Source organism: Acinonyx jubatus, chromosome A1, assembly GCF_027475565.1.
Source record: "Acinonyx jubatus isolate Ajub_Pintada_27869175 chromosome A1, VMU_Ajub_asm_v1.0, whole genome shotgun sequence".
In the NCBI taxonomy this organism is placed as follows: Eukaryota; Metazoa; Chordata; class Mammalia; order Carnivora; family Felidae; genus Acinonyx; species Acinonyx jubatus.
In genome coordinates, this window is record NC_069380.1 from 106876495 (window position 1) to 107897665 (window position 1021171).

The 1021171-nt window shown below is 39.7% G+C and overlaps 12 protein-coding genes, 2 long non-coding RNA genes and 3 pseudogenes across 54 annotated transcripts; 8 read left to right on the forward strand and 9 right to left on the reverse strand.

Moving 5' to 3' along the window:
* Nucleotides 1-14294: 14294 nt before the first annotated feature.
* Nucleotides 14295-18743, reverse strand: HINT1 (histidine triad nucleotide binding protein 1). The gene is made up of 3 exons (XM_015067417.3): nucleotides 18522-18743; nucleotides 16162-16266; nucleotides 14295-15019 (listed from the first exon to the last, which is right to left on the reverse strand). Exons 1-3 carry the CDS (start codon nucleotides 18630-18632, stop codon nucleotides 14855-14857), a joined length of 381 nt encoding a protein of 126 aa, XP_014922903.1. The 5' UTR covers nucleotides 18633-18743; the 3' UTR covers nucleotides 14295-14854.
* A 4015-nt stretch (nucleotides 18744-22758) lies between these two features.
* LYRM7 (LYR motif containing 7) lies at nucleotides 22759-82750 on the forward strand. 5 transcript variants are annotated; one of them, XM_053220604.1, is made up of 5 exons: nucleotides 22759-23019; nucleotides 35606-35678; nucleotides 37163-37233; nucleotides 41663-41744; nucleotides 82427-82750. In XM_053220604.1, exons 1-5 carry the CDS (start codon nucleotides 23002-23004, stop codon nucleotides 82666-82668), a joined length of 486 nt encoding a protein of 161 aa, XP_053076579.1. In that variant the 5' UTR covers nucleotides 22759-23001; the 3' UTR covers nucleotides 82669-82750. The 5 variants fall into 5 exon arrangements, with proteins under 5 accessions (XP_053076579.1, XP_053076582.1, XP_053076592.1 ...); XM_053220607.1 differs by lacking the exon at nucleotides 82427-82750 and adding an exon at nucleotides 58088-62425 and having other exon boundaries at nucleotides 22772-23019; XM_053220617.1 differs by lacking the exon at nucleotides 82427-82750 and adding an exon at nucleotides 49477-51079 and having other exon boundaries at nucleotides 22786-23019.
* Nucleotides 82751-102938: 20188 nt separating this feature from the next.
* Nucleotides 102939-192217, forward strand: LOC113604554 (translation initiation factor IF-2-like). Its single transcript, XM_027077004.2, has 5 exons — nucleotides 102939-103092; nucleotides 103273-103480; nucleotides 104781-104832; nucleotides 108208-108775; nucleotides 192078-192217. Exons 1-5 carry the CDS (start codon nucleotides 102939-102941, stop codon nucleotides 192194-192196), a joined length of 1101 nt encoding a protein of 366 aa, XP_026932805.1. The 3' UTR covers nucleotides 192197-192217.
* Nucleotides 111815-111895, forward strand: LOC113604586 (uncharacterized; annotated as a pseudogene).
* Nucleotides 149736-152540, reverse strand: LOC106970691 (plakophilin-4-like; annotated as a pseudogene).
* CDC42SE2 (CDC42 small effector 2) lies at nucleotides 192205-228094 on the forward strand. Of its 2 annotated transcripts, none has more exons than XM_027076770.2 (4): nucleotides 192205-192420; nucleotides 221209-221310; nucleotides 225209-225325; nucleotides 225808-228094. In XM_027076770.2, exons 1-3 carry the CDS (start codon nucleotides 192367-192369, stop codon nucleotides 225305-225307), a joined length of 255 nt encoding a protein of 84 aa, XP_026932571.1. In that variant the 5' UTR covers nucleotides 192205-192366; the 3' UTR covers nucleotides 225308-225325; nucleotides 225808-228094. The 2 variants fall into 2 exon arrangements, with proteins under 2 accessions (XP_026932571.1, XP_026932570.1); XM_027076769.2 differs by having other exon boundaries at nucleotides 192210-192420; nucleotides 225730-228094.
* LOC113604496 (uncharacterized) lies at nucleotides 226011-244884 on the reverse strand. The gene is made up of 2 exons (XR_003426444.2): nucleotides 237759-244884; nucleotides 226011-228507 (listed from the first exon to the last, which is right to left on the reverse strand). It is a non-coding gene; the product is annotated as an uncharacterized LOC113604496 (long non-coding RNA).
* Nucleotides 244885-248395: 3511 nt separating this feature from the next.
* On the reverse strand, nucleotides 248396-436404 carry RAPGEF6 (Rap guanine nucleotide exchange factor 6). 10 transcript variants are annotated; one of them, XM_015067412.3, is made up of 29 exons: nucleotides 436051-436400; nucleotides 417688-417758; nucleotides 415626-415682; nucleotides 411234-411317; nucleotides 390269-390338; nucleotides 370046-370189; nucleotides 345796-345927; nucleotides 333727-333904; nucleotides 331510-331646; nucleotides 329248-329406; nucleotides 328489-328641; nucleotides 323815-323979; nucleotides 320504-320611; nucleotides 317969-318172; nucleotides 315170-315278; nucleotides 305743-305983; nucleotides 299026-299183; nucleotides 290638-290878; nucleotides 288129-288512; nucleotides 278065-278276; nucleotides 273412-273535; nucleotides 271133-271156; nucleotides 267397-267617; nucleotides 265003-265194; nucleotides 262413-262547; nucleotides 257106-257334; nucleotides 255302-255804; nucleotides 252710-253024; nucleotides 248396-252002 (listed from the first exon to the last, which is right to left on the reverse strand). In XM_015067412.3, the coding sequence occupies exons 1-29, from the start codon at nucleotides 436117-436119 to the stop codon at nucleotides 251977-251979; spliced, it is 4845 nt and encodes a 1614-aa protein (XP_014922898.2). In that variant the 5' UTR covers nucleotides 436120-436400; the 3' UTR covers nucleotides 248396-251976. The 10 variants fall into 10 exon arrangements, with proteins under 10 accessions (XP_014922898.2, XP_053076551.1, XP_053076538.1 ...); XM_053220576.1 differs by lacking the exons at nucleotides 417688-417758; nucleotides 436051-436400 and adding exons at nucleotides 412249-412341; nucleotides 412703-412827; XM_053220563.1 differs by lacking the exon at nucleotides 411234-411317.
* A 5685-nt stretch (nucleotides 436405-442089) lies between these two features.
* Nucleotides 442090-588869, reverse strand: FNIP1 (folliculin interacting protein 1). Of its 2 annotated transcripts, XM_027076759.2 has the most exons (18): nucleotides 588675-588869; nucleotides 528867-528993; nucleotides 508229-508363; nucleotides 503487-503587; nucleotides 503158-503232; nucleotides 496946-497037; nucleotides 491543-491626; nucleotides 490315-490386; nucleotides 484832-484967; nucleotides 482786-482987; nucleotides 478996-479081; nucleotides 471020-471166; nucleotides 469737-469906; nucleotides 465195-466623; nucleotides 464238-464406; nucleotides 451769-451966; nucleotides 447259-447374; nucleotides 442090-444894 (listed from the first exon to the last, which is right to left on the reverse strand). In XM_027076759.2, exons 1-18 carry the CDS (start codon nucleotides 588764-588766, stop codon nucleotides 444816-444818), a joined length of 3510 nt encoding a protein of 1169 aa, XP_026932560.1. In that variant the 5' UTR covers nucleotides 588767-588869; the 3' UTR covers nucleotides 442090-444815. The 2 variants fall into 2 exon arrangements, with proteins under 2 accessions (XP_026932560.1, XP_026932561.1); XM_027076760.2 differs by lacking the exon at nucleotides 491543-491626.
* Nucleotides 588870-599678: 10809 nt separating this feature from the next.
* Nucleotides 599679-680185, reverse strand: MEIKIN (meiotic kinetochore factor). 5 transcript variants are annotated; one of them, XM_053220669.1, is made up of 15 exons: nucleotides 680044-680185; nucleotides 679919-679955; nucleotides 679490-679592; nucleotides 677819-677906; nucleotides 676129-676189; nucleotides 672240-672377; nucleotides 665768-665887; nucleotides 655950-655989; nucleotides 654166-654230; nucleotides 648800-648870; nucleotides 629493-629657; nucleotides 627348-627428; nucleotides 619342-619461; nucleotides 609690-609813; nucleotides 599679-600404 (listed from the first exon to the last, which is right to left on the reverse strand). In XM_053220669.1, exons 3-15 carry the CDS (start codon nucleotides 679528-679530, stop codon nucleotides 600373-600375), a joined length of 1146 nt encoding a protein of 381 aa, XP_053076644.1. In that variant the 5' UTR covers nucleotides 679531-679592; nucleotides 679919-679955; nucleotides 680044-680185; the 3' UTR covers nucleotides 599679-600372. The 5 variants fall into 5 exon arrangements, with proteins under 5 accessions (XP_053076644.1, XP_053076641.1, XP_053076639.1 ...); XM_053220666.1 differs by having other exon boundaries at nucleotides 679919-680056; XM_027076748.2 differs by lacking the exons at nucleotides 679490-679592; nucleotides 679919-679955; nucleotides 680044-680185 and adding exons at nucleotides 678278-678365; nucleotides 678510-679459 and having other exon boundaries at nucleotides 599680-600404.
* Nucleotides 680080-746993, reverse strand: ACSL6 (acyl-CoA synthetase long chain family member 6). 8 transcript variants are annotated; one of them, XM_027076747.2, is made up of 22 exons: nucleotides 746670-746990; nucleotides 744540-744621; nucleotides 729409-729629; nucleotides 727175-727289; nucleotides 726191-726255; nucleotides 725825-725926; nucleotides 725215-725314; nucleotides 724468-724646; nucleotides 723430-723462; nucleotides 721836-721887; nucleotides 713180-713253; nucleotides 711516-711593; nucleotides 709955-710089; nucleotides 709428-709562; nucleotides 708282-708377; nucleotides 706883-706955; nucleotides 703787-703875; nucleotides 702944-703060; nucleotides 699824-699967; nucleotides 697955-698056; nucleotides 696960-697031; nucleotides 682493-686202 (listed from the first exon to the last, which is right to left on the reverse strand). In XM_027076747.2, exons 2-22 carry the CDS (start codon nucleotides 744556-744558, stop codon nucleotides 686065-686067), a joined length of 2139 nt encoding a protein of 712 aa, XP_026932548.1. In that variant the 5' UTR covers nucleotides 744559-744621; nucleotides 746670-746990; the 3' UTR covers nucleotides 682493-686064. The 8 variants fall into 8 exon arrangements, with proteins under 8 accessions (XP_053076633.1, XP_026932548.1, XP_026932547.1 ...); XM_053220658.1 differs by lacking the exons at nucleotides 682493-686202; nucleotides 744540-744621 and adding an exon at nucleotides 680080-680201 and having other exon boundaries at nucleotides 746670-746993; XM_027076746.2 differs by lacking the exons at nucleotides 711516-711593; nucleotides 744540-744621 and adding an exon at nucleotides 711381-711458 and having other exon boundaries at nucleotides 746670-746992.
* A 38434-nt stretch (nucleotides 746994-785427) lies between these two features.
* Nucleotides 785428-787451, forward strand: IL3 (interleukin 3). The gene is made up of 5 exons (XM_027077013.2): nucleotides 785428-785647; nucleotides 785745-785780; nucleotides 786792-786884; nucleotides 787014-787049; nucleotides 787159-787451. Exons 1-5 carry the CDS (start codon nucleotides 785489-785491, stop codon nucleotides 787264-787266), a joined length of 432 nt encoding a protein of 143 aa, XP_026932814.1. The 5' UTR covers nucleotides 785428-785488; the 3' UTR covers nucleotides 787267-787451.
* An 11440-nt stretch (nucleotides 787452-798891) lies between these two features.
* On the forward strand, nucleotides 798892-801469 carry CSF2 (colony stimulating factor 2). The gene is made up of 4 exons (XM_015067371.3): nucleotides 798892-799533; nucleotides 799630-799671; nucleotides 800330-800455; nucleotides 801174-801469. Exons 1-4 carry the CDS (start codon nucleotides 799375-799377, stop codon nucleotides 801273-801275), a joined length of 429 nt encoding a protein of 142 aa, XP_014922857.2. The 5' UTR covers nucleotides 798892-799374; the 3' UTR covers nucleotides 801276-801469.
* Nucleotides 801470-893588: 92119 nt separating this feature from the next.
* On the forward strand, nucleotides 893589-895135 carry LOC106970689 (magnesium transporter NIPA2-like; annotated as a pseudogene).
* Nucleotides 895136-910112: 14977 nt separating this feature from the next.
* On the reverse strand, nucleotides 910113-927130 carry LOC113604566 (uncharacterized). Of its 2 annotated transcripts, none has more exons than XR_003426545.2 (3): nucleotides 926656-927130; nucleotides 917846-917973; nucleotides 910113-911667 (listed from the first exon to the last, which is right to left on the reverse strand). It is a non-coding gene; the product is annotated as an uncharacterized LOC113604566 (long non-coding RNA). The 2 variants fall into 2 exon arrangements; XR_008297656.1 differs by lacking the exon at nucleotides 926656-927130 and adding an exon at nucleotides 922809-923330.
* An 8178-nt stretch (nucleotides 927131-935308) lies between these two features.
* Nucleotides 935309-970100, reverse strand: P4HA2 (prolyl 4-hydroxylase subunit alpha 2). Of its 13 annotated transcripts, none has more exons than XM_053220762.1 (16): nucleotides 969961-970100; nucleotides 968503-968636; nucleotides 960440-960561; nucleotides 959712-959808; nucleotides 959186-959337; nucleotides 955276-955413; nucleotides 951436-951675; nucleotides 949763-949956; nucleotides 948555-948731; nucleotides 945386-945456; nucleotides 945055-945154; nucleotides 940455-940508; nucleotides 939826-939891; nucleotides 937986-938054; nucleotides 937493-937589; nucleotides 935309-935786 (listed from the first exon to the last, which is right to left on the reverse strand). In XM_053220762.1, the coding sequence occupies exons 3-16, from the start codon at nucleotides 960519-960521 to the stop codon at nucleotides 935716-935718; spliced, it is 1608 nt and encodes a 535-aa protein (XP_053076737.1). In that variant the 5' UTR covers nucleotides 960522-960561; nucleotides 968503-968636; nucleotides 969961-970100; the 3' UTR covers nucleotides 935309-935715. The 13 variants fall into 13 exon arrangements, with proteins under 13 accessions (XP_053076737.1, XP_053076755.1, XP_026932540.1 ...); XM_053220780.1 differs by lacking the exon at nucleotides 939826-939891 and adding an exon at nucleotides 939941-940000 and having other exon boundaries at nucleotides 969961-970098; XM_027076739.2 differs by lacking the exon at nucleotides 969961-970100 and adding an exon at nucleotides 969208-969343 and having other exon boundaries at nucleotides 960440-960539.
* A 23060-nt stretch (nucleotides 970101-993160) lies between these two features.
* On the forward strand, nucleotides 993161-1008538 carry PDLIM4 (PDZ and LIM domain 4). Of its 2 annotated transcripts, XM_015067402.3 has the most exons (7): nucleotides 993161-993343; nucleotides 998696-998847; nucleotides 1002583-1002661; nucleotides 1007078-1007259; nucleotides 1007464-1007627; nucleotides 1007964-1008081; nucleotides 1008223-1008538. In XM_015067402.3, the coding sequence occupies exons 1-7, from the start codon at nucleotides 993251-993253 to the stop codon at nucleotides 1008425-1008427; spliced, it is 993 nt and encodes a 330-aa protein (XP_014922888.1). In that variant the 5' UTR covers nucleotides 993161-993250; the 3' UTR covers nucleotides 1008428-1008538. The 2 variants fall into 2 exon arrangements, with proteins under 2 accessions (XP_014922888.1, XP_014922889.1); XM_015067403.3 differs by lacking the exon at nucleotides 1007964-1008081 and having other exon boundaries at nucleotides 1008223-1008293.
* Nucleotides 1008539-1021171: the final 12633 nt, after the last annotated feature.

Consider the following 1021171-nt stretch of genomic DNA (forward strand, 5'->3'; position numbering starts at 1 on the left):
GAGACAAATGAAAATAAAAACATAGCGGTCTAAAATCTTTGGGACACAGCAAAAGTAGTTCTAAGAGAGCAGTATATAACAATACAGGCCTACCTCAAGAAATAAGAGAAAGACCAAATAAATAATCTAACCTTACACCTAAAGGAACTAGAAAAAGAACAAACAAAACCCACGGTAAGTCAGAGAAAGGAAGTGATAAAGTTCAGAGCAGAAATAAATGACATAAGAGACTAAGAAAAATAAATAAATAGATGAAACCAAGAGCTGGTTCTTTGAGAAGATAAACAAAATTGACAAACCCTTAGCCACACTCACAAAGAAAAAAAAGAGAGAGAGAGAAAGGACCCAAATAAATCAGAAACGAGAGAGAAGTAACAGCTGACACCAGAGAAATACAAAGGATTATAAGAGAATATTATGAAAAATTATATGCAACAAACTGGACAACCTAGAAGAAATGGATAAATTCCTAGAGACATAATCTTCCAAAACTGAACCAGGAAGAAATAGAAAATCTAAGCAGACCAATCACAAATAATGAAAATGAATCAGTAATCAAAAAGCCACCAAAAAATAAATCAAGGACTAGATCGATTCACAAATTAATTCTACCAGGCATTTTTTATTGTTGTTGTTGTTTGTTTGTTTATTTAAGTAGGCTTCAGGCCCAGTGCAGAGCTCAATGCAGGGCTTAAACTCACAACCCTGAGATCAAGACCTAAGCTCAAATCAAGAGTTAGATGATTAAGCAACTGAGCCACCCAGGTGCCCCTCTACTAGGCATTTAAAGAAGAATTACTATCTATTCTCAAACTATCCCAAAAAATAGAAGAGGAAAGAAAGTTTCCAAATATATTCCACAAAGCCAAAACTAGGCAATGACACTATGAAAGAAAAAGAAAGAAAGAAGAAAGAAAGAAAGAAAGAAAGAAAGAAAGAAAGAAAGAAAGAAAGAAAGAAAAGAAAGAATAAAGAAAGAAAACAAAGAAAGAAAAAGAATGAAAAAGAAAGAAAGAGGAAGAAGGAGGGAGGGAGGGAGGAAAACAATAGGCCAGTATCTCTGATGATCATAGATGCAAAAATCCTTGACAAAATTTTAGCAAACCACTACAATACATTAAAAAGATAATTCACCACGATCACGTGGGATTTGTTCCCCAAGTATAAGGATGGTTCAATGTTTGAATCAACGTCATACACCACATCAACAAAATGAAGGTTAAAAATCATATGATCATCTCAAAGTATTTGACAAGATTCAACATAGATTTATGATGAAAATTCTCAACAAATGGGGTTAGAAGAAACATACCTCAAGATAATAAAGGTCATATATGAAAAACCCATAGCTAACCTCATACTAAATGGTGAAAAACTGAGAGATTTCCCCCTAAGGTCAGGAACAAGACAAGGATATCCACTCTCACCACTGTTATTCAACATAGTATTGGAAGTCCTAGCCACAGCAACCAAGCCAGAAAAAGAAATAAGAGGCATCCATATTGGTAAAGAAGAAGTTAAACTGTTACTGTTTCCAGACAGTATAATATATACATAGAAAATCCTAAAAACTCTGTCAGGAAATTGAATTCAGTAAAGTGGCAGGATACCAAATTAATACCCAGAAATCAGTACCATTTCTGTATATTAACAAAAAGTCACAGAAAGAGAAATTTAAAAAAGTAACACCATTTCCAATTGCACCAAAAAGAAATACCTAAGAATAAACATAACCAAAGAGTTGAAAGACCTATACTCCAAAAGCTGTAAAACACTGATGAAATTGAAAACAGCACAAATGGAAAGATATTTCATGCTCACAGATTGAAAGAATTAATATTATTAAAATGTCCATATTACCCACAGATCCAGCACAATCCCTATCATATTAACAATAGCAGTTTTCATGAAACTAGAATAATTAATCCTGAAGCTTGTATGGAACTACAAAAGCCAAAACAGAAATAGCCAAACAAAACCCAAATAGCCAAAACAATCCTGAGAAAGAAAAATCACAATACCAGACTTCAGAATTTTTCAGAAGCTGCAGCAATCAAAACAGTATGGTACTGGCACAAAAACAGACACATAGATCAATAGAACAGAATAGACAGCCTGGAAATAAGTCCACAATTATAGGTCAATTAATCTATGACAAAGGAAGCAAGAATATACAATGGGGAAAAGACAATCTTTTTAATAAATGGTGCTGGGGAAACTGGACAGCTACATGTAAAAGAATGAAATTGGACTGCTTTCTAACACCATACACAAAAATAAACTCAAAATGGATTAAAGACTTGAACATGAGACTTGAAACCATAAAACTCCTCGAAGAGTACGCAAGCAGTAATTACTCTTACATCAGCCATAGCAACAATTTTTTTTAAGTGTATCTCCTAAGGAAAGGGAAATAAAAGTAAAATAAACTATTGGGACTATACCAAAATAAAAAACTTCTGCAGCAAAAGAAACAACCAACAAAAGTAAAACACAACCTACTGGCTGGGAGAAGATATTTGCAAATGACATATCCAATAAACGGTTTGTATCCAAAATATTTAGAGAACTTATACAACTAAATACCACAAAACAAACAATCTAATTTAAAAGTGGGAAGAGGACATGAATAGACATTTTCATGAAGACAACATACAAATGGCCAATAGATGCTCGACAACACTGATCATCAGCAAAATGCAAATTAAAACCACAGTGAGTTACCTCACAACTATCAGAATGGCTAAAATCAAAAAGACAAGAAACAACAAGTGCTGATGAGGATGTGGAGAAAATGGAATGCTTGTGTATTTGGGGACATAAACTGGTACAGCCACTGTGGAAAACAGTTCCTCAAAAAATTAAAAATAGAAATAACATGATCTAGGACTCCTGAGTGGCTTAGTCAACTGAGTGTCTGACTCTTGATTTCAGCTCAGGTCATGATACCAGGGTAGTGGGATCCAGCCCCACATCAGGCTCCCCACTGAATGTGAAGCCTGCTTGAGATTATCTCTCTCTCTCCTTCTGGCTCCTCGCCTGCTACATGTGCTCTCTCTCTCTCTCTAGCACTCTCTAAAAGAAAAAAAAAAAAAAGAAATATGATCCAATAATTCTACTATTGGGTATTTACCCAGAGAAAATAAAAATGCTAACAAAAAATGCACCCCTATGTTTATTGTAGCATTATTTACAATAGCCAAGACATGGAAGCATCTTAAGTGTTCATCAATAGATGAAGGAATAAGGAAACCATATATGCGCACGTGCACACACACACACACACACACACACACACACACACACTGGAGTATTATATAGCCATAAATAAGATGAAGTTGTCCCATTTGAAACAACATAGATGGGTATTATGCCAAGTGAAATAAAACTGAAAAATGTCAAATACCCTGTGATTCCACTCATAAATGGAATCTAAAAAAGTGAATGAATAAAGAAAAAATAGAATCAGATCTATAAATACAGAGAACAAACTGATGGTTGCCAGAGGGGATGGGAGTAAGGGGTTGGGCAAAATGGACAAAGAAGAGAGGGAGATACAAGGTTTCTAGTTATGGAAGAGTAAGTCACGAGAATAAAAAAGACAGCATAAGGACTACAGTCAGTGATATTGTAATAACAATGTAATGGGACAGATGGTAGCTATGCTTGTGGTGAATACAGCATAATGTATAAACTTGTCAAATCACCAAGTTGTACACCTGAAACTAATGTAACAGTGTGTGTCAACTATACTCAAATTAAAAAAAAAAATTAGGAGCTGGCTGGATCAGTTGATAGAGCTTGTGACTCTTAATCTCAAGGTCATGAGTTCAATCCCACATTGGGTTTAAAGTTTACGAGAAAAAAATTTTTTTCAGAATAAAAAAAAATTGTGTATTTCAAAGGACACCATGAAGAAAGAGGAAAGGTGATGCAAAGAATGAGAAAATTTTCACAATTCCTATATCTAATAAGGGTCTAATAAAAAAGGCAAGACAATTTTTAAAATAGGCAAATGAAGGGCACCTGGGTGGCTCAGTTGGTTAAATGTCCGACTTTGGCTTAAGTCATGATCTCACATCCTGCGAGTTCGAGCCCCACATCAGGCTCTGTGATGACAGCTCGGAGCCTGAAGCCTACTTCAGTTTCTTTGTCTCCCTCTCTCTGCTCATCCCCCACTCATATTCTGCCTATCCCTCAAAAATAAATAAACATTAAAATATATTTTTTAAAAATAAGATATAAAAATAAAATAGGCAAATGATCTGAATAGACATTTCTTCAAAGATAGATAAATGAGCAATAAGCACATGAAAAGATAACCAATAGATAAGATAATCATCTGCCATTAGGGAGATACAAATCAAAACCACAAGATACCACTTCACACCCACTAGGATGACTATAATAAAAACGGCAGTGTTGGCCAAGATGTAGAGAAATTGGAGCTGTCATACATGGCTGGTGGACTAGGAAAATGGGTTAGCCCCCATTTTGGCAAATTTTCAAAAAGAATGTAGACATATATGTCTGTATGTTTTATATGTCATAAAAGACTATAGACACAGACTAACCATATGACCAAATGAGTAACCATATAAGCAATTCCTATTCCAATTAAGTTGGTAGATTCCTAAGAGAAATAAAACCTATATCCACACAAAAATCTGCCCACAGATGTTTATAGCAACATTATTCATAAGAGCCAAATGTGGAAACTATCCAAATGTCCATCAGCCAATGAATGGAAAACCAAAAGGTGTCATATAAGAAGGACTTAAGTATTGATACATGCTACAAAATGGGTACTAAATTAAAGAATTCAGTCACAAAAGACCACATATTGTATGATTCTGAAATGTCCAGAATAAGCAACTCCATAAAGTGGAAAATAGTGGTTGTTCAGGACTGGAGTCAGTAGGTTTAGAAGGAAATAGAGAATGACTGTTAATGAATAAGTTGCAATGATCATTACACTTCCCTTCATCCCTTAATACTTCAGCATTCATCATCTAAGAACAAGGATATTCTCCTGTAAAACTACAACAGAGTAACCCACCTAGGGAAGTTAACCATTCAATAGTGTCATTTAATATACAGTTTATATTCAAATTTCCCAGTTGTTACAGGAAAGTTTTCATAGCTGTTTTGGGATTTTTTTTTTATATTTTATTTTTTCTTTATTTATTTTTGAAAGTGAGAAAGCATGAGCAGGGCAGGGGCAGAGGGAGAGAGAGAGAGAGAAAGAGAGAATCTCAAGCAGGCTTCATACCCAGCACAGAGCCTGAGGTGGGGCATGATCTCATGAGCCATGAGATCATGACTTGAGCCCAAATCAAAAGTTAGATGCCTAACTGACTAGCCACCCAGGCACCCCTACAGCTGTTTTTTAATCCAAGATCCAATCTTTATAAATACATTGTCTTATGTTATGTCTCTGTAGCCTCTTTTAATATAAGAATATAATTACCTTTTGGTGGTTATTGTTTACGATATTGATAGTTGCAGTATTGATGTTTTTCATGACAATGACTTTTTTAAAAGAGTTTAACCCAATTATCTTATAAAATGTCCCATATTCTGAATTTAAACATTTATTGGATTGTTTCTTCATCATTAGATTCACATTAAACACATCTAGCAAGATAATACCCTATGATAGTGTCATGTATTCCTTATTTCACCATTATTGGTGATGCTTTTTTTGTGTGTACATATTTAATGTGCTAATAACAAGCGGATCTTTTCACTGGAATACATACTTTCTCCTTTTGTAACTAATAAGTGATTTGGAAGTGTACTGGAGGAGGTCACTGAGAGGATGTGACCAGTGTGGTTGACTTGTGAGCTAGACCCAGGCTATTGGAGCCTCCTTACTCTCTCCCCTATCCTAGGAATCTACATTCCACCTATTATTGCTATACTAGCAGCCACTTCAAGGATGCAGCCTAGAGAGAGTAACACGTTGTTGAGACTATCCGGATGGCATATGTGCCTGAGCTCTGTTAAGACCTCTAAATAAATATTGAAGATTCTCGTGGGCAGATCCAGAGATCTACTCATCTCAAGGCTGCCCAAGACAAGCCTCATATGTAAGTTCCTCTGCTTATTAAAACTTCTACCCACCAGGGGTGCCTGGGTGTCTCAGTCTGTTAAGCGTCAACTTCAGCTTAGGTCATGATCTCATGGTTTGTGAGTTTGAGCCCCGCATCGGGCTCTGTGCTGACAGCTCGGTGCCTGAAGCCTGGAGCCTACCTCAGATTCTGTGTCTCCTTCTCTCTGCCCCTCCCCTACTTGTGCTCTGTCTCTCTCTATCAAAAAAAAAAAAAAAAAAAATCTAAAAAAATTTTTTTCAAAAAAACCCAAAACTGCTACCCACCAGTCTAGAGGGATCTGCTTATTTCTTCAGTTTTTCCTTGCACTGCACATTTGGGGCCCGGTTTTGAATTTCACCTAAGAAACTCTGAGATTGCAAACCAGTAAAGTGATGCTTTGAGACCATATCCCCCTCTGGTGTTAGCATTCATTGATGATCCTTGACTGATTCAGTTGTTACATTGTGTTATATTGTTATATATATGTTATGTAGTGGGTGGAAAAATTGTGATTTTTTTCTTCCGTTTGATCATTTCTTCTACAATTACAAGTTGGCGCTTATGCTAAAAAAAAAAAGCACACACTCTCTCTCTGTCATCTCAATATAAAGTCACAGATTTTTTAAAAAATGTTTATTTATTTTGAGAGAGTGCGTGCAAGTGGGGAGGGGCAGAGAGAGGGAGAGACAGAATCCCAAGCAGGCTCTGCACTGTCAGCACAGAGCCCTACACAGGGTTTGATCCCACAAACCGTAACATTATGATTTGAGCTGAAATCAAGAGTTAGACCAACTGAGCCACCCAGGTACCTCTCAATATAGATTTACATATTTATTTCTCCATGTATCGTGCCCATTATTAATTATTCTTATGCTCTAACTATCCCATATTTGGCCACCTGGAGCTCATTCAGTCAAATTCCTGTGTCCTTTTGACATGACCTCCTCAGTCTTTGAACATTCCCTCTGCCCAGCATACCCAAACAAGATATCCAATGCTCACCTTGTACTTTCCCTTCCCCACACCTGGAATCAGCCATTTCTTCAAGGAACCTTTTAATCAGGAACAGTAGTTAAAGACCAAAAGCTAGGTGTTTATGTAATGTTACTGTCACTAAGCCTAGTGGATAAGACTATGCCTTTTTTTTAAAACTATCAATGTATACTGGTACTTCTCAACTTCATGAGCTTCTTTCTCGCCTTTTCCTGTTCCGTATCTTTATCTCCCTTCTGGCACAATGAAAACTCTCTCATTCACACCATTAACTTTGTTCTATCCTATGATACACACAGAAAGAGTTACAAACAATACTGCAAACAGCAAGCCCATGAGATAATATTCAAGATTTCTTTGCATTTGTCCTTGTCCTCAAAATTTATCTGGTTTAGGATCTAGAGTCCATGTGTTGTGTTCAAAAGTAACTTGAGGGGTGCCTGGGTGGCTCATTCAGTTAAGCAGACTTGATTTCAGCTCAGATCATGATGCCAAGGTTCATGAATTTGAGCCCTACATTGGGCTCTGGGCTGACAGTGTGGAGCCTGCTTGGGATTCTCTCTCTCCCTCTCTCTTTGCCCCTCCCGTGCTCTTTCTCTCTTGTTCTCTCTCAAAATAAGTAAAATAAACTTTACAAAAAGTAACTTGAGTTATATTTTGTGTGTGTTTGTTTTTAAGACTTATATATAGTTGATTTAATTTGGTTCTCTTTGTATTTGATTTTAGGCTATCTTTTGTTTTTTAATGTTTTTTGTTTATTTTTGGGGGGGGGGGGAGGAGCAGAGGGAGTGGGAAAGAGAATCCCAATCCCATGAACTGTGAGATCATGATCTGAGCCGAAATCAAAAGCCAGATGCTCAACTGACTGAGCCACCAGGCACCTCTCTACTTTTTATCTTTTTAACTTACTTTTAGCTTATTAACTCTTGGGTGTTTTCAGCCTTTCTCCATTCCTGTCAGTAGTAGAAAGTGTTCTTTTCACCTAGCGACTTCTCTTTCTGCAGTTCTGAGAATGGTCCCAGATGTACCATTTAGGGTCTCTTGGGATCTTCTGATAAAACTGCAGAGAAAGAAATGTAAGAGATGCATGGAAGATTAGGCCTGAGGAGTTTACTTTTCTTTTTCAAGAATGAGGTACAGGAATAGCTGCAGTATATAAGAGAAATAATTGGGAAGGTTCTTTAAGCAACCGATACCTTTTACACAAGAGAAGAGGCTGCTTCAGCTGACAAGAAAGGCTCAGGAGGTTAGGAATGTGGGATGCTCTGAGTCAGCAAAATTGTCCAGGATAGCTCATTCCAAGTATTCAGATACCATTCTTTGCTTATCGATACTCTAACTTCCTCATAAGAGTCTAGACAAAGCTATGAATTGAAACATGGCAACCTTGAGGATCAAAATGTTGTTTGGCTTACAACTGTTTCAGTTCTCTAGCTACAAGAGCTTATTTCCTGGAACAATCTCTCAGATTTTTATAGCATTGTCATAGAAAGCCTTTGGGTTTCAACTGCTAATTTGAACTACTAACTTAGAAATCTTAGTTTGTCAAAGGAAGGAAGGAAGGAAGGAAGGAAGGAAGGAAGGAAGGGAAGAAAAAGTAAAGAAAACTTGTAATTCATTTTTTAAAGCTGTTCAGCAAGCAATCAGAAGCAATCACAATACCTCCACCATCCTTGAATTCTGGTTGCCCTTCATACGGTACTATGGCCGTAGCACTTGGCAGACCCAAAGCCTTGCCTTCAGTTGGCAGTATTGGTACAAGTGATCCACAGAATGACTTGATTAGCTACTTACTACTATTTACCATGGGCTATAAAAATACAGTTCCTTAATGTTAGCTGGATTCTCCTTGTCTTTATCCAAACCAGGCCAAATAACTAATCGTGGCTCTCCACCCCCTAACCTCACCTTTCCCTGAGAATCTATTGTCTAAACCATTCCGACTAAAAATTTCTCCAAACATTAATTTCTTGAAACCATATTTAATGGCTAGTCACAGATTAACTGGGAAAACAGGCAAAAAGAAAGAGAAGCTATGCAAGTAATACCACACCCAAAAACAGAACCAGAGCGCTAGTCTGGTGGGGCTCTGCTCCCACTGTCACTGAACCAGGAACCACAGCTAGCACTGTTATCATCCCTGGTATTCAATACTGGATCCAGCGATTGGCAACACAGACACTGCTGTGCCTGCCAACTGGGTGCTGTTGCCACTGACACCAGAAAGAAGTCTCCACTGTCCTTGTTTCTTTGTGTCATTAGTTTCAAATTCAAAATCCCAGATGAGTGTATCTGATTGGCAGAGCCTAACTCAAGGGCCCCAATCCCAGCTGGCAGAGGAGCTAGAATACTAGATATCTGTTCATTTCAGCTTCTCTTTTGGGAGGCAAGGAATCCCTCAGATGTGAACAGGGTTCAAATGCTGGACACCAATAATTACAAGCGTCCATTACACATATAATACTCTGAGCAAATGCCGCAGGATATAATAGACATATACAGAGTTACTTATTTATTTATTTTTTAGCAATACTGTATTTAATAGAGCACAGCACCTATCCAATAGCAGGCACTGAATAAATAGCAATGGCTATTAATACTATCATAAAACTGTCATAATTACTATCATAATCTTGGTCATCATTATTACAAAGTGTCAACCTACAGGGATCAGTAAATAAGGATTAAGTGAGATAATGAAAGTCTCCAGCAGTCTATAGAGACCGATGACACCTAGGCCTAGATGGCACCTGATACCATGACATTATACAAGACCCTCCATAAATTAGGTACACACCTGGGGATGGGTGGGGGAAACTCTAAACTGACTAAAATGAAGAATTTCCTACCATGCTGGATCAGAGAATCAAAACAGAAAAGTTGTTATAGAAAACAAAAAAGAGATATACTTCTTGCATACTTCATTCTGTCTTCAAACCCTTGAATCTAGGCTGGCCTTCTAACTTGCTGTGACCAATAAGGTGTGGTACAAGTGGTGTTACTTGAGTTCTGAAGCCTATGCCTCAGGTGTCTTGCGGCATTGGTTTTGCCCTCTTGAATGCTGCCCTGAGAACATTAAGCTGTGTAGAATATTGTGGGTGAAAGACATGGAAAGAGGCCAAGCCATCCCAATTCTCAGAATCCATTCTATCCAACCTACATGAGTGAGCCCAGGTGAGATAAGCAGAACCACCCAACCAACACACAAAACGATGAGAAATAATAATTATTTTACACTGGGTTTGGGGTGTTTATCACCATGTGACCATCATGTAAGCTAGTCTAAGCTACAAGAGAATAAGGGGCCATACAAAGGAGAATCAAAGGACCACAGTTAGTTTCCATTACCAACACGAGACATCTGAGTGGGGTCATCTTGGACCTTCCAACCTTCAAGAGAACACAGCGACACAACTAACTCTGTCCAAAGCAGCAGAAAAACCACCCAGTCAGTCCACAGACTCTTGAGAAATAATAAATCCTTCATCCTTTCTCTTACCCCCATATTTACCCATTAGCAAATCCTTCCAGATTTAACTTCAAAAACATGCTGAAAATCTGATCACTCCTTGTCAGTTCCATCACTATCAGGTCATTTTCAAACAAAGTACAGTGAATCCATGTTAAACCAATGGCATTTCTTTTTTTTTATTAAAAAAAATTTTTAACGTTTATTTTTGACAGAGAGAGAGAGAGAGAGAGAGAGAGAGACAGAGCATGAGCAGGGGAGGGGCAGAGAGCGAGGGAGACACAGAATCTGAAGCAGGCTCCAGGCTCTGAGCTGTCAGCACAGAGCCCGACGCGGGGCTCGATCTCACGAACCTCAAGATCATGACCTGAGCCGAAGTCAGATGCTTAACCGACTGAGCCACCCAAGCACCCCTAAACCAAGGGCATTTCTAAGAAAAAGTGCCTAATCTTCAGTATGAAACAAAGAAACCAGCTATAGAAACATCAGAAGTTACTCTAGGGTCACCTGGGTGGCTCAGTCAGTTGAGCATCCAACTTTGACTCAGGTCATGATCTCATGGTTTGTGAGTTTAAGCCCCACATTGGGCTCTGTGCTGACAGCTTGGCACCTGGGGCCTGCTTTGGATTCTGTGTCTCCCTCTCTCTCTCTCTGACCCTCTCTAGCTTGTGCTTTCTCTCTCTCAAAAATAAACATTTTTAAAAATCTAAAAAAAAAAAAAGTTACTCTAAATAAACAAATGCATGTAACTATTCCTGAGAAGTTTATGGAACTGGATAGAATGGTAATAAATATACTTAGGAAGAAAACTTAATGAGCTATTAGGGGCATACCTTATTTTATTACACTTCACAGATACTGCGTTATGCAGATACTGCATTTTTTACAAATTGAAGCTTTGTGACAATCCTATGTTAAGCAAATCTATTAGTGCCATTTTTCCATTTGCATTTTCTCACTTCATATCTTTGGCACATTTTGGTAATTCTTGGAATATTTTAAACTTTTTCATTACAATTATATTTGTTATGGTGATCTGTGATCGTAATTATTTTGATGTGCTACAAACCATAGCCATGTAGGACAGCGAATTTAATCGATAAATGTTGTGTGTTCTCACTGCTCCATCAACTAGCCCTTCCCCATCTCTCCCTGTCTTTGGGCCTCCCTATTCCCTAAGACACAATGCTGAAATTATGCCACTTAGTAACCCTACAGTGGCCTCCAAGTGTTCAATTGAAAAGAGTTACATGTCTCTGGCTTTAAATTAGAAGACAGAAATGATTAAGCTTAGCGAGGAAGGCATGTCAAAAGACAGAACAAGTTGGCAGGTAGGCCTCTTGTACCAGTTAGCCAAGTTGCAAATGCAAAGGAAAAGTTCTTGAAGGAAATTAAAAGTGCTACTCTAGTGACTACATGAATAAGAAAGCAAATAGCCTTATCACTGATATGGAGAAAAGTTTTAATAGTCTGGACAGATCAAACCAGCCACAACATTGCCTTAAACCAAAGCCTAATCCAGAGAAAAGCCCTAATTCTCTTCAGTTCTTCGAAGGCTGAGAGAGGAAAGAAGGATCCAGAAATTTAAAGCTAGCAAAGGTTTGTTCATGAGAATTACAGAAAGAAGCCATCTCCATAAAATAAAATTGCAAGAGGAAGAAGCAGCAAGTGCTGAACAAATTTTTCAGGTCTAGTGAAGAGAATTAATTAAGGTGACCATACCAAACAACAGATTTTCAATGTAGACCAAAAAGCCTTCTCTTGGAAAAAGATGCTAATACTTTCATAGCTAGAGAGGTCAGTGCCTACCTTCAAAGCCTTAAAGGACAGGCTGACTCTCTTGTTAGGGGCTCATGCAGCTGGAAACATGAATTTGAAGTCATTGCTCATTAACCATTTTGAAACTGCTAGGCCCCTTAAAAATTATCCTAAATCTACTCTGCCTTTGCTTTATAAATTGGACAAAGTCTGGATGACAGCACATCTGTTTACAACATGTTTGCAGTATTTACTGAATATTTTAAGCCCTCCATTGAGACCTAGTGCTAAGGAAAAAAACAACAAAAGGCCTTTAAAAATATTACTGCTCGTTGACAATGTAGCTGGTCACCCTGGTCATCAGCCCTGATGGAGAGGTAGAATGAGATTAATGTTGTTTTCATGCCTAAGACAACATCCATTCTGCAGTCCATGGATTAAGGAGTAATTTTGACTTTCAAGACTTACCCTTTAAAAACTACATTTCCTAAGGCTGTAGCTGCCATAGAATAGATTCCTCTGATGGATCTCGGCAAAGTAAATTGGAAACCTCCTAAAAAGGATTAATCATCCCAGATACCATTAAGAACCTTTGCTATTCATGGAAGAGGTCAAAATAGCAATATGAACATAAGTTTGGAAGTTGATTCTAGCCCTCATTGATGACTATGAGAGGTTCAAGACTTTAGTGGAATAAGTAACTGCAGATGTTATGGGAAGAACAAGACAGCTAGAATTAGAAGTGGAGCCTGAGATGTGACTAAATTGCTATAAGGAGTTGCTTCTTAAGGGTGAGCAATGTGCTTTCTTGTGAATAGAATCTGTGCCTAATGAAGATGCTGTGAAGATTGTTGAAGTGACAACAAAGGATTTAGAATCTTACTTAGTTGATCAAACAGTGGCAGGGTTTGAGAAAAATCCAATTTTGAAAGATGTTCGACTGTGGGTCAAGTGCTATCAAACAGTATTGTATGCTACAGAGAAATCATTCATGAAAGGAAGAGTCCATCAGTGCATCAAATTTCACTGCCTTTTTAAAGAAATTGCCACAGCAACCCCAACCTTACTAGTCAGCAACCATCAATATCAAGGCAAGACCCTCTATCAATAAAGATTGTCTCACTGGAAACTCAGATGATGGTAAGCATTTATAGGAATTAAGTATTTTTTAAAGTATATACACTTATACACTGTTTTTTTTTTTTTTTTTTACATGATGCTATCACATATTTGGACTACAGTATAGTATAAATGTAATTTTTATGTGCACTGGGAAACCAAAAAATTCATTGAATTTTAGTAACTTGTGATATTTGCTTTATTGCAGTGGTCTGGAACAGAACCTGCAATATCTCCAAGTTATGACAGTAGAGGCAAAAATCTCTTTATTAAATGATCCTGTATATCACACAAAGCATTTCAAGAAGCAGTTTGAGAGCACCAGCTGATGCTCTCAAACAGTTTGCTTTCCAGACTTATGAAAGGACTGATATGCAGAGTTTAAATCAACTCTTGGCACACTTGTAGTACATGTTTGAAAAAGACTTAACTACTTTCTTTTCTTTTTAATTAAAACCCATGCCATAAGAAAAGGGCTTTTTAAAATTTAATTACTTAATTTTGTAAGTCAAAATGTGAACAGAAAAAAATTATAATCAGTACAATAAAGTACCATATATGAATGAAGCAAGAAAGGAGATTTAACTTGGAAAAAAAGTTACACCCACTATTATTTACAGAAATTGGTTGCTAGACAACTACTAGTCTGTGGAAGGCAGAAAGGCAAGACTAAAAAAGTATGTTCTGATAAGGAGAACTCAGACCTTGAGATTCCTTCCTTAATTCCACACAGCCAGATTCTTGCACAACTTAAAATATTTTTATAAGTTTTCAATGTGGAAAGTTAATTCTAAGTAATATAATTATAGTAAATATTCAGAGAGTTTAGATAATGAAATAACAACGTATGGATGGCTTCATATGGTCATCAAAGATTCTGTGACAAATCTACTTTTATTCCTTCCAAATTACCCCAACAGTCCAGGGGGAACATGGGCTTGACAAAAACCACTGCTCTTAGACCCAAATCATTCACTTTCTGGATCAATCACATCAGATACTCTTTTGTTCTTAAGTATTGAGAGAATTAGATTAGAAAATCTCCACCTGGACTAATATTTTACCCTAAAAGTGTATTGCAAAGCTAAAACTCAATTTGTGAAATCTTGTATTTGTCTTCAGAAACCAGTCATACCATTTTAACAATGTACATATGTTTAGTATACATTAGGGAGAAAAAAGAATACCCAAATTATGAATTCTACCTTCATACATTCCAACATTTTTTTTTTAATAAAGCAAACACAGGTTTCAGAGAGATTGTAAACCATGCAACATTATCTTTTATTATTTATGGGCTTTTAAAATTATTCCCTCAATCTCTCCATACACAGGCAAAAATACGTATACTATTTAACATATTGGAACTTGCAAATATTGATCATTGCCTAGAGAAGGGAAAATTATCCCTAAAACATGTTTAACCAGGAGGCCAATTCATCTGCCGACCTCCAAGAACATGGAGATGAACGTGATAGACAGACTGTCCCCCATCTGAACCTTCATTCACCACCATTCGATAACCCTTCTTCAGGCCCAGATCAGCAGCACATTTCTTGCCAACAATCATTAAATGTCCAAGAAGCTGGAAAAGAAAAAAAAAAGTTTCTTAAGTATAGGCAATTTACAAGTTTTTGCCATTAAATAACATACTACCAAGTTTAAATATTAAAAGACCACCAAGTTGAAACATACCTGTCTGGACAAATTATTTGGTAACTCTTAGTACTAATACAACCTAATTTACAATTAAAAACCCATTAAGATTAGGTATTTATGCATTACTAATTCCAATAAACAAATCAGAGGTAAATCTCAATTAAAACAATGGTAAAATCATATTCCAAGAGGTATTTAAATGTTCTTAATAAAGCAAGATATATCCTGCTTTCTTGTAATAGGAGAGTATATCAATCGGGATAAGTATGATTAAGCTATGGTAACAACCACCCCAAATACTGGTTTATAACAAAGATCCCATTTCCTGTGCTCACTACATGTTCATCACAAGTAGACTAGGCTCTAAATAATACATCTTTTTTCACATTGAAACCCAGGCTGAAGGAGTAGTTTCTGTGTGATCATAGGGGGAAAGGGAAGAGAGAACATGACAAACCAGGTACTAGCTCTTACAGTTTCTATGCAAGACATACCACTTCTGCTTGCATTTGCTGGCCAAATCAAGTCATATGACCAGGCCTGATATCAATGAGGCAGGAAGTTTTAAAGCACCCGTGAAGGAGAACAGCCAGTACTTACAAACAATTATACAATCAATCACAAGGAGCATTAGGAGAATATTTAACTGAGGCCTGTATGTCTGGCAAAATGAAATAATGATTTTTCTTTCCTATATGACGTACTGTTTCTTTATTAAGGAAAAATAAGTCTCACCAACTATTCCTCGTTAGGAACCATTTTGTTTAAGAATATTGTGGTGATAGATATTAACTTGAGTTCCTGTGGTCATTTCATAATATACATATATATAAACATTATGTTGTACACCTAAAATTAACAAAACATTATGTGTCAACTATATCTCTATTTAAAAAAAAAAACCCTCAAATTATTTATACATTGCACTTCCCTAGTGATTATCTGGTTTGTTCCCTCAGTACTGTCCTTAGGAAAACGAAAATGTGACATCACTTTCAGGTCAAAATTTAGTCTCCCAAATTTTAAAAAAAAGGCAAGAGAATAAACTGTGTTGGTAAATTTACTTACACTTTCATCATCATCTTCTGCTACAGAAATCTGGGATATATGTTTCTTGGGTATCACCAGAAAATGTGTTGGTGCTTGAGGAGAAATGTCATGGAAAGCAAGACACTAGAGATAAGGGGGAAAAAATCAGTTTTAGTATACCATCTTATAGGCTACATTTATTCTTTCACACTAATCCCATGGGAGGCACCGTATTAGATGCTCAGAAATCAGAAGTGTACACAATACATGTGATCCCATGGTCCCTTTTCATGGAACTTACAGCCTAATGGGAAGGCTGGCCTTAAAAATGGGTATAATTAATTAAGTTAGAAATCTACCTATTTGTTACAAAGGAAAAGGGTGAAATACATGATTAACATAGAAGAACCTGATTTTGACTGGGTGATTACAGACAACCATGCTGAGGTGGGGAAATGTATGTATGTATGTATGTATGTATGTGTATTTATTTTTGAGAGCAAGAGAGAGACAGACAGACCGAGAGAGCCTGAGTGGGGGAAGGACAGAGACAGAGGAAGACACAGAATCCCAAGGAGGCTCCAGGCTCTGTGCTGACAGCTCAGCAGGACTGGAACCCAGGAGCCGTGAGATCATGACCTGAGCTGAAGTCACTCAACCAACTGAGCTACCCCAGGCTCTATGAGTTAGGGAAATTCCAAAAGTTAAGTAGAAATTAGGCATGCTAATCCTTGTCTACCTTTCCAGTAGAAACTGCAAACTCTTCCTGCTGAAATCATATTGTCTTCCATCTCTCTCTACCCTCCCAGGCTTTTTCAAAGACCATTCCCTACTGCAATGGTCCTCTCTCCCCTCTCCAACCCCAACTTCTAACTTAATCTGCTATTCATTTCTCAGCTCCCAGCATATATAAAATTTCTGAAAGAAATCTGATTCCCCTCCCCAACGTCCCTAGGTTAGAAGCCCTGATTGTGCAATTTCCTGGTTTTTTTTTTCCTTTACTGCAGTGATCAGCTTTGTAATCATGTATTTGTTTGATATTTGACTAAGACCTATTTCTTCCCCCCTTACTCAACTATTTAAGTAATATTCTATTCTTCCATTGACACAAGGAGAATAGTTAGCATTTAGACAAATTACATACCACATGAATATTTTTGTATCTCTTGTTCTCTAATGAAGGCGGAAGCTACTTAATAGAACCTAACCCTACTCAAGTGTCTCAGGAGTATTTCTGTTTAGTACTCCACACAAAATGCTGTATCATTTAGACTGCTTCATGCAGTTATACTTCTTGGGGCGTAGGTGGTTCAAAAGTCAATATTTCAATAATTTATAAAAAGCAAGTGAAAATATTTAAAAAGACGCACTTTTTAGAACAAAATAACTTTCTTCCTAGTGACAAATAAAGGTATCCAAATAAAATCACCTAAAGGAATCTAATTAAATCTTGGATAACATTTTGAATCTAAGAATGCCATAGGAGCATCAGAAGAATGTTTCCCTTATATTCTATATTTCTTAAAGTTAATTTAACAGAAAGTTACAAAAGTATTTGTCTAAATCATCCAATCTCCTGCCCAGCTTTGTCTCAGATCCAAACTCATAAATACAACTGCTTACTAAATATTTTATACAAGATGTCACATCAACTCGGACTTTATCAAACAGAATTTCACCTACGGTGAAATCAACAAAACCTACATGCTCAGTCCCTTGGCAGAAAAACTGCTTCCTGTCAAACAAGAAAGGAACCATTGCTACCGCGCGGGGTCAAAGGAAAGCAAATCCCAGAACCCACTCATCTCAGGGGTGGGGGTGGGGTTGACTGGCTGGCCCTCGCGGAAGCTGACCTTCGACCCCCGCACGCCCCCCGCCACCCCGGTGCACCCGGCCCCAGGCTGTCTGAGCAACGCGGCGCTGAGAGGCAGCCGGGAAGCCCAGGCGGACCCGCTGTGCGCGGGAGATCGCGGAGATTGGGCCCGAGTCAGGGCGCGATCGGATTTCTCCCTGTCAGGCAGAGCGCTGGCGAGATTGTAAGATTCCTGACACCGGCGAGGTCCGAGGCAGCCGCGGAGCCGGCGGGAGCCCACGCCGAGGAGCCAGCGCGTCCCCAACACGCGCCCAGACCTCACGGTGCGGGCCCCGCGGGCGCCGGGCAGCCTGACCCGCGCCCCGGGCTGATAACGTGTAACCGGAGCGCCGGCACGCGCCGGCAGGCCGCCCCGGAGTGGCCGCGGCCCTGCCCGCTGGCTGGGGGCCCGCGGCAGAGGCCGCGCGGGGCGACCGGGTCCCTTCCCTTCGCGGCGCCGCCCGACCCTTCCCTCGACAGGAAACCCGCGTGTCCACGGGCGACTGGCCTGCCTCTGCCCGCCAGCGAGGTGACGCCCGGTCTCTACCTGGTCATCCTCAAAAATGATTTTGGCTGGGATTTCCTTGCGAATGATCTTTCCGAAGATCGTGTCGCCACCAGGCCGGGCGGCCTGAGCCTTGGCGATCTCATCAGCCATCTCGGCCTCCCTCCCGCGCGGCCGCCCCAGGGAGAAGCTCCGGAGGAGGGAGGAGCCGGGGCAGCGGGCAGAGGGCGGGAGTGCGCGGCCAAGCCTGCGCGGGGACCGCTGCTCGGGCTCTCGAGCAGGTCCGGCGCGTGCGCACTGGCGACCTGAGCTGTGGGGTGCAGCGAGGGCGCGGGAGCCTGCAAGAACCGCCCGACTAGACCCGGCGGAAGGGAGGTTCCTGTTCGGAGACTCTAGGGAGCCACATCAAGGTCATTTTTCTTTCTTCCTTTAGTGTGTCTTGGGGAGTGGAGTTACTGTATACGCCCTTCTTCCCTTGCTTTATGGGCACTTGTAGGAAAAATTAGGTACTGTAACTGAAAAGATTTGATAATCCAAGCATGTTTGCTGTATGAGACACTGTACCACGTAATTTCTCAGCCACAGAAAGTCTTGGCTCCAGTAAGTAAGCCCTCCTTGCGTCAGTTTTTTTCTCCCTCTAGCAGTGGTTCGCACAACATGTTAAAAATCACTTGAGGAACTTTTGAAAAATCCTCTTGAATCTGGCCTCACTCCAGATCAATTAAATCAGACTCCCAGGTTGGGACCCAGGCATCAGTAGTTTGTAATCCTCCCAGGACTCTTCTACAAAGACTTTTTCCCAGAAGTAATCAACATAATGTAAGATGCCCCACCTTAAAGGAACAATACCTTTCTTAATTTGACATACCCCTTCAAATCTTTGTTGCCTTTTAAAAGTTTTATTTACTCTGTGTCCACCCTCTCATATTTTTTTTAACCCATTTCCCTCTTGCAATGTCACTAAGGAAGTCCCACTTATAAAATGCTGTTGGCATTTACAATTCTCATCATACTAGACCTCTTGGTATCATTTGCTACTGTTGACCATTTCCTCTTTTCAGGTATAGATTTCACTCTCCTAGTTTTCTCTTACCTCTCTGGATGCTATTTCTCTTTCACAGTAAGCCTCCAGTTCCAGACTTCTCAATGGGTTCCGTTCTTAGCCTTCTTCTCTAGCTAATATTTAATTTCTACATATCGTTATTAAGAAAAATTAACTATAGCTCCAGGACTACTTATGTGATTATACTTTACCAGTTTGTATTGCTTTGTCCACTACCAATAAAAATTACTCATAGTAGATCCTTCGAATCTCAAGTGTCCCATTTGCTACTTTTGCTATCAACAACATTACTGGGGCAATTGGCAAAATCTAAGTAATGCCTATAAATTGGATAGTAATTTTGAAAGTTATGTTAATTTCCTCACATAACCACAGCAAAATTATCAAAATTAGTTGATATGGGATGGGGTCTTATAATTCAGGTTTCTAAGTGATGTATTTGCTGCTGGCCCTGGAATTATACTTTGAGACCCACTGACTGATGTAAGAGACTGACCTTTTTGTAGAAATAAAAAAACACTGAAGTATTTAGGCGTATAGGGCTATCATGTCCGCAGCTTGGTTTCAAACAGTAAAGAAATGAAGAAAAATGTTCATATATAGAGACCTAGAAAAGGATAACACCATTTGTAGTAAAATGTGAACATTTGGGGAATCCAAGTGAGACATGCAAATCCTGTTATTCTTGAAACTTTCTTGTAAGACTGAAATTGTCAAAGTAGAAAGTTAAAAAGAGATATATACTGGTTTGGATAATAAATATGGTCATCTTTCACTCAGATTTTACCATATACAGAATAATGATTCTCCAGTATGTATTTCCTGACCTACCTTACCTCTTAATTCCAGATTGGTCTATAGTATATATTACTGCCTACTCACTATCTTAATATGGATGTCTGTCAGGCACTTCAAATTTATATTTTTACTCTTTGCACAGTAAACAAACACACAAAACTCCTCTTGGCAGCATTCTACATCTACTATAATACCATTCATCAAATTGCTCAAATCAAAAGCCTTGAAATCATCCTTAACTCTTCTTTCTCATATTTGCAGTATATATCATACATCTAATCACTCCTCACCTCTTCTACTACATCACCCTAATCCAAGCCATTATCATATCTTGCCTGGAGTACATTGAGAGTCTCCTAGCTAGCCTCTCTGCTTCCTCTGTAGTCAGTTTGCCATTCAGCACACAAATAAATTTTTATAAAATACCAATCATGATGTCATTCTCCTGCTGGCAAGGCATTTCATCACAGAATTAAATCTGAAATATTGGCCTTGACACATTAGGTTCTTATGCAATCAGGCCCATGGCTACTTCTTCATTTCCTTCCATTTCAACCTTATTAACTAGCTTTACCCCAACTGGGTGTGGTAGGCAGAAGATGTCCTTGCCCTAATCTCTGGAGCCTATGAATATGTTACTTTATGTGGTAAAAGGGATTTCCAAATGTCATTAAATTAAGGATCTTGCAGTAGAAGAGATTGCCTGGATTGTCCAGGTGGGCCCAATATAATCACAGGGACCTTTGTAAGTGAAAAAGAGACACAGGAAAGAGAGGAGATATGATGATGGAAATAGAGGTGACAGTCAAAGATTGAAGATGCTCTCCTGTTGGCTTTGAAGATGGAAGGGACCACAAACAGGTAGCATTCCAGAAGTCACAAATCTGAGTTTCACTGGGCTAAAATCATGGTGTTATCAGGGCTGTATTCATTCTAGAGTCTCTAGAGAAGAACAGTTCCCCTTCCTTACCTTCTAGAGGGTACCGGCATTTCTTGGCTTGAGGCCTTTTCCTCTATCTTCAGAGCCAACAGCAGAGTATCTTCAAACCTCTCCCTGTCTCTCCTTCCTTTTTCCACTTCTAAGGATCCTTGTGATTACATTGGGCCCACCAGACAATCCAGGATAATTTTCCCATTTCAAAAGCCTTAATTTAATCACATCTGTAAAGTGCCTTTTGTCATATAAGGTAACATCTTCAGAAGTTCCTAGGATTTAAACAGTACACCTTTTGGAGTCCTTCATTCTGCCTACTGTATAACTGCATGAACTTATGTGAGGAACAAGTTGGAATTTCTTGTTCAGTTCTGGGTCCCATACTTTGAGATGTTACCAAACTCATACTCCTAGAATAACCAATATAGTCACCTCATTTATGGAACAGCTGAACAAACCATACAGATTTATCTGAGAGAAGCTTTAGTACTGAACCGATTAGGGCACTATGGGAACTGTATTTTCAAGTATTGGCAGGTGAGGGGGTTTGCTTAACTGAATACAGGACCCTAGTTAGCCAGAAATTATAACAATAAATTACGAATTTTCAAGAAACTGCTATGATTCTAAACTGGAAATAAAGAAAAGCATGTTTCAATCATTCTTTACAAATCAGAAGGTAGAATCATGTAGTGTCACTAGATCATCTATTGTTTCCTGGATATTTTTCCTGTTTCCAGTATATTTGGTTTAATTGCTTGGTTATGTTAAACACTCATCTGCAGATCTAAGGAATTATAATGAAAAAAAATCAACTATTATCTTGCTAGTCTCATGATGATTTGCAATATTCTTTAAAATGACGTAAATCACAGAGAAGGAAAAAGGTCTTTAAGATCCACTGCTTCAAATCTTTCATTCCTAATAAAAAGTCGGTTTTAACTAAACGTTAACCTGAAAGGCTGTGAGGTAGGGAAGGCAAACAGCGATTATGCAATGGGGGAAAGGTTTAGATTTTTCTTGAAGCTTGCAAGGTCCTAAGTTAAAATGTACTTAAATAACATTTCCGACCTCTTGACCAGCAAAACCAAGGAGTAGAGTAAGCCAAGCAGAATGTGTCGAGGGTAAGACTGGATTTTCAGGTGCAACATAGGGTTTGGTATCCCAGACCTCTATTTACTAGCCGTATGGTCTTGATTAAGTAACTATCTCACCTTTTCGGGGAATTAATACAGACAAGCGCTTTGGGGCATCAGCATTCCAATCAACAGCCGCTGTAGTAGTTAAGGTTTGGCCCTTATTTACGCACACTTTCGCAACTAGGAAACGTTAACATAAGTGTTCTTTAATAGATAACTCCAACCCCCAAACAACAGGTATAACGTATCGATCCAGAAACCATCCACTAAACGTAACGGACTCTCTCCGAGACCGGAAGTGACTCTGCCCCTAACTAACATGGCGTCCAGGTAATTTCCGTTCTCCTCTCCCCAGTAATTGAGCTCGGCACTTTCTCGCGGTTTTACCAGACTGCGGGAGTTTAGCAAACTGTCTTCCAGGGTCCTCTGTGGGGGCGGGTTACGAAGGGGATTCTGCGAAGTGATTGGTTGCGGCACGATAGGAACGGGACTTCAGGTAGTTGGATAGTCCACGCCAGGCAGTGATTGGTTGTTGAAAGGCGGGGCGACTCGACCACTGAAGAAGTAGCCGCCGCGGCGCGGAGAGCCATGGGTCAGGCGGCCAAGGTGACAGGGTCCGGGAAGGGCATGGGTACGATAGCGACGGGGAGGGAAAGCGGCGGCGTTGCGAAGCTTGTCTGTAAGTTCAGTAGATATGGGTTTAGGATCCTTCACGGAGGATGTGAACGTTGCCGCTGTGGAGCCCGGTGACCAACTCCGAAGGGCCGTCGAGGTTTTGTGCTGGTGCGGAGGGAGGGCAACACCAGTGCTTCCTCCCTCTTTTTCTGGGGTGCCAAAGTATGTGTTTCTAAGCCATGCAAGGCTGCGCTTGAGTTCTGCCCCTGTTCCATCCCCACACTGAACGTTTGAGGGACCACTTTTACATCCTTGAAAGGTGGACGAAACGCCAAATGCACTCCTGCGCCACAACCATCCGATGAGATGAGATGAAAAGTTCAGTCAGATAACCGGAAAGTACACTGAAGTCTGGGAACCAAGGAAACCGAGGACCCTCAGAATCACTTGTCAAAAATTAACACCTGAGGAGACAGCAGAATCATGTGAGACCTGAGTGCTCTGAATGAGCTTGGGAAGTGATGGGCCCACCAGGCACTTCGCTGAAGACCTGGTCTCAGATTCATTTCTCGTTAAAATGATAAAGGTTCCTGGCTGGGGCACACTTCTCAAGACTAGCCATTCCTAACCTTAAATAAGAGCGTGACCTGTTGGGGCCTGTCACTGTTGCTGCAGTATAAGCCTGTAAAGGTGTAGTGAGGAAAAGCACTGCTTATGGTTGGTCAACAATAAGGAACAAACAAGCGGTGCTTCGTGTTTTAGTGAATTTAGTGTTCCTACTACATTTTAGTATATGTCACAGCACCAATAGAAACAATTTTAAAGAATTATTCAAATGATTTATTGCATATCCATTATAGCTATCAGTAATGCCTTCAAGCCATCATTTAGCCTTGTACAGTGTCTAGGCATAGTGGATGTAAGATAAACAGACTATCTTTGCTTCGTAAAGAAATCTAGCAGATAGGAAGATTTCAAATGGAAAATACAGTGTATTTTGTGAGATTACTGGCATTTAACCTCTAGAGGGACGAAAAAAAATACATCTCATAGAAGTATAAGTTGGGTCCTGAAGTTTGATTAGAAATTTGCTAGGAGAGAAAAAAAAAATTGATAGGTTAAGAGAGAAAAGAATATTCCAGAAAGAGGAAGTACTACATGGAAAGTTATTGAAGTGGGAAGTTGCTTGAAAAACTTTAATACAAAATAAATTAAATAGGATTCATTCCAAAAACACTTTTGGGAAGATCTACCACGTATAGAAGGTACTTATGGTAAGTGTGAAGAATACAAAAGTAACCAAGAAGTCTTTGAGGAAGTATGGGACCACAGCAAGTAAGCATTTGATTAATATACAGTGTCGGAGGTACCCAGTGCTGTGGTTGTCCCTCAGGAACATATAACCCAGACGTATAAAGGACAGGTAAGTAATGACTATCTAAAGAGCAACCCAGGGGTGCCTGGGTGGCTCATTCGGTTAGGCATTTGACTTTGGCTCAGGTCATTATTTCTTCGTTGGGGAGTTCAAGCCCTGCATGGGGCTCTCTGCTGTCAGCACCGAGCCCACTCTGGATCCTCTCTCTCTCTGTCTCTCAAAAACAAACATTAAAAAAATTTTAAGGGAACCTAGTTCTGAAAATTTCCCATATACTCTTAATATTAATCCATTATAAGAAAATTGAGACAAAGGCTGACTAACTTGTCCAAGCTTAAAATAAATGTCAGTGTCCTATTGCAACTGATCTGCCTGTAAAAAAAATCCACTTTCCATATATGCTACCTAAATTATCTAATATAAGCAAATGAGGAAGAGAACATAATCTGTAACTTAGTTTTCTTCCTTTTAATAAAAAAAAATTTTAATATGAAATTTATTGTCAAATTGGATTCCATACAACACCCAGTGTTCATCCCAACGGGTGCCCTCCTCAATGCCTATCACCCACTTTTCCTTCCCTCCCACCCCCCATCAACCCTCTGTTTATTCTCAGTTTTTAGGATTCACATAAGAGTGAAAATATATGGTATCTGTCTTTCTCTGTATGACTGATTTCACTTAGCATCACACTCTCCAGTTCCATCCATGTTGCTACAAAGGGCCATATTTCATTCTTTGTTATTGCCAGGTAGTATTCCATTGTGTTTATAAACCACAATTTCTTTATCCATTCGTCAGTTGATGGACATTTAGGCTCTTTCTATAATTTGGCTGTTGTTGAAAGTGCTGCTATAAACATTGGGGTACAAGTGCCTCTGTGCATCAGTACTCCTGTATCCCTTGGGTAAATTCCTAGCAGTGCTATTGCTGGGTCATAAGGTAGATCTATTCTTAATTTTTTGAAGAACCTCCACACTGTTTTCCAGAGTCTTGCACCAGTTTGCATTCCCACCAACAGTGCAAGAGGGTTCCCGTTTCTCCACATCCTCTTCAGCATCTATAGTCTCCTGATTTGTTCATTTTAGCCACTATGACTGGCATGAGGTAATATCTCAGTGTGGTTTTGATTTGTATTTCCCTGATGAGTGACGTTGAGCATCTTTTCATGTGCCTGTTGGCCATCTGGATGTCTTCCTTAGAGAAGTGTCTATTCATGTCTTCTACCCATTTCTTCACTGGATTATTTGTTTTTCAGGTGTGGAGTTTGGTGAGTTCTTAATAGATTTTGGAAACTAGCCCTTTGTCCGATATGTCATTTGCAAATATCTTTTCCCATTCTGTTGGTTGCCTTTTAGTTTTGTTGATGGTTTCCTCTGCAGTGCAGAAGCTTTTTATCTTCATGAGATCCCAATAGTTCATTTTTGCTTTTAATTCCCTTGCCTTTGGAGATGTGTCGAGTAAGAAATTGCTGTGGCTGAGGTCAAAGAGGTTTTCTCCTGCTTTCTCCTCTAGAGTTTTGATGGTTTCCTGTCTCACATTCAGGTCCTTCATCCATTTTGAGTTTATTTTTGTGAATGGTGTAAGAAAGTGGTCTAGTTTCATTCTTCTGCATGTTGCTGTCCAGTTCTCCCAGCACCATTTGTTAAAGAGACTGTCTTTTTTCCATTGGGTATTCTTTCCTGCTTTGTCAAAGATTAGTTAGCCATATGTTTGTGGGTCCAATTCTGTAGTCTATTTATTCCATTGGTCTGTATGTCTGTTTTTGTGCCAGGACCATGCTGTCTTGATGATTACAGCTTTGTAGTAGAGGCTAAAGTGTGGGATTGTGATGCCTCCCTCTTTGGTCTTCTTCTTCAATATTTACTTTGGCTATTCGAGGCCTTTTGTGGTTCCATACAAATTTTAGGATTGCTTGTTCTAGCTTCGAGAAGAATGCTGGTGCAACTTTGATTGGGATTGCATTGAATGTGTAGATTGCTTTGGGTGGTATTGACATTTTAACAATATTTATTCTTCCAATCCATGAACACGGTATGTTTTTCCATTTCTTTATATCTTCTTCAATTTCCTTCATCACCTTTCTATAGTTTTCAGCATACAGGTCTTTTACATCTTTGGTTAGATTTATCCCTAGGTATTTTATGCTTCTTGGTGCAGTTGTGAATGGGATCAGTTTCTTTATTTGTCTTTCTGTTGCTTCATTATTAGTGTATAAAAATGCAACTGATTTCTGTACATTAATTTTGTATCCTATGATGTTGCTGAATTCATTATCAGTTCTAGCAGACTTTTGGTGGATTCTTTTGGGTTTTCTATGTATATTATCATGTCATCTGCAAAAAGTGAAAGCTTGACTTCATCTTTGCCAATTTTGATGCCTTTGATTTCCTTTTGTTGTCTGATTGCTGATGCTAGCACTTCAACACTATGTTAAACAACAGCAGTGAGAGTGGACATCCCTGTCCTCTTCCTGATCTCAGGGGGAAAGCTCTCAGTTTTTCCCCACTGAGGATGATACTAGCTGTAGGATTTTCATAAATGGCTTTTATGATGTTTAAATATGTTCCTTATATTCTGACTTTCTCGAGCGTTTTTATTAAGAAAGGATGCTGAATTTTGTCAAATGCTTTTTCTCCATCAATTGACAGGATCATATGGTTCTTTTCTTTTATTAATGTGATGTATCACATTGAGTGATTTGCAAATATTGAACCAGCCCTGCAGCCCAGGAATGAATCCCACTGGATCATGGTGAATAATTCTTTTTTTATGCTGTTGAATTCTATTTGCTAGTATCTTATTGAGAATTTTTGCATCCACATTCATCAGGGATATTGGCCTGTAGCTTTCTTTTTTTGCTGGGTCTCTGTCTGCTTTGGAATCAAAGTAATGGTGGCTTCATAGAATGAGTCTGGAAGTTTTCCTTCCCTTTCTATTTTTTGGAACAGCTTGGGAAGGATAGGTATTATTTCTGCTCTAAATGTCTGGTAGAATTCCCCAGGGAAGCCATCTGGTCCTGGACTATTTGTTGGGAGGTTTTTGATAAGTGGTTCAATTTCTTCACTGGTTATGGTTATGGGTCTGTTCAAATTTTCTATTTCTTCCTGTTTGAGTTTTGGAAGTGGGTGGGTGCTTAGGATTTTTTCCCATTTCTTCCAGGTTGTCCAGTTTGTTGGCATATAATTTTTCATAGTATTCCTTGATAATTGCTTGTATTTCTGAGGGACTGGTTGTAATAATTCCATCTTCATTCATGATTTTATCTATTTGGGTCATCTCCTTTTTTCTTTTTGAGAAGCCTGGCTAGAGGTTTATCAATTTTGTTTATTTTTTCAAAAAACCAACTCTTGGTTTCATTGATCTGCTCTACAGTTTTTTTAGATTCCATATTGTTTATTTCTGCTCTGATCTTTATTATTTCTCTTCTTCTGCTGGGTTTGGGGTGTCTTTGCTGTTCTGCTTCTATTTCCTTTAGGTGCGCTGTTAGATTTTGCATTTGGTATTTTTCTTGTTTCTTGAGATAGGCCTGAATTGCAATGTATTTTCCTCTCAGGATTGCCTTAGCTGCATCCCAAAGCATTTGGATTGTTGTTTTTTCATTTTCGTTTGTTTCCATATATTTTTGATTTCTTCTCTAATTGCCTGGTTGACCCACTCATTCTTTAGTAGGGTGTTCTTTAACCTCCATGCTTTTGGAGGTTTTCCAGTTTTTTTCCTGTGGTTGATTTCAAGCTTCATGGCACTGTGTTCTGAAAGTGTGCATGGTATGATCTCAATTCTTGTATACTTATGAAGGGCTGTTTTGTGACCCAGTATGTGATCTATCTTGGAGAATGTTCCATGTGCACTCGAGAAGAAAGTATATTCTGTTGCTTTGGGATGCAGAGTTCTAAATGTATCTGTCAAGTCTATCTGATCCAATGTATCATTCAGGGCCCTTGTTTCTTTATTGATCTTGTGTCTAGATGTTGTATCCATTGTTGTAAGTGGGGTATTAAAGTCCCCTGCAGTGACCACATTCTTATCAATAAGGTTGCTTATGTTTGTGATTAATCGTTTTATATATTTGGGGGCTCCCGTATTCAGCACATAGACATTTATAATTGTTAGCTCTTCCTGATGGATAGACCCTGTGATTGTTATATAATGCCCTTCTACATCTCTTGTTTCAGCCTTTAACTTAAAGTCGAGTTTGTCTGATACAAGTATGGCTACTCTAGCTTTCTTTTGACTTCCAGTAGCATGATAGATAGTTCTCCATCCCCACACTCTCAATCTGAAGGTGTCCTCAGGTCTAAAATGAGTCTCTTGTAGACAGCAAATAGATGGGTCTTGGTTTTTTGTTTTTTGTTTTGTTTTGTTTTGTTTTGTTTTGTTTTGTTTTGTTTTTACCCATTCTGATACCCTATGTCTTTTGGTTGGAGCATTTAGTCCATTTACATTCAGTGTTATTATTGAAAGGTACGGGGTTTAGAATCATTGTGATGTCTGTAGGTTTCATGCTTGTAGTGATGTCTCTGGTACTTTGTGGTCCTTGCAACATTTCACTCTCAGAATCCCCCTTAGGATCTCTTGTAGGGCTGGTTTAGTGATGATGAATTCCTTCAGTTTTTATTGTTTGGGAAAATCTTTATCTCTCCTTTTATTCTGAATGACAGACTTGCTGGATAAAGGAATGTTGACTGCATATTTTTTCTGTTCATCACATTGAAGATTTCCTGCCATTCCTTTCTGACCTGCCAAGTTTCACTACATAGGTCTGCTACTATTCTTATGTGTCTATCTGTGTAAGTTAGAGCATGTTCAACCCTAGCTGCTTTCAGAATTTTCTGTTTCTCCTTGTATTTTGTCAGTATCACTATGATAGGTTGTGCGGAAGATTGTTTCAAATTACATCTGGAGGGAGTTCTCTGTGCCTCTTGGATTTCAATGCCTTTTTCCTTCCCCAGGTCAAGGAAGTTCTCAGCTATGGCGTATGTATGGTGTATTTGTTCAACTACACCTTCAGCCCCTTTCTCTCTCTCTTCTTCTTCTTCTGGAATTACTATGATATGGATATTGTTCCATTTGATTGCATCACTTAGTTCTCTAATTCTCCCCTCATGCTCCTGGATTTTTTTATCTCTCTTTTTCTCAGCCTCCTCTTTTTCTATAATTTTATCTTCAATTCACCTATTCCCTCCTCTGCCTCTTCAGTCCATGCTATGGCTGCCTCCATTTTATTTTGCACCTCATTTATAGCATTTTTACCTCCTCATGACTATTTGTTAGTCCCTTGATCTCTGTAGCAATAGATTCTCTGCTGTCCTCTATGCCTTTTTCAAGCCCAGCGATTAATTTTATTACTGTTATTATAAATTCTTGTTCCATTATATTGCTTAAATCTTTTTTGATCAATTCGTTAGTTGTCGCTACTTCCTGGAGTTTCTTTTGAGGAGAATTCTTCCGTTTCATCATTTTGGGTAGTCCCTGTCGTAGCTCCAAACTGCAGGGCACTTCTGTGCTCTCCGGAGTAACTTGTGTTGGTGGGCAGGGCTGCAGTCAGACCCGATGTCTGCCCCCAGCCCACCGCTGGGGCCACAGTCAGACTTGTGTGTACCTTATCTTCTCCTCTCCCAGAGGCAGGATTCACTGTGGAGTGGTGTGGCCCCTGTCTGGGCTTCTTGCGCACAGCCAGGCTTGTGGTGCTGCTTCGATGGTATCTGGCCAAGGGAGTTTTAGCCGGGGTGGATCCGCAACGTGCACAGGGGTGGGAGGGGTAGGCTTAGCTAGCTTTGCCTTTGGTGGTCTCCTGTGGGAGGGGCCCTGCAGCACCGGAGTGATGGATCCACAGAAGCACAGCATTGGGCATTTGCGGGGTGCAAGCAAGTGTGGTGACAGGAACTGGTTCCCTTTGGAATATCAGCTGGGGAATGGGAGTATTGATGACATTTTCTTTTCCTTACACTAGTTCCTTTAAGTTTTCATTTAAAGTCCAGTTAACATACAATATAATATTAGGTATACAGTTATACAGGTAATACCTGTAAATACAGGTATTATAACACCTGGTGCTCATCATCAGTGCCCTCCTGAATCCCCCTCACCTACATAGTCCATCCCCCTGCACCACCACCTCCCCACTGGTAACCATCAGTTTGTCCTGTATAGTTTAGGGTCTGTTTCTTGGTTTGCTTCTCTCCGTTTCTTTTTTCCCTTTGCTCATTTATTTTGTTTCTTAAATTCCACCCATGAGTGAAATCATATGGTATTTGTCTTTCTCTGACTGACTTATTTCACTTAGCATAATACTCTCAAGTTCCATCCATGTCATTGCAAATGGTAAGATTTCATTCTTTTTGATGGCTGAGTAGTATTCCATTTTGTATATATATTTACCACATCTTCTTTATCCATTCATCACTTGATGGACACTTGAACTGTTTCCATAATTTTGCTATTGTAAATAATGCTACTATAAACATCAGGATGCATATAACCCTTTAAATTAGTATTTTCATATTCTTTGAGTAAATACCTAGTAGTGCAATTGCTGGATCATGGGGCAGTTCTATTTTTAACTTTCTGAGAAACCTCTATAAAGTTCTCAAGAGTAGTTGCACCGGTTTACATTCCCACAACACTGCAAGAGGGTTCCCCTTTCACCACATCCTCACCAATACCTGTTATTTCTTGTGTTTTTGAGTTGAGCCATTCTGACAGGTGTGACGGCATATCTCGTTGTGGTTTTGATTTGTATTTCCCTGATGATGAGTGACGTTAGGTGCCTTCATTTGTCTGTTAGTGATCTGTATGCCTTTTGGAAATGTCTATTTATGTCTTCTGCCGCTTTTTAATTGGATTATTCATCTTTTGAGTATTGAGTTTTATAAGTTCTTTGTATGTTTTATATATTAACCCTTTATCAGATATGTCATTTGCAAATATCTTCTCCCATCCTGGAGGTTGCCTTTTAGTTTTGTGGATGACTTCCTTTGCTGTGCAGAAGCCTTTTATTTTGATGTAGTCCCAATAGTTTATTTTTGCTTTTGTTTCCCTTGCCTCAATAGACATACCTAGTTTGAAGTCGCAATGGACAATGTCAAATAGGATTTTTATGGTTTCATATCTAATATTTAAGTCTTTAATCTATTTTGAATTTATTTTTGTGTATACTAGTTCTTAAATTAGGGACACTGGCTTTTGTATTAATGACATTACTTTCTTTTTTCCCTAAACAGCATGTAAAATTTACTTAACTTTACATTTCCCTCAATCCCATGCAACTTGTCTTCCACCATTCTTGTAATATTAAACTGCCTAGGTTTCTATGATACTCGATTACCTTTAAAGTCCATATTTCTACAAACAGTCTTTTCAAGGCAGTCTCAGCTTTTACTGTCACAACTTCAAAATTCTTTCAGACTCTACACATCTCGATTTCAAAGCCACTTCCATATTTTTAGGTACTTGTTATCGTGGTACCCGATTTCCCAGTATTAAAATCTGTTTTAGTTTCCTATGGCTAGGTGGCTTAAGGCAACAGAAGTGTATTGTCTCATAGTTCTGGAGGCTAGAAATGAAATGAAATGAAAATGAGGATGTAAAGAAATGAAAGTGCCAGGAGAGCCATGCTCCCTCTGAAACTGGGCAGAGTCTCCCCAGCTTCTGATGGTGGCTGTCAGTCTTTGATGTTCGTTGGCTTGTTGGCTTGCTCTTATCTCACTCTAATGTTTGTCTCCATCTTCATATGGCAGTCTGTGTGTGTCTCTGTGTTCACATGGCATTTTCCTCTTAAGGATACCAGTTATATTGTATCCATTAAAGTGGAGTCCACTTTAATGACCCTATTTCCAAATAAAGTCACATTTACAAGTACTAGGGACTAGGACTTCAACATGTCCTTTGGGGGAAGCACAATTCGTGCTATAACGGTATGGGTATATCACATTTTATTTACCTATTCATGAATTGATAGAAAATCGGGTTGTTTCTACTTTTTTGACTATTGTGAATAATGGTACTGTAATCATTCATGTATAAGTTTTTATATAAGGGTATGTTTTCATTTCTCTTGGATATATACCTAAGCATGGAATTGCTAGAAAATGTGGTAACTTTATGTTCAACTTTTTGAGCAGCTGCCCAACTATTTTCCAGACAGCTGCACCATTTTACATTCGTACCAACAATGTATGAGTTCTAATTTTTGCACATTCTTGCAATGCTTGTTACTGATTTTCTTTTTCGTTATAGCCATTCTGCTGGGGTTAAGTGTATTTCACTGAGATTTACATTTATATTTCCCAGATGCCGGATTATGTTAAGCATCTTTTCATGGTCTTAATGACCATTTGTCTATCTTTAGAGAAATGTCTGTTCATATCCTTTGTCTGTGTTTTTATTGTTGAGTTGTGAAAGTTCTTTTTATGTTCTAGATACTGTCCCCTTACCAGATATATGGTTGGTAAATATTTTCCTCCAATGTGTGCTTGTCTTTAACTCTTTTTTGATAAAGTCCTTTCACTTTCTCTTTAAAAAAAAAAATTTTTTTTTTAGTTTTTATAAAAGTGATCAATGTGAAAAGTTTAAGAAGTCAAATAGTGTTACACAGAAACTAATAGATGTCCCCTTCCTTCTACATACTCCCAATTCCTGCTCCCCAGAGATAAGTGCTTTTAGTCATTTTAGCTATTTTCGTATTTACCTCCATGTTTCTAAATAACATGTTTAAACTGCTATTCATTGGGTTTTTTTTCTCTTTGAGGATAATTATTTACTGACTTTTAACAATGGAAGTTAAGGACCAAGCTAAGCTCCCTCCTTATACCTTAGTCTTCTTGTTATATAAATTTTGGTGTATCAGTTTTCATTTTTGATATTACTATGAGTGTATAAACTTGTCCACAGTTGAGTCCTCTAATATATGATTACATTGCCTTTCTTTTCTAGTTCTTTGTTTTTCTTGAAATTAATAATTTTGTTTTTATTATCATTGGTTAGTTTCCTACGTATCTGTTACCAAATTCAGTTTGATTTTTTTTCCTAGGAACATCTTTTCTAGAGCAGTTCAACCTTGGCTGTAGTCTAGACTCTTTTCCAGGGTGGGCACACAAATGCTGACATGTATTTGTCCTCCACCATCATCTCTGTGTTGGATCACCTGTCTCACTGGTTCCCATGTTTTTTCTTTTGTAGTTCATCCCCTTGTGAAGCATTTGCATTTTTGAAAATGTCTGTTTGCCTTTGTAGTTAGGTGATAGTTTAGCTATGTATGGTATTTCGAGCTGGACATTTTTTTTTTTTCAAAGCTTGAAAATCTTAAACCATTGTCTTCTCATAATGATGTTATTTAGAAGTCAAGTGCCAGTCTGATTTTCTGTTTTTTATATGTGAGTTGTTTTTTATCTTTGAGATTTTCTTTTTTTTTTTTTTTTCTCTAGCGTTGTGCTGAACTTATATCATGATGTCCTATCGTATGGGTTTTGTGTTGGGTACTTGGTGAAACTTTATCAATCTAGTATCTCAAGTGACTTAGTTGGTGATATTTTCTTAATTTTCTCCCCCTTTTAATTTCCTTTGTCTGTTTTCTCTGTTCCTTCTTGTTGGAAATCCTCTTAATGTAATTGTTGGTTCATCTAGATTATGTTCTTAATTTTCTTTCTTTTCTCCCCTTAGTTTCTACCTCTGAATTTTTATTCTACTTCTCAACTGTTTTTCTCAACTTAATATTTGCTATCACTCATTTGCTATCTGAGAGCTTTTGGGAATTTTCTGAATGTTTCTTTGTTAATTTACTATAATTTCTTTTTATTGTTACAACGTCTTTGCAGTCACTTTGTTTCTGAGTAAGTTCATTGTGATGGTTTGGTTTTTGTTTTGTTTTATTTATTTATTATTTGTTTATTATTTATTTATTTTATTTTATTTATTTTTTGCTACATGTTTCTTGTTTCTGTTTTGGTGTCTGTCTTTGATGTTTGGTAAATATATGTAAATATTTAAAACCATTCCTAGCACACAGGATATACTCAGTAAATAAATATTAGGTATTTTGTCTAGTGACTAACCTAGAGGAAAGGAGGGAATGGGGGCAGAGTGACAAATCTGTGTTAAGTAGTCTAAGCTAAATGATCACCCAACTACAGAGGCAGGTAGACATTTTCAAAAATGCAAATGCTCTACCACAAGAGGATGAACTTGAATAATGTTCAGGGATGGAGAATATCGAAAACATTAGAGAGACATTCCTAAGGTTTCCACATGAAAAGTAATGTAGACTTAAAGAATCACCTAAAGATTTCAAGCTTGAAAAATTCAGTGTCTCCTATTCTCTGAAATTAAGAAGACAGGAGAAAAAGCAATATTGGGGCAATAGGATTGAGTATGTTTTTAGATTTGAGAAGTGCGAAGTAGACTTAGTTTAACACTAAAGACTACATAGTCTGTCTTCTACCCAAATGTCAGGCTTTGTTCTCTATTTCTCTAACATAGCCTTAGAATATTCATTAGTCTGAGTATTCTGCTTCTCTTTTGGGAAATCACAATCACACTTTGTTAAATTATCTGTAACATCTTGCTTCTTGGTCTCTTAAGATATATACCAGGTTCATGAGTTTGTGTATGTGTGTGTAAAACATTAAGAACAGATGAAGTCCTCAATATGTTAAGAAAAGTGAGAGTACAAACCAGACTGACAAAGTTTGTTAGTAGTTGATAGTATACTGGTTTTGACAGGGGGATTATTAACTTTTTGACCATCCCTTGTTTTTTCCAAGAACTTGGTATTATTTTTTAAGTAAAGCTATTTTTTTTAATTTAAAGATAAATAATGAAGGGAAAGTTATTTTGGCAAACCCTCATTTTCACCAGCTACTTTGAAATATAGGGGCGCCTGGGTGGCTCAGTCAGTTAAGCATCTGACTTCAGCTCAGGTCATGATCTCGTAGTCTTTGAGTTCGAGCCCCATGTTCGGCTCTGTGCTGACAGCTCAGAGCCTGGAGCCTGCTTCAGAGTCTGTCTCCCTCTCTCTCTGCCCTTCCCCTGCTCCTGCTCTGTCTCCCTCTGTCTCAAAAATAAATAAAAACATTTTTAAAAAATTAAAGAAAAATAGTCTAAGTAACAAACAGGAAAGAAATGCTGTTGAATCCTTGTAATTATATAAAATGTGAATTTTTTTTCTTTTGAGATCTGAATTCTAATTTTTTTTTTCTTTTACAGGTTTTACAGCTCTTTAAAACATTACACAGGACCAGACAACAGGTTTTTAAAAATGATACCAGAGCATTAGAAGGTAGGTTTACTTTTTGCTCCTTTGGAGTAAGTGCATTCTTCACATGGCTACTAATATATCCAAGAAAACTTGTATGGTCAAGACCCATCTTAGAGAGTGATCTTCACTATCTCTCCCCTAATGTTGTTATGTTTTGTAAAGATTAGTTTACATTACACTTCTTTGAGGCATATCTTCTTAAAAAATTTTTAAAGATCAAGTTCTTACAAAAAAATCAGGATTTCAATGTGATCCTTTGTTTGCTTTATGTTCGAGCCATTAAACTTACTCCTCTATTATAGAATCCCATTTTCACACTCTTGGACCAGATACTACCATATAGTTAATGCCTTGTTTCATGCTCACAGTGATAGTAGTGCTGAAAGAGAACCTATCCCAAACAATTATAATTTAGTATTTCACTGTTTTAAGTGGCTTCTTACCTGGAAATCAGAGCTCTAAAGCTTAGTTTCTATGTTGGTCATGTTCAGTATCTATCTTAATATATTTCTAAAACTCTTTGAGAGGGCACTTAGATAGTGTCCTCACTATTCCCCAGGAATTCAAGTTTTTGTAATTCACCAAAAATAATTTCTTGAATATTAAAGTGTATACTTCATTTTGTATATACTTTACCAAATTCATTTAATCCTACATCCCTGTGAGTTACTATTATAATTTCTGTTTTCTTCAGATGACAAAATTGACAAAATGTGGAAGAATTTCTCCCACATCGTATTTAGTGAGAGGTACAATTGGAATTTAGCCTAAGCAGTTTGGGTGCAAAGCCCAAATCTTCACCATCTTACATATCGAAATATATCAAGCAGCTTTTCTGGTTATTCTCCATCAGCAGCATATTTTTGTTACTTTAAGTGTTTTCAAGTGACATAAGAACAGTTAACCTTACATAATTACTAAGCACTTTACATGGGTTGCTCTTTTCAATGTTCACAGCATCAATAAGGTAGTTGTTAGATTAGACTAAATTGTGCTATAATGATGCCAAGTGTCAGTGGTGTACATGAACAAAAGGTTTATCACTCACTTTACATGTTAGCCAAGACACTTATATATATATTTTGTTCCTATGTCTTTGTCTGTGTGTGTGTGTGTGGTTTAACCTGCTTGTATATATTGGGTTTTGCCATTTTAAAGCATTTTAATTGTAATTTTTAGATTTATGGAAAAAAGCATTAAATGGGATTTATTGGAATCTAGTAGCTGGAGGTATACAAATGAAACTGGAAGTAAAAAGCAGAAAACAAAAATATTAGAGCATTAAGAATGTATTCAGTTTAATTAGAAATTTGCCAGCCTGTCAAAAGCTCTCCAAGACACTTGTTTAATAAATATATTGTTTTTTTTATCATTTGTTTTACATGAGGCAAAATTATCTCGACTAGTAGAGAAGTAGTCATTCATAATGAATAACCTATAAATTCTTGGGGCAGGAATTATAAATTAGAAAAGAAATAATTGTATATATATTTTTCTTTCTCTAGCAGCCAGAATAAAGATAAATGAAGAATTCAAAAGTAATAAAAGTGAAACTTCTCCCAAGAAAATAGAAGAGGTACAGTAATTGCGTCTTTCATTTATGACAAAGCCCTTATACATTTTCTTAGCCACTGGAGAAAATGATGAAAATAGAGGGGTTACATGAAATAAAAATTATTACTTGATAGTTAAAGGCATCACAACTATGTCTATAGTTTACTTGTTTGGTATGGCTCACCTCTTCAGGCTCATCTGCCTACACCCCTAAGACAGCAAGTTTCTGGCTGAAGAGAACATGGATGTAGCTATGGTCAGAGCAAGAGCAGCTGAACCAATCCAGAAACCCACAGAAATTCTATCTTCACCTAAGGCAAGTGACTGAAACTAAGGAGAATAAATATTAAAACTGCAGATAGAACTTCTCTATTCATTTAGCTCAACTAGAGGCTTTTTTTTTTTTAATTCCTGTCTTGGCAGTGAAAGTTAATCAGCCAGTTTGTGAACTCTTCTTGTTTTGCCTTTTAGTCACTTGTTCTAGTTGAAGACAGTCCGTCTACTGACACTAATCTATGAACTTCCTAATACTCCCAGTACATATTCATTTTTAAAAATGCACAATGATTTGTTTATTGTTTAAACTCATATTGCATATACATACATATTGTCTCTGTTTTTAACTTCCCAAGTATTTCTTTATCTCATTTTGTATAAATGTAGGGAAAGAACGCTTAGGAAGAAAACAAAAAAATGGAAAATTATTTGCAGGGCACTTATAATTCCAAGAATTGGTTTGGTTTAATAAAATCTACCTGTTAACTTTTTTTTTTTTTACTTAAAATGCTTATTTTCAGTAGAGAAAAATACTATTTTTAGAATAGTAAATATCTATAATGATCAAATTAATGAGACAAAATGAGGTAGCTTGAGTATTTCTATCCCTGTAATATAAAGGGAAAGATTTCACTTAGCCATTTGATAGGGCAAACAGGGACTTTGTAATTTTTTTCATGGCAGAAGTTAAGATGACATCATAAGTGATGGCTTGAAGAGAGGGTAATGGATGTATACAAAAGTTTGTACCATTTGCTATTCAGTAGACTGATTACTAAGAATGTGGTGATTGTTTTTTAATTTTGAAATCATGGTAAAAAAAATTTTAATTGAAGTTTGTTTATGTCAACTGGGAGATGAACTACAGTCTTCTAAATTTATTTTACTTGTGAAGCACCAATTTAGCATTAAGCAGTATAGAAATTAGATATTTGTTATATACAAATATATATTTTGTATGTTTTGTAATTCTGCATCTGTTAAATATTTAGTGGTTCTTAGATTATCACATTGTTGTGTATTAGAGCATTAATGAAATCTTGATGCCAAAAGGAATTTTATGCATCCTTTACACCAGCAGTTCTCAACTCTTTGATCTCAAGACCCTTTTACTTTCTTAAAAGTTGAGGACCCCAAAGTGCTGTTCATGTGGTGTCTCTTTCACTATTTACCATAGTAGAAATTAAAACTGAGAAATTTTTGAAATATATATTTATTGTCTAAAAATAAGCTCATTACACATTAACAGATATACTGTTTATGGAAAATAACCATATTTTCAAAAAATTTAGTGAGAATATTGTTTTATATTTTGCAAATCTCTTTAAAGTCTGGCTTAATAGCAGTCAGCTGAATTCCCATATCTGCTTCCTCATTCAGTCCGGTGCAGTGTTTTTTAGGTTGAAATATATGAAGGGGCACCTGGGTGGCTCAGTCAGTTAAGCGTCGGACTTCAGCTCACCTCATGATCTCACAGTTTGTGAGTTTAAGCCTCACATCGGACTCTTTGCTGTCAGCACAGAGCCTGCTTCAGATCTTCTGTCTTCCTCTCTCTCTGCCCCTCCCCTGTGCGCATGCTCTCTCTCTCTCTCAAAAATGAATAAACATATAAAGAAATATATGAAGAAAATTCAGCCTTACACAGATGTGTAGTTGGAAAAGTGTCAGAGTACAGAGTAACGTTTTCAAATAAATTGAATATTCTTTGATACTACACCTCAACAGTTTGTAAATTTCTTTAAAGGTTAGTTGCACTGTGGAACTCTGTTACCTGTTAGACCATTGGGTGGAGAGAAGTAGGTAGATAAGTAGATGCTTTTTTTTTTTTTGGCTCCTGGATTTGTCTGGACCACCTCTTGCTCATCCTCTCTGATTTCCCCATATCCCTGTTCCTCATCTAACTTTGTTTCCAGCATTAGACCTATGATTCAACTCAGTTTATGCACCTCCAATAGATGAGAACACCCATATTTTTCCTTTCTCTTGCCAGGTCCCTTCTCAGGTTTTTGAGAGGTGAGTGTTTGCTCTAACACATCCTTCTCCGTATCCGTTAATGGCAACTCCCTCCTTTTAATGCTCAGACCAAAAACCTTGGTCAACCTCTTTCTTGATTGCTTTCTTTCACGCTTATATCCAACCTGTCAGCCAGTTTTGTTGGCTTAACCTTCAAAATACATCCAGAATTCTACCACTTCTCATTCTCCCCATCATTACCTCCTAGTTCAAGCCACCATCATCTCTCACTGGATTATTACAAAAGCCTCCTAGTAGGTATCCCTGCTTTCACCCTAACTCCCTAGAGCCTATTCCTCAACACTTTTAAAAGAAGATTGTTTTATTTTTATTTATTTTTATTTTATTTTATTTTTTTATTAAGTAGACTTCACATCCAGTGTAGAGCCCAACATGGGGCTGGAATTCACGACCCTGAGATCAAGACCTGAGCTGGGATCAGAGTCGGATACTTAACCAACTGAACTACTCAGGTGCCCCAGATTGAGCCTTTTAAAATATATAAAGGTGTATCTCATCACTCTTGTACTCAAAAACCCTCATAGCTTCTCATCCCAAAGTAAAAACTAAAGTCCTTACCATGGCCTGTAAGACTGTATCATCTGACTCCTGTTAACTCCCCACTTCAGCTCACCCTCTCTCTCCTACTCTTCCAGTCTCAGTGTGTTCTTTGAGAGCACTGGAATTCACCAAGAACTTTCCTGTCTTACGGCATTTATGCTTTTGCTTCTTCCTAGGATATTCTTCTCCAGCGTGGCCTCAAGTCTTGATTTAGTAGACCAATATATTTCATATGTCTTTCTCTTGGAATGGATCTTTTACCCATGCATGATTTTGTAACATCGTGCACCATTGACTTGGAAAATACAGGTTCACTAAGTAATGCATACCTTCCAAATGTTGACATAGTTCAGTATGTAATGTTTTAAAATTACATTTATTAAAGTTAATATCCATCTCATAAGTAAAATTTCTAAGTATTGGGAAACTGTCAAGCTCATGGTGGCAGATACAATTTCCCTAGAATTCTAATTTGTTCTTGAAAATTTGAATTTTGTCATTGTCAGCAAATAAAATAGAGTCCACTTACTCATTTTCAAGAAAATGTTTTCCAAATACCCAAGTCTGAATAATCATAGTTTGTCTGTCTGTGGTTCATTCAGGTCAAAATGGTAGTCCATGGAGAAAACTCTACTTTTGCTATAACTCAAACAATGCAGAAAGCTCTAGTGTCATGAAAATCATTTTGACTTCATGGTATCTGAAAGATTTTCAAGGTACCTTAAGGGTCCACGACTTTACAAATCATTGTTCTAGTCCATTTCTTCATTTTGCATATGATAAATTTTGAAACTCAGAGTAGGTTATTAACTCAAGGCCTAATACTTAATGATAGAGCCAGATTTGGAATCCAAGTATTCTGACTTCTAATTCAGTATCATTTCTAGTGTTTAGTGTTTATAGTACATCCGACTCTATAAAAGAAAGACTCAGCCGTCTCCTGAAGAACACAGCATTTACTCTTTTATTTAAGTTTATTTATTTTGAGAGCAAGAGAGGGTGAGAGAGAATCCCACACAGGCTCTGCAGAGCAGAGTCTGATGCCAGGCTCAATCCCATGAACTGTGAGATCATGACCTGAGCTGAAATCAAAAGTTGGATGCTTAACAGACTAAGCCACCCAGGCACCCCAAAAACAGCTTTTTTAAAAAAAAATTATTTTAATTTTATTTTAGAGAGAAAGCAGGGGAGAGGGGCAGAGGGGAAGAGAGAATCTTAAGCAGGCTCCACACTGTTAGTGGAGCCTGATGTGGCTCAGTCTCAGGACCATGTGATCATGACCCAAGCCGAAATGAAGAGCCAAGGGCTCAACCAACTGAGCCACCGAGGTGCCCCCCAAAACAGCATTTTTAACATATAAAATACACATTCAAGAAAAAATAATTTATTTTGGAACAAAATTTGGAATGGATGGATAAAAGTTTAAAGTACACACATGTCTATATTCTCTACGCTTGGAATAGTTTTAAAAAGTTAAAGGCAGTATTACCTAAAAACAACTAAACAGTATACCTACAGTTTTCAAAATCATTGCATTCTATATGGACTATTGGAAAAAAAAAAACACCCAGAGGATTTATTATGTTTGGTTTTCTTAACAGCTAATAAAAATAGGTTCCGACGTTGAATTGTTACTCAGAACATCTGTTGTACAAGGTATTCATACAGACCACAATACATTGAGTAAGTAAAATTAAAAATGTTTTCTGACTTCTATGTGTTTTAAACTATTGAGCAGTTGCAGTGCTTTTAATGCTTAATAATAAAGCAACTTGATTTTGCCAGACAATGTGGTATATCCTGTATACATTTGTTTGTTTTTTATAAATTTTGTTTTCTTTTTTATTTTTTCTAATTTTTTTTTACATGTTTATTATTATTATTATTATTTTTTTTTTTTTTGAGAGAGAGAAAGAGAGACAGAGTGTGAGTGAGGTAGGGGCAGAAAGAGAGGGAGAGACAGAATCCAAAGCAGGCTCCAGGCTCCAAGCTGTCAGCCCACGTCAGAGCCTGACATGGGGCTCGAATTCACAAACCACGAGATCATGACCTGAGCCGAAGTCGGAAGCTTACCAACTGAGCCACCCAGGTGCTCCTATCCTGTATATATTTGTAAGGCTACCATTTAAAATGCCAGATTATGAAACTTTTTTTTACCAGATTTTTTTTCTTTTTCTTTTTTAAATTTATTTTTTCTGTTTAATCTTAACTACTGGTTATATTATAGAACTGTAGTTACAAAAACAGTATGACTATTTTTTCATCATATTTATTTGATGTTCTTAACAATTGTATTATCAGTTATCACCTACTTAGACTGTTTATCTTTTATTCTTTGGTTAGAGTTATTTTAATTTAGAAGAGTTGGTATTATAGCAAATGGAAATACAGTTGAGGATCCTCCATTATACTTCCAGATACCTCATAGGGCTTCAGCAGAATTTTCATTTCACATTATATTTTGTTCTCATTCCCTAAAATATCTTTGAGGACGACAACAACAACAACAACAAAAGATGACATTCAAATTTTTGAAAATGTTTTCTTTTTCTTTAATTGAAAAAAAAAAAGGGAGAGGGGCAGAGCAGGGAAGAGAGAGAGTATCTTAAGCAAGCTCCACACTCAGTGTGGAGCCAAACACAGGTCTTGCTCCCTTGGCCTTGGGATCATGACCTGAGCCAAAATCAAGAGTCAGATCCTAAATTGACTGAGCCACCCAGGTGTCCCAAGGTTTCTTTTTCTTTCTTTCTTTCTTTCTTTTTTCTTAAGTAATCTCAAAGTATAACATACAATCAGAAAAGTGCTCAATTATAAATATACAGCCAGGGAATTTTCACAGAGTAAAATAACCATGTAATCACCATACAAAGTAAGCTATTTCATAATATTACCGTATTCCCCTAACTCCTCATGTCCCTTCCAGATACCCGCTTCTAATAAGCTAACCACTATCCTTACTATTAATACTATAGATTTTTAATTTAGTAAAATAAAATGTTTGAACTTTATATAAATGGAATCGTAAAGGATTACTATTTTGTCTGGCTTTTTTCAACATTGCATTTGTGAGATTAATCTATTTTGTTGTGTATAACATTTCTATGAATACTTTTGGAACATATCACAGTTTATCCATGCTGTTGTTCATTTGTGTTGTTTCTAATTCTTAATGTGTAATGACTATTGATTCCTTGAACATAATTGGATGTGCCTTTTAGTTCAAAATTTATAAATATATGAAAATTTTATGTGTGTGTGGGTATACACACACACACACACCAACACCACACTCACACACACACATATACATAGTTGACCCTTGAGCAGTGCAGGGGTAGGGGTGCTGACTACATTAGAAAATTCATGTGTAACTTTTGACTACCCAAAACCTTAACTACTAATAGCCTGCTGTTAATAAGAAGCCTTACCGATAACATAAACACATATGTTATAGTATCCTATACTATGGTCTTACAATAAAGTAAGCTTGAGAAAAGAAAACATTATATTTTAAGGAAAATATGAATGTATGATACTCCTAACCAGTTTTCCAAATTAGTTAGGCTAATTTACACTTCGAGCAGCAGTGTCTGGGACCTCAGGGTGCTTCATATCCTCACCAACACTTGGTAATCTGCACCTCTTTAAGCACCCTTTCTAGTGATTGTGTTATGGTATTTGCATTGTGATTTTAATTTGCGTTTCTTTGGTGACTAATAAAGTACTAGCACCCCTTTCAGTTGTTAAGTGGCCATTTGGATATTCTTTTATGAAGTGACTGGTCAAGTCTTTTCCCCCTTTTTCCAAGGGGTTAGCTGCTTTTTTATTACTGATTTGAAGGAATTCTTTGTATATTCTGAATATACATTCTTAGATCTATGTATTACAAGAATCTTTTACTTAATGGCTTGCCTTTGGTTTTGGTAATGTTGCCTTTTGATGAGAAGTTCGTAATTTTAATATAATCCAGTTTGTCTATTTTTTCATTTATGGTTGATACTTTTCTGTCCTGTTTAAAAAAATCTTTGTGTGTCTCAAGCAAGGTCATGAAGAGATATTCCTATGCTTTCTTCCAAAAGCTTTAATGCTTGATCTTTTCCATTTGGTTGTTTATATCACCTGGAGTTGGGTTTTGTATATGGTATGAGCTAGGGGGTCAAGATTTTTTTTTAGTTGAAGTATAGTTGACACAATGTTAGTTTCCAGTTTACAACATAGTGATTTGATAACTGTCCATGCTATGCTAACCCCAATGTAGCAACCATTCATCACAACACACTATTACACTACCATTGACTATATTCCCTATTATTTACCTTTTATCCTTGTGACTTACTCCATATCTAGAAGCCTGTACCTCCCATTCCCTTTCACCCCTTGTTGCCCATTTCCCCACCACTCTCCTTTCTGGCAACCACCGGTTTGTTCTCTGTGTTTATAGGTCTCTTTATGCTTTTTTTGTTCATTGCTGTGTGTTTTTGGTTTGGTTTGGTTTGGTTTGGTTTGGTTTGGTTTGGTTTGGTTTGGTTTGGTTTGGTTTGGTTTACATAGAAGTGAAATCATTTGGTGTTTGTCACAATGTTTTTACATGTGAATGTCCAATTGATCGAGCATTTATAGAGAAGACCACTTTTTCCCACTGTACTGCAGGGTTACTTTTGTTATTAAATAAAATGACTATATATGCTTTCAATTGTTTCTGAACTTCATAATCTCTGTAATTAGTTTTTCTATCGATCCATCATATGCTTTAATGTCTTGATTAGTAGTTTAAGCCCTATAAAGCTTTAAAGTTATTTTTAAGTTCATGAGGATTTATCAGAAATTATTAGATCTGAGTTGTATTCATAAGGGCAGTAAACATAGTAAAAAAAAAATGCAAAACATAAAATTTGCATTACTCTAAATTGCAAATTTTAATCATTACCTTTAATCTTAATAATGATCTTTAGAGCTTTTGTGTAGTATAGCCAACATTTTATACAGGTAGTCCCTTCTAAATGTTATTATTTGAATAAAATAATATTTATTTATATGAATAAAAATTAAGTTATTTCAAACATTTAAATTGGATATATTTCAAATGCCTGGTTTTAGATGTGATAATACTGGTTTAAATTTCTTTTGATCTTTTGGTTTTCTTTATAATTTAATTTTCCCACAAGATTGAAATTTTTGAGCCTTTCATGGTAATTAGTATATAGTGCTATATTACCTTAAGAATGGCCTCATCATTCTTTCTATTAAGAGATATATGGGTCTCTTTTTCCTACTTTGTGCCTCTGTCCAAGATACAACAAATTGGATTATTTAATCTACTTTAAAGTTATTTTAAGCAAATATCTTCACAAATTTTAGCAGTGTTTGTACTGGTATATAGAAATGAATTAAAATTCTGCTACTTGGCTAAAAAGTACTGTGTTGAACAGACGCAGTGGGAATAGGCAACTTTGTCTTGTTCATGATCTTAGAGGAAGAGCTTTCTGGTTTTTGCCATTGACTATGATGTTATGGGCTTGTCCTATGTGACTTTTATTATGTTGGGGTGTGTTTCCACTACAGCAGTTTTGCTGAGAGTTTTTAATCATGACTGCATGTTGAATTTTGTTGAATCCTTTTTCTGCATCTTTTGCATTGATTCTATGATTCTTTTTTATCCTTCATTTTGTTAATGTGGTGTATCACAGTATTTTGCAGATGTTGAACTATCTTTGCATCCCTGGTATAAATTCCACTTGATTGTCAAATTCTGCTTGATCCACTTGATACATGATTCTTTTCATGTGTTGTTGAATTTGATTTGCTAATATTTCGTTGAGGATTTTGCATCTGTTTTCCTCAAGGATATTGACCTCTGATTTTCTTTTCTTGTAGTGTCCTTGTCTAGTTTTGGTATCAGAGTAATGCTGGCTTCATAAAATGAGTTTGAAAGTATTCCTTCCTCTTTTGTTTCATTTACTTATTTATTTATTTTTAATCTTGACCTAAATTTTTATTTGGGCCATAAATAAGTTAAAAGATTTTATTTTAAGAAATTATTGTTTTGGGGATATCTGGGAGGCTCAGTCAGTTAAGCATCTGACTTCTGCCCGGGTCTTGATCTCACAGTTCATGAGTTCAAGTCCTGCAACAAGTGAGCTTGAGCTCCGCTTAAAGTGAGGTTCTGCCCTGCTTTGGGTGAGCTCCACTTCTCTCTCTCTCTCTCTCTCTCCCTCTCTCTCCCTTTCTCTCTCTCTGCCCATTGTGGGATTGTCTCTCTCTCTCTGTGCCCCTCCCTCACTTGCACCCTCTCTCTCTCAAAAAACAAATAAAATAAAGTGATTAAAAAAAAAAGAAATTACTTTTTTGGGGGCACCTGTGTGACTCAGTCAGTGTCTCACTTTGGCTCAGGTCATGATCTCATGGTTAATGAGTTCGAGCCCCACATTAGGCTTGCTGCTTTCAGTGCATAGCCCACTTTGGATCATCTGTCCCTCTCTCTTTCTGCCCTTCCCCACTTGTGCTCTCTCCCTCTCAATAAATAAAACATTAAAAAAAAGAAATTACTCTTTAACTGATAAATTTCATATGACCATAGTAAGGTTTTTAGGGGCCTCTAAAGTACAGGAAATAAATCATGATCTCGATGTAATTCTTTTTCAAGATCTGACAACTTCAATAAACTTAATGTTGTTATGGCACATTGATATCTAACATAGAGAACAAAGTCAAGGATTTTATAATCAGTAAAGAAACATTACAGTGAAAAATAGTATACAGCATGTAAATCTGCCTCTTATATGTTTGTCCTAATGAAAGTGCTAGCAGTTACTTTAGAAAAATTCTATTGTAGGGCACCTTTTGATTCCAAAGATTACCTAATAAGGTGAATTGGGTTAAGGGATTGAGTAATGAATATTTGACAGGTTTTCTGGTTATTTACCACTTTCTGAATTGCTCATTTTGTTTCAGAAATTTCCATCTCAGTGAGTTCTAAATTTCCATTATAGAATCTAGAAAATTCAGGGGCTCCTGGATGGCTCAGTCATTTAAGTGGCCGACTTTGGCTCAGGTCATGATTTCATGGTTCGTGGATTTGGGCCCTACGTTGGGCTTTATGCTAACAGCTTGGAGGCTGGAGCCTGCTTCAAATTCTGTATCTCCCTCTCACTCTGCTCCTCTCCTACTCATATTCTGTCTCTCTCTGTCTCTGAAAAATAAATAAACATTAAAAAAAATTTTTTTATAAGAATCTGGAAAATTCAGTTCCTTGGTTTTCTTTAAAGTTCAGGCATGGAAGGGCACCTGGGTGGCTCAGTCGGTTAAGCATCTGACTTTAGCTCAGGTCATGATCTCATAGCTTGTGGGTTTGAGCCTCAGGCTGTATGCTGACAGCTTAGAGCTGATTCGGATTCTGTGTCTCCCTCTCTCTCTGCCCTTCCCCACTCGTGCTCTGTCTCTCTTAAAAATAAATAGATGTTAAAAAGAAAATAAAGTTCAGGCATGGAATTTGACACAGGTGCAGTACCTTCACTCATACTCAGAAATGAACTTGAGAAAAGATGGTTGGCATACAATCTGTTTTGCTGGCAGTAATGGCAGAGTCAATTTACTGATTCACAAGTGGCACTGGTGTGGTGGCAGAAGCAGATGTAGTAAAATTTAGTTTCCAGCAGCATCTGAAATGTAGCATCTTTTGTTCCATGGTGATAGAAGTGATGGCAGTTTCTTGTAGGGGCCAACAGGCAGCAGCAGTTTTCATCATCAAGCCAGTTTTGTGGTATGGATTTGTACATTGTTCCTGGAAGCTTAGCCTTAAGCATGCCTGATTCTTAAGCCCTTACAATAATTGCATGAGTTAGACCAAAAACCTTTTTAATAAATGCCTTTTCTGCTTAATCAGCCAGAGTCAGCTTCTGTTACTTTTAACTAAGAACAACAGAAGTTGTTACCAAAAGTGAGGTGCTGTGCGATTAGTTGAATGGAAGGCAAAGACACAGGCGGATATGACTGTTATGGATCTCACCTTTACAGTCTTTAAGGCTGGTGGCCCTTGTTATGTAGTGATGAAACATGAGGTAAGTGCCTCGTAGTGTTTCTTGAAACACACTGAGTACCAGCTGAAGCTATAGGAATAAGAGAAATAACCAGAATGTCATGGTGTTCTGGTTATATCTTCCTGCTTTCAGCAGAATATTGAAAAAGAGAATGAATGCAGATTAAGCTAGTTGCTACCAAGCAAAGATGGAAGGAAGTACTGTTTTGCTAAGGGCACTTTTCTGTCTGTGTCCTGATGGAGAATCCTATACTTTAGATTTAGAGTCTTGCAGTGTTGAAGATGAGAATTGCTCTTACCTACTAACACTATAGCCAATACAAGCCAGGGCTTTTGAGTTCTGACATGAAATAAGATCCTTGCCTCAAGCCATTCTCATTTGTCAGGCAAAGATCAGATATACAGTGCATTTACTCACTGGAGCCTATAGTTTTTCATTACTTTAAGAAATATGCATTAATCTAAGGATTGGGGAATGGGCAGAACATAGAGGCCATTACCAAAGAATGAAAATCTTCATGCTTAAAAACCTATGACTACCTATACATGGAAATGACTAGAAAAAAAATAATAAATTTGGAGCTTATAAAGTTTTTAAATGAATTATATTGCCAAGAAACCCCAAGTCTGGCTAGCTCACTTCAACTCTTAAGGCCATCCCTGGACCCTTGAACACATATCAATAGCAAGTGGATTGTGAAAGCTTCACAGTCTGAACGAAGAGGATCTTCCCCAGTATCCCACCTCTGGACAAGGATGCCCCTAGCATACAGAACCAGGAGCCTTGAAGAAGAGAAGACAGGAGAAGGTCTTTTAGTCTCCCACAAAACAGTATAGGTGCTGCCAGATTGGCTAACTAGGGAATATATCGCGTGGCAAAAGCAAGAAGTCCTTGCTCTTCCTGTCCAGCAGGATTTAGGATTTGCTGTGGTACAGTGACTGCTGTGTTTCCTATTCCAGTTTTTCATTGCTGTGTCTATACTACCATGTGAGCCCTGGGTAGACCTAAGGGAAAGACTAGCACATCAGCCAGAAATACTTGATTTAAACCTTGTGGATAAGACTTTGGGGGTTGTAAATTGATATATTCTGTGTATGCACCAAAGGGTATATATTCATGTTGTGTAGACAGGAGGGTGGACCACTTGTATTCACTATCCATTCCTTCTTACTGGCTGAAAACTTTTGTTCAGGGTGCAGTGTGCCAAGACAAAAAAAAAAAAGGTTATTTCTCAGGCGACAGGACACCTTTCTGGCCAACATAAGCAATTGTGTACTGGATGTTGCTTGCAAGAAAGCTGTTGTTTTCCTGTTAAAAAGTCATAAACCAACCTAGCACTCACCTTTTGCCCTTTTCCCTTCTCCTTGCCTGGAGAGCAGATGTGATGTCACAGCAGCAGTAAAGACAAAAACCACGCATGAAGGATAGCACAACAGGAATGTAAAAAGAGCCTGGCTTCTTAGTGGTAGTAAAGACCCGTAGTAGCCCAGGACTGCCGTAATTCATATTTCTTGATATGTGAGAAAATTAAATCTCTTACTTTTTTAAACTACTGTTTGTTGTACTTTTGGTTAATGTCTTTTCCACCAGACTGTAGACTCTTTGAAGCCGAATAGGCTTTTTTTTTTAAATTGAAGTATAATTGACATATAACATTATTAGTTTCATTTCTACAACATGATTCCATATTTGTACATATGGCAAAATGACCACCACAATAAGTCTAGTTAATGTCTGTCCTCTACATAGTTACAAATTGTTTTTCTTGAGTTAAGGACTTTTAAGATGTACTCTTAGTAGCTTTCAAATACAGTATTATTAACTATTGTTACCATGCTGTCCTGAAAAGACTATTATATATTCATCTCTGCATCTTCATTTCATGATGTAATGTTCAGCATAAAATAGGCACATATATGTTTGATAAGTGAAACAATTTATTGCCATTGTTACTAAGTTAAAACCTAATCTATAATTTGCTCTCTGGTGATATCTCCCAAGATTTGGTAAAAGCAGATGAGATATAAAATATTTATTTAACTGGTTTTCATTTCAGTAAGCCACATTTAAGACCTGGCTCATAAGAACATTATTTTTAGTTAGATCAGTTATATTTTCCTTTCGAATTAAATTTATTTTAGTGACACCTTTTAGAATTTTTTTTTTTAGTAATTCAAATTTACAGAAAAGATGCAAGAGAAGTTGAAGGGTATGGATACTTCCTTTACTGAAATTTCACAAATGCTAACATTTACCACATTTGCTTTATTATTCCTCCCTCATTTTTTTCCTGGATGTTCTGACAGTACATTGCAGACATAATGCCTCTTTACCCCCAAATGATCATTTTTAAAATCATGATAGCCCTCTAAGATTATATTTGGAGAAAGAGTGTATTTCTTAAAAATACTTTCATATATATTTGCTAAACTTGCAAGGAGATTCTTTTATAAAACCACAGTATAATTATCAAAACCACAATATTAACATTGATACAACTGTATCATTCGCATGTTTTCATTTGTCCTAACTTGTCTTCCATAGCAGAAGAAAAAAATTTTCCTTCTGGTCTAGGATCTATTGAGGATCACACAAATAGCATTTAGTCACCATGTTTTTTAGTCTTTCTTAATCTGAAGCAATTCCTCAATCTTTCTTTCTTTCATGACCATGATTTTTTTTGAGAGAGAGACAAAGACAGAGAGCACGAGTGGGGGAGAGGGGCAGAGGGGGAGAGAGAATTCTTTCAAAAATTTTTTTAACATTTGTTTATTTTTGAGAGAGAGAGAGAAAGAGAGCATGAACAGGGGAGAGGCGGAGACAGAGGGAGACACAATCTGAAGCAGGCTCCAGGCTCCGTGCTGACACCACAGAGCCCAACACGAGGCTTGAACTCACAAACTGCGAGATCATAACCTGAGCTGAAGTCAGATGCTTAACCAGCTGAGCTACCCAGGTGCCCCGAGAGAGAGTGAGAGGGAGAGAGAGGAGAGAGAGGAGAGAGAGGAGAGAGAGGAGAGAGAGGAGAGAGAGGGAGAGAGGGAGAGAGAGAGAGAGAGGAGAGAGAGAGAGAGAGAGAGAGAGAGACAGAGACAAGTTTTAAGCAGTCTCCACACTCAGCTTGGAGTCTGATGCAGGGCTCCATTCCATGACCCTGGGATCATGACCTGAGCTGAAATCAAGGGTTGGACACTCAACGTACTGAGCCACCCAGGGGCCCCTGACAGAGTAGGCCCCTGACAGAGTATACCCAAGTTATTTCATAGAAAGTGATGTGAGCATTTTTTTTATCATGATACCTGAATTAACCTCTTCAGGGAAAAAAAGGGAAAATCAATGATCTCAAAATTATGGATCTCAGTTGACCTTCAGCAAGATATGTTACTGAAGACTCATATTTGTTGTTGTTGTTGTTTAACTGTGTTTCTCAGTGGGGAACTGTTGACATTTTCAACAGGATAGTTCTTCACTGCACCAAATTGTCCCATACATCCCTGGCTCCTACCCACTAAATGCAGGCAGCGTTCTTCAGTTGGTGTGACCACCCAAAACACCCCCATGTGAGAACTACTATTCTGTAAAATTTAGGATCTTTAAATTAGAGAAACAGTCTTGCTTTTTATATAATAGGCATTTAAACAAATTTCCTGTTGATTATTTTAATTATCAGTAATCTGTCATCAGATAGGTGATAATGTGCTTTAGCCTAATTCTGTTCACGTAATTAGTTATATTTAATAAATGATAAAAGGTTCAGTTGATAATATATGTTTTAATATAATCTGAAATGAGAATTCTGTTAACAGTTTCCATTTAAAATCAAGGACTTCACCCTAGAAATTAACTCAAATATTTATGGAAGATCTACCTTAAAATTCAATATTTTACTGTTAAAAAGTGTAGGGGGAAATGAATGTATGTTCATTTTCATGATGTCAATTACTCTTTTTGTTTTTCTTTCAGAATTGGTCCCTAGGAAAGAACTCCTTATAGAAAATGTGCCATACTGTGATGCACCAACTCAGAAAAAATGAGTTTTCTAGGATAAACTCAAGCTTTGTAGTTTTTAATCTTAAATATATAACTCTGGCAAAAGTTTTGGAAATGGAAATATTCCTCTTAGAACTGGCCTGTTGAAAATGAATGAAGTATTGCATCATAATTAAATTTCACATTAAATGAACATTGCTGAAAACTGCAGAACATAGTTAAATATTTCTAGACAGCATTAGATAAGAAGACCTGTAATTTGCATATAAAATCAAAGTTTATAAAGTAAAATGAATGCTTAGGGAGGCATGTCATACTCATTTCTCTTTGAACTTGATGAGTATTTTAGTCTCACCATAACTAAGAGTGCAGTGTTTTGACAAGTTGGTGGGTTTTCCTCCCATGTGAAATGAAACTGTTAGATTAAAATTATTAGATTAAATTTATGATTAGTCCCACAAACCTTAAATTAGTAAAAAATCATAGCATATACCAACTCTCTATAGAAAGTGGCCTTTGTTTCCTGTAAAGCATTGACATTATTTCTGTAATTATTCTAACAAATAATTATACACTTTCATTTCAGAGACAGAGTATCTCTCTGTTCCTGTAAAGACATTTTTTTTCATAAGTCTTCTGAAGATAGATGAATAAAATATCAAAATCACCTAGGATCACTGTGGAATATATCCGAATTTTTTTAGGAAGGAGTGACCCTTGATCAAACTATATAATATAGCCTTAGTAGAAATAGCTGTACTTAGACATAGCTAGACTTTATAATGAAAATGTAATACATGGCTCCATTCTTTCCATTTTAATCAATAAACTTAAATGGCTTTTTTTTCCCCACATGTCCCATCCCTCCCTGACAAGATTGGGAATATCACAGAACAGTTTGTCATTGTACCCTCTAATGGTAGGAATTATAAAATTGTATTTAATAATCTTCTTGTTTTTCTTTTATCTGTGTGTCTTTACCATTCTCTGTTCTTAGTGAACAGTGTGTTCTTTCCTAATTCCCTGATAAGTTTTCCCAATAACAATACAGAGTTTTAAATTTTTGCAAGATTCTTTTTTTTCTTTAATATTTATTTTTGAGAGAGAGCACAAACAGGGGAGGGGCAGAGAGAGAGAGAGAGAGAGAGGGCGAGTGAGAATCCAAAATTGATTTTGCTCTGACAACAGGGCTCGAATCCATGAACTGTAAGATCATGAGCAGAGCTGAAACCAAGAGGCAGATGCTTAATCAACTGAGCTACCCAGGCACCCGTAAAATTTTTGCAAGATTCTTGATGCAAGCTTTGTTTTTTGGCAAAACATGGATATATCCATTCTGGATATGAAATGTTAGGTTTTAACGTAATTTAATTTTAAAACATAATAAAATAATTTAATTTTAGAAAATCAAAGATTTTTCTAAATTCCTTAAGACATATTATACTTAACATTAAGCCATCGACTATCCTTAATGCCTTCTAATACTTTTGAGGAGAGTAGTTAGTAGTCTGTGAAATGGTTTATACATGTCAAAAGATTTGCTATGTTAGTTTTTCATCTCCCGTGTATATTTGTTACTTATGTGGAAATTATACCTACATAAAAATAAAAGTTGTTTGCTATTTGAAATTTGCCTTTATAAAAGTATGCTGAAAATTGTCATAATACCATCACTGGTAATTTGCCTGACTTACTACTGTTTCATTAAGTATATTATATATTTTAAGGAAAGTTGCCTGACCTAGGTTAATTTAACATATTTTAATTATTTCCGTATTACTGAACAGTTTTAGCAGTTCTTAGCTTTCTCTCTTTAATCTTAATTCCCTTGTTCAATTCTTCACTCACATTAATTTAAATATCTCAACAGGGTTTTTTTTAATAGTTACCATTAAGAGCAATAGAGGTTAATAATTCATAGGTTTATTTTATTAAAATAGTGGCTTTGAGATTTTCTCCAAGATACATGTTTTAGATATATAAGAGAAAAGATCCTGTTTATATTAGCAAACAAAACTATAAAATAGAAATAGACTTTTTAGAGGTTCCTGGATGGCTCAGTCGGTTAAGCTGCTGACTCTTGATTTTGGCTTGAGTCATGATCTTATGGTTTGTGAGATTGAGCTTTGCATTGGGCTCCGCACTGCAGCGCAGAAACTGTTAGGGATTCTTTATCCCGTCTCTGTCTGTCTCCTTGAGCAGATAGATACACACTCTCTCAAAAATAAATAAATTTAAAAAAAAAGGAAATGGACTTTTTTTAAAAAAAGCTGTAACTTAAAAATGAAAGATATTCCTAGATGGGACAGTTGAAAATTATGGAAGTGAACAGTTCTTTAAATGTTACCTATCAAAATCCCCAAAGATTGGAAGTCTGTCTAAATAAAAATATATAACTTGTACACTCTGTGAAAGCTACTATAAATAAAGTTTATAGAAGATACTTGCTACCAACATAATGATTAAAATAGTTAAGATGTGGGGCGCCTTGGTGGTCAGTCAGTTAAGCTTCAGACTTCAGCTCAGGTCATGATGTGGCAGTTTGTGAGTTCAGATACCATGTCAGGCTCTGTGCTGACAGCTCAGAGCCTGGAGCGTGCTTCAGATCTGTCTGTCTGTCTCTGTCTCTCTCTCTCTCTCAAAAGTAAACATTAAAAAGATAGTTAAGATGTAAATGTTCCTATGACTCAGTAAAAGATAACTCAGTGGAAAATGATCAAATGATATAAATTAAAAGTTCACAGAAGAAGAAATATTAAGCCTCACTAGTGATCAGAGAAATGTAAATTAAAACAAAATGAAACAATTTTGTTCATCAAATTTGCAAAAGCTAAAGAAGCTCAAGATACCCAATATTTTTAAAGGTCATAGGGTGTGAGGAAATGGGCAATCTCATATTTCTGGAAAGGATGTAAGTGATAGGGCTTTTTTGAAAGGAAAATTGACATCAAAATTTAAAATAAATCTATTGTTCAGTCTTTATGTCAATAGCACACAAGAGTGCTAATAAATGAATACTCAGATATATTTACAGAAATTTCTGTAACATTATTTATAATTAAAAAAAATTGATAATAGCCTAAATTTCCAAACTTGGGGTGGGGAATTAAAGGAAATAGAGTTCTGGGATACTACACAGCAGTTCAAAAATTGATGCAAAATATATATATTGTCAACTGAAAGAAGCAAGTCACAATATATGTTCTCTATGAATCCATTTACATACAAAAGAACTACTTTGCACAGGTTTGTGCATATACAATAAAATCTTGGGTTGCGAGTAACTTGTTCTGTGAGTGTTCCACAAGACGAGCAAACATTTCTAATAAATACTAACTTGATAAACGAGCAATGTCCTGCAGTATGTGTAGTACATGATGCTGAATGTCACATGATCACAACTGAGCCGATGGTTCTTGAAATTCACTTACATATACAAGTGTTTTGGATTATAAGCATGTTTCTGGAACGAATTATACTTGTAAACCAAGGTTTTACTGTATATACAAATGAATAGAAATATACATGTTTAATGTTACTACAGTTGACCTTTGAACAACAAGGGCTTGAACTGCACAGATCCACTTATACATAGACTTTTTTTTTATAGAGTACAATACTATAAATGTATTTTCTTGTCTTTATGATTTTCTTAATATTTTCTCTAGCTTTTTTTTTTTAAAAGGATACAGTATATAATGCCTGTATAAAATATGTGTTAATCAACTGTTACTGTTAAGGCCAACAATTAGGCTATTAGTTATGCTTTGAGGCATATCAAAAGTTATATGTGGATTTTTGACTGCACAAAGTTCAGCTCCCCTAACCCCCATGTTGTTCAAGGGCCAAGTGTAGGTAGGTAAGAAAATGAGATTTGATGAAAGGACTGATAAATTGAGGATTTTTATTAGGATAACTCTTGCATGTTTAAATATTTTTTACAGTGAGTGTATCAATGTATAATTTTTAAAGGACAGTACTTAAGCTGCTAGTGATTTATTTAAAACTTAATTATGAAATAGTTCAGATATCAGCATCTAGTGTATGAGACACTCATGAGCCTAATTCCCACATTTGACAGATGTTAACATTTTGCCATATTTGTTTAAAGAGCTCCTTCCTTGTGAGTCACAAAATCTTAAAAAGTTAAAGTCCCACCTCTCTTTTCTTTTGCTTGTCTCTTTTCAGGTATAATTACTGTTTTACAGTTCATGGATATCATTCCCATACTTGTTTTTATACTTTTACCAAATGTGCATGTGTTCAAAACAATATATAGTGTTGTTTTGTGGTTTTAAAATGAAAATAAATGGTGTTATACTTCATGTGTTCTCGAGCTTATTTTCATCATACATGAGGTTTTAGAGATTATTTTAAAAAATTTTTTATATGAGATCTATTTTGTTGCATAAATAGCTAGGTCTTTTACTTTTATGTCTTATTCCATTGTAAGAATAAACTAGTTTATCCATGTCTCTTGATGAACAGTAGTATTGTTTTGTTTTTTGATATTGCAAACAAATTTACCAAAGATTCCAGCATGTGAATTTTGCACCCAAAGTTTACCTGAATATACACAAGGAAACAGAACCTTTGAGTCCTAGGGTATGTACATACTCAATTCTCGCTAGAATTTTTAAATTGTTCTTCTTTTTTTTTTTAATGTTAGAGAACATAAGCAGGGGAGAGGGGCAGAGGAAGAGAGAGAGAATTTTAAGCAGGCTCCACACTTAGCATGGATCCCAGTGGCAGGGCTCGATCCCACATACCTGGGATCATGACCTGAGCCAAAATAAAGAGTTGGTTGCTCACCTGACTGAGCCACCCAAGTAACTCTTAAATTGTTCTTTAAAGTAGTTGTACCACTTTATATTCCAGTCAACACTGTATGAGAAGCCCCATTTTTCCATATCTTCACTGTTAGTGTTATATAGGACTTTTCACATTTTTGTCAAATATTTGGATATGAAATGGTATCATTTTTTTTTTTAAGTTTATTTATTTTCAGAGAGACAGAGTACGAGTGGGGGAGGGCAGTGAGGGAGGGAGAATCCAAAGCAGGCTCCGTGCTGCCTCACAGAGCCTGGTGAAGAGCTCGAACCCACAAAACCCTGAGATCATGACCTGAGCCAAAACCAAGAGACAGACGCTCAACCGACTGAGCCACTCAGGTGCCCCATGAAATGGTATCATGTTTTAATTTGGATTTCTGTATTACTGGTGAGATCATCTTGTACTTACTGGTCGTTACAGTTTTCCTTTATGAATGTGTGTTCATATCCTGTGTCCTTTTTCTTTTGGATTGTCTGGCTATTTCTCACTAATCCTTTTTATATGTTCTGGATACTAATCTTGTGTTATCTGTAAATGCTTTCTTCCATAACGTGACTTGTATTTTAACACTGTTTATCATCAACCTGTATTATGGGAGCTTATTTTAGTGTATCCATTTTAAAAGATTTTTTATTAATTTTGCTTTTGTACCTTTTTAAGCAATATTTTATACTCCATAGGCATAAAGATGTTCTAAAACATTTTCCTCTGAACATTAAGGTTTTGCTTTCTATATTTGGGACTTAATGCCATCTAGAATTTATTTTTTTTATATATGAGGGAGGGATTTAGTTTTACCTTTTTTATGGGAAAATTTTGCCTCAGGATCATTTATTGGATAACCCATCCTTTTTCTGATTACATGTAAAAGAACTTTGATCATATCTCAAGTTACAATATATTAGAATCATTTAAGGACATAGCTATTTACGGACTTGGTTTCTACAATTATCCCTCTTCTCCCCCAAATCTTTTTTTTCCCCCCTCTGTCTCTACTGGATTGTTCTCAATGGCATTCAACATTCCGGAATATTTCCTTTGTTAAAAAAAAAAAAACTTTATTGAACCCACCTCTGCCCTCGAGCTTCAACACCACATTTTTCTGCAGTTTTTACTAAGAAAAAACTGTCCTTATCAGCACTTCTCTCCCCATTCTATCTTATACAGACCCCACTCAAGGCTTAATCCCTACCACTGCAATCAAACCCTTCTTGTCCCAGTTACTGGTGACCTCCACTTAGAAGTCCAAAGGTCAGTTTTTAGTTCTTATTTTATTCATCCTCTCAGTAGCAGTTGGCATAATCAATCATTCCCTCTTTTTTGAACAGAGACCTAGACACTCATTTACTATAAACCTATTGTATGATACAAACATGGACCCAAGTAACAAAAATGCCTGCCTTGTCTTCTATTTGTTATTTTAGAGCCACTTTCAGCCTTTCTTGATCCTGGTCTCAGCCTCCTCTGTGAGGACTGACTGCGTAAACCAGCTCCAAGTGGCTTCTGTACTTTCTGACTTTTGGTTGGTTCGGCTAATGGGGGAGGCTGGCAGGATATTAGGAGGGAGGAAAATGAGGGCGGTTATTTATCTTTCTGACTGTATCCCTGAGAAGTTGCCTCAGGCTGTACTATCCTCAAAGCTTCTCTCAAGGTGGGTTCTGTACAGTTCTTGCCTTCCAGTTTGCATAAGAGCTTCCCTTTCCTTTTCAGGCCTGGGGTTGCAACAGCTTATCTGTTACTATCCACATGGGTTCCCCTACACTCATAGTTTTATAAATAGTGACTTTACATGTAAATCTTTCTCAAACTGCCATATTTTTTTTTTTCAAACTGCCATATTTTAATTCACTAATTCACTGCCCTGAAGAAACTTACTTATGGAGGTGAGAGACAGATGATAGGCAAAATTAACAAGTAAATTAGAAGGTGATAAGTAATGTGGAGAAAGATAAGGCAGGAAAGGGAGATAGGGAAGCTGGGAACAATAAGGTGTTGCAATTTTAAATGTGATCAGGGAAGGTCTCACCAAGAAAGTGATAGTTGAGCAAAGACAAGGGTATGAGGGATCTAGACATACATATATGTAAGGGGAGAGTTTTCCCTTACAGCAAACTGCTAGTGCAAGGTTCCTAACACTGGCTCATGCTTATTGTCATGGAAGAAAGCCCAGTGACAGGAGGAAAGTGACTTACGGAAAGAGTAGTAGTAGATGCAGTCATAGAAGTGATATGATAGAAAGAACTGGGGAGTAGATGCCAGGTTATTTGGGCTATTACAAAGACTATGGTTTTCACTCTTATCAAATGAGAGCCATTAGATGATTTTGAGAAGAGAAGTGATATCTGATTTTAAGTTTTAAAGAGCTCACTTTGGCTTTTGTGCTGAGAATAGACTATGGGGCAGGGTTGATTGCAGGGATATGAATTAGAAGTCTGTTGAATAAATCTAGATAACAGGTGATAATGGCTTAGACCACAGTGGCAGCAATGATAGTGGTGAGAAGGGGCACAATTCTGGGTATATTTTCATAGAGCTCATGGTGTTCTTATGTGAAGTGAGACAACAAGGAATCAGAGATAATTTCCAAGAGTTTTGGCCTGAGCAACTAGAAACACATTGTTGCCATCAATTACTATGGTTAAAAACAGACTAGGTTTGTGAAAAATCAGGAAATTAGTTTTAGACATGTATTGATTGAAATGCCTATTAGATATCCAAATGGAGATACTAATAAGACATTAAATGTAACCTCTGTATTTCAAGAAATTGTCTGGGCTGGAAATACATATTTGGGAACCATTAATATAGATGAAGTACTTAAAACCATAATACTGGATGAAATCACCAAGAAATTGAAGTTAGATAGGAAAGGAAAGTTGAGTCCTGGGATACTCCAGCGTTGAGGTTAAGGAGATAAAGAACAACAAGCACCAGAGACAGAAAAATTTCCAGTAAGGTAGGAGGAAAACAAAAAGAAGGTAGAATAGAGGTTGGCAGACTGGCTCACAGAGAGTAAATTTGACCCACTGCCTTTTTTTGTAAGTAACATTTTATTGGAATACTACCACACTTGTCCATTTACATGTTTTCTATGGCTGCTTCCATACTATAATGCCATCATTGAGTAATTTCATCCATAAAACCTAAAATTGCTATCTGTTCCCATACAGAACAAGTTTTTGGCCCCGGGTGTAGAGTCCTGGGAGCCAAGTGAAAAAAATGTTTCATTGTAGAGGGAGTGATTGCAGTGTAATTGCAATTTAAAAATTCCAGTAGGATTTAGAAGCATGAAGGTGGTTTTGATCCCTTAGGCAAGAGAATTTCAATGAAATAATTGGAGAAAGTTATGCTCATGTTGATTCTACCCAAATTGGTCTTTAAATTCATTGTGATCACAGTTGAAATTGCTGTAGGATTTTTTGACGAACTAATAAAATTTACTCAGAAATTTATGAGGAATAATAAAGGTCCATAAATAGCTAAATCAGCTATAACAGAAGAGTAAAATTAGATGTCCGTATGCAAAAAATGGAATTTTGATCCATACCTCACACTATATATAAAAATTAATTCAAAATTTGTCATAGACTTAAATATAAAACCTAAAACTGTAAAACTTCATAAAGTAACAGGAGAAAATCTTTTTGGCTTTGGACTAGACACAGATTTCTTAGATATAACACAAAATGCACCATACATAAAGAAAAAATAAACTGGACTTTATCAAAATTAAGAAACTTTGCTCTGTGAAAGGCAACTGTAAGAGAATGAAAAGATAACCCACAGACTGGGAAAAAATATTCACACATCATAAACTGATAAAGAGTTTGTATCCCAAATATATAAAGAACTCTTAAAATCAGGGAACAAGCTAATTTTTGAAACAGATAAATATTTGAAAAAATTATCAAGTTATCAAAAAAATTAAGTTATAAAAGTGGAAAATACACACATGAAAAGATGCTCAACGTTAGTCATTAGAAATTAAAATCACAATTAGATACTGCTATACATACCTTTTCTGGTAGCTAAAATTAGAATGAGTGACTATGAGTGACCATACCACAGACTGACAAGGATCTAGAGGAACTGAAATCCCCATACATTGCTGGTGGGAATGCAAAATGGCTGAACAACTTTGAAAAACTACTAAGAAGTTAAACATATACTCCCAGTATAATCCAGGTATTTACATAAGAAAAATGAAAGCATTTATCCACATGGAGACTTATTTATATTATATTGCACAAGAAAGGAAACCATCAACAAGATAAAAAGATAACCTATAGAATTGGAGAAAATATTTATAAAACATATAAGGGGCTAATATCCAAAAATATATAAAGAACTTAACTCAAGAGCAAGAAAAAAACAACCCAATTTAAAAAACAGGCAGAGGATCTGAATGTTTTTCCAAAGAAGACATACAAATGGACAACAGGTACACAAAAAGGTGCTCAACATCACTGTTCAGTCAAATGCAAATCAAAGCCACAATGAGATACCACTTCATATCTCTTAGAATGGATATTATCAAAAAGCAAGAGTAAGTTTTGGTGAGAATGTGGACAAAAGGGAATCCTCGTACACTGTTGGTAGAATGTAAATTGGTGGAGCCACTCTGTAAAAACAGTATGGAAGTTTCTCAATAAATTAAAAATAAAACAACCATACAATCCAGCAATTCTATTTCTGGGTATTTATCCAAAGAAAATGAAAACACTAGCTCGAAAAGATATTTGTGCCCCATGTTCATTGTAGTGTATTTCCAGTAACCTAAGTGTCTGTCAGTGTATGAATGGATAAAGAAAATGTGGTGCAGGTATTTATATTATATAGAGAGGAATTATTCAGCCATTAAAAAATAAAATCTTGCCATTTGCCACAACATGGATGGGCCCTGAGGACATTATGCTAAGTGAAATAAGTCTGAGAAAGACAAATAATGTGTGATCTCACTTATATGTGTACTCTGAAAACAAAAAGACTGAACTTATAGATACAGAGAACAGATTGGTAGTTGCCAGAGGCAAGGAGTAGGGGTGGACAAAATGGGTAATCAAAGGTAGTCAAATGGTACAACTTATAGTTGTAAAAAAAAATTAATCACAGGGATGTAATGTACAACATTACATTATATATATAATTTATATATAATATATATAAATTATAGATATAAATTATAGATATATATATTATATAGTTATACATTAACTATAGTTAATAATATTGTATATTTCAAATATCCTAGGGAAGTAAATTTTTAAAATTCTCATCACGGGGCACCAGGGTGGCTCAGTCAGTGAAGCATCCCTCTTTGGATTCCAGCTCAAGTCATGATCTCACCATCATGAAATCAGTCTCCACGCTGAGCATGGAGACTGCTTGAGATTCTCTCTCTCTCTCTCTCTCTCTCTCTCTCTCTCTCTCTCTCTCTCCTTCTGCCCCTCTCCCTGACTTGTGGGCTCTCTCTCTCAAAAAATTTTTTAATAAAATTAATTAAGAAAATAATAGTGCAACTATGTGTGGTGGTGACTGTTAACTAGACTTACTGTTATTCTACTTATTGTTATTGTGATTATTTCACAATACATACAAATACTGAGTCATTACATTGTACACCTGAAACTAATATGTCAATTATATCTCAATAAAATAAAACCTTATTTATAGCAACTTTATTTGTAATGGCCCCAAACTAGAAACAACCCAAATGTCCATGAAGCAGATGAATGAATAAATTTTGGTATATTCCTTTGGTACAAAGGAATACTTCTCTAGAATAAAAAGAAAGGAACTATTGCTACATGCAACGAATAGATGAATCTCAAAATACTTTATTATAAGGGAAAGAAACCAGACAAAAACAAGTACATATTTTATGATACTGTTTATATAAAATTCTAGAAACTGCAAACTAATCCATAGTGGTAGAAAGCAGATCATTGGTTGCCAGAGGATGAGGGCATGGAGCGGGATGGTGGGAGGAATTCAAACTGTGTATGAGGAGACCTTGGAGGGTGATGTATATGTTCATTTTCTTGATTGTGATGATTTGATGGATGCATGCACATGTATGTACAAATTTCATGTGTACATTTTAAATATGGGTAGTTACCATATATGTCAGTTATAATAAAATAAAGCTGTTAAAAAATACTATAAAGTCATAGTGATTCTAAGTGTAGTATTGGTGAAAAAACTGAAAAATGGTAGCAGTTGACCAGAAGATAGAACACAGAGATAGACCCAAATAACCCTCTGAATGTATATACTTTCTTTATTCTATACCTTCTTAACAGTTTTTTCAATGAATATCTGTGTCTGAAACTATTTATTTCAGCCTTTCCCTTGAATAAGTTTAGTTAGGTACAGAATTTTATGCTGAGGGGCACCTCGGTGGCTCAGTCAGTTAAGCGTCCCACTTCAGCTCAGGGGATGATCTCGAGGTTCATGAGCTTGAGCCCTGCGACAGGCTCTGTGCTGACAGCTCAGAGCCTTTAGCTTGCTTGGGATTCTGTGCCTCCCTCTCTTTCTGCCCCCCCCCCCCATTCATGCTCTGTCTCTGTCTCTATCAAAAACAAATAAACATTAAAAAAAAATTTTTTTTTAAGAATTTTATGTTGGCACCTTTTTCCTTAGCACTTCACAGATGGTGTTGTCTTTTAACCTCATTTTACTGCTGAGACATTTATTAGCAATCTAATTGCAGTCCCTTTTGGCTAATCTGTCCTTTCTTTATGATTGATTTATTTAAGACTTCTGTGTTTTCTTTGGTATTCTAGGTAGAGATTTTATTTTTGTTTATCCTAGTCAACTTTGGTGTACTTCATCTTTCTGAAGATTCATGTCATGCTTCAATTTTGGAAATTTTTCATCCCCTATATTTTCATTAACTCACAAACATTCTCTACAGTTTTTTGCTTAGTGGGGGCTCCTATTAGGCGTCTCTCATTGTGCTTCATTCTGGTACTTTGCTCAGTTTTACTGGTTTAGTATCTGCTCTAGTTCACAGTCACTTTCTTCATCAGTATCTGATCTGTTGTTTATTAACACCCATGCATTTCTCTTGTAATTTCAGTGACTATTTTTCATTTCTAGTCATAATGTTTGGTTTTTATATTAAATACACTATTCCTTTTGCACAGTGATTTGTTCTGTAATCCTAGTTCTTTATATCTTTCATCATTTAAAAATACTAATTTTATAGTCTCTCTCAGAATATTCTATCATCTGTCTAGATTGTCAATACTCCTTTTTGTTCTTGACAGTCTTTCTTCATGTGTTATAATTTTTTGATAATGTGTATATCTTGAATGGCAATTGTTATTTCTCTTATGATCAAATGTGGAATTGTAAATTATGGGAGTGTTCCTCCAAAGAGATTTTATGCATGACTTTGCCAGGTACCCCAAGAGTAACTTGGAGATTTCCATTCCACTCAGGTCATTTAGAATTGATCCTGAATCAGTGAATGGCATGGTGATTTTCTTCTCTCACCAGTGATTTTTTCCCCCACCCAGAGTCCCTGGATCTTTGCTCTCTCTCTCTGGCCTTATGAATAGTTTTTCAGTCCTCTTTCATGGTACTTTGAAGGGGACTTGCTTTATACAGAGGTCTCAGTTCTACTCCTTGTTACACCCAAGTCCAGGGACTCATCACCTGTGATATGCTGGAAATAAAATCTAAGCCTCTAGCTATTAAGTAAGGTCTATTTCCAGGTCACCTCACAGCCTTTTAGGCTACCTCAGTGTCACCTTACGATTACAATCTGCTTTGACTTTCAGTTCTCTTTTCTTTCTAGCAAATGGGAATTTCTTTTCATTTCCTATGAGCTCAGCCATGTAATATAAGTCAGAATGCAAAGAAATGCTAAAAGAGTAATGATGTAATGTTAAAAGGACCCACAAGCCAGAGTGAAGGAACTCTTCAGTCAAATTTGGGACAGTTTTTTTTTTTTTTTTTTAACGTTTATTTATTTTTGAGAGACAGAGAAAGACATAGTGTGGGCGGGGAAAGGGCAGAGAGAGAGAGAGGGAGACACAGAATCCGAAGCAGGCTCCAGGCTCTGAGCTGTCAGCACAGAGCCCAACGCGGGGCTTAAACCCACAAACCGCAAGATCATGACCTGAGCTGAAGTTGGATACTTAACTAACTGAGCTACCCAGGAGCTCCAAGTTTGGGACAATTTATGGGTCAAAAATAACAATTATACTATAATGGACTTATACATAAATTAAAAATAAAATATTCTGGGGCACCTGGGTGGCTCAAGTAGGTTGATTATCTGACTCTTGATCTCAGGGTTCTGAGTTTGAGTCCTATGTTGGGTATGGAAACTACTTTAAAAAATAAAATAAAAATAAATAAACATTTTATTATTTATTTATTTTTTTTATTAAAAATTGTTTTAACATTTATTCATTTTTGAGAGACAGAGAGAGACAGAGCATGAGTGGGGAAGGGGCAGAGAGAGGGAGACACAGAATCCGAAGTAGGCTCCAGGCTCTGAGCTGTCAGCACAGAGCCCGATGTGGGGCTCGAACTCACAAACTGTGAGATCCTGACCTGAGCCGAAGTCGGACGCTTAACCAACTGAACCACCCAGGCACCCCTAAATAAAAATTTTAAAATGAAATAACCCATGAGTTCATTAAGACAGTCAAAGAGGGGAAGAAGGAAAAAAGGTGAGGTTTGGAGGGCTTTTTTGTTTTTTTAAGCAGACTGAACTCTTCTTTAGCTTTGAAATTTTTCAAAATTAAAAGTTGAAGTTAATTGAGATTGAATCTCATTCAGCATTTTGTTGGTGGAATGGTGAAATTCTGTATTAGCTTTAGTTCACATGTTACCTGAGAATTCCAGATACTTTTTCTAGGAACAAACAGGTTTCTTTTTTTTTTTAAGATTTTGTTTTTAAGCAATCTCTATACCTAACGTGAAGCTTGAACCCACAACCCTGATACCAAGGGTTGCATGCTCCATTGACTGAGTCAGCCAGGTGCCCCAGAAACAAACAAGTTCCTAAAATGTTAATCCAATTGTCTGAGAATCCAATGTTAATATCTCAAGGCTTCTGAGTATAAGGAATCTTATTCAACGAAATGTGATTCAGGCCTTCAGTTTATGAATCTTTTTCCTGCTATAATCCTTTTCCTAATTTCAACTGAATGCGATCTTTTTTATTTTTTCAACCAACAATAACTGAATTGCTCAGGGTCAATCTGAAAGATAGGTGCTACAGATTGATTCAAAGACAAGACAATCTATCAGGGAAGACCAGCAAGGAAGGAGGCAGTTGGAGCGTAATTACTGCTATATAGGGATTAAAAAGTTTTAAGTATATAAAAAGTAATTTATTAGAAAGTGGTTGGTAAAATACAATAAATACATAAGATGACGTGCTTTTAATATCTTAAAGAAGTAAACAGTTATAAAATAACTCACAGCTAACACTATTTTTAAAATATCAATTAGAATGAAAAAAGTAGGACTTTTTAAAAAAATTTAACGTTTATTTTTATTTATTTATTTATTTTTAATTTTTTTTAAATGTTTATTTATTTTTGAGAGAGACAGAGACAGAATGCGAGCGGGTTGGGGCAGAGAGAGGAGGCACAGAATCCGGATCAGGCTCCAGGCTCTGAGCTGTCAGCACAGAGCCTGATGTGGGACTCAAACTCACGAGCTGTGAGATCATGACCCGAGCTGAAGTCAGATGCTCAACTGAATGAGCCACTCAGGCGCCACTGTTTATTTTTATTTTTGACAGAGAGAGAGAGAGAGAGAGAGCGCGCGCGCGCACACGCGCGAGCATGAGTGGGGGATGGGCAGAGACAGGGAGACAGAATCCGAAGCAGGCTCCAGGCTCCGAGCTGTCAGCACAGAGCCGGATGCGGGGCTCGAACTCACAAACCACGAGATTATGACCTGAGCTGAAGTAGGTCGCTTAACTGACGGAGCCACCCAGGCACCCCAGGATTTTGTTTCCAAGAGAGGACAACTTTGCAAGATCTTAAGCTTTCTGCCACAAATCGCTTTATGTAGCATTTTTCATCCTCTTATATTTTGCTCTGGTAACAGTGAAGGTACTACTGTCATAGATAAGATTCCCAGAGAAACAGATTGTGCATGTAGGAGATTTAAGTTAAGGAGTGTTCTCAGGAATAACCCCTTTGAGGGAGTATGGGAGACTTGATGGGGAGAGCTGTGGAATTAGCACACAGCTGCAAAGGAGGCCAGGAGGTGAACTGGCCTTCAGAATTGTGCTGAGCTGAGGCAAGGGGACCAGACTTGCCTTTCCTGGCATCAGCAGTCATTGAGGACAGGCAGATCCCGGTGAAGAGGCATAACCTGACTGAGGCAATTCCCTTCAATCGAACAACTAGCAAGAGCAATAGTTGTGAACCCTCAGCAGTCAGCACTCCCAGGAGCTAGGGAAATGAATGACTCCTTCTGAAGGAGACATCTGGTCAGTGCACAGAATCTGCTATACCAAATAAGGCCTTTCCATAATTAGCTCATACTTCTTGAGCAGGAAAAGCACAACTCTAAAGCTGAGCGTTTTCCCTTCTGGGAAGTAAGTATCCCAGAGACCGTTTGTTACCTATTCAGACCAAAAGAAGAGAGCAAACCCACTAGAAAAGAGCTAATCACATGCTGAGATTCAAGGTGAATTCATTCATGGAGTCATTTATTCATTCATTCATTCAATAAATGTCTATCTAGGATCACCTGAAGAAAAACCTACCAAAATGGGAGGAGACTGGGTTCTAGTCACAGCTCTGTCACTGAAAATGGGATCTTTGAGCAAATCATTTATCATCCCTGGACTTGTGTTTCTTTTCCTATACAATGAGATGTGTGGACTAGATTATTAGAAATATTTTAGTTGTGGGGACACCTGGATGGCTCAGTCAGTTAAGCATCCGACTTTGACTCAGGTCATGATCTCGTGGTCCATGAGTTCAAGCCCCGCATATTGACTCTTGATTTATGGCTCGAGTCATGATCTGGTAGTCGTGGGATCAAGCCCTGCATTGGCTCAGTGCTGAGTGTGGAGCCTGCTTGGGATTCTGTCACTCTTCCTCTCTCCCACTCTCCCCTGTATTCACTAGCTTGTTCTCTCTCTCTCACAGTCTCAAAAATAAAAATAAAGAAATATTTTAGTTGTGATTAACAACTCCCTTTACCTAGCTTGAGAGAAAAGAGAGAAAGAGAGGAGGCAATAGGTTTAAAGCATAAATCTGCCTCTCATAGAAGCTGGATTGAAGCTGAGCAATAGGAGCAGACTGGAGTGCTTTAGGCGATCCAGGGATGCCCTCCACCCCAGCCTCTGCACCTACTTCATTCTTTCCTACTGCTGCAGTCACTGTTTTTCAGGTCACATGAGGGAGATAATAAAATAGCAGCTCTTCTGTTTTCATTTCCTGTATTCAAGAGAGTAGCCACACCCAGGCTAAAATCCCTTGGTCTGAGTTCCAGATTGTCTGAGAACAGTGCTTGTTGGCCTTATTTGTATGAAGGAAACAACCTCTGATTCAAATAACTGTGGCTAAGTGAGGAACCTGGTGGAGAGAGAAGTTTCCAGAAAATATTTAGGACAGTGTTCCATGATAGCCAACTTGTACACTGCTGTTTACACTAAAATCCTATGATTTGATTAAGCAATTACCTAAGTGAAATTTGATTCACTTTCCACTGATTCTTAAATGATGCTTTAAACTGTCATTTAACAATTATGGCGGTTGGGGAGCCTGGGTGGCTCAGCTGGTTAAGCGTCCAACTTTGGTTCAGGTCATGATCTCATGGTTTATGAGTTCAAGACCTGCATCAGGGCTTAGGACTCTCTCTCTCCCTCTCCCCCCACTTATGTTCTCTCTCTCAAAATAAATAAGTAAACTTAAAAAAAGTACGGTAGTTAATTAAAATACACAAATTGTGAATGGGAATTTGACAATTCAATGAGGGAGGTTGAAACCTAATTCTCTGAGCAAAATGCATTGACAACTTCACTGTTCTATTTAGACCCATACAAAACTGACAGTGTTTACCTGGTAATAAAATATCAAGAAATGCAAAAATAATGTTTTCAGAAGAGGAATGTGAATGTTTAGAACACTTGGACTAAAGATGTTTTTTCTTTTTTAATTTTTAAAAATGTTTATATATTTTTGAAGGAAAGAGAGACAGAATGTGAGCTGGGGAGAGGCAGAGAAAGAGAGAGGGAGACACAGAATCTGAAGCAGGCTCCAGGCTCTGAGCTGTCAGCACTTAACCAACTGAGCCACCCAGGTGCCTCTAAGACGTTTTTTCTTGATTCGTGATTGGTATGTGGCTTAAACCAATTTCTGATATTTATTTACGTTGAAGGTTATATTCTATAACCAGGAGTGTAGCTGTCATTAAGAGTTTGTGAAGTGATTGACAAAAAGGGGCTATAGACGTGGGGTGAGGATACAGTCTTTAGGTAGAGGACACAATTCATTTGCACTAAAATAGTACTTTGTGCAAACTTCCCTGATCTTCGGGTCCCCAAAACTGCCAATGAAATGACCTGACTTGGGGCATGATTCAATTAGGTCCTCAATAATTCCATTCCCTCTCATATTAGGGAACTTTATACCACATTAATCCTTCCAAACCATTCTGAAAACACTCACTAAATGACTGCATAGGGAAGATTCACTGGAGAAGTTGATATTGATTCACTCAGTCTTATCTTAAATACTCATGAAACACCTAAGGGGTAGCTCAGACTGGGTGAATCAATATCAACTCCTGTGAACAACCCCGAAGCAGGATCAGGGCATCTGTCTGCCAAAGGTCTATTCTTATATCAGGTTTTCACTGATACAAGGAAATAGAAAAATTAGATAATTATTTGGTAATTTGGTCACCATCTAGAGTATGAGTTGGCAAACTATGGCCATCAGGCCAAATCTAGCCCTCCACCTAGTTTTGTAAATAAAGTTTGACTGGAATACTACCAGGCCCATTCATTTACATGTCGTCTGTAGCTATATTTTTTTTTGTTTGTTTTGTTTTTTGCTATAGCAGCACACTGTAGGAACAGTGAGTAGTTGGGACAGAAATTATATGACCCAGAAAGTCTAACATAATATTTACAAGCTTATTTTGTTTTTTATGTAATTTCTACACCTAACATGGGGCTTGACCTGATGACCCGAAGATCAAGAATTGCTTGCTCTACTGACTGAGTCAGCCAAGTGCCCCTACTATCTTGTTCTTTACATAAACAATTTGCCAACCCAAGTCTAAAGATAAATTAATTTTCTTATGTTATCTGTATTGGCAATCCAGAGCATTCCAAATTATTCACACGATTATATACAGTTCTTTTAAAGACTTATGTTTTCTGAATGTGCCTTCTCATATAGGCCTGTGTCAAAAGTATGATTGAGAAAATATGTTCTCAATAAATGGTAGTGGGTGAGTAGGATATTAATAGAAAAAAAACTATTGGACCATATCTCACACCATACTAAAAAATCCACTCGAAATGTTGTGTAGATATAAACATAAAAGAGAAAACAAAGTTTTTAAAGGAAAAATAGAATATCTTTATGACTTTGGGGTATGCAAGAATTTCTTAGACACAAATATCAATCATAAGGGAAAAATGATCATTTGGGCTATGTTAAACTTAAGAACCTCTTTGCCAAAGACACATTAAGAAAACGAATAGGCACATTACAGAGTGAAAGAAGATATTTGCAGTACATATATCTGATTCACATCCAGAATGTGTAAAGAATTCCTCCAAATCAGTATACAAAAGATATAACATTAGAAAAATGGGCATAAGACTTGAATAGATCTCCACATCTCCAAAAGGGGATTCTAATTAGTCAATTAACCTGAAAAAAAGGTATTCAACTATATTACTCATCATGGAAATGGAAAATACAAGGGGAAGGCAATATCACTACATGCCCACCAGAATGACTAAAATGTAAATAACAGATAATAACAAGAGTTGACAAGGATGTGGAGCATCTGGAGCTTTCATATGTTGCTGACCACAGTGCAAATTGGACCAACTTTGGAATTCTGTTTGTCAGTGTTTACTAAAGCTGGACATATGCATATCCTATGACCCAACGTTTGTACTTTGAGTTATGGAACTATGTTTACCAAAGACATACAAATATGGTTACTAATATTTTAGCCCAAACTGGAAACAAGCTATTGAAGTATTGCTAATGCTCGGTATTTTGATTAAAGTGGGGGATTGCACAGTGTTTACTTTGTGAAAATTCATTGAGCTTACGCACTTGGAATTTGTGTGCTTTATTTGTATACATGTATATTATGCTAACAATAAAGATTTTCACTTAAAAAGAAAGTGAAAAAAACAAACAAACCATGCAGTTTACATTAAATCATTACCCCCTCCCTGTGATTTGGCAGAGTTACTTGAACACAACACTTATATGAAACACACAAAAAAATTTTGTTCCTGGTAATGGTATAAATTAAACAAGTAAGTAAAGCCCACAATTCTGTTATATTTCAAGATTTAAAAACTATCAACTACCAGGGCACCTGGTTGGCTCAGTCAGTAGAGCATGCGACTCTTGATCTTAAGGTTGTGAGTTTGAGCCCCACATTGGGGTAAAGATTACTTAAAAATAAAATCTTTTAAAATAATTAATTACCATTTAATTCTGGGAAGCTCCCAGTAGCTTCTTATATAAGCCCACATTTGTTGCTTATTGTGAATATACCTCAGTATCCTTTTCAGAAGAATAAAATTCTGTTTGCACTAAAAATAAAGTCTGGCCATTTTTTCCAGGAACTATAGCACTTTATTACTTCCTTCCACAATAATGAACAAGTAAGACTGAACTGAGATGGGTCGTTAACTTTTGTACTTGGAACCTGGGCTGTTAAAATGTCGTTTGCCAAAACATCATGTGGCTCTGATACACACACAATGCAGGAAAAGAAAAGTCGTGGGTTGCCACAGTAACTGTAACGTAGGTATCTATTGGAATAAGGTTTTGATTATTTCTGCTTGTGACCACTCTAATTCCTCTATATTTTATATCAATATGCCTGAGTAATAGTTGATATAGGAATTACTTAGAAGTATTGAATTTCTGTAAGTGTAAGCTGTCAGTACATAATGTTCTTTCTGCTCATACACTTGCATTTAATTATGTCATTTGTTTTAGGAATAGCCCTATTTTAAAAATACTTTTACTTTTTTTCTCAGAAAAGATTTCCAAGCAGGCAGCACATAACACCTATTTCCATCTGCAACAGCACATTTTAGCTAATGTGATTCTGTGGCACCTTGATAGAATATCCTATTATAGATGTAGAAAATGAGGTAGAATGACAGAAGGTAATAAATTATTTAAGATCACAAAGCAAATCAGGGCAGAACTATTACTGGAATTTTGCTCAGGATGAGCCATTCATCAAGTGATATTTTTGTGAAACACGTGCTATGGCCTAATTACTAGGGTACAGTTCTACATTATGGGTGTGTGTGTGTGTATATTCAGCTCTAATCTCCCAAGTTATACAGACTTGTTCGTGTGTCTCCAAGGCCAAAATGTTTCCAAGAGTACCTCATCTGTGGCTAAATATCTGGTCATCCATCCTATCTCCCCATGTATTAGGGTTCTCCAGAGAAACAGAAGCAGTATCTGTTATGGAGGCTAATCACCAGCTACCGTCTCCAAACTGGAGGATCAGGAAGGCCAGTAGTGTCCTTCAGTCCAACCCAAAGACCTGGGAATAGGATGGCATTTGGGGATCCCAATGGTGTCCGTCCTGATCTAAGTCTAAAAGCCTAAGGAGTCGGAGTGCCAATATCTGACAACCAGTAAAGGCGGATGTCTCAGCTCAAATAAAGAGTGAATTCATCCTTCCTCTACCTTTTGTTCTATTCATGCCCTCAATGCATTGGATGATGCCCACCCACATTGCTAAAGGAGATCTTTATTCAGTCTACTGTTCAAATCCTAATCTCTTCCAGAGACACCCTTACAGATACATCCAGAAATAATGTTTTACCAACATCCTTTAGCCCAGTGAAGTTGACACATAAAATTAACCATCACACCCAGCTAAATCAATATTGATTAACAACCTTCACTAAGCAAAGCATAGCACTAGATACTAGGCAAAATACAGAAGGAGCAAGAAATGTGACCTCACCCTCAGAGTTTAAAATGTAATGGGATTCTCTTGTGTGAGAACACTATGATTGAGGAAAAAGAAGAAGAAAACCAAAACAAACAAAAAACAAGCAACCCCAGAATACTCACTGTGTTTTTCCAGAGGATGGAATGGAGGTCTCAGGGACTACTTCTATTACAGGATGGAGAAGCTTCATGCCTAACAGAGTATCTTCTGACTTCTTTGTTTCATTTATCCTCCTCTATAAACAATTTCTAAAGGAAAGAGGAAAATGATTCTGTTAACTTATACAAATAAATTTTTCTTTCACACCTTTTTTCCTTCTATTTGCAGCCCTCTTTTTTCACACTACCCATCAGCTCTTTTCCATAAGTGAATCGTGTAAATTTAATATTTTATTAGTTGTTAAAAATTGTTATTGAGAAGAACATTGCAAGTTATCATTGATTCATATATATACATGAAGTCAGAAATCATTTAAATAACTAAATTCTACCTGAAGAATATTCAAAATAAACATTGTGTAAGTTACCATTTTAGTGTGATAAGGCAGTTAGTAATATGAATAATATATCACTCCCCAAACCTTTCAAACAGCTCTGATTCATCATTGCATAATGCTCATGTGGATGAATGCTCCTGGAAAGAGTAACTGAGTTTTTCTACCTTAGTATGTCTATGAAGATGAGAAATTTCTGCTCAATTTTCATTATTGGGATAGAATCTCATAACGCAAAGATGAAACAGATTTTTCACAAATAGAATAAGAAGTGCTTAGCAATCCAAAAGTCCCTAAGTCCTGAGATTCCAGATGAGGCAAGAACACAGCTTTGCCACTAATTTTGTGTGGAGGTTCAGGTTGTCTAACCTCTCTGTGTCTCAGCTTCCTCATCTGTAAAGGGAAAATAATAGTCCCTACTTCAGATTAATTAATAAATTTTAACTACTGAGGGCATGCCTGGCTGGCTCAGTCGGTGGAGCATGTAACTCTTTTTTGGGGGGGTCATGAGTTCTAGCCCCATGTTGGGTGTGGACTCTACTTTAAAAAAATAAATAAAATATTTTAAAAAAAACCATTGTAACTACTTAGAACAGTGCCCGGCACATTGGAAATTCTTAATATGCCATCTATTATTTGCATTATCTGATAATGACACTGAATCAAAAGAAACCAGAGCTATTTCTAAATGACACATAAAAGAAACAAAATGAATGGAGATGAAGACCCACACATTACTGAATTTGCCTTTGCATTTCTACTGTGTGTCTGTTGCAGATGAGTACCCTCCAGTCCCATTTTGGCCTGAGATGACACACTATCTGCTTCTTGTCCATCTGCTTTATATCAGCAGTCTTCTTTAACAGAGTGACATGTGGGCTGGCATGGACACAGGAGGAGGACATGAATGTGGGACGTGGCACCTTTAATTTCTCAATACCATGCCCAGTGATTCCCTCAGAAAGACAGATACAAATGACAATATCATTTTCTACCAAAGAAGTCTTTGCTTCTTACTCTGCTTGCTGCCAAGCTTCCAGATCTGTCCCATATTCAAGTCTCCAGACCAGCCCCCCTTAAAGGTACAATAGCGCTAACTCATTTCTTAGCTAGTGCTAACGTAATTAAATCATCGTCACCCCATCCGTTTTTTTTAAAAATAGCATATTATCTTCTCTCCTTCTTCCTAGCACTGTTTCTTAGCTAATTTACTTGAATCATCACCACCCTATCCACTTCCTTAAAATAGAAAATTGTTTCTTTTTCCTTTGTAGTCCTAAATGGAACGCAATTGATTGTAAAATGCAATTCTTTCTTTCATCCTGATGTTTTAATCTAACCTGGAGCATCTTCACCCCAGAACTGAATGGCAATGACCATTAGAAAAATGGTCTTTGGTGGGGGCGGCTGGGTGGCTCAGTCGGTTAAGCGTCCAACTTCAGCTCAGGTCATGATCTCGCTGTCCATGAGTTCGAGCCCCACGTCGGTCTCTGTGCTGACAGCTCAGAGCCTGGAGCCTGCTTCGGATTCTGTGGCTCCCTCTCTGTCTGCCCCTCCCCTGCTCATTCTCTGTCTCTCTCTGTCTCAAAAATAAATAAAAACATTAAAAAATATTTTTTACATAAAAAGAAAGAAAAATGGTCTTTGGCCTTCTTTGGCCTTCCCCAAATATGTCTGGGGCATGGACTGCACTATGGGGACTAGACATGTGTCTGCAGGATGAGTACTGGCAGGAGGATGTCTGGGGGCACAACTGCCAACTTGGACAGGTAACTTTCCATTGATCTGACAAACATTTTGCTTTCTTGTGATCAATATTATAAGTCAGATTAAAAAATTCAATTTTCTACATAAAACAAAAACTCCCCCGAAACGGCTTATTACGGTAGATGAACTCTTCTTGTTCTGTTTAAAGGCAGTCAGATCTTTTCTGATCTTATCTAGATCTTATCCCCTCTCTCCCAGTAACAGACATCTCTCCAGTCATTCCTGCTCCGTGGCTCATGTTATCGTTTCTTCCCGCTCCACTAAATCCTTTCCATCAGCCTACAAGCATGCTATTATTTCTATCATCTTCAGTAGAAGGAACAAAAGCCTTCTTTTGACTTACTTTCCCTCCATCTACTGCCCATTTTCTTTACAGTTAAATTTCTTAATGGCTATCTGTAAATTCTTTCTCCAGTTTTTTCCTTCCCACTTCCTTGAATCTACTCCGATAGGCTTTTGCCCACACTGATGCACCACATTTCTTTGTGTTAAGGCCATCAAATGACCTCATTTGATCATTCCAATCATCAATTCTCAGTCCTCGTCTTACCTGACTAGCAGCATTTATGACACTGATCATTCCTTCCTCTTTGATGTACTTTCTTCACTTTTCTTCCAGGACCCCACACTCTTGGTTTTCCTCCTCCCTCCATGGCTATTTCTTCTCAGCCTCTGGCTAACCTAGCCTCTTCCCTCTCTAACCCCTTAGTGTTGGAGTATGCCTCAGGATCAATCATGGGTCCTTTCTTCTTTTCTGTCCACATTCACTCCGCTGATGATCTCACCTGTTCTCTGGGCTAAAAATGTCTCTTCTAATCTGACAACTCCCAAATGTATCTCTCTAGCTTCGATCTTTCTCTTGAATTCCTGACTTACATATCTAACTGCCTATTCAGTATCTCCATTTGAATATCTAATAGGAATCTCAAACTTTACAGGTCTCAGATGGAGCTCCAGATCACACTATTCAAACCTGGCCCATCTGGAGCCTTCTCCATCCTGGCATCTTGACATCCTGGACAACTCTGTCCTTCCATCTGCTCAGGTCAAAAATCTTAGAGTTAGGGGCGCCTGGGTAGCTCAGTTGGTTAAGCATCCAACTCTTGATTTCAGCTCAGGCCATGATCTCATGGTTTCTGAGTTTGAGCCCCGGGTCAGGCTGGGCACTGACAGTGTGGAGTCTGCTTAGGATTCTAAATCTTTATTCATTTTTTTATTTATCCTTAAGATAAACAAACAAACAAACTTAAAAAAAGAACAGCTTTAAAAAAAATCTTAGAGTTAGCTTTGACTGTTGTGTATCTCTCCCATCCAATTTGTCAAGAATTCCTAGTTGGCTCTCCCTTCTAATATTTGCAGAATCAAACTACCTCCTTAGTGACTGCCCTGATTTAAGCCACTGTCCTCTCTCACCTGGACTAACCCTGTAACCTCCTAACTGTGTCTCTTCCTATAACCTAAACCCCATGTTAGTAGCCAGAATGAGCTTTAAAAATGTAGGACAGACCATGTCGTTTCTTCAAAATCCTCAAATAACTTTCCATTTTACTCAGCAAAGAAGCAAAACTCTTACAACAAGTAGAGTAAGAGCAACTCTTATAACAACAAAAGTTAAGAGCAAAACTCTTACTACAAGGTCCTACTTAATCTGGTATCCCATTATCTCTCTGACTTTATCTCTTTCTACTCTCCTTTTCACCCACTGGCCTCCTTGCTATTACTCCATCACTCCAAACACGCTCTTGCTCTGGCTATGCCATCTGACTGAAATGTTCTTTCCCTTAGCTAACTTCCTCTGTTTCTCCCCGTCTTCCCTGAGTGACACACCATTCTCGACGAGACTCGCCCTAACCCCCTGGTTTACTACTACAGCTGTGCCCACGCATGGATGCACACACACTGGTTCAACACATATACATATGCCACTGGCACTTCTGACTATCCTAATGCTATTATACCGTTCTCTTTTTTTCTGCAGTCGTCCTCTGCTAATATGGGATATACTTATTATAAATATTTGTTATTTATTGTCTGTATTCTCACTAAAATGTAAGCTGCTTGAGGGTAAAGATCCTTGTTTTATTCCAGACTGGAAGCATCTGTATAAAATATGTATTTGACGAATAGTTGATATTATAGAAGACTTGTTTCTCTATGATAAAGCCAAAGGAGAATTTTTTAAATGCTGTAGTGGCATAGCCATCCTCCATATTTTAGTGTGGGATGCAGCCCACAGCTACCACTGGATCTCTTTGCATTCACTGGTGGAGCCACAAGCTAATGCATCTTCGAGGACATGTATTTGAACTGTGTTCATGAATGGAGTTCAAACTGAGTGGAAAACTGGATAAAAGAAAAGTGGATTATGCAACTCCTGGAAGAAGTATGGCACAATATCAAGGAAGGAAGCCTAGTGTGATAAACTAAACTAAGTAATAAGGGCTGCCATTTCAAGAGGATTTCTGGGTGCAGTGCAATGCGTAGGACACAACTTCCACTTATATACGCTCTATTGCCATCCCAGTCACAAGTGTGGAGGATGTACAAGGACATAGAAGCGTGTGAATAATGGTAAAGAGTCCTTAAACTATGTAACACCTCAGGCCCCAAGAAGTCCTGATGTGGGATTCTACAGGAGGAAGAAAACAGAAGAGGAAACTGTTTCCCTACCTATTTTAGAAATGAAAGGTGAGCACTAGCAGCCTGGGGCAGAGTGGGGGTGATGGTGACGCATGCTGACCGGCCAGAGAGGACAACCATGGTAGAAGCAGGAGCTGAAGCAGAAGGTGCAACAATGGGGTAGGTCAGAGCGGCATAGCACGGAGAAGGAGCATCCAGGGAGAGTGACAGCATCTGGGGCAGCCCCAGCCCACGTGGAGGGACCAAGAGGGGCACCTAGGGCAGCAGCACCAGTATAAGCATCAGCCTGAGGGGAAAGGAGTAGGGGCCCAGGTGAAGCAGCGTGACAGGCACAACAGGCATGCAATGTAAAGCAGTGGCTGCTGTTTGAATGGTGACTTAGGTGGAGCCCAGGGTGACAGTTCAGAGTAGAGCCATGGTGTCCCCTCAGCTAAGTGAAATAAGTCAGTCAGAGAAAGACAAATAACATATGATTTCACTTATATGGGGAATTTGAGAAACAGAATAAATGAACAAAGGGGAAAAAAAAGAGAGAGAAATCAGAAAACAGACCCTTAACTATAGAGAACAAACAAATGGTTACCAGAGGGGAGGTGGGGTGGGAAGATGGGAGAAATAGGTGAAGAGGATTAACGCTGAGTAACATACAGAAGTGTTGAAACACTATATTGTACACCTGAAGTGAATACAACACTGCATGTTAACTACACTGGAATTAAAATTTTTTAAAAATAGTGATAATAATACTCCCTTTACCAGATGTGGTCTTACAAAGAAGTAGGGCTTTATAGTTATAAAATGTAACTTCCATATTTGGCAGCTCATGACTCAATGTCAGGTTGGGTACATTTGTTTTATAAACCTAGATTAAACATTAATTTATGGAATTTAATTTTATTTTGGACTTTTATGTTTCAATGTACATTAAGTTTTCTTGCTAAGTTTAAGTAAAGGTATGGATATACATAGTAAACGCATGAAGGAACGGAATATTTTGTTAGAGGTGTACAACTTAACTTCATGCTTAGTAACTGTATGAGACCTATCTTTCATTGTCTGCCCAACCTGCAGCACCATATAAAGAATCAGCCCCACAGACTATAAACATAGAGCAGCCTTGGTCCCTGGTGGCTTTCTAGTTCCCATGAAATCCATTGGAATTTTGGCTTCAGTCTCTGTTTTCCGTGTGACTTACGCCCTTCGTCCGAGTTATTCAAAGGCTCTATTCTCTTTAATAAAAGGCATTTGACCTAAAAGTAATTAAGGATACCTCAATTTTTCTGAGTGCAAACACAGGCAGCCTAGCTTCTCACCTTCTTTCAGGGTGTACGTTCTTGTTACAGACTGTGTCCCTGCCCCCCCCCACCCCCCCCCCCCCCCCCCGCAAATTCATACTGAGGCCCTAAGCCTTGTGCAGCTGTATTTAGAGAGGGCACTAAAAGGAAGTAATTGAAGTTGAATGAGGTCATAAGGGCAGGGCCCTGATCCTTTAAGATCAGTTTCCCTTATACAAAGACACCAGAGAGCCCTCTCTAAAAAATCCTTCAGATAGCATTTATAAGCATGCAATTGATTTTGGTGTAATATAGCACCAAGAAGTGTTGCCAAGCATCCTTTTTTTTTTTTTTTATTGACAATTCTCTTACCTTCTTTTAACTCCTTATAATTCATTTCCTTTTAATTATCCTGTTGCTTGGACTAAGGCTTCCAGTGCAATATTCCTTGGAAAGCGGTAAGGGCAGGCATCTTTGTCCTATTCTTGTCTTCACAGGAAAATCTCTTAAAGTTTCACCACTATTAATGATGTTTGTTGCAGGCTGATGGATACTTATATCACTTATTAACCAGTTTGAAAAATAGAAACCATTTTAGGAATGTCAAACAGAGGGTAGTTAACACAGAGAACTAATTACAAAATAGTTGAAATGACAGAGGAGCAAAAAGGTGAAAGTGCTTCTCAGAGCCCAGGAATGCTGTACTGCTGGGCAGCTGGGGCCCAGCTGGTGCAGCTGCTAGGGCCGGGAGCAGAAGGCAACCAATGGCTTCTTTCCCTCTGCCACCTTTTAAATCCTCACCATTGTCTCCCATTGGCAGAACCTAACCAAACAACAGCAAGGGAACAAGGGAAATAGAATTGTCAGCCTTCCAGCCTCCTGTGACAGAAGAGAAAAAGCAAGTGCAGGAATAAAGCTGACAGCTAAAAGTCAAAAAAGCCTGCACAGTACCCTTCAGATTAGGAAAGTTTTTGTCCATTCATAGTCATGTAAGAGTTTTTTCATGTTTGTTGTACCAAATGAGATGATTAAATGGCTTTTTCTTTTTATTTATTTATTTATTTATTTAACATTTATTTATTATTGAGAGATAGAGCATGAATAGGAGAGGGGCAGAGAGAGAGGGAGACACAGAATCTGAAGCAGGCTCCAGGCTCTGAGCTGTCAGCACACAGCCCGACACAGGACTCAAACCCACAGGCTGTGAGATCATAACCTGAGCTGAAGTCGGATGCTTAACCGACTGAGCCACCCAGGTGCCCCAAATGGTTTTTTCTTTTTAAATCTTTTAACGAGTACAACAAGGAAATTATGTTAAATATCTTATTGTTGAATGTGCTTTGCATTTCTGCTGTAAAACCTTTTTGATCATGATGTATTTGCTTCTTTTTTTTTTAATGTTTTTATTTATTTTTGAGAGAGTGCAAGCAGGGGAGGGGCAGAGAGAATGGGAGACAGAGGATCAGAAGCCGGCTCTGTGCTGACAGCAGAGAGCCCGATGTGGGGCTTCAACTTATGAACTGTGAGATCATGACCTGAGCCAAAGTCAGACACTCAACTGAGTCACCAGGTGCCCTGATCATGATGCATTTGTAAACATATAAAAATATGTGCGTTTTCTGTGTATGGATGTATATGCATGATTTCATTTGCTAACATTTTTGTTTGGGGCTTTTCATGTATGTTTATCCGCAAGATTGGCCTTTCATTTTCATTTCTCCATTCTGTTCTTGTGTAACTCTGTATTAAAGTTACATTAGTTGTTTCTTTTTCCTACTTTTGTATTCTATCATAAATTAACTGTTATTTGTAGTTTGTTCTTTTTTTTAATCTCATATAAACTCTAAACCTAGTGCTTTAAATGAGAGTAATGGTTTCAATTAATGGTTTATGTTCATTCATATTTTTCTTTCTTTTTGAATCTGTTTCTGGAATATTTTTCTAGAAAATCATCTTTTCTTAAGGTTTTTCAATTTAATAGCATAAAATTGTTGATATATTTTATTATGATTTTTAAAATCCCAACTCTGTCAATTAACTTTTGCTGCAAAACATGGTGGCTTAACATTTATTATTATTATTATTCTGTGAATTGACTGGATGGTCTCTTCTGGTCTGGGCCAGCTTGGGGAGTCAATGGTCTAAGATGGCTTTTCTCACATCTCTGCTGGTTGGCAGGCTGGACAATCTGGAAGGGCCTATCTGAAGTTTCCTTTTCTTTTACTTTTTTAAAAAAACTTTTTAAAGTTTATTTATTTATTTTGAGAGAGTCAGAGACAGTGCAAGTCGGGGAGGGACAGGGAAAGAGAGGGAGAGAGAGAGTTCCAAGCAGGCTCCGGGCATTGGCTCCGGGCTGCCAACTCAGAGCCAGATATCAGGCTTGAACTCACGAAACCCTGAGGTCATGACCTGAGCCAAAACCAAGAGTCTGACACTTAACCGACTGGGCCACCCAGACGCTGCTTCTTTTTTTTTTTACTTATGACTTAATCAGTTCACATTCATTGCAATTTCTGACATATTTGAATTATTACTACCTGTCCCATTTTGTGCTTTTCATTTGTTTCTTCCTTTTTGTCTTCTGCTGAAGTTTTCTCCTTTACTGCAACTTTTCTTTACCCCAACTCTATTTCAGAATTATACATTTTATGTCTGTTTTGTTAGTGGTTACTTGGACTTGTATCCTGCATAGATGTCTTTTAAAAATCTGCTTTAAAACTGTGTCTACCTGCCTTCTAACTAATCCTCATCACTGTGTTTCTGCCTAACTTCCAGCATCTTCCATATTATTGTTCTCTTATATTTTGGTTTATCTTTAAATCACTTGGGTTTTTTTTTTTTTTTAATGTTTTTTTGAGAGAGAGAGAGAGAGAGAGAGAATACACATGCCAGTAAGGGAGGGCCAGAAAGAGGGAGACAGGATCCCAAGTGGGTTCTGTGCAGACAGCAGAGAGCCCTATGTGGGGCTCAAACTCACAAACCGTGAGATCATGATCCGAGCCAAAGTCAGACGCTTAACTGACTGAGCCACCCAGGCACCCCTAAATATCTTGTGTTTTGACTAGGCTGTACATAGTAAAAACAATTTTTTTCAAAGCTACAAAAAGCTATGCAGTGAAAGATTTTTTCCCATCTCTGTCTCTTGCCTTCAAGGCCCCCTCCTCTGTGCAGGCAACCATTCGTACCAGTTTCTTGTATATCCATCTGGAGGCAGAATACTCGTAGACAAGCATATAAGGTGTGTACGTAGTATTTTCTTTTCTCATGTAAATGGTGGTATAGAACCCATACTGTTCTACATGTTTTTTCATCCAAAAATACTTCTTCCAGATTATTTCATATCAGTAAATATACAACTTTCTCATTCCTATAATAATTTATATAATTATTTATAATATATTATAAATATATTTTATATTACACATGTAAATAAGTTATAATGGCTTTATAATTCTTATTATAATATCCATTACATGCCTGTATCATAATGTATTTCACAAACACCTACAGGTTGCTTAATGTTTTGCTACTAAAAACAATATTAAAGTGAGCATATTTGCATAAACATCATTTTGCATATATGTGTATATATCTGTAGGATAAATTCCTCAAAGGGCATGTATCACAGGGCATGTACGTCTTAATTTCAGCAAATTATTCTACAAATGCATTCCAATGCTTTCCTATGGCTGCCCCCTTAAAATTTCCTGTTCCGAAAGTGTTGGTGACCCTGTGTGGAAAAGGATGTGGAGAAAAGGGAACCCTCATGAACTGTTGGTAGGAATGCAAATCAGTGCAGCTGCTATGGAAAACAGTATGGAAGTTCCTCAAAAAAATTAAAAATAGAACTCCCATATGATCCAGCAATTCCACTTCTGGGTATTTGTCTGAAGAAAATGAAAACACTAATTTGAAAAAGATAGTGCACCTCTATGTTTATAGCAGCATTATTTACAAAGATATGGAAATAACCTAAGTGCTTATTGATGGACAAATGGATAAAGAAGATGTGATATATATATATATATATATATATATATATATATATATATATATATATCACACATACACACACACACACACACACACACACACACACACTTCTCAGCTATAAGAAGAATGAAAGCCTGCCATTTGTGACAGCACGGATATACTTTGAGGGTATTATGTTAAGTGAAATAAGTTATAAAGAGAACCACAAATACTGTATGATTTCACTTGTATGTAGAATCTTGAAAAAAAAATGAACAAACCAAACAAAATAGAACTCATAGATACAGAGAATAGATTGGTGGTTGCCAGAGGGGAGGCAGTTGGGGGGTGGGCAAAAAGGGGGGTGAGAGGGGTCAAGAGGTACAAATTTCCAGTTATACAATAAGTAAGACATGGGGATATAATGTACAGCATGGTGACTGTAATAATAATATTGCATGGCATATTTGAAAGTTGCTCAGAGATTAAGTCTTAGAAGTTCTCATCACTAGGAAAGAAAATCTGTAATTTTGTGTGATGAGGAAGGTAGCTAGACTTAAAATGGTGATCATTTCACAGTATATACAAATATTGAATCATTATATCATGTACCTGAAACTGATGTAATGTTATATAGCAACTATAACCTCAGTTTTTAAAGTTTATTCAAAGAGTTTATAACACCCATGTATACCATTTAAGTTGCAATTTGGAAGGACATTTGGTACATTTCAATTAAGCGAGTGAAAATTAAAAAAAAAAAAAAAGCTTACTGTTACGGACTGAATGTAAATACCCAAAATTAAACCCTAATCTCAGGGGTGCCCAGGTGGCTCAGTCAGTTAAGTGTCTGACTGGCTCAGGTCATGATCTCACGGCTTGTGAGTTCACGCCCCTCATCCTGCTCTGTGCTGACAACTAGGAGCCTGGAGCCTGCTTCAAATTCTTTGTCTCCATCTCTCTCTGCCCCTCCCCCACTCACGCTCTGTCTCTCTCTCAAAAATAAATAAATATTTAAAAATTTTCAAAAAAATATATTAAATTTAAACCTTAATCTCAGTGTAATAGTATTTGGAGGTGGAGACTTTGGGGGTAATTAGGTCATGAAGGTGGAACCCTCATGAACAGGATTCATGCCCATGTAAGAAGAGACAGAGGACCTAGCCTGCTCTCTTTCAGGCATACAAGAAATTAGCTTTCTGCAACCTGGACAAGGGCTTTCAACATGCTGGCACCCTGATCTCAGGCTTCCAGCTTGTAGAACTATGAGGGAAAAAATTATTTTGTTTAAGTCACCTAGTCTATAGTATTTTGTTAAAGCAGCCTAAGCTAAGATATTTACCACGTACAGTTCTCTAAATTCTTTCTGCTTTTGTTGACTGGATATTGATATCAGGGCAACTTTAAAGCTACCTGTTGGAGAGGACAGAACTACCATCAACCTAGATCCCTGAGTGAATTCATGAATCAAACCTCTTTCCCTACACATCCCTTCCCCCATCACCTGCTCCCACTACTAGGAAATCCCAGTGTTTCATGTACAAGAAATACACTTCTGTTAAGTAAATAAAATTGTGGGGTTTATTTGAAGCAGCAACTAGAATTTACCTATATCTGATTACCTTCAGCTTCATCAACTATGGTTTTACCAGTAATATATATTTTGAAAGAAGATTTCTCCATACCCTTGTTAACAGTGTGTTAGAAACTCTTGTGCTGTTTACAAATCAGATAGGTAGAGAATCCATCTTACTGGAGTCTTAAGTTGCATTTCTTTTACTGTGACTCAAGTCAAAAGTCTTTTTGTATGTTTTCATATATTAAGAATCATTGATAGTTCCTTCTCTGTGAACTGTCATTTCACATCGTATGCCCATTTCTCTATACAATTGTTGGTTTTTTTCTTTTGTTTGTGATACGAATTGTAAGATTTTTTTACCAGACTGTCATTTCTCTTTTAATGTTTTTATGGGATTTGGGGGGAGGTTTTTTGTTTTCCTTTGTTTTTGTTTCTATTTTGCTGTGCAGGAATTTTTGGTTTTATATGTAATAAGTTTATCAATATTTTATTTTACAGTTTCTGGGTTTTCTTTTTAATCACTCTTAGAAAAGTCTTAACCACTTCAAGATTTTAAAAAAAAATTTTAATGTTTTATTTATTTTTGAGACAGAGAGAGACAGAGTGTGAGTGGAGGAGGAGCAGAGAGAGAGGGAGACACAGAATCCAAAGCAGGCTCCAGGCTCCGAGATGTCAGCACAGAGCCCAACGCAGGGCTTGAACTCACAAACCGCAAGATCATGACCTGAGCCGAAGACAGACGCTTAACCAACTGAGCCACCCAGGCGCCCCCACTTCAAGATTTTTAATAAATATTCTTTTATATTTCCTTATAGTAATTTTATAGTTTTAATTTTTTACATTTAAGGTTTTGATCCACTTAGATTTTATTTTGGTTTTAGGTAGGTAGAGATTAAATTTATTTTTTCCCTCACATCTACCAGTTACTCTAACAGATTTTTGCCTAATCTATCTTTTCCACAAGACTTGAAGTTCTACCTTTGTCATATACAGAGCTTCCTTAACTTATGATGGGGTTATGTCCCAATAAACTCATTGTGAGTTGAAACTACGAGAAAATGAAAACGAATGTACTCTGCCTAACCTACTGGGCATCATACCTTAGCCTAGCCTATCTTAACTGTGCTCAGAACACTTACATTAGCCTACAGTGGGGCAAAATCATCTAGCACGGAGCCAGTTTTATAATATAGTGCTGAATATGTCATAATTTATTGAATACTGTAATGAAGTGAAAAACAATGCTTATAGGTATATCGTTTGCTTATTCTCATGATCATCACGTGGTTGACTGGAAGCTGTGGCTCACTGTCCCTGCCCAGCATCACAACACATTACCCTACTACATATCGCTCTCCCAGGAAAAGACCAAGATTGAAAATCTGAAGTATGATTTCTCCTGGAAACTCAGGAGATTTTTCATAAAGTCCATCATAAAGTCAAAAAATTTTAAATTGAACCATTGTAAATTGGGGACCACCTATGCTGAATTCCAACACACGTCACAACAGCAGTTTTCATGTTTTCTATCTTGTTCTACTGATGTATCTGTGTATTCAGATGCCAGACCACATTATTCTCATGTAATCTTCATAAAAGTGTTTGGCTGTCTTGTAGAGAGAGCTCCCATTCGTTACTCTCCTATATCATAATTTTCCCAACTATTCTGGTTTGTTTGTCCATGTAAACTTTACATTAAGCCCATCTGGCTCTCAAAAATATGTAACCTAATTTTGGAGAAGGGAGGGGGACATCACCTATTTTAAACATCAAATTGGTCATTTTTGCTGCTGTTTTGTTAGGTCAACATTTTTAGTCATGTGATCACTATTGTTGCTTGCCTCTCACTCTGCCTTAGTTCAAGTTTCTTTTTATTAAGACAGTTCTTTTCCTGAGAGTCTGTAAGAGGCAGCCTGCGTTAATCGGTTTGTCTGAAATGTCTATTTCTCCTTCATTTGTGAATGATAGTTTCACTCGACAGAATTGTTCTGACAGTTCTTTCCATTCAGCACTTTGAAAGTATTATTTATTGTTTTCCAGTTTCTATAGTTGCTGCTGATATATCTGTTATCAATGAAATCATTTTTCCAGTCTGTCTTTCAGATTTTTCTTTCTTTCTAAAGTATTTTGTAGGGCAGCCTAGGTGGCTCAGTCAGTTAAGCGTACAACTTCGGCTCTGGTTATGACTCATGGTTTGTGAGTGGGAGCCCTGTGTTGGGCTCTGTGCTGACGCTCAAAACCTGGAACCTGCTTTCAATTCTGTGTCTGTGTCTCTCTGTTTCTCTGCCCTCTCCCACTTGTACTCTCTCTCTCAAAAATAAATAAATAAACTTTTAAAAAAATGTATTTTGTAGTCTCCATCTTTTCTCAAGGTTGCCGTAGGAGTTTCCTTTTAATCTATGCATTTTGTGGTATCACTGAAGTGGTAGGTATCACTGCAGTATCACCTACAGTGCAGATGTGGATTTGTTTTTATTTATTCTTCTCCAGTCTCCACTCTCTTCTGATTTCAGAATTTATTATATTCATCATTTCTGGAAAATTCTCAGCCATTGTATTTTCATATACATCCTCTCTTATATTATCCCTATTCACTCTAAAAATCCTTTCAGTCTATATTAGGCCTTTCAGTCTATCCTTCATGTGTCTTTTTTTCTCCTTAATCTTTACACCCAACGTAGGGCTCAAACTCACAACCCTAAGATCAAGAGTCACACACTCTACCGACTAAGCCAGCCAGGTGCCCCTAGCCTTCCTGTCTCTTAACCGCTCGTTCTTATTTTCCATCTTATCATTTCATGATATCCTGAGTAATTTGCTTTGCTCCATTATCCACTCTACTGTTTTTTTTCTTCAGCTATATATAATCTGTACTTTAACTGAATTTTTCAATTCAAAGCATTAGTTTTCATTTCTAGAAATTGTATATTAAAAACATTTTTTAATGTTTTTTATTTATTTTTGAAAGAGAGAGATAGAGCATGAGTCGGGCTCAAACTCATGAACCTCAGGACTTGAACTCATCAACCACAAGATCATGACCTGAGCTGAGGTCCCAGACACTTAACCAACTGAGCCACTCAGGCGCCCAAAATTATGTATTTTTAAAATCAAAATTGCATATTGTCTTTCATATATATTATACTGTAGTTTTATTTACTGTTTTTCTTTAATATTTTTTCTCTTAAAAATTCATTATTGAGGGGTGCCTGGGTGGCTCAGTCAGTTAAGCATTTGACTCTTGATTTGGGCTCAGGTCATGGGATCAAGTCCCACGTAGGGGGTTTTATGCTGACAGTGAAGATTTTCTCTCCCTCTCTCTCTCTCTCTCTCTGCCCCTCCTCTGATCACATGCTCTCCCTATCTTTCTCCCTCAAAAATAAATAAGTAAACTTCAAAAATCCATTATTGTTACTATTATTAATAACAGTAATTTAAAACTTTTTTATTTTCTTCCATTTTTTTAATCATTTGAAAGAATTATTTTGCAGAAATATTTTTCTGTAAGTTCTCCAGGTTGCTTGTACTCCTGTTTATTGTTTTTCTGTGGACATAATGTCATATGTTTTGTCTTTTTTTTTTTTTTTTACCGTGTATCTTGAGTACAAAATTCATGTGACCACTGCTGAAGAAGCATCCCTGTAGAGCACTTTGGAATTTGCTACTGCCTGGCACCCTGGGTGTTTTTCACTGGGATCCAGCACCAGCTTTAATATTAATGTCTTGGCCAGGAGTTCCCTCACCATAGGGGTAGAATAAATTCAGATTCCACATCTGAGAGAGGCTTAACTTACATTTTGTTTCTCGGTGGGGGAGTGGGGATCGCTATCCCAGAGTCCTGCTCAGAGCTTACTTCCTTGATGTTTCTCTGATTTGATAGAGTTTGTCTACCCAAAGGGGAAACCCTTCCACACGTCATTTCTTTTTATAGGAAGTATCAGTTCTATATCCCCGCTTTGAAATGGCCAAAACTGTTATGTTATGTTCTCCTATGATGATTAAACTCCAGTCTCTAGCTAATAGGGTCAATATTTAGATCCAGTATTCTGCCATAGTATCAGTTAACACACTTTCCAAAGCAGAAATGAGTCCTTTTTCATTTCTGGCACCTATGAATTTTTCTTTCTTATAGACTCAGTTACAGATTTTAAACATTTCTTTATGTTTTATGCAACATTTTTATGAATTTCAAAATTCATCTTATGGATTTTTATTATGTTCTGCTTAGCTTAGAATATAAACTACTTTTCCATTTTGTTCTTTCGTAGACATAGCAGTATTGAGTCTTTCTACTCCTAACCTTTGTATATTTATTTTTGCCTGGTTATCTCTCAAACTGTATATTGGATTTCTATTAACCATTTATTTTAGGACTTTGTAAGAAGTATCAGTAAAGTGCAACGAAGCATAACTCTAAGCCCTCTGCTAGGAACTCTTCTCAGATCTCATTCATATGAGTCTCTTTACTCTCTTACACTTCTGCTTGCTTATTATAATTAGGGTTAAGTTGTCAATAACTGAGAGTTATAAGAATTCATTCATTTATATATTATTTCTAGAAAAAGCGTATATATGTTTGCAAGAAGGTTATCAATTTCTAAAGTTTTACAACTCATGTCTTGTGATCAGCTTTCTTTTCCTTTGAATTTCACTGAAGTCCTAGTGGAACAAATGGCTGTGTTGGTGCGGAAGAGTAATCGATCGGACCAGCAAGCAGGATCTGGCTTATACAGGCCACTGTCTTCAGTGTGCAGCCTGTGCAGTAACACAGGTTCCCCTGTTCAGAAGGATCCTGAACTTGGTTTAACGTTCTGCTATTGCTGTCTTAGTATTTTTTCTTTCTTTCTTTCTTTCTTTCTTTCTTTCTTTCTTTCTTTCTTTTCCTTCTTTCTAAATTTATTTATTTATTCTGAGAGAGAGAAGGGGAGGGGGAGAAAGAGAGCAGAGAGAGAATCACAAGCAGGCTCCACACTGTCAGCCTAGAACCCAATGAGGGGCTCAATCCCAGGAACCATGAGATCCTGACCTGAACTGAAATCAAGAGTTAGACACTTAACCAGCTGAGCCACCCAAGCACCCCTTTATTTATTTATGTATTTATGTATGTATTTATTTATTTATTTATTATTTTATTATTTTATTTTATTAAAAAAATTTAATACCAGTGTACTTAACATACAGTTGTTATATTAGTTTCAGGTGTACAATATAATGATTCAACACTTCTATACATTACTCAGTGTTCATCATGATAAGCATACTCTTAATCCCCATCACCTATTTCACCCATCCTCCCCACCAACCTCCCCTCTGTCATCGTTTGTTCCCTATTGTTAAGAGTCTGTTTTTTTGGTTTCTCTTTTTTTCCTTTGCTTTTTTGTTTTGTTACTTAAATTCCACATATGAGTGTGATCATATGGTATTTATTTTATCTGACTGACTTACTTTGCTTAGTATTAAACTCTCTAGTTCCATCCATGTGTTTGCAAATGGCAAGATTTTATTCTTTTTTATGGCTGAGTAATGTTGTCACATCTTCTTTATCCATTCATTAGTCAATGGACACTTGGGCTGTTTCCATAACTGGGCTATTGTAAATAATGCTGCTGCACTAAACATAGGGGTGCATGTATCTTTTTAAATTAGTGTCTCCATATTCTTTGGGTAAATATCCAGTAGTGCAATTAATGGCTCATAGAATAGTTCTCTTTTTAGTTTTTGAGGAGATTCTATACTGTTTTCCGTAGTATCTTCACCAGTGTGCATACCCTTCAACAGTACACAAGTGTTCTTTTTTCTCCACATCCTTGCCTACATTTGTTGTTTCTTGTATTTTTTTTAGTTATTCATTTTTATTTTTACTTTAAAAAAATTTTTTTTTAACGTTTATTCATTTTTGAGACAGAGAGAGACAGAGCATGAACAGGAGAGGAGCAGAGAGAGAGGGAGACACAGAATCTGAAACAGGCTCCAGGCTCTGAGCTGTCAGCACAGAGCCCGACACGGGGCTCGAACTCACGGACCGTGAGATCATGACCTGAGCCGAAGTCGGACGCTCAACCGACCAAGCCACCCAGGCGCCCCTATTTTTACTTTTTCTAAGTAGGCTCTAAGCCCAACATGGGGCTTGAACTCACAACTCCGAGACCAAGAGTCACATGTTACACCAATTGAGCCAGCCAAGCGCCCCATTTTGTCTTTTGATTTTAGCCATTCTGACAGATGTGAGGTGAAATCTCATTGTGGTTTTGATTTACATTTCCCCAATAAGTGATGTTGCACATATTTTCATGTGTCTGTTGGCTATTTGTATGTATTCTTTGGAGAAATGTCTGTTCGTGTCTTCTGCCCATTTTTAATTAGATTATTTGGGTTTTTTGGTGTTGAGTTTTATAAGTTCTTTATATGTTTTGGATACTGTTTATTAGACCTATCATTTGCCAATATCTTCTCCCATTCAGTAGGCTGTCTTTTAGTTTTGTTGATTGTTTCCTATGCTGTGCAGAAGCTTTTTATTTTGATGTAGTCCCAATAGTTTATTTTTGCTTTTGTTTCCCTTGTGTTGGGAGACATCTCTAGAAAGAAGTTGCTATGATTCATGTCAGAGAAGTTACTGCCTGTGCTGTCATCTAGGATTTTTATGGTTTAAGGTCTCACCTTTAGGTCCTTAATCCATTTTGAGTTTATTTTTGTTTATAGTGTAAGAAAGTGGTCCAGTTTCATTCTCTTACATGTAGCTCTAATGGGTTTCTCAGCACCATTTGCCAAAGAGACTTTTTCCCACTGCATATTCTTGCCTCCTTTGTCAAAGATCAATTGATCATATAATCGTGGATTTATTTTATTCCTACTATTTTTTAAAAAGGAGCCTCGCATTTTCATTTTGTACAAGACACATAAATTATGTAGCCAATCTTGATCTCAGTACTTGTTCATCTCTGAAGCAAAAATTCTTGGTGAAAGTGAAGAGGTTCCAATGTCAAAACAACATTAAAGTTCCTGATAACTCAAGTTTGTGTTTCTGGGTTAGCCCAGGAGGCTCATAATCTGAGTCCACGAGAAAGAGGACTTTGATCTAGGAATAGTTGCTCTGGACTGGAGTTCCTGCTGTCCAGCCACATATCTGCAGTGCATATGTTTAAGGGAGCCACAGTTAGATCCCAACAACAATGGAAGCCAGAAAACAGTGGACAGAGAGTTTCAATGTGGTAAAATGGCTGTCAAATTAAATTTCATTAAACTCTCATTGTTTTGAATAGAGATCTTGAAGCTGAAAGCAAAAGAATTCCAAAAATTAAACCATGCAAGTACTGACTAAAAGAAAGCTGATGTAGCTTTAATAATATCAGGATTTAATGAAAAGTTACTACTAGAGATAGAGAAACACTTAATAATAATAAAAGGTCCAGGGACACCTGACTGGCTCAGTCGGTAGGGCATGTGACTCTTGACCTCAGGGTTGTGAGTTCGAGCTCCATGTTGGGTGTGGAGATTGTTTAAAGATAAAATCTTAAAATAAAAAAGAATAACGTAAAAAAAGGTCCAGGTCCAGATCTCCAGGAAGATATAAAATTCCAAATTTTTATAGACTTAACATGGCCCACATTTAAGAGGCAAAAATAGACCTTAGACAAAATCAAAATCATAGTTGGTGATATAATCCACCTCTTTTGATAGGGATAAAATAAATAAATATTTTTAAAAAACAGAAAAAGTAAGGAAGATTTAAACAATATAACTTGCAAGCTTGACTTAATGCAATGTAGAAAACACTATACTCACAACTGCAGAAAACATACATTTTGAGCACACAAAAGAACATTTTCAAAAATGGAAATTAGGCTGGCCGAGGTGTCTTAAGTCCCACGGGGTCAGAAGGCCAAGGTGTCTGCTAACCTAGGGGTGAATGAAGTGGCTACAGATTTCCATGATCCCAGGAGCAAGAGGGCCTGCTGAGGAATCTGCTCTAAGTCCTGAGGGGTCACGTAACAGCAGCAAGATCTACTGTCTTCAAAATGTGAAAGTGTGCAAGACACCCTTAAAAGAGGTAGATTCACTCCAGAAAGGAAACTCTGGGTAATTTTTCTACCAAAAGAGCTAACATACACATGAGTGTGTGTATTCTTTATGGCTAAAGCTGGTGGTTCAGAATTACAGGGGAAATGATAATAAGGGATGGCAGGAGTTGTTCCTATAGTTTACAGAGAAAATGTACAAGAAAAGCAAAGATCCTGGCTGCCAATGGCTCAGAATTGCAGCCATTCTGATGGGCTGAGAGAAATATCTGGAATTGATTTTGCTGCCTCTATGGACCAAAAGCCCAGACAAGCAAATAGGCTGATGAGCAAACCCAGCATGGAATAAGAAAATTATGGGTACAGGAAAGAAAGAACAAGGTTCTGTTAGTTCCCCACTACTCTCATCCCAAAGAAGAGACCCCAAATATTCTTGAATTTGCTGGATACCAGAGCTTACAGGTGATTATTTCTGGTGTTTGTTTGTTTTCTTATGTATTTATTTTAGGTCTGTACTGTGCTTACTGTTCTTTTGTCTGTCTTCCTGAGTGATATGGATGTTCTGGGTACAGGGTATCCTGGGTGGATTTATTCAGGGTAAACTTTGTTAATGACTTCTATAACAATGGGCAAGATTCATAGTCAATAAGAGCCTGTTCTTGCTGAGACTGTTATGATAAAACAATGTGTCATACCAAGAAGAAGAAAAAAACTCAGTTATCTCATTCCTGATTTAACTGTACGGATTGTAACCACTGCTATCTCCCTGTTCAACAGTCCTGGGACAGGTGGAAGTCAACATTGTTTGCTGCACTTCCCGTGGACAACTGAGGCTTAAACAGGAAAGTGACTGTCATTATTCCCATTGTGCAGTGGTTCCTAAATTTTGGTGCATAGTAGAATCTCCTGGAAGGATTTTTAAAAATCCTGGTGCCAGGGCCCAAGGGTGGGCTCAGATGGTTAAGCATCTGATTCTTGATTTTGGCTCAGGTCATGATCTCCCAGTTTGTGAATGTTGAGGCCCACGTCCGGCTCTGTGCTGACAGCTCAGAGCCTGCTTGGGATTCTCTGTCTCCCTCTTTCTCCGCCCCTCCCCCACTCATGCTGACTCTCTCAAAAATAAATAAACATTAAAAAAAAAAACCCAATGCCAAATGAATTTTCTTATACATATAATTTGAGCCTATGGTTTTTTTCTTCCTGTACCAACTTTTGTTAAAGGTAACATTATTTTAACATTAGAGTTTATGACATTTATATATACTTTTTTTAACCACAAACTTTTTTTTTATTCTGTTTTCACAGTTAAATGAATTCACTATTGCATACTTTGTCCTTTTGCCAGTTTCTCCATTTATCTCTCAGTTGGCTGAAATTAAATTCTGAAGTAGTTTGTTGAAGAAGAACTCCCTGAATTTTTCTGTATTCAGAATTGTGCTTCTATTGCTTTTATACCTAGGAGTAATTTACCAGGCATAAAATTTCTTGAGTCACACTTTCTTCCCTTGAGGATGTTGAGTTCTTTGAGGACATCATTTTACTGACTTCAAAACAAGGCTATGAAGAAATCAGAAACACAGTCATTGTGACTTACACTTTTACCTGGCAAACCAAAATTTTCTTTCTTTACCGTTGATGCTCAGTAACATTTTTGCTAGGATATGTCTCGTGTTAGTTGGTTCATAGTAGAGTAAAAGATAAGTGGCCTTTTATCTAGACAAAAAGTTTTCTTGATTTATGTCTTTACTTAAGATGGTCCTTTTTTGGGAGGGGGTTCATATCTTTGAGGATACCAATTATATACCAATTACATGTGTGTTGTATCTACTTCCTTATCTTCCTTTATGCGATTAACGTTATCTATAGGTAACCCAAAGCAATCATCGTTCTAAGTGAGCAAATATTAGAAGCATTCCTTTTAAAAACAAGAATGAGAGGGGCACCTGGGTGGCTCAGCCGGTTAAGCGTCCAACCTTGGCTCAGGTCATGATCTCAGGTTTGTGAATTGGAGCCCCACATCGGGCTCTGTGCTGACAGGTCAGAGCCTGGAGCCTGCTTCAGATTCTGTCTCACCCTTTCTCTCTGTCTCTCTGTCTCAAAAATAAATAAACATTTAAAAAATTTAAAAAAAAACAGAAATTAGAGAAAGATCATCTTTTCTGTTAAGTCTTGCGTTGGAGGTTCTAATCAGTTTAGAGGCATATGCTTTGGCAAGAAGGAAATAAGACGGTCAGTATTTGCAATTGATTCTGTTTATATGAGAAACCCAAAATAATCCACAAATTGATAAGATGTCAGGTGTAGACAAAAGTTAGTTTTATTTCTATATACTAGCACCAAATACCTAGAAAGAGTAATAAAAGAGAAGAAACTATTTGTGGTAATATTGGAGAATATCAAGTCTATAGGAATAAATCTAATGGAAAATATCCAACACCTCTGTAGAGAAAAGTTTAAAAAATTTTTGAAAAAATACCTATCAAAGGGGCATCTGGGTGCATCAGTCAGTTAAGCATCTGACTTTGGCTCAGGTCATGATCTCACGGTTTGTGAGTTTGAGCCCTGTGTCGGGCTCTGTGCTGACAGCTCAGAGCCTGGAGCCTGCTTTGGATTCTGTGTCTCCTTCTCTCTCCTACTGGTGCTTTGTTTCTCTCTGTGTCTCAAAAATAAATACATGTAAAAAAAAATTTTTTTTAATGAGTAAATAAAAAATACCTACCATAACACAAATATACCGTATTAATGCAAGATGTTAATAATAGGGTTATGGGGATGAGAGCTATATGGGAAGTCTCTGTACTTTCCATTCAGTTTTTTCTGTAAAGTTAAAACTACTAAAAAGAAGTCCATTAATTTAAAAAATCCCCTTTAAAGAATATATACAGAGGCAGGAAAACTATATAAAAACAAATGAAGAAATAATGAATAGTGCTATAGTTGTTTGTCAGAATTCTTAACAAAGAGATGACTTATTTTAATATTTTATATATTTGTCTTACTGATTTATAATTTATTAGTTCATGGGATATGGAAATAGGACTGAAATTATTGCTTGGTGAGCAAAAGAATATGTTGGGCAGGTCTTACTTGGAGCAAAAAGCTGTAAAATCTCCTTTAGTTCTTTTCACTTTTCTAAACCAAGAAATCACTGTGGAGATCATTCTTTTTACCTAAGGAAATTCTTTTTAAAAAATCTTTTATGTTTTTTCCACTTAAGAAATTCCCATGAAGTTGTCAAATGATCAAAATGTTCACATTCCCCTCTCAAAAAAGTTAATTTCCTTTCTCTTTTAAGGTATCCACCTCCTTTTTCCTAATTTTTTTAGTGTTTTATTTATCTTTCGATAGAGAGAGAGAGTGAGCGGGGGAGGGGAAGAGAGAGAGGAAGACAGAGGATCTAAAGTGGGCTCCGTGCTGACAGGCTGATAGCCACAAGCCTGACCCCGGGCTCAAACCCACGATCTGTGAGATCACGACCTGAACGAAATCAAGAGTCACGCTTAGCCGACTGAGCCACCCAGGCGCCCCCATTTAATCTACTTTTTAATGAAGTAGAATATGCAATTCTTTATTATGAGAGAAGAGAAAAATGGGGGAAAATGGTCTTGGAGACAATATATAAATAGCAGAATAACTCACTGAATTGAGAGTGCCCGTTGAATCTCACGTGTGTGCAATTTCTGTTCATAAGGAGATAGTGTAAATACAAAACTGTTCATAGTAATGGAAAATAAACCAGGAAGAAGTCAATCCCTGCAATACTGATGATTTATTAAAAACACACAGATGCATATAAAACAATCATGCAGGTACTATAAATTCCATTTCGGGGCACCTGGGTGGTGCAGTAGGTTAGGTGCCCAACTCCGATTCCAGCTCAGGTCATGATCTCACGGTTGGTGGGATCCAGCCCCGTGTTGGGCTCCGTGCTGACAGCACAGAGTCTGCTTGGGATTCTCTCTCCCTCTCGCTAAAAATAAATAAATAAACTTGAAAAAATTCCATTTCAACTCTTCGCATACTATCCTTTACGGACGAATGCTATATGGAGCTTATCAAGGAAGTAATTGAAGCAGGAATATTTTGAAGTTCAAAGGTTATATGTGATACTTTAACAACATGGCCATATATACACACTTTATTCTTAAAGCAATATCATTCATGCATTTTGTCTTTCTGCCCTACTTATTACTATCATATTCTGTTCCATATTCTAAAGCCAGACTCAGTACAGTGTAATGTCATTGTGCAGGTGCAGCATCTTTTTGTCTCTGTGCCTAAGAGGCTCCTTTCTCTGACCCTGCACTCATTCCCTAGTTACCTAAAGGCACCACATTCTCACCTCTCCCTGATTTCATTCGTTTGGTTCTTCTATGCCAAAAAATCGGATCCTTCTGTTCTTTTTTGGATAATTCCTCTCAAGCATCTGATCTTTTAAGAATAGGATTCCTACAGACTGAGTCAAACGTCTTCTACCCAAACTATCTCTGTGATAATACTTACCTAACTCTGCCCAACTTCCTCTTCACGCTAGAGTAAAGCTGGAGCCGGAAGTTGTGGTGGCAGCTTCTTGATTCAGCAGCTTCCTGACTATAGCTAGAGCCAGAGCAAGGGTGGGCAGAGTCTGCATGTGGCTGCAGGGCAGGGGTCAGAGATGAAACACTCACCCCACAGCCAGGCTGGCCTGCGGACAAGGTAAGACCAAGAGTCTGATTGTACGTGGAGGGTCAGAAACAGAAAAGAAGCCAGAAATTGTTTGTGGGTACAAGAGGCAGAACTTGGGAAGAGTTCAGAGACAAGGGGCTGTCAGAGGTGGTATGAAGAGCCAAGAGCTGTTAGGATCCACAGCTGTGACATTTTTCTGGTTTTTGCTTTTCTTCCACTATTCTCCATCCCCAGCCCAACAGCTTAAGCGTAGACCTCCATCACTGTTGCTCTATTGCTTTCTATGGGACCTGCTGCACAGTACGCAGGCAGCATATATCTGTTGAATTGCATGGAGCCCTATTAACTATTCCTTAAAAAACATTTTTGGGGCCCTTGGGTGGCTCGGTTAAGCAGCCGACTTTGTTTCAGGTCATGATTTGCAGGTCATGATTTGCAGCCCCGTGTCAGGCTCTGTGCTGACAGCTCAGAGCCTGGAGCCTGCTTTGAATTCTGTCTCTCTCTCTCTGTCTCTCTCTGCCCCTCCCCCGCTCTCCCTTTCTCTCTGTCTCTCTCAAAAATAAAAAGATTTTTAAAATCTTTAAAAATAAAATCTTTAAAAATAAAAAGATTTTAAAAAAATCTCTCGTGTAGGATACCTATCTAGGAAACCTTCCCTCACTGCCACTGAATAGGATTTTGTTCTTATATATACTCATGGTATGTTTTTTGGTATCTCTCAGTCTCTTTCAGTGTTGTACCTTGTATTACCCATGTTTGAATTTGTTCTGTTGGTTTTTGTTTTTTGGGGTTTTTTTCTTCTTTTCCTGCCTGACGGTATCCACCCTAGGGGCAAGATCACTGAATCATCTTTGAAGATCCTAGTAGAAGTGTTACAGATTTTCTTTGAGTCTTTAGGTGGCTACTGTGTATTACTCCTATTTCCCATCATTTCCAATATGCTTTAGTTCTCATTCTCAATAATGGAGATACTGACTTAGAAAGAAGAAACAAGCTTTGTAGAATCCAAAAGTCTAGTCCAGTGTCTTGAAAGAAAAAGCAAAGAAAATGAATATATAACCCTCAAGTAAAGTTACTTTAAAAGCCAACCTGTATTCTTTTGTGCAAGACAGGATTTTGTTTTCACCTGGCTATCATGGTTGCCTATACTTACTTTACTTTGGCTATATAGCTCTGATTTGTAGTATTTTTGGAATTTGAAATTAGAAAGCCACTTATACCTTAATTCTCTTATCGCAGTGCAACTATTGTAGCTAAGAACCGATGGTTTAAAAAAAACACACAAAAAAACACCTGTTTAGTTTATGCCAGAGTGTAACGTATATGCATGTGTGTTCTCATACATCTATAATTATCTATTTATCACCTATTCATGTTTATTTTAGAATTAAGAAAGAGTAAAGGAGAATTTTTTGAAATATTTGAGCTGTCTAGTACCATAGTCACTACCTACGTGCCAAAATTGAACATTTGAAACATGACTATATTCAATTCAGATGTGCTGTATCAAATATATAAACAACTTTGAAGGCTTAGCTTATTAGTTAAAAGTAAAATTTATCATTAATACAGTTTTATATTGGTTGCATGTTGAAATGACAGTATTTTTACATATTGGGTTAAACAGCATATTATTAAAATTAATTTTATATGCTTATTTTTACTATTTTTATGTGGCTACTGGAAAGTTTGAAATTACATGTGTAGCATGCATTATATTTCTGTAACATAGCATTACTCTAGTATATGCTATAATTTAGTTACTTTTACTTTAAAAACATTACAAGGAAGTTGTGAAAAAATTCCACTCCAATAGAGGGGACAAATTAGTTGATAGTCTGCTGTGCTGCAGGCACTGAGATTTTACATGAACTAAATTTCATTTAATTCTCCCCAAATCTTATGAGATAAGTATTGTTCCTCTTTTAAAATAGGTAGACTGGGGCTCAAAGAGTTTAAAAAATTTCCTACAAGCCCATGATCAGACACTCAGCTGTCTGTCAATAAAACTTAATCATATCTGCCTGACTTCAGACATCATTCTCTTTTTACTAGAGAACTCTCTAAAATGCCTTTCCTTTTCAGAGTCTGGCACCATATGCTACCAGAAATTCTAATACCACCCACTGTTATGAGGTCTTACCAGCCGATTACTTCAAAATAAGATCTGATTTTCTTTTTTACCCAAATGAAAATAAAACTTAAGTCCCTCATATGCCAAATTATCAGAGATTCCAGTCTTTTCCCATGGTTCCCCTCCCTATATAATCGTAAATAACCCAGAGTTGTTTACTAATGCCTGAGTATTGATCTATTTGTCTTGTGAATTGACCATAGAGTGGAAACTCAGATACACTCAAGGCTGGAGGACCACTTCACATCCTGTCTAGAGAAGAGTTAATTCAGTGAACAGTGGTTTTGTTTTCTATTGCTGTGTAACAAATTACCATTAGTGGCTTAAGACAACACCCATTTATTAGCTCATATTATCTGTAGGTCAGAAGTCCAGCATGTCATTGCTGAATTCTCTGCTCACAGTATCACATGGCTGAAATCAAGGTGCCTGCAAGTCTGAGCTCTCATCTGGAGACTCTGGGAGAAAAATCTGCTTCCAAGCACATTATTGTTGTTGGCAGTGTTCATGCTCCTTGTCGATATAAGACTTAGATCCCTGTTTCCTTGCTGGCTGTCAGCCAAGGGCCATTCCCTGCTTCTAGAGACTGATTGTATTCCTTGTCATGTGCCCACCCCTTACCCTACCTTCAAGCCAGTAATGGTTCATCAAGTCTCTTTCATGAGTTCAATTTCTTTGACTTCTCCTTCTGCCACTAATGGTAGAAAACTCTCTGCTTTAAGGGTTCTTGTAGTGAGATGAGACTCACCCAGATTATCTTCTGTTCAGGTCAACTATGACATATAACATAATCATGGGACTATCTCATCCTAGCCACAGGTCCAGGAATGAGGGCACAGAATATTGGGGGGAGTGGGTGATCTATTTTCATCAGTCTGCCCACTATAGTCCTAGGGATTATATAGGGCATGTATGCTACCACAGTGGCAGTGGCACAGAGCAAAGTATCAGAATTCTGCCAGCTACTTAGCTTAGCCAGTCACAGGGACAAAAGCAAGAGCTTAATTTCTTTCAGGTAGTAACATTTGCCGGGGAAGGAATGAGAATTGGACGTGAAAGATCCTGGTGTATTACCTTCCCTTTCTTCCACTTTTACCCTCAAATCTTACTCATCATGAACTTTCTTTGTGAGGGCTGCCTGGGTGGCTCAGTGGGTTAAGTGTCTGACTCTTGGTTTCAGCTAAGGTCATGACCTCACAGTTCATGAGATTGAGCACCATGTTGGGCTCTGTGATGACATCATCAGAGCCTCCTTGGATTCTCTCTTTCTCTGCCCCTCCCCCATTCTCTCTCTCTCTCTCTCTCTCTCAAAATAAATAAACATTAAAAAAAATTATATATATAAAACCCTTTCTTTGTGAAAGCAACAAGTAGATCTCTGTGTTAGGTGGAATTATAACATTTCTGACCCATCAGTTTTAAGGGCAGTGGTGTCCAGACATTTTAAGGTATGTTGGAGCTTCCATGTCCCCTCTTGCTGAAGCCCTAGGAAACCATGGAGGTGGGAGTCCCACTGGTGCCTTCTGAATGTCTTCCTAACAGGTCACTGGGGACAATTCTGCTGGTTCCTCTGAGCCAAAGAGCCTCCTCAAGGTGCAGGGAGTAGTCCCCTCCCCCCAGCACAGTGCAGACCTCAGTCTCTCTTGGAAACCTGCCTTTTGGACTCTTTCTTTCCCCACTCTCATATGCCAACCTGCCAATACTCAGCTCAAAATCCACTGTGGCTCTTGCTCTTCTTGGGAACTCCCCTTTAACGAAATGCCAATTACTGAGGTTTTGCTTGCCCAACTTTGTGCTCTCCTAAGTGACACATCCCCTTTCTCTTTATTGCTACTGTTGTTTACTTGAGAGGTTCCTTTTAGTTGACTCATATTTTTAACATTAACAAATGTATAGAGGAAACTTTTCTCACTATTATATGGGCAAGATCTGAATTACCTGCCATATATAAGTGTTCACTGTAAGAAAAAAGAAAAGGTAATTCTTAGTTACTGGTAGTCTCTAACCTGATGTAGCAGAATTATTCTCAAAAGGCTCCTTTCTTCTTCTCTGGTTGTCCCCAGGGGCATTTTTACTATAATTCCTAATGCTTTTTTTGTTTTATTTTTGTTTTGTTTCATATGGGGTTTTTGTTTTGAACTGAGGGGCTGTAATGCAATTACAGTTGACTCTTGAACAACACGAGTTTGAACTGTGTGGGTCCACTTATGCACGGATTGTTTTCATTAAATGCAGTACAGTACCATAATGTATTTCCCCTTCCTTCATCTTTTCTTAATAACATTTTCTTTTCTCCAGCTTACTTTATTGTAAGAATACAATGTAAATACATATATAAATACATATCACATACAAACTATGTGTTAATCAACTGTTTGTGTTATAGGTAATGATGTGAAATGTTGCATTTGGGAACGAATGGTCAAGAAAGAATTCTTGAGATGTCTTCGGTGCAAAAAAGGTGGTTCTATTAAAACATGGGGACAGGACCCACGGGCAGAAAGAGCTGCACTGAGGTTGTGAGAAGTGGCTGATTATATATTTTCAAGTTGGAATGGTGTTAGGGATAGTGTAAGTCTCTAAGGAATTTGGAAGCAAGGTTTCCAGGACCTTGAGGGGCTAGCTGTTGTTAGAAGGTCATTTATTACTGTCTAGTAAAACCTTAGTCGTGAGACCCTTCACATGTACATCATTGGGCCATATGTTTGAAGGATGATTGCCAACATATATATCTTGAGGGATGCCTGGGTGGCTCAGTTGGATAAACATCTGACTTTGGCTCAGTTCATGATCTTGCAGTTTGTGGGTTTGAGCCTCGCGACAGGTTCTGGGATGATGGCTCAGAGCCTGGAGTCTGCCTCAGATTCTGTCTCCCTCTCTTTCTGCCCCTTCCCCACTTATGCTCTCTCTCTCAAAAATAAACAAACATCAACACATATATATATGTTAATATCTATCTATCTATCTATCTATCTATCTATATCTGGGGGTGGGGGTAGAGATAAAAGAAGTTTCCAAAGGGATTTTTATATGTTAAAGGAGATATACAGGATCCTGGAGGCTGGGATAATGTCAAGCTGAAGTTGCCTTTTGCCTTTAGCAAAGTATTAACAACGAGGCAGCTAATCTTCTTGAGGAAGGTCACTCTGTCTATCTCAAGTCCTTGTCACTGGGCTGTGAGATGTAAGGAAGTTAAATTTTTTTTCTTTTGTCTTTGTTCTCCACGTCAAGACTTCTTGTCAACAGTAGGCTATTAGTTCATTTTGGGGAGAATCAAAAGTTAAATGTGGATTTTCAAGTATGCCTCTAACCCCCACGTTGTTCAAGGGTCGACTGTACATCTCAGGCTGTGTTGAAGATGCATGTGCCCCAAACTACCTCTCCCCATTTTCACCCCCTCCATCCCTGCTGCTGTTAAGCATATCACCTAAAATCATACCTCATACCACCAGAGGTATGTGATCCACAGTTTAGAAAACACTGATATGACTCCCTCTTTCCCAGAGACCCACCTTGAATTCCTTCCCTCTAAGAAACCTTTTCTGACAATACAGACCTCAGTGATCTGCTCAACTACATTCATAAGGGTACTGTGTCTAATTATTCAAATGTTGCTGTGTGACATTTCATTAAGGACAAAGACCATGCTTTAGACTAGGTTTTCCCACAGCACTTGGTATGCTACCTGGCAAACAGCAGGCATTCAATGAATATTTGTGGTTTGATGATCAGCAAGGAGCAGCTCTGGGTAAAAGTGTGAAGCCAAGTTTGTCTCAGGTTCTTCTACCTTTGGCTGCTTCAGTCACAGAAAGGGCCGTGGATTATGATCCTTCTCTGAATTGGTAAGGTTCCCTTTTCTCAGTAAGTTCCAGGTGGTTCCCAATTTTTCTCAGTCTCCCCAAGTCCCACTTCATGTGCTCTGTGTCTCATTATCTTGTTGACTATTAGCTAAGATATTTGGTGTTTGCTACTAGATCTTATGCAACTTAGCTGTGTCTTATACAATTTTTTTGTATCTTCTATCACATCAAAGACAGACCATGGGTACATAATAGCTATTTATTGTATCAAGAAATGAATATGTGTTATATATTGTTTGTGTCTTGGAGTAGTTCTGTTATGTCTTTAGGAAAAAAATATGAAATCACCAAACTAATCGATGTTAACACTGGTCAAGGGAATTTACTAAGTTTATTAACAGGTATGCAAACGCTCTGTGGTTTTGACTTGGAGTAATAAAAATGAGATCTTCCTTCTATCTCTCCCCCTTCATTTGGTCCACTTGGCCAATTCAAATGTTTCTTTCAAGGAACAATGTAAGTCTTTAGAGCTTTACACACAACTGATGGTTCCTTCCCTGTATTCTGAGCGTGTCGTCATACGTACTTCTAGTTAGGGGTGACCACATAATTTATTGTCCAAACTTGGACACATTGAGAATGGAAGGAGGCACAAATAACTAGTAAGCCAGGATAAAAGGTGTTCCTGACAAACCAGGAAATATGGTTATACTACTTTGAAAGTAGTTTTTTGCTTACTGTATGTCATTGAACCGTAAAGCTGTTCTAAGTCTGAGCCTTAGCTTCCTTTGTTATCAAGCACTGTACCTGGCACATAGTGGTGGTAGAAGAACTGTGAGTGCCTCTTTAATAATGTTCATTTAATTGCATATTATACTATCTTGATGTAGAACTCAAACCATCCCATTTGGTGCCAATTATGAGCCATTTTCTCAGTATAAAAATATAGGGCAATGAGCTTAATTATATGCTTGTGTAATGATAATAGCTAGCATTTACCAGCACTTGGCATGTGTAAGGCCCAAGGCTAAGAACTTTGGTTGAGTTCTCTCATGGATTTCTCACAGTGATTCTTGGAGGTAAGTACTACTATGGTCCCATTAAATTAGAAGAAAGGATGAGTTTAGAAAGATTAAGAACCTTGCTCAGGGTCATCCAGCTTATTTTGTAGTAGAGGTTGAACTACAGACTAGAGTGTAGACGATAGTGTAGTAGTAATATAGTGCAGTGTAGACTGTAGTCTCCTATATGTGAGAAATAGCTGGTATCAAATTTTGGAAAGTAATTTAAAAATATTAATACCATACTTTTAGAAAAACTTCATGTGTTTACATGTTTAAAGGGATATGTATTTAACTAATTACAGACTGCAGAAACAAGTCAATGTGGCAGCTGTGAGGTCATGAGTAGTGATAGACAAACACATTCTTGCTGTTCTTTGCATTAACGTTTCCATTTGTTATGGCACAAATATGCTGTTAGTTTTGTTGAGGTCATTTTCTTTTCTATGAACTACTAAGTGTGCAAAACAGTTCGTACTACAACAAAACTGTTGTAGTACAATGGTTGGGTTTATTTTAGCAGAGTTTTCAGTGTATGTTATGTAGATAAAGCATGAACAGTGTCTATTTTCTACCTGTTCTTTGGAGTAAGATTTTACTTGGTAACAATTTTAAGGACAGTAGAGATGCATCATAATATTAACTCTAATAAAATTATTTAGTATTATTGTAATTACAAGCCATGTTTTGACATTGATGAAACACATTATCAGTGGTTTTTAAACAAAAGGAGTCCATTTAATTCTATTAAAAAAAAGCTAAACTATAAGGATAATTGTAGCTTTAAATTGTTTTAAATCATAAGAGATAAATACATACAGAGAATATGCTATAAATATAATACCAGATAATTATACACACAGACTTTCATACAGAAGGTATCTTTTAAGAATTGTATTCTTAATTGATTTTCTTTTTCTATTGACAAGAGGGGTGTATGAATAGCTGTAGCAACTGAAATTGGATATTATCAGGGTAATCAATTGCATGTGATGTGTTATAAACATAATATGGGAAACTTGAAAATGAATGTTTACATAATGAATATTAACCTTTATGAATAAATGATAGGAAATGTTACTATTTAAGACATTCACACAAAATGATTACATTTGTGGGGTACCTGGCTGACCCAGTTGGAAGAGCATGGGACTTTTGATCTTAGGGTTATGAGTTTGAGCCCCACATGGGGTATAGAGATTACTTAAATAAACAAAGCTCAAAAAAAAAAACACCTACATTTGCTATAATTCAGGAATTTTCTGTTTTTTGTGTTTTTTTAGCATCCCACATTAAAAGAAATTTTTTTTAATGTTTATTTTTGAGACAAAGAGAGACAGAGTGTGAGCAGGAGAGGGGCAGAGAGAGAGGGAGACAGAATCCAAAGCAGGCTCCAGGCTCTGAGCTGTCAGCGCAGAGCCCGATGTGGGGGGCTCAAATTCACGAACCGTGAGATCACGACCTGCGCCGAAGTCGGACGCTTAACTGACTGAGCCACCCAGGCGCCCCTACCATCCCACATTTTAAAAAAATTTTGAGATAATTATAGATTCACATGCAGTTAGAGGAATTTCCTGGGTTTTTTGTCCTGGGAAATTTTTAGAATTAATATGCCTTTGAATTTCAGGCCAGAAAGCTTTCTGTAGCGTAACAAGTTATTCCTACTTAGTGAAATAGGATACCAGTATATCAGTGGGTAGAAAAACTGCATTAAATGGCAAGTTTTCACTGCACTCAGGTAACTACAAAAAAAAAAAGCTTGAATTATAATGTAGATAAGGATCTATGGTTAACTGAGAAATTGGGACAAGAGCGAGTTTAAAAAAAACTGGGTTATTTTTTTTTCTTTGAGCTTTTTATCATTTCGGGATTTAAAAATCTTTTTTTTCACTTACTTTAGGCAGTGGAATACATCAGCTGAACAAAACAAAATTTCATCTTGTATTGGAGAAGATGGACTTTAAAAGATAATCATACAGCGCACCTGTGTGGCTCATTCGGTTGAGCATCGCACTCTTGGGTTCGGCTCAGGTCATGATCTCATCCTTTGTAAGTTGAGCCTGGCATTGGGCTCTGTGCTGACAGCGAGAACCTGTTTGGGATTCTCTCTCTCCCTTTCTCTCTGCCCCTTCCTTGCTCACTCTCTCTCTCTCAAAATAAATAAAATACACTTAAAAATATATTAAAAATAAAAAATAAACTGTCATGGAAAGAAAAGAAAAAGAGCAAGTTAGGAAGGAATGAGAGTTGGGGAAGTTGCAATATATTTTATTTTTTAACATTTATTTATTTTAGAGAGAGAGAGAGAGAGAGTGCTAGCAGGGGAGGGGCAGAGAGAGAGAGGGAGACACAGAATGTGAAGCAGGCTCTAGGCTCTGAGCTCTCAGCACATGGCCCCATGCAGGGCTCAAACTCACAAAACCCATGGTCATGGCCTGAGTGGTTGTGGGAGGCTTGACCAACTGAGCCACACAGGCACCCTGGGGTGGTTGCAATTTTAAATAGCATGGTCAGGCTAAGCATCGCAGTTAGGGTGAGATTTGAGCAAGGAGTTAAAAGAGGGAAAGTAGACACAGGAAAAATGTTCCCGGCAGAAGGAATGACTCTCGCAAAGGCCCTAAGTAGTAGTCTGTCAGGAACATTCAAGCAACAAAGGATGGAGGATGGTTGGAGCTGGAGTGGGAGAGGTGAGGGGCAAAGGCAAACCAAGGGCTTTGTAGGTCGCCATAAAGACCTTAGCTTTTACGGACAGTGAAAGAGAGCTACTGGAAGATTTTGACCAGATAAGCCAGGAGCTGACTTTTAAGAGAGTATTCTTTTTTGAAGTGTTTATTTATTTTTGAGAGAGAGAGAGAGAGAGAGAGAGAGAGAGAGAGAGAGAACAAACATGGGAGGGGCAGGGAGTGGGCGGGGCGGGGGGGTTGGTGACAGAAGATCCAAAGCAGGCTCCACGTGGACAGCAGAGAGCCTAGTGCGGGGCTGGAAGTCACAAACTCCAAGATCAGGACCTGAGCCAAAGTGGTATGCTTAACCCACTGAGCCACACGGGCATCCCAAGAGAGTATTCTTTATTCTGGTTGTTGTTCTGACAAGGGACTGAGTGAATGGTGGGCAGGGAGACCATTTAGCAGGCCACTGAAGTATGATCCAGACAAGAGAAAATGGAAATAATGCAGGTGATGAGCAGTCTAATTCTGATTCATTTTGAGGGTACAACTAGCAGGCTTGCTTGAAGGCTTGGAGGTGAAGATGAGAGAAGGAAAGGAGCCAAGGACCCCACAAAGTATTTGTTCGGAGCAACTAGCTAGAAGGACCGTGGCTAGGTCTTGAACTGCTTTTTGAGCAAGGGAGAATTATACATTTAGAAAAAAACCCACTAATATTGCACGAATATAATCCATCTAGGTGGAGAAGACGTGTGTATTATATGATATTCCAAGTGCGGTAGGCCTGAAAAGTTATTGTAGTCATTTTGGTGGAATGTTGGCTGCTAGATGGGCACTCTTAGGTGTGTCTGATTTCTGGGGTATATAAAATGTACAGCTAAATAAGACTCAGATATCCAGGACACGAGTACATTCACACTTTTCAAATGTCAGGTGGAAGTTCTAGGCCGTAAAAGCCAGTTAGTTGATGACAGATTCAACGATTCCGACGTTAAGAAAAAGCTGTGGTCCAGGGATTTGATTTCGGGATATCTGTCTCTAGAACACTTCCAACCGACAAGCGGTGCCAAGGCTCAGCGCCGACCCCGGCCAACCTGGCAGCGCTCGCGGTCGCACTTCGAGTGCAGGCACCTCCCCTCCGCGCGGTCCAGGGAGGGGGCGCGAGCCACCGTTGCCAGTCCCCCGGCGCAGGGCGAGGAGAGGCTGTCGTCCGCTCCCACCCAGACCTGGTCGCCATCTTCCGGCACGTCCTTTCCCGGGCGGGCTCCAGCCCTCGCTCTCGGCCCTTGTCTCTCCTTGGAAGGGGCTTCCCAACGCGCGCAGCTGCTGGCGCTGCGCTTCGTGGGGGTCGCTGGCTGAGTCCAACGCCCAGGCGGGGCAAGGGGTGGGGCCGGAGCGGCGGCAGCTGCGCGGCGGCGCAGTCTTCCCTCGCTCCTCGGAGCGCGCGCCGCCTCTCGCTCCGCCCGCGCGCGAGCCTGGGCGGGGAGGGAGGGGCCAGGAAGCGGCGAGCGCGCCGGGGAGCGCAGCTGCGGGCGTGGGGGTGGCAGGAGCCGCGGAGCCGGCACCGAGAGCGGCTGCGGCCGGAGCGGGCGGCAGAGACAAAGGCGACGGTGAGTGCAGCGCCGGTCCGGGGCGAGCGCCGGCCCCCACCCCTAGTCCTCGCGGCCTCCTGGGCGGGGGCCTGCAGCCTCGAACCCCGGTCGCCACGGGCTCGGTGGGGAGCGCGGCCCGGCCCTACCCCCCGCGCGCTGTGGGCTGAGCCTGCGGCTCCATTTTCAGGTCTGGGCGAGGTCTTCCTGCGGACCCTGCCTTTGGTTTTTCTTCCCTTTCCTTCTGAGAAATGGTTACATGCTCAGTTCAAAATTCACGACAGGCGGGCGGCTGAGGGAGCCAACCGCCCGCCTGATGTAAAATGGAAATGAAAAGACCCCCCCCCCTCCCCCCCAACTTTGCAGGTCTGGGAGTCAGGAGGAAGGCGCGAGGGGGTGGGCGGAGAAGGTCGGGGTCTTCCAGGTGAGAGTTGGGGGGGCGGGGAGCCCCCCCCCAGCCTCCGGAGCCCCGACTCTCGCCTGAGGCGTGCGGCGCGTTCAGCCCGCGTGTCTCGCCGCGGTTCTCTTTGGGCCCCGGAGAGAAAGCCCTGACTGACCACCTCCTCGGAGAAGCTCGTGTTACTCTTACAGGTTGTCTCACCGAGCGCTTGCTGCTTTAGTTGTGATTTTTGGTAACGGGTGTGGTAGGTAGCGGCTCGCTGATGCCGCATTCAGAGCTGAAAAGGAGCCCCGATGGCCTGACTTCATGTGTACTTGAAACAACATTGGGATTTCTCTTTAGCTGCTGTAACTGTAGATGATAAGCTTCTATACGGGAATTTGGTGCTGAGGTTCAGTTCACGGAATTGACACATTTTGTTAAGGTGCCTGGCTTATAGTAGGTGCTCAGTAAAGTATTTGAATGAATGAGCGAATCTTTAAACCTCGAAACTGATTTCAGAGCTAGTAAAATTTAGGAATACAGCCCTCTTGACTCGAGGAAAAACCGTTGGCAGACAACATTTAGTTTTTCTTTATATTCGTGTTTCTTGCTTTTACCCAACGTATACATAGTGTTGATAATCAGTTTTCCATGTTACAAGTGTAGAAAATATGGTTGAAATGTGGAAGTTTTCATTTTGAGGGAAGTTGGTAGACATTTTCTGTTATTTAAAAACAAGTGCTATTTCTGATTTTCTTCTGAAAGAGCGAAGAAATTAAAGAAGTGGATTGTATTTTGTTTTTTTTGAGCCCCCCCCCCCACATTCTCTTTCCTTACGAATAAATGAAGTTTATGGGCTTTGTGGGGGACCGCGGTGGCCTGGTCTTAAGTTGCTTTTTGATCTAGAGGGAACTCTGAAGTTAGGGGGAAAGGAAAACTAATGTTGCACCAATCAAACCCTATTCAACCGGTATTCATTAAGCACCCATTATGTACTAGCACCTGAGTTGGTTGCTGAGTTTCTAGAAGCAAACGAAACCCACAATTATGGCTTTAACCTGAGCGTGAAGTTCTTTCCTCATGATCGATGTTGCAAGTTGGGACTGTCTTGTACCCCTGCTGCCTACTTAAAGTTGGGAAAGATGGCAGGTGGAGTGCAGGAAGTGTAGATCCCTAGCAGTCTGTTTAGTGGTTAATAAGTAACTTCATGGGGCTGAGACCATGAATTTCCATATTGTCTGCTTAATAAAAGCAATCTACATTTTAAAATGAAGGGAGGAAGACATTTAACACCCTAGTATTTTTATTTTCTCCTTCTTCCCCACTGGATAAATTTGGTACAGTGTATTTATTGAAGAGTAATGTACTTGTGGTTGTTTTCTGTAAGTAATCTTTGCTATACAGCATTTTCTATTTTTAAAAATCTCCAAGGAAAAACAGTGGATTCCTTTTCTACAAGAAATGTTTTCAGTAAAGCACCTATTCAGAAGTTTGATTTGACCTTGTAGCCACCATTTGCAAATAAATGCAGTATTGACTTGATCATGCTGAAAAGGGAAGGACTATTAGTAATAATTCATGGTTCCATGTTTAGGCTTTTTTATCTAGTATTGCGACCGTGATGAAACTGATTACTAAAAAAGAGAATGCTATTTGTAGTATTGAATTTATTCTGAATGTAAGGTTGCATTGCCTCTTTTTGTCTTATACATAGGATTAAAAAAACCAGTGCTTATGTAAAAAAATTTTGTTAATGTTTATTTATTTTTGAGAGACAGAGACAGAGTGTGAGCAGGGGAGGGGCAGAGAGAGAGGGGGACACAGAATCTGAAGCAGGCTCCTGGCTCTGAGCTGTCAGCACAGAGCTGGACTTGGGGGGGGAGGGGGGGGCTCTAACCCATGAGCTGTGAGATCATGACCTGAGCCAAAGTCGGGTGCCTAGCTGACTGAGCCACTCAGGTGCTCCAAAACAGTGCTTATTTTATTTGGCCTCATCAGAAGGCCAAATCGATGTGTTCCAAAGTCAGTTTAGATTATTACAAAATAATGTAGGATAATAATTTTTTTATAGATAACATTTCATTTTAGGTGGACCCTTTTGACTTGTTAACACCTTACATTACACATTGTTGGAAAAAATAGGGACCTTCATATAGAGCTTTCAGATTTTTAGATTTATTGGCTACTTTTTGTCGCTGTGCTTGGGAGTAATATGGAAAGTAATTCCTTAATTTTTAGTTGTAGAGGGTTATGATAGTTTTTCTTTAAATGTATGTTTCTAGTAGGAAGAGTTACTTTGACAATATACTGCTGATAGTCTGGTGCTGATAAGAAACCTAACAGTGGATGCTAATAGTGATGTTTAAAAAAAGTGTAAACAAGGGGTGCCTGGGTGGCCCAGCCAGGTGAGTGTCTCTTGATTTGGGCTTAGGTCAGGATCCCAGAGTCATGGGATTGAGCTTCCAATAGGGTGTGGAGCCTGCTTGAGATCCCCCGCCTTCTCCCCACACACACCCTCCCCACCCCGCCCTCCCTTGTCCCCCTCTCTAATAAGGAAAAAAATATTTTGAAAGTGTATGCAAGCTGTGATATGTTGAATAAAAAATGCTTGGTGTATTTTGTTTGGAAATGAACTTCCTCATCAGAGTTCCTGATAGTTAAGAGTATTGAGACATTTTATCGCTTCTTGGCCTTTTGGCTAAGATCAAGTGAAGAGTATTGAGACATTTTAATTTTTTTTTTTTTAAGAAATAACCCATAATGACTAGGTTTTTATATCTTAAAAAAAAATAATGTGTTTTCAAAGTATTATTACTACTTGGGAGGATTTTATAGTGTTTTGAGTCTAAATAAATTCCAGAACCTTACCATTCTATAATTGTTGGAGTATTTGAAATGTTGATGCTTTCTTTCTCAGGGTATGTGTATTATTTCAGGATGGGAGTAGGAAGTTTGTTGATTTGTAAAGCTTTTTTGGGACCCTTGAGAGTGCTATACAAAGTGTTTCCTTTGTCAGATATAATTAATAGTGATTAAGAATGATGCTGATAGGGGCGCCGGAGTGGCTCAGTCGGTTGAGCGTCTGACTTCACCTCAGGTCATGATCTCATGGTTTGTGAGTTCTAGCCCCCCATTGGGCTCTGAGCTGTCAGCACTGAAGAGCCTGCTTCAGATTCTGTGTCTCTGTCTCTCTCTCCCTCCCTCCCTCTCTCTGCCCCTCCCCCACTCACACTCTGTCTCTCTCCTTCAAAAGTAAATACTAAAAAAAAATTTTTTTAAATGATGCTGATAAAAAGCATATTATACCTGTTCTCGAATTTGTATAGATTAAGAAAGTATCAAGTTTTTTCTCACAATTGGAATTGCATATTGGTATTCATCTGTTACATTGTTCTTCATCTCCATTCCCATGAAATATTTTAACATTTTATTGAATATTAAATGATTGTGATGTTTTAGATCTGTCATGGAGGGGGAACATTATGGGTTCCCTGTACATTCTGGAGAAGAAAGATGTGAAATGTGTGCTTACCCTTCTTCCTTAGTTCCTAGTTAGGGGATTTATTCTGGGTTTTTTGCATACCATGTGGAGAAACTTGGAATTTAGCGTATTAATAATTAACTTTATGTGTCCTGGTACCTCACTTCAAAGCTTAAGAATACTTGAACATTTCTATAATACTAACAAATAATGAACAGAGCAGGATTTAGCTGAAAGAGTTGTAGGCTCCCATCCAAAGGGAGTTCTGAACTGCAAGCCAAAAGACTTGGTAATAAGCTGTCTTTATCAAGACACCATAAAATACCTGCAAATGCATTTTAGTCACAATGGATTGTAGTAAAACAAACCTCCCTTTTTCCTAGAAAGCCTTAGATAATTTCATATTAAATTTAGGTGTCTTTGAAAATGACTAACCCATGAGTGCTGATATTTTCATTTTCTCTCTTTCCCAGTTACAAATTCATGCTAAGATTTCCAGTTGAATCTTTATGATTGAATTATTATAGGCATCTTTCAGTAAAACAACTTAGTAAAATAATTTTGTTTCATTTAGCTTAATATTCTCCCACTTTTTGCTTAATAAAGCAATTGAGCATTGAGTATATTATGTATATTGAGCAATTGAGTATATTTTGCACTTATATATAGCGGGAACCCATGGATATTTGTGGAATTGTTATGTGTAGTGGATGGGATTTGATAAAGTTTACGCAGAAAACAACTCTCTCACCCTATACCTTTAAACTGTCCCTGTAGATTAAGGATTTCCCTGCCTGTGGATGAGCTTTTAGGAAGATCAGATAGCTTTTCTAGTCACTTTTAGATAATAAAAATTCTTGTGCTCCTTTGTCAGTAATAGTCTTATTTTGTTGTTAGAAGGCACAGTTCAGTATAATATTCATTGTTAAAACTCTTAATTTAGAGCCTTTCTAGCTCAGAACTTCTTGAGATCTAGAAGCCTGCTTTGGAGCAGGAGTCCTGGTAGGTGTCTCTTATTTTACCATTACCTTTTTAAAATGCTGTCCAATTCACCTGTCCAGGGTCCAGCTCATTGAGGAAAGGGGATTGGGGGGAAAGGTTTGATTTTAACATGGCTCATCCCGTTATGATGTGACTTTGGTGCCTTCTGAATTGGGCAGTTGTTCAAAGTGGACCCTTTCTTCAGAAGTGCTGGAAATGGGTTTTTTGGGGATTCCATGTCTGGGAATCTTCTACCTACAATTTTTGTGATACAATTTTTCTATTACATTCTCTTCACCTTCCAGTTGGCCTCATCTGCAGGCTCACTATGTCCAAGGAGAGGTTTTGCTTTAGTATTAAAGTAATTCTAGAACTTTTTAACTAGACCCGCCCTTAGTTTATTAAGGTTATTTCATACGACTCAGTTTCAGGCATTCCACCAGGACCCCAACATTGTACCTTTCCAGCTTCTTCTGTAAGTTATCCCCACTTAAACAGTACTTCTGTGTCTGGGACCTATAGCCCATTGCTGCCACCACCTTTTTTTACTGTCACAAGTACCCCTTGTGCCATGTCCATGCTTTGAATCCATGGTCCGTGTTACAGTTTCTACCTTTTGTACACCCTCATTTCCCTATAGCACTTCTTCACTGTACCCCTCTTGTATTTGCCTCTCTTCCTCCAATTCAGTGCTGCATCTAGTCCATCCTGTATGTCACCTTGAGTGTAGCTTGAGGAAAACAACACTGCTGACCTGGTCTCCTGGTAAATTCATGACCAGTGACCAGACCTAAGGAGGGCCCTTCATGCTGCCCACAGTTCTGTAATTGTAGTACATTTCCCCGGTTGAATCACTGTCCCACTTCCCCTCAATGACCATTTTACATCTTTCCTGAAAACTTCAGCACTTCTTTTCATTTTCAGCTAATGACATTACTTCTTGTATATTAAAAATGAAAGCAATCAGAAGAAAAGTTTTGCCTCTCTACCTACACTGTCTGGATTTTGTATTATGCTATGACCATGGCCTCTATTCTTCTGCACTTGGTTCTATCCCCTGCTGTCAAGGACATTGCATTGCCTCTGTATTCATACCAGTCTCCTGCCTGCCAATGAGTTGCGTCATCACTGCTTCCCATTTTTACTGGATCATTCCTGTTGGTGTAGAGATATGCTGAAATATAGCCCATCTTTAAAAAAAACAAACAAACCTCCCTCAACACCACACTTTTCTTCAGGTGCTGTTTTCTGTATGAGTTTTTTGTGGTCATCAGTGCTATCTCTTTTGGATCCATTACCTTCAGGTTTTTTTTCTTTTTTACTCTACTCTTGTTGAGATTCCTAATGACCTCCTTGCTGATACATTCCCTCGTCACTTCTCAGTCTTAATCCTTTTGGTTGTAGTAGCAGCAGCATTTGACATGGTTGATAATTTTCTTATCTTTGAAACCTTTTTTTCCTTTTGCTTCTGGGACACTACTCCTTATATTCAGTTTCTTTTGCTGGTTCTGTTTTGTTGCCCCAACTTCTAAAAAATAAGGCAGTATCCCAGAGCTCTATGTTTAAACCTCTTCTATATTTATATGTAGTGTTTGTAATCTCATCCTATCCTCTAGCTAGAATTATCATATATTTCAAACTAAAAATGTTACCTTCAGCTTCTCTTTCCTAATCTCCAGACATGTGTACCCACCTGCCAAGTCAACATTCCCAAGTAAATATCCCACATTTAATAAGTCAAAACTCCCCTCATCCTTCTTGCTCTCCCACCCCAATGATTATTCCTATTCCAGTCTCCCTTGTCTTATTAGGTGATAACTCCTTCCTTCTTTCAGTTTTTCTGGCTGAAACCTTATAGAAATTCTTGACTCCTCTTTCTCATACTCCCACTTCTGATTCAAAATAATGTATAACGAAAGTATGTCCTGTATTTATCTTAAAATCTACTGTAAGTCTGAATACAACCATGACTTGGTATCTTCACCTGCTGCTTCTCTCTCTAAGCCACCATTATCTCTTGCCTGTCTTATTTTAGTTGTCTCCTTCCTGGTCTTTTTGCTGCTTCTCCGCTTTTCTGAACACAGTAGCCAGAGTGATCCTTTTGAAATGAAAGTTTGATTATTTTACTTATATCTTTAAACCTTTCAGTGGCTTTCCTTAATCAGAGTAAAAGCCAGAATACAACAGGGCCTACAGGGCCCTCCATAATCTGTGCCTCCAGCCTCTCTGATGACATGTCCTACTAGTTTCTCCTTGGTTTACTCCACACCAGGTACGCAGGCCTCCTTGGAACTTTGTTAAACCTGCCAGGCACAGTTTTGCTTTAGAGTTTTGCTCTTTCCTTGGGGAAAGAGCTTTCTTTTCATTAAAGGATCCTCAGTATAATGACTCGCACTGGATGAGCATTCACATTTGCTAAATGAGTGACCGCTTAACTTGTTATTCAGGTCTTTGATAACAACTTTTATGTATGTTTCTATAACTAAAACTATTTTGACTAAAAATTTTTCACCTAAAACTATAAAGTCCTGTAAAAATTACATAAAGACATTAGATACAAGAGGAAAAACTGTGTTCAAATCACTTTTTGTGTGTGGGAAGTGAAAATACACAGGAAAATGGTAAGGGACAGAGGAGGTAGGAAAGGAACAGAGAGGGTAAGGTAAATGGAATAAAGAGGAGGAAAGCCTGATTTGGAAGTAGGGTGACAAACTACTTTTGGCTTGCCGCATACTTCTTTTGGGCTGTTTCTTGAATTCTGAATGTTGGTGATTTACATGGACTTACTAGGTTCTTCAAGTTGGGCTATATTTTGCCTTTCTTTTATCAGTGACATTGGTTCAAGTGAGATTGGGAGCCAAAATGTAGTTGCTTGTCTATTACCAAACTCCTTTTGTTAAAGAAAACTATGATCAAGAATGTGGCTTACCTGACATTTACTTAGCATTTCTTAATTTTTTTTGTAGAGAGGTCAGAAAGAGGTCTCATAGTTTTAGAGCTTTTCACTGTACAAAAATTTATGAGTATGCCTTGTCCTCTTGGTATTGCACTGCCTATTTTCCACCCCCTCGAAAAAGGGGGGAGAACTGTAAGTAGCCTTATTGTAGTTCTTTGGTAAGCTAGCAGTTAGCTACATTAGTGTGCACAATTTTATTGAATAATATCTATAAACATATTTGTGCTCTTTAGTGAAAAATACTTGAATGTATTTAAATGAATTTTTAAAGCTGCAATTTAATATTTAAGTAGGAAATGGGAGTGAGGGAAGTTAACGATAATGTAAACTTTAAGTATTTCATTATGCTGGGACAAGATTTTTAAAAAATCTTTTTAAAGTCAGTTAATTAGTTAACTTTGAAGATTATCTTTTAAAATAATCTCTACACCCAATGTGTGGCTCGAATCCACAACCCTGAGACCGAGAGTCACACGCTCCACTGACTAAGCCAGCCAGGTGCCCCTAAAATTTATTTATTTTTAAACTCTTTTTTTTCTGCGTTATAAGTCTCATTTCCTGTTCATTAAAAAAAAATCCTTTAAATAAATTGTTAAAATAGGTGACTTAGAAGTTTCTAAATGAATAACTTTTTATGCATTAGGCGTACATTATTCTCCATAAGCAGTCTAAACATTTCTCTATTTTTATGTAATATGCAGTAATTTGACTCGATTGACTTGTCTGATGGACTTTCATGTTGCCATAATGTGAACTTAATTTTCATGGCCATAGAGGTATGGGTATGTATGTGTTGGTATGTATCTGTAGTTGTTGTAATACACAGATGTAATATAAATGTGTATATGCTGGATATTTTAACTTCTATGCAATTATATCTATAAATCAGATTTGGTATATTTTCTTTCATATTAAATAGGAAATTAAAATAGAAAAATTTTCATACTAAACCTGTGACATTATAAAAAGTAAATGAAACATGACACAGTTTTTTTAAAAGTTTATTATAAAGTTGATTCTGGATGATATACTAACAAGTGTTTGCCTACAGTTTTGAATTAATTGTTCTATTTTGTAGACTAATTACATAGTCTTCATTAGAATTTGACATTGGCCTACCTGAATTCATATGTTAGCATTTCGTATATGAAATACCCATCTTGGATTAATAAGATCATTATTTCTGAAGTGATATGTAGTCAAATCTCTAAGTTTATTTTTAGGTGTATTCATAGTTGGAGGCCTACTATAGCCTGCTTTAACTTGATATTGTTCTAGGTGGATTGTGAAGTAACCAAAATGATAATATTGAGAAAAGTGAATATAAATAATACGCTGTGAACCGAGTCTCATAAAGGGTTGTTAAAGTATGCATTCATTCATTCATAGAACAGCTTTTTCAAAGTACTCTTCCCCATCTGTTCAGAATAAAATACAAACCGTACTCACTCAGGAAATACAAGCTCACTCACATTCTGTTTATATAATACAGATTTGACAACCTCTCAGAGTAGCTCACCTTTCCTTATCATAAGCCTTTAGCCACAAATTAATTCCTCAAACATGCCTTGCTTGTTCTTGCGTAGGGCTTTAATAAAATGTTTAAAAATGTTTATTTTTGAGACAGAGAGAGACAGAAAGAGACAGTGTGAGTGGGGGAAGGGCGGAGGGAGAGGGAGACACAGAATCTGAAGCAGGCTCCAGGCTCTGAGCTATTAGCACAGAGCCTGACTTGGGGCTCGAACTCCACAAACCTTGAGATCATGCCCTGAGCCAAAACTTAACCTACTGAGCCACCCAGGCACCCCAGGGATTTCTTTATACTAGTTGTTTCCTGTGCCCTTTTGAAATGATGGTTCCCAGATCTTTGTAAGGCTGGCCTCTTATCTTTAAGATCTCAGCTTAAGTATCACCTCATTTCCTCACCACTCAGTTTAAAATAGCACCCTCCCATCACTGTTCTACACTACCGTGTTCTTCAGACCTTAAGATAATATATTTTTAATTTTTTTATTGTGTCCTAAAATCAATTATAACTTTATGAGAGCAAGGAGCTCCTTTTTCTTGTTCCTTGCTGTCACAGTGCTCAGGCACTAGATAAGTGTTTAGTAAAAAAAGTATTGAATGAATAAAATGAGGTACCAGCCTCATCTATTCTTTATTGTGAATGGATTTCAGTGCACTGATATCTTAAAGTGTCAAAAATGTATTCCTTCTAATGTAGGGAAGTAGGAAACAGAATTATTCAGGTAAAAGCCTGATGTAAGGAAAGGATGAGAAAATTTACGAACTGTGCTGATGATGCTTAGATGAGTGTTGGGAAAAACTAATGGTGTGTTGGAGCTGGTGAGCTGATCTTGTGCATCTCTCCAGCTCTGTATTCAGTGATGACATGGTGGCAGCTCGAAACTGGCTGTGGACTCTACAACATGGTAGTCTGCAAAAGGTACAAATCAGGAACTTTTTTCCAGAGAAGTGGTTGTTAAATATTTATCAGCAGACCACTGGGTAGAACTATATGAAATTGTTTTTATGGATAAAAATGCTTGAATATTGACAATGTTTTGTGGTTTAAACTAGTTGAGTTACTTATTTCGGCTTAAAGATAATTTCTTCATTGTAGTCAGGAAGTCAGTTCAGTCATGGGTTTACCTCAGAGCTGTAAGTTTTTTGTTCTTCAAAATTACATTCCCTTAACATCTGACGATGATTTGTAGATTCTTGTAATGTGTAAAAACTATTTGTATGTTTGTTTATCAGTTGTTTAACTGCATACTTAATTTTAACTAGTTCCAGGCACATAAGACCTTGAGATGCCTCTGAAGGTGTTTTTGTTTTTGCTACTGAGTTGCTATGTTCATTGTAAGGTGTTCTTTTTCTGGTGAAGAACTGAGAGCGGATTCAATTTGAGTCATAAATTAGTAGGTAACTTTTATTTTAAAATTTGCTTTTCAGAAAGATTGACATAAATACATCTGAGTTCAGTGTTTTGTGTTTTGTTCGTTACCCGCCCCCCCCCACCTTTTTGTTTTCACCTTTTGCCCATTATCCTCTAAGTGCTTTACCTGCTGTCTCTGATAATTTACTTCTTGCTACTCTGATTTCTTCTGTGAATCTTTAAATCAACAAAATGATGTTGTCCTGTTTCTCAGGTTTTAGTAGTTTTTGTCTTTTGTCTTTTCCTCTGATCACCTAGATGTTCCAAACTGTTTTCCTCCCTCATCTCACCATTTCCCCTCCCCCCCACCATAAGGTTACTTTCTTATAGGCACCTATCTTAGGAAATTTATTTAAAATTTTCCTGACGAGCTTCATTTAAAAAGTGAACTTTGTCGACCTACTGACGGTTTTTGAGCGACATTTGTCTTTACGTTAATAAGTGGATTTTCATTGGTGATAATGAATTAAAATATGGCACCTATATTTCTTATCATTTAACTCAGGATCTGTCTTTTATGCACAAGCACTAAAAAAATAACTTATATTTGATGCAGAGAATCAGAGTATACATATATGTTAAAAAACCCACACGTCCATAATTCTGTCACAGTAAGATCACCACAGTAATGTTTTGTTGAATGTCCTTTTAGGCAAATTGATTAGCAAATGTTTTTTCACTTAGTAAACAATTTAGCAAATACTGTGATCATAAAGGCATTACTTTCATTACTTTCGTTTGAAAGGATCTCATTGAAAAGTGAAAATTTTGTTTGACAGTGGGTAAAGCTGTAAGTTAAGTTGTGATTAAAAACAATGGTGTTTATGGAGAGTAAAATGTGGTAAGTCACCTCGACTCAAAAATTACTTCAGCAGTAATTTTTTCTTAAGAGCTCTTTTACCATTGCACAATAGCTTGATTGTGTTGTACCAGCTAAGGAAAACAGTACATGATTCTGTGTACAGTGGACTTATTTTAATAATAGCCCTAGGGTAAAAAATTCGGGGCTGTATATAAAGATTGTTTTTTGGTCTGTCCCAAGTCCTCCCAATGTCTTAATATTAAAATAATTTTAGAAGAAAAATATGTTTTATTAAAGGCTTTCATCTATCCAAGACTATTTCACTAGATACTTTGACCTCTTTTATTTTATTTTTAAAAATTCATTTATTTTTAGTAATCTTTATACCCAACAGGGGGCTAGAACCCACAACCCCAAGATCGAGAGTCTGCATGCTCTTCCCACTGAGCTAGCCAGGTGCCTGTCGCTACCCTTTTTCATATGTCGGAATGAGGAGTGAAGGAGTGCTTGGAAAAAGGTTTTAAGTGTAAGAATTCTTGTATTAACGTTCGTGTTGATTTTTGTTTCATGAATGTGCACATCCTTGTAATATGTATTGGCATATTTCATGCTTTGGAAATCAGTCCTAATCTTACCAAGTAGTTGCTCGGGACTGAAAGTAGTTTTTAAAGCTCATAAAGAGTCCTTTAAGAGTTGTATGGTTTAAATGACTTTTTCTTTATCACAGCTGTATTCATTACCTTTGGTAGAGTAGAACGCTGGTTTCTTACCTTATTTTTATTGTTTTTGATTTTGTCTTTTTCTTTGTTGTATTAGTGCTTGCTCACAAGCTCCTGTACTCTTTCTTCTTAAGTAAGCTAAGTAGCCATTTCTCTTAACTTGTAGTGCTACTTCCTGGTTGGTGTATATAATCCTGAAGACATTTCTCATGTGGTAAAGAAGAATAAAAGGCATTGTGCTTGATGTGGCCTTTTCTACTGAGAAATGATGTGTTTGTTGTCTGAAGTGGAGACTGGCAGTCAGTTCCTCAAAAAATGTTTTTCAGTCAGTGATCACAAGTTTGTAAATGCTGGAAGGTTCAGTGAATCTTGATAGAAATTGAAGAATATATAGAATTCTGTACATTTTACTGTTTAAGAAATAGGTATTGTTTTAGATTTCCATCTCACAGTGAATTTGTAGTCTCCCATTTTTGTATTTGTGAATAAATACCTTGTTTTTCTAAAAATGATACACAATAAAGCTCAAATTAGTCACATATTAAATGGCAGTACTGGTGTTGAAAATCTTGTCTCATTTCCAGAGTCAGTGACTTGGGAAGCATTGTAAAGTGGCAGAAAGAATATGGACTTTGGAATTAGGCACATCTTAGGGTTCTTTTTGTTGGTTTTATTTTTTTTTTAAAGAGAGAGAGAGAGAGAGAGAAGTGAGCATGAGCCAGGGATGGGCAGAGCAAGAGGCAGAGAGAGAATCCCAAGCGGGCCTCACACTGTCAGCACGAAGCCTGATGCGGGGCTTTAACCCATGAACTTTGAGATCATGACCTGAGCCATAATAGAGGCAGACACTTAACCCGACTAAGCCACCCAGGTGCCCCAAGCACACCTTAGTTTGATCCATAACTTTGCCACATATTTGCTGCATGGTCAGCCCTCAGTCTTGGTGACTTTAATTTTCTTTTTTTATTAAGTGACGGTAATAGGTTCGGTAGAATTAAATGAGGTACATATTAAGTACTTGGCTTATAGAAAGTTAATAAATATTTCGTTTCTGCTACTTTATATTATTATTTTTTTTAGGTGTATTTTTATTTTAATTTTTGAGAGAGAGCACACACACACAAGTTGGGAAGGGGCATAGAGAGTGGGAGAAAGAGTCCCAAGCAGGCTCCATGCTATTAGTGCATAACACAATGTGGGACTCAACCCATCAATTGTGAGAACATGACCAGAGCTGAAATAAGAGTTGGATGCTCAACCAACTGAGCTACCCAGGCACCCCTATTTTAAAACATATCTGGAGTCAGTTGGACATTTCACTTAAAAGTGAATTGCAGTCAGGAAACTGGAAATTCGTGTAACCCAGGTGGATTCAGTGTAGTGTCCTTATAATCTGCTTATTTAAGGAGGAGAGTGCTTCCTGTGACTGTTTTTAAAAAGTATTTTGACTTCAAGGAAAGTTTTAAAGTTAAAGCCAAATTAGAACAGAGTTAGGACAAGTTCATTATTGCTGACCAAAATGGTTAATAACTAATTTCTTTGTTTCTTGAGAAATTGAAGCATTTGTGTATAGTGTAACAATTGTGTGCATAAAGATGTCTATTTTAAAGGCTGAGAACTGACCCTTTGCAAAGGAAAAAAAATGACTAAAATATGGGAAAATGTGTTTTATAAGTTTCTCTTACCAGATTTAAGATTTAAGAAATGGTTCCAATTGACCTGAATACAGTGAAACAGGTACCAAATACATTGCTGGAGGGAGTGTAGAACGTTGTTTGTTTCATAAGCAGTTTGGAATATATAAAAGAGTAGTATTTTTGTCTCTGAGACTATATCCTAAGGGAATAATCCTCATCCTTTCTTGAGGGAGGAGGTTGTTTTCTTTTTTTTTAATGGCACCTTTCTTGAGGTAATTTATGTGATGTTATTTACAATAAATAATCTTTTGGGTCTTCCCTGTTTTTGGTGCAGAACTCCTAAAACCCTTGGGATTTATTTATTTATTTATTTTTCAATATATGGAATTTATTGTCAAATTGGTTTCCATACAACACCCAGTGCTCATCCCAAAAGGTGCCCTCCTCAATACCCATCACCCACCCTCCCCTCCCTCCCACCCCCTTGGGATTTATTAAGTGAAGAGAGCCTTAAAGGTGTCTTTTGTAACATTAATGAGGTAACTTTTTGGAAGCACTAAAGGATGGCAGCTGATTGCCAGGAAAACCCACTCCTCTGACCTAGAGAGGGCCAGGGGCTGCAGGCTTAGTCACCAATGGCCAGTGATTTAATCAGTCATGACTGTGTAATAAAGCCTCTTCATAAAACCACGAAGGATGAAGTTAAGATAACTTCTTGGTTTGTGAACACGTCAAGGTGCTGGGAGGAGTGACATACTCAGATTATGGAAGCTATGTGCCCTTTTCCTATCCCTGTTCATCTCTTCCGTTTGACTGTTCCAGAATTATATATATCCTTTCATAATAAACTGGTAATCTTCTAACTAAAATGTTTTTTAGACTTGTGTGAGCTGTTGTAGCATATTAATTACACCTGAGGAGGGTGTCCTGGGACCTTCAGAAGCACAGATGACAGTCTGGACTAATGATTGGTTTCTGAAGGGCGGGGCAGTCTTGTAGGAATGAGCCCCTTAGCCTATGGGATCTAATGCTGTCTCTAGGTATAGTGTTAGAATTGAGTTGAGTTATAGGACACCCAGTTGATGTTGGAGAATAGCTTGGTGTTGGTGTGTGTTTTGTACCTCGGAATTGGTGTCAGGATTGTAATTCAAATAGCGTGATTCACCTTTTAAAGTATGTATAAGTCAGTGTTGCACAACCATCAGCACTATCTAATTTTAGAATATTTTCATCATCTCCAAAAAGAATTAGCAGTCATTCCCCATTCCTCCATTTCTCGCAGCTCTTGGCAACTAGTAATCTGTTCTTTGTCTCTCTGGTTTTGCCTCCTTTGGACATTTTATATAAATAGGACCATACAGTATTGTGTGTTTTTGTGAGTGGCTTTTCCACTTAGCAGATGTTTCAAGGTTCTTCAGTGTTGTAGCATGTATCAGCACTTGATTCTTTGTTATGGGTGAATATAAGTTGTATGGATATACCACATATTATTTATTCATCAGTTAATAGATATTTGAGTTGTTCCCACATTTTGGCTATTATGAATACTGCTATGAATATTCATATGCAACTTTATGTAGATGTATGTTTTAATTTATCATAGGTATGGAGCAGAATTACTGGGTCATAGGGTAACTTTATGTTTAACACTTTGAGGAATTACTAGACTGCACCATTTGTTTTTATAGCTGAATAATATTTTATGGATATATAACATTTTTTGTTTATCCTTAAAAGAAGCTTTCTGTGGCACCTGGCTGGTTCAGTCGCTGGAGCCTACAACTCCTGATCTCAGGGTTATAAGTTTGGGCCCCATGTTGGGTGTAGAGGTTACTTAAAAATAAACTCTGAAAGAAAGAAAAAAAAAGCTTTCTATCCAGAAATATTCAGCGAAGCATTATTTATATGAAAGAACAATTGAAAATTACTTATATTTTCAATGAAGGGGGATGGTTACATTAGGCACATCTGCCTGTACCATCCATTAACAATTATGGAGTGTTTCAAGGGAAAATGATTGCCCATGTGCTAAACTAAGATATTAAGTTGTACATGTATACTTGTTAATCAGTGCATGTAGTAGTGGGGGATGGGGATTATCAAAATTTTTAAACATTTCTGTATTTTCCATACAATTCGCAATAAGCACATACTTCTTAAAAAAAATTAATGTTTATTTATTTTGAGAGACAGCAAGTCAGAGGGGGCCAGAGAGAGGAGAGAGAGAATCCCCAGCACACTGTGCTGTCAGTGCAGAGATCAATCAACGTGGAGCTCGATCCCACCAACCTTGAGATCATGACCTGAGCTGAAACCAGGAATTGGGTGCTTAACTGACTGAGCCACCCAGGCACCCCAGCATATATTTCCTTGATAATCAGAGTGAAAGAAATGTTTTTAATATAAAATTTTTTAATATTTATTTATTTTTGAGAGAGAGAGAGAGAGAGAGAGAGAGAATGGGGGGGGGGGGTGCAGAGAGAGAGGGAGACACAGAATCCGAAGCAGGCTCCAGACTCTGAGCTGTCAGCACAGAGCCTGACGCGGGGCTCGAACTCGGAGAATGTGAGATCATGACCTGAGCTGAAGTCAGACACTCAGCTGACTGAGCCACCCAGGCGCCCCAAGAACGTTTTAAAAAAATGAACATAGCTGGGCGCCTGGGTGGCTCAGTCGGTTAAGTGGCTGACTTCGGCTCAGGTCATGATCTCGCTGTCTGAGGGTTTGAGCCCCACGTCGGCCTCTGTGCTGACAGCTCAGAGCCTGGAGCCTGCTTCTGTGTCTGTGTCTCCCTCTCTCTCTGCCCCTCAACCATTGGCGCTTTGTCTCTCTCTGCCTTTCAAAAATGAATAAATGTTAAAAAAAAAGAAATTAAAAAAAATGACCATAGCTATAGCTTTGTATATTACTGATAAATTTATTTAGCCAAGAAAAGATAATTCAGTGTTATTATTTTTTTTTTTAATTTAAATTTTAGTTAACAGTGCAATGTTGGTTTCATTAAATGTTGCTCTTATGTTGCTCTAATTGTCATAGTCGTTTCATACTACTGCTAAGAGAACTTTTAATTCTTTATTTTCACCTCAAATTTTCACTTCATAATTGTAGTACAGAATAACACTAATTCTTGTGTATTTGACTTCTACATTGGGGAGAGGGAGAATAAATACAGCCAATGCACAGTTTAAACTTATATCTGTGAGCATTCTTTGCAAGATACAAACAGTATTTTAGGATTCTCAGGTGGAAAGTTATTTTATACAGAGAATTTGATACTTAAAAAAAAATCATTGGTTGGTTTCGAAGAATCGGAGTCAGAGGACCATCACTGGATTATATTTTTAAGAACATAAAGCCATAGCTGAAAGGTCAGGAAGATAAAACCAGGGACCCGTCATAGGAATGCTGAATCTGTGATGTGACTGCTTCTTGATATCCTTGCATCTGGTGAGTAAAGTTACTGTAACTGTTTCTCATCATTGATTCTGTTGTGTCATTGTTTACCACTTAAATTAACATTAGAAGGATAGCTTCCAAATTTTCTTTACTTCACTTTTGCTTTCCAGGTCTCACAATGAGGCTTTACTGGTAGAACCTGATTCCGAATGCTAACTGTTAGGTGAAATCTGGGAAATTTAGTTTTCTGGTTTTATTTTCTTTTAGCTTTCCTGTGCCTGAGGTTCAGTAAGGCATATAGAAGGAGTGGTAGGAAAGAATGAATGCCAAGCACTACTTGAATAACCTAACCTATCTAACATTCAGCACAAGCTTTCATATTTGTTAGGTGACAAGGCTTTATGTGTAGTGTATTTTGAAGGTGGTGGGATGAAAAAATACAACTTAGACTTGATTTATTCAGAAAATTTTCTTTTCCTGTAATGTGAGCCATTGCTTTTCTGTTAATTTCATAAAACAGCATGTCAATTCTAATATTTCCAATTGGAAATAAACTAGTGTTTGTAAAAACTTTTATAGTGTTTACCTCTGGGTTGAGTAGGTGAAATATTTTCAAAGAATATAATTGTAGGGGTGCCTGGGTGGCTCAGTCGGTTAAGTGTCCAACTTCGACTCAGGTCGCAATCTCGCGGTCCGCAGGTTCGAGCCCCGCGTCGGGCTCTGGGCCCATGGCTCAGAGCCTGGAGCCTGCTTCCGATTCTGTGTCTCCCTCTCTCTCTGCCCCTCCCCCGTTCATGATGTGTCTCTCTCTGTCTCAAAAATAAATAAACGTTAAAAAAAATTAAAAAAAAATATAATTGTAAAATCTCATGTTTACTCCTCACTGCTGGTTTTTCATAGGATTGAGTTAACGTGTAATTTAAACATCTTTTTAAGTTTTTTTCTTTTTTTAATGTTAATTTATTTTTGAGAGAGAGCTAGCAGGGGAGTGGCAGAGAGAGAGGGAGACACAGAATCCGAAGGAGGCTCCAGGCTCCAAGCTGTCAGCACAGAGCCCAACGCAGGGCTGCTTGAACTTGCAGGCCATGAGATTGTGACCTGAGCCGAGGTCGGATGCTGAGCCGACTAAGCTGCCCAGGCACCCCTAAACATCTTTTTAAAAATCATTTATGCTACCTCAGTTGTTTGTTAACAAGGAGAAGGTGTGGTAATCTGTAAAAAGAATGTGTCAGATAGTAAAAATAGCTTTTCTTCTTATAATTTAGAATGAAAACATGTAAACTTTTTTGATACTGAGTTTTTTAAAGAAATTTTTATTTGCTCATAAAATTTTGAGAGTATTACAAGTTAGTATGCTTTTCTATCAGAAAGTATTTATACCTACCATATTTTGTGAGATACCAAACTGTTGAGTAGTTTCGGTATGGTGAACATGTCATTAAATAGCCTTTTGCTAAATACCTGTCAAATGCTATGACTTAGGTTCTTCACTATTAAGTATTTGAGAGCATGGCATCTATTCTTTGCAAGAGAAAGTATTAAGTTGACCTGGAAACCTAATTCTGCTTTAGGAATCCCTGTTGACTGCTTGCAAGGAGCATGAGATTAGGTTTTGGTATAAGCATTTTTTCCTCCCAGTTACTTTCCAAATTTATTTTTAAAGAGCTGATAGTGTTCTGTTGCTATTCTAGTTAGTTCTACAGTACTGTTATTCTCTGCAAGTTGTTACCTTTAAACTTTTTTGTATATGTTGACCCTAAAAGTTTTTGGAAAGCTTTTGTACTTCATCATATATTTTAGAACTGACATTAAAACTTAAGTTTACCGAATTGTCAAAGATGTAATTTCTGGAGTATTGTATGTTGCCTATGTTTTTAAAGAATATGCTGCCAAACATCTTGACCCTGTGGGTTCTTCTTACTTACTTTAATGGAAAATATTGCTATATAACTTATTGGTTCTCACTGTCAAACCAGCCAGGCTGTGTTTGTTTTCTTGTCAAAGTGGCCTGACTTTTTCAATGCTAATAGAAATGGTAACACCTGCACTGAACAACCACTGCATGACTACTTTCACTTGCAAATTGTAATACTAACATAGACTGACTGATTAGGCAAGGAATCTTGACCATGAGTTTCTTTCAGTATTTCTTGCTTTGCTGACCTGAGACTTTCCCAGTTATGCCTTTGGTGCCCTGGAGACTTGAAAATCAGTACCATCTTCTGACGCTCGGTGGCTCATTTGATTGAGAGTCTGTCTTCGGCTTGGGTCACGATCTCTCAGTTGGTGGGTTCGAGCGCCACGTCAGGCTCACTGCTCTCAGTGTGGGGCCCACTTCAGATCCTCTGTCCTCCTCTCTCTGCCCCTCCCCTGCTCACTCTCTCTCTCTTGTTTATTTAAGTAATCCGTATACCCAACATGGGGCTCAAGATCAAGAGTCACAGGCTCTTCTGACTGAGCTGGCTAGGCTCCCCTCTTAATATGTCTTACTGTACTGCACTCATCCTTCTTCTTGTGATGTTGTGAGATGAAAAAATACCTCCATGGTGAGATGAACTGAGGTGACTGATACAGGTCTTGTGATGTAACATTAGGTTACTCTTGACCTTCTTAACATGCTTCATGAGGAGGTTGTTGCTGGTGGGTAACCAATCAGGAATAAGGGGGAAGACTACTATACTTATTAAAAAAGTAAATTTTAAAATTACTGTTTTATGGCCATAACTTTTTTAAAAATACAGATTCTTATCTGTTTCAGAAATAAAGTTTTAAAAATAAATGTAAAAGGTCAAGATTCTTGTTTACATCTAAGTTTTCTTGCAGATTTAATATATTTTCCCTTTTAAGCTTAGAGAAACCTGGGGTGCCTGGGTGGCTCAGTCGGTTAAGCGTCCGACTTCGGCTCAGGTCACGATCTCGCGGTCCGTGAGTTCGAGCCCCGCGTCGGGCTCTGGGCTGATGGCTCAGAGCCTGGAGCCTGCTTCCGATTCTGTGTCTCCCTCTCTCTCTGCCCCTCCCCCGTTCATACTCTGTCTCTCTCTGCCTCAAAAATAAATAAAAAACATTAAAAAAAAATTTTAAGCTTAAAGAAACCCTTCAAAATGCTGTTGTAACAAACATGACCCAGTACCCATGAACTTTCCTAATGATTCCTTTGCTAAGTTTGGGGGTTATTTGCCTCTTGGTAACAGACAGGGTTGTACATACACAGGAGTGGGTGGAATTGAAGTTGTTAGGGAACCAGTCTGTTGTGTTCTTTTGGAATAAAGTACAGATCTTCCTTGACTTCCTTTGGATGGGGTTATATCGTAAGTTTAAAGTATCCAGAGTCTAAAAGGCATTTAATACACCTAACATACCAAAAACATCATCACTTAGCCTGCCTTACCTTAAATGTGATCAGAATGCTTGCATTAGCCTACAGTTGGGCAAAAAGCTCTAACACAAACCCTGTTTTATAATAAACTGTGGAATGTGTCATGTAATATATTGAATGCTGTAAGTGAAAAACAGAATGGTTATAAGTATATCTGTCATTTACCCCCAAGATAGCATGGCTGATGGGACCTGTGGCTCACTGCTGCTGTGAAAATCACAAGAAAGTATTATACCCCATTATTACTAGTCCAAGTACGGTTTCTCCTGAATGTATATAACTTTCTCCCCATGGTAAAGTAAAAAAAAATTTTAACTCAGGAAGTCTGTATTGATTACTAATCTGGTTTATGATGGAGATCTTCATACTGAATAATAGTATATATACTTGTTAATTTTGAGTATTGAATTGTTGAACATAGAGTTTACAGTTTATTATATAGATTTGTTAAGTTTTAATATAAAAATGAGTGAGAACTTACATTTCTTTATTTTCTTATAAAGTATATCCTCCCTTCTCTCCCAGTGGGTAATTTGTCATTGACCACTTTTAGGCCAGAGTGTGCCAGGGCCTGACTGAAATGCATGCTGAGTGCTCTGCAAGAGAATGATGCAGTTTACCACATCTGAAGACCTTAGGAAGGCAGTTGGTATAAATTAAAAATGTATTGACTTTCTGAAAATAAGTTGTGATTTCAGCACCCTCTGCATTTACCAGAAATAATACCACACTGAGTCACTCTTGGGATTGAAAATGCACAGCTGGTAGAAGAAATTGCATGTTAATGACAGTGTCAGTGCAGGAGGGCCACTGCATACTAAGATGCAGAGACTCATCCTTTAATTGAGTAATATTCAGTAGAATCAGGAAGCATTATCCTTGGGCAAATAAGCTGAAATAAATGGAGACGTTCCTGGGTTCACAGAGTGTATCAAATCTGGATCAAATTAAAATGTCATAATCTTGTTTGCCATAATATAGCACATTAATACAGGGCAATTATTAAAGGGCAATTATTGATCAGTTTGGAAACTATGCTTTATTTTGCCTTAAATGTAAGATATGTTGGGGTGCCTGAGTGGCTAAGTGAGGCATCTGACTCTTGATTTTGGCTCAGGTTAGAATCTCACAGTTCGTAAGATTGAGCCCCACGTTGGGGGCAGTGGGGCAGTGCAGAGGTTGCTTGGGATTCTGTCTCCCCTTCTCTTTCTGCCCTTCCCCCTGCTCTTGCGCGCGCACACACACACTGTCTTTCTCAAACCTTTTTTTTGTGAAGGGAATATATGTTGTACCTTTTAGTTATGTAGGTTTTTCTTTTGTGGGAGTAAGTAAAAAATTGAATTATTCAATAAATACTTAGCACTAGCTGTGTTGTAGGGACTCAGGTAGCAGGAGTTCAGTTGCAAACTAAAGAGAAAAAAATCTGTGTCTTCTTAGAGCCTCCTTTCTAGTTGGTGAAGACAGGCAATGAATGAGTAAAATACATAGAATGCCAGGTAACTTCAAGTGCTCTGGGGAGAAATAAAGCATTGGAGCAAGGTGGGGACTGTCAAGGTAAGGAAGAGGAGATTGCAGTCATAAACAGGATGGCAAAGAAAGGGCTCAACAAAAAGACAATAAAAGGACAGCTGTTACAGTATCGTTTATGATAAAGGTAAACATTGGCAGCACTCTAAATATTCATCTACAGAGGATTGGTCAGGTATATTATGATACATTTATATAGTGGAATGCTGTACAGCAAATAAAAATAGAAGTCCTGCCTATACAGAATCCTCTCCTAAGGTACAAGAATAAAAATTAGATATGAAATGGTAAATGGAATATGTTACCATTATGTCTACCACAAAAATTATATATACACACATATAATTTTATAAATGCATAAAATATCATTGGAAAGATATATAAGAAAATGTTAATAGTGCTTGTCTTGGGAGTGGAGAACAGGGTGATTGATAGATAGGAGAGGGTGAAATAGTTCAAATCCCACCTGAGTGTCCATCAACAGATGAATAGATAAAGGAGATGTGGTATATAGACACAATGGAATATTATTCAGCCACAAAAAAGAATGAAATCTTGTCATTTGCATTGACATGGGTAGATCTAGAGAGTATAATGCTAAGTGGAACAAGTCAGTCAAAGACAAATACCATATGATTTCACTCATGTAGAATTTAAGAAAAACAAACAAGGCAAACCAAAAAACCAAAACAAAAAGACCCTTGACTACAGAGACCAAACTGATGGTTATCAGAGGAAACTTGGTGGAGGGGTATGTATGAAATCAGTGATGGAAATTAAGAGGACAGTTTCGTGCTGAGCACTGAACAGTGTAGGGAATTGTGAAATCACTGTATTGTACACATGAAACTAATGTAACACTGTATGTTAACTTTACTGGATTTAAAATTTAAAAATGTTAAAAAAATGAAAAACATCGAGTTCATTAAAAAAAGTTCATTTCCCATTTACTTTGTATATATACTACTTAGTCAAAATGAGTAAATAAATAAGGTGTAAAGTATGAACGTGAAGACTGCCCAGTTAGAGAGTGATGGAAAACACACATATTTATAACACCTAATCGCCTTTGTATGAGTCTAGCCTAGATAGTGAATAAAAAATCTACAGTTAATAGAAACATGGACTCAGTTCTTTTAGCTGGAGACCTTGTTGTTGACAGTCACAGTTCCAAAGCAAGGCCAACGTTCTGTTTTCATTGGGTAATGGATTGCAGTGGTCATGATGGTAACATTTAGATTCACATGATGTGATGATTTTTCACTTTTCTAATCAAATAAGTGAAAGCTGTATTTGTTTCCTACGGCTGCCACAGTAAGATACCATCAACTGAAATTTGCTGTCTCAAGGTTCTGGAAGCTAGAAATCCAAAATTAAGGTGTCATCAGGACTACACTCCCTGAAACCTGTAGGGGAATCCTTCCTTGTCTCTTCCTAGCTTCTGGTGGTTTATCAGCACTCTTTGGCATTCTTAGGCTTGCAGCTGTGTGACTCCAGTCTCTGCCTTCCTTATTGTATGGCATTCTCCCTGTTTGTGTCTTCACCTGCCTGGCATCTCTTAAGGACACTGATCATAGTGGTTTCGGGACCCACCCTACTACAGTATGACTTCATTTTAACTAATTCCATCTGCAATAGTCCTGTTTCCAAATAAGGTCATATTCAGAGTTATTGGGGTTAGGACTTCAGCATGTATTTTGTGGGGTATAATAGGGGAAAATGGACACAAGTCAACCCAAAATGGAGGCTTGTTGCTTTCCTGGTATAGCCTTTCATATATACAAAAGTGTTTTGGAAAGTTGTATGGAAAGATAAATAATGTTTTACAAATTTAGTTTATTTTTAAAGACTCGTAATATTTGTAATATTAATTTTAATAGGAAAGTGTTTCCTATAAGGAGAAAAGATTCCATCTCTGAATAAAATCAAACTTAAGAATGCAGCCTGTTTATTAAAAGTAATGTTTTAATGAAAATAGAGTATTTTTTTTCTCAGTGTTGTAAAATAAAAGTGGAGTTTGTAAATAGTGAGAGCTCACAATGAGTTCCTAATTTGGACAATTTTTTTGCTTTTTAATAAAGTCTTACCATGAAGATAAATACATGCTTTTTTTCACTTTTGTTCTCACCCATGCAAAAATGGCCTGTTTCCAGATCAGTTTCATCTAAAGATAAAATCAAATTTGGCAGCAGAGAGCACATAGCCTTTAGTTAGCTCCATTCTTCTCAATTTTTCTTTTGTACCTTGGCCATCATAATTCTATAAAACATTAGGAAAACTTTAAAAGTTTTTTTTTGCCTTTCTCTGTTCGTCAGGTATAAATCAGAAGCCAAATATTTGTTAGTCTACAAAATCTTTTTAAAACTGATTACATCCTAAATAAGCCTTCTTGTTATTTTTTATCCTTTGCAATCAGATGTTCTGCCCTTGAGCTATATCCCTGTATCTTTTTATTCTTGGAGAAATAAGCATTCTGTGGGAATAAACTGACCAATTGTTATCTAGATTCCCCCCCCCCCCCACATAGGGTCAAATAAAAAAATAGAAAACTCTCCCTTCATGTAGTCTTACTGAAAATGCTTTATTTTTTTTTATCTGAAACCTTCATTAATATAAGAAAAGTCTTCAGCTTTTTTTTTTTTTTTTTTAACAATGAGTGATTCCTCTGATTTCTTTGTGAAACAGGCAGTTAAATCTTAGATCTTAGGGCATTGTTTCTTAACAGTGTAGGCTAGGGTAATTTGCTTTAATTCAGCTGCCACCTGGTCCTATTTAAAATATTTTAGAAGTTCAGGCGTCCTAGAATGTTATAATTGATTTGGTCTGTCAATATTATTTAATCTGACATTCTCTCAAGTGTAGAACTATTTTTAGTGTTCTTTTTTCTTTTTTTTTTTTTAAACTTGGACGAGTATGAATTCACCATTTTTCTAGCCAACCCATTGTCTTTAGAAGGACAGTTATACTTTATGTGGTTCTTCTTTTTTTATTTTTATTTTAATTTAATTTTTAAAAAATGTTTACTATTGAGAGACAGAGCATGAGCAGGGTAGGGGCAGAGAGAGGGGGAGACACAGAATCCAAAGCAGGCTGCAGGCTCTGAGCTGTCAGCACAGAGCCTGACATGGGGCTTGAACTCAAAAACCGCAAGATCATGACCTGAGCTGAGCCGAAGTCGGATGCTTAACTGACTGAGCCACTCAGGCGCCCCTGTATGGTTCTTCTTTTTAAACCAAAAATTGCCTTTTTGAAACTTCTACATAGTGGCTTTGGTTCCATCCTCTTTTGATAACCCACAGTAATGCTTCCTCTTTCACATGATGTATGCTCTGGCCTACATGTATTTGAAAGCTGTGATAAATCTGTAGTTCCCTTAACTCTTACATGACATATTTTTCAGATTCCTCACCATTCAGCTTTCTCTTCTCTGGATATATTCTTTTTCTAAGTTTTTTAAAAAATTTGAGTATAGTCGACACAACATTTATACTAGTTTTGCATATACAGAAAGTGATTCACCGTTTCTGTATGTTATGGTGTACTCACCGCAGGTGTAGCCACCATCTGTCACCGTATGATGCTTCTACAATATTGTTGGCTCTATTCTTTATGCTATGCCTTTTATTTCTTTGACTTACTCATTCTGTGACTGGAATCCTATATCTCCCACTTGCCTTCTCCCACTTTGCCTGTCCTCCCCATTACCTGCTTTCGCATCTGTCAACCATCAGTTTTTTACTCTATCGGTCTAATTCTGTTTTTTGTTCATTTGTTTTTTTAGATTCCACTTGAGTGAAATCATAGGTATCATAGGTATTTGTCGTTTTCATTTTGACTTGTTTCATTTAGCATAATATCCTCTGGGTCCATCCATGTTGTTACAGATGGTACAGTCTCATCCTTTTATAAGGGAGTTTAATCATAGTCCAGTGCGTGTGTACCACATCTTCCTTATCCATGTGTCTGTTGATAGACACTGAGGTTGCTTCCATATGTTGGTCTTTGTAAGTAATGTTGCAGTAACTGTGGGTGTCCATAAAACTTTTATGAATTTGTGTTTCTATTTTCTTCCAGCAAATACCCAGTAGTGGAATTACTGGATCATATGGTATTTCTTTTTTTAATTTTCTGAGGAACATTGATGTTGTTTTCCACAGTGGTCATAGCAGTTTACATTCCCACCTACAGTGCATGAGGGTTCCTTTTTTTGTTTTTAAATTAATTTATTTATTTTTGAGAGAGACCGAGACAATGTGAGTGGGGAAGGGGCAGAGAGAGAGTCCCAAGCAGGCTGCATGCTGCCAGCACAGAGCCTGATGTGGGGCATGAATACATGAAACCATGAGACATGAGTTGAAACCAAGACTCAGATGCTCAACCTGCTGAGCCACCCAGGTGCCCCTAAGGGTTCCTTTTTCTCCACATCCTTGCCAAACACTTCTTATGTTTTTCAAGTAGGCATTCTTGCAGGTGTAAGATGATATCTCATAGTGGTTTTGATTTGCATTTCCCTGATGATGAGTGATTTTGAGCATCCTTTCGTGTGTCCGTGGGCCATTTGTATGTCTTTTTTTGGAAAAAATTGTTTTCAGGTCCTCTGTCCATTTAAGAAAAAAAATTTTTACGTTTATTTTTCAGAGATAGAGCGTTAGTGGGAGAGGGGCAGAGAGAAAGAGGGAGATGCAGAATCTGAAGCAGGCTCCAGGCTCTGAGCTGTCAGCACAGAGCCTGACATGGGGCTTGAACCCAAGAACTCTGAGATCATTACGTGAGCCGAAGTCAGAAGCTTACCCGACTGAGCCACCCAGGTGCCCCTCCTTGTCAATTTTTTTAATTAGATTGTTTGCTTTTTCCATGTTGAGTTGTAGAAATTGTTCATGTCTTTTGGGTATTAACCCTTCATTGAATATATCATTTGCAAATATCTTCTCACATTCAGTAGGTTGTCTTTTTGTTTTGTTGATGATTTCCTTCACTGTGCAAAACCTTTGTATTTTGATGTAGTCCCAGTAGTTTATTTTTGCTTTTGTTTCCATTGCCTGAGGAGACCTATCTAGAAAAATGTGGCTGATGTTAGAGAGATTACTGCTTCTGTTCTCTTTTAGAATTTTTATGGATTCAGGACTCACATTTAGGTCTTCAATGCATTTTGAGTTTATTTTTGTGTATGGTGTGAGAAAGTGGTCTAGTTCTATTTTCTGACATGTAGCTGTCAGGTTTTCCCAGCCCCATTTATTAAAGAGGCCATCTTTACCCCATTGTACACTCTTGCTTCATTTGTCACAGATTTTTTTTAAGTTTATTTATTTTGAGAGAGACAGGGAGAGTGCAAGTATGGGAGGGGCAGAGAGAGAGGGAGAGAGAATCCCAAGCAGGCTCTGCACTAACAGTGGGGAGCTCTATCTTATGAACTGTGAGATAATGGGGCTCTATCTTATGAACTGTGAGATAATGACTTGAGCCAAAACCAAGAGTTAGACCCTTAAACAACTGAGCCAGCCAGGTGCCTCTGTCATAGATTAATTGAGCATATAAGGTAGGGTTATTTCTGGGCTCTCTATTCTGGTCCACTCATCTATGTGTAGTGTTCATGTTAATACCATACTATTTTGATTACTATAGTGTTGTGGTGTATCTTAAAATCTGGGATTCTGATACCTCTGGCTTTGTTTTTCTTTTTCTGGATATTTCTGGCCTATTAATGTCTCTTAAGATATGGTATCTAAAATAAGAGGCCATATTCCTGAACTTTTGAATATGAAATTCTAGCCCTAAGTTCCTTTCATAGTTTGGAGGTACAAGCAGGGTTGATAACCTCTTTAATATAAGTGCCTTAAATGGAAGGTACCTGATACTTTTGAAGAGCACCTAAAATAGATGGGAGGGTTGGAAAAAGTTTCCTGAAGGAAATGATGGCCATATAAAGTTCTGAAGAGTATGCCAGGCTAAGTTGAACACCAGGTGTGATGCCCTATAGCAATGACAGGTAGAACCTGGTATTTTGTGGAACAGAATGAAGTTGAGAATGGTTGGATGCACAATTATAGGGCATTGAGTGGAAAAGGTAGTAAATGATGTTGAAGGGAAAACTGGGACCACATCAAAAAGACCCTTAGAAATTTTATTAATGGAGATGTTCCTGAGGATATTAGTCATTAACAGAGTTTAATAAAAAAAGTAATAAATGCCACCAGCCATTCATTTTAGAAGGATCATTCTACCCCAAATGGCAGTGAATTAGAGGGCTGAGATGTGCCAAGAGATCAGTAAGCCGATATAATAGTATTTTTTAGATATGATGGTGGTGCTCAGACCTTCACTAGTGACTCTTGGAGTAAGAAGAAACAGATTGGAAAAATAGTTTAGAGAATTCCATTGTTGTTTGACTGTCGGGGGAAGAGATGGAAAGGTAGGAGTCAAGGATTTGGTTTGGGGAACTGGGTGGATGAGAGAATTTAATGAAAGTTATTTGAGTGGGATTGGAGTAGAGGAGTGCCGTGGAAGAATTGGAGTTCAGTTAAGCTTGAGACAGGTAGCACATCCAGGTGGAGGTATACTGTATGCATTTGGTTATATGAGGTTGAGCTGAAAGGCATCTCTGCTTGAGAACTTTGTGCTTTAGATAGAGCTCTGCTGGGAAAGTGGATTTGGCTGTCATCAATATGCATATAATAACTGACCTCAGGGCAGTGATCCAACATAGTTCAGAGGAGCATTTGTAGAGTGAAAAGAAGGCACAGGCCAAAACCCTTAAAGAACTGTTACCTTATATTTGAGCTAAAAGCCTGTGGTGTTTCTGTCGGGATTATTTGGGAACCAGCAAAAAAAAAACAAAAAAACAAAAAACCAGGACCGCTCTGATGTATTTATTTAATAGAAACCCACCAAAATTTTTGATTTGGGGAGTTTTGATTTGAGAAAATATTTCTCAAAATTGTCTCCTCTAGTCAACTTTCACAGTGTCTAAAATTCATGTTAGTAGATTCTCTACTCCGGGTTAAGGCATTGTCTCTCTAGGAGTTAGCTGTTGAAATGTTGATATCCCTAAAGAGACCTAAAATGTTAATTGGTGGTGGTGGTGGTGGTGGTGGCATGTTGGGTCAGTAGGTTTTTTTCTTGGAATTAAGACTGAAGGGACAGGTAAGAATTTGAGAAGGATTAGATTTGGGAAACATGACATCGCTGAGGAGTATGGGGTGACAGAGAAACCTGGACTTGAGCATTGAGGTTACCAACCACCTGGATAAAGAGATTAGTAGGAGAGTGAGAGCCAGAGACTGTGTGTGTGTGTGTGTGTGTGTGTGTGTGTGTGTGTGTGTGTGTGTGTGTGTAAAATGGAGATGTTGAGTTGGAGAACAAAGAGGTGATTCCATTAAAAGGAGGTAAGAGAACATTTGAGAAGATAAAGAACTAAGTAGGTGGAGAATCTTGAAAGTACTTCATTTATAAATGAGGGCAACCATATGATTTATCATCTAAACTAGGACATAATGAGAAAATTTTTCATTTAAACCGGGACATACCGAGATAGAGGAATGGCTGTAATTACATTGTGAAAACTTGCATAAACTGGTGCTGTCATAAGCAAATAAGGACAAATGGTCATTGTAGTTAAAATGTGCTTATTTAAATAATACTTTAATAAAATAGTGTCAACTTTAAGCTACCATGTGCCAAGCATTGTACTGAGTAAGCACTTTGAACATCTTCCTACCTTCTTAAAATAATTCTCTGAGGTAAGTGGCATTGTTTTTATTTATAGTTGATGAAACCAAAGTGCAGAAAACTTGGCCTGCATTTCTCCATGGCAGTTAGACTTGGAAACAATGAAATGACTTCATATTGCCCATAATCAAAATCCATGTAAACTCTTGACTACACTGTACTGCAGAGGCTGTGGGTGTGTATATGTATTTTAAAATGTCCTCTGACTTACTCAGAAAGTTACTCTTGTAATCTTACATCATATATCAAATCCCATTCCCCTTCTGATAGCCATAGCTCTGAAGGCTTTGTGCTAAGACTACATTCTAGGCATTTTACATGTATTAACCTAATTTAAACCTGACAATAGCGTTATGAATTATTTCCATTTTATAGTTAGGAGAGTGAGGCATGGTGAGTAACTGTCTAAACTCAACATATTTAGTAAGTGCCAGAGCCAGAATTCATATTCTGGCAGTTCTACTCCAGAGCCTGTTTTCTTAAACTGCTATCCTGTACAGCTTCCTCTAGCCCATATTCTTTGGACCTGTTTTCATTTCTCTTGGGAGTGGAATTGTTTTGGTGCCTGGTAAGTGTATGTATACCTATATAGGTAGGTTTCCTTAGAGTTTCTGAAGTTGTACAATTTTGCATTCACGCTGGTTGTCCATCTGATTACCTCCTCCCTCCTTTTCTGTTTTTTATTAAGGCATATGCAGCCTTTTCCAGAAGTTCTGAAACTCTGGTAGTTAGAAATACATTCTTTCTCCCTCTTTAAACATTTTGCCTCATTCATAGGTACTCTCAAATACAACCTCACTTCTATCCATTTCTGTAACCCTACTATGTGCAGTGCAGTGTTATTAGCACCAGCAAATAGCAAGATGCAGAATGTTTTGAGTCTTCAACAGTGTCACCTCTGGCTATGATACTATTGCCCAGATAACTTTTCACTTAAACTGTATAAGTGAATGGTTATATGCCTTTCTTTACAGTGTACTTAGGAAGGAAATAAATGGCAGTGACTTACTGCAGTGCTAATAGGTATTACAGTATACTGATTAGTTAAGAGATTCAGAGCAAATTTCTTTACCTTTCTGAATGTGTAAGATGAGGAAATTTGACTAGATTTCTTACAGGTCTTTATTGTTCTTGGCAGATCTGTATTTCTTTGGGAAGAAAAAAGGAATTAGCGTTTGACAATAAAATGAGCAAGGAGATGGGGCATATACTTAGTACATATTTTTCTTTCAGTATCAGAGTAACTTAATAGGGTAAAGGCCTGATGATTTAAGCCCTTATTCATTGGGGGAAAATGGAAACTAAGCAACAATGTTACTGTAAGACTTAGAGCTTTAGCTTCTTGCTTTTTTTTTTTTTTTTCCCCTAAACCATTTATTTATTTTTGAGAGAGTGAGTGAGCACAAGCCAGGGAGGGACAGAGAGAGAGGGAGACACAGAGCCTGAAGTGGGGCTCCAACTCAGCAACTGCAAGATCATGACCTGAGCTGAAGTTGGACACTTAACCAGCTGAGCCACCCAGGTGCTCCTAAACCTGAGACTCTTGCATTGGATTTGGGCACTTAAAAATAGATTTTATTTTTAAATTCTTAGGATCCGAGGGTTGCCAGGTATCATAAAGTTGGTCTAGATCTGGTACTTTCACATCACTATCCTAATATACTTACTGCTTATGATAAGTGTCCCAAGACAGGACATTCCCCTTGAGGCAGCAGTGACTTGGAAAGATGTTCTCATATGTGGAACATTCACTCTAGTTGTGCCATTTGTTTTGATTCAGAACTAGTATACTTTTTCTCTCTGACTTCCCTAAAAGTATTCTAAGTAGCACTATTAACTCATTTCTCTAAAGATGAAGGCTTTTTTTTTTTTTTTTTTTTTTTTTTTTTTATATATATATAGCATTGTGATGGAACTGAGCCTTGTTAATTTGGAGAAGAGGTGTCTTTGGATAAGAGATGAGCTTACACACTTTTGATATTGTCTAAAATGGTTGGGGTGCCTGGGTGGCTCAGTTGATTTAAGTGTCTCACGTTTGATTTGGGCTCAGGTCATGATCTCAGAGTTCGTGAGTTCAAGCCCCACATCAGGCCCTGCACTGGCGGGGCAGAACCAGCTTGGGATTCTCTCTGTTCCCCCTCTGTCTCTGCCCTTCCACTGCTCACATCCCCCCTCCCCCCCCCAAATAAATAAACTTAAAAATTTTTTTCAATGGCTAAATTCACCTAAGGAAATAATGTAATTTGCTTTGTCTTCAGTATAAATAACAGGCAAATGGGGATGGTGATGCCAGCAGTTAATTAAAATGGATCTGATTTCATTATTTCTTCATTAATTCTAAGCAGCATGTGAATTACATTGTAATAGTGATATGAGATGAATGCTAATAAAATGACTGCATTAAAATATTTTTGGTTGGCAGTGAAAAAAATTATTTTTTATGTAATTCCTACAAAATGTAATGAAAGACTGGTACTTTATGGACTGCATTTGAATGAGTGATTTTGAAATCCACTAAATTTTCTTGCTCCTGCTAAATTATATGGGGTTTTCTAGAGAACTATTTTTGGCATATGCTTTCTTTCTGATTAGTAATTATGGTTTTGATCTTTAGCATTGACATACTGTACTTTTCAATGGAGTTATTTTCCAAAAAGAAAGATGGTGGCCATAATTTTTAAAGTTAATGGCTTGAAAGGGTCTTGCCTTTCATATGAATCAGTCTTGCTACCAGTTATTAATATGCAATGAATTTGTTTTAAATTTAATATTAACTGCACATATTTTAGTTTTTATAAATTGAGAACTATTTATACCTGTGAAATTATCACTACACTCAGGATAATGAAAATACCTGTCCCCTCCAAAATTCTTTTTTTCAACCTTCTTATCTATTCTCAGGCAGTCAACTGAACCTCTTTCCTATCACTAGAGATTCTAGAATTATATATGTGTGAATTCTACAATCCGGTGTGGCTTCTTAGCATAATTATTTTGAGATTCATCCATGTTGACTAGTGCATAATAGTTCATTAACTTTTTGTTACAAATAGTAATACATTGATTGGATATAGCTTACTTAGTGTATTCCATTCACCTCTTGAAGGATAGTTGGGTTGTTTCCACTTCCAGGTATTAAAAATAAAGGTGCTGTTAATAGTCTTTTGTGGACGTAGACTTCCATATCTTTTTTGGTTTTTTTTTTGTTTATTTTTTTTAAAGTTCATTTATCTTGAGAGTGAGTGTGAGTGGGGGTGGGACAGAGAAAGAGGAAGAATCTCTAGCAGGCTCTGCACTGTCAGCGCAGAGTCCATGTGGGGCTCAAACTCAGTAAACAGTGAAATCATGACCTGAGCAGAAATCAAGAGTCGGACACTTAACTGATTGGGCCACCCAGGCACTTCTAGACTTTGATTTCTGTTAGGTAAATAACAAGGAATGGAATTGCTGCGTTGTATGGTAAGTGTGTGTTTAATTTTTTAAGAAACTGCCAAACTGCATTCTAAAGTGGTTTTACCATTTCACATTCTCATCAACAGCATATGAGAGTTGAATTTGCTCCATATCATTGCCAACATTTGTATTTTCCTAATGAACAATGATGTTAGGGCGTATTATAATGTACTTACTTGCTAGTGTCTATCCTTGATCAGGAGTATGTCAAGATCATTTGTCCCTTCTTAAAATTGGGTTTTCTTAATGAGTTTTGAGCATTCCTGTATTCTTTCTGGATTCAAGTCCATTTTCAGATGACATGATTTACATATATATATTTTTTCACTGTGTGGCTTGTCTTCATTTTGTTAACAGCATCTTACGGAGAGCAGAAATTAGTAATTTTGAAGTCCTGTTTATCACTTTTGTCTTTTATGTGTCATGCTTTTGTGTTTTATCTAAGAAATCTCTGCCTAAGACTACAAAAATTTCCACTGTGTTTTCTTCATGGAGTTTACAGTTTTAGATTTTCCCTTTAGAGCTGTGATGGATTTTGAGTTGATTTTTATATGTGGTACAATGTGTAGATATCCTGTCATTCTGGCTCCATTTGTTGAAAAGGCTGTTGAAAAGGCCTGCCTCTGCAGAAAGTCAGTTGACCGTATATACGTAGCTTTATTTCTGGACTGTCAGTTTTGTTTTCTTGATCTATTTGTTTCTCTTCAGTACTACACTGTCTTGATATTTGCAGTTTTATAACGAATCTTCGAATATAATTGATCTTTGAGGTTGTTTTGGCCATTCTAGTTCATATGCATTTCCATATGAATTTTTGATTCACCTTGTCAATTTCTGTTAACACTGCTTGGATTTTGATTAGAAGTGCATGGAATCTTGCTCAAATTAGAATTGACATGTAAAGGTCATTGAATTCATGAATACAGTACTGTATCTATTTGTCCTCTTTGTACATCATTTGATAATTTATTCCTAATTATTTCCTATTTTCCAGTGATACTAAATAGAATTATTTTCAAAAATTAATTTTCTGATTTCTTTGAACAGCTGTTCTATAGAAACAGTTGATTTTTTAATCCTAACCATCTGTTGCTTAGTTTCATCTTCAGATGAAGTATAGTGTCCTAGTTCATTGTCATTTTAGATTGGAAGAAATGTGTAAGCTTACAAAATGTAATGGGTCAGTATCTTGCAAGGAGTGGTACATATTATCCCCAGTATTTTGTCTTCATTTTTTTTAAGATTTTATTTTATTTAAAAAGTTTTCAAGTTTTTTATTTTGAGAAAGAGAAAGCATGAGTGGGGGAGGGGCAGAGAGAGAAGGAGAGAGAGAATCCCAACCAGGCTCTGCACTGTCAGTGTGGAACCTGATGTAGGGCTCAAACCCACAAACTGTAAGATCATGACCTGAGCTGAAGTCAGACACTCAACCAGCTGAGCCACCCAGGCACTCCAAAGATTTTATTTATAAGCTATCTCCACAGCCATTGTGGGGCTCTAACTTACAACCCTGAGATCAAGAGTTGCATGCTCTGTTGACTGAGCCAGCCAGGTACCTCCGTCATTTTTTTAAAATGAAATACTAATATTCCTCATAATATGGAACCTTGAAACTTCAAAGTACCATTATTTAAATAGTTGAATTTGTAGGCAATTTCAGGAAAGTATTTGATTCTGAAGGAGGAATTATTTGTTTTTAGGGGATTCCAAGAGTCCATTCAAATTATATATTTTAGAGAACCCAGTGCCTTGGTGCTGGTTTTGTGAGAATGAAGGAAAGTGTATAAGGATTTTGAGGTTTGAGGCTTATGCACATGAATCACACTGCAGCTTACTGAGATGCAGAAGACTGAGGAAGCTGTGAATTTGGGATTTTCGTTTCAATTTGGACATGGTAGATTTTAGGCCTTTTGTTGACTGTTAAGTGCTTATATGTTTATTTGGAGTTTTATAAATATGTATAACATATATCTTAGGTTAAAAATATGCCTGAAGTCCCAAACTAGTTGTATGCAAAATTAGAACTCAAACCTAGGGCCCTCTGACTCCAAAGCCAATATAGCTGTCCCTGTTGTATTGTCAAGGCAGAAAAACATGCTTCACTTTGACATTAATAAATGTTCCCTCTGAGCTTTTATGATTATATAGCAGAGTTTGCAACATCCCAGGCCAGCAGGATCCATACAGATAATTGAGTTGTGTTATAAGAGAGTGATGACATCTGCAGGCAACTGCAAAGCCTATGTCCCATCTGAAGGATTAGCTGCTAATCAGCTCCAACAGATTGTTACCATGTGGGAATGTGGGCCCGGCATTGCTGGATCTTCTGACCTTTTTTTTTTTTCCCCCCCTCCAAGAGAGGTCAGAAATACTGGTTTTCATGTCGAGTCTTCTGATTTATAGGTAGCTATCCTATATATGTATATATCCTACATGCTATGTAGGTCATCCTTATTTGGTCCACCATACATATGTGTTAGATTCTACCCCGTGAGCAATCTGTGGTAAGCCTTGGACCTGGTATACTATGAACAACAATAAATTTATATGATGTGAAGAGGGTGGTAACTGTAATAAGCACATTACAACCTTTTAAATGCAAGTTGCTTAATTTGAACATGGCGCTTAATGAATCTGGTATTTAAATTCAGTTTTCTTATAGGTCAGTTACTTATAGATGGTGGAAGAGGGAATTGCTCCCTATAGCTTTTTGCCTCCTAATTGCATGCTTTCATTTGTAGATCGGGCCAACTGTGAGTTTGTGGACATTTACTGAAACCCATTTGACTGAACCCAAATGAGAAGAAACCTTCAAGAACCAACTGCTGTTCATAGAATCTGCAGTCATCTGTATGTGTAATATGGAATGTTCTCAACCTAGAGATAGCTGAATGGGTGACTCCATTGACAAGGAGTGGTAAGTTTGACTATCCCCACTATATCCTTTCCATAAAAAGAGCACTCCTCCTCTTTTGTTCTTACCATTTACTCACTGTTGAATAGTAAGTTAATTTTTGTATCACAGAGAATGACAACAGTGCAGTTTAGGAAGACACTTTATCCCTAACTGTATTTAACGTATGTTTGCAGTCAGACTTTTTTCTTAAGTTAGGCACATCTATTCCTTTGGCATTGTATTTTTCTTCTTTATTTCTCTGTCAGATTATACCTTTCTCCAAGGCCTGTCCTTGAAATATTCAGCTCACGTTAAAATGATGGTCATGATACTTAACAGCATCCACTCTAATCTTGGTTAATGGTAGATGTCATTGCTGTTGGAAGTGATTGTTTTAGGAATAGATCTAGTTTTGGCCAGTTGGTCATAGAAAGAAGTCTTAAGAAGATGCTGGGAGAGGTTTTCTTGGTTTTGAGAAAGAAGAAAAGAGATGATCCCTCTTCTCTGTAAAGATGGTTTTATCTGGATTGACCTCTGGAACTGCTGTAGCCATTTTGTTACTAGACTGAAAGTGATGCCCTTATGGAAAGGAGGGCAGAGGCAAGAAGAGTGCAGAGAAGTAGAACTGGGAGCTCCATGTAATATACCTAGAATTACCCTAACTTGTGATGTGAAATAATCAATTTCCTTACTGTTAACTTGCTGCAGAAATCCTCTCATTTGATTTCTCCACTGATTATCCGCTGTCTTTAGTGTGTCATGCATTTATTTATGCTTGATTAGGTTCTGTCCTGTCCAGTAATACTTGTTTATGTATGTCGCTTTTCTAGCACATTATAAATTTTGTGAAGTCAAGGGCTGTGCTTATATTCCTGCTGTGTCTTACATTAGTATTATCTTCTTAAAGAAGCTATCAGTGCATATTTACTGAATTGAATTGTTTGAACAGTTTAGTATTTGAAAAACCAATCTACAGAATTGAATAATTACGGAGATTGTCTTTTAATTCAATGTCTTTTCTTTAACCACACTACTTCCCTGGAGGATTATAAATGAAGTTTGGCTTTTAAGATGATTGGTGTGTAATACATTTTCAAGTAATCAGTTCTATTCTAAAAAAATGTTTTGTTTTTCTTCAACTTGACTGTCAAAATCAGATCTTTTCCTATATATCTGATTTTTGGCTTTCAGTCTAATAAATTTCACTATCTTCTGTGTTATAAACACAGAATAGTTTGTGTTCTGTTTTTGATACTAATAATAGGAATAAGGGACAAAGATAGGAAGAAACAGAGGGGTGCCTGGGTGGCTCAGTCAGTTAAGCGTCTGACTTCAGCTCAGGTCATGATCTTGCAGTTTGTGAGTTCAGGCTCCACATCAGGCTCTATGCTGTGAGCTTTGGATCCTCTGTCTCCTTCTCTGTCTGTTCCTCCCTTGCTTGTTCGCATGCTCTCTCTCTCTCTCTCTCGCTCTCTTCTCTCAAAAGAGAGTTTGTTTATTTTGAGAGAGAGAGACAGAACACAAGTTAGGGGAAGGGGAGCAGAGAGAGAGGGAGAGAAGAGAATCCTAAGCAGGCTCTGTGCTGTCAACAAGGAGCCTGACTTGGAACCCAGTCCCACAAACTGTGAGATCATGACCTGAACCCAAACCAATAGTTGGACGCTTAACTGACTGAGCCACTCAGGCGCCCCTGTGTATGAAAACATCTTGACTGATACATCCTTTATCGTCACCCATTTTAAACTGTATAATGATAACTCAAGGGACTTTGTGAATTAGGTAAATAAGTCTCTGATGATGCAATCCATTATCAGTTGTGTAAGGGGGCAGATAAAGCAGGCCATTCATTGTTTGAGTCCAAGGATTCAACGATTAAGTAGAAGGTGGTAAATAAATACATTGTCCATGCCATTGCTAAGGAGCTTATTGTTAACTAGAATAGGCTATCATTACCTGAATGATCCTACTAGTGTAGAGTAGGATTATTAACTGAGGATTGATGATCTCTTTAAAAAGAAATTTTTTTTTTAACATTTATTCATTTTTGAGTGAAGGAGTGTGTGGGAGGGAGGGGCAAAGAGAAAGGGAGGCACAGAATCTGAAGCATGCTCCGGGCTTTGAGCTGTCAGTACAGAGCCCAATGTGGGGCTTGAACTCACGGACTGAGAGATCATGACCTGAGCTGAAGTCAGATGCTTAACCGACTGAGCCACTCGCGCTCCTATGATCTGTTATTAACTGAGGCTAGGGTTGTGGAAGAAAAGGAGTATCCATCATCTCTTGTTATTAGCTGTTTGATGGAGACTCCTACTGAGCCCTTGGTACTTCTGAAGCTGGTAAAACAAACAATTGTGGGGAACCTGGAGTCTGGCAGTCCTTAAAAATATATATATATATATATATATAAATTCTCACTAATCAGTTTTTCCTAATAAAGCATTAGGAAATATACACACCTTATGCCTTTATTTAAAATCTTTTTTGGGGCGCCTGGGTGGCGCAGTTGGTTAAGCGTCCGACTTCAGCCAGGTCACGATCTCGCGGTCCGTGAGTTCAAGCCCCGCGTCGGGCTCTGGGCTGATGGCTCAGAGCCTGGAGCCTGTTTCCGATTCTGTGTCTCCCTCTCTCTCTGCCCCTCCCCCGTTCATGCTCTGTCTCTCTCTGTCCCAAAAATAAATAAACGTTGAAAAAAAAAAATAAAAAAAATAAATAAAATCTTTTTGTTTTCCTTATTCAGAATCTTGGGGCCAGATGTATTTGTGGGGTTTCACAATTCTTCAGATTTTAGAAAGGTTAATATAGTGCATACACTGTGTATTTGTATCTTTTAACTTAAGGGACAAGTTGGTTTCTGTTATTAAAAATGCAAATAATAGGGGCGCCTGAGTGGCTCATTCTGTTAAGTGTCTAACTTTGGCTCAGGTCATGATCTCTCAGTCCATGAGTTCAAGCCCCGTGTTGGGCTCTGTGCTGACAGTGTGGAGCCTGGAGTCTGCTTCTGTTTCTGTGACTCCCTCTCTGTCTAACTCCCCCACCCCGACTTGCACACACTCCCTCTCTCTCTCTCCGTGTCTCAAAAATAAATAAGCATTAAAAATTTTTAAAGGAAAAATGCAAATAGTACTTTACATGAGTAAATGCCAAGTTCTGTACATTTTTCAACATTATCTTAATTCTTGAACAAATTTTTTTTTCTAATAGCAATAAAACATGAAGACCATCCATTTTCTTTCTTTACTTTTTTTCTTCTTTCTTTCTTTTCTTTTGTAGGCTCTACATCCATTGTGGGATTTGAACTCAACCCCTATAGATCAAGATTCACATGCTCTATTGACTGTCTGTCTATTCATACTATCAGAACATAACTTTATGTACATTTTAAAAATCCCCTTTAATTTCATTTTACCTACACGTCCCCCATCTCTTTTCACTCATTTCTCAAACCTCTTCTTGCATTGCCCACACCTTTACCAGACTAAAGAGTCTATAAGTAATTAGTTCTGACACGTAAATAGAGCTTAGAAAGTCAAAGTGCTCTCTCCCAAAGGTTTCCTCACTTCACTGATAAGTCTTCAAAAAAGAAACGCTCTTCACTCATTCTTTATATTTCACTTTCACATTTCATCAGCAGATCAGCAAGTGTATTTTTCTTCTCATTCTAAACAAGATTAGAAAGATTTCTACTGAGCATCTTGATGCTATACCCACAAGTCTGGAGACTCTGGGTACTGTTCTGCTCTTACAAGGTCCTTTAATGGAATAAAAGTCTATATAATTTGTGGTTGATTTCAGTCCATACTGTGTTGGATAATCAGTAAATAGCTGGAAAGTGAACTTAGTCATCATCAAAATAAGAATCTTCATAGCTATGAGGAGACTGCAAATACAGTTCTACAAATACAATTCTGTTGAAATCATCTTTTTCTTTTTTTAAAAAAATTATTTATGTAATCTCTGCATTCCATGTTGGGCTTGAACCCATAACTCTAAGATCAAGAGTCACTCTTAAAACTGAGCCAGGCACCCCTCTTTTGAAATCATCTTGACTACAATACAGCTAGTATCCCGTAGCCATCTGTTTTGTTTTCTTGCTAGTGAGTAATAGGAACTGATGTAAATTGGTGAAGATTTCCTGGAGCCTGAGTATAAGCCTTTATATGTGGTTTCCTTTTGGCTCTTAAAATACTGCATAGGTGGCTGGATCCTGTTGTATTCAGAGTGAGGGTCTCTGATTCTTAACAGTATTCGTGAGGAGGAAGTGCTGCTGACGGACTGATGGGTGACATCTGTTGGTTAGTGGTAGACAAGGAAGGATGTGAATTGAATTGGTCTGCAGTGTACAATGAAGGTGTAAAAAAATGGTTTTGATTGCATCCATCTTTTTCATGAATGCTTTGGAGGTCCTAATATTGCTATAATGTATTCAAGAGCTGGGCTGCTGCCTTTACCACTTTGAGAGATGATCTGTCTCCTCTGCCTTTGGTTGTGTTCACTAGCTTTTCTTTCTCCCTTGAGTCAACAAGGACTTTGTTGTTCTCCATGATTTTGCTAGTGACCTCGTGCAGGTTTCTTCCTTCCTTCCTTCCTTCCTTCCTTCCTTCCTTCCTTCCTTCCTTCCTTCCACAATTCCAGTTTATTGGGGTAGTAGTAATTGATGCCTGTAGCTGTATGAAGTGCTCCATACACAGAACTGCATCATGAAGAGAGGAAGGGCCTGGAATGCAGACAGAACCAGCCCAGCCTCAGTCTGTAGAGTCCTGTGGGTGCCTGCATCCGACCCTGCATCTGCGGGTTTCTACTGAGTGAGCTGGATACAGGCTGGAGGGACCTGGTATAGCAGATGGCTTCTGTGATCTCGTCAGACAGCACATGAGGACCAGGGCTACTGGGAAGCCAGTTGGTTAGGTCTCATGGTATATTTACCTGTGAGCTTCTTGTTCTGAACATCTTGCACCATATTCCTGAAAGCAATTGCTTCACATGGAGCAGCTCTATCATTATCTGCCCTTAGAAGTTCTATAAGGATGGGCAGCCCTTTTTCTTTGTGGATGGCCACCAGGATGTATGCTGTAAACATCTAGTTTCCAGAAGACTGCTTCTGGAGAGGTCTAGCAGAGCTTTTCAGGTTGGCTGGGTTGGAACTTTCTGGTGGAAGAATCAGATACCGTTTTACCATTGTTGGATGCCACAGCATCTCGTCCCCTTGGAGAACTTTGACAACTTGGGATATGACCAACTTCATCTCATTGATCTCTTTATGTCCTTCTCTTTTTCTTCTCCCCCTGTCAGCCTGGCTGTATGTCCTTGCTGGGAGACTCTTTTCCTAGTTAAGTCATCCCAGCAGCCAGGCTGATAGGATAGGTTTCTTGGGGGTGCAAACACAGTTCACCACAGTGTTGCTGTTGTAATTAGATGTGTTCATACATGTGCGAATCACATGCCGATGTGAGTCTGCCAGCCCCTCATAGGATTTTGCATTTGCTTCTTCCCTCCCTCCCTCCCCTACAGAATTAGGCAGAACAAGTGAAGTCTGATTATGATCAGCATCAAAAGAAGAATTACTGCATTCAGAAGAACTGGAATATTCACACTTTTTGTTAAGATGGAGAGAGTATCTCAGTCGATTGTCACCTTTACAGTATCCTATGGAGATAAATTCCAAAGAACTCCTATACAAATTTCCTTACTTTATCAGTAGATTTTCTTACCAGTTGGAACGAGGCAGATATCTCACCAACATTCTTGATTGGTATTTTATTTTTCATCTGTAAGACTGGCAAAAAGGAGGTTTCAGAGAGTACCACAGCATTCCGCCAAAGTTCCAAAACTCTTGTCATCAAGAAGGTGGACCAAATGCTTGATTCTTCCTAACCTATACACCACCTTCTGCACTTTATTGTTGCCAGAGCACAGGTGATGCAGGTAGGCCACTGGATCTGCCTGAACTGATGGGAAGGGTGTTGCAACATGTGAGCGACTTGACCCAACTTCTGAACACTCCAGGCACTCCCTGGGGTCTGTCTGAATACGGTCTATTGCTGTGGATCTTGTGGTGCCATCATCAGCTGGTGCTGCATGGTGAAGCCTGTTACATCTGCACTCCTGCATTCAGTGTTGGATTGGACTGTAGGGCTCTGTGTGGCTAGCTGTTGTGTTCAGAGCATCATTATTTTTTTGGTATGTAAGGGTGCTTTGTTGTCTGGATATCGTTTGCACATTTTCAATACTTACTGTACCTGTGCATTACAGTGCTGCCTGTAATCCTTAGAGCTCCATGGTTTCGTGGTTTGGTTTGCGATAACCTTGGGGTGTACTGGGTCTTCCCTCCATATATAGTAGTGATGAGCAGTTTGGGAGACACAGCAGAATGAAGGTCTTGCCCAAGTTGGTTGGGCTGACTAGCCTAGGAACAGTAAGCCTGTCAGGCTGTCTGACTGATGAGGAACCATACTTGTAATGGCACGATGCTGCTGTCCACATTGTTCTGTGTCATGAACAGTCCTTTTCAGTGAAGGTCCCAGATGTGTGGTATAGTGGTCATCACTGCAGGACAATGACCCCACTTGGCCTTTGGATGGGGAAGCTGCTTGAGCTTGACCATCAGGGTCAGTGGGGACCCTGCTCTGGTGGCAGTTTGGTACTGAGGGATTGGTCTTTCAGGATTGGAGGAGTGTAGGGTGGTGACTAATACAGTCTGATGTACAACTGTTGGGGAGATGACTCTCTGTTTAGAGTATGGAGACGCTGCCCACTGAGCAGGTAATGGGGTGGAGGAAGATGCCCTGGGGTTCGGTGGTCGGGAGTCTCAGTGACGGAGAGCCAAATCTACTATCCAGAGAAGTTCTCACCCCTTTGAGGAAGACATACCTGTCCTGGTAACATAAGAACAACTGTGCTCTAGATGGAGCTGAACTAACTCTTCTCGTGGCCTGATTGGCTATTCATGGTTGAACTAGTGTTTGCCCTTCAGCTCTTGAATTACTCACTAAATGGTTACTGGTTGAACTGTGAGCGAATGCTGTGGTCTCTTGTGTGTCTTACCCAGATTCTGGCTGTCTTGGAAACTCCTTGCTTCCTGGTTTTCACTGTCAGAATAAGAATTCATTTGTGTTGAACTTCTTGAGTTACCCAATGATCTTTCATGGTGAATAGAGGGTCCCTTGTGGTGACTCTGTCCTGATGAGGTTGTTGTTGGGATGGATGGCATCAAAAACTCTAGGTTTGTTCATATCAGTATTTGCACATCTCTTGATCTCCAAGGAGATGACTCCTTAGGTGAGCTGCTCCTTCAGGGAAGCTAGAACAGTGGTGGCTGTGATATTGGGTTTCAGGTCTAGGCCAGTGTAGGCAGTTTTCTTTGTGTGGTTGCTCCTCCTCCTCCAGTGAGGCCTGCTCAGTATTGGGCATTTATTTCTTTTTCTAGATTAGACAGGGTTTTTTGTCACTCCAGGAACCAGGTACATCCGCCTGAGGGGTAGCTGCTGTGCTACCCTCCAAAATTTGAAAAGCGAGCAACGGCTCCCCAACCCTCCTTCCCCTACACACCCCCTTCCCTGGAACAGCTCTCCCACCAGCCACAGGGGTGGTAGCTACCTTGCCCCTCAGCCCTGTGCCTGTGGAGTTAGCTTTGCAGCCAGCATTGATAAGGACTCAGTCCTAGAGGCCCCTCTTCATCTTTATACTTGAAAAAATTTAGAGACATTAGGTGACTTTATAGCAGTTTATGCAGCTAGGAAGTGGTAGAATTGAGATTATAATCCATATCTGTTTGGCTCTGAGATCCATGTGTGTATTAACCTCTGTTGCACTGCCTCTTCATTGTGTTGTATTCCTTAAACTCACCTATTTATTAACATTAGTAAGATTATTATTATTGGAAAGTTTAATCAGCTAACCTAACTAAATTAACTTAATATTTCTTTTTTTTTGAAAATTTTTAACATGTATTTATTTTTGAGAGACAGAGAGCATGAGTGGGGAGGAACAGAGAGAGAGGGAGACACAGAATATAAAGCTGTGAGCGCAGAGCCCAACGTGGGGCTGGAACCCATGAACTGTGAGATCATGACCTGAGTCAAAGTCAGATGCTTAACCGACTGAGCCATCCAGGCGCCCCCACTTAATATTTCTAATAGTCTTGCTGATTGACTTAGCTTTTCTGGGAATAGAGTCCTTATTTATAAACATACATAATATTGAATTTTGCTTATCCTTTTCAGACTTTATATCATATTGGTTCACTTACTAGTTGCATTATCTAGAACTTCTAGAACATTGTGATAACAGTGAGCATCTTGTTAATTAATTTAAAACATCTGATGTTTCACTAAATGCTTACATTAATTGAATATAGTTTTTCACCACTGAGCATGATGCCAGCCCTTAGTATTCTTCATAAATAAAATAGGAAAGAGAGCAAAGTACTTCTGTTTTATTAAGAGTTTTTTTTAAATTCTATTTGGATGTCTATGTAGGCCAGATTTTAAAGTCTTAATTGTTGCTGTGTCATAATGGATGAAACTAAAAATTACTGTTATTTCTACCTACTTATACCGCACTCATTTTTAATCTCTGATAATGTATACACGTCTTACCTCTGGCAGTATTCATTTTTGTACATTTAAAAAATAAGTTTATTATAATTTATAACTTGCTGAGTTGTATTTATTTTAAATATATATTTAAAAATTTTTATGTGGGGCTAGCATGTAGTAGGAGTTCAGTGAATATATGTTCAATATGTTAATTTTTATAATTATCTGATTAGTGAGGCATATTGATAATAAGCCTGTATTATGACTAATGATAGGAAAATGTTGTATCAATTTTAGAAGTGGAAAAAACCCAGAATATAGATATGTAGTATTGTTGCAGTTTCCTGGTTTCATGGTCATTTAGCTGATTTCTGATCCTACCATTTTCCCATTCTGACTTGATAGCATTTTGCTGTAGGTACCACTCTTTCAGTAGTTCGCTGGTGGGTTTAGGTATTTCTCTTAGTTCTCTCGCCCGAGCGTTCTCTGTCTCTCTCTCTCTCATTCTTTCTCCTTCCTTCCATCCAACCCTCCCTCCGTCTCTCTCTGTCTCTCTCTTTTCTCACACACACACACACACACACACACACACGAGGACTAATTCATTTACCAAATGTGAGAGAATGAGGAAATATGCATATTATAGAAAATTATTAAAATACAGAGGTAAAATGTGATTGTCCCATTCAAATATTGCCCCTGAATGGTTCAGAGTTTCTCCTGTTAAACTTGCAAATAGCTATAAAGGAGGAGTTTGGGAGATATCTAAGGAATGGAATAATTGGAATTACTCTTCAATTTTGTCAGTATGATCCAAAATATCTGTCTCTATCTATAGCTAGAAAATATTTTTGAAAGTCTTATAATAGTGTTATAGTTTAAGGGAAGGGAAACTGATATTAAATTTCTAGTTATTTTGGTTAATGGTCTAGGGTATAATTATCTGGACATAATTGCCATTTGAGGAGCTATGCTTTGCTTAAGTAAATAGAATTGGTGGCTCCGTGTTGGGCCCACTCAGCAGCTAACCATAGTATAATAATCCTTACCACAGCAGCTGGAATTTATTGTAGCTATTGCTGTATGTTCTCACTGTAAAGGTTGTGATTTCTGTGAGGAAATCAGAAAAGCAGCCCTTTGGTGGTTTTGATTAAAGAGTGTTTTCCTGGCAGCATGAGAAAATGCTCTGCTTGTTTTGTGCTCTGTAGATATAAGATGTGCTTTTACAAAAGGAGCCATTTCTTTAAAAAGTAGTCCTATGCAACATACCTATTTTAATTTTATTATTAACCATCTAATAATTGTGAATGGTTTTAATGCACATGTTCACTGAAGAAATGCTTATAGGGAATGATACTAATTAAAGGAAATGTGTTGATATTAGGGTGGGTATAGAAATTTTCCACTCAAGGCCACATTCCTATGGTTATCTTTCTATGGTTTTCTTTAAAAATGGTTGACCCATAGAACTCAGAACAAGTTGAGTACTGTGTATACTGTCTTTGGGTATTTTATTTTAATTATAGTGTTGTTAACATACAGTGTTATTTTACTTTTAGGTATACAGTATAGTGATTTAAAAATTCTTTGTATTACTCAGCATTCATCAAGATAACTGTACTCTTAATCCTCTTCACCTATTTCTCCCATCCCTTGACCCATCTCCCCTTTTGTAACCATCAGTTTTTCTCTATAATTAAGAGTCTGTTTTCTGGTTTGTCTCCCTCTTTTTTTTGCCTTGCTGATTTGTTTACTGGATTCCACATATATGCGAGATCATCCAAGATTTGTTTTTCTCTGGCTTATTTCACTTAGCATTATGCTTTCTCACTCCATGTTGATACAAATAGCTAGATTTTATTCTTTTCTTATGGCTAACATTCCTGTGTATGTGTGTGTGCGCCACATCTTTTATCCATTCATCTGTTGGTGGACACTTGGGCTCCTTCGATAGTTTTGCTGTTGTAAATAATGCTGCAATAAACATAGGGGTGGATTTATCCCTTCGAATTAGTGGTGTTATATTCTTTGAGTAAGTAACCAGAAATGTGGTTACTGGATCATGGGGTAGTCCTATTTTTAATTTTCTGAGGAACCTCCATGCTGTATTCCACAATAGCTGTACCAATTTGCAGTCTCACTAATAGTGCACGAAGGTTTCTTTTTCTTCACATACTTGTCTACACTTGTTGTCTTTTTTATTTTTGACAGGTGTGAAGTAAGATCTCATTGTGGTTTTAATTTGCAGTTTCCCTGATGATGGATGATGTTGAGTATCTTTTCATGTGTCTGTTAGCCATCTGTATGTCTTTGGAGAAGTGTCTATTCATGTCTTCTTCTGCCCTTTTTTTGTTTTTGTTTTTTAAGAGAGAGAGCGTGAATATAGGGGAGAGAGGCAGAGAGAGAGAGAGAGAGAGAGAGAGAGAGAGAGAGAGAGAGAATCTCAAGCATGCTCCACACTTAGCACAGAGCCTGACACAGGACTTGATCCTGTGACCCTGGGATCATGACCCTAGCCAAAATCAAGAGTCAGATGCTTAACCAACTGAGCCACCCAGGCACCCCCTATTCTTCCCATTTGTATTGGAAAAAAAAAATTTTTTTTTAAGTTTATTTATATTGAGAGAGAGCAAAAGGAGGGGAGGGGTGGAGAGAGAGGGGGAGAGAGAGACTCTCATGCAGGCCCCACACAGAGCCCAGCAGAGTTAGCTCAGAGCTTAATGTGGGGCTTGATCTCAAAAACCATGAGATCATGACCTGAGCCAAAATCAAGAGTCAGATGCTTAACAGACTGAGCCACCCAGGTGCCCCTACCCATTTTTCATTTGGATTATTTGGTTCATTTGGTGTTGAGTTAAAAAAGTTCTTTATATATTTTGGATACTGTTTATTGAGTGTGTCATTTGCAGGTATCTTCTCCATTCAGTAAGTTGTGTTTTAGTTTTGTTGGTTGTTTCTTTTGCTGTGCAGAAGCTTTTTAGTTTGAAGTAGTTCCAGTAGTTCATTTTTGCTTTTGTTTCCCTTGCCTCAGGTGACATATCTAGAAAAATGTTGCTATAATCAGTGTCAGAGAAAGTACCACCTGTGCTCTCTTCTAGGATTTTTATGGTTTTAGGTCTCACATTTAGGGTCTTAGTCCATTTTGAGTTTATTTGTATATAGGGTATATGAAAGTGGTCTGGTATCATGCTTTTGCTGTAGCTGTCCAGTTTTCCCAGCACTATTTGTTGAAGAGACTTTTTCCAGTGCATGTTCTTGCCTCCTTTATTGCAGATTAATTGACCATATGATTAATGGGTTTCTTTCTGGACTTCCTACTCTTTTCCATTGATCTGTGTCTGTTTTTATCCCAGTACCATACTGTTTTAATCACTATGGTTTTGTAGTGTCACTTGAGGTCTGGAATTGTGATACTTCCAGTTTTTCCTTTTTCAAGATTGCTTTGGCTATTTAGGGTCTTCTGTGGTTCCATAAAAATTTTAGGATTTTTTTGTTCCAGTTCTGTGAAAAATGCCATTGGTATTTTCATAGGGATTGCATTAAGTGTATAGATTGCTTTGGGTAGTGTAGACATTTTACCTGGTTTGTCCTTCTAACATATGAGCATGGAATCTCTTTTCATTTGGTTGTGTTGTCTTCAGTTTTTTTCATCAGTCTTTTATAGTTTTCAGAGAACAGATCTTTCACCTATTTGGTTAAATTTATTCCCAGGTATCTTACTATTTTTGCTGTAGTTGTAAATGGGATTGTTTTCTTAATTTCTCTTTCTGCTGCTTTGTTACTAGTGTATAGAAATGTTGTGAATTTCCATACACTGATTTTATATCCTGTGACTTTACTGAATTCAATTATCAGTTCTAGCTGTTTTTTGGTGGAGTTTTCAGGATTATCATGTCATCTGCAAATAGTGACAGTTTTACTTCTTTACCAATTTGGATAGTTTTCATTACTTTTTGTTGTCTGGTTGCTGTGGTATTGTCTTTGGGTTTTAATGGTAGATGGGGAAGAGTAAATTTTACTCTTTAAAAATTGACTTACACTTTCATGCCTGATTACTTACATTCCTAAATATGAGCTATAGCTACATTTTTCTGATTCCTTCATATATTTCAGGCATTTAACAAGGCAGATTTACCAGTAAACAAATTTTCTTAAAACATAAATAATCCTTAAATGTCCAATAAATTATACTTGCAAGTTTAGCTTATCACATTTTCTTATCTGTTAAATACCTTTATAAATAGAACATAAAATACCCTAATAGTAAGTTGTTAAAATATATTTAATGGCAATAAAATATTAATGCTGTAGCTTTTGGTTGACCTCATCATTTCTGTATTGATTTCTGTATTTTCCTGGAGTTATAGAGTTATCCACTGAAAAGGAAACAGTTTCAAGCCTAGCTGAGGTAATTTGGTTAAAAATCAGGATTGGGATGCTGTTATGAGTAAAGCTCTTAAGGTCAAAAACTATAGAATTTGAATGGATTTCTGGGGAAAGAAACTTGACATTGATAGCGTCTAGGACCTAGATACACCTGCCAAACCTGAGCTGGCCTTGGTTAGCATGCATGCTTTTCTTTGGTTGAATGGGTTCACTTAATGGGACCTTTTGAGTCCTCTTCTTTTAACTATTTACTCAGACACATGGGTTTTGTATTTTATGCATCTTTGTACTTACCTGAAATGCTGGTCTTTTAAATGAGTTGAAAGTAGGGGTGGGAGGAAGATCTTTCCAAGCCCCAGTGTTATTTATTTATTTAATTTCTCAAATTCTGGGTCCCACTTCATCCTGGTGCTCTAAGCCTGTAGTAGAGCACTCATTTTAAGTTCTTTATTTGGGATGGAATTCTGAACCCCTTATTTCCCTTTATTCATGGAATAATCTTATTTCAGCTGTCGTTGTTCTCTACACCATAGAAAGTAATGTGGAGAACAGTTTCTGCCTCTGGGAAGAACTTCTGTTGGTCTCACTAACCATGATATATTCAATGTGCTGAATGGGAAAATAGGCATCCAAGAATACTTTATCCAGTAGGCTTCATTCAGAATTAGAGGGAGATAGAGTTTCCGGGACAAAAACTAAAGGACTTTGTGACCACTAAACCCACCCTTCAAGAAATATTAAAGGGGAATCTTTGGGAAAGAAAGACCAAAAGCAACCAAAAAAGGAACAAAGAAGGGGTGTCTGGGTGGTTCAGTCATTTGAGCATTTGACTCTTGATTTCAGCTAGGGTCACAATGTCAGGGTTGTAGGATCAAGCCCTGTGTTGGGCTCTTCACTGAGTGTGGTGCCTGCTTAAGATTCATATTCTGTCTGTCTCTGTCTCTCTCCCTCTCTCTCACTCTTTCTTCCCCCTACCCCCTACTCATGCTCTCCTTCCCTCTTTTTCTTAAAAAAAAAAAAAAATCCCCAAACAACGACTTTATAGGTAATACAATGAGTTAAATTCATATCTATTAATAATCACTCTGAATGGAAATAGAAATTTAGAATATGATAAAAATGCATTTCAGATCAGAGAAAAGGATTTTTTGTTTTTTTTAATTGCAGTATATTATAGCAGGGTAATGGTCCTCAACAAACAAACAAAATAGATCCTTCTCTTCAGAGGAGGAAAGCAGATTTTTACCCCCCTTTATGTTATTGGAGTTGAGGAGGCATTTTTCAAAGATTGGAAATGCAGATACTCTAGTGGATTGTTAGTGGGTGTGTAGTTTGGTGTATTCTGTTAGATTTGAAAAATATCTGTGAAAATCTAAAATACCTACTGAAATTTAAATCTACAAATTCTTTGATCCACCACCACAGATAAATGCTCTAGGTTTTGGGTTCACTCTGTCATATTCCACATGTGTGAAAGTACAAGATTATTCCATGCATTATGTATGTGGAAGTAAAAGGTGAGAAACAACTCAGCTTTACACCTATTGGAGATTGTTTATACTCATGTGATAAAATATAGCCTTCAAAATTGAGGTACGCAGTTTTTAAAAAGTTCTTGATATTGCCTGTTTTCCAAGGGAAGTATTAAGTGAAAATAGCAAGGTGCCAAATGATATATGCAGTCACATGAAAATATTTTAAAAAGGAAACGATACATATTTATATTCTTTTGTATGTATAGAATACTTGTAAAAGGCTACACTAGAAGTTGATACTAGTGGCTGTGTCTCTGGAGGAGAACTGGGTGGCTAGATAATGGTGAGATTTATTTTGTCATAATCTACTCTTGCATCTTTAGAGTTTTACACTATGGTAACATATTGGTATATTACTCATGTGACCAAAAAGAAACATATAACACACACACAAATTAATATGTAATACTGAGTAATAAAGCCTCTTTATCCTAATTTTCATCTTTATCAACGCATCAGAATTTCTTAAGGGTGAAACCTTATATTACATTAAATTACATTAAAAAGTTTTTTTTTTAATTGTGATATAAAACATACAACAAAAATTACCATCTTGGGGTGCCTGGGTGGCTCAGTCTCTTGAACACCCAGCTCTTGATTTTTGCTCAGGTCATGATCCCAGGATTGTGAGATTGAATTTGGTATCAGGCTCCGTTCTGAGCATTGAGCTTTCTTGGGATTGTCTCTCTCTCTTTCTCCCTTTGTCCCTTTCCTCTGCTCGCACAGTCTCTCTCTCCTAAAATAAAAGTTGAAAAAAATATTTAAAAAAAATTACCATCTTAACCATTAAAAAAAAGTCTTATTTATTTTGAGACAGAGAGTATGAGTGGAGGGAAGAAGCAGAGAGAGAGGAGAGAGAGAATATCCTAAGCAGGCTCCATGCCATCAGCATAGAGCCTGATAGGGGGTTTGATCTCACGAACCATGAGATCACGACCTTAGCTGAAATCAAGAGTCAGATGCTTAACTGACAGAGCCACCCAGGCGCCCCACCATCTTAACCATTTTTAAGTGTATAGTTTAGTAGTATATTCACATTGTTGTGAACAGATCTTCTTAACTCTCCTCTTGCAAAAATGAAACTCAAATACTCATTCAACCACTTCCTTTTACTTTCTATTGCTAGCACATTAGAAGTTTCTCTGAATTTGAGTACTTTAGATGTAAGTAGAATTGCTCATATAAGTGGAATCATAACAGTATTGGTCTTTTTGTGACTGGCTTATTTCACTTAGCATAATGTTTTCAAAGTTCATCCATGCAGCATGTGACAGGATTTTTAAGACTATTGAATAGTATTCCGTTATATGTATAGATCACATTTTGTTGGTGAATTCATTGGCTGTTGGATGTTTGTCTTCCTTGCCCCTTTGGGCTCTTGTAAATAGTGCTGCTATGAACATGAGAGTGTACATATTCTTTGAGATTCTGCCTTCAGTTCTTTTAAATATATACCTGATATACCTAGGGGCGCCTGGGTGGCTCAGTCGGTTAGTCGTCTGACTTTGGCTCAGGACATGATCTCGTGGTTTGTGGGTTCAAGCCCTGCGTCAGGCTCTGTGCTGACAGCTCAGAACCTGGAGCCTGTTTGAATTCTGTGTCTCCCTCTCTGCTCCTACCCTGCTTACACTCCATATCTTTCTTTCTCTCAAAAATGAATAAACATTAAAATAAATAAATAGGGGTGCCTGGGTGGCTCAGTCGGTTAAGCATCTGACTTTAGCTCAGGTCGTGATCTCATAGTTTGTGAGTTCAAGCCCCCCACATTGTCACATCCTCTGTCCCCCTCTCTCTCTGCCTTTCCCTCTCATTCTGTGTCTCTCAAAAATAAATAAACGTAAAAAAAAAAAACTTAAAAAAAATACATATACATACATACACACACGTGATGTACTTGAAAGTGGGATTGCTGGATCACCAGTGGTATTATTTTTCAATTTTTGAGGAATCTTCATATTGTTCATTACAGGAGTTGCACCATTTTACAATTTTACCAACAGTGTGCAAGACTTCCCAATTTATTCACAGTCTCACCTATATTTAACTGTTTTTTTTATACTAGCCATTGTAATGGATATGAGGTGATCCCAATATACATTTTTAACAAGCATTATAGTCATAAATTCCTTGCATATTTAAAAAAGTTTATCAAGTATATTTAATCTGATTTCATTTTGATCACCTAGAATGAAACAAGTAGTCAATTTTTACAACCGTTGCTCAGTATGCTTTGTTGTTAGGTGTATGTTCTATAATCAGATCTTAAAGGGATAGTACCCTTTACTGTGCCTCTCCTGTTTTTTTCTTCTGTTTAACCATGATTGAATGATCCAGGAACAAACTAGGCTATACTTAACCCAAATGAATTATGCTAACTTTTCTCGTACATAGTTAAAAAAATTTTTTTTCTAATGTTTATTTATTTTTGAGACACAGAGAGAGCATGAACGGGGGAGGGTCAGAGAGAGAGAGGGAGACACAGAATCCGAAACAGACTCCAGGGTCCAAGCTGTCAGCACAGAGCCCGACGTGGGGCTCGAACTCACGGACAGCGAGATCATAACCTGAGCCAAAGTCGGATGCCCAACCGACTGAGCCACCCAGGTGCCCCTTCTCATACATAGTTTAAATTCTCAGGTTCTGCATGTTATAAGAATTTCAACTGTGTACAAGCATTAAAAGTACGATGTTTTAATAAAAAACTGTATGTCATTTTTCCTCTGCAAGGTAGAATTAGACCTCTGTTTACTTTTTAAAAACACGTTTATTTATTTATTTTTCATGTTCATTTTTGAGAGAGGAAGAGAGCTCATCTGAGCCAGGGAGAGGCAGAGAGAGAGACCAGGACAGAGGGTCTGAGTGCAGGCTCCTGCACTGACAGGAGAGAGCCCGACGTAGGGCTCGAACTCACCCACCCAAGAGGTCATAATGTTAACCTAAGCTGGCCGCTTAACCAACTGAGCCACCTGGGCACCCCCGCCTCTGTTTACTTCTAATTGAAAAGTTTTACCTTCATGGTCTTGACAGTTTGGTGTTAACTTTTCTCACAAGATGAATTCAGTCATAAATCTTTTTTTAAGAGCAAGGTCAAGCAGTGTTGAAGGATTTTATCCAGACAAAAAAAGTACATGAGATCCTAGTGAAAAATGGAAAAAGGGTATAAATTGCTTTTCAGGTTTTTTTTTCTCCTCCAAAAAAATTTTAGGGTCATGAGTGTCCTACTACAAAATACCTGGTAAAACATTTTCCATTTTAAGTAAATTAATTGCAGTTTTGTTTTCTTGACTTGAAGTGCCTGAAATCATTATTCTGGCATTATCATCATAGAATTGCTGCTTCTGTCTTAGAAGTAGTTATTCTTTGGAAGTAGTTAGTAGTAGTATTTAAAAGTATTACATCATTATGTGAATATCTAGCTGTAGATATATACAGCTGTAGCTGTAGCCTACAATTAAATTGTAAGTATTAGAAGTCATTTAAAAATAATTTTTGCTAGACTTCAAGTTTCACCACTGTGTAATTAACTTCTTTATGACTTTTCATTTGAATATTTAAGACTGAGCAGTTGCATTTACTGTACTTGGTGTGTGAGTTGGTAAAGAAGGGTGCTGAGTGGTAGTAAGGCTTGGGAAGGGTGGGGGTTTAATCCTGTCAGTTTTGAGAAAAGATAATGGAATCCTTTATATTCTTTTCCATAGACATGCATTTCAAAGACTTACATTTTAATAAGAATTGGTTGTGCAGCTGCAACCCTGGCAACATGGACTAGGAGAAAAGAATTGGGGCAGAATTCCAGAAATCAAGGCAGGCACTGGTCTCATGTGGAGCTGAGCTAATGAAACTGATAAAAATATAAACCACTTAGTAGAAATACAACCAGAAATAAGACCTTTCTTTGGCCTAGTGGATGTTGAAATTTTCTGAACTATATTTTAATATTTACAAAATGAAAAAACTGTCATAAGGTGCTTACTCAATAAGAGTAGCTGCATTATATTCTCTTTTAGTATAGAAATGCCTTGTAAAGTCTGGGAAGCTAATACTCCTGTGAATTATATCTAAAAAGTAATTGTTGCTGGCCTATTCTTGGTAAAATATTTGAAGCACAAGCTACCAAGTTTGTCAGATTTTTAAAAACAGGTTTTTAAATTTTAGTAATTTAAGAAATACATGCTCATTGTAGTTTTAATGTACATTTCTCACGGTTATTGGACTCTTTAGATGTCCTCAAATAAAATTTGTTAAACATACTCTCTTCTCTCAACACTATGAGAGTGGCTGCTGTAGAATCTATCATTAAGCCATAATTTAATTATTACCAACATTTAGGTTGTGTCTGGGTTTTTCCCTCCTATTATAAGTAGTATTTCTGGGACGCCTCAAGCGTCTGACTTTGGCTCAGGTCATGATCTCAAAGCTTAAGGGTTCGAGCCCCACGTGGGACTCTGTGCTGACAGCTCAGAGCCTGGAGCCTGCTTCGGATTCTGTTTCTCCCTCTATTTTTCTACCCCTCCCCCACTCACACTCTGTCTCTCTCAAAAAATAAACATTAAAAAAAAATAAAAATAAAGAAGTATTGCAATAAAACATTTTTTGTGCATATAAATATTTTGCATTTTCTGCATTATCCTCAATTATTGCTGGATTTTCAGAAGTCATACACATTAAATGTACACATTTTTGACAGTTTCTAAAAGTACTACCAATTTACATAACCTTAATTTTTTCAGCAGTGAGTTTTTTTTCCCTTGTATCTTATCTGGCTCTTTGGGCTTTTCTTATTTTTTAATTTTCTTTAAAAATTTTTTTTGTAATGTTTATTTTTGAGAAAGAGAGGGCATGAGTGCAAGTGGGGGAGGGGCAAATAAAGAGGGAAATACAGAATCTAAAGCATGCTTCAGGCTCTGAGCAGTTAGCACACAGCCCGTGTCAGGGTTCCAGTCCACGAACTGTAAGATCATGACCTGAGCCAAAGTTTGTCACTTAACTGATTGAGATACCCAGCTGCCTCTCTTTGGGCTTTTCAGTCGTGACTTCTTTTATCTTTAATTCTGGGAAAACTTACTCTCATCATTTTTTAACATGTTTATTTTTCTCTTGAAATGTTTTATTTTTTCCCTCTTTCTGGAACTTCTCTCATGTGGTAATAATATCCGTCTAGTACAGTTATTTCCTGTCAACTCTAAAAGTAAAACAGCCAGTTATTTTACTAGCAAAATGAGTTAATTCAGCATCAGTGAAGGTACTGCATTTTGGAATATATCTCAAAATGCAAGTATGTAAAACCATATGCAAGTCCGGAGATGAGATAAGAGAGGAGAGGAGAGGAGCATTACTTTATTGAGAAAAGGGGAAAGATGGGAGGGAGCTGCTTTGAAGGAAAGTCCTTTGGAGTAAAGCTTGAGTCGAGCATGATGATGGCTTCTCATTGGTTGAGGTGTATATTTTCTTATTGGCTGAGCTTGTTGCTGGGCAAGGAGAAATTCTTCCTTCCTCCTTCTCTGGTGGCATTGCAATTAACTAGGAGTAGTAGGGCAGGAGAGCTCCCCCTTCTGGTATCTGGACTCCAGTTTTAATGATAGTCCCTTGGTGTGCTTTTCTGTATTGCACAGTTGAGGCATTCTGCTCCAGATGGTGTAAATTGTTCAGTGTTTGTCTTTATTTTACCTTTTTTTCCTGCTCCAGATGTCTGTTTATTTTGATTAGTAAGGTAATGATCCCTTGGTTGGGGCAGGGGGAAGATCTGCTTAATCTAATAATATGTGGTGGAAATGGCCATCATCCAGACCGTGGTTTGTGTGAGTCCGGGTGAGTTTAAGGAGTGGAGGGGCTTGGGTCTCTGCTCAAATAGCCATCTTGCACCACCAAATTGCTCTCCTGTTGGCTGCTACTGCATCATTTTATGATCAGGGTTTATTTTATTTTTTTTATAATTTTTTTAAAGCTTATTTGTTTTTGAGAGAGAGAGAGCGAGAGCAAGAGAGAGCGCGAATGCAAGTAGGGGAGTGGCAGGGAGGGAGACACAGAATCTGAAGCAGGCTCCAGGCTCAGGCTCGAACTCACCACAAGATCATGATCTGAGCTGAAGTGGGATACTTGACCCACTGAGCCACCCAGGTGCCCCATCAGGGTTTATTTTTTAAACTCTTAGAAATGAGTAGTAATACGTACTGGAGATAAGAAATATGTATTGCTTATTAGAAATAAGAAATAACACTTACTCTAGGAGGTAATGTCCGTAAGATTGTAATTCATCACCAAATCTGTAGGGTTTTGGCAGGGTGGTGGGGGTACTTGACTGAATGGAACCCCAAAGTGAATTACATCTTCAGGAGACAAATGAAATAGAAGATAGGCCTATAGTTTCATGCGTGCTACATATTTGTATTTAACCTTGTTAGTGAGTAATAAATTTTTTAAAGTATTCAAATTACTCTGTTGTTAATTGCTATATTCCTGGAGCTTATTACTTGGTTATTGCCCAACAAATCTGTCATAACATACATATCATACAATATCATACATACATACATGTATGTATGGTGAAATCATTAAAAAATGCATGCTTTTTTTTCTTTTAACTGTAGTGACATACCATATTATTAGTTTCTTATGTACAACATAGTGACTCAACCATTTTATATACATTAGGGAGTGATCACAGCTATAAATTTAGCTACCATTTACCATGATACAAAATTGCTACATATTAGTAACTATATTCCCTATGCTGTACATGGTATAATTGGTACCTTTTAATCCCCTTCCCTTATTTTACCTATTCCCTTATTCCTTCATAAAATGAAGTCATGTGGTATGGTCTTTTTCAGTCTGACTTTTTATTAAGCATAATTCTCTCTATGTCCATTCTTGTTGTAGCAAAGGAAAGATGTCATGCTTTTTTATGGTTTATTCTAGTGTGTGTGTGTGTACACTACATTGTCTTTATCCATTCATATTTTGATGGACATTTAGATTGTTTCCGTATCTTGGATATTGTAATAATGCTGCAGGGGTTTGTATATTGCTCCAAATTAGTATTTTCCTTTCCTTGTTATAACTACTCTGAAGTAGAATTGCTGAATTGTGTCATAGTCCTATTGCCAATTTTTTGAGGAATCACCAATCTGTTTTTCATAGTGGCTGCACCATTTTGTATTCCCACCAGTAGCACGAGGGTTCCTTTTTTTCTACATCTTGGCTAACATTTGTTATTTCTTGTCTTTTTGATACTAGCCATTCTGACAGGTGTGAGGTGAGATCTCATTGTGATTCTGATTTGCATTTCCCTGATGGTTAGTGATACATATGTCTGTTGGCTATGTGTTTTCTTCAGAGAACTATCTATTCAGATCCTCTAGTTTAAAGTTTGAGGTAGTCCTGTTTATTTTTGCTTTAGCTACCCTTGCTTGGTGAGACACATCCAGAAAAATGTTCAAACTGATATCCAAAAGTTTACTCCCAGTGTTTTCTTCTAAGGAGTTTTGTGGTTTCCAGTCTTACTTTTTAAGTCTTTAATCCATTTTGAGATTGTTTTTGTATATGTCAAAGGAAAGTGGTCCACTTTCAGGGTGGTTTATTTAGTAGAGCATGTGACTCTGATACCAGGGTTGTGAGTTCAGGCCCTACGCTGAGCTTATAGTTTACTTAAAAAAAAAAAAAAAAAAAAGAGGAACAAAGAAAAACGAGTTTTGGGGTGCCTGGCTGGCTCAGTCGGAGCATGTGGCTCTCAATCTCAGGGTTGTGAGTTTGAGCCCTGAATTTGGCGTGGAGGTTACTTAATAAAAACATTTAAAAATATTTAAGGGGCGTCTGGGTGGCTCAGTTAAGTGTCCGACTTCGGCTCATGTCATGATCTCATGGTTTGTGGGTTCAAGCCCCACATAGGGCTTTGTGCTGACCGCTCAGAGCCTAGAGCCTGCTTCAGATTCTGTCTGCGTTTCTCTCTGCCACTCTCCCTGTCTTTCTTCCTCTCCCTTCTTCTCCCTCTCCCTCCCCTCCACTCTCAAAAATAAACATTAAAAATGTTTAAAAAAAGAACTGGTCCCCTTCCATTCTTTTTTTTTTTTTTTTCTTTGTAATTTTCCATTTCCTCAACACCATTTATTCAGGAGACTTGTTTTTCCCATTGTATATTCTTGCCTCCCTTGTGGAAGATTGACTGTATTGGTATGGATCCATCTCTGTGTCTTTTTGTGTTAGCACCATACAGTTTTGATTACTGTAGCTTTGTGGTGTAATTTGAAACCAGGGATCATGATACATCCAGCTTTGTTCTTCTTTGTCCAGATCACTTTGGCTATTTGGGGTCTTTTGTAGTTTCATATAAAATTTAGGATTCTTCATTCTATAGTTAAATGAAAAATGCCATTGGTATTTTGATATGAATTGCATTTAATGTATATGTTTCTTTGGGTATTATAGACCTTTTAATATTAATATATGCTATTGTGAGCACAGGATATCTTTTGATTTATTTATGCCTTCAGTTTCTTTTGTCATTGTCTTACAGTTTTCAGAGTACAGGTCTTTTTTACTTCCTTGTTTAAATTTATTACTAGGTGTTCTTTTTGATGTGATTATAAATGGGGTTGATTTCCTTTTTTTTTTTTTTAAGGGTTATTTATTTATTTTTTTAAAGTTTGTTTGTTTATTTTACTTATTTTGAGTTCACAACCTGAGCTGAAATCAAGAGTCAGAGCATGGGGTGCCTGGATGTCTCAGTTAAGCATTCGACTTTGGCTCAGGTCATGATCTCAGGGCTTGTGAGTTTGAGCCTCACGTCAGGGTCTATGCTGACAGGTCGGAGCCTGGACCCTGCTTTAGATTCTATGTCTTCCTCTCTCTCTGCCCCTCTGTTGTTTGTGCACTGACTCTCCCTGCCCCTCTGTTGTTTGTGCACTGACTCTCCCTCAAAAATAAACACTAAAAAACCAAAAAACAACAACAACAAAAAGACACTTAACTGACTGAGCCACCCAGGCATCCCTCCTTTTTCTGATTTTATTTATTTGAGCTCTTTCTGTTTTTCTTGATGAGCCTTGCTACAGGTTTACTAGTTTTGTCTTTTCAGAGAACCAGCTTTCAGTATAATGGATCTTGTGTATTCTTTTTAATATCAGTTTCATTTATTTCTGCTCTAATCTTTATTATTTCCTTCTGCTAACCTTAAATTTTGTTCTTTTTGTAGTTGCTTTAGGGGTAAGGTTAGAGTGTTTGAGATTTTTCCTATTTCTTAGGGTGGGCCTGTTTTGGTATAAATTTCCCTGTTAGAGCTGTTTTCATTGTGCCCCAAAGATTATGGATCATTGTGTTCATTTTCACTTGTCTCCATGTGGTCTTTGATTTCTTCTTTGATTTCTTTGTTGAAATTGGTTGTTTAGTAGCATGTTGTATAGCCTTCACATGTTTTTTCTTTGCTTTATAGTGGTAGTCAGAAGCTGAACTCAAAATATTTTTGGGGTATGCTTGTATATGTTTACTATTATCAGTGAGATTTTCTTCTTTCATAATTTTCTCACTCGACGTTATGGCCTTTTCTTTCTTAAAGAAGTCTCTAAGGTTTTTTTGTAAGGCCAGTTTGGTAGCAGTGAACTTCTTTAGCTTTTGCTTGTCTTGGAAACTGCTTATCTCTCCTTTAGTTCTGAGTGATAACTTTGCTGTGTAGTGTATTCTTGATTTTAAGTTGTTTCCCTTCAACACTTTGAAAATATAGTGTCTCTCCCTTCTGGCTCATAAAGTTTCTGCTGAAAAATCAGTTTATAGCCTTATGAGCGTTCCCTTGTAGTATTTAGTTTTTTTGTTTGTTTTTATCTTGCTGCTTTTAACATTCTTTAACTGCTTGGACTTTGATTGTAGTGTGGGTGCCTTTGGGATTCTATCTGCTTCCTGGATTTGGATGTCAGTTTCCTTTGTCAGGTTAGGGATGTTTTCAGCTATTTTCTTCAAATAAGTTTATAAATTTTCTATCCCTTTCTCCTTGATTTCTCCTTTTTGGACCCTTATAATGCAAATATTAGTATGTTTGATGTTTTCTTAGTGGTCTCTTAAAGTATCTTCGTTTTTCAGATCACTTTTTTCCCCTCTTTTTGCTGTTTGGATTTGGTGTTACCACTATACTGTCTTCCAAATTGCTGATCTGTTTTTCTGAATAATTTGCTGATTCCCTCTAGTGTATTTTAAATTTTAGTGGTTGTAGTCTTCAGCTTACTTTTTTTTCAAGTATTTTCCTTGCTTTTAAGTTCTTATTGTGTTTGTCCATTCTTTTCCTGAGCTTGATTAGCATTTTTAGGTAGTTACTTTGAACTCTTTATCTGGTAGATTGCTTATCTCTGTTTCATTTAGTTCATTTTCTGAAATTTTGTCTTGTTTCATTTGAAATCTATTCCCCCTGTCTCTTCATTTGCCTTAGTCTCAGCTTGTTTCTATTAGTTAGGTAGATCTGTTACAGCTCCTGGTCATTAAGTAGTGTCTTTATGCAGAAGCTGCCTGTTGGGCCCTGTAGCGCAAATTCCGCTGGTCACCTGAGGCATGTGCTCCAGGAATGTTCCCTGTGTGGTGTGCATTTACCCTCCTGTTGTGGATGGATTGATTGCAATGATGTGGACTTGTTGGTCTACGGGACTTTCTCCTCGTCTGGCTGTCTCTTGAGGTCTCGCCATCAACTGCTGCATGCATGATGGTGAATAAGGCTGGCGTGCCGTTTGTGTGACTGAGAAGCCCAATCAGGACTGTTGTAGGTGCACTGGTAAAGGGTCGGCCCACAGTGTGGCTAGATATCAGGCCGTGCTGTGACAGCTGGGGTTTGCTGATGGCGAGGCATGTCTTTTGGGCAGCTTGCTATGAGGTAAGGTTGTGTTTGTTTTGGGAGTTTTAGTGTATGGGACTGCTCCCCCAGGGCAGAATGTTTAGGAGGGTCTCAGGGCCAGCCAAGGCTACTTGGCAGTTATGGTGGGAGTGAATGGGGTGGGGTGCTGCTTGGGAGGGATTCCAAGTTACATGAGTGGGTTGGGTGCGGCAAGTACACAGGATAATGCTGGAGCAGGGTGAGTGGTGCTAGCATAGTATATGGAGAATGTCAGAAATGGTGCTTACAGGCCTGCTAAGTAGATGAGGGTAAGAAAACGGGCACCCATAAGCACTTCCCCAGATAACATACCAACAGATTGCTACCCATCTTTTACATGCCCTAGAATTAGTCAGTGGATTTCCTTCACATGTAACCCAGGCACTGTTCAGACTGTAGTTTCTGTGCTGGGACTCTGAGCCACTGAGGTTCAGTGTGCCTTTTAAGAGCAGAGTCCTGGTTTCCTACTCCCCTCTGGCTCTTTTGGATGTAAATCCCATTGGTTTTCAAAGCCAGACAGCTTAGGTGTCTCTTTCCAGCGTAGGCATCCTGGGATGTAGAGAACCATGTGGGGCTCAGACCTTCGTTCTTCAGAGATGGCTTTTATATTTGTGATATTCATCCTTTTTTGTGGGTCATTAACACTGGGGTGTGGGTCTTGACTAAACTGCCTCTCTGCTGCTCCTATTCTATCATTGTGGCTTTTTTTTTTTTTTTTTAAATATCCCAGTGTGTATGATCCATTCTGTTAGTCTTGAGTTTATTGTCGAAGATAGTTCTGTATATATTTGTAGATTTTGGTGTTTCCTTGAATGACTGTGAGGTCAGGATCTTCCTACTCCATTCTCTTGATCCCATTTTCTGAAGTTGGTTTCTGAGTTATCAGAGGGTTACTGATTACATGATTTGTGTAAAGAAATATTTTTAAAAGATGCCAAATGTGAGTGTACTTTTTAATTTCCTCACTGATAGAGTGCACTTAAAGTTGAATGAAGCAATGGAAGACTTCACTGATGATAAGTTACAACAGGTATTTTATACTTTGTGTTTCAGTATTCTTTGTGTTGTCCCCAAATTGAATTTTTTGACTGTGATCTTTGAGATTATCATACTGTAAGATGATCTGTTCTAAAATATTTCTTAGGTTTTTGTCTACATGTAAAGTCTCAACACGGTTCATAGAAATATATTAAATTTCATTTTAAGGGCTAGAGGATAAGAGGTGATAGAGAAGTATTTTTTCCTTATATTATTTTCTCGAGGCAACCAAAAAGGGCAATAGATTTTAACCACTGACTAGGATCCCACATAGATATATCTTTAACCTTTCATACAAATTCCAACTTAATTTTTCTCTATTTTAGTAATACACTAAATACATATACCTTATTCTTGTAAAGTTCATGTGTAAGGAAGGAGAATAGCAGATTTGAGTAATTTTTTTTTAAGATATTTTGAGGATCATTTAAAATACAAAAAATGCTTTAACTTTTGGGAATGTAATTTCACTGTGTTTTAAAAAATAATTGTATAAATGCACTTAGGGTGTTTATAATAAGAAAGCTTAAAAAAATTATTTTTTCGTTTTTATTGATTTTGAGAGAGAGGGAGAAAGAGCACGAGCAAGGGAGGGGCAGAGACAGAAGAAGAAACTCCTCAGAAGACTCTGCCCTGTCAGACAGAGCCCGACATGGGCTGGATCTCACAAACCGTGGGATCATGACCTGAGCTGAAATCAGGAGTCAGACGCTTAACTGACTGAGCCACCCAAGAGCCCCTTGTAAGAAAACTTTTTAAAAGATAAAGATAACAGCAAGTTTTGCCCTTTGACAGCTTGAATTTTTGTATTATTTTATCAGGGCAGAACATTAAGTTTTAATGAACTTAATCTGCCTGTAAGAGGTTTTACTAAAGAGTTTAGTAATTTTTCTTTTGGAAAAATAGAAACCCATTCTGACTCCAGGCAGCATATTGCTTCTTTGTCCTCTTTTTTTTTTTTTTAAGTTTGTTTATTTATTTTGACAGCCACAGAGACAGAGACAGCACAAGTGGGGGAGGGGCAGAGAGAGAGAGAGAGAGAGAGAGAGAGAGAGAGAGAGAGAGGGAGAGAGAGAATCTTAAGCAGGCTCCATGCTGCCAGTGCAGAGCCCAGTGTGGGGCTCTGTTCCACAAAGAAGCCATAAGATCATGACCTGAGCCTAAACCTGAGCTTAACCAATGAGTCTTCCAGGCGCCCTGCTTTTTTGTATTCTTAAGAACACAAGATAACCATGTTTTGATTTCCAGTTGGTGGCATTGACTTAATTTTTTCTTTTTATTTCCTCTGTAAAATTAGAACAGAATTTCAGGATGGTATTTTCTAGAATTTTTTTTAAAAACCTATGGAAATAGTTCTGTGCATTTGTAGATAAAAAATCTGTTCGGTAGGTGTGAGAACAGTTTTTTGTGTAAGTTTTATCTTAATACCAGAAGCAATAGTTCACTTGCACAGTATAAGGATTCCAGTGATTTTTACTTGTAATAAATATGATTTATCTTGATTGTTGTTCATTTGTAATAAAGCTAATGGTATATTTTTTGATACACCATTTATATAGGCAGTATTTTTCTACACTTGTTTCCTTTTCTTCTCTTTGTCTACCCTACCTCATTAGCCTTAGCAACATCTTTTTGGAGACCTAAGCAACTGTTGAAAGAATAAATTATGATAAGTTTGAGAGCTGTAAATAAATTCCTGTAGTCTGGTTAGTCTTTAGCAGTGGGCGTACTTGTGTCACATGTGTTGTCATTCGTTTTTAACTTACTAATGATGAGAAATACATAAGTGAAATGTGATGTATATAGCTTTTTTGTTTGTGTTCATCAGCTCCATCTGGAACTTAAAAGATATTATGTACATATGTAATTCTTAGAAAATTTTTTTCTGTAGGTATTATTAGTCTCTAAGAAGAAAATCTGTGAATCATTTTAAGCTACAGAACAAACTGTATCTGGTGCTAGACCTTCTGTTGATACTGCCTGATGTTTGACTTGAGAAGAAACTTGATAACCTGATAACATAAGTCAGCTCTTACTTTGTGCCAGATCAGATATTAGGCACTTTGTTAATACAATCTGATGTAAATTTTTATGGTAGTGTTGGGGTGGAGAAATTTACAACAGCTAAGAGAACTCTTTAAGGAGTGTGACAGAGTTCTCTTATCCAAACAAATTAATCTTGTAAAAGTTTCTCCCAGCGAAAGAATCATTGACAGACGAGAATACCTCATTTATTTAGGGAAAGTATCAAGTTAACAAAAAGTTCTCAGGCAATTACCACAAAGCAAGTAGGAATCAAATGTAAAACCACAGTGATCTTTTCTCTCTGGGATGAATCTGGAACACAAAATCAAAGACTGGTCTCTGCCTTACCTAGTTCTACATCCAGATAAATGACCACAGTTTGTGTTCACTTGACTTTCACATCCTCAGGGGATTGATAGGAGATTCCATGCCTGACTAAGAAGCATGAATTACACATACTTCTCATTTTTCAGGCCTTTTAATTTGCCTCCCCTCAGCCTTTCTTTTGCAAAACAGACTTGACACACAGTTCAGGCAGTAACTAAGTACTGAATGAGCATTCCCTTCTGAAAGTTTAAATCTCTGATACCAAGGTTTTCTATACCAAGAAGAGCAAACCTGACTAAATACAATTTATATATGAATGTATTTTTAAATAATTAGTAACTGTTGAATTAAGTTAGAATTACTTAAAGTATATGCTGAGTATTCTTGATATTGTTAATCTTACTGTATGCCATAGACATACAAATTATATATACATTTATATTTGCTTTTGTGGAAAATATGTCATTACTGTCAAAGGGATTAATTTAATCGACTTAGGTAAGTTTTGTTTTTCTTTACTGCTCCTACTTTATTCTCTCTGTTAAATATAAATGATAATAAATAGACTCATTTTTTTTGTTTTTGTTTTTATTTTTGACCCATGTGTTTTTTTATGTGTGCTACTCCCATCTAAGAAGGGAGACTGACGAGAAAAGTTTTTCCACCTGCCTAGGTAAGCATCAAGGAAGCTTATCTCTGCTCAGTTCTCTGGGTGAAGAGAAAAAAAATGATGTAATAATGATGACGATAATGGTAACAGTAAAAACAGTACCGTTTGGTTGGTTGGTTGGTTGGTTATTTATTTATTTAAACTTGTTTGCCACCCTCTGTACTTAGCAACTTTACTCATCTAACCCTCACATAAACCTTTGAGGTAGATAAAATTATAAACTCCATTTTACAGAACATGAAACTGAGACACACATACAAGTCCAAGATCTTACGGCTAGTAGGTAGAGGAATTCAGGATTGGAACTTAGGCTGTCTAGTTTCAGAGCCTTAAGTTGTAAACCTCTACACCATACTGTCTTTCCAAGCTTGTACCTCCATATGAATGCATAGTAGCCATGTGGTATGAGAATTCCAAGTGAAGGATCTAAAGTTTATACTTGATTTTGTGAACTTGGCCTTGTGGGTATCTAAGCGTTAGTAAATGCAGCTGCTGTGTAGGGATTCTTCCTCAGCCAAGGAGCATGGGACTTTGACCAGAAAAACAACCTCCCAGTGATGATAAACTCATAATATAATTACAAGGAAGTAGTCCAACATGAGGGAGAGTTAGCAGACAACATAAGAAGGCTAATTAGAAGACTAGGAACTGATTTAGCAGGTCAGAAAAACAATAGAAATCCAGTCTAAAGTGTCTAAATAAACAACTAAGACACTGAAATAAGTGAATTTGCAAAACAACCACGTAGGATTTGTTGAAATAAAAATTTTGATGATTGAATTAAAAGTCAAAGTTGGGGGAAAATATTAATAGTGAAAATTAAATAGCAGTTGAGAAACAGGTGGAAGAATCTTAAATAATTAGAAATGAACCTGAAACTAGAGATTCTATGAAACTGGAGCCAAATAGAAAGACAATCTTCAAAGCATCCATAGGGAAAAAACACATTTACATTCAAAGGACCAAAAGTCAGATTAACTGTGAACAAGCACTGTCAACCAAGAATTTTATACTTAGCTGGTAAACTGTCATGCAAGAATAAGGGCATAATATAGAAACTGTGTTATCAATGTATCTGAATGAAGGATAGATGGGAGGTTTCTGTTTTGATAACTCTTCTATAAGTAAATTGTTTTAAAGTTAAAAATTTTAAATGCCACCTCTCCCACAATTTTAGAGAAACAACTGGAAGCTTACCACTTGCAGATAATCATTAAAAGCATGTATTATTAAAAAAACCTCTTAAGTCTATACTTTATGAAGATCGAAATTCAACTTTAAAGGAAGGATTGAGAAGCAAGATAGAGTGGCTATCAAAGAAATGGATAAATGTTGATAACTATTGATCATCATCATCATTCTGTACTTACATGTGCCAAGTATAAGTATTTTGTTTACTTCACACAACAGCCCGATGGTGTGAGTACTTAACATTTTCTGAACTGAAGGATACCATTGTTTTTGAAAGAGCTCATTCAGTCCTCGGCACATTGGGTGAAAAAGGACAAAACCAAGTTATGTGTTTGAAATTTAAGAATTCTGAGTAAAGAGAAAATCTTTAAACCTTTGAGAAAACTGAAAACTTTTCACCTAGAAAGTAAAGAAAATTAGAATATCACCAGACCTCTTAGCAACTCTGGAAATAGAAGAGAGTGAAACAGTGCCTCTAAAATCCTGTACTCAACCAAATGCTCAGTCAAATGTTAAATGCAAGGATTTAAAACATTTTCCTTCCTATATACCCTTTCTTCAGAAGCTACTGGACTGTGGAAGGTGTGAGTAAATCAACTATTTTCACATACAAAAAGGTGATGGAGTATGTGATTTTATAAATAAGCTCAGGAAAATGAAGAAAAAGTAATACATAATTACTAGAAACAGGAAAGGAACTGAGGGAACGTGCCTAGAGAGCAGCTAGTCAGAAATGAAGCAACAAGCTAGGTTTTGTGAAGAAACCAAAAAAATTTGAATTTGTACATCTGTGCATATGGTTACATTTTTGGAAATTACAGCTCTAATTAAAATATTTTACAGTTCTGATACATGTGCATGGAAAAACTAAGCAAATAAAAAAGATGAGCACTTATTAACCTCAGGGAAAACAAAAGATGTTTGAAGAAGGGATAGCTGATTTTAATGTTACTTGTTTTTGCAGTAGCACTTATAATAACAGAAACATTGAATATTGATTCAACCAAAAATTGTAATTATCTAGTGGTGATGATGACAGTGATATGGAGTTTGAAGATGGGAGATAATGTGGTAAGAAAAGACCTATTCTCATCTGTTTTAAGAGAAAGTCAGTTTATCAAAAAATCAGCAACTCAACAGGTAGCAATAAACATATTCATAATTAAAAATACTAGACGAAACATGTTGGTAAATTAAAAATTACTACCACCAGGGGATGAAGAGGTTTTTTCTTTTTGTTTTTTCGTGTTTTTATTTTTTAGAGATTTCTGATTTTTAATAGCTTTTTATTACTTTATTTTTATTTATTTTATTTTATTTTTTAAGTTTAATTATTTTGAGAGAGAGAGAGAGCACAATGTGGGAGCCAAACGGAAAGACAATCTTTAAAGCATCCATAGGGAAAAAACACAGTTACATTCAAAGGACCAAAAGTGAGATTAACCATGAACTTCTCATCAGCAACAACAGAGGTCGGAATAGTATCTGCGTGTGTGTATGTGCGAGAGAGAATACCAAGCAGTATCTGTCTGTACCATCAGCGCAGAGCCTGATGCAGGGCTCAGACTCACAAACTATAACATTATGACCTCAACTGAAATCAAGATTCAGATGCTTAACCGACAGAGCCACCCAGGTGCCCCATTACTTGACTTTTTTTTTTTTCTTCAACGTTTTTTTTAATTTATTTTTGGGACAGAGAGAGACAGAGCATGAACGGGGGAGGGGCAGAGAGAGAGGGAGACACAGAATCAGAAACAGGCTCCAGGCTCTGAGCCATCAGCCCAGAGCCTGACGCGGGGCTCGAACTCACGGACCGCGAGATCGTGACATGGCTGAAGTCGGACGCTTCACCGACTGCGCCACCCAGGCGCCCCTGCTTGACTTTTAAAAATCTATGTGCTTGTATTATTTGAGTGACAGAGATTTGTTAAAGTGTAAGAAAGCATTGTACAAGTGTGGATTTATTCCAAGAACTTCTGGTAGTAGGATAGAACTCCAGTGTGTGTCCTGGTAAACAGTAGGTGATGGTACCACCCACCAAGAAAGGTAACATAAAAACAAGTATGAGGGAAAGGGCAATGAATTCAGTTTTTCATACTGTGTTTCAGGTAAGTAGGAGACTAAATGAGATGTTCATTTGCAGGTGTATATAAATGTCTGCCTGGACTTAGATGAAAAGTTCAGAGTGCTAAGAGAGTTTCAATCCATCAACTAATACATTGAGAGGCTATATGTCACATAATTGTTACTTCTAATCGAGGCAGCTAAAGAAATGTTTAAGGGGAGGGAATAATAAAATGGAAATGGGAGAAAGAAAAAGGGAGGGAGAGAAACCAAAAAATGGAAAGAAGAAAAGTAGCAAGAAAAGAAAAGGAGGAAAATTATTAAAGGGAGGAAAAGGTAAACATAGCAGTCATTCTCATACAAGGGGGAGAAGAAGTGTGGGGAGTAGAACATGAGAGAGTGCTGTCCATGAATATTACTTTCTTCTGTGTTTGTATTGTAAACCCTTGCACGCTTGAGCCAGAAAAATCTCTACTATATCCCTAAACATAATGATATGTTTATGTTTGGTGTCAAATACTTGGTTTTAATTCAGAGAGAAAAAGGAAGATGTGAGGGGAATAAAGCCTGAGTATATTATGAAAATGTTACCTTACGAAACTTATAAAATGTCAATGATTAATGTCCAAGTCAGTTTATAAAAGTAAACCTAACCAGTGCTATATGGGATGATAGGTTTATAATAGAATAATGGTTTATAATGGGATAGGGAATGACTTTTCAAGTAAAATAAACCCCCTAATCCAGGATGAAAATTGACATTTGACTACATTAGATTTTAAAGCTTTCATATGAAAAGTATAAACAATGTTGAGGAGCAAACTGATGCAAAAAAAACAAAAACAAAAAACAAACATGTAAAGCCTCTACATTCAAAACTACAAAGTCAGTTAATTCAATTGGATATGCCATGTTAATGGATCAGAACACACAATATTATTAAGATGTGATTTTCTGTTTTGTAATTGTTAGAAAAATTTAATCTCAGAATATAGGACACTTTTTGTAAAAATTGACAAACTGATTCTAAATGTGTATGGAAATGCAAAGAACTTAGTCCAAAAACATAAGTTATAAAATTGTTAAGTCAGACTTCATGAAATTAAAAAACATACTTAAAAGATGTCACAAAAAAAAAAAAAGTCCAGGAAGAAATATTCACAGTATATATTTTGGACAGTCGAGTTGATCTAGAATATATAAAGAACACAACAGAATAAGACAACTAAATTTAAAAATGAGCAAAAGATCTGAACAAATATGGCCAAAGAAGACATATGAATGGCCAACAAGCTTATGAAAAGACTACCATTAGTTATCAGGAAAGTGCAAAATAAAACCACAGTAAGATACTACTTCATGCCCACTAGAATGACCAACACTGAAGACTGTCAGTACAAACAGTTGCAAGATTGTGGAACAGCAGGGCCTCTCATTCTTGCTGGCACAGGTGCAGATGGTATAATGGATTTGGAAAATTGGTCAGTAGTTTCTTACCAAGTTAAAATTAAACTTCAAGTAAGATCCAGCAATTCCATTCCTAACTGTTGACTCTGGAGGGTTAAAAACGTCTGTCTATACAAACACTTGTACACACAAGTTTGTACTAGCCTTATGTTTAATAACCAAAAAGCTGGAAAAGCAGTAGTAACCATCAACGGATGAATAAACAAATTGTACTGTATCTGTACAGTTAAATCTATTTAGAAAAAAGTAGAGGTTGGGATGCAAGCTGGTGCGGTCACTCTGGAAAACAGTATGAAGTTTCCTCAAAAAACTAAAAATAGAACTACCCTACGACCCAGCAGTTGCACTACTAGGTATTTATCCAAGGGATACAGGTATGCTGTTTTGAAGGGACACATGTACCCCAAAGTTTATAGCAGCACTACCAACAATAGCCAAAGTATGGAAAGAGTCCAAATGTCCATCGATGGATGAATGGATAAAGATGTGGTGTATATATACAATAGAATATTACTCAGCAATCAAAAAGAATGAAATCTTGGCATTTGCAACTATGTGGATGGAACTGGAGGGTATTATGCTACGTGAAATTACTCAGTCAGAGAAAGACAAATATCATATGACTTCACTTATGTGAGGACTTTAAGAGACAAAAAGATGAACATAAGGGAAGGGAAACAAAAATAATATAAAAACGCAGAGGGGAACAAAACGGAAGAGAATGATAAATATGGAGAACAAACAAAGTGTTGCTGGAGGGAGTGTGGGAGGGGGGATGGGCTAACTGGGTAAGGGGCACTAAGGAATCTACTCCTGAAATCATTGTTGCACTATGTGCTAATTTGGATGTGAATTTAAAAAATAATAATAAAATTTTAAAAATAAAAAAATTAATAAACATGTAAAAATCATTAAAGAATAAACAAACATTAAAGTAAATATAAAAATTAAAATAAAAAAAGTAGAAGCAACATAAGTAAATCTCAAAAAACTGCTAAATGAAAGAAGTCAGGTATTTTTTTTTAAAGAGCACATACTGTGTGATTACGTTTATATGAAGCTGCAGGAAGACTAACATAGAATTAGTCATTTCAAAGGTACGAAAAAATCACCCCATTTATTTTAGTAGTTACAGAAACCTGATTAGCCACAGAAAAGTAGATCTGTGATAACTAGGTAGTTTTTCAAAAGGATTTTGTACCACAGGTCAGTATTAAAGAACCATTTTACTCAGATTGGGACAGATTTAGTGCTGGTGTAGCTGTGAATAAGCTTTATTGATAATTTGTGCTTTTGCTTGGTTGTTGATTAATAATGTTTGCATTTTTGGCAAAAACTTCTTTGGCATTTGATAGAACCAGAGACTTCATCCCCTGCCCCAACCCCAGTATGTTCACCATGTCCTTCAAAGTCTGCAGCAAGGATGTTCTTTTTTGCTTGATTCTATGTTTTGCATTTCCATTCCTGATCTTTATCATTCTCCTATGATCAAGTGGACATTGTTAGGATTTGCTTCTTTTAGTTACATTTCATTTAAATTGTTACTTAAAAATATATAGAGAATTGCATAGAACTTACATGTATTCTTTAATGAATAATTATAAATCAAGTATATCAGCCAGATCAAGAGGTAGAATATTGCCAGCATGCCAGGAGCCTTTTATGCATGGGCTTATTCTCAATCCCTGCCCTCAACTTTAGAGGTAACTACTCTCCTGACATTTATTACAGTAATTTCCTTGCTTTCCTTTTACCAATGTGTGTATCACTAAACAAAATAGTTTAGTTTAACTTGTTGTTTGAAATTCATGTAAATGAAACCATTCCATGTATATTATTTTGTACCTTGCTGCTTTCCCTCAAAAACATGTCAGTGAAAATTATCCAGGGGTGCCGTGGTGGCTCAGTCTGTTGGGCATCCAACTTCGGTTCAGGTCATGATCTCATGGTCTGTGAGTTTGAGCCTCATGTTGGGCTCTGTGCTGACAGCTCGGAGCCTGGAGCCTGCTTCAGATTCTGTGTCTTCCTCTCTCTTTCTGCCCCTCCCCCACTCATACTCTGTCTCTCAAAAATAAATGAACATTAAAAAAATTTTAAAAATAATCTACAGACATATAATTGGGAGAAGATGATGGTGTAGGAGGACACTGGGCTCACCGCGTCCTGCTGATCACTTAGATTCCACCTACACCTGCCTAAATAACCCAGAAAACCACCAGAAGACTAGCAGAACGGAGTCTCCGGAGCCAAGTGCAGACGAGAGGCCCACGGAAGAGGGTAGGAAGGGCGGAGAGGCGGTGCGCGCTACACGGACTGGCGTAAGGGAGCCGGGGCAGAGGGGCGGCCCACCCGCCAGGCAGAGCCCCCAAGTCTGGCTGGCCAAACTGGGAGGGGCCGGATGGAGTGTGTTTGGACAGCAAGCGGGACTTAACATCTGGAAGGTTATAAGTTAACAGCTCTGCTCGGAGAGCAGGAAGGCTGTAGGACAACGGGAGGGAGAGTTGTTGAGCCCCGGGACGACGGAGCTCAATTTGGCGGGGAACAGAGGTGCTCGCCAGCGCCATCTCCCTCGCCCATCCCCCAGCCAAAATCACAAAGGGAACCAGTTCCATCCAGGGAACTTGCTTGCACCGCACATACACCCAATGCTGTGCTTCTGCGGATGATCCCTCCAGCGGGTCTGACTCCTTCCTGGTGCCGCAGGGCCCCTCCCGAAGCGAATTACCGAAGGAGTAGTGAGCTGAGCCTGCCCCTCCCGCCCCCGTGCACCTTGCCTATCCACCCCAGCTAATATGCCAGATTCCCAGCACCACAAGCCTGGCAGTGTGCAAGTAGCCCAGACGGGGCACACCACCCCACAGTGAATCCCGCCCCTAGGAGAGGGGAAGAGAAGGTACACACCAGTCTGACTGTGGCCCTGCCCACCAACGCGAGTTATTCAAGACAGCACAGGGGAAGTGCCCCGCAGTTCCGCACCACTCCAGGGACTATCCAAAATCACCAAACAGGAGTATTCCCCTCAAAAGAATCTCCAGGAAATAACAACAGCTAACGAACTGATCAAAAAGGATTTAAACGATACAACAAAGTGAATTTAGAATAATAGTCATAAAATTAATAGCTGGGCTTGAAAACAGTATAGAGGACAGCAGAGAATCTATTGCTACAGAGATCAAGGGACTAAGGAATAGACAGGAGGAGCTAAAAAATGCTATAAATGAGCTGCAAAGTAAAATGGAAACGACCATGGCTCGGATTGAAGAGGCAGAGGAGAGAATAGGTGAACTAGAAGATAAAATTAGGGAAAAAGAGGAAGCTGAGAAAAAGAGACATAAAATAATCCAGGAGTATGAGGGGAAAATTAGAGAACTAAGTGATGCACTAAAGAGAAATAATCTATGCATGATTGGTATTCCAGAGGAGGAAGAGAGAGGGAAAGGTGCCGAAGGTGTACTTGAAGAAATCATAGCTGAGAACTTCCCTGATTGGGGAATGAAAAAGGCATTGAAATCCAAGAGGCACAGAGAACTCCCTTCAGACGTAACTTGAATCAATCTTCTGCACGGCATATCATAGTGAAACTGGCAAAGTACAAGGATAAAGAGAAAATTCTGAGAGCAGCGAGGGATAAACGTGCCCTAACATATAAAGGGAGACCTATAAGACTCGTGACCGATCTCTCTACTGAAACTTGGCAGGCCAGAAAGGAATGGCAGGAGATCTTCAATGTGATGAACAGAAAAATATGCAGCCGAGAATGCTTTATCCAGCAAGTCTGTCATTCAGAATAGAAGGAGAGATAAAGGTCTTCGCAAACAAACAAAAACTGAAGGAATTCGTCACCACTAAACCAGCCCTACAAGAGATCCTAAGGGGGATCCTGTGAGACAAAGTACCAGAGACATTGCTACAAGCATAAAACATACAGACATCACAATGACTCTAAACCCATATCTTTCTATAATAACACTGAATGTAAATGGACTAAATGCGTCAACCAAAAGACATAGGGTATCAGAATGGATAAAAAAACCAAGACCCATCTATTCGCTGTCTACAAGAGAGTCATTTTAGACCTGAGGACACCTTCAGATTGAAAGCGAGGGGATGGAGAACTATTTATCATGCTACTGGAAGTCAAAAGAAAGCTGGAGTAGCCATACTTATATCAGACAAACTAGACTTTAAATTAAAGGCTGTAACAAGAGATGAAGAAGGGCATTATATAATAATTACAGGGTCTATCCATCAGGAAGAACTAACAATTATAAATGTCTATGCGCCGAGTACAGGAACCCCCAAATATATAAAACAATTACTCACAGACATAAGCAACCTTATTGATAAGAATGTGGTAATTGCAGGGGACTTTAACACTCCACTTACAGAAATGGATAGATCATCTAGACACACGGTCAATAAAGAAACAAGGGCCCTGAATGATATATTGGATCAGATAGACTTGACAGATATATTGAGAACTCTGCATCCCAAAGCAACAGAATATACTTTCTTCTCGAGTGCACATGGAACATTCTCCAAGATAGATCACATACTGGGTCACAAAACAGCCCTTCATAAGTATACAAGAATTGAAATCATACCATGCATACTTTCAGACCACAATGCTATGAAGCTTGAAACCAACCATAGGAAAAAGTCTGGAAAACCTGCAAAAGCATGGAGGTTAAAGAACACCCTACTAAAGAATGAGTGGGTCAACCAGGCAATTAGAGAAGAAATTAAAAAATATATGGAAACAAATGAAAATGAAAATACAACAATCCAAACGGTTTGGGATGAAGCGAAGGCAGTCCTGAGAGGAAAATACATTGCAATCCAGGCCTATCTCAAGAAACAAGAAAAATCCGCAATACAAAGTCTAACAGCACACCTAAAGGAAATAGAAGCAGAACAGCAAAGACAGCCTAAACCCAGCAGAAGAAAAGAAATAATAAAGATCAGAGCAGAAATAAACAATATAGAATCTAAAAAAACTGTAGAGCAGATCAATGAAACCAAGAGCTGGTTTTTTGAAAAAATAAACAAAATTGATAAACCTCTAGCCAGGCTTCTCAAAAAGAAAAGGGAGATGACCCAAATAGATAAAATCATGAATGAAAATGGAATTATTACAACCAATCCCTCAGAGATACAAGCAATTATCAGGGAATACTATGAAAAATTGTATGCCAACAAACTGGACAACCTGGAAGAAATGGACAAATTCCTAAACACCCCCACACTTCTAAAACTCAATCAGGAGGAAGTAGAAAGCTTGAACAGATCCATAACCAGCAAAGAAATTGAATCAGTTATCAAAAATCTCCCAACAAATAAGAGTCCAGGACCAGATGGCTTCCCAGGGGAGTTGTACCAGACATTGAAAGCAGAAATAATACCTATCCTTATCAAGCTATTCCAAAAAATAGAAAGGGAAGGAAAACTTCCAGACTCATTCTATGAAGCCAGTATTACTTTGATTCCTAAACCAGACAGAGACCCAGTAAAAAAAGAGAACTACAGGCCAATATCCCTGATGAATATGGACGCAAAAATTCTCAATAAGATACTAGCAAATCGAATTCAACAGCATATACAAAGAATTATTTACCATGATCAAGTGGGATTCATTCCTGGGATGCAGGGCTGGTTCAACATTCGCAAATCAATCAACGTGATACATCACATTAATATAAGAAAAGATAAGAACCATATGATCCTATCAATCGATGCAGAAAAGGCATTTGACAAAATTCAGCAACCTTAATAAAAACCCTCGAGAAAGTCGGGATAGAAGGAACATACTTAAAGATCATAAAAGCCATTTATGAAAAGCCCACAGCTAACAGCATCCTCAATGGGGAAAAACTGAGAGCTTTTTCCCTGAGATCAGGAACACGACAGGGATGTCCACTCTCACCGCTGTTGTTTAACATAGTGTTGGAAGTTCTAGCATCAGCAGTCAGACAACAAAAGGAAATCAAACATCAAAATTGGCAAATATGAAGTTAAGCTTTCACTTTTTGCAGATGACATGATATTATACGTGGAAAATCCGATAGACTCCACCAAAAGTCTGCTAGAACTGATACATGAATTCAGCAAAGTTGCAGGATACAAAATCAATGTACAGAAATCAGTTGCATTCTTATACACTAATAATGAAGCAACAGAAAGACAAAGAAACTGATCCCATTCACAGTTGCACCAAGAAGCATAAAATACCTAGGAATAAACCTAACCAAAGATGTAAAAGATCTGTATGCTGAAAACTATAGAAAGCTTATGAAGGAAATTGAAGAAGGTATAAAGAAATGGAAAAACATTCTGTGCTCATGGATTGGAAGAATAAATGTTGTCAAAATGTCAATACTACCCAAAGCTATCTAGACATTCAATGCAGTCCCAATCAAAATTGCACCAGCATTCTTCTCAAAACTAGAACAAGCAATCCTAAAATTCATATGGAACCACAAAAGGCCCCGAATAGCCAAAGTAATTTTGAAGAAGACAAAGCAGGAGGCATCACAATCCCACACTTTAGCCTCTACTACAAAGCTGTCATCATCAAGACAGCATGGTATTGGCACAAAAACAGACACATAGACCAATGGAATAGAATAGAAACCCCAGAACTAGACCCACAAACATATGGCCAACTCATCTTTGACAAAGCAGGAAAGAACATCCAATGGAAGAAAGACAGTCTGTTTAACAAATGGTGCTGGGAGAACTGGACAGCAACATGCAGAAGATTGAGACTAGACCACTTTGTCACACCATTCACAAAAATAAACTGAAAATGGATAAAGGACCTGAATGTGAGACAGGAAACCATCCAAACCCTAGAGGAGAAAGCAGGAAAAGACCTCTCTGACCTCAGCCGTAGCAATCTCTTACTCGACACATCCCAAAGGCAAGGGAATTAAAAGAAAAAAATGAACTACTGGGACCTTATGAAGATAAAAAGCTTCTGCACAGCAAAGGAAACAACCAACAAAACTAAAAGGCAACCAACGGAATGGGAAAAGATATTTGCAAATGACATATCGGACAAAGGGCTAGTATCCAAAATCTATAAAGAGCTTACCAAACGCCACACCCAAAAAACAAATAACCCAGTGAAGAAATGGGCAGAAAACATGAATAGACACTTCTCTAAAGAATACATCCGGCCAACAGGCACATGAAAAGATGCTCAACGTTGGTCCTCATCAGGGAAATACAAATCAAAACCACACTCAGATATCACCTCACGCCAGTCAGAGTGACCAAAATGAACAAATCAGGAGACTATAGATGCTGCAGAGGATGTGGAGAAACGGGAACCCTCTTGCCCTGTTGGTGGGAATGCAAACTGGTGCATCCACTCTGGAAAACAGTGTGGAGGCTCCTCAAAAAATTAAAAATAGACCTACCCTATGACCCAGCAATAGCACTGCTAGGAATTTACCCAAAGGATACAGGAGTACTGATGCATAGGGGCACTTGTACCCCAATGTTTATAGCAGCACTCTCAACAATAGCCAAATTATGGAAAGAGCCTAAATGTCCATCAACTGATGAATGGATAAAGAAATTGTGGTTTATATACACAATGGAATACTATGTGGCAATGAGAAAGAACGAAATATGGCCCTTTGTAGCCACGTGGATGGAATTGGAGAGTGTGGTGCTAAGTGAAATAAGCCATACAGAGAAAGACAGATACCATATGTTTTCACTCTTAGGTGGATCCTGAGAAACTTAACAGAAACCCATTGGGGAGGGGAAGGAAAAAAAAAAGTTAGAGTGGGAGGGAGCCAAAGCATAAGAGACTCTTAAAAACTGAGAACAGGGGTGCCTGGGTGGCTCAGTCGGTGAAGCGTCCGACTTCAACTCAGGTCACGATCTCGTGGTCCATGAGTTTGAGCCCCGCGTCGGGCTCTGGGCTGATGGCTCGGAGCCTGGAGCCTGCTTCGGATTTTGTGTCTCCCTCTCTCTCTCTGCCCCTCCCCCATTCATGCTCTGTCTCTCTCTGTCTCAAAAATAAATAAACATTTAAAAAAATTAAAAAAAAACAAACAACTGGGAACAAACTGAGGGTTGATGGAGGTGGGAGGGAGGAGAGGGTGGGTGATGGGTATTAAGGAGGGCACCTTTTGGGATGAGCACTGGGTGTTGTATGGAAACCAATTTGACAATAAATTTCATATATTGGAAAAAAATAAAAATTAAAATAATCTACAAAAAAGAAATTTTTTAGCTAAATATGTTTCTCATTTTCCTGTTTTTTTAGAATGTTTATTTTTAAGGGGGGGGGCACACGAGCAGGGGAGGTACAGAGACGGGGGATAGAGAATCCGAAGGAAGCTCTGCACGGACAGCAGAGAGCCCAATGCAGGGCTCAGACTCATAAAGTGCAAGATCATGACCTGAGCCGAAGTTGGACACTCAACCGACTGAGCCAGCTAGGTGCCCCTCTGTGTCTTACATCAAGGCTTTATTGTTGTTTCTTTGGAAGTTTATCTAAGAAACAGTTTTACTGTGGGTAGGATGTTCTTTACATTGTTATAGCAATCGTTTTCATACAAGTATAAAGCAAATGTCTGTAGCATTTAAGTGCAGAAAGTGAGGAGGAGAGGAAGCTGATGGTGGAGAATACTACCACAGTTTTTTATTCATGCCAATCTCTTTAAAAATCAAGAGACCAGCTTTTAATTCAAGGAAGCTCTGCTCAGTTGATAAATGGCCAGATAATTCACTGCAAGCTTTACTAAAATTTTGTATCTTGCGAATCTCTGTGTTTGTGAAATACTCTCTGGTCTGTAGACCAGTCTGACCCCTTACATGTCCAGCATATGCTGAGCTGTGTTTCAAGCCAAGTGTAGATTTTGATGTTGTTGCAACATCATGTTGCATGTTTTAAGCAACTGGCAGTTCAAGAAATGAAAGTACTATAGTATATATATTATTAGTCACATTTTTTGTGATAAATTTAGTACTTCTCTCAAGATGGGTACGTATAAATATTTTAAGTCTATACACTTCTGAAAAATAATTCTAAAGAGGAAGTTTAAGAAAAGCAAGAAGATGGAAAATGTATTGGCATGACGTTCCAAGGCATGTTTGAACCATTTTTAGAGTTATGTATTTACTTAACAAATACACATCTGTGGAGTTGCAAATAACCTTTTGGTCTGAAAGTATGTTTCTCCAGATGTATTATCTAGGTGGAAATAACTTCAGCTGTTTATCCTTTTCAAAAACAAAGCACAGATTAGTGTACTTCAAAAAAAATAATTCTTCAACTAAACATGAAGGAAGTCTTGTGAATGTCATTTTCAAAGTACTACCTGAGAGTGGGAAATTGTATATTTTAAAATTCACAAATTAATGAATAGGTGTGCTTTAAATGGGAAGGAATTTTGAGTTTGGTAAAACGTGGCATAATGAAATATTATGGATTGTAAATTAGGAAGCCGTTTATTATTTTGAAGTATTAAACAGAAAGCACACTTGGTTAAAAGGAGAAAAAACCACACCACCTCCCAATCCAAAATTAATATTTAAAGGTGGTTTCTGAAAAACATAATTTCCAGATAAGGAAACTTACCTGACTTTATATGTAGATAAGAAAATTAAATTAAACAGTAGTTTTAAACATCAGATTTCAGGATGGAGCTAGAGTGTATAATGCTAAGTGAAATAAGTCAGATAAAGACAAATGCCATATGATTTCACTTATATGTGGAATTTAAGAAACCAAACAGATGAACTTGGGGAAGGGAAGAAAAAATAAAAGAAGGTAAAAAGAGAGAGGGCGGAAAACTATAAGCGACTTTACTATAAAGAACAGAGTGAGGGTTGCTGGAGGGGAGGTGGTAGGGGGTGGGTGGGTGGGGGAATGGCCTAAATGGATGATGGGCATTAAGGATGGTGCCTGTTGGGATGAACACTGGGTGTTGTATGTAAGTGATGAACCACTAAGTTCTCCTTCTGAAACCAATATTATACTGTATGTCAACTAATTTGAATTTAAATAAAAACTTGGAACAAAAAAAAATTAACCTCATATTTCAATAGATTTGGAGTTTTACCATGTCTGTTTGTGTTGCAGCAATGATGAGCATAAAGAATTTTCAGTTTTAAACAGATGTATGGAACTGGTTAAAAGATACTTCATTTCACAAAGACTTTTTTATCTTTAAAATTTTTTTAAATTTCTAATTGAAGTATAGTTGACATAGTTTCTGGCTTACAGCATAGAGATTGGACAGTTACATACATAATGAAATTCTTGTCACAAGTATGGTTGCCATGTGTTATCACACAAAGTTACTACTTTATTATTGACTGTATTCCCTCTGCCGTGCTTGTTTCATCTCAGTGACTTATTTTACAGTGACTTCTTGTCTTTGATTCAGGATGGAATTAAACTTCTTAAATGCAACACTGAAATAATGTTCATGTTATTGTGAATTTAACTGTTTCCTGTTATATTCTTCCTAAGAAGGAAGTAAGTGAAACATACTGTTCTTCTGAGCCTTTAAACCTTCATATTATTTACCTACTTCAGTGGACAGAATCAATTGTAACACTGCCACTTCTTTGTTTTGGAAGTTTGAGTGAGATGAGGAATGTTCATCCTTGCTTGAAAATAAATCTTCCCTGTTCTGAATTGTTAACTATGGCAAGAATGTAAATTTTCTTCCTTCTCATCTTTCTTTTTAAATGTAGGCTTAAATCTTAACATGTCATTTTTCTGTGGTATGTTAGGAGACTTGTTTTCTGGACTTTGTAGAAGCAGAGTATCACATTTGTGACATAAACATAAGATACATTTATCTTTACTGAAGATCTTCATGTGTACGAATATAAAAATTACTATCATTCCTGTTATACGAGTCCTGGTTTTGGAGACAGTGAAAAGGAGGAATGTTATTTCACTTAATATTCAGGGCCTGTGATGGTTTATGATTTATAGTTTGCATAGCTTATAAATTTATGATAACTTTTTCAAAAATTTATAAACGTACGATACCTGTTTGACTGCTTGGGACAAAGATGTTAACAGATCTTTGAGGAATATTGTTAATGCATCTTTGGTCTTTGATCTTTTCATTTCCAGGATGGCTTTTTTCTTCATTGTATCTGAGCCAAAGTCAGATGCTTTAATCAAGCTGAGCCACCCAGGCACCCCTAAAACTTCGTATCCCGTCTTCCTGGAAATTTTTCCTAACATTTATTGCCTTTGCTTCTCACCTTTCACTCACTTCTTAACCCACTCTAATCTGATTTCTGCCCATACTACTTTACTGAAACAGATGTAACCAGGGCCATGTAACTGCTGCCCTTTCTTCTTCTTCATCGTTGTCTTCTTTTTTTAAAATGTTTATTTATTTGAGAGAGAGAGAGAGAGAGCATGCGTGCATATGTACACTCAAGAGAGAGCAGGGGAGGGGCAGGGAGAGAGGAAGAGAGAATCCCAAGCAGACTCCTCGCTGCCCATATTCTAATGGACTCTTTTCTCTCTTTGCTCTCTCCATGTCAGTTAGTTATGTTATCTCCTTCCTCTTTGAAGCAGGATCACCAAAGTAGCTGGTTTTCCTCCTCTCTCTCTCTCTCTCTCTCTCTCTCTCTCTCTCTCTGATAGCACTCAGATATTCTTGGTAGACTTTTCTTTCTCTACCCATCAGTTAAATGCTCCTAACTTGCTTACTTAGTAACTCACTTACCTAACTAACTTAATAATGCTTACTTACTTAGAGTTCTCTATTAGATTCTCTTTGCTTTTCATGATACTGCTTTCTTTATTATTATATGCTACTTTAGAATTTCAGATTCATTGCTTCATTTATCATCTCTTGATAATTCAAGGAATTTTCTTTGGTTTCAAAGCTGTATATCCAGTGGTCTACTGGACATCTTCACATGATAATTGTACTAGACTGCAGGTGATATAAATCCACTTCAGTGTAGCTTCAGGCTGCAGAGAGAGAAACACTGCCTCACAAAAACAGAGCTCAGGCCCATAGGTCACACTAGTCTTAGGGATGACAGGAAGCAGAGATTCATGTCATCTAAATTTTCTCCTCTCTCTTGTCTGCTTGTCAGCATTATTATCTCAGAATGGTCATCTACATGAAGTTTGGAATTTAGTTGGCTAAAGCCTTAAAATCAACATCTTGGCAGTCAAGAAGAAAAGATAGGTTCACTCTTAGCCCAAGTCCACAAAGAATATTGGCAGACATGTATTCTGATCGACTCAGCTTGGTTGACTACCAGTGGGATATAAACTATTTTTACTGACACTGATTGTGGTGATGGTGGTGGCAGGGATCTAATGTCTTAATTCACAAAATGAGTAAGAAGAATTGATTGCTGTACCAGTTATTTCTGGGTTGTTTTTGAAATCAGTGTTCAAGTGAAGAAACATGAAAATGATCAGTATTTCTGCCTGGAATTTGAGACTTTTATATGGCAGTCATAGTGTTGTAGTTAGTGATTAGATAAATTTATTAGAATAATTAATACTTTTATAGTTATAAAATAGGGTGCCTAATGAAAGCAAGGGTTTCTGTTTTATTTCACTGCTATATTCTTAATACCTAACACTCAAAAAAAGTGTTCAAAAATTTTTGTGGTGTGCCTGGGTGCCCCACTTGGTTAAGCGTCCTACTTTTGATTTCAGCTTAGGTCATGATCTTGCAGTTTGTGAGATCCAACCCCACTGGGACTCTGCACTGATAGCGTGGGGGCTGCTTGGGATTCTCTCCCTTCCTCTCTTTGCCCCTACCCTGCTCACATGCTCAAAGTAAAAAAATAAACATTAAAAATTTTTTGTCAAATATCAGATTATTAAAATCTTGATTTTTTTTCAATGCTTATGTTGTAGGGAAATATTTTTATCACAGATTGAGAAAATAAAAGCATCTAACGATCAGTAAAATAACTTGTTTTCTTTTTTTTTTTTTTTTTTTTAGATTACCTGTTAGAGGCCTTGAGTCAAGACAAGAATTTTTGTACCTTCCTGGTGGTTCAGAAACAAGTTTCTGTAGAGCCAGAAGCAAAGAAAGAAAGACAGTTTGACTTTCTTCATTGAATTATCTGTATAAGATACTTGACTTCCAGGAGCAAAAACACAGAGAAGTAATAAAATTATTTTTTTGGCATCTTTGGACATTCAGCATCTCAAGGAGTGTGCTTTGTGAAGCTTCCTGAGCTAAGATTCAAGAACTTCATTGGTGCTCATTTATACTGTGGACTATAAGCATGAGTGAATTCTGGTTATGTTTCAACTGCTGTATTGCAGAACAGCCTCAGCCTGTAAGTATGATGTAATACGTGTACAGATTGGGTGGGGTGCTTATTAAACATACCACTGGTTCTTAAGCTGAGAATCAGGACTTTAGCAGTAATTGGAGGGCAGATCTCAGGAGTGTCAGAAAGTAGTTTAGGGGAACTCTGAACATCTGGTTAGGAAAAAAAGAAAAAAAAAACACCTGTTTTTTGGGTAAATACTATACTTTGGCCTTGGAAGTTAGCAGGTGGAGGGTGTGGCAGCCAGACTGCGTTTACATCCTTCTTGACCTACTACCTCTTTTTCCTCACAGTACCTCTGAGGAAGATACCATTATCCTTATTGTTCAGTTGAAATAGATTCAGTTTTTCGCTCAAAGTCCTATAGAGAGTAAGTGGTTTTGGCTGACTTTTTTTGGTACATGCCCCACTTTTGTGCCTTCTAACCTGTACATTCATATTGTTACCTCTTCCTAAATCTTGCCCTCCAAAGTCTCATTTTCTTTTCATCTTTTAAGATGTGTACATCAAATAACCTCTATAAAATCTCCACCAGCTTTTTCCTGACTTAGCCATTACCTCATCTTTATTCCTACTAGCTCCTTAGTTCATTTTTCTGTTATGACATGGAGCTTCTGCATGGTAAATAACCCTTGTACAGTCTTGCTACCACACTTTTAATTCTTTAGGGACCCTGACTATATTTACTTTGTATTTTCAGGATCAGATCTATTACCTTGGAGAATGTAGCTATAGATGCCAGCTGTTTAGCCGGGTGGGGTGGCTGGCTGGCTGAATAAGTGAGTTTGTATTGTTTGGTTTACACTTATAAGACCATAAAAGGAAGAATGAGGTGTAATCTTAAAGTCTTCTCAGATATTTTCTGAGCCTTTTCCAGGGCATGTTCAGTCACTTTTAAATTTTTTCTTGGGTATACATGCAGTGATTTTTGAATGTCTTAGTCTTTTATATCTGGTTCCACAAGGGGGAAAAAATGAAGGGATTTGGGGGGAGAGGAGAAAGGATGCCAGCTTTTAAATCCCCTACAAGTGGCTGAACCAGAAGGGGAGGTACAAGGGCTGCCCACCTCTTTGCTCTTTTGTGATGAGAAGCACAGGTAATTAGAGGACAGATTGATTTTTGCCCACCCTGGCTCTGCAAGATGTGGTAAGCTGCTCTGCACAGCTAGGAGTGGGGGGATGGGTAGCTGCTACTCTAGTAAGAACTGAGATTGAGGGGAAATTAACTGTAGTTTATCTTCCAAGTCTTCCCTGGAGGTTGCAAGCCTTGAACAGACTCCAGAGTTCTAAAATAGTTCTGTCAAGACGGATTTTGCCAATGCATTTGTTGTGTTTGGATGCAGATTCCTTGTGCCATTTACTCTGCCATTTCCCCTTTTACAACTTTTATAATTTTGTTTTTTACATTTGACTCTTCGATCCATGAAGTATGGAAGATTCTTTTGTGTGGTGTGAGGTAGGGGTCTGTTCTTTCATGCTAATCAGCTATCTAAAGACAGTTTGTTTATTTTTAAAATTTTTCTAATGTATATTTATTTTTGAGATAGAGACCAGAGTGCAAGCAGGGGAGGGGCAGAGAGAGAGGGAGACACAGAATCTGAAGCAGGCTCTAGGCTCTGAGCTGTCAGCACAGAGTCCTATGCGGGGCTCGAATTCACAAACTGTGAGATCATGACCTGAACTGAAGTCGGACGCTTAACTGACTGAGACACCCAGTAGCCTCTACAGACAGTTTATTAAATAATCTTTGTATTAGTGATTTGGAATGTCACTTTTACTATATACTATGTTTTTTCATATATTTTAGGGTCCATTCCTGAAGTCTCTTTTTTCTTTTGGTTTTATTCATAATGGTTACATCTGTGTCACTCCCATACTGCTTTAATTGCTGTAGTTACTAAGTAAATTTTTGCTGTATCATAGAGGATATCTATTCCATAGATACTATTTTTCAATTATGTTGGTAATATTTTCTTAGGTAGCTGGTTTTTATATGGTTCCTTATTAGGTTTTTCTTTATATAAAATATTTCATAACGCATATTTTTTAATTAAAAAATTTTTTCAAATGTTTATTATTTTTGAGAGAGAGAGAGTGTGTGTGTGGGTGGCAGAGAATGAGAGGGAGACACAGAATCTGAAACAGGCTCCAGGCTCTGAGCTGTCAGCACAGAGCCTGATGTGGGCCTTGAACTCACTAACTGTGAGATCATGAACTGAGCTGAAGTTAGAAGCTTAACTGACTGAGCCACCCAGGCACCCCTTTTTAAATTTTTTTTTAATGTTTATTTTTGAGAAACAGTGAGAGACAGAGCGTGGGTGGGGTAGGAGCAGACACACACACACACACACACAGAATCCGAAGCAGGCTCCAGGCTCTGAGCTGTCAGCGCAGAGCCTAAAGTGGGGCTTGAACTCACAGATTGTGAGATCATGACCTGAGCCGAAGTCAGACATTCAACTCCCTGAACCACCCACACTCCCCTATAATGCATATTTCTAATCCAGCAGGTGTTTACTTTAGGATTGCATTATATATAGAGTGTAATTGGGTGAGAATTGATGTCTTCAAAATTCTGGACAATCCCTTTGAGAAACATACCATATGTTTTCATTTACATAAACCTTTTAATATTCTTTTAGAAAAGCTTTAAAACTTCATCATTCATCATGAGTTCATCATTTTGCACATTTCTTGTTAGATTTGTTCTAAATATTTCAGGGTCTTTTAATACTGTTGTGAATCGAATTGTTTTTCTATTACATTTTCTAATAGAATTTTACTAATATATAGGAAATAAAAAATTTTTATCCACTAATCTTTTAACCAGACAACTTATTGAAAACTATATTTTCAAAATATCTTTTATGGTAACAATGTTTTTTTTTAGTCTTTTTCTAGTAAGTAAATCTTTTGTCCTGTTGCTGTCTTACTGCATTAACTAAGACCTCCAATATAACGTTGAATAGTGCCAGTGATGTGTGAACATCATTGCTTTTCCTGACTTTAATGGGAATGGTTCTAATTTAAACGTAATATGAATATATATTTTAGTGAGTGTGTGTTTACCTGTACATTTAAGTTATTGTGTGTAACTTTTTATAAATGATACTATCAAGGATTACATTTTCACCAGTTTTAATAATTATGGAATTTTTGAATTGTGGGTATATTGTTTTATGCCTTGTAATATTTTGTTGAGAGTCAGATACAGTAACGAGTAAAGGAACTGAAGTGAACAGGCCAACTTATGTTTATCTGTCTCGGTGTTAGGCCATGTTTACTGTAGTTGTTGGTGTCAGAAGATAAAATTTCCTCTGGTATATTGGTTTTTGTGCCATATTTTCTTTGCATTTGCTTGGAGACTTCTTAAATAAGATCTGAGATGTCTACTTCTTTCATTTGTATTCTCCTGTTATATAGAAGCCTTATTGATGTGTTGTTAAGGTGTGGGGTACAATAGTTTGTCATGATTGTAGCCTTTGTTAAGAACAAAATGCCATGTCTTACTTAAAAATACCTACAGGGGCGCCTGGGTGGCTCAGTCGGTTAAGCATCCGACTTCGGCTCAGGTCACGATCTCGTGGTATGTGAGTTCGAGCCCTGCATCGGGCTCTGTGCTGACTGCTCAGAGCCTGGAGTCTGTTTCCGATTCTGTGTCTCCCTCTCTCTCTGACCCTCCCCCATTCATGCTCTGTCTCTCTCTGTCTCAAAAATAAATAAACGTTAAAAAAAAAATTAAAAAAAAAATACCTACTTTTCTCTCTCTTTGTTGAAGCACAAGGAGATGTTTCTTTGATCTTCAATTGAGTATATAGTAGAGTTCCTGGAGGTGAAACTAAGACTGGGCCCCCTGAAGTACTTAACTCTCAGACTCATGTACATTCCTCTTCCAGTAATTCATCACTTAGAGTTTAGGCCTTCCTACACTGGTCCTGGGTACCCAGAAGTTCCTCATCATGGGTTTCTGCTCCAGTAAGTTGTGACTTTCTGTGTTTGTCTATCTGGTTTTGGGGGCAGCAGTTCTGTGATCTCAATTTGATGATGGATCTAAGAAGAGTTAATTTGTTTTCAGTTTGTTCAACTCTTTCCTTGATTGTGGAAGGGAGTGAATCTTGCCACGCTCTTTACATGCCGGCCTGGAAACCAGAAGTCAGTATTGCTATAATTTTTAAGATTGATTTTTTTCATTGTCATTATTCATAATGTAAATAGTAAAGTGAGTCCTGTTCCAGTATGTGATGTAGGTATAAGCACTAATAGCTAAAATAGAAAAATATAGGTTAGGAGAGTAGACCACAGGAGCATAAAGCCTTGGAATTGAAAGTATGAAACTTTGGAAATACATTTTCTGTTACACAGAGGATTTACATACACCTTGAGTCAAATTTTTTGCACACATACAACACGTCAGTATTATTCTGTTATTGTTTAATAATATATATTTGCATGAAATATTCCATCATAAGAATTCCATGGGCATATGAGTTCTTATTTTTGGCTTGCCAAGAAAAAGAATACAAAACTTAACAAGGCCATGTGGCTGTTACAGTGCAAGAATACCTTGCTTATTGGCCTCAGAAAAACATTTAAAGGATGCACTAATAGTTTTATGTATATTTACAGTCTTCAAAAACATATCCTTGAAGTTCTATGAGACGTATCAAGAGTGCCTTGTTTGAAAGCTGCTTGGTCATCTCTGAAGTTTTGTAAAGTATTTACTGAAATTAAGTGCTGCATGCCAACTCTCCCACTCGTTCTTTGCCACCGCCTGCTCTTGCACATTCCATGTATGAAAAAGAAACAACCCAATATGGGAAGAAAACAGATGCATTTTTCTGTGTAGTGGCACAAGATCATATTTTTTCTTCCCACTCATTCACTTCACAGTGCAGTACAGAGAATAAAGGAGTCTCAAATTTTTTGAGCCATGGCAATCCTAACTTTTCAAGTTGACTATATTTATTAATGTTGTAGTTACTGTTATTAGATATAGCTACAATAATAAACTTGGATGGTTGCTGCTTTGTAACTTAATTTTCTTTAAAAAAATTGAAAAGATCTGTCAGATCTTTTTAGGGCTCTAGTGATTCTTTACTTAGTATTGTGCATTAGAGTACTGGAGGGCTTCTTTTTTCCTCCAGCTTTATTTAAGTATAATTGGTGTACAAAAAACTGCACATAATGTATACAGTCTGGTGAATTTGGACATATGCATACACGTGTGTTACCATCACCACAATCAAGGTAATAAACTTCTAAGGTATCCTCAAAATAGTGAATATTAATTACAACCCTCCCCCACTTTTCCATTTATATTCCATGCCTTCCACTTATAATATTTCATCACATATTTTGTTAATGCTATTTGTCTCTGAAATGTGTTATTTTAATTAGGCCTATACACACAGTTAATGTATGCTAGTGCGTATACTATCACACCAGTTATTTCTGCAGTAAACTAGGTAGTGATGGCAGGCATTGTTTCTGCTGTCTTAGCTTTCACTCTAGTAAAGGAGAAACTTAGTGAATAAATAAGTGTTTGTGATGTCAGCTGAGGAGAACTGCTCTGTGGAAAAGGAAATCAGGGAGCAGAGATAGAGGAGAAATAGGGGTGTTAAGAGTATACAGGAAAGGCCCATCTGGTGAAGTGATATTTAAGCAAAGATGGAGGGGAATAAAACACATGATCCTTAGGTTGGAGCATGCAGTCAGAGGGACTGAGAGTGCATGGCTCTGCAAGTGCAGAGTTTGTGTGTGTGACAGGAGCATCAGAGAAGGCAGAGTGGCTGTGAGCCCAGGGAACAGTGCTGGGAGATGAGGTTGGGGAGGTTGCGGAGGGCCTGCTCCTATATGGCCTTTCAGGCCGTGAAAAGACTTCATGGTTTCTGTTCTTTATGAAATGGGAAATCATTGAATGGTTTTGAACAAAACAAGTGGAAGAACATGGTCTTTTTGTAATGTTTTGAATGTTACTTTCTCTAAGCCCAGACTCAGAGTTAGCCGTGACTGACCATACTGTTAAGCTCTGGACTGGTGAGTAGTTGCCTTCTCTGTGCACACTCACCCAGAGGTTCCTCATCAGCCTGTAGTGTGTTCAACAATGAGGCTGTTAGAAAAGCCCTCAGTGCCTCTTCTTCCTGTCATTTTTGTTGTTGTTCTCATGTAGTTTTAACGTATAGTTGAGTGTGTGTGTGTGTGTGTGTGTGTGGTGGTGGTGGTGGTGGTGGTGGTGGTGGTGGTGGTGGTGGTGGTGGAGGTGGTGGAGGTGTTGCTGGACTGACCACAACAAAACAAAGATTATCGTGCCCCATGTTTTCAAGGGTTTAAAGTTTCTTCAAAGGAAATAGTTGAGGTATTGGAAGGGGTGGCTTGGGTCACTAGACAGTTTGGAATTATTAAGAAGACCATAGATATCCTCACAAGCATCAAAGCCATTACTGCAGCCTCATAAAATGAACTAACAATTCTGTGAAAAGCCAGTAGAGGAAACTCTAGCTGAGGGCATTCTGTGATTTCGGGGGATTTGTATAGTTAGAAGAGTACTTACTCAAGTGCACTGCATCCCTGTAGGTACTATATTATAATGACTCCAGATGGCAGGTTCATTTAGAACTTCCATTTTCAAGAATAACATTCCATATACCATATGTGAAATGTGAATATGGTAAAAATATCTTTATTCCTTCTGAAAACAAAAAAGTACGTGCTCTTGATTTGCTTAATTTCACAAAAAAATCCTATCGTGTAACCACAAGCATCTCAAAGCATTTAATAGATGAATTTGCTTAATAAAAATAAAAAATTACCCTTATCAGTTGAGAAATGAAAAATGTCATTAGTTTTTAGAAAGGTAGTGCAGAAGACTGATTGAAATGTTTCAGGTGTACACTAAACCTAGAAATTCCTAAGACTGTTTTATGCCCCACAACTTCCAGACCTGCCTCAGGAGTAGCTGCCATATTTCCTCATAGTCACCTACTTTGGAGTGTGGGGGTTTGTGTGCCCTGTGCACTTCAGATCCCAAGGAGAAGGTTGAATTTGTGTGTACACGCTTAAAGACAAATTAGAGAGGCTCTTGGCACCAGAGTGCAGTGGAAGGTTTTTGCCCTTGACCAGTCAGCAAGCCCTGTAAGTTAGTGTCCCTTGCGTTTCACTTGAGGTCAAGTTGGGGATGAGCAGAGGTAGTAGAAAGCCATTTATTTTCAGAAATTACAGTGCTTTTATAAGTTTGTAAATGTTAAAAATGGTTTCTTTAATGCTTTTCTTAAATTGATCTTTGTTCAGTTTAGATTGTGGTTTTTTACTCTCTTCCTCAACGTCAACCAGCTATTTCTTAGCAAGCCATGTGATACACCCATCTCTCAGCTTCAACAGTTTCAATTCTTACATGACCTTGTTCATCTCATTCCATCTATTTTTGCCTTTCCTTTGTTACTTTGAAGACCACTCCCAAGCCTTATATAATTTTATCTATACATATGTCACTGTTTATTCCTATAAATGACTTACTTAACATAACCATGATACTTTTCTTATACCAAAATATTAATAATTTCAAAGTTTGTTTTACATCTAAGCATCCAGTATTGTAAATAATTATGAAGCATATATGTTAGGCAGCACACACTACCTAAATTAAGAAAAGGAGCATTGCCAACCCCCCAGCAGTCTCTTAGTGTACTTTCCAGACACACCCCAGGTCCATCACTGGGAGGATCTTGGTTCAAATCACTTCCTTGCTTTGTGTTATTGTTTTGCCATCTATATATGTATCCCCAAACAGTATTATTTAGTTTACCTGTTGTAACTTTAAATGAATGGAGTTCTCCTAGCTGTACTCTTTTGTGTTTTCTTTAATTAAATATTAACTTTATAAGATTGGACCATATGGATCCAGGTAGCTAAACTTCTTTTTTCTTTCACAGTTTGTTGTGTGACTACCCCATAATGTTTATCCACTATAGTCCTTTTGAAAATTTTAGTTGTTAGCAATATGGGACTGTGGTGAATAATGCTCTTTTGTGCCTTCCTGTGAGTATGTTGTCTAGTGAACACATGTCTGAGTTTCTCTAGGGTATATACCTGGGAGTGGAATCAGTGGCTTTGAAGTCTAAAGGCAGTCATTTTTACCATGCAATACCAAATTGTTTTAAATTTGGTGTTACCAGTTTACATTCCCACCAGTAGTTTGAGTGTACCGTTCCATATCCTCATGAACATGTATTAGCAAACTTTTACATTTTTATCACTCTGGGAGGGAAGTAATGACATCTCTTTGAAGTTTGAACTTGTGTTATCTTGCATATTAAATATAGTGGAGTGAAAAGTAACCTGACTTTTTTTTTGACTATTCAGGATTATACACAAGCCAGAAATTTCTTCAAGTACAATTCCCCAAATCAGCTCTTCCACAGTTTGTTCATCAGCATACTCTATTTATATTCTAGCATACAATCACTTACTGAAGAGTACAGAAAAGACATTTTAGATAAATTGAAGCACATTAAGTTAAGACATGATTCTGTAACGTTTCATTTTTGTATTTAAAGTATGGTTAAGCATTAATTCAGTGCTTCCTATTTAGTCTTTTAGTGTTGTAGAAATACATGCCGTCAGTAGCCACCAAGCATCATCCATGTCAGTCTATATATACCAGATATTACTAGAGCTCAATTTTCATAAAGGGCAAATGAAAAAAACCAGACTTCTTTTATTTTCCTCTGACATCCCATCAGATCATTTGAGCATTCCTCAGTAAGCGTATCCCATGGTATAGACCATTGAATACAGAACAAGTCAGAGCATGGAGCTTTGGAGCTCAAAAGCAAGATTGTATTATGTTCTTTGTGATTAAAAATACTGCTAAAATGAAGAGGAAAAACTTGGAAAGAGGTTTTTTTTATGAACCGGGAGGGGAAAAAACCCATTGTGATCAAATAATTGAAAAGTATGTATGTATATGACAAAGCCCTAACTTAATATTTTTCTCTTTGCTTGTTACAAAGTACATATCCTCATGTTCATAAAGAAAATCTTCCTCATCTGTAATGTTAAGTAGTGTGAGCTTGTATTAATTAGCTGCTTATATGAATACTGAAGTGTTTCTTAAAATATCTGTTGTTCGCAAGTCCTCTGACCACACCTGGGATATTGTTAGGTTTATTTAGAAAACAGTCTTCGATTCTAAGTTGCGTCATTTGTGTAAATAGTGTGAAGATCTGCATCGTTTCATAAGGTGGCGAATTCTCAAAATGCTAAAATAAAGGCCCTTCTAAAACATCAATAGCATTAAGTTTTGTTTTACTGACTTTTGGATTTTATAAACTTAGAAACTGCAAGATTGAAGTAGTTTAAGCCTATATCTAGAGTTACTGTGGATTGGGTCCTGATCCTCCCATTGTCTTGGTATTATATACAAACAAGGAAAGAAGAGTAATACTGTTATGGAACACAAATTTTACTCGTTTAAAAATCAGGGGGAAAAATGAGTATACCAGGCCAGGTAACAAACTATTCATTTTTGTAGAAAAAGGAAGTTTTCATGCAAATTTTATGTGATCTATTACTAAGGAGAAATTAGAATTTAAATAATTTCTGGAACCTAATGCGATAGTGGTAATTATCTGGGATAGATATTTATGGTGTTTATAGTGTACTGAAAATTTGAGAAGCACTTCTTAAGAATATGTTCATCAGTGATATAAATACATGGAAAAAAATTCTGTTTTTTATCCTTCTCTACTTTAAACTTGTTTATAATGGGTAGAAAATATTAGAGATCAGTTTTATTAGCAGCTCTTATATGCAGGACAGATTCTAAGATCTCAGCTGTATCTGCTTTAAGTACTGAGTACTCTAAAGGTTGGTCTGGTCTCTTACCACCTTTGTACATAGTAAAAATTTTGATTTTTTATATAAGACATTTCCCATGTTTATGTTCCATTTGCTTTTGTACATTGAATTTTCTTTTAGTTATTTGAAAAGCTAAAACCTCTGCTTAAATTCTTCTCTTTTAGAAGGTGAGACATTATTTCTTTTACTTGTGATTTGTTTTCTGTTTTCATTTGTGAATTAAAAACAATTTTTGTACTGACATCTAGTCAAATGCTTGTGTGTGCACACGTGCAGACTTGGAAACTTGAAGTTAACCAGGAAAGTTGAGACTAATGAATAAATGGCAGAGTCTTTGTGCTTGAAGATTGGTTTTCTTTCTGGTGTGTTTCGGTAACTTTTACCCAAATGGAAGTGAATATGTATATTGGATAAGAAATTGAATTATGAAACTCTGCAAATAAACATCACTTTTAATAAGTTAAGGTGAAACCAGCAGAGCAGTTACAACATTTTAAAAGGCTCTCCTTGCTACCAAATGTTAATTATTATCTGCCATTTTTATAGACCTTCTTAGTTCAAATATTTTCATATATATTAACTTAATAGTATACATTCCTGTCATTTTCATTCCATCTTTGCGTTTTTCTTTCTGCCATTTGTGTGGTTTTGATTTTGGCTTTATTTGTCCTTACAGTGTCTGCTTGGGTAGTAGTTGGGTGATTTTCTCACTGGGATCTTAAGATACACAAATGCTTCTGCGTATACACTTATATGCATGTATCTAAAAGGGATTAAGATACTGGAAAAAATACTAGCTGAGTGAATTCTGTATATACATTAGGTAAACAGAACCTTCTCTACATTAAACACAGAAAAGCTGTTACTAGATACCATTTTCTTGCCTACTTTAGGAACAGATAAAATTAATAAGAAACATAAGACAAATCTACTTTTAGTAGTGTTGAGCTATGGGAAATTGATCTCATTTTTAGGAACCCCAAAGTTAAGGGTAGTTAAAAAAATTTTTTTTTTCCTTTTCTCCACCTTCATCATATGATATGTGGTTTTCTGTGGGGTTTAAGAGTTGTTGAGATAAGGGTTTGAATTCCATTGCCAAAACTCATTTACTGTTGGACCTTGAGCAGATTAATTAAACCTTTGCAAGTAGGAATAATGATAGGAAAATTAGGAATAATAACCCTATCTTCTAGGATTGAATATATTAAAGTATATAATAGATTAAGTATGTGAAGTAAGGTAATTCATGTAAAGTGCTTAGAATAGTGCATGGTTTACAGGGTTGCTCTTATTATGGATATTGAGTTGATAAATTGAAATTTCCTTTCATTTAAAAACATTTTTTCCTGCTTTTTCTTGTTTTTATCTCCACTGATTATTTTTAAGTACATTGTATTTTTAAAGAAATTTTTAATATTTATTTTTGGGAAACAGAGTGCAAGCAGGGGAGGGGTAGAGAGAGAGGGAGACACATAATATGAAGCAGGCTCCAGGCTCTGAGCTGTCAGCACAGAGCCTGATGTGGGGCTCATACCCACGAAGCATGGAGTCATGACCTGGGTGGAAGTTGGATGCTTAACCAACTGAGCCACCCAGGAGCCCCTAAGTACATTGTATTTGAAATGAACAGGATCTTCCAAGTGTACACACACACACACTCTTTCCCCATCACCGCTCTCCTGAAACCCACTTTACATGACATTAAAGGAGTTTAAAAACAAAAGGTATGAAATGATACAACTCACAAAGAAAAAGAGAATAAAGAGAGAAGCATGGATGAGAGATAATAAAAAGTGGATGATAGAATAGGAATTTGCTGAACACAGCCACAGCCTAATTGCCTAAAAAGGGACATACTGACCAGAAGTAATGTAACATTTTTTAACTGCCTTGCTCTTCAGAATTCCTTCAAGAATAAGTTACCAAAGTAACATTACAGGAATATTTTACTGAACTGTAAAAACAATTTTTTTATTAAAAATTTTTTTTTGGAAATGTTTATTCTTGAGAGAGAGACAGAGCACGAGCAGGGGAGGGGCAGAGAGAGAGGGAGACAGAATCTGAAGCAGGCTCCAGGCTCTGACCTGTCAGCACAGAGCCCTACATGGGGCTTGAACCCACAGACTGTGAGATCATGACCTCAGCCGAAATTGGGTGCTTACCTGACTGAGCCACCCAGGGCCCCAACAACAGATTTCTCGGTTGAAGGCCTATTGAATGAAATTTCAGACTATATGGACTAGCCATTTAGCTATTTAACCAGCAGTTATTTATGGATGGTGTTGGAGTAATTAATGATAGTTTCATAGAACATGAAGCAAAGAAAAAGAAGCAGTTCAACATAGTACATGAAAAGAAAATGATGGAACACTGCTTGAGTCACTTGTGAACAGTATTTACAAAAAGTTAATATAAACACTGGATTTTTCTTTCTCTATTTTACATAGCATTTTTGGGGAGTTACATGACTTTCTTTGAAACAAAGATGTTTATTTTATGGGTGATGGGCATTGAGGAGGACACTTGCTGGGATGAGCACTGGGTGTTGTATGTAAGTGATGAATCATGGGAATCTCCTGAAGCCAAGACTGCATTGTATGTTAGGTAACTTGACAATAAAAAAAGAAAGAAAAGAAAATAATTCAGTTCTAAGAAAATGGTTTATTTTATTTATTTATTTTTCAACGTTTATTTGTTTTTGGGACAGAGAGAGACAGAGCATGAACGGGGAAGGGGCAGAGAGAGAGGGAGACACAGAATTGGAAACAGGCTCCAGGCTCTGAGCCATCAGCCCAGAGCCTGACGCGGGGCTTGAATTCACGGACCGTGAGATCGTGACCTGGCTGAAGTCGGACGCTTAACCGACTGCGCCACCCAGGCGCCCCAGAAAATGGTTTATTTTAGAGCAACTGTCAGTACAGTAGAGATGGAAAGAATAGTGGACAAGAAGATTCCCAGATGTGTGTTAGTAGCAGCTGTGGCTCCTTGGGTAGTAGTAACGATCTCTCTGGGTACATTAGTTTCCTGTTGCTGCAGTAACAGATTGTCTGTCACAAGGTTAGTAGATGAAAGCACAAATCTATTATGTACACTTCTTGAGGCCACAAGTCCAATACAGGTCTCACTGTACTAAAATCAATGTAGGTCATCATATTACATTTTCTTTTAAATTTTTTTTTTTTTTTTTTTTTTTTTTAGAGAATGTGTGTGAGTGGGCACAGGGGCACAGGGAAAGAGAGACAGAGTATCTCAAGCAGGCTCCATGCTCAGTGCAGAGCCCAACATGGGGTTCAGTCCGTGATCCCATGACCCTGGGATCATGATCTGAGCCGAAATGAAGAGAGGGATGTTCAGCTGAGTCACCCACATCACATTTTCTTTGCGCAGTATAGAAGGTATTTTGCAAGTCTAAAGGTAGCTATGTTATGCATGTATACACACATGCTTGCATATTGAATGGACAGAAACAATCTCACAACGACTCGTGGTGGCGGAAATCTCTAGTGTTGGAAAGGCTTTTATACTCAAGATCATTGAAATAACTGTCATTAGTACCTAGAAAACCAGTTTCAGATTATTTTTTTTTTAATTAAAAAAAATTTTTTTTTTCAACGTTTATTTATTTTTGGGACAGAGAGAGACAGAGCATGAACGGGTGAAGGGCAGAGAGAGAGGGAGACACAGAATCGGAAACAGGCTCCAGGCTCTGAGCCATCAGCCCAGAGCCCGACGCGGGGCTCAAACTCACGGACCGCGAGATCGTGACCCGGCTGAAGTCGTACGCTTAACCGACTGCGCCACCCAGGCGCCCCTGATTATTTTTTAAACCTATTTGGTGCTTGCAACATGTGGTTTAATCCAGATACTAACTTCAAATAGAAGGGACAAAAGAACTCATGTTCACTTCAGGTTTCCCTCTGAGTGAGAACAACTAGTTCTTTCAGTTTTGCTTTTAGCAATTTTGCCCTTGAAAGGTCATTATAAATTTGCTTAGAGATTCTTTTTAAAAGCAAATTTTGAGGCCTTCTGCAAACTTCTCATCTGTTACCAACTGTGAAATTTATATTGAGTGGGAAAAGGTTAGTTTCTACTAAACTCTAAAAGGCAAAATAAAGAAGACTGTACTCAGGATTGGATTTTCAGTGCATTTCCAGCACAAAATATCCTGCCTATTGTACTTTGAGGTAATTCCTTGCTTGTAACTCTAGTTGGGTGTTCTGATTTCTCTGTGGTGATATGTGGTGTGGCTCTCCTCTTTTTTATCGAAAGGGCTTAGAGAAACCCTTTGACCTCAGGGCCACTGCTGGCATGCCGGTGAGTGTGCACCAAGATCTAGAAGCCAGCAGATTATTGTTTATCATCCCCAGAGTGGAAGATACAGTATAAGTTGATACATATACTGAAAAGCCTTACTGTTTTTAAAAGTTTCACCCTCATGGGGGAATATGAAATGTAAAGTAGTCTAAGTTATTGAAGAATAGATTTTTTTTTTTTTCCAGTCTCTGCAGTATCTCACCCCTGGGTTCTCTTCAGTTTGTCCCTTAACCTATTAATTGGGGGTTTTTGGTTATGATCTTAGAAATCAGACTTCCACAGGTGGTTTTATTAGCTCATATTATTACTAGTCCTGGGAAAGCTGGATCTGACTTCTTAAACATCTGTATCCAGGGCCTGGGGCACAGTGAAGACTCCTCTCTGTCTTTCTTGATTCTTGGCACTTAGGCTGCTTTCTGAGGAGAAGTGGTTGTTTTTCCTTCATAGGAAACATGGTGACCCTCAGCTCCAGGTCCGTCATGTCAGTTTCACAACCATGAGGAAGAAAGGGTTTCTCCCTGGTTTAGTTCTTTCCAGTGAAGGATTCTGGAGCAATCTGTGTCGTATGCACACACTTATAATCAGGGTTGTGGACTGGTGTGGTTGGCAGCCTCTCAAAATCATAAGGTTGGGTTTGGGAAGAGGTGATTTCCTGAAAGGAAAGGAAGGAGACTGGTGTTTCCAGAACAAAAAATATGCAGGAAAAATGGCATGTGTCCATTATAAGATTTAGGTCTATTTTTGCAAAAGGATAAATCTCACTTTGTCAGTTTAGATATCTGTTAATCATTCTGATAAGCATGTTAAAAAGCTGCATGAAATCCTTTAAGAACAATAGAAAATTTATTGTAGTCTGGAATGCCCTAAGCTTACTGTATTAAAAAAAAAGAAGTGAAACCTGAATCAGTGAAATAGGAGCTAAGGATACGTGAATTGTAAAAACAACTCTTTATCTTTTGGTAAATGATAGTTTATACTGTCAGAAACTTGTATTTCTTTACCAAATTCTAAAATAAACTTTGAGGCTATTTTACAACCCCTTGATAGAATAACCAAAGTGAAAAAGTAAAAGAAGGCTCAAGTTCTGATGCTAATTACATACTTTCAGCAGGGTTTTAGCAAAGCTGAGCTATGTAAGCCCTTTTGACTTTTATGCCATATTAAATAAATCTGTTATGAAAGATAATGTAAAAGGTAGAAGCTACTTGTATTGTCTATCACAGTTTATTCATATGGTTTTCACTTTTCCTCCCTTTAAAATGATAAGTGTTGTGTCATTTTGAACAATGTATTGACACTTACTAGGTACATGTTGGTTAATAGGTAATAAACTCTTCTGATAAATCATTTATTTTTGTATATTTTAAAGTCAGTAATGACAATGCCTTTTTCCAGGGTAGCAGCTTTTTTATGTCTATTGATTTTTGCAGAAATTTTCTTTCAGTTTTAATGTATTAAATAGTAAGGACTACAGACTACCTTCAAAGGTGGTTTGACTCAGCATTACTAAGGGGCTTATGGACACAGATGGGAAATAGTGGATTGGGTAGGTCAGGTCATTAGTGATATCTGTACATAGGTTATAGATGACCTCTGAATAATCATCCTGGTAAGCTTGTGATTTATCAATCATTATTTAAATAAAACCATGACTCACATTTGAAGTATGTTGTAGAAAACTTGGTTAGTGCCTAGAGGTAAGCAATGAAAATGTGTACAGGTAGATCATTTGACAGAACTATGGACCTAACTATTTCTAGTCTGTGAGGTAGAAATAGGCTCTTCTCTTCTTCCCCCACAATTTTATTGACCTATAACATTATATTTATTTAAGGTATGCAATGTAATGGATTTGATGTATGTATATACATTTGATCCTTGAACAGTGCAGAGGTAGGGGCCAATCCCCTGCACAATCGAAACTCCCTAAAAACTGCTGCTATATGTGTTATATGCTGTATCTTTACAATAAAGTCAGAGAAAATAAAATATTATTATTTTAAAATTTTATTTCATTTTGAGAGAGAGAGAGCGCGCACAAGCAGGGGAGGGGCAGAGAGAGAGAAAGAGAATCCCAGGCAGGCTCTGCACCACCACTGACTGAGCCACCCAGGTGCCCCGAAAAGAAAATATTTTTTAAAGCAGATTTTTAAAAATTTTTTAAATGTTCACTTATTTTGAGAGAGAGCGCATGCCCCCAAGTGTGTGAGCAGGGGAGTTTGTGGGGTGGAGAGACACAGAATCTGAAGCAGGCTCTAGGCTCTGAGCGTTCAGCCCAGAGGCTGATGTAGGGCTCGAATTCATGAACCACGAGATCATGGCTCATGTGGTATCATGACCTGAGCCAAAGTCAGAGGCTCAACCACCTGAGCTACCCACGTGCCCTTTGTAGAAAATGTTATTAAGATCTTTAGAAAGAGAAAATACATTGGTTGTGTGAGTTTTTTATGTATTTGGATATTAGCCCCTTATCATATAAGTGATGTGCAAATAATTTGTCCTATTCTGTAGGTTGCCATTTTATCTTGTTCATATTGTCCTTTGTGGTGCCAGAGTTTTTCGGTTTCATGTAATCACACTTACTTTGGTTTTGTTGTTTTGCTTTTGGTGTCAAATGCAAAAACTCCCTGCCAAGAGCTTATCCCCTATGTTTTCCTCTAGAAGTTTTATGGTTTCAGGTTTTATGTTCATGTCTTCAGTTCATTTTGAGTTGAATTTTGGGTATAAAATAGCAGTCTTTTGCATGTAGCTGTCCAGTTTTCTGTGTTCTATATTCTTGGCTCTTTTGCTGTAAGTGAATGGACCATATATGAGATTGGGATTATTTGGGGGCTCTCTGTTCCATTGGTCTCTGTATCTGTTTTTATGCCAATTCCATGCTGATTTGATTACTGTAGTTGTGTGATAGAGTGCAAAATCAGAAAGTGTGATGCCTTCAACATTGTTCTTTTTTTTATCATGATTGCTCTGGCTGTTCAGGTGTTTTTTGGGGGGGGGGTCCACAGAAACGTTAAATGGTTTGTTCTATTTATGAGAAAAATGTTATTGGAATTTTGATGTGGATTGCATTGAATCTGTAGATTGCTTTGGGTAATAGGGACTTGTGAACAATACTAATCCTTTTGATTCGTGAACATGCAGTGTCTTATGAGTTTGTTGATCATCTCTTCCACTTGAGCTAGTTTTTTGTTAAAATGTTTAATTTTTTTTCAGTTATTTTTTAGTTTCGTGATTTCTCATTGGTACACTCTTTTATTTTCTCTTTGTGGAAATTGTTTCTCTTTTATATATTGTCCTCCTCACATTAGCATCTTTATGACCATTATTTTGAGATCTTTAGTGGTTTCAGGGAAATCAACTCCATTTCATTAAGATGTGTTTCTGGAGTTTTATCATGTTCTTTAGTTTGGAGAATTTTCTTCTCTTTTCTCATTTTCCTTGACTGGGTGTTGGTTTCTTTCCATTATATCAAAGAACCACCTCTTCCAGTCATGATGGACTGGGCTTGTGTAGGAGTTGAAGTGTATCATTCCAGCCTGGTGGAAGTTTTTGGTTCTCTCTAAAACCTTGTGAGATTTTGTTAGTGGTTCCTAATCCTTGACCATTTGCCATGACCTGTCAGTGTCCTAAAGAGGAGGATCACCTAGATATGGAGCCTTGTTAAAAATCAGATACTCAGAGAGTAGCTCTTAAAGTATGCACATAGGCTGCTTCCAGGGAGAGACTGGGAGATGGGAGTTTGTATCTGCCTCCTCTTTGGTGGCCCCTAGGGTATAGCTGGTTAAGAAGTGTTTCATTATTGCTTCATTGATTAGGCTCTTCTTTTATTTATTTACTTATTGTTTTAGTAATCTCTAAACCTAAAGTGGGGCTTAGCCTCCTGACCTTGAGACTAAGAGTCGCATGCTCTATTGATTGAATCAGCCAGACACCCCTAGGGTCTTCTGATAAAAATTGATTTAAAAAACATTGTATGGGGATGCCTGGGGGGCTCAGTACTTTAAGCCTCCGACTGGATCTCCGCTCAGTTCTTGACCTCAGGGTTGTGAGTTCAAGCCTGCATTGGGCTCAGTGCTGGATGTGAAGTCTAACTAAAAAAATAAAATTAAAAAAAAAAACAAAACAAAACACCACCATTGGTGGCTTGGTTGTTGTAGAGTTATTGTGAATGGAAAAAAAACCCCATTCAACCTAATGGCTTGCCAAGTAACTTAAAAACACAAAAATTGGGGGCGCCTGAATGGATCAGTCAGTTACTGGTCTGACTCTTAATTTCAGTTCAGGTCAAGATAACATGGTTTGTGAGTTTAGCCCTTTGTCAGGCTCTGCACTGACAGCGTGGAGTCAGCTTTAATTCTCATTTCTCTCTCCCTCCCTCCCTCCTTCCCTCCCTCCTCCTTCCCTCCCTCTTCCTTCCCTTCCTTTCTTCCCTGTCTGCCACTCCTGTGCTTTCTGTCTCTCTCTAAATAAATAAAGGGGAAAAAGAAACCCACATAAAGTTTAAAATTTTATTCAGGGAGTGTAACAGGTGAACAAATGGGAGTATAATGCATGGACTTGAGGAAAGGTCAGGATACTAAGAATTGCCAGAGGTGCTGAGATTTGAAGGCAATATTAAAGCATCACATATTCAAGGTATTAGCAATTGAGTGCCTGTGTTTAAAGTGCTTAGAAATGTGCCTGGCATGTAGTAAGACTCTTAAGTATTACCTATTATTTATTTTAAGCTATTCACCTGTAAGTTTTTAGAACCAGTATTTCTAAACCATTGAGCCATCAGAGTAGCTGGGGCCTGCAGCTAGACGTGCAGATTTTTGGTCCCTCCCCAAAACTGCTGTATCTGAAATCCTGCAGGTAGAGCTATGCAGCCTGTGTTTTAACAAACTCTCCAGGAATTCTGATGTACAGAGAAGTTTGAGAACCACCACTTTTGAGGTTCTACCAGGTATAAAACCAAACTAGTGATGACAGTTGAGGTCTTTAGGACGCGGCATTACTGTGAAGCAGAGATTAAAAAAAAAAAAAAAAGCTATCAGATAAGTGACTTGCGCACAAATAGGAACACCAGAATTTGCGTTCCTTCCCTCTTTTTAAAAATGTCTTTCACATAAAATAGTTCTTTGAGAAATAGTTGGTCATAATACTGAATAAGACAGGTTTTAGAGAAATGAGCTGACACTATTTCAAAAGCCTTCTTCTCATTTAGCAGTCATTTCTTGTCTAATTATTGTCAGGCACAGCTCTGGTTATAGGGTAGCTCTTAGTATGTTAGGGAAATCAAACTCTGAGTATATCGATTATGATACGGTGTTTTAGGTGCTAGAATAGAAATAGCCTTTTTCACTCCATGCTCAGATCAAGGAGCTCACAAGGTTGAAATAGCCTTTTTCTCTCCATGCTCACAAGGTTGAGTTCCATCTGGGTCTTAAGGAATAATGGGCAGTTGCCAAGTGAGGATAGGTTTGGGGTGAGGGTGTTCCATGTATTTGTTGATATTAGTGCTATAAAAGCTACTGTTTTCATTTTTTGCCTAAGTGAAGACACACTTTTCTTTTGCTCCAAAAAAAAAATCTCAAATCCATCTTTATATTATAGCTTTTATTACTCTGTTTTTTCTGTTACATGGATTGGTTGGTTAATAGGCCTCTCAAAAGCAGCTCATGCCCCCAGGGAATCAGTATCATAGAAAAAAATTACTGTTTTAGAAATGCCTGTCGCCTAGTTATACTGTCAATATTTCAAAACATAAACTTATTTCAGAGGTTCCCAAAGTTTGTTTTTTGGTCCCCTTAATACTTTGAGTAACTTTTTTCATGGCACCTCTAAGCCAAGAGAAATTCTTTACAGATGTATTAACTGGTTTTGTGCAGACAACTTAGTAAACATGTATGTCCTAACATCTTGGTTGCTTTAAAAAAATAACAAATTGAAAGAAAAAATTTTTATTTCCTTTGAATAGAATCATGATTACTGACGGGATATCAATGCCTGTCCTTGTCAAGCCATGGAATCAGAATGAATGCCACCAACTCTCTTTTCTAGTTCCATATTGTCTCTCGTACAATGCTTGGGGTTTTTTCACAGCAACCACAGAAAGCACTGCTTTGCAGAGATGTGCCATTAGAAAGAGCATATGGTCTAATTGTAGCCCGGAGTGGAGGGGGCTGCAAGAGCACCTGGTTCCAGGGGTCCCGAACAGACCAGTTTTGGCCACTTGCCACAAATCAAATCCAAAGGCAGGGAGAAACAAGACAATTTATTTCAGTGAGTCCGACACTAGGGTGAGAGTAGACTGAAGTCTCAAAGCCTGTCCAGAGTGCCGAAAATACCAGGTTTATATAAGGATAATGTGGGATAAACATGGTTGAATGCAAACGGGTGGGCACTGAAGGTCAAGTTGATCATTGTCTTGGAGTCAGTCACATGGGGTCTTGTGGCTCAGGACAGTGCTCATTGCTTAAGGGAGAAGTTTCTGTTTCCTTCAGGGGATACTTTGCCCACAGGGTCTTTTGCCTGACTTAAGAGATAAGCTGGAAAGGAGAACTTAATCAGTTGGAAAGTACAGCCTAAAGTAAAAATGGAGGTAGTTGACATTCTCTTTCATAATGTTGCAATTTTGAATTACCTTTATTAACTAAGTTGAATATCATTGGGTTTCCCTCAAATTGAAAATATTGTGTGGGGCCCCAGGATATTTCCTGGGAATCATAGGTTTATTTGATAAAATACACAGGTGGGGTTCACTTCTATTTTGTCTGGGTCACCAAGCTGTCAGTAGTATATCTTTCTTTTTCTGTTCTTCATTCACTTAGGCTGCACTGGTGTGAGTGATTGCTACCTAATAGCCTGAAGGCACCAGCTTTTTTCACTGCCTCAGGTGGCACTTTCATTTTTTTAAGTTCTATTTATTTTTTTGTGATCTCTACATCGAACATGGGGCTTGAACTCAGGACCCCGACATTGAGTCTCATGCTCTTCCAACAGCCAGTCAGGTGCCCCGGCGCCTTCATTTTCTATTCATTGTGTGCCCATTTCTAGAAGTACCTACCTGTGCTCTTAGCTTATGCTTCCTGTTGCCCTGTGGGGCTTGGCCACGAATTGTTCCTCAATGGCATGTGTTTGCACACTAAACTGCCCAGATGGTAGTCCTGAAGGAAGTTCTATTTAAGTGATTAAGTAATCACTATTTCTCTAGAAGCTATACTTGGTTAATATTCAAGAAATACGAGAGTGCAATATTTATGGGGGGGGAGTATTTATATTGCTGTAGAAATGTGTTTGAAAAAGGTGTGTTGAAAACATGAATGTCATACTATTCATAAATTTATTCATAAAAAGTTTGTTGATAAATTGCTGTGTGTTATATATAGCCCTGGCCCTTGTGGATTCCCATTTTATATGCCTGCCTATATAGGAGCACATCTCCTATCCAGGGGACAGTTTAAATTTGGTGCGAGATGTAAATTTTGCTTTAGTAGGTGAATACAAGGCAGTCAGGGAGTCCTGAGTGGGAGTAACCCCGGGGAGTAAAGGAGTCAGGCCTGAGTTAGTGAACTGAAGGAACAGGAGGAAAGATTCTTCCATGCAGAGTTGTGGAAGAGCATAGTATACTTAGGGAACTTGAAATAGCAGATGAAAGCTTAGAATGCATGGAAGAATGTAGTTGAGGATAGAGAGAGAAATAGGATTTCCATAGCCTGTGGAGTTTTTTATTTATCCTGAAAACTTGGGAAGCCTTTGAGGGATTTGAAATGAGTAACACGATCAGTTTTGTACTTTGGAAAGGTACACCTAGATTCAGGGTAAGGCGTATTGGAAGGGGAAAGAACACTGTAAAACTGGAACCAGATAAGTGAGGGACTCCTGACTCCTGCATTGACGTAGGTGAGAGGCTCAAGGGCCCGAAATAAGGTCGTGGCAGTAATGTGGGGATGGAGGGAGGAAAGCGGCAGACTCCCCAGGATAATTTGCTAATTGAATGTGATCATATGAGGGAGAAGGAGTGGTGAGGGACAGCCCTCAAACCTGGCTGGAAATACTGGCAGAAATGTTGTTGACCAAACATGGACTGAAGAGGAGGAATGGGCTATGCAAAGAAAGTTGTGCGTTAAGTGCAGAAGCTTGAGTGTCCTCTGGCCTCATCAGTAAGCAGTTGAATGTATAGTCTCAAGCCCAGAAAGTAGAAAATAGACTCACTGGTTATCGGCATAGACTTGATAAGGTAAAGATGTGCGAGAGGGAAGAAAAGACACCAAGGGTGCCAGCTTACACAAGATCAAAAAAAACCACAGAGATGTAAGGTAGTGGATGAGTGAGGAACCAGAGAAGAGGGATCTGTTGGAAGAAGAATCTCAGAGTAATCCTTTCTCTACTTTGTACATTCTAGGTTTTTGAAATAAATATCTGACTAGTGATTTCACTAACAGTTTCCTAACGGGATGTTATCGTTACAACCACAGCATCCATTCTGCCCTTCGTCTGTCGTATAGGAGCCATCGTTTGAGTGGCAGACCCCCCCTGCTCCTGGTGATTCCTGATTAGGTCTGTGCTGCGCATAGGGAACTGCTGTCCCTCTGCAGCGATTGGGTTTGAGTTTGGCTCAAGGAAGGCATTCTGTGGATGAGAGGGGTTGGTTCAGGACAGGGCAGAGGATTCAGATGCCAGAGGAAGTTTTGTGGAAACCTCAGGGGGGAATTTGTCTTGTTTTTAATAAAGCGCTATTCTTCTCTATGTCAGTAAACACGGACAGAAGGCCTTAGACTTGCTGCAGCTCTGTTGGCTACCAGCCTGACAATGAAGCTGACAGGAGGGCACAGCTGAGAAAAGTGTAGAGAAATTTTGTGGAAGCCCTGAGTACACTGAACACCTTGCCCCTGGGCCTTACTGTGTAATCCATTTTTGGTTTTCAGCTATAATTTTATTTTCAGAGAAGGAACATGTGATGGGAGTGCATGAATGATGGATGCGAATAGCACACACACCCTAAGGTGACGATGTAGCCAGCTCCAATGTCACATGGGAGCTCTGCAGTGTAGTTTTCAAGGCCCTAAAATCTCTGCCGGTAGTTTTGGGGCGGAAGACAGGAAGTAGGTAGGGTATGATTTTAGAATTGTAAAGTATCATGGGGCGCCTGGGTGGCTCAGTCCGTTGAGCGTCCAACCTCGGCTCAAGTCATGATCTCGCGGTTCGTGGGTTCAAGTTCTGAGTCAGGTTCTGGGCTGACAGCTCCAAGCCTGGAGCCTGCTTCAGATTCTGTGTCTCCCTCTCTCTGCCCCTCCCCCACTCATGTGTGCGCGCGCGCACGCGCTCTCTGTCTCTCTGTCAAAAATAATAAACTTTAAAAAAAAAAGTAAAGTATCAGGAGGAGGACAAAAGTTCTGGTGGAAATCAGAAAAGGAATTGTGTATTCATTCTCGTGTCACATAGTTTTTACTAGTAAACAAGAGTTAGGTTTTTGTGTTAAGTTGTAAAGGTAGGAGAAAATTCACTAAAATAACAAATCTTTAAAAACTTACTTTAAAAAAACTGTTGAGGAAAATTACCACATGTACACAGAAACAGGGAAGGGAACGGCCTCTCTCAGGTATGTAGCACCCAGCTTCACTAGCTGTGGATGGGGGCCCCATCCTGTGTCACCTGTGACCCTCTCGCCTCAGCTGGAAAACTTAAAGCAAGTTCATCCCACACTATTTCAGTATGTGGCCCCTGGCTGTCTCTGTCAGTAGAGCACGTGACTCTTGATGACCAGGTCATTGAGATCGAGCCCCACATTGGGTGTAGAGGTTAAAAATCTTCAAAAAAAATTTCAATATGTGTGTCTAAGATTACACTGCTTTAAGGAGGCATCAGTAACATTCAGTAGATGTGAAGAGACATTATTCCTTGTCTCCTTCCTTGACCTTATGCAGAATAACAGTATTTCAAGGATAGCAACAATTATTCAAAAGGTTGACACTCTTAATAGAGTTCCCTATAAAGAATAGAGTACGTTTCCAGGAAAAACGATGACTCTGCTACTGACAGCAGTTAATACGTATAAGAGTGAGTGCACCATTTCCTGTTTTTCTTTGCAGAGGCCCAACTGTGGAGTTCCCCTTGTTTACCCATGAGTTAAATCATGTCTCTGTCTTACCACAGAGGTGTCCTACTCCTTAAATGTCCACAGTGACTAAAAAATAATACATTTTTGTATTTTGAAATAATAAATTATATTTGGAATCTAGGTTTTCGATTTATTGATAATGTTAGAACACAGATCCAAAGAACATTGCAGTCTGTGTGTACATCTATCCTTCCTTCCTTCTCTGGAACCTACCACCTTGATCATTACTTTTCTCTACTTTCAGTCTCTTTTACTGCATCTTATCAGAAATTAAGCATAAATCCAGTCTTTCTCATCTTAAATGGAAAAACGGCTTTTTTCCTTCGGCTGCAGCCTGCCCTCTTGTCCCTGTCCTAGGCTTGTCCAGTTGTTTGTGTCTGACCGCTCTGTTTCCTGACTTCCTACACACTTTTCTGCCCCCTCAGTGGTCTTCCATTCTTAGCCCTCACGAAGGTGCTCACTGCATGTTGCTGAATCTGAATATGCAGATATATTCCAGCCTTGACCGGACCTCTCCCCAGCTTTCCACTGTTTGCCTCATCACTCCATGACACCTAGAAGAGGACGCACCTGATTTTCCTCCTCCTTTTCAGGCATTTTCTTTGTAGCGTCCTTTGAGGGATTTTTTTTCTCTGCCCAACTTTAGGATTCCTCTGTGCACCTGTCTTCCTCAGAAGTCCCCTTAACTTGTACACCTTTATTCTGCTGGTGAGGGGTGCCTTGGTGGCTCCGTCAGGTAAGCGTCCAACTTTGGCTCAGGTCATGATTTCATGGTTTGTGGGTTCGAGCCCCATGTCGGGCTCTGTGCTGACAGCTCAGAGCCTGGAGCCTCCTTCGGATTCTGTGTCTCCCTCTCTGCTCCTTCCCTGATGGCTCTCTGTCTCAAAAGTAAATTTTAAAAAAATTTATTGTGCTGAGTGGTGAGACTTAATTTCTTATCTCTAGTTTAGCCTCTTTCAGAATCCTATATCCGTGTATCCAACTTGCCCTCTTGGTAACTTCACTTGCAAGTCTCACAGATAACTCAAATTCAGTGTGTGTTAATCTCTTTCATGTTCTTCCTAAAGTCTGGCCCTCTTCCAGTATTCTCTGACCCTGTGAATTGTGCACATTGTTCTCAGATATTCTTAACTTCTGGCTCTCCCTTCTCAAATCCAGTTAGCAACCAAATGCTGTTAATCTTGCCCCCTAAATACCTTTTAAATCCAGCCAGTTCTTTCCCCTTCACCTGCTGTCAGCTAAATCCAAGTCCTCTCTTTCCACCAACATTACTGCAATAACTTCTCCTTTGGCCCCTCCAGCCTCCCTGCCAGCTGCAGATATCACAAAGTGGCTTTTAAAACCAACTTGTCATGTCATCAGGGAAGGAAGGACTGAAAGCTTCAACGTCTGTACCTTAAATCAGTATCGGATTACACAGCATGAAGAAACATTCCAGTATGTAAGGGAAAGCCAGACTCTGAACTCAGTACTCACTGTTCTCAGATTTACAAATTAGTTATTTGTTCTTTGCATTTCATTAAGAGAATAGTCTCTGTTGAACATCCTCCCTCAAAATTCAGAATGTTTTAGTCTTAGAATTTGATTCACAAGCTGATCCATTTGTTAATTCCTTTCAGGAGACCTTTCTGGAAAGGGTTGGGTGATGGCCTGAGTGCTGACTCTTCTCCCAACATCTTCCTGCAGTAATCCATTTGTTAGAATGAATCACTTCATGTGAAGCTATGGGCCAAGTGTAGCCTTGTGCTAAGACAAACACACCTTCCAGGGGCAATGATGAAGATCGAGCTTGAGAAGTTGCTCCTGTGTGTTCACAGGGCAAGGGTGGTCAAGACTGCCAGTGGCCTGAAGTAGATCTTTCTTTCTGAAATAATGCCTGTCACTTGTCTGCCTAAGAGGGCCCTCTGGCTGAGCTGAGTGGCACCCTCTGCTGTCATGAGCTGTTGCACCTGCAAGCTGGTTGCACAAGCCCTTAGGAGGAAAAGTCTGCAGGTCTGCAAATGCCATTATCCCATGGAACTTAACTGCTATCCTTTTTCTTCACCTGGAGCCATCCACCCTTTCCTGCTTTGTGGAGGGTGCCAGGAAGCTAGAAGTCTTTTCTATAAGTCAAGGGGTTTACTGGGGAAGAAGCCCCAACAATTTGTCTTGCCTGGGTACTGAGAAAATTCTTGTCTTCTGCTGGCAAACATAAATTATTTGGTTGTGCCTGGACAAACAACTTTCTCACACAAATTCACTGGAATGTAACAGGGTAGCCAAGATGAAAAAAGCTGCAAGACTATCATTAGCTTCTTCTTTCCCTACATGAATCCTAGAAAAGAGAAGATAGCATCACTTCCTAAGGCTCGTTTATGCTATGTTATCCCAGATGAGAATAGTGTGAAGGGAAGTACGTTAAATGGGATGATAGAAATAGATAAACTAGGAGTCTGGGGAAAAGATGGAAAACAGAGTGGGAAGGATGGTGCATTGCTGATACGCGGCTCCCTGATGAAAAGATGCTGTGGGTGTCAAGTCTGATGGAGGGGTCGGCAGTCTGAGGCTCCTTTAGGACACCTGAAGTAGGAACATATAATAAAAAGCAGGAAATCTCTGCCTTTGTGCTGACAGAAAATTGAAGAATGTGATACGTTCCCTTGGTTTTCTGATAACATGAAAATTTTCTGTAATCCTAGGAAGCAGGGCCCCAAAAGAATGATTGAATTTATCAACCCTTCAAAAAAGGACTTGAAGTAACTAAATGGGGCTTTAAGTACACGAATGAGAATGTTTTGCTCCGAGTTTTACAGACTGTAATCCATACAGTCAAGCATTTTGAGAGGGAAAAATGAAAACCTATAATACAAAGTCTCAGATTAGAAAATATTGCAGTGATGTCCTCTCATAACAAAGCTTCTGAAAAGATAACCATAAATGAGAAATAATATCTACTAAAAAAATGGTCTAGAACTGGGATCATCCAACTACTGCTTATGGTCCAAATTGGGCCTGGTACTTGTTTGTTTAAATAAATGCTCACTGGAACACAGCTCCACTTCATATGTTTATGCATTGTCTGTAGCTGCTTTTGTGCCAAAAGGACCAGAGTGGAATTGAAGCTATGACAGACTGAATGGCTTACTTACTGTCTTGGCCTATAGGAAAAAATTAGTGGATTCCCAAAGAGAATCGAGTAAAGTTACTTTCCAGTACAGTAAAACTATAAAGAGAAATAAAAATAATGGATGAAAATATACACAATCCACTGTGCACATAACAGGAACTACAGAAATTACAAAAAGGAACACAAGGTGCATTATTAAAAAACATAATAGAAGAAAACTTTCCCAAGAGACAGTAAAACTTATGTTCAGATAGACAAGGACCACCACCTGCCATATAGAACCCTGGATGGAAAAAACCAATGAACTTGGAGGTAGTCCAGTGTCACTGTTGAACTGTGAGGATGAACATAAGTATTTCCAGGGAAAAGCTCAAGCTTCTTTTGGGATTCTAAACAGTAGCAGTAAAAACTAGAGGACAGTAAAAACAATCTTTGGTGGCTCCTAAAATTAATGCATGAACCCTCCGTTTGTGTGGCTTTGTAGAGAATAAATTTTTAATCATGAGGGGCTGTTGCTTGAGTCTGTCTTGTTTTTAGGATTTATCAGGATTCTAGCAACCTTTCAGTAGATGTAGATACACTCCAATTTCTAGAATATATTAGATCCCAGTTATATAAGGGGTTCATGGAAAACTTGGGACTGATTTAAGATAACCTTGGTCTCTGGAACGATCTCATGATTCTCATGATCTCACAATCAGTAAAACAGTTACCCTGGAAATACCTCTCAATGGGTGAATGGGCGTATTGGCGAGGGAAGGATTGTAGCTGGTAGCACAAGTTACTGGGAAATAGGATTCTGTACCTCTGTCAGAGGTGGTTGTCAGAAATTAGGACTTACTAAGGCCCAGCCTAGTATGAGTTTGGATGGGCTTTCATTCCCAGTCAGTGCAGACCCTAAAAGAGTGAACAGGCTAGGACCAGATCTCCAGACGGAGCAGCTGATTTATTTCAGTGTGGAAGAGTTTTTGGGTGTAATCTAAGTAATAATAACCATCAAAATAACATCAGTTAACCATGAAAGCTAGAAAGTGATGTTAAAAATCAGAGTGTTGTACTCAAATCACACTGTATTCTTTGCTAACAATAGTGGTGACTGATGATAATTTTACATTTGTCTTACTTTTTTTAAACAATGAAACCTAAATGGTTATTATGCAAACAAGCCAGTGGCTAAAGCTATGCCAAAAAATCTATTTTAAATTCTGAATAATAATATGTTGTTTTGCTTTACGGGTCGTGTGTGTGTGTGCACACGTGCGCATGTATCTCTCTTGGGATTTCATCATATGAGGTAATTGTGGTAGTCCAAGATTTCGGGATCCTGGTGTCTTGGGCAAATTTTATTATGTTATTAAAATCATTCATCTTTGTTGCTAATAAAATCATCTCTCAATACATTATTCCCTATATTGTAGAAAAGGCGCCGGCGGATTGACCGAAGTATGATTGGAGAGCCAACAAATTTTGTGCACACAGCTCATGTAGGATCAGGAGACCTGTTCAGTGGAATGAATTCCGTAAGTGTTTTGATGGAAGATACAGATGGGGTCTTGGGGCATAGACCTGTGTCATCTGTATTGACAGGTACATACATTCTTAATGGTGATACAATGCTCATTGAATGTGTAGGCACTGAATATAAATACATAACCTGAGTATATAGAGAAGAAAATAAGTAGTGAAAATTTAATCTCTTCCCTAACTTGCCAAACTATGCATTTGTTTCTGCCTTTCTCCTGAAAAAATACTTTAGAGGACTTGAACACCAGCCTTTTAGTAACATTAATCTTTCTGTTCTCTTAAAGTTACTTAGTTGCCTTTTGCAGACCTGTTTATCACTTTTACCTTATAAAATATTAGCCTTTACTTGATACTAGAATGTGATTTATTCATCACTGAAATGTAAATAACTTGGATACTAAGCAGAGGATGAAAATGTGTGCATATTTGCTCTTATTTATAGAGATTTCAGTGTATTTCAGAATAGACTTTAGATTTATTCACTTGAACTTGTATATTCCTTAATTTTCATCCAAGAGGAAAACAGTGCACTAGAATAGAAGCAGCACCAAATGAGGGTTTGTCAGGGCTCTGGCTCATTATTGCCCTGAAGTAATAAGCCACTAAGTATCAGGAGCGTCTTTGCCCAAAATCTAAAGTAAACTAATATACCTAAATGGTCTCTGAAGTGTTTAGAACCAGAAAATTAGTAAGACTTTTTTATGGATAGAGAATTGCCCGTTGTCTGCTTACTTGGCAGAATTAACAAAAAACTTTACAAGAGAGCAGAGACTTTTAAAATAGGTAGATGGTTATCCTGGATACAGCAAACAAGTTTGTCACATCAGTTACTAGGTAAGCAAAGGAATAACATTTGTAGCTTCCTGGAAAGGAAACAGCTTGTTTGTTTTAAATCTGTAGGAAAAGTACTTTGTTTTGCTCAACTGCTTTTGTGGAGTTGTAAGAGGTGTCAGTTGCTATCAAAATACAAATTCAGTAGCTTTGTTTCCTGGATCAGCATGAAATAACCAAATGGGAACCTAGGATTTTTCTTTAGAGGGTTATTTTAATACATATAAATAGATTGAATGGCTTCAAATTTTGATGAATTTTTTTTTTTTAATGTTTATTATTTTTTAGAGACACAATGCAAGCAGGGGAGAGTCAGAGAGAGAGGGCAACAGAGGATCCAATGCAGGCTCCACACGGTCAGCACAGAGCCTGATGGCCGGGCTCAGACTCGCTGAAGTCAGATGCTTAACTGACTGAGCCACCCAGGCGCCCCAAATTTTAATTTCTTAATAAATGTCTTCCCCAGTTCAGGTTTTTAAAATTCATTTTAATTTAAAATGAATTAAATTTTTAGTTCATGGTATGTAACTTTTTAAATCTTGTTTATGTACATTTCACAATTTCCTTTAAGATTCCTATTCATCATTTTGTCTCTACAAGGAGCCTGTCATTGATGTTGGTGACTATTGTTGCCGTTGATTTAGGTAGAACTTCAGGAAGGACTCTTGAAGGGGCGTCTACTTCTGCTTCATCTGAAGGACCTGGGTCAAGACAGGCCCTTGGCTGTCTCCAGGCAGCTTTCTCTGCTAAGGGATGGGATTTTTTAAAAAGTGTCATAGCTCATTAGAACCAAATACGTCTCCCAAAGGCTTTTTGTACTTACTGCCGACATTAGTTTTTGTTTGTACAGTGACAAACAGCTTCTGACTCCTATTGGGCATGGGCTTGGTTTTTTAGTCAGTTCTGTCAGGTTGAATATCATGCCATTGCTGAGTTTCCTGAAAGTCTCACTGATAGATAAAACTTGTCTGAGCCTGATATGGTGAGAGAATTTTGCTCTTACGCGCAGTAATAGTATAAGTGAGACAAAAGCATAAATGTTGTTTATCCAAAGAAATAGTTTGCCTTGTTAGTTTGTCCTAGACTGAGCAGCATGTGTTAGGTACATGGCTTGATGCACATGAAACAGCTGTGCAATACGGGATTATTGAATGGTCAGATGACTTGGAATTTGTTTTCTCCTAAATAAACTGTTCTTCCCAAGATAATCTTTTATACTAAATTTTTGCTAGAAAAGGAGTCCATGACTGTTTTAATAATGTAGACTTACTGTGTTAAAATACAGACACAGTCAAAATAATACATTAGAAAACCTAAATCCTGTGGTTTGAAATTGAACAATTGAGTTTTGGAGGAAAACCAGTTTTCTTTTCTTGGTTAGAATTAGCATGACATTATGAATCCACTATGTAAAAATACAAAGATTGTATTTTTTTTTTATAAATAGGCCCTAAAATATCTAGAAAAAGTAACATGTTAGGTGGGAAATTATTTGGTAGGTAAAATCAACTTTGTACCACAAAAAAGGAGCAGAAAATGAATTTTAACTGTAGCATATGGACTGTACTGTGGCCTTCTCAGACTGGGGAGGTTTATTGAAAATAAATTGGCCTATAGATTTCAGGTTTTTTTTAATAAAGTAGTCATTTTAAATAATGTGAAAACAGATACAACATGTGATACCACTAGAATAAGATGTTCAACGTGAGTAAAATTTTCAGTAGATGGGTAAAAATTACCCATTTGAGAACCAGTTACATTTTCTTACTTAAACCCTTTGGGATTCTAAATAAGCTATGCGTTTTATATTTTGCTTTTCTGTTAGAATATATTTAAAACTGCCTTGCTCAGAAAATAGGCAAGTCTTTACTATTTTCTTTAAACCTACTGACTCAGCATCACCAGTGAAAACACCACACAAGTCATGTTTTTTATTAAGTGCTTACTAAGTATTTGATAAGTAGATTAATAATGGATGTTGTCTGTCGTGTCCCCTCCCTGGGGAACCATGGAAGTGTCAACTGGCTGGCTGAGCTGATTGCCAGGGCTCTCTGACTCTTCACAGTTAGGTCAACACCTCTGAAACTTTCTTACCTCTCCTTTTTCTAGCATTCTAGCCTGATTCTCTCATTCACTGCTTCCAGTGCGGTATGAAGTAAGATTGGAATAATGGATGATACACTTAGGGTACTTCACAACTTGCCAGTAAGTTTATGCACCTTTGTTTTAGCCCAGTAAGAGAGAAAATACCACACCATTTATGTATCTCATACATCAGAAAATAGCCCTTTTGGGTGGTTAGGACAGATTATCATGTTGACTCTTTTACAGATAGGAAGACTTACCTTTAGAGAGAATAAATACTTCACCCAGAGTTAACCATATTAATGAATATATTTGGACTACCATCCAAGTCTTTGGATGCCTAACTTTAACACTATCAAGTATGTAAATTCTATCACATGGAACTTTAAAATTGATCTTTGGTCCAATTTCATTCATAATTATTTTTGTCTCCAATGGATGTGGTTCCATACGTGAGGTGTCTGTATACTTTAAGTTGAGTTGATCTGTATACTTTAGACTGTTTTCGAAGTGTTACCAAGTACATTGTGAATTACAGAACAGGGATTTTGTCACTGGTAAATGGGGAGGGAAAGAGGCGGCCCAGCAAGTGGTTTTCTAGCCTCCTCAACTTGCCTCAGGGCAGTCAGACAAATTTAAGTCTAGGGGCGCCTGGGTGGCTCAGTTGGTTGAGCGTCCAGCTTTGACTCAGGTCATGATCTCAGTGGTTTTGAGTTCAAGCCTAGCATTGGGCTCTGGGCTGACAGCTCAGAGCATGGAGCCTGCTTCAGATTCTGTGTCTTCCTCTCTCTCTGTCCCTCCCCTGCTCGCGATCTCTCTCAAAAATAAAAATATTAAAATAAAAATTTAAGTCTATAAAAATGGAATTTTTTTCTATAAAAAGTATGCTTTCCACAACTGCTCCGCTGGAATGTTGAGACCACCATCTGCTGCGTCGTCCCTAGTTGCTGACTTGGTTCTGTTTCTGTCTTGTTCTAGGTTAGCTCCATCCAGAACCAGATGCAGTCCAAGGGGGGCTATGGGGGTGGCATGGCCGCCAGTGCACAGATGCAGCTTGTGGACACGAAGGCTGGATAGCCCCGCGTCCCTTCTCCAGTGAGTACCCAGCTCCCACACGCCAACAGCATAGCTTGTGACGGCTTGGAGTTAAGTGAATTACTGAAAAAGGGCAAACATCTGTCACTCCGTTGAGTGTTTCTAGTGATTGTTGTAGGCACTTTACTTTGAGTATCAGTTTTAGGTTGCTCTTCTCAAATGCTTTAAGACATCCAGTTGGGAAGGAGGCTTTGACAGATTGTGTCCCTTAAACAAAAGTGAAATTACTGATTTGAGTATTGATACTGTGGGGAATGCCATATATCATGAAGTACCTTTATATTTTACACAGCGTTATTAATATATTTTTCATGATAAACTTTGAAAGAGTTGTCTAGTTTAATTTGTAAAGGATGAATCCTTAAAGTGTACAACTAATTTGGATTTTTCTTTTGGTTTTATAGGGCATTGTGAATTTCTGTGTTTTCTCTTTTCACTCTTCTTTAATTTTGTTGTTGTGATTCCTTTTCAAATACAAAAAGAAGTGTGATGGCATCTTGTTCACCCTGTTGTGATTTCTCCAGTGAGATGTTCTTGTTCTGCTCTGAAGAAGCTGTTGTCAGATGAACCCTGCATTTCCTTCAGCTGGCATGCATGCCTTTGGACTCAGACTTTGGATTGTGGCTTAATTTTTACCAATATGGATCTGATCTTAGCATGATCTTTTTTGTGAATGCTAGCACTGTTTTGCTTTTTTTTTTGCCATTTGAAACATTTCTCTTCCATCTCCAACCCTCTGCCTTATGAGTTTGTTGGTAAGGTAGGACCTGCTATTATTTGTTACCATTTATGTATATTTTGGAAGGTATGACATCCACAAGCACAATGATCATTTTTACTCATTTGAAACTTGAGCAGAATAGATATCTGCATGCTTTATGAAGTTGCTTCATATGGGAGCCCATGGGATGCCAGAAAGGAGTATTTCTTTGCTGCTGTGGGCTGAGGGTAACTGCTGCTATTAGAGAGAGGTTAGCTGTGGCACCAAGTCTCGTCAGTTTCACACAAAGAGGCCTAACTGTAGCTTCTTTTAAAGTTAAAATCTGGCATTCATAAGGCATTCATTTGGTTGTAAATGTTCAATATATTTATTTTGAGAGCAAGGACCTGGGATTGTAAACAGGTATGGTTGTGTATCAGCGTGTTGGGGTGATGCCCTCATCCAGTCTCATTGTGTACTCATTCTGTTTTTACTTGTTTTTATTTTAGTTTTATGGGATCCAGTTGTTTCCACTAACAGTTTGTGCAAGTCCTGGCCGGTACTCCTAACTTCACACTCTAGAGTCCTTGGCCTTTCCATATTCAGACTTCTTTCAGGGTAGTGGAAGTTACCAAGAGCAATTTAGTGACTTGACTGAATCGTTGCTCGTGAAAACAGTCTGGCTGGTGATTCTTTAGGACATTGGTGAGAAACCTTTGCTCAGGCTCCAAAATGTTTGTTCTTCACAAATTACGTATATTTCAGATAATTCTGTAAGTACTTTTCCTTCCCTATGAGGTGTAGTGTTAAGGCAGTTAGTGGTTTTGTAGTCTTATTAAAATGTTTAAATCCAATGTCTAATTCAGTTCTGACTACACTTTGTAGGGTTAGCATTTTATGCAGCAGGTGGGGCTTAATTGAAAATGTAGAGAGCCAAGAAATTAGGTAACTGGATAAATAATGGGTTTATATAGTCAAAACAGGCAAGCATTTCTGCACCAGTGCTTTTGAATTTAAGTTACCCAGTGCAGTGGGGGTGCTAGGTAACTCGGTGCTTGTGTTTCTGCACTTTTGAGTCTTCTTAGGTGTCAACCCCACACGGAGAGAGAATCTGTGAAGAAAAACATCTATGCTTAGTAGTAAAAATAGGCAGTTAGTTTAATTTACTCTGTGGATACTGCATTCTGGAATTTGCTGACCTTGGCCTTGTCAGTACTGATGCTCTTCAGTCTATTTTGACTTTTAAAATTTGTGTAACTTTTATACTTGTCTTATAACTCCTGGAATCACAGTACAGGGAGCCATGCTCCTTTTTGCTGAATTCATGATTTGATGTTACTCTTTTTCTAATTAACATCTTCTGTGTGGACCAAATACTCCAGGAGCATTACTATGCTCCTCGGCGTGTTAACTGACCTGCAGTAGCCACACTGTGGGCAAGAACATATGCCAAGGAAGGTGCCAATAAATTCAAGGAGACAAGTACAGTTTTAACATACTAACCTTGGACACAGATTTTCTAGGGAGGATTAAAGATAAGAGTGTGAAGGGTGCAGCTTCCCCACATCCTAAGTGGAATTGTAAATTTTGGGCAACATGCCTCATTTTAAAATTGAGTCTAAATAAACAGGATTGACTGTTAGTGGTTTGCTGAAACAAGGGTTAACTGATGCCATGGATTCTAAGAGTGATCTGCGTTCTATACAAGAGCTGCTTTCCGCTGGTGGAGGCATGAAGTGGTGCCAGTAAGCACAGACCGGGAACGTTAACTGTGGTGATGGGGTTTGGCATTTCCAGTGCAGCATTATCGCCTTTCAAGTGGGCCTTTGGAGATACTTTATATATTAGCTTTTACTTTTGTTATTAAATTATAGCAGTTTCATTATAGAGAGCAAGTTTGCCTTGATTTTGTTTAAAATGACTTCTGCTCAGCTCCCAGAAGATAAAATTGACATATTTTTATAATATAAGCATACTTTTTTTGTACATTGTGTTCATTCAGTGTTGGCTTGTAGATATTAAAAAGAAAGTATTGATTTTGATTCAATAAATGTTTTCTTTCCATCCTGGTTTGGTTTTTCATTTCTCTTAGAGCCCCTTTTTAGCATTCTTGTTTTTGCATGACAGTAATCACAACTGAAAAGACAACCCATCACTTTTTAAAAGAGAATTTAAATTTGTAGCCACACAGTAAGGAAGCGGTGAGCTACCACATTAAGCAGTTCTGGAATATTTCCAACACGACAGCAAGTTTGCTTCCCGGGAAAAACTTGGCAGTGTCTGGAGACATTGTCACATCTTCAGGGAGGGGCACTACCGAACATCTATCCAGCCCCCAGATGTCAGAGTGCCACCATTGAGAAACCCTGACGGAGGACAAAGAATGTGTATACACTGACCAGTACATCCAGTTAGAAACTCTCCACTGCACTTGTGCATAGGTCAGGTAGGTTTGGGTGCATCTTGCCAAGTAATGTTGGTCCTAAAATAGAAAAATCAATGAGAAGAATAGGAAGAATATTTCAGGGGCACCTGGATGGCTGAGTCGGTTAAGTGTCCCAACTTCGGCTCAGGTCATGATCTCACGTTTTGTGGGTTAGAGCCCCGCATCAGGATCTGTGCTGACAGGTTGGAGCCTGCTTGGGATTCTATGTCTCCCTCTCTCTCTCTCTCTCGAAAACACACTTTTAAAATAAATAGGTGTGTGTGTGTGTGTGTATATATATTGCAAAAAGTTTTGATGCCTGTTGTCCTCATTTCATGGCCCAAGACTCAAAGGAAATTGGGTTAAGATGATAAAATAGTAACAATTAAGACATCATGATTAAGAATGAAACTGATGTTGGTTTATCAAGATTTCTACTTTGAGCACGTTCTCAAAACACATGAATAAAATGTGCAAGGCCTCATAAGATAAGCACATAAAGGACAAATCTATAAAAATGATCTGGAATTTGCTAAAACTTGCAACTTGCATAGGTAAGGAAAGCATTTACCTTCTGCTTAAAGTATGCTTTGAGCACATGGCAAAGAAAGCAACTGAAATGTTACCTTCAATTTATTGTCTCCACCCCGAAGGGTCCAGTAAGAAAACTTTACCACTCAACAACTCATGTTAATCTGACTTTGTATCTAAGCACATTAACTTTTCACTCTTACTATGTTTTCAGTGCTTCCTACCAGTTAGCTACTTTTGACCCCTCCCCTCATTCTCCAGTCTTCTGATCTTAACGGTTTCTGTCGGGCCTGCCTTCAGTTACCACCTGAATAAGGAGATGGAAATGTTTGATTTGAGGGGGAAGGACTGGTGATCCTGGTACGCAGTCAGGGGGACTGTAGTCTGATTGGAAGGTGACAGCTGGGGAGAGAAGACATTATCCACCTCTTACCCCAAATTTTCTCCCCTGTAAACACAGTTCACTGGAGGTTTTACAACTGGCTCCAACTCCCATGGGCAGTAGCTTTCTATGGATAAATATGAGGACAGCCTGCTTTGGGAGCTCAGAAAGGATACCTAAGCAAGGATTTTTATTTTTGGTTTTGCCCCTCGAAAGGAACAACCAACAAGACACTTACTTAAAAATCTCCAGGGGTGCCTGGGTGGCTCAGTCCAACTTCGCCTCAGGTCATTATCTCACAGTTGGTGGGTTCAAGCCCCGCATAGGGCTCTCTGCTGACACCTCTGAGCGTGGAGCCTGTTTCAGATTCTGTATCTCCCTCTCTCTCAGTCCCTCCCCTGCTCTCACTCGCTCTCACAGATGAATAAACATTAAAAAAAACTTAAAAATCCTCAGAGTTTCACCTAGTTACCTAAACAAACTCATTCGTTATACATCTGTGCCTTTCAAATGTTTCAGCTGACTATTTACGTTAGACCCCGATTCTTTGCCACAGCATGCTCAGGCGGTGTCTGTTTCTGGGTGTCTTTCAACATCATCGTTTAGATGTTCAGAAATAGTGCAGCGAAGAGGTAAATATCCTTGTTGCTGCTTGTGGTAGTCACTCAGATTCTAAATTCCAAATGCTATGAGATTTGAGTTTGATTTTTCACAAATCTTTGTAGATTTTGCTTACCTCTAATTTTCACTGCTTGGATAGTGTCTTAGCCTGTTTGGGCTTCAGATCTGCATAGGGTGAATAGGAATCTCTTTATAAAACATCTTTTCACAAGTGACACTTTCATGACCAGCACTTCCCGGTTGCCTCGCCTCCTGATAGTATCATCTTTGGGAGTTAGGATTTCAACATGAATTGTTGGGGGATACACACATAAAGACCAAAGCACTCAGCTACAGGAAGTGAGTGGAATCGTCCCTCTTTAGAGGCAGCCACATCCAACCTGTGCACAATGGAGCAAAGGCTACAGGCCAGTAGCCTATCAGGATCAGGCACTACTGAAACCGAGAAGCCAAAACCAGCCACCCTCTCTCCCTGCCTCCCTTTTACCAATCTGATATTCCTGAAGGAGACTAACATGACAGGTAGACATTTTAGAAAAAAACCCAGCCTGTTAGGTCATAGGAGGTGTGAAAAGTTAAGGGAAACGGAGGATTCAAGTGATCCCTGGTGTGCTAAGCCCAGAAAATGCTCTCACGGGGAAGGAAAAAAATATCAAAAAGAAATGCTCTCTTCATTCTTTGTGTCTTGAAATTTCAAAAACCTTTTTGCATTTATACTTTCCCACTTCATAGCCTCAATAAACCTTTTGTTCTGAAGACTTGTACCCTGCTCTGGGAGATTATTTCTTCTGAGGATTAGGAGATTTTTCAGTAGCAGCCCTATAATGGAGCGCTTTCTCAGACTTGTGAGAGAAAATTATTTTGAACTCGTACATTCTATCTACAGCCAGACTGTCCGTGAAACGAGATGGCAAAATAAAGATGAGTGGTCAGAAAGTTCTCCACACACCCTTTCTGAAAACACGTACCAAAGAGTATGCTCTGCAAGAACTAGTAGAACAAATTTAAGAGGATAATTCAAAGAAATGCCAGGACTTCTAGGTCTGAAGCTGATGTAGCAGTCTATCCTAATGAGAAGAAACAAGGGGAAGATTTTAGGAAAGCTGGTTATGAGAAGCATCATTAGCTGCAAGCTTCACGCATTCAAACATTTTTTATTGAGCACTATGTGCCCAAGGCACTGTTCACACACTGCAGATACAGCAGTGAACAAAACAAATTCCTTTACCCTCCGGGAGCTCTCACTCTAGTGTTGGGGATGCAGACAGATGGACTTTAAAAGCCAAATAAGTAAATCATGCGAGAGATCACAAAATGACCAGTGGCCTGGACAGCTGGGGATTTGGAAGAAGACCTACAGTTGGAAATGCCACCAGGCTAGGCTGAGACTGTGATAAGAAGTGGAGAGGACTGTAGTAACAGGGTGACAGAACACGTTCTACTGTCAGTGAGCAGAAAGGACAGTTCTTGATATGCTGGTATAAACCACACACTTGTCCAAAGCTAGGACATGATTTTGAGGGAACAATGTATGTAATTTAAGAACCTAGGACAGGGTCAGCCATGCAAATAAGAGTTATATGACAACTAATTGCCTCTCTTTAAGAGTCCATAGATAATCATCTTTTAAAAGCATAGCATAAAAGAATTATTCTCACAGAACACCCCATACATTTTAGAAAATGGCAAAATTCAATGCAAGGGAAAGTCGTGGAGGAGAGTATAAGTGCTAATCTCTTTATGCAAATCCTGGGAGAAGTACTACCTCTAGGTCTGTGTTTATCTTTTACAGTTATAAACAACGTTACATGTCAACTATATCTCAATAGAGCTTGGAAAAAATTATAAGACTAACAAATTAGGGGTGTCTAGTTGGCTCTGTCAGTAGAGCATGCGATTCTTGATCTTGGGGTCATGACTTTGAGCCCCATGCTGGGTGCAGAGCTTACTTAACAAAAACCTAACAATTGAGAAACTTAAATGTAAACTAAAACCATAAATGGAATGAGGGAGAAGGAAGTCTTGCAAGCCTCCTCTTTTACAGGACTCAAAGTTGATGAGTCAAGAAATGAAATTTCTTATTAAAGAGGTAACCTGCAGAATAATGCAAAATGCAATGTGTGTAAGTAGGAATGGAGTTAGAAGCAGGCATGGAGATTTTTATTTTTCATGTAGTTCCAGTTTTCCTGTTTGGATTTCATTTTCTTTATACTATTAATTTCATAACAGTAACATAAAACAAAGTAACAATACCTTTTAAATAATTATCAGGGAGGTGTTTTCAGCAAGATGGCAGGCTAGGATGCTCTAGGCTCTTGTTTCCCGCACAGAAACATCAAATACACAATATATGAATCAAAATAGTTTTGTGAAAATGCTAGAAACCAGTTCACCTGCATCAACTAAGTGAATGCCTAACAGAAAAGGCCATGCTCGGGGCACCTGGGTGGCTCAGTCGGTTAAGCGTACAACTTTGGCTCAGGTCATGATCTCACAGTTCGTGGGTTCAAGCCCCGCATCGGGCTCTGTGCTGACAGCTCAGAGCCTGGAGCCTGCTTCAGATTCTGTCTCCCTCTCTCTCAGCCCCTCCCCTGTTCATGCTCTCTCTCGCTCTCTCCCTCTCTTTCAAAAGTAAATAAACATTAAAAAAAAAAAAAGGCTATGCTCAGAATGGTCAGAAATTTTGAGGCCTTTTGTTGGCCTTTGCCACACCCTTGCTCTTGTGCAGTATGCCTCAGTTGTGAGAAAACCACTTAATTCTGGATTTCTCCCTCAGGACTCCAGGAAAAGAAAGAAACTTGCTTCCAACTTTCTGGCTTGTCTGGGGGCTACGTGAGGGACTGGTTTGTCTTGCCGGACTCAACATTGATGGAAATGGTGGCATAATGTGGAAGGTAGATTGGAGGATGCTGACAACAGACATGGGTGCATGTGGACTCAAGACCTGTGGATGGCTGGGGACTAGAGATCACAGGGGAACACAAACTCAAGTCTCCTGAGAAGGAGCACGAATGAGATTCTTAACAGAAGCGAAACATGTCAGAGCAGTTGCTATGTGGAGAACTAGGACAAAAGCACACACGCCGTCCCAGGGAAGATACATTCCCAGGAAAGAGGAGAGGACCATCAGGCCTTCAGTTGGGCTGATGAGCGAAGGTCTTCCCCTGCATGAAGCCGGTGTGTGGAGAGTGGAAGAGGGGGCTCCTTTTTCAAATGCCCCGATCTCAACAAAATATCATAAGACATAGAAAGAAATAACAAAACACGGCTCATTCAAAGGAACAAAATACATCTCTAGAAACCAGTCTTTAAAAAAATGCAGCTCTCTGACCTGGCACAGATTTTAAAACAGGGGTCTTACATATGCTCAGTGAGCTAAGTGAACATGGACAAATATATTTTCTCTTCCTGATTATTTTAATAGCATTTTCTTTTTTCTAGTTTCACATTTTGAATACAGTATAGAATATATGTAACATACAAAATATGTATTAACTATGTTGTTGGTAAGACTTCTGGTCAACAGAAGCCAATCAAAATTTATTTTCTTAGTAGTTTTGGGGAGTCAAAAATTTTACGTGGATTTTTGAGTACATGACAGGAGGGTGGTGGTTAGCACCCTTAGCCCCCAGGTTGCTCAAGGGTAAACTGTATAATCAAACTATCAAGAGTCAAAGAAAGACAATCTTAAAGGCAGCAAGAGGAAAGCGATGCAAAAATTCTCAACAAAATGCTAACTAGAGCAAAAATTCTCAACAAAATGCTAACTAGAATTCATTAGCACCTTAAAGGATTATGCAGATGACCACGTGGGATTTATTCCTAGAATGCAAGATGGGGCACCGGGGTGGCTCAGTCAGTTAAGTGTCCAACTTCAGCTCAAGTCATGATCTCATAGTCCATGAGTTCGAGCCCTGCATCAGGCTCTGTGCTGACAGCTCAGAGCCTGGAGCCTGCTTTGGATTCTGTGTCTCCCTCTCTCTCTGCCCCTCCCCTGCTCATGCTCTGTCTCTGTCTCAAAACTAAGTAAAAAAAAATTAAAAAAAAAAAATAATAAAAAGAATGCAAGAATGGTTCAACATAAAATCAGTCAATGTAAGACACCACATGAGCAGAAAACTGGTATGATCATCACAATTGATAGAGAAAAAAATCATCTGAAAAAATTCAATACAATCTCACAGAAAAAACACTCAACAGACTCTAGTAATAGAAAGAAAATATTTGAACAAAATGAAGGCTGTATATGGAAAGCCCACAGCTAACATCATACTCAATGGTCAAAAGACTGAAAGCTTTTTGTTTAAGATCAAGAACAAGACTTAGTTGCCTGCTTTCACCCTTCTACCGGACAAAATACCAGAAGTCCTAGCCACAGCAGTTGGGCAAGAAAAGGAAATGAAGGCATCCATACTAAAAAGGAAGAAGTAAAATTACCGCTCTTCAAAGACAGCATGATCTGTATGTAGAAAGTCCTAAAGATCTCACAAAACAAAGGACAGTTACAACAGTAAACTCCATAAAACTGCACATTCTAAATCAACACACAAAAATCGGTTATGTTTCTATATACTAACAGTCCAAAAAGGAAATTAAGAAAACAATTCTAGAGGCACCTGGGTGGCTCAGTTAAGCATCCAAGTTTGGCTCAGCTCATGATCTCACGGTTTGTGGGTTCAAGCCCCACGTTGGGCTCTGTGCTGACACCTCAGAGCCTGGAGCCTGTTTGAGATTCTGTCTGTCTCACTCTGCCCCTTCCCTGCTTACACTCTGTCTCTGTCTCTCAAAAATAAGTAAAATGTTAAAAAAAAAAATAAAAATAAAAAAAAAGAAAGAAAACAATTCCATTTATACTGGCCTCAAAAAAAAAAAAAATTACAATACTTAGGAATAAATTTAACCAAGGCAGTAAAAGACTGTGCACTGAAAACTACAAAACATTAGTAAAAGAAATTAAAGACACAAAAGAGGGAAAGTTATCCTGTTTTCGTGGATAGTAAGACTTAATACCGTTAAGATGTAAATACTATATAAAGAAATCTACAGATTTAATGCACTATCGAAATCCCAATGACATTTTTTGCATAAGCAAAAATACCCATCCTAACATGGATATAGAATTTCAAAGGACTCTGAAGAACCAAACAATCTTGGAAAACAACAAACTGGAGGTCTAATTTCAAAACATATTACAGTAATTAAATCCCATGTGGGATTAGCATATACAGCCATAGAATCCAATGGAACATTGGATATCCATAGAGCCCAGAAATAATTTCTCCTGTGTATGTTCCACCTACTCTACAAGGGATTTTCAACAATGATGCCAGGACCACTCAAAGGTTAAGGCCAGTCTTTTCAACAAATGCTGCTGGGACATGGGATATAAACATGCAAAAGAATAAAGTTAAACTTTGTCATAGTCTGTTTGGGCTACTATAACAAAATGCCACAGACTGAGTGGCTTATAAACAAGGGAAATTTGTTTCTCACATTCTGGAGGCTGAGAAGCCCAAGGTTAAAGTGCCAGCATGGTTGCTTTCTGATGACAGCCCTCTTCTCACTTCACAGCCAGTGCCTGTTTGCTGTGTCCTCACGTGGTAGAAGGGCACAAGGGATCTCTGTTCCAAGAGCACCAGTTGTATTTGTGAGGGCAGACCCTTCCCAAAGGATCCACCTACTAATACCATCATAAAGAGCATTTCAACCTATCAGTTGGAAGGAGGCACAAACATTGAGACCATAGCAGATCTTCACCTTACACAAAATATCAAAATTAAAATGGATTGAAGATGCCAATGTTAAGACTTAATATCACAAAACTTTTGAAAAGGCTTTGAGGGGAAGCTTCACAAGAGGATTTAGCAATAATTTCTTGGATATGACACTAAAAGCAAAGGCAACAAAAGTAAAAAAAAAAAAAAAGTGAACTGGACTGTATCAAAATTAACAACTGCATCAAAAAACCACAACAGAATGAAAACATAACCTGTGGAATGGGAGAATATATATTTGCAATCATATATCCAGAATATATAAAGAATTCCTCCAAGGGTGCCTGGGGTGGTTCAGTCAGTTGAGCGTCCGACTCTTGATTACGGCTCAGGTCACAATCTCACAGTTCATGGAATCGAGCCTTGTGTCCAGCTGTGTGCTGACAACACTGAGCCTGCTTGGGAGTCTCTCTCTTCCTCTCTCTACCCTTCACCCACTCACGCTTGCACATTTTCTCTCTCAAAATAAATAAACATTAAAAACAAAAGAGAACTCCTCCAACTCAGCAACAATGACCACCACCGTTAAAAAATGGGCACAGGACTTGAATAGACATATCTCCAAAGAAAATGTACAAATGGCTAATAAGCACAAAAAAAGATGCTGAACATCACTAACTGTGAAGGAAATGCAAATCAAAACCACAGTGAGATACCACCTCACACCCATTAGGATAGCTACAATTAAAAAAATTAAAAACCAACAAACCCAGAAAATAACAAGTGTCAGTAAAGATGTGTAGGAATTGGGACCGTGTACCATTGCTGGTGGGAATGTAAAACAGTGCAGTTGCCATGGGAGAACAGTACAGAGTTTTCTCAAAAATGAAAAATGCTGCTACCATATGATCCAGCAATCCCATTCCTGGGGGTATATGCCAAAGAAGTGAAAGCACAGTCCCAGAGGTACCTGCACACCTATGCTCACAGCAGCATTATCCACAATAGCCAAGAGTTAGAAGCAACCCAAGTGACCGGCAAGAGCTGAATGGAGAAATAAAATATGTGCACATCTGTGTGTGCACACACACAGAGGAATACTCTTCAGCCTTGACGAGAAAGGAAATTCTGCCACCGTACAACATGGATGAATGAACCTTGAAGACAGACACCACACTAGGTGACACACACCAAGCACAAAAAGACAAACATTGTGTTTTTATATAAGTTAATAGAAGTTTATAAAATATAAGTTATCTACGGTAGTCAGATTCAAACAAACAGAAAGCCAAAGAACAGGTCAGGTTAACCGACTCACAGACAACCGCAGAGTGCACAAATGAAGAGACGGGAAACAACGTGGGCTATTCAGAGCATGATCAAGTGCATAGGGAGAAACGCCTCAGAGCAGATGTAGACCTCCAGCTGAGAAATGCCGATGAGTGACTTAATCACTGGACACCCTCCTCTCTATTCCTGCTGAATGCATCCTGGGGATGAACTTGAATAGAGTCAATCTCCGCCTACCCCTGCACGCCAGGAGAAATGCCTTCAGGACTGAGATCTCATTAAAAGGCACATGGGCACGTGCCTTTTGCCAGCACCAGAGACCCCAAAAGAGGCCATGTCAGAAGCTCAGGCTGTTGAGCAACTGCCCGATACCTCAGGACTAAGCTGTGTTCTTTCCTCAGGTAGCACGAGTTCTGTACAGACTGTCAAACCATTACAAGGTCTCCACTTGACTCACTGGACAGATAGTATATAGTGCTCCCACAGAGCGTCCTCACTGGGCCAGTGTGGAGCAGGGGCCTTGGGGGAAACAAATCATGGAAGGCTATGAAAAACCACTTGATGCTTTCAAATGAAGCCTCAGACATCACGCACAGGGTCAATCTCATCAGAGCATCCCACATGAAGAACACCATATGCCAAACCGTGACGTGGCCGAGGGGCTTTCCTGGTGTGATGGGCAGAGAGTAAGGGGAAACCCAGTGCAGCCCAGCCAGTTATTCCAGGAAATCAGTGAGTGGCGAGCACGTGTTCCCTTGAATTAAACAAACCTCTCAATGATCTTCTTGACCTGGATTTCAGAAAACAGGCTGTTCTTTGCCTTCCATGACATTGGCACCCTCCTTTCTCTGCCCAGTACCTTGTGAAGTCACTGGAGGTTTCTCTCTCCTTTGTCGCCAGCCACTTGCAGCTCTCAAATCTGAACAGAAAACCAGAGAATCAGCAGGTGTTTCAATCTAGTTCAGGGCTGTTCATGAGCAAGTTCCTCAGACCCCCTATTTCCTAAAAACAAGGATTTTGGGACTGATAAAAGAAAATCACCAGCATACGCTCCTACTGAAAGAGATAGTACAAAATTAATTAAGAGTGCTGCTTTCTTTCCAACCTTAAGAAATAAATGCAGAAGATAAATTTCCAGTACAGGTTCAATGATTGGTTTATTCATTAGACTTTTATTAGTTCCAGATTGCCAAAAGCGCTTTGCAGACCTGGCCTAACAGGGGAGGGAAAGCAAAGCTCAGTGGACGTGCTAGGCTGTGGGGCTATTTGAGGGTTGGGCCACTGCATGGAGGGGATGAAGACGTGCTTAGTAAAGGCCAGCCTTGCGCTAGGCATGTGTGGGCTGTGCTCATTCTCACAACCATCCTATTAGGGAACTTTTACCCCCCATTGCACCGATGATGGAACCGATCGTTGGAGAGGGTACGTAACTTGCTCAAGGTCAAACAGCTAATTATTGGGTGTAGTAGTCTTGTAGTTGAGAGTGTCATGGGAGCTCACAGGAATTGACCTCCACCTATATGCTAAGGAATGTAGGAAGGCCTCACACAGGCCCACCTGCAGTCATGCACACAATACGTGTGTGTGTGTGTGTGTGTGTGCGCGCGCACAGGGGGGGGGAGGTTACTGTCACTTGAAATCCCACCAGAACACCATGCCTTGGAGACGGGATGGTTGCCTTAAAAAAGGGATTTGGGGACATGTTCTAAAACGAGGGAAGGCAGGGAAGCAAGGAAGGAGAAGGCAGAACTGGGGTTAAGTCCACATAGGTCAGCTGCCTGCCAGTCATGATCTCTAAGAGAACAGGCTTTCACAGCAAAGACAGTAGCCCCTCTGCTACACTTCTAACTCTCCTTCCCTGTCACCTGAGTGGAGATGGGGGGGCACCTGACTCTGAAGCCTCAAACCCATGCTCATCAGGAACCCCGATGCAGTAACATTCCAGGCCCCAGTAGTCTTTAAACCAGAAGGTGGAGACAGGACAAGGCTCAGGAGTAACTAGTGCAAAACATTTTTTAAATTGGAAGATAAAAAATAGTGAAAAGAAACCCAGAATGCCAATGACTTAGCGGTAGAACCCACCCCAAGATCCAGGCTGCAGTGGATTTGATGGCTTTGGGGCCATCAGAAGCCAGAACGGAGGCCTGATGTGCTGCTCTAAGCAGGCCACAAAGGATTCCGGAACTCTCGCCATCCTGAGCATCTTGGTCGCTGGCAGATCTCTAGACCACAACCCAATACCTGTCCCTTCCACGTGCCTCCTGGAACAGAAAGAGCTCTTTGGCTATCTCTATTATTTTGCCTCTCAAAGGAAGTCACGAGTTCAATTAAGATTTAAAGTCTGACCTTGGCAATGACAAAAAAATTGCTACTTTTAAAGCTTCTTTCTTTGCTCCTTAGTATGACAAAGCCCTAGAGGGTTTTAGTGAAATGAAGTGCTTGACTTAAAATCCAAGTTCAAATTTCCCTGTGAATTTGTGCCCTAGGTGCAATATCAGTGCTGACTAGCTACTTGATATTTGGTGCCCTAGGGGATTTTATGGATGAGAGGCAGGGGAGTGATCATTTGGAGTTTGGGTTTTTTAGGTGTGTGCAGTTGCCCTAAACATGCTTCTGGTCTCAAAGGACTTGAAACTCATCACTGCCTACCGATTCCCTCAGCCTACCACAAATACTTCATTTGTTCATTTTTCTTGGGTTGGATTTTTTTTTTTTTTGGCAATTAAAAAAAAATTGTGGTAAAATACACAAACCTAACCATTTTGAAGTGTACATTTCAGGAATGTTATATACATTTGCAACGTCATACAATCCATCTCCAGAAATTTTTCATCTTGCCAAATGGGAATTCTATACCCATTGAACCATAACTCAATTTTTCCCTCCTGCCTAGCCCCTGGCAATTGCTATTCTACTTTCTGTGCCTGTGAATTTGACTCTATTAGGTACCCCACACAATCAAAATAATTCACTGTTTATCTTTTTGTTTGCTGGCTTAATTCCCTTAGCATAATGTCTTTTCTTAAAGTTCATTCATGTTATAGCAGCTGTCTGAATTTCCTTCCTTTTAAAAGCTGAATAATATTCCATTTTATGTTCATACCACAAATTATTTTTTGATGCATCCATCGATGCACACTTGTGTTTCTTCCACCTTTTGGCTATAGTGAATCATGCACGGGTGTGCAAATACCTCTCTGAGACTCTGTTCTCAATTCCTTGGGATATATACCCAGAAATAGGATTGCTGCATCATATGGTACTATTAATTTTTCGGAGGAACCTCCAGGGCATAGGGTTCTAATTTTTCCACCTCTCCACCAACACTTGGGATTTTATTTTTTATAGTACCCATCTTAATGTGATTATGATTTCCATTTCCCTCATAATTAAGTGATGTTGAGCATCTTTTCATGTGCTTATTGACCATTTGTGTATCTTTTTTAGAGAAGTTTCTTTTAGGTCCTTTACACATTTTAAAATTATTTTTATTGTTGAACAAGGAATGTTTAATAAATTTTAAAAAATCTTTTAAACTATTAGATATTTCTAATATATGTCTTTAAAAGTGTGAAAGTATTTAAGAGGAGTGTCTTACCCAACATGACGTTATATTTGTTCAGTGATACCTTCAGAGAACCCCTGGGTACAGCCTGCCTCTACCTTAGAGCTCCTCTGTGCCTTGTCCGAGTTTTTAGACTCCTTCCACCTCAGGGTGCCTTCATCACATTCTTAGTGCTAGGAGTATGGTTCGTTCTAGTTCTCCACTCACTTATTAAATTTCTGACTCCCAGTGTGTTTTAACTTAGAAACAGTGAAGTGCTGAGTCTCATCAACACGTTAAGAGTATAGTCTTAGTGCATTTTCTATTTGGAACCAATTTTAGTTTGGGGAGCATCTTGATTATATTTCCAAGAGGTGCTTTTGTCAGATAAGTGACCACTACATAAAGGAGTGTTGGCCAGCCAAGTTGGGTCAAGAAATGAAATTCTAGAAAAGGAGATGAAATGGAAGAATTAAGGTAGAAAACTACCCAAGTGTGATGAGGGTTAAGAGGCAGGCAGGCAGACAGAGTGGCAGCACAGGCACGTGCGAGGTGGCCGGGCACTGACAAAGGATTATACATGTGTGAACTCACTTCATCTGCAGAGCAACAATAAATACGAGACAGGTTATTGCTGGTAACCTGTTTGTGGATAAGAGAACTAACTAAGGCAGAGAGAATATACAGCGAATAAGTAATAATATTAGTTATCTGTTGCTGTAAATTATCACGAACTCAGCAGCTCAAAATAGCACAATTTTAGTGGGTCAGGAGTTTGGGCCGAGGTTGGCTGGGTCATCTGCTCAGGGTCTCCCACGGCTGTAATCAAGCTGCTAGCTGTGCTGTGCTCAAATCTGGAGGCTGACCTAGGGAAAAAGCCACTTCCTAGCTGGTCCTGATTTGGGGAGAATTCATTCCCTGGAGAACTGAGGGTTCCACCTTCTTCCTACTGTTGGCTGAATAGATAGCAGGAACTCCCTGTTCCCTGCAGTGTTATTCACAACTGCCAAGATTTGTAAACAATCTGTTGATGAATGGGGAAGCAAAATGTGGTATGTGCAAAGGATTATTATTCAGCCTTTAAAAAGAAAAAAAACAAAACAAAACATCTAGCCTTTTGTGGGAAACATGGATGAACCTGGAGGACATTATACTAAGTGAAATAAGCCAGGCACAGAAAAATAAAGAATGCATGATCTCACTTACGTGTGGAATATGGGGGTGCCAGGAGTTGAGGGGTGTGGGAACGGGAAGATGTTGGTCAAAAGGTACGAAGATTCATTTATGCAGGATGAGTAAGTTCTGGAGTGCTACTATATGGCATAGGGACTAGAGTCAATACTGTACTGCATAGATGAAATTTGCTATGGGAGGTGATTTTAAGTGTTCTCAACACACACAGATTATGAGTAGGTGAAGTAATGAATACGGTAATTAGCTTAACTGTGGTAACCATTTCACAACATACACATACATTAGACCATCATGTTGTACAGGTGTATGCTGCCATCCACTGAATGCTTATGCCCCCACCCCCATTCAACATGCTGAAATCCTAATCGCTAAAGGTGAGGGTATTAGGAAGTGAGGCCTGTAGCAGGTGATTAGGTCAAGTGGGTGAAACCCTCATGATTGGTATTAGTACCCTTATAATAGAAGCCCCTTCTCTGTGAAGACAAAGCAAGAAGGCACCATCCATGAACCAGGAGAGCGGCCTTCAAAGAACAGTGAGCCTGCTGGCACCTTGATCTTGGACTTCCCAGCTTTCAGAACTGTTTTGTTACATTAGCCCAAACTAACTAAGACATATACCTCAAATATATACAATTTTTATCTGTCAAGCATACCTCAGTAAAGCAGGGGGGGTGGGGAGCCCTAAATCACATCACTTAAAAAATACATCTTATATGAAAAATATTAAAGACCTTAAACCAAAACAATAAAACAGTGAGAGTCAAGAGAAAATCTAAATAAATGCAGAAATATACTGGCTTCACAGATCAGAAGACTAAATTTTATGAATATGTTAATTTCCTTCAAATTGTTATATTATTTAAAAAAAAAACCCTCCTCAAAATTGCAATTGTGTGTGTGTAAGTTGATAAGCTGGCCATTAGATTTATTTGGAAATGCAAATGATAAAGAACAGCTAATATTCTGGAAAAACACCAGGGTCAGCAAACTTTCACTACCAGGTATCAGTAGTATCAGTATCACTGCTAGAGCAATGAAGACAATGTGGTATTAGGGACGAATACGCTGATAAAACAGAATACATACCCCTGAATAACTCAAACATATACAGACAGCTGGCTCATAGCACTGTAATCAATGCAACAAAGGATTTATCTTTTCAACAAACAGTATAGGAACAATCCATAGGGGAGAGAATGGAACCTGACCTCTACCTTACATTGGGCACAAATTCTATTCCAGATAAACTGTAGATCCAAATTTAAAAGGTAAGACACTGAAGTATTTGAAAAATATTGGCACAAATATGTTAATGAATTTGGAGCAGAGAAAGACTTCTTAGATCACACCAGAAAAAGCATTAACCATAAAGGAAAAGAGTAATGCAGTTTCTCCAGTTTAAAATTAAGAACTTTTCTTTTTCATTATGACAGAGCATGCCATAGAGTGGGAAAAGTTATTAGTCATGGATGTAACTGATAAAGGAGTCATATCCAAAATACATAAAAAACATCTACAAGTAGATAAAAATGAAATAGACTAAAAAATGTACTTCATAAAAGTGAAAATCAAATGGCCTACAAATTATGAAAAGGAGCTCAATTCCCTATAACCAGGGAAACAAAAACTAAAACCATAATAAAATACCGTTACATATCTACCAAAATGGCCAACATTAAAAATGCGAAAAATACCAAGTGGTCTGAACAGACAGCTGCCAGGAGTCTATGGAATATGCAGTGGTTCAGTGTATACTGCTAGCAATCTGACTTGTTCTTATGTGTTACCTGATTTTCCTTCCTGCTCAGAATTGGGTCATCAGAGTTGGGTCATATGTGGAAATCTGGAAGATTTCCCTTAGGTGCCCTGGAAAACACCAAATCCTATGTACAAATGTACAAATGATATGTTAGGAAATCACTGCATCCACACTGTCCAGAGTTTATCCAAAGAGAATGTCTAAAATTCTCTTTTCTAGTTGGAAATGTTTCAGTTTCATCACTCCTGTGAAGGAGAGCTCAAAATATTTCACTGTGGACTGCAGGCATACCGGGAAAGACAGCTAAGAAATTACCTCGCTCTTACGTTTCTGAAGACAAAGACTGCGAGAAACACGCTTTAGTGTGGCGCCATCTGGTGGCTCCAATGTATTTTACCACAACTTCCCCTTTCAGGCCACATTTTTACAAAGTATAAAAGGTTCCGGCCCCTGATCAGCTGCTGCTACAGTCAAAGTAGAGCAGAGCAGAGCTAAAGTTCCACACGAACTCCAAACCGATGTAGTTTTTCAAAATGGGATTAAGCAACTTTCCATGTTTAATGGAAATTTTCCCCTCTAATTTAGTTTAAGTCTTGCCCTGTTTTCTATTGAGGGTTTTTCTTTTGATATACAGATGTACTTCATATATTCTGGATACCCGTCCCTTGAAGGGGTATATGAATGAAAGTACATTGTCCAACTCTATATGGCCTTTTGTGTTTTTATCTTTTTTAAAAATAATTTTTTAATGTTTATTCATTTTTGAGAGGCAGAGAGAGCGCATGAGCGGGGAAGGGGCAGAGAGAGGGAGACACAGAATCTGAAACAGGCTCCATCCAGGCTCTGAGCTGTCAGCACAGAGCCCAACGTGGGGCTTGAACTCACAGACCGTGAGATCATGACCTGAGCTGAAGTCAGACGCTCAACCGACTGAGCCACCCAGGCGCCCCCCTTTTGTGGTTTTAAATTGTATCTTAAGATAAACCTGTCTTTAAGACAGTCAAATACATCAATCATTTCCTTTAGAGTTGTCTTAGGAGGACCTTATTTAAGAAATCCTTCCTATTGCTGACATTTTGTTAAGATAAGCATTGTTTCTTCTGTAAGCATTGGTGCAATTTTTTGATAAAGTCATCCAGGGCTTGAGTTTTCTTTGTGGAAAGGCTTTTAAAATGACAGCTTCAACTCCTTTAACAGCCACAGGATTACTAAATTTTCCTTGTTACAGATTTGGTTTTTTTCTGTGAATTTATTTCATCTATATTTTGGTTACTTTAAACGTCTCGTCTTTAATGACGTTAATCATAATGATTCCTTTTCATTCCTAATAACAATTTTGCCATTTTTCTCTTTTCCTGGTCATTCCCCCTAAGAGATTAGCAATTTTATTAGTCTAAAATTTTTAAAGAGTTTAGTGCTTTGTTAATCTTCTGTTGGTCATGTTATATATTTCATTAATTTCTGTTATTTTCTTGAATTTATTAGAATTTAATTTGCTGTTGTTATTCTGGTTTCTTGAGAAGGATGTTTAATTCATTTTTAGCCTACCTTTCTTACATATACATTTTAAGGCTACAAACTTCCCCTTTAAGTATGGCTTTAATCTCAACCAAAAGGTTTGATATTCATATTTCCATTTTAATTAAAATTTTTTTTCTACTTTCCACCAGGTTATTGGGGGAAACATTTCTTAACTTCTAATTTTTAGTTTGTGTTACTAGTTTAATTTTGTACAGATAGCCTTTTCTACAGGAGTCCAACTTTTCGCAATTTTTTACTTACTTTATGGCTTACCAGAGAGCCAACTTTGATCAGTGCTCTGTGTTCACCTGGAAAGAACATAGGCTTTGCTGTTGCTGATTAAGTGTCCTATATAGTCCATTAGATTAAGTTTGTTAATTGTGTTGTTCCTGCCCTCTGTATCCTAAATGCTTTTTTTGGGGGGGGGGGGGAGGGGAGATAGGGTGTGTGTGCTTGCTTGTTACTGTTATTTACTGACAGTTGTATTCAATTTTTCTATATGGACTTCCACTTCCAGTCAAGATGGAGTAAGTACCACTTTACCCTCATGCCTCAAGTAACTAACACACTAGAGAAAACATGTAAAACAATGCCACTTAAGACACTGGACATCGGGCAGTGAACAGTAATCCTCGAGAGCACAAAAACAAGAGCTGAGCCTTACCTCTGCCCCAGTTTACTACCTGAAGAAAACTTCCAGGCTGTAATGTAAGGGAGGAGAAAATGAGGCGGAGCTCATCAGTGTTCCAGAGCTGATGAGACAGGTGAGAGTCCGGGAAGATGCAAGTAGCTAGAGTTCAATCTTCCATAAGCTTCAAAAACAGACAAAGAGTAACTTCCAGCTCTTTCCACGAGTCCAGTTTAACCTTAATACCAAAACCTAACAAGGGTATTATAAGACAGGGATGTTAGAGACCATCTCTCTCTCCAACATAGATGTAATATTCTAAGTAAAATACTGCAAAATCAATCAAGAAATACAAGATATATCTATATATCTTGTTTATATATCTATAAAAAGAAAGTATCATAACCAAGTGGGGTTTGTTCTAGCAAAGCCGATGGTGGAGTGGGGGAGCAGGTGTGGAAGAGGGAGGGGTTACACTAGGAAATCTATGAACTAACCAACCACACTAAGAGAGACAAGAAAAATAATTCGATCATCTCAACAGATTCAAGAAAAGTCATGCGCCAAAATTCAGTACACCACAAACCCACTTACCAAGTTATAAATAAAAGGAAACACCCTAAATTCACCCTAAAGAATACTTATTAAAACCCCAGAGCAGTCATTCCGATCAATAGCGAATCACAAAATTTACCCTTGAGATCAGGAGCAAAGAAAGGAATTTCACCCTGACCACTTCAACACTGTACCAGCACCGTGACCAGTGCAATCAGGTGAGAAATGAAAGGCAAAATGACTGGAAATAAATAAAAGTCATTATGAGCACATGATAGGGAGTATCTAGAAAAATCCAAAAGAAACACAAACCTAGAATAAATGAATTAAGATTGCTAGATACAGGTCATTATAAAACTACTGTAGTTCAATATTCTAGCAAAAAAATTTAAAAAAAAATCTTAAAAAAACATTTAACAAAAGAGAATATCCAAAAGGCCGATAAATATTTGAAAAGATGCTTAGCATTGTTAGTCATTGTGAAAATTAAAACCACAGTAAGATACCAGTACACACTATCACAATGTCTGAAATGAGAAAAATTAGAAATATTGGGTTTGGCAAGGATGATAGGAATGTCCCTTGTGTAAACAGTTGCAAAAACAACAGACTGATCAGGTGGCTATAGAGAGTGCTTCTGGGGTGGCCAGTACCCCTGGTCTTTGTTCATCAGGTGCTTCTGGAGGATGGCAGAGAGGTTGCAGATTCTGGGTCCGCAATATCAGACAAATAACGTAGTGTGTCGGGTTACAGTAACAAAGGACCAAAAATTGGGTGTCTTAAAACAAGGCCAGAAGTCCAAAGCAAGGTGTCCTCCAGAGGCGTTAAGGAACAATCTCCTCTCTTCTAGTTCCTGGAAGCTATTGGCATCCTTCCACTCCTGGCCACATCTGCTGTCTTCACACTGCCTTCTCCACTAGGTCTATTTTTATCTTCTTAGTTTGTCTCTCTCTTACAAAGACATTTGTGTTGGCCTATAGGACTCATCCAGATAATCCAAAGTAATCTCATCTCAGAATGCTTAATTATATCTACAAAGAGACTGTTCTTAAATGCAGTAACATCTACAAGTTCTAGAAATTAGGGCTTGATATTTTTGGGTAGCCATTACTCAACCTATTACACCCATGTTTTGTATTTTCTAAGTACAGGAATGAACTAGTGATACTGCACAAATGGTTAGGGGAAGGATCAGCCTGGGAAAACCTGGTGTGTCTGCTGGGAGGACGAAGAAGCCCTACCTTTCACAGAAATAGTATTCTTTGGGTACAGACTAAAGATTGGGAAAATTTTAGAAAGGAATGCTAAAACATAATTTCCTCCTTCTCTGCCAAGGTCCTAGGATCTGATCCCGTAAAAGAAGCTGCTGCATTTATTGCCACTAGAGGAGTGGGCAATAGGCATGCTGTGCTGGGCCAAGCCAGCTGCCAACTCAACATGCATTCTTTCCTCCTTCATTGAAAGGAATCCCACTTGTATTTGGAACCATGGATTGCTCAACTAAAAATTTCACGTCCCAGGGTGCCTGGCTGGCTCAGTCGGTTGAGTGTCCAACTCTTGATCTCGACTCAGGTCATGCTCTCACAGTGGCTGGTGGGATCGAATCCTGTGTCGGGCTCCAAGCTGACAGCACAGAGCCTGCTTGGTATTCTCTCTCTCCTTCTCTCCCCCATCTCCACCCCCCAGCCCCACCACCTCTCTCTCAAAAATAAATATACTTAAAAAAAAAGTTCACTTCCCAAGTTTCCTTGCAGCCACCGATAATGTGACACATTTCTGCCTAGTGAGATAAAAGCAGAAATACCTAGTGGAGCTTCTGGAAAAGCTGCTATTTTGCTAATAAAATCTGCACCTTTTCCCTTAAGCCCTTCCTACAAAACAGAGGTGATGTCAAGAGGTATCAATGTCCTGACAAGAGCCCCGAGTCCTTGACAACAGTGTGCAGTCACTTGATTAGCCCTGGACAGTCTGCCCACAGACTTTCCTGTCATAAGAGAAAAACAAGCCCTAATGGGAGTAACCATTATTGCTTGATACGTAATCGAACACACTTTGTAAGAACCAAACAACAGGTGGGCATTTTATAAGACACTACAAAGTCAACAATAATTGCATCATTCCGGTATCTGGAAATGTGACACCAATGCCGGTCCCAGACTGGCCCTCTTGAGTTATCTGTGTCCATTCATTTGTAATAACGTGCAGAGAAGGTTAATGTAGATTCTTTATTGATTCCACCAATGTATTAGTAGATATGATAATAATAAACAGTACTTTTACATTCTCTTAACCAAAAATATAACAAATATTTACACTCAGTAAAAATACAAAAAGCATACAGAGGCACTGTCTTTCTAAAAGACATAAGTTTAAGAGGTATCAAAAAATAGGAGACAAACATTGCTCATTACAGGATACTTTACAATCACTGAATTGTGCAGTATAATTGCATTCGATTACAACTGTGCAGTTTTGTTTTGTCTTTTTCTGATAAGCTCACATGTTTCTATTTCAAAAGGTCAAGTACAACTGCATTCTGTGTATCAAAAATAAAGAAGCCTTAAAAAAGCACAACAAAAGCTGAAGATGAACTGGAGTTCAAGTTTAAATTTGAAAATGTACTGTGACACTTTTTTGAAGATTTATCCCTTTTTTCTGGCCTTTAAGGTACTGCTAACGGGATACATCTACTTTAATATCACATTTTTTAGAAACTTAAAATGTATCAGAATAACAGTAATTGTTTTAAATATACAAAGAAACTCTTTCTCTCCTTCTTTTTATAGAGAAGAGAACACTTTATAAAAATTAGGTTTGTTCTTGGGAATCCTCATGATTACTGCCTCATTTCCCGGCCTGGGAGATTCTCAAGGAGGCTATACAGATGACGACAGTGTGACTTATCACCCTCATGAAAAAACAGTTAAGTCTTTTTCTCCCCAAAGATCAGATTCATAGTAATCATTTGGAGGAAATAAGAATCTACGACTTAAGATAAACTTTTATGGAAGTATATACTGGATTGATTCATTGTTCAAATCTTTCATTATGAAGAAACTGTTTTGTTGAAACTTATTTGGTAGAAACTTTGCACTGAGGATTTACTACTTCATTAAGTCCCGACAGATTTAGAGTTGAGGTGGGATGAGGGCACTAGTCTCATTAAAATTTTAAAATAAAAACAAAAACAAATGGGGATTGAGAACTGGAGGAAATACAGGTTAAGGCTTCTCTTGTTCTAGTCATGTAACAAACTAAGAGAAGGCAGAAGTGTTCCCTAAATTAAAATTAAAATGTAAAAATCCAAACTCCATGAGTTCTTAGGAGATACACACATACCACATACAAAGCATTTGGCTTTAGTTCCTGATCACTGTGATTGGCTGACTCAAACACTCACAGCTGGAGCCAGACAGACAAAGTCAGCTACAAGGTGCAGTCCCAAAGCACAGCCTCTGACTCTCTGTGCAAGATATTATTGACACCATTAAGGACAAAGACAGGTAAGGCTCCCATATGATTTCAAACACCTGCAAATGAACAGATATTTTACAAACAGCACATTTTTTTTCTGGGGAAATGGATATAAAATAGAATAAATACTCAAACTTGACAAAAAAAAATGACTAACAAAAGTATCTTTCTTTGTTTGGCTCTGGACATGAAAACAATACTGTGTAAATCAGTGAAGGAACATTTTTTGTAATCAAAGGACCAGTATTTATAGGTTAAATCACTACAGTGTGACTTTTAAACCAGGATTTTTGATCCAGGCCATTTTCCATTTCAACAGACCAAGAAAGCTAGAGAGCCAATTAGCCTCATTCTGACATACCTGGTGGGGTGGGGTGGTGGGCAGGTTTTTAAGGCTTTAAGTTTCAGATTGACATTTTTTTGTTTTGTTTTTGGCCCAAAGGAAGTTTTCAGATAGGCTATTTTTCCTAAAATGAAGAGACAATCATTTTGGCAGAAAAGATAGACCACTGCCACTTACCACTTGGAAATGATTCATGATTTTAAAACGAAGGGGACTGGGGTGGGAGAGGTCCCTAACTGGCTCAGTCAGTAGAGCATGTGACTCTTAACCTCAGGGTCAACAGTTCAAATTCCACTAAGGCATGAAGCCTACTTAACAACAACAACAACAACAACAACAACAAAAAACCAAGGGTTGGGGTGGGGGAGTGCAGGGAAGGAGATAGAGAAGAGACAGCTAGGAAAAAAAGAGGAAACACAGTCTTGAAAAGGAAATCACAAACCAGCTAAATCCTATAAATTCACATATAGACAACTAGTACTCAGAAGTAAACCCATTTTGGCTCCAAGTTGATCTGGGTAGTGCACATGAATGGCTTTGGCTTTTTTTTTTTTTTTTTTCTTTTTTTGGTAGTCACAGAAGTTAATTAAGCTCTCACCTGCATTTACATTTTTAAAACATGATTAAATTTAAACTTAAGATATAGAAAACACCGTATTTAATTTGTAAAAATGTGTAAGGTCTAGGTCGCCCAGTAAACAGTCACGGAAATTTTAACTAAACAATTAAGGAGCGCCATGCCCAACAGACTGTTAAAACATAGATCTCTTTCCTCTCAAGGGCTTAAACTGAGAGCCAAGAGAGAATCATTCCCATAATTCTAGCTCCTCTGTCCCCCACTAAAATTTTCAACCAATTAATACCTTGGTACACTAATGAGCTGTGTTGCAGGCAGGTGGGGGCCGCAAGGTTTATGAACACAGCCTCATGCTGTGAGATTGAGTGGAGGGGATGTTGCAGAACATTACATAAAGCTTAATTCATCTCCATGATTACACACCAATGATTGCACTTCCTTCTTAAAAAAAGAACTCCATTATTTGAGCATTTAAAAATTTTTGTTTTGGGTTTCTGCAGAACTCTCTAGAACCCATTCCCTACTTACTGGATTTATACTTTTAGGTAGATGCAGCACGACATTCACTTCAAAAAGGGTTGGTATACATGTTTAAGGAAAACTTCATTCTTTAGAGATGAGGGTGGCTACCGACCTAATTATAGCCTCCCTTTCCCAAAGGACTGATAAGAAACCCTGTGGCAGCTTCATCTTCATATGGCCTTCCAAATCAGCAGATGGCAGTATCTTCCCTCCTAACACCTCAAACAAATACGGCTTCCTTCCCCACTCAAACGGAGACCCTACCTTGCACTGGTGCAACAGATCAAGTTCATCTCTGTATACATTAAGCATATCATCCTGTAAAGATGACTTCAGTTTGTTCAGACCAGAGACAGTTTTATGGCCTAAAACATAAACATCCACTAATGGTAGCTCCCCAATACAAAGAAAACCACAAAACTTGAAATAATAAGTTACTTTTCAAATACACAAGAGTATCCTTGGTATTGGCAGACATTTTCAATTTGTCCATTAACCCAAGCTATGGCTTGGAAATACTACCACTACTCTCTTAAAAATAACTTCTTCAAGAAAAATCTGATATACACAGGGAGGACTCTGAGTTTGAATCTGTTCTAGTAACTGTGGTCCCAAGGCAGGTCTGGTGTGTGAAGTGAAGACTGGTTTCCAGGCACAATATCCATAGCTGAAGAAACTATGCATCTACAAGGATTAAATAAAAGGAAGCATAACTCAGGGCTATTTCATTGCTCAGGGTATGGGGAATGAAACCTCTGGATTAGCAGCAGCAGCAAGCTTTTTGTTGGCAATGGCCTGCAGAATCATGACATGGTTCTACCCACTCCTTCCCCGACGACTTTCAGTAAACTTCAAACGGGTGCTCCAAAGTCTAGACTGCTGAGACCTGTTCATTTTCTGCAAACAGTAAAAACAGAGGAAAGTGGTAGATGAGGCATATTAATGAAAATCAACTTATAATGTAGTTACCTGTTTAGACATTAGTCAATTTCAACGAGAAATCCTCTCAAATATCCCATCAGGGCCCTGATTTTATTATAATGACATTTATGAGTGTTGATCACACTTGAAGGCTGAAAAACTACAATTTCCTAACTGCTTTTTCATCACTTCATTACTCTACTGTTTAAAAGGATACAATTTTACTTATTTTTAATAAAGCGAACCATTTTTGAAATATCGCCCCAGCTGCAGTCAGTCAAGAGTTTTGCTCATAAGAGAAACGACATCAACGGCATGAATTCAGGCAACTCAGCACTTTGATATTTGCACTTTGAAGTTTTCATGCTTTTTATGGGAGACACAACTCCACTAATGTCAAGTGCCTCCTCTTGAAATTATCCTCTGAGATTGAGCTGCTATTTGTCAAATATGAGAATACCCTATTTGAGCCAGAAGAAAGGTACAGGGCGCAAAGAAACAAGCAGCTTGATCTCTCCATTAAAAAAAAAATACACCCCTGTATTTAGGAATTTCTTTTTTTACCAGAGATTTGTAAGGCATTTTACATGTAACATTAATGATTATGTAAAATAACATAGTAAAGACCAATTAATGTATTCAGCAATTCATTTAAGACCCATTAAGGTAGTTTGTCAACATACCATCTGTTTCGCTATCTGCGTCAGTCACATCTGCTAGTTTAGGATGGGATGGTTGCAAAATATGCCTCTGAGGCTGAGTTACAATCTTCGATGGAACACAGGCCACGGGGCTGCTACCGAGAGAAGCTGGTGGAAGTCTAGAGAGGCTGCTATGCATCATCTTTGACCTCTGCACTGCCACACTATAATCTGGAGGTCTTAGGTGTAGGTGGGGTCCTTCCTTTAGGTCCGCTAAAGAAATGCCCATGTATCCTGGAGGAGTGGGAGGTGGCTCCCTATACCTATCCTCCTTCTTGGGTGAGGTGACACAGTACACTGGCATGAAAAATAAGCAATGGAAATGTTAATGAAAAATGTAAGAAATGAAAAAAACCATACTGAAACTTATTACACTGACAAAACAGAAACCAAAACCAAACTAAATAAATATATTTGAATACAATGACAGATTATAAAAACATACTATTTTAAACCTTAGTATTAAACCTGTTTTTTCAAACACATAAATCACATGAGGTCTTATAAACATAAATAAACAGAGTGACAGAGAACTGAAAACAATGATGCCATGATAGGCCCCCCTCTGCAGGGGGGCCCTTGTACCACAGAGATGTCTGCCTGGCTGCTCGACGACTCCAGGTCTGAGGACGATGGAGTCAGAAGCATTGAAGAGTTTACCCTGAACATCTATGCTCTGACTGAGAGGATTTTCACAGGAAGGACGTCTGGGCCCTCTATTTCAGGTCTCTTCTACCCTGTCCCTGAGACACAAACCACTGTTTCATGGCCTCCCAGGTGGACTATCAGTCCTGGCATATGAACAACATTAACGTTCTGGGAAATAGAGGTCCTAATTCCTTCAAGAACCTTCCTTCCAACTTCTGATCTGTGACTAAGTGAAAAAGAAAAAAACAGCTATCATTTTAGGCAATTCATCTTAAGTTTCCGTGGTTTTTAGTAGACATTAAAAATAACTGTGATTGGGGTGCCTGGGTGGCTCAGTCAGTTAAGTGTCCAACTTCAGCTCAGGTCATGATCTCATGGTTGATGAGTTCACAAGCCCCTGCATGGGGCTCTGTGCTGACAGTTCAGAGCCTGGAGCCTGCTTGAGATTCTGTATCTCCCTCTCTGTCTCTCTCTCTCTCTCCGCCCCTCCCCCAGTCATGCTCTGCCTCTCTCCATCTCTCAAAAATGAATAATTGTTAAAACATTTTTGAAAAAATAACTGTGACTTTAGAAAAATTGTGACCTAAAATCCTTTTCCCTAAGTTTGCAAATGTTGGGAGTAAGGCAAAGTTTCAAAAAGCATCAGAAATGGGTTAAAGAAAAAAGGAAGTTCCGTGAAATTAAGAGTGATTCGCAGGATCTAAGGGACAGGTGGATCTGAATATCCTGATGACGTAAGTAACTTTTAAACACAAGCATTACCTATATATAAGCAGAATAAATTAAAAAGGACCATTAATAATTCTAATATTAACTCTCCTTTTAGAGGATCAAGTTCTCCCATACTGAAATTTCTACAAATGTACCAGCAAAATCTGCATATAGTATCAAGGTCCTAAAGGATTTCCATTCCTAGCTGAGAGGATGTGGCAGGGACAGGGCAGAGCACAAGTTGTCAAGACCAGTAAGACAAGAATGAAGAATTTAAGGAATTTGCCCAGAGTCATCTGGAAATGAAATAAAAGATTCTTAAAAATCTAGTTGCCTAAAAGGACAAGAGATTAATTGTATATCCTTGCACACACATGCTTATATATCCATATAGTGGTTACCTAGAAAGATTTAACAAAAAAATCCTTGGAAAAAAATGAATGAGCTAAAAATCCCAAACCATAATGCAATTTGACAAGTAAAAAAAATGTACTACAAATGTGCTATAAAAATCAGCACATCTTTCACATTCTTAGAAATTTAAATTGACTTCAGGAATATGTTACAGAGTTGATTCATAATATAGTCATTCCATATAAATAGAAAAGCAGGGGCTACTATATCCTAATATTTACATAATTCAAGGAATAAATGAAAAAAATATATTTGAGGGCAAAATACTAAAAGGATACATACACCAAGAGAGCTGCGTGTGGTCAGAATGGAGCCCACAACAGGAGTTGGGGCACCCATGCTGTGTGCTAGAAGGGTATGGTGAAAATTTGGACTTTCTAAACACAATTACCCTCACTTCTGCTATCTAAAAATAGTACCAAAGTTTCTACCATTTGTAGAAAGCATTTGTGGCCCAAACTATGAGGTGGAGAGAGAACAATCCCTTCATTACTACTGCATAACAATAAAATCTTTCCTTAATGAAACCAAAGAGACCTGAAAAACAAAACAAAACTGTCGCCTTAATTAAGCACCTTCATAACAGTCTTTTCATTTTAATAGGCTTGAGCACATGCCCCCAAACCCTTAAGAAAGCATGAACTTTCTGAAAATAACTTGTTTGTAGAGGGCAGGAAGAGAGGTCGGAGAGAGAGATGGAATATCTGCCAAGCGTAAAATTCTGGGCCAACATATCCCAATGCGATTTTTTGCCACTTAATCTCTCAATGCCACAGATACGACAAAGAACACACAACTTACCAATCAAGCCCTTTTCTGTACTTGAAGTAACAGTTTTATAAACTGGGTCAGTGCCATCCTTGGGGTCCAAGCCTTCAGAGGACTCAAGTGGGGTGCTCTCTAACACTCTCCTTTTAACTGTCCCATAGTTTGGTTCATATGTGTCAGACAGAGAACTGGAGGAGGCCCAACTCTGTCTCATCTGATTAGTCTCTAGGCTTCCTTTACATTGACCACAAGTTCGGGAGCAGCCTTTAGGACAGGAATAGGGCTCACAGTCAGGGGGTTCAACTTCAACAATGGGGCCATCCAAATGGGTCTGTCGGTAAGAGTTCAAAAAATCCCAGCCTTTTGGGTTTGGAAGGCTTTGGAAGTTGTCATGGGAGCTGCTTGAACAGGAAGTCCAGCTTCCACGACCACTATCGGCTGCTTCTAAAATGATATGTTCATGAGAAATCTCTTCATTACTCATAGAAGATGACACAGCTAAACTCTTGACTAGAGATGGTTTTGACAGTGTCCACCTTTTAAAAAAAAAAAAAAAAGTTAAGGATACACAATTAAAAATGATTTACTGGCTTCCTGGAAAAACCTCCTGTCCAATCCAAGTACTACTGCCTACAAGAGACTACAGAACATGGATCATCAATGTTCAATACCAAAATAATCTTTTGAAAGAAAAAAAGACACTGTAATTAATCATCACTTAATCTCTATTCCCATTAATGTTAGTATTTAGCTAGAAACATACATGGAAGAAACTCAAATACTTAGCAAGGTTACCTAAGAATTTTTCTTGAATTGATTTTAAGTGAAAATGAAAAATGAGGTTTGAAACGAATACAATGAAGTATACATTTTCATTCTTGGTCAATATAATGCTACATTCTCTACATGGATACAGAATAAAGAATTCTCAACTATAGGAACCATGTTTGGTTTTCCAATTTAATTCTGAGATCAGCCTACTACAATGCCAAGTAAAGAGTAACTTCCCCGACTAACTAACAACTATTAAATGAATTCTAGTATTTATAGCAGGGGTGGCCCAAATAAAGGCTCCAGGGTCAAATCTGGCCAACAGATGTTTCTGTATGGTCTGGAGCAAACTGATAGCCTGCTGACATTATTTACTATTTTGACTTTTATAGAAAGGTCTGCTGAACCCTGGTCTAGAGAATCATACTTTAAAAACTTTTATAAATATGCTAATACTTTACTATATCTTCAGTTTTTCATATTAAGGAATACCAAATTTAACATTATTTATTGGCTTAGAATCAACTTTCTCAATGTTTTCTCAAAAATTTCCGTTTTATGTGATTGTAAATTTAAATTTACAGTTAACTTAAAAAAAAAAAAAGCTTTGGAGTTCCACAAGCTGGTTTAATTCTTACTCTCCAAATCATACTTTCAGATCAAGGACTGGCCCTACTCCCTCAACATGTCTACACTGTGTACAGTACTGGGTATACTTCCCATTATACAATCTTTTTGAGCATTCTCTAACTTAACAGCCACAGTGCAACAACCACCTCCCCTGTTGTCAACAGCAGCTTCTGTGAGTTCTTATTAAATAAAAATATACTTGACAGAAAGTTACTTGAATTCACTAACACTTCAAAAATGAGCACCCATACATAAAATAGTACTCATTTGCAAATGAAATACAGACAATCCATGCTTGGCCCTCATATTATTTTAGGGATTCCCCCTGCAACCACCCCAGGGGATAGGGGGTATCTAAGGCCAAGTTGGGGAGCACTGCTTGCAGTGGCCACTCAGCTTGGGTTTTGTGATATGAACACAGGCAAGTATGTTTTACCCAGGGCCCAGCTGACTATGGTCTCCTATTCCTGAGGAGTGTTCTGTTTTTTCCAATGGTCCAGTGGATTCAGGGACCGCCATAGCATGTGAAGAACACCGTTCATCCTGTAGAGCTGTCGACATGGAGTCAACAGAACAATTGCTCACGATGCTGGATCGTGAAGAAATTTCGCTATGGCTGGAGTCAGACAAGTTGTCAGATTTAGTTGATGGCATAAGTGTACAACCTAAATGAGAAAAAACAAGTGATTAAACTACAAAACAAGGAAATAGGTAGGGGTATGTGGTCAGGGAGAAGACAAAGAAAAGCATAAAAACAGCAAAAGACAGTGAGTAGCAATCTCAGTTTCCATCTATGTGGCTGTAATGATGCCAATCTCCTACACACCTTCCCTCCATATTCACTCACCTACCTATCTATACTGTACCAACCCACCTCCAAACTCAAGAAATTGGAAGTCAAAATCAGGACTACTAAGGAAACTAGTCCAAATATGTACCTGCCCCACGTTCTCACATAGTTGTAAGCATTTAATAAAACAAGGAGAAATTACATGTATTTCAAAATAGTAAAAAGCAGACATCTTGAATTTCTCAACTTCTTTTTAATCCTGCGTCTCCTTTTTTAATGAAGATAAATATTTCATGGCCTGATCTCAATGTCTAGAATATCACCTTGAGGTAGGAGTGGGGGAGGGGAATCAAGACTCAAGAGAAAGAATTCTTTTCTGCTTTCTCCAACCACACATACTTACCCTAGATATACTGAATAATACCTAAGGAGTCTTGCCCCAAGTTGAAAGCAATTGTTTTCATATTTTTTAATAAATACGGATTTAATCTTATACCTGGTTTCCTTTTTCTTCACCAACTTTGAAGAATATTGCATTAAACAGCAAAACTGACAAATTTATAAAAATGTGTTCTGAAAAAAACAGCATCTGCCTGTTTTAAATTGTTCTCTGACTTACTGCACAGCAGATATAGCAAGAGACATTTTCTTTTGCATTTTCTGGAATAAAGGGGTAGAGATGGAATGAGATGGAAGCATCCAAAAATAAATCTGCAGCATGACAGTTAAATGTACATTATGTCTGTTTTGATAACTGTTAGAAAAGTAAACAAAACCTCTTTTATTTAGAAAGAAAAGAAAATGCCAGTAGGTCTCAATGAAGCAAACAATTATTTTCCTGTTCACTGGACAAATGAGGTTCAAGAGATACATGACTTTCAGGACAATCCCTAGAAATCTCATTAAGAAAAACTACAGGTTTTATATTCACATATAACTCAAGTCACTAAAGAAAAAAATCTGTTGAACAATAACCATAATGAGTAGTTCCACTAATTATTTCAAAAAGAAAAATTAAGACCAAGAATATGGCTGATTTATATTTGCCTTATGGGACCAGGCACACGACAAGTTGAGATAAGTCAGTCTTTTGACCTGTGACCACTCACTGCTACTTTCTCAGTGCCCTTTATGAATTGACTGGTAATTTTCAAGCATACCATGAAAACGGATGTAGTAAATTTAAAAATATATAAATATAAACATATATAAATTCTTCCTCAAAAGAAAAAATCATTGCTCTTTTATCCTAGGGGATAGACCTGCTTTACTGTTTTAAGAGTAATTACATCCCTGTATCTGTTAGATCAGTATTTCTCAAATATAATCAGCTCTAAGAATCACCTGAAGGGTTATTAATATATATATTCTTGGGCTTATTTGTGGCAAGTCAGTATTTATGAGGTTTGTGGTAGACACAGTAACTACATAAATTTTAACAAATTTCCACATGATTTTCACTTGCTATTTTAGACTATCTCCTCTTCCTCCTCTGGGCCAGAGATTTATATGAAAAACGGATAAAATTAAAAGTGTGGACAAGATGCAGCTTCTTGCCTTCTTTTTCCCTTAGCAGGTAAAGTAGTTGCAGTAATAAGAACAATAGAATTCTGAGGTAAAGGTGGTGATAAGATCATTCCTGGGTGTTCTCATGAGAAAGTAAATACTGATTTTTAAAAAGTACCTCTACTTATTTCATTCACAGTAGGAAATAAAGCCAACTACAGAAAACAAGAGTATAAATTTTACTAACATTAGGAAAATAACATGTACAAATAAGGCACTTTATATAAATATGACTTTGTTGCTAGAGTACCTTTAACACTAATCATAAAATGCCTATATCAAGCATATTATACACTAAGTTTTCTGACTAAAATTTGTTCGATAAATAACTTAAGCTACATTTACATTAATAAATGAAAACAAATTCCACACTAAAATTAAGTAAGGAACTCCATCAGATTGTCTTTCTCCTTTTAGACTTGAATCGCGTATAGAAGCAGTTTAAAGTGTTACTGTTGCCTCGGCTATTTGAACTGAAGATGTCTTTCCCTTTCTCATCTTTGATGTTGCTTCCAACATCCTTCACTTTCTCACAGCTTTCTGTAGCTTGATTGTGATCTGCGTCCTCTTTTTTGCTGTTGGCTAGTCTCTCCCTTGAAAGAGTTCTTTCCCTAAATCTTCTAAACGGGGACGTCACTCTTTTTCTGGCTGTGTTCTCACAACTTGTCCTGTCTCTATCCTCCTCAGTGGCCTTCTCGGTCCTGTCTGTCCTTTTGGCTGTGCTCCTGGTAATCTGAAGGATTTTCTTTTGCAAGTAAACCCCGCCTATGCCGGGGCAGCTCTGGCCACTGATCTTGGTGCTGGACTCACGGGGAGGGGATGAGGAAGACCCTGAGAGGCGCAGCAGGATGCTGAGATCAGATAGGATACTGCCAACTGGAGGGAGAGATGCAAAAACCCTGTCACGGTCAATTAATTCTTTCCAATTAATCACAATTAGCTTGGTTTCTATTACAGAGTATTTTGTTATTAAAAAAATTCAAACATTTTAACAATACTGGAAAAATTGAAATCTAGTAATGTATTTCTTAAAGGACAGAAGTCTACAATATACCATAAATACTTCAGTCATTGCAAAACAGAACATGGGAGAAAAATTACCTTAATCAGAACAAGCTGGTAATAAAATATTGTTGAAAGTAAGCCAGGGTGGTAAAATCATAAGGAAAAATATGACAAGAGTATCAGGTAACCAGAATTATTTCTCAAAAGTAACTATGTCTATAATTTTCAGGCAGATTCTACTAAGAAAAAGCTTGGTAAAAAGCCAGACAGGACATATAAATACTAAGTACAATATAAGTATTTATAAAGCACCATTTCTGATCCTGTTTCATCTCCAAGGTGGAAAGGTTGCCCTCCTTATGCAGTGAGGAAGATGGAGGTTAAGGCTGCCTGATGTCATTTTTTAAAAGTTCTTACTTATATAAATTCCCCTTATAAAAAATAGGAATCTAGGCTTATTTCCTTGAATGTTAAAAAACAGAACACTAATTCCAAAGTTTAGCAAGAACCAGAAACAGATCCTACTATTGTACTCTTAGTTTAATAACATTTTTGTTCAGTTACAGACTACTGGCAAGACCATGTCTATGGAAACAAAAAGAAATCCAATAACTGGTTGGGGTTTTGGTAAAACATACTGTACAGACAATTAGTAACAGTTTTAAAGATAATAAACTCCTCAGGTTTCCAAAGATTCTCAACATGCCTATGATAGGCTCCCAAAGCTATGAATGTCAAGGTCAATTGCTGGCCACATACTGAAAGACACTGTGGCAAAGACTCTCTATTCTAGTGGTGAGAGTAGATTTTCTGTCGAGAATGAGAGCAATGGGGAAATTCTTGTTCTCACAAGTAACGTTCAGGCAAGAACACCAAATCCAATCAACTAGTTTCCTAGTTAGAGAACTGTCTATGATGGGACTTCCGATTAGTCTCCCCAAGGGGTGGAGGGTGTAAAGATGTGCCTGAAAGAGGATTAAGAACACACAGCCACTGTTCATTAGGACCATATGTGTGAATGGATGTGGTAAGGAGCACCTCGGAGGGCACCAGGCACACAGTAAGAGGATGAAACAGACTGTACTTCACAAAATCACATGTGAGCTACATACCACAAGATCAGAGACCTGTGTTTTAAAAACATACCTGTTAATATATATTGTTTATACATCCTGTTTAATTTTTACTAATCTTTTCTGAATAAAATCTGAATGAAAATTCCAGCTTCTCTCAGCTATGTGAAGGAGAACAGGAAACGTTAGAATGAAGCTAAGTTACCCTGGGATGGCAGAAGGGACAAAGAGGACACACTTCAATTTACTAAATACTTATCGTCTATCAGGCTTTATAAATACTATTTCGTTTAACCCTTGTATAAGTTCCCTAAAATAGCTGGTCTTTGTTCAGCTTATAAATTACCTGGGCTTAGTAATGCAGCTATAGTGGGGAACAGAGTTAGAATTCAAGCTCTGGTCTGACATCACTTACCATATCGTTGCCACAAATATGGCAAATAATAAAAAAAGAGCTCGCAAAAGTGGAATCAAACTTAGAACATGGGAGCGGGGGAAAGCTCTGGAAGCTTTTCATTCCTGCTAGAATTCATAAGGTTTTCTTCCCCAACCCCATGTGCCCTCTTGTACTGTGATTATTTAAACATGTGATTCTTTTACATCCAGGAAGATGATGCCAGAACTAAGGAGACTTTTTAACCAAAATACAAAAAGAGTGTGGAGCATCCAGTGTAAGAAATACACACACCATTTAAAATACTACACGTGCAGCTAACGTGAAATTGCATTTGCATACACACTACCCAGTTTACTCAAGACAAAAAAAGCTTCACTGTGAATTACGAAAATGTAGGTCAATGAACAAGACCGATTTCAGGCATTTTACATCAAGAGGTTCTCTTTAAGTGTGATGTAAAAGTTATTTTAAATCCTGATTACTAAAAAGGTAATAATATTCCATTACTAAAAAAAGGAACATATCAACCTAAATATGTTTTCCCCCGAATTTTGTAGCTGGTTAAAACCAATTTATTGTAGAAATTCGTATTTTAAAATACTCCACAGAAATGTTTAAAAAATTGGAAATTTGAATAACACCACCAAGAATCTGCAAAGAATGAAGTGACTGTGACTTCTGCCTTCATTCTTATCTATGCATGTCCACTCTGAATACAGAAGTCCTAGCATATATAAGGCACAACACCTGGAGAGCATCTGAATAATTCAAACTAAAACATCAAAGTTCAAAAAGTATCAGGAGGTACATGTTTCTTCACTTTCTATTATCACTAGAGATGGAAAAAGCAAATTATGTGTCACAAAGCGTTGCTTGGTGTAAGAACAACTAGCTTAAACTGTTACGTCTTACCTTTGCGAGGAGAGCCTTGAGGAGATGCAGGAGGACTAGAATGTAAGGATGATGCCACAGAGATTGTATCTTCTGGATGTTTCTTACCAATTATTTCTTCAGTTGTCCCTAAAACTTTCTGAGGTAAATTTGTACCTGAAAATAAAACCCAAGAAGCAAGTAAGCATCACTTCACAATGAAAATATCTGTAAGGTGCCTCATACGCTACGTAACTAAAGCCATGATGCACAATGGCTAGTGTAGTCAACTGAAATGTGTAAATGACAAACAGGGACTAAATGACTGGGTAATAGCATACAGAGATTCTCACCTCTAGGTTACTGGTTCCAATTCAGCTAGTCAGCACAAACCACATTATAACAGTTCTTTGTTGTCTGTTTTGTGGCGTAAGGGAAACCGATTTAATGGTTTGGGTATAGTGTCCCAGCCCCCACAATTAACATATTTGTCGGAAGTCTTAATAGGGAAGGTATGGATTCCAACTCTTCTCTCCCCTCTAGAGGTGGCCTCTCCAAGTCAGGGTGAGGCACGTGGCCAGGGCAGTGTAGGGATGCTGGCACTGTCACTACCTGTGGGCATATAGAAGAGGCTGCTGGGCTGCCAGTCCAGCCCTTTTCAATAGGACTAAAGTCACACTATAGGAGAAAAGTAGACAACAGAAAGAATCATGAATTTATAGAAAAATAGTATGGAGCCCACTGCAAACATGCTGCAAAGTTCTATCTTTACTCTTGTTGAATAGACGTTCCTGTTTAGCATAGGTCAAACTTAGCAATGGTTTCACGATACTGACATTTTTATATTATAGATCTTCTCTAAGAAAAGTCAAAGAGCTATCGACACTATTGTAATCAGTAAAGTAAGCCCAACTTTGATGGGCATTTGTCATAGTAACAAGCGGCCCGTTTTAACAATGCAGAAATTTAAAATTTAAATCACGGTATACTCACACTGCTCTTAATTAAGTGCTTTTTTAATATGAATACATTTATCACATAAATAACAGCCATATTACAACAAGCAAAAAGAGGGCTACTTAGAGTTAATACTGCCTCTTGGGTGATGACATCCGAGTAAGAAGCCAGACCTACACCTCTCCCATTTCTCACTTGACCAGCATATTGACTGATTTCATCAATTTTGTACCCAATTATTTCCTCATCTCCCCAACCATCAAACTAGCTCGGGCTCTGAGCAACGTCCAGTGAATTGTTCTATCAGCCCTCCTTTTGGACTGTCTATCTGCAGTCTCACTGCCCTCCCTACTCTAGTTCTTCTCCAAATATAAAGTGGACCATAACCTTCCCCTGCTCAAATGTCTGCAACAGCTACCCACGGACAACTGTCCTTTGGCATGCCATATTAAAATTTCAGCATGCCTAGGACTTCACTTCTTGTCATCCTGGGAGGCTGTTTAATATGATGGTTGAAAAAAAAGACTTTAAAGCCAGTTAGCTGCGATCAACTCCCACCTCCATCACACACTGGCAGTGTGTAAGTTACTGAGACCTTCTTTGTTTACTCTCTAAAACAAGAGTATTGCCTATCTTATAGGGTTATTATGAAGATTAAATGAACGTAATGAACTTAGTAAAGCATAAAGCACTCAAAACTGTGTCTGGCACTCAGGCGGTACTCTGCAGGTGGTAGCTTTAATTATTATTGTCTCTCAGCACTCTTTCTGCAGCTCTACACTCAGAGGCAGCAAACTGCCAGTAGCTCCTTGCAGACACCATGCTTTTCCTTTGCTTGAAGCAATTTCTCTGCAGTCTTTGCCTCATTACCTCCCTCTTGATCAAGCCTTAAAACTCTGCTTAGGTGTTATCTCCACAAAGCCTGCTCTGAAGTTCCACTTTATACTTAGCTCTGTGTGCTCCAGAAACTTCCCATTTTTTGTTTTTTATATGCTCTGAACATACTCTAGGCATAAAAGCAAACATATTATATTTGTTACCGGTTTGTGGGTCTATAGTACCAGAATGGAAACCTGGCAAAGGCAAGGAGTGGGGGGCACTTCTTATTCAACTTTGGATCTCAAAACAAAATCAAATAAAATTTACAAAGTTCTACTAAATATGTCCTAAATGTATAATGCATGGGTTAAGCGCTAATGTTAGGAACCAAACTAAATGTAGCTTCTTTTCTACATGGCCTAGCAGAGGAGGGATAAAGCATGGTCTATACTTTACAAACCTTACAATCTTTTCTTGTCTCCTCACTAGGTTTTTGAGAAGTGATTGTGAATGTAAAAACAATATACATTTTTAGAATAAGCAACCTCATTCTCATAGGTTGCAGGTGCGTTAGGTAAGTGTTCAAATGCACCTCTGAAAGCAGCAAACGCTTGGTACCTAGGCATATTGCTCTAAGTTTTCTGTTGCTAGGACTACAGGAATTCCAATTATCAGCATTTAAGATATTTATGCTGTTACCAAATACCTAGAGGCAAACAAACATCTTTCAATTCATGAATGACAATTATATGAACTATACTAGCTGATCTTCTGAGCATTTATATTTGTAATTATCTTTCATTCTAACTCCCCTGGAAATTTTAATTAAATCAATGCAATAATTGTGAATACTCACATAATGTGGCGGGGTCTTTTGCTTGTCCCTTCTTCCTGATGGGGTGCAAATTAACAGCTGGCACTTGGAGTGCCTGGCTCACTCTGTGAGGCTGATGCAAATGTGCTTTAGCTGTTTGGCCCGCTGATCTCATAGGCACTGGAGACATTTCTGATGACTTGGCCGATCTTTTCTCATTGAAATTCTTAGTCACTAATAGAACAGAGTAAGAATTAAGTAACTGTGTACTTTTTTAGGCAAGGTTATCACTAGTGACAATAATGATTGCATTAAAACCTTCTATTTTTAACAGAAAAAATACAACAGATTAATCTTCCTAAAAATAATTTCATGTATTATACAACATGACTTCTAAAATGTCTGTAGAATTAAGTTGCTTCCTCCATACATTCTGAACCCATTAACTTAAATGGTCCCCTTTCCACCATAACAGTGACAGCCAAGTTTACATCCTCTCATCTACACTACTGAAATACTTCCCTGATTGGATCAATTCTAGTCTATGACTTCAAGCCACTCTCAACAGAACAGCAGAGTGCCTCTTCCAACATGAAATCGGATCATACCAGTTTCCTTCTCCAATTTTATTCTATCAGCAGTTATCAAGTTCTAAGTATCCTATTGGAATTTTTATTGGCATAACATTTAATCATATATATGTGTAAAATAACATCCACTGTGTAAAATAACAGCCACTTACAACTTAATCTTTTTTGATTGTTACAATATAGTGTAATTTACCATTTTTGATTTCTGCTTTTACAACTCATGATTTCCTAGCCCCAGACACATATACCCTATGTTGTTCATATAGGTATTCTCAGCTTTCACAAGTTGTATTACTCCATTTTACTTTTACGAAATACCTACATTAGAAATTAGCCCAAATAGCCCAAATAAATTCAAAGAGGATTCTTGCTTACAGAGGCAATGTAAGAAGCAGTGAGAAGAGAACCAACAAGCTACTTTCCCAGAAACTACACTCAGCACCTCAGTATCAAACTGCTACTTTAAAAAAAAAATTTTTTTTTAATGTTTATTTATTCTTGAGAGAGAGAGACAGACAGAGACAGTTTGAGTGGGGGAGGGTCAGAGAGAGAGGGAGACACAGAATCTGAAGCAGGCTCCAGGCTCTGAGCTGTCAGCACAGAGCGTGACGCAGGGCTTGAACTTACCAACTGTGAGATCATGACCTAAGCTGAAGTCGGACGCCTAACCAACTGAGCCACCCAGGCGCCCCTAAACTGCCATAACTTTAAATTGTGTCTGTGAGCCTGTGTGCTCTATCTATATTTATTCTGTGCATCTGTTAGTAAGACGTGTCCTAAAGTATCAGAAAAGCCTAACAGAGGTTATTTTTTTGGATCTGGGAACACTCAAATTTTTTTCCATAGAAATTAATGGTAACTGCTTCTTCCCTTTATGTCATTTGGCCTACAAAATGTTTCATAGGAATGTTCTACTTACAAATGGTGGGGGAAGCCTATGTGTAATTAAAAAATTTTGAGAATAGGCTCTCCTTTTTCCCCCACATAATTCCAGTATTTTAACAATATGAGAATGTGCCTCACTTTTCTTAGTTCACCTTACTAACACCTATTGTTGATAAGGCTTTCAATTAAATTTCTTCCATTTCCTAGTTGGCAAATATCTATGAAATTTAACGAAGATAAAAGTTCACTTAGTTTTACTCTGTATTTAGGGATGAAGATAAAAATGTCCTCAAACTGAAGGGCTCCTCTATAATGTTCCAGTTTTTATAAGAAGACTTTCTAATGATTTTTTTAAACGTTTATTTATTTCTGTGAGAGGCAGAGAGTGCGTGCGTGTGTGTGTGTGTGTGTGTGCGCGCGCGCATGCGTGAGCAAGAAGGGGACGGGCAGAGAGAAGGAGACAGAGGATCCAAAGTTGGACATTCAACCAAACAAGCTACCTAGGGGCCCCAACTTTCTAATAATTTTTTTAAAATGTTTATTTATTTATTTTTGAGAGACAAAGAGAGAACACAAGTAGGGAAGGGGCAGAGAGAAAGGGAGACAGAATCTGAAGCAGGCTCCAGGCTCCAAGCTGTTAGGGCAGAGCCCGACGCAGGGCTTGAACTCACAAACTATGATGAGATCATGACCTCAGCTGAAGTCAGATGCTTAACTGACTGAGCCACCCAGCCTCCCCTCTAATGCTTTTTAAAGAATTCTTCAACCCTCAGTTTCCTACACATGGCAATTAGGAACGGATGGAATTCAGTATCCAGATAAGAGATCATTTGACGCTTGGGATGTCAGAAACCTTTTTGAGAGAAAGTTAATTTTCACTGGACTTAAGCTTAACTGTAAAGATATAATGTCTATTTTGTTGTACTATTTAACATCACATTAAGTGAAAACTTGTACTTACAGGTACCATAGGCAGGCTCCCACTGCAATGACATCATCTGAAACTTTTCCTCATCTGTGTCTACATCCAGACTGGAAAGATACTGCTTCACTTTTCTTGCCATTTGGGCATCCTCGTATAGCTTCTTGGCGTTGAGCAGAGAGCTGCGGCGTGCCCTTTTCTTGTGAGCACCTCCTTGAACATCTAGCATGTTAGAGTTTGTGCTGCCTTGACTCAATGACCTGTAGGATGATGGATATCACAATGAGGGACAGTAAAGATGAGAACTACACATGGCAGATTGAAGATTAAAAGAATTTTGTTCTGTTAATGCTACTGCATGCTGATGCAAATGAGTTAAAAGATGAAGAGCATTAATGCAAAGTAATATGGCACACATGGCTATGTTCTAAGTTTTAAGATTCGGCAAAGTGCAGAATTCAAAAGAGTAAGATAATAATTTTTCCTCCTCCCTCCAACCCCGTGCCCCAGCAACAAATTCCATGAAATCTGTGTTTGTGCCTATGCAATCCATGGCACAGCTGGGACAAGTAAACAGCAGCCCCCGGAGGCCATCCAAACTCTGAAAATATGGCAAGAGTCTGAGTCAGAACAAGTCCATCCTTAGCCAGATCTCTATACCAGGATTCTTGAGCAAGGGAGTTTCTACAGGAGCTTTGCTTATCTGTGCTGCTTCTTTGGACATGCCATAGCCATCACCATTCCTATCTACAGCAGGCCACTCTTAGAAAGCTAACCAATTTTACCACTAAGTGTTTTGGCCAAATTCAAAGAGAACAACCGAAAAGAAAAATAGGCATTTATACTCAATTCCGTATAGTCAGAGACCAGAAGTACAAGAGAAAGCTCAATCTCCCACTCACACTTGGAATGGTTAGGCAATATGTGGTTCTGGACTGAGGATCTGGGACTTGGGAACTTTTCTTTGCAATGCCTCTGCGATGAATTGCAAGCTGGGTAGAAATAACCACAGTTCAAACAAACTATAGCTTCACCCAACCTCTTTGTGGCAAACCTCATTCTATAATGGCCACATCTGGAACCAATGGAAAACAGGAAAAGCAATGCTATTTGTCCTAATGAGGCTAGAAACACGAAGTTCTTAAATGATTTTTATTCTAAATGCAGTTCTCACTCCAAAATAATAAAGTTATCTATGGGTTATCTAAACAAGCCTCATATTTACCCTAAAATATTCTAAATACACAGATCACAAAGAACAATTTGTTCTGCAGTGCTCACATACTATTTAAAACCGACAATAAAACCCTAATGTGTTCACTGTAAATTAAGCAAAACAAAAGTTGTAAAAGTGTCACAGTATTTTTTTCTTTCACAATTTTAGTATCTTTGAATTAAGATGTGTCTTACATTTGAAAGCAACTTTTGATTGCTGCTGGTCAGGCAGAATCTGTGACATGGTTGTCACTACTTGTACACACAGAAACTTCAAAACTTGAAGAATGGTTGGGAAGAAAATCCAACAACATTAGTGAATTACTCTTTTAATCTCCAGTAACCAAATGATTTTAAGAAGGTAGTGGATGTGACACGTTCAACAACATTCTCAGAGCAGCTGTCAAAAAGAGGACAGCTCTAAATATATGCAAAGCCAAGCTAAGAGCCCAGCACCAGCAGCTTTTACTTCTTTAATGGCTTGTTTTAAGAAATACTTCATTACCAATACAGTTGATGGCACAAAAGAAAATACCGTGCAGAGAAAAACACCCAGAAACTAGTAACTCAGAAGATTCATATTCTAAATATGAGTGAGTTTGACAGAGATCTAAATAAACCAATTTAATGTGCTCACATTTTTCTTTTAATGAATGTAAAAGGGTGTTATGTGATAAAAATACATATCTAAGTTTACATAAGAGCTCTTTTAAATAAGTATAAAGTAAAACATTTTCAGTGGTAAGAAGGCACTTAAGTGATTTTTTCTTAGTGGTACATAAAATAATGGTGTGTCCAACAATCGATGATGTCTTAGATTCAAATATATGCATTAAAATCAAGTGCCAACATTTAGGAACAAATTTTAATACAAATGTTTTAGTAATTTTACCTTTACTGATACAAAAAAAAAAAAAAGTCCACAAATCTAGGATACAAAATTCTAGGAACATTGTAATAAATGACAATAAAATGCCTTCTAAACTAGTCCCAAAACAGAAGAACGCTATGAAATAACAAAAATGCCTACTGTCTGCAAGTATCATACAATGCAACCCTAAAACTGAACAAACAATGAATGTGTTAACCTAAGTCATTCAACAGCCCAAATTCCTACTAGAATGTGCTGATCAAGTATTTTTCTTCATAACAGTAATGCCAGGAATCAATTTCTATTTTCAGTGAAAAGAACCAGAAAAGAACAAGACATAGATGTATAATACAGAAGGAAACACATGAGAAAAACACAGAGAAGGAAGAATGTAGAAGGAAATTCAAGTTCACCAAAATTCAACAGAAAGCAGGATCACAAATAAGACAAGACTCAAGTTCAAGTAAGTGGCTCACAAAAAAAAAAAAAAAAAATCCTTTTTGTGTGTAATTAAAGCATCTGACTTCATGATTCACTCTAGTCTTAAAATAACAAAAATCCTTCATATGCAATCCCTTCATTCACAAAAACTGTCTTTCTTCATCTAAAAATGAAAGGATACATAGGTGATTTATAAGGTCCTAAACATTCTAGGGTTCTAAATAAGAGATATCTATGTATAAGGAGAGATCCAAACATACCTGAACAGCAAAAGGTGGCAGTTTCAGATTATATTACAGTTTTTTTTTAAAGTAAATTCTGCCCCCAATGTGTGGCTTCAACTTATGACCCCAAGACCAATGCTCCACACACTGAGCTGTCCAGGCACCCTTGACTATATCACAGTTTAAACAGAGAGAAAGGAGTCTCTTATTTAAAATGGTACAAATTTAAAATAAAATTCAATGAATACTGTTTATGTCACATGGTATTAGTAGATCTGAAGAATTAAAATCATCTTCCATTTCAATCATTTACTGACTTTATAGTATAGTTTGGATAAGGGCTGCCTCTTTTTGTAAAACTGATGGAAATATAAGCTTTATAAACAAATTTCGCTCATTTTTATGTAATTACATATTTAGATAATTACATATAAGACACGTGAACAAACTTTTTAAAGGAGGCTTCATGCCCAAGGCTTGAAATCATGACTGAGAGATCAAGAGTTGCATGCTCTAATGACTGAGCCAAGCAGGCTGCCCCACAGTAAGGGATTTGAGAAAAAGAAAATGGCATGGACTCTGGAGTGATACTACCTAAGTATGAACTAGCATTAGTGAGCTTTAATTGAGACAAGTGTATCTTCCCCACGTGCACCATAAGAATACCGGTATTTATCTCACAGGGTGCATGGAGAATTAAATAATTCTTATAAAGTGCTTAGAACAATATATGGCACATAACAAGCACACAACAAATATTTAGTATCATCCTCTTTTAACTGACCCTACTAAATTAAAATCTACAAGGGACTTACGGGACACCAACAATGGAAAAGTCCATGGGAAAAAAAAGCTACTTCTATCACTATTTTCACCTTGTTAGCAAAAGGCATTTGTGAGGAGCGTAGGTTGACAGGGTTAACAGGACGCATGCTAGTTCATCCGCGTGCATTAACGAAAAGGATGCAGTACGTGTTAAGAGTTGCACAACCTCTGGTTCAGGTGCATTCATCTCTACACTTACCCCAGACTCCGCCACCTCTTCTTCCTGTAAGCAAGAGCCACAAACATTGACGCATGGGTTTGAATAGGAAAGCACAGAAAAAAGACAACAGTTGAGAGTCAGAGAAACTATGGAGACAGAATAGAACAGAAAAATTTTACTAAGAAAAAATGGCAGCTTAACAGTAAAATGACTTTAATGGAATGCAGAGGGGGTAAAATGAATTAGGATGTGTACCGGAAGCCAACAAACCCACAATATTCTTTAAAATATGCTGTAAGGCTAATTATATTTCTAATATCTAATTCACACCATAGGCTTATGTTAATAAGCAACTTAAGAAAAAAAATACTTATTATAAATTTTGAATTTAGAGTTTTTAAGGGACGTAAACCTTAAATTAAGGAAGAGAATTTTTGAACATTTTTTTTGAAAGGATTTTTGAGCACTCCTTTCAGTGACAAGATGAAGTTACAAGGAACATAAAGATTTATAATGTCATCTCTCAGGGCAGAAATTTCTCCAACAATGTACTTTAAAAGAAATTTTGACCAAGAAGTCAACTTAAAATTTAAGTAAAAGTATAACATCAGAATAGGATACTGCATATCCTTATACTACAAATGGACTGAATAAAGATTGCTTTTTATTTTTTGCCCCTCGCCAGAGTCCATGTGCTGCAGGTGGCCCAAGACTCTGCTTTTCTATCAGCAAACTGTTTTCTGTCAGATTACTGTTAGAATGAAAGAGGTTACTTTTTCCACACTATATAATATACACCACAAAAATGGATAACTACTTGCTTAAAGAAAAAGTGCATTTAAGTACTGGTTAAAAAAGAAAACTGATTCAGGAAAAGTTCAGTCCAATTCAATTTGTCCAATCTAATTATGAATGTTTTATTTTCCCCTATCTTGTAGTCTACTTAGCCCAGGTCATGCCCCAGAAAATGGCCAAGTTTATTAAATTCCTCCTTAGGTTTTTCCTCCTTTGTTCATTTTTGAAGCATAGCTGGTACTTAGTATGTTATTTACTGGTCTGTAGGGGCACAAATCCATTGTTTTTGGGAAGGAGTGCTAACATATATGAGAAAATGGAGGTCCACGTAAGACAACAGGCAGTAGTGGGGCCACTGTACAGAAACAAGCAACAAAGGCAAAAACTTAAAAAACAAACAAACAAACAACAAACCTTCCTCCAGGTTTGCTTTGGTCCCTGGTTCTTACTGTTTTCTGCTTCCATACTACTGAGCAACAACATGTCTCCTTACATGTTGGATTCCTAAGGGCGGAGCGGGATGGGTAGCGAAGAGTGACCGCCCCCTTCGTCTGTTCTCTGAGGATCTCTACACTAGAGCCAACTATCAAATCAACTACTTACAAAAACAAAGACTCCTGAACAGTAATCTAAGTAAAACAGAAGAAAACACCTATACTGACACATACTGATACTGTTTGATTACAAAAATTCCACCTTTGATTTTTAAAGAAACAAGTGTTTTTGTTTCCTTACTGTATTTTTTTTTTAGCCAGAGGAACGGTGCCTATCTTTGTGCCTATTTCATTTTTAAAAGCCTTATACACTGAAGTTATACACATAGGCCTGGAAGAAAGTAAGTCCCCTAAATTAGAACCCTAATATCTATTTACCCTGAAAATTTTAGAAATTACTGAGAAGGGTTTGACAACACACTTTCTCTAAGTTTTACTGAGTTTGAGAAAGTCTCTGTTATTACATTAAAACTGAATTTTAAAAAGCATTCATTCTTAGAAGATCAGGTTAATATGGAACACAAATAACATTTTCCATTTTTATTAATGATAGAACATGCTTACATTTGCACTTTCTAAATTCTGCTAAAGAACTTGCATACAAATAAACAGTAGTACTATGGCTTGAGGAAACTAATATATTTTTAAAAAATAAAGTATGATTTTAATAGAAATAGAACTTTAAAAACATTTAGTAAAAATAAAAGGCATGTGCAGACTAATATTTAAGTCAGTTAGTTAACATAACAAGATAGAATTATCCACGTACTCCAAAAAGTAATACAGAACCAGGGCTCAAATCTCAGCAAGTTACATACTTCTGGGCATATTACCTAAATGCTCTGAGCATCCCTTTTTCACAGGTACAAAGAAACCCATAACACCTACCTTTAAAGGGTTGCTGTGGTAAATGATTACTGGAGACTGACATACAGTGCACAGCAAATGGGAGATGGCTAATAAATGATAAATATTATTACTGTATCACTTGATGCCACTGTAACACTTCTACAGACTTCAATGCCATACCTCTGTCGAAACATCATAGCTGGGTCCATGTTAGCAGAAGTCATTCGAACAACTTGACGGATTTCCTTGGCAATCATTCTTAGCTTCTCAAAATTCACTAAACCATCTACTTTGGAGTCATTCCCTACGGAATAAAACCAACTTTTTCATTTTCAAAATTAAAATGCCCATATGAAGGTAGGAAAAGTCAAGTTATTCTGGGGGCACAAATCAGAACCGTCTTTATGAAACTGCCACTTCTGTTTTGAACCGATAAAAGCATATATGGTTCAACTATGCTCCCAGGGAATGAGCTAACTAGGAGGAATTCTATTCCTATGGGAGTGATTACAAGTACTGGAAGTTGATAAGCTACATAGCTTCTAAACCAATTTCACTATGTTAAAGGCACATCTATAAAATGTGTGGCTCCTGAAATCTTACTGTCTAGATGCTCCGCCCACTCTATCAGGTACCTGTATCTGCTCTTTTGGACAGTAGGGTATAGCACTTGAAAACTTAGGCTTTAGCCAGAGGTCACAAAGAGTGACCTATGGGCTTAATTAACCCAGTAAGTTTTCTTTGGTTTAAAATCTTTTAAGGGGTGCCTAGCTGGCTCAGTCAGTTATGTGTCTCACTTTGGCTCAGGTCATGATCTCACAGTTTTTGAGTTTGAGCCCCTCATCAGGCTCTCTGTTCTCAGTACAGTCAGCTCTCTCCCTGTCTCTCTCTGCCCCTCCCTTGCTTGTGCTTTCTCTCTGTCCCTCTCAAAAGAAATGAATAAACTCAGAAACATTATAAAATCTCCCAAAGTTTGAAAACTGAACAATACCTTTTGAAATAATGCATAGGTCAGACAAAATCAAGAAAAAAAATAAAAATAAAATACTTAAAAAAAGTGTTAAATGAATTGTCAACATTTAACAAATGGAATATATCCCATGAAAACCTCTGACTGCTTTTAAAAAGGGAGGGTTCTAGTGGGGGACTAAGTAAGAGTAGATCTGTTTTCCCAAATGGCAATTATTAGTTAAATTAAGGTGACTGGCTCATAGAGTAAATACTTTCTGGTCTGCCATTCATCTTTTCTTTCCGAAATCTGCATTTACATTTGTGCTAGCTCTTAAGTTCCATAACTTTTATTTGTTCCAATCAGTAGGGCTCTGAGGAAAAATTCACACAACTTTCAAAATGATCTACTTTTCTTTGAAGAGGATAGCTAGGAGATCAGACTTAGCCCATTTGATGGCTTACCAAGTTCAGACTACAAGGTAAAAACTGTATGTTTAAAAGGCAATGTGATGGTCTATAGTAGTGTTTCTTTTTCACACCTGTCTTTTATAGTTTCTGTGACCCCATTTATCTACTCTGGTAGCCTGTGAGATGCCTCTGTGGAACTCTAAGTTCCTAATGGCAAGTCTGAGAACCTAATGCGTCTGAAACATAGAGTGGGGTCTGCTTTCTCATGGTAAAGAGCATCTATACAATGAACATATGAGTTGTTGAGGGTCTCAACATGTGAGCTAGTAACAAAATAATCACCAAAAATACTTCCAAGTCACTAGGGGCGCCTGGGTGGCTCAGCTGGTGGAGCGTCTGACTTCGGCTGAAGTCATGATCTCACTGTTCGTGGGTTCGAGCCCCGCATGGGGCTCTGCACTGAAAGCTCAGAGCCTAGAGCCTGTTTCGGATTCTGTGTCTCCCTCTCTCTCTGCCCCTCCCTCACTCATGCTGTCTCAAAAATAAATAAACATTAAAAAAAAACAAAAACAAAAACAAAACCTTCCAAGTCACATAAACATGTCTTGAGGGAACAAGTCAGAAAAATATATTTGAAGCCTATCAGAGTATTTTCTTATGAAAAAGGAGTGATAGAGAGGAAGCATTAAGACTAGTTAGAACAACCCTCCTGCTGAGAATAATTAGAAAATTTGAGCAAAAATAGAAAAAACAAGTATTTTAAGGCACTAAAAAGCTATCAAGGAAGTGAAGATTTGGAAGAAGAATGAAAGATCTGGGAAAGGTTTACCATTTCCCAGTGCCTGACCCTAGAGGCATCTACTGATTCAGAAAAGGGGATGATGAACTTAAAAAACTAAGTAGTGACACCCTGACTTCTTAGGTTAGAGGAAAACACCTTAGGTCCTGGTAAACCTCCAGTGCTTTGGGTTGGGATCCTGAAGGGCTATCCTGGGACTACGAATAACTAGTTGTGACCAGGATAAAAGTTTAGTGTTAAAATATCTTAAAAATGTAAAAATGGATTAAGGTGATCTTGCACTGCTAGCTTACCTAGCTGCCTGGCAAAAGCAAGTTTTATTTCTTTCTGGAGGAATGGAACATCATCTGAAACCTCAAATTATTTCTGTAATCTTTTATACACAACATCCATTTGATCAGAAGTAACTAGAGACGTCAGGAGAAGAGATGACAAATGAAAACAGGAGACAAAGACAACAGAAAAGGACCCACAAAGGATGGAGTTATTAGACAAAGCCTTTAACTAAGCTGGATATGTGCAAAGATGTAGAAAACAACACTAAGAACTTTAGCAGAGAACACAGAGATAAAAAAAATTTAAGTTGTAAACCTGACAAAACACAATAACTGGCTAGGAACTCACTGATATATTTAAGAGTAAATTACACATAGTTCAAGAACTGATAAACTGGACAGTAAGTTGGAAGAAAATATCCAGAATGAAGCATGGTTAGACAAAAAGATGAGAAATGGAGAAAAGAGGGTATGAGACAATAGAGGCAGTCATCATGTCTAAGACAGGAGAAATCAAAATCCCTAAAATAGAGGTCAGAAGAGGGTAGGTAAGAAATCTGAAGACAAAATGAATGAGAATTTTTCCAAAACTGATGAAAAATACCAAAACATAGGTTTCAAGGTATCTTATAAACAAATCAGGACTAAAACAAGCAAATGCCACACCTAGCTACATCATAGCAAAACTACAGGGGAAAAAAAAAAAAAAAAAAGAGACCAAGAGAAGAGACAATTACAAAGCAGCTATTGGAAGAAGGGCGGAATATAATCACAGGAACAGCAAATAAGACTGACAAATGACTTCTCAGTATCAACAATAAAAGCCAGGACACAATGAAATGGTCTTTTAAAATGTTTAGACCACTGCGAACCAAAATTATGCCTTAAAAATGAATATGAAGTATAGATATTTTTAGATAAATGAAATTAGGATATTTCATCACCAGCAGACTTGTACTTAAATAAACAATAAATAATATTCTATAGGAAGAAAAAAAACCCCAACCACATGGAAGCTTTGAAAACAGAGGAATAAAAACAGTAACATCATCTAGAAAAAGATAAATACTGACTTCTCTAAATGATAAGATCACATAGAAGTTAAAGGCATGACAAGCACATATAAACTGGTAGGTGAGTAAATGGAATTCAAGTACTCTAAATTCCTTGCACTGCCCAATACACAGAAAAGTACTAATGAATACTAACCTAATTAATATCAACTAATTAAGTATAAATATAATGCCTAGGGTAACACTAGAAAAATAGTAAAACAGTGTATAGTTAGCCAGTTACCAGACTAGAATAAATACCATATACAAAAATTAATTCAGGGAGACTGGAAGTGAAACATGCTAAAAGATCCATATGCTAGTCTTTTAAAACTAAGAACGTGCTGTGTATTAAAAGATAACCTTAAGAGATTCAAAAGGCAAATCGTATTACACCCAGGATTTATAAGAAATTCTTAAAAATGCATTAAATAAGCAACAACCTAATAAACGAATGAATTTACCAGGTGTTGGTGAGGAACACTAACTCTAGCACCACTGCCAGTGTTGCACTTTTGCTAGACAATGCCAAACTGTTTTCTAAAGTTGATTATATGAATATCACATCCATAATAAAATCCACTATGAACAGTATTAATATTCAAAGCAGCATTATCCGTAATAGGTGAACAGTGGAAAACTATAAAATGCTTATCAGGAGAATGGATAAATCCACTGTATTGCATTCAGGTAATGGAATACTAGTTGTGAAAATGAAATACAGCTACACTCAAAAAACATGGGAAAATCTCATAAATCTAATACTGACTAAAATAAGCCAGAAACCAAACCAAACCAAAATGCAAGAAAACAAATATACTATGTGATTCCATTTATATAAAGTTCAGCAACAGATAAAACTAAACCACAGTATTAGAAGTCAGGACAGTCATTGCTTTTGAGGAAGAGAATGAGGACAATTATTAGAGAGGGGCATCAATAGGGCTCCTGCAAGGCTAGCAACATTTTATTTTTGACCTGTGAGTTGATTACATGGGAGTTTGCTCTGTTGTAATTCATTTAGTTATTCTCTTGTTATGGTCACTTTACTGTATTGAATGTGTTGAATAATTCAATTAAAAAAAGTTTGGAAGGAAAATTATTAGTGAACAAAATAAAAAATATGAACAAACAATCTGATGTGGGTGTAAGTCAAATTTAAGTTTGAATGCAGAGGGAAAACACTTAAATTTGTTTTTGTCAATAATGTGGGTTTTGATTTCTAAAATTTGCTACATTTAATTAGGTAAAGCTTTTGTGATATAAAAGGCTGAAAAATATAATACATCACAATTCTGTGGAATCTGCTGAAGCTAAACACACTAATTTTCAAGTAACTTTTAAATACCTTCATGTAGAAATGTCATATCTTTCTTGACAACAGGGAAGAGTGGAATAATTGGAGGCTGCATGCTTTGACTACTAAGAATATTTCTATATTTTGCCATGTTTCTAGATGGATCAAAAAGGTCTTGTAGATCCTGGAGGTGTTTCTCATACTTGCTTGGTAATTTTTCCCAAGTACCTCTGAGTCGTGCTACAGATGCCAGGTTCAAGCCACTGCCAAAGATGAGAATAAAAACATTAATAAGGGACTTGAATAAGGGAGAAGACTCAGGGCAGTAAAGCGTATACAACAAATTTCTCTAATAAAGATAAAATAAATAGGGACATATTTCTAATGTGTTGAAATGAAGAGACCAAAACCATGGGAAAAAAAATAATAAAAGGGCTCTCTGATGTTACAATCAGGAAAATTTATACCAGAAGAACTACATTACTTGCGTATAGTTGTAGACTGTAGCCTTTATTTTACAGCTTGCATGTATTGAGACAAACATAGTATTTCCATAAAATAGACACTTAAATATAAAAAAAAAAACCTTCAAATATCACAAAGTTTTCTTTGCTTTATTTAGAAAATAGCTTTATGAAGACACTGTCTATTGTGAAAGTGGTTTAAGTAATACTGGACACAATTGCTGTAATAACTGAGGCAAGTTCTAGAGCTGAGGCAGCCTTCTTTCCAAGGTTTTGTTCTCTCATGTCCCTGATTCAAATACTTCCCTATCTCTAGGTTCTAATCCTGTCCCCCAAGGCGTCCACATATTCAATGTCTTCTTCTGACAGGATTTTAAGCTCAGATAGCCCTCCTTTGAAAAACATGCCCATTCGCTCCTCTCTATCCCTTTATGTCTATACTACCATCAGGCAGGTAGGCTGCCACATGAATCCTGCATATATAATGCTTCAATTTTCTAACCAGTTAACCCCTCTTTTATTCCCAGGCACCTGACTTTTATGCACACCACTGTACTTAAAATGTTTTCTTGACTTCTGATTTTAAGGTGCGGAGTTAAGATATCTTTGTTCCCTTTGCCTCTCAGAAATCATCCCAAGAAACTCTATGGATCAATAACAGAAATGCAAATTTCATCTTCACAGAAACTAAGATATCTGTAACTCCTAAACACATTAAAAGGTTGCCAATAAACAGTTAAGATTAAACAGGAGAATGCCAAATGCTGAAAAAGAATGGGCATGGTTAAAGATCTCAATGCAAGCTGGTGAAGTTCTCCGAAGTGGCTACCTCACCCTAAAGGCAAGAACAGCAAATATCCTATTGGAGACAACACAACAGAATCCATAGGATGACAGAATTAGGTGGGGGCTTGACTGTGATCTTTACCAGGGAATGCCAGGTTAAGTACACAGAGTGAGATAATATCTTCATGAGACAATACCTTAATACCTTTGACAGTGAGACAGGACAGAAGGTAGAAATTCTGAGCGGTAAGCAGCCCCAAAGCTGCCCATCTCCACGTAGAGGAAGGAAGGGAGGGAGGGAGGGAGGGAGGGAGGGAGGGAGGGAGAAAACAATTCACATTCGAGCTCAATTCCTGCTAGCCTGAAATAATGCCCTGGATCCTCTCCCACATGAACCTCCTGCAAATAGTTGGTACAGGAAAACTAACAAAGAATACAAGTAAGAAAAATGTTGCCACCAATCAAATAAAAATCAATGACCTAGCCATGATTTCAAATGAATAAAGTAAACAGCTTAATGGAGTGATATAAAGAGCTTAGAGAAAATATGGTAAGAGAAGTTGATAAAAAAAAAACAAAACAAAAAATTAGTCGAGTTCAGAAAAGAAATGAAAGAAATATAAAAACCAACACCGAAATGAAGGCCATATTGGAACGTACTAAAGAAAAAAAAAAAAAAAGACCGTGCACAAGTTGTGTTAAGGATCAACAAAAGCAATCAGTGGAAGCAATCAGCAATCAATGGAAATTCTATTTCTCTAGAGAGAAAATAATGGATATGGAAGAGAATGGAGATCTAAAATGTGCAATAACTGCTATCTTTGGAAGAAGGAAACAAAAATAATGGAACTGAAAAAATATTCAAAGGTATAACCTGAGAAAACTACAGAAACAAATCAGGCACTACAGACTGAACAGGCACCACAGTCCCAGAGAACCAGATACAGAACTAAAAGAGAGGTAGAAACACAGATATAAAGGTAAAGGACATCAGAGACAAGGACGGAACATGGGGAGAAATCTCAGAGATTTGAACAGCTACATAAAATGCTAGTTATGAAGCTATTGTCTATGACATTACCAGGAAATAACACGTGAGACAAGAATTTTAAAGCCACAATGTGATGGACGTTCAAAGACAACAGGAAGACACTTCGAATATATTCAGCAAATAGAATTTCTACAAGACCTTTATAAAATGACTAGAAAGCAAACTTCAACCAAGATTTGATTACAGAGAGTGATGTCTGCATCATGACAGCATAAGATATCCCTTGTTTTATCCCTCCAACCAAACAAAAAAAGTCTAGCATCTACTCATGAATAACACTGTGTGTGTGGAACCCGGCATCATTCGCCAAGGGGGCTCGGGAAAGCCTTGTTTACAAGTGTATTGGTAAGAGACCATCTTTAGTACTGTTTGTAGAACCTATAGGAGGTTACGAAGTGGTTTGTGCCTCCCTTGCCTGTAGTCTGGGAGTGCCTGCAGAACAAGAACTCAGTCACCTAAAGAAGAGAGAGAGACTTTGTAGAAGTCCAGGTTTCCAGAAGAGAAGTTCCAGTACTCAGCTGGAGTAAAACAAAGTAAAAAAACAAAAAGGTTTGGATGCATTCAAGTAGGTAAAGAGAAGAGCTTGATTTTGCTGGCATCATCTCTTCTCCAAAGCAGCACAGTTGAAAGGTAACTAGATAGCTGGTGATTTTTCCCAGAGGAGAGAGGGAGAGCTGGTGAGTACATGCCTGGTTTCCCTAATTGTGTAGGATGCTGTCAAAGACACTCATTTTATTCTTGGAAGATCCAGACCCAGAACATCCATTAAAGTGGGAGCTCCATGACTAGGGGAAGGGAGCAGATCTGGAGAGCAGCATTTAAGATTCCTGGATAATTTGTAAATGAACACAGGATCTAAGAAGGCAAACTGTTGACATTAAAAACATAAAAGGTGGGGAGTAAAAGGGTTTTGCTTATGATTGAAGTTAGTATCAGCATGAAATAAACTGTTATGTTTCATGTAGATCTTATGGTAACCAAAAAGCAAACACCTATAATATAGACTAATGGGAAGACAAAGAAAAGGATATTAGAGCATATCAGCACAGAAGATCATCAATTCACAAAAGAACACAGCAAGGGAGTAAAAAAGAAAGACAAAACAGCGAGAAAATAATAAAATGGCAGTAGTAAAAGCCCACATGTATCAGTAATCATTCTAAGTATAAATGGACTTTGTATCTTTTTCAATTTCCTTCATAAGCTTTCTACAGTTTTCAGCATACAGATCTTTCACATCTTTGGTTAGGTTTATTACTAGGTGTTTTATGATTCTTGGCGCAACTGTGAATGGGACCGGTTTATTTGTCTTTCTGTTGCTTCATTATTAGTGTATAAGAATGCACCTGATTTCTGTACATTAATTTTGTACCCTGCGACTTTGCTGAATTCATTATCAGTTGTAGCAGACTTTTGGTGGAATCTATTGGGTTTTCCACGTATAGTATCATGTCATATGCAAAAAGTGAAAGGTTGACTTCATCTTTGCCAATTTTGATGCCTTTGATTTCCTTTTGTTGTCTGATTGCTGATGCGAGAACTTCCAACACTATGTTAAACAGCGGTGAGACTACACATCCCTGTCATGTTCCTGATCTCAGGGGGAAAGCTCTCGGTTTTTCCCCATTGAGGATGATATTATCTGTGGGCTTTTCATAAATGGCTTTTATGATGCTTAAGTATGTTCCTTCTGTTCCGACTTTCTCGAGGGTTTTTATTAAGAAAGGGTGCTGAATATTGTCAAATGCTTTTTCTGTATTGGTTGACAGGATCCTATGGTTCTTTTCTTTTATTAACGTGATGTATCACACTGATTGGTTTGTGAATGTTGAACCAGCCCTGCAGCTCAGGAATGCATCCCACTGGATCATGGTGAATAATTCTTTTTATATGCTGTTGAATTCAATTTGCTAGTATCTTATTGAGAATTTGTGCATCCATATTCATCGGGGATACTGGCCTGTAGTTCTCTTTTTTTACTGGGTCTCTGTCTGGTTTGGGAACCAAAGTATTGCTGGCTTCATAGATTGAGTCTGGAAGTTTGCCTTCCCTTTCTATTTTTTGGAACAGCTTGGGAAGGATAGGTATTATCTCTGCTCTAAATGTCTGGTAGAATTCCCCTGGGAAGCCATCTGGTCCTAGACTCTTATCTGTTGGGAGATTTTTGATAACTGATTCAATTTCTTCACTGGTTATGGGTCTGTTCAAATTTTCTATTTCTTCCTGTTTGAGTTTTGGAAGTGTGTGGAATTTGTCCATTTCTTCCAGGTTGTCCAGTTTGTTGGCATATAATTTTTCATGGTATTCCCTGATAATTGCTTGTATTTCTGAGGGATTGGTTGTAATAATTCCATTTTCATTCATGATTTTATCTATTTGGGTCCTCTCCCTTTTCTTTTTGAGAAGCCTGGCTAGAAGTTTATCAATTTTGTTTATTTTTTCAAAACCTACTCTTGGTTTCATTGAACTGCTCTACAGTTTTTTTTAGATTATGTATTGTTTATTTCTGCTCTGATCTTTATTATTTCTCTTCTTCTGCTGGGTTTGGGGTGTCTTTGCTGTTCTGCTTCTATTTCCTTTAGGTGTGTTGTTAGATTTTGTATTTGGGATTTTTCGTGTTTCTTGAGATAGGCGTGGATTGCAATGTACTTTCCTCTCAGGACTGCCTTCGCTGCATCCCAAACCATTTGGATTGTTGTATTTTCATTTTCGTTTGTTTCCATATATTTTTTAATTTCTTCTCTAAGTGCCTGGTTGACCCATTCATTCTTTAGTAGGGTGTTCTTTAGCTCCCATGCTTTTGGAGGTATTCCAGACTTTCCTGTGGTTGATTTCAAGTTTCACAGCATTGTGGTCTGAAAGTGTGCATGGTATGATCTCAATTCTTTTATACTTATGAAGGGCTGTTTTGGGACCCAGTATGTGATCTATCTTGGAGAATGTTCCATGTGCACTGGAGAAGAAAGTATATTCTGTTGCTTTGGGATGCAGAGTTCTAAATATATCTGTCAAGTCCATCTGATCCAATGTATCATTCAGGGCCCTTGTTTCTTTATTGATTCTGTGTCTAGATTATCTATCTATTGCTCTAAGTGGGGTATTAAAGTCCCCTGCAATTACCACATTCTTATCAATAAGGTCGCTTATGTTTGTGATTGTTTTATATATTTGGCAGCTCCTGTATTCGGCACATAGACATTTATAATTGTTACCTCTTCATGATGGATAGACCCTGTAATTATTATATAATGCCCTTCTTCATCTCTTGTTACAGCCTTTAAAGTCTAGTTTGTCTGATATAAGTATGGCTACTCCAGCTTTATTTTGACTTCCAGTAGCATGATAGATAGTTCTCCATCATTCCATGCTCATGGATTGGAAAAATAACATTGTTTAAAATGTCAATACTATCCAAAGCAATCGACACATTCAATACAATCCCAATCAAAATTGCACCAGCATTCTTCTTGAAGCTAGAACAAGCAATCCTAAAATTTGTATGGAACCACAAAAGACCCCGAATAGTCAAAGTAATATTGAAGACGACGACCAAAGTGGGAGGTATCACAATCCCAGATTTTAGCCTCTACTACAAAGCTGTAATCATCAAGACAGCATGGTATTGGCACAAAAACAGACACATAGACCAATGGAATAGGACAGAGACTCCAAAACTGGACCCACAGAAGTATGGCCAACTAATCTTTGACAAAGCAGGAAAAGTATCCAATGGAAAAAAAAGACAGTGTCTTTAACAAATGGTGCTGGGAGAACTGGACAGCAACATGCAAAAAAATGAAACCAGACCACTTTCTTACACCATCACAAAAATAAACTCAAAATGGATGAAGGATGAATGGGCAACAGGAAACCATCAAAACCCTAGAGGAGAAAGCAGGAAAAAAACCTCTCTGACCTGAGCTGCATCAATTTCTTACTTGACACATCTCCAAAGGCAAGGGAATTAAAAGCAAAAATGAACTATTGGGACCTCATGAAGATAAAAAGCTTCTGCACTGCAAAGGAAACAATCAACAAAACTAAAAGGCAACCAATGGAATGGGAAAAGATATTTGCAAATGACATATCGGACAAAGGGCTAGTTTCCAAAATCTATAAAGAACTCACCAAACTCCACACCCGAAAAACAAATAATCCAGTGAAGAAATGGGCAGAAACATGAACAGACAATTCTCTAAGGAAGACACCCAGATGGCCAACAGGCACATGAAAAGATGCTCAACGTCACTCCTCATCAGAGAAATACAAATCATCAAAATCACACTGAGATATCATCTCACGCTAGTCAGAGTGGCTAAAACGAACAAATCGGGCAACTATAGATGATGGAGAGGATGTGGAGAAATGGGAACCCTCTTGCATTGTTGGTGGGAATACAAACTGGTGCAGCCGCTCTGGAAAACGGTGTGGAGGTCCCTCAAAAAATTAAAAATAGATCTACTCTGTGACCCAGCAATAGCACTACTAGGAATTTACCCAAGGGATACGGGAGTGCTGATGCCTAGGGGCACTTGTACCCCAATGTTTATGGCAGCACTTTCAACAATAGTCAAATCATGGAAAGAGCCTAAATGTCCATCAACTGATGAATGGATAAAGAAGTTGTGGTTTATATATACAATGGAATACTACTTGGCAATGAGAAAGAATGAAATATGGCCTTTTGTAGCAACGTGCATGGAACTGGAGAGTGTTATGCTAAGTGAAAAAAGTTATACAGAGAAAGACAGATACCATATGTTTTCTCTCTTATGTGGATCCTGAGAAACTTAACAGAAGACCATGGGGGAGGGGGAGGGGATAAAAAAAGTTAAGAGAGGGAGGGAGGCAAACCATAAGAGACTCTTAAAAACAGAATAAACTTGAGGGTTGATGGGGGGTGGGAGGGGAAAGTGGGTGATGGGCACTGAGGAGGGCACCTGCTGGAATGAGCACTGGGTGTTGTATGGAAACCAATTCGGCAATAAATTTCATATTAAAAATAAATAAACATTAAAAAATTAAAAAAAATAAAAGACACTATGACTTCATCTAAAAAAAAAAAATAAATGTAAATGGATTGAAATTTTCCCACCAAATGGGTGGAAGAATAAAAAAGCAAGACCCAACTATATGCTGCCTACAAAAGACTCACTTTAGCTTAAAGGACACACATAAGCTGGAAATCAAACTATGGAAAAGACAGTCCATGCAACTGGAAACCAAGTGAGAGCAGGGTAGCTATATTTGTATCAGATAAAAAGGACTTTAAATCAAAAATGGTAACAAGAGACAGGGTCATTACATAATGATAAAGGGTCAACTCATCAAGAAAACATCAAAGTCATTAATATACATGCACCCAACATTTCAGCACCTAACTATATTAAGCAAACAGTAACAGACCTGAAGTAGCAACAAGCGGCAATATACTAGTATGGGACTTCAATACCCCACTTGCAGGAATGGATGAATTACCTAGACAGAAAATCAATAAAGAAATGGGACTTGAACCACACCTTAGGCTGAATGGACCTAACAAATACACACTGGACAGGTCTTTCACCATTAGCAGAATATTCACTCTTCTCAAGCATGAACGGAACATTCTCCAGGAGAGATTAGAAACTAAACCTCAAAAGTCTTAGCAAATTTAAGAAGACTGAAATCATGCTAAATATTTTTTTCTGCCCATAATGGTCTAAAACTAGGAATTAAGAAGAGGAAAATGTGAAAATCTACCAATGGGTAGAAATTAAACAACATAACCGTGAATGGGTCAAAAAAACCAAAAGGGAAGTAAGTATCTCTCAAAAAGGAAAATGGAGACACAACATACCAAAACCACTGGGATGCTGCAAAAAACGATTTCCAAGACAGAAGTTTAGTGATAACTTTCTATAGTAAGTAAGATCTCCAATAAATTATCTAACTTTTCACATCAAAGAGCTAGAAAAAGAAACTTAGCCCAAAGTTAGGAAAAGGAAGGGAATAACAAATATCACAGCAGAAATAGAGGCCAAAAAATAAAAATAAAAAAGCAATGAAACGATAAACAAAATTGACAAACTCTTAGCAAAACTAAGAAAAAGAACTCATATAAATAAAATATAGTATCTAATAGCAGGAAGAACTGGTTGGTTCACCTGTGTCACCTCTGCTGGAAAGTTGGTATGTGCTTTATCTTGTCTGATACACTTAAACATAAAATAGGAGGAACAAAGCAATTAATTTTTCAGGAACTACTGAAAATGTGTAATGTGTATAATAAAACGCTCTTTAAAACAAAACAAACCTCTTAACCAAATACCCATTTTGGGGCTACTGTCCACCACCTTCTCTTGAATCATTCTTTCCTTGGCTTTAGTGACACAATCATCACTGTGCTGGTGTATTATTTCTTTTATTCATCCTCTATCTCTTGGTTGGACTCTCTTCTTCACCCCAACATTCAGGATGGTCACTAGTTATGACTCTTAAGCCATTTACCTTTTATGCTCTCTTGTTACACAGAAATCCTCTTGGTGTCAGTTTTATTCACACTACTCCAAAACTAAGCCTGTCCCTACACAGTTTCAATTTCTAACCTTCGAAGTACTTATCAATGGCATTTTTGTTCCCTTTAGACTCAGCTGTTAAAAACTGTCAGTATGAAGTGTGATTCCTGCATTTTACAGATGAAAAACAAAAAACAAAACAAAACAAAACAAAAAATGGTCTTCAATTTTCTACTGACACATTGCTACTACACCACAGACGCAGGACTCTGACACAAGTGCAGCTGATTCTAAAGGTCACTGCTAAACTCTGTTCCATACTCCTCCTAAAAAAAAGAAAACAAAAAACACCCCCGCCCCAACCCAAAACTCCTCCTAAAGCATCTAATTAAAGTGTATCCAGTGGTTAACTTCATAAAGGACTTTTTTATTACCATGACAGATTTATGATTATAAAGATTCTGATTCTATCTCATGTGAGGGTAGGAACAAGCCATAATTAAATTCTGGATGGGGGGGGGGGGTGCGGCGTGGCATACATAGTTGGGATTAAGATGTAATTATGCTGCTATATGTAAGCACGTGGCCTTATAAATGCACAAAACTGCAACTACCCTCCCTATTTAAAATTACACTTCCTTTGAGAGGAATCCCTCTAATGATCAGCACTATACTATAGGGGAGGGTCAGAAGATAAATTATCAATCTCAGCCAAACCTAGTGAGTCAGGGGAAGAAGATTCCCAGCTCATATAACCATCCACACTTTCTGGGCTTTTATAAACCAAATTTTTGTAATTCTAATTCTAATGCCTACCTTGTTTGGACAACAACACATCCAGTGATAGGTGAGGCAGTACCTGATGAATGAGCTTACCAAATACTTGCATTATTACTGTTGTTGTTGTTGTTTCAAAATAGCAATTTTAGATTAGAGTACTGATACCACACTATGATTTTTCAGTGCCAAATCACAGTGAGGTAGATAATGAAAGATGCACAGTACTGGAGTCTGATGATAAAGACCAACTGTTGGGCATATAACCAAAGAGAGTATGCCAAAGGGAGAGAAAGGAAGAAAAATGGCAAGGCAATCAACCTTATTCAGCCAAAAAAAAAAAAAAAAAAAAGTTTAAATGTATGATGGAAGAAACAAAAAGCAAAAAACCACTATCACCAGAAGGGAAAACATATTAACTCTAACAATACTTTAAAAACCTGTTAATCGGACTTTTCTTCTCCTAGTCACTTAACACACAAGAAATTAGCTTCATATCTAATACAACAAAACTATACACAACTATTTGTACAAACTTACCTTATTATTGCAAACATGGAATTGAAGTTCTTACATTCTCTACAATGAAGTGCAATTTTAATAAAATGCTTAATAATCTTCATTCGTTTGAGCTGATTTGGTTCAGTTAAAATCTCTGAAGCAACCCAGAATGTCTCCTGGTTAACAATGTCCTCAAACTCTTTCAAGTGAGTATTTCCTGTTTTGGAATCTAACTTAAAAAGGTCATCGATGTATTCAGTAGGCTCAATATTACGAAACAAATCAAAGTCCCTCATTGATAGCTGAGTGGCCACCTCAATGGTACTGAGCTGCAGCATGGACAGTTGGCTTTCCTTAACTAGTTCTTGGGCATCTTCATCTGAACATAAAGTTTCTGTTTCCATGTTATTTTTTAAATAATACCTAAAAAAAAAAATTGTTTTTATAAGTGATTTCACATTTATAAGAGCATCTTCCATATCTAACTTGTCAAAATGTCATTATACGGTTAATAACATTTTGTCAAAAATATTAGCAGACTATTCATTTGTAGATGAAATGGAAAATTAACATTTTAAGTGTTCATTTATTTTTGAGAGAAAGATAGAGGGAGACAGAGAATCCCAAACAGGCTATGCGCTGTCAGCACAAGGCCCGAGGCAGGGCTCAAACACATGAACCATGAGATCATGACCTGAGCAGAAATGAAGAGTCAGATACTTAACCTACTGAGCTACTCAGGTGCCCCAGAAAATTAACATTTTAAATGAGAAAAATTTAAAGAGTAAAAATAATGTTGATAGTGCCGTGAACCTTATCATTTTACGCAACTACTCACAAAATGTGTCAATAATTGTGTATATATTCTTGAGGATGAAAGCTCTATAAGGCCTATATGAAGGTATCTGATGCATAGCAGGTACTATGTTAAGTATTTGTTCATGGACAGCATGAATAAACACCTGAATCTATTCAGAAGTTGTTCCTACGCTTATTTTCTTCTTCATTTCTGAATTCCCAAGAGGAGCAAAGAAGAGTAAAACCTGTAAAGGAGAGAAACCCTTGCACTAACATTTTCTCCCTTGTGAAATACAAAACCTCACTCCAGCAAATGGTACTGATCAGCAACCATAAAAAAGACCTTCATTTTCTTCTTTTTACATCAACAATTCTATAGCACTTAAAAGTTAAGAGACAAGCTTCACAGTTGGGAAATATCTTGCACAAGGCTGTTGCTGGGGACAAAGAGGTAACATGCTGTGTCACACGTCACTTTTACTTTATTCTTTTCTGGTACACAACTCGATCCAAGCCTAAGTTTCTATCTCATCTATTTTTACAGTCAAGCAACTATACCTCTTTTTCTTCTTTTATACTGTTCACATGCCTAAAAGAATACTACAAAAGTGTTGAGACCCATTACACTAGTTAATTATATCTGACATTTATAGGGTAGGTCAACTCATTAATTCTCTTAACATTCTTATGAGGTAGTTTCTATTTATTATCATCCCCATATTTTTGATGAGAAAATTCAGGCAGAGAAACTAAATAACACCCTGGTCACACAGCCATAACTAGAATTTACGCAGACTGCTGAGCACCCTGGCTCCAGGGTCTGTGCTCTTTAAGCACTATGTGTAGCTAGCAAAGCAGAGTTAACCCACTCTTTTAACAGCATCCATGGCAGGCAATCTCTGTAAGGTTTCTAACGATTTTACTCTACATGTAAATCTAAGGTCACTAAAAAGAACATATTATTCTCAGAGAAAACCACCAGCATAAAGAACAAATGTACTATAGAAACAATCTTCTGGTTGATCAAATAATTTTCGGAGCTCATTTAAAAATTATGCCTTCTTTTGTCCCACGTAAATCTTAGTCACATTAAAAACAAATTTATAATTTAACACATATATTGTCAAATACATATAAAGATATGTATCACTTGGTTTCCTCTGTAAAAAATGGACTGGACTACATCAGTGGTCCTAAGACTATTTCAGCAGGAGGGCTAAAATAGCTTAGCAAATTGTCCTCTCTCTCCTCTCATTTTCAGGTAGTCTTTATGAGAGCTAACACTCTGAGATTCCATTTACGTAATTATGGAGACAAGGAAGCTGAAAAAGAGAAATCCTACTTTAATTTTAGAGTGAGTTCAGTGGCCTTAAGACATGATGTTTCTACTTAAACTGTCTGTTTTTACACATGATCTTCAAAAACACATCTAGATAAAGGGGGATTAAGAGATTTAAAAACTTCCAGTTATGTAATAAATAGCTCATGGAGATAAACACACAGCAGAGGAAATATAGCCAATAACAGGCTGACAACATTGTCCGGTGACTACACTCATCGTGGAGAACACTGAACACTGTACACAACTGTCAAACATGCTGTACACCTTAAACTAAGGCTAATTATATAACTGTAATAAATATAAAATAAATAAATGTAATAAATAAATATAACTGTAGGCTAATTATAGTTCATTAAAAAAAAGAAACACATCTAGAAACAAAATACATTCACTAATAAGCACACTCACCTTCCATTGAGCTGAATTCTATCAGCTAATTTGGAGAACTGGTCCGGAAGTCTTCTCTGTTTTATGACACCCTCAGGAGTAACAGAAACTTCACAGAGAGAGTATGTGTCAGACGCACCAGTCAAACCAAATTCATGAACAGCATGACAAACAACTTCTTTAGCTGTAGTGTCTTTACTGATGATAATGTAGCAACTTTGTTGATCTGCTTTGAAAACTCTTATAACTTGATCAGGAATATCTACATGAATACAAAAGTGTGCCTTGTTATTTTCAAGACAATTAAACTCTTCAAAAAGCAATTCAGAACAAAAAGCTCCCTCTGAACAGTGATACATACATTTCTATTCTAGGAGGTTAACAGAAATCACTGTTGCATTTATTGATAAATGAATGTATCAGCCTTCTCAGGTGATGAAATACTAATATATGTTCACAGAAAAACACATACAAAAAAATAAGCTGTTTTTAATGGAGGCATAGGACTCCTTAAAGATATATTTATTTTTTAAAAAATGTTTACTGGGCGCCTGGGTGGCTCAGTCGGTTAAGCGGCTGACTTCAGCTCAGGTCACGATCTTGCGGTCCGTGAGTTCGAGCCCCGCGTCGGGCTCTGGGCTGATGGCTCAGAGCCTGGAGCCTGTTTCCGATTCTGTGTCTCCCTCTCTCTCTGCCCCTCCCCCGTTCATGCTCTGTCTCTGTCTCAAAAGTAAATAAACGTTAAAAAAAATTAAAAAAAAAATTCTCTTCTAAAAAATGTTTACTTATTTTTGAGAGAGAGAGAGAGTGATCGTGTGCATTTGTGTGAGCAGGAGAAGGGCAGAGAGGTGGGTAGAGAGAGTGAATTCCAAGCAGGCTCTGTGCTATCAGTGCAAAGCTTGATACAGAATGTGAACTCATGAACCGTGAGATCAAGAGTCAGATGCTTTAACCCACTGAGCCACCCAGGCAACCCCATAATATGTATTTTATATTTTTACATCATACAAACCTTTAATGACAAACATTAGGTTGCATATCTTTTATAATGACATTATGATGAATAATACTCCCCGCCCCTTCCCTAGTAGATAAACCTTTGCAGGCAATCTGATTATTTCCTCAAAGAAAATCCAAAAAGGGTGGGGGATGGGGGAGGAGACGAAGAAGAGAGAGAGAGAATTGCTGAATTCAAGGAAGGACATGCTTATTTTTAAGGTTTTTGAAATATAGTGCCAAAGTGTTCTCCAAAAAGGCTATAATATTTTATCATCCTGGAATATAAAGAGAACAATTTTAGTTACATTCTTAGTATTCCTTCTTTTTAAAAATACTTTTTGGTATTCTTTATGCTCTTTCTTACTGAATTTATGCCAATACTAGATAACAATGCTCAGTCTACTATAAAGTGGCACATGTTTTCCTATTTTCATATTTAACAGGAAATTTAAAATATTCATGTGGTTAAATCTCAAACTGTCATTTCTTTTTAATTTTTTGATTTGTGAGACAAGAAGAAAGAGAGCACAAGTGGGTGAAATGGGTAGGAGAAGAAAGAGAATCTCAAGCAGGAGCCATGCTCAGCGCAGAGCCCAACAAAGGACTCACTCCCATGACTCTGGGATCATGACCTGAACTGAAATCAACAGACATTCAACCGACTGAGCCACAAAGGCACCCCTTTACCTTTGTGATTTCTGCTATCAGCAGATAAATCTTACCTCAAGATAAATGTTCATATGATATGCACAAATAAGTAATGATATTATCCTCCTCATTCTACCTTATTTTAAAAAATTTTTCTTGTTACACAGCACTGGCCAAAAACTTCCAGGACAATGTTCAATATGATGACCCCGGGCTACTTTTTAATATAATTCAGTGTAAGTAAAAAGTGATTTGACAGCATGAACGCATGGTGTATTTTCCCCTAATATTACCGAATATTGATTATAAACATAAATAATCTGAAAATTAATCATTAATATTTCCCAATTTCCTAAAATTATTGTTACAAAATTGTTTAAAAATTTTTTTCCTAATATTCATTTTTGAGAGAGAGAGAGAGAGAGAGAGAGACAGAGTGTAAGTGGGGGAGGGGCAGACACAGAGGGAGACACAGAATCTGAAGCAGGTTCCAGGTTCTGAGCTGTGAGCAGAGAGCCCGATGTGGGGCTCAAACTCACAAACTGTGAGATCATGACCTGAGCTGAAGTCGGCGCTTAACCAACTGAGCAAACCAGGTACCCCAAAATTGTCTTTTTTTTTCTTAAGAAAAATATATTATTTGTGGGGTTTTTTTTGGTAATGACTGTAACTGGGTTGAGCGAGTTTGGTGGCTCAAGTAGATATGGTTTCTCTAGCACTATCTTATTGCATTATTAACTCTAAGAGATAAAGAAAACTTAACAAATTTGTCTTAAGGCCATCTGAAGTATACTTCTGTTTAAAGGGAAGAAAAGAGTAATGAAATAGATGCGGCAGAAAATAATTTCACAGAATAAGGTAACATTCTGAGGCTAATGGCACAAAAAGAGACAGATTTCCATGACCGACTGGAAGATTCAACTGAACATATATGAATACAATTCCAGGAAAAAGGAGTCCTAAATGTTCTGGGTCTACTGCCAAGTTGGAAGCAGAAAGGTTCATATATTCAGTCAAGTCTCTTTTATAAGATAGATGCAACAAACTGCCTTTCTTGATGTATGCAAATATATGAGTCACCAAAAGCCTCTTGTTCATTATTTCTTTGCAATAAGACAATCCTTCAGGTGTTGCTGACATCGGGTTTGTAAACCTACAAGGCTTAAGGTTAGAGTGTTTTATGATCCACCCAAATTGAGATGCTTCTCTACCCGTGGCTACAAAATATTTTCAAGTAGATGGAAACTGCAGTTTGCTAAGAGAAAGACAGTGAACAAAAGGGTTTCATTATCCCCATTCCTATCCTCTTCACAAAAGTAGGCCTCAGTTGTCTGGGGCTCTAGAATTGGATCAGCTTACTAGGTCTTTGGAGACTGAGCTTTCAGCCCGCAGGACTGGCTAACCCTGAGGTAAGGGGTAGATGCTCTGATCACTTTAATTTCTCTAGGGAAATTTATTCACAAAGAGAGGGTGGGAATTTGCACACATTTCATTTTCTCTTCTTTTGTTTCCAACATACTATTAACATCTTCTGGGAAGGAACTCAGAGTTGTGTATCTTGCTAAACAGTTAAAAAAAAAAAAAAGTCATACTCTCTTAAAAGTGATTTGTTTCCCATGTGAAGGCCAAACTGTGACATAATCACATAAAAGGGATCTGGCATTATGAATGGGTACCTCTAGAATAGAACCATAAAAGGGATTATCCGGAGGGCAGCCCATTACCCAAACCCTGATAAATTTGCCAAGGTAGTAAATGCCAACCTAGAAAGTTACCTGGAAAAGGATTAGAGGAAGACATTTCTTTGCATTGCTATCATTGTCAGAGTAAACCTATTTTTCTCTTTTAGAGTTGTTACAGATATAAAATATCCATACTCTTCATCAACATGTTTGCTGTCAGCGGGACATCATAGATGTCAAACCTAATACTTAAACATGGCAGATATTCCAATGTTAATGATCAGATGAATGGCAGACATGAGGTCAGAATAAATTTCAATCAAGAAAAATGATCTAATTATTTCAAATTTTAGGCATGAAATTAGAATGCATATAAAAATATAACCCCGTAAGGAGAAAACACATTTAAAAAGACTCTTGGTGGATGACAGCATTTATTAGTCTTAGGATTCATAGTTCATTAAAAAAAAAATCTTACATAATAGGTAAATAAATTTAAGAAAAGCAATCTCCAATATCTGGCCTTTCAACCCAAAGGCAAAATTTCTAGAATGCTAACTATAATCTTGCTGAATAAAATTAAAAAATAAGATACTTGAGGGAAGCATGTATTGACCCTAATGTTAGAGTAAAAATGGGAGACCTTTTTAGGTAAAATGATGATAAAATAAAACCAAAAGGCTGCCTCTTGATTCTATCTTATGTTTTTAATGTTTATTTATTTATTTTTGACTTAGAATGAGTGGGAGAGAGAGAGAGAGAGAGAGAATGTGCATGCAGAGCAGAAAGGGAGACCAAGAATCTGAAGCAGGCTCCAGACTCTGAGCTATGTGCAGAGAGCGTGACAAGGGGCTTGTACTCACCAAATGCAAGATCATGACCTGAGCTGCAGCTGGAACCTTAACCGACTGAGCCACCCAGGTGTCCCATTTTGATTTTACTTTAAGTTGCTAAATGGTGAATAAATATTTAGGGAGTGCCTGTTATGTGTCAACCGTGTTCCATATGATGAAGATACAATAATAAATAAGATGGGACAAAGTCTCTGCTCATACTTGAGAGAATAAGTGGTGGTTCAAGGAAAGAAAATCTATATAATGAAGAGTTTCACTACGAAAACACAAGATAGTTGTATAATGGTATATATAGATCAAGAATTGGCACTTTTGTTCTATGAAGGGCAAGGCAGTAAACATTTTAAGTTCTGCTGGACAGGAGGCAAAATAGATGATATTTTGTACACACACACACAGAAAATATATATATATATATATATATATATATATATATATATATATATATAAAACAGAGAAAACAAATCTCCATAAAACATGACAAAAATTTGAAATATAATAATGCAAACATAAAATGTAAAGATACATAAACACAGAGACTTAGTCAACACTGTAAATGTCCACCAAAAGGGGACTGGTTAAATGAAATGCCAACAGCTGTTAAAAAAACTGTGGTAGAACAACACATTCTGAAACAGGAAAGTATTCAAGGTATATTGCCAGGTGAGATGGGTAAGGAGAAGAAAAGTACAGTGTATCATTTGGGGTGCAGAGAATGTGAACACATTTTATGTGCACTCAAATTTCTGGAAGGATATATGAATCAATGAACAATTGTTAATTCTGGGGAGTGGAGACTTATATTCTATCCTTTCTCTGCAATTTGATTTTTCAAAAACTTTATGTTCCTTTAAAATAAAAAATTAGTTAAAATAACTCAGACGTGTAATGCTGAATCTGAAAGTTTACTAAGTATTAAAGAAATCAAATAAAAGGTTTGTGCTATTAAATGAAAAAGAGATAAGCAAAAAGTTCCATATGCACACTCGAGAAAAAAAGAAAAATTCCAGTTTTACAATCCTTGGCCACACTCTTGAGTTGTTTTAGGTCTCATCGAACATTAGGTCAAAAATTCCCCCTACAAGTTTCCAAGTTATAGAGCAGCATGTATACTGATTCTATAACCAAAAATATATGTATTCAAAGAAAATGATGAAAAGAATACACACCAGTCTACACTGGCAAGCTTATCAGTGGGTAGAAAAGTTCTGGTACCTACTTCATTCAATTCTGTATCATGGGACTTTTTAAAAATAATAAAACACTACACAGAAACGTTAAGTAATGGAATACCACAGTTTTCAAGATACTTACAGTAAAAACCAACAGCTGTAGGCAGCAAAAACAAAGCAAAATCACAGAACAGTCAGCAATCAAAAGCAAACTATTAACGGTTCTGTAGCTTTCACCCAACTTGCTAAAAACAATTAAACAAGCAGCATAAACACACTGAAATCAACAGTAAGTTAATCAGACTTGGCCAATGTCACACATGTACTACAATACACACATGTGATGTACACAGCTAACCTAAAATTCAGTGCTGTCATGCAGAACTTAAGGAAGTGAATTTGAAAATTAATTGCTAAGGAGTATTTTATTCAACAAATATAAACAGCACCATAAAAGCGTTTTCATAAAGTTATACATTTTGGGGTTTAAAAAATACAACTTATAAGTTAAATACCTGTATGTATTCTTTTTTTTTTGTAGTAAAAAAAATTTTTTTGAGAGAGAGTGGCGGAGGGGCAGAGAGAGAGAGAGAGAGAGAGAGAGAGACAGAATCCTAAGTAGGCTCTGCGAGGTCAGCGAGGAGCCCTACATGGGGCTGGATCTCATGACAGTGAGATCATGACCTGAGCTGAAATCATGAAGCAGATGCTTAACTGAGTGAGCCACCAAGGTGCCCCATATGTGTTCATTTATATTGCTGGTATGGACACAGACTGCAGACTGAGCTTTGCAGACTGACCTCTCAATATAGATTTTATCAAAGCATCTTTGGCTCTTTCAACATGTTTTCAATGAGTGAACTAGGCAATCAAACCAAGTAGCACCTTCTCTTCAAATTTCAGTGCAATGAGGGGCTTACAGTTTCTAAATTTTAGTAATTTCAACCTCTTCTTTTGGTTCCCCCAGCTAACTCCCCAGCTGACTGCTCTCTTAGTCCTCTCCCTACAACCATCCCTTATGTTCCTCACCCCCACCTCTAGATATGCCAATGACAAAAAACAAAGCCATAAAAATCACTTAATTTAGAAACCATCTGTCCTTAAAAACGCAGCTTATGAAAGTATGCATACTTAGTTTGTGTTTTGGTAGTTTAAAAATATTTTATTTGTGAATGTAGTATAAGTAAGAGGCATTGCTGTGGGACACACATAGAGACATGAAAATAAATTCCCATGCTCCTACTTGAAAGCAATGTAAGAATAGACAATGAAAATGCGTTAAAGATTTCTCAGAAAGGAGGGATGGCCTTCCCAGAGAATGTAACATTTGAGCTCAGCATCATGGAATAAGAGAAAGTTCACCGGATATGCAGGGAGAGAACTTGACAGGTGGCAAAACAGCACGGGCAAAGAAATCACACTTGTGAAGATATGTGGCAAAGAGAGAGAATGTCAGAGTAGGGAGACTGGCAGGACAGAAGGCTAAAAGGGGGGTTTACAATCATGCTGTGTAAAGTGAACACTGACAGTTACTATGTTATTGTTGCAAGGTTACAGATTCACTCTGCCTTGTCACGATGGGGCTGAGATTCTGTGAACCACATTCTTGCCAACTGGTCCCTTCTTAGGTTATGCCAAAAAGGGCACCAAAAGCAACTGTAAGGTTAGAGGAAGAAAACACTTCCTGCTTTATGTTTTTTCTTGTGGGATTTTTCTTCCTGTACTACCCCAGCAACACGTCTTCACCCTATGGTGGCATTTCTTTCATGTACCAGAAGATGAATCCACTTTGCAGTTTTCCTGCCTCTGTGATACCTTAGTGCTTACTTCTTTACCATTTTAGGTAAACAGTTAATTGGCAACAATTTCTTATATTAAATTCTGATTAAATATCTGGAGTGGTTTCTATCTCATGACTGAACCTTCACTAATTCAGAAATCATTAAGAATTCCTAAGCAGAGTAACAACTCATTAAAATTTGTGATCTAGAAAGAACACTGGTAGACAGGTAGAGAGGAGGATGTGTTGAAGACAGATTAGTGAGTTTTGTACCCTCCAAGAGTTAAGAGGCAAATGAAATTTTTAAAGACCCAAATAACAATGTACAGAATGAATGTCATTAAACTGTGGTATGTTGAGCTTTTATTCAAGTTGCTATAATAAAACAGAAACTTTACTACTACACTTACTATATATTCCCTCCTTTCTAATAATGAGATTCATGTAATCAAGCTTCCTTCCTTTCTTATACTAGCTGTTAGGGCCTTCAGCATTAAAACTGAAGTTGAATCACAACTACACCAATCTTTGTAGATCTATTTATTTTTTTTTCTTTCTTCTCCTTGGACCTAATTATACATCTTGGTTTTAACTGTATGTGTCTTTTATTGAAAGCCATCCCAAATCCTTTCAAGTGATGGATACATAAGTAATTTTTCAAGTTTTTCTTCCCTGTAATGAAATTTTACATTATACAGTTAAATAGCAATTTTTGTCTTTGGGCACGAACTGATGCATAAAAATAAACTTGATGTCCCACATGATGTTTAAACCCAAAACCAAAATTTAAGCACTAATGAAAAGATGCTATAGTATATCTAATTAACAATACATGACAATAAAACAATTTTAGCTTCAGGTGCTGGGGAAAAAAGTTTCCAGAAAATTACTAACACATTTCAGTACCTCACAAAGGAAGAGAAGTGAGGCCACCAAGACTGAAAAAATCTCCCTTATCCTTTTCCACACCATGGATAACTTATTTCTTGGCTGAGAAGCAGCATCCTTGCTTTCTTTCCACTGTTCTGATAAGGGTTACCAAAAGATACCCAAATGTAATCTCTTTCCTATGTACTATTTTATATTGGATCAAGTACTGCTCAAGCTTACGCAAAAAGACAAAATGAATGTTGTGTTTGGAGTTCTGCAGTGAGTCATCACCTTGAGATAAGAGAAGAGGGAAGCAAGCAAATCTATTTGATACACAAGTCTCAACCATCTAATTTGTCACTTTGGAATCAATATGGCTATATAAAATCACAAACAAAAATTACCTGAAGGATTAGAAAAATCCAACATGCTGGTGGTAGGCTGCAGGAGATCAGGGCTGCTGGAAGAGAGTGTTCCAGGAATAGGCATTATAGCCAGACTGTGCCTGCAGTGTCTTGTTCCCACAATGCTGTCATCTTGCGACTGGCTCAGGCCTCCATCACTTGAAAAAAATGTCATACATCACTTTAAAGTAATTGAGAATTCTTAATAGTAAATGTTTCTGCTGTCTGTACACTAAGGCACAATGGAACCAATTCAGAGTGGTGATTTAAAAAATTATATATTACAGCAATTTAAAAATAGGACAACTATAATAATGAATACACTTATAAGTTAAATTTTTAGGATAAATAAATTTTAAGCAAGTTAAACCTAAGAAATTCTACTATATCATAAAGGTGTACTTCATAATGCATCATAAAGAAATAGTCACATTGAGTTTCTGTTGGTTTGGTAAAGAAATTAAATCTGGGTGTGTTGGGAGCCTTTAAGATTGGCCAGTTTCAGTAGACACTAATATATGTATCCAACAAGGCACAACCACACCCCAACAAGGTTCACACTCACAACATAGTGGATGGTGACCTTTTAGGCAAAGGATGCAGCTGGGTCTAAACCCAAACCAAAAAATGGCAGGCTGCAGAAAACCAAGGGACCATATCCAAGTGACAAAGTAAGAGAGGTCTTTAAACATATGAACAACCGGAGAACTGCCCAAACCAGTGATAACTGGGAAAAGATAAGAGGAAGATGGCAAACAGAAAACAATGGGTATATGTGACAAGTACAAAGAAGAAAGAAGAGGGCCAGAAATCAATAGAAACGAAAAAGAATTTTATAGTCTCTGAAGTTTATTCGAGGACACATTATTTCTTGTGTGATGTCTCAAGTCTAATTACTTGGCTACTCCCTAGATGAGAACATCAAAACTACAAAAGAAAGCGAACCATCTAAAGTTAATTCCCTTTAAAGTTTTAAAAAATATCAATCAAATGGCCATATGTAAGCAAATAAAGCACTCTTAAAATACTTTAAAGGTGTTACAGAGGCAACTCTAAATCCACTGAAGAGAAAAAAATCAAAAGAAATATAACTCTGTTACTTAAGTTTTAGATACCCCCAAAAGTTCTATAAAACAAAGGATAAGTGAAACAGTCCTATATAAAGGACAGCAATGAAAAAGATTTCCATCAGCATCAATGATCAAAACACCACTTGTTTCTAAGAGTTAAACCAATTTTTAGGTTAACATTAATTCTTATCTATGTTTTACTCAATGTAGTATTCTACCCAATACTTGTTACACATACAAAGGTATCACAGAATACTTACCTATTATCATGGAATGCATTAAATGAATGGTATGGGATACATCCAGAATGTTAGAGGAGTCAAACACAGGACTTAGGCAGATAAGGCAACTATGCAAGATGAAGTGTGGAGGATGGTTAAATAAACAGCTAAAGAGCTGCTGCTAGTAGCCAGACAAGGAAGACAGAGCTAGGACAAGCAAGACTGCAGAGGAGTTAGGGAAAAGCATGAAGACACGGAAGAGAGCAAAAGTGTTTCAAGAGCCAGCTATGCATAACCTGGATAATTAGCTACATGACCTCAGGGAAATTTGTTTCTGGACCTTGGTTTCCCCATCTAAAAATATAACTCTCTCTCCCCCAGGACTACTGTAAAGATTAAATGAGGTAATGTGGATGAACATTTTGGCTCAGAGGAAAAAACAATTCCAATTTTTAAGAAGACAGTGAATTACTTTTACTGAAATTAAAACAGAACAGTACAAAACTAGAAAGTACATTTTAAAATTTTAACAGGCTTTCTAATTTAATTGATTTTTGAAAACATATCTGCCAATTTTTGGACACAGACGGTCAAGTAATTAAATCCAAAGAAACAAACTGTTAAAAGAAGTTAGCTGGTCCCATTAATAATAACAGTAGAATCAAATGTAATTGTGTTAAAAAGTTATAATATTCTACTAAAGGGAACTGGCTGCCTTAAGTTACAGTAAGATGGAATTCACTATAAGACTAAGGAAAGTGTATGAAACACTAAAAGTCCTTATCTCTTTTATTGATGTTATTTAACATTACCTCTGCTTTTTAATAATCAAAGACAGGACACTGTAGAGATATATTAATATAAAGCTGGTTACAAATTCATGGTAATTAAGGTGTGAGCATGTATAAATGAAAACTATACTAATGTTATTATGTACAACCCATGCTATGACACGAATGAAACAGTATCTAATTGGCAAAATATCCATGCTTGTTTGGAAGCTGAATTGATAAAGCCCGTTTGCAAATATAGTAATTACATCATTTCTTACCAAAACAGTCTCCTGAGAAGATGATGCAGTAACAGAAACAACATACTTTTAAAAAATTCCTCAGTAACTCCCCAACACTAACTTTACTTAGAATAAAAGTATATTTTAGTTTCACATTATGAAACTAAGAAGGCTACATAAACACCTGTATGCTAATAAAAAATAATCCCAATGTTAAAAGCAAACAAAGTATGCTGACAAAAAAAAAAAAAAAAAAAAAGAAGGTGAGAAAAAATAATTTCTGATAAGCAAACAAGACAGTCTACTTCTGGGACTGTGTTACAAAGAATAATATTAAGCTGTTATATAAGCAATTTGTGATTAAAAAACAAAATAAAAGCTGAATGATTTTAAAAAATAGGACATCAGATTTGCTTTTTTTCCACTGATGTTATTGGAAATTAGTAACTATTTTTCTACTTCTAATGTTCAGGAGAATTCTTTCATTTTAAAATTATGTCATGGTTAGGGATTTGGGGAATTATCTATTCTTAATCTCAACTATTTGTTCCTTCCTTATTTTAATATTCTTTGTCTCACAGATACACATACTCTTTCTTGTAGTATTTCGAGGACAATTCTTAGAGAAGTGAGTGCTACAAAGGCAGAGACCAAGAGCCTTTTTCAAAGAGCCTTGACACACATATGTTCAGAATTGTGGAATTAGACTCATTAAAATTTTTTCTCACTTAAAAAATATTCAAAGTAGAAAATTAAAAAAAATATAGTGAACAAACAAGGAAGAAAACAAGTACCTATAAAACCACACCCTACACAAAACCACAACCAACAGTTTTCCTTTTTAGTTATTTTTACAGTATACATTACAATCTAATTAACCAATCCCCTGTAGCTGGACTTCTAGGGTATTTCCAATTTTGTTTCATTATAGGTAATACTACTAAGAATATCTGTATATAAATCTTCATCAATTTATTACTAGAAATGGAATTGTTGAATCAAAGGTATAAACATTTTTAAAACTCTTAATCAAAAAATGCCCAGGGAAACCTGGGTGGCTCAGCTGGTTAAGCCTCCAACTCTTGATTTTGGTTCAGGTCATGATTGTCAGTTCGGGAATAAGCCCCAGATCCAGCTCCAAGCTGACAGCCAGGAGCCAGTTTGGGATTCTCTCTCGGCCCCTTCCCCAGCTTGCACACACTCTTTCTCAATCAAAATAAATAAATAAAACATTTTTAAAAAATGCCCGAATACTTGATAGAAAGGTTGTCATTTCCTATTTTTTTTTTTAATGGTTATTTTTGAGAGAGAGAGGGAGCAGGGGAGGGGCGGAGAGGGAGAGAGAGAGAGAGAGAGAGAGAGAGAGAGAGAGAGAGAGAGAGGATCTCAAGCAGGCGCCACACTGTCAGCACAGTGCCCAACATGGGGCTCGAACTCAAGAACCATGAGGTAGTGACCTGAGCTGAAATCAAGAGTCAGACGCTCAACTGACTGAGCCACTCACATACCCCATAATTTCATATTTCTACAGCAGTTTGAGCTTATTATTTGTCTTATGTTATCAATTCAGGCCCTGATTATTCTCCTGTCAATCTGTGATAAAACAAATGATACACCGTTTTTAAAATAAATTGTGTGTCCTTGATTATTATGGATGTAGAGTATGTGACTCAACGTTCTTTGCCTATTTTTCTATTGAAGTTTCAGTGATTTTATTGTGTACCTATTAAAAATCCCCTGAATTCATTTGCAATGATTAAGTGCCAAGAAACAGGACACACATTCATTCTCAAAACTGCAAAGTGACCAGTCTGACAAATCAGTTCTCTGCAAAAAAAAAAAAAAAAAAAAAAAAAAAAAAAAAAAGGCTCCAATGAAAACCTTTATGATTTCTACTAAAATAACATATTTTTTCTGGTATTTATATGGCTAAAATTATTGGCATTTTACTTCACTGAAACATGTTTAGAAGAGAGAGCCAGTTTAATATTAACACCTGATGTACAGTATTTTACTGATGTTAGCATTCACAGCGAACAGCCTCCGACTGGCAAAACAGACTCAATAAATACTTGCTAACTACTAAAAGAAAAAACAATTCCCTTCTGAGTTAACTACTTGTACAAGATATTTCATTTTGAGACGTACCAATACAAAGAAATAAGGCTTGAAAACACTCAAATGATTGTTCCTGGCCACCTTCCTTTCCATGCCTACTATAAGCAAAGATAGAATCCAAGAGGTGAAACCAATTCCCACTCCCTGAAGGAGATACTATGGAGATGACAGACTGATTTAGCTGCCTGAAACTTGAACATAGCTACTTGGAATCTGACACTAACAAGCTAAAGTCCAATACAATCACTGTCCTATGGTTCTAGACGACACATGTCACAATTATGCCTCTGTTCAAAATGAAAAACAGTTAAAGGATACATTTATTCTAGATCAAATCCACCAGGGTTTCTAGAAATGGAACTCGGGGTAATACCTCCTAAGAATTCCCTTTACAAACTCTTTTTCTTTTTGGTCCTCCATTCATTTCCCTTTTCCCCAGTGCTGTCATGCACAATTCCAGTCATCCAAAACTGTCTCCCATCTTTACAATGTAGGCTAGTCCCTCTCATATTCTCCTTACCTCCCATTTATGAGAATAAGACTTCTCTTACAGTGTTTGCTGCCCTGCTGTCATATGACAGTATGCTCAATATTAAAAAGAATTTTGCTACTTTCAAGTTAGGATTTTTACAATCTGCTTGCCTCTAGGAGAGCAGTCATTAAGAAAGAAATGAGTGACAATAAACACAGAGCTCAAGATGCTTTAATTCTCTGTGAGCCCCAAATTAAATGAAGAACAAATGTGTTACCTGATTGGAAGTAAGAACTCAAGAAGAAAAGCATGTTGAGATCAGGCAATCTCTGAGATCTCGAACACTATAAAAGCTGAGAGTTGACATTTACCTACTTCCAAGTTGTCCCCTAATTAGTGTCATTGTTACAATGACAATGTGCTATACTGTCAACCCCAATACACCAAATACAACTAACAGAGCTTCTATCACTTCCTACTATGACACGATGAAGTCCATCACTTTAGTATAATATTCAAAGTCTTTCATAACTCAGCTCTTCCCTATCTCTCCTGCTTCATCTCTACATGTATACCCAGAGTCTATATAACCTACCAAACTTGTTCCTGTCTTTGTGCACATCAAAACATTTATCACCCTGTAATGCACCATTTGTCTGCTTTCCCTTTTTAGATTACCAACTCTTAGAGGACAAGAAACTTGCTCTATTAATCTTCCTACATTTCTATATTTGAACACTGTCTGTGCCTTGTGTATAAGCATGTGGAGAATAAAGGGTTCCTGATACCAATTCCTTAAAAGTAGTAATTACCTGTTTTCAGCTCTCAAAACCACAGAGCATAGGGCTGGGAACTATAAGGAACTAAACAAATATTTGATTATGTTTTGCTTAAATGTTTTCTTCCTTTTATTTTTTTTTCTTCTCTTCTCTTTCTTTTACTTAATTCACTGTGTTAATTTATTCAACAAATACTGAGTGCCTACTGATGTGCTAGGTACTGAGCTGGATTAACACTTCTGTGATTGCTTTATGAAGTAGATAATGTAAAATATACAGATATAATGTATACTACACCCATTCCCATCCACTTCAGTGAAATGATTTTCTTAAGTACTTTACAGACCTCAAATTACATTTCAAATCACAAAGTTTCCTTCAGTTTTGGTAACATCTCATTTTAGAAACAAGTAGATTTGACTAAAAAGGTCAGCTTTAGAATTCAGGAAGGAATAAATAGTGCAATAAGAGAAAGATGATTTAGAAGACAAAAAAACTAGCATCCGCAAATTTATCCTCAAGTTTTAAGATGTTCAAATTTGGGAGCACTTGGGTGGCTCAGTCGGTTAAGCATCTGACTCTTGGTTTTGGCTCTGATCATGATCTCACAGTTCAGTGAGTTCGAGCCCCACTGCCAAGGCAGAGCCTGCTTAGTGTTCTCTCCCTCCCTCTCTCTCTGCCCTCCCCCACTCACACTGTCGCTGTCTCTCTCAAAATAAATAAACTGAAAAAAAAAAAAAAAGGAAAAAAGATGTCCAAAGGACTTAAATTAGATAAAAAGTACACAAGAAAAGATTTTGTAAAATAAAATGGTCAGTCTTTCCTAAAATTCAAAACAAAGCTACTAGAAGAATATATACTCTAGTACTGGTAATTTCATGGAAATGATGGAAAGATACTAAGATTTTCTTATTTATGGTTTACTTGAAGATTTTATAATGCGTTAGTTGTATAAAAAACAAATTGACCCCAAATTCCCTTCCCCCAAATAAAAACTTTAGAGTCAACAGGAAAATGTCTACATTACTGAGATGACTGTACCTACCTGAACAGTTTTGGAGGCAGGATACTAAACCGAGTTTTATCCAAAATTTTCCTGATTTTGTTTCTTCCACCTGAAACAGTATTTGCTTTTATTTTCTTATTTCCTTTCTCCTGTGATGTCTGTTCGATATCTCCTGGTACATCCTGGATTGAATGGCGATTACTTTTTTTTTCAGCAATTTTAGGAATATGAGGAACTCCATATTTTTCTTGTTCAGTCCTACTAAGTAACTCTTTGAACACTGTGTAAATAAATAAAGTTGTCATTTGTTTTATTCTCATTAGCAAGTTTTTACAAAAACAACAAATTTTAAACATCAATACAGTAACTTTCTATTATTTGGCCTTTCACAGTCTCATCCACTAAACATTACGAAATCTACACCATGCTTCATCAGCTATACCAACTTATCTCTTCATTTTTTTTTACGATTTTATTTTTAATTTTTTTTTTTTAACATTTTTATTTATTTTTGAGACAGGGAGAGACAGAGCATGAACAGGGGAGGGTCAGAGAGAGGGAGACACAGAATCTGAAACAGGCTTCAGGCTCTGAGCTGTCAGCACAGAGCCCAACAAGGGGCTTGAACTCCCGGACCGCGAGATCATGACCTGAGCCGAAGTCGGCCGCTTAACTGACTGAGCCACCCAGGCGCCCCTAAGATTTTATTTTTAAGTAATCTCTACACCCAATGTAGGGGCTCAAACTTACAACCCTGAGATCAAGAGTCACATGTGCTACTGACTGAGCCATCGAGATGTCCTTTAAAAAAATTTTTAAGGCAATTTCTACACCCAACATGGGGGTTGAACCCAGGACGCTGGAATCAACAGTCACATGCTCTACCAACTGAGCCAGCCAGGTGCCCCTGTCTTCAGTTTTTATAAATGCCTGTACTTCTGATATAGGCCAAAAGGGAAAAAACAAAGTCACTGGCAGAAATGAAAAGGAAGTAGGCAGGCAGCATGTTTGAAAAGTTCAAGGCTTCCTATTTAGCAATATTTGCTATGTAATAATAATAAGCAGTATTAACTGCTAATCCTCTCAGATTTTATAAAACCAGATAGAGTCTATTATTTATGTTATTTCATATCATAATATATATCACTTGATATGAGATAGAAGTACTGTAGTCATGTTGTTTTGTAAAATTTAGCCATTAAAAAAAAAAAAAGAGTTTTGATGGACCTATTTTTGCCAGAAATAAACAGTACTAAATTTAATATTAAATCACCATTTCCTCAAGGTCACATTTATGAGACTCCTGTCACTGAGTAAAGCAGCTAATAAACTTTCACTACAGTGGTCTGAAGTAACAACCAATCATTCTTAGGTGACTTCAGGTCGACCGTAAGTCTAAGGAGTTATTTCATCCCTAAGAACAGTACAACTGCACTGGAAGATTTGCCTATCTAGCGATCTCTTTGCCTAGATCAGATTTTTTTACCTTGTGAGAGGGGCTATACCTCCTTGGGATCAAGTGAAAAAAAGAAAAATCCATAGAAGACTATGTATCTAGTAACTATTAGTGTCATCTTTTCCAATTAGGATAACCTATATTACTTAGGTTTCATTAATGTCATGAAAATATTTTTCAGTTGTTTTAAATATGTGTTCTTAAATAAGACCTATCAACTACTAGAGGGGGAAAAAAACCCACTAAAAAGATAAATGCTAAGGCAGAAGGTAATTTCCTAAGAATTCATGGTGTCTGGGAGGGTCTGAATAAAAGAAAAATGAAGCTACATATTCTTGAATATGAAGGTCTTCAGAAGGTGCAGGTTTCAGTAGTGTTACTTGGAACCTTCATAAAAGAAAAATAAATTTTATAAATGTGCCCACTGAAAAACAGAGAATTGTGATCTTTTTTGTTATGGGGACAAATCAATCATTTCCTTCAATATCAAACGAGTTACAAGTAAGATCCAATAGACAAAGACTTAAAAGCTGATGCATTACAACACAAAATGGCTTGGTATTCAGTTGTAAAAGTAGATCATCTTGAAAGTTTCAACCAGGATGTTATCACATTACCAAAGCATACTGAAAGTTTATGAAAAGCACATTTTCTGCCTTCAAAATAATAAACATCTTTGGAGTCACCTTTTAAAGATAATTTGCTTGATTAAAATGCAACAAATTGCTTTGAGTTTGTTTAGAAAATTTTGTTTAAGCCATGTGGTAAAGGTGAAAATGCCTTTTTGAGGTAAAACTGATACACATCCATGCAAAAAAACACTTATTGACCTACAAACACGAAGGCACTACACTATGCGCTCGTAGATAACCCCTATTGCAGAAGAGTAAATGTACAAAATATGGTACAGAAAGATCATAACCAGAGGAATTAAGAAAGCAGGAAAGGGAAAATCTTCCCTAATTAAGTTGCTGTAAGGTGAGTAGATTTTAACTAGGCAAAGTGAGGGGAAGGAGGAATGACTCTAGGTAGAAGAAATCTCAAGTTCCAAGTCCCTGTGGTAAAAAGAAACAAAGAAAATTAAGATGACTGGAGAACAAGGCAAAGAAAGGGCCTAAAAATGCTACAGTGAAGAGCAATAGGAAATCTTTAAATGGGCAGCAGATATCCCTGCCTGTGGTATGTACATAAGACAACTCAAGGGTGTACACAGTAGCTTACATCTTCACTGGACTTGTGTATATAGTTATAAATAAAACTGTAGAAATTTTGATTTATAGATGAAGAGAAAATAATAAATTTTAAAAAATCAGTCAAAGTTCAAGACAAAAATTAATAGGTGAGCAAGTGTAATTACAATGCTATTAAAAAGAAATACTAAATATATGAATCAGAAATGAAGGTGCCCAAGAATCAAGAAAAGTAATAAATTGGACTACATGAAGATTAAAAATTTCTCAGTCTCTACAATTACGTACATATGTATACACACACACAACAAGCAAAGTCAAAAGACAACTTGGGAAAATATTTGCAACCCTTCGACCAAAAGATACTGGGGGTGCCTGGGTGGCCCAGTAGGGTAAGTGTCTGACTCTTGATTTTGGCTCAGGTCATGATCTCATGGTTCATGAGATCAAGCGCCACATCGGGCTGTGCTGACAGTGCAGAAGCCTGCTTGGGATTCTCTCCTGCCCCTTTCCTGCTCACACTCTCTCCCAAAATAAATAAATATTAAAAAACAAACAAAAAAAAAAGACTACAAGATATTGTCCTTTCTTATAACACATTCAAATACATCAATAAAACATGAGTACCTCAAAATAAAAATGGACAAATGACTTTGTAAAAAATAAATGTTAACCTTTGAAAAAAAAAAGGTGCTCAACCTCCCTCATTATTAAATAATATATATCAATAAAAATAAAGTTGATTATACCTGTTGCAGAGGCATTCTTATATACTGATAAAGAAAGTGTATGTAGACTGGGGTAAACTTTTGGAAAGTGAAACTGCAGCACTGTTAAAAATTAATTCCACTATGAGAAATTTACCTTCTAGGTCTATCTACATAAGCATAAAAGTATACAGGATTTTTATTTCAACACTGTAAATAGCAAAAACTGAAAACAACCCAAAACACCCATCAATACATTAGCTCAACAGATTATAATGATATTGCAGTGGATTTCTCTGCAATAACAATTATACAAGAATTAAATCTGTATCAACTCCTAAGCAAAGATCCAGAATGCTATACACAGTATGGCTCTACTGTATACCTTTTTTAAACGTTTTCATTTTCAAAACATACACATATAATACTTTTATGAAAACATTAAAATGCTAATAATAAATTATCTGAGTGGTGAGATTTTCAAATGTTAGAAAGTTATGAAAGCCAGGAGGAATAGATGAGCTAAAATATGAGGGCAAAAAGATGGTAAACGGAGATTGCCTGATGTTTTCTTCTCTCAACATGAAGTCTAAACATGAAACGGGCATCAGGTAGAGAGACTCTGCTAGAGGAAAAAGGATTTTTGATGGCTTCAAGTACTGGCATAAAAACTGGAATACACACAAGGCCCAAAGCAGTGATGCCTTCCTCCATGGGACATATCTACTCCTAAGACAAGGTAGAAGAGCTGGGGACAGGTTCGAAATTTCTTAGTCTCATGGTACTTAGGAGACAAAGTCACACAACAAGGAAGGGTGTGCAACCAATACATGACATATTTCTCTGCTTGGGGTGAGAGGCTCAAGAGCTAAGTTAAAAAATCTCTCAAGGGCCAAATTTCTACAAAAAATAAGACAAAAAGCTACCAGACTCTGAATCAAAAGCCACGCCTTAGGGAAAAATTGGGAGTGAGGGTAGGAGGACAAGGCTGACAAAACAAAGTATAATTTCCCACAATCTCTCTGTGCTCAGAGACAAAGTTCCATTAGAGAAGGGGCCTGCATCAAACACATGACAAATCTCACTCTCAGTTTGAAACTTGGGTATAGTCTAAGTAATTTTGTAACCTAGCCTGACCCAGCTCAATTCCCCTTACCTTATATGCTTAAACAGAGGAAATGGCAAATCCTTTCTATGAGAAAATACTAATCTGCCTATTTGCTAAGGTTCCTTAGTATACAAAGTACAGCATACAATAAAAAATTGTAAGACACACAAAATAAGACACTTTGATAATAGGGGGGATCAGAGAATAAAAGATAACACCCATTTTGGAATTAACACACAAGATTTTTGTAATAACCGTTATAAATATATTAAATAAAATAGAGATAAAATGGATGAAAATATGGTTTTGAGAATTGAGTATAAGAGAATTGAGTTTATAAGAGAGATTCAAACAGATATTCTAGAACTAAAAATTATCTAAAATGAAATTCTCTGGCTGTGTTCAAGGGCAGGACGGATACAGAAGAAAAGAGGAAAACTTTGCTTAAACCCAGGTCATTAGAAAATATCCAAACTGAAGCACAAAGAGAGGGAAAAAAGTCAAGAACACAACAGTCTGTAAAAGATGCATGGAACTCAATCTTTTAATATGTAAGTAAGTGAACTCTCACACAAAAAGGAGGCAGAATGGCAAAGGCAATGCCTCAGTTGATGACTGCGACAAAGTTTTGCTATCTTTGTTTTAGCCTTCTGTGGGCTGTGGTACAGTTTCCAAAGCTTTGCAGTGTTATCTCCACCTGTTTGCTCTGCGCCACCACTCAGTCTGCCTGGGACCCGAGCAGAGGTCCACTGGCATGCCAGTTCTCCAAGTCTCTGGTGTGCTGAATAGGATCACATCCGTGCACACACACAGGATGGAGGTGAGCTTGGGATCTCATAAACAACTTTATGGAGTCATCTTCTCTACCTCAGTTATCAACCTACTAACTTCCACAGTTCCTTAGGCTACCCTTTTCAGTCCTTTAGAAAGAAATTGCTGACTCTGGCTCTGTAGGGGCCAATGAGGAGGAAGAGAGAAAGAGTGTGTGTGGGGGGGGGGGGGGGGGGGAAACAATGAAGGAGCCACAGCTCTAGTGAACGGTGAAGAACGTTCCCCTCCCTCAGAAGTCTGGCTTGTGCAGCTGTATTGCTGCTTGGAGGCTGAGGCCTGACAGAATGGGAAAAAAAAGAGGGGGGAAAAACTGTGGGGATTCCTTTTCCCACTCCTCAAGCCAGGCTTCTCCATTTGAACCTTTACCAGTATGTACTCAACCAGGTTTCAGCTTGCCTTGACTCCAGTCCAGTGTTATTGGAGTAAAAAAAAAAATTAATTAATTAATTTACTCCTGGTAGTGGGACTTTAAATTTTCCAAGTTCTTAAATGATTCTGCCCACGTTTTACTGTTGAGCTGATTGGGAAACAAAGGGTGGCATGTGTTTACTCCATCTTACCTAGAAATGGAACCCTCAATTTGATTTTTAACTTCACAGATACAAGACAGTTACCTAACAGACTGTGTTTGATACTCTGGAACTCCTCTGTCTGTTTCTGTTGGTTCTGGATTACACTGACTTGAAAAAAGATTTTTTTTTAAATGTTTATTTCTGAGCAAAGGAGAAACACAGAGTGTGAGAGGGGAAGGGGCAGAGAGCGAGGGAGATACGGAATCCGAAGCAGGCTCCAGGCTCTGAGCTGTCAGCCCAATGTGGGGCTCGAACTCACAGACTGTGAGATCATGACCTAAGCTGAAGTCAGACACTTAACTGACTGAGCCACCTAGGTGCCCGGGGATTACACTGACTTTTAAGAGAGCCTCACAATCTTTGATTGTTTGCTTAACTCTGTATTTGAAAAATTATTTTTACAAATAATAGGTTATTGGGCGCCTGGGTAGCTCACTTGGTTAAGCGTCCTACTCTTCGTTTCAGCTGAGGTCATGATATCGCGGTTTGTGGGTTTGAGCCCCACATCGGGCTCCAGAGTGAGTGCAGAGCCTGCTAGGCATTTTCTTTCTCTTTCTCTCTCTCTCTCAAAATAAATAAATAAACTAAAAAAAAAAAAAAAAAAAACTTATTAAAAAAGACACAAATAATAGGTTACTGCTGGAATCCTCAAAAGATTTTTATGTTCTTTTGCCAGGCACCTGAGGTCCCAGGGCTAGAGCCAGGGCCAAAATTTGAGGTCTTTCCGAGTTGCTTAGAGTACAACCCACATCCACTTTAGAGTAAGCCATTCGAGGTCCCAATCTTCAACAAACGTTATTATGCTTGAGCGTTCTGGCCTTGGTGGGTTCTAACACTAGAAACCTGTGATTTTATCCTGCAGTTCTTCCTCCCAGCTACATTCTATGGATTGATAATGTCCCTGGAAAAAAAAAGACATCCTTTTGGGGTATGGTTTCAGGAGGTGGGAAGGGATGTAACACATCCAGTTTTGTGTTCCTAGCAAGTGCAGGATTCCAAAGCTTTAGACTTTTGCTAGGAGTCTACTGCCCAAAGAGGCTGTCTTTCAAGAGCTTTCCTGTACTGGTGAATGTCTCAGAGCAGATATGGCTCCAGTTCACGTCTTTCCAGTCCGATTCTCTCTCTGTTCTATGTCAGGTAGTTGTTAGCTCTCTTTTTGGATTGTTGCACTTGTTTGTAACTACTTTTTATATTTTAGTCTACCTTTTCTGGTTATTCTCCAATACTGGAAACAGAAAGTTAAAACAAGTTTAATTCATTTTGCTCAGATTTCAGGTGCCCTTTGAATTAGAAGATTCGCATCCTTCTTTCACTCTGGGAAAGTCTCGGCTATTGTTGCATCGACATTACTTTACATTTTGTTTTTGTCATTGCTATCATACTGTAAGTCACTCTGAGTTACTTCTTTTTCAATGACTGTTTCTTTTTTCCTAATATCCTGTTCTTATTTTAAGGGATAACTCTTTAAATCTGAGCACGGTTCTAGAAATGTTTTTCTTCTCTTCTTTAAATTAACTACTTTCCTCAGATTCCATAAGCTCAGTTATTATGTTTCCCACCATACCTCAATGATTCTTGTTCTCCTACACCTAGCTGTCAGTTTTAGGGGCGCCTAGGTGGCTCAGTCAGTTGAGCATCTGACTTCGGCTCAGGTCATGATCTCACAGTTTCTGCGTTTGAGCCCCGCGTTGGGCTCTGTGCTGACAGCTCAGAGCATGAAGCCTATTTCAGATTCTGTGTCTCCCTCTCTCTCTGCCTCTCCTCCACTCACACTCTTCGTGTCTCTCTCTCTCAGAAATAAACAAACATAAAAAAAAAAAAAATCTGTGTTCTGGTCACAGTTTTCCTGTCTGTAGGTGTTCTGACTGCGAGCTCCATATAGGACAACCTAAGTGCTCATCTCTGCTTCACTGTAATGTCAGAATTACCAGGGCTTCATTCCAGGTACCACATCCATACTAAAATGCTCCATTTTTAAAAATGCTTTATTACTATTACTTTGAGATACTCTTTGGTGTTTTGCTTGGGGTAAAGTTGGCTGACCATTCTCTGTCAAGGGTAAGGAAGGAGGTATTGAGGACATGGGCCCTCTTTTGCAGTACCACAACCTACCCTCTACCACATCCCATCTAGAGTTCTATTGGGCAAATGTCTCTCACCACTCAAGGAGTCCTGAAGTGGTGGCTTTCCTGCCTTTTGTACCTTTCAGATCTATTTTTTCTATTTCCCATGGGCCATGTTATTAATCACCAAATAGTACTATCTTTATATTTTTATACATAATAGTATGTGATACCAGGTAATAATTATTACGTTCGGGCACAAAAAGTTCAAGGTCTTTGATCCTTGTAAGACCCCTATGAAATACATCTAAACAAAGTCAAGCTTGGAGATACTAAATCAGATGCTCTAAGACACAGAGCAAGCTCTGCTTTCTTACTTTTCAAAATCAGAATCTTTTTTATTTAACCCAAAAGTTGATGTTTCTAGATACTAGTCCAAACTCCAGGAAACCCAGGAACTGTGAAGGCTCACTTATTTGACGCTAAACTAATATAATATTAGGAAATTGCCAAAGGAGTTATATATCAGACTTAATAGGACATAATTCAGTAAAAAGGACTCCACTGAAAAGAGGAAAAATACCAAATGTTTCATTTTTCATTATGACTAAGTGCAGTATGAGGAGCAGTGAAAGTGAAAAAATAAAACATACTTCCTTTTCCATAGGCACAGTTTTTAAATTCAACTCCTAGCTTTCAAAATGCAACCCAGATGACCTGAAGAAATTTTCCCCAATTCATTTAGACTCTTAAATTTTCTTTGATAATTTTCAAACTATTATGCTGTTTTTATTATCGCCCTTCTCAGAATTTCATTGAATACCCTATGGTATCTAAGGAAACCCAGTTACAATAAGTCTTCCCTAAAAAGCAGGGGGGCGGGGAGGGGGAACCAACAAAGAAAAAAAAAATGCAAGCGCAAGCTTTAGTCTTTGCTTCAAATAGAAACATGATCAAAATACTCTGCAGACACAGTAATCAACATTTTGAGAGAGAAAGGCAGAGTACACTGTTATTAAAAATTTGGAATTCAGTGATTAATTCTTTTACTCAATTTAGTTTCATGAAACAGCCAATCTAGCATTCGTATTATTATTTCAGAAAGCTAGCTAAAACATTAGCAATAGTCTGAGTTGCCCATTAGCAGGGGGAATAAAAGCCTGATTATGATTTTTATGCTTCATACAGGTCATTCTAAGTTTCACTCAGGATCTCCCAGCAAAGTACAGTACATAATACCTCTTCAGTAGACATTTCACACGTCTAACCAAATGTACGTGCACACCTCTTTTAAAACTTATTTTTGTAAGATACCAAAATAATGCAAACGATGAAAAATGAAAATTCTAGAATACACAGTACTTACTATACCTCAACACTGAAGTTCCTAAAAATGATCAAGGAGCTCAAAAAGAAACATGTTTGTATTTTATTATTTTCCTTTTCATTGATGACTTTTGCTTTTAATTAACAAAACAAACAAAAACAATAAACAAAAAGCAGAAGAAAAAACCTTTCAGTTTTTACAACAAAACTCACCAAAAATGTTGGTCTTCACAGTAAGTGCAAGGTGAGTATTATTCCTTAAAATTTCAACGGCCTTCGCAAATGTAATGTTCTCAAAGTTTTGTCCATTTACTTCCATTATCTTGAAGAAAAATACAAATTATGACAGAAACAATATTAGCTACTTCTGCAACCTTAGGTGTAATGGTGAAAAACATGACACCTGAACAAAATGCACCTATATGTGAACAATGTTCATCTCTACGAGAAGTGGAATTACCACTTAATTTTTTTCTCTATATTCTATTTCCCCAACTCACTACTAAAAACATTTTTTAAAGTTCATTCCCTCTGAGAGCAAAGAAAAAATTTTTAAAAAACAGGATGGTTTATATATGAAACAAAAATAAAAAAAAATTTTAATGTCTGTTTATTTTTGAGAGAGACAGAGCACGAGTAGGGGAGGGACAGAGGGAGAGGGAGACACAGAGTCTGAAGCAGGCTCCAGCTCAGCACAAAGCCCGATGCAGAGCTCCAACTCACGAAGCAAAAGATCATGACCTGAGCTGAAGTTGTACACTTAACCAACTGAGCCACCCAGATGCCCCTATATATGAAGGACAATTTTAAATCAAGACACATCAGCTCATAAAAATTAGTGCTTGTGTATGTATGTGTAAATTTTACTGAAATATTCTAAATGCAAATTTATTGCTTTTAAAAGACAGAATTCATTCAAAAGTGATACTTTAAATATATCTACTATCCTTTGCTGATGCTGAATCAGGAAGTCGAAAAGCAGCAAGTACAACTGCGATGGATTCTTGCATGTGATGTGCTGACCCTTCACAGAAGGCTTCCCAAACTTGGCTGTACCTCCAAATCGTACAGAAAGCTTATTTAAAAAATACTAAATCTAACAAAAAAGGATAAAGAGATAAACATAATGAGAAAAAAAACCACAAAAAACAGATAATCAGCACAGAGGACAGATGTCAGGACTCACACAATGATTCCAACACGGTAAAAAAAAGACTGAGAAACAAAATATGAAAAGAGAAACCACAGAAGTAAAATGCGGAGTTGAAAGAAGTCTTGACACATTGAAATGGCTCGAGTATCGTGCAAAGATAATAAAGAGATCTATTTTTTAACATATCCCAAAGAAAAATTTGAATTCCACGGACACTGAACAAAGAATCTTTAAGCACCACTGTGGAGTTGGGGGGGTTGGGGATGGGTAGGAGGACAAACAAAGGAAGCTAGAAAAGAAAAAGTAAAGGTTGGTTTGGACTTCTCTTGGGCCATACTAAAATGATGTGATACTTTTCTATAACATCAATGCTCTGAGGGATAAATAACTCTGAACAAAGAATTTTATACCCCACTGAGCAAAAGCATTATCAAACATGCAGGGACACAAAAAACTATAGTATTTATAGGCCCTATATAAGACAAGAACTAGAAGAGATTCGAAAAGTACTAGAAGACACTGGTGAAATGAATCTTAATCATGGGGGCATGTGGCACAGATGAAATGGAGGTGATCAATGACATCAGTAAGGAAGGTGTAAATGTGTACATGGTTATTAGTGATAAGCCTCCGAAACTTAACGCCAATGTCAAAAGTATTCTCAAAAGATAAATAATGTTAAAAATGACTTAATAATCTAGATCTAACATTTCAGATAATTTTAACAATAACTGAGAAGACTTGAAGGAAGAGGTAAAAAGCAGATAAATTTTCTCTCAAAAATGAAATAATCTGATTTCATTGTTTTTTTCCTTTCCTGTGAAGAATGAGATGCTCAAATGAGTTTAAAACAAAATACTAGAATATTAAATACACTGATTCTGGAATTCTGGCTACTAGAAATTGTTAATGAATGGTGTGGGGTTAGGCCCAGAAATCTGTTTTTATAAAGTTCCCTTAGTGGAAGAAGGGGATCATTAAAATTTTAAACCAGCTTCTTAACCCTTGCACTCTTGGTATTTGGGCTGGATAAGTCTCTGTTGTGCGGGTGTCCTGCTGTGGGGTGCTGGAGGCTGCTTAGCAGCATCCCTGGCCTCTAACCACTTCATGCTAAGAGTAACTTCTGGATCATGAGAATCAAAATTATCTCTAGACACGCCAAATGTCTCCTGGGGGGAGAAAATCACTCCCAGTTGAGAAGCACCGCTCTGCAGTGTGGAAGTTTTTACAATGCGAATGCATTCATAATTTAAAAAGAAAAGCGCTAGTATAGTTTAGTTAAAAGTCAAATAAAGCCACACTCTAAATGAAAAAATGAACAAACAAAACTTTAAAATGGGGAAACATAACCTTCCCAAGTGATTTAGCTAAATTTGAAAAAATGACTCTTTGGTGTGCATGCGGATCACCTAGAGAGAGCACTCTGTTAAAAACACAGATTCCTGGACCTCATCATGGCAGAATGTCACTAGTACAATTAGTAGAACTGAGGTAGGCTTAGGAATTGCATTTTTTAGTAACAAGGTTCTCAGGAATCACATTTTGGACTACACTGCTCTACAGTTATCAAATGCGTATACAGAGATAATAAATCCCCTCCAACTTCCTCCCAGGGTCTCCTTCATTTTCGTAGTCCCTTGCCCAGCTTCCTCTACTTATGGATGTAGTTCTGTTACCATAGGACCACTACTTAAGCTAAACCATTATTTATGGCAATCTTTGGCCACTTACCTTTTAATGTTAATTAAATTTCCTTACATTGGTCATGCTTACTTGAAGAAATATCACATGAGAAAAAAAGTAGCAGACATTTTAGTTATAAGAAGGCTTTTAATTCAAGTGGTTGTGTATTTATTTACCTGATCACCACGTTTCAGTCCCGCATCAGCAGCTTTGCTACTGGGTTCTACTCCTTCAACAAAAATACCAAATCCCTTCTCACTTCCTCCATTAAGGCTGAAATGCAGAGGGGACTCCCGGGAAGCCTTTTGCAGCACAACCTGCCTCCACTTGGCCTTTGCAGCACAGGCAATATTCAATAACCGGAGATGACCATTCATTTTCTAAAAAGCAAAAAAGGGTAGAACGTATATAAATGTATGGATTTATTCCTATAGGCTTTTAAAAATCACCTAAAATCATCAGAGTTAGAGTTACATTTAAATACAGAGTAAAACACATACGAGTCAGGGTAAATAAAACTGAAGGAGGGAAAGCTTCCACCGGAGAGCACTGTCAAGATTTCTCAATAGTTATTTTTTTTATTTTATTTTTTTTTCAACGTTTATTTATTTTTGGGACAGAGAGAGACAGAGCATGAACGGGCGAGGGGCAGAGAGAGAGGGAGACACAGAATCGGAAACAGGCTCCAGGCTCTGAGCCATCAGCCCAGAGCCCGACGCGGGGCTCAAACTCATGGACCGCGAGATCGTGACCTGGCTGAAGTCGGACGCTTAACCGACTGCACCACCCAGGCGCCCCATCAATAGTTATTTTTTAAAACATCTAGACAGTCACAGGTCAGAAGAGATTTCAAAATGATGTCCCACTTAGAAAGGGAAGACAAAAAAATTACTTCTCATGGCATGAACTTTCCTAATACATATTCTAGTGCTATCGTGCTTATCTCCTGGCTGTTATATCAATCCAGAATCTTGCAGGACCTGAATCATCCTTCTGAATAATGTCTAACAGTCAAAGACACATTCAAGTCTCTGCCTCTTCGAGGTACATTAGTCCTGTATTATTTTAGGTCTTTTTTATGCCTGATAACATTCTAACTTTCAGGTTTTGACACCAATTTAATATTCAACTATTCTCCAATAGCATAGTATGTGTATATCTCATGTCCATAAAAAGCAGCTAAAGTTTTTTCAAGGCAGGGACCTAACCTTACACCTGTTCTTATCCTATGCAACACTTTGGAGTACAATGTAGAATTTAATAAATATCTGATGACTGAATGATTACCAAAAAAGAAATCCCACAACTGTAAGGCAATTTCTGTTTTCCATCAGGCCACGAATATCTACAAAGTGAGCACTGGAAAACCCATATGATGGTGGTGAGCTCCTATGGCCTCTTAAGTTCCCCAGCCTCTGTTCATTCTTCCCATTCTTCACAGAGCTGGAGTGCAGCTGGGAAAGCTACAGAACTAAAAGATATGGGAACAGACGAAAATCTGCTGCTCTGTCCCTTTGTTCAACTCCATCCACTTATACTCTTGAGTAAAATCAATGGTTCTTGGGCATTTGCTATGTGACAGGTTTTCCTTTCAGATGGTTACTTTCATTATAGCTCATTATAATCCTCATAACAGAAACTACGGACTACTATACATAAAACAACTGAGGCATAAAAAGGTTAAGCAACTTGTCCAAGTTCTCACATCTAACATGTGGTATAGTTTGAATGCTATTTCAGGCAATCTAACTCCTGAGCTGCATTATTAATTTACTTCCTAAAATCTCAAGGTGCCTGGAGCAGACAATTCAGTTCCAGTTCATAGTTTTATATGTGACACAGAGTAAATTAATTATAAATAGCCACTGTCAAAGTTAACAGGAACTTGAGGGGATTATCTTAGGTGTTATATATTTAGAACAAGTGAAATCACATGCAGAAGGGAAACTCATAAAGTCTAATGTAGATCTGATATATAAAGCAGGCCTTAAAGGTTGCACAGAGTTCAAATATCAAGAGGAGAAGCAAAGACTTCAAGTTTGAGAGAATTAGTGAAGAATATAAAATAATCCTGTTGGCTAAAATCAAGGGTACCCAGAAAAAATACTGAAGATGTAGGTGAGGTACCTGAATATATAGACAAGGAATTACTTTGGTAGGAAGTACCTTAGCTTATTTACAAAGAGAGAAATATTCATCTTATTTGTGGCCTAAAAACAATCTCTGGCCATACAAAATCGCTAGAACAAAGAAATACTAGAACTAAAATTAGCCATTATAAAAGATTAGGCATAATCAAATGAGCCCCTCAATGCGGAGTGAAAAAGAAATGGCTGAGAGGGGCTATAGGAAATAGGTGTACGCTAAAATTAGTGATGCAGGTGACTATAGCAAATGAATGGACATCTTGGCCAGGGAATTCAAGGCAGAGAAAGAAATAGCCCACATATACACTAGAGATCATAAGACTGGCTGACTGGCTGGAGACAGCAACATCATCAGCCTTAAAACGAACACAGAAGAGTCAGGAAGAAGCCTGATTTCTGTTTGGGTTAATGGCAGAGAATGAGCAGAATCTAAAATATAAATTTCGAAGTTCTTAGAGCAGACATTCAAGACACAAGAGAGAATGGAAGTGTTCTGAGGTGCTGTTATTTGAGGATCAGGGAAATCCCTAAATCCTGAAGAAAATAAATTCTTTGGAGTCTTACTGTATCTTCCAGATTTTTTTCAAATTCCTCCAGAAATCGAGTCATAGCAGGATCACCTTCAAAATCATTAAAGTGATTGTTTACCCATAATAACACAATCCGTGTTACCTGTAGAAACATGAAGGAGACAGTATAGTTATGAGAGGCATTCTTTCTGTAGAAGTATATTACAAAAGCATGTCCAAAACTGAGGGGGAACTGAGCTATATGGCTAACCCCTTCGCCCTCTATCCTGCACACAAAGGGTTCATTCTAATATGCAGGCATGGTTTGGTCTGAGTTTTTGCTTCCTTGGGTGCACAAGCAACACAGAGAGCCAAGACTGGACCCACAGTGAGAAAACACAAGCCTGTTTACTAAGCTATAAGAAGTACACAGGATGTATACCTCAGACAGTATCCTAAAATACAAGCTTCTAAAGGGCAGGCAATCATATCAAGAGCCTTTACATAGTCAAGAACATGTTTAATCAAAATTATTAACAAACCACATCTGAAACCTACTTTGTTAGAAATACTCTGAGTCTTCAAAATTGTAAAGTGGTTTGATTACTTTGTACCACAGATTAACAGAAAAATTACTGAAGTTGAACCGAATAATGTACCTAACAATGGAAATAATTTAAGTCATTTTTTTTTTAAACTCTGGTAGGATACACACAAAAGCCACCATTTAAACCACTGTAAGGTATACAATTTAGTGGCATTTTGTAGTTATAGGTGTGCAACTATCACCATTACCTAGTTCCAGAACATTTTTATCACCCATTAAGGAGTCAGTCACCTCACATTCTGCCCTCTCTTCTATGTGGAATATTTCATACAAACTGTGACCTTTTGTGTCTGGCTTCTTTCACTTAGCATTACGTTTTCAAGATTGATCCATGTTGTGGCATGTACTACATTCCTTTTTATGGCTGAATTAATACTTCATTATGGCTATACCACATTTTGTTTATCCATCCATCAGTTAATAGACATTCGGGTTGTTTCCCCCTTTTGGCTATAGTCAGTAGTGCTATGAACGTCGGTATATAAATTTTTGTTTGCATACCTACTTTCAGTTCTTCTGAAAAAATACTAAGAGTAAATGCCAGGTTATATGCTAATTCTGTTTTACTCTTTGAAGAAATGCCAAACTGTTTTCCAGAGTAGCTATAACATTTTACATTACTATCAACAATGTCTGAGAATTTCATTTTCTCCAGTCACATCCTTGGCAGTGCTTGTTATTTCCTTTCCTTTTTGAAAAGCCATCCTAGGAGGTGTGAAGCAGGATCTCACTGTGGCTTTTTAAAGCTTTTTTTTTTTTAACGTTTAGTTTTGAGAGAGAGAGAGAGAGAGAGAGAGCATGCGCGCACATGGAGGAGGGCAGAGAGAGGAAACACAGAATCCCCAGAAGGCTCCGCAATGTCAGCGCAGATCCCAACACACAGGGCTCAAACTCATGAAATGAGAGACCATGGCCCGAGCCGAAAGTGAGTCGGACGCCTAACAGAATGAGCCACCCAGGTGCCCCTGTCTGTGGTTTTAATTTGCATTTCCTTATAACGAATGATGTTAAACGTTTTTTTAAAATTCTAGTTTTTTATTTAATCTCTACCCCTAACGTGGGGATGGAACTCCTGAACCGAGATCAAGAGTTGCATGCTCCACCATCTGAGCCAGCTAGGTGCTCCTTAAACATCTTTTTCATGTGTTTGCTAGCTATTTAAGTATCTGCTTTGGAAAAATCTCTATTCAAGCCCTTTATTTCTTTTTTCTTTTAAAAGATTCTTTTTTTTTTTTTACATTTATTTGTTTTTGAGAGACACAGCACAAGCAGGGGGAGGAGCAGAGAGAGAATGAGACACAGAATCTGAAGTAGGTTTCAGGATCTGAGATGTCAGCACAGAGCCTGATGCGGGACTCGAACTTATGCACTGTGAGATCATGACCTGAGTGGAACTCGGACACTTAACCGACTGAGTCACCCAGGCTCCCCAAAGCCCTTTGTCTGTTTCTAAGTTGTGTTGTATCTTTGTTGTTGGACTATAAGGGTACTTTACACATTCTGGATACTAGACCCTTATCAGATAGAAGATTTCCAAATATATTCTCCCATTCCATGTGTTTCCTTTTAATTTACTGTTTTAATTTTGATGAAGTTCAATCTATGTTTTTTTCCTTCATTGTTTATGCTCTGAATATCATATCTAAGAAACGACTGCCAAATCCAAGGTCATGATTTTTCTTTTAAGTTTTAAATGAAAAAAAGTTTTATTTTTTTAAAAATAGCACGTGATCACTGCAAAAGATTTAAACAATACATAAGGATACAAAAAAGTTTAATACAGTCAATGATTTTAAATCTCTTAAGAGTTTTATAGTGTTAGCTCTCATATTTAGGTCACTAATCTACTTTGAGTTAATTCTGTATATAATGTAAGGTAAAGGTCCAATTTCATTCTTTTGCATGTAAATATCTAGTTGTCCCTCACTTATATTTTTGCTCATTCTTTATTTAGCATGCCTTTATTTCTTCAGCAACTGAAGTACCTACACATAACTCCAAAGGGCATTGGGGGGGGTGGGGATGGGGGGGCAAGCCTGTAGTTCTGAACACCTTAGTTTCCTAAACAAGAGAATTCTACAGTCTAGCCACATCTAATTGTTTCATTTAAAATATAACTCAGAAAGATACACCAAGCAATTATGGCCCTTCTTCTATTTTTCTTAAAATAACTAACTTCCTACCAATTTGCTGAGGTATTGCAAGTCTTCCCATTAAATGTACAAACACTCCATGAAATAAGCTAAGATTATCTACAACAGCAAACAATGTTTAATGACAAGAAAAAAATACTCAAAGGTAGATTTAAAATAAGTCACTGCAGGGATATATTAAGGACAGAAAGATTATTTTAAAATGATAAAAGTGTAAACCCCCCAAATCAACATATTGCTATTTGGGGCTTACAATCAATCTAAGGTCACTTGAAAATAATTTACTTGGTGAATAGTCTTTCTAACTATTAATCACCTTTTAAGTGTTTTATTGATCTTCATGAACAAACATTTTGATAGAGTTCAAAACACTCTCAAGCAGCTATCATGTTTTTTGAGTTTATAGCTTTATCACAGCCTATTTCAATTTTTAACTTCTAAGGCTCATTTCCACTTTTAACATGCTGTTTTGTCACAAAACTAAGTAGAGAAATGTTGTTTAGGTTAAGTGAATCCTGTTATCAAAATAAATATTTATCAATTGCAAAAGATTTTATGAATAGAATTTAAAGGTTAAAATCACTTTTTCATATTTATAAAACCAACCTTATCCCTTAAGCTGTCAATTTTAAACCATTCCAACAGTTTGATCCCAACATCCAAAGGACTCTGAAGAAATGTTCTATAAGTTAGTAGGAAATCTTCTATATAAGTTGGGTCCACGATGGAATGCTCTTCTATTAAATGCATGATGAGACGTTCAGGTGTTGCCTAAAAATCCAAGGATACAAAAGATTATTAAATAAATCAATAGCTCAGGAAACAAGGAACTCTACTGAGTTCCCTTTGTAGAGTGACTTCCCTTTGTAGTCACTCTATTACACAAGTTCTCAAAGTAGAGTTTTACCCTTAAAACACTTAATACTGGGAGACGGTAGTCTTTATAGCTTGTAATCCACCAGCACCCAGAGGCTGGAAGACAAAAAAGGCAGAGGAATGAAAATATCCAAAAGCATTTACTCAGTTATAGCTGTTTTTCCTGGCATTTTACCATAGGAGGGCTTTTGAATTTCAGTGATTTACCCCTGATGTGGCCTGGGGTAAAAAAATGACAATGTCATTTTTCTACAACTGGTAGAAACGGGAAGATGACTGTCTTAAGGCACCAGAGAGTAGTACAAGTTAAACTTGAATTAAGTAAGAAAAAAAAGAAAAAAAAAAGCTTTCCTCCAAATTTAATTATCCTTAAATCTCTTCTGCCCAGGATATAGAAACAATACACTAATTCAAGACCATGTGTTTCACTGTTTTAACTTCCTAGAAAAGAAGTTTCTTCTTCAATGGTTTCTCCATGCTAGTTCACCATCTTGAGAGGAAACACAAGTTCTATATATAGTTTTTACATTAATTCAGAGTTTTAACCACTTGCCTGTCTCCAAGTTTATAAAAAGGAATGTAAACATTTATCTGCTGCTCTGCTTTGAGCTTCTGAATCAATGTTAAAATTTATTACCTTTGCAGCCTTTTCCTAACTGTACACAGAGAATATAAAAATAAATCAGATGTTAAACCAAATATAGAAAATATTGTCCATAATCCCCAATTTCAATTTGTTGCATTCATCCAAACAATGTCATTGGTCAGAATAACTGTATGGTAAACATACATTCATACTAACAATGTTATCTAAGAATTTATTGAAAAAAAAAGTATGCAAATCACTTCTCTAGAACAAAGTCAAACTAAGCACCTTCATATAACCTATTTAAGGGACAAGGCAACCACAGGTCATTCCTATTCTTCTACCCTTCACAACACTCTAAGTCAAAGAGTACCAAGTTGGGTTTATCATTCGCAGGCCACTCTTGAAGTCTTTATTTTTTCTTAAAGTTTCTCTTTATTTTGAAAGACAGCGCATGCGCGTGCACTCAAGAAGGGGAGGGGCAGAGAAAGAGAGAGGGAGAGAGAGAATCCCAAGCTGGATCCATGCTGTCAGTGCAGAGTCTGCCACAGGGCTGGATCTCATGAAGCATGAGATCATAACCTGAACCAAAATCAAGAATCAGACACTTAACCTACTGAGCCACCCAGGCACCCCTCGATTTGAAGCCTTTAAATCTGGAGGAACTGATGAACATGTTAAAGAAAGGCCATTATTCTGACTGGCTAAACACTGGGGCAGGATGCCTGCAGAGACTAAGATGTATATCAAGAACTGTTTTTTAAAGTGAGCCCCCATAGGCATGCAGAGTCACATCACTGAAGTGCTCACTAGTATTCAACAAGGTGGGATTCTGGGAGACGTGGTGAGCAGAGTTGGCAGGCCAAGGAAATGAGACTGCCATGGTTACACCGGCAGGACAGAGGCTGGTTATGATAAATAAGTAAATACAAAAAACGTACAAGAGCCACTGACCGGAGAAGGTATTTACAGACATAAGAAGGGAAAGGATAAGCAAAACTGTGGTATCAAAACTGGGAGTACTGTTATGAACTTATGATTATTACAAATAGATAGAGACACATACAATGTTACAGATGTGAATGCAATATAGTAAATACATACATATATTTCCTAGCTCTGTCTGATCAGAGGCTCTAGAAGCAATGACACCTAAGTAGCAATGAACAGAGTAGGCGCCCGTATCTTGGACTTTAAAAAAAAAAAAAAAAAAAAAGATTTTTAAGTAATCTCTACACCCAATGCAGGCTCGAACTCACAACCCAGAGCCACATGCTTCAACTGACTGAGCCAGACAGGCACCCGAGACACGGTGGCTTTTAAAAGCTAATCTCGGGGCACCTGGGTGGCTCAATCAGTTAAGTATCTGACTCTTGATCTCAGCTCATGTCATGATCTCGCAGTTCGTGGGATTGAGCCCTGTGTCGGGCTCTACAGTGACAGCATGAAACTTGCTGCTTGGGATTCTCTCTCTCCCTCTGCTGCTCCCCTGCTTGCACTCCCTCTCTCAAAATAAATAAACTTTTAAAAAATGCTATTCTTGACTAGTAGGATCTAGAGCTCTCCAGAGAAATGGCTGATTCCAAAGCTGGAAAAGGAAAAGCACAATATGACACTGGAGCATCTTGTTTTGCAGAGAATAAAAAAGCTGTTAAAAACCAATGGGGACATATCAAAAGAATAAATACAGAGTCAGCCTTATGAAGTTCCCACCAAATCTGGGACAACCTGACCAATGGGTCAACAATGATGGTAACAGTACAACACACAAATCCATGGCAGTAGAAATGAATTAATTAATGGGGAAGAGGAGAAGGTTCATCCTTACAGAAAAAATGACAATAAATGTAGGAAAAAAAGGAAATAGAAGATCACCATTTTATTAAAAAAATTTTTATAACATGTTTATTTATGTGCTTAATATTTATTTATTTTTGAGAGACAGTCAGAGCAAGAGCTGGGAAGGGGGAGAGAGACAGAGGAAGACACAGAATCCAAAGCAGGCTCCAGGCTCTGAGCTGTGAGCACAGAGCCCAACGCTGGGCTCAAACCCATAAGCTGTGACATCATGACCTGAGCCAAAGTTGGATTCTTAACAGACTGAACCACCCAGAGCCCCAAAAGAACACCACTTTAGGCATGAGTCAATGCAAGACCGGTAAACAGAGGTTTGCAGGACATAATGACACTATTCCAGAACATCTCCCATCTAAACACTTATCAATTACAAAGAACACAGTGGTGACTTTATAGTTAGGAAACTTTGCAGACAGACATCAATATGACCAGGTGATTAATGTAAACTTCACCAATGGTGGGACAGGTTGACATTACATGCTCCCTGACATGGTGCACAGAGAAGAATACATCATTTCTGTGGGATTCCTGCCAGAAAATTACGACTTGAGTCTGGGCATGAGGAAACACTGGAAAGATCCACACTGAGGATGACCCTAAGGAATAAAAGGTCTGTATTCTTTAAAACTGCTGAGAATATGAACAGAGAAAGACTGTTCCTGGGGTGGAAAGAAGTGACATGACAACTAAATGCAACTGTGTTCCGGGATAAGATCCTGGATGAGGAAGGAAAGAGAGCCACTGTTGGGATAGTTGGTGAAAATCTAAACAGGGTCTGTAAGCTAAATGGTTGTACTTGATCAATTTTCATTTCTCAACTTGAAGGTTCTATGGTCTTTATGTAGGAGAGTATTCTTGCTTTTAGGAAATATACAAGAGAATATTCAGAGGGACGAGGCATCACATATGCAGACTGCTCTCAAATGGTTCAGAGAAAGACTGGTGAAAATGGAGAAAATGCAGTGAAATAAATGCTAATAGGTGGGGAATCTGAGGGAAGGAGCTCTCTATACTGTCTTTGCAACTGTTCTCTAAGTTTGTAATTATTTAAAAATAAAGAATTAAAAAACATGAGCCCCCATAAAAAGATAGCCTATGGCAATCCACCCATATGTTCATCTTTTCTACAATAGAAAGCTTAGATTTATCAGTTTAGAAAATGAAAACGCGTTCTAGAATAGCCTGACTCCTGGGGAAAAAGGTACCTGACATCAGTCCTTCATAATATTAAATAATAAGCTCAAGCATTTGTAATGAATAATAACACATTTACTAATTTTGCAACCAGGACTAGCTTGGAAAGAGAAATGGTTATACGTTTTTATTTCCTCTTTCAATTACAATTTCTCTATTTTACATGTGGAGGTCTTAAAAGAGACAGGGTAGTGAAGAGGATGGGGAGGGAGGCAGGCAAGGGGCAAATGGGCAAAGGGTAGGGGAGAAAGGGAACTAGAGAAAACAATATGGGGATCAACATTCAGACTCTACAATGTACTAAGGCTTTTGATTTACCTCATTTAGCCCCAATCAAACCCTGCCATAACATTCCTGTTTTCAGATAAGAAAAATGAGTGTCAGAGAAGATAATGTCTACTTTAAAGCCATAAATAACCAGTAAGCACTCTGCATTTTCATCTACTACTTTAATTTTCTGTTTTGTTTCTAATTATTCCTGTCTTTGGTGAAATTAACTCCCCTTATCAATTGATCATAAAATAAATTTGAAAAACTGTGACTGGTATATTCTAAAATAATATCCTATCCATACTGATATTAAATGGCAATGCCATTCTTCATTATTAAAATATGTAAAAACCAATGGAGAAGCAAAAGAACCAACACATTTGCTTAAATTAGATTCTAATGTTAATTATCTTGCACTACTGAAAAAGAGGTTCAAAGCCTTTTAAGCAAAATGAAAGCTTCTGTCAGCGACTAATATAATAAATAAAAACACCCACCTTGATTACAATGTGTCCTTTCCTGGTTCCGCTCCGATCTAGTTCACGGTGTTCATGCACCATAACAATTTCTCCCTCTTCCTCAACTTTATGGGTGTTTTTCTCCACATGATTTAAAATTCTCCAATAATCCTGCTGGGCTATGCAGACAAACTGTCCGAGAATAACATGGGGACAGTTAATGAAACTGTAGTACATAAATATATCACTATGCACCAAGGTAGAGCACAAAGGTAAGAAATCGAGTGGCATCAGTTCTTTTTTATTCAGTCCCTTTAACTCTTAATAAAAATCAAGGTGAAATAATCCATATACAATGAGACCAAAGAAGTCAAATCCATCTGAATTGTGCTCTCAAAGAAGAAGTGAACATCTACTCTCAAAACTGACACTAGGCAAAGAACACATGAAGCAGTAGTAAGTTAGAAACAAACAACTCAGAAGTTCCTATTTCTTTCCTTTATTTAAAAAAAAAAAAAAAAAAAAAAAAAAGAGAAGAACAGAAAAAGGAATAAGCTGGCTAATGCCAGATATAAATTTAACAAACCAAAATTTCGAATGTTCTCTTCTAAAAATTTATGCTTTGTTCAAATCCACAAATATTTGAGTCACACACAAAATCTAGTTTCCTTTATTAACTGTGAGCTTTTGACAACTCTCAATTCTCAAGTCAACCTATTTTATTTTGAGGAAGAAAAAACAGGCTCAGCCACTTTAAATCAACAAACAAGAGTTACAAGACTCAACAGATAACCTTACCTGACAATCATCTACTTTAGTCCTAACAACTCCATGCATATACTGCTTATCCAGAGTGGGAGTAATTCCAAAACTATTTCCCATAAAGAGATTTTCAACTTTTCCATCTGGATGAGTGATTTCTACAGTGCCGTTTAAAATAACATACCATGAGTCAAGCTACAAAGAAAAAGACAGGTTTTAAGAATCTTTTTAAAAATATAGTTACAGTTAACTTTGAAAAATAATCAACATATTGAATTTATATAATTTAAAAAAGAAAAATAGAGATCTGATTACATATTACTTTATACTCTGTCAGAAAACAGTCTATGCCCATCTACACAAACTAATAAAAGCTCATTTTAGTCTTTCTTCTTTTAGTCACCAAACAACATCAGGGGACTTTCATAATTGACTAAACACTCAGAGAAAAATTATGTAATGGTTAAAACCACAAACCTTGAAATCTAAATCCAGACCATGCCACTAACTGGGTGAGTGACTATGGGCAAGTTATTTAACCTCTCAGAATTCCAGTTTCTCTACTTCTAAAATGGGCTTAACAACAGACCTATTAGGGCCTTTCTGTTAATTAAATGAATTTATGCATACCAAGTGCTTAGTACAGTGCCTGGCACATAGCAAGCACTCAAAAGAAAAAAAAAAGTAGCTGGTAATTAATTCAGAAATTCTGATTTTCAAGGCAGAGATGACAAAACATTCAAAATTTCTCCTAATGTTAAGAAAATACTGCCTTCATTTATACAGCAACATATAATGCTCCTAGAAGACAACTCAATATGTAGTCATCAAAGAACACTTTTCTCCTTCAGTATGGCTCTTACCAGTCTAAACTTTTAAGTGTGATTTATGGGAAATCTGGATTATTAGTTCTAAAGGAGAATCAGTAGCAATAAGAAATATTTTTTTAAGTGTGTTTCGGTTATTTCAAATATAAAATTCACTCACTATGGAATTTATGGATAACATAAATTACTTGAGGACAGGGACTGTGTCAGATTTTTCCACAACACTTCCTGTATCTAGAATAGTACCCAACACAAACTAGGCATACACCAAAGTTTTGCTGACAAACTGTGAAAAATTAAGAGAATACAAAAATTTGTGGAAAAGAAGAGTTCTTCAAAACTCCACTGTTTACAAAGTTGCTGCTAACAGTTTAGTTTCTCTATGTTTATTTTACTTTATACTGTTGAAATACTTGTCTTGTTTTTTAGGAAGATTTAATAGTATATTCATGAAAGTTTTTTTCTTGAGCATATCCTATGAGCCAGATGTTTAGAATATGGGGAGAAAGCACGTAAATGAAGCTAGAGACATAGCCTCTGCCTTCAAAGAGCTTCTATCAAATTTTACAATAACCTGAATACCACCTACATAATATTAGACCCTGTGTGAGTATAACAATTGTTTAAACATTGCTTATTATCGAATTATAGTTTAGTCATTTCTAATTTTTACTATTAGAAATATGCTGCAATGAACATCTTTTGGCATAACTCTGAGTTTTACCTTATGTACTGAGCAAAGACACTCATAATGCGTGAAATAGGATAGAACCTGTTAATTCTTCAAGGCCCGTGTTAAAAATTTCTAAACGATTTTCCAGAAATATTGTTTATATTCCTATTAGCAGGATATGACAATTTTCATCAGTTGACATGTCAGCATTAATTTTTATCAGTTTGATAAGAAAAACAGTGAAGTGATTCCTAGTAGCAGTAATACCTTTCAAGTGCTCTGCATCCTTCCTCCACCCACCCAAAGTTACCAGCCAAGCATTTCTTAACAACAACCTGCTACCACATAAATGCCTCACCTGATAGCAGCCCACCTGGAGCCGTAAGTATCAATACATTTTCCTCACCTTTTTTTTGAAGTATAACACAGAAAATGGATACGGAGACTAATACTCAATAAATATTTTAAATAAGGATATACAAATAGAATGATTAAAAACTTTTCTTAATGTCTTACAACTTAATTTGAGAAGAGCAAATATGGTTCAATAAATGTTCTTTATTGAACATCTATTCTATGCTAGGTAAGTCTACGGCTGGGAAGTAAAAATTAAAACAAAGTAAAGCAAAATCAAAAGTAAAAACTTGTATCTTCACAAATCGTAACTAAGCCAAACTCAATATTCATGTAAAAAATTGTACACATTTCAAAACTCAGGATTTACAAAAGACTAAGGAAATTAAATCATTCTAAAAATTACCTCCCACACTAAAAAATAGGTAACATTTGCTAGCCTACCTCTTGCCCATCTTCCAGAATAACAGCTCCGGCCTGCTCTACCACTTCAAAAATCATTACTGAGCAGAGTTCTCTCCTTACAGACATGGTCATGTTTGCAAAAGCAGGGAGCTGGTGCATAAACTCCAGTAACTGTTCTATTTAAAAAAAAAAAAAAAACAGAAATTTTGGTATAGATACCATCAAAGACTAAACTTTACAAATTCAGTAAAATCTAGAACTGAATACTCAATTTTCTAATCAACTTAAGAATTTATGCTGCCAATGTACAGGAACCAAGGTACAGATGAATGCTGGCTAAAAAAAAAAAAAATCAATGATTTAATAGATAGATTCAAACTCACACAAAAATATAGGCAAATTGGAAGATAACCAGGATTCACAACCTCACAGAAAACCACAGATTCAAATGCAGTAATTTTCCTAGCCTGAGATGTCATTCCATGGTAGTTAAGTTAGTGATGTCCTTCAATCTAATTCATCAGTGAAAAAGTCTTTGATCTAGTTCTTATCAGGCCAGAATTAGAGAAATGTTATTAATAAATGTCAACAATTAAGTAATTAAGGATAACAAATGTGAATTCTAGTTCCAAACTGTCAAACCAACTTCAAGATAACTCTCTTTATAACCAACAAATGCTAATGAGCCAACATTCTCTGGCACAGATATGAGAGTAATAAACATAAATATAAGGGAGAAACAAACATACAGTCAGCTAAGTGATGAAACAGAAATAACTATAAAGTGATATCTGCCCAGATAATTAGGAGTTGATTATATTTCAATTTTTAAAAAAACTTTGCAAATAGCACAGTATACAATTCTTTATCATTAAAAATGCATTTTCAGTTTCTGCCCAGACAATGTTCGTAACATGAGTCTAAACTGCAAGTTAATTAACTATATTATGTCATTAGAATGGCAAGGAATATTCAAATGTAGTGATCTTTACTCACAAAGATTATGATTATTTAGTAGCAGCATCTTCTGATTTGAATTAGTAATACGACTGTTATAGAAGGGAAATCTAGGATAAAATCTTAGTTGAATCATAACAATATATAATGACACACTAAGTGAGTCTAGGAGAGGATGGTTTCAATCCATCGACCTCTGGATGATGGGCCCAGCATGCTTCCATCCACCGCACCACTCTGATTGCACCATAATGACACTAAGTAATCTTTGCTCTTAAAGGTAACATTAGCATCTTTAGTATTATTTAATCTCCCAAAGTAATTAGTTCTGTAAGAAATTACAAAAGGGAAAATTCATAAACTTTTATCTACAAATAACATATAAACATTTTTTTCAAGCCAGAAGTAAAAACATGACTTTTGCTAACATTTGAAATTTAAAAAAAGCTAGACATCACTGATGTACTGTATTTGAAATATCTCATGGACATGAAGGAGGAAATTACTTTAATGCAGTCAAGCTTTTATCAACTGGAGCAGCCACAAGGTGAGGGCTACATGGCTGTGAAATCTATCACCCCAATACTCACCAGAGTTGATTCAGATGATCTGGCTGGCTAGGCAGGTGTCCCCTTCCTCCCTGACTGCTCCATGGGCATCCCTCTGCAAGCAGTGTGCTCAGTGGAAGGATCAACTTCCCAGATAGGGGATAACTGACTGTTCTTTAGTCAAGGGTATACCAAAAGCTGTACTCTCCTGCTGGAAACTCCAAACAAACTCTCCAGTTGGGGCAGCTAGACTCAAAGACAGCTCTAAACCTCTTGTTATTCACAATCTTGTGCAGTCCCCTCCCATATTGTATTAGGATTGCTTTCTGTGACACTCCTGAGGCCAAATCACAATGTGGCATCTGCCTTACTCTTCCCCTTGATTACCTGCTTTGAGGGAGCCAAATGCCATGTTGTGGACCTCTCTATGGAGAGGCCCACCTGACAGGGAACTGAGGTCTTGTACTAAAAGTCATGCAAGTAGACACCTTGGAAGTATATCCTCTAGCTCAGCCCAGTGAAGCCTCAGAGAACTGCAGCCCTGCTGATATTCTGACTACAACTTCATGAGACACTGAGCCAGAACCACTCAGCTAGGCTGCTCCTGAATTCCTGACCCACAAAAATTATGAGAAAATAAATGTGTGTTCTTTTAAACCACTAAGCTCCAGGTAATTTGTTACGCCACAAGAGGTTAACTACATATGAATTAAAATATAAAATTCTTATTGTGAATAGATATATTTCTTACCAATGTCATCATCAGTTTTGTCTGCAGGTTCTTTCTCAAGACATTCTCGAACAAGATCTCGCCCCTGTAGTGGATCTGTTCGATCAATCTCTTCATCTTCCTCTTCCTCATCTTCAGAATCAACAGGTCCTTCTGGAAGACGTGTTAAATCTACATCTCCTACCTCACTTTCTGTAGCCTAAAGAAAGAAATCTTGATCACTTATTCATGTTGTAAAAATTTTGTCACAGCCTGAATTAATCACAACTACCCCTCCTAACAATATAAACATCCAGGCAATACTGGGTTCTATCAAAAACAAAATGATACTTATTTGTAAAAGGTTTCACTCTTCAAAAATATGGGCTGAATGTTACATAGTATAACATCCAGGGCTCAAATCTGAGCCAGCAAGTATAAAATGGTCAGGAGATACAAACCCCACTAAATGCATTCATCACTATTTTCTAACCAACACGTGTATTTCTTTTTTTTTTTTTTTTAACGTTTATTTATTTTTGAGACAGAGGGAGACAGAGCATGAACGGGGGAGGGTCAGAGAGAGGGAGACACAGAATCTGAAACAGGCTCCAGGCTCTGAGCTGTCAGCACAGAGCCCGACACGGGGCTCGAACTCACGGACCGCGAGATCATGACCTGAGCCGAAGTCGGCCGCCCAACCGACCTAGCCACCCAGGGGCCCCTCAACACGTTTATTTCTTAAAAGTAAAACATTTCCTAAACCAGGAAGTGCAGGAAGGAGTTTACTAACAATCATTTCATGAGTATCTATTCGTCTATGCTGGGCGTTGTAAATAAGATATTCTTTTACCACAAAGATTCAGAGTACAGTAAATTGGCAACCATGTAAATTAAGAAGTGTAAAACTGAAAAGTGCTAAAATAGACCAACTGTGAAGTACTGAACACATACTTACAATGTCCCAATACCCTTTTGGTGAACCTAACAGTATGCAAAGATGAGCTGAGATTACCCCAACCAATGTTTGAAGTAAACTTATATTTACAACCTCAACTTTGGAAATATATTTGTAAATATAATGTCTCAGATATCTGTGAAGTAACTAGCAGATTTCTAAAAAAAGTAAATTTAAATGTCATTCAGAGGAAACAATGATAATGTTTTACAGAAAATAAAATTATCCTGAAATGATTATGTAATACTCCTAAACATTATATTCACTTGATTCATATTAAAAATGAAAAAGCATGAATACTGAAGCAGTTACAGAAACAATGGGTTGAACATACAGGAATTTCATAATAATAAGCATACAACAGGTGTGAGTGAAGAGTATGGCATCTTCATTCAAATATTTAAGTGTCATCACCTATACTAAACATTTACTGTTTTGACTGCTCAGAAGAGCCCCTTTATTCTGTTAGGGACTTACTGTTCCTCTCTAATTTAACCAAGAGATTCCAGTGAAGAACACTGTTCTGCCCCTGACTATGGAAGCTAAGGCAGAAAGAACTCTTGTCTTCATTTTTATAACTGGAGCTACAGGGCAGAGCATTCTTTTGTCTCTGGTTACTGCTTGGGAAGAATGTGGTAACAGCTACATGGGAATGCCATTCTGTGATGAGAGAATGGAACCAATTGGCACGGAAAGGGGCAAGGGAATGAGAAGGAAGGACACTGAACAAGAGACAGACATGGAAAGATACAGAGCAACAAACCAATACAAATAGAACATGTATGATAGAGATAGCAAGAGCAAAGCAAGTGAAGCAAAGAGCACCTGTGACTGAAAGTGCTGGGGGCGGAGGAGGAGGAGCAAAGGCAAGCAAGCTGCAGGGAGCCACAGAACTAGATAGACAAGGCAGGGGCACACACCTGCAAGCAACCAGGTTCCCTGAGGCCAAAGCTGCCTCTGCTTTCTGGCTATGGAACTTTAGAGTTTAAGGGGAGATATTTCTGAATAAAATACCCTTCAAAAAATAAGATTTAAAATGTGTACATGCTAACATGACTTTCAAAAACCTAATTTATTTACATGTAATGATTTTAATCCAAGAAACTAGTGTGAAAAAATACTAAAGCAGCATTTTTCATACAAGTTTATTTAATTTTTCAGACTATAGAAGCTCACCCCCAGAATAGCCTTTTTCCATTTTATCAAATTTTAAGAACAATCTACCTTTGGGTTCTTAAACCACTATCTTCATCATAATTTCAAGTTTTCATCCTATGATCTGGACTATTTCAACAGTCTCCTAACCTTTTATATTATATCTGATAAAAACATAGCTCATAGCAAAAATAAGCAAAATTCGACTCATGTATGTGGATAAGAGGCAAGGTCTATTGTCATCTGTGTAAAAAGTGAAGATACCTAAAAAGAAAATTCTTAAAAAAAATTTTTTTTAATGTTCATTTTTGAAAGAGAGAAAGAGAGACAGCGAGCACGAGTGCAGAAAGGGTTGAGAGAGAGGGACACACAGAATCTGAAGCAGGCTCCAGGCACTGAGCTGTCAGCACAGAGCCTGACGCATGGCTCAAACTCACAAACTGTGAGATCATGACCTGAGCCAAAGACAGACGCTTACATGACTGAGCCACCCAGGCGCCCCTTAAAAAGAAAATTCTTAAGGGAGAATGGAAGTCAAGGGTACAGTTTTGTGAGAAGGGTGCTTTTAAGGATATCTGCAAAGTAAAGAATATAACCTATATTTACAATTGTCTTAACTGTACTTTTTCCAAAGTAGAATAAAAAGAAAAAGAATGAATATCATTTAACAGAGATTAAACTGATAAAATGTTACAAGTATACCAGAAGGATGAGGCAAAGTAAGAATTAAAAATAAAAAAGGAAGGAAGTCAAAAACATGCTAGAATCTTACAAAAGAATTTTCTTCTTCTTACAAAAGAATCTTGTAATTTATTTTTTTTAATTATTATTTTTTTAACGTTTATTTATTTTTGAGACAGAGAGACAGAGCATGAACGGGGGAGGGGCAGAGAGAGAGGGAGACACAGAATCGGAGGCAGGCTCCAGGCTCTGAGCCATCAGCCCAGAGCCCGACGCGGGGCTCAAACTCACGGACTGCGAGATCATGACTTGAGCTGAAGTTGGACGCTTAACCGACTGAGCCACCCAGGCGCCCCAAGAATCATGTAATTTAAAAATAAGTACATAAAACAAGCTATGTAGAATCCAAGGTCTAATTCTTTGACTAAGCAAAGGGAAGTTACGTTTTTTAAGTTAGGTCATTTTAGATAAAATGACCATCAGGAGTGGAAGTCATTGCATGATACTTCTGAGGATGCAGGCCTTGGAAGCAGTTTAATTCTCTAATAACTAGGTGAGAATTTTAAATATGTATTACTCAAAATGTCCAACATATAACAAAAACTTACAAGAGAGAAGGAGGAGGGAAATGTAATACATAACCAAGAGAAAAATCAATCAATATAAAGAGACCCAGGAATGAGAGAGATGGAATTAGGAGACATCAACTTCCAACACTGTAAGTAAGTTTTAAGATGTAAAAGGAAATACAAATATAAGTAGGGTGAAAATGGGAAATCTAAATAAATGTAAATTCTAAGAAGAGTAAACTTGAAAAGAGGCAATAAAGGGCACCTGGTTGGCTCAGCTGGTTGAGCAGCTCAGGTTGTGGTCTCACAGTTCCCGAGTTCAAGCCCTACATTGGGCTTGCTGCTGTCTGGGCAGAACCTGCTCTGGGATCCTTCGTCTCCCTCTCTCTTTGTCCCTCCCCTGTTTGCACTCTTTCTCTCTCAAAAATAAACATTTATTTAAAAAAGGGGGGGGGCAATAAAAACTACCCCAACTGAAGCAAAGAACAGAGCCATAAAGAAAATTTACCAGAGTCCAAGAGACTAATAAAATCATTATCAAAAGTTGTTATAAAAAATGTAGGTCAACAGATATGCCAAATTTGTTAAGGCAGGGTACACAGAAAATCAGAGCCCTGGCCTTTCAACTACTTTATCCTAGAACCTGGAATACAGCAGAACCTCAAGAAGATAATGACAAGTAAGTTATGTGTAGCGGGAAAAAAGTATATTGGTAAAAGAGCTAAGAGAACAAGTTTAGGGGCGCCTGGGTGGCTTAGCTGGGTAAGCCTCTGACTTTTGATTTCAGCTGAGGTCATGATCTCAAGGTTCCTGAGTTAGAGCCCTGCAGCAGGCTCTGTACTAACAGTGTAGAGCCTGATTGGGATTATCTCTCACTCCCTTGCACTCTCTCTGTCCCTCCCCTGCTCATGTATGCACTCTCTCTCAAAATAAATAAACATTAAAAAAAAAAAAGTTCATTAAACTTCTGTTTTTCCGTTCCTGCAGTGTAAATGTGTCTCTGTGTATATGTGTAAATAGAATTTGGTGAGGCTAACAGTCTGAGATTTTCTGATGACTTTGCCTTCCCCAAATAAACCACCAGAGGATATCCTTTTCCTGTTTGCATCTAGATAAAGAATAAGGGGAACTATAGGTTGGAACGAAAAGTTATACAGACTTAACAAAAACCGCATTTTCAATTTCAGAGCCAATACTAAGCCAGAACCTTAAATTTTCAGCGCTTCTCTTTGCTGCATTCTCATTGTGAGTACTCCATTCTATCTTTTTCATGGACCACTCAGTCCTTGTTTCCTGTCTCTCTGGTTAGCGGAAGAAGCCTGTGAAATTGATCCTTCACAGTAACGCTGTCTGGAAGAGCCCATTCCATAATCTCTACAATAGGTCAGGCAGGTCAAGGAAAGACTCCTTTGCCCTAGATAATCAAGCTTTAGTCAGTAGTGATCCTCTGCATTTTCCCTGGAAACAATATTGGTTTCTACTTTCAAGTGTAATTCAACTAAAAAAAAAAAAAAATCTAGATTACTTCCTAAGTGCCAAAAGTGTGCTTAACTCATCAGGGAATACACACGAAATAAACTCTGCCTCCACAAATTTTCCACTCATGACCCACAGAAAAACTGCTGTGGGGTTCCAAGATCTGAGAGACCAAGTGAAAATGTCATCTAGGTGAAGTGGCAGGTAGAAGAGCATAACCAAAACACAGGGCTAGGAAAAAACAAACATGTTCAGGGAATAACATATGTATTTTGTTGTGAACTAGAATCTAGAATGTTCAAGTGGGGAATAGTGGAACATAAAGCCAGACTTGCAGACTGCGGTTAGAAGTCAAAGACTAAGACTGTGAATACAAATCTGAAATGAAATGAAGAGTATAAATCAGATAATGGTGAAACACTTAAGCTTTTATTGTTTTTTAAATTTTTTTAAATGTTTATTTATTTTTGAGCAAAAGAGACAGATGAGTGGGAGAGGGGCAGAGAGAGAGGGAGAGACGAATTGGAACCAGGTTTCAGGTTCTGAGCTATCTACACAGAGCCTGACGCAGGGCTTGAACTTTTGAGTCGTGAGATCATGACCTGAGTTGAAGTCGGACGCTTAACTGACTGAGCCACCCAGGCACCCTGAAGCACTGAAGCTTTTAAAATATACAAGTAGGGGCGCCTGGGTGGCTCAGTCAGGAAGCATCTAACTTCGGCTCAGGACATGATCTCATTGTTCGTGGGTTTGAGCCTTGTGTCATGCTCTGCAATAATAGTGTGCAGCCTTCCTGGGGTTCTCTCTCTCTGCCCTTCCCTAACTCTCGCTTTCTCTTTCTCAAAATAAATAAACTTAAAAAAAACTAAATAAATAAAATAGAGGAGTAAAGTCATACTATTTTTAGAATTTATTTCACGTGGGAGTTTATAAAATGTGGGTAGTCAAAGATAAATGAGATTATGACTAGGACACACATTTTTATTATTATTTTTTTTTAACGTTTATTTATTTTTGAGACAGAGAGAGACAGAGCATGAACGGGGGAGGGTGAGAGAGAGGGAGACACAGAATCCAAAACAGGCTCCAGGCTCTGAGCTGTCAGCACAGAGCCCGACGCGGGGCTCAAACCCACGGACTGCGAGATCATGACCTGAGCCGAGGTCGGCCGCTCAACCGACTGAGCCACCCAGGCGCCCCAGGACACACATTTTTAACAGGAATATTAAAGCAAAAGAAAGCACGTGGTATGGCAAAGCTAGGTCAATGTCCAATGACCATCCCAGTGGCAATGGGGTGCCCCAGTTCTGGAGAGACTGGCAGTAGACTTATGAAATAAGGACTCACGCTACCATAGAGAGAGTAATTGAAGCACTGGGATTTTTAGGACCACGTTGACTTCCTGCAGAAAAACTAAGAAAGATAGGTGATGAATGTGTGCCTGAGGTTTCTAAAAAAGAAGTTAACGAAAAGACAAGTGCTTTATTTCACAATATTCCAGCTCTTGCTGGTATAAACAGACTGAAATAAATAGAAAAAGGAAATCTAGAAAGAAGCATTCCTTATTTGAGTATTCTATGAAGATACATAAAATATTTATTCCAAGAACAATTTAACATCTTAATGTATAAGCTTACCTACATTTTAAGCTTATCTGATTAGAAACATATTCATATCAAAATGGTAACTTGCATTTTCCCCAGACTGTGGTAAATGCTTTATTTTAAAGTTTCCTTGAGAGCCAAGGACTGTTATATTTAAACCAGAAAACATGAAAACTCTCAAGAAGGAAATGCATAGGAGCACAGCCACATATGTGGCCATATAAAATGGTGTTAACAATGATCTTGTTAAGAAGTGCTGTTCAAATGTCTCTCTTCTCTCTTCTCCTCAAATCTCCAAATTAAAAATACGTGCATTAAAAAAAAAAAAAAATACCTGGGGCACCTGGATGGCTCAGTCAGTTGTTCGTCGGTCTTAACCGCAGGTCATGATCTCAAGGTCCCTGAGTTCAAGCCCCACTTCGGGCTCTGTGCTGACAGCTCAGAGCCTGGAGCCAGCTTCAGATTCTGGGTCTCCCTCTCTCTCTACCCCTCCGCCTCTCACACTCTGTCTCTCTCTCACTCTCAAAAATAAACGTTAAAAAAAAAACTTGCATTATGTCACAACGCTTTGCTTATACTGTTAGAAGCCATGACTAGGTTAAGTGTTCACTTTTAAAATCTTTCAAGTGCCAAAATTTGGATAACCAGACTACCTCAATTATTGCTGGCCAATGTATACATACACAGACAACACAGCCTGTAACTTAACGGTGTATTCACAGCTTGAATGGTACTCCAAACAAGGAATGAGGTCAAGAAAAGACTAAGGTTCACTACTGAATTTAACTCTAAGCACTCTTCTTCCCTTTGTTTTAGTCTGAGGATCTGATTGGATACACACACACAAATTGGTTGTTATTTACCTTATCTGTGTTTTAACTGTACGTCTAGAAATTCTGCATTTGGGCGTAACATTTTATCAATCTATTATTCTGTACTTATTCCTTTTATTCTCTAGTATTTAACTTTAATCTTTTTCAAAATTTTATTCAACTTTTTAAAAACTGTACACTCTATTTACATCCTTCATAAAGTATGTTAGAGAAATACTAATGTTCACAGAGAAAAAAGGTAAGAAAAGCCTAGCTAACATAATAAAAACTACTCACAAACCTACCACTAATAGAAAACATTATTACCATTTGGTCCTCTTTCATTCAGATTTACATTGCATGTATAACATATATACAACATATGTAATTATGTATTTAAGTATATTTATTTTAACATAGTGGTTTCTTCTGTTTTTATCTTTGTTTTTAACATAAACTGTTTCTATCCACTGGCTATTCTCTTAAAGGAAGTCCAAATTTGAGGATGTTTACCTTCTTTGGCCACTCTTAAAAAGATTTTATCTTAACTTTTTACATACTTGACTTTGGTATTATAATTTTCTCCTTTCTATATCTGAATTCCTGTTTTGGTTCTAGATTTCATTGTTTTTTTGTTTTTGTCTGTTTACTCTTCCTAAATTCATTAAAACCTACTTTTATCTTACTGTTTACTTTCTATGTTTAATTGCATCATCTTTTAAACTGTACATCTCCGAAAAAAAATAAACTATGACTCCATTCATGTGACCTTCTAGAAGATGTGTATAGGCAGAAAACAGACTGGTGGTTGCCAGGGGCTGGGGATCAGAAGGGAATGACTACAAAGGGGCAAAGACTACTGTCTGAGGTGATGGAAACGTTCTATGTCTTCACGTAGGCTCTACTATGGGGGTTAAATTTTATTATATATAAACATATAACATCAAACATACATGTCAGTTAACATCAAACATATACAAACACAATTAACGATGTAGGAAACAGAATGATTATGACTTGGTGCTGAAAGTTATGATTTTTTTTTAAATGCCTATTTATTTATTCTTGAGAGAGAGTTAGAGAACAAGCAGGGGAGGGGCAGAGGGAAAGGGAGACAGAAGCCCAAGTAGACTCCACAACCTCAGCATGAAGCCCAACGTGGAGCTTGAACTCACAAACTGTGAGATCATGACCTAAGCTGAAACCAACAGTCAGATGCTTAACTGACTGAGCCACCCAGGTGCCCCTAAATGTTATGATCAAGGGACAAGAGTCAATGATAACTTTCAGGTTTCAGGGATGGTGCCTTCCTCACTTTGTAATGGAGGGAGTCCTTTCACATGCAGGACAGCTGGCAAAGATACTTGCCCACAGTTTATCCACATTAAAATTAATCTTATAAAAGGTACAATGAGCTGTATAGAGTGCCACTGAGCAAGGAAAACATACAGGAGGGTGGAGCAGGGCAGCCACATACAAGGGCCTAACAGTACAGCAGAAGACCTCCAACTACACAAGTAGGGTGCTCCAGTCTCAGCCTCAGGTAGGGAAACCAGTAGGTAGACATTCTGTAGATACAAGTGCAATGTTTCAGGAGCTCCTCCAGGATCCTGCCAAAGATAAAGGACTCTGCTGTGTATAGCTCATCTTCTAGTGTGTAGTAAAGCATGGACCTCTCCAAAAGACCCTGATCTCTATCTGGGCACTATCCTTTTGTCCTTTCTCTCACAACCATCTAGGGCTCTGTTCCTTGCTCCAAAAAGTTGGTTAACATCTGGTTTAGAAATGGATATACTTGGGTTGCCTGGGTGGCTAGTTGGTTCAGCATCCGACTCTTGATTTGGGCTCAGGTCATAATCTCACAGGTTGATCAGTTCGAGTCCCACATCGGGCTCCTCACACTGACAGTGCAGGGCTTGCTTGGAATTCTCCCTCTCCCCCTCCCTCTCAGCCCCTCCTGCACATGCTCTTTCTCTTAAAATGAATGCATAAACTTAAAAAAAAACAAAAACAAAAAACGGATACATTAGTGAGATCAGGTACCTATAGTTTGACAACATCACATGTCTGCTATATGATTTCTCTTAGCAAGGTCCAGACATTCTCACTTATCCTATAAAAAATCTATAGCCACATCCTTGAAATTCATTAATCCATGGTAAGTCTTCTCTGGGAAAAACAAAGAAGCCATAGAAGCTATACAGCTCTACTTTGACTTTTAGGTTTGCAACAACTTTTTTTTTTTTTTTTTTTTTTGAGAGAGAGTGAGCAGGCAAAAGGAAGGAGGAGGGAGGGAGGAAGGAGAGAAAGAGAGCATGTGCATGAGAGAGACAGAGAGAGAGAGAAAATCTCAACCAGGCTCCATGCTCAGCACAGAGCTCAATGTGGGGCTTGAACCCACGATCATGGGATCATAACCTTAGCCAAAATCTAGAGTCTTGGATGTTCAACTGACCGAGCCACCCAGGCACCCCTAGGTGTGCAAGACCTCTTATTTCTTTCACATGATACTTCCTTTGGGGAAAGCCAGAATCCATGGAGCACACTATGAGTGTCTCCAGAGCCACTGCATTTTTTAACTGGACTTTTTAAAAATCCCTTGTTCTGTGTACTACACAATGCTAATGAGAGAGAATTCCTTGTTCTGTCTACTATAAAATTGTAAACAGGCACATATACATGGCTAAAGCAAGGACCTTTGTGGAGAAAAGCTATGCATAATCCAAAAATAGAGCTTCTTTTCCATTTTGTCTCTGCCTATAACCTTCCCATAAAAGAGAAATGTTGGGGCACCTGGATGGCTCAATCAGTTAAGTGTCTGACTTTGACTCAGGTCATGATCTCATGGTCCATGAGTTCTAGCCCTACGTCGGGCTCTGTGCTGACAGTTCAGAGCCTGGAGCCTGCTTCATATTCTGTGTCTCCCTCTCTCTCTTGCTCAAAAATAAACAAACATGTAAAAAAATTTTTTTAAAAAAGAGAGAGAAATGCCGATTTCCCTAAAATATCTGAATCTGCGTAACTCAGTAGAACTATAATGTCTATAACGTTTTCCTCAGACAACAATTTCAGTTCAAAAGACCAGTAATACATGGTAGCCACTTGCCATATGTGACAATTGGTCACTTGAACAGTGGCTAGTCTGAACTGAGATGCACAGTAAGGTTATATTAAATTCTGGCTTTGAAAGACTGTCACATTCCCATGCTGCGCATGCACCCTATGCTCTGCTGCGTGGTACCTTGGAGCCAGTGGCACCAGAGCCTGGGCTGGCAGACCCTTGCTGCTCCATCTTGCGCCCTGCCTGGCCTGTTGCAGGATTGGCAATGCAGGCAGTAAGAATGTTGCAACCCAAGAGGCTCTAGAAAGTTGGTTGTGGATTCAGGTCACTGGGCAGCAAATGCACCACTTCAACCAGCTTCCCAACAATGAGCTCAAAGCCAAGCTCCACAGAAAATCACAACTCTTCTGTGGCACTGCCCGGTTACCATGGAATCACCAGCCACAACAAACCTAGGAGAACCCCCCCCCCCCCAAAACTCCACCTGGAACTCCACTAGTAACTGACAGCCCAGAAAGGTGAGTTTCTGTGTGATGGAGCAAGCCTCTAACATTCAGCGAGGTAGTTTACAACCCTACCTTAGCCTTCACTTCCTGCTTGACTGAATAAAGCCTGATGGTCAGCCAAACTTTATTTATTTTTGGAAGGACAGATTATTTACAGTTCTCTACTCTGCCATTTTTGCTGATATCCTATCCTTATTGTTTAAACAAGTGGTGTTTAGCTCTTCAATTACTTGTGCTAGAAGCATCCTAAATAACCCAGAATCACATTTGTGAAGTCATCTTGAAAAGTCCACTACTTTTCTAAAATCCAACACTAAACAACCTCTAAGTTGTATATCAAATACTATCACTGTTAATAAAAATCACCTAGTAAATTAACTTTATCATATTAATTTTTACATGTACAGGTTTACTTTAAATTTATATTAAAATAAATTTAAGAATTTGGGCTACTGAAGACAGGATAAAAAATTAAGTAACCCCTAATTTTTAAACACTGATTATGTGTGAAATGATAATACTTGGATATATTGTGATAAATGAAATATATTATTCAAATTAATTTTACCTGTTTCCTTTTACATTTTTAATGGGGCTACTAAAAATTTAAGAAAGCCTTTACAATAAAAAGCAACTCTACACCTAGAACTTAAAAAAAAAAAAAATAGCAACTCTTATTTTCTTCAAGACTACTTATAAAAAACTTAGTCAATTACAGTAAAATTCAGCCTTTTTATAAATTTAAGTTCAGCTGTTTCAAGAACTATTTTTTAACAAAGCAAGGATTATATATTATTATGAATTCCCCTGGATAAAAGTAATGAAAAAGAACATTACATTGGGGCACCTGGGTGGCTCGGTGAGTTAAGCATCAAACTCTTGATTTCAGATCAGGTCATGGTCTTACAGTCTGTGAGACTGAGCCCCACATCACGGCCTTGTGCTGACAGTGAAGAGCCTGCTTGGCAGCTTGGGATTCTTGGTCTCCCTTTCTCTCTGCCCCTCCCTCACTTGTGCTCTCCCTCTCTCTCAAAATAAATATATAAAAACTTAAAAAAAAAACCATTATATCCATACACTGCTGAACCGAATTTAATCACTCTCAAATGATAGATCACTTCTTTAATTAGGCTTACAATTTTGAAACAATATAGCAGATTTTCCCAAAGACCTTCTACCTGAATTTCATACCCTACTTAAAAGATAAGTGATCACCCAAAGCACAACCATGGGATATTTGGCAAAATAAAAAAGCCGTATGTACAGCACACAAACTCCTAAGATATTACCTGGTAGATATCAGATAAACTGCTGCTCCCAGAGTCACTGGCGATACTACAACCAGACTGACTAGAAGACACGTGAGTCACCTGTGGATGAGGGTTGTCTGTGATGTGCATCTTGGTAAGATCGGCTGGAAGCTGAAGAAGAAAAATAATTTAATATATTCTGAACATATATAACCATAGAATTGTTCAATCACTATACTGTACATCTGAAACTAATATTAACACTGTTAACTATATTGGAATTAAAATAAGAAACAATAAAAAAATTAAATAAAAACTTGTCAAGAGTTTTTGACATATTGTAATTTCTGCAACAAAGTTTGGTTTTATGTACATTACCGTGCAACCCCATTTCTAACCCAAATTCCCCACTTTTAGGAAAAATCTTCGGAAATAATAAGAACCAAATTAGTACTATGACACTGTTAGTCAAGCCTAGACAGGAATTCACTGTGTAGATTCCAGAAGAGATTACCATTAGTAATGGTATTTCAGAGGAAAAACTTTGCCCCTCTTTTGTTTCAAATAAAACTATCAGCTACTGCCACCCTAAAGTGTTAACAATGTGAACACACACACACACCACTAACACAAAATAGTCATTAGTATGAAAAAAAAAAAGGCAGTATCTTGGGTTAAAGTACAGCATCTGGCAGGAAGACTTAATAGTTGACTGCATTCCAAATTTCAAAAATTTTATACCCTCTTTTCACATAATATTGTACCAATTTGTAGTTGGTCCCTAAAAAGTTTGTTAGTAATCATGATTTAATGAATGTCTATGCTAGGTGCAAGGATACAAGAGACTTAAGAAGGAAATTATTCTACATTATCTTTAGTGCGGTTATGCTTTTATAAAGGATGCAAGTTTGTACAATACCTTTCATACCAAAAAAAAAAAAAACACACAACAACACAAACCTCACGAAATAAATGCAATAGGAATTAAGATAAACAACAAACCACTATGCTGTAGAGTAGTGAAAGAAAGTATTAGATAGGAGGCATGGTGATCTATTTTCCAAATAATTCCTCTGCAACTGCTATTCAGGAACATTAAGAGAAATCTACTTACTTTTAAAATTTTTTTTTTTTAACGTTTATTTATTTTTGAGACAGAGAGAGACAGAGTATGAACGTGGGAGGGTCAGAGAGAGGGAGACACAGAATCCAAAACAGGCTCCAGGCTCTGAGCTGTCAGCACAGAGCCCGACGCGGGGCTTGAACTCACGGACTGCAGTATCATGACCTGAGCCGAAGTCGGCTGCTTAACCGACTGAGCCACCCAGGCGCCCCTCTACTTACTTTTTAAAACAGGGGTTCTCATTGCTTTAGTGCAAAAAAACATTAAGGAAACATGCATTTAGTTTTACTAAAAACTAAATAAACCCTAAAGGAAAAATGGCCAAGTCTGAATTCTATTATCTTAACAGTAGTCACTGCAATCATCAAAACTACACACAGAAATGGTATCACATATGCCCCTGCTGATAATAGCAGGTAACTAACTCAGATGAATTCTCTAACTAAGGTAAACAGAAAAACTGGAACACACACAATATGACCTTTGAGGTTTTGCTGATTCATAAAGATGAGATCAAGAGATTCAGAAGCACTTCTGAGTCACTGGTTAAAGAGACAAAAGTTATATTCCAAGGCCTAGCATGTAAGGCTGTTCTCTGGAAGGGGACCCTGGAAAAAACATTACACTCAAGTAATGAATGTGATCCAAAAGTAAACTGATGCTCATTTTAGAATCCATGTCAATCCCTGAAGTTGTGTTAAGGTTATACAGGGTTACTAGTGCTTCTAGTTAACTACTGAAAGCAAATGAATCTTTACCATAAAAATTTTGCATATACAACATACATTGCTCAAATAAATCTAAGCACATTACAAGACAGCATTGATGAAAACAGAATAAACTTCAGACAACAATGAAGAACTTACAAATAATGCAGTAAACAGATTTTAAAATAACTGTATTTAATATATATAGCAGGGGTTGGCAAACATTTTCTTTAAAGGACCAAGGAATATATATTTTAGACTTTTGTAGGCAACATATAATCTCTATACATACTTTCCTTTGACTTTTTTTTTTTTAAACAACCCCTTAAAATGTAAAAATCATTCTTAGCTCTCAGGGGATACAGCTCACTGGCCATACATGTTCTAGTATAGCAATCCATGGTAAAGACACCTGCACTTTGAATAACACAGGTTTGAACTATATGGCTCCACTTATGAATGGGTCTACTTACATGTGGATCTTTTCAATACATTGTAGTACTGCAAATGTATTTTCCTTATGATCTTGTTCATAACATTCTTTTTTCTAGCTTACATTATTGTAATAATACATACAACAAACAAAATATGTCTTAATTGACTATGTTATTGGTAAGGTTTCCACTCAACAGTAGGCTGTCAGTACTTAAGTTTTTGTGGACTTAAAAGTTATACATGGATTTCCGACTGCACAGGGGTCAGCGGTGCTTGAACCCCTGTTCAAGGGTCAAGTCTATAGAGATAAAGACTTAAGAAAAATTAACTTTAGCAAATAAGTATTAACCAAAAATAAAATCAAAAATCTGAAATTGAAAATTAAAGTTATGGAAATTAAAAAGTCAAACATGGACTCAACAGATTTGACAGAACTAAGATAAGAATTAGAAAAGTAAAGGGGAGGGGCGCCTGGGTGGCTCAGTTAGTTAAGCATCCGAATTCAGCTTCATCTCATGGTTTGTGAGTTCAAGACCCACGTCACACTCTCTGTTGTCGACACAGAGCCCACTCTGGATCCTCTGTCCCCCTCTCTCTCTGCCCCTCCTCTGCCTGCATGGGTGCATGCACGTGTGCGCATTCTCTCCCTCAAAAATAATCAAAGATTAAAAAAAAGAATAAGTAAAGACTGGCCTGAAAAAATATCCACAATGAAGCATGAAGGTAAAAAAGAATGAAGTTGGGAGAGAAGGGGCAAAAACCACAGGAGATACAGCGAGAAGTTAACATCTGAATAACCAGAGTCAAAGAGGGGGGAAAAAAGCTATTCAAGGCATAGAAGATAATGGCTGAGCATTTTCCCAAATGACAGAATATATAGTTACAGATCACACAGCTTTAAAAATTACCAACAAGATAAATAATTACAAAACCATAGGTATGCATACTAGGGTAAAACTGGTGGGGGGAAAAAAGAGAGAAAAGTCTTAAAAGCAGTCAGGAAAAAAAGATTACTTTGACAAGACCAAAATTAAACTGATGGTTGACTTTTCAACAGAAATCTGGAAGCCAGAAGACAATGGAATAATATCTACAACAGCTAAAATTCTGTACCCAGCAAGAACAGTCCTCAAAGAAAAGGCAAAAGTAAAGACATTTTCAGAGAACCAAAAATGGAAAGAAATACTCTCCAACAGACCTAGAATGAAGAAAATCCACTGGGAGAAAGAAAACAATTCCAAACGGAAATTTCTAGATGCAGGAAAGAAGGAAAACCAATGAAAACCAGGAAATGTGTGGGTAAATCTACATGAATAGTGACTACATAAATAGTAACATTAAGTTCCCATAAAGTTTATAATACATACATACAATTAAAATATGTTTTAACAACAGAATGTAAGGTTGGCAAAAAGTAAACAAAGTTATAAAAGTACTTTAAGTTCGCTGCAATGTCCATGAAACTGTGGCAACAGACTTGATAGATGAAGGATGCATTGTTGTAACCTCTGATTTAAATTTAGTAAAAAAGTGGGGGTGTCTGGGTGGCTCAGTCCATTAAGCATCTGACTCTTGATTTTAGCTCAGGTCTTGATGTCACAGTCGTGAGATGGAGCCCTGCATCACGCTCAAAGCCGGGGGTGCAGCCTGCTTGGGATTCTCTCTCTCTCTCTCTCTCTCTCTCTCTCTCTCTCTCTCTCTCTCTCCCCCTCCCTCCCTCCCTCTCTCTCTCCCTCTCAAAAACAACAAACAAAAAACAAAGAAAAAACAAAAACAAATTAAAATGCTATGATCAAAAAATTTGGAATAAACTAAAGCTATGCTCAGAGGCCATTCTGTTGCTCTACTATGTGTATTTTAAAAAGCAGCAGAAATTCAATGAGCTAACTATAACTGGTTATAATAATACAAAAATAGTGAGAGGAGAATGTCTCAGGTCAAAGATCTTCCTCCTACTTAGTTTCTACTGTTGAGACAGAAAAAAATTCTTACACAGGAATGAAGTAGATGAAAAGCCAAAGAATGAAAATAGTTTTCAAAGGTCAAATGATTGGTTCAGGTGTCAGGAGTGGGAGATAATCTATATTCCAAGATTCCTACAGAGGTTAAGACCAAAGAGAAGGAGGTCATCCATAAAAGTAACACAATGAACCAAAGCCAGAAGAGCAAGTCCTGGCTTAGTAGTAATACTTAAAATCTACTAAGCAATCTTTCATCCTCACTAGACCCTAAAAACAGGCATTATTATCATCCCTGCTTTACAAATGAGGAACTGAGGCGATCTCTAACTCAAGTAAGTAGTGGAGTTAGAATGCAAACCCAGGTCTATCTGAGTCTATTAGTCTCCGCTATATTCTACTTTGTACCAGCAACTCTGCTGGTAACATAAAGATGAAAGCAGATAGGTACCACCTTCAAGGACCACAGTTTAAGAGTGAAGAGTGCACACAGATTTACAAGTACACAGCATCTCCTTTCTACCTCATGAAGAAAATTTAGATCTACATATAGGAATCCTTTCAACTTTTTTATCTGATGAGAATAATAATGATGGTCACTGCAGCTAATGTTTGCTCATTACGTGTGCCAAATATGTAAGCTAGCAAACATTCCCTTCTACATACTTTTTACATAGATCATCTAATTTAATCATCAAAGATTAGAAAACCAAGGCCCAGAGAAGTTACACAAGTTGCCCATAGTCACATAGCTAGGAAGAAGGGAAACTGGATTTGAAATCCAGACACCCTGACTACATATCAGTTGCTCTTTCCTACTAAGTTGTTTCCTGATACTAAGTTGTGAATTCCTAACACCTAACAGTTCCTATTTTCTTTCTAACAAAAGAGGCAGAAGGGAAAAAGTTTCCTCCCACAGGAATTCTTAATTTCTTAAACCTTCTCTGACTTTTCTTTTCTTCCTGATCCCAGAAGGGACTTAATAGCTGACCTTTCATGAGCAATCTCAATTCACCATGATCCTTGGAGCCTACCAGGTCTTTCAATCTCTCCTAATTTCCACAGTTCCTTTATCCATTTTTTTATACCTGAACTTCTGGGCTCTGCTGGAGCTCAAATGTCCATGAGGACCAGTATCAAAGTTTTATTTGGAGGTTGGAAAGGTTATTCAGCTTGAATACAGACAAAGATTATGAAAAAGTACATAGTCTGTTGAAGACTGTGTACATATAAAGGAGAAAGCATGCATTAAAAGAGGCTAGACGTAGAGCATAATCTTCAATGTCGAACAAAGTATGTATTTTAACTTTGATTCCGATAGGTAACAGAGAGCTTCTGAGAAGGGCAGTGACAGACAGAGCTGCTGTTATGTCTCAGATAGACTTAACAGATAGGCGTCCCTGGGGCAAGTGCTTTATATGCAGACCCCAATACTGCTTTGCTTTTGGTTCTGCCATATCAATACAGGACCAATTAAGTCACAGCAGCAGGAGAAGAAGGCTGCTGGAAGAGACTGGTGAACCCTGGCAACAACCAGCAAAATAAAAATTTAAACAAGTAACTTTTTTCATCAATTGGCAAAAAGAAAGCTGGATAATACAAAATATGGGCAAGACTATGGAGGAACACAATATTCTCATAAATTACTAATGGGAGTTATGAATTGGGACAGCCACTCCGGAGAGTGATTTGAAGAGTAGCCACTCTGGAAAATAAACATTAAGAAGTATTACATTTAAAATACATGCACCTATGACTCAACAGGTCCTCTTCCGGTATCTATCCTAAAAAAGCATACAGGTGTGTAAGGAGGAATGTACAAGAACATTCATTATGAACAAACTGTAACAGTTTAAAGAAAACCAACCATCACAAGGAGAATGGCTAAACTGTTATAGCCTGTTATGGAATACTGTGCAACAGTTCAAGGTATGAGGTAGACCTGTATAGTCAAAGTTGAATAGGTCTCCTTGATACACTGATTAAAAAAGTAACTATCATTATAAATGTAAGACTCATTTTTTTAAAAGCCTAAAAATACCATTACATATTTTCTGGGTACAAACTTATCTAAGGGTGGGAGAAAAGATCTGGAGAAATATATACCAAACAATCAAGAGTAGTACTCTCTAGTGAAAGAGAAAGATCAAGGCTGGTAGTCCAAAAGGAATTTCAGCATGAAGAAAACATTCCTCTATTATTTCTATGAATAAATTATTTGAAATGTTTTCAAACATGAAAACAAATATATATAAATCCATGTATGTGAGGGTAATTTTCTCTTACCTTCCCACTTAAAAAATGGTCACAAACACTGGAATGTGATAAAATTCTATAGCCCTTACTGTGTAAGGGTAGCTATACACATAGTAGTATACATTCTGGCATTTTATGATAAAAAAATTAAATAAGGGTCAAAAATGAGTTTTACTAGAATCCCTTATGAGAACATGGTAAGTGCTAACATACTTGACATACAAAGCAGAGCTAAGAATGAGCATGCAACTTAAAACCATCAGAAACCAAGTACAAAGTGACATAAATTAGGTAAAAACAAAAACTCTCAACATCAGAGCCTATACGGGAAGCTGAAAATGAGTGGAAAGTGAACTTACGTCTATGTTTTCACCCTACTCCTTTGAATGCGGTACTCATGCTCTCTCTATTCCTATTATGTATAAGTGTGTGTATGTGTATCTATATCTACCTACCTACCTATCTACCCATCTAAATAAGCTTGAGTGAGCATGATGCAATCAGAAAACAGTAAGGAAATCAGGGTAGCTCAGGTGGGGATATACGTAGAGCCAGAAGTAGTATTTTTAGATTTCCTCTACTAGAAAAAAAGCTATTAAAGAACTCTAAGCAAGAAAATGACTAGAAGAGATCTGCTTTTTAAAAAGATTACTCTAGCATCATAGAAGATGAAATGGAAGACATATGTATGGAGACATGAAACATTAGTCAAGGCACAAGACAGAAGCCTTATGAAATTAAAAGCAGATTTATAAAGGAGCTTCCAGGACTAGAGAGAGTGACATATCCTTGAAATATCTGCTGACAATGAGAGAGAATTAAAAATAGATTCTAAGGCCCAAAAAGCACAGTTTGGAAACTGTTTTAGACAGTCTAAAATTTCTCAAAAGCCCTAAAGGAAAAAGCTTTATCTAATCACAGTAGCCTTGGGTATGTTACACCAGCACTCTGCCTGAGGCAAGTCAAACTACAGCGGAAGCATGCGTGCCTAATTCAAATTCATTATTTTTACTAAAAGATGAAGTTTGAAGGAATACTGTTAAACAAAAGTATTAGAGTTTTTCCATTCTAAGACACATGTATCTCCCCACTTTAACATTTTTAAAAGCAAAGAGCAGCTTTCATTCAATATTTGCATTTAATAGTAAGTTTATTTAAAGTATTGACAGACTTGTTGAGAAAAAAGGAAATCAGTTTCCTCTTTGGGCCTGAGTAGCCCAGTCAGTTGAGCTTCTGACTCTTGATTTTGGCTCAAGTCATGATACCAGGGTTGTGGGATCAAGCCCCGTGTTGGTCTCAGTACTGAGCATGGAACCTGGTTAAGTCTGTCTCTCTTTCCACCTCCCCCTTCTACTCTTCCCTATTCACACTCACTCTCTCTCTCAAATTAAAAAAAAAAAAGTTAAAAAGAGTGGGCAACTTTGAGACAAGCAAGAAAACTAGAATAGATGCAATGAATGAGGAGGAACGTACCAGAAGATAAAGGTAGAAGAGTCATACACTGTCTAGTGACTCATGGTTAAGACTTTGGCTTACAGTCTGAACAAAGTCTGTTCAGAAGGGAGTGATCAGTTGTGTCAAAAGCTACAGACAGGATAAGTAAGATAAGGGCCAAAAACAAAACAAAACAAAACAAAACAAAACAAAACACAACAAAACAACAACCTATAGATTTAGTTGTGTGTAAAAATGAAAATTGGGGTCGCCTGGGTAGCTCAGTCATTTAAGTGACGGACTCTGGCTCAGGTCATGATCTCATGGTTTGTGGGTTTGAGCCCGGCATCGGGCTCTGTGCTGACAGCTCAGAGCCTGGAGCCTGCTTCAGATTCTGTGTCTCCCTCTCCCTCCGCTCCTCCCCAACTTGTGCTCTTTCTCTCTCTCTCTCAAAAATAAACATTAAAAAAATTTTTTAAGAAAAAAAAGAAAGAAAATGGAAGCACTTCCTTGACCTGTGACCCAAGAGCACCTAAGAGAAGGCAAATAGAAGCCGAAGAGGTAATGCCTCTTCCATCCAGTAAACAGTTCCTTTGGGCAAGCAATTTCCACAGACCAGGAAGGTGAATTCTCAGTCACTCAAGGAACATCAACCTCCTGAAAAAAATCCACACGCACTCAACTAAGAGAAGAACTGAAACGTGAAGAAAAAGCTAAGACAACAATGAGGTAAATGAATGGTATCCATAAAAGGAAAACAAGTTATTAAACAAGGGTGGTTGTGAAAAATCATCAGTGGAGATTTCATAAATGATTACTACAATTAGAAATTTGAAAGATGAAGAGCAGAACAGCAACTGGTCACAAGTGGAGAATCAGTGAGCTAGAAGATCAGACTGAAAATGCATGGAATGAAAATAAAGTATGAAACAAATGTTTAGAGATATTTTGGACAGATCCAGAGTTCTAACATCTGGAGCAATAAGACGAGAACTGCAGTTTTCAAAAAATAAATTTCCCATAAATGAATACCCAGGGGAATCTTCAGCTTGAGAGAGACTTCCAGGTACCAAGAAAACAAAACAAAACAAAAATTACAACAATCCATGGTAAAACTTCACGGCATAAAGGATAAAAATAAAATCCAAAGAAAAACACAACTAACCACAAACAACAAGAAAAACAGATTGCTTGACAAAGGAATAAGAATTAAAAGGAGTCCAGACTTCTCATCACTAACACTGGATGCCAGAAGACAAGGCATTAACTTTTTCAAAGTGCTAAAAAGAAAAGACTTTAGATTATTTTATAAAATAAACAATTATTTTATAAATATAAAGTAAGGCATTTTGAACATTTAAGTTCATCTACTCCCCCTTTCCCCCTTCTCTTGCTGCTAGAACCACTTATTCTGTTAAGAACATAAAAGAATTCAGAAGTAATGAAATCCAAGTAGTAGGGTGGGCAAAATACATGAATTAATAAATAAAAATCAGTAGGATGTACTGGAAAATCAAAAGTACGAAGTATGAAAAATTAATCACAGGTTTAATGTGTTTAATCACAATCCAGAGTTAAAATTCCATCAGGAATAACATGAAAGATGGGGGAGGGGAAAGGGAGACATGTACTCTTTTACAAATACTTAATTTACATAGTCAAGTACTAATCACAGAATCCTGCTCAGATGGTATTTGCTGGCATCGAATCAAACCTTAAAATCTGATTTTTTTAAAATCCCCTTTGGCTCTTCTACACTTGTTAAATCTTAAAAGTTGATTACCAGTACCACCAAGGTCTATTTTTTGTTGTTATTCTAAAAAAAACAACCCCTATATCTCATTCTTGATTTTCTTTAAAGCTTATTCATTTGGTCTCATCCATTTCCCTTCTGTATGTTTTAAACCTCAGTAGTGTCGCCATCAAGCATCCACAAAGCATGGACCCCACAGGTGGCATTTGTACTACAGAGGCCACCCTTGTCTTACCAGATAGTACAAATGAAGTGTATACCTATGTTTCTTTCCATCTCTTTACATTTCAATCAGTTGTTTGATAATGAATGTCAATGTCTTTCCAGAAGCTGCATTTAAGAAAGATAGGCAGTGAGCCATCTTTCAGATAAAACTGTATACTACGACGACGCTATCCTAGTATTTCTCCCTTAGTCACCATCAGTAGGACAACCTTTAAACAAAGACATGATTTCATCCTAGGAAATGCCTCTATTGTGCCTGTCTCTATTCAACAAAACCATAAAGAAATCTTAACAGAGTCAATTAAAATGTTACTAACACATTTAGTTTTTATAAGACAAAACTAAAAATTCATACTACTCTGTTTTTGTTTTGAAATTTACATAACAGGAAAGAGAACTTGAGTGGCATCAGATTCCAGATCTATATAAACAGCCAATATAAACAATACAATTTATTAAATTACACTGTATATTTTCCTAAAACCTAGCATGTCCTTTTGTGTAGCATTCTGCTTTACTGTGAGTTAATGTTTGCTTTTAAAAAAATGACAAATATAACAGATGCTATCTTAATGTCTCAAGCTACTAATAGTTCACTTACTACTATTTTTAAAATGCTTAAGAACACTATAAAAAATGTTCATATAGTTCCTTTTAATAATAATTTTCTTCATATTCCACTGGTTAAGAATTACCCCGTCTTCCTAAAATTTCTGTGTGATAAAAATTTGTATAGCATAAGCTAGAGATTAGACTAACATAGCTATATACATCAACCACTTAAAATGAGGCAATACAATGCCATCAACTCAAAGAGTACACTCACAGAAAAGTACAGAAATAGCTATAACCAAATGATTCAGTCTGAAGGCAGTACACCTCAAATGCATTACATTTTAAGTCTACAGATTATTAAGAAGGTTTTTTCATATCCTCTTAGAGGTACATTAGGACACTTTAGAGATTCCTTTAAATTGAAAAACAAAATGGCCATGAGATTTAGCTTTTAAGACTGCTTTGTAATTCTTATTTTTACAGTTTAGAAAATGTAACAGCACAATAAGGCTCATTTACAATTCAAAATAGAATTTAAATTTAATAACTAGATTATATCAATCTCTAAGAAAATAATACACATTACTTACTTTGGAGGCCCATGGCTGAAGACAATTGGCATAACAGCGAACAAGAAAAGCCATTTCCTGGGCTGGAAAGGGTAGTTTCCTTTTCAAACCAGAGCCACACGGATGAGTATGATGACAAAATTCTGAAGTTTCTTTTTACAAATCATACGCCATTTGCAGTGTTATATAAAGGCAGATCCCAGATCTCCAAATCCCTTTCACACTGAAATTAGGAGCTTTCAGTAGCTCAGAGTATTGTTCTAAATAACTGCAACAGTTTTCATCACAAGGTTCACTTTTAACAAGCAAATCACAGCAAATTAAGATGTTTACATTTCTGGCTCAGTACATACAGACATACACATGCTTCCTCAGGCACCTGGCACAGACATGCACAGCGGTAACACAACAGTTAATACGGTATCAATCAGCGCAAATAAGGCAACATGCACCAAATCTGTGTTCCTGGATCCTGAGAAACCTTTCCTCTCTGTAACACAGCTTTGTCTCTTCTTCAACTTATTTCATTCTGTAGAGCAAGCACTGCAGTATTTCTTCTGCATCAGAAGCAAACCAGAACACTGTATCCTTAAAATGAAAGTTTCTTCTTGATATTCTTAATCACCAAAGGTTTAAAAAAAGAAAAATCAACCGTTGAGCAAGCAAATGGTACTTAAAAGATAGATATGCTCTAACAGGTTTGTCCTGGAGAATGCCTGAAAATCTCCAAAATTAAAATGTTCTCTTTTCACATGCACTATTTACAGCTCAGCAGTATTGCTTCTTGTTCTAATGCATCAGTAAGACAGTAATGTTGATCTAACTCTGGCTTTTCTGGTTGAAAATTTATATAGGATATGATACAAAAACCCTACATCTTCTGCTAAAACAAGACTATATGTTAGTGTTTTAATTCCTACTGTCCTTGCCTGTTTCACAGCAGCTCCCTAAGGAGAAGCTCCTATTGATTCCATGCTCTGCAGTAAGATGAAATATCTAATAAGAAGGAAAGAGAGTGGGAGGAGAATAGAGCTAAAAGGATGACATCACCTGTATAGAAAGCCTTCAGAAACTGCATTAGATCAATTGGCTACTGTATCTGCAGATGTAGCCCAAAAAGCAATTTACTGAGAACACACAGACACACACACACCCTTCCATGAGACACGTCAGCAAGCTACATTCTATAAGAAAAAAAAAAAATTGGCAAGCAGCACCTCTCTATTTCAGTTTTAAAAAATCCATCTTGATTTTTAATTCTGTACATTGATACATAGCTTTATTTGGGAAGCAGATTTCCTAATATTATTATTCAAATTTAGCACAGGATTGTCCTCCCAAGGGAAAATAATTAGCTCTGGTAAGATACTTGCATTACAAATACATAAGGCAGCTCAGTTCTCAGATATCACACATGTATTTGTTACACTACTCATTCAGGGATTTCTGCCTGCAAAACTTCCCATTTATCAATTAACTGTTCTAAAACGTATAACCTTCAAGATACTCTAAATTAACATCAAATATCAAAACTAGCACTAAGGTTTTCTGTAATTAGTACATTTAAGTGGAAACAATAGAATTGCATTTTGCAAAGGAAAGCTTTTACATCACAGGCACAACAGCCGACTTGCAGCATGTACCAACTCCTCTGAGGAAGAATAATCTATGCAATATGGTACTTTCCTGCAGCCCAGTGCTCAATTCCTAGAAAGACACAGGAAGCCAGTAAAACTCAGAAGCATAAGAGAAGAATGAAATTATAACTGCTTTAAAAATTGAGCTTGGACGAAAAATTAACCTCATTTTGCTTTAAAAATTACAGAAAAAAAATTTTTGCCACACCCTGTCCAATCTAAAAACACAATTCCTCTAGTACCCACCCTTACTCTTCACAGTTCTGCCACAAGGCATCTACTGCAGATACTCCTATGAGGAGCTTGCACTTAAGGTGGTAATGTTGCCTCCCAATGGCGAAAAAAAGACACAGTTTCCAACGGTAAAATGCTTGGTACACCTTCAGACAATAAAATTCTGACACTTACAACTGATGAACAAAGCAGAGGAGTACAATTATTTTGCTTTATTAACCTAACACTATTATGAAGACAAGGGGTATGCAACGTAAGAGAAGAAATTATAACCTGAGAGATAGGTGTTACTACAAAGGACTCCACTGTCAAAGAAACATCTTGTCATTAGCACACACCCCCCCATACCCCAAAAAAGAGGACTTCAATACCTCTGGGCAAAGTATGAGTCACTTTCTCAACAATACTATGCTGCCAATCTGAATTATGCTGTTACTTACAAAACTACAATTAACTTTAGTAAAGCTAAATATTATTCTGAACAAAGACAACTCATGCTTTCAAAATATGTGATCACTTATGAATCAAGATTTCTATAAAACTTAAGAATTATGTTTTCTGCAAAAATTTCAAAGGAATAGATGTAAACATTTTGCGTTTAAATGTAAAATTAAATTTCAAAAGTACAAATGAGCATGAGTAGCTTTCTAAACATAAAACATGGAAAATATATAGAGGCTGATTTTCAAACACCAATGTATTTTTTTCAATTATTTTAAATAAACTACAATGAGTTGGGATTTTCACCATAACATTAAGCATTCAAGAATAAATTAGCTAAAATCTAATTTTAATCACTCATATTTTAAAACAGAAAAATGATAGCAGGCACTGTATGTAAATGAAGCCCAACAATTCCTAAAGATAAATTTCTAAAAGACAAGCCTTTGTACATAAACATCTGTAACATGACTTAAAAGAGTATTTTAGTTTCAGTGGGAGATAATAATTACATTCATGTACAGTACCAACAGGATAAATTATTACCAAATCAAAAATAAAATCATAATGGTCAAGTTTCCCCCTTTTTATAATAAATCATGCTGATAGCACACAAAGAAGGACCTCAAGCTGAGCAAGGGAGAGCTATCTCTTAGCTGCTTAAAGAAACTGCTGCCCTGTGTGTGAAATGCAATCCACTAAAAGCCATATGTTAGAAACCACTATTGTAAACACCAATTCAATAAAGCAACAATTCTCTTTTCCTTCAGTGTGGCCTGGAAGTGAAGATGACATCACCCTTTTCCTTGTTCTACACATCATCTCATACTATGTGCCCTTCTAGGGAACCCTATGGCGAATCGTGCATGCAGACTCTCCCTGTGCAACAATACCATGAAAGAAACAAATAGGCCAAGTCCTATATTCAGCTATGAATCCACCAGCACTCTGATGGTACACCAGACCACATTACTTCTTCAGAAAGAACAACATGACCTCTTAATTAATGAAGGAAGAAATAAACATCTTTTGAAGAGAATAGTCAGTAATTTGTCAAATCACTAAAAATATGATCAGGTGATAGAACATTTTTTTCACTTCCATCATTTTTAGAATTTTATTGTGATCTCATTCCATTATCTTACCAATTCAAATGAAGTAATTGCAGCAAGGAGAATGCCCTGATCTACACATTATCTAGGAATCATCACCACAGGATAGCCATTTAAGAATACATTTCCCCTGTACATCAAACGCCATAATGCTAAGCCACATAAGATGAAATCTTTAGCTTCAGGAGTATCCTCTGCACCACCATAAAATAAAGCAATCAACCTATATTGGCTTTAAAAGCTTCAAAGCATTACAAAGTTATTTTTATAAAAATCTAGATGCTATATAGCTAAGATATAAAATGTATGTTAACTGTATAAACTATATCTAAACAAAAATACAAACCAAAACATCTGAACTCATATTGCATAGAAAGCCAAAAATGAAGTTCTGATAGATGCTAAACTAGAAGTATACTTTGTACTTAATAAGCAACAACACTGAAAAGGAGGAGAAAAAAGGTCATTAGGGATAAAGGTAAGTTATCAGAGAATATACGTTCCAGACATAAAAACAAAAAAACAACAATAAGAAAAACCTGGTCATAGTAATGTCAGGCAAAGTCATACCGTTTATTTCCCATTTGCACATTGAAATATTGCAATCACAACTTAAGAGAAACCGACCTCAAAAGCATGCGAACAAAAGAAAAATTATGGAGTTTCACAAAATAAAATAAACAGGCCACTCATTTCTGTATTTCAGTTTTATGTATTTGGTCTTCAAAATATAAATTGCTAAATGTATGGATTTATATAGTAAAAACACTTTAATCCTTTTGGAAGATGAATGACCGTTTACCGTAATGGCAGAGGTAACATACAAGCCCTTTTAAAAGATCACAGCAAGCTTTCCCACCTCTTCCTCATCCCTTGCTTAACTTGAACATTTGAAATGAATCTTCATTAAGTTACCAGACATAGTTAACTCTGATTACTGGTGCCCCTCAGGAATTCCTGATTTCAAATTGCATTCTATCTATTCGTCAGCCTTTCTGAAAATAGGGAAGCCAGAGTATCAACACTCTCCTCCTATTCTTTTATAAGAAAAGTGTGCTTCAGCACACGATCATCTATGTCCACTAAATGGTCAGCACCATGCTGCTGAAAACTCTGTTAAAGCTACCAGCAGGACACATAAGCACTATGAAATATGATCCTTCCTTAGGGAGTGATCAAGGAAGAAAAAGCAAAGGAGAGGGAAGCCTTCATCACCAAGGTGATGTAAGCTTCTATAATTAGAATCAGTGAAACTGAAGGAACAATAAAAAGGCACACCATGCTTCCACTTTCCCCTACACTGTGCAGTTATATGAAGCATTTTTCACTCATTCAATCACCTACACACACATGCAAATAAATACATTCTATGTGTATAGTAAACAGTCAAATGTGCTATACACTATATGCAAAGCTAATGTAAAGTTTTAAAATACTGTATTTTCTTTAAAAATGAGGTCTACCCATAATTAAAATAGAGCTATATATAAAGATAAGTGGAAAAATAAATCTCATTTAAAAGATTAAACTATTGAGAATATTCTCTCCATCTGAAGATTCGTGGATTATATTTGAGACCACCTTTAAATCACTTCTCTATTTTTTTTTTTTTTTTTTTTTTTTTGAGAGTGAAAGAACAAGTGGTAGAGGGTCAGAGAGACAGAAGAATCCCAAGCAGGCTCCGCACTGTCAGTGCAAAGCCCAATGTGGGAATCCAATTCCTGAACCATGAGATCATGACCTGAGACAAAATCAAGAGTTGGGTCACTTAACTGACTGAGCACCCAGGCGCCCCTCACTTCTCTAATTTTAAATAATGCATTTTCTAGTTCTATAAAAGCCAAATGCTGAACAAAGCATAGTTTCTGAACAGATAACAAATCAGACTAAAAAGCAATAAAAATCAGCATTAATGTGTTTGCTATGTCTCAGTAGTTATAATTCTTCCAACCCAAATGTTCTTGAAAATCATTACCTTGGGCCACTGGTACATATTAATATCAGAATTGCTTCAATTTTTTTTTTAACGTTTTATTTATTTTTGAAACAGAGAGAGACAGAGCATGAACTGGGGAGGGGCAGAGAGAGAGGGAGACACAGAATCGGAAGCAGGCTCCAGGCTCTGAGCCATCAGCCCAGAGCCCGACGCGGGGCTCGAACTCACGGACTGTGAGATCGTGACTTGAGCTGAAGTCGGACACTTAACCCACTGAGCCACCCAGGCGCCCCGTATCAGAGTTGCTTCAAACAATCTTCAGAAGAGGTTTCATTAGCAGCTACTGCATAAAGTTTCAAGTAAGTTAAAAACAATTTTCCAATTCTGGTTCCCTGAGCAGATCCATATGAATGAGTGTCACCTTAAAAGACAAAAGAGACCAAAAGAGCACACCCTGCACTCCTTGAGCTCCCAACATTCCTGAAGTTCATAAAAAAGTGATCAAGACAATTTCTTAAAACGACCATTTAGAAGTTAGCAATACTTATGTAGAGCCTTAAAAATAATTTTTACATCCTTAATCCAGTAATTTAACTTCTACTAATCAACCCTAAGAAAAAAAAATCCAAGTCCAGTTAACTCATACATGTTGTTTGTAATAGGGAGAAAAAGTAGAAGCTGCATGGGAATCCTATGTTACACTCGTATGATATAATATTAATATTATATGTTTTGGGAAAAAATTGCATGTGTAGTAGAAAGGTAGGAGATATAAAAATTCAGCACTATCTAAATTAGAAGATCTGAATTAATCAAGATATATTTAAAAATCGTTAGCAACACTAGCTATCTCTGGTTTGAGGATTACAGCAAGTTTCTCTCTTAATGTTCTTGCATGTTTTTACATTTCTACAATGAGCATTTTTTCTTCAGAATTTTTTTTTAAACTGCTCCAGGCAGGCATCTGTCCTTAGTTCGATTACAGTATCACCCCTTTGCTTTTTCTCTGTCCATTGGTGGACTCATCACCCTCTAACTAGGTACAAGAACTTCCTGTCAAGAATTCCACATTATTTCTCAGGAGGCAAATGGGAAGAATTTTCCTACTTGGAGATGTTAGACACTCATGAATTGAGAGGATAGTCCTCTTCTGTAATGCAGGTGCTAAGCACCACCGCTATAAAAGCACTCTGGAGCCTTTATAAAAGAGGCCTAACAAAGCTACCTAGCCCTTTCCATCATGTGAGCAGACAGTGAGAGGTCAGAGTCTGTAAGCTGAGAGGCTTTCACCAGAACCCAAACATGCCTGCACCCTCATCTTAAAATTTCAGCCTCTAGACCTGTGAAAAATAAATTTGTGTTATTTATAAACCACTCAGTCTGTGGCATTTTGTTACAGCGGCCTGAATGGACTAAGACATCCTCCATAAGGAGATTTCAGGAATCATATGTGTGGACCTAAGTCCTCTAATTTCTGATGAGCTTTCAGGGGGCAGGATCTCATTTCTTACCACAGGAATGGCTTGATAAATAAAACACTCACAGTCTCTACCAAAGCAGAACACATTTTGCTAAAAAACTTAAGAGGTCACATTCATGGACCAGTACAAGAATAGAGCCATTATTCAGGATACCAACATAAAGGTGGTTACATGATCTGATCCTAATAATCACCTCCTATTCAGGTGTACTGACAATTATGTCTTAATCTTGCTAAATATGCTCTGAATCCAAACTCAACAGCCTGCACCGCAGAAGAGCAGGAAATTTAAGATGAAATCAAAGAGGGTGCAGAAGAGGAAGAGCTGCATGCCTCATTATAATTTGTGCACCTAAAATCAGATTCTAGAGTATCATACCATACCTACCACCTGCATACGTTCCTAGAACAATGAACTGTAGAAAGAAAATCTACAAAGGTGACCAAAAGGAAGCCCTCTAAATTTAAAACCATGACCCATGATGCTTCCATGGAAATCCCTCTTTCCATGTGTCTTTTTGCGAACAGTTTAATGGTTCCACTTAAATGCAGGTGCCATGATGGAGAAAGAGAAAAGCATGACCAGTGGCTTATCCTGTGCCTGAGAATGTAAAAAGCAACATAGGGGACAAGAAAGAAAAAAATGTAGTCTACTGAGGAATGTGGGACCTAGTTAAGAGAAGATAACAAGCACACCAAACAACCATACTGTTCCTTATTCAAAAATATAGCAGGAGCAAGGAGAAATCAATAAAAAGGGCTCTAATTTCATAAATGAAGTACCAGAACACCAACAAGATTTTTTTAAACCTTTGAAGAATGTCCCTATTTACATTTCAGTTATTGATGTTTTCACAAAAATGAGCATGAATGTTCTCTGGTATTCTGGAAATTCATTTCAAGTTAACTAAAGGCATACTTGGTGCTTGACTTTGGTGAAACCAAGATACTTCCCCCTTGCTGATCCTGCTTTAATTTTACCATTTAACTTCACATATATACACCAGTATTAAAAATTCAACTCATTACATTTGAAAAATTTTCACCACTGATGGCAATTAAAACACAGCAATCAACTTTACGTAAAAAAAATACAGACATGCAGGAAATTCTTAAATAAGTTGTTTACTCTGTTTTCTGGAAGGCACAGTAGGATACCATTCTGGACAAAAGGAGGAAATGTTAAAATTCAAACTGCTTCATCAAAGGACAGAATTACCTTAGGTAAAGAAGGCTCTAAGAACAGGGAGAGAGAAAAACAGGACCAAAGGAAAGGACCTCCAACAAAATAATGATGCTAGAAAGCTAAAAAAATAAACTAGTACCAAGTGAGGAAGACATTTAAAAACCAACTAATCTCAAACTTTTTATTTTTTTTCAAGTTTATTCATTTTGAGAGAAACAGCACATGCAAGCAGGGAAGAGGTACAGAGACAGGGAGAGAGAGAGTCCCAAGCACACTCCACGCTGTCAGCACAGAGCCCCACGAGGGGCATGATCCCACAAACCACAAGATCATGATGCAATCAAAACCAAGAGTCAGATGCTTAACCATCTGAGCCACCCAGGCACCCCTCGAAAATATTTTGTGTTCATTATGAAATAGACACAAAACTTGCCAGAAATTTAAAAGGATAATACTACATACAAATAAAAACTACTTTCTTCCCATGTCCGAGGACTGTTTTGCAATTTACATTTTAAGACACCTGAGCTAAACTACTGGCTTTGCTAACTACTATCACAAAGAAGCCCTTCAAATCAGTAATCCCAAAAACAGTGATCAGTTTTTGGCAGACATCTCCTGTTGTCATTTAACTGGACTCTAGCTACTTACTGTATACAGAAAAGCACACTTTCAGTGACTTTCATATACACTGAGTAACCACTTTACCTCTTAAGGTTGGACAAAGAAATTACCTTGTTTGAAGTGAGCTACTATGAATACACACTACAAAAATAATTTGGGTGCGGTGAGGACAGCGGCAGTTGGCTGACTATTGGTTGTCCTAACCTCAAGCCAGCTTGATTTTCTTTTTCCTTTCCCTTTGCTCTAATTCTTTAGCTTGTTTTTTATTATATTAACATATTTAAATATCTTTTCAATAACTTTTTTTTTAAGTTTATTTATTTATTTTGAGAGTGAGCGAGTAGGTGAGAGACAGAGATAGGGAGAGAGAGAGAATCCTAAGCAAGCTTCACACTGTCAGCACAGAGCTGGATGCAGGGCTCAACCTCATGAATCGTGAGATGGAGACCTGAGCTGAAACTGAGAGCCGAATGCTTAACTGACTGAGCCACCCAGGCTCCCCAACATGCTTAAATATCTTGGATGTATTTCATACTCAGCTACAGAATAAATAGGAAAATCATTTTGTAAGCAACAAAAACAAAGACTGAGTATTTACAATAACAAGAGGAACAGAAGTTGCTGACATAATGAAAGTTTTTCAGAGCACCAAACACTAGGCAGAAACTTTTACATAAATTCTCTCATTTAATCCTTTCATAAATTTATAGATTATTTATGAAAACAGATGCAGGAAAGTTACAAAATGTGCCCAAAGTTACACAGGAATCTAAAGAAGCTGATGGGGGAAAAAAAAGGCAATCTCATTTTGAAAGATAGTAAGTTCAGAGGACACAATGATGATGGTTCTGTTCACATTTTCAAGGCAAGTATCTGATGTGAGAGGTGGACAACTGAACAAATGATTACAATACAGTCTCATGAAAGATCACAAATATATACATGGGATACAGAGATGTGTACCTAATTCTTCCCCAAAATCACAGAGGCTTCCCATGAAATGATATGGAATTGAGTCTTGAGGACAATTAAGATTTTTGCCAAGAAGACAAAAAATAAAAGACCATTCTAAGTAAAAGGAACAGTATATGTAAAAGATGATTATACCAACAGGTTTCTAAGCCTTCAACACATGCATATCCACACATATACAGTCATCATATTGCAATATAATATGTATATCAAATATCATGCTGTATACTTTAAACTTACATAGTGTTTGTTATATGTGAATTATATCTCAGTAAAGCTGAAGATAGGGGCACCAGGGTGGCTCAGTCAGTTCAACGTGTGGCTCTTGATTTCAAGTCAGGCTGTGATCTCATGGTTCATGGACACAGTAATTAATTAGGTATCTTTTAATGAAGAGATTATGAAACACTTTCCAATTTAGAAAAAATTTTCCGTATCTCTTAAAATGAAAAAAATATTCCTTTTACAGTGTAAGTGGGCTGGAGTAGTATGAGAGATGCTATTACAAGAGTTCTAGAAAGAATGGCAGTGAACACTAAGGCAATCACATGGAGAGACTGACAGGTGACGAGGGTATACATCTTGAAACATTTGAAAGGAAGTGTCTAGAGATATTACTGACTGATTAGACTGTGAGTGTACAAACATGTTCCCATGTACTTCAGCAACCACCCCGTAACACAGGCAGACAAATATTAACCTCAGTTTCTGAGCGAAAGCAACCAAAGCATGAAGGATTTAGATGAAATGCCCCAATCATATGGAAAGTAAGGAAGAAGTCAAGACAGATGTCTCCTGTAACTGCTTGACTATTTCCAGTTGGCATAATTACCCATCTTATTCACTGATTACTCCCAATCACCTTTTTGCTATTTCTAAATATGAAACACACCTTACTCAAAGATCCAAACCTTAACATATTCTCACAGAGAGCATCTGAAAACATTTAAATTTGTTGAAAACTCTGAGAGGAATACCCAAAGAAGTTTCAAAAACATAACTGTCAGGAATGCTCCTTTAACATTAAGAAAAACAACCTTTCCCTTTCCCATTATGGTTCGCATCTTCACATAAAGCAATATATGACAAAAATATGAAAATAATTCATAAAAATAAACCATTCTTTTCAATCATTCTAAGCGTTCAGTTACAGAATAAAACATGCCAAGTCTTTAGTACCACAAAACTTTGATGTATAGGTTATATACTAATAATACTTATGACAAAGGATAGTAACAAATTATTCCATACATCTTTAAGAATTTTTGACCTTCAGCAGTTTAGCAAGAAAAGGTTGATTATAGTTTGCAAATGAAAAGATAAACTCAGCTACTGTCTAAAAGAAAAAATGCTTCCTTTTGATCTCTCTGAATCGCTGACAGAAGAACAAAAGAAGTAAAGGGCCCCCGAGTAGCCATAAAACCAATTTTCTACTGGATGTTTTCACAAATACTAATTAACATTTTTGCTACACAGCAGCATCCTTATCTAGACCAACTATCAATATATAGGTATTTGAACAGACACATAGGTTTTACATACTGGTGACTTTAATGAAAAGTAAATGAAAAGCTCTTATAATCTTTTCCAAGTTGCCTGAAATATATCCCTTTTGAATCAAAAGCAAACACACACTATTATTTCAAGAAACAGCAAATGCAAGTATCATGACCAAAAATCTAATCTCATAGTTATTAACTACCCTAAATCAACTTAGCTCTTCCCTCTGCCAAATCCCTGACAGTACTTAGTAGGCTGAGTACTTAAAACTAGCAATAGAAGCCTTTAAATGCAACAATGCCACACTTCACTTAGACTCATCAAATGGACTGAATCCCAAGCAGTGTGCCTGTTGCTCTTTCTGGTCCACTCAGGAACCCAGCATAACCCCAAGATGACAACTTTCAGCACACATGAGAGTTACAAGTAAATGACATGAGCATAAGCTATAGCTACCTAGAGGAAATATAGAATCTATTAGGCTTCATGACATGACACTAAAATAATCTAAGAACACACTAGAGCTGAGACTGGAGTAAGTAACCCAAACACACATACAAACTATGCACTCTAGCTCATATAAGGAAAACCAAATAATGCAATTAAAGGTACTTTAATTTAGAAATTCTACTTCTTAGAACTTTTCTAAAGAAACCAATAACTGGACACATGTAACCACAAAGATAATTAGCGTTAAAAAAAAAAAACCTAAAAATTCTGAATGACCAAATACTGGGGAGTAAATAATGACAATTATTATAATGGAGTATTAGGACACTATAAAGAGACACTATTAAGGTAATGTAAAAAAATTTTCTTTAAGAGCATTCAAAGATGTTCAGATTACACATCTAAGTTTTAAAAAGTTATAAAGCAGAACACATGTTTAAGTTTTACAAGTTGGCCAAAAAGCTTATATATTTATCTTTAGGTAGAAAGAACCTTTATCCAAGAATATACAAAATATCATCAACGGTTACATAACTGGGTGGTAATGACTAGTCAACTTTCAATTTTTCTAAAACAGGCATGTACTACTTGCATAATAATGCAAAACATGTTCATTTAAATTAATTCTTTATGGGGGAATTTATTACATAAAAAGAAATTATTTTTTTAAAGAAATGATTAAATAAAAAGAACAGGAAATGAACACTGTGTACCTCTGGATGTGGTGAAAAAAATAGGGGATCATTTCATGTAATTCTTTGTTGTTGGAAATAGAATGTATGGAATCAATGAAGTTAGGCAAACATGGCTAAATCCTTTGAGCTGTCTTAAATGTAACACTTATTCCACTATACAAAACTCCCTAAATAATCCTCCTTACTCCTAACATGGAAGGAAGCATTTCTGTTTCTGACAACCAAATGAATTAAACATACTCTCGGGAATTTTGTTGCAATCAATCTCTAGACTGTTTTTATATTTATATTTTATATTTTGCAATCAATCTCTAGACTGTTTTCTTTGAAAACTGATAAAATACACCTGGATTTAGTCTTTCTTAGATTATTCTTACTTCTTGATTCAAATACTTTTTAGTTTAAAATGAAGTTCTCTACAATTACAAAACTGAAGACTTCTGGAGAAACAGCTTATGTTTCTTGTGGTGTGACAAAAGCTAATTATTTCATCTGCTTCTCTTTTTTCAATATTTGCATGTGAAAACCTATCGCTAACACTTGCGCATGTTTCTGTACTAACACACAGTATTTGTATTTCTCTCATATCACAAGGGAAAAAGTGACATATTTTTCTTTCTTTACATGTCTTACAGCTTATCAGGAAAAAAGCTCCCAACGAGTCTATTACCTGAGTTCTCAGCTAGAACTCTAATCTATATTCTATTCAGGCAATCAAAAGGCAAGAAAATCCACAAGTAAGTTCTAAAAAGATATGGTAAGAACTTTTTTTTTTTTTTTTACATTATTTAAACAAAACCAAAAGTAAAACAAAACTTCCACTGGTACATACAAGCATTTCTACCAAACTCAAGTGAGAAGTATTTTAACAAATGAAATACATTTATTTGTCTCAAAATTTTATCCATTAAGCCCAAAGTGATGCTATTATCAAAAATATATGTAAATTAAAGATACTATATATAAAAATTAAGGAAAATCCATGAACTATTCCTACATATACTCACAGAAAGATAGCTGTTAATGTCCACGTCATCGGTAATGGTTTGGCGCTCTCCTTTATAATTAATTTTCCGAAACCTTCGTCGAGACTGTCTGGCAGGAATTTCTCTTTGTAGAATACTATCTTCATTATCTTTGGAATTTTCTACCTGAAACACATGTTCACATTCCTGATTAAATATCCAATTTTTCCATATTACTGACAGTCTATGGAGTCTTAACAGGCTCATAAGGAGGATTCATTTACTTCTTGCAAGAAACTGCCTCAAGAAAATAGTCTGTATAGGACAATGTTCATGAGTTAAAGATTAAAGATGACATTATAATAAAGATCTGTAGACCACAGTTTCCTTCCAGGAAATAGTCTCACTCACATAAACATATAACCTCTAAGTAAAGTCACTTACCAGAAATGACAGCTGTTAACTACACCTACACATTCAATAATTACTACCTCTGAGTTAATCCAATTATAAGCTGCCTGATTTTACATTTATTTAGGGAACAATCATGGTTATGATTTCAGTGAAATGCTAAACGGAAAAACAAAAATGTTATGAATTCTTCTTTGGTGTCCATCTTAATATATGACAACAGCCAAGAGTAAGGCTGGCATCCTTTTTTAAGATTTTATTTTTAAGTAATCTCTACCTCCAATGTGGTGCTCAAACTCACAACCTCAAGGTCAAGAGCTGCACACTCCACCGTCTGAGCCAGCCAGGCACCCCAAGTCTGGCATCTTTTAAGAAAGAAGTGAAAACTAATAATTACTGAGGCCTTAAAATGGGCCAGCATGCATAAACATACTACTGAGTTCACACAGCAGTCCTGTAAGCAAGTATTACTATCTCTAGTTTACAGATGAACAAAGTAAAATCCAAAGAGACTGATAACTTTCCACTCTCACATTGAAATACTCATTATTAAAGGTGAGTTGGTGGGGTGCCTGGGTGGCTAAGTCAGTTAAGTGTCTGACTTTGGCTCAGGTTATGATCTTGTGGTTCGTGAGTTCGAGCCCTGCATTGGGCTATGTGCTGACAGCTCAGAACTTGGAGCCTGCTTCAGATTCTGTGTCTCCCTCTCTCTCTCTGCTCCTCCCCCACTCACGCTCGCTCTCTCTCAAAAACAAATAAAAAAAAATTTAAAGGTGAGTTGGAATATAGGTCTGTCTCCAACACTTATGGTACTGATACAAGACCACATTGCCTGTCCAGTCAGACTAAACCATACTTTTTGAAATTATTTTTAAAAAGGCATAATGATGTTCTAAAGTAAATCATGTAATTAACTTCACATCACATACATAATAATTTCAGTTTCCCCCACAAGTTTTCCTTCAAATGTTCTATCCTTTGCTATTATCAAAAATTTCTAGTTACCCAAGTGTGAAAATTTCATGAAAAATCCTAATTTCCCCGCTTGTCTTCCAAATCTTATCTTCAATCATTTCTCAGAACTTCTCAATTTTTGTTTTAAGAAATTCCTCTCACACTGCCCTTTCTTTCATTGCCATTACCACCATTCATTTTTCAAGTCTTACTTCAGTCCTGAACTACAATATATAACAGTTGATCCTGATGCTTTAGTCCTGTTCCTCTCCAATGCCATCCTATATGGTCCAATAAATCCCCCAGATAAATCATCATGTCTCCTGTTCAATGGACCTCTAATAGTTACTAAATAAATTTTAAACTATTAAAACTGATATTCAAAAGCCACATATACTCCATCTCCAAAATGTTTTTATTACTTTATCTTACACAAGTAGGCCTGGGAAAACTGCTTCTTTATTCTTCTCCCCCCACACACAAAAATCCCTCTCACATAAAAGCTCTAATGAGATATGCAAAATTTCCTGATGATTTCTCAGAAAGAGTTGATGTCTGTCTGCTTCAGTTATGAGAGGTATGAGAGTTCAAAAGTAGTGCCCAAGTCAATGTGACTATCCACTGGTCCCTATTAGTAACTTATATTCAACTTCCTTAATTTGTGCTACCCTACTCATTCTATCTTCACTTGCTGAAATACTACTAATCATTTAAGACACATTTCAATTACCATCTCTTCCATAACCAGAAAAAACATTCCTCTCCTCCAGATCATAATTAGTTTATTCTGTGTACACAACCTAGATTTCTCATTAAAAGGGCATGCTCTTGGGGCACCTGGGTGGCTCAGTAGGTTGAGTACCTGACTTTAGCTCAGATCATGATCACACCTTTCGTGAGTTTGAGCTCCACGTCAGGCTCTGTGCTGACAGCTCAGAGCCTGGAGCCTGCTTCAGATTCTGTGCCTACCCCCTCCTTCTCCCCCTCCTCCACTTGCACTCTGTTTGTCTCTCTCAAAAATAAACAAACATTAAAAACAAATTATTTTTATAAAAAAAAAAGGACATGCTCTCCAGCGCCTTCAGGCCTTTGTATATGCTGCTGTTCCTACTGCCACAAAGCCCCTTACTCCTTTGCTAACATCTTGGCATCCTCCACATACTTCGTGACCCGGTTTAAACAACCCTTCCTCTGCCCCAGAAAGCTGCTACCCTTTCTACAGCACTAAGCAGATTAACCATAATTATTACTAGATAAGCTCATCTGACTAACAAGTTTCCTAAGACAGGAAATGTATTATATATTTATCTTTGTTTACTTAGCATTCAAAAAGTTTGCCAAACTGGGCAATACATTAGATTCTTTCTCATCAGACATGTTAGATCCTTGGAAATACGTACTCAAGAAATATGAGGGTAGGCAGAATAAGTTACTATTCTGAACGGTAAAATCCAGAGACAGAGAAGAATAATAACCACCTCAACAGCTAAAGAATTTTGAATAGGTAGCAATATATGCTACCTCCTTGAGATTCAATTTGCTCCTCTAAAAAATGATGGGAGAACGACCACAGAATCACTACACAATACTATGTACCAGAAACTTTAAGTTACATCATTTAAAGTTCACATGGCCCTATTACACAGCTACTCTTTCTGTTTTCATACATGGTACAGAGTCTCGTGAAACTTAAGTAATTCATACAGGTGGGTAAGGACTCAAAACCCACGTGTGACTACTAAAAAGTTCATCTCCTTCACAATGCCTTATCTCAAGGGATGAATTAGATCACCCACTTTAGGTGAAATTTCAATACCATATAACCCTTAAATCTTCCAATATCTACCAATTATTGAGCAATAGCAGAGATACACAATAAAGGCTTTTCAAAATATAAATAGTAAATTAAATCTAGGAAAGGAGTTTCTAAGCCTCAAAATTTTAAGTACCAAATGAAAAGAAAAACCAAACAATATATGAAGGATTAAGTACCCTTAACAAATCTCCCTCCAAATACAACTGAAGTGTGAGATTTAAAAAAACTAAAAATAAAAAAATAAAAGCAAGCAAATGCATACCTCATGGCACAAAGGTAAGAAATCTAAAGGCCAACAACAAAGTGAAAGCAAATACCAGGAGACAGGCTACCAGATTTCTCAACTCTAGAGACTAGACCCTCCACTTTGATGGCTGTAGGAAGTGAGAAAGTCAAGAAATAGAAAATCCACCAAAAATGGGAAACCCAACAGGAGACTTACTCGTGAAGCTCAACCCACTTACTTGAACCCTCACTGTTAGGGGTCTGGAGGAAAGGGCCCACTCTGCAGAGGAAGACAGTAAGAAAACTTGCTTGGCAGTGAGAGAAGGGGGAGCGGGGAGCAGGTGGAAAGCAACCAAACAAACAAAAAACATTTTCCCTAAGAATCTAAAACGTAAGTCATCCCTCATGCAGGTCTGTACTTTAAATCTGTTAATACCTTAACCATGTAAGTAAATTTAAAGGCATTCAGGACTGGTAAAGTACATATGCAATGGGTAAAAACAAATCTAAAACCTCTTTGCAAGAATGCAACTTTAACCTAAACCTCAAAAACTTTGCACACCTAAAATTCAAGACAATGACCTCATGGACAAACATACTTTCTCCCTCAAAAAACAAGGGGAAAAAAACCCCAACTACAACAAAACCCCAACACGAGAACAAATAATAGACATGATGAACAATAACGGCCAGAAAAAGGACAACAGACTCATACTTGCAAACACTCCCATGTATTTTAAGTATAGAAAATATAAAGTTATAATAAAAAAACCTTCAAACAGAAAGAAATTTGGAAATGAGCCAGAGATTATAAATAACAACTAAGAAGATAAGGCTTGACATGGACAAAGAAAAAAAAATTTCTCTCAAGTGCCCTTCCTCCCCAGTGCCAGGCTAGCAAACAATGAGGAATAAGCAAAAGCAGTGTTCATTTATGAAAAGGATCACAACATGGAGAGCCTGTATGAAACATAAGAGCAGAAGAAAGGCCTAAAACTGGGGGGTGGAACAAGAACACTTAGAAAAATCTTCCAAGAAACCAATCCCAATCCTAACCACAAAGTGAAACTAGAGGAATTTGAAAGCATTAGTGAACTAAAGGTAACTGTAATAATAAAAAAATCCAAACCTAGCTCAACTCTAGCAGAAGAGGTGTGGCAGGCTTAAAAACTATCTATCCTAAGTCTCTATTACCTTACACACAATGTGTATCATTAAATCCAAAATAATGAGTCATATAAAAATAAAAAGGGTAAAGAAACAGCAAAAACAAACAAAAATCTAATACACTGCTACAAGACAAAGCAAACAATAGAGCAATCCATGAAAATCAGACATGACCCAGATACGGAAACTATCAGAAAATTTAAAGCAACTATGAATGATATAATAAAGGTAGAAAGGTAGACAATATGAACAGATAAAAAAATTCAGCAGAAATAAAGAAAATAATAGAGTAAAATTACAATGTGAGAAACAAAAAACATGGTACTAAAGATGAAAAAGATGTTATGCAACTGAATTAAGTAGTGAACTTAAAAGACAAAAAAAATTACCCAAACTGAAATACAGAAAAAAAAAAAAAAAAAGAGAGAGAGAGAGAGCAAAAAAGAAAGATGAGGGAAGTAAACAGTGTATTGAGATGTAACTAAAAAAAGTATTAGGAAACTGGGAAGATAAGGCCAAAAGAAATCATACAGGATGCAGTATAAAGTCAGGATGAGATTTAAAAAAAAAAAAAATGGAAATCACAGAAGATAGGCTGAAAAAATTTAACCTATAAAGTTCAAGGAGATGACAGAAGAACAAGATCATATCCAAAAAAAAATGAAACTTTGATTAAAACAAAAACAAAACCCAAAGAGGTCCAACAAATCCCAAGCAGGATAACTGAAAAATACAAATACAAATTCATACAGCAATGATAAAAAGACTTTTAACACAGCCAGAAGGAAAATGATGATCCTCTATAAAGGAAGGTCAACTAGATTAGTAACTGAGTTCTCAAAAAAAAAAAAAAAAAAGTGACAGAATGGGACTATATTGACTGCTGAGAAAAAAAAGGATTCTCCTCACCAAATTGCATTCATGGCACATCAATACTCAAGAATGCGAACACAGTTTTGATGCTGACACTTCGTAGTCAAACTTTAGACTTCTTCTTAGTATCTATGATTTTGTACAACTCTTTCACACTGGAAAAAAACTGATTACTAATGACGTTTATTTATACGTATATTAGTAACTACACTATATTAACAATAAGCTACAAGTTTCAATTATGTCCAAATATATCTTAAAAAAATTTTTTTAATGTTTATTTATTTTTGAGAGTCAGAGTGAGAGCAGGGGAGGGGCAGAAAGAGAGGGAGACACAGAATCTGAAGCAGGCTCCAGACTCTGAGCTGTCAGCAGAACCGGAAGCAGAGCTTGAATTCACAAACCACGAGATCATGACGAGAACTGAAGTTGGACACTTAACCGACTGAGCCACCCAGGCGCCCCAAATAAATGTATCTTAAGGTGCAGAATTTCCTTTCATAATATACATATACATGTTACCTATCCATATATAACAGCTTTAACAATATCAATATTACCACGAACATCCTGGTACTACATAGTCTTGTTTCCTAATGATTTATGCATATACTGTAATAATAGTAATTACATACTATCACATAAATGTAATACATGTTTATGTATAATAATGTACGTATCTATACACACACACAAACAAAATTTTTAACACTGCCATTACTACTAAAAATAAGACTACTGGCCCTTTCTGACCTTATGACTTATCCCATTAGAAATGCACAGACAAGGGGCACCTGGGTGGCTCAGTCATTTAAGCAATGACTCCTGATTTTGGCTCAGGTCATGATCCAGCAGTGGCGAGAGTGAGCGCTGTGTTGGATTCTGTGCTGGGTGTGGAGCCTACTTGAGATTCTCTCTCTCCCTCTTTCACTGACTCTCCCCGGCTTGCACTCCTGTGCTGCTTTCTCCAAAAAAAAACAAAACAAACAAACAAAAAAAAAAACAGACAAAATACTGCCTTTTAAAGTCACTAGAAACAATAAATCTTGGTAGAATTATACCAACAATTTTACATATATGAAATTCACCTGTTTTGTTTTTGAGTAAATATTACATTTTTTCCCTCCTTTATGAATTATTTTAAGTATATAAAAATCTTTGTATGGCTGAACTAATGAGGTCAGTCTTCTTTCTCAGGTTTCTTCTAGCTCTTCTTTTTTATTCTTCCACATGTATTTTGACAAAATCACCACCATACCTGATGGTATTTTTCAGCGGGATCTCATCAAATTTACAAGGTATCCAAAGGAAAATTAATAATTTTATGATAGGAACTCACTATTTAAGAACATGGTTATCTCATTTTTTTCAAATTTCTTAAATTTATAGCAAAGTATTTTTAAATTTTTTTGAAGTTTTTATTTGTTTTTGAGAGAGACAGAGAGAGAGAGAGCAGCACAGCTGGGGAGGGACTGAGTGAGAGGCAGACACAGAATCAGAAGCAGGCTACAGGCTCCCAGCCGCCAGCACAGAGCCCAACACAGGGCTCGAACCCATGAACCATGAGATCATGAACCTGATTGAAGTCAGATGCTTAACTGACTGGTGACTGGTCGCCACCTAGGCGACCCTACAGCAAAGTATTTTTAAGTCAATGTATTCTTCTCTTATGTGATATGTATGTGTATGTGTGTATAAAACAGGTCAACTGCTTCATCTCCCTAAAAAAATCTGCTGGGATTCTGATGGGGATTGAACTCAATTTTACAGGAATTTAGGCAATATTCCTTTCTCAAAAATCCTCACTCTCTTGATTTAGATCTAAAGATTTCAAAATTATTTATGGTTTATATACATGTTTCCTACAACTTTTTTTAGATCTATTCTAATGTATATGGACTTCTTGATGTTTACAACTGGTATGTTCACTAAATTACATTTTTCTAAATACCTGTTTCTCATAAATATAAATACAGTTGATTTCTGTATACGAATAAGCATCCTGTGACCGTGCTAAAATCACTTATTAATTCTAAAAGTTTATGTGTATATATTTTTTTATTTCCTACATACAAATCATTTCATCTGTTAAGGACAGTTCTATATTTTCTTTCCCAATCTATCCTCCTTCCCTTCCCTAAATTCACCTAAGCACTTCTTAGCCAGGGATTTTAGTAATGCTGAGCTTTCCATATATTCCCAAATTCCAGGATAAAATTTTCAATATTTACTGTATTAACACAGATACCTTTAATAAGGTTATGAAAGTTTCCTTCTTTTCCTAATTTGCTAAAAGTTTCAAAAATCATAAATGGGTTTTGAGTACTACCAAATGCTTATTCTGTATCTATATAGACGATCATATGACTCTTTAATTACATTACTCTAATTTTCAAATATAGACATACCTCAGAGATATTGCAGGTTTGGTACCAGGCTACTTTAATAAAGCAAATACTGCAATAAAGTAAGTCAAATAAAAATTTTCACTTCCCAATGCATAACTTCTGTTTATAAAACACTGTTGTTTAGTAAGTGTGCAACAGCATTATGTCTAAAAAACAAAGTACATTCCTTAATTAAAAAATACTTTGATAAAAAATGACAACCATCCTCTAAGCTTTCAGTGAGCTGTAACCACTGATCATAGATCACGGTAACAAATATAATAATGAAAAAGTCTGAAATACTGCAAAAAATTACCAAGCAGGGATAAAAAGACACAGAGGTGAGCAAATGCTGTTTTAAAATGGCATCAAAAGAATAGCTCACCAAGGGTTCCACAAACTTTTAATTTGTAAAAACACTGTATTTGAGAAGCACAATAAAGCAAACTGCAATAAAACAAAGTACCACCTGCTAATTCAATCAAGCTTGCAACTCTGGAAATAAATTCAACATAGTCGTGATAGTTTATCCTACGTACCACTGGGATTTGATTCTCTAATAGTTTAGAATTTTTAGATTTTTCATTAAAATAAACAAACAAACAAGCTGAGGTGCTTGGACGGCTCAGTTGGTTAAATGTCCAACTCTTGATTTTGGCTGAGGTCATGATCTCAGGGTTTGTGAGTACAAGTCCTGTGTTGAGCTCTGAGCTGATAGCACAGAGCTTGCTTGGGATTCTCTCTCCCCCTCCCCTGCTCACAGGCTCGCTTGCTTGCTCGCTAGCTGACTCTCAAAATAAACATTAAAAAACAAAAAAAACCCCACTAACCTGTGATAGTGCCTTTCTGTGATATGATGTACTTGTCAGGTTTTGTTATCACAATCAAACTGGGCTCTCACACACTACTTATATGTCAATAAAAATAAAATTAAACTGGATGCATTAAAAAAAAAGGCAATTAGCCTTTCTCTTTCAAGACTTTTTGTATTCTTTCTTATTTCAATGTTGGAAAAACTTCACCAGTGAAACAATGTGGGTGGATATTCCCAAATGAAAAGGTCTGTTAATTACAGATTCACTTTCTTCCTATAATGGATCATGAAGCTTTTCTGTGTGTATGCATGCATGAGCTTGTTTTGGTAAGCTGTATTTTTCAAGGAATTTGATGATCTAAAATTTAAAATTTAAGTTTTAAATAATTTTTTTTATTTCTATCTTACAATGTGAGTGCATGAGCACGGGAAACAGGAGTAGAAGGAGGGAGGGGGGAAGGAGGGAGGGAGAGGGAGAGAGACAAAGAGAATCCCATGACCCTGGAAATGTGACCTGAAATGAAATCAAGAGTTGGATGCTCAACCGATTGAGCCACCCAGGTGCCTGATATTAAGCTATGCAACATGTTTTGTTCTTGACTACTTTTGACAAAGGTTTATCAAATTTATTACTCTGTTCTGAGAAACAACTTTTACTTGTATTGATTCTCTTTAAGTTTGATTTACATGTCACTGATTTTTTAATTTATCTTATTTCTTGGCTTCTAATTTCTGTAGGTATAGTTTGCTGCTCTCTAATTTCTTGATGTGGATGCTTCATTGAGTCTCAGCCCTTCCTTACAGCATTAAGGCTTAAATTGCTCAGCTAAGATGCAAGACAAATTTCATACATTTTGATATATCATCTTCATTCAGCTCCAAATATTTTCTCATTTTCATAGTGACTCTCTGACAAGTGATTTAAAGTATATTCCTGGAGGTGCCTGGGTAGCTCAGTTAGGCATCAGACTTCAGCTCAGGTCATGATCTTGCGGTCCATGGGTTCGAGCCCCAAGTTGGGTTCTGGGCTGACAGCTCAGAGCCTGGAGCCTGCTTTGGATTCTGGTCTCTCTGTCTCTCTGCCTCCCCTCCTCACACTCTGTGTGTCTCTCAAAAATAAATAAACGTTAAAAAAATAATAAAATAAAGTATACTCCTGAATTTCACAAGTTGCATTTTGTTCTAGTTGTTTTTGTAATTGGTTTTTAGATTAATTCCATGGTGGTCAAAAAACAAACTAAAAATTAAATTCTTTCCTGAGATTTATGTTCCAGAGAATAGCCACATTTAAAAATAATCCATGTGCACTTGAAAAGTAGATGCATTCTGTTATTAATGTGTGTAATGTTCTCTATAGAACTATTGGGCAGAGGTTCAAATCCTCAAAATCCTTACTGATTCCTCATGCTTGCTTTATCACTTTTAGAGGGATGTTCAAATCTCTCACTGTCCTTGTGGATTTGTCAAGTTTTCTTTTTACTGATGACCACTTTTTACATATCTTATAGCTGTGTAAATTAGGGATGTAAAAATCTAGGAGGGTTTAACCTTGATACATGTTTATCATTAGGAAATACTGTTTTTGCATTAAATAATGCTTCTTGCCTTAAAGTACACTTTGAGGATTGGAGACACACCAGCTCTTTCGGTTAATGCTTTTAAGACACAACTTCTTCCATATAATTGTTTTCCCCTTGCTCTTTTTTGTTCCCTCCTCCACTAATTCTCAGCCAGAAGACTGAGAAGTTCTGTTTCTTCTCAAACTTTATATTTACACTGCTATTTTTTTTCAAGTGGCATATAATTGTGTTTTAAAATTTTTAATCTGGGGCACCTGGGTGGCTTAGTTAGTTAAGGGTCTAACTCTTCATTCTGGCTCAGGTCATGATCTCACAGTTCCTGAGTTCGAGCCCTGCCTTGGGCTCTGCAATGACGGCATGGAGCCTACTTGGGATTCTCTATCTCCCACTCTCCATCCTGCCCCCACTCATGTGCATGCATGCTCTCTCTCTCTCTCTAAATAAACTTAAAAAAATTAATCTGATAATTGCTTTTTTACTGGAATACTTATTTCATTTATATTTATTGTAATTTCTGATATACTTGAAGGGAAATCTAACATCTTATGTTCTTTGATCCTATTATGTTGTTTCTTCTCTCCTGTGTTTTATTTTCATTTATTATTCCATTTCTTTTTTTTTTTTTTTTTTTTTTAAGTAGGTTTCATGCCTAACACAGAGCCCAATGTGGGGCCTGAACTCACAACCCTGAGATCAAGACCCAAGCTGAGATCAACAGCTGGATGCATAAGCAAGTGGCCACCCAGGTGCCCTCCAATTCTCCTCCTATTAATTGTAAGCTGTATATTTAGATGACATATATGCTTGACTTATTAAAATCCACTATTAGTATATTTACCACTTTCTAGAAAATGCAAACATCTTAGTATTCTTCACTCCATCCCTCCTTTTCTTATGTCATGTGTTTAATGTGGAAAAGACACTTAAAACTGGTTTCTGTAGCCAGTACACATATAAATTCTTTACACTGCCCTTATTTCTTTCTACCTATCTATGCTTCCATCTGTGATTCCCTCTTGCCTGAAAAACTCCCAGTTAGTAAACTGAGTGCCTGTCTACAGATGAAAATGTTCTTAGCTTTTGTTGGAAAATTGTTCAATCCTTAACAAACGTACCTTAAATTTTTGCTGTCAGTAGGTGTTTTACCAGTTGTGGTGGTTTAAAAGTAATGTATTTTCTTTTTATAACTCTGTTCTTGGCTTCCGGTTTTATTGTAATGTGCTTATGCCAAAGTTTCTTTGTATTTATCCTGCCTTGAGATTGTAGAGTTCTAAAATCTGTGAGTTGATTTCTTTTGATAGTTTTGGAAAATTCTCAGCCATTCTCTCTTCCATTACTTCTGTCATGTTTTCCTTCTATGAATCCAATTACTCATGTAAGACCTTTTCTATTATCTGTCTCCTACACTCCATCATGTATTTTTAAAGTTTTTTCTTCATCTGTTCATTTTCTTCCTGCTTATAATTCAGTTCCCTAACCCACTACTCAGCCAAGTTTTATCTTCTGTAAAACTCACCTACTGAGTTACTTTCATTTATAGATGTTTCTAGTTGTAGAAGTTGGAATTCATTCTTTCATTTTACAGTTTCTAATCTTCTAAAACTCTCCACTAAATCCTTGTAATACCCATCAGCTGTTTTAAAATCTGCATGTTACCTCTGATATTTGGATCTCCTGTGAATTTATTCCTTCTGCCCATTTTCCCTCTGGTTTCTCTATACTTTTTGATGTACTCCACAGAGACTTTACCTATTTCATCAACTGTCAAATTGTTTCCCAAAGACAGTGCATCACTTTCTATTTCTACCAGCGATGTATGAGTGCTTGAATTTCTCTACACCCTTGCCAATACTTATTATGGTCCACCTGTTCTCTTACTGTTCTTTTACTATCTGTGGGGAAACAAAGTCTTCCCTGGGCCTCTTGTGCTTCCACACATTTTGCTGCATTGGCCAAGAATGCAGAGTCCTAACCACTCATTAACTGGGCCATTTCTCAGAGCTGTGCTTGTAGTTAGCAATCCTGAAGGATGAGATAATGTTTCCTGCTGGGAAAAAAAAAAAAAAAAAGCAGGCTGCTCACTATAAAAGCAGTCATTCCCCAAGCTCAGTGATTCTCAGTCGTGATGCAAACCTACTATGTGTGTGGCATCAGTATGGGCCACCCAGCATTGCCTCTGTGGGACCTGGGAAGCAAGAGGAATCTAGAGAAATATGCTAATGATATGCTGCTTGCTAAACTACAAGTAAAAAAGTTCTCTGTTTCTGACCCACAAGTCTTAAGTCTTCTGCCAACATATATGAAATAAGTAAACTACCAGATTACATAGTAATCAAATCCCACATGTGATAACTATCTAGTTTAGCATTTTTATTGCTATTTTAACACCCATTTTTATGCAATCAATAACATCAATAAAGCTTATTCTTTTTCCTATTTCACTCTCCCTTTTCCTTCATTTGTATTATTTCTATTCTATCACAACATATAAAACTGTAGTGTTTCCCTCACATCTCTACCTGTGTTTTAGTCTTACCAGTACATTTATATACTTTAAACATTCATCTTTGTTTCTTTTACTGAGGTTTTCCCAGTTATTTCTCAGGTGGATTAAATATCCTCTAGCAGATTCCTTAAAAACAGCTCATGGGTGTGTTCCCTAAGTTCACACATGAAAACTGTTTTCCCCTAACCCTGATAAAGATAGTGTGGCTGATATAAAATCATTAGTTCATACTTTCTTTTTAATTTTATTTATTTTTCTTATTAATGTCTGAATGCTTCTATTTAGTTGTGTGTGTGTGTGTGTGAGAGAGAGAGAGAGAGAGAGAGAGACAGAAAGAGAGATAGAATCTGAAGCAGGCTCCAGGCTCCCTGCCCGAGAGAGAGAGACGAGAGAGACGAGAGAGAGAGAGAGAGAAGGAAAGAGAGACAGAATCCGAAGCAGGCTCCAGGCGAGCGAGCGAGAGAGAGAGAGAGAGAGAGAGAGAGAGAGAGAATCCGAAGCAGGCTCCAGGCTCCCTGCCCAATGCAGGGCTCAAACCCACAAACTATGAGATCATGACCTGAGCTGGAGTCAGACGCTAACTGCCTGAGCCACCCAGGCGCCCCTATACTTCCTCTTTTTTAAATGCTGCTGTACTGTCCCTTGTTTTGATTGTCCCAGCAGTATTTTATTTTATTTATTTTTTTTTCAAAGTTTATTTTTATTTTTGGGACAGAGAGAGACAGAGCATGAACGGGGAAGGGGCAGAGAGAGAGGGAGACACAGAATCGGAAACAGGCTCCAGGCTCTGAGCCATCAGCCCAGAGCCTGATGCGGGGCTCGAACTCCCGGACCGCGAGATCGTGACCTGGCTGCAGTCGGACGCTTAACCAACTGTGCCACCCAGGCGCCCCATCAGTGGTATTTTAAATATTTGAATCAGTTCAATTTGTTTACCTTTGAAAGTTATGTGAGGTTTTTAACTGTAAGCTTCAAGGATTTTTTCTTTGAAATCAAATAGTTTTATCAGGAAATGTCCTGGAAATGGTAGTTATGGGCTCATTTCCCCAGTTCCCAGCAGACCCTTTACATGTATAGATCTGAATCTTTTTTAATTTCTAAAGAATTTTCATTAAGTATTGTTTTAAATATAGTTGCTTTCCATGGATTTCTCTGTCTTGGAAGTGTTAAAATTATGAACATTATCCCTTCATTGCCTAACTTTAATTTTCACTATTTTCTCTGACACTTGTTCTATTCCAGCTTTGAGATACAATTCACATGTAAGATTGTTTACATTCAGGGGTGCCTGGGTGGCATAGCTGGTTAAGCATCCGACTCTTATCTTGGCTCAGATCATGATCCCACAGTCCGTGGGTTCAAGCCCCGCATCAGGCTCTTTGCTGATGGTGTGAAGCCTGCTTGGGATTCTCTCTCTTCTTCTCTCTGCCCCTCCCCTGCTTGTGCTCGCTCTCTCTCAAAATAAATATATAAACTTAACAAAAAAAATTAAGACTGTGTAAATTTAAGGTATACAATGTGCTGATTCAACACATTTATATGCGGAATGATTTATCATCATTGCCTTAGCTAACACCTCCATCACATAACTACCATTTCGTTTCTGGGGTGACAAAGTTTAAGATCTACTCTCTCAGCAGCTTTCAAGTACATTAATACTTCTGACACCTTGTACTTCATTCTTTTTGTCATTTTCATTTAGTTTTTCCCTTTTTTTTTTTTAAGTATAGTTGACAAACAAGGTTAGTTTCAGGTGCACAACATAGTCATTTGACAAGTTTAAACATTATGCTATGCTCAGAGCTACCATCTGTCACCATACACATTATTACAATATCATTGACTACATTCCTTTCATTCCCATGACTTACTCATTTCATAACTGGAAGCCTCCATCTCACACTCCCCTCCTTCACCCATTTTATCCACCTCCCACCCAGTTTCCCCTCTGGCAACCATCAGTCTGTTCTCCATATTAATAGGTCTGATTCTGCTTTTTCTTGTTTTTTTTTGTTGTTGTTGTTTTTTAACATTCCACATGGGTGAAATATGTTATTTGTCTTTTTCAGTCTGACTTATTTCCTTAAGCATAATATCCTCTAGGACCTTCCATGTTATCACAAATGTCAAGATCTCATTCTTTTTATGGCTGAGTAATACTCCATTGCATATATACCATATCTTCCTTATCTATTTGCCTATAGACACTTAGGTTGCTTCCAATTCTTGGGTACTGTAAATAGTGATGCAATAAACATAGGAGTGAATGTATCTTTTCAAACTAATGTTTTTGTTTTCTTTGCGGAAAAACCGACCAGTGGAGTTACTGGATCATATGGTACTACTTTTTAAAAATTTCTGAGGAACCTCCATGCTATTCTTCACACTGGCTGTAACAATTTACATTCCGACCAACAGTGTGTGAGGATTCCTTTTCTCTACATCCTCACTAACCTTTATTTCTTGCTTTTGATAGGTATAACATGATATCTCACTGTAATTTTGATATGTTCAATGTACCTTATTAAACTTTCATTTGAGTGTATTCTCCCTGAGGCATCCTTAATTTGTTTCTAAAATAATTTTTTCCTATATCTTCAATTCCTTTACTGATTTTATACTCTTTGATTCTATTTTTCTTCTCATTTTCTTTTCTTGGTTTTTGAATTCCTGATTTTACGTTTTTAAAAAGTGTCCTCGAATGCTTGACTGAATATGTTTATCTCTAAAGTATGGTCAATTTTCATCTGCATGGTTTTTTTTCTAGAATGGGGATAATTGGTATGTAATGAATCTGTTTTTCATTTTTTTTGTAATAACTATATGCATTTATTCACCTTCTCTTTTTATCTTTTTGTGATACTGGAATGTTTTACAAGATTCCTAGTTTAATAGGAAATTATCAAATACTTTGAGGTCCAGGTATTTTAGGATACTTTTTCCTTTTGTTTTGCAGGGTGGGAGGTGGGGAAAGGCATCATAAGACTGTAATTTTGTGTTCACTTTGTCTTGCAGAAAGCTAAAATTTCCCAATGTGTTACTTTCTTCTTTAGCACTTAAATACCTTTGTCTTAACCCCGAAGATACACACTTAGAAGACGACTTTAGCAAATCATTTCATTTTAAATGACTTCCCTGTAATCTGTGTTCTGATCTATGACACACACACACACACACACACACAATTTTACATTTTGTGTGGAGTTAGTCCTTCTGGCAGTGCAGGTTAACCTTAGTCCACTTGTTAGCTTCCATCTTGTGTGTTTTCTGCAAATCTGCTTGGTTGGCCTTTGCTCACCACAAAGCCTTGGATGGCTGAGGGTTGGGAAAAGACATAGAGTGGGAGAGATAACATGCTGAGAATTGGTGGGTTTTCTCCTTTTACTTACTATTACTTTCAAAATTTGTCATTCTCTGCTTCCAAGTTATGCCATGAGCATGGTATATGTGTACAATTCTTTCATTCTTCTTGTAGTTCTGCATTGTATTTGGAGGAAATGTTGGGAGACACTTTGTTAACTGGTTATCATTGTCTTCTGCTCCCCAGAGGAGTGAGTTCTAAAACTTTTTAAAAAGGAACTAACAAATTCTAGAAAGCAATACAGGTTAAAAGTTAAATAATGTTGTCATGGGGAAGGTCTTTCTAATAATAAGCATGACCCTAACCAGAAAGTTCTAAGAGGAAAATACCTTTATAGATTAAAAAAAAAAACCTGATGTAAAATTCATTTTAACTTCAGTGAGAAAATGATATATTTACAACACTGTATAAGCAAAAGGGCTCATTCCTTAATAAAAAGCTCTTAGTAAACAAATTTTTTTAAATAAAAAGAAGAATAATCCAGGTAGGAAAATGGACAAGACAGAATAACAGTAAGAAAAAAAAAATGCCCATAAATAGGTATATGAAAGTACGCACAAGTAAGCTGCAAGAGGGAGATTTCCTTATAATATGTCAGATTAAGAAGACTAACTTAACAGGTGATCAGGAAGATGTTCATTACCAGGCATTCCCAATCACTACAGGAGTTACTCAAATTTGTACAAATACACAGTCAAACCATTTGAAAGAACTTATCAACATAAGAAACATTTACTTCTATCATATTTGCAATTCTACCTTTAAGGAATGCTAAATAATTTCATCTAAAAAAATACAGAATATCAAAGATTTATACTGGTACAAAATATTTAATACATTTTTATATATCAAAAGATATAATATTGGGGCACCAGGCTGGCTCAGTCAGTAGAGCATGCAACTTGATCTTGGGGTTGTGAGTTCAAGCCCCATGTTGGGCGTGGTGCATACTTATAAAAAAAGATGTTGTCATGGTGATAAACCAAAAAAAAAAAAAAATCAAGATTCATAGGACATTTTGATAAAATCCTTCAGAAATATCAGAAATAAAAATCTTAAAACTATTTTGTATTATCTTCTCCTATAACTTATAAAGCATTTTTTTTTTTTTTATGCTGCTCATCAATGAAATGAGGTTTCGGAATTTAAAAATTACCAACCAACCATCAATCAATCAATAAATATTTGATGTGATTTTTTGGTAATTTTTAAGATATTATATACACACAATTTTTTTTCTGAAACATCTTAGTATAAATTGACGCCAAAAGATGTCAATATATATTTCCTAAGAGCAAAGATTTTGTATCACACAACCCAAGTATATTTCTCAAAATCAGCAAATTCAGTATTATCTAATCCACAAGTCCATATTCAATTTTCATCAATTGTGCCAAATGCATTTATAGCCACAATGCCCCTCTGTGTCCAAGATTTAATACAAGATCAAGCATTGTGTTTAGTAATGTGTCTTTTTTTGGTCTTTAATCTAGAATAATTCCTCAGTCTTTCTCTGTGTTTTTTGACACTGGAATGTTTAGAGTATAGGCCAGTCAATTGGTAGAATGTCTTCAATTTGTTTTGTCTGGTATTTTCTAATGACTACATTCAGGCATGCATTTCTGGCAGGAAATTCTCACAAATGTGATCTTTTGTCCTTCTCAGTTCATCATATCAGGACTAGTATGTTATCAGCTTGTGCCCAGACTGATGGTGGTAGCAATGATATTCATTATAGGGGTATCCTCCATGTTACCCCATTAGAGATTTGGTAATTTTTCCCTTCATAAATGATTTGTGGAGAGATATGTTCAGATTATGTAAGTATTCTGGTTTCTCAAACATTAGCCCCCAAGTCTTAGCATTCATTAGTGATTTTCTAAAATCATTTTTTCTGTATTTATTAGTTCACATTACATTATCAGGAAGAACATCTCCCTCATTCATTCATCCATATCTGGAGAACTTATAAATTCTTATGTTATATACAGGGGTATGATTAATATGAATTTTTATGTAGATTCTCAAATTGTCCCATATTTGGCAAACAGGAGTCCTTTTAATCTGGTTCCTCTGTCTTTTGCCAGGTTCCTATAATTCTCTGAGTACTTCCTTGCTTTTAGGATGGATGATTAAAATATTTTATACTTTGATATAGAGGTAAGTTATAAGGATTATACATTTGTAAAATCTCAACAACTTGTACACTTAAAATAGATGTATTTGTGCACATCACTCTAGCTAGCAGCACTGTGCACTGTCTCCAATGTTATGAGCAAGCAATTCTTAAACCACTCTGTGTAAATAAATATAATGATAACAGACACCAAGTTTCTCACTGGTAGAAAAAGGAGGTACAAAAAAGCCAAGAGGAAAGGCCAGAATAATCAAACACATACAGAAAGAAAGATATATGTATACATAAGTGTGTGGGTATACATACACTCACAGATATATTTTCTAACTCTGTTTATTGAGAGGCCCTATAAGCAAAGAGGTGCTTGGAGCAACGAAAACAACTGGCAGCCACATCATGGCTTTAAATACTGTCCTCCAGTAAAAGCAAGCAGGTGTCCTTAGAGAAAAGGCTAACTTCAGATATGGGAAGAAAAAAGCTTTCCCTTTGACTTAAGGGAAAAATTAATTTAATAATATATGAGTGATTAATTTCTACGTTATTAGCTTAACATAGTGAACTAAATACTTAAAAATGGTTAAGATAGTAAATTTTATGTTGCGTATTTTACCACAATAGAACCAAACAACAACAACAAAAAAATGCACATGAGAACACTGCAGTAAAAAGCACAATTCTTTCCTGATAAAGTAAAAGAAATACAAAATAGATCAAATGACAAATCAGTGAGAAAACCAGTACTTCTTGAGCTAGTTTTCTTGCCATGTCCCTCAATACATTTATTTAAAAGGGAGAGTTCTGAGGCCTTACTAGATACACTATATATACAAACACTTAACATAATACATAGTCCAAGCCTTGAGCAAACTTCAATGGACTTAACATTCACTGAATACTTACTATGCAAGCAGCACTCTGCAATCCTAACAAAGACACAAACTAATTAAGACCTAATTTTTGTCTTTTAGGAGTTAAAATATGAAATCTAGGACAGTCAGTGCATGATAATGTAGGTGATCGAGTTTGTAGAAAACAGAAACTATTTGAAGATGTGCATGACAACAGCACCATGAAATGGTGAAATGGTTTAGTTTTGATGCCTGAAAATAAAATCCTTCATTAAGAATGCAATCTCGGGGCACCTGGGTGGCTCAGTCGGTTAAGCGTCCGACTTCAGCTCAGGTCACGATCTCGCGGTCTGTGAGTTCGAGCCCCGCATCGGGCTCTGGGCTGATGGCTCAGAGCCTGGAGCCTGCTTCCGATTCTGTGTCCCCCCCCTCTCTCTGCCCCTCCCCCATTCATGTTCTGTCTCTCTCTGTCTCAAAAATAAATAAACGTTAAAAAAAAAAATTAAAAAAAAAAAGAATGCAATCTCACTTCTCAATAGTTTAAAATCAAATTAGATGACAGGATCATCTACATGAGATGCTAGGAGGACAATGAGTCGATCGAGGTCATCTCAGAACAGGTTAAAACAAAGCTATGTTTTTGGTTCTTTTAATGCTTAGAAAACAAAATAAAGTTAGATTTTCTAACTTTACATCAACTACCTAGATTTCTTAGGAAAAAGGATTATTCCTTAAATATACTCTAAGTAAAAATATTAAGATCTAAACCACTTCTTACTTGGTTATAATTTTGTGTCTCTTTGTCTCTCTTTCCCTCAAGTCCAGCACACAGAGTGATGGATGTTAAAAGATTATTAACTAAATTGAATAGGAAAAGAGAAAACACTCGAAAAATCAGGGTGCCTTCATTTAAAATTTCTGGTAAAACTAGTAGAAGAAATCACCAAATTTGTAAATGTTGTATGTAACTGTATCATTTTCCAAATTTTCTCAAGGATCAGGAAAAACTTAAAGTAGATAAAAACATATCAAATTTGATATATAGGTCTGATGCTACTTAATATTTTAAATGTCACAGTAATGGAACCTCCTTCAGTATTTAAAAGCTTACATTTAAAGTTGAAACTCAAGTATATAAAACAAAAAGCAAAGAAAAAAACAATTCAGCATTCTTTAGAGTTCTTACCACAATCATTTCTGAAGGCTCTAATACAAGACAATCACATCCTCTTTTTCCTCCAAACTGCTTACCAAAACTATAAAAAAACAAAAAACAAAAAACAATTTCTTTAGCAAAGATTACAGATAAAATATATCATATAGGAAGCAAAAAACCCAAAATCCTAGATGTTAACCAAGAAATTGTAACCCTAACACATATGTGAATAAGATTTTCTTAAAAACAAAATCACCTTTCTTCTTGTTTACAGATATAAGTGATCTCAACAAAATTCTCTGTAAAAATTCTTTTGAAGTATCTGCCTTCAACTCGTCTCTAAAGCTAATCATAAAAGATACTTGCCTAATCTCAAGTTTTGATTTTGGTATAATGTTGAATTAAAGTAAAAACACCTAATAAAAAATGAAGCCACCACTATAGAGTACTTTTATGAAAATAAATTATTATAATATTTTGGGAGCAGTAATAAACAAAAGATACTAGCCACATTTAAATACACACATAAATGTAGTAAGATAAACAGGTGATTTATTTTTCAAAAACAGTGTTGGGAGTCCATGGCTAGTTCTTTCATAAAAACTAAACTGATTTAGTTTTCAAAGAAAATATATTTCTACATTCTTTACCTGGGAGAAAGATTTCTCAGCAAATCAAAAAAGCGAGCACTCATAAAGGAAAAACAATGTTTCTGTTTGAAAAGAGAAACTGATAATTTTAAAAAGTGGGGAGGAGGGAAGAGAATAAAATACTTGTTAATTATCTAAGAGACACAGTATTAACATACCTAATATGCAAACCACACTTAAAGAAAATTATAAAAGCAATCTAAAATATTACATCAATGAAAATTAAGTACCATGGCCAATTATAAAATATCTAAAATATTGCTCCAAAGTAACCAAATTAAAAAGTAACTCCACTAATCATGCAAAATAGAAAATATCAAAAAGTAAACTTAATAAAGAAATACAGAAGTCCTTTATAAAACATTATGCAATTTTATAGACTGGAAACAGAGATTGAATAAAGAAAGTGACCTATCATGTACTTTTATGAAAAATTCACTATTATAAAAATTTTAATTCTCCACATAAAGTTATATACAAATAATGGTTCATAACAAAATCCTAAGGTGCCTCCTTAGTGCACAGTAGGCATCACATCAATCTTGCAACAAAATCTTAATATCTAATAAATTACTTCTAAACATAAAACTCACTTTTTTTTCTTAAGCAGAACAGTCTATTTTTTTTTTCTACAAAACATCACCTAATCATTTTATGCATAAAATAATTAGAACTAAATTTGTCAAAGTTTGCTTTTACTGAAGACAGAGAAACAGGGACTAGATTTATTCTCCCACCTGAAAAAAAAACTAAAACATCAGACAAAATATATACAACATCAGTTTCAAGACACTGGAAAACAGAAAGAACAGGGCTGTGATCCCTAGAAGTGAAAATAAAAAAAACTTCATTTACGTATGAGCACTAGATCAGAATTAGGAAATTTCCTTCTCTATGTCTAGTATGCTCAAAATTTTTATCATGACGGGGAGCCTGAGTGGCTCAATCGGCTGAGTGTCCAACTCTTGATTTTTGGCTCAGGTCACAAGCCCTGCATCGGACTCTGAGCTGATAGTGCAGAGCCTGCTTAGGATTCTCTCTCTCTCTCACTATGCCCCTCACCCGCTGGTACTCTCTTTCTCTCTCCAAATAAATAAATAAACTTAAAAAAAATTATCATGAACAGGTTTTTTTTCAAATTTTTTTTTGTTTACTAAAAAGGATATGGCTTTTGTCCTTTATTTTACTAACAGAGTATATTGTATTAATTGATTTATGGATAGTAAACCCTCTTGCATTCCCGAAATAAATCCACTTACTCAGTTTTTAATACTTTATTAATATATTCCTGGATTTGGTTTTCTGTTATCTTGTTAATGATTTCTGCATGTATGTTCATGAGAGATAACAATGTATAGTTTTCTTGTGATGTCTTTGTCTGGTGTGTCAGGATAATATTGGACTCATAAAATAGGTTGTAGGTGCTCCCTCTTCCCCTATTTTCCAAAAGAGTTTGCATAGGATAATTAACAGTGCTTTCTTAAATACCTGAAAACATTTAGCACTAAAGCTCTTTGGGCCTAGGCTTTCCTATGTGGGCATAAGTGTAATGATCAATTTCTTTACTTTTTATAAGTATAATCAAAGTTTCTCTTACACTCTATTTATGGCAATATATGTCTTTGTAAGATTTGCCCAATTTGTTATAAAGTGGCTCATAAAATTTTCTAATATTTTAATTTCTGTAGGACAATAATGTCTCTTCTTTCAAGCCTCATTTTGGTAATTTGTGTTTTCTTTTTAAAATGGTCAGTCTATCCCAAAGTTTATCAACTTTGTTGACCTTTTCAGTTCATTGATTTTCTCTATTGTTTTTATGGTTTTTATTCCAGTGATTGCTACTCAAGCTTTACCTCTTTTTCAAATTTACTTTGCTATTCTTATTCTTAAGATGGAAACTTAACATGACTGAATTGAGACCATTTTTCTTTTCTCATGAAGGTGCTCCAAATTGAGTGCTGTGAATTTCCCTCCAGGATGCTTTAAGTGAAACTCAATATTTGACATGTGTTCGTTTTCATTCATTTCAAAACATTTTCTAATTTCCAATGTCAACTATTCTTTGACCTATGGGTCATTTATAAATATATTGTGTAAATTCCCACATTTCTTTCTGGAATTGATTTATAATTTAATTCGAACATACTCAGAAAACAAACCCTGAATTATCTCACCCTTTTAAAACTTACTGAGATTTGTTTGATAGCCTAGAATATGCTCTATCCTGGAGAATGATCTAGAAGTCTGAAAAAAAAAAAAAAAACACCAATGTATCAAAGTGGTAATTGTACCTCTCAAGCTAAATAGCTTTTCTAATTTTTCAATCTAGTGGTTCTACTGATTATAGACAGAGTTCTGAATCTCCAGCTGTAAGAGTTGAATTTCTAATGATCTTTTCAATTCTGTCAGTTTTTACTTCTTTTATTTTAGGACTCCCATCAGAAAATATATAGATGGTAAAAACCGTTTTATGTTCCTAATATACTCATCCTTTTAGCACTATGAAAATTTGCTCTTAGTCTCTAGTAATATTTTGGATTTTATAATTGATTTTGATTGATATTGATATGACCCCTCCAGTTCTCTTATGAATATAATTTGCCTACTATGTTCTTTTCCATCCTTTTACTACAAATGTATTTGTGCTTTGAACCTAAAGCATATAACTGTATCTTGGATTACCAAAGAATCTGTTAATCTGTCCTTTAAGTGGAGTGCCTAGACCACAAGTATGAAATTACTGACATGGTTTTTCTACTTATTTTGTAAATGCCTCATCTTTTTTGTGCCTCTGCTTCTACATTATTGCCATCATTTCTATTAAACAAGTGTTTTCAGTGTACCATTTTAATTCCTGTGATGATTTTTAAATGCTTTTTTGTTGTTAAATTTTTTTTAAATTTTTCAAATGTCTATTTATTTTAGAGAGAGACAGAGCGCAAGCAGGGGAGGGGCAGAGAGAAAGGGAGACAGAATTGGAAGCAGGCTCCAGGCTCTGAAGTGTCAGCACAGAGCCCGACGTGGGGCTTGAACCCATGAACCGTGAGATCATGACCTGAAATGAAGTCGGCCACTCAACCAACTGAGCCACCCAGGTGCCCCTGCTGTTGTTAAATTCTTAATAGTTAATCTAGGGATTACATTATGCATCGTCAACAAGGCAAAGCTGTCCATTCTCATCACTTCCAATCAACAATGTACTGGAGATTAAAGCCAGGGTAGTAACACAAGGAAAAAAATTAAAGGCATAAACAATGGGTACAAAGAAATAAATGTCTTTACCAGAGACAACTCATTCTGAGTGCAGCAAAACTCTAAGGACCTATAAACTTTCTTAGAAAACTTAGAGTGTATCAAGATCACAGGATATAACATCCACATATAAAAACGAATTAGCAATGTTTTTATATACTAGCAATGAATAAAATAAACATGAAATGAAGCAAACAATGCCATCCAGAATAGGATCAAAAAGAAAAATACTTGTAAACAGTGTAACAAAAACATAAGACCTACACACTGAAAAAATGTAAAATATAAGTGAGAGAAATGAAAGATGTAAATGTAAGTAGAAACAATCCATGTCCATGGATCGGATAATGCTATGTTGTTAAGATTACAAATGTCCCCCAAGTAATCTAAAGATTCAAAATACTTCCAGACTTTCAGTTTCTGTTCTGGCATATAAGAATCTTAGAAATTGCTATCTGTCCTAATAACAAGTAAAAAAATGAACTACCTAGTAAGTCACCCACTTTTTCTTACCTCTGTAATAGAGTTGAGATAACTGAGCAAACTGTTGCCCCCAAATTGAAGGGAACAGACAAGTATAGATAATTACAACCCAGAATAGCAATTTCTGCAGGCACTAGCACCAGGATAAGAAAAACCAAACTATATAATTGATGAACTGCTGGAAGCTCAGTGTGGACAACTCTGAGAGTTAAAAACTTCAGAGACACAGTCAACTGAAGGGGCCTCGACACTTTTGAGTTTTACCTCACTGATCTCTACCAGGATCTCAGAATATGTAAGAGAGACCCTTGTACTTCTGGCGAGGGCAGGGGCAGAGGACCATTTTGAAACATCCTACAGTATTCTTGACTTCTTTTCAAGGTCTGCCCATCAGAGCCTAAGTGACCTTTAGAAAGGAAAATACTCAACCTTCCATAAGGAGAAAGGGAATGCCCAACTCCAGCCCACTCTAGCAATCTTGACCCACTTCAAGGGGATGGTGGGGAGGGGGTAGAAACTGAGAAATACAAGGCAAGTTCAAAATACAGAGTTAATGGCTCACCAAAAGACTGAGATCTAATCACAGGACTATGAAATGCTTCCCCTCCTCTCACACCTTACCTGTATATTAGGAAAGGCCCCCTCCTCTCACACCTTACCAGTATATTACTAAAGGCCTATTTATAGCAATTCCTTTTACCCAGTACATCATGTCTGGCTTACCCAGTACATCTACATCATGAGAAGGCAATACTAGAAGACAAAAGACACAGACGAAAAAGACAGATCAAGCATCAGAACCAGACTATGATATGGCTAGGATGTATAGTAAAAATTATACACCACAACCAAGGAGGATTTAACTAAAGTATACAAGGATAGGGGCGCCTGGGTGGCTCAGTCGGTTAAGCGTCCGACTTCGGCTCAGGTCATGATCTCACAGTCCATGAGTTCGAGCCCCGCGTCGGGCTCTGTGCTGACAGCTCAGAGCCTGGAGCCTGTTTCAGTCTGTGTCTCCCTCTCTCTCTGCCCTTCCCCCGTTCATGCTCTGTCTCTCCATGTCTCAAAAATAAATAAAAATGTTAAAAAAATTAAAAAAATAAAGTATACAAGGATAGTTCAATATTCAAATATCAATTAATGTAATCCATCACATCGACAGGCTAAAGAAAAACTATAGAATTATATCAATAGATGCAAAAAAAAATTTGACAAAATCCAAAACCCATTCGAGATAAAGACCCAGTAAACCAGAAGTACACGGGAACCCTCTCAACTTGTTAAAGACTATTTAAAAAAACTAATAGCGAATAACCACTAAGATCAGAAACTAAGCAAGGATGTCCCCCTCAACCACTGCTTTTCAAGTTCATAGTGGAAGACCTAGCTAACACACTAAGAAAAGGAAACAGAAGGTGTAAGATTGAGAAGGAAAAGATAAAACCATCCTGTTCAGATAACATGTTTATCTATGTAGAAAATCTGGAGTAAGGGGGGAAACACCAAAAACACTTCTGGAATAAGCGATTACAACAAGGTCACAGGGTACAAGTTTAATATACAAAAGCCAATTACTTTCTTATACACTTTGAATGAAATGGAATTTGATATTAAAAATACAATGCCATTTCCATTAGCTGCCCTCCAAAAAATGAAATTCTATGGTAAAAATCTACCAGAATAATGTATGAGACCTATATGATGAAAATTACAAAACTCTGATCAATGATATTGAAGATCTAAATAGGGCGCCTGGGTGGCTCATCAGTTTACTGCTCGACTCTTGACTTCGGCTCAAATCATGATCTCGTGATTCATGAGTTCGAGCTCTACATCGGGCTCTGCACTGAAAGCACGGAGCCTGCTTGGGATTCTTTCTCTCTCTCACTCTCTACCCCTCCCCTGTTTGTACTCTCTCTCAAAATAAATAAATAAACATTAATTTAAAAAAGTATAAAAAATAACTAAATAAATGAAGAGTGATTCCATGTTCGTGGATAGGAAGATTCATTGTCAGAATGTCATTACTTCCCATCTTGAATTATATATTCAGTACAATTCCAATTAAAATCTCATCATGTTATTTGCAAATACTGTACTGAAAAACCAATTCTAAAGAATACATGGACAGGCAAAAGACCTAGAATAGCAAATGCAATACTGAAGAAGAAGAACTAAGTCAGAAGAGTGACACTAACTCACTAACTGACTTTAAAATGTATCATAAAGGTACAGGCAACAAGACACTGTGGTGCTGGTTAAAAAATAAAGGTATCAACAAAACAGAACAGAGAGCCCAGAATTAGATTTCCATGAATATGCTCAACTGATTTTGACAAAAGAGCAAAAGCAATACAGTGGAGCAAAGACAGTCTCTTCAACAAACTGTGCTGAAAACACGTCAAAAAAATGAATCTAGACACACATCTTACTCCCCCTCTACACTGAAATTAAGTCAAAATGGATCAGAGATCTAGATGTAAAACATAAAACTCCTATAAAACATAGGAAAAAGCTAAATGATTCTAGGTATGGCAGTGACCGTTTAGTTCCAACATCAAAGGAATGATGCATGAAATAAATGATACGCTCAACTTCATTAAGATTAAAACCTACTCTACAAAAGACAAAGTCAAGAGAATGAGAAAACAAGCCCCAGATTGGGAAAAATATTTGCAAAATCTCCATCTGAGTAAGGCTTGTTATCCAAAATACAAAGACACAAAGAACTCTAAAGTGAACAAGAAGAGAACTAAAAATACTTTTACCATATGACCCAGTAATCACATTCTATGGAATTTACGCAAAGGAGCTGAAAACTCATGTCCACACAAAAAGATGCACATGGATGTTTACATCAGCTGTTCAAGAATCAACTTTAAATTCTTACAATTGGTATTAAGACAAACAATACAACTGAAAATAGAGAAAAGGGGTGAACGATTTTCAACAAAGTAGAAATGCCTACTAAGCACAAGAAAAGATCCACAAAAGCACTGGTCACTACTGAAATGCAAATTGAAATCACATGGAGATGTCATTAAGTATACAATGAAACAGTAACAATCAAAGACTGCCAATACCAGGTGATGGAGAGGATATGGATAAACTACATTTATTGTATGTTGCTGGTCAGAATGTGAAACAGTACAGTCATCTTTTAAACAATTTGGTGCTTTCCAAAAGTTAAATATATGCTTGTCATACAACAGAACAATCTACACAATAAATGAAAACACACGGCCCATACAAAGACTTGTAAGCAAATCTTGGTAACAGCATTATTTGCAAAAACTCCAAAACTTAATAAAAAATTTTTAATTTTTAAATTTCTATCTTCTGGTAAATGGCTAGACAAAATGGGGTATCTTTCTAGATTGAAGTACGATTCAGTAATTTAAAAAAATACGTGTGTTACAAGTGATACGTGCTCAATATGGGAGAATCTCAAAACATGCTGACAGAAGCCAAAAACAAAAGACTACTTCTAAATATCTACAGCAAGTATCTAATGACAGAAAGGAGATCAGATTAACCGCAAAAGAGCATGAGGGAACTTTTTCAGGCAATGCAAGTCAACTGTAAATGTCATGTACCAATGTACACATTTACCATAAATTATTCAACTGTGAACTTAAGATGGATGAATTTTATGGTATGCAAATTATACTCCAATAAAGCTATTTCAAGAAAACTGTCTTAAAAAACAGAAATAAATTTTTACAAACTTGGAGTATGCCAAGATTAATTAGAACACATAAGTATTACAATAAAAGGGGAAAAAATCATCCTTGAGGCTTTGTAACAAAGAAGTTGCCACTGAAAACTGCAAAGGCATGAAATAGTCGAGGAAAAATATATTCAACAGATATATCTGTTAATTTTTACCCATGATAAGTAACTCATATAACTCAAAAATAAAAAGACAACCTCTAAAGAACTGAACCAACTTTTCACAAAAGAAGGTATGTGAATGGTTAATAACTACATGCAAAAATGCTAGTAGTTATCACAGAAATGCATATTAATACCACACAATCCATTACATACATAGCACAAGAGCAAAAATTAAAGACTAACCATATCAAGCACTGAAAAGGATAAGTAATGGGAACTCAAACTGGTGATGGCAATATAAACGGTACAACAGTCAACAAAACATTTGGCAGTTCTTTTAACAAGTTAAACATGCCTACCATACAACTTAGCCACTGAAGACTAGGTATTTACTCCAAGAAAAAAACACATGTTCATAAAAAGACTTGTTCAGAAATGTTCATAGGTGCTTTATTCATTATAGCAAAAAACTGCAAACAACCTTAATGTCTTTCAACAGTAGAATGTATAAACACATAGTGGTACATCCATACAATGGGATACTAATGAGCAATTTTATAAAATGAATTATCAATATACAGAGTAACATGAAGGAATCGCCAAAACATTATGCTAAGTGAAATATTTTCAATACAAAATGCTAGACAACTTATTGTTCCATTTATAAAAAATAGTGGTAAATGTGGGGTGTCTGGGTGGCTCAGATGGTTAAGTGTCTGATTTCAGCTCAGGTCATTATCTCACAGTTTGTGACTCTGAGTCCTGAACTGGGCAGAAGGGACCCTGCTTCAGATCCTCTGTCCCCCTCTCTGTCCCTGCCCTACTCATTTGTGGACATACAGACTCTCTCTCAAAAATATAAATAAACATTTAAAAAAATAGTGGTAAATGTAATGTATTTACTAGAAAGCAGAACAGTGGTTGCCTGATGATGAGGGTACAATATAGTATAGATTATAAACTGACAACCAGACAAATGGCATCTACAAAAAATTTATATCTAGGAATACACTTGGTGAAAAATTGAATGCTTCTACCTTCTCATCCCTAATTCCCCTTCAGTACAGAACAAGTAAATAGTGTCTGTTCTCAGCACATCTATTTTCTATTTAATTTTTTAATGTTTATTTGGTTTTGAGAGAGAGAGAACATGAGCAACGGAGGAGCAGAGAAAGAGAGAAACAACTTGAAGCAGGTTCCAGGCTCTGAGCTGTCAGCACAGAGCCCAATACAGGGCTCGAACTCACGAACTGCGAAATCATGACCTGAGCTGAAGTCAGACGCTTAACCGACTGAGTCACCCGGGTGCCCCTATTCTCAGCCCATCTCTTCAACACTGTACTGTAATTTCTTCCCAGGGCAATATGACAGGAAAATGGGGAGAAGGCACATTTAAATTAGGGGGAAAAAAAAGAAACTGTCAATTCACACATCAGTAGACAAGAGATCAGAAAAATCCTAAAGAATCTGTAAGACAGCTATTAGAATAACGTGAAATTTAGCAAGGCTACAAGATATAAAATCACACATACAACACCTCAACAGTGAAAATTACAAAACACTGCTGAGAGAAAACTACAAAACACTGTTGAAAAAAATTAAAGACCTAAACAGAAAGAGTGATGCACCTTGTTACTGGTTTAAAAGATAAACTGTTAACATGTCAATACTACCCTGGGTGCCTGGGTGGCTTAGTCAGTTGAGCATCCAGCTTCGGCCTGGGGCATGATTTTGCAGCTTGTGGGTTTGAGCCCCATGTCAGGCTCTGTGCTGACAGCTCAGAGCCTGGAGCCTGGTTCAGATTCTGTGTCTCCCTCTCTCCCTGCCCCTCCCCTGCTAGCACTCTGTCTCTTCTCTCTCTCAAAAATAAATAAACATTAAAAAAAAAAAAATGTCAATACTACCCCAAATGGTCTAACAGATTCAGTGCAGGTGCAATCAAACTCCCAGGCTTTGAGCAGCAGGCAAAGAATATAAGATTAGAAAGGAAAAACAGTAGGAAAGTTCTCTTTACAGAGAGGGGGTACTCGAAAGTAAATGCCCCAGGTTTTTCTTTTTTTTTAATCAATAAACTTATTTTGAAATTCATATGCAACTGCAAAGAACCTATAATGACCCAAACAATTTGGCAGAGTTGGGAGGACCCATACATTTTGTGGATTTAAAGCTAGAGTCAGCAAGACAATGTAGCAATGGTACCACATACAAAAAAAATCAATCAATCAATGAAACAAAGTAAACAACTGGGAAACAGATCCACACGGTCAATTAAATTTCAACCAAGATGCAAAGGTAATTCAGAGAAAGGACAGTTTTGTCAATAAACGGTGCTAGAGCAATTGAGTATGTATAGGTATGAAATGAGATCCACATATCATACACTATGTAAAAAACTAGACACAAACAGATCACAGACAAATCTATCATAGCATAATCTGAAACTAAAAAACTTACAGAAAAAATTATTTAAAAAATTATGTGTAATCAAAGATTTTCTACCTACAACAACATAACTATAATCCATTAAAGAAAAAAACCTGATAAATTGAGTTTTATCAAAATTAAGTTCTTCTCCCCTCTGAAAAGCAATCCACAGAGTGAAGAAAATATGTGTGTGGCACATATCTGTTAAAGGACTTGTGAAAAGCGTAAGGAACTTCTATAACTAAAAAATAAGAAATTGTACAACTCTACCTGCCCCTCCCAAATGGGCAAACGATTCAAAAAGACACTTCACAAAAGATATATAACTGACAAGTAAGTACATGAAAAGATGCTCACAATCATTAGTCTTTAGGGAAATGTAAATTTAAACTACCATCAGATACTATCACATACCCACGAAGACATGTAACTTAAAAAGATTGACCTTAACAAGTGTTCGTGAAGAGGTGATACAGGCATTCTCATATATTGCTGGTGGGAATGTAAAATGGCACAACTTTAGAAGAATATGACACTTTAAGAGGTTAAGTATCCCTCTACCCCATAATCTAGCCGTTCCAAAATACATACTTATATGCCCAAAATAAATGAAAGTATGTGTACACATGACGGGTTATAATCCATTCTCTTCCCATGTATTTACTCAAAAGATAAGACATCATATGTTCACATAAAGACTTGTACACAAATGTTGATAGCACCACAAGTCAAAATAATCAAAAACAGAAAACCACCCAAATGTCTACCAGTAGCTGAACTGCAAAGAGTGGTCCATACAAGAGAATACTGTAATAAAAAGGAATACAGATGAACACTAAGGGCACTATGCTGAATGAAATAAACCGTACAAGGCACAGAAAGACAAATACTATATGGTGTCACATGGAGAGTTCCAAAACTTTTTTTTTAAAACCTGATTTCAAATAATGACTAAAATGGTGGTTGCCAGGTACTCAGGGGAGAAGGAATTACAGTGATGAAGGTCAAAGCGAACAAATGTGCAGATACAACAGGAGTGACTTCTGGTGATCAAATGTATAGTATAGTGACTTAAAGAAAAAAGAAATGAAATATTGAAATAGTGATACATATCACAACATGGATAAATCTCAAAGTAATTTTAGTGTGAAAAGCTAGACAAGAGTATATATTTTATGTTTCACTTCATATAAAATTGTAGAAAATGTAATCTAAAGTGACCAAAAAAATAATAATAGTAATTAATAATCCCTGGGGACCAAGGGAGCAAGGACGGATGAAAGAAAAAGTTTACAAAGGGACATGAGCAATCTGGGGTGGGGGGAGGGGGGGGGGAGTGATGGATATGTTCATTAGCTTTATTACAGCACTGGTTTTACAGGTGTATGCATACACCAAAACTTATCAAACTACTTGAAACATGCACAGTTTAGTCTACAATTATACCTTAATAAAGTTGTTTAAAAAAATTAAGAAAATAAAAACGCAAGCGACCAAATGAGATAAAATGTGTGTAAAACCTGTCACCTTGCAGCATGAATGTATTAAAGATTCCTACAAAATAATAAAGACAAACAGCTCAGCTTTGAAACGGGAAAAAAAAATTTAATAGGAAGTTCACAAAAGAATATAGAGGAAGCCACAACCAGTAAGCACAAGAAAAAGTGCTCAGTATCACCAAGCAGGAAAATTAAAATTAAAACCACTTCACAGTGACTAGAATAGCTAAACTATAAGACTGACAATCACGTTTGTGACTATGTAGAAAGAGAAACAGAACTCTTATACACTGCCAGTGGGATTTTAAAATGGTACAACTGCTATGGAATGGAGTTTAGCAGTTTCTCATAAATAATTTCTCTATTAAACTTCAAGACACATTATAAAGCTATAGTAATTACAACAGTGTGGTATTCAAGCAGGTATGAACAAAATCGAATGGAAGAGATTAGAAGCCCAGAAACAGGCACATCTGTGGATATGTTTATTTAAAAAAAAAAAAAATGTGGCATTCAACAAGAATGGGAAAAGGATACATAGGAATCCATATGGAAAACCATGCAACATTATCATACTCAAAAATCCACTCTAAGCAGGGGACCTGGGTGGCTTAGTCAGTTAAGCACCCAACTCTTGATTTTGTTTCAGGTTATGATCTCACAGTTCCTGGGATCAAGCCAGCAACGGGCTCTGCACTGACAGTGTGGAGACTGCTTGGGATTCTCTCCCCCTCTCTCTGCCCCTCCTCTGGCCATGCTCTCTCAAAATAAATAAATAAACATTAAAAAAAAATCCATTTTAAGTAGATTATAGACGTAAATGTAGAAGGAAAACAAGAAAGTGCTAGAAAATAATAAAGGAAAATATCTTCATGACTGCAGGTACCATAAATATTTCTTAAGCAAAGAAGACAAAAAGAAAAAGACTGAATTGCTCTGTATTAGAGTTAAGAACTTTCATTCATCCAAAGACACTGCTAAGAGAATGAACAATACAAGACACAAGGAAAATATTTTCCAACAAAAATAACCAAGCAAAGATGCTTATTCAGGATATAAAGAGAACTTCTACATCTCAGGAACAAAAAGACAATGCATTACAAAAATGCGCAATGGATTTGAAGATGCGCTTGAAAAAAAGATTATTCAAATAAAAATGTACTCATTAGCAATCAGTAACATGCAAATCAAAACTATAATGAAGTATATAAATTCAACAGAGTAACTGAAATGTATCAGGATAAAAAATAAATAAAAAGCTCGACAATACCAAATGTTGGTGAGGATGTGGAACAGAAATTCTCACACAATGCTGGTGAGAGTGTGTAAATTAGTACATTCGCTTTGGAATACAACTTGTAATCAACAGTATGTATTTGTTGTTCATATGAACATAGGCACATCCTGTGAGCCATCAATTCTCTGTGAGGTGTACCCTACATAAATTCATGCCCATGTGCATCTAATGTACAAGAATGTTCACAGCTGCTTTCCTAGTAACAGCCCTCAACTATAAAATGTAATGCTAATTAAGAAAAATGAATTAACTCTAACTACATAGATGCATCTCATAAACAACACTGGCTCAAAGAAGCCATACACCAAAGAATATTGTATGATTACATTAACACCAAGTTCAAAAGTAAACAAAAACCAAACTACGGTGTTTAGGTATATGTATCGTCAGGCTAAAACTCCACAGATACCTCAGACTAATTAAAACCTCAAAAAATAGTAACTTTGGGTGGTGGGGGGAGTAGGAAAGTTGATTTGAGGAGAGACTGCAGGCTGCTTCTAGGGTGCTGACAATGTTCAAATTCTTGTTCTGGGTAGTAAATAGGCAAATGTTCAAGAAATTACAGTAACTCCCTGAAATGCACATTAGGTTCCTATTAGGTCAGAAATAGAAAAAAAAAAAAAAAACAAAGAATTTCTTACATATGTATTTAAAAAAAAAAAAACCCACGAAGATTTTAATAAATGTAGTTAGTTATCTATGTAAATGGGTTAAATGGTGTGGAGGACACTAAAAGTGGGAATAATAATATTTAAAACACCTCTTGTTCTACTGTTTTCACTTTTGAATGGTACAAATTTACTTCAAAAAACTATCTTAAAAGTGTGTCTTTAAAAAAAGAACATTACTATTTACAATGCTATTTACAGGTGATAACTTTACCAACCCAAGACTAGCAGTGTGCCTGACACATGTAGGCACTAAATGTTTGCTATATGAATTAATGCCCTACTACTGGAGATATTCTCTGACTTCAATGTTGGTTCCCTTCTTCTAAGCCTAACTAATCCTGCTGATCTGTAGAATCCATTGCCACAACTGTTTCCCCAAGAAAGTTTCCTTTACAGGCCAAACAGACCCTTTTCAAACAAAAGAGTCATCCCAAACCAAAGTAAATCAGTATTTTGTCTTAAGGGTAGAGTCTTATAGAGAGATGACAATACTTATTTGCACCATAAATTAATGTTTGAATGAATAAATACACACATTAAATTTTATTTAAAAATCACACATAATAAAGTCCTTGCTTTTTTTTTAAAATTTTTTTAATGTTTATTTATATTTGAGAGAGGGAGAGACAGCGTGCACGCATGCGTGCACATGAGTGGGGGAGGGGCAGAGAGAGAGGGAGACACAGAAGCTGAAGCAGGCTCCAGGCTCTGAGCCTGATGTGGGGCTTGAACCTATGAACCATGAGATCATGACCTGAGCCGAAGTGGGACACCCAACCGACTAAGCCACTCAATTGCCCCAGTCCTGGCTTTCTTGAGCTTACAGATTTTACTGTAGCAACTATAAAGTGAACTCAATTCCAGAAAGAGACTAAATTCATTTCAGAAGACATTTACATTTCAGACTTGATTTTTTACTTATATACTTAGTTCATAGTAAATTGTAAAAAAACACTGATTTAAAATACATATAAAATTTCGAATGTCCTGCCCTCAGTGAAGTTTCTGAGAATTCCATAATTTGGGACACAAAATTTCCCTTCCAAGGTGAAACACAACTTGCTCTATCTCATGTCATCAACCAAATAAAAAAAAAAAAAAAAAGAGAGAGAGAGAGAGAGAAGGCACAATGCTTGGTTGGTTTTTTGATTCTAGAGGTAACATATACTGAGTGTGCTACTTTGACCCATTTTCAGCGTCACCCACAAGGCTGTAAGCAAATTCAAAATGGAGGATAAGCCACTGAACCATTGCAGTCTTATGAACCTGCACATCTAATGGTACGTATAGGGTCCATGGCAAACACAGATGCTCTACAGAAACTCTCCCAAGCACTAATATGAGAATGATAGTGCAGATGTCTACAATTTCTGAAACACTTATGATCTCCTCTGCAAATAACTATTATCCTTTTGAGAAACAAGCTCTGGCTTGCTACTGGGCCTTAGCAGACGCTGAATGACTAACCACAGGACATCAGATGACAATGCTGCCTGAACTTCCTATAATGAACTGCATAGTTAGCCACAAGTGCCAGGCAGGGCAGTAGCCATCTATTATGGAAAATAAGAAACTGAATTTACCCAAGAGCTGGTAGGTAGATCAGACTCCAACATCAACTCCTATTGCAGTGCCTCCTCTACCTCAATCTATGCTTATGGCTACCTAAGAAATTCCTTATGACCAGCTGACAGAAGAAGAAAAACTGTGAGCCTGTTTTATCAATGGGTCTGCACCCAAAAGTGGACAGCCAAGAGGTCACTCAGACATAACCCCCAAGGAAGATGGTAAAGGAAAATTGACCCAGGGAATAGAATTACAAGCAATACATTTAGTTGTCCTTTTTTCTGGATTTAGAGATGGCCGGAATTATTGATCAAAAGAGATTCAAGGGAAGTTACTAATGGTATGGCTGAAAGGTTAGGGACCAGGAACGAATAGGATTGAAAGGAAGATTGGTAACAAAAAGTCTGGGAAGTGGTATGTAGAAGGACTTTCAATATATCTGTATCTCATATGAATGCCTGAAAGGCATCCACCGTGAAGGAGGCTTTAATAATGAGGTGACTAAAATGCCACGCTCTGTGGAAGTCAACCAAACTCTTCCCTCAGCTACACCAGTGCTTGTTCAATGGGCCCATGAATAAAGTGGCCATGGTGGCAGAGATGGAGAATATGCAGGGTTTAACTGCTAATGCTATTGCTAGGAACCTAATCTGCCAACACGAGAGATTAACAGAAAGTCTCCTTATGGGGACCAGCCAGCCACCTAGGGCCAGATTATTTACAGTGAACTTTTTCTGTCATGGAAGAGGCAGGTATTTGTCCTCATTGGAATAAACACATATTCTGGAAATGATCTACCTTCTACATCCATAATGCTTCTGCCAGCACCACTATCCATGGGCTCACAAAATGCCTGCTCTACCATCCTGGCACTCTAGACAACACTATTTTTGATCAAGGCACTCATTTTGCAACAGCCTATGTACAGCAAGGGTTTCTGTCTCCCCCAATAACCCGAATACACAGATCTGATATTCAAGGCATGGAAGTAATAGCGGCTCTTCTCACTACTACACCTAGTAACTCATTCAGAATTTTTGCTGCCCATCCAAAAAACTTTGTTCTGGTTTTGAGTCCTAGTGCCCAAAAGAAGATTGCTTCTATGAGGAAACACAATGGTTCCACTGAATTAGATACTTTCACCTGGCCAATGAACCAACAGGCAGGGGAAGGGGTTACTCTAAAGGCCTGAGTAATTGATCACAATCACAAGCACAAACTGAGTTGCTGCACAAAATGGGGGGATTCCCTTAGGCTCCTTGTACTGCCATGTCCACTATTCAAAGTTTATGGAAAACTACCACCACCAACACAACAGAGCAGGACATTTAAGGACCCGTCAGAAATGAAGATTTTGTTAACATCATCAGGTAAAGGATGCAGAACGGACGAACGTCTGGCTTAGGGCAGAAGTACTGAATGGGTAGCTAAAGAAGGAAGCCAGAGGTACCAATTACAGCCATGTGACCAATCACAGAAATAAGAAATATAGGATATTTTTTTCCTTTCTTTATTGCATTTATGTCTGTATTTATGTAAATGTTAACCATTTTCTTCTTCCCTCTGTTTCCCTTATTTTAAGTATAGTTTGGTGGAAGCGAACTTTAGTCTTTGGTTAACAGAATTTTCAAAAGCACTGTGATGCACTATATAATTAATATAACCAGTAATGATTGTTAGGACTGTGCAATTCCTTATTTTAGGGACGAAGTAAGAAATTCTTCACTGGTGCAAAAGACAGCTGTATCTTTTAAGGTGACAACAGAGTTGTTTTGTTGTTGGATGGGAGTTCAAATTTGTTTAGAAGCATCCATGTAGAAGCTAAGGAATTCAGAGTGGACTGTGCCAGTTATCCACTGCCTTTCAACTGGAAATACATTCATGCTGTTTCAAATCTACTTTCCAATAAAGGATCTAGATTCAGTTAACGCTATCCTTCTGCCAGCTGAAAATGCTAAAGCTTTGTCAGTAGAGGGTGCTAGCAGAAGAACAATGCAATAGAAAAATTGTCTTTCTCAAGGGGAAGGGAAGGGAGAAGTGCACCAGTGTGTGCGTGTGTCAAGGCAAAGGAGGTCCTGTCCCCAGCCTCGGGGCCCAACCACACCCTAGCAGGGGGAGGGGAAGTTCTCTGGTCAGTCCGGGTCAGCAGTTCCCTTCCTGCCAGCCCTGACCCTATGACTGAGGACGAGGTCTGGCACAGGCAACCCAGTGAAGTTCTCTACTACCTACTGGGGCTACAACTAACATACTTTCAACAAAATCTGAAAACATGGGGAGAGGGCCCCCCTGCCAAATTTGTTCTTTACTTGGGTACTCTCCCTTAGCTCCTTTACCCTTCTTAGTGCCTAATCTCTTAAATTAAACTGTCCATGTTCGAATTACTGTGTGGTTTCTGTCTCCTGACTAATGCAGGGAATATCAAATATTTTTAATAGAATAAGCTATACTTTTATGAACTAAAATACTACTATCATTCTTCGTATACTAAGCAGTGTTCATATTCTGTTGGTGTCATAATAACTATATCCCAATGTTACTATGCTATAATAATATTGAGAAGCCAAAAATTACTTAATACTTCATATATGCTAAGCATGTTCTAAATTTATCTGCACTGATTATTAAGTCTAACAACCACCCTACAATGACCTATTACAAATATGTGTCAGGGGCGTCTCAGTGGCTCAGTAAGTTAAGCATCCAACTCTTCATTTAGGCTCAGGTCATGATTTCACAGTTCATGGGTTCAAACCCTGCAATGGGCTCTGCACTGACAGTGTGGAGCCTGCTTGGGATCCTCTCCTCCCCCACCTCTCAAAATAAATAAAGCTTTAAAAAAAAACCTAAAAAAAAAAAATATGTGTCAAATGAAAAATGTGCATCCCCTACCCGGAAATGTTTATTTTTTTAAATTTTATTTTTCTAAGTAATTTCTACACCTAATATGGGGCTCGAACTCATGACCCTGAGATCAAGAGCTGCATGCTCTATTAAATGAGCAAGCCAGGTGTCCCCAGAACTGTCCTTTAAATGATTAAAGAAACTTCTATAATGTTTATTGTGAAGTTCATGATGGTTAGATTAATGTACCATGAGTTTGTTGTTTAAATGTCGCACATTTCTGTCACTTATTATTTTTTTAGTGTTTATTTTTGAGAGAGAGAGAGAGCACAAGAGCAGGGAAGGGGCAGAGAGAGAGGGAGAAAGAGACAATCCCAAGCAGGCTCCATGCTGCCAGTGCAGAACTCAAACTCATGAAACTTGAGATCATGACCTGAGCCTAAACCAAGAGTTGGACACTTAACTGACTGAGCCACCCAGGCATCCCCATTTCTATTATTAAAAAATTAAGCTTTGTTGTCTTTTTTTAATGTTTATTTTTATTTTTTTTTTTTTTGAGAAGGAAAGAGTACACGTTTGCTCAGGGAAGAGGCAGAGAAAGAGAAGTAGAGAAAGAATACTGATGTGGGGATTGATCTCACAAAACGAGATCATGACCTGAGCCAATATCAAAAGTTGAACGATTAACTGCTTAACCAACAGAGCCACCTAGGCACCCCATACTTCCTTGTCTTGATATAAATAACGGTGAGTTATTGTGGCTGATTAATGGCTACAGAAAGTCTTAACAAATTCTTGACCATTCATCACAGCAGACAAAGGGAGGAAATATTTAAAAGAACAATACTAATATTCCAAAAACTTAACTGTAATCTCTATCATTCCAGCTTATCCTGTTTCAGTGGCTAACTCATTACAAATTCATTAATGTGAATCTCAGAAACACAGGGAAAAAGAAACAATAGCCAAAAGGCTTAAATAACCAAGAACGACTCTGCATTTTGTTAAAATAGCAGATGCTTTGTTTTATTCTATTGGTTCTACTGGTTCAAGAAGCACAGACTTCATTAAATCAAAAGGCAACAATGTAAAGTTTCAGGACTCCAAGACAGGAATTTAAAAGTGGCATCAAAAATCACTGGAGTGCCTAGGTGGCTCAGTTGGTTAAGCATCCGACTTCAGCTCAGGTCATGATCTCGCACTCCGTGAGTTTGAGCCCACGTCAGGCTTTGTGCTGACAACTCAGAGCCTGGAGACTGTTTCAGATTCTGTGTCTCCCTCCCAATCTCTGTGCCCCTCCCCCACTCATGCTCTGTCTCAAAAATAAATAAATGTTAAAAAAAAAAAAATCAAATGATTCATAGCATCTATCAAATAGACTATACCTTGATATTTAAATTTAACAGTTTTGTAACTAACAGCTACAATTAAAAGTCTTACCTCAAAAGTCTAAAACTCTCTTCTAAACATTATTGGAAAAAAGTCACTAAAAAATTACATTTTTATGCCACCAATTATTTTAAGAGAGAGCGCATGAGCAGGAGAGAGAGGTTGAGAATCTCAAGCAGGCTCCACACTCAGAGCAGGGCCCGACCTGGTGCTCGACACAGGAGCCACCCAGGTGCCCTAATGTCACCAAATTTTAATATGAAGCCCCCAAATCTTAAGAACTAACAGAACAAATTCTAGAAGAACACCCCGTGTGACCATTTTTCCAACCACCTTTCTCTTCTTTTACCTATTAATTATGATGATGATAATTAACAATGATTTATAAAAGCCAGGCACTAGCCTAAGAGCTTTATATATATTAAGTCATTTATTCCTCAAAAGTAACCTACGAAATAGGTTCTAGTATTGTCCCCATTTTACAAATGGTGAGTGATTACATAATTTGCCCAAGAAATAGTAGAACACAGACATGAACTCAAGCAGTCTGGCTCTGGAGGTCAATGTTTACAGACTTCTGTTCAGAACTCTGAGTAGCAGAGCTTGCTAAAAACCTCAAAGAGACACTTAAAGTAGGTGCTATTATTATATTCACTTTACAGACAAGGAAACTAAAATATGTACAAAATCATATAAATAGTAAATGATAAATCAGGACTTTAACCTAGTTTGCCTGACTCTAAAAACCATTTTCTTAGCTATTAACAGGTATCACCCTCCCTGTAACCATTAATATTAGCAACAAATCCAAACCCATCAGATAAATCAAACAAATTCCATATAAAACTAAAGATCAAATCAAAGTGAAGATACGATGTCAAGACATAAAGAGTACACCCTCAGAAATAAGAAATACAGGTTGCTTGCTACTATTTCCTACAGAACCAGCAAGTAAACACATTTATAAGATACATCACCTACTTAGAAAAATTACACATCCTACATAAAACAGTTTAACATGAGAGATAAAAAGCTGTAATGTTAACGTTGCCTGCCATATATTCTAAGCAGCAAATGTAAACATACCTGCAAGGAGGCAAGACCATGGAGTCTTTCATAAGCACAGATCCAGAAAGCAGGATATACCAACATCGGGCAACAGTTTCTGAACTGTTCAAGTAAGTAAGTTAATGAGTAAGTAAACATACACATTTCACCTGTTACATGGATTCAATACAAAATACCTAACATGAAATATATTCTAATATCACAAATTAAAAATTAATGGAATTTTGGGAAATAGTGCCTGTTGCTAAAAAATGTACCAACTTCTAAGACTATGTTCACGTGGGAAAAAGTGTAATCACTATCTTAAGATACAGACTTCAGAAGAATATGTTTACTAGCTCAATCTTATTAATTTGATCATTAGCATCACATTTTCCAATTTTGTGTAGTGGATAACATTTGATGAATATGAAAACTTAAAATTCTGTACTACACATGCATATCATAAAATCCTATACTAATAACTTATGTATATTAGAGACAATATTTGGAATTGACCACTTCATCAATATTGTATCTTCACTCAACTAAAAAGTGAACCATAATCTATTTATTTCTTTTAAATTTTATTCTGACATACACAAACAAAATACCTTTTATATGTGTTTCAGGGATAAAAGAATACCAGATGACTCAAGTCTCTCAACATTTTAGTTAAATCTCTAATGGAAACCCAGCATCTTGTTAGATCTTAGTGTATAAACTTATCTTTCTGTCCTCTCAAATATCTTTATTTACCATACCTAAGGTTTTAATTAATTCCAATCTGTAGGAAATTTTAGTATCTGTAAAACAAATCTTTCCTCTGACATGGAGAACTATTTATCTAGCTATCTACTTGACATGTAAACTTGAATGTCTAACAGAGAACTCCAACTCAACAAAATCTACCTATTATTTCCTTCAAGCTTCTATTTTTTGTAGTATTCTCTGTCCTCAGTGAACACTGCTCTTCTCCATCCAGAAACCTAGGCTTCCAAAACATTCCACACAGCACTCAGGGTAAGCTTTCTATGTCAATCCTAATGCTCACCATGAGAAGGGAAAATTCTTGTCAACTTTCCAGGAGACACTTCAAAATTCTTTTTAATTTCTTCAAATCTTCATTGAGGGAAAATGTAGATGGCTGCAAATTTCCTAGTTAAGGTTCCTTGCTTAAAATTCTACTTCCTTACTCTTGTGAAAGAGGACTTACAAAGTCAAGAAAGAATAAAATCAAAAAACAATCTGCCCAAAATTAAGACAGAACTAAGTTATAATTGGATGCCACCACAAGCCTCCAATTTTTATCTCACTTAGCTAAAGTGGTCATAAAGTTATCAATTAATTCTATTATAAATGCAGAAAATCCTGAATTTCACTCCTACCACAAAGAGAACCATGTCAACCCATGAATAAGAAACTGTTTAGACCTTACAAAAAATTTCACACTCAGAGCATGGTGTGGTAATGCATTTGGACAAGTAAACCCAAGCAAAGTAAAATACTTTAGTGTCGGCCAGTCTATCTCCTTCCTCTGGGCAAACAAAGGAATCAAAGAATGAACCAGTCCAAGGAAGGAAGGCATACTTAATGTTGTCAGATCTTCTATCTTCAAAGGCTTCAGATGCTCCTAAGATAAAGACCAAAATACGCTTCAGATGGCCTCCACCTGATTCTCCAGAATCTTCTCTTGCTGTTTCCTCTTCTTTCATCAAGGTGCTTGCACACACTGATTTACTTTCACTTTTTCTACCATGTTGCTTAAGATCAGCTACACACTCTTTTCTCTGCCTTTACCAACCTCTGAATTTAAATTCTTCAGTTAACTTCCACATTCTTTGCAAGTTATCTTATTATTAACCAGATACAGAGTTGTATAATTCTTCATATTTTTTAAATAGTGCTGTGGTGCCTGGGTGGCATGTGACTTTTGATCTTGGCCTCAGGTCAAGACCTCACGGGTTGTGAGCTCAAGCCCAGAGTCGGCCTCTGGGCTGATAGCACAGAGGCTGCTTTGGATTCTACCTCTCCCTCTCTCTGCCCCTCCCCAACTCGGTCTCTGTCTCTCTCTCTCAAAATAAATAAACTTAAAAAATAAAAGTTCTACTAAGGCAAAATTTAAATACCATAAATTCGCCCATTTGAAGAGCATGACTCAATTTGCAAATAAACTAAAACAAATGTGCAAAGATCACCGCAATCCGGTTTTAGAACACTCCTGTTTCCTAACCAATAGTATGCTCTCTGCATAGATTTGCCTTTCCTGGACAGTTCATATAAATGGAATCATGTAATATGTGGAGGTTCTGTCTTGCTTCTTCCACTTAGCATGTTTTTGAGGTTTATCCATGCTGCATTATAAATCCATGTTGCCTTTATTCCTTTTTTATTGCCAAATAGTATTCCATTATACAGATACATGACATTTTATTTATCCATTCATGATACATTTTGATTGTTTCCAGTTTTAAGCTGGAAATACAAATAGTACTACTAAGAACATCTGTGTACAGTCTTTGTATGCACGTGTTTTTATTTCTCTAGCATAAATAAGTAAAAGTAGAATTACTGGGACAAGTGGTAAAACTGTATGACTTTCTGGGAAACTGTCAAACTATTTTCTGCAATGGCTATACCATTTAACATCCATACCACTAACATATGAGGATTCCAGGTGTTACTATATCAGTGCCAACACTTGGTACTGTCTACGTTTTTTAATGTAGCTATTCAAATAGCTCTGTACGAGTGACATCTCATTAATTTTTTGTGTTAATTTTGTATAGTGTAAGGTAAGGGTCTAAATTAACTTTTTGCAAATAAATACTCAACACAGCATTATTTCCTGAAAAAACTATGCTGACCTCCTTGAAATGCTTTAACATCTTCATCATAAATTGTACACTGGTGGTTGGTTCCTTTTTAATCCTCATATTATAGCCACAATATGCAAAGATCTTACTTGGAGGCCATTAAAAACAAACTGTTCATAATTACAAGGGTTTACTTCTGGCCTCTCAATTCTCTTCCACTGATCTATTTATCTATACTTTTCTTTTTTTGATAGCACTTAAATATGTGTAACTTTTAATTAATTTTCTCTACTTGACTAAACAATAAACTCAATAAAAACACTGTGTCTTTGCACCATTCTACACCAAGGTAAGCATAAAGCGTAGCAGAAAAACATTTAATAATAAATGGATCAACAGATGGATGAAAATAGCTATTAAAATTCCTATGAATCCAGTTTAATGCTTTAAAAATGGTAAATGTAATGTGCTGGTAATGAAACATTAAAGTCAATACTATCTCAAAATAGCTGGTGAATCTATATAATAAAAGAACTCACCACTGCCAAAATTTTTAGAAGGAAAACAGGTACAAATAGTTTCATCATCTTGAGAACGGGAAAGACTTTTTTAAATAGGACATGAAAAGCATTAATCACAAGAGAAAAACTAGCCAGAATTAGAAAAATTAGTCAGAAATTTCTACTCTTCAAAAGATGCCTTTAGCAAAGTGAAAAGGCAAGCCACAGAGTAGGAGAAGATCCAAGACATAGAAGTATCCCAACAAGGGACAAGGATATGGAATTTATAAACAATTTCTACTAATTGACAGAAAAACTACAGAAAACCCAATTAAAAAATAGTTAAAAATTCAAATCAGGTTTCATAAAAGGGCTATCAAAATAGCCTACAAAAACATGAAAATCATTCATTATTAATAAGCATGGAAATGTAAAATAAAATCATAATGAGATAATAAAATGAAGTATGTGAGTCAGATTCTAATGTCAGATTCTCCTAAATTTGGTCACACACATTTCCTATAATTCTATTCCTAAGAATATGCCCTCAAATGTTCAGGAATGAGTATATAAAAGCACAAAAAGACATGAACAAAATGCTCATACAAACCTTACTATCTACAAAAGGAAAAAACTGGAAACAACCCTAATATCTATCAACAGTGGACAGGATAAACGAATTGTGTTATTTTCACACAGGGTGCAAAGCAGTGCAAAAAGACTAAAGTAAAAACATGGAAAAATCTTAGACATGTGTCAAGTAAAAAAAGCCTGACCCAAATATTTTTATCTAAGTGGACTTCAAAAAGAGGTAAAACTAATTTATGGTGCTATAAGTCAGAAATGGATTACCTTTCTAAGAGAGCTGACTAGAGCCTCGGGAGAGCAGATATGTTCTCTATGTTCAGTTGCATATTAGTTATTAATACATAATATTATATGTATTTATTAAATTTCACTGCACTGTAAGTAAACATTTCATGCACCTTCTATTTCAGTGTATGAATATATTACAATCTGCTGTAAATTCCTTCCAAATCAAATGAATTTCAATGCTAAAAGTCAAAATTTAAACATTAAAGCTATTAGTTTAAGTTAGTTAAGAAAATACTTACCAAAAAAGAATTTGATTGCCACTGTATCTCTCATAGCGTGCTCTTGCAGACATTAATCTAACATATTAAAAAAAAAGTCAAAAATTTAAAACTATTTTATCTTCAATTTTGTTTTAAAAATAGTGTTATAATTGTATACTTCAGTAGACAATGATCGTATCTACCACTAACTTCTTCACTCAACTACAAGAATTTAGAAATAGGGACATCAAATGCAGTATTTTCGAAAACATCCATTGGATAATATTAAGTGGCAACAAATAAAATCTCTTATGTATATTCTATAACCTGCCAATTCACACTGCATAATTTTCCTTTTCTATTATGGAAAAATACACATTTGTCTGATTCACTACTGAATCATGTTAAGAAATTACTGGTAGAAGTGGGGCACCTGGGTGGCTCAGTCAGTTAAGCGTCCAACTACAGCTCGGGTCATGATCTCAGAGCTCGTGAGTTCGAGCCTCACGTTGGACTCTGTGCAGACAGTTCAGAGCCTGGAGCCAGCTTCAGATTCTGTGTCTCACTCTCTCTCTGTTCCTGCCATGCTCACACTCTGCCTCTCCCTCTCTCTCTCAAAAATAAATAAACATTAAAAAAAATTAAAAGAAAGAAAGAAATTACTGGTAGAGGGGCGCCTGGGTGGGTCAGTCGGTTGAGTGTCTCACTCTTAATTTTGGCTCAGGTCAGGGTCATGGGATCAAACCCCCTGCACTGGGCTCCAAGCCTGACATTCTCTCTTTCTATCTGCCCCCCTCTCACCCCTTCATGCTCTATCTTAAAAATAAAAATAAAAGAAATTACTGGCAGAAGCATACACACAAAGTCTGTTGAATACATAAACATTACAAAAATTCATTAAAAATGCTTTTAGTGTTACTAAATGCTCTAGTTTTCAGCACGCTTCTTCCATACATATGCTGACATCTGAATTACGTTATACATAAAATAGACAATAATAAACCCAGGGGCACCTGGGTGGCTCAGTTGGTTAAGCGTCAGCTCAGGTCATGGTTGACTTCCCCTCAGGTCATGATCTCAGTCTGTGACATCTCGGGCTCTGCACTAACAGTGTAGAGGCTCCTTGGGATTAGATCTCGGGCTCTGCACTAACAGTGTGGAGTCTCCTTGGGATTCTCTCTCTCTCTGCTCCTTCCCCCCCTTACACTCGGTCTCTCAATCTGTCTCAAAATAAATAAACAGTAAAGAGAGAAAGGGAGAAAGGGAGAAAGGGAGAGAGGGAGAGAGAGAGAGACACAGAAAGAGAGAGAGAAAGAGAGAAAGAGAGAAAAAGAGAGAAAGAAAAGAAAAGAAAAGAAAAGAAAAGAAAAGAAAAGAAAGAAAGAAAGAAAGAAAGAAAGAAAGAAAGAAAGAAAGAAAGAAAGAAAATAAACTCTAACAATTATATTTTAGCAATCTAATCTGGCCCTTAAACAGAAACTTAAAGAATGATCAGAAAAAGTAATGGATAAGCTGGTCATGGAAGGAAAACACACTCTAAATTTTGATATGTGAAGTTAAGTGCTTTGCAAAACTCAAAAGTGTTTTTATAAATATAACGACATAAGGTAGCAGGACAGAAAATTTATTTTACAGAGTAGGAAAATAAGGTTCAGAAAGTTTATGGGTCCTGTTCACAGGGGCTCATACCAAGTCGAGAGTCCTGATCTGTCCACTTTCATACACTACATCATACTTTGCCTATCCTAAACATATGACCTAATAAATATCAAAAAGAACTACAGAAAGTAAACAGCTTTGTTTTCACTGGCTAGCAAATACTGAACACTATGCTCTGCTTCAGGTAGTTATTCTCATGTTACCCTCAAAACACTGTAACAAAAATAATCTTATCGTCCCTATTTTACAGAAGACAAAACTATAGCTTACATGTTAAGATTTGCTCAAGGTTCCATAGTTAAGAAAAACTGTGATGAGAAAGCAGAAATTTCTATGCTTATCCTAAAAAAGCCCCCAAATCATGTGGCCCCTACAATGATCTATCCAAACTCATTTGAATAACTCCATAGCACAAGCTTTTAAAACACAGCATCGCACTTACCTAAGCTGATGTTCCCTGAGATTTGATAGTATTTCCATTCCATGAAGATAAGAATAAATAGTATTTAAATCCTGGTGAACAGAAAAAAAAAAAAAAAATTAGATTATTTTTCAAATATATCTTTCAAGATATCTTAACACCCCACAATTGTGATTTTAAGCAACCATTTATGACAGAACCGTTAACTATAGGAAGACTAATAAAATCTGAATTAAAATAAATCTGAAAAGATAAGAGTTACCTCTACTCATACAGGAACCTCCCTCCCCCTTCAGTAGGACAGACAGCCTGTACTCACACAATGCCAGAAATCAAAAACTCATTATTTCATATGAAAGTCTATTTCATTTCTAAACAGATGTAACCCTTCTTGCTCAATGACATCCAACTATTCAAAAGGAACTATTGTATCATCTGAAGTATTATAATTATTATTTTCTCCAGATAATGCAGTTTCAGTATTGGCAGATTCCAGATTTTTTTTTTTTTTTTTTTTTTTTTAAATTTTAGGCAGAGAGAGAGCAAGCAGGGGAGAGGGACACAGGGAAAGAGAGAGAGAATCTCAAGCAGGCTCCATACTCAGTGCAGAGTCCGACACAGGGCCCGATTCCACAACCCTGGGATCAAGACCTGAGTCAAAATCAAGAGTCAAGCACTCAACTCACTGAGCCACCCAGGCGCCCCTGCAGGTTCCAAATCTTTAAAAGTACCCTGGCTGACCTCCTGTAGACATGACCCAGTTTGTCAACATTCTTACTAAATATGACTTTCTAAAAAAATCTCTTTCTAAAGAGGCTCAAAGTGATTATTAATCAACAAATAAACAAACTATAAATAGTCCAGTGGGACAACCCTACTGCTCACTCTGTGAACAAGGAAGGGCACCTCTCTCTAGCCCTCAGATAACTAGCTACTGAAAGTCTGAGGATAATATAGTATAACCTCAGCTAAGAAGAAAGACAGATTAAAGGGAGAATGTGGGAGCAGTCCAAAGTCCTGACAGAATGGTGTACTTTACCACTTATGCAGAATTTTGGTGCACAGTGACTATAAACAACCTTAAATTTTCCTATATAAAACGTACCTCCTTATTTTCTCCTAAGAACAATGACTTTATACCAGGACAGACTGCTCCCAAACACAGACCTCAGACAACTTCTATTTTAATGGATTACTAAGAAAACATGGAGCCACTAAGTAAAACAGCAATAATCTTTGATTCCAAAAATTATAAGCAGCAATTAACCATAATGGAGTCAATGACCACACGTCTGTAAATCCTTGAGAAAATGGGAGTGAATTAGATTTTTATGTATAGATAAAGGATAAGTTCAAAGGAAAAACCCTAACAAATGAGGAAGGTCTATAAAATTCATGAAGACAGCAGACAGAGTAGTGATATGGTAAACTGTATTTCCAAAGATGGCTACAATGGTATTTCTTATCCTATAGGCTGTTTTGCAATAGGACCTTATCACTCCTTGCCCCCACCCCCCATCAAAAATTGTAATCTTACATGCCTTCCCCGTGGACCTGGTTGGTCCTGTGATTTGTTCTCATCAAAAGAAGTAAGGATGTGTAACTTCTAAGATTCAAGTGTCCTAAGACCCCCAGTGTTGTGAGGAAGCCCACTAACCTCATGGATAAACAAAGGCCACATGGAAGAGCACCAAGGCATCAGATATGTAAGCAAGGTCTTGAAACAGTGTAGCTACTAAATGAATGCAACTAAGAGAAAGATCCCAGTTGGCAGTTCTGTGAAGCAAAAGAACCAACCTCCCAGCCAGAACCTTCTGAACTGAGGTAATAAATAGCATTCCAGCAAAAGTCTGGCCCATAGTGAACTCACTGAGCCTACAGACCCATCTAATAGTCTCTCTTCACTATGTGTGTTTATGATTAAAATGCATGTACTTGTTAGTTAGAATAATCCCCACAATGGGTCCAGGACCTATGTGGTATAAGCAGTCACAGTGCAAAAAGCCAACAGGAAACCTCTGAAATTGCCCATTCTCCAGAACAAGATAGTAAATAAATGACAATATTGCTTCCAGAGAGGCAAAGGACAGCAAAGACTAGTGCCATCAGTAAAGACTTAGAGTATTTGGGGTGGGGGTCTATCTCATATTATCATCTTCACAAAAAAGATGTATATTTAAAAAATGACTGGATACTGCCAGAGACTTAACCAAATGCCAACCAATATTCTCAACATAACATAGTTGTTAGAACTTATTAAGCCTCGGGTATTGATTTGGTGACTATATTCTTTTCCATTTAAATTACAAAAACTTGGGGTGCCTGGGTGGTTCAGTCGGTTAAGCGTCTGACTTCAGCTCAGGTCACGATCTCATGGTTCGTGGGTTTGAGCCCCGTGTCGGGCTCTGTGCTGACAGCTCAGAGCCTGGAGCCTGCTTCAGATTCTGTGTCTCCCTCTCTCTCTGCCCCTCCCCGGCTCACACTCTCTTTCTCTCCCAAAAATAAATAAACATTAAAAAATAATAATTAATAAATAAATAAATAAATAACAAAAAATCATCAGAAACACTTTGCATTCATGTGGGACAACATTAACTTACGGTTTTTCCTTAGGACTATTTTAACTCTCTAATTCTCTACCATAATACAGTCTGAAAACATCTAGACCTTCTGACCCATTACAGAGATGATATCTTGCTGAATGGACAGAATGAACAAGAGAATAACCATGAGGAGGCTGGTACCCTGGAGTCTTTATAACATGTTAATACTCCAGAAAGTGGGCAATAAATTCTATGAGGAGGCAAAGGCCTACCACTTTTAGGTGTGCAGCGATCAGGGGCATTTCAGGACATCTCCTACTGACCAACTGTTGGGACTTCAACTTTAGGTCAACATAGACTAAGGGGGAATTGGACTTATCTTCCACCGTAAAGAACTAAAGATCAAAATGAATATACGATATACATTTTTCATGAGGTAAGACATCAGGAAACAAAAGACTTTAATATCTGACAGAGGACAAACGAAATGATTCATATAATGATGATACCTTACCGTCTGCTGGTATCTTTAGTTGTGGAGAAGGAGCTGGCAGTCTAGGGACAACAAAGTGGCTAGAGTTTGCAGAACACAAGACTGTTACACAGAAATAAATTATGTTCTGGAAACCTATAGAAGGTGTCCTTTGCGTCTTAAGTTGAGTACTGATCATCCTGTCATGCTCTTAACGACTGAACCAGCCACATGCTCTGGTTTCTTGCATAGTTTTTGTACCAATTACCTCTGAGACAGGCTTGAGGTATTATTACTAGGCGTGGTGTGCTGAAGATCAATAAAAGCTGACAGAGAAAGTAGAAACAAACAAACTTGACAGAGACAGGCTAAAAGTCTCACAGATATTTCTTGGTAGTAAAAAATGTAAATGCTAGATTCAAGGAGGAATTAATCTACAGTACTTGAAAGCTGCTCTACTGAGTCTGAAAGAGGTAAGTCATGACATTCCAGATCAGCAACACCAGAATGTGCCACCTGTTCTGTAACTAAAATAACATACTGCAGAAATTAACCAAGGCTATGAGAAGAACAAATATCAGCTCTGGATTAGGTAATAAAATAATGGGTTCCACTTGGGCAAAAAATGATGAGGCAGTAGTGATGACTCAGTATTTCGGAAAACAGATCAACCATACTCTCCAAGCCAGTTATGTGAATGAACATGAGCAAACTGAGGTGGGTGGTAACACTGCCATCATACAAGAAGGCAGCAATCTTTTTACACTCTTCAAACAATCCATACCTAACGCATTCATTGTAGGTACATTCTACTGGTTTTCAATATCATTTTTAAACGATATATTAATTCCTATTTGCAGCTCTGTATGAGGAATTAATGACCCTTTTATGTATACACTTAAAATTAAGAGGTCGCACCTTCCTCAATTTTGTGCCAACCAGTGGGCTGCTCCTAGAATAATCCCACCTTTCAATTCCGCTGACGGCCATTCTACACATGCTTAGAAACCCAAACAAAACTTAGAAAACTCAAACTGGAAGGCTTTTTGTTTCTTCAACTCTACAAATAACAAATTTCTTATCTATGATATGCTTAATTCGTCACACACTACTTTCAATACAACATCAATTATCTAAAACACTCATTAACCAAGATATTTTACTCATTATCTTTGTTACTTGGAAAGCAAGTCCATCCCTGGAATTTTAACAATGATAAATCTCTCAGGGTGGATCCTAAGGACAGTACAGATTCAATTTCAAGATACATATGTTCTGCAGCTACAGGTCTATATAATAAAAACTTATGGTGAAGAATCCTCTACAAATCAATGTTAGGCTGAAGACAGTGTGGTTAAAAACCTGGGAACCTGGAGACAGCCTTGGATTCAAATTACGCCTCTATCAGTAATCACATAACCTTTATTATCTGTACAATAGGAATGATTAACTCTCTCTGAATATAAAATGTTACATGTGTAGCACAGAGATGATGACATGGTAAACAGTTAACAAATGTTAGTACTATGCATTTATATAAAGGTTTGGATCATAAATTTATAAAACAAACACTAAATTACAGTCAGCAGACTATTAAAGCTATTTTGAATGTTTCTGACAATAGTGTCAAGTTAACAAGACCATGCATTAAACATAGAACTCTATCTCACTGGTTTTCTCACCCACAAAGGTATAAATATATTCTACAAAACGGCAATAAAGAGCTACACACACTTACCACACCTTGAGCCCAGTCCCTGCTATCTAAACACCATTTTCTAACATAAGAACCAGGGTTCCTTGGGTAAGTGACTGATTTCAGTACTGGAGCAAGGAAAGTACAAGCCTCGAACATCTTTTTGTGCCAGAGAGTTAAGAAATTACTTACAGACCAATGGGGTCACGTCAAAAGGACATAGTAGCAGACTTTGGAAGGGCTCCCACTGGCTAAATGTGGGGTAATCTAATAATCAAAGGGAATAATGACAATATTAAAAACACAAAAATAATCCCTGAAATCAGAGTGATTGTTTTTTAAAGGGGGAGGCCAGGGGAAGGTGGGGAAAGTTCTATACAGAATGCCAGCTAGTAACTGTGGGAGAAATATACAATTAGAAAATTATCACTTTGTAACAGCAAAGTAGTAGTTATTTAGGCAAAGATCATCAATGAATGCTAAAGTATTTGTCAAATACTGGCAAAAAACAATATATCCATACATTCTCAAAATATCACCTCAAAGATCACTTGTAACTTGCAGCACTGTACCTTTACAACAAAGAAATACAGGTAATCCAAATTAGCATCTGCCATAATAGAAAGAACTGATAATGTGTCTTCTGATGTGACAATATTTGAAGAACATCATGGGGCACCTGGCTGGCTCAGTCAGAAGAGCATATGACTTAGTCTCAGGGTTGTGAGTTCAAGCCCCAATTTACTTTCAAATGGCTTAGCAAAATAAAATTTATGCTAGAGAGATGGAGGTAAGATAAATATGGCAAAATATCACTCTGAATGAAGAGTATGTAATAAAGGATACTAAAAATAGGGAAGATACTACTCTTCCCATGTTTCTATAGTTTTGAAATTCTCAAAAAACAAAGATGGGGGTGGGCAAAATACAACTATGTCCTGCTTATTCACAGGGTGACAGACATTTCTAGCTTTCCTTAAATTTCAAGTCTTATTTAATTATCTACATTCTTTTTTTTCATTATCTTTTCCTGTGCATCCCCAATCATCACCATATTTTGACCAGTGTCCATGACACACTGCTCCCAAGAATGTTCTCTGGAAAAGCTTATCTCATTCCACCAGTTTATTAGAATGTAGTCTTACTATATATTCGGGTATACATTTGCTATAGCAGACTGGTAATTTTATTTTTAGATTAAAATACATTATATAGCTAATTACTTGAACATTAAGTTTTATTAATAAAAACTTTAACATTAAAAAATTATAGCCTGAAATTTTAATTTTTAGACCTGAAAATCCCAAATGATATGCTTAAACATTAGAACTCCAATAATTAATCTCTGAAATGATAATGCATCAAAAGATCAAGTATCTAATTACTTCTAAATTCAAACTTTAGGCTAAAATTCACTTTTTTGATCCCACTATATATTACACAATTGTCCAAGATATGCTAATTCAAAGTTTCACATGCACTTTTCAATCCTTATCTCTACACACATTTGTTTTACAGACTTTGCTGACATATTTATCATTCATTCACTCCTCCTCCTAAACTCTTTTCCTCCCACCCCTTCTATCATTTGGTCTTCTGTGGGTTCTTGTCCTAATGGAAAACATTTAGTAACAATTACAAACACAGAATGTGAAATTAGAAATCCCAGATTTGAATCCTGACTCTGTAGTCTCCTAGCTGTGTGCCTTTAGACAAATTTTTCTGTGACTCCCATCTTCCCATATGTAAAATGTGCACAGCACGTTGTTTCAGAGTGGTTTTGGAAGGATTAAAGGTGTATAAAGGTGTCTGTTTGGTTTTTTTTTTTAACAGTAACAGGCATCCAATAAGTACCCCAGCATATAAATCTTAGCCATTCTTATTGCTATTATTGCCTTTCTGCTCCAGAGGCTCCTGAGTCTCCATCACAGGCTTTACCTTCTTTTCCTATTCCGTTAAATGTTTATAAATGCTTCCATCACTGTGACATCCACCCTTTCTTCACTAGAGACTCTCTACCCTCCACATCCATAGTTGTAACTACCATATATATACCAATGACGCCAATATTTGTATTTCTAGCCCAGAGCTCTCTAGTAAAACTTAGAAACTACACATTCTAGAACATAATGAACCCATTCACCTGGGAGATCCATCAGCATCTCAAGTGTAATAAATGCAAAGCTAAACTCATTGTTTATATTCCTGGCTGGGTCTTCTTCCTAGGTTCCCTGATTTACATGATGCTCTCTTCTTTAGTCGCTCTGGCCAGAAATCTATCAATTCTATTTCATAAGTATCTCTGTTCACGATCCCACCTGGAGCAATTTTGAAATTTATTATTTCTCACTGGGTAACAGAAAACAGCCTTCTTGCATCTAAGTCTGACTGCCTGTAATCCATTCTTCATGGTCCTGCCAGAGTTAACTTTCTAAAAAGCATACAGAAACTCCTTAACAATGAGAAAGCAGTTCTTCACCAGATCTGGACCCTGGCCATGCCTCCAGGCTCATCTCTGTTACTACTTGTGTGCCCAGGCAACTTGCACCTTTGTGTTAAGATCATCTTGTGGCCTTGACAAATGCAGTTCTCTGTTCAGGAAACATAAACTGTCCCTTCTTCATCTAACATTTCCATATTCTCATCTATGCTCAAGGCAGCATTCCCTTTTCTAAGACAACAAGAATGACACCTGCCAACCCTTTACTTCTCCCTCCCAGAGTCCTCCTGTAAACTCCTGAGTGCCACCTTTTACAGCTATACAGTAGTTAACAGGGTATTTTAATTGTCTGTGTATTTGCCTATCTCCTCCCCTAATGAAAGAACTTTAATCTTTGACCCCTGGCATTTAAAAATAGTACTTAAAAAATATTTACCACACAAATATCCACTAGGCACTCCTCCTTAAAAATTATGTATTCAACTCTGCCTCAGTCATTTAAGGCAGGTATTAAGGCATAAATAATCCAAACTCCAGATGGTACCTGTTACACAACTCTTTTGTGTAAAAGAAAAAAAAAAATCTGTGATAAAGCATTTTATTATTAGTTGAATGCTCTTAAAAAGCCAAAATTGGGGGCACCCGGGTGGCTGAGTCAGTTAACCATCCATCTTCAGCTCAGGCAATGATCTCATAGTTTGTGAGTTCGAGCCCTGCATTGGGCTCTGTGCTGACAGCTCAGAGCCTGGAGCCTGCTTTGGATTCTGTGTCTCCCTATCTCTCTGCCCCTCCCCCACTCACACTTTTTGTCTCTCATTCTCTCTCTCAAAAAAAAAACTTTAAAAAAAAAGCCAAAACTGAATACACTAGTACCTGTTGAAAACAAAAATATAAGTTATCAAACAGAATGGTGTAAAAAATCACCAATACAGACATCAAACACACCTGTTTTCATTCTACATAAAACTTGAGAATTCTGAACTTCCATTACATTGATATCCTCCACTGAACTGACACAGCACCTTAAAATACTGCATACATCACAGGCAAGATAAAACAGTAACAATTTATTCAGGAAAATATTAGACATCTATGCAGATGATAAACAAAAGTTCAAAGCTTAAAATACGGCCTAAACTTCACTGTTCTGAGAAGTGGGGTGCTACTGAACTGAGGAAGTCACCAATGAATCATGTGACCTTGAGCAAGACATTTTACCTCTCAGAAGCTTAGTTCCTGGATCAGTATGCAACTCATTTCACTAGCTCTTGACCTCACCGGCTAAAGTATTTCTAAGAGTGCTATATATACATTCACAAATACTTGCTGGCAGTGATACTACTTTAGTTTTGTACTAAGTGTCCTGTCCAGTGAACCCCACTATCTCTGCCACATGACAAAGCCTAAAGCCTTCCAGATGCCAAAGCTTTAGTTTATGGCAAAGTAGTGGAGAGTGGAAAAACATCAAATAGGGGCTGCTCAGGCGTCCAGAATCTGTGGCTCGTTCACTTCTTATTTACAGCAATATCTCAGTTTAAATAGGCTGGTCCAAGGTTAAATCAAATAATGACTACAATGTTACAGAGCTCAGTCACTCCATCCCTTCCAAAGAACAGGACTTTGTCACACAGTCAAGCTCATCATGCCTGGATGCTCCTCCTTTCTGCAGAATTCTCTTGGGGAAGCTCCTCAGTCTCTCCGAAACAAAATCTTAGGGTGTCTCAACTCCTCATTGGCTACAGTTTTTTCTCTAGGTGGGAATCTCCAATACATGTAAAATGAGGTGCCCAGAAGAGATGTTGTCTAATAAAGGCCCCATCCAGATCTCTATTCCTTTTCTATCCAGTTGAATTTACAAATGAAGGCCAAAGGGCCCCAGAAGCATAAATAAATTCTTTTACTTCCAAAAAACCCTCTGAATGTGCATCTGCTGTAGAAAAGCACAAAAGAATCTTTGTTCTGCCACCCTCAGGGATGTGCACAGTGACTCACTCAAAAATGACTCCAAGTACAATGGCGCACTTTTGCCAATTCAGGAAAAACCTCTACAAGTCTACATTTAAAGATCACTATTCTAAATTCTGAAATGGATAAATAACTACAAGAATACTAAATTTTATCTTCTTACATTCCTAGCTCCCTCTTTGGCTTTTCTAATAAAAATTTGTGTTTTGTTTGTTTTTTTAAGCCTTTTTCTGATTGTAAAAAGGCAATTATATCAGCATCTAGCTAAGCATGAAATTTTTGCCCAGGAAAGTTTTACAGTCATCTGGTTGAAACTCTATGAGAAATTAAAACTGGTATTTATCTGTATTTCTCTGAAATTTCCTGCACATGTGTTTTTTGTTCGTGTGTGTGTGTGTGTTTTAAAACTAAACAAAAAAGGAGTTTCTATCTGTACTACTTATGATGAATTCCAAGGTAAAACAGTCTCTTCATGGCAACTGTACTTTACTCATGTTTTAATTAGAGGATATTAATAGCAAATGTTTGCCATTTTGGCCAAACTTCATCAGTCTTTTAATCCCAGCACTTCAAATATTAGACCAAAAGAAACCACCACTAGAAGAATAGGGGAACAGTAAGTATTTTTCACATTCCTTTTTTTGTAAGTTTATTTACTTTGAGATAGAGCACACACAGGAGCAGGGGAGGGGAAGAGAGAGAGAAAGAAAGAATCCCAAGCAGGTTCTGTGCTGTTAGCACAAAGCCCAATGCCAGCTCCATCTCACAAACTGTGAGATCATGACCTGGGCCGAAAGCAAGAGTCAAATGCTTAACCAACTGAGCCACCCAGGTGCCTCACATTGCTTTTCTTTTTAAAGTCATTTAAAAAATATCTGGAAACCTACTATGTACCAAGTATTGCATACTAGGCACTGGAACATTAAGATATCTTATTTTCAAGGAGCTTACAGACCAGCCAGAGAGACAAACATGCAAGTAATCATAACAAAGTAATTACTGTGGTGAAGGTGTCAAATATCCTGGGAACACTGAGGAGTGGAAAAGTGAGCAAACTGAATTTGCCAAGCCATCGGATGGCTTTCCACTAAGGAAATGGCAAGCTAGTACGTATGGCTACCATTTATTGAATGTTGATCACAGGCACGTTGCTAAATACTTTACATATATTATCTCATTTAGTCCACACAAAAACCCCAAAATGATATTCAGTCTTAAAAAAGTTAGGTAACTTGCCCAGGGTCACTCAAAGTCTCAGTGCTGGAACCCACACTTGACATAAGGCTTGTCCAAATCCAAAATTCCAGAGCTATAAATACTGCACCATACTTTCCCCTCTTGTGTAAAGCAAAGAGACAGGAGAATGTGACACAATGAACAATGCTTCTCACTGCTATCTATATATCACAACTACTTAAGAAGCTCTCTGTAAGTACTAATGCTTAACACTCCATTCCACAAGGTTCTAATTCAAGAAAAAAAGGGTGGGCATACGCATTCAAAAAAAATTACCTAAATTGAGAAATATACATAGCCTAAGTTGAGAAGTACAGTGTTAAGATATTTGTAAGTAGTTAAAAGGCCTATGTTTGGGGTGGGGGATGGTAAGGCTAGAGTGCCAGGTAAAAGATCATGGAGGACTTTATCTGTTTATACATATCACAAATGGTACTTGCTGCCTTCACTTTCTTGGGACTTATTTCCAGGATCCTTATTCATCAATCCAGTGAAATCATTCTGATAGACAAAATCCAAAGAATTTATCAGTCCTCACTTTTCTTGAACTCTCTACAGTATCTGACATTACTGATAAGGCTTTGATTTCTGTCTGTTTAATGCCCTCCTGTAGCAGCACTCTTCTGTTCTCCTCCTACCTCTTTAACAACTTATTTTCACTCTTTTGCAGTTTTCTTTTCCTTGTCCCATCCCTTTAACAGGAGAGCACCCAAAGGGGCTGTCCTACTCTCATTCTGCTTTTCATCCTGGTCATTCCTACCAATCTTATGACTTCACCTATAATCAACATGCTGTAGACTCTCATATCAACTCAGATCCACAGCCTGGTTTGATCTTAAGCTCAAAATTCTTAATGAGCATCCCTATTCTGTATCCCTTGCACAGAGTCTCAAACCCCTTCCAAAACTGAATCTCCTCCTACCCTAATTCTTCCCCTTAATGATGCACTCTTTTTAAAAAATTTTTTTTAAATGTTTACTTATTTTTGAGACAGAAAGAGTGTGAGCAGGGGAGGGGCAGAGAGAGAGGGAGACACAGAATCCGAAGAAGGCTCCAGGCTGTGAGCTGTGACCACAGAGCTCAACGTGGGACTTGAATTCACAAGTGTGAGATCATGACCTGAGCCAAAGTCAGACACACACCTGACTGAGCCACCCAAGTGCCCCAATAATGCACTCTTAAACATGCAGTTACCCAAATCAAGAATCTAGAAATGATCTAAACTTCTGCTTTGCTCTTGCACCCAGCCAAAACCTGTTCCCAACAAGCAGAAGACAGGAAGGTTTTGCCAGACTTAACCTGGTGCTATTAGAAAGGCTTGAGAGGAACCTAAGGGCAGGGTATATTTTGGCCTTCAAATGCAACTTCTGGGGCTGAGAAACACCTGTCTCCAAAGTAGGTCTGAACAGTGTGAGGCAGACAATTCAAAAGGGTAGCCAAAAGATGAGTTAAGATACAAAGGAGAGACAGGTGTAGATCAAAGAAACCACCAAGAGAGGAGGTACAAAGTTCAGTCCAGAGATAAAACACAAAAATACAAGGTAGCTTCATAGTCCTCTTGGTTGCTGGAAAACAGGCAGAACAAATTTATGGTAAAAGATGTGACAACAGTGCTTTCCTCTTGGAAAGGGCATTGATTGGAAGGGGCAAAGGGGCAGTTTCTGAAGTGGTGGTAATATTCTATACTTTGATTTCAGTGATACCTAAATATATATGTAAAAATTAAGCTGGCAATATACTTACAGTATATGGACTTTACCGTACGTGTATTATAGTCAATTTCAAACTTCGAAGAAAAAAAAAAAAGCCAGTTAACGCTTTGGGCCAATTCTACCTCCTCACTATCTCATTATCCCATATGCTACTACCTTATCTCACACTTGAACTACTTCATTTGTTTCCTATAACCAGGACCCGAGCTCCTGGTTTCCCTGTTATCCTGGTAAAATCACTGAAGGTCTTATCTTTCATTCAAAAGAGTAGGCTGTTTTGGACAAAATGTTGCATGTTCACCCTACCTATAAGCCTTCCTGCCTTTGTTATAGCACCGTACTTCCTCCCCAATACATCTTCTACAATGCCCAAAGTAATCTTTGTAAAGCTTATCTTCAGGCTCTAAACCCTCCAATGTTTCTCCTTTATTCATAAAATCAAGTTCAAATCCCTAAAATGATCCAACCCAGCTAGTATATCCAGCTTCAACATTTAACATCCAGCACCATGTACCACAACCCACAACCAATATGTGATGTTTTGCAACCTTTATTCATTATCACATCCTTTCCAAAGTACATTTTTAGGCATTTTTCCTAAATGGTGCCCCCACTCTAAATCAAATATTAAGGAATGAAATTCTGTCAGGGAGAACTTAGTTTTAGAACGCTACAAGCCACAGTAAGATTTTTTTCACTATGCCCCTAAGAAATAATTTTTGTCCCTTTGGGGATGATATCACCCCAATGAGGAATGCATGTTAATAGAGAGGGTTCTTATTCTACCCATATACTTTGCCTTTGCTGTTGTTCCTCTCTGCCTGGAAAGACCTCCCTTCTGGATATCATACAGACAGCTATTCACAGTGTTTAAGATTCAATTAACTGCTCCTCAAAGCTTTTCCTCTCCCACTTGCAATCCAAAGTATCCTATCCATACCTCTGTCACTAATAACCTTAACATTTTACTGATGTTTTCATGACTGTCTCTTAAGTCATTGAAAAACAGGGACTATATCCAATTTCTTTCTACAACCTTGGCTTTTAGTATTGTGTCTGACATATTTATTAAAGGAAAGGATAAATTAGTTATTACCTAGTTGATATAACCACACAACTCAGCTTATCTCAGACAGTCCCTCTTTAACCTGTTATTGACATAAACATTAATAATGCCTCAAAATAATGTGGATAACTTATATTGCTAATTTACCTAAGCATGGTAATTCTAAGCAAGACTGAAACATGATTAGATGTAAGTATTAAAAAGAATATCGTACAGTCACCTGGGTGGCTCAGTCAGTTGAGCATCCTACTATTGATTTCAACCTAGGTCATGGTCTCGTGGGTCGTGGGATGGAGCTTCAATGGTGACAGAGCAGACAGAGCCTGCTTGGGATTCTCTTTCCCTCTCCCTCTGCCCCTCCCCTGCTCATGGATATGCTCTCTCTCTAAAAATAAACACTTAAAAAAAAAAAAAAGAACACTATAGCAGTGATATAATAAAAAAATGACTCAAAATACTCAGAGGTAAAATTAAATGAGTGCCTGAACTAGGGTAACAGAGCAGGGGAAAAGAAGGTAGATATTCAGGACATAAAATTAACAAGGTTTAAAGGCCAGTTGGATACAGAGAAGATTAGCAGGGGGAATCAAGAGTGAAAATATGAATTTCTACACTGAGCAAATGGAGCAGTCACCAACAGAATATTAAAAAGGAATGATGAGTTTTCAATTTAGGACTAGTGACTGAAGAACCTGGAGGACAATTTAGTAGTTAGATATATGGATCCGAAGCACATAAAAGGTGGTTAAGATGGACCAGGTATCAGCACATAAATATTAACTAAAGCCAAGCTACTGAATGGCTTCCCAGGAGGTACAAAATCAGCAGTTCTAATTGACAGAAACTATTATCTATTTAACATGAAGACCACACAAAATTCTAAATTTTGTTTTAACACATTTATCCATTATTTAGTACATGCAAAGCATGATATTAAACACTAACAAAAAGAAACCCTAAGAGAGTTAAGGAACTAACTCTGAGGTAAAATGAAAGGTTACAGACAAAGACTGATGCTGGATACAGACTGAGCTGAGGAAAAGCCAAATTCAAGGCTTTAATTTTGACTGTAGTATCTTTAACTTTGGTGTAAAGACTCAAAATGAGTACCTTAACAGCTTTCATTGATTTAGAGCACTAAGCTTTGCAGAGTACTTAAGTCTAAAATTTACCATTAAAAAAAAAAAAAAAATCTCTGTGATGTGGAAATCAGAGAACTAGCTAAGGAAAGACAATGTGCTGTGAAGCTGGAACTACAAAGTAGGAGAAATAGCCAGAAAAGTAAAAACTGTTAGAACGCATTCTAAGTGGTATACTTTTAAAACACATTTCCACATTCAATGTCTGGGTCACTAAGATTAAGATGATAGTTTCATGTAAGGACAACAGATGATGGTTCAAAATAAAGGGAATACTAGTTCTGTCCCAGAAACACACAGTAGACTTCTTTACTCATTAACTACACAATGCAAACAACTGACTACAAGATTATAAGGCAGTCATTCTTATCTATTTGTGTATTTTTTTCATAATGCTTTGCACCCACTAGGAATTCACAAAAATAACCTGTATGAATTTTATACCCTTCTATTATACACTTCATTGGTTTGGCTTTTCTTCTCCTGCACTGTTTGCTGCCACTCATCCTCTTTTGCTGATTTCTGCTCTTCTCCCCTGATCTCGTAGTACTCAAGTGTGCCACGGGACTGTCTTCGGTCCTCTTCTATTCTCTGTGTACACTCACAGCCTTGGTAATTTCATCTAGTCTCATGACTTTAATTAATATCTGAAGCTAATGACTATAAAATTTCTATCTGCAGCCCAGCCCTCTCTAGAGAAAACCAATTTGTATATGCAACTCCTTACTCAACATTTCTAATAGACATTTCAAACTTCAAATGTTCAAAACTAAATTCCTGATCTTCCCTCCCTAAACCTACTCCTGCAGCTTCTCCCCACCCCACCTTGATGGTAACTCCAACACTCCACTTTTCAGGCTGAAGACCTTGAAATCTTGTTCGATTCTACTTTTCCTCAAAGCACAAAGCTAATTCATTAGCAAATCCTACTGGCTAAACCTTCAGTTATTTCCATAATTGATTACTTCTTATCACCTGTATTACTATCACTTAGTCTGAGTTACAATCAGCTCTTCCAGACTTTAACATGATAGTTTCTCATTGATGTGCCTGCTTCTTTGTACCCTTGCTCTCATATAGTCTATTCTCAACACAGCAAGCAACCCGCGGACGGGTGCTCTTTAAAAAATTAGGTAGGATAATATCACTGCTTTGGAATCCTCCGGAAACCCCCTCTATCACACAAAATAGAAGTTAAGATATTTCCAATGATTTACAAAGTCCTTAATGATATACTCCCTCCTACACCACAATTTTTTTTCATGTTTATTTATTATTGAGAGACAGAGAGAGACAGAACGTGAGCAGGGTAGGGACAGATAGAGAGGAAGACACAGAATCTGAAGCAGGCTCCAGGCTCTGAGCTGTCAGCACAGAGCCCAACGCAGGGCTTGAACTCACAAGGTGTGAAATCATGATGTGAGCCAAAGTTGGATGCCCAACCGACTGAGCCACCCAGGTGCCCCTACACCAACTGCCTCCATGACTTCATCTCTTAGAATTCTCACCCTTGTTAACTCTCCTCCAGTTACTAAGAGCTCCTTGCTGTTCCTTGAATGCACCAGACATACTCTCCTCTTGGGAGCGCAATCAGTATCCCTTCTACTTAGAAAGCTCTTTCCTCATATATCTCCAGAGCTAATTCCATCACATGTATCAAGCCTTAAATGAAAATTCGTCTTCTCAAAAATTGTAACACTGACATCTTATTTAAACTGCAACTCAGCCCTTGCCCCTTGCTTCCAACCCCTTCAATCTTTTTTAAATTAGCAATTACCACAGAATAAAATTTTAAGAATCCATTAAAAGAATAAAGATTTCCTGAGAAGAGAAACGAATCTGTGAGAATTTCAAGTTACCACAAATAAATCATCACTTGGATTCAGGTTTACCACTTCTGGACTCAATTTTGTACTGCAAACAAATTCTATACTCACTCAAAAGCAATGCCAATGAATCAAGCAAGTTTTGCTGCTAGATATCTGGACTCTAGACTGTATCGCCAGCAGTTGGTCAGCATTCCCTTTAAGCAATGCTGCTGCTGTTCCAGTAAAACAAGATAAAGTACTTAATGGGGCACACATTGCTCAACATAATTTTGTGAATAGTTCAGAAAATTTCCTAAGACTCAAAAATGGGCCATTTCAAACTAGTAAATTCTGCTATTAAAGAGAAGTAGAGACACCTGGGTGGCTCAGTTGGTTCAGCGTCTGACTTCGGCTCAGGTCATGATCTCATGGTTCCTGAGTCTGAACCTTGCATAGGGCTCTCTGCTGTCAGTACATCACCTGCTTAGGATCTTCTGTCCTCCCCCCGCCCCTCCCCCACTTTCTCTCTCCCTCTCAAAATAAATAAAAACTTAAGAAAAAAAGGGAAGTGTGATATTCCCAGTAAGTGTGAATTTATCATAAATTGTATTTAGAAGCAGAGCAGGGGAGGGTGGGGAGGCCTGGGTGGCTCAGTAGGTTGGGTGTCCGACTTCGGCTCAGATCATGATCTCACGGTTGGTGGGTTCGAGCCCTGCATTGGGCTCTGTGCTGACAGCTCAGAGCCTGGAGCCTGCTTGGGATTCTGTGTGTGTGTCTCTCTCTGCCCCTCCCCCACTCACGCTCTGTCTCCGTCTCTCAAAAATACGTAAATGTGGAAACATTAAAAAAAAAAAAAAGCAGAGGGGTGCAGAGGGGTGCCTAGGTGGTTCAGTCAGTTAAGTGTCAGACTCCTGATTTCAGCTCAAGTCATGATCTTGTAGTGAGTTGGAGCCTCATGCTGTCAGCACAGAGAATGCTTGGAATTCTCTCTCTCCCTCTTTCCCTCCGCCCCTTCCCCACTTGTGCTTTCCTGCTCTCAAAATAAATTAATTAAATTAAAAAATAAATAAATACAAATAGCAAAAATAAAGGAAGAAAGAATTTTTAAAAAATTTTAAAAGAAAAAAAAGTAAAACCTACATTATGCATTGGAAGCCTTATGTAATAGTTTCTAATTGTATAAAAACTATAGCAAATTCACCTGTGAAGGTGAACACTTTCAATTAGCTCACAACGACTTCAAGAATCATCACAGGGAAACTAAAACACATGGGATTACAAATGTAGGTCTCAAAACGAGAACTCTGGAAAGTGGCAGAATATGCCTTGTTTCCATTCAAAGATCAGGACCCCCCCCCCCCCAAAACAAAGTCTGACTTACCACAACTACAGTTACGGCTTGACTAATGCCATGTCCCAAAAGGTCAGCCCAAAGTTACTGAAACCCACTAGGCAAAGCACTATAAATCTGATAAAACCTACAAAGTGACTTAGTAAGAATCAAAGCAATTAATTTCATTTATTGCAACTATATACAAGACAATCCACCCATCTGGTCACGCTGTTGCCAGTTTTTGCTTTTCGCTTTAGGAAACATACCATTTATTACAGAAACTTCTCCAAAGCAAGGAAAACCTCCTCCCCCCCCTCCCCAAATTTAAGCACTCTATAAGGTTGTGCAAATTTAAAAGGTTTCAGATACCAGTCTGAAAATCAGCCTTCAGGTCTGATGATGAAAATCATTTAAGCGTATGCCACTGATGCTAACCCAATATACCAAATTCTGGATCCAAGCACAAAATACTGTAAAATTTCCCGCTGACAGTTTGAGAAAGTACCACAAGAACAGATCTTTAAATATGCATCATCCACTCCCAGAATTCATCATCTGACTGGATGCAGTTTTAAAGTGCTTTTGAAAACTTTCTTTTCTAGGCAATAAGTTACTTCTTAGCAACATGACTATTCACTTATAATGTCTACTTCGTTTTTCAAAGTCTATCTACCTAAGGGTACTCTCCCTCCAAGACGCACGTTTTGCCCTGACAAAATACAACTTTGTAATGGTGTCTTCTTATCGAAAAGACCAGGAAGTCACCGGCAAAGACGGGTGTACGAGGAAGGCGGCATCGCGAGCAAGAAAGGCGGTCATCACCTCGGCGAGAAGGGCCTGGGTGAGGGCGGGGGGACGCAGAGAACAGATACACTGGCAGCAGGTGCGAGGATCTGGCAAGGGGACAGTCGCCGCAGGTTTCGGACCGACAAGGGGATGTTGTCCATTGGACAACTAGAGTCCGCCAACCTTACCTCGGGGGTCCGCTCGGGAGGCTTCTTCTTCAGCGCCTGCCTAGCGCCGGGGTCCACGGGCGAGTTCATGGCCGCTGCCCCGGCCCCCGTGCTCCCCGCCTGGCCTTAGCAGCCCACGAGACAGCACATTCACCTTAGGTAGGGGGTCTACACCTTCCAACCACGAGGTAGAGAACTCCGGACGGCCCCGGGGTCAGCGCTCAAGCAAACAAGCCTTCGCAACGCCCGCCCAGGGCCTCAGCCCACGCGCGACTGGCCAGAGGGAAGCCCACACGGGGGCGGAAGGGGGGATATTGCGCATGCGCAAGACGGGCGAGCACGCAAACGGGCGCCCAAGGGCGTGTCTCCGGGGTGACGTAAAAACTGGGGTGGTGCATTAGGACTCTTCCGGCTCTTCGTGAGATTTGAAGACGCGTCGCGAGATCTCACCTAAACCGGCCACAGGATCCGCCTCGGATTTGCGGTTTCGGCCGTTTCAACTTCCGGCTCAAGGGCCGGAAATGCGTTATGACGGACTAAAGAGAAGTTTCCTGTTGGGGCAGAACGGTGGGGTAAGCGTTCTAGGTAGGGGGTTCAGTTTGTGCCCAAATCCGGAAGCTCAGGGCGTGGCCAGGCCCGGGCCAAACTTCAGTTCTGCAACTCCGACGCCCCTCCCTCGGACAAAGTGCAGACTTCGCTGCTACCGTTCAGCGAGCAAGGAAGTTCATTCCCTCTCTTCTTTACATTTGTTGAAATAAAACGAATCTCCTGTGGAAGGAACCCTCCAGGAAGTACTTGCTTGCCCTGTCTTTTACGGACGTACTGAGATCGGGACAGAAATCAAAAGCCTCGCGGCCTTGAGCCTCAGAGATTGGCAGGCGCTGATGGCGCGGCCCGCTCAAAGTTAATGTAGGTTCGAGAAGTCGAGTCTGTACTGTATTCACATAACGAGTGCCCAGGGCAGCCCTCCCTCAACTCAGCCTTTTCCTCAGGCGGGTAGGGTTTAGGGTCGTCAGGACTTGAAGTCCCCAATTTCGCACTACATTTTACATGCTAGCCTGTTCCCCAACAGTGCGAATACAACACATTTCCATTTACAAACTGGTCTCTTGGTAAGAAAAACAGACCAAACTTCATAATAGCCAGGCACCCGCAGGTGATGTTTTCACTGTGAGACGACTGATACAATTCCAGAATCCATCGTTCCAGGACAGTATTTTTCATGGCTGTGTTTAGCGCACAGATGGGCCGCACTGGTATCAAAATGCGTCACTTTGTAGCCACCATAGGCATAATACTTTTTACTGAAATTGAAGCCTTTTGAGGTCTATACCACATCTATGTACATCTTCGTATTTCTCACAGCAATTAGCACAGTTCACTAAGTAACTCGAAGTGATTTAGGATTATGTTATTCACTCTTTTAATGACGTAGTAAGAATTAAAATTATATTTTAGAACAACAGAAAGTAAAGAATTCAGGCTGCAACATCTACCTTATCTGGGACCTGGTAATGATGGCTGTTAATAATAGTTTTGTTTTCCGTTGGTCGTTGGGCTTGCCCAAACTTGAAGTTTACAACATAATATTAGCACATTTCTTTTTTGGGTATAGGTCAAAAACCTTACCAGGGAAGTTGTGGCTCAGCCATTCTGGAGATAAGTTGTGGAGATCACAAGGAATTGCAATGACCCTTTTTCGACATTTTTTGTGCGTATAAACAACCTCTGAAAGTCTGCCTAGGATCATAAAGGTTTAGCCCTTCCATTCTTCAAGGATCAGTTTTTAGGGCCACTTAAGTATTTTGAAAGAAGGTAGAGGAATTAAAGCATGATGACCATGAGCTTGGACTTGAGGGACAAACACTGAATGTGTGTCTTTAATAGGCCATTTCTATTTGAATCACTTGGTGAAGTTACTTAGTATCTCTGAACTTCAGTTCCCTTATCTGTAAAATGAGAATAGTAAAGGACCCCATTGCTTTGGGATTCTCAAGATTATATGAGATAATTCATGTGAAGTACTTAGGATGTTGCCTGCATAATGCAAGCACTTTGTTATTCCTATTACTTCACCTCTGAAAAGTGATTTCTCTAAAGCAGAAATTCGAGTTTGAAGAACTGGAAAGTTTTTTTTTAATGCCTAATTTTTTTTCTTTAATAACTTTCAAACAGGGGCACCTAGGTGGCTCAGTTGGTTAAGCGTCCAACTTCGGCTCAGGTCATGGTCTCACAGTTCGTGGGTTCGAGCCCCATGTGGGGCGATAGCTCAGGGCCTGGAGCCTGCTGTGGATTCTCTGTCTCCCTTCTCTCTCTACCCCTTCCCCACTCGCACTCTATATCCATCTCTTAAAAGTAAACATTAAACATTAAAAAAAAAATAACTTTCAGAAACACTGAGGTATTCATGAAGATGTGGAACAAGAAGAACTCTCACAAACTGCAGATTAAGTGTTAACTGGAAAACTGCTTTGGCAAAAGTAGTAAAGCTGAAACATACCCTTTGACAATCCTTGATGTATGTCCTGAAGAATAGCCATGTACACCAGAAAAGATGAAAATGTTCATTGTTCATATTAGCCAAAAACTAAAAAATAACACGTCCATCAACAAGAGAATGGGTTTTTATGGTATATGCATTCAGTAGCATATCGACTGCATAATACATGGATGAATCACCAGCAGTGTTGAGAGGAAAAAAAGCAAACCACAAAATATCAAGTATAATTATATGCTTGTTCAAACACAAGCAAAATTAAATTATATCACATAGGGATGCAAAGACAGATAAAATTATAAAGAAAAAGGGAGATGATGTTCACAAAAGTCAGGTTGGTAGTTAGAAAAATAAGAAAGAGGATTAGATCAGGACAGGGCACGTGGAGGAAGGGGCTCCTAGGTTACTAAAAATGATTTACTTCTTGACCTAAGTGATGGTTACATTAGGGTATATTCATTTTTCTGTATATAATATTTCATGAAAAAATGAATATACAAAAATAACTTACTTTTAGGCTTTACTATAAGACAACAACAGTGAAAACAATACATTAATGTTCATGGTAGCTATACAAATCGAAATTAAAGCACATTTTTTTTAAGTTTATTTGAGAGACAGAGTGTGTGTGCCTGTGCACAAATGGGGGTGGGGGGCAGAGAGAGATGGACAGGGAGGGAATCCCAAGCAGGCTCCTTGCTGTCAGCACAGAGCCCAAAAACCATAAGATCATGACCTGAGCTGAGTCAGATGCATAACGGACTGAACCACCCACGCACCCCACACACATTTTCAAAATCTATCTTGTCCTTACCATCTTTTATGTTCTGGTATGCTGAAAAAAGTGAATTGACACTGAAAGCTCTAATAGCTACTTTCAGAGAAAAGGCCACCTTTGGGATGGGATTCACCAGTACTACCTGGTAGATACCAGGTAGGAAAGGAACCATAATGGTTCTGAATACAAACGGTTTACTAACTCCTAGGAAAAACAAAACATGGTTAAATCTTAAAAAGAAAAAACGGCTTAACTCCTTACCCTACCTTATTTTTCTCCATTGTACTTACCACAACCTGACACCATATTTTCATCTATCTCTTCCACTGGTGGGAAATATGTAAACTCCATGAGAACACAGAAGAAGGTTTGTGTTATTTATTGGCATATCACTGGCATCCAGACTTGTGCCCAGCACTATAATAAGTGCTCAATCAGTGTTTGTTGAATGAATAAATGAAACTACCTAAGGACTAAGTAATTAAGAGGGGATTTTGCTATAAAAAAAAGATAGGCACTTGATTGCTCTCCAATGGCAAAGAAAGTTCTGGCTAAACAAATGCTTTAGGCAAAACCAAATCCTAATTAGGCAGACATACTCATAATGTCTGTCTTTCCAAAATAATAGCAAACCAACAAAAACATGCAAGTAAAGAGCCCTGTTTTTAATAGCACCTAGAATAAAGTAAAGAATTGAGATTTGGTATATGCTGGGAGTCTGAGTCACTATGAAAAAGAAGAGCATTTTCTGGCCCAAATCTTTAAGTAAGGTCAATTACAGTTATTAAATCAGGACCTGAGGGTGAGGTCTAGGAATTAATATTTCTCAAAAGCTACATAGGTATTTCTAATATGTGGCCAGGTTTGAAAACTACTTAAAACTAACTCAGGTTCTGGACTAGTCTGACCCAACTAATTACACACCTTTCATGCAGTGAATGATACTGACCTGTAAGTGCTGGACTAAATGTGCGACACAAAAGTGGCATCACAAGTTTCTTGAGAAAATAATATCACCCTTATACTTAACACATTTCAACAGTGTTATTCCCCTGAAGACTATTTAGGTAACACTGCCTTTACCAAGAATCTGAATTTGAGCATTGAGGTGTATACCTCTATTTTTGGACTGCCCTTGTTAAAACGGTCACTTGGAAAAAAGGAAGCTCGAGCCTCTTCAACTTAATACTCTCCTTAGAGTAAATACAGGTTTATCTTATCTGCTGGAGGTCTGATCAGTGTTAACCCAGAGACGGCAATCTGATGAAGGGATCAGACTAGGCTCATACTTTCACCAGAAAGAGAGTCCCTTTAAAAAGAACTAGAAGGGACCAAGTCTCAGGAGGTAGCATATGCTTTAAGACCACCAAAGTTCTCCTGACAAATAATGAATGAATAATTCACATATTCTTTAAAAACATCTTTAGGGCTGCTTATAGTTTTTTGTTGTTGTTTTTTTTTTAAGGGAAGTCTCAAATGTTAAACCTAGAACAAACATGACCAAGTCCATGGTCTGCACTCCAAAGCAAGGATAAGCAGCTCTATACTCTCCAACCTCTGCCTTTCTATCTAAGTCCTTCCTACTCAGAACTACAATTCCCCAGCTCCCATTGTACCTTCAACTCACTTTGGTCTTGTTTGCCATCCAACTCCTACATTCTACATTGGCAAAAACAAAGAAATACCAAATAATTTTTTACAATACATTTGTCACCACATAGTAGTTGGAAACCATTCTCGTCTGAGAAACAAAACAAACCCTCAAAGACTACACGATCTCAGATGAAATTCTGTATTTTCAGATTCTTATTACCAAAATCATTCCTCTACACTTGTCAGAAATGTTACAAGATATCATTTATATACAGGAACAGCATATATAGACACAGGTACCAATTATAAACTTTTTAAATATCTGACGGATGATACCCAAATACTTGATACTTCCTCTCTGCTTTAAAATAGTGCACTTATTTTCTTTGGTCAAATTTAAGAGTCATATATATAAAATGATATGAAAACAGATCTAATCCTATCTCCTGGCATAACTCTGCCCAAATCGACCAGCCTGAGTAAGATAAGGTAGCATCTCAACAGCTTACTCAGGGCTTAATCACTACCGCAAAGCAGGCACTCTGGATTGATGGAAGAGATTACTTACCCTATAATGCAGATGAAGAGGATAGACTTGCTCAGAGCCAACACGCAAAATCAGTGAACGAATCAGAATTAAAATCCAAACCAACTGGCGAATTTTTTGTTTAATTATAAGGCCAATGGTACTTTGTATTGAATACATGTTCTTAACAGGTTTACATGGATTCTTCTAGGTTTTAAATGATGTTTAGTTTGTTTTCAAAAAGAAGATTTTCTATCTGTCATCATGAGGAACAGGTCAAATGTAACATTATACCAGTATATTTTTTGTGGCTAGGTTTTTATTCACAAGAACATATGTTAAATTCTCCCCCCAAGAGCTGGGTGCCATACAGGGGAGACTGGACAGAATACCTTATAACAGCAGCAGCCAAGAATTATTGACCATGTGGGGTGTGCCGTGCACTGAGATAAATTTTTGACGTTCACTATTTCACTTGATCCACACAACCATATTAGGAAGCAGATTCTACTATATACCAATAAAGAAATTTAGGATTAAAGGAGGACATAATGAACATGGTCATATATGTAGAAGTGCCACACTTGTGAAAAGAATCCAAGTGAGGTGACACCCGAGTCTATGATGTTACATACACCTTATTAACACATGAAAGAGACTAACATCATCCATCAAATCGACGTGTATTTATTGCACAAATTTCCCCTAGAACTGGGAGGTTATTATAATACAGGTGTACATTTGAGAAATGTATACAGAACAAGGAACAAGTATGTACATTTTACATATCCCACCATCTAAATAACTTAAGAGAAAGCAGAACAATCTCATAAGACATCCACCAGAAGTAGGCATGGTGTAAAATCTTTTTTTTTAAGTGATCATCCCCAGTGTATGCCAATTGCAACAAAATGAAATCTGTGCTAGTATGTTTATTGCACTTAACATTTTCAAACTCAAAATTAAGACACATTAGTAAAAGCTAAAAATATTTCAAAACAAACCAATTAGTTTATATACAAGGAAAAATTAGTTTTAAATCTATAATGTAAAAGATCCCTTTTTCATTTCCTGTTGCAACATTAACAGGGTTTTTTTATTCCCTGTTGCATCAAACAGGTTTTTAAAATATGTAACACATAACTGTTTGTACCATAAGAAGTTGAAAAAATTATTTTGAACAGGCCAGAACTCTTTTCACATTCATCATAATGATCACACTTTAAAGAAGTAGCAGCTCATTCCTTGGGCTTTGTGTAAGGAAAAACATGACTATGATGAAGGCAGTAGAAATTACAGAGGGTTAGGAATTATAAAACTCAGGAATCCTATAAGGATTAATGATTCTATTAAGAAACTAAGGTTCTTCCTTCTGAGCAAAACTTAGTTTTAAAAGGAACGGTAGTAGCATGGGCCATCCATTTACTGAAGACTAGATTTCCTAAATGATAGAGATTTCAAACAGGACTGTGAATCATTTGATGATTAATTAAAAAAAGAAAACAAGCAAAATCAGACATTATCTACCTGCTACATACATATCATTTGAACTACAATAAAAAAAAATAATGTACAGTGGCCCCCATATGAATCTATCTATACTCTGAATTCTGCCAAAGAGACTGACTATAGAATCCCAAACAATAAAAGAGGGAAGAATTTCAGTAATTAATGGAATAAGAAACTCAAGCCAAAGAAAACAGATCTATAAATGCTCCTTGGCAGCAAGTCATCCATGGGAGACTCAGGTATTAACTGGGACCAGGTGACAGGACACAGGGGCAAGAATGCTAACAGGCACAACAATTTCAGGTTTACACTCCATTAAAATAACCATTTCTTTTCTATTAGAGAGTTCGTGAATACATAAAGAACACAGCAAAATGTGACCCAACACTATAAATTCAAGGCCAAAGACTAAACAAACCACAGAAATCGTCCTTATTTACTGAAAATTCAAACAGCAAGAATGAATGTATTATACAGTAATCATATTGAGTAAGAGAATAGCAAGTAGTTTTTTTTAAGCTAATCAATTAATTATGATGAAAATAGTCCATGAAAGCAGAAACCAATTTCACTTTCAGCATTAAAAGTATCTTAAATCAGGTAAGTAAAGAATAAACTATAATGTAGTATTCAAGTAAACTGAGGTAGTAGAGCATAATGAAAACTTTATCTACCCATCTTTATATTTACATTACTTACAAGAGTTTGGTTCCATATTAGCCTTTTTTATAAGCAACACTCTACAATATATACAAAAAATATTAACAACTGAAAAGTGAAAATTCTGAAAACAAATTAGATTTTGGAAGGGAGGGGCTATTAGAGAAAAGAGAGTAATTTTAAGAATTAATAAGCTCTATTAGTGTAAACTGATTATTATGAAGCAGTGAAACAAACATTCAGTTCCTATGGGTTCAAGAAGGGCTGATATTGAAAGCAAAGGCCTTGGCTACCTGAGCACTTTTAAAGAAAACAGTATTATTTTTCCCAATGCTTTGGTGCAATTTTTAATCCTAATTTTTATTTATTAAATTAGATGCAAAAATGTAAATACTAACATTTATAAGAATTAGCTTATTCTTACAAACAAAACAAATGGTATAAAGTAGTATTTTTATTTGGGGAACCTACATTACTCAGCCTTAAAAAAAGATTGGCTTTAGTTATGTTTTAGGGTGTGTGAAACAGATAATTCACCAGAAAGCAACATTTCAACACTATTTACAACTGATACTAGTTGAAAATATTTTTTTTAAAAAGACATGTTTACCAATCAATCTTGTATTTCTACCTCTGCTTCTTTAAAAAATAGATACATATGTACACTTGGATGGATAACATACACACATTTACACTCATTATTCTGGATTATTATAATTAACAGGCTATTTAAAATAGTTTGAGAAATACTCTAAAATTAGCTATTTTGAATTGAAAAACAAAAGAATAATCAAGTTTTTATAGGTCTCCATACCTTAGAAATAAGGAATTCAAATTAATTAAATGACTATTTCTGAGTCATTTAATTGTGAGATATCCAATGCTATTTATGGGTGTGGCAACACAGGAGTGATGATATTCCTTGATGATATTCATTTTGTAGAAATTTCTATACTTTGGCTTTTTCAAATGCTTTCCCTAAATATTATTTATGCTGCTTTAGGCTCACTTGGTTAAAAATACACCACCACCCAAAAGTCCAGCCAAAAGGAAAAAGCAATCCAATGATCACACAATATGTACTGCAATGCAGGATACCCAGGCATTTGACTCATTCAGATGGAAGTCTAACAGGGAGAAAAAAAGCCATAAATGCATGTTGCATCTGCTTCTTTAGTTTCTATTTAACTTTCTACCAAAGTTAATTTCTAATGACCTTTGTGTTAAAGGAGTATCTGAGCAACATATGGAGAGTGAGTGCTTGCTACAGCAGCCAGAAGAGGAAGATCACTGGATTCAATCCTGAAATAAAGAAAACAAAAATTTCAGGTTAGGCATTCTGTACCCAGGACATGTGTCCTACAGGCAGTAAGTGCTACGGGTAAAGTCACACTGTATCTCAGATGTCAAGAACGTAGGGCACTCTGGCCAAAAGGAAAAGGATAAGAAGAGAGTTGAAGATAACACAAGCTGGAAATTTTTCAGTAAGTAAAAACCAGAGCCAAAGATTTTTTAAAAAGAAAGTCTCTGAAACCCAACAGCAACAAGATCATGCATGTAGGAAAGCATATCACTGACCTGCTAATGGACCATGTATCAGGGCAAGGGACAGTATGTAAGAAATACAATAAATAATAGAAAAATTGTGTGCACCCATACTGTTTTGGATACAAATGTTTTCTTATTTTAAAAAAAATGGTTTTTTTTTTTAAAAGTTTATTTATTATTGAGAGACAGAGAGAGACAGAGCATGAGCATGGGAGGGGTAGAAAGAGGGGGAGACACAGAATCAGAAGCAGGTTCTGGGCTCCGAGCTGTCAGCACAGGGCCCGATGTGGGGCTCGAACCCACAAACCATGAGATCATGACCTGAGCCGAAGTCAGATGCTTAACCGACCGAGTCACCCAGGCGCCCCTGGATACAAATGTTTTTATAAAAAGAAGTACTGGGAAGAAGTAATGGATGCTTCTTAAAAATTCATCCTACCACAAATAATTTATAGGGGAAAAAAAGGCCAATAAAGACAGAAAAAGTTATGCAGATTCATTCACAGTTAGAGAATAAATCTGAGTAAAATCCTATTACATTTTTTCAGCTAGTAGCTTAACAAAGATGAAAAAATTTGCTAATAGGCAGCAGTAGGAAGAGGTAGCTTCCTGCTGTCTGTGAAAATCTATTCTGATATTTTTTCGATAACCTTTAGTACTACCTATCACAATAACTAACAATATCTATCAAAAATTTAATACACATGTCCTTTAACCAAAAATTCTACTTCTAAGAATTTATCCTACAAACTTCAAAGATGTATATTCATTTCAGCACTAATTTGTAACAGCAAAAAACCTGAAAATAATTTAAACTCTATCAAATAATGAAATGCTATACAACCATTAAAAATAAATTAGTATGTGCTTGTATGAACATTCAACATCTATTCCAAGGCAAATTGCAGGATGATAGGTAGAATACAAACTAATTTATATTTTTTATCCTCTACATTTAAAAATTCTGTAAGAAGAGACAATCCATCAACTATGTGGGTGAGGGTTAGAAGTTGAGGAAAAGACAATGATGAATTAATTTTATGTCAAAATGCACTGTAAAATCTGGTTATATGCATAATAAATTAAAAGCTAGTTTAAATTTAAAAAAAAGACATGACACACACAGAATCATCTATGTCCAGTCTAGATGATGAGGATTAACACTGATCAAAGAATTTAATTTGGTTTCTGATGCACAGTTGCTACTTAATGTTGACTTTCCCTCCCTTCTAAAAAGCTTAATTTTAAAAATTTCTACCTTGTTTTAATTTATTCAAGAGGATTTCGAGAAATAATTGACATTCTCACACACACACACACAAATACACACACAAAAAGTAGCCATAAAACATAGGCAAAGTGACTACAGAATATAAGGAAAAGGGCTATACAATGCCTCCCACCAACTTCCTGTTCCTCCTTCAGTTGGCATTTTAGAAAAGTGTCTTTTCCCCAGGAGTAACTGCAAAGTAAACAGATATAATATAAAGATAATAGGGAACGAATAGTAATATGTAGATAATGTTCTACCACCCACAGAATGGTGTTACTTCAATCAGCTCATGTGGATGGCAGGTCATATGCTGGGAATGATGAGTTTTAACACATAAATGAATAAAAATGAATACTTATTTTCACTAAGATGAAAATTCAGATTTTAGTTCATTTTTATCTGACCATATTCTCAACTTACTGTAATAGTACAAGTGGAGGCCAGGGATGTGCTTTTATATGGTATAGAGCGACCCAACTGGTAACTGTTCAGCTTCTAACAGGAAAATAACTTAAAATGAAAAAAGGCAATTCTGAGGAACGAACATTCCTTTTCTAAAGAAAGTGTAATGAGGGGGGGCCTGCGTGGCTCAGTCGGTTGAGCCTCTGACTTCAGCTCAGGTCATGATCTCACAGTTCCTGAGTTTGAGCCCCACGTCGGGCTATGTGCTGACAGCTCAGAGCCGGGAGCGTGCTTCAGATTCTGTGTCTCCCTCTCTCTCTAACCACCCCTACTTGTGCTCTGTCTCTGTCTTTCAAAAATGAATAAACATAAAAAAAAAAAATTAAAAAAAAAAAGGAAAGTGTAACGAGAAAACAAAGCCAGAAAAGAAACCATAAACATACCCTAGAACCACTCCTAGTTCCTTGACATGGACACGCATCTGTCCTCTCAGGTATTCAGACAGCATTTTGCTCTTGAAGTATAACTCCTGTAATCGGTCTTCGAGATGCATTACACACTGCAGTGAAGGTAGAAATTCCAAAGCATCACATTTTTGACAATTCTGTTTAGTTATTTGTATATAAATTAAAATTTTGAGCACATTTTTAAAACACATAATTTTAGCTAAAGGAGTGTAAATTTTTTTCTTGCTCATATCAAACATTTAGATCCTACAGAGATTTTTTAAATGTTTATTTATTTATTTTGAGAGAGATAAAGAGAGTGGGAGCAAGGGAGGTTCGGAGAGAGGGAGGGAGAGACAATCCCAAGCAAGCTCTGCACTATCAGCGCAGAGCCCAATGTGGGGCTCAATATCATGAATCCATGAGATCATGACCTGAGCCAAAATCAAGAGTCAAATGCTTAACTGACTGAGCCATCCAGGAACCCTGTGTTGTTGTTGTTTTTTAATGCAGTAAATTATACACAATATAAAATTTTCCTTTTTAACCATTTTTAAGTGTACAACTGAGAAGCATTAAGTACATTCAAAAAGATGTGAAACTATCACTACACATTTCCATAGCTTTAAAAAACACTTTTATTCCAAATTTGATAAATATAATACTCATGATACATTTCAAATATATTTACATAGGACAGGGTGCATTCTACTCTGGGGACTTAAAGAAAAAAGTCTACAACAACTCACAGAGAATGCTCAGTAGTCCTTACTAGAAAAGAGAGGTTTCTAGGCTAGAACATTAAAAACTAGAACACATACACTCCATTTATCAACTAACTTGCTCAATTAAATACAATAGGCGATTTTTCATGTGAATTAATGCTATACATGTATGAGGACAAAACATGAGTTTCAGGTGTTAAAACACAGCAGATTATCGATTTCAGCTCAGGTCACGATCTCGGTTTGTGAGATCAAGACCTGTGTCCAGCTCTGCCCTGATAGCTCAGAGCCTGCATGGAATTCTCTCTCTCTCTCTCTCTCTCTCTCTCTCTCTCTCTGCCCCTCCCCTGCTGTGCACCCTCTGGCGTGTGCGTGCTCTCTCTCTCAAAATAAATAAATATTTAAAACGAAAACAAACAAAACCCACTAAATTCTTGCAGACCATTCCTTTCCAATGAAAATCAACTATTAAAACTGCTAACAGGTGTGACTGGCTGGCTGGCTCAGTCTGTAGACCATGTGACTCTTGATCTCAGGATTGTGAGCTTGAGTCTCACACTGGGCATGGAGCTTACTCAAAAAAACAAAACAAAACTGCTAATAACAACCCATTTTCTTCTTGGAAAAACAAAACAGAAATTATACATACACACACACACACCTATAAGCTTTACATATAATTTACATATATCTGGGAATTTACTATATTAACCAATTTTAAGTATACAATTCTGTGGCATTAAGTACAGTCACAAAGTTGTGCAACCATCATCACAATCCATTTCAAGAACTTTTTTTCATTTTCCCAAACAGAAACTCTGCACCCATTACATAATAACTCCTCATACCCTCCTTACCCCAAGCCCTTGGTATTCTCTATCTACTTTCTATCTCTATGAATTTGCCTATTCTAGATACCTCACTTAGCTAGAATCATATAATATCTGTCCTTTTCGCTAATTCTACATAGCATAATGTGTGCAAGGTTCATCCATGCTGTATCAAAAGGTATTAGAATTACATTCCTTTTTATGACTCAAATATCCCATTCTATGTATTATACCACATTTTGTTTATCCATTCATTTGTTGATGGACATGAGTTATTTCCAACTTTTGGCCATTGGAAATAATGCTGCCATGAACATGAAAGTACAATTATTTGAGTCCCTGCTTTCAAATGTTTTGAGTATCAACCCAGAAGTAGAATTGCTGAATCATGGGACAATACAACGTTAAACTCTTTAGGGAACTGCCAAAGTGTTTTGCACAGCAGCTGCACCATTTTACACTCCCACCAGCATTGCGCAAGGGTTCCCATTTCTCCACATTTTGGCTAATCCTTGTTATTTTTGTTTTTGATCGGAGCCATACTTATGGGTGTGAAGGAGTATCTCACTGTGGTTTTGATTTACATTTTCCTAATGACTAATGATGTTGAAGATCTTTTCATATGCTCAATGACTGTTTGTACATCTTTAGAGAAATGTCTATTTGCCAACTTTCAAATTGAGTTTTTCTTTGTTGTTGTTGAATTGTGGGAGTTCTCTATATATTCTGGACACCAACCTCTTGGAAGATACATGATTTACAAATATTTTCCCCTACCCTGCACATTGTCTTTTCACTTGTTGATAATGTCCTTTGATATACAAAAATTTGAATTTGCTGAAGTCCCATGTATCTACTTTTTACTTTTCTTGCCTGTGCTTCTAAAATTTTTTTTAATGTCCATTTATTTTTGAGAGTGAGATAGAGAGAGAGAGAGAGAGAAAGGCAAGCAGGGGAAGGGCAGAGAGAGAGGGAGACACAGAATCCAAAGCAGACTCCAGGCTCTGAGTTGTCAGCACAGAGCCTGGACATGGGGCTCGAACTCACAAGCTGTGAAATGACCTGCCCCAAGTCGAACACTTAACCAACTGAGCCACCCAGGCATCTCTGTGCTTTTGGTTTTAAATCCAAGTAATCAGTGCCAAATCAAATGTCATAAAGATTATCCCCCAAGGTTTTCTTCAAACAGTTTTATACACAGTTTAAGCACTTAAGTTTAGGTTTAAGTTTGGGTTTAAGTCACATGCAAGTTTGAGTTCATTTTTGTACATGGCATAAAGGGCTCAATTTCATGCTTTTGCCATGTGGATATCCAGTTTTCTCAACATGATTTATTGCAAAAGCTCCTTTCCTCTTTGAATGGTCGTGACTCCTTTGTCCAAAACCAACTGACCATGTAAGTAAAGGTTTATTTGGGGGCTATCATATTCTATTGCTTTATGTGTCTGTCCCAAAGCCATATCAAACTGTTTTGAAGATTGTCACTTTGTACTAAGTTTTGAAATCAGGAGGAGTGAGTCCACCATCTTTTTCTTTTTTTAGGATTATTTTGGCTCTTTAAGTCCTTTGAGAGACCATACAAATTTTAGGATACTTGATCTATTTCCTAAAAAAAAAAAAAAAGGAAGTCATTGGGATTTTTTGTAAGGATTGTACTGAGTAAGTAGATTACTTTGGGTAGTACAGTCATCTTAATAATACTAAGACTTCCAATTTATGAACACTAGATATCTTTCTCTTTATGTATGTCTTTTATTTCTTTCAGCAATGTTTTTCTAGTTTTCAGTATACAAGCCATTTGGGTCTGGTCAAATTTATTACTAGGTAATTTATTCTTTTGATGCTATTTTAAGTGCTTTCTTAACTTCCATTTTAGATTGTTCATTGCTAGTATATGGAAGTACAACTATCTTTGCTGATTTTGTACCTTGCAGATTTGCTGAATTCATTTATTAGCTCTATCTGTTCTTTTGTGGAATCTTTAAGTTTTCTACATTTAAGATTATGTCATCTGCAGAGATAATTTCACCTTTTCCTTTCCAATTAGGATACTTTTTGTTTCTTCTTCTTAACTGCTCTGCCTAGCAATTTCCAGTACTATGTACAATAGAAGTGGTGAAAGTGGGCATCCATGCCTTGTCCTTGATCTAAGGGGTAAAACTTTCAGTCTTTCACCACTGAGAATAATGTTAGCTGTAGATTTGTTATATGTGGCCTTTATAATGTTGATCTACAGAGGTTTTTAACTAAGCTGTATTAGATTTCTCCTAAAAAGAAAAAAAAAAGAACTTTGGAAATTGGAAATGGTGTCCTCAGTAAGAGGTTATTCAGTATTAGAAGAGGGGTCATTCAAAGTCCTGACACAACAATGAGGCTCTAGAATGCAATGGCATTCTGCACAAAGATGGGGCAGGGGCGCAGGCATTGCATATCCATACCTTACATGACACAAATTAGGCACTAAATTCTGGCTGCTGCAACCATACAATATACAGAAATGTTCACATCTCTTTCTGAGTTTGGGCTGCCATTACAAAATAGCACAGATTCAATGATTTAAACAACATTTCTGGATGCTGGAAGTCCAAAGATCAGGGTGCCAGCAGGGTCCAGTTCTGATGAGAACTCACTTCCAGGCAGAAAGAGCACTGCCTGTAGCTGCATCCTCACAATCTCTTTTGCTTTTCTTAGAAAGCCACTAATGCCATCATGAGGTCCCCACCCTCACCACCTAATATAACCCTAATTACCTTCCAAAGGCCCATCTCCGAATAGAATCCTATCAGGTGTTTGGGCTTCAACACATGGATTTTAGGGAAATACAAACATTCACACCATAACATCTTTCTTCCAGGCAACAGTGATGAAGCTAACAACAGTATTCAATGTAGGCACATACTAAAGTTTAGTCATCTATCACAGTGCTAAATAATTCAAGCCTTACATACTTACAAAATTTGGAGACAAGTTATGCTTATAAAGCTGAAGAGTGGAATGAAGCAGGTTGGAAACAAGACTGGAAACCAATACTTCCTTTCCCAATTTATTATCTGTCATTCGTCTCTGGCTACTGGCCACTTGAACAGTCCATTTATCCATATCTGCTATAATACAGACAGCTTCTGCTATTGGTTCATCCAACACTGGATGCTGAAAAGAAGAATGCATCTTAAGATAAGCAAATGAAGTTTTCAAATAAATGTTAATGAAAATAAGGCAAGGAAGAGATACTAAACAAAAACAGAAAGAAGAATATTAAATTCTGACACCTACTGCCAAAGAATCCTTGACCATGGTAAATGGAATATTTAATTAACTCAGTAACAAATACCCTGAGATATCTTACAGAAATCATTATTGGAAAAAAATTTTTTTCTTCAAATCATCATTGGTAGAAATTCATTATCAGAAATCTATTCTTTTTTTTTTTTTAATTTTCATTTGAATTCTAGTTAATATACAGTATAATATTAGCTTCAGGTGTAAAATACAGTGAGTGATTCAACACTTCATTAACATCACCTGGTGCTCATCACCAGTGCCCTCCTTAATTCCCATCATCTGTTTCATCCATCTCTCCACCTACCTCCATTCTGGTAAGCATCAGTTGGTTGAACTTTGTATTCTTTAAATTTTTTAAAAAATATTTATTCATTTTTGAGAGAGAGAGAGAGAAAGACAGAGAGAGAGAGAGAGAGAGAGAATGCACGTGCACATGAGTGGGAAAGGGGCAGAAAGAGAGGGGAACACAGAACTCGAAGCAGGCTCCAGGCTCCACGCTGTCAGGACAGAGCCCAACACGGGGCTTGAACTCACAAACAGCGAGATCATAACCTGAGCTGAAGTTGGACACTTAACCGCTGAGCTAACCGCTGAGCTAACCACTAAGCCACCCAGTCGCCCCCTGAACTTTGTATTCTTTAATCCAGAAGTTAACTGTCACCAGTCTTTTGATCATTCAATAATTTTACTGAGTGCTAACTAGTGTCAGGCAATTGAAAGAAAATATTTTTTACCTTGAAAGAGCTAAACATTTACAAAGTATGTCCAAAAGGAATTCTAATGAACAAATTAATGGTAAGGTTCTGTGCTAACTATCCCACCTTGTCAGACATTGATTTACTTGAGCACCTCAGGGGCTATCACTTGATTACATGAAATACCTTGCTGCCTATGTTCCCTGGTTTTTCTATTTTACTACAATATACATCCACATTATGAATACAGCAAATTAAAAAGGAAACAAATCACCAAGCACTAACATGGCTCTCCAAGACACATGGTTAAGTAGGAAAAAAAAGTCAATAAACGCCCCGACACATGCACGCACATACACCCCATATACATATTATATCCCAGTTGTTTTTTAAAAATCCGTATCTATATCTAAATTAAAATGTGTAAAGAAAAGAATGAAAATACTCAAATCAAACTCTATTATGAAGATCTTTGTGAAGAAGTGTGGATGGAATATTAAGAGTATAAAGAAGGATTTCTTTTTGATTTTGTGTATCTTCATATTGTTTGAATTTCTATCAGAAGCATTTACCTAAGTGACACTTTTATAATTAGAAAGTTTAAGTTAAAATGAAAAATATTTTTAACTAACATATACTATTAAAAGGACCACAGGCACATGGCTATGCCCTTGGCTTCTCATGGTTTATACACAAAGACCAAAGATGACAATCAAGTACATAGCACCACTATTAAAAAGAAATAATGGTCCTAAAGGAAAACAGAAAGAAAAAAGAAATGATGCTCCTACAAGTGCTCAATATTTCAACATCTTTCTACATTTGAAAAGGTAAGGATTTATTTACTGCTGGCCATATGGAATAGCAGGAATAAAACTGAGATTAAAAATTGTCATTTGAAATACTTTAACCCAATGGCTTTTTCCTTTCAAACTTGTACTGTTACCACATTTTATAGCAAAGAATGTAGGTTTGCTCCTTAGTAAACCCAGGTTTGGCACACGGAAAGGATATCCCTTTGCCTCTGTTAAAGAACAACCACTCTGAATAAAGCCTTTGGCTTGACACTAAGTAAAAAAAGACAATGGAGCTCACAGTCCTGTGTGAGAGATAAAAATAAATACAACTGGCTGTAAAAAGACCTAAGTGTAACAGACAAAACAGGCATCAAGTTGGGGGTAGCAGGAGGGCAATAATGGGTTCTGTGTGATTAGGAGTTTTACAATAGAAGGAACATAACTTTTAACTATGGATTGGACTGCTGGTAAACAATCAGAGGGGAATATGGATAATTCTGTAAAAGACAATATCATGAGAAGATTCAAAAGAAAGAAGTAGATACATGTGACTAAATTAGTGAAAAATGATACTGAGAAGTGGGGAAGAAGAAAATAGCAAAGAAAAAGCCTGGAAAGTTACACTGTGCAAACTTTCCATGAAGCTCTTAAGTTTGTATTTGTTTTTATGAAATAATACTCAAATATTTCTTATTCAACTTTTACCAAGAATATAACATTTTTCAATTAACCAACTTAATTACTGAAATAAAATTCTGGAAATGGCACATACATCTAAAAATGTAAGCTATACCATACATTTTTAAGAAACAAGATAACAGAGGCGCCTGGGTGGCTCAGTTGGTTAAGTGTCCAACTCTTGATTTTGGCTCAGGTTGTGATCTCATGGTTTCTGAGATCCAGCCCTGCATCGGGCTTTGCACTGACAACAGGGAGCCTGCTTAGGATTCTCTCTTTCTCTTTCTGCCTCTCTCCCACTCACTCTCTCTCTCAAAATAAACTTAAAAAAAGATATAAATGTATATTTTAATGTAAGGATCTCTATGGTTATAAAAGAAAAATAAGGCAAGAGGTATGATCAAAAAACCAAAGTGGAGGGGCGCCTGGGTGGCTCAGTCAGTTAAGCGTCTGACTTTGGCTCAGGTCATGATCTCATGGTCTGTGAGTTCAAGCCCTGCGTCGGGCTCTGTGCTGATAGCTCAGAGCCTGGAGCCTGTTTCAGATTCTGTCTCCCTCTCTCTGCCCCTCCCCCACTCTCACTCTGTCTCTGTCTCAAAAATAAATAAACATTAAAAAAAAATTAAAAAAAAAAACAACTGAAATAACAAACTGTTAAAGGCAGATACTACTTTCAAGAGCAGTGCTGGGGTGCCTGGGTGGCGCAGTCGGTTAAGCGTCCGACTTCAGCCAGGTCACGATCTGGCGCTCCATGAGTTCGAGCCCCGTGTCAGGCTCTGGGCTGATGGCTCAGAGCCTGGAGCCTGTTTCCGATTCTGTGTCTCCCTCTTTCTCTGCCCCTCCCCCGTTCATGCTCTGTCTCGCTCTGTCCCAAAAATAAATAAAAAAACGTCGAAAAAAAAATTAAAAAAAAAAAAAAAGAGCAGTGGGCATCTTTAGGAGGTTAAAATTATGGAGGGGATACATCCATTATTGTCACAAGGAAATGCCTAAACAGATAATGGGGAAACTACTATAAAACATACCTTGTTTAAAAGGTTATAAACCTTAGAAATTAACCTTACCGCTCTTCAATCAAAAGGCATGTGGCTAAGATTTTTCATTTTTGTTTGTTTTTCCCTCAAATTTTTATTCAAATTCCAGTTAGTGAACATACAGTGTAATATTAGTTTCAGGTATAAAATTTAATGACTCATCATTTCCATGTAACACCCAGTGCTCATCGCAACAAGTGCCCTCCTTAATCCCCATCACCTATTTCATCCATCCTCCCCTCCCACCTCCACTCTAGTTTGCTCTCCATAGTTAAGAGTCTGTTTCTTGGTTTGCCTCTCCATATATTTGTTGTTTTTAAATGTATCTAACCCAAATCTATAAAAGCTATTTTTTTGGTAAGGAAAAGGAAAATGGTCCCAGGTTGGTAGTCTCCCAAGTGAGAAGGGTCTAAATTCCAAGCTTATGATCAGAAATAATTCAAATCAAACTTGCTTTAGAAGTTGTTAAAAAAAACACAAAGTTGGAGGCAGTGACAGTCATTCATTTTGACTGCTTGTTTTCATTTAATGCACTGTCATATGCAATGTTCTAATCTGATAAAATTTCAATTTAAACAATCGTAGTCTTTCTCTTCATCATCAACTTCTAGAAAAGAGAGACTATATAGCAAATGGGAGAATATTCTCAGGGCAGACCTTGTAGTGGCCTCTTCCACAACCTTAATTAAGCTTGTATCCTGCTTCAGATACTTCCTAGTCATAAAATGGAAAGTAGTTTATGTGAGAAGCAGTAAATATAAAGACTTCTTTTTCTTTAATTTGTTTTTGAGAGAAAGAGAAAGCATAAGAGGAGGAGGGGTAGAGAGAAAGGGAGAATCCCAAGCAGGCTCCGCACTGTCAGCACAGAATCCAACACGGGGCTTAAACCCACAAACCATGAGACCATGATCTGAGTCAAAGTTGGATGCTTAACCAACTGAGCCACCCAGGTGCCCCATGAAGCCTTATTTTTCTTAAACCTTCTTTTCTGAGTTTCGTGACTTCTACAGCACACATTCATCCTCAATCTTACCAGCCTTTTTTTCTCTCCCAGCCATTTCCAGAATGTCAACACATAAACCCCCAAATCTAGCAGATACTCCTACATCTACTCCTACTCTAGCAGATACTCCTACATCTCCACCCCTTTACAAAACCTCATTATTCAGTCGCCTACTAGCTATTCAAACATGGCCTTGTAAATTGCACTTTTAAACTAAAAATGTACCAACTCAACTTCAGTGTACTGTCCTCAAAACTAGCCAGTTTCTTCAATTACTTTTCAAAATAAAAATGAGACCCACAATGCTGCGGAGCAAACAGGTCTTAGAGACACTGCAAATTGCTGTTTAAACTGGCATTGCCTTTTGGGGCGCCTGGGTGGCTCAGTCGGTTAACCATCGACTTCGGCTCAGGTCATGATCTCGCGGTCCGTGAGTTCGAGCCCCGTGTCAGGCTCTGTGCTGACAGCTCAGAGCCTGGAGCTTGCTTCGGATTCTGTGTCTCCCTCTCTCTCTGCCCCTCCCATGCTCATGATCTGTCTCTCTCTGTCTCTAAATAATAAATAGATGTTTAAAAATTAAACAAACAAACAAACAAACTAGCATTGCCTTTTGGAGAAGAAACTAACCAACATACATCAAGAACACGAAAATAATCCTAATCTTAAAAGCTGGCCAATAACCCTATTTCTGAGAATCTAGCCTAAAAGAAATAATCCTAAAGTCTTTTAAAACACAGAGACAGTATTAATGTTATTTATAACAGTAAAAGGAATAAAACCTTTTAAAAGTGGAGCAATAAAGAATAGAGAACCCAGAAATAAACTCATGCATAATGTTCAATTAATTTATGATAAAGGAGACAAGACTACACAATGCAATGCAGACAGGATACTCTTCAAGAAATGGTGCTGAGGAAACTAGACAGCCACATGCAAAGGAATGAAACCAGATCCCTATCATACACCACACACAAGATTCAAACCAGATTATAGCCTTGAACAAAGAACCCAAAAGCATAAAAATCCTAGAAGAACATGAGGAGTAAGCTCTTTGACACTGGTCTTGGCAATGATTTTTTGGACTTGACACCAAAAAGCCAAGGCAATAAAAGCAAACTAAACTAAAAGGTTGCTGCACAGCAAATGAAACCAGAAGCAAAATGAAAAAGCAGCCTATGTATGGAATGGGAGAAAATATCTGCAAACTATGTTATCAGATAAGAAGTTAAAATCTAAAATATATAAAGAATCATATAACTCAATAGCAAAGGAAAAAAAAATCCCTAACAATCTCATTAAAACATGGGCAGAGAAACTGAAATGACATTTTTCCAAAGAAGACATACAAATGACCAACAGATACATAAGAAGGTGCTCAACATCTCTAATTGTTAAGGAAACACAAATCTAAACCACAATGAGATATCACCTCAAACCTGTCAAACAAGTGTCGGCAAGGGTGTGAAGAAAAGAGAACACTTGTGCATTGTTGGCAGGAATGTATATTGGTACAGTCACTATGGCAAACAGCATGGAGGCTCCTCAAAAAGTCAAAAACAGAACTACCATATCATCCAGCAATACCACTTCTGGGTATGCATATATTCAAAAGACATAAGCAGGCTATCAAAGAAATATCTGCACTCCCATGTTCACTGCACCATTATTCACAATAGCCAAGACAGGGAAACAACCTAGTTTCTATCAACAGATGAATGGATAAAGAAGATGTGGGGGGCACCTGGGTGGCTCAATGGGCTTAGCGTACATCTTTTGATTTTGGCTCACGGTTTTGTGGATTCAAGCCCCATGTTAGCCTCCACGTTGACAGCAGAGAGCCTACTTGGGATTCTCCCTCTCCCTCTCCCTCTGCCCCTCCTGCTTGGGATTCTCCTTTTCTCTCTGCCCCTCCTCTGCTCATGCTCTCTCTCAAAATAAATAAACTTAAAAAAAAAATTTTTTTTAAATATGTGATACACACACACACACACACACACACACACACACACACACACAGAATACTATTCAGCCATTTGCAACAATATGAATGGACCTTGAGGGCATCATGCTAAGTGAACTAAGTCAGTTGGATGTTAACTAAACATATTATTGCGGTAGTCATTTTGTAATATATACATATATCCAATCATTATGTTGTACCCCTTAAACTAATACGTTGTGAATCATATTTTGAAATAAAAGTGGAAAAAAGAAAGTTGAGCAATAGGAGAATGGTCAGAAAAACTAACCATATAGCAAAACAATGGAATAACCAACAAACATTAAAAACAGTATTTACAAAGTATGTTAATAATACGGGGAAATTCTCTTGTATCAACTGTTAACTAACAGAATTCAAAACATTAAATACAGGGGCGCCCGGGTGATTCAGTCAGTTAAGTGTCCGACTTCAGATCAGGTCATGATCTGACGGTTCGTGAGTTCTAGCCCCACGTCAGGATCTGTGCTCACAGTCTCAGAGCGTGAAGTCTATTCAGATTCTGGATTCTGTATTTCCCTCTCTCTCTGCCCCTCCCCCACTTGCACTCTGTCTACATCTTTCTCAAAAATAAACAAACATTAAAAAGAAATTAAATATAATACCATATACATACATACTGTACATATATATACACAAGGTACATATGTATTTTATATACATGTATAATATATATAAATATGTATTTATACATAAAAATGTAAATTTTAGTGATTTACTATATTGCAGAAAAATTATGGCAAATCTAGATAAAAAATAAAGTTTGTGGGGGGGAATGATCAAAACCATATATACATATATATACTATATATAAAAAATATGTATATGTATATATAAAAGTCCCCAATTAGGTACATATATAAAATGTATATATACACACACACATATCAATACACACATAGAATAACAACAATGACAAGAAGCTGTAAGACACAAAGAACCTAATATATACAACACACCACACAGTATAACTCTGATATATAAACATTAGTATTGCTTTCATTATAGCCAAGGAAATCTAGGTTCCATAAGATTAAATATCTTGTCTTAGGATTCACAGATAGGAAGTGGCAAAGTTTGGGTTTTATCAGATGCCACATACTACATAATGACTGGAAGAGGTTTTTATATTGAGAATGTCTGCCACTGCATGGTAGAGCTGGGAAAACTTGTTTTCAGCTTCCTACGTATTTCAGTATTTTATATATAGTAAATATACATTGATTTGGTAATGAGAAAAATGCCTCTTTCTTAGAAAGTGAGGAGAAAAAGAAAAGACACTCCACGATATAGTTCAGAAGAATAAGACTGTATTGTTTTTTAAGTACTATCCTTATGATTTATGTATTAAAAACTCCTACATGGTTTTCCATATAGGTGCATGAGAAATCATTCTCATGTTAAATGTAATGTTGATAAATTATAAGCACACAGTAATTAAAACCATCAAATATAAACCTTAAACATGAATACAGAAAAATGAATGACAGAAGATTCAATCTCTTAATTCTGAGATTAAGTTTAGTATTTTAGTTTTCACTTCCTCATTAAATTTTCTGTAATCTGGGGCACCTGGATGGCTCAGTTCGTTAAGCATCCAACTCTTGATTTCAGCTCTCAGGTCATAGTCTCTGGGTTTGTGGGACTGAGCCCCATGTCAGGCTCTGCAATGACAGCTCAGGGACTCTCTCTCTCTGCCCGTCCCCCTCTTGCACATGCTCTCTCTCTCTCTCTCAAAATAAATAAACTTAAAAAACTTTTACTGTAATCTGCTTTGATAATAAAATATCTTCTATAACTAAATGAAAATATAAGAAGAAAAGACTATAAACTATAACTAAATGAAAATATAAGGAGAGGGCAGAAGACAGAAAGCTTACTTTTTACACCACAGTGGAATGACTCCAAGAGCAACAGAAGTACGACCGCTAAGAATAAAAGTCTTGCAAGCTTTGTTTTTGTAGTGCCAATTTGCTGTTTTATTTGCATTAACTTCGTACATCTGTTTTAGAGATGGTATGTTTCAGGGATGGTGTTTTGTCTGTGTGTGTGTGTGTGTGTGTGTGTGTGTGTGTGTGTGTGTGTATTCTTTTTTAAAGTTTATTCATTTTGAGAAAGAGAGAGAGCACACATGTGCAGAGTGAAGGGCACAGAGAGAGAGAGGGAGAGAGAGAATCCTAAACAGGCTCTGCACTGTCAGCACAGAACCTGACACAGGGCTTGAACTCATAAACCATGAGACCATGACCTGAACAGAAATCAAGAGTTGGAGGCTTAACTAACTGAGCCACCCAGGTGACCCAGTGTTTTGTATGTATTAAGCACAGAAGCTTAAAAGCATTACTAAAGGCAGATCAGAACTAACTTCTAGCTCTGCCATTCCCTATCTAATGTAACTCTCTGTGCTATGTCTGAAATATACGAATGATAAAAATAAGTATCATAAAATTATTACCATAAAATTAGGTGAGGTATTACATTTAAGTCCCTCGCACATATTAAGGCTACAATAAAAACTGCTTATTACTATTAATATTCCTTCTCTTCCTAAGGTAAAACCCTTAAAATGGAAATGTTTTGTTTTCAATAGGAGACAGTCACCCCTTCCAGAAGCGAGGCTTCCAGAGACAGTATCAAAGTACACAGTGTGTGCTAATGGGTACAGATGAAGGGAAAAAAGAGACTGAATAACTAAGATAAGACATAAAGACAAGAGGACACAGTGCATTAGAAGGATCCACATTGGATTTCCTAACCAAGTATTTCAACAAATGTTTACTACATACTACATCAGCAGCAGGAGGACAGAAGTGAAACAAAAAAACCCAAAAACCAGAAATGGAGGCTGTACTCTGAAGGACAAACACCACTAACTGATATAAATTGTTTCCTGTAAAGCATTAAATTACTTTTTATTATCTTTCTCAGGCATGTATTTTTTTATGTATTATACTACACTTATTCATATACTTCCCTAACTTGAGAGTGAGTAAATAACTTGAGATCAGAAGCTATTTCTTTTTCATCTATATATCCCATGGACTATTTGCACCATGTTCAGAACATAGTATGTCAATAAACATTTATCTGATTGGTGTTAAAGGTTTGAGCAAGATGGCTTTTAAATATAAAGAACATGAGTTTTGGGGTGCCTGGGTGGCTCAGTTCGCTGGGTGTCTGACTCTTGATTTCAGCTCAGGTCATGATCTCACAATTTGTGGGAGCAAGCCCCATGTCGGGCTCTGAGCTAACAGTGCAGAGCCTGCTTGGGATTCTCTCTCTCCTCTGTCCCTCCCTCGCTTACACACACACACACACACACACACACACACACACACACACTCTCTCTCTCTCTCTCTCTCTCTCTCTCTCTTTCTCTCAAAATAAATAAATTAATTAAAAAAACAAGTCTTGATAAGTTTTCTTTCAAACTTTGTTTTTATCTAGATTTTTCATAATTTCCCTACTATATAATAAAACACCAAAGTTTACAACTTTAGATAATTTACTACCAACACAACAGGTTTAAACCTTTCTGGCTAATAATTAAAGGACTGCTTGCTCACTGAGCCATATTTTCTCACTCATGATTTCCCCGTTGACTTTCTCTATTCCTTGTTGCTGTTGTTCTCGCAGGGGAAAGGGGGAAGGTTTTGTTAAAAAAATTTATTAGAGTGATACATGGGATTAAAGAAAGAAACAGAAAATTCAACAAAGGTGGAGACTTCAATACTCCATGCTCACTAAACAATGGAACAACTAGACAAAATCAGCAAGGACGTAGAAACCTAAATAAGCCATCAACCAACTTGACTGGACATCTATAGTACACTGTGCCCAACAACAGCTGACTGTTTTTTTCAACTACACATGGAACAGGATACACCACATGCTGGGCCATAAAACAAGACTCAATAAATTTAAAAGGACTAAAATCATACAACGTTTGTTCTCTGACCACAATGGAACTAATTTAGGAATCAAGAAAAGGAAATTTAAGAATTCTACAAATATATGGGGATTAAAAACATACTTCTACATAACCCCTGGGTCAAAGAAATGGGAAGACAAATTTGAAAATATTTTGAAGTGAATGAAAACAAAAACAACATGTCAAAGTCTATGAACTTTGGGTAAAGTAGTGTTCAGAGGACAATTTAGAGCTAAATGCATACATTTGAAAAGAAAGAATGCTTCAAATTAATAACCTAAGCTTCCACCTTAACAAAAAAGAGCAAACTAAATTCACAGCAAGCAGAGGGAAGCAATAATAGAGATTAGGATAGGAAACAATGAAACAAAAGACAGAAAAAGAGAGAAAACTCAGTGAAAACAAAAGTTGAACAAAGTTAACACACAAGGATAAGGAATCAGCAAACTTTTTCTATAAAGAACAAGACAAAATATTTTAGGCTTTAAGGACTATAAGGTCTCTGTTTCAATGACTCAACTCTGCTGGTGAAGCAAGAAAACAGTCACAGAATATATAAATGGGTGTGGTCATGTTCCAATGTAACAAGCCTATTGTCCCATGGGCCACAGCCTATTCATCTTTGATACATAAGGGCCCAAAATAACTATTAGGAAGTCAAGCCATGAATGAACTCTTCTTTGGAATATTCCACTTTCAGGAGGGGAAAAAAAAAGGAAAAACACAGATTGTAAGAATCAGGAATGAAAGAAGGGGGATATGAACCATCTTATCCCAACTAATAAATCAGATCACTTAAATGTAAATAATTCCTAGAAAGACAAAAATTATCAAAATTGACTCAGGAAGAAATAGAAAATTGGAATAGATCTGGAACAAGAAGTTGAATCAGTAATTTAAAAATTCTTATTTTACAAAGTCCAGGTCCAAATTACTTCACAGGTGAATTCTATCAAACATTTGGAGAAAAAAATAATACCAATTCTCCAGAAACTCTTCCAGGAAACAGAGAAAGGAATATGTCCCACCTCATTCCATAAGGCAAGTATTATTCTGATATTAAAGCTACGCAAATATATCACAACAAAACTACAGACTAATATCCCTCATGAATACAGATTCCAAAATCCATAACAAAATATTAGCAAATCATATCCAGTAATATATAAAAGAACTATATGGGATTTTTTTCCCAGGAATACAAGAGTTGGTTAACATCTAAAAATCAATCAATGTAATCTATCACATTAACAGTTTAAAGAAGAAAACCAAATGATCATTTAAAGGTGGGGGGATGAAAAAACTAGGAATAGGAGGAAACTTTTTCCATCTGATAAAGGGCATCTATAAGAATCCTACAGCTAACATCATACTAAACAATGAAAGACTTGATGTTTTCCCCTAATATCAGGAAAAAGACAAGTCTGTCCACTATCAGCACTTCTATGCAACTCTAGTTAAGGTTCTAGGCTGTAAAATCAGGCAAGAAAGACAAAATGTATCCACACAGGAAAGGAAAATGTAAAACTGTCTATTCATTGATGACATGAACCTATATGTAGAAAAACCGAAGGAATCCAGACACAAAACTTTACTAACTAATAAATGAGGTCAGCAGGGCAGATGAATGTAAGATCAATATACAAAAATCAAATGTACTTCTATATACAAGCAATGAACAATCTGAAAATGAAATTAAGAAAATAACTGCATTCACATTTAAGCATTTACAATTTTTTTGATACCATAAATGATCTGATGATGAACATCCATGAATATATATAATACTCTCCGTATTTCACATTTCTGTTTGCATAGATTCCTGAAACTCTCTACTTGCTTTCATGGTGACAGGCACAAACATGCAGGTGCAAAAGTGACAGATTCAGAGTACAGTGACTGGTACATAGTAAAGCATGACCAAAAATACAAGATAATTTGGGGTTCTGTCAGTAAACAAAGTTCATTCTAAATACATTCAAGAGCAGGGAAGGTAACTCACCTGCACAGCATGAGACAAATCTGACACCAGACACTGACGGAGCCTCTCATCACTACCAATTCCTTGAAGAACAAAGTCAGGCACATAAGATGAGCAGTAGCCACCCAACAAGGACCTCCCAAAGTTGGCAATGTTGGGCTGAACAGCACTCACTTCAATTAACTTTGACCTGAAAGAAAAGTCCCAAAAGAAGGCATATCTAATTAGTAACAAACATATTGTATCAATAAAAAACTTCTTGGACTCTACTACTCCGTATTTCTAGTACCATCATTTTCTATAAAATACAGAGTAAAATCATCGTTAAGTAAAAACTGGCCTAAGTGATCAATCAGATCACAAACTACTCCTTCCTATCAAGAAAAGAGGGTAGATGAACAGCTATGTAAGGAGGTAAGTATAAAACTTTCTTAACAGTCATCAGGAATGCTGTCCCTTTGGTATGTAATACATTCTTAATACAATCAGAAAATGAAAACCATCATTCAAAACAAAGTAGTTAAATACATCACAAACCCAAAGCTTGGAATATAACATTTCTCAAATACAAATCTACTCCTTGTATATTTAACTGAGAGTATCATTCCCTGTTTTTCCTTTTAGTCTTGGCCAAGTTTATTTCCAATAGCCATTTCCCACCTTCTCCGTGATTACCTCTCTCTAGTTGCTGGGCTCAGCATATATTTGGGGGCATAATTCATTCTTTAATGGCTTGAAAACTCCTAAGCAGTAAAGAATTTCCCACACACAAATATACTTGTCTTTAATGCCTTCATTGAGCCTTTCTGGGGTGCCTGGAGGGCTTAGCCTTTAATCTTTCCTATGAGTAAGAGCACATGATAATAAAAGAAAATCTGTCCAGGACAATGATCTCTTCTTTTATATTAAAGACCAACTAAACAAAAGAATGGTACATATTTAGAGGGAGTCTATTATAGGTTAAAACTTCTTACTCACCCAGGAAAAGGTATCTCATCTTCTTCTGCCCAATCTTCTTGCTCTCCTCCATAATAACTGCTTACTTGTCTAGTCATATCATGACCTGCATCTTCACTTTCACTATCCCCAAGGGCACTATCTGAACTTTCATTCCTTGGAATGTCCCATTCAGTTCCTATAGCAATTTTTTTCTCTGAAGTCTCTTTATCCCCATGGGGGACAAGAATGGAGAGTTTATCTCTTTGGTCCTGCTGAGGAAAGCAGGTTTTACATGAATCTTGGTGAACTGTTTCTACACATTTACAAAATTCACTGTTCTGTTTGCTATTTGTAGTACACAATCCTTTTGAAAATTCTAACATACAGCAGCGTTCTTTACTGTCTGTACTTGTTTTAACTGCAATAATATCATCAATAGTCCTAGTTTCAATTGAATCATCATTAAAATATTCATCAAATAAGCTCATGCTTTCTAGGTCTGAATGATTCCAACAGGGAAGTTCACAGGGCTCTCCAGAAACTACGTTTGGTATAGGAGACTCTCCGGATTGGTCCTTTGTTGTTTGTTTAGTTTCTTGATGCTGCTGATCAACAACAGCCTCTCCTTCTTCCTTCAGTGGCTTGGTGTGGTGCCTGGTAATCTGATCCACCACTGCCTGACTCCTGAGTTCAGTATCTGAATCAGGTGACATAGAATCTCCAATTAAGAAAGTAACCTTTGTCTGGGATGCTTCACAAGAAAATGCAGCAGTCACAAGCTTATCTGGAGGTTTTTTTTCCACAACCATTCCCGTGGATCTCAACACTTTGCCTGTGTGATTACCTGAACCCAGCAATTCCTCATTATGCCATGTTTCCTCTGCTGGCTCTAAGCCTGATTTTGACAAGGCACATTTGTCTACTGGAGCAGATCCTGTGCAAACAACGGTCTCCAACTTGGTGTCAAGGCAAGTTCTTAATTTATCTCTGAACTGTTTAACATCAACACCATTTTCTTCTTGGCAGTCAGAGGGAGAAATCATACGGCACTCATCTGAAATTCCTAGTAGCTCCTTAGAGCTGTTTTGAATCTCTTCTGTCTCTTGTTGTGAAACATTCTCCATATTTTGTCCCAGGAGTGGACGACTGCAATATTTACAGTTACAATTAGGAGTCCTTGTTTCTTCTGGATCTTTAAAGAGCAAACTGCTTTTGTTTCTGTGCATTGTGATAAGCACATACTCAGATTCTTCTATTTCACCTTTCTCCAAAGTGGTAGTAATTACAGTGCCTGGCATAACGATGGCTTCATCTTCTCCATTTTCTAAAAGATGGGTTTCTTGAAGTTCAGAGCATCTTATAAAATAAGTAAGAAAATAAAGCAGCCTCTGGACCATGTCTTGTCGTTTGCCAACCACTACAGTCCTTGCCAACCGTACAGGAGAGCCAATAGCGCCATACAAGTCCCCTGAAATGGAAAAACCAGTTAATGGACACATCATCTATTCATGTAGCTAACTAAGCAGGCGATTTTCAATGATCTGAAAGCTAATCTTATTGTATGAGGGCTAGCTCAGGTTTTATTCTTAGTTCTTTCATACGTGAGCGACTATTCAGGAGGATATGATAAGATGAATGAATCTCTTTGTTAGCCAAAGAGAAAGGTGAACAGAGAGGTTTTCCAGATTCCTCCTTAGGCAGCTACTGGTTCTGAAACTTCAACCAAAGAGTCCATTGTGACACTCACATTTATCAAGAATATTTTCAGTGCCAGTCCTCACACAGAGCACTTCAGTGGGAAAGAGAAGCTCTACCTAAGGACTATGTGCAAAAGGATTCTATAGCTGCACTCAAAGCAGAGAAGAAAAAGCAAAACCTCTACTGGGGGGCAAGGAGAAAAGGAAGCAACGGTAGAATGGAGCAGAACTGGAGTAGTCACATCACATATCTGATCTTTCTTGATTTAAATCACATCCGTGAACAGTAACTTTTATTGCCCTACCGAGGACCCAAAACTAGCTTTTTAAAAGCCCATTTCCCCTTCCATTTCCTAAAGGGTTGAGTACTCAGAAAAGGCCAGAAAGGACCAGAAGAGTGAGACCTATCGAAGAGGAAAAGAAAGGGCAACACATTTAGCCATGTAGTTCATTTTCACTTTTACATCCATGTGAGACATAAACAGCCATTACATAAAAAAGGGGAGGAGGGGAACCTAAGAGTCATCAATATAAATTTCTGTATTTATGCTATAGCTCAAATTAGAAGACACAGTTGCCAAAGTACACTTAAAAATGGAGAATACAGTCATTAATTTAAATTTAATTCAATTTTAGCATGTTGTTTGCATATACACTTTAAAACTTAACCTCTACATTGTTTAAACTTAAACAGGTCTCAAATAAATATATGCTATAAACAATATAATGACAATTCTTCCCCTCTGGTTAATACACTGGCTCTAATGCCATCATGCCACTATTCAAAACTACTCCTAAGGTTCCCACAAATTACCAAATAAACTGAACTGTTCTGGCATGGCAAATGAGACTTTCATGACTGGTTCTACTTTACTTTTCTAGGTTTATTTTCTTATAGTTACCCTTTTTCATCATTATTCACACAAAGTCCCACTTAAAGCCAACTACATAAAATGAAACACTCATTCTACTCAGCACTTTTAACATGAAGACCCCTTTTCCTCATGCTATGTACTTACCATTTCCCCTGTTATCTCTGCCACTCCAAAGCTTTCCACCCAAGTATCCTCTCTTGGGCAAAAGTAAACTTCCATAACTGAACTCTCACTCAACTTTTCATTTCTCTTACAGTTCCTCTTTGAATTATCCCCGTATTTGTTGACGATAATTTGTCATTGTTATTATTATTGTTCTATTTATTACCTTCAGCAATAAACTATCCACTTCTTGATACCAAGAACTACATTTCACCTTTTATACCCCCCAATATTCTTTGCACAGGACCTTACATATATCACGCACTCAATAAGTGATTGTAGAATTGAAAATAAATTTGATATGTCCAAATAAAAAAAAACCACTGAATACTTGATTTGAAAAAAGTTAATATCCATATAATGGAATACTACCTAGCATAACAAAGGGATTGACTATGAATATATACAACATAGGTGAATCTCAAAGTAATTATGGTGAATGAAAAAAGTCAGACAGAAAAAAACCATGTACTGTATGATTCCATTTATATCTAGAATTGCAAAGTAATCTATGGTGACAGAAAGCAGACCAACAGCTGCCTGGGTATGGAAAGGAAGGTGAGTAGGGAGAGTAGGTAGAGAAAGGAGGGAGAGATTACATGAGGAAACTTTTGGAAGCGATGGGTATGTTTATCATCCTCATTTTGGTAATGGTTTCAGAGGCAATCATATTTTGACATAGATATCAAAACTTACAAAATTGTGTGTTTTATACATGTGTTGGCTGTATGTCAATTATTCCACGATTAACTAGATGAAAGTAAAGGAAGAAGGAAGAGAGGGAAGAAAGAGAAAAGAAGGAAAGTTACATGAATAAGTTACATGACCACCTGCCTGACAAGCTCACTCATCAACACAACCTAAGGGAAGTTTCTACCAAGTCATCAAAATGTTCTCATTGGACTCCTCCCCCATGCCCTAACAGCAATAGAGTAAGAGCAGGAGTAACAGCAGCCACATTTACCTCACACTGTTCTAAGCACTTTACACATATTATTTTATTTAATTTCCACATCTTTATGAAGTATGTACTATCTATTATTATTATCCCCAATTTGTAAACAAAGAGACTACAATCCAAATGTGGTCTGCCTAACTCACAGCCTGTCCTTTTTTAAAAAAATTTTTTAAACATTTATTCATTTTTGACTGACAGAGCGTAAGTAGGGGAGGGGAAGAAAGAGAGGAAGACATAAAATCCAAAACAGGATCCAGGCTCCGAGCTGTCAGCACAGGGCCTGACACAGGGCTCAAACTCCCGGACCGCGAAATCATGACCTGAGCTGAAGTCAGATGCTTAACCAACTGAGCCACCCTCAGCCTGCCCTTACAGCCTGCACTTTTAAGCATCATGCTACAATGCCTGCCTAGTGACCGTCAACTAATCAACTATCCCCTCTCTCCTCAGTTATTCATTTTTTAACAGGGCCTTGCACTAATGGAAACATTTTCCAAAATTACTCAACAAAAAAACAAAAGTGGAAAACAGGAACCTCAAGGATTGCCTCTCAGTTAACCAGATTTAGTCTAGCTATCACAAGTGACTGTGATCCATGCTTCCCAGGAAAAGTATGTAATGTAAAACACCCTCAAGACCCTGAAGTTACTAGTAAACCAGTCTTCATCCTGCTTCTTCTCTTGTTCCCACTGCAGTTCTATATCTCTAAGGAACAGATACCACTTAATATGGGGATAAGACATGAAAGGACAAGTAAAGAAGTGCTTTAGAATGGAGGAGGTAAAAGAGAACATCTTATTTCTTTATTTTTGTTTTTGCTATAAAGTAACTCCAGACAGTTACACAAAAGTCTAAGTATTATGCATAATGTAAGGGTTTTCAGACATACCTAGTTGTGCCCAAAGTGGGTTATATGGATGAGTCTTTGCCAACATGTCCACACTCTGAGAGGAATGTTTTTCTAAAAATATTTTTATAGGTGGTTGTCCATTTGGCATGACTGTTGGAACCCAGGCAAGATGATTGGTCAGAACTGCAGTAATGAGTGCTGGCAAGAATCTGAAAACAAAAACACAGCTATCATATTCCAAATTGCCTTCATTAGACCTAACGTAAAATGCAGCAAGAGAATAAAGTAAAGAGACTATATATTCTCATGCAGCCAAACAGCATTAAAAAAGGAGAGGAAAGAAAAAAAGAAAAAGAAAAGATATATCACCTGGATGAAAATAAATATTAACAAGGTTTTTGGTTGGGTAGGGGTTAAAAAAAATCCTTGAAATAAAAGCAATATTCACACAGGGCTATTTCTGATCATAATTACAAAACAAAATTACCATTTTACTTGAAAAACTAGTTTCTGCAAAATTAATGAATCAACCAACAAGTCTATATATTTCCATATTACTGAATAGGAAAATGAAGGAACATTTTAAGCAAACTTTGTCTACCATCTAAAAGAATAAAACATCTAAATTATTCATCTGGATTCTAGGAATCTGATGTAATGGTTACAAGAAAAACGTATGATAAAAGATCACATTAAATATGTATCACTGGAATCCTGGCACTTCGTTTGTTTTTGTTTTGTTTTGGGTTTTTTTTGTTTGTTTGTTTGTTTTACTTATTTTCTATAGAATGAAACTGTAAGTGGATACGACTCACCGAAAAATGGGAAGCTGCAGAGAATTGTTAAATTGCCAGGAACTTTAAGTCCTTAAGTTAACACATAATTAAAGATCTTTTTACAGTTTTTCATTCATAATATTCTGTGGACTTCTATATCTTATCTCTTTTTTTAATATTTAAAAAATGTTTATTTTTCAAAAGAAAGCACAAGCGGGGGAGGGGTAGCGAGAGGGGGAGACAGAGGATCTGAAGTAGGCTCCAAGGCGACAGCAGCCCCATGTGGGGCTCGAACTCACAAACCATGAGATCATGACCTGAGCTAAAGTCGGACGCTTAACCAACTGAGCCATGCAGGGCACTCCATATCCTATCTCTTAACTATCTTTTGGAATTCAGTTTTGGTTATTAATAATATGAAATAATTCCAAGGATAACAGTTAATTATTTCACTTTTGTAACTGAGTTTGATCAAAATATAGATAATCACGTTATAGTAAATAATAACTAAGATAGATATACAAAAAGAAAGAGAGAAAGCCATACTGATTTTTGGAAGCATTTTCCATTAGAAATGTGAACTCCTTCATGAAACGATGGCAAAGCTGGTTCTTTTCTGGAGTCCCCGACATCATTGTAAGCCAGACAGGCTCTCCAATTCGTGGCATTGTATAAAGATTACAAATTGTTGTTCTAAAAAGAGGAAAACACATTATGAAATTCATAGTTCCCAGAACTACATACTCTTAAAGTTTATATTGTCAGGTTGGGCCTCACAGGTAGATTATAAAAACTTTCAAAAGGACAAAATCAATCAAGTCATGCCTTCTTTGTCACCAGCATAGTAACACCGGAATGCTCTGCACATGAACTCAATATATGATGGTTCTGATGCAGTCTCTGCCCCTGATGACTGTGTGCTCTTGGGTAAATTACTTCCCTACTTTAGGCATCAGTTTCTGCCACCCATAAAAATGAAAGTATAGAACCAGATAATTTCTAAAGCCCTTCCAGTTCTTCGTTTGTAAGGTATATGCCATACTTAAATATAATGCAAATAATCAACAACCTAGAGGAGAAAAATATTCTGTATTGGATAATAGCTTATCCATACACCCACTCAAAACAATAGTTTATTGGCATCATTTTGTTGCCTATGCTGAGACTCTTTAGTAAAGTTCTAAGGACACTATATCTGCACTCTGTATTTTATGACTCTCAATCTTCTGATATTTTTCCTTGAATCAACAGAAGAAAGCATTATTGCACAATTATGATGATGCTTTTCTGGCTCTCTCTTGCATTTACTTAGACAACAGCTAGACCCATGAATTACACTCTCTCCTTAAGGCTTCAAGGACACCTTTAAAATATTAATCATTTTACTTCCACATTAATATCTATTCAGCCAAGTCCTATACACTCAGATTAAGCAAATGCTACAAAGCTGAGGCTTAAGAAACTAGTTGATCTTTTGGAAGATACAGAACTGTGTCCTACTTTCTACTCTCTAGAACAGTGCTATGTGATAGAACCTTTTTTTCCATAGTGATGGGAATGTTCTGTATCTGTGCTGTCCAAGATGGCACCCACTAGTCATATGTGATTACTTAACACTTAAAATGTGGTCAGTATGACTAATTGATTTTAACACTTTAATTTTATTTAAATTAAGTACCAAAAAACAATTCAAGTATCCACATGTGGCTAATGGCTACTATATTAGAAAGTACAACTCTAGAAAGTTATCTGAGATCTCCATAGGTCTAATACCTACTTCAGCATAATTCTTTTTTTTTTTAATTTTTTTAATGTTTATTTTTGAGAGAGCGCACACAAGAGAGTGGGGGAGGGGCAGAGAGAGAAGGAGACATAGAACTCAAAGCAGGTTCCAGGCTCCACAGTGTCAGCACAGAGCCCCAACGCAGGTCTCGAACTCACAAACGGTGAGATCATGACCTGAGCTGAAGTCAGACGCTAAACCTACTGAGCTACCCAAGCACCCCAAGCATAATTCTCTAACACCTAGAACCCAAAAAAAGGAAAAGAATTATCTTGCCTGTATAAATTTTACTGAATCTTGACCCAGCATGAACACAATATATTACAATGGATAAAAGTGACAAACACAGGTCACATTAATGAGTTCTTGGTAGGGCATAATATCATGGCTGAGAACTTGAAAATAAACAAATGGAAAAGAATTAAAGGCATTTTACAGAGAAAAATATGATTCAAATATAAACTAGGAATAGCTGAAAATGTTTATTTTTAAAGCCTATTAAGGATGTCCAGGTAAGATGGAAAAGTGAGCCCCAATGTTTATCCCGTTCAGTTCTGAGGTCCCAAATGAACACCCGTTAAGGATCTGAAGACAGATTAAAAAAAATCTTTTTAACTGTTTATTTATTTTTGAGAGAGTGACAAGAGTATGAAGCAAGGGAGGGGCAGAGAAAGACAGAAACACAGAATCTGAAGCAGGCTCCAGGCTCTGAGCTGTCAGCACAGAGCCTGACACAGGGCTTGAGCTCACAGACTGCAAGATCATGACCTGAGCTGAAGTCAGAAGCTTAACTGACTGAGCCACCCAGGCGCCCCAACAGATAAATTACTATAGCAAATAAAAATGGGGAATAATCAGACTTAAAATTTAAATTATACATGTAATAAAATTCTAGAACATAAAACACAGAAAGGAATGTTAAGTGAAGTGTTAAGGTAGATGATGATATGGGTTACAGTGCTCACAGAAGGGGACAACACATACATAGCTAATCTCCTCCAATGAAACAAGAAGAGGCTCGAGACTGACAAATGCCTGGTAAAGTTAGGACAGGAGTTATAGAGGACTGTAAACAGGGAGACTAATTCAAGGTCCATAAATGGCTGATGACCCCTTTCTGCACCCCCTATTTTTCCACAGAATGACTAGAGACTAGAAGAACAGATGTAGCAACTAAGCCCAGAGAAATAACCTTGCTCAAAGCCTTACCGATATTCGAAGATTTCACAGTATGTAAATAGATACACAATGAATCTTGTGATATTAAAATTTAATGGGAAGAAGGGACAGCAATTAGGAGAAAAAAATGTCTTATATATGCTCCTTCAGGAAGTGATAATAAAAACAGGTTCAGAACCACCACCTTAAAGTAAAGTTCTCCAGTTTGTGCCTAATTATGTACAGAACTCCCAACCTGTATTTTAGTGCTTCACTCTCAGCTGTGGAAGGGCGACCCAAATCCTGATATAGAGGGAGAGCCTCCAAGGAGAGAGGGACACAACCAGAAAAACAGAAACACACACTCACTCACACAAAATGACTCCAGAGGAAATAGAAAATGATACATTCAAAAAAAGGAAAACATGAAAAAGACATAAAAGGTCAGTTCAGGAATGCCAGTTACTAACAAAAAGAAATTCAAGACAGAGAAGACAGAGGAAAATAAATAATCAAAGAAAGTAGAAAATTTACCAGAACTCAAGCTAGTGCTAGAGCTATACTGAAGCTGAAGGGCCAACAGGCAGGTATAAACTCATGGCAGGAATTAGAAATGCTCCAAAATTGATAAATCAAGAAATATCTACAGTAAGTATACTGTTTAGTAATGTGGAGGTAAATAAAAGAAATAGGTCAGAGTGTTCTTGAGAACTAAGAATGGGGATGGGAAAGAGAGGATATGGTTCATTTCTTTTTCATTATTAGATTTCTCAGCATATTTTGTGTCTTTAACCATGTGAATGTACTTTCTGATGAAAAGAAATACTGTATAAATGAATGAATGAGCTGATTGATTCATTTTCCATGAGTTTCTTAAGCATATTAGAGACTACTACAAGTGATCTGGCAGAGCCAGATCACTAACCTTGGTATAGTGGTCCACTGAGGGCATTAGCTTTAATGTTTTGATGCTTAAGACTAGGTACTACAACCTCAGAGTGTATCAAATGCAAAGAAGGCAAAGAAATTAATTATGCAATGGAGCTTCTCATTATACACAACTCTATGTTGTTATTAGCAATCTAGAAATAATAGTACTTTCTTCTCCTCTCCCCTAATGATTATGCCCTAATTTTCAGTGGTAAGAAAGGTAACAATTTTTAGTTACCTGACCCCTTATTTTTCCTGACTGTCCCTAAAGAATGAAAGACTACCTTAGGTGGAAGTAAACTGTGGGCCTGATTTAGTTTTCTTTGATATGCACAAAGTCTAAGTGAGAGTCCAAGAACCTCAACTTTGCCAAATCGCTCTGCTAACTAAACATGCTTCTTGCCTGTCTAGGTATCATGGCTTCTGCATGCATGTGAATCATTTCCTTCCTCTTCCCAACTACCCCAAGTTCATTAATCATCTGGTCTCAAATAATCACATACTTTAAAAACTACCTATTAATTTTTAATAATCATTTAATTTAAAAATTAAGACAGATTCTCATTATTTGCAGCAATGTTCTGTAAAGCCGATGCAAACAATGAATTAGTGAACAATGAATCACTTTACCTAGGGAAAATACATAGTTAGGTTCCTGTGAGTCTCTCATCACATTTTTGTCAGCCCTTCAATACATAACCTTGTTTTATGTGGGTTTCTGTTTACAGATACCTTATTTAATATACTATTGATTCATTTACATTGAATTCACAGCCAACAGCATTGTAACTCAGGTATTCATGAAGGTTACATGTATTTTGTCTGTAAGGCACATCACTGCTTTCTTACACTTAGGAACATTAGACAGCATTTCAGCAGTACACTCGAGGGTGATTTTTTTTTTTTTTTTTTACGTTTATTTTCAAGAGATAGAATGTGAGCAGGAGAGGGGCAGTTAGAGAGGGAGACACAGAATCCAAAGCAGGCTCCAAGCTCTGAGCTGTCAGCACAGAGCCTGACGTGGGGCTCAAACCCACAAACAGTGAGATCATGACCTGAGCCAAAGTTGGAAGCTTAACTGACTGAGCCACCCAGGAACCCTGAGCAAAATCACTAACAAGAAGCACAAAATGAAAAAAAAAGTGCCTTTAAATAGATGCAAAAAGGATACTTGTTTATAGAATGAGAGCTGAAACAAGAAGGCAGAGTAATGCCTTGTTCAACCTTATCTAGGAATGTATCAGACTACTCTATTTTTTTTCACTGTTCTGCACATGTTACAAATGATCATTAAAACACTGAGTATATTTTGAGGTCATAAATAAATTTCAGCAAGTAGGTGAATTCACAAATGTACAATCTGTATGTAACAAGGATTAAATGTATATATTAAAGTACTAATGATAGACCTAACAAAAATTACAACAGTTTATAAAGTATTTTTAAGATTCTGTAAGAATGCTTAACTGACTTACAGAGACTTTCATATCTGTACAGTGACTGAAGTAAAATAATCAAACTAATACAAAAGGAAAGGTATACCGTCATGACCTACATTTTCAATGGTTATATAAGTCATACATACTGTAAATTCTAGGCCATATTAAAATTCTAAGACTAGGCCTTTTGTACTACCCGATAATATAGCAATTAACTCACAGGTATTTAAAATTGTTTTGAATAAAAATTTTTATAACCAAAGAGCAAGATCAGTATTCTACTAGGAATGAATCTTATGACAATATTACTATTCTGGTAACCTCTGGATAATGGCAGAGTTTCCTCAGACCTAAAATAGGGACTGTTGGCCTTTTTCCACAAAGCTTGTGACTGCAGAGAAAAAACTATCAATTCAATAATGTAAGAAACAGTTTCTAGTGCAAGGGCAAAGATTCACACTGCCTTGTAATAGTTAAAATGTGAAACTCAAAAAGAATATTACAGGATTCGTTTAGGCAAATAAGCAAAAGTTCTGTTCAAACATATATTTTTAATAATTCCAGTCTAAAGTCAACGGAACAACTCAACTGAAACAAAAATTTTTAAAAATTATTAACAAAATACCCAATCATTAAGAGCACCTTTCTTTTACTTTAAAGGTATAGTATCCACTTCAGGAAAAGCAGAACTCTTAAGAATCTTTGAGTGAACTTTCAAGCAAATTACAGATTAAATTTAGAAACTGAGAAGATTGTAACTTTTCATATTTCTTGAAAACCACTTATATTCATGACAAAGGCATATTTTACAGATTTCTCATAGAGAAATCACTCTAGAATTTCTTTGAGTTATGCAGTTAGAGTAAAATTCTTCAGCTCTGTAAACAGAGATGACCAGAGCTACAAGGGAATGTGTGAAGAGCTAAGCTGTCGTAAACCAGGAGAAATGTATAAATAACCATGGTACTCAGCTGATAATATTTCAGGTTACAATGTTCAACATGTCTTGGTTTCAATAAAACAAAAGAACTTCTCCCATAGCACACATAATCTCTCTCAAGAATTTCCAAGGCCAGAAAGTCATTATTTCAAAATAATATTCTCAAATGAGGAGTATGACATCCTTTCTCAGAACTGTACAGCTGCAGTTGCTGTATGGTTGTACAATGAAGGCTTGCAAATATACCTAACATTGTAGTAGTACAGATTTGGTAATTTTTTTCCCTGAAAACAGTTTAACCTAGTAATTTCCACACAGATTGTGAAATAAAAATTCGAGGCTCTAGACCTCCTGATTCAAACTCCACAAGTCTGGGAAACATTTTGTTACATTTGCCTAGTGATCAGCTGAGCACTGCATTTTTCTTTTTAATTGGAAGTTTTTAATATACTTTAAGTTCCAAACAAAATCAATTTGAATTTTAACAAAATCAATCATTTTTTATTTCAATTCATTGTATTCTTACATGAAAATATTACTTAAAAACAAGCTCACCAAAAAGAACTAAGATTAAACCACAAGATTATAGAATACTTCCTCCTCCATTCCCAGCACCTTGCCACCATATTGTATCAACAAAAAATTGCTAAAAGACAATAAACACAGTCTGAAAAGACAAAGAAAGCATCAGAATCAAACTGAGATCTAAGACACAGATTTTGTTCCTATCAGATGTTATTATGTTACCATTTATATATATATATGTATATATATGTGTATGTATATATGTATATGTACATATGTATGTATATATATGTGTATATATATGTATGTACATATATATATGGATGTATGTATATATACATATATATATATAAATTAGTAAAACTATCACCTCCAATATAATTTTCACTTGTGCAAGTTATTTCCTTCTAAGACAAAAAAAGAAAGAATACAGGTTGAAATTTATTTCTCTAATTTTTCTCTACACATTCCCTAACCACTGAATTTAATGAACAAAATGGAAGATATTTAAACTCACTTATAATGCCTTTTATCCTAAAATCTATGGTAAATAAAAGATGAATGACTAGAAAATTTTATCCTTCTCAGTAGCTGAGACCAGTGGATGATTACTAGACAACAGCTATAAAGTATACTCAATTTAAATAAATTCAAAACATGATAAAACATTCCATATTAGTTAGGTTATTTTTACCATGATTTTCTATTTAATGGTCATCTGTAATTCAATTTCAAATATTATACAAAAGATTGTTCAGGCAATTAAGTCTCTCATTTTGAGAGAGGTAAAAAAAACAAAGAAACCAGATTCACTTCCACTGTGGTTTACTTTTAACACAGTAAGAGAAAAATGAAGAATAAAAAAGTTGAAAACAAACACAGATTTTTTCTTACTGTCAAATTTACTAAATACACCACCCCTTAGTAATCTCCATTAACAAAAGGTATGTGGGTATATGTGTATGTGTGTGACATGCCTATAGTTTACCATAGCAATCCTGAAATAGCACAAGCTAAAACAGGTTCTCACTTCAAAATGTGATAGTCCTTTTATTTTTTTATTTATTTATTTTTTTCAACGTTTATTTATTTTTGGGACAGAGAGAGACAGAGCATGAACAGGGAAGGGGCAGAGAGAGAGGGAGACACAGAATTGGAAACAGGCTCCAGGCTCTGAGCCATCAGCCCAGAGCCTGACACGGGGCTCGAACTCATGGACCGCGAGATCGTGACCTGGCTGAAGTCGGACGCTTAACCGACTGCGCCACCCAGGCGCCCCTCTAAATGTGATAGTCCTTTTAAAACAACAATCCAGGAGATCCCTGCCCCAATATAGACTATTCAGTCACCAATGAACAAATATGAAGCCAGTTTTTCTAAAACAGATACATAAACTACTGGTGATAATAACTACTGGTGGTACACTTGACCAGTCTCTAGGAGCAAACAGGGAAGACAAAGCACATTTCTGCTGGAACGAGGATCTCCTCTTCACATTTGCTGTGTGTAATGGTTCGGTACTAAAAACGATCCCACTGATGAATTCCAAATGTGCCTGAATCCCTAGCCCATTTGACATTTAATAACATAAAAGCCCCATTGGCCTAGTGATTTATACACCCTCATCTGGCCATGGGACAAAGAAATTCAAAAAATTAAATTTTATTAGAATAAGCTAAAGAAACTAAATAAATCTTGCGTACACTGCTAGACAACTCTAAATTATGAAAAGCTGGAGAATACATACCTGAATTCATTTAGGGCATCAACTATTCGATTATATGCCAAACTCCTCTGACTGGCATCAGCAGATCTCCGGCTCATTTTCATAGCCTTGAAAGTAATGAAATAGTTAATTCTTACACTGATCACAGGCAAAATACTGAAGAAAAAAAAAGTGAAAGACAAAGTCACTTATTTCCACAACACTTTTCCATCAACCTTATCTAGAAAGATGTAAAGAAGGCACATATATTTACAGTGGCTTTACTGTACGTACCCTTGATCATTAACAACTGTAACAAAATTCAAAATTTTCTAATGTTAAATCTTTTACTCTAACTGTCAAATGAAAGAATATCAATACAAAAAGAAAATGATATTGACAGTTTCTGTATTATATAAAACTACTTTTTTTTTTTAACAAACAGAACAAGATACAATGATAACTCAGTAACAACAGCTCATGGCTTCCTCTAATATTTCACAGATAATGGCTTGTTAAGTAAACCTTTTATAAAACCTAGAACATCAAGATTCTATTGAAAGAGATCACAAGTTATTAGTAATATTTGCTTTCTTAAAACGTATTTAGCCAAGGTTGAGAGGCCTTGCTTTAGGTGAACAAAAAGGGGATCCGGATTAGGATACAGATGTCAAAAATAACCTTGTAATTTTTTAGGCTTTTTCAAAGGGAATATACTTCTGCATCACTTTTATGATAAAAAATCAATTTAAGAAATTTTAAACATCTTTTTAAGAAATCAGACTACTTTAAGGTCAGAAATCATGTTCACGTATACCCAAAAACTAAGTAAAACTTACTTATGTTTTCACAAACTGTTGACAGATTCCCAATTTATAAAAAAGTGAATATTCTTTAGCTAGAATTGAACACTGTTATTAATTTTACCAGCAGTACAGTATTAAGATTACATTACAGATCTCAAAAGGTAGCACAGGCTTCAAAATAATTCTCAAAGTGCCCAGAGACAAAACCTTACATAAAGGTATTCATTCATTAAGCTTTACCTTTTAGCTATAATAAGAAATAAGATGTTAAACTTGAACAAATATCCAAACAACTGTAAGTACTGCAATGTATACCTTTAGGTTATAAAATGGTCAAAACATTAAAACATTTAAAAAGTAATCTTTAATGAGTTCTATATTGACTGAATATATCAAGTTTTATACAAAACTTCACAATTTTCCCTGTAACCCAAAATGTCAGTTCAGCCACAACTAAATATTATGTATGTGTACAGACTCTGGCAACAACATACTTTAAAAAAGGGACAGCAGCCAACTGAAGAAAATGCCACCAAGGTCTAACTTCTGAAAAAGTAAGTTGACAGACTTCATGTGAATAACAAACATCAGTGTACTCTCTAGAGGCAGATGAGCCTCAGTCATTGATAAGTTACTGAAATGCATCCTCTGCTTTCTAGATCATTCTTACTGGTCTTCCCCTCTACAGCCTCTTATTCCACTCTCTTTTAAAAAACATACCGGTAAATTAATATTCTAAAGCACAATTTGGAGATAGCTTTAACAACAAAGTCAAAACTTATGGCAAGCATTCTTTGAGATCTGGTTTCCATTAATTCTGCAGCCATACCATCCATGGCTGGTTGGTATGGTAGTGGTGGTTAGTTCCACATACCATCAAAGGGATTAATAATTTAATTATATCCACTGATATATTAGTTTAACTTCCTGGGAATGTCTTCCAAAAATTCACCAAGATGTTAACTACAGTGTAGTTATATTGTGAAAAAGAAGAAATAACCTAATAGAAATATTGTTACTTAAGGAAATCCACTAAAATATATTTAACAATGATTTATAATGACATGAGAAATATGTATGTTACAATGATGAGTTTTCTTTTTTTAATTTTTTAAATGTTTATTTATTTTGAGAGAGTGAGCATGCATGCACACACACATGCAGGAGAGGGGCATGGAGAAAGGGAGAGACACAATCTCAAGGAGGTTCCTCACTATCAGCACAGAGCCCAATGCAGGGCTCGATCTCATGAACCCATGAGATCATCACCTGAGCCAAAATCAGGAGTCAGACATTCAACCAACTGAACCACCCAGGCACCCCTACAATGATGGGTATTTTAAAATATGTACATAACAAAAAGAACATGTACACATAACAATACCAATCAAGTAAAAGTACAATATATATAGAAATAGCCTGGGTAAGACTTTGAGCAAAAGGTTACATAGTTATTTTTGGGTGGCAAGTATATCTATTTTTCTTGCTATTCTACGATATCCAATTTTCAAAACTTTATGTTTAAAAATCATAAACATGCTTTAAGATGTAGTCCAAATGAAACATCTTCTCAACAGGAAATAATTTTTCTTTCCTATGGACTCCTAACAACTCTGCTTGTCTTTCTTTTTTAGTTATTCTTATGTTCTATCTTGTATTCACAATTTTCTTACTTTATACAAATTTATCATACACACTAGCAGCAGCATGAGATACAAATGATCAGTCCTACCTTCTTAAAACACTTCCTTCACTTGGCTCCCCTAAAAAAGTACTCTATCTTGTTTCTTCTTATTACTTGAATGGCCAATCCCGTTTCTTCTGTGGGTTTCCTCAACTCTTCAGATTTTAACTGTTGAAATGCTACACAAATCAAGTCTAGGATCTCCTTTACTTTTTTTTAATCTCTCAGTTTCACGGCTTTAAGGATCATCCATACACTGATGACAGTCTAGCCTGGAGCTTTCTCCTAAACTCTAGACTCATATAATGTCCAGGAGGCATTTCAAACAATCAGCTGACTTTCCTCCACCGAAACTGTTCCATCTTAATCTTTCCCATTTTAGTACTAGCAACTCCATCCTTCTTACTGCTTAAATGAAAAATCTCAAGCCAACTGCTCTCTTTCTCATACATCAGCTAATTCAGTCAATCAGCTAATTTCATTAGCTCAATTTTCAAAACATATCCAGAATCCAACCACTGCTCACCAATTCCATCACTAATTTGGTGTACCTGCCATCTCTCACCTGGATCACTGCAACAAACTCCTAACTGCAACATCCACGTTTGACCCTAGAAATCTATTCTCCACCAGCAATAAGAGTAATCCTCATAAATAATGTCATTCCTCTGCTTGAAACTCCAATAGTTTCCCATCTTTCTTAAGAGTAAATGTCAGTGCTCTTACAATGATATCCTAAAAGTCCCTACATAATCTGATCTTACTTCTAAACCCAGCCACTTTGGCCTCCTTACTTTGCTCAAGCATCAAGATTACTCTTGACACAAAGCCTTTGCCCCTGCCTGGGAAATTTTTCCCTCAGATAGTTCTATCTCACTTCTTCCATATCTCTGGATCAAATGTCATTTTATCAGGAGCCTTCATGACTAGCCAATAAAAAATGAGCAATAACTCCACCCAACATTCCTTATAAACCTGTTTTATTTTTCTCCACGGTATTTATCATCAAAAATCTTACCTATTAATTTATTTGCTATCTCATGAGATCAAGAGTGCTCCTTTTTCCCCATATTATCTTCAGTTACTAGATTACTGCTTGCCACATTATGGGCCCTCAAACATTTATTAAATGAATGAATGAATGACTTTATACCATTTATTAGGCAGTAAGGTCCTTAGTAACAGTTGAAGTCTATATTGCATCTCCAGAGCACTTGGTAGGGTACTTGCACCATGGCTGTTAGTTTTTCTGCCAGATGAATAAACATAATACTAAACCAGGAGAGTAAGATTCAGAGGAAAATAAAGGACATTAACAAACCAGCAACATGACTATGCTTACCTGTTCTATTGCACTCTTTAGTTTGTTCATGTGGCTTTCAAAGAGAGGAAAATGTGAAAAAAAGAATTCATTAAATTTGTTATTTTCATCTTCATCTTTGGATAATGAAAAGATTACCCCAATTGCAATCTTCTTTTTCCTCACAATTCCTGGATTAGGGCCACAGCTTTCATCTGACAGATTAAAGCTTTCTTCTATAGACCTTAAAAATAAATGTTTTTTTTTAATATAAAAAAAATAATAATTAAATTCACAACTTCATCTCCTTGCTAATTTAATGTATACAAGCTAAAGGTCTTCTGCTGTTTTATCAAGGAAATCTAAAAATGTATCTCAACTGTCTGTGAAAAATCTACTGGCTATTCCTTCATACTCACATTTTTATAAAAAATTTTAACAGAGAGTCATATTGGGAACATTTTTGTTTAGTTAGAAGTCACTAAAAAAAAGGAGTTAATTCCCAATTCATAATCCACCTAAAATACCTTAATTTTAAGGTTATAAATGACCAGAGTCATTTATATAATTCACTGTTCTACGATCTACTTGTATCTCCTTCTGATTTCAAGAGTAAAATTTAAAAAAATCAAGGACTAAAGGGAGTAACTAAAACAGAAAACAAGAAACTTTATTTAATCTACGTTGTACTACGTACATTAATTTTATACTACGTTTAATCTAAGCTGTACTGGACATAGGCTTAAAAAAAATCTTTCAAGAATGAATTAACTTGTCTAATTAGAAACATGAAAAACTGAAATATCAAAACATGGAGTACACTGAACAAACACCTAAACAGAAGAGTTACAATTATAAAACTTTTAGGAAAAAACATAGGGTAAAAGATTTATGACACTGAATTTGGCATTTATTTCTTGGATATGACACCAAAAATACAGACAACAAAAGAAAAAAGATAAACTGGACTACATAAAATTAAAAACTACTGTATATCAGAATGAAAAGCCCACCCATGGAATGGGAGAAATTACTGCCAACCATATGTCTCATAAGGGAATAATATTAGAATATATAAAGAACTCCTACACTTCAACAACAACAAAACAACCTAATTAAAAAATGGGCAAACCACTTGTATAGATATTTCTCCAAAAGACAGACACATGGCCAATAAGCACATAAAAATATACTCAATATCACTAACCATTAGGCAATATTAGGGAATATTACTGCATTAGAGAAATGCAAATCGAAACCACAATAAGATACCACTTCACATCCATTAGGATGGCTATTATCAAAAAAACAGAAAAATAACTACTTACTGGCAAAAATGTAAAATGGCAACTGTAGAAAACAGTATGACATTTCTTCAAAAGCATATTCAAAGAATTACCATATTACCCGAAAATTCCACTTCTGGGTATACCCACCCCCAAAATTGAAAGCAGGGACTCAAACAGGTATTTATACACATATGTTCATATCAGCATTACTTGCAAAAACCAAAAGGTGGAAGCCACCCAAAAGTCCATCAACAGATAAGTGAATAAACAAAATGTGATATATACATACAATGGAATATCATTCAGCCATAAAAAGAAATAAAATCCTGATACATTCTACAACACAGATGAACCTTAAAGACATGCTGAATGAAATCAGCCACACATAAAAAGACAAATATTGTATGATTCCACTTATATGAGGTATCTATAGTAGTCAAATTGAAAGAGACAAAAAAAAAAAAAATCGACAGAGGATGACAGGATGCTAAGGGGAAGGAGGAACAGGGAGTTAACTGTTTAATGGGTACAGTTTGGGGGGATAAAAAAGTTCCAACCATGAAGAGTGATGATGGTTGCAAAACAATGTGAAGGTACACTGAACTGTATGCCTAATACTGGTTAAAACTTAAAACTTGAATTTAAAATAGATTATATTTTAAAAGTTTCAAGGCTTAAAATACACAAAATACAAGCCCAGGCTCAAAAACAAAAACAAAAACAAAAAGAGCCTTCAGAACTGTGTTTAAGGAACTATTCAATTTTATTACTTTATTATAAAGTGAAGATTCCAACTTACCATCTAGGAAATACCCCATTCTCCAAACTTGTTGTTTGGCTGCGTCGCCAACGTCGCTGGTAACTGCTGGCACAACTTCGGGTAAGTGAGGAGTTGGGAGAGGGAAACGGTGTAATAAGCAGGCTGCTGAGAGATGCTGTCAGTCAAAATAAAAACAAGTATTATATAAGCATTTAAAAATATGTCAATAAAAACTGAGCAAAAATATAAATTTCTTTTTAACAAATTTAACAGTAGTGACTCAAATTTTCCATTTTGTTTCATGAGCTTCTTAAAAATTTCCATTAAAAAAAATGTCATTGTTGGAGCAAAGTCTAAGAACAGAAAAATCATATACCAATAGTGTGTTGGCAAGAGACTCTGAGACATTCCCCTTTTTATATTCTTACCCTCACTCCACCCACTTTAGAAGAAAGGGCTCATTTTAAACAAAGCATTATCTCTTTGGTCATAAGTGTCCAAAGCATAGCCAAATAGCCCCTAAATTAAAAGAAATATGCTACGATTCCATTTTTCAAAAAATTTTTTAATTTCATTTTTCTTAAAGTTTGTATTTAACTTCTAGCTAGTTAACATGCAGTGTAATATTAGTTTCAGGTGCACATATATAGAGATTGAATACTCCCATACAACACCTCTTGCTCATCACAAGGGCATTCCTTAATCTCCATCACCTATTTAACCCATCCCCACTAAGCATCAATTTGTTCTCTATAGTTAACAGTGTGTTTCTTGGTTTGCTTTTCTCCCTTTTTTTCCCCTCTTGTTCACATGTTTTGTTTCTTAAATTCCACATATGAGTGAAATCAAATGATACTGATCTTTCTCTAACTTACTTCACATAGCATACTCTCTAGCTCCATCCATGTCTTTGCAAATGACAAGATTTCATTTTTTTTTTATGGCTGAATAATATCCCATTGTATGTGTATACACACACACACACACACACACACACACACACACACACACACACACCACATATTGTATCCATTTATCAGTTGATGTATACTTGGGCTGTTTCCGTAATTTGGCTATTGTAGGTAATGCTGCTATAAACATGCATTGTAAATTGTATAAACATGCAAGTATCCCTTTGAATTAGTATTTTTATATTCTTTGGGTAAATACCTAGTAGTGCAATTGCTGGTTTGATACGATTCAGTTTTAATGCAGCAGACAGATTTTAAGAACAAAAGTTTTATTTGAAAATAAGTGCCTGAATGTCATTTAATGATGTCTTTTAAAAGCACATCATCTTATACCTGTCACAATGGCTAGAAACAAAAAGATAAGAAATAACAAGGGTTGACAAGGATATGGAGAGAAAAAAACTGTCATGTAATGGGAAAGCAAACTGGTACAGCCACTATGGAAAACAGTATAGAGGCTCCTTAGAAAACTAAAAACAGAAATACCATATGATCCAGTTAATTCTACCACTGGGTATTTACTCAAAGAAAACAAAAACACTAATTTAAAAATAGGCACTCCTAAGTTTAGGAGCAGCACTATTTACAATAGCCAAGATATAAAAGCAACCCAAGTGTCCATCAAAAGATGAATGAACAAGTAAGATGCATACAATATTGCTCAACCATACAAAAGAGTAAGATCTTGTCATCTGCGACAACGTGGATGGACCTAGATGGTATTATGCTAAGTAAGTCAGGCACAGAAAGACAAATACCAGAAGACTTCACTTACATGTGGAATCTAAAAAAACAAAAGGCAGAAAGAGACGCATTAACACAGAGAACAAAGTGATGGTTGCCAGAGGGAGGCTGTTGGATAGGAAGGGAAAGTTGGGTAAAGAGGAGTGGGAGATACAAGCTTCCAGTTATGAAATGAGTAAGTCACAAGGATAAAACGGACAGCATAGGGAATAAAGTCAATGGTACTGTAACAGTATTGAATGGTGATAGATGGTAGCCACACTTGTGGTAAGCATGGTGTAACATCTAGAGTTGTCAAATCACTATGTTGTACACCTGAAATGGATGAAATGGATGCAACATTGTGTATTACAACTATACTTAAAACTATACTTCAATAAAAATAAAATAAAAATACTACTGATCCTTGAACAACATGGGTTTGAAATGTGCAGGTCCACTTATACATTTTCTTTTCAATAAATATAGTATAGTATTATAAATGTATTTTCTCTTCTTTTTAATTTTCTTAATAAAATGTTCTTTCCTCTAGCTTTTTTATTATAAAAATATAGTATATAATACATATAATATGTAAAATATATGATAATTGACTATTTATGTTATTGGTAAGGCTATTATTTTTTTAGGGAGTCAAAAGTTTTCTTACTGTGCAGGGCTAGAGGAGAGGGTTGGTGCCCCTAACCCTTGCGTTATTGAAGGGTCAACAGTACTCATGATTTGCTTGTGTACAGGTAGTCAAGCTTCTGAATGCTTGGCAACTTTTTTTTTTTTTTTCCCAGAGAGAGAAAGAGAGAGAGAGAGAGAGAGAGCCCTCAAGTACACACCAGCGGGGGAGGGACAGAGAGAGAGGGAGAAATCATCCCAAGTAGGCTCCACACTATCAGCACAGAACCAGACATTGGGCTCAAACCCAAAAACTATGATACCATGACCTGAGCTGAAATCAAGAATCAAAAGCTTAATGAACTGAGCCACCCAGATGCCCAGTTTGGCCACTTTTAATAACAGTCAGGACTATACCTAATAAGCTCCAAAGAGTAATCCTATGGACTGCTCTCTGGAGCATTCTAAGGGGTGACAGACACATTCTAACAGAACCCATTATGATTATAATTGCTGCAATCCCCTAATTGTGAGGTTTATTGTCTTCCCAAACCTCTCTTTCCAAAAAGTGCCAAAAGCTACAACCCTTCATTTTTCCTTAGGCTATGTATCCTCCCCTTCTCTATACTGGCTCCAGAGAGGAAAAGACATTAAGAGCTTGCATTTGTTTGGCAAGATTTTATATTCCTATCTTCATGATTACAACCACATGCTAAAAATTTGTAAGGTAATCAAAAACTGCCAAGTATTATTATCATCTATAAAAAGGTACACATCAGATGATATATTATTTTGGACATCAGGAGTGAAAACTAAGACTGTCATTATGAAGATCTGTTCATTTCAATTCTCACTAACAAATTTAATGATCAAGAACTTTATGTGCCATACAACTATCTGAACCATCAATGCATTAATTCTAAACTACTTTCTTCAAAAGACCACATTTTTATCATTGTATTCTAAAACTTTGTAGTCTAGATTGGGTATGTATAACTAACTTGGGTATGGCTTCAATGAAAAATCAAATGCTAACCTAAATTTGGAAGAGCTATGTGTTAATAAATGCTGGTATTAAAAATAACCCTACTTTGGGAAAAGAAGAAAATACACAATTAATTTAAAAGGAGTATGTGAATTTAATGCTTGAACAAGTCTTACAGATCAATCCAGCCTGGTCCTTCAATTTAAACTAAAGAAAATGAAGTGTAGAAATTAATTTATCACCTCTGAAACCTGGATAAAATAAGAACCAAATTCCTGCCACAGTAGAGAAAACTAAAATCTCTAGATTACACAGAAGCAATGAGTATTAAAAGAAAATATACTCTAGATTAGTTCCCAAGAACAAAAATAAAAAACTCAATTAGAAAAGAAGGGTGATCATGCTAGCTACAATCTAAGCTCCAGACAGGTATATGGAGTGCCTTTCGAAAGCCCCTGGGCAGAATGGACAGGGTCCACACTGGCCAAGCCATCATGTCCATCGTACCAAGCTGCAGAACAAGGAGCATGTGAATGAGGTCCTACAAGGGGCCAAGTTCAAGTTCTCTGGCCACCAGAAGATCCACATTTCCAAGAAGTTGGACTTTACTAAGTTTAATGCAGGTGAATTTGAAGGCATGGTAGCTGGCTGAAAAGTGGCTCATCCCAGATGGCTATGGGATCAAATATATCCCTAATCATAGCCCCTTGGACAAATGGTAGGGTCTGCACTCAAGAAAAACTTGGTATTGCCCTCTTCCTATTCATGCCCACCAAGAAATCCTACTTTCTGTCCAGAAAGAAAGAAAGAAAGAAAGAAAGAAAGAAAGAAAGAAAGAGAAAGAAAGGAAAGGTGAGATTATTTGAAAGGTGAAGATTTTTCATATTAGAGAAGCGGTCCTCAACTCTAGCTGTCTGTCAGAAGAGGTATTGAGTTTTTCATTTTGTTGTGTTTTTCAAATATAGTTGCATAAATAAACCTTTCTCTAGGCTTCATAAGAGTCTCAGAGTAGAGTTTAGTTGTGTGAACTTTATTTTTATTTTGGAAACCATGTTATTCTAATTCATACCTAGGGATTATAATATTGGTAAGTTTGGACTTCCCATCTATACTCAAAACTGAATTATAAACAATTTAAACAGCAAAACCGTATAATGTGACAGCTCATAGGGACAGACTACAGTGAATAAAGTTTCTCATACCTTACAATAATGCAAGCCTAAGATACTCCTTTCATTTATTCTAACTCTGGGACCTGACAAACACTTTTCCTTTTACCTGGAAAGCCCTTACTTATATCATGCCTTAGGCTGGGTAACTCCCACTTCTCAAGATACAACTCAAGTATTATCTCTCTGCAAAGCATTACTGGCCCCCTGCTGCTGGCCCAGGCTAAGTTACGTTCCCATTCTCCAAACCTCTTTGCTCAGGTCTATCACAGAACATATCACACAATGTAGGACAATTTTCCTGACTCCTTTCTCAGTAGGTTCTGTGATCCTCAAAGGTAGAATGTGAGGTTTCTTTTTTTTTTCATCTCTAACATATTGCAATAAAAGTTTGTCAGACCGAAGTTTGTCAATCCATATTTGAAAACAGTATGTATAGTATTGTTCAAAATGCCTAAGCTTTTCTGGGCAAGAGACAGTCTGAAACTTAAAACTCTAGTTAACAACAAGCAGATATGAGCAAATGTATTTTTTCTACTATGCTATTTAAGGAGTCTCTTGATTAATATTTTTTTTCATGTACTGGCTAAGCCTAAACCAATGTGCATTCATTCAGGTGGTACTCCACCAGGTACATGTCACAGTAAACATGAAAATTCTAAATTTAAAGTATTTCTCAGGGCGTCTGGGTGGCTCAGTTAGTTGATCACCCAACTCTTGATTTCAGCTCAGGTCATGAACCCAGGGCTGTGGGACTGAGCCCCACATCAGGCTCCATGCTGAGTGTGGAGGCTGCTTGGCATTCTCCCTCCCTCTGCCCCTCTCCCCAGCTTGCGCACTCTTTCTCTCTAAAAATAAATAAATTAATAATAAAACAAAACAAAAAAAAATAAAAATATTTCTCTCTGTTGCCACAATTCTCTTATAAGGTTAATCTCAACACTAACAAACTATGTGCATTAAATTGGATGATAAAGGCAAAAATAAAAATCAATGCTAATAGTGATCTCAAAAAAAAACTAGACTGATACATAAACATGGCATTACCAGAGCGTGCTATGCCACTGTCTCTGTCTTCATTCAGCTCTCTTCCAGGCATGTCCATTGGATTGCTGTGAACTGTGAATTAAGACAAAACTGTCAGTTATAACACATACTGCTATTCAGGGTGACGCCGTTCCTTGTATATAGCAAATGAAATCATGCTTATCTTATTGCATTCCTTTATATTTTTCAATAGCATGGCACAAACCCAACACCAAGAGCTAGTACTCAGTTGAACAAGCTTTGAGATCTATGTGAAGATTTGAAATATAATATGAAAATGATACAGTATCTAAAGAAGCAAAGGAAGACTAAAAGGAAGATATTCATAATACACTATTAAATGACCAAAAAGCATGCTACTAAACAATAAGAATGATGGTCCTGGCAGTAAGTGATGGGTATACAATGGTTTGCTTTACTATTCTGCCTATATTAATGTATGTTTAAAATTTCTTCATAATAAAAATTTTAAGAAAACAACTGGAATAGTATGATCCCAATTTTGTTTTTTGTAAAGATTAATTCTAGCTGACACAATGGCTAATATATATTTTTTTGCCTATTTTACAAATTTTCTGTAATAAATTTGTACTGTTCCTGCCTCATATTTATAAGGAATATAAATATTAATTAAAACAAGAAGTCAGATACAACTCCCTGAATACAGAGGCATGAACATACACTATAATCATCAATGTAATGATATAAACAAATACACTCACATACACCTTTTACAGATCAATATAATGGTGCTTGTTCATCTAAATCTTAGCTCCAAGAAAAATCGTTCTTATGAAATAATGTAGATCAGAAATTTTAAAATAATAAGATAGGATATTTTCTGCAATCGGTGAACTATGAGTACAAAAGCTACTCAACCATGGAAACAAGAGAGTGTCAAATTAGAAATTCTAGCTGTTATTATAAGAAATAATGTTCATAGTAAAATTTGGTTTAGGATTCTAAAGTTAAAATCTTTATTACATAATGAGATACGAAATAACAAACTAAAGTTTCATGAAAATGTCAATTCCACTGATAGCTGAAAGTTTCTGGAAACTTTTAAGAACATATTCAGTGAAAAGGAATTAAGTTCTCAGCTCAAAAATGTTTTCTTAACTACACCCTCCCCAAATGCATTTATCTACTCTCTTGTTTCCACAGCTAAACTACAGATTCTAGCCACCGGGGCACACCAACTAGTCTACCCACACAGCACATCGCAAACCTGCAAAGAAAGAGGCGCTCCTGATCAGGCGGAGCGGACCCTGTTCAGAGAATGCCCGCCTGGGGCTGCAGAACTGTGAAAGACCTACATGGCAAAAACGTAAAATACATATGAAAGAAGGCTGTTAGAGAAGCCATAAAGCGTCAGGAATAAAGGGTGAGCTTAGGCAGCACAAACGCACAGCAAGAGATATGGATGGAAACTTTTAAACTAAGTAAGAATAATTCAAACAGGGTTCCCTTCTTCAAAACAGGATGGTTTTCTTCTGGTCACAGCTGATGTCAAACGTAACAATTTCATGCCTGTTTACTAATAAATCTGTATATATAATAATAAAAATAACCTTCCACTATACAAGGTAAAGTTTTTTAAATGTTCAACCTTTTCTAACCTAAAACAATGTTTTTAAAGATTCAAAAAAGCACAGTAACATTATCTATAAAATGTGATATTTGCCAAATAAATTTATCTTTTAAAAAGTCAGTTTTAAGACTACAGCATTCTCCTGCCACTGTCATAAGGAGAAAACCACCTAAGAGCTTGGCTGAAGAAAGAGAACACAACATACAACAAAGCAGAAAAGAGATTTACTGGCAAAACAGGTATGAAACTTGTTTTTCCCTAACCTAGTAAAGCTACAAAGTAACTAACTTTGGAAGAAACCAAAGTTCCTAACCCAAGGGTCAGCCACAATGGAAGGAGGAACACCAACGCACCCATTAGGGCCAGACTCCCAGCTGTCCACAAAGTATGGCCGCCACACACTGGACCAAACGAAGATAACAGTGTCTAAAGACCCCAAAGGGGCAACATTATAGCCGGGAAGCAAGCAGCTGAGTCACCTGTTATGGTTAATCAAGATGGCCTAAAGAGTCACCTAGGAGGTTTACCTAGGAAAGAAAAGGGGGCTTTCTGTTCTAAAAAGAAACAAATGTATTTTTCAAATTTGCTAATAGATATTTTTCTATAACAAAAATTTCTAAAATTATAGTGCATGTGAAGGCAATCCTTCTCTAGTCACTTCAAAACTTACCTAATTTCTTTAAACTCCTTCTCTACCTAGCACCTCCTTCCTTACTCTCAGGATATGCGACTTCGTCTCTCACAAGTATGCAGATGCAGATGCGTATGTGTGCACACACACAGATTTCACCAGACAGGAACTCTTCCTTTCCTACCCCCTTATCTCCAAACTTAATCAAACACTGACCCACCTGCCTCCTTGATGCCAGTGCAGTAACAACAGGAAACATTATTCAAATCTTACTGTGTGCTAGGAACTTATTCAGTGAAAAATCCTGGGAAGCTCCTCCCTCCCTTCCAAAGCAAATTCTTCTATGTCAGATAGTACCTTCAAAAACCTTGCTTTACCGAGTAAGTACCACTTCTATCTCTAACCTTACCCTCCTTATAATCTATTCCATCAACATTTAAACACAGACAAAATTATTCTCTCCATATATCTAATCCTATATAATAGTTCAATAGTTCTTAAAATGTGGCCTAAGGACTCCTTGGGTCCCTGCAACCTTTCAGGGAGTCTGTGTAAAACTAGATTTTCTTAATACACTTCAACTAAAACAACATATTACAAGAGAATGAACGTTGAAACAGATAGGAGAATACAGGCAACATTCTATTAAGCCAGAAATTAAAGAGATTTGCAAAAATGTAAAACAATGCCACTGTTCTTCATTAATTTTACTTGGAAAATAATCATTTCACAACATATTTACATTAACATGAAAAAGGATGTTAGTATTTTTTAATAAATTAATAAGTGTTTAAAAATCATTTCAATTTTTAATACAGTATATATCAACAAACGTAACCCACAAAAACAAAAACTCTCTGTGGTCCTCAATAATTTCTAAGTGTGTAAAGGGGTCTTGAGACCAAAAAGAGTCACTAATTAAATCTTGGAAAAAAAGTCTAACCTCTGAGTCTCTCCTCAACTCTGGCTTCTATTCTCCCCGCTGAAACTGCTCCAGTAGGCCACTAAAAGCCTTCTTATTGATTAATGCAGCCCATACTATCTTATATTACCTTATAGCATATGTGATGTTAAATTACACTTTGAACTTTCCCCTCACAATTTACAATGATAACATACTAAGTTTTTTTCTTAATCTTCTTTATGTGTTTCTCTTCACCTACTCTGTCTTTAACTCAGCACTTCCCAGGGTTTCATCTTCAACAATCTTGCCTTCTCATTCTTTAACAGTTCCTAGGTCATCTCATTCATTCTCATGCTTTTACTTACCATTTACATGCTAATGATTCATAATTCATGGCAGACACAGCTAACTGTCTAACAAAGAACTGTGTTCTCCCTTCTACTGTATCAAGTAGTTTGTGGGAAGCAGCTGCCCAGCTAGGGATCATATTTCTCAAATCTCCTTATACGTATGTGAGGCCATGTGATTAGTTACCACTAATGGAATGTCAACAAAACTGATGTATGTCACGTTCAGGCTGAGGTTAATTATGAAATCAAGTGCCTTTTCCATTCTCAATTCCTTTCCACTGGCTTAGTGCAGCTGAGCACAACCTTGGAAAGCACACAATGAAGAAGGCAGAATTCTAAGAAAGAAGGAACTCTAAAACATTGCTTGGAGAAAAACTGTTAATCAATGATGAACACCCTTTAGAACTCCACATGGCTGAAAAAAAAAACCCTATTGCTTTAAAGTTATTATACACCCATGGATTTTTATGTTACAGCATCTACCACTACATCTACTAACTAACTAACCATAATGGATATCTTTACTTGAACACTCAACCAATACCTCCATTCCAATATACCTAAACCTAAAATCACCAATTCTTAATTTCTTCTGATTCTCCCAATAAATGGCACTAATACCCAAGCATTTATACAACCAGATAGCAAAGTGCCACCCCCTTGCTTCCTCCTTTTTCCTCCCCCACTCCATCTAATTACCAAGTCAAGTCCTATCCACTCTATTTCCCATAATGAACCCCTCAAAAACACTCTACCTCACTGGCACAATCTTACTCTAGGTCTCCTTCTCTGTCACTTGGATTATCATAAGCAGCCTTCTTATATAGATCTTTTCTTCAATCCCATTGGTTCACTTGAATCCTTTCCCACTGCAATCAATACTCTTACAGATATAAATCTAATCCAATCATATTTCTATATCCTGACAACTCCTCTGTGGTGGCCTTGAGAATACATTGCAAAGACCTCCAGCTATAAGGACTATAATTGACTAAGTACCTCAAGCTACTGCATTCTGAAATCTATTGTGATGTTTGAGCAAGGCCACATATCCCATAGGCTGCTCCTAGTCAGTAACTGAACACAGGAGGAATAGTAAGACAGGCACATTTTGGCAATACGTGGGTCACTTTTGACACCAAACTTTAACTCAAAGACTTGTCAATGGCCTTACCAAACCTTCCTTGGATTGCATGGTAGGATAGGACACTTCCATTTAATCTTCTATTCTCTTTCATTTGGGGTCAACATTTGTATCACAATCTGAGGGCTTTCTCAACCTTTCCCAGTTCCTTCCTCTTTTTCTCTCACATAGTCATTTCCCCTAATAATATCCTTGCATATTTAATCATGTCTTGGCACCTGTTAAAAAACAGGTGGAGCACCCAAACTAACATACATACCCTCACTGCTACCCAACTGCTTACAACCTATATCCAAATTGCTCAGTAAGTCCCACAGTGCCTTCTGTGATCTACCTCCTACTTCTTGATTTAACCTCCTTTACTCCTATTCTTGGCTCCATCAACACTGATTTATACACATTCTTTCTTCATGCCATCATCTCTTGCTCCTAGGCCTTTGCAAATACTATTATGCTTTTTCCTAGAACATTTCTATCTAAACATAAGGCTAATCCTTCAAGGTTAAGTCTCACTTCTTCAAGGAAATCTTCTGGGACTCTCTAGGACTGAATTAGGTACTTCTCCTCATTTCTACCACACGTGCTCTTTAACATGTCCAAAAATTAACTGTAGTATACTGTAATTGTTGTATTATTTGTGTGATTCCCACTAACTATAATTACCAAATACGTTGAGGCAGGAATTGTGTCTGGTTTACCACTGTATCCTTAGGGCCTAGCAGAGTCCTTAGCAGGTAATAGGTGCTTGATAAGTATTTGTTGATTAACTAAAAATGTAAAGAAAATAAGAGATGGTCCTCAAATATCCTTAATTCACAATTATAAATGTGCAAGTTAAAGTCACTCATTATTTAAAGTCTATACTTTGTTAAATGGATTAATTTCCTATCCTACGTTAAAACAGAGAAGATGAGTATATCTAGCATCTATAAGGTAATTTACCATTTATAAATGATAACAGATTTGTATTATTAAAATAAACAGCTTTTAATTAACATCTTAAGCTTTGAAAAGTGTCAAATCATAAGGAAAAAAGATTCATTTATTTCCCTGTCACATTTTTACTTTCTTAAAACCAATAAAATAATCAAGTGAGTTAAGAAAAAGCAGAACTACTCTATCTTTCTAAAAAATATGCAAACTTTCTAAAGTACATGCCTTTCACTGTAACTAGCCCATACTATGTGCTAAATAAATGGTTGCTCATTTGAATAAACAGGAATTATGAAAAATAATAGACTACAATACGGTTCAAGTTGGAAGAAAAACTTTTCTACTTATATATATAACTAATATTTATTAAAATTAATTCCAAATAAAAATTCTCACTAAATAGAGAGTAAAAGAAATATTTCTCCTAGTCTAAATGCTGTCCACATTCTGGGATACTATAATATTTTATGCACCAGAAATATGGTCAGCAGCAACTCAGATGAGCTTTCTAGGGTAAAACAAATGGCAAGAAATTTTAGGAACAGTCTGTTGAAACTAAATAACAATAACAATCAACTATCTGAATTATTAAATAAGCTGTTACTTTAATAAATCTCTTAAGGAACTTCACATTTGAATATCTGCCCATTTATGTGAATTCAGGTCACAAAATGAGCACCATTTTAAAATTACTTCTATGGTTAGGGAAGAGACAAGGGACAAAGTATAATAACAGTCTTCCTCAGCTGAAATATTCCAAAAAGCTGGTAAAGACTTTTTATATCAGTAACAGTGCCTTTCAAAGATGCATCAAAGTTAAAAACAAAAAACAAATCAGATAATCAGATATATCTTTAAGTTTTCTTTTTTCATATACAAAATAAATATTCAAATATATAAAAATTATGTTTTCAAATAATACAAATGTTATACATATTTGCAATTTAAATGCCTTTTCCACTTCTAGTATGTCAAACTCTGTGGTCTTACAAAAGATCTACATATTAAGAAGTAAGTGCAAATCCCTGTTATAGTGTTAACCTTATTTAAAACTTATAAAACCAAAGGAATAATTTACCTATATTTCCAAGTAGTCCATTAATAACTGTGTTACTATCAGCCTTCAATGTACTGTTGTCTTGATTGATGAATTCAAGACTGTCTTGCAGCCTAAGGGAAGAGAAACAATAAACTGCAAATTCATTTTATACAATGAAATTTAAAGCGTCTAACAGTTTTTTAAGTTTTAAGTATTCACAATAGGACTATAAAGTACCTAATCCTTTAGATCAGGGGTTGGCAAACTATACGTTGAGGGCTAAATCCAGCCTGCTGCCTGTTTTTGTAAATAAAGTTTTACTGGAACACAGCCATGCCCATTCATATATGTACTGTGTATGGCTGTTTTAATGTTACAATGGTAGAGCTAAGAAACCAGACATACTGTCTGGCCTACAAAGCTAAAATTATTTACTATTAAGGCCTTTACAGAAAAAGATTACTAACCCAAATTTAAATTGTAAAGTTTCCCCTCATATCTTGGACCTGACATTAGTTTTGAAACTTCTGGCAGGAAAAAAAGACAAAAAAGGAAAAAGAATCCACCAAATATACAAAAAATATCTTCAGTTCACACATTATAAATGAACTGTATTACTCCTGTCCATAAATTACTCAGAATAATAGAAATAAAATTACTTTATGCTTTTAGTACAAAGTATCTGTCCTAAGAACCATCAATAAAAAATTAGAAAACATGAAGAAAGTGAGAAGACTACAGCTAAAATCAGTGATTCCAATACAGGATCTCTAATTTCTACTTTAGTGTTTAATTCTTAAAAATTAGCACTTTTATCATCAGTATTTTTTAAGCATCCAAAATACAGTGAAATACATCTTTCCTTTTCCTTCCTTCCTAAAAGAAAAGTTAATGAAGAGCTACAGGTATTAGAACCTTAGCTAATAAAACACCTGAAAAGTCTTTAGGAACATTTACAATTAATGGAATCTTTTGAGAATTTTTCTAGTTTTGAGTAAACTCCTTACTACCTCCTGTTGCTTCTGACTTTGGGTATCCCTCAGACCCTTGCTAGCCAGAGTTCTGATATGGTCCCTGCAGAATCCATCACTGTGGTCCACTAACATCTCATCCTAGCCCCAGTTCTTCATTTACTAGGTCTGGCAGGTAGTCCAAGAATCTGATATCATATGTGCCTCTGTTTCAGCTTTACTATTCCATTTTTTTTTTAATCCAAGTTAGTTAACATACAGTGTAGTCTTGGCTTCAGGAGTAAAAGAACCTAGTGATTCATCTCTTACATATGACACCCAGTGCTCTCCCCAAAAAGGGCCCTCCTTAATGCCCATCACCCTTTTAGCCCATGCCCCCACTCACCCAACTCCCCTCCAGCAACCCTAAGTTTGTTCTCTGTATTTAAGAGTCTCTTATGGCTTGCTTCCCTCTGTTTTTATCTTATTTTTCCTTCCCTTCCCCTATGTTCATCTGTCATGTTTCTCAAATTCCACATATGAGTGAAATCATAATATCTGTCCTTCTCTTATTTCACTTAGCATAATACCCTCTAGTTCCATCCACATTGTTGCAAATGGCAAGATTCCATTCTTTTTCAATGCTGAGTAATATTCCTATGTGTGTGTGTGTGTGTGTGTGTGTGCACACGCACGCACGCACACACACCACATCTTCATTATCCATCTGTCAGTTGATGGACATTTGGGCTTCTTCTGTGATTTAGCTACTGTTGATAGTGCTGCTATAAACATCGGGGTGCCTATGTCCCTTCAAATCAGCACTTTTGTATCCTTTGCATAGATTGCTAGCAGTACAATTGCTGGGTCGTAGGGTAGGTCTATTTTTAATTTTTTGAGGAACCTCCATACTGTTTTCCACAGTGGCTGCACCAGTTTGCATTCCTACCAACAGTACAAAAGGGTTCCCCTTTCTCTGCATCCTTGACAACATCTGTTGTTTCCTGAATTAATTTTAGCCATTCTGACAGGTGTGAGATGGTATCTCATTATGGTTTTGATTTGTATTTCCCTAATGATGAGTGATGTTGAGCATCTTTTCACATCAATGGAACACAATAGAGAACCCAGAAAAAGACCCACAATACACGGCCAACTAATCTTCCACAAAGCAGGAAAGAGTATCCAATGGAAAAAAGACAGTCTCTTCAGCAAATGGTGTTGGTAAAACTGGACAGGGACATACAGAAGAATGAAACTGGACCACTTTCTTACACTATACAGAAAAATAAATTCAAATTAGATGAAAATCCTAAATGTGAGACAGGAAACCATCAAAATCCTAGAGGAGAAAAAAGGCAGCAACCTCTTTGACTTCAGCTGCAGCAACTTCTTCCTTGACATGTCTCCGGAAACAAAGGGAATAAAAGCAAAAATGAACTACTGGGACCTCATTGAGATACAAAGCTTCTGCACAGTGACGGAAACAAGCAGCAAAACTAAAAGGCAACCAAAAGAATGAGAGAAGGTATTTGCATATGACATACCAGGTTCACTACCCTAATCCTGGCATTAACAACTTGTAGTATCCTTGTACTCCACCACGGCTTACCTAGGCCAGTCCTGATTGCAAAGTTAATTCTACAGGGGACCTGAAAACTAAAGACCACAACATACAGGTGCTAACTCAGCATGGCACTACAGAACAGAAAATCAGTATCTCCTCCTAACTTGGAAATGCAGTCAACATTTTACTTCCAGATATAGCTTCTAGAAGAAAATTAGAGAAAAGAGAAAGTACATTTCCTATTCTTCAACTAAACTAAAATGAGAAGTAATCTGGACTCCATACAGAGTGGCTCAATGAATGAAAAACAAGCCAGAGACTCACTTCAGTTTTAAGGATGATATAGGCTCGATATAAAGGGATAGAATAAGATACTCCAGGTAAATGGAAATCAGAAAAGAGCAGGAATAGCTATACTTATATCAGAAAGAAGACTTTAAGCTAAAAAGAGTAACAGGAGACAAAAATGATCATATAATGATAAAAGGAGCAATTCATCAAGAAGACACAACATATAACAATCATGCACTCAACACCAGAGAACCTAAACAGATTCATTTGCCAAATACTAACAGATCGGAAGAGACAATGATGCAATAATTAGTAAAGGACTACTTTCAACAACATATAGTTCATCCAGACAGAAAATCAACAAAGAAATTTTGGACGTGAACCATACCTTAGGCTAAATGGAACCAAACAGATATATAAATATAGATACAGATAAAACAGTCTATCCACAGGGAAAGCTGAAAAATTCAGAATATGGGGAGATTAAAAAACATGCTCCTGAACAACTAATGGGTCAAAGAAGAAATCAAAAAGTAAATTAAAAAAATACTCTGAAACAAATAAAAATGGAAGCACAGCATATCAAAACTTGTTAGAAGTGCTGTAAAAGCACTTAAAAGAGGGCAGTTATAGTGATAAATGCTTACAGTACGAAGCTAGAAATATCTCAAATAACCTTGATTTACACCTCAAAAACCCAGAAAAAAAGCCCAAAGTTAGGAAGTAAATAAAGATCAGACGGGAAATATATGAAAGAGAAGAAAAAAAATTTAAAGATCAGTTTAACTAAGGGCTAGTTTTCTAAAGAGACAAAATCAACAAACCTTTAGCCAGACTAACTCAAAAAAAAAAAAAAAAAAGAGAGAGAGAGAGAGAGAGAGGACTCAAATACCAAATAAAAAGGGATCATGAAACTACTTATCAACAATTACATGCTAACAAAATGCGTAACCTATAAAAAATGGATAAATCCCAAGACTGAATATACAACCTACCAAGACTAAATCATGAAGAAATAAAAAATCTCAAAAGACCAGTAACAAGAAGGTAGAATCAGTCATTGATCAAAAACCTCCTAACAGAGAAATGCCAAGGACCAGATGGTTTCCTTGGTAAATTCTACCAAACATTTAAAGAATTGATGTCAATTCTTTTCAAACTCTTCCAGAAATCAAAGAAGGAGTATTCCCTGGCTCATCTTACAAGGATAGCATGATCCTGACACCAAGGCTAGGACATTATAAGAAAATTACAGATCACTTTTCCTGATGATTATAGATGCAAAAATTCTGAACAAAATATTAGGAAACCAAATTCAACAGAACATTAAAAGGATCATTCAATATGATCAAGTGGGATTTATCCCTGGGATGCAAGGATGCTTCAATAAATGCCAGGCAATAAATGAGAATTACCACATTAAAAGAATGAAACATAAAAATCATATGATCATCTCAACAGATGCAGAAAAAGCATTTGACAGAACACAACATCTTTCCACGAAAAGAAAAAAAGTCAAAAAAATAGGTTGGAAGAACAAATATTATTAAAATGTGCATATTACCCACAATCATCTATAGATTCAATGCAAGTCTTATCAAAATTCCAATGGCATTTTTCATAGAAATAAGAAAACAATCCTAAAATTTGTATGTACAAAAGACCCTGAAAAGCCAAAGAGATCCTGAGAAAAAGAACAAAGCCAGAGGCATCATATTTCCTGATTTCAAACTATACTACAAAGCTAAAGTAATCAAAACAGTATAGTACTGGCAGAAAAATAGACACAGAAAACAATGGAACAAAATCAAAAGCCCAGAAAAAAAAACCCGCATATAAAGAACACTTAACAAAAGAAGGAGAGTACCTTCAGTAAATGATTATGGGAAACTGGGTAACTACATGCAGATGAATGAAATTAGAACCCTATCTTACACCATTCACAAAAATGAACTCAAAATTGATTAAAGACATAAACATAAGACTTCCAAACTGCAAATCTCCTAAAAGAAATCATAGGGAAAAAGCTCCCGTGACATTGATGGTAGCAGCAATTTCCTGGACATGGCATAAAAAGAAAAGCACAAGCAACAAAAGCAACAATAAGTAAATGTGACTACATGAAACTAAAAAGCTTCTGCACAGCAAATAATCAATTGACAAAATGAAAAGGCAATCTATGGAATGGTAAAAATATTTGCAAATCATGTATCTGTTAAAGGGTTAATATCCAAAATATATAAAGAGCTCATACAAATCAAGAGCAAAAAACAAACAATCTGACTAAAAAAGTAGTAACTTCCTCTGAATATTCAGAAGAACTGACTAGACAGTTTTCCAAAGAAGGCATCTGACAAATAGCCAAGAGGTATATGAAAAGGTGCTCAACATCACTAATCATCAAGCAAAGGCAAATCAAACCACAACAAGGTATCACCTCATACATATTACAATAGCTAACATCAAAAAGACAAGAGATAATCAAGTGGTGGCCAGGATATGGAGAAAAGAAAACCCTTATGCACTTTTGGTGGGAACATAAATTGATATAGCCACTTGAAAACAGTATGAAGGTTCTTCAAAAAAAATAGAACTACCGTATGATCCAGCAATCCCACTTCCTTGGTATGTATCCAAAGGAACTGAAATGAAGATCTCACAGACATATCTGCACTCAGGTGTTCAATGTGGCATTAGTGACAACAGTCAATAAATGGAGACAACAGATGAATGGATGTTATACACATACACAACACACACGCATGCATGCATGCACTCACACAAAAAATGGAATATTATTCAGCCACGAGAAAGAAGGAAATCCTGCCATTTGCAACAACATAAATGAATCTTAAGGGCATTATGAGAAGTGAAATAAGTCAGACAGAGAAAGACAAACACCATATGATATCACTTCTACGTGGAATATAAAAAAATTGGACACAGAAAAACAAAGAAGAGTGGTGGTTATCAGGGGCTGAGAGTGGAGGAAATGAGGAGATAATAGTCAAAAGTTACAAACTTCAGTTATAAGATCAGTAAGTTCTGGGATCTAACGGACAGCATGCTGATTATAGCTAATAATACTGTATCTGTTATACTTGAAAACTGCTAAGAGGTTAAATCATAGCTGTTCTTACCACAAAAAAGAAATAGTAATTGTGACAGCATGGAAGTATTAGTTAGCTAATGCTATGGTGGTAATCATTTTCCAGTATATGAAAGTATCAAACCAATGTGCTGTACACATTAAATTTATACAGTGTTACATGTCAATTATATCTCAATAAAGCTGGAAGAAAAAAGGCTGGCTTCTGTGAACTTTCAAACTTAAGGAGTAGAAGAAAATCTCAATTTAAGCTGCAACCCTGAGAATACTCTGTTCGTTTCCCTACTTTGCACATCCTAAATAATTAATTCTCCCTGCATTCATAATCACTTACGTATTGAGACTTCCACAGATACTGCTGCCAGTCCGTGCAGTAAAAACTTTGCTAAGCATAAGTTGTGGAGGGGAACTATGAAGAAAAAGAAAGAAAGAAAGAGATCAAAACTAAGACAAGGAACTTCTCAATTTATTATAAATCAAAATATGTAAGTGACAGACATTTCACTGTATAGTTACAACAGTCATGAAGTAGCATGAACCCCACAAAATATCATAAACTGAGTATCTGACATGCTCAATCTGCATGAAGACTATATGAAATTCTCTCATGTTTAAAAATTACGTATTCTAACATGGATAATGAAAAATCAGAAAAGCCCTCACCGGATCTGATGAATTTTTAAGGTAGATCCTTTGTAGCTCATTGCTACCGAGCCAAACATCATCTCTCCAAGCATATTGGCATCAGAAGAGCACCGGGAACCCTAAAAAAATAACGATAACATTAATCAAATTGCAGAATGTCAAACCTTATGACTATTTCCAATATTGAATTTTATTGACAATTGCTTTGCTATAGTTATTCTGCATAATGTTTTTTTTTTTTTTAACGTTTATTTATTATTGAGAAGCAGAGCGAGGCAGAGCATGAGCATGGGAGGGGCCAAGAGATGGGGAGACACAGAATCCGAAGCAGGCTCCAGGCTCTGAGCTGTCAGCACAGAGCCCGAGGCAGTGCTCGAACTCACAAACCCAGAGATCATGACCTGAGCTGAAGTCGGATGCTTAACCGACTGAGCCATCCAGGCGCTGCTACATAATGATTTTTTTAAGTGATACTACACTGTATACACTGTTCTATAGCTTGATTTTCTCCATTTCACAATGTCTTACACATCTAACTATACGGTTATACAAAGATTCCTTTTGAACAGCTGCATAGTATTCTACTATATGAAAATACCATAGTTCCCCTTACTGATGGGCTCTTTAGGTTACTTCCAGGTTTTTGCTATTACAATATTGCTTAAATGAACATTCTTTTTTTTTTTTTAAGTTTAGTTATTTTTGAGAAAGATACAGAGAGAGAGAGAGAGAGAGAGAGAGAGGGAGGGAGGCAGGCAGGGGGAGGGGCAGAGAGGGAGAGACAGAGAATCCCAAGCAGGCTCCACAGGGTCAGCACAGAGACTGACATGGAGCTTGATCCCACAAACCATGAGATCGTGACCTCAGCTGAGATCAAGAGTCAGACACTTAGCGAACTCAAGTGAGCCACCCAGGTGCCCCTTAAATGAACATTCTTAACCACATCTTGTGCATATGCAATGTTTCTCCAGGACAGACAATAAGAAACAGAATTCACTGAACATGCAGAACAGTTTTCACCACTCCTGCTGTACAAAAGAGATATTCACAAACACAGTAATTTACCTCTACTTTGTATTTTTTTAAAAGGACTTATTTAAAACATGAGAATATCTCATTCTCAAAGAACTCCAATTAAAAGTTATTCCTTTCCATCATTCTGTCTTTAATTATCATCCATTTCATCACTAATTAGATACTGTGGTAAATATCACTAATTACCCCCTGAAATATCTTATTCCTTATTTTTTGAAATCTAATGTGTTTCAGGGCAGCAATGTGCCCAACTGAAAAAAAAGAAAAAACAACTGCATTTCACATCCTCCCTTAAAGACAAATTTAGGGGTGCCTGGGTGGCTCAGTTAGTTGGGCATCCAACTTCAGCTCAGGTTATGATCTCTCGGTTCATGGGTTCAAGCCCTACGTCAGGCTCTGTGCTGACAGCTTGGAATCTAGAGCCTCTTTCATATTCTTTGTCTCCCTCTCTCTCTCTCTGTTCCTTCCCCACTTACACTCTCTCTCTCTTTCTCTCTCTCAAAAATAAATAAAAGATTTTTTTAATTAAAAAAAAGACAAATTTAGAGTTGGTTTCTACATTTCGAGGGTTAAACTAATGGCTGGAGTTGCAGCTTTCACAATTTATACATTTATATGCATGAGATATAAATGAAAGTTACTGGAGATGGAGATACCATATTAGGAACACAGAGCAACAATTTAACAATTTAACACATTAACTCTGGGTAAGTAGAAAGATAAGGATACCTTGATCTCTAAAGCCATCTTGAACCCTAAATATCATACCTAGATGGCCTACCTTCAGACCTGTCATCCAGTGAAGAAAATAATCCCTAGGAAAAATGTAATTCCTAACTTGTAGTTATATAATAAAACTGATAAGAAAGAGGACCTAAGTAACTATCTAAGATAATAATTATTCACAAATTTCATTAAATCATTCTATCATAAAAAATCAAGAATCAGAGGGGCGCCTGGGTGGCACAGTCAGTTAAGCGTCCGACTTCAGCCAGGTCACGATCTCGCGGTCCGGGAGTTCGAGCCCCGCGTCAGGCTCTGGGCTGATGGCTCAGAGCCTGGAGCCTGTTTCCGATTCTGTGCCTCCCTCTCTCTCTGCCCCTCCCCCATTCATGCTCTGTCTCTCTCTGTCCCAAAAATAAATAAACGTTGAAAAAAAAAATTAAAAAAAAAAAATCAAGAATTACGAGTTTTAAGAAAATACTTAAAAGACTCTTCTGATATTAACAATAAAGTAACAAGGACCCTCATTTTACACGTGGAGGATAGGAAATATACCTGTACACTATTTTTATTTTAGTAGATTCTTCTACTCTTTTGCTTATATACTGCCCATTTTGGATTAAAGAAATCTATGTATTTACATTTGTCAACCTTTCTTAAAAGAGACATCTTCAAATAGCAATCCATTTCATCATAATTATTTCATATTATTTTTAAATATATATTCACTTACATATTTTTTCTCTCTTAGGTGTTAGCCTTAATTTTGTTTTAATAAAGACAAAAAGCTAATGTTTAAAGAAAAAAACACTTTTGATATACCTATTTAATAAAAGAACTCATCTAGGGATTTGGTTAAGAAAAAACTTTTATTTCAAAACACAAAGGTTTGGGTACTAAAAGTAACATTTTAGAAACAGAGACAAATAATTTTTTAATGATCAAATGGGAGGGTCTTTTTTTTTTCTCCTAAAATAAAAAAGATCAATGCAAGGGGTGCCTGCGTGGCTCAGTCCATAGCATCTGACTCCTGATTTCTCCTCAGGTCATAATCTCACAGTCGTGAGATGGAGCCCCGCGTTGGGCTCCACGCTGCTTAAGATTCTCTCTCTCCCTCCTACTTCCCCTCCCCAGCTACTGTTCCACCCATATCCAAAAAAAAAAAAAAAATTAATGCCAACCCTACTTGGCAAACTACGCTGCTTCTGGTTAATGACAGAAGTGAGAGCCTTCTCTTACAAGCTCATTTTCACTATAACGTGGCTAACTCCATTCTTATTTTGACTAAAATTATTATGAATTTAAGTATCAAAGCAGTTATAGATTTTAATACTAAACTAGAAAAGAAACCTCAGAAACCAAAACGCAGTAAAAATAAATTGGTGTTTAAATTTTATCAGACCATACAGTTCGCTAGTAAAGGTTCTCTTTGCCTGCTCTAATACATATCGAATACTCAGCATAAATGTCACTGGTATATTTATATATGACATAATCTATAATAAAGGTTATAATTTTAAAAGTGCTATTACTTTAATACTTTTTTTATAATGCCCTTATTAAAAAGGCAATTTTTTGAACATACTCATTGTTGGAAGTTATTAATCTGTCATAATCTGTGTTAATCAAAGATAATGTTCTAGTTACCTGAAATCACATTTTATCAAGGGTAGTGAACTATATGCTACAATAATTCAATGTCTCTTACTAAAAAAACAGAGTTCCATGACCATACTCAGCCTACTATCAGAATATCTGGGCACAAAGCCTAGGAATCTGTCCCTTAAAAAAGAAAATCTTGGGACACCTAGGTGGCTCAGTCAGTTAAGCATCCAACTCTTGGTTTCGGCTCAGGTCATGATCTTGCAGTTTTGTGAATTCAAGCCCCACATCAGGCTCTGCGCTAGTAGCACAGAGCCTGCTTAGGATTCTCTCTCTCCCTCTCGCTGCCCCTCCCCCACTCACACTGTCTCTGTCCTTCTCAAAATAAATAAATAAACTTTAAAAATAAAATTTTTTAAAGAAAATCTCTAGAGATATTGATGCAATATAAGAGTCCAATCACTCAATGCTTCAGGGTTCCTATAATCTGTATCCATGTGCTAATTTTCAACTCCATAATCTTAGGAAGAAAGGCAAGCTTACACAATTCATCAAAGTAGTAAACATCCAAATTGGTGTAAGTATGATGATGTCACATAGCATACAGCACAATTAGGAACTTATTAATGTATCATGCTTAAGCTGGAGGAATAAAGGTGGACAGGGGAAATTATGTACTACCTCTTAATATCTGGATTTTAATAACTTCAGAGCTCTTTCATAGACACTGTCATATTGACATCATATAAGGGTCACTTTCCTTCCAAACACAACTACCTAATTCCAAATAATTTAAAAGCCCAGGATTCCATTTTGGTACCGCTAAATATAAAATACTTGTGATGCATTCATGCAAGCTTGGATGACATGAATAAATTCACATAGATGACATTTACTTGGTATGAAACCAAACACTTATGTGAAATATAACAAATTTAAAGAGAAGTTACTATTAGATACTATTTTGTTTAAGTTTGTATTTTAAAAGAAGAATCACATTACTTTTGAAAAACAAAAATGTCCATTTCTGCATGTGTATAGTTCCAATCATACTTAATTTCATTCTACAGCCAAATTGTATTATTTTATATTAATCTTCATTATTTCAATAAAGATATCTAAAATAAATTATTCTTATAACCCAAAAAATCTGGTAAATAAAAGGGAGAAAATACTCCTGGCTACCTGTGACCATAGTTTTCTGTACTTTTCCTAAGATTTATCAAAATGCATAAACATACTTCTTTAATTATCTGTCTCCACAGCTACAAATGTAAGCTCCAGGAGGGTAAGGACTAGTTCCTATTGTACGGCAATCCCTAGGATGGTGCATAACACATCACGGACACTCAAAAATATTTGTAAATTAATGAATAAATAAATGACATCAATGATCTTACTTGGTACTTAGGACACTGGTCCTTTACATCAGAAGATGAAGTCACAGAACTATCCAGTGAGGAAGAACTGTCTCCTCCAGGTTTCAACTGGCAGCATTTCCCAAAGACTTTTACTTGAGCATCACTACAGAGTTTCTGAAATAGAGATATTATTCCCATTCATGTTTTAACAAACTTTTCACCATATACAAGTTTAATTTACAGTATAAAAGCCTTTAGAAAAAACAAGTATGAAATAATTCAAAATATAGCCTTAATATATTGATTTTACTACATTTTCTCCAGTACTGTTCTCTATTCTTTGTCTCATAATTGTAATAATATTTGTTGAGTTTGTGTTGTGCTTTTCTCATAAACATTGTTAAATCAAGGGAGTTTTTCTATATTATTATGGTCTACAACAATATTCTTTACAAGTGACTTAAGGGATGGCAGCAGTTTTCAAAGTATTTGATCTCAAACTCCATTTAGGCCTTTTGTTTCTGTGAGTTAGATCTATCAATATTTTCCCACATAAGACATTAAAGCTGAGAAATTTTAAAATATTAATTCACTTAAATATAATAATATACCCATTACAAGTTAACATAAATAACATATTTTTAAGGAAGAAAATTTCTATGCAGATATGTAGGGATAAGACGAGAAATACAAAGCTTTTATATTTTACTAAATGTATGTGTATGTGTTTACATATATTAAACATACATGTTTATTATTTTGAAATGAGAATGTATTCATGTGTTGAACAGTTAAATGTTTTGTTTTGTTTTGTTTTTTACCTTTTAAAAAATTTAAATCCATGATAGTTTACACATAGTGTAATAATGATTTCAGGAATAGAATTTAGCAATTCATCACCTACATGTAACACCCAGTGCTCATCCCAACAAGGGCCCTCCTTAATGCCCATCACCCATTTAACCAATGCGCCCCCACCCAACTCCCCTCCAGCAACCCTCAGTTTGTTCTCTATATTTAAGTCTCTTGGTTTGCTTCCCTCTCTTAACAAACTTTTAATAACAGCTAAGTTTAGGACAAGAAGGTTGTACAGTGGCATAGTATGAAAGCATAATGTATTTCTATTCCTTTTTCTTCATTCTCTTGCTTTTCTCCCACTCCCAGATTCTAGAGCTTTGACTGCTCACAACTACCAAAGGTGCAATCTACCATGGACTTTGATACTCCTAAAAATATTTTGGTGCTTTATCACAGTTACCAGTATGTACACTCTTCCATGTAACAGACCTCACGTAGGTTTTCAGAGGAAGTAATCTGACTGAAATCACAGTTTTTGAAGATCAACTGTTTTATAGATGCCATCACCACCAAGGGCATTATAAAAGAGAACACCTGGTAATTCCAAAATCACCTCTAACCAAAAATGTAGAGAGACAGCATGATAAACTAAAATGAGTAAGGGCTTTACAACTAAAAAGATGTGAATTTAAATCCTGGCTCAGAGAGTTACCTGACCTCACTAAATTTATCTATTTAATGGAAAGAAAAACCCTATCTAATGGGTAGGGTATTTGTGACATTTAAGGTGTGTGTGTGTGTGTGTGTGTGTGTGTGTGTGTGTCTCCATATGTACTTATATATAAAATACATAAAGTGCTCTATACAGCATCTAGAACTAGCATGTGCTTACTGGTTTGTAGCTATAAATGATATTAGAAAAAAGTTAAAGTAAGAAGCTAAAATAACTGAATACCTACTTTGGAGTCAGGAACTTCAGTAGATATTTCCATGTATATTATTTCATTTAAACACTTACTAAAATATTGATATTTTTGGTACTGATATTCTTGGCCACATCTTAACAACCTTCTATTTAATGATCACCATCGAAATGCTAGGTCTTTAAAACTATTTTCTTTAATACTCAGGGTGGTAGATATTATAGCCCAGTTTAATGCATAAGAAACATGAAGCCCAGAGAGTTTAAGTAACTTCACCAAAGTTATAAGAACTAGTAACTACATAATATGCTTAAAGGCAAAACCAGGTGGTTTTACATGAAAGATACTCAATATTACTAGTGATTAGGGAAATATAAATTAAAACCACAATAAGGTATCACCTCATGTCTATTAGAATGGTCATCATCAATTAGTCGAGAGATAACAAACACTAGCATGGATCTGGAGAAAAGGGAACCTTTGTATACTCTTGCTAAGACTACAAATTGGTGCAGCCACTTTGAAAAACAGCATGGAGGATCCTCAAAATATTAAAAATAGAACTATATTACAATCCAACAATTCCACTTCTGGGAATACATATCCAAATGAAATGAAAACTAACTCAAAAATATATCTGCACCCATGTTCATAGCAGCATTATTTACAATAGTTAAGACATGGAAAGAACCTAAGTTTCCATTGACAGATGAATGGATAAAGAAGTTGTAACACAACTTCTTTGTTGTACACAAACTATATTATTTTGTACACATGTAATGTACATGTGTAATGTACCTTTGTAATGTACACATGTACACACTATATTGTGTACTATATGTACACAAACTATATTATTCAGCCACAAAAAATTAGGAAATCCTACAATTTGTGACAACATAGATGGACCCTGAAAGCATTAGGCTAAGTGAAATGTCAGACAAAGAAAAGCAAATACTGTTCAGACTTGTAGTCACCAAAAGTGGAGGGTATGGGAAGGCAGATTTAGAGGAAGGTGGTCAAAAGGTACCAATTTCCAGTAAAAATAAGTACTAGGGATGTAATAATGCACAACACAATAATAGATAACACTGCTTCGTAATATTATAGGAAAGTTGTTAACAGAGTAAATTCTAGGGGCACCTGGTTGGCTCAGTTGGTTGAGTGTCCAACTTTGACTCAGGTCATGACCTCACTGGTTGTGAGTTCGAGCCCCGCATCAGGCTCTGTGCTGATAGCTCAGAGCCTGGAGCCTGCTTCAGATTCTGTGTCTCCCTCTCTCTGTCTGCCCCTTCCCCACTAGCGTGCTCGCTCGCTCTCTCTCTCTCTCTCTCTCTCCCTCTCCCTCTCTTTCCTCTCTCCCTCTCTCTCTCTCAAAAAAAAAAATATTAAAAACAATTTTTTAAAGAGTAAATTCTAGTAGTTCTCAGCATAAATAGAATTTTTTCTTCCTTTTTTTTCTTTCTTTTCTTTTTATTCTGTCTGTATGAGAAGACAAATGTTAGCTGAATCTATGCTGGTAACCATTTCATGGTATATGTAAAGCAAACCATCAGGCTGTATATCTTAAACTTATGGAATGATATATGTCAATTATTTGTCAATAAAACTCAATTTGAATACAATGTATACCAAAAACTAAGAAACAATTGAATGAAACAGTCCTTTTCCTCATGGAACTAACAATCGAATGAGAGAAAGAGGCATTTAACAAATAATTAGACAACTATGTATAATGAAATATAATATTTCAAATATGTTCTTTTATGTTAGCAATAGCTAACTCATTGTACTTACTATGTGCCTAGGCACTATTCCATTTTACATAGTTATTCTTTTATTCCTCACAACAACTCTAGGAAGTATTATAATTATCCCCACATTAAAATAGAGGTTAAGGATCAATGATACTTAAGTGAACTGTCCAAGAGAGGACTTAACCTAGTCTAGGGAAACCAAAAAATGACATTTAACCCAGGACTACAAAAAAGCACAGGAGTTAAGGTGAAAGAGGAAGAGTGGGAGGGCTAGAAAGATATTCCAGGCTGAGGGACCTTGGTATATCCAATCTCTGAATCATGAAGCAATCTGCTATAGGGAGGAAAGGGACAAACATCCATCAGTTTCAGGACTGAAGCATTAAAGTATACATAAAATTTCTTACTACACGCACACACACCACCCACCACACACACCCCCCCACACACACCCCTCTCTCCTACCAACTCCTCAGCTGTCCAGAGTCTTTTCTCCCTCCCATTCTGAAGTCATGGCTTTTCTGAATCCACATAGCAACAACTTCACGGGAAGATGGTCTAACGAGGGGAGAGGGCACAGTCTGCAGCCCTCAGGTAGACAGACATAGGCCTTCTATGAGCACAACCACAGAGCAAAAGGATTCAGTTTTCTTATCTCACTTTCATTCCAATAAGAATGATGCCATACTTTATTTTTAACCCACAAAAAATCATGCTCTACTTATGCATAAAAAATAAGTTATAAACACCACTGAAAAAAAACCTGGCTTCTTATAAATGGATTATAATTTTTATTAACTTTTTTTTAACATTTTCACATAATCACAAACAAGTTGCAAACTTAGTTCAAAGAATTATTTTTTCCTGAACCAAATGGGAGTAAGCTGACTACCTGAGATGCTATGAACTAAAGCATCAATACTTCAATGTGTATTTTCTACAAACAAGGACATTCCCTTACATAATCATAATACAGCCACTTTTCATGTGGCATATGATTTCAATGCCCATTAATGATAATATTCTTAATACTGATGATCACTTGATTAAGGTGGCACCTACCAAGCAACCTCACTGTAAACAAACTTTTTTCTCCTTTGTAATTAATAATATTTTGATAAGGGGTGGGGGGGGGAATGAAATTCGTATGCTATTTTATTTTTATGCCATAAAAATGCTGTTTCTCATCAAACTTTCAACTTATTTATATCAGTATGAACTCATGGTTTTCTATTTCATCCAATGGGTTGTAATCTGCTACTATCATTATTTGTTTTTGTGCTAGAGTTTTCCCTATTTAGCCAGTGACAGGCCCTTCATGCTGGTTTCTATGTCCCTTTGACATGTTCCCATCATTGTTTAAGCTTTTGGCACAAGTTCCAGGCTTTTCTTTTTCTTTCCCTGCTCCAGTCTAAGGACCAGTCATTTCCCTAAAGAGCCCTGGTTCATTCTAATGGAGAAGGGAATTAAGACATTAAGATCTAGATACTAGGTATGAGCCCACATGTTGGGGTCTCATTGTGCTTCTGCTCTCACTGCTCTGACAGGGCTGAGGAGTACACATATGTATCTAACATATCCATAAACAAGTTTACATTTACATTTATTGCATTTGAATATATACATGCATGTACATATATATTAAAACATAAATTTGCACCAATAAATCCAATTCCATTCCAAGACTACAAGGTTCTTCTAGTTTTCTCATTTATAACTCCCTTTTCTAACAATCAGAACAACATGCCTTTCATTAGCCTTCAAATGTGTTTATTTTATCAACTCCCTTATATGAAACCAGTCTTTCATTTCTCACTCCCTCACCTGCATGGACATTTTCTTTTCCTCAGGCTCAGCGAGCCAAGATGGATGCCCTCAACATCCCACTTGGGCACTGACACTCTGTATCAGGCAGCAGCTATGGAGATGTCCTCCTTAACTTACTTGGGTTCTAATACTCTGCCTTGGACCACCATGTCTCGACCAACTGACATCAGTGTTCAGCCCTACCTAATGGCTTTAGGACTAAATTGTTCAGAAAGGGTAAATGGATGGAAGGTAGAAAGACATGGGGGATTAAAAATTTTAACCTTGACACATAACGATATTTTATGTTCCAGATTCTATATCACAACTGAAATTCAAATAAGTAACCAACACTTACATGGTATTTTCAGTTTACAATTCTTTCACATAAATTTTCAATTTTTTTCTTGTTCAGTCAACTTTTAATAATTTTAAGTTGTACATAAGTAATCCATTCATATGACTCAAAAGCAAAAACAAAATAAGTATACACACGGAAATCTAGAAACCCTTCTTGTAGTACCCTATTTCCCACTCCACATATTCCCAATTAGTCACTTTAACTGGTTTATTATTATCCTTCTAAAATTTCTTTTTGCAAATAAAAACACAGTATTACTTTTCTTTCTCTATTACAGAAAAGGTAAGTAATTCAGTTCTGTCCTTGCTTTATTTTCCTCTAAAAGCCTAGAGAATCTTTCCATTTATCGTTAGAAATCCTCCTCCTTTTTTTCATACAGCTGAATAGTATTCCAGTGTGTAAATATACTATAGCTTATTTAACCATTCATCTGTTAAGGAAGGATATTGCTGGTGGAAATGCTGGATTAAAACAAGAATAAATAAGACTTCCAGGGAAGATGGTGGAGTTGGAAGATCGTAACCACATGTCATCCCACGAACACAACTAACTAACACCCATATCAGTGTAAATAACCAAGAAAATGACCCAAGACTGGCAGAACAGACTCTCCACAGCTAAATGTAGAGATAAGGTCACACGGAAGGAAGGAAGGAAGGAAGGAAGGAAGGAAGGAAGGAAGGAAGGAAGGAAGGAAGGAAGGAAGGAAAGAAGGAAGGAAAGTGATCAGGAGTTAAATGGATCATGGGACTGTCTGCATAAGGGAAGGACACCAACATCACAGGCTCAGAGAGGGATAAGAAACAGACCTTCAGGCCAAGCACCCTAAGCATAGGGATCCCATATAGGGAAGACCAGTCTCCATAACATTTGGCTTTTGAAAACCAGTGGGGCTTAATCTCACAAGTTCTTACCATCAGTGGGGCTTAACACCTGGAGCTTTAAAGTCAGCAGGCTCAGCTCTAGGAGAGCAGAGAGGGCAGAGGAAACTGAGTCCCCATGCATAAAGAGCACCAACAACAGCCCTGTGGAGATACAGCATACAAGCAGCAGTCTGAAAAATGCCTCAAGTATATGGGAGAGAGAGGTGTTTACTAATCTCAGAGTGTGTGTTGGAGGGACAGGGATCCTTGGAAGACTTTTCCAGGAAGAAAGGAGTTGGAAGGCACCATTTCCCTCCCCCACCTCCCCCACCCCCAGACTAGACACATGGACACTTCGGGGGAGAAACCTCAGCCCCAACAAGCTCCAACTAACTTGTTAACACAGTACCACACTCCTGTGTTCTCTTCCATACAAGCCCCCTCCAACTATGCCTCATTCCAGGTCCTATCCCACAGCAGACCTGTCCAGACCTGGCTAATACTAAGAAGCCTGCCCCTGTTTTCTCCTGCAGACTTGCCTCCTCCAACAGACCTTTGGACAGAGCCAGCCAAGGCAGTGCACAAACCTGAGAGTATGCAAGCAGCTTGGTAAGGGGCCAGGACCACGTCAAAGTGACTCCTGCACAAGGAGAGGGGAAGACAACCACACACACCAGTTCAAACTAGACTCTAGCAGTGGGCCTGGTCTGACTACAGGCTCCACCCACCAATGAAAGCTTCAGTGGATAACACAGGCAAAGGTCCCTGCAGCACCAATACACATTCAAGTGCACACAGAACATTCTCCAGAATAGATCGTATGTGAGGGTACAGAGTAAGTCTCAACAAATTCAAAAAGATCAAAGTCATTCCATGTATCTTTTCTGACCACAACACTATGAAACTAAAAAATCAACCACAAGAAAAAGTCTGGAAAGAACACAATACATGGAGGTTAAATAACATGCTACTAAACAATTCATGGGTCAACTGAGAAATCAAAAAGGAAATGAAAGGACGCCTGGGTGGCTTAGTCAGTTAAGTATCTGACTCTTGGTTTCAGCTTAGGTAATGATCTCATGGTCATGAGATCAAACCCTGCATTGGGCTCCACGCTGGGAGTGGAGCCTGCTTAGGATTCTCTCTCTCTTGCTCTGCCCCTCCCTCTCATGTGTGTGCCTTCTCACTCTCTCTGGGGAAAAAAAAAAAAAATCAGAGGAAATGTAAAAAATACATGGAGACAAATGAAAATGAAAGCACAATGGTCTAAACAATAAAAGAGGTTCAGCAATACAGGCCTACCTCAAGAAGCAAGAAGAATCTAAAATAAACAATCTAACCTTACACCTAATGAAGCTACAAAAAGAGGAACAAATAAAGCCCAAAACCAGTAGAAGAAAGGATATAGTAAAGGAAGAAAGAATATAATAGGATATAAAAGGATATAATAAAAAATATAATATTAGAGAAGAAATAAACAAAATAGAAACTAAAAAAACAATAGAACACATCAATGAAACCAGGAGCTGCTTCTTTGAAAAGATCAACAAATTGATAAAGCCTGGCCAGACTAATCAAAAATGGAAAATTCCTAGATACACATAACATCCCAAAACTGAATCAGGAAGAAATAGAAAATGTGCACAGACCAATACCAGCAATGAAGTTTTATTGGTAATCAGAAAACTCCTCACAAACAAAAGTTCAGGACCACATTACTTCACAGGTGAATTTTACTAAACATTTAAAAAAGAGTTAATACCTATTCTTCTCAAACTATTACAAAACATAGAAGAGGAAGAAAAGTTTCCAAATTCATCCTATGAGGCCAGCATTACCCTGATACCCAAACCAGATAAAGACACCACTAAAAAAGAGAACTACAGGCCAACATCCCTGATGAACACAGATGCAAAAGTTCTCAACAAAACATCAGTGAACCAAATTCAACAATACATTAAAAAAATCATCCACCAGAATCAAGGGGGATTTATTTCTGGGTTGCAAAGGTGGTTCAATATTCACAAATCAATCAATGGGATACTTCACACTAGCAAAAGAAAGCATAAAAACCATATGATCATTTCAATAGATACAAAAAAAAAAAGTGACAAAGCACACCATTCATTCATGATAAAAACTCTCAACTAAGGACGTTTAAAGGAAACACAGTAAAAGCCATAAATGAAAAATCCACAACTAATGTCATACTCAATCGTGAAAAACTGAGAGCCCTTTCCCTAAGATCAAGAACAAGACAAGGATGTCTACTCTCAACACTTTTATTCAACATAGTATTGGAAGTCCCACTCACAGCAATGAGACAACAACAACAAAAAAAAAGGCATCCAAATTGGTAAGAAAGAAGTAAAACTTTCAATAATTGCAGGTAAAACTTTTCACTAATTATACTATATATATATAGAAAACTCTGAAGACTTCACCAAAAGACTACCAGAACTCATTAATGAATTCAGTAAAGTTGCAGGATACAAAATCAATACACAGAAATCCATTGCATTTGTATACACTAATAATGAAGCAGCCAAAAGGGAAAGTAAAAAAACAATCCCATTTACAACTGCACCAAAAATAATAAAATACCAAGTAATAAATTTCACCAAGGAGATGAAAGACCTGTTCTCTGAAAACTGTAACACAAGGGGCACCTGGGTGACTCAGTCGGTTAAATGTCCAACTTCAGCTCAGGTCATGATCTCACCGTTCATGAGTTCAAGCCCCACATCAGGCTCTGTGCTGGTGGTTCAGAGCCTGGAGCCTGCTTTGGATTCTGTGTCTCCCTCTCTCTCTGCCCCTCCTCTGCTCCTTCCCCTGCTCATGCTGTCTCTCTCTCTCTCTCTCTCTCTCTCTCTCTCTCTCTCTCTCTCTCCTTCTCAAAAATAAATGAACATTGAAAACTGTAACACAATGATTAGAGAAATTGAAGACGACACAAACAAATGGAAAGGTATTCCACGGTCATGGATTGGAAGAACAAATACTGTTAAAACAGCCACACTACCCAAAGCAATCTACAGTTTTAATGCACTTTCTACCAAAATAACAACAGCATTTTCACAGAATTACAACACACAATCCTACAATTTGTATGGAACCACAGAAGACCCTGAATATCCAAAGCAGTCTTGAAAAAGAAATATAAAACTGGAGGTGTCACAATCCTAGATTTTAACATATATTACAAAGCTGTAGTAATCAAAACAGTATGGTATTGTCATAAAAATAGACACAAACATGAACGGAACAGAACAGAGAGCCCAGAAATAACCCCAAAATGATACAGTAATTTCATCATCAACAAAGGAGAAAGAATATGCAGTGGGAACAAGACTCTCTCTCCAACAAACTGTGTTGGGAAAAATGGACAGCTACAAGCAAAAGAATGAAACTGGACGACTTTCTTACATAATACACAAAAATAAACTCAAAATGGATTAAAGACCTAAACGTGACACAAGAAACCATAAAAATCCTAGAAGAGTGCACAGGCAGTAATCTCTCTGACATCAGCCATAGCAACATTTTTCTATTTCAAGGGAAAGAAAAGCAAAAATAAATTATTGGGACTACATCCAAATAAAAATATTTTGCACAGCAAAGGAAACAACAAAATTTTAAAAAAGCCTATGGAATGGGAGAAGATATTTGCAAATGACTTCTATGATAAAGGGTTAGTATCCAAAATATAAAAAGAACTTATACAACTCAACACCAAAAAACACACAATCCAATTAAAAATGAGCATGAGACGTGAATAAACATTTCTGCAAAGAAGACATACAGATGGCCAAAAGACACATGAAAAGGTGTTCCACATCACTAATCATCAGGGAAATGCAAATCAAAAGCATAATGAAATATCTCTTACACCTGTAAGAATGGCTAAAATTAAAAACACAAAAAACAAGAAAAGCTGACAAAGATGCAGAGAATGGAACCCCTTGTGCACTGTTTGTGGGAATGCCAATTGGTGAAACCACTGTGGAAAAACCAGTATGGATGTTCCTCAAAAAATTAAAAATAGAAATGCCATATGATCCAGTAACTCCACTACTGGGTATTTACCCAAAAAATACAAAAACACGAATTCAGAAAGATAAATGCACCCCTATGTTTATTGCACCATTATTCATAATAGCCAAATTATGGAAGCAGCTCAAGTGTCCATCAATAGATGAATGGCTAGAGACGATGTGAGGGAGATATACACATTAGGAAATATTCAGTCATAAAAAAGAATGAAATCTTGCCATTTGCAATAACATTTGCAATTACATAATAAATGGGATTATTATACTCTAGAGAGTATAATGCTAAATGAAATAAGTCAGAGAAAGATAAATACCATATGATTTCACTCAAATGTGGAATTTAAGAAACAAATGAACAAAGAAAAAAAAGACAAAAAAAATTCTAAACTATAGACAATTGATGGTTACCAGATATGAGGTCAGGAATGAGTGAAATAAATGAAGGGGATTAAAAGTACATTTGTAATGATGGGCATTAAGTAGTGTATAGAACTACTGAATAACCGTTTTATACAATTGAAACTAATACAACACTATGTTAACTATACTGGAATTAAAATTAAAAAAAGAAAAAAAGAATTTGGGGATGCAGCCTCAGAATCTGTATTTTTAACAAGTGCCCCAGGACATTGTCACGCACAGACAATCACTGGATAGGACCATCAATAGAATTTCTTCCTACTCTAGGGGCGCCTAGGTGGCGCAGTTGGTTAAGCGTCCGACTTCAGCCAGGTCACCATCTCGCGGTCCGTGGGTTCGAGCCCCGCATCGGGCTCTGGGCTGATGGTTCGGAGCCTGGAGCCTCTTTCCGATTCTGTGTCTCCCTCTCTCTCTGCCCCTCCCCCGTTCATGCTCTGTCTCTCTCTGTCCCAAAAATAAATAAACGTTGGAAAAAAAAAATTTAAAAAAAAAAAAAAGAATTTCTTCCTACTCTAAAAATCTGTTCATTCCCATGACCTAAATTTTAGTTAGCTCTATTTTTCTGTGAACAGAATTGAATTTAAAAAAGAAAGGTACAATTTGCCTGGTGCCTATGTTTGGGGCCTTACATACATTGTCTAATTTTTCTGTACAATAATCCTTTGAGGTAGGTATTATCATCACCACAGTATGCATAGATTCCAAGCTGGAACTCTGTACAAACTTCCAGATAAAGAGTGAGTTAAGTTCTAAGGATGTAATGTACAGCATGGTGACTACAGTTAACAGTACAAAAGTTGCCAAGAGAGTAAATTTGAAAAGTTCTCATCACAAACACACATAAAAATTCTGTGTGACATGATAGATGTGATAACTTACTTTACTGTGACAATCTCTTTTCCATATACACATACATAAAATAACTATATTGTATACCTTACACTTACACAATGCTGTATGTCTACTGTATTTCAATAAAGCGGGGGGTGGGGGGGAGTTGGGACTATGATTTCAAAGTCAATGTTTTTTCCCCACAATATCGTGCTATGGTAAGAAATTATGAAAGAGCTTATTATAACTGATAAACTCTTGTGCAGTACCTTCTCTTCACACAATAGATTACTATTTTAGGAACTGTTTCTTCATCCTCTTTGGATCACTGAGTTTCTCCTACTCTGAACCATTAATTACTTGATGTCATGATGATAATATAAAAATAATAAGCTTCACCTTAATTACTCCTTTTCTTATTTTTCTTACCTATTTACAATGTACTCTTCTTCAGGCACCTAGGAGGCTCAGATGGTTAAGCATCCCACTCTTGATTTCAGCTCAGGTCATAATCTCACAGTTAGTGAGACTGAGCCCTGTATCAGGTTCTGTGCTAGCAATGCAGAGCTTGTTTGGGATTCTCTCTGTCCCTTCTTTCTGCCCCTCCCTCTCTCTTTCTCAATAAATAAAATTTACTAAATAAATAAATAAATAAATAAATAAAATGCACTCTTCTTACATTTTTATACATTTTGGAAGGCAATTAAATTCTTTGTGTGTGGCAGGGAATAAATAAAATGTAAATAAAACAACAAAAAAAAAGCAAAAATAGATATAATATTAGTAGACACTGCAAGATTAACTCCATGGAGATTGTATCACTTTATTCATTCACTTTTACAGCAAAGTATCATGATTAAAGATCTGAGTTTTTGCCAATCTAAAAGGAAAGAACTAAAATCACAGTATACTTTTCATTTTTGTTTCCTTTATTAGGAACGAAAATATAAATCCTATTACATGTGTAGTGGTTGTCAAAGTTAAGAGTCTTTTACTTTATGGCCCCTGTATTTTAAGTCATAGTTAGAAAAGTCTTCTTCATTCCACAAAAATATAGGAACTCACATTTTCTTGTGTAATATTGTAGTTTTACTTTTTTTACATTATTATGTCTAACATACTTGAAGTACAAATCCAAATTTATCTTTACTCTAGTTATGTGACTCAATACCATTTACTGATCTTTACTGATTTAAGATGATGTCTTTATCATATACTAAATACCTGTGTGTATGTGGATCTATTTGTGTTTCTTTATCTTACTCTGTTAATCTCTTTGCCTATTAGAGTGCCAATTACACACTGTTTTAATTACTGAAACAAAGTATTTTTGCAAATCTGGTACAGCTAGCTCATCCTCACTGTCCTTTTTTCAGTTTTCCAACCAGTTACTGCTTATTTTTTTTCCATTTGAACTTCAGATTCCTCTGCCTAGTTCCACACAATGCCCTCCACCAAAAACAAACAAACAAAAAAATGATGGTCTTTTTTATTGGGATTGCATTATTTTACAAAGCAACTTAGAGAGAATGGACAACTTTAGGACAGTGAGTATTACCCAAAAATATATTTTGCCTTTCCCTTTGCTCGAGTAAGATTCTATATACTTTTGGAGACTTTTAAAATTCTGAAAGCATAATTGTTTTTTGTTTGTTTTCTTTTAATTTATGCAAGGCACTTTTTTAAGTTGCTATTTTAAATGTTGTCTTAGCTACCTTCATTCATATCATCTAACTGAAACCTGTAAGTATATATGGAGCTTACTGATTCCTGTATATTACCTTTTTTACAGCTCCAACGACCTAAAATCCAATGTTCCAAATTTGGTCTCATAATTAAGACTCAACTATTAGTACTTATACAATGCTTCAACGTGTACAAAACTCATACACTGTAATTTGTGTTCACCTTTCCAAACTTACGTGCATTTGCTATACAATTTTATACTTGAATATAATGATTAAAAGCTAAAGCATGTAAATGATCATATAATTTCACTGAGAACTCAAGAAACAGCATTACATTATCATTAAAACAAAAACAATGTCCAGGATAAGGAGAGTATCACAGGATGAAATCACACAGGACACATTTGGCTACATCAGTGTTCAAAGAAACGACATCACAGTGATTTTTATATTTCAGCTATAAAATGAATAAGGTCTGAGGACTGAATGTAAAAAACAAAAAATAAAAATAATTCTTTTACAAAGTGAGTTACTTTATTAAAATCATTGAATGTATTCATTTTAATCTTTACAGTTCAATAGTCATTTTCATAAAATATAATAAAGCTGAAATACACCTGTTCTGAAAAGCTATACATTGATCAATATAATTTTAACATTATAAGACATTTTAGCATGCAAGGTACTTTAATTTCTAACACAAAATCAAAGCATTCATGTAATTTATGAGTCACAAAATTAAAAAGATAAAATACACAGTTCCCTCATTTTCCCATTAGACCCATTAAATATATTCTAAAGAAACAGTATTTTCTTTGCATGGAAACATAGAAAAAATCTGTTTATCCATCTAAGGTGCTGCCATGCTCTTCATAGAGAATTCCTTGCTTCAACCAAATCCAGATATGAATCAGTATGTCATTGTGAAAATATTACCTGCCTTTCCCCCTCCCATCCCAAATAAAAAATACTCAATAAAGTGAATAAAGTGAATCACCTTTACAAAGAAAACTATCTGTCATGTGTTTTATTTAAAGGGACCTCATTAAGTATTTTTACAGTGCTCATTTTTTTTTTTTTTTTTTTGAGAGATTGAGTGTATTTAGGCATGCATGCAAGTGTGAGAGGGAAAAGGAGAGAGCAAATCCCAAGCAGGCTCCACTGCCAGTGTGAAACCCAATGCAGGGCTTGATCTCACAACCGTGAGGTCATGACCTAACCCAAAACCAAATTGGAAAATGCTGTCTCCCAAAGCTGCTTCTAAATTGGAAAATGTTAATTTCTTTTTGGTAAAGGGAACAGAGTAAAGCAATTTCGTATGACTCACACTATAAAATTTAATTCTCCATTTATAATTTATGGTATTATTTTCTCAATTTTAAGAGAGAACTTTCTCAATAAAATTTCTGGTAAAAACACATGTCCAAATCAATATTTGTAATCCTTATCTTTGGTAGACTGTTTTAAACTAAGAAAGAGGAAGGATATGAGAAGTGACTTCAGTATTTATCATATGAAAATAGAATGTTGCTCTGCAAAGACAAGGTTGAATGATTTACCTTTATTCAGCAAACTGCTAATGTCTAAACTATCTCATCATTATGTATAGACTCAAATATTCTGTAAGAAGTAAAAAAAAATATATCATTTACTCACACAGTCCTTCTTTGCCTATGTAGAGCCCACATGATTTGAAGTTCCAAAGGTACAGTAATTGTAGATTTTTAAAAATCACTTAAAGATTCAAACAGCTTGCAATTTGGAGGAAACTGAGTATTTTGATGTGATTCACAGTATTCAAAAGGAACATATGAAATCTTCATGAAAGTATTTACAGGATTTTGATATTAAACTTCCTAACTATAACTAAAATTGATCAAATCATATCCTGAGTACTTCTTACCACATGTGAGGCAGTGGGCAGTTTAGGAAACTAAGGTAAATAACGGATGAATTTTTTACTTTGTCTTTCTTTCCCAACTAATAATGAATGTGCATAAAAATATAGCTCTAATATAGAAGTCTATGAACAAACTATGAATAAAGGATTATGAGAATTTTGATAGAAAAGGAATATACCTAGAAGAATCAGAAAGGAGTCATAAAGTTCTGATAAAATGAACCCTGAAAGTGGATAAATCTTCATCTAGGGAAATGGCACGTAGGATGAGGACATATGAAGCCAAGAGAGACTGGAGATATTCAAGGCTGTTTGATTTCTAGTCACCAGTGAGTCTAGAGAAGTTTGAGTTTTAGTTTTTCAGGGCTTATTGTTTTTTTTTGGGTTTTTGTTGGGGTTTTTTTGAGAGAGAGAGAGAGAAAGAGAGTGCAATGCAAGCGTGCATGAAAGAGTGTGGAGAGAATCTTAAGAAGGCTCTATGCTCAGTACAGAGCCCAACTCAGGGTTCGGTCTCAGGACCGTGAGATCATGACCTGAGCTCAACAGTTGGATGCTTAAGTGACTGAGCCACCCATGCACCCAGAGAACAGGTTTTTAAACTTTTTTTTAATGTTTACTTATTTTGAGAGAGAAAGCGTGTACATACATGAGCAGGGGAGGCACAAAGAGAGAGGGGGAGTGAGAATCCCAAGCAGGTTCCGCACTGTCAGCACAGAGCCCAAGGTGGGGCTCAGTCTCATGAACTGTGAGATGATGACCTAAGCTGAAATGAAGAGTCGAATGCTTAAATGACTGATTCACACAGGCACACCAAGAACAGTTTTGTGTTTTTTGTTTGTTTTTTAAGTAGTCGGCTTACAGGAAAATTTCAGAAAAATGAGGAATGAGTGGGTGGTATGAGATTAGAGCCAGCACACAGATTAATACCAAGACATAGAGAGAGAGAAAAGACCAAGAGACATGAAGCAAACCAAGAAGAGACATTAAGGAGACCAGGGGACAGAAAAGACAGACAGCCTGACGGTGAGGTAGAGAGACTGAGACAGCAACAGATGCTAAGAATGAAGAGTCAGAAAAAGAAAAAGACGACACAGACATGAAGGAGAAAGTAAAAGGATAATCATTTTGTTGGTGTTGTATAAAGGGGCTTTGTGAATGTCTGCAGACAAAGAAAAAAGTTAACCGTGAAAGACATCAGCAAGAGAGAAGACTAACAAGAACCAATTAAGCATCATTCCAGAAAAAGTGGGCGGGAGGGTTCAAGTAACAGCAGGAGTCAAGACTCACAAGGCTGCATAAGAAAAAAAGTAATAATGCTGAAAAAACACACAATGAATAAGCATTAATCAAGATAAATAATAAATGAGAGGTCCTATGCTACAATGCAGTGGAACACTATCAAGCAAAGAAAACTCTCAATAAATACTTCCTTAAAAAATCAAAGTAATATATATCAATCAATTATCAATCTGTCAGCCTCAGTCTAGTTCTGCTGAGCTATCAGCAGTCTAAATACAAAGAAGACATGCTTATCACATATGCAACCTTAGATTTCAACTGTCTAACCATCCACAATTTTGTCACTATAAGGCTATATCTCATTACTCAACTATTCAAACCAAACTGTTGGATTTACCAAACACTTCCTTCTCCCTCATCCCCCACATCCAGCCATTCCCCTAACAGCAGCAACTGATTTTTTTCACTTATCTTTTAAACTGAAAGATAACTGACATATAACATTATATTAGTTTCTGGTATACAACATAATGATTTTTTTAGATACTGCAAAATTACCTCCACAGTAAACCTAGTTAACATCCATCAATATACACAGTCACCAATTTTTTTCGTGTGATGATAACTTTTACTCTTTTAACAACTTTCAAATACACAAGACAATATTTTTAAAGATAATCACCATTCTGGACATTACATCCCCATGACTTATTTTATAACTGGGAGTTTGTACCTTTTGACCCCTTTCACCCATTTTGCCCACTACCCACCCTCTCCCTCTGGCAACCACTTCCTGTTATCTCTATTTAGGACTTTAATCTTTTTTTGGGGGGGATTCTACATATAAGCAAAATCATAAAGTATTTATCTTTATCTGACTTATTTTACTTAGAATAATGCCCTCAAGATCTATCCATGCTGTCACAAATGGCAAAAGTATCTTCTATTTTATGGCTGTTAACACATTTTCTTTCATTCATCCAATGATGTAAACTTTGGTTGCTTTCATGTCTTGGCTATTGTATATAATGCTACAATAAACATAGGGTGCATTTATCTTTTTGAAGTGTTTTCACCGGGTAAATATGCAATAGCAGAATTGTTAGATAACATGGTAGTTCTATTTGTAATTTTTTAAGGATCCCCCTACTGTTTTCCATACTGGCTACACCAATTTACATTCCCATAAACAGTTCACAAGAGTTCCGTTTTCTCTACACCCTCAACAACACTTGTTATTTTTTAAATTTTTTTAATCTTTATTTATTTTTGAGAGGGAGAGAGAGAGAAACAGAGCGTGAGCAGGGGAGGAGCAGACAGAGAAGGAGACACAGAATCGGAAGCAGGCTCCAGGCTCTGAGCGGTCGGCAGCGAGCCTGACACGGGGCTCAAACTCACAAACTGCAAGTTCATGACCAGAGTTGAAGTTGGACACTTAACCAACTGAACCAACCAGGTGCCCCTCTTGTCTTTTTAAAATAGCCATTCTGACAAGTGTGAGACAATATCTCATTGTGGTTTTGATTTGCATTTCCCTGATGATTAATGATGCTGAGCACCTTTCCCTGTACTACTGGCCACTCGTATGTCTTCTTTGGAAAAATTCTATACAGATCTTGTGTCCATTTCTTAATTGCACTGGTTTATTGTTTTTTCTGTTTTGTTTTTGTTTTTTCCTATTGACTTCCTTATATTTTTTGAATTTTAACCCCTTATTGGATATAAGACTTGTAAATATTTTCTCCCATCAGTAGTCACTGCCCATGTTTTCTTTTAGGAGTTTTATGCTTCCAGGTCTTATGTTTAAGTCTTTAATCCATCTGGATGGAGTCAGTTTTTGTGTACAGTGTTAGATAGTGGTCTAGTTTCATTCTTTTGTATGTGACTGTGCAGTTTTCCCAACATTTACTGAAGAGACTGTCCTTTTCCCTTGTATATTCTTGGCTCCTTTGTCATAGAGTAACTGACTATATATGCATGGGTTTATATCTGGGCTCTCTACCAAAATGATTTTTTGAAATGTTAAAAAGATTCTGGTAGTGGCTTCCCTCTCCATTTAGAACTTAATCTAAATTTCTAACCCAGAGACTGATAAAGCCCTAAATACTCTGGCTCCTGCTGTCTTTCTCTCTCCTATTTCATCTCTAGCTACTTTACATACTACTTGCTATCAATCCAGACCGACATTCCTTTAGTTCCTTCAATTCATGAAGCTTCTAAGTCACTTTGTAGTCTGCATTTGTAAGTCCTTCTACCAGGAATATTCATCCCCTATTCCATGCCTTGGGTTTCTTCAGATGTCAGCTGGAATTTCACTTCCTCAATGAGACCTCTTAATACCCCTACATCCAAAATGAGGAAAACTGGTTCCCTTCCTAGGAAATCTCATAAGCATTCTGTGCGTTTCATTCACAGCACTTAATCACAATTTGGTATTATTTATTTGTGTACTTATTTGTTCAGTGTCTACTTCCCCTAAAAGGATACCTTATTGTAGGTACCAAGGAGCAAAGACTGCTAAATCTCCAAGTGCCTAGTACTTATAAATCTTTAGTTATTTGCACAAATAAGCAATATTTTAAGAACATTCTGCAATGCTCTTTTCTAATCAGATTGAAAAAAGTATCCAAGAATGGCTAAGAAATCTAAACAAAGCACCATCTCCAGAAAACTGAGAAATGTGTTAGTAATTAGAAGGGACATTGTAAAACACGGCAATGAAATTAACTCAAAAATTAGTCAAGTTTCTATTATATGCCACTGTAGTGGATGCTGAGGATGCAGTTGTAAATAAAATAGACTATGGCCAATATATCAAATATTTTTGATAACACAAAATCTCAAATATAAACTCCTAAGTCTCAAAAAATGAGTATTTGTTGGCTTTAACAGACAATTCTAGGAAAAGCTTTCCCAAAGCATTTTGTTTCCAGTTATTTAGCAAAATGTTAGTGAAAATTATTAATTTAGAGGAAGGGAGAAAACACTGTTCAGGGTTTGATTTCCACATTAGAGATGTACAGAATGAGTCTTTAGCAGTAGAAGACGTAAAGATAATAGCAATCACCTAGGTTTTTGTGAAAATTCGTAATGGATGGGAAACCTCACTAAAATGGAGTCAGAGGGTTCAGCAGGAGTAGCGCTCATGCCCTAGCACTCATACCTAACTGCAGACTCAACAGGAAGAGACAGACTTGACCTTACAGGCACTTGACCCTGCATGAGGATGGTACTCCACTACTCCACCCAAGGAATAGACGCGTTCCTCATTCTTCTCACCCCACTGCCACCCATGGGTAGCTCCACCAATGAGAAGCCACGACACTTCAAACTCCCCAGTTTACCCCAATGGACTTTTTGTTCTGAACCACCTTCCCAACTTACCCTTTTTCTCCTTAAAAAAGCATGTCTCTCCTTTGTTCCTTAGACTTACCTATGGTTTTGCTTCAGCTTGTTTGTCCCGGATTACAATTTTTTTTATTCCCAAATAAACCCACCTTTTGCTAGTAAAATAACTAGCATATCTATTTTTAAGGTTAACATTTTCTAGGACAACCAAGTGAATGTCCATGTACTACTCTTAAACTAGTCATAATATATTTCAAAATATGACATCGAAAGTTAACAAAATAGGTGCTCTTTTTACGACGGTAGAGCAGGGGGAAATATCATGCACTAAGGGCTAGATGTAACGTGCTTTGCTCCTTCAGACAAATAAATTCACCTCTCTAGGTCACACTTCTCACAACTGTAAGATGGGAGTTTGGACCAGATCCTCTATAAGGATCTCTGAAGCTCTAGCCATATCTCACAATACAATTATGTAGGAAAATAAATAATCAAATTAAAATGTTCTCTGGTGATAGAATGATAATAAAGTTCTTTCCTTTAAAATTTTTCAAAATCACAGCTCTAAATTTTGAAAATATGATAAAGATGTTTTGTAACGACAAAAGTGTCATAATTGAAATTTCACTCCTTCTTTCTTGAATTATAATATGTGACATTAAATTTCAACCAAATCAATAACGATGCTCACCGATACTGATATGTCCTCATTTTTTCTCTTAACACTGGAGTCAAACAAGACATTTCTCCCTCGTCTTTCACAGTCTTGATACACAATCAGTCGAATTTGGCTTGGATCAAACTCTGGCAAAGGCCAACTTCAAAGAAAAATAAAGATCCATTAGTTACTCTAATAAATACTCCACATAAATTCCTAGAAATAAAATCTATATAATAAAACCCTAAGCTGTGGTATTGCTATAGAATATATAGCAGTTCTTTCTATTAAATACCATCAGTTAGTTTAGGACTAAAAACTCATACAGCAATGACATTTTAGATTAAAAAGTAAAAACAAAAGTTCTAGGAAGCGTATATAAAATATAGTCATCCCATATGAATCTAAAAATGGTTAACTTAATAAAAATATGTGGCTACACTTAATGTAATGAAAATACAAATTGTTTCATGGCATGGACCCAGGTGGCTTAATGCCAACCCACATTTTTAAACAGTTTTATTCTGATTCTTTATATATAAATGTAAAAACAGAAACAGTTTTCAGATTAAGTAACAGCAGCTAATTACTTATAGAAACAATAACAAGTAAAAAAAAATAAGGAATGACCAAATGCAGTTGAAATTCTCATATAAAGCTCGTGTGAATAAAAACTGGCTCAATTTCCTTAGAGAACAGTTTTTTATTTTACTTTATTTTACTATTTTATTTTATTTTATGTTTATTTATTTTGAGAGAGACAGAGAGCATGTGCGCAAGTGGAGGTAGGGGCAGAGAGAGAGGAGATAAAGAGAATACCAAGCAGGCTCCACACTGACAGGGCTCACACTCACCAATCGTGAGATCATGACACAAGCCAAAATCAAGTCAGACACTTAACCAACTGAGCCACTCAGGCACCCTGGCAAGTAGACTTTTTCTAAATTCCTATATCCAACTCTTTAGTTCCCATGTTCCTCTGATGAGCCTTTCCAATCAAGCTTTTTTGATGTTTTTAAAGTTTATTTATTTTGAGAGAGAGACAGTGTGAGCAGTGGAGGGGCAGAGAAAGAGGGAAACTCTCAAACAGGCTTCACACTCAGCGCTGAGCCTGATGCAAGGCTCAATCCCAGAACCAGAAAATCATGACCTGAGTCGAAATCAAGAGTTGGACACTCAACCGAGCCCCCAGGCACCCCTTAAAATACATATAATAAATAGACAAAATCTAGTAAAACTGATTTTTAGTTTTACTAGCAATTCCGTGCCATGCCATTACACAATAATCTTCATAACAGCACTGTTATGGAAACAATGCAAATGTTCATCAAGAGTAGAATGGATAAACATATTATCGTATATTCAGACTATGAATATATGTATATATTCAGACACAATAAATACAATGAATGAACTTCAACTATAGACAAAAACATAGATCAGCCCTGAGTAAAAGAAATTAGACAATGGTATGCTCACACAAAACACACACACAGTTACTGTATTTTTCCATTTACACAAAGTTTAAATCAGGTTAAGTTTTACATACAGATGCATATTTAGTTTTTAAAACTATAAGGAAAATGAAGGGATACCTTCAAAAGTTTGAGAGTGGTTACCTCTGGGGATAAGGCTGGAGGTGATGGTGGTATAACCAGAAAGGTACACACCAGGTAGACTGGGCACTATGTTCTATTTTTAGACTGGACAGTGCTTACATCAATATTCACTCTAGAGTACTAAAAAAAGCCACTTCTTTGGTTTATGTATGTTTACATATGCATTCTTTGTCATAATTTAAAAAGATTAAAGAAATGAGTAGATAAGGGAAAAGAGAGAAAAAGAGAAAACAATAAACTGTATGGTAAAGATACCTGTCCAGTGAACTGAATACAATACACCTGATGGGACAGTTGCTAACTGCTATTCCAGGGGCTGTGTGTTGTTACTTAATGTCAGGATGAACGGTCAATTCCTCACAATCCATCAGTTACAACTCGTGACTGGGTTCCTTCACCTCCTTAAGAGAATCGTAAACTTAATGCATCTTAAATGACCCATAACTGGCAACATAAAATATCTTCATTCCAAATTCTTGACAGTAAATACAATTTTAATTTTCTCCTGTCTAATCCTTAGTAAACATCTGTATTAAGAACTGATTTACCGGGGTGCCTGAGTGGTTCAGTCAGTTAAGCATCCGACTTTGGCTCAGGTCATGATCTCATGGTTCATGAGTTCGAGCCCGGCATCGGGCTCTGGACTAACAGCGCAGAGCCTGGGGCCTGCTTCAGATTCTGTGTCTCCCTCTGTCTGCCCCTCCGCTGCTTGCACTCTGTCTCTCGCATTGTCTCAAAAATAAATAAACATTAAAAAAAATTTTTTTAATAAAAATAAAAAAAAAAAAAAACTGACTTACCAAACTGTGGCTTGCTGTTATGCAAAGGAAACTATAAAAGAATACACACCAACATATAGGTAAGAGAAAAGAGGTCTTATGGAAACTAGAAAGAACATTTTCGAGAGAAAGAAGAAATACCAGGGCAGTCACTAAAAAGCACCCACTAGTTATAGAACAAAGAAGTCTGTGGGGACCATGGCAAAGACACTTCTAAGGAAGTTCAACAGACTGCAGAGGATTGAAGAATGAATAGGAACAGAGAAAATACTGAATTTAGGACAAATGTCAAGGAAATAAAGAAAGACATGAAATCATGGAGGGACAGCTTTTTTGTTATTAAAAAGGACACATGTGAACATATTTACATACTGATGACGATGAATATAAAGTGGAAGAGAGATGATGACGGATACAGCAAAGCCTCCAAAGAAGTAGAGTTGGATAGATATAGACTACAGGTAAAAGGATTCACATCAAACAGGAGAAAGGATAATCCATGCACTAGGATGGAAATAAAGGAGGCAAAGATGGACATGCATATAGAAAGAACTGTAAATATAAAGGTAAGATGTTGAGAAAATTCATTCTAACAGCTCTAATTTCTTTGTAAAATAGATGAAGGGAAATAAAAGTTGTAAAATGCAGGAAAAGTAGAGAGTAAAATAGAGAAGAACAGTGATGTGGGAATGAAAACTATGATGACTAGGAAACATAAGGTTTCTGGGAAATTCAGGAAGTCTACATGATGTTCAAGACTATGAATATATACCTGCCACCAACTACACAGTTAAGTCATTTTTTCTAACAAACACTCCTATTCTTGAATTTGGATCAGATTGAGCCAAGGCAAGGATTATGATAGGGAGACAGGACAAAAACAAAGGGGAGCCTAGGAGATAGAACAAAAGACTGACAAAAATATACCTGGAATGATGGACAGTGAAATCTAGGCTCGTTAGGTAAGAAAGTGAGGAGGGGGGAAGCTAACAGATTAGAAGAAAATAAAGGCAGTGAGGTCAAAGTGCTGAAATAATATGAAGAGCTATGGGGGGAGGCAGGAAGACAAGGACTAGAAAACCATCATCATAGGGTAGAATACTAGACTTAAGACACTAGACGTTTAAGATATTAACTATTAGAATGAATAGTTCATTCATTCATTCAATACAAATATGTGTCTACCAAGTGCCAAGCACTGGTTAGGGCAAGTTAGGTAAGAACCTGCTGTGGAAGCAAGAAACAGCAAGAGCAAAGTAAAAAAGAAATGGACATGGTAACTTCAGATAAATAGCTGATGAAATAAAGAAATCAAAACAAGGAATCAATAAACTGTGATAGAATGTGGTAGTAAGGAAATGCTATGTGAGTCAGTAAGGTATATTCATTTTTTTTAAGTGCATATCTGGACAAAATGTTCTGAAGAAAATGAAAACTTAGGCTTTACTAGATGTAGAGTATTCCAACAGAGCTGGAATGAGCAGTGGCCACCATCTCATTCATCCAACACCCTGTGATCTCAAGATACACAAAGAATAAAATCTAAATTCCTTTGCTTAGATGTAAAAATGACCAAAATCCGGCCCTGATCTACCTTTCCAGACTTCCTTCATGTTACCCATAGTATCAACACAATGATCTCAAAGGTGCAAAGACATACCACACAATTTCACAGTTCCATACCTTTGTATGAGTTACTACCTCCACCTGAAATATCCTCAACCACCTTGGCAAAACTCCCATTCATTCTTAAAGATCTAGCTTAAATGTCACCTCTGTGGAAGCTCTTTAGTAATTCCACCAGCAGAGTTAGCTGTTGACTTCTGAGATTACAATGACTTTAAATTAGAAATCTAGTAATATTTTCCACACTATACTTTTTATCTGTTCACATTTTCTTCCACTAGAGAGATCTCCATAAGGAAAGCTTACTTATCTTTGTTTAGTTTTGTTTTTTTTTTAAGTTTATTTATTTATTTTGAGAGAGAAAGGGACAGCACAATGGGGGAGCGGCAGAGACAGAGAGAGAGAAAGAATCCCAAACAGGCTCCATGTTGCCAGCACAGAGCCCAACTTGGGGTTCAAAATCACAAAACCATGAGATCATGACCTGAGCTGAAACCAAGAGTCAGACACAACCTACTGAGCCACCCAGGAACCCCTCATCTTTGAATTCCTAGATCCAAGCACATTAAATAAGTAAAACAACATAATCTCAAGAAACCGGTCAGTTACGCATCCAGCTCTTGATCTCAGCTCAGCTCAGGTCATGATCTCACAGTTCTTGAGTTCGAGCCCTACAATGGGATGTGTGCTGATGGCGCAGAGCCTGCTTGGGATTCTGTCTCTCCTTTTCTCTGCCCCTCCCTCGCTTGGGCTCTCTCTCTCTCTCTCAAAATAAATAAACTTAAATAAATAAATAAATAAATAAATAAATAATGAAAGATTGATAAAATGGACTAGATCAAAATTTAAAACCTACATATCAAAAGAGAGTTAAAAAAAAAAAAAAACGGCCAGCCATAAACTGGAAGAAAGTATTTCAAATGTATATAACTGAGGAAAGGATTTGTACACAAAAAACTCCTACAAAGCAATAAAATAATCCAATTTTAAAATGGGATCAAAAGACTGGAGCATTTTACATAAGTATGTATGTGAATAATGAATGATCAAAAGCACATGGAAAAGATGCTATCAGTACCAATCATTAGAGAAATGCAACTTAGAACCCTCCACAGCTACTAAAATAGCTAATATTAAAAGGACTAATACACCAGTTGATGGTAAGAATACGAAGCACTTGGAATTCTCATACACTGTTAGTAAGAGCATAAAAGGAGACAACCATTTGGTAAAATTACTTGGCAGCTATGACCCAGCAATTATTCTCATAGTACTTGACAAGAGAAATAAAAATTTATGTTCCCAGAAATGCCCCCTCCAGTTTTATTCATCATAGCAAAAAAACTGGGAACAGCATAAATGATCATTAATGGGAGAATGAATAAACAACCTAGAATGTACATTTCTACAATGAAATACCACTCCAAAATAACGAGCAATGAGCCACTGATAACACAGTAACATAGATGAACCCTAAAAACATTGTTAAGTGAAAAAATCCAGACACAGAAGCATACATATTGTTGTTGTTGTTTTTTAACATCTATTTATTTTTGAGAAGCAGAGACAGAGCATGAGCAGGGGAGGGGCAGAGAGAGAAGGAGACAAAATCTGAAGCAGGTCCCAGGCTCTGAGCAATCAGCATAAAGTCCAATGTGGGGCGCAAATTTACAAGCCAAGAGATCATGTCCTGAGACAATTGAGCCACCCAGCTGCTCCAGAAGCATACATACATATTGTTAATTTCATGTATATGTAGTTCTAGAACACATAAAACTCATCCATGCTGAGAGAAACCCAAACAGTGGTTGGTCAGAGGTGGAGGGAGCAAGGGGGAATGGACTAGAAAAGTGCATGAAGGAACTTTACGGAGTAACTGAAATATTCTAGATCTTGATTGGGGTTTTAGTTAGACAGGTATATGTATACATTTTTCACAATTAATCACATTATACACTTAGAATTATGTGTATTTTATGTAAATTTTTAAAAAGAGGATTAAAAAATAATAAAAATAAATTTGAAAATGAAAGAGGATTGTAGGGAGAAAAAACAACACTGTATGTAACCAAACTATGTATTTACATTACAGACTTCTCATTAAAACAGAGATATTAAACATTTACCACACTAAAAGCACAATGCTGGGAATATATCTGTTGTCACATTCTTTATGTATTCTTTCACTGACTTAAAAGCATTCATTAAGCATGAAAGGAAAAGATAACTATACCATGAGAAGGTTCATAGTCTAATAGAAAAATAATCAATTTATCAATCTGATATAGTCTATGACTGAGGCAAACTTAAAATCTAGTCAAGACATTTGCATAGGGAGGTCAGTAAGAACTCACTAAAAATTAATAGTAAATGATACACAATAAATAATAAAATTTAACACACATCATCTATTATATACCAACTACTGTTCTAAGTACATTACATGTGTTGATTCATTTAATCTTCACAACATTAATTCATTTGATCTTCGTAACAACTCTATTCCTATTTTATAGGTAAGAAAACTAAGGCAGGGAGAGATTATGTAACTTGCCCAAAATGACATAGCTACCTACTAAAAATAGCAATGCTGGGTTTAGATTCCAAGTAGTATGTCTGTGGAGTACAGGATCTTAACAATTATTCTGTACTATAGATTAAGCAGGAAGTACTACTTAAAGCTAACCATTCTCTTCACTGAAAGAAGAAAACAGCATGTGTTGTAATTCTTAGTGACTGTAGCTCAAGAGCGAGCAGTGAAGCAACAAGCAAACTACAAAGGCAGGCTGGAGCCAGATCACTCAGAAGCACTTCACAGAAACAGAAACACAAAAGAACCTGATCATTCAGGCAGTGAATAAACAAGGGTGTTAAACAGGTGAAAAGATCATTTGTGCATTTCAGAAAATCACATTGACAGAAAATCACATTGAGAAGTGACTAGAATGGGAGGTCTAGAGGTAAGATAAACTTAACAAAACAACAGCACTGAAGACAGAAAGAAAGGGACAGAGTTAGTTATTATTTAGGAGACAGACATGACCTGAGAGATTGTATATGAAGAGTGAAGAAAGAGGATGGCTGACTCTCAGGTTTCCAATTTGATGAAAACAGGTATCATTAACCAAGGTGGAGAATACAGGGGGAAAGCAAGTTTGGGATAAGGGCATAAACAGACTGAGTGTGGAGAGTCTGAAACACAGCTGCAGAAAAGTATTCAAGAGACTGATGAAAAAATGGTCTGGAGCGTAGGAAGAAAGCTGAGACTAGAGTTTTGGACAAAGGAATTACTGACACGTGTTGGTACTGAAATTATTCAGGAAGAACATATTAGTTGAAAAGAGAAAACAAAGTGAAGGACCAATAAACTAGAATTTTAGGACACGGCAATAATTAAAGGACAGGTAGAAAAAAAGCAGAGAAGCCAGGGAAGATCAGTAAAGACAGACCACTAGAGAGAAAAAAGAAAACCCATGGTAAGAGGTTATTTCGAAAGTCAAGGAAGATCTAAAAAAAAAAAAAAGAAAAAAAAAGTCAAGAATATTAAGATAAAGGAATACTGTACAGTACCAAAAGCCAAATTTATAAAGGCTAAAAGTGCCCATGGGATTTGTCAATTTGGGGGTCTTTGGTACTCTTGCAAGAACGCTTTCAGTGGAAAAGTGCGATGGGGTGGGGGTAATCACACAGCAATGGCAATGGAATGAAGGGAAAAGAGCTGAGACAATTAAGATAGTAAGTATGTGTGCTATTTGCAAAGGTTTCCCTGTGAAAAGGGAAGAGACAGGAATAACGTGCCCATATAATTCACCACATACACTGCAGAGTTTTAAATGTAAAGGAAGATCCTAAACACACAGGAGTAAACTGAGATTATCTTGGCAACCAAAGTCTATAGTCACCCCAAACAGGTAGGTGAAGTAGGGGCACCTGGGTGGCTCAGTCGGTTGAGTGTCTGACTTCGGCTCAGGTCATAATCTCACATTTTGCGGTTTCGAGCCCCGCATCAGGCTCTGTGCTGACCGCTTGCTCAAAGCCTGGAGCCTGCTTCAGATGCTGTGTCTCCTTCTCTCTATGCCCCTCCCCCGCTCACGCTTTGTCTCATTCTGTTTCTCAAAAATAAACAAATGTAAAAAAAAAATTAAAAAAAAAAAAGAAAAAGAGGTGAAGCTACAAGAGGCTTTTTTTTAAAGAAAAAAATGTAGACAGATCTTCATATATCTTTTATACACATATATATATTCTTTTATTTTATCTACGTATCTTTATATCTAAAAAGGGTATACACCTAAATGTATGTATTTCCAAATTTATGAGAAGGTAGCAGAGAAACAGTTTAAAAAAGCAACCAGAGAAAACTGTTGGACTAAGATTCCAAAAAAATTAGGACACAGTATCCTGAGTAAGGCTAATGAACTACAAAGTACACTTACTGAGGCAAGAAAAAAAGGATCTACAAATGAAAATTACTGCAGATAGGTTTTCAGGTTGAAGAGACTAGAAACTAAGCATTTGTACTGATCACTTCTGTTTTTTCTAAAAAGTAGAAGTCAAGCACGTACCTAAATATATATGAGATAGATGTGTGGCCTGAACTGGGGTATAGGGTTTGAGAGATAAAGGTCTGACAAAGTCATCAAAAAAAAAAAAAAAAAAGAAAGAAAAAAAAGCAGGGGGTGGGGTGGGGTGGGGTGGGGTAGTGCTAACCTAAGAAAAGCATAAGCCAAAGCACTATCAAGCCAGCTGAGCTAAAAACTATAAATCTGTGATAGGACTAATTTTTTCAACTATCACAAGTTAACCTAGGTATGGAAGGGGCAAAAGTAGACAATGGATTTAACAGGAAATCTGAGTAGATGCAACGGAAAACCAGGGGCAAGGCTGTTAAGAGTGATATTGAGAAAGAAATTCTGGACACATGGTCAGGATGGAGGTGATGGAAGGAAAACAAAACAAAACAAAACAAAAAACAGTAGTCTCAATGAAGTTAGAGAGCAAATTTATATGAGAGATCAAAGGATATGAAGTTGTGGTCAGAATAGGAGCATCCCAAAAAGAGAGTAGAGTCAGTTCATACTTAGGCTCAAGGCATAGCTAAGAACAGATCAAGGTAGACAGTAGGAGAAAGAGACTAAGAGGAGGTACTGTGAAGCCAGAATGTTAGATGTGTGGGTTGCCCAAGACGATGGTGCAAAGTGATCAGGAAAGAAACGCTATCACCTAAATGTCAAAGTTCTTGAAGAATACGAGGGAGCCATCTGGTAGAAGGTCAGCAGTGGATGCCATCAATAAAATAGAGCAAAGTGTGTTCTTATGGCAAAGGCCTCAGAAAAGAAGAGGTTTTCATGAGAGGACAAGAACAATCTGCCAGCAATAATACGGGCCAAGTTCCTACAGCCAGTATTGGGTGGTGTGTGGAAAAATAAACATCCCATACTGAAAGGGCAAAAGGAGGAATTACGGCCCATGATAACAAAAATGTGGAGAAATTGCAAAGAAAATGAAAACACAAAGAAGGAATTCTAAATGGTGCAGAGAAAAGGCAGCATAGGCATTAATGGATGGGGAAGGGAATGATGGGGACATGAAGAAGGCTCAATACCTGCAGGGCTCAGACTGTGGGATATGCCTGAATAAGAACAGAGATGTAAATAACACAGCTTTATATTTAAATAGAAATCTTGTGTGAAATTGTTTTGACAACAAAAGGTCTTACAGTCATTCACTGTTTAAAAAAAAAAAATGTCTGATCAAGTTATCTGGAATGAGGGGCACCTACTTGGCTCAGCTGGTGAGCCTCTGACTTTGGCTCTTAAGTCATGATCTCACAGTTCATGAGGTCCAGCCCCACAATGCGCTCTGTGTTGACAGCTCTGATGCTGGAGCCTGCTTTCAATTCTGTGTCTCCCTCTCTCTCTCTGCCATTCCCCGACTCATGCTATTCCTCTCTCTCTCAAAAATAGGTAAATGTTGAAAAAAAAATTTTTTTTAACTTATCTGGAAAGAGATGGGGCGCCTGGGTGGCTCAGTCAGTTGAGCATCCGACTTCGGCTCAGGTCATGATCTCATAGTTTGTGGGTTTGAGCCCCACAACAGGCTCTGTGCTGACAGCTTGCTCAGAGCCTGCAGCCTGCTTCAGATTCTGTGTCTCCTTCTCTCTCTCTGCCCCTCCCCCGTTCATGCTCTGTCTCTGTTTCTCCAAAATAAATAAATGTTAAAAAAAAAATTTTTAAGTTATCTGGAAAGAGATCTGTGACTTAGAAGACTAAATACCTGAAATGGAGAGGGTTTACTGACAGAGTTATGATTTCCCTTATCCTATAATAGAAACAAGTTGTGAATCCTGAAATTTATAGACATGCCAAAAAACTGAAATTGACTAAATTGATCTGTTACCAAAAAGGTACCTGACGAATTAATTCTATTTGAAATATACTTGAAGAACATATTAAATACGATAACCCCAAAGTGACTCCTTTAATAGGCAAATAATTGTAAACAGTTAACAGTAATCTTAAATTTATTCAGTTTTCAAATGAAAAATAAAAGAGAAGCATAAATGACCTACCTAACATCACTGTTCTGGTGAGGCTATCTGGTCTCCCCCATTCCATTCACACCCACCTCTATCTTCCACTGGCATTCACTTCTACTCAGCACGCAAACAGTATGGCATGATCCTTTATTATACCAAAACTTAATCTTTGATATCTAATCGACTATGCTTTCTACTTCACCTTGTTGCCTCTTTTTATCAAAATTTAACTGAAGACATAACTAAGTCAAATCATTAACAGTGATAAGCACACCATTCACAAAAGTTATTTGTAACTTTTGCTATAGCAAAACTTTCCTCAGTATTAGGCTACTGTGTTCAACTTAATATTAATTTAAACATTAGTAAGAAAACTACTCGATAAACCACAAACTATTTTAAGACTCTACACAGATGTTATTTATAGTTTATGTTAGCTTATCTGCTCTGCATGTTTTTTATCTAACACTTTCAAAGAATGCTAACAGAAAATAAACATGCTAGAAGAGGCACCTCCCTTAACACACTGACACTGCTAAATCATGCATTCTCGATGGGAGCAAGATGGCTTCCCAAGAGGAGACAAAACAATCTTAAAGGCTCCTTAGGGGGGGAACAATAAAGGTAAAAAAAAAAAGATTGAGAAACATCAGGCTAAATGTTAGTTTATATCTCAACACATTTAATGATTGTCACACTTAGATGTAATATCTAAATATTTTACTTTTTCTTTCCTATTTGACCAACTCTTTTGCCTCAACAATTAAATTTCATGCACTTGTAGATAAACACCACCTAGTCTTCTCTTCCTCTACTCCTACTTACATTTGATCATCCAGATATTTTCACTTTTTCTTAAAATCAAAGTGTCTGGAATAATCTCTTACTATAGAGTATATGTATCAGACATGATAAGTTCATTTATTCAATAATCATTTGCAATGCCTACTATGGAAATGGTACTGTTAGTTGTTCTTTCCTGGGCCTTATCCATCAATGTTGTCTCACTGAAATGGAAACATGGATGGTGATGCAAACTAACACTGAGCAACAATTAAAATCTTATGCTCTTACAAGACATAGAGAAGGGAGCCAAGTACCTATACATGAGGAATTAGAGAAATTACCCCCAATACTAGCAAGCATTCTGAGTTTGGTTAAAAAAAAAAAAAAAAAAAAAGAATTGCTGTAGAAAGAAGTGAAGAATGGATGAAGGGACGGAGGGAGAAAGAGAAGAATGCCAAACTAGGCTACAAAAGATAATCAAAAATCTTTCTCAACATAACAACGTGGCAAGAAGTGGTCACCATCAGAACCCCAAAGCACAATAGCCAAAAAGCACCATATTCAATTAGAGAAAGATACTCTGTACATGGAGCAGGTGACCTGAGTTTTTGAAAACCTGTAGACAGATTGTGCTTTACAGAAATCTGCTGCCAGTTAGTCAATGTTCAATAAAATAACATTCACCATTCCCTCTAAAACACAGTGACCAGCAAAGAACTGGCAACTGAATGCATATTTAGGTCTTAAGCTAAAAATAAAATGTCACAACAAGTATAGTTTTTTAAATTCCTCACTCCAATTAACTTTTTCTTTTAATCTGGAAGTTCCAACTATATCAGATAACAGAGCACCTTATTTTCCTTTCGATATATATTTACTGTGAATTAAAAAAAACAATAGTGAACATATGGGTCTGTATGAGCAATTCCCAATAATTTCTAGTAAAAGGACACAATTTTAATATTTTAAAAAATTTGGTATCCACTAACTGAGAAAATATGAATAAAGGCTACTATGAACTCAGTACAGTATTAATCAAAAGAACATCTATATACTTGTGAAAAACGAAACTACATATTCAACAGTTATTTATTCAATTTACAGATAGTTTATATAAAATGTGTTTATAAAGTCAAGGACCTAATTCAATAAATCTACTACAACTCAGGGGTTGAAACACCTAATATCAGGATATATACAAAATTAAACAAATCACATACAGCATTACAGGAACCATAAAATACATGTGAAAATTACACTGTACAAAGTTTTAAAAGTATGGAAAAAAGATAAAATATAAATCACCGTCAGAGTATCACTGCATTTCTACTAGGAGTCACACATTAAAGAATTGTTTAAAGTACATTTTCTTAAGAAAGTAGGATTATCAGTAATAAGGCATCATTATTATATAAATTCTGCTTTTCAAGACAATTAAAAAAAATTTTTTTTAATGTTTGTTTATTTTAGAGAGAGAGAGACAGAGAGAGCACTAGCAGGGAAGGGGCAGAGAGAGGTGTTGTGGGGGGGACACACAGAATCTGAAGCAGGCTCCAGGCTCTGAGCTGTCAGCACAGAGCCTGACCCAGGCCTCGAACTCATGAGCTATGATTACAAGACCTAAGCTGAAGTCTGACACTAACCGAGTGAGCCACTCAGCCGCTCCACTTTTCAGTACAATTTAAACTCATTTTTTAAACAGTGAAAATTCCTCCCACATTGATAACTTGCTAATCACAAATTTTAGTTTATATATTATTTCGGTTTTTCTTGTTTCAGTTTCTTACTAAGTACTATGAGATGATGAGAGAGATAAGGAATATAATGTACCTTCAATTAATTTCCTTAACAAGCAAGTGAATGAATGGCTGTATCAGAAAGTACCATTTCAATTCAAGAAGCTAATTTTTTTTTAATTCTAATATAGTTAACACAGAGTGTTAATTAGTTTCAGGTGTACAATATAGCAATTCAACAATTCCATACAACACCCAGTGCTCATTACAAGTGCACTCCTTAATCCCCATCACCTATTTCACCCAGGAAATTGTATGTTTCTAATTATTTCTCTAAGAAACTGAAATTCTCTAACCTGACAGAAAAATAATCCCATGATTTATATGTTAATCTCAGTTCAAAGAAACCAGTTATCAGTTTAGGCCTTTTCCTATCCAAAAAAATCTTAATTTTTATATAAGCTGTTTATATCCAAGTATTTCTCTCCAATTACGTTTAATAAACTAAAAATTATAGTAACACTAGATAACCTTTAATCTGTTTACCTTATCATTGAAGTCACAATGAATTCAATTATACCTAGAATATCGATGAAATCCTAATGTTGTTATTTACATTTTAATGAAAAGTATAGTCAGCTAATTGGCTGTAAGGTTACTATTATTTTATCAAACTAGGCATTTACTAGTTTGTGAAAAATAATATAAAAATATATACTATATATAAAGTAAAATATATATTTTATATGTAACATAAAGTAAAAATATAAATATTACTATGCATAAAGTAAAAATATAACTGGTTACCAGCATTAAAGATCCCCAAATCCATTTATACCTACCCGCTAATCTAACATGTATAAAGTCACATGCATGAAGTTAAAATTTTACAAAAAGTATTTCAAAGTAAACAAATTAATAATCTACAATATAAATTCTTGTTGAAATGGAACTCAGCAAGAGTAAATTTCTATAAGAAGATATCATATATCACATCTACTGTAAGAGTTCCTTAATATTTTTCAGCATCACATACGCCTAATTGAAATATACCTGACTTAGGTGGTTTTTAACTCTCTGACATTAATCTGTATACCTGAGAAATTAAGAACCCGTAGTGGAACCCCAAAAGAATGTTAAAATGAGTTAAATAATTCAAAGGGCCAGTATCCAAGTTGTTAACTGAGTTACACATATTGAAAAAATACTTTAAAACTTCATAGTAGGATTCATTTAAAATATAAAAACAATGTACCTTAGTCTAAATTCACTGCTAATTCAGATTATTTAACTCCAGTCATAAATGACTAATTGGGACACGTAAGATGTTCAGAGCATAAAAAACATTACCAGAAAACTTCAGCCCCATGTCATTAAAATTAAAGAATAATATTAACTATAAAAATAATAAGATTATAAAAAATAGATTATGATTAATAAATTAATACAATATCAATTTTAATTTAAATTTTACTTATATATGTATATGAAATACAAACACAATAGCAAACTGCTTTTCAAATATCTGTAATAACTGCTCCTATGTAAACATGAGAAAAAAGAGCAGTGAATGACCGAGTAAGACACATATACACCAATGATCAATATACAGTACTTATAAATTATACATTTAAAATAATGAAAACCATCTGCTTAAAACATTCTCAAAAAGTCCTTCTAATTAAATTTATCATCACAATTTTAATCTACTTTTCATAAAATAAGTATATCTAAAAGTCTCAGCATTTAAATTTTTGCTTCAGATATTTTGAAGCAAACTTATCACCAAATTTATAACTAGATTTAGGATGACTCTGAGGTAAAACATTTGAAAATAACATCTGAAGTTAAACTGTACATTAGTGGCATTTCTGTTTCTCTTACACAGTTCCACTTTTCAAAATCCCTAAAAACTCCAGTTATGCACAACTGCCAACTCAGGTTAATAATAGCAATGAACCATATTCATTTGAAACCACAAGACTGTCAGGTGACATACCAAGAAGTCTGAATTTAACTCAAATAAAAGCTTCTCCATGCTGCAATGAAAAAGGCTTAATCCTAGCAACAGAACCATGCGCCAACGAGAGTCTTTGGGAAATCTATTGCCCATGACAAAAGTCTATTTTTGCATAAGTCTTCAACTTTTCAGTCCTACCATTTCACAATTAGGATCCTATTCTTTTGTTGCACTGAAGACTCTGAGATTTTTAGAGAAGCATATTATGACTACATTTCAATTCCTTTATGTCTTCTATAAATACATAATTAAAGAAAATCAACCTAAGTATTGTGTCAACTAAGTGCTTCCCTGGCAGCTGCTGCAGCCTAGGAATGCCGATTTTTTTTAAGGGCGCTTTAACTCAACAATAGCTGGTCTGCGCAGAGGCAACCATGGCTAGTTTCCAGCAATTCAACAATCCCCATCTATAAGGAACTTAGGCTAATCTAATAAACAAGAAAACAGAATAGCTCCTTTTTAACTTCTCTGTGTCCCAACTCTGCCATTTCAGACAAGCACACACACACATTCTTGGAAGCCACACCAAGCTTGTATTCTACCCAGATGACAAGCAACTGGAAAAGCAAGCCCTGATGATCACAGCAGCGGTCACATGTAAACTGGCTCATTAATCTGAACGCCGTGTTGAATTCAGACAGACAAGTCTAGCACAAAATATGACCTCTGAATTTATAAAGTTTATATTTATAAGATTATTCATTTAAAATATAAAAATAAAAATATATTTTTTATATACTTCAATAAAACTACCATGTCACATTACTTGGTTGGTTTTGAAATAGAGATATTTCAGCTTGCTTTAAAAACAGTCTTTCACCGGGTTTGTATTTTAACATATATAAGCATGTTCTTTCAGAAAAAGCAAAGAGACCATCTGTGTATTATGCTGATATGACTACTGCAGTAACACAAATGCCTTAATACAATAAGCTATTAATCCACAACCTAATGGGCAATATGCTAAGACCAAGAATCATTCCCCACATCTAACATGGCAGAAACAAAAGAACGGGCTCTGAATCAGCCTAACTTAGATTTAAATCTCAACTCTGCCACATAGGGGCTGAATGTGATCTTAGAAAATGCCTTAACTTCTCTGGTCCTCAGAATGCCCATCTGTAAGACAGGACTCTCTCTATGATTAGTACAGGCATTGTGTTTTATCTCTTTAACACTTAAAACAGTGTGCCACACATATCTAGAATTCAGTAACATTTGCTGAATTACTAACACGCTGCTAGAACTACCTGTCTCTTCCAAGTACATTGCCTTTTGTCTCGACTGTAAAGACTCTAACTTTTCTTTATTTTAATTGTAATACTTTATAATTAATTCTAACAATCCTGGTACTTGTTGAGATACATAAATATCTGCCACAGTGGTACTAGCAATTTCTCCACAATTCATTAGGCAGAAACTTAAAGTCCATCTTTCATCTTTGGGGGCATGGGACAGATGAGTAATTTCTATATCATCTGCTCAATTTTGTTGGGAACCTAAATCACAGCATAATGTATAGAGATGCTGAATCACTGTGTTATATGCCTGAAACTAATGCAGCATTGTGTCAACCACACTCAAATGAAAAAAAAATTTTTTTAATAAAAAATAAAAAATCCATCTTTGATTGTTCAAATTAGAAACCTGCATACAGACACAAAAGCAAATTGAATGATTCACAAGGTCTAACAGATCTAAGGTTTCACAGGTCATTCATAACAGGCCTGTAATGCAAATCTGGGTTTATTATAATCACATGTAATACAAGCATGTTTACTTCACCACTAAATGTATTAAAGGGGAAAAAAATAGAAACAACTATTATGCCCATCAATAGGAGACTTGATAAGTAAACTGCACTACATTCATTCGGTAGAATACTGTACAAGAATGTAAAAGGATGAAACAGAGCTCTATACAAAGATCTCCAAGGTAATTACTACATGAAGAAAAACAAGGTTCAAAATAGTATGTATACCATCATAGTGAATGCAAATAAACATAAACATAATATTCTCGTAGGTACATTAAAGTAAAATAAGATAAAGTAAGATTTTCAAGTAAGATAAATATGAAACTCAATACAAAGATACACAAGCACCTGTTAAAAAAAAAAAAAGTGATCCCCCCAGGAAATAAAAGTAGAAAGTGGAAAAAGGAAGGAAGACTTATTTTCAAATTATGTTCTTTACCTCTAATCGGGTACCAAAACTTTACGTTCATTTCAATAAGCACTTCTTTGACTCCCCAAGACACCTTCTTGTCTAAGAAATACCAAATAGCTTGATAACCATCATAATCTTACAGAAAGACATGATTTGTTTTTCCACTGAAGAACGCATCAGAGAAAGCTTGATAGCCACTAGCTCAAAAACCAGCAGTGTCACAAAACTAAGAAAAAAAATGGAAGAAAAAGGAAGTGTTCCAAAACAGGAAAGCCAGTGGGTGAATTAGCTTATTTCTCTAATGTCAACCTACTAAAGTATTTTTACCTAGAGGCTCAAACCAAAAATGCAGAAGTTACCAACTCTTATTTATTCTACCTCCGAAATGTCTCATGTCAGACCACCACCCCAAACACACTGGCACCATCCTTATGTGAGCTACCGCATCTAACTACTTAAAATAGTCTCCCAACCTCTACTTCTGCCCCCCTCCAGTTTACTCTCCACAGTGTAGCCAGAGTGGGAAAAATCTCCATAGCATAATTGTCTTTTCCCCCCCAACAGAAAGCCCTAAGCTATCAACGTGGTGGATATACAGTGGATGTACCACTGTACATCCCCTATCTTGGTACTTAACAGACTACTGTCGTAATTTCCTGTTTATTGTCTCCATTTTTATCAGACCATAAGCCCTGCGAGGACAGGACCATACTTCTCTCTTGCACACAAGTATATTCCACTGTCTAGCACTATGGATGATAGTAGCTTGGCAATAAGTCAAAACTATTTTCTGATGACATTTCTTATCTTGAGATTAATGTTAAGAAAACACTACCATAGGATCTTGGTAGCTTTTTTAAATGAGAATGAAATAAAAACATCCCTTTCAGTACCTACTTGCTCATACTTACTCTGAGGTACATAGTTATTTCAAGGGGTAATGCATTCACTCTTTCCCCCAATTCTTTATCCGCAAAAAAGAGAATAATCATTGTAAGTACAATATAAACTGGTTATATACACAGTCCTCTTTTCTCTTTTCCTCCAAGATCAGTTTGGGAAAGAGGGTGTCCAGGTCACAAATATTAGGCAGACTTTATGGGAAGCTATGAGAACATTTAACTGTATATCCCCTTTCTTTCCCTTAATTTTCTTTCTCAGTGCTGATCGAATTTTAATGTGTAAATCTTTCACAAAGAGTATTTAAAATATTTGTAACTCACAGAACCTGGCCTCTAATCTTCATGAGGTTTGAACATCATTTAAGCTTCTTAAATCTCTATTTGCTCATCCACAAAATGACTAATAAAATTCCTCTCCTCAACCAACCTCAATCACAGACAGACTTGTTGTTGGGAGAATCAAATAAAAAGCGTGAGAGCAATCTACAAACTATTACTTGCATTTCTGTCTACTTGGGGACAGGGCATTCATTCTATAAGAAACCTAGAAAACTACCATGAATAAAGCCAGAGAACAGTGTGTAGAAAAGATTTAATATGGCAGGCCTAAGACTGCTATCCTTAGAAAGGCATGTTTGCAACATTAGCCTTTGGCTGGCATCTGTGAACTTGACAGGTAAACAGTTCCCTACCCTGACATGAAATGTTCCCTCACTGGTAAGTGTAGCTTACTATGACTAACCTGTACAATGTGGGTTATGCTGAAAACTTGCTTTTCTTCTGAGAATCTGGATTTTGATCCATGCTACTCAGAGGTACCTATATGCCCAGTCCCCAATAAAAACCTTAGGCACTACCTGATCAGTCCCCAGTAATAATACATAACAGCTATAGGATTTAAAAGCATCTTGTGTGACTCCACTGGAAAAGAACACTTGAAAGAATACACCTGATTTCCTCTGGACCTTGTTCCATGAGCCTTTTCCTTTGCTGATTTGTACAAACTTTGTATCTTTTCGCTGTAACAAATTTGAGCTCTAGTATGACCATATAACCAGTTCTGTGAGTTCTTCCAGTGAATCACCAAGGCTGGGGGTGGTCTTGTAGTACCCCAACACAACAAAAAAATGTACTCATGGAATAAGTAGTATGCATGTCTGTAAAGGGCATTAAGCTTGCAGTATGAAAACAAAAGTAGTGCTACTTTACCCAGTATTATTTAAAAACAAAAGCAAAAAAAATTTTTTGCTCAGTTATGCAATAAATGTTTTCATCCTATCCTGTCCCTCTAGTTACACAAACCCTCCACTTTACTAATTCTAGTACACATGCCTTCTGATTGAGCTAGAATCTCTGCAGCCTGGCACTTCAATGTTCCCTTTACCACTACCTACATTTTCCCATATTCCATACTTTCTACTCTTGGCTATTTTCTAATCCTGAATCCCTACCACCACCAGATTCCCCACCATAAACTTGCTTTCTCAACTGAAGAGACTTGCTACAGGAAAACAGAAACTGTACAGTGATCTAATGAACCACTGCTGTGGCATAGCACACCTCAAACTTATCTCTTACTCATTATGTAAATATTCCACGTTTAGTGCTACAATTGTTATCCGACACCATTAAAAGTTCATCATTATATCCCAAAATCTCTACAGCCATTCAAATTGGAAACTAAAATAAGACTGTAGTTAACCATTCCCTGGAGTTTCCTTTCTCCCTTCCTTCCTTTTAATAACATACCTACCAGAGTTTTTAGAGGCACAAGGCTACCTATCTAGACACTGATTTCCCAGTTTCCCTTGCATCTAAGTGTGGTCATACTACTATATTCAAGTTAATGGAATACAACAGGAATTGATGTGTGCAATTTCTAGGTCATCTCCTGAAATACCAAATGCTTTTCCTTCTCTCCTTACCCCTTTCCTGATAGCTAGGAGACAACAATAACTAGCACAGTCTCTTGGGACTCAGGAAGGGAAGTCACATGTTAAAGATGGCAGAGCTGTCCTAGCTAACCTACCAGTGTGGAACACAAATTGACTTCACACAACTACACTGATAACCTACCAAGAATTACCTATCCAGTTTTGTTTTTTTTTTTAATGTAAGAAAGAAACAATTTTATCTTATTTTACTGTATCTTGTAGACTCTGTTACAAGCTTGGCTTACACCCTGATACATAGCTATACCACTTTGGGTTTGAGCCTCACTTCTTAGGCAAATTGTTTTCCCTTTCTGAGGTCAAAATCCATAGAAGACCAACTTCAACTCTGAATTTATTATTGGTATACATTGCTCTGACTTCTGTCAAACCTGACTTTTTATTAACAGTGCAATGCATAAGATATATCACTATGCTATATTTCAGGAGCAAAAATTTACAGAGCAAGGTTCATTATACATAACCCCGCATTAAAAATGAGATAATCTTAGGATGCTTAATAGAAATCTTAAACACATAAATTCAAATAAACACACTTTATGGGAAGGAATTCAGCACAGTAGTTAAATGATTTTAAAAGCAGAGAGACCAAGGTATAAAATCCCAGCTCTGTCATTTATTGCTGTATTGGTAAATATTACAACTATCAGTGTAAATAACAATACTTATTTCATTCTTGTGTAAGGATTTAGAGGAGCTTAATTTAGTACAAAGCATTTGGCACAATTCCTAGAATGCTATAAATATACAATAAAAGATAGCTATTATTAACTGACAAACTACATTTTACTCACTGAACACACCTACATTGGAGACGTATTTTGTGCCAGGCACAACACTAAGCTTAAGATATACAAATATACATAATTATTCTATGCTACAGAAATATTAGCATTGAAAATATCTATTTTTATTATTATTATAAGTAAAAATGAAAACAAAGGCTTTGTAGAGGTAAAAACAGCCATCTCAGCCCTGGAAGGGCCTATAATATAATTAAAAAGACAAGGTATATACCAAAATATTAATCATTTACAAAAACGAGTTTACAATATAAGATACATTCTAAAGTTTTTAGAAATTTATACACTTGAGGGGGCAGTGTGATATCAGGAGACAGACACAGCACTGACCAGAACTTACAAGATCAGAGTAAAATATAAGCACCAGGGTCAAAGACTTACTAAACCCAAGGACTGTGCATAATTTGGAAAATAAGGGTAGAAAGGTAAAATTCACCCACCAAAAATCTCACATATAAGAATTCTAAAACTTTCAGATATGACCAAAAAACACAAAACCCAGGAATATCACACATTCTTTAGCAAGTGAGTAACACAATTTAGGTGCTGTTAAAAATGTAACAGAGAGGGGAATAGCTGAGTCGGTTAACCATCCCACCCTGGATTTCTTCGGTTCAGGTCATGATTTCAAAGGTTCCTGGGATTGAGCCCCAGCCCCTCACTAGGCTCTGCGCTGTGAGCATAGAGCCTGTTTAGGATTCTCTCTCCCTGTCTCTCTCTGGCCCTCTCCCACACACGTGCACATGCTCTCCCTTGCTCTCTCAAAATAAATAAACTTAAAAAAAGATGTAACAGAGAGAACCAACCTGAAATTACCAACACTGGGCCTAGAATGGTGGAAATGGCAATGGTGAAAAAGGGATTTAAGAAAGCAAGAATGAAGGGCACCTGGGTGGCTCGGTTGGTTAAGCCTACGACTTTGGCTGAAGTCATGATCTCATGGTTTGTAATTTCAAGCCCTGCATCCAGCTCTGCACTGACAGTGCAGAGCCTGCTTGGGATTCTCTCTCTCTCCGCCCCTACCCTACTTGTGCTCTCTCTCAAAACAAATAAATAAACCTAAAAAAAACAAAAACAAGAAAAAACAAAAACAAGAATGAAAAAGGTTTAGTGGATAATTAAATATAATATACTAGGACTGTGCAAACTATTCTTTAAGATAACCTAGAGTAGAAATAAGAAGCCTAAACAATTTGATTTTATAATTATCCTAGAGTGGAGGGATGTCAAAATGAAGATGCCCAAAAGGAAGCTAAAATGTGTGTGTGTCTGCTGTGAAGTCAGGACCAGAGATATAATTTTGAAAATCAGCACCAGGCAACTGACAGCTTCTAGAGTAAATTTTTTTTTCCTTTCTCTTTGTCTTTGTCTCCACTTTTGAAACGATCGTCACATTAAAAAAATTAATCTATTTTTAGGGGGAAAATAATCTCAGCATTCTTGAGGATATCAAAAACTGAAAAAATAGGCAGATAGCCTAAAAATGTCCCTTTTTAGCTAGTGGCTTGCCAGTAAGTTTAACTTCTAAGTTACAGAAGAAAAAAGTTTTACAACCAGGCTATAGTATTCTATATATTTAATAATCAACCTGAAGGTCACTGTTTTGAAAAACATCTTTTAACTCACAAAATGCTTCTGGAATTATGAGAATCAAGAAGTTATCTGAAACAAAGCAAATATCACCGAGTTGTCATATATTAAAGTATTCTGAATTCCCAGTCCTGACTGAATCAGACTTGGAGTTAGTAACTTTTGTTGTAAAACTGGGGCTAGGAATCATGCTCTTCTTTTTGTAATAAAAGCTGAAAAGTAATTGATTGACTGATAGATACATACACAAACTTACATACATAAAGTACTCTGAATTCCCAAAAAGGAAAATCATAAGGAGTCATTTTTCAATATCAGCCTAATACTTGAAAATTGGCATGTTGTCTAAAATACAGAGGTAGATTTTAGAAGTCTATGTGCTATATAGGCTGTTCAGAGAAAACTTCACAAATAAGAGCTAGAAATAAGTTAATTCAGAATTACAGTAGTGATTCCTAAGGCACATATAATAAAAGCAAAAACTTGCAAAATTAAACAGAATCTCAATAACACCAATTCCATGAGATTATTCAATCTTTTCAATATAATTTTTTAACCCATAATTTAAATTGCTAACAATTCTCAAAATAACCTCTGAACCACAAAACATACAAATATCCCTAGTATCTATCACTTTCATTTCTCGCGACCATCCTAAAATCCAAGCCCTCAAATTTTCCTAAGTAGATATAGCCATCTTTTCAACTTAAGGTTCTCTGTTCCAACTCATTCCAGTCTTATAGGAATATAATGCTTCATCAGGTCATTCCACTACTACAAAACAATCTATGACTCCTTATTTCCTTTCACATGAATGCTTACAAATTTTCTAAGATAACCAAACCTCCATCATCTTTAGATTCACCTGTAAGAGAGCCCAATCATGCCACACACACATTCCCATTCTACCTTAAAGGGAAAGGTGCTCCTCTCCATCTTCCAAATCTGTGAAGTTGATCCTATCCCTTCTGGTGTCTGGTTCAATCTTGCCTGTTTCTTTTAACTCTGATTTGCTTCTTCCACCCATTTATCTCTAAAAATTTCCAGGATACTACTGACCCATTTCTACCCCTTCTAAATCAAACTTGAAAAGTTGCCTAACACAATTTCTTAATGCCCCATTCAACTTTGCACAACATTTGGCACTGTCACATCCTTGCACTCTATTCAATGACTCTCATCCTGTTTGCAACACATTAACATTTCTTGGTTATCTTTCTGAATTCTGATACTAGGGTTTGGAGCCCAGATACACGTGTTTTTATAAACCTTCACACATATAATGGAATACTATACAGCAACAAAAACAAACTACTGATAAAGGCAATAATATACATGAATCTCAAAAGCATTTACACTAAGTGAAAGAACCTGATACAAAAGCCTACAAAATATGTAATTTCACTTATATGACATTCTGGAACAGGAAAAACTATAGAGAGAAAAATGTTATCAGTGGTTGTCAGGGACCGGACGTGGGAGAGAGGAGAATCACTACACAAGGAATACAAGAGGATTTGCGGGGATGATGGAAATGTTCTGTTCTCAATTGTGGTGGTGATTATATGACTACATATTTGTAAAACTCATCAAAAACTCCAAGTCTAAGGGTGCCTGGGTGGCTCAGTCAGTTGAGCCTCAGACTTCAGCTCAGGTCATGATCTCATGGTTTGTGAGTTCGAGCCCCGTGTCGGGCTCTGTGCTGACAGCTCAGAGCCTGGAGCCTGCTTCGGATTCTGTGTTTCCCTCTCTCTCTGACCCTCCCCCATTCATGCTCTGTCTCTCTCTCAAAAATAAATAAACATTAAAAAAAAAAAAAACTCCAAGTCTAAAAAAGAGTGAATTTTAAAGCATGAAAATTACATCTCAGTAAAACTAACCTAAAAAAAAAAAAAAAAAAAAGAAAGATTACAGATGACTAGCAGTGCACTGATAGAAAGATTTCAAAATCTCTATCTCTAGTCTCAACTGTCTACTAAAAACTGCTACCTGAATCCCAAGGTAGCTCACACTTACTAACTACAAACTTCCTTATCTTCTTTACCATGCCTACTCTTCCCTCCTTTATTCCTCACCTTGGTTAATGGCACTACTATCTTCCATGCCCCAAGTCTCTCATCCAAGTAGATTCAGCCACAACTCCTTCTTCCATATTCAGTCAAAGACTGAATCCTTTTCTCACAGATAAAGCTCTTCCTTTCTCACCCTACTATCATGACCTCCTTTCTCTAAGCCTGTTACAAATGTAACAATGTCTTCACTAGTATCAGCTTCCACTCTCTCTCCTACTCTGTCCCATGTGTTTGTCACAATGCCATCTGAGATAATACCCTAAAACACAAAGCTGACTATATCACATCACTTCTAGCTCCCAGTTGCCTAGAACATACAAAATTGTGATTATAATTTGAGATCCACCATAATCCCAATTTCTCATTTCCTGCCATTCCCTTATATGCATATCCTGAAACTCTCAATAATCATTAAACTTGCCATATCCTTTTCTTAGGCTATGCCTATAAACATGCCTCTTCCTTACTTTATTCAACTTGAAAATTCCAATGTATCCTAAATTCAAGATGCAGCTCAAGGCCACCTTCTGTAACAGAAACAGAAGAAACCACTAAGCAAAGGTTATCTCCTCTTCGGCACTCTCAGACTTATTTATATAGCTCTATTAGAGCATGTTACAGTCATCTGCCTAATGTTTACCAGGCATTCTGGAATTATGAAAATACAAAGAAGAAAGAGATAAAATCCCTGCTCAGACTTCAGGTATAACTAAGTACTTAAGTGTCAGTCTCACAGCTCCTAAAAGAGAGCTTAAGGTCAAAAGTCTATGGACACACAAGGGGTATGTAGTTCAGTGTAGAAAATGAACTTGGATAGAGAGGGGGAAAAGATACATTCACTTTCACCAACCTCTAACGACAATTTAGCATTTCCTTCAATTAAAATATAGGCAACAAATCTCAGCACTATTAGCAGTTCCTGTAACTTTGATCATGAACAGGATTCAGTTTCACCACATGAGAGCTGATGCAGATAATCTAGAAAAAAGTTTATGCTCATCATTACTTCAAAATTACAATACTTATTAGATCTACTGCTACCTCTTTTATAAAAATTTTTTACATTTTATTTTAGAGAGAAAGAGTGAGTTCACGCATGCAGGGTTAGAAGGGCAGAGAGACAAAGAGAATCCCAAGAAGTGTGGAGCCCGATGTGGGGCTCAATCCCACAACCTGGAACCATGACCCTAGCCCAAACCAAGAGCCAGACGCCCAAATGAACCACCCAAGGGCCTCCACTGTTAACTCTTAATATTTAATGAGTTAATTTGTATACATGCTACTATATCATAAATTTAGCATCTCGACAACTATTTCAAGATACTGAGTTTCCTTTATAATCCTATGAATTTTAAGCATTTATAAACATCTTTCTGAGAAGAGGTCTCTTAAGCTTTACCAGGCTGCAAAAGGTTCAGGCTGTCCCACAGGTTTTGACTTGTCTCCAAAGGCCCAGCACAGTATCTGGCATAAAAACAACAATAAAAATCCAAAATGTGCTCACTAAATGAATGAACCAATATGTTTGAAATCAATTTTTTAACTCCTTTGCATTTTTAAAACACAGAGTCTTTATTTTCTTAATAGTCTAAGGGCAAAACTCAGATAAAGTATCTTAAGTTACCTCTAAAAAAGTAACATTGTATTAGTCTTGGGTGATGGATTTTTAAGAGCTCTAACTTTAAGATTAACTTTTAAGAGCTTATTTGGAGGTTCTAGTAGGGGACAGCAGCTACGCGTATAGTCCTGACCAAAGAATGTTCCTCCTCTATCCAAGGTGATCCTCTCTGACCAAGTATACAGCTTTGTGAGGGACATACATGGAGCAGTGAGGGAGGCAGGGACACTGCCTAGCCAGCCAGATCAGCCAAATCAAACCTGGTGATCAATGCAGTGACAGATGTCACAGCCAAAACACCGACAGAAAGCCAAACTACTGATGCCTATTTTTTTTTTCCATTTCATACTTTTCCATTATGTTCTTTAAGATTTGGGGAAATTTACAAATGCTCTTTGTTATTATGAAGGAGTAATCAAGCCAACTAATAAAAGTCACTCCCAGTATAAAACAAACACATTCTGAAGCACAGGTGTGCATGTTGGAGGCAAGCAAGGCTAGACAACAGCTAAATACCAAGAAAAGGATAAATGGACAATTAAAATTATCCAGTAATATGATTTTATTTATTTTATTTATTTTTTTATTTTTTTAACATTTATTTATTTTTGAGACAGAGAGAGACAGAGCATGAACAGGGGAGGGTCAGTGAGAGGGAGACACAGAATCTAAAACAGGCCCCAGGCTCTGAGCTGTCAGCACAGAGCCCGACGCAGGGCTCGAACTCACAGACCGTGAGATCATGACCTGAGCCAAAGTCGGCTGCTTAACCGACTGAGCCACCCAGGCGCCCCAACCAGTAATATGATTTTAAACATGTGCAACTTCTCAGTGCCCTAGAATATTTAGTATATATCTGAAATACTTTAAGGAACAGTCATCAGATTTGAAATTCTTCCCAAAACAGCTCTTTTCTTTAGAAGAGGAGTCTGGGAAGCTTCTACAGCTCCACAAACAATACTAATAAATGTTTTTTCATGCTCTCTCTTAGTAACTAGGGATAATCATTAAATACCTTCTATTAATTCATAACTTATTAATGTTACAAACTTTTTATAAATATCATCTAAACAAATGAGTGCATTTAGATGTGTGACTTATTATTTTTGTATTTATATACAAATGGACTGGACTCCAGAAGGTTGCCAGTTTCTCAGAAGTTCCACGTTTCAGAGAAATATACACACAATTTTAAAAAAGCATATAAATCATCATAAAAAGACTCTAATGCATAGTTAAGCTACAATGGAACATCAGTGTTTGTTCAGTATCTAGTTTCTATTTCCAAACTACTATAAATAAGATATGAGACACGAAACAAACCTACGTAATACCAACTGGTACTAGAAGACAACAGGGCTTTTTTTTCCCCCTGGCAAACAGTTATTTTATTGTGCATGCTATGGTTTCAGAAAGCTGAATAATCTTTCCTTTAAGCTTTTAAAATTAACATGTAAACATATCAGTACATATCTCACTGAAGACTTTGGCAGGAAGAAAGTGTAAACTCGCAAAGTATCTTTTGTACACAAATAAAACAGTAAAAAAAATTATTAAAAAAATCTATCTAACCTAATACTTGCACGTTCAATTTATAAAATATTGTAAGATAATATCTTTGACAGTTATCTCTGCCATGTAGGTAAATAAAAAATTATTTACTAGTAATTTTAACTCAGTTCTTACCATAATTAGCAAGGTGAAGAAACTGAATTTAGTACATACATATAAAGTACTGCTAGTCCCTGGCTTCTAAAACATTGTCCCTAATTCTAAAAATTTAACTCATGAAAAATCCATTCTATACTTAAAGAAAGCCAGAGTACGTCGGGGTACTACTTAAGTCTGTCTTACTGCTGTAAAGCCAAAGAAGAGATCAGTGGTTGCCAGCAGTTAGAGGGGAAGGGAAGGGTCTGACTACAGAGGTGGTAGCATGAGAGAAATCTAGAGGCACTGAAATTGTTCACTATCAGTGCTGGCAGTTGTAATAACCTAGTCATGTGTTAAGACTGAAAATAAGTACATGTGTATGTATGTTCTTAGCAGCAAAATACATTTACAGTCGTCAATAAGTAGAAACAGCCCAAATGTCCATCAATGAGTGAATGGAGAAACAAAACCAAGGTACATAAATACAAGAAAATATTGTTCGGTCATAAAAAGGGATGGAATACAGAAACATACTACAGCATGGAGGAACCTTGAAAACATTATGCTAAGTGAAAGAAGACAGACATTAAATGTCATATAAGATTCTATTTATATGAAATATCCAAAACAGATAAATCCATATAGACCAAATGCAGACTGGAGGGTGCCAGGGATTGAGGGGGAAAGGAAGGAGAAACTGCTTACAGAACAACATGGAAATGTCATGGAAATGTTTTAGAACTAACTATAAGTAGATAACGATGGTGGTTGCATAACCCTATGAATCTACTAAATGCCACTGAATTGTTCACTTTAAAATAGTTAATTTTATGTTATATGAATTTCACCTCAACAAATTATACACATAAATACATATATATGAAGCTTCATACATAAGCAACATAATGGTGATAATGATGGTGACAATGACAATGATGATGACGATGGTGATGTTACAGTGGTAATGAAATGCACTTTAAAAAACCAGGGAGGGCATAGTGTCTACCTTCAACATGCTCAACATTTACCCAGTGTGCAGAACACCTAGAACAGTTAAACACACTGTTTAAAAAAAAAGTTCCATCCCTCTGTAAAAATATAGTCACAGCATAAAAGGAAAACACAGATTCTCATCTGACCAGCAAGTCTTATTTAAATGACAAAACTTAACAATAATTTCAGGGGCGCCTGGGTGGCTGAGCAGGTTGAGTGTCTGACTTTGGCTCAGGTTGGTCATTATCTCTTGGTTCATGGGTTCAAGCCCCGAGATGGGCTCTGTGCTAACAGTTCAGAGCCTGTAGTCTGCCTAGGATTCTGTGTCTCCCCCTCTCTCTCTGCCCCACCCCCACTTGTGCTGTGTGTCTTTCTCTCTCTCAAAAATAAACGTTATTTTTTTTTAAAGCAATACTTTCCTTTAAAAAAATAAAATAAAATAAAATAATTTCAGTTAGGGGCACCAGGATGGCTCAGTCAGTTAAGTGTCTGGCTTTTGACTCTGGCTCAGGGCATGATTTCACAGTTCATGGGTTCAAGCCCCACATTGCGCTCTGTGCTGGCAGCGTGGAGCCTGCTTGGGATTCTCTGTCTCTCCATCTCTCTCTTTATCCCTCCCCCACTTCATGCCCGATCTCTCTCTCTCTCTCTCAGTCAAAATAAAGAAAGAAACTTTTTTAAAAACCCCAGAAAATTTCAGTTAGCCTTTCAAATCACAGTTACTGACATTTGGCTTTGATAGTTTTGTCACTACATGAAACTCAACAAGAAAGTGAAAACATGGTCCCAGTTACAGGGCCCATAAGCTGCTGTTGGCAGGGAGGGAGATCTTGTCACCAACACAGGAAAGAGCAGCCCAGAATGGGTAACTAACTGTTTCCCAATTGCCACAGCTGAGCAGTAAGAGGACATTAAAGCAGAAGGCCAACATTCATGGCTTTATTCCCTCAGCAAATGGCATCTTCTGTGTGCCATTTACTGTGACAATCAGTGGGTACACTCTAAATTTCAAAAATGCATAGTTCAATTCAAGTCTCACTAGGCAAGTCTCACACAACAGGGAGAGTGAAGAGTGGTACAACCACTTTGAAAAATAGTGTGACAATATCTAAAAAAAACTGAACATATACATATCTGATGACCTATAAAGTCAAACTAACGTACATATTTAATAGAAATATGTACGTGCCTCCCTCAAAAAAACCCGTATAAAAATGTTCAAAGCAGGGGCATTTGGATGCCTCAGTTACATGTCTGACTCTTGATTTCAGCTCAGGTCCTGATCTTACAGTTCGTGAGTTCCAGACTACTTGGGATTCTCTCTCTTTCCCTTTCTCTCTGTCCCTCCCCTGCATGTGTTCTCTCAAAATAAATAAACAAACTTGTTAATAAAATGTTCAAAGCAACGTTATTCATTACAGTATCAACCAGGAAATGATCCAAACATCCATCAACGCAATAGTCTGGGTAATAAACTGGTATTTTCACACAACAGAATATTACACTGCAGTAGTTCTCAACCAGGGATGATTTTGCTCCCTACCCCCCGCTCCCCCCAGAGGATATCTGGCAATGTCTGGAGACATTTTAGGTTGTCACAACTCAGGGGTGCTACTGGCATCTAGTGGGTTAGAGATCAAGGATGCTGTAAACATCCTTCAATGCACAGGAGAGAATTATCCTAACCAAACTGTCAACAGAGCTGAATTTGAGAAATTCTAGCCTATAGCCTATGAGAATGAACTATACAACACAAACCATATGGATAAATTCAAACATAATGTTAAGCAATAAAGAAGCCAAACAAGAATACATATGTATGATTCCATTTACATGAAGCTCAAATTCAGGCAAAATGAACCCCTGATATGAGAAGTGAGGATAGTGGAGGTTGAAAAGCTCACTAGGGATACTCCAGGGGCACAAGCAATACTGTTTCTTGAGCTTGGTAGTAGCTATCTGGCACTATGTGTAAATTCATTTAATTCAATAGTTAAAATACGTACACTTCTCTTAAGTATACTATTCTTCAATAAAAATTGTATTTAAAAAAACTCGTAGGACTGTAAGTGCTGTGGGAGAATTTTACTCTATGTAAATTATAAAAATAAAAACTTTGCTTTCCTACCGCAAATCAGTTAAAATTCTTAGTATACTGGTAAATATTTCTCTGAAAAATTTCTCCCATGAAGTCTGACAATTCCAAGTTCTAGTACTACCCTTACCAAGTTATACTGATCTTGCGCAAGTCAAATTTTTCATATTTATATCTTTTTAAAAGTATAGAGGCAACAAACTTACTTTACTGCCAAGGGAATACAAAAAATCAAACAAATATAAAACTATCCCACCAATCTTATTCCCCAGATCTAGCCACTTTCAACATTTTTGTACTCCCTTCTAGACTTTTCTTATAAATGTACAAATACACGTTAACAGAATTAACAAACATATTTATAAAAGTAAAATCATATTGCATACTACCCTACAATTTACTTTTTAACTTAATGTATGTGGAAATCTCTACTAGGAAATACATAATTATCATATTCTATTTAATAGCTATACAGTGTTCCAATGTATAAACTATAATTTATTTAATCACCCTAATTATGGACACAGTACCAACTTAAATTGGAAACTTCAAATAATTCTTCAAGGAACATCAGAATATGCTTATATATTACCTTTGCACAACTGCTGCTCTACAAAGTAGTTGTACCCATATATACTGTCACATAAAATAGGGCTTGCTTTATTTTCTTTTGCCATAATAAGGTATTATTCTTTCCAGTATTATCAGACTGACAGCTTCGTAAATTATAGACAGGATATTATCTTTATTTCTATTTTTCAGTTATTGAGGTTAAACGGTTATTCAAATATTCAGTAGGTTAAGCGTCGACTTTGGTTTCAGCTCAGGTCATGATCTCACAGTTCATGAGTTCATGTCCCACATCAGGCTCTATGCTGACAGTGTGGAGCCTGCTTGGGATTCTCTCTCTCTCTCTCTCTCTCTCTCTCTCTCTCTCTCTCTCTCTTTCTCTGCCTTGTCTCTCTCTCTCTCCCTTTGCCCTTCACTCCTCTCCCCTTCTCCCTCTCTCAAAATAAATAGACCTTAAAAAAATGTCTACTGTGAATTTTGTTTAAATCACTTGTGAAGGAAAACATTTAATCACATTTTTATCTTCCTCAGGTACAAAAGTGAGCCAGTCTGACTGGGTGACTGAGAGGTCAAATGACAAAATGACAGAGTAAAATCAGTGGTTATATAAGGTATCAGGTAACTAGGGCTATATATCAAAAGCATGTTGGGGCGCCTGGGTGGCTCAGTCGGTTAAGCGTCCGACTTTGGCTCAGGTCACGATCTCACTGTCTGTGAGTTCGAGCCCTGCGTCAGGCTCTGTGCTGACAGCTCAGAGCCTGGAGCCTGTTTCAGATTCTGTGTCTCCCTCTCTCTCTGACCCTCCCCCATTCATGCTCTGTCTCTCCCTGTCTCAAAAATAAATAAAACATTTAAAAAAAAAAAAAAAAAAAGCATGTTGAAGAGCTTCAAAACAAGTTGAAATAATCACCTGCCCAAAAACCTACTCTAGAAGATTGAGAATTAATTCCACATAGGGCAATCTGAAGGATTTTTAAAGAGGTCCACAGGTGATTCTGATGCACACTCCAGGCCGATAACCACTGGCAAATTAGAAAAAAAAAGTCATTCTCTTTCTCGAATATTAGCAAATGTATATTCTCTTTAGATGCATACAGAATCTCTGCTCCTGGATTCTAAATTTTGAAGGACTGGAGACTCTACTGAAAGCACTCTTCTATTGCTTTTCACCCTATAGACTGCTCAGACTACCTGAATAAAAATATTTTCAGTTTTCTGTGCAGTTAAGGCTAAGTTCCAAAGCAAACATTCTTATTTAGTAAGCATATTATGTACAAGGCATTGTGTTTTGGCTGGTTATTAAAATAAAATCTTATTGTGTCTCTTTCTACATTCCAAAAACATGCCTAATCTTATACAATAGTACTTCTTTTTTTTATACAATTTTTTAAGTTTATTTATTTTGAGAGCGAGAGAGAGAACACAAGCAGGGGAGGAGCAGAAAGAGAAGGAGAGAGACAGAGAATCCCAAGAAGGCTCTACAAGATCAGCGCAGAGCCCAAAGTGGGGCTCAAACTCACCAACTGTGAAATCATACCACAACAGAAATCAAGAGTCAGACACTTAACCGACTGAGCCACCCAGGTGCCCTCACAACAGTACTTCAAGTATAGGATGGATAGCATTTATTATTGCCCAGTGGGAAATTCCCTCTGAACTAGAATGTATCTGTAAAAGAGAGACACATGTTAACATATTCTAATTAGACAAAGCTTTTCAAAAGATAACATCTCAACAATTAGCACTAGATAAACCAGATATTCATAGAGAAAAAACCTCAAACCTATCTCACTCTACAGATAAAAATTAACTCAAAATAAGTCATAGACTTAAACATGAAAGCTCAAAAACTATAAAATCTCTACAAAAAAACAAAAAAGCCAGGATATTTTCTTGACCTTGGAGTACGGCAAAATTTTCTTACATCATACACACCCAACCATAAACTTTTATATATATATTTTAAATACACTCTCAAATTGGCTAACATACACTGTGTAAAGTGCTCTTGGTTTTTGGGGTAGATTTTCATGGTTCATCACTTACATACAACACCCAGAGCTCATCCAACAAGTGTCGTCCTCAATGCCCATCACCCATTTTCCGCTCTCCCACACCCCCCATCCACCCTCAGTTTGTTCTCTCTCTGTATTTTTTTTTAAGGTTTTATTTATTTTTGAGACAGAGAGAGAGAGAGCATGAACAGGGTAGGGGCAGAGAGAGAGAGGGAGGCACAGAATCGGAAGCAGGCTCCAGGCTCTGAGCCATCAGCCCAGAGCCCGACGTGGGGCTCGAACTCACGGACCGCGAGATCATGACCTGAGCTGAAGTTGGACATTTAACCGACTGAGCCACCCAGGCACCCTTATTTTGTTCTCTGTATTTAAGAGTCTCTTATGGTTTGCCTCCCTCCCTCTCTGTAACTATTTTTTCCCCTTTCCTTCCCCCAGGGTCTTCTGTTAAGTTTCTCTCAAGATCCACATATGAGTGAAAACATATGATATCTGTCCTTCTCTGACTTATTTCACTCAGCATTAATACCATAAACTTTTAAAAATATCATAGGGGTGGCCTGGGTAGCTCTGTTGGTTAAGCCTCCAACTCTTTTATTTTACAATTTTTTTAAATATTTATTTATTTTTGAGAAAGAGAGAGGGGGAAAGAGAGTGACAATATGAGCAGGAGAGGGACAGAGAGAGGGATACACAGAATCCGAAACAGGCTCCAGGCTCTGAGCCCGATGAGGGGCTTGAACCCACAAACCATGAGATCATGACCTGAAGTGAAGTCAAATGTTCAATCGACTGAGCAACCCAGGTGCCCCATCTTTTTTTCTTTTTTTAATGTTTATTTTTGACAGAGAGGGAGACAAAGGATCTGAAGGGGCTCCATGCTAACAGCAGAGAGCCCCATGAGGGGCTTGAACTCATGAACCATGAGATCACAAGCTAAAAAATTGGAGGCTTAACCAACCGAGCCACCCAGCTACACTAAGCCTCCAACTCTTGATTGCAGCTCACATCATGACCTCAGAGTTGGTGAGATCGAGGCCCCCATGGGGCACTGCACTAACAGCTCAAAACCTGCTTGGGATTCTCTCTTTCACTCTCTCTATGCTCCTTCCTCGCTCGCTCGCTCTCTCTCTCTCTCTCAAAATAAGTAAACATTAAAAAAAATAAAAATAGATAAAATATCATAAGCTAGACTTCATCAAATTTCAGAATTCTGATCTTTGAAAGACATCACTAACACAGAAGCAACCTGGAGCATGGAGAAAATCAGCAAAGAGTGTATCTAACCAAGAATTTTGTCCAGAATATATAAAGAAGTCTTGTAACTCATACTAAGAAGTTATCCAGTTTTTACATGGCAAAATACTTGGACTTTATAAAAAAAGATACATATATAGCAAATGAGCTCAAAAAATTGCTCAACATCACTAGGAATGAAGGAAAGACAAAATAAACTACAATGAGATGCTACTACACACTTACTGAAATTATTAAAATCGTAAGACTGATACCACATTTGCAGTGATGTCGATGGAGCTAGAATGTATTATGCTAAGCGAAATAAGTCAGTCAGAGAAGGACAAATACCACAGGATTTCATTCCTATGTGGAATTTAAGAAACAAAACAGATGAACATATGGCAAGGTGACGGCAGGGGGCAGGAAAGGGAGGGAAACAAATCACAACTGACTCTTAATGATAGAGAACAAACTATAGAGGGAAGTGAGTGAGAGATGGGCTAGAGGGATGATGGGTACTAAAGAGGGCACCTGTTGTGAAGAGCACTGGGTGTTGTATGGAAGTGATGAATCAGTGAATTCTACTCCTGAAACCAATACTGCACTGTATGTTAACTAACCAGAATTTAAATAAAAATTTGAAAAGAAAACAGAAAAAGGACTAAGTGTTGGTGATAACTGGAATTATCATATACTGGTGGTGAGCAAGTAAAATGGTGCAACCATTTTGGAACACAGTTTGGCAGTTTCTTATAAAGTTAACCATATACTTGCTTATAACCCAGCAATTCTACTTCTAGATATCTACCAACAGAAATAAAAACACGTTCAGACAAAGACTCATACATCAATGTCCACAGCTTTATATATAATATTCCCTCAAAGTGAAAATAATCCAAATATTCATCAACTTCTATATGGACAAATTTTATTATATCAGTATAATGGAATACTCATCTTCAATAAAAATCAATGAGCTACTGAAGTAAGCAGAAACACAGGATAAATCTAAGAAACATTCTGCTGAATAAAAGAATCCAGAAACAAAAAAAGCACATATTGTAGAATTTTATTAACATGAAATTTTAGAATGGGGAAAATTAATCTATGGTGACAGAAAGTAGATCAGAAATTGGGGGGAGGGGGGTCATGGGAGTTGGGGGGGTTGGTTACTGACTATAAAGGGATATAAGAGAACTTTTGGGAGTGACATGAAATTCACTATTTTTTTTAATGTTTTTTTTTTTTAATTTTTTTTTCAACGTTTATTTATTTTTGGGACAGAGAGAGACAGAGCATGAACGGGGGAGGGGCAGAGAGAGAGGGAGACACAGAATCGGAAACAGGCTCCAGGCTCTGAGCCATCAGCCCAGAGCCTGACACGGGGCTCGAACTCCCGGACCGCGAGATCGTGACCTGGCTGAAGTCGGACGCTTAACCGACTGCGCCACCCAGGCGCCCCTATTTATTTTTGAAAGAGAGAGAGAAAGACATAGCACAAGCAGGGGAGGAGCAGGGAGAGAGGGAGACACAGAACCCGAAGCAGGCTCCAGGCTCTGAGCTGTCAGCACACAGCCCGACATGGGGCTCAAACCCACAAACTGAGAGATCATGACCTGAGCCAAAGTTGGATGCTTAACCAACTGGGCCAACCAGGCACCCCCACAAAGTTCTATATCTTGATTATAATAGTTGTTACAAAGGTGTATATATTTGTCAAAACACAGAAACATAACATTTTATTTTTTTTATAAAGATGACTTTTTTAAGTTTATTAGAGACAGAGAGTGTAGGGGAGGGGCAGAAAGAAAGGAAGAGAAAGAATCCTAACCAGGCTCCATGCTGTCAGTGTGGAGCCCGACATGGAGCTTGAAGTCACGAACAGTGAGATCACGAGCAGAAGTCAAGAGTCACACACTTAACCGAACGAGCCACCCAGGCGCCCCACGAACCATAATGTCTTAAAATGAACCCAGGATTTGTTTTAGTCAGGTATTGTAAGACAAAGACATGGAAAAAACTGTCATGAAGGAAGAAGTTTATACCCACAGTTCCCTAGAAACAGGAAGCATGCCACACCACATCAGGCCACATGGACAGCACTAGGGCAATCAGGAGGCAGGGGAAAGAGAAAAATGTGGCAAAAATCTTTACTGTGGTTTTCACCAGAGAAAAAAATGGGCCAGATGTGATAAGCAAGCTAAACATAAGACTGACTAGTCTCAATAATTACAGGGGTCTCCACAGTGTAAGAACAACCCCCTAGTTGGCTGGTACCTAGACCTGGGGTAATTAGAGCAAGAGTATGACAGCTCAGTAAAGGAGGTGGTTGGAGCAGGCTCTGAACTGGTTGGTTCACACATGAAAGATGCACTGCTAACAGGGGAATCCTTTGCTATCTCTAAGAATTAGGTAACCCTGGAAAGGTCAGTCTCTCCAGGATGAAGAAGGCTCCACATGTCAAAACACTAGAAAATGCAGACCAAACAAATGCATGACTAACACATATATAGTTAAAAGGATGCATTTAATTGAATGTGTCATATTTCAATAAAGTTGATATAAAAATTAAAATTTTAAGAATAAATAAAACATCAAAGCGGCTAATTCACTGAAAAGGTTGCCAGCACCAAAAAGTATTTACTCAGTTTTAAAAGAAAACAAAATCCTAATTTTCTAAAATGGTAGCATTACTTAAATGTGGAATTACTCTACAATATGGATTTTACCAATTATAGAAGTCTAATGTGGGGTGCCTGGGTGGCTCAATAGATTAAGTGTCCAATTCTTGGTTTCAACTCAGGTCATGATCCCATAGTTTCGTGAGTTCAAGCCTGGCATCGGGCTCCACACTAACAGTGTGGAGCCTGTTTGGGATTCTCTGCCTCCCTCTCTCTCACCCCCTCCCCCACTCTCTCTCTCTCTCTCTCTCTCAAAATAAATAAACTTAAAAAAATTTTAAGTAAGTCTAATGTACTTATAGAGATGTGATCAATTTTTTTTTTTTTGGTTGTTTTTCTAAGGTGTATGGTATCATCACTAGGCCCTATATCCCTGGAGTATCCAGCCAATGACATCCACTTTTCTTCTTCATCTTTTTTTCTTGTTCAATGATCCTCAACCCCAGAGCTATATATTAGAATCATAAAACTGGTACGGAGGAGGGCCTTAACATCAGAATCTTTTTATGTATTTTTTATGTATTTATTTTTTTAAGTTTATTTATTTCTTTTGAAAGAAAGAGACCTTATGTGCACACAAGTGAGGGAGGGACAGAGAGGGAGAGAGAGAATCCCAAGAAGGCTCTGTACTGTCAGTGCAGAGCCCAATAAGGGGCCTGATCTCACAAACTGAGATCATGACCTGCCTGAGCTGAGATCAAGAGGTGAACGCTAAACCAACTGAACCACTCAGGCACCCCTCATCAGAATTTTTTTAAAGCTTCCCTAATGGTTTTAATGAATAGCTATAGTTGAAAACTACTTCCTACTATACATAAGATTGAATTTGAACATCATCTAAATATAAGATATTTTAATGTAAGCATATCAAGGCAAAGTATAGAAAACACATTATAATATAAATATAGTGGAAAACTATACTGATACAGTGTTATCATGCTTTGGGTAGTTTCCATTTTTGTAAGCCATGCTGGCTCCCAAAAATCCAATATAAAAGTAAAACAAAACAATACGAAAAAACTAGAAAAAAAATTATAAAACTAAATTAAAAGTTAGAAACTAAATTTCTGGAGCACCTGAGTGGCTAAGTCAGTTAAGCATCTATTCAGCTCTTCATTTTGGCTCTGGTTGTGATCTCATGGTTGGTGTTTTCCAGCCCCACATCAGGCTCTGTGCTGACAGCACAGATCCTGCTTAGGATCCTCTCTCTCACTCTCTTTGCTCCTCCCCTGCTCGCATGCTCTCTGTCTCTCTAAATGAACTTTAAAAAAAAATTTACAGAAACTAAATTTCTACATCTTAATTACAAAACCAGAAAAGTAAATATAAATTCAAAGCTCTAATGATAGGCTCCCAGCCAATTAATCTGAAAAGAAGAAATTGCTTACCTGCAAAATCATTATTACAGCCACTTGACGGGTCTATGACTCTAGAAACAATAACTCTCCTACTCTACAGCTTCTACACTACATCCCAGAAATTTTACCATTCCAGTTCCTATTAACATTCTAGTATATATCCATCTCTTGGCTCTCTAAAGAAGCTTCCTTCCAACAGGTAGAGTTAGGAATATGGGCTATTTCCATGGCAGATAACAGCATGAAGAACTCACACTATCCTTCAACCTTCAGGCCAGAAACAATACAAGTAAATAGTATTTACACCAAATTTGCCACAAGAGTCACATGGCATTGTATGCCTACAACTGTGAAATACGGAAGGGTGTATGAAATTTGGTGAGGAGTAAACAAATATGCCACAGAATGGAATTGCTAGGTCATAAAGTGAGTATTTTCTACCTCACTAAATAATGCCAGATTGTTCTCCAAAGTTGTTTTGTACCAATGTATACTATACAGGGATTCTTACTGCTCCACATTCTTGTTAATATTTGGCACCATCCAACTTTTGGCCATTGCCAAACTAATGCCAATCAGCTTGCACTGTTCTTGCCCCAAATATTCTGGCTGTGGAATCAGCAGATACCCTCACCAACCAAAAGTTACCCAGATTAGTGAATTCTGTTCTTAGTTTGCTAAGAGTGCGTATCATAAATGGAAGTTGTATTTTATGAAGTAAGTCTGCATCTGCTAATTATGTAGTCTTCCTCCTTTAATAATTAAAATAACACTTATATAATTCAATGAGCAGACACTGTTGAAATTGCCTTACATATCCTAACTCATTCAATCTTTCCAATGAACTAGTGAAGTATTAGTTACATTTAACAGATAATGAAATGCAGACACCGAGATTTAATTACTTGGCACAGGTACTACCACCAAACAACAAAGAACAATGAGGTTTCAGGGTCTGGGTTCTTAATTCTCTCTCAAAACCTATTAGGTTTTGAGCAAGTTATCTAATACCTTGGTGTTTCAGTTTTCTCATCTATAAAAGGAGGGTAATGTCACCTACCTCATAAAGCTGTTTTTACAATTAAATGAAGTAATATATCTGAAGTCCTTAAAACAATTCCTGAAACATCATAAAGCACTACATAAATATTTTGCTAACATTCTCTTACCTTTTCAACTTCAATCTATCTATAGATAGATTCCATTTCTTATTCTTAGATTAGTTATCTATGGCTTGTTTATTTTTATTATTCTTAGCAGGTTTTGCCTATTTCAAAAAACTAAGTTTCATTTTCTCTTGCACATTCATTTTCTAGTTCATTAATTCTGGGGCTCTTATATTTTTTAATTTTTTAAATTTTTATTATTTTCTTAATATGAAATTTATTGTCAAATTGGTTTCCATACAACACCCAGTGCTCAGCCCACCAGGTGCCCTCCTCAATACCCATCACCCACTCTCCCCTCCCTTTCACCCCCCATCAACCCTCAGTTCGTTCTCTGTTTTTACGAGTCTCTTATGGTTTGGCTCCCTCCCTAACTTCTTTTTCCCTTCCCCTCCCCCATGGTCTTCTGTTAAGTTTCTCAGGATCCACATAGGAGTGAAAACATATGGTATCTGTCTTTCTCTGTATGACTGATTTCACTTAGCATAACACTCTCCAGTTCCATCCACGTTGCTACAAAAGGCCATATTTCATTCTTTCTCATTGCCACGTAGTATTTCCATTGTGAATTTCGTTAACCACAATTTCGTTATCCATTCACCAGTTGATGGACATTTAGGTTCTTTCCATAATTTGGCTATTGTTGAAAGTGCTGCTATAAACATTGGGGTACAAGAGCCCCTATGCATCAGCACTCCTATATCCCTTAGGTAAATTGCTAGCAGTGATATTGCTGGGTCATAGGGTAGACCTATTTTTAATTTTTTGAGGAACCTCCAAACTGTTTTCCAGAGTGGCTGCACCAGTATGCATTCCCACCAACAATGCAAGAGGGTTCCCATTTCTCCACATCCTCGCCAGCATCTATAGTCTCCTGATTTGTTCGTTTTGGCCACTCTAACTGGCATGACGTGGTATCTGAGTGTGGTTTTGATTTGTATCTCCCTGATGAGGAGTGACGTTCAGCATCTTTTCATGTGCCTGTTGGACATCTGGATGTCTCCCTTAGAGAAGTGTCTATTCATGTCTTCTGCCCATTTCTTCACTGGATTATTTTTCAGGTGTGGAGTTTGGTGAGTTCTTTATAGATTTTGGATACTAGTCCTTTATCCAATATGCCATTTGCAAATATCTTTTTCCATGCTGTCGGCTGCCTTTTAGTTTTGTTGATTGTTTCCATTGCAATGCTGAAGCTTTTTATCTTCATGAGGTCCCAATAGCTCATTTTTGCTTTTAATTCCCTTGCCTTTAGAGATGTGTCAAGTAAGAAATTGCTGCGGCTGAGGTCAGAGAGGTCTTTTCCTGCTTTCTCCTCCAGGGTTTTGATGGTTTCCTGTCTCACATTCAGGTCCTTTATCCATTTTGAGTTTATTTTTGTGAGTGGTGTAAGAAAGTGGTCTAGTTTCATTCTTCTGCATGTTGCTGTCCAGTTCTCCCAGCACCATTTGTTAAAGAGACTGTCTTTTTTCCATTGGATATTCCTTCCTGCTTTGTCAATGAGTTGGCCATACTTTTGCGGGTCCAATTCTGGAGTCTCTATTCGATTCCATTGATCTATGTGTCTGTTTTTGTGCCAATACCATGCTGTCTTGATGATTACAGCTTTGTAGTAGAGGCTAAAGTCTGGGATTGTGATGTCTCCCACTTTGGTCTTCTTCTTCAATATTACTTTGGCTATTCGGGGCCTTTTGTGGTTCCATACAAATTTTAGGATTGCTTGTTCTAGCTTCGAGAAGAATGTTGGTGCAATTTTGATTGGGATTGCATTGAATGTGTCGATAGCTTTGGGAGTATTGACATTTTAACAATATTTATTCTTCCAATCCATGAGCATGGAATGTTTTTTCCATTTCTTTATATCTTCCTCAATTTCATTCATCAGCTTTCTATAGTTTTCAGCATACAGATCTTTTGCATCTTTGGTTAGGTTTATTCCTAGGTTATTTTATGATTCTTGGTGCCACTGTGAATGGGATCAGTTTCTTTATTTGTCTTTCTGTTGCTTCATTATTAGTGTATAAGAATGCAACTGATTTCTGTACATTGATTTTGTATCCTGCGATTTCACTGAATTCATGTATCAGTTCTAGTAGACTTTTGGTGGAGTCTATCGGGTTTTCCATGTATAATACCATGTCATCTGCAAAAAGTGAAAGCTTGACTTCATCTTTGCCAGTTTTGATGCCTTTGATTTCCTTTTGCTGTCTGTATTATTTCTTTTTCAAGTTTATTCTGTTTTCTCCTTTCTAACTCCTTAAGTAGAACACTCAAGTCATATTTTGAACCGTTCCTTCTTCTCTTATGTAAACATTATAAATTACTGTCACTGAAGCTTTAGCTACATCCAAGTTTTGTAATATGGTATCTATTATAATTCAATTCTAGTTACTTTAAATTTCCATTTAGGTTTTCTTTTCCCTGACTCATAAGTTGTTTCCCTAACTGCTCTATGAATGTCAGGGGAAAAAATGTGTTTCCTCTAATTGCTAGTTTCATGTTGATTTTGTTTTCAAAATCTTTTTGTTTTTAAGATTTTATTTTTAAGTAATCTCTACACCCAAAGTGGGCTTGAACTCACAACCGCAAGATCACGAGTCCATGCTCCACTCACAGAGCCAGCCAGGCGCCCCCAGAATCTTTTTTTGCTACTTCTAGAGAGGCCAAGAAGGTCTAGAGTGGCTAGACCTTCAATAACTAGAAGAGATATGTTTAAAAGTCACCTACTATGGGGCTCCTGGGTGGCTCAGTCGGTTAAGCACCCGACTTCAGCTCAGGTCATGATCTCACAGTTCATGAGTTCGAGCCCTTAATCAGGCTCTATACTGATTTTGTGCCTCTCTTTGCCCATCCCCTGCTCATGCTTTCTCTCTCCACCCCCCCCCCCCCCCCCCCCGCTCTCTCTCTCACACACACAAAAAAAATAAAAATAAAAAAATCACCTACTATAGTAGATGTGTCCATTTCTCCTGGACATTTCTGCTTCATGTATTTCCAAAAATACTCTTCTTGGTGAGTTAACCTTTTATCATTACATTTATCATTAATAATTTTCATGTCTATTTTAACTGATGTGACTACAGTTATCAGCTTTCTTTTTGTCTCAGTATCTTTTTCTGTTTTTTTCTTTTGCTTTCAATCTTTCTATATTTGTATATCTTGAATATATGCTCTTTAAGCAGCAGATACAGATAGATATTATTTTTTCCAGTCCAACAAATTTTTGTCGTCTCTGCATTATTTAGTCTGCTTTCACTTAATGTGGTTTTTATAATGTGTTGGAACTTATTTCTACTACATGATTCTATTGCTTTGTACTTGTTCTGTAACTTATGTTCTTTTTTATACCCCTTCTTACATTCTTTTTAGTTCTCTTTGTATATTCTATGTTCACTCTAATAATTTGGAAATTACACACTCTACTTTTATTCATTTAGATGTGTAGCCTTGAAATTTTACCATGCATACTTCATACTTTAGTTAATATCTTTATTCTCAAAACATAATAGAACCTTATGAAATAGAAAGGGGGCATGGGAATATGGTAGAGTAAGAGGACCCTGAGCTGAGCCCCTTCCACGTTTTCAACTAGATACTATCCACATCCAAGTCAATAAACCAGACAGCACCTGAAGACTGACAGAACAAACTCCACAACTAAATATAGAGAAGCAAGTGCATCTGAAAGGCTAAGAAGGTCAGGAAGGTGGAGGGAGGCTGCCCACAGGAGGCAGGGAGCTGCACGAGCACAGAGGGCAGAGAAACTGGCCCTCTCACCAGGGAGCGCACACAGGAAAAACTAATCCCCATAATGCCTGGCTTTAAAAGTCAGAGGAGCTGAACTCAGTGAGTTAGTAAGAACCACTGAGGCTAAGAACCTGGAGCTTTGGAGGTCAGCTGACTCAGCACTGAGTGAGCCCAAAAGGCAAGTGATAGCCCAGTCATCACCCTTAAAGAGACAGCAGCCTACACAGAGAGGCAACAGCAACAACAACAACCAAAGAAATGGCAATTTACACAACACTGGGGCAAAGAGGACACAGATCTCTTCACAATTATTTCTGAGTGTGTTGGGGGACTTGTCTGAAAATGAGAGAGGTGGCAGGTGCCATTTTCCTCTCCCGGCCCACAGTATAAGCACAGAGACATACGCGAGAAGCAGGGCTGCACAGACACTTGCTACCTAACCTGCTAGCAGCGTACCATGCTCACAAGTTCTAAGGAGAATTTGCCCACTCCAAGCCTACTGGCCTCAGCCCTGGGCTCAGGACAAATTTTGTTAAAGCTGAAGGGGCACCCCATCCAGCAGGCCTAGTGCACAGCTGTCACCGTGCACTGTGTGCATCCATCCCACTGCACCCAGCTGTTCAACCTCAGCCACTTTCTTGTGTGTCACACAGGCACATTCCCCTGGCCACCCTGGCACACAGGGCCCAGACACCTCAGTACTTCAGAGTGTCCAGCACAGGACAAGTAGCCTGCTGCAAATTTTGCTAACACTGCCGCCCTGCTCCCAAGAGCTGCATGCCACCCCAGAGCTGACCTGCCTGAGTCCCAATGACACCACAGAGAAAAAGTACAGCCCACAACAGCCAGAGTCAGTGCAGAGACTGCAATGAAAGGAAATGTGACTCAGGCACAACAGCAGGGAATAAGCAACACACTTAGGATACTCTCCTGAAAGCCAGGTTCTGATAAAGAAGAGACACTGCACTGCTGGGCATTCCAGGACCTTTTCTTCATAAAGTCACTACTTTCAAGATGAGAAGACACAGCTGACTTTCTTTAACACAGAGATGCAGACAAAATAAGGAGACAGAGAAATTTATCCCAAATGAAAGAACAGAACAAGGTCACAGCGAGCGATCTAAGAGTAAGAGATATAAGTAACATGCCTGATAAAGAATTGAAAACAATGATCATAAGAATACTGACTGGACTCCAGAAAAGAATTCAAGAAATGAGTGAGACTCTTAACACAGATATAAAAAAACAACACAGGAGAGAGGGCACAATCAATGAAATGAGCAATACGCTTTATGAAATCAAGAGGAGGATGGAAGAAGCAGAAGAATAAATAAGTGACCTAGAAGACAAGGTAATGGAAAGTAATCAAGGTGAACAAAAGTGACAGAAAAAAACTGTGCAAAATGAGAACAGACTTAGAGAACTCAGTTGACACCACCACATGTAATAACATTCATGTTATAGGAGAAGTTCCAGAAAAAGAGAAAGGAGGTGGCAGAAAATTTATTTAAAGAAGAACTATAATCTGGGGAAGGAAACATAGCCAGATCAAGGCGTCACAGAGAACCCCCCAACAGAATCAACAAAAACAGACCCATACCAAGGCATGTTATAATTAAATTTGCAAAATATAGTGATAAAGAAAAAAATTTTAAATCAGCAAGACAAAAGAGGCCTCAACTTACAAAGGAAAACCCATGAGGCTAGGAGGAAATTTCTCAACAGAAATTTAGCAAGCCAGAAGGGAGTGGCATGATATATTCAATATGCTGAATGGGAAAAATCTGCAACCAAAGCTACTCTAGCCACCAAGGCTTTCATTCAGAATAAAATAAGAGAGAGATTTCTCAAACAACAACCAAAGGAGTTCATGACCACCAAACCAGCTCTGCAAGAAATATTAAAAGGGACTCTTTCAATGGAAAAGAGACCAAAAGTGACAATATAGAAGTAGGAAACACAAAAGTAGTAAAAATGAATTACTCTTTCTGTAAAAAAAAGTATCAGTCAAGGAACTCATTAAAAAAAAGGATATAAAATATAATATGGGGCACCTGGGTGGCTCAGTCAGTTGGGCATCTGACTCTTGATCTCAGCTCAGGTCATGATCTCATGTTTCATAAGTTCAAGCCCCGTGTCAGGCTCTTCACTGACAGCGTGGAGCCTGCTTGGAATTCTCTCTCCCTTGCTGTCTGCCCCTACCCCACTCATCCTCTCTCTCTCTCTCTCTCTCTCTCTCTCTCCCTATCCCTCCCTCCATCCCTCCCTCAAGAAAAATGAATAAATGTAAAAAAAAAAATTTTTTTAAATACAATAACAAGAGCACATGAGTGGCTCAATCAATTAAGCATCCAACTTTGGCTCAGGTCATGATCTTGCCATTCCTGAGTTCAAGCGCCATATCAGGCTCTGTGCTGACAGCTCAGAGCCTGGAACCTGTTTCAGATTCTGTGTCTTTCTCTCTCTCTCTCTCTCTGCCCCTCCCCTGCTAGCGCTCTCTCTCTCTCTCTCTCTCTCAAAAGTAAATAAACATTAAAAAAAAACCAATAACATACTCTTAAAATATGGGGAGAAAAGGAAAGAATGGGTTCAAACTTAAATGACCGTCAACTTATTATATAGACTGCTATATGCATTAGAGGTTATATAAAAAACTAACAGTAACCATTTGTCAAAAACCACTAATAAATATGCAAAGAATAAAATGAAAACAATCAAAATATATCACTTAAAAATCAAAAAACCATGAAATAAAGACAAGAAATGAAAAAAATCTACAGAAACGACAAAATAAGCAATAATATGGCAATAAATGCATAACTAGCAATAATTACTTTGAATGTAAATGGACTAAATGCTCCCCTCAAAAGACACACAGTGATAAAATGGATTAAAAAAAACAAGACCCATCTATATGCTGCCTACAAGAGACCCATTTTAGACTATATACACCTGCAGATTTAAAGTGAGGGTATGGAGAAACATCTATCATGGAAATATGTATCAAAGGGAAACCAGAGTAACAAGGCTTATATCAAACAAAATAGACTTCAAAACAAAGACAGTAACAAGAGACAAAAAAGGACACTATATAATAATAAAGAAGATAATCCAACAAGAAGATCTAACAACTGTAAATATTAATGCACTCAACCAACAGAGGAGCACCTAAATACATAAAACAGCTAATAAAAAATAAATAAAATAAAGGAACTAGTTGATAATAATACAATAATGCTAGGGGACTTTAACACCCTGCTTACATTAATAGATTTTCTAAACAGAACATCAACAAGTAAACAATGGCTCTGAATGACACACTGGAACAGATGAATTTAACAAATATATTCAGAACATTCCATTGCAAAACAGCATAATACACATTCTATTCAAACACACACAGAACATTCTCCAGAACAGCTCACATATTAGCCCGCAAAACAAAGCTCAACAAATTAAAGAGGACTGAAATCATACTATGCATATTGTCTGGCCATAATGCTATGAAACTAGAAGTCAACCACAAGAAAAAATCTAGAAAGATCACAAACACATGAAGGTTAAATAACATGCTACTAAACAATGAATGAGTCAACAAAGAAACAAAGAAGAAATAAAAAAAAATATGGAAACAAATAAAAATGAAGACACAACAGTCCAAAACCTCTAGGATGCAGCAAAAGTGGTTCTAAGAGGGAAGTTTATACAACACAGGCCTACCTTAAGAAGCAAGAAAAATTTCAAACACACAGCTTAACCTTATACCTCAACAAACTAGAAAAAGAACAACAAAAAAACCTAAAACCAGCAGAATGAAGAAAATAATAAAGATGAGAGCAAAAATAAATCACACAGAAACTAAAATAACAATGCAACAGATCAGTGAAACCAGGAGCTGATTCTTTGGGGAAAAAAAAAAAATCAATAAAATTAATAAAGCTCCAGCCAAACTTTTCAAGAAAAAGAGTAAGGGCTCAAATAAAATCACAAATGAGAGAGAAGAAATAACCAACACTGTAGAAAAACAAACAGAGAATATTATGAAAAACTATATGCCAACAAATTGGATGACCTAGAGGAAAAGGGTAAAAACATACAAACTATCAAAACTTAAACAGGAGGAAACAGAAAATTGAACCAACCAATGACCAGAAAAGAAACTGAGTCAGTAATACAAAAAATCCCAACAAACAGAAGTCCAGGACTAGACAGCTATAAAAAAGAGCTAACACCTATTCTTCTTAAATAAACTCTTCCAAAAATTAGAAGAGGAAGGAAAACTTTCAAATTCATTCTGAGGTCAGCATTACCCTGATACCAAAACCAGATAAAAGATACCACTAAAAAGGAGAACTACAGGCCAATATCCCTAATGAACATAGATGCAAAAATTCTCAGTAAAACACCAGCAAACCAAATTCAACAATTCATTTTAAAAATCACCACAGTCAAGGGGTTGCAAGTGTGTTTCAATATTCACAAATCAATGAGTGTGATACATCACATCAACAGGAGATAAGATAAAAGCCACATGATCATTACAATAGATGCAGAAAAACCAGTTGACAAAGTACAACATCCATTCGTAATAAAAAAAAAAAAAAACCAACTCTCAACAAAAGAGGTTTAGAGGAAACATACCTCAACATAATAAAGACCATCTATAAAAAACCCAGAGTTACCATCATCCTTAGTAAGGGAAAAATAGCTTTTCCTCTAAGTTCAGGAAGAAGACAAGGAGGCCCACTCTCACCACTTTTATTCACCTGGGTTTAGAGCTCAGGTTTAGAATCTTGCAGTTCGTGAGTTCAAGCCCCACACCAGGCTCACTGCTGTCAGTGCAGAGCCCACTTCAGATCCTCTGTCCCTCTCTGTCTCTCCCCTGCTCATGCTTGCACTCTCTCCCTCTCTCTCAAAAATAAACATTAAAAATAATTTAAAAAATAAAACAATCAACAAAACAATCAACAGCTAAGGAAACAATCAGCAAACCTAAAAGGCAACTGACAGAATGCGAGAAGATATTTGCAAATGACATATCTGATAAAGGGTTAGCATCCAAAATATATAAAGAACTTATAAAACTTAACACCCAAAAAACCAATAATCCAACTTAAAATAGGTAGAAGACATGAAAAGACATTTCTCCAAAGGAGACATACAGATGGCCAACAGACACATGAAAAGATGCTCAACATCATTCATCATTAGGGAAATGCACATCAAAACAACAGTAAGATATCACCTCATACCTGTCATATGACTAACATCAACAACACAAGAAACAATAGGTGTTGGCCATGATGCTGAGAAAGGGGAACTCTGCTGCACTGTTTTGGGGAATGCAAACTGGTTCAGCCACTCTGGAAAGCAGTGGAGGTTCCTCAAAAAGTTAAAAATAGAACTACCCTATGATCCAACAACTGCACTACTGGTTATTTACCCAAAGAATACAAAAATACTAATTCAAAGGGATACGTGCACCCCTGTTTATGGCAGCATTATCTGCAATAGCCAAGATACGGAAACAGCCCAAGGATCCAAGTGGAAGATTGTAAGCTTCTAGGGATTTATCCATCTCTTCTAGGTTGTTCAATTTATTGATGTATAATTGTTCACAGTAGTTTTTTTCTGATTTTTTGCATTCTGTAATATCAGTTGTAACTTCTCTCTCATTTCTGATTTCATTCATGTGAGCCATCTTTTTCTCTTAGGAAGTCTAGCTAAATGTTTGTCATTTTTATCTTTCCAAAGAACCAGTTCTTAGCATCACTGATCTTTTCTATTGTCTTTTTGTCTCCACCTCATTGATACCCATTCAGATCTTTATTATTTCCTTCCTTCTACTTACTTGGGTATCACTTGTTCTTTTTTTTCTATTTCCTTTACATGTAAAGTTAGATTGTTTGAGATTTTTTATGTTTCTTGAGTCAGGTCTTTATTGCTATGAAATTCCCTTCTATAACCACTTCTGTTGCATCCCAAAGATTTTGGTATATCATATTTCGGTTTTCATTTGTCTCTAGATATTCTTTTATTTCTCCTTTGATTTCCTCAATCACATTTTTATGGTTTTTCCATTTTTCTTCTTGTAATTGATTTCTGGTTTTATATTACTGTGGTTGAAAAAATGCTTATATGCTTTCAATTTTCTTGAACTTATTCGGAGTTGTTCTGGGACCGAATGTGACCTATCCTGGAAAATGTTTCATGTGGACTTGACAAGAATGTGTATTCTGCAACTTTTGGATGGCATGTTCTCTCTATATATCTATTAAGTCCATTTGGTCTAATATATCATTTAAAACCAATGTTTCCTTATCAGTATCGTCTAGATTATCTATCCATTGACATAAGTGGGGCATTAATGTTGCCTACTATTATTCTGTGGTCAATTTCTCTCATCAAGTCTTTCAAATACTTGCTTTATATATTTTAGTGCTTCTATGCCAAGCACATATACGTTTATAAATGCTGTATCTTCTTGCTAAATTAACCACTTTATCATTATGCATTGCTCCTGTCTTTTATTACATTCTTTGTTTTCAAGTCCATTTTGATAGAAGGACAACTACATCAGCTTTGTTTTCATCTCCATTTGCATGGAATATCTTTTTCCATCCCTCTATTTTCAGTCTCTGTGTGTCCTTATTCTGGAGTGAGTCTCTTATAGGCAGCATACAGATAAGTCTTTTTTAAAATCCTCTGAGCCACTCTATGTCTTCGGGTTGGTAAATTAGTCCATTTACACTTAAAGTAATTATTGATAGGTGTGTATTTATTGCCATTTTATTAACTGTTTTATGGCTGTTTTTGTAATTCCTCTCTGTTCTTCTCTTTTTTTCTTCACTCTTGGTAACTTTCTTGATAATTTCTTATTGTTATGTTTACATTCCTTTTTCATTTTCTTTTATACGTTTACTACAAGGTTTTGCTTTGTGGTCACCATGAGGTTCTCATATAACATCCTCTACACAACAGTCTATTTTGAGTTGATATTAACTTACATTTGAATATATTCCAAAAATGTACATTTTTATTCTTCCACAATGTTTTATGTTTTTGATATTGCAGCTTACACATTTTTATTTTATGTATCCCTGAGTAAGTTATTGTAGTCTTAGTTTCATCTCTTGATATTCACACTAGTTTTATGTGATTAAGCCACTACCTTTACTATATATTTATATTTTCCAATGAGATTTTAGCTTTACTATGTTTATCATTAATTTTTATCATAATTAATTAGCCATTTATTTTCCCCTTAAAGAAATCCCTTCAGCATTTCTTATAAAGCTGGCTGCTGGTAATGAACTCTATCAGCTTTTGCTTATTGGAAAAAATCCTATTCTAAAATATAACCTTGGGGCGTCTGGGTGACTCAGTCAGTTAAGCATCCAACTTCAACTCAGGTCATGATCTCGCGATTCGTGAGTTCAAGCCCCACATCGGGCTCTGTGCTGACAGCTCAGAGCCTGGAGCCTTGTTCAGATTCTGTATCTCCCTCTCTCTCTGCTCCTCCCCTGCTTGCATTCTCTCTCTCCCTCAAAATAAATAAACATTTAAAAAAAATTTTTTTAAACATAACCTTGCTAGGTAGTGAATTCTTAATTGCATGTTTTCTCCTTTCAGTACTTTGAATAGGTCACACCATGCTCTTCTAGCCTAGAAAGTTTCTGCTGAAAAATCTGCCTCTAGTACTATGGGATTTCCCTCCTATAGAAAGCGTTGTTTTTCTCTTGCTGCTTTTAAGTCTCTCTTTAACTTTTGACATTTTAATTATAATGTGTTTCGGTGTGATCTCTTTATCTTATTTAGAATTCTCTGGGATTCCTGGGCCTGGGTGTCTGTTTCCTAACCCAGAAAGAGGAAGTTTTCAGCCATTATTTCTTCAAGCAATTGTTCTGCTCCTTTCTCTCTCTCCTTCTAGGATCCCTATAACGTGGATGTTATTCTGCTTGATGTTGTTGCAAAGTTCCCTTAAAGCATCTTCACTTTTTAAAATTCTTTTGCTGCTGTCTAGGTAACTTTTCGTTGCTTTGTCTTCTAGCACACTGATCCACTCTTCTGCTTCATCCAGTTTGATGATAAACTCCTCTAATATATTTTCCAGTTCAGTTTCTGTATTCTTCAACTCTGTGACTTCTTTTTGCTCCTTTCTTTGTATATTTTTTGTATATTTTGTAAATTTTATACAAAATATATTTTGTATATTTTTTGAAGTTTTCACTGTGTTCATTCATTTCCCTTTTGAGTTAAGTGATCATATTTATAACCATTACTTTGAACTCTTTATCAAGTAGATTACTTACCTCCACCTCAGTAAAGTCTTTTTCTGAGATTTTGTCTTGTTCTTTTGTCTATAACATATTTTTCTATCTATTCATTTTACCCAATTCTAATTCTTCACATTAGGTGAAATAGCTACCTCTCACAGTCTTAAAGAAATGGCCTTTTGTAAGAAATGACATGTGGGGCCCAGAAGCTCAATCCCCCTTCCACCCGGCAACCAGAGCTAGGCACTTAACGGGCACCCCCCATGTGGGCTGAATACAACATCTGGATATGACAAAGCTGCAGCTACAATGTGGGGAGTGGGGTGTACTTACCCAGACAGCTGTGGCACAGAGGGGCAGGGTACTTGCCCAGCCAGCTATAGTGCAGCTGCAGCTCAGGGGGTGTGAGATGCTTGCAGGCTGACTGTGATATGGCACATGGGGGGTGGAGCACACCCACCTGCACTAACAGGTTAGGACGTTGCCAAAGTGGTGCTCACAAATGCTAGCATTTACAAGAGAGACAGATGACAAAAATAGCACCCACCAGCAATTCTGTGGCCAGAGAGAGTACCAACAGATTCCTGCCCTTCTGGCAGTCCCTTTAAGAATAAAAACTAAGACTTTCTCCTTCACATATGGTCCAGGTGCTTTTCAATCTGCTCATTTTTTGCTAGCTCCTAGGGTGAGTGAGTCTGCCTGCAAGACCTTTAAGAGGAGGTTCTCCATTTCCTACAGTTCTATGGTTCTCCTGGACATAGTCTCCACTGGTCTTACACTTTGGGGACTTGTTTCTATGGTGCAGAATCCAAGGGTTGGGGTACCTGATGTGGAGCACAAAACACTTGCTCCCCAGGGGAAAGATTTTTTAAGATCCCTCCTGATTGCAGGTCAGTGTACCTGGGCCGGGATTTCTGGCAAGAGTGTTATCTCTGCCTCTCCTACTTATCTCAATGTGGCCCTTTTGTTCTTTGCTGTGGAAGAACTGTTTGTCTGGTTTTCAGAACTTTTTCAGAGGAAGTTATTTCAAATGTAGCTATAGATTTGCTGTGTCCAGTGAGAGAAGGTGAGTTCAGGATCTTCCTACACCTCTATCTTAAAATGTCCCTTTGAGGTCCAAGTTTTACAATCTGAATACTGAAGCTGTATTTCAATCACCTATTTTCCTTCAGTAAACATGGTTCTGAAAAATAAATCTAATACTACTACTTAGAGACAGAAAAGCAAAACAAGTTAACAATAAAATATGTTTGCAATTCTCTGCAAAGTTAGACTCTTAGGACCAAATATTACTGCCAAAGAGCATTAACATGTAATTACTTACAATTCTCAGCTTCTCGCTTTAATAAGAAAAGTATGATCCCACAGGATTCTCTGTAAAGAATATTAAAACTTTCTACTATTTCTAATATAGAATTAAAAGGTACGATTTATGGAAAAGTGGTATTTTTTAAATAACAAAAGCCCTTGTAAATGCAGCAAATATTTAGAAAGCACAGTGAAAAAAACCAAAATTTCTCAAATGCAATTCTTACAAACATTGACATTAAAAAGCCAGCTTAAGAACTTCAGAAGCTTAAAATGTGACACAAAATCAGAATACTGAAAGTGAAAAAATAACAAAGCATTAAAGAAGATACAAAAATAAAAAGCATTAGCAGTGAAGCCATTTTTCACCTCATTTACTCCACATCTATCTTTCTCCCCTAAACATGCTCATCTCAAAAAAAAAAAAAAAATTAAGGTCACTAATTATCTCCAACATGACAAATCCAATAGATACTTTTCCCTTTGTCATCTCACAAGACCTGTCAGCAACCAGCATACAAAAGAGTTCATCATACCATCCTTTTTCAAACACTTCCCCCTTGGAGCTTTCCTAACACCACACACCCCTGGCTTTCCCATGGTTTCTCGTGCCATTTTCTTCTGTAGAAAAGACTTTCTTCTCCTACATCTGTACTTTTAAAATTTCCTCAGAGCAAAGCCCTGTTCTTTCCAATACCCAATCTACACCTTTTCCTAGATGATCTCATCCCTCCCCTTAGTTTTAATACTGACCATAAATCCAAATTCCTATCTCCAGTCACAACTCTATTGTGAATCAACCTCTGCCACGAATTCTCGATTTACTTCATTGAACTGTCAACTGGACATCTTGAAGTGGATATCTCAGTGGCAAGTAAAACTAGACCAAATGTCCAAAATAGAACTTTTGACTCTCCCTCTGCCTTTGAAATTATTTCATACATACATTCTACAAATATTTACTAAGCATATGTTCAGGCACTGTGCTGTATATTGGCACAACAATGTGAACTTGGGGGAGATGGATGGTAAGTTGTAAAAAGAGCTGTGATAAATATAAATCATGCCTTATGATACAGAATAAGGGCGGGAAAGCTGCTGCTGATACACTAGTCAAAACATGCCTCTACAATCTTGTATCTTCTCCCTCAAAAAATGGCACCAATCTAAAGGCGCCAGGCAGAAACCTAGGTATCTGTTTCCCACAAACAATCCAACAGGCGGCTCTACAGGGTTCTAACTCTAAATCTACCTTGAAGTTGAAGAGAACCCAAGCAAGCAAAAAAGAGAGATATGGACACATAATGACAATTTTAACAGATATCACAGTAGGAAATGCATTAAGCTATGGGAGAAAACTGCAGCAAAACCCAACTCAGTCTGGGAGAAATCAGAAAAAGCTTCCCGGAGGAAGGACAATTAGGATAAGTCCAGATGATCACTAAAAAAATGCCAATCAAAAAAGATATACACGACTATGTCAAGAACAGAGAATAGGACAGCATAGCACATCAGAGAATCTAAAACATGTCCAAGGTGATAAAATCATAGAAGAGGGAGAGGGGATTAAGAAAAGGCCAAAGGAAAGCAGAAGTTATCAAAGATTAAAAAGATCATGGCACAAGGGCACAGAAATCAACTCGAAAAGTCTTCTGTGGGCCAAATACGGGACAATTTAGACTATAAGGAATTAAAATACATCAAAATCCAGAAGCTTGTGATGACAAAAAATGAAAATTAAAGTGAAAACTTTCACCGAACAATTCATTATAAATTATTCTGACAAATGATAAAGGCAAACAATCAAATATATGTTACCTTTCCTATAGCAAAGAGTAGCCAAATAGGTGGTAAGAGAAATCTCTTCCAGGAAATAAATGTGGGAAGAATTAAAGAATCAGGATATCACCATTTCACAATTCCTAACAAGATAGTGGATTCAGACAATAATCAACAAAAGATGCTAAAACCATTAAGGAAAGGAGAATCTTATAATAGAAAAACAAGGCTGATACAATGTGAAATTACTCATCAATCTAAGCATCACTAAAAGGGGGACAACTTGACACTATGTAATTCTAATGGAAAGGAAGTATACGAAAAACATCTATGGTATATTTTTATTAAAAAAAAAAAACTGGACCTGAATCTAATAAAGTATCTAACTACCAGTTCTCAGGAAATAGATAATAAGCTAAAGCAGTGGTCCTCAATCTTGAGCATGAGAATAACCTGGAAGGAACTGGTTAAAACACACATTGCTGGGAAGCACTGAATTAAAGAAACCCATAAGAAAGCAAACATAAAGAATGTGGGAAATTTTAAAGGAAAAATAACCCAGTTTCAGCAACAAATCCTATTTTAAAAGGGTGAGAGGGATGTTATAGAATCAAAATTACTTAAGCAACGTAACTGCAAATATAATATACAGACCTTTTTAAGATTCTAATCCAAACAAAGCCACCGTAAAAAGACATACTGAAACAACTAAGAAAATATTAATATAGCCTAAGAATAGATAATATTAAGAAATATCTACAATAATAGAATAATGGCTATGTTTTTAAAAATGACCTTAAGTTAATTTAAAAACAAGGTCAAGGCTAGAAACTTTGCAAAAGCCACACAATATACGGCCACTTTAAGGAGTTTGGGCCCAAACAGAATGGTTTTACACATAAACATGGAATCATCATAGCACAACTTCTGGTTTCTGAATGTCATGTGCTAATAAGCACTGCATTAAGTACTTAACCATGACTTATCTCTTTGAATCCTTAAAATAACTCTGTAATGCAGCTATTAAATTCTATAACACTTTGCATGCTGATCATAATCAGAATTAGCATTTGTAAAGGATGAAGCGTTGAGAATAGTCTGGAGAAAGGCAAGAGGAACAGAAAAAAGAACAATTAAGAGATTGTTACAACAGGGTAAGAATTTCTGATACAGACAGGAAGAGCAAAAGTTCACGTATTAAGAATAAAACAAAAATACAGAATTTTTTAACTAAACATTAATTATGTCCTACAGACATTTAGCTCTGAAACAAACTTCTTCTCCAAATTAGACTTCTTCCCAGAAATTTTATTTTTAAATTAAAGCAATCATTTCATATGCACTATAGTTATTGGACTTACACTTAATTCTTCCATTGCAAAGTGGTGTGATGGAGAAAACATAAAACTATTCATTTTCCTAAAAGAAACTTCTTCCCCAAATTCTCCAAACTATGAAACAAGTTATTGTTTTAATTCTACAAATTACTGAAATAATATCCCTGTGATATTTTTCACACTCATCTCCAGCTCAAGAAGCTTAGATAAGCACACAATATTTTAAGGCTCCTAAGGCTTCATATCACAAGTTTCTCCTATCCTAGAGCCCTACTGTGACTTATTACCACTGTGCCTTGTATATTGTTAACTCTAGAAACTGACTCTTAGACGCTGAACTATGGTTAGTTGCCAATGGCTAACAGTGTCCAAGTCAGATTTAACAACTTAAGCTGACTAAAACAAAACAAAACCAAAAAAGGATTCTAGAAAGGAAAGCATGATATACTGGAATAAAATTTTAATCTACTCTAAAACCTGAGTTACATCATTTGTTATTAGGGAAATGCAAATCAAAACCACAGTAAGATTCCACTACATCCACTAAAATGGCTATAATCAGAAAGACTCAAAAATGGTCAACACGGTAAATATTGTTGGTGTTTTTTACAATACAAAAAAAAAAAAAAAAAACTTTGAAAGACCAGCAATATCAGCTTTTGGAGAGGATAGAGTAACTGTAACCTTCACACACTGCCGGTGGGAAAACCAAATGGTACAATTGCTTCAGAAAAGTTTAGCAATTTTTAAAAAAAATTTCTTTCCTTTTTGAAGGTCACTTATTTATTTCGAGAGAGAGAGAGTGCATAGGCACGAGTGGGGGAGTGGCAGAGAGAGAAAGGACAGAGAATCTCCCAAGCAGGCTCCACGCTGTTGGGACAGAGATGGATGCAGGGCTGGATCTCATGACCCTGAGACCATGACCTGAGCCAAGATCGAGAGTTGGACGACCAACTAACCAAGCGACCCAGGCACCCCAAGTTTTTAAAAGTTAAGCGTATACCTAGCATGTGACCCAGCAATCCCACTCCTAGGTAACCATCCAAGAGATATGAAAACATATGTCTGCATAAAGATTTGTACACAAATGTTCATAGCAGCATTGTTCATCACAGCCCAAATCTGGAAACAACCCAAATGTTTGCCAGTTGGTAGTGAATGGATAAACATATTTTGGTACATCCATACAATGGAATACTACTCAGCAACAGAATAGAAAGAACTACTGATAAGTGCAACTTAGATGAATCTCAAAATCATCACTCTGATTTAAAACAAGCCAGAAAGAAAAGGCTATATAAACAATATGATCACATTTATAGGAAATTTTAGAAAAGTCAAACCTTTTGTCATTAGAGCAGATAAGGGACTGCCTTGAGTGACAATAGTTTAAGAATGGACTGCAAAGAGGCTTAAGGGAACTTTCTGGGGATGGAAGTATTCTAAAACTTCACTGGGGTAGTGAGTACAAAACTGTGTACATATAGCAAAATTCACAGAACTGTGCTCTTAGAATGGCTCAATTTCATTGCATGTAAATTATAGCCCAGTGAAGTTGTTTAAAAAAAAATACCTGGGCTAACTAGATCTACAAGTTACTAGCTGTGTGAATGTTAACTAGTTTTCATTTTCTCACATTTACACTTGTACACATTTTATTTTTAAAAGCAATCATTTCTAAATTGTACTGCACTTATTGGGCTTACACATAATTCTTACTTCCACTGCAAAAAGGATCACATAGTTATCTATATTGCTACTTGTTCTATCTCACAAGGTTGTTGTGAAATATCACATGAGATAACTAATGAGAAAGTGCTTTGGCAACTCTAAAGTACTATTACACAACTATATAGTAGGCTTTACATTTTTTAAAAATAGACACGAAAATTTTTTTTCACGAGTGAGTGACTTGAGACCCTTGGAAACCTGAGTATCCCAAAGTCAATCTTTGCCCAGAAATGGAAAGCCTAATCAAGTGTCATCTTTATAATATTTTCAACCTGCTTTCTACTGACTCCTGATTTACTGGATGTCTCAATGGAGTACTAACTAGACTACACTTTCATCTTTCAAAAGAAAATCAGGAAAGAAATGTTTTTTAAAAGTTATTAGATGAGCATGGCAAGGCATTTATTTCCAAGTGCAAAAGACCCAAACCTAGAAAAACATCTTTTACTAAATAAACACCTTTCCAAAATGTCCATACTGAGATTTTTCTTCCTCTAAAAGTCAGTGAATTTCTTTCCATTTAATACTACAATTCCACATGTATTACTCAATGTTTAATAATGTGACCTGCATTACAAAGAGAGTGAATAATTTTAAGAATATCAAAACCTTGTACCAGTGTGGTACAGTCATTTCAAACTTTTGCCTGTTGCAAAATTTAACAGACTCTCATTTTTTCCTACTACTACTGAACAACTGGGCTCTCTGCTGTCCTACCAGGTTTGAGTGATACGTGACATTTAGCCCAGTTATATTTACAAGTTTCCACACCGCAGCAAGTATGAAGGCTATGTGAAAGACATAACCTCTTCTTCAAATGCGGTTTGGAGACTAAATTTTACCTTGAATTCACGTTTCTATTACATTAAATCTTACAATTCTACGAAGTTTTTTCTGCCAGCAACAGGTAGTGCAACCAAAAATGAACAAAGCCTGTAATACCACAAAAGATTTTGCTATCGTTTTCAATTTTTAGACTTATTTTTGGTAAATTCTAACGGGATGATTCGATGGTCAATTCTAAGACCGTACTTCATCTGAATCAGTCCAGTCAGTAGTAACCATAACCTCTTAGGTTTCATCTTTCTCCTTCGATAACACTAAGATCGCTCGTTCCGGCAACTGCACACCTCCAGTATTCGTTTCCAAGAAACCTGAAAGAATGGCACCTTGCCTACTTGCTCCTCTAGTCTTCTACCCTCAGAAGGTTGCCCAAAACGTGCAGCTCTCTCCACAACAGCGAGTAAGGGGAATGGAACACCCAGAGGGCGACTTGGTCGCTAGGAGGAGGGGAGAACTTCTCAGCCCAGAGGACGGAGGCTGAGATCCAACCCAGCCCGCTCCCAACTCTACTCGCTTCCAGGAAGGAGTGTGGACCCTACGCTCAGGCCGCGGTGGTCGGTGGGGAAAGCACAGCCGCGCGTGGAAGTCGGGCAGGACATAAACAAACAGACCGGGAGGAGGGGGAAGGGGCCAGCGAGGGATAGGGGTGGTGGGGAGGCAGGACCTCGCTCTAGCCCTCTAGCACAAGTCCCCAGCTGCCCAGCCCCACCTGACTGAGGCCCAGGTCCAAGTACCCGCGCAGCAATGCCGCGCGGACACGAACACCGAAGGCCCCTGAACATCTGGAGCCCCAAGCCCACAAGGCCATCGGCTCCGCGCCCCCCCCCCCCCCCCCCGCCCCGCAGCGCCCTACCTGAACGCGCAATCTGGGTCTCGAGCGTCCCGACCGGGCGCGCCCAGCCCGCTCCTCTTGCTGAAGAGCTTCTGGAACAGCGTAGGGGCCATGCTGACCACGGCCAGATCAGGGTTGTTCCTTAGGGCGATTGCTAGGCCCCCGCTCTTAGAGCCGCCCCGCCACCCCCATGAGCGCCTCAGTCATATGACAGAAATTAGTCACTTCAAACGGCCACGGCGCGCGGGGCGGGGCGCGAGGCAAGACCGGCGTCCATTGGCTGGCGGTGAGCCGCATCACGTGGCGGCGCGCAGAGCAGGGGGCAAGGCGGGGGCGTGGGGCGGAGCTGGCCCCCATAGGCTAACGAGTGGATTCCCTCACGTGGCAGCTCACGGGGCGGGGTGTGCGCGGAAAGGAGGGGAGGGGCGGGGAATAGAGGTGGTTGGGGAAGGGAAGGGGGAACGCGCTCGGGTCACGGTCCTTCTCCGTGATGTTGGCTGCTGCTCTCTGAGGCTACGATGCCCGGGACTTTGCGATGCAGAAGGCTTCGGCTCCCTGCACCCACGACAAAGCGGGATGCTTAGAGCTCCACGGGCAATCGACCCTTCCCTGCCCTTCCCTCTTCAGCCTCCAAGGTTTTGTACCTCCATCCGGCGCCTGTCCGGGTTCGGTCGCCCCCTCAGCGGGGAAGGTGTTCGACCTAGGTTAGACTTTGAGTGCGGAGCCACGGGCCTGCCCGCGCCAGGCCGCGAGGTGTGTGGGCTCAAAGCTTGACAGCGCGTGGCTGGTGGAGAATCCTGCCCAAGACACCCTCCACAGCCATGACCTCCAGCAGAGAAGGCCTCGGCCAGGGGCTCTGGGCAGCCACCTTCAGGGTTTACCACAGGCTCCTTGAACCCTCGAACCCAGACACCGGGAATTAGCCTTTTGTGAGAGCTAATGATGGGAAGCTCAGGATTTAAGGATTTAAGCTTTATCTTAACGTCTATTATGTAAGGGAGAGAGGAATTCTACAGTGGAATTGTACACAAATGGATTTGATGGGAGGAAAACCACTTTCCAAAGAAAAACACATGGCTTGAAAATGACCTTACAGTCTTATTAAACCCAGGACGCCAAAATTTATCAGGGTTCCGATCAAACTGGTCTAAATAAATTTTCAGTACCCCCATTAATCCCCCCACTCCCCCTCCATAACAGAAATTTTTGTAGCGTGGGACGAAATTCTCTCAAATATGGATGTCAGTAAATGACCGGTATGTGGTTGGAAGGCTAGATTTTAAAAACCCTTTTGAAAATTTCATTTAATTAGGCAGAAAAATAAAACAGTCTTTTCCTTGAGTGGCTACCAACTCCCACTAATTTACAGCTAGAGTTTAAACTCTAAAATAAGTGGTCTTCTGTAGAAAAAAGAAAACAAATAGGCAGACTGACAATTTCAGCGGTTACCATGAGTTTCACTGTTGCAAGATTTTTTTTTAAAGCACTATTTATAGATGATTAAGAAACTAATTTATTAATTCCACAAATGCTTAAGTGTCCTTGGTCTGGGTACTGGGGATCCAAAGTAAACAAAGAAGGCATATCTAACTTTCTATATGAGGAGACAATAAGTAAGGTAATTTTAGACTAGCTTCTGAATGAGAACTAAGTAATGAAACGAGGGAGTGGGGAAGGTCTTTCTGAGAAGGTGACATACAACATTCTGGGGTTAAGATTCATTTACCAAGCCCCATAGTTTACTGGGCAACACAGGCTCAAAACAGCAGGACAGTACATGTATAAAGATAATCCTTGAGATTCTGGCACCAAAACAGAAAGATTTCTAACAAGGCAAAATGAACTATGTAAAGAGTTGACCTTTGAACAAGTGAGCAGGGGGCATGGGGCCCCAACCACTACAACCTCAAAAATCCAAGTATAACTTTTGACTCTCCAAAAACTTAACTAATAGCCTAATGTTGACCAGAAGCCCTATCAATAACATAAACAGTTGATTAACACATATTTTTGTATTTTATATATATTATATACTGTATTCTTATGATAAAGTAAGTTAAAGAAAATATTAAAATCATAAGGGAAATACATTTATAGTACTAAACTGTAAAAATCTACAGATAAGATTCACACTTGTGTTGCTCAGAATTAACTGTATTTTTCTCCAAAAAAAAAGAAAAGAAATGTGAATATGGAATACAATTTTTGTAAACAAAAAATGAAATCAATGCAATATTTAGAAGTGAGAATATGCACATCCTATAAGTCAATTAATCACTCATTTGGGGGTATATTATTTTTCTTTTATATTAGTAAGTTACACTAAATTAGTTAGAGTGGAAACAGACCCAAACCTGTGTATATAGAACCAATAACACAAAGGACTCATGGCTGGTCCATGACTGGCAGAGAGAAGAGTATTTCCTTGTCCTCTCAGAAGTAAGTTTCTAAATACAATAACCTTGTGTGCTTTCATCTTGGGAAAAAGTTACTTCATGGATAATTATAGATATTAATAAGGGAAAGAACATGACTGCTTGCATAAGAGATACTTTGTTTTAGTATTCTCTAATCATGTAATAACTTCATTTCTGTAGTCTCATTTAGATTTATGCTTAAAAGGTACAGAAAAAACTAAATTAACTTGCTATCATTCATCACATTTCCTTTATGTTGCAGTGCAATATTCAAATTACATAATAAGAAAGCAATGAAATGACACAAGTTTGTTATGACACATAACTATACTTAATTATGCAGATTAAATTGAAAATAACTTCAAGTTCAGTAACAGTGTATATTATCTTTTTTTTCTCTTTCACTTAACACTGCCTCTTCCCACAAAGAGGCTGAGGTGTCTTAAAGTAGGCTCTTTTACTTTAGATAATCAGCAAGGAGGAAATGTGAGAAATGAAGTAATTGTTTTCTATTCATTAATATTATATGAATGTGTAACTGTTAGATTTAAGGCCTACACTTTCACTCAGGGATAGGTGATTCAGCCACCCCAAAACCCCAATAGCCTATGGGTCTGTGTCCACCTGCTTCCAGTAACATAAAAGACAGGGGCACTCTCTTCTGGTTACAGATATAGGAAAAGGTGGCAATAAAACTGGAATCTATCTCCTTTAATCACAATACTAAATAAGCATGCCTCAATTATGCTAAATTCTCATGAAACAAGTTCAGTTCTCACCAATAATGTCATAGAACAAGACATTCAGAATCAAGATGATCAAGTAAAACTGCCTGAGTAATACATAGAAGGACTCAGGGTACCTCAGTTTTAAAAACTCTTAAACCAACTGATGATTAACTGCTATATAATAAGGGAAAGGCAGGAGTGCCTGGGTGGCTTACTTGGTAAAGTGTCTGACTCTTGATCTCAGCTCAGCTCAGGTCTTGATCTCAGAGTCATGAGTTCAAGGCCTGTGCTGGGATCCGTGCTAGATGTGAAGCCTACTTTAAAAAAAAAAAAAAAAAAAGAAAAACAAAAAAACATTTTTTTTAATGTTTATTTATTTTTGAGACAGAGAGAGAAAGAGCATGAACGGGGGAGGGTCAGAGAGAGAGAGGGAGACACAGAATCTGAAACAGGCTCCAGGTTCTGAGCTGTCAGCACAGAGCCCGACGTGGGGCTTGAACTCACGAACTGCGAGATCATGACCTGAGCCGAAGTCGGATGCTTAACTGACTGAGCCACCCAGGCGCCCCAAAAAAAACATTTTTAAGGGAATAGCAGTAGTTTGAGTCCAGAAAACAAAAACATTCATTTATTCAACAAATACTTCTTGAGGACCTCCAAGGTCTCAGACTTGTAGGAACTGAGGACACAGTACTAACAAAAATACCTACTCTTGAGAACTTAGTTCTCAGTGGGAAGGGGCAAAATAAACAAGATGTTTGTAAGTTGTGCTACGAGCTATGAACAATATAGTTGGTAGCAAGCATCTGGAGGAGGCCATACTTAGATAGAATGGTCAGGAAAGTCCTCTCCAAAGATGTGGGATTTAAAATGAAGTCTAAACAATGAAGAGGAACGAGCCATGGAAAGAATATTCTAGCAGAGAGAAGAAAGAGTACAAAGCCTCTGAGGCAGAAATGGGTTTGACTTGTTTGAAGAAGAAAAAAAGAGGTCAGAGAAGCTGAGTGCACTCTGGGAAGAAGAAGATGTTTGAGAGGTTACAAAGATAGATTAAATGTGATGGGAGCTATTGCAGGAGTTTAAAACTACAGACGGACAATAAATGGCTCTAGAAGATCACTCTGGATATTCTGAGAAGAAAGGATTACAGAAGAATAAAAATGAAAGCAGAAAAGCTGTATAGGAGGCTACTGTGTATTTTCAGTGAAAGCAGATAATGGCTAACTGGAGTTATTTTGGAGATACAGCTAATAGGAATTCTGATATAAGTGAAGGAAAGAAAAACCAAGGATTAACCCCTAGGTTTTTCCCTTAAGCATCTAAATGGAAGTTATTTCCCAATAAAAAGACCAGGAAAAGCACAGACTGGAAGAAGAAAATCAAGTGTATTAAGTTTGGATATGTTGAGTTTTACTTGTCTATTAGACATCCATGTAGAGATTCTAAGTAAAATATATGGGGAGAAGACAGGATTAGAAAGATAAATGTGGAAGGCATTTAAAATAATGTAATGGATGAGTTTACCTAGGGAGAATGTGTATGTGTGGAAGAGGGTCCAGGACTAAGATTCAACAAAGACAACACTTAGAGGCCTTGAAGAGAAGGATCTAGCAGAGAAGAATAAGGAGAGAAGAAAAAGTTCCCAAAAGAAGGAAGGGATCAACTGTGTTGAATGTTGCTGAAAATTTAAGTGTCCATTAGATTCGTCAACATGGGCATCTTGGTAAGAGTAGTTTCAGTGGAATCGTATGCAAGAGTGAGTTCAAAAAAATAAAGGGTAGAAAGGAAGTGTTAAAGCAAGTATAGATACTTCCTCTGTTTTGCTGACATAGGGAGCAGAGAAAATGAGTGAGAGGAGATGGGAAGAGGGAAAACTGGTTTCTTTTTTTACGACAGAAGATAACAAAGAATTTTTTATGCTAACGGAAACAATCAAAAAGAGATGGTGCATCAAGCACTTACTATGTTCTTGGTGCTAAGAGTACAATAACAAACAAGACAGGTATATCCTTTGCCCTTAAGAAACCAACAAGTAGGGGTGCCTGGGTGGCTCAGTCGGTTGAGCATCCGACTTCAGCTCAGGTCACGATCTCGCGGTCCATGAGTTCAAGCCCTGCATCAGGCTCTGGGCTGATGGCTCAAACCCTGGAGCCTTCCGATTCTGTGTCTCCCTCTCTCTCTGCCCCTCCCCTATTCATGCTCTGTCTCTCTCTGTCTCAAAAATAAATAAACGTTAAAAAAAATTTTTTTGTAAAAAACCAACAAGTAAACAAGTTATTACATACTGTGATAAGTGCTTTTAAGGAATCAAACTTTTACTTTAATATAAAATAAATCAGTTTGAAATCCTGACCTTGAATTCTATTAGAATTCTATTCTATTCTATTAAAATGAAGGCCCTTTAAAATGAACAAATCAGGAGACTATAGATGCTGGTGAGGATGTGGAGAAACGGGAACCCTCTTGCACTGTTGGTAGGAATCCAAACTGGTGCAGCCGCTCTGGAAAACAGTGTGGAGGTTCCTCAAAAAATTAAAAATAGACCTACCCTATGACCCAGCAATAGCACTGCTAGGAATTTACCCAAGGGATACAGGAGTACTGATGCATAGGGGCACTTGTACCCCAATGTTTATAGCAGCACTCTCAACAATAGCCAAATTATGGAAAGAGCCAAAATGTCCATCAACTGATGAATGGATAAAGAAATTGTGGTTTATATACACAATGGAGTACTACGTGGCAATGAGAAAGAATGAAATATGGCCCTTTGTAGCAACATGGATGGAACTGGAGAGTGTGATGCTAAGTGAAATAAGCCATACAGAGAAAGACAGATACCATATGGTTTCACTCTTAGGTGGATCCTGAGAAACTTAACAGAAACCCATGGGGGAGGGGAAGGAGAAAAAAAAAAAAAGAGGTTAGAGTGGGAGAGAGAGCCAAAGCATAAGAGACTCTTAAAAACTGAGAACAAACTGAGGGTTGATGGGGGGTGGGAGGGAGGAGAGGGTGGGTGATGGGTATTGAGGAGGGCACCTTTTGGGATGAGCACTGGGTGTTGTATGGAAACCAATTTGACAATAAACTTCATATATTGAAAAAAAATAAATTAAAAAAGGAAATACTAAAAAAAAAAAAAGGCCCTTTATATAATGCCACACTTCTATGACAAACATTTTTTCAACAAGTATATATTCTTTAATGTTTCATTTATTTTTGAGGAGAGAGACAGAGACAGAGTGTGACTGGGGGGAGGGGCAGAGAGAAAGGGACACACAGAATCCAAAGCAGGCTCCAGGTTCTGAGCTGTCAGCACAGAGCTCCACGTGGGGTTCAAACCCACGAACCATGAGATCATGACCTGAGCCGAGGTCGGATGCTTAACCGACTGAGCCACCCATGCTCCCGAACAAATATTTTTCAAATACAATAATATGTTTAATGTGTCTGGCAGCTATGCTAGAACCTAGAAACGCACTGATGAACAAGATGTGGTTCTTACACTTGAAGAGCTTACAGTCTAGGGGAAAAAAAAGAATTTGACAGGTAATTACAGTACACTGTGACAAATGCTATGATGTGGACAAGTACAGGATATTATGGGAATACAAAGACAGCCTTTCGGGGGAATTAAGGAGAGTTTTCTGAAGGAAGGAATGAATAGGGATTAAAAATTAAAATAGAAGCTAAAGAAGAGGATGTGGGTGGGGGAGTTGTGCTTCAGGCAGATGGAGCAGCACAGGCAGGCCTGCAGGCAAAAGAAAATATAAAAATTCAGTGGCATATAATATAATCTACTGGTAACACTGAACTAGATTAAGAATATTATGTAAAATAAGTTCAAAAGATCATACTTTATTCGGAATACACTGAAGAGCTATTGGGGGATTTTCAGCAGAAAACATGATCAGATGAGCATTTCACAAAACTCCTTCTTGATGCATTGTGGAAAATTAACTATAGGATAAAAGAATAAAGGCTGAGAATCTAGTGGTAAGGCTGTTACACTAAAGCAGCCAATGAAATACTGCCATGAATTCAGAGAATAGCCATAGGAATGGAGGGGAGTGGAAATACTAAGGAGTCTTTAGGATTCAGGACCAACAGGACTTCATGAATGACTGCCTGTGAGAAAACAAGAGAAAGGGGGGGATTATGGATGATAGCCAAATTCCTGGCTCATATAACTTGGGTGGGTGAAGATATCTAGCACTGAAACAGAAAACAGAACTACTTCAAGGGGGAAAATAAGTTCAGGTTGGGGTATGTTGAATATCAGATACCATGAGAACCCATGCAGTAATGACAAGTAAGCATTTGGTTACACTGATCTACAACTCTAGGCAGTGAAGATGTTCTATATTACACATGATAGAAAAACCAAACTAAACTAGCTTAATTGAAAAAAAAAATGATGAACTCTCATCATTTGACCTAAAGTAGATGGAAAGTTCAGGCACAGCTGCATCCAGGGACTGCCCCAATGATATCAAGAATCCAATCACTCTATCACAACTCTAATTCTTTATGTGACCTCCATTCCCAGGCCTCCATGTGTGGACACAGGTGGCTCCAGCAGCGTTCCTTTCAGGTAAAAATCCAAAAGGAAAAAGTCTATATCCCAGAATTTCCAGAAAAAAACCTCTGAACTTGATTCCAATAGAATCATTTTAGGCCATGGCCCCATTTCTAAACCAATCATTCTGCCAGAGTTGGGTGGGCTATGTTAATTTCCTTAAATCATTAAAGGCTCACCCCTGGAACTAAGAAGGGATCAATCCAACCTAAACCATATGGCTTGGAAATTCAAAACCCAATTAGGATGGAAGTAGAGGGGAATTAAAATATAATAATGAACAAGTGTAATTCCTTCACTCAAGGACCTTATAGTCTAGGAAGAAAAAAACAGAATTTGACAATTAACTATAAGTATTATTATAATTATTAAAATTAACATTATGATAATGGGCAAGTATAGGATGCTGTGGGTATATAAGGAAAGACAAGTAACCTCTTGGGGGACAGATGCAGAGACAATCACCACACATGTCTACTACCAATATCCATGGCAGTTACAAACAAAGATTTAGGGTCAACTGCAAAAAGATAGTGACTGAAGTCAGAGATAGATGTAATCACCCAGGGAGACTGTGTAACATTAGAAGAAGCCCTACAATAGAACCCATGGAAGCACCAAAATTTAAAGACTGAACAGAGGAAAATGAACCTTCAGAAGAAAGAGAAGAGAAAGAGCTGGAGATTGGATAAAAGTCTGGAGAGTAATGTTTCAGAGAGGTCATTCCTTTCTGGAGGCTTTCAAGAAGAGAGCACTAGTCTGCATTATCAGTAGCTGGGAAAGAGAGGTTAGATATGATGAACACTGAAAAATACCCCTTAGATTATCATCAAGAAGATTGCTGGTAACCTTGAGGGGAGCAATGTCAGTGGAGAATGAGAGTTGAAGCCAGACTCTGTGTGTATTGGGGGCAGGTGGAGGAGGAGGATGTGCTGAGGAGTGAGGGATAGGTGTGAAAGTAGCACTCTTTAGGAAATTTGGGTGTAAAAGGGTGAAGAATGGGTATGTAGAAGAACATAAGGAGTCAAGGGAGGATTTAAAATGTAAAATGGGTCAACATTTTAAAATACAGGTTAGAATCTGCAACAACATGGATGGAACTAGAGGGTATTATGCTAAGTGAAACTGGTCAGAGAAAGACAAATATATGACTTCACTCACATGTGGAATTTAAGATACAAAACAGATGGGTATAGGGGAAGGAAAGCAAAAATAATAGAAAAACAGGAAGGGACAAGACATAAGAGACTCTTAAATACAGAGAACAAAGGGTTGCTGGAGGGTTTGTGGGTGGGTGGGGGATTGCTAAACAGGCAAGGGGTGTTGAGGAAGACATTTGTTGGGATGAGCACTGGGTGTTATATGTAGGGGATGAATCACTGGAATCTACTCCTGAAAGCATTATTGCACTATATGTTAACTAACTTGGATGTAAATTAAAAAATAAAAACAAATAATTTGAAAAAGTAAAAAGTAAAATAAAATGTAGGTTAGAAAGCAACATTAGAGTAGAAGATGTTGTAGTTAACTTTTATCTGGAAAGTCTGGGCATTATATCCTTCATAGAAACACATATGCTATATATACAATATGAGAAAAGAGGCCATTCACAAGTGAACAAAGCATGACGAATTACACCTTGGAGAAGTGAAAAAACACTCCAGTTAAAAATTTCTAAATGAAAATGACATAACATCTGCCCTTTCATGCATTTTTAACTATTTTCCTGGGGACTTATGACCTGAGATTTCTTTTTCATGAGGTATAATTAGAAAAATTTAAATCCTTGAAATAAATATTAGTTATACATTGAAGTAAGGGGTCCAGTCCCATTGTTAACTGTTTTTAGATCACAGACAACATTGAAAATGTGATGAAAACTATGGAGACCCTCTTTCCAGAAAAGAACTCTTTTTATAATGCTCTTCTAGGGAGGTTCACTGAAGGACCTTGAGACCTACCCACAGATATAAAGTGAAGAATACAACCTTCTTGTAGGATTTGCCAACAGTAATTGCTTTGGACTTCTCATGTCTTCTAGACAGCAATCTAAAGCTTATTCAACTTTCCTTTCTCTTAATAATACTTTAAGTCATACCTCCATCCCTAAGCCTTGAATGCCAATTGCAACTCCTTCCCTCTCACTTTTCTCTATGCTCTAGCTGATAAAACAAAGTGGATTTAAATAGTCCTGCCTTCAGATCCAGGCTCTGTCACTTTCTAACTCACATCAGGCTGGTGTAAGTATTAACCTCTCTCTGAGCTAATTCTATTTTCCTTATCAGCAATACAAAGTACTTATTTCCTCCAGCCCCACTAGGCCCAGCCTAAGAATCAAGTGTCATTCTTTCTCCTAAGAACCTACCACCTGATTACAAACTATCAAGTATAATTTGTCCTTTCCCTTCCCACTTGGATTATAAATTTGAGAGTTTCTTTTCCCCTCACTGCTTGTCACATTTCTGCTTTTAAAACCAAGTTGTTCTGTTAGTTGAATACTGATTTAGAATTCAAATCTAGGGGCACCTGGCTGGCTCAGTCGGTGAAGCATCTGACTTCGGCTCAGGTCATGATCTCACGATTTGTGAATTCAAGCCCCAAGTCAGGCTCTGTGCTGCCAGCTTGCTCAGAGCCTGCAGACTGCTTCAGATTCTGTGTCTCCCCCTCTCTCTGCCCCTCCCGTGCTCATGCTCTGTCTCTCTCTCTGTCTCTCAATAATAAATAAAAATGTTAAAAAATTTTAAAAACATTCAGATCTAAACTTGGTTTTAGCCACCATCTTCAATGACCTTTTCTACATTTCCTAGTAACTTTCCCGTATTTCACCTCCAGATGGAAACGTGAAATAGAAATTAAAAATAGTTTTGTTAGTCGCTTAAGACCTTGTCAAGTAATTTACAAAAATATCTTCATGGAACTCATCTTTAAAAATGAATGTTAGGGGCGCCTGGGTGGCGCAGTCGGTTAAGCGTCCGACTTTAGCCAGGTCACGATCTCACGGTCCGTGAGTTCGAGCCCCGCATCAGGCTCTGGGCTGATGGCTCAGAGCCTGGAGCCTGTTTCCGATTCTGTGTCTCCCTCTCTCTCTGCCCCTCCCCCGTTCATGCTCTGTCTCACTCTGTCCCAAAAATAAATAAAAACGTTGAAAAAAAAAATTTAAAAATGAATGTTATACTGGTTACATAACCTCAAATTAATCCGTTGATTTTAGAATTTTCTTTCGTATTGAAGCAGCTTTGAAAATTTGACTTATTTACTTTTATGTATAATAACATTAATAAATCATTAAGAATTACAATTTCACCAACAGTTATACAACTGATGTTCTCTGACAACAGAGCTGCTGCTTTTTAGGAAGGGCGGTGTAAAGATGCCACAACAAGTAATATCACACATACACAAACACAAAAAATCCTACAGATAGTATTAGCTAAAGGTTTGAGGATGAGGTAATATATCAAATACTTAGTGTATGATTGATTGTACATATTATACATTCCCTGCTTCAGCAAACTTGAGTATAGAGTTTCTTTCAGTCAGACCTGGAATTAGGTCTCTCACTCATGTGGTTTCAATTAAGTTCTGTTAAAAATAGCTTGTAATATAAGCATTTTCATTTTTAGCGCTTCAACAACTTTAATACTTTTAATTCATACAGAGGACAAACTTTGGGAAAAACACAAAGGAAGTTACACAGTATTCTGGTACTTGGCTTTTTATAAACAGCTAAAATATCTAGTTAGTGTACAGTCTTTTAAGATATTTATTCTTATTTTACAATACAAATACACATATTTAAGAAGATACAGAAGAATGTCTCTTTACAGACTAAATTATAAGAATCTTTGTAGAATTTAAACACCAGGATATATCACAAATAATTAGAGAATTTTGATTTTTGAATTACATATAATTTCAGGCAGATATTCTGCTTTATGGACTTTGGCTTCACATTCATGCATATCTTCAAAGTGGTGAAAATTCAGCCACAGCTGCTACATCCTGCCATTTGTTTTTATTATAATATCTGGAGAAAAAATACAATAATAGATTATTCCATATATATCACAAGAAGGTGACCAATAATTATTAATAACCAGTCTCTGGGGGCATGAGCTCTTGACACCCAACCAATATAGTTTCACTCTGTCCCTTATTAAACAAATCCAGAGGCCATTTAAAAATAAAAATAAAAAGAGGAATAGCTAGCACACTCCTTCCTGGACATGCTGAGGTTACTCTCTGAAGTCAGACAATGACATTCCACTGGGAAGTCCAGCAAAGATGGCTGACAGTAGCAACACAAGGCCTCTAACTCCAGCCATATAACCTGGAGGAGTCAATCCAGCTGTGCTCCTCATCCTTGTCTTCCTCAGCAACCACCCAGCAAGAAGATCCTCACATGTCCCTACCCGCCCTTCCTTTGTGTTCTACTCCTCTATGCTGTAGCTAAACCCAGGTTCTTCCTAATACAGGATTTTGGGATTCATAATCTATCCTCTGATCCCTACTAAAGACTCGGAGTATCAGTTCTCAGAGTCCAATCTCAACTCCAGCCGAATGTAACTACTTTCAGTTCCTTAACTACCTGATGATATTTTAAGCCCCTGTGCTTCTATTTATCATGGTGCCTCTGCCTAGAAAGCCTATACTCAGAATGCCTCTGAGGGCTTCAGATCATCCTTCAAAGCATCTCCCTATGTATCCCAACACAGTCCTACATATGTGAAAGTACCTATTGGACTTGTTTTACCTATGTGACTTCCTTTATGAGATTACAAATTTCATAAAGACAACTATGTCTTTATCTCAATATTACCAACCACTAACTTCATCTAACATATGACATCCAGTCAATGAACTTATTGAATAAATGAACCAATTAACTGCAGAACTTCATCTTTTTTGACATCGAATCAACAAGAAAAAAAGTGTCTGTTTAAATATAATACAGAAGCCCAATGTATAAAACAAAGAGAAGCAAAACTGTTATGTATAGATGAGCTGAAAAACTCAGAGCCCTATCTACTCTACCCCACATGCCTTATTTGACAGCTACCCAAACTAATGAAAACCAAGAGAGCTAAGTTCTAATTCTGATTCTGCCAGTAGCTGTGTGAATATGAACAAGTCACTTATTCATCTGGCTAAGTCATTTTTACTACATGTAAAATAAGCAAAATAGACCAGATCATTAAAAGGCTATCAAATTTTAGTGCTTACTGGAATCACTTTGAGAGTTCTTCAAATTGTGGATTCCTATGCCATATCTCTAGAGAATGTAATTTTCCAGGTCTGAAGTAATTCTGGTGTAGGTGGTCAGAGGGCCACCCATCAAGAAACCTTGGACTGGATGTTACTGAAGGCCTCTTTCACATGGATGTACCATTCTCAAACTTCTATTTACCCATACCACCTCATCTATCACTTCTCTTTTGGATTCCTCTTGTGGTTCACTTTCACCACTTTTTTCCCCCTCTAATCAGCATTATTAATGATCAAACATCATAATGAGCAGGGGTCCTAGACCATCAAAAGTAAGCTTCATACTGCAGTCCTGATTAGATAACTGCCAAACTAGCTAAAACGTTAAATGCCAGGACTAAAAATAGGCCGTTACATGTTCAAAATAACACGATCACTAGTTAGCTTGGGGCTTTGCTATTTTTATTAAAGGAAAGGCACAGACAAATGGCCAGAAGTTGAAAGGGAATTACTTAAATGAAGAGGCTGCCAAATGAGGTGAGAGTCTAGAAAGAAGCCAGGAGGTGGCATAATTGGTCAGCATACATCAAGGGGTCTCTCTGAATCACATTAAAAATTTCAGTCTAAACACTTGGAAGAACTTCCCAGACACATTTTAGTATTGATTTGTTGCATACTTAAGCCCAGAATTGTGATATTATCTCATGTCATAGACTAATATGCACAGCCATAAAATCAAAAGAAGTTTCTCTATTTTTATTTTATTAAAAAATTTTTTTAAGTTTTATTTATTTTTGAGAGATAGAGAGAATCCCAAATCCTAAGCAGGCTCCACACTATCAGCCCCAATGTGAGGCTCAGATTCATGAACCATGAGATCATGACCTGAGCCAAAATCAAGAGTAGGATGCTTAACCAACTGAGCCACCCAGGTGTCTCTCTCTGTTTTTATTTTTTAACTTTTTTTCTTACACCCAAAAAAATGTACATATATGTACTACAAAGCTTGATGGGTTTTCACAAACTTACCATATCTATGTAACCAGCATTCAGATAATGAAACAGAACACTACTAGCACCCTAGAATTTCCTCTCATAATGCTTTCTAGTTAATAGTCACTCCCTAATGAGGACATCCACTATAGTGATTTTCATCATAGTTTAGTTTTACCTAGCTTGGTACTAAATATAAGTAATGTGAAATGTACTCTATTGTGTCTGGCTCCTTATGTCATCAATATTGTTGCATGTAACTGCACATTGTTGATGCTCACTGCTACACAGCACTCCCAATGAAAATGAATGTAACACAGTATTGATCCATTCTACTGCTGGTGGGCACTTGGATTATTTCCTGTTTGGGTCTATTATCCAAGTGCTTCTATGAACATTCTAGCATACATCTGTTGATGAACATATATATACACATTATAGTTGGATATACTCTTGGAAGTGGAAATGATGGGGCTCCATGATCCAGGGAAATGGAATTGCAGGGTATCTTTTCATCTCAGTGAAATTTCTAGGGGCCTAGTGATATGAGAAATATACCTCCTAAAATAAATTGTAAGTTATTGCTCCTCCTACAACCAAAAACTGATAAGTTGTTGCATCTGGCCCCTCCTACTGGGTCTTTTCAGATTTTGGAGTCAACACATACCTCATTTGAGTATACTACTTCAACCCATTTACCAAGTACCTAAAGGCTACTGGTTTTGAGGAAGCCTTAGAATAGGAGAAGGTTCTACAACAGGTCCAGGCTACTGAGCAAGATGCTCTGACACTTGTACCAAAAGATCTAGCAGATCCAGTGGTGCATGAAATGTCAGTGAGAAATATACATGTTTTATTGGATCCTGTAGGTGAATCACAGCACACAGGTCCTTAGGATTTTGGAGCACATCTCTGGCATCTCCTGTGAACAACTACTATTTTTTTTTTTACAAACAGCTTTTGGTCTGCTACTGGGCCTTAGTAGTGACTCAATACTTAACCACGGAACACCAAGTTACAAAGAGAGCTAAGCTGCCCATCACAAATTATGCACAGTCTGATGCACCAAGCCATAAAGTTAGCTGTGCAGAGCATCACTACACTATGAAAGAGAAATGGCATATACAAAACTGAGCTCGAGCCTGAAAGGCACAAGTAAGTTAGATGAGGAAGTGGCCCAAATGCCTATGGTCCACACTACTGCTATACTATCTTCTCTCTCCCCGCCTGTACTTTTGGCATCATGAAGAATTCTCTCTACAATCAGCTTACTGAAGAAAAAAAAAACACCTCAGACTTGGTTTACAGATATGCAGGCACAACCTAAAAGCTCCTTTCTGTGGCATCCTTGAAGAAAATTGGTGAAGGTATATTCTCCCAGTGGGCAGAAAGAACTTCAAGAAATATATCGCAATGTTCCCTTTGTTAAAAGGAAAAATGGCCAGATATGTGGTTATATACTGATTCATGGATTGTGGCCTATAGTTTGGCTGGACAGTTAGGGACTTGGAAGGGACATGACTGGAAAATTAATAACAAGAAAATTTAGAGAAGAAGCATATAGATAGACTTACCTGAATGGGCAAAAAATGTGAAGATATCTGTGTTCCCTGTGACTACTAATCCAAGGATGATCTCAGCAGACAAAGACTTTAGTAATCAAGTAGATAAGAAGACCCATTCTGTAAATACCAGTTAGCCTCTTTCCCCAGCCGCCTCCATCACCAACTGATAAACTAATGAACAAAGGGGCCATGGTGGCAGGGACAGTGGTTATACATGGGCTCAGCAGTCCACTAAAGCCAACCTGGCTACCATCACTGATGAATATTCAATTTATTAGTAGGAGAGACCAACACCTAATTCCCAATAAGGAACCATTCCCTGGAGTGATCAGCCAGCTACCAGGTGGCAGGATGATTACCTCGCACCACTTTCATCATGGAAGGGACAGCATTTTACTCTTACTGGAATAGACACTTACTTTGGATATGGATTTGCCTTTCATGCATGCAATGCTTCTACCAAAACCACCATCCAAGGACTTAGAAAATGCTTTATCCACCTTCATGGTATCCCGAAGAACATTGCTTCTCATCAAGGAACTGACTTCACAGCAAAAGAAATGTGGCAAAAGGCCCAGTTCATATAATTCACTGATATTTCGATGTTCCCCACAATTTTGAAGCAGCTGACTTGACAGAATAGTAGAATGGCCTTTTGAAGACTTAGTTAGAGTACCAATTAGGCAGCAATATCTTGCAGGGCTGGGACAAGGTTCTCCAGAATGTTGTATACGTTCTGAATCAGCATCAAATATATGGTACTATTTCTCCCACAGCCAGGATTCACAGGCGCAGGAATCAAGAAATGGAGGTGGAACGGAGATCACTCAATATAACCACTCGTAACCCACTAGCAAAAATTTTTTGCTTCCTGTTCCCATGACTTTATGCTCAGCTGTCCTAGAGGTCTTAGTTCCAAAGGAAGGGATGCGTCCACCAACAGACACAACAATGATTCTATTGAACTGGAAGTTAAGACTGCCACTTGGCTGCTTTGGGCTCCTCAGGCCTCTGAATCAACAGACAAAGAAGAGAATTACTGTGCTGGTGGGGTGACTGATCCTGACTACCAAGGCGAAATTTCCTCCACAATGGAGGCAAGGAAGAGTATGTCCAGAATACAAGAGATTCCTTAAGACATCTCTTAGTATTACCATGCCCTGTGATTAAGGTCAGTGGAAAATTACGACAACCCAATCCAAGCAGGACTAATGGCCTAGACCCTACTTAAATGAGGTATGTATCACCCTACGAGTTTAAGAACTATAACCAGCTGAGGTGCTTGCTGAGGAAGAAAAAAATATGAAATGGGTAGTGGAGGAAGGTAGTTATAAATACCAGTTATGTCCACATGACTAGTTTAAGCAAGTATCTTTGTTTTCTTCCCCCTCTTATTCCCATATCATCTAACATAAAATGTCTTAATAATAAATTCACTTTATATCATAGCACTTGAGTTACAGGGTATCAAGAAGAGCAAACCCCCCTCCCCCCCCCACCACCAAGGATTTTGGATCCTCTTCTGGGAAAGGAATTAGCACATTTTGGATTGTATGTAGGACAGGTACATTATGTTAGGCAGAAGTATGACTTTGTTACTGTCTTTATTTACAGATTAAATATGATTTAAGGAGATGTGTATGAACACATACTTGACATGAAGTAGACTGTGATGGTTTGTTGTATGTGTCAATTTGGTTAGGCTATATTACCCAATTACACTAAATAATAATCTTGGTATTGCTGTGAAGATAATTTGTAGATAAGTTTAATATCTATAATAACAGACTAATCTGATAAGAGATTATCCTTGATAATTGGGCCTCACCAATCAGTTGAAAGGCCTTAAGAGCAAAACCGAGGTTTCCCTGAGAAAGAAGAAATACTTCCTAAGGACTGCATCATCAGTTCCCACCCAAGAGTTTCCAGTCTGCCCTATAGTTTTCAGCCAGACCCTACAACTGCATAAGTCAATTCTTTGAAATACCTCTCTCTCTCTCTCTCTCTCTATATATATATATATGTATACATCTAGGTCTACGTGTGTACTTATAACCTACTAGTTCTGCTTCTTTGGGAAAAACCTGACTGATATGTCATCTACTATTCCCTACTACCAAGCTAATGTCATCAGAGACAGAGATAGAAAAAAGCCTATTATGGGGTCTCTGTCTTTGAAAACCTCATAACCTGAAGAATATGAAAAGTCAGCATTGTGAATTATGTGAGGTAGTAATATATTACTAAGCGTCAAATGAGTAGCACTGAATTAAAAAAAAGAAAAAGACTTCTGTGGATTTAGGGAGTGCTCAGAGCAGACTGTGTAGCAGAAATGGGGACAAGGATCAAAAGCAAGCAGTTTAGTTGGATTGAGGTTTTACATAACCTATTAAATTTCAATTGCTTCATTGCCTGCTTACTCATAAAATGTCCCCAGGCTCCAATGATTAATCAGACATTCTGTCTGATATACAGTCAGGAGAATACAGAAAAACCTAAATTTGGAGTTAAAAAAAACCTCGAGAGATTGAATTCTTCTCTACCACCCAATAGCAGTAAAATCTTGGACAAAACGCATATTATTTTAAGTTCCATATTCTTTACATATAAAATGAGAATAATAAACATCTGTCTATTATAAAGCCATAGTAAGAAATAAATGAGATATAATACAAACTTAGCTCAGATCCTTTCACAGAGGAGGTGCTCAACCAATGGTAAGTGAATGTAAAAATATATGAAAAATATTTTCAGAAAGAATGCTACTAAAAGTGAAACCCTACTAGCAAACCAGATTCAACAATATATTAAAAGAATTATTCACCATGATCAAGTGGGATTTATTCCTGGGATGTAGGGCTGGTTCAATATCCACAAATCAATCAATGTGATACATCACATTAATAAAAGAAAGGATAAGAACCACATGATCCTCTCAATAGATGCAGAAAAAGCATTTGACAAAATACAGCATCCTTTCTTAATAAAAACCCTCAAGTAAGTAGGGATAGGAGGAACATACCTCAAGGTCATAAAGGCCATATATGAAAGACTCATAGCTAATATCATCCTCACTAGGGAAAAACTGCGAGCCTTCCCCCTAAGGTCAGGAAAATGACAGGGATGTCCACTCTCACCACTGTTACTCAACATAGTGTTGGAAGTTGTAGCCTCAGCAATCAGACAACACAAAGAAATAAAAGGCATCCAAATCATCAAGGAGGAAGTCAAACTTTCACTCTTTGCTGATGACATGATACTCTATGTGGAAAACCCAAAGACTCTACCAAAAAACTTCTAGAAATGATCCATGAATTCAGCAAAGTCACAGGATATAAAATCAATGTAGAGAATTTGGTTGCATTTCTACAAACCAACAATGAAGCAAAAGAAAGAGAAATCAAGGCATCAATTCCATTTACAACTGTACTAAAAACCATAAAACCCCTAGGAGTAAACCTAACCAAAGAGGTTTAAAATCTATACACTGAAAACTATAGAAAGCTTGTAAAAGAAATTGAAGAAGACACACAAAAAAATGGAAAAACATTACATGCTCATGGATTGGAAGAACAAATATTGTCAAAATGTCAGTACTACCCAAAGCAATCTACATATTCAATGCAACCCCTATCAAAATTACACCAGCATTCTTCACAGAGCTAGAACAAACAATTCTAAAATTTGTATGGAAACAGAAAAGACCCCAAATAGCCAAAGCAATGTTGAAAAAGAAATCCAAAGCTGGAGGCATCACAATTCTGGACTTCAAGCTATATTACAAAGCTGTAATCATCAAGACAGTATGGTACTGGCACAAAAACAAACACATAGATCAATTGAACAGAATAGAGAACCCAGAAATGGATCCACAAACATATAGCCAACTAATCTTCAACAAAGCAGGAAAGAATATCCAATGGAAAAAAGACAGTCTCTTCAACAAATGGTACTGGGAAAACTGGACAGCAACATGCATAAGAATAAACCTGGACCACTTTCTTACACTATACACAAAAATAAATTCAAAGTGGATGAAAGACCTAAGTGTGAGAAATGAAACCATCAAAATCCTAGAGGAGAAAACAGGCAGCAACCTCTCTGACCTCCACCAAGCAACTTCATACTAGATATGTTGCTAAAGGCAAGGGAAATAAAAGCAAACATGAACTACTGGGCCTTCATCAAGATAAGAAGCTTCTACACAGTGAAGGAAACAATCAGCAAAACTAAAAGGCAACCGATGGAATGGGAGAAGATATGTGCAAATGACATATCACATAAAGGGTTAGTATCCAAAATCTATAAAGAACTTACCAAGCTGGACACCCCAAAAACAAATAATCCAGTGAAGAAATGGGCAGAAGACATGAATAGACACTTTTCCAAAGAAGACATCCAGATGGCTAACAAACACATGAAAAGATGCTCAACATCACTCATCATCAGGGAAATACAAATAAAAACCACAACAAGATACCACTTCACACCTGTCAGAATGGCTAAAATTAACAACTCAGGCAACAACAGATGTTGGCAATGCAGAGATGTGGAGAAAGAAGAATGCTTTTGCACTGCTGGTGGTAATGCAAACTGGTTCAGCCACTGTGAAAAACAATATGGAGGTTCCTCAAAAAATCCAGCAATTGCACTAGTAGGTGTTTATCCAAAGGATACAAAAATGCTGATTCAAAGGCGCACATGCACCCCAATGTTTATAGCAGTGCTATCAACAATAGCCAAAGTATAGAAAGAACCCAAATGTCTATCAACTGATGAATGCATAAAGATGTGGTATATATTATACATATACAATGGAATACTACTTGGTGATCACAAAGAGTGGGATCTTGTCACTTGCAATTACGTGGATGGAATCAGAGTGTATTATGCTAAAAAAATAAGTCAGTCAGAGAAAGACAAATAGTGTATGATTTCACTCATATATGGAATTTAGGAAACAAAACAGATGAATATAGGGGAAGAGAAGCAAAAATAAGATAAAGACAGAGAGGGAGGCAAACCATAAGAGACTCTTAAGTAAAGAGAACAAACTGAGGTTACTGGTGGAGTGTTTGGTGGAGAATGGGCTAAGTGGGTGATAGACATTAAGGAGGGAACTTATTGGGAGAAGCAGTGGGTGTTATATGTAAGTGATGAATCAGTAAATTCTATTCCTAAAATCATTATTACACTACATATTAACTAACTTGGATTTAAATTAAAAATGAATAAATAAATAAATAAATAAATAAAAGTGAAACCCAATAACACTAAATTTCAAATAGTTGAAAACAGTATCCTAGATAAATATATTTAACTCAGTGGCATAAGCTAATTTTTCAAAAGATTAAGTATTTGACATTAAAATTTTTTTCTGGTCAGGTTCTGACACTGAACCAAACTTTTTATAATTTCACCATTTTCACTTTGTACAAGAGCTCTAAGAATACAATTTATAAGCAGACTTCCTGTGCGCATAAGGAATTTACCATGAAAGAATGTTTTATATCACCCAAAAAGTAGGCTCTGCATTCACACTATAGTACCTTGGGGAATATCTTTAGGTGGAGAATATTTCTTCTTCTTTACAACAACACCTTTACTTTTCACTTGTCTATTTCCCGGTGTTGCTCTAATAATACAACATATTTCTGATTTATTTGAAGGAAACTGAAAAAGAAAAAAGCAGGTAATGCATAATTCTTCCAGGTACTATATTCGTATGTTGTTTTATTTCAAAGGCAAATATTCTCAACATCCATATTTCATACATATTAACTATAGAAAGCATTTATGAAATGCTTACTCCACTCCAGACACTAATGAATCGGTTTGAAAACATTTCCTTATTTAATAATCACCAGAAGCAGATAAGGCAGATTATATTCAACACTATTTGAAAATGAGAAACTTCAGTTAAAAGAATTTGGGTAACTTATTTAAGGACACAGAGAGAGTAATGATAGAGTTAAGATTCAAGCATTCCAAAGTGTGAGAGCAAGTCTATATAATTTACTGAATTAAAACATAAATTTAATTTAATTCTGAGCCAAACACTAGATTTCCTTGATTTCTCAACTCAATGAATTTTGACAGCTGCCCATCAAACAGACAAGACAGGCTCTAGATTAAAGTAACACACCTTACTTCTTAGAACTCAGAAGTAGAGATATGTATTTATCAAGGGCTCCTTACATTTTAGGTAAAGCTGATACAGAAACATCTTCTGCTGTAAAATTCATATCATCCTCTGTAGTGGATATCTGCTATTTTCCTGCCTAGCATCTTTTCCATTTTTCGGACTCTAAACAGTACCAGAGTTTTCTTAAAAGAATCTACTCATTCTCTTAGGCTGCACACCACCCTTTCCTTATGGCTCAGGTGGAATTGATAGTACTTCTGGGTACCAAGATGGCTGTAGGACCCAACCTAGCCGATCAACATATGTCATGCCCTGGGGGCACAGTGACTGGCTGAGACAAGAACATTGTAAATGGGCCAGCAGGAAGATGGAATTGCTGAACTTGAGACTCTGGCACTAAGCCAAAATCCTTGAGGGGACTAAAGTGGTCCTAGATTGATACTCAATCCTTGCTATAGCTGTTGTAGTAGAAACAGATATAAATCCTCTTAGGGATACACACACACACACACACACACACACACACACACATATATATATATATATATATATATATAATGGATGGGATACATTGATAGGATTTTTATCAACTAAGAGCAAGGAAATAAATGATCAGGGTCAGTATCAGAGTTGTTCTTCAAGATTCAGCTCAGAATAGTTCCAAGCAGAAATAAGAGACAAAATATATTTGACCTTATCCTCTAATTTTATTATAGCAATAATGAAATACCAAACTCATGACAAATCAAGCTACCATATATAAGACTGACTGTACAGTATCAAACAATGGGGTTAAACCTATAGAACATCAGATATCAGAACTGCCAAATCAGAATAGAATAACAATGTATGAAATTATTAAAGAATTAACAATAGAAATCTCATGGATGAGCAAGCAACAAGAGACTACAGGAGTGAAAAGTAGATTTGAGAAAGAAACAACTAGAATGTCTTGAAATGAAAAATAAAATTTTTGAAATGCAAAATTCAATGGAGGTCTTAAGGAGCAAAATAGACACAACTGAAGAATTAATGTTTATTTATTTTTGAGAGAGAGAGAGAATCCCAAGCAGGCCTTTCATTATCATTTCAGAGCCCAACGCAGGGCTTGAATCCATGCACCATGAGATCATGACCTGAACCAAAATCAAGAGTTGGATGCTTAACTGACTGGGCCACATAGGTACCCCAAAAAATAAATGAGAAATATTAAATAGACTTTTAAAGATATGGAGGATAGAAAGATGCCTAACTTATGCCAGTTACCATTCCAGAGAGAATAAAACAGATAATAGCTCAGAAATTTCCCAAACTGATGAAAGACATGAGTACACACATTCAGGAAGCCTAAAATTCTAAGCAACATTACAATAAAAAAACAAAAGCAAACACAATACTAATCTTTTTAAGTATACATCCCAGTGAAATTATAGCATACCCACAATAAGAAGTACTTTATAAAGTCCGGAAAGTTTAACTTTAAAAAGTCCCCAAGACCACCCACCACAGGCTTAATGATTTGCCAAAAGGAATCACAAGATTCAGAAAAGCTGGTATATTCACAGTTATGGTTTACGATACAATAGAATACAAATTAAAATCCACAAAAGGAAAAGGCATATAGGGGGAGTCCAGGAGAAAAAGTATACAGAGCTCACAACAGGATGATAAGCTTCCAGTTGTCTCTCCTAGTTGAGTCACATGGATGGTGTTTAATTTTCCCAAGTGCAAAGTGTTGCCAACATCAGAAGCCCAGTAAACTTTGACTCAGATCCCAGTCTCCCAGAGGTCAAACTGATACAGAGGTAGCCCAAAGCCTCAGGTATCAAAAACAGGTATTTACCATAAATCACATTGTTAGCATAAACTATCTGGCATGGATACTCAAAGGGGTCATAACTCTTACAAAGGACTCTTTAAATCTCAATAGTAAAAAACCCAACACAATTAAAAAACAGGCCAAAGGCTTTTCTAGACAGTACACCAAAGATATATAGATGGCAGGGCGCCTGGGTGGCTCAGTCGGTTAAGCGGCCGACTTCGGCTCGGGTCATAATCTCACGGTCTGTGAGTTTGAACCCCGCGTCGGGCTCTGTGCTGACAGCTCAGAGCCTGGAGCCTGTTTCGGATTCTGTGTCTCCCTCTCTCTGACCCTCCCCCGTTCATGCTCTGTCTCTCTCTGTCTCAAAAATAAATAAATGTTAAAAAAAAAATTAAAAAAAAAGATATATAGATGGCAAGTAAGCATTTTAAATGATGTTCCACATGACATTTTCTCATCAAGGAGTGCAAATTAAAACAACGAGATACTACTACACACCTATTAGAATGGCCAATATCGGGACACCTGGGTGGCTCAGTCGGTTGAGTATCTGACTTCAGCTCAGGTCATGATCTTGAGGTTCAGGAGTTCAAACCCCACAGTGAGCTCTGTGCTGACAGGTCAGAGCCTGGAGCCTGCTTTGGATTCTGTGTCTACCTCTGTCTCTGTCCCTTCCCTGCTCATGTGCTCTCTCTCTCTCTCTCTCAAAAATAAATATTTTTAAAAAAGAGAAAAGAAAACAAGAAAGATTCTTATTAATGACCTCACCTTCTACCTTAAAAAAGTAAGAAAAGAAAACCAAATCCAAAGTAAGCAGACAAAAGAAAATAACATGAGAGGAGAAATCAATAAAATAGAAAATAGAAAAATAGAGAAAAATCAATAAACCAAACTTCTAGCCATATTAATGAGGAAAGAAAAAAAATAAGACACAAATTATCAATATCAGGAATGAAAAAGGCTATATCACTACCGATACCAACATATTAAAAGGATAACAAGGGAACACTATAAAGAACACTTGACAATAAATTTGACAACTTCTAAAAAATAGACAAATTCCTTGAAATACACAAACTACCAAAGTTCACTCAAGAAGAAATAGGTAAGTTGAATAACCCTAAAGAGATTTTTTTTAAATGTTTATTTTTGAGAGAGAGAAAGAGTGAGAGAGTACGCATGTGTGGGCACATACATGGCAAAGAGAGACGGAGACAGAGGATCTGAAGCTGGCTCCAGGCTGAGAGCTGAGATCCAGATGTGGGGCTGGAATGTAGGAACCATGAGATCATGACCCAAGCCAAAGTCGGATGCTCAACCAACTGAGCCACCAGGCCCTAAAGAGATTTTTAAGGATAGCTTATTTCATTTAAAAAAAAAAAGAACTCCAGGTCTAGATGACTTCACTAGTGAACACTACTAAACATTGAAGGCAGAAATACTAGTTCTTTTCCAGAAAACTGAAGATGAAGGAGTACTTTCCAACTTGTTCTATGAGGTTAGCATTACTCTGATGCCAAACTCAGACACAGACATCAATCAATCAATCAATCAATCAATGAAACTAAAGACCCTCACCAACACTGATGGAAAAATTCTAAAAATATTTTCACAAATTAAATATATCAATATATAAAAATAAACATATACCAGGGGCACCTGGGTGGCTCAGTCATTTGAGCAGCCAACTTTGGCTTGGGTCATGATCTCACAGTTCATGGGTTCAAGCCCCACATCAGGCTCTATGCTGACAGCTCAGAGCCTGGAGCCTCCTTCCATTCTGTGTCTCCCTCTCTCTCTGCCCCTCCCCTGCTTGCGCTCTGTCTCTCTCTAAAATCAATATATTATACTCAATTCATAATCATCAACTCATCATATTAACAAACTAAAAAAGAAAAATTCTATTATCATCTTAATAACTAAAAAAAGTACATTTGGCAAAAATCCAGCATCCATTCCTGACAAAAACTCTTAAGTACATTAGGAAAAGGTGGGAACTTCCTCAACATAGGAAAAACTTATAGCTAAGATCATATTTAATGGTGAACTAGTGAGTATTTTCCCTCAAAGTACAGAAACAAGGCAAGGATATCTGCTCTCCTCACTGCTCTCCCAGCATTGTACAGGAAAATCTAGCTAGTGAAATTAGTCAAGAAAAAAAAAGGCATCTGGATTAAAAAGGAAGAGGTAAACCTTTTTTTCCACAGACAATATAACTGCCCAAGGCCCAATGGAATCTTGGGGGTATGGAGGACTACTAGAACTAATAATTAAGTTTAGCAAGTTTACAATATACTTATGAATAGAATGTTTCTGTTCCCACAAAATTCATATGGTGAGGGGCGCCTGGGTGGCTCAGTCGGTTAAACACCTGACTCTTGACTTCAGCTCAGGTCATGATCTCACAGCCATGAGATCAAGCTCCATATTGAGTTCCACACTGAGCATGGAACCTGCTTGGGAGTCTCTCTCTCCCTTCCTGGCCCTCCCCAACTCATACACATGCAATCTCTCTCTCTCCCCACACAAATAAATAAACATTAAAAAATATTAAATAAATAAATAATTAAAGAAATTTCATATGTTGAAGCCCTAACTCCCAATGAGACTATATTTGGAGATAGGCTCTGTGAGAGGGTGATAACGGTTAACTGAATTAATAAGGGTGAGGTCCTAATCTGAGAGTGCTGGTGCCCTTTTAAGAAGGGGAAGCAATACCAGAGCTCTTTTTTCTTTGTGCAAAGAGAGAAAACGCCAAGTGAAATCACAGCAAGAAGGTACACATTTACAAGACAGAAGAAAGCCCTTGGGGGAACTGAATAGGTCAACACCGTGGTCTTGGACTTGCCAAGCTCCATCCCTGTGAGAAAATAAATTTCTGTTGTGGAAGCCACCCAGTCTATAGTATTTGATTATGGCAACCCGAACAGATTAATATGATGATCAATATACACACAAAAAAGTATTTTTATATGCTAGCATTAATAGTCAGATATTGAAATTAAGAATACCATTTACAATAGTATCAAGAATATAAAATACTGTCGTCAGGTGGGAAATGATGACATCAAGTGGGAATAAGTGGGACCCAAAGAGTGAAAACTACAGAATGTTTCAGAGAGAAATTAAAGACTCAAAAAATGGATAGCTTTACATTTTTCTTGGGTTGGAAGACTCAATAACGTCATGATGTCAATTATGCCCAAATTAATCTGTAGATTAATTCAATCCTAAATCAAAATTCCATCAGGATTTTTTTTCTTTTGGTAGAAAACAACAAGCTGATTCTAAAATTCATATAGAAATGCAAGGGACCTAGAATAGCCTAAACAATTGAAAAAGAAGAACAAAGTTAGAGGGCTAATACTACCTAATTTCAAGAATTGTTATAGTGCCACATTATTTAATACTATGTGGTACTTGTACAAAGCTAGACAAAAGATCAATAGAACAGAGTATCTGAAGCTGGCTCCCTGCTGAGAGCTGGGAGCCAGATGTGAGGCTCACTATGTTACACAACTAAAACTAATGTAACATTGTATGTCAACCATACTTAAAAAAAAAAAAAAAGACTATTATAATAGGGTATTGCAATAGGGGAGAGAGACTGGACTTAAATCCAAATACAGCAAATACAGCAAGGGGTTTACAGCTAACAAGCCGAATGGGGGAAGTCAGCAGTTGGAAAATTACTATGAAGAGACATCAAGGGTAAGGAGATTTTCGTAAAGATTTTCTGTGATACTGTGATTTTTAATAAGAAATATAGATTTGGTTTTCCCCCCATTGCTGACACAGAGCTCCTAAAACCTTTGTATTTCCCTAAGTGATAACAACAATAAAAGTGTTTTTGTTAATGCGATGAAACTTTAAGAATGCACTTAAGAATGGGGGCTGCTTGCCAGGGGAATCGACCCTGGATTAGAGGGTTGGAATTTCTAGGCCCACCCCATAACCTAGGTAGGGGAGAGGGACTAGAGGTTTACTCAGTTGTCAACGGCCAATGATTTAGTCAACCATACCTACAGAATGAATCTGTTACCAGCTAAACTCCAAGACCTGACCTCTACTGCTCACCTGCTTGTACCCACCAACCTTTGTCCCACATTTTCCCTGAAGCTCTTCTTTCCCGTTTATCTCTTAACAGAGGCAAAGAACCAAGGGGCATAGCCTGGAAGAAGACCTTCTAGGGCCAGACCACCCAGATCAGTTTGAGCATAACCACCCTGCCCCTGATTCACGCTTGTACAGATGAACTATAGAATGACCCAAGCTGTGAATGGCAGTTACCTTTACCTCATTGTAACACTAAAATCTCTGCCCAAGGAGGAGCACAAGCCTCATTTACATAATTATATGATATATGTACAAGCTTGTTTCCTTAAGTCGCATGCACCACCTTGTGCCTGCCTCCACATATGATGACAAAACTCCTTTACCTAAATATTCATCCTAACCCTAAATAAAAGGAAACCATTCACCTTTTCTGGGGAGTCATGGCTTTGGAAGTTATTCCCCATGATCTCCTTATTTGCTGCAAATAAAGTTTCCTTTGTGTGACAACTCTATCTGGTATAGTTTCTACATGTGACTTACCAAGGAACAAACTCATGTTAGTTTAGTTACATAGCGTCCATAAAACCCCAAAAGGACAGGGTTCAGAGAGTATCTGGGTTCATGAACATATGGAGATTCATGGACAGTGGTGCCCTAGAAGAAAGCATGGAAGCTCCTTGCCCTTTCCCCATATAATGCCCTATGCATTTCTTCCATGTGGCTATTCCTGAATTACACTCTTTCAAAATAAACCAATAATCCAGTAAGTAAAATGTTTCTCCAAGTTCTGTGAGCTACTCCAGTAAATTAATAGAATCCAAGGAGGGGGTCATGGGAACCTCTGATTTAAAGTCAGTTGATGAGAAGCAGAGATAACAATCTAGGCTTCCAAATGGGATCTGAAGTGGAGGGTGGTCTTGTGGAATTAAGCCTTTTACCTGTGGAATCCAATATCTTTGGGAAGTGTCAGAACTGAGTTGAATTCTAGGACACCCAGCTGCTGAGAGGAGTATTGCTTGTTGGAGGTGTGGGGAGCCCCACTACACACACACACTTTGAAAATGGGTCCAGGAACCTAATTAGACCTAATAGGCTAGGGTGCCAAAGGCAGTCCAGGGGGATCAGATATCAAGGGTGGGATATTCTCTGTAAACTGAGAAAATTCTTGCTAAAACTACATTCAGGATGGACACAGAAGCCCAAGGTCAAGGTCTAGTTAAGAAGAGGGCTCAGAGAAGCCTAACTAAAGTGTGATCAAGAAGAGAATCTTTGTCAATACAAATACTTGTATGTGAATGTTCCCAGCAGCGAACCAATCCAAATGCGTGAGTGAATGGATAAACCTCTGTATACCACACAATGGAATACCAAGTGGTGGGTGAATGGATAAACCTCTGTATACCACACAATGGAATACTACTTATCACTAAAAAGGGCCAAACTATCAATGCACTCAACAACATGAATGAATTTCAAAATAATTATGCTAAGTAAAAGATGCCAGATCAAAAATTCTCCAATCTCTCACTTGAGTAATCCCCAAACTCCAGAAAAATGTAAACCAATCTATAATTACCATAACTAGATCAGTAGTTGCTTGGGGGGTAGGGGCAGGAAGGACAAGATTAGTAAACAGGAGGAGGAAACTTTTGAGTTGATAGATATTTTCACTATCTTGATTGTGGTGGTGGTTTCACAGTTGCATACATATGTGAAAACTTTCAAATTATACACTTTAAATAATGTGCAGTGTATTGAATGTCAATTATTCCTCAATAAAGACGCTTTAAAATTTATTTTATTTTTATTTTACTTTATTTTATGTTTATTTTATTTTTGAGAGAGAGAGACAGAGTGTGAGTTGGGGAGGAGCAGACAGAGAGGGAGACACAGAATCTAAAGCAGGCTTCAGACTCTGAGCTGTAAGCACAGAACCCAACACAGGGCTTGAACCCATGAACCATAAGATCATGACCTGAGCCAAAGTCAGATGCTTAACTGAGCCCAGGCACACCCTTTTATTTTAAAGAGAGAGCATGCAAGTGGGGGAGAGGGGCAGATGGAAAGAGAGAATCTTAAGCAGACTCTATACTTAGTGCGGAGCCTGACACAGGGCTCAATCACTGGGATCATGATCTGAGCTGAAATCAAAAGTCGGACACTTAACCAAATGAACCACCAGGCACCCCATAAGATGTTTTTTTAAAAAGGTAAAAGTCTCCCGTTTCACCTGACCTCTCGATATAATGTGCTATAGTCTTGTGTTTCCCTACTTCTTCCATTCCAAGTTCCTATTTCAATTTATTTTTACTTCCCTTCAGCCTCTTACACTACATTTTCTTTCTCTCTCTCTCTCTCTCTCTCAGGAAACTATCTCTTTAACTGCCTCTGGTCTCAGCTTTTTATAATCTGTTCTCCATCCCTGGAGCCAGAAGGACATATGATATCATCCCTTGTTCACAATTATTGGCCCCTCTCAGGAAAAAGATCCAAATTGTTTAATATGGATTAAAGACCCTTTGAAATCTTGGCCCTTATTTACCTTTAGAATCTCATCACCAGCTTTCTCCCCACCATCTGGATTCCCATCCTCACCCCAGGGACTCACTGAAAAGATCTGGCTACACTAAACCACTACATATCCCTAAAATTTTGCCTTTTTATTTCTTTCTCCCTGCCTCTTTCTCTTACACTGTCCTTCTGTCTGTCTGCTCCCATGCTTCTTCTCTCTGGCTCTTTCTCTCCCCATACCCCACTTTCTGTTCCCTCTTTTTCTGCTTATCCCCTATCTCTACTCCCACCCCCATGGCACTTAGCTTGATGACTTTTATGTTTTCTTTTATAATAAAGCATAATACTTCTGTGTATTCATCCTAACACAATGAAATTGGTGACCACAGTTTTTATGTTATAGATGAAATAGGTGTTTTGGATCAAAGTAGGTTAATACTGTTTCCTCTAGTTGTTTAATAACCCCAAGTCTTGACAATGCAAAATGTTCTGGCTGTGGCAGCCTAAATATCTTTTATTTAGAATTGTAACTGATAGCTGCCTCCACATGTAGATGATGTTAGTCACAAATGAGCTACAGATTTCTTAGAGCATATCATATACTAAGTACCTAATATGATAGTAATAATTTCTTTTAGTAATTGAAGGAAAAATTGAGAATACTAACCTCATTTGAAGAATTTTCTTGCAAACTTGACACTGGAAAAATTTCATTTGAATTAACATAAGTGCTGACATTTGGAAATAGTTCTTCAAAAGATGCTCTCTGCACTGAGGACAAATCAATCTATAAAAAATATATTACTCTTATAGAAGTGAAGTGCTGGAAAAGCAATTATTTTTACATACCTAAAGTTGAAATACTCTCTCATTAGAAGCATTTTCTTGTGAAAAAATATGGAGTTTCTTTCTAAGGTGATAAAAAGATTCTAAAATTGACTGTGGTGATGACTGAACATACCTGTGAATACACTAAAAAGCAGTGAATTTCACACTCTAAATAGGTGAACTATATGGAATGTGAATTATATCTCAATAAAGCTGTTTTTAAAAAGCCCACAACAACTCTATGTAGAAAACCCTAAATACTCCACCAAAAAATTGCTAGAATACATGAATTCAGCAAAGTCACAGGATATAAAATCAATGTGCATTTCTATACACCAATAACAAAGCAGAAGAAAAAGAATTCAAGGAATCAATCCCATTTCCAATTGCATCAAAAACAATGAGATACCTAGGAATAAACCTAACTAAAGAGGTAAAAGATCTATATTCTGAAAACTATAGAACACTTATGAAAGAAATTAAAGAGGACACAAGGAAATGGAAAAGTAGCCCATGCTCAGGGACTGGAAGGACAAACAATGTTAAAATGTCTATACTCCCCAAAGCAATCTACATATTGAATGAAATCCCTACCAAATTACCACCTGCATTTTTCAGAGAGCTAGAACAAATAATCCTAAAATTTGTATGGAACCACAAAAGACTCCAATCCTGAAAAAGAAAAACAAAACTGGAGGCATCACGATTCTAGATTTCAAGCTGTATTACAAAGCTGTAGTCATCAAGACAGTATGTTACTGGCACAAAAACAGACATAGATCAGTAGAACAGAGTAGAAAACCTAGAAATGGACCTACAACTATATGGTCAACTCTTCTTCAACAAAGCAGGAAAGAATATCCGATGGAAAAAAGACAGTGTTTTCAACAAATGGTGTTGGGAAAACTGGATGGCAGCATGCAGAAGAATGAAACTGGACCGCTTTCTTATACCATACAGAAAAATCAATTCAAAATGGATCAAAGACCTAAATGTGAGAAAGGAAACCATTAAAATCCTAGAGGAGAAACACACACAGCAATCTCTGTGGCCTTGGTCACAGCAACTTCTTACTAGACACATTGCTGAAGGCAATGGAAACAAAAGCAAACATTAACTATTGGGACCTCATCAAGATAAAAACCTTCTGCACAGTGTAGGAAACAATCAACAAAACTAAAAGGCAGCCTACAGAATGGGAGAAGATATTTGCAAATGACATAGCTGAGAAAGGGTTAATATCCAAAATCTATAAAGAACTTATCAAACTCAACACCCAAAAACCAAACAGCTCAGTTAAGAAATGGACAGGAGACATGAATAGACATTTTTCCAAAGAAGACACCCAGATGGATAACAGACACATGAAAAGATGGTCAACATCATTCATCATCATGGAAATACAAATCAAAACCACAATGAGATACCATCTTACACCTGTCAGAACGGCTAAATTTAACACCACCAGAAACAACAAGTATTGGTGAGGATGCAAAGAAAGGAGAACCCTTAAAAAAAAAAAAAAGGGGAACCCTTTTGCACTACTGGCGGGAATGCAAATTGGTGCAGCCAAAGAACAGTACAGAGGTTCCTCAAGAAATTAAAAATAGAACTACCCTACAATCCAGCAATTGTACTATTAGGTATTTGCCCAAAGGATACAAATATACAGATTTGAAGGGGTACATGCACCCCGATGTTTGTATCAGTATTATCAACAATAACCAAACCATGCAGAGAGTGCAAATGTCCATCAACTGATGAATGGATAAAGAATATTTGGTATACGTACCCAGTGGAATATTACTCAACCATCAAAAAGAATGAAATCTTGCCATTTGCAATGATGTGGATGGAGCTAGAATGTATTATGCTAAGAGAAATAAGTCAATCAGAAAAAGACAAATACCATATGATTTCACTCCTATGTAGAATCTAAAAAACAAAACAGATGAACATATAGGAAGGGGGGGTGAGAGAGAAGAGAGGGAAACAAACCATAAGAGACTTTTCATGACAGAGAACAAACTATGGATTCACGGAGGGAGGTGGGTAGGAGATGGGCTAGCTAGACGATGGTTACTAAGGAGGGCACTTGTGATAAGCAATGGGTATTATATGTAAGTGATCAATCACTGAATTCTATTCTTGAAACCAATATTGCACTGTATGTCAACTAAAATTTAAATTTAAAAAAATAAAAAGTAAAAAAAAAAATAAAAAGCCCACTACAAAAAAGTGTTAAACATACAATTACTATGTGACTCAGCGATTCTACTTCCTGTTACAGGTATATACCCAATACAGTTGAAGACATATATTCACACAAAAACTTGCACATGAGTGTTCATAACAGTATTATTTTTCATAATGCTACCAAACTGACAAATTAGTAAGCAAAATGTGGTATATCCTTGCCATGGGATATTATTCAGCCAGAAATAAGGAAGAAAGTACATGTTATAACATGGCTGAATTTTGAAAACATTATGTTAACTGAAAGAAGGCAATTACAAAAGGCCACATATTCTATGATTCCAGTTATATAAAATAGCCAGAACAAGTAAACCTATAAAGAACCTTTTTCCTCAGCTTGAAAAATTGATCGATGGTTAATTCTCACACTCTATTCTACTAGGAGGGTGTTACAGGTAACAATGTCAACATTGCTGGTGGTAAAAATGATGATAAGTTGTATCCAGACTAGGAAAGCCTATAAATGAATTATGAATAAATGATAAATATACTATATGTAAATAGCTCCTATGAAAAGCACCATATTTTGAATTTCCCTGACTCTTCATGTTTATTTATTTTTGAGACAAAGAGAGACAGAGTGAGAGTGGGAGGAGGGGGAGAGAGAGAGGCTCCAAGAATTTGAAGCAGGCTCCAAGCTCTGAACTGTCAGCAAAGAGCCTGAAGCAGGGCTGGAACTCACCAACTGCGAGATCATGACCTGAGCCAGAGTCAGATACTTAACCGACTGAACCACCCAGGTGCCCATGAATTTCCCTGACTTGTAATCTGGCATGTCTCTTGTGGGGACCCTGGAAGCTATGTCTATGTGCTATCACAAAATATACTAGATCTCATCTTCTTGTATCTGAGTTGTCCCCAAACTGCTAAATAAACTGCTTCATGGACTTCTGTGAAAACTGATCCCACTAAAGAGGAACACCATTTCTGCCCTGCTTGCAAGTTGTATTCCTGTTGTTTACTTGAATATGAGAAGAACCCTAATTGGGTAAGAGCCAAATTCTAAGACTCTTATAAGAAAACAGAGGGGGAAAATTTAATGACATTGAATTGTGCAATGCACTCTTGGCTATGACACCGAAAGCACAGGCAAAGAAAAAATAGATAAATTGGACTACATATAAATTAAAGCTTTTGGGGTATCTAGTGTGGCTCAGTCGGTTAGGTGTCCGAATTCAGCTCAGGTCATGATCTCATGGTTCATGACTTTGAGCCCCACATGGGCCTCTCTGTTGTCAGCGGAGAGCCTGCTTTGGATTCCCTGTCTCCCTCTCTCTGCCCTTCTCTCTCTCTCTCTCTCTCTCTCTCTTTCTCTCTCTCTCTCTCTCTCCCTCTCTCTCGCAAAAATAAACATTTAAAAAAAATGAATGCTTTTGTACAACAAAGGATACTGTCAACAGAATTAAAAGGTAACCCACAGAATGGGAGAAAATATTTGCAAACTATATATCTGATAAGAAGTTAAAATCTCAAATATATTTAAAAAACTCCTATAAAACGGGAACCCTCTTGCACTGTTGGTGGGAATGCAAATTGGTGCAGCCACTCTGGAAAACAGTGTGGAGGTTCCTCAAAAAATTAAAAATAGACCTACCCTATGACCCAGCAATAGCACTGCTAGGAATTTACCCAAGGGATACAGGAGCACTGATGCCTAGGGGCACTTGTATCCCAATGTTTATAGCAGCACTTTCAACAATAGCCAAATTATGGAAAGAGCCTAAATGTCCATCAACTGATGAATGGATAAAGAAATTGTGGTTTATATACACGATGGAGTACTACGTGGCAATGAGAAAGAATGAAATATGGCCCTTTGTAGCAACATGGATGGAACTGGAGAGTGTGATGCTAAGTGAAATAAGCCATACAGAGAAAGACAGATACCATATGGTTTCACTCTTAGGTGGATCCTGAGAAACTTAACAGAAACCCATGGGGGAGGGGAAGGAGAAAAAAAAAAAAAGAGGTTAGAGTGGGAGAGAGAGCCAAAGCATAAGAGACTCTTAAAAACTGAGAACAAACTGAGGGTTGATGGGGGGTGGGAGGGAGGAGAGGGTGGGTGATGGGTATTGAGGAGGGCACCTTTTGGGATGAGCACTGGGTGTTGTATGGAAACCAATTTGACAATAAACTTCATATATTGGGAAAAAAATAAATAAATAAATATTCAAAACAAATAAAAAAATTTAAAAAACTCCTATAACTCAACAATAAATAAATAAGCTGATTAAAAAATGGGCAATTGACTTGAGTAGACATGTCTCAAAAGAAGATACATAAGTGGCAAATAAGCACATAAAAAGATGCTCAATATCACTAGCCATTAGGGAAATAGAAATCAAAACCATAATGAGATACCGTCTTACACCCATGAGGATGGCCATTAGTTAAAAAACACAGCTGGGGCACTTGGGTGGCTCAGTTGGTTAAGTATCCAACTTTGGCTCAGGTTCTTGTGTTTCACGAGTTTCAGCCCCACATCAGGCTCTGTGCTGACAGCTCAGAGCCTGGAGCCTGCTTCAGATTCTGTGTCTCCCTCTCTCTCTGCCCCTCCCAGACTCATGTTCTGTCTCTCAAAAACAAATAAAAACATTAAAAAAATTTTTTAAAAAACACAGAGTTGTAATCATCAAGACAGTTTGGTATTGGCACAAAAACAGACACATGGATCAATGGAATAGAAAACCCAAAAATGGACCCATAAATATGTGGCCAACTAATCTTTGAAAAAAGCAGGAAAGAGTATCCAGTGGAAAAAAAAGTCTCTAGCAAATGGTGTTAGGAGAACTGGACAGCAACATGCAGAAGAATGAACCTGGACCACCTTCTTCTACCATACACACAAAAAAACTCAAATGGATGAAAGACCTAAACATAAGACAGGAAGCCATCAAAATCCTAGAGGAGAAAACATGCAACAACCTCTTTGACCTCAGCCATGGCAACTTCTTACTTGACATGTTTCTGGAGGCAAAGGAAACAAAAGCAAAAATGAAATACTGGGACCTCATCAAGATAAAAACCTTCTGCATGGTGAAGGAAACAAACAGCAAAACTAAAAGGCAACCAATGGAATGGGAAAAGATATTTGCAAATGACATTTCAAAGAAGACATCCAGATGGCTAACAAACACATGAAAAGATGCTCAACATTACTCATCATCAGGGAAACACAAATCAAACCACAATGAGATATCACTTCATACCTGTCAGAATAGCTAAAATTAACAACTCAGGCAACAAAAGATGTTGGCGATGCAGAGATGTGGAGAAAGAGGAACACTTTTGCACTGCTGGTGGGAATGTAAACTCCCACTGTGGAAAACAGTATGGAGGCTCCTCAAAAAATTAAAAATACAACTACCTTACAATCCAGCAATTGCACTACTAGGTATTCATCCAAAGGATAAAAAAATGCTGATTCAAAGGGGCACATGCACCCTAATGTCTATAGCAGTGCTATCAACGATAGCCAAATTATGGGAAGAGCCCAAACGCCCATCAATTGATGAATGGATAAAGAAGATGTGCTACATACAATGGAATACTACTTGGCAATGAGAAAGAATGAAATCTGGCCATTTGTAGCAATGTGGATGGAACTATAGATTAGTATGATAAGTGAAACAAGTCAGGCAGAGAAAGATGGATACCATATGTTTTCACTCATACAAGGATCCTGAGAAACTTAGAAGACCAGGGGGGAAGGGAAGGGGAAAAAAAAAGTTATAGAGAGGGAAGGAGGCAAACCATAAGAGACTCAAATACTGAGAACTAAGGGTTGATGAGAGGTGGGAGAGAAGGGAAAGTGGGTGATGGGCATTGAGGAGGGCACCTGTTGGGATGAGCACTGGGTGTTGTATGAAAACCAACTCGACAATAAACTATATATATATAAAGATGTGGTACATATAAACAATAGAATACTACTCAGCGATCAAAAAGAATAATCTTGTCATTTGCAACACAATGGATGGACCTAGAGTGTATTATGCTAAGCTAAATAAGTCAGTCAGAGAAAGACAAATGTCATGATTTCACTCATATGTGGAATCTGAGAAACATAACAGATAATCATAGGAGAAGGGAAAGAAAAATAAGATAAAAACAGAGAGGCAGGCAAACCATAAGAGACTCTTAAATATGGAGAACAAACTGAGGATTGCTGGCGGGGAGGTGGCTGGGATGGGTGGGTTAAAGGGTGATGGGCATTAAAGAGGGCACTTTTTGGGATAAGCACTGGGTGTCATATGTAAGAGATAAATCATTGAAGCCAAGATTACACTGTATACTAATGTGAATTTAATTTAAAAAATAAAATAAAAATACAATTGCAGTTATGTTTGAATACATCCTAGAAAAAAATGTCTTGGAAAATAAAAAACTACTATGTATATTCTTCATTCTTTTCTGCCTTTCTTGAAATTTATATTTTCAATGAACATGTGTTTTATAATTGAAGATAGATGTATTTCTGTTTCTAAAGAAAAAAAATATATTCAAAATCTTGGAGCAGAGTTAATCTGTCATTGTGTCAATTTTGTGGCAGGATGATGTAACTAACTTTTTTCCTTAGAACGTATTAACATTCATTTAAAGATAACGTAACACATTTGTGTTCATCAAGGTAGTCTGTGGATATGATTAAACATGAATGCCCACCTTATAGTAAGAAATAAAATGAAAATTGTAAACAAAACAAAACAAAACAGAAAAACACACAGAAAATAGTAAGTGTTGGCAAGGATGTAGAGAAGTTGGAATGCTCGTACATTTTACGGAGAATGTAAAATGGTACAGCTGATATGGAAAAGAGTATGGCAGCTCCTCAAAAAGTTAAAAATGAGAATTATCATATGATCCAGCAATTTCACTTTGAAGTATATACCTAAAAGAAGTGAAAGAAGAGATACAAAGAGATATGTGAACACCCATGTTCAAAGCAGCATTATTCACACTGGCCAAAAGATGAAGCAACCCAAATGTCCACAGACAATTGAATGGATAAACAAAATGTGGTATATACATATAATGGAATATATTAATCCTTTAAAAAGGAAAAAATTTCTGACACAGGCTACAACATTGGTGAGGACATTATGCTAAATGAAATTTGTCACAAAAGGACAAACTCTATATGATTCCATTTATAAGAAGTATCTAGAATGGTCAAAATCATAGAGAGAAGTTAGAATAGTGTTTGATAGGAACTACAGGATGGAGAAATGGGGAGCTATTGTTTAATGTATGGAGTTTCAGTTTTGCAAGAAGAAAAAAGTTCTGAGTGAAAAAAAAAGTGATGGTTCTACAACAATATGAATGTACTTGAACTGTATGGTTAAAAAGAGTTAAAATGGTAAGTTACTTACCATATTTTACTACAATAAAAAAATGAAAAAGAATCTTTCTAATTTTTCTTCCACATATAGCACTATATAGAGTACTTCCAGCAAAAGCATGTTTATACAACAGAAAACCACAGACATCATTCCATATGTACAAAATTCTCCTGGTGTGGCACAAACAGAAAAATAGGGAGGAGGGGGAACCAGAAAATAGATACAAGTGCCAAATGCTAATACTTACCACTAAACCAGCAGTTTGCGAAGATGGAGTACTTGTTAAGAGGTCTCTGCTTTTCTTATCAGGAGTACTAGAATTTGTACTCTATAAATGTTTTGTGAAATAGGGGATTGAATAGCAGAAAGAAAGAAAAAAATTTAATACAGTAAAAACACAGTATCAAATTAGTAGACTAGATCATAACGTGTCAGACTAATAAAATTTTAATGTGCTAATTGAATTTTAAACCACTAGACAAGAAACTAAAAAATCTTCTGGCTTGAGCTAGGTCAAGACACTCCTAAGAGAACTCTATGTAGGACAAGAACTATGCAAGAATACTTTGCGTGAAATCACTATTAATTTCAGAAGGAACACTAATTTAAGTTTTCAACTAGGAAATGGTGCTATGATTATCTTTTTTACTGCTAATAAAAAAGTATTTTACTTTTAGAATTTGTTTAATTCCTAGTATATTATTTTACTTTTTATGGAAAGGGATTTTAAGTTATTTCTGAAGCTGTTAAAAATATGTGTAATAAGGATAATTGGTTTAAAATAATACATATAAATGTATATAGACACTTCCATATATGCAGTATCAAAGTCAGAGAAATAATAAAGGCTCAATTCCTATTTTTTGAAGATGCAAAGAATCAGACACACAGAGAGACAGGTAGACAAATCAAGAAAGAGAGAGCAAGAGAAAGACAGGATCAGAGACCTAAAAGTTTAAGAGAGAGAGAGGTAGGGATGGGGGAGGGAGGAAATGGGAAAAGGAGGAAAGGGAGAAGGAAAGGGAGGAAGAATGAGGAGACAAAAGAGATGAATGAAAAAAGAGAAAGATTGAGAAGAGAGAGGGAAAGAGAAGAAGGATGAAGAAGATAGAGACCAACAAACTGTGAACAGAAAGAAACTAACAGAGAAACAGAATTAGAGACAGAGAAGAACAGATGGAGAGAGATCAAGACAGAGATAGGATGAAGAGAGACAGAGCTTGAGACTGAGAGACAAAAACCAGGGAAGGCAAAGACAAACAGGAAGCTGCGAAAGAGAGTGACAGAAATATTCAAAAAGAAGACACAAAACTTTATTTCTAGCAATCAGTCTTTTCAACTGCTGGATTCCATGAAACAACTAGTGCCTCTGATAAATCTCTTTGAATAGGTGTTTATTATATGCAGCCAACTCTGGAACACAAACTCAGAGTTGGAACTTGAACATCATAGGCAAATTTGTGTTAGGTTTCTTTTTTTTTATTTTCTCTTTTTTTTTTTCTTTCACTCTTCCTTTCCTTTCTGGCTTAAAATCTCTTAAAATAGCTGTTTGTTCAAGACATAAGATGGGATTGTTTATTAGGAAAATTTTTATCAAAAATTTTATGTATATTTAGCTGGTACACTGTCAGCTCTTGAATTCATTAGCTATTTAATCTTTCTTCATCTGGGAAAGGGAATGATGGGGATTATTCTACCCCTAGGGATTGCTGTGCAAAGGTTACGAATAATACATGTAAAGAGAACCTACAGTGCCTACAGAGTAGGAGATATTCAATGATAGCTAGTATTTATTATTGTGGCTGCCACGGAGGTGTTCTGCTCAGACCTCCGTGAAGTGAGAACCTGCTGTTCCAGTGCAAAGAGTGCAGTTACCTGACAGCGCCACAGTCCTCCCCCCCGCAACCCTCCCAACTTCTCTGGAATCTCTGGAAAGCTTCAGCTTTCAGGTTGAGGTCATCATCTTCTCAGGCAACCCCCAGCCAACGTTTGAGCATAGAAGCCCAATGTAAGACTCCTGTAATAGATAACCTTTGCTCCAGAGCTCCTTATGGGGAAAGCTTCTGGCACACTTGCAATGAGGGCTGAGACTATTCCTGCCCAATACTGCTTTCTCCCTATATTCCTTTCTCGGCTGTTATCCCCTCCAGTATACCACTTGAATGAACTCTTAATTCTGTCTGAATATCTACTTCCCCATGGTCCCAAGAGACATAATTGTTAACTATCAATCCACTAAAAAAAACCTGCCTATATACAGCTATAAATATAAACCTCACTGCATTTTTTCCTAGATTGGTTAACAAATCTATATATATCTAAATCTTTCCAATAAGTACATTTTCTGGATACAGGCTTTTCAAGAATTAGTTAAAAGAAGACCAGTGCTTACCGATGAAGATTCCATGGACTGAGGCAAAAGAACGTTGGTAACTGGTCCACCTGCACTGGTTTCAATAACAGATCTCTGGTGAGATGATGGAACCTTGATTTTTAGATGACAAGAACTTAACTTTGCTTGAAAATTTTTATCTGTATGTTCAGGATCTTTTTCAGGCTGAAATAAATTCATAATCATGAAATATACTCCATCATGAAATACAATCCATAATCATGAAATACACTGTAAAATTATTTGCAGCACTTCTCAGATGTCTTATTTTACTGTAATATTAATGTAATAATTATTACAATTAAAATAGGGTATATTTATCAATCATATAAATATTATATATATAATTCTATTCTTATTTCCTCAACTTGAAAAAGAGTTTTCAACTTAAAGATAAAGGTTTTGTAAAAAAAAAGTAAAGTTTTCTACATATTTAAAAATAAAATCTATTGAAAGACAAAACAGTTTGAAATACACGCAACTCGGGGTGCCTGCGTGGCTCAGTTAAGCATCTAACTTTGGCTCAGGTCATGATCTCAAGATCCATGAATTCGAGCCCCACATTGGTCTCTATGCTGACAGCTGGAGACTGCTTCAGATTCTAGTCTCCCTCTCTCTCTGCCCCTCCCTCACTCACACTCTTTCTCGCTCTCAAAAATAAATAAGCATTAAAAAAAAAAAAAAGAAATACACACAATTCAAAAAATTTCTCTACTACATTTAAGGTAACCTCTCTTAAACAGTGTTCCATGAAAACAGATCATAATGAGATTTATCTACCTGTCGGTAGTTCAAACTAAATTTTAGAGAAAACATCAAATGTATTTATATAAATGTATTTATTATGCAGTCATCTTCATTTAAGAAATCAAAAGTACTTTCTAAGACATCAGGAAGCTGCAACTACAAGAAAGCATGTTCCTTTACCAATTAATCCCTCCATTGAAAATTGCAGATTGCTCAGTGACTGCTTGTCTTGTGTGACTTGTCCAATACAGTATTCCCAGTTTACATATATTCAACATAACTGAGGAGGTGAAATTTGAGTTGAGTCCTGAAGAATGACAGTAGTTTTGAGTTGGGGCTGAGGGGATAAACACAATGGTAGAGAGAGGTAGGGGAAGGAAGGAAGGAGCTATAAAGTTCAATCAAAAGAACAATGGTATGGAGCTAACAGCAAGGTATTTACTGGCATCTACTGACTTGCTACTCTCATGTATACGAAGCAAACAACTTTTTCTCTCACTCCTGTCACCATTCTCAGCAATTTCATCACGCAAGTTGATAACTCATCTAACTAACTAGCCCTCCTGCAATTTTCAGTGGTTGACCTTTGCATTTTCAATAACTTTTTCGCTTCATGGTGTTTTAATCATTCTGTGATCAAACATAGCTCTTACCATCAACAGAAATTACAGAATCACCAATTTGAATAGCTTCTTACATCCTTCCAACCTATGTTCAATTATGTTCATGAAATCAACTCCCCTCCATTGAAATTTCCAATTTACTGATCCTACCATTCTATCTTGATACATTACCCTTCTCCTCTCTTATTCTTTCCTCATCTACCACCATCTATCCTTGTAATTACTTGTGATCCCTTCTTCTATCACAGATATCTGGCAAACCCCCAGCCCTAGATGACTCCTGATATCAATATCTTCTGTACCTCCACTGCAGCTGAGTGCTGGGAAAACCATACAATCTGGCATATCAAAGTCACCACAAACTCAAAAGGAGTAGCCACAGACTGGCAACACTTCTGCATTTCTCTAGCTTCTCATGATTGATTATGTCACTCTCTTCCCATTTTCCTGAAACCTCTGGTCTCCTTCCTTCTCCCATTCTCAGCTGACAGCCTTACCTCACACTTCCCCACAACAACAGAGGTAATCAAACGGACATGACCATTAAGGATTCAATTTTGGGGGCCTGGTGCAAACTAAAAATGTGGGGTCCCTTGTTTAAAAAAACTATTAAACATGTCAAGGCAAGAGAGCATTAAATGAAATGTGGGATCCTTCTAAGCACAAAGCCCATGCTGCTACCACTATTTTTATAAATATACCACAATGGTAATATCTCTACTCTTATTTTAAAAATTTTTTCACATTTATTTATTTTTGAGAGAGAGAGAGAGAGAGAGAGAGAGAGAGAAAGAGTGTGAGCGGGGGAGGGGCAGAGAGAGAGGGAGATACAGAATCTGAAGCAGCTCCAGGCTCTGAGCTGTCAGCACAGAGCCCGACTCAGGGCTCGAACCCATAAGCTGTGAGGTCATGACCTGAGCCAAAGTCAGACACTTAACCAACTAAGCCACCCAGGCACCCCTCTCTACTCTTTTAAAGGCCAGTTCCTCCACTTGTATTCTGGATCCCATCTTTCCTCATCTTTTCAAAGACTTCCCTCTTCCCCTAATTGTTTGTTGGGGTTTTTAAAAACAGCTTTATTGAGATATAATTCACATACCATAAAACTCATTCACTTTAAGAGTAAAATCAATGTATTTTAGTATGTTCACAGGGTTGTACAACCACTATAGCCTAATTTTAGAACATTTTTGTCCCTCCTAAAAGAAACTCTGTTCTCATTAGCAGTACATCTGCTAATGGAGTAAAAACAAAACAAAACATGTTTCCTCTGACCCTGCCTCTCCTTCTAATTACTGTGCTTTTTCTTAATTTCCCTTCAGAGTCAAGCTCTATATGTAATCATTACTTCCTCACTTCTTTTTTCTTTTTTCCCACCTTTACTGAGGAAAAATTCACAAATATAATTGTATATATGTGAAGTGGACAAGTAACAGTATATACGTATACACTGTTGAATGATAACCAAGATCAAGATAATTAATATATCCACCATCTGACATATTAATTTTGTGTGTGTGTGAGAAAGTTTAGAATCTACTCTCAGTAACTTACAAGTATGTAACAGTGTATTATGATCATCATTATGCTGTACATCAGATCTTCAGAACTTTCTCTCATTATGACTGAAAGTTTGTACCTTTAGACATACATCTCCCCATTTCCCCAGACTCCTAGCCTCTGGCAACTACCATTGTATTTTCTATTCTTTGTTTCTATTCTTTGTTTTGTTTTTTGGGTATTTTTGGGTTTTGCTTGTTTTTTAGGATTCCACATATAAGTGATACCATGCAGTATTTGTCTTCCTCTGGTTTATTTCATTTAGCATAATGCCCTTCAGGTTCATATATGGCAAGATTGTAAGTGGCAAGATTTTCTTCTTTTTTTATAACCAAATAATATTCCATTATCTATATCTATATATCTATATCTATATCTATATCTATATCTATATCTATATCTATATCACTTTCTTTACCCATTCATCTATTGAAGGACATTTAGGCTGTTTTCATATCTTGGCTATTGAAAATAATACTGCAGTGAACATGGGAGTGCAGATATCTCCCTGAGATACTGATTTCATTTCCTTTTCCTTTGGATCTATACCCAGAAGTAACACTATAGGATATAGTTCTATTTTTAATAGTAACAGTAGTTCTATTTTTAATTTTATGAGGAACCACCATATGGTTCTCCACAATACTTGTACCAGTTTACATTCCCACTAACAGTATTTAAGCGTCCCCTTTTTTGCACATCTTTGCCAAAATTTGCTCTTACCTTTCTGCTAATAGCCATCCTACCAGATGTGAGGTGATCTGATTGTGGTTTGCATTTCCATTTCTCAGATTATTAGCGATATTGAGCACTTTTTCATGTATGTTTTGACAACTTTTACATCTTCTTTGGGAGAATATCTATTCCGGTATTTTGCACGTTTTTAAATTGGATTATGTATTTGCTTTTTTGTTACTGAATTGTATAGGATCTTTAACTATTTTGAATATTAACCCCTTATAAGATATATGATTTGTAAATATTTTCTCTCATTCTTTGGGTTGCTTTTCCAATTAATTGTTTTAAGTTTATTTATTATAAATTTATTAATTCCTTTGCTGTATAGAAGCTCTTTAGTTTGATGTTGTCTCACTTTAGTTTTTCTTGCGTGCTCCTTTCGTGTCTTATCAAAGAAATCATTGCCAAGACCAATGTCAAGGACGTTTTTCCCTAAGTTTTCTTCTAGGAGTTTTATATTTTCAGGTTTTATATTTACATCCTTAATCCATTTTGAGTTAATTTTTGTGAGTGGTATAAGATAGGGGTCCCGTCTCATTCTTCTGCATGTGGATATCCAATTTTCCCATTACCATTTATTGAAGAGATTATCCTTTCCCCAGTTTGTGTTCTTGGCACCCTTGTCAAAAATCAGTTGGCTGTATATATGTGGGTTTATTTCTGGGCTCTCTATTCTGTTCCACTGGTCTATGTGCCAGTGCTGTACTATTTCCATTCTACAGATTTATAATATATACTTGATATATAATATATATCAAGTATAATATTATATCAAGTATAATATATACTTGATATATAATATATATCAAGAAATGTGATATCTCCAGTTTTGTTCTTCTTTCTCAAGATTGCTTTGGCTACTTGGGGGTCTTATATGGTTCCACACAAATTTGAGGAGAGTTTTCTATTTCTGAGAAAAAATGTGATTGGAATTTTGAAAGGACAGCATTGGCTGTGTAGATTGCTTTGGGTAGATGGACATTTTCACAATATTAATTCTTCCAATCTAAAAACATGCAATATCTTCCCATTTCTTTGTGTCCTCTTTGATTTCTTTCATCAGTGCCTTAGAGTTTATAGTGTACAGGTCTTTTACCCCCTTGTTTAAATTTATCTCTAAGTATTTTATTGTTTTTGATGAGATTCTAAATGGGATTTTTAAAGAAAAAACACAGTTCTTTCCTCCAATGAGTCTTTCTCTTGCGAGTCTCCTTTACTACTCATTCAAAACACTCACACTTCTGATACTTCTGGTCACTACATGTGTTGGGAGTTTTTCCCACAACAAAATTTCTCTGCAACACCAGCTAGATGTCCTACAATTCAACTCAATTCTAACACTGTTTACCTGCAGATAATATCAGATCCCACAGGTTAAAGGCTTAGTCCCACAAGACTGCTCCCATACAAATCCAGATGCCAATCAGAAGTAGTAGGTCCCCAGGTTATCCTCAAGTTCTATACAATTTGGCAACAAATTGGAAGCCCCCATCACCCTATCCTCAGGTTCAATTAATTTGCTAGGGCAAATCACATAACCCAGAGAAACACTTACATTTACTAATTTATTAAAGGATATATACTAATATAGAGTGAGGTCTGGGAGGGTCCCAAGCATAAGAACTTCTGCCACAGTGGAGTTGTGATCTGTCACCTCCTGGTGTGGATGTGTTCAGCAACCTAGAAGCTCTTCAAATCTCCTTCTATGAGAATTTTTATGGAGGGTTCCTCATGTAGGCATAATCAATTACTAACTTCATTCCAGCTCCTTTCCCCTCTTTGGAGAAGGGAGTGACTGGGTTGAAAATTTCAAGCTTTTAATTATGGCATGGTCTTCCTGATGACCAGGTCCATCTAGGAGCCACAAAGGAGTCCACCCACCGTTGTCTCATGAACAGAAGATCCTCTAGTATTCTTATAACTTAGGGATTTACAAGGGTTTTAGGAGGCTTGTGTCAGGGATGGGGTAAAAAAATATATTAAAACAAGAGATGCTCCTGGTGTTCTTAACACTTAGGAAATTATAAGCACTTAGGAGCTGTGTGTCAGGAAATGGGGACAGAGACCAAAATATATATTTCCTCTTATCTCACAGGATTGCTTTCTGATTTCTGTTTCAAATAGTTTAATGCTAGTGCATAGGAACATAACAAATTGTTGTATGTTGATTTTCTATTCTGCAACTTTACAGAATTTATCCATTAGTTCTGACAGTCTTTTTGGTAGAGTCTTTAGGGTTTTCAATATATAATATCATGCCATCCACAAAGAGATAATTTCCCTTCTTCCTTTCCTATATGCATGATTTTTACTTCCTTTTCTTATCAAATTGCTCTGGCTAAAATGTGCAGTACTATACTGAATAGAAGTGGCAAGAGTGAACATCTTTTCTTATTCCTGATCTTAGAGGAAAAGCTTTTAACTTTTCACCACTGAGTATGATATAAGCTATGGGCTTGTCATATGTAGCCTTTATTATGTTGAGGTATGTTCCTTCTATACCTAATTTGTTGAAAGTTTCTATTATGAAAGGATGTTGAATTTTGTCCAACGCTTTTCTGCATCTATTGAAATGATATGCTTTCTATCCTTCATTCTGTTAATGTGGTGTATCACGTTAACTGATTCTCTTATGTTGAACTATACTTTCATACCAGGGATAAATCCTATTTGATTGTGAAATATGATGTTTTCAATTCGCTCTTGAATTTGGTTTGCTAGTGTTTTGTTGAGGATTGTTATCTACGTTCATCAGGAATATTGGCCCGTAATTTTCTTTTCTTTTAGTGTTCTTTCCTGGAGTTGGTATCACAGTAAAGCTGTCCTTGTAAAATGAGTTTGGAAGTGTTCCTTCCTCTTCAGTTTTTAGAAAAGTTTGAGAAGGACTGATATTAATTCTTCTTTAAACATTTAAACATTAGATGAGGCACCTGAGTGTCTCAGTTCGTTGAGCATCCAACTCTTGATTTTAGCTCAGGTCATGATCTCAAGGTTGTGGGACTGAACCCCACATCAGGCTCTGTACTGAATGTGGAACCTGATGAAGACTCTCTTTCTCTCTCTCTCTCTCTCTATCCAAAGGGAGCCAATTCCCATCACTGAACTTGCTTGCCACCGTGCAAACGCCCACCGCTGTGCTTCTGTGGATCCATCCCTCTGACAGGCCTGCCTCCCTCCCGGTGCTGCAGGGGCCCCTCCCACAAGGGACCACGGAAGGCAAAGCTAGCTAAGCCTGCGCCTCCCGCCCCTGTGCACCTTGCAGAACCACCTGGCTAATACGCCCTTGACCAGATCCCATCTAAGCAGCACCACAAGCCTGGCAGTGTGCAAGTAGCCCACACCACTCCACAGTGAGTCCTGCCCCTGGGAGAGGGGAAGATGAGGTACACACCAGTCTGACTGTGGCCCCAGTGGTGGGCTGGGGGCAGACATCAGGTCTGACTGTGGCCCTGACACAAGTTACTCCTAACAGCACAGGGGAAGTGCCCTGCAGTTTGGAGTTACCACAGGGACTACCCAAAATGATGAAATGGAATAATTCTCCTCAAAAGAAACTCCAGGAAGTAGCAACAGCTAATGAATTGATCAAAAACGATTTAAGCAATATAACAGAACAAGAATTTAGAATAATAGTCATAAAATTAATTGCTGGGCTTGAAAACAGCATAGATGACAGCAGAGAATCTATTGCTACAGAGATCAAGGGACTAAGAAATAGTCATGGGGAGCTAAAAAATGCTATAAATGAGCTGCAAAATAAAATGGAGGCAGCCATAGCACGGATTGAAGAGGCAGAGGAGAGAATAGGTGAATTAGAAGATAAAATTATGGAGAAAGAGGAAGCTGAGAAAAAGAGAGATAAAAAAATCCAGGAGTATGAGGGGAGAATTAGATAACTAAGTGATACAATCAAATGGAACAATATCCATATCATAGGAATTCCAGAAGGAGAGAGAGAAAGGGGCTGAAGGTGTACTTGAACAAATCATAGCTGAGAACTTCCCTGATCTGGGGAAGGAAAAAGGCATTGAAATCCAAGAGGCACACAGAACTCCCTTCAGACGTAACTTGAATTGATCTTCTGTACAACATATCATAGTGAAACTGGCAAAATACAAGGATAAAGAGAAAATTCTCAAAACAGCTAGGAATAAACATGCTGCCAGAAAGGAATGGCAGGAAATCTTCAATGTGATGAACAGAAAAAATATGCAGCCAACATTCCTTTATCCAGCAAGTCTGTCATTTAGAATAGAAGGAAGGAGAGATAAAGGTCTTCCTAAATAAACAAAAACTGAAGGAATTTACCACCACTAAACCAGCCCTACAAGAGATCCTAAGGGGGATCCTGTGGGACAAAGTGCGAGAGACATCAGTACAAGCATGAAACCTACAGACATCATAATGACTCTAAACCCCTATCTTTCATAATAACACTGAATGTAAATGGACTAAATGCTCCAACCAAAAGACATAGGGTATCAGAATGGATAAAAAAACAAGACCCATCTATTTGCTGTCTACAAGAGACTCATTTTAGACACAAAGGTACCTTCAGATTGAAAGTGAGGGGATGGAGAACTATCTATCATGCTACTGGAAGTCAAAAGAAAGCTGGAGTAGCCATACTTATATCAGACAAACTAGACTTTAAATTAAAGGCTGTAACAAGAGATGAAGAAGAGCATTATATAATAATTACAGGGTCTATCCATCAGGAAGAACTAACAATTATAAATGTCTATGCGCCGAGTGCAGGAGCCCCCAAATATATAAAACAATTAATCACAAACATAAGCAACCTTATTGATAAGAATGTGGTAATTGCAGGGGACTTTAATATCCCACTTAGAGCAATGGATAGATCATCTAGACACAGAATCAATAAAGAAACAAGGGCCCTGAATGATACACTGAATCAGATGGACTTGACAGATATTTAGAACTCTGCATCCCAAAGCAACAGAATATACTTTCTTCTCGAGTGCACATGGAAGATTTTCTAAGAGAGATCACATACTGGGTCACAAAACAGCCCTTCGTAAGTATACAAGAATGGAGATCTTACCATGCACTCTTTCAGACCACAAGGCTATGAAACTTTAAATCAACCAAGGAAAAAGTCTGGAAAACCTCCAAAAGCATGGAGGTTAAAGAACACCCTACTAAAGAATGAATGGGTCAACCAGGCACTTAGAGAAGAAATTAAAAAATATATGGAAACAAATGAAAATGAAAATACAATAATCCAAACACTTTGGGATGCAGCAAAGGCAGTCCTGAGAGGAAAATACATTGCAATCCAGGCCTATCTCAAGAAACAAGAAAAATCCCAAATACAAAATCTAACAGCACACCTAAAGGAAATAGAAGCAGAACAGCAAAGAACCCAAACCCAGCAGAAGAAGAGAAATAATAAAGATCAGAGCAGAAATAAACAATATAGAATCTAAAAAAACTGTAGAGCAGATCAATGAAACCAAGAGTAGGTTTTTTGAAAAAATAAACAAAATTGATAAACCTCTACCCAGGCTTCTCAAAAAGAAAAGGGAGAGGACCCATATAGATAAAATCATGAATTAAAATGGAATTATTACAACCAATCCCTCAGAAATACAAGCAATTATCAGGGAACACTAGGAAAAATTATATGCCAACAAACTGGACAACCTGGAAGAAATGGACAAATTCCTAAGCACCCACACACTTCCAAAACTCAAACAGGAAGAAATAGAAAACTTGAGCAGACCCATAACCAGCAAATAAATTGAATCAGTTATCAAAAATCTCCCAACAAATAAGAGTCCAGGACCAGATGGCTTCCCTGGGGAAGTCTACCAGACATTGAGAACAGAGATAATACCTATCCTTCTCAAGCTGTTCCTTCTCAAGCTATTTCTCTTAGAAATAGAAAGGGAAGGAAAACTTCCAGACTCATTCTATGAAGCCAGCATTACTTTGATTCCCAAACCAGACAGAGACCCCACAAAAAAAGAGAACTACTGGCCAATATCCCCGATGAATATGGATGCAAAAATTCTCAACAAGATACTAGAAAATCGAATTCAAAAGCATATAAGAATTAATCACCATGATATATTGGGATTCATTCCTGGGGTGCAGGGCTGGTTCAACATTCGCAAATCAATCAATGTGATACATCGCATTAATAAAAGAAAAGATAAGAACCTTATGATCCTGTCAATCGATGCAGAAAAAGCATTTGACAAAATTCAGCACCCTTTCTTTATAAAAACCCTCGAGAAAGTCAAGATAGAAGGAACATACTTAAACATCATAAAATCCACTTATGAAAAGACCACAGATAATATCCTCAATGGGGAAAAACTGAGAGCTTTCCCCCTGAGATCAGGAACACGACAGGGATGTCCACTCTCACCGCTGTTGTTTAACATAGTGTTGGAAGTTCTAGCATCAGCAGTCAGACAACAAAAGGAAATCAAAGGCATCAAAATTGGCAAAGATGAAGTCAAGCTTTCACTTTTTGCAGATGACATGATATTATACATGGAAAACCCAACAGACTCCACCAAAAGTCTACTAGAACTGACACATGAATTCAGCGAAATTGCAGGATACAAAATCAATGTATGGAAATCAGGTGCATTCTTACATACTAATAATGAAGCAACAGAAAGACAAATAAAGAAACTGATCCCATTCACAATGGCACCAAGAATCATAAAATAACCTAGAAATAAACCTAACCAAAGATGCAAAAGATCTGTATGCTGAAAACTATAGAAAGCTGATGAAGGAAATTGAAGAAGATATAAAGAAATGGAAAAACATTCCGTGCTCATGGATTGGAAGAATAAATATTGTTAAAATGTCAATACTCCCAAAGCTATCTACACATTCAATGCAATCCCAATCAAAATTGCACCAGCATTCTTCTTGAAACTAGAACAAGCAATCCTAAAATTTGAATGGAACCACAAAAGACCCCGAATAGCCAAAGTAATATTGAAGAAGACCAAAGAGGGAGGCATCACAATCTCAGACTTTAGCCTCTACTACAAAGCTGTAATCATCAAGACAGCATGGTATTGGCACAAAAACAGACACATAGATCAATGGAATCGAATAGAGACTCCAGAATTGGACCCACAAAAGTATGGCCAACTCATCTTTGACAAAGCAGGAAAGAATATCCAATGGAAAAAAGACAGTCTCTTTAACAAATGGTGCTGGGAGAACTGGACAGCAACATGCAGAAGAATGAAACTAGACCACTTTCTTATACCACTCACAAAAATAAACTCAAAATGGATAAAGGACCTGAATGTGAGACAGGATACCATCAAAACCCTGGAGGAGAAAGCAGGAAAAAACCTCTCTGACCTCAAACGCAGCAATTTCTTACTTGACACATCCCCAAAGGCAAGGGAATTAAAAGCAAAAATGAACTATTAGGACCTCATGAAGATAAAAAGCTTCTGCACTGCAATGGAAACAATCAACAAAACTAAAACGCAACCAACAGAATGGGAAGATATTTGCAAATGACATATCAGACAAAGGGCTAGTATCCAAAATCTATAAAGAACTCACCAAACTCCACACCTGAAAAACAAATAATCCAGTGAAGAAATGGGCAGAAAACATGAACAGACAATTCTGTAAAGAAGACATCCAGATGGCCAAGAGGTACATGAAAAGATGCTCAATGTCACTCTTCATCAGGGCAATACAAATCAAAACCACACTCAGATACCACGTCATGCCGGTCAGAGTGGCTAAAATGAACAAATCAGGAGACTATAGATGCTGGAGAGGATGGATGTGGAGAAACAGGAACCCTCTTGCACTGTTGGTGGGAATCCAAACTGGTGCAGCCACTCTGGAAAACAGTATGGAGGTTCCTCAAAAAATTAAAAATAGATCTACCCTATGACCCAGCAATAGCACTGCTAGGAATTTACCCAAGGGATACAGGAGTACTGATGCATAAGGGCACTTGTACCCCAATGTTTAGAGCAGCACTTTCAACAATAGCCAAATTATAGAAAGAGCCTAAATGTCCATCAACTGACGAATGGATAAAGAAGTTGTGGTTTATATATACAATGGAATACTACTTGGCAATGAGAAAGAATGAACTATGGCCTTTTGTAGCAACATGGATGGAACTGGAGAGTGTTATGCTAAATGAAATCAGTCATACAGAGAAAAACAGATACCATATGTTTTCACTCCTATGTGGATCCTGAGAAACTTAACAGAAGACCATGGGGGAGGGGAAGGGAAAAAAAGTTAGAGAGGGAGGGAGCCAAACCATAAGAGACCCTTAAAAACTGAAAATAAACTGAGGGTTGATGGGAGGGTGGGAGGGAGGGGAAAGTGGGTGATAGGCATTGAGGAGGGCACCTGTTGGTATGAGCTCTGAGTGTTGTATGGAAACTAATTTGACAATAAATTTCATAGTAAAAAAAAAAAAGATTTTCTCTCTTTCTCTGTCTGCCCCTCTTCCACAGCTCATGCTGTCTCTCTAAAATAATTTTTTTTTTTAAATTATACATTTGGTAGAATTCACCAGTGAAGTCATCTGGTCTCTTAATTGCCAGAGATTTTTTATTACTGATTCAATCTCCTTGCTTTTTGTCTGTTCAGATTTTTTATTACTTAATTTTTCAGTCTAGGTAAGTTTCTATCTGTTTCTAGGAATTTATCCTTATATTTATCTAATTTGTTTATGTATAATTACTCATGGTACTGTTATGTTCCTTTGTATTTCTGTGGTATGAACTGTAATGTCTCCTCTTTCATTATAATTTTATTAATTGGAGTAATCTTTCTTTCTTTTTTAAAGTTTATTTATTTATTTAGAGAGAGAGAGGTAGAGGGAGAGATCAGAGAGAGAATCCCAAGCAGGTTCCACACTGCCAGTGCAGAGCCCCACACAGGGCTTGAACTCACAAACTGATTAGGACCTGAGTCAAAATCAAGAGTTGGGCACTTAAATGACTGAGCCACCCAGGCACCCCTCTTTCTTTCTTAAACTGGACAAAAGTTTTTCAATTGTTTATCTTTTAATAAAACTCTTAGTTTTGTTAATGATTCCTACTGTCTTTCTAATCTCTATTTCATTTATTTCTTCTTTAATTTTTATTTCCTTCCTTCTGCTAACTTTGGACTTTGTTCTTTTTCTAGTTCCTTGCAGTATAAGGTTACGTTGCTTATTTGAGACCTTAATTTTTTCTTAAGGACAGTATTTATCACTATAATGTTCTCTCTTGGGTTACTTTTGCAGCACCCCTTAAGTTTTGGTATGTTGTGTTTCCATTTTCATTTGTCTCAAGGTATTTTTGGTATCTCTTTTGATTTCTTCTTTGACTCATTAGTTGCTCACAAATGTGTTAATTTTCACATATATGTGAATGTTCTCCCTTTCCCTTTTTTTAAGTGTCTTTATTTTGAGAGAAAGAGAGAAGGAGCATGAGTGGTGGAAGGGCAGAGAGACAGAATCCCAAGCAGGCTCTGATAGTTCAGACATGGGGCTCAAACCCATGAACCATGAGATCATGAGCTGAGTCAAAACCAAGAGTCAGTAGCTTAACTGACAGAGCCACCCAGACACCCTCCCCCCTTTCCTTCTGTTACAAATTTTTAGTGTCATGCCAATGTGTTCAGAAAATATATTTGATATAATTTCAATCTTTTTAAATTTGGTAAGACTTGTTTTGTGCCACAACATGTAATCTATCCTAGAGCATGTTCCATGTACACTGAGAAGAATGTGGACTCTATTGTTGTTAAATGAAATGTCGTATATGTCTGTTAGGTCCATTTGGTCTAAAGTGTTGTCCAAATCCATTATTTCCTCCATGATTTTCTCTTTGGATCATCTATTCATTGTTGAATAATAGGGTATCGAAGTATTCTACTATTATTGCATTGTTGTGTATTTCTGCCTTGAGACCTGTTAATGATTATTTAATATAATTAAGTGCTTCAGTATTGTGTCTGTATATATTTAACTTGTTATATCCTCTTGATGAATTGACCTCTTTATCATTATGTAATAACACTGTCTGTTATTACAGCTTTTAACTTAAAATCTATTTAGTCTGATAAAAGTATACCTTTTATCATCAGGAGTATACTCCTGTTCTCTTCTAGTTTCCATTTCCATGGAATAATTTTTTTCCATTCTTTCACTTTAGGCTTAATTGTCTTTAAAGCTTAAGTGAGTCTCTTGTAGGCAGCATACAGTTGCGCTATTTTTTATTCCCCCACTTTATGTCTTTTAAATGAAGAATTTTAATCATTTAAAGTAATTTTTTAAAATTTTTTTTAACGTTTATTTATTTTTGAGACAGAGAGAGAGACAGAGCATGAACGGGGGAGGGGCAGAGAGAGAGGGAGACACAGAATCGGAAGCAGACTCCAGGCTCTGAGCCATCAGCCCAGAGCCTGACGCGGGGCTCGAACTCACAGACCGTGAGATCGTGACCTGAGCTGAAGTCTGACGCTTAACCGACTGAGCCACCCAAGCGCCCCTAAAGTAATTTTTGATAGGTAAGAACTTACTGATAGTAAGGACTATCATTTTTTAATTACTTTCTGATTGTTCTATAGTTCCTTTGTTCCCTTCTTCCTCTCTTGCTGTCTTTATGAACGAATAATCTTTTATAAATGTTTTTAAATGTTTTATTTATTTTTGAGAGAGAGACAGACTGCAGGTAGGGGAGGGGCAGAGAGAGGGAGACACAGATTCTGAAGCAGGCTCCAGGCTCTGAGCTGTCAGCACAAAGCCTGATGCGGGTTTCGAACTCATGAACTGTGAGATCATGACCTGAGCTGAAGTCGGATGCTCAACGGACTGGGCCACTCAGGTGCCCCTCTTTATGAATGGATGATTTTTATAGTGGTATGCCTTGATTCTTTTCTCTTTATCATTTGTGAATCTCTTTAAAGATTTTGGCTTTGGGATTACCATAGGGCTTTCAAAATACTTGTAATAGTCTATTTTAAGATGATAACAAATCAACTTCAACTGCACAAAAATATTCTACTCCCCACCTCCACATATGTTTTATGTTTTTGGTGTCCAAATTTACTTCTTTTTATATGTTATATTTCCTTCTTTTCTATAACTCTTCAATCTATTCCAATCTGGCTTGCCTGTCACCAGTCCACTAAAATTATTCATGCTAGAGTCATTGGTTTCCTTCTTTTTTTTTTTAATTTTTTTTTCAACGTTTTTTTATTTATTTTTGGGACAGAGAGAGAGACAGAGCATGAACGGGGGAGGGGCAGAGAGAGAGGGAGACACAGAATCGGAAACAGGCTCCAGGCTCTGAGCCATCAGCCCAGAGCCCGACGCGGGGCTCGAACCCACGGACCGCGAGATCGTGACCTGGCTGAAGTCGGACGCCCAACCGACTGCGCCACCCAGGCGCCCCTGGTTTCCTTCTTGATTGTGAATGCAACTGACTTTTAAAAAACTAACAGGGGCGCCTGGGTTCCGACTTCAGCCAGGTCACGATCTCGCGGTCCGTGGGTTCGAGCCCCGCGTCGGGCTCTGGGCTGATGGCTCAGAGCCTGGAGCCTGTTTCCGATTCTGTGTCTCCCTCTCTCTCTGCCCCTCCCCCGTTCATGCTCTGTCTCTCTCTCTGTCCCAAAAATAAATAAAAAAACGTTGAAAAAAAAATAAAAAAAAAATAATAAACTAACAAATTTTTTAGAGAAGTTTGAGGTTCACAGAAGAATTGAGCAAAATGCATAGAGTTCCCATATACCCCTTGACCGTACTCATGCACAATCTCCCGTATTTAACGTACTGCAACACAGTGTTACATTTATTAGGATAGATAAACTTATACTGGCATATTATTTTCCTTCTCCTTGAAGAACTTCCCTTAATATTTCTTAAAAGGAAGGCCTACTGGCAACAAATTATAAATTTTTGTTTGTCTGAGAAAATCATTTTTGAAGGAGAATTTCACAAGGTATAGAATTCTAGCTTGGTTTTTTTCTCTCAGCACTTTAAATATTTCACTTCAGTCTTTTATTTCTTAGTAATTTCTAAGGAGAGGTCTGTAATGTTTACCTTTGCTCTTCTATAAGTAAGGTGTTTTTCTCCCTCTGGCTTCTTTAAAAATTTTTTTCTTTCTCTTTGATTTTCTGATGTTTGAATATAATAAATCTAGATGTAGTTTTGGGAGCATTTATCCTGCGTGGTATTCTGTGAACTTCCTGAATCTATGATTTGGTATCTGACAATAATTTTGGGAAATTCTGACTCATTATTGCTTCAAATGTTGCTTTTGTTCCTTTTTCTGTTTCTTTTCTTTCTGGAATTCCAATTATGTGTACGTCACACCTTTTGTAGTTGTTTCACAGTTCTTGAATAGTCTGGTTTTTGTTTTGTTTTGGTTTTTTTTTGTCTTTTTTCTCTTTGCTTTTCAGTTTTGGAAGTTTCTTCGGTCATATCCTCAAACTTAGGTATTCTTTCCTAAGTTGTGTCCAGTCTACTAATGAGTCCATCAAAGGCATTCTTTATTCTTGCTATAGAATTTTTAATCTCTAGCATTTCTTTTTTGATCTTTCTTAGAACATGGATCTTTGTGTTTATATTATTCATCTGTTCTTGCATGTTGTCTACTTTTTACTATAATGTCCTTAGCATATTAATCATAGTTATTTAAAAATTCTGGTCTGATAATTCTAATACTACTGCCACATCTGACTCTGATTCTGATGTTTATTCAGTCTCTCAAACTTTTTTTTGCCTTTTAATATGCCTTGTAATTTTTTGCTAAAAGGTAGACAAGATGTACTGGTTAATAGGAACTGTGGTAAATAGGCCTATAGTAATGTAGTGGTAAGATGTGGGGGGAGGGGGAGCAGTCATAGGGCTGTGATGACGTCTTTTTTGTTTATTGTTTAGCCTGTGCTTCTGGATGGTAAAATTCACCAGTGTTTCTTGGTTCTCACACCTCCTTAGGTGGGACAGCACAGCTAGAGAGAGGTGTAGTTGTGTATTTCCTGTTCTTTTTTTAAGTTTATTTATTCATTTTGAGAGAGAGACAGAGCAAGGGCGCACACGTGTTGGGGAGGGGCAGAGAGAGAGGGAGAGAGAGAATCCCAAGCAGGATCTGCACTGTCAGTGCAGAGTCCCATGCGGGGCTTGAACTCACAAACTGTGAGCTCATGACCTCAGCTGAAATCAAAAGTTGGACCCTTAACCAAATGAACTACCCAGGCTCCCCTGTAGTTGGGTATTTCCATTCCCCCATGTGGAAGTTAGAGGAAACTAGAATTGGAGTATTTTTCTTTCCTCATTTGAAAAAGCAGAGCTGGCTGGGGTTGGGTACTTCCCTTCCCCCAGGTAGGATAGCCTCTGCTAAAATACCAGCAAATTAGACTCTGGTAAAATATTTTCTTCTGATGGAAGGCTTTGTTAAGAACAAAATACTCCAGGGGCACCTGGGTGGCTCAGCTGGTTAAGCAAACAACTCTTGATTTTGGTTCAGGACATGATCTCAAGGTTTGTGGGATCAGGTTCCATGTTGGGCTCCATGCTGAGCATGGAGCCTGCTTGAGATTCATTCTCTCTCTCTCTCTCTCTCTCTCTCTCTCTCTCTCTCTCTCTCCTCCTCTCCCCTGCTTGCAGTCGCTTTCTCTCAAAATAAATAAACAATTTTAAAAAAACATTAAAAAAGAACAAAAAAGAACATAATATTCTAGTGTATTTCCAAATGGTTCTTTTTCCCTTCTCACTACTAAAAGCATGAGGGGATTTTTCTTTGATATTTACTGTGAGGACTTGGTAGAGGTCCCTCCTAGAGGTAAAACTCATAAAATTATTGAGGCCCCCTGATGACTGTGTTCCTCTTGAGTTTTTAACTCTCAGTGTTGTCCTCAGTGAGCCTCCGGCAACTCACCAATCACACTAGCACTGGTTCCCATTCCAGCACTGGTTCTCAGGGAGGTTTCTGTTCACACATTTCTGTTCCAGTAAGTCATGATTCTCTATATCCACTGACCTGTCTTTCCAAGTTTTACTGCAGCACTTTAGCCTATGACCTTATTTTTCTGACATACCTAAAAAGAGTTGTTGATTTTTCACTTTGTTCAGCTTTTTACTTGTTAGGACAGAGAGATGACTTCTAAGTTCCTTACATGCTAGACCAGAAATTTGAAGTCCTCCAATTTTATAAAGTTCTTTATAACACTGGGATTCCAAGCAACATTCAGCATTGTTAACCACTCCCTCTTTTAGGAGTAAATGCTCTCCTCTCGTCTTCTATGATACCATATTCTGTTTATTTCCCTCCTTTTCTCTGTCCATTCTTACTTTTGTACCTGACCATAAAGCTTTCCAAGGAGTGATACTGGACTCTTGTCTCTTCCTCACTTGACAGATACTCATTCTTTCTAACGTGCTTTCATCTATTTCTATGAATTTAAAACACTGTACACTTCTTTTCTGTCCTAACCTGCAGAGTTGTAGCCAATGGTCCTTCCAACATTTTCATTTTCAGGTGCCCTCAAACTTCCTGCCTTTCCTATCACAGTAAATAGCACCTTTATCCACCAAAGCTGGTTAAGACAGAAACCTAGATGTCTTTTTTGACACCTCTCATTCCTTTACCCTCTATATCCGATTCTTGAACTCTACAGGCATAATTATCTTGAATCCATGCTTATTTTTCCATCTCTCCTACAAAAAACCCTAGTCAAAGGCACCACAATCTTTTTTTTTTTTTAATGTTTACTTTTGAGAGATTGCATTCAGGGGAGGGACAGAGGGAGAGGGAGACAGAGGATCCAAAGTGGGCTCTGCACTGACAGCAGACAGCCTGATGTAGGGCTTGAATTCACAAATCACGAGATCATGACCTGAGCCCAAATTGGACGCTTAACTGACTGAGCCACCTACGCGCCCCAAAGCCACCACAATCTTGCACCTAAAATATCTGCAACTTCATACTACGGAGTCTTCCTACTGACAGTCTTGCCCTTTTGCAATTTTATCCCCAATGTATACAATGACAGTAAAGTGTAGTGTAAAGAATACAGGAATAGATCCAGAAAGACCTGCTACAAACTCTTCAAACATACTAATTAATATCTAGATCTCGTTTTTCTCAGCTATAAAGTGGGTGGAAACAAAATAAAACAAAACAAAAACTTAGGTGATAGGAATGCTATAAGGAAAAGATACAATTTATAAAAAAGTGCTTAGAATAATGCTTAGCATTGAATACTCACTCAAATAGTAGCTCTATTACATACAAAACAAAATTCAATTTCCTCCCCAAAGATCTCTAGACTTTAGGACTAAAGTACTAATTCACAAATACTCCTCAGCAGAAAACACTGCTGTGGACATACAGCAAATGTCTTATTTTCACCTTAAATGAATGTTTAATAGACATCCACTTACCCAAAAGGAATCTGGAAAATCTGTAAATTTCAATTCTCTTTCACTAAACCTATATAGAGTATATATTCAAGTAACAATAATATTAACTACTAAATTCAAAAAATATTTGAAATTATTGACTTAAATAACTGAAAAATAATTCCTATAAAACTGTTAGTTAAGAATATGCTCTATATTAATTAAATTTATGGTTTATGTAGTTATTCTGCTTTAATACTTGCTTTTTTCTTTGTTTTTTCAGGTGCTGAAGGGTAAGTTTTCTCAGCAAGTAAAACTTCACAAGCTGCATTATCTGTAAAGAAAAAGATACTTCAATATTTTAATTATTTAACCTCTCCTTAACTATAAGTATAGAAAATAGAACTCAAATTTGAAAAACAAAACCCTGATTTCAATGACTGCATCTCTGTAATAGTTTCAGAAGAAAAACTTGATATATGTTGAATAATCTGACTGGCTATAGATAAGAGTCCCAGGTTTCATAGGAGTAAATAAGCTCTATGTAAAATATTTACTTTTCAATTAATAGAGAAAGGTGTGTGTGATTAAAATTCTTCATTAATTATCCTTTCATTTCCATATTCCTGTATTTTCAGGCTCTCTTGAAACTTCTCTACTGCAACTTTTCTATTAACATTTAAAATATAGTCAGGACTCTTTGATCTTACCAAAAACTTTATCTGTACCCAATATCCCTTCATGCTATATCCTCTCTCTCCTCTTATCCACAGGCATGTCCACATATACTAACATAACTTCCTCTCCTCCTGTTTACTCCCAAACCCACAGCAATCTAATTTCAGGTCCCACAAATATGAGCAGAAACCTTTCCTGCCCTACCTTATTGGACATCAGTACAACAAGCATGAACATTTTCCCTCTGGTCCCTTTCATGGCTCCTACTCAGTCCTGACTCTTCTCTTTTTTTTCACTCTCCAGACTCAATCCAAAAAGCAACAAAAATCTTTTGACTGTCTGCTTTCTGCCAATGTTACCTAGCATATGTACTTAATATGCAAATTTGGCTTTTCTTTATTCTTAACACTATTACCTTGCTTTAAGGCAACAAGAGATTTCCTTTCGGATTATTTCAGTAGTTTTTCAATTTAGCCCCTCTGTACTCCACTACCCCTGTTACATACCTAAAATACAAGTCTAATATCATCTGCTTAAAACTTTCCCAAGGCTTTCCACTGCATTCCAGTTAAAACTCAAGCTTTTTAACTTAGCATATAAAATCCTGATTTTTGTGATGCCTGCCTATAATACATATACATTCCCAGCCTCGTTGCAGAGGCTAATTAGGTTTCTAGATACAAATAGGATACCCATTTAAATTTGAATTTCAGATAAGCAAATAATTTTTTAGTATAAGTATATGCCATGTAATAGTACAAGCATATACAATATTTGTGACATAATTATATTAAAAATTATTTATCTGAATTCAAAATTAACTGACCATTCTGCATCTTTACTTGCTAAATCTGGCAACCCTTGAGACTAACCACTTCACTCATCTTCATCTCCTCAAGTAGAGGGAAGTAGTAGGTTTCAGAATTCTGTAAGAGATAAAATTGGTACCAAGTTTTGGTAATAGATTAAGTCTAAGAAGTAACAAAGAGGAAGGTGTCAAGAATGATCCCGATGTTTCCAGTCTGCTAAGCTACACTTGATAGATGGAAGACACTAGTGGAAGACCAGGTTAGGTCTTGGTTGTGACGATTCTCAGTCCTCAATTCCTGCTTTATTTATTCTCTCGGTAACTTTTGTTACAGCTACTTCTAAATGCTGAAGTGTTTCATTTACATTCTTTTTGTATGTTTGTTTTCTATGCCACTTCCTAGGTGATCTCATCTGATCCTATGGCTTTAAAACATTTATATTCTTGACTCCAGATATTTATTTATAGCTCCAGTCTCTGCCCTAAACTCCAGACTCCTGTATCACAAACTGCTCTCATTATATCTCTACTTGAAGGCTAATAAGTCTCTCAATGTTTTAATATTTTATTGAAGAACTCTACGTACACAATAGTAGGCACAAATCTTAAATATGTATGTATTCACCCATATAATCACCACCCAAATCAAGATATAAAATATTCCAACACGTCAAAAGTTTCCTATATGTTCCTTCCCATTCAGCACCCCCTTTCCAAAGATTACCACTATTCTTACTTCTACTACCCAAAATAGTCTTGCCTGTTCTTGAACTTCATATATATGGAATTACACAACACATACATGTTTTTGTCTGCATCATTTCATGAAACATTAGGTACAGGAGTAGAGAAATAAAATTCAATGTTGAAACCAAATTCTCTCTTTTTTTTTAATATGAAGTTTATTGTCAAATTGGTTTCCATACAACACCCAGTGCTCATCCCAAAAGGAAACCAAATTCTCTTAATCATCCTCCCAACTTGCTCTGTCCTCCAGTGCTTTCTCAAGAAATGATACCATCATTCATCCACTTGCTTAAACCAATAATTTTAGACTCATCCTTGACATTTATTTTTCTCTTACCCAACATACAGATTAATCAGAAAATCCTAGTGCTTTGAAATATATTCCGGGGGCACCTGGGTGGCTCAGTTGGTTAAGCATCCAACTTCGGTCAGGTCATGATCTCACAGTCCATGAGTTCAAGCCCTGCATTGCACTCTGTGCTACCAGCTCAGAGCCTGGAGCCTGTATTGAATTTTGTGTCTACCTGTCTCTCTGCTCCTCCCTATTCATAATGTGTGTGTGTCTCTCTCTCAAAAATAATAAAACACTATATATATATATATATATATATATATATATATATATATATATATTCCAAATCAGACCACTGCTACCACGTTAGTCTCATACCATTACCTGACCACTACAATAGTTTAACAGGGTCTCTTTGCCTTCTTAGTCTATCTCCACATAGCAGCCAGAGTGATTATTCTAAAATATGTATCCAAGGGGCGCCTGGGTGGCTCAGTCAGTTAAGTGTCTGACTTCAGCTCAGGTCATGATCTTGCAGTTCTTGAGTTCAAGCCCTATGTTGGGCTCTGTGCTGACAGCTCAGAACCTGGAGCCTGCTTCACATTCTGTGTCTCCCTCTTTCTCTGTCCCTCCCCCACTCATGCTCTGTCTCTCTCTGTCTCTCAAAAATAAATAAAAGCATTTAAAAATTATAAAAAAATATGTATCCAATCACATCATCCCACTTCTCAGCACATTTAGAAGAGAATTCTTACTCCTTACGATGGCATAGGAGACTCTACATTATACCACTTGACTAGCCCTCAACACAACTGCAGTCATTCATTTTTTTTAAACTCATTTTGCTCCAGTCATACAAACCTCTTTTCTCTTCTTCAAACGTGCTGCGCTCATTCCCATCTTAGGACCTTTTCTTTTGTTGTTCCCTTTGCCAGCATACTCTATCACAGATTTTCACATGACCCACATTCAAGCTCTGTACAAATATCATCTCCTCAGAGATGCTTATCCTAGAGACTTTTAAATACAGAGAACAAACTGAGGGTGGAAGGGGGTGGGGGCAGGGAAAATGAGTGATGGGCAGTGAGGAGGGCACTTAATGGGGTAAGCACTAGGTGTTTTATGTAAGTGATGAGTCACAGGAACTACTCCCAAAGCCAAGAGCACACCATATACACTGTATGTTAGCTAACTTGACAATAAATTATATAAAAAAATTAAAAAATTAAATAAAATTTAAAAATACAATAAAATAGTATCCCTTGGGGCACCTGGGTGGCTCAGGTGGTTTAGGGTCCAACTTTTGATCTTGGCTCAGGTCATGATCTTGTGGTTCATGGGATCAAGCCCCATGTCTGGATGTGCACAGATAGGATGGAGCCTGCTTGGGATTCTCTCTCTCCTTCTCTCTCTGCCTCTCCCCTGCTCACACACTCTCTCTCAAAATAAATAAATAAACTTAAAAAAAATCATAAAATAGCATCCCTATTCATACCCTGTTTTTACCCTGCTTTATTTTTATTCTAATATTGATGTATATTCATTTGTTTATCTGTTTATTATCTTTCTTCCTCCACTATAGCAGCTCTGTTAGGGCAAGGACTCTGTCATGTTCCCCAGCAACTAAGAAACTTTGCGTCACAATGTAGGTGATTAAAGAATATTTGTTGAATGAATGGAATTAATGAATGGTGTGATAAATTATCTCTGAAACATCCAAGGGGAAATGTCCAGAAGGCAGCTACATATAAGGGTCTTATTCTCAGAAGAAAGTCTAGATTGAGAGAAAACTTGGAGACCCTGCTTTTTCTAGAACACCTGTACATATTAGGGGTAAATTTTAAAAAGATTAAAATCTAGGAACTGGCCTTGAAGAACTTCCACATTTAATGGCTAATAGTGGCAGATTAGATTGCAAAGGAGACTGTGCAGGAGTTACCTGGGAAGTAGTTACCTGTTTATGTTTGTCTCTATGACTAGACAAGTTTCTAACACTTAGTAAAGAACGTGACATAGGAACACAGTTGGATTTGTTGAACTAAGGAAGTAAAAAGTAATTCTTGAGTAAGATGTCATTTAATTTTAAATTTCAAGTTAATCAACCACATAGAAGTAAGAATACAAAAGCATACATAATTCCAGAATCACTGTTCTGACTCACTATCAGGCTTTATAAATAGTATTTTCCACAGCCAAAGAACACTTTTTATTGGGCAAGACCTAAATAAAATCATGATTGCTTTTGGAACTCTTACTACTTTCACTTTGATAGCCTCTCTTCTCTTGTTCACAAGCTCCCTTACTCTTAGATTTATACAAAAATTCCTCTTCTAATTCTCACCCTCCAGCGTAGTAGATGCTACTCCTTTGAAAGATGGGTGCTTTTACAAGTTTATTTTTTATCACTTGATTAATTTCCCTTAAAAGAGCAACTATTTTCATCATTTTTATACCCAGAAATCCTAACATAATACTTGACATTTAGAAAATACTCAGTAGCAGTATTTCTCAAAGTGAAAATGATGCAAAAAACTATTTTTTTCTTTTAGTTCATACAAACTTGCCTGTTAAGAGTAAAACCAGCAATTCTTTGTTTACCCACAAATAATGCTGTAAAACTTGATTCAGGAAATAAAAATGGAAATCTGAGATACAGCATGAATTAAAAAGGTTGGAAATGTCTAAGTTTATTCCAATTATAGACTAAATTATAGAGTGCCTATAATGCAAGACACTGTGTTTATCCTTTTATTTTCAATCATCACACATAATTGCAATATAAATGTTTACTGATTATCTTCCTCTCCCATGACTGAAACTTAGGAGGCAAGGATTTAATACTACTCTTTACTGGTATATATAGCAACACCTAATACAGAGGATATACTCAGTAAATGTTTATGAAATGAATTAATAATGGGTATTTTAGTGATAGTTAAAGACACACATATCTTTCTAACTTCACATATCTTCATTTTTTAAAATATAACCAAGCTAAAAAGCACTCAGTTTCCTGGGCTACCAATTTTCTAAAAATATACTGCATTATCACAAAAATAAAGAAATACAGAATTATGAAAATGATTAGTTTCACTGTTTATTACCTGATTCTGAATGCAAAGTACTCTTTGGTTTCTGAGAAATATTTTGGTCAGTTAATGTCATCACTCTATAATAGGAACAAATTAATGATTAGTCTCAATTTTTCAGTAACTCTAGAGAATCCTCAAATAATCTTTACAATAATAACATTAAATTTTTTTTTAATGTTTATTTATTTTTGAGAGAGACAGAGACAGAATGCGTGTGGGTTAGGGGCAGAGAGACAGGGAGACACAGAATCCGAAGCAGGTTCTAGGCTCTGAGCTGTCAGCACAGAGCCCGATGCAGAGCTCGAACTCACAAGCTGTGAGATCATGACCTGAGCCGAAGTCAGGACGCTCAAATGACTGAGCCACCCAGGCGTCCCTACAATAATAACATTTATATACTATAAAATATCTGTAGAAAGAACACAACTGGTTAAGAAAATGTTACCATATCCATATGAACAAATAGTTTAATAAAAGGTAATACATTTATATACTTTTCAGTGTGAGACAATACATATGGAGGACAAGGTAGAATGTTTAGAATCAGAAAGACCTGAGTTTAAAGGCCAGTTTTGCTACTGGCCTTGGAAAAGTTACTTAACCTGTCCTGATTCTTGGTTCCCTCATTTATGCAAAACAGAATGGCAATCTTGTTTCCTAGGATTCTTGAGGTAAGAATCTCAAGTAACAGGAAAGATAATACTTCTTAAAAATTAATGTCCTTTTCTATTTTAGAAATGACACCAGCCCCAGACTCTGACCACCTCCTTGAATTTAGATACTGTCGCTCTCACACACACCCTACCCTCAGTCTACATGCCGCAAAACAAGCTCTTGATCTTTGCTCAGGAATGTTTCTCCTCAGTCTCTCCCATCTTCTAGTTGCTTAAGCCAAAAGTGCAGAGTCAGCCTTGACTACTTTCATACTCCACCATTCATTCCATCAATGAATAACAGACCACCCTGTTAGTTCTGCTTTCAAAATATATCCAAAATCTTTTGGATTTGGTTCCAAAAGCTAGTTCTTACCTATACTCTTACCACTCTGGTCCAATATCTCTTGCCTAGATTAGGACAATAGTCTCCTAACTATATCTCACTATAAGTATAATTGTCTCTTCATAGTCTATTCACAACACAGTAGCCAGGGTGATTCTTTTAAAACCTAAGCTATATCATGTTACCCTTCTAACCCTTTCAAAGGCTTTCCAATCCACTTACATTCAGCTACCATGCCTTATATGATATGGCTTTTTCTCTCATTTCATCTTCTTTTTCCTTCTCCCACACTCCATCCCAGGAGCCCAGGCCTTCTTGGCTCAGAGCCTTGCTTCAGCTATTCCCTCCACCTGGAATCCTCTTTTCTCCTGTGAATTACATGTCTTTCTCTGTTTCCTTCTTTATGTCTCTGCTCAAATTTCATTTATGACTTCTCTGACCACACTACTTAAAATAGTGAACCTTCCTTCCAATACTCTCTAGCCCCCATCTTGCTTTTTATCCATAGCATTCATTACCATATAGAACAGAATGAATTTGTTCATTCATTTATTGTCTATCTCATCCAAGTAGAATGTGGACTTGAGGGCAGAGATTTTGTTTTTAATCTATTTCATTAATTACAATGTATCTCTACCTGTAAGAATACTTCTGGCACATAATGATTCCTCAACAAACACTGAATAAATGAATACCTAAATTTGTGGGCTAAAAATCATTCCAGCTATATAACTATTATATAATGGTCAAGGGTTTTCAAAAGCTCGACAACTTTAAAATAAAATATTAGTTCTTACATTTCTCTATGGCATTTCTGATAGTCTTCTGAAGAGGGACCTAGGAAAGGAAAAAAACAAAACAAAACACCAATCTATTAGAAATATAATTCAAGCACAGACCAGAGGCCAAAATTACTCTAGCTAAAAGTAAATATTTTCTCTAAAATATATGGTGATAGTGCAGTTTATTTTTATAATTTTATTGTTTTGTATTGTTTTTATCTGCCACTTAAATTATGTAGAAGTATTTTCAAAATACCAAAATAAAACAAAATTGTTAGGAAATTTTATGAGATGCAGGAATCCATCTGCCTGTACTTGGATAGTTAGTTATAATTTTTGAAGTCCTTTCCAATCTTTTATCTACTTGATTCTTACAACAGTCCCACAAGGTAAATATAACAATTTACTATTCCCACAATACATACACAAAATAACTGGTCAGGTGATAAAACTAACAGCTGCCTACCTGGAACTTAAACTCAGATATCATGGTTCTTAATCCAGTACAAATATAGATACACATATTAGTAGACTTATTAGTCAAGACAATGCCTACCAGTCAATATTTTGCTGTCTAGGCACTCTATATTACTAGGTATATAAAGAACTGTGGGAGTAGTCTTCTGAAGAATATGACCCTAATAAGCTGCAGAACTCTGCTTACATTTAATTAGAATTTTACAGTTTAGTAAAAGTGAAGTGAATGATGCCTACTAATCATTTAGAAGTATTTCTCTGAAAGGGAGGTTCCCAAAATATAAAGGACTACAGTGAACAGCATCTACTTTCTGCTTTTGCTGATGATAGTCTCTTGCTTTTCCTTGTGATAATCAAGACAGGGCCTGTGACTCAGTACAATGGGAGCCCTGCATCTCTCTGCCCAAAGTGACTGTTCAAGGATAAGCATATGAAATAATTTAAGCCAAGGTATAAGACCAGGACTTTTGTTCAAATCACTGGGAAAGAGAAGCACTTTTGTTCACTGGATTTGAGGCTGTGAGTATATAGGCCTGGACCTAACAAGAGCTACTATATGAAGGGAGGTTAGCTGAGAGTTCAGTTTGCACATTAGTGCCGTGAGCTGAGAGATGGAAAGGAATTGGGTCCTACTGATACCATTTGAAAGCCTGAATTAGGGTTCCTGGGTGGTTCAGTTGGTTAATCATCCAACTTTGTCTCAGGTCAAACCACAGTTTGTGGGTTTGAGCCCCACGTCAGGCTCTGTGCTGACAACTCAGGGCCTAGAGCCTGCTTCAGATTCTGTGTCTCCCTCTCTCTCTGCCCCTCCCCTGCTGGCACTCTGTCTCTCTCTCTCAAAAATAAATAAAAGCATTAAAAATAATTTTTTTTTAAAAAAAGAAATCCTGGATCAAGTTGTAATTGCATATGATATACTGCTAGATTTTTCAGGTATATGTGGTAATAATTTCATTTTTTAACCTAATAAAGTTTGAGGTAGGATTGTTTTTTTTAAATTTTTTTCTTTCTTTTCTTCTTTCTTTTTCTTTTTTGTCATCACTTACAGTGGACAAAGAAGTTAACTGAAACATTTGTTAAAGAGACAGGCTGCTTCTTTGGGCACTTCATTATCAGCAAAGGAGTTGCCAAAGTAAACATAACACAAGGTTTTCAAACTGTCAGAAATACTGCCATCCAGATAGATACCAACTCTCCCATAAGGGACCCCATAACCAACGCTTAATTCTTTGATATTATTTATCCCTCCTTTTTGTGAGGCTCTGATAGATGAGCTGACAACATCCATTGCTATTCCCCCTCTCTATTCTTATACATTTTCCCCTTTCTACCACTATAGAGGCCAGAAGAATAAAATACTTGGGTTTTTATAAACTTTATCAAAGAAGACTTCCAAATAGTCAGGAGATACAGGACTCAGTCCTGGCCAATAAACCTAGTCTGCTGGGGAATTAATTGGAAAGCTTTTGCTTTTCTGATAAAAAGAGATGTATGTGGCTAGTACTGCCTTTTCTAATTCTTTTTCCCTGGAACACTGTTGTGATGCCTAAAGGCTTAGCAACCATCCTACAACTATGGGGTAACAAGCCAACACCCTTGGTAGTAGAAAGACAGAAAGAGTATAAGATCTTAATGCTATTAGTGAGATGCTACACTAACTCTGGCCTGGGAAGAGAAGTAAATCTAGTATAAACAAGCCTTTTTTGCACGTCAAAAACAACATACACAAAAAGACAACTGACGAACTTGGGGAAATAGTCACAATATAAGCCACAGACAAAAGACTAATATTCTTTTTTTTCCCAATGTTTATTTATTTTTGAGAGACAGAGCATAAGTGGGGGGAGGGGCAGAGAGAGAGGGAGACACAGAATCCGAAGTAGGCCTCAGGTTCTGAGCTGTCAGCACAAAGCCTGATGTGGGGCTTGAACCCATGAACCGTGAGATCATGACCTGAGCCGAAGTTGGATGCTTAACCAACTGAGCTACCCAGGAGCCCTTAATATTCTTTACAAAATTTTTTTTTAGGTATAGATGAAACACATTGTATTAGTTTCATGTGTACTACCTAATTAATTAACTTCTCTAAATATTATATTATGCTCACCACAAGTGTAGCTAACTTGTCACCATATGATGCTATTATAATACCACAGACTACATTCCCTATGCTGTGACTTTTATTCCTGTGACTTATTCATTCCAAAACTCCAAGTCTCTCATCCCCTCTCCCCTTAACCCATTTTGCCCACACTCCCATTCCCCTTCCCTGTGGGAACCATTAGTTTGTTCTCTGTATTTACAGGTCTGATTCTGTTTTTTGTTTTTTAATTTGTTTTGTTTTTTAGATTCCACACATGTGAAATCATATGGTACTTGTCTTTCTCATCCTCACTTATTTCACTTACCATAATGCCCTCTAGGTGCATTCATGTAGTTGCAAATGGCAAGATCTTAACCTTTTATGGCTGTGTAATAGTGTGCGTGCATGTGTGTGTGTGTGTGTGTGTACCATACCTTCCTCATCCATTTGTTCATCAGTGTACATTTAGACCACTTCCATACCTTGGCTATTACAAATAATACTACAATAAATTTTCAAATTAGTGTTTTTGTTTTCTTTGGGTAAATATCCAGTAGCGGGATTACTCAATCATATAGTATTTTGACTTTTAATGTTTTGAGGAACATCCATACTGTTTTCCACAGTGGCTGTGCCAATTCACATTCCTACCAACAGTGCATGAGGGTTCCTTTTTCTCCACATCCTTATCAACACTTCCTTTTTCTTGTCTTTTTATTTTAGCCATTCTGACAGGTGTGAGGTGGTATCTCATTGTGGTTTTGATTTGCAGTTTCCTGGTGATTAATGATGGAAGCATCTTTTCATGGCTGTTGGCCATCTGCATGTCTTCTTTGGAAACATGTCTATTCAGGTACTCTGCCCATTTTTTTAAAGTTTCTTTTTTTAAGTTTTTATTTATTTGAGAGAGACAGTTCAAATAGGGGAGGGGCAGAGGGAGAAGGAGAGACAGAGAATCCCAAGCAGGCTCTGCACCACCAGTGCAGAGCCGGATGCAGGGCTCGAACCCACAAAGCCGTGAGATCGTGACCTGAGCTGAAGCCATACAGAGACATATCTAGAAAAAAATGTCATTATGGCTGATGTAAGAAAAAGTACTGCCTATGTTCTCTCATAGGATTTTTATGATTTCAGGCCTCACATTTAGGCCTTTAATCCATTTTGAGTTTGTGTATGGTATAAGAAAGTGGTCCACTTTCATTTTTTTGCATGTAGCTATCCAATTTTCCCAGTACCATTTACTGAAGAGGCAGTCTTTTCCCCATTGTATCTTCTTGCATTCTTTGTCACAGATTAATTGACCATATAAGCATGGGTTTATTTCCGGCTCTCTATTCTGTTCCATTGATCTATGTGTTTATTTTTGTGCCAGAACCATGCTATTTTGACTACAGCTTGTAATATATCTTGACATCTGGAAGTGTGACATCTCCAGCTTTACTATTTCTCAATATTGCTTTGGATATTTGGGCTCTTCTGTGGTTCCAAACAAATTTTAGACTTATTTGTTCTAATTCTGTGAAAAATGCTATTGGTATTTTGATAGGGATTGCACTGAATCTTCAAATTGTTTGGGGTAGTATGGACATCTTAACAATATTAATTCTTCCAATTCATGAGCACGAAATACCTTCTCATTTCTCTTCAATTTCTTTCATCAGTGTTTTACAGTCCTCAGAATACAGGTCTTTCACCCCCCTGATTAAGTTTATTCCTAGGTATTTTATTATTTTTTGTGCAATTACACATGGAGTTGTTTTCTTAATTTCTCTTTCAGATACTTTGTTATCAGTGCACACAAATGCTATCAATTTCTGGATATTAATTTTGTATCCTAAAACTTTACTGAGTTTATTTATTACTTCTAATAGTTTTTTGGTAAAGTCTTTAGGGTCTTCCGTGTACAGTATCATGTCATCTGCAAACAATGATAGCTTAATTTCTTCCTTATCAATATGGATGTCTCATTTCTTTTTCTTGTCTGACTGCTGTGGCTAGAATGTCTAGCCCTATGCTGTAGTGTTAGAAAAGTAGTAAGACAGGACATCCTTATCTTGTTCCTGATCTTAGAGGAAAAGCTCTCAGGTTTTAACCATAGAGTATGATATTAACTGTGCTTTTTTTTTCTTTCATAGATGGCCTTTATTATGTTGAGGTATGTTCTCTCTAAAGTCACATTAGGGAAAGTTTTTTTTTTTTTAAATCATGAATGGATGTTAAATTTTGTCAAATGCTTTTTCTGCATCTACTGAGATAATCATGATTTTTATCCTTCATTTTGTTGATGTGGAGTATCATGTTGATTGTGATATTGAACCATCCTTGCGTCACCAGAATAAATACCACTTGGTAGTGGTGAATGATCCTTTTAATGTGTTGTTGAATGTGGTTTGATAATATTTTATTGAGGATTTTTAAATCTATGTTCATCAGGGATTTTGAACTGTAGTTTTCTTTTCTCTCTCTCTCTCTCTCTGTCTCTCTCTCTCTGTCTCTGTCTCTCTCTATTGGTGTATTTGTCTGGCTTTGGTATCATGGTAATGCTGGCCTTATGGAATGAGTTTCGAAGCTTTCTTTCCTCTCTCTCCTATTTTTTTGGAATTGTTTGAGAAGAATAAGCATTAACTCTTCTTTAAATATTTTTTAGAATTCACCTGTGAATCCATCTAGTCCTAGACTTTTATTTTTTGGTAGTCTTTTGTGTACTAATTCAATTTTGTTATTACTAATGGTTTCTTTAAGATTTTCTATTCCTGATTCAGTCTGTTAGATTGTGTGTTTCTAGAAATTTATCCATTTCTTCTAGGATGTCCAAATTTTTGGCATATAATTTTTCAAACTACTCTTACAATCTTATATTTATGTGGTGTCAGTTGTTACTTGTCCTCTTTCATTTCTGGTTTTACTTATTTGGGTCATTTCTCTTTTTGTCTTGAAGAGTCTGCCTAAGGACTTATCAATTTTATTTGTTTTCAAAGAACCAGCTCCTGCTTTTGTTGAACTGTTCTATTGGTTTTGGTTTTTGTTTTAGTCTCTACGTCATTTATTTCTGCTCTAAACTTTATTATTTCCTTCTTTCTACTCACATTGGCTTTGTTCTTTTTTCTATTTCTTTTCGGTTTAAGGTTAGAGAATTTTTTTTAATGTTTATTTATTTTGAGAGAGAGAGAGAGAGAGGGAGATCAAGCAAGCACACACAAGTGGGGGAGGGGTAGAAAGAGAATGATAGAGAGAATCCCAAGCAGCCTCTGTGCTGTCAGTGCAGAGGCCCATGCAGGACTCAACCCCATGAACCAGGAGATTGTGACCTGAGCTGAAATCAAGAGTTGGATGCTCAACCGAGCTACCCAAGTGCCCCGGTTTATAAACAGATATATAATTATAAATAAATAGATAATTTATTTGAGCTTTTTCTTGTTTCTTCAGGTAGGCCTGTATCATTATATATTTCTCTCTTAGAATTGCTTTTTATGTGTCTTAAATGTTTTGGACCATTACATTTTCATTTTCTTGTGTCTCCATGTAATTTTTGATTTCCCCTTTGATTTATATGTTGACCCATTAGTTGTTTAGTATTATGTTGTTTAGCCTCCACATGTTTGTGCTTTTTTCCAGTTTTTTTTCCTATGATTCACTTCCAGTTTTATACTGCTGTGGGAAGAAAAGATGCATGGTATAAATTCAATCTTCTTAAATTTATTCAGACTTGCTTTCTGGCCTAACATTTAATCTATTCTAAAGAATTTTCCACATACTCTTGAAAAGAATGTACATTCTGTTGTTTGGATGAAATGTTTTGTATATATCTGTAATACCATCTGGGGTAATGTGTCATTCAAAGACAGTGTTTCCTTATATATATATTTTTTTCAATTTTTTTTTCAAATTTATTTCTGAGAGAGAGCATGAGTGGGGAAGGCACAGACAGAGAGGGAGACACAGAATCCGAAACAAAATCCAGGCTCTGAGCTGTCAGCACAGCTGACAGGGTCCAAACTCATGAACTACAAGATTATGACCTCAGCCAAAGTTGGACACTCAACTGAATGAGCCACGCAGGCATCCCTCCTTATATATATTTTTTAATGTTTATTTATTTTTGAGAGAGAGAGAGAGGGAGAGGGAAAGAGGGAGAGAGAGAGAGAACATGTGAGGGTCAGGGAGGGGCAGAGAGACAGAGAGACCAAGAATCCAAAGCCGGCTCTGTGATGACAGCAGAGACCCTAATCCCAGGCTCCAACACACAAACCATGAGATCATGACCCGAGCCAAAGTTGGACACTTAACCGACTGAGCTACCCAGGAACTCTGACACTGTTTCCTTATTGATTTGCTATCTGGATGATCTGTCCATTAATCTAAGTGGGGTGTTAAAGTCCCCTATTATTATTGTATTACCATCAGTTTCTCTCTTTATGTCCATTAATATTTGCTTTATGTATTTAGGTGCTCCAATATTGGGTGCATAGATATATACAACTGTTATTGTCTCATTGGGTTGATGCCTTTATAATATGCAATGCCTTTCTTTGTCTCTTATTACAGTCTTTGTTTTAAAAAGTCTTTTTGTCTGATATAAGTGTTGCTACCCTGGAGGTTTTTTTTAATTTCCATAAGCATGGTAAATGTTTTTCCATCCCTTCATTTCAGTCTGTATGTGTCATTATGGCTGAGATGAGTCTCTGGTAGGCAGCATATAGATATGTCTTGTTTTTTAATCCACTCTACCACCCTATGTCTTTTGATTGGAGCATTTAGGAAAAGGCTAAAATTCTTAATAGCTAATGTACTTAGAAATGGAGGGTAGGGGTACCTGGGTGGCTCAGTTGGTTAAGCGTCCGACTTTGGCTCAGGTCGTGAACTTGCGGTTCGTGAGTTCAAGCCCCGCGTCAGGCTCTGTGCTGACAGCTTGGAGCCTGGAGCCTGCTTCGGATTTGTGTCTCCCTCTCTCTCTGTTCCTCCCCAGCTTCCACTCTGTCCCTCTCTCTCTCAAAACTAAGTAAAAATTAAAAAAATTTAAAAAAAAGAAATGGAGGGTAAAGAATAAAAAAACAGGTGAAAAAATGGGGAAAAGGCATGAAAAGAAAATCTACACATACATGCACACACACACACACACACACACACACACAGAAAATAAAAATAGCCTTCAAACATGAAAAATATTTAAGCTCACATACAGTTAGGGAAATGCAAGCTAAAATAACACTGAGTTACCATTTCTCACCTATTAGAGTAGCAAAAATTTTTAAATATGACAATATATTTTGTTGGTGAGGGTATGAGGAAACAGGATATGAGAATATGTTGATGGGAATGCAAACTGGTATAATCTTTCTGGAGGAAAATCTGGCAATACGCAACAAAACTATATATCCACTTACCTTATGACCCAGCATCCTACTTCTAAAAATCTATCTTTACGATATAATATATTTTTGTATTATTGATGGAATAAGTTTATTCATTTACACACTGTTTGTAGTGGCAAAATACTGGGGGGAAACCCTAGATATCTAATTCATAGAAGAGTGCTTAAATAAACAAAAATACATCCATACAGTGGAGTACCATGCAGCTATTGAAAAAACATGAGGAAGAGCTCCTTAAAACTAGCTGGAGTGATTTCTAATACATACTAATATGTGGAAAAAGACAAAATAAAAAAGTATATATAAATATGCTAACCTTCATGCACGAAAGAAGAGGATATAGGGAACCTGAGTGGCTCAGTTGGGTGAATATCAGATTTTGGCTCAGATCATGATCTCACGTTTTGTGAGTTCAAGCCCTACATTGGGCTAGCTGTTGTCAGTGCAGAGCCCACTCTGGATCCTCTGTCCCCCACTTCTCTCTGCCCCTCCCCTGCTTGTGCTCTCTCAAAAATAAATGAAACATTCAAAAAAAAAAAAAAGGAAATAAAGAAGAGGATATAAGAAAATATATACAAAAGAAATACAAGAAAGATAAACCATAAGGGTTGGGTGGGAAAGGGGTAGAAAGAAGAGGAGAATAGGATCAGGGTAGCAGGAAGGAGAAGTGATGCTTTCCTGAGAATATATATATATTTTATAGCTTTGACTCTTAGAACCATAGCAATGTTTCACATACCTTCACACAGCCCCTTCTCCCCAAATAAAGAAACAAATCAGGATGGAAAACCAAAAGTTGAATCTGACACTAGCAAATGAGTCTAACTATACTCCAAGTGATTAACAAAATGCACTGAAATATATATAACCTATATAACTTTGTGTATGCTTGAATTATATAAATAAGTAAATAAAATATTGTATTTTAACACATAAAATAAATATTCATGAGTTAATACTGCTATAATCAACTGAATAAATAAACAGCAGAAAAGATACAATTCTTTTACAGTAGAATTTCAATTCATGAATGTAGCAGGGAAGCAAAAAATAGAAAATCACCATTAAACAAACACCAGCATAATAACTGTTATAGTCAAGTTCCTCTGATGAATACTAATATCAGTGAATGAAAATTTGAGGAGAAACAGGATTTATAGGGTCTCAAACTATCTTCTCTGGATATTTATTAACCACAAAGGCAAACTAGTAACTTAACTATTCAGAAAACCACAGACACCACCTTAATCAAGTGATGAAGTTTAGTATCACCAGTAATATGATATACTGACATCAAGAATTTAATACAATGTACTGAAAAAGGCATAACATCATTTCTGCAGTGTTCTTTAAAACATTGTATAAGCTCATTCTAATCATAAGAAAACATTAGACAAATTCAAAAGTGAGGGACGTTCTATAAAATAACTGATGAGTAATCTTCAAAAGTACCAAGATTATGAAAAACAAACAAAGACTGAGAAACTGTTACAGACTATAGTAGACTAAGGAAGAAGTAACAATCAGATGCAATGTTTGATCCTGAAACACAAGAAAAGAGATTGGTGGAAAAACTGGTGAAATGCAAATAAGGTTTAATTAGTAGTTTTATGCCAGTGTTAATTTTCTGATTCTGATCATTGTACTAATGTTATATAAGACAGCATTAGGGAAAGCTGGGTGAGATGTATATGGGAATTCTCTATTTTTGCAACTTTTTTGCAAGTCTAAAATTACTTCAAAATAAAAGTTATAAAACAGGAGACCCCTATGTTATTTGTAGCCAAAGATAATGCTAATTGATAAACTTAGCTATAAATCATTCAAAAAATTACTTTGTTTTTCTGATACAGATGAGGGTTTTCCTCTGTGACATAAGAAAAAAGAATGTGAAAACTCACCTAAAATTGCAGAGAGGTCTGAAAACTGTGGTACCTTCTCTATTGCTATTGCTTTACTGGTATCCAGAAGAGTGGAATTCTTGCATTGCATATGTTCTTCCAACCTGGGACATTTCCAATCTAAAACAGCAGGCAGAAATGGCACACAACTTTGAACGACAGCACACAAGTAGTAGGTTACCTCCCCCAACTCCAAAGGCCCCAGCCATACTAAGCTGTGGCAATTAAAGATTTGGGTAAGACAGAAAAAAGACAAGTCTTGATGGCATCAGAATAGTAAATATTCTTTGGCCTATTTCAGTACTGTAATCTACTTTCTTTCATGGATTTTTGCCCCATAAACATTATTGACATAAGAGACAGACAGCATACCTACGAGGTTCCTTTTAATATTTTATGTATAAATTATACCTACGTCCCATTAAATAACATGCTAGTATTACTTGATGTCAGTTTTAAACTTTCCATTAACTTCCCACTACGCAAGAATGAGGTTATTCTCTCTTACATCCCTGTCCCCACCTTTTCCACACTTCCCATTATCCTGATATTATATTACATATTTAGTTAGATCAATATTCGGTATAGACATTATAATAAGTTGCCATAAAAATGCTATTTACTCTTGTACACCATAACAATCATCTCTACCCCCTGGAGTCAGTCAGTCTTTTTTGTTAGTTTAGGTTTCTCTGTATTTTTCATCTATTTAATCCCAAACTTTACCAAGTTCTATAAATTCATTCTTTTCATTCCATTCTCTAGTGTTCTAAAGTTTCACAATGCTTCATCTTGGTGTTTTTCATCAATTGTGGTGGGCACAGTGTGACCCTTTTAACACAGAAATCATATTCTTTAACGCTAGGAAACTGTTCTTGCATTATAGCATTGGTAATTTTCCTCTTGTTTCTTTCACCATCTTTGTCTGAAACTGCTTTCATTTGATATTGGATATCATATACTCCTCCACTAACATCTCTCTTGAGTAGCAACCTTTCATCTTTATTTTCCTTTTTTTTCCTCCTCAACCCTAATTTCTAATCCTTCTACTAAATTTCTCTCTGCTATTGCATTCATGATCTGAATATTCCCTTTTTCATAGCACCCTATTCTTACTTAATGAACACAATATACATTTTATGTCAGTGAGACTATTTTTTCAATATATTTTTTTCTCCTTGTGTTTCTATTTCTGCTTGGTTCCTTTTCTTAGCTTTTAATTTTTAATTTTATTGTGGTAGGAACACTTAACATCAATCTACCCTCTCAAATTTGTAAGTGTACAATATTGTTTAGTATAGTGTATCACAGTGTTGTATAGCAGATCTCTGGAACCTATTCATCTTACAAAACTGATACTTAATACCTGTTGAATAGCAGCTTCCCATGTCTATCTCATTCTAGGCCAGGGCAACCAACATTCTACTCTCTAATTCTATGAATTTGACTATTTTAGATATCTCATGCAAATGGAATGATACAGTATTTATCTTTCTGTTACTGGCTTATTTTACTTATCATAGCATTCTTAAGGTTCATCCAGGATGTTGCATATGGCAGGACCTCCCTTTAAGGCTGAATAATATTCCATCATCTGCGTATACCATATTTCTTTTATCCATTCATAAATCAATGAAAACATAGATGGTTTCCACATTTAGCTATTGTGAATAATGCTGAAATAGATATGGGGCACAAACATCTCTTTAAGATCCTGATTGCAATTACTTTGGATAAATATCCACAAGTAGGATTGGTGAATCACATGGTAGTTCTATTTTTAATTTTTTGAGGAACCTCTACACCGTTCCCCATAGCAGTTGCACCATTTACAGTCCAAACAACAATGTACAAGTGTTCCAATTTCTCTACATCATTGTCAACACTTATTTTTTTGTTTATTTATTTTTGAGAGAGAGACAGATCATGAGTGGGGTAGGGACAGAGAGAGAGAGACAGAATCTGAAGCAGGCTCCAGGCTCTGAGCCTGACGTGGGGTTTGAACTCATGAGCTGTGAGATCATGACCTGAGCTGAAGGTGGATCCTTAACCAACTGAGCCACCCAGGATCCCCCCCACTTTTTAAAAAAATAATAATCATCCTAACAGGTGAGGTGACATTTCATTGTGGTTTTGATTTGCATATCCCTGATAATTAGTGATGTTGGCATCTTTTCATATACTTGTTGGCCATCAGTATATCTTCTTTGGGGAAATGTCTGTTCAAGTCCTTTGGCCATTTTGTAACGGGGTTATTTGTTCATTTTTTTCCCCCTGAGTTATAGGAGTTTCTTATATATTTTTTAACATTAATCTCTTATCAGATAAGTGTTTTGCAAATATTTTCTCCCTTTTTGTATGTTGCCCTTTCACTCTGTTGTTTATTTTGCTGTGCAGGTTTTTAGTTTTATGTAATCTCACTTGTCTAACTTAGCTTTTGTTGCCTGTGCTTTTGGTGTTACATCCAAGAAATCATTAAGTATCATGAGGGTTTTCCCCTATGTTTTCTTCCATGTGTTTTATGGTTTCTGGTCTTATGTTTAAGTCTTTAATCCATTTTGAGTTGGGTTTTTTGTATGATGTAAGGTATTGGTCTTATTTCATCCTTTTGTAGGTGGAAGTCCAGTTTTCCCACACTTGATCTTAGACAAAAGGCCAAGAAGCAATGGAAGTCCAGTTTTCCCAACATTGTTTGTTGAAGAGACTATTCTTTCCCCACTGTGTATTCTTGCCACCATTGTTTAAAATCATTTCTCTCTATTCTATTCATCTACATGTCTATCTTTATGCCAGTACCATACTGTTATAATTACTGTAGTTTTGCAATATATTTTGAATTCAAAAAAGTGTCAATTTTCTGTATGGTTTTTCTATTTATTGAAAATGGGAGTAATGAAGTCTTCATTACTGTATGGATGTCTATTTTTGCCCTCAGGTCTGTCAGTGTTATCTGTTATGTGCTTTGATGTTGAGTGCATATTTCTTTATATTTGTTATATGTTCCTGATTAATTGACCCTTTCATCATTATATAATGTCTTTGTGTCTTGTGATAGTTTTTGACTTAATGGATATTTTATCTGATATAAGTAGAGCCACTCCTGATTTCTTTTGGTTACCATTTATATGGATTATCTTTTCCTATTGCTCCACTTTCAGCCTATATGTGTCCTGAAATGTAGTCTTTTGTAGATAGCATATAGACCTTGTTTTTCAAAATCCATCCAGCCACTCTGTGTCTTTTGATTGGGGAATTTAAACCAGTTACATTTGAAGTAATTATTGATAGGGAAAGAATATTACTATTTTGTTAATTATTTGTCTTATAGCTCTTTTACCCCTTTTCCTCTCTTGCCATCTTCATTTGTGTTTCATTGATTATTTTTATACTGATATGCTTTGACTCCTTTCTATTTTTCTTTTGTGTATTTTCTATAGGCATTTTTAATGTGGTTACCATGGTGCTTATATAAAATACAGTCTTAACAATCTATTTTAATCAGATAGCAACTTCCATTATATACAAAAACTCTATACTTTTATTTCTCCCTTCACACACATTTTGTGTTACTGATGTTATGGTTTACATTTTTTTATGTTGTGTATCCATTAACATATTTTTATTTTTAATACTTTAGTCTTTTATATTAGAATTAAAAGAGATTTAAATACCACTGTTACAGTATTATTTTATATTTATCTATATACTTATTGGCAAGTTTTATATTTTCATATGCTTTTGTGTTGCTGTTTAGAGTCCTTTATTTCAACTTAAAGAACTCCTTTTACCATTTTTTTTTGTAAGGTGAGTCTAGTGGTGATTAACTCTTTCAGCTTTCGTTTAAGAAACTCCTTATCTCTTCATTTCTTTTTGAGTTTTTATTTTAACCACCTGGTGCTCATCAGGACAAATATACTCCTTAATCCCTATTACCTATTTCACCCATCCCTCACCCACCTGCCTTCTGGTAACTATCAGTTTGTTCTCTATAGTTAAGAGTCTGTTTCTTGACTTATCTTCCCCCCCACCTTGTTCATTTGATTTGTTTCTTAAATTCCACTTATGAGTGTAATCACATGGTATTTGACTTTCTCTGACTTATTTTGTTTAGCATTATACTCTCTGGCTCTATCCATATTGTTGCAAGTGGAAAATTTCATTTTTTATGGCTGAACAATATTCCATTGATGTTGTTTGTTTCTATTGATAGTTTTGCTGGTTGACAGTTTCTTTACTTTCACCACTTTGACAGATCATTCTACCCTTTGTGGCCTGCAAGGTTTCTGCTGAGAAACCCAATGATAGTTTAATAGGGGTTCCCGTGTACATATCAAGTTGCTTTTCTACTACTGCTTTCAAAATTAAAAAAGTCAAAATTATTAAACAAATTATTAAAAGTCAAAATTTGACTTTTGATAATTTATGAGTCCCTGTGTGGATTTACTTGGTTACCTTATCTGAGATTCATTGGGCTTCCTAGGTCTGCACGTGCATTTCCTTCCCCAAATTGGGTAAGTTTGCAGCTATTATTTCTGTGAATAAACTTTATGGTAGGCTCTCTTTCTTTTTCCCTCCTTTCAGCCCCTTACTTTTTCTCCCTATTCCTCCCTCTCTCGTCTTCTTTCTTTTACCCTTATCCCTCCCTTCTTTCTTTTTCTCCCTCTCTCCCTCCCTCATCTCTTCGCCCTCTGAGACTCCTATAAAGTTTAAAGTTAAAAGTTGCTCTGTTTAATTGTGTTCTATGAGTCTCTTAAGGTTTCCTCACACACCTTATTTGTTGTCAGTGGCCAATAGGCATCTAGAATATACCAGGTCCCATCAGCACTTTGAGACAATTGAGAAAGAAGTCATTCCCTTGGGTAGCACTCTGAGACAGGCAAGAGACTAGCCAATCCTTTGGGAAGGTCCCAGAAAATTTACAACATTTCACGCATGGTTCAGTTCTTTTCTTCCCTAACCAGGGAGAAGATGGGACTTAGGAGTTTCCTGCCAATTCCTGTTGGCTTTGATATGGCTGGTCCCATACATGCCTGAGGTGCAGGAGTCCCTTTAACCAGTTTCAGATTTCTCACAAAGGGAAAAAGTCCATGTATTGCTGTTGAATTGGTGTGTCCATGGGGGGGAAGAATGGATCAGGGCTTCTTATTCCAACATCTTGCTGATGTCACTCTCTATACATTTTCCTTTGTTTTGATCACTATGTGTTTTCTTAGAAGACTTCCTCAGGAAGACTGATGATCCTTGGCTCTCCTCTTATTTAAGAGGGAGCCCTAAAAGGCTAAATGGAATCTCTGGCCTTGTTTGGGCTTGTCACAGAGATGGTTTCAGTGCAGAGTGTTCTTGTCAGTTTCACTGAAGGGGTACTGAGGTCAGTATCTTTAGGTACTTTCTTTATGGTTGCTCAGATTTGTTAGGAAAGAATCTTCCATTCTTCTGCCTAGAAAGTTCAAGTCTGGGTGCTTGTATTTTGGAAGCTGAGCAGAGAAATGGGATGTTGGGTTGGGATGGGAATAGGCATTAGTCGAGAAGGTCTCACAATTCAGATGTACATTTTCATTTAATTTCCCCTCTTCTTCATTCAGTACAGTATCTGAGACAGTTGCCTTTTATGTATAATAACCCCCAAATCTCATTGGCATGAAATGAAAGCATTTACTTCTTATTCCCATGTGTACTGGTTGGCTCAGGCAGGTCTGCTTCAGATTACAGACCTGCTGATCAGATGGGGCAGCTCCCTGCAGTCTGTAGGTTGTCTGGGACTATTCTGTCCCATACCTCTCATTCTGGGGTCCCCACAGGGGAGGCAGAAGCTAATTAGGATATATTCATTTCACAATGTTAAAAGTTTAAGAGGACAAGCCCAACCATTTAAGCATATTTCAAAGATCTGTTTATATCTTATTGCCCAAAGCAAGTCACATTTCCATTACTGTACCAAAGCCAAACAGGGAGAAAGTTCATTCCACCACTACAAGGATATGGCAAGGGTGTGAACATATGATACTACTCCAGGGGAATGAGTAATTGGGATCAGCATTTCAAATTCCACGATCCTTGCTATTAACAGTACCTAGTATCCTCCATTCCAGAGTTCCTCAGTTTCAAAATACCCAAAAGAATAAGTCTCCATGCTCTATTTAAGTAAGTAGTCACCACATCTTCTACATTTCAGATATATCTTTTTACAAGTATTGGGGCATCCAAATTGTGAGCTTCTCTGGGATACTATAATGCAAATTGGCTTGTTTCTGGGTCATTCCCTAATGTCTTCATCCTTTTCTTATCTGGTGGCTTTTGATGTACAGTCCTATGTGACTGAGCCTGGAATACGGTGGATAGTGAGCGAGGGCAGGAGGTTTTAATGAGGAAGACAAGCACACCTTCTCAAAAGGAACATTATTCATTGGAGGATTTGTGGACAAAGGAACAATTTCTATAGTGGGTCAGCTTAAGGTTGAAATTGTTTTCTCACCTAAATAATCTGATCCTCTGAAGAGTTCAGGTGATGGGAAATTACTTAAACTCTCTTCAAAACTCTTGCATTCTGTGTAAGAGTCTGTGAATGAATAGCTCAGAAGAGAACTAGAAATATCATGCTGCAAACTTTGTCCTATAGAATAAACAAACAAAAAAGGTAAAATGTTTCAACAGTAAACACACTCAAAATCCTAAGAATTCAAATATGTAGAAATATACATGCAGTTTTATACAGAGAATGTAAAATTACTTATATAAATGACTGAAAAAGCATACAATTGTACACCACTTTAACTTAAACCTTAGAAAATAACTTGTTTTTTATGTAGAAAAATGCATTATAATCTTTTCCATTGCTTTCCCAAGTTTTATAATTTATTCCTTATGCTCCTTAGCTTCAATTGTGATTTTTTACCCCCAAATACAAGTTTTATATATAAGTAACTCACTAACTGTAAACTAACAAGCTGAGAATAAAGGGTAATTCTAGTTATTCCATTTAAAAATCAATGAGCCTACATCACCAGAGAAATACAAATCACAACGAGATGCCATCTCACTCCTATCTGAAGGGATAAAATTAACAACTCAGGAAATAACAGACGTTGGTGAGAATGCAGAGAAAAGGGAACTCTTTTGCACTGTTGGTGGGAATGCAAACTGGTGCAGCCACTCTGGAAAACAGTATGGATGTTCCTCAAAAAATTAAAAATACAACTACCCTACAATCCAGCAATGGCACTACTAGGTTATCCAAAGGATACAAAAATGCTGATTCAAAGGGGCACATGCACCCCCGTGTTTATAGCAGTGCTATCAACAATAACCATTTTGTGGAAAGAGCCCAAATGTCCATCGAATGATGAATGGATAAAAAAGATGTGGTATATATATATATATATATATATATATATATATATATATATATATATATCATGGAATACTACTTGGTGATCAAAAAATGAAATCTTGCCATTTGCAATAACATGGATGGAACGAGAGTGTATTATGCTAAGTAAAATAAGTCAATCAGAGAAAGACAAATAGCATATGATTTCACTTATGTAGAATTTAAGAAACACAACAAATGCACATATGGGAAGGGAAGGAAAAATAAGATAAAAACAGAGAGGGAAGCAAACCATAAGACACTCTTAAATACAGAGAACAAACTGAGGGTTGCTGGAGGGGAGGGTGGGTGAATGGGCTAAATGGGTGATGGAAATTAAGGAGGGCACTTGTTGGGATAAGCAACTGGTGTTCTATGTAAGCGATCAATCACTGGGTTCTGCATCTGAAACGGATACTACACTGTATGTTAACTAACTTCAATTTAAATAAATAAATTTTAAAAAAGGATACAACCAGTTGTAAATTAGAGACTATTTTCTATTTCCTTATATCTTTCACACATCAACTTTATAAATCTAGTAACCAAGGACATATATTGTGTATTTAAACTACAATTTTACAAAATAATAATTATGGTTAGTTTATTTTCTCTAAACAGAGTATAAAACTCATTCAACAAGCATTTGAAATTATATGATGTCCCAAATATGGGATAGGAACATAAAAGGTAGTGCTTATTCTCAACAGCTTTAGATTCAAGAGTAACAAAAGCAATTATACTGCTGTTTTAAGTCCTGATAGAAGTATACAAAAAGTGCCACAGAACTTCCAAGAAAAAACAACTCATATACAAAGAAGAGGGGTCAGGAGAGGCTTCCCAGTAGAGACAGCACCGGAATTTTTTTTTTCTTGAAGAATAAGTAGATATTAACCAGGCAAAGAAGCAAGACGTAAGGAAAAGCATTTGTTGAGCAGCTCCCTTGCTCTTTTGCACTATATTCTAGAAAATATTTCTCTATTCTATTTTCTAGCTAGCTAATTTGATTTTGAGCTGAATTCATTTCAATATTAGGCTCAATTACTGAGTTTTTAAATTTGATGATATTTTTAGTTTCCAAGGACCATTAATTTTTTAAAATAGGACTGTTATATTATGGATCCAGGGGCCTCTTGTCTTTAAAGAGATATTTAGTTTTTCTCTAGTTCTTCAAGCATTACTCTGTTTGCTTGATTTGTTGCCTCTCTTCTGTGTCACTGGTTTTATTCAAAGGTTTGGGTGTTCCTAGTTGTCTGTTCATATCTCTGCTTGAAAATATGCATTTTTACAGCAGTGTGTATAAATTCTGAAACAGCAGCCTAGCTCTGGAGATTTCTTAGAAGTGTAATGAGACATGCTGAGAACCCATGTTCTACATGGTGATGTCCTCCTGCAGTTTCAGGTATTGTAGGTAAAATGGGGCACTATTTTAATTGTCTGGCTAGTGTACACACTAGAAGGCTCCTTTATCAGAATTTCCACTTCAGAGAGCCATACTCCATCTTTACCCTGGGGTTAACAAGCATAATCTATCTCTTTTACCTTTTTCTCCCTCTGCTATCCTTGTGGTAATCTGGATTTACTACAGACTCTCTTCTGCTTCTCACCCCAGTCCCAGCATTGATACTTAAGAACTAAACCCTCAGTTCACTTTCCTTAGGAGTAGTTCTCAGGGTTTATCCTGGCAGCATGCATTGTCAGCTGCCAATGTTTCCAAAATAAGCAAAGGATGAGGCAGAGGAACCAGGTCACATAGTGGCAAAATGCAGTGCTTAATCTATCTATCACCTTGACAATTCCTTCAGGGTCCTTTTTATTATAGGGGTTTTTTTTTGTTTTGGTTTGTTTTGGGTTTTTTTGCATTTATTCACCAACTATTTGGAATGTCTCTAGAGCTCTTATCTCTGCAGTGGTTTTTCTCTGCTCTTCAAATATTCTCAAATATTCAGCAATCTGATCTCATCTGCTTTTAAGAATTCCTCAGTATTTCTGGTGTGCTGATGGCATTCTTTCTTGTATTCAAAAATAACTTCAATCACACCAATATGTAGATGGCTCATAAATTTCTATCAGCAATCATCCATATCCAACTTGCCTATTTGGCATTCTACTTAGTCATCTTAAAAACACCCATAACCTAATACATTAAAAACATAATTTATGACCTTTCCCTCAAACGAGATTTTTTTTTTCAGTAAACGGCACCACCTTGTATCCAGTTATGCAAGCCAGAAACAGGTGTCATCTTTGATACTTCCATCTCCTTCATTCTTCATTTGCCAAATTCTGTCAGTTTCGTTTCCTAAAATGGTCATGAGCTATGCTCACTTCTTTCCATTTTCAATGTCATCCTTTAGTACAAAGTGCCATCATTTCTCCCCTAAAATACTGTAATAACCTCCTATCTGGTCTATTTGCATCCATTCATGCTTCTTTCCATACTGTAGCCAAGGTGATCATATATCTTCCTAAGTAAAAGACTCCAGTGGCTTCCTGCTGCTCCAAATATAAACAGCCATATCTTTGACATGGCCTGCTTGTCTTAATATTGCATTTACCCCTCCTTTCTGACCGACAACCACACTGGACTTCTTTCAGTTCATTGAACACGTAAGGCTTAATCCCAAGTTACGGTCTTTGCTATTCCCTCTGCCTGGGTGGCTCTTAACTCACCTCTTTGCATAGCTAATTTCTCCTTTTCTTCCAAACGCAATTCAATTGCTGTTCCTTCATAGAAGCTTTCCCTAATCTCTCCAGCTAAACTCGATTTGTTACATTCAAATCAATCTCTTTTGTAGCATTTATAACAATTTTAATTTCCTGGTGTGTACTTGAAAGCTATGAGGATGAGGTCCATTGCACAGGCAGATGGATTCACCTTGGACTAGGAGAAAGATACCTCTTCCACTAAGATGGGAAGATGAAGCAAAAATACAAATGGATGCTTATGTTCAGAAGAAAGAAAGTTGAGAGAGTTCATATCTGGCAGTCTTACCTGATACTAGCTCACTACTCGATGAACTACTGTCAACCTGGAGGTCATCAGTCATTGACTCCTAAGTGAAGTAAGAATTAAAGGTATAGCACAAACTGTGAGACTGAGTATTTTTATATTTTATTATATCACATTGATTTGGTTACTTTGAAACAAAAAACTGAACTTTGTGTATCAGCTTCATATGTATAATAGATTCTTTCAGTTTCCTGATCACAGATGTAATCTGATATTTAACATTAAATCTAAAAATAAATACTGAAATATAATAATGTGGGCACATCTACAGAGTCAGCAATATACTAGTCAACTAACTACTGTAGGTTAAACCAGCACCTAGAAGGTGAACATTCTTCTGACCACCTAGGTAGGAAAAGTTTTTCTTTCTCTAGATAGGAAGGCAAAATAAATCAAAAGACTGATAAGTCTAAATAAAATATGAGAAATACAATTAAAGGCAAACAAATATAAAAGTATTTGTTATACATGTGTATAAAAGTGTAACTCCCTTCAACATATAATGAATAAACGTTTCACCAAAAAAGAAACACAGATAGCCAATAAAATGAGAAAAAAAGTATCAATTTTACTAGTATTCAGAGAAATGGAAAATCAGATAACATGTTACTTTTCATCTATCAAATATATGTGTTTTCAAATTATCAGATAAAATGGTGCCAACTGCCCAACATGAATTAAAAATGATTCAACTCTTGACCCACTGCAAAATTTTTTATCTTAGAGTGACAATTTGAGTGTACACAAAAAACTTCTGTGGTAGAATGCCCATTGATATCTAAAATGGCAAAACCTTGGAAACAATTTCAATCCTCCAACCACAGGAAAAAGTCATACAAATTACAGTATATCTATAAGACAAAGCACTATGCAGACACTAAAAATCATATTTTTAGAGACCACTTAATGTTAGAGGAATATACAATCAGACAACAACTTTTAAATTTAAAAAAAGGCACAGAAAAAAAAGGAATGTAGAAAAAATATATAAAAAGTAGAAGAAACTTTTTAAACACTTGTTTTTTTGGCATAGTCTGGATCATCTACAACGAACACTTAACAGTGTTAAAATCTGGGGTAAAATCCTTTAAAAAAATGCCTTTGTTGAAACTGCCCACCCCCAAAACACATGTTTTAGAGATATATGCAAGCTAAAGCACTAGAACATGACTATTTAATGCTAATGGTAGATGAGTCACAAGCAATTTTTAAAATCTGAGTTTCTCCAAACTACTGCTATGTATCTTTAAAATACTGTACAGAATCCATATTAAGTACAGGTCAAGAAATTATATACTATACTAATGGTAACGAACACTGTTTCTAGTTGTTAATGGAAAGTCAAAAAGAAAACATGAAAATGACTTTGAAATGCTTTTAAGTGCTCCTCAACATAAGGGAGTTACTAAGAAAAACTTACATATACTCAGTAATGGGCATTTCTCAAATTTTTATCAAGGGAAATTAAAAATAAAAAATGTGGCTATGAATCCACCAGAATCAGAAATTCAAGGCCTGTCTAAAGAGAAAACACCAACGTTTATAAAAATGCTACGAAGCCATGTATTCTCTATTAAACAAAGACTATACTACATTTTAATCTGCAGGCGCATCAGTTACCGCTGGTCTCTGCTGTAAGTATACCCAAGGTCCGTACGAGAAATATACATACACTCAATGGAGCAATCTTCTCATCCCAGGGCTCTTCACTAGTGCTATTTCCACGCAGGCTTTTCTGTCCTGTAACTCTTAACTGAGTGCTAACAAACAAACAACGCAATTAGTTTGCACGGTCTGGACTTGGCTTTCCACGTCTCTGTTCATACTGTTCAGAATCTGAAAGGCCATGTGGGGACGCCATTAAGAAAAAGACCCCAGTGGGTTAATTGTACCAGTACCCAACTGATGGTGGGAAAGCTTTCTGAAGATTTGAGCTCACTTGCTTTTAGGTAACTTGGCAAAACTGCTCTTTAAAAAATTCTGGGCCTATATTGTGGGAGGAGCGAAATCACAGTATTCCACCTATTTTCTTCGTTGACTCTCGGAAGGAGAAGTCGGCTATTGGCAGAAAATGAGGATGAAAATTTTGAGGGGGGCCAGAGGCATGGGCTTGGCACAAGTGGCTACGCACCTCGGCGGCCTAGAGCGGCTAACTCCCCGCCCACTCCACTCGGCTTTCTCTGAGATCTTCGGCAAACAGGGCGCTTCTCCTTTCAGGCCTAAGAGAGGGCGGCGTATTTCAAGGAGAAGCCCTGAGGCCCGTTTGCCGGCCTCGGGTTTCCCTGGGCCGAGGCCTAGCCGCCCCTGCCCTTCGCTTTGCCGACCCCGAGTGCCGCTCCACAGGCTTGCCCACCCGGGCTTACAGTGCGCAGAGTGCCTCCTGTCTGGACCTGGAGGGGCCTCCGCCTTCACGGTGGGGCCTAGCTCCGGCGTCGGGGTTAGGTTGAGCCTCTGGCCAGCCCGCTTCTTGCGGGTATACACCCGTAGCGACCACATTGCCACCCTACCCCCCAAGGCTTTAGGGGCCTCTTGGCCCTCCACAGCCTCTCTCGTCGCCTTCCGGAGGAAGCAAGCTAGGGTCTGAGTGCTTCAGCGTCCACGCACAGAAGCTGCCTGCGGAGCAGTATAACAAGAGCTGGGCGGAGAAAAGGCAACAGCCCACGGAACCAACTGCTACACTGGACTGACTGGAGCAGCCCGCCTCGCTCCCGCCTTTTTTTTTTTTTTTTTTTTAAATCTAGTCCAAGCCGTGCGCTGGCTTCTGGGAAACTGAGTGACGTGAAGGCCGCCCCGCCCCCCTGGAGGTGCGGCCTCCGGGTATTTGGCGGTAGGCCCGCGTGGTTGCAGGTCCAGCGGCGCTGGCTGTCTCATCTCACACTTGAAGAGAAGCTTATGGGAAAAAGCCTTTTAATCTTCCTGGTGGTTGCAACCTTTGCTTTTTATTTTTCCCTTAATGTGTTGAGCTCATCATGTGCGTGCTACCGATGGCTTAGCCCATCTCATTATAAACATTGCATTAATGCCTCAGTAATGTTTTAGGTCTCCGAACATAGGGAGTCTTGGGGGGGGGGGGGGGCGGAGTGCGGTGGTCAGCCTGACTCAGTGCAGGGAAAGTCAGACAGCAACCAAAGCACATTACTAGCAGAGAATATCCTCCTGAGCAATCAACTTCAGTTCCGGGGCCACCAGTTTATTGGGGAGCCATGGCATTTGAGAGTTAGCATTCAAAGACCTTGCTTCCAGGAGATTTCTTCTTAAGGGTAAGAAGAATCCCTTCGCCCCATCCAGGAGCTATCTCCTGGACATCTGGGCAGCTTTATGGTCAAGGTAGAGAATTTCTTACCTCCTAGTGTCCTGGGGCTCAGCTTGTTTGCTCTGCCTCATTGCAGGAACGTAGGAATGACTTCCCTCTCTCCATACATCCTGGTTGAACCACCTGGCTGCATCTGATAAGCATATTGTGCATATAATAACCATCTTCATATTTTTAAAATGACATTTCACATTAAAAAATGCATTTGTAGATATAAAATTACAAAAACTCAAAGACTTGTGATGTTCCAATATTGTATGTATGACTATAGCACACATATAGCCACAATGTTTTCCTAATTAAATTCCTCTGAACTTTTTAAAATTTAAAATTTGCTCATAGAAAGTCACAACAATCGATTTAATATACAATTAATTATTAAAACTTAGCTTTATAAAGAACAGAAGGTAGGAATTCCTACCTAGTTAGATATAGTGTTTTGAGTCACTGAATCAATACTTAGCACCTTAGTCTGTGTTAGGCATTCTGGTAGGTCCTGGGGATACAGAAGTGTGTTAGAAATGGTCCTTCAGTCTAGGATCTCAAAGTCTTGTTGCAACACGAAGCAATTATCATACTTCAACCTCCTTTCTTTAGTCATATCCATAACATGCTGACAAGCAGTCTCTAGTTTACAAGTCAGATCTCCAGGCTCTCCTCTCTCTCTTTGGAGGCTGTTGTGAAAAAAACTCGGAGTTCTTAAATGACTTGTGGGAGGTATGGATCCTTCCATGCCTTACACCTAGAAAGGGAAGAAACAATGAAAAAGGAAAAGAGCTTAAAGCAAAAGCTGATCTGTGCTTTGGTGTCCCTATTCCTTAATTGTCTTGCTATACTGATCTCCATTTACTGAAATGCCATCAAGTAAAGGTTTATGGAAGTTAATGCATAGGGTTTCAAAACTGGAAATAACCTTTGGAATGATTTCTTGAGCCAAAAGGGGTCCTTGAAGATGATCTAATTTACCCCTCATTTTGCAGCTGAGGAAACTACAGGTTAGGGAGGCTCGTTATGACAGATGATTGGCATAGGTGGCATGAGTCTCCTGGCATTTGGCTAGTGTGCTTGTCATGGCCCTGTTCTTCCTAACACATGGCTGGGAAAGGGGTCGGGGGAGCAAGGAAAGGAGTTTGAAGCCCTCAGTTGCAAGGGGATGAAAGATACTATAGACACACTTGGTCTGTTTAAAAAATGTTTTTTTAATGTTTTGTTTATTTTGGAGAGAGAGCGAGAGAGAGAGAGAGAGAAAGAGCAAGCGAGCAAACAGGTGAGGGGCAGAGAGAGAGGGAGACGCAGAATCCAAAGCAGGTTCCATGCTCTGAGCTGTCAGCACAGAGCCTGACGTGGGGCTCAAACTCACAAACTGTGAGATCATGACCTGAGCCTAAGTCAGACACTTAACTGACGGAGCCACCTAGGTGCCCTACACACTTGGTCTGTTTAAAGCTTCACCCAGTGCCAGCCTATAAAAGGGAAGGAGATGTGTCCCATACAAAAGGATGGGCAGAGACGTCTCAATTCAATTATCTCTCTGTATCTCCTCATTCTGTCCCCAGATACACAAATGCCAGTGCAAGCAATCATCAAGTTAAATTGAACTTCTCCTGTTTCCCTTTGTACTCCTCCCATATCTAGACTCAGAATTCTGCTAGCAGTGTTTCAGTTCACACCATGGGTCACACGATGGGTTTGACTAGGTTTGGAACAGTTATGGAGAAACTAACTTCCATGGTAAAACAAATCCCAAATTTTGAAGAGATTTCCGAAGGAAGTTTTTTTTGTCGTTGTTTTGTTTTGTTTTAAGTAGCTCTTTTGTGGGTTTACCATTCCCTGGAGCCCAGAGGCAATCCTTCTCTGTTTTCTTTTGGGGTGACTCACTGAGCAGTTCTGTTTGTGTTACTAACCACAATTTTCAGGGTCTAACTGGAAACCAGTTTATTTCTGCTTACTTGACCAGACTGTACAAAACCACAGAGGAAATGTATCTTCAGGTGTTGTGATCTTAATGCTATGCAACACATGAAAAACAGCCAAGGGGATTTTTCATTCAGTGGCTATTTCTTGAGCATCCTGTATGGGCTAGTCCTTCTGCACTGGGGCTATAACCTCAAGCAACTCACAGCGTGAGTGGGAGTGGGGCAGAGGGAATCTTCTCAGATAAAAGGATAACTGAGCTGTTCTAAGAGCTGCGTGGTGGCAGTTAGCAGAGCTATTAAAGGCTATGGCATTCCATGGAAGTGGGACCATATGTGCCACATGGAGGCACAGAAAAGCATGATGCTTTTAGGGCACTACATATAGTAGTTGATATGACTGGAACCAAGGCTCCAATGGAGGAAGCGCAGGAGTAGAGATCCTAAGCCTTGTGTGCTGAACCAGGGAGTCTGAACTTTATCCTGGAAACTGGGAAGTCATGGAAGGAATTTTAAGCAGGAGAGTGGCATGACCAGATTTTCAATTTAGAAAGATCACACTGACTAAAATGTGGATGGTGACATTTAAAGAAGCTGGGGTAGAAACAGGAAAACTAATTAAGAAAGAACAGTAATATTCCAGACAAGAGATGAGAATGGCCTGAACTATACTAATAGCCATTAGAATGGAGGAATAGATAATAGCAAATATACAGAGAAGGCAGAATCTGCATAACTTTAGGCATGGCAGAATGTACCATCTTAAGAAAGTATAACCATTAGCTTGTATATGGGTAAAAAACATGGAAATACTGTTTCAGGGGCATCACAATGGAAAATTTGAATACAGTTGTTCTTTTAAAAGTATAAAAATGATTTAAATTCAGTACACATTTAAATCCAGGACACACTTGGTAACAGAAAATGCACAAAGAAAAGAAGCACCTCAGGGGTGGGGGAGGACTGTAAATCTTTGGAGTTTGGGGACACTTACGGAGAGTGCAGAGTATGCTGACTAGTGGTAAAGTTTGATATAATGTTTACCATAAGCTCTATGATCAATTATTACTAATATACTAACATCAGGGGACTATGCTATATAAATATATAAAATAGTAACTATAAGCAACTTTGAGAAACGAAAAAATCTTTATTTTTTACAAAAGTTTTCATAAATGCATTTTATATTTGATAGGCATGCTATTATAACAAAGCAACTAAAAAGATAATTACAGTTAAGATACTTGTATGCATATTTAAAAGGTAATATTTTAATTTCCTCAAGTTTTAAAAATTTAATGTAGAATAAGCAATTCTTCAAAAAATACCCCTTTTCCCCACCCCGTGCAATTGTTGCAATGACTTAGAAGGAAAATTAATCAGTCAAATGAAATGTCTAAAAGCCACCGTCACCTCATCAGAACCTTTTCAGTTTGGGACAAGGTTTAGAATTGCTTATATTCCAGGTATTTATCTATTGCCTCTGGGTTATAACCATTCATTGTTCTAACTCAAGAATTTCTCATTTAGGGCTTTGTCCTCACTTGAATGCTAATCCCATTCTTAACTGCAGTTAATTGTAGGATCACAGAAAGGACTGTGCAGCATACTTGAGAGACAATTCAAATTATCAGGATCATTTTCTTTTCATGTTTATGTTTCCTTAAAATAAAAAAAAAAAACCAGGCAAAAAAATATAGCAACTTAGCTCAACATATAATTTATCAATTTTATATATGATTATTCATTCTTTTTTCTCCTGAGATATTAAGCAAGTTTGTAAGTAGTCTGTTTTCATGCAAAAAATACAGTTTTCCATTGTTTACATTCATCTCATAGTATTTTGTATCCTAAATAACTATATCAACTTTGTGCTTTACACATTTGGAAAATGAAGAATAATCCATTTTCTTTACTGCAGAAAAAATAAAAGATTATCAGTTCTTAGATGGGTAATACAACCTAATTAAGTGCAAACTTCGAGTTGCTAAAACATTACCTGACTATAAAAATTGCAGTGGAAAGTTCTATTTTCCTCATGCTTGCAGTTTTACTCACATGTAGAATGAAAGGTTAACTTGCTCATATGAGGGAGACATAGTATGTTTATTCCTTGAACTTCTGAGTCTGTGAGTCCCTAATAAATGTGGAACTAAGCCTCCATGCCACACCTGGTCAGAGTTTCCTCTCTCACCTGGGGGGAATCATAATATAATATAAAGATGTCTTTTATGGCAAAAGAAAAAAAAAAGGTGTATATTCTATTTGAAAATATACACAGGATTGGCTTCTAAAATGTGAAAATTACTAATTTATATTCCTAATTACATTAATAATGTACATTTGAATGAAAAACAGATAAAAGGCCAAACATTTAGGAACATGATTTTTTAAAAAATAATTCATCTGTTATGTCTCTAGACTTCTGTCGGATCTGATGTCCACTACAAATGTGAACATCTTAAGTACACAGCCTTTTCCTATATTGGTTAAAGAGAAATACAAAAATTTTCCCCCCAAAATAAAGTTGGGGAATCTGAAGCAAGAGGGATTTTCCATTAACACATCTTGTTTTATTTCTTCTTTATTCAAAAATTCAGTGGAGTTAAACAGAGGAATAGATAAATGTACCTGCAGTATATTTAGGGCCAACCGTTTACTTTTCTCAGCACATTTGCTGTAACCTATTTATTGGCCCAAGTGTGATGCTTTACACACAGATCAGGAAGGCCAGAAGAAACACAAGATCTTTAAAGTGAGAAAAACAAGAGATCTTTACCTGTCCATAATCAATCATATCTAACTACTATGAGGTAAAAATACAACCAAAATAAGTGTTACATTATTTGCTTATGTTATATTGTCCAAAATCCTTTTGAAAATAAGAGATAACTGAAATTTTTTTGAATGGAAGGACAATGGGAGTCAGCTTCATTTTCTTCAAGATGTGAAGCTACTTGCCTTATTTTAAAAAAGTATGAATATCTAATTCAGATAATGATTTTCTCTTTTAGTCAAACATTAAATATAAAAAATTAATGCTATGTAGATATTGCCTTGGAAATTTTTAGAATTTATTTATTCAGAAATGCCTTTAAGAAGGAATATGCATGGAACTAGCTCATATACTAAAAGTCAGATTTGTAAGTGTAAGTAGAGGATCTGCAGACAGAAATATGCCAAAGGAATGTGTAAAGAATTGGATAAACGCATCAGATGAAGGTGTGATCCACTTTTGCCAATACTGAAATATAAGTGTATATAATCACTGATACAGATTTATCCAGTAGGCCCATGTGATGATGCAGTTTTTTAACCAATAGCATTTATTTACAGCTTGGATTTGCTCCAGGGGAAAGGAACTTCTGGACTGTGAACGCTTTCCCCATGTCTGCTTTCAGAGTCCTGTCTCTATAGAAGAAAACACTTGCCTAGGGATGGTTCCTTCTTCAGAAACACAGTCTGTAGCTTGGAACCTAACTGTTGTCCATGCTGGGTTTTAATTATAAGAAATTGTTGGTACTCGGGTGCAAGGAGTGTCTAAATACATAATGCAAAAAAGGAGGTTTCCATGGTTAAGCTTAAAAGCATTTAAAGATTTTTTTAATGGAATTATGCCCTATGAGATATTCATCTGTGATGGATTTAAAAACTTTCATAGCGGTGTTTTGAAGAGGTTCTTCAAAATTAAGTTGTTGAAAAACTGTTTTCTTTGGAAATAACATCCCTTCCTCCCCTTGTTCAGGATTACAGCCATATTTGGTTTCCCAGGCCTGGCCTGGACATACGATGAATGGGAGGCCTGAAGAGCCCAGCAAGGAATATAGGTACATTAATTGCTGTCTATCTTGAGAAATAATTCTGGGTTTCTTTTCCCAAGTCTTCCCCAAAGGTCCATTCATTGTAGAGTCAACAGACATCTTTTAGAATTCATGTGGTAAGAAGTCCATGGATATACACATTTTATCCTTGAAGTAGTTGTACACTTGTCTCTAAGTAGTTCCTGAATATTTTAATGAGCTTAATAAATGAGAAAATATGTTGAAAGATCTTTGTAAAATGTTATATAAATATAACATTTGTTTCAATAGTATCTGAAATCGCATTTTTCATGCATAAAAGTAAAAATGACAGGGAAAACTTGTTCACATCAATAAGAATTGTCATGTATAAAGAATCTGAATTTATGTAGAATGTGCATTATATCTTGTTTTAGCATGATTCTGTACACCTAATTTTAATTTTTTAAGTCTGATTTAACTGGGATTTTGACAATCAGTTACTAATGAGGTAGTCCACATTGCTTAGATATTTGCTATATCAGGTTACTATTCCACAAATAATGAAGTACAGTATATCAGTTATGTTTTTCCTTTATGTTTAATAAGAGTTCTGTGAACATTGAGAATATATTACTTTTAGTGGTACACAGTCCTTGAGAAAAGTCTTGATTTTTACATTGCCATTTGTGATATTTTTAGCAGCTTGTTACAATATCATTTTAATAAAAATAAAGTGTACTCAGTGATGATAGAGAAAATATTGTTAAAGACCTCTTGGGACAGGAAAAGGCATGGTCATAAGATCACGTGCTTATTCATTTTCAGCTGCATCATTCTGATTCATTACTTTCAAGAGTAACTATAATATTGCTACACAGTCCATTATACTGAGAAGAACTTTCCTTGAACTTCACATGGAGATTGAGTAAAGCTCTTCTATTTGTTTTTTGAAGTACTCTCTCAGCTCAGGTCTCTTAGCCTTTAATGTTGGTGTCAGCAAGCCATTCTGAACTGAGAACATGTCAGAGTGGATGTGAATGGCTTTAACCTAAAAACCAAATGCAGAATATGTCTTTATCAGGAATATAACATAGCATTTATAGTACACATGATAAAAGTAACAGGCATACAAGAATAGATATATTGATATTAAAACACTATGCTCTTTTTAAAAGTCAAAGTTAGGTTAGTAACATTTCAGCCTATTTAACATGTCTGCAAGCCACCTTTTCTCCCTTCCTACTCCTTCATTTAGCCAGTCAACAGAAATGAGCTGGGTGCTTATTCTGTGCACCCAGGCACTGAGGACACAAAGAAGAATGATGAGTGCCCCTGCCCTCAGCGGGTGCACACTAGCATTCAGCAGAGCAGACACACCGGGCAATTATCAGACAGCATGGTATGCACAGTGACAGGCGCCTAAGGCAGTGATGGTAGGGGAAAAGGAGGAGCAGCCAGGGAAGCCTTCCCAAATTAGATGAGTGTTAAAAGATGAGTAAGACTTAACCAGCAAAGGAGGAGAGGAGGGTAATGGAGGGCATTCTAGGCAGAGACAACTCCAAGAACAAAGCTGTGGGAATGAGAAAAGACAGAACATGCGAATGGAAATCCAAGTGGTTTTTTGGTGTAGATACATGAAGTAGGAGGTAAAAGGGTAAGAGATGAAGCTGAAGTGGTTAATGCAACAGTTCACAGAGGAGCTCAAACTTTAGGCTGGAGTCTGTAAGAAGGCACTTAAGGTTTTCATACAGGGCAGTGGCATGGCTAAATACACATTTTAGAAAGATCTCGCCAAGAGAAATGTGAAAATGTTCTTTGAGAACATGAAGATTAGAAACACGGAAACCAATCTGAGGGATCTGGCCAATCCACGGGGGACCAGATAAGCACCTACACTTAGATTCAGGGCAGAGACAGAGACAAGTAAGCAGTTCTAAGACCTACTCCATGGACAAGAGGTAGTAAAGAGGGAGGCAGCCTCAATGACCCCTGGGTTTCTGATTTGAATGGGTACATGGATGGTATTGCAATTCAGAGCAGGAATATAAAGTTTGAGGGTACATGATGAGTCTGTTAAAAAAAAAAGTCTCACCATGGAATTTTATATCTACCGGAAGGAGGAATGTACGGGTCAGGTTTAGCATTCACACTTCCTGTGAGGCAGATCCTAGGCCCCCTCATGCAAAGTCCCTTTGCAGTGATGAATTGACCAGAGACAGATGAACTAATGTAGGAGGGCCTGGGCCAACTCCTCTCACGTGGGGCTCTATCTGAAAGGGTCTCTGACAGTTTCATGAGAATTTTATCATATGGGCTTGAGCTGAATCCTTGAGTGATACTGGAAATCGTGTCCGGACTGACAATTGTCTAAATTAAATGATTTTTGTTGAGATAATAGGCCCATATCATTAAATAGCAAACAGGGTTATGGATTGCTGTAATAGACTTCTTAATAACAATTTTTATTACATTTTTGAAAAAATAAAACTGTCATGAACCTGAGGCACAGAGACACAATATGACTACAGATACCATTTGCTAAACGTTCATGCCATTTTGTCCTGCATGTTATTCAAAGTCTAAAATGCAATTTTGAAACTGAAATAAGTATTTTCTCAGAATCCTCTGGCAGAGAAGCCCAGGTAGCACCAGTAAGAAGTGCACCAAGTCCTAACTACTCCATCGGTATGTACAATTGACCCTTGAACAACAAAACAGGGTTAGGGAAGCTGACTGCCTGCACAACTGAAATTTCATATATAACTTTTGACTCCCCAAAACTTAACTACTAATAACCTACTATTGACTAGAAGACTTACCTATAACATAAACAGTTGGTTAACACATATTTTGTACGCTGTACGTATTATATACTGTGTTTTTACAATAAAGTAAGCTAGAGAAAATGTTATAAAGAAAATCATAAGGAAGAGAAAATACATTTATAGTTACTGAACTATATTTATATATATATATAAAGAGAACCACATCCAAGTGGACCCCTCCAGTTGAAACTCATGTTGTTCAATAGTCAACTGTCATAGACATTTAGAATATTAATTCAAAACCTATGTATTAAATACACATACACATTCATTTGTTGTTTTATGTATTTGGTATTTATCAAGCAACTCCTATGTGTCAGATAAGTGTCAGGCAACAGGGGTACAAAGAATAACAAGACACAGTCCCTGCCCTCATAGATTTACAATCTAATGACAGATGCTGCAGTATGACATTGCTACCACAGGGGTAAGCCCAGAGAGGGTCACCTTTTGCAGGCAGAATCAGTTGCTTTGCCAATACCCACTCCTGACTTCTTCCATGCTAATGAAACCAAAACTATGTCTATGTCTACCAGGGCAATCTTGTTCTCTGATTTCCCAGCTATCCTTGCAGCTAGGGGATAGCCATGAGATCCATTTTTGGCTAGTGATAAAGGAAAGTTTTTGCTTTCCTAATATAAGGTTCAGACATAGATTTCTCCACCCATTCTTCTTTTTTCCTTCCTTGAATATGGACAATGTCCAAAGCTATAACAGCGCCCTTGTGATAGGCCAACATACTAAGAATGAAGAGTGGAAAGATAGTAGAGCCTAGGTCTTTGAGGACCTGTACCTTCCTTGGACTGTCTACCTTCGGACATCTTATGTGAGAAAAAAAAAAACCACTCTGTGTTTAAGACACTATGTGTTTCTGTTAGAGCTGAATTCATTTCTGATATAACACCTAACCCAGGCTCGGGAAGGGTTCATTGAAAAGAGATACCTGGGGCACCTGGGTGAGTCAGTTGGTTAAGCATCCAACTCTTGGATTCAGCTCAGGTCATGATCTCACAGTTTGTGGGTTCACACCCCACATTGGGCTCTATGCTGAAAGTGTGGAGCCTACTTGGGATTCTCTCTCTCTCCCTCCCCTCTCCTCCCCACCCCTCGCATGCCCCCTCTCAAAATAAATAAATAAACTTAAAAAAAAAGAAAAAAAGAAAAAAGATGCCTGAGTTGAACTCTGTATGATAAGTCAGCTTCAGGCTGATGAAGACAGCAAGGAGAAGGAGGAGTGGTTGCTATATGACCTGAGGAGAGGAGGGTGCTCTAGGTAGAAGCAACATGTGCCAAAGCACCTTCAGGGCATTATAAGTGTAGGCTGAAGCATATGGTATAGATGAAGAAGAAGAAAGCAATGGGGCTGGAGAGGTAGACTGGGGCCAAATTATAAAGGACCAAAGTAGGGAGTTTGGACATGATTCTTTAAACAATTTTTAAGCAACAAGAAACAGAATGGCTCTTTGGAAAGAGTACTCTGCTAAGAATAGATTGAACTGAGGTAAAAATGGAAGCTGGAAGACCAGCCAAGAGGCAAGACTGATGGTGATTTGAGCTATAACAGTTGGCTGTGGAGATGGAAATGAATTTGGGGGCTGGAAAGGACAGGACTTAGAATTTGTGTGGGTAAGTGGTAAAGAAAGAGAGATAATAAAAGTAAGAATGGTTCTAGGTTTCTGCTTGAGCAGAGAAACTGGAGGATCGGAAACATGCTTTGGGGGAGGGAAGATCAAATGTTCATGTTCAAGTCTGAAATGCTTCTGGGAAAACCACGTGGTTTTTGGATACTGGAGTGCAGGTTACAAAAGGCAGGAGAACAAAAACGAGAGGGCACTCTTTCAGATGCTACTGTCCATATAAGAAGTGTTAATAGAATCAAGGTGCCTGACAGGGAAATACAAATCAAAACCACACTCAGATATCACCTCACGCCAGTCAGAGTGGCCAAAATGAACAAATCAGGAGCCTATAGATGCTGGAGAGGATGTGGAGAAACGGGAACCCTCTTGCACTGTTGGTGGGAATGCAAATTGGTGCAGCCGCTCTGGAAAGCAGTGTGGAGGTTCCTCAGAAAATTAAAAATAGACCTACCCTATGACCCAGCAATAGCACTGCTAGGAATTTATCCAAGGGATACAGGAGTGCTGATGCCTAGGGGCACTTGTACCCCAATGTTGATAGCAGCGCTCTCAACAATAGCCAAATTGTGGAAAGAGCCTAAATGTCCATCAACTGATGAATGGATAAAGAAATTGTGGTTTATATACATAATGGAATACTACGTGGCAATGAGAAAGAATGAACTATGGCCCTTTGTAGCAACGTGGATGGAACTGGAGAGTGTGATGCTAAGTGAAATAAGCCATAGAGAGAAAGACAGATACCATATGGTTTCACTCTTAGGTGGATCCTAAGAAACTTAACAGAAACCCATAGGGGAAGGGAAGGAAAAAAAAAAAAAGAGGTTAGAGTGGGAGAGAGCCAAAACATAAGAGACTGTTAAAAACTGAGAACAAACTGAGGGTTGATGGGGGGTGGGAGGGAGGGGAGGGTGGGTGATGGGTATTGAGGAGGGCACCTTTTGGGATGAGCACTGGGTGTTGTATGGAAACCAATTCGACAATAAATTTCATATATTAAAAAAAAAAAAAAAAAAAAAAAGAATCAAGGTGCCTGGGTTGCTCAGTCAGTTAAGTGTCCAACTTCGGCTGAAGTCATGATCTCACAGTTCGTGGCTTCAAGCCCCCCATAGGACTTTCTGCTGTCAACACAGAGCCCACTTCAGATCTTCTGTCCCCTTCTCTTTAGCCCTTCCCCTGTTCTCTCTCTCTCAAAAATAAAAAATAAACGTTAAAAAAATCTGCTAATAAGATCAGTGGAAACAATCAGGAAATGACTTATTTCAAAAATCAATTTATGAACCACTTCCCACCCATTAGAATAGCTATTATCCAAAAAACAGAAAATGACACAAGTGTTGGCGAGGATGTGAAGAAATCTAAACCCTTGTGCACTGTTGATGGGAACATTAAATGGTGCAGCCACTGTGGAAAAGCAAGATGGCAGTTCCTCAAAAAATTAAAAATAGAATTATCATATGACCCAGCAATTCCTCTTCTGGGTATATACCCAAAAGAATTGAAAGCAAGATCTGGAAAGAATTATTTGTACATCCATGTTCATAGCAGCATTGTTCACAGTAGCTAAAACATGGAAGCAACCCAAATGTCCACTGACAGATGAATGGATAAGCGAAATGTGATATATGCATACAATGGAATATTGTTCTCTCTAAATGGGAAGGTAATTCTGACCCATGCTACAACATGGATGAACCTTGAGGACATTATGCTAAGTGAAAGAAGCCAGTCACAAAAAGATAAATATATTATGATTCCATTTACATGAAGTACTTAGAGTAGTCAAAGTCATAGAGACAGAAAGTAAAATGGTGGTTGCCAGAGGCTGGAGTGGGGTGGGGGGACTAAAAGTTACTGTTTAATGGATACAGAGTTTCAGTTTTATAAAATGAAAGGAGTTATGGAGATGGATGGTGGTGATGATTGTACATTACAAATACATCTAATACCACTAGACTGTGCACTTGAAAATGGTTAGGATGGTAAATTTTATGTTATATGTGCTTTACCACAATTTAAAAAATTGAAAAAAACCAGAGGATGCAAACAGTTGCAAGATGTTCAATATGTCAATGACTGTTTTCAAAACTTCTAATGTTAACAGTCTTGTGTCCTGGGAGGTGGGCATGTTGAGATGGCAAAGAATTCTTTGCTCAGAAATCTCTGCATTATGTTCATTGGTTATTCAGATCAAAAACTCAATATACAAAGAAGAATCCTTTGAATGGCTATATTTCCAATGTCTGGAAAAATCCTTAAAGAAACATTCTAACAAATTCTGGCATTTTTAAACCCAGGCTTATAATTCAAAAATGTGAAAGTTTTCAAATGAGCACAGCATTAACAAGTCAGATTCACTTTGTTTTTAGACATTTGTCCAAATGAAGGATTCACTTTTGCTATGAAAAGAATAGCATTTGAAGGGATTTGTGTATGTAGGGAAAGGTGAGGAGGGGGTGTTAGGCCAACACTAGAGCAAGCTTTTTTGGTAGCTGCCTCCACTTGACTTCACATACTGAAAGTATCTCTACTTGCATATCCAATATAAATAGCTGGAAATCTGAGGCTGTTGGCTAAAAAGGGGTCTTGTCACATGCTTCAAGACTAGTAAAGGCTCTTGTAAAAAACGTCTGTTGGAAAACTGTCTCAGTGTTCCTGATATTCAAAGAAGCAAAGATTTGGGAAGAAACAGGTCTGCCATGTTTTGTACCCTCTGGATATACTTTTCCCCCCTAATTTGTTTTTATTAAACAGACACCATTCCAGAGGACCCCAAATTCCCTGGAAACAGGTCCCAAAGGAGACATTTTCAGACACAGTAAACTGAGAAGTAGGGCTCCTGTGGAGGTCACTGCTCAGGGTGGTGCAGAGGTGGAGGTAGGTGCAGCCGGGGTGGGGGGGGGGGGATGTAGCTGGAGAGAGGCAGAGGTGGGTGGAGGTGGGGTGGAGGTGGGATTAAGGGAAGTGGTTGGGTTGGGGGGCAGGGAGGAGAAAGGCTCTCGTTCAAGCCCCAACCCCATCAGAGCTACCACTGATCTATGTTTGGTGCAAGCTTCACTTTCAGATAAGATGCCATCTAAGCTCTGCTACTTACAGAAGTTTGGAAATCACCACTTGACAACAAAAGTAATTAACTTGAAGAAAATAGGAACACAGTCTAAATCATACTTTAATCTTAGATACTGTGATTTAACTTAGTAACTCATGTTCACTGTCATAAGATGAAAAGCTGAAAACTGACAATGCTAATTTCCTTTTTTTTTTTTTTTTGAAGTTCTCTTCTGATAGAAATGACATCATGTAAAGACTTTTGGTAAGTGCAAATGATCTATTCACCTTCTTTTGTAAATGAAATTAATAATACAATGGTAAAAGGAGAAGCAAATGCCAAGATATGATATCTGCCGTGTCCCTGGAGCCTGGGTTTCAGCTCATCTTAGCTCCTAAAACCAACATGGAGAACACTGTGTAATTGGGACAAGAGTACATGTTCAGTACAGGGACTTGGGGTGAGCACCTTTGAAAATCTAGCAATGACAAGCAGAAGCTACAAACAATAAACTACAGGGCAGATGAATTACACAGGGAGAGCTACCTAATGCTATTTAGATGCTATATAGACTATAAAAGAAAACATTATCTTAGGAACGAAGGACTGAATCAACAGGTAGATTTGCCAGCAAACCTAGAGGCCGATGGGGGCATCTGCAGTTCGGTGTGCCTCCCTACAAAATAGTATTTGGTGATACTCCCTCTGTTTGAGGACAGGGAATATCACTAAATACAGCCTTGCAGGAAGCCAAGGGATGTGGCACCTGGCTCACCTTTAACTCCCTTAGTTAGTAGATTAGGGGCTTGCTGCCAGGCTGCCAGTTCCTGCTCCAGTCTGACCTGCAGCTCTGGGTCTATTTTAATTCTTCCATGAAAATACCGACACAGACTGCCTGAGTGACTAAAAGTCCAGTCAGTTAAGTGGGGAAAAAATGGGTCAAATCAGTTTTTTAACTAATACTAACCTTAACTGTGGGTCCCAAATGTATAGTATTTTTTTAGAAGCAAACCAATGATAAGGGGCACGTGGGTGGCTCAGTCGGTTAAGTATCCAACTTCAGCTCAGGTCATGATCTCACGGTTCATGGTTTCGAGCCCCACGTCGGGCTCTGTGCTGACAGCTTGGGGCTTGGAGCCTGCTTCGGATTCTATGTCTCCCTCTCTCTCTGCCCCTCCCCACTCAGGCTCTGTCGCTCTGTCTCTCTCTCTCAAATGTAAATAAACATTTAAAAAATTTTTAATGATAAATGATAAAACAAATTTTCATTTTCTATAAATAATTACATATTTTCTAATAAAACCAAACTGTTGATTTGTAAAGGGATTTGCTCTCCCTTTATGCCTAACACAACATGAAACTCATTTTCCAATTTGTAATAAGCAAAATTTTTCTTAAGGAAGGAAGGAGATGCTTAATGTTAGCTTCCTTTCTGAAACTACACTCTTGTCACTGAAAAGTGATTCTACAGGGTTTTTTAAAATTTAGAAATACTGTAACATTTAAATATTGTACTGGAATAAAATACTTCAAAAGTGTCAATGTGTGCCAACTCATTAAAGCACAAAACTTCCCATAATTTGGAAGAAACATGGTATTTAAGCTTTTAAATGGTATTAGTGAATGAAACACATAATATTGCTTGGAGATAATAAACACAGAGTGAATAATTTAGGACAGAAGAGATAAAGTAAAAAAAATTAATTAGGGAAATGCTCAATTCAATTTTTTTTCCTGATTTAAAGTCAAATTGGTTAGGTAAGTATTCATTTCAGTGACAGGAAATACAGTAACATACTTTGAATGACAGTGAAAACACCAGAATTCAGAAAATCTATCTATCAAGTGTCAAAGTTCACTTTGCATCATCTATACAAACTCATAAGGCATATAAATGTTAATAAAATGGTTATATCATTGTTAGATGTGCTCAGAAACTTCCCAGGCACCTACATTTTTAATTACTGATAGAGTTATTTTAAATGCTTCCTATCTACTCATTAAAATATATCTTCCAGGGGCGCCTGGGTGGCGTAGTCGGTTAAGCGTCCGACTTCAGCCAGGTCACGATCTCGCGGTCGGTGAGTTCGAGCCCCGCGTCAGGCTCTGGGCTGATGGCTCAGAGCCTGGAGCCTGTTTCCGATTCTGTGTCTCCTTCTCTCTCTGCCCCTCCCCCGTCATGCTCTGTCTCTCTCTGTCCCAAAAATAAAAATAAACGCTGAAAAAAAATTTTTTTTTTTAAATATATCTTCCAAAGATCTCCTTAAATTAATAATAATTGGTCTCATTCTAGGAACTGTTTTTGAAAATTAAATTACATTAATTTTTAATCTAATTCAAATGTTAATTCAGATCAACCCTGCCCAGTAAGCCTGAACTCCTAAAGCTTTTGGTGAATGATTTAAGCCTTAGGCTTGGTTGTCTATTTGTGTGGTTTTCAAAAAAATTGGTGTTAAGCCTTAACTGATCACTCATTTTTGAGGAAAAAGGAAAAGGACAAGCTGACAGTGAATCATAGATTAACTGAAAGAATTTATACTGATCTTTGGAACACAACTGGGAGCAAACATCCTCCTCAGGCATGAAGGCCTGGTTTTTGCTCTCCTGTGGTCAGCTGAGGTTACGCACTGGTTGTGGAGGGGAAGATGCACACAGACAAAGAGGAGAAGGAGGACAGAGAAAATGAAGAGGTGACACTGTTGGCAATAAAACTCAGGCCTTTGGGATACCCACATGACTTCCCTGTATTTGAAGTTACCATGGTGAGGGCAGATTATTAGAGCAGAAACTGCTTAAGGAATACGGGAAGACAAGAACACATCTCCTCTCAGTAAAGCTCTAATTTGAGCAATGGTTAACATCTGAAACCTAACCAAAGGTCCCCTTTCAGCATAATCTTAAGAGTTGACAATCCATGAATAAGAATCTAACTGTTAAGACTCTCAAGTCCTGGGGCAGGTCATGCATCCCAAGCCCAGCAGGGGGCGTGCTGGCCTCGGAAATCACAAAGGTAGTGGTCAGAACTAATCCCCTTAGGCAGTGCAACCCCAGGGCCCTTATAGCTCCCCATTCAGACCAACACGTAGGCCCAGAACAAATGGGTTGTGGACCACCCATATGTGGCCCCTGCTCTACATCATCATATGATCCAGTCACACAGCTCCCCTTAATGGAAGGACACGGAAGTCCATCCTAGCAAATTTAGAAATTGAAATAATTATGCCAGAAATACCTTGCCTGAGTGCCTCCGATTTTATAATTTTTTTTAATGAAGATTTATTCATACAAACCTTTTATACCTTAGATACTGACAGATGAGGGTAAGGAGTGTTTCTCAAACTTGATTTATATAAAGATCCATTTCAAAAGAAAACAATTCTGAAACTACGCTTAGATTTCATCAGTTTGAAACTTAAGAAATTAAAGTCTGATTCTGCAGAAATGGTTTTTGATTGCAAATACTTGCCATTAGAGTTTTATATTGGAAACTGACTTAAAAATGTTTTCAGGTTTTCATTAAAATGAACATACAAAACTCCAAATTCTCACAACCCGTCCAGATCCCTAACACTGTATTTGGGAACCCTATTGGAGAAATACAATTTTATTAAAAATGATTATGTTAAAGACATCCTGGAAATTTTTTTAAAATTCAGAATATTAATATTTCTCTACTTGACAGATTTTTCTCTTTAGATTTTTTGACTAGAGAGGATGTATAAATGGTGTAGGTGAGTAGGACCAAGTTTGCATTGTTTAGGAACTCAGTTACAGTAAGAACCCCAAACCTGCAAAGACAGAGTCTTAGAGTATTGCTTGTTGTCTCATCTCCCAGCATATTCTATGTTTCCTCCCCTTTGTGGTAGACACGTTGGGCTGATAGATCATGGGACCAAGAAACATGATCTTTCCAATGGCCTAACAACTAAGTTTGCCTGCCACAGGCAAGAAGACAGTCTCCATAAAAATAAAAATAAGAACTCGGGTCTTAAGTATTGCAGGCAGCGTGGAGACAGGCCAACCATGTGTGCACATACTCGGCTAGTGACAGTGAGGGTAATATTTCAGCTTTACCAATGCCTGTGATCAGGAGGACAGCAAGTGCAGTCTCATATGACCTATTTTAGCTCAGGATAGAGGCTTCCACAGAGTTGGCGTGGAACAGGCCTTCAGGGGTCTGTCGGTACATAGCCTGCCCACAGGCTGCAGCATGGAGGGTGGAGAATGGGCTGGTTTAATCTTTGTCACTGCACAAAGGGCTATAACAAGGTATGGGGAAGGTAATAGTTACCTGTTCGAATGAGTGGAGTCCACTCTCTTTTCCTAACCTCACCATATCTTCCAAAATGGCTTTTTTCAGCTCCTGAATTGAACCATATAGGAAAAATTACAAGGCAAAAACACATTTCAAAATGGAGGTACAGGAAACAACGAGTTTTGAGCAAAATGCAGCTGATGGTTGTGCCAACACCCACCCCAATCCCCACCCCCCTCACTGGGGCTGATGCTCCAGGCCACACACAGCCACCACCTCTCATCAGGCAAGTAAGTGCCAGGCACAGCCAGAGGAGTGGCCATGAACAGACTAGGGGACCATCCATTTTTTAAGGTGGCTCTTTGTTCAGCCTACTGAGTCCCAGGGATCCTGTCACCGCCAGAAGAGCCCAGGACCCAGTGGGAGCACTAGGATCAATGGATGCTGCTGAAAAATGGGCCATGATCCTGGAGGAGATGATGCTGAGCCAGAGCACAGAGATCTCAGAGCACAGGGATCTCTTCTCCAGGACCCTACATGTGCCCAAGAGGCTTCGGGAAGGTGTGAGTGGTAAAGCTCTAAGCAGGAAGAACTGAGTTACTTTTTCAATTCCATGACTGACTAAGCCCAGTGCACACAAAAGCCACCTCACATTTGGAGAGAGCAAGGCCAATGAGTTAGAAGGCCTACAGTCACACTGGATACTGCTGCTAAGCAGCTCTATCAACTGTGTGGCCTCTGGTAAACCCCCTCTCTCTCTGGACTCTCCTGCAAGCTGCAAAATGGCAGAGTGGGACAAGCCTCCTGGGATGTCTCCCAGCTCTAAAATTCAACAGCTTATCCAACTCTCTAAGAAGAAATCTGCATTTTTTCAACAACAATAATGAAAAGATGAACCTCTAGTTTAGGATTTCTACCATTTATAAAGTCAAGTCAGAAATTTCCCTACATGTTCAAAATCCACTGCTTTCCTGTGTTTCTGTCCTCCCGTTATACAGTAACATAAGAGGTCCAGCAGCCAAGGTACAGACCTTATTTGCACAGAGCTCTGCATATGACCCTTCAATTCCTCTCTTCTGAGCCCAAGAGGGCATGACTTCAGGGTCAGGCACAACAATGCCCACCAAATAGGCCTGCAATCCCAACCAAAGGAAAACACAGTCATTACAAATGCTTTCAAAGTGGTTATTTGTGGTCCAGCATTAAAAATAATCTCTTGGTATTCTCAGATTCCACCCTTTTCTAAAAATAAGTACATCCTTATGTTATGATACATTTCCATCAAAACAACACACATCTTGACTATTTTCTGATATATTTCCTTAACTTTTAAAAAATTTTTTCTTTTTAATGTTTATTTAGAGAGAGAGAGAGCTGGGGGGACCGGGAAGGAGAGGGACAGAGAGGGACAGGGGAGAGAGAGGAGTCAAAGCTGGCTGTGAGCTGACACCAGAGAGCCTGATGTGGGTCTTGAACTCACTAACTGTGACTTCATGACCTGAATTGAAGTCTGATGCCCAACCGACTGAGCCACCCAGGTGCCCCACTTAAGTTGTTTTAAAAAGTTAATAAAGGATAAGCTTAATGTGATTAAGAATCAGTAAAGTTAGACCTACATGTATCTGATTCTCATGCCAATCTTTTTTCTTTTTTTTGAGAGGGAGAGAGAAAGAGAGAGAGAGAGAACAGTGGAGGGGCAGAGAGAGAGGAGAGAGAGAATCTCAAGGGGGCTCCATGCTGTCAGCACAGAGACTAATGCAAAGCTTGAATTCACGAACCATGAGATCATTTCATGCTCATCGTAAATGAGAACACCTTTAGGATGCCATTCAAAAAATTCTATGAACCAAAACACATGTATTTCTCAGGGTTTCTCACCAGTTTGAAAATGTTTTATTGATATGGTCCCCCGTCATGAAGAATTCCATTTTAATTTTTAAGGGCATTGTCTTAAAAAATAATTTAATAATAGTTGTTTATATAAATGCAATGATAGCACAGAATATGTTCACAGTGATCTTGCTGACTTCAAGTGTAAATGATGAGAAAGGAGAATAAATATAAATCTTCTGCAAATAATTTAATCCCAAACTATGTTAACATAATAGTTTAATATGCTGAACCAATATATTAAACTATGTTATCATCATTACCATTATTTGCAATACTGTACCCATTTGTCTGTAAAGTTCATTTGCATATTTCAAAATCTAAACAGCAGAAACCCTGAATCCTGCTTTGGCATCTTACCTCAAAATCCCTCTTGGAAGTAGGTGGAGCCTAAGTTAAAAGTAATGGGAATGTTCATTACTACTATTTCAAGCAACTTATTTACCTAATTGCAATTTATCAAACTATAAGCAAGTAAGATTTCTCATTTAAAAGCAATTTTCTCTCAGGGCACTTGGGTGTCTCAGTTGGTTAATCAACCAACTGTTGATTTCAGCTCAGGTCATGATCTTGTGGTTCATGGGATGGAGCCCCATGTTGGGCTCTGCACTGACAGCGAAAAGCCTGCTTGGATTTCTCTTTCCCTCTTTGCCCTTCCCCTGATCTCTCACTCTCAAAATAAATAAATAAACATCTTAAAAAAGCAATTATGGGGCACCTGTGTGGCTCAGTCAGTTCAGCATACGACTTCAGTTCAGGTCATGATCTCACCTTTCTCTGCCTCTCTCCAGCTCATGCTCTCTCTCTCAAAAATAAATAAACATTTATTTTTTTTAAAAAAAAGAATTTTCTCTCATGATGTAATACGTAGGAGAATATCAGTGTCTGACTGGAAATTAATGTTTACCACTGTAATCAAGTACCAAAGATTTATGAAATTATTCCCAAATAACTCTAGATTTTTCAGCAGGCCCAGTACACGCAGAAGGGCTGAAGCACAGGAGACTCACCTTTAAGCTGTTCCCGTGAACAAAGATTTGTGCCACAGGCTCACTCCGTATGTAGATGTTCTCAATCTTCTCGGGTGCAATATATTCGCCCTGAGCAAGTTTAAATATGTGCTTTTTCCGATCAATAATTTTAAGAGTTCCTGCCTGTGGAGTTGGACAAACAGCTTCGTGAAAAGATAGCATTCTTGAGCCTAAACCCCTGACTCAATGGTGCCATAGCCCCTCACCCCTGTCCCATCCCACCCTGCAAACCCCACCTGGATCTGCTCCTTCATCTGAGGTCTCTGCTCTTACATGTCCCCTGTGTGGCTGGAGAGGGCCACCCTGCACCACAGGTTGATGCTTTTCAAGATCTGCTGGACCCTGAGTGCTCACCCTCAGCACTTACCTCCCTCCCCCAACTCTCTGTTCCCATGCCTGCCACCCTCATGCCCAACAAGGTGTCCCCGTCCTCAGGAGGCCCATCTACCTGTATCCTGGCTCCCCTCTCACCCAGGCCCTTGCTCCAACTGTCCCTTTTCTCACCACCATCTTCAAATTCACTCCTTCAAACAAAGCCTAGGCTTCTCTGCCCAGTTACTGCCTCTACTCCCAAAGAGTGGCCTCTCCCTTGCCCAGCCTACAGCACAGCCTGGTAGAGGCTCCTACCTGACACACAAGATGCATCAGGAGTCCTCACTATTCCAGGGCCTCTGCAGCAGGCAGGCCACCCCTTGGTCAGTGAATGCTTGTGGCCCTGGCTTCTAGAACCCCTCTTCCCCCCACCTCACTGACTCTATTCAACCTCTTTGAGTTTCTCAGGTGAAGAGGTGGGTCTCTTTCCTTGGCTCAACCCTCCTTACCTCCACTGACAATGTTACTTGAAATAACCCCCATTTATTTCTTCATTCATTGGCCATTCCCACTTCTGCCTAACCATCCAGCCAAACTTCTTCACTGAATTGCAGGCCCAGAACCTAACACTCAGAACACTTCAGAAACCAGACCGTTTGCCCTGCATGTTACAAACAGGCCACTAAGGAAGCCCATCTCTGTCTTCCTCATGCCTGTCCCAGCCCCCATGCCCCAAACTTGGGAGATGGCCTTGCTATTTACCTCTCCTGGGACTTCTAACAGTCAGGCTCATTGTCCTCAATCATAAATCCCTCTCACACCCCCTCCTTCTCCCATCAAAACCACTTCCTGGCCGGGCTTCTGCATACACTCTGTCCCTCCCCTCTATCTGTTTGATTAGCCAAAGCAGAGCAATCTCTCCAGAAAAGAAAAAGCCAACCGATTCTGTGTCGTTCAAAACCCAGGCTGGACCTTAGGCACTTTCCCTATACTGGTTTCTTTGGCCCTCCTGGCATCCCCTCAGCTGGTTGTCATCACCTCCATTTTACAGATGATGAAAGAGAGGATGAGAGAGGTTAGTTAATTCCTCCAAAGTCACACAGCTTGAAAGTAGGGAAACCAGGATTTGAATTAAGTCTTTCTGCATCAGAAGTTTATCTCTTTTCTTTAATCTATCTAATACTATTTCAAAACAATAATAATTTTTAAAAAATGGACTCCTCCAGACCGCCTGCCTGCTGTCTTAGGCTCTTAGTGGAATCACAACACTAGGTCTCCACATGAATTAGTTTACTTGCTTCTTATAACACCCTGCAAGGTGGGTGGTTGCATCCAAATTATAGGGAGTCAGGAGCAGATCCAAGGTTCTGTGGAGCTTCAAGCAGTTTCCATACTTGAGGGTCCTCCTTCTTTCAGAAAAGTAAGATGAAACGAAGGGCAGAGGCTTGGAAGTTACCTTTGTAAGTGAGGGGCCCTGAGCCCAAGCTTCCTGAGCTGATGGGACAATCCCCCCTTAGCCGGCCTGCAGGACCCTGCTGCCTCTCTGGGCCCCCTCCCCCACACCTGGGGGGCCTCAGTTAGAATCACCTACCTCACACCTCCAGTGTCTCTCTACTCAGCATGCGCTCTTACTTCTGCTCTGACCGCCCTCACTCTCTCCTCTCTCCTCAGAACATGACTCACATCCGAAGACTCCAGCAGGTGCTTGTCCTCCTCTGCCTCTCCCCAGGTGAGCATGGCCCTCAGCTTATGCCCATCATATTGGCCTGTGAACTGTCTAAAGATGCATCTTTCCTCTGAGCAGAGTCCCTGGCCCAGGGTACATATACGGTATACTTCCATGTCTGCTACAGGAATGAAGGTTTCTCAATTCAAGCAGGGGCAAATCGGCTCACCAGCCCAGAGGACCACTGCAGGGCTCAGCATCATTCATGTGCCCAACAAACTCGTTTCTGAATGGCCACCCTAAACCTTAGCAACTTCCCAAAGACACAGGGGAGATTTGTGGGGTGGGCTGCATCAGGGAAGAGGCTCTTGGTTCCAGTGACAGAGCCTTTTCCTGGTCACAGTTTTTATCTAAATATGTCCCATGCACCAGGCATTGTATTAACTGCTCTGCAGGTGTAACTCATTTGTTCCTCACAACAACCGTAGAGGTAAGCAGTGTCATTATCCCCACTTTACAAATGCCAGAATGAGGCCCAACAACTGGGTCTGGCTGCGTCACAGCCAAAGAATGTCATGTAGCCTTACTCTTTTACTCCACAAAAAAGTCTGTGGCCCCAGAGAGGGATGAGACTTTGGGAAAAGGCCTCAGAGCAACTGCTGATGGAGCCAAAGGAACTCAGATACCCTCCCACCCAGTTCCAAGCTTTTCTCACTGCTCGGTGCAACCTCTTGGCTAGGGGCCAGCATCTGTGGGCTCCTGGGCCCTGCCTTTCTCAGACCTCCCAGGGCTATGAACTCCCTGTGTCTTGCACTCCACCCACTGGATTCCACAGCACTGTCTGATCTGCATCAGAGAAAGAGATAAGGTAGGGAGTGGATCTTAAACTCCAGCTCTACCCTCCCATAAAGATCTCTATCCCCTTTATCAGGAGGATGGACAAGAAAGCTTTTGGGGGCAAGGTAAGGAAGAACCTCCCAATCCCCGAATGGCTAATTCAGTTCCTGAATGGCTAATTGTCAGGGCAGGTAAGGAGAAGACTTTTGCCTCCGAAGTGAACCAGATTACACACCCTCGCACCACCAGCATGTATGAGGAGCCATGGTTGCAAACATACGCACCGGCAGCCATTTCCCAATGTCCCCAGTATGAAGCCAGCCGTCACTGTCCAGGGCCTCTTTTGTCCTGTCTGGATCTTTCAAGTAACCTTTGAACACATTTGGTCCTCTCACACATATCTGTGGGGACAAACACCAGGTTTCTGTCAGCCCACAGCATGAGGGGTCCTGAAGGGAGGCTGGTGTGAGACACACATAGAATAAGGTATCCTATTCCTCAGGAAATGCACTGAGGAGAATGCAGTGGCAGAGAGAGAGGACAGGAGCAGCTACCAGCAGATTGTCACCTGTCTCCTGCTTCTCTTAAACACCATCTTCTGTCCTTGCCATCTCTTCTCCCTGTCCTGGCCATCCCAGGCCTCCTTCCCTCCCTCCCTTTAGCATATGCTGCTTTGTGACACTGGATGGGGTCTCCTCAGGTATTGATGACTGGCTAATTCCCCAGACATGCTTGAGCCCTCTTCTTCATGACTAGGCAGTCAGCTTTCTCATCTACTCCCATACGGTAAACAAGGACAGGCCAGCACTACCTACCCCTTCTGGCCTAGCTGCAAGTGGTACTGTTTCTGCTGGGACAGAAACATAGTAACAGGCCAAGTCAGTTAGGAAAAAAAAAAAATGAATTAAAAAAAAAGTTTGGGAATTTCAAGTCTTGATTTAGACCAGCCCAGTCCCAACCTTGGGGGTTGGTTGCTTCATAAATAGGAGAGGAAATGCTGAATTAAACAGAGTCAAATAAATCAGTAATTTAAAGTGACTTTACATGTAAGGTGAAAGAAAAATAATTCCCTTTCACTCACTCTATGTGGCATCCACAGACATGCACAGCTAAATTCCTAAGTTTACCTCTCCCTCTCCTTTGTAGGTCCAATAGTTCAGTTCCTCGACATCGACGAGCTTGATATGATTGCAGGGCAGAGGTGCCCCTACATGCCCTACAACACCAAAGCAATATGGCATTTGTCAGTGTTCAGATCCATTTCAGCACTGAAGATGCTCCATGCCATGTAGAACCCCTCCAGTGGTCAAAGTGGGGAATTATGGAAGGAAAGCAATATATCTTTATTTATTTAATTTTACATGTTTTATTTATTTTTAAGAGAGAGGGGGGACACAGACTACGAGTGGGGGAGGGGCAGAGAGATAGAGGGAAACACAGAATCCGAAGCAGGCTCCAGGCTCTGAGCTATCAGTACAGAGCCTGATGTGGGGCTCCAACTCGTGAATTGCGAGATCATGACCTGAGCTGAAGTTGGATGCTTAACCGACTGAGCCACCCACACAATCCAGAAAAGCAATATACCTTTAGATGAGCATTTGTCACAGGCAAGCACTGATGATTAAAAAAAAAAAAGGTCTGGAGAAAGGACAGGCCAATCTCTGTTAGGTCTGTTTTACACCTGAGTCTTAAAAAGCTAGACAGGCACACCTGGCCCAGCACCAACCTCAATAGAGTCTGTAGGGGGTTCATACCCACACCAACCACACTATCAGGACCTTTTACAATAGTGCCCATATTCAACATTTTTCCCAATGTGAGACCCTTGGTTTTCGGATAATATATAGTCATCATCACTTTTCCTCCAGTCACCAGACTATTGATTAATGTGCATAGTAATCATCTAGAAATCTTGTTAAAATACAGACTCTGATGAGGCCTAAGTATCTTCAACGTTTTTTTTAATTTATTTTTGGGACAGAGAGAGAGACAGAGCATGAACAGGGGAGGGGCAGAGAGAGAGGGAGACACAGAATCGGAAACAGGGTCCAGGCTCCGAGCCATCAGCCCAGAGCCCAACACGGGGCTCGAACTCACGGACCGCGAGATCATGACCTGGCTGAAGTCGGACGCTTAACCGACTGCGCCACCCAGGCGCCTCAAGGCCTAAGTATCTAGGTCCCTTATGACACCAAGGTGATACTGATCCTTCTGGTCCACACATAGAACTTTGAGTAACAAAGGAATGGGAGACAAGGATGAGGTAACTCATCCCTGAAAGATACGACTTCAAATGTTGTTGGTCATATATACTCCAACCACAAAATTACATCTAAGTCATTTTCTAGTAACTGTGGTTGTTAACACAAGTCACTGGCAAGGTAGAGGATTTTTAAGCAGGTGCTGGCCAAGGTCCTGAAAGAAAAGTGAGCCACGTAGATGAAAAATGAGGCTGACACTCTGGTTTCTCTTTTAAATGACAGGCTGCCAACTTTTACAATACTGTGCAAAGATATCTATCCTCTCATACTCAATAGCTTTGCAACTTTTTGCAGTAAATATGATTTAAAAAGGCAAAAACCTCAAAAATCTTACATAGGAAAATGTATAAGATGACATTAAGAGGGAAGAGAGTGTTCAGAAAGAAGGGGATGTGTGAGTGATCAGGAAATATGATGGCAACAATAAGAAAAGACCTACTGTTCCAGGATCTCAGAAAACAGTACTTACAGTAAATTTTCCAGCAATAGAGAGATCAAAGAATTTATACATAAGACAGGCTTTATTCAACTAGAGTGTGAAGAGATAAAACGTGGACAAAAATGCTTCTGTCCGTGATGTGGCCAGATATGATTTCAGTTTGGAATCCACCTATCATGTTTCTGCTGACTGCCTCAAGGTGTTCTGAAAATAGCATTACATTACTGTGCATATTTCTTTTCCATGTGCATCACCCTAAGTTTTCTGGTTTGTAATTGGGCAAACTTAAGGATGAAGAGTGGCTCCAGGCTCCCAGAGAAAGTTGGTATCCTCAAGGATTCTTTTGTTCCATGCTTTTCAGATTCTTCCAGTGTTTGGTTTAAATTTGGTGATGGGCAATACATGGGCTACCTACTGCTTCCTCCTTGCCTTGAAAAGTGAATCTCTTCAGAATGAGGGCGTGGAAAGGGGCTGCTCCTTCCTGAAGTTGCTGTTTTCTTCCAGACATTAACATCATAGGACACCCCAGTTCCCAAAGAGCCTCAGAAATGGCCCTTTAAGAAATAGTGCTCTTGGGGCACCTGGATGGCTCAGTAGGTAAAGCATCCAACTTCAGCTCAGGTCATGATCTCACAGTTCATGAGTTTGAGCCTCGCGTTTGGCTCTGTGCTGACAGCTCAGAGCCTGCAGCCTGCTTTAGATTCTGTGTCTCCCTCTCTCTGCCCCTTGCCCGCTCACACTCTGTCTCTGTCTCTTTCTCTCTCTCTCTCTCTCTCAAAAGTAAAATAAGCATTAAAAAAAATAAATAGTGCTCTATTCACTATGAACTTGCCTTTCTTTCGTAAATAATATCCAATTCATAGCCTACTTACTTCATTCTAAAACAACCACAACCAGGGGCGCCTGGGTGGGTCAGTTGGTTAAGCATCCAACTTTAGCTCAGGTAATGATTTCGCAGTCTGTGAGTATGAGCCCCACGTCAGGCTCTGTGCTGACAGCTCAGAGCCTGGAGCCTGTTTCAGATTCTCTCTCTCTCTCTCTCTCTCTCTCTCTCTCTCTCTCTCACTCTCTCTCTCTCTCTCTCTCTCTCTCTCTCTCCCCCTCTCTCACTCTCGGCCCCTCCCCTGCTCACACTCTGTCTCTCTTGCTCTCAAAAATAATAAATAAACATTAAAAAATTGTTATAAAACAACCACAACCAAGGCTGTGTGGTATTTAGAACCTGCAAAATCCAATATACTGATACTGACTGATATTGAAAGCATTTTTCTACCTGGAACCGTATTCTGTCATGTACTACTTTTTTAAAATGACTTCTAGTTCTCTATAAAAGAAATAGGAAAATACAAAACATACTTGGAGAATACTAAAACATGTTACAAAAAGAACGACATCCATAATGCCACAACCCAGACATAATCACCATCAGTTTGTTTCTTCTTTTTCTGTCACTTTTTGAGATCTTGCTGTTTTTAACTCAGCAGTGCCCCATGAGTCCCTCCCATACCTACAGGCCATCCTACCTGAGGTCCAGTCCCCAGGCGTGGTGAAGGTACATCCAGCCGTGCACTCAGTTTGGCCATAGCCTTCATAAACCTTCAAATGGAAAACAAAACCACACTGTAAGTATACATGCTCCTACAGCTGATGGCCTTCCCTTTTCAGCCAGCTAACCTCCCACTGAGCATCTAGCTGCTCCATGCTGGTGACAGAGGGAGGGAGGTGCTTTGGAGGTAGGTTTCTCCAGGTGAAACAGAACACAAACAACAGGTGTGACCACTTGGTTTGGAAGAAGGGTGATTTGTACCACAGACACTTAGTAGATAAGGTTATGTGGTTTGGGTTAAAGATTTCTGACCTATATTTAACTACTGACTCTATTTTTCATTTGGATGATATGTATTAAAGGCAAATTTTTTTTAAGTTCATTTAGTTATTTTGAGAGAGACAGAGAGCACCAGCAAGGGAGGGGCAGAGAGAGGAAAAGAGAGAGAGAATCCCAAGCAGGCTCTGCACCGTCAGTGCACAGCCTGATGCAGGGCTTGAACCCACAACCATGAGACCATGACCTGAGCTGAAGTCATACACTTAACCGACTGAGCCACCCAGGAGCCCGTGGGTTTATTATTTTCTATTTTATGTGTAACATAATTCAGTTGTCAGCATATGTCTGGAAGAAGACAGAGAGAGAGATACAAAGTGAGGAGGGGAGGGGCAGAGCAAGGAGGGGAGAGAGAATCCCAAGCAGGCTCCACACTGTCAGTGCAGAGACAGATGTGGGTCTCAAACTCATCAACCAGTAAGAGATCATGACCTGAGCTGAAATCAAGAGCTGGACACTTAACTGACTGAGCCACCTACGCACCCCAAAGACAAATATTTTAAAACCTACTGTAAGTTTTACTTGAACTCTGTTAGATATTCCCCTCCAGAGCATGCACACGCACACATGCTCTCTCAATCTCTCAAAATAAATAAACTTTAAGAAAATATTAGTTGAACAGATAAATGAAAAAATGAATATTTTAGAGATGACAAAACCTACTGAATCAAATAAAAAAACATCAGTGAACTTTGATCCCCCTCTCTAGTGCTCTTTTTCTGGGTTGGGAGATATTTTGCAGGATGGAGAACTCAGAGATGCTATTGTAGGTGTGGTATGGGTTCTCCAGCACAATGATGATCCACATGTAATTTATCTGACCCCTTTTCCTAGAGTAGATACAATTGGACTTTGCAGGATATCACAAGATCATCCTGGCTTTCACTGAGCCTTTTTTCATCCTCAGAGGAGGGAGCTTTTGTCCCACTAAAATTTTGCCCCCAGGATCTTCCTCTATACAGTAGAGGGTATAGTGGGCTCCCTGCTCTGCCTTAACACACATCCCATTGCCCCTAGGGAAAGTCACATAAAGGCAATACCTGGCATCCCAGAGCTGCCCGGAGGAATCCCAGGACTGCTGGTGAAGCCGGGGCTGCTCCAGTAACAATCATCCGCACACACCCGCCAAGATTAGCCTGTGGGAAGAGAAAAGAACCTGCCAGTCTGGGCTGCTGAAGGTGGCATCTAACCCATCTGGGCCTCTTTCAAGGTCAACATTCAACAGTTGGATCCGACCTGACCCTAGGTCAGGTTTAAAAGAGAAGGCCTGAGGCTTTATAACATGTGAGCTGAAGATTCAGTCCCTTCTCCTTACAAATTAATCAACCCAACCAGCTTTGCAACTCGACCCACAAAATGGCCAACTTCTCTTTGCCTTTGGAGGTAAGTGCCACTTTTCTGGGCAGTGTTCTGTAATTTTGGTTCTCCTTTCCTTGAAATCAACAGCTTTCCTCTCATTCTCCCATCATCTGCCAGCAGCCAAAACAATTACTTAGAACAATTTCTTCCCACTTCCATCTTAATGGCATAGCCTTTTTTCATTTATAAATCAATACTGTTTTCTGCTCTATTGACTATGCACTGCAGAGGACAAAGAATTGTTTCTGTAAGTTGAGCCAGGAGAGTTTAAATATTAATTTTCTTAGAGCTAAAAATAGGGTAGTAAGAAAAAACGAGTAATGCTATGAATTAGCTATAGATTCTTTGAGTAATGCAGAGCTTGACAACTTAAATGAGGATACAGAAGTGAGTAATTCATGATCAGTCTGCACTGGTAGGGGTTGAAGATGTAGCTAACAGGAAGGGAAAGGAAGATTCTTGGTCACCTTGCTAGAACCTAGTGTTGCTGGGAAGCCAGCATGGCCAAGGCTACTGGGAAAGGCAAGAGAAACTTCGGGCCACAGAAGCTCCTGATGGACCTGACCATAAAAGGGCAAAGTTGCCCCAATGCCTGGGAAGACCAACAGATCTATTTTCCAGGAGTCCTTCTTGCTGGTTGCCTTTTGGCAAATATCACACCCATCCAAATAACAAAAATGAGTCCTTTAATATTTCAATGGTAGTTTAAGCTTTGACTTCATGAGCAAATGAATTATCATTTTATAAGCCCACTGGAATGGGTTTCTCCAATATTTCTATAAGGCCACTTTGGTGTCACTCCATAATAACACTGTTTGTTTTCTTACCTGAATCTTATTAAAGAAGAGTTCGTCCCAGATGCTATCATTCCTGATGATTCCCTTTCGGACCTCAGCCTGTTTACGCTTTGCTGCAAACTCCAGGAGCCAGCGCTTTAATGGTGTGTCTGCTTGGCTAAAGATCTGAGGAACAGAAGTTGGAAGGAGCTGTTGGCCCCATGTACTACCTCTAGACAGATGCCCCCAGAAAGAAGGCCCAGACTAACCAAAAGAGAAGCTCCATTTTGCCCCTGCAAGACATCAGTGGATGTGACACCCAGCTAAAGTGAACATTACCAATGTCTGGCCACATTGTAGGGATGGAAATTCCTGAAGAAAAATCTGTCCAAACAGGGTTTTGGAGAATGGGAAGAAAACAGGATAAGGAAGGGGACAGTGAAGGAATACAAGAAAGGATCAGGTCCTCCAGGACCTGGGGGAGGAGGCATGGAAAGCCTGCCTGGGGCTTCAGACCCTGTACAGTCAAGCAGACACAAAGCACATCAGCCTGGCTAGAGACCCCCTCTGGGGCTTACCTTGTCATACATCCGGTTCAGTAATCGAGGGACCACAGGGAAGATGGTGGGGCACAGAGCCTTCATGTCATCTGAGAGGAGACGGATATCTCCCTGGAAGAAGCCTACGCGCCCTCCATGGCAGTAGACGACAGACTGGAGGGAGAGGACAGGAAGGGAGGAGTCCCTCAGGGTGATCACTCCTGGCTGCAGTCCAAAGCTCTGCCCTACATGGAGGGCGCCCGTGACCCCCTATCCCAGCACCAGCTTCTGTCATGAGACACTTAAGAATGCTGTCTGGGGTGCCCCCCGTTTCCCACTAAGTCCCACTCAGGCACGGGGTGAAGCAGCAGGAGACAGGGAGGAATCCTGGGTCTTTGGGAGATGCCAGAGCAGCCAACTTCACTGGTTCCTGCTCCCTCATGCTCAACTCCCAAGCCCTGGGCAAGGACCTCCCTGGGGTCTCAGGTCTCTGAGCTATACTGCATCCTATCAGTAGATCTGATCCAGATCTGTGGATCTGCCCCAGGGAAACCTCAGCAACTTTGGAAGGGTGTGCAGTGCCTGTGAGTACCGTGGGACAATGCTAACGCTGGCTCTGGGTATTGTTTGGTGGAGGGGGGCCAAAAGGGGGGGTGTCCTGGATGGTTCTTGATGGGGTTAGGAATATTCCAGGGGCCTAATGCATGTGCCTTTCTTTAATGTTCACAGCACCCCTATAAGTGAGGCAGCATTTATATCTCCATTTTGCAGATGAGGAATGCAAAACTCAGAGAGGTAAAGGGACTTGCCCAGAGTCGCAAAACTAGTTCATAGTAATGAACTATGGCATTCTAATCTATGTCTAAAAAGCTGGAAAGCATTGCCCTAATATACCAGCCCTCCCCCAAGATAGATGGGAGAGGCTTTAGAAGACATAGCTCATTCATAAGCTGGCCCCCTGAGTGACGCATGTGTGGAAAATTATTTGTTCCCACTACCTCATGGGGACTCCTCCCACTCCCTCTACACTCCTGTAAAGCCTATCTCAGGGCCAATCATAATGCCAGTCCCATCTCCAGAGTGAGGGATCATGACAGTTTGATTCCCCAACTTTACTGTCTTGTTTTCTTTTCCAGGAGTTGGCGAGTTTTGGAAGTTATGGTATGGAAATGTCTTGGCCATAAGTGGAGCCATATGGCACAGAGTGTGAATGGTAAAAATACTTCTGCAAAGCTATAGTTCTCTCTGAGCACAGGCCATCACCTGGGGCCTCTCTCAGAGGAGTTACACCCGCAGGGAAGACAAGGCAGACCTGGGGTCTTCCCTGGAGTCCTCCCAGGACTCCCAGGACCTGTCTGAGGACAGGGCAGTTTAGTTCTATTTCATGGCACCAGTGACAAGTGGCACTCTGGTAGGGTTCTGGGTTCTGGGCACAGAATGTGCCTCCCTGGAGCCAGGGCCTTACCTGAACCATTCTCTCAAACATGTGTGCTAAAGGCAAATAGGAAATGTGCACATCCGCACATGTGGGAGCCCACTGACTCTGTAAGAAAACAGAAGGAGCCCAGGCAAGGCCCGGTCAGTCAGGTGGGCGTCTTACCTGGATTACTCTCTCAAACATGTGAGCCAAAGGCAGGAAGGAGATGAGCACATCGTCCTGTCTCGGAAAGATCACTTTCTGCAGGTGACGGGCATGGGAGACAGAAAGGAAAGAAAACACTGACAGGAAGACGACAAGAGAGTCATAAAACAATACAGAGAAAAATGGTCCTGGAGGGGCAAACAGGAAGAAGGGAAGGGAAATGGGGAGGTGGGTGGGGAGGAGACAGAGAGAGAGAGAGAGAGAGAGAGAAAGGCAAGATGAGAGAGAGAAAAAAATGTGTGAGAGAAAGAGGAAGATGAAAGGCGCAGAAGAAGAGAGGGAGAGGGAGACAGGGCAGCGTAGGAGGCGGAGTGTTAGGGCGCAGCCAGTGGGTCTAGGTTATCTGCAGAAGCAAAAAGCTCAGTGAAGCACACATAAACCAGCAGAGCTGAGCTCCGCAGGGAAGTCTCCTCTGGGGCCAGACCCCACTTCGCCATCTCCCTGGGCCACCTGAGCCAGGAGTCCAAGGGGCTTGGCTTATCAGCACTTCCTAGTCCTTCTTCCAGAAAAGGGACCCAGGGAGCCCTGGGTCTATACCAGCTGTGGCTGGGGTATGAGCCCAGGACAGATGGCTAAACCAGGCCTCACAAGCCAAGGTCTGGGGACAGGGCCTGTAGGGGAGGCCAAGAGGGAGCCCTGCTGCACCCCTCCTCCCTGGCCCACATCTCACAGATGGGACTGATCTCAGGGACAGGGGCTGCTCCAGCCAGGGGTGCCTGCACAAGGCCTGTGCCCAAGAGCAGGACATACCCTCGGGTGCTCTCCTTTGCTGGACTTCCCTGTCCCCCACCCTTTCACAGGGGCCTTTATTCTTCCAAGGCTGGCTTTTGAATGAGTCTGGACAAGCCCTGGGAACTGGGCAAACAGCTCCTGTCTTGGGTTCAGCCACCAACAGTCTCTTACAGTCTTCTACCAAAATCTATCAGTGTTTGGGGCATATGCTCCATAATGCCATCTGGCAGGAATGCAGACAGTGATTTTTCTCCACTGTGGAGAAAAGGCCTAACTTAAGTGAAAAGGAACATTCCTTTCTCCTTAAGGAAGCTGCAGGAGACATGGATACTCACCACTTGTGGAAAAATGTCCTTCTCTCTTAGCCGGTTATAAAATGCTAACATGCTTTTGTCAGGCCAAGATATCAAGCTTTTTTTTTTTTTTTTTTTTTTTTGGATTTTAGATTTACCTTTTTAAGTACAGTCTTACACATTAGCAGTCGCCATTGTTTCCCAGACTCTAGTAGTCCTTAAACACGAAATGACTGAATTAAACCCTGACCTATTTGAAAAACAAGTAATTAAGGATTACTTTCTAAATACAGGTACACATAAAAACCACAGATATCTCACTTTTTTCAGTTAAAAATGAAAAAGAGTTTTACAGGTCTTTCTGGGATCTTAGCACTTTTAGAAATCAAATTGGCTATTTTTCAGGTATGGATCACTTCAGGGTTTGAGGTTAAAATATCTATAAAGGTCAGATTGTACTAATGACAACAGAAACACCTGCCTGTGAAAGGCAGCTCAGATTACATCAGGGCAGAAAAAAGAAAGCAAACAAAAAAACCTCTGAGGCTTGAGGGTGTCCTCAAGAGACACCTGCTTTAGCAAGTCTACTTTATTCACCTCTGTCACTTTCAGAAAGCCTGAGAAATCAGCCACCACGTTCCCATGGGTGAGCATCGCACCTTTTGGGTTCCCTGAAAAGAGAAAGCACAAAAGGCAAATTAGTTGGAAGCTCAAGGGCCACTCCTTGAGAACAGTGCCCAAGTTGACAGCCCCAGACTGTCGGACCCAGACCCAGACCCAAGCCTCTGGCCTTCGTTGGCAGCCACTTCAGAGTCCTAGGCAGATGAATGCCATGTCAGAGACTTTCATCCTGTAGACACTCAAAGCCCACCTTGAGACTCCCAGCAGCTTAAACCAGAAGGCAGGTGACACAGCCACACAGGCAGGGTGACTCAAAGCCTGACAGGCTGGTTACTTGTGGCGTGTGCTCCCTAAGGGAGCACAGGTTCTCAGCCCCCTGCCTCTTCACCCAGTATGTGGAGCTGGTCTCTGGGCTAAACAGGTCTAATCTCCAGAATCCAACAGCCAACTGTGCTAGCAGAGGACTTCCTCACTGCATCCAGCACCAGGAAAGGCCCCAGGGTTAAGGCTAGGCTAGAGGTGCAGAGCGCTGGGGTAGACCCCCTGCTTGCTCATTGTCAAAGATGGGACATGGATATTCTTGCTTTATCTTGATAAGACTTCTCACTACTCCTTGTAGTGAAGCCCAGGTCAGAAGAGTCATTCTCTAGGTGAGGGACCCAGGGCGCAGGAGGCTGGGGAAGGAGGCCAGAGTGGTCACCATTTCACATCAGGGTGGACACAACACAGGCCGCGTCTGGACACATCTGACTGGTCTCAACTCCCGGCCTTTCCTGTCACTGCCAGCATAACATGGGGAAGCCATTTCTCCTCTCTGTTTGCTTACCTGTAAAATAGGGACAATGCCCACCTCATAGGGCTTTCATAAGGTCTAAGAATATAATCCATGTGCAAAAGATGTTATTAGAAGTTTCCACTAAGGCAGCAGATACAACCACTGTGAAACTCCAAAAGTGAGAGGGCAGACCATGTGCAAACTTACCCAGGAAATAGTAAATAAACCAATATGTTTAACTTTGCAACCGTCACCCAGAAAGAGGTAATAAAAGGACAAAGTGACTAGAGATTAAGAGAGTATTGTAGTATATGCCATAAAATTGTTCACTTTAAAATATTTAATAATGTTTAATTAATTTAAGCTATGTGAATTTTACCTCAGAGAGGAAGAGAAAAGAAGGAAGAGGAGGAAGAGGAGGAGGAGGAAGGGGAAGAGGGAGAGGAATGGATTTGTGAAAAGAATTTCTTCAGAGAGAGCTACGCAGAGTTTTTTAGCCCATCCTCTCTCCCAACTTGAAACCCCAGCTAACTCAGAGCTCAATCATGTTCCCTGCAGCTGGGGATCCTGGTGAGAAATGTGAAGAAGACCGTGGCTGCAAAAAAATAATAAATCCCAGGGACTGCATATGGAGTTGGCAGAAGGAACATTAGTCTGAGGGGGTGATGGCAAGAACTGTGGGTTAAAAAGGAATCTTGTCCACAGGCACAAAATGTAGAGGAGGGAGTGCAAAGAGAACTCCTAAGTGGCACCACCTGAGTGGCTCAGTCAGTTGCGCATCCAACTCTTGATTTCAGCTCAGGTCATGATCTCATGGTCTTGAGATCTAGCTTCACACCCAGCAGGGAGCTCACTTGAGATTCTCATTCCCTCTCTCCCTGCCCCCTCCCCTGCCTGCATGTGCACTCACACTCTATCTCTCACTCTCGCTCACTCTCTCAAAAACAAAACAAACAAAACAAAACAAAACAAAACAAAACAAAAGGAGAACTCCTGAAAGTGTCTGTGACACAAAGAGCAGGTTTTAAGTGTTGCCCCAAACCATCAGAGAACTTCCCTTTCCCACTTCCTTATTCTCCCTTCCCACTTCCACCTGGTGGGAGAGGGCTAAAAGCTTCATTAGCAAGTGGGAGGAGGAGGAGAGACACCAGAGAAAGAGAGGAGAGCAGACCACCAAGCCCACAGCCAGCCCAAGGTGCGGAGGGAAGAAGTCACAGGAAAGTGGACCGATTCACACTTTGGACCAACACTTGTAGTTGTGAATTAAGACTGTCTGTGACTTATCACCCCCATGAAACTGACCTGAGAATGACCATAAAAGGCATGAGGTGCGTATGTTTTCACACCCACTGAACAACTTTAAAGGAACAGATGGAGACAAAGGTAAAGTTGCTCACATAATTATCTCCCATTAGGCCTGTTTGCTCAACTTACTGGGGCTCTATCTGCCAGAAACAGGAGCATCAGTAATGGCTCCATCTCGGTCTGACCAAGATGTGTGATGGGTGAGGTTGTGTCAAATGCTCTGGGACACACCCCCATACTGACAAATCACAGAGATGATTCTGGGGACACAGAAGGTTACAGGGTTTTAATAGGTAACTATTAAAACATCTTTTTTTTTTTTTTTTTTTTTTTAATGAAGAAGATGCATGGGATCTGTTTCACCTCTGCTGGTCCTTCTCTTAACCCAGCATCTTTTCTCAAACCCAACCCCATATTAAGAAGCGTCCCTGGAGACGTCTGGTTGGCTCAATTGGTTAAGCGTCCAACTTCGACTTTGGCTCAGGTCATGATCCCGCAGTCCATGAGTCTGAGCCCCAAATTGGTCTCTGTGCTGACAGCTCAGAGCCTGGAGCCTGCTTCAGATTCTGGGTCTCTCTCTCTCTCTCTCTCTCTGCCCCTCCCCTTCTCATGTGCGCGCTCTCTCTCTCTCTCTCTTTCTCTCTCTCTCTTTCAAATAAACAAACATTAAAAAAAAAAAAAAAAGAAATGTCCCTGAATTGCCTCCTACATACAAATTCTACAGTCTCTGGGCCCACAAACAATTCTGAGAGTATCACCTGGGAATTTTCACCTGTGGATTCCCAAGTTCTACATGTTTCTAAAGAATAACACCAAAATACTAGATGTGAAATCAGAACTCCCACAAAATAGGGTCCAGTACTATAGAACTTCAGATCTGTGAGGATGGCTGCCTTGCTCATGCCTAATGTAACCTCAGGGTGGGTGACCAAGAATTTCAAAAGAAAGTTGTCTTCATTAATGAAAATTTTCTGAAACCTCCACTCAGTTCAGTCCACAACACATACAAGGGTAGTAGTTACCCAAGTCTGCTTAGGCAAATCTTTTTCCTCTCCAACATGATGAGAGAGGTTTAGACCTTTTAGAAACAAACGATTTCTTGTAGGTATAAGTCAAGTTTCATAAACTTCTAATGAGCTAAAGGATTTTTAAATATTCCCAGAAAAGGTTCAAATGATTTCAAGTCATCCCTTGACGTGGTCCCAAGGGACGAAGGAGAAGTACGTGTTGACAGCAAATCCTGGGAGAAGATGCAAGGTCAGAGTTAGGAGGCGAGAGGTCACTCTTGGGAAAGCTCTGTTTGCTTCTCTGATTCAGGACAAGTGCATGCATCTGACAGCAGTTTTTAAAAATGGGATATGGAAAATTTTTCAAGTTGCTCACATGGAGGAAAAGTGACATGGCAAAGTGACAGAACCACTGTTTGCTCTGTTTCTCTTATTATCTGGAGCAACATCAATGGCACCATCTTATCAACATGAGATCTACTGTCCATTCCCCACCTTCTACTCATAGGCTGACCATCCCTTCATTTATTTTCTCTCCAGCTGCTGAAGGAAAAAAAACCTCTTAGTTTCAGATTCTGCGGATGTCACTTTGGCTTTAACCAGTATTCCTGGGCTGGCCATCCATGGCTGATCTGCAGAAAGGCATTTCACTAGCTGAAGATCTGCCCCAGATGGATGTTGGCTCCAAGTGAGAGCAGTTATGGGGTGAAGCTGAGCTCGAGGTCTCTCCTGCAGGGGTGGGATGGGAGTGGGGCTGGGAGCAGTGACGGGCCCTCTGGCTGGAGGTTCCTCTGGCTTCTGGCTTCCACTTTCACACAAAGGTGGGTTACAAAAGACACCGGTGACAGAAATGCTCTGGAAGTTTTATAATGCGGACAGAGTGTTCATCTCCCTGCTAGAGGCTCCCAACTCTTCTTCAGGATTGAGTCCTACTTTCAACAACCCCATATCCACCAATTTTTTGAACAATCAGACTTGAGAGCTGGTAGAAACACAAATAATAACGATAATAGCAGCCAGGCACTGAAATCCATGACTGTGGGAACTGTGCTAGGCATCTCATACATACATACATGGTAACTCAGTTATTTCTTAAAACAGCCTATATTACAGATATCAGATGGCTTCATTTAATATTCAAGCAAGCTGAGGCTTAAGAGAGGTTAAGAAATTCTCCTAAAGCTGCACAGCAGGAATACCCAGATGTAGTTTTATGCATATGGTCACATAAGTCTTGAACTGAATGGCACAAAACAAATAGGTCAAAGAGAGTATTTTCCCAAGATCCCACTTTTGAGCAGCCACAGAGGTAAGGCCGATGGGCATTACATGCTCGGCTAAATGACTGCAGATGACCGAGCTTTCCTGGGTGCCCTCAATTAGAACAGAAGAGATGCTCCAATTCCAGGGGCCTCTACCCACTCTTCCTCCCTTCTTCTCCAGGCAGGGTACATCTCGTTCCTGCTGTATCCAGAAGCCTCCTCTCTCTCTCAATCCACACCAGAGTTTTAAGGGCTCTGCTCCACTGAGCAGCACCTCCCTTTCCTCTGTCTCTAGTGGCTCTTTTTTGATGACAAAAAACACTTTCAGGTGTTTCCATAACAAGAGCCCCACCCCCTCCATAGCCTCAGCCAGCTCCACTCTTGGTCTGTCATTCCTTCAAAGCTAATCTATTTTTCACATAGATTCTCCCTTACAGCATAACATACATATGTGGTAAATTGCCCAAATAAGTGTACAGATCCAATAGATTTTTTTTGTTCCCAAGCGAACTTACCTGGGCAACCAGCACCAGATCAAGAAATAGAACATCACGGGGCATCTGGGTGGCTCAGTCGGTTAAGCGTCCAACTTCAGCTCAAGTCATGATCTCACGAACTGTGGGTTCAAGCCCTGCGTTGGGCTCTGTGCTGACAGCTCAGAGCCTGGAGTCTGCTTTGGATTCTGTGTCTCCCCCTCTCTATGCCCCTCCCCTGCTTGCACTCTATCTGTCTCTCTCTCTCTCAAAAATAAATAAATATTAAAAACAATTTCTTTTTTTAAAGAACTAGAACATCATCAGCATTCCAGGGCAGCGTTATCCTGGACAGCAACCATTATCCTGACTTATAAAACCATAGACTAGTTTATTGTTCTTGTAATTTTATACCAAAGAAATCATGCAATCTTTTGTGTCTGGTTTCTTTCACTCAATGTACAGTAAGGGAGAGGATTCTATTGAGGTATACCATTCTATCACTGATGGGCACTGGAGTTGTTTCCAGATTTTGACTATTCAAACAGCGATGTTTATCAACATTATGGAGCAAGCCTTTTGGTGACATGGCCATGCTTCTTGAAGAAATTGTCCACATGTGCTGATGTGACATCCTCACCTCCCATTCACTCCTCATTCCACTGCAATCAGCTTCTGCTTCCAGCCTCCGCTCCACGATTAGCCTTTGCCAAGAGCACCAGCAGGCGTTTCTGTGGTGGCATCCTCTGGGTATAGTTCAGCCACCAGACAACACTGACAGATTCTATTCACCTCTAGCTCAGCCTCCACTTGAAACTCTTGCCCTCATCATTCCTCTCCTGCCAGTGCTCCCAGGCCATGTTCCCAGACAGCTATTTCCTCACTCAACTCTCCTTTGAAGCAATATTTTCTTTCTTGCAGCCAATCCTTTGCACATGCTGTTCCCCATGCTGAGAATGTCCTTCCTCCTATTCTCCTCCAGCTACCAATCTTTCAGGACTCTGCTCCAGTGGACTCCGCTGGGAATCCTTTCTGTCCTGCTCTTCTGACCTCTTGGTGGCATAGTGCTCCATGCACTCTGGGATGTGGACTCTTGAGGCAGTGACCACATTGTACTGAACTGCCCGGTAACATAAGCTATGAGCTCATGAAGACAGGGGTCTGTCTTATCCATCCCTGTGACCTCAGCCCCTAGCACTAGGTCTGATGCATACTGGATGCTCCATAAATGAGCTGAATGAGTGAATCGATATAAGTTAGAAAAAGAATGCTAAAAGCATAGAGCTTGAGAAGGATATATTTAAAAAGATCGCTGTATTTTCTTCTCTGGGAAGAGAGGGTACATGAACTCATAGTATATGTCTTAACTATCACTCATGGCACCCAATTTCCCAAACAAGGCTATATTATACCCACAAATTCTCTTTGTGGGGGGTAGGGGCTATCAGATTCCAGTCCAGCTAATAGTCATTTTGAAATGAACAACGAACTATATACCCACCCAGTAGCCATCCCTGAGTGTAGACAAACCCCATCCTCTCACCTCCTGCAGGACTGTCACAGCCTGACTAGGGGTTCCATAGCACTGGCTTATTCTGGGGATCTCCACAGATGTTTCCATCATATAGCAAGAAGAAAATCTTCCCAGAATGATTCCACCAGAATCATGAACCAAATGTCAGGTTTAGATCATACGTTCCATCTTTCCCCACTGAAAGAGTGTGGGCCCCTGATGAAGCTGGGAACACAGTTCAGAAGAGAAGCTATATCCGGGGTTTGTGATGCTGAGGACAGGCAGGGCTGATGTGCTCGAAAACAGGATGGCTACCAGAGGCACAGCACAGGCTCATGCTAATGCCAAGGAAATCCAAGTACAGCCGGGCAGGGTGATAAGAGGTCTGCTCAATCCCCCAGCTCTGCCCTCGCACCAGCAGCGCTTCTATCGAGGGAGGCTTGGGCACTAAATCACAACCTGTTTTCCTGGCTCCATATGACCATCTTCCACCACACAGAGCTTGGGCAGGATGGCTTAGCTTCCAATTGTGATTTCATGGTTTGGAAAAGCATGGGACATGAGGCCTGCCCTCTACACCTAGGTGATAGCACATTTCTGCTCCATGAAGTTCTTCTCCAGATATGGAGGCCAATATGACCAAGTGACTCATTAAAAGCCTAGGGGCACTCTTGAACATCAAGGGTCTAAAGGTAAAAGCCATGGTAGTAGGGCGCCTGTGTGCCTCAGTTGGTTAAATGTCTGACTCTTGATTTTGGCTCAGGTCATGATCTCATGGTTTGTGAGTTCTTTCTCCTGTGTTGGGCTCTGTGAGACAGTATGGAGCTTGCTTGGGATTCTCTCTCTCCCTCTCTCTCTCTGCCCCTACCCTGCTTGCTCTCTCTCTCAAAATAAATTTAAAAAATAAATACATAAAGGCCACAATAGTAACCTGTTTCCCAACCCAGGCTGGTGAGACATATCACCAAAATTTTACGTATGAAACTCATGACAAAAAAAACAACAAACAAACAAAGAAACACCCACGTAAACCTGAAGGGTGTTTTTGAATTCTGCGTTGACTCTAGATGTCAGCTACTGGAGAGCAAGGACTATGCTATTGCTTTTCTGATAAAAATTAGCCGTGGGGTGGAAATCCTCAAACCCACTGAGTTAATGGCAAAAATCCATCTAGATCTAACAAAGCCTTGTTTATCATGATCCATCCTCATGGCGGGTCTGCTTATGGGGCTGGGGAGGACCTGCCAAATGCCTTAGAGGCTGCATCTGCAGAGACTATGCGAAGTTCCACTTTCACTGCCCACCCCATCAAGCATTATCATCAAGGCAGGCCAGCCCTCCAACCAGAAGAAGAAGGCTGGAAACTTCTTGCCCATTCAAGGCTAGGACAAGTGACTTCCCAAGTCAATAGATGAGATGGAGTAGCAGCAGAGGAAGAGCACTGGGCAGGGGGTTCTGGAAAAAGGGCACAAGTCCCCTGCTTCCACTTGCTGGTGGCATCCACTCATATAGCATCCATGCCTGCTTGCCTCACAGGCTGTGCTGAGGCCCCAGCAGCTCAGTGACTGGGGGGAAAAGGCACTGCAGACTGTGAAGTGCTGTGCCTGTGGCCACACCCCTCCTGTGCACCCTGCCTCCTCCAGGCAGCCTTCCTTGGCTATCCCTGCTGATGCTGCCCTATGCACTCCTCTGTCAGCACCAGGCATGGGGTGAATCATTTCTGCTTGTCCTCATCCGACATCCACGCCCACAGCATACCAGCCCCATCCTTCAGAGTTTCTGCACTGCCTTTTTCCACACCATTCCCTCTCTGGCACTTTCAACCACCCTATCACAGGGAGAGGCTGGGGAGGAGGTGGCAGCAAGCCTAGGTGACTGGCTCCTAGCCACCAGCAAGTGGTAGAAGTGGAACCCAAATCAAGACTTTCAGACACCAAACCCCACACTTTATCTGTGGTCCCTGACACAAAGGCCAAGTCAGGGCAGGAAGGAGAGTGGTGAGAGCTGCTTCTCAGCAAGGGATGATGTGACTCAGCTACCCAGCCCTCCTCTGGCCCCAGCTCTAGGAAATGGCCAGCCCCCACCCTGACCTCGCAGTCCACACTATCCATGTCCCACCACCCATGCTGCCTCCTGCTGGGCACTGGGAGCCCATGGTCTGGAATCAGGCATGGGACAAGGCTCAGCCCATGCCTCAGAGGTCAGGGGGGCACCAGAGACCCCTGCAGTCACACCACCAAGGCTGCCAGAGAAGGTTGCAGGTGGCCCCGGCTGGTGATCTGGGTGCCTCAGCTCACCTGTTGTGCCGCTTGTGAAACACACAATGGAGAGGTCCCTGGGCTTCGGGGGCTGCAGAGTTGAGAAGAAGTGTATGTTAAGAGGACCCAGAGTGGCCAGCCAGGGCCCGAGACCTCTGGAATTCTCAACCAGCCAGCCTCTCTGTGCACCCCTACCCGCCACGAGTGGGTATAGAGTCATGTGCCTGCCCCTGCCTGCAGCCGTCAGAAAGGTGGGCTGGCAGGTCCTCAGGAAAGAGGCTGAGGAAACTTGATGGGGGCTTGGACATCCATCTGTCACACTAATTTCTCACCTGGTCCTGCTGCCTCCCCAGCTTGAATCTGAGATGGGATTGGACTACAGTGGTCACATCTAGGCCTCTAACAAAGACCTCACCTTCTCGGTGGAGAAGTTCCATCCTGCCTTCCCACTTTCTCCCAAATGTCTGGGGTTAGGCCTGGGGACAGAATGTGTGGCCCAGGAACTGAGATTCCCACTGTGTCACCAAGACTGCTCTGTATCAGACCCTGGCCCTGGCCCTGGCCCAGGGCACAGAGTCCTGGGGTCACCAGAAGGAGCCTATCACGTCCGCTTGTATGCAGAAGAGATGACATGAGTTGGGACTGAGGGACAAGCAAGATCTCTCCAGACAAAGGGAAGATGGGCTCTGGAAGAGGAACTAGCCTGGTTACTGGTGGAGGCATGGAGGCAAGGGTGTGCCAAGAGTTTGGAAAATGGTGCTCTGAGGCTGGGGTATGGTATGAGGGAGGTGGACATACACCAGGGCTGCCCATGAAGGGCTGATCTGCATATGAGAAAGCTCAGGGGCAGGTAAGAAGAGTGGGAAGGGCTGAGCTGGAGGGAAGACTGGAGGCAAGAGGCCTCGTAAGCAAGCTTAAAACTCCCACACGGCTCTCCCAGGAACAGTGACCGTCACTGGTGACTTGACCCCAGGAAGTATCACTTGGGGGTAACACACGGAAAAGTTCACGGGGCGCCTGGGTGGCTCAGTCAGGTCCAACTTCGGCTCACATCATGATCTTATGGTCCGTGGGTTTGAGCCCCGTGTTGGGCTCTGTGCTGACAGCTCAGAGCCTGGAGCCTGCTTTGGATTCTGTGGCTCCCTCTCTCTCTGCCCCTGTCCCACTTGTGCCCTGTCTCTCAAAAATGAATAAACGTTAAAAAATTTTAAAAAGAAAAATTCACAAAGATGAACAAGGACAGCAGATGTTACAAGGGCACTTGGCCCCGGGGTTCACTTCTAATTCTGTTGCTTCTCCTGTTCACCCCATCCTTGTAGAGTTCACTACCTACAAGGGGAAAAAATAAGCCTTCCCAAAGAAAAGGCCTCTGGAGAACCAAGGGTAGTGAGGAATGGCTGCCCTTTTTTCTCTATCTTAAACGTCTGACTCCTGTTCCAGGTCCCTCTCTACACCCTCACCTACACAAGTCCTGGTTCCCTGAGTGGGTATTTCCAAAGCTGCTCACAGCAATGGCTCATTAACACAGGGGTGCTTCTCTGACCCCCCAGCAAGGCCCCGTGCATAGTGAGCGTGGTCTGTGAGGATAAGCCCCGCATACCATCAATAAAGACCTGCTGGCAGATGAGCTTACCACAGGGACATGATGATTCCGTTGGCCACACTCCTGGAAGAGAAAACCATGATTTTTAAAATGCTCAAAAGTTCTGATTGATCAAAACAAGTGAATAAACAAAAAATCAAAATAAGCTTGGCATGGTGGAGAAACCACCTCCTGCCTATGTGGAGAAACCACCTGAGTGGCCTCTTCTTATATGCACGTCCAGGCCTAAGCCACCCCACACATTACAGACAGGGTCCTGAGGCCCAGGGAGAGGTTAGACACTGTGCACATGCACAACGGGGGAGACAGCTTGAGGTGTTCATCGGGACACATGCTCAGGACAGAATGGCTAGGTGGCCTACACTTCCAGATAAATGGTCAAGGCTAGAGGGGCAGATGGGGGGTTGTCAGCATAAATGTGGCCCCCAAACCATGGACGGGTACAACTGCCCATGTATTACAAGTATAGTTGGTGACAGACAGGCAGGTAGGAGAACACCTGGAGAGCTCAGGGGCCTACATCCAGAAAGGGATGGTGGGGGTGAGCTGCTACTGAGGCGGGCGTGAGGCCCTGGGGACCAGGATGTCCTGTGTCACTCTAGCAGGCCACAAGCTGCCACCAGCCTTATGCCTCTGGGGAGGTCATGCACAGAAAAACTGGTTCTGCTGGCTGCTGGGAGTTTGGGACACACTGAAGGAACCTCTCAAAGACTCCTGGACCTCATGTCTGTAGTATTGAGGCTCACACAGGCTGATGGCTAGCTGAAAACATGGAGGCTCCAGAGGCTATGTAAGTAACTCTGGGGCAGGCTGGCACTACCATATACCTATTGGTGCCTGTGATATTCAATGTGCCAGCCAACTGAGTCTGTCACCTAGAGGATGCCTATAGGCACCAACCTCACCACCTGCCACCAGACCTTGTAAAAGCCTGCCCTATCTCAGCCCTGACACACCCTGATGGCCCAAGACGTCCACCCCGGGGCATGAGAGGGGCAGATAACCAGCAGTGCTGGCTCAGCAGCCAACCAGCTAGGCCCAGTAAATAGCCCAGAAGCAGACACTCACCTCCACGGCCTGCATGGACTTAATGACCACCCCACACTCCTGCCCTCGGTCTTTCAGAGCTTCCTCGAATGGTTCCATGACAATGATGAGCTTCAGCCCTGGAGTCTCCTTCCTCTCCACATGTTCTAGCAGAAGCACAGCCTTCTGAGGTTTATCCACGACCACGGTGCTGATGTCAGCTGAAGGGACCATTAGGAAAAGTCAGGCTGTGTGAGCACAGGCTGTGACTGTGGGTAGCATGTGCTAGGCAGCAGAGCCATGGGCTGTGTGTGTCAAAGCTTGTGTGTAAATAAATGCAGAAGACAGGCTATGTAGGCTATGTGTTGTACACAGAGGAAAGTGCATGGAGCTTAGGAGAAACAAGGGCAAGAGGCCAAGGAATGTCCTGGAGCAGATTCCAAGCATTCCTTTGCTCCAGGCTCAGGATCCATAATCTCAGGTCTGCTTGAGGTTATATGCCACCACCACCCCGCTTCCCCCGCATCTGCCCTGAGCTGAAAAGTAAGCCTCAGAGAGTCGGAAGCCTGTGTGGAGGCTGCTGCAGAGGCTCCTTCACGGTAGCCAGGCCCTGTGGAAGGTGCCTTCAGGTGAAGTCCAACTGGGGAAAGCCAACTCAACGGCCAGATTGGAAAATGTTCTTTGAGAATGGAAGCAAAGTGCTTACTAGTATCAGACAATTAGTGTAAGCTAAGAGGCTGGGGTCCAGGGGTTGGCTGCCAGTGGCAAGAGGAGGCAGTGGTGACTCACCTGTGTTGATAATGTAGCGGATAGCACCAGGGCCCAGGGTGTCATATAGTGGGATCACCACCATAGAATACGTGTAGCAGGCAAGCTCTGCGATGATCCACTGTGGAGACACACAGGTGCGGGGTTGGGGGAGCACAGGGCAGATAGGAGGGCTGTACTGCTCTTATGCCCAGGCAACCAGGGTACTTGTTCTGGGTCTTCCTGAGAAGGTTCTGTTCTGGCCCTCTCCACGTTGCAAGGAATCCATGAGGTTAACTGGTTGCACCTGCTTCCCCACAGCTTTCTAGAGCATGCATGCCCCAGGGAATTTGGGGCCTCCAAATAGCCCAAAGCCTATTTCTAGGCCTTGTGGCCTTCTTCCCTGGGTCTTTCTTCCCCCGTGGCTCAGGAAACACCTGTTTGTGGGGCTGGGTGGGGTGTAGATGGAGCTTGGCTGAGATGTCCACTCCTGATTAGGGGCTAAGTCAAAGGAATCGGTGGTGGCATGGAACAAGTACATCCATGTTTTCTCTTGTCCTAGGCCCTACACGCAGTTTGACCAGGGCTGTTGTATGGTACCCAACCCCCTACTCTACTGAAACCTCTAAAACCAATCAAGGCAGATGCTTACCTCTGGTCGATTTTGTGCAAAAACACCAACAAACTGATCTGTACATGCTTTACAATTGTGTTGCAGAAGTCCGGACCCTAGATATTCAGCCCTGTCGGCCACCTGCACATGGACATGGGGAAGTGATGGAAAGCAAGGACTTTTAGCAGGGGAGGGAGATTCCCAGGTAAGGATTCCTACAGGTCTGAGCCCTCCCTAAGACCCTACCCAGGTCGGCTGGAAGTCCTCTGAAGTTGCTGCTGGGAGTCTGGCAAACAGGCCATGCAAGGAAACAATGACCCTCTGAGACCCTGCAGGGTACCCACAAGCCCCACAATGCCAGGTCTACATGGGTCGACAGGGTAGGGCCTGTCCTCTATCACTCACCTCCTGGTAGGACAGCCACTGATAAGGTTGCTTGGGCTTCCTGAAGCCAAGACAGGGTCCATTCCCTGCAGAGAGATAAGCAGGCCTTGTGCCAGGGAGGATGGTAGGGTGGGTGTCACCTGCATCTGCTCATCAGATAGGTGAATGGACATCCAAAGCTGTGGGGTGGTCCATGGGTCAAGCGAACTGCCCCCAGCTGCCTGTCTAACCTGCTGAAGCTGAAGGAGGCCTAAAGCACACAAGCATGACATGTCCTCAAGGATCAGGGAGGCCCTGGAATAAGGACTAACACAGTGCCAGTTCCCACCATGACCTGTGTGATGTAGCCTCAAGGGGACACAAAGACGTGGGGACTATGAGGCAGAGATGGAGAGTTGCCTCTCTGTGACCACTTCCTTTTGACCCATACCCTGGGTCACCCAGACATCCCAGAAGCTCAGGCTCTGAACCATGCCAGCCAGAGGCCTGGCAGTTTGAGGCTTAGCAGGGGCTGCCCATGGGAGATATAAAATAAGGGCCAGGGAGTGCCTAGGTGGCTCAGTTGGTTAAGCGTCTGACTTCAGCTCAGGTCATGACCTTGGGGTTCATGGGTTTGAGTCCTGCGTCGGGCTCTGTGCTGATAGCTTGGAGCCTGGAGCCTACTTCAGAATCTGTATCTCCCTCTCTTTGCCTCTCCCTGGCCCACATTTTCTCTCTCTCACTTTCTCAAAAATAAATAAACATTAAAAAAATTTTTTTTAACTATGAGCTAAGAGATGGTTTAAGGTCAGGCAGTGCTAAGGGCTAGAACAAAGCTGAGGTCAGCCCTTCGGCCGTATAATGCAGTTACTTCCCTGAGTGGGAGGAGTGCCAGGAGTTGCTTTTCTCCTCTGAACCTGGCAACCACTCACCTGCCACGCTCCTGGTTCCCTGCTTGTCGGCTCACACCTTTGCACCTGCTCAACCCTTGGCAGGGCTCCTCCAGACCCTCACAGCCCCTCTCACCTGAGATGCTAAGCCCACGGCGGAACACCTCGTACATGGTCCTGGCATCATCATAATAGTGGGTGAGCAGCTGAGGGCCATCTCCAATCACAGATCGCCGGGCCCCGCCACTGTCCTACGAGCCAAGCACAGGCCAGGGAAGCTGGCTGAGGCAGGCATAGGCATCAGGGGAGAGCACCGGTATGCAGCAGGCTGTACACGGCGTGGATGCACACCAGGGCCACACAGTTGGGACTGGGACATGCTCTGTGCGCACTCACACACATGGCCTACACACACCTGGACGGTACACACACAACCTCTACACACACTCACACACATATGGCTGGTATACACTTGACCTATATGCAGCTACACTCAAACACAGTTGGCTCACATACACAGGCCCAGTACACTGGTCTCCCATACATGCACACAGCACCTAAACACTGCGTGAGCACACACAAAATGTCCATAATTTCAGTGACTGTTCAAATATACCTATGGTTCATTCATACAATGGAATGGTGAGTGTTGGCTAGAGTCAGGCTACCCTCTGGCATCAGGATCAGCCTGGAAAGGTGGCCTTCATCCCATCATCTGTTGCTGCTGTACCCCTAGGTTAAGAAAAATTTGGGTGCCATCCATCATTCACATAATAGCGTGAATTAGTTTGAATACTGGCTAAAGGTGCCTGTCCAGGAACGCTCCTGCCCATGCCACATGACCCCTCTACGGCACGAATTCACCCTGTGTCTGCTTACTACTAAAAACAAAAAATAAATCTATGCTGCTCCCTCCAGGATCCTGGCCCATGGGCCTTTGTCCTTGCTGGCCTCTCAAAGTAAGTTATAATTAAAATTACCAAATAGTCTGGTGCTTTCTCTGTGTCACCTTACCAAATCCTTACCACAACTCAGGAAGCAGATACTCCTTTTATTACTCACCTGACAGTTGAGGACATTGAGGCTCAGAGAGTTAAGAAAATGCCAAGAACCATACAGCTAGTAAGAGGTATAGCCAGCCCTTCAGGGCTCCTGTATACCAAACGCCATACTGGTAATTACTCTGCTAGCCTGTTGGTAGCCCTTCTCCGCTGTCCAGCCACCCCACATGAATCTCCATTTCCCAAAGCCACCAGGTACAAGATCACATACTCACATCTTTGCACACATCATGCCTTCTGCTGGAAAAGTGCCCTGAACATCCCCATCCTATCTAGACCTGCACCCTCTCCTAGTGGGCAAAACTCTGCTATGCTCATGGTTGCCAAGATCAAGAGCAAAAAAGGCAGGATGTTGAACTGTATATGCAGCATGATAGCTTTTAAAAAGAGGGGCAAATATCTATTCGCTCACAGATGATCATTACTAGGTTTCCCTGGGGAAGAAAAGGTGGAAGCTCTTCAGTCTATGACCTTTTTCCCTTTTGAAGTGTGAATATATTATCTATTCAAAATGAATAAAATTTAAGAAAAAGATAATTTTTAAAAAGGCAAAATAGGGGCCCCTGGGTACCTCAGTCAGTTAAGTGTCCGGTTAGTGATTTCGGCTCACGTCATGAACTCCCAGTTCACAGGATCGAGCCCCGCATGGGGCTCTGTGCTAAGAGTGCAGAGCCTGCTTGGATTCTCTCTCCCCCTCTCTCTGCCCCTCCCCACTCTCTCTCTCTCTCTTTCAAAATAAATGAATAAACTTAAAAAAAAAGGCAAAATAAATGTCACAAGCTTAAGAAAGAAACAAATCTCACTAGTCCTTCTAGATTTAGCCTGGAATACCCTTGTCCAGGCTGGGCCACTCCACCTTTCCTCCCCTTGGTGACCTTCTCTGTGAGTCCATGTGCTCTGGGAGGACAGGGGCACGGGTGGGCTCAGTTCAGAGTCCCAGCTCCAGACCATGGCTGGGCACAGAGAGACTCTGGGAGGGAGTTTATCTGGCAGCTCCTTGAGAACATTAGATTTTCTACTGAGGCACCAGTGAGCCAAGTCTTCCCACCCAAGAGACAGGCAAACTAGAGGCCTGGTGCAAGGCCATGATTGGGCTCTGCCCAGGGTTCAATTCCTGGGAGAGGCAGAGGAGCATCTAGCAGGAGACGCTGCTCAAGGCTACTGGGGGGCTTAGTGGTTCACTGCTTGGGGAAACCAAGATTCTCTGCACCATTTTAGGTAAAATCGGCTATAAGCTTGGCTTCTACCTTCAAGATACCTGTCCTCTGCCCACTCCTTTCCACAGCCCAGCCACTTCCACATTGCTCACCTCCACTTCCTCTGACTGCATCAGGAGGTTGCATGGTGGTTGTAAGGCCTTTGGCCGGTGAGTGAACCAGTAGGCGAGGATGGCAGCCAGAGCACCCATACTCACGAGGGTGGTGGCTGAGAGGCTGCGGAAAAACTGGCCCAAGTCGCCCAGCTCGGGCAGCCGCAGCAACCTCAGTATCTCTTGTGTCTGCATCTTCTCCAGAAGTGAGAGGATGAACTCTGTAGGAAACAAGAGGTAGGTGAGAGAGGAGAGCTCATGGCAGGCTAGGGAGGAGTCTGGTTCTGTCCTTCCATCTGTCTTGGATCACAAATGACAAAATGACCTTGGCCAGGCCCTGGCCAAATACAGTAGGGCAGGCCCTGGGTTGGTTGGGGTGTACAGTCTTCTTGTGCAACACAGTGTATCCCTAGACAGGCCTGTCCAGGTGACAGGCCAGATCCCTTAGCGGTCACACTTGACAGTCAGACATCCGGCCCGGTTTTCCTGAGAACCATATGCTCAAGCCCTAGGCCATGGATGACAGATGCTTCCCTATCTTCCAGAAGCCAGGGAATGCTCTGAAAGCTCTGGAATTAATGCCTCCTGAGCCCCAGGGTTTGGGTGCTCTGCCTCTCCTCTGTGTTCATATTATTGTGCTTCTCTTTGCTCCTGGAGTATGAAAAGCGCAGTGACCAGAATGAGTCGGTGAAGGGGTACAGGTTCCTCCTAGTCTACCTCAAAGTTCCCAGCACCAGGCCCTGATCCTGAGGGAGACAGAGAAAGGAAAGGGAGCAGAGCCCATGGACCCACTCTTACAGGTGCCTCTGGCCCTCATGACATGAGGGCAATCATCTCTCTGGCAAGGGTCCAGTGAGTGACACAGCAGGGCTTCCCCAGGTCTACATCCTCATCATACCATAGGCTCTTCTTGAAGAAAAGTTGGAGCCACAGTCTTGCCAGGGCCAGAGGTGATGCTGGGGCCAACTTTGTGAGGAACAGCAAAGTTACCAAGAGCAGCCAGGGTGGGATCCAGGTACTGCTCCCTGGCCCCAGACTGCTGACCACTATGCACTACAACTCTGCATGGCCACTAACCAAGCACCAAGCGCACAGCTGGCCCCACCATTAACTGGGCCCTGGGCCGTCCCCCTGGGACCCAATCAGCTCATGTCCAGAGGACACAGAAGTGGCATAGGGGAACTGATGGGAAGGGAAAGGAACCAAGGCTCAGAGAGAAAGGGCTCAGCAAAGTGCTGTGTGCACTTCTAGGGGTAACCAGCACTCCTTGTGATGTCACATAAAGTGGTCAGGACTCCATGCTTGCCCACCACAGTCCAAGTGGCGACAGTGGGCTAATGAGGGCATAGAGAGGATGCCCTGGGGTGGACAGTGGAAGTGTTGCTGTGAGAAATACTATTAACTAAGTTTGGTTCAAAGAGAGCAGGTCTCAGGAGCTGCCACGTTCTCCTGATGGCCACTAAATGAAGCAATGATGGCAGGGCAGACATATGGCCAGTTGGGCTAAGGGTCTTCACTTCACCCAGGACTGAGAGAGGCAGTGAGGATGGACCAGGCATTGGATGCTTTTATCTTTACTAGGGCATCTTCAGTGTCACTGCCCAGTAGGATTTGAGGCTACAAGCACCACATAATACCTATAGGTCTGCCAACCTAATGAGGGCTGGGTAAGCTCCAGGCTGCCATGCACCACTTATGGCCTCTCTCCTTACTGGCCCTTGACCTTTGGAAGCAAGACTGTGGTTTTCCTTTTTGGAAAACAGTGAGAAACCCAATAGCAGCTACTCTGCAGCCATAGGATATGAGCCAAACAGCAATTGCTTGACCCCGGAGAAAGGAGCAATCTGCTGAAATCCCAATAAATAATATTTGTACTAAATTGTAACATTACCACATCAGAGATGAGATCAGTGATGTGCAAGTCACTGCAGAGAAAGCAAGTAAATCTTGATTCAAATCCCTTCTTCTCCACTTATCAGTGACACAAGGTTGCATATAACTCACCTCTCTGGACCTCCACTTGCCCATCTTTAATATGGGGACAGTATCACAGAGGCATTTACTCATACTGTGCCTGGCATAGTTAGAGGCACGCCATGACTAAACAGATGGTTAAGGGGTATGGTTGTCAGACCAAGGAGGCAGGCCCAAGCACCGGGCAGAGGTGGCTGGGCCCTGGATATGGTCCCTCAAGAGTTTATGCTCTATAGATGGCACAACAGGCTGTCTGAGTGTCTGAATCCTGGGAACACTCATGAACCACCCCCAGGTTCTAGCTGCCCCCTGGAGAGCAGAGAAAGTGAGCCCCCAGCCAGCCCTCACTAAATTCCTCACTGAGTTCATCATTCTCACTGAGTTCCTGAGCTGGAAACCCAGTTTTACTGGTAGCCTCCTTGAGCTAGATCAGTTTTGAGGCCATCCCACAGGAACAAATCACTCCTGGCATATCGATCACATTATGGTTCTGCACCAGCAAAGAAGAGGCCCAGCTATGGACCCCAGTGAATTCACCAAGGAAAGCCACTCTGGGGAAGACCCTGGGCAGGCAGCCAGCTAGTTTCCTTGGGACATTTACTTCCCTAAGCTGCAGATGGGGAGACCAAGTGACAGCCCTGCCTATCAGAGAAATAACTCAGTACACATAGTGGAAAATCCGGATGTGTTCATCAGCTCTTGGGGTGGGCTTGGAGCTCATTGACATTTCCTCTAATGGGGTGAACTGGTTCAATGGGCTGAGAAGCCTCTGACAAGCCTTAAGAGCTCAGCTGTACGGTCCCCCAAAATTTTAGAAAGAACCCTACAGTCCCTAGTCCTCGGCCATTGCTCATGGGCCCTGAGCTACAGCAGAACGTGGGTATCTGCAGCATTCGCTGATATCCACAGAGCACAGCCCAGAATGGCCATCCATCCATCCACCCACCCAACCCCCATTCACTCAGCAGACCCTCACATGGTCACCGCTCTCATCTAGATCAGTGCTGGACCCTGGGACAAGCCAGATGTGGGCCTGCCCTCCTCCTGGGCGACTCATGAAGGAGCGGACAGGGCTGTGCAGTGTGGTCTGGGCTGTGATTAGGCATGGGGAGCCAGAGAAGGTGCTCGGCGCAGGCATGGGGAGTCAGGACAGGCTTCTGGCAGGGAGTCATACTGACGTTGAGATGGAAAGATGAAGAGGAAAGGATGTCCTTAACAGAGGGAAGCAAACGTACAGAAGCTAGAGCTGACAGAGAGCAGAGAGCACTTAGCCAACTGAATATTCCACTCAGCAAATAAGGTCTGAGCCCAAGAAATCTTGTACAAAGGTCAATGTCACAAGTCTGAGAGGCTGGCCTCCTAGATATGCAAGTTCTCAGAAGTCACCAAAGTATCACAGGCCCCAGGAGAGGGAAGAACAGAACTTGTCTAAACTTGCTGAATTCCTGGTGTCCAGGAAGCCCTTGCCGAAGGTGGAAACACACAGACTCCACAGAAGAAGGTACTTGCCATCCACAGATACAGAGGGGGCAACTAGGGAAGCCAGGATCCAGGGCCCAGACCACAGCCTCCCATACCACTACCCCATCCCTGCCAACATTGGACCATCATATCCACACCTGTGCCCTCATTTGCAGTGGGGATGAACCCACAGGTAACCACCTCCAGACCTGTTCAGAAAGGCCCAGGCCCAGGCTGCAGGGGAAGGAGGCAGCACAAGGCCACCAGAGCCTATGAAGCGGCATCAGGCAGTCAGGCCCCTTCGCTTCTTCTTCACTGTGCACACAGTAGGGGTGGGTCCCTCAGACCGTCTTCTCCTGGCTGGGACCTTCTCTCTAGATAACCCATTTGCCTGGGGCAATGGAGGGTGGTGGAGAAAGGGCTTGGCTACCCACTCCTCCTCAGGCTCCTACTTAGGTACCCACCCTTAAGGAAGCATCTGAAGTGAATGTAGCAACTCTGGCCCTGAGGCTGGGCCTGCACCCCTCCCTGCTGGGTAGCAACCAAGGGAATCAGTGGTGCACATATCATGCTCCTAGGCTTGCTGACCTTCTCAGACATTCAGGGCTGCCTGCGTATACCCTTAGATTCCCTGCAGACCTGGGAGCCACTGCAGGGCAGAGCTGCAAATCCAGGTCTTCTGAGGACATGGGCCTGAGAGCCAACCCACGCCACCAAACCCTTCGCATGGGGGCAGGGTAGAGTCAAGGCCTGGGGTCTGGGCTCATTTCATTATTTCAAAGGGCCTTGGCCTCCTCTGACCTTTACTCTCTCTCCATTAAGCTAGGGTGGGGTTTGGTGGTCCCTGGGATCCCAACAAGAGCTGCCTCTTCCCATACCCCAGGAGGCTCTCCTGGTGGCAGCAGCATAGGATGTGGGATGGGGGTGGGCTGGGCAGCACCCAACGGAATCAGTGGTGCACTGTTGCCAAGTGAGTGTTTGTAAATATTCAGCTGGCAGGAGGACCGCGCCCTCGGCACAAACTAGTCTCCTCTCCCCCAACATATCTTATACCTCTTTGTCCTCTGGCACAGAACAGTTCAGGACCCCAAGTGGTGGCACAGGCTAGGGGACTGAGAGTCCCCCCCATCCCTCCCCTCCTTGTACCATGTTCTCCACTGATTTGGGGCACATGGAAGGTGGGTGGTGAGTGGCATAGCTGTCAAAGCCCAGGAAGGGGAAGAATAGAAGGAAAGAAACCCTGGTGGGAAGCATATTGGCACCAAGGTGGCAGGGTGGCAGGGGTAGAGCCCCAAGGCACAGTCCCTGTTGGAGATGGCCCTGAGGCCCTTGGCTCAGATCCAAGAACCCGTGGCAGACCCAGCCTCCTAACTGCAGCACTCTAGACCTTCACAAGCTACCTAGATGGCTCTGTCAGGGCCCCCTCCTAAACACCTCTCAAAGCTGACTGCTCCTCTTCACCCCCACAGCTCATGGCCTGGTCCAGCTACCACTAAGTGCAGTTCAGATTCCCACACCAGTCTCCTCATAGGCATCCCTGCTTTTAACCAGTGCTTACACTGATACCAAGGTTATTTTCCTGGTACACAGATAGGACCATGTCATGCTACTACTCAAAAACCTTCTCTGGCTCCCTACCACCTTAGGACAAAAGTCCAAACTCATCACGCCAGTATTGAGGGACTTCATGACTCTCAGATTCTTTCCTCCCCTTTAAATCATTCAGGTTCCCTCTGCATCCACCCGGAGTGGGGTGGGAGTTCTTGCAATGGGGTTCTGGGTCTCTGATGGTGGGCAAGCACAAGGCAAGCCACCAGATCATTAAAGAACATCCTTAACTCTCAAAGAAAGGCTTCAAAAAGAAAATCACAACCTCTCCCAGGGCCCAGGGTCCCCAGAAAACAATCTAGGGAGAGGGCCCAAAGGTAAGTTCTGGTGCTGCACTGACCTGGTCTGAACCTTGACTCAGACTCTTGATAGCTGTATGACCTTGGACAAGTCACTTTATCCCTCTGGGCCTCTGCTCAAACAAGCCAATGGATAGACAGAGTGTGGTGCCAATCACACAGTAAATGAAACACTCAGTAGACAGTAGTTAGCTAACGCGGTTACTCCATCTCTTTGCCAGCCAGAAGGGCTCAAAGATAACTTGCAAAAGTACATGCATTTATACCCTACCTTTCCAGAGGGCTCCTGGCACTGGGGAGGCGGCTGAACTGGTCCCACTAGTACCAGCCTCCCTTTATAAAGGGTATGTGGGGCTCAGGGAGAGAGCTTACCACATCTTGAGCAAGGCACAAAAGTGGCGAAGGCCCTGCCCCAAGTGTGCCCTCCTGGGGACAGCGGATGGCAACAGCCGCCTGCTCTGAGAAGCCGGGTGGTGGTGGAGGCGTTAGCAGTGGTGGCAGAGGCTCCCTGGCGGCCGTGGGAGCAGGTCTGGCAGGACCTGGGTACAGAACAGCTCTATGAGGAGCTGCTGCCCCCCCCTTCATCTGCACATTGGGCAGCACTGGCTCAGATCAGCTTAGAGCCAAGCAACCCGCCTTAACCCCCACTCTGCCAGGTTTCCAGAGCTCCGTTCACTGCTTCTCCCCCACCTCCACTCTGTCTTCAGTCCTGGACGGGAGTTTGCCAAATGGGTTGCTTAAGGACAAAGCCTCTTTACACATCCATCCATGACACCGATTAGGGGCCAGAGCCTCAGCCAGGGGCTGGGGACCTGCAGCCAACGTGACTGGCAGAGGTAGAAGGAAGTAGTGGGGAGTGGGGGTGGGGATGCCAGATGTCCGGCTGAGAGAGGCATCTAGAAGCCCAGGAGACTCCACTGCCAGCCCCTCCCAGGGACTGTCTCCACTCCCTGACTCCACAAGGTCACAACCTGTCTACTTGGGGAGAGGAAGGAAACTGGTCACAGTCCCAGATATAACACCTGCTCAGAGATACTCTGGACCAAGGATCAGGGTCAGCAGGTCTCTTCTGAAAACCCTAGTCCAGCACACCAGCCCCTCCTTAATGACTGCCCTTAGGGACACTGTTTCCTGGTTTGCCAGGGACTAGCCATCCTGGAGCCAGAATCCACACCCAGGCCTGTTGGAACCAAAGCTGATCTCTGACATCTCTCAGCACCTCTGGCAGACAGACTGGGACCAGAGGTCCCACAGACTCCCAGGGCCTCACTCCTGCAAGGTTTGTCTCCGTGGGGTTGGGGGGAGGGGGTCAGGTATGGCCATTTTTCACTCCTATTTTGGTGACGAGCATGTGGCTGGGCACACAGTAGCAACATGGTGGCCCCTGCTGAAAAGTAAAAGACAAGTCCAGGCCACAGTGGCCAGCTCTCCACCCTCCAGGCCCTACCCAGAACAGGTGATTCCGAGTCTGCCAAGATGGACCCAGTGTCTACCCAAATCCGACCTACCTCCTCAGCAGCAGGACAGTCCCATGCCACAGTCCAGTGCTCTGAGCTCCCTTTTAAGGGGCTGTGTGCACAACTTGCCTGGTGAGTCTAGAGTTCACAGACCTTGCAACACTTTGCCTGCGGCTGATGGAGCCTCTATTGCTCTCCCCACCATGTGGGGCAGGCCTGAGGGGAAGTTCTTCCCACCTCAGTAGCCCCCACCTAGAATCTGGCAGGTGCCTATCTCAGCCCGCAGGTCCCATCCTCCTCCAATCCACCTGGAAGAAGCTTTAAAATACATACACAAATGCCTGAGGACCCAAGTTCTGTTCACAAAGCTCCTACCTCATCCTTCTTAGCAGGATCCCTACGTTTCTCTAGTCATCTTCAGAGATGTTTTAAAACAAGACAAAATCTTCATTTAAATGCATCTCAGGGCAGCTTTCAGAGCAGGAAATTCAGCGGCCATGACCAAGGTCCTGGCTGATGGAAAGCCACACAGGGTGCTGGGGACACAGTCACAGCAGCAGTTCCATCCCAGGAAGTTTGTGGCCCCATCACTAGGTTAAGAAAAGCACAGATCTTACCATAACCTGTGCGGCCCTGACACGCAGACACGCAAACACAGCAGCCCACCCTTGGCCCACGTATCTACCCGGTCCTCACAGATATTCATGCCTATCTCTACTATGTGAGGCTTTCTCTCCATCTTCCTCTTGGGTTTTAATTAGAGTCACAGAACCACAGATGATTGGGGCAGAGATGGGGCCCAGGGCCTCCCCAACCGGGGAAGTGCCAGGGGAGACACACTGCACATCCCCCAAGAGGCTAGGATGCAGGTTGCTGGGTTACACAGCAACTCACCTGCCGAGCTTCCCCAGGGAGCCTGATTATAGCTCCGAAGGCTCAATTTAAGCCCTTTCGATGTGGAAAAGTCCACCTACAGTTGGCTGTGCCTGACTGCTGAGCAGGGCCACCACCTGTACCTGCTAGCCCGGATTCACTGTGAACATGCCTCCCTTTAGCAATTCATTCAGTGCGGGAAACAGCCTTCACTGCCCTCTGATACCTCCCCACCTTCCTCCCACCATGCCGGCACCTTTAAAGAATCCCACTCACCCTAAGCCCTGGTCAGGGAACATGGGCCCACATTCCTGACGACAACACCAGGAAGCCAGGCTCAAACAACACTTTCAGGAACTTAAAAATACAAATAACCTTGAGGACAGAGGAGCGAACAGAAACACAGTGTCTTTCACAAGCTCTGAGATAAACGTTGTCCTTACCATGAATCGGGCACAACTAAAATTTCAGAGCAAAGAGGGGGCATCAGAGGCTAAAACTGGCAGAAGTCCCTATGGAAATATTTACCGAGTATGATAACCAGGGCCAATGGTGTGGATGAGCCTCAGCCTCATTGCCCTTCCTTCCACACCAAGCCCTGGGACAGCAGGCAGGACTCGGGGATGCTGGTGAGGATCATGAGCACTGCACAGGCAGAGGGACACCCCCTGGCCAGGCCCCACCGTGCAGGAAGCCAAATCCTGTGGCTGCAACATGATCCTTTCCCCTCCCAGACAGTCCGTGTTAGGACTGCCAGTGTTCTGGCTTCAGGAGCAGTGATCCATTTCCGTCACCGGCCCACGCTGAGGACATACTGTGAACCCAATAGGTTCAAGCTCAGAAAGGGACCAGAGGCCACTCCTGGCAGGGCCAGGGTCTTAGGGCTCACTGCAGATGGCCGCGGCCCAGGATGTGACCTCCTCCAACGGGGGTTCTGCTAAGATAGGGTTGTGGGAACTGAGGTGGGGGGACAAGAGAGGGATTTGCTCACCTGCTTGTTCACTCAGGAGCACTCAGGGACCCTGCTCAGGAAGGAATGCACAAAAGACAGGACCTGAGGCACATCCTTAGTCAGGAATAGGGAGGAAGGTGGGAATTGGGAGCAGATGGAAAGGAGTGTTCTGAGAAGGGGATAGACTGATAAAAGTGGGTTAGTAAGTTGCAGAAACAGCCTGTAAGATTTTGAGGCTCCTAGGAAAGTGGCAGGAGTCTGGTTGCATTGAGGAAAGGGGCAGGAAGCTGAGTCTGGGAGGATAGCATTTAGCTGCAGAAGAAAAAAGACTTGGTACTTGTATATAAGCCTCATGCCTTCAGTGTCACAGCCATCAGCTAAGAGAACCCACCAGCTCCTAGTAACCTGGGGTTTTAAGATGCATAAGTGCCTCCCCACCAGTCAAGCTGTACCCCTAGAACTCTGCTAAAGGGGCTGCTACTGTAGCCAGGAGCCAACAAGACTCCATTCCAACCATTCTAAGTGTCACTGTTTTTTCACAGAACAGACAATAAGCAGAGAAGAGAGAGTTTTGCCTTTGGTTAAAAGTAAATTTTCTGGAAAATTTGATAAATAGCTTAATTTTCTGGCTCCCCCATACTCTGACAAAGTTTCTCTTCGGAATGCCACAAAAAGAAACAAATCCACGTTTCACTTAGTTCAGTGGAAGGCTATGCCTGTCAGTGGGACCTTGCCATTTCCTGACTCATCCCTCTGGAGGTCAGGGTCACACAGCAGCCGTCTCTCACTGCCCTAGGGCCGCAAGGTTCTGTTGTTGGCCACTGAGAGCCACTGGTGTCCACAGGGTTAATATCAGGGCTCAAGTGGCCCAGCCCTCAGCTGGGCAGGAGCATTGAGAACTCAGGCCTCCTTTTCAAGGCCAGGATGAATGGGGAATATGCAAATGCCCGCCTCCTGAGGAGTGCAGGGGAGGGCCTGGTGCTGTATCTTTCCACTCTGGGCCTGTCACATGAAAGGGTGTGTATTCCTGCGGCTAGCTCTGGGCGCCAGACTGGGGCTGTTCTCACCAGAAAACAAAAATCTCTTTCAGACCAAGCGAAAACGAGGCCCTGGCTGGTCCAGGAAGGCTGTTGGACGTTGTTCACACTGACCCACCGAGAGCAACTATCACTTGGATTCTCACTGAACCTGCCACCTTTCCAGATGGAGCCAGAGGCCTCTGTGGCCCCAGGGAAAGAAAGCACTGTGTTGGGTCAGAGTGGGTGGCACCAAGAAGTAGGATTGGCTCGTTCTGAGGATCTGTTCGTTTTGCCCCCTTTTGAAAATAGAAATGGCTGGATCTAAGGTCACCGCCTTTTATTTATGAGGGAACTTTGGTAATTTTCATAGTGTTGATGATTAAACATGGAGAAAGAAAAGGGAAGAAAAATGTAATGGCAAACGAAAGAACTTGCAGTGCCCAGAAAGGACTTTTAAGAATGGAGGCCGCATGCATCCTCTGCCCACCTCGCCAGGAACTGCTGCCACACTGCCCTCAAACTGTGGGTAGGGTTTACGGTAACCCAGAGCCCAGCGTGCAAGATCACAAGCTTCTGGGACACTCCAAGGCTTGGACTCCATCCTCAACAGAGGCCCCATGACAAGATCAGACATCAATTTTGTTCAGACTTCCAGAGGCCAGAAGAGCTGCTTTTCTGACACCTGGGGGTCACCAGGAGCTGTCCATTAACCAGAGTACAAACCTAGTACCTTATGAAGTATGAATGCTACTCAGACTCCCATTAACAGGAGACAGTGACACAGGGAGACCTCAAACACACACATGGTGGTTTAGCCTGAGAGGAAATCTAGGACAAAAACACTTGAGGAACTGATTCAGAAGCAACAGGAGGTCTGGTGGCTGCTCTGCTGATTCCCTGCAAGCCAACGGAAACAGGCCTGGTCAGCTTCTCAGCCCAAAGAAAATGCCCATCTCTGATGGACATCCATTGCTGTTCCCTCCTCAGGTCTTTCATCTGTAAGTTGGGGCCAACAGTACCCCCATGAAGCCAAGAGGCCAGGCATGTCTGTGAGTGTTCAGGGAGCTACCCCGAGGGGAACAGGAGGTCAGAGGAAGGAGAGGAGCAGGAGGGGAAAGGACACTTCAGTACAGATGGAAAGGGTGCTTCATGGGTCTCAGCCTTCCCTGATGTCTGACCTGTGGCAAGGGATAGGGAAATATGTACACACACCTCTCACCAGCCCACTGGCCAGGAAAAGGCCTGCCCTCCCTTTCTCTCCACCACTCCAAGATGAGCTAGGCTTGTGGGGAGAGACTGTAGGCAGGGTGGGGGGCTGAGTAAGGGTGAGTTGAGGGCATCTCCAAGAGAACCATGTCCAACCCATCTGCTAGAAGGCACTATCACCGTTAACACTGAAGCTCGCCAGACACTAAGCAGGGTCCTGGGGTTTAGGTGGCTTCATGCAACCTCAGCTCTAGGGGCCATAGCAGAGGGGCCAGAAGCACTGCCCTTTCCAAAGTTAAGGATTCACTGAAGGTCTGGATGGGTCCCGGTGAGTCCCCCTTCTCCGTGTTGTTAACTGCCTTCATCTCATTGGCCTCTAGAGCCTCGCCATCCAGCCTCTGGCCAACTTCCCTGTCCAACCTTACTGGCAGGCCCATATTTTATCCTGCTGCCCAGTCTCTGACTGACCTCACTGTCCCTCCCAGTGGCTCTTATGCCTATTCGACAGGATCTGCAGTCACTGCCCAGAATGGTCTATAGCCAAGGCTGGGCCAGGGGTTAGTGGTCAGAAGGACACTGACTGGAGATAGTTAGCCCCAGCAGCAATCCACATGCTGGAGGGTACCAAAGGGCCTTGTAGCAGGGCTGAGTCCTGGTTGGTCCCTTGGGATCCACCTCCTGTACTGGTGGGCCAGGCTGGTGTAGTGCACTGGGAGTAGGGTGGGATTCCTGGTGTTGGTTAGTGGGCTTGCTCCCAGAGCTGCCCGTTTGACCTGGGCCTGCCTGTCCTCTCTCTTTCCTCCAATAATCATCAATCACTGGGTCTGTTCCTAGCCCCAAAAGGTGTCATTCCAGATTTGCTTGTCCCAGGGTCTGAAAACAGAGATGCTGATTGTTCCCTCACTGGTACTATCCTGGCCTGGCTTCTTGCTCTAAAGCCCCAGAAGACACCTATCTCAGAATGCAGGCCTGAATGGGCAGATGGCAAATCAGAAGCCAGCACCCCCCTCCCCCACCTATTCTCCATAGGCAACCCCAGCCAAACACCTGAACTAGCTGTCAGGAAAGGAAAGATGTTCCTGGGAAGAGCAAGTAGGTAGGTACAGGTGGAACTTTTTGGGATCTAAAAATCCTTCGGGCTCTGAGATTACAGGTTAGGTCTCAGAACAGATAGCTCAGTTTGGTTCAGAATTTGTCCCAACCCACTTCCCATCTTTCCATTTCTGCCTATCACGGACCCCAAGCCTCACATGAATCAAAAGCCACAAAAAGGAACAAGGTCTGGGAATGACTACACCCACCATGAGCTCCCAGAGCATCCAAGCCTTGGTGGGAGACCAGCCTGGGCATCCTGAAGGACACTCCAAGGGCCCAAAGTAGCATTCCTGAAGCCCAATGGGTGGCTAGTGATGATTCTGGCCATGCCAATGCAGGAAATGGGGCCATCACACCAGACCATCAGGTGAGCTGAGGACCCTGATTAGAGCCTCCTGTCTGCTCTACTTGGTCAGAGCTCCCACCCTACTGGAGCTCTAAGGAAACAAAATACCTCACCCTTAGAGAAGAATATCTTCCAGAAAACCAATTACCTGCAGGTATGGGTTTGGTCCTTCCCTCCTTCCTTTAGCAAAAACTTTTGGAGCACCTCCTTCTGTTCTGGGTTCTTAGCACTAACGGTTCCCCCGTGAAGGCTGACCTGTCCTGCCTGCGAGGAGTTCATGCCTGCTTTCCCCTACTGTTTCTACCACACTGGCATCATCCCCAGTTGGCACCTAGTAAAAGCACACACAGGATCTATTATTTGCTAATTGATTTGTGGTAAGAGAATGGCTTATAAAACACATCATTATTAAAATAAATTATTCTCATGGAATTCTTCATATTACTTATTTATGCAGTAAACAACAGTTCACACTGTGCCTGGCCCCAGACTGGGGCACAGAGAGAAGAAACTCTGGCCCTGCCTTCTAGGAGATCATACTATAGGAGGCCCAAAACTGCAGCTCAGTGGGAGAGGTGACACTAGCCATGGCTTGTAGATGTGCAGGGGTAGTGTCACCTTGGCCACCCACATGTCCAGTTTGGGCTATGTTTCCTTGAAGCAGCCACTGTACAGAACAAAGCCCAGGATGCTTGGCTTGGTATTCTAGGGCCTGCAGAACGCAGCCCTGATGACCTCACTCGCCAAGCCGAGTTTGGCCACAGTCACTCCTATGACCAGTCTTTCCTCAGACTAGTCCTTCTGCCTGGAATGCCTTGTTTCCCTACTCCCTTTCTGCACATCAGAACCCTGCACCTGCTTTAAGGAAGGCCTAGCTTGAATTAACATTTAAAGGCCCTTTCCTATGTGCCAGCCCCTGCTCTCAGCACTTTATGTCTGTCCTCTCTTCAAACCCTCCGCCTTCCAAGGACCACTCCCTTACTTGTGCCTACGGACAAGTCTGCTGGAGGGCTCATGCCCTGGCTGCTCAGGTCTGATGGTTCCTCCCTGGACTGGAAGTCTGAGGGTATGGTCTGGCTCATAGCTCTTAGGAGTTGCTTCACCCCTGAACCTCCCTGAGTCTCACTGCGTCATTTTTTAAATGGGGATAACAGCACCACAGTGTTGTGGGGAAGATTAAAGGAAAGGTTAGGGAATTGTAGAACACAGGGCTTGACACATGGTAGGTGCTCAGGGAAACAGCAGTCAAATCAGCACGTTTGCAACAACACTTCCCCCCATAAAAACAACCCCCTCCCACATTCCATAAATATGTGAGTGCCTACTATGTGCCACACTAATCACATGGCTAATTACAAAGTGCAGCTTGTGTTATACAAATGCCTATAACTTTTGCCTCTTTTTGCAAACAAGCCAGAGCCTCATGCTCACTTATTCTGCTTGATGTATGTATGGAATAGTCCTGGGTCCCATCTGGGCCTGAAGCTGAGCCAAAGTCAGCCTTCTGAAGGTCAATCTAAGGGCCCTTGTAATCACATGGGACAGGAAACCAGCCAGAGCTGAAAGGCCCAGTTCTGCCGCCCTCTGGTGTTGGTGTGCTGTCACTGGTATGACTCTTGTATCCTACCACAGGCTGGGGAGGATAAGGTGCTGAGGTGAGAATTCTCCTACAGAGCAGTGCATCATGTGTAAATCCAAATTTTCTTTTGTGAGGCATGCCCTCAGCTGTTCTGCCTGGAGCCCCACAATATTTACAGGTCCTAAGTGCCTTCTTGGGCCCCCTATAATGGCCCCAGATCTCTTATCAGTCCTCTATACTACTGGGAGCCTGGAATCAGCGGAGGAAGATTTGATGGGATTGAACTGAGCCAAGCTGTGCAAGCCTGCACCTTCCTTGGACACTTACAGCCAGATGGCTGCCACACCAGTCTCTGCCACCAGAGCCAGCCCTCATTCCCCATGGCCACAGCTGAGGCTTCCTACTTTCCCCTCCAGGAGCCCAGCCTCAACCTGAGCCACATCTAATCTCATCCAAACCATCTAACAGCCTCTCTGCACCCTACCAGCCTCCATTCTCCCCCTGCTGGCACAGCCTGGCCAGTGCACCTGAACAGGGAGCTTCTCTACAGGCTAAAGAAACCTCCTTTCCTCCAGAATCTCCAGCTATCCAGACTCCATCTTCCTCCCACAATCTAGGCCCCCTAGGCACAAGGCTCTGAAGACCCACTCCTCTATAATTCTTCTTGCACATCTTTGCTGGCCTGATGTTCTCTACCTGCCTCTGACAAACACCCCTCTATGCCACAGAAGCCTATTAAGATGTCACCAATGGTCAGGCACATGGTTGAGCAGAATAGACCTTGTCTATTCTGACATGGTGCTGCATCAACCTAGAGGAAGGGACACCCTTTCAGAAATTCATCCACTAAGTGGGGTACCTCTTTCTGCTTTGTCCAGTGGTGCCAGATGGCCAGGCAGAAATGGCAATCCATTGCTCCCACAGTCCTGAGAACTCATGACACTGAAAGCAACGAGGTTTTCCCAGGCCAGGCATAGCATCTGACTCAGGCTGGATCTATTTTATTTATTTCCTTGTTTACTACTCAACACACAGGTGGGACCTGGGCTGGCCCAGGACTCAGTACTGGCCTCTCCAGTGCGGAATAGGAAAGATGGAGCTCTTGCTCTCCTAGGGCTCAGAGCACAAGGCTGCCTCCCCCAGATGGAAAGTTCTTCCTCCAGGTGTCTTCCTCCTACCTTTTCACATTATCTACTCCCTGCAGCCCCTTATAGGCAGTCCTTGTCTCCTTAGAGCCAGAATGGGTGGCAAAAAGCACATACCTCTACTAAAGAGTGACATCAGCTTGAGGGTCCTCTCCTCTTTCTAGCTGAGCCAAAGGGATCTGACAGCTTCCTAGGAACCCTGGAGATCACAAGGCCAAATGTATTGTCAGTCTTAGCCTAGGAGTTTCCTCTCTCCCCACAGAAAAGCTGGGGACTAGGCAAAGTACCAAGCACGGTAGACACATGATCTGGGAGTATCCTAACATGATTGTGGGATGCTCCATCCAGTGATCACTACTTAGTCACTCACTCTGGTGCCAAATATGGCATCTTTGAGGAATTTCCTGTTTTGCATTGAGGAGCTTGCCCTCTATGGAAGCAGCTGCCACCTGTACCAAGAGTCACCTTCCCTGACCACTCCAGGGCCTCTGTACAGTCATTCAGAGAGGCATGTGACCACTTTGGGAAATACTCCATAATGATGCAGGACAGAAGATCAGTTTGAGTCAATGTCTGCTGAACCCCAATTTCAGACAAGGACCCAACACTGTAAGGGGCTTTTTCTCAAAGGCTGCTGATTACTCCCAACACATGTGGCCCTGTAGTCTCCAGATATCTTCTTGCAGCTGCAGGAGACCAAGGTTCCATGGCTTGGTGAGGGCCTACTAAGGGTAAAGCAAAGGGTCCTGGCACTAGGGAAAGGCTTGGAGACCATCACTCAGTAAATGGTGGCTGTCGCTATCACCATCATCATCCTCATCATTATTTTGGTAACTCCTGCCCCTGACCCGTGAGTCCGGCTCTGACCTTGCCCGCTAGATGAGCACATCAGGCCCAGAGTGGCCCTGCATGGCCTGTTCTCAGACACTAACAGACAGAAGGAGCTTAGGGAGCTGAAGGGATTAGAGAGGCCTCACTCACTCCCCGGCTCAGGGGAAGTGTCCCCGTGGCCCAACTGAGGGCAATGGGGGTGGGGGGGGGGTCGGTGATCACCTGGCCCACCAACCAAGTTTCAGGCCTTATACCACCATGCACTTAGCAATGATTGATCAATTAAAGCCTCACATCAAATCCCACTCTGCCAGATATTATCCATGTGACACTGGGCAAGTCAATTACCTCTGAGCCTCAGTTAGAAAGGGAAAGTGCCACCAAACTCCTTGTATTTGCTGTGAATATTAAATAGTACATGTAAAGTTTCAGGTAAGGATTTCAAAACGGTTGGATTCCCCTTCTTTGGCTCAAAAAGAACCTTATGACCTCTGAAGCTGCAGTTTGAATGTGAATTAACATTCACAGAGTATTCACTTTAGACTAGGTCCCTTTTAAGGCCAGTTTAAGTTTCAAACACTTCACATACCTTATCAGGCTTAAATCTGCACATGGGCAGTCCGATGTGGAGACCCTTTAGTGGTATTATACCCTGGAGGAACCCAACGCTCTCAGAGGGGACTGGCTGGTGCAGGCAGCAGAACTGGTGGATGAACAGGCCTGTGGTGAGACCCCAGGTGTGTGTAGGGGGGTGAGGGGAGTGCTGGGCAGGGATTCACAGGGGGTCCTTACTGCTTCCTAAGAGAATGCAGGGGCGAGGAGCTGACTCCTGTGAGGGGGAGGGGAAAGGCCCAGGAGCAGTGGGGACACAAGCAGTGGGTAGAGCTGAGGAATCAGGTAAACACCTCCGTTGCAGAAATCTAGTTAAGATTTCTGGCTCAAGGGTGGGCAGTGAGGGGTCTTGAGGAGACCCCTGACCACGATCAGAAGCCCCAGGACAGTGCTGGTTATGTCGCTGACTTGCGGCAAAACGTCAGGCACCAACAACCTCTGTTTCTGGACACTAGGGATGGGCAAGGATGCCCTATGTGTCCCTTGCGGTACGAATGGGCTCGGCCTAGTCTTGATCACCGGTGGTGCTCCCTTAAGGGGAGAGGGTGCGAGAACCCGAGGGAGGCTGTTGTGATGTCCTGAGAGCCAGGTCCCTCATTTCCGAACATCCAGCTGCTTCCCAAACCCCGACCCAGAGCCCGCCAGAATTTGGGGGTGGGGAGACGACCTGGGAGGCCAGGGTGGCGAGAGAGACTTGAAGGGACTGCTCAGAGGCCGAGACTGGGAGCTCACCTCCACCCGGAGCCAAGACCCTACAGCGCGCGGGGGATGGGGGTCTGGGACGAGGACAGAATGGGGACTTACCCGCGAATAGCCAGAGGGAGCCCCCGGAGACGAGGAAGAAGGTCAGCATGTCGATCAGCGGGGCCCGGCCTGGCCCTGCACGGCCTCCTCGGCCGCAGCCCCGCAGCCCCGCAGCCCCAGCAGTCGCCTCGCTGCCGCCGCCGCCGCCGCCGCCGCCGGGTATTTTTAGCCCCCGCCCCCCGGCTCCGCAGCGCCCCCCCTCTCCGCGCCGCTGCGGAGTCTTGGCGGGAGGGGGAGGGCGCGGCGCGCGCTCGGCACCGGAGCCCCCCAGGCCGCCTTGCAACCTGCCGAGTCCCTGGCGCCCCCAGCGCTCAGAGCCTCTTCGGAACCGCCGAGGCCCAGGAGGGGGAGGGGCCGGCCGCAGCGCCGACCAGCCCTCTGCGCCCCCGCCCCCAACGTCAGGACTAGGCGTTCTGGGGAAACGGGCAGAAGAGGGGCGCACGGGAGACGAGCGGCGGAGCGTGAACCGCGCTCACCCCACCGCTGCGCGACCCTTTCTCCGCGTGCCCCTGCCTTTGATTGCTGGGCAGGCTTGGGTGGCAGAGGGGTTGCAGTCACCTGTTCTAGGAGGCACGCTGCCTGTGGGCCGGTTCCCGCTGACGCAGACGCCTCCCAGGACCCAAGTTTACAGACACCAGGAGCCCATGGGTGCCAAGTTCGCAAGCCAGAGAAGAGACAGGTGGTCCGTGTAGGCTCTGGCAAACGAATTTCTAGGCCTGATTAGGGCCCAAATTCCTTGGGAACCCCAGACTTCAGATCTTCCCTTCTGGGAAGGTTGAATCTGAGGCCACCCAAGGTCACAGGAGGCTCCATGTAGTCACAACCTGCCACGTGGGTCACAGGAGGTCACAGGAAACCACATGGAATCACAGGTGTTTCTTGAATACACAGGCAGTCATGGTCTTCATACATACCTATTTATGGCACATGAGGTCTCAAGAAGCCCCCCATAGCTACAGGGAATGGCCACACAGCCACCCACAGCCACATATGGCCACTTTACTGGCTGAGGGGTTGGACACCTTCTGTTTCAGTGTCTGGGATGGAAAGAGGAAGCCCAGTTGTACCTTCTTTTGAAAGAATAACTAGAATAAATTTAGATATCCTGGTGGGTCCTACACCTACACCTGGATTTCAGGGTCACCTCCTCCCAACACTCTTGCTGTTCTTAAATGTGCATGTCCCACCAGGCCTCCAGCACCGAGGACAGCGCTCAAGCAGCCCAGTCCAGAATATATGCAACCCTCCCAGGCCAGGCACTAGCTGACCCAGGGAGAAAAGGGTAGAAAACCAGAGAACAGAGATCAGGTGGCAGAGAATGGAAGAGCCAGAGGTCTCTTCAGACCCACCAGAGACCACCTGCCCTATGTGCGCATGTGCTCAACAACTTAGCCATTAGGGTGTGAATTTGTACAGGGGCCTGCACCTGCAGTACCAGTATATGGCATACGTCTGCCCAGGCCTGTCCATAGACACCTGTAGGTGAAAGTGTACATATGTGTGCCTCTGAGACAATTCCCATATTTACAGTAGGATCTTCCACCATCCCCATAGCAGGATCTGGACTCCTGGTAGAGATGCTCCTGCTGGAACTCAGGCACAACCTGGCAGGGACTTTGATGGAATCTCTCATGCTCCAGGTTTGGAAGGCTCCTCCAAGAGGATGTCACATGGCTATCAGAATCCCGCACCCCCCGCCCCTCCAAAATCCCACTGGCAGCAGACTAACTGAAGCCCTGCTGGTGCTCATAAGGAAACCTAAGGGGAACCAGAAGGCTGGGCAACAAGAAAGTATCTCTCCAGATCAGATTAGTCTAGAGAGATCGTCAGACAATTTCTCCATAGGGCAGGGGGCCAACAAAGAACTTCTCTGTAGAGCAGGAGGCCCAGAAGACATGCTGCTAGCCCCAGGCCCAGCCTTCCTCGACAACACTCAGCTGCAGAAGTGCTCCAGTCCCTTGCATGGCTCCTGGCAGCCTCTTCTCCAGAGTGATGTCATGGGACACATTTAGTCTGGCCTCCTGCAGGATGTCGCATCCAGTTACTCTTCTACAGATGTCTCTGCTACTTATGAATATTTTAATTCAAAAAGATGTGCTTGAGCTGTGACAGATTACAGCTTAACTGAGTATTTTTCAAGCATGGCCTATCTCCACCTACTCCTTGAGGGGTGGGGATTCGAAGACCATGGGCCTGGCTGTGGGATCATGGCCAGGTATCTTTCCTCTTTAGGCTTATTCCTGCCACTGGCTACAGACACTTGTTCTTTTCTGTCTTTGGTTCCAGAGATCTCTTTCCCCCTCTGTGGGTGGATATCTATGGACCTTCTGTGAACTTCAGCAGTTGTGACACTGAGGCATCCAGATTGCATGGGTAGCAGCCATGGAACTCAGCAGGAGGGGACCCAGGGCCCAGAGATACCAAGGCCAGCCTGGAGGACCCTTGGACTTCTCTTGTTAGTAAGATCAGCCACACTAGTGGTCAGCTCAGTTCACATCTATCTCCTCCCAGATCAGCACCTCTGACAGAGCAGGCAGGTGGGATCCTGATTATGTTTTCAAATCCTGGCACAGGGTCTGATCCAGAGAATACAGAGAACAGTATGTTCTTCAACAGAAGACTGAAGTCCAGGAGGAGCAGAAATTTGCCTCAGGTCACAGAGCAATTCTGGCCTCCAGACTCTCATTCATCCACCCATTCATTCATTCATTCATTCAGCTAATGTTCACTAGTATATATTTGGCCCCCTACTTGGAACCAAGGAGGGAAAAAAAGTCAAAAAGGAAGCACAGGTGATGAGAAGTCCAAGTGGTGAATGTGAAGACACACATTTAATCCTAGCCTAACCCAGGGGAGATATCCTGAAGGAGGAAATATTCCAGAGGGGCCTTAAATCTTGCCAGACATCAAAGTGGAGCAAAAGACACCACTTCCAGTCCTTGCTGTAGTTCTGCCATGCTGTGCAGTCCTGGGCAAGCTTCTTGTCCCTCTCTGTGTCCATTGGTACAAAGAGAGGCTAATCGAGAGGTTTCTGGCATCAGGACTTAACTGACTGACTAGCCACACCTCTGCTGCCGCTTCATCATCACAAAAAGTCACCCTCTGGTCTCTGAGGTCCAGTGTCATTCTGTCTCTAGCCTGATAATGGCTCTAAGTACTATCAAACAATGAGCTCAGCCACTCCGGTCTCATGTTTTCCTGAAGTTAGGACATCTGAGCCATGCTTCTCTGACAGTGGTGGACCTTCTGATTTTTTTGACTCTCCAACATTTTTTTTAACACTCTCCTTTATTTTGATAGTTTCCCACATCATAAGAACCTTCCTCTTAAGGTAGAATGTAGAAAACTCTCTTTTTCAGCCTCCTTTGCAGGAGGGGGTGGATAAGTGACTTAGACCAGGCCGATGAGATATACCCTTGTAAACCTTTGATTCAAAAGCCAACAGTAAGCAAGAGAAAGTCCTATGTGTGGTCTCCATCTTACTGGCACAGGCTGGTAGCAGAAGCAATGGATAGAGGATGGTTTGAAGAGTTGTTCCTAGAAGCTGAGATCTGACTCTTTTTCTTGAACCTTCCCCCAAATTCTGTGGGCCACCTAACATTCTTTAAAATGCTCCTTTTCTGCTTAAAATAGTCAGTATGGATTTTGTTGCTTGCAGTCAAGAACTCAAACTGATTTACTCACTACCCCACTGCTAAAGGTTTTTCCAGCCCTTACTATATGATGCACCCCCACTCTCATCGCTGCATACATGAGGAAATAGAAGCTCTAGGTGGTGGGCCTGGGTGAGCTGAGCCTGATTTTTGTTTCTCTGCACTCTGACAACCACAAATCCAAAGAGCTGAGGCAAGAACTTGAAACCCTATCCAGAGCAGAAGCTTGGAATATATGATGAAATTGCTGGAGGGCTGCAAACAACATTCAACCCATGTCTTTTATTGAACAGTAGAAATCCCACTCCCCTCCATATTAATAAAATTGTTCAATGTAGAAATGTTAGAAAATACAGGAAAGTATAAGCTAAAGTCATTTGTAATCTCATTCCCCCAAGGATAATGAACAATGTGATTTTGTATATTTTCTAACAATAATAATAGCAATAATAATATCAAACATTCACGTCGTGCTTAGTATGTGCCAGATGTTCTTTCTTTTTTTTTCTTTTTAAAAGATTTTATTTTTAAGTAATCTCTACACTCAACTCACAACCCCGAGATCAAGAGTCTCATGTACTACCAAAGGAGCCAGACAGGTGCCTCCAACCAGGCATTATTTATAAGTATTTTACATATATGTTACAAAAAGAATTGTATCCTCCCCACCCCTCCCCCAACTCATATGTTGAATCCCCAGCCTCCAATGTGACTATATGTGGAGACAGGGTCTTTAAGGAGATAATTAAGGTTACGTGAGGCCATAAGGGAGTCCGGATCCAATAGGCCTAGTGTCCTTATAAGAAAAGGGAAAGCCACCAGGAGGGCACACACACAGAGAAAAGACTGTGAGGACACAGCAAGAAGACAGCCATCCGCAAGCCAAGTAGAGAGGTCTCACCAGATACCAACCCTGCTGACAACATGAACTTGGACTTCTGGCCTCCAGAGCTGTGAGAAAATAAATGTCTGTTGTTTAAGCCACTCAGTTTGTGGTATTTTGTTATGGAATCTCCAGAAGACTAATACAATATGTTAAGTCATTTAATCCTTATATTCATCCTGTCTTTTCCCCATGCATAGTGGAGTTCAATAACTATTTGTTAAACGAATGAATGATGGATACAGTTTATTCAGTACCCTATGTTACTTTTTTAAACCTGACCACATGAGTATTTTCTCCATGTTATCACCTCTTTAAATTTAAAAAATGGGTACATGATAATCATTCATGCATAATTCAGTTAAGAAGCCTATGTTGAGTCCCCACTATGTGCAAGGCATTAGGTAGGTACTGGAGATGTAGCAGTGAACAAACAAGAAGTCCCTGCCTACATGGTGTGCATCTGCTCTATGGAAAGGCCATTGCCTAGGTGTCAGAAATGCATTAATCTACTTATTCGGGAAGGTTTCTTTTGATTGAAAGCTTTCTGATGAGCCAACTGGACAGACATAAGCAACCACATTATTTACTGTTTTTTTTTTAAGTTTATTTATTTATTTTGAGAGAGTGAGAAAGAGACAGAGTGAGCAGGTGGGGGGAGAGGGAGAGAGAATACCAAGCAGGCTCCATGCTGTTAGTGCTTAGGAACCGTGAGATCACGACCTGAGCCAAAACCAAAAATCAGATCCTTCAATGAGTGACCAACCCAGGCGCCCCATCCCCAGATTCTTTAATTTTAAAAAGGCCAATTAAATAACTAGAGGGCTCCTGGGATTTCCCCAGAGTCATAGAAGAACAAACATGAAGGATTTGGAATTTGTCCTGAGTTCACAAGCCTGGAAGTTAGAGCTAATCAAGCCACCAGCACCAGCATCTGTGCCTCCCACTCACACAAGGTCAGGATTTGATGGGAAAAAAATCACATTTTTAAGACTTTGAAAATGAAGCAAACAAAAAATTTTGAAGAAATATAGGTGAATGTTTATGCCACCTGGGGTTAGGAAAAATCTTTTTAAGTACAACAAAGAAGGTAGAAACCACAAAAGGAAAACACTGGTAGATTTGAAGATCTGACTACAAGCAAATGTTAAATGTCTGCATCTTAAAAACCACAATTAAAAAGATTTAACAGATAAATAGATAACTTGCAAAAATTATTTATACCACAGGCAGCAGGAAAATGTTTTGACATGTTACCCAAATCAAGAAGAAAAAGACAAATGAGCAAAGGACATGGACAGGGAATTGAAGGAAGAAGAAATACTTGGCCCTCTCTTCATAGCGGTCCATGTAAGTGAGCTGTGAAGCTACTGCCTGAGTGTCACTGTCCCTTTTTCTGTCTCCTTCCTCTAAAGACAGGTGGGGGCCCCACTCCAAGCCATGTCACAGAGGTGCTCAGAGGACCAGCATTCCATAAACTCCACCTCACTTATCTGGAAGCACCCCCGCTTCACTACTCCCATCTAACAGGAATTCAGACCCTTCTTCCTGGTGACCATCTAGGCAGCTCAGCCTCCTGGCCAGGCCAGCTGACCTCAGTAAGAAAAGAAAAGTAGGGATCAGGAGAAAGTATGGGCATCTGAAGCTCTGACATCCCGCAAACCCCTTCTGAAATGCAGTTTGGCAAGGATGTGTCACAAACCTCAAAATTTTTTTTTCGACTTAACCTTTGGGTTTGCTTAGGAATTAACACAAAGGGGTAAAATCAGGAATTTTTTGTCCACAAAGATTGTCACTGAAATATTATTTACAGCAGTGCCAAATTGGAAACGACCCAAATGTTCAATCACAAAGCTGAATTCATTTTTGCACATCTATAAGATGGTATATGCATTGCTGCCCATAAAAATGATGATGCAGAACGCTGCACTGTGCCACGGGGAGACGCTTGTGGCATGTGGCCAATCAAAACCTGCAGATTACCAAGCAGTATATTCAGCACAATCCCAATTATGTTTAAAAGCATTTATATATTCATGGAAAAAATGGAAGAAAGATTAGTAGGTGGTGTCACTGAGTGGTGGGATTATAAGGTTTTCTCTCTTCTTTGAATTCATCTGTATTTTTCCAAATTTTCTACAATGAATAGACAGTTTTGTAACAAGGAAAAATCTGATATAAGAAGAAGCCATTTCCAGAGCCCTCTCTCAGTTCAGAAAGGGTTGGGGTATTGGAGAGGGAAAAGCAGGTCATGGGAAGATCATTAGAGAAATCAGAATGATGTTCCTTCCCAAATATCAGGAACTTCAAGGTGGGTATGAGTAGAGATCAGTGTTACCAGACTCCTCACCTCCTGACCCTGGGGGCTCTTGGCATCTGTCCCAGGCTTCCTTGGCTCTGGCAGCCATTAGAAGTCCACACTGAGGGGCGCCCGGGTGGCTCAGTCGGTTAAGTGTCTGATGTTGACTCAGGTCATGATCTTGTAGTTTGCAAGTTCAAGCCCTGCTTCAGGCGCTATGCCATCAGTACAGAACCCACTTCAGATCCTCTGTCCCCCTCTCTGTATGCTCCTCCCCTGCTTTTACTCTCTTTCTCTCTCAAAAATAAACAAACGAAAAAAGAAGTCCATGTTGAGCTGGGAGCTGGAGAGGGAGATCATGGTTGGAAGACATTCAGAGTGGCTCATGTCAGCCTAGGAGGATGTGATAGAGAGAGGGAAGGGGGACAAAGGCAGTGGAAGGGGGAACTCTTGAGGAGGGTCCAAGGGCCAGGGAAATCCAAGGAGAAGCAAATTTCCAGAAGGGGATGATACATTCCCTGGAGGCAGGCAGGATGCTTCCCATCTCAGAGCTCCTTATAGGGAACCAAAAAAAATCAATGCCTAAGTCACTGACCATGTGAGCTCAGACCCAAGGAAAACAAAAACAGTGCTGGGGGGCGGGGGCACTCTCAGGGCCAGGAGAAAACCAGGAACACAACAGAAAGCACTTCAAAGATGGGGGAACACCACTGGCTAGAAATCTGCTACAGGGCTCCAGAAAGGAGTCAACGGGCCTGCCAAAAGAAACAACTCTGAGCACCAGCGGCTGATTACCCAGAAAGGCCAGCTGGGTTGGGGGGGGTGGGTGGACAAGACATCTGAGCCAGCTGTCCTGTCCTCCCTAATCCTACAGAGGCCTGGGAGGCATAGGGGCTTGCTTATGTTCATACAGAAAATTAAGATGAAGACCAAACCAAACCTTGGGCATTCTAACTCCCAACCTAATGTACCATACATTACTCCCCAGCAAGAATTTTTTTTTTAATTTGATAACATAAGTCATCTCTATATTATATAGATTACTTGAAACTATATAAAAACATTATTTGCTATCCAATTCAATTTATGAGGTAACTATAGACAAAATTCCAAGACTCGATTTTTAAACAACTGAATAAACACAGATAGGCTAACATCAGATATAAATATAGGCGCAAAAATCCTAAGTGAAAAATTTTTTTAATGTTTTATTTATTTTTGAGAGAGGGAGAGACAGAGTACGTGCAGGGGAGGGGCAGAGAGGGAGGGAGACAGAATCCACAAAGTAGGCTCCAGGCTCTCAGCTGTCAGCACAGAGCCTGACGCACGGCCCCCAACCTGTGAACCATGAGATAACGACTTGAGCTGAAGCTGGACGCTTAACCGACTGAGCCACCCAGGTACCCACTAAGTGAAATTTTAACAGACAGGTTAACTATGTAAATTGAATTCTCACTAGAATAAAATCCGACCCATACTGCAGGGTGACAGGCTGGTGGGGAACAAACAGCCAGGGGCCATACCTGCAGCTGTGTTGAGTGTCATCCAGGTGAAATTGCGCGATGAACTCCAGTTCGCTCCAACTCTGAGACAGAAGGTTGTCAGGGTTATCTCTGCACTACCTTCTTTAGAAAATGTTGTTCTCACCATGCCCTTCGATCCAGCCACAGCTTTACAACTAGGGCTGTCATGTTCACACAATGTGACTCTGTCCCCTGGTCACTGGTAACTGGTCCAATAGTAGTTCACCCCTGGGAATTTGGAATTGGAATTTTAGTCTTTATCCGCAAAGAATACACATCTGCAGAGAATATGAAAAATGAAACAAATATTCCCAGAACAGCAGAGATGAGAAACAGAAGAATTCATTGTCGAGTTCTCTACAGGGCCAGTGAGGGAGTGGAGAGAGTCAGTATACTAGTCAGTCAACTAGAAGGGCGATCAGGTCCAACTATGTTGCAACTCAAAACAAATCCCAGGTAAAGATTTCCAGCTATGTCCATGACACAATTGTCTTCAACGGCCTTCAATTCTGACTGTGCCCAGCACCCTTATTTCAGTACCCCTTGCAAGCCCAGTTACGTTCCTGCATTTGCAATGTGTGAGATACTTCCCAGTGAGCCTTGCAGTCACTTGCATTAAATACCTAATTCTGCAGATGAGGATACTGAAGCTTAGAGAGCTGAAATAATTCACCTAAGATCCCAAGGCTGCCTGATATTTAAATCCAGAGCCATCCAGCTCCCGTGCCTGTATTCTTTTTTTTTAAGTTTATTTTTATTTATTTTGAGAGAGAGAGAGAGAGAGAGAGAGAGAGAGAGAGAGAGAAAGCAGGGGAGGGGCAGAGAGGGAGAGAGAGAGTGAGAAAGAATTTCAAGTAGGCTTCATGCTGTCAGCACAGAGCCCAATGTGAGGCTCAAACTGTGAGATCATGATGCAAGGTGAAGTCAAGAGTCAGATGCTTAACTGACTGAGCCACCCAGGTGCCCCCACCATGCCTGTGTTCTTTCCATCATATTGACTAAGAGGAAAATTGGCAAGAGTCACATCAAGAGGAAGCCACAACAATTGCACATCCTTTCTCAATAAAACCTCTTGAAATTAGGAATATGGAAAAGAAGGAAAAAGATCGAGTTAATTTCTTGGGAAGAAGAAATCTGAATTCAGGAGCCAATTATGTTTTCCAGTGGGAAAAGATGGCAAGAGTAACCCCAGTATCCTCAGGAATCACAGGTGTCACTCTCATCTCCAAAGCTGTGATGTGGTTTGTGTGTAGGCAAACCCCAGGCGGAAGGAAAGACAATATCCCCTGCATGGTAGAAATATCAGGGCCAACCATGAGCTCTTGGTGATGACACAGCAGCAGGGAATTCACCTAAAATACCAGGGCATCCTGCATACTGCGCTGTACAACTCCATTCAAATAATAATTCAAATTAATTCAAAATAATTTCAAACATTATTTTAACTTTGTAGAATGAAAGTTCCCAAACAAGGAAAAGATGATGGAATGTGAAACACCCAGGATAGAGCTGCTGGGCCAAGCATGCAATGAAGAGAGGAGTTTCACACGGTGAATTCTCACGGACCTCAGGGTAAGGAGTTGGGGTGGGAATCAGCCACCCACATCTTTGGAGAGTCAGACTGAAACACACACTTCCACCCCCTCCATCCAGGACAGCCCTTGATACCATCATCCCTTCCATTCCACATGCTGCTGTCATGCTCAGCCATCTGGCATTCAGGAGACGCTCAGTATGAAAGTGTGGTGTTGTAGAATTTTAGAATAAAAGAGAAATCATTAGGAGCACCTGGGTGGCTCAGTCAGTTGGGCATCTGACTTTGGCTCAGATCATGATCTCACAGTCTGTGAGTTCGAGCCCCACATCAGGCTCTGTGCTGACAGCTCAGAACCTGTGTCCTGGTTGGGATTCTGTGTCTCCCTCTTTCTGCCCCTCCCCTCCTCACACTCTGCCCTCTGTCTCAAAAATAAACATTTAAAAAAATTAAAAAAAAAAGAGAAATCATTAAGCAGATATAAACACCAGTAGGATCCATTCTGGTAGAGAACTGGAAAGAATGTCTCCCAGGGTTTGTGCCAGGGTCAGCATGGACCTTTTGGAAACAGGTACAATGGACTTCTAAACTCTGGCTTTAGGAAGGGTCAAGAAGGATTTCTGGTGAGGGGGTAGTTGAAGGAAGACAGAGAATTGGGCAGACGAGTCCTCCTTCCAGGTACCTCTGCTCCATCCAACCCACATCCCCACTGCCACCCTGCCCCAGACACTCCTCCGCAACACACACACACACACACACACACACACTCAGCCCCTCCTCCTTCTTCTTGGGCCCTACCATTCCCATCACCATGTTCCTCAGGGGTGGGCCCTCCTGCAAGAGCATGAAGTTTAGGGCTTCTAGCCAGCTGCAAGTCCCCAAGGCTTGCTTCTGCTGGACCTTCTGCCAAATTACCCCCAGCCCCATCTGCATGCTCTCTGCTCCACCAGGTTTGTGCTCCTCCTAGGAGACTTGTTTCCATGGTTCCACAGCTGTGCAAGTGGTGGTGGTTGGGGGGGCACGTGTGCCTCCTGTGTTACCATGAACATCTATGTATCCAAAGCAGACTCTTCTTTCCAAGACAGGCACAAATGATCTCACTGGGGAAGATCATTCATATCCCTCTAAGGACAGGAGTGCACGCTGATCTGTACTCCTGCTCTGGGGTACTCGAATTTAGTTCTGCCTCCATACGTGGATGGGAGAGTGAAAGAGGAGAGAAAGTAAGCATGGTTGAAACTCTAAGAGAAGCAACTAAAAGCTGTGATACTAAATAGAAGTGTTTCTATAAGGTGGCTGAATATTTGTTACATATGAAAATAAATATAACAGAAAACATACAGAAAAAATATTCACAAAGTAACCAAAAAACAAGAAAATAGCTGGGAAAAAACAATAGGTGTGCAGAACCAAGCTGAAGAAGGCTTTCAAGCTATATAGAAGGACATAAAAAAGACTTCAGTGAATGAAGAGATAAACTAATTTTCTGGATTAAAATACTAAATATTACAAACATGTCAGTCCTCCCCAAAGTTGGGTTTATACTTAATGCAATCTCAGTTTTAAACTTAACAAAATGGAGACTCCTGGGTGGCTCAATTGGTTAAGCATCCAACTTCAGGCTCAGGTTATGATCTCAGAGTTAATGAGTTCGAGCCCCATGTTGGGCTCTGTGCTGACAGCTTGGGGCCTGGAGCCTGCTTCAGATTCTGTGTTTACTTCTCTCTCTGTCCCTCCCCAGCTCGTGCTCTGTCTCTCTCTGTCTCTCAAAAATAAATGTTAAAAAAAAATTAAACTTAACAAAATGGATTTAAATTAAAAAAATTTTTAAAATATTTTTTGTGTTGTTTATTTTTTGAGAGAGACAGAGCATGAATTGGGGAGGGGCAGAGAGAGAAGAAGACACAGAATCCGAATCAGGCTCCAGGCTCTGAGCTGTCAGCACAGAGCCCCACGCGGGGCTCAAACTCACAAACTGTGAGATCATGACCTGAGCCCCAGGTCGGACACTTAACTGACTGAGCCACCCAGGCGCCCTAAAATGGATTTAAATTTAATTTAAAGGACATACCTGTTCAATACTGGCCAAAAGCCCTCTTTGAAAGGAGAATAATCTAAAAACCAAAATGCCTTAATAGGTAATTTGATGAATCACACAAATATTAAGTCCACTCATCAGTACAGAAATTAGACCCAACTGACTAGAAAGCTCATATACTAAATACAAATACTACATGAAATTTCAAAAATTTTCAGCCCCCAAATATTGGTTATATGAGGAGCTCTTATAAATTAGTTAGAAAAAAGACACCTGGGGGCTCAGTCTGTTAAGCATCCGACTTCGACTGAGGTCTTGATCTCACGGTTCATGAGTTAGAGCCCAGCATCAGGCTGTCTGCTGTCAGTGCAGATCCTGCTTCTGATCTCTGTCTCCCACTCCTTGCCTCTCTCTCTCTAAAAAAAAAAAAAGACAAGACACACCTGGAAAGAATCAGGAGCAAGTAGCTGACTAAGCAATAAAGAAAGGAAAATACAAATGGCTAGTAAAAATATAAAAAATAAGTCAATCCCACAAATAATCAAAGAAAAATTCAATGGAAAGAAGGTATGTCTTTTCTATCAATTATCAAAGTTTAAAACATGGTCATAGATTCCTCTGGAAAGAATTTAGGACATGTGTTTGCATCAGCCTTTTTTTGGGTGGGAGGGCAATTTGGCAAAATGTACAGAAATTTTAAGTAAAGCACATTCAATCCAGCAATTCCACTTCTAGGAACTTAACTTCAGGAAATAATGTGCAGAAATAGCTATAAATGAATTTTCAAAGATGTTCAGCGTGATGTTACCTATAGTATAAAAAATGTGAGGTCATTTTTATACTATTAAAAATGTAACAATATCTAACAATAGTGAGTTTGATAAATCAATTATCATAAACACATACTACAAAATATTTTGTAGTCATTAAATATAATGGCATAAGAGAATACATAATGATGCAGAAGATGTTTACGTTGCATTAAGCGAAAACAAGTTATGAAATCCATTCTAACAACAAATATTTATTGAGTGGCTATCTCGTGGTAGTAAAAGCAGTGAATAAAGCAGATAAAATTCCTACTGTCTCACAGAAGCTTTCATTCCCTGACAAAATGTATAAACTGGAATGTAACTTATATAGTCCCAATTAACAAAAAGAAGATGTGGTTGGAAGGACGTCAGGAAAGACACAAAACTGATGTGTCAAAAGTAAGGCATTGTCTCTGAGTTTGGGATTGAGGCTGGTTTTTGTTTTCTTTTTTGGTACTTCTCTGAGTTTCCTAAACTTTTTGTAATGAAAGTGTATCACATTTGTGGCCAGAAAAAAAAAGGAGTCATCTTTTTTTCAAAGAATGCAAGTGGAGACCCATGAGTAGGTGGCTTTTTGAAACAGGGATTCATTTTAGCACACATCATCTGGTGCTGTAGAGGATGTAGGCTGGGGTGAGGGTGGGGGTGAGGGGCAGTGGGGAAGAACCCCATCAGCAGATGTGCATGTAGAATCCAGATAACACAGGATGAGCAGTGGGAGGAATGAATGGTCCAGGCAGAGGAACATATTAAAAGTCTTTCTCTAATATCCTCCCCCACAGAATCATATTGATCCTGATTACAGCATCTTTCCCATGAGTCAATGTCCTCTCTCATCACCAGGCATAGCTGAGGCCCAGGCCTCCCGTGAGCAGCCAGGACACTAAGACAGGTTGCTCACTGCCTTGACTCAATCCTTCCTAACCTAGATTTTTTTTTTTAACCTCTGCTACCTTTTTGGAAATTAGGTTTCAGAATTGATCACTAATTATTTGATCGTTTGTTGTTCATTTTTACTCATCAAATATTGTCCCTTTGGGCCCCTTCCAGTGTCTAGGCAGCAGGTGGCTGAGATCCTTTACTATATCTGAGCTGTTAGAGACCCCCTCACCCTACCCCCAACCATCAGTCCAGCCAATGCCAAGCCAAGTCTCTCTCTCCCACAGAGACCTGAGATCCTGGAGTCAGCCATGGAGAGATCTTGCCCCCTGGAAGTACAGAGATGATCCGAGCATGCTGACCATCCCTCACGTGGCTGCTTTCACTGGTGTGGATGGAGCTCTGGGCTGGGGGGTTCATGTTTTCTCTTTGTCACATGAGCTAAGAGACAAGACAGATAAGAAGGAGGTGTTAACACCTCAAAACATTATCATGACATGTGTGATGGCTTGGCCCCATATTGTAGGGCTTCTCTCAGCCCAGGTACCACCATCATCCTAGGGCAGCTTCCAAAGGTGACCTGGACTGTAAGGACCCTGTTCCAGCCCTCTCCTTCCAGTCATTCACTTCTGTGACTCCTCTTCCATCGCCCTTACCCTCACACATCTCACACAAACACAGCCTCGTGACTTTCCAGCACTCATGCCAGGTGTTGGAACTCCACTGTCCATCCTTCATTTCCATTCCTGTTCAGCCCCAAGCCCACTGCTGCCCATTCCCCAACTCCCCATCAGTCACCTTTGTCATGTTCAGTGCACAGGACTTACCCTCTGTGCTGATGCCACAATAAATGGGCCTCAGTCCTCTCCATACTATTTCCATCCCTGGGCCAAGCTGGGCCGCAGAGAAGAGGTGGGTGTATCACATTGTGACCATGTTGCCAAATTCAGGATCCACATCCTTGTTCTCCCCTTGCTTTTTCGCTTACCAGTTTTCAACTTAGTTCAGGGAAAACATTTTTCTCTTTTATCCATGACAATACATTCCCTAGGCTTTCCTTTCACCTAGCTGGCTGCTCTTTTGTATTCTCCTTTCTGTGCTTCTCTTCAGGAGCATTCCTACCTCCAAATATTGCAGTGCACCAGGGATGAGTCCTTAAGTCACCATCTACACTCACTCGCTGGTGCCCTCCTACTACTATATACCAGTGACAACTAAATGTTGATTTCCCTGTCCAGTCTCTCTCCTGAGCTTCACACTCCTAGATCCAGCCTTCCCCTTGGTAGCTCCCATTGGACACCTAAGTCCATCTCCAATGAGCCACCACTCTGTGGACATTAGGGCTGTTTTCCCAGCATCCATGCCATGCCTCCTGCTTTGGTAAGCAGGTCCTCCTACCCACAGCTGCATGGGTGGTCTCTAATTGGTGAAGAAAATTAGTATAACCCCATTCCCATTGGCCACAGTGATTGGTGATTTAAACTGGTCCAGTAAAATTGAACAAAAGTTCAGGACTTTTGTTTAATAGTTGGGCAGTAGAAGCTTCTTCTAGTAGGGGTCAGGACTAAAACCAATGCCGCCATTTTGCACCACTGTGGGAAGCCAGACTGAGGACAAAGCAAGATTTGAGGACCCATGGAGAAGCTTTGATCAAACCATGTCCAAAATCGGGACTTTTCAGTTGTCAGAATCAATACATTCCCCTTGGTGTTTAGGCCAGTTTGACTTGTACTTTCTGCTACTTGGTAATAGAAGCATCATGATCCATATAAGAGCAAACAGAACTCTCATATTGCCACCACCCCATTAACCTTCTTTTCTGTGATCTTCCCCCATTTCAGTTCATGGCAGGCCATTCCATTCAGTGGCTTGGCCAAAACCCTTCAACTCATCTCTGACTCCTTTCATACTCTCATTCCCCATATCCTGTCTGTCATCAACTCCTCTCAGCATTACTTTCAGAATTTATATGCAGCCCAACCACCCATGCTTACTCTTGTCCCATTGCTGTCCACTCTGTCACAACAGCCAGACTCACTTTTGAAAATTTAAGATCAGGTCATCAGCTTGGCTTAAAATCCTTCAACTTGCAATAGAATTCAGACCTAAGGCTATAGGTGATATAGGCCTGACTACCTTTCTGACTCATCCCCTTCCACTGCCCCCTCTCCATCTACACTGGTCTGCTCTTCCTCAGAGACTCCCTGGAACCCATGAAAGACCCTGGCACTGTTCTTCTGTATCCCCATTCTTGCTATGCTTGCCTGTCTCTTGTTGCTCATGTCTGAACTCAGATGTCTCCTCCCAAGGAAGCCTTGTCTGAAAAACCCAGTCTCATGGTGCCCACCCAGTCAAACTTGGTCATAGCTCCTTGTTTTACTTTACTAATAACACTTATCAGTGTCTGCAGCTATCTTGTTTGTGAATGTGTTCACTTCTTTATTGTCTGTCTCTGTCCCTCTCCTGGGAGCTCCTGGAACTCCGTGTTCATTGCTGTATCCTAAGACCTAACATTCACTGTGTTTGAACAGTGTGAATTCCAGTGATGTGCATGACCATCACAGAAGCACAAGATGGTCAAGCCTCACTAATGTGGGATGCTCTGCCCCACTGCAGTAGAAGCTTTGAGTTCTCTGCCAGGCTTCTGGACAGAGCAGGGATGTGGAGACAGACGAGAGAGTGCAGAGGAGAATCTGAGAAGCTTTTAGGAACTGGGGCTTCAGATGGCAGTTCACATCAGTTTCCAGCTGTGCTATGGAAAAAGCGTCAGAGAAAAAGAGCCCAAGAAACCTCTGTGGCTGTAGTCATGGGAAGCCCCAAGTCAGAGAAGTCATGGGGTGAGGGTGTGTGGGGAGGTCTGAAGTCACCCTGAGGCCTGTGGTCACAGATTCTACATTTTCCAGGGCCCAGAGGTCCTGGAGCCAGCAAACGCAATGACCAGGGAAGCTCCACGGGCAGAAGATGCCATCTGGGAGGGAGTGGGCACTGTGCCATCATGAGCATTGGGTCAGATCCGGGACTCTGCTGGACTGAGGTTACTCAGGCCCAGGCTGGGGAAGGGGTACTGTACACATTTCCTGGCACACGCTTCCTTTCTTTTAGAGGAGCAAACGTTGTTGCTGAGGCTTTGGCCACAGCTTCCTGCCTCCTTCTGAGATCAGAAGCCACAGTCACTGTCTTAGTGGCTTCCCTGTCAGAAGAGTCTTGACTTCAGAGACACAGGGCTGGGCACACTGTTCCTACCCCCAGTTTCTCCCGAGACAGGTGTTCAGTGAGCCAGGGGCATGCTTTCTGGCAGCCACCTTGCTGTACTGGGGAGGGGCAGACCTGGCTCCAGATAGACAAAACAGCTCTGGGCAGACCTGCACTCAGCATAGGCAGGACAGGGCACCCTGCCACTCTAGCTTCACATTCTGGAAAATCCCACCAATATTCTGGGCAAAGGGACAGATGGAAGTACTGCAGGGCCACCTGTGGTCTACCATCCCCAGGCTATGATCCTCACCCAAGCTCTCACTGGCTCCAGGATGGATACCTCTTCCTCATACTCTCTTGACAAAGTCACCTGTCTGGGGGCCATTTTCTCCATTCTTTGCAGCTGCTGACCATGCTGCTTCCTCTGCCTAGAATACCTTCCCCTGCTGTCTTCTCTCAGCTAACTTCTCATCTTATCCTTCAAGGGTCATTCATGGGACCCTCCTCCTGGAAGCCCTCCGTAAACTCCTCCTGGCAGGGTGGAGAGCATCCCTCTCTGCTTCCACAGCCCCTGAACAAACTGTAGTTCTCAAGGAGGCTGCCACTGAGTTCCCTGAGAGCCACATTGACCACGGTGTGTAAAATCACTATTCCTCCCTCCTCTTGTCAACATTCCTGGTTCCCTTAAACTGCTCAACTTTTTCCAAAGCATTTATCACCTTCTGACATACTGTGTAATTATTTATTAGCAACTGATTTCTGTATTGTCTCTCTTTCTCTCTCCTGAGTTTCACAGGGGCAGGAATCATTGGCTATTTTTTCACTAATGTATCCTAAGCCCTTAGAACAATGCCTGGCAATTAATGGGGGATCAATAAATATTAGTTCAATGAATGAATGAATGAATGAATGAATAATAGTAACCTGTTTACTTTTTGGTAAACTTCTTGAGGGCAGGGTCTGAAGATAAATCACCTTTCTTTCTTTTTTTGAAAATTTTTAAATTTAGTTTTGAGAGAGAGAAGGAGAGAGAGAGAGAGAGAGAGGGAGGCTGAGTGGGGGAGGGGCACTGAGAGACGGAGACACAGAATCGGAAGCAGGCTCCAGGCTCTGAGCTGTCAGCACAGAGCCCCACGCAGGGCTGGAACTTGTGAATGGCAAGATCATGACCTGAGCCGAAGTCGAATGCTTAACTGACTGAGCCACCCAGGTGCCCCAATAAATCATCTTTCTACACTCAACATTCAGGGGCATGGGGAGTGACAGACCTTGAGGAGCCATGCCTTGAACACCAGTCCACAGAGAAACTCTGAAAAAGTTGAGGAATAGGGGAGTGAAATGGCGAGATTTAAATTTTGGAAAGATTCCATCAGGTTTCTGGGCAGAGTAATTGCCAGGGCATGACTGGAAGACAGGACTCTAGGGAAGAGGCTGTAGCAGACATCAGGAGAGAGGTCATAGGAAAGGGGGCAAGGGGCAAAGCTAAGAAGAGTTTCCCCTATAGGACCGAGGGTGAGCTTGGAGACAGAAGTGATATGAGTGGGCGATGTGGAGGTGAGGGGCATGTGGAAGTGAGGATGACCACCTGGCTTGGGTGTCTGGGTGGATGTAGGTGCCAGTCAGCCACTGGCATGGTAACACTGGGAAGAGAAGGCTCAGCTAGAGGAAGAAGAGCCATTTTATAGTGAAATAAACTTCAGGTCCTTGTGGAGCATCTAAGGGGAGAGGTCGGCCTAGAGGGGGTGAAGGTAGCCATCCTGGTCTGAGTAATATAATAGAGTTCCAAGACTAAACCCAAAGAAGGCTGTTTGGGGGCAGGCAAAGGAATAGTTATAAAGGCAGAAGAAGTTGTCCGGGGGATAACCAGGAAGGCCTGGCCCTAGGAGGTTAATGACCAGCAATGTGCTGGGACAGGCTAAGAATTCTGAAAACATTCAGTGAGATCACTGGGGCAGGTGCTCCCTAAAACTGAATGCCCATGTGCTTCAGCTAGAGCAAGATGCAGTGCCCTCTTCAGGGCAGTACCTTGGGTATGCGACTCAAAGTCCACACTGGAGCAAAGAAAAAAGGAGAGATTAGGGTGGGGAGAGAACAGAACTGCCACCCAGACCTCAACCCCCTCCTTGTCACTTGTGGTAACTGGGCCCTTGCTCTTTTTATCAATTTTCCTTAAATCCCAAGGAGCCAAGGATAGAAGATTGGATGACAATGACATAAAAGGAGAATGTTGGGAAATACTAAGCCAGGTGTTTTCCTGGCAAATTCTGTTGCCTCATAAGGCTTCCCTGATTCCTGCGGTTGGAATATGAGGCATACAGGACTTCCAGGGAGGGATGTTAACTCAGAAACAGAGAAAAGGCTGTTTGGGGAGCTTTCAAAAGCCTAGGCTCTTAAGGGATTCAGGACACAAGAATTGACTGTAAAATGGCTTAGGGCCAGACCTCTTATCCATCCTGATAAAGGTTCCTCAACTGGTAGAATGGGGTGTTTGGCATAGGGGCAGGCAAGGGGAGAGTAAGGATCCCTAGGAAAATAGCAGCCAAAATCCTGTCCCTTCCTTGGGTTTGTCAGAAGGATTTAAGGGATCTCAGTACAGAAGGGTACTTCATTTTCTGGTTTAACTAGAGGTTTTCCAAACCACTAAAGGAGGAGAAAATCATTAAAACAAACAAACAAACAAACAAATTTTTAAAAAATTAACCAACCCAAAATAACCAAAGAAAGAAAAGAAATAGAATAGTCAGGAAAAATGAAGTCATTGTATAACATAAAAAGTTTATCCAAAATATAACAGTAATATCACATTCAAATTAAAATACAACACTCCAGCCAAAAGATAAAGATTGTCACACTGAATTTGAAAGCAAAATGAAGGGCACCTGGGTGGCTCAGTCGGTTAAGCATTGGACTTCGCCTCAGGTCATGATCTTGAGGTTTTTGTGTTGGAACCCTGTGTCAGGCTCTGTGCTGAAAGCTCAGAGCCTGGAGCCTGCTTGGGACTCTGTGTCTCCCTCTCTCTCTGCCCTTCCCCTGCTCATACTCTGTCTCTCGCTCTGTCTCAAGAATAAATAAACATTTAAAAAACTATAAAAACAAAATGAGAGACACACCTAAAATATGATAGAAGTCGAAGGTAAAATACTGGAGAAAGATACAACATGCAAGCAATTACCAAAAGAAAATGAAGTAAGACAAAATAGATCTCAAGGCAAACATCTTTTCAGAAACAAAAGAGTTTTTAATATTCATTGCCCCTTGACAGCAATGGACTATTCAATTCAAGAAGATACAATTTAAGTATTACATGCATTATCTCAAAGTACATAAAGAAAAACTGGCAAAACTGTAGGGATAATTAGACAAATTCACAATGATGGTGGAGGATTTTCACATACCACTCTGTGACTCACCACATAACATATGAAGAATTTCAGGGTGCCTGGGTGGCTCAGTCCGTTAAGCTTCTGACTTCGGTTCAGGTCATGAGTTGGAGCCCCACATCGGGCTCTGTGCTGACAGCTCAGAGCCTGGAGGCTGCTTCGGATTCTGTGTCTCCCTCTCTCTCTGACCCTCCCCTGCTCATGCTCTGTCTCTGTGTGTCTCTCAAAAATGAATAAAACATTAAAAAGAAAAGAATTCCAAAAATTCAATAAGAATACAGATTTGAGCAATATAGTGAGAGTTCTGACCAAGTGGACATTTTGATAAATGTATTTTGTACAAAATGCTGCATTCAATAACTAAAGAGTTCAAATTATTTTCACACATACATAGAACATTCATAACAATGGACCATATACTATATTCGAAGGATGACATGATCTAGAGCTACACTGCCTAATATGGTAGCTGGTAAGCATGTGCTAAGCACTTGAAGTATGGCTAGTCCTAATGAAAATGTGTTATTCATGTAAAATATACACTGCATTTTGAACACTTACTACAAAAAATCTAAAATATGGCATAATAATTTTTATATTGATTACATGTTGAAATGATACTATTTTGGACGCATAAGGTTAAAGAAAATACTTTATTAAAATTAATTTCCATTTGCTTCTTTTCACTTTTTAAAATGTGGTTACTAAAAAAATTTAAATTATATTTGTGGCTTCCATTATATTTTTAATGAATAGGAGTGATAGAGAACATATTCTCTGACTACAATTAAGAAGAAATCAGTAACACACACACACACACACACACACACAAAGAGAGAGAGAGAGAGAGAGAAAAGAAAATAAGAAATAAAAGAAAATTAGAAATCACCAAAAACCTCGGACATTAAGAAATACACTTCAGGGCGCCTGGGTGGCTCAGTTGGTTAAGCATCCGACTTCATCTCAGGTCATGATCTCACAGTCTGTGAGTTTGAGCCTCGCATCAGGCTCTGTGCTGACAGCTCAGAGCCTGGAGCCTGCTTCAGATTTCGTGTCTCCCTCTCTTTCTGCCCTTACCCTGCTCGTGCTCTGTCTCTCTCTGCCTCAAAAATAAATAAAAACATTTAAAAAAAAAAAGAAATACACTTCAAAAACACCCCATACGCACATGTCAAAGAAGAATGCAAAATAGAAATAAAATATTAGAACTGAGTAACAAAAACCAGCTTATCAAAATTTGTGAGATATAGTAAAGTTTAGAGCAGGATTTGGCAAAATCTAGCCCCCAAGCCAAAACCAGTCTACAGACTGATTTTATAAATAAAGTTTTATTGGAACAGCCATTTGCATTTGTTTCTTGCCTGTTATTGCTTTTGTGTTATGATGGCAGAATCAAGTTGTTCTGGAAGAAACCTGCCAAGCCAACTATAGTTACTATTTGGTCTTTTACAGAAAAAGGTTTTGGTTTAGAGCCTTCATTACATATATTGGAAAAGATTAAAGGGTGAAAAGTAACAAATTAAGCACGCATCTTAAGAAGCTTGACAAAGAACAGCAAGATAAACCTAAATAAAATGCATGAAAAAAATTATAGAAAGCAAACAGTAATGAAATAGAAAATAAGCATACAATATAAAGGATTAAAAAAACTTAAAGTTGGTGTTTTGAAAAGACTAAAACAATTCACAAACTTTTAATGAAATAATAAAGAAAGTAGAGAGAAAAATTAACAACCAATACCAGGGCCATCACTACTGATGCCACAAATATTAAAAAGATAAGAGCATATTTTGAAAAGCCATATGCTAACAAAATTTAGAAAAAGTTGACAAATTAATATAAAATATGACCTCAAAATTGATTCAAGGAGAAATAGAAAACAAGAATAATCCTATAACCCTATAAGTATAACTGGATTCAGTAAAACTCCGACCCCAGTGGCTTCAACAGTGAATTCTACAATTCAAGAAAGACATAGTTCCAATCCTACAAAAACTCTTGCAGAAAATATAAAATAAGGAAACACTGCTGTGTTACCAAACTAGACAGTATAAGAAGATAGCATCACAGTCATTCTCACTAGACTAATCTTATCCTTTATTATCCAAAACAGAACACTTTTGAGAGCGAAAGGCAGTACTATTCATAGTGATGCCAGGAAGACAAGTATAAAATGGAGTTATCTCAGACAAATCAGAACTTGTATTTTCTTAAATCTCACTGTTAAACAATGATGCGACATCCTAAAAAAAAAGTTAAGATACACAAACTAGCAATATATAAAAATGGTAATAATATATGATGACCATGTTGGGTTTATCTGGAATATGGATTATTTTATTGTAACATTAGAAAATAAATTAATGTGACTCACCACAGAAACAGATTAAAAAAGAAAATACAGGGATTACTGGGTGGCTCAGTAAGTTAAGTGTCCAACTTTCAATTTCAGTTCAGGTTATGATCTCATGGTTAATGAGTTCAAGGCCCACATGGTGCTCATCGTTGACAGCACAGAGACTGCTAAGGATTTTATCTCTCTCTCTCCCTCTCTCTTTTTCTCTCTCAAAATAAATAAATAAACACTAAAAAAAATACATATGATCATCTCAAAATATGTGGAAAAAAATTTGATAAAATCCTTTTCCATTCATGATAAAAGCTCTCAGCAAACCCAGGAATACAAGGGAACTTCCTTAATTTGATAAAGATATCTGCTGTATACTTAGAGGAAACAACACACTCAAATGGTAAAATGATGTAATCTTTCCCTTTGAGATCTGTAACAAGACAATGGTGCCTATCACTACTTCTATTCAATATTGTACAGAATGTCCTAACCTACATAGTAAAGAAGAAAAAATATATATAAAAAATAAGAAAAGTAGCAGCAAAATGTCTCTATTCACACATGTTAAACTTTATATATAAAATCCAAAAAGATCTGTAAATTAAGTTTTAATATTGATAAGAGAGTTTACATATTTGCTAGGTACAAAATCAATCTATAAAAATAGATTATATTTCTCTACACAATAAAAAGACATTTATTAATATAAATTTTTAAAAATATATTATTTTTTATTTTTATAAATGTTTTTATTTATTTTTGAGAGAGAGCACAATTGGGGAAAGGGCAGGAGGGGGGATAGAGGATCTGAAGTGGGCTCTGCATTGACAGTGGCCAGCCAGATGTGGGGCTTGAACTCATGAACCATGAGATCATAACCTGATACAAAGTCAGCTGCTCAATTGACTGAGCCACCCAGGTGCCCCTAAAAGATTATTTTTAATATTACACCAAAATACCAAATTCCTAGGACTAAGTTTAACAAAAGATATGTAAGTTTTCTACTGAGAATTTTTTTTTAACTTTATTGGGAGACATTGAAGAAATAAAAAATAGATATACTATATTCATGGATTGTAAGTCTCTATATTTTAAGGATGCCATTTTACTTAAGTTGATATATAGAATCAATGTAATTCCAAAGTCCCAGAAGTTTTGGTTGTGTGGTGGGGATGGGGGAAAAGTTGACAAGCCAATTTAAAATTGATGTGGATAAAGAATAGCCAAGATACTCTTAAGGAAGGGAGAAGGGGGAGGACTTGCTCTACCAGATACCAAGATGTATTATAAAGTTATCATATATACAACAGTGTGATATTGGTTCAAGGGGAGACAAATAGACCAATGGAATAGCACAGAGTTCCCAGAAAGAGACCCACATCCATATATATATGTGAACCCTGGAAATATGATAGAGACAGTGATGCAAATCAACAGGAAAGAGCAGTCTTCTCAAAAAATGGTGCTGGGACAAATGAATATTAATATGTAAATAATTAAATCAGAGCCTACCTCATGCAATCTAGGTCAATTAAAAACATCAATGTGGAAAGCAAAACTATAAAGTTCTTAGTATACAAGAAAATCTCACAGCCATTAGGTAGGGAAGGAAGGAAATCCTGAAGAAGATACAAAAAGCACTACCTATACAGAAAAGATTTAACTGTGTATGGTCCCAATTTGCAATAGTTTGACTCAGGATTTCTCCATCTTATAGTGGTGGGAAAGTGATACATATTCAGCAGAAGCCATACTACGAATTTTGAATTTTTATCTTTTCCTGGGATAGCTATGTACAGTAGGATACTCTCTCGATGCTGGGGAGTGGCAGCTCCCATTCAGCTACCTCATCACAAGGGTAAACAATCAATATACATATTGCCACTTTCAGCACAGTATTCAATAAATTACATGAGATATTCAACACTTTATTATAAAGTAGGCTTTGTGTTAGATGATTTTGCCTAACTGTAGGTTACTATAAGTGATTGGAGCACATTTAAGGTAGGTTTGGCTACCCCCACGAAGTTCAGTGGATTGGGTGTACGAAATGCATTTTCAACTTACGATATTTTCAACTTCTTATGGATTTATCAGGACATAACTCTGTTGTAGGCTGAGGAAGATGTGTACATTAAAATGAAGAACTTTGTTTCTTCAAAAGATACCATGGAATGATGAGAGAAGAAACAGAATGAGAGAAGATATTTGCAACATGTATAATCCACAGAGCATTAGTATCCACTCAATTTAAAGAAATCCTGCAAATAAGAAAATAGCAGTAAATCCCAGAAAAAAAATGGGCAAAAGGTTGAATAGGCATTTCATAATATAAGGAATCCAAAAGGTCAATAAACATATGAAAAGTTTCTCACCCTCATAGTAATCAGGACAAAGAAAATTTAAATCAGATGTCTATCAGATTTGCATAAATTTTAAAAGTCTGACAATTTCATGAAGCACCTGGTGGCTCAGTCAGTTAAGCATCCAACTCTTGATTTTGGCTTAGATCATGATCTCATGGTTGATGAGTTGAAGCCCCACATTGGGCTCTGCGCTGGCACCACAGAGCCTGCTTGGGATTCTCTCTCCATTTCTCTGCCCCTCCCACCTCATGCTGTTTCTCACTCTCTTTCTCAAAATAAAAAAATACAATAAAAAGTCTGACAAGTTCAGACAATATCACATGTTGGCAAGGATGTGGAGTAGCAGGAATTCTCAAATACTGTTGGTGGGAATGTAAATTGTCTGGCATTGTGAATTCATTTATTTATCATTATCTAGTGAAGCTAAATATATTCCAAGACCCAGAAATTACACTCCTAGGTTTGAGTATATACACATGTAACTACAAACTTCGGCTTAAAATTACATAGATTTATTATTTGACAGTTCTAAAGGTCAGAAGTCTTAAAAGGTAGGGCTGCATGCCTTCTGGAAGAATCTGTTTCTTTGACTTTTCCAGCTTCCAGAGGCCTCCTGAATTCCTTGCCCATGGCTTCTCTCTCCATCGTCAGACCGTCAGTGTAGCCTTCCTTTTCAAAACCCTCCCTCTTTCTCTGACCTCTGCTTCCTTTGTTCCATCTCCTTCTCAGGATCTGACGCTCTTGAATCCCTCTTACAACCCTCGTGGTTAATCCAGAATAACCTTCCCATTTCAAATTCCATAGTTTAATCAGCTCAACAAAAGTAAGGTAACAAATTCACAGGTTCCAGATATTAAGACACGGACATCTTGGTCATGGGGGTGATTGGGGTTCATCTACTCTGTCTAATAAATATATGAACATGTGCACCAAGATAATTAATATTCACAGCATACTTTTTTGCAGTGAAAACTGGAAACAACTAGGCTCCATTCACTTAATGTTTAAAAGCAGGCAAAGCTAAATGATATTGTTTATGAACACATATGAAGGTGACAAAGCTTAAAGAAAACGAAGAAATTGATCATCATAAGCCAGGCTAATCAGTTATCCCCAAGGGGGAGGAGGCCATGATCAGAAGGCAAATGTGGGGAGAATTCTGGAGTTTGGGCATTGTTCCTTCATTTGATGAGCACTGGTGATATGGGTGATTGCTTCATAATTATTTGTTAAACTTCGCATGCACGTTTTATACCCTTTTCTGTATGTGTGCTCTATATTCCATTTTTAAATGTAAAAAATACAATAAAAAATGAAATTTCTTGCACTTTGAATATGGGAAAACCCAAAAGAGATAGAAAAATTTTTAGAGTGAAGAGGGTTTGGCAAGATGGCAGAACCATGGCCTTTTCTGCTGGCCTCTCTTCCTCTCACCCTGAGGGTACTCTCTAGGAGATCTAAATTTTCTTAGCTGACACTCCAAATGTCAAATATAAAGAGTACAAATTTACAAAGGGAACCTGGGGCTGGGCCAGATCCTGCTGTGAGCAATGGGTTGCCAGCCGCTAGAGCCATCTTCATGTGGTGCTTCTACCTCCTTGCTACCCTGATTGCCTGGTGTCTGAGTCCAGAATGTTTATTCCTCCAGGACTCCCAGACCAGTCCCCTATTCCCCACCCAGGTCTCCCAGGGCACAGGGAGGAAGCTGATATGGCCTCCCTATGGAAACCTCTGGGCCTGGCCCACACGTTCTCATAAACAGAGAAAGGAAGGTAGGTGTAGCCTGGCCATACAGGAGGGCAAGAACTGTCCTTTGGGGAGGTGAGGAGGCTCAGAGAGCTATACAGTGGAGTGATCAGGAACTGAGTCTCAAAATGAAGAGGCATTCACCAAGCTGGGAAGGGGCCAAGGACGCCCAGGCTGAGGAAGGACCAGGGATCAGGGTGGAGAGAACCCTGGGATTGACACTCAGAGGACCCTGTCATTCACTGCACTGACACATCTGGGTGATGGGAGACTCAGGCAGACTCTCAGTCTCTGCTGAAAAAAAATTATAAACTTTTTTTTAAATTGACTAATTTATTTATTTTGAGAAGGAGAGAGTGTGAGCACGGAAGGGGGACAGAGAGAGAGGGAGAAAGAGAATCCCAGGTAGGCTTGGGGCTGTCAGCACAGAGCCCAAAGTGGGGCTTGATGTCACAAACCATGAGATCATGACCTGACCCAAAATCAAGAGTGGGATGCTAAACCAACTGAACTACCCAGGTGCCGCCTGAGTAAACATTTTTTTTATTGTAGTAAAATATACATGATATAAAATTTATCATTTTAACCATTTTTAATTGTATACTTCAGTAACATTCAGTATATTCATATTGTGCAACCATCACCACCATCTGTATCCAGAACTTTCTCATCTTCCCAAAATAAAGCTCTATACCCGTTAAACAATGACTCCCCTTTCTCCCCTACCTGCAGCTCCTGGCAACTATCCTTATGTTTCCTGTCTCTATAAACTTGATTACTAGAAGAAGTATCTCATATAAGTGGAGTGCAATATTTATTTATTTTTTGTCTCTGGCTTTCTGCACTTAGCACAATGTCTTCAAGTTTCATCCATATGGCAGCACATGTATCAGAATTTCCTTCTTTTTTTAAAGTTTGTTTGTTTGTTTGTTTGTTTACTTGAGAGAGGGAGACAGAGAGAGCATGAGCAAGGGAGGGGCAGAGAGAGAGGAAGAGAGAGGATCCCAAGCAGGCTCTGCATTGTCAGTGCAGAGCCCAACACGGGGCCTGAACCCACAAAGCGTGAGACCATGACCCAAGCTGAAATCAAGAGTCAGAAGTTTAACTGACTGAGCCACCCAGGCACCCCTGAATTTCTTTCTTTTTTAAGGCTGAATAACATTCCATTGTACATATAGGCTATATTTTATCCATTCAGCTATTGTTGGACACGGGTTGTTTTGGCTGTTGTAAATAATGCTGCTCCTATAGACTGAATGTTTTTGTCTCTCCAAAATTTATATGTTGAAATACGACCCCCAGTGTGTTGGTATCTGAAGGTAGGGCTGGTGGGAAGAAATGGTTATGAGGGTGCAGACCTCACGAATGGAATTAGTGCCCTTACAGAAGAGACACCAGAGAGCTCTCTTGCCTCTCCTTCCAAGTGAGGTTATAGTGAAAAGAGCCTCTATTGTGACACTGACCTGTCAGCATCTTGATCTTGGACTTCCCAGCCTCTGGAACTGTGAGAAATAAATTTCTGTGCTTCATTAGCCACCCAGCCCATGACATTTTGTTATAGCAGCCTGTATGGACAAAGACAGCTATATGAACACTGGTGTACAAATACAGACTAGATGTCTCAAAGTCAGAAACTAAGGCACTTTCAGTTAAGAAAATGATCATTAGAGAGGCCAGTATGATTAACCTACTAAGACCAGAGAGACCCATGGCTCCAATTCCACTTCTAACATGCTGTCTGTGACCTTGTGGCACTATTGGCATGGACATCTGGGCAGAAATGCAGTGTGGCATTCCACGTCATGGGCCTCCTCAACTCACCCCAGCCTCATGGAGTACTACGTTCAGTGGAATGATAAGACTGCGACTCAGTAGTTAAATCTGAAAAAGTTCTTCATAGTTGAAAGAGTCTCTTGGAAACCTAGGGGACCCAATACACAAGAAGATGTTTGGGAAACGCTAGTGTGCAACAGTCAGGCAAATGTTTCAACCTAAACCCCTGCAAATTAGAGATAAGATATATAAGAAGCCAAATACAGGGTCCTGTGTGTGGAGGGAGGAAGAGTGAAGGAGCTACAGGAGCCGCCATTCGGGCACAGCACAGAGAGGATAACACTTCCAGAGCTAAGGAGCTTAAGCTCCCAAAATAAGTGTCCAGAGGACATTAGGCATAAGTCAGAGAGAGGCAGAGAGGAAGGAGAACATGGATGCAAGTTGTCCTCTGGTCTCAGGGATCTACAGAAGAAGCAAGTCAGGGCTTTTGAACTGGGAGGAAGATGCATGGGAGCAACTGGCTGGATGAAGGGTGCAGAGGGAGCTTCCCAGGGCGCCACAGGGCTCAGGGTGCTCTGTAACTTCCAGTGGAGTCTGGAACACACAAAGCGCCACTTTTACCTTTTTCAATCACTGCCTTGAACTGTGTCCCTTCCTACCATTCGTTCCTGACGCTGGTCAACTTCTTGGGCAGATTCCCAACTCCTGAGTCACCTGCATCGTAAAAGAAAATCGGGTGCAGCTTAAAGCCCATGTGACAGCCATTTGTTCCCCTCCCCCTGGCTGCTTGGTTCTGTCACAGAGAGCTGCTGGGGTTGCGGGAGGCGGGGGTGAAGGCAGGGCCCCTGTCTTCCTCTTCTCCCCTCCCTCTTCAGGACCCTTTCCGCCTTGGGTATTGGGGGTGGGGAGAATGGAAAGAGACCTTATCTCGTACATGGCAGGCACTGTTGTCATTCTCTTACCTGTTGTTGCTTTTCAGACTGCACTTGGCCTGGCTATGAGGCTCTCTGTGACAGGAGGGTCCCATGGGTATGTGTCTGTATCCTTCAGGGTTCTGTGAAGGAACAGACAGGAGCCTCCCAACTTCATAGTTTCCCATCAAAGGAAAACCCCTTCATTCTATCCCTTCTGAGCCCCTGCTCCAGTCCTTGTGGTCATCCTACCATCTCCGCCTGGATTCCCCTGCTTGGCAGGTAGCCTTCTTCTTTGGGGGTATAAGACTTTCTAACTTCTGGGTGTTCACTTAGGCCTCAGAAAACCATGTATCCTTTCTCCACCACACTGTGGGAGGCCAGAAGGCTCTAGGGTACTCTGTCCCACTGGTTATCTTCTTGGCTCAGAGAGGCATAGGGTTGGATGCTGGTTGTCTTTTCTAGGACAATAGGTAAAATCCTACTCAGCATCCTGTTAAACTGACCTTTTGTCTTGAGGGTGTGCTTTCAAACAAGCAAATGTCCTCTAGTAGCTAACAGCTAACTAGGAAGAAGACAACGTTGCATTTGCTTAGTGTCCAGCCATTAAAGTTGTTTTTAACTGAGTTTGGTAAGAGGGTTTTAGAATAGAAAATGGGAGCACATTTCATATCATGTGGGCTCTCCTGTCCTCATCTAGATGTGGCTCCCAGGAGGGAGGACAGGAGGAGTTGAGAGAGGACCAAAGGCTTAAATAGGGGTGGGGGGCTTAGGGAGGCCAGTATCTAAAACTAACAAGGACTACTTGTTCCCTGTACTAAAAGGAGCACTATGGATCCCCAGTGGGAATTTCCTTAGGAAGAAAACCAGGCTGTGTTTGTCATGGGGCCTGGGCCACGTGGGCAAACCATAAGTCACCGAAGGGACATTCACAGGAGGTGTGGGCAGAGAGGTGTCCAGTCACTCTGGCAGGTGTGGCAAATAGGGTGGGAGATGCCTGGCCTAGGAGCTTTGGCAGGAATTCTGGCAACCAGGCCTGGGTCCGGATGCAGGGTGTGCATGGGAACGATGGGAAATGGACAGAGCAGAGAGGTCCTGGGATGCAGATGTGGGCAGATCATGGGGCGTGTGTGTGGTGGTGCCCGAGCTAGGGAGGAGAAGACCTGGATGGGCCCATGAAGTGTGTGGTACAGGGAGTACCAGGGAAACAAAGACAGAATCCCGAGAGGAATCAAAACCACGGCATTAAAGAAATTAACTGTGGAGTGAGGAAATTGCAACCCAGACCCAAGTCAGACAGAGAAACCCTCAAGAAATGCAACATTGGGCACAAAGTGGCTCTTTATAAAGGTTTATTTTTCACAGAAGAGAAGAAACACTTTTGAAATCTGAAATACGAATGAAAATGGCTTCACATTACCTCTGGGCTCTGTTCAGAGACTTCTGAGAGGGTCTCCATTATTAAAATAAATAACTCCACGATAGCATGGACAATAAATAAATTGCTATATAAATAAGATTGTCAGTGAGATCTGTGACAGAGTGGAGCATTAGATGGAATATCTAGGAGGAGAGCTGGGGACCCAGGACCTGAGCTCAAATCTGAACCCTGACAGTGCAAAGACCCCAACTAAGGTTTTCTACATGAGGCTTTGAAAGTTTCTGGGCACTTCAGTAATGGCTTCAGGAAATCATCCAGGGCTTCCAGGAAGACAAGCAGCTTCTCTGAGAACTCATTAAAATCTTCTGCTTCGATATGCACTTCTCTCTTTGAAGAAAGCAGAAATTTCGGTCAGGTATGAAGGAGGTAGAAGGAATGTGACAGGTGTCGTACTCAGCCTGGGCAGTGGGCATCCCAGCCACACTCGGCCTGGACAGCTTACCTGGGATGTGGGCGTGGGCATGGTCAAGGTTTGCAGCAATTCCTGTAGACCAGAGACAAGAAAGGCCAGTCAGACTTTTGGGGGAAAGCCAGGAACACAACAGGAGCTTCACTAGTAGCTGGGAGGTATCAGTGTCTCCCTGCCAGTGACTGTACATTAGAAAGTACTAGGTGGTAGCTCTGCCCCCAGCTATGGAGGGGTTGGTGGCAGGAGAGGGGGTAGGAATTTGGGGGTGGGGGTGAAAATTGCTGTTGCTATTTTGGAAAAGGGAAAGACAAGGCCATGCACTCTGACCTGGAATGGGGTTCTTTGGGGTCGTGGAGACCCAGTGCCAGAGAGACCCTCCCCAACCTCACAAACCTCCAGGTAGTCCAGATTTTTACTGATGGATGACACTACATTAGAGACATTGATGAACTTCTCTGAGATGGTCTGGAAGGCAGCCAGGTTAGACTTCAGAAGGGTCTTGTCCTGTAGGACAAAGAGTGCATGAGGGAGGGCTAAGGAGGGGCTGTCCTTCTCCCGGTCTTTTGTGTCATCCTTCCTGCCTCCTTTCCGGAATGCCTTTCCCAGCATCCTCTGTCACCTCCCCCAGCTCTCTATGTGACCACCCTGCCCTGCCCCAGACCAGGAAGGACCCAGCTGCCCCGAGACAACTGAGGTGGTCACAGCACATCGTGGCAAAGCTTAGCCAAGGCATGGCATGTCCTACCTCCTGGCTTCAGATGGGCTGGGGAAGGAGGCTGGGTGAATAGGGAACTTCGTGAACCAGCTAACAAAAGAGCTCAAGGGGAAGGAGGCCAGCTTTGCCACCATAAAATTGTAGAACTCCCATACTTGGAAATAAACATCTACTACACAACCCCCCCATGAGGCAATGAATATGCTGATGGAAGTATTTGCACTGAAGACGCCAGACAAAAGATTAAGGCTCAGATGTGACCATCCAGGGGTGCCTGACCCAAATGCACCCAAGTCACCAGCGACACGATGGCAGTCACTTCCAGGGAGACAGGGGGCCCTTGGGTCTGAGCTCTCACCTTCAGCTCTAGCAGCAGATTAAACTCTTCAGGTGTCTGCAGGGGCAAAGAGAGAGAACCGTGAGTGCCTCTGGCCTGAGACTGCCAGGCCATCCCTGCCCATGTCCAGTGTGTCCCCAAGTACTCACAGAGGTAGTGTTCAGCTTATAGTAGATTTCAGAGATGATGTCCCAGTACTTGCAGGAGTTCTGACCTGGGGTACCAGAGGTCCCTGAATGCAGGGACTTGGGGAGGCTGAAGGGAAGGAAGATGAGGAGAAGCTGAAGACAGAAGGATCTCCACATCTTTGAGTTTCTGAAAGCTAACGTGGTCCTCCCTGGCCCTATGGAATCTGAAGTGGTCCGATCTGCTTGCTCTCTTATAGGCCCAATGGAGGGGGTAGGGCAGGGCGGGAAACGGGGTGATGAGGGATGTTCAGAGAAGCCCCAGATGGGCTGATACCCTTTTCTGATAGGGAACCTCCATGACAAACATATCAATGTATTCATCATTCTCTGGAACCCACGATCAGTAAAACTTGAAAAAAACATTCTCAAAGGGTTTCACCTCACCTCACCAAGGAAAATAAGAACGATTGCTCACCGGATAGAGTGGGCAACCTGGCTCTGAGCTCACCTGGGCCTGTTTGTGCCTCTCCCCAGCCAGGATCTGGTCCTGTTGTCCCTTGGACAGCTCTGATTCTCTGCCACCCACCTTTGCTGGCCTCCCCTTCTGAGTGACAGCCAAGATTTTGCCCGGCAACATCATTTCTATGGTTAACCATCTGCATGAAGGCTCAACCACTTAGAAAAGCAGTTCTTAGGAGCCTGGAACACTATGTTACTAGCATGAAGTCCCAACATTGTCACCTCACAGTTTTGGGACAGTTTCTTTGAGAATCAGGAGTATGGAGCTGAAGGTCCTGTATGTCTGCCCTTCCCTTGGCTTGTGGTTTTACCTGAGATAAATACTATCAACACAATAGGAACATCTGTCCCAATTCTTTGTGTTCCAGGTGAGCAACCAGAGAGTGACAGGCACTGAATACACATACATTTTTAGGGGCATCTGGGTGGCTCAGTCAGTTAAACATCTGACTCTTGATTTCAGCTCAGGTCATGATCTCACGACTTGTGAGATCGAGCCCCTTACTGGGCTCTGTGCTGATACCACTGCGCCTGCTTGGGATTCTCTCTCTCTCTCTCTCTCTCTCTCTATCTCTCTATCTCTCTCTCTCTCTCCCCAACCCCCGTCCTCTCTGCTCTTCCCCCACTCACGCTTTGTCTCTCTCATAAATAAATTAAATAAATAAATAAATAAATAAATAAATAACAAGACTGACATGACTATCCCAGTTACCTGATATTAGCGCTGAGGTTAGTAGACTTGAAATTGACAAACAGAACATCTACATTCCAAACCCAACTGTACTTGGGAGCACTTCCCCTATAACACATCTGGTCTGGACCATCCTTCAGAAAGCTTAGCTTTCCCTTCCTCAGTCATCCCCGATAGTCCAGGCTAGGGGAGAATGACCCATTTCTAGGCTTTCTCCTTTCCAGGCTTATTATTCTAAACTGTGATTTTCTATCTGTCTCCTCCATTAGACTGAATTTGGGGAGGAGGTCCACTTGGCACAGATGGGCCCCAAGGAGGCCATATCCACAGCATGGGATGGAAAGCTGAGGGTATACAGTGTGAGGCTATGCAGGCCCTGGGGAAGGGATACACAGCTGGGTGAAAAGGAGGCCACACCTCCCTTTATCCGAAGCTCTCTCCTACGGTGAGCATATGAAACCTGATAGCACTGCTTGGCCAGCCAGGAGCCCTGTGCTGCCTTCTGTATTGACAAAATCAGATGATGTGGTTCTGCTACCAGCGGAAGCTTGACTGAGGTCATGGGCAGACTAAATCTGACACGGGATATCATAGAGAGGGTGGCAGGGGAGTTTGTCATGATGACTGAGGCCTGGGTCCCTACTGGTGGTGGGCACCCCAGAAAATCCCATGAGGTCTGTGGGGGTGAATGATGGGAAAGAGATGTGGATGGGCCCACGTTAGATAGGCCCCACAGGCCACGACCTTGAACACTGTGCCCCATTCTGAATAAATCCAGACCACAGGCCTACAGAGATCCATTGGAAGGGGCCCAGAGACCCACCCTGAAAGCCATAAGATCTTTTTTCTGCAGACTGCAATCAGCAGTCCTGGGTTGGCTCTCCTACCTCGGCCCTAGCAGGGCCTCCCTTGTGCCACCCATGGCTGGGCATCCTCAGCTCATTTCCCTTCCTGATTGCAATCAGCCCGGTCTGCAGAGGAGGATTTTCCTAGGTTGGGGCTGACGCAAATGCCTGGGGTGGAATCATTTTTTTTTTACAGGGGCCAGGCCTCTCCCCAGGGGTTGGGCATGTCTGTGGCCTGCGGGAGACCAAGGAGGTTCCTGTGATTTCACCTGAAGCAGTTCCTTTATAGTCAAGGCAAACCTCAAGGGAGACTTCCAAAGGAGGCCCCTGTCTCCTGGTTGCCCTGAGATGTTGTGGAAGCACGGGGAGGGTACTCGGTTGTCCTCCTCAGCTGAGCAGCCCCCTTTGATGTGCATGTGCTTTGTGGAGTGTGACTCTGTTCCTTGCACAGGACTAAGTGCTGGGCTGCACTCAAAGGGCCTCTCCAGGGGGACTGGGCCCAATACCTCCTGCCTCCCTTTTTCTGGCCATCCCTGCTCCTTTCTCTGTCCATCTCAGCCTCTTCCCCTGGCCCCATCACCCTGCCTCAGGGGCCTTCCATTCTATACTCTGGACTAGAAAGACTTTGGATTCTCCCAACCTCCTTTCCCTTTAACCCAGACTACCAGCCCCTTAAGGTTATACCCAGGCAGTCAGCTCAGAGCCTCTAACTCCACCTCCCTAAATCCTTAGGAGCTGACTTTGCCTCCTATTTCACAGGAGACACAGAAACCGTTGTCCTCATCTGCCACCAAACTGGTGGACTCAATCCATGGCACCTTCCCTGCTGGATGGACTGGACCCACCCAAATGGACTTTCCCTGAGGCTTCTGCTCAGGTGAGCATGTGACGCCTGATGCTGGGAGCCCCCCCGTGTGTATCACCCTCGGCCACCCACTGCACCGGCCCACCATCCAGCTATCAGGCCCATTCTCAGCTCACCTCCAGCACAGAGATCCTCAAGCTTCTCTGCCTGGAAAGATCCTTCTCTGACTCACTGACTCCTCCAGCTGCCCCATCTCTCTTCTTCCCTTCAGAATAAAACTTCACAGCATCTACTACCCTGTCTCACCTTCACTCATTCCTCAGCCCACTGCCACCAGCATCTGCCCTCAGGGCACACTAAAACTGCTCCCCCAGAGGCACCAGTGTCCTCTCTGTCAATAATCCCAGGGACTACATCTTACCTTCACCATAAGGTCCCCCTCTCACCACCCTGCATTACTCCCTAATCTATTACTTTGTGGTGCTCAGCCTCTGGGGTCAGAGAGACCTGCTTGCATTCAGTTGTGGTGACATCACTTCCTAGCTGTGGGAACCAAACCTCTCTGAGCCTCAGTTTCCTCAGCTGTAAAATGGTGATAATAATAGTACCTGCCCCATAAGCTCATCGTGAGGATTAAATGAGTCAACTAGTGAAAAGGACTTACTTAGTGTCCAGCATTTACTAAGTGTCACTCAGGGGAATTTAGCTGTTAGAGTCTTTACCTCCATGCAGTTCTCTGCCTCCCCATCATCTGTGGTCCAGAGAACTCCCCACCCCCCACTGACCACCACAGTGTCCTGACTATTCCTAGCCATTCTCCCCACAGTAGCTAACCTCGGCTTCCCAGAACCCAAACTTTCCAGGACCATACTCCTGAACACCCCACAATTCTTTCGATGCTTCTAGCATGAAGCCTAAACCTCATTCTCCTTTGATAGATTTTGTAAGTATTTTTAAAACTGGAGACAAATACTATAAATGTGGAGACTTACAGTAGCACTACTCAGGGGTTTTCTTTGCTATAATGGAATGCAAAGTCAGGACTTTTAAGGGAGGATTTGCAGGAAATGTTCAGCCTCCCTAGCTTTAAAACCCACTGAGCTTTAAAATTTCCTCAAAAAAATCTCTTTGAATTAAAAAAAAAATAGAGGCTTCTCTCTGTAAGAAATCACCCATTTTTGTACACAGGTCCCCAAAACTTTTATATAGAAGGTAACACCAATCCACGGTTGATTAGTCAAGAAGCCCTGTGTCTCTGGGTCAAGGATCCCCAGCCCTGCTTGTGTGGAGTACTTTATTTTTTTTTTTTTCAGTTTTAAGCTCCAAGTCTAATAGGGCGGATGAGAACAGTCCTTTCTAGTCCAGAGAAAGAGCAAACGTTACATGAGAGAGGGCAGATGATAACAGCAGCTCACATTTATTAAGCTCTTGTATTATGAGTTGAGTACATTTATTTATTTATTTATTTATTTATTTATTTATTTATAGTAGAGGGAGAGGGGAAGAGGGGGAGAGGAGCAGAGTGAGAGAGACAGAGAATCTTAAGCAGGCTCAATCCTGTGACCCTGGGATCATGACCTGAGCCGAAATCAAGAGCTGGACGCTTAACTGACTGAGCCACCCAGGCAGCGCAAGAGTCAAGTACTTTAAATCAGTACTTCTGCAATGTTGTGTGAATCACCTGAGAGTCTTGTCAAAACGTAATTTTTGATTCAGAAAGTCTGGGGTGAGGCCTGAGCATCTACACTTCTAACAAGCTCCCAGGTGACCTGAAGCGGCAGTTCTGAGGTCCAAGATGGAAGTAGCAAGGCTTGCGATCTGTCTCTCCCTACAAGATTGTTTCTTAAGAGGAGGGACCAAGTCTGTTCTATTTCCAGTGCTTACACACAACTAATAGTTTGTTGAATAAATTATGCCTAGTGAGTACCTCGCTGTAAACTTTCCTGTGTTGCCTCATTTCACTGTGCCTTGGAGACACTCTTCGTGCTTTCTGAGGATGCTCTGAGCCCAGATCCCAGGGCCCTTCCTTGCCTGTGGCTGAGCAGGGAGCCGTGCATTCTGGCTAAGGGCACTATTCTCTCAGCACTGTCTTGGGTCACAGCCTCTTCACCTGCCTCCTCTTCAGCCACATCCTGGTCCTTGTCTTTACCAGATCTGCTCCTGCTCAGAGGCATGAAACACCCAAGTTCCTCAGCATAGCCTTCTATCCTTCATCTCCCCACACTGTTTGTATCAGACCTCCACCTGACCCCTAGCTCTTTCACCCCGCCTCTCCTGTTCCGCCACTCCGGGCCCCGTTATCTCAAAGAACTCTTCCCCGTGCCCTGCCACATTTTTCCACTTTGCCAAAACCCCCTGTCCTGGGCTTGTGTCAGGGCCTGACACACCTCATGGGGCAGTGGTCCCCCCCTCCCTTCAGGGGCTGCCTCTGGGCCCCCTACCCTCCTGGTTTTCCTGCTTCTTCTCTAGCTGCTGCCTCTCTGGTTCTCTATGGACTCCTCCATGGTCTGTCCCAGCCCACTTCTCTGCTGAGCACAGCTTCCCTACCCAGCCTGTGCCTGCCAAATCCGAGCTCCCACAGACTGGGGTCAGGACCCCTGCAATACAGCTCTCTCCACTGTTCACCTGCCCCTATCACTAGAGACCCAGCCTGACACCAAAAGCTGCCTCCCCTCCTCCCTTGCCTCGCCTCTCAGAGCTTCCAATTCTACTTCCGAAAACTTCCCAGGCCAGCCTCCTCCCCCTGTCTCCCAGTGACAGTTTTCTCAAAGACCCCTATCCTCAGGGGCCCAGGCCCAGCTCCTCTGTGCTACCAAAGGGACTGCCCAGTGCTTGCCACCAGGCCTCTGCTAGGGACAAAACACAGGACAGAGTCAGGCTGTCAGACCAATGAAAGAAGAATGGGCATCCAGTGCCTGGGCTCCATCTGCCCCCTGCTAGGACCAGAAAGTGTTGAGGAGAAGCAGCCTAAAGGCCATGAGGCAAACCATTGGGGACATTAATACCAGTAACTCAGCATGAGGGTGGGAGATGTCAAGAGATGTGCTTCTTAGTGGATGAGCCCACATGTGAATACTTAGCTGTGTGACAGGCTTCCAGACAAATCCTTGTCTGTTCCTGTGGGCCTTCACCTGGACACCCACACAGGACCAGGTGGAGCCAGGCAGAGAGGGCAACAGAGGGTCAGTCAGAGCTGGCCAGGGGATGGTAGGACCAGGTCCCACTGCGCAGGAGGCTTGAGTGAGCTCAGAGTCAGGCAGTCCCTCACCTGTCAGAGGGGTCCTTTCACCTGTTCCCACTCTGTCCAGTGGCCAGCCCATCTTATTCTCCTAGGCAAAATGAGGAGATACCCTCTGAGTAATTTTTTTCCAAGTTTCAGTGATCTCCAGCACTAGAAAGTGATGAATAAGTCTGTGGTTTGCTATGGGGGTTCCATGTCAGATAAAGATTCTTCCGACGTCCGCCCCTTCCTACACCACCAGGGTGTAGGCACACTGCCTCAGCGCATAAAAGACGGGAGACTGTTGGATGCTTCAGAACGCCACGAAGGACCAGGACAAGACAGAAAAGACCCTGACAGCTTGAACATGAGCAACCTTCCCATCATGTACCTTCTCCTGCTTCTTCTTGGATTCCAAGCCCCTCAGGCACAGGGGCGGCCCTTTCCGACATACCAGCTGAACCAATACTTGGCAAAGATTGATGAAATTATGCAGATCTTAAACAAGTTACCCTTGCCTTCACAGGTGAGTAACTGGGATAAAGTTGGCATAGGGTAGGGAGGGCTAGCAGGTGCTTCAGGCCAATAGGACTAATGGACTCTCTCTTCCTCTGCCCCCACAGGACCCCTTGGACCCAAATGAGACAGAGATCCTGAGGGTAAGCACTCAGCCCACACTTGGGTGCACTTGGATCCCAATCTACTCCCTCCAGGGTGACCTCAGGCATGTCACACCATCTTGCCTAGCCTCCGTTTTTCATCTGTAAATAGGATTAACAGTATCTATCTCAGTGGGATCATTGTGAGAATTAAGTGGGACAAATGCATAGAGTCACCAGACCAGTGTCTGGTGCTAACTAGTGTTGAATACATTTCCTCAGCCATATCTATAACATGAAAATGCCTTTTTTTAAACAAATACAAATGAAAAGGCAGCTCTAGGTGAACAATTCCAAAGGCCTTAAGTTTATCATTTTTCAGTGGAGCAGCCTAAAATTTCCCCCATGAACATGCCTGCTTCCTTCCTTTTCCTTAAGACACTGAGTCGTTTTTCATGCTGATTGGTCCTTGGCATTATCACTTACAATTACTTTTCCTACTTCCAGTTGGCTTCCATGGTTATCTCACCTTTGTTTGCATGGCACTCCTTGGGTCCAACAAGAGGTTGAATCTCCTGAGTTTATTGGCCATTTGTATCCCCCTCTTTAAGGCATGCACAGTTAACAGGCTGCACCCATGTCCTGCTGGGGTCTCTGCAATTTTCCTCCTAATTTCTAGGAGCCCTTTATCCAGTCAAGGCATTAATCCTATTATCTGGCCTCTTAGCTGCAAATATTCCCCTTGGTCAGCCCTTCACCTTTTGTAGATCTTCTTTTAAGCAATGCTTCCCCAACCCAGGTGCAGAAAGAGCCACCCAGGCCCTGTATGCAGCTTACCTGGAACCAGGGAAGGTCAGGGCTGAGAAAAGTTGGCTTTCTTTGGGGTGTGCACTCACCTGTAGACCTGTGCCCTGAAGATTATCTCAGGAACCCAACTGGGCAAGAACGGGACTAGGAGGGGATTGTCCAAGGATGTCCCTGAAGGCAGTCTTGGAAAACTGGGGATGACTTCAGCCATGGGAAGGCTGAACCCCAACCTTCTCCCCTCATACGTATTCTTGGTCCTCTTAGGAAAACACCCTTCTGAGGCCAAACCTGGATGCATTCTTAAAAGCTGCAGAAAATTTCCATGAAGATGGACTGCTAATCTGGAAAAATCTTAAGGTGGGTGAAGCTGTTGAGAGCTTTGGGGATCCCTGCTTTGGCCCTGACCACCCTCTGGGAAGCGGGGTAGCAGGACCTGCCCCTTTTTCAGGTGAGACCCTGACTGTACGCTTTGGTCTCTTCCCACAGGAATTCCTGCCACTCCTGCCCACTCCCACACCCAGGGTAAGCTGCCCCTCGAGATGCCCCTGAAGGTGGTACTCTTAGCCATGACCTGACCTCTAGCCTGTCATCTACCTTCTAACCTAATGCCACTTTCCTGGTTTCTTCACAGGGAGACCCAATCCATATCGAGGAGGATAACTGGGTTGATTTCCAAAGGAAACTGACTAAATATCTGGAAATCCTTGATAACTTTCTGACTTTCAAGGAGAAACACTGAGTCCTAGAATTATCCATCTGATACCCCTCCTTCTCTGGGCCTTCTCACCATGGGGCCTTGGACATCAAACACAGCAGAACAGCTAAAGATTCTGGGATATCTCTCACATAGTCCAGAACTGGAGGGATTTCACTTTCTCCTGTGGAGTCAGATGAATTGTTAATTATCTGATTTCTGAAATGTGCTGCCCCCATTTGGCCTTTAGTGATTATACTCTCATTTTTATCCTATTGAATGTATTTATTTATGTATTTTTATTTATTACTTTGTGCAATGTGAAATGTATTTATTTTAGCAAAGGAGCCTATGTCCTGCTCATTCTAAACAAGACTCAAGAGGGGGACTTGGAGGCTTGCTAATTTGTACCTCAGGTTTTAAACTGGTTTCTATGCATCTGAGAAAATAAACCACACTCTCTGAACAACTTCTCTGTTGCCAGTGTCTCGATTTGACTCAGTCTTAGTAACTCTCTTGCCTGGTGATTGAGCAGCCATCCAGCCCCCACCCCCAGCAAGCCTCCCTGCCACCAGATGGGCCCCGGAACCCACACCCTGGCAATCTGTGGTCTACTGGGAAGCCAGATGGAGTTTTAGAAAATGCAAATCTGACCAGGTTGATCTGATACTTTATTTTCCAGTCCTCAGGGGGGTTCTGGACCTTGTCCTTAACCTTAGGATAGCAAGAGAGGCCTGCCTCCACCTGGTGCTTCTATTTCCTTATGTCTGCAACTACCAACCTCCTTGATGCTCCAGCCAGTAGATACAGTGTGGCTTCTTGGATGAACCACACACCTTTTTTTATACCTCTAAATCTTTACCACACTGACACCTCAACCTCGAATGCCCTGATCCTGACTCTGCATGGTGAGTTCCAGCTACAGAGACCAACTCAAATGCTGCCTACCTCTGGGTTGTCCACACTATTCTAGGACAGGGCTCTTGTCTGAAATAGGTAGATAGATGGGGACCCATTGGAAGGACAGCCATTGTAGCCCAGGGTGGCACAGTCTGATCTGAATGGTGGAGGTTAGGACATCACTGAGTGTGGCTTCCATGTGCCACCTGACCCCTGAGGTCCCACTGACCCTCTAGCTCTGAGTGCCTCCATCCCTGGCTCTCTTGCATGCTGCCTAGGTGCACTTTCTCCAGGCTGGCATGGTGGGGGAGAGAGGGGAGAGTGAGCCCTCCTCTGTCACCATGCTAAGGAGCAATGTCATTCTCTCTGACAAGTACCATAAAGGCTTAGGATGCTGACATCAGATGCTAGGGTCCCAGCCCTCTTCTTTTCTGTTTCCCACCTTGATCCACTCCTCCCCTTGGGTCATGAGTAAGGAACAGCCTGGCTGCTTGAATGGGCCAAGAAAACGTGAGTGATCTACTACCGCAGAAATATACCCTCCACATTCCTCTTCCTAATACAATTTTGTGTTCCCACGAAAACAATTTTCCTCTCACTCATTCTGCCTCTCTCCAGCCTGGCCCACGGACAGCACTGTGGGTGCTCAGGGAAGATTCTGTGTTGGACTTGGCCCTGGAAGGAGCTGGAGAAGCTGCTGCAGTTTCTGGTGGAGCCACTAGGGGCAGGCAGGCCACTGGTGAGATGCTCCAGGACCCTGGGGGAGGATCTGAGAGCATGGGCCCAAGCTTCCTGATTCTTGGCTAGCTTTCCCACTTCTACTTCCCTGCCCGTTCCCTCTCCACCCACACCTGGTGGCTGCTCCTGTTTTCATCCCAGCTGAGGCAAGCATTTGTGCCCCACTCCCTTGTTCCCAGGATGAGTCCCTGCTCACCACCTCTTCTTCACTCCCTGGAGAATGCGTCAGCTGCCTTCCACCTGTGCTAGCCCTGCTACCCTCTGCCCTGGTGGAGAGGAGAGGAACCCAGTGACCTGTCCTGCCATGCTTCTCCCACACCTCGTCCTCAGCAGGCCAGAGCCGAAGGTGGATGGAACCAGTTCATACCGGCTCACAGAGCCAAGTGTTAAGTCTTGAAAAGTTGCCAGCCAGTTATCAAACCATCCATACCTTGAGACAGGTCACAGTGAGTATTTATGCTATGAACATGGGCAAATGCTACAAAGTGGACTCCTTCCCCTGGGAATCTGTGGTTTAACTTTTACCAGCTGCTGGAGCTCCCCTCACTTGAGGTGTGGAGAGGTAGCTGGCAGTCTGCTATGTTGTTCTTACCTGGCTGTACCCATTCAGAGCCCCTTCTCAAAGCTCTGTTTGTGCTGCAGCCACACTATTCTCACTCCAGGCTGGATGGCACTATCTTCCTTCAGTGCCTGGGACTTCAGACATTCAGCAAACTCTGGCTGAGCACCTATGTATCAGGGCTTATATTGGACACAGGCATATGGCAGTGAACCAGACAGATGGAGGGGATCTGGGGAGGGTGCTTTACATTGAATGGTCTGGGAAGGCTTTCTGAGCAAGTGACACATAGGTTGCAACGTGAATGACAAGAAAGTGCCAGATGTGTGACAATAAGGGAGGAAAGAGCTCTAGACAGAGGGAACAGTGCAAAGATCCAGAGACTGAAATGGGCTGAAAGCATTCACAGAACAGAGATGACCTATGATAGAAGTGGAATCTGGCGGGGAGCCCACAACCCTTCTTCAGCTTCTCTTTCTCTCCTCAGGCCCAGGCCCAGCCCAGGCCCTGTGTTAGTGACTGAGGACTACAGGAGGCAGGAGGTGGTGGTCAGGTCAGACACAGACCTGGCCCAGGAAGATCTGAAGGTGTGAGGGAGGGAAGTCAGCAAAGATAGCCCCACAAAGCAGGGGAAAGACAAGTGGAGGTGACACGATTGAGAGTAGGTGACCCTTTTCCAATATTCTGGGGTCTCACCACTGCCCTTCTTACAGAACAGATGAACTGAGGCTCACCCTTGATCCCAAACCCGAGAACAAGCCTGGGGCCAGCACAGCCCTGGTTTGGGGCCCAGAAACAAGTCAGGTTGGGGCACTGTTATATCATGCTCAGCTGCCTGCAGGGAGAGGGCTTATGACTCCCTGGCCCAATGGGAGGCCCCAGGGTGCTCACATCTCCCTGGTATGTCTGTCAGTTTCATGCTTTCTCTCCAAAGGCTACCCAGAGTGTCCTTAGTGCCAGATCTATAAGTCTATTTGCCACTAGTGGGCAGCAAAGCCCCATCAAAAGTCCCAGGATGGCCTTTTGAAAGTCAAAGTTCCCACCTTCCCAAATCCAAGGTGCCTTTTCAGCAGGAAAGTAGATGACTTCAGCCAGGAATTTTATTTTATTTTTTTAATTTTAATTTAAGAAACATTATAGTTTTTCATTGGAAGGGCAATATAAGATAGCATGTATCCTCTTCACTGAAAAATTTGTAAATTCAGAAAAATAAAGCAGAGAGAAATTGCTAGGAAGGCCAGTGTTTAAGGAGAGGCCCCCTCAGAGAGGCATCACTCACCTCACTCCATAGTGTGAATCCTCCTGCTTCAGGACAGGCTCTGCTCCTCCCACCCTGTCCTGGAAACTTCATTTGACTCAGTTCAGTAAATAACCTGAGGACCCACCATAGCTTACCCAGGCTGGGGTGGGGGACTAGGGAGATACTGAGTCAGGCCCTTGGGGGCCTTTTGACCATGTCCAGTTTGGCCTAGCACAGTGTGGTGGGGGTTATTTCAGACAGAGCAATGGATGAACAGGTATGGGTCTTGTTAGAGGGGCTTGCCACAGAGGGTGATGCAAAGAGAGCTTGAGAAGGGACCAGGGGTTCATCTTGCAGAGAGAGATACAGAAAAGGATGTCTGGCAGATGACACTGGGGAGAAAGAGAATGAAGATCTAAAAGTACAGGGTAGGCTGGGAGCACAGGAGCATCTAGGCCACTTAATAGGGCCAGAGTTGGGTGCTAAGCGGCTTGGTGGAACCAGGCCCTCCAGTCACTGCCTTTGCCCCTAGAGCCCAGTCACCCAGGGCCCCCAGCACCTCTGGGTCTCAGCCTCGTCCCCTCCCCCATTCATTCCTCTCTGATCCCAGGCCAGCCCAGCCTGGCCTGGCCACTGTGGAGACAGCAAGACTGAACAACCATGGCCTGAGAAGTGATGGGTGTGTGAAGGGAGAGACAAAGGATGGGGTCACAACAGAAACCATGTTTAACATCCACAAGAAAGATCCAGAACAGAGGGAGAGAGGTGCTGAAGGAAAGAAGAGCTGGTCAAGCAGAACAGGACCCCTGGCCTATGGTGGTAGGGAGGGTGAGGCAGAGGCTGTCTGGGCCAGAGTGGACTGTTGAGTGAATTCCCACTGGGAGCCAGAGCCTCAATTTTTCCCTTGAAAACCTCAGGTCAGGCTTCTGGAGGGGGTGTGAGAGATGGATCAGGCAAAGTTGCTGCTGTCCTCCTGGACCATGGAGGGCTCAGGGAATCCCCTCAATGACCCCATCTGTGATTAACCCCGGTTTACAAATAAAGAAACTGAGGCACAGAGAAATTAAGGGAGCCTCTGACTCCAGAGACTGTGAATCCTTAATCCACAGTGCTTTGGCCAATGCTAACTGAGGCACAGAAGCCTTTCAAGTGTAGTCTCCTGGCTGGATCCAGGCCTCCGGAGGGACCTCCTAGCTCTGCGGCCTTGTGGTTCCAGCCCCAGTGGTGAGCAGCACAGCCACAGAGCCTCAGCTCCACCCCACCGAGCCACCACACACATAGCACCCAAATCCTCTACATGCCCACTGTCCCCTCCTACCCAGTGACCCCCACATACACACACACTGGGGCTGAGATGCAGAGCTTGGCCCTCATTGCTCCTGTCCATGTGTCCCCCATTCCCACATGCCTCATGGAGTTTCTGAGAGAAACCACGGGCTCACAGCTCTCTCCTGCCTTGGCCAGCAGTCAAGGCCTCCCTACTCCCACCCAGCTCCTCAAAGACCCCAGGGTCAGCTTTCACTGCAGTTTTGGCTCGTTCTTTGATACCTCCCCCTTCCCTCCGCAAACCCTCCGTGCTCCCTACGCTCACAAAGTCCTAGTCTGAAGCCTTCTTACTGCTTCCTCAGACCGGCACTCCCAACCCTAGCTGCCCCTGAGACTTCCTTCAGCAGCACTGTGCAAGTATCCTGCAAGTGTCCTGACTGAGCCCTGCCCTAGAGGGCACATGGGCTATGCTTGAAACCAACCAAGCGCAGCCAGGGACAGCAGGCTGTGTGGATGAAGACATGCACCTCTGAGGTGACCACGTTAGGGAGGAATGGGCATCTGGAAGGGGAGGGGAAGGACAGGGGCCAGCTGTGACTGGGTATGGAGAGAACATAGTCATAGCACAGAGCTATAAGAGCATGGGAGTGGGCAGTGGGTTGATGGAGTGCTCTCTCTTCTCCATTGTGTCTGTCCTGCTTCTTGTATGTGAGCAGGGTCCCTCCTGAATATGGTAATAAAAACAACAGACAGCCACTCCTCCCCCTCAGAGAGGTTGTGAACCCTGAGAGGCATAAAACACTGGGGATGGGCCCACCTGCATCAGTGGGTACCCAATAGGTATGACTATTCTCCTCAGCTGATGGCCAGACTCAATGACTCCTTGTTCCTATGAGGCAAGGCCCTGGGACCTTTCCTCCTGAGGACAGCCTGGGACCACCTCCTCCTTGCCAGAACGAGGTGGAGGACAGGACTAGGGAGGACAGCCCCCTGTCCTGATGTTCTTAGTTGGCTCTTTCCCTGTGACTGTGCCATTTCCCAGTCAGTGGACCTCAAACACCCAGCTGCCCAGCAGGGTTTTCCTCCTGGGGCTGGGTGTGGGGAGGTATTGAGGCACTGGGGAGGGGTCTGTATAGGGAAACTCCCTTCAGGGAAGCCTACGTCCACGCCAGGAGAAGTCTCTGGAGGCCGTCCACATCCCAGTAATTACTCTCCTCTCAAGGCCAGGAAGATAGATGCTGGGGGCCGGGGAGGGGGGGGGCGGGGCGGGGGGTTGTGGGGGAGGGAGGGAAGGCATCCAATCAGTCAAAATAGAAAACATCCCTCCATGTAGCCCGGCACTCTCCAAAAACTGCATAGTGTGCCTCCATCCTCTTGTGGAGATGAGCCAGTTGGGGCTCAGAGGTTGGAGTCATAGCCTGAGGTCATGCAGCAAGAAGGGCCAAGCTTAGAGGCAAGCCTCCAACTCTGCATTCATAGTGGAGGGAGTTGTTGCACCCCAGCAGGCTATATAGGGAACTAGGCTACAACCCATACTAGGGGTGGCCTGTGGGAGTGAGAAATAAATGTGTGTTCAGGGAGAGGGAGTTTTGAATCTGTTGCCCCAGGGCTGGGAGGAGAAATCTCCAAGGACCACCTTTAGCCATCCCAGAGACACTTTGTGGCCACCCCCCCCCCCCCAACTCTCTTCATTATCACTTTTATCACCACTCCTCTTGGGCCCTCTGCCTCACAGCAGGGGCTGTTCACTTCTGTGAGGGGCTAGGGGAGTATGGTGCCAGAATGAGTTGGGTGCTCTGCCCAGAGGCAGAGATACATAATAGAGGGTAGAGGGTATGGCCTTGGGGTTCAAGGCCAGGGCCCTCTGGGATCTGAAGAACCAGAAGCAAGAGATGTGCCTGCCTAAACAGTGCCTCAGTGAAAGCCCAAGTGAGCCCTGGCACTTCAGAAATGTCCTGAAGGAGCTCTTTCCAGAACCACCAGAACTGAAAGCCCACATCTGCAACCTTGATTCTGGCCCACCAGCCCCAGAGGAAGGCAGGTATGAGAGCTGGGTACAGATCCCCAGGTACTCAACCAGCACATTGGCCTGGATTTCAGCCTCAAAAACCAAGGACAGGGAGGGGCATAAGACTTGGGAGGTTGAAAAGGCTTCTGGTAAAGATTTCTCTTCCTTTTCATTTTTAATGCAGTATCCAATGGCTCTATCCCAAGGAGACAGATAAAGAAAGTGGTTCCTTCTGGATGCCTGATAACATTCCTACCTGGGGATGAGGCCAAGAGACAGAGATTCACAGGCAGAGGATGCATTTCCAGACTTGGAGAAAGTACTCTGGGCAGGAGGCATAAGTGGTGGAGAGGGCATCATGGAGGGCATGCCTGATGAACCCATCTGTGGGATGTTACCAGCCTGAGTGTGCAGTTAGGAAACAGCAAGGAAGTCCCAAGAACCAAGAAAGGAAGCAAAAAAGGGTGTCTCATCATCCTTGGCCCAGTCTTACAAGTTGGTGCTCCTGGGCACTACCCAAGGCCCAGCTTACTTTGTGCAGCCCTCTGGTGAGAAGAACTTCCTCTTTACCAATGACTTCCAAGTGTCTTAGGTCCTGACCTCTCCCTGACCTCTGGGCCCATGTAGCCACAACTGAAGGAGTCTTCCTGGAGGTTCCCTGGCCTCTTAAACTTGCCACATCCAGTCCAGTCTAGAACAACTCCCCAAACCTCTCTGCTACCTTGGGTCTCTCCCATTTCATCAAATAACCTCACTGTCCACACAGTTGCCTGAGCCAGAACCCTGAGTATCAGACTCCTCATTCACCTCTTGCCCCAAACCCACACATGCAACATGTCCCCTCAAGGCCTTCTTTGAATTTGTTTCACTCTTATTTGTTGATTCCCCCTCTTGTCTCTTCATTCTCTGTGCACGGTTGGTTGATGTCCTCAACATGGTGTCCATGAGTCTAGGCATTGCCCTCCCTCTCCCTACCTAATGTGACCACCAAACATGAGCTCCAAGTACAGCCACAAGTGGTGGGTCCTCCTATAGGCTTGAATGCAGAGAGTCCACACATGGTTAATGGTTAATCACCTTCAGATCCTCCCAGACCAGTCAGGACTCACCAGTACCAGGGACTGGGGACACCCAAAAAACAGGATCAGAATTAGGACTTGGACAGGCTGGGTCTTTTTGAGGTGTACCTCTGGGGACCTAGACAGAGGAGATGCCAGAGTGATCTGCCTGGAGCTGTGACCACAAAGGCCAAAGATGTTACTTTGTGTGTCTGGTGTGGCCTGGAGTGACCGGGATCCTTTCTCAAGGAAAAATGAGCAACTCCTGGTGCTGTCCCTGCACCAGGGTCTCTTGAGTACAGTGCCAGGACCCTGTGAGCCCTGAATCTGGGTGGAGGTTGGGCTTTCTACCTCATTGCATCTGTCCAGAAAGATGCTGTCAGGGGCTATGGCTGGGCAAGGGGCATGTGTCCCTGATAATTCCAGCAAGGCTGAGTCTTCTGCCCAATTTGGGCTTCAGAAGCCTCCCAAAGTGATGGGAAGAGGAGAAGAAAGGTTGAAGCACTACCTCCTTCCTGGGAGGTTTCTCCCACAAAGTTTCTGGATAGACAAAAGTTTCCTCTGTGAGGCAGCAATAATTAAACCCATTGTAGAGATGAGGGACCCAAGGCTCAGGGAAGAGGGACTTCCTTGGGCTACCCAGGGATCAGTGGTGGAGAGCCCAAACCTGAAACACAGAGATGCCTGGGTGACAGGCTCTACTGGGGAAATTCTGCCCTTGGCCTTCAGGATTTCCCTGAGACATTCACAGGCCACTCTGGCTTCCCTGCCAACACTTGTAAGAGTCTCCTTTTAAGCTGCCCTAATGGAGAACATCCCTCATCTGTCTAGCCAGGCAACCAGCATTTCCTGGCATTCTGATCCCTGAGATAGTAACAGAAACATCAGGGGAGCAGGAACAGATATGGGTTCAATTCCTGTCTCTGCCATCACAGACTGTGTGGGTGGGTGTGTCGCCTAGACTCCCACACCATGGGTTGGCAGGCCTAGGGAGTATGTGATCAGCTGATATGTCTGTGTAGGGGTTCCCTGGTACATGATGCACTAGGATGCCTGTTTCCTTCAAGCTGTGGTAACTTCCTCTCTGATATGGAGCCTGGGGTAGCCACATACCCATTTCCTCCAGAGCCTATAGGAGGATGCTCACAGGAAACCCCTTCCAGAGGGTTTTCTCCTGGCCCTGTGGGAAGGGGCCAAAGAGGAGTCACACTGTTCATCACAGTCCCCGCCCCAACCCTCCCACTGTTCTATCTGGGGCCCTTGAGTCAGCACACCCGCTCGATGTTATCACTGCCACTTTCCATGCGGTGCAATCTAGGAATGTCTGCCTGTGTCACGGCCTCAGTCTTGATGTCATCTCTCCAAAAAAAAAAAAAAAAAAAGGAGAAGAAGATGTGTTTCTGCCCACGAACCTCATGGCCAAACCCAGGAACTCTGTCTTTCCCATGATGACTTTGGTACCTATAGCCCAGCTGCTGGCATGGACCTCTCCTATGACTCCTGCTTTTCCTCCTTTCCCGCTCTACTGGAACCCTGGCCACTGGCCAGTGTCTCACGTTTCTAGCATGCCCCTAGCCCTTAAAAACTGCTGTGCTGGCCCTCAGCCCTTCTTTTGACTAACTTTCTGTGGCCTTAGTGGTTGCATGGACAGGAACCACTCACAGGCAGATCTGTCTTCTGCACAAGCAGCCTCCAAACTGCTGAAACTTCCTGTAGGTCCATAGACACTGCAAACCTGCTTCTTCATCCCTGGGTCCCCATCTTAGATACCTTGACAGTGGTTCTAACTCTTCTTATGTACATTAAAAAGCACATAAGAGAGGGTGTTGAGTAGATTAATCTTGCTCTTTCATTCGTAGAGCTATAAATTCCATAAAGGCAGGGCCCTGTAGGTTTTCCATCATCCTTGTATCCTCTTCCCCTCCTGGGAACTCAATAAAAATGAATGAATGACTGAATTACTCCATTATATCATCTAGTCCCATAAATTTCTACCTCCTAAATATCTCTGGAAACTGCCTCCTCTTTTCCATACCTATTCCTAAAACTTGCTGTCTCTCCATTCCCCAAACATTCTTCCACTAGCCTGTCCTCTCCCTCCCTCCCACAATGTGACTTGCCCACCTGACGTTACCTCCCCTTTCAGCCTGCACAGGGAGGCAGCATCCCCTAGGGAGGCTCTTTGGTCTCCATGGATCCCCAAGTTGTGAGAAGCGTTTTCTTGGGATCCTTCAGCTCTGAACTTCTTCCCTGCCTGGATCTACACAGTGGGAGGATCCACTGCTCTCTCTCTCTCTCTCTCTCTACCAGGCTGAGAGCCTCCAGGGCCAGAAGTGAGGGCCAGTGGGAGGGTCCCATCCACCTCCTCCCCAGCACAGAGCCTGGTACAGATTGGAAATATTTGTTGACTAACTGTCTGAGCTGTGACGACTCATTTCTAAAAGGAAAGTGACCTTCCATCTTAGAGGGACCACACCAGCTCTATGCCTCCCTGACTACTCACTTAGCCACTCACTGTGGTTCCCACTCTCTACCACCCAGGTTCCAGATCACGGTCTGACACAGATCTCCACTCTGTGTAGCATCTGCATCTAGTATTCTCAACTACTCTGGTGCCTCCTAAGCACTTCCTAGAAGGGGCTGAGCAGAGCCCTCATGGAAAAGGGGGAAGGACCAGGGCCTGGACACCCTATACCCTCACTCTAGCCTGGCCACCTAAGAATGTTCCACCAGGCTCAGAAGGGCAGGGCTGGCCTCATGTTGGGTCCCAGACCCTGGGAGGGGACGCAGCTAGGTCTGGAGGACTAAGGTATGTCTTCCCTGTGCCAGTGCAGCAACGCTCCTGCCCTACGGTGAAACCTGCCAGGGCTGCAGGCTCAGGGCATGGTACTTAGACCCTAAGTTCTACCTGCTCTCGAGGGGTGTCTACTTGAGTCCAGCAGAATGTCAGTACTGTGTCCGACTGCATCAATCTAGACTGAATCTGGGGCCCCAAAACATCAGTCAGGGTGGGGAGCTTTTCCCATATCAGAGGGGCACCTGCAGAGGCATGGGGGCTCACATGGATGTACCTCATGTAAAAGTCCCCTGCCCAACACACTTGGAAGTACAGACACATCCAATTACACTGGCACACAGACACTCAGAAATGCATATGTGTGCAGCCACACCCTGTGGCTAAGAAACTCACAGCATGGGGCAGCAAACACAAACTCGTGCTGTCCTCTCCAAACTTCATTGTGAAAAGCAAACACTTGTCAGCCCCTCAAGAGACTGGCTTTTTCAGAAACAGTTCCTGTTCCTCAGAGAGGCCTCTGGAGCTGGAGGTGAGCTGGGGCAGGGGCCATGTAAAAAATTATGCCTGGAAGATCTTGTTTGAGAAGCCATTGTTCCCTGAAGCTCCTGGCACCTGCCAGGGGCTCTACAAAGGAGCGCAATGTCTATCTGAGAAGGGTAGTCTGGTCCACAGAAGGAGGTGAGGCTCTATAGCTCAGAGGGAAGCGTCACTCAGCAAGGTGGTACTGGAGTCAGAATTTGAACTCAGGGCCCTCACCCACCCCAGATGATCTCTGCAGCCTGGGGGTTAAACAGAGCTTTGAAAACCAGAACTGTTGCTGTCAGATGGGATCTTACCACGAAGGAATGCTCTGCAATCTTGTTGGCTGGACATGATGCGCACACATGTGTCATTCTCTCTGCTCACAGGGGGCTATGAGGCAGAGGTCCCTGGCTGGGCAGGCCTTGTTGACTGTTTTGGATCCTGCTCTGGATCGCAGGACTGTGCCATTTGGCTGGAATGTGCCTAGGTGGACTGTGGTGCAGGCCTGTGAAGGTCTTCCTCCCACTCAGATCTTTCACTGTAGCCAGAGGAAAGGGATCTAGGAGAAGAAAGGAAGGCTGATGTTGGAATGGGCCCCAGGGTGGGCACAGCCAGCCCAGAGCCTTCTTGGGATTAGAGTCAGGGTGGGGAGCCTGGGTGTAGGAGCTCGATCCAGTGTCTGGATCCAGTGTCCGGGGCCCAGGCCCTGCCCTGGCCACTCCAGGCCAGGAAGTCGAAACTGTGCCCAGAGGCTCCTCAGAGGAAGGGGGCAGCCTCATTGGGCAGACTAGCCAGGGAAGGCTGGAGGGTGCTCAAGGAGGCAGGCGGATGCGCTGCCAATTCTTGGAAGGACTTATTAACGAAAACCCCTGAGCCTGACCACCTGGAGGAAAGGCTCACCGTTCCCATGTGTGATAAGGGCCAGGAGATTCCACAGGTCAGGTAGTTCCCCCGCCTCCCTGGCGTTTTGTGGTCACCATTAATCATTTCCTCTAACTGTGTATATAAGAGCTCTTTTGCCAGTGAGCCCAGTGCTCAGAGAGAAAGGCTAAAGTCCTCAGGAGGATGTGGCTGCAGAACCTGCTTTTCCTGGGCACTGTGGTCTGCAGCATCTCTGCACCCACCAGTTCACCCAGCTCTGTCACTCGGCCCTGGCAACACGTGGATGCCATCAAGGAGGCCCTGAGCCTTCTGAACAACAGTAGTGAAATAACTGCTGTGATGGTGAGTGAGGAAGGGAGTGCGGTCCGTGCCTGAGCCATCTCACTGGCCTGGACTGGCCATGTCAGTTTGATAACACGGTATTTTCCTTTTCTACAGAATGAAGCAGTAGAAGTCGTCTCTGAAATGTTTGACCCTGAGGTAAGATACTCCTCTCTGACACACCTTCCCAGAGGCCTCTACCTTGGGGGGTGGCTCCATTTTAGATGGACTCTCACAAAGTCCACTTTCTCTCCAGTCACCTGGCTGCCAGAAGGAGGGGTGTTCAGGTGGCCACGGGCCTTGCCCCTGTGGCAGACATGTAAACTCTTTTGTTAGCTGAGCAGCCATGGACAGACCTAGCATTCAAGGGGGTGGGAGTCACGAGGGGACGGGTAAGTAAGCAGGAGTTACTTTGAGACCAAGCCCTGTGGAGACAAGAGTGCTGACTACAGAGAGGCACAGAGGTATTTCAGGGTCAAGCCTTGTTCACATAGCAGGTCTGGGGGATGTCCCATCCTGCTCCTTACTGCCCGAATGGTTGGGGGATAGCAACCTCCTTCCCTGGGGACTGGGACCCTCTTGAGATGCCAGGGAATGTGGCTGTGCTAGCTGAGGGTGGCCTGAGCTGAATGGTGCAGATTTATGTTTACATGAACAGAGCAGTACGGATGACTAGACCCGGCATCACCCTGTTCCCCTCCCAAACCCTACTCCTGGGGGACAGGGCTGAGAACAGGAAAGAGTGACAGGGAGGTTGTCATGCGCCCACCAGAGGGCACTTGGCCACTTCTCACCAAGGAATGGACGTTTCCCACAGGAGCCGAAATGCCTGCAGACTCACCTAAAGCTGTACGAGCAGGGCCTACGGGGCAGCCTCATCAGCCTCAAGGAGCCTCTGAGAATGATGGCCAATCATTACAAGCAGCACTGCCCCCTTACTCTGGTGAGTGCCCATGTCAGGGTCCCAAGGTGGAACGTCTTGGCCTAGGAGGGTTGAGGACTGGGTAAAAGGAGAGGCCTTTCACTGTAGCTGTTCAGGACCCTAAAGGGTTTTTGTGTCAACAGATTTATAATGATTAGCCCCTTCAGAGTGTCAGCAGCCCTGATTATTTTTATCTCTTGGAGTTAAAGCCATGGAGCTGGGAGCCTACATACTCCCTAGTGGGAGTAGGCTTATGCTCTTATTACCATTAATGAGCTCAGTGGTGAGGCAAACCCAAGGAAACTCAGGGCCTGCCTAAGGTCCAGGGTACATTCCTGGGCCCAAGTGCTACCTCCCAACAGGACTTTTCCCTGGCCCCTTGTGAGGTGCCTAAATTGCATGGGAGTTAGGAGGGGGTCATCTCTGGATTGGACAAAGGCCCCAAACAGTCCTTTCCTGTGAGGAGTGAGGTCTGTGGCCTTGACTCCTGCTCCTTCTGGGTCGCTGGAGCTGGCCTCTGAGGAAAGAGGCAATTTGTCAGGTGCCTGTCCCGGGCTGCGACTGGAGGAGTTGTGCACCCTTTGAGTGACATATGGTGGCAACCTGTCACCTGATCCAGGTCAGCAGGCGGGCCCAGAATGGGTTCTAACAGGCTGTGCAGAAACACACTGGTGCTTCCCTCACATTACCCATTCATACCTGGACCCAAAGTTTCCTTTTTCTTTTTCTTATTTTTAAGGAAATGCCCTGTGAAACCCAGACTATCACCTTCAAAAATTTCAAAGAGAATCTGAAGGATTTTCTGTTTAACATCCCCTTTGACTGCTGGAAGCCAGTCTAGAATTGAGGCAGGCCAGTCCAGCCAGGAGCCAGCCCTGAGAGTGCACCTCGAGAATCACTGCCCTCGAACCTACGGATTGCTGAAACTCAGGATCTTCACTTTGGAGGGACCATAGTGTGGGGCCTGGCCATGGGGGGCGGGCGGGGCCAGACTCGCACTGGAACACGCTGCCCCTGATATGGGCTTGGTATGGGGAGCGGGCAATGTTTTACATTGGCAGGGATCAGTAATATTTATTTATATATTTATGTATTTTAATATTTATTTATTTATTTATTTAAGATCATACTCCATATTTATTCAACATGTTTTACAACAATAATAAATTATTAAAAGCCTCTTCTTATTTGTGCCGTTTCCAGTTTATTTTCAAGCTTGAGTGAATGCTGACAGTGAGGATGGGAGGAGCTGCAAGGTTGGGGTGGTGCCTGAGGGGCGGCACTGTCAGAGCAGAGGGGAGGTGAGACTTGGCCTGGGTGCTACATTCTACACACCTAGACGTGCTTCCCTGGATGCTCAAGGGTCCCACTGCAAAGAGAGGTTTTCAGGTTCACTTGGAAGTCCAAGGAACCTGGTCAGTGGGCACTGTGCTCCAGAAAAAGGGCCTTATACTTCCTGAGAAGGCTTGAGGGTTCCTGGGGCTTGGCTGGCCACTGGTTGAACAGACCTGCCCTTGAGCGAGGCAAAACACCTATGCCCCTCAGAGGCCTGGACCCTGTGACCACACCCTGATCCTCATACTCAGGGTTTCAACCACTCCTAATTTGAACCAGGAGATAGACTAGCTGTTCAAGAAAAAAAAAAAAAAAAAGACAAAAAACAAACAAAAATAACCACAGGGGTCAGAGCTCAGCATATTTACCAAACTTTCCCCCAAATGGGTTATCTTAATCTCTGAGAGTCAGAATGTAAATTCAGAATTTGTTAGTACATGGTTCTGGTGTGGCATTTTTCTGAGCTGGCTTTTGTTTTTACATGAAGTTTTGCATCTAATCAGGTGCCCTTCCCTAAAATCCAAGGCCTTCAGGCCAAGAAAGAGCAGTGCTTTTCTCTTCCCTTTGCCAGCCCGGTTGAAGGCCATGTTCCTGAACCCATTCCCTTGTGTCCCTTCTGTGGACAATGAGGAAGTGGGTGGGTCCTCAAGTGTCAGGTAAACAGCAAGGCCACCCTTCTCTTTGACAGGTGGGCCTGAGGAAGCTGGCTTGGTGCAGCTGTTCCCCCTGACTGGCTCTCTCTCTCCACCCCACCTACTCTCTCTGCTCTAGCCTGCACCTGCAGACAGCACCAGTCCTGGCCAAAGACCTGTCCCAACAGGCAGGCAGAGAAGGGTCATGACTCTAGATGTGATTACAAATAAAAATTCTTAGACCAAGCCTGATTCTCAGCAATAACAAGAATCCATGAAGTATGCTGTGGTCATAGAAAATGCATGAAAAGCATATCTTGCCCACTGATAAGGTACTCTCTGTCTTCCACGTAAGCCAGTGATGACTGATAAGAGATTTAGCATTTCCTTAGACTCACATATATAGGTACCCCTCTCCACATAAATGTGGAGCCAAGCCCAGGGCTCAGATTGGCTTGGAGCTATCATCAGGTCATACCATGTACCTGTATGTGTTCCTGGCTTGTGCACTCTGGGGATCAGAAAACCATTCTGCCTCGATGAAGACAGCCAGCGCATCTGCTCACGACAATCACACTGCAGTCTGTGCTGAAATTCAGAAAGAACTTTCGGCTGACAACATTGTCTACAACGTAAGTCTGGGTCTTCATCAAACATTACTTTGCTCTTAGTGGCCCTTTGTGTTTCTGACCAGCTTCTCCTGCTTCCAGGGTTCCTTCAAAAGGCCCCAGAACACCAGTGAGGTAAGGTGCAGTCTCCCCATGGACCTTCTGACCACATCTGAAAGGGATCATCACCCCAGTCAGCACCCAGGGCAGAGATAAGAACAAAAGATGTCAGAGTGAGAAATCTGGGAAGAAAGTGGAGTTTGAGTTTGGAGCTGACAGCTCAGCCAACAGATGAGCGAGTGGCCAGTTTTTAGGCTTTTCCAGGCTCCCTGATCACCACCCTAGATCAGTCCTGGGCCTGGGGACAGACCAGACACTCACTGCACAGCTTACAGCACCCACCAGTGTCCTGTGGGACAATCAGGGTAGGGCCTGATTCTGAGTTCAGGGCTCCTAGCCAGGGTGACCAGGGATGGATGGGAATGGTGGTCAACTTGTGGTCTGATGTACACCACCATCATCCCAGTGCCCCCAACCCTGTTTCAGGAGCCCTGCTATGGGGAGTTTACAAAGGTCTTCATCTCTACCCTGAAGGAACTTACGAAATACAACGAGCATGACCATCATATAAGAAAGGTTTATAAGGACATGAAAGAACTCACCAGAATCTGCCCAAAGCTGGAAGTAAGTTGCTATTTGCTCTTAGGGGAACCTCATGCCACCACAGTCAGGGGGCCCAATGGGACAAAGGACTTCTTACGGCCCCCACTTGTCACATGTGAGGCCTCAGGTACAATTTTCTGATCCAAAGGAAGTGCACTCACTGACAGGGGCTAGGGCTTAGGAGAGTGTGGATTTAGGGGTTGTTTCAGAAGTTTCTATTATGCCCTCTGCCAAGTCCCTATGCTCAGGGGTCAGTGTGGAGCAGGTCTGAGACAGGTCAGAGCAGGGCTGGTTAGGAAGGGCTGCTCAGCCAACCTTGGTTCGGTGGCCAGTCCCAGGGAGCTCTGGTTTGCCCTGCTCCTGGGATTCCTTCAGGGCTGATGAGTCCCACTGGGAGCCTACTATGTGGGGATGGGCAGTGGTTTAGGGGGGGCATGTTCTTGGGAAATGACCAAGGTATTCCTCTATGTTCGGCCCCCTGTTTACACATCCCCTTTGTGCTCTGACCCTACTTGTCCTGGGCAACCATGGGACCTGCCCACACTTTGCTGCTCTCTCCCCAAGGCTATATGGTCCTCAGACCCTGTGCTCCAGACAGCCTCGAGTGCCCCCCTTAAGGGCCTGCCCAAGGTATCTCCCAGGGATGGAGGGTTTACAGGATGCTTGTGGCTAGAACAGAGTTTGTTTTTATTTTTTCTGCTAAAAATATGACTTAAATATGTATTTCTTATTTAGCCAACAGAATCACCCAAGAACTGTACTACTGAGAAAAGTAATTTCTCACAGTTCAAGGAAGCCTTACAGAGTGTTGTCATATCCATAGAAGGATGGAAATCCTGTAAAAGGGTCAAGAGCAGCCTGTGAGAACCCATCTTTTCAGTGAAGCCTGGTTAGAGACGCAAGAAATGGAACTGGAGGAGCCTCAGGAACAATTTATAGCCAGGGTGGGGTGGGAGTTTGCTGGCCCTGGGCTGGCTGATGAGAATGTGGGTGGGTAATAAGGATGGGGGTGTGCCTGAGGAAACTATTTCTGTAAATGATGCAACAGCACCTGCTATTTCAATAAAGTTGGGGTATATAAATGCTGGTGAGTGAGAGTTGTGATAGAGTTTAGTCTCCCTGGGCCCTTGGTAAACTGGAAGGGGCAGAGGGCTGGGGTTGATGGTTCCATAGCCAGGACTCCCGACCTGGACAGTCAGGAGTCTCTCAGGAGGGGGGCCCAGGAGGGTGAGTGGGAGCCCCATCTCATCTGCTCTTCTGCTATCCCTCCGGTGCCAGTGGACACAGAGTAGGACACAATGATGCACATCAATGTCTGTGCATCTTATTACTAGCCCTCTTCTCCCTGTGCTCTTCAGAACTCGAATCAGGTCCTTTCAAAGATCCCTCCATCCCCAGCCTCACTCAGCACCCAAGCACTCCTGGATCTGAGGGCCAAGACTCAAGGCTTAAGGCCTTTCCCTCTGTGGTGTCTACTACTGCTCCTGGGCGGGGGCGGGAGGGGGGTGTCTAAATCTAATTCATCATCTCCCCTTGCCTGCTTTCTTGCTGAGGACTGGTATAACCAGAGAAGGGCCAGACCTGGTAAATGGCTCAGGGGCATGGGGCTTTGAGCCTACTCACAGAGGACTGGGCACAGTAGGGAACCTGGACCAGGTGTGTGGTCCACAGGGAGTAGGGATATCTCCAACCCCTAGCTTCTTTGAGACCATCAAATAGCTATCTGACTTCAAAGTAAAGTCCCTCACAACACCCTTCAGTGTCCCCTTGGTATAACAGCCCACTCCCCAAACTGCTATTACCCCCAATCCCCCAGCATATGGGGTCATGCCTATAGTGAATTCACAAGTTACTCTGGTCCTGAAGTGATGCCAGACTGAGGTACTGAGCTCTGATCCCCTTATCTTCAATTCTAACCCTAACCCTGATTTGAAGAGTTTACTGGAGGTGACAGCCTCCTACAATCCAAACCTTCCAGACCATGAGCTCCTTCACCAAACCAGGAAAGATAAAGATGTAGTGCTCTGGAATACCATTAGGTATCAAGCTGCAACCACAATGTGGCCCAAGCCAGACCTTTAGGGAGTGTGCAACATCTACCTTCTGATAGGGCTTGCCTAGCTGTGAAGCTTTGGATTGTGCCAGCAGCCAGAGCACATACCTTCCATAGCTCTGCCTACCCCTATCCCTTGCTCCAGGCTTCACAGACCACTCCCTGCTCATCTCCACCTTGATAGGCCACATCAGGCCAGATCAGCAAGTGTGACTGAGCAAAGTTGCCAAATTATCTCAGAACATGGAGGATAGCCCTGTGACTCAGTTCTGGGTATCAAGGCTGATAGGCCCAGGGGCCAAAGATAATTAAGATAAAGCCCAGAGGAAGCCCATGGTGCACTCCCCACAGACTGTGAGCTCTACATCTAATTCATCATCTCTCCTTGCCTGCCACATTACATGGGTGCTCAGGGTTCCTAAGGTTACTCCTCTGTAATGAGCACCAGAGCCTGCAGGATGCATGGCAGGACGGGGTTGTGGAGACACACTGATGACAAGACCTACCACTTCACTGCTTCAGCCTCCTCTTAGTCTAAGGCATCTAATAGTGGAGGTCTGGGGGTTAGCGTGTATACCTTCGTCATCCCCTTGCTGTGTTCAGGACATTAGGGTGTACACAGGCCTGGCCTGTCACTAACTCGCTGTGTGACGTTGAACATGCACCTCAGTTTCTCAGCCACAGTCCATACAGGCAGGGTGGGCTCTAGCCCCAAAGGCCAGACCATAGCCAAAGTTCAGGGTCTTTGTCAAGCTTGGGGCCTCAGAGCATGTGGCTCAGCTCTAGGGAAACTAAGGTTGATCAAGAGGCTCTGGTGCCTCCTCTGGGAAACAGGAAAGTTGGTAAGGACACAGGTAGGAGGGCAGCTATTCAACAAGAAATAATTGTCCCCATTCCCCTGCCACCCTTAAACCTTGGTCACCAAACGCCATCCATGAAGAGATCCTGCAGTGAGGGCCACTTGGGTTTTCTTTTTTTTTTCTTTTTTTTTTTTTAATGTTTATTTATTTTTGAGAGAGAGAGACAGAGTACAAGGAGAGGAGGGGCAGAGAGACAGGGAGACACTGAATCTGAAGCAGGCTCCAGGTTCTGGGCTCCTAGCTGTCAGCACAGAGCCTGATGCAGGGCCTGAACCCATGAACCGTGAGATCGCGACCTGAGTCAAAGTAGAACGCTTAACCGACTGAGCCATCCAGGTGCTCCGAGCCACTTGGGTTTTCTATGTGCCCTAGTTTCCCCTCCAGTTAGGCTCATATCTAGACAGTGGTAATGGTTCCAGTTGGAACCAGGTGGGAGGGCCATGTGGGTACTGCTCTGGAGACCCAGGCAGGCCTGAGCCCACAGCTCCCTGGGAGCCTACTGGCTCTACTGCCTCAGAATCTATGGAGAAGCTGGTACACTGGAAGGCCGGAGCTCTGGGCTGGACACCTGGGCACAAGAGGTTTGGCCTGACCCCCAAATGGCTGGGATGGCCCTATGCACTCTCTTTCCCTAGGATACCAGGCAAAAGGTTCATATTATATCCCTCCAAGGAAGATAACCACGGGAAGATATGGGTCAGGCCTATTCTGACCCTGAAGAAACACTCTTGGCTTTGCTAGGCCCACCTCTAGACCAGGAGGAAAGGCAGGGCTGGGTAGCCTGAGAACACAGGCTCATCCAAACATCAAGGCTTACCAGGACAATTGAACAGTCCCTTTCCCTTCATTTCATAGGGGCCTCCCTAGGGACCACCTCAACTCTTTATCACCCTCTGCCTCTTAGAGCCCCCCTTCTCCCTCAGAAGTCAGTAGTACTGAGATTAGAACCAGGAATCTAAGACATGCGCTAAAGTGGCTGTGCAGCCTTCTCATACATGCGAGGCCTCAAGAACTGGAACATTCCTGTTGGCAGCCACATGATGGTCTCTATCACAGGCCACAGAGTGGCTACATTCTTTGACTCAGCATTCACATTTTGGGAGAGCACACAGAAGGAGGGAAGCTTTATCCACAGAAAAAGCCAATTGTTCAGTCCATGAAATAAAGTAAGGGACATGAAGTTAACATGGCAACATGACAAGGCACCTGTGAAAGGTCCAGAATGGCATCGATGCTGGGATAATGCCAAGTAGGCCAAGGGCTAGAAAGGAATTGGAATGATGACCTGGGTGGTGGGATGGCAGGTATATTTTCTCCTTGGTTTTCTACCCTGTGATGACTGTAAACGTGGCTGTGGCTGGATCTGAGGAGAGACACTGAATGCCAAGATCAGTGGGCATCATGTGGTTCCCTTGTTTACAGAAAATTTGCACCTTCAGTGTCTCCAGGTAAATGGAGTTCTTGGTGGCAGCTTGCATCAAATGATTCCCCAAGTCGGTGGTTCAACCAAGGCGCAGGTGATTAGCTTAAAAAGGGGGGTCTTCTCCCCTCAAAGTCCAGAGGGCTGTCTGCTCTTTCTGAGATAGCATGGACAGCAAAAGAGGCCTGGCTACTCTTCCTTGGCAGGCAGGATAGCTCTCACTACAGGCCTGGAGGTTGAAAGGTACTACTCAGGCATCCTCAATTAACCTCACAACTATCCCGTGCATGGAATGAAGGGTGGGGGCTACACATCTGGCCTGCATCACACAGACCCAAGTAGGCAGAACTGGCCCTGGAAACTAGGACCTGAGCCCTTATGCCTCTTGTATCTTGGTTGCCTGCACATGTGCATGCTTAGGAATTCAGGGTTTATATAAATGAGAGTGGAGGGCAGGGGGTACATGCACCAGGCACATATTGTGCCAACCTGGCCTTCTGAGTAAGTTGCTATTTGTGTTGAAGGCACATGGCTGAATCCAGCAGCTCCTGTCATGGACCCTTCCACACTATTACAGGGGCTTCACAAAAAAGAAATCTGGCATTTGCGTCTCTCCTAGGCCTCAATCTCCTTAAAACTGTAAAGTAGGGTTGTGGCAGGGACAGAGAGGCACCAGCCCCAGACCTACCTGCTATGACATAGGAAGGCCTACTGCCCTGATGCTTAGGGCAAGGCCAGGAAAACCTGTTTCTGCTGAGAGTGCCCTGATGCTGGCCCAGTTTCTCTGAGGAGAGGGGAGGCCAGAATGCTCATGGCATCCAGGTCTATAGGGCAGGTCAGAGCAGGGCCAGCTCCAAGAAGGGAGCTGGGGATGGGGAGGAGCCATCTCACCTTCTGTTAGTGCTGGAAGCACCCTGCCCCCAAGGCCCAGACAGGCCTGGGACTTCTTCAGGACCACACAGGAGGTAAGCTGAACTGAATCCTCAGGCCTGGTTCGCAGAAGCCCCTTTTCTGGACCCTCAGAAGGGCTGTTGCCCTCAGAAATGGCTGACCAATTTCCCTCCTGTGAGGAGACCCTGAGCTATGGCTGCCAGGAAAGATGCAGCTTCACAAGTTATTTTTCACTGTGGTTTGAGATAACAGCAGTGAAATAGTTTCATGTTGCTGCCACTGATGTTATCTCTGGCCCAGACCTGCTCTTTCAACCTGAGAGATGATTAATTAAAAACCTTTCTCCCTTTTCTTTTTCTCAACTTCAAGGGAAGATCAGCACAAACTCCCCAGGTTCTGCCCTCAAACATACTTCCTGGCCCTCACCCAAGGGGAAGATCCGCATTTCTTCAAGATCCTGCAGTTCTTCTGGAGGCAGATAAAAGCTTCTTAAAAAAAATTATTTTGAGTTTTAACTGAGTTGTACATTAAGCACACGAATCCTTAAGTGTACATTTCAGTGACTTTTTGCATATGTCTATACCAATACAACCAGCACCCGAGAGCTCTAAGATACAGAGCATTTCTAGCACTCCTAAAGGCTGCCCCTGCTTTCTCCCTCTTAGTTACTATCTGCTGTCCTAAGTGTCCAGACTCTATCACCATAAATTCATCTTTCCCTTCTTAAACTTCATTTAAATGGAATCATAGACTGTGCTCTCTTTTATGTTTGACATTTCTTGTTCAATATTATATCTGTGCAATCCTTTCTGTTTTTTGATGGAGCTGTAGTCTATCATCTATCTACATCTATCAGCTGTAGTCCATCATGTCCCACCACGTATTTCCCCATTTCACTGCTGATGGATATTTTGGCTGTTTCCGTTTTTTGGCTAACATTAATAAGGTTGCTACAAATATTCCTGTATTCCTTTCTTGGTGAGTATTATGTATGCATTTCTGCTGGAAATCCTGGGAATGGTGTGGAATTACTGGGTCATCGGGTATACATATTTTAGTTTTAGTAGTTACTGTCAAATATTTTTCCATGGGAAAGTCTTTTTTAAGCAATATTGGTTTTCCTACGTCTTGTAGACTGTGTGTCCATCAGACTCTGGATCTTTCCTCTCCTTTCACATAATCTGAAACTGCTTCCCAAAGTCCTCATCATTACTGGAAATTGTTCTCTACATTGTTCATTCTTGCCCAGTTGTCAACATTCTGACAAGCCAATTGTTGGGAAACAAAACCCAAATCTGATTAAGCCTCAGATGGTGCTCACAGGGCCATTGGACCTGCCCTTGGGGAGCTTGGCTTGGGTAGACTGCAGGGAAGTAGGCACATTGATAACAGCAGAAATTAGCAAGTTTACACTTTCCACTTCCCCATGCTACTACGGCTGTGTAGGGGCTCCGTCAACTTCTAGCATCTCATTTTGGGAGCAGTTAGCTCAAAAAGGGCCCAGTCTGACATGCATGTGGATGGTGTCTTGCCAGTGCATTCTGCAGTGCAGCCCTTGTCCATAAGGCTCTAGGAGGCCCCAAGGAAACTATGAGGTGCTATCATCCTAGGGGAGAGACAAGGCTGAGGGGCTTAGCCCCAGGTAGTGTCCTGGGCTCCTCTCAGGGTCACCATCCCCTAGTCAATCCCCCATCATATCCTGGTACTTTCACTTTCCTGGTCCCTTAAAGAAATCTGCCTACTTCACCAGCCTGTAGCCCTGCCCAGCCTAGCCCACCTGTCCCACACAGACTACCACCTCAGATGGCCCAGAGGCATTAGTCTCTACACAGACCTCTCCTGCTTCTCTCTCCATGGCAGCTAGATGGATTTATATACTCATGAATCTATTCAACAAATATTTATTGAGTGCCTATGAAGTATCAGGAATTGTGCCAGGCTCTGCAGGGAAGCCAACCCTTGAGATGTTTACATTTTAGGGAATTAGTCTGGCTGTGTCCCATATGGTCTGCCTGTTGGCTCAGGGTGAATATCAAGCTGTGTGATCTGGCCTAAGACCCAGCCATGACACTCTGGCCCTCATGATCCTTAAACATACCTTCAGCTTCTGCTCATAGCCCTGTCCCCTCATGGCAATCCTAGGTCCCAGGAACAGAAACCAGTCACAGTTCTCCTACCATTCCCTCGCCTCTATGCCTGGAATGTATCCCAGCCAAGTGCTTGACATCTGTTAAGTGTCTGACATCCATCCCCTCAGGAGACTCAACCAGTGTCCAGTAGGAATGGACACTTCCTCTATTGGGGCATACTCTTCCTCAGTACTCACTCTGAGGCTTGCCTGCCCACCTACTGGGTCCTAGGGGACACTACCATCTGCTCCTCAGGGAATGTGGGGTCTCTTCTCTGAACTACTTCTCTAACCCTCAGGTCTGAGGAGGACCCTTCACTATATGGGTGCCAGCAGTGGCTACATTTCAGGGTCTGATGAAAATGAGTCTTTTCTCACCTACAAGTAAAAGAAATGCACATAGATTTTATGGAAATCAAGATGAAAATGCATTATGAATTTTCAAAGTTTAGGAAATGCTCTGTGGGAGCAGATCAGCACTAGGCTATAAGGTACTCTTGTATAGCAAGGGATGCTGTTATCATTACCTTTATCAACAACAGCATCTGAGAGGTGAGCCAAGAGGATAGGAGATGGGGGACCTGGGAACCCAATACCAGCACAACTGCCTGCTCCCTTTCCCACTTAATGGATTTGGGTACTATCTTAAAGGAAATAGAAGGGAGGGAAGCCCAGCTCTCTGGCATTGTGTCACATTTCCTCCTGCCCAGAGCCTGGGGCAGCCCCAAGCTTTCCTGGTGGAAGCCCTGGCTCCTACCCAGGCTTCTTCTGCCAGCAGGTCTGGATAAGGGTGGGGTCATTTCTGTACTGGGAGGGGAAGCCAAAGAATCAGCAGCTGCTGCTAGAGCCATAGTTTCCAGTCAGAAACTACATGGTAACTCATAGTCTCCACTCTCCTCCTATATCCCAGGAAGCTCTCCTTGACTGACCCCCACAGTCCTCAGGCCTCTTATCCCACTGGGATCTCTCTGGGCCAGCTGTTGTGGGCCCCTCCCAGGTCCTTAACTGAAACAGAAGCTCCAGCCCTCCCCAGGGCGGGTAACAAGGCTGTACCCAGCCCAGATTCAGAGAAGGACTATGACTCAGTTAGACCCTAATATCCCATCTCTCACCAGTTAATCCCCTGGAAATACACACCATCCAGTGTTGGAACCCAGGTAGAAATCAGGGAAAGCTGCAAGAGCTGCAGGCAATGTCTCAGGCCATTGTCATACCAAAGACTCCCCTGCCTATGAAACTCAGGAACAGAGACGGAGACTTGGGCTGTATGACCAAATAAAAACACCAGGTATGACTGCAGGCCTAGGTCCCCTAGTTACTGTAAGCCCCCGTGGCAAGAAGGAGCATCTTTCCTTAGAGTCAGGCAATCCAATGACCCAGGAGTCACATAAAGACAGAACAGGTCCATAACAGTGACAGAAAAAATGACAGACATAGCTCAGGGCTCCTGTAAGTAACAGATAGACAGATACTGAGAGTCCCTGGCAATGACAGATTCAGCCAGAGCTTGGATGGGAAAGATGGAAAGACCAGTTGGGGATAGTGGCAGTGACAGATTGACAGAGTCCCAGGCAATGACAGACAAAGACATAGCTGTTGCAGTGGTGGTAGTTCTGTCCTGAGCTTGGCCCTAGAGGCTTTTGGAGTTTCCTTTTGGCTTTGCTGATTGGACAGGGACCTGGAAGGAGGAAGACCAGAAGACCTGAGACAAGGAAGTTGAGGATAAAGGAATGTGATGGACAAATGTTTGTGGTACAAAGTATGAGAAGTTTCATATTGCATGGTAATGGTCACCAGAAATCATACCACAGTGAAAGAGGTACAGTAATCTGGTAGACGTACTGACTCATCCGGTTGATACTGTCCAGTTTCTGTCATTCTGCCCTAGTGCTGGCCCAATGGGTACATGAATGGAATAGCCATAGGGGCAGACTCTGCATGAATCCAATACCAGGAGTTCTTATCACATGTGATATAGTTACTGCCACTGTCCTATGTCTAGCCTACCAGCAGACACCAGCCCTGAGCTTCAGATAGAATACTGTGTGTCTCTTTGGGGATTTCCTTTGCTGAACAAAGTTGCCATGCCTAAAGTCAATAACCAACAACCTATATCCAATTACTGATGAGCATGAATAAATAAAATCTTGATTTCCTCCTCGCCCCAACTTAGGAAAACTTTGAAGGACCATCCCAGCTCTAGAACCCTCCTTTGGGTTAGCTGAGACTTTTGTTATGACTGCATTGAATCCAGCTTCTCCCTGTGCTTATTCCTGTTTCCCTTCCCTTCCACGAGCAATCCTGCATGCTAATCTCTGTCTCAGAGTCTCTGTCTCATGGGCTCAACCTGAGGCAGGAGCCTGGCCATGGTTTCAACAAAAAGATCCCTTCAAGGGAGAAACATCTCGCCCCTTCCTAGGGGGTTCTTGGACTCTATAGAGCTGAATATGTTCCAAGTCAGCCTCAGTCTCCCTATCTATGAAAGGGTTAATCACCTCATCCTCATCTGGCCTGGAATGTCTCCTCTTAGCTAGAACCTTTTAGGCTGTTAGGTCTCTGGGCCCTGGAGGTCATAAGGATGACAACAGAAGCTGGCCAATTAGAGCTAAACATTTTCTGATAAATGGGACTGCAGCCTTTACCTGACACTGTCCAATGTGCCCACAGAGGCTGGACTCACAGTAGTTCCTAAGAAGACCTTTTCCAGGACAAGGAGGTCCACCATGCTATGAGTAGATGGCCCTAGGAGGAATATGGGGGACGCTTTCTTTGACCTACAAGGCTGGGAAGGGGAAGTGGGGACAAGAGAGTGGATTGATTCTTGACTCTAGATCCAGGGACAGCAAGGGTCACAGCCTGCTCCCTTCTTGGGGTCCATGGGGGTAGGGGGAAGTATGGCCCTGGAAAGAATTTCTGGAAGTTTTTGATCACAGTGACAAAAGGAAACTCCAAGAGCCTCCAGGGCCAAGCTCAGGACAGAACTACCACCACTGCAACAGCTGTGTCTTTGTCTGTCACTGCCTGCGACTCTGTCAATCTGTCACTGCCACTATCCCCAACTGGTCTTTCCACTTACCACTGCCCATGAGTACATATATATTTTAATTTCAGACTATCTCTCTACACAAAGTCAGTGGCCAGATATACCACCTGAAGCTCTAGCCCATTGGATTTTTCCTTACTATTGCCTTTCAAGGTCATCCTTGAGTGGGGCTGTAGTATAGTCACTAACCATTTTTGGCTTCACCCATATACTGATCTGACCTATTTGTGAACCAGGCTTGGGTTTTCACATCCTCCATTAGCTGGTCCTAGGGGATCACTCATGTAGCCACAAGTGTGATAGGCTCTTGTGCCACAGAGGTGGATGACACAGGGTTCTGGGTTACCTGTTTGTGTAGCTTATTTGTGCCCTCCAATCCTATTCGTATTTGATTCCAGAAGTATGACTTCCATTTTATAATGCATTGTTGCTAGGCCAACCTGACCTTATGGCTTAGTAAGTCTCGAAGAAACCAACTTGTCACAGGTAGTTCCAGCTGCATAATTGTCCCAGCTCCACTAGGGCTCAGGAGTACAACAGGAGTTGGTTTTCAAAATGTATATAATTCCCCAATGTAGATGCTATGGCTTTGCTCCAGAGTCCCAGGGAAACAACATACTTCCCCACTACTCATACCTTTAAAAACAATAGGTTCTGATCATTTATATGGCCCAAATGGCAGGGCTACTTGTACTACAGCCCGAAACTACTGCAGAGCCCTTTTCTGCTTGGGGACCCACTCACAAATGGCAAGCTTTTGTGTTATTGCCAAGAATATGGGTCAGAATAATATTCCCAAATGTGCAACAGGTTGCATCCATAACACCAAGGGGCCTACCAAACATGCTTCCTTCTTCATAATGAAAGGAACAAGATGTAGCAATTTTTCTTATACATAGAAGGAAATTTCCTGACATGCCATAGACCAATGGGTCTCTAAAAATTTTGCTGATGTGGCAGCTCTGAAACTTCACAGGGCTTATCTTCTGGAGTGCATGTGTCTTGTCATAGCCACCAAAGTGTTAGCCACTTCTTGATCACCTTGTCTGATTGGCATAACATTACTGGTAGAGTAGACCAGTGTGATATTCTGTGGGATATCCAAATGGTCCAGATCTCTTGGGACTATGTTATGTAGAGGGAAGGAGAGATAACCTAGCTCTGTAAATTTATACTGTTTTCTCCAAGTGAATGCAAACTATTTGATGAGGATGGAAAAAGAATGGAGTAATCAGATCAGTGGCCACTCATTCAGTGCCTGAGGCCATGTTAATCTGCTGAATCAAAGATACCACATCTGGCAGGCACAGGGGCTGTAAATGTGGCTACGACTTCTTGAATTGGTAGTAGCCCACTACCATCTTCTAGGTGCTGAGTTTTACGAGTGAATTAAATGAAGATTTGGTGGACTCCCTTTAGGTCTTTAATGGTGGCACTAATTTGTGCCATCACCTTTGGCAGAAAAAGCAGGGACCCTGCTTGGAGGGTGCAGGCCCTGATTTGGCCCATAGATACCTCACAAATTTGAGATATCTAGTATAGCTAGGGAGAGAAAGAACCAAGCACCAAGGTACCTACCTGCAAACCTAGCAAATGGGCAAAGGAAGAGAGAGCTACAGTAGAAGTCTGTAAGAATTGGTCCCAGAGGAGAGAGCCAGGAATAGTGGCATCATGGAGGCAAGGGGAGACCAAGAGGTCAGAAAATATCCCTAATCTTGGAGGGAGCAAGTCAGTGTAGCATGAAGTGGCATCTCTTGCAAGGTCTTCAGGACAGGTGGAGTGAGGGGGGTAATGGGGAATGAGGAGATGATGTGGGTGGAAGAGACCTGGATAGTGCAGGCACTGGGAGACTTTTGGACAGGCTGGATGCCAAGCAAGATTCAGGTGAGAGCAGCCCGTGGCCTGTGCATTACCCCAGCCTCTCTTCAAGCTTTCCTCAGATCCTTGTTGGAGCAGGATGGACAGGAACTGTATTAAGGTCCAGATGCCAGCTCATGCCTGGGTTTCCCCAGGGGGCAGGTCCAACTGGTCCACCCATCTGTTCTGGCAGTTCTGAGCTCTTCTCAGACAGGGGTACCTCCAGCTGTTTTGAGGGCTTTCCAGAGAGAGACAATGCTTCTGTCCCATGGAACCTACAGGGAAACCCCCAGCTCTGACACCCACCCCTTGACTAAGGCCTCCAGAATCTGGGCCAGAGGCCAGGGTGGAGCAAGCCACTGAGTCAGGACAGCGGTTTTCTGGCTTCCTTAGTATAGTCCACAGTTCCCCTACCATCCCCACCCCAGAAGATGACCCTGGTAGTACTGAGGAGCTAAAGCCCATAGTGTCACTGGGATGACTTACATCATTTCTTTAATGCTCACCACAATCATGTGACACCACAACCCCTCTTCTACAGATGGTGTAACCAAAGCTCTGAGCAGAGAAATAACTTATCCAGAGTCACATGGTCAAAGACTTGAACCCTAGCCTCTGAGACTTCCTTTCAGGTGCTCTTATATTACCCTCCTTGCTGTTTAGCATGAACCAGCCAAGATAAGATACTGAGAGGGATGCCAGGGATGCCAGGTCTTTGTTACGCAGCATCAGCATGCCCAGCTACATCTGGGGGCCTCTAAGCATCTCCTGTGCCTGCCTCAGGACCCTCATCTTGAGCTTTACCTGGCCCATCCACCACCCCCAGGCTGCCTCTCATACCTTACATCTCAGCCTTCCTCTGCCTCACTTCTTGAGCCTTCAGCCTCTGGTTCCCACTGAGACCCTCCTCCTACACATCCCTGACTCTTCATAACCACTGGTGTGGAGGATACATTTTACCAACAGAGAGACTAAAACACAGAGAAGCACAGGAAGCCAGGGCAGAGAACACATGGGTCTAACACTTTCCCTAGAGCAGACCCCCAAGTGTCCAAGAATGGCAGATGTGAGGGACAATAGCCCTGTGTTTTAGCCACCTCAGTGAGGTCAAGGGTGAGGCAGCTGGGGCAGCCCCAGATCCAGGGCCTTTGGAGGGAATCTCCTCTCCTTGTTCCCCACAGGAAGCATGCGGTGCTGTCTGGCCAGCCACAGAGGCCTGGACATCCCCACAGAGCAGCCCCACCTCTCCACCTCCTGGCCCTCTCCCCACCTTTATCACACTAGCAGTCACGCTTATCTCAGAGCCTGGCTTCCTGCTACTTTTAAAGAGATATGTGGCCTATTGCCTGGCTGCCACTCTGCTAAGAGGACCTTTCTGCATCTCCTGGGGTCACAGTAGGCCTGTGCCTTGCTCACCTCTGAGGTGGAGGTGCTCTTCTTCCCACTCAACACCTAGGTCACTCTGGACTGCCAAACAGCCCAATGACTAGAATGTGAGCTATTCTGAAGCAGGTTAGATGGATGGTTGGACTGATTCATTAAAAAAAAAATATATATATATATATATATATATATATTAAAAATATATATATATATATATGACATATATATTTTTCTATATATATTTTTATATATTTTTCCTATATATATTTTTTCTATATATATATTTCTACATATATATTTTATATATATATAGAGAGAGAGAGACAGAGAGAGAGAGAGAGTATATATAGATAGAGAACATAATTACTGTGTATCAGGCACAGTCTCGGGCACTGGGGACAAGGGAGAAACATGACAGATTCTCTGTCATCCTGGTATTTACATTCTAGTGAGGGACATAGATAGTAAAGCAGTAAACAAAAGAATTTTCCAGTATTTTCTTGATTCTCCCACCTTCTGCTGCTGAGCTAGCCTGGGCTCTTGAAGGCCACTTCCAAATGCCCTTGGACAGAGCCAGAGGTATCCAGAAAGAAGCAGGGACAGATGGTGAGAGCCCTGGGACCTGAACCTGATAGGGTGTGTCTCACTCTCAGGACATCGTGATCCTGGTCATATGAGGAATTGGACTTAAGATACAGCAAGTATCCTTCTGCCTGAAGCTCCAGTACCTAAAACTGCTGGAACTTTGAAGGGTTCCAGATGAAGGAACATCTGCTGCCCATCAGACTGACTGCCACTCAGCACCTTCACCTGGACACAATCCAGGCTAAAGCCCAGAGGTGATGCCCACTGAAGCTGAAGCATGTTGGTAATCAGTTGTGCAAGTGGACATCCTCCCTGTCTGAAACATCTTCTGGGCTTCTGGCCATGGACAAGCAAAGAGGAATGTTAGACAGAGATTAGCAATACAGGCTGGGAGAGGACAACTGTAAGGAGAGGAACAGTCAGTGGTCAGCAGAGATTTACTGTTCACCATATGTTCATACCATTGCTCACCATGAAGGAGACCTCTCCTCTCCACTCAGCATCAATCCCCAAAGATACCAAAGCAAGAGGGCTGGGATGTCAAGATGAAAGGGGTAGAAAACAAGGCAAGGACAGTTGCAACACAAATGGCAATATCAGGAATGAGGTAGAAGCTCTCCAGGGACATTCAGTTTTGGGGCCAAATAGTGCATTGAAGCCACGTCCATCAGCACACCTCAGTGGCTTGTGGGGAGAAGGAGGAGGTCTGTGACCCATCCAGTGATATTCCCCCAGATAGTTTGGCACACTGCAGTAGGACCCCAAGGGTCAAAGAGTATGAGAATTGTATTATTTTTCAAGAGTTGGGCTGTTCTGGACTCTAAGAATGGGCCCAGATAAACATCAGATCAGGACAATACTAGGGCAGGCACTCAAATGTTCTGCTTCTGCACAATTTGATAGCTTTCTTGAGAGACCCCGTGGAAACTTAGCTTGCCTCCTGAATGATTTTATAGGCCAGTGAAGCACATGTATTTGGGATTCACTTGCTAATGCCCACATTGGCAGGTGCCCATGGACCAATCTCCAAAATTTAAACAGAGTAAGAAGGATATCATTGTTTTTGTAGATGTCAGTCCTATAAGCGGCCCTCAAGTAGAGCTGGATATAGATTTGTTACCCTTGAGCTATCAAAGGTGACCCATGTTTACCTGGAGCCCTTACACCAGCAACAAGTATACATATGCAAAATAAAATTCCAGATTAGTTCATACTTCTGCCTGGAGCAAAGGTTCTCTCTCTGAGAGTGAACATGGTTCTGGGTCTGGGAAGTCTCCAAACTCAGAGGAAGAGGAAAGTGTGGGCACTTCTGAGGAAGGTTATCTGTTTTCCTAAGCTCTTGCCATCTCACATGCCCCTGCTTTGCCTGTCCCCCTGTGGTTACAGCAAGGTCAGGCTATCCTTCAGATGAAGCAATGTAACCACCAACACATCTCATGAGAAAGCCGGTCCGTCACATAGCTGTGCTACACAAACCTTAGTTGAACATATCAGAGACTTCTTAGAAATTAATGTCTTTTTTAAATAATTTTTTTAATGTCTATTTATTTCTGAGACAGAGACAGAGCATGAGTGGGGGAGGGGCAGAGAGAGAGGGAGACACAGAATCCGAAGCAGGCTCCAGGCTCTGAGCTGTCAGCACAGAGCCCAACGCGGGGCTCGAACTCATGGACCCTGAGATCATGACCTGAGCCGAAGTCAGATGCTTAACCGACTGAGCCACCCAGGCGCCCCAGAAATTAATGTCTTAAGAATGATATGCTTACTGTTAAAAATCTAAACAAGCAAAGTAAAAGACATCCCCTTTATTATTTTTTTTAACGTTTATTTATATTTGAGGCAGAGAGAGACAGAGCATGAACGGGGGAGGGTCAGAGAGAGGGAGACACAGAATCTGAAACAGGCTTCAGGCTCTGAGCTGTCAGCACAGAGCCCGACAAGGGGCTCGAACTCACGAGCTGTGAGATCATGACCTGAGCTGAAGTCGGCAGCTTAACCGACTGAGCCACCCAGGCGCCCCAAAAGACATCCCCTTTATAGGGATGGTACTCTGGTTAGCATTCTTTAAGCATTTCTTTTTCCCCATCCAGAGAGTTAGGTATACATTTATACCCTTTGTGAAAAAATTTCGTACTATACATGTTATAACCTCTTTTGTTCATTCAACAATTGTAATGTGCCATATGCTAGCAATATTATCCACAGTCAAAAGTTTATTTTGATTCCAAGAGCTAAGAGGAAGTTGTAATCTAATATTATATCAGCTATATTTTGATAATAAAAAAAGTATAGATTCTAAAGAAAATCCTTCCCTTAATCTCTATTCAGTGTTATAAGAAGGTATTGCTTCCTGCTCATCTGCCACCTGCAGAGTAACTGACATGGAAAGGGTGGGCACAGAGATAGGGGCTGCCTGGGCACTAAGGTACCACAGAGGCAGAAACTCATCATCCCAACAGTATGTCAACATTGCTGAGAAAACTCTGACAAAGTGAAAGACCCTGTTAGCAACAGTGAAAGTTTTCTGAAGGGTGAGAAAACCACCTGAGAGGAGAATGACTTGGCATCTGATTGGCTCATTATTTCTACAAAAAGGCAATTGGTCAAAGTGGCAGAGAAGACCCCCAGTTGCCCATGTTTTAGCCACCTGCATGAGACAGGAAAAGGGAAAGTGACATTTACTGCAAGCTGGCTATGTGATAGTACTAAGCACTTTCATATATTATTTAATCTTCACTACAGCCCTGGGAAGTGGATATTATCATCCATTTTACATGTTCAAAAGTGAACTCCTCATCTTCTCTTTCAAACCCAAGCCATCCATGGCCTTCCATATCTCAGGTGACTTCACTACCTTTTTTCTAGCTTCTCAGAAACAAACCCTTGGAATCATCATTGACTATGTGCTCCTCTTTCATATTCCACATCTAATCCATCAGCAAATCCTGATGGCTCTCCCTTTTGAAGTATATCCAGAATCCAACATTTCTCACCATCTCCAGTCTACCCACAATGGTTCAAGCCAGTATTATCTTTTGCCTAGTAACAAATTGACTGGTGAGACTTTTGGCTAAGTGACAACCTGAGGACTGTTTAGGGATTGTTGTCCATTCAGGGTTGGTCCCACTTCCAGCTGCATCCTTACCTAGATTCAAGGCACAATGGCCAGCCTAAGAAGTAGTCTTGAGTCATCCTGAAAGGCATTCGTTGTGGTCAGCACTGTTGATTAAGGTAGGGACGTGTGAGAAACACTACGGAAAGGGTATCTGTGAAAGATTACAGTAATGTCTGGGGCTTGCCCACCTGTGTTATTTAAAAGTCACTTTCCTATGAGCTCAGACTCCTGTTTTTCTGAGGACAGAGGGGTCACCTCACTCCTACCCAGCTGTTGTCTCAATTTCTTGATTGTAGTATTGTACATGAACCACAAGCCTCCCTCTACACCTGCCCAGGATGCAGTGCTGGCTTATTTGCTATTCCTACCTTCCCATGGGAAGCAAGCTATCCTCTTCCTAAATTCCCTGCCCTGAGAAGACAGTCCAGAGCTTGAAGATAAATTTATTTCTTAGCTCCCTCCTCTGATCCACATCAGTACCAAGGCCCTGACTATGGTGCTGGCGATAGAGGTGAGGGGTGTCACTTCACAAGCATGAAAAGGGCCCTTGGAGGCTCCCAAACACCTGGGACATTAGGCCAATCCTCAGCTCCTCCAGAATCAAGGCAGCAGGACTTCAGAAAAAGGGTTACTTTCAAACCAACCAACCAGCCAACCAACCAGCCAACCAACCAAGTACTGTGGTCACATTAAGACTGTTTCTGGTAGAAGTAAGACCAGAAAAAACTTAGTTCCTTCATTCCCACCCCATTCTCCCTGCTACCAAGGCAGAAACTGCTTCTCTGTGTGCTTGTCTACCATATACATGCCTTCACTGAGAGACCATCACAGAGGCCAAGCCAGAGACAGCTGAAGACTCAGGGAGGAAGGTTCTCCTAAAGGCCAGAGAGGACTTCACTCCTGCTTTTTCCATTTAGGAAAATGCTACCAGCTGGCAACTGAGATGCGTGACTATCCCTGTGACTTTAGGGGCAGGAGTCAGGGGCCAGCCCTCCTCAGCCCTCAGCCTGGCAATGCTCCACCAATTCCAGGAGCAGGAGTGCTCCTCAGAGGCACCCAGTTGAGCCCAGGAGCTGAGATGAGACAAACTCAGGAGTTTGGGAAAGGGGGCTAACTAGAAAAAAATTCCAACAGAGGGGTGAGTTGCATCTAATTCTGTCTCTCTGAGTGAAGCCTGGGGATCCAGGTGTGAACACCACACAACCCCATCTTTCTAATGGGCAAGGAGCTCTGAACCCTGCATGGTTTCCTGAAAGTGCTTTATGAAATATCTCTATTAATGTATTGCTTTGGTGTAGGACTTTCTCTTTTCTTAAAATGAAAATGCTCCAAAAGGTCATAGTCTGGGCCCACACAGTTATTGATACCACAGAGTACATGGGTCTTCCATTGAGTGGATTTTCTGGGAGCTACTCTCTACCCACATCCCTTCATTGATATCTTAAGGAATTTCTTGCCCAAACTAAATCTCCCAGGGAAGACAAAGTGCTCAACATGGTTATGTAAATCTTGGAATGGAGCTGTGAGGATCCACAAATAAGTCAGGCACACAGAGGGCCCAACCTCAATGCTCAGGGCCTCCTAAACTTCTGGCATGCTGCTGAGGCCTAACCTAAGGAGGCAGGGCTTCCACACTGGAAGGCCCACCTGTGTCAGCCTGCTGCAGTGCAGGAGCCAGGAGCTGGGGGCAGGGATCACTTTGGTGACTAACAACCTAATAGTGGAAAATAACAACTTCCTGAGCTGGGTCTATCAGAGGTGGCCGCAAAACTCTTTATGATGTGGCCAAAAATTCCTCCTGCCACCACAGGCCTTGAAAATAGGTCAAAGATACCTTCTATGGAACTCTCAAGCAGGGCTTAGCTTATACCATCTAACTCTATGTTATCAGTCTATAAATGCTGGAGACTTGTGAGAATGCTCTCTTCCTCTCTGGATCTGAGCCCAGCCTTAGCTTTGGTCTTGAGTCCTTCCCTGTTTGGTTCTCTTCAGGGGACTGATTGGTTATGGAGGCCAAAGAGAAGGCTGCCTGTTTGCCTCTGGAAACATCTATCTACAGCCTCTCTGGGCAGCAGAGTCTCCTCTTACATACCAACTAAGACCTAAAGGCCTGGCCTCAGCTCTGAGGCTACATCTCACCTCAAACCAGGACAAGGGGTAGACTGAGCACTGGCAGAGATTTCCATTGTATTTTCCCTAGCTTTCCAGAGGCCTCAGGCTTGTGACAAGGGATAACGGTTGGCTGCTTCCTGGATCAGACAGGCAGAGCTCCTTCTCTGAATGTTAGACATCCCCTTGGCAGTATCGTGCAGGGGCTAGCACCTTGCCTGGCTCTGAATGCCACCTATACAATATCACTCTGGGCCATCTTCTTTAGTATAGTAAGACCTGGTTTCTTCTCTGAGAATGGGGGTGGCATTCTCTGCTGCAGGGATTTCTGTGGAAATGGGAGGCGATCAAAGGTAAGCTGAGGTGAGCAAAGACAGCCCATCTTCCATTTTCTGTATTCAGGCCTTAACAAACAGAAACCATTTAGCTCTGAAGGTGCTCACCAGTGGGGTGCTCACAGCTTCAGGAGGACAGAACTCTCTGAAAGTTCTGTGCTAATTCCTCTATTTGTGTGTGTGTGTGTGTGTGTGTGTGTGTGTGTGTCTGCTGCTACCAGAAGGAATCCTAACCTCCAGGACTGAAGCAATGATGGAATCGCTAATGTGGCCATAATGGGTCTGAGTATCCTCCTTTCTAAGAGGCTCAGGAAGCGATGGCCTGGAGAAGACGCCCTACTTAAGTGCATGCTAATCAAGATGACACTTTTCTTGGGCCAGAAGCTTCAACTAATCTCTGACCCAGGCCTCAGCCTCAGTGGGGGTAGATGGCCCTGTCCTGACAGGACCCTCGGAGCCTCCCAGGCAGCTGTCGCCAGGGTAAGAGGCCTTGTGTCAGCCTGGCCTACAGCCAGACTATGCTGAGTCACAAGATTCTGCTTGGAGCTTGACACCAGAAACAATGACTCAGGCAGCCTGGAATCCAGGGAAAACCAGCCCTGGCGTTTTAGCTGGGAGCACTACCCAGCTGGACATGAGCTCACCCAGCTAGACAGTGACAATGACTGTGGAATACTGTCAGTCCCTTGTAGATGAGAGAAGCAGGGGGGCTGAACCTTGAGCCTGAAACCTCCCCTGAAACATTCTTTGAAAACCCCATATCAGCTCATCTAAAATTAGCTTTCAGCATCTAAATCACTTCCTGTTATGGAAACCACAGGTCTGATGCTTCAGTCATCACACTGCCTGCCTCTAGGGGGTGGAGGCAAATGACATAGGGGTGCTACTACAGAAAAATATGACAATCCAAAAAGACACAGCAGTCAGGAGCCCCTCTAGCCCTGCTGCAGAAAGGACAGCGAGGCAGGGCCCCATAAACCTTCTGATGCAGGGACCAGGACCAGAGTGAACACACATGCTCACTCATGCACACACAGATATATCCCTGCATACATACTTATACACACAGGCCTGAGCCTTCTCCATTGCTGCCAAGAGACTACTACATGCTCATCTCAAGCATATCTCCATGATGACCCTTTCAAACCTGAGACAGCAAGAGAAGAGGGTGGGTAACTGGCCTGCTTGGATCACCTGCAGCCCTGTCTCTACTTCTCTAGTGGCCCTGGCTACTTTCCGTCTAATGGGCTGTGCGCAAGATTAGCCTACTCCTTCACTCATTGCTTCAGCCAACTCTTTATACTAGCACTACCAGGAAGAATCCTTAATAAGATCAAGGAATATGCTAGAAATCTATAGCAACTATACTTTAACAGAAATACATTAGAAGAAATCCCATGAAAGGCAGGAAGGAACAAGACAACAATACCTGTTATCCATGTTACTGTTCAATGACATATTGAAGTCTTATCCAGGGAGTTAAGATAAGAAATATAGGTATGAGGATTGAAAAAAATCTAAACTTATTATTTTTAAATAAATAAATGATGATTGTTATTACTGCTTGTTTTACATTAAATACTTTGTGTATCTTAACTTATTTAATCCTAACAGCCATTTTATGAGGTAGGTATTAGTATCAAACCCATTTTTATAGATGAGGAAACTAAATAATAGTGATCTTGAGGTACTTGGCTAGTAAATGGCAGAGCCAGATTGAAACCCAGGTAGTCTAACTTGAGAATCTGTGTTCTTAATCACTATACTATATTACCTCTCAATAATGTGAGATTCCACACAGAAAACTCAGGAGTGAAATGATATGTCCAGATACAAGATCAACAAACAAAAATCAGCAGCTTTCCCAAATACCACAAAAGACTGATTCTAAAATTCATATGGAAGAATATTCAAGATCATTTTGAAGAACAGTGGTGGAAGACTTGCCCTCTATAATATCAAAATGCATTAATAAAACAACAGGAATTAAAACAGTGGAAGGGGGCACCCGGGTGGCTCAGTCAGTTAAATGTCTGACTCTTGATTTCAGCTCAGGTCATGATCTCACAGTTCATAAAATTGAGCCCCACGATGGGCTGTGAGATGAAAACATGGAGCCTGCTTGGGATTCCCTTTCTCTCTCTCTGTCTGCCCCTACCCCACTTGCGTTCTCTCTCTCCCTCCCTCCCTCTCCCTTCCTCTCTCTCTCTCTCTCTCTCTCTCTCTCTCAAAATAAATAAATAAACATTAAAAAATTAAAACAGTGTGGTACTGATACATAAATAAATAAGTCAAGGAGAGAGAATAAACAGTCTAGAAATATATCCACATATTCATGGGATTTATGAAGGAAGATAAAGTTTAGATTCAGAATTGGGTGATAATGCTAACTTGGACTCTCTTCAAGGTTGCTTTTATTTTGGTTTACTGCTGAAGTAGTTAATAATTAGCAGCACAAAGGATATTCAGGAGTTGATAATGCATGTGGGGGGTGTGGCTCTCCACTGCCTTTCTTGTTTTCTCATAAAGGCATCCCCCAAGTTCAAAGGTCTTGGTAGCCCTCACGGAATAAGATGTCCACCAGATGAGAGGAGCCCAGAAGAGTACTCATTGCCTTATTCAATCCCACCTATGTGAGCACCAGAAACAGCTTATACTAACAAATAAAGCACTAACTCTGCTCTTCAGTAGCATCATACAGGACTAATATATTTATTCTAAGCCTTGAAAATTCTTGTTGCCAGTGTTTTGGGCAATCTATCCTTACGTAGCTATAGAGTCTTAAAGTTTTTTGTTCATGTTTACTCTGGGTCTTTCAGTCAGTAAGCAGGCCTGAGTCTACCACAAGTGGTATTTCATATCAGTGTGAAACATATGAATCTTGCAATGAAAAGTATTGAGACAGTTGTTATTAAGCTGGTTAGGAATACTAACCAATTATAAGTATAAGATGTTAAGAAAACTCAACTCAAACAATAAATAAAATGTCCTGGTTCATGAAAAATGTCCAGAGGTAGGTTAGATTTCAGAACAGGATAGATCCAATAGATCAATGATATCAGCAAGAACCTTCTTTTGCTCTCTCATCCTTGCTTTCCACTGCACTGGTTCATCCTAAGAATAGCTTCCCTCGTGAAAGTAAGAGGATTATCAGAGGAACTAAGCCAAGAGTAAAAAGAAAGTATCTTTTTCAGAAGTTCACAGAAAACATTACTTCATGTATCACCAGCTCCCAAAGGGTGTTTTATCCATTTGAACCACTCGTGTCCTATAGCCAGGGAGATGGGATGCACTGATTGGCTTAAGCCAAGTAGCTTCCACTTTAAGAGGTGAGGGTGAGAACAAATTCACACAAACCACCCAGCTGGGAAATTCAGAATACTGTTAGCAAGGGAAGAGGGAAGAATACGCACTGAGCAGACAACAACAAAGCTTCCACACAGTTATCACTTAAGAGGAAAAATAAAGCTAGATCCCACTTCATACCATTCACAAGAAGAAATTCAGTCATATTAAAGCCCTAAATATAAAGAATAAACATAGTAGAAAATATAGGAAAATATGTTTATGACCTTGGGGGAGAAGAAGCCTTTAAAAAAATTTTTTTAATGTTTATTTTTGAGAGGGGGGTGCATGAGCAGGGGAGGGGCAGAGAGAGAGGGAGACAGAGAATCTGAAGCAGGCTCCCGGCTCTGAGCTGTCAGCACAGAGCCCGGCGAGGGCCTTGAACCCACGAACTGCAAGACCATGACCTAGCTGAAGTCAGACACTTAAATGACTGAGCCACCCAGGCATCCTGAGAAGAAGCCTTTAAAAAAAAAGTGTATTTATTTTGAGAGAGAGAGAGCAAAGTAGCGGTAGGGAGAGAGAGAATTCCAAGCAGCCTCTGTGCTGTCTGCACAGAGCCCAGTGCGCGGCTCGATCTGAAGAAGTGTGAGATCATGACCTGAGCTGAAATCAACAGTGGGACGTTTAACTGAATGAGCCACACAGGTGCCCTAAGAAGAAACCTTTTTAATTAAGACACACAAAAAATCAAGTCATTTTAAAAATTGATCAATTGGAAAAACTGATTTTCTCCAACAAAATGAAACACTTTGATATAATCAAAAGATATTATAAAATAAAGGATGAATGAGACAGTGGGAAAAAATATTTGTAATACTTATAACAAAGAATTAATATCCAGAGTATATAAGGAGTATCAAAAAGTTAACAAATAATATATTAACTACTTAATAGAAAAAGGATATGAACAGGTAATTAGCATAAGAATAAACAAAAATGGCCAATAAATATATAAAAAGATGTTTAGCATCACTAAGGAAGTTGAGAAATGCAAAAGTTAGAAATTCTGTATGCAACATTTGATAATATCAAGACAATGGTTTCAACAGGCTGTTAGTAGATATGTAATGTTGTGGCTGTTGGTGGGCACAGCTTTTCTCTAGAGATCAAGTTGACAGACTCTACTAAATGTAAATATACATACCCTATGAGCCTGTGGTTCCTTATGGCGTATCTACCCAAGAAAGATGCTTGCTCATGTGCTTAATGAAACATATGCAACAATACTCATCGCAGCCTATTTGTAGTGGTGAAATCTTGGAGACACACAAAATGTCCATCAACCAGAGATGAATAGATAAACTGAGGTGTGTTCGTGCTAGAGGACATTGCACAGCTATTCAAAATGCACATGATCTCTTTGAACGAACATGGAGAGATCTCTATGAGAAGTCACTGACTGACAACTGTAGGGTGACAGGTACAGTACTTCATTTATGAGAAGGAAGGAAGGGAAGGAGGGAGGGAGGCTGAAAAGCACAGAAAAATGCCATTTTCTATAGATAGATATAGGGTTAGTAAGGAAATGTACAGAAAGAGCTCTGGAAAGATAAATGCCTTGCTGGGAATTATAGTTACTTGTGGGAACTGGGAAAGGGGATTGGGATCTAGTGAGGCAGTTTATTTTTTTATTTTTTTATTTAAAAAAAATTTTTTTTAACATTTATTTATTTTTGAGACAGAGAGAGACAGAGCATGAACGGGGGAGGGTCAGAGAGAGGGAGACACAGAATCCGAAACAGGCTTCAGGCTCCGAGCTGTCAGCACAGAGCCCGACGCGGGGCTCGAACTCACGGACCACGAGATCGTGACCTGAGCCGAAGTCAGCCGCTCAACCAACTGAGCCACCCAGGTGCCCCAGGTGAGGCAGTTTAATTAGCCTTATGATTGTATAATCATTTTTTTACAGGAAGATAAAATGTTACAAGAAGACAATGTACTCATGCATAATTTAGATAATTAAATAACAAAGTGGATTTTTTATAAAATCATTAGGGATTGGCTAAGGAAAGGCAAAAGTTTGGAGCCTACTCCCTCTGCTTGGGGTCCTGTGGCCCCAGGGTGACTTGATTCCAGATGTCACTGCCTAGGCCTCAACTACCATGCTTGTGAATCTCCCTGACCCTTAAATGTGGGGGAATGGGCCAGCTCTCTCCCTCGGCATAGCTGAATGCCCACAAATAGGGGACAGAGGGCAGACCCAAGGTGTCGGATAGCCTGGGGGCCAGATGATAAGGGCTCCTCTGTTGAAAGAAGTTCAGAGACAGAAAGGAGGGAAGGCCATGGAAGGTCCAGCCTTGGCAGGCAGGTACCAGCATTCAGAGTCTGTGTACCTCTCCCCATGTCTTCAGCCCCCACCCTTGAGGTGCTCTGCCTAGACCTTGAGAGACTGCCCCTCTAAGCTCACCTTGAGTCCAGGGCAGTGGCTCCAAGAATGGCAGAGTGAGGAAAAGAACGGTCTGGGATACCATCAGGGTCAGAAAAAGGGGTGATTAGAAATCAAAACAGAGTAAGAGATTGGAAAGGGCCAGGGACAGAAGCAGGAGTTTGCATCAGGGCAAAGGTTCTATTAATATCCATGGATAGTAGTGGCAAATGAAGCCATTACCCACCTCTTTCTCCAACATGGAGCAAAATGTCTTTTACCCACAGGGGTAGTAATCCTAATTCCCACTTCAGTTAATCATGAAAGAGAGGAAAGAGGCTGCCCACGAGGCCAGGGCAAAGAAAGTCACTGTTTCCACTGAAGAGGTACAAATGGAGCCCAAGTCAGAGGGTGGAGTCCTCTTAAGGCATGATCCAAAGGTCTGGGCCAAGACGGCTTGAGTTGCTGATAACACATCTGCAGGAAATGGAATCCTGGGGGTGGTGTGGTAAAGAAAAATACCCTCTGGTTTTAATAGATCCACTCCCAAGGTTACCCAAAAAGTTCAGACTAAAGCATCACCTCACCTCCCTCCACCCACTCTACAGTGACTTCAGAGAAGAGTTGTGGGAACTGAAGTACTCCATCCCAAGAACAAGAAGGACTTCCTTTGAGGTTAAAGTGTGAAATGACAAAGACTATACCATCTAAGAAGGTCATCCCATTGCTGAAGATCTCTGCCTCTACCTCCAGAGCCTCAGCACAGATGGGGGAGAAGATGAGCACTACACTGGGCGCTTAAAATGAATAGATAAAAAAAAAAAAAAACCTTCTATGCATCCTTTTAGAGCTGAATGACCTGCTACTGAAGGAGAGAGGTTCAGAAATGAGTTTATTTTCCTATTTCTGAGGCTCAAGGGGCATAATTTGAAAGGAGGGGACTTCTTTGTTTAATAGCATGAGGTAGTAATTCTATTGTGGGTAATTACAGAGCAATTTGGAAAATGCTTCCCCTCTTCCTTATTGGTTTATAATATCCATTTTATAAGAATTAATGGGTAACTGTGTGTATGTGTATGTTTGTCTAATCTAATAGTTACCAGGTGGACAACTGCAATAATGAAGAGATATCTACTTCACAGAGTGGCAGTGAAGAACTTGAACCAACCTTGGAGAACCTACATCCACGTGGACCATCCTGATGGAATGTGGCAGTATTATTCTAGACCAGCAGTTCCAATAGAACATTCTTTGATGATGAGAGTATTAAAAACCTTCACTGTCCAGTATAGGAGCCACGAATCACATGTAGTTTTTGAGCACATGAAATATGGTTAAGGGAACTGAGGACTTTTCATAATTAGTCCTGTTTAATTAAATAGTCATGTATGACTAAGTTTGTCCTGTTTGTTTGGAGCAAAGTTTGCCAATGTACAATGGAAGTTAACAGCACAAAATAGTATCAAGCACATGAGAAACACATGACAGATGAGGCCAAGAGCAAGTACCATGACAGCATAAAACATCGCTGATACCTTAAATCTTCTCAAGCATCTGCTGCATGCACAAAAACCTGTATAAGTCATGTTTTCAGAAAAGTCAAAGGAAAGGGGGTATATTAGTGAAATGGAGTAATATGGAACAAGTTTAGAAAATTCAAAACATCAGAAGAGTGTAATCCTGATGATATCTGGGCGATACTTTCATCTCCATTCCCATTAGTGAGATGCCCCACTTTGGTGAGTGGCCAAAGGAAGGACCAGATTGGACAGTGGTGGGACTGGACTTCCCTATCTTCCAGAGGCAGTGATTCTGGAGGCAGAGTGATAAGTCAAGGGAAGTCTCAACTTTTTGTCTATATGAAGATCTCTCAGGCTCTTTAGGCAAGGTGGTTCTTGAGATGATGCAAAAAATATTAGAAGCTTAGGCAATCAGTGAGCCTAACACTCCCTCCTCTCCATCCATCCCCAAGGCATGGGGTGAAAACATAATCTTGCTGCAATTTGCTATGTCTATTCTGAAGGCCAATTTTCATAAGCCATATAATAAGAACATGACATCTATCTTGTAGGCCCCCAGGTTAGAGTTCAGGATGCAAAACTCTCCTTTTGGAAAATTCTAAAACCTCTGCTATATCTGGCATACTAGCCAAGGTCCAAATTGCAGTAGCTACTAGGAGGTAAAATGTGTACAGTTGACCTTGTTACTACTTTGGGGATGGTAGGAATCAGAAGCCACTCTAGGGAATATCTCAGAAAACTGATCAAGTTTGGGGCAAAGGAAGAAATGGAGAAGAGACAAACGAGGAGAAGAAAGAAAAGCACAAGAGGAGATATCTTGTGTTCTATCAATCTCTCACCAATGGAAATATACCAATGGAGCTTCCTGAAACAGTTCTAATGATAGTTCTTTCTTCTCAGCTCAAAGGTCTCCAATACTTTCCTGTAGCCATAAGGTAAAGGCTAAAATCCTATGCTTAGCAATCAAGGTCCAGGCCCACTGGGCCAGGGCAAGCACCATGACAGCATAAAACATCTCTGGCACCTTAAATCTTCTCAAGCATCTGCTGCATGCACAAAAAACTTGTATAAGTGATGTTTTCAGAGAAGTCAAAGGAAAGGGGATGTATTAGTGAAATGGAGTAATACTCTATACCCTGCATGCTTTGTCCGTCCTAGACAAACTGAACCTTTCATTTCTCCCACATAAATTGTGCTGATTTGGGCCACTACATCATCTTTATATCAACTACTCCTACCATCTAGTCCACCCTAACCACATCCTTCCTTTTTCCAACCACTTCTTTAAGACCCAGCTAATATTGTCCCCTTCTGGAAAAACTCCCCAATTAACCAGTTCAGAGGGTAGTGTCCCTTCTTTTAGCACATCTGAATTTCTTGAAAAAATTCTTCCTTTATTATTTAACTCTTCAAATGGCTAATATCCCTATTAGATGGAGCTCACTGCAGGAACGGGATGCCATTTTATCATCTGTGTATTTCCCATAGCACCCAGCACAGAGTTAGGAATTCATTAGTCAGTGTACTTTGGTTCATTTCACAAATATATCCTATGGACTAACTCTGTGCTGGAAACCATGCTAGGTGTTCCTGCCAGAACTGATACAAATAACCAACAGGTGACTCTAGCTTATTCGTACATTTATCCCACCTTCAGACATAGCTGGATGAGTCCCTGATTCCACTGACTCTCCAAGGCTGCAGAGTTTCCCCTTGATGAAAATGACTCATCCCTATATCAGACCTGACTCTTCCTTTTACCACAACCTCACTTCCCATACTGATCTTGAATACCTCAGAAACCTGAAATCATTCAAGGAGTTTAAATATAATCTATACCAAAACCTCAACTCACCTCAACTCCTGGTAATAGGCAAACTCTGGACTCTCTCTGTAATGATCAGCAAAAAAATAAATCAAAATGTGAGACAAACAAATTTAGTAGTTCAAAAGAAGTGCCCCAACCTGAGGAATAATTTTTCCAACAAAATCCACAAGGACCTTGTGTGAAGAGGAACAATATAATCAGGAAAAAAAAGCCCAACAATGTATGGAGAGAAAATAATGTGAATGCAGAACTATACATATTAATCCTAGTGAATAGAGTGAACAGAATATTATATAGTACAGAACACAGAACCAAAGAATTAGTGACAAACTTGAAAGAAATTCTGAGATACTGAAGGAAAAACATAAAAATAAGAAGATAAGAAGATCCACAAGAAAACTCCACACAAGGTAAAGTAAATATAAAAGAAGTTTTCTGAGAAAATTGATTAAATTAAGACCTAATGATCAAAAAAATAGCTGAAGAAAACTGCCCTGAGATGTGCAGGGTAGGGTTATAGATGCCAGGGAGACAACAGTAAACAACCCATACAAGGACCCACTCTCACACAGTATACAAATAAACAATCAAGACTAATTGAGATACTAGTAAATCCTTTAAAGAAAAAAATAAAACAACACAATAGAGTGACTCAGAGTGACAGAATGAGTGATAGAGTGATAGAACAGAGTGACAGAATGGCTACTTTAGGTAGTCAGAAAAAAATTCTCTGACAAATGCACTTAGTCCTAAATGAAAAGAAGGCATTAGTCACAAAAAGAAGTCTTCTGGGTAGACTGGCTAGTGTAAAAGCATGTCATGTTTAAGGGTAAGAAACAAGACCAGTATAACTAGAACAGAGCAAGCAAAGGGGAGAGTGGTATGAGAGGAGTTTGGAGAGGTAGGCTGGGGGTAGATTATATAATATAAGGCATGGTAAGAAGTATGAGAGAAGCCATGGGAGAGTTTTCAGCTGGCAAATGATCACTTTGCCTATAGAGTCGGGTATGGATTTCACTAAGGTAAAAGCAAAAACAAGGAGACCAGTTAGGTTCCTATTTCAGTAGTCTAGGGAAAAAGATGACAGTAAACTTGGACTTGAGTTTTTGCAATGGATATGGACACAGTAGATGGATTAAATTTTCTTTAATGTTTATTTACTTGTGAGAGAGAGAGAGAGAGAGAGAGAGAGAGAGAGAGAGAGAGAGAGAGAAACAGAGGGTGAGTGGGGGAGGAGCAGAGAGAGAGAGACACACGGAATTGGAAGCAGCCTCCAGGCTCTCAGCTGTCAGCACAGAGTCCGATGAGGGGCTCAAACCCACAAATGTGAGATCATGAGCTGAGCTGAAGTCAGACGCTCAACTGACTGAGCCACCCAGGCAATGAACACAGTAGATGGATTAAAAATAGACGGGCAAAGATGAAAGAAAGCAAGAAAAAATCAGAAGTGGCAATAGAAAAAAAAAAAAAGAACTAAGTGAAATCAAAGGATTATTTTGTTATGATATTCCAAAATAAAGACATTTATAAACACTTCTGTGCTGAAAACCAGCTTACAAAATAACTAAAACAACTAGGAAGAGTCAATTCAAGAAAAATGGTAAAACCATTATCATAATCATTACCTTTAACATGCTTATTTTAATCCTTAACAGATTAAGTAGGCAAAAAGTATTATAGAGAACCCACTATTAATAATTAGTAAACTTGGCTTAATAGAGATATTAAATGCGCTATCCCGTAAATTTCAAATATATATTCTGGTCAAAAAGTCAAAAGAACAACTTCAATATATTTCTCAAAGTGAACATCTAATTGTCCCTATTCTTCAACAACAATGTTAAAACAATAGAAATAAAGATCAAAAGGTTAAATAAAAATCTCAACCACCCTGAAAATTTTTAAAAAGTCATTAAGTAACTGTAAGTCAAAAAGGAAAAAAAACCATAAATAAAAGGAAATATCAACTATGCTACATATTAAATACATATGGGATAGATTATGAAAAAAAATTCTTAAAACACAAAGAAGTCCAGGATGTAGAAATCTGGGAATAGTATTGCTCATACCCTAACAACAATGACAACAACAATAGCTGGATAAATAACAAAACTATAACTTTTCCTGAACCCATCAGAGATATGAGGTCATAGGACAATCAAAAAGCCTGAAGTCTAAGGAAAGACAGGTGCCACCATTGAGAGATGGAACATGAGCAAAGGTCCGCCTTTGGTAGAGCACAAAAGGAAGAAACACTGGACATCATAGTAGTAGGTTAATAAAAATTCATATAAAAATTTTAAACAAATTATTAAAGGCAATGGGGAGCCTGAGTGGCTTAGTCAGTTAAGTGGCCAATTCGATTTTGGCTCAGGTCATGATCTTACAGTTTGTGGGTCTGAGAACCATGTCAAACTCTTTGCTAACAGCATCAAGCTTTGGGATTCTCTCTCTCCTTCTCTCTCTGCCCCTCCCCCCATTCTCCAAATAAAAAAAATAAACATTAAAAAAAACTACTAAAGGCAAAGCATGGGTGATGTGACAACATGGCACTCTTGGGAGTCCCAGACACAAGGGAAACTCACAACTCTCACATGTTCTTCTCAACAGACCTCCACTGAATGCTCATAAGAAAGACTGGCCCTATGGCCTTAGGGCTTTCTCAGAGATCCTGACCTACCTCTCCAAGACAGTCAAACTCTTCCTTGTATCTTTGGTGGGTCTTGGTCAGGAGACAGTATTGTATTCCTCCCACAGTGGTATAACAATTTTAAAGATCTGGAACGAGATCATTTCCTGACCTTCTTTAAAAGCAACAGACTTCGCAGCTTGTCTAAGACTGAGGATGGACCAGGACAACATAGGATTCTCACTGATCCCCACCACTAGGCTAGCAAGCATGAGTACCAAGCAAGAGAAGATTATGGTCAAGGATGGGCAACAGTGCCCTGAGAAAATCGCTCTGAGGTGCAAATGTACTGGGAAGCCTCAAAGTTGCAGGTGGAGTAGGATTGATAAAATAGACACACACACACACACACACACACACACACACCCCAACCCTCTGGAAACTCAACTCCTATCCTAAGAAAAATGTTTTGAAGCCGAAGACACAATGAAAGCAAACATAAGAACAAAAAAGATCTCAAACATAGGTTCCTATACTAACTAAATTCACTCAATGTTCCATATTAATAACTTAGGAGAAGTGCACACTTTCAAAAATATAACATTTACATCACGATTTTACACACAATATTACATATAAGGTAAGTATGCAATAAAAACTACAACAAAGAAAAAAAAACAAGAAAATAAAGTGCTTTAAAAGACAAGGCAATTATCTCAAACAGAATCAGGGCAAACTGAGATACTGGAATGATATGACAGGGAATTTAATATATCTGTGATAAATAAGTTAATGTCTTAAGTGAAAAAAAGAATGACAAGTATGAACACATAGGAAATTTCAGCAGAAATACTGATATCATAAAAAATAATTTAATGGAAATTCTAAAATTAAAAAATGTAGTCAGAGAGCTAAATAATGCTTTTGAAAGGCTCAAAGCAGACTCAACACAGCCAAGGAAAAAATTAAGGAACTTGAAGATAGGGCAACACAAATTATTCAAACTGAAACACAAAGAGAAAAAAGTGCATTAAAAAACCCAAAACAAAAAAACAAACAAACAAAAACCAGGGCAGAGTATCTAGGAGCTGTGAGACAATATTAAATGGTATATCATATATGTAATTAGGATCTAGAAGAAGGAAACAGAGTTGAAGAAAAAGAAGAATTTAGTCTTTAGCATATTATTCATAGTGGTTTTAAAATTTATGGTCTGATAACCCCAATATCCCTGCCATCTCTAGTCTAGCTCTGATACTTGCTCTCTCTCTTTAAAGTGTGTTTGTTTGTTTATTCCTTTTAGTATGGCTTGTAATCTCTTATTGAAAAGAAGATATGATGCACTGGGTAAAAGGAGCTGTGGTGAGTAGGACTTAATAAGTAGTGGTAAGGCGTGGAGAGAGTAGAAGCACTTTATAGTACCATGATTAGGTTTCAGTCTTTGGATAAGTCTGTGCCCCTAGACTGTCAACTTCACCAATACTTCTCAGTCCCCCCCCCCCCCCCGCCCCGTTAGGATGGAGACGATAGCTAAAGGAGATTGGGGTTGTTTATTTCCCTTCCCCACGTGGAAGAAGAGAGTGAACTGGAGTTGGGTAATTCCCCTCCCCCAGGTTGATTAGGCTCAGATAAAATCTCAGCAGATTATGCTGTAATAAAATAATTTCTACTGGGAGCAGGCCTTGTTGAGAACAGAATGCTCACCACAACAAGTGTCCCATTGTATTTAAATGATGAATCACTGAATTCTACTCCTGAAACCAATATTGCACTGTATATTAACTAAAATTTAAATAAACTAATTAATTAAAAAAAGAACAGAATGCTCTAGCATAATTCAAAATGGTTTCTTTTTCTCTACCCTTGTTGGAAGCATGAGAGGCTTTTTCTGTGATTTTCACTGTGAGAACCTGGTAAAGTTTCTCGGATAAAACTCATAAAAGCATAAGAGCCTTCCAATAACTGGGATCCCCTGGAGTTTTGATTTCTTAAGTTTGTCCACAATGAACCTCCAGCAATTTGTTAATCACAGTTTAGGGCTTTTCTATCCCAGTACTCACTCCCATGGAGGTGGGCTTCTTCTTAAATAAGTTGTGATTCTATCTACTTATATGTCTCCAATTTATGGGACAGAGGTTTGTACTGTGACCTCACTTCTCAGATGAATCTAAAAGAGCGGATGATTTTTCAGTTTGTTCAGCTTTTTAAATACTTGTTATTAGGGTGGAATAGCAACTTCTAAGCTCCTTACATGATGGACTAGAAGCCAGAAGTCTGAAATATCTTTTCAGGTAAATAAAACTTGATTATTCACTACCCACAGACCTGCCCAATAAAACTTGGATCTATACAAAGAAATAAAGGTGTCTAAGAAAGGATAAATGAAGACAAATGTAAAAGACATGTTTTCATATTGTTAATTACCTAAAAGATAACTGACTGTCTAAAGCAAAACTAGTAGCAAAGTGTTATGAAATTATAGCATATGATAAAGAAAATTCATGACAACTGTAGCACAAAATTAGGAGGCAGAAACTGGGGGTATTATTTTAAGGTACTTAACCTATACATGAAGTCGTGCAATATTATTGGAAAGATGACTGCGGTTAATAAAAGACTGTATTATAAACTCTAGGAAAATCACGAAAATTTGTTTGAAAGAGGTACACATAATGCCAATAATGGAGATAAAATGGAACCATAAAAAATATTCAATCCAAAAGCAGGCAGAAAAAGAGAGAAAAAGGAGCAAAGAACAGATGGAACAAATAGGAATCAACTAGAAAAAATGATAGACTTTAATCCAATTATATCATAATTATGTTAAATATAAATGGTCTAAACATACAAATTAAAACACAAAGATTGCCAAATGGGGTGAAAACAAAAAAAATGCACTTTATTTTTAATTTTTTAAAATGTTTACTGATTTTTTGAGAGAGAGAGAGACAGAGAGAGAGAGAGAGAGAGAGAGAGAGAGAGAGAGCATCAGCAAGGAAGGGGAAGGAAGAGAGGAAGACACAGAATCTGAAGCAGGCTCCAGGCTCTGAGTTGTCAGCATAGAACCTAATGCAGGGCTTGAAATCACAAACTGTGAAATCATGACCTGAGCTGAAATCAGACACTCAACTGAGTCACCTAGGTGCACCACCCCCCCCCCAACTTTAAATGTAAAGATAGATTAAAAGTAAAATGATGTCAAAAGAATTAAAGACAAGTCATAGACTGAAAAAAATCTTTACTAAATACATCTGATAAAAGACTGTTACCCAAAATATACAAAGAACTCACAAAACTCAATAAAAGAAAACAAACAACACAATGAAAAAATGGGCAAAGTATCTGAATACTTCATCAAAGAAGATAGAAGGCAAGTAACTGTATCAAAAGATGCTCAACATCATATGCCACTAAGGAAGTGCAAATTAAAACAATGAGATACTCCTACACACCTATTAGAATACTAAGAAATCAAAACACCAACAACATTAAATTCTAAGTGAGAATGTAGAGCAACAAGAATTCTCATTCACTGCTGATGGGAGTGAAAAGTGGAACAGTCACTCTATAAGATAATTTGGTATTTCCTTAAAAAGCTTCTTACATAGTTTTACCATGATCCAGAATTGTGTTCCTTGGCTTTTACCCAAATGAGCTGAAAACTTAGGTCCATACAAAAACCTGCAATTTTTTGTTTATGTTTATAGCAGTTTTATTCATAATTGCCAAAACCTAGAAGCAACCAAGATGTTCTTTAGTAGGGGAATGTATAAACTATGGTCTTCCATATAATATTATTTATCAATATAAATAAATTATGTATTAAGCTATGAAAAGACATGGAAGAATCTTAAATGTATGTTGCAGCAGGAAAGAAGCCAATCTGAATTTGCTACATAATGTATGACTCCAACTACATGATGATCCAGAAAAGTCAACACTATGGAGACAGACACTTCAGTGGCCAGAAGTTCAAGGAGAGAGGAGGAATTAACAAGTGAAATACAAGGCAGTTTTAAGGCTATGAAACTATTCAGGATGATACAGTGCTGGTAGATACATGTCATTATATATTTGTCAAAATCCACAGAAATGTGTAAGACAAAGAGCAAACTCTATTGTAAACTATGGACATTAGTTAATAATAACGTAATCAATATTTTCTCATGAAATATAATGAATGTATCACATTAATGCAAGATGTTAATAACAGTAGAAACTGTGTAGGGGTAGGAAAAAAGGAAAATGGGAAAACTCTGTACTTTCTACTCAGTTTTTTTCATCTAAAACTTCTCTAAAAAATTACATCTATTAATTTAAAGTAAGTAAAATAATGGAAAATTATATACAATTAAAACACAAATCAAAAGAAACCTGGACTAGCCATATTAATATCAGACAAAACAGACTTCAGAACAAGAAATACTACCAGGTATAAGAAAGATGTGTAATAAAGGGGTAAACTAACGAAGAGAACATAACAACTTTAATTGTGTATACATCTAACAGAATTTCAAAACACATGAAGCAAAAACTAACAGAACTGAGTAGAAATAGATAGATCCACAATTATAGTTAGACTTCAACCCTCCTCACTAATTGATAGAATAGAAAATAAGTTAGGATATAGAAAACTTAAACACTATCAACCAACTTGGTATTTATAGTATGCCCAACCCAACAACAAAATACACATTTTTTCCAAGTGCACAGGAAATGTTCACCAGGTATACCCTATTCTTCATCATAAAACAATCATCAACAAGCTTAAAACCAAAATCATGTAAAGTATGTTCTTTGACAACAGAATAAAATTAGAAGTAAAAAACAGAAGGATATCTGGAAAATCCCCAAACATTTGGCAATTAAGCAACATGGTTCTAAATAACTCATGAGTCAGAGTGGAAGTCATAAAGGAAATTAGAAAATATTTTGAATTGTATTTAAATGAAAGTATATATCAAATGTATGTGATGACCTTGACCAAGTGAACAAAGTTTCCGTCACCAGTAATAAATCATGTTATTACGTGCATCTAAAATGACGCAAGAAGGGCACATTCTTCTCCAAAACCCATGCCTTTAGTCTAAGCATAGGAAAACATCAGACAAATCTAAGTTGATGGCCCTTCTATAAGATATCTGACCAGTACTCTATAAAATTAGTAGCACTGAAAATAAGAAAGGAATAAACGAAGGAGACCTAATGACTAAATGTACTGTGGTATCCTGGGTTGGGTCCTGAAACAGAAAAAAAGACATTAGTGGAAAAGTTGGTGAAACCTTAATAAAGTCTTAATCTTAAGGTAATGGCAATATATCTAAGAAACTATTAATTTCTTAGTTTTGAAAAATATGGTTGCGTAAAGTTGTTAGTATCATGGGATCCTGGTGAAATATATATGTGAACTCTCTGTCCCACCTTTGCAACTGCTTTATAAATCTAAAATTATCCCAATATAAAAAGTTTTGTTAAAATTTGTGCATGATACAGCCAAAACAGTGCTTACATTACATGGAAATATTTATTATTAAATGCTTATGTTAGAATAGAAGAAACATTTATAGTCAATAACCTATCCTTCTACCCTAAGAGTATACAAAAAGAAGAGAAAATTAAATGCAAAGTAGGCAGAAGAAAGGAAATTATTGGTAAGGGCAGAAATCAACGAAACTGGAAACAGAAACAACAGAGAAAACCAATGAAACCAAAGTTAATTCTTGGAAAAGATCAATAAAATACAAATTTCTAGTCATAATGGTTGTTTTAAAAGATGACACAAATTACTATATTAAAGATGAAAGAGGGCTCTCACCTCAGATCACTATGACATTAATTAATTCAACTTGGAGGAAATGGAAAAATTCCTTGAAAGACACAAACTACCAAAAACTCCTTTAAGAAGAAATAAATAGAAGACCACTCAAAACAAAATTCACCACTCTTTTCTTGGAAGGGGCCTAGACATTAAGCACAACTTTAAAAAGAGGGACTAAAAGAGCATTATATTAAATAACTCTTCCCTTAGGGGCACCTGGGTGGCTCAGCTGGTTAAGCGTCCAACTTTGGCTCAGGTCATGATCTCACAGTTCGTGGGTTCGAGTCCCATGTCAGACTCTGTGCTGACAGTTCAGAGCCCAGAGCCTGCCCCAGATTCTGTGTCTCCCTTTCTCTCTGACCCTCCCCTGATCATACTCTGTCCCTCTCTCTCTTAATAAATAAAACATTTTAAAAATAAAAAAAAAAAACTCTCTTCCCTTAAAAAATGGCCTGGGCACAGGACTAAATTTATAAACGGAAGGTAATCTTTTTTCCTGTGGTAATGTAAAAAATAAGTTAACTCTCATAAAGACGCTTTTCATTGTTCTAAATTACAGGATTTTAAACATCTGTTTCTGTATAATATAGTATCACTTAAAATTTTATTTAAAAGCAATTAAAATCTGCTTTAGGATGAAAAAATGTCCTTAACTTAGGGGGAACACTGTGCCTCAGCCTACACCCAAATATTTCCCCCCTGTTACTGTTCCTCAAAAAGTATGTCACAGAGGTTTTATACAGGTGATATCAATGCTGTTTAAAATCACAGTAGACTGAGTTGGACCTGCTAATACTAGAGAGAAGAAACACGAAGGCAAGGACGTTTTTAGCCCTGACACGTGCTAAGTATTGGATTAGAGATGACAGAAGTTTAAGTCTTCTCTGTCACCAAAGCCACAGAACCATGCTCTTCTTACTGAGCCAACCAGGTACCTCAAGTCTTTAAATTCTTTTAGCAGTGTTCAGTAGTTTTTAATGTACAAGTCCTGGAACTCATTGATTAAATTTATTTCTCAGTATTTTATTCTTTGATACTACTTTAAATGAAATTGTTTTCTTAATTTCCTTTTCAGATTTTCATTGCTGGTGTGTAGAAATACAACTAATTTTTGCATGTGCTTGGAAATTAATTTGGATTATAATGAATCTATAAATCAGCTGAGAGAGAATTAATATCTTAACCATATTGAGCCTTAAAATCCATGAACACTGTCTCCATTATTTAGGTCTTCTTTGATTTTTATTATCAGCGTCAGGGCCTTGCTACCTTAATTTCTTTTCCTCCAAAGTTTCAACATCAGAAAATCTTCACTACTTAAAAAACTTGATGATTGTTGCACTATATGCTAACTAATCTGGATATAAATTAAAAAAATAAAATAAAAAAAACTTAATGAAGATTGATGAAAACTTCTATGAAGAAACACAGAACACCCTTAAATACAGCAATGTCTTGTTTACATCCAATGAACTTAAGCTTCCAAAGAGGTAGGGGGAAAGAAAAAGAAATAATTAACCAAAATAATCCTACACTAATTAAAGTGTATTCCAACAAAGAAAATTCTGGGCATAAATGGGTTCACTGTGAAGTGTAGCAAACATTTAAAGAAGAAATACTAGCTATTCTAAACACTCTTCTGCAAAACAGAAGAGAAGGAAACACTTTATAACCAATTTTATGAGGTCAGCATTATCCTGATAACAAAATCAAACTTAAAAATTACAGGCAAAAAACAAACAAACAAACAAACAACTATGGATCAATATTCCCCATGAACATGGATACAAAAATCTATCACAAAATATTAGCAAATCGAATCCATCAATATATCAAAGGTATAACATCATGACTAAGTGGAGTTTATCCCAGGAATGCAAGGTGAGTTCAATATTTAAAACACAATTAATGTAATTCATAACATCAACAGACTAAAGAAGAAAAATCCCACACAACTGATAACATCAGTAACTTAAAGAAACTGCATTTGACAAAGTTCAACTTCCATTCAGATAAATACAGCAAACTAGGAAGAGAAAGGAATATTCATAATCTGACAAAAGTGATCTGCATAAAACCTTTAACTTCTATCATATTTAATGGTAAAAAGCTAAATGTTTCTCCCTAAGACTGAAAATGAGACAGAGACTTGCCTTCAACATTTCCATTCACCATCATACTGTAGGTCTTAGCCTGTGCAACAGGGTAAGAAAATTAAACAAAAGACCTATAGATTGGAAACAAAAAAATAAAATTGTCTTTATTTGCACATGTGCTTGTCTACATGAAAAATTCTGAAGAATTTATAACAAAGTTACTAAAATGAACTAATAGTTAAGCTATGCCACAGCACAAAAAATGAAAATAAAAAAAATCAACTGTATTTCTATGTATTACCAATGAACAAGTGGAACTGTAAATTTTAAAAAAGTACCACTGAGGGAGGAGCCAAGATGGTGGAATAGCATGGAAGTTTCCTGTGTGTTTCGCGTCCATGAAATACAGCCAGACCAACACTAAACCATCCTACACACTTAGAAAACTGACTGGAGGATTAAGACAACAATCTGCACAACCTGAACCACAGAATTCAACAGGAATTCACCACAAAAGAAAGAGCACGAAGACACAACAGCCAGGGATTTAACCAACACAGGGACAAGCAAGATGTCTGAACCAGAATTTAGAATCACGATAACAAGAATACTAGCTGGAATTGAAAATAGATTAGAATCCCTTTCTGCAGAGATAAAAGAAGTAAAAAATAGCCAGAATGAAATTAAAAATGCTATAACTGAGCTGCAATCACGGATGGATGCAGTGGCTGCAAGGATGGATGAGGCAGAACAGAGAATCAGCGATACAGAGAACAAACTTATAGAGAATAATGAAGCAGAAAAAAAAAGAGGTAGATTAAGGCAAAAGAGCATGATTTAAGAATCAGAGAAATCAGTGACTCATTAAAAAGGAATACATCAGAATTATAGGGATCCCAGAAGGGGAAGAGAGAGAAATAGGGGTAGAAGGGTTATGTGAGCAAATCATAGCAGAAAACTTTCCCAACCTGGGGAAAGACATAGACATCAAAATCCAGGAAGCACAGAGGACCCCCATTAGATTCAACAAAAACTGACCATCAACAAGGCATATCATAGTCAAATTCACAAAATACTCAGGCAAGGAGAGAATCATGAAAGCAGCAAGGGAAAAAAAGTCCCTAACCTACAAGGGAAGACAGATCAGGTTTGAAGCAGACCTATTCACAGAAACTTGGCAGGCCAGAAAGGAGTGGCAGGATATATTCAGTGTGCTGAATCAGAAAAATATGCAGCCAAGAGTTTTTTATCCAGCAAGGCTGTCATTCAAAATACAAGGAGAGATAAAAAGTTTCCCAGACAAACAAAAATTAAAGGAGTTTTTGACCATGAAACCATCCCTGCAAGAAATTTTAAGGGGGACTCTCTGAGGAGAGAAAAGATGAAAAAAAAAAATATATATATATATATCTCAAACGCAACAAAGATTAGAAAGGACCAGAGAACACCACCAGAAACTCCAACTCTACAAGCATCATAATAACAATAAATTCATATCTTTCAGTACTCACTCTAAGTGTCAATGGACTCAATGCTCCAATCAAAAGACATAGGTCAACAGAATGGATAAGAAAACAAGATCCATCTATATGCTGTTTACAACAGACCCAATTTAGACCTAAAGACACCTTCAGATTGAAAATACGGGGACAGAGAACCATATATCATGCTAATGGTCAACAAAAGAAAGCCAGAGTAGCCATACTTTTTTCAGACAATCTAGACTTTAAAATAAAGACTGTATCAAGAGATGCAGAAGGGCATTATATCATAATCAAGGGGTCTATCCACCAAGGAGACCGAACAACTGTAAACATTTATGCGCCAAATGTGGTAGCACCCAAATATATACATCAATTAATCACAAACATCAAGAAACTCACTGATAGTAATACCATAATAGTAGGAGACTTCAAAACCCCACTCACACAAATCAACAAGGAAACAATGGCTTTGAATGACACACTGGACCAGATGGACTTAACAGATATATTCAGAACATTTCATCCTAAAGCAGTAGAATATACATTCCTCTCCAGTGCACATAGAACATTCTCCAGAATAGACCATATACTGGAACACAAATCAGCCCTAAGTAAGTACAAAAAGATCAAGATCATACCGCACATATTTGTAGACCACAACACCATGAAACTTGAAATCAACCACAGGAAAAAAATTGGAAGGGTAACAAATACTTGGAGACTGAAGAACATCCTACTAAAGAATGAATGGGGTAACCAAGCAATTAAACAGGAAATTATATGGAAATATATGGAAGTATATGAAAGTATATGAAAGTCAATGAACATGATAACACCACAACCCAAAACCTCTGGAACACAGCAAAGGTGGTCAGAAGAGGAAAGATCCAGGCCTTCCTAAGGAAGGAAGAAAGATCTCAGATACACAACCTATAGCCTTACACCTTAAGGAGCTGGAAAAAGAACAGTAAATAAAACCCCAAACCAGCAGAAGACAGGAAATAACAAAGATTAGAGCAGAAATTAATGCTATCGAAACCGAAAAAAACAAAAAACAAAAAAAAAACAGTAGAACAGATCAATGAAACCAGAAGCTGGTTCTTTGAAAGAATTAACAAAATTGATAAACCACTAGCCAGTTTGATTAAAAAGAAAAAGGAAAGGACCCAAATAAATAAAATCAAGAATGAAAGAAGAGAGATCACAACCAATACAGCAGAAATAAAAACAATAATAAGAGAATATTATGAGCAATTATATGCCAATAAAATGGGCAATCTGGAAGAAACGGACAAATTCCTAGAAACATCTACACTACCAAAACTGAAACAGGAAGAAATAGAAAATTTGAACAGACCCATAGCCAGTAAGGAAATAGAATTAGTAATCAAAAATCTGCCACAACACAAGAGTCCAGGGCCAGATGGCTTTCCAGGGGAATTCTACCAAACATTTAAGGAAGAGCTAACACCTATTCTCTTGAAGCTGTTCCAAAAAACAGAAATGGAAAGAAAACTTCCAAACCCTTTCTATGAAGCCAGCATTACCTTGATTCCAAAAGCAGACAGAGACCCCACTAAAAAGGAGAACGATAGACCAATTTCCCTCATGAACATGGATGCAAAAATCCTCAACAAGATATTAGCCAAACGGCTCCAACAATACATTAAAAAAATTATTCACCATGACCAAGTGGGATTTATACCTGGGATGCAGGGCTGGTTCAATATCTGCAAAATAATTAACATGATTCATCACATCAATAAAAGAAAGGACAAGAACCATATGATCCTTTCAATAGATGCAGAGAAAGTATTTGACAAAATACTGCATCCTTTCTTGATAAAAACCCTCAAGAAAATAGGGATAGAAGGAGCATACCTCGAGATCATAAAAGCCATATATGAATGACCCAACGCTAATATCATCCTCAATGGGGAAAAACTGATAGCTTTCACCTAAGGTCAAGAACAAGACAGGGATGTCCATTCTTGCCACTGTTATTCAACGCAGTATTGGAAATCTTAGTAGCCTCTTCAATCAGACAACACAAAGAAACCAAAGGCATCCAAATCAGCCAAGAGGAGGTCAAACTTTCACTCTTCGCAGATGACATGGTACTCTATATGGAAAACCCAAAAGATTCCACGAAAAAACTGCTAGAATTGATTCATGAATTCAGCAAAGTTGCAGGATATAAAATCGATGCACAGAAATCGGTTGCATTCCTATACACCAACAATGAAGCAACAGAAAGAGAAATCAAGGAATCAATCCCATTTACAGTTACACCAAAAACCATAAAATACCTAGGAATAAATGTAACCAAAGAGGTGAAAAATCTATATGCTGAAAACTATAGAAAGCTTATGAAAAATTGAAGAAGACACAAAAAAATAGAAAAAGATTCCATGCTCCTGGATAGGAAGAACAAATATGGTTAAAATGTTGACACTACCCAAAGCAATCTACATATTCAATGCAATCCCTATCAAAATAACACCAGCATTCTTCACAGAGCTATAACAAATAATCCTAAAATTTGTATGGAACCAGAAAAGACCCCAAATAGCCAAAGCGATCTTGAAAAAGAAAACCAAAGCAGGAGGCATCACAATCCCAGACTTCAAGCTATACTACAAAGCTGTAACCATCAAGATAGTATGGTACTAGCACAAGAAAAGACACTCAGATCAATGGAACAGAACAGAGAACCCAGAAATGGACCCACAAACGTATGGCCAACTAATCTTTGACAAAGCAGGAAAGAATATCTGATGGAATAAAGACAGTCTCTTCAGCAAGTGGTGCTGGGAAAACTGGACAGCGGCATGCAGAAGAAGGAACCTGGACCACTTTCTTACACCACACACAAAAATGAACTCAAAACGGATGAAAGACCTAAATGTAAGAGAAGAAGCCATCAAAATCCCTGAGGAGAAAGTAGGCAAAAACCTCTTTGATCTTGGCCGCAGCAACTTCTTAACACGTCTCCAGAGGCAAGGGAAACAAAAGCAAAAATGAAATACTGGGTCCTCATCAAAATAAAAAGCTTCCACACAGCAAAGGAAACAATCAGCAAAACTAAAAGGCAACCAACAGAATGGGAGAAGATATTTGCAAATGACATATCAGATAAAGAGTTAGTATCCAAAATCTATAAAGAACTTATCAAACTCAACACCCAAAATACAAATAATCCAGTGAAGAAATGGGCAAAAGACATGAATAGATACTTCTCCAAAGAAGACATCCAGATGGCCAACCGACACATGAAAACAAGCTCAACATCACTCATCAGGGAAATACAAATCAAAACCACAATGAGATACCACCTCACACCTGTCAGAATGGCTAATATTAACAACTCAGGCAACAACAGATGTTGGCGAGGATACGGAGAAAGAGGATCTCTTTTGCATTGTTGGTGGCAATGAAAGCTGGTGCAGCCACTCTGGAAAACAGTATGGACGTTCTTAAAAAAACTAAAAATAGAACTACCCTACGACCCAGCAATTGCACTACTAGGCATTTATCCATGGGATACAGGTGTGCTGTTTCGAAGGGACACAGGCACCCCCATGTTTATAACAGTGCTATCAACAATAGCCAAAGTATGGAAAGAGCCCTAATGTCCATCAATGGATGAATGCATAAAGAAGATGTGGTATATATATATATACATATACAATGGAGTATTACTCAGCAATCAAAAAGCATGAAATCTTGCCATTTGCAACTATGTGGATGGAACTGGAGGGTATTACACTAAGTGAAATTAGTCAGAGAAAGACAAAAATCATATCACTTCACTCATACGAGGACTTTAAGAGACAAAATAGATGAACATAAGGGAAAGGAAACAAAAATAATATAAAAACACAGAAGGGGACAAAACAGAAGAGACTCATAAATATGGAGAACAAACTGGGGGTTACTGGAGGGGTTGTGGGAGGGGGGATGGGCTAAATGGGCAAGGGGCACTAAGGAATCTACTCCTGAAATCATTGTTGCACTATATGCTAACTAATTTGGATGTAAATTTTAAAAAAATAAAAAATTAAAGTTAAATACAAATTTTTAATAAAAAAAATAAAAATAAAAAAGTACCACTTATTAACAGCACAAAAACATGAAGTATTTAGGCATAAATGTAACAAAATATGTGAAGGTTCTTTCTGTATGCTAAAAACTAAAACAACACACAAAAATCTGATAACAAAAATCAAATAAGACTTAAATAATGGAGACAGTGTTCATGGATTTTAAGGCTCAAGATGGTTAAGATGTTAATTCTCTCTCAACTGATTTATAGATTCAATATAATCCAAATTAAAATCCAAGCACATACAAAAATTAGTTGTATTTCTACACATTTGCAATGAAAATCTGAAAAGGAAATTAAGAAAACAATTTCATTTAAAGTAGTATCAAAGAATAAAATACTGAGAAATAAATTTAATCAATGAGTTCCAAGACTTGTACACTAAAAGCTACTAAACACTGCTAAAAGAAATTAAAGACTTGAGGTACCTGGCTGGTCCAGTAAGAAGAGCATGCAATTCTTGATCTTGATGTCATGAATTCAGGCCCCATGTTGGGTACAGAGATTACTAAAATAAAATAAATTAATTTAAAAAAATAAATTAGAGACTTAAATAAGGTGAAAGGTATCTCATGTTCATGGACCAGAAGACAATACTGTTCAGATGGCATACTCCCCCAAGATAGCAACAGAATGAATGCAATCTCAACCAAATTGATAATCAATTTTAAAACTTACTTTAAAGCTACAGTTATTACAGCAGTGTAGTACTGGCATAGCAATAAATATATACATCAATGAAATAGAACTGAGAGCACAGAAATGAATCTACACATCTATGGTCAATTGATTTCTTACAAGAATGCCAAGACTATTCAATGAAGAAAGGATAATCTCATCAAAATGGTACTGAGATGACTAGATATTCACATGCAAACAAATAAAAATGAACCTTTACCTTACTTACAAAACTTAATTCAAGATGGATCAAAGACCTAAATATAAGAGCTATATGCATAAAACTCTTAGAAGAAAACACTAGTGTAGGTCTTCATGACTTTGGATTTGGCAATGGCTCCTGAGACATGATACCTAAAGCACTAACAACCAAAGAAAAAGGCAGATGAATTAAAATTTGAATTTAAAAACTTTTGTATTTCAAAGGACACCATCAAGAAAGAAAACCCACAGAATGTGAAAAAACAAAGCAAATAGAGTCTAGAACTCTTATAAGTCAATAACAACAAAAAACAAAAACCCAAAATAACAAAAAATAAACAACCCAATTTAAAATTAGGCAAAGGACCTGAACACACATTTCTCTAAAGAAGATGTACAAATGGCCAATAAGGACATGACAAGATGCTCAACATCATTATTCATTATTGAAACACAAATCAAAACCACAATGAAATATCCCTTCTTCGCAGTCACTAGGAAGGCTATAATTTTGATGAAAAAAGAAAATAACAAACATCAGTGAAAAAGTGGAGGAATGAGAATGCAAAATGGGCAGCTACTGTGAAAAATACTTGGTGTTCCTCAGTAACTCAAACATAGAATTACTACATGACTTGGAAACTAAATCCCACTCCTTGGTATATAATCAAATAATTGAAAACAGGTGTTTAAACAAAAATTTCTACATGAATGTTCATAACAGCCCTATTTACAATAGCCAAAAAAAATGAACAATCCAGATGTCCATCAACTCATAAATGGAAAAAAAAATTTGGCATATCTATATGTATTTGTTTCCTAGGGCTGCCATAACAAATTACCACAAACTGGTTAGCTTAAACAAAAGAAGTTTATTCTCTCACAATGCTGCAACCAGAAGTCTAAAATTAAGACATCAGCAGGCTACACTCTCTCCAAAGTCACAATGGGAGAATCCTTCCTTGCCTCTTCCAGCCTGGTGGCTCCAGGCCTGCCGTGGCTTCCTGGGCAATATCGTTCCCATTTCTGTGTCTGTTTTTACAGAGCCTTTTCCTTTTCTCTGTCTTATCTTCTTCTGTCTCTAATAAGGACACCTGTCATTGGATTTAAAACCCAATGGATAATACAAGATGTGCCATCTTGAGACCCTTAGCTTAATTATATCTGTAATGACTCTTTATTCAAATAACGTCACACTCACAAGTTCTGGGGGTTAAGATGTGATGTATCTTTTGGGGGATACTGTTCAACCTATTTAATCATGCAATGAATTATTATTCAGCCATAAAAAGAAATGAAGTAGTGATACATCCTACAATATGGATAATCTGGAAACATTCTCCTAAGTGGAAGAAGGCAGACACAAAAGACTACACACTGTATGATGCCAATTATATGAAATTTCCAGAATAGGCAAATCTACAGAGACAGAAGGGAAATTAGTGGCTTCCAGGAGCTAGAGGAAGGGGAAATGAGGAATGACTGTTTAATGAGTACAGGGTTTCCTTTTGGGTTGATGAAAATAAAGTGGATGATAAAGTGGAAAGTGGTGATGGCTGCACAACATTATGAATGTACTGAATGTCACTGAATGCATTATAGAACTCCAAAGACTTACTGTAAAGCTACAGTAATTATGACATTGTGGTATTAGTGAAAGTATAACCACACAGATTAATAGAAAGGAACAGAGACCAGAAATAGACCTATGTATCTATGGTCACTTTATTTCAACAATGTTTCAAAGGCAATTTAACAGAGAAAGAAACTGTTTTCAACAAATGGTGCTGGAACAATTGGTTATCCACAAGAAAGTAAATAAATAAATAAATAAGCCTCAATCCTTACCTCACATGATACATGAAACTGACTCAAAATGGATCAAAGACATAAATGTAAAATCTAAAACCATAAAATTTCTGGAGGGAAACAGAAGAGAAAATCTTTGTGACCTTTGATTTGGCAAAGATTTCTTAATTAGGCAAAGATATAACACAAAAATCATGATCCATAAAAACAATAAATTAAACAAGGTAAATACTGGGAGAAGTTACTTGTAAAATATATATGATTTAAAAATCCCGTACCCAGCAGATTTAAAGAATTCTAAAAACTCACTAAAAAAATACGCAACTTAATATGTTAAATAGACTGAAGAGCTAAATTGATATTTCAACAAAGAAAACCTACAGAAGGCAAATAAGCACATGAAAAAATAATGACTATCATTAATTATTAAGGAAATGGAGATGATAAGATACCACTACACAGCTATAATGACTTAAATAAAAAGTAAAATGACAATACTCTTCTATAAACCTAAAATTACCTAAAAATAAAAGTAAAAAATGTAAGATAACAATGGAATATACATTGAGAGAGAAATATATAAACTGAAACATAAGATGAGCCTGCAGGCATCTTTTGGTCCGAGAAAGTAACAAAGTGCTTTAAAAAAAAATGGAGGCACAATGAAAGAACACATGAGACCACCTAAAAAAGCTCAAAATGGACAAAGTTGGAAAAACCTGGGCAACAAAATGTATAACAAAAATACTAGAGAATAGCATAGAGAATAAAATAAATAACTATGACTGCATGGTGATATACAGAAATGATTAAATAAGCAAAGAAATGAGGAAAAAGTGACAAAAGGTCCTAATGGAAAAATTCCAATTAATATAGGTAGAAGAATAGGGGTGCCTGGGTGTCTTAGTCAGTTAGGCATCTGACTCTTGATTTTGGCTCAGGTCATGGTCTCACAGTTTGTGAGATCCAGGCCTGTGTCAGGCTCTGCACTTATAGCATGGAGCCTGCTTGGGATTCTCTCTCTCCCTCTCTCTCTTCCCCTTCCCCACTCTCTCTCTCTTTCCTGAAATGAAATGAAATGAAATGAAATGAAATAAAATATAGAAGAAATGAGGGAAATAGAAAATCACCACCAGAACACTACAGTTATAATTCCTGTAGTGAAGAATTACCAAAGGATGGTAAAATTAGCAGGTTAATGTTTAAACAAGAACAGGGTATTTGCAAAGTCTGAAAGTATCCCCCCCACCACCAAATATTTAGTAATTACAAGGAGAAAAATAGTAACTCTGCAGTGGAGAATCCTAACAAACACCATCTTAAGCAAGCCCCCAGTCACCCATAGTGATGTCAGGTATGACATCAGGTACTCCTTGATAGGTAACACCAAGAAGAGAACAACACCTCTGTGACATTGTTCCCAATAATGTATAAGCCCAATTTCATCATGAGAAAACATCAAACAAATGCAAAATGAAAAATAAAAGACACTTTACAAAATAAGTAACCAGGATTATGGAAAATCGTTATGGTCATGAAAGACAAGGATGACTGAGGAACTATCACTGACTGAAAGAAGCTAAAGGAACACAACAAAAAAATGAAATGTGGTACCCTGGACTGGATCTTGGAACAGAAACAGGACAACAGTGAAAAACATCTGAATAAATTCATTACTTTGGTCAATAGTATGGCACCCAAGGCAATGTCTTTGCTTTAATAAACATCTAATAGTCATATAAGATGTTAACATAAGAGGAAGCTATACATGAAAATGCTTTGTACCATTTTTGTAACCTTCTATAAATCTAAAATTACCTAAAGATAAAAGCAAAAAATATAAAATAACAATGGCATATACATTGAGAGAGAAATATATAAACTGAAAGTATTCTATGGTCCTTGCACAATCTAGGAAGAAGTAAAACTACCAAATAATATAAGAAAATGGTAAACAAAAAATGTACGTCATACTTTCTAGGGTAGCTACTTAAAGACCAGCTAAGAGTTTAGTAACCTCCAAGATAGCAGAATGAGAAAATGGAATAATAAAATGAAAGTTAAAATAAAGCAAAGATAAAAAAAAAAGAGAGACAGAGACATGAACAAGTGGAAAAAAATGAAAGCCACTTAGGAAAATAGTAGATTAAAAGCCAAATATGTGAATAATTAAATTAATTGAAAGTATACTAAATGCTAAACAATGTAGGACTGCATTGAAACATCCAACTATATAATGTAAATAAGAGACATACAGAAGAGGTAAGGAGAGTTTAAAGTAAAAGAATGTAAAATGACCAGGGCGCCTGGGTGGCTCAGTCGGTTAAGCGTCCAACTTGGGCTCAGGTCATTATCTCATAGTTTGGAAGTTCAAGCTTCGCATTGGGCTCCATGCTGTCAGTTCAGAGCCTGGAGCCTGCTTCAGATTCTGCATCTCTCGCTCTCTGCCCCTCCCCCACTCACGCTCTGTCTCTGTCTCTCAAAAAAGAATAAACGTTAAAAAAATTACAAAAAAAAAAAAGAATGTAAAATGACCTACTATGCAAACACTAGCCCAAGAAATCTGATGAAACCATGCAAGTATCCAACAAGGTAAACTTGGAGGCAAAAATTACTGCTAAAGATAAAAATGGTAAGTGTGTCATAATGATAAAAGTTAAATTCATGTGGTAGATTTAACAATTCTAAATTTGTATGTACCTACTACCATAACCTCAAATACATACAAAGCAAAAATTAACCAAAATATAAGGATAATTAGAGAAAGCTGCAAACATACTGGGAACTTAACAAATCTTTCTCAGTAATTTACCGAGAAAGCAGGTAAAAAATTCAGTAAGGATACAGAATATTTGAACATTATGATTTATAAATATAACCTAATTAATGTCCATAGAACATTACTCCCAGATCTATACCATATACATTCTTCCTAAGTTCACTTTGAATATTTTCAAAACTTAACCACTGCTGGATCACTAAGCAAATTTTAAGAAATTTTAAAGGATTGAAAACAGACATTATATTTTCTGGTCAAAATATAATTAAATTAGGAATTAATAACAAAAGATTAAAAGTCTCAAAAATCTGGAAACTAAGAAATAAGCTTCTAAATAATCTATAGGTTATAGAACAGAACACATAGAAAATAAAAAATAGGGCACCTGGGTGCTCAGTCAGTTGAGCATCTGAATCTTGATTTCAGCTCAAGTATCATGATCATGGTCATGGCAGTCATGGTCATGGTCATGGGATCAAGCCCTGCATTGGGCTCAACACTGAGCATGGGGCCTGCATGAGATTCTCTCTCTCCCTCTCTAGGACCCTCACCCTGACTGCCTGCTCCTCTCTCTCTCTCTCTCTAAAAAGAAAGAAAGGAAAAAAATATGTTAGACTGAGTAATAACAACAATGTAATATATTAACACTTGCAAGATTCAGCTAAAGCCATGCAGCCTAAAGCTAGAGGTAAATGTATTAATTAGTTTGCGGGTGACTGCTGAAAAGTGTTCTATTTTGCTAGGCTGCCTCTTTTCAGTCCTCTGGCTAGAGGACACAGGGTTTTCTTTGTTTTTTTTTCTGTTTGTATCTGTTGGCCTTCCCAGGTTGCTGGCTTCTCCAGTACCAAGTCTGAGCTGTATGAAGCAAAACAAAACAAAACAAAACAAAAACAAAAACAAAAACAAAAACCAGAGAACTCACTGCAATATCATTCCTTGTGTTCCTAGCTCGTCTGCCTTCTTCTCTCTACCTTTCAGAATGTTCTTATGTTTGTCTTAAATATAATGTCCAGGGTTTTTAGCTATACTTAGTGAGAGAAATAAGGAAAACTACTTCTGCTCCACCTTTCCAGACAAAGAAGTCTCTCAGAAGGGGCTTTTAAGGTACTGACTTTATTGCCCTCTTTCTTAACTTGGGTGGTGGTTACACCTTACTATTCTTTAAGTTTCTATGATTTATGCATGCCCCCATGTATACATTTCACAATTTGAAAATAAGCAGCTTTGTAAACTGTTACAACATTGCAGTTCTCATAATCCTCTCTGAGGCAAGGAGAAAACATCTCTTTCACTTTGCAGCAGGGATACTGAAGCTTGGAAAACAAAGAGAAAGAATACTGGACCTAGAATACTGGACAAGAACCCAAGGCCAGGGCTCTTAACCACTAAGACATTCACTACTCAAACTCCTCAGTTTGGCCTTCATAAAGAATAAAAGATGTTGAACTTGATAAAATTTCTTTACTCTTAGAATCACACCCAAAATAAGGCTCTTCAGGCTTCTCGCAAGGACATGTTATTTTTTGGTTAAACCTTCAAACAATGGAAATGCCAAATAAATAAATGTGTAAATGAAGTATTGGAAGTTGGATTTACTAAAATATGTTACAAAACCACTACAAGGCATTAGAAAGCTTGACTCTACAGCCACTCTGACCCTGTCCTCTGGGTATAGAGTTATCATAGACTAACCAGAAAGATTGCCAGATAAGTATGGATTCAGCTCACCTGGGACTTGCTCTAGTCTGTCTTCCCTCTGCTCCAGACCTCCACTCTTTTAAATTCTCACCTTAATGGGGCTGAACACAAAAGGATAAAAAAATAATGGGCTTAGGGCCAAGAGGAAAAGGACAAAAAAGGATGTCAGTCAATTTCTGTTGATCCACATGGCCTCAAGAACTCTTGCCCTCGCTCATGGAAACCACTTGATAGAAATGGTGAACAGGGAGAAAGTGTATTACAGTCTTGTCATTCAGTAGCCAAAATTGATAATCCCTTCAGCCCAGGTTCTGTTCCGGGCCCTGGAATTAGACTTGAGAAAGTCAAGTCTCACATCCCAAGCTGCTCATGAGCCAGTGAGGAAGACGAATAAAAAGATAATTGTACCTAATTCTGCCAGTGACACAAGACAGGTGTGTAGAGGTTGCCATGGGAGCAGAGTCAGGAGCATCTCACCAGGTAAGAGAAGAAAAGAAGACCCCGGGGCTGGGACATGAAGCTGAACAGCAGTTCTTGAGGAAAAAAGATGGATATATCAGATGGTTCCTATATCAAGGGGTTCCAGAAGGTAGGAACGGGATAAGAAAGACATCAAGGAACGAACCACCCTGGTGTGTATCAAGGACTCCAAGCATCTTGATACTAGCGGGATGTGACAAGTGGGAAACAAGACATAGAAGATAAGGATGAGGAGGCCTGTCATCCTTATGACAGGAGGCCTGACTATGGGGGCTTGGACATCAACCTCAGGACCTGGGGGCCAGCAGTTCTGATCTGTGTGCTGTGGGTAGCAGAGTAACCGGGCCGGTGCTAGCACTGCCTGTCACCTAGAGCTGTGCTCCAGTTGCATGTAAACTACAATATCACTCCTCAACATAGACTCTTTCATAATGAATGAAAAATAAACTGATTTTACTACACTAATGAAGTCATAGTACTTTCAGACTATAATTTAGTATTTTATTTTTTAAAGTAATACATGGCTCAGTCAGTTGACTCTTGATTTCAGCTCAAGTCATGATCTCACGGTTCGTGAAATCGAGCCCCACCTCATGCTCTGTGCTGACAGCACGGAGACTGCTTAGGATTCTTTCTCTCCCTCTCTCTCTCTGCCCCTCCCTCCATCAAAAATAAATATATGAAAAAATTACCTAATACTTGTAGTTAGTTGAAAAAAATCAAGCAGTAGTACAAAGGAATATCTCACCTTCCCCTTCCACCACCAATCCCACCTACAGAGCACATTCAACCTTTTAACTTGCTTCTTTTGATATTTATCCTCATTTTTCTAAACACAGTACCAATAATGCTATTTCTTGACTTTCAATTTTAGATCTAATATATTTATGGTAGACCATCTTATAATATAAGATGGAGATTTGGAATTTTTAACACCACGCCAAAAATATATTTCCCTTTCTCATTCCCCAATAGTTAAATTACAAGTTTTAATTAAAATGATATTCAATGCTTACATTATTATGTCACATAAATGTGCTCACACCTGAGCCATCTAGTAGAGTATACTGACATTTGTTATATAACTTTCCCCCCCTGAAGTCAGCAATTCCCTTTTGCTGAATTTCTGTGAACCTATCATTATTATCCCTAAAACTCTCTAGGAGGGTATCAACTTGTCTCTTTGCAATCACTTCTTGTCACATCTTCATTCAAGCCTCTTCATGGCTCACCACAGCTGCTTCCAGAACAAAGTTCAAGCTTTACCCTCTGCAGTTTGGTCTCAGACTCAAGCCTCATCTTCTGGCCCCTGTGTCTTCCCTTATCCAGTGATAAAAGCAGCTGGTTCCCACATCTATGATGCCAATTTTAGCGTGGTCCTTGTTCCATGGAGGCCTAGCTTGCCTGGGACACCTCTTTCTCTCTGATTCTAGTTCTCCCCCATCCACTGCTCCCTTACCCCTTGCCAGACTGCAAGGATCCACTCTTCTTGACAGTCCTATTCAAAATGTCTTCACCGGACTCCCACAGTATTCTCAGAGTACTCAAGTGGCACTCAATCAGCTCTCTTGGTACTCTCAACCAACTGAGTGGGTAAAGGGCTGATGGATGAAAGAGGTTTCTAAAATGGTTAGTGTAGAAAATTCTACACAAGTAAACTGTCTTGGCTTTATCAGAACTTGGCAACAGTTTAATCCCAGCTCAGAATCTAGGACCAACCACCCAGTCTGAGACCGCCATGCCTAACCTCACATCTTAGACTACTCACCCCACTTACAGCCCAAAAGCACATGGCAGGCAGAATCTCATTAGGTGGTCACCTTTCCCACTCCTCAGAAGGTTATATCCAAACAAGGCTGTCTCCTGGAAAGAAATGGCCTATTAAAACACATCCTAGAGCTGGTTTTGAGGGAACAAATCACAGAGGGTCCCTGAAAGACACAATTTCTGAATTCCAAAGAAGATGCCATGTGTGATGAGCATGGGATTTGTTTTTATTCAGGGAAAGTCTTTAGCTCCATATATTCACCATCTCAGCTCCACAAAGTCTCTGGGACCTAACCATGGAGTGCTCCTGAAACTCTAACCTGAAAGAAAACATTCTTACTTGCTTCTGTACAAGGGGACAGAGCTCTGCAAGTTCAGGAACACTTCCCAAGTAGCATCTACCCTTTCTATTGTGATGAATAATCTGGAAACAAACCTGTCCTTGAAGGAGCTCCTGCTCATTCACCCCAAGTAGGGACCACAAGGTTGGAGTCTAGGCTGGACATTCCTGAGGACATCACAGTCACAGTCAAGTAAGCCAAGGAATGGGTCAGGGAAATGGACAAGGGCAGAGCCCCGAAGCAACCAGTGACCTACAAAGAATAAAACTTACCTTCTTGGGCAAAATCATACCACCCATGTCTGGTAAGACAGTGGCACCACCAGCTTCTGCATCACTCATCTGAGAAAACAAAGCACAATGGTTGACCCTTCTCACCTGAGGCTCTCAGACTTTATATGCCACTTGATCCACACAGGAGGCGGTGTGCACCATGCTATTTTTTTCACCACCACAAATGGCCAGCCCTCAACGAAGATCAAGTTGGGTAAGTACTTTCTGATTATTGACTCTGAGGCCTTTCTCTCCCAAGAAGGGAGAAGTGTTTCCTAGAACAGTTTGGTTTCTGTTAATACTGTCCCTGTAGGTCCTTCCCCCAGCCCTAATTCCCCTCTTTTTTTTTTAAGTTTATTTATTTTTGAGAGAGAGAAAGAGACAGAGAGAGAGCATAAGCAGGGAGGGGCAGAGAGAGAGAGGGGGGACACAGAATCCAAAGCAGGCTCCTGGCTCTGAGCTGTCATCACAGAGCCCGACGCAGGGCTTGAACTCACAAATTGGGATCATGAATTCAGCCAAAGTCAGATGTTTAACTGACTGAGCCACCCAGGTACCTTTAACTCCCCTATCTCTTAAAGCTCTCAACCTGGCAGAGGTGCTCATCCTCTGCTCCAAAAGGATTCATTATCACTTACTATGCAGTAAAACAATCTCCAATCCTGGCACACAGTGACAAATAAAAGAGCCACATGCCTTCCCTGCCTCATAGTTGAGAGCTCTCAGGTGTGCAGTATGGTTTTCAACTTTGCTTCTGACCCAACATACTCCGTCTGTCAGAAGGACTGACCACTGCATTCATATACATGGAAGGGGTCTTGAGACTGCCAGAGGAAGACACTGAGGCCAGTGATCTTTACTGGAGTCTTAACTTTAAAGGAGTCATTGCCAGAGTCCAAGTGGACAATACTTAAGCCAGTGCTCATTTTACACTTCTCAGCCAGCTAATTCATTATTTTAAAGGTACACTTATCTGGACTGACCATCATTCTGTTCCCATAAACATCAGGATTCACATAATATCCATGGGTTACAGTACTATCTGGTCCCTAGCTTGTAAAACCCTGTTGCTTTCCCTTTCTTATATTGGTACCTTGGCCCTTCAGCTCACCTCTGCAGGCCTCAAGCAAAGGCCCCTAGCTTTCTTCCAACTGCCTCTTTCTTGGGATCCATGAGAAAGGTTCTAGAGACACTACGTGGCCCACTTTACCCTTCTCTGAGGTTTGGCAGCAAGAAATAGCACCAGGAGAATCACTGGGCCACGTTTTGTCTGTAACTGCCCCAGGAGAAGCTGATCCAATGCTTCCTTGCCAGGATTACTTTGAAAAGAAAGATTATTTTGGACATATATTAATTCATGTTCTTCTGCCCCTTAAAATCTAATACTTCTCCCTTTCTCTGCCTCCTTTTGGCCAATCAGCCCAGAGCTCACACAATGAAGCCTATGATGTAGACAGGGTGATGAGCCATCCAGATGCTTCTTTCTGGATTGAGGTACTTAGTCATTCTTGAAGCTGCTGGGAGTATGGGTTGCTGGGGCCCAGAGCTATGTTCCTTTCTGGACATTGCCTTTATCTGAAGAGAAATGTCTCAGCTACAGTTATCCAACAGCCCTGGGAGGATCTGCATTCAATGTTTGACCTAGGCACCTTGCATCAATTTAGGGCAATTGTAAAGGGCATTCCCAGTTCAAGTGCTCCTTATGGGATTGACTGTGGGTCTAAGTTCCAACTGCATCATAGTTTACCTTATTGTACCATTCAGCCCTGTTTCTCCCAGTGCCTTACAGATGTTACTCCAAAATGCAAATCTCCAGTTCAGAGTCTTTACCTAGGCAAACTGACCTAAAATCAGTTGGTACCAAGTGGTCCTTAGACAGATTTTAAAATGGGGTTTTGGCACTGGATCATCTTTCTGGTGACTAGCAGTGAAGACCCCATCAATAATGATAGCTGGAATATTGATATCTCCTGGTATGATGTAGTGCTATATTTGTTCACACTTTTATAATGGTAAATTGGGATGGGATATGAGTGGAAAGGAATGCAATGGCTAGTGAAATATCCCAGGTAATTGGGGGATACAGGGGTGTGGTAGACAAATTAATATTCCCCCCACATATCTCCCTAGAAATGAGTATGACATACTACATGGCAAATGGGAGTTAAAGTTGCAGGTGGAATAAATGTTGCTAATAAAATGACTTTAAGATAAGATTATCCCGGATTATCCACATAGGCCCAATGTAATCACAGCAGTTCTTAAAATGTGGAAGAGGGAAGCAAAAGTCAGAGTCAGAGGAAGAATTTAAAATATTACATTGCTGGCTTTAAAGGTGGAAAAGAATGTCATGAGCTAAGGCATGCAGGAAGCCTCCAGAAACTGCAAAAATTAAGAAACCAGTTGCACAAAAATGTAAGTATATTTAACACTACTGAACTGTAAACTTTAAAATGGCTAAGATGGTAAATTTTATGTTATGCTATGTATCTTACCACAATTTTCAAAAAAGTAGGAAATGAGTCTCCAGAGGGAACAATGAATAAAGACTACAGATTTATCTCAGGAAAGTCACTGAACAAGAAAACTTAAAATAAGTAACAATACAAACAAACCTGGGGGATTGGGAGAGTCTGATTTGCATACTAACACATTGCTCAATTTTCAACAAAATTACTAGACATGCAAAGAAACATGAAGATGGCCCATACACATGAAAGAAAACAATCCACAGAAACCATCTCTGAGGACTAGGAAAATACTTAAAAAATTTTTTTTAATGTTTGTTTATTTTTTTAATTTATTTGGGAGGGGAGTAGGGAGAACACAAGCAGGGGAGTGGGGAAAAGAGACACAGAGTGAGAGAGAGAGAGACAGAGAGAGACAGAGAGAGAGAGAGAAAGAAAGAGCGTGAAAATCCCAAGCGGGCTCTGCACTGTCAACACAGAGTCCCACATGAGGCTCAAACTCAAACCGTGAGTTCATGACCTGAGCCAAAACCCAGAGTTAGATGCTTCACTGACTGAACCACCCAGGCAACCCAGACTAGGAAAAGACTTTAAATCAGCTACCTTAAACATGCTCAAAGAACAAAAGGAAACCATGTCTAAAGAACTAAAAGAAAGGATGATAATGATGTGTCACCAATAGAGAATATCAATAAAAAGACAAAACTCTTCAAAAAAATTGAAATCTTGGAGTTAAGTTCAACAACTGAAATTTTAAAAATTAATTAGAAGTTCTCAATAGCATATGTGTGTGTGTGTGTATGTGTGTGTGTGTGTGTATATATATATATGTACATATATATATATACACACATACATATATATATGTGTGTATATATATATATATATATACACACATACATATATATATGTGTGTGTATATATATATATATATATATATATATACACACACATACATACATATATATAATGTTTATTTATTTTTGAGAGAGACAGAGACAGAATGCGAGTGGGTTAGGGACAGAGTGAGAGGGAGACACAGAATCCGAAGCAGGCTCCAGGCTCTGAGCTGTCAGCACAGAGCCCAACGCGGGGCTCGAAGTCACGAGCTGTGAGATCATGACCTGAGCTGAAGTCGGACACTCAACGACTGAGCCACCCAGGCGCCCCTCTCAACAGCATATATAATCTGACAGAAGAAATATCAGCAAACATGAAGAAATACCATTTGCAATTATCCAGTCTGAGGAACAGAAAGAAAAAGAATGAAGAAAAATTAAAAGAGCTTCAGGGAACTGTGGGAAACCATCCAGAGTCTTAGAAGGAAAGAAGAAAGAAAAAGAGACATAAAGAACATGTGAAGAAGTAATAGCCAAAAACTCCCAAAGTTTCATGAAAAACCATAAATTTACAACTCAAAGACACTAGTACAAAAGTGTTCTGGAAGCAGAACACTTAAAGAGGCATAAAATTCCCTATGCTCATTTTGTAATTAATGACTTTTTCCCCTAATTTATCTTGGAGATGACAGGAAATTCATTATTGTGACTATTGTCCATTGTACTAAAATAGACTATCCATGTCCGTTTTCCAAACTATTAGCACGCACTGCAACAATCTGAACAAATGGTCACGTTCAAAATATTCCTGAAAGAAAACTCCTGCCCAAATCAGCTGAGGCCTCACACTGATTAAGAAATGCCACTGTAGTTTTTTTATTTAAGTCAAATTATAAAATGCTTAAAAAAACAAAAAAACACCTCCTTGTCCAAGTCACGGTTTTGTCTTGTTTTTGTTTGTTTTTGTTTATCAATGATGCTATTGTTAAAGGAAAAGAGAAGGATCTTCATATGGTACCAACTTCAAATTGAGTAAAGGAGTATGACTGAATATCAATATTGCTCATCATTTCTTTTCAAAAGGAATGAGTAAGGTTAATGAGTCAGAAATCTTTCCTCTTTGAAGCAGTCACCAATTATGAGCAAAATTCTCCGAAAAAGTCCCTGACAAAAGTAGAGGTATAAATATGCTATAACTCTGGAAATAAGAAATATTTTTTTAATATTTTATTTATTTTTGAGAGAGAGAGAGGGAATGAGTAGGGGAGGAGGAGAGGGGGGGAAAGAGGATCTGAAGCAGGCTCTGTGCTGACAGCAGAGAGCCCAACATGGGGTTCAAACCCACAAACCACAAGATCGTGACCTGAGCTGAAGTCAGACACTCAATCTGAGCCACGAGGCACCCTTGGAATTAAGAAATTTTAAGAGCAGTGTGAAAATATCTGAGTATTATTTGGTACAATTTTGGGTAGAGAAAAAAAGGAGATAGAAAAAATTCATAAGTATCTATGAATCCTGAGGTTTTTATCCTCCCTCATAGCTTATTTTAAAAATTAGCTCAAAAATAAAATAATTATTTTAAGAATTAAAAAATTAGGACTGGAGGAAGATGGTGGTGTAGCAGGATGCTGGGCTCACCGCATCCTGCTGATCACTTAGATTCCACCCACATCTGCCTAAATAACCCAGAAAACTGCCAGAAGACTAGCAGAATGGACTCTCCAGAGCCAAGCATAGACAAGAGGCCCACAGAAGAGGGTAGGAAGGGCAGAGAGGCAGTGCGTGCTACACGGACCAGCGGGAGGGAGCTGGGGTGGTGGAGGGGCTGGCAAGGCAGAGCCCCCGAGTCTGACTTGCAGAAATGGAGGGGCTGGACGGAGTGAGTTCTGACAGCCAGTGGGACTTAACATCTGGAATGTTGTAAGTCAATAGCTCTGCTCTGAGAGCAGGAGGGTTAGAGGACACTGGGAGGGAGAGTTGTTGAGCCCCGAACAACAGAGCTCAGCTCAGGGGAGAACAAAGGTGCTTGCCAGTGCCATCTCCCTAGCCCATCCCCCAGCCAAAATCCCAAAGGGAACCAGTTCCCCACACGGAACTTGCTTGCACTGCGCAAACACCCAACACTGTGCTTCTGCAGATCCATCTCTCCGGCAGCAGGTCTGACTCCCTCCCACTGCTGCAGTGTCCCTCCTGCAGGGGACCACCGAAGGCAAAGCGTGCTGAGCCTGCCCCTTCCACCCCTGTGCACCTTGTGGATCCACCCCGGCTAATACAACAAATCCCATAGAAGCAGCACCACAAGCCTGGCAGTGTTCAAGTAGCCCAGACAGGGGCCACACCACTCCACAGTGAGTCCTGCCCTGGGAGAGGGGAAGATAAGGTACACACCAGTCTGACTGTGGCCCCAGCGGTGGGCTAGGGGCAGACATCAGGTCTGACTGCGGCCCCACCCACCAACGCAAGTTACTTGGGACAGCACAGGGGAAGAGCCCTGCAGTTCCGCACCACTCCAGGGACTATCCAAAATGATGAAACAGAAGAATTTTCCACAAAAGAAACTCCAGGAAGTAGCGACAGCTAACGAATTAATCAAAAAACGATTTAAGCAATATAACAGAACATGAATTTAAAATAATAGTCATAAGATTAATCGCTGGGCTTGAAAAAAGTATAAAGGACAGCAGAGAATCTATTGCTACAGAGATCAAGGACTAAGAAACAGTCAGGAGGAGCTAAAAAATGCTATAAATGAGGTGCAAAATAAAATGGAGGTGACCACAGCTTGGATTGAAGAGGCAGAGGAGAGAATAGGTGAATTAGAAGATAAAATTATGGAAAAAGAGGAAGCTGAGAAAAAGAGAGATAAAAAATCCAGGAGTATGAGGGGAGAATTAGAGAACTAAGTGATGTGATGAAATGCAATAATATCCGTATAATAGGGATTCCAGAGGAGGAAGAGAGAGAGAGAAAGGGGCTGAATGTGTACTTGAAGAAATCATAGCTGAGAACTTCCCTGATCTGGGGAAAGAAAAAGGCATTGAAATCCAAGAGGCACAGAGAACTCCCTTCGGACCTAACTTGAATCGATCTTCTACACAACATACCATAGTGACACGGGCAAAATACAAGGATAAAGAGAAAATTCTCAAAACAGCTAGGGATAAACACACTTTAACATATAAAGGGAGACCGATAAGACTAGTGACAGATCTATCTACTATAATTTGGCAGGCCAGAAAGGAATGGCAGGAAATCTTCAATGTGATGAACAGAAAAAATATGCAGCCAACATTCCTTTATCCAGCAAGTCTGTCACTTAGAATAGAAGGAGAGATAAAGGTCTTCCCAAACAAACAAAAACTGAAGGAATTCATCACCACTAAACCACCCCTACAAGAGATCCTAAGGGGGATCCTGTGAGATAAAGTACCAGAGACATCACTACAAGCATGAAACCTACAGACATCATGATGACTCTAAATCCGTATCTTTCTATAATAACACTGAATGTAAATGGACTAAATGCTCCAACCAAAAGACATAGGGTATCAGAATGGATAAAAAAACAAGACCCATCTATTTGCTGTCTACAAGAGACTCATTTTAGACCTGAGGACAGCTTCAGATTGAAAGTGAGGGGATGGAGAACTATTTATCATGCTACTGGAAGTCAAAAGAAAGCTGGAGTAGCCATACTTATACCAGACAAACTAGACTTTAAATTAAAGGCTGTAACAAGAGATGAAGAAGGGCATTATATAATAATAACAGGGTCTATCCATCAGGAAGAGCTAACAATTATAAATGTCTATGCACCGAATATGGGAGCCCCCAAATATATAAAACAATTACTCACAAACATAAGCAATCTTATTGATAAGAATGTGGTAATTGCAGGGGACTTTAATACCCCGCTTACAGAAATGGATAGATCATCTAGACACACGGTCAATAAAGAAACAAGGGCCCTGAATGATACATTGGATCAGATGGACTTGATAGATACTTTTAGAACTCTGCATCCCAAAACAACAGAATATACTTTCTTCTCGAGTGCACATGGAACATTCTCCAAGATAGATCACATACTGGGTCACAAAATAGCCCTCAACCAGAATTGAGATCATACCGTGCATGCTTTCAGACCACAATGCTATGAAGCTTGAAATCAACCACAGGAAAAAGTCTGGAAAACCTCCAAAAGCGTGGAGGTTAAAGAACACCCTACTAAAGAATGAATGGGTCAACCAGGCAATTAGAGAAGAAATTAAAAAACATATGGAAATAAATGAAAATGAAAATACAACAATCCAAACGCTTTGGGATGCAGCGAAGGCAGTCCTGGGAGGAAAATACATTGCAATCCAGGCCTATCTCAAGAAACAAGAAAAATCCCCAATACAAAATCTAACAGCACACCTAAAGGAAATAGAAGCAGAACAGCAAAGACACCCCAAACCCAGCAGAAGAAGAGAAATAATAAAGATCAGAGCAGAAATAAACAATATAGAATCTAAAAAAACTGTAGAGCAGATCAATGAAACCAAGAGTTGGTTTTTTCAAAAAAATAAACAAAATTGATAAACTTCTAGCCAGGCTTCTCAAAAAGAAAAGGGAGAGGACCCAAATAGATAAAGCCATGAGTGAAAATGGAATTATTACAACCAATCCCTCAGAAATACAAGCAATTATCAGGGAATACTAGGAAAAATTATATTCCAACAAACTGGACAACCTGGAAGAAATGGACAAATGCCTAAACACTTCCAAACCCACATACTTCCAAAACTCAAGCAGGAAGAAATAGAAAACTCGAATAGACCATAACCAGTGAAGAAATTGAATCAGTTATCAAAAATCTCCCAACAAATAAGAGTCCAGGACCAGATGGCTTCCCTGGGGAAGTCTACCAGGCATTTTAAGCAGAGATAATACCTATCCTTCTCAAGCTGTTCCAAAAAATAGAAAGGGAAGGCAAACTTCCAGACTCATTCTATAAAGCCAGCATTACTTTGATTCCTAAACCAGACAGAGACCCAGTAAAAAAAGAGAACTACAGGCCAATATCCCTGATGAATATGGATGCAAAAATTCTCAACAAGATACTAGCAAATCGAATTCAACAGCATATAAAAAGAATTATTCACCATGATCAAGTGGGATTCATTCCTGGGCTACAGGGCTGGTTCAACATTCGCAAATCAATCAATGTGATACATCACATTAATAAAAGAAAAAATAAGAACCATATGATCCTGTCAACTGATGCAGAAAAAAGCATTTGACAAAATTCAGCACCATTTCTTAATAAAAACCCTCGAGAAAGTCGGGACAGAAGGAACATACTTAAACATCATAAAAGCCATTTATGAAAAGCCCACAGCTAATATCATCCTCAATGGGGAAAAGCTGAGAGCTTTCCCCCTGAGATCAGGAACACGACAGGGATGTCCACTCTCACCGCTATTGTTTAACATAGTGTTGGAAGTTCTAGCATCAACAGTCAAACAAAAGGAAATCAAAGGCATCAAAATTGGTAAAGATGAAGTCAAGCTTTCACTTTTTGCAGATGACATGAAAATGTATGTACATGACATGACATGTATCACTTTTTGCAGATACATGGAAAATCTGATAGACTCCACCAAAAGTCTGCTAGAACTGACACATGAATTCAGCAAAGTCGCAGGATACAAAATCAATGTACAGAAATCAATTGCATTCCTATACACTAATAATGAAGCAACAGAAAGACAAATAAAGAAACTGATCCCAATCACAATGGAACCAAGAAGCATAAAATACCTAGGAATAAACCTAACCAAAGATGTAAAAGATCTGTATGCTGAAAACTATAGAAAGCTGATGAAGGAAATTGAAGAAGATACAAAGAAATGGAACATTCCATGCTCATGGATTGGAAGAATAAATTTTGTTAAAATGTCAATACTACCCAAAGCTATCTACACCTTCAATGCAATCCCAATCAAAATTGCACCAGCATTCTTCTTGAAGCTAGAACAAGCAATCCTAAAATCTGCATGGAACCACAAAAGACCCTGGATAGCCAAAGTAATATTGAAGAAGACGACCAAAGCGGGAGGCATCACAATCCCAGACTTCAGCCTCTACTACAAAGCTGTAACCATTAAGATAGCATGTATTGGCACAAAAACAGACACATAGACCAATGGAATTGAATAGAGACTCCAGAATTGGACCCACAAAAGTATGGCCAACTAATCTTTGACAAAGCAGGAAAGAATATCCAGTGGACAAAAGACATTTGTCTCTTTAACAAATGGTGCTGGGAGAACTGGACAGCAACATGCAGAAGGATGAAACTAGACCACTTTCTTACACCACTCACAAAAACTCAAAATGGATAAAGGACCTGAATGTGAGACAGGATACCATCAAAACCCTAGAGGAGAAAGCAGGAAAAAACCTCTCTGACCTCAGCCGCAGCAATTTCTTACTTGACACATCCCCAAAGGCAAGGGAATTAAAAGCAAAAATGAACTACTGGGACCTCACGAAGATAAAAAGCTTCTGCACTGCAAAGGAAACAACAAAACTAAAAGACAACCAACAGAATGGGAAAAGATATTTGCAAATGACATATCGGACAAAGGGCTAGTATCCAAAATCTATAAAGAGCTCACCAAACTCCACACCCAAAAAACAAATAATCCAGTGAAGAAATAGGCAGAAGACATGAATAGACACTTTTCTAAAGAAGACATCCAGATGGCTAACAGGCACATGAAAAGATGCTTAACGTCGCTCCTCATCAGGGAAATACAAATCAAAACCACACTGAGATACCACGTTCATGCCAGTCAGAGTGGCTAAAATGAACAAATCAGGGGACTATAGATGCTGGCGAGGATGTGGAGAAATAGGAACCCTCTTGCACTGTTGGTGGGAATGCATACTGGTGCAGCCGCTCTGGGAAACAGTGTGGAGGTTCCTCAAAAAATTAAAAATAGACCTACCCTATGACCCAGAAATGGCACTGCTAGGAATTTACCCAAGGGATAAGGGAGTGCTGATGCCTAGGGGCACTTGTACCCCAATGTTTATAGCAGCACTTTCAACAATAGCCAAAATATGGAAAGAGCCTAAATGTCCACCAACTGATGAATGGATAAAGAAATTGTGGTTTATATACACAATGGAATACTACTTGGCAATGAGAAAGAATGAACTATGGCCTTTTGTAGCAACATGGATGGAACTGGAGAGTGTTATGCTAAGTGAAATAAGTCATACAGAGAAGGCCAGATACCATATGTTTTGACTCTTATGTGGATTCTGACAAACTTAACAGAAGACCATGGGGGAGGTTAAGGGGGAAAAAAACTTACAGAGAGGGAAGGAGGCAAACCATTAGAGACTCTTAAAAACTGAGAATAAACTGAGGGTTGATGGGACATGGAAGGGAGGGGAAAATGGGTGATGGGCATTGAGGAGGGCACCTGTTGGGATGAGCACTGGGTGTTGTATGGAAACCAATTTGCCAATAAATTTCATATTTAAAAAATAATAAAATGCAAACAAAAATAAAAAATAAAAATTTAAATATTCAAATAAGTAGCTAATTAGACAGTAATAATATCATCATAGAAATTAGGAAATATTTATCATAGAAATTAGGAATATAGTGGAATGAATATAACAAAAATATTATATATCAAAACTTGAGGATGCATCTAGATTATCATAAAAAGATTTATATTGTATGATTCCACTTATGTGAGGTATCTAGAATAGTGAGATTCATAAATACAGAAAGTTGAATGGTGGTTGCCAGGGGCCAGCAGGAGAGAGGAAAATGGGGAATTCTTGTTCAATGGATGTAGTTTCAGTTTTATAAGATGTAAATTCTGGAGATTGGTTGCACATCAGTGTGAACATAGGTAACTTTAATGAACTGCACACTTCAAAATGGTTAAGATGGTAAATTTTATATGTATTTTATCACAACTCTAATTTTTTTAATTAATAGAGGATTTTATGAACAACTGTATCTAATAATTTTAAAAAGTTAAATGAAATATCTTAGAAAAATATAAATTACCAAATCTGAAGACATGAGTAGACGTATAATTCTTAAAGATGTAATGCAAAAACTTATTTCTGCCAAAAAAAGATAGCAATCACCGTTACTTTGGTTCCTACATTCTGCCCCGATTGGCTTCTACCCGTCTCATCTTTCATCTCATCAGCCTAATGAAGAGTTGATAGGGCAGGTTGAATGCTGTTATCTCTTCATGTGGTCTCTAGTCACTTGGAGCTTTAAATCCCCTTGCTTCCCTACACCCACCCTCTGTTTCAGCCAGTCTGATCTCATCAGTTTTTCCCTAGTAGCCTCTGCTTTGAAATTGTCTTCATACAGCTTCTACCTAGAAACCTATGTTTTCACTTATTTTTCCAGTTGTCTATTTTTAGGGTCCATTTAAAATCTAGGCTGCTCACAAGCCTTGATAAGATTTAGAAAGCTGTCCCACTTCCTAGTTCATGCTCAAAAAATGTGGACTTGAAAGTTCACATGCTTACTTTGAAATTAGTCATTTTACTGTGTCTTGTATTGGACTTTCCTAATTGTCAGCTGTTCCATGTATTCTCCTTGGGGTCTTGAGTGGTACCTGGACAGTTAGGGCATGAATCCAGGGTTCTTGAGGTTGGAGTAGAAAGGGACTGTTACTTTATTAAGAATGCTCATCTCTTCAGCTGGCTGGAGAAGACCAGACTCCAGTGCAGGCTCTGTGTCTGCTTGTTGCTTCCCTAGGGTTCTGCTTACAACTTGAAAGCCCAGTTACTGGTACTCTTCCCACAATGTATAGTCAGCTGCCTGACCTATTGAGACCCGTTGGTAGTATCCTGGCTTGCTTTCTTTTCTTTCCTCTTTTTTTTTCCTTTTCTTTTCTTTTTTCTTTTCTTTTTAGAGACGGTGAGAGCTCAGGGAGGGGGGCACGTAGAACGGGAGGAAGAGAATTCCAAGAAGGTTCCAGCAGAGCCTGACACAGGTCCCGACCCCATGACCCTGAGATTCTAACCTGAGTCAAAATCAAGAGTTGAACGCTCAACCAACCGAGCCACCCAGACACCTCTCCTGGCTGTATTAACAATTATATATTTTTTCAAGTTTGTTTATTTATTTTGAAAGAGAGAATGCTAATAGTTTGGGGGGCAGAGAGAGAGAGAGAGAGAATCCCAAGCAGGCTCCACACTGTCAATGCAGAGACCAATGCAGGGCTTAAACTCACAAACTGTGAGATAATGACCTGAGCCGAAGTCGGATGCTTAACTGACTGAGCCACCAAAGCATCCCATATTTCTAAGTATAGATGAAAAAACCATACATTCACATTACAAACAAAATGAGGACTATTCAGAAATATTTTAAATTAGAGATGCTTTTGGTAGAAGGTAATAACTTAAACAAAAAGATGTAATGTCACATGTAAAAAGAAATCCCAAGTTCAGGCAATTTTAGGGCTAGTTTATTGAGGCTCAACAATGTTATGAACTCAGGATGTTTTTCTTTTCTCTCTGCTTCCTTTAACATATCTGCTTCTCTTCAGATTAACTATCTTCAACCAAGGTGTCTTTGTTTTAGGTGTCATATTTAGACATAGCACAATATACAGCTAAAGAGTTATTGTTTACTTTTATTTATAACATTGAACAAACCTTTTCTGATGTCTCTCAGTAAGCATATGTCTTGACCTAAATTGCATTACTTGCCCATTATGAAACAAATGACTGGCCAGCGGAACAGCACCACTATGATTAGCTTAGAGCCTTGGACTGCTCAGTACATGATCAATTGATGGCCCTAGAATTCCTTGAAGCAAATTGCTCTGTGGAAGAGGGTGGATGCCTGAATTGAGTTATTTTTTTAGGAAGCTGGAAGGGGATTACAAGCATGACAGCAGAGTTGGCAACAACATGACAGTTGTAAGAATAAAGACAGTAGAAAACATTCATAATCTACTCATTGGAGACAATCATGATGTCTTTGTACAGACTTTTTAAAAAAATTTTGTGTACAAAAATATCTACTTCTTTTAACCAAATTTAGTTAAATTAAGTTTTGACCAAAATTGGATTGTAATATTTTTTTATAATATGACTTGGTAGCTGTTGCCTTTCTGTTAGTGAATATGGGTTTCATCATTATTTTAATGTTGCCATATTTTATTAAGTATGTATGTCATAATTTAATAAATTTTCTTTTCTTGAACATTTTAAATATTTAGAAAATGCTTCAGTGAACAATTTGTTAAAACATCTTTGCACACTTTATTTTTTCCTGGAGGGAAAGACATAGGAATAAAATTGCTAGAATCTGGACTTGTGGTGTTCTTTCAGAAAGATTATATGTAGCTGACAGTGTGTGGATGTACTTACCTTCTTTCCAACCTGATCAACTAGATATTAGTGATGAGTTTACTGATCTGGGAGGCAATTATAGCTTAGTCATTAAAAGCATTGGTTTTGGGGGTTTACCTACCTGGGATTATATCATAACTCTATTATTTACCAGTTGTATGACTTTGGGAAGTCATATAACTTAACTTCTCTGAGCTGGTTTTATCTGTAAAGTTGGAGGCGGGGAGGGTGTTCATACTTGATTAGTATTGATAGTTGGGAAGATTAATGGACATAATGTTTTTAATTCCTTATTCTAGGCCCTGGTACATAATAAAGTCAGAATATTTGAGATGTGCTTTTAAAATTTATTATAAAATAAAATATCTTAATTTTTAATTAATTATTTTTACTTTCTCATTTTTTTTCCCCCAACAAATCCCATAGCTGGGCTGAGAAAAGAGATGCATTGAAACTTGTAACATCTGAAGATAAGGAAGACTTGGGAAAGTTAGTGGATGTGTACTGAAGCATCTAAATAAATTTAGTGCTGAAGCATCTAAATAAAGATTGGTTATTACTGGAGAGCTTTGTCCTTCAGGACCCATCCATTGGTGAGCTGGGTTGTATGTGTCTGGGTGCATGTGCGCGTTTGCATTAGCACACTTGGGTGTATGTGTGTGCATGTGCACGCTTGGGTGTACACATGTTTATGTGAGCTTTCCCTCATATTTCTGAATCTTTTTCTGAGCTTGTGAAGGTATTTAAGAATGTTTTCCTTGAAACTTTATTATATCTCACAAATCAAACTATCAATACGTCGAGAATTTTTTAGAGACTGGTATTTGATGTATTTTTATTTCTTTAATGTTTATTGGTCTCTTTAAGCTTCCTATTTCTTCTTCTACCAGCTTTTCTAATTTTGTATTTTCTAGTGTCTAAAATTTATTAGCCTATATCTGTTCTTATATTTATTCCTTTATGATATTAAATATCCTTAGTATTATTGGTTATTTTCATTCTTAATTCATTGCTGATTTATCTTTTATTTTCTTGGCCATTTTGGCTATTTTAAAATATATTCTTAAAGAATCATCTCTTGCATATGCATAACATAAAATATACTTATGCATAATATATATGCATATATAATAAATATATTGCATAATAAATAATATGCATAACATAATATTTATCTTTTTAACCATTTGTGAGTGTGTAACACAGTGGCATTAAATACACTCACAAGACAGTGGTATACCCATTACCACTGCCTATTCCAAAATTTTTAAATATCATCTTTAGCATAAACTATGTAACAATTAAAAACAATAACTCTCCATTCTTCTACTAGCCCCTGGCAACTGCTATTCTGGTTTCTGTCTCTGAATTTGACTATTATATGTAACTTAGGCGGAATCATGCAATATTTGACCTTTTGTGTCTGGCTTATTTCAGTGAGTATGTTTTCAAGTGTCATCCATGTTGACAAAATTTCCTTATTTTGTATGAATTGAACAGCATTCTATTGTGTATATGCCACATTTTGTTTATGCATTCATCTGCTAATAGACAGATGACTCTTTCTCCCTTTTGGCTACTGTGAATAACGCTGCTATGAACATTGGTCTTTCTCCCTTTTGGCTACTGTGAATAATGCTCCTATGAACATTGGTCTGCAGATACCTATTTGGATCTCTGCTTCCAGTTCCTTTGGACATGTACCTAGGAATTATAATTCCTGGGTCATATGGGTCAAATGGTAGTCTTACATTTAACTTCTTGAGAAACTGTTTTCTACCAGGGCTGCACCACTTTATTTTTCCACCTGCAGTGCAGGAGGGTTCCAATTCCTCTACATCCTTGCCAACACTTTTTATCTTTCATTTTTTATTTTGGCCATCCTAGTAAGTGTGAAGTAGTATCTTGTTTTGGTTTTGATTTGCATTTCCCTAATGACTATTGATATTGGGTACCTTTTCATGTACTTGTTGGCCATTTGTATATCTTCTTTAGAGAAATATTTGTTCAAGTCTTTTGCCCATCTTTAATTATATTTTTTGCTTTGTTGTTGTTGAGTGTCAGGAATTTTTATATTTTCTGAATATTAATCCCTTACCAGATATATAGTTTTTAAATATTTTCTCTCAATCATTATTTTGTCTCCTCACCTTCTTGATAGTATCCTTTGATGCAAGAAAATCTTAATTTTAATGAAACTGGGTTTTTTGTTGTTGTTGTTGTCAGTCCTTTAGTTATATCCATGAAATTGTTGCCAAATCCAGTGTCATGAATATTTTCTCCAGTGTTTTTTACTGAGTTTTTATAGTTTTAGCTCTTAAATTTAGATCTTTGACTAAACTTAAGGGATTAAACTTATTGGATTTGGAGTTAATTTTTATATATGATGTAGGGTAAGCATCTAATTTCATTCTGTTGCATGGGATATCCAGTTTTCCTAGCATTCATTTTTTAAAAATTATTTTAAAGAAATCTCTATACCCAGTGTGGGGCTCAAATTCACAACCCCAAGATCAACAGTCTTATGTTTTACCAACTGAGCTGGCCAGGTGTACCAACAGCATTCATTCTTAAGACTATCCTTTCCTTGGGATGGTTGGGTGGCTCAGTCAGTTAAGCATCTGACTCTTGATCTCAGGATTGTGAGATCAAGCCCTGCATTGGGCTCTGTGTTGGGCTCTGTGCTGGACGTGGAGCCTACTTAGAAAAAAAAAAAAAGACTATTCTTGTTGAAAATCAGTTGACCATATATGTAAGGTTTTATTTCTGGGCTTTCTATACTATTCCATTGGTTTATGTGTGTATCCTTACTCCAGTTACATGTGTTTTTTTAATTTTTAGTTGTGGTGAAATATATATAACATATATATACGTAAAACAAAATTTACCATCTTTACCATTTTTAATCATACAGTTCAGTAATATTAGGTCACATTTATGTAATCAGTATCCAGAAAGCTTTTTATCTTGTATAAATGGAACACCATTTGATAGTACTGACATATGAAAAATGACTTAAGTCTTCGTTTCCATCAACATGGGATATCTGCTCCATTTATTTAGGTCCCTTTTATATTCTTTTAGTAATGCTTTCTAGTTTTTAGTATACAAGTCTTTCACCTCCTTGGTTAGATTAATTCCTAAATATTTAATTGTTTTAGATGCTGTTATAAAGGGAATTGCTTTCTTAATATAGTTTTAAGATAGCTCCTTGGTGGTATACAGAATCACAATAGCTTTTTGTGAATTTATCTTGTACCCAACAACTTTGCTGATAGTTTATTAGCATGACTATTTTTCTTTGTGGATTTTTAAAGATTTTCTATATAGGGTCATGTCATCTGTGAATAAAGATTATTTTACTTCTTCCTTTCCAATTTAGATGCATTTAATTTCTTTTAGTTGTTTAATGGCTGTAGCTAGAACTTCCAGTACAATATTGACTAGTAGTGGTGAAAGTGGGCACACATCTCTTGTTTTGGATCTTAAGGGGAAAGCCTTCAGTCTTTCACCAATAAATATGATGTTAGCTGTGGGTTTTTCCTAAATATCTTTTATGGTGTTGAGGAATTTTTACTGTATTCCTAGTTTTATGAGAGGGTTTTTTTTTTTTTAATAATAAAAGGGTGCTGGATTATGTTGAATGATTTTTCTGCATCTTTTGAGGTGGTCATATGTTTTTTTCTCTTTGTTGTATTAATGTGATATATTGTAATGATTAGGTTTCTTGTTATAATCTACAATTGTGTTCATGGAATAAATGACACTTTAATGTGAATAATCTTTTTAACATGTTGTTGGATTTGATTTGCTAATATTTTGTTGAAGATTTTTACATCTATGTTCATTTTGTTTAAGTTTATTTGTTTGTTTTGAGAGAGAGCCCAATGCAGGGCTTGTACTCACGAACTGTGAGATCATGACCTGAGCTGAAGTCAAGAGTCAGATGCTTAACTGACTGAGCCACCCAGGTGCCACTTTGCATCTGTATTCATAAGAGATATTCGTCTTGAATATTCTTCTTGTAATGTCTTTATCTGGCTTTGGTATTAGGGTAATGCTGGCTTCATAGAATGAGTTAGGAAGTGTTCCCTTCCCTTCAGTTTTTTTGAACAGTTTAAGAAGGATTGGTATTTATTCTTCCTTAAATGTTTGGTAAAATTCACCAGTGAAGCTATTCTCTCTAGGACTTTTCTTCATTGAAAGGTTTTTGATTACTGCTTTAATCTTTATACCTGTTATAGGTCTGTTGAAATTTTCCATTTCTTTGTGTCAGTTTAGGTAATTTTTGTGTTTCCAGAAATTTGCTCCTTTCTTATAAGTTATCTAATTTGTTGGTATACCATTGTCACAGAATTCTCTTATGCTCCTTTTTGTCTCTGAAAGTTGGTAGTAATGTTGCCACATTCATTTCTGATTTTGGTTATTTGCATCCTGTCTCTTTTCCTTTGTCACTTTTGTTAATGCTTTCAAGGAACCAACTTTTGGTTTTATTGATTTTCTCCATTGTTTTTCTGTTCTCTATTTTGTTTGTTTATGATCTAACCTTTACTCCCTTCCTTCTGCTATCATTTGGTTTAATTTGTTCTTCTTCTAGTTCCTTAAGTTGTAAATCAGGTTGTCAATTTGAGATCTTTCTTTTCTCATGTAAGCATTGATAGATGTAAAATTTTCTTTTACCACTGTTTTCATTGCATTTTACAAGTTTTGTTATATTGCATGTTCATTTCTCTCTATTTTCTACTTTCTCTTCTGATATCTTCTTTCACCAATTGATTTTTTAATAGTGTGTTGTTAATTTCTCCATATTTGTGAATTATCCATTTTGCCTTCTATTACTGATTTCTAACTTTATCCTTTTCTAGTCAGAGGAGATTTTTTTTTTTTATGATCTCTGTCCTTTAAAATCTAGTGTGATTTATTTTGTGGCCTAACATATGATCTTTGCTTGAGAAGAATGTCCACTTAAGTATTCTATTGTTGGAAGGATTGTTCTGTACACGTCTCTTAGGTCTAGTTGGTTAATTTTGTTGTTCAAGTTCTCTATTTCCTTACTCATCTTCTTTGTTTGATCTATCCATTATTGAAAATGGGATATTGAAGTCTCCAGCTATTTTTTTTAGAACTGTCCATTTTGCCCTTCTGTTTTGTCATTTGTTGCTTCATATATTTTGAGGATCTCTTATGAGCTGTGTAAATGTTTATAACTGTTATATATTCTTGATGTATTAAACCTTTAATTGATGTATATTGTCTTTCTTAGTCTACTCTAACTTATTTGGATTTAAAGGTTAGTTTTTTCTGCTTGCTCAAATCCTTTAAACCTCTCTAGTATTTTTTTTTAATGTTTATTTACTTTTGAGAGATAGAGAGAGAGAGAGAGAGAGAGAGAGCTGGGGAGGGCAGACAGAGAGGGAAACACAGAATCCAAAGCAGGCTCCAGGCTTTGAGCTGTCAGCACCGAGCCCGTCACAGAGCTCAAACTCATGGACTGCAAGATCATTACCTGAGCCAAAGTTGGACGTTCAACCGACTGGGCCACCCAGGGGCCCCAACCCCTCTCGTATTCAGTTATTGTACTTTCAACTCCATAATTTCTTTGGGGCTCATTTTTGTAACATCTTCCTATTTATTGCCATTCTCACTTTGTTCATACATCATTTCCTGTCTTTTTTCATGTCTTCATTTAGCCTTTTGAGCATCTTAAAGAGAATTTTAACTCTTTTTCTTATCTGGATTTCTTTAGATACAGTATGTGTTGATTTATTTTGTTCTTTTGAATGGGATACAGTTTAGTATTTCTTTGTATGCCTTTGTTTTCTTTGTTTAAAATGGATTTATGAATTTTATAATGTAATTCTGGAAACAAGATTCTCTCTTTACCCCAGGATTTGAATATTTTGTTGTTGTTATTGTAAGGTATCTCTGTTCTGGGGAGCAGCCTAAGATGAAAGCTTAAGTTCTTCTTATAGTCTTTTCTGAGTCTGTGTCTTTTTCTGGCATGCATAATGGCTTTCTAAATTCCATCAAATATATAGCTTTTTTTAAATTTCAAGTTTTTATTTAAATTCTACTTAGTAACCATATATGGTAAAATTGGCTTCAATTGTAGAATTTAGTGATTCATCACTTACAAATGACATCTGGTGCTCGTCACACAAGTGCCCTCCTTAATACCCATCACCCATTTAGCCTATCTCCCATCCCCCTCCCTCCATCAACCCTCGGTTTGTTCTATATCATTAAGAGTCTTTTATGGTTTGCTTCTCTCTCTCTTTTATTTTTCCCCCTTCCCCTATGTTCATTTGTTTTGTTTCTTAAATTCCACATATGAATGAAATCATACAGTATTTGTCTTTCTCTGAGTTATTTTGCTTAGCATAATACACTCTAGTTCCATCCACGTTGTTGCATATGGCATGATTTCATTCTTTTTGATGGCTGAGTAATATTCTATAATATAGCTATAGATATACATATACATATACGTATATATACATATATATAGATAGATAGATCTATCTATCTATCTATCTATTTATCTTTATCCATTCCCTTTCATCAGTCAGTGGATGTTTGGGCTCTTTCCATAGTTTGGCTATTGTTGATAATGCTGCTATAAACATTGGGGTGTTTGTGCTCTATGAATCAGTTTTGTCTTTGGGTAAATACCTAGTGGTGCAATTGCTGGGCCATAGGGTAGTTGTATTTTAACTTTTTGAGGCCCTTCCCTACTGTTTTCCAGAGTGGCTGCACCATTTTGCATTTCTACCAAGAATGTAAGAGTGTTCCCCTTTCTCTGCTTCCTCACCAACATCTGTTTCCTATGTTGTTAATTTTAGCCATTCTGACAGCTCTGAGGTGGTATCATAGTTTTGATTTGTATTTCCCTGGTGATGAGTGATGTTGAACATCTTTTCATGTGCCTGTTAGCCATCTGGACATCTTTGGAAAAAATGTCTATTCATGTCTTCTATTCCTTTATTTTTTGGATGTTGAGTTTGATAACTTCTTTATAGATTTTGGATACTAACTCTTCATCATATATGTCATTTGCAGATATCTTCTCCCATTCCATAGGTTGTCTTTTAGTTCTGTGGATTGTTGTCTTCGCTGTGCAGAAGGTTTTTATCTTGATGAGGTCACAGTAGTTCATATTTGCTTTTATTTCTCTTGAATCTGGCAATATGTCTAGTAAGAAGTTGCTCTGGCTGAGGTCAGAGAGGTTGTTGCCTGTGTTCTCCTCTAGGATTTTGATGGCTTCCTGTCTCACACAAAAGTCTTTCATCCATTTGGAATTTTTTTGTGTGTATGGTGTAAGAAAGTGGTCTAGTTTCATTCTTCTTCATGTTGCAATCCAGTTTTCCCAACACCATTTGCTGAAGAGACTGTCTTTTCTTCCATTGCATATTCTTGCCTCCTTTGTCAAATATTAGCTGGCCATACCTTTGTGGGTCCATTTCTGGGTTTTCTATTCTGTTCCATTGATCTATGACAGTCCCATACTGTCTTAATGATTACAGCTTTGTGATACATCTAAAAGTGTGGAATTTTGATGCCTCCAGCTTTGGTTTTCTTTTTTGGGAATTGCTTTGGCTATTTACTGTCTTTTATGGTTCCATACAAATTTTAGGATTGTTTGTTCTAGCTCTGTGAAATAATCTGGTGGTATTTTAATTGGGATTGCATTAAATGTGTAGATAGGTTTGGGTAGTATAGACATTTTAACAATATTTGTTCTTCTAATCCATGAGCATGGAATGTTTTTCCATTTCTTCATGTCCTCTTCAATTTCTTTCATAAGTGTTCTATATTTTTCAGAGTATAGATCTTTTATCTTTTTGGCTAGTTTTATTCCTAGTATCTCATCGTTTTTGGTGCAGTTGTAAATGGGATTGATTCCTCGATTTCTCTTTTTTTCCCCCCAAGTATTTATTTTTGAGAGAGAAAGAAGGAGAGAGATTGTGAGAAGGGGAGAGGCAGAAAGAGAGGGAGAGCACAGAGCCCGACCTGGGTTTGAATCCAAAAACAGTGAGATCATGACATGAGCTGAAATGAGGAATCGGATGCTTAACTGACTGAGCCACCCAGGCACACCTTTGATTTCTCTTTCTGCTGCTTCATTATTGGTGTATAGAAATGCAACAGACTTCTGTGCATTGATTTTATATCCTGTGACTTTGCTGAATTCGTGTATCAATTCTAGTAGTTTTTTGGTAGAGTCTTTTGGGTTTTCTGTATAGAGTATCATGTCATCTGCAAATAGTGAAATTTTTGTTGCCAATCTGGATGCTTTTTATTTCTTTTTGCTTCATTGCTGAGGGTGGGACTTCCAGGACTATGTTAAATAACACTGATGAGAGTGGACATACATGTCTTGTTTCTGACCATAGAGGAAAACCCTCAGTTTTTCCCCTTTGAAGATTATATCAACTGTGGGTCTTTCATATATGGCCTTTATCATGTTGAGATATGTTCCCCCTGTCTCTACTTTGTTGCGGGTTTTTTTTTTTTCTCTAAATCAAGAATGGATGCTGCATTTTGTCAAATGCTTTTTGTGCGTCTATTGACAGGATCATATGGCTCTTGTCCTTTATTTTATTAGTGTGAGGTATCAAATTGATTGATTTATGAATTTTGAACCAGTCCTGCAGCCCAGGAATAAATCCCACTTGATCATGTTGAATAATTCTTATAATATACTGTTGAATTCAACTTGCTAATATCTTGTTTAGAATTCTCTTTTTTAGTGGGGTCGTTGTCTGGTTTTGGAATCAAGGTAACACTGGCTTTGTAGAAGGAGTTTGGAAGTTTTCCTTCTATTTCTATTTTTTTGGAAAATTTTGAGAAGGATAGGTATTAACTCTTTAAATGTCTGATAGAATTCTCTTGGGAAGTCATCTGGCCCTGGAGTTTTGTTTGTTGGGAAATATTTGATTACTGATTCAGTTTCTTTTCTGGTTATGGGTCTGTTCAAATTTTCTATTTCTTCCTGTTTCAGTTTTGGTAGTATGTGAATTTCTAGGAGTTTGTCCATTTCTTCCAGATTTCCCAGTTTGTTGACATATAATTTTTCATAGTATTCTCTTATAATTGTTTGTATTTCTGTGGTGTTGGTTGTGACCTCCCCTCTTTCATTCATGATTTTGTCTATTTGGGTCCTTTCTCTTTTCTTTTTGAGAAGTGTGGCTAGGGGTTTATCAATTTTGTTTATTCCTTCAAAGAACCAACTTTTAGTTTCATTTTTGTTTGTTTGCTCTAATTTATTTATTATTTATTTATTTCTGCTCTAATCTTTATTATTTCCCTTCTTATTCTGGTTTTAGGCTTTGTTTGCTGTTCCTTTTCTAGCTCCTTTACTTGTAAGGTTAGGTTTTGTATTTGAGGCCTTTCTTACTTCTTGAGGTAGGCTTCACACCAGGCTATATACTTTCTTTTTATGACCACCTTTGCTGCATCTCGAAGGTTTTGGACTGTCGTGTTTTCATTTTCATTTGCTTCCATGTATTCTTTTTTATTCTTTAATTTCCTGGCTAACCCATTCATTCTTTAGTAGAATTTTCTTTAAGCCCCATATATCTGTGGTATTTCCAATTTTTTTCTTGTGCCTGACTTCAAGTTTCATAGAGTTGTGGTCTGAAAATATGCATGGTATGATCTCAGTCTTTTTTGAATTGTTCAGGTCTGATTTGTGATCCAGTATGTGATCTATTCTGGAGAATGTTCCAGAATGCATTTAAAAAGAATGTGTATTCTGCTGCTTTAAGAAGAAATGTTCTGAATATATCCATTAAGTCCATCTGGCTCAGTGTGTCATTCAAAGCTGCTGTTTCCTTGTTGACTTTCTGCTTAGATGATCCTCAGTTGTTGTAAGTGGGGTGTTAAAGTCCCCTACTATTATTATAGTATTATCAATGAGTTTCTTTCTGTTTGTTGTTAATTGATTTATATATTTGGGTACCTTCAAGTTGGGGGCATAAGTATTTACAGTTATTAGATCTTGTTGAATAGTCCCCTTAGTTATGAAATAATGCCCTTCATCATCTTTAGTTATAATCTTTGTTTTAAAATATAATTTTGTCTGATATAAGTATGGCTACTCTAGCTCTATTTTGACAGCCATTAGCATGATAGATGGGTCTCCACTCCCTTTCAACCTGGAGGTGTCTTTAGGTCTAAAATGAATCTCTTATAGGAAGTGTATAGATGAGTCCTTTTTTTAAAATCCGTTCTGACACCCTATGTCTTTTGATTGAAGTACTTAGTCCATTTACATTCAGACTAATTATAGCTAGATAAGCATTGAGTGGCATTATATTAATTGTAAAGTCACTCTTTCTGAAGATTTTCTCTGTTCCTTTCTAGTCCTTTTTTTTTTTTTTTTTTAATTTCCCACTGAACAGGTCCACTTTAACATTTCTTGCAGGGCTGGTTTAGTGGTCATGAACTCCTTTAGTTTTTGTTTGTCTGGGAAACTCTCTCTCCTTCTATTCTGAATGACAGTCTTGCTAGATAAAGTGTACTTAGCTGCACGTTTTTTCCATTCAACATGTTGAATATATCATGTCACTCACTTCTGCCCTGCACAGATTCTGTTGATAGGTCTGCTGCTAACCTGATTTGTCTTCCCTTGTAAGATAGGGATTTCCTTTCCCTTGCTACTTTCAGTATTCTTTCCTTATCCCTGTATTTTTTGTATTTTACTTTGATATGTCTTGGTGTTGGCTGGCTTTTGTTGAATTTTATGGGAGTTGTCTGTGCTTCCTGGATTTAGATGACTGTTTCCTTTTCCAGATCAGGGAAGTTTTCAGCTATAATATGCTCAAATAAACATTCTGCTCTTTTATTCCTCTCTTCCTCTGAAACTCCTTTGATATGAATCTATCATATCAGATATAAGGTATTCATATAAGATATGAATCTTATGCTTTATGGAGTTGCTGAGGTCCTTAAATCTACATTTGTGATCTAATACTTTTCTCTCCTTCTTCTTTTCAGCTTCATTATTTTACATAATTTTATCTTCTATATCATTGATTCATTCCTCTTGTTCGTCCATCCTTGTTGTCATTGCATGTAGTTGGTTTTGTTTCTCGGTTATATATCATTTTTTTTCTTTCAGCCTGACTAGTTTTGAGTTTCTTTAATCTCTGCAGTAAGAGATGCTCTATGTCTTCTATGCTTTTCTCAAACCCAGCTAGTATCCTTATGACTTTTGTTTTAAAATTCTGATTCAGGCATATTACTTCTCTCTGTTTTGATTAGATTCCTGGCTGTGACCTCTTCCTGTTCTTTTTTGGGGAGTGAATTCCTTTGTCTTGTCATTTTCTGTAGGTCACTTTTTTCGTTGTTGCTCTTAGGAAAGCCTGTTATATTTCCTGTTCCTGAAAGTAATGGCTATATTAAGAAGAAGTCCAATACTGTCCCCAGGCTGGCACTTCAGAAAGTATTTCACAATGTGCACTCTGTTCTGCTTTGCCTGCTCTTTCCCTCAGGTCAGTGCTCTGAAGTTTCTCCTTGCCTGCAATGCGGAGTGTTTGGACCTTGTCCACTGTGTGGCAAGTTCTAACTAGTTGTGTTTTGGTCTGCTGGTTAAAGAGGCTAGATCCTATTTCCTCTAGAGCTGAAGCTTTGCAGAACACTATGATCAGTAGACTTGGTGTGTGCAAAGGATGTGTGCTAGTCTTCTGGGGGAGGGGACTGCTGTGCTGGGTCTCCAGCTGACTTGCCCTAGTAAAGATGCACCTGCAGGGCCCATGTGGACAGAGCTTGATGTAAGTGGCTTCTCCCCCTGACTAAGGGAGCTGTGTTGCTCAGAGAAGTCTGTCTGTGCTGATTGATGGGGGGAAATGGCATCACCCTGGTCTCTCCTCCCCAGAGAGGGGAGTTTGTGCCTGCTGCTGTTCAGGAAGCCCTCACAGAAGCCCTCTTCCCTCACAGAAGAGCAAACAATCTTCCCTCTTGCTTTCCAGGCTTCCATCAGAACCCTGCCTTCATCCTGTCTGTGTCCCGGACATCTCTACCTGGCAGCACAGTGATCCTATGCTTTATTTCAGGCGCACAGTTGGGTTTCAAAATTCCAAATTTTAGGGACTCAGCATGGCATGGGCCCACACTGATCCTCTGTGGATCCTCTGTGGGAGGATCTTGCCATTTTGTGGCTGGTGCCAGTTTGCCCCAGAAAAGCAGTTGTACGACTATGTAGGAGTTTGGAGTTTGTGGTAAAGCACAGCCAAAAGCTGGCTTCAGGTTACATTCCTTCAGCAGGTGCCTCTACTGCTTTGCTAGTTATTGGGCTAGTAAATGGTGCCCACTGTCTCTTGTCCCCTGAGGGGCAATGCCAGCTTTTCTAAATGCACTCCAAGAAGGGAAACTGTCTCCCTCAGTGTGATCCAGAGGATCTTTAAACCATGCTGCCTTCCCAGGCCTCAGCCCTCCTTCTCCACAGGAGCATTGCTAAGCCCACCTGGCCCAACCCCAGCAATGGTGGGAACTTTTAAAACTTTAGACGTTGAGCTCCACAGCTTTTAAAAATTTGTGATAATCAGCCCCTTTCTTTTTCCCAGTCATTGGTTTTGGGGAAGTATTTTTCTTGTGTCATACCCTGAACACTGTTTTCTCTTTCTCCTCTCTCTGTGCACAGGGCTCCCTCCATTCTACAGCACCTGCAGATCTTTTCTCCACCAAATCAACTCTTTGCACCTCCTACTTTCCATGATGTGGCTATTTTTCTCCTTCTTCATATACAGTTTGTTTTCTCAGTCCTCAGATAAATTTCTTGGGTGTTGGAAATGGTTTGGTATTTACCTAGCTGTGTTTGAGAGACGAATCAAGCATAGGGTTCCCCTACTCTTAATTCTGTGCAGTTTTTTAATGTTGTAAAAATAGATACACTTCTTTAAATCTTCAGGACACTGCTCTAGCTCATGTGGATTGGAACAATGCCAGCGAGCCTCTGGCAGCAATCAGAAATAGTAGTCTTCATTCAGAACTGAGAATCTTGATATTTGGAGGATAAAGTCTTTATTACCCACTCTGGCTACAGCCATGCAGAAATATGGGTTGCCACAGGGATGGGTAGCTGAAACTCTACTGAGATCTGATATCAAATGATAATAACTGCAGTTTACCAAACAAGCATTCCCCAGGAAGCTGCACACTTTCAGCGGTCACTTCAGACAACTTCTGGCAGTGCAATTATTGTTTAGGTAGAGAGAGATTCCTGGCTTTTCTCACTTCAGTATCCTACTCCCTGTTACCTCAGACTCTCTTGTTTTTATTCATTGTTTTCCTCTCTCTTCTGTATACTGGGTAATCTTATTTGACCTGTCTTCAAGTTCAGTGATTTTTTTAAATTTATCTATTTATTCTTGAGAGAGAGAGAGCACATTATCAGGGGGCAGAGAGAGAGAGAGGGAAAGAATCCCAAGCAGGCTGCACACTGTCAGTGCAGAGTGCAGTGCAGGGCTGAAGCCCAGAAACTGAGAGATCATGACCTGAACTGAAATCAAGAGTTGGATGCTTAACTGACTGAGCCACCCAGGCGCCCCTTAGTGATTCTTTTTTATGCCAGTTCAAATCTGCTAGTGAATTTTATATTGAAGTTCTTTTATTTTTCAACTCCAGAGTTGCTATTGGTTCTTTTTTTATACTTTTACTCTTTTTATTGATATTCTTTCTTTGGTAAGGTATCATTATTGTGTGTGTGTGTGTGTGTGTGTGTGTGTGTGTGTGTGTGTTCCTTTTAGCATTTTAGACATGGTTGCCTGTAATTCTTTGAAAATATTTACTATAATAGCTGGCTTAAAGTCTTATTAATTGGGATACCTGGGTGGCTCAGTCGGTTAAGCATCCAACTTTGGCCCATGTCATGATCTTGTGGTTTGTGGATTTGAGCCCTGTGTTGGGCTCTGTGCTGAAAGCTAAGAGCCTGGAGTTGCTTTGGATTTGGTCCCTCTGTCTCTGCCACTCCCCCACTCATTCTCTCTCTCTGTCTCTCTCTCTCTCTCTCTCTCTCTGTGTGCCTCTCTGTCTGTGTCTCTCTTTCTCTCTCTCAAAAATAAATAAATATTTCTTAAAAATTCTTATTAACTAAGTCCAGTTATGGGCTTGCAGACTGCTTTTCTTCTGTGTAAGAACCATATGTTCATGTTTCTTTGCATTTTTTTTGTATTTTTAGGGTGTGAAATTGGAAATTTAAAATCTTGTAGTATGGGAACTCTGGAAATTAGATTCCCCCTCATCCCATTCCCAGTGTTTGTTGTTGTTTGTGCTGTTTGTGTAGTGACTTTCACAGTGTCATTCTATATTGTATGTATTTATTTTCTTGTGTGGCCTCTTACATCTCTGCTTGGTTAGTTTGCAGGTCAGCTAATTGTTAGACCAGTATTTCCTTAGATATCTGGAACCAAAAGTCTCTCAGCCTTTTCTGAGGGACTTGTGTGGGTGTCAGGGCACACCTTCAATATTCTGGCAGGCAGTTTACAATTCTGCCTTAACTTTCACATCTGGCCTGTTCAGAGACTCAAGGACCGTGGGACATGAGAAATTAGGGCCTACTTAGGTCTTTCTTGGTATTATACACAGTACTGTACATGTGTGTGGCATTCTAGAGTTCTGAGTCTATGTTTGGATCATTAATGCTGTCTGTGAACATCTTGAATTCCCCCGGTTTTCCTTTATGCTAAGGGTTTTGATGGAAAAAGTGGACAATATGCAAGAACAGATGGATAATATAAGCAGAGAGTTGGAACTTCTAAGAAAGTTTCAAACAGAAATGCTAGAACTAAAGGTATTGTAACAGGAATGAAAAAAGGTTTCTATGGGCTTATCAGCATATTGGAAGGGCTGAGCAAAGAAGCAATGAGATTTGAAGATGTGTTAACAGAAATTTTCCAAACTGAAGAGAAAATTTATGTAAAAAACATAATATGTAAGAATTGTGGGGAAATTACAAAAGGAGTAACATATGCACAGTGAGAACAGCAGAAAGATAAGAAAGAACAAAATGAGGAGAAAAAATATTTCAGGTAATAATGGCTTAGAATTTTCTGAAAGTAAGGTCAGATACCAAACCACAGATCCAATGATCTCAGGGAATTCCAAGCAGGAAAAATACCAAATGTTCTACACTTAGGCATTTCACATTCACACTGCACAGAATAAAAGACAAAAAATCTTATGTGGTGCCATAGAGAAAAAAAACACCTTTACTATAGAGCTTTAAGGGTAAAAATTACATCAGATTTCTGTTCAGAATTATGTAAACAAGAAGAGAAAGGAGTAGAATATTTAAAGTGTTGAAAGAAAAAAACAACCAAACTAGAATTCTGTATCCAGTGAAATTATCCTTAAATAGTAAGGTGAAATAAAGACTTTATCAGACAAAAATTGAGTGAGTTGTTTCTGGCAGACCTACCTTGCAAGATATGTTAAAAGAAGTTCTTTAGAAAGAAGGAAAATGATATAAGTTAGAAATTTGAGTCTATATAAAGAAAGGGTCTTTGAAAATTAATGAAGGTGAAATAAAATCTTTTCCCCCCAAAATAAAATCTTCTACTTGTCTATCTTAGACCTGGTCTAACAGATAAGTTTGTTCAAAGTAATAATAGCAGCAGTATATATTAGGTGATTATAGTTTATGCATAAGTGAAATGAATGACAGAAATGTTATAAGGGATGAAAGGGGAAAATTGGGAATACTCCATTATGAGGTATGTGCACCAACCATGAAGCAGTAGATCGTTACTTATAAGTGGACTTGAATTGGTTGCAAACTCTTAAGCAACCACTGAAAGTTCTTTTTAGAAGATGTGGCATGTTAACAGGAGATAAAAAATGGAATCATATAAAATGCTCAATTAAAACCAGAGAAGGCAGAAAAAGATTAGAAGACTAAGAAACGAAGAATAAGGGCAATGAATAGAATAACAAATATGGTATGTATTAATCCAACTATATTAAAAAACACTTTAAATAAGAATGATCAAAATTCACCAATTAAAAGACAGATACTATCAGAGTGGATTAAAAAAAAACAGACCCAACCACATATTGTCTGTAAGAAACCTGTGGTAAGCACAGAGACACATATATAATAGAAGTAACATGTTGGAAAAAGATATACCAAGCTAACACTGATCAAAAAGAAGCTGAAGGGGATACCTGGCTAGCTCAGTCAGGAGAGCATGTGACTCTTGATGTTGATGTGGGTTCGAGCCCCACATGAGGTGTAGAGACTACTTAAATAAATAAAAAAACTTTTAAAAAAATAACAAAAGGAAGCTGAAGTCATTATATTGAATTCAGACAAAGCAGATTTCAGAGCAAAGATAATTCCAGTAATAAATAAGGACATTATATAATAAGCTTATTCTTCAAGAAGACAGAACAAATCTGAATGTATGTGCTCCTGACAGTATAGTATCAAAACTCATGAAGCAAAAACTCATAGAACTTAAAGGAGAAATAGAAATATCTATTATTGTTAGACACTTCAATATGTTTCACTATCAGTAATTCACAGAGGGAGCCAGCAGAGAATCAGTAATGACATAGTTGAACTGAAAAGCACCATCAGTAAGTTGAATCTAATTGGCATTTATAGAATACTTCATCCAACAAAGGCTACATATATATATTCTTCTCAAACTCACATGGAACATTCACCAAGATAGATCATATCTTCAGACTTAAAACACATCTTAACAAATTTAAAAGAATATAAGTCATACAAAGTATGTTCTCCGACCACAACAGAATTAAGCTAGAAATCAACAACAGAAAGAAACTGGAAAATTCCAAATTATTTGGAGATTAAGCAATGCACTTTTGAATAACATATGGGTCAAAGTAGAAGTCTTGAGTAAGTTAGAAATTTTAATCTAATGAAAATACAATTTATCAGATTTGATGCAGCAAAAGCAGTGATTGGAGGAATGTTTATAGCACTGAATATATATATATATATATATATATATATATACACACACACACACACACACATATATATGTATATTTATATTAGAAGAGAAGAAAAATCTAAAATCAAGAATCTCAGCTTCTATCCTAGGAAACTGGAAAGAAATAAGAGCAAATTAAGTCAGAAGTTAAGAAAAATAATAATAAAAATTAGAGCAGACATCAATGAAATTGAACAGGAAAACAATAGAGAAAATCAACAAAGCCACAAGCTGATTGTTTGGAAAGATGAATAAAATTGATAAGCCTCTAGCCAGGCAATCAATAAAAAAGAAAATACAAATTACTAATATCAGAAATCAAAAAAGGTCCATCACTAGTGATCCTATGGGCATTAAACGGGTAATGAAGGATAGGTTACGTTTCTATACACCAGTAATGAAGCAGCAGAAAGAGAAATCAAGGAATTGATCGCATTTACAATTGCACCAAAAATCTAAGATACCTAGAAATAAACCTAACAAAGAGATAAAAGAACTATACCCTGAAAACTATAGAAAGCTTATGAAAGAAATTGAAGAAGACACAAAAAATGGAAAAAGATTCCATGGTGATGGATTGGAAGAACAAATATTGTTAAAATGTCAATACTACTCAAAGCAATGTACATATTCAATGCAATTCCTATCAAAATGACACCAACATTCTTCACAAAGCTAGAACAAATAATCCTAAAATGTGTATGTATGGGACCAGAAGAGACCCTGAATAGCCAAAGCAATCCTGAAAAAAAAAAACAAAAACAAAAACAAAAAAACAAAAAAACTAAACCTGGAGGCATCACAATTCCAGACTTCTAGCTGTATTACAAAGCTGTAATCATCCAGACAGTATGAGACTGGCATAAGAACAGACACATAGATCAACGGAACAGAATAGAAAACCCAGAAATTGACCCACAAAGTTATGGCCAACTAATCTTTGGCAAAGGAGGCAAGAATATGCAATGGAATAAAGACAGTCTCTTCAGCAAATGGTGTTGGGTAAAGTGGATTGCGACATGAAGAAGAATGAAACTGGACCACTTTCTTACACCATACACAAAACCAAATTCCAAATGGATGAAAGACTTAAATGTGAAACAGGAAGCCATCAAAATCCTAGAGGAGAATACAGGCAACAACCTCTTTGACCTCAGCCGCAGCAAGCTTCTTACTTGACATGTCTCCAGAGGCAAGGGAAACAAAAGCAAACATAACTATTGGGACCTCATCAAGATAAAGACTTCTGCACAGCAAAGGAAACAGTCAGCAAAACTAAAAGGCAATCTATGGAATGGGAGAAAATATTTGCAAATGATAGATAAAGCGTTAGTACCCAAAATCTATAAAGAAGTTATCAAACTAGTACCCAAAAAACAATTCAGTGAAGAAATGGTCAAAAGACATGAATAGACACCTTTCTAAGGAAGACATCCTTGGGGCACTTGTGGCTCAGTTGGTTAAGCGTCTGACTTCAGCTCAGGTCATGAACTTGGGGTTCGTGAGTTCAAGCCCTGCATCAAGCTCTGTGCTGACAGCTCTGAGCCTGGAGCCCGTTCTGGATTCTGTGTCTCCCTCTCTCTCTGCCCTTCCTCCCCTCTCTATCTCTCAAAAATAAATAAACATTAAGAAAAAGAAGAAGAAGACATCTAGATGGCTAACAGACACATGAAAAGATGCTCAATGTCACTTATCATCAGGGAAATACAAATCAAAACCACAATAAGATGCCACTTCACACCTGTCAAAAAGGCTAAAATTAACAACTCGGGCAACAACAGATGTTGGGGAGGATGCAGGGAAAGGGGACCCTTTTGCACTGCTGGTGAGAATGCAAACTGGTACAGCCACTCTGGAAAACAGTATGGAGGTTCTTCAAAAAAGTAAAAATAGAACTCCCTATGACCCAGCATTTGCACTACCAGGTATTTTTCCAAAGGATACAGGAGTGCTGATTCAAAGGGGACATGCACTCAGATGTCGATAGCAGATGTCAAAATAGCCAAAGTATGTAAAGAGACCAAATGTCCATCAACTGATGAATTATCCATCCATCCATCAGATGTGGTGTGTGTATATGTATGTATACACACACAATGGAATATTACTCAGCAATCAAAAAGAATGAAATTTTGCTTTTTGCAACAACATGGATGGAACTAGAGTGTATTATGCTAAGCAGAGTAAGTCAGAGAAAGACAAATATGTGATTTCACTCATACGTGGAAATTAAGAAACAAAATAGATGAACATAGGAGAAGGGAAGGAAAAATAAGATAAACACAGAGAGGGAGACAGCCCATAAGAGACTCTTAAATACAGAGAAAAAACTGAGGGTTGCTGGAGGAGTGTTGGGTGGGGGGATGGGCTAAATGGGTGATGGGCATTAAGGAGGGCGCTTGCAGGGATGAGCACTGGGTGTTATATGTAAGTGATGAATCACTAAATTCTGTTCCTGAAACCAATACTACAGTATATGTTAACTAACTTGGATTTAAATTTTAAAAAAAGGTTTGGGAGGTCTTATTAATTACCATCATAAAAGGTACAGGACTAAAAATTTGAAACCTTGAATTATAGTCCCAGCTCTGCCACTTACCGGCTTTATAAACTTGGGCAGTTTACTTTCACATTATCATCTCAGTATTGTCGTCAGATGAGAGGTTGGAAAGGACCCTGTGAATGCTGACATTGTAAGGATTCTAAAGATTCTCATATGGCATTTCTCAGCCAAAAATGACAGTTGTGGCGTTTGCAGAAGGAATGACCTCTGAACCCCCATGTCTCCCCTCATTTTCTACCCCATCTGCTTCTTCTGACTCACATTGGTCCCCTTTTCTCTCTTCCTCAGGCCCTCCTCTTCTGCCTGATTTTCCCTGTTCATTTATTTCTGACAGAAGACAAAGGGCCTGTAATTGTCCAAGTAAATCAAAGGAGTTAGCTGATCACTGGGTTGTTAGAAGAAACAGCAGAATTTCTCCAGGTATGACTTGAGTCCATCTGAGTAGGTAATCTCTCTGCTAATCTCCTGTTCTTGCCATTTCCCATAAAATTTTTTATTTATTTATTTTGAGAGAGATGTGGGGAGGGGCAGAGATAAAAGGGAGAGAAAGAATCCCAAGAAGGTTTCATGTTCAGCACGTGGAGCCTGATGCTAGACTCAGTCTCACAACCATGAAATCATGAAGCCGAAATCAGGAGTCAGATACTCAACTGACTGAGCCACCCAGGCATCCCACCATTTTCCATCTTGCATTTGATTCATGGTTACCTCTAGTCTGAAGCTTCCCATACTCAATTTTGGGGACACTGTCCTTGAAATGTCCTGAGCCCCACTTCTATGCGCCTTCCCACAGAAACCTACCCAGTCTGATTGTTGGTTGCCTCATCCTTTTTCCTCTGGGTCCACAAATGGCTGAGGGTTTAAGAGCATGAGCTAAGGAACTAGAAAGCCTGGGTGTGAATCACAGCTTTGCTACTTTCTAGCTTTCTGACCTTGAATAAGTTCCATATCCTCTTTGATCCTTAATTTCCTCATCTAGATACAGGCGCCGGATAAACTGCTTATTGTATCTTCACTTAGGTGCAGGCTTGGGAATACAGAGTTCCTAGACTGCCTTGAGGGTTGTCCACCTAGTTAACCCTGTTTGTTTTTTTACTGCCAGGTTGGTGACTATGGTATTGGAGGATTCTTTGAACCTCATTTGAATTATTTTTTGGTAAGGGCAAAATGTTACTCCTCTGAGCTGTGTTTAGAGTGGCAGGAGAAGGTCAGAGCTCATATGGAAGGTTTGTCTTCTTCTCATGGGGCCTCTAAATTATTAAAGATAAATCTTTAGGGACTTTTAAAATAACACCCCAGAAGAGAAAAAAAGCCTTTACCCCCTTCTCCTAACGTGATGATGTTTCCTTCAGCACCTGGAATTGAGATGACTTCTTGGGATGGAAAGTGATAGAGAACTGCCCTTGGTTCCTGAGACAGGGGTTAGGGGTCACATGTCATCTCGGGCAGGTTCCCCTCGGTGCGCCCCCATGGAGGAGGCCAGGTGCGCATGGCTGCAGCCCTAGATGCTCTCACCTCCTCCTGTATGGCAAGGAAGGCACTGGCTGCGGGAGCTCAAGAGGGGGTGGCCTGTGCAGCCTGTGTGGGCATGTGAGTGGAGGTGATCAGGGCCAGATAGTGTAGGGGAAGGCTCATGGCCAGCCTCCAACTGGGGCTCGAGCTACTCTGCCTGGGTTTAAAACTTTAAATGAGAGTAAAGAGTAATATTTATAAGAAAATGGGAGTGAATAATCATCTCTAAAACCTCTTTCAGCCTTTTTTCATAAGAGAGACCATATTAAACTTACATATTTGAAGACTGCATAATCCTGCCTCCAGCGCCAGTCATTTCTCTGTTTTGTGATCATTGTGACTCATAAGAACTTTTTCAGTAACGAATGAAGTGATCCAGGGGCACGGAAAATACAACTTTTACACTGTTCTGGGATTGGCTATGAGCTCCAGCATTTTCATTGGCAAGAGTTTCATTTTGAAAAAACAAACAAACAAAAAAACCCAACAACAACAACAAAAAAACAAAGTCTTCTGCAAGTTGCCAGGAAAGGCTCCAAGAGAGCAGGTCAAGGTGGCCATGCATATCTTAAAAGAATCATTGTGGTGGGCTGGATTGCTATCAATGGGAGCAGGTGAGGTGGCCAACTTTGCTGCATATGCCTTTGCACCAGCCACCCTTGTGACTTCATTAGGAGCTCTCAGCATCCCAGTAAGTGCATCCTTTCTTCATACACCCACTCTAAATGAAAGACATAATTTTCATGGGAAAATTGGTTGTTTGCTAAGTATTCTAGAATCTATAGTTATGGTCATTCATGCTCTAGAGAAGAGGAGATCAAGACTTCAAACGAAATGTCTCATAAGCTGGGAGATCCAGGTTTTGTAGTCTTTGCAACCCTTGTGGTCATTGTGTCATTGATATTAATCTTTGAGGTGGGACCTTGCCATTGACAGAAAAACATTCTTGTGTACATAGAAATCTGCTCTATAATCAGTATTTTTGTTGTCCTGTGTTAAGGGCCTGAGCCTTGATATCAAAGAGATGTTTGCTGGAAAGCCTGTGTTGTGACATCTGGCCAGGATTCTGCTGCTGAACCTTATAGTCTATGAGAGCACACAGATTAATTACCTGGGCAGGGCCCTGGGTATATTCAATACTTTCATTCTCACTTCAGTATATTATATATTTTTTACAACCTCAGTTTGAACTGGTTCAGCTATTCTTTTTTTTTTTTTTTTTTTTTTTGAGAGAGAAAGAGAGAGAGAGTGCACACACACGCTCATGAGTGGGGGAGGGGAAGAGATAGAAACACAGAACCTGAAGCAGGCTTCAGGCTCTGAGCTGTCAGCACAGAACCTGACATGGGGCTCAAACCTACAAACCCCAAAATCATGACCTGAGCCAAAGTCAGACATTTAACCAACTGAGCCACCCCGGTGCCCCATGTTTAGCTGGTCTTTTTAAGAAGTGGCAAGATATGCCTACTGATGATGTCGATGGTACTTTGATGGTACTTTTACAATCATTGTGGGACTATTCTTGTTGCATGCCTCTAAAGATATCAGCTTTATTCTAGGTAGTCTCCCTTTGTCTTTTTGAAAGACAAAAAAGCAGTGAATGGCAATCTCTCTAACATGTATGAAGTTCTTAATAATAATGAAGGAAGCTTAACCTGTGGAATTGAAGAACACAGTGATGAAAATATCTCCTGAAGAAATGGAAATCTCACAGCTTTTTAAAAATTAGTGCAATTAAAAGATGAATCTATAATTGGATTATAAAGTGAATTTGAGTATGAGAATGTGACTGAAAAAGCATTGTTCTCAACAGATGTTCTCTAGAGACAATCTTTTTTAAAGTTTCACTGAAATTGACCAAGAAATTATTTTTCTTATATTTACATGTTGGTAGTTCACTAAAATGACCTCATTACATGGCCAATTTCTATTGGCCTTGTATTAATATAGAGGTGTTTTAAATTTTCCTTTTGCCAAATCTAAGTGCATTGACAGTTTTAAGTCCATAAAAATGTTTTATTTTTTCATTGGTGATGACAGTCTGAAATGTACATTTGTCATCCCCACTCCATCAATCCCTGACCATTTGGAGGGTTTTTGATTTAAAAAAGAAGAAAATTTTCCTAATCATTATACTGTGATTTACCTTACCTATACAAATGATTTTAATTTTGAAATGTTAGCTTAAGAGAATCCTGTTATTAAATGAGAATAACTCATTTACAAAAGTAAAAATGGTGGAGAGTTGTCCAGTGGAAATCTTTCTCATGCTATGACTTACCACCACACATTTGATGTTTTCCTATTCCTTGATGGCACCTTGCTAAACCAGTGCATCCTGCGTGTCTCAGGCAGTAGCCTGACTGATTTCATTCTTCACTTCCTCTAATTCCTTGATACCTGGAACCTTGATTACCATTTTACATCAGCTCTTATACTTTTCAGTATATTTTCATGAGTTACATTGTCACTTGTATATTCTGACAACTCTGGGAAATAAAGTCAAAAGATTAGTTCCTTAAATTTAGCTCATGTTATAATAAAAAGAAAAATTGAAACCATTAAAAAAAAGAAAGTAATAGAGAACTACACAGAATCCTTTGCTCCCACCTGTGGCCCCTCTTGTGCTAGGTTCCTCTGCCTCTCTGCAGGTGAGAGGCACTCACTTCTCTGTTGACATGAAGAGCACTGGAGTCTATTACTGTTAGCTCCAATACTTTAGCCCAGCGCAGTTCACTGGTGTGGCTGAACCAAAAAGAAAGAAAAGATACACATTTTGTCCTTTGGGACAAAATTAGGAAACTAGACAACAAATGTTCTTTAGCAGATTTCATGTGCTGGTTATTGTCCTGGGAATTAGGGCTAGGAAAGCAGAGAAGACAGTACCAGTTCTCATAGAGAGACCACAGTGTTTTTTTGTTTTTGTTTTTGTTTTTTGAGAGACATGCATATGAACAGCTGCTTTCTAAATAATTGGAAAAGCATTAAAGGACGTATGTGTGCAGTGGTCCTGAGTCCCAGTGAATAGGCATACAACCTGAACATTCAGACAAGTCTTCCTGGAAGAGCTAGCTCTAAACTAAGACTGTTTCTTTAAACCTGTACCTTCATGAGACGATGTCCCTGTAATATAGTCTGAGGGCAACTCTCTGTAGTCAGAATGGACCCACTGGTTACGGGAATACGGGAAACCATATTCTTGGTGCTGCCAGGAACAGCTTTCACAGAGGAAAACACATAGACGTTGAAAGCAAAAGCCAGCCTTGTCCTATGGATAAGGTCCCTTTGTGATTCTGATAGGGAATCTTAACATAATTATGTTGTAAGATGGCCGACAGGACTGAGAGGGTAATTCCAGTCCCCACCCCAAGACTCCCTTCAAGGTTCTTCTTCCTACCCCGCTTGCCACATGCACCAAATTACTACTAATGCGGAAGTAACTACTATAAATTGTCCCCCATGCTTGCGCTCAGAACTCAGACCTCTGGAGAGCCATCTCCTCTGAGCCCACCAGGGTGAAATAAACCTCCTGCCTTCCAAGATTATCTGAGTGCCTCTTGGTTCTTCCGCTGGGTGATCCAGACCAGGTTCCGTAACAATTCTAACTGAACTTTTCCTGACTTGACCAGCCCTAGGATAAAATGTTTTCTCAGGGTGGCATATACTCCTTTTTAGTCATCTTTTTGATCCATTTCCTGCTTTGAGTTTTCTGTCTCCATCATGGACAAATGTATGAATTGGTGGTTTCTTCTGTGAATGTAACACTTAGTTCCTCTATTGGCCCTTCTTGCCTAGGTTCTCTTCTCAACTGCCTCTCTGATCATCTCCATCCTGAAGGGGTGAGGTGACCTCCATTTGGCTGTGATGAGCTTCTCTTTCTTATATCACATCCTTAACTATAATGGATGGGAAAGCAACTGTTTTTTGTGCTTAACTAGTTAAGTCTAAGACCTGCATATTCACTTTGACATAAATTTCACAGGGATTTGACACTGAGCCTTTGGAGACTGATGAGACAGGGAATCAAGTGGCCACATTCATGAGTTATATAAGTATGATCAATACTGGATTGCCCTGTAGGCACACCAAGGAATTTATATTTTTAAAAACGCACTAGAAGATTCTAATGATTAACCTGGTATTGTTATGCCCAGAATTCGTGATCCTCAAAGACCACCAGGGAGCCGAGTCCGATGCAAAAGCAAAGAGCCTTTATTCGAGCTAGCTTGAGCTCAATCCCCTATCTGCACCAATGCAGCGGTGAGATACCGGAGAGAGAGAGCGAGTTTCAAAAGCACAAAGGTTTTATAGGGGTCTAGGGGCAGTTGGTGAGGTAATGGCTGTGGCCTCAGCCGATTGGCTGGGGAAGGGTCATGGCCTCAGCTGATTGGCTGGGGAAGGGTCAGAGTCCTGTTACGCAGGTCGCCGCGTGTTTTTTTTTTTTTAATTAAAAAAAATTTTTTTTAAACATTTATTTATTTTTGAGACAGAGAGAGACAGAGCATGAACGGGGGGAGGGGCAGAGAGAGAGGAAGACACAGAATCAGAAGCAGGCTCCAGGCTCTGAGCCATCAGCCCAGAGCCCGACGCGGGGCTCCAACTCACGGCCATGAGATCATGACCTAAGCTGAAGTCGGATGCTTAACCGACTGAGCCACCCAGGTGCCCCTCACCAGGCAAGTTTTGATCAGGAAGTTTGAACGGGTGAGCGGGAGGTTACTTAAGGGGAGGAGGCGTGGTCTGAGGTTTCTGCGATTTTCCCGGAAAGGGGCCATGTCAGGGACATAGTCACTCAAGGTGGAGGACTCAGAACAAGATGGAGTCGGCTGGCGTAGGTCCACTCTTTCAGTATAGGAGTTACTATCAATTATTAGAAGTAGAAGGAGAAAGAGGGAAAGGGAAGAGTCACAGAATTATTTGGGGGACTTTTCATATTACACAGCACTTCTTTATTATATTACTCCTTAGGTTGTCAGCCGCTTGAAGAGTAAAGAACTAGAACCATTTGTTTTGCCAATCAGGTGTGATTTTCTCTCTGGACTAAGACTAATTTTTTAATTCTTTTTTTTTTTAATATGAAATTTATTGTCAAATTGGTTTCCATATGACACCCAGTGCTCATTCCAACAGTGCCTTCCTCAATGCCCATCACCCACGCTCCGCTCCCTCCCACCCCCCATCAACCCTCAGTTCTCAGTTTTTAAGAGTCTCTTATGTTTTGGCTCCCTCCCTCTCTAACCCTTTTTCTTTTTCCTTCCCTGCCCCCATGGTCTTCTGTTAAGTTTCTCAGGATCCACATAAGAGTGAAAACATATGGTACCTGGCCTTCTCTGTATGACTTATTTCACTTAGCATAACACTCTCCAGTTCCATCCATGTTGCTACAAAAGGCCATAGTTCATTCTTTCTCGTTGCCACGTAGTATTCCATTGTGTATATAAACCACAATTTCTTTATCCATTCATCAGTTGATGGACATTTAGGCTCTTTCCATAATTTGGCTATTGTTGAACGTGCTGCTATAAACATTGGGGTACAAGTGCCCCTAGGTATCAGCACTCCGTATCCCTTGGGTAAATTCCTGGCAGTGCCATTCCTGGGTCATAGGGTAGATCTATTTTTAATTTTTTGAGGAACCTCCACACTGTTTTCCAGAGTGGCTCCACTAGTTTGCATTCCCACCAATAGTGCAAGAGGGTTCCTGTTTCTCCACATCCTCGCCAGCATCTCTAGTCTAGTCTCCTGATTTGTTCATTTTAGCCACTCTGACTGGCATGAATGTGTTATCTCAGTGTGGTTTTGATTTGTATTTCCCTGATGAGGAGCAACGTTAAGCATCTTTTCATGTGCCTGTTAGCCATTTGGATGTCTTCTTTAGAGAAGTGTCTATTCATGTTTTCTGCCCATTTCTTCGCCGGATTATTTGTTTTTCAGGTGTGGAGTTTGGTGAGCTCTTAATAGATTTTGGATAGTAGCCCTTTGTCCGATACATCATTTGCAAATATCTTTTCCCATTCCGTTGGTTGTCTTTTAGTTTTGTTGTTTCCTTTGCAGTGCAGAAGCTTTTTATCTTCGTGAGGTCCCAGTAGTTCATTTTTGCTTTTAATTCCCTTGCTTTTGGGGATGTGTCAAGTAAGAAATTGCTGCGGCTGAGGTCAGAGAGGTTTTTTCCTGCTTTCTCCTCTAGGGTTTTGATGGTATCCTGTCTCACATTCAGGTCCTTTATCCATTTTGAGTTTTTGTGAGTGGTGTAAGAAAGGAGTCTAGCTTCATGCTTCTGCATGTTGCTCTCCAGTTCTCCCAGCACCATTTGTTAAAGAGACAAATGTCTTTTGTCCACTGGATATTCTTTCCTGCTTTGTCAAAGATTAGTTGGCCATACTTTTGTAGGTCTAATTCTGGGGTTTCTATTCTATTCCATTGGTCTTTGTGTCTGTTTTTGTGCCAATACCATGCTGTCTTGATGATTACAGCTTTGTAGTAGAGGCTAAAGTCTGGGATTGTGATGCCTCCCGCTTTGGTCTTCTTCAAAATTACTTTAGCTATTCGGGGTCTTTTGTGGTTCCATGCAGATTTTAGGATTGCTTGTTCTAGCTTCAAGAAGAATGCTGGTGCAATTTTGATTGGGATTGCATTGAAGGTGTAGATAGCTTTGGGTAGTATTGACATTTTAACAATATTTATTCTTCCAATCCATGAGCATGGAATGTTCCATTTCTTTGTATCTTCTTCAATTTCCTTCATCAGCTTTCTATAGTTTTCAGCATACAGATCTTTTACATCTTTGGTTAGGTTTATTCCTAGGTATTTTATGCTTCTTGGTTCCATTGTGATTGGGATCAGTTTCTTTATTTGTCTTTCTGTTGCTTCATTATTAGTGTATAGGAATGCAATTGATTTCTGTACATTGATTTTGTATCCTGCGACTTTGCTGAATTCATGTGTCAGTTCTAGCAGACTTTTGGTGGAGTCTATCAGATTTTCCATGTATAATATCATGTCATCTGAAAAAGTGAAAGCTTGACTTCATCTTTACCAATTTTGATGCCTTTGATTTCCTTTTGTTTGACTGCTGATGCTAGAACTTCCAACACTATGTTAAACAACAGCGGTAGAGTGGACATCCCTGTCGTGTTCCTGATCTCAGGGGGAAAGCTCTCAGTTTTTCCCCATTGAGGATGATGTTAGCTGTGGGCTTTTCATAAATGGCTTTTATGATGTTTAAGTATGTTCCTTCTGTCCCGACTTTCTCGAGGGTTTTTATTAAGAAATGGTGCTGAATTTTGTCAAATGCTTTTTCTGCATCAGTTGACAGGATCATATGGTTCTTATTTTTTCTTTTATTAATGTGATGTATCACATTGATTGATTTGCGAATGTTGAACCAGCCCTGTAGCCCAGGAATGAATCCCACTTGATCATGGTGAATAATTCTTTTTATATGCTGTTGAATTCGATTTGCTAGTATCTTGTTGAGAATTTTTGCATCCATATTCATCAGGGATATTGGCCTGTAGTTCTCTTTTTTTACTGGGTCTCTGTCTGGTTTAGGAATCAAAGTAATGCTGGCTTCATAGAATGAGTCTGGAAGTTTTCCTTCCCTTTCTATTTTTTGGAACAGCTTGAGAAGGATAGGTATTATCTCTGCTTAAAATGCCTGGTAGACTTCCCCAGGGAAGCCATCTGGTCCTGGACTCTTATTTGTTGGGAGATTTTTGATAACTGATTCAATTTCTTCACTGGTTATGGTCTATTTGAGTTTTCTATTTCTTCCTGCTTGAGTTTTGGAAGTGTGTGTGTGTTTAGGAATTTGTCCATTTCTCCCAGGTTGTCCAGAGACTAGGTATTTTGAGAACATCATCGAAGTAAAACAGCTCTTGAGCCCCACTGAAAATGACCTTACCAAATTCTCCTGACCATTGACACTGATGCATTAGAGCATTGAGCCCTATGACTGTGGGAGCATTGAGCCTTCGATAATCATCTCACAGCTGAGGAGTCTCCACCTGACATCTAGTGTATAGAGATGCTGGAGACCTCCAAATCACATAGACAAGGGAGAGGAGAAGCTGACATCAAGGTAGACTGCTTCTGCCATAGATGCCAGAACAACATTTCATACTTCAATTAAACAGAATCTTTTCTTGTCTTCCTTTCCTTTACTCTGTAACTGGCCTGGAAAGAGAACTTGTTCATTTGTGTCTCCCAGACCATTGCTAAGGGGTTAACCTTCCAGCCTATTGGATTTGTCATCAAAAATTTTTATCTGTCCATGGTGCTAGAGAACCCCCCGGTCCACCCTGTGATGAATTTCTTTTCCTAATGTCACCATAAACTATAGTCGAACCCCATTAGTAGTCTCTTACCAAGTTCACCTTTGATGGCCAGAACAACCTGTGCTTTATTTTACCTTTCTTCAGTTATAACTGTATGCACCCAATTAGAGACAACTCCTTATATAAATCTTAGTACACTTGCACCCCATTTTCTCAGGATTATCTATATCAGATTTGCCACAACTCTCTAAGAGCTGTCACCAGCACCACCTATCTTTGCAAGGTATTGAGAATGACTCATTCTTTCAGGCTAGATTTTCTCCACATATGCACTGAAAACCTGATCTCTTGCTTGAATAGATAAACACAGAAATCCTACCACCCTAATGGGAATGATTTGTGCCCTGACAGGGTTTGTCTATGTCTATGGTGGTTATTATTCTTGGGTCTATGAATGCCTAGGTTGTGGGAACATAGCTGAGCAATGCTCCTTAGGTTATCTAACTAACTTTTCACAAAGAAACTTATCACAGGGAAACTAGACATCTCAATGACCAACTTTCCTGGATTTACATTGTCAAATTAGAAAGGAACTACCAGGAGGCATTCATGATTAAGGATTTGTTTCCTTTGACAGGGCCGTGTTCCCTGGTTAGGAGTAAGTGAAAATGAAAATATGATCAAAACTCTCTCCTTGGGTACCTGGGTGGCTCAGTCGGCTAAGCATGCAACTCTTGATATTGGCTCAGGTCAGGATCTTGTAATCATGAGATCAAGCCTCAAGTTGGGCTGTGCACTGAGCGTGGAGCCTGCTTGGGATATTCTCTCTCTCTCTTTCTTTCTCTCATTCCCCCTGCCCCGTCCCTGCCCTGCTTGTGCACTCACTCTCTCTCAACATAAATAAACATTAAAAACAAAACAAACCCTCTTCTTTATTGTTGAAGATACTGCAGCATCTCGTGCTAGGACAATAGCTTCCCAATAAAGATTCTCTAGACTCTCTGGACAAAGTTGTTATTAATAATAGAACAACTCTTGATTATCTTTTAGCTGAGCAAGGATGTGTCTGTGGTGTGGCTAACACTACCTGCTGTGTCTGGATTCACTCTGCTGGGGAAGTTGAAAGTCACTTACCTAAGATCACAGAATAAGTTGCTTGAATTAAAAAGGTGACTCCTTCAATGGAGTCTTTCTTTGACTTATTTGATTTTGATTTTTTTTTGGGGGGGGGGGTGGTCTGGGGACTATAGCTCCAAAGTACACTCCAAACATTGGGAATTACCCTGCTTTTAGTAATGATAATAATCTTCCTGGTGCCTATATTTTTATTGGAGCACTTAGTCCATTTACATTCAAAGTAATTATTGATAGGTATGCACTTAGTACCATGTTGTTACTTGTCTTATAGTTGTTTTTGTAGTTTCTATCTGTTCCTTTGTTGTTCTCTTCCCTTGTGGTGTAATGGCTTTCTTTAGTGTTATGCTTGGATTTCTTTCTCTTTATTTTCTGCTTGTTTACTACAGGTTATTGATTTCTGGTTACCTTTACATTTATATATAACATTCTGTACAGTCTATATTAAGCAGTCTATATATATTAAGATGATGGTTGCTAAAATTTGAACCCATTCTAAATCACTAAATTTGCACTCCTCTCCCACGTTTTATGTACATGATGTCACACTTTATTTACATCCTATTATTTTGTAAATCTTTTGAGTTATTTTATTGCTTTTGTGCTATAACTTCTGGACTGGCTTATAAGTGATTATTATTTTTGTTATGTTTATATGTACCTCTGAAATTTTTTCCTTTCCTAATTTTCTGACTCCTGTTTATGGTCTTTTCTTTCCACTCAAAGAATTACCTTTTATTTAAGTTTCGTGAAAGACTGGTTTAGTGAATGAATTCCTTCAACTTTTGTTTTCCTGGCAAATTGTTTATCTCTCCTTCTATTCTGAATGATAGACTTGACAGAATATTCTTGACTACAAGTTTTTCCCTTTAAGTGCTGTGAATATATCATGCCACCTTCTTCTGGCCTGCAAAGTTTCTGCTGAAAATTCAGTTTATAGCCTTATGGGGTTTGCCTTCTATGTAACTGTCTTCTCTTCACTTGCTGCTTTTAAAATTCTCTCTTTATCACTATTTTTGGTCTTTTTTTTTTTTTAGTTAGTCTATTTATTTATGTAATCTTTACATCTAATGTGAGGCTCAAACTCACAATCCTGAGATGAATAGTCACGTGCTCCTCTGAGCCAGCCAGGCACCCCTACTTTTGGTCATTTTACTTATTGTGTATCTTGCTGTGGACCTCTTTGGGGGATCTCTGTGCTTCCTGGATCTGGATTTCTGTTTCATTCCCCAGATTCAGGAAGTTTTCTTCAAATAAATTATTTCTTGAAATAAATTTTCTGCTCCCTTATTCTCTTTTCCTTTGGGGATTCCTATAACACCAGTGTTATTACATCTGATGATATCCTGAGTTCCCTTAACATATTCAAGTTTTTATTCTTTTTTTATTTTTGCTGTTCAGTTTGGTTGCTTTCTATTACTCTGTCTTCCAGTTCTCTGATCCATTATTGTGCTTCCTCTAGTCTACTATTTATTCTCTTGAGTGTATTTTAAATTTCATTTATTGACTTCTCATCTCTGCTTCTTTTTCCTATTTTCTATCTTTTTTTTGAAGGTGTCACTATGATCATCCACTTTTTTCTCAAGTCCAGCAAGTATCTTTATGACCATTACTCTGAATTCTCTACCATGCATATTGCTTGTTTCCATCTCAGTTAGTTGTTTTGCCTTATTTTGTCCTGTTTTATTTGGGACATATTCCTCTGTCTCCTCATTTTGTCTAACTCTCTGCATCTGTTTCCATGTGTTAGGAAGGTCACTTATGTCTCCTCATCTTGAAAATAGTGACCTTATAAAAAAGAGGTCCTGTAGTCCTTTCCTGCATGATGTTCCCTTCTTACCAGAACCTGATGCTTCAGGGGTGTCCCCTATGTGTTTTGTGTGTGCCCTGCTGTTGTGATTGAGCTGCATTTGCCTTCAGTCAACTTGGCTGCAATTGCCCTCTTTGCCTGTTGTGGGCAGGGTTTGGTCTGTGTGTGGTTAAAGGGAAATTCTGGGGCTGTCTTGGTCTTGTAGTTGGGTCAGACCAGATGCTTCCCCTCAGCCTATTTTTTGGAACTGTGGTCACCTGGCACTTCAGGGCAGTCTCCCTTCATTGTCCCAAGAAAGGCTTTCATTGGTGAGTGAAGCCTGTGGAGACACCAGATGTCTGCTCCAGTCTGCCTGTTGGGGTTGCAGTGACCCTGAACTACAGGGCTCTTTGTGCTGCCTCCTGTGAGATTTTTGTTGGTGACAGGCTAGCAGTCAGATCAGATGTTTGCATCCAGCCCACTGCTGGGGATCCATTTAAACTGGTGTGTGTAGTTATCTTTCTCTCTCTAAGGGAAGAGTCGGTTTGGAGTGCTGCTAGTCACTAGCAGGTCTGCTTGCAGAATGAGATGCTTTGGAGGGACTCCTGCTGATTGGAGCAGGCTAGATGGGGCTGATCGGCAGGAGAATGTGGGAGCAGGGCACAGGGTATTAGCAAGATAGGTTCACACTGGTTCCCAAAGGTGTCTGAATATCTAGGCTGGAGGGTGACGGTTGGGGAGAGAAATGATGTTAACCAGCTATTCTGTTCCCAGAGAAGTCTCTTAAAGATCCCTGCCTCTCCAGCAAAGTTCTGAGATTAGTAAATAAATCCCCTTCCCATATAATGCAGGTACTTTTAAAATGGCTGCTGCTTTGCTATATCTCAATGGAGTTGTTTGTTATGCTGTCTCTTAAAGGGTGGAAACTATTTCCTGTTGCCCTCTGGCTCTCCCAGAGCTGAGCCCACTGAGTTTTTTTTTTTTTAATTATTTTTTTAAAGTTTATTTATTTTTGAGAGAATGAGACAGACAGAACATGAACGTGGGAGGGGCATAAAGAGAGGGAGACACAGAATCTGAAACAGGCTCCAGGCTCTGAGCTGTCCGCACAGAGCTTGACGCGGGGCTTGAACCTAAAGCTGTGAGATCATGACCTGAGCCAAAGTGAGACGCTTAATTGACTGAGCCACCTGGGAGCCCCTGAGCCTGCTGAGTTTTAAAGTTGCTGGTGTCAAGCCCCACTGATTGTAAAAGCTCAAGAAGATAAGCCCCTCTGGTTTTCAAAGACAAATGTTACAGGGACTGTCTTCCCAGTGCAGGTCTCCTATTTCTGGGGTGCCTGATGTGATTCTGTTCCTCTCTGTTCTCCATGGTTGTGGTATCCCTTGAGTTTGTAGTTAGTCTCATATGTTAGTCTGGTTCCCACCTGGGACTCCACCCTTCCTACCATTTTTTTCCAGTGTGGCCTCTTCTCTACAATTAACTGTGGAGAGTCTGTTCTGCCAGTCCTTGATTCGTTTTATGGGTTAGTTACAGTGATGTGGCTGTTGTCTGGGTGTATCTGTGCGAGGAGGTGAGCCTAAGATCCTTATACGCCACCATCTTCCCAGACTTCTCTCTGATTTTTTATACCTTCTTGAGTTTGGTTTGGTAATTGTACCTTTCTAGGATTTTTCCATTTTATCCAAGTTGTCTGTTCTATTGGCATGAAGATGTTTATAATATTGCCTTATAATCCCTTAAATTTCTGCATGGCCAATAGTAATGTTCTTTCTTTCATTCCTGTATGTTTGTGTGTATTTGTCTTTATCCGTCCATCTATTCTATTTTTAACATTTGGGTTCCTTTATTTTCTCTGTTTTTTTTCTGTTTTCTATTTCATTGTTTTCTGCTTTTATGCTTGTTATTTCATTTCTTCTGCTTGCTTTCATTAGTATAATTTGCCCTTCTTTTTCTAGTTTCTTGAGGTAGAAGCTTAGGTTATTGATTTGACACTTTTCTGATAAAGACTCTTAAAGCTATAAATTTACTTTTAAGTATTGCTTTAAGCTACATCTCATAAATTTTGAGATTTTATTTTTGTTTTTATCAAATTCAAAAATTTATTTTTGTTTTTATTAAATTAAAAATATTTTCTAGTGTCCATTGCAAATTCTTCTGTGATCTATGGATTTTAGAAGTATGTTTTTCAATTTCCAAATATCTGAGGATATCCAGGATATCCTCAAAAAAAGGATATCCTTTTTTGCTACCTTTTAGTTTCTAATTTAATTTCATGTCATTGAAAAGCATTCTTTGTTTGATATAAACATTCTTTAAATTTTTTGAGACTTATTTTATGATTCAGCTTATGAAATATTCTGGAGAATGCTTGTTTGAAAGGAATGTGTATTCAAGCACTGTTTGGTGGAATATTTTATAGATGTCAGATTGAATTGGTTGATATTGTAGGGGAATTAAAACTTCTACACTCTCAGGGTCTCTGGCTGGGCCTGAGAATCGTATTGATATAGAACAGAGTAATGGGGAGAAAAGCATAGAGCTTAACATTTACATGGGAGCCCCCATGTGGAAATAAAGACCCAAAAGGTGGATAGGCTCAAGTGCTTATAAACCAGATTGAACAACGTAGCAGTTGTGGGAAACTAAAGTAAGTGGAAGACTAAAAGAAGGTAAGAGTTACTTTAACAAGGTCTGTTTGTATAGATTTGTCTAGGCCTCTATTCAGTCTTTGGTGATGAGAATTTTTTTTTCTTCCTGGTATAGGAAGGGTGTCTTTCCCATTGGGAGTTTTATCTGCTGCTTTCAGGAAAAAAAGGAAAGGTCAGAATGCCTTTCTTGCATCTCTTGTTTTTCAAGTGTCTTTAGCTCAAAATAATTCTTATGCCAAAATGGCATATTTTGGGGTGCCATATTCTGCTACTCTCCAGTAACATTGTTCAAATCTTCTATATTCTTGCTGATTTTCTGTGTAGTGTTCTATCAGTTATTAAGAATGAGGTATTCACATATCCAGCTACTGTTGAATTATCTATGTCAGTTGTTGCTTCATATATTTGGGGGGCGTCTATAAGTCTGTATACATTTATAATTGTGATATATTTCTGATATATTGACCTTGTTTACATTATGAAATACTCCTTTTTGTTTGTAGTAGTAGTTCCTGTTTTAAAATATATCTTGTCAGGTATTAATATAACCATTTCAGCTCTCTTATGATTGCTGTTTGCCTGGTATATTTTTTACTTTTCAAAATTACTTTTACTTTCAAAATTGTCTTAAGATTATTTTAATTTTAGTGTGTTTTTTGTGTGCAGTATGTATTTAGATCTTGCTTTATTTATTCGAACTGAAAAACTCTGCATTTTGCTAATAGAAATCAAAGAAGTAGAGTGATGGAGAATCTTGGGACAGGATTTTGAGATAGGATGTTCAAGGAAGGCCTCCTTGTGACAGTGACATATAAGTTGAAACCTAAGGATTAGAATGAATCCGAGTGTGAAGAGAGGAGGGGAAATAGCATTGTAGGTAAAGGGAACAAAATGAGTTATAAGACAGCTTGACGTTTTTGAATAACTGAAAGAGAAGTATGGTACACAGGGCGAGAGGGGAACATGGGGACAGATGAAGTTAGAATGTTAAAAGACGGCAAGGTCATGCAGAGTCTTGAAGACTATAATCAGGAGTTTATATTTTATTCAAAATATGCTATGGGAATTCCAGCAAAGATGACTAAGTGGGAGGGTCCTAGGCTCATGTCATCCCATAGATACAGCTAGATAATACCTACATCAGTGTAAGTAGCCAGAAAATGACCGAAAACTGACAGAACAGACTCTCCACAGCTAAATGTAGAGAAGAGACTACATCAAAAAGAATAGCAAGGGTAGAGATGCAGTCCTGAGCCAAACTGATCTGTGAGACTGTCCCTGGAGAGAGAGGGACACTGCAGACGTAGAGAAGAGCAGACCCCCACGTCAGGCACCCCAGACATGGAGGACTCTCACTGGGAAGACAAATCCATTTAAGATTTGGCTTTGAAAACCAGAGGGGCTTAACTTCCGAGGTTTTTATTTAAGTTTATTTATTTATTTTGAGAGAGAGAGAGAATGAGCAGGGCAGGAGTGGGACAGAGAGAGAGAATCCCAAGCAGGCTCTGCAACATCAGCAGGGAGCCCAACATGGGGCTTGAACCCACAAACCATGACTTTATGACCTGAGCCAAAACCAAGACTTGGGCATTTAACCAACTGAGCCACCCAGATGCCCCTTAACTTCTGAGTTCTTAAAACTAGTGGGGCTTAACAACTGGAACTTTAAATATCAGTGGGCTTGGCTCTGGGAAAGCTGAAAGATGAGAGTGCCCAGCCTTAAAAAGACAGCATAACAAACAGCCTCGCTGAAGCAGCAGTTTGAAAATGCCTGGGGTGTATGGGAGGGATATTTGTTTATTAATCTCAGAGAATGCGCTGGAGGGGCAAGGATCTTTAGGTGACTTATCTAGGAACAAAGAGCTGGTGTCCCCCAGCCTGTATATCAGCAGGAACCAGCATAGCACAAACACTCTCCACCTAGCTTGCTAACTGCAGGCCCCACCGCCATGCTCTTTTGCAGATGCACCCACTCCAACCTGGCCTCTGCAGTAGTCTGTCCAAAGCATTGCCACACAGGCAAGGCAGTATGCAAGCAGTCCCAATAGAGTTCAGCACCACCCCAAATTATCTTGCCCAGAAGAGAATGGAAGAAAACCACACACACCAACTCACCTGTAGCCCCAACAGTGGGCTGGGGCCAGACATCTGATATGACTGCAGGTCCCACCCACCAATGAAAACTTTTCAGGGGACAACACAGTGAAAACACCTTGCACTTTGGTTCTACTGCAGCTCTGGCAAATGCCTAGTCTGACCCAAATCAAGTCCAGTTTAGCTTTAGACTAGCTCGCTAACAACATAGGGACCAAATCCTGCTCCTGGCAGGCAAAAGAGTGATGGCAGATGACTGAAGGCAAATATGACTCAGCCACAACAGCAGGTCTCAGGCAACACACACAGGAGACACCCCTAAAATGCCAGGTTCTGGTGAAGAGGGGACACTGCCCTGCAGGATGCTACAGGGTCTCTTTTCTCTGTAGCAACGTGGATGGAACTGGAGAGTGTGATGCTAAGTGAAATAAGCCATACAGAGAAAGACAGATACCATATGTTTTCACTCTTATGTGGATCCTGAGAAACTTAACAGAAGGCCATGGGAGAGGGTAAGGGGAAAAAAACTTACAGAGAGGGAAAAATACTGAGAACAAACTGAGAGTTGATGGGTGGTTGGGGGGAGGGGAAAGTGGGTGATGAGCATCAAGGAGGGCACCTGTTGGGATGAGCACTGGGTGTTGTATGGAAACCAATTTGACAATAAATTTCATTAAAAAAAAACAAAGATGAAAAAAAATACCTAGTATCCAGGCCCTAGCCTATGACCAATAGGATCTTTTGAACTGAGGTCAGGTAAAGCTTTAACCTGTTAATGATAGGCTTTAGCGTAAGACATTAAAGATCTACAGTAGCTGGCTATATTAGCAGGGGATAACAGAAGACCAACAGAAGGTTGTATGCCAACACACAATGGTCTAAGGGTGACTATCTCATATGGCGTGAATTTTATGTTTCCCAAAGAGGGTACTGTGAATATTCAGCAGAGCTAGAGATAATACTCAAGGCAGTATAGTATAGTTTTGATAGGGAAAAATCTGTTACAAGATGGCCAACAGGACTGCTAAGGGAATTCCAGTCCCTGCCTGAAGACTCCCCTTCCAGGATTTCCTTCCTACCCGCTTGCCACTGTCACTACTAATGAGGAATGCAGAAGTAACATACTATAAATTGTCCCCTCTGTTGATGCTCTGGACTCAGACCTCTGGAAAATGATCTCCTCTTGGTGTGCACCAGTGTAAAATAAACCTCCTGCCTTCCAAGATCTCCGAGTGCTGCTTGGTTCTTCTGCTGGGTGATCCAGACCAGTTTCCATAACAGTTTCTTTCAGCAAGCTTAGAGATTTTAACTTTGAGGATCCTATTAGTTCTCTCAACCTCATCTGATGTCTTAGGGTGCTAGGGACACTGATAATCCTAAAATGTTTGCAAGGCCATTATTAAGACTTGTAGGATTTGCCCTGTGAAGTGGGTGCCTAAATCACTGGAAATTATGTAAGGTATACTGCAAATGGAAACATGTTTTCTAATAGTTTCTTTACTACGTAAGGGCATAATAGTTTCTTTACTATGTAAGGGCATCAACCTTACAGCTAGGGAAAGCTTCAAACCATCCAGGATGATGAGGGAGTATAAGGCAAGCTGACAGGCCACAAACACCCCTCTCCCACCCAACCAGATGGGATATGTGTGATATTCCTTGGGCACTCCTGGCTGCCCATGAACAAAGGAAAAGGGTAGAAACAAATGGTTAACTGATAGAGATCATAGTCCTGCAGGACCTAAGTCTCCACCACCTGTCCATAGTGATGTGGAAAACAAAGGCAGAAGGAAATGGCAGATAGAACCAAGTTTCCTTATAACCTGCAACCCATTGACAAATACATGAGGCAGGCAGAGTAAAAAGCCTCTCCGGGAACTCCTTACTGTCTTAATGCTAATGCTTTGCTAGAGGGAAAACAACCAGGCTTGACAATAGCTAGGTCTCCACTATCCTGTAAGTCTTCTTTAGCCTATGAAAATCTCACTGGAAACTTCCCCTGGAATTTACCTGCCCCAACCCCATAGTATGTAACCAGTCTCTCCTCATGGTCCAGGGGCAGTTTTTCTGCCCACGGGTCCTGTCCCCATACTTTAATAAAATCACCTTTTTGCACCAAAGATGTCTTCAAGAATTCTTTCTTGGTCATCGGCTCCAGACCCCATGAACCCCACTGTCACCCCCAAAAAGCCTCATCACAGGAGACATATATACAGTAACAAGAGCATACTGATAACCCATACCTGGAGGAAATGAATGAAGTCCAGGCTCATGTGTTCCAAAGGTCCAGAGGGAGAAAGTTTGAGGGCTCTGGGAACATAAATAGTTTTTCTAAGATTACAGACCTGACAGGTCAGACATTGCTGATAGACTGTTTTTGAAATTTTATGGAAGTCTCCTCACCAATGTTTGTAATTTGAGTCATCATGGTTTCCCACCATGGGGGGAAAAGAAATGCAACAACCAAACAATGGGATTTGCTCAGTAACTAGAAGAACCAACTTGGGTTTCTCATAGCCTTCACTGTTTATTCAATTTACAGCCCATTTAATCTTTCTAATTCAGGAACACACAACTGCCATGTCATAAGAACATGAGGCAAAAGAGGTCATTTTTTGCAGGAGCAGAATGAACATCTACAGATGAACGTTTACAGATTCTGTTGCTTCTGCTTTGCATGAAACTCACCTAGAACATTACCTGATATTCTGCTTCAGTCCTTTTGGTGTGAGCCTCAATTTTGATGACAGTAATTTCAGAAAGTAGAAGAATAGCATTAGAAAACTGTTTTACTTGAATATTTTTTACTGGAGTCCCAGTGAATGTGAGAAAACCTTTTTGTTTCCATAACATTCCAAAATCATGAACGACCCCAAAGGCACACTGGCTATCAATATAAACAATTTAGCATTTTGATATCTAGAATGTTCTGGTAAGGGTATGGAGTTCTGTTTTTTGGGATGAGTTAGCTTGTGGGAGATTTCTCTTTTCCAGTTGTTCATATTGGGTGGTAACAGCACAGTAGCCTGAAATTCCCTTTCTCATTTTTATGACATGATCCATTAACACACAAAATTAGATCAGGATTAAAGGTGTGTCTTATAAATAAGGATGAGGTGTTAAGAAATGGTATGTTAATTACCTCACAGTCATGGGGCTCAGCTTCATTATGCAGGGGTGGTAATGTAGCAGGATTGAGAATGTTACAACATTTTACATGTAGATTAGGTGGTGAAAACAAAAAGATCTCATAAAAGATTAGTGGGCAGTGCATAGAAATACTGAGTTAATTCAGAGTTAAAAGGCTTCTGACAGCTGGTAGAGTTTGAAAACAAATGTCATTTCCTAAGGTTAGATCTGTGGAGGCTTCTACCAATTTTGCAGCTGCAGGTATAGCCTTAAGGCAGTATGGACAGGCTCAAGCAACTCAATCAAGTTGATTGCTACAATAGGCAGTAGCTCTATGTTTACTGCCTTGTTTTTGTGTGAGCCAGGGGTCTTGGTTATCTCTCCTGTACAAATAAGGTAAAAGGTTTTGAATAGATAGCCCTAATGCAGGTGGCTCTTGTGGGGCTTGTTTTAATTTTATAAAGGCCTATTCATATTTATCGTCCCAGGAAAGGATGTGAAGACTGAAATTTTAGTAAGCTCACAAAGTAGGAAACAAATAAGGAAAAGTTAGAAACCCATTGTCTGTAATAACCAGGTAGACCTAAAAATCCACAAAGTTTGGGATCTAGGAAACTCCTAGCTTGGCTTAATTCTTTTTGAAGATAGCTAGAATCCTTTAGCACTTAGATTATGACCTAGGTAACTGTTTTTTTAGCTGTTACAGCAATTAAATGGAATCTTTTATGGAAGCCCTTTTCGTAACTGACCACAAGAAGTCATCCACATATTGTAAAAGGGTCAATTCCCAGTGAATTGGAGTGTACTTAAATTTTGGTGGAGCACTTAGGAGAAATAAGAAAGGGCCTCCACGAACCCTCAAGGCATAACTGTCCAAGTACACTGTTGACTGTTCCAAGTAAAACCAAATAGATACTATTGGAATCTACAGGAATGCTTAAAATGGTCTCCAAGAATAAACAATTTTGACTCTGGTGGAATTTGTGACAAAAGAATATTCAGGTTTGGAACAACAAGGAAACAGGAAATAACTACCTTGTTTATAGCTCTTAAGTCCTGGACAAATTGCCATTCCCTCCCACTATGTTTGTGGAAGACCAAAAAAAAAAAAAAAAAAAAAAAAGAGTATTATAGGAGCTAGTACAGGGAATGATTAACCCCTGGATAATTAGGTCTTCTATTAGTGGTGTGATACCTTGTATGGCCTCAAGCTTTAACACCTATTGGGGCAATTTAGGAAGAGGTTAGGTTTTGTCTATTTGAATGTTTATATGCTCTACACTTTTTATTCTCCCATTGTCAGTAATCAAAGTAGCCCAATGAATGCCAGGCACCTCAATTAAATTAGGAAACTTCTGCTGGAATCCATCTTCTGTATCAAGGACAGATTGTAAAGAACATTAAAGATCTGGGGCACGTGGGGGCATTAGGCTCTTGATTTTGGCTCAGGTCATGATCTCATGGTTCATGGGTTCAAGCCCCATGCTGGGCTCTGTACTGACAGTGCAGAGCCTGCTTGGGATTCTCTGTCTCCCTCTCTCTCTGCCCCTCCTTCCCATGCAAAAAGTAAATATTAAAAAAAAAAGAAGAACATTAAAAATCAGATTCAGGTTAGTAAGGGAACTCTAAGGTGAAGTCACCATTGGAGGCAAACTGTATTCACATTTGAATTTAGAAAGGAGATCTCTAGCTAATAGACTGACCAAGGCCCTGTATCACAGGGGAGAAAGAAATGTTTTTCAATGAAAGGGGCCAGAGTCATCTGTACTTGTTGAGATATAAATTCTCTCTGAACTTTATTAGATACCTCCCAGTATGGAAACTTCTCTTTCACTCCAAGGGAATTGTTGTCCTAGGAGAATGGGGTTTAAAGTAGAAAACATAGCTCTCATATTCACCATTCCCCTTGGCTATTTAAGGATATTACTGGTAGTAGTTTACTGGAAGGTCTCTGTCAATTTTGGGAGGAATCCATATAGGTATCTGATTATTAATAAACTTGTATAGGACCTTATAGGACAATTTTTTCACCAGTGCCCTAATTAATTACAAGTGAGACATCAGCTCCTGGGCCAGCTTATTGATAATGGACTCCCAGGGGGATGCAACATGGGTGGCTCAGTGTTAACTGAGGTCTCTGGCCTAGGAGCAGTTGTAGTTGTAAGGCCATTAGTTTATGACCTTGGTCCAAAGACTTTCAAAGTTTTCAGTATGGTCATGAGTTCAAAATAGGCCTCCTATCCTATTTTGTCTTTTTATTAATCCACAAATGTCAGGGGATAATCCATTTACAAATAAGGCAGCTAGAGAGATTGGGTAGACTTATTAATTGTATTGAACAGAACGCCATTGGAAGAATGCTTTCAAATGGACCTTGAAGTCTGCAACAGATCTTTCTTTTATTTGCATTCTTGAATAATAGACCAATCAGTGCAAGCAGGGAAAACTCTGGGAATGGCTTGTAAAAGTTCAGTTGCTATTTTGTGAGCCCTTTTTGGTTGAGGATCCTGAATATCATCTTTGAGGGTTTGCCATCTTGCTTCCTGCATCCATTTTTGGGCTTCCCCAGGTTCGACCAACATGTGCACAAGCTGATAAAGATCTGGCAGCTCGGGATCACAGGCCTTGTTAGAAGGTGAGAGAAGGACAGTAAAGCATCCCCCAAAGTGAGAAGGCACTTTGAGACTGGAAAACAAAGCAAGCCACTCCATATAGTTTACACAGTTTTATTCGGGGTTGTTATGGAACCTGGTCTGGATCATCTGGCAGAAGAACCAAGTGGCACTTGGAGATCTTGGAAGGCAGGAGGTTTATTTCACACTGGCGGGCTCAGAGGAGATTGCTCTCCAGAGGTCTGAACCCCGAGTACAAGCATGGGGGACAATTTACAGTCTGTTACTTCCACATCAGAAGTAATTTGGTGCACGTGGCAAGTGGCGTAGGGAGAAGAACCCAGAAGTGGAGTCTTGGGGTGGCAACTGGAGTTCCCCTATCAGTCCTGTCAGCCATCTTATAACATAATTTTTCCTTATCAGGGTAACTTACTGACAGGGGGAACTGAGCAGATGACAATCGAGCTGTGCAGTTATTCTCTGCAGGGTCTTAACCTTAGTCCACAGATTTTATAGAGGAAGAGGATGCACAGAATAACAACGTAGTGAGATCAAAACACCTCAGAGAGTTTGCACGCACCTGACAGCTAACCTTTTTTAAATAAATGTTTATTTTCGAGAGAGAGACAGAGTGAGAGAACGCAAGCAGGGGAGGGGCAGAGAAAAGGGCACAGAGCATCCAAAGCTGCCTCTGCACTGGCAGCAGTGAGCCTGATGTGGGGCTTGAACTCACTAACAGTGAGAACATGACCTGAGCCAAAGTTGGATGCTCAACCAACTGAGCCACCCAGGCACCTCAGATTAACCCTTAATTACATCTTATGGCACCACCTCTTCATCAAGAAGGGGAAAGACTGTATTATCTCTAACAGATTCATGGGAGGCCAAAACAAGCCTCCCCATATCCTAGCCTTGGTGGGCATTTCTAACATATGTATATTAACTTCCAAGGGACCAAGAGCCCATAGCCCTAAGAGAGGTCATCAAGTGAACCAAACAAAATGGAGGGCCAAAGAATGAGTCAGTATTGTCAGCACTTCTAGAAGCCTCAATGAAAACTATAAATTCTTCAAAAAATTTTTGTGCTTCCTCCATAAGTTTAAAAATTCTTTAACTATGGCTCTTAGTTCTGTCTTTCTCCAAGAGATGAAAGGTAACTGAGGGGGTTGATATGTACCTTGAGATAATTTAATTTAATTTTTTTATTAAGTTTATTTATTTGTTTTGAGAGACAGATACAGTGTGAGTGGGGGAGGGGCAGAGAGAGAAAGGGAGAGAGAGAATCCCAAGGAGGGTCCGAACTGCCAGCACAGAGCCCTAAGTAGGCCTCAAACTAGGGAAACTGCAAGATCATGACCTGAGCTGAAACCAAGAGTTGGACACTTAACCGACTGAGCCACCCAGGTGCTCCAGAGGTAACTTAATTTTAAAAGGCAACTGTTCAGGGGCACCTGGGTGGCTCAATCCATTAAGCATCTGATTCTTGGTTTCAGCTCAGGTCATCTCATGGTTTGTGGGTTTGAGCCCTGCAATGGGCTCTGTGCTGGCAGCAGAGAGCCTGCCCTCCCCTCCTCATGCTCCCTCTCTCAAAAATAAATAAACATTAAAAAAATTTTTTTAATAAAAATATAAAAATAAATAAAAGGTAACTGTTTAACAGTTTCTCAAGGGTAGAAATTCAGTTCAGAGAGAAAATTAGTAAAATGTGAGTACTCAGGTAAAGAAAAATAGAGAAGAGCAGTGGTAGTCACATCAATCATATCATACTTTATTTTAGGTTCCTCTTGTGTTTTTAATTATTCATTAGCCTTCTGTAATGAATCTCTGCATGAAGCTATTTTAGAACCTTAGAGCCTTTTGGAAGTTTCTGCATTCTAATTAAAAGACGTATTCCATTCCATTCATTTAATTCAGGAATCCTTACTTTCAAGTGCACTTCTGAAGTGAACCATCTCGTCACAACTGGAATGTTCCCCATAACGGCCACTGTAATTCTAGGCTGTTTTTGGTAAAATGTTGCCATTCTTGTAAATATTCACAGCTCCTGGTACCACAGATTTTAGACATAAAATAATCATGTGTGCTGGAAGGTGATGCACCTGACTCTAGAATTTAAGGATCCCATTAGCTAAGCCTTTGGGTCTCTGGGAGCTGAACTAATACCTAAAAGGGATATGGTGCTGAGTTCGGGATTGTGCATGTTTTACAGCGTGCCTCACTGCACAGACATTTTCTTGAGGCAAGTGACTTACCAGCAACCTAACCAGTTCTGTAGCCAGCTTATCCTAACATGGTAGTCTTTTGTTAGGAATGCTTGCTTCCTTGCTTCTCAACAGCTCTTAAATGCTTGACCCTTGCCCAGCAACTTTTACAGCTTTTTGGCCTCCAAGATCCCGGCTAGCAATAGTCTTTATTTACAAAAAACAAGACAAATAAACATGCACTTGAGCACATCAGGACTAACCAAAATATGTCACTGTGGACTGGCCAAAAGAAGTCCCCATGTGCACCACAAGCAATTCCATGCATGGACTAAGCTAGCAAACCCCAATAAATGAGGACTGCAAATGGGAAATGGGAAAGGATTCTAATGTGGAATTGCAGACTAAACCAAGGGCTACAGACTAGTGCTCCATCAGAGCCTCCTCTGTCAGGCTACAATGACTCATTAACCCTGGACTGGAAAACCAATTAGAACAGTAACTCAAACACAAAACAGAATGCAGCTAAAACCAAGAGGGACTTACCAACAGCCCTCAGAAATGACGAGATAGACTATGAACTAAAAAGAGTTCTCGGAGTGCCATGCCTGTGTTTCTCCTTGTCTCCAAATGCCGTCAGAAGTTCACTTGGTATCCTGATGTTGTCACCAAATCTGTTAAGAAACAAAATTTTATCAAGAAATTTGAAGATCTAATTGGCTTTTTTAAATGATTCATGAATCAGGCTGCATTCCATCTAGCAAGCAGAGGGGAATTCCACCCAAGTTAAATAAAAGGAAGGTTTCTAAAAGCAAAGACCAGGCATATAAAAAGGAATTTATTAGCCAGGAATGCACTGTTTAAGCAAGGTCACCTCTCTAAGGGGAATGGAATGGGGTTTTCAGTACATTTCCTAATACTGCCCAGGATATTCCACTGAGTGATTCAAGGTTAAATTCTCAAAAGCCTATAACTAGGTCAGTTAGATATTAAGTCTTGTTTTGTTGACATGGGCCTTAGCCTAAGTAACTCCATCATGGGCCTATGATTTTCTCTTTAACAATATGTATGAATATCTCACAACTTAGCATCATATTTAATGATGAAGGACAGAATGCTTCCCTGCTAAGACCAGGAACAGTAGAAGGATGTCTACTCTTACCACTTCTGTTTAACACTATACTGGAAATTCTAGCCAAAACAGTAAGATAATTTTTAAAACTTATAAAGGAAAACATAAAACTGTGATTTACAGACTACAAATAGGAAATCCAAGGAATTCACAAGAAAACTATTAGAACTGGTCAAAAAGTTTAGCAAATTCACAGGAGAGGAGATCAATACACAAAAATCAACTGTATTTATATAAACTAACAACAAACATTTCAAAAATGAAACCAAGAAAACAACTCAACTAACAACAGCATCAAGAAGAATATAGCAACACTTTTCTAGCTATGTCTTCTGTGTCAAGAGAAACAACAGAAAAATAAACTATTGGGACTACATCAAATAAAAGGCTTCTGCACAGTGAAGGAAACAATCAACAAAACAAAAAGATAAGCTACTCAGTGACAGAAAGTATTTACAAATGACATATCTGATAAATGTTTAGTATCCAAAATCCATAAAGAACTTACACAACTCAACACACAAAAAAATAATCCAATTAAAAAGTGGGCAGGAGACATGAACAGACAATTTATCCAAAGGAGACATACAGACGTATGAACAGATGCTCACCATCACTCAACATCAAAGAAAGGTGAATCAAAACCACAATGAGGTATCACCTCACACCTGTCAGAATGGCTAAACTCAAAAACACAAGAAACAACAAGTGTTGGTGACAATGAAGAGGAAAAGAAACCTTCTTGCCACTTGGTGGAAATGCAAACTTGTGCAGCCACTGTAAAAACTAGTATGGAAGCTCCTCAAAAAATTTTAAAAGAGGTTAAAAAAATATACTGGGTACTTGCAAAGAATACAAAAACACTAATTTGAAAAGATATATGCACCCCTATGTTTACTGAAGCATTATTTACCATAGCCAAAATATGGAAGCAACCCAAGTGTCCATTCATGGATGAATGGATAAAGAAAATGCAGTGTACGTGCACACACACATGCGTGATGAATATTATGCTATGTGCAAAAACATAGATGGATCTAGAGGGTATAATGCTAAGTGAAATAAGTCAGAGGAAGACAAATCATCTAACTCAGATGTGCAATTTAAGAAACAAAACAAAAGATCAAAGAAAAAAAGAAACAAACCAAAAAACAGACTCTTAACTATAGAGAATAAACTGGTGGTTACTAGAGGGAAAGTGGATGGGGGGAATGGGTGAAACAGGCTGAATAGGATGAAGAATACACTTACCATGATAAGCACAGAATATTTTATAGAACTGCTGAATCACTATATTGTACACCTGAAACTAATATAATGCTGCCTGTTAATTCCACTGGAAATTTGAATAAATATATACACATTTAAAACAATACAATACATAGAAACATTTAACAAAAGCATAAGACTTCTACATTGAAAACTACAAAATAATGCTGACAGAAATTTTTAAAACTCTAAGTGAAAAGAAAACATTTTGTTTTTGTGGGCTAGAAGACTTAATATTAAGTTGGCAAATTGATTTAGAAATTCAATACAATCTCCACCAAAATCTCAGATGGCATTTTTGCAGAAAGTGACCAGCTGATTCTAAAACTCATATGGAAATGCAAGGACCCAGGATAGCCAAACAAGCTTTAAAAAGAACAAAAATGAAAGACTTATATTATGTGAAATACCAGGAAAGTCTTCCCTAAAGGATATCTATGCTTAGTCCACTGAAAGAAATGGGCAGGACACTCATTTCCCTATTAGTAACTTGAAGTCAGGCTGATGACACCATCCTTACTCCCCCAGCACCAAGAAATACTTCAGTAATAACATGTGACCAAGAAGTAAGGTGCCATCTCTCTGAGGTGATGCTATAAATCAACCAGAAATCTATAGTCGTTATAATTCTCTCCCTTGACCTGACCAATTAGCAAAAACTCAATCATCTGCTTAGTCCTTTTGTTTACAAATTCTTTCAACTGTTCTATCTAAGCAATAGGCTATTTGTTATAATAACAAAATTATGGAATTGACATAGTGTCCAATTTCTATAGCTATGGAAATTAGTCCACAGTGTCATTAAGTTAACTTGCCCTACATCACCCAGTAAACAGTAACTTATTGTGTACTAAGGATAAGAAGAGCTTAAAAAGTGAATAATCAAGTTCTAAGTCAGTATCAACTAGTTCTGATACAGCATTCAATTAAACACTATAGAGGATAAAACAAGCATTTCCCTACTGTTGGGAAGAAATCAATGCTCTAAAATTTTAAGGGATATATGCAAGTATAGTCATTTGATGATGATTTACTGGTGGCTACATCCTGGGTGGCTCAGTAGGTTGAGCGTCCAACTTCGGCTCAGGTCATGATCTCACAGTTTGTGGGTTCGTGCCCCACATCAGGCTCTGTGCTGATAGCCTGGACTGCTTCGGATTCTGTGTCTCCTTCTCTCTCTGCCCCTCCCCCGTTCATGCTTTGTCTCACTCTGTTTCTCAAAAATAAATAAATGTAAAAAAAAAATTTTTTTTAAAAACACAAAAAACAAAACTGGAATACAATGTGAAAAAAGAGAAAATTTAAAAAGAGGTTAGAGTGGGAGAGAGCCAAAGCATAAGAGACTCTTAAAAACTGAGAACAAACTGAGGGTTGATGGGGGGTGGGAGGGAGGGGAGGGTGGGTGATGGGTATTGAGGAGGGCACCTTTTGGGATGAGCACTGGGTGTTGTATGGAAACCAATTTGACAATAAATTTCATATATTGAAAAAAAAGAGAAAATTAATTTTACACAATGATTTACACAATTTTTTTTTCTTTTCAGATTATATTGAAGTGATTGTAAATGTTGGAAATGAAGAACCAAGCCCACTTAAACAGAGCATTTTTGTAGTGTTATTTTGCTATTGGGGAATGATCTTAGGAAGAAAGGTTTTCTTTTTTTTCTCTTCAAAAAAAAAATGCCACTAAGAAAGAAAAGGCAAGCCATTACAACAAGAGAATACCTTTGCAACATATATAAACAGTATAAAGTTTGTATCCAGAATATGTCAAATATTCCTACAAATTAGTAAGAAAAATAAATCAATAGAAAAATGCATCAGAGACTCAAAAATAACTCATAAAAGAATATCCAGGTGGCCAATACATATATGAAATATGTTCAATATCATTCATAATCAGAGAAATGTAAAACAAAACTACAGGATACAATCACACGCCAACAGAAAGTCTGAAACATAAGAGTTTGACAAACACAAAATACTGGTAAGGTGACAGTGCAATGGGAACTCTCACACATAGTTGGTCAGAGGGAAGATACAACTGTTTTGAGAAAGTGTCATAATTAGTAAATTCCAATGACACTATCACTCCATTCCTATGCATGAAATGAATAGAGATGTGTGTACAGTTAACAAGAATATTCAGACCAGAGTACATTATATCCCCAAAGTGGAAGAAATTCTTATGTCCCTCAAGAGAATGGATAAATAAACTATGATACAGTCATCCAATGGAATACTATAAAGTACTTAAAAGGAATGAACTACAGATACACAAAAACAACATGGGTATATCTTAAAAACATAACACTGAGTAAAATAAACTAGACAAAAAACAACGCATATCATATTCAAGCACAAAAACTTTTTAAAAAGTAAAATTACATACTGCTAAATTATAAAACTGAATTATCTCAAAAGACCACTAAATTTATTTTTTTGTTGTTTTTTTATATATGAAATTTATTGTCAAATTAGTTTCCATACAACACCCAGTGCTCATCCCAAAAGATGCCCTCTTCAATGCCCATCACCTACCCTCCCCTCCCTCCCAGCCCTCATCAACCCTCAGTTTGTTCTCAGTTTTTAAAAGTCTCTTATGCTTTGGCTCTCTCTCCCACTCTAACATCTTTTTTTTTTCCTTCCCCTCCGCTATGGGTTTCTGTTAAGTTTCTCAGGATCCACATAAGAGTGAAAACATATGGTATCTGTCTTTCTCTGTATGGCTTATTTCACTTAGCATCACACTCTCCAGTTCCATCCACGTTGCTACAAAGGGCCATAGTTCATTCTTTCTCATTGCCACGTAGTACTCCATTGTGTATATAAACCACAATTTCTTTATCCATTCATCAGTTGATGAATGGCTCTTTCCATAATTTGGCTATTGTTGAGAGTGCTGCTATAAACATTGGGGTACAAGTGCCCCTAGGCATCAGCACTCCCTTATCCCTTGGGTAAATTCCTAGCAGTGCTACTGCTGGGTCATAGGGTAGGTCTATTTTTAATTTTTTGAGGAACCTCCACACTGTTTCCCAGAGCGGCTGCACCAGTTTGCATTCCCACCAACAGTGCAAGAGGGTTCCCGTTTCTCCACATCCTCACCAGCATCTCTAGTCTCCTGATTTGTTCATTTTGGCCACTCTGACTGGTGTGAGGTGATATCTGAGTGTGGTTTTGATTTATATTTCCCTGATGAGGAGCGATGTTGAGCATCTTTTCACGTGCCTGTTGGCCATCTGGATGTCTTCTTTAAAGAAGTGTCTATTCATGTTTCCTGCCCATTTCTTCACTGGGTTATTTGTTTTCCGGGTGTGGAATTTGGTGAGCTCTTTATAGATTTTGGATACTAGCCCTTTGTCCGATATGTCATTTGCAAATATCTTTTCCCATTCTGTTGGTTGCCTTTTAGTTTTGTTGATTGTTTCCTTTGCTGTGCAGAAGCTTTTTATCTTCATGAGGTCCCAATAGTTCATTTTTGCTTTTAATTTCCTTGCCTTTGGGGATGTATCAAGTAAGATATTGCTGCGGCTGAGGTCAGAGAGGTAAAAGACCACTAAATTTAATTATATGTACTAAAAACAGAAAATAGAAAAATTTTCAAGACATATTATTAACAAAAGTAAACTGTAGAATAACATGTATGATGTGATTCTATTTATGTAAAATATACTTTGTATAATATATGCCTAAAATATTTAATAAAACCTACTGTTAATAATGGAAAGGTTCTATAATCTATTCAATTCAGTAGCCACATATGGCTGCTGGACACTTAAAACATAGTTAATCTAACTGAGGAATTGCATATTTTATTTAATTTGAATTAATTTCAATTTAAACAGCCTCATGTGGCTAGCGTTTACAGCATTAGACAGTACATTATGGATATATAGTGATTTCCTCTAGAACAGGGTTTCCCAACCTTGGCCCTAGTCACATTTGGGACCGATGGTACTTTGTCACAGGGCTGTTCTGTACACTGTAGACATTTAGCAGCACCCCTACCCTCCACCCTCCAGATGCTAATAATACCCTCTCAGTCATGACCAAATTACCTTCAGTCAAAATTATCTTTAGACCTTGCTACATACTCCCTGGAGGGCAAATCATTCCCAATTGAAAACCACTTGCTCTAGAGATAGGAAGAAAATGAAGGAAGAGGGCATTGTAACATCTTTCTCTGTTTCTGTTTTGTCTAAATTGTTTAAAAGGATCAAGTACATAGATGTTCTTTATGTAATTAATAATTTAAAAAGGAAGCCTACTTCCTCATGGATAAAATGGGAAGTATATATCTAAGCTCTTAAACTGTGAATATTAAAAATGAAATAGAAACAAATCAATTTCTTGCTAAAGTTAAAGAATGAAAGTTATTTCATATTAGTTACTAAGAGCAGTGGAGGGATAAGATGGAATCTAGAACAAAAATCTATAACTAGGAGAAAGTTATTTTTGCCATTCACAAAAATAGGTAAAACAGAAGCAAGAACCATTTAAGGGACATAAAATGAGCCTGGTTTGGGATACTGTAAGATGGAAGAACTTGTGGGCCATTTAAGTAGAGCTGCAGCTTCTAGCCAGAAAACGGTAAAAATTAGAATTAAAAATTAAAGAGTTCTCAATACCTAGGTAGTATTTGCAATGATGAGCCTTCGGGGAAAGCAAAATGGCTACAAAGAAACTCTGACCCTAACTGAGAAGTGAGAAAGAGGACCACAGGAAAGCGGAGAAGTTGTACCCAGAGAGACAGAAAAACAAAACAACAACAACAAAAAAAAACAGAAGACAGTAGGATCATGAAAGCCAAGAGAAGGCTTTAAAAAAAGAGTGGCTAAAGTCTCCTTAGATCTCATCTGTACAAAATATAATAAAGAAATATTAAGTAGCCTATTGGCACAAGAAGAGATGAAAGAGATTTAATTCAGTAAAGAGTGAGGTCAATCTCAAAGCAGCACTCACCATTAAAGGAATAACTGTGAACTGAGAAATCACTAGTCCTACCAGTCATCAAAGGCAGGCTGTGCTAGAATAAAACCGCAGAAGTCTCTTGTACCTCTGTCATTCTTGCCTACTCAGACAGCAGTAGGCCTCAGAACCTCAGCTGTCCTTTGGTCCTCAGGAGAGGAGCAGACAACAGTCTCCCTAAGCAAACATTTTCTGAAAGGTCTGTAGCACTCTGGCCTCTGACCAAAGTAAGGTAGATCCCTTTTGGACTACGAAACACACAAACCACAGTTAATCAGAAACTCTCATGCTTGGGCTCCAGACTCTTCATTCTTGATGCTGCTTCCAAAGATTAAGTTTCCATAAGTGAGTCTGAAGTACTAAATTAGGTTAATGGTCCATAAAGCTCAGACTACAATGTATTTTTATTGTAAGCTTCTAAATCTAATGTTTATCTGTGAAAACACACTTTTGCATTTTGTCATTATTTCAGAAAGCCCTAATCCATATCTGAGTTCATGAACTACACTAAGTCTGGGAAGTTCTGAAACTATAGGTAAAAATTAGTGTGCAGCTTTTTAGGGAGAAAGTCCTTGATTTTCATAATATTCTCAAGGTCTGTCACCCAAGGGTTAACAGTCATTTTAAGTGCATTTTTTCCTCCCTAGAGTCCTATTTATGATCATTCGTTTATTTTTTTATGTTAATTTATTTGGAGAGAGTGAGGGAGGGGCAGAGAGAGAGAGAGAGAGAGAGACTGACTCCCAAGGTGGCTCCACACCGTCAGCACAGAGCCCAATGTGGGGCTCAACCCCACAAACCATAAGATCATGACTTGAGCAGAAATCAAGAGTTGGTCGCTTAACCAACTGAGCCACCCAGGCACCCCAATCATTCATTTAATAATTCCCATCTATCCTTTACATTCATGTGGGAAGTTCAGGTAGATATATCCACTAGGAACATGGATATAAGGCTATAGGAATAAACTTAAGAGAAAGATTTGAAAACAAACAAACAAAATAGTTTAACAAACCATAAGCCTATAAACAGTTGTTAAAGTATCAGGAGCGGATAGGATGCATCCTCCTACAGGATAGTATTCTAAAAAGGAAAATGGAATTACATCAGGAAACACATACAGGAGAAAGGTAGGCCAATGGTGAAGAACCAGAAAGCGAAGTTGGTAAAAAAGGAAGAACCAAGAATCATTAACTGTGCTTCTGTTAACAGGAGAAAAAAAAAAAAAAAAAAAAAAGGTAAAAATACCTAGATTTGGCCACTAGGAGGACCCCGACCACTTGACCACACAATTTCAGGGAGTTAGGTGGCGTAGACTCACTGTGTCAAAAAATGAAGGGAAGTGCTTGCCAGTGAAACCAAGAAGATAAAGAAATTGACAGCTCTGAGCCCATAACGTGCAAGGGAGGGTTTGGTTATTACTTTAGTTAAGTTTTGATGGCATTAAATTCATGAGGTAAGGAAAGAAGGACTTTTCAGAGAGGAATATCAGAGAAGGTAGACCTCCTGGGGGTTTGCGGATCTTCCACATTACAAAAGCATTTTCAGAAAGGTACTGAAAAGTTCCCTCAAAACACAAAATTTTGGCTTTGCTCAATACCCGTGGTCTTTTCCTACCACTTCTCTGAACCCTCAAATGCTTTCCAACAAAATTATTTTCCCGGTTTCAAAAGCATAAAGAATCTGTACAAAATTTAAATAAAACTCCACAAAGCATCCTCAGCCTTGCAAATGCTGGCTAAGACATCACTGGGGACCCCCACACCCCTCCTCAGGGTGCACCCTCTATTCCACCTGTCAATGAGAAAGCCCCTCGACGGGATACAGCCCCCACGGGGCCCACCCGGCCGTGCCTTGCGGGTCCTGAGCGGCTGCTCCGACTGGACAGGCCTGAAGGGAGGGGCGGACACATGCCCTAAGCCACAGCAGCTACAACGACAGTCTCATCCACGGCCCACTCCCCCACACCACCGCTCTGCCTCACCTCTGGGAATACCAGAGCCTTTCCAGAATCCTCTGGCACTGCCCCTTCCGGAAGCTGCCACAACAAGCCCCGCCCCCTCCTGGCACCTCCCACAAGTTTCCTTCCGGGTACTGAGCTCCTGGAAGCGCCCTCCAGGAACTTCTGTTCCAGGTGGGGGTTACTGGCCTTAAGCTTATAAGCAGGTAAATATATTATTTAACGGGCGCCGGTAACTGCTGTAAAGAAAAACAAAGCAGGGAAAAGAGAAGAGAGATGAGTGAAAAATTCCTTCCTAGTAGTCATTAGTCCCCTGAATGATAAGGCCTTTCCTATAAAGTGGTATTTGATCGGCCTGAAGGGAATGAGGGCAGTAACTACCTAGGAGAACATCCCAGGAGGAGGGACTAGCAAACAAAATAGCGCTGAAGAAGGTAGTGTGGCTGGGGCAGAGGCATCAGGAAGGGTGATGGATGCCAAGGCAGGTTCTCCCGGACCTGATAAGGATCGGAGGTGTCCACCGGCGCTCATCATGACGCTGGACTGCCGGTGTGTGATCCCGAGTCACCACTGCAAAACCAGCGGCCGGAGTGACAAGTCGGGCGCAGGAGGAACAGTAACATTGGACCAAGAAACAGGCAGCTCTGTCAACCACATAACGTAATTATGTTTAGGGGTGCCAGATCATATATGGGATGCCCAGTTAAATTTGAAGTTCTAACAGGCAACGAATAATTTTGTGGCGTATAGCTCAGGCAAAATTACTCGTTGTTTACCTGAAATTAAAGTTTAACTGGCTGTCCTGTATTTTTATTTGCTAAGGCTGGCAGCAGAAACGCTACAATTCACACGCGAGATTTGGAAACTTAGGAACAGTACCGCGCCAATCATTGGAGCCTGGGGCAAAAGAAACATCTGCCTCTTACATACGTGTGTGTTAATGTTTATTGTTCTTAAAGATTAGTTTTAAATACTGAAGAACTGTGAAGTTGGCATATTAAAATTCATGTTATTTTAAATATTTTTATTTATACCCAAAGTTTAAAAATATATGGAAGCTTGGGGCGCCTGGGTGGCTCAGTCGGTTGAGCATCTGACTTCACCCAGGTCATGATCTCACAGTCCGTGAGTTCGAGCCCCGCGTCGGGCTCTGTGCTGACAGCTCAGAGCCTGGAGCCTGCTTCAGATTCTGTGTCTCCTTCTCTCTCTGACCCTCCCCCATTCATGCTCTGTCTCTCTCTGTCTCAAAAATAAATAAACATTTAAAAATATATATATGGAAGCTCATAAATAAAATTTTTAACATTTACTTCTCTTGACCAAGTCCAAATCTAAATAATTTTTAATTAACATTAGTTTATTGAGACTTACTTTGTAGGATGCCACCACTGTGAATGGTAGTGTTTTAAAAAAATTTCTCTAGACCACATCTATATTTGGATAGGATTCCACCAAGAATGATTTGTGAATCTGTTTTACAGGATCCAAATACACTCCTGATTTTTTATTACAAAATTGCTGCCTAAAACTACTTCAGATGGAAATTTCCACAGGATTTAAATAATCAGACTACTATTTAAGAGGTTGTGTTTTGTAAATCAGATGTATTCATAGAAAATAACTGTTCTCCATAGAAATAACAGTTCCCCAATTTAAAATATTTGAAGACGTCTCCATTTTTAGAACATCCATGATCTCTTTAATTTCTATTTGATAAACACATTTCCTATAGTAGTTGATACACTCATCAGGTGGTTTGTACATTTCCAGTCTCTTCATTTTCAAGTTCAGGACATATATTCTTATCTCTTGCTAATATTTTACATTAATCAAACATACTTTCAGAGTTACTTACTCTTATTTGTTACAAACAAAAGGATAGACCTTCTCTTAAGCTAGCAATGCAGCGTTGTATATCGTCATGGATTTTTTTATTGTAAACCTTTAACTTTTTCTAAATATCATCACATACAGATAAAATGCATAAAAATTTGTAATCTCTTACATCAAGATGCTATTTCAGCATATTTTGTCATTTAATGTTCTTTTAACAGATATCTGTTATTTGTGTGAAGTACTTTGATTGCATTTGACCTTGATGCCCCTTAGGATTCATGTGAGTGTTTTAATGTAGTTTTTAGAACAGGTATAATATTCTACCTGCTCATTGAAGTCACAAAATACATGTATATCCTTTGTCCAATACTAAAACTGGTTATATTGGAATTCCTTGAAAACAGCATTTTTTCACATTAAATTATTTCATGAGGTGAACAAGGAACAAATTTGGCATAATTATTTGGGCAAATAATGGCTTGTATACTCTTGTATAGACACCCACTATATTTGTTCCACTATCATGATCCTGGCTTCCAAGGTTTTTTTGTCAATACTTTTTCCAGTTTAAGAATTTTATTAGCTAGCCTATATCCTTTTATCTCTTCAATAAAATAAAATAAAACTTTCGTCTATTGTTAAGACATTCTTAATGCAAACGTATTTAATAATATAACATACTTGGGGTGCCTGGGAGGCTCAGTAGGTTAAGCATCCAACTTTTTTTTTTAATGTTTATATATTTTTTAGAGAGAGACAGAGAGCACAAGCAGGGGGAGAGGCAGAGGGAGTGGGGGAGACACAGAATCTGAAGCAGGCTCCAGGCTCCTAGCTGACCCTGGGCAGACCCTGACCTGGGGTTCAAACCCATGAACCATGAGATCATGACCTGAGTGGAGTCAGACACTTAATGACTCTTGATTTCGGCTCAGGTCATGATCTCACAGTTGCTGAGATCGAGCCCCTCATTGGGCTTTGCGCTGACAGTGTGGGGCCTTCTTGGGATGTTCTGTCTCTCTCTCCCCCTCCCGTGCACACACACACTCTGTCTCACTCTTCTAAAATAAATAAATAAGCTTAAAAAAAAAATCTGGCACACTTGTTCATGATGGCTACATCTGGCATACAAAGAATAAGTTAAAGTATTTCACTCACTTTATTCCCAATAGTGTTTCAAATCTAACATGATTTCCTAGTAACACTGTATGTTCCCCTAAAATTCCTATGTTGCAGTACTCTGGAATGCAGTGCAACTGTATTTGGACTTAGGGCCTTAAAGAGGTAATAGAGGTAATATGAGATCATTATCAGCGGGCCCTAAACATGACTAGTGTCCTTTTGTTTAGGCCATAGACAACACACAGACCAAGGGATGTCCAGAATAAGGACATAGTAAGCAAGTGTCCACTTGCAAGTGAAATAGCGAAACTTCAGAAGTAACCAAACTTTCCCACGCCTTGATCTTGGACTTTTAGCTTCCAGAAATGTGAGAAAATGTCTACTGTTTAAGCCACTTAATCTGTGATGTTTTATTATGACAGCCCTAGGAAACATACAAGTTGTAAATTTATATTGAATTTTATTAGACAAATAAGGCACAGATTCCCTTTTAGGATAGCTACATCACATATAATAAGTTCAGTTAAATTAAGAAACATAGTAATTGGTTTTTCAACATTTAGTATCTGTTTAACCTGGAAACTAAAACAATGTCTAAAGTGTAACTGACAGAAGTCTGGAAGTAAAAGGACATGTTATTGTGACCAGCTGTTTGGTCAAACACTAGATCTTTATCTCACATATTAGACTGTCAGACATACAGCTTAGGCTTATGCAACAAAAAAGAGGTTTATGTTACTAGGCAATGAGAGGGCTATAAATAATAGAACTATCAAAAAGTAGCAAAGGAAGTGTGAGATGTAATGAAGGATAGTGAATATAGCTAGATGATCATCTTTCAAATTTCCAAAGTGTTAAAATCAAGAGACATGTACTTTATAAGTATATGGTTTACAGTCAGAAAAATTAAAAATAGACTATGGATAGAGGTTCCTCTAGGAAGGATACAAGAAGAAAGCAGTAGGGTGGGGAAGAATTATTCATGGTAAGCTCATGTTCCTTAATTTTAAAGCCATATGCATGTATTTTTAACTGGGATGGCAGAGAAAGCAAACTTTGAGTGTGTGTGCTTCAAGATCCAGATCTAACGTTGCCTACTGTAGTGCCAGCTTCCTGGTTAAATTAGACAGTCACTCTTCTGTTACGCAAGCACTTGGTTCTGTTATCATACCTCTCGTATTTCACACATCTATTTAAGAATGCCTTCCATTACTCCAAATTATTTAAAGTTAAAAGCAGTATTTATCTTTATTTCCATATCAGATCTTTAATAACTGTTGAATCGATGAAAAATATGAATTACTTTGAGTAAAGGCTTTGGGAAGCTACCAGATCAGGATTTGATTCCCAGGCTTTTCACTTAGCATCAGTGAAATCTCATGGGACCTCAGGTGTCTTACCTAACCTTTAAGACCTCCAGCTTGTTAGTTAAAAGTTGTGAGTTTAGTGGCACCTGGGTGGCTCAGTTGGTTAAGCATCCGACTTCACCTAGGTCATGATCTCATGATTCGTGAGTCTGAGCCCCACATTGGGCTCTGTGCTGACAGTTCGAAGCCTGGAGCCTGCTTTGGATTCTGTGTCTCCCTCTTCCTCTCTGCCCCTCCCCCCGCCTAAAAAAAAAAAAAAAAAACATTAAAACAAAAAAAATTTTTTTTTAAGTTGTGAGTTTGAAATACCAGACTGTAACATCCCAACAGTTGGGCATACTAAAACGCCCAACTCTTTGGTGCCATAGTGAACATGTTAATGCTAAACAAGGTGGGTTAATAAAAATTACTGAAAACAGTTCCCTGTCTCTAATGTTATCCTTTATTTGTTTCCAAGACCACAGTGGGATTGATAAGTAGGCACCAACACATAACAGATTCCTTAACGGTTGATTTCATGCTCACTGCAGGAAATGCTCAAAAGCAATGTGGAACATCTTGTTATGCTATATAGCAAAGGAAGATACCAAAGACAAGTTTTTCTGTATCTGTGTTTTATTTCACATGAAACAAATTTTAAAAACTCAAGAGAACAAGAGACTTCCACTCCCAGTTAAGATGGAGTAGCATCTGGTAGATCAACTTTCATGTCAAATGTAACAATGAAAACTGGATAAAATCTCCTAAAAATCTGTTTTGAGGCATCAAAGGACTGCTGAAACAAAAAAGACTTGAGCATGAAGATCCCAGGGAAGAATGAATCTCAAGTCGGTGAGCCAAAAGTCCATAGCCTCTTTTATCCTTAGATCATGTTCTGAATGTAGGCATGGGGCAAAGATTGAGAACACAGATAAACGACCCAAGTAATGGGCAGGTGCTAACAGGCAGAGAAACCATCAGAGGTCTTGTCAGTGTTAAGGGGTATTGAAAGGCAAACCTAGACTGTAATTTGTTGGAATATTGAATGGAAGGGAGAGATGAAGAGTTTCGTCAACCACTCAGCCTGTTAACTCAGTAAGACATTTTCTGAATTCTGAAGGTGTGCAGAATGGAAAGTTAAGAAGCAAAAAAGCCTCTAAAAAGAAAAAAATTTGCAGCAATATCTAGATACTAAAGATACAAGGATTGAGCTTCAAAACTGCCAGAGGGACAGATCCAGTGAACACTCTGGGCTCTCAATTGGAAAACCCCTGGAAGACTAATATATAAGAGGGGGAAATGAAGGTAAATCAGAGGTAAACAAAAATGCAAATTAGCCTTAATCAAGTTGGCTCAGACTCTGATTAGATTAAGATGATCAATCCCCACTCTGCCTAGAAAAAGGAAAACAATGAATCCATTATGTAGCAGGTTGTCACCATCCAGAGCCTCTATAATTTGTCTAGCATCCAGTCAAAATTATCAGTCATACCAACAGAATGGACTAAATGATAAGAAACCAAGAGGAGGAAAAGGATCCACAGAAAATTTATATCATGGAATTAACAGAGAAGAACTTTAAAGTAAGTGATTCATTAGTCCAAAAAAAATGAGTAAAACAAAAGACAAATTCCCCAGAGAATTAGTATCTATTAAAAGTAATTGAATGGATACACATTCTAGAACGAAAAAATGTTAAGAACTAAAATTAACTAAATAGATGAGGTTAGCCGAAGAGATAAATGAATTGGAAGACAGGTCAACAGAAAATATTTACTCTGAAACACAAGTGGGAAAAGGATGGGAGGTATGAAAGCTTAAACTGAAAAGTTCTATCATTCAGATTATTGGAATCCCAGAGGAAACACACACACACACACACACACAAATGAGACAGAAATAATTCTTGAATAATAACTGAGAAATTTCCAAAACTAAAGATGACCCACAAATTCAAGAAACTCTGTAAACTCTAAGCCAGAAAATAACAAAAAGAAATCACACTAGGCAAGTCATAGTAAAACTACTGAAAACCATAACAAAGAAAACTCTTTAAAAGCAGGTGGGACGGGATGAGGAAGAAATTACCTTCAAAGGAGCATCAAAAGGACAAGACAGCTGAATTTTCAACAGAAATGGTGTAAGCATGCCTATAATGGAATCACATCTTTAAGCTGTTTAAAGAAAAACATGTAAATGAATTTAACAGAAAACAGAATAAACTGGAAAACAGTTGTAAAATTTACCCCCAAATACAGCATAGTTGTAAAAATATATGAAAGCAGGTTAAGAACTAAAAAAAAGTATGGTATAATCTAATTTACTTTTAATCCAAGTTCCAGAAAGGAACGTAAAAAATATTGAAAGAGAAAATGGTTTAATAACTTTTTAAAACTGATTGAAGATAATATTGTACACATTCAAGCATTCAAGAAGCCCAAAGAATGTCAAACAGTGGAAAAAACACACCTAGCATGACAATAATTTTTCTGTTCTCAGCACTGAGGGAATCTTTTTTTTTTTTTTTAAGTAGGCTCCATGCCCAGCATGGAGCCCAACGTGAAGCTTGAACTCATGACCTGACAACAGATCAAGACCTGAGCTGAGATCAAGAGCTAGACGTTCAACCAAATGAGCCACCCAGGTGCCCCTCTAAGTGAATCTTTCTATACTCTGCTGTTATATTGGAGTTGCAACTCCGTAAATTCCATTTCCCATATTCCCTTACCAGCTGGCATCCTGTCAGGATCTGCCAATGGAAGGTACTAGAAGATTAAATGGCACTAGATAAGTAGCAATTGCCCAAACCCAGCAATTTTTTTTTTGCATGAGAGACAGTTTTATATATTAAGCCACTGAGACTGAGGTTATATTATTACTGTAGGTAGCATAAGCCTATTCTATCCTAACAAAATATAAAAAAGAATCTTTTTAAGAAGACCCTTGCACCAACAAAAATAAAATGTAAGTATGTGAGAGGCATAAATGTAAAAGACAAGGCTATAAAAGATTTTGGAAAAGAATACAGGAAGTACCTTCATCATTTTGGGGAACAAAAGAACTTCTCAAACAAGATATAAAAAGCATAAATCAAAAAGTAAAAGCTTGATAAATGTGGTGTAAAAATTGAGAACTTCTCTTCATCAGAAGACAAAACTAAGAGTGAAACAACAAACTAGAAAAAGGAAGATATTTTGCAAAATGTATAAGCATCAAAGAACTTATGTCTATAATATACTAAAAATTCCAGTGAATCAGTAAGAAAAAGACTTGAAAAAACATAAACATGAGGACTAACAAGAAAGTGTTCAATATCATTAATGATGCTAAAATAGACAATACTATGCATGTAACAAGTTACCTAAAATGCACAAGTAGGACATTACCAGGTATCGGAGAAGGCTGGGATAACAAGAACTCTCATTCACTCCTAATGAGAATGTGCATAATCACTCTGGAATACATTATATGGTAAAGTTGAAGACTAACTAGTAAGATTCCATACTTCAACTGCTAGATACATATTCTGCATGCACAGATGTGTTTATGTGTACCAGGAATCATGTATAAATATGCAAATGGCAGTATTATTCGTAGTATACAAAGTGAAACCTTCTCAAATATCTATCAACAGTATATTGGCTATATTATGTACTGTCTGTTCTACAATATACATTAAAAAACTGAGTCAACTCTACATATTAAAACAAACTACAGCTACACAACAGCATGAATACTAAAAACAACTGTCAAAAGAAGGCAAAAGCCCCAAAAATACATGGATTCCATTTACAAAAAGTACAAAATCAGGGGAAAAAAATAACTACTTATTTAGGGATGTAGACATAGGTAGTAAAATTACAAAGACAAGCAAAGGAATAAGTACCATAAACCACAAGACAATGGTTACCACAAAGGTACTGAAAGCAGGACAGGAGATTTGATCCAGAACAGGCTCACAAGGGGCTCCGGAGGCGCAGATTTGAAAATGATCTCTTCTCTAACCCAGGTGGTGGTCAGCTGGGTGCTCACACTCACCTTCATATTTTTTAAACTGTACATCTGTGTTTTGTGAACAATTCTGTGTATGTATCTCAAAATTTTTAAATAAGAAATTTCAATTTATAACAGCCAGTCATGAACACACATGATTTCTCTGTTCTCTGGGAGTCAAGGAGAGATTATGTTCCCTCACTTTCCAAAAAGGATACTGAAGCTTGGAAATGTAAGTGTTGAAACCATATCTAGAACCCGTGGTCAAGGTTTTGCCATTCAAGTATACACTACCCAGATTCTACCTACACAGAGGAGATGCACAGGAAATAGTGAACTTGGTATAAGCTCACCCACCTTAAAAAATACTCAGAATAAGGCTCTTTAAGGCTTCTGGCAGGGACATTTTATTTTTTGGTTAAAGCCACATTGATAGAAATGCCATAAAAACAAATATGTAAACAAGGTATCAAAACTTTGGTTCACTAAAACACCTCACACCTAAAACATCTGAGGTACAAAGGCACCTTGCTAGGTGCTAGACAGCCTGACTCTGCAGTAGCCACTCTGACTCAAACTCTGTGGCCAGAGGTGGCACAGGCCAACCAGAAAGGTTGGGACCCAGGTCACCCAGAACCCTCCTCAGTCGGCTCTCCCTTTGGTCCAGACAAACATTCACTCCAACTAAGATCCAAGTGACAAGGCCTGGAACATACAAAGGTGTCTGTCATGTTGAACTTGAGGATGACATAGGCTGTGGGGCCAGGAAGGAGAAGGGCAGAAAACGAAGTCAGTCAACTTCTGTTGATCCACACGGCCTCAAGAATTCCTGTCCTCGTTCATGGAACCACTTATTGGAGACTGTGAACAGAAATAAAGTTATGTTAACAATCCTGTTGATTAGTTTAACATCCAAAATTAATGACTCCTTCATGATGACTCCAGGACTGGGGCCTGATAATCAAACATGAGTAAGACATGCTGTCATACTCGAGTTGTTCATGAGCTGGTAAGGAAGACCTATATGAAAAGATTAATTGTACAAATGTCTGCCAGTGATAAAAGATGGGTATGTGTATGCTGCCATGGATACTGAGCCAAAGGCTATCCATCTAACCATGTGAGGGAAGAGGAGACCCAGGGCTGGGACATGAAGCTGAACAGGAGTTATCCAGGGCAGATGATGGACATAGCAGATGACTCCTATATCAAAGGGTCCAAGAAGGGGGAACAGGACAAGAAAAACATCAAGGCACGAACCACCTTGGTGTCAAGGACCCCAAGCAGCTTGGTATTACTGGGATGGAACTGAGATACAGAAGCTAAGGATGAGGAAGACCATCAGGACTATGGGTGCCTGGACATCAACCTCAGGACCTGGGGGCCAGCAGATCCAATCTGTGTGCTGTGGGTAGCAGAGTAGCAGAGCTGGTGCTAACACTGCCTGTCACCTAGAGCTGTGTCCCAACTGCACCTAAAGCTGTGTCCTTAACACATACTACTGAAGTCAGAGAGCTTTTGAATTAAAGTACAAGATATACTTAGTTGAAAAAAAGCAAATTGCCTATAAAGCTTAGAGTGATAAACAGCAATCTCCTGCCCATCCCCTCTCTGCCAAACTCCACTTCTAGAGGACATTCAATTCCTTTAGTTGTTTCTTCTGATATTCTACCACTTATTTCTAAGTAGCATGCTTATAGTGCTATCTCTTGTCTTTCAATTTTGGAATTCTTTCATTCTATCCCTAAAACACATATATTTAGTGTCTTTTATCTTCCCAATAAAGTCACAAATTTTAACTAAATTAATATTCAGTGCCTACATTATGTCATATAAGTGTCACTTACACCTGAGCCACCTAGCAGTATATGCTGACATCTGTTGCACATTTTCTTTGCCCTTTTAGTCAGCAATTGCCCCATTTATTTTCTAATTGCTTAATTTTCTGCGAACCTACCACTAATATCCCCAACTTCTCCAGGACAATATAAACTCACGTCTTTGCAATCACTTCCTGTCATCCTCACTCAAGCCTCTCCCTGGCTCACCACAACTATTTCCAGAACAAAGCTCAAAGCTCAAGCTTTAGCCTGTGGTCCCAGCCTTGAGCCTCATCTCCTGGTCCCTGTGCCAGAGGCCTCCCCTTATGCAAATGACAAAGGTGGCTGGTCCCCACACCTATGATGGTGGTTTTAGCCTTGCTTGCTTAGGACACTCCTTCCCCTCTGTGATTCCAGTTCTCCCCCACTGCTCCCTCACCCCTTGCCAGAGTCCATTCCTCTGGGGAGCCATCCTGGACCTACTATGCTTGTGCAGCTATTCTTCCTTGTGGCTTCTTCAGTTCTCTGGGCATCTCTGAGAGTATTCCCAACCACCTGTCCTGACACATAACCAGCATTGTGGTTAGTTACATGGCTGGATGAGACAACCACTTAGCAGGGGGAAAAAAAAAAAAACTCAAAAAGGAAGATAGCCTTGGCGTTGTAAACATATGGCAGCAGGTATCTCCCAACTCAGAGTCTAAGGCTGACCATAAGAGCCCAGGCTGAGGCCACCAAGCCACTCACCCCACTTGCAGCCCACAAGCACGGGACAGGCAGCATGTCTCGTACGATAGTCACCTTCCCCACTCCGCAGGAGGTTGTACCAGAATACAGCTGTGCCCTAGGAAAAGGAGACAGCCTGTCACACAACACCCACAGATACTGGGCTCAGAGACTTGACCCCAAATACCATAGACCCTCTCTGAGCAAAAACACCCTCACTTTCCTGCATACAAAGGGACAGGGCTCTGAGATTCCAGCAACAGGCAAGCACCCCAGAAAGCATCCACCCTTCACAAGGGGGTGGATGCTTGATAACCCACCTTCCCCCAAAGGGACTTCCCTCCCTATCCATATCCCCAGATGGAAGCTGGGGCCCCAAGGTCAGAGTTCAGGCAGGAAGGGGCTAAGACCCCTCAGAGTAAGAGTCAAGCAGGCCAGGGAATGGAACTCAGAGGAGAAAGGAATAAGGTCTGAGCCGTGCTTCAACCTGTGACCCACAAGGACTAGAACTCACCTTCTTAGGCCAAATGGCAGCCCCCAGATCAGGAAAAACAGTGGCACCGCCAGCTTCCACATCACTCATCTGAGAACAGAAGGCATAGAGCTTGGCCTCTATACCCAAAGCTGTCCGAGCAACTGAGTCACAAAGGACACAAGCATTCAGATTACCCTTCTCTGAGCAGGAGTGGCACTGCTTGAAGGCTCTGCTCTACAGCCAGTCAGCCACCCAAGAAAGGATCTCCCCATGCACTACCCACCCCTCTCTAAACCCTGCTTTAACCTGTGTGGTTCATCAGGACAGCTCCATGCCAAGGGCTCTTGAGAGCTGTAGCCCTGCAGGAGACCCACATCCTGGCCATCCTCAGATGGGAACAATCCCAGTCTGTACACGGAAAATGCCTGACTGACCTCCCCCACCTCCCACCCTTGTATCCCCTCCCAGCCTGGGCCATTCCTAAGGCACTTGTGCCCAGTGATCTGCCCTGACCCGGAGCTCCTTGCTGCTTCCAATACCATTGGTGGCCCCCACTGTGGGCTCTGTTTCTCTGGTTCTAGCAACACCTTCATCTTCCCAGAATGGCAGCCCTAAGGGCCAGCTAGGTGAGCAGGCAGAGTAAAGCTCTGCGGGCCCTGCTTTCTCCCAGTGACACCTCAAACTAAATGGACCACAGGCTCCACGGTGGGGAGACTACACTTGGGCCCGCAAAGCATGCCTCAACTCATGCCCAAGGCACCACCTCTCTTTCATCTGGCTGGCTTCCTCCAAGTTTTTTTTGTCTATAATGTATTAACAGGTGGAGTAAAAAAAGTATTTCCACAGGATGCATGCCAGACAGACTAAAGAGCACTCAACAGACATATGGTAAATGAATAAGATGAAAACCTTTGATGGCTTCCCATAGTGCTGGGGATCAAATCCAGGCTCTTTTCTAGAACCCAAAGGCCCTGTCATTCTCAGAAGCCATTCTCTCTCTCTAGCAACTCTCACCTCATGCACTGCCTCTGAGTCACAACAGCCTTCTTCCATTTTCCAACATCCCCAGCTCCTTTCCTCTTCCAGGTCTCCACACATTCACTCCTCTGCCAGGAAGCATGTTCCACCAACTAATTTCCACTCAACCTTCAAGTCTCCACAGACACATTACTCCCCAGTGAGGCTGTGTCTGAACCTCAGCTTTTTTAAGGCACTTATCACCATGGTAACTAAATAATTACTTCTACGTTTAAAGCAAGTCTCTCATATTAGACCATAAGCCCCACCAGAGGCCACACGTGTCCTGCTCACCAGCATGTTCATGGCCATCCCCGGGACATAATAAACATACACAAACACTTAAATGAGATACCAAAGGAAAAGATGGACCTCGGTTTCTGTGTCTAAGTTACTTGACAGTCTGTATGCCTCTTTAAAGTGGGCCAAGCATAGGGGAAAGCAAACTGTTCCTCACGTGACAGGTAAACCCAATGGCATGTGGCTGGAGCACAGGCAGCAGGTGGGAGGCAGGCCACTGAGTTCTGGGTAAACAAAGGCAGCTTTCATTTAAAAGCGCCTCATGGCAGGCTCCCCACTCTGCCACCAAGGAAAGAACACTCCAGGGCACTCACCTCAAAAGTTCTGACTAGCAGTGGGCCCATTAAAAAGGGTCAAGGACGTGAAAGTCATAGGTGTGGCTAAGCACACAGATAGGAACAAAGGTAAACTCTCTACTCCAGCCAAGAAGAGAGCTGAGGGCCAGAAGGGCTCAGCCATTAAGCAACAGCTGTTGATATCAGGCCTCACAGAAATGAATGTAAGATAGCACTCTGGACCCAGTTTCCCCTGAAGACCCATAAGCTGCATGCATCATACTCACGTAGTTTAAGAACGTGGCCACACGGTTTCCCGTCCCTAAACGCTTGAAAGCATCTTGCTCATTTTTCTATAAAATTAAGTGAGAATGAACAGGTGGACCTGGCCCGAATACTTACATAGTTAAGAAACGTCGCTAACCTATTCCCCTCCGTTTTGAGGCCGCTGTCAAAAGGTCGCTGCAACAAACAATAACTTTCACACACGTTTGCAGATGATTCCACCCCCCACTCACAGGACCGGGGCCAAAAGGATCAAGGAAGGGCACTCAGCATGTATTCCATATATCAGCCTGGACCATGGATCATTACTGCAAAGGAAACCCTGACTGGGGCACAGGGGAAGGGGGGCAGGAACAGCTTTCACTAAGACCTAGTGAGGTTCTATGCTTTACAATCATGGTAAAGTGACAGTTGGGGCAGGGGGAATACTCCCCACATCACAGGGAAACAGCCAGGCTGCACTGGGCTCCACAGGTCCCATGCTTCCAGATTTGGACTTCTCCAGTAACAAACAGGTGGTCCTGGTAAGGCAGGGGGGCCTGATGTAGAGGTTGAAGTGCTCCTAGAAGCTCCAGCTTTCTCTCACCAGCTGGAGCAGGGCCTCTGAAAGCACCCGTGGTCTGGGCCTTACCCTAGAGAAGTCAAAGTGTGGCTCGTATTGTCCTCCCATTCCATAATTAGCAACCTGGTGGGAAAGAACAGCGTTGGACCTTGTCAGCAGCATGAACGGTCCTGGAGCAGGCCCTCTCCCCAGGGATATTATCTCCCCCTAACAACTAAAACAACCTGAACCTCCAAGTGCAGCCTCTCTAACTATACCCTGCCAGCACTGGCAGAAAAAAAACTAAATGTGTCCACAGCTGTGTCCAACCGTCAGGCTGCAGCACAAATGTGCTTTCCCAACACAACAGGATAGGCCACTGGGAAGAAGCTCTGGGCTTCAGGGACACTCAGATGTCAGCAGACAGAGCTTTCCTTGAGGTAGGCTCTGGCCTGGGCCCTACTTGATTGAGAGATAAGAAGAAGGTAATCCAGAGGAAAGCCAACAAGAAACTCAAGACAGGGACTTTCTTTTTAGGCTAGTTTGGGAGCGACTCGGTGCCTGACGCTGCTCCTGCCCCCACTGTGTCACTGTGTACCAGTTGCTGTTCCTAGTCAAAGTGAGCAGGGCAAACGTACCTGACTCCCCTCTCTCAGCAGTTCCCTGTACCGAGTAGCTCTGTATCCAAGTGAAACAGCGGGACATGGGCAGCCAGCTGCAGTGTGGCCAATGACCGCTGCTCTACCATGGTGGCCCCTGTGGTAGTCTGGACCTGGACTAGGACCTGAGCCATCTTAGCTTCAGCAACTACCAGATGTCATTATAGCAAAACCTTGGAATGCAAATAACTTCTTCTGCAAGTGTTCCACAAGACGAGCAAACATTTCTAATAAATTTCAACTTGATAACAAGTGATGTCTTGCGATATGAGCAGTATGTGACACCCAATAATACATAATCACAAGTGAGCCAATGGTTCTTGAAATTCGCTTTGATATACAAACGCTTTGGATTATAAGCATGTTTCCGGAATGAATTATGCTCACGAACCAAGGTTTTATTAGATTTATTAGATTATGAATTGTAAATACCTGACTGAACAGTTTATCACCACAATGTAAGTCCTAAGTCACAAACGTTTATTTTAGCCACAGTAGCCAGATTGATAGACAAAGTTCAAGAAGAAGCATATAATTTGTTATGGAAGCTGACAGATCAAGTGGTACCACTAATGTCTATCTGGGAGCATTTGGCTACTGTCTCTTACTGAAACACTAAAAACCTCTAGGGCACAGCTATTAGTCTTTAGGAAGCTGGCATTTTCTGCATATCCTTTTTGGTGATTCCAAGAGTCAGATGTGAGATACTCCAAGACTGTTAATAATAGAGACCTACAGACATGCGGGAGAGAAGAGGTACTTTTCAAGAGAGGAAATCCTCCTACTGGAAAAGAAAATATATATCAAATGTGAGGAAGGGCAGAATTTGGACAGCATGATTTTCAGTGTCCAAAGAAATAAAATTTGATAAACAATCAGGGGATGAAAACACGCTGTCATACGCTGCCTCGGCCTGCAAGATTCCTGTACCAGAAATACCGGGAAATCCTGTCAACAGTGCAAGGAGGCCTGGTTCAGCCAGTGGCCCAAAGGCTGAAGGTGCATGTAAGGAGGGAAGTGCTACAGTTGTTGATAAAATATTACAAACACTTTCTTTGGGTCCAGTTTAGCTGGGAACTTGAAAGAAAATTTTAAATATGACTGTGATTACTGTAGCTATGCACTCTGCAAAATTTGATCACTGCTTGCTGTTGGAACTGCAGTGTATGACTGCATTTTCCAATACTCCCCTTTGCTGGGAGCAAACAGGGAGCATATAGGATGGCTTAAGCTTGCAGCTGGATAGGATGGAGTGAAAGAAGCTGCATTATTTTAACGGACTCATCTTTTTACAGTTCAATCATGGTGCTGATGCTATGGTGTCTACACAACTTAATACTATCCCCAAAGAGCAAGTGTCATGGGAGCTTCTGGATTTGCAATCAAATTCACCATCTGGGCAAACTCCAGGCCCAGACTCACAACTTTAATAACTAGCAACCGTACATCAAAACTGATTCTTGGGGTGTCTAGGTGGCTCAGTCAATTGAGCGTCTGACTCTTGATTTCAGGTCAGGTCATGATCTCACTGTCTTGAGACTGAACCCCACATTGGGCTCTGTGCTGGGTGTGGAGGCTGGTTGAGATTCTCTCTCTCTTGCTCTCCCTCTGCCCCTCCTCTGCTCGTGCATGCACTATCTCTATAAAACAAACAAACAAAAACTGATTCCTGTGAGGAGGTATTCATTTTAACCTTTAGATGTGTTGTTACAAAAGTATTAAGAGTCAGTCATTTGAAAGACATGGGTATTTATGATATTTAGGTCAGAGTGAAGACACACACAAAAATGGTCAGAAATTACTTTTCTAGTAAGGCTGAGACATCAAGTCATAAGTGTCTTCAATCCTGCCAGTGTAGCATCTCTTCCACTATCAGACAAGCCTTCGTCTAATTCATAAGAAAGCCTCAATTGCCCTTTCTCCTCCAAAAGATCTACAGCAAACATCGACTACAAGTGACAGAGTATCAACAGGGAGCATAAGCATCAGCTCCTTTCCAGAAGCCCGTAATATTCTGAAGGACCAGGGACTAGAGACTTTTGCTGGTGCCGAGGCTCTAATGACACTTTAAATGGTCCATGTGGAATGAGCACTTAGAAGCAAGTGCTGAAACCCAAGTTGCTGTCCCCCAGACCATGTAGGGTCAAAGCTTTCAACACTGCTGGCTGGCAAAGGAAATGCCAAGACAGCTCCTAGAAGAAGGCAAACAAAAACGGGGCCTCAGCCCCCGGGCAGTTGTGGTCTGGGTCTTCCAGAAGAGTCCCAACATCAAGAGTCCCTCCATAGGGAGTCCTGGCATTCAGATCCCAGTCATCAATTGAGCTACAACATGATGACAGGCCTGACAAGATGGAGCCAGGGTTGTGGCAGATAAGCTAGTCCAAGTACGAAGCTTCTGCCTTTTAGATTTCATGTGAGATAAGGTAGAGAGGGTGTAGCAGGGAAGCCAGCCAGGAGGGCACCATGAGCAGAGTCCCACCTACTCTTCTCAGCCCATTGGTTTAAAGCATGCAATCAGCCAATCAAGCAGAATGTCATCCTCGATGGGGGCAGTGAGAGTCCTAACACTGGCTCCAACAGTGGCAGATGTCTTAATGACAACAAATCTGCTCCACGAAGATATGGATCACAACAAAGCCAAGAGGGATGCACCAAGTGCACTGAAAGTCCCTACCACTCTTAAAAAGGTGGAAGTAGGAGAAGTGATCAAAATCCTCCACCGATGTGCTTGTTTACAGAACTACATTAAAATTAAATTAAGCTTACAAACTCAACACTAGCTTGGGCTGAACTAAAGATTATATAAAACTTTCACAAGAATGAAAGGTAATCAGCAAGTTTTCAAAAACTGGTGGTGGGGTGGGGTTGGGGGGGGCGCCTGGGTGGCTCAGCTGATTAAGCATCCAACTGATCATAATCTCACAGATCATGGGTTTGAGACCCACGTTGTGCTCTGTGCTGACAGCTCACAGCCTGGAGTCTGCTTCAGATTCTGTGTCTCCCTCTCTCTGCCCCTCTCCTGTCTGTGTGTGTGCTCTCTCTTTCTCAAAAATAAATCAAAATAAAAAATAAAATAGACTAGAATAGACTAAAATAAAATGAAACAAAATTAGTGGATTTCAAACAAATCCATAAAGAAGACTTTCAAAATTGGTTTTCTGATTGGTGTCACAGCTATAGGAAAAAAACAAATCAGTGATTTGCTAGAGTGTATCCTGCAAAAGTTCAGAGAACCTTTTCCAAATGATCTTCAATATTCTAATGAAATCTATTGTTGATCAGATCCAAATGCTAAGCATCAAGATGAAAAGAGCAATCCTGAAATTCAGAGAAACTCTAGCCATAAAGACAGACCCAGGGGACTCTTAAAAAATGCCAACAGGTCATCACTTTACAATAGTACCCAGAAGTTCCAATGTTCAGAAGGGAGGATGGCCAGAACTGATTTGAATTCAATATACTACAGAGAATACATTAATTAGGAGCTTTACTCAGCTTTCATGTGTCTTTACAATCACCCTGGAAATAAAGGCAGGAAGCCAGGGTTCCACAGGGGGTACTTTGAAAAAAGCACTCCACTCTCACCAGCCTCTCCAGGCCTCTCACTTTTCCTACCAATGTATCTCAGGACACGTCACCTCCAAGTGCATGTGAATCATGTGCGTCAGAACCAAGACCTTTGAAGGTATTTACAGCTCTCTTAGAAGTGTCCTTAAAACAACTCAGGATTTCAGCTTCCAAAGTCAAGAAGACACAACGGGCCTGCCATGCCCACCACTGATCCCTAGCTCCTACTACGATACTTGGGATACAGAGAAGATAATCAACATTTGTTGAATGCTAACTGTTGGAATGACAGTAGGCATGCTTAATTCTGGTTTCCCTGTGTAAGGTCATTTCATATTCATATCGTTGTGCAGTCATACAGTTCATTGGGCAAGCCTCCCTAAGCCTGGTCATGGGCACCCTGGGAGACCATGTAGCCAGAAATACACACTTCCCAACCACAGGGTCACAGGGACCAGCCATACCTGAAGCAATTCTGCAGTCTTTACTGTTAGCCCTGTGATGTGCTGCATCCGACGATTCACTCGAGCCACAACAGGGTCATCATCCTCCTCCAGCCATGAGCTAAGTCAAAAGAGGGAGAAACAGGAAGGTTGGGAAGGCAGCTTAGGTGAGATCCTTCACTCTGTCCCCAGAATCAGGGCCAGCACAGGGTGAGTACTGTAAGTAGGGATGGTGCCAGCAAGTAGGACAAGCCAAGCCAAGCTCCCTTGAGTAGAGACTAGGAAGCCCTGGAAAGAGGGCTTGAGCAGCCACCCCCCTCCCACCACCACTACCGCCATCACCTCTGCTAACCTTTTGGAAACCCTGTAGCTGGCCACAGTGAGGACGCCTGTCTTGGGGTCACGAACAGTGGCTCGTGCAAGCTGGAAGACAGGAAGAGAGGCACACTTATCCTTCTTTGTCTTGAGTGTTTTCCCAGAGAGACTGGGGCCAGACCCACCAGTCAAGACCAGCGAGGGAGGAAGATTTTCAGGCAGTGGCCCTGGCCAAGGCAACATGATCCTGCAAGCTAGGCAAGGTGGTAGTCTGAGGCCTCGACATTCCTACTCTGCTGCTGCCCCACTCGGTCACTGCCTAGCCCTGGGTGCTGCCCAGGTCTGTGCTGTCCGCAGAATTACACCTGTGGAGTCTTCTTTATCCATTGCCTCATCTGCCTGGACAGACTGCTTTCTCACCAGGCCCACAAACTGCCCCTGACTAAACACCACCTGTGCTTGGCTGCTCCCACTGTATTCAGACAGTGTTACCATCCCAGAGCCTGAGGCCTTCTGAACCACAGCAGCCTCCTGTGCCAAGAAACCTATGCAAACACCCTCCTGCTGCACCAGCTCACACCGGACTCCCACTGCTGTGAAGAGGAAAGATAGGAAGCACAGTTTCTACTCACGTAGGGGCCTTACAAGGTCAGATGACAGAATCCAGAAAGGACTCTACGAGTTGAAATATGTGAACTAATGCCTGGAAGCCACCTACCTCCACATACACACTCATACATACACATACACAAATACCCCTAACCTACCTCATCTCCCCCTCAGTCTCCACAGACAGGTGCAATGATGCTCCCAAGAATCACCTGGCTGCCCAAAGTCAGCCCCACCATGCTTCAACCGTGGGCCGTCCTAATGACCTCACATGGGTAGGACCACAGACCCAGATACCCCTACCCCAACATCACTTCCCCTTAATTTCAATTAATACTTAATTAACACTTAATGAGTACCTACTATGTGCCTGGCACTACACTGGTGACCAAGACATTGCCCCTGCCCTCACACACCTCAATCAAGTGAAGAAGGCAAAAGACTAGCTGCCTAATTGCAGCACAACATGGTAAGAGCTGGGAGTGGGGTAAGCTTACAGTCTGTGGGAGCTTAGTCTATACAGTCAGGAATGGTCAGGGGAAGACCGCCTAGCTGAGACTTGAAGGGTAAGCAGGAGTTAGCCAAGTAGGGGAATGTTACAGTAACAGGGAAGGAATAGCAATGCAGAGGCCCAGAGATGAATATGGGTGTGGCACCATGACTGTAGATTAGAAGTTAGATGTAAGAGATGAGAGTAGGCCAAAGAGGCAAGTGAGCACTGGGCCTGGAAGCAAGCTTGTGGCCAATGAGAAACAGGAAAGGCAGGTGAGGGACACTCACAATCTGAATGTGGACACCTCATGGTGGCCCTAGGGAAGGGCCAGAGTGGTAACAAGGAGGCCACTGAGGAGGTCAAGGCAGAGGTCAGGCCAAGAGTTGATGGCAGAAGGGATGGATAAGTGTGAGTGGACCAGAAGATTGGCCAGATCATCACCGAACAGGGACACTGCTGCTGCAGCAAGTTCTGGCAACACGGCATCGCACCCAGGACAGAGGGATTCCCTAAACTCCCAACTACGATTCCTCCTGATAACAAGTGCGGCTGCAGTCAGACCCCACCCAAACATCTGAGCCTCGGTGCTCGCTGGACATCCACAATGAGGCTGTGGGCAGCTGTGTTCTGCTACAAGAGACAGACAGGGCTATTTTGAAAGTAGGCCAGGGACCCAAAAAAGCAGCTGCCAGGCATTCCCTGCAGACCAAGTTAAGTTCATGGTTCCTACTTCAAAGCCAGAATAGCATCTGTCCCTCACAGGCTCCGGAAAGGAGAGGTCAGCTTTTAATGGCCAACATGTCATGGCTTCTATTCAAAGACAAGTTTTCTCCCCACTACACCGCCCCTGCCACACACATGTATACACACACACCCATCGTGAATACACACACAGAAATGCTGCAGTGCCTTGGTCTGAAAGACAAGCGAGGAATGTCTCAGGAGGTCATGGCATAACAAAGCCTCTCTTGCCCGGCAACCAGGAAAACAGTTTTCTTCCTTGGCTGACTCTGCAGCTGTCCCAGGGAGTGGAAAGGGAGGTCCTGGTCCCTGTTCTCCACACGCACTGGCTACACCATCCCTCAGCAACATCAACGGCTGATTCTGAGTGCTCGATGTCCTAGAACCTCAAGCCAAGGTCGCTTCAAATTGAGGTGCAGGGGCCAGGATAGGAACCTGTTTTCCGTCTCTCCACAAGTGTTGGGCCTCCTGGCCACTACCAGTCTATTAGGAGCACAGCAATACAGGATCTAACTAAATCCCTCCTTGTAATCACCAATGATAAGAGAAGGGTGGAGACATAACACCAAATGGCTCTCTTTGAAAGACGTCAAATAGAAACAAGTCTTCTATGAACTAGAAATATAAGAATAATTTTATAGCCTGATGACAAATGTACAAAAACCAACAGCCAACTGTATACTTAGTAGTGAAATACCATAGGAATCCCCAGGAAATTCAGGAACAAGACCAGGATGTATACTGTTAACAATGCTCATGGAGTTCTGAGCAGTTCCCAAGAACATAAAAACAGAGGAACTATAATTACTGGGAAGGAGAAAACAAAATTTTCCCTATTTGCAGTTGATAACAGTGTCTGGGCAATGTAAGAGAATCAGCTAAAAACCCAAAGAAGAATGAGACAGTTGAGCAACCAGGTGCAAACTACACAGGTCTGTTTCCTCGTGGGTAAAATGAAAACAATGACATAATATGTTTAAGAGACGTGATAGTTAATATATGTTAAGCACTCAGAACAGGGCCTGCCATACTTAAGAACTCAATAAACATTAGCTATTACTAAAAAATATATTTTTATGATCAGTACTTCAGCATATAATAAACTAACACTAGAGACCTAATTGAACAACATAACTAGTAAAAACCAGTGAGGCCTTCTGTCCTAGCACCTGGCTGTTCACATTGGTTCCTTCAGTTTTCTTCAGCATTGGACCAGGAACCCATAAGGTCAAATTGTGCAGTACCTCAGCACCCAGACAGCAGACTCACGCTGCATATCAGAACAGGCCAGCTGAATAAACAAAGAAATCACTCCATGGTACCAGGGATGAGGTGGCCAGGAAGGAAGTGCAGAGATACCTACTTTGGGTTTCGCGATCTCCTTGATCCTCTCGATTTCCTCATCAGACATGACATCATAGTATCTGACGATGTGGGGACTGTCCCACTCATCCTCTTCTTTGAAGGGGGCGATGAGAAGCTGTGGTGTTCTGTTGCCATGGTGATACCTACAGAAAAGCCTCTTCTGCCTCCGGGGAGTCTGGAGAGCACACAGAGCGAGAGGTCCTGAGCAAAGTGCGTCTTAAACCTCAGACCCAGGCTGGCTTGGTGCAGAGGCTGGTCTCACATGTCGTGTCCAGCAGCTGCTCCCTTCTGCCCCACCAGAGAATAAACAAGAGCCCCTCAGCTTGACTGAGAGAAATGATACGCCACAAATCATGTAATGTTTCTCCTCTTCCAAGAATTCCTCACGTCCACAAGTGCTGTGGCACAGGGTGATCCCTGACCCCTCTCACAGAGATATTAGAAGGTCAGAAGGGCTGACACTGGGGAGAACCCATTCCAGGTGGAGGAGCCAGTGGGAGGTAAGCAGACATGGGCAATGGAAAAGGCCCAGAGACCGCCTCACACCTTAGCCTCCTGGAGGAAGCAATGGAATCCCAAGGCTCTCAAAAGCCAGTGACACCTGAGACTAAGCTGTAGCTACTATTGTGTCTTTACTACACAGACCACAACTTCCCTTTGGGCCACATCCACACTCATGGTTTTCCTCAGAGCATGGGTCAAGCAGAAGCTGGGCATGCTGGGATGGGAAGGGGAGCTTGGTAATAACTTAGAGGATTGAAATTCTGCCTGTGGGGTGCCTGGGTGGCTCAACTGGTTAAGTGTCCAACTCTTGATTTCGGCTCAGGTCATGATCTCAGAGTTTGTGAGTTCAAGCTCCACATCAGGCTCTGGACTAACAGTGTGGAGCCTGCTTGGGATTCTCTCTCTCTCTCTTTCTCTCTCTCTCTCTCTGCCCTCCCTCACTCACACTGTCTCTCTCTCTCTCTCAAAATACATAAATAAAGTTCAAAAAAAGAAAGAAAGAAACTCTGCCTGGATCATCAGGGGAGACAGTCTCACAATCCTACCTCAGAGAACACCCATAGGTCAGCCACAGCAGAAGCTACAAAGAACTGGGGAAGAAGTTGAGGAAACGGCCTACACACACAGGAACACCCTCCCCAAATGTGCTCGTCCAGAGCTGAAATCTAGGTCCACATGTAGGACCCAGCCATGTTTTCTCACCAGTTTGACACCCTCCCCACGACAGAGACTCTCATAGATATCCCTCTCAGGCAGGTAGTCCACAGGCCTCTCATAGATGCTTTCCTGTGTTGCTAGCCCAGCTTCTGTCTGATTTGACAACATTTTTTCTCTTTCTTCCTCCAACAACTGTTCAAAGTACCGCAGATTCCCTCCAGCTCGTTCATGGCTCGGGTCTAGAAAGAGCAAAGAACAAGAAGGAAAAGGAAACCACAAACATCTGTTAGATTGCTTAGAGAAATTATCCTGTAAGTGGTTTTCTCTCCCGGCAGCTCACTTTGCACGCAGCATTCTGCTTTTCCACAGCACCTAACGAGGCTCATTGGTCAAAGCGGGGAAACAGACACAGGCTCTCCCTGCTCCATCAGAGATGTGAAAGGAACAATAGACTGGGGGACACTTAGCCGGCCACACAAGGGGCCCATGGGCACAGGTCTAGAGAAGAAGTACAGACTCTTGCTGCTTCCTCCCCACTTGGCTGAGTCATTTACACCCATGCCCTAGAGTACACCCATTACTAGTGACCGCATCACATGCTGATCACAACAAGAAGGCAGGCTGAAATACTGGCAAAAAGAACAGCCACGACAATGCCACAGCTTCATTTTGTGTGCCTCAATAACACAAAGGAGTACATTTGACAGGATTACTGTGCCACTCCATAGATGAGGAAACTGAGGTCCAAAGATATTAAAAGATTTAGGTTAAGGTTATGCAGAAAAGGAATCCAGGCATCCTGACTCCCGGTCCAAGGCCCTTACTAACATGAAAGGATCTATAAAGCTCTCTGCCCACATCAGTCTTACAGGACAATCATATGCTAGGGGGCATCAGACTCAAGGCTCATGAAAAACAGCAGCTGGTCTATGAAATTCTTGACTGTGATAATTCCATATGTTAGTAAGAGGTGCAACAGATAGATTTTAAAGACACACTGCTGGGGCGTATGGGTGGCTCAGTCAGTTGAGCATCCGACTTCGGCTCAGGTCGTGATCTCATGGTTTGTGGGTTCGAGCCCCGCGTCGGGCTCTGTGCTGTCAGCTCAGAGCCTGGAGCCTGCTTCAGATTCTGTGTCTCCCCCTCTCTCTGCCCCTCCCCCGCTTGCGCACGCACTCTCTCTCTCTCTCTCTCTCTCTCTGTGTCTCTCTCAAAATGAATAAACATTTTTAAAAATCCAAATTTAAAAAGAAAAAGACACAGTGCTTCTGATCTCCTTCAATCCAACACCACAAGACATTCTAAACACCAATGCCATACCAAATCCCACCAGTAAGACCTCAGACCTCTAACTAATGGGGCAGGCCTCTGTCACTGCACAAACCCTCAAGCGCCTCTTGAGCTGTTCCTGACACCGTGAAGGCTCTCTATCCCGCAGAGCAGCAGAGGCACTGCAGCACTGGATTCCTATTTAAAAAGGGAGTGTGAAGGACGACAGGTCTGAGGGTATCCATCAGCAACTGGGCAAGGGCTAAGGCCAGAAATAAGGTGAGTAAAGAACTAGGTGGCAGCTGGAATAGGCCTGAAAGCAGTTAAGGCATTAGTCACTGGCCAGGTGACATGTGAGACTGGCTCAGTCCCAGGACAGTGGCCAGCAGAGTGACCAGTTCTCCTGCCAGCTCCCCATCAGCTCTGACCTTCCCCTATAACATCCTTACCAAGAGAAAGCAGGCGGCGGGTGAGCTCCAGGGCACGGTGTAGGTCACCCAACTGGAAAACAGCATAGCTCAGGTAGTCCAGCACCTGGGCCTTGGTTGTGGTGCCCTCCTCCCCAGCATCAAGTTGCTTCAGCACCTGCTCCATCCACAGGACCGTATGGTAATAGTCGCCTTCATTGTAGGCTGAGCGGCCCATCCCAAAGCAGTCATCCACACTCAGCACTGCCTGGTACTTGGTTCCTGCAGCAGGAGAGGCCAATGGTCAGTCTCCAAAGAGCCTCTGCGCTGGCAGAAAGATACCCACATTGAGGAAGCCTGGACGAGTGGAAGGTGGGGGGTGGGAGGACATCATCCCAGCTGAGTTCCACCATGGCTTCAGACCGTGCACTTCAAAGTGAGCACAGAGAGGCTGGTCCTGCCTCAAACTGGAGTTCACAGCCAATCTCCCAGCTGCAGTCTCCCCTTCTCCCATGTGGGAAGGGGCCTTTGTTGTGGAGAAACCCAGGAAGCCCAGAAAGTAGTATTCAGAAGAGTATGAAGGTCCTGTGAGCCACAGAGGAGATGTCTGTTGGGCAGCTGGCCATATCAGACAGACTTGGAGGGAGAAAAATTAGGTGAATATAAAACAAAGAACTTATGTGGCAGCTAAAGCCACAGATGAGGATAATCACTTCCAGCAAGAGTACAGGACAAGAGTAGGGAAGGTGGCTAAGGTCAGAACCCCACAGATCACCTGCAGAGAAAGGACAAAGAGTAACACTGAGAAGGACCTAAGAGGTAGTAGCACAAACAATGCCAGGAGTGCTGTGGGGCAGATGCCAAGGGAAGTCAAGAGCCAAGCCTGCAGTGTCAGCTTTGACCATTAGGTGGCGGGGACCTTGGTGAGCATCTATTCTACAGGTCCTGCCTGGGCTCAGCACTGTACAGTGACAATGAAGGTAGTTTCAAGTCAAGGACAAGATATGGTATGCCAGCTACAGAAACATGTAGGATTTAGGGTGGGGGCAAAGTGGGAGGGACCATGAGTGAATTCCTCAGGGAACGGTGAGAAAGCAGGTCTCACTAAGAGGAAAGAAGAGCTGTGACCCTCCCTGGAAAGTGAGGGAATCTCCATTAACTCTCTTAACAACTTAGGCATGGGTGACATGGAAGTGCTGCCTCAGAGGGAGTTCTTTCTGCCTGATGTCCAAGATGGGGCTCTGTCCACAATAAAACCCCTGTTGTAATGGGTCGGGTACTTCAGAGACTGGGGTCTGTTTGCCCTGATGGCTCAGCAACAGACAACGTGGGATAGGAAGGTGAAGAGGGTAGGTGGAGTTAGTAGACAGGCCAGAGATGAAGGGGTTCCTTGAGCCCCTGGCCATCATCCTTGGGCCTGCACAGATCTTTGGCTCTGTAGGCCCAGGAACTAACAGTGATGAAGTCAGTATAACACAACAGCTGAGCTAGATGGACAAAGCTGGGTCTATGTGGGCCTCACTATGGCAAACACCAGCTGTGTGACTATGAATAAGTTACGTAGCCTCTCTGACTCTCAGTCCCCTTACGTCTAAAGTAAACACCATCAATTTTAGAGGACTTGAACAAGAATTCAACGAGATAATGCATAAAGATGTCTTCTATGATCCCCAGGATGCTAATAATCAGTAGCAACTATCAGCATATCTCACAAACGCCAAGAATGTCAACAATAGCTCCCAGATACTCAGCATCCTCCCCAGAAGCCAATCAAAAGTCTACCTGCTGGAGAGTGCTCCCTGCAGAGTACCGGCTGACCTGAGTACTGAAGGGCAATCAGACATGAGACCCAGCAGATGTGGGTAAAGGTACTTCGGCAGAGGGTGTGGGATGGGCAAAGGAGCTGAGGGGTGGGTAGCTTAGTACAAATTTAATATGCAGTATGGACAAGGAAGAGAGGGAGAGGGCTCCATGCAAGACTCAAAGATCACACATAGGTGGAATTTGGGTTTAGCAGTTAAAGTTAAGCTTTGTGATCAGGAACTGATATAAACAGATATGTGCTTGTGACTACATGGAGAGTGCTTTTAAGGAGTGACGTGACAGGTCAAAATGACATATTTCAATAATACAGTTGAGAAATAAGGCTCCATGAGGCTGGAGTTAGGGCCTCCAAGTAAAGAAGACATGATAAGAGAGGTAGAATCCACAGACCTTGGTATTCTGACTTGGGCAGCCAGTGGATGGAGGTGCTTTTTGCTCAGGTAAGGAGTGAGGGAGGAGGAGAGGCATTTCAAAAGCAGATGAGGATTTCAGTTTAGAACATGTGACTTTGGAGGTACCCACAAAACACCCAAGTAGAGATGCCCCACAGGCATTTGCCTACACTGGTTGGAAGCTCAGGAGACAAGCCTTGATAGGAAACACAATCTGGATGTCATCCAGGTACAGGTGATGCCTCAAATGATGGCAATGGCTGGGCTCACCTGGAGAAGGTGCTTAGGGAAAAACACAAGGTAAAAGAATCCTGGGGAAGAACTCCCTTCCACCCCTCACTCTCCCTCCAGGACATGCATGGGTCTGTTAACTACATGTACAAAGTCAATGCTTGAGTGTGGTTCTCTCCTCCTACCAAACATTCTGACAGCTATAGGGTGAACAGATCTTGCAGGTGCCCTGAGGGGCCTTCTCTCTCTAGCCTCATGGCCTGGCTTATTCCAAGACCTGATTGAGGCAGGAATAAGAAGTCTACACTGCTTCCCATTGACGCACCAGACTCCTCAGAGCCAAAACTCTAATCCTTGACTAGCCAACAACAGAGTGCCTCTTTCTCCCACACACTGTGATACCCTGGGCTTATGCCTCCTCCAGGGTCCCATAGGTGAATGGTATCAAAGGTCTAATAGGGTCTAAGTGAATCCCTGGGCTTATTGGTCTCTAACAGTCCCCTAAGCCCAATATGTCTTGTTGTAAACATACTGAGGCAATCATGGGAAAGGGGCCTGTTTAAAACAGAAAGAGAGAGAGAGAGAGAGAGAGAGAGCAAAAGTGAGAGAGAGCACAAAAGGCCGAAAAGAGAAGAGAGATCAGTGCCTCAGAATTCAAAGGAGCGAGAGTATCAGGAACACTGGGATAATCAGTGTGCCAACTGCTGCCGAAAAGTTAAAGAACATTATGCCTGAAACCCATCCACTGGCTTTAGCAGCTGAGTGGCCACTGGTGACCTGGCAGGGGCAAGACTGGCGGATGGGGGGCAAAGAGCCAGACTTTGCATGTTTAGGAGGACATGAGAACCAAGAAGTGCAGACCATGTGGATGGCTATCCAGCAATCTAACCAGGAGGGCAAAGAGATCCATCAGCAGTACAGACTCAAAGGGCCTTGAATCCTGAGGGAGGGGTTTGTAAAATGAGTAAGAACAGACAGTGCGTGTGAGCTCACAGATAAGAGCCAAGAGAGGTGGGCCAAGAATGAACAGGGCAGAGACTGTAACTGAGGACACACAGGACGCAGGGCAGTGAGTCCAGAGATCAGCCTTTGGCAAAAAGAAATCAGAGGGTGTGGGGACAGAAGCAGGTCTGAAAGCAGATCTGAGCAGTGCTCTGGGGGCAGAGTCTGAGGGGTCCTGAGCAGCAGCCTTAGTTTTCTCTGAGAGGGGAGGGGAGAGGGTGTGGGAGGCAGGTTGGGAGGGGCTGATGGGAGGCGGCTGCCAGGGAGTGAGGGAACTGGCACCATGGGAAACCCAAGACAGATCACCACCAGTGCTGACAGCATGCCTGACAGTCCGCCCACCACAAACTGGCAGTAGCTCCAGCCCTGTTCAGATGCCATTACAGACACACACACACACACCGGACAGGTAAACCCTTGAGAGGTAAGGTACCTGGAAGTTGCCCTTTGGAAATGGTGTCTGGGTCCAGCTTGTATGTGTCCTGAAGTCTCATGAGGGCCTTGGCAGCTCCCATTTCGTCCTCTTCAGTGGGGAAGAACTGCCGCTGCACAGAGAGGTTGGCAATAAAACCTTCCAAATGAGAGTGAGAACAAGAAGTTACCCTTGATCCAAGGGCACAATTCCACCTGGGATCAGAGAGGTACCCACTGGAGGGTTTCTAACTAGTGCAATCTCCTTGCCCCTTCCCTCAAAGACTGCTTGCCCCTCCTCCAGGAAGCCCACCCTGATAACTCCAGTCCATGGAGATCTCTTTTTTTTTAAAGTTTATTTATTTTGAGTGATAGCATGCACACACAAATGGAGGAGGGACAGAAAGAGAGAATTTCAAGCAGACTCCATGCCACCAATACAGAGCCCGATACGAGGCTCGATCCCATGAACCAGGAGATCATGACCTGAGCCAAAATCAAGAGTCAGCCGCTTAATGAACTGACCCACCCAGGACCGCTAAGACATCTCCTTTCTTACTCCTCACTGTACTGTCTGCCTTGACTGCTCATTTGGAATGAACAAAAATGTTCCCACACACTGGTTTACATGTGAGAGTCTGGGAGTCTTGGCTCCAAAGCACTCAGACCCGGTAGAGACAGAAGGGACAGAAGACAGAGACAGCAACTGAAAAGGGCACAGAAGACGACTCAGGGAGGACATGCTGACCACTTAGTGGAAAATGAATCACATGGATTCAGGATCCTTGGTCTGGCCAGATAAACACATTTCTAGCCCCCGTTCCAGGTTAAGGAGCCCAAGGGACAAAGGTGGTCAACTCAGGGAACCAGCTGGCCACTCATTACTGATCACTGGCCCTTATCATCCAGAAAGGTGATGATGACAGTCTTGGAAGCATTTGGTGCTGTCTCCACCCCCCAGATTAGGGACTGGGGGACCATCTGGCCAGGCCAAGCACTGAGGTGGGGCTGTCCAAGTCCAGCATGCTACCCTGAGAGACCACACTGGCTCTGGCTCTCTCTCTAGGGGACTCATGCCACTCAGACCTACAGTAAGCTCAGAGCATGAGCTCCCAGAGTGTAGCGCTCAAGACCCCAGGCTGGAGCCAGGACAGCTCCTGACCACAGAAGTACCCAAGGAGGCTATTCTTGGGCTCCAAGCCCTAGGTCTTCAGCAAGATATACACCTACTACAATTTCAGGCCTCCAGGTGGAGGCCAGGCCCTTCCAAGATGATTCAGGGGTTTCAATTCTGCCTGTGAGCTGAAAAGTGGGAGGGAGAGCTCCAAGGCCCTTTCTTCCCTGGCCTCTTCCTCAGGACAGCAGTACCCATGACCACCTACTTTCACAACCTCAGACTGAAACACCCACTTCTAACCATCCCTGGACCCAAGGACCAAGAAGCTGTAATCCTGTCTTCCTCGTGGCTGCACAGTCAGGAACTCTAAGAGTCTGGAATTCAGGAAAAAGAAAACATGCCCTTAGAAAAAGCCACACCATCAGCATGTCCCCCTCATCTCAGAGGCAAGAATTCTCAAAGTCAGAGGTGAAAACAACCTATTGCTCTCTAGGCCTGTCCTGTGTGCCTTCTGGTAATTATAATGTTTTCTAGAAGAACCAGATGCTGACAGTGGGGATTGGGGTGTAGACAGCAAGTCTGGGGAGCAGGTCACCCCAGCAGGCTTATTCTTATTCTACGGCAGTGCAGACAGAACAGTCAGTTCTTAGCTACAGCCCCAGGCTGGAAGACAGGGGGCTGGGAAAGGCAGTCATGGCTTCTGGAGGCAGTGAGCTCACTGGGCACAGCTCCAGCCTGGCTGAACTCACCAATCCCTCCCCAGAGGCCACCCTGCCCCCAGCCAAGACCAGCCCAGTCTGGCCACATGGGCTGAACTCCCTCAGCCAGAGACAACCAGTCTGAAGTTAATCAGCACTCCCAACTCAGGGAGAAGAGGCAGTGAGTCCAGGAGGCTAAGCTCTGGGCTAGAGTCAGGGGGGCCCACATCAGTGCCTGCCCCACCATCTCCTGCTAAGAGGAAAATGTTAGAGCACAGAAAATACCAGCATAGTAAAAAGCACTAAGCATAGTTACAGCTTTAAGAAAAGTCAGACTCTGACCTGCAAAAACCACTTCTAAGAATCTATCCTAAGAAAATAATCAGAGATAGGCACAAAGATGTACGTGCACGATTGCTGGTAATTTGGAAACAATCCCACTTCCACTGACTAGACCAGTTTTACACTAGATCAGTTTCACTTATTACTGTCCAGACATTAAAATCATGTTTTATAACATTTGGGGCACATGAGTGGCTCAGTTGGTTAAGCGTCCGACTTCAGCTCAGGTCACGATCTTGCAGTTTGTGAGTTCGAGCCCTGCGTCAGGCTGTGTGCTGACAGCTCAGAGCCTGGAGCCTGCTTTGGATTCTACGTGTCCTTCTCTATCTGCCCCATCTCCACTCACGCTCTGTATCTCTCTCTCAAAAAATAAATCAATAAACATTAAAAAAAAAAATAAAAATACATAAAACCATGTCATATAACATTTAATGTATATACAGAGAAACTGAAAATTCAGAAAAACACTATACGCTTACGGCACAAATCTGCCTACAGATACATTTCTTTTAAGTTTATTTATTTTGAGAGAGACAGAGACAGTGAAGGTGGGGGAGGGAGAGAGAGAATCCCAAGCATGCTCTGCGCTACCAATGTAGAATCTAACGTGGGGCTCGAACTCCTGAAACCGTCATGAGATCACGACCTGAGCTAAAACCAAGAGTCAGATACTGAACTGAATGAACAACCCAGGTGCTCCTGGATATGTTTGTTTCTAAAATATATGAATGGAAATGGATTTAGATGAGGCCCATGATCCCTAGCTTATGCTGGCCCCACTACCCAGTCCACTTAACTCACTTTTGTTAATTCATTTGGTCCCTCAAAGCAAGTAAGTTTGCATCCCCTGGAATACATGTATGGGTCCATTTTTTTTTTATGTAAATCTAACTGTAGGAAGACCGAAAAAAATTTTTTTTAATTTTTTAAATGTTTATTTATTTTTGAAAGAGAGAGAGACAGAGTGTGAGTGGGGAAGGGGTGGAGAGAGAGGGAGACACAGAATCTGAAGCAGGCTCCAGGCTCTGAGCTGTCAGCACACAGCCCGACACAGGGCTCGAACTCACAAACTGCAAGATGATGACCTGAGCCTAAGTTGGACACTTAAATGACCAAGCCACTCAGGCACCCTGGAAGACTATAATTTTAATAGTGCTTATCACCAACCAGCTAGATTAAGAATTTTAATTTTCTTTGGGCATCTGGGTGGTTCAGTCGGTTGGGCATCCAACTTCAGCTCAGGTCATGATCTCACTGTCTGTGGGTTCGAGCCCCACATCTGGCTCTGTGCTCACAGCTCAGAGCCTGGAGCCTGCTTTGGATTCTCCATCTCCCTGTCTCGCTGCCCCTCCCCTGCTCATGCTCTCTCTCTCTCTCTCTCTCTCTCTCAAAAATAAATAAAGATTTAAAAAATAAAAAAAAAAAAAGAATTCTAATTTTCTTACATGATTATTTTGTTTTCTAATTTTTCTATGAAAACATATTAGTAAAGCATGATTTAAAAAAGTACCCCCGAAAAGGAAATGAAAATGCAGGAAAAGGCAAGACCTAATTACATTACATATTAAAAACAAGGACAGCCAACTGATAGGTCTGCACAGAGAAGGGAGAAGGCCAGAGGGTTCTGTGCACCACAGAAGGTGGACGAGCAGAGAACACAGGACTACATGTTCACATACTGCACATGCCCATCAACACCCTCAGACCCAGGACAGGCTCAGATACACACTCCCCAGACATAATGGCCCACCCAGTACACGTTCACCGTCCCTCACCTGCGGCTGAGTCCTGCAGGACAAGGTCCTCCAGCGCAGGCCAGTCTGTGTTCAGCCGCTTCACCAATTTATAGGCATTTACAGGGTGGGCCAAGTAGCCTTCAGGGTCAGCGGCTGATTTGCTGGTCAAGGCTTCCATTTTGTCTGCCCAGCTGAGGAAACAAAACAAAAGGAAGACTAACACGCCCACTCACACAGGTCTCAACCTATGGCAATTTCTCCGGTGAGATTCAGGACCCTTCAAGAGGCAACAGAAAATGAAAACAGCAACTCCTCACTAACACTTGCAAGCCCCTTAATCTAGACAAGGGATGGGTACACCAATGTATGTAAAAAGGCTCTTAAATAGAAGGGGAAAAGCAGGGAGTCCTTAACCCAAGCACTGAGTCACTCCAGAGGACTGGCATGAAGTAACCTCCAGGCCAGCTCCTCACCGTTCTCTCAAGGGCTTCCTCTTATGTGCACCCTAGGGGGGTTATGGGGGGGGGGGGGGTGGGTGAGGGTAAGGATTTAGGACATCAGATACCTCTTAACCTTTGAGAGTTTGGCTTCTTCCACAAGGATGTACTCCTTCAGAGACTGTACCAGGTCCTTCTCTGCATAAATCAAGTCGGTCATGTGCCCTGCAGAGAAAGAAAAAAGGCAGAACCAGTAAGAAACAGATGAGAGGCATCCAGCCTCCTTCCTTGGGGCACAGAACACCAGCACAGAAGTATGTCCTCTGGGCCACCATCATGTCAACTCTCATGGGATCACCGGGACGTGGAAGTTAAAGGGGACATAGGCACTCACAGGGTCCTGGCCCCCAGTTTCAGTAAGAAAGAGGCGGAGGCTCTAAGGGGCCAGTGAGATAAGCACACTGGGAATGCCTTCAGGAAGAAGCCCCAAATCTCATTCTCCTATTGCCACCGGCTGGATCCTGTCACCAGGGCATGGACATCCTAAGGGTTCTCTGCTCAGAACCACTCTCTGACCCTGGGGAAAGATGGTCAGAAAGGCCAGGAAACCCATGAGCAGCCTGCAATTTTCAGGGAGGACACCCAGTTGAGACAGCTAGCTCCTAGGAAGGACATTCAGGTCACCAGGGCCTCAGAAGGGGAAATGGCAGCTCCACAAGCTCCACTTTCCCCTGAACTGTTCAAAATCAGTGGGTGAGCCATCCCATCTTGAGTAAGAACAGAACTTAGGTGGTGATATTCCCTAGCACTTGAGCCAAGGATTGCTCAGGGAGACAACAGTCCTGTTGGCACATACCAATGGAAGTGAAGAATTCAGCCTGCACACGGCCCAGGACAGCAAACCAGGCCACGAGCAATGTGGACACCCAGCGTTTCATGGTCACAGAGAGTAGTGTCTGCAAGGCATTCAAGTGACAGCTGTTGGATCAACAGTTGAAAAACGTAACTTAGGTGAGAGATACTTACACATGTGCACACAGACAGACATCGCCAAACATGCCAAAACTCTGACCTAGTACATAGAAACTGAGGATATTCAGAATCAGCAGTGCAACGAGGCCAAGGTGTACAACGAGGGATGTGTGCTCAATGCTCCCTGCTCTGGGAGGCCATGCACCCTTGGGAGAGACCCTGCCCTCTAGATTCCTGGTATCTAAAGGCAACATGGAAAGGCTGAATTGTGTGGGAGGCAGTCACCTCTGATTCTAATAGCCTATCACTCCAAGATTCTGGCCCAGAACTTGTCATTTCACAGCCTGCTTGACTTATTTGTCTTTCTCTCCAACACGTGTGTCAGGATGGTGCCGGGTGCTGGGGACACACAGGTAACTTCGGCACACAAGAAGACTGAAAGTACACAAGAAACAGGGATAGAACTTGACACAGTATGCAGCAGGGAGCCCCTATCCGAAATGAGGCATAGAGCAGCTGTTGGCCAGCAGGGGGATAAAACCACTCCCCTTGACAGTGTGCACCTGGCCACAGCAGACGCAGTCTGGAAAGCAAGCACTTTGGGCAGACACCACTCTTCCTGTCTGCCACCTCACCAGACACCATCCCCACTGGCACGTCACATTCACAAATATTTACTGAAGATCCACACGGGCTACCCACTAAGCTAGGCACCAGGGATACAAAAATGAACCATCCACACAAATCCAAAACTCTGGGCTAGGCTAGGCAGCTGACATGGTGTGAGATCAGCTTCTGTCTTCTAGTCAGCCTCGAAATAGCGCAATTCAGCTGTGAAGGCAGCAGGCACAACATGGGGCAAGCTCCACTGGCAGTGAACCTAAGTATACAACGGAAGCTTTGGACATGGTCTTCCAGCTCAGCCACGCAGCCCAGAGCATGCTGAAGGACCAGCTCCCATCTGAGTTCCCACTCTGCCAGCCCCTTCTCTTCCTGCTCTACTTCAGCCAAACCCCCCAGAAATGTACTAAGAGAAAACAAGGAAAATGAAGAAAATACAAATGCTTCCCCCCAAAAACGTAAGCCTTACCTGACTGAATTCCAAGTCTGAGCTAATGCTAGTTCATCAGGGTTTTGCCTGCTATGGTCGATCAGACAGACACAGCCAAGACTATCATTCCTTACCTCAGAAGAAACTCCAATCTACTATAGTTCCAGGTTAGGCTCAAAGAGGCCCAACCACAATCCCTACCCCTAAAACAGTTCCTCTATTAAGAGGAGTGAATAAGCAAATGGCTGCATTTGTTCATGTCCCTGCTAAATGTCTGCAGAGCTATGAGCATGCCCATCAGTGCCCTCGATATTGGGGACCAGGAGATACACAGAGCAAGATCTTTAGGCCAGAACCTGCTGCAGGGTATTGGGCTAAAGGACCAATTTATGGAGTTAGGGCAGCAGAGGAGAGCAAGTCACTGAGAGAAGGTGAGCAGGCCGTCAGACCTCAGGTGGAGCCCAGGCCCTCCGTGTTCCAGCCACACATCTCCACTCAGGCCTCGCCATGCTGCATCACCACCCCAGGATTTCTGAAAGCCTCTCTTTTTGTTCACACGAGCCCCCTGTACAGGGAGTAGTGTCCGTTCCTTATACCTCAAGAGGCTTAACTAGCTCAGGAAAGCACCTTCTGTAGGTGAAAAGAAGGAACAGTAAAATTCAGGGCCAAGAGGCTGTTATCTGTGGACAGTGAGAGACCAGCCAACTGCCTTGTCAGGATGGGGTGGTGGGAGACCAGGGCCCAGGCAAGACACCAGACCAGACATGGCCAGAAGTGGGGGAGCCCAGCGCTTTCCCCCTGTTGTGTCACCAGCTGCAGTGGCATATCTCTTCAGAGATCGGGTAACAAGTTCAAGGGAGGGAGATGCCTCTCCTTTCCTTTCAAATCACCCTGGTGATCCAGTCCATGGTTCATGCCTTACAGCACTCAGCAAAAAGCAGCCAGGTTCCTTCATTACATGAATTCCAGCTGTCATTTCTCTGGAATGCACTATCTGGCTTAGACTGAGCCCATCCACAAATACCAGCCTGGAGGCAGAGCCCCACAGAATCTCAAATGGGGTTCTGGGAAATGGCTTGCTAAGCGCTTGCAAAGTCCTGCTGTGATGGAGGAGAGCAAGATGACTCCACTGGTCAGAGAGCCAGTTACTCCCAAGCAGCCCCTAGACTGCCAAAACCAACATTACCACCTCAGGCAGTGGTACCCTAGAGCCCCAACGCTTCTCTTGATCCTGGCCCTGAACACTAAACACTTTGTACTAAAAAAGATACTAACTAGGGTCAGGTTGGGAAGAAGCAGCATCCAAGAAGGACTGTCCCAGAGTGTGGGAAAGGCCAACCACCTACTTGCCTGCCCTTCAATCTGATCTCATACCCACACCCAAAGCTTGATAGGATACAGTAGGTGGGAATGTGTGTGCATGCCCAGTGCCCCCACAAAGTGTCCAGTGCTCCCAAAAGCCTTTCCAGGAACATTCAGAAATCCATGCTGAATAGTCCTGGAAATGGGCAATGTCAAACCTCCTTTTAGAAAAAAACAAAAAACAAAGTGGCACCCGAGCCTGAGGAGAAAACCAATATGCAATTTTATGTGTGTTGCACCCTGAGTTTAGAACACGTCTGGCCCAAATCAGGCACCCAACAAATAATGCTTTGCCACAGACTTGTTTAAGTCAGAAACAGTATCACAAGATTTTACATTTTTTCCCACACAATGGATTGTTATGGATTGTTTAAGAATGGACACTGTATGCATATGAAGTCCCAAGTTTGGACCCCCACAGGTAGATCCTCCAAAGCCTACCAACACCCCAGTGACAGTGATTCACTCACCAGGTGACCAGCACTGTTTCTAAGCACAGGGCAATTCCAAGACATACAATCAGAGGCCCCAACAAGCCTGCTCTTTGGAAAGGACATTTACAATCTGGCCAAATGGCCATGAAAAGAGGTTTCCAGCTGCAAACCAGCAGAGTCCTTAGCTTCTCCCCTTACCTCATCAGGCATGAACCTCTGCCAAGCTCGCAGCTGCAACCCAAATGCAACAGCTTGAATTTTAACAATGTATTTAACAGCCTAGAGACAGAACATGGGTTTGCTGAGTACAAGCAAGTCTTACCAGGCACTAATCAAGAAGCTGCCTGCCTTCTGTGAAGGAGCAAAATGCGCCCCCCAGTGGTCCTGCCTCCCAGTGGTGTGGCCAACTCTGGGATGGCAGAGTCAAGAGGACCTGTGAGCTGTGCAGAAGCTCGGGGAGGCCCCGGCACTTAAGCATACAGATGTCCAATAGGCCCAGAAGCTGACTTCCCCAGAAGGTTGAGAAGCACCCTTCTCTCCTCACCCAATGTGAGGCCTCAGTCATCACCGTGGTCTGAGCCACCTCCAATTCCCTCCCGCAGCCATCCTGGTTCCTACCTACACTCACTGTCATCACATCTGGTGCACCGCCACCCCACCCCCCCAACTCCCACCAACCTCTGCTCTACAAAGTATCCAGCATAGCTTACTGCAGCTCCTCTTGTGGTCTTTCTCTCCACTGCTCTTAGGATAAAGTCCAAACTCCTTGATCCCCAGGGTCTTTTTGACTCTGTACCACATGGCCCTACAGCCCACTCCAGTCCCATCTCATGACTCTAGGTTTCCCAGCCTCAGATGCTACTTTTCATGGAAAATATTCTTCGCTGAGGATTTTCTTCATTGAAACCCAGATGTTCATCTATATCCATACTTGTACTTCACTATCAGGTATATGAACATGTTGATTTATACTTCCCACCTGGGTACCATCAAAACTACAAAGCCTCCTGCTTCAATAGCCAGGCAGTGAAGTAGCAGAGAAGGCTGTAAAAATCAACATGCAAAGACCAAATTGGATCTTCAGTCAGGGTCTTGGCAGAGACTTGGCAGTCTAAGTGAGACTAACTCATAAGCAACTACACACAAGGACAAGACCCACACGGCGCTACACAGGATGCTTCTGATGCACCACCTCACACTCTCTTGGCCTCACCAGTCTCCTGGACCCTGGGTCTCTTGCTGGGCCTCAGACCCAGTGAAGGCGACTGTGCAGGCCCCAAATCTCTGGCTCCTCCTCCTACTTCCACACACCACAGAAGTGCCACACTGGCCTCCCCAGTGGCTCCTGGAGGGCCCTGGTAGTGCAACCAAGGAGCCGCAGGGAGAGAACTCTTATGAGGCAACTCTGACCAATGAAGACAGAACACAGAAGGAGGTCAGCAGATGAATTCCCTCTTCAGGCTTTGGATGACAAACTATTCTGCAGCATGGAGTTTCTGTAGAGATCACCCAGGGATATTTGGCACAGCTGAACAATGACTGCGTCTCTGTGCAAATTGGCCAGCTTGCTTCCATCCTTCCCTCCCTCTGGTTAATCTTCCCTTACCCTTGCTGCCCTGCACCTTCCAGTAAGGCATTAAGCACTTAAGCTCTGCCTCAGGCACTGCTTTTTTGGGAACTAAGCCAACCACCATTTACATTTCCAAAAATCTTCCATTTCTACCATCTCATCCTCACCAAAGTCTTGCAAACTAGATAATCATCTTGATTTCAGATATAGAAGCTAGGCAAGGGGGGCTGAGAGGTTTCCTGTATACCTGACATGCTACCACCAGTCAATGGCAGAGCTGACGTAAACCCAAAACACACTTTCTGCTAGATACTGCTACCATTCAATCCCACTCAGTAACATCTGCTGTCTTACAGCCTAAGGGTCTCCCAAAAGGAGGAGCCACACTTTGACCAAGCAGAGCAGGCTTGCCCAGGTCAAGGACTGTATCACAGTCCACAAAGCAGCTTCATGATATACCTGGCTTGATCCCACCAAAAGGTGGACAGCAGCATGGGCCCAGAAGATAGGAACAAGGAGCCTCAAGTTCAAGCGAGCAGTCACTCCTGCTTCAGACATCACAGCACTCACAAATGACCAACCAGCCCAGTTCAGGGCAAAGCAGTACTATCTAATCAGGCATACCCACAGTGGGGTCAAACCACTCCAAGTTAAATCTCACCTCCCCCATCACTTCCTGGCTTTGTGACTTTATACAAGTTACAGAACTCCCGAAGCCTGTTTCCCACCTATGTGATGGTGATAACATTAGGACCCACATCTTACAGGGTTGTTGTGAGGACTGAATGAGATGACAAGTACTGACAGGCAGCCTACCACCAAGCAGTTTTCACCAGACATTGGCACCAAGGTTACTAGAGGGACATCAGTAGACCTGGATTGGCCAGCTGTCTGGCTAATCCCTGGAAAATGAGAAGGTCCAGGAGTGCCTGGATGGCTCATTTTCTTAAGCTCCTGACTTCAGCTCAGGTCATGATCTGATGGTTCATGAGTCTGAGCCCCACACCGGGCTCTGTGCTGACAGCTCACAGCCTGGAGCCTCCTTCGGATTCTGTGTCTCCCTCTCTCTCTGCTCCCCCGTGACTCACACTCTGTCTCTCTCTGTGTCTCAAAAATAAATAAATGTTGAAAAAAAAAAGGAAAGAAAGAAAGAAAGAAAGAAAGAAAGAAAGAAAGAAAGAAAGAAAGAAAGAAAGAAAGAAAGAAAGAAAAGGAGAAGGTTCAGCCTAAGGGACAGTGAAGATGAAAACAAGGCAGAAATTGGGCAATCTCCATATCCCACAAGGGCCAAAAGAAATGAAACATTAATTTAGGTGGGAGCAGAGTCAGACATAATGGAGCATACTATCAGGGAATAACCCTGAAACAGGCCAATTAGTGGCTCTACAGGTCACCTAGGAAACAAAGCTCTCTGGCAAAAGGCAGGGGACTGGACTAATACTCTAGGATCTCCTGTATTTCTATACCTCTGACCTAATGGATCTGAGTTCCTACAAGTACCAGGCCTCAGGATCTCGCCACACCCTGGCCCTCAGGAGTACCTGGTACACAGTAGGCTGTACTCTAGAATGCACTTCCTAAAAGGTCTACAGCAGATATTGGTCTGTGAACAGGCTCAGACAGATCCAATCTGAGCCAGAGAACTCACTACCCAAACACTTAATCTTCTGCCCTGCAATAATACCACTTGTGTAAAAACCCTTTTCTAGGGCTCCAAAAAGTCTAGTCCAGGCTTTTCATTCTCCTCCACCCCTTCTGAGAATAAAAAGTATACCCTTCATTCCACATCCCCAGCGCAAACCCCAGAGACCACAGGAGCCACTAGCCCCCTCCCTCTAAAACACGCTGATGTCCCACTTTAGGGCACTTCAAGCAATGTTTTCCAAGTCCAACTCTCGCTCTAGCACTCTGTCTGGGCTTGCACGTGCCTGCAGCACAGCATTTCCTGCCAATGACCATCTGCATAAAATTAAACTCTTGACAGATCCCAGGAGCCAGGGACACACCCATCAGCCCAATGTACACTATCAGCCAACGTGGCCACAAATCGGCCAAGGTCTTGCGTCCAGCCTCAGAACTTCCCATGGATGTGGGAGAGCAGAGTAAAAAGTAAGGCTCTGTTAGGAAATGAGTAGACCCCAGAATCCCTCACCCTAGTCATTCCTCAGGGCTGCACCCACACAGTCTCTCCTACTGATGAGTACTCACACTCTGAGCTCCTCCTCTGCCACAGGACCAGCTGCCAGCATGAAGCAGTAATCTCAGGGAGATTATAAGCTATCCACAGGCAAGGATAGTATCACCACCACTTCCCTCTCCTTCTCTCCCTCCTAATTCCAGCCCTAGGCACACTCAAAGCAGAAGCCAAGCACAGTAGAGGAACTCAGGAAATGAACAGAGATCAGCTGTGTACAGGCTAAACCAATGACAAAGTAAACACGCTCCTGGGCACCCCATTTCAGAGCCTCCTACTGGGTAAAAAGGCCTATCACAAGTCATAGGCAATGCCTAACCATCATCATGTCTGCATGCTGGGCTCTCAGAGAACTAGGGTGGCCCACTATGACAGCATCTCTGGGATGAGGCCCCAGGCCAACTCACTCCATCCTTGCTACGTGGCCTCCTTGGCTGGGCCGCACAGAAGACATACTCGGCCATCTGAGAATAAGAAGGACTAGAAGAAAAGGATTCAAAGCCCAAACATCTTGCAAGTGTGTTCAAGTGAACAGAAGAGGCCTGGGCTCTGAGGCCCAGAAGCACAGTGAGAGACTACACCTAGACACTTCAGTGGCAGCTTAAACACAAGCCAAAGGACATCTTGGTGCATTAATAGAGAGCTAAATCATGAAACCTGTTGTTCCAGATGTGATCCAGGGTGAGAAGCAGCAGTAGCTTGCAAAAACATTCTATACATTGTTAGGTGGACAGCAGATCTTGGCAACATCAGGGACATGTGAGAATGTCCTCAGCTACAAATGATATCCCCCAACCCTTGCTCTCAGAGCCAGGAACTCCTGAGAAAGGGCTGAGGCTATCAGGCCTCAGACGGTATACATTAAGAAGCACGTGCCTTAGGCTTCACCCTACAGCACAAGACACCAGTCTTGGTCTTGGGATGAACACTAATGTTGCACACCATCTTAAAGATGTCATATTAGAATACAAGGCCAGGGGCCCTACCTATGCTGTCCTGAAGTTGGAAGTGCCCTGATCCAGGCTCATGCTGAGGCAAATCCAAATGCAGGGCACAGTACCAGGCACTGTCCTCTCACTTCAAACTGTGGTGGTCAGGGCCCATGGGCAGCTATCCCCTTAAATGTCCCTTCCCTCATCACCTTGCCTCTTCTAGAGTATACAGATCTGCTCCCACTCACACGGGTTGTTCCTCTGTCCAGGTTACCCTTATTCAGATTTCTTCTGACCACGCCAGCTCATAAGTCACCTCCTCCAGGAAGCCCTCTGGCCTGACGCATCCTGCCCTCTACCAAGGACCCACACAGCCTGATGCTCCCTCCTAACACCACACTTACCACACTGTTTTGGACCTGGACTTTCCCAGTCTTCAATGTGTCTGCTGCACTTAGCTAGCAACTCCTTGCAGTTTCTGACACACCGAAGGGTCCGTTTGAATTAGTTAACTAGTTACCAGAGGTCCACGCAGCTTCTGAGGAAAAATAACGCAGGTTGGAAACAGAGGTCTATGGGGGGGGGGGGGGGGGGGGGACTGTTCTCAACCAACAGCCTGTTTCACGGGTACCAAGGTGGACCCCGCCGGGCTAAAGCCAGAAACTCCCATCCCTTTGGAGGGAGGAAGGCGGACCTCGCTAACTTTAAGCGGCCCCCCGGGGCTCAGCCGAGGGCACCGCCTTTGCCTCCAACCTCTGGCCGCACTCGGGGCCAGGCCTCCCGTTGCCGTTCCCGGGGAGCCTGCCGAGGCAGGGCGGCCAAGTTCTCCACCCCGCCCGGCTCGGCGCGGACGCCCAGGGACCGGCAGGAAGGGCGCCGCTGACCTCACCACCCTGAGCTCGGGGAAGCGGCGGGACAGGAACCCAGACGGGAGGAGAAACAGGGCGGAGGGCTCCGGGCTGCGGCCCGAATTGTGCTGCGGGAAGCGGGCTGCGCGACCCCCGGCCCCCAACTCCCGGCCCCGCGCCGGCAGCACTCACGGCCCGACGACCCCGGCCCGCGCGCGAGCCCAGCCGCGGACCCGGCGGCCGAGCGGGCGGAGCGCTCACCTGGACACGCGCCGCTCCCGGCGTTTCCAGAACCTCCCGCGGCGGCGCCCGGCCCGCTCGGCGCCTCCTCCCGGGGCGGCTCCGCCTCCCGCCGCGGCCCGGCTCCGCCTGCTTGAGCCGCCGCCACGTCCCCACCTCCCGCCCCCAGCCGGCCGGCTGGGGCGCTGGCTCTGCGCCCGGACAGCTTCGGCCGGGGGTCTTCGCCGCCAGCGACCCCCGGGAAGGTCTGGGCTGCCAAGCCCGCCGGAGCCGGGAGCCGAGAGCCAAAGAGCGGCCTTTGGGACGGGCGGGAGCCGCTATCTGCGCCCTTCATGCCGCCGGCCGCTCGCCGCACGTACGCCGCGCCCGCCTCCCCTCGCCCCGCTCCACCTGCAGGACTCGGCCCTCCCTCCTTCCCAGTCCCTCGGCGGCTGCAGAAGGGCCCGCGACCCGATCCTGGCGCCGAGGAGGTGGGGAGCGCCCCCCAACCCGGGCGGACTTCCCCGGCTGGGCTCCCGCCCTTCTCCTCAGTGGTCCTGCTGGGCGCACGGGCTCCTGCTGCCCGCCCACCCCGCCCCCATCATCACCACCCTCAGGTTGGGGAGGAGGGGGGACACCCGGGTCCGGGCCAGGCAGGCTATCGGGGGAGCGGACGGACCAGTGGAGAAGACCTTGAAGAAAACGAGGGACCCGGGGTCCACCCACAGGGCCAAGCTCCCAAAGGGATTCAGCCTATCCCCAGCTCCTGTGTCAAGCATCCTCCTGGTGACTTACCTGTGGATGATGGGTTGATGACAAGGGGACCAATGAAAGACTGAGGTGGCTGGGATGGCATACTGGGGCCAATTCTTGGTTTGCCCAAACCCCTTCATACAACAGGGACCCAAAACAGTGGACACCTCATTTACCTAGTCCCGTCTGGGAAGGAATGAGGGCTGGGATGCGGCAAATCTCAGCCTGAGTCCGAGGAGGCCCTGGCGGACAAGCAGGTTCCCACGCCTGCTCTGTGAACCTTCCTGGTCATGAATGAGGGGAAACACGGTCTGAGAATCTCATCAGGGAGCTAGCCCAGAGTGGGAGGTACCCAGTCTCCCCGCCCAGGCTGTGTGGGGATATTCCCTATGGCACTCTGTCCAGGCTGGCAGCCCAGACCTGGGGAGCACACACATAGAACTACACATAAAATACGGAACAAGCCACTGTTCCGGCCTGCGTCAGCAGCCAGCCAGAGCCTAGCTAAAACCAAACAGAAACCTTCCTGCATCTGCTACATCCTGTTATGACACAGGAGCCCCCCTCTATCCAGATTCGCCCATCCTCTCCCTGCTCTCAGGAGCTTGCCCTGTGGATCATGCCTTCTCTCTCCTGAGAGAAGCCCCTCCATCTCAACTGAATCCTTCCCTTGACCTGTAAGTAGGTGTAACCCTTTACTGTGGAAACAAAACCCTCATTCGACTCCACCAGCTACTGCAGTGTCTTCTTCTCAACTCCAGCAAAATACCTGAAAACAGTGGTGTTTCAATCCTTGTCCTCACTTCTCCCCCCCGCACCACCCCCCCCAGGCTCTTACAGCAGGCCTTCTGGTATCCTTACAACACCAAACCAGGTCCCAATAAACTCTATAACTTCCAAGTCTCAGAATTCAATAGTCTATCTTCAGTTCTCATCTGCCAAAGCCCCCAGCCACATTTGACTCCCCTGCAGTGTCTGACCACTGCCTCCTTGGAACACTTGTTTCCCTTGGTTTCCACCACCCTCTCTGGCCACCACCGCCCCATCTTCTAACCTCCCAGTACATCTTCCTCTCCCCCTCTCCTCATTAGTCCATAAAGTTCGGGGGGGTCCTCAAACTCAGGTCTAGGTACCCTACTTTCCTCCTCTCTAATTTCTTCCTTTACACAGGTGACTCACTTCTCTACACTTGCCCTGAATCCCAAGCTCCAGACTCCTATAACTACCTGCTGAGTCTATGTCTCCAAAGGAGTGTCCACAGGCACTTCATTCACAACATGCCCAATACCGAATCCCAGCTCTCTCCCTTCTCCTTTTCCCACCACCCACATTCTAATTCCCTGCTTCACTGAAAGAGCCACCCTCCATTGGGTACCTAACCAGAAGCCTGGGAATCACATCTCCCTCTGCCTTGCCCCCAGACGTTATCTTTCCAGGTCTCATGTCCATTCACTTTGGCCACCTAAATCTCTCTTCAATCCATCCACACTGCAGCTACAGCAATCACCTCAAAATTCAGGTCTGAACCCATCACTCTCAGCTTAGTAAATGACATGGTTCTTAAGAAAAATCCCAAAGGTGGTCTGTAAGGCCCCACATGGTTTTGCCCCTGCTCACTTCTCTAGTCACACTGACCTTCCTCCCATCCCTCTAACTGACCATTCTCTCCTCACCACACTACCAGGCCTTTGCACATGCTTTTCTTTTTGTCTAGAAAAATTTCCCTCCTCTCCAATTCAATCTTTCACATCCCCTTAGAGGGATTTGTCTCACATCCCTGACCAGGTCAAAACCTCCTTTAACAGACTCTCATGCTCTGAGCACTTTGTAACACTTGCCACAGTTGATATAATTGAATGATTGTTTGATTAATGTCTGTCTCCCCACTGGCCCAGGGCCTCCAGGAGAACACAAACTGTATATTTTTGCCCATTACCATATTCTCAGCTCCATTCAAAGAACTGGGCTCAATAAATATTTGCTGACTATACGAAGGGATGGGTGTCTTCTTAATGCCTTGCTCCATCATACACCTGTAGTGAAAGGTCTGGCCAAATCCTCCACAGGGCGTTAGAGTCCTGGACCCCACTCATTCTTCATTCCTTATAAAGATACTTGGTACTGAATTTAGGGCCCACCTAGGTAATCAAGATGATCTCACCTCATGATTCTTAATTACATCTGTCAAGTTTTTCTAAATAAGTTCATACTCACAGGGTCCAGGTATTAGGACATGGTCATATCTTTTTAGGGGCCACCGTTCAACCCACTGCATCTGACATTCTCTCATGCCCTCCAGGGACTACTGGCTGTGGGGTAAATCCATGACTCTCAGTTCTGAATCTCTAGCCCAGGCCCCCTCCAGACTCACATAGCCTTTTATTTGCAGCCATTTAATAGGTGAATTATCTCCCCACACACTACCCATACCCCTGAACTGTTTCCGCTCCAGCATTTTCTATATCTCAGGAAATGAAATGAACACCTTCCAGTCATTTCTATTTTCTACCCCCCCCCCCCGCCACATTCCCCCATTACAGATGTTACCTGGGGGACTAGACTTGTCTGCCCACCACCACCATCTCAAGGGAAGGACCTAGTGTCTCTCCAGAAGGGATGTCAAAAATATTCACTCTGTGGGGCGCCTGGGTGGCTCAGTCACTTAAGCATCCAACCTGAGTTCAAGTCATGATTTCGCAGTTCATGAATTCAAGCCCCACATCAGGCTCTGTGCTAACAGCTCAGAGCCTGGAGCCTACTTCGGATTCTGTGTCTCCCTTTCTCTCTGCCCCTCCCCCACTCATACTCTGTCTCTCTCTCAAAAATAAACATTAAAAAATTTTTTTAAAAACCCATGCTGGGTAGATAGGTAACTGGATGACCGGTGTGTGGATGCACGGCTTCCCCCTAAACAGAGGCCTCCTCAGCCTGCCCCTGACCTCCCCCATTTACCTGTGATCTCTGGGTAAAGTGATGGGGGTAGGCTCCGCTGCTTGGTGCTGAGGTCTCACTGATGACTCTTGCAGACCCTGGCAACCACCACAGCAACTGTGGTGGCCTGGCCAGGATTTATGAGCACCTGATCCTTCCATAAAATTCCCCAGAGCGGGGGCTCCCAGGGTCAACCAATGCTTCACAAAGGGTACTGCGTATGTTGATACACATCTGTGCATTGCAGCACATTCAGCAGACAGCTGTCCACTGGTTTCTGAGACCACCACCCTCCACACTCCAAGTTCTTACCTTCAGGCAACTGAGGAAAGACTGGGTGTGTCCCAATTGACCAGTACTTGACTCAAGGTCAACTACAGGAGGCTGGAGGTGCAGCTTAAGTGGGGCCACCTAGTGGTGGCCCTACGGCTTCAGAAATAGGGCCTCCCAGGTAGTCTGGTGCACATCCAGCTTGGTGTATGACCCTGGAAAAGGGAAAAAGAATCTGGCAGAATCGCCGGAACTCTGTGGCCTGCCCTGGACAGGGCCAAGTAGATCCCCAGAAACTACTCCCCAAACCTCTGAGTCCTTTCGGTGAATGCAAAAAATAGAATGTCCCCTCCCAGCTCCCTCTCCCATGGACCCCTGCAGCTCAAAACAGCAGAGCCAGCACAAGCCGGGCTGTCATTACAGGGTGGAGAGAGGCATCCCAGGGCCTTCAGAGCTGTAATTACCCAGCAGGTCTAGGGCAGGCCCTTATGATAGAGACAGCAGGCTTCCACTTTGGCTTCTCTCCTCACTGTACCCTCCTTTCTTCTATCTTTGGCAAGAAGCTTCAGCTAGTGTAAATGCCCGGAGGGCCAGGAGTTAGCTAGGTACGGTGCTTACAAATCCTGATATCTTGATATATAGAGATAAAGCACACTTTTCAAAGTTATTATTTTTGTAACACAGAAGCCCCTCATTCCTCACCCCCCAGCCTTGAGTCCAAATGGAGACTGTGTGGACATTAGGGATGAGTGAGGATGAGGTGAGGGGTGGGATACCTATTGGACACCTGAATTAACTACTGACTAAAAGGCTGAAAGTTCAGTAGTTTTGCTATTTTTTTAGGCCTTGTCAAAATGTCAGGAAGTCAGTTGAGCAGAAGGTAGGGAGAAATGAAAGGTGAGGCTGCAGAAGTCCCAGGGGCAGATCACCTGGGTGGAGCATTTTGGGGTTAGGAAAAGCACCCTGGCTGTCTGTTGTGGAGGAGGGAGGAGGAGGAGCAGAGCCTGAAGGTGATAGGGAGGGAGCTGGTGCAGAGTCTAGATGACAGTTGATGGTGACCTGAACTGACAAGTGGCAATGCATACAGGGAGAAGTGGGCAGACTTTTTTTTAATATTTATTTATTTGTGAGAGAGACAGAGAGACAGAAAGACAGAGAGAGAGATGGCATGAGCAGGGCAGGGGCAGAGAGAGAGGGAGACAGAGGATCCCAAAGCAGTCTCTGCCCTGACAGCAGCAAGCCCGATGCCGGGCTTGAACTGAGGAACTGTGAGATCATGACTCGAACCAAAGTCAGGCGCTCAAACAACTGAGCCACCCAGGCACCCCAAGAAGTGGGTAAATTTAAGAATTATAAAGAGAGGGGCGCCTGGGTGGTTCAGTCACTTAAGCCTCCGACTCTTGATTTAGGCTCAGGTCATGATCCCACAGTTCATGAATTCAAGCCCTGTGTCAGGCTTTGCCCTGACAGCATGGAGCCTGCTTGGGATCCTCTCTCTCTCTCTCTCTCTCTCTCTCTCTCTCTCTCTCTCTGTCCCTCCCTTACTTGTACACACTCTCTCTCTCTCAAAATAAATAAACATTAACAAAAAGAATTATAAAGAGGTAAAATACAAAGGGCTGGGTACATTCGCTCATTTATTTATTCAACAAACATTTATTAAATGTTCTGCTCCCTACTCTGAGTTCCTTTTTGGGGATGAGGACCTGCTTCTCATCCAGAGTGGGGTGAAGGCTTTTCACCCTTGGCTTGCTCTCCTCTGCTTTCAGAACAGGCCCTGCTGAAGGGAATCAGCGGCACCCCCAGACAACACAAGAATAGGGAGCAACTTGGCTGCCCAGTAAGAACACCAGCACACTTTGAGGTTGCAGACTGACATGGAATCTTAATCACAATGTCTGGATTCCTTAATCGCCAGACTCCTTCCACCATAAGGAAACCACCCATTTAATGACAGTTTCAACACTAACGCACTAATGCCGCCCTTCCCCTCCCTGTTCCTTTTATCCCCGCCCCCCTTATTTTTCAATGCATGCATTGTTATAGTGATAGATGTTTGTAAGCACCTTATATCCTTTTAGGAGTGAGATGGATGTCAGTGAATCCACCTGTGAGTCGCCCTATCTCAGTCTAGTTGGGCAAATTCTGTACTGCATAAGTCTGGGGCTCCCTTTGCATCATAGATGTTATAGATTTGCATATTCATTACAACTTTCCAGTAGATAAAAAATAAAGTGAAATGAAAAGGGGTATCCTTTGCTAACATGCACAAAATCACCATATGCTTTTGTACATCTACTTCCATCCATATAATCAATCATAGGAGACAGAGTCACCCATGTGGTTGATGGCTGTTTATACCTGCCTCAGAGACCCCAACCTCTCCTGTGGGCTCTCTCCTGCTCTCCACTATCCTGCCTGTATCAGGTCTGCTTGTGACTCTGACTCTCCCCCAGTCCCTTGAGTAGACACGATCGTCCAGACATGTTAAGGAGCCCTCTCTTTTGCTCCTATGGGACACAGCCCAGGACTCTGACCTACCTACCACAGACAGGCCAGAGCACCCGTTCCTTTAGAGGCCCTGACTAGCTGACACATCACACATATTCTAATGCACCTGTATCCCACATAAGTGCATTCTACTTTTTTATGTTTTAAGTTTATGTATTTATTTTGAGAGAGAGAGAGAGCATGAGTAGGGGAGGGACAGAAAGAGTAAGAATGAGAGAGAGAGAGAGAGAGAGAGAGAGAGAGAGAGAGAGAGAGAGAGAATCCCAAGCAGGCTCCACACTGTCAGCACAGAGCCCAACTTGGGGCTTGATCCCAAGAAACATGAGATCATCACCCGAGCTGAAAACAAGAGTTGGTCACTTAACCAACTGAGCCACCCAGGCACCCCCAGCATGAGTACATTTTATACTTACCCAGCAGGGACATGGCTAAGCCACAGTCAACTGGTTTGTATGACACACTACTACATTTGCTAGCACTTAGTATTTATATTTTCTTTTTTGTAGTTTTCCACATTTTTTTCTGTCTCCAACATTTGCATGAACCTATGAGATGCTTGATGATCCTTGTGCCTCTCGCACATAAAAGACACAACAGGGGAGCCTGGGTAGTTCAGCCCGTTAAGAATCCAACTCTTGATTTCAGCTCAGGTCATGATGCCAGGGTCGTGGGATAGAGCCCTGCATTGGGCTCTGTGCTGAGCATGGAGCCTGCTTGGGATTTTCTCTCTCTCTCCCTCTGCCCCTCCCCTGCTCCAGAGTGCGCTCTCTCGCTCACTCTCTCTCTCTCTCTCTCTCTCAAATAAAAAATAAACATAAAAAAAAAAGACACAACCTGGCCACAGCTTTTGGTGGGAAAGTCCTTACCCACTAGACACACAGGCGCACACACACACACACACACACACACACACACAGGAATGTGCATGCATGCACAAGCTGTGGAACTTGGCCTCTCACATAAGGACAACATCCTGTGCTCTGTACTCTGGCTCTGCCCATAACCTTGACTCTGACTCAGAACCTGATGTTGACTTTGAACCAGAATCTGATCCCTGATCCTGAGCCAGCCAGGTACGGCTTGGAATCAGGAAGATGTCCACCTCCATCATCTGCAGGTATGAGATCCCAAAGGAGAACAGGAATGGCTTGGACAAGGAGTCTCCCTGGTTGAAGAGTAAGTAATCCAGGTGGTAAAGGTGGAAAGCTGGCTTTCCCACAATGGCAGGACCATCAGACACTCTGGAGCTTCAGTAGTCTTAGAGGTAAACAGTGTTCTCTCACCCCAACAGCTCGAGGCCAGGCTGTTCCCTGACCCTCAACAAGATCTGGGATTTTCTCTGTGCTCCATCCTGGGACAGCAGCAGTTATCTGCGTGCCCAGGCAAAGACACACGGAGCCTCAAAACCCTTTGGGGAAATTCTGCTGCTCTGGTCCTGCCCAGAGAGTGCCATCTGCAAAAATGAGGATGGCCAGCAGAGGGTGCCTGGAGCCCACCATGGGACACCCAGTTAGAGAAGCAGTTAGTCTCAGTCTCTACAAAAAGCCCCTCAGGGCCTGATCCAGTGCCCTATCCCTCCAAACAAGGTTTAACTAGGACCCTTGCTTAGAGCTACATATATAAGCATAAGCAACTGGGATAGATACAGCTGCTTTCATAAAGAATGGCCAATGCTATGACCCTTAGTGGCGGGAAAGGCAGGAAGGATGTTGGGAGGGTCCCAAACCCCTTGCTTAGCCACGTTGTGACCAGAGCCCTTCAAAGCCAGTTAACTAACAGCTTTACAGGAAGCTCAGGGCATAGGAGCCAGTAGACCTAAAGAAAAACCAAAGGCTAGTAGCATAATGAAGTTAGATAAGGAGACGTGGGAGGTGACTGACGGGACTCTGGGCATACCTACAATATTCTGGCTTCTGTTGAAATGAGCCCTCCGAGGAGAGGAGCTAGAGAAGTAGGAATGGGCAGTCTGTATCTGGGTTCCTCTGATGCTCTAAGGGGCTTCTGTGATTGGGCAGTTCACATGGAGCACTTTCCCTGTACCAAGTGTAACTAACATTTGACAGACTTGCACAACTTGTGCTTGCCCCTTCAGATCTGTCTGTCTCTCCTCCTGGCCCCTGCTCTGTGCTCCTGGCAGCTGACCTATGTGGATGACATCAAGAGGTTCTCCTGCCCTGTGACTTCTAGTTGGGTCCAACCAATGGGAGTACCAAGGAAAGATCAGCCAGAGGGAGGAAATGGACTTTTGGGAAGTTGCCTGCAGCCTACACTCATGAGCCTGGCCCAGCAACCTGTCTAACCTCAGGATTGTCTTGGAGCTGCCCTAGCCATGCTAAGGAACAGCCACGCCCATCTGCTCCAGAAGGGCTTCCAACACTAGGTCGCTCAGCCTGAGTCCTCAGAAGCCCTACATCCTCACTCACCCATGTTGAGTCAGTCAAACATTTGCTGGCACCCCCTCTGGGCCAGTGCTGGGTGCTCAGGAACACAGACACAGACATGAGTCTGATAAAGGCCCTGCCCCTACAGATCTTATGGGGGAGAACAGGGAGCTGGGACTCAGATAGGGAAACTGACAGTGAGTCCCTGGGCTGAGGGAGTCTGCAAAAGGGGCATGTCACTTGCTGAGTGGTCAGGTGAGGAAGATAGGGTGTGGGTCTCCCCAGGTACTCAGCCAAGGGGAAGGCTGGGTGTTCAGAAGACAGAAGGAGCAAAGACTGGGGTGAAGGAATGGTTAATTCACATGGCAGCCTATGGTGGCCAGGCAGGGTATCATTCCACCCACTGGCAAGTCAGTATCCCCTGCTTAAACTTCACAGATCCCACTAGCAAGGGTGGGGGGCGGGGGGGGGGGGTGACATAGGAAGCCAGTGCCACTTTAAACTTTTATTTAAAAACTTACTTATTCGGGCACCTGGGTGGCTCAGTTGGTTGGGCATCCACCTCTTGATTTCGGCTCAGGTCATGCTCTTGAAATCGTGGGATTGAGCCCCACGTCAGACTCCACACTGACAGCATGGAGCCTGCTTAGGATTCTCTCTCTCCCTCTTTTCCTCCCCTGCTCTCGTGTACTTACTCTCTCTCAAAATAAATAAATAAACATTAAAAAGTAATAAATAAAAAACATTAAAAAATAAAATAAAAAAGTAAAAACTTATTAAGGGGCATCTGGCTGGCTCAGTTGGTAAAGTATACAACTCTTGATCTCAGGGTCATGGGTTCAAGCCCCACACCTGGGTAGAGGTTACTTAAAAAAATTGTTTTTAACTTACTTATTAAGATATAATTAGGATATAGTAAACTGTATTTTAATACACAGCTCAGTGTGTTTTACATTCATATAAATTCATGTAACCACCCCCTAGATCAATATATAGACTATTTCCCAATACCAGAAGTCTCCCTTATGCCCCGTCAATCAATAAAGCTTGCCAGAGCTGACCACTATTCTTTCTTCTATCAACTTTGACCATTTTTTTTTGTCAGATTTTGAACTTTATGCAATTGGAACTTTACAGTATATACTTTTGTGTCTGTTTCTTATACTCAGCTCTATGGCTGTGATAGCCATGCATCTTGCCATTTGTGACAGTATATCATCCTGTGTCACTGGTATGTAGTATTTTATAGTTTGAATATACCATAATTTATCCATTCTATGGTTGGTAGACATTTGGGCTGTTTCCAGTTTTTAATTATTTTACATAAAACTGCTTTTCATATGTTCACACATGTCTTGTAGCAGAAATAAACACTCATTTATGTTGAGTATAATCAAATTCCAGGAATGGAATTGCTGGATCATAGGATATGCATATATTTAGCTAGAGTAGCTACTTCCAGTCATTTTTTCTAGATGGTTGCACAAAATTACACTCCCAGCTGCAATGTATGAAAACTCCAGTTACTTCATATCTTTGCCAATATTTGGTATTGTTAGCCTTTTCTTTTATTTTTATCCTTTGTTTTTTCCTTCTCTCCTCTTCTCTTCTCTTCTCTTCTCTTCTCTTCTCTTCTCTTCTCTTCTCTTCTCTTCTCTTCTTCTCTCCTAGTGCATAACTCGTATTCCTAGGACGCATCCCTCTCTCCTAGGGTGTGATTCTTCTGGGAGGGACTCAGCTGAAAACCTGGGTGTTTACCAAAGACTCTTCACCTTGGCAGAACATGAATTCCAATTTGTGTCCCTAACATGTTGAAGCTGCTAAAACTATTGCTCAGTTCTTTACCCTAAAGCTGCTGTTTAGAAATAGGCCAATAAATTCAAAAGAATTTGTTCACTGGGCTCCTTCTCTGATATATCCTCCTTTCCACAGTCCTCTGCCCCTAAGTCCTAGTCTCTTTGGCATTCCTGAACTCCAACTCCCTATCCCCAGTCTGGTAAGACTCATGCTTTCTGCTTGGTCTTCTCTCCCACCCATGCAACCATGTATGAAATGCCCCCAGAGAAAATGCCAGGGTAAATGTGGAACTCACTGCACATTATTCCCTTTATTCAAGGACCATAATCCTTCAATTCTTACCTATACTGGTTGTTCTCCAATGCCCTCAAATATTAGTTTTATCTATCTTGTCCAATTTTCATAGTTGTTTTTGGCAGGAGGATTAATACAGCTTACCATTATGACCAGAAATAGAAACTTTATTCAGTATAATTCTGATGACAGATTAGAAAAAACTGGAAATAGGTAAGCCCCTAGTGGCCCAGCTGCTTTCACTAAATCTTAGATACTTACACATGTGGCATCTGATCCACATCCTGAATTAGAGCTCCCTATTTTCCTTTCCTTTCCCTTCTTCTTTTAAACTTTTATTGGATTCCAATCATGACTGAGTAATTGGTAATAAACTTACTTCCCTAATGTAAACAACTATAAAACTAGATAAGACATTTATAGCAACTGATTACAGGCATTAGACATCAAATAGCCTTCATCCTTGAGAAGGAAAACACAAGGTGAATTCCACATTCACTAAAGTTCTTTGCCTGAGGCACTTTCCAAACTATAGTAGAGAGAAGTGGACCCCAAATGGTTCAGTGGTCTCACTGAGTAGAGGAAACAGATATCAAAGATAAGAGATGATGAATTGGCTGAATTTGTGGGGCAGGGCATCAAAGAGAAGGTAACCACATGGAGAAGGAGCACTAGAAATACTCATAGAAATTGTCTTGAGATTTTGTCTAAGTTGCACATGTGCAGGGAAAGGATTCATAAGGACTGGTGGCTTAAAAACTCTGGGTTTGAGAGAGCCAAAGCATAAGAAACTCTTAAAAACTGAGAACAAACTGAGGGTTGATGGGGGATGGGAGGGAGGGGAGGGTGGGTGATGGGTATTGAGGAGGGCACCTTTTGGGATGAGCACTGGATGTTGTATGGAAACCAATTTGACAATAAATTTCATATATTGAAAAAAATAAATACATAAATAAATAAACATTTAAAAAAATTAAAAGAAAAACTCTGGGTCTGTGTGGTGCCTGGCTGACTCAATCGGTGGGCCAAGTGACTCTTGATGTTGGGGTCGTGAGTTTGAGCTCCATGTTGGGTATGGAGACTACTTAAAAAAAAACAAAAAACAAAAAACAAAACAAAACAAAACAACAACAACAAAAACTATAGGTCTATGAAGTAATGGGGATTCCAGAAGCCACACAGTGATAAGACATGTTCTGGCCAGCCAGAGTGGAAAGACTTTGCTGAATACCCTGAACATTTAATTAAAATCATAGAAAGTCCATGTCTCAGGAATAGAACTATTCTAGCCATTTTGTATGCCCTACTTTACACTCACCTTAACAAAGCCTAAAATCAAGCCTCAACAGGATCATATCAAGCCTTAAGTAAATTTACTGCCTAACAAAACAAACTCAATGTTCTGTAAAGGAGACAGCATAATCCGGACTCTCAACAATTCCCAGAATACAATCAAATATTGCCAGGCACGTGAAGAAGCAGGAAAATGTAATTCATAACCAGAGAAAAAATAATGAATAGAAACAGATCCAGAGATAATAGAGATACTGGAATTAGTGGATGAGGACTTTAAAACAGTTATTGTAATATATCCAAGAATTAAAAATACCAAGATGGATATAATAAATATACAGATGAATCATCTCAGCAGAAAAATGAAAATTAAAATTTTACTAGATAGGCTTAAGAGTAGACAGGACACTGAAAAAAAATATTTCAGTGAACTTGAAGTCAAGTCAATAGAAACTATCTAAATGGAAACACAGGGAAACATATACAATAGAAAGAAAAAGAGCTAAAAACAGAAAACAAACAAACAAACAAACAAAAACAAGAGAACCTCAGTGAAATGACATTGAGACAATATCAACCCATCTAATGTACATAAAAGTGGAGTCCCAGAAGAGGAGAGATTGAAGCAAAATTAAGAAGAAAAAAAAGGAACTGAAATTCTAAATTTGGTTGTAAAAATTTTTAACTCACCATTGCAAAAAGTTTAGGATTATAAAACCCCAAATGGGATAAAGACAAAGGAAACCACACCTAGGTGTACTATAGCCAAAGATCTTAAAACCTAAGACAACATCTTTAAAACAATGAAAAAACACATTACATTAAGAGAAACAATGATAAGGATTACTATTTTCCTTTCATCAGAAATAAAGAATGCCAAAAAATGTGGAAACAAAGAACGATATATTAAATATTAAACATGCTAGGAAGAAAAAAAAAAACCAACCTAGAATTCCATATCCAGAGAAAAAATCTTTAAAACGGGAAGGAGAGGAGCATCTGGGTAGCTAGGTTGGTTGAGCCCCCGTCTCTTGATTTTGGCTCAGATCATGATTCCAGGGTCATGCAACTGAGCCTCACATCTCCTGGGGCTCCGTGCTGAGCATGGAGCCTGTTTAAGATTCTCTCTCTCCCTCTGCCCCCCTCTTCCCCTCGTGCACGCATGCATGCATGTGTGTGCGTGCTCTCTCTTCCTCTGATTAAATAAATAAATAAGGAAGGAGAAATAAAGATATTTTTAGATTAATTTAAAAAAAAAGCTGAGAGAATTCATCATCTGTGGACCTGCACTACCAGAAATTATTGAGGCTGAAAAGAAGTGATACGTGACAGAAATTTGGCTCTAAAAAAAGGAACAAAGACTATCAGTAAATATAGTAAGTAAATATAAAATGGGTTTTTTCTTAAATTAGTTAAGAAAACTTAGCAAAAATAGTAACTATGTATTACAGAGTTGATAACATTTGTAGAAGTTAATGTACCAGGACACTTACATTAAGGAAGAGAGGAAAAAAAGGAAGTATGTTATTGCAAGGTTCTTACATTATATAAGAAGCAATGTTTATCCTTCATTCCTTGCCTTTATTTTCCATTTTATTATCCTCATTCCTCTACTTACAAATACAATACAAGTTTATTTATATAAAATTACTATTAAAAAATAAAACAATCAAAATTCAAAATTAAAATACTTAACAGAAAATGTAAATTTCCCAAAGTGCTATTGTCAGCAACTAACAACTATCAAGTTTACAGTATGTTTCTGATACTTTTTATCCATATGTAATAGGAAAATATATTTAAAATGTTTACCTTGATGAAAAAGATGTTTATTATAAAAATATTTATCTATATTTTCTACCAGCCCTTGTGTTTAAGTATACAAAAAAATAGTTTATAAAAATACATTGGAAATATTGTAAATCAATTTGTAAGTCATTTTATAGTGTGGAGAAGTATATAGTATGTAGGATTATCACCATTTAAAAAAACTTTTTTTAATGTTTATTTTTTAGAAACTGACTGAGTGTACGTGGGGGAGGGGCAGAGAGGGAGACACAGAATCTGAAGCAGGCTCCAGGCTCTGAGCTCTCAGCCTGACATGGGGCTCAAACCCATAAACCGTGAGATCACGACCTGAGCCAAATTCAGACACTTAAGTGACTGAGCCACCCAGGCACCCCGGATTATAACCATTTTTTGTGTGTGTAGATAATAAATGGCCCCAACCTGATTTACTGAATAAACTACTCCTTATCCTCTGAATTAAGATGTTTCCTTTATCACTTACATTGAGCTCCCCTTTTGTTCTCCTGATGTATTTTTTCCTCTGGTTCCACCACATTCTAAACTACTTTAGCTTTATCACTCACTTAGATGCCTATAAGGGCAAATCTTAGTTTATTAGTCTTTTAATCCAATTTTTGGTTTTTCATCCTCTTTTTGTGTTCCCAAACTCAGTTCCAATGTGGAAGGATTCCCCTCCAACACAATACCAAGCAATGCTCAGACACCAGCAGGATGTCCAAGAATTCAACTCAATTCTGACATTAACTACCCAGAGATAGCATGAGATTCCACAGATCAAGGGCTCAGTCCTATCCGACTGCCCTCCTCCCAGATACACAGGGCAAGGTATGGGGAAAGGGTGCAGAGCTTCCAGGCCCTCTCCAGGAACGCCACTCTCGCCCATCTCCATGTGTTCACCACACAGAAGCTCTCAGAACCTAGTGCTTTTGGCTTTTTATGGAGGCTTCATTGCATAGCCATGATTGACTAAGTCATTGATCATAGGCTGCTTTAACCTGTCCCTCTCCCCTCTCTGCTTCCCAGAGGTGGAGAAGGGGTGGAATTGAAGGTTCCAGTCTTCTAATCCTATACTTTGTCCTCCTAGCAACTAGTGCCCCTTCTGCCCCCCACCCCCATCCTTGGGTAGAAAGCAAAAGTCACCTTCGTTAACATAACAAAAGACACACATTTATCACTTTTATCGCAGGAAATTCCTAGGGTTCTAGGAGGTGTGAGCCAGGAACACTGGATGAAAACCAGATACAAATGCGAAATATATTTCAGTAATCTGAATGACAAAACATATATTTTTTTATAAATCGCAATATCACACATCCATATTTACTCTTTCAGTTGAGCCTCAGCGTCATCTTGTCCATTTTTCCCACCCAAATGAAGTTTGATTGGAATTGCGCTTTAAATTAATAAATTTAAAATGTTGAGTTTTCCAGGCATGTAACATATGTGTCTATTTGTTTTAAGTTTATTTATTTATTTTGAGAAAGAGAGAGAGAAAGAGAGCACAACTGGAGGGGCAGAGAACAAAGGAGAGAGAAAATCCCAAACAGGCTCTGCCCTGTCAGCACGGAGCCTGATGCAGGGCTGGAACCCACGAACTGAACTGTGAGATCATGACCTGAGCTTAAATCAAGAGTCAGCCTCTCAAGGGGTGCCTGCGTGGCTCAGTCAGTTAAGCGTCTGACTTTGGCTCAGGTCATGATCTCGCACTCCGTGAGTTTGAGCCCTGCATCAGGCTCTGTGCTGACAGCTCAGAGCCTGGAGCCTGCTTCAGATTCTGGGTCTCCCTCTCTCTGACCCTCCCCCATTCATGCTGTCTCTTCCTGTCTCAAAAATAAATAAACGTTAAAAAAAAAATTTAAAGAGTCAGCCTCTTAACCAACTGAGCCACCCAGGCGCCTCAGACATATGTGTCTATTTATTTTTCTTTTATATCTATCCTAGAGCGAAGATTATATGCCTTTCATGTGTCCAAGTGAGTTTCTAGATATTTCTCATGAGTCACTGTGAGTGTGAATGGTAAATTATTTTCATCATATTTTCTAAGTTGCAACTTGACACTTTTAAAAACTATTAAAATCTATATACATATACAAACTTATCATATTCTGCTCCACCTGACTTGATCCCCCTACTAATTATAATAGTTTTCAACCAATTCTCCTGGATTTTATGGAGGCACAATCACAATATCATCTGCCAGTAATGATCATTTTGACTCTATTAATTATTTCTTTTACTTAACCATTATTTCTTTTTCTCACCTTTTTGTCACCTTTAGGACATCCAGAGAAATACTGTGCAAATACAATACAGGGTAGTGAAAGGGACATTGTTTGGATCTTGACATTAATGGAAATTTTATAGTGTTGAGTCCAGTATTGGCTTTTGCTTTCCAATACACATTCTTTAAAATGCTGGGGTGCCTGGGTGGCTCAGTCAGTTAAGCGTCCGGCTTCAGCTCCGGGCATGATCTCCCGGATCGTGAGTTGGAGCCCCGCGTCAGGCTCCATGCTGACAGCTCAGAGCCTGGAGCCTGCTCTGGATTCAGTGTCTCCCTTTCTCTCTGCCCCTTCCCTGCTTATGTTCTCTCTCTTTCTCTCACTCTCTCAAAAATAAATAAACATTTAAAAAAATTAAAAAATAAAATGCTAAGAACATTTCCTTCTCTTCATGATTTTCCAACTGTTTACTGTGAATGATTGGTAAATTTAATCAAATGCCTTTTGAGGGTTTCTTTTCTTTCCTTTTAAACTATTAATCAATGGATTTTGTGATATTAAACTAACCTTGTAGTCTGGGAAAATCACCAAGTTGGTAACTAGTTTAACATACTATGGAAGCCAATTTGTTATATTCACAAATTTGATGGACCTGTCATTTTCTTGCAGGGATTCTATCTTGGTGGTAGGATAATAAATAGATCTTCACAAGATTATGGACACTCTCCATCTCTGCCTGGCTCTGGAACATCACGGTTCTCTGAGGGAGACTGTTTGTGCTCCTTCTTTGGGCCAACAGTGCTTCATGCTTGAATGCCGATTGTCACAGCCCTTTGTGGTCAGCTAACCCTGGACACAGCTACTTCTCAGGGTCTGCTGGTCCCAGAGTTCTGGGCAGTGCCCATTCCAACACTTGGTGCATTCCTAGTCCAGACCTGCCATTTTCTCTTCCTCTTCTGTGAAATGAGACAGTTCTTGTTTAATTCTCAGCCCATAGAAGTTGTCATTAGACGTTCTTTTGAAGTGACCCTGGCTTCTCATGTGGGAGAGGCATGTCCCCTCCCCATTGCTTAGGCAAGACTGCCTTCCCACAAATTCGGTGGTCTCACAGGCAGCAAACGATCTGATCAGGTGTCCTCTCAGTGGGGGTTCAAGTCACATATATGCTTTTGCCATTGTGAGCGGGTATGAGAGATGTGGGGTGTGAGTGCAGCCCCTGCCTCTGAGGGTTCTGCCTCCCACTGCGTGCTGCCAAGCCTGGGTCTGCACGGCTACAGACCTAACCTTGGAAGGGAAAGTAAGTGGAAAAGGATTTTGAAGATTCTTGGAAGCCAAGAAAATAGCCACCCAGGACATGAGACTGCCCATGGGCCTGGAGTAGCCTCAGCCCAGCTTCACCCTTGCAGGCCTGGATCTAGCTCTTCCTGCTCTAATCCCCATGGCCCCTTGCACCTGGATTCCCAGACTCCTGGGCCAGCTGGCAGCTGCTACACTCTGGTGGCAGAGCTCTGTCCCCACTCTCCCAGCAACACAGGCGGCCAGGCTCACACCAGGTGGCCACAGCTGGGGTGTCCTATGGCCAGGCCCGGAGGTGAGGTCAGTTAGAACATTCCTGCCAGCCGGGTGATTCAGCCACGAGAGGAACCACAGGCACCATTGGGCAGTGCTGTGTACCTCTGGCAGGACACTTCACTGAGACCAATCAGTGACTAAAGGACCTGGTGCTTTAAGGCAGCCATAAGTCATAGGACGGGGCTGGAAGGACAGGCTGGAGACAGGCCTAGGCTGGCTGGGTTCCCAGTGAAGCCTTTGCTGCCTTCACTAATCTCATTGTGGTCCCCAAGACCCCTCAGAGCAGGGGACAGAGTCAAACCTACACCAACGAGAAAATCATGGGGGGCATCTGGCTGGCTCAGTCGAGCATGCAATTCTCGGTCTCAGGGTCATGAGTTCCAGCCCCTTGTTGGGTGTAGAGATTACTTAAAAAATAAAGGGGCACCTGAGTGGCTCAGTTGGTTAAGCATTCTACTCTTGATTTCGGCCCAGGTCATGATCTCATGGATCATGGAGAGATGGAGACCCACATCGAGCTCTGCACTGACTGCATGGAGCCTGCTTAGGATCCTCCCTCTTTCTCTGCCCCTCCCCCCACTTGTGCTCTCTCTGTTTTCCTCAAAATAAATAAACAAAAACTTTTTTAAAAATTTAAAAATAATGAAAAATAAAATTCATGAGGGATGGGGACTGTGGAGGTCTAGCCCGAGGAAGTGGGCCAGGAAGCCTAGAATTTGAATCTTTGAAGTTATCTACAAATGATGCTGTACATTTTGTGTGTGTGTTACAAACATTTAATTGTGCAGTACTCAGGGCTAAAACAGTACCTGACACATAAAAGGCTCCTACAACTATTTGAATATTTTATTAAGTAGAACTGAATAAAAAATTTTGTTGAATAAGTGAGCAAAGCATAAACAGCATAGGCCAGGCAGGGGCACCTGGGTGGCTCAGTCCGTTAAGCATTGGATGCTTGATTTCAGCTCAGAGCCCAGTCTGGGTCTCAATCCCACGAGCCCTGAAATGATGACCTGAACTAGGGCCTGCTTGGGATTCTCTATCTCCTTCTCTCTCTCTCTCTCAACACACACACACAATAAACAAATAAACATTAAAAAATAAACAACATAGGCCATAACTCTTAAAACACTATTTTTACTTTACTTTCATTTTTATGTTTCTGGAAGCCTAGAGATATGGAAGTGGCCTGGATCTCTGTAGCTCTTTAAGAGGTCCTGGATATCAGCACTAGAGGTCAGGAAGAGGAGGAGGGTCCTCAGCCCAGAGATCTAAGTACCCTGGGAGGCCACTTCTGAATGAGTCTCTGAATATGTGAACTGGGGCGCGGCTCCAATCCAGGCCTAGGCAGTGAGTCCCAAACTGACAGATGAGTGGTGGTGTGTGTATAAGGAGCCCCAGTATCTAGATTCCACACACCCCATGCTTGTTTCCTCTTTGTTATCCCTTCGCCTTTGGTGGAGCCTTACTCACACCTGACAGCCATGTCTTCCTCCCTGATCTGAGAAGGGGAGGGTCCTGCATCCCTGCTTGTGCCAGAGCATGGTGATGGTCAGGCCGAAGCCACGAGTCTCCAAGGCACAGAATGAGCACATAGTCCATGCTCCGCGATTCTTCTGCTGCTCCGCCTGGAGGAGCTGATTTATAAAAGGAGGCTCCTTCTCTGCACAGAGATCAGCATGGTTGGCTGATAGAAGCCCTCAACTGTCAGGGGAAGCTGGAAACCTAAGAACCCCTGAGTCGGGCTTTTCTATGGAGGATACAGGTAGAATTGAGCCATCTGGTGCCAGGGAAGGCTGGGTAATCTAGGGCAGGCTGCCTGCACAACTTGAGCCTGAATGACAAGTAGGATAGAAGGTAAGAATGGAGGTAACCTTGTGGCAGAGCAAAACCATGGTGCCTTTATAAGCTGCCTTCTTGAGGCCCCATCTGCACAACACTCAATCCCACTCAATCTCACTGCCACCGCCAAACAGCCTGTTTTGTCACTTCCCTGCCTGGGCTGGCTGAGCTGCCCTCTGGCTCTCCCGCTGTCTGCTGCCTCCCCCTTGTGTGTGATGCCACTCCTCCCAACATCCTCCACTCCCAAGCCTCAGGGCCAGGGCCTCCCTGGGCCCAGCTGGGTAAACCTGCCCCTGCCCTGCTGCCTGGCAGCCCCTTTGTTGGGACCCAGAGCAGACAGGTTTTCTCTGTGAAAATAGACACAAAGCAGGTCTGACAGGGGTGCTGTTGGAGGTTGTAAGTAGGACTCAGACACATCCAGTCCCTGCTGCAAAAGGCATGGCATAAAGCCACGAGGGCAGGGTCTTAAGCTCCAGATGAACTGCTTAGAAGCTGTGTCACCTTGAAGTGGTCACTCACCCTCCCCAAGGCTCAGTTTCCTAACAGGAATTGGTTCTGCTTTTGTGTCTGTCGTGGAATTTGGCTCAGACCCAGGAAATCGGCTTCAATTGTTAGAGTCAGCTCTGTCCCTGTTTGGACTCTCAGAGACTGACTCCCTCTGGAGACACTAGCTCTCAGCCCCCAGAGGAGACCCAGCAGGGTGGGGAGTCGCCATCCCACTTCCAAGTCCAGTTAATCCAGTCTAGGCTACACACACAGCAGGTACTCCGTAAGTGTTTGTTGAGGGATCAAATAGCACAAAACTAGAGCTGGGAAACTCCCTTGGTCACAGGCATGCCCTCCCCTACATGTTCTGTGGCACCAAACACAGCTCAAAGGCCAGCTTTGTTGCCTCCTTGACTGAGTCCTGTCAACCTCAGCTCTCAGCTCACCTCACAGGCTACACAACCCCACATTTCCTTTTGTATAGGGCCTGCTGTCCATGCTCCTGGCTGCCTCTGCTCCTTTCAGAGCCCTTCAAACCCTGCCTCAGGCCTGTCCAGGCTCCCTGTTACTGTAGGCTCAGGTCCTAGCACTACAGAAGGCCCGCACAGCCCCTCCTCATCCAGCCTTGCCACATGTTGCTGTTCTCTCCATCCTACAGACTCTCAGAGTCCTGGTCTTGACTAGCAGGTCTCTTGGAGAGCAGACCTCTGGGTGACCAGAAGCTATGGGGCCTGGAGCCAGGTCAAACAGGCCACCCTAAAATGGGGGCTTCTCAGGTTCTTCCTTGGCTGTCCTCTGGGGCCCTGCAGTGGTCAGTACTGTGGACTGGGTGTCTGGTAAAGAGGGGATGCCCGTTCAGGGATTTAAATCCCCTTGGAATCCAGACTATTGACTGGGGAGAGGGAGCTGGGCCTTCAGGAAGAGATGCATTGGCCTGAGGAGCTGAGTCTGAATGGGCAAGACTCCATCCAGAGACCTACGGCCACTGGACCAGGATGGGGCGGGTCAGGGTCTGAGCTTTCTGACCAACCTCTAGCAACCTCACAGGAAGGTATCCTCATGGGATGCTCCACTACCTTCACTCTACCGCCACCCAGGTCCGCTTCCTACGCTGGGCACTCCCTAGGTTGGCCTCACCCTCAGTCTGAGGTTGTTCTTGTCCTAGAACTTCCCTCCCCCTTCCCCTCGCCTCAGCCCCAAGGGCATCTTCCAGAGGCTTCTTCTCCTGCTGGAGCTTGCCAGCCCATTGAGGAAAAAGCATTGTGGTTTCTCCTGACCTTGGACAGACCTGACTGTTCACAGAGGACCTGGGCATAATGCCTGAGCCACTTGGAACCCCTGAAGGACAGCATCACTGAGTGTGGACTCCAGGGCAGCAGAGGCAGAAGTCTTCCTGCTTCTTGGCCCCTCATGCCCTCCCTGCTTCTCTCTGGGTAGTGGCCAAGGGGTGAGCTGAGATTATAGTTCCTATAACAATGATAATGCTATTTAATAGCAAATGTTTTTGAACACACTCTGTGTGCCAGGTGCTCTGCTGGGTGCTGGAGAAACAAATAAATAAGATAGACACAGCCCCTGCCCCCATGGATGCCTTGATCCCAGCTCTGGGCAGGAACTGGCCATGGCATATGAAAAACACTCAGTACATATTTGTTGAATGCATAGAGAATGCATGAAATGAACAGTCTGGTTATACCCAACAACACAGATGCCTATGGTGGTATGTAATGAACAAGTGAAATCCACTAGGGCAGAGGTGAGGTATGATCCAGCTGCCACCCATCTCCACCTTGGAGAGGACTCCCAGACCCTTTAATTGCCACTTGACATGGTGCCCTACATGATAGGGATTCAGTAACACAGCATCCCCCAGGAACAACACCATTAAGAGTGAAATGAAATTCTGAGGGCTTCCTGGAGGAAGTATCAGGGACGGGTTGGAAGCAGCTTGTCTGACCTACTACTCAGGACACAGGGTACCTCAGGAGTGAAACCACAGTGGGGCTCTTAAGAAGGTCTGCCCCTAGGGGTGCCTGGGTGTCTCAGTCAGTTAAATGTCTGACCCAACTGCAGCACACGTCATGATCTCACAGTGTGTGAGTTCAAGCTCTGTGTTAGGCTCTGCACTGTCAGTGTGGAGGCTGCTTGGCAGTCTCTCTCTCTCCCCTCTCTCTCGGGCTTGTTCTCTCTCTCAAAATAAATAAATATACTTAAAAAAAAAAAAAAAAAAAGGCCTGTCCCCAGTCTCTAGGAGCACAGTGTGCCCAGGCTGTGTCCTGTGGAGGGCACTGTCAGAAATGGGACTCAGATGTCATCAAAGACCCACTGTGGGGGATAACTGGCATGGACTCTGGAACTCACCCAGAAACTGCACAATGAAATGGGCAAGTTTATGTACAGATTCTAGAAGAGCCACTCCCCACCCTCCACGCATCTTCAACTCTGTGATAGACACCCTCAGAGATGAATTATAGTGACCAAATGTTAAAGGGCTAGGAAAGTCATATTCAAGAGGACTACTTCTAGAAGGGAGAAATATGCTTCCCTAAAAAGGAAGTAAACTGGAAGGCAATGAAGTGATTTCAGGATGAGCCACTGACATTTCTCTGCCAGCTGAACAGACAACAGCACCCCACCTCCCAGAGAGGCATCCATGTTCCACCCTAAAGGCATCCCCCCATTCCTTGGACTACCCTGAGTTTGTGCCTCTTGAGTGGCCCTCCTTCTTGGGGGTTTTAAGAGATCCCATGGACACATCTCACCCCATAGCCTGTTAGCCTCCAAGGGCGGAGTCCTTACCAAAACTTGAGGGCACACAACGTTGTCAAGAATGGCTAAAGTAGAACCTGGAGAAGGGAACAGTGTTGCCTTGATGTAGCCAAACACAAAGTGTCCAGGGGAGCCAGAGGGTAGTAGGTGTACTCTGGCCAAGCCATGATACCTGCAAAGGCCATTCACGGACATCCCTGGAGGACAATGATTCAGAGTGAAGAAAGTACCAGCACTGGGGTCCTCAAGGGAAGGGCCACCCACAATTCCATGCCCCTCAAATACATCACTCCCCTGCATTGGTGCAGCTACTATCCCACCACCCTAAGCTGCTCCTTTTCTAGGAAGCCTGGGGAAACAAAAATCCTTGCAAAGGAGGGGAAGAGGCTGTGCAGCCAGGGAGACGGCCTGGAAGAAGAGGGGAGCTGGAGAAGGAGTGTCCTGGGCAGGCAGAGACGCCTAGAAGGACAAAAGGCCACCTTGCTTCTAGAGTCAAGTCAGGGCCCACTTCTTCCAGACAGACTTCCTAGCCTCCCAGAACGAGGCTGAGTACCTTCCTGTTCTCACTCACAGGCAGCGCCTGCTGTCATCCCGAGTCTGTGTCCCTGGCCAGGCCAAAGGCCGAAGGCTGCCCATCAATGCTTGCTGTTCAGAACCCTCCTGGCACGGAGGAACAGGGAGGCAGCCTTGCCTGCCAGGACCTTGAGGAGTTTTCTGAGCAAGTCAGGGCCCCATCCCCCATTTGGGCCGCCATCCCTCCTCAGCCTGGGGCGCTGCCCGGTAGAAGGGACTTCAAAGGGCCTGTGCCTGACCTTCCGCGGCCACGCTGGGTCCGCGGACCTCAGAGCGAGGCCAGGGCAGGATCCCTGACGTCGGGGCTGCCCCAGTCCCGGGGTCTCCGCGAACCCCGCGGGGGTGCTGGGCTATAGGCGCCAGGGTTGAGGGGCGGGTCCTCAGAGCCCCCCGAAGTGGGCGGGGCGGGCCGGCCGCGGGGCCAATCCGGGCGCGCGGGGAGCCGGGGCGGGGGCCGGGTGGAGGGGAGTACGGGGGCGGGCGGGCCGGGGGCGGGGCGCGGCGTCCAGGCGGCGGCTGCGGCGGCGGTGGCGGCGGCGGCTCCTCAGTGTCCGGCTCCGGCTCCGGCTGCGGCTCCGGCCCGCGATGCCCCACTCCGTGACCCTGCGCGGCCCTTCACCCTGGGGCTTCCGCCTAGTAGGCGGCCGGGACTTCAGCGCACCCCTCACCATCTCGCGGGTGAGTTTGATGGCCACGGGGCGGCGGGAAGGTCCTCCATCTGAGACCCTGCCCTCGCGGTCCACTCGAGACCCTGATCCCCGACGTCCCTGAAGTTCGAAGGCCAAGGAATGGCCAGGGAGACACACAGGCTCTAGAGGCTTCCAGGCATGGCAGTGTGGGTCCCCAACCGCCCCCCCTCTCTCCCGCTGGGCCTGCCTGCCCTGTCCCTTGAAGGATCCCCACCCCCTTGTTCACACACCAGCCTCCCTGCTGGTCTCATTTTGGGGGAGTGACTGCAGGCCAGGGAAGGACCGCAGTCGTGGGCCAGGGGTCTGGACCCATCGACAGAGGCCCAGAAACGCTGCTTAGGCTGAACCCAGTCAGGATTGGGGGCGAAATGACTGAGAGCCCCCTTCTAACAAAAATCCCTGCCAGCAGAGCTGGGTGACCCCAGGGAGGTCTGGGGTCCTCTCTGGATATGAAAAGAGAAAGAGCTATCCACTTCCTCACTCTAGTTTTGGTCAGACTCTCATCTATGACCTCAGTTGTCCTATGGGGAAGTGACCAGGAGGAATTCAGGGCTTCCAGGGGAAGGGAAAGGGGAGACTTACTGTGAGGATGTGAGACCCCTGCCCACAAGACAACACAAGGTCAGAGGCCAGAATAGCCTCAGCCCAGTTCCTCAAGGTTCCAGGGCTATGCATTACCCCAGGCTTAGGACAGAGGAGAAAGCAGAGGGGGCACAATCCTGGGCGGTGGCTAATTTGAGGAGGGAAGAGGAGCAGAGGAAGGGATTCAGGCCCTGAAGAAGGGGTACCCAATCCGGGCGAGACAGGATCCTGGCCCAGCCTTGGGGTCCCTTAGTTTGAAGGGCTAAAAAAGGGGAGTCAGACTCTGCCCTTTGGGGTCCCAGACTAGGGGACAAAAGAGGACAAAACAGAGATCCTGCCATTGAAGGCTCTCAGTCTGGAGGGAAGAGCAGAGGGGCCCTGGGCCCATTTGAGGGCCATCCCTTATCCCCACACAGGCTGCTCTGATCTTTGGGGGCCTGTGTCAGGAAAACTGAGAACCACTTTCCCCCACCTTACTGCCACCTCTCTCCGCGGAGACTGGACTAAGCTGGCTGGGCTTTCAGAGACTTCTTTCCACTTCCTAGGAGGGGGTGGGCACCCGGTGGAGCATAGAATTGTGGAATCCCTTTTCTGGGGGCCAGGGTGACAGGCAGGCCCAGCTGTCCTGGGAGGCTTCCCACATCTGCCCTTACCCCACGGCCACCAGGTTCCTGGGGCTGAGTGAGGTGGGCCTTTAACACATCCGGGAGCCTTTCATCTCCCACTTCCCTGAGGCACACTGCTGTGTGTGTGTGTGTGTGTGTGTGTGTGTGTGTGTGCGCGCGCGCGCACACGCGCCTCTGTGTCTGTCTCCATGTGTGTCTTGCTGTGTGTCCGCCAAAGTGGGCTGGTGGGGGTGCTAGGCCAGCCAGCAGGCCAGGCACCCTAGGCGTGAGGCCGCTGACAGGCTCAGTGGCGGCGGCTGACGGCCACAGGCGGCAGAGAGCAGAGACATCTGTTGCCCACGCGGCTGCCTGCCCGCGGAGGAAAGGCCTCCACACGTCACAGTGGCAGCAGCAGCAGCGGCCTTGTTTGGAGCTGACAGGGATGTAGGTCCCTGGCAGGCAGGCAAGTAGCCAGGCTGGGAGAGGGTTGGCCGGGAAGAACCCCCCTTGTCCCCCAAAGTCATGTGGCAGCAGCTCAGACCCAAGGAGCCAAGATGCCTGAGCCTGGGTTTGAGTGGGATCTAGGGAGATCTCTAGGGCTGAGGAAACACAGGCCACAGCTTGCCCAACAGGTACCTCAAGGGCAGGTCTACAGATACTGATGATATGTGGGAGTGTCCTTACCAAGGGGGCTGAAGATCCAACTCCTTCCATGCTTCCAGGGCCTCCTCCCACCTACCTTCCTGTGGGGACAGCCACACTCAGACTGGGTGGAGGCTGGGTGCCTGGCAGAGCTGGGGCCTTGCAACCTCAGCTCACAAAGCTTCAAGGAGCCCCCAAGAACACTGCCCAAGGCTTCTTCCTCTGTGAACTATAGTGGTTGCTGGTCTTGGCTGGGCATCCATAGCATTCCAGGCCCCACCCTAATGGGTGTTGGTACCAGCTCCCCAGCAACCAGAGCCTGGAGTGAGCACCACCATGTGCCCAACCTATTGTGGGGACTTTTTGCCTTGATTCTTTCAGGTAGTCCTCACAAGAGCCCTTATAAGTAAGGACTCCCTCCGGCCTCACATTATAGATGGGGACACTAAGGCTCAGAGGAGCTAAGGTAGTGAGTGTATCCAGAGGAGCAGAGCAGAGCCAGGAGTCCAGACCTGTCTGGAACTTGCTGTGACTGGATGGGACAGTATGGCACTGGACTCTGTGACTCCCAGCCTATCACAGCATCTAGGCTGGGCAGAGTGGAGCAGGGGCTGGAAATGTAGCTACTACAGGTGAGGGGGTTGGTTCATGCCCCAGTCTCCCAGCTGACGTCACTGTTCCCCTCTCCCTTCCTTCTATTTTTTTTAAACTGTTTGTTTTGAGAGAGAGAGAGAGAGTGCGCACGTGAGAGGGGGAGGTACAGAGAGAGAGGGGAACAGAGGATCCAAAGCAAGCTCCATGCTGACAGCAGAGAGCCTGATGCGGAGCTTAAACTCACGAACCATGATATCATGACCTGAGCCAAACTCGGGCACTTAACTGACTAAGCCACCCAGACACCCCCACATCTATTTATCCTCCACTCAGCAGTCAGAGGGATAGGCCTGAATTAATCTGTGTCCTATGACTTCCCTGCTTAGAACCCTCCATAGTTCCAGACCACCCAGGAGAAATGCCAGTTTCTCACCTGGGCCTACAAGGCCTACAGTTCTGGTCCCTGCTTCTTCTCTGACTTCTCTTCCATTGTCTCCTCACTAATGATGCTCCAACCCCAGGAGCCTGCTTTTACTCTCTCTCCCAGACGAGCCGTTATACATGCCAATCTTTCTACCTGTGACACTGTCTCTCCCCTGAAAGAGAAAATTACACAGTGGTTAGTAGATAAGACTTGGAACCAGTTGGCTTGGAATGAAGCCCTAACTCTGCCATTTATCAGTTGAGTGTCCTGCACCTCTGTGGACCTCAGTTTCCTCATCTAAGAAATGGGCTTTCCTTGAGGATTAATGAGACAATGCATATAAAGGCAGTTGGGAGAGTCATGGTTTCCTGGCCTCATGCCCTCTCTGACCAGAACTCCTCGAGCTAATGGAGTTGGCTGAGACCCAGCCACCCCTGCTTTCAAGAACTTCCTCCACCCACAGGGGCCTGAATGCACCCCTTGTGCTGGCTGAGTCATCCTGCAGCTAGCCACCCCCCTGAAGAAGAATACTTCTCTCCAGCATTGGGGACTGGGGCAAGGTGTCCCTTCCCCCAAGCCTCCCTTACTTCATCTGTAGGGATGAGAACAGCCTCTGTCTCACCAGGTGGTTGAAAGTTTGCCATGAACTAGTTATGGGTAAAGCCCAGGCCATGTCATAGAGCATGTATCCATAAAGGATAGGGGCCTGGAGCAGGACCTTGAGTAGAGGGTGGAATGATGCCTAGTGGGTGCTTCCCCAGGATAACAGGCTTGTATAGGTGCCAGGCCCTGTGAATGAGCATTCATGGTGGTCTATTGGCTGAGGGTGTCATACTCTAGAAAAATATTCCTTGGGGCAAAAATATTTCAGGGCAGGTCAGCTTAGGCACTGCCCGCATCAGGACTCCAGCCAAGAAGCTGCTAGCACCTCAGCTTTGTCCACTCACTGCTGAAAGCTGGATAAGCTGAGCCTAGCTTGGCTTCCAGGAGCGCCCAACCCCAGCAATAGGAACAGGGTCACTGGCAGCTCTCGAGAACTGGGCACCACTGGAGAGGCTGAGTAAGAATGAGGGTGCCTACAGGGCCCCTCACTTGGTGAGCATGTGACTTTTTTTTTTAACGTTTATTTCTTTTTGAGAGAGAGAGAGAGAGAGCATGAGCGAGGGAAGAGAAGAGAGAGGGGGGTACAGAGGATCCTAAGTGGGCTCTGCACTGACAGCAGCGAGCCTGATGTGGGGCTCAAACTCACAACCTGTGAGATCATGACCTGAGCCAAAGTCAGACACTCAACCGACCTAGCCACACAGGTGCTCCAGTGAGCATGTGACTCTTAATCTTGGGGTTGTCAGTTCAAGCTCCATGTTGGGCATAGAGATTCATTAAAAATTTTTAAATAAATTTAAAAAAATGAGGGTGGCTAAAATCTATTTCCAAAGGCTGTGGTGGAACCAGGGATAGGGCGAAGGGTTCCCTGTTGCCTGAATTCCCCTGGACTCCTTACTCAGGCCTCCCTGTGAGCCTTTCCCCAACCTCATATGGCTCTCATGAGGGGACCAGTATTGTAAGAGTTTCCATATATGGACACCATTTGACTGGAGTCAATAGTGGCACTAGAGTGGCCTGAGTGTCTATCCTTCAGAGGAAGTAGAGGTGAAATTGTGACTCAGGAGTGCAGACTGGCAGCTGGAAGTAGATGGCCTTGAACTTGACTAGAAAGGTGGTGACACAGACCCAGAATGAGGCACTTAGGGGAGCAAAATGGTAAAGGGGGTGCACAGAGTACTGTGAGAGTCCAGAGAACCAGCTCCCAGAGGAAATGGCCTCTCTGCTAAGACCTGAAGGTGAGGAGGTGTAAGCTGATAATTATGGTTTGAGGTCAAAGGAAAGAGTGTTCCAGGTGGAGAGAACAGCATTTGCAGAAGCATGGAGGTGAGAACTATCCGGAGCTGTAAGTAGCCTGGATATTCAACTGGCCTGGACAGAGTATGGGTAGGTAGAAGTGAATGTGGGAGGTAGGGATGAGAGGAAACAAGTAGGGAGACAAGATCACTAGGAAATATCAGGTCAAGGGGCTTCTGTGCAGTCTCTCTGGGTAGGGCACTGTCTATGTAGGGTATTTGTGACACGTCCATGCTTTGTATGTATCTGGGAGCACATGTGTTCCTGTGTGTCCTTTGTATGTCCTTGGGCACATATGCAGGCTACAAGAGTGACATCCTACTGTCCTAGTCCTATATGCCTTCACTTATATGCCCCTCTTTTATGCACTCACACCCCACCAGTCCTTCAGGTGCTAGAATTGGGAGTGTTTAGAGCAGAGGCTGCAGCCAGACCACATGGGAACTTAACCAGTGTCTTAACTTGCCTACCCACAGGTCATGTTGGCAGGAGGGCCACATAGCCCAGGTTCTGAGGTTGGAAGGGTTCTAGAGCAGAGACTGCAGCAAGGCCACACAATGACCAATTCCCAGTGATCTGGCTTGTCCACCTACAGGTCCATGCTGGAAGCAAGGCTGCGTTGGCCGCCCTGTGCCCTGGAGACCTGATCCAGGCCATCAATGGTGAGAGCACAGAGCTCATGACACACCTGGAGGCGCAGAACCGCATCAAGGGCTGCCATGACCATCTCACACTCTCCGTGAGCAGGTATGCACAGGGCAGGCTGGGCCAGGATGATGGGGGGGGAGGGATTTAAGGGGAGGGTAAGTTAAAAATGGCCAGTGTCATGGGAGAGCTGAACCTCACACAGTCTCTCTGCCTCAGCTCATGGCACCCTGGTCCTCGGAAGTAGTGCTTTCCTGGGGGCCTGCCAGGCACTGTTTGGAGACGGGAGTGGCTTAAGAAGGGAAGAAGCTCCCTATTAGCTCAGGGCTGGAAGTGTATGGAGGGACTTATGGGAAGGAGACAGGCAGCCCAAATCAAGTATGAAATAAGACCTTGGGTGGCTTCTGGGGAGGGGGATGGTTTCAGTCTTCTCTCCACCCGAGTGATCTGCTTGATGACCATTTCAAAGTGGTTTCTTGTCCAACACCTCATTTAACCTTCAAACCTGCTTGATAAGGTAAAACCTAGTATAGTCTTTGTATTACAGATGAGATAGCTGAATCTCAGAAAGGTTAGAGGGTGTCTAAAGTCACACAGCAAGGGAGTGAGGAAGCAAAATTTGTCCTCAGGTCTCTCACTCCTAGGAGTGGCTGCTAACCACTCCTACCACCCTGTGGCTACCCTCAGCTGTCCCCACTATGGCCCGTGCCTCTGCCCCAGTTAAATCCGGATATTGTAGACTATGTAATGCCATCCAGCCTACATGAAGGGAGGATTGGGGATCACCAAGCCCCATCTGTACCCTATAAATGGTCTAGGATGCAAAGTCCACCTGGGGTGTTCACAGCCTTAATCAGGCCCTGGGTCTTTGTTCAGCTCTAAAGGCAGTTGGCCAGGTCCTGGCTGAGTGGGATCTCCCTGCCCTCTGTCTTGCTTGGATTCAGAGAAGTCAGACATAACTGTTCAGTTCTGCCACGTTCACTGCTAACAGGGACTTTCCATGATCCCCTGTGGATGTGTGTCGGCAAAACCTCCCCAAACCACAACACGGCTAACTATGCCTTAGTGCTGGTAGGGCTGAGAGCCATTAAACATGTTAGGAAGGCTTCTGAAATAGTATCCATTTGTGTCTGGGTCCAGGTTGGGGTCAGGATCCCTGACTGTGCTCTTTGAGCTGATTGCAAGTCCAAGGCCTTGTACCCTCCACCTGGTCCAAAGTAAGGAGCCCCTGGCCTGAAAGTTCAGCAGAGCTGGTTCTCATCCAGACTCTTTGGGGTCTTAAGTACACCAGATGACCTTTGTGAACCTGGGTTTCCTTCTCCCTAAAGAAGGACCACATTCATCACCCTCTCCCAGACTGAGGTACAGTCTGGCTGGGGAAAACATCAGCACTGCTCTGCCCACGAGTAGCCTCTGTGGTCACCCCACTTGGCTGGTTTCCTGGGCCCTGACTCACCTCCGGCCTTGATTTTACATGGCTAAACAAGGGAAGCCCTGGTAGTAGTGGGGTGAGGGAGGCAGCAGAGGCTTATAGGGGGCCTGAGTCAGGAGGTTCCCAGAGGGAATGATGTCAGGGGAGGGCAGCAGCATGGGGGCAGGGTGGAGGTCCCCTTTTCTTCCTTCCTTCCTTCCTTCCTTTCATCCCTGCTCATTTTTCCAAGCCAAGCATGTGTGGAGCCAGGGGCCCCCTGATCTGTTCTACCTTGCCTCCAAATGCTGCCTGGCCATGGAGCAGGTGAGAGCACATTCTCTACTATCACAGATCTGGGTTCAAACCCCAGCTCTGCACTTGAGAACTGTGTGGTCCTCCAGCAAGTGATTTAATCTTAAATCACTTAATCTTAAAGCTCTCCGCTTCCTTAACTCCAAAATGGGACCGTCTTGTGATTTGGGGATTGAATGCTTATGACACACCGGGTCTGCTCAGGGTGAAAATATGGGGTCCTGTCCTCCAGCTCCCATCTCCACTTCTCACACATGCAGAGTCTGGGCGATCACAAAGGCCACCATGACCCTTTGGGTCAGAATTTCTTTTCCTGGGCACCATCTCACCTGTAAGCCTCTGAACCTGCTCTGTAGCCTGTTTGCTATGCCAGGACCTATGCCCCAAAGACCCCCTCAATGTGGGTTCTGTGGAGGATCCACCAGGTCAGCTAGCTGGAAGGAGCTATTCTGTGCCCCTACCCCCCAGAGCTCTGCCCAGACCACCTATCCTCTTGTGTACAGAGGGCTCTAATCCACCACAGACTTCTCCACAGGATGCAAAGTGAAAGAAAGGGCCAGTTTTCCTGCTATGCTTATTTTGTCTAGAACTCAGAACCAGTTATCCCAACAATCCAAGCTAACTCACACTTTCTGGACATGTTCTGTAGGCCCAGACCTTCCTGGCATCAGTTCCAACCCTGGGCTTCTGGTGGGGTCTGTGTTGCCCATTATGTATGTTACAAGATGCATTTGCATGGCCCACACTTGGGCTATCATTTGCTTAGAGATGGTAGATGGTGCCACCTGTCCAGCTGGACATGAAGGCCTGGGAATGGAGATTGAATAAGCTCTTCATTCTGATATGATGCCTTGGGCCACACTCTTGGCTCTGGGTACTTTGTGCACTCTGACCTTCGGACCTCAGGCTTGAACATCTCTTCTGGGCAGAACCTCAGGGAAGTATAGGCCATATAGCCACATGAGATGTCCTAGATTCATCCCAGAAGAGCTCTGAGTGGGTGGAGGCCATAGGTAGAGCTGTGGGTTAGGGAAGTCACTTGGGAGCCAGGCTGAGAGGGCTGGGGCCAGATGCCAGTGGGGATGGTGTTGCCTCGGGGCAGCAGAGCTTTGGTTCCACAGGGCTGCAAAAGGCTGTGGGGGAGAAAGGCTAGTCTGCAGGGGATTAAGGAATGGGCAAAGGTGAGGAAATATAGAGTAAGTGTGGTCTACAGGTGTAGACAGTTAAAATCCTTCACTGGGTGGTGGACAGAGAGAGAGTTCAGTTGCTGGCCCAGTGGTGACACCTTGGAAGGCACCCAGATGCCTTTTGAGATGAGAGGGGACATTATTGGTGTAACCTGCCTCATTTCACACCCATCTGTCAGTCTGGGGTCCAGGCACCCTCCTGAGCTGCCTCCTCACAGGGCTACTGAGTGGCAGGACTGGGCCCCAGGCCCATAGCTTCTCAGCCTTGCCTGCCCCGCCTGCCCCGCTTATGGCAGGTTTATGATGTTTTTCTCCCTCCTGAGTGGTGTTTGGCTTTTGGTTTCTATGGTGAAGCAGGAATTTCCTAATGGCCTGTTTCCCATCTGGGCTGGGCAGACACTGGTGATGACTCTGTCTGCAGCAGGAGGGGAGGCACACCCCTCAAAGCCTTTATTTCACCTCCCCCAGAGCCCATGGATGCCTGACCTCCAGGCCAGGCCAGAGGCTCTGGATGGAAGAGGATAAGTAAATGGGCTCCTAGCTGATCAATGTGTGAGGCCTGGCTCGCCCTGCTATGAGCTCGCTCTCTTTACGCTGAGGCCACAGAGAGGGTGAAAAAAGTGGGGAAGCTTCAGGGCTTCTGTTGCATCCTCCCTGGGAATGAGACCAGAAAGGCATGGAGCAGCTGGTGGGGAAGGAACACACAGCCCCACCCTAGGTGGTGGCTGACCTGGAGCTCTATCTCCTGCCGTAATGGCCACCATTCTGGTGCAGGGGCAAGTGCTACAGTGGTGTCCTTTGCCGTGCCCAATGCCAGGCCTGGTCCTGGGGGGCTCTGGGTCCAGAGCCCAGCCCCTCTTGGACCTGGTCCCAGTCATATTAGGCACACTAAGCAAACATACCTGACCATTCTAATTTCTGCTACAGGCCTGAAGGCAGGAGCTGGCCCAGTACCCCAGAGGACAAGGCTCAGGCACAGAGGATCCACATTGACCCTGAGGCCCAGGTATGTACGGACACCACCTGGCCTGGCCTGGCCTGGTTCAGAGCGAGCCCAGGGCAGAGGGGCCAGGCCTGGTCCATGGGTTAAACTGCACTAGATGTCTTCACCATGGCTTTCGTATGTCCCGGCCAGAGCCTGAAGCAGCAGACTTCTCTAGGCCATGTCTGTACCTCATCCTGTGCTCCCCAGGTGATGGACATCTGCTGGGGGCTCTGTCTATACTCTAGGCAGTCCTAGATTCTGAGACAAAGGGACCTCTAATGGGCAGGAACGGGGCCAGGCCTTGGCTCAAGCCTACTACTCACCCAGCTGGGCTTCACTCTGGTGCCTAGTGATGCCAGACCAAGAGGAAGTCACCAGGCTTGGGGCCGGGGTGGGGGGAAACGTTGAGCCATGGAGTGACTTCAGACTATTTAGGTTCTCTTCTGTCCCATCTTAGCCTTGGATGCCTGGCTAGAGCCAAACTCAGGCCTGAAGACTGACTTCAGAATATAAGGCACTTCCTATCTAAGACTACAGTTTTCCCCTGGCCGGCCTGTGATTGCACCTAGCAGACCTCAGTCTGCTCAGTCGCCTCTCTGCGTATAACAGGACTCATAGCTATGATACTGTCCTCAAGTGGAGGAGGGGGGCAAGGAGAAGCTGCTCTAGGGCTTGTTTTGCCATGGGCTTGAGGGGTAGCCAAGTGGACAGGGCTGAGGTATCCAGAGCCAGCTCAACATCTCTGGGCCACAGAGTTTGGACCAGGTGGAGCAGGACTAGTCTTTGATGGTGCCAGAGCTGTGGGACTCAGCATCTGGGGCTGTGGCCTCCTGGGCCTGCTTATTCTACTTTCTCGCCACAGAGGCTTCACTATATAGAAGGAAGGATCCGCTATGGTCTCTCCCTCACCACGTATCCCAGTCCTCATCTTGCTCTGATATTTGTTTCCTACCTTGCTTTTGCTGGAATCTCTGAGGCCAGATGCTTACTACATTCCAGGGAGTGCCCATTCTGAAAATGGAGAGGCATTTAGCAATTCTGGGATGGCAGAAGCCAGGGCCAAAGGAGTCCAAAGTAGGCACATTAGTCACCCAAGCGTTCAGAGAGGGCTTCCTGGAGGAGGGGGTATCCAAGCCAAGACCTGAAAGACTAGGAAGAATAAGTCCGGCAAAGGGGCATGGAGAAAGGAGGTGTATGAGGAAGCAGAAAGGCCCAGAAGTGAGATTGTGCATCATAGGTTCAGAAAAAAGAAAGCTCCTAGGTGGGAGTGCAGAGGCAAGGGATGAGGTGATAAGGTAGAACCACAGAGACTCTCTCGGTTTCCTTTCTCCAGGACCTCAGCTGTTCCTGCAGAGATTCATGGCCACACTTGTGTGTCTGAAGCTTGCCCTGGTAGTCCCTTGGACCTCAGGGGAGGTGCCAGGGGAAGGCAGGGGTTGACAAATTGACCAGACTTGACGTGGACCAGGGGGAAGGCAGCAGCACAGTGTAGGCCCCTGGCACATATGTGAGGCCCAGCTCTCACATGTGAGTGCAGGATGGATAGAACAAGAGGGTCTGAATTTTGGAATTTGAAGCTCAGCTCTGTTCAGTCCTTCAGGAGAGGCTCAGGGCAGGTGGGCTTGGGGACCAAAGAGCAGCTGCCCTGCCCCCACACTTTCCCTTTCTGACCTCCTTGAGGACTAGGCTGCCAGTGGCTCAGGCTGGAGTCAGAGGAATTTTCTACAAGCAACGGGGCTGCCCCTCAGCTGCTGCCCGCCCCTTGTACTTAAAAGTCATGAGCTCCGTGGGTGGCAACAGAAACACCCCCATCCAGCCCCCACAGGGCTATGTCCTCAGGAACACAGACACAGGGCTCATTGTCCCCAAAGTGCTCCCATCCTCCGCCTGCAGTGGGGAATGGGTGGGCCCAGCTAGAGCCATCAGAGGAGGAGAAAACCACAATTGGCCCTGAGACCAGCACAAGGTACCCTGGCACGCACCCCCGAGTGCAAATAGGTCATGTAGGTCATGCAGGGTTATAGGAGAGAGACCGTTCTTCCTTCAGGCCTTACATGGGAACACAGGAGGCATGTGGTCCAGCCCAGGGCTGAGAAAGGATTATGATAACGGAAGCTTTCCCAGAGAGGATGCCATTTAAGCTGAGAACCTGGTGATGGGTTAAGGCAAGCCAGGTAGAGCAGGCAGCCCTAGCACACCAGCCTGTTCTTCCCAGACCAGCAGAGAGCTGGAGTTTGGCCTCTAGGAAGTTCTACCTGCTCATCTGGATTCAGTACCCACTTCCATCCAAGCTGAGTGTCCCAGATTCTGACCACACTCATGTGGGAGCTGATGAGAAAGCAGGCAGTTACTCCCAATCTGCTGATTATCCCACTGAGGCTTCAAGAACCAAATCAACAGCTGACGGATACTCAGAGAGAAGGAGCACATGGTACCAAGTGCACCAGCGCAGAGAGGGGGGAAACCAGGAATAGGAAGAGGAGCTCAGGAATGCCCGTGATAGCCCTTCGTCCAACAAGCATTTGCTGTGTGCCAGGCAGTATATGAAGTGCTTTGTATGCAACTGTCTCATTTTATCCCAAGGAATTTATGATATAGATATCATTACATTCCCCATTTCACAGATGAAGAAATAGATTCAGAGAGGTGATAGAGCTGGGACTCAAACAAAGACTGAGGTCACCATGTATATCCTAACCACTGAGTTCATACCTAGAGAGGCGGCTGCACGGGAGGCCGTGGGAGGGGCAGTGGCTCTGATGACCCTGCATGGACTCCCACACCCTGCTGGGTGAGTAAAGGCCTCCTTCCTCCAAGACCTTCTGACTCCCCTTCCTGTTGAAGCCTCCTCCATACCAAGCTCAGCCCTGCCCCCACAGCCCATGGCCCATCTGGTCCCCATTATAGGCCAGGCCAGCCTTGCCTGCCTGTCTGCCCTTCAGACACATGTGCAAAAGTGCTCAGGTTTCTCAGGGGCTTTTGTTCCGCCCAGTGGGGATAAGGGCTTTCCTACTGCTGTTTGCCTCATTGATGGGGGCCCACCTGGGCAGTGAGACCCTCCCCTTTGACTGTTGGGGTGGGGGAAATGGGGGTACCACGCCCACTCAGTGACTGATCCACCCATTCCCCAGGCTCCCGCCCAGGTCAGAGGCTGCAGAAAAAGCAGGGGCAGTCCAGATAAAGCCCTGCAGGCTCCACTGTGCCCCAGTGCTGGAGGCTGCCTGGCATGGGCTCTTTCCCCCTAGAACAAACATTTTGTCCACACCATCTAGTCTCTCCATCCCCACTGTAGAGCAGAGGAGAAATTTACATGTCATCTCCCAGGCTGAGGCTGAGACCCACCTTCATAGCCTGGACTCTTGTTCCTTATCTTAAAGTCAGGCTGCTCTGGCCACCAATCTCATCCCAGCCATGGAGGCTACTATAGCCATCCCCAGGGTGACCAGCCCTGGCTCTGAGAATGTGAGACTGTGTATGTGTGATTAGGTGTATGTTGGTGGACTGGCTGGCACTTGTGTGTTGTCTGCGTGCATGTGTTTGCCTGTGAAAGTCCTTGTGAGAGTGTGCATACCTATATGTGCCTGCAAGCTAGGGGCAGATGGCCCTGGACTCTTCAGGGACAAAGATCCCCAGTCCCCATTCAGATCCACACCTATGGAGATACTGCCCTTTTCTCATGAGCTGAGGAGGCATTTTCAAGGCATTCCCTGAAATGTTTCAGCCAAGGGCACCAGGCTGGCCATGGGGTGATGGGGTGGGGATCCTTAAGCCCTGACCCAGCCGCTGCCCCTCATCTGCTCTGCCTATAGAAAGCCACCCATATTGTGCTAGGAAACATGAAATGGAAGCAAAGGTACAGACCTAAAGGGGGCTGACCTCACAATGACACCTTTCAGCCTCAGTCTGCTCCCACTCCCACTGTGTGCTTTGGGCACACAATGATTGATGACTCTTCCTGGCTGCAGGATAGGAGTTTGTTTTTCACGTTCACGACTATGGGCCCATACAGTACCCAGCACAGTTCTGGCAGGTAAGAAGGCTTGGCACCAGAACCATCTCTGCAAGGAAGCCACACACTTCGCTCCAGTCACAATGGCCTTAAAAGGCTTCTTGGAATGGTCCTGCCCCAACACTATCCCTTACGGGCACTGGTGGTGAGAACCACCACACAGTTCATGTGCCAAGGTTGAATCTAAAGGCACTCAGATTTTTGTGTCTGCCTTTCCATGGTCATTTCTCACTTCTGCTGGGGTTGAACCAGTCCCAAGTTTCAGCCCTTCCCTGTCCAGGCACCACAGCCCAGAGATGCCAGAGCCAGGGTAACCAGCCAACATCTAGCAAGGCCTGGCATAACAGGGTAAGGGTGGGATGTGTACGTAATGGCCAGAGACCCTACCCCAGAGGGTTTCTCAATGCTTAGGCCCCTCTCTCTTGTAGGATGGCAGTCCGGCGACCAGCAGGCGGCCCTCAGCCACTGGGATTGGGCTAGAAGATGGCAGGCCAGGCCTGGGACCTCCTTATGGGCAGCCATCTCACCTCCCATTGCATCACAATGGCAGCAACAGTGAGGCTACCTTAATGACTCAAATGAGCACCCTGCATGTGTCTCCACTTCACAGGTAGTACAGAGAGATGGCCTTTGAAGCCACACCCAGATCCCATCTTAATCCCTGATCCCTCAAATCTCATCTTGACCCCTGACACTTGATCTCTGGGTCTCAGCTGGTTTCACTCTGATCCATGAAACCTCACCAGACCCCTGAGCTGGCAGAGGGGAAGGTTGGTACCACAACCCTGTCCCTTGGTGCATCTTTTTCACGCAGCACTGACCCAGCGAGAGGCCTCCCGCGGAGCCGAGACTGCGGAGTGGACCTGGGCTCCGAGGTGTACAGGATGCTTCGGGAGCCGGCTGAGCCCTTGACTGCAGAGCCCAAGCAGTCAGGCTCCTTCCGCTACTTGCAGGGCATGCTAGAGGCTGGGGAGGGCGGTAAGACTCCTGCCAACTTGCCCCACCTGCCTTCCCACTCCCTCAGTTGCCTTGAATTGCTCCGCCCCCTCTCTTTGCGTCCCCATGCCCTGCCTCCCAGCCATCTGCCCCTGCCTTGTCTCCTCCCAGCGTTCCCACACCGCTCAATGCAACTGTGAGTGCTGATTCTCACTCCACCCTTGTCGCAGTCCCTGGTCCCATGCCCTCCAAACCTCGTCCCCAGTCGCAGTGCTGGTGGTCCCTGAAGCAGGGCCCAACCCACACCGCGTAGAACTGAAGTTATTTCCTTTTCTCACCTCTGCACCTGGCTCATGCCACTTGCGCTCCGGCTTTCAGGGGAGCGGCCCGGGCCTGGCGGCCCCCGCAACCTCAAGCCCACCGCCAGCAAGCTGGGCACTCCGCTGAGTGGCCTGCAAGGACTGCCCGAATGCACACGCTGTGGCCATGGCATCGTGTGAGTACACGCCCTGCTTTCCCCACCCTGACCTGGGTACTCCCTTGGCCCCACCCGAGGCCCTGAGGCCCCGGATGGGAGCGCTCACGAATGCGTCAATCAGTCGCCGGAAGCAGCCCTCTCTCCCCGTCTCCCCATCAGGGGCACCATCGTCAAGGCTCGGGACAAGCTTTACCACCCGGAGTGCTTCATGTGCAGCGACTGCGGCCTGAACCTTAAGCAGCGCGGTTACTTCTTTCTGGACGAGCGGCTCTACTGTGAGAGCCACGCCAAGGCTCGCGTCAAGCCGCCGGAGGGCTACGATGTGGTGGCGGTATACCCCAATGCCAAGGTGGAACTCGTCTGAGCTGCTCCCGGAACTTCCAGTCTCTGCTTCTGCTTTTAATGCCCCCACTCGGCCCGTGTAAATATGTTTGCCCCCTGCCTCTCAAATAAACTCCCTCAGCTCGGCCTTGAACATGTCCGTGCCCTGGCCTGCCTCCCTCTAGCACAGGCCATGACTCCCGAGTGTGGCCTCTATGTCCTAGGCACTGGGTGCATTGGGGAGCAAGACAGGTGCTGTGCTGTCTTCAAGGAGGCCACAGCCTAGATGGCTGGCAGACATAAATCACAAGGGGCAGTTATATTAGTAGGGAGGTGCGATCTGGGGTGCTATGACTGATGTCACACCAAGGGGTCTGATCTGGGTGGAGTCAGAGAAGGTGTCAACTGAGGACTATACAGAGAGGAATCGTGTATGCAGAGGTATGGCAAAAGTAAGCACAGACGGGAAAGGTCTTCTCTGGCCACCAGCAGAGAGAGGGCAGCCCCTAGTAGCTGCAGGTGGGATTGCTGAAGGGTGGGGGGGGCAGAAATCCCTGGGACTGCTGATGGCGGTACCTGCCCCCTGACCTTCCGCGTTCTCGGCGTTCTCATGTGTCTCTCCCTCCCCCTGCCCACTATTCTTTCCTCGACCCCTTTTTCTTTCTCCTTCACCTCTCCCCCCACTAGGGGGCGCGCCTAGAGAGTGTTGGGGGAGGGCCTGTGAGAGTCAGGAGAGGGACTGGGGAGGGGGGGCGAGGAGGCGGAGAAGGAGAGAGAGAAAGGAGGAGGGCCTAGGACCCCACCCTTCACGCAGCTCCAATCTCCAAAGCCCAGGGTAAACACAATCCCTTCTCCAGACCTGGCGGTTGATTACCGGGTGGTGGGGCGACCTGGAGCCTTTAACGGATCCGTTGCTTTTGCCGGTACAGACTGGCGCTTTTTAAAAAATATAAATGATATCAGAGTTGGTGAGTTGTGGCCGTTCACAGGGAACAAACTGCCCTGGACTCCAGGTCACACGGATCTGCGCTCTCCACAGCTTGCTCCCGGCCGGAAGCAGCCTCATTCGCTGAGTCCCCGTTTACTTAGCTAGCCCTCAGTAATGTACCTTTGTGCTATTTTCAATTTTGTACTGTCACAAAAACCACAAAAGATTTATCGTTTCCCCCTCTTACTATCAGCACACGACAGTGCCCGTTAACTCACGCTCTTGCTATCACAGGATAGTATCTCTCTCTCTTTTCATTTTTTGCCAACCCCATGAGTAAAATGCGATACGTGATTGCTTTAATTTGCATTCCTCTGATTACTGGTGATGCACATTCATTCGACAAATACTTCTGTTTGCTGTTGGGCGCTGAGTGAACAGCTGGGAACAGAATGGTCTTCTCCCTCCAAGACTTCTTCTCCTGTGAATTGCCCTAAACCCTTTACTCATTTTTCCGAGACTCATTTACTTCTTGTTGATAGGACCTTTTCATACTTTTGCAGGGGTCTTTTTCACTTGACTTTATTCCACTATCACGTTGACTTAATTACTACTGTTGTAGAGTGTAATATGGCAATCTCTCCTTGTTCCTGGTTTTTACAAACATGTCAAGGCTGTTCTTGTACATTTCTAATTATCGAGGTTTAGACTCAGGATGCCAGACTCGGAAAAACAAACAAACTTTTTTGAACTGTGACCCTGACTCTCCAGACTCATTTGGCAAGAACTGGTGTAAAAGGTAGAGTCCTGTCCTGAAAGATACTGTAATCCGTGTTTACCCTGCATTTATTCAGGCATGGTGTACCTAATCTCGAAAATTTTTATTTCTGCTTACTTCTTGTAGACATTGTGTTCCTGCTTTAATTTGTTCTCCTCCCGCCGCCTCCTCCCCACCCTGAGGGAACACAGGCCAGGACAGCGGACAGGTGCCCCCTGAAAAGTGAGGGGAAAAGAGACAGGGCTGGAGTCCAGAGTCCTGGTCCTGCGGACGATCCCGGGTTCCGCCTCGCCCGCGTCTCCTGCGCCGCGAGGGGTCAACAATGAGCTCGCAGCCAGGCCGGGTCTGGAGCAGACAGAGAGTGGGGGCCGCAGGGCCACACGCAGGAGCTCACTCGTAGGCCACACGGGAGTAGGGTGGGGCTGGTGGAGACTGCCGCTTTCCTCCCCACCCCGCCCTCCTGCAGACAAGGTCCCGGTCCCACCCTCTCATAGGCGGGAGCCGAAGGGATGACGGGCAGCCAGGGAAGCCATTCGGAGCAGGAGCGGGCGGAAAAATACCGAACCCCCACCCCTAGGCCAGGCTCAAACCCTGGAGACTCAGGTCCCCACTCCCACCCGCCTCTGTGCCTCCCGCAGACACTTCGGCTAGCCTTAGTCCTGGGACACGCAGTCACCCCCAAACCCCATAGGACTACCCGCTCACACTGAGAAGCCCTTGAGCCGCGGTGGCATCTTCTGCTCCCCCAAGACCAACATCTCCACCCTGCAGGGCTTGCAGCCATGAGAGCATCCTTTTTGCCTGGGAAGGCATCCTGGAGAGAGGTTGTGGGGACAGGAGCTAAGAGGTGTGTTGCCCAGAGCTGCGAGGGTTCTTTATCCTCTCCCGGTTTCAGGGCCCAGTCGCCCAACTACCTTCTGTGCCCAGGGGCCCTGACTGAGTCCATCATGGTGGGACAGGGTCCCTGCAAGGACAAGATTTCTGTGACCCAGGATCGCAGTTCTGAAATAAGGCAGCAGATGCCTTCTCAGGAGGAAACACAGATCCAGGACCCCCAACTCAGAGTGCCCCAGCCCACCTGGCCCAGATGGAGTGCTCATTATTGACCCCAAACCTGCTCCCCTCTCAGGTCCTTACCCCAGAGGCCTTCAAACCAGAGATGTGGATATCATCTTCTGTATCCTAACCCCAACCATCCCATCCTACCCATCACTGTGTCTGGCATTCTGCCTCCTAACCGTTTCTGGGGCCTATTTCAGGGCAGCTGGAACATTCTCTCACTCCCTTGTCTCATGGACACCTTCATGGCCCTAGAGCCCTCAGGATAGAATCCCTGGTGTATCAATTGTAGGCTTAGCATTTAAAGCCTCTCTGACCAGGGGTACCTGAGTGGCTCAGTCAGTTAAGCCTCTGACTTTGGCTCAGGTCATGATCTCAGGGTCCACAAGTTGGAACCCCGTGTTGGGTTCTGTGCTGACAGCTCAGAGCCTGGAGCCTGCTTTGGATTCTGTGTCTCCCTCTCTCTTTGTCCCTCCCCCACTCATGCTCTCTTTCTCTCTCAAAAATAAACATTAAGAGAAATTTAAAAAAATAATAAAGCCTCTCTGACCTATGTTGCTGACTGCTTGGTCTCACTTCCTCTGCTACACCAGACAGTCCACCATTCTCCAATCTGTCCTGCCTTTTCATACCTCTCAGATCTTACCTCAGACTCAAAATGCCTTTATTCTTTCTTCTCCATCCAGCAAACTACTACTCACTCTTCAAGGCCCAACTCCACTGTCCCCTCTCTTAGAGCAAAGCCTTGGCTCATCCATCCCCCCAACCCAGAGTCAGTAATTTGCATCCACATGTCCTCCACCCCACCCTGTCCATTCCTGCTCCATGCTTCTGGCATGACCTATTATCTCATTTGTCAGAGCCTGCCCCAGACCTAATCCGTTCTGCCTAGACCCCAAGCCAGGTACAGAGAGGCGTGGGAACCCTCGGGCCAACACCCTGCTCCCCACCCACTACACACACATACACACATGCACACACACATTGTGGCCTCCCTGCTTCCTACCACCTTCCTCCTCACCTTGCTGTCCTGGTTTCTGCTGGCATTCTTCCTAAACCTTCAAGGGGAGGTAAGTCCTGGATCCCTTCTATATCCTCCACAGCCTCCCTGTGGCATTCTCAGCCTCAACTCACTCATTCAAGCAATTATTTACTAGGAATCTACTATGTCCCAGGCATTGTGCTTCATATATGGAAAACATTTTGAACAAATATAAAGTAAGTACAGATTATAAGCACTGCCACAAAGGAAATAAATCAGATATTACAGTAGAGAATTAGCGATCCCTTTGTATATGGAATTTAGAAAGATCTCACAGAGATGACATTTGAGCAGAGACCTGAGGTGATAAAGGAGCATCTGTGCGGGTATCCAGGGAAACTGCACTGCAGGCAGAGAGGGCAGGAAATACAAAGGTGCTATGTGGGGCAGGGGAGGAGATGCGTGCTTGCCATGTTCTAAGAACAGTGAAGAAATGGGGTGCCTGGGTGGCTCAGTTCGTTAAGCATCTGACTTGGGCTCAGGTCATGATCTCACACTCTGTGAGTTCAAGCCCCATGATGGGCTCTGTGCTGACACCTCAGAGCCTGGAGCCAGCTTCAGATTCTGTGTCTCCCTCTCTCTCTGCCCGTCTCCTGCTCATGCTCTGTCTCTTTCAAAAATAAATAAACATTAAACAAAATTTTTTTAAATATGGCTAGGAGTAGTAGATGATATCAGAGAGATGAGGGGTAAGAAAGCTAACCATGTGGACCCTGTAAGCCACAGGAAGGACTTTGACTTTTATGCTGAGATGAGAAGCCAGAGGAGTGGCATGACCTGGACTTTTATGTTTTAACCAGAATCACTCTGGTTGCTCTGTGGAGAATAGACTGTAAGGGGCAAAGGTGGAAGCAGAGAGACCAGTTAGTAGGCATGACTGCATTCATCCCTAACTAATCCCTAACTAACCCATTTCCCTCTGCCTCCATAGTTCTGGCCAGCGCCCAGGCCCCCACCATCTCTTGTCTGGGTGCTACAATAGCCTCCTGCTTGGCCTTGCTGTCTTCTGTCTGGCCCCTCAATCCTTCCTCTGCAGAACAGCAAAGGGAGCTATTTAAAATGCAAATCTGATTATGTCACTCCTGTCTATTAAAACTTCCATAGCTCCCCATTGCTCTTAGGACAAAGTCTAAAGTCTCAATCCCAGCCCACAAGGCCACATAAGCTGTGGCCCCTGCTGATCCCTGCTGACAGCCCCGCCTCATGCCCTAACTGCAGTCATGCTGACCTGTAAAGGTTGGGTCGTGAAGCTCTCTTCCAGACAGCTGCAGCCTTCCTTGACCCTCCAAGGAGCTTGAAATGAAAATGGAGTCCCTCTCTCTAGTTCTCTGTGTAACAAGCTTTGTTTGCCTCACCTTCATCCTTGAGATCCAAGGAAAGGACTAAGGGCAGGAGAAACCCACATGCTGCTTCACGCCAGCCCTCCTTCTGGGCCAAGGATCCAGGCCTTCCAGAGGGCACAAGAGCCTGGCCCTGAGCTCACAGCTGATGAAAAACTGAGTTGGGGGACGTTGTGACCTGCGCTGTGATGACCAGATGACTAGGCTGTGGGCCCAGAGTCCCTCTGCCCACCTGGGAAGTGACCTGCCCCCTCCTCAGCCTTGGGGTCTCCCTGCCCAGCTTACCTGCATGCTGGCTCCATTTCAGACTACTCGTTTTAACCCAGGGTAACACTCTTGCCATTGGGCCCCAGGCCAGACCCTGACTTGCTCCTCACAAGTCTGAATAATTTCCTGATTTATCATTTTCCCACATACTATTCAGTATTTTTCCACACAATATTCCTCAGCCCCTCTGAATGGAGTTGGAAGTCTAACAAGGATTGAGGGTAATAAAGGGGCCTCTCTAACAAGCAACGACTATCCTCCTGTGCCCCCTTTACCACAAGTGGGAAACTCTATTTGAGTCCCCACAGAAATCAAATTTCTTCTTTGCTTCTATCTAACATACGATTTGCAACCATTTGTGGTTGAAGGCAGAGGCTCAAAATCCCAGGAAAGGCTGCCAGAGGCCTCACCTGTTCCCATAGGGTCTGGGGTCAGCCTGAGCCACTCGGGCTCAGAAACCTGACTGACCAGCCCGGTGAGGGGGTCTGTCTCCCCAGTCAGCCACGGTTATTCAAGTTCTGAGGCTGAATCACTGCACCACACACCAGCTTCCTCACAGACAAAAAAGCAGCCGTAGAAGGACACTCAGCTGCTTTCCAGGGCGTGTTTGGCCTAAGGGCATGTTTTCAAGGGAAGCCAGAGCACAGCCACAGACTTAGAGAAAGGGATTCAGGTTGTATAATAACTATAACAAAAGCTGTTGTGTCCCAGGCCTTCATCCCGGAGTCCTTAGTGAACTGATATTACTCTTCTTTAATCCTCACATCAACCGGAAAGGAAGTATAGTTATTATGCTCATTTTATGGATGAGTGCAGAAATGTTGAGAAACTTGCCAGTCTCACGTACTAGTGACCTAATCTTGATGACAAGGGCGCTCAGGGTAACCACAAGTACTCATCTTCCCTGGAGAGCACTGCCTGCCCTACCAATGATCTGGTGACTCCGACTAGGTCACTTCTGAAGGGTGCTAATCTGTCCATCTACTACCCCCACATCAGGAATCTTCCCTGCTTCCTCTCCCTTCCTGATGCCCATATCCAGCTGGTCATCAAAACCGGCCCTTGTCACCCTGCCCTTGCCACCTGAAAAGCTCCAGAATCCATCTTTCTTGGCCACTAGCACCACCACCCTCTTGGATGCCTAGAACATTCTCCCTGATGTCTCTGCTTCCACCTTAGCTCCCTTCCTTGCATTCTCAATTTGGCCACCAGAGGGAACTTTCTAAAACACAGATCTCATTAGGGTTTGTTCTGACTCTCCTTGGCCTCAGAATTAAACTAATACCAAGTAACAATTAGGAACTTTTAGGGGCACCTGGGTGGCTAAGTTGGTTAAGCGGCTGACTCTTGATCTCAGCTTAGGTCATGATCTCACGGTGTGTGAGATGGAGCCTCACATCATGCTCTGTGCAGACAGCAGGAAACCCGCTTGGGATTCTCTCTTTCTCTCCCTCTCTCTGCCCCTCCCCTGCTCAAGCAAGTTCTCTCTCTCTCCCTTTCTCTCAAAATAAATTTAAAAAGTTCAAAAAAAAGTTTTTACAGTTTAGCATGTTCTAGCCACTGCCAACCTTTCCAACCTCATCCCTCTGCCTTCTTCCACCACTGGTTTAGGGCTCACACGGGCAAGGGTCTGAGCTGGTTCAGACCGTTTTGGTGCCAGGAAGTGGCCCAAGACACACATTTGTTGACTGCATGCCCTCTTGAACAGAACCAGCAGAAGCAGGAGTTCACTCTATTAATGAGGCAGCCAGGGCCCACCTTTCTCATGCTCCTGAGCAGCATCCCACGAGGAGCCGCACGGGCTGCATCCTCCCCAGTCATCTCCGACTAGGATGACCAAACACGGCACCTCCTCCTTCAGCTTCAGATCCTCCAGGCCCACTGCTCACTGCAGGCACTGAAGCGGCAGCCAGCTTTTCTGAGGTGGCCCGATCTCACTTCTTACGTGGTGCTCCTGAACTTCTCTGACACTGAGGCGTGGAACACACACAGAAACCTGCCCAACACTCACGCATGTGCAATCTGGAAGTGTGGGGGATTCAGCAGGCGAAGGGGCACCCCTGAGCCAAGAAGGGATCAAAACCTATGGATAAATGTTGCCTACTTCTGAACCTGAGAAAGACATTTCTGAGACACATTCCTCCAGTTTCCCACAACCGTAAACACCCCTATGCTGTACACTTGCAGTTGCATTTCTTCCCTCTGTCACCCTCTGCAGTCCTTTACTCCTGTTCTCGTAGATCCATTCCCAAATAGAAGGCAGACATGCAAGGGAGGGATTCTACAACTGGAACATTCACCTATCAAACAGGGTTAAGGAGTCACTTAACTATTAGTGAGTAGGCTCATAATAATCCCCGGCATGGAATGCAAAACTCCTATCCATGGTAGATTAGAATGACATACAAGTAGAAAATGAAACATTTGGCTTGTATCAGTGTTTTTTAACCAGAAGCAGTTTTACCCAACACCCCCCTCCCCGCCCCGCCCCACTCCCCACTCCCTCCCCAGGGTACTGTCTAGAGATATTTTGTCATCACAACTAAAGGGCAGTGTTACTGACATCCAGTAGGTAGAGGCCAGAAATGCTGCTACACACCCTAAAATGCACAGGACAGCCCCCCCACAACAAACAAGAATTATCTCCCAAAACCTCAATAGTGCCAAGGTTGAGAAACCCCAATTATGGCACACAGAATGCATGAGGACAGTGGTGATTACAAGGATCAAAGAGTTGACTAGCTTTTGCTAAGTGCTTTAGAAGCCTTGAAAAAAGAAAATGATAGGCCCAAGTCAGGCAACTATAAACTCAAGGCACACTGTGTAAGCCAGGAAGTCTCCATGGCAGTTCCTAAAGAGACCCTCATCTCCTGCAGCCACAGGGAAGATTGTGCTGGAAATCAAAACCGGGATTAAACTGATTTAATTGTAAGAGTTGGACAGCCACATCAAAAGGCTGCCTTTACAGTTTAGATGGATCTCCTGTGACAAAGTGATGGCCCTGAAAGAAAATGCATAGGATCCTGGAACGCAGAATAGAGACATTTGGGTAAATTAATGTGAGAATTTTGAATTCCTAGATTTCCCTAAATCTTCAAGGTCAACAGCAGCAGCTCTCTTCCCCTTGCTATAGGAGAGTAGCTTTCCTATCTGGGAATCCTGCCAAGACTCCTCCTGAGGCAAGTAGCTCCAAAGATGATGCTTATCCTCCTCAAGATCCTTCCCTGCCCACCCCCCACCCCCCAACTGCCTCCAGACCAACAACCAAGGTGAAGTCTCAGCACAGCCTAGGTGGGAGAGTATGATCCCTGATCCACAAGGAAACGGCATACACACTGAAAAAAAAAACAAAACAAGACCTGTGTTTGGGTGGAAACAGGGGTAACATGTGGGACTTTATTAACCTAGGAGCACTCTCTCATTATTCTGGGTTTAACATCCAAACAAGGATGAAGAAAAACACCTTCATTTCCTTTGGTCAAAGAGGGCTCTTTGACACTTGGACACAATTATGGCCTACAGAAATAAGGTAGAGAAGCCAGAATTTTCTTGACACTCTATGAAAGGAGTCAGAAGGCTGAGGGGAGTGAGCATATATTTATCATACAAGACCAGAGAACCTATCACCAGACTGCATTCCCAAGGCAAGAACAAAGGGTGACTCCCTTCTCTAAGGCAATACACAATGCACAAGTGAGGACCCCTAGTGTCAGTGAGGATAAGCTTCTAGAATAGCAGAGGCTGAATAGTGACACAATCAACAGGGGCAGGGTGGAGGTCATTACAAGACCAAAGTAGCAATCAGCATGCTTTGGCCTATAGCTATGTGGTGATGGCTAATTGACCATGGTGTTCCTAGGATTTAAATAAATGGGAAGATAACCAGGTGTTCCTTGTGTAACAATCTCACCTCCAACATCAAGAGCTAGTGAGCAGAAGGCTGAAGTGGTGCCATATGGAAAATAGTTTTTTCTCATAAATTTCCCAGATATAGGTCAGTTCACAGGCTCCAAGCCTATTGATTGAAAACAAGGCTAAGTCTCCTTAAGGAAAAACCAACCTATACTGCCAAAAGTATATATGAAAATTATTTCTCTAATCTCTTCCCACAAAGGATCTGTGGCTATCTTAGTCCACTCAGGCTGCCATAGCAAAATACCACAGACTTGGAGGCCTAAACAACAGAAATTTATTTCTCACAGTTCTGAAGTCTGGAAACTCCAAGATCAAGGTGCTGGTGGATTCAGTTCCTCATGAGAGTCTTCCTGACTTGTAGATGGCCACCTTTTTGTGAGCTCTCCAGTGTTTCTTTCTTATAAGGTCACTGATCCCATCATAAGGGCCCCACCCTCATGATCTCATCTAAACATAATTAGTTCCCAAAGGCTCATTTCCAAATATGATTGAGGATTAGAGCTTCCACATATGAATTTGGGGGAGACATAGTTCTGTTCATAGCAGTGATCTTTTACCAGATCAACTCTGGCCTGGAGAAAGGGAAACTCCTAGACCTTTCAAAGGATTCAAGAGTATGAGCTAGCATTGATGCCAAGGGTTGGGAAACACCATCATGGTCCCCCAGTTAGATTGGAGGCTCTTGAAAGCCAGGTGGTAAACAGAGTTCTCATTCAAACAGGTCTAACAGATGTAAAGATCCATAGTGTAGTGGTCCCTAAGTGCATAACTGGGATAGCTATGCTGAGCAGCTGGCAAGACCCTAATGTTTATTCCCTGCCCTAATAACTAAGAGCCATTAGGGTATGTAGGGACAACTAGAAGCCTCTAACGTGCCCACATTTTTGATAAATTTATTAAATCAGAAATAATACCACATCCTGGGAGACGCTGCAAGAATTAGCACCAACACCAAAGATTTTCTTTTCAAAATCCCTCAGTAAGAGTATCAAAAGCTATTTGCTTTTCTGTGGGATGAATAGCAGTACATATTCACTTTCTTGCCCCTGAACTATGTCAATTCTCATGCTGTCTGTCATAATATAGTACTTAGTGACTTTGATTATATTGATATTCCCTAAAACATCATGATAGTCCATAATTGATCACATAATGCTAATATGACCTAATGAGCAAGAATAATCAAGTACTCTAGATGTCCTAGTAAGACACATGCATGCCAGAATTTGAGAAATAAAAAGTATGAAGATTCAGGGCCTTCCACACTGGTAACATTTTTCTCTTACCCTTTTGTTCTGCAATGAGTTAAATGTACATAAAAATAAACAAACTAGAAAATAAACCCTTAGATCCACCATCATGGCCAATTCTATTTCATCTATATCCTCATTTGCTTCTTCTATCCCATAGTATTTTGAAGCAAATTGGTAAAATTATTGGGGAACCAGTAGTATGGAGTATGCCAGGCAATCCCCTATAAGGTTAAGTCAAGTTGTTGTACCCTGTACCCTCGACCACTAATAAAGACTTGGTGCTTGGTGAGAATACTACTCTGATCCATTTATTGAGTGCCTTGGAAGGCTCCCAATTCTGAGTGAAGCCCAGAGCAAGAGAGAGCTCTACAGTGTGTACAACTATAGTACAAGGTTCCTTACTATTCTGTCCATATGACCCAGCAGAATCAATGGTGCTCATGGTGATAAGATGCTGGGATGCTGGGTAGAGCCTCTGACAAGCTCTAATAAAAGGGTTTCAGTACAGATCTCTAGAGTTCCAGGGCAAGGTCATGTCTTCTGCAGCAGAAAGCTATTTGCCTTTAGAAAAGCAGCTATTTGGCCACAGTAAAAAACTAAATGCTTGGCAGTGGGACATCAAGGGTCTGTACAGCTAGAGATGTCTAATGTTAACTGAGTATTGCCAAATTCTATCAACTTACAATGTTGAGCAGGCACATTGGCAATTCATCATGTAATAGAAATGGTAGCATTGTGACAGGACTGAGCAGGTCCACGGTGTTCATGTAAGTTTACGAACAAGTGGCTCAGACTCCTATGACACCTACCTCAGTTATGCCAGTCCTTTCCCCTCAGCTCAAACTTTGGTCTTGTGGGGGTGATTCTCTACAACCAAATAATAGTGGGGAAAAATACTCAGCCCTTACTCACAGACGGGTTAGCTCGATGCTAGCCAAAAAATGGATCCTTACTGAAACAAAGCCCCATTCTGGCCCTAGACAGTGGTGAAGGGAAATCCTTTCAGTGGGTGCACCTTTAAGTAGTGCGCTTGGGCATTTATTTTGTATGGGGGGCAAAATGGCTCAAGGTATGGATTTACATTTGCTGATGGGCAGTGTCAAACAGTTTACTTGGGTGGAACCTGTTCAGCTGTCACACATGTGCAATCTAGAAGTGCAGAGGAGTTAACTAATGGAGCCAGAACTGGGAAACAAATGCCTCCTCATTCCATATGGTTCTTTAGAAGGTCCTATTGGGATCTCTGTCACCCATAGCAGTGAGGTTTGGGGAAAGGCTGAGGCAAATGTGAAACTAGTGAGGCACTTGTGTCAGATGGAAAATTTAAGGGGGCACCAAGAAATTCCATAATCAAAAGAAATAATGTTTTAATATAGCATTTAAAAAAATCAAAATCAATATAAAAATCCATGATCAAAGTAAAGATTAGGATCAGTATTACTAATTTTTTTCCTTTGGCCTCAGGATCCAATGTTTCAGCACAGCATAATCACTGACCCTGGTGCCAATAACCCCTCGGTTACACAGTCTTTTCTGGCCTTACCTTCTTTCCTGTTCACTCTTCTGAGCCCCTCACTCCTTTTCCTGGGATCATTGCTCAAAATGAACCATCTTCACATAAATTCCTATCTCAGGCTTTGCTTTTATATTGAGGGAGAGGAGGAAGGATGAGATTCAAGCTAAGTAATACAATGGCCACATAAAATATTATTTAAAGGATACTTTTGGAAGTAAAGGGATGTGCTATTAATAATTTTGCAGGATTAACATGCATAAATCAGACCTGTCCTAGCACATCAGGACATATGGTCTCATTACAGAAAAGGAAACAGGAGGAGAACCTCGGTGTCTCAGTCGATTAAGTGTGGGAGTTTTGATTTCTACTCAGGTCATGATCTCACAGGTACTGAGCTGGGGCCCTGCCCTGCACCCTGCACTAGGTTTATGCTGGGCATGGAGCCCGCTTAAGATTCTCTCTCCCTCTCCCTCTACTCCTTACCTGGTCCCTCTCTCTCTCTCTCTCTCAAAAACATAAGCTTAAAAAAAAAAAAAAAAAAACAGGAAAGGAAACAGGTTCTAAGGAAGGGAGTGAGAAAAGGAATGAGAAACCAGCCTAAGAGGAGGGGTTAGACTGAAAACTACATAAACTGAGGCAGAAATGTCCCTCAGCCACTTAACAAGGACCTGGAAAGCAAACACACTTGC

What these genes read in the sequence shown, in the direction of transcription:
- PDLIM4 (XM_015067402.3), top strand. Translation starts at nt 993,251, where the DNA reads ATGCCCCACTCCGTGACCCTGCGCGGCCCTTCACCCTGGGGCTTCCGC. An exon ending in ACATTGACCCTGAGGCCCAG is followed by an intron (nt 1,002,662 to 1,007,077) that starts GTATGTACGGAC and finishes TCTCTCTTGTAG; the next exon opens with GATGGCAGTCCGGCGACCAG. An exon ending in CGCTGTGGCCATGGCATCGT is followed by an intron (nt 1,008,082 to 1,008,222) that starts GTGAGTACACGC and finishes TCTCCCCATCAG; the next exon opens with GGGCACCATCGTCAAGGCTC.
- LOC113604554 (XM_027077004.2), top strand. Translation starts at nt 102,939, where the DNA reads ATGCCTCTAACCCCCACGTTGTTCAAGGGTCGACTGTACATCTCAGGC. An exon ending in CATACCTCATACCACCAGAG is followed by an intron (nt 103,093 to 103,272) that starts GTATGTGATCCA and finishes CATTTCATTAAG; the next exon opens with GACAAAGACCATGCTTTAGA. An exon ending in TATGATCCTTCTCTGAATTG is followed by an intron (nt 103,481 to 104,780) that starts GTAAGGTTCCCT and finishes ACATGTTTAAAG; the next exon opens with GGATATGTATTTAACTAATT.
- MEIKIN (XM_027076748.2), bottom strand. Translation starts at nt 678,642, where the DNA reads ATGTGGTCGCTACGGGTGTATACCCGCAAGAAGCGGGCTGGCCAGAGG. An exon ending in CAGAAATGCCATAGAGAAAT is followed by an intron (nt 654,231 to 655,949) that starts GTAAGAACTAAT and finishes TTCCTATTATAG; the next exon opens with AGTGATGACATTAACTGACC. An exon ending in TACTTTGCATTCAGAATCAG is followed by an intron (nt 648,871 to 654,165) that starts GTAATAAACAGT and finishes TTTTCTTTACAG; the next exon opens with ATAATGCAGCTTGTGAAGTT.
- CSF2 (XM_015067371.3), top strand. Translation starts at nt 799,375, where the DNA reads ATGTGGCTGCAGAACCTGCTTTTCCTGGGCACTGTGGTCTGCAGCATC. An exon ending in GTGAAATAACTGCTGTGATG is followed by an intron (nt 799,534 to 799,629) that starts GTGAGTGAGGAA and finishes CCTTTTCTACAG; the next exon opens with AATGAAGCAGTAGAAGTCGT. An exon ending in CTGAAATGTTTGACCCTGAG is followed by an intron (nt 799,672 to 800,329) that starts GTAAGATACTCC and finishes CGTTTCCCACAG; the next exon opens with GAGCCGAAATGCCTGCAGAC.
- CDC42SE2 (XM_027076770.2), top strand. Translation starts at nt 192,367, where the DNA reads ATGAGTGAATTCTGGTTATGTTTCAACTGCTGTATTGCAGAACAGCCT. An exon ending in TTGCAGAACAGCCTCAGCCT is followed by an intron (nt 192,421 to 221,208) that starts GTAAGTATGATG and finishes CCTATATTGTAG; the next exon opens with AAAAGGCGCCGGCGGATTGA. An exon ending in TGTTCAGTGGAATGAATTCC is followed by an intron (nt 221,311 to 225,208) that starts GTAAGTGTTTTG and finishes GTCTTGTTCTAG; the next exon opens with GTTAGCTCCATCCAGAACCA.
- RAPGEF6 (XM_015067412.3), bottom strand. Translation starts at nt 436,119, where the DNA reads ATGAACTCGCCCGTGGACCCCGGCGCTAGGCAGGCGCTGAAGAAGAAG. An exon ending in AGCCTTCAGAAATGATTGTG is followed by an intron (nt 370,190 to 390,268) that starts GTAAGAACTCTA and finishes CATGTGTTTCAG; the next exon opens with GTAGAAAATTCCAAAGATAA. An exon ending in AAAAGACCCCGCCACATTAT is followed by an intron (nt 262,548 to 265,002) that starts GTGAGTATTCAC and finishes TTTTATTTTCAG; the next exon opens with GTACAAATTTACCTCAGAAA.
- IL3 (XM_027077013.2), top strand. Translation starts at nt 785,489, where the DNA reads ATGAGCAACCTTCCCATCATGTACCTTCTCCTGCTTCTTCTTGGATTC. An exon ending in AGTTACCCTTGCCTTCACAG is followed by an intron (nt 785,648 to 785,744) that starts GTGAGTAACTGG and finishes CTGCCCCCACAG; the next exon opens with GACCCCTTGGACCCAAATGA. An exon ending in TAATCTGGAAAAATCTTAAG is followed by an intron (nt 786,885 to 787,013) that starts GTGGGTGAAGCT and finishes CTCTTCCCACAG; the next exon opens with GAATTCCTGCCACTCCTGCC.
- LYRM7 (XM_053220604.1), top strand. An exon ending in TGATACCAGAGCATTAGAAG is followed by an intron (nt 35,679 to 37,162) that starts GTAGGTTTACTT and finishes TTCTTTCTCTAG; the next exon opens with CAGCCAGAATAAAGATAAAT. An exon ending in TACAGACCACAATACATTGA is followed by an intron (nt 41,745 to 82,426) that starts GTAAGTAAAATT and finishes CTTGCCTTCAAG; the next exon opens with GCCCCCTCCTCTGTGCAGGC.
- ACSL6 (XM_027076746.2), bottom strand. Translation starts at nt 746,718, where the DNA reads ATGCTGACCTTCTTCCTCGTCTCCGGGGGCTCCCTCTGGCTATTCGCG. An exon ending in TCTTCTTTAATAAGATTCAG is followed by an intron (nt 708,378 to 709,427) that starts GTAAGAAAACAA and finishes CTCTTCCCACAG; the next exon opens with GCTAATCTTGGCGGGTGTGT. An exon ending in GCCTGGGGACTGGACCTCAG is followed by an intron (nt 703,876 to 706,882) that starts GTAGGATGGCCT and finishes TTGGTGTTGTAG; the next exon opens with GGCATGTAGGGGCACCTCTG.
- P4HA2 (XM_015067401.3), bottom strand. Translation starts at nt 960,521, where the DNA reads ATGAAACGCTGGGTGTCCACATTGCTCGTGGCCTGGTTTGCTGTCCTG. An exon ending in GTGGGGAGGGTGTCAAACTG is followed by an intron (nt 948,732 to 949,762) that starts GTGAGAAAACAT and finishes TGTGCTCTCCAG; the next exon opens with ACTCCCCGGAGGCAGAAGAG. An exon ending in CTGCCATTTGGCCTAAGAAG is followed by an intron (nt 937,590 to 937,985) that starts GTGAGTTCTAGT and finishes TCCTTTTCCTAG; the next exon opens with GGCACAGCTGTATTCTGGTA.
- HINT1 (XM_015067417.3), bottom strand. Translation starts at nt 18,632, where the DNA reads ATGGCTGATGAGATCGCCAAGGCTCAGGCCGCCCGGCCTGGTGGCGAC. An exon ending in TCATTTTTGAGGATGACCAG is followed by an intron (nt 16,267 to 18,521) that starts GTAGAGACCGGG and finishes CCTTATCTCTAG; the next exon opens with TGTCTTGCTTTCCATGACAT. An exon ending in CAGAAGATGATGATGAAAGT is followed by an intron (nt 15,020 to 16,161) that starts GTAAGTAAATTT and finishes TTTCTTTTCCAG; the next exon opens with CTTCTTGGACATTTAATGAT.
- FNIP1 (XM_027076759.2), bottom strand. Translation starts at nt 588,766, where the DNA reads ATGGCCCCTACGCTGTTCCAGAAGCTCTTCAGCAAGAGGAGCGGGCTG. An exon ending in TTAAAAATTCATCAGATCCG is followed by an intron (nt 503,233 to 503,486) that starts GTGAGGGCTTTT and finishes TTTTCTTCATAG; the next exon opens with TTCCCCTCCACAACTTATGC. An exon ending in GATGCCCTAAATGAATTCAG is followed by an intron (nt 471,167 to 478,995) that starts GTATGTATTCTC and finishes TCCTCTTTTTAG; the next exon opens with AACAACAATTTGTAATCTTT.